Below are 953,201 nucleotides of genomic sequence, written 5' to 3' on the forward strand. Positions count from 1 at the left end.
CAGCAAGAGGCATTCTTAGGAGCGGGAGAACGTCGGCCCTCCTTTCAGCTCCCCGTGAGCAGAGCAGACCGACTCGCATGTTGCTTGTCATTCATTTCCCGGCTCACTGGCCGATACCTTTGTTCTCAGGGTTTTACGAAGATCAATGCCTTCAACTGGGCAAAGGTGCGGAAGCTGAGCTTCAAGAGGAAGCGCTTTCTCATCAAGCTCCGCCCAGATGTGAACGTAAGTGCCTCTCGGGAAAGAGGGGGAGACCAGTGAGCCCCCTCGGGGCGGGGCGGGTCCCGCTAGGGCTCAGGTGGAACCCACGGCCGGCAGCTCTCCAGGTGTCTGCCAGTCTGTACTGTGTATCCAGACGCTCGGTCCCTCCGCAGCTGTCCTCAGCAGTGGACAGAGGGCACAGATGTGTGCCCAGGGAGGGGTCACTTCGCTGTGCACCTATGGGCCGCCCCTTCCTGTGCAGCCGCCGTGTCTCCAGCTTCGGCCACCTCGGCACCCCAGTCAGCATCCTGCCGTGCTCCAGGTCTGTCCCTCCCCACCCAGGGACGGTCCTGCTGTAGTCCCCAGCCCCTGACGGCGCACTCTCACGAGCTGACCCGGCCCCTCCCCTAGCACACTTCCCGAAGACCCTCCCTCTAAAGATGTCGCTCACGTGGCGCCAGGTCAGAGAAGGAAGAAAGCGTCTTCTCCATCCGCCATAAAACTAGGGATGGATGGGCGCCAGGGTGCTGATGTCCCCAACCAGAACTGGACTGCTTAATCCCATGGGGGTAAAAAAAAGATTCTAAATGGAGGTCTAGGTTTATAGTCATTTGGTTACATTATGGATGAAATAGGTTTTTATGGCCTGATTTGGGAAGCAGTCACCCACTGGAAGTTGTTTTCTACGAGAAGACACGTTCTGAGTCCAAAAGACTGGGTACTGCAGCACGACCCGTCTGTAAGTTGAGGCTGCACTACCGAGAACTGTGAGATTCTCCCCAAATGGCTGGAACCGCTGAGAATGTTAAGGGCTGTGGTAACATTTGTTTATATAATACGGTCACTTAAATTGAGAGCATTCAGTCTGGAAGTAGAAAATTACCGTATCCCCTTTCCCAAATCAAAGGACATGAATTTTTCAGCCTTGGGTGATACTTCAGTGCTCCAGAAAAAATGTTCATTTCCTGTATGGTCCCTGGGGCCACCTGGAGGCTGAGCCATATGCTTTCTGATGGAGAAAAGGCTTAAGTACAATATTCAAAGTTGGCATGAACCATGGGGGAGAAAACAGAAAGAAGAAATGCGTTTCAGTTATTTTAAGGAGGCAGAAGAGGCATTTCAGTGCTTGGATATTTTTTCACGAAGGAAATGGAAGCCAAGTAAACAGCATTTGTTTATGATTTCTGTCAGAGGGAATGTTGTAACTTCTGCTGAGTATCCCCATCTTCTGTGTGTTCCTCTAAGGAATTAAGTGGGGAAGAAAATGGTTGAACGATGATGACTGTATTTCGTCATGAGGAACAAATGCATTTTACTAAATATGTGGATTTATGGTCATGCTATAATAAAATACACAATTGAAATTTTATTGGACAAATTTGTTTTCTGCCCCCTTTCCCGTACTGTAACTGAACGTCTCTGGGTAATGGAAAAAACCAAAGTGTTATTTTCTCTTTCTAGAGCTCATACCAGGATACCTTGGAATTCCTAATGGCCAGTCGGGACTTCTGCAAATCCTTCTGGAAAATCTGTGTTGAACATCATGCCTTTTTTAGACTTTTTGAAGAGCCCAAACCGAAGCCAAAGCCTGTTCTGTTTAGCCGAGGGTCATCGTTTCGGTTCAGGTAAGGATTCTGCTTCACGTCTCTCCGTCTGCCATGTGGTCATTTTCCCCAAGACTTTCCTCGGGAAAGTTGGCTTCCAAGAGCTTTGGCTGATGGCATGTTTGCTGGGTCATCGCAGAAGGCTCCTGGCAGCCCCTTGCTGTGTTCGGTTTGAACGTTAGGTAGCCACTAGGCAGTCTCCCCAGCCACAGACAACGCCTAGAGGAACTCTTCTAATTCAGAAAGGATTTCCTTTCTCTGTAGAAGCAAAAGCACCTTGTTAGCACTTGGCTGTAGCTTCACCGAATGCTCTGTGGACCTGCCCATCACTGGTTCAATTTCTCACTCATTCTTTCAACCAGTCTTCGAGTGCCTACTGCATGTCAGATTCTGCTCTAGGTGTTGGGGGTACACTGTGAACAGAGCTATCCCTGCCTTCATGAAGTATACAGGCTCTTGGGATGGTTGCTTAATAATCAAACACAGAATCGTTAAGTTGTTGAGTTCACTGAGCTTTTTCTGTCGTGTGTAAGGGAAATATCAGGAGACAGAATGGATGCAAAAGCACAGTTTCTCTTGGGACTGCCTTCATCCCGGGCTAGCCGAGAAAACTCCCGTGTCTCCCAGCTGTGGGAGGGAGGCAGGATGGTGGAGGGCTGTGCTGAGTGTGAAATGAGAACGCCTTGCTGTCTTCTCCGCCCCCTCTCGTGGTCTTCATTTTAGTGGCCGGACTCAGAAGCAGGTTCTCGACTATGTTAAAGAAGGAGGACATAAGAAGGTGCAGTTTGAAAGGTAAGAGAAACGTCAGTGCCACTTGCGATTTGAGAGGAGTCGTTCTCTGCAGGCAGTGGTGCTCTAAGCGGCTAAGCATCGCTCCCCCCGGGCCCGGTGAGCTAGAGAATCGCTGCCGCCCGGTCAGTCTCGGCCGGTTCAGTGTTAGGAACAGCTGAGGCCCGGGGGACACTGAACTCCAGGGTGAAAGGAAGCCAGCAGAGGGCAGGGATGCAAGAGGAACACGAGCTGACAGAGGGGGTAAAGCGCTGTAAAAACCTACTCACCGGTGAGTCCTTAAATATTTGGGGATTTGAATTGGAAGTATTTCTATAAACTTTTTTTTTTTTAATTGGAAAAATTGCAAAAAGAAAAGGGTACAGGGGTGAAGGGATGGTGCGCCAATGACTGTTCAGTTGCAAGTGTTTGTTTTAATGGTTTTCTTTTTTCAGTTTAACACATTTAAAAATTACAATAAAGCACAGAGGATACAGCAAACACCCGTGTTCCTGGTACTTAGAATTAACTAGTCACATTTTAACATTGGTTTCTAGGATTTTATTTCTTCTTCCCTTATTTGCAGCTATTGTGGTTACAGATGTAGTGAAAACCCCCTTTAACCAACAGCCTTCCTTACTTCCCTCCTTCCCTCCCCAGAGGCAACAACTACCTAATTCCTGTTACTTCTATTAGAAATATTCATGCACCCAAAAAGAACAGGCAGAATTGCTCTGGGGGTGTCCTTTTTCATTTATATAATCAGTATTACATTGTACGTAATCATGCGTCTTGCTTTTTAAAGCTGCCCTGATTTTGAGATCTGTCTTAAGCACTTTATGGTATTGTGAAAGTATTACCTTTCAGGTATCTGATTCCCTGTTGAGAAACATTCAGGTTGTTTGGTGTTTTGTTTTGCTTTTGCTGAAACAAATGTGCTGCCTTGACCATCCTTGTATATTTCTCCTGATGGAGGTCTGGGGTCGTTTTTCCCTCCCTGTACATAGAAATGTAATGTTCAGAAGGTTATCTGTATGCTTATCTAGATGTAGCAAAGCAAACCCCATCATTTTCCCGGACGATCCACGATTAATCTTTTGGGGATCGTATAAGAAGGGGTCTGCCTCTCTCTGACTCAGAATGTGCGTGCTCCGGAGCCTTGGTGTGTTACTTTGGAGTATTTTAAAGAAAAGCTGGATGGACATTGGAATTTAATCTCTATATTTATGCAGTTTCATGTGTTTGAGTACCTGAAAAGTTTCTCATGCTTGTCCCCTGGGAAGTTGGGGACCGACACACTAAGGGAAGGAAAAAATTAAAGGGAAGATGTTGGTGGCATTAAAAACCAGTTTCTTCTACCGTGGAGTCTATAAATTCATTCCTGGGGCAGGGCCTTTTCTCTGAACTGAGCGCTGTGAAGGAGTAGCTCATTAGTGGCAGAGGCCTCTGTTATAGAACTGATCTAGAAAGTCATTACCCAGAACACACACATCGATTTCGTATTGTTAGGCCAGGGCTTGCAATTCAGAGCGTGCTCGGGCCCAGCCAGCTTCTCCCTCCCAATGACGTTTCCCGTAACTAGAGAGTTAGCGTTCGGTGGTAGTACTCCCAACCGGCTGGACCACTGCAGTGGGAGCTGGGAATGCTGAGAACGTTTTCAAGGCTGAAGCAACCCCCGAATCCTACGAGTGATACAGAAAGGGTGACTGGGTCTGTCTCCAGGGAGCATTTATCCAAACTCCTTCGGGTGCCTTCACTACTGGGGAATGCCTCATGCCGTTATTTTTCATGTGAAACCAATGAAAAAAACCCAATTCACCTAACTTTAGTTCTCTCGTGTGATTTCTCCCAGGAAACACAGCAAGATTCACTCCATCAGAAGCCTTGCTACGCAGCCTGCAGAGCCGAATTCAGAAGTGCCAAACCAAGTCAGTGATGGTGATAGTCACTCTTAGAGCTGTTCTCCGCCAGACGTCCTCTGCCGGGGACTGGCTTTCCTAGTCTGCTCTGTTGTTCTTCATCCTTCCACTTCGGGGTGTTTTCTGGGGGAGGGTCTAGCCGTGTGCCCTGGCTCTGACCAGACACGGGCTCTGTGCCTCTCGTCCTGGCCTGTATCCTTTCCCCTCTTCCCTCCCATGCCCTGGCCCCAGGGAAGTTTGCTCTATTGGCCTGAACTCAGCTTAGGGCTGGAACCATCCAGGGCCAGAGCTGAGCCCACCCTCCAGCTAAACGGCTGCGCTTGTGTGAAGAGATTGGGATTTAGCTCGGGGTGGGGTGACGGGTGTAGCTCCCCTTGGCTGCCAAGGTCAAAACCTTGCGCTGGCGCAGGACCGGACGGTGCGTTCCCAGGGCTCGTGTTACAGAGCGGCGACCACAGCTGGCAACGAGACACAGCACCGCTCTTGCTCTGAGGGTGGCCAGGGCTCGTTTTCCCTGGAGTTGGTCTCTGGATGAGCTCTCAGGGTTTTCTCTACAAGAGAATGAGAACTTTGTTGGGAAAGAACATGAAGGCAGTCTCCCTGTGCGAATCCAGAGAGCCTGTAAGCTGCCCGTCCTGCCCTTAGGCATCGAAACAAAGACGTTTTTGTCATTTGTCTGAAATCCGTGTCAGCTCGCCTTTGGAGGTCCACGGTGCCTTCCCTCCTCCGCCTGCCCCCACCCCCTCAGGAAGTCAGTCCCCTGTGGGCCGGGAGGACCGTCTTCTTCCACAGAAACTTGGGACGCCCAAGAGGAGACTGCCGGTCCTGGAAAGCAGAGGCACTGCCTCCCCTGTGCTGCCGGGGACCCCGCGCTGTCGGCTTCCACACCCTGAGAGAACGTTCTGGATGCTGACCAGACAGCCTCGGGAGTGCCCGATTCCTGACAGGGTGCTTTGTTCTAAGACCGGGGAGGGCAGGCCTGCTTTGGCGATCCTCGGCCGCTCGATGCTTCAGGAGATGCCGTTGGGTTGGACTCCGCGTCTCTGTCTCTTCCAGCCGTGGTGTAACCTCTCCCTTTTCTCTTCGTCTCCCTCCCCTTTCTCTCGCGCACCCCCGCCCCACCCAGGCTCAGCAGAGCGCCAGCCTTACCTTCGGAGAAGGTGCCGCATCCCCGGGCGGCCAGAGCTGCCAGCCGGGAAGGGACCCGCCCGCTTCGGCCGATGAGCGCGGGCCACAGCGCAACCCCACTCCGCAGAGGAGCCCGGCGGGGAGCACGAAGGCAGACGGGGCCGGCAGGGCGGAGACGGAGGAAGAGGAGGAGGTCGCTAAGGACAGGACCCAGCAGAGTAGACCTCGGCCCCCGCAGCCAAGCACAGGTCCAGCATCCAGGGCTGCCCAAGGCAGCAACACTTCCATTCCTTTCATTGACTGCAGTGACGTAGACAGTGAATACGACCTCCTCAGGGAACAAGCGTCCCGGTCACGGTCCCAAACAAATGACAACTATGAGGGTGATTTGACCAGTGGTGTTTATCTGCTGTCCAGGGATGAGAGGCAAATAGAGGCTAGGCGCAGGGCTTCCCTTCACTCTGCGAAGTCCTCCCGGCCTCCTTCCAGAGAATTCCATGATGATGATTCAGCAGACATCACCTTTGACATGAGTGGGAGCCCCAGACTCCCGAGACATAGCTCTCTGATAGATGAGATGTTCAGGGCCTCAGGCGGTCACAGTCCCCTGGCCACCCCCTTGTCTCCCAGCAGCGGAAGTTCAAGTCCAAGTATGAGTTGGGACAGGACCGGGTCCCAAGGCTATGTTTCCGAAAACGCACATGACTATAGAGAGAGAAGTGTGGGAGGAGATCCTCTCCCAAGCCAGGGTCCTCGCGATGAAGACGGTTCCCCCGTCTTACAAAGGCCCCACTTAAGGAATCTGAGATATAATAAGTCAGAGACAGATCCACTCATTCTTAGCCAGGTAGCATCAAGCCCGAAGGCAGGGGATAGGTTTGATGGCCATGGAAAGGGAGGCCCGGCCGGCCCGGCCGCTTCGGAAGGTAGGACGCTGGCTAATGGTACACCTCTCGTGGGTCCGACCTCGAGGATCCCCATGGCGCAGTCAGCGTGTGCCCCTGGCAAGGCAGCCCAGCTGGCACCCCTGCAGATAACCGAGGGCTCCACCAGCAGTGGGACTGAATCCAGCGATTCAGACTCTGAACTGGCCAGCCCCCTGAGCCAGCCCCTCGTGTTTGGTAACCCAGCTGTGCTGAGTTCCCCCTCCGGCGTGAGGAGAAAGAAGTCCTTGGGTGGCCTGCCTTTGAATGAGGACGGAGAGGAGTATGAGTGAGGAGACCAGAGGGCGGGTCTTCAAGGGCTGGAAACCTGGAGTTACGCGTCCAGGGTTTCCCTGGAGATGCTCTGTCCTAGTGGCTTGTTAATTTCTAATCGACCTTTGTTAGAGGAGGTTTTAGGGCAGGCACATGCTTGGGTAGGGCACGCCTGGCTTCTCAGATCTTTCAGAAGGACAGAATCTCACACATCACGACAAGTTACCAAGAGCTTGTTTCTCTTTCTGGCTGAAGCCTAGGAAGACATCCTTTGTCATGAATCTGATCATGTGTATAGTGTGCTGTATTTACGTGGAAATTTTCTGTGTATCTTCAGTTGTGTACACAGATCACCCTCCCATCTGGTTGATTATTGGGACGAAAGTATCACTGAGATCCCAGGAAAGGTGTGGGTTTTACTTTGAACCCCTTCTTTAAAAGGAGGGCTGCTTTGCAGCGAGGAATTGACAAAACTCAAGGCCAAATGTCAGTCGGCTGCTAGTTGAAATGAAGTGTTGTTGAAATATTAGTTAATAAGACTAGGGAATATTTTAATTGGAAGCATTTGGGATGATTCTTTGCAGACTTCCTATGAAATGATATAAATCTTCCTGAACTGGAATCGATATGAGATTGCTGGTTTGGTTTGGGTTTGCTTTCATGTGTCCAACGTTAGTTATGGTTGAAGAAGGTGTTGAAGAACTCTGGCCGTCAGAGCCTCTTGGTGAAACACAGAGCTGCTGCTGAATAACGATGCAGGGAAAAGTAAGACCTCGCAGGGTAGGTACTGTTGGCACCAGGAGGTTAGCAAACTCAAGGTTTCGCCTCTGAGTAGTGCGCAGTACCGGGAAGGGCTGTTTCCCAGTCTCATTGCCCTTGGTGGATTTTTACGCACGTTCTTAACGTTCACACGCTCAGGAACAGTGTCTTCTGGCTGCTTCTCTGTGCGGGAAAAAAGAAAGTAGAAGTAGTGAGAGGTTTGGTTTCTTTTTAAATCTTACCATCTACACCAGTGCCTTTCACCCAGCGTTTCTGCATTTCAGATGGAAAAGCCTGGTTTGAACTTGCGTTGCTTCTCAGCCTTAGCTGCACTTTGGAATCACCTGGGACATTTAAAAAATTGGTATTACCTGAGCCCTGACCCTAGAAATTTGGATCACATTGGTCTGGAGTGCCCCTTGGGGTCCCCAGATGGCTCTGCTAGGCTGCCAGGGTCATTTCTGAGCCAGACACTGTTGCCTTCTAGAATCTAGCGGAATGTGATGGAAGCGTCAGCTGAAATGTTGGCTTGCTTGCCCAATAAGAAGAGCATCACCAATGAAATGCTTTTCTTCATGCCTGCTCTTTGGTACTTTTTAGTCTTTGGTACTTTTTTTAAGAAAAGATAAATTGTAGAATAAAAATTTTAGATCCTAAGGAACTACAAAATTATTGAAAAGAGTTGTAGTGATGATCCAGCCCTAACGTGCCACCACGCGAGTGGCCTTATTAACTCATCGTGTGGCTTTGTCACGGGCAAGAGCTAAGCAAGTTTAGGGAAACTGAGTAGAATTTGGCCACAGTGTTGAATAAGCAGAAATATTGACAGACCCTGTGGTTCACACGTGACGCTCTGTCCACATGAATGTCGAGAAGTTGAGTTTAAAGATTCTGAAAACTTAATCCATTTTTACGCACACTTTTGCTTTATCTTCCTAATCATTTGATTCAGTGCATGGTTGATGAATCAAGTTGATTATCAGGTAGCTTGAAAGATGTTCACTGAAGTAGTCGATTCATCTTTTGCTTTATTTAGATTTACGTGTTTAACAGAGTCACAGAATTTTGAAGCCAGAAGGGACCTTGGAGGTCACCTAGGTTAAACCTTTATTTATGGATGAGAAACCTTGTTCTGACGAAGGGAAGAGACTTCCCGTAGTCCTACAGCCGTTGCATGACAAATCTAAAACCAGAACCTTGGTCTCTGGGCTTCAGTGTTTTACTCTATGTGACAGCTAGATGCACTAGGACCTTTTGGGTTCAGTATTTTATATTTTGAGACTCTTGTATGGATTAAAAATTAAAATCATATGGAGATGAGGACTCATGTGGACTTAGGTTATTACAGTCCATATTAGGTAGGAAGAACTGCTTTCTATATTGTGGGGTTTTCGCAGTTATAGCCCATTTTTGCCTATTCTGTTTTGAGCTTAGAGAAAGGTGTCAATTTGCTATATAAAAAAGTAGTCAAACGTGAGTTAAGCAGAGTCCCATGTGGAATCTGTGGTTTATTTGTGAAGGTGGTGTGTTCAAATGAGTTTTCTTTTTACCTCTAATCATACAGCAGTCTCATCATGAAATATGAATGAGCAGAAGGTATTAACTTAGCTGGCTTAGAATGTGAATCATCAGATGTAAACGCCCAAAGCAAAACATAGTCCAGTAATTATTTTGTTTTGCTTTTTCCCCGAAGAGATGATTTTTTATCCAAAGTGTTTCAAAAGCAACTGATCAACGGTGATGTACCCAGTTCTATATTGACGAGATTTTCCGCTTTTAGGGTCACTGGTAGAGTTTTTCTCCGCTTTGGTTTTGTACCAGCCAAGCAACTCAGTTTCTGCTGCTCAGTCGGTCTTTGTGAGGGTGGCAATTCTGATGTGATTAACAGGGCTTAAAAGAAAGGGGGTGTGGGTGTGGGGAAAGGTGTGTAGTTTTTTCAAAAGCCACGTATTCTGACGTGCTGGGAATATTCACTCATTGCCTCTGGGAGAGCTTTCCCTGCACTAGTAAAGAGAGCTGCTGAGTGAGTAAACCTAAACATTCTTTGAGTCTGAAGGTAGAGCCAGTCCACTGAGGTGAGGAGGTCAGAGGAAGCCAGCAGGCTGCATGCCACCCCCAGCGCCCCGCACCTTCCATGCCTTCTGCCTGCTGTGAGACTCTGGTCCCCAAGTCCTTCCCTGGCCTCTGGAATCTCACTGTGTGGTATAAGAAGGGCAGGCACATGCCTGAAGTTGAACTAAGTGCAGGAAGATCAGAGATGGGGTTGGGTGTGACCAATAGGCAGCAGAGATTAGAGACCTGTGAATTCTTTCAGACTTCCAAAGGGTTTCCCAAGACCTGTCAGAGCCAGTTTTTCTAAGGCAACAGCTAGTGTAGGGGTCGCCTGCATCAATAAGGAAGCCAGGTCTTCAAGATAGCGGCTGCTCCCGTGCAATGATGTCTTAAAGCCTTGGGTGGAAGACAAACCAAATATAGAAACAGAAAGCTTCAAGCCACTCAGGGCGACTCTGGGGCCTGCGCGCATGAATATCTTTTGTTAGATAGTATTTCAAAACGTGTGAATTATACAGCCTTTAGTGACTGATTTTTGTTGCTGCTTGTTCGGGCAGCATAAAAATGCAAGAAATTCTCGTAAAGAACTGCATTTAATGAGTTCCAGAACTTACAGTGGGTTGCCCCAGCTCCTTGACCAGTCATCTGTGTGCCATGATGCTATATGATTAGACAGGCATTTAGTTAAAGGAAGTCTGGGAGCCAGATTCTTCTCCACATATGTGATTCATATTTGGAAATTTCTCACAGATTTATCTCACCAAATGGTGCTTCTGTGGCCGGCACTTAAAAATGTGAATAATTTCCATTTGATGCTCCAGAACTTCTTTGAAGATTCAAACCAAGTAATGCTTTAAAAAAAATATATATATATATATACATACACACACTAGGACTGCAAACCCAAAATACAGCATGAGCCTCTTGAAATTTCCATCAAGTATACGAGATCCAGCCTGTCCTCCGTTGAATCAGAAACCCCACTTGCATCTTCGCTGTGGAGTCAGTTTGATTGCGTTGGCAAGCAGTTCCTAAAAGAAGAAGCAATTAAAATATTAAGCTGCCGTTTTAAATTTTGTTAAAACTGTTGTGAATGTGCATCACCTCCCATTTTCATAGCTTTAACCAGTGTTCATAGGGTTTTAATCAACATTTGCCACTTAAAATGCTCTTCCCTATTTCAACACAGTATGGGTTTGGTGCAGTTGAAGTCATCAGTGAGTGATTGGGCTACAGGTAGGCCCAGCCTTAAATTAAGAAACTTGGGGTCCCCTTCATTACTAGGTTTATTTTGAGTTTATTTGCTTCTGTCTCGATCACTCTTCTTTGCCTAGGCCCTCATTTTCATTAACCAGAATTTAAAGCTGTCTGAGCTGCATCCCCAAGAAAGGCTCTTTTTTCCTGGCTCTTCTCCTTTGTAGTCTATAAACATTCCTCCTCTGATGAGCTTAATTACTCTAAGGCTGGCCTTCCTCTAGTTTCACGGGGATGAATCTACAGTTGACTCTTGGACAACATGGGTGTGAATGGCGCAGGTCCACTTACGCACAGATTCCAAGTACCACACAATCCAAGGTTGGTGTAATCCGCAGATGCGGAAGTGTAGATACACACAGAGGGCCGACCATAAGTCATACATGGATCTTCCACTGCTCGGAGGGTCTGCACCCCTGACCCCCGTGTTGTCCAAGGGTCAACTCTATTGCTGCCAATTTTACAAAGCAAACTGCAGAAGAGTCTTTCAGTGCAGTCTTTGCAATAGAGAAAGTTTCTTTGAACCCGAAAGAGGTGAACCTTTCAAAATAACCTGTTGCTGGCAGCTCTCTGAGGTTACACTCAGCCGTGTTAGCCAAGTTCATAAGAACATACGGAAGGAAAGGTACTAGCGGATGAACTTCTGCAAGAAGGAAGTGATTAAAGAACTTGAGTCTGGCGACATTTAAAGAATTTACTGGCGCTGCTTTTTCCTCGTTAGTCTAATTCCATCTGTTTCTATTTAGTTGAATGAAATGTAATACAGGGAAATGGGGTCTCTAGTGTACACTGTGCGTACCTCTAACACCAGTTGCTAGTTGTTAAAATGAAGCCACGACGTTTAGATCAAAATAAGCATGCCACTTAATGTAGCAGCTCTCTTTTTATTAAAAAAAATAATAATGAAAAGCAAAAAATACCCATGATGGTTTGGTCTAAGGTTGTAGGCATCAAAGATCAAAAGTGACCTGGTTGCCACCTGTTTGGAATACATACTTGGAAAAGAGCTATTTATTGTTTCCTGGGTAACCTAGGGATTTTTAAGTATTTCCTCTATAAACAAAAGTTGCAAATGCTGATTTGTGTGTCAGATACATATTTGGGAGGAGGTGAGTAGAGTTGTGAAAAACAGGTCTTGCTTCATAAAGTTCAGAACACGTCACTCCAGAAAACATAGATGAAACTTCCAGCGTGGGGGATTTTTTTTTTTTCCCCCAGTCAAAGCAGTTAAACACCCTGGTGGAAGCTAATGTAGAATTAGTAAATCTTTTTTAAAGCTTTAGAAATTGAAGAGACTCTGATTCGTTGAGGATCGTTTCAGCGCAGATGGATTGAAAGATGCCCGCATCACAGCGTGGCCTTGGAAGCAGCCTCTGGCGATCTCCTTGGCCTCTGGTGTTCGGTTATAACTTCTGGTGGAAGGCAGCTCCTTGGCGTCTTCGTGTGGGTTCTAGATCAGGTTGCTCTGATATGTCTTAGGGTGGTTTGGTATTTGAAAGTAGGGAGGATTGAACATCAACTGTTGACAGAGGGTATCTGATCTAAGTCTGTAGTTGAGAGCTGGTGTGAAAGGTTAGCTTCAAGGCAGGTGTCGTGAATGCAGTCATGGACATGGTACTGAGAATTACGTGAGCTTGTTGCTAGGGGTCAGGTGCAGGAACTTCAGAATAGTGAAGAATAGAAGTTGGAAATCACTGCAAAATGCAACATAAACCAAGAGTACTAAGGCGGGAGCAAGGACCATTGTGTGTGGCGGGGGGGCGGGGGAGTCTATAACAAAGCATCGGACAGTAATTAACTCTACGTGTGAGTAAGAGGTAGAGGTGTTAGTGGTACCAGGAGTTTGGAGGCAGTCCTGCTTTATTATAAATTGGGGTTGTTAACTGACTCTCAAAAAGGAAACAGTAGAAGGGTCATTTTGGAGCCTCTGATGGGCCTGTCAGTATTCCCAGATGACCTTTCTGGCTCATGAAACTGGGCCAACAATTGCTTTGTCCTGGGCCTTGCAGTTCCTTTGTAAGAAGGAAAGCATTTGTCACTCTGCCCGCAGAGATTTATAGAAGGACCAAAGACAGGCTTTCCTTAGTCAAGAACACACACCCCGCTGCTCTCTACACACGCACCTGAATGGCCAGTGGATTCAGTCCCTTACCCTCACCTCCTTTCTGCCTGGAAGGTTGCTGTGAAAACCTGACTAACCCAATCTCACAAGCTTGGCCTACGTTATTAATCCAGTTCCCTTCTGTTCTCTCTGTGTGTACATTTAATATTTTATTAAAAATTTCTAATACGCTGAATTAATTTTACAACAGACAAGGCTGGGGACTTCATTCTCATTTTTGTCATTTGTTTAATAAATTTGAGAAAACATTTTTCTGTTGTGCCGTGGTATGCACTGTGTGGTCAGCATGTACCTATCTAAGAGAAAACTTTTTTTTTTTTCAGCGTTCTGTCTTTTATCCTCAAAGCATGGTGTACCTTCTCTTCCCTGCATTGTTGGAGCACTGTCTGATGTCTTTTTTTTTTTTTTTAACATGACTGAATACCAGTTTGTACTTGGAACACCTGTTTCTTCTAGAGTGCAATGATGCTGCATCAGTAAACAGCAAGCCTTGTCACGGAGGCATCCTGAGCCTCATGCTCGGTGGTACCATATTTCACTAAAGGTGGGGAAATGGAAGATGAACGGAAGACTTCACTTTTCTGATTCCATCTTCTCCAGGCCTGCACTTTGTGCTGTGTGGCGGTGGGGATGGTCCTTGGAAGGGAGCCAGGATCTCTGTAGGGCGGGGCAGGGCTCATGGAAACAGAGAGCATCTGTGGCAGCAGCTTACGTGGGCGGAGCTCAGACAGCTAACCAGAGGACTGGCTCCCTATGTTGAATGGCACCATCTATTCCAGTGGGGATGGCAGACGTTCCACAGCTTATAAGCGAATTTGGCTGTGTATGTGTGTTTTGTTGGGGAGCGGGGATAGGTAGAAATGCAGAGAAGACCTCTCTAGCTCAGCCCAGGTGGCCCCTCATGGCCAGTGAGCTGTTTGTGGTTTGCTGTCTACCCAGAATGTAGGCTCCCACAGATACTGTCTGGTTCTACCTCCTCTCCACGGCTGGGAGTGCAGTAGTTCACGAAAGCATGGATTTATTCCACCGGGAAGGTGGCTGGTTTCTCCAGTAACAATGAGCTTGGTGATTCTTTAAGCATGGAAGGCCAAACTCATGTAACGGTGTATGCACGGGATTAATAGCTTTTGTTCATCTCCACTGAAGAGGCTTTTACTTGTCCTAACAGGTATCTTGCTGTAAAAACTGTCAATTGTAACCGTTCTTTCCGACCGATGGCCGAAGCTTTGTCCCGAGTACAAGATGGTGTTTTCCGTTGGTGTGAAGCACCATGTCCCCCGCAGCCCAGACACTGCCAACGCCACCACCGTGTTCAGACAAAGGAGAATTCTCCTTTATCTTTTCCCCATAAACAAGCTAGTGCATTCGCTGTCATTTTCCCATTAGCAGCATTTCTCTTTATTTTTCTGCAAGTTGCATTTCTGTTGCTTTTCTGAATTGCTTGATGATGAACAGTAATGATGTTTAGCTGCTTGTAAAACTTTTCTTCAAGGAACTTGGTCTAAGAAGCCCGTACCTTACGCACAACAACCTAAGTTATCGAGAAGAAGGCCACCCTGCTATGATTGGTAATCCTATAACCTGGTTTTTCTTGTGGAATCTTGTAACTTCAATGAAACATTGTCAGCCCTTTTTTTTTTTTTTTTTCCCTCACATATTCCATTGGGGTGGGACCCAGCCTAGTTATCAGACTAGAGTGAATCCTGCCTGGTCTCATGAATCAATACAGTACTGACCTTTTTTTTTTGGTAACTGGCTTTCAAATGCAGACCATCTCCAGAGAGGGTTTGTCTTCTCTTTTAGAGGGAGATTGTGGATGTAAAAAGAGGCTTTTTAAAAATAAATGCAAACCTGCCTCTGTAATGTATTTCCTACGTGTGCCTTTGAAGCATATTCTGGGTACATAGAGTTACGATCTCCTATATTTTAGAAGCAAACGGCAGGAGACAAATCACAATAGATGAGTGGCATCTAGACGTTTGCCAAATACAGAACTTTGGGAGAATATTGAGGAAATCCTCATAGATACTTTTTAAATAATTGTAGTTTTTATAATTTTGAAAAGAGGACTTGAGAAAGCAATCAACAGTCTCATTTTCATCTGTATTCTCATTCTCAGATATTTTAATATTTACCAGATCTATGGATTACTATTTTTAAAGTTGTCAGGGTTTCTGGTTCCCTCCTTAACAGGAAAAATAACACTTATCTAATTAAAAATGAGGATTCCCAATTTATTTGACTAGTTTAGAACAGGACAGGTACAACTAAGTATTTGAAATGCCATTTTCATTACTGGAGAAACAGATTAGAGAGTTCTCTTTCCCCAGGCTTGTGTGAGTTTGTTCTTAAGCCTTTTAGTATAGTCAGAGGAAGTAGATGGTCACTAAGCGGCTTGTACCCAGTCCCAAGCGCGGAAGGCAGGCGTGAGTTTGGCTTCTCGATCATAAACCATGTTCCCACTGTTTTATGTGCCTCTGGTGGAGGGCTGGTCAAGAGATGCTCCAGTCTGGGTGGGGCTGCAAATCCAACTTCCCCTGTGCAGCCAGAGAGAAGAATTATGAATGTATATTACATTAAAAACATAGAGCAGCTAACCCAGTTTCTGGGCTGGGTGATAAATTGAAATCCATACATATTGCAGTGCTAATTTGAAGTTCCATACTTGTTTGTGCCATGAGAATGTGTACATTTAAAAGGATTTTTTTTAAAGCAGTTACCAGAAATGCCCCCCTCGAGAGTAGCATTAGTGAAGGCATGTTTAATCCGGGGGAGTGACGTAAACTCAGCCCTCTTGATACAGATTAAAGGTGGACGCGGGGACAGGGAGATCTGGGGGTGGCGAAGGGAGGCGTGTCATGAAATTATTTGGTAGAGGTGAGGGACTTGAAAGTCGTTAACCAGAAGTATAACTGAATGCCGAAAAACCTGCAGGGCAATTTCTAAAACTAGGAAAAGATTCTTTTAAGAATCAAAAGCTTCCAGACTTTTAGGGCGGTAACTGATCTTTTTCTAATCTCTTCAGACTTTTTTCCACCTATTGCCTTAATATCCAGGTGGTTTCTTAGAAGATTCTCTCCCCGCCCCAAGTTATTTATCTAGAGCCCCTTGCTGAAAGAAATTCCTTTGTGTCAATTTGCCATAGAGGAGGAAAATGATAAAAATTGCCAGACGTTAATCAGTTCATGGAGTAGCCGTGAACACCGGTCACCATTTCTCCTCATTGCCCAGGGCTGCGTCTTCAAGGCAGGGGACAGACTGTGCGATGGGAGCAGCTTTTTAAGGTTGCGGAAACCTGGCAGAGTCATTTGATCTAACATCGCCATGTTTGTTTGCTTTTATTGTCAAATGGACGACTTCGGTGAAAATTGGTCACATGTAGCTCTAGTAACTGTGACCTTAGTTACTCTTCACACTTGCCCGAGGGCAGGCCCTGCGTGGACACCAGTTTGTACAGACCCTCGTCACACACTGGCTCCAAGTCGAAAGAGAACTTTAATTACTCACCAAGCTGCCAATTCTACTGATTACTCTCGTCAGCATATTCCATTGATTGTTGAATCGTAAACGAGCTACCGATTTTTGTTTGGGACACATGTCTTCTATGAATTTTCAAAGCCTTGAGGAGTTTCTCTTGCAAGGGGAGGAAGGAGGCTATTCTCCATGGATGTGGCTCAGACTGGTAAATGGAACCTCAGAGTCTGGGACCTTTCCCTTCCTTAGCATTGCTGATAGATTTCTAGAACAGGCTGCTCGGTCTTTATTGATTTATTGGTCTTACTATTTAAATACACTCATCGCCTTGGCCTTCTTGGGCCCCGTTAGTAGACACAAAGCCCGTTGAAGTCGCCTCTCAGGAAATGGAAATGGGCTACCCTAATTTGATCATCCTCCAAGGTTGTGTATTGCACGTGTAACGTCGGTGTCACACACACCTTTAGGCCACGTGAGTGAGAACGTAGCTGAACCCAGAACTGCCCCGGACTCTACATAGGGACGTCGGTTGTCCGTCAGGTTCACTCTCGGTGTCCCGCTTTCTGAATCCTGTCTCCAGTGTGCTCCAGCGGGGTGTCTTCTAGATTGCTATCTTCTTTGCAATGTGTCCTGCCTTCTTGGCAGGGTGACACCTCTCCCGGAGCCCTGGTCTGTTAGCTCACCCTTCTGGCCCGCTAGGTCTACCAAACTGAAGTGTCCCCAGGGAAATTCACAAGGGCAACTGTCGACCTTTGGAGGGTGGACATGGTTGCACTCGAGTGTGTTTCCCCTTATTTTCTCCCTCGCCATGTGGCACTTGGTTTTTTATCTGCTGCTGGATGCCGTCCAGGGACTAATCAGTACTGTTTCCCCACCTGCACGCCTCCTTCAAGCTAGCCTTCTAACTGCTTTTTGTTCATGGCTCCAAGTCTTTCAATGAGGAGGCGAACGCTTTTTCTGTCCCACGTCACTGCAGATTCAAGGCCCGGCATGTTCTCACTTACACTGCCTCACCTGGTCTCATACGTAGTGTGAGAGCTGAAGGTAAGCCCCCATGCTTTGCCAGACGATGGTGGACAAATAAAAGGTGACCCTCCGATAGCAACTCACAAATGCATGCAATGTTTTGATCTCCAGACAGACTGCCAGAAGTTCTCTTCTCTAATTCCTCTTTGTAGTGATAACATTTTTCTTTTTGTGATTCTTTTTTTTTTTAAGAGAATAGTGTAGTACCTTGAATCAATTGCAGTTATGATTGTTGTCACTATTTCTATTTGACAAGTTCCAATTCTCTCGAAATGATTGTATTCGGTTGTGCACTAGTGTCAATAAAATTGACATTTGTGAAGCAATTTCTGGCCTTTTTCTCCGGGTTTTACTGGGTCTGGTGGTGTGTGGGGTGATTGCGTCTTTGTCTCACATCAGGACTTTGTTTTAATGATGTCTACGGAAACGCAAGGAACTTAAACGGAGGGATTATTTTTTAATGCGAACTTCTGGAATCTGACTTTACCTGACATGTTCTAATCTTGTTCTTCAGGGATGATTGTACTGACCAGCAGTCAGTGGGCAGGATGTCTGCTTTCCGTTGCTTTTGTGGGCATGGTGGCTTTTCACCCGTGTGTAGGTGACACAGCTAGCTGGTCAACCTGGGACCGGGTGGGGGCTGGTGGCGGCTTCTGCAAGGTTCATTCATACTGGGATCAAGTTCATTACCCAACTCCATCAGCTTCATTCGAGGCTGACCCGTCTTGTGATTTCCGAGTGAATATGAATGAATCCAGAGAGAAAGGACAGAGGTCCAGAAAATGGGGGGATTCCTGGAAAACCGCACTTCCCCTTTCCTTCCGAGATCCTCGATACTGTTCTGAGTAGCCATGAGCATGAACCTGTATATTGGAAAATGGAGAAAGCGTTTATGTCGTCTTTCCCTGTGATGGTAACTGACAGGACTGCAGGCTACTGGAACTTTGTTTACCCTAATCCTAGTTTTTGCAGATCTGCTTTAGAATTATAAAACTGTTGGGCAAAACACTTAGTTTAGAAGTAGATTTTGAAACATCTCATTTTATTAGTAGTTTCAAAAGGTTGAGGTATCGGTATTGGCAAAATTCTGTTGGCACAGAGTTTCATGTGCACATCACCTCATTTGGCTGACTCGGGTAATTATACATTTTCCTGTTATGTACTGTGGTATCCTTCTCAGAGGAATGATTAATTTCCTATCATTTTTTGACTCATAAAGGGGAATTATGATAATGTAATGACCTCCAGCTTTGCATTTTTAAATGATCACCTTTGCTGTAATTGTGATACTAGTGTTTCTGTCCCAAACAGTGAGAGAGACATGGAGTGACATCACCAGGTATAACAAGCTCGCTTCTGTTCTTCGTAGAATGGGGAGGTGGCTGCTTTCCCTTTCTCTACCTGTGGCCCGTTGTTCCAAGATGTAGTCTGTCCTGGGTGTCCCAAGTCCTTTAGTCTTCTATTAGAATAGCTCTATTTTCTGGTCACTTCCCACGTCTCCTTGTGATATAGACACTGTCTTTCTCGAGTAATTCTTAGAAGCTAAAGCAGTAGTTAGGAGATGAAGATCCTATTTGCAGATACACGATGCTTTTAAACTATTGTAATTATGCTCTAAGCAGAGTTCACCTTATCATTAATGACATAACTGTGTTCCACTGAATAGTATCTTTAGGATTAAGGCAGCTGCAACTTAGGGAAAAAACTAGAAAATCACGAAGGGCATCATAAGTGCGCCATATGGTAGTCAAGCTTCTATAGGTTTGATGAGGTGAAAATTGTAAGTGGACGCCAGGTCCCAGAAGGAATTACTTTTTTTTTCTTCTTTTCTTTAATACTTCTCATCCCCAAACAGGCTCCCTGACTGGCAGCCCTCACCTTTCAGAGCTGTCCATCAACTCGCAGGGAGGAGCTGCGCCCACCGGCACCGTCCTGTCACCCAACCTGAGCCCCGACACCAAGCAGGCCTCCCCCTTGGTCAGCCCGTTGCTGAACGACCAGGCGGGCCCTCGGACTGACGACGAGGACGACGGCCGGAGAAAGGTGTGGGGATGGCAGGCGCTCGCCTGTTGATCTTGTGTTGTCATTTCCAGTAATACACATAACATAAAATTTACCATGTGAACCATTCTGAAGCATACCGTTCAGTGACATTCAGTGCACACATAAAATTTACCATCTGAACCATTCTTAAGCACACCGTTCAGTGACATTCAGTGCACTCACAGTGTTGTGTGACCATCATCACTATTTCCAGAACTCGGTCATCCTTCGAACAAACTCCATGCACGTTGAGCATTACCTCCCCACGCCCAGCCTCTGGAAACCACCGTTCTGCTTTCTGTCTCTGTGAACTGACTACCCTAGGCATTAACCTCGTATAAGTGGAATCATACAGTGTCTGTCCCTTTGTAATTGGTTTATGTCCTTTAGCATAATTGTCCTCCAGGTGTATCCATGTTGGTAGCGCATGTCAGAATGTCCTTCCTTTTTGAGGTTGACTAGTATTCCATTGTATGGAGACACCACATTTTGTGTATTCTTCCATCCATTGATGGACAGCTGGGTTGTTTCCTCCTCTTGTCTATTTCGTCTTAAGGTGCTGGGAACGTGGGTATACAAGTATCTGTTCTCATCTCTGCTTCGTGTGTATCCCCAGAGGTGGAATCGGTTGGACTCTTGTGGGAAGCAAGATGGTTAACAACAAGGGATTTCCTTTTAATTGTTGGTTAAAGAGAAGCAAAACCAGTGGCAGACCTGCTCTAGGGCAGTGCTGCCTGCCCGCCTAACCAATGGGCTGTAGCTGCTGTAACCCTCGTCCCTTTGGATCAGTACGCTTCGTGTTCCCACGAACAATGTAACTTCCATTTCCTAAAAGTCAATAGCACCAGCCCACGACGCCCAGGACAAAGGCTGCTGTGCTTTCTGTTTCATTCATTTCCTTGAAGCCTGCACCACTCCATTATCCTAATTAGCTTTTCAGGTGCCCAGTATTGAATGAATAGTCCTCAGTGGCAGCTAACACACTCATTCGAGGCCTTTCACTGCGGGTGGTATTTACATGGAAGGAAACATTCCTAGGCAGTTTTCTCATCATAGAAATCCATTTTCTATCCTAGTTCCTCTCACACCAAAAAAGGAGAATAGATGAGAGTTTATTTAGCCTTGATACCAGTCAACCAAAGATCGTAAGTTAGCAGCGTATCACTGTAGTTAGGACTTGCTTATAATCAGGACACGCTTAGAGACTGTAGGCTCAAATGATTATGTCTTCTTTCTTTTAATGGATTTTGCAGAGATTTCCGACTGACAAAGCGTACTTCATCGCTAAGGAAGTCTCCACCACTGAGAGAACGTATCTGAAGGATCTCGAAGTCATCACTTCGGTATGTGCAGCATTTCCCCTAAAGCCTTAGATTACATAATTTATCAGCTTTAGGAGACAAGCTGGATCTAATTAAATGTGGGGTTCTCTGACTCCAATTAAAAGAATTTTGGTTCTGGGTTGTAGAAATTAGGCAGTAATAGTATGTTTAATTTGGAATATGCTCTAAAAAGCTTTTATAACTGTGATTTTTAAGTGCAAAGGAAGGAAGTTTCTAAAGTGGAGAAATTTAAAATGAAACGTTGTACTGTCTGCCTGCACCGATGGAGAACATGGCATGTTTTGCCCTTTATTTTTGCTTGGTGGAGACCTCAGAGGCGAAGTAGAAGCCTTGTTTTAGCTTTGCCAATAAATTGAGCCGTGTCAGCAAAATCTACCCGAAAGGCTGCCTTTTATTAATCAGTCCTGTTCAGTCTTGGAAACAAATTCAAAGCATGGCAGATGGCTTCATGATCCTGGATTCTGGGAAGGAGCCTAGCCCACTGGAGGTCAGTTGGAATCGCTGGGTTTCTGTGCCTCTAGGGCAGCCGTGGTGACCTGGGCAGGTGCTCAGCAATCATTGTGGGACCCACCTGGACTTCAGGTCAGCGAGATGAGTCATGTGTGTGAAGGCAGAGGCTTCACCTCTCTGGTTCAGCCATCTTCCTGCTCAGCATTTCAGCGAAGGAGCAGAGATGGAAGTTTCTCAAGGACTAAACCAGAGGGCGTGAAGTGGTATAACTCAGCGATGACCGAGTGAGCTGGCCGTAATGGAAGTTTTGATTTCAGTATCTGCCCACTTCAGAGATTTGTCCCGACTTCCACAGTCAATGGGTAACAAACTTCAGGAAGCGGTAACGAAGCGAAGGGTACTTCTTACCCCACCTAATGAAAGGAGGGAAAGCAGTAAAGCTTGAAAGCCCTTGATGCTCTTGAAATTCTACAGACGCGGCAGGAAAGCCCTTTAGCCTCCACGCGTGGTGGGCTGCAGCGTTACGTCTGAAGAGTTGCAGACCTTCATCCTTCACCTTAACGCCTCTAAGAGTGTCCTCTTTTTATTCCCAGTGGTTTCAGAGCACAGTAAGCAAAGAGGACTCCATGCCCGAAACCTTGAAAAGTCTCATTTTCCCGAATTTTGAACCTTTGCACAAATTTCATACCAATTTTCTCAAGGAAATTGAGCAACGACTCGCCCTGTGGTGAGTACAATCCCATGTTCTGTCTCCCACCACCAACTCTTTCTTTCTGTTTCTCACGTTATTTTTATGTCGTTCCTTATAAGCAGCACCCGTGAGCTAAGATAAAGCGAGAAGCTGGCTTCAGACGAGCCAGGCTTCCAGTGATTTCCTGTTAAAGCTGCACGTGCTAGAGCTCATCCTGGATTTTGTTTTCCTTTGGCTTACAGTTCTTCAAAATGCATGTTTTCTGATGATAATTAAATGAATACCACAGAATACAGTAATTTCTTCTGGAAGGATGATGAGGGTTATAAAGGATAGAGGCAAAAGAGGGACTTGTAGGGGTGTTGGTAACATTTTACTGGTGCTTGCTTTATAGTCATTTAAGTATTATACGTCTCACGTAGCTTTCAGTATTATATTTCATGGTGTTTATAAAGAAAAATAAGAGCCCCACACACCACACACACACACACATACACTTTTACCTTGAATCCCACTGCTAGGAATTTATCTTAAGGGTGCATTCTAATATGTGAAATGACAAATGGCAAAGAGAGCCGTGGCAGAATTAAAAGATTGGAACTGACCTAAGTATCCAGGAAGAGCAGGCTGGCTAAAAATAATGTTAAGTCTGTTTATTAAATACCATATAAAAGATTGATATGTGAGTGCAAAAGTTCAGGAAAAATTGTCTGTACTATAGAATGCAAAGTCTGAGGTACCCTTGGCCTAAAGTGGAGTCTTTTATAGAAAATTCTTCTTCTAAAAATTACTTATTTGGTTGCGCCGGGCCTTAGTTGCAGCTCGTGGGCTCCTTAGTTGCACCACGCGGGCTTCTTAGTTCGGCTCCAGGGCTCCTTAGTTGCGGCTCGCCGGCTCCTTAGTTGCAGCAGGCGGGCTCCTTAGTTGTGGCATGCGAACTCTTAGTTGTGGCACTAAGAGTGTGGGATCTAGTTGCCTGACCAGGGATTGAACCCAGGCCCCCTGCATTGGGAGCACGGCATCTCATCCACTGCGCCACCAGGGAAGGCCCCTATAGAAAATTCTTATGGGTTTTTTTTTTTAAAAGACGTGTGTAGAAACATGAGGAGTTGTCTATCTACTAAACACACATTTGAAAAATGCCAGGAGATGATAGCAGACATTTTCTGCTATGTTTCGGGTGGAAATGGAACCCACTGTTTACTGTATCCATCCTCACTACAGGTGAGTTTGGTTCAGAGTGGTCTCGTGGGTGTTCAGTGACTGTTAGGGCCTGCAGGAGCCCTGGACGAGGTGGTCCTGCCCCGGGTGATTCCAAGCATGAGATTCAGGCACCAGTTAACAGGTTCGCAGAGCTGCTCCCTGTGTTGGGAAGCAGATGTGCTCAGACGTCTGACTTTGTATGTTTTTTATACCTGGAGATAATTCAAGTGCAGCTCTCTTTGCTGTGATAGAAGGAAGTAGGAGACTTCACTCAGATGCCCCCGGGAGGGGAGCACAGCCAGGATGGAGAAAGAGCAGGTAGAAAATCAGCTTCACTGAAGATGGGGAAAGACTGAAAATGCCAGTTTAGAGTCTGTGCTGTGAATGCAAGAGAAATACCACTTTTTGAAATTAAAAAAAAATATTCTACAAAATCTAACTTTACCTTCCCAAAATTTACTGGAAGCCTTTCGATTGTGTTCTGCCATATCGTCTCCTCATTCATACAAAGTTGAATGATGCTTTCATGATGGAGTCAAAGACCTTCCAGTTCTGGAGAAACCAATTAACAGTTCATTTTCTGGCCAGTGAGATGTGTATTAATATCGTCTTCCTATAGGCTCAGAGCATCTTGAGATGGTATCACTAGAGCAGTTTTGGTCCACATGGCAGTTGATTTAAATAAGGTTGGGGAGGGCTTCCCGGGTGGCGTAGTGGTTAAGAATCCGCCTGCCAATGCAGGGGACACGGTTTCGAGCCCTGGTCCGGGAAGATTCCACATGCCGCGGAGCAACTAAGCCCATGTGCCACAACTACTGAGCCTGCGCTCTAGGGCCCATGTGCCACACTGCTGAGCCCACGTGCCATGGCTGCTGAAGCCCGCACGCCTAGAGCCTGTGCTCCGCAACAAGAGAAGCCGTCGCAATGAGAAGCCCACGCACCGCAACAAAGAGTAGCCCCCACAACTAGAGAAAGCCCGCGCGCAGCAACGCAGACCCAGTGCAGCCAAAAATAAATAAACAAGTAAATTTTTTAAAATAAAATAAATGAATAAGACTGGGGCGGTCACACACAGGAGATGTCCTCCGCCGGCAGCACCCTGGCAGCCCAGCATGGGGGCTTGCGTTAGCTGCTGCTGTCACTGGCAGAACAGCCGTTTCCTTGGTTCTTGTCCTCTCAAGGGAAAGAATTCAGATGAGAGGCATAGAGCAGTTTTAAGTGGCAAGAGTTTTGTCAAAGCAAAAGTATGCTCCTGAGAAAGGACAAGAGCGGGCTGTCTGGAAACCAGAAGCAGTCCCACAGTGGGGGTAGGGTTGGGTTTTTTAGAGCAGTGGTCCCTCCCTGTGTCCTGCGTCATCTGACTGACAAGGTGATGGACAGCTTTAGGTTATATTACTTCTCCCTTAGTGCGCAGGTGCTTACCCATAAGCACCGAAGTGAAACACGGTGGGGGGGGGGGCGGGGGGAGGAACAAAAACTGCAATGCTAATTTATTATAATTACAGCATAACGAACCCTGCCCTGTTACTCTGAGTCACCTTTTGGGTCTTGGTGCGCCTGCACCAACCTGTTCTGGCAGTTCTATCTTGCTTGGTCCTGATACGGCTGGAAACTTAGCGGTGGTCCTTGACCACGAGAGGGAGGACCTCTGGGCATGTTCTGATCACCAGTGTCCAGATGGGGGAGGGAAAGGTGATCCCCATCCAGGACGGGGCAGGGACCTGCTCGTGTCTGACTACCTAGCACTGCCACCAGAGAACTTGGGAGAGCTGTATGAAACATTTCATTCTAGGAATGACGCCATGCTCTTGGACTTATCTGTGACCATAAATCTTTAGCCCTTATCTGTGAAAAGATATCCAATGGCTTAAAAAGCACCTGCTGTCATTTATTTCCTATAGAATTTTCCGTAGAGTATCGTTTAGAGATCTACAATTTTATTCATGTTTTCCATGAAGATACCAGAAGCTCAAAGCTAAAGAGAGAGCAGATCGTCAATACACAGCTCAGTTGACTTGACCTTCAGTAGCCTTACAACAGTGGACCCACACCAAACTGATGAGAGTCAGTTATTGGGAGTCGTTGTAAAAGCCTGCCGTTAAGTTCAGCTAATCAGTTCCTCAAGGGCATGATGAGGAAGACCTGGCTCGGCAGGGACTCAGGGCAAAAGGTTGAGTGTGAATGAGTTTAGTGTGAGCCAATAGAATAACAGAGAGAGATCGACGTCTGTCGGATCTGTAGCTCTCGATATTGGCTGCTCATTAAGATCACCTGGAACCTTTAAAAAAAAAAAAATCTTGATAAGCAGGCAGAGCCCCAGACGGTTGTATCAGAATCTCTTGAGAGGTAGGCCCTGCGTCCTCCATCACGCCACCTGAGGTCCACATCCAGCTGTCCGTGGCCTTGCACGGCCTCGTTTCCTCACCTGTAAGGTGTGGGGTGCAGTCTCCACTTCACAGGGCCATCACACCAACTAAATGGGACAGTGTCTGTAAAGGGCTCGATGTCCTGTCCCACACAGAAAAAGGTGGGGAAGACGGACCATTTTTTATGTTTTTAGTATTTTTTTATCCATTTTTTAAAATTGTTTAATACTTACCCATTCACTCATTCATTTATTTTGGCTGCCCCAGATCTTAGTTGCAGCGTGCGGACTCTTAGTTGCGGCATGCAGCATCTAGTTCCCCGACCAGGGATCGAACCCGGGCCCCCTGCATTGGGAGCGTGGAGTCTTACCCACTGGACCACCAGGGAAGTCCCAGACCCTTTTTTAACGTAAACTTCTATAAATCGAAATCTTAGATTTAGAGAAAAGTTGCCATGAGAATAGAATGTCTGCACACTCCTCTCCCCTACCCTCCTACTGACGTCAACTTCTTACATCACTGGGCACATTCGTCAAAACTAAGGAACCAGTGTTGGTTCTATTAAAAAGCGAAATTTGAGTGAGTAAATTTTAAAGGTCTGATTGGCCTTATTAGACGATTCATGAACGGGCAGCATTCCATCTAGCTAGTAGAGAGGAGCTCCGAGGAGCTCCAGGAAGGGAACGGTCATGAAAGGCAAAACAAGGAATAAAAAACATTATTTCGGACGTAGGTAACCTACCTGGGGGACAGAAGGGGTCTGTGTGGCAGGTGACCTCATCTTCGTTTGGGGATTGAGAAGGCCCACGTGCCAGATGACCTCATTGGTGCTGACCGGAAAATTCCTGACTGACTGGCGAGGATTACATTCCTGGGGGAGGTTGTAAGTGCAGTTAGGTTAGGTATTAGGTCTTGGTTTTAGCCCAAGTAACTCCGCTTTGGACCTGTCCTTTCTCTCTTAACACTACATTATTATCCACTAAACTCCAGACTTTATTCAGTAGTAATGTTTTTAATTATTGTTAATAGAAAGAAGTCTAAAGTTTACAATGCACCTCAAGGTCCCCCAGATTTGGGGCTTAAATATCACAGCCACCATGCCTTTCTTTGCAGGCCTAAGTTAGGTTGTCATATACTTCCATCAACAGTGGCAAATCATAGGGCAGAAAAATTACCAGGAAGTTTTCCCAAATGATTCGACCGGACCCCAGCTGAGTAAACACACCTGCCCCTGTCCAAATGGTGCGTGCTCCTAAGTCAACACACCTGAGAAGAGGCTGGACCCTTTCGTTCTAGCCCAAGCCCAGGTTGCCCTGTTTCTTCAAAAACAAGGAAACAGAACAGGTTCGGTGACTTCTGAAAACATGCAGAACGCTTTTCCTTTTGAAAGCAAGGACGTTTTACTCAGCTGTTCAAATGCATTCAGAGAAAGCCACTAAAGGTCTTTGGTCTTTGGGCAGGAACCCCAGATTCCAGCCCTGAAATGACTGACAGGTGCTGAGGACAAACTGGCCAAGTCGTTCCCCAGAGATGGATGCAGACCTGCCCTGGAACAGTGCGACTTGGTGGGTTCTGCTGGGGACGGAACTCGGCTGACAGCTGGCGGGGAGCTGGGACCCAAGGAGGGGCATGCAAGGAGGCACTCGGCGTTGGCTGTGGGCACACAGCTTCGAAGAAGGATCAGCTGGGTTTCTTTTTTTAGAAGAACCTTGAGGTAGCGTCGTCGCTTGGTAGGAGAGCAGAAGTTCAGGCAAGAGGGCTGGAAAGACCCCCACGTGGAAATTCACCAAGTCTCAGGGCTCGTGGGACAGAGGGGAAGCGGAGGGGAGGTCCCTGGAGCTTTGAGCCTGGCTGACTGGGAGGGTGGTCGTGAAATGAAGAGCAACATGGGAGAAGAAAGGGGGGAAAGCAAGTAAAGTGGAGGGAAGAGGGGCTTGCGCACCAGCTTCGGGGGGCCAGCAATGAAGCCGCACAGGCAGTTGGAGACGCCAGCCTCCGACTTGGGAAAGAAATCAGACGCAGTGGTGTAGATGTGGAAATTACCCGCAAGAAGAATCAGATCTTTAAGGAAGAGAATGTTGAGACAAAAGAGAGCCAGGGAGGGCTTCCCTGGTGGCGCCGATGCAGGGGACGCGGGTTCGAGCCCCGGTCCGGGAGGATCCCACGTGCCGCGGAGCGGCTGGGCCCGTGAGCCATGGCCGCTGAGCCTGCGCGTCCGGAGCCTGCGCTCCGCAACGGGAGAGGCCACAGCAGTGAGAGGCCCGCGTACGGGAAAAAAAAAAAAAAAAAAAAGAGCCAGGGACAGAATCTTGTTGAATACACTTTGGGGGGCACCTTTCTATAATCATGGCTTATGGCAGAGCAAGAGCCAGCAAAGGAAGCTGGAGAAGCCACCAGAGATTTGAAGAAAGAATGAGAGGGCGGGGGTGGAGGGTGCCAGAGGGGAGCGTGGTTGGGAGAGTGAGGCCCAGGGGGCAGAGATGGTTTGAGGCTCCCCAGGGTGCAGGTGCTGCCTCAGGATGCTGGGGGCTTCTGTGGGGAGGAGAGACGGGACGGTGTCCACGAGGGATCGGGTGTGCACGCAGAGCGGAAAGGAGGCTCCTCTTCCGGGGCTGTGGCAGTCTTGCAGGCTGCGATGAGCTTCCCTGGCGGAGTGGTTCTGTCTCACCGTGGCCGAGCTTGAAGTGGAGTGGAGATGACTGAATGGGTGAGAAGATCGTTTGTATCCGCCCCCAAAAGTGGAACATCTTTACATAAAGAAGCACCAGTGAACCATCATAGAACAAAAGTGAATAGAATATTTTTCTTATCATCCTACCAGCTCTGGGTATCATTGAGAGAAAAACGTAGGGATTCCTCAAAAAAGTCAGTACGGAATTACCGTGTGATCCAGGAGTTCCACTCTTAGGTATCTACTCAAAAGATTTGAAAGAAAGAACTCAAAACAGATAACTCATGCATCCGTGTTCATAACAGCGTTATTCACAATAGCCAAAAGGTAGAAACAACCTGATGGCCATTGACATGTGAATGGATAAACACAACGTGGTCGATCTATGCGATGGAATATTATTCAGCCTTTAGAAGGAAGGACAGTCTGACACCTGCTACGACGTGGATGAACCTTAAAGGCATTATACTAAGTGAAGTAAAAGCCAGGACAAATACTACATGATTCCAATTCTGTGAAGCACCTAGAGTAGTCAGTTCATGGAGATGGAAAAGAGAATGGTGGCTGCCAGGGGCTGGGTAGAGGGAAGTGGGGAGTTAGTGTTCAGGGGATATGGAATCTCAGTTTGGAAAGATGAAAAAGCTCTAGAAAAGCCTGGTGCTGGTGGTTGCACCGCAATGTGACTGTGCTTGATGCCACTGAACTGTACACCTAAAAAATAGCTTTGAAGGGAAATGCTAGGTTGTATATTTATAGCCACAACTTTTTCAAAATAGCAAAAAGAAAGTCACAGGGAATCCAGGGCAGGATAAGACCAGAGCCTTCAAAACAGTGCCTTGCACACGAGGGCCACCACACCTGTGGGTTCTCTGTGGGCACTGCCAAGTGCTTCCCTGAATTAACTTGCTGGAACCTCACGGAGGGTGGCAGGTGCGTCTGCTGATTGAATTGCCTCCATTCTGACCCAGTCAGCCTTCGCAGCCAGGCCTGGATGGGTTAAATTGAACATAAGACCTCCGTTTAAAGCTAAAATGGTACCTAAGCTGAGAGCTCAGCTCTTGTCATCTTACTGATTCAGAACGCTGTTGAGGGTGGGTGGGGCTTACCTGTCCAGGTGCCTTTCATCTGAAGGCGGACCTCGCAATGCCAAGTCTCGCTTCTCGGCATCTTCCTCGTCCTTGGAGGCTCTTTTCATCTCCCATTATAGTTTCCGTTCATGGCCCCACAGCTCTGTGAGGTCCATGGGCTTTATTTTAAACAGGTAGGGAAGTAAAAACAGGCTTTTTTACCTTTCTTAAGTGACCCTGTGAGGGGTGTGGTGAGCGATCATCCCAGCTGGTCAGATGCTGTGCTTTGATTCTGAGGTGGAGACCTTTGCTGTTAATTAACACACTGCCTTCTCTGACCTGTGTTTGAACTTGGGATCATCATGGGAAATGCAGAAAGGAGCCCTGTGACGGGACAGCCTGTTGTCATGAGCTTGTCCGCCTGAGGGTCCTGTAAGCAGGGTGGGCAGAGACCCTGTTCTTTCTACCAGCCCCTGGGGGCTGCAGTGGCCACCACTCCCAAAGGCAGCTAGCTCGCCCTTCCGTCAGAGCAGTTTCGCACAGCATCCTCTCTCGAGAGGGGTAGCGTCCTCTTGTGGTTGAGGCAGGAGCACAAGCCTGTACCACACACGTGCACATGCCTCCCCCCGCTTTCAACCCAGAGAAACACACGTGCACATGCCTCCCCCGCCCCTCCCTTCAACCCGGAGAGTCTGCCCCCCACGCTTCATCTCTGGATCCCCGAGGATGGACCGGACCCTGGCCACCATGCTTTGGAGAGGTCGCCAGTGGCTGCTGGCTCCTGCCACACCGTGCACCACTGGCTGGCTTTGCCCCTGCAGGTAGTTTATGTGAAATGAACGCTTTGCTTCCCCCCAAAGTTGATGTCGATGGACCGTTTCCCACATCCACATAAGGAAAGGTTCTGATTTCTATGATATTTTGTTGTTGCCCAAGATCAAAATATTTGTAAAGGTTGACTGCGGTGAACGCCTGTAATTATCTCACGGAGTAGTCATCCGCGCCCCACACGCTTTCTTCATGGCTGGATAATTCTTACGGGCGGCGGGCTCCTGTCTTCGCCATGGTGCGCTTAGTGCCGGCAATGACAACTTTACTCTTTGAGAATAAAATCAGCTGCGGTGCCTTGTTCTCTTGGAACGTTCTTGTCTGATGTTGAATCCCACTGCCTCACAGCCTTGACGTGCTCCCAGCGTTCCAGCCGTCGTGAGTTTTTGTCATGAGCAGGAAGTTAGGGTGATGACCCCTCATGTCAGGAATCCTGAGTCACTCTTGAATCCAGCAAAGTCGATTAACCGCATTGATTTTTCCACCTGTAAAATTGACTTAGCCCGGTTCAGACGCCGTGATTCCTCCCTCCCTCCTTCCCCTCTAACCTCCGGCTCTCCTCCTCTGACTTCCCGAGACAGTTACTGGTCGCCCGCCCCTCACGGTTCACCTGGAAGCTCAGCTGCTGACGCGCACGTCTTAGCATCTGCCCAGACGGTCGTCTCCTCGGGGGAGGCGGGGGAGCTATTCCTGTGTCCCTTAGACTAGGGTGGAACTCGGGTGGTATTTGCCTGTCTGAACGCATGTATGACTTCTCGTTGGTAAACTGCGTCACAGCCCTTGCTAAGACTCATTTTTCGTTGTGGTTTTAAATCCTTTTATGCCTCATCTTTCCACACGGATTCTGAGACAGTCCACAAATGGAAAACAATGTAAGACAAGGGTAAACGAGGACATCTAAAGCTGCACTGTCCCGTGCGGTCGCCACTAGCCACTCGGAGCGGTTTGTTTAAAATAATTTAAGTTAAAAATTCAGTGTCTCAGTAACACGAGTCACATCTCAAGGGCTATGAGTCCCATGCGGCTAGTGGCTACGTATTGGACAGCAGACATAAAAGACATTTCCATCCTCACAGAAAGTACTTTTTCACAGCATTGGGAGGTACAAACTATCGGGTGTAAGAGAGGCTACAGGGATGTATTGTATAACACGGGGAATATAGCCAAGTATTTTGTAATAACTGTAAATGGAGTGTAAGCTTTAAAAGTCGTATTTAAACACAAAAGAATGAATAGTACTCATGACACCAAACACAAGGACCACCACACAATAGGTGCTCAAAATACAAATCAAATTCCTGAAAATGGCTTGGTTTCCTCCGGGGTAGATCTTGTAGGTTATTAAATTTGTCTGTCGTTATGTTTCAAAGACCCGAAGCGGAAGGAGGCCTGACGGATGAGGATGGGCAGTGCTTTCGCACTTAGAAAACCAGGATTCACAGTGCAGTGTTTGTGGCATTAATATTAGTAATAAACTTCCATTAGTGAGCACTTATTACATGCAGACTCTTCATGTACCTTATACCATTGCCAGGTTGGCATTATGAGTCAAACTAGAATGACCACTCTGCTTTTCCCACTTGATCTTCAGAATCAGGGGTTGGCAAACTACAGCCTGTGGCCAGATCTGCTCTGCCCCCTGTGTGTGTTAATAAAGTTTTATTTAGAACACAGCTGCGCCCGTCCTTTTCCCTGTCGTCTGCGGCTGCTTTGGTGCGCCATCAGCAGACTTGAGTAGTTGGGACAGAGCTCGGATGGCCGGCAAAGCCTACAGTACTTACTGTCTGGCTCTTTACAGAAGCAGCTTGCCGATCCTTGGTGAAAAAGAATTTCCCCGGGTGTAGGTGTTGTTTTTCCCATTTTATGATGGGGAAAATGAGGCTCAGAGAGGTCAGACACCTTGCTCATGGCCACACAGCTCTTAAGTGGCAGAGGCATGACTGGGACTTAGGTCTGAGCTGACCCGTCGTTGGCGTCTTTGAAGCTGTGTTGTCGAAGCACAGGGTTTTAAACACCTGGAAGGGGGCTGGGACAGCGTCTGCCATGACTCCTCATTCTTCAGAGGAGACCTTGAGAGCACGGCTCGCCCTTGGCCACATGGCAGAAGCCGGCAGAGCCCCATCCAGCACCCTGGTCTCCATAATTGCGTCCTTCCTTCCCGCTCTGGCTCCGGGAGGTCAGCACCGCTGACCCTTCTGCCCCGAGCACTCTCCAGTGGTATTTGTCCTCCTCTCGAAAGTGGCAGGAAGCTTGTGGCATCTGGTCAACGCTCGCCCTATGGTGACTTTGTCTGCAGAAGTATCGCCTTTGGGTCTAGAGTCTGAGAAGATGGACTTGAATTTTTTCTAATTCTAGAGTTTTTACGGCAAGATGGTCACTTTCGTTTGTTCAGCAAATATTTACTGTGCCCTTACTGTGTATTAGGCACCGTTCTCAGCGTTCAGTGAACCAAACAGGCCACAGTTCCTGTGCTTTGAGAGCTTGTGTTCCAGTTACATCTCTCCCTGTGCCCTGCACCGAGCAGGCAGCCAGCAGCAGCCTGAAAAGACTTGGAAGCAGAGCCCGGGCAGAGCTCCAGAGCTCCTGTTCTGTTTTCTACTCATGCCAAGAGACCATTGGGCATCTGACCCTTTTCCAGAACCGAAACCGTCAGTATTCTAGAGGTGTTAAAAAAAAAAAAAAAAAAAGGACCATAGATATGTATACGGTAAAACACCTTGCACGTCTACAGTATCTTTTAAAGCATTTTCCCTTAAATTGTCTCCTTTGACAATCCAAACAGGATGGTGGGCCTATCCCCATCTCTATGCCTATGGAAAATAAGGCTCTGAAAGGGAAGTGCCTTGCCAGAAGTTGTTCAGTGTAAAGTTAGGGAGGACCACACCCCACTTCTTTTTTTTTTTATATAGATTTACTTTATAACTTGTTTTTATTTTTTGGCTGCGTTGGGTCTTCGTTGCTGCGTGCAGGCTTTCTCTAGTTGCAGCGAGCGGGGGTACTCTTTTTTTTTTTTTTTTTTTTTGGCGGTACGCGGGCCTCTTACTGTTGTGGTCTCTCCTGTTGGCGGAGCACAGGCTCCGGACGCGCAGGCTCAGCGGCCATGGCTCACGGGCCCAGCCGCTCCGCGGCACGTGGGATCTTCCCGGACCGGGGCACGAACCCACGTCCCCTGCATCGGCAGGCGGACTCTCAACCACTGCGCCACCAGGGAAGCCCAGCGGGCTACTCTTCGTTGCGGTGCGTGGGCTTCTCATTGCAGTGGCTTCTCTTGTTGTGGAGCATGGGCTCTAGGCACGCCGGATTCAGTAGTTGTGGCACGTGGGCTTCAGTAGTTGTGGCTCACGAGCTCTAGAGCGCAGGCTCAGCAGTTGTGGCGCACAGGCTGAGTTGCTCTGCGGCGTGTGGGATCTTCCCGGGCCAGGGCTCGAACCCGTGTCCCCTGCATTGGCAGGCGGATTCTTAACCACTGCGCCACCAGGGAAGCCCCACACCCCACTTCTAACTTTCCCTGGAGCCCGTGAACCAGGAGGCAGAAGCAGTAGCTGTGAGCTTATTCTCTGGTGTTCTGTCTAGAGCAGTGCTCTCCAGTGGAACTGTGGTGATGGAGATACTGTGTCCGCGTTGTTCAGTGCAACAGCCATTAGCCACCTGCGGCTCTTGAGCCCTTGAAATAGGGCTCGTGTGCCTGAGGAATTGAATTTTTAAATGTCATTTTAAGTAAAGTTAAAATTTAAATAACCATATGTGGATACTGTATTGGACAGCACAGTTTTGGAGAAGTAAAGGGGAGGAACTCTGAGTGGAAGACAGACAGTGGACGCAGTCTGCCTTTCGCATTAGGACCGAATGCCCCACCATCCACTTTCTTAGAAATCAGAGTCATTGATTTAAAACGCAAGACTCCAAGGCGGTTCTCTGACCCCTCCGCTCCCTGCTTCAGGCAGATCAGGGCTACTTCTCTTGTGTAAAAGCTTTTGTTTGAAGAAGATTTTCATTGGTTTTAAAAAGAAGACTGTGCAAAAAGGGTTTAAAATCATTACTCTCAAAATAAGCAATGAAACTCACTGGAGACAAGGCAGCGTGATCTACCTGGAAAACAGCTTGGAAGAAATACACAGTGGAAGGAAGTTAGAACAAGATATGGATCATGGGTGTACCGTGGGGGGGGGGGGACGTGTGTACACTTCTTTTTTATATAAATTTATTTAAAATTCCATCTTTGTTTCAAAGGCAAGAAAGACACTGTGATCTTCCCGCTATATTCTGCCCTGCCTCAGCTTCCCACTGTCTACCTAGCGTTCCAGGGAGAGCGGTGGTTGGTGACTGTTTCCTTTTAACACATGAGTAAAATTGCCTGTTCTCAGGCGTAGGCAGGAGCTATTTTTCTTGGATTATCTGCTGTATTCCTGGCGGTTATTAGTCCACTGGGCTTTAAGAGCAAGCTACTTTTTTTAGAAAAACAAATGACTTTTCCAGTCGCCTGAATCGCAGGTGGGTTTCTGCTGGGAACCACTTGAGAGCACTCGCCAGGCCGCTTATGAGTTTGAAACGGCCTTTCTGTTGTGCTGCGTTTTAATACGTGGCCGTTAACAGTACTGAACCCGGGTCTCATCTGGGTGCTGTCAGGCCTGCCTATGAGTGGGCTGTAACTTGTGCCTCTTATTAAGCAGGACCTGGTGTTAAACCTCAGGAGAAGAAACCCCGCCTCCCCCATAGCTTTAAGCAACCCAGTAGAGTAACTGAAGGCGGAGAGCATGAGGCTGCCGTGTCCCACCTGCACTGAAGGACAGGATGGATCCCTTACCTGTCACTGCTGGAGAGAAACCGTGTACCCTGGCCCAGTGAGGACACCTCTCGTGCAAACGCCTTCCCCACAAGTGGGGATGTGAATTAATGTTCACATTAATGGGATTTTCCTCTCCAGGGATTTCAAAGGATATTGAAAGTCATCAAAGAATATTGAAATCCACAACTATTAATTACATGCGGCTAATATAAATAGATACACACACATATCAAAATCTGTTCCTTTGGCTAATTTGTTGGCTTTTTGAACCCAGTCACCCTCCCTACCCTACATTTTAATGGAAAATTTGTCTTTACTCATTTGCTCATTTACATATTATTCTTTTATTTACATAGATACACAAGCACACACAATCACAGCCTTTTTTTTTTTTCCCATTGAGAATCGTAGGAGCCACAAGGAACAGGAGGAATCAGGGCATGATGTGTGTTTTGCAAATGAGGCCTAAAACGTCACAGAGTTCAATCTGTTTTCCTGGGGTCCGAGAGCACCCCGACACAGAGCCGGGTTGGAAAAGTCAGCCTTCCCACTCCAGGCTGCGCGGTGTGCTTTCATGTTTTAATCTGATGAGATGGTTCTTTGTTCTGGGTGGGAGGACAGGGCCAGGCTTCGGTCTGCCTGTTGCCGAGCTGCTGACCGGCTCACGTAGTGGTCGATGAAATGTTTACGGAGGGTTGGGAAGACTCAGATTCCGTGTGAGGGTGTGTGTGTGTGTGTGTGTGTGTGAGTGTGTATGTGAGAGTGTGTGTGCGTGTTCAGCCTTGTGCTGAGATAACATGTCGTTGCTCCCGGGAGCACATTAATCGTGGTGCCCAGGTCAGAATTTAGCATCTGGAAGGCTTCTTGGTACATGGGTTTCCAAAGCAAAATTGTCAAAAGAATTTTCAGCTGCGTTGCCTCGTGGTAATTACCCAGACAACAAGTGTGTGTCCCCATCTTCCAAACAAGGGCTCTTTTCTTGTGAGGTTAACATCCAGAGGCTGTTCCGGAAGAGATATAATTACTTTTTCATGTTCTCCACAGTAAAGTGACCTTTTGTGTTTTTGGATGCGCCGCACACGGCATGTGGGGTCTTAATTCCCCAACCAGGGATCGAATCTGCGCCCCCTGCCTTGGAAGTGCAGAGGCCTAAACCACTGGACCGCCGGGGAGTCCCTAAAGTGACCTTTTAGCTCTTTACAGTAAAGCCAGTGCTTTGGACTTGTGGATTTGCTGGCATTAACATGTAGAGGAAGTGTAAAACACGACGGTAATTCTGTACAGGGCAGCAAGAGCATCAGGTCTCGTCCCCTTTCCCGTGGGCTGATTCCACGTTCTGGAACCAAGCGGGGCTGGTGCTTGCCGTGTGCTGCAATGGGGAGGGGACAGGAAGGGGGCTGAGCTGCCTATGCTGGTTGCATGAACTTCCCGGGCCCCAGCCTGTTGTCACCACATGGCCTAGAGCTGCCCCCCCCCCCCGGTGGATTGACATAAGGGTGTTCCCTGCGCACAGGGGACCAGTGATGCTATCCCGGAGAAATTTCTAAAATGAAAGTAAAGACGCTGAAGACTTAGAGAAACAGATAAGGTTCTGCTGACCGGCCGATGCAGGAAGGAAGGTCTCCTTGCGTCTGGGGTTTTAACATCAGCACGTTTTCTTTTAATAAATAGCTGGCGAAGAAGAAAGGAAGCGAAGTCAATAAAGTTTGGCCTCCATCACCGCTCCCCGCCCCTCCTCCCAGTCTGCTTTGCTGCTCTTCGTTTCCCTTGGGTCGGGGTGCCCTCCGTGAGAGGGAAAGGATTGGTCAGTGCTAATGGGAGCTGAGACGCCTGTTTCTCCCCTTGCTCCCACCCGCAATCCAGGGCATTCTCGCTAAAACATTTAAATTATGTCCTGTGGATTAACTAAAGACCTTTCTCATGTGCGTTGTCAAATGGCGCGTCCGTTTGGAAGTTTTGGGTTCAGTGATTTAAGTTCCAAGATGATAGCTACAGACCTGGAAATCAAGTTTACATTGTGTCTTCCCTCCTTTTACTGAAATCAGGCCGTTCTGGCTCAGCAGTTAGGTCCTCCTTTGTTGTTCAGATGTGGCGGGGAGGTAAGGAGAACTTTTCCTGTGATGTTGAAGGTGCGGGGTGGGGGTGGGGGGTTCTGAACAGCAGCAACGCCCCCACTTGGGGCAGGAGCTCCTTTCTGCCCCAGGTGTGTAAGGAGAAGAGCAACCAGTAAATTCCCAGCGGCACCCAGACACACGCAGGATCCTCAGGATGGCCAAACGATAAACATCTCCATCGTGACTCGATTAACAGCCATGTGCCAAAAGTCCAGAGATGCTACAACCCTGTGGCTGACGGGCTGGAATAATACTTGATCGCGAGCTGAGGGCTGTCTCGGGGGGAAGGCTGGTCCCCGTCAGACGCCTGAGCATTCTCCGCTGAGCCCATTCTGGGGGAGAATGTGACCCCGATGGCTGAGGATCAGGGAGGCGGACCAGTGTGGATAACAGAAGCTCGTAGCTTGAGGCTGACGCAGGGCAGCCACTCCATTAAGGAAGGAAGTGGAGGAAAAGATGGGGTTTTGGCAGCAACTAACTGTGCAGAATCCCTTGAGTTTGAGATGCCTGTGGGTCACTCATGCAGTTCCCTCTCGAAGGTATGAAATAATTACCCAGGTTATCGAGGCATAGATTTGGCATCGTGAATTGAAACCATGGGGAATAGAAGGGCTTGCTTAGGGAGAAGTAGAAAGCAAAGAGAGAAGATAACCAGGGCTGGATTCCCAACACAGAGACATCTTAGGAGTGGCCTGAAGAGCAGCAGAGCTTGGCAAAGAGGACTGAAGATCTGACCAAGATAGAAACCAGGGGCTGGAGACAGAGGCTTCCAGAAGCCGGAGAACAGAGTGCCAGGACTTTGGGCGCAGCTACGCAAGAGAGAGTGACCAGGAGCAGAAGTGACAATACGTGCTTGCTTCCGGTGGATTAGGTTAAGGCTAAACTTGCACAGAACCAATTCAGGGAGTGGTGAGGGGAGAATCCATATTTTAATTAGAGGAGAAGTGAATAGTAATTAAAGCCATCAGCCAACTTGTTTGTTTTGGCAGCTAAGAGGAAGCAGAAGGATTAAGGGATTCTGCATTGCGGTGGAAGAGAATGCAATAGGTAAAGAAAGCCAGCCCTAGGGGAGACGTAGAAGACCCTGGCAGGGGCTGGGAGCATCATGGGTACCCTCGCTCCTTTTATTTTATTAGTTTTTAAAAAACATTATTTATTTATTTATGGCTGCGTTGGGTCTTCGTTGCTGCACGCGGGCTTTCTCTAAGTTGCGGTGAGCGGGGGGGCTACTCTTCGTTGCCGTGTGCGCGGGCTTCTCATTGCCGTGGCTTCTCTTGTTGCAGAGCATGGGCTGTAGGCACATGGGCTTCAGTAGTTGTGGCACGTGGGCTCAATAGTTGTGGCTCGCGGGGTCTAGAGCGCAGGCTCAGTAGTTGTGGCGCACGGACTTAGTTGCTCCGCGGCACGTGGGATCTTCCTGGACGAGGGATCGAACCCGTGTCCTCTGCATCGGCAGGCGGATTCTTAACCACTGCACCACCAGGGAAGTCTGTTCCTTTTATTTTAGAGAAACTTTAATTCCCTAATGGGTCTGGGTGCCCATCTCCCCTGTGATGTAATTCACAGCGTATGCTCAGTTAGAACCAGTGGAATATATGGTGTTGTCACTGCCTGGTTGGGGGTGGAGCTGGGAGCTGGGGGAGGAGCCAGCCCCCCTGTTCCGATGGGCCCTGACTATTCTACCCCCGGGCTGCTGCTTTAAGTGCCTTCCTCCCTGCCTTCCTCTCCCCATCCTGAGAGCCCTGCTGCATCAGAGGTTGAGCTGGCAGTTACGGGAAGCTCCAGATGCCGAGAGGGGGTCGCTGCTCCCGGTGCTGGAGGCGTAGGGCGGTGGCGTCTCTGGGTGTAAATCATCACCGTCCGCACTCGGGCTGCAGGTGTTTTATTCCGCTCTGAGTACCTTTCACTTCCGTGCCCAGATTTTTACCTTTTTTCAGTCTGATTCTTCCTTTGCCTTTGAGTTGGCTCTGGCTCTCCTGAACAGTTGGTTTGAAGATATCAGCCAGGTTTGTCGTTGAAAATCATGTTGTTTTTTTTGTTTGTTCGTTTGTTTGCGGTACGCGGGCCTCTCACTCTTGTGGCCTCTCCCGTTGCGGAGCACAGGCTCCGGACGCGCAGGCTCAGCGGCCATGGCTCACGGGCCCAGCCGCTCCACGGCATGTGGGATCCTCCCAGACCGGGGCACGAACCCGTGTCCCCTGCATCGGCAGGCGGACTCTCAACCACTGCGCCACCAGGGAAGCCTGAAAATCATGTTTTAATTTTCTCTGGGAAATTCAGCGGGTAAACTGGCAGATGTGCACGGGTATTGCGGTTAGAGGTCGTATAGACTGGGCTCCTGGGCTCAGGTACAAGCTCCCGCCTCGTGACCACTGACGTTAGACACGTTGCTTCCTTTCTTTGTGCCTCAGTATTTAGCTGTTTAATGGGGGTGATGGTGGTACCTGGTCACAGTGCTGCCACGAGGATTCAGTGATGTAATGCACTCAGCACTGTAACCAGTACTCAGTAATCACCAGCTACCATTATTTTTTTTTTTTTTTTCTCACTGCCGTTCAAGCCCCTGGATTATCAACATTAGATACAGCCTGGAGCCAGAGAGATACAAATATATGCCCAAATGCTCTGTTAAAAGTGCCGCTATCCACATACCCTGAGAAAACCATAATTCAAAACGATACATGTACCACAGTGTTCATTGCAGCACTATTTACAATAGCCAGGACATGGAAGCAACCTAAATGCCCATCAACAGATGAATGGATAAAGATGTGGCACATCTATACAATGGAATATTACTCGGCCATAAAAAGGAACGAAATTGAGTTACTTGTAGTGAGGGGGATGGACCTAGAGTCTGTCATACAGAGTGAAGTAAGTCAGAAAGAGAAAAATAACGTATCCTAACGCACATTTTTGGAATCTAAAAAAACGGTACTGATGAACCTAGTGGCAGGAATAAAGACACAGACGTAGAGAATGGACTCGGGGACACAAGGGGGTGAAGGGGAAGCTGGGATGAGTGTGAGAGAGTGGCACGGACATATACACACTACCAAATGTAAAATAGATAGCTAGTGGGAAGCAGCCGCATAGCACAGGGAGATCAGCTCGGTGCTTTGTGACCACCCAGAGGGGTGGGATGGGGAGGGTGGGAGGGAGATGCAGGAGGGAGGGGATATGGGGATACATGTATACATATGGCTGATTCACCTTGTTGTACAGTAACAAATAGAAACTAACACACCACTGTAAAGCAATTATACTCCAGTAAAGGTAAAAAAAAAAAAAAAAAAAAAAAAGTGCCCACACCTTTGTCATCCACCACCCAGGGTATCTAGGGGACCCCTGACCTGCCTCTGAACCTGGGACTCCCATCTTGCCCTCTTCTGGGTCATTCTCCCCATACCTACCCCCGTGCATGGGTCTCCTGCACTTCCTCAATTACGTTTTTCTCTTCCCGAGGGCTTTTCACACAGCCCTTTGTCTGTATCAGACTAAGGGCTCTTGAGAGCCGAAACCTCGATGTTGAGGCTAAGTCTTGCTTCTTACAAGTGTCTGTTAGTCACAATCTGTAAGGAAGAATCAGTTTCATGAGCTTGTTACTGCAAGTCATCTCCACGCTCTTCTAATGCTGAGAAAATCACCCAAGTGGGGATGGGAAAAGGAATGTAAAATGAGACCAAATTAAAATGAACAGAAAATGGCTCTTCCGTATCTCTTTCAAAGCACAGGTGGAATTCTTCGTCTGCAGAATGACTGGGGTAATTTCAGAGTCTCCTTCTGGCACTCACGTTCTGTGACACACACAGAAGGGAGAGGTACAAATAGGTGATTGGAAAGGAAGACATACACGTTGATACTTTGTCATCTGGGGCCGGCACACTTTCCGGTCATGTTTTCACTGCTAACACTGTGGTTTCCAATGCTTTGCGCGCAGGGAAGGCCGCTCGAATGCTCACATCAGAGGAGATTACCAAAGAATTGGAGATGTGTTGCTGAAGAACATTCAGGGCATGAAGGTGAGCTGCTCGGGGATTTGGGAGAGAGAGTTCCCCAGGGAGAGTAACGCTGAGGCTGCCAGAGGCCTTGTTTGTGATCCTGGCCCGTGAGCACGTGGCCTGATTCGAGTCTGCATGGAGCACAGCCCCGGGGGAAACTCTTCCGTCTCCTCTAGATAGTTTTATTTGGAAGCATAAAGAAAGATCCAGCCACTTTGGGGGAAGCACTTTCAGTTCTTTTCCTCTTCCAGAGCTCTGTGTTGTAACCAAAACACCAGGTATTTTCTGTGACTAAGTCATTCGAAACTTGTCAAACATTGGTTTGACTGAGCATTTCACTTTTAGTCAGTTGTTTTGACTTCTTGCGGTGTGACAAAGATACTGGATTCGGAGCTGTGTCGGAATTCCAGTCAGTTCTGTGGCTTTCAGTTGGTTTATAAGGTGAATATATTTTTAACCATCCAGCAGTATCTACAATGATCCAAAAGAGCGAAAGTCTCCCCAGAGAAGTCAGTACACAGTGAACCAATATTCTGCCTCGTGTTTGAAATCTGCCCCACCTCTTACATCTGAAATTTTCATTTTTGCCTTTTCATTTTAATCCATGAATCATTCCTTTAATATGGAATGTTTTAATTCACATAATTTATCTTTTGAATACAAATACATCTATATTTGCATTTTAAAGCAATCTTTCTATATCTCAACCACCCACAGAGCCTTCCTAATAACCTTAACTAATGACTAAGAACAAGCTTGTAACCCCCCAAAGAGGGCGGGTTGCTTGTACTGCCACCGTGCAGCCCATCCAGCCATCCGTCTGTGTGTCCACCCACAGGCCATGCATACTAGCTGAGCACCTATAACGTCTAAGGCACTCACAGAATAAAAGTTATTGTTGAGGTTTGAATTAACTCCTAAGAATCTAAGTTGTTCGTGTTCGATTTGTTCCTCTTAGAATCGTGTCTCCCGAGATAGGACAGTGGAGGCAGAGGAACGGGGCAAGGGGATGCAGAAAAGAGAGGATCTGAAACTACTCGAGGGATTTCCTCTTGCTCTTAACAAGTTCAAGATATTATTTAACAGACCTGGAGCCTATTGCTCGCGTTTTCCTGGTGTTCAAAAAGCAACACTCCCCGCTTTGGGCTGTATCAGGGGGAGGCCACGGAAGCCAGCAGGACTGCAGAATGCTATACGAAAAAAAGCGAAGAGTCATCTGAGGTGTTCCATGACACTAGTATTTTTAATGCCCTAAGTAAGGTGGATATACAAAACTCAGATGGAACAGTAACAGACATCTTTTCACTTTCCATGGTGTTTATTATTTTTTAGAGCAATTTTAGGTTTACAGAAAAATTGAGCAGAAAACTCACACGGAGGTTCCATATTCTCGACACACACACACACACACACACACACACACACACACACACAGTCTCCGTCCCCTAGTATTAACATCTTGCCCTGGTGTGGGGTAGTTGTTACAACCGATGAGCCAGTATTGATATATTATTATTAACTAAATCCATAGTTTCCATTCGGGTTCACTCTTCGTGTCTTACATTCCATGGGTTTCGCTAAGGGCGTAACGTCACTGACCCACCGTGACAGCATCACACAGGACAGTGTCACTGCCCTAAAACCCTCCGTGCCCCACCCGTCATCCCTCCCCTCCCCCAGCCCCGCAGACCACTCATCTTTTACCGTCTCCAGAGTCTTTTCCAGAATGTTATATAGTTGGACTCACCCAGGGTAGCCTTTTCAGACTGGCTTTTCTCACTTGATAAAAATAGCCTTTTTTCTCTCTTCTATAACACGTTTCCGTTACTGTTGTACTTCCTGACTCTCCTCATAGGAAGCCTCTCTCCCCACGTTCTGCACTTTTTTTCTTGGCCCAGATTGGTTTTTACCTTTTCTCATGGTGCTGCCTTCTGCCTGCCTGGGATGGGGGCTCTCAGCTGAGGCTTGGGCTCCTCCATGGACCTCGGGGCAGTGGCAGACACCTGCCAGCTCGGTCCCCGCCCCCTTGGGTCAGCCCCGGAGTTCTCCTGTTTGCCACCTCCCCTCGTGTCCCTCTGGCGGAAGGGTGCCCTACGGTAGACATCCGTCCTCCTCTCTGGTCACCTAGCACCTAAGCCCTCCTAAAAATAGACCTGATTTCCGCCCAGAGCAGTTCTTTCCCCGTCAGTCTAATGAGTTGGCATTTTTGCACGTAGTCGGCTAACCCTCGGCTGTGCTAGCGTTTTAATGATTGTGCCGATGCCACCAGCATTTATAGCATGAACTCTGCAGGCAGAATAGAAATAGATGGAGAGGCTCGGAGAGCCGCTGGCAGCCTTTTGGAGAAATTGGGTTGTTTCTTTATTGTGGTTGTTATTGTCGGTTTTAAAGAATTTTTATGAAGGGTGGAGGGGAACAGCAGAAGGTTCTGGACATGTAGAAGCCCAGGTTGGCACTTTTGTCCAAAATGCTTCGGGTGAGCTCCAACTTGCAGTGTCTTTCCCGCTCATCCCCCCACCTGTGCGTTTACCTGCACGTGTTCAGGGGCTCAACAGGGATGCTGACATCACCCTGCAGCTGTCCCCAGACCCTCTGCACGGGACCGAGGGAGCCGGCCAGGGGCTCCAATCCCTGCCTAAAAGTCAGAGGCTATCCAGATGATGATCTCTAGCCCGGGCTGTGAACTTTCAACTGGAAACATCTGCCCAGATGCCCAAAGGCATTTCACAGTCCACGCAGGCCAAGGAGGCCCTCGCCTTTTACCTGGACCCTTCCCCTGCCGGCCAGGCTGTGACCCTCCCTCCCGGGCCCTGTCTTCCTGAGCTTCTACCGCCTGCCCCCTCTCCTCCTTCACCCTCCCGCCTCCCTCCCATCGCCTCTCAGTTCTCCTTCCCAGCTGACTCACCAGCTGCCTCTCGTCCACCCGTCCTCCCCAACCACCATTGATATCGTAGACCGACTAGGCTTCAAACCCGCCTGGTCTCTCTGTGGTTTAGAGAATACAGTCCAAGCTCTAAACCTGACCGAGTAAGCCTTCCCTAGATGATCTTTCACCTTCCACCTCCCGTCCTTCACATTCTACTCTGTGCTCCAATGACCTTGAATCCACCTCTCCAGGCACTCGGGGCCTTGCAAGACCCCTTTCTGAGCGGGGTGCATGCATTGGTTCGTTTGCTCATTAACGCATGCAGGCAGCAGACATCTGTGGAGCACCTATGGTGTATATCAGGCCCCAAGGATGTAGTGACAGGACAGACGCACTCTCTCAAATAAGGGACTGCACGTGTGAAAACACTGCATAGAGCTACACGCACGCACACCCATGCCACATACTTACATGTGCACATGCACACACACAAGTGAGGGCGGGTATAACTGGCAGAATTCAAATAAACTCTGGTTTGTCCCAGTGTCAACGTCCTGGTTGGGATATTGTGCTGTAGTTAGGCAAGATGTGAGCGTTAGGGGAAGCCGGCTGAAGGGTACGTAGGACCCCGCCCCCCGTACTTGTCTTTGCAACTTCCTATGAATCTATATATGTTTTTTTAAAGTCACAAAATAAAGTCAGCAGGGAGACCACGTGATAAAGGCTAAGATGGACAGTAGGCCCAGGAGGAAAGGGAGAGCAGGGAAGGCCCCAGAGCTGACCCTGAAGGACGGAGGTGGGGGGGACTGAGGGGGGCGCGTCTCAGGAGCAGAGCGCCCTGTGCCAAGGTTCTGGGTGCCAGGGCCCGGCACATTCAAGGGCAGGTTGTTCAATGGGTGTCCAGAGCGAGTAGCAAGAGGCCATGATGGAGAGGCAGAAGGGGTTACATGCTAAGGGCCCCGTGTGCCCTAACGACAACTCTGGAGTTTGTCCTGTGAGGGTGGACGTTCTTGTCGCATTCCAAGCAAGAGACGATGTGCCCATTTGCATTGGTGTAAGTTCCTTTTGGTGGCACTCGAAAGTCAGGTGTCAGGAGTGGAGACAGAGACCCCGATGGAGACACCATTGCAGTGGCCAACACAAGGGCAGTGACCATGGCGTGAAGCCAGGAACAGGCTTGCTGTTTTTAGGAGGTAGAGTTGGCGGGACTTGGTGAAGGCTTCAGAAAATGAGGGGATCTGGAATCTTCTCCAGGTTTTCTGTCCTGAGTAGGCGGTTGGTGACGGCACCCATCCTGGGGTTAGAGGATCACGGGGCAGCCTCAGTTGCCGCAGGGGGTATCGGGTTGGTGTCTGGACTCACTGCGTTTCCCGCTCTTTGCGGAGCGTGGGAATGGAGGTGCCGGGATGGGGAATCCAGATGTGGGAGTTAGCAGCACACGGGTAGCGAGCCCACCTCTGGGAAATACTGATGGGGTAAGACGTGAGGACGACAGCTGCGTGGGGAGTTAATTCCCCCGAACGCTCTGTCAAGCTTCTTGCCCCGCGTCCGTCTCCACCACCACCTGTTCAAGGAGAGCGATATTCAACAGCACTTGTTAACGACGGTAGAGCAGACTTGATTCAGGGCCGTTGCCGTAGGTATGGGGACACTGCAGTGGGATTTTACAGTGGGAGAGAGGGACTGGCCTCAGCTCCAAGTGCACCGGGGGCAAGTGGGGATCTACAGCCAAGGAGCAGGGCGGGGCTCAGAGGATGGGAAATTTCTGTGACGAAACATCACGGTCGTGAGGGGGGCACTCTGGCTGGACCGACTTAACAGGATTCTTTGCCGAAGACAAGTGGGGTGCTCAGACATCACCTGGGGACGGCGGGGGATGCAGACCCCAATGTCAAGGGTGACCAGGTATCCAGGGTGGAGGGTCCTGGTTGAACTGACTTAGCCAGGTTCTCACTGAAACGGGATTGTACAAGGAAGGGCACAGGCTGGCCTGGGAGAAGCTTCAGGAGGCGGACAAAAGTTTGCTCATGCAAAGGATCTTGGTCAGACCCCAGTAGAGAAGGACTGCGTCTCATTCCTATCCGCTCCCCGGAATCCAGCAGAGCAGGATATGCTCAATTATTACATGAGCAAATTGGGGGGGGAGTTAAACAGAAATACGTAGTTTTAACTATATGACGTTATTCAGTGGCCGTGGCCTATTTGTCGTTTTTTGATGTTTAGGAGAAAACCCCAAGCCCCCTGAAGGAGCTCCCATTGTTCTATTTCCCCTCCGTTTTGCCAGTCTTCTTCTAAAAGGACATGTATACCTCTAACGTTATATATACATCTCAAATATTTTATAATCCCTGCGTATTTTAAACTGCGCAGTGCTTTAATAGAGCGTTTTATTCCATCCTGAGAAGTTAAATAGTGAAATATTAAAAACATGAGATTAAGTAAATGGAATGAAGTAATGAAAGCGAAGGTGATCTCTTTTGAGTGTTAAAATGGGTGGACCATGTGGCTGAGCAGGACTCCGCCCCTCCCCCTCCCCCTCCCCCCTCCCCCCTTTTGTCTCCCCGGCTCCCTGCCCCACCCGCTCCCGTGTCTCGCCCACCAGCAACTGGCGGCGCATCTGTGGAAGCACAGCGAGGCTCTGGAGGCGCTGGAGACCGGCATCCGGGGCTCCCGGCGGCTGGAGAGCTTGTGCCGAGACTTCGAGCTGCAGAAGGTGTGCTACCTGTCGCTCAACACCTTCCTCCTGCGCCCGCTGCACCGGCTTATGCACTACAAGCAGGTCCTGGAGCGGCTGTGCAAGCACCACCCGCCCAGCCACACCGACTTCAGGGACTGCCGAGGTGAGTGCTTGGGGGGCGGGGTGTCTCGGGGATGCTGTGTCTCAAGAGGGGCAGACGCGCTTTTTAGGACCTGGTCAAATATTTTCTGTCCCCTTTTGGTCTTTCACATAAAGAAGGCGGTAGGGATCACCATGGCTTCTCTTTTCCATCCCCTCTTGCATGCATTTTCTCCTTCCATCCTGCCTGGTTTAGTGCACAGAACCCTGGAGAAGCTCCACTTAAGAGTCAGCCCCTTACGGGAAGCTTTCCTCTACCTCCATGGTGGAAACTCATCACCTCCCCTTGGATGGGCCACAGAAAACGGCTGGTAATAAATACTGTTCCTCATTGCTGTGGGGCCTTTTTAAGGTCACCCCAATAAGCATTTCACCTGTGTTAACTCTCAGTCTTAACGAGAAGCCTATGAGACAGTGGTGAGCTCATTTTACATATGGGGGCTACTGAGACCAGAGAAGTTAAGGAACCTTCCCAGAGTCACACAGCTGGAAAGTAAAGGACATGTAGCCTAAACCCAGAACCCATGTTCTCGACCATCCTACCCTCCCTACTGGCTCATGATGATATTACTCACTGTTCCTCGCTCAGCACCTGGGCCAGGTACTCTGCCAGGAATCTTTCTTACGCTAACACCTTTAATCCTTTAACAACCCCATGAGAGAACTGTTGTTATCCCATTTTATAGATAAGAATACTGAGGCTCAGAGGGGGTGAAGGACTTGTGAGTGTCACTCAGCTGGCAAGAGAGCAGAGCTGGCATTCCAGACCATGCTTTTCCCACTGGGCCACGCATCGTCTTTCTGAGCCTGTGTCCTCTGCCTCGCGTTGCATGTGATCTGTTACTGTCCACGCTCCCTGGCTTGGACCTGCAGCCCCTTGGGAGCCAGGCCCTGAGGCCTGTTGCTGGGTCCCCTGCACTTTGCAGCCAGTCCATGCACAGAATGCACCCTCCGCAGGTGGCTCTTGACAGATAACATGAATTCGCACACCCGTTAGTATGTCAAGACCAGTGTCTCTTGCCTAAAGTATTATAAACTTAATCTTAGTTTTTAGAAAGACAGCCAAAGAAAAGATGTGTCAGAGTAGTTAAGACCTTGGCAGCTCACGGAAGGGCAACAGAAATGGCTCAAGGCGCGGTTTTGGCTTGCTTTAGTTGGCAGCAGTCTTTGAAACAGACCATGCTGCCCCCTGCCTTGTGCCTTAGTATATTCTGTTCCTTCTGCTGGGACTCCTTGCCACCACCTCCTGGTCCTTTCCCTGGCACAGTCCTCTTTTAAGGCTTAATCTGTGCCTCACCCTCAAGGCTGGGTGACCCTCCCCACCCCCCATCTGCCTTGTCCTGCCGTATTGGCAGTCCCGCTTGGCTGTGCCTGGGTGAGATGACCTAGGGCCCTTCCCAGCTCCCAGGACTCAGACCTGCGTAGATCTCTTACCCGTGAGGGCGAGGGAGAGGGATGTCTCTGGTTTTGCACGTGCTGTTCTCAGGCCAACTTGCCTAGTTTTGCGTTTTACTATTAGGCTAAACAGTCTCCATTGAGAAAAGTCTGTTCTTCACAATTAAATGGCAAAAATGTCTGTTCCCTAGCTGAAAACGTAAGGTGGCATCATTGTAGAAAGACTGGGCAAATCGAGGAATATCTGAACGTAGATTTCCTGAACGTGAGGGATGCAGAGAACCAGGAGCTGTTCTGGAATGCGTCTGGGGCCAGGCTGCCATCCGTTTTCCTCTTAGAGCTTCTGCGCGCCCACCGCACTAAACATTCAGTGCCCGGGAATTGTTTGTTGGACTAAATCGGCTGGTCATGTCTAAAGACAGAGCAAGCTCTGGGTTTGTCACTATGGCTGAGACAAGAAGCATTCTGTGATAAGAAGCCAGGAAGCATTTCGTTTGCATCCCCAGGGAGACAGGCAAAAACAAGGAATGCTTCCTGCCACAGTTGAGGTGCTGGGGGGGGCGGGGGGGAGGCGGTGTTTACTGTCCTGAAGATCGAAGTTCGGTGGACAAATGTTTCTTGCTTTCCCTTGACAAACAGACCAAAATGCTCAGCTACCATGGATGTGCCCGCCACCCAAACCCGTGCTAACAGGGCACCAGCTCCTTTTCCATATTGGATGCCCGTCGGTATAGGGGAGACGTGCCCACATTGGGAAATTTAGTTTGCAGCTGTTCTTTACAACCATTTTATAAACACTATAAATGTCTGCAGAAGGAAGAACCGGGGTGTGTTGGAATGTTCATTACCCAAAAGTGTTGCACTACCAGTTAGACCCTTTGCCAGAAAGATCCCTCCTTTGCCCTAGATTTTTCTATGGCTTTTCTGTGCTCTCTCTGCTCTGTTCTTTCCCGGTAACAGGGAAGGGAGGGAAATCTCTGCCCCTGGGACAGAATTCCAGGCACTCTTATTCCCTTGCTGCTGCCCCTTTATGCCAACAAGTGGTTCTAACTGAAGGACAGCTGTACACCACCAAGCTTGAAGGGGGCATTGATATTTTCAAGATGGCTTTGGGGAAACTAAAGCAAAGCCAATCTATACACAAAGTAAATCCCTCAATTTTTATTATTGAGAATTAGCAGTGTTTTCCCTAGAAGCATGGCTTCGTTATAGTTCAGCTACAGGAGGATATTACCCTGGAGAACTGATCTTAAAGATATTGGGGGAAAAATGACCCACGTCTGCCATGAATGCTGCAGCTTTTGTGTCCGTTTCCTTCCTTAGCTGCTTTGGCAGAGATCACGGAAATGGTGGCCCAGCTTCACGGTACGATGATCAAGATGGAGAATTTCCAGAAGCTGCATGAACTCAAGAAAGATTTGATTGGCGTTGACAATCTTGTGATTCCAGGAAGGGTAAGCAGCTGTGCTCTCCGTATGCTTTGGAGGTAAAGCCAGAAAGACAACATTTAAATGACTTACATTTGAACCTTTTGAATATGGACACTCCCAAGTTAAAATATCCTCCTTCTAAAGTGGCTTCCTTCCCCCTTGGGGGACAATTGGGAAAATGCCTTGAACATTACAGTGTCAATTCAAAAATTCTGTGTTAGAAGGAGATCAGTCAATCCTTCCACCTCATATGCTGCTTTCTCTCCTTACTGGTTGATCCGTTCATTTTTCCCCCACCATATTCTGAGCAGATTTGAGATTGCTCATTTTATTTTTTTAAATTTAGGTAAATAAAAATGGAAAATAAAGAAAAAGAAATTTTTTAAGAATTGGGTAAAATGGCGATAGAAAGCAGAGAAAACGCTAGTGCATGAAAGCAGGCAATAAATTCCCATGTAAGAAAAGTAAAGATGCAATTTACAGGGACTTCCCTGGTGGTCCAGTGGTTAAGGCTGTGCTTTCACTGCAGGGGGCACAGGTTCGATCCCTGGTTGGGGAACTGAGATCCCCCATGCCATGTGTTGTGGCCCCCCCCCCAAAAAAGATGCAATTTGCATAATGTAATTTGAATTTGGAATTAAAATAACATTTTAGCCAGAACATGATTCTGGGAGGGATGCAAGTTCCCTTATGCTATTAACCTTGACTTGCCCATGTGCATGACATGTAGGTCATTCACAATAAAATAGGGCCTCGCTGTCCAAACACACTGTCTCCACGCCAGTGGGCATTTTAAAAATACAGGGTAGCCTGCCTTTTTCCAGTTCTCTTCCTAGGAAGCAGTCATTGACCAGGAATTAATACTAGGTAGTCGCTGTGCCTCGCCACATCTCTCTGTGGGAATTTTTTCCACTAGTCCCCTATCTTGAACCTCATCCAGGTTCAGAAGGGAATTTTAGCCTCTTTGATCTGCCTTAATGTGCAGACACGTATCCCGTGGGTCAGGGGCTTCTAGTTTTATCTGACAGGTAGCCTCCCTGGAAGCTTTAAATCTGTGTAACTCAGAGAAGAAAAGGGAACATCCCTCATCTTTTGGGTATTTGGGTCTTTCTGTTGGGAATCCTAATTACAAAGCTGACCAGATACCAGTTATAAAATGTTGTCAGAAGAGTTCTGTGGTAAATGCTGGGTGGAAATTAAAGCTGGGATTTACTTCAGCTCTGCTGGTGAGAAAATTCTGCCGGGACTACACAACAATCACGTTTATCCATCCATGCAGAAGCCTTTAAAGCCTTGTGGAATCAATGTAATTTTCTCTTAACTTTGGATGTTATGAAATATTTAGCATATCAAGCTACATAGCAAACAGAGCATTTGTAAGGAACTCATTTTGAGGAATAGTTTCCACGGTGCTATGAAAAGAGCAGTGGATTGGAGTAGGTGGCCCGGGTTCAATTTCTGGCTCCACCAGAATTGGGATGGCTCACTTACTGGAACGTTCCTTCCCTTCTGTAACACGGGGGTCATACCTTCTCCGTCGTAGGTGATACGGATCAAATGAGATTGTGCAAAACCAACACAATAAATACGAATTATCTTCCTCTTCCCCCACCTACACTTACCTGAAGAGACTAAGTTTATGCTTATTATAATGTCATTGAGTACCCAGCACGGCACTGTAGAAGGCACCAGAAGCTTTTCGTCAGATACGGGCGCTCTCACCCACCAACTGACCAGGTGATCTGGGCAAGTTCCTTACTCATTTTGCTCCTCAGTTTCCTTATCTGAAAACTGGGGATGAATCTACAGGCTCACACATGCAGCTAATATAAGCACCCAGCACATGTCAGGCTCACACCACGTGCTAAATAAAAGAAGGTCTTTATTACTGAGGACGCTGAGGGGTGCTGGTTCCACACTGCAGACCCGCCTTAGCTGCATATTCTTATGTTCATCTGCCTGCTTCTCGGCCACTCACTGTTTCAAGGTCAGCCCTGACTGACATGGGAAGGAGGGATCTAAGAGCCTCAGAGGGGCGAGTTCTAAGATGGGCTCTTCCACACACAGAGGCTAATTGATTCTCTTTCTTTTTAAGTCTTTATTGAATTTGTTACAGTATTACTTCTGTTTTATGTTTTCGGGTTTTTTGGCCATGAGGCATGGGGGATCTTAGCTCCCCGACCAGGGATCGAACCCACACCCCCTGCATTGGAAGGAAAAGTGTTAACCACTGGACCACCAGGGAAGTACCCTGGTTTTTTGTTTGGTTTTGTTTTTTTTTTAAATTTTAAATTATCGAATAACCTGTTGAGTGGAAAGAAGGCTCTGACAGATTTATCTACTGGTGGAATTTGAAAAATTGAGATTTAAAGGTGAGCGGCTAATGTTCCAGCTCCCTGCGGTCTAATTCCTCATCCAGCTTTCGGGCATAATCCTGCTGCCCTCCCGCTAGGGTCAGGCTGAGATGAGGTCATGTCCTGGAAGGCAGGATTCCCACCCCGCAACCCCCGCCCCCACCCCGGAGGCAAAAGGCCCCAGCACACTCTGGCCTGAGCCAGGCCCCCAGGGTGTGTTTTCTGCCCCTAAGAGTTCTGTGCCTGAGAGTTCTTCCAGGAGGATAGTGGAGGTTCATTTGGATAAAACTCAGAGGCCTGGATATAGTGAATTTCATTCCAGTAGGAAGCAGCTTGAGCTTAAGGATATTAGGAGCCTTTTCTTTTTCTCCTATTCCATGGTTTTCTTTAAAAATTAAAAAACAATTCTGGGCAAGAGGCATTTTCCATCTCCAGCCCTGAGACGGTGATCTGAGTCCCTAGCCCTTCTGCAGAAGCTCCATCTTCCCCTTCCCACATCCCTAAGATTCGTTAAGAAAACGCACATACAACAACATCAGATATGGGAGCCGGGAACAGGAGTGACAGCACAGTAGGGTCACCACTCCTTATTCTCTGATCCCCTTCAGTGATGAGAGCATTCCCCAAACACCGTTTCTTCATACGGTACCGTTGCTGTCTGATAGCATCCATCCCATGGACCAGCAAGTATTTGTTATGTGTCACTTCGTTGATCTCCAAAATATGTCAGTTAAATCACCAGCAGATGTTGTCTTCGATTGACATTTCATAAAGGACCAAAGCAAGAGTCAGGCTGTGCTGAGTCCATAGAACGCAAACGAACTGGTTGAGTCCCTGTTCTTGGCTCGTTGGCTACTGAGGTCACAGGAAAACTAGGTAACAAACAGCCCCAATACTTAGTGACTGAAGACAACCTTTTAGTACATGTCACGGTTTTGTGAGTTGGGAATGGGGCAGGACTCAGCCAGGTGATTCTTCTTTCTCTAGGGCATTGACAGAGGTCCCAGGTGGGCTGACCTGGAGGGGCCAAGGCTTACACTTGGCAGACGGCCGGAGGCTGGGCTCAGCTGGGACCGTGCACCCGAGAGCCCACGAGGGGCCTCCCCAGCGTGGGTTCAGGGTGGTCTCACTGCTTAATGTGCAGTTTAGGGTTCCCAGAGCAAGTGTTCCCAGGGACAGAGCAGAGGCTGTGTGTAGTTTTATGACCCGGTCTCAGAGGTCACACAGCATCACTTCCATACTCTATTTGTCAAATTGGTCACCAGTCTACCCACATCTAAGGGAAGGGGACAGAGACCAGCCTCTGTGGGAAGAATGTCAAAGAACTTGCAGCTGTGTTTTAAAAGCAGCTCTGTGGACACACGGTTTGGCGGTTCCTTAATAAGTCAACCATAGAATTTCCTCATGACCCAGCAATTCCACTCCTGGCTCTATACCCAGAAGAACTGAAAATAGGTGTTCAAACAAAAACTTGAACATGCATGTCCACAGCAGCACTGTTCAGAGTAGCCAGAAGGGGAAGCGACTCAAATACCCATCAACAGCCTAAGTGGGTAAACAAAGTGTGCCCCGTCCATGCAGTGGAATATTCAGCCCCAGAGATGAACGAATTTCTGACACGTGCCACAGCATGGACGAACCTTGAAAACATTGTGCTAAGTGAAATAGGCCAGACACAAAAAGCTACATATTACATGTTGGACTTATATGAAATAGACAAATCCATGGAGACAGAAAACAGATTGGTGGTTGCCAGGTGCTGGGGAGGCGGGAACGGGGAGTGAGAAGTGGGGACTGACTGCTTAATGGTTTGGGTGGTGGAAAGTTCTGGACCTAGATGGTATTGATGGATCGCAGCCGGAAGCCCTGAGGGCCTGGGGGTTCAGTGTAGAGTTGTAGGTCCGGGTGTGAACCAGGGCACCGCACGGGCCAGCGGAGCTCCGACCGCCAGCTGCTTCTCTGGTGGAGGAGCCAAAGCTAGCCCCTGCCTTGCAGGCTGCTCAGAAGGAGAGGAGCTTAGAGGCGGCACAGCACGGCGTTCAGTAAATAGGAGCTCTGACGGGTACGGTTTTTAGCGTGAAAGGGACCACGATGGGCGGAAGCATCTCACATCGCGTTGAGTCTGCGCTGACGCGGCTTTGCAGGCTCCGAGCCAGCTCGTGGGTGTGTTTTCTCCGCAGGAATTCATCCGCCTGGGCAGCCTCAGCAAGCTCTCCGGGAAGGGGCTCCAGCAGCGCATGTTCTTCCTGGTAAGTGGTGAGAGCTGTTCGTTCAAGGTGATCGGTGACTTGTGAACCCTTGGAACCAGCAAGGGTCACGGCGCTGGGCCTCGGCCACCCCAGAGGGGGTACCTGGGAGACAGGAAGAGCAGCCAGAGCTGCTCAGACTGGAGGTGTCGAGATCCACGAATTGTCCTGTCGGACTCTGAAAACGTAGTTTCTGTACTTGTTGGTTTCAAACGGAGCCCATTCGTCTCAGCCGCGCTTGTCCTTGTTCTTCTAGTTCAACGACGTCTTGCTCTACACGAGCAGGGGGCTGACGGCCTCGAATCAGTTTAAAGTTCACGGGCAGCTCCCGCTCTACGGCATGACCGTGAGTATGCGCCGTGGGCACGGGATGGGGACCTCTGCCTCTGGGCTGCCCGCGGGGTGCAGGAGCCAGTGACAGGGGGAGGGGCTTGATAAGGAAGTGAGAGCATCACAGGCGCTGTGAAAAACCTGGGCCTTGTTAGGGCTCCCCTAGAGGGGCCCCGGGACCTCACTCCCTGTCCTGCACCTGGGATGCACGGCTATGTTCCTTCCGGAATCAAGCGCAGAGGCAAGCTGCCGTGCCTACGTGGTGTGAACTTGCCTTTCACTGCCCGGTGCCTGGCCCCGGGGCCCTGAGAGCCCATCCTCACCGTCCACGTGGAGTGAAGACCAGGAAGCAGCCTTTCTCCCGACATGTCCGGTGGACGGGTGTCTATATTCTGTGATCCTTGGTGGACAGAGGCAGACAGGGCGCCAGTGGGCGCCAGTGTGGCATATCCCCACACTCTCCTCGGTGGGCGGGTAGAGGGAGGTTTATGGCTCTGACAAAAAAATATAATGCATTTTGATCTTGCTTTCACCCTCCCGATGGGGACTTTTTTGGACTTGGTTCTGCCGAGCTATAGTCAGTTCGGTGAACGTTTGAAAATGCACTGAGTATCCCAACCCCTCCTCGGCGGTAACTTACGAACACTCGCCCCACAGATGGAGGAAAGTGAGGACGAGTGGGGCGTGCCCCACTGCCTCACCCTGCGGGGCCAGCGCCAGTCCATCGTCGTGGCTGCCAGGTAACGCGGGAAGCCTGACCTTTGACCTCGGTACCCCTTCTCCCCACCGTGGCCTGGAAATACCTGACGTCCATCTGTCCTCCTCCAGTTCTCGGTCCGAGATGGAAAAGTGGGTGGAGGACATACAGATGGCCATTGACTTGGCCGAGAAAAGCAGCGGCCCCGCCCCCGAGTTCCTGGCCAGCAGCCCTCCTGACAGCAGTAAGCGTTGCACTGAAAATTGCCTTACCAATGCGCCCCATAGCCACAGTCTACGTTTGTGTTTTAAGCTAAAAATCAAGGAACTTTTTATAAAAGTTAAAAAAAACAAACAAAACCCCTTAAAAGAGAATGAGCGAACGGAGAAATGGCATCTTTTCTGGGCCAGCACTGCCGCTTGTCAGCCTCTGGGGGGCGAGGGGCGGGGAGAAAACTGTTAGAGGCTCCCTGGCAGAGGGACTGGTGGGACGCCCCTGGCCAAGCCCTCGCTGCCAGTGTGACTTCCTGCTTGGTGGGTGCCCGGGACCCCCAGCCTTCCCATCCCATTCGGCTCCTGGGCGGGGGGCGGGACAGGGGCCCTCCTGGCGAGCAGAGAGGAAAGCGCCGCCTCTTGCTGCCCCCGCAGAGTCCCCGGAGGAGGCAGCGGGCGACCAGGAGTCGGAGGACGACCTCAGTGCCTCGCGCACCTCGTTGGAGCGCCAGGCCCCGCACCGCGGCAACACCATGGTGCACGTGTGCTGGCACCGCAACACCAGCGTCTCCATGGTGGACTTCAGCGTGGCCGTGGAGGTAGGGCAGGCGGCGGGGGGGTCAGGCCACGGGCACCGGCCTTCTGAGCATGCGCGCTCTGTGGGCCGGCAGGTGCACCGGCCTTGGCGTCTGTCCGTTCCCAGGCTGCCTGTGCAGTGATGGTTTCCTTTTGTTTTCTGGACCGTGTCCTCTCGTCTCGCGGAGTTAGCCACAGGGCGGGGACTGTGCGTGCCTTTATTCGTGTGTCCGCGCCGAGAGGTCCGGATGGGCCGCGCAGGCGCCGTTCTTGCTGCGCCCTGGAGCAGCCCCCGGAATCGGGTGCGGGGAGGCTGTATGGTTGGAAAGCTGCTGCCAACCGGGGCCACAGCAGGTAGGTGTATTTCATGGAAGAACCTGCAAGAAGCCGGCTCTCGGAGCGTCCCGAAGATCTGGCTTTGGGGATGGGGGCTCTCCCCGTATTGCGACCGTGAACCTTCTAGAACTCTCCAAACCTCATTCCCTAAGCGTCCTCCAGTCCAGGTCCATAATCCCTAACCTTTCAGAAAATGCGAAGCCCAGAAAGCTCTAAAACCGTGAAGTTCTCTTCCTACCCCACTGACAGCAGAAGCTGACCTGACCGGTCAGGAGGCTGTTGATCGGTTTTGCGAGCGCGTCCTGTTTTATACTACAGCGTCGCTGTGTTTGATTCTGGGCTACAACCCCAGACCCCACTGCCTGGGGTGTCATAGAGGACAGGCACTGGATTATCTTTCTAAAATCTGACAAATTCTGAATTCCTAAGTGTGCCTGGCCCGAAAATGTCACCTAGGAGATTGTGAGCCACGAACAGCGGTTCGTTGGCTTTCGGAACCAACAGTGTGTTGGTTCAAATGAGCTGAACATTTCTTGATGGGTAGCCCATAGGGGTTCTCTGAGATTGTTTTCTGGAACTGACCTTCACAGTTCCACGGAACTGCGTTTGTCGAGTTTCTCTGCTACAGCTAATGTTCTAAAACCCATGCTTCCTCGTCAAGACATCCTCATCCTCGGGGCTGTCCCAGCGCGTGGAGCTCCCCAACTGTGCGTGGCCTTCCGTCTCCCGCATCTGCCCCACGGCGGGGGAGGGGGCTTTCTCTTCCCGAGGGGCTCACTGTATTCATCCTTCCCATCACATTTCCACTGCACCTGTTGGCGAAGCTTGCCAACCGGAGATTTCTTCCAGGGGACAGGGATCTTTCCGGCAAGGAGGGGGCAGTGGCCATCTGGAGGCAAAGAATACCTGATGACATCTCTTCTGTCCAGGCGATGCCAGGGGAAGGGCGGGGCCGTGCGGGAGAAGTCCTCTTTGCTTCGCTTTATACTCACCTTTGCGATGTGTAGTCAGGGCTGTGGAGGTGTGGGAATTTGGTAGGCATGAACCTTCCTCCTTAACCCTGGAGGCAGGCAGGCCATTCAAGAATGCGGCCCAGACACAGCTCCTCGAGCCCAGCTTTTCAGGGTGACAGCCTGCACTGGTGCTGTGTGTGCGCACACGCGCGTTTGTCAGTCAGCCGAGTGGTCAGCACACCAAGTGGTCAGCACGCTGCAGCCTCAGACCAAACCCTGCCCGCCCCCTGCTTGGTTACAGCCCGTCAGCGAAGAACAGGGTTTTCCGTTTTTGAGTGGTTACTGCAACTGTCTTTGATTCTGCCCCTTGGCCCAAAAAGCCTAAAATGGTATTTGGCCCTTTGAGGAAAGGTTTGCTGAACGTTGTAGCCCACGCGAGCGAGCCCCGAGCCAGTGTGGTTTTAAGGTGGCAGCTTGGATGCTCGTGGAACTGGCGCGTCTGTCACTCTGTAAATGTCCCTTCCTTGCCCAATTCCCCTTCCCCAAGGCGCTTGGCTTCAGTCTGGTGTCCGTGGTGGGCTCCTGTGGGTGCCACATGCCCCTGGGTGACCGGAGTTGGGGGAAGGGGGACGAGGGAGTGGCTCCTTCCTTCTTGACGTGCTGCTTCCTTACCGTCCCCAGCACCAGATTCTCTCTTCTGGGCTCGTGCAGGTAGAAGTGAGTGAGGGGGATGTTTGGGGGCAGCGTGAAATTGAGCTGGCCTCCGTAGAAAGCCTGGGGGCACCGTCGACGTCGGGGTGCCGACGCTAGGACGGCCAGTGTGAAGCCTCGCATAGGCCATAGGGCCAGCAGAGGATTCAGAGGTGAAACCATCAAAGTTGTGTTGTAGGACTGGAGTTGGGAGGCGGTGGGGGCTGGGGAGAGAGGAGGGTGTCACTCAGCCGTCTGCACACAGGTGAGGACCAGGGGGATGGGGGGAACGTGACTAGGGGTGGGGACCCTCATTTCCTGTGGCTGCCGCAACACATCTGAAGCCGCTTAACAACAGAAATGTGTCCTCTCACAGTGCTGGAGGCCGTAAGTCCACGATCAAGGTGTCAGCGGGGTCGGCTCCTTCTGGAGGTCCTGGTCCAGGTCTCTCTCCTGGCTTCTGGTGGTTGCCAGCCACCCTCGGTGTTCTCTTGGCTTGTGGACACATCACTCCAGTCTCCGCCTCTGTCTCACTTGGGTGGTCTCCCTGTGTATCTGTTAAAAAGTCCTCTTCCTATGAGGACACCAGGCATTGGGGTTAGGACCCACGGTACTCCAGTAGGACCTTATCTTGATTGTATCTGCAACGACCCTATTACAGTCATCTTCACAGGTACTGGGCCTTTGGGCATGAATATCTTCTGTGGGGGGGGGGGGACACGAATCAATCCACAACAGGGATGGAGCAGTTGGGAGCAAAGAGGCCTTCCTCCAGTCTGGGAAAGGCAGGGAATGGGCCTCAGCCGGTGCCAGATTGGGAATGTCGACCTCTCCCGTGAAGGCAGCACACAGACTGGTCCGGGTTGGAGACAGACCCGAAGGTCATTTGCGTAGACAAAAGGCTCAGGCTCTTGAGAGCAGCTTAGGGGCCACGTGACCTGAGTAGGAGACTTGACGTGTATATGGGAGCGAAGCCAAGGGAGCGAGGGTTTTGGTGGGGTTGGCAACTTCGGAGGGCACGGGGGCAACGGGGAGCAAGGCGAGACCAGCAGAGACTAAGAAGCATCTCATCTGCTAAGCTGGCAAAGCTAGAGGGACGTGCTCAGAACGAATACCCTGGCATGTTCCAGGAGGATTCAAGGCTGCTGGCAGAAGGTAAGAGTGTTCTCATGACCCTGCCTCGGGAAGAACACTGGCCTGGAACCTGGTTCATAGTGAAGTGTGTAAACCACACTGTGGGTTGGACTGGCTATCGTTCCAAAGGTAAACGCATCTAAGAGAAAGGTTTTTTGGGGGCTCTGTCTGGAGGAATTTGATTTCAGTATAAAAATAAGGAAAGGAAAATGTGCTACTCTCCTTCCTCCAGAGTGAGACTTGTATGTAATCATAGTGCTATTGCACAAGCATCAAATCCCCACTCTGGTTGGTTGCCACCATCACCTGCTGGAACCCACAGTTCGCCTTTTCTTGTGCCTTTCGCCAGTGGGTAAGTGGCAGCCAGGAGTGATGGCCACAGGGACAGCTCTGCTTCCTGTGTTCTCTCAGCCTAACACGCCGTCTCCCCCATCAGACTGCAAGCGGCTCGCAGCCAGAGCCATTTAAACTCTTCTCACAGGCGCCTTACTTAAGAACGTCACTTGGATTAAACACAGGTTACTGGAAAAGCCCCAGAGAGATGGAATGAGGTAGACGCAGGTGTGTGTATATGTATACTTTATTGTGGTGCGTTTGCCCGTTTCACCCCTTTGAAGTGAACGATGTAGTGGCAGTGATTATATTCACCATCCATTTCTCTCTTCGTCAAGGCTTCCTGGCAATGAGCTGCTGTCTTGTCAGGGACACAGATGAGGCTTCTTAGGGTCCTCTGAGAGGTGACCCAGGGGCTTTGGAGAGAAGGCAAGGAGGCACAGGCTCTGATCTTGGCGGCCCCCCTTGGCTGCCTGTGATTTCACGGTGATGCTCTGTGCTGGCAGCTCCTGCGGGCCTCAGGAGACCATGGAGCTCCGGAGTTAAGCCAGGACGCCCGGAACGCCTGTTCCCACCAGCACAGGGTGGGGCCTGGAGGCTCCGCGCTGAAATCCAGCGTTGCAGCCAGGGCCACCAGGTGGCAGTCAGGAGCTGCTGGCTGGCGCGGGGCTCCTGCCGGCTTGGAGTTGAGGGTGATGGGTCCTTTCCCACGGATGCCCTAACAAGCACCACCCGCTGGGCAGGTCTGTCTCACCAGCCTGGAGGTCACAGGTCCAGAAATCAACGTGGCAAGAGGGCCGCGCTCCCTCTAAACCTGTGCGGGAGGAGGCCGCCTGGCCTCTCTGCCGGCTGCTGTGGGTTGCTGGCCAGCCCTGGTGTTCTCGGGCTTGTAGACGCCATCACTCGCGCCTGCCTGTGGTCACAGGGGCTGCCCTGTGTCTGTCTGTCAGCCGTAGTGGATACGGGCGTCTACTCCAGGACGATCTCCGCAATTCTACATCCGATGACCCTATTTCCAAATAAGGTCACATTCTGCGATGCGGGGGGGGGGGGGGGGGCGGAGTTAGGATTTCAAGATACATTTGGGGTACAGACTTCAGCCCATACCAGGTGACAGGAAAATTAACCCAGGCTCACGCAGTCCCCCTCCCAGAGCGAAAGGCCGTTTTCTTAAGTCACCCCCAGGAAGCCTGCTCACAGAAGCACGGCCCTGCCGGCGGGCCCCACCGGGCTGTGACACTGAGTTGGCCTTTCCACCGGGCTCCTTACAGGCTGACTTGTCTTGTAGAATCAGCTGTCTGGGAACCTGCTGAGGAAATTCAAAAACAGCAACGGGTGGCAGAAGCTGTGGGTAGTCTTCACCAACTTCTGCCTCTTCTTCTACAAGTCGCACCAGGTATGTGCCCAGGGGGGCGGCTGGGGAGGGGCCTGAAGGACCCTCCCTCCTTGGAGAGCAGGCAGCTTTCCTCTGGAAGGATGAACAGCTTGACCCCTGAGCCACCCAGGTGTCGGAGGGGGGCCCACAGCAGGCTGGGCAAGGCCACGGCCCGCAGAGACCCCACAGCTCTAAGCGAAGGCTGCCGTTATCCACTTGCCCAAGGGCTGCGCGTCTGCTGGTTGGATGAGGGGAGGGGGGCGTGGGTGATGTCACCGGTGGCCGACGCGACGCATCCGGGCCTGGACCTCAGTCCAGACCAGCTGCTGCGGGCAGGTGCCACACCTGTGACTGCTCCCACCTTCTGTGCCCCCTTCCAGGACAGTCACCCCCTCGCCAGCCTGCCTCTGCTTGGGTACTCGCTCACCATTCCCTCGGAGTCTGAAGACCTCCACAAGGACTACGTGTTCAAGCTGCATTTCAAGTCCCACGTGTACTACTTCAGGGCTGAAAGCGAATACACGTTTGAAAGGTAAGTCCCCCTCCACAGGGCACCTGCAGAGAAAGGACACCCTTCTTCCGAGCAGCGGGCTTTCTCCCAAGTGCATAAGGCCTTGTAGCGGCAGCTACCTGGGCATTGACTCCCTTCCAGAAGGGCCTTCTCGTTCTCACCCTGCTACTTGCTTAAAATGAAAGCACTTCATAAGACCTGGGCTCTGTGTGCCCAATGCGAGTACACGCCTGTTTTCACAGGAGCAAGTGGAACCATGACTTTCCCTGGGACACATCAGCCCAAAACCTGTACGCTAGTTCACACCACGCGGGGTACACTTTTCCATCTCTAACTTGTGTTTTTCCAGTCGACGGCTACAGTAGTTGCTTCGTCCCGTGGCCAAAAGGCTCAGTAAGCTTCAAGTCAAAAGACCACGTAAGGAAGGAAAAAAAAATCCTAGTGCCTCTTAGAGTTAGTTACCTTACCAATGAGACTGGCTCACGTGGTGTGAAGACCCAGGGCAGTGGTCTTCCTTTAGCCAAGAAGTGAAGGAGCCAGGCTCTCCCTGTGGCCACATTCAAGTACAAATCCTGGGCCTCGCATCCTGGGGCAGGCTCTGAAAGCAGTGTCACTGCCGAATCACCACCTGGGCGAGGGGTGGTCCTTGGGCACCAGACCAGACAGGGCAGCTGCTGCCACCCCGCTGAGGGAGAAACTCTTCTCCTGAAAACCCACGAGGGTTTACCGATCAGTGGGCCAGTCATCCGTGCACAAACTCATGTAAAGTTAGTTCACGGGAAACAGCACAGTGGTTTAAGACCAGGGTCGAAGCCGCCATTGACACCCACCCCAGAGCAGCGGGGCCCTAAGCTACACTGGTTGAAAAGGGAGCCCACGGGGTAGCACTCCTCAAATTTGATCCTGGACTGGAAAACTGAGATGCCGTCACTGCTGTGGCAGGGAGCACGTAGCCCTGGGATTAGGGATTTCTAAAGCCCTCTAAGCTCCACAAAGGCGGGAAGCTGGGCCACCCCAGGTCTCCTCCCCCGGGCACTCCTGACGTGGTACACCAGAGGACGCTTTGTTGTTGCAGGTGGGGGACGCTCGACCCACTGCTTCTAGACCACAAACAGCCCCGTGTCTAGGATAAGCCGCACCCCACTGTCCTGAGAAGGACTGGCAGTGTGCGCTGCAGCCCCACGTCAGGCGCCTCGCAGAATGAGCACGCCCCGGTCAGTGGTCCTCAGGAGTACCTGGAGGCGGCCTTAACCCCGCTTTCCTTTACCTGGAAGCTAGGAGCTCATGTGAGATCTCTCCTGCTACAAGAGCAGATTCTACGCCAGGCAGTATTAGGTCACGCTGGGGCTTTGTAAGTAACGACCGCCAGGGGTCATGAAGCTGTAACAAACAAGAAAAGCAGATTTCAGAGACACGGGCTGATAAAAAGTGGCCCCTGACGGTTATTTCACTTTCTTGTCCTAGATGGATGGAGGTGATCCGAAGTGCTACCAGTTCGGCCTCCCGTGCCCATGTTCTGAGTCACAAAGAATCTCACGTGTATTGATGGCAGGACGGGACACATGTGTTGATTGTTTCAGCAGTGGCGACTTTCCCGGAAGACATTTTCTTTCTTCTGTATTAATGAAGCCTAGTAAAATTAACACCTGTCTGTCTGGAAAACAAAATAATACATGGTTTCACAGCGACTCTCATCTGTCTCCACAGAACCATTTTAAACCTTGTCTTCGCAGCTGTCAATTTCTCATCGGAACTGGACCGCACCCCTGCCTTCAACGCGGGTGGCGTCTCGGCCGTCGTGCCCTCGGTGGGCTGTCTTCAGCTTGTGCCAGTATTAAAACATTGTCACGGATAGAGCGCCGAATGACATTCCCCTCCGCAACTGCACCTTAAAGTCAGTACTAACACGTCCATGCAACCAAAAGACAGGGCAAGGGCTCTTTTTTTAAAAAAGATGATTGATAAACTTACGATTTTGATTTCTAGGCTGCTGTATTTTACAAAATGGATTTTCCATTGTTTGTCTGCGATACCCTTGGCAGTCTTAAGCAAATGCGATCATTTTCAGATTTTTTTTTCTCACTCTTTCTACTTTTATAATGATAGAAAATTAGTAGGATTTACTTTTTTGATAAATGAGCAGTTTGCAGCACCCTGTGTTCCACTGGGGGCCGCAGGCTCCAGTGAAACGCCGGTTCCCAGACCTACTTCTTGGCACAAGTTGACCAAATTGTTCAAGCGGTGACTATTTACAGAGCATAGCGGGTTGTTTTCTGTTAAGAGAAGCGGAAATCCAGTGCGCTCTCTGGACTGTCGGTGCACTGAGTGCCGTATCCGATGGGAGGGTAGTAAGCTGTGGTGTCTTGCTGTATGTTTCACGAGCATGAGAACCTGTATGGCAGTGACCAGGGCCATCTGTGCTGTGTTACGTTGTGGAGCGTGTCTGAGCAGGAGCTCTGAGTCACAGTGCGTAGTCCCCTGGCTCCTGTGATCATACCTGTATCCTACTGCAACTGTGGTTTGGAACTGCACACTCAATAGTGGTATATATATCGTGCCTGTCTTCACAAACCATTCTTTTCTCCTTTTTATACTCACCGCCCCCAGCCCCCCCCCCCCCCCCGCCAAACCACCCCCCGGCCTGGGGTATGGACATATGACATTGCACATCCTTGATAGTCGGACAACACAGGGAACAGGGTTCCAGTAACTGCTGGGGCCCACGGGTCAAAATCCGTTCGCCTCTTCTCCATGGGGATCGAGTGGCTGCTATTCCCTTGGTATTGTTAAGCCCTTTCCTGATGCCGCCCCCAGAGGGGGCGACCCATCCAACACGGTTCCCTTCCAGTGCCCCATACCACAGCTGGGGGCCCTCACCTGAGACACCCAGGACCACCCCGACCGGGGGGCTGTGACCGGCGTACGTGGAAACATACAAATGGACGATGAGCAGCTCAAGATGTGTGTGAATCACTTGCCTTACGGTCTGTACAGACGGTTTTAAGTACTAACAAAAGGGAATAAAAATACCTCATGCCACAATCCAGCATCCTGAAGTTTTAAGGCAAAACCACCAACCTCGTCTCTTGTCTTTGACTGAATCTCAGGCAGGTGGGTCGGGGAGTCAGCTGGTCACTGTGGGGTGGGGTGAATGAGCTGCTGAGTCTGTTCTCTTAAGACAAACAACATTTTGATACGTATGTGATAATTTTCTCTGCTGCTTCCAACGTGGGACCGGGAAAGCAGAACATTTCCGGAAGACTGACCATCAGAGGCTCTAGAAGACAAGGGGTTGAGGGCAAGGTGGGCAGGGAGGGGACTGGGAAGCCTTTGACCCCAGTCCCTGGGCTGCTGAGATGGCGGAATCATGAGCTTCTCCCTCCAAAAGTCACACCTGTCACTCACCTCTACAAGGCTTGGAGACAAGGTGTGGTCTCCTAAGTCAGTCTTCTGCTCCCAGCTATGATTCACACCCGTGTCCCCCTGTGACTTCAAAGAAAACCTAAGTGCAAATCATGTAGGCGATTCAGACCACTCCCAAGCTGCCGGAAACAGATGGAGTTTCAGGGACACCCGCTATCTCAGTCCTTTCTGGCTGCTGTAACAAACATACCATCAACTGGGTGGCTTATAAACAAATATCTTTCTTACAGTTTGGAGGCTGGACGTCCAAGATCAAGGTCCCGGCAGATGCAGTATCTGGTGAGGGCCCACTTCCTGGCTCACAGATGGCCATCTTCTCGCTGTGTCCTCACATGGTGGAAGGGGTGAGGGATTGCTGTGGAGTCAGGGCACTAATCCCAGTCCTGAGGGCTCCACCCTCCTGACCTAATCATCCCCAAAGGCTCCCACCTCCTAATGCCATCACACTGGGGCTCAGGATCTCAACATATAAATTCAGAGGTGCGGGGGACACAAATGTTGTCTACTCCCCCTCTACACACAAGACACAATTATAAGAAGAATTATTTCTGTGAACTTTATTGACCCTTGCATGATACAGACCCTGTGCTTAAGAACACACCTTGCAGCACTCTTCAGTTATTGCCATATTTTATAGCAGAAATACACAAGCCACGTTTAAGGAGGAAAATGCTCATAAACAGACCTGTTTTGCCAAAAGAAAGGTACAAAATGCTGCATTCAAACTAAACGCTTCAAAAGACCACTTGGAGAACAAAACGTCAGATCGGGAAGGTGTGTGGCCCTCGGTTACAGCGAGACAATCACACGACTGTGACAGTGCCGAGGCCCCCAGACCACGTGGGTGCAGCCAGTGCAGAAAAAGACCACTTCAAAAAGGTGTCGACAACCAGCCAGACACAGCCCCAACCTCCAAGAGGCTGTCTGTGCTTCTGGGTGAAGCCGCCCAGCCGTCAGCAGTGTGGGCAGAGAAGCCGCTACCTGCTGGGGTTCGGCGTCCAGAGGCTTCCGAGGGGCAGTCAGTCTACCTTGAGTGCTGAGCTCACGGGTCTGGCTAAATACCACCAGCGGTTTACAGGCCCGAGGTAGGTCCTCTTGTAGCTCTGGTACCTGGTCTGTCTTTTAATAAAGGACTTGAAGTGGACAAATGCTGGCCTCAAGCAGATGCCCTGATTTTTCTTTGTCTACAGAAAGTAACCAACCAGGAGATATTGTAGGGGGAGGTGACCCACTTTCAAAAGCCTGTCAAAGCACATCTTCCCCGAGAAGCTTCATCAACAGAAGACGTTCCCAATAAACTCAATAGAGTAAGTTGCCACTTTGCCTGGGAGACAGTGCTGTGTTGTTACCGTCCAGTGACTGCAGAGCAGCTACTAACCTCACCTCACTTAGCTGGGATCCCGTCTGCCAATCAGTGCAACCATCACTCATATTTGACATGGCGGTCAGTCAGCCTCAAGTCCTGAAACCACTGTCCATTTGCAAATCTGCAGAACTCTAGACCAGAAAGCTGCTGTCTGCTCTGGCACTCTCAAGATCAGACAAGCGGCACACCTCGGGGAACACGGCTCCATTTCTTTGATTCTTTCTCCAGCGACGGACAAAACTGATCTTCGCCTCATGCCTCACACAGGGAAACAAACAGCTCCGTCACACAGAATACTCTCCGAAACACAAAATGAAATATTCTCCATTTTTGTTGTTCAAGTTAACAAACTTGCACGATGGCCATTTGGTTCTGTTTCCCCTAACCAAAATATATCCCTTATAGAAATTAATCCAAATCTACCTTTAATTAAAAAATCACGACAATTTTAAGAGTTTACAAACTAGCTCCATTCCATTAACCAAAACCATAACCACCCCTCAGACGTCTCTAGCTCAGGCCTCTGTCCTCTCCCTGTAACATCCAGGCCACCGGGCCAGCAGATAACTGACCTTCCGTCCTCAAGTTTACCCAGTAACCTCCCTGCTTCCAAAAGCCTTTGTATTCCACCTCAAGAACTGCTACTCCAGCAAGAGATGACAACGATTCGTAGCAACAAATGATAAAAAATGTCACACGTACTCAAATCAGTCAAGAACGGCGGCAAGAAGTATTTCCCGACCCAGAGACCCAGAGGTTATTAACCCCCTTGGCAAGCCAGACGCTACCATAAGCCAAGAAAAACACAGACACCTGGCGGACAAACTAGCGGACACCAGCTCCTTTAGAAAAACCAACCACCTTCCCTCCGGTTCCCTGGGAAGACAGCAACTTTACAGATCAGCAATATTCACCCATATCTTCTCAGGACCATTTTTAAAAGTTGCACAGGGAGCTGACCTGGACATTCCACAGCTTGAATGTGGGCATTTCTTCCCAGAGCCTCATACATACATACACACACACACCACACACACCCACACACGCGGCAGGTGCACTGCCCTCTCAGGAGTCACGTTCCAAGGAGAGTATGCAAAATCTGTGTTATAAAATTTATTTGTGTAAGCATTCAGACATGTTTAGGTGGGAAAGATGATACGCAGATTTCACTACAAGGTGCAACAGAAAACCCTACTGGCAGGACGGTACAGCTGGCGCAGGACTGGCAGGGCGCGAATGAAAGTGAGACGAGAACACTTCATCGGGGAGAAATTTAAAATAATAATTTAAAGCTTCATGAGGCAAGGTATGTTCCAATTTAAAACACTAAGAAATAGTACCATCGATGAAAAAGGAAATCAACTTCTAAGTGTACCAAAAGGGTTGTAGGGCAAACAAGAGGAAAATTTGCATTTGTTGAGGTACAAATATAGGAGTGTTCCATAAGAGGGGTGTTAATTATTATTAATGGCAAACCCTGCAAATACAAAGTAAAACCCAAATCACTGGTCACATAATTCAAAATTTACATGTAATAAAGGCAAGGCAATAGACTCGAGTTACGGCCTGTCAAATATTTACCCCACTGACGGTATCTACAGAAGCACTTGGCCAGTGTGTACACAGTGATCCCTATGCACGCCAAAAGGGTTTCCTTAAAAATGACACTATATACAAATCTGTACACTGATCCACCAGAGCGGTTCTCCGTCTCCCAGGGAGGGGGAGTTATCAACGTAAAGCAGGATACCTGAGGTTTCATTTCTTCAGTCACCTTATCATAATCCCAAATATACATTTCAGGGTTTATTTTTGTTTCTAAAGACACTTTCCTTGATATGTGCACTATGGTTAGAATTAAAAACAAGAATAATAAAATAAAATAAAATACTCGCTCGCAGGAGCTGACCCTCCCCACCCCACCTGGAGACTTCATCAGGCCCTGGACAGGCAACCTCGCTGTGGGGGGGATGGCCCCCCGCGATGGTGCACCTCTTCAGCGAAGTCAGCAAAGGCTCTCGTTGACTTTTAAAAAGGAGGAGGATGAAGAAGAAAAAAAGGAAAAAAACAAAACCCAAACGCCAAAGGAATTTCAGTGGGATGAAGTTCCTCCACCACTTAGAGAGTATCTAGGAGAAAACAAAAAGAGAAGCAGAAGTAAATCAATGTCATCTCTCTAAATTAAAAACAAATTAATTTGCAAAACTTCAAGCAATAATAAAAATCCTAGTCTTTATAGACAATCCCAAGTTATAACAAATTAAGTGGTGCAAGTCTCAATGGGCTAATGATTCCGTAAAGAATTCATGAAAGTTAAGAAAACCATGATTCCAACGCTAAAAACTTTTCACAGATAAACAGTGAGAATGTGTTCAGCCTCCCAGGAGAGAAAAAAAAAGACACGAATAGAGTAGTAAATGATACACCTTCACTTATAATCATTTTTTAAAAGCTGAAAAATCGATAATGCCCAGTGACACAGTTAAGACCCCAACGACGCAATATCAGTGCAAGAAACCCTTTCTGGCCACACAAATACCGGCGCTTGTTCAAGCAATCCACTTCCTAGGACGGTCTGTTAAATTTTTTGTGATTACAATAACTAGGACACAATTCTGATGTCCAACAGTAGAAAAATGGTTAATTAAGCAAGCTGAATGAACTAAGAGATGAAAAATCATAATATTTAAGCAATATGAAAAATACACCCAGGTTAAGAAGTGTACACAGAATTATACATGTCTAGTTTTACACAATTTAGTCTACATGAACACCCAAGAATATCTAAAACCTTGGGTAAGTTCATGACTTGTATACAGCAATGGAAGGCAGCGCACCCAAAACGATGATGGTGGGATGGGCACTTTCTCCTGTTTCCAGTAATTCTGCGGCACCGTCTCACTTTGGAACACCAAAGAGGGGGACGGGTGCGCTTCGTGGCCAAGATTCCCTCAGCAGCCTCAAAACCGGGGTGGTCACCCAGCCACAGGAGACGGCTGAGGACGAGTTTAATGGGACTCGTAGCCAACATTCCAAATTAGAGCTCCGCTTTTAAGGCGTTTAGAGTACATAGCCCTCGCCCACGGAACAAATGACTAGGAAAGCACGCTGTAGCCACGGGTCCTGAGAGTCACTTTTCGAGAGATGTAAATGCCCAAGTCATGGGAGGAGTTGATGCCACACAAAAGAACCCACACACTGACTCAAACTAAGATACACAAAAGCCTCTGAAAATGCTTTGGACAAAAGCTGGTCCTTGTCGTCTCTGAGGCGACCCACTGGAGCAAGGCATCCAGGAGCAAAACGGGTCTGAAGTGTCAGCGATGGCCGCTGTGCTTTGGTGGCCTCTGGACAGGGGACACACGGGAAGAGCTCAGAGAGCCCAAAAGGGACCAGGCAGGGAGCCCCTGGAGCAGGTCATCTGATGGCTGAGGAGAGAGAGTCCCACGTCACAAAGGACAGAAGGACAAGAGAGAACCAGAGAGAATGGGAAGTAAAATGTTAGCCGTAATGCAGACGGCAGGCAGTTACACCTGTGTTATGTACGGTCACACCCGCCACAGTGGCTCCCAGCACCGACTTCACAATGAGATGTGCCGTTTAAGTGTGAAACACACACTGACTGCAAAGACTCAGCCCTACAACGATGGTGAAAGACCTTTATACCGCAACAAGACTTTGGATGCAGTGGGTTAAGAAATAACGCTATTAAAACCAACTTCACCCAAAAAAGCATACTGGAGTCCTTCAACTGCCTCCAAGTTCTCCAGCCTAAACGTGAGAGCAGGTTAGAAAGTTGGGATGTTTTCATGAGGGAGCCTGAGTTCTACAGAACAAACTGAGGTTTTCTCTGATGTCCCACTTTAGAGGGACACTTCACAGGACAGCGGGCAGCCCCTTCATCACCACTTCCAAGTGGCAAAAGTGACCCTACACGCCCCAAACTTCTCCACGCGCCATCCAGCCGACATCTCAGGAAAGATCTGAGACGCTCCTGATTCCCATCAAGGAGCAGCCGTCCTTTAGAAAAAGCTCGCTTCCTGGACAACACACCTGGAAGGTGAAGTTCAAAGCACTGATCTGCCTGGCGTTTCGGGGAGAGAGAAAGGTTCGGGGTGTGCAGGAGAGCTCGGGTCACAGAGCTGCTGGACGGTTCACCTCCGCTCTCTCCAACACCCCCAGGTGACTGCACGTGTGCGACCGACCGCCTCCACAGGGAGGCTCCCCCAAACAAGCTTGAGGGACCGGGCGGGGGGACAGATCCACAGCCCCACTTCCTCCTCACCCTGGAGCCCATTCCACCAGGGCCGCCGGCGGGGACAGGGCGCCCCCTGCAGGCTGCCGCGGACGGAGCTCCCGGCCACCACAGTGAGGTTTCCGGCGCCGAGGCAGAGGCGAGGACCCACACAGCCCTCACATAGACCGCATCTGTGTCCGGTCTCACGGAACTCACCGAGCCCCCATCTCTGGTGTTTCTGGACACCTGGCTTTGAAGCATAAAACCAAACGGAGAGTCCGGGCTCAGGACTGCACTCCTCTGGCTGGTCACGAGGCTGCATCAGGAGAGCAGACCGGCACCCTGAAGTCATCCTGTGCTTATGCAGCAGAGCCACCACCACGAAGCTCTGTGGTCCCTCCCTGAAGCGTCCAGGTTCACCTGGTTCGTTCGCACAGACTCCTCTAACTCAGGAGAACAGCCTTCTCTCCCTCGATTCTGCTTCAAGCCCCCGGCCCGGAAGGTACCAGGCACGGGTGGCACTCACCTCTGCAGCCGCTGCACGAGCTGGGCCACCATGGTGTCCGAGATGCCGGGGCAGGCCTCCTCCGCCAGGTAGATGGCCCCGCGCAGCTCCTCGATGGACCTCAGGTTGCCTCCACACGCCTGGCTCTTCTCCTTCAACTGAAAACACCAAAGTGAGGAACGGCGTGACTCACCCGAGCACGGGAAGCCACGGGCGTCTGTTTAAGGAGTGACACGACCCGACTGCCCCGGCCACAGGGTCAGCTCGGATCCCTCCCCTTCTGGAGGCTAAGAGCAGCAGGCACAGGCCGGGCCTGAGCCCAACCCCAGACTCTACCCTTCCCCGGGAAGGAAGCACACCCGCTTCTATGCACCTTTTCAGAATGTGATCGTGGCATCTGCTCCCTCTGCTTGCTTTTTCCATTTCCACCCTAGTCTTCCACCAGCAAAGCCATTTCACGCCCACTTGGCTCTGGTGTGCGCCCCGAAGCTGGGGTGCGGGCCACGCACGCACAGCTCCCGCGGTGCTGAGGCCTCCGGACAGACTGCCGTTGTGGGCAGGGTGCTGCCGAAATACTCCATTTCATGTAAACAGGCAACAGCCCTACACCCCGGGAGGCTGATGTCCTCTCGGCACCTCTGCGCCCGCGGGAAACCACACCAGTGTCTGCAGGCACCTCCCACAGTTTAAGGTCAACTCCCGTCTTTCCGGGATGCGCCCCGATACGCCAGGAGGAGGCGGAGCTGCTCGGCGCGCGACCCAGAGCCTCCAGCAGCTTCTCGGGCTGCTGGGACCACACGCCGCCACCCCGGCTTCAGGCTCACTCTACGTCCATGGCTTCTCCCCTCCCAGCTACAGGGACAGACAGAGGGACAGGACGGGCCTGGCGCTGAGGCCGGAGTGTCTGTGCCTGTTCCACTGTGTCAGCGACCGCAACGGTCAGCCTGGAGGTGGTGCTTCTGTCCATCTGGGAGCCCTGGCCCCTTAACGACTAAACACAACCGGACTTACAAGCCCCGAGTGGGCAGCCCGCCACCCGACCTCCCTCCCACTCCCCCACCCCACCCACCACCCCACCCGCTGCTGCCCGCGGCTGCCAGACGTGCCCCGTCACTACCACTGGAGGGAGCCCCTGGCCCATACTGAGGGACGCCCGGGAACGTCCTCATTTGTAACATGGGGAGACGCTCCTTAAGTAGCGAGATTGCGGAGTATTATGCAAATAATGCACACTGGACGCTCTGACCGTGAGGCTACCAAACATTAATAACAAAAACATACAGGAAAAGGCGCCTGGGAGGTTACCTTTAGGGCCGCTGAACAAAATCAAAACATTATACATTTAGGATTAGTTCACTAATTCTGGATAATGCCTTCAGAATGGATTTTTTTCATGTGCCCAATAAGAAACACACAGCTTCAGACAAATGAGAAAATCTATGCCCTTTCCCCCCGTTGCCCAACTATCCTAGTAAAATGCAGTCAGGGTCGCGGGAAAGCAGCGGAGTATCTGGAAAACCTGACGGGCCAATTGCCCGAAGAACCTACCAAAGAGCAAACAGGGTCCAACAGGCATCCCAGGCCAAGGCCGCAGGCAGAAAGCGACACAGAGGGGCCTCCGCCTGCCCTGTTGCTGTTCACTTTTCCACCTGAACCCAGAGTGTTCAGTGGTTTCAACCTGTCCCTTGGGCACACTGGTGAGACAGATCTGGGTCGGGGAAGGCCTGAGAGACTGAGGCCAGCCAGGAGCTCCGCCAAGGGGGAGGCACCGTGTGACTGGCGTTCGGGCCAAGCGGGGGACAGGGATGCGCCCATCGGTGGTACTTCCTTCCCACCCTGGGCCACCCACCTCAAGTCCAAGGTCCCCTGCTACAGCCTCCCTGGAGAGCTCTGGATCACCACCCAAACAGAAGGCACTAGGTGACTCACTGAACTACCTTAAAGGCAGCCTGGGCCAAGAAGGGGCACAAGAAAGTGACGGGAAGGGGTTATTTCCAACTTATCCTCCAATCAGCTACTAGCCAGATGAACCACGTTCACCCTCATAAAACCCACCCTTGAAACACCTCCCAATGTTGTACGTATACACATACCTACAGGGGGCAGGGTCCCCTGAAAGGGCACAGGGAGGGGCCCATGTTTGCAGTGGCCGCTCGCCAGCAATCAGGGGCCCTGCTGGGTGAAGCCACTACTCTGGGGGCTCCACAAGAAACACGAGGACCCCAGGGAATCTGATGTCTCCTTAAAGTAAAAATCTGTTTTTCACATTGCCATACGTAAGTCTGTCGAGGCAAAGATGTTAGGCTGCACCCAACTAGATTTTGTAGAAAACAGCACAACTGAAGTTAAAAATTGTCCCAGTAACATACGGACTGGGGCTGGGTTGCTGACATCCCACGTGTACGCTCCTGGCAGTGACACAGCGACAGTTCCCAGGAGGGGCTGGAAGACGGCCCCCGGGAAAGCAAGAGGCGTTCCTGGAAGGCAGGGGCCCGTCCATCCCAGCTGGCCTCCCAGAGCCAGCCAGTCTAACCCCCCAAATTTCACGGGCAACCCTGCCACAGACGGGGCAACTGCTCCCCCTTCTTCCCCTCGCACCTCCCCAAAAGTCAACTGGGCATCTTACCTCTGCAAACAGTGGAGAAATAATTGTAGATAAACACTGAGAGAAAGGCCTCTTTGGGATGTCTTTCATCTTGGGGGGCGGGGGGGGGAAAGAGTAATGAGAAATATTTAATACTCACATTTGCAATAATTCAGTGAACTTCAGATACACGTCTGTCAGATACACGTAGCATCTGCAAAGGACTGTCCTACTGTGTCTTCACTGGACTACGGAGGACTACAGACACCATGCCCGGTGGAGAGGCAGCAGAGCGTCAGGAAGCGGCACCCTGCGTGGCCACAGGCGATGCTGAATTGCACCGCTGAGCCCCGTATGCAGAGGACCTGACTGACGAGGCCTGGGAATGGCATGCACGTCAGAGCCGGCTGCTGGAAGTGGCTGCCCTATGACGGTGCTGCCTTTTGCTTCTTCTGCAGCCTCTATCTGAGCACACAGCGACTCCCATCTGCTTCTCAAAGCAGGATCTGTGGGGTCACCAGGGGACAGCCACTGGTCTGCACTTGCTGAAGAGAAACTACTCCACTGTGCTTCAAAACGACCCTAAAACTACAGCTTTTCATTAACTTAAACAGGCACAAAACCAATTCATCAAAATTAAGTACACAGGTACAAAAAGCAATAGATTTATAAGATTCCTTAAACAAAACTCAATTCCCAAATTACAGTACCTTGATGAGTAACACCAATACGCAACACAGGCCTAGTCTCATCAAGAGAGCTGGAAAGTCGTTTCAAACACTAAACCCACCTCCCCGCTGCCCCGGGATGTGCAAGTGTCAGGAAATGCTGCTCTGGCGGCAGGGCTGCAGAGGGCAGCAATCAGCACCGCAGAGCGGACCAGAGTCCAGACTCGCGGGTCGGCCTCGCTGGGGAGTCAGACAGAACATCGTCTCCTGATCTGTCGATTCCCTGACAGCCAAATTCCACAACAGGCTGCACTGAGGGCCCACAAAGACCACGAAAACAGCAGGCTTCACACAAAAGCGACTCAAAAATGCTGCTGACTGATGCCAAGGGTTAGTCACTCTGCACGAGCACACGTACCTTATTTCTTTCTAAATCCGACGGCTGCAGAGCTCCATTCTCAAGACTCTTTGGATCCTTCTCCCGGATCGTGAAGATCCAGTCCCCTGAGTCGCTGCCTCCGGATGCTTGGCCGTCTGTGTCCGTTTCCCTTAACACAGAAATGCAGGTGACCCCGTGAGTGAGGGCCAGCTCTGCGGGGAGACCCCCCCATGCTCCATGCCTGCCTCCGGTCCTGTCCACTCCCCTCCAGGCCCTCCTGGGCTGCAGAAGCCGACCCTGCCTCCGACCTCACAAAGAGAGACCCCGTGGGAACGCGGGTGCCATAGAGCTGCCGCACCCACACCGTCTCTCCCGCGTCTCTTCTCCTGGAGAACAGTCTCCACTGGCTCCGTCCCACCACACCTGAGCGCGCAGTCCTTCTGCTTGCTCAGCGCCGCCCCCTGCCTTCAGCCACGGGGCTTGGAGGCGTCACCTACACTCCACACTCCCACCTCCGTCTCTTACCTTCCACTCACTCCAAAATCTACCCGGCCGAGGCCCCCTGTCCCCTGCCCGCCTCTGGACCAGGAGCCGCTGTTCCCTCCTTATCATGCTGCCTGCAGGCTCAGCAGCAAACGCTACCACCGCTCACCCTCCTTCAGAGGCCCTGGACTCGTGGGGCCACACTGCGCCCAGATCTCCTCCGACCCAGCTTGCCCACAGGTTCCTCCTTCACGCTGGTGTCTCCCAGCATTAGGTCCTCGGCCTCTGGCCCTTCTCCACAGGTGGGTTCTCAGGGCTCCAGTGACCGTTCCCAGAGTGGTGGCTCTAAACCCATACTGTCTGCCTAGATATCCCGCCTCAACACCAAACCTCGACGCTGCTCTAAACTGGACACATCCTACTGGACGTCTGAACGTGTCCCACATCAAACCCAGCTTCCTGTGCCCTGGCCTCCCCAGACCAGCCTCTTCTCCAGTGCTGTCTTCTCAGTGGACCCGTGACACTGCTGAAGCCGGACCGTCCCCACCTGCAGTACCCAGACCCACGGTAAACGTCTGGACTCTCCCCGCCCATCTCTTCAGCCCCACGCCCACCACCCTCACGTCTCAACATCAAGACCTCAGCGACATCCTAGTCTGTGGTTCTCACCCCTGACTCTGCAAGGGAATCACATGGGAACCTTGAAAACTATTCTGGGTCTCATCCCACTGGCCTGCCACGTGGACCTGGGCCGTGGGTCAGCTCGAACTTCTGGCTGAGGTATGAAGGGGCGCAGGCGAGGGTCTGACTTGCAGCACCTCCACTCCTGACCCCCCCTTCACGGCTTCCCTCTTCCTTCACGCCAGAGCAGTCGGTCCCGCTCTCCCCACCTCTACAGACCCAAGCGGCTCCCAGACCTAATTCATCTCTTTAGCTAATGGATTTCCTAGATGCTTAGCTTGACACCAGTTTATAGTAACTTCCTGGCACAGAGCTTTTACGACGCCAGGCATACCAGAACACAACACAGGATCACTGATACCCTCATGTGTATCTTTCTAGAAATATATGTAAAGCCATTTCACCTGATCAGTAGCATTTTAAAAGCAGGAGGTATAACGAAGGAAGAAGAAACCAGGTCTAGTTCTTTACGCACAGCTCTGTCACAGATTTTACTCAGAGAAACTCCACTGGCAACGAAAAGAGACTCAAAGACTCCCAAATATAGTCCCATACTAACACAAGAAGCACCATCAGCCTGGATTTTTTTTTTAAAAAAAAAGAAAAGAAAAAGGAAACCCAAAACCCACCCCAACCAAGAGATGAGAATGAACAGGCCCACATCCAGTACGGCATGGGGCTCAGACACGGCCTGGGGCTGGGGACACGTCCCCCAGTCACGGACGTCCCGCAGGACTCGGGCCGCGTGGACTTACGTGTCCGAGTCTTCGGAGCTGGAGTCTTCGTGGCTCTGTTCGGCCTTCCACCTCTTGTACCTGTCGATGAGCTCAGTCAGGTAGGATGTTTTCTTTGCATTGCGGATTATGAACTTGTGCTTCAGTAACTCCTTAGCGGTGGGTCTCTGGAAAACAAACCAAACGAAGCAAAGAGAAAAGGCATGAGGTCAAGTTCTCTACATTCTACTTGACTCCACCCCAAAGGACAGACGTCTGCCTCAAAACGCCCAGCAACCAAGCTGATACGTAGAGACACAGTCCCTGCTTCAAAGCTGTTTCCTTTAAGACCAAGTCAAAGAAGGTCATTGGGCTCCTGTGGGTGGGATCCCGTTCACAGTGTGGACAAGGTATATAGTATCTAATGGGGTCCTTAACATTCTGGAGGTAACCATCTGATGAAAGCAGGAACCTCCTCCCCAGAAAAATGCATTTACAAAGAAAATGTTGCAGAGCATTTCACAGATCATCATTCAATCATCGTTGCTAACGCTGGCAAGAGAGAAAACATGTTCTGTATCACCTGGCTAACTTTCTATCTTAACTGCTTGGCTCTATCCTCCCAAACAATAAGATAAATGTTAATTTAAATCCAACCGGAAGAAAGCCAGGAGATACCCGTTCCTTGGACGCTGAAAGGGTACCCACGTTCTCTTAGTCATCAGCCTTCCCAATTCAGAAATGCTGGTCTCCCAGGTCTGCCTTTTCCCTTGTGATCGGGGTGAGGACTTCATCCAGGCTCTGGGCTCAGCACGGCCAGTGAACTCGGCCACTCGCTTTGCCCTTGAGAGTGGCAAACCCAACTATAGGGAGTACGCTTCCCAAGAAAACCACACAGCCCAAGCAGGAGCGGCCGGCGGGAACACACAAATCACGCGAGTCAGACCGTGTCCCACTTGCTCTGAATTACTACAGCTTCCTAAACAAGAGCCAGGTTCGCTTCTCAAACGCAAGCCTGCGCAAAACCTGGGTCACTTCAGGCATTTCTCAGTCCCCGTCCACGTGTCTAATTCCGAGCATTGCATCCTCTCCTCAGGGCGTCTGGGCTAGAGGTCGGGGTGGAGATGCGTGCACTGGGCCAGCAAGCCGACACCACAAACACGCTTGTCATGGGAAGATGTGCAGGCACGTGGGTGTGTCTTCTTGGGGCTCGGAACAGACTCCTGATAACAACGTCCCGAGCCCCACGGACACAAAGGCACCCGCTGAGTGGTGTACTCTGCATCCCCTGGAGGTTCTTAGAAAACGCTGCATTCCTCATTGAATTCCATTACCAAAACTGGTATCACATTAGAAAAGCATGGTGCTCTCGTAAAACTAACCACATATTTTTAGATAAGGGTCCGTAAGAAGGCGGGGGGCGGGTGGGGGGGGGGGGGGTTGGTTCAGAAGTTTCAGCCTGACCTTCGGCTAACCCTGCTGGAAAACTCACAAACAAAACAAGGACGTGTGGTGCTCCATGCAACCCCAGATACACAACTTTTTTTTTTTTTTTTTTTTTTGCGGTACGCGGGCCTCTCACTGTTGTGGCCTCTCCCGTTGCGGAGCACAGGCTCCGGACGCGCAGACTCAGCAGCCATGGCTCACGGGCCCAGCCACTCCGCGGCATGTGGGATCTTCCCGGACCGGGGCACGAACCCGTGTCCCCTGCATCGGCAGGCGGACTCTCAACCACTGCGCCACCAGGGAAGCCCAGACAACTTTTTTTAAAAAGACCTAATTCTGAGAGAAAACTAGGCTAAAGCCATGCTGCCATCACTGCCACGTGGCTCTCCCAGAGTCAACTCAACAGCAAAGACAGTAAGAAGGAAAAGGGGAAAGCAAGGTGGGCATACATTTCTATCTCATTCCTCTTTTCCTTCCTGACACATGCCCAGAAGAAACTGAAAACATTTAAATACCTAATTAGCCACTGTTTTTCAGGCCAGACTTTGCGGTTACTAAAACGGCTAAATAGCCTGACCCTCCACTATAAATATTAAAAATGTATGATTCCACATATAATATTAAGGAGAACAGTCTTCAAGTTCAATGAGGTATGAGATACTAAAAAATCTGAAAGAAAATAAGTAGATTTTTCATCCTTAAAAGATAAAATAACAATAAAAACCAAATTTGCAATTCAAAGCAATTAATCACACCCATCACACCCACACATCTAGAAAAAGAAAAATAAATGAAATCACGAAGACAGCTGATAATAGTGATTAAAGAAATGCCAAGTAAGATGTATCCTGACCAATCAGGCCCCAGAGGAGGAGACGCCCGTTCTGATCTCAAAATACTCACAAAGCTCGGCTCCTTATTCAAACAGGCCTCCACAAACTCCTTGAGGGGTTTGCTGTAGTTTCCTTCCAGCGTCGGGGGGTTGTTCTTTGGAATGAGGAATAAAACCTTCATGGGATGCAGCTCGGAATGCGGAGGTTCCCCCTTGGCAAGCTCGATCGCCGTTATGCCCAGGGACCAGATGTCTGCCTGCAACAGCAAAGCATTCAAAGAGACGTATTTCAGAGGAAAAGCATCTCAACGTGCTTCTAAGGTTTTGAAAAGGATACTCATTCTTGACTCAAAATAAGAAAAGATATGCCTTTGGTATCATTTCAAAATAGGCAACACCCAGGCGAAAAGCTAACACACAGAACATCTTCTGCCTCGACATGGAAGACGGCTCTTAGCGATTTCTCCTCTTGCCTTTGCTGCTGGAGGTAGGACACATCCCACGCTCGTTTAGGTCCCCGAGTCAAGGGAACAGGGAACCCAAGGTGAGCGGGGAGGGCGTGTCCGGGGGCCAAAGCATGTTTGCGAACCACCCTGTCCAGCGATGCTCAGAAGCCGGGCCTCGGACGGGGTTCAAGGCCAGCTCTCCAGCTGGTCCTGCGACCTGAGACAGAACACCCAACCTGTGGAGCCCAGCTCCCTCCTCTGTAAACTGGGACAAACGCTAAGGGTGGTCGTGCAAGATGCTTCACGTGGCACCCAGGACTTAGCGAGGATGCCCACACACCCACAGAAGCAGAGAACATCAACCTGAGGCATCCCCACATGCCCATCACAGGGTTTAAGAGTGAACAATCCGCCACACAGGCTGTTTTATCGCCATTACAGCTTAAAGTAAATCACAGGTGTCATGACTTTCTTCAGTTTGCCAACGAGTACTTCAGTTTGCCAACGTAGGGGCTTTTAGCAACACCTAAAATTAACAATAATTACCCAATATCATGTCCTAATTAAATTTTCTCAACTGTTCAAAACGAGTCTTCTCATGGTCTGGTCTATCTGAATCAGGATCCAAGCAAGGCCCATATGTTGCTCTGACTGGTAGGTCAGCTAAGGCTCTTCTAATCTAGAACTGTCCACTCCCAGTCTCCCCAGTGCCACTGGCCTAAGGGAGAAAGAGGCCCCAAATTCCAGATTCCTCTGGCTCCTTCCTGCTGCCATGCATGCGTTCTTCCGGTTCCTCACTTCCGGTTGAGTGACAGGTCAGTTACACCTAGAGCCTCGGTCCTGTTCATTGTCGGCAAGAATGAGGCGCCGAGAGGGGCAGCCGCTGTCCAGCTGCCCAACCCTCCTGCCCGGCCCAGGCTGTGGCCACACCTGCTCAGTGCACATGAATGGGTTCCCTGACCGTGTGCTGGGAATGAGAAGCGCTCTGGTTCGCAGGCTTTCTCACAAGCCGAAACCAAGCCACAGCAAAGAAGACAGAAGCCGAAAGTGAAGCGGGACCCCACAGGCAGGCAAAGAACGGGGCGAGGGGCACGGCCTCCTGCACTCGGCCTACACGACCTCCCTGCTCCTGTCACAGCACCGCAAAGCCATCCTACTTCCAGGCAATTACGTCAGAACCTAACACATCCCTCACTCCCAACTCCACGGCAGGGAAATGGAAAGGCTGGAACGCTGAGCAGGTCGCCCCAGGACCCAGACGTTCCCAACCTTTAACAACCTAGAGAGGACTCACCTGCCACGTTCCCACAATCCTAGGACGTACGAGAAGTCCTAGCAACAATCTCCCCTGGGCAGCAGTGGGTGGGGACGATGCCCAGCACACCTTCTACTTCCTTCTGCTCCAGTGAAGGTGGGAATCACAGACGGCAAGGCTTGTTGTAAACTCTTTGCACTCAGCTTGTACTAAAGGGATGAATCTGGAAGATCCAGTATCGGGAGTAATGTTCCTCCCTTCCTTTCCTCTGCTTTATTTTACACGTGCACTACTTTAAAAATCAGCAGAAGTGTGATGTGTTCCAGGGTCCGACTCCCAGGAGGAGGAAGCTGGGTGCAGTGAGCATCTGTAACCATGGCGGCCACAGGAGGACAGGAGGAAGGGCACGGGTACAAGGAGAAAGGGCGAGTTGCAAGAACAGAGGCAAAAATGACGAGTACACGACTCCTGTACGGTCGCGGTTCCTTTCTCAGGTCTGTGCAACTCCGCAGCTGCCTGCCTCTCTTGGATTTCATTCAACAGCTACTGTCTGCTAAGCCTGCCACTCGACAACAATCTGGCTTACGGCCATGTAGATAGAGATGATCCCTGAGGGATGCACCTCCAGACCCCCCAGCGCCCCGTAATCACTTCAGTACACTCTGTTTCTGGAAAGCCCAGCCGATGATGGTGTCCGCTAGCAGCCTATCACGGGAAACGAGCCTGTGCTCATTTCCTTCAGAGACCTGAGGGCTTGCTATCAGGCTCCGGGCCGGACAACTGACAGGCAGCAAGAATTCAAGGACCTGCACCTGCTTCCTGTCTGACAATACAGACCAACTGAAGTCGACCGATGTGACAGCCTTCCCAGCCCCACCCACAACGTGCCTCCGAGGTCTTCAGACAAGAGGCACAGGCACTGCTCTCACCTTCTTCCCCTGGGAGGGTCACCAGTACAGCCACATCAAGACAAGACGTGTGTCACTCCCCCAGGCAGCCGGGCCAGGAGCCCGAGCCTCGGCCCGGCCCGCCCCGCCCCCCTGGACTTCTCTTTGGATCCTCCTAAATCAGCCAGGTGCCAGGCGTGCCACTCTCGACCTCCCGGTGCCCTGGGTCCCCTTCCTGCCCCTGGCTTAGTGCAGGGCTGTCCTCCGTCCCTGGGACTTCTGTGGGGGGCTCCCGAGAGGCCTTCCTGCCTGCAGCCTCCCTCTGCAGACGTCTCACATCCTGCTGATGAATTTGGAAACCTCGACTGGCACTGGAATAAACGGCAAGCGATTCGGCATCATGTAGCAAAACCCATAAAAATATCCACCCTCGCTGAAAGCAATTCATTCCGCTTCTAGGAATCTACCCTAAATAAATTTTATATTTAGAAAACGGTAAAGGCTGCCCAAAATATTCAACAGCAGCGTTACTTATGCTAAAGCTCAGAATGATTGCGTGGCTACGGCACGTTAACTTGCTGAAGTATCAAGTACTCAACAACGATGCTGACACACAGACTCAGTTGTACTTACGATATGCTATCCCTGCATCTACGAGATATGGCATCAGATTCAGAACATGTGTCTGGATTTTAAAGTAAAAGTTATGTGGGAAAGGTCAGTCATTTTCCAAAGCAACTGAGGTGTGAGAAGAGAACTGTTTTACCACCATGTGGGAAAGACAGGAAATCTAGCTACTAAGAGAAAACAAACAGAGGTTTCCAATATGAGCCTCAGTCCAAAGTTACAAAGGCAGGTGCTCTGAACTGCAGATATTTCTCTGTGAACAGATTTTTTTTCTCCGTATGTGGTTAGTTCTGGATAGAATTCCCCTAAAAGGGACAACACAGAATTATCTGCTACCGATGAGCAAGAGGGGTGAGGGGATGCGAGTGGGGTGCTACCAGGATACAACAACTCTCCAAATCCTTGCAGTACCAAGTTAGGTAAAAGTACGCTGCCTACACCTCTGCGGTCAAAATACAATGTAAGTGGCATAAAAAATTTATGTGTACCAGATATTGTACAAAGAACCGCAAGAGGGGGGCTTCCCTGGCGGCCCAGTGGTTGGGACTCTGCGCTTCCACTGCAGGGAGCGTGGGTTCAATCCCTGGTTGGGGAACTAAGATCCTGCATGCTGCGCAGCGTGGCCAAAAAAAAAAAAAAAAAGAAAAGAAAAAAGAACCACAAGAGGAAGAGGGAAAAAAACATGGAGAACCCCAAGTAACAGTTATAACTAGTCAAACACATAGCTCATGGATTTAATAGAAACTATTTGCTTAATTAGAGGCAATATTTAGGAACACATTAGTAAGTGGCATCTAGAGGTATAAAACCATTTATGAGCAACTCCATAGCAATACACGGCCCAACCATCACCTCATGCTAGGATAAAACCTGTCATGAGTCCCCAAGCGGGATGCTTTTCCCACTCACATCCTTCCCCCACCTCCAGGGCGCATTAGCCAGGAGGTGGGTAATTCCTGGTCCTGAAGACGGACCAGGGGAGTCCATGGGCTGGCATCGGGAAAGGAGGGCCAGTCACGTGCCAGTGGACAGGCTAGCCTTTCAGATTCCAACTGACGGCCAATCCCAGTGTTTCCACTCATCTTTTTTTTTTCCATCAACACACCACTGTTTCCATCCTTCACCATGGTTAGACTGCAAACAGTTATTTCAGACATGACTGGACACCAAAATAACTTAGCTTGTGCTCGGGTACTAGGCCTACAGATGCTTTTCTTTTCATCTCATTTTTTCCGGTACTTTCCAGATTAAAGACTATGTGCTGCTTTTGAGACCAAAAAAAGGGAAAGTTATTTACAGGAGAATACTGACACTGGCCCCTCAGCCTCTACGGGAGTCGTTTAGTTAACAGGAAGTCTACCACCTTCTTCTACTCAACCTACAATTCCAGCGCCAACGGCTCCCCTCTGCCCCAGTGGGCTTGGTCTGAACGTCCTTCCCTCGTCTCGGAAGGGCCGAAAAGCCTGCGTCTGTGAAGCCCTCCCCAGATCACTCCGATCTCCTCTCAGCACCCCTGCACCCCGTTCCCTGTCAGAGCGCCCGACATGCAGTGTCGCACTCACTCACTGAAGACGTAAATCTTCAGCACAGCGCTGGGCTCAGCTACGGCAAGGACAGAAGGGATGAGTACAGAGAAGGGGACAAGGCTCTCACCCAAGTCTCCAATCCATCCACTAACACACCATCCTAATATCCTTACAAAGGAAGGGGAAAAAGATGGAGGTTCTTCACCGAAGACCCCGGCTCCATCGTTGATCCCATAGGCTTCCCGGGGGGCAGAGCAGAGCTCACTCCTGTGGCCCCATCTCCACAGTCTGGGGACTCCTTACACTAAGCCACCCCAAGTCCCCTTAAAAATAATATGCCTCTTAAGGCATATGGGCCAACACGACTTAGACATGCTGTGCTCAGACCAAGAGCTGAGGTCGGCATCTTCAGCCCTGGCAAACGACAAGGGGCCAAATGCACTGGTCCCAGAGACGACTGTGTCAAGCAGGGCTCTAGACGCACACACGAGACTTAAGGCCAACACCTCCTTCAGTTCAGGGACGCAAGGATGCTGGTGAGGCAGGTACCGTCCATCCTCACCCCAACCCCACCTGCCTTTGAGAATCGGCACGTGTGCCCCAACATGGAACTGCCGAGAGCACCCTGCTTCCCCAGGGCCCCTGGGGCTGCAAGCTCTCGAGCTGTCACGCGGAGACTAGTGGGGACACTGGCCAGACAGACATGCAAGGACAGACGGGGGGACTGGAAAGAGGCCGAGCGTGTGTACCAGCAGAGCAGACGTGCCCGTCAAAGAGCGTAACCGCCCCGCCAGACGAGCCTCAGACGGGGGCAATCACTGGAAACAGGTCTTTCGTCAGGCACTGCTCCAGAGGAGAGCGGCCAGCCCAGGGGCACATCCCCCCGCCCTCAGGCCCCAGCCTCTGGCAGCCTTTCCTGACAGACCTCAGGACTCGGGTCCTGAACCTTATCTGCACTTCCCACACCTCCTGCATCAACAAACCTGGGAAGGGAATTTCACAGACATCTTCACAATGAGTTCCAGCTAAGAGCTGTTGGGTCTGATCCAAGCAAACGGAAGGACGGGCTTTTGCCATAAGCCAGAGGAAAGGGTAAGGGAGGTAAGGGTTTGCACGAAACGTGACACGCTTTCTTAAGCTCCCCGGCCAAGCGTGCACTCCCTGTAAGTCTGCGACAGTGTCTTTTCATCTGCCTAAAAAACAACGCAGCATCTACTGATCACACAGGAGCATTCTGATCTCGACAGCTCCAGGGAAAAGGTGACAAAGCTTCACGATGCCGTGGGATCGCTACAGTGCAGAGGCCACCTTCAGCAAACACCCAGAGAGGCCCTGCCCAGGAAGAAAGGCGGGGAAGGAAGGTCTCAGGCAGCCCGGACAATTCTTGAAGAAGCGTCAGGTGAGCCGTGGTGAGTAACACTGAAAAGGGAAGATCTAAATCCTGAGTCACGGGGGCCACGGTTGACCAGCTCACTGACCAGAAAGGAAAAGAAGAGAAGAATCAGTGGGGTGTGATCAGATGAGTTAAGAGACTTGGATTCTAGCCCCAGCCCTGCCAAAATCTAGACCTGAGAACTTTGATAAATGGGCCTCAGCTTAAAAAAAAGAGAAGGAACTGAACACGTAAGTTCCTGTTGAGGAAACGACACGACCCCAGGAAAAGGGACAACAGCAAAAGCTGCTGCTGACATCAGAAGTAGCTATGGAGGTAAACCCACCCCAGGGCCAAGGCACCCACAGGCAACAGACACACCAGAGACTAGACAGCTCGGCTACCTTGAGGGTTGAAAACCTAATCGTCACTTATTGGCCATTGGCTACCAAGGCCACGAGGACGCCTATGGGAGTCACGGCCACCATTACAACTCAACAGTGAGAGGGCCGGGTCCACCTCTGCCGCGATGGACACGCACCCCAGCCACTTCCAGCACCAACGCAACAGCTCACCACACCGAGCTTAGGTCCCCAGGAAAAGCTACCCTTACGCTCCGTGTGCGATGCTTCACAAGGTGGGGATCTGCCAGGTACTGAGAAGAGTCCCACTTAAAGAGAAGAAGTGGTGTTTGGCATGTCAGTGTATCTGAGTTAAAATTTGTTTGCCTAGAAATACAGGTTTAGAGAAGCCTATTCTCTGTGGCCCACGTGGAGATCTCACTGCATTCAGGCGACCGAGACAGAGCCGGTGTGGGACGTGAGAGTGAAATGAGGTCTAGGAGGCGGGGGTTCTGGGCTTTTTGAGTCTATATTAAACAGTTTTAGAAAGCTGAAGGGCAACGGGGAAGAAAGAAGACAGGAAAAACTGGGAGAGTGCATCACATGACGGGTAAAAGAGGCTGGAAAAGGGAATCACGATTTTGCCTCTTGTTGCTAAGGAGCGGCTGAGGACACGATCCCAGCAGGGGGGCATCTAAAGGCGAGGACAGGAGGGTGTGCAGCAGCCCGGAGAGCGCTCTTCTGCCCAGGTGCTGGCCTTCCAGTTCTGTGCACTCTCCGTTTCTCCTGTGGGATCCTTTCTGCCCTTGCCCCTTCAATAGGGTTCAGAGTTCTGTCCAAGGCCCTCTGCCCTCCCCCACTCCTCAGGCTCCTCTGGCCCGCCAGCCAAGGCGCCGCCCTCACCTTTGAGTCATAGGCCGACTGCTTGATGACTTCAGGCGCCATCCAGAAAGGGGTGCCCACGAAGGTGTTTCTCTTTATCTGGGTGTCTGTCAGCTGGCCCGCCACTCCAAAGTCCGCCAGCTTCACCTCTCCGTGTTCAGAGAGCAGGACGTTGGCAGCTGTAAAACAGAACCAAAGACGTCTCCTGCCGTCATCTGCTGGAGAGTTCCGCCCGCTACCATCTGGGACCAGGCACACGCGTGCCCCAGCACCATCACGCGCCCGACAAGAACGGGGACCAGGGCTGTGCTTCTGGTGAGACCCCCTCATGGCCCAGCCCACCTACCCAGGCATGTCGAAGGCACACCCACAGGACAACTTCCCTTGAGAAGAGAAGCACGGTTCAAACTCTACAACTAACACTCCTTCCTCGCCTTGGGTATTTCAAAGGAATATAAACAAGAGCTTTTCTCACCTTTAATATCTCTATGAATTTTCTTCTCCGAATGCAAATAATCAAGTCCTTTCAGTATTTCTCTTAATATAGTAGCAATCTGGGTTTCATCTAAAGGGCCAGGTTCTAACTAACAAGAAAAAAAACAATTAAAGTTACTTAAATGATTAGATGAAAAAGTGTGAGATGACAGAACAGCCAATGTTAAATGGACGAGAATAATCAAACCTGAAATCTTCTTCACTCCCAAACAGAATTAAAACCTAGTTACAAGGCCCTTTAAAAAACCCCACAGAGAACCGGGGAACATGACTTTGCTGGATGAAGCAAAGCTGGCTAAGAATTGAAGTTGGGCCAGTGAGAAAGGCCGCGGTCAGCCTGCCACGCCTGCCGGCTGAGCTGGGAGGGATGACAGTCCAGAAAGCAAAAGCCCAGCGCCTCACAGTGCTTGCCCGGGAGGGGGCAGAGCAGCCTGGCTCTGTCCTAGCAGAGGTGACGGTATCGCAACACAAGGGGTCAAGAAGAGAAGGCCCGGGAGCTGGCTGCTTTCTGAGGCCACCCCGGCACCGGAAGTTCTTACATCTGAATTGTAAAACTTGGGGGAAGAGAGCGGAAAAGAGCTCAGTCCCTCATGACTGAATTTTTTTATGTGATATAATATATATACACACGTATGTTATGTAATAAAAACATTAGTTAGTATATTACCCCAAATGACATAATAATTGCCTGAGGATAAATATTTCAAGGAAACTCGAAGGAACCGACACTGACTCCTCACTGCTGTTAGTTATACAAAGATGTAAGGCAGACAAGTCAGGTACACACATCCCCACTAAAAGAAAGAAACTCAGACAAGTTCTAGAGCTCAGTTCAAACTGGACAGTAAGCCTACCATCTCCTGTACAGCAGGGAACTCAACCACCACCAATCGCATAACTACCTCAGCAAAACCACCTAACACTCCACCCAAAGAACAAACAGTGGAAGCGTCAGAGAAAGGGGCACAATTCTAACAATTTAACTTTTCATCTGAATGATGATGTTCGGTATTACGTTTTCAGACTTGACAGTGAATTCTACCATAACCCAAATTCACACACGTAAGTCAACAGGACGACACAATTCCACGATGCTCACCGAGTAGGTTTGAAAGAGATAGATTTGCTTTAAACCAAAGGGAATGGAAACCAAGACACGCCTTCTGAGGTAGCGTTCGGATGGACACGTCCATTTTCTCGGACAGACAAGTCCTGCTGTCTCAGGGCCTTCAGTGGGATGGTGGTGGTGGAACAGCTGATCGTTTCTGGGCCCAGGTCGGGGCACAGAGAACCCCCTTCTCACTTCATAACAGCGCGATTGCAGCTGCCCTGCTTTCTGGTCCATCCAGCGAGCTGGTCACAGGCCCAACCTGACCCATGAAAATCCACGAAGCCCGGGAGGAAGGGGGTGTTTCTCAAAGTCGGGGCCACCTCTCTGGGACTCTGGCCCGTCTGGCAGCGGGGCCCCCGTGCTCAAGCCACTTTCTCACACTCAGAACCCGGGTGGAAGGGAGGCTCCTTGCTTTTCGTTTCACGGTGTGCTACAGACGCAGAGAAGTCACACTGACAGGTAACTAGTCCCCCAGGAAGTCCTCCAAGTCCTAACTAGGATCCCGCCCGCGACGGCCGCAGACCAGGGCGGCCCACTGCGCACTCTGTTCCGTGGAACCTAATTCCTCCCCAAGTTGTCTGACCCAGAGTCTTGTTCTCAAGAAACACATCGAAACGACTGTTCCTAAGCACACGATCCGGAAACTCTGCCTTGTCTGCCGGCTCCACATCTACTTCTGAGTTCACAGAGTGGGGGAATTTTAATACTCAAAATGAGGAAAATGCACTTTTCTCACAGCCTGGGGAAAAAGAGGAATTGGCAGAGACGCTGGCGAATTTGCTCTTATGCCCCGGGTACAGACCGCAGACGGCTAACCCCACCGCTCAAAATGCTCTCCCAGAGCGGGGCTTCCATCCCCTCCTGCAGCAGGTTTTCACCCAGGCAGACAGCCAGGAATGTCTGGCTGGACTTGGACTTACCCACCTCCGCCCTCCTGTGATCAAGTGTCTGGAAAGAAACGGCGGAGCAGCCTGGAGTCATCACCAAGGAGAGAGAAGACCGAGGAACACGAACTGAAACATCTTCTGCTGGACCATATAAGAGCTGGCTCTCCGACTGATATATATATATATGGTTATGCCCTTTTAAATCTGGCCTGAACACCACCCACCAATGATTCACAGGTGGGGGCAGGAAGAGAGAGACTCTATTTACAGAGCAGGGAGATCCTTCAAGGTGTCAAAATCCACTGTAAAGGGTATTCAGTTGTTCCCTAGAGCACAGAGCTCCTGGCTGGTGGGTACTCACATGCTCCACCACTAACATTCCCAAGCAGTCTCTTCATTAAGAAGACTGTGGAATCTTCAAATAATCTCTATAAAAGAAAGACTCAGAGGAAAAAAAAAATGTAGACGGCTCCTCTTCTCTGGGTGACCTCTAATTCCCCCTCCCAAACCTGGTTTCCCCTCTTCCTCTGTAACAGACTCTCGTCCTGCACGCGGCCACCCAACTAGAGACCGCATCTGCCGGCCTCTGCAGCAGCAAGTCTGGCCACGTGACTGAGTTCTTGACAAAGGAATACTTGCAGAAGTGCCCCTTCCTGGTCTTGGCTTTGAAATGCCGGCAGCCAGAGAAGACAAGGACTCAAGACCACGGGAAGCCACCCACCCCTGCAGGGCCCGGAGACCCCTGAGCCCACGTGTGGGAGAGGAAGTTCCATCTCGTGTGAGACACTGTTTGGAGGCCACCACAACAGCAGCTTGGCCTGAACATAAATGAACATGTCATCTCATTTTTTAAAATTCGTGTGGCATATTCATTTTTAAGTTTGTCAAACATCTCTGCCTGACTGAGTGACCAATTTATGTAGCCTAGTTCCTTCTTAATTAAGATTCCACGGTTGCCCCTTAGATTCTCCTATAATACTGATTCATTTTATAGTCAGTGAAAAATCTTTCGGTCTCAGGCCCTCTGTTGCTAACCTCATTCCCCTTCTCCCAATTCACCTCATGCTGCTTTATTTTCCTTGTAGCACTTTCCCACATGCGATATAATCAACTGTCTGCCTCTACTTGGAAGCTCAATTCCAGAATGAAAAGAAAGCCAAAAAAAATTAACTATCACACATGCTCACAAGGCAATCCTAGGTGAAGGAAGGCACCATCTTCCTGCCCAGGCTAAGGTGTTATTAAGACTCAGTGCGGGGAATTAAACTAATGTCTCACAACCTACGTAAAAAGGCATGAAAACTAAAATGTAGAGTGAAAAAAGCCACCAAGTCTACAGTATTTCATTATAGCAGCCCCAGTGCACGAAGAGAAAGGATGAATCTAGAGTGAGGAGAGAGCCGGCGAGATCTTCGTGCTCTGGGAAATGGCAGAGCCCTGCCCTTGAACAGGACACCGTCATCCTTCCCTCCACAGGCTTCATGTACAGGGGCTGCTCCAAAGACATACAAACATATCAGCGCCGTGCCTCTTAACAGAGAGAGATATTAAACAAAAGCAAGGTGGGGGCTTCCCTGGAGGCGCAGTGGCTGAGAGTCCGCCTGCCGATGCAGGGGACACGGGTTCGTGCCCCGGTCCGGGAGGATCCCACATGCCGCGGAGCGGCTGGGCCCGTGAGCCGTGGCCGCTGAGCCTGCGCGTCCGGAGCCTGTGCTCCGCAGTGGGAGAGGCCACGACAGTGAGAGGCCTGTGTACCGCAAAACAAAAACAAAAGCAAGGTGGGATTTTTCTAAGAAATGCCCCAAATCCATATATTCAGCTACCTGGTAACAAATCTTCATATGCAACAATACTCTGGTTTTTAGAATCTTGTGTAAACACTTAATAGACACTCTCAAAATAATCTTAATAGTCTTCAACATTCAAAAAACTCTTGTATCCCATTATTAAAGTGCATCTTCTTTGAGGACTGGGGTCAGGCCAACAGAAAAGGGATAAGAGATGAAGAAAGATACGACAAAGTCAGAGGGAGGGAAAGGAGAGCGCGGGGTCAGGGCTTTGCAGCTGGTTACAACAAGGTCCAATGTCCAGCTCTATCTGCTAGCTGGCACACCTAACTTCTGAGTATTTCTGTTTCTTCGAGTAAAATGAGACGATTTGGGCACATTCAAAAAGGGATGCCTGGTTCTTGTCACCAGAGCCCCTGATGTGGAAGATGGACGGCAGTTTGACGGGACTCGCACCATATGGGATTTTAGTTAATAAGTGGAGAATTCGACACTTCCTTCCAACTGTAATGTCTAAAATTTCACAGACTTCAAAGCTCCAAAGAAAGTTACCACTAAATAAATTATTGTGGCATTAAGAATGAATAAACTAAAGCATTTAGAGACTAGAATTGCTGTTCTGAAGGACTCAATGTGGGAAAAGAGTCCCCACAAATCATTTTATACATGCCACAAATGAAATTCACTTAAGATAACAGTAAATCGAATTATACAAAATGAGGCAATTTTCTACATTTCTGTAGTATTTCCCAAAGGAGTAAAAAACAAAAAAGAAAAGAAAAGCAAAGCAAAGCTCCTTGTGTCATATGTATATTTACAGAAAAGAAGCAAAGGAAGTCATAAAATTTGTCCAGCTGCTTTGCTGCTCTCTCCAGTTTAGTATCAGTTTATACCATGTTAAATTTTTTCCCTGAACGTTCCTTTTGACCAATTGCTTTTATGGTTTATAACATTATGTGATTTTTTTTAATGGGGTACATAAGCCTTTCAGAGATACATACAGTTCTAGAGGTTCTACCTTCCCCCCAAAATACTACTTGTTACTATTACTGTGAGAAAGTAAACTCCTTTTAACCAAAGGGTATTTCTTTTCTTAGTGAATAAAAATCTGTGTCAACTGTAACCACCAAAAAACGCTAGCTTCCTTCAGCTGTGAGACCAGTGAAAACTGCAGACCTACCCCCCTGACAACCGTCTAGCAGGCAGAACCCACGCTCTAACACTAAAATGATAGCTCAGGCCTGACCTGGAAATCGCCACTCACCCAAAAGCCCAGCTTTTACAGGACGGGCAGGGAAAGAGTGCTGATCCGTTGATTTTAACGCATCACCACGTGGGGATGAAATGTCAGGGGCTAAACAACCGTGTGAGATTTTTTTAATTTGTCTTGCACATATTGTGTCTCAAGGACGACTTAAGTAATGCCCACGATTTACTGGTTATTTCTGAGCACCTCATCAGAGGCCAACATGTGACCATGTTTTACCACAAGAGGGGAGTTACAGACTGTGACTTTGAGGTCATCCTACGCCGGAGCTGCCTCTACCATGTGTGTGGGCTGGACACCTAGGTCGAGACCAGGTAGGAGACACCGCCACTGGCAGGGGTCCAGCTCCACCACAGCCACACTGGGAGCGCAGCAAGGCCTGTCTGCGTGAGCATCCAGTAAACAGAAACACGCGTTCCTGCTTGGCCCAGCGGCGGCTCCCATTTGTGACACTGCCCGTCTCTTACCTCTGAAATCAAATTTTAATTTTTAAAAATTCTAGTTCTGATTAATCATAAATGAAGATGTTCCACGCATATTTTAGAAGCGAAGTTACCATTTGAAACATGAAACAATGATGGGGTACCAGCTCCACAGAAGTTAAAACCAGTTTTAGAAAATAAGAAACTGTTATTAAGTCAGACACGGCAGGCGACATCCTTCATGGCTGCTTGGAGTGAATTCACTGGTTTCCCATGAAATAGCAAAACTGTCTTCAAAAGCAGATCTATATGCAGACATAAGCTGGGACGAAGTGAGAGAGTGGCATGGACATATACACACTACCAAATGTAAAACAGGTAGCTAGTGGGAAGCAGCCGCATAGCACAGGGAGATCAGCTCGGTGCTTTGTGACCGCCTGGAGGGGTGGGATAGGGACGGTGGGAGGGAGACGCAAGAGGGAGGAGATATGGGGATATGTGTATATGTATAGCTGATTCGCTTTGTTATACAGCAGAAACTAACACACCACTGTAAAGCAATTAGACTCCAATAAAGATGTTAGAAAAAAAAAGATCTATAATTTACAGTAACGTATCAGAAGCAGAAATCCCTACTATAAAGAATAGTTTGGTCCTTTTTTCATGCAACTTAAAAGGGAAACAGAAATGTAAACAGAATTATCTTTACAAGCAAGACTGACTGAGAAGACCTCTGATGCGTATTAAACATCCAGTGTGATACTTACTAGGTCCAGTGCGGAACCTCCACCAAGATATTCCATTATTATCCATAATTTAGTGTCCTACAGAAAAAAACAAAAAGAGAGGCAAATTATTTCTTTTAATAAAAGCAGAAAAGATTGTTTTAAATAATCTAAGGGTATTTTGCTCTGTCATTTTGGAACTAGAAAATTTTATAAATACACAACAGCGAGAAAAGTGCATCCGAGTGAGAACTGGGTGGGAAGCCTGCACTGTGCCGGAGGGGCCCCGCACCAGACCCCCCCGGCAGTGCGCTCCACAGCTACCGCACCAGGGCTCCGAGGGGCGCGCCTGTTTTCACACCACCTCAGTGGGTGATCCTCTGGCACAGAAGGGTTTGGGAACCAGTCCCCAAGGCCAGTACCATGCACACCCATCCCGCCCTGAGCATCAGACAGGAGGCGACCGGAGCACAGCCCTGGGCCACCTCCCCCCCCACTCCCCCCACGCCTGCAGCTCTGAGATGCGCAGAGGGCAGGCGGCATGGCTGGTGTGGCCTGTCACCCACTGCCTTGCTCCGGAGCTGGGCGGCCACCCTGAAGGCTGCCGTCCCCCCACTCCGGGATATCCAGGAGAGCAGAGAGGCCCGAGCCTTGCCCCAGTCCTCCAGCCCCCTCACCAGCCTTCGTGTCTTGCGCCTCTTCCGTCCGTCTCTCCTGAAGCCCCGCAGCGCCCATGGCTTCCAGGGTTCTTTTCAGACACAAATCCCAAAGTGCTACTCCCTTGAAAGCCAACAAGGTAGCAAACACCCACCCAGCCCTCCCGGGGGATGAGGGCACACCGGTGCGGGGTCAGGCGCACACGTCCTCTGAAGCCTCTGACTGGGCGCCTGGCCGAGTGAGTGCCCGCGCCACAGCAGGCAAGCTTGAAGGCTGGGGGAGGGGGCGCGGTGACCTGCCGCGGCCTGCGGTGCCCGGTCCACAGCCTCGGAGCAGGTGTGCAAGCGCCAGGCTGCTTCCCTGCTAGCGCGACACTCTCCGGTTGCTTTCAAGCGCATCAAAAAGAAGAGAAGCAAACAAAACCCTTCCTAGGCTCTTTGGTACCTTCAGGATGGAGCTGAGCCCGAGCTCTTCAGAGCAAGCAGGGCCCTCGCCAGGCCCCAGCCTCGCCCCAGCCTCGCTGCCCCCGGCCCTAGCAATGCTGAAAGTTTTGCTCTTCTGGACTGAGGCGCAGTTTCCTCAATCAGGAAAACCCTCACCAGCTCCTCTCCCCGCCCTCCACTTTAGCACCTTTGGTCTGATCTTCACTTAGATTTGCTTGTCTGTGTTTCCCACCAACAGCAAGCTAAGTGGCTGGGGGCAGCGCCTGGCACGCTCAAGCCCAGTAAAGGCGGCCTGTGGCACCTGTAGCGGAGGAAGGGCAATGATGCTGACTGCGTGTTCACTTCAGGGAGGCACTCGTGCCTGCACTACACTTGTAAAGCAAGTTTCTTTTAAAATTAAAAAAAAAAAAATTAATTAAATTTTAAAAAAATTAAAAAAAAATTTTTTTTAATTTTAAATAAATCCTGACATCTGGAGTCAAGTCTGTGATATTATAAAGAAACAGCCCAAGTTCTACTGTATGTGGAACACCTTCTCAAGTCTTTAAACGTCCTTGACTCCTGATATGACGAAGACAATTCCAGTCTAGACTGGAAAAGGCATGGAAACCTTACCTGATGTGTTTGGGGTCTACCTGATAGACACAAACATTTACTCACTTAGTATTCATCCAGTCATGGGCACCAGCCTTGAGCAGGCTCCATCACCCCCTGCTTCTGATTTCAAGAGAACTTCCTAGCAGAGAGAGCATTCTCCGGCCCTCCTTTATTTCACAGATACGCCCAAGTCTTCCCCAGGCCAGTACTTCCCGAACACCTGCTCCTGGCAAAGGTCCATGCTACTCCCTCTAGACACCCCAAAAGCACCTTGTTGGAGAGCGAGAAAGCAACTACTGCGGGGAACGGCCAACACCATTTTTGACGGCACAGGAAAGCTAAATGGTTTTTCTATAAGGAACTTGGGAGTTTACGTTTCTACTCTCATTCTCTTTTCTACGGCACCGTCTGGCCCAGCTCCCATCCCTTTTACCTTGTGGGTGTTGAGGGTGAATTCCCTACAACGAGATCAGCTCTGGCAGGCAGGCTCCCCCACCCCGCATCTGCATCTGTGGGGAGCTGGAGCAGAGGAACAGGACACCCTGGGAAACGGTCTGTGCTGACTCGGAGGTTCAGGGTCACCTCACAGCTTCCGGAAGCAGCAAGACAGGCGACCACACCTCATCCTCCGTTCCAAAGCTCCAGCTCCCCACTACCTACTAAGGGAGCAAAACAACCCTTTACACGGCTCGCTCTCCTTTCAGGGAGTCATGACAGGGGACAAAGTGACCTGTTCTCCCGTAACCCTCAGGGGCACTTCAGCAACAGCAGAACACCTGGCAAACCAGGTGCCCCCAGCTGAAAGGCTTTATAAGGCCCGGGCCTTCACTGTACCTTCCTGGAGAGGAAGATGCAGTAAGAAAGACCAGCCCCGCTTCTCTGTTCATCCAGCTCGTTCCTGGTACCAGACAGGCCAGGGCCTGAACGCTACCCAACACGAGGTCCGCCAGATTTGGGGGGCACTCAGGAAGACAGCACTAGGTCCTTCATTCAGGCCACTGCTTTTTAAAGACTTGGCCAGGTCCTAGGACCCAGGTGCTTTTCTCCCCAGTTCCACCAGTCTGGGAATGGAAACTGCGTCAAGAAAGGTTCCACTGGTCCCACCTCTCAGCTGAACCTGCCTTCCCACCCCACGGGGTGTGCCGCTCACCTCGGCCGCCAAGCCAGCAAGAGAGTGGGGGACAGCCCTGGGGACGAGGGGTCAGCGGCCTCACCGGCTCTGCGCTCCCCGCAGCCGGTCCCCGTGGGGAGCCCGTCTCTAAGGCGGAGGCCAGACCTCCAACGACTGGCGAGTCACAGCTCCCAGGAGTGGGCCCCAAGCGAGGGGACAGCAGGACCTGCCAGGTCACAGAGGCGGAACCAGCTGCCTTTTAAGATGAACCGAAGGATGAGTTGGCACCGGGGCGGGGGTGGAGGGAGGGAACGAGGGGGTCAAGTGCGGCCAGCCAGCAGGTAGGGCAGGAGTGCAGCAGCAAGAACCTAACGTGGAGGGCGAGGGGAGGGCCAGAGAACCGTCCATCCTGTAGCCTGTTGATAAACACTTCACACTTCCTCCCAGAAGTCACCGGAGGGCACCAGGGCCGGCTCTCGCTCTTACTCAGCCCTCGAGGTGTGCAGGGAAGAGGCCAGGAGCAGCGAACAAAGGGCGCCTGCGCGGCGGGGAGAGGGGCTGGGCTGGGGGCGGGGCAAGGCTGGAAGGCGGGGCACAGGCGGGGGCCTCGCTCAAATGGACACGGGCAATGCCCTCCACCGACAGGGAGTCCTGGGGGAAGCGGCAGAGGACGGGCTGACAAAGGTATCCACAGGTCCTTCACGCAGCGAGGGTCACTCTCCTTTCTCTTTAATGCAAAACCATCGCTGGTTTTAAAATAGCTGACAGCTTCTACCAAATTCCAGTATGAATTCTCAACTCTGTGGCTTGGCGGACCAACCCATGCCAAGCACGGACCCACCTGCCTGCTCCTCTCACCTCCAGCTTCTCCCTGCGCCCAGCTCCAAGGCCCGCAGGCTTCCGCACAGCTGCTCCCGCTGCCAGGTGTGCCGCCCGCCGGCCTCTGAGGACAGCATTCGGGGTGACCCTCTCCCTCCTCCGTGCTCCAGGCCCATGCTCTGTCCTCCCTGTCCCTGCCTCAGGGAAGACAGCCCGGCTCACCCTCCGCCCAAGACTAGCCCCACCAGCAGTGCCCTCGGTTCACCCGCCACCTCCCATTCCCACGGGTGACCCCCAGCCCAACCGGTGACCCCACTACGCCCCTGGTCACCTCCCCCAGCACTCTCCTCCACAGCTGCATTCCTCTGGACTCAAGCCTTCTCCTTCTCTAGGCTGACTCTCTCCCACGGTCCCAGCGAGTCCAAGGCTATTGGGTCTGCTTGGCTCCACCCTGTCCTGGCTAGAATTCCCCAACTCTAACCCTCAGCGGCCGGTTCCTCCTTCTGACCCAAAGGGAAGGGTACTAAGAACAAGCTCTGCCCGCCTCACACGCCGACTGGGACAGAGATGCTGCGGACGTCATGAAAACCAGGGGCAGAGTGGAGGCCGGGTCTCAGGATGAGTGGAGTCCTGCGGTGCAGACAGGACCTGTGCCGCGTCAGCTGGCCCCCCGTGCAGCACCTCCAGTGCAGGACACTCATTCAACACAGGCAGAAGAGGCCTCTTAAATCTGCCACCAGTCACACCATCCCAAGTAATAATTTCTACCACCCACCCCCAAAGAAGAAACATTCAGAAGGGAGTAAATGGACCGGCTCAGGAAAGTAAAGATGGGCTCTGAGGGCTGCAGGCCAAGCGCTCCCCGCGGTCCCGTCAGGGTTTCTCCTCTTTGGCACCACCGGCACTTGGGGCTGGATAACCTCTGTTGCGGGGCTGCCCTGTGCATTGTAGGGCGCTGGGCAGCATCCCTGGCCTCCACCCACTAGAGGCCAGTAGCACATCCCCAGTCCTCAGGGCCAGACACCACCCATGGCCTCTGGGGGCCAAAGTCGCCCCTGCTGAAAACCACTGAACCGCCCAGTCAATATCCCTAAGCCTGAAGTGCGACTGCTCAGAAGTGCTGACCGGTTAATTCTCTCCTCCCCTTGGCAAAGCCAGTTGTTATACCCTGCAGCCTCCAGCTAGGAGACCATCACTAACTCACTGTGAGACACCTAAGCTTGAAGTGCCTCAGCCAGAAAAAAATGGCAATAATCTGTATCCCTAACCTCACGGTTCACCTGACAAGAAAATGAGATAATGAACGTGAAAGCACTTTGCGAAGCTCAGGGTACTAATCACAGGCAGAGTGCTATGAGCCCCCTCAACAGCCTCACCCGTACGTGCCTCGAAATAACCCAGTAAAACCGAAAAAGTCCAATTAACAAGACTAAACGGTGTTTCTGTGCATGGGAGTTTCTGAGTGGAATAAAATCTTGAACAATGATTCATCCACATTCTACACTAGAATGAAAAAATAATTACTGCCCTACAGGCCTTGAGGCATGAGTGTTAGAGAAGGATGGTCTGGTCAAGGGACACACGTGACCTGCTCGACCAAGTGACCAAGCACTGTCACGGCCCAGATGCAGAATCACGGCCCTCATAAAACCTGCCAAGTGAATGACGTGTGAGGTACTCTAAGGAAAATAAGAATTCTTAAAGTAAGAATGATTTTAATCAGAATAATTTCATGTTTAAAAAATTACCCCAGACAATGGAAGTTACGAATGGCCTTGTAAGAGAATTTTCTCATGAGGGAAAGAAAACAGTTAGTTATTTAATAACTTAAGGATTCACCACTTAAAAGGCACCGAAGTGTGTAAAGCGAGGCGTCTCCCTCTCGCCCCTGGCTCCTGGCTGTCCAGCCTCCGCGCCCACCAGCCTAGCGGCGCATCTTCCGTGACTTCACAGAAATATCTCTGCAAATACCTATCAGCTCCTTCTCCACTTCTATCCAAATGTAACGCTCTATACACTCTTCTATACCTTGCTTCTCCTTGGAGCATTCTATACTTGTCCATAAAGTAATTCCCTTTTTTTTTTTTTAAGCCGTAACTAACCCACACCCTATTGACAACATCAGGTTGCTCCCATTCTTTTGCTATCAGAACCTCAGGATGTATCATTTGGGGAGTTGCTGGAGGCTGAGTCAAAGGAATCCACTTGAATTTAAATAGATAATGACAAATTATTCTTCAAAGCTCCATTTGTACCGCCTCCAGCAACGTGTGAGAGCTCATTTCCCTTTTCTTTGCCAACGCACCATGTCCCTTGACAATATAATCCAACTTTTTTCCAGTCATTCTTAGGAGGTGAATGAATTGTGTCCCCCTCCTAAATTCATATGCTGAAGTCCTGACCCTGAGTACCGCAAAACGGGACTGAATTTGGACACAGGGTCTTCAAAGAGGTGTAACTTAAAATGAAGTCATTAGGGTGGCCCCTAATCCAATGTGACTGGTGTCCTCATAAGAAGAGATGAGAACACAGGCACACACAGAGGGACGACCGTGTGAAGACACAGGGAGAAGACGGCACCTCCAAGCCAAGGAGAGAGGACTCAGAGGAAGCCAGCCTGGCCGACACCTCGACCTCAGACTTCCAGACTCCGGATTTGTGAGGGAATAAACTTCTGCTGTTTAAGCCGCCGGGTCTGTGGCTCCGTGTTACGGCAGCCTGAGCAAATGACGGTCATCAACCCATTGCGGGGGGCCGGGGAGGGGGCGCGTATCTCACAAAGTTTGCCTTTCTCTCATTGTAAGGCTGAACATCCTTATGTATTGAAGAGTCATGCATGTTTTCTTTTTTTGTGAGCCCTTATTATCCTCTGTCTGTTTTTCTATTGACCTAATATTAGGGGAAGTAACCTCCTGTACCATGAGCCACAAACAGCATTTTCCTCATTTGTCTTTTGATTTTGCCTTTGGTAGTTTTTGCTCGTGGAAATTAATTTAATGTACACACACAACATCAACAACAACACCGCTTACAGGCAAACCTGCCCTGCACTGCCTGGAGGTGGTGGCTGAAAGCTGGCGCTCCCCACGTTCACAACCCTCACAGCGCTTGACGGACGTCAGAAGACGGAAAGGTTAACACAAGGTGAATAAGAAAAGGGGTGGATTCTGCACCATTAACAAAGATTTTTACACCATGAGTTCTGAAATGAAGTTAAGCTCTGCTTTTGCATCTGCACTGTAAGCAAAGGCTGAGCCCAGGAGGTCTTACTAAAACAGCGGGGCGTCACAGACTTCCTTAGGAGTGCAGATTTTAAAGCAAAGGTACCTTTTTGCTGAGATGCTGTGCGTGAACCCAGACTCTCGAGCCCGGGTTTGGATCCTGCCTCTGACCCGCACCAGCTCTGGGACCCTGCGACCAGGCCCGAAGCCGCCTTCGGTTTCCCATCTGCTCCTGGGACTAAAGAACACCCACCTCAGGGGCGCGCCTGGCACACAGCAGTGCCCATGAACTTGAGCTATTAATAGCGCACTAACTTTAGAGCGCCCCCTGTCTGAACTCAGGTCCACGGGGAGGCTTGTGAAACGAGGAGGCAGGAAACGGGTATCGAAGCCCAAGCCCCACCTCGTTTTACAGTCAGAGCAACTCCCTGACATTCACGGCACCTTCCAGCTGCACTCAAGGCACAGAACACGATGCCTGGCCTCAAAAATAGCGGATTTAATTGTTCCTCTGTCTCACAGATGCCAGCATTCCTTCAATGATTCGTGCCTCCTATGCACACAGTGTCACTGGGGGGTCTGTAAAATGAGTAGGGCTCAGGCTCTTTTCCTAAATAAATCACTTTTCATAATAGAAAAGTGGGCAAATAACTACCACCAGCCAGCCTGTGGTGGGTACCACAAAGACACAAAATGCTATGGGTGTTCAGAGGAGAGGCCCGTCTCATCAATTACCTACACAACAGAACTAATGGGGAGAGAAGAAAATGAGAAGATCAATCAGAAAATCAATGGCCAATAGGCACAGGAAAAGACGTTTAATGTCGCTAATCATTAGAGAAATGCAAATCAAAAGTACAATGAGGTGTCACCTCACACCAGTCAGGACGGCCACCATCAAAAAGTCTACAAATAACAAATGCTGGAGAGAATGCGGAGAAAGTGAACCTTCCTACACTGCTGGTGGGAATGTAAATTGGTGCAGCCACTACGGAAAACAGTATGGAGGTTCCTCAAAACCTAAAAATAGTTTCCATATGATCCAGCAATCCCCCTCTCCTGGCATATATCCAGACAAAACTCTAATTCGAAAAGATACACGCACCCCTATGTTCACAGCAGCACTACTCACAGTAGCCAACATATGGAAACAACCTTAATGTCCATCAACAGATGATGGATAAAGAAGATACGGTACCTATGTACAATGGAATACTACTCAGCCATAAAAAAGGGAATAATGCCATTTGCAGCAACATGGATGCAACTAGAGATTATCACACTAAGTGAAATAAGTCAGAAAGAGAAAGACAAATGCCATACAATTTCATTTACATGTGAAATCTAAAATATGACACAAATGAACCTATCTATGAAACAGAAACAGACTCACAGAGCTAGAGAACAGACTTGTGGTTGCCAAGGGGGAGGGGGCCGGGGCGAGCAGATGTGAGCTTTTCTGTATAGAACGGATAAACAAGGTCCTACTGTATAGCACAGAGAACTGTATTCAATATCCTGTGATAAACCAGAATGGAAAAGAATATATTAAAAAAAGAATGTATATATGTATAACTAAATCACTTTGCTGCACAGCAATAATGAACAGAACACTGTATATCAACTACACTTCAATTAAAAAAATAAATTGAGAAAACAGAAAATTAAAGCAGGATAAGCATGGGGGTAGGGAATGACGACCGGGGCGGCGGGGTGGGGGGACGACAGCCCAGCCTTCCGCTCTTTCATGAGGCCCTAAAAGGACTACACTGGTCCAAGACAAAGTCTCTTAGCTCTGGAAACAAGCATGGAACAAGAGAAAGGCCACGACCTGCAAATACCAACTAAAATGACACTGCGCTATTAATAAAACCGGAAACGGCACAAAGAGAAACAAGTCAACTGAAGATTTCTGGATCAAATCCTTAGGAAAAAATCAAAAGCATCACTACGAATTATCCAAAAATACTGGAAACACTACATACACCAAAAGCTATACAATACAACCAAAGATTTATTCAGAGGAAAACACAGTATTATACATTTTCATTACCAAGCCAAAAACAACGGTGTGGGGAGGCGGGGGGAGAGAAATTTTAAGTGTTCAATATGGAAGTTAGGAAAGAAGGGAAAAAGAAGGAAACCTAAGGAAAACAAATAAAGATACATGCTAAATGGAAAAATATTAGAATGAGAAATCTATTTTATGTTTTAAATAAACTCCAGGTACTATAATCAAGAAAAAAATAGATAACACTAATTTGTAAATATAGCAATAAAAAATTACGGATGGAAACACTTTTAAATGCAAACAGAACAGGTCACAATGTTTTATTATAATAAGTTTAAAAATCTACAATGAGGGTTTCCCTGGTGGCGCAGTGGTTGGGAGTCCGCCTGCCGATGCAGGGGACACGGGTTCGTGCCCCGGTCTGGGAGGATCCCACGTGCCGCGGAGCGGCTGGGCCCGTGAGCCATGGCCGCTGGGCCTGCACGTCCAGAGCCTGTGCTCCGCAATGGGAGAGGCCACGGCAGTGAGAGGCCTGCGCACCGCAAAAAAAAAAAAAAAAAAATCTACAATGAAATAGATGATTTCTTTGTAATGTATGAATTAAAATTTACTCAAGAAAGAAGAAACGGGTGGGGGAAGAAATGGATCAATTAACGTCCTCTAAAAATATCTATATAAAGAGGAAGGAAGGAGGGAAGAAAGGATGGGAAGGAGGCAAATGATTTTGCCCTTGAATGTTTTAAAAGAACAGAATATTCTAGCAACTCTCCTGAAGCACGGGACTTTTCCTGACATCGCAAGGTAACACCGACACCTGGAAAAGGTTATCATCAGTACAAGAGGAAGAGGGAGGTGCGTTTCTACGTGCCAGGGATACGGTGCCTCCTGGGACAGAGGGCTGTCATCTAAAGAGAGGAGTTTCTAGAGAAGAAAAAGGTGCTTTTGGAAATGAACATTAGGTGTGAGAGTCTCCGCACATGTGAAACGTCTGCATCGTATTTTCTACCACCCACCGCCTGCCCAGCCCCACCAGGCCTCGGGCCTGCCTGCCGGCCAGGTCTGCAGTGCTTTCCAGAGGCCTGAGCCCTCCTCTGTGTCCGCTCGCTCCATCAGAAACCTGACATGACAGGGAGAACACAGCCAGAGCTGCTGTCCTTCCAGGCCATCTCTCACCGGCCCCCACCCCTGACCACCAGTGGCCCAGTCGGCTGGGACCAGGACACTCGCGGAAGGAGGGAAGAGTAGAGTCCTCCAGGGCCTGGGGAGAGCCACACCCTCCTTCGCCACAGGCTCCCTGAGGGCACAGCCCCGGGGCGCCTCGGGTCTTCCTTTTGGTGCAGCAGGCGGGGTCCCAGCCTCAGCCCGCAAGAGTGCGACCCCGCAGCACCGCACGCTTTACCGAAGAGCCTCATGAGGAGTATTTCACTTGATTCTCCCGGTAATCCTGTCCGTTTAGGTAACCAGCTTCTTCCGCTTTACAGACGCGGATACCTCGTCAGCGCGGGCAAGGGGAGCAGCTGGGGCCCGAATCCAGACTTAATGTTGAGTCAGAAACCTCAACAGCAAGAACCACAGTAACAAACATCACAGACTCCATGCGACTTCTAAAGGATTCCAGTGAGGAAAACACGTTCTAGGGTAACTGCTCTTAACTGGTTTCCTTTCAGAGAGCAATGAACTCTCATCTTACTGCCTGAAAAAAGACATCGGTTTACAAAAGGTCTGCCTGTGACTTGCGGGATTCACACGCCCTGCTCCCTCGTGCCAAGAACAAGAACTTCTGTCTTCATGTCCTGCAACAAACTGGAGAGCGCGCTGAGCCGTCCCTAAGATGCTCTTCTCCGGGTTTACGTCACAGGCTCCTCTCTCCTGGAAGAGGCCGCCTCCTAACTGTGTGCACGTGTGCGCAATGAGTTTCAGTGATTAAGTGCCCCCGCCCCAGGTGCTCCTGTCTTTTGCATCAGCACATATTCGCCACAACGGCAACAGATCTGTTAATGGGAAGTTTCCGTGCTGAACGCTGGTTAAAAACGAAGATGGATAAAAACATCTGCTTAAACGTAAAGATCCTTACAAGGTCATCAGGGAACTACACTTACAAATGACCTAAATCTGAGGGAGCAGAAAAGAAATAACAGAGAGAAGCATGGAAAGGGTGCCCTGGGAGATGAAAGAGGAGGACTTGACTTTCCCCCCTTGCTCTGTCCTCATAAAAGAGCAAACACAACAGTCAGTGATCATAAACTGCTACGTCAAACAAGTCTGCCATAATCATAAGCTACAAATGTTCTCTTCCTAAAAGTGAAATACTGCTAGTAATTGCAAGATTCTCTTTCTGCCAGGTGAAGATTTTAACGGCTATTACACAGCATATGTCAGAAATATCCACCACAAAACCATAAAACCAAAAGAAGTGACTACTGAGGGCTCAGTACTAACTCTCCGATAAAGACCCAGCCCAGAGAGATCAGACAGGACTGGCAGAGGGCAAATACGGCTGAAAAAGAAGACTTTATTGTGTTCTGCAAATTTAAGAGGTACCCTCAGTGTTAAGATAACGTATGGAATTAGAACATTCACGCGTAACAGATGCTGTACTTCAAATGCACGGGTGGCAAATTCATATTTATACTTTTATCTCCATCCTTCAGGGTATTTACCATACCCTAACGGTAAACAGCTCCCAAAGTAAGGGACTTCTCCTGCAACATGCCTGAATGTCCGGTGCCGGACTGTACCGAGGAGACGTTTCTGCTATCTGAACTCTCACTCCCCTTCCTTCCAACCTCCTGGCCACCTCACTCATCTTTATTTTCTGCACAGTTTTACCCCAGAATGAACAGTTAGATAACAGGCACATGTTCTCGATGTATAGTAAGTTCGTTAACGATGAGCTGCTGGACACAGTCAAGCTACGCTTGGATCGGACGTGCAAATCCGGGGCACCCTCCCTGAGGCAGCCCTGGGGCGCAGACCTGAGACTGCCTCGGTGACGTGGATACGTGTCTCCTGCCCCTACACCTGACCATGACATGAACCACCACCACCTCCAGCTCCATTTCTGCCTCGGTGAGGCAGACTCCATCACAGCACATAAGTGTCCACAGAGCCCCATGCAGACGCCTAGAGAAGAGCCAGCCTGAGTGCTCCGTCTGGCTCCGTGGTCGGTCAGTAATGGCCGTGACAACGTGCGGCTCCCAGACAGGGTTCAATAAAAGGGCCTGGTTCGAGCAGTCCATGTTTCCATGTTGAAGCAGATGTCCTTACTCACCCAAACGCCTGAAAGTCCTGCTGTGCTGCGTGGACCACTGAAAGAGAAGGAGTTCTTTCCCCTCACCGGGAGTAAGGCTTCTCTTTGATTACATACCAAGCACTCCTCATTACATAATCTAAGTAAGGTTTGTGATCTCATATATGATACTATTTTTTTTTTAGAAATTTACTTAGAAATATAGAAGTTTTAGAAAAGAAAGCATATGGCATAATTAATCGTTTTACCCGAATACATCAGCTGTGTTTAGACACGTCAGACGAAGGTTTGAATAGGCAGAAGATGTATGTTGAGACAAAAAGAACTAGAAATACAATTAATACTTATTTTAAATTATAGGCAACAGCCAGAAAACAGAGTTGAGTTTCTTTTTGGTCAAGTAAAATATTTAGCCTAACTGGAATTTTAATTCATTCAACTTTCTGGATAGAAAAGCATAAAACGGAGCGGCCAAATGTCTTCAGGGACTCCCTTCAATTACACTAGGACAGTGTGTTCGGGGGAGAGAAAGGAAGCCATGGTCCCCGCCCCCCGAAACGTCTGGACGTTCTCTATTATCTTTGGTGCCGAGCCGACCTTTTTTCTTCCCCATGATGGAAATGAAACGTATTCCCCTGTGATTTCAAAGCAAGATTTACTTGGGGATTAGTTTAGTCCACCCAAAAGTAACTTGTTTTGCTTCTACCCGCGGTCACCCTGGAGTCTGATACAAAGGGCTCCCTGTATCTTTTCTGTTTTTCCCAGAAACGCAAGGACATATGCTTGCAAGCTAAAAATCACTCTCAGAGAAAACAGATGTTCTTTTCCCTCTCCCAGAAGTTGCAGCTGTTCCAGGTCCATGGGGAATGCGGCAGATGACTTCCAAATGGCAACGGAAGCTGGGAGGGTGGCTGTCACAGTGTGGGCACGGGGCTCCCCCAACGTGGCTGAATGAGTGAGCAGATCACTGCGGGGAAACGAGGGCCCCGCTAGCCTGGGGGTGGCAGGCGGCTCACGAGAACCAAAGACACCCTTGTCTCTACACTTGGAATCAACGAGTATGATGCCCAAGACGACGCAAGGCAGCAAAAGCGGAGGGAGACTGTTAAAATCCTAGCCGGAGGCACCGGGATAAAGCTTTTGTTTGCTGCTGAGAGAAAGGCAATCCTCATGGAAGAAAGCAGCCTCCTGCGCCACCAGGGCAGACGGAGGCCGGGGCTCCTGCAGAGGGAAAAGCCGTCCTCGCAGAGTTGCAGGAGGCCGGACGGGCTGTAGCTGCCAGTTCTTCGTGCGACCAAAGCCAGTGACTAAAACAACTGAGCGCCCACGGACTCTGCGTCCCCGGCACGGGCTCTGCCCTGGGCCAGCACTGGTGCTCCCTTCTGCGTGTGGACCGACAATCTGGCCGCTCTCCACAAAATAAAAACAACAATCCAGCATCTGGGAAACTGCCGCTCAAAGGACGTTTTGAAAAGCTGCGCGTCTGATCACGTTTATGAAAACGTGCGTGAATTTCCTCCCTTTTCCGAGACTCTACCTTCTCATGTTCACGTCACTTACGTAGAAGCATAAACCCCAAACCCATTTCCTTTCGACAGTATAGAAAATTAATGGGGGCCGACAAATAGTGAACACAGAAAGTAGCAGCATGGACGCAGGGCAGATATTTGGAAGGAACTCTGAGATCAACTGTGTTTAAAAAGAACAAGCCAAAAACCTAGGAAAACAACCCAGCGGAATCACAAACAGACGGTAAAGTGGACAAATCGTATCGCTTCCTGGCACACCTCCCACTCGCCCCGCCAGGTTTTAATGTACTTAGAGTCTAACAACGTGAGGTCGAGCATTTCTACAAGCAGCAGGCGTTTTCCAGATTCCTCTCCACTCGGGAGGCAGGTGGCCCGTTTACCTCAAATGATGAGTCGCGGTCCCTGAAGACCAGACCAGGAGAAAGAGCCGGAGGCAGAGCTCTGCGACCCGCCAGCCCCTCGGCCTCTGCCCGCGCTTCTGCGGCCCCCAGTGCCCGGGCGAGAGCCGTGGCGGGCCGCTCTGTCCTCGGTCCCGCCGGGAGAAGCCCGCAGGGCAGGCCCGGGAAGGCTTCTCCCACAGTAACCTCGGCCCCTCCGTGAGGCCAGCTGCTTGCGGGAGCGGGCTGCGCAGAGATGGGCCGTCACCGGCCCCAGCAGGGACCGCCCGCCTGCTGGACGGCGCGCAGGAGCCTCCAGGCCTGGGCGGCAGGGGGAGCCCCGTGGCAGGAGGCTCTGTGGGCCCCTCCTGGGCTGCCGCCCAACACCCCCCTCGGGGGCACGCTCCCAGCCCACCGCCCCTGCTCTCCTGCCAGCAGGGCCATGGGAGGGGCCGCGGGAGCCACTGGACAGGAAGGGGAGGGGAAGGAGGGACGGGAGGCAAACCACCCCCGAGAGCCGCTGGTGAAGAGCGTGCTGGTGACTCTTGTCTCCAGATTTTCCGTCTCTCAGAGACCGCGGGTGATTTCACCAGGGCCTTCGACATGGTTCCCTCGAAGACAGCTTCAAACAAAGGCCTAACGTTCCTGACGTGCTCACCCCTTTAAAGCCTGAACGTGTTTCTAAGGCATCTTTGATGCGTGGCCTGCTGGGAGGGGACCCTGCACCTCGGGCATTTAAATCGGGTTGTTCACAAACACAGTCTGGCCACAGCCCCGAGATCCCCGTTCAGGGGTGGGCCGGGGCACTGGCAGGTTTTAAAGCCCCCTGCGTGTTCCGGCTCTAAGTTATTACTGCCTCTGGATTAAATAAGCACCTTCCAATCAATCCCTTCCTAATGGGAACACTTGTGACGCACGCAGACCTGGCTCACGAGAGGGAAGAAGTCCCTGCTCTGCAGGTTGAATGTGAAGCTGCCAGGGGACGTTCTAGGGGGACCGTCCCGGCAGGCGTTTCTCTAAGTGGATCTGAGGCCTAGGGAGAGTCCAGGCAAGGCACTGAGATTTGGAAGCTCGGGCAGTAGTGAAGACCCTGGACTGGATGAGTGTGCAAAAGGACAAGCAGGAAAAGGAGGCCAAGCACTAACAGTAACCAAGGAAAAGAAAGGCGAATGAGACACTAGAAATTCCCGTCAGAGGAAGGCTGTCTCGTTCCCCAGACCTGAGGGCCCATGGCTGCAGTCCACCCCAAACAAAGCGGCTTATTAACCTTCGAGTGTTCATTAAAGGAACAAAAAGTGAACCACACCCCCACCTGGGGCAGAGAAAATCTTAGAAACATCTTTGGCAAGCTTTTATGAAAAGTCAAGACAAAAAGATTTTAGGGAAACGTGGTATTAATCACCCCCCAACACCACCAAGCCCCCAACAATTTCTGTTAGGATTTTACACCTACCATAGGCTTCAGCGCTTGTATCTTTGTGTTTCCTATGAACAAGACACGCACAAATACTTTTACAGCTTATTTTCTCTCAAATCCCACAGTTTCACTCAGAAAACTATCTACTGAAAAATAAAACTGTTTAAAACATGAACATGCTATTTCAGTGATTGCCTTTTGTATCATGCTTCATGGTCCTTTGTCAATTTATCCAGTTTTTAAACCACCAACATTGAAAGGCATGCTTTTCTAAAGATGGCATACCAGCAGGAGACCCACAGAAAGCTGTTACTGGGTGCTAACTTGGCATCTCCGGACTTATGTTCTTAACCACAGTGGATGCCTTCTAAGGCTCTTCCCAAGTGCTGACAAGAGAAGCTACTTCCAGAGGGCTCCGTCTGGGGATTTTATAGAATTGAAATTTACCATGAGAGAGAGAGACACAGAGAGAAAGAAGGGTCCCACAAAGAAACAGATTTAGGAAATGCCACATACTGAACTTCCCTTCAAGGCTCAGCAGCTCTGAGAATACTGTAACGGAAACCTACTAGACCCAACGTGTCCAAACATCTCATCAGGGAGCACCTACGAACATCTTCAAGAAGGGGGCTCATCCAGAAACACTCCCTTAGCTCGAACCCACATTCAGAGCCTTCTGGCAGGTAGAAAGCAGCTCTCCAGTCAGTGTGAGACCCTCCCCCATCCACCCCACCCCCACCAATCCGCAGAGCCCAATTATATGCCAACTATGTGATAAAAGTGAGATTCAGCCTACAGACGAAGACTGAACAGGCCCGCATACAGCGTGAAGGATACTGGTGGCAAATTGCATTATTCAGACTCATGAGATCCGTGGGATGCTCACATTTTTTGATGACACGTCTAGACTTTTACAGTCACACACCTCAATGTCCTCCAGTGCCCACACCTTTGCTTACCACACACAATGAGTAAAACATGTATATCCATGTCAGACTAGCCAAGATACTGTCTTTCTAGAAAGTCTGGTGACTCAAGTTATTGCTTCAAGTTTGAAATGAGAATACAAGAAAAAAAAAGGAGAGAGAGAGAGAAAGGGAAACTACAACAGAGGGCTCCAACGATGCTTATATCACATCATTCACACCTCTTACATGTGGTTTGAAACTCTCGAATCTCTGATTAACCAAAGTGACGAAACACAGTTCGATTTTCAGGAACCGGGGCGGGGTTCACGTGCACAGCCTCGCAGGAGTCCCCGAGGTGGCCGGCCAGGAGCAGGACCTCAGGGGGAGCTGCAGAGAACCTGCACGCGCCCTCCTCCCATTCCCCGGAGGCCCCTCCTCCTACTCAGCAGCAAGAGGGTGGCGAGGGGGGGCACTGGGAACAGCCAAGAGACACAGGGAGGGAACTAGGGCAGCAAAGAGGCGAAACCCACCTCTGTCAAATGTTTCCAGTGTACTTCTTTTTTTTTTTCTTTTTTTGGAGCAGATAACCACGCTACCTCTATAACAAACTAGGAGAACTCAGCGCATGTATACAATTGTCTGCTGTGGTCGAATACAGTTCAAACTAAGTTACCTGACCTTGAACAACACTCCTCTCTGGCCCTGCGGTGAGACCAGCACACAGGAGTCGCATGCGCTGGCACCTACCTTGTGTGGCTTTCCCTTCCCCCTCCTTCAGTCGGGCATCTTTATTACGACAACCTCCTTGCTATCTCCCCTCCTCCTGGACTCGGGCCCCGGCCACCAGAGCACTTATTCGGGGTGATAACTGCCTGGTTATGCATCTCCTTCCTTCACCAACCAAAGAAGGTCCAGGTGCAGAGCCCACACCTGCATCCCTGGCCCAAGTGAGGCGGGGCAGCAGGGCTCCGAGTGCCCAGAAGCAGGGAGGCGTGTGACACGGCAGCGGGGGGACAGCTGACGCGAGGGCCAGGGACCCTAGAACCTGGGCCTTAGCATCAAGGGAGAGGATGACCTTCGGACACAAATAACAACACAGTCAGAACGTGCTGCTGCAAGGAGAGGAAGCGCTCAGGATCCCCAGGACTTTCTGCACACGCACAAAATCCCACTAGCAGTTTTTAAAAAGCAAACACCTGTGGGCTTGCCTGTGTGGAAAGACACTTCAAATCCCAAGTCATCAAGGGCTCACACACCTCACTGAATACGTTGGAAACATTTTCGGCTCGGTTTTTTTCAGTATGGCACAAGCGAACACTAGTTAAATGTGCTCTAGGGGGCTTCCCTGGTGGCGCAGTGGTTGAGAGTCCGCCTGCCGATGCAGGGGACGCGGGTTCGTGCCCAGGTCCGGGAAGATCCCACATGCCGCGGAGCGGCTGGGCCCGTGAGCCATGGCCACTGAGCCTGTGCATCCGGAGCCTGTGCTCCGCAACGGGAGAGGCCACGGCAGTGAGAGGCCCACGTACCGCCAAAAAAAAAAAAAAAAAGGGCTCTAGGGTGGCCAGTCTTAAACCCAACTGCCAAAGATCCCCGTTTACCAAGAGTGCTTTTTAGAAACAAAGTAAAGATAGACACAACCCTGCACACTTGTGGTGCACGCAGGAGGGCCAAGAGACCCAATCATCATTTGCTCAAAGAAGACAGCAGAAAGTCAGGCGAAGAACGTGCCACTCCTGTTGACAGCGACTCCGATGAACCCGCTCTAATTTCCCCAATGTCAAACGGAGGCAGAAACTTGATTAAAACCAGAAAAAGTAATATCAAACTTGGTTCGCTATTAAACCAAGAAGCGAAGCTAGAATTAAATTCACTTAATAACCTCCAGTTCATAACCTCCTGCTCTCACATGGAAGTTGGGTTGGTACTGGCTCCCTTATATTAAAGCTGCTGTCGCTTTCGTCAGACAGTCCACGAATGAAAGGGCAAGGGCCTGCGGATGGCTTAACGCACCTCTTAGAAAGTAAACACAATATGCGGGACCTGGAAAGTAAAAGAACATGCAAGGACCAGGAGATGATCCTCCCAATACTTTCCACACTAGCCAGAGCGAGCGCAGCTCCTCAGTGTGCCCGGGAGCGCGGGAAGGAGACCCTGGCAACAGTCAGAAAGATGGTCTTAACGGGCTAGAATACGTTACCTGCCCCACCCCACCCCCAAAAGTTAACAACGAAGATGTTTCCTTTCTTAAAAACGTGCACAAGTTGTCACAGAGGAAATGTCCGCGGGGAGGCGCCTCCCTGTTCCTCATGACGTGAGTCACCCCCCTGCAGTGACTCCCACTGACCAGAGCTCCCAGCAGCCCCTCCACGCGGTCCCTCGTGCTCGAGAACACAGCCCTGCAAAAACCAGGCCCCCGAGACCTTGCAACCCTGCACAGCCAGCAATCCTGCAACGCCCACGGGCTCACTCCACTCGTCACTGCCAGAAGGGGAGAAGTGAGGTCCATTAGCAAAGCCAGAAAGATCACACTCGGGTTAAAACCCATTTCTCTCAGCAGCCATACCTCCCCTTCCAAAGTTTTACATTCAACCAGTATAAGTGAAACAACTTCCAGCACCTTTTCCCAGGGAGACAAGTGAAAATTTCTCCTCTTTTCAACCGGAAACCTAAGCTCTTAAAGACAAAAACCGAAACAACAACAAAACTTTGCTAGGAAATACACTCATATTTTCTGCTGCATCTACTCCTTGAAGAATAAAGCAATACGGCAGGAGGACACAGGCTGTGCCGGCAGCAACCAAGCCGGTCCAGGGCTGCAGTCCGTTCCTAGGGAGACGAGGAGTTCCCATCTGCCGTGCCTTCCCCTGGGTCAAGATCTGGAGCAACACCTTCTAGAATCTGAGAGCTTGGTCTCTAATTTGCACACGCACCAGACTCAGGCGGAGGACCCACCACAACAGTTGACAGCAGCCCCGTCAACAGTGTCCCTCCAGATCAGGCAAGAAGGGAAACAGACTCTGTGCAAATTTGTCCCCAAAGCAACAGCGGCTCACAGTGACCAGAGTTAAGCCCGACGTGCGGTGAACTACAGACACAGAACCACAAAGGGCCGACCGTGAGTTCACGAGCACCACCTCAGGGGAATCCCCGTCCTCAACCGGAGAAAGCGACCACAGCTGCCTTGCACTCCACTCATTCCTAAGCCCCGTGGAAACAGGGTTACTTGTTACCTGATGAGGCGGAACCCTAGCCCTGGCTGGAAACAAGAGAGAAAGCCTCAGGGCCTCTGACACACGTGCACGAGGTGTGGATGGGGGCAAAGCTCGGGCTGACCAGGAGGGCGCACGTCTGCCTGGGTGGCACCGACAGCAGCTTACCTCCGTGGAAGTCTGTCCGTGTTGGGGGCATGTGCCCACTGTCCATCGGGCTGCCATCCCTTTGAGGAGAGGGAGACATGGATGGGAACCAAAGGATCTTCTAAAGGCAAGTTCTTACCGCAAGCTGGCCCAAAGGTCCCTGCAATCAAAGAAATCATTGTGGTTTTGCATTTGGCATATTTATGCCCCTTTTCTTCTAGGGACAAGTCTGTCAGCCTCTGAATGGATCTCCGCTTTCAGAACACAAAGTGTCCAGAAATACAGCTAGCTCCACCTAGGTAAGGAATACAGGAGATGGGAGAAGGGCAAGGGGTCTTCAAGGCACACCCTGGTGCAGAAAGCGAGCGTAAGAGCATTTCCTTCTCAAAAAAGAGCCAGAAATCAATTGTTACTTTTAAAGAACCAACGTTTTCTACCAAATATTTCAACACAAGCAAACTCCACCTCTTCATACCCGTTCAAAAAATGGGACCAATAATGACTCCAAAATCTACACGGCACTCTATACCAGCCCTAGCTAAAAGCAAGGGAAAACGCTTCTATACGAAGAAAAGAATGTGGGTGATTAGCTTCTATAAGCACTGGTCTATAAGCAACCTCGCCATTGGCCTAGCTCCGCTGAGTCCCATTTATAATGACAGGGAAAATTCATTAGATCGAATTGAAGCACGTAATCAGAAAGTCAATCTCACACTAAGTCAACAAAAAATCATCAAAGTCCAGGAAACTAAGTTAAATACCTAATCCAGTGTAACAAATGCTTGGTCTACTTAACAGGTTACATAAATTGCTTTTAGCAATTCAACCTGCAGTAAGCCAACCACCACCCAATGCCAAAACATCAATACTTCCCAACTAACTGCACCGCTAGCAAAGCTGTCTATATATTCTACTGCATACAGTAACAACAATTTCCTTCTTTTCAAAAAATTCCTCTTTCCTTCAAAGAAATACCTGAAGATATTTGATACACGCCACCGCAGTAATGCGAGTAACAGAAATCAGAACACTCTGTTTCGTCACCAGTGCATCAGGCATACAAAGAAAGGAGGCATTTCACAGGCGACCACAGAACCATCCTCAGGTGAGGAAAAAGACAGGCGGCGCCAACAGGACAGCTGCGGGACCACAAAACCAAAGGGGGGGTTCTTGGCAGAGACTGGGCGCAAGCAGAGGTGTGGGAGGGACGGGGCCGGCCCGCAGGGCTGGTGGGATGGCGGCTCTGGCCGCTGAGGCGGCTCCAGGGCCGCGAGGGAAGCCAGATGCCCGGCACCACCGGGGACTCTGCAGCATCGGCTAGGCTTCTGATCTCCGTCAGAGGGGCCACGGCTCCTGGAACAAATGCAAATTCGTGCGTCCGACACACATGAGCTACAGAGTGAACATCAGCTCTGCGTTAGAGATCGAATAAAACAATTTCCACGTGCCAGGCAAGAATTTCTCCTGTTGGACTACCTGGGAAATAAGGTGGCAGTAAGTCAAAATTCCACACTGGGAGAGTACGGTCCTTTGAAGACGACATCTTCCAGCCTCAGAACCACGGCAAGCGTGACACAGTGACCCCGGGTCAGGAGCCCGCAGGTCCCCCATCGGGCTAACCTGCTCAAACTTCTGGTGGGCGCTGCACGGCTGCGTGCGAAGGGAACGCGGACGCGCGAGCCGATGCCCGATTCCACAGAACGGTGGTGGCGGACGGCGGACGCTGCAACGCCGGCCACGGCAGCCACCGAGGGCGGGACCCACGGAAGCCTCCCTGTCCAGCCCTCTCCCTTCTCGGGCCCCTGGCCCTGGGACTCTGGGAAGCCTGCGCTCCTTCCAGCCCCAAAAGAAAATCCTGCTTGGTGGGAGCCGACAAGGTGGCCTCTCCGTGCCACGGTTTTCTGCTCTAGAGGACAAGAGGTGGGGGCCAGGGGCCTCCAACGCCCTTTCCCGCTCTAAAAGCCTGGGACGCCAACTTCTCTGTGCACGAGAAGTGTTTCACGAAACGGCAAGCTAAGCTGAATCAGATGGATATGAACTTAAAAGATCAAGGTGTCCGATCTCTCTCTTTTGCAGGTAAGGACACAGCTCCGACAGCAGGCGACCAGCCACACTTCTGGCTTCACTCAGAGCCGAGACGGCATCTTCAGAGGTAGGCAGACCGTCTCCAGATCTCGAACTTGGGGTCAGAATGGCTAGAAAAGTACGGAGAAGTGACGGATACGGTACAAAGCAAACCATCGCCCAGCGCCCCCCCGCCCTTTTCTAAGTAGGCTTCATCTCCAGCTTGTTTATGATTTTTCCCAAAACCAAATCTGCAGACGTCTCCCCGCAATCCCCAAACTTTTGTTTCCAGTCAAACTGGAGCTGCATTATCCCACCAACCTACCTGGCTCAAAACGCAGAGGGAAGGTACCGAAGTGGAACTTAAAACCAATGTATGAAGAAGATTTAACATTACAGTAAATTCAGAAACATAAAGAACTGTGTGCTGTCCAAGCCACCCGGAGCCCCCCTTCTTCCCACGGCCTCCTGCCGCTTACGGTACTCCTGTTTGTCTCGGACCGACCCCAGCAAAGGGAGAAACAATTCCATGTTGCCACACAGGGCCTCTCCCAGCTGCCACCTGAGAGACTCTGAGGCATCAACCCACAAGCCGTCCCTTCCCGCCGGTTGCAAAACACAAACGTCTCCTCAACTCAACACACAAGCCAGCGCACGGTGTTCTCAGCTGTCACTTTGAGCCGCATTAGCCCTCCACCCCAGAACCCAGAGAAAGTTTAGGAGCCGAGATGCAGAACCGCCAGCCCAGAAGTGAGTCAATACTCGATGATCAACTGAACACAACCAGCTAAAATGCTGTCTCAGCATCCTTCCTAACCCATGACCAGGAAAGAAGTACTGGGGAGAGAATCGGCAATGGGAACCCTGTCCAAGGCCAGGTCAGGTTCTATTTTCCTGTTCTATCTGTGAGCACCACGCAGAACTCAACAGAACAAAACTGACATGTAACGGAGGGGGACTGGACAGCTCTCAGCTAATAAAGCAACTCTCGGAGCCTCTTGGCAACAGCAACTAGAGAAGACTTTCCCTGCTCTATGAAACCAATTTTTTTTCCTTAGAAATTAGAAAGGGCACACTTTAGATCTGGCTAACTGCCATCTACTTACATCAAGACTGAAAGAGAAAAATCACATAACTATCTTCAAAATAACAGGAAAAAAGTATGTGCTCTTGTTTGTTTGTATAAAAACAAGACAAAAAAAGTCTAACCAGGAATAGAAGCAGACTTCCTTAATGGAAAAACAAACAAACAAAAAAGAGGCCACACATGAAAATTCTATAGCAAATACCATACATATTAAAGAAAAATTTAAGATGCATTTCTTTAAGGTCAAAAACAAGGCAGGTGTATCGCTCCCGTCACTGCCAGTCGACAGTCTAGAGGTCACGGCCAAAACATAGGATGCAAGACGGTGATATGAATGGACGGGAGCACAAGAAACCATCATTGTCTGTAGATGTGAACATATGCATAGAAAACTAATGAGTTCAGCAAGATTGCCAGAAACGATGTGGAAAAAAAAAAAGCATACTCATTCCCTTAAACTAAGCAATAACCAATCCGAAAATATATCTCTCAAAATAGCAATAAAAACTACGTGCCTAGGAACCAGCCCGATCTTCAATTTTAAACTGTATTAAAGCTCACATAAGACAACCTAACCAGAAAAAAGGCATTCATAGTCAAGGATGGGATGACTTAAGATGTCAATTCTCCTCAAAAATCAATGCTTAGGGACTTCCCTGGTGGTGCAGTGGTTAAGAATCCGCCTGCTAATGCAGGGGACACGGGTTCAATCCCCGGTCCTGGAAGATCCCACGTGCCGCGGAGCAACTAAGCCCACGTGCCACAACTACTGAGCCTGCGCTCTAGAGCCTCCAAGCCACAATTACTGAGCCCACGTGCCACAAGTACTGAAGCCCACGTGCCTAGAGCCCGTGCTCCGCAACAAGAGAAGCCACCACCGTGAGAAGCCCACGCACCGCGACGAAGAGTAGCCCCCGCTCGCCGCAGCTAGAGAAAGCCTGCGCGCATCAACAAAGACCCAACGCAGCCAGAAATAAATTAAAAAAAAATCTTCCTGGGTTGGGACATATGGTTAAAAAAAAAAAAAATCAATGTTTAAACTTCAGTAAGATTTTAAACAGAAAATGTACAAACTCATTTTTTGCATGTATGTGGGCAGAGGTGGAGACGGTTATCACTCCAGATATTACAACTTAAAACAAGGCCAAGGTAATAACAATTCACACACACACACAGATCATGAATGATACTGGCCCAGGAAAATAAAACAGAAAATCCAGAAATAGGCCTAGACACATATGAGACTTTGGTATATGATATAACATCATACGCGAGTGGGGAAAATACTGTTTTATACAACAGTGTTAGGAAACTTATCTCTACATGGAGAAAAATAAAATCCCTACTTCAAGCTGCATATCAGACAGATAAAAGATCTCAATGTAAAAGGCAAAATTATAAAGCCAACAAAACAAAAAAATTTAATATATTTTTAACCTTAGGAAACAAGTAGGTTCCTTAAACAGGATCCCAAAAGCAGAAATCAGAAGGTAAAAACGGATGGATTTAACTACATTAATATTAAGGAGTTTTTTCAACGAGACACCTTGAAGTTAAAAGCAGGATAACAGTCAGAGAAAATACTCGTGGTATCTCAAACTGATACAGAGTAACTTCAATATACTTATCAAACACTAAAATACAGGAAAGCCAATGGGAAACTAAAAAAATATGAACAAAATTCAATAGAGTAAGAAATCCCAAGGGGTAAGAATATATGAATAGACACTCACACCTACTATTAATAGAAATGCAAATAAGCATAAAAAATACTATATTGTACTTATGGGATTGGGAAAAGTTAAAAAGTTGTATATCGGGCTTCCCTGGTGGCGCACTGGTTGAGAGTCTGCCTGCCGATGCAGGGGACACTTGTTCGTGCCCTGGTCCGGGAAGATCCCACATGCCGTGGAACGGCTGAGCCCGTGAGCCATGGCCGCTGAGCCTGCGCGTCCAGAGCCTGTGCTCCGCAACGGGAGAGGCCACAGCAGTGAGAGGCCCGTGTACCGCAAAAAAAAAAAAAAAAGTTGTGTATCAATGTCGGCAAGGAAGTAGACAATCGAGGCCCAACATCGCTAGCCATGAGGGGAATGCAAACCAAAACCACAATGAGATACCACTTCACACCCCCTAGGGTGGCCATAATCAAAGATGCCACGAGGATGTGGAGGAATTAGAACCCTCACTCACTGCTGGTGGGAATGCAAAATGATGCAGGTGCTTTGGAAAACAGCCTGGCAGTTCCTCAAAGGGTTAAACACAGGGTTACCATGTGACCCAACAATTCCACTCCTAGGCATATACCCAAGAGAAATGAAAACATGTCTACACAACAACTTGTACACTAATGTTCATGGCAACATTATTCCATTAAAATAGCCAAAAAGTGGAAACAGCCAAAATGTTCATCAACTGACGAATGGGTAAATAAAATGTAATATATCCATACAATGGAATATTATTCAGCAATAAAAAGGAATGAAGTACAGACACATGCTACAACGCAGATGAACTTTTTGAAAACATTACGCTAAGTGAAACAGGCCAGTCACAAAGGTCACATACTGTATGATTCTGTTTACATGACATTCCAGAACAGGCAAACCTATACGGAGACAGAAAGCACGAAGCTAGGAGGAAATAGGGAGTGACCAGTAACAGGCACGGGGTTTCCGCATTAGATGATGAAGATGTTCTAAAGTTCACTACGATGATGGCTACAACTCCATGAATATACTAGAAACCACTCAACAGTGCATTTTAAGAGGATGAATTGAATGGCATGTGAATTATATCTCAATAAAGCTTTTCTTTTTTAAAAAAGGGAGAAAGAAGAACCAGCAAAAAAAACTCCCACTGCTAGTGTGAGTGTAAACGGGTGAAGCTATCCTGAACAACATGGTAGTGTAGGGGTGGGAACCGGCATATCTTGGGGGGGCCTGCCCCAAGCCCCATCAGTTGTATTAATAAGTGTCCTACTCCAGAGTGCTGCACAAGTAAGTCATACGAAAAGATACTCAAAATCCTAAGTCATTACAGAAAATGCAAATTCAAACCCTAATGGGATACCATTACACACCTGCTAAAATGGCTAACCTGAAAAAACTGACAATACCAAGTGTTGACGGGAATGTAAACTGACACAGACACTGGAGAATTAACCAGCAGCCCTACGTCTAGGTGTTTACCCTGGGGAAATGAAAACTTACGTCCATACAAAAACTGCACGTGAATGTTAATAACATTATTCATCACTGCCAAAATACGGAGACAAACCAAGTGCCCTTCGATAGTTAATATAGTATATAATATACTATAGTATTATATATATATACACAATACATGTTATATATTGTATATATATACAATAGTATATATAGTAGGTATATATTCCTACAACAATACACCATTTGCCAATAAGAAGGAACAAACATTTGAAACATGCACGGATCCCAAACACATTATGCTAACTGAAAGAAGACAGTAACAAAAGGTGTGTGATTCCATTTATATGACATTCTAGAAAAGGGAAAACCACAGGGACAGAAAACAGATCAGTGGTTGCCAGGGACTGAGGGTGTGGGGGGAGAGATGGTCAGGAGTTCTTTGGGATGTTGGGATTGTTCTGTATCCTGCATGTGCTGGTGGTTTTAAGAATCTACATATGCGTTAAAGTGTGCAGAACTGTAAGAATTATACACCTCAGAAAGTTAATTTTACTGTGCGCAAATTTTAAATAATTATGTGGGAGGAAAAAATAAACTCATACATAGTACATAAACAACGTTTTATCTACTCAAGACACACACATTCAAAGACATATCAAAACGTGTCCTACAAAAGAGAAGGGTGGTAGGGATGAAGGATGAAATAATAAAAAATAATAAAACTGACCAAAACAGAAGCAGCTTACATAGATCGATGATGATGGTGCCACAAACTGAAAAATATGAAAACACAGCTCAACTCTCCCTTATCTGATGTCCATAAATGGCAAAGGGGAAAAGAAATACAATGAGAAGATAACACTTGACTTAACGAACAGGCCACTTGATTGGCTGGGCGGTCGGTTCAAAGCCCAGAGGGGCTGTAGGAAGCAGAGCTGTGCTTTAGCACCAAGAGTAACACACCAGGCTTAAAACAACAACAAAAAACTGAAGATACACACGGGGTAAAAAAAAAAAAAGCCAGGTATCAACATCTCGCTTTGTCTTTTTTTTTTCATTAATGCTACTCTAATGACCAAGGCCAAAAATGAAAAACAGATTGTTACTTCTGACCTTGGTCATCCATCAGTTTTCGAGAAAACAACGCCAACTGCTAGCCATAAGGGCCTCCAGGTATACAGCTCCACTCCCAATGTCAAGCAACGTCCTAGGGAATATTAACTCTGCAGTAAGTGCAGCATTCAGGGAGAATCACACTTCCCATCAAGACACCCTGCAGTGAGGGAATGTTCCCTCTCACCGTGGTGAACTGCACCCCTAGGAAAGGAGACCGGGGTTGTTTTCTACTGCTTTACTCAAGGAAGCCGAGTTTCAGATGAGCCCTAGACAGAAAGCGTCATGGTCAATATCTAGGCGAACAATCCTCGCCGTTATGTTCGCAGGACTCCTCACAGCCTTTGTTCCATCTTACATCCGAACAAAGGTACCCCGGAGAAGCATCTTTTGGATCCACTATCCCCAAATGCTGTCTGGGGTTTCTTGTGAGCCTGGCACACAAGGCTGCGCGGCTTTGAGGAAAACAAAATCACTGTGCAAGTTTGGACACATGCTACTCACAGCACTCGCAAAGCTCACACTTGCTCTGGCCACAAAAACTGCGTGGGAGTAACCAAGGTCTCTGAGACTGTTGTCTTCAATACTCTTGGGGCTATTCCAAGCACCCCCAAGGCCAGCCCTGGAAACATTGTTCCTTCTATATTCTGGGACCAAAGACCACCATCCATTCCACAAGCAGCACTGTGAGCATCTGGGCTGGTGATTCTTTGTAGCAGGACGTGTAGTGGCATCCCTGGTCACTACGGGGTGACCTACAGGGTGCCGGCAGCACCCCAGCCCCGCCCCGTCGTGACAACTGAAAATGTCTCCAGACACGGCCACCTGTACCTTCAGTGCAGGAGGGTACACGTGGGGCAGTCAGAAGAGGCACAGAGAGGTACCAGTACTACGTTTAGGTGGCTTGGCCCCAAAGTCACGTGCTCCTGTCACAACCCCAGATCTGCCTTCTCCATACGGCACAGCCCGCCTTTCTCCTCTGCCCTCTACACTGGGCATCTTGACCCCGGTTCAGTTAAGCTGCGATCACCGTTCCACGTGCAGGACACCATTAGTACCTGATTGTCTTCATCTCAAGGAGAATGTGCCAGGCTCTATCTTCGGGAATAGGAAAGAAGTGAATGAGACAGGACCTGTGAGCTTTTGGAAGAAGCCCTGAGGCAAAGGAGAGTCCACACACACCAGGCACATAGCTCAACTCAACTGCTTCCCAAGACCAATAACCCATCTATACTCCTCACCGTGTCTAAAACCAGAGGTCAATACAAGAGCAGGATTTGCCATGGGGCGGTCAGGAGGGAGGTGAGTGAAGATAAATTCAGACAATGTACCCTAACAGATATGTTCATTATCATGTGGCTTCACTAGTCATTCTTCTCTGAGCGATAACGAGATCATGAAATCATAATACAGTATAGTTTTGTCTGGTTTTTTTTGGCTGTGAAGCATAAGAGGCTGATTATATGCTATTGCCCAAGCTAGGATGCTTCTGAAAGTAAAGAGTCAGCTATTTTAATAGTCATGCTGGGGCAAGAAGTGAACACAGGGGGTGGATGGTAACCTGCTGAGGAGCCCCATTCACAAAGACACCAGCCATTTATATAAATATTTTTTCACTTCTTTCCCTAAGCGTAAAATGGGTGGGACTTCTGTTTCATCAGGAACTACTACTTTCCCTTTGGGGAAGGAAGGAAAGGGGAAAAAGAGCAAATCAGAAGTCCAAAGAACATAACTTGAAAAAATTACCCCAAAATGTGTCTAATGTACATAACACACACCGTAGCAGAATCATCTGTACTTACATACAACGCTAAAACACATAAAGGGACTTTCCTGTATTCGTTTTCTGGTGAATCCGATTGGTAAAACTACCCTAAAAGTTTTTAGGAACTGAAGAAAAACTTACTCTTAAGTCAAGGATCTGAACCCACTATTAGACCTAACTACTCATTCAATGGACATGTTTCCTTAATAGCGAAACTACAACAAAAATGACTAGGACAAGTAAAGGTTTGATAAACACAGTTTTGTTTTGTTTTGCCTTGTACCTGATTTGCTTTGGTGAAACTGGCCTGATGTTTGAGAGTATTAAATAATTTATTATAAAAGAAAATGATAACCCTAATTTTTAGTGTGCTAATAATGTTTTTACAACTCATAAATTTTGAGTTAGTTGGCAAAATAACTTTTCCCTTAATTTAAAAAAAATTCTTAAATTAGCACTTACTAAAAATCCCCTAACATGCCAGGCACTTTACCTATCTGATCTCAATCTTTATAGTAATCCTGTAAGATAAGTATATTTATCTGCATTTTGTCCTTGAGGAAGTCCGCAGCTTGAGAAACATCCAGACAGTTAAGTAACTGTACTAGGATCCAAACTAAAATCCTGGCTTATAACTCTAAGTGAATCTCAAAGTAGAGATTCTAAGAGGCAGGCCATCTCCCCAAGACAAAAAAAAAAACCTTAAGAGCTGTGTTGCTGAATGGAATGAGTAGCTCTTGTGAATGCTGCTTAAAAAGAAATCAGGGGCTTCCCTGGTGGTACAGTGGTTGAGAGTCCGCCTGCCGATGCAGGGGACACGGGTTCGTGCCCCGGTCCAGGAAGATCCCACATGCCATGGAGAGGCTGGGCCCGTGAGCCATGGCCACTGAGCCTGTGCGTCCGGAGCCTGTGCTCCACAGCGGGAGAGGCCACAGCGGTGAGAGGCCCACGTACCGCAAAAAAAAAAAAAAAAAAGAAAGAAATCAGGCTCAGACGCCTCTATAGCACCTCACTGTCCACTGTTACAATCTTATCATGTCTTCACTGCCTAACTTAAAAATAAAACCAAAAAAGTCTCTCTCTCTCTCTCCCCTGCACACCACCCCACCCTCTACGGTTTCACTGTGACCTTGTAGATGGTATTTTTGCAGTAAAAAAGCTCCAGTGGTATAATGGTTGGGATACGAAGGCTTCTGGTTAATATTCTAGCTGGTTTAATTTCCCCAAAATTAAACAAACTACAGCAAATGAAGTTCTTCTATGGCATGTGATAATCTTCAAGACCTTCCCGGCCCTCAGCTTCATCAATACAAACATAAGTTTTCACTGTTGCACTATTCCCCCTCCTCCCTGAATTGTCAGTTGTTTCTGTTTTTACTATTTCGGGAAGAAACATGCTACACAGCAACTCTGTAATTCGATTATAGCTACACAGTCAAAACTCACACCCCCCTCCTGATCTTCAGTAACATTCAGTATATTTAGACCACTTAGCTATTGTTTTCAATTTCTCCTTCTGGAGTACAGGATTGAAATGAAAACGTAATTATGAGATCTTCTAATGCAAATCCAGCAAAGGAGAAACCAGTTTCTGCTCATTTCCTCTTTACCCAGTCTTGTTGCGTAAAAGTCCCTTAACACAAGGTGAAATCCTGAGGCCCTCTCCCCCATCACCACCTAAAGAACTAAAACGACCAGCTCTGAAAGCTATGGGGAGTTTTAGAAGGGCAGTAAAAACCACACAAGGCACAGTAATTTTCAACTTTGTGTCAAAGACCCATTCATCTTACACGTGAATTTAATTTGTATCTTACTTGACAGTTTGGACCGTATTGATTAAACCTCATAATGCGACCAAGATGATGGGAGAACAGCCTCTGGCTCACGACGGAGGGTCTTCCTCTGGGCCAAGGCATCTCATGCAACTTCTCTCACACCAAGAACGGGCAGAACGTCGGGTCTGGATTCTTGTCCGGCTCAACTTACGGTAGTTACTAGTACCGTTTAGCAAGAGCAGTCCACGTGTTTTCATCATGTTTGACAGAAAGGCTTAAGAAATTAAGGGCAGCTTTTCATGACGGTGGTATTATTCCTGGCATTCCTGAGGCAGCTACCTTTTCTGAAGGACGATCTGCCTGATAAAATACATAAAGCACTACAGACAAAATTATCCCAGCTCTTCATCCCACCTGAGGACAGTCAGTGGAGAAAGTCGCCCCAGCGGTCACTCCACCCACCTCGTGCAGAGAAAGGGGCCTTGGGAAGGACCGTCTAGCTCAGCCCCAAGCCCGTCTGCTCTGCTGCGCAGCGCACGATTAGACGGCAGTTCCCAGCCCCTCCTGGTTAGGTGCGGCCGCATGGCCGAGCCTGGCCGGGGGTTGTGAGCAGAAACAAGGGGCCCTGTGTCCTGGCCTGGGTATACGAGAGCTCCCCTCAGGGGCCTCCATTTTCGCCCCCATGCTGACTGAAGGCAGCCGAGCACACCCACGTGGGGAGTAAGGAAGGCAGAGCCGCAAGACAGAAGGAACCTAGGTTCCTGAGTAACTGCTTGGAGGAAAACCACCCATGGATCAGGGCTATGAGTGAGCGAGAAATAAACTTCTATCATATTGAGCCACTAAAAACCTAGGGTGTTTATGCCAGCAACTGACATTAGGTTAACTACATAAATGCACTGGCCCACTACAGAACAAGGTTAGACTGACTTGGAGTGAGCAACTCAGGAAAGACAGGACATACCAGATGGAATCTCCAGATACGTACAGTCAAGGTGACACCACATTTGGCCACAATAAAGCAATCACCTCGCCATGCAGTAAAAAATTCCGCTGAGGAGCCCAGGCTGAAGGAGACACCTGCAAACCACTGATCCTGAACTTCCGCGGCAGTCAGATATTAGCTGGTGTACGTCAGCAAGAATGTGTGAGGATCTTCCACACTTCCTTTGCCGAAACTACCATAATTCATATTAAAATCCAACATACCACATGAAACCTAACTCTGAATTCCCTATGCAACTATTCTGACGTCATTTCACAAAGGGTAACTGATACAGTAGACAGAGTTCAAGTTGAGTCTCTTCAGCTGTTGAGTTTTTCCTCAACAGAAGTTTAACATAAAGAAGACCTCCGCTTTCCCTATGGAAGTCACAGGTGCCCTCCTCTTGGATCATGAATACGACAAAGCTTACCGTGCTCCCCTCTTTGCCTGGTCAAGACCCAAGCTGCATGCTCCCCGCTCACAGTAACACTCATGGCTACCGTGGGCTACCCTCTCTCCTCCTTGCTTCCACCTCAGTGGACACGTCCTCCACTACAAGGTAATGTCAGAGATAAATGTGAATAAATAAACCCAATCAATTAAGGAAGGAAATTAACACTCCCTAAGTACCCACTACATGCCAGGTACTTTCACATACTCAGTTCTATTTAATCTTTGCAACAACAAGGTGTACACCATAATTTTCCATTTTACAAATGAGGAAGAAGTTTTAAAAAAACTCAAAGTCCAGGACAACTGACTCCGAAACTTATTCTTCCCCTTTCAAAATGCTGCATTTGACCTCTGACATACTGCCATTCTTTAGGCAATTGAAAAAACATAGAATTACCGTCCAATTTTTATTTCCTTTAAATATTCATTTTAGTGAATCAACAGTTCTCGAATATTCCACCCTCCCACTTACACCTTATTATTACATTTCCACGAAATCAAAGCCCACACCAGCCCTCTGACACCAGAACACGTGGAGGGCTATGACATGGAGAACTGAGAGGATGGACCCAGGGCAGGAAGAGGCCTAGTCCTACATTATCCAGGCGTATTGCTGCCTCCCTTAGGAAAAAGTTCTTTCTACCTGTGAAGCTTTCATTTCCACAGAGAATTGTTTCAGAAATTTCTTCACCAATTCTTAAGATTTCCAAAACCCCATTTGAAAGATACGACATTTCTAAGTGCAGTGGAACGGGCATATGTCAAGGAACTTGAAACACAAGGGACAATCTTACACTCTTCTAGTGGTAGAGCACGACGAGTACAACACGCTTCCACGCAGGGCTGGGAAACCATCTTTAATACGATTCTTTCCCACTTGAAGAACTGCGTGAAGATCGAGGACAATCTGCGGTGTTGTATTATAGCTATTACTTTAAGTAATTATTTACTAACCGAGAATTCTTCAAAGTCAAATGTAGGTAAGCCAGCTCACTAATCAACATTCTCAATTCTTAGCAGTTTAAAAAAAAAAAACAGCACTAAATTAAAACACATTTGATAACTGAAAATATCAAAAGACTAATATTCTTAGGTTGGCCTGACTTTTTATCACAAACCATGCTAAAATTAGGTGACGAGTAGCTGTCGTTATAATAGCTTAAGAAATGCACTTCTGATGACAAAGTCTCACTCAGAAATACTTTCTTGTTTGAAAGGGAGTTTCAACATCGAACACTTTTCACCAAAAATACATTCTATCCGTGACATTTAAGATGACAGAACCATTAGAGACAGGTTCCTTTGACTGCGAAGGTCAGAACACTTCTCCTTCCTCTGAAAACCTGCTGTGCTATTTATCAAAGTCCTTCCCGTCCGAGGCTCCCGTCTCAGTCAGGTGCTGCATGGTGGAAAACCGCGTCTGCATCTTTAAGCCTTACCTTCAGATAGGATCCATAATATTTGGTTACGTAGGGGCTGTCACACTGACTCAGCACTGTGATCTCCTGCTGAATGTCCTCTATCTCATCTTCAGCCTCTTCCAGATCAATGATTTTTATGGCGACCACTTTCTGAGTCCGATTGTCAATGCCCTTGAACACCTCGCCAAAAGAGCCCTTCCCGATTTTCTCCAGTTTGGTGAAAAGCTCTTCTGGATCTGCTTTCAGGTTCTGGAGGAGAGAAGGAAAAGAAGGGAAACTTCAGTGACTCACAGGGCTGTGACTGCTTCGTCCTTGTATTGATAACATACATACCACGGCCTTTCAAGGACCGATACGTTTTCCTCACTTAAGGATCAGGCTGCGGTGACCACAGGCCTTCACATTCGGGACACAAAGATTTCTAAATCTCACCTGCGTGTGCACATTAGACTATGAAACACGGCAAGTGTGCAAACAAAAACAATGACCCAGCTAGATTATAAAAACTGGGGAAGGCTCCAGCTTTTGTATAATTAAAGTAAATAAATACCAGAACACTTAGACATGCGGACTTATTGAAAAAAATCACTCTTGTCTAAGCAAAAATTCTACTTTTCTCCCCATGCTCCCCCCTCAACTCTCTTAATTCAGGTAGGTATATGCTAAAACATAGGTTAACTAGCATCCTCATATAACGGGGGGGGGGGGGAAATGTACGCCCTCACTTAATTGTTTCAGAAGAGGCCATGTCCAGCAAATACAGTCTCACGCATCTTCGCTTACAGCTACTGCCTTGGCCTAAGTATTTTAACCAGACCCAGGAAACAATAAGGAACCTGTTTTCTTTTGTCAGGTGAACATCATACCCTTGAAAATGGCTTCTAAAAGCTCTTAACCACCAACGTGATTAGCTGAAAAACATACACAGCCTACACTTCCTAGGCTTCAGTTGTAAGGACTCCAACACCCAGCCCAACAGCTCCCTGACCAGAGAGAAGTGTGAGCTGCTGGGTTCTCGATGGGCAGCACCTGTCAGCCCCAGGCGGGCGAGAGGGGTGACGCTGACACTTCGCAAGGAGAGCTAGGCACGCTGCACATCTCACTACGCCGAGCCGCTCAGGCTGCAGCCCCACAGGGCAACAGAAGGCCCGGGAGCCGCCCACCCTTCCCTGTGAAATAGCAGGGAGGAAGAGGAGGGTTGAAGGAGGAAGGACATCAGACACGGAAGAGGGACCCACAGAACATAAGGGGTCACAGACACAGAACTACGGCAATCTGGGCGGCACTGGGTTAACCGAGCGCCCCACTAACCTGCCGTCCCAGGTGAACCCGCAGAGTGGCCAGCGGTGCTTCCGAGGAGAACTGACACCCACCAGCCCCCTTCCCACGTGAACAACGGACCCCAGTGACACAGGCGCGAACGGACACCACAGAGGCCCCGCATGAGACGGCACAGTGAACAACGTGAAAGCTCACAGGTCTCACCCATAAACGTGAGAAAAGTGACCAGGAAAGGGGGACACGAGAGGCCGCGTCCATTTCCAGCAACTACAGCCTCTCCCGTTCTCATGCCCTTTCCCTTCTGTCCTCCCCTCTGGGGTGAGGAAGGCTGGCCCTCCTTCTCAAGGCCAATCCCAGAAGCTTCAAACCCACCTTGCCCGCCCCCAGGACGCAGCTTCATCCCCGACCCCCTTCTCCACGCCCCCTCCCGCCTGTCTCTGCCCTGGGCAACACGCTGGGGTGTCTCCCGTTGAAAAACCACCACCAACTGCTGCAGGTCGCCCTCCCCGCTCACTCCTCCCCAACGTCTCCCCCCACAAGGTCCCCACTGTCACAGTCTGGCCCCCGCTCTGGCGTCGGATCCTCCACGAGGTCGGCCCCCCGTAGCCTGCCAGTCCCCCGGCATCTACGACGCTCCTCCCCACTCGTCCTCTTCCAGTCTCCCTGGTGCCAGAAGAGTCTTCAGGCGCAGACCCGCCCGGGCTGGCCGTCATCAAGGGCAGCCACCCCGAGGCTCCAGAGGTGGCCTCCTGCCTTTCTCTCCTTCTCCCCGGGGTTTGGGACCCTGTTCCCCAAACCTGGCTACTGAAGAATCACCCGGGACACTCAGAGGTCCCCAAACACTCGCCCGGTCATAAAGGGTGGGGGGAGGAGGGGGTCGTGTAATCCATATTTTCAAAAGACCCCGACTGAACAGGCACCTTTGTAAACAAACTCCTAAATTACAGGGTACGTGGTAACTTCCAAACTGCTGGTGCAGTCCTTTGAGCTTTAACTCCCAGGATCCACTGCTTGCTGATACCTCCTCGGCCTGGACGCGGCAAGCTCCGCCTGTACGCACCGAATGTGTCATCTCTGCCTCGGAACTGGCCATCCTCCACGCCCACAGCCTCCCTCACCACGCCGCACGCCACGCTGAGGGCATTCGGGAACCACATTTTACTCTCCTTTCCACCTGCGTGCCTGGGCACACCATTGACGGTCCCCAGGTGTCCCCTGAGCAGTAAGAAAACCACAGCCTCACACTGACCCAAAGAACACGCTGACTCGGAGACAGAGCGCCTGGGTGGGGGGAACTGGTTGGAAGGGTTAAGGAGGAGGCAGTCAGAGCCACCTGAACTCCCATTAGCAGTGATTCTCAACTCTCAGGCACATCAGAATCACCTGGAGGGCTTAACAGACCCGCCCCCCCACCCACCCAGGCCTGCAGCAGTGCATCTGCGGGGGAGCCAAGTATCAGCGCCCAGGTGATGCAGGTGCTGCTGGTGTGGGGACCATGCTTTGAGAAGCACTGCTTAGCAGACCCGGCGGGAGAAGCGAGGCAGCCCTGACTAGATGATGTGCTGCTGAAATGAGGCTTGTTTTAGGTCAGCGGACCTGACCCCCCCGCACTGACTGCCCCACCCCCATACTGAGAAAAACAGTGGTGTTCCTTTTTGGGAGTTAATTAAAACAAAGCCAACAAGAATGTGTCCAAACCCCTACCATGCCAGAGATGAGAGTGTGGGAGATTGTTACAAAAATAATGGCCAATTAATCCCGGCTGTATCCACACCCCTTCAGCACTCCTCCAACAAGAAAGGAATAGTCTTATGTCCCCATCCCTTGAATGTGGGCTGGTCTTGTCACACGTTTTAACCCACAGAAGGTGGTGACTTCTGAGCATGGGCCTCAAAGGGCTGGGGAGGCTGGGAGTGAGCGTGCGGTGGGAGGTCCACCGCAGCCACTGCATGGATCCCCGCTGAGGCCCAGGACGTGCACGCGGCCAGCCTAGGCCACCCAACCTGAACCCTGGCACAGGAGAGCATCCTCAAGGGAGCGCCCGGCCAAAATCCCCGTCAATCCACAGAATCTGTCTTAAACCATCAAGTTCTGGTTGGTGTGTTACTGTACCCCAGTAGAGAACTGGTACAAAAAAGGATGCTAGAAGCAGGGTGCTGCCCCGGCACAGGCCCTGACAGCACAGCCGGACAGCAGAACTGCTGTGGACCATTTACTAACTGCCTCTCTGCCCCCTCTCTGAACACGATCATCTACCTCGTCTCTCCATGGGGTGTGGAGTGTGTCTTTTCAATTCACGGCTCTCTGAATCAACTGAAGCCACCCCCAAGGAGCTGCAATGCGCCCCGTCCACATCCAGCCCTGACCTGGGGCAGGCGGGCGCAGACTTGAAGGCCACTGCTGTACCCGGAGGGAAGGGCGAGACGGTTGGAGTGAAGTGTAGCCCACAGCTTGGAGGGACAGAAATCCTTGGGACCAGCAGGCCAGCCCGGACACTGTTACAACAATGGCTTTAATAAATAACCCATCCCCAAGCCCAGGCCCCTATTCAACTCTGCCTGCTGCTCCCCTTGACTCTGGGCTGGCCCTGGGGTAGACACTATGCTATTTACGAGGTTAAGCCTGAGGCCCTGCAGCTTTCACCTCCATCAACACCTAAGGAGGCCTGAGCTAGCTGCTGGAGAGGAACTGTGGAGAAGACCCCAGGCCCTAGCCACCCAGCGGGCCAACTGCAGACACGGAGAGGGGCGCCCAGCGTCCTAGCTGACCTCAGGCCAGCAGCTCTCCTGCCGACCATGGGCAGTGAGTGAGTCCAAGCGAGACCTGAGGGAAAACTCCAGGTCAACCCAAGGGTTCGTGAGAAATACTAAATCATTATTGTTTTAGGCACAAAGTTCTGGGGGGATTTGTCACCCAACAGATAACAGAATTCAACAGAGATCGCCGATCACTGCCAGACAAAAGTGTCCATTCCTGAGGGCAGGGTACAGACAGATGTTCTATACTCGGGAGAAGAGTGTTTCGTTTCAATAAATTGCCCGATTTTCCTTTTGCCGGGTCTAAAACCGCTTAGAAAACAGCTGTTTTCACTATACTGCTTTGACCATCCTCCCCAAAGCCCTTTCCCTGGCATCCACACCTGTGAAGTTAGCGCAGTTTTTCTGTCTCGCATCTGCTCAAGTGTAGTGTGGCATCCCATGCTCTTGGCCACTGTGTCACCAGCTATAAACCGGAATAAAACCCAGCCCTGGATCTGCCAAGACGGCGACAGCAGGCCCTAAGCAAGCAGGGTCCTCGCCCTTTGGCAATTCTCGCGTAAGTTCATCACCACGCACTGCAACCCCGTGCAGTGTGGTAAGGAAATCAATGCCAGAGATGACCTGGTCCGCAAAGGAACGTCAAGATTCGGCTGCCAGAATCGGTTCTCCGAGGAGAGTAGATCTCCTTGGTAGGAAAGGTACCACCCTGCCAACCATCTCGAGAATTCTCTTTTCAGAAAGGTTTAAGCTGAACCAAGCACTGGTCATCATCCAAGATTAGAAAGGCCTGCCGGCCCCTCACCCCACCCATCCCACGTGCCTGAAAGGTAACCGGCTCCTCCCGGGCAGGAGTCAGGACACACAGAGGCTCGGCCTCCTCTGGGCAGGGGAAGGCCAGGACCCTCCCCCACCATTCCCTTCTCCTAGGGCAATGAGCTGGGGGACCAGAAGGGCGGGGCTGGATGCTACCTGCACATCCCACTACTCAGGTCTGGGACCAGTCACTAAAGAACATCACTTAGATGCCCAGCGCCACCTTCTCATTCCCGCACTGAGCCAGGAGATCACGCTCTAAGGCGGGGTGTGGCGGGGGGGGCGGTGTGAGTCTCATGAATACGCTCACTAACCTGTGTGACCCCACGAGCGACTCAACATCTAGGTCTGTGTTTCCTCCCCTGAGGGAAGGGCTGGCGAGACAAAGAAATAACAGCAACAGTAGCATCTCTCCAGATTAACTGCCACTAAGAGTGGGAATCTGGCACCCACCAGCTGCGGGACGTGTCCCGGGCACTGTCTATAAAAGGCGGCACTCAAATACTGATGTCTCTTCTCTGCTCACGTCTCTCCCATACCCTCAAAACCTTTCCCTCCTGTGTCAAGAAACAGCCCAACTTCCCATTTGGGAGAGCCTTGAGGTTCAGTGAAAGTTTTCAGGAAATGACACGCATGACACCTCGTTTTCCTACTTCCTGTGGCTTTGGCTTTTTCATCACCCTTTTCCTCATGACAACTCCAGGCCATCTGTCTCTTTAAACTTTAGTCAGCTGAATTCTGAGCCTTTCTATACACTCACACCTCCTCTTGTTTATTTTTAATTTCAAGATTTAGAAAAGCCAGGGCATTTGTTACACTTAACCATCCTAAAGTCAGTATCCTTGAAACTGACCAAAATACGGAGAAGATGCATCTCCCTCAGTTCAGGGGGCCCAGGCACAGGTCTGCGCTGTGAAAATGCTCCCAAGCCCCTTCCCCATCAAGCCCAGGAAAGCCTTCACTGGCTCAGGATCGCGGGAAGGGCTGAACAGCCAGGGGAACGTGCCCAGGGGACCTGCAATCCCCAGTTCCGCAGACCTTTCTCACTAACCATGATATGGAAGTTTCGGGGCCACAGGCTACCCCAAAGCCTGGCATCTCCCAGAAACAGGAAATGAACAGGCATGAGCACAGCAGAAGCAGCTGTCACAGTGCCACGCAGCACAGGGAAAGGGGCCCCAAACCTCCAGGATTCCTGTTCCTCTGAGAAGCGGAAATCCAAGGGTGTGATGGCCGCGCCTTCCAACTCCTCCCGCTTCCCGAGAGATGGTCCAGAGCTGCCCAGCTGGAGCTCAGGCTTCTACAATAATTCAGCCCATTTCACAATCCTTTGAGAGAATTCATTAAAATAATTCCATGATGACTTAAGTATTTTATATTTTTAAACCTGAACGGCTATTACTGTGTTCTTTTGATCACTTCTGGCAAGGAAAAATGCACCTGGCATCACTAATCAACTTTCAAAGGTCCTCAGCTTCAGACGTACTGCTCGTACAGTTGCACAGACAACACGGTCTGGGCTGAAGCCAAGTTCCAGGAAAAGAAAAAGGAACTGTCTAGGTCTGCCGTGTTCTAATACTTGTGCCTTATCACATCAGCATCCCCGAAGCAACAGACAAGAGGGCACCGGGGTTCAGCCGGGTCTGGACTAGGTGCGGCCCCTCCCCTCTTCTGAACTTGGCAAGCACCCCCAGTGAAGCACAGAACTCTCCTCCTGGAGCTGAACTCGGCCTCAGAGCCCTGCCCTCCCCACTTGCCCGGGCAGAGGCCGGCACACAGGTGGGCACTACGGGCCGGCAGCTTACCGCAGACTTGTCCTTCTGCATCGGCCCGACTCTCCCACCCAGCCTTTCCCCGTGGTCCCGCCGTTAACAGTGTTACTGTCTTCCATTCCCAAAGCTGGAAACGCCTGCACCGCAGTTGCTTTCTTGCCCCTACCTCCCAACTGTCTCTGCATGCGGCCCCCGGCCTCCCGCCTGACCCCGCCCCGCCGGCCCTCCCTCACCCACCCGCCGCGGCCACGGCTACTCCTCCAGCTGCCCCGACCTCAGACGCCCCCGCACTCTCTGCGGGCAGAAAGTGGCTTCCTCGAAGCGCGTGGTTTCCCTGCACTGCCTAAAGCAGCCGGGACAACACGCCGTCTCGAGACTGAAGTCACACACGCTCGCTGCGAAGCTGAACCGCAAAGCCCCTTCCCACCTCCGCTTCCTGCTGCTCTCCCCGCTTACCCTCCCATCACCCAACTTCCTAACACTGTCTCCGAGCACCCAGGGTTGCGTACCGTAATGACTCCACACGCAGTGAATTCTCCAAGCGACAGAATTGGAGGCGTGGAGAACAGACGCGTGGTTGTAGGGCGGGGCGGGGGCGACGAGTGAGGGGCAACACGGGAAGATTCCACGTGGCCGCAAATAGCTCTGCATCCCGACTGCGGTAATTCTACTCGAACTTCTTCTGCCCCAAAGAGACCGCTATTATTTCACTGTTACAGGTGAAAAGTTCCCATTTGCTGTTTCATACCCTCTCAACCCTAATGACTCCCTTGAGCAAAGGGAGCAGGGCTCCAGGGCTCCTCTTTGCCAGAGCGTGATTTTTATGCCACTGGTTGAAACGGTATTAACATTTTACAGATGATTTTCCCCCCTGAGATTATGATTACCACTTAAGAATGTATCTTATAATCTTGCCAACCTAACCCAACAAAGAAGTGAGCAGCATGGGTGCCTGCAGTCAACACCCAGGCCCCCTTAAAAAGCAAACACTGTAATCCAAACCGAACACCCAGGGGAGGCTTCCCTGGTGGCGCAGCGGTTAGGAATCCGCCTGCCAATGCAGGGGACACGGGCTCGAGCCCTGGTCCGGGAAGAGCCCACACGCTGCGGAGCAACTAGGCCCGTGCGCCGCAACTACTGAGCCCGTGCTCTAGAGCCCGCGAGCCACAACTACTGAAGCCCGTGCGCCTAGAGCCCGTGCTCCTCAACAAGAGAAGCCACCGCAATAAGAAGGCCACGCACCGCAACGAAGAGTAGCCCCCGCTCGCCGCAACTAGAGAAAGCCTTGCGCACAGCAACAAAGACTCAACGCAGCAACAAATATAAATTTTTTTAAAACTTTAAAAAAACAAAAACCCAGCCAAAGTTCAGAGCATTACGTGGAGGAAACGAGGAAAATGCAACCACAGCCTAAACAAATTATGAGACCCAGTGTGCACCAGATGCTCTGCTCTGATTCTGCAGAGTATCATTTGGGGCAGCAGCTATACAAGCCCTGGAGAGAAAAGACACTAGAAACCGCCCCCCACCCCCAACAATAAGCTACCAAACAGAGAGACTCAATGCTGTCCTTCTGAACATTTAACTTATCTGACAAAAATTCGGGTATCTAGGCAACCATAAGCACCTGAAGTCCAAACAACACATGTTCAGATCTCAGTTCTACCAAATTGCCAGCGAGTCACTGAACCACCCAGCCTGCTTCCATACCTGTAAAACGGGGTAACACTACTTACTTCTTAGAACGTTGAAGGGATAAAATCAGAACATAAAGAAAGCTCCTCGTGTGGTATCTGCTAAACAGTAAGTCATTAGTAAATAGAAACCGCTTTTGTTGTTGCAGTTGTTTTTTTGCGTGTGTACTTAATACTGAGCTATTCTTTCTGAAAATACTTGGTCGAGGTTGAATAGAAGCCTCTCATCTGAACTAGAAGGAGAAGTAAAACCCAGATCATGGACTCACAAACCAGCACACCCTCCACGGCACTACCTTAAAATCAGCTAAAATAACGAGGCCTTTTCTCCCTCAGGAAGGGAACAAGGAGAATTCTAGGAGGCCTGAGTGAGCGTCCTCAGAAAGAGAGAAGGAAACATCTGCAAAACTCCTAAGGTACAGAGGCCACCCGTGGTGCAGGTTAAAGAAACCACTGGCCAGGGAGGCCCAAGGGCCCTGCGGCCTGGGTGGGGTTCTAACACAAGGCTCCAGAGAGGGCACTGAGCCACAGGGATGCAATGACCCCCACCCCCCACCCCCAAGTATGAGGCTCTCAGGGCTAAGAAATGATGCTAGGAGCCATAAATAAACAGAAGATTGCACCTGTGAGAACCTTCCAAGCGTTCCATAAACCTCCCTTTTTAACTTTCCTATAACGGTGACTACTAGATCCCTTAAAACAGAGAAGGAAAGAAGGCTCTACTCCATGGGCAGCCTCAGGAGAAGGGACTCAAGCTCGATGAGCACAAGGGATTTTAAATGGAAAAGGAAAAGCAGGCCCAAGCCCAGGGAGGATTACAGCAAAGAAGGCAGGATGTGAAAAGCACAGGCCTGGGGCACACAGCACACCCCACCAGCTAGTCAAGAGGACCACATGCTTCCTGTACAGAAACACATACTTTTAGTTTGTGAAAGAGGAATCCTGTTAACTGTTTCTGAGCAGAAACTTGAGCCTAAGAGATCACCTTTCAAAACAACCTGCAGAAGGCTCCAATGCACAAGGCAGCTTCACGCTGACACCCATAAACGAGCTAGATTCGCAAAATCCTGGCCTCCCCCAGGTCACAACTTAGGTGCAGCTGGGAGCCGTGAAACTCTTTGGTCTTGGACATGGCCTGGGTGGAGTGAAGCCGTGAGAAAGATGAGCACCATTTCTGAATGCCCTCCTGAAGGAGGTGTCGTCTCTACCTTACAGTGGTTATGGGACTCGTCCAAGGACACAGCGTACCTGACAGACCCTGAAATGCAACTCAGGGCCATCTGATTCCAAAGGGCGAGCATGTTGACGACTGCCTCCCAAGTTCTAACAGCAAAACACAATAGAAAGAGCACAAAATTAAGACGCACAAGACCTGGGATTTTCCCCTGCTGCAATGCTTTGCTGCATGACCTTGAGCAAGGTCTTAACTTCTCAGTAAAGGCAACAAGGGTGCCTGAAGTGTTTATCTACCGCACAGGTTTGTCAGAGGATCAAATCAGCCCAAGTAAGTGGGGAAAGCGAGGTGCACTGCAAACCCTTTCCCAGAGCGCAGATGGCGGCTGTGTTACCTTGCAGGGCGTGCGCTCTCAGAAAGCACATCCGAGGCCAAGCGAGGTCACCTTTAAAACAGCGCTCGGCTCTGAAGACATTTTTAGGAATCACTAAAACACTGGCCAAAACAGTTACTGAGAACGAACCACGTGTAACACAACGCAACACGGTCCTGACGAGATTAAAAGCTACTGTCATTTTAGAGTATGGCTTAACTTTACATTCCTATTTTTTTAATACAAATTATTCTTCCCATAAATATCTTTAAGCTAATTAGACGCAAATAAAATGCCCTGAAAACCTGTCTCATCGGTTTAATCTAACCATTACATTTCAAGAGGCACTCTGTACTCAAACTAAAATTGGGCAATCTGTCTAATGAAGCCTATTAACCTGGAAAGGGTTTTCTCTGATTGTAACAAGTTTAAAGCTCACTCTTTCTCAGGGTCTTTCCCACACCTCCCCCACCTGAAAATCAAGCTGCCCTTTTTATAAAATACATACAGGAATACACACACACACAGACACAGACACACACACAGAGACACACACACAGACACACACACACAGAGACACACACACACACAGACACACACACACACGCCAATGCGAAGTTTATAAACAAACAAAAAAAGACCCCCAACAGGCCAAATACCCTTTTATGGGGATCTGCCCAGAAACCCTCTAACCAGCAATCTGCACCGTCTAAAACCCATTCAACTCCGGAAGCAGCGCACAGAGAAACTTGGGGGCCCCCCGGGCGCCTCCCCGGCCTGCGAAGCCCCTCGCACGCTACTGCCATCGGGGAACCGTCATGGTCATCCGTTAGCGGGCCCCCCAGACGGCCGGTGACCCCCCCCCCTCCAGCAGCCAGCCACAGCCGGACACAAACAGATAACGTGATAAGCAGGCCTCGGATCAGGACCTTCTCTCTCACCCCCAGCACCGCCTCGGGGCCCTGAGGGGCAGGAGGCGAGCTGCTACGGGCCCCTCCCCAGTCTGCCCGCACCCCTCAAAGGCACCACGGACGTGGCAGCGTCTCGGCCGGGAGGAAGAAGGAACCACCCTAGGTGTCTGCCTCTCCTCAGCCTCCCGAGAAGGGAGCAAAAGCCACTGGGAGGCAGGCACGGGGGAGAGGCCGCAGCCCGCTGGGGGCCCCGCTGGGCGCAGGGGAGGCCCCAGGGCGGGAGGTCGGCGGTGCCCAGCGGGGCTGCACACCAGCCAGGACCACCTGTGCCCCAGCCCCACTCTGGACCAGCAAACCCCGAACTCGGGGGATAGGACCCCAGCCCGAGCATTATCTAAGCCCACCCCCGAAGATTCCAACCGGCGGCCAAGGTTGACAGCAGGGGTCTGGTCTGGGAGGCCACCTGGCATGTTCACCTGCTTTTCTTCACCTGGGAAAATCATGTCGGAGCAGGGAACGGGGTGTCCCCCCGGCCCCGAAGCTCACATTTCTAGTCTTTTCCTCTCCAACCCCTTCCTCTCCTACCTCGCTGACCAAGGACACCCATTCTCCGCCTCCAGCCCCAAGTGTTTTACATTAACTAGTCGGCTGATTTAAGGTCTCCAAAAGAAAAACCTTTATTCGCCACATAGAGCTCTTTAAATTGCAGATGGCTCCGATCATCTCAGAGTCCACAGGTTTTTCCCGTCCTCAGATCGTCCTTCAGAAGAAGTCTCACTCCTAGCTAGTTGACCAGAGGTCATTTTTAAGTGTGAGACCTAAATCCCAGGTTTACACAGAAACAGGCTTTCCTGCATATCACACCGAACCTCCTCTCACTGCAGTGGGAGCCCCTCCTGGCCTGTCTCCACGTCATCACTGCCTCTTCTAAGCAGCACTTTCAGTCTCTCACCCGCCTGCTCGCAGGTACGTGACAAATGCCCCACAATCCGGTTCAGCAAACTCACTTCCCCCATGATATACACCTGTGTTTCAATCCACCTGAATCAATATTCTACAATGTGTGACAAAAACAGAAACCGTTAAATTTATGAATTTATGTCTACACCTACATACCCAAATAACTAGAAATTCTCCTACAACTCTTGTCCTTAGTATTTAGGGAATCCTAGTAGCAGCATCCTATTCATTTTTATATGCATATTTAAGGTAGAAACTGCTCTACCTAACAAGAAAATACAATGCTTTTAGAAAATACATTAAAAATGAGAAAAAAGTGACTGCAACCACCCCGGTGAATCTCCTGTTTCTGGCCTCAGCATATAATAAACATCTGCTCGTCGCCTTAGCAAACAGGTGGCTGGAGCTCTGTGGGGTCAGAAGTCAGAGAGGAGTCACCCCGGGGAAAGCACGTGCTCCGTCCGGGTGTGCGAGGTGAGAGTGGAAGGCCGCCTGGAGAGGCTCTCCGCCCTCACTCACTCGGGGTCAAGCTCTCTCTCTGCACAGACTGAACAAAAGGCTCTGAGGCTCTGGCTACTATTCTGCCGACCGCCTGCCCAGCACCAGATGCTCCCAGGCCCTGCGCCGGACATTCGGCAGGGTCGCCTTGTTCACACCCGCGGGAACGCGAGGCCTGACTGCAGAGCGAGCCGGGAAACCAAGGGCCCGGGGCTGCAGCTCACCCAGGGTCACAGAGCTCGGGGCAAGCCCAGCACCCTGGAGTCCCCACGTGGGGAACTGTGGCCGCCGCCAGGCTCCCGCAGCGGATGGTGGGTACACTTCTCTTCAGTGAAAGTCTCCCTGGCTGGAAGATGAAGGCCTGGGCTTCCTTTGAGGTGACGAGCAGGCCCAGATGTCAGGGCAAAGGGCAAAATCAGGCTAGTTTTGCTGGGCAAACACTTGATGAAAAATACGCGATGCATTCCAAATAAATTATATATAGCTCATTGAGAAACGGACCCTGGTACCTCCTTTATTAAAGCCAAAACGCAAGTAACAGGCCAGCCATGGAAAATATTCCGACCATAGCCTACGCAAAGACGCACTGACAAACAGCAGCAGCTCCCGTTTCCAAGAGCCCCTCCACGCAAAGGCTCACGCTAAGCAGTTTTCAAAAGTACTCCTTTGTGGACCTCACAGCTGGCCCAGGAGAAAAGGACCATGGTCCTCATGACACAGCTGAGAAAGCTGAGGTGCAGAGGGCAGGTCACTTACACAAGGTCCCCCGCGGCCAGTGGCGGGGGGTTAAGCCCCACTCTGCCTGTGCATCGTGGGTCAGCCTCTAAATGGAAAGTGTGCGTAAGCTGCTGGCTTGGCAGGAGGAACCGAGGTGGCATGGCCTGCCTTGGGTTACAGCACTGGGATGCTACAACCAGCTCGAGGAGAACAATCCGGTGCCACCTCCAATTCCCTGCAGGTCAACCCGCCTTCCTGTATGTATTTTAGAAAAGCCTGCAGTAACGACAGTGAGTGTCAGGGAACAAATACATTTGGGCATCTGTATATTTCAATCAATAATCATCTCCTTTACCTGAAAATCCTTCGGCTTTTAGAGGCATCGGGGAAAATGGCTGGAATAGAAAAGCTAGGGACAAGGCTGATTTGTCACAAACAGGAAGGCAGGCCTCCTGCTGCCCCTTGTGGGGTGCAGGGTCCACTAAGCGTCCGTTTACCCCTAGGAGGGGCGGCAAGAGGGCATGAGCTGTGTTCAGCGTTAGCCGGCCCACGTTCCACAGCAGTCCTGTGGCTCCGTGTCCACCAGGGAGACGACCGCGCCCAGGCAGCTGTGCAGTGCCGTCCCGGGAGGGCTGGGGCTGGGTAGCCAGCCTGCCCCTCTGAAGGCCCAGACAGACACCCTGGGCTCTGTGGGCCCAAGAGTCTCCGCTGCACATTCTTCTTCTCTCTCTTTTTTTTAAAATTTATTTTATTTATTTTATTTTTGGCTGAGTTGGGTCTTTGTTGCTGTGCGCGGGCTTTCTCCAGTTGCGGCGAGTGGGGGCTACTCTTCCTTGCGGTGCGCGGGCTTCTCATTGCGGTGGTTTCACTTGTTGCGGAGCACGGGCTCTAGGCCCACGGGCTTCAGTAGTCGTGGCGTGCGGGCTTCAGTAGTTGTGGCTCACGGGCTCTAGAGCACAGGCTCAGTAGTTGTGGCCCACAGGCTTCAGTAGTTGTGGCTTGTGGGCTCAGTAGTTGTGGCGCACGGGCTTAGTTGCTCCACGGCATGTGGGATCCTCCTGGACCAGGGCTCAAACCCGTGTCCCCTGCATTGGCCGGCAGATTCTTAACCACTGCGCCACCAGGGAAGCCCTCTCTCTTCTTTTTTACCGACCACTTGAAAATGTAAAAACCCATTCTTAGCTCATAAGCCAACCGAAACAGGCGGCTGTAGTTTGCCCATCCCCACGCTAGACTATCGAGCCGGCCAACACGCAAAACCCTGTCCGCTGCCAACCACACCAGTAACCCGGATCCCACCGAGGGAACCCAGCGCCGGCACAGGAGCCGCGGTGACGTGATGGCTCCGAAATAACCTGCCATCACAACAGGTACTTGTTTTCTGTCACCCCGCATCAATGTCACGAATCCACAGGGAATCAGCAAATTCTCACCACTTCCAGAACCTCCGTCCAGAGCATCACAGTGGACTGCAGGTTTTAGCAAAGGGAAAAGTGTTACCACCTGGGCCATCACTCTGCTTTAGGGCCACTGCTAATCCCTTCCTCAGCAGTGGCTTATCTGCACCTTAAATTGACCTTCAGCTCCAGGGGAGAGGTGTCAGCCTATCTTATCTGCCCGGTAGGTCTCATCATCTCCCGCCTCTGTGGACCTTTTTTCTCTTCTTCCCAGTGTCTGTCTGTCTCTCTCTCTCTCTCACACACACTCACACACACACACACTCACACACGCACACACACTACAGGAACACTCCTTTGCTGGAATCATCGCTCTAGAGTGAGTTTCCCACAGTGGCCCACCTGCCACCTAACCTCCCAGCCTCATTATCTCTTTCCTACGCGGCCCCTGGCATCCCTTCTTTCTTGCTTGCTCCTTAATTAGCCCCAAACAGAGGTGAAAGAACTTCATCATTACTGAGAAAACCACAGTAAAGATATCACTTTGTTCTGCCCTCTCAAAATCTGCCAGGATTTCTGGAAGATACCATAAGGAAAACTAAAGGAGGAGACACAGGAGTCCAGGGCTGCGGTTCAGGGGGACAACTGAAAGAAATGGGTTAATAACCAAAACTTACATAGAGAGTTATTCCACCAAAACAAAACAGGGAGGACAAACGGTTTCTATTATCTCAGCCTGCTGTCCACTTGGTACACCATTTTCCATTTCCATCCTGTTCACTCCAGTCGTGTCGCCCTGAAGCACACACCTTTTCCACGGGTGAGTTAAGCTGGCTCTAACACTCAAATGCCTCCCAAAGAGTAAATACTGTACTGCAACCCTTTTGTTATTAGATTGCTTTTCTCCATTTTGCCATATCGATGTAACATATCCATGTTATAGAAGCAGTAAAGAAGCAGCAGCAGTAAAATCTATGAAGACCACAATATGTTGTCCCTTCCTATATTAAACCGCTGGAGGGATGGAAAATGGTGCAGCCACTTCAGAAAGCAGTTTGGCAATGTCTCGGAAAGATAAGCATAAAACCACCATAGGACCCGACAATTCCACTCTCAAGAGAACTGAAAACACACGCCACTCAAAGACATACACACAAATGTGTGTAGCAGCATTACTCCTAACAGCCAAACACTGGAAACAACCTCAATGTCCATCAGCTGGCGAAAGGACAGAGCAACGTGGTGCGTCCTTACAATACAACACACCAACACAAGCTACATCATGAACCCGAAGCCAGTGACGAGTGACCACATGCTGTGTGACTCCACGGATATGAAATGCCCAGAAAAGGCAAATCGATGAAGACAAAGAGCATGAGGGACAAAAATGTTCTACACTACTTTATGGAGATGACTTTTACCAGTCGGTAAAGTTACTAAAAATCACTGAGTTGTACACCTGGAAGGAGGGCATTTTATGACACGTAAAATATACTACAACAAAGCTGTTTCATTAACAGAAAGACCACACGTGGTGTATCTTCGTTCACCTGTCTCCCCAGTGGCTGCGGGATGTGCAGGAAAGGCACTGATGTCATCCGGCTCACCCTTCCTCGACACCCTAAGACTCCTCACATGTCATCGGTGTCCAGGGGACGCATGACTTTTGGGAAAACAAAACAAAGTCTCGTCCTCTTCCATAACTTCATGATTTACCAAAGCTCCACGTCCCGTCTGCTCTTCCACCCGATCTAGCGCCCAAACGGAACGGCCTGTAGAGGCCGCTAGCCAACGTGTCCATGAAGCTTCGAGATCAAACGTGACCCCGACACGTCAAGAGGGATCCTGACCAACTATCTGTGAAGTGCAATATTTGTTCAAAGTTTAAAAAGAACAAGTGTTTTCCTTATGTCTCCGTAATAGCAAAAGAATAAAACACCTCTGGGGCTGTGAGTAGAGAAGAGCACAATCTAAGTATCAGATTTCAAACAAGTGAGGTTCGGGAAAATCATAGTCTAATTTAAAATAAATTCTTAAGTGAAGGATTTGTTATTTCTGACTTAGAAGCAGCCAACTTAATAAACGCACCAGGGGAATTAAATGCTGTAAGGGAAGCTCCGACCCACCTGTGCTCTATACCATTTGTCTGTCTACCAAGTGGCACCCGACAGGAGGGCGTTTCAATAGAAATGCAGGGTTTTATTTTCTAGTACTGTACTGTACTAGTAATGAGTAAGCACGTACTGCCTGCTACATCGCACACTACCTGGAATTCACGTGGCGTGTCCCACTTAATCCCAGGTCTCAGCAATACCAGCATCTGCTGTTTAGACCTAGAAACACAACACACTTCCTCGTGTGTGTGAAGTGTCGTAGTTCAGGGTGTAGCCTTTTGAGGAGAAGGGGTTCAAAGCCTGGTCCTACCACATACTTGCTTTATGATTGTGGGCAATAACCTTTGTGCTGTGGTTTCCCAATCTTTGAAGAGGGGGAGGATTACAGGCCATTTATAACTTCTTATTTCTGATCCCAGCTTGAAGGCAAGGCCTTCACAGGACTGTATCATTTTCTGGACGTGGTAACCGGCTCTCGTGAGTTACTCCCTTCCGGCACCACAGTCCACCAGCCCCAGTGCTGACCACTCTGTAAATGGGGACTGAAATAAGCAACCTTTTGGAAGGTGTGCAAACCTAAGTAAATACAGCTGAGTAAGGGCTGGTCCAGCCAAGTCCCTCCTGTCTATTAAAGGGCAAAGAACTGACAAAAACAATTCACTCATCCTTTGCACAGTCAAAAAAAAAAAAAAAGAAAAAAGAAAAACCTCTCTACCTGAAGGTTGGTTCCAACTTTCTCCCAGTCCTGCATTTTACTGATGGTAACTAAAACTGAGCCAGCCTTGCAGATCTGGGTTCAGCTCAGCTGGTAACATGGTAATCTCTCACACCCATCTATCACTTCCTACTTCTCAGAAAACCATCATTTAGCTGGCCTCTTAGATCCAGGAAACAATATACAAGGCAGTCCACTGACTTCACATTAAGAGGCAGATGTTAAACGTCACAGGCCTGAGATTAATAAATTATCAGGCTTCCTGGCTCCTAATTTCCACCGCACCTCTCTCTATCAAATCCTCCTTTCACGGAGGGGAGACAGTGAAACTGAGGGGAAGCAACGCAGACCCCTGGGAAAGTTGGCAAGAGAGTTTACCTTCTAAGTCTTTGTCTTTTGCTGTATTTCCCCATCCACGTGTCCAAGCATTAACACTCACGCTATGGCTGCAACAACTCAGCTGAGGTTCAGACCCCGTAATTTCCAAACTCAAAACTGTTAAAATACAGCCTGACAAGAACGGGTTTGTTGTGCAGATAACAGGACAGAGAACAAAATCTGAGACCCTCCAGCCAGAGCGTAGGGGAAAGCCACCCAACCGAAGCCACCCTGGGCCTGAAAATGCCACCCCAGGGAAAGGAGCGCGAGACGGCCTCGGCACCGCTCTGCAGCAGAGCCGGTGATGCCCTCCTCCAAAGCTTCCCCCTTCACCGAGATCCCTCCACAGAGGGACCCCGCAGAGCTGAGCATCCGCAAAAGGAGAACTAAACACCTGAAGGGCAGATCAGAGGAACAGGGCAACAAACTCGCTCCCAGGCTGAAGAGCGCCAGCAAGTACGCATGTATTTAACTGAAGCTCACACGGCTATTCAAGTGTAGTAGCTCAGCTTGGATTCAGAGGTCAGAGTTTAGAAACCTCAACCCTCCAGAAGCAGGAAGCACAAAAAGGCCTCTAAGCACAAAAACAGCTGCCACGAATGCGGAGGCCTGAGTTAGCACGCGCTGCCCTTCACACAAGGGGGCCCTTGGCTCTCCCGCGGAACAGTCTGGTCCACAATCAACACACTCTCAGAAAGGCCAAGGACCTGGGTTCCTAACCCACAGCAGGCTGGGCAAGGGCGGGTGGGGACCCCAGAAGGGGCTCTGACTGCTGTGGGAGGGGACGTGCAGAGGAAGGAGGTCGGCGATCGGAGCAGCAGACCCTGCCACACCAGGCGGCACCCCGGGACATCACTGAGTCACGCACGACCCAGGACCCCGCCCCTGCTGAGGGGGAAATGCCAGCCAGCCCCCAGCGGGCTAAGTCTGGAAATACCGAGCTGGAATCATCAAGACGTGTCCCCAGAAAGGATTTGGTCCAGATGCACAAAGACTTCAGACCCTGCCCCACAGTTTGTCCTTAGAGCTAGCTTCTTGTCAACAGTCCTTCAATTCTCCAAACAGGTCCAGAGAGGCAACCTCTGCAGGTCCCTGCCATAAGGAAGCCGCGGCAGGTGGAACCAGGCCAGGTCAGAACAGAACTGGGGCGGGGGGGGGAGCATCAGAGGCTCCATGAGCACAGGGTTCCTGCTTTCTCAGCCCACCAATGGGAATGACTCATGACTCACGCAACCTCCCGCCAACGGGCAACTGTGATCAGCAAACACTGTGGAAGGAAGCTTTAAATAGGCAGGGACTTCCCTGGTGGCGCAGTGGTTAAGAATCCGCCTGCCAATGCAGGGGACATGGGTTCGAGCCCTGGTCCGGGAGAATCCCACATGCCGAAGAGCAACTAAGCTCGTGCGCCACAACTACTGAGCCCACGTGCCACAGCTACTGAAGCCTGTGCGCCTAGAGCCCGTGCTCCACAACAAGAGAAGCCACCGCCATGAGGAGGCCACGCACCGCGACGAAGAGTAGCCCCCGCTCACCGCAACTAGAGAAAGCCCGCGCGCAGCCAAAAATAAAATTTAAAAAAAAACAAACTAATAGAACTTTAAAGGCTCTCCATCAAGATGGTTTACCGCTGGACATCTAGTAAGGTCATCCACGCAGCTCTCCATCCCAGATGAACCTCCTGTTACACAAACGAAGCTGCATTTTACTCCTGGGTCCTCCTCAGTCCTACACTGAATGAGAACAGCATGCAGCAGACTGGCAAGCCTGGACGTCCTGGCTCCCATTCGAAGGAGTCAGCCCTGTCGAGGGAACCCAGGCTTCAAGATAAGTACAAGGACACTTCCAGTAAGAGGCGGCAAACGAAAGGCACATTTACTCTGCTCTCCTGTGATCCAAACAGTTAATAAAATGTTAACAAAATGAAAATCAGAAAAAAAGTCCATCTACAATCAAACAAGTAGATCGCTGAGTCACCCAAAGGAAGAGCGAGCGGGGCAGAGGATGGTGGCAGGCAGGGGTGCAGGACAGAGGCACAGGGGTCTCTGCCCTGGTGCTGGGCAGCCTGCAGGACAGACGGAACTGCCCCTCCAGGACACCTGCTAAGCCAGAGGACGCCCCACACAGGCATGCAGAGATGCCTCTCAAAGGAAAGGGACAGTGAAAATATCCAATACGCAAAAGGCAGAAGGAAAATGGTACGTCAGAGGAATTTCCAAGGGAGGGGGAAACACTTCAGACAAATATTTTTCTTGACTCGATAAAATTAAAACTGGGACTCTCATTTTTAAAAATCTCAAAAGAGGATCAACATGGTTGGAGACAAAGATAATAAAAATCATTACCAAAATAAATATCGCATTAAAAGCAGCAAAAAGTAGACAAGACACTGCTGAAAACAATGATGGAACAAAAAATCATGTAAAAATGGAAAAACTAAAAAGATAAACGGGAACACAGAAGATGCCAGATGTGGAAGCAAAGACGATTCCATATATACATATGTATTACACCTAAAAATGGATATAAGGAAATAGCAAAAAATCTCACTTCTTCTGGTTTATCCTAAGGAAATAATTAGACGAGCGGAAAGATTCATATATTCATTGGAGATTACCATAATTTCTTTTTAAGCTGCAAATTACCTAAGCAGACATCAACTAATTACAGAAATTACCCTGCAGCCATACAATGAAATACCAAGCAGCCACTCAAAATAACGTTGATTTACTGACATGGAAAAGAATCTCAATGTTTAAGAAAGAAGAGCGCATTACAGAGCAGTACCTAGAGAATAATTCCATTTTTGTTGTGTTTGTGTGGGGCGGGGGAGGAGAAGCAAGTCATATACATTCACAGGAAAAATCTTGGGAAGGATGTACACTAAAATATTAACAGTGGTTATCTATTTTTTTCATCTGTTTTTCTGCATTGTGCCAACTGTTTAAAATGAGCTTATTTTGCAAATTTACTAAGAAAGGCAGAACTATAGCATTTCCATTTTTAATGAACAGACACACATATATATACCAAAAGATCAACAAACGCCAGGCCTAGGTTCACGAAGGAGATTTTCAGTTTACAGTCCAGAATTCTTGGGTCAAACCATTCTGGCTACAGAAGAGCAGTTATCAGACCTCTCTGATCCATTACCCTAAACCAATCTATTACAATAAAAAAGCTAAAAGCAGCAAATGTCCTTCTATATTAGATTAAACATCCTGAATTATATTATACCAAACACTGTAATTACTGCATTACTTTTAAACAATTCTCTCCATAAGGAGAACCAATAAACAAAAGACTAAAAAAGATAAATCATCTGACAAATCTCAAGAAGACGTAACTCCTGCCATATCTGCATTTATTTTTAAACCCATGTGATTTTTTTTTCTGAAGCTAAACAGGAAACATGAAAGTTTAAAGAAATTGGGAGTTCATGGGAATTTCTCAAGAGATGGAGATGTAATTCAGCACTCCTCTTAAAATCTTTGCCATTCTAGGTTTCACTGAAGAATAAGAACAGAAATAAATTACGTTATATGAGATCGTTCCGTTTAAAAGACAGCACATTTAACTACATGTGGCTTCCCACTTGCAGGCAAAGAACAAGACAAAGACGTGACAAGACACATGATCACGCAGCCGAGGCTGAGGAGGATGCAGGGGTCCAGCTGATGAGCCGATTCACCTTCCACAACAGACCCTGATTAAGGCCCTTTTAGAGCCTGCACGTGGCACTGATCACCGTCTCCCTGAAGACACTGTTCTCCCGTCAGGTGTGTCCCCTACCAGTCCAGGCAGATCTCAAGTGGCCAGACTCATAAATGAAAAGACCCCCTCCCCTCACTGTCAAAGACCTTCCTTTCTTTCCCATCATGTCACAAAACTCAAATAGCATTTGAGTAATTCATTTTAGAAGACTTTTTATTTGGGATTTTTTTTTAAATGATGAAATTATCAGACCTGTCAAAAAGCTTAGGTGATATGGACACTACAGCCGTAAGGGGACCAATTCTGCCAAGAATACGGTGAACGAGAGGCCTGCTCCCGTCCACCGGCCAATTCACGCGCTTATCAGAGGCAGCAGAGGCCTCAGCCACCTCGGGACTGCCCGCTGTCCTGCCACCAGGCCTCCTTCCAACCAACCCGAAGATAAGCAGGCTGGCTGCTCACCTTCCCAATTATCACCCAAACGGGCCCTCTTATCTCCACTCCTACAAATGCAGGTGGCAAAGCCTCCACCTGGAAAGTTAAGTCCCATTTCTCACTTCAAAAAGGGCATCGAGAACCAAGCAACACGCTCAGAAGAGCCAAGAAGATGGATTTTTCTCCACCAAAAACTGACACAGCACATTAACTCTTTGTGTTTGTCACGTGAACCCTCTCAGAGTTATTCACCCCTTCATCTCTGGGGCCCTCTAACGCCTCAGCGTTCCTTCTTCCCATACCTGTTTTAAGGCACCATTTTTTTACATTAAAAAAATTTAAAAGATGCAGATAAAAAATTTCACCAGGGTGCTGTGAGTCGTTTTCCCAGTATTTGTAACCAAGACACCTCTCATTTGCTGACTCCCAAAAGGGTATGGATGCCGCGAGGGTGGTGCAGGGGAAGGTCAGGAGGTGTCACCTTTAACTGCCAATCACCGTTTTCTCTGCAAGGTCCCCAGTTCTGTTCAGTGATCAACCCAATAACCTTGGCCTTATTACCAACTCTTTCTGACCAACTGAACAAACTGAAAGAAAGCACAACATATACAAGCAGTAACCTTTTCTAGACGTCAGCATCACAGCCTCAATCAGCCATGTGATCAAATACTCCAGTGAACCAACTCGCAGCTGTAGTTCCTATCCATACTGAACTATCTGCTGCTAAACCCTCAGGGAAGTGATGTCACTTATGGGGTTGGGTCACCAGTCCCTCCCTTCCCCCTTGAGAACTCAATTGAAACCCTAATTCTTGACTCCAGTATGTAAAGTCACTGGAGAACCTGGCATAGTGTGAAGAAAAGAATGTGGCACCTGCAGCCAGATGTGTGTGGGTTCAAATCCACCTCCTCCTACTAGTTGTTTCTCTAGGACTTGGTTTATTCATCTGTAAAAGGACAAAAAAAAACGCATACATACTATAGTTTTCCTGAGAATAAAATATGAAAATTAACTTTTTAAAACTGGTACATAGGGCTTCCCTGGTGGCACAGTGGTTGAGAGTCCGCCTGCCAATGTAGGGGACACGGGTTCGTGCCCCGGTCCGGGAAGATCCCACATGTCGCGGAGCGGCTAGGCCCGTGAGCCATGGCCGCTGAGCCTGCGCGTCCGGAGCCTGTGCTCTGCAACGGGAGAGGCCACAACAGTGAGAGGTCCACATACGGCAAAAAAAAAAAAAAAAAAAGAAAAAAACTGGTACATGACAAATGATCCCATGTTCCCATTACAGTCTGATCAGAAGCCTTAGCTGCATTCTTCTTCTGAGTCACAACTGCCGAGTTACATGCAGTAGTAGTTGAAATGCAGACAAGTGGCACACGGTAAATTTCAGCTAACGGCTGCATGTGGATAGATAAATCATGCAAGTGTCAAGGAGCTGACCCATCTCAAGGCTTCATCCTCAAATCCCACACCTGACCACACACACCCATCACTGTTCTCCCTCATACCACATCTTTCTCTAGGAAAAACGAATGAACCACTTAATCTACTATATAACCTTCAAGGTGCATCCTTATCCAAATCGTGACCCCAGGCTAGGACCACAGTGGTCCTGATGCAGAGGCGTCTGCAATCGGGCTGCTGCTAATACAACCTCACCGGTGACTCCATCCTGAGACCATAGATAACACACGCTGCGAAACACAAAGGTCTCGGTGAAAAGAATTTTTTGCGCAACCTTCTGAAATACAGTCAGCGAACCGTCAGCTAAGCTCAGCAACTTCCTCCATTAGCCTAAGGCCACCCACCTCTTCCCTGCCTGCCTCTGCTCGGTGTGACCTCAGAGCAGGTTGTCACATCTTACAACTCTTTCATTTAATGACCTGACTTTTCTACAGGAATCTCACTCAGTTAACACATTCACACATTTATTTACAGTGGCTAGAGCTGTAATGCTGCAGGGTCCCCCATGACAGCCAGATTCCATCTTCCGCAAAGGGGCTTTCATCCTAACTCATGAAACATCACTGTCAGTTGTTACCAACTAAGATAACGCTTCAGAGACGGTAAAAGCTTGTTTCTTCTGCCTCTTCTTGTTTTTCCCCCTTAAAACAGGCGCAGCCCCCCTCCTATAGTTTTGTCTTCCGAAAAGACAAACCACCAGTAACCATCACCCAAGTCCAACTGTACTTCCTAATACCCTGGCCTCCCAGGAAGGTTCACGGCCACAGCCACCCTTTTCCTGGATGAGAGAAGCCCCAGAGCTCTTGGCTCAAAGGTGAAATCACTAATTTGCAAGTCGTTTTTGTAAAAACTATTCTGTTTCGTTCTAGAGGCCCAATTCTAAGTATGCAAAAGAAAACGAAACCATATATACTGTCTACTGTGCTTCAAGTGTATTCAACCCAATTTAAAAAAAAAGAAAACAAACCAACCTGTCTTCGGAATCAGGAGTGAAGATTAAGCTCAACGTTTTAAAAAGAGACATACAGAATACTGTGACCAGCCGGTAAATCTCAAGCCTACCCAGATCTCCAATCTCTCCTTATCATCTGTTCCCCAAGCACATCAGAAAGAAGCTAAGAAGCCACCTAGGCCACTTCAGGGTTGATCCGGATTATCCAATCCGTTAAGGAGACACCACCTGATGGAAACCCCCATCATACTTCCTCTTCCTTTTTCAGCACTTTTATCATACTCCAAACAAAAAGCTTTCCCATACTTTCTCTTCCCCATTATCTCAGGAAGGAGGAGGGGAAGGAAACACCGTAACCTTACTCATGTACACCAGTCACCCCAAACTTCAGCCAATTCTAGGAACAGATCTCTTCTGCCTGGAGTGCCCTTTACCCACTAGAGCCCCTTAAAGAACTTCTCAGATACACACCCACATGCCACCTCCTCCAGGAGGGCTTCCTTTCTTTCACCCACTTTTTGGTTAATATCACCCTGTACCACCAGCACTCGCCAGAGTCTGCCAGTGCCAGGCTATAAGCACATTAAGGACAGCAGGCGCAGCTCGCCCCCTTGCCCAGCCCCGAGCGTGGTGCATTAAGCACAGCAGACATCCACTAAGTCTCTGTTGGCTGAAGAATGAGCATCATGGCTCATCAGGAGTATTAAAAGCACTTAAGTGCTGGTAGAAATTGGACTGCTTAAAGGGTCTTGGTTAGAGGTTAGTGACATTTCTGATGGAACTGCTGTGAAAGGGAAGAAAAAAACATCAAATGGAATTCCCAGCCTTCCCTTCAGTTCTAAATGCAAGACAGTGAACAATCCTTTGCAATTAAGGCAACCACAGACTCCTTGCCTTCAACATTAGTTACCCCTGGGGAATAAAATCATACAGTTCTGCACTGTTTGATTTTTTTTTTTTTACCATTAGTTATATATTACTTCTATAATATTTTAAATAAATTAAAATTTGTAACAGCTCAATTTTTAGAAGGAATCTTTACGGGGGGGGGGGGTGGGCACCATGTGGTATTTTCCCTTCTTAAAATCCCCAACAGCCTCCCACAGGAACTGGAATTATGGCAAGGGACTGAGACCCTGAGGACCAAACCGAGCTCAGGATTGCAGAAGCTAAGGAGGAAAAAATGGCACATATTCACGGAACAATATTTCATCAGAATCCAAACGACATGCTTTAAAAACACCCTCCTTGATTTTTAGGGCAGTGAAACTATTCTGTATGATACTAGAAGGGTGGACACATGTCCTTATACATTTATGAAAACCCACAGAATGCACAACAGCAGTGAACCCTAACATAAACTATGGACTTCGGGTGATAATGATGTGTCAATGGAGGGCCATCCCTCATAAAAAATATAATCTGGGGCAGGACAGTGATGGGCAGCAGAGAGTACCCGGGAAAATCTCTGCATCTTCCACTCAATTCTTTTTGTGACCCGAAACTGCTCTAAAAAATAAAGTCTATTTTTAAAAATGAGTATCTTCATTGTTCCAGTCACCCACTCCCCCAAAGAGCCCATACTTCCCCAAAACACTTAGTGCCCACTACTCTTTACAGAATTTTTAAATGGGCCATTTCACTTTCATTATTAAAATTACCTCTGGCTAAAACTGTAATAAATCAGGAGTTCTGATTTAACCTGCCAAGTTTTATAAATTGACATCTCCAGACCCCCAAGTATTCTAAAACATCGTGCTTCTTAAGAGATTAAACTAAACCCACTAGATAGATCCAACTCCAAAGTCCCCTTCTCGTTTAAAACTGCCATTTTAGGATGCTTCAACTGTACAAATATTAAAGAAAATTATTTTAATAACATAATCCCCAAACAACCCATCCCCAACACGGCTTTCATTTTTCCTGATTACTCTCCAGGGCGCACCAGGCCAGTAAGAAGCACCACAGGGACCCTAGCACCACGCACGTGGGGTAAAACAAAAGCCTGCCTGGTTTAGAGTTAACTAGAGGCTTCTACAGCAATTTTTGCCCTTGTAACCAAACGCTAAGACGTCTGCACAACATCCTTGTTAAATTCTGCTACCCAGTTCATTCAAAAGTTACTTACTTCAGGCATGACATTCACTAAACTACACATTAAAGAGCGTCAGGGTCAAAATTAAGTATATACTAGGTATTTGGAACTCTGGCATATGACTTATCTAATAAAACTCCCATCACCCAAGAAACTACTCCCACTGATAACAGATAGCCACACAGCGCCCCCCCCCACCCCCCGGCCCATCCACCCACCCTGGGGCCAGGGGTGGAAATCCCTGATGCTGTGACAGAAGAGTCCAGAGTAGAAGGCCTCACAGTGAATAACAGCTGAAGCAGGTGGAGCACCCAGGTGCCTGTGAGATCTGGAACTCGGGCTCCTCCCTTTCCAATCACCCTCCCCACGGTGCTCACACCTGTTCTCGTATTGCTAACCACCCCCTGATGACCTGATTCATAAATCACCAGCCTAGGTCCCTAGCCTGGACTCTTCCCCCAAGCTCCAGACCCAGGCACGTAACCACCTATTCCTTTCCTCCACCTACATTCCAGGCATCTGAACAGAACTCCTTATCTGTTGTAGGTTCTTCATCATCTGTGCCAATCAGTGGCCCCATGATTCATTCACCCACACACCCAGGCCAGAGCCCTAGAGGCCATCTTAGGATTCCTCCTTCCCTCCATCACCCTCTTCGCCCAGCCGGCCCATTCTGCCCAGGGCTCCCTCTTGAATCCCATCCAGCCACCGATGCCTCCGTCCAGTCCCGCATCAGTGGTCTCCTACCTGACGGACCAGCCTCTGCCCTCTCCAGTCCAAGTGCCAAACTTTCACAACAAAATTGGTCTCATTCTGCCACTGCAAACATTCCTGGGAATTCTGCATCACCTAACAGGCTGAAGCCCAAACCAGTCAGCATTGTCCTTTATGAGCTGGTCCCCAACTACCTCTTCAACTTCATCTCTCTTGTTCTCTTTTTTCCTTAAAGTCCAGCAAAACTGAATCCCTTGCACTTTTCCAAACACTCTGTGCTATTTAATAAAAAACAAAACAAAAAAACAACTCTCATGCTTTTGAACATTCTATTGTCTGGATGCCTTTTTAAATAAAAAAAGAGCTCAGGCATCATTTCCTTTATTGAGGTTCAAACTGCCACCTCACGATATAATTTCTCCTTCCTCTTGTGTTTCTTCTCAGCCTTATACTTCCTTCTACAACTGCATTTATCCCAGAGAAAAGTATGTTTACACACATGCCTCTGCGCTTAGACTGTAAGCCTCCTGAACACAGGGTTATCATTTATCTTCCTAATCCCAGTGCCAGCACAGTGTCCAACACATGGCAAATCCCTCTACAGCCCTGAACGTCATTCCTGTATCATGCCATCAATTTTTCACTGCCTAATATTCTACCTATTAGATATATATTTAGATCAACACATTCTTTCTTCCTCTAAGACTGCTACTTTTATGAACTAGTATAAATGCTTTTCCAACATCTACCTAAAATCAATTTTAAAATGAAGAATAGGAATTTTCATTGAGAACTTCTCAATGAAATGTAGCAAAGAGGGACTCACACCAGAGCTGCAGTATCAGGAAGGCATTAAAGGATGAAGAACAAAGGTACTGGTGGTAACAGTGAGGCGCAGCTCAGTACAAGAGACCAATCTGAACACAGAAATGTTGCACGGGACCAGTTCTGCACCAAAAGTCAAGTCTTCCTTCTTCTCCAACTCTCTTATACTAACTAGCTTCCTGCCTTCAGAACCAGGAAGTCATAGTTCAGTTAGGCTTTTCTAAGTTAGCCTCAGAACTTAATCACCATTTATAAATTCATTTCTGTAAGAAAATGTGTGGGACTTCTAACCAACACGCTTACAAGTGAAATCTGAAATGTACCTGGGGAACTGCCCATAGTTTAAACTTTATTTCTGACACATGAAAACATCTGCTTCTTTTTGCATCAAACTGTATCAGTGGTGATCATGAAAATAGATTACAAATAAAAACATTAATAAATCCCTTATCAATTTTTTGTTTTATAAAATAAATGGCCACACTGACTACATCACTACCTAGTATTTCAGCTTAAAATAGCAAAGATCTTTTCGAAGTCTGACAACACGTCCTCTTTTTCTTTCATTGTACTCTTATGCGACAAGTTTCCCTTTCCATGATCACTCTTGTAAGACTTAAATAACTAAAGGCAATCAGTCACACAATAAAGAAAAAATTGCTTTAATTTGAATAAAGAACAAAAGCAAAACGGTTCTAGAAAAATTCAGTAATGCGCTACTTTCATACTACTGCCTTGTATTTCTCCTTAAGTTTTTCCATTCATCAAATATATACGGTAGAAGGGCAGCAGCAGAGGTCCATGCCCCTAAACCCAAATCTCCAACGTCTCCAAAAACCAAGAGTTTTTCATGACTCCCTCGGAGGGGAGGTCTAAACTGATCTGAATCCACGTGGCGGGAAAACCTGCAGTGATGCGGGGCTATTCGGAGCCCCAGTCCCCGAAGCCAGGCGCCCGTGGTTAGCACGGGCACCACCACCGCCCGCAGACCCTCGCTAACATGTGCGCCTTGGGCGGGAAGAAAACACGTACAAGTGATATGTGTGATTTCAGTGACTACAGCCCCGTCACTCAGAACGCATCCACTATCAAATGGGTAAAACGCACACCCATCCTCTTGGTGCGGGGAGCCAGAATGTTCATTCACAGCAGAAATTTTAAGTCACCGTATTTGCACCTGTTATTGTCCCGTCAATTTCTACATCTTCCACAACTTTTCATTAAATCAAAGACTAAAAAGAGACATGCAGGATATAAACTATTTTAAAACTGGAATGTTGATCACATATACGAAATATTCATCTGAAGAACACAATCCAGCCAGGCAGGATTCCCTCCATTCCACTTGTTCCATCCACCGCAGAGAGAAGCCCGGAAAGGAGTGGTCCTGTGGTTCTGAATTAATGCTCACATGAACACGTGTGTACACAAGCAGAGTCTCTGTGGGCCCCATCCACACGTAGGGTCCTCTGTTTAGGACACAACTGCTGCAGGGGCAAGGGGCCCAGCGTGAATATGTAATACCCCTTGGTGAGTGTCTGGCTTACTGACGTCAGTGAGGCAATCACCTACAGACACTCATGAAATAACCACCACAGTGCTTTCCAGTAACACTGTTGTGGGAGGAGAAGGATGGCTAATTTTTCCTTTTCCAAAGGAAAAATGAAAGCAGCAAGGTAATTCTATCTAACCAGCAGAACCAAACAGGAATGTGCGCTGACAAGAACTCCGTGTCCTAAGGATGGGGCATGCCTTACCCCAAAGAGGTGAGTCAGAAATGCCATTAAAATCATCACAGGGCTTCCCTGGTGGCGCCGTGGTTGAGAGTCCGCCTGCCAATGCAGGGGACACGGGTTCGTGCCCCGGTCCGGGAAGATCCCACATGCCGCGGAGCAGCTGGGCCTGTGAGCCATGGCCGCTGAGCCTGCGCTCCACGACAGGAGAGGCCACAACAGTGAGAGGCCCGCGTACGGAAAAAAAAAAAAAAAAATCATCACAAGGAAATTTCGTGAAAATGGGGGACGATATTTACCATCCAATTCTGAGTGGAAAACAATGTACGAAACAATGCCTGGAAAACAGCTCTATTCAAGTAGTGGGATTACAGACGCCTGTGCTTTAAAAACAGTTTAGTGGCGGATGGACTGAAGGGTGTTTTTCCATTTCAGCACCCACCTTCAGACCCCCACTTCACACTGTCTTTTACAAGACTATGTGTAGACAACATGGCCAGTCTGGGGAGGGAGCTCCAACTCTGCAGGAGACAAGCACCCAGAAGCCCTCCCTCAAAGGGCCTTCGCGGCACACAGCCCCGGACTGAAACGAGAGGGATCACCGCTGCTCCGATGCATGAGGACGAATCAAGAGAGGGATCATTTTTGTGGAATTTCAAAAACCACCTTGTTTAGTGGCTGTAGCTAACATATTAAGAAATAATCTATGCAACAGACTAGGTATAAAAACATTGAGAATTTTACCATTTTAAAAAGGCTTAAGGACTTCCCTGGTGGCGCAGTAGTTAAGAATCCGCCTGCCAATGCAGGGGACACGGGTTCGAGCCCTGGTGTAGGAGGAACCCACATGCCGCGGAGCAACTAAGCCCGTGCGCCACAACTACTGAGCCTGTGCTCTAGAGCCCGCGAGCCACAAGTACTGAGCCCGCGTGCCACAACTACTGAAGACCGCGCGCCTAGAGCCCGTGCTCTGCAATAAGAGAAGCCACCGTGATGAGAAGCCCACGCACCGCAAAGAAGAGTAGCCCCCGCTCGCAGCAACTAGAGAAAGCCCGCGAGCAGCAACGAAGACCCAACGCAGCCAAAGATAAATAAATAAAAATAAATCTAAAAAAAAGAATAATTTGCAACTTAAAAAATAAATAAATAAAAAGGCTTAAAAGCATTTTACTACCTTCATAACAATTAATTTTCAGAACCTTGAGGGTTTTGTTCCTTTTGGAAATACAAGAGAAATTAAAAAATAAAACATTTTAGATGCACACGCATATATGAATATTTACTTATTTATTTTGGGAGAAAGGCTGTGAAGGCCTCCTCTCAGAAGCATTTTGCTTCACATAAGCAGTAATTCATCCAAGAGAAAGAGAATATGTAGATCCCTGGGAAAACTGCTTTTCCATTAAACACTATTTTAAACCATGTGATCACTTTCAACTATGACTGCTTCACGGTATGGGGAAATGGAGTTCCATCCCGCAATAGCCAGGGCCACAGGTTCACGCTGCTGGCGGTAACAGCCCCAGGCCCGCTGCGGAGGGTGGCCTGAGACCTCCACCACTGTCAGGTGTACAGATCCCATCACATCCTGCCTGCTGCACAGATAAACACAGGCAGCCTGTGTCCCCAGGCCAGGAAGCGCAAGCAGTTTCACTTCATGTAAGCACTTCATTTTTTCTTAAAGAAGACAATTGGGAGGAAGGCATTCTGAATGACACAAACAGGGGTTTTTACAAACACTTCAAATTCTTTATTAACAAAGGAAAGAGAAGAGTCCAAACCTCATAACTACCTTTCCAGACACAGTCCATCTCCTAAGTCTGCTTAATATGCCATCTACCCTTATACTGGAAAAAGCCATACAGCGAACTGCAAAAAAATTACAACACACTTAAAAAAAAAAAAAAAGTCTCCCTGGGCTTCCCTGGTGGTGCAGTGGTTGAGAGTCCGCCTGCCGATGCAGGGGACACGGGTTCGTGCCCCGGTCCGGGAGGATCCCACATGCCGCGGAGCGGCTGGGCCCGTGAGCCATGGCCGCTGAGCCTGCGCGTCCGGAGCCTGTGCTCCGCAACGGGAGAGGCCACAACAGTGAGAGGCCCGCGTACCGCAAAAAAAAAAAACAAACAAACAAACAAATCAACTATTTATACATAAAAGCACAAAATCTCTGACAACCCAAACATTAAAAAGACTATTGGTCCGCAATAGTATTCTCAGTTCAGAGACACATGTACATCTTCAGTTAAGTGCTAAGCGGAACAACTACGAGAAAAGAAAATCGATTTTGCCCCAAGGAGGCCACTCGTTTCCTAGCTGTCGCCTCCCTCCACCAGCAGGTGTTCCTCACGGGCCTAGCATCACGGGGGAGCTGGACCGACTGATGGTGGGGCCCTTCCCTGAAGGTCTGCCCTTACAATCCAATTAAGAAAAAAAAAGGCAACAGAACACAAATACTAACGGCTCACCAGGGGTTACTGGGCAGAGGACTCTGGGGCAACCCTGCGGGGCAGGCAGGCTCTCCCGCGGGGCGAGGGGGTGGGGACGCAGCGCACAAGAGGCCGGGTAGGAACACGAGGCCCTTAATGCTGAGCTGGAGCTTATGTTTGGTCAGGAAGCCACCACAGGTTTTAAGCAGGGAGTGACATGATGGAAACAGCTGAGAGACAGTCCTGGCAACGCTGTGGAGGACCTTCAGGCTCAGGGCTTCTGTCCTGGTTCAGGGTTTTCCAAGAGAACCATGAAGGCTAGTTCTGAGAGCTGCATTTCTTAAAAAATAAGGTTCCAAAGTCAAAAAGACATGGAGCACACATCTTCCTCTGCCCCCTAACAGGTGTGCAATACATGCTACCACAGTAAAAATTCTCACAATTCTTTCAATTAAAAAGCCTATCCAATTTTCAAAGTTAGACCTGTGGTTCCGAAGTCAGGCTCTGAAATACACGCCCTGAGTCGCAAGCACTGACTTTCCATGACTTTCCACTGAGTTGCTCTTCAAATGGGCACCGCTGTATGATGCTCCCAGGGGGAGCAACAGGGATTTAAGGATTTTTAATTTTGCAGTGCAGCGGTTCTCAACGTGTGGTCCCTGAGGCAGCCACACACCTGGCAACTTGTTAGAAATGCAAACTCCACCAAGCCCTCCAGGTGACTGATGAGCATAAACGCTGAAATCTCAATAGCACTGTTAGATTATAGTGTACTTTTTTCAGTTAATATTTCTGCACAGTTCAAAACAACCCGGGCAACACCTGAGAGGTAACAAACAGAAGTCAAAGGCTGCCATCCCTCCCCAAGGGCAGCATGAGGGCTCAGCAGAGACAACGACGAGAAACAGAACAGGGACCAGTCAACTCCCCCTACTCCCACAAGCCTAAATTCCAGGAAGTCAATTAAGAATAACACTGGAGGGCTTCCCTGGTGGCGCAGTGGTTGAGAGTCCGCCTGCCGATGCAGGGGACACGGGTTCGTGCCCTGGTCCGGGAAGATCCCACATGCCGCGGAGTGGCTGGGCCCGTGAGCCATGGCCTCTGAGCCTGCACGTCCGGAGCCTGTGCTCCGCAACGGGAGAGGCCACAACAGTGAGAGGCCTGCGTACCGCAAAAAAATAAAATAAAATAAAAGAATAACACTGGGACATGAACAAAGTCTTCTTCAAACGTGAAAAAACAAAATCATGGCAATAAAAGTGACCAAAATACCATGAGTGACCAGCCCTGAACTGGGCTGGTCTCAGGGAAGCTGGAGGCACAATTTGGTCATGAAGGGCACAGCAGCCACGTCGGGGGCGGGGGCACTCTGGTGGAGGGAGGAAGAAAACACAAATGCCAGCACCAAAAGCCAGGGAGTCGGGGCTCTGCTCTCAGGGCGGCAGCCTTAGGCAGCCTCGGTCGAGTTTCATTAAGCCTCAGTTTTCTCATCTGTAAAACTGGTCTAACAGCCCTTCCCTCAGCAGAGGCCCTGAGGATTAGCCGAGGGCATAAGCTGCTCCTCCCTCCTTGTATTGGAAGGAGGCAGTAAAATTTAGTTCCCTTCCTACAAGGCTCCCACTAAGGGCATCAACATGGGAGCGCCAAAGGACCACTTACTTTTCCCACTTATCTATTCCGGCAACACAGCGCAGCCAAAGGAAAAAGCCACCCGCCTCCTGGTAGGAACTGCTGAGGAGCTGAGCAATTCTTTGTACTTACATATATTTTTCTTTTTAAATTACCTCTCAAGAAATGTTTGGTACAATGAAAGGGCATCAAACACAGGAAAGAAATGCTCAAACAAGACCTTTCTACAGCAGGTTCTCAGTTCACCAGGAGTTCAGGTAGCAATTTAACAACTTCGAGTCAACCGCACTGAAATTGATCTTAAAGTGATGCTGGGAAACTGTACCTAAAATAGCTGCTGACCAACACCCAGTCCCCAAGTTCTGGATTACTTTCATTTCCACTCGTCTATCACTGTACGTTTCCACCTCCAAAGGTACTCTGTTCTAAGTAGGAAGCACACTCTTGGAGCCACGTACCCACCAACGCAAGCGTTTGAGGAGCAACACTGAGCCACGCGCGGGATTCCCCAGTCCAAGGCGCCTGGTCCCCACACACGTGCAGGCTGGGTCCCCCAGGGGCACCTGACCCACCCTGGCGGCGGCGCTGCCAGCTTCCCAGGAAGCCTACACTCAATCCCGGACCAAGGCTGCACCCCCAAAACATCAGTCGACTTAAGCAAATGTTCCTCCAACAAGATACCGTGGGGCGCCCTGAAAACGGTTCTGTGCCCACAGAATCCCGAGACTAGAAAATGAGAGACAGAGGGGAAGAAAGCATTCAAGTCGGGGAGGCGGAGGTCACAGACAGACACATGGGAAAACGAGGGTGTGTGTACACTGCCTTTTTCTTACAGAGAGAAACCAGAAGGCATCACGTGATGAAGAGGACCGCGGCTCAGGAGTCCCTCCCCACCCCACGGACCGGCGGTCCTGACCTTGGAATTCAAATTCTGTTCATTCATCTATAAATTGAAGAGAGTGATTTCCAGGTAGAGAGCACACGCTGAGCATAAGATCTACTTTGGTCAATCCTGAAACCCCATTGAAATCACAGTACAAAGGGGGTTTTCTTAAAAAAGGCTTTAAACCTCCACGTACCAGGAGGGGAGAGAACACCCACAGCAAGAAAATTCCAGAAGCTGGAAAGTGGGTGGAGGAAAGAAAGGTGGGGAAGATGGCAAATGCTAAGCTCGAGGCAGGGAAAGCAGAGAATCAACTGCACCCCCCCTGCCGAATCCCCAGGGGAGCAGTGACTGCAAGTCCTGCAGAAGCAGTGGAACACCCAGATGGCCTACCCGCTGCCCACAGCCAGGAAGCTGACCCGTGCCTCCCCAGGAAAGGAAACTGAAAGCATGTTCTCTGCAAAGGAACATGGAGGGTTTCAGGAGCAGGAGAGAAACTACACGGGGCACTGTGCCCGCTCTCAGAGCCTTTCCTCATCCAGAGCGAGCCTCAGGTGGGAGGAGGGACCACAAGCGGAGGGGACGCGGGTTTGTGCCCCGGTCCGGGAGGATCCCTCATGTCGCGGAGCGGCTGGGCCCGTGAGCCATGGCCGCTGAGCCTGCGCGTCTGGAGCCTGTGCTGCGCAACAGGAGAGGCCACAACAGTGAGAGGCCCGCGTACCGCAAAAAAAAAAAAAAAAAAAAAAGCGATAAGAAACTGACATAAGCCGTTCCTCACCTCTCATGCCCACCAGAAGCGCCTACATCACTGGGGTTGAAAAAGCCCCAGTCAGGATTCAGACTTCCAACCAGCTTGTCCCCTACTCTGAAATATGAGTGGACATTCAAGGGTGGCCTCTACCACAAAAAACAGAAACCAAAACCAACAGGGGGGCAAAGGGGCCGTGGAGGAAGAGAATCTATTCCGAGGGAAAAAACAACATAACTACAATTAACATACTCAGGGAGATGAAAGCAGATATTTCAACTGAAACAAGAAAGCAACAACATTCAGAGAATCAAAAAGAGACCTCACAATTTAAAAAAACAAGAGCAGAAATGAAATACTCTTTGGAAGAGCTGGAAGATAAAGTTGAGACAATCTCCCAGAAAGCCAAGGAGAAAAGACAAGAGATGGAAAATAGGTTTCAAAGGGTAAGAATACTTGAGGACCAGTCCAGAAGGTCCACCATCCAAATAATAAAGGGTTTAAGAAAGAGTGAACACAGGAAATGGGAGAGGGAAGGGAATCAAAGAAACAATTCAACAAAAAGACGTGAGTTGTCTGATTAAGGACCTATGAAGTACCTGTCACAAAAAATAAAAGAAGACCCACATCATGGTGAAACTTAAGATTACAAAGAAAAAATTCAGATCTTATGAAATTCAGGAAAAATAAAACAGCTTGCATGCATAGATTCCGGTATCGGTGTGGCGTTGCATTCCTCAACAGCAACACTGCAAACTAAAACACAGTGGAGCTGCTGTCACAATTCTGAAGGAAATAACTTCCACCCCATGACTAAACGCCATGCCAAAATATCAATCGAGGGGAAAGGCAAAAATAAGAAACTTGCAGATACCCAAGACCTCAAAAAAACCTATCTCCCATGCACCCTATTCACAGGAAGGCCACTACAGGATATGCTCCACCAACACAGTCACGGAAACCAAGAAAGATGGCAGGAGATGCAGAAAACAAGCCATCCCGAGAGAGCAGCCCAAGGAATCCCGAGGATGAAGGCAAAGAGGATGAGGGATGGCAGAGGGGATGCCAGCGATACAGGTTAGGAGGCTCAGAGGAAGGAGTCTCCCTCCAGAGGAGGGAAATGGACAGACAGCCTGTGTGCCTCACCTGAAATTCCCAAGAGGAGGTGGCAACAACTGGCAGTGGGTTTGGGGTTGAATAAGTTATAAGTGCTGCTACAGAGTAAATGTTTATGCTCCCTCCCCAAAATCATATGGTGAGACCCAACCCTCAATGTGATGGAGGTGATCAGGTCATGAGGGTGGAGCCCTCAGGATTGGGATTGCTGCCCTTATAAGGAGACCTCCCAGAGCACCCCCTCCCCCTTTGCCCTGTGAGAACACAGCCAGAAGCAGGCCCTCAAAAGACTCAAAATCTGCCAGAGCCTTGATCTTGGGCTTCCAAGCCTCCAAAATTGTGAGAAATGTTTGTTGTTTAAGCCACTCAGTCTACAGCATTTTGTAACAGCAGCCCAAACAGACTAAGACAATTACATTTCCAAAAAAATAAATAAATAAACTTCCAAACAAGATTTGAAAGGTAATCCTGGTTTACTCATGGCTGGCTGGGCTTAGTGTTTCCACAGTCACGTTAATGTACACACGAATCTAACTGAAGTCACCAACGTAAGTGCACTGGGCACAGGGAGGGGAGGGACACGGGAGCGAAGGAGGCAAGGACACGAGAACTAATTCCTCATCTTCAGGGTCCGAAGTCTACTGACAATGCCTGAAACTAGGGAAAAAAGAAACAGTGATTTTTAAATGCTCTTTGTGAACGAAGAAGTAACAACAACAACTGACAGCAAAGAGGATGGAAGGGGCTGCCTTGGGAGGGGGTGAGGGGAGGAAATGGACGCCAAGGGCAAGGAACTGCTCTCTCCCAACAACCCTCACCACGTGCATAACTTTTCAAATAAAAACTAAACAAAAGTCCTAAGTAATTAATAGGAGACAAAGGATGTGGACCTCCACGGTCCTTTCAAATCTTAGGGCCAGAAAGTCTTTTTAAAAACAGGAAGAGACTTGGCGGGAAGATAAACACGGGCTACGTATTTGGTAAGCATTAATGTAAAACTCCAAAAGTTCCCACAATGTATTCAGATACCAACAGGGCTCCTTCTATTGACCAAGACCCTCCTGAAAATATAACGGAAGGTCTGTGAGTGGACAGTGCCATCCCCAGGGGGGGCTGCACACCAAGTGCCTTTGTAACACACAACCGGGATGCTTTATGCCTTGTCGCAAGCAAAGGTACACCTCATCTTATTTTCCCTCCTCTAAATCTTGGAAACCAGGGAGCCATTTAGGATTAGGAAACGCGGCATCCACCCCAGGAGCCAGGTGCTGTAAGAGCTCTAGTTTTTCTCCTTCTCAAAGCATTGAGCTCTGAGAGTTTGAAAGGTATTGCACTGCAAAAAATGGGATTTACGGCAGGGAAACGACCAGTCGGATGACAGCGCTTGACTCTGAGTGGCAATAGAGGGGTAAGAGTCCACTTCTATTTCCTGCGCGCTCGCTCGTACCGGCCACAAGATTCCATTAATGATAACAGTGCTGAGCCCAAGCACCAGAAAAAGCCACAGCACGACTGGGTTGGGTGTGGTCCACTTCCTGGAGGTATGGAGTTTCCCAGCAGGCAATTCTGAATCACAGGGAGAAATCACCCGAAAAGAGAGCAACGCGGCCCAAAGGTCCTCAGGCTCCTGGACCCTGGCCTCAGTGTGGCTGTAAAACACACTAGGAAGAAGCAACAACTACCAGCAGGCTCACTTCTTCAGAAACGCCTCACACTGCATCTCGCACCAAAGTCCTAGAAAAACTGTTCAACTCAAAAGCTGTGTCAAGTCGCATCAAATAAGTAAACTCCGCTCCACACACCAGAAGAGTTAGCTCAAAGACGACCACAAAAATGACAGAAAGGAACGAGAAAGCAACGGTGCCACTTGCCCGTAACTACCCTCCGCCGGGACACGGTGCTGCGTTAGCAGCCTAGAAAAGTCTAATCTGACCAATTGCTACTTGAAGGTCACTGGTTGTATGCGAAATACTATCAAGAACATTCCCTGATACGGGATTAGAACCAAAATGTCCTGGACTCCTCCAAGGTGTTTTCTATTTTAATCTTCTGACGACCCTCCCCCTCCCAAACTGACTTTAAGCAAAACAAATTCTTAACACTGTTAAATTTTGGTGATAGAGAAGAGGGAATATGAAGTCTTGAAATGCGTATTAAAAAAAACACCTTAAATATAGGCTACTAACAATAACAGAGAATGTGTCTTCATTTTCCTTATAGCATAGAGCATGGGAAAAGGTCAAAAGCAAGGGGCGTGAAGGAGACTAATAAAGCCTATAAAATGTTGGCTAAGAGTTCACATTACAAGGCTTGAGGCAACCTTGCTGAAAGGTCCACCTGCGCTGCAGGTGGACACGAGACCCTCCCACCATTTCAGCCTCCTCCTCTCGCCATCCTGGGGGCCTCTCGCCCAGAGAGCCACCGCCGCCTTCCCAGCAGCAGCCATTGCTCCCAGCATCCTTCCACCTTGGCCCACCACGTGCCCGGAGGAAGCAGCGTCCGGACAGTGCGCCGCCCTAGGCGGCGGGGAACGCAGGCCCCCTCCCCGGCTGCCGCCCCTCCAGCTCCAGGGCCCCGGCTGGGCACTGCGAGTCCGCCCTCGCACCCCGCGCCCTGCTCTCTGCGCACCCCTCCCCGGCTCATCTGAACCTTCTCGGGGAGAGCACCCCAGTCGGCCCTCGCTAGGCTGTTGACCTCCTGAGCACCGCCCAGGAGGAGGGTCTCACCTACACCTGCCGCGGCTGCTGGGGAAATGCGCGGCAAGGACGCGGCTCCTCGCCCAGTCCAACGCTGGACCACCACCTCACAAATACCCTGAACGTCCACACCCGCGGAGGAAAAAGTACCAGAGCTCTTCAGGCAAGATTAAATGCAGCTGTCCTTCTGTTTGTCTTCACCTCCCAGACTTCCAGAGCGCACAGGTTTCCCCAGGGTAAGGAAGAGCACTGGAGAAAAGTTCCCAACTCACCCAAACTGGCCATTAAACGTCTCTCTCTCTCCCCACACAGAGGGGCATTCTCAGCAAAAGGTCTCTCCAAGCAGCCAGAGAAACGCAAAGATGATGTTAATAAAGTAGAGACTTTTCCAGCTGTTCCTGTAAACGGTCTGTACTTTCAAATATGAGAATATCTTACATATATGACATCCTCAAAACATGCTAAACTAACTCAGGTCCTGTCATACACGTTACATATCAAATTAGTGTAATTCAGTCAGCTGTGAAATCAATTTAGTTTTGCAACAGCTCTTTTTTCTTCTTAATAAAATGCATCACACAACAGTTCATCACAAGTAGTGAGGATTAGGGCTGTCTTCTGAAACGTTAACGTTCAGGTCTTGATGTAAAATATATTTCTTACATGGGTCACGGTCCAGAAAAGGTTTCAAGTGACTGATAAAATTCCATTATAGAAACTTATAAACCAAAATCTAATTCTTTTTAAATTACAACTTATGCAACTAAAAGCTGACGGATGCTGCTGCCTCCAGCTGAAGCTGAATTAAATCGAGAGAAGCAACAAATGTTCAGTGAAGGACAGGGAGTAGTTAAATCCACAACTCAACCGAATTTCTTATGTCTATTCGTAGTTATTACATTCAGTTCATGATTTCTATTTTTTTCCCCCATGCTAATATGAAACTGGGTGGGAGGTTTAAAAAAAAAAAGAGGAAAGGCCCCTGGCAGCCTTCATGAAAAGGTTATTAAACAGGATCACTCATAACTCACTCAGATTTACAGTCATCAACCCTCACTGAGCACCCGGCACAACAGTGTTCAATAACGGGTGCTGACTGAACAAATAAAATACCGTATTTTAATTTCGTCAGCAAACCCAAGTTGGAATGAAATAAGCATTACTGTTTGCTAGAGTAATAATAAAGCAATAACAGCACAGTGAGTAAGAGAATGGGTCTTGAGGGCAGGAAAGACCTGGTTTCCAATCACAACTTTGCCACATAAGGCACTATCTCACCTTGGTCAGTTCAGTCTCTGCTGGTTTCCACGTCTAGAAAATGGCATACATTACACCTATGCCTCAAGCAGTACCAATAAGAATCAAGAGGCATAAAAATGATTTGCAAGACAATGAAAATGATGTTTTCACTGAAATTATGCTGTCATTCAGGTTTATTTTTTAAGCATCTTTGCCTAGGCTGCCTGAATTCACTCTGCTGTCTTTCTGAAATTTTTAAGCCAACTCCTTACGAACCCTCATCAGGAGATGAGAGACGAAAAAAGGGAGGTTATGGGATGTATCGGGACACAGCACAGGAGGGTTAGTACTTCTTTCCTCCTGTTTTAGCCTGGAGAGCAGTCGGAGGCAGGTGTGCCTTTAATTTAATCCTCAACAACAACTCTGAGGAAGGCCTCCCTGGGCAGCAACAGCTGCTGATTCAAAGTAGGAAATAAATGTGCTGGTTGTTTTTCTTTGGGAGTGGAAGGGAGAGGGAAGGAATGTTCTTCCCCAAATGGCACACTAAAAACAATCATCATACAGTGTGTAGATGCACTTAAATACAGGGATGACTCTGTCAGAAGCCACCTTCGCGACCCTAAAACTGTAACGGCTGAAAATTTGGTTGTTTCAACCGAACAAAAATTTATCAGCCTTTCCACTGAGAAAGCAAAATAAAAACAGTTCCCTTGTAACACTACCTAGGAAATACATTTGGGAGGCCCAATTATTAAAAGAAATGTACCTTCTTTTCCCACGATTTAAGAATTCCGGCCCACACTCTTGAAGAAAAAAATTAAAAGGGGAGGACAAAAGGAGTGTTGAGACTAGACACCACCTGGTGACCATCTGATACTGACTTCAGGGCACCAGCCAGCGAGACTTTAAGTACCTTTTTAAACTGATTCGCTTTCCACAAAAGCTGAATACCTCCATGGTAAGCTCTAAGTGAGGCAAGTGCGCTAGATTACAACCTGATTAACAGCATAAGAGTCTGTCTAAAGAAAGTACCCAGCAAATGTATTTTTTAATCGTTACAAGAGGCCCTTCTTGCTCTACCGGTCAGAAATAATTTTTTACCCAGTTCACCCTGCCTTCCTGTCTCTAAATTCAAACCAAAGCAGGAATTTTTAGGAAATACCAAGAAACCACATCTGATTTTTACCTAGCGGTCAGCAGAAGCTTAGGTTTTAAATGCGTGTTGAGTTTAACAGCTCTTTACGTGAGATTCAAGGACAGTTTTCTTCAAGCACCGTCAAATTATTAATGTTAACTGTTACAACATTTTTTTTTAAAGAGGTTACAATTCTGGTAACTCTGTGTTCTTATTTTTCTAGATATCAAACCTGAACAATGAAATCGAGTTTTCTTTTTCAGATTTAGAGGGAGAGAAAGAGAGAAATGCTCCCTCTTTAAGGAGGGGGCAGATTCCCGGCTCCTATGGAGTCCAGGTCCGAATACTGCACTTCTCAGCTCTCAAGAGTGAGGTGGGGGGGGGGGCGGGAAATGAGCCCGTAGAACGCTGTAAAATAAATAGTCCACTGGGATACTTGTGTTTGTTTTCTTAAAGCTCCTCTGCTCCCTTACTCGGCTAACCCGGGAGAGCCAAACTTTAAAGACATTCCCTAGCTGTACCGTCAGATTTTAATCCCAAACATTTTGCCCCCATTTACGCGCTTACAAACATTACAAATTAGCCAAGAAGGACAGTGGTTTTATCTTTCAAAGGGCTAAAAACAGTCCCCGATGGCGAAAAACCTTAAAGCATCCGTGTAAATTTGAAATTCAACTTCTCCCCCTTCACCCCACTCCAAAAAAAGTCACTGGGAGGCCAAGAGGCCACAAAGCGGCAACGGAGAGGATTTCTGGGAAGGGACTCAGCTGGATCCAATCAAGACTCCAAGCCAAAGCCCTGAGTCCCGGGATCCACACTCGAGTGCACGCTGTGCCATCGATTCCTTCTTCCAGAAGGGTTGAAGGCTCGCACTTTCCCCTCCATCTGCACCGGGAGGAAACGCGCGGAACAGACGCGCTGGAAGTGGAGCTGGCGGTGGCACCTTCCTCCACCCCGCCCTGCCTCCTCCTCCGCCCTCCGGGCCCGGGACTAGCCGTGGCGCGACAGAGGCCCTCCCCGCCCCTCAACTTTACCGCCCCCTCGCCGAAAGGAACCTGGGCCTTCACCGCCCCCCGCCCGCGCCGGGGCCCTGAGAGCGAGCCGGGCCTCCGAGGGCATTTCTCCACATCACTTCTCCCCGGGAATGGGCCGGCGCGGGGCCTGCGGCTCGGGAGGCCCCGTGGGGAGAGGGAAGCGAGGAGGGCGCAGCGGCCGGCAGCCCCACATCCCCCCGCTCGACCGCCGCGACTCCCGGCCGGCGAGGGCCGCCTCCGGGCCGCGGCCCCCAGGCCCCTGCACACACGCACCCGTGTCCGCTGGGCAGGGCACCCCGGGCGCTGCGAGCACGACGCGGGAGGCCGGCGCGACCCCGGAAGGTGCAGCGTGGGGGGGGGGCCGTGTTTACACCGCCAAGTTCCCCGCTTCCGCCCCGGCCCGCGCATCCCTCCCTCCCCTCGGCGGCCCGGTCCCTGCCTACCTGCATGCCGGGCAGGCCCGACTGCACCGGGGAGTGAGCCATGGCGGTCAGGACGGCCACTTCCTGGGACGGGACGGCCGGGCCGCGGCGATCCGCGCGGGCGACGAGGCCCGCGGGCCGCGCGCAGCCCTCGGGCGGCGGGGCCGGCCGGAGCCCGAGGCCACCCCAGCCCCCGCGGGTCCCGGGCCGGGCGGCGGGCTCAGGGGCGAGCGGAGGGCCTCGTCTCCATGCACCGCACTGGGGAGGGGTTGCCAGGAGCGCGGGGTCTCCCCGCGAGCTGCCGCCGCTGCTGCTGCTACTGCTGCTACTGCTCGGCTGGAACCTGGCGGCCTGGGCCCGAGCGCTGGCCGCCTGGAGCCGGAGTGGACGGGCACAGCCGGCCGAGCCCGCGAGCGCCGAGCCCGGAGCGCGCCCCGCCCCGGCCCGGCCCCCGCGCCCGCCCCCGCGGCCCGGCCGGGGACCCCGCCCCGCGCTTCCGGGAGGGGGAGGAGGCTCGCGGCCGCCCGGCGCCCTAGGCCGCAGCCGCCTGCGCCGCCGCCTGCGCCGCAGCCTGCCGGAGCCGGTGGAGGTCCGCGCGTCTCCGGCGGGCTGCACCGCCTCGCAGCCGCCGGGGCGGGGCGGAGCGGAGCGGGGAGGTGGACGCGCGGACGGGTGCGGGGAGGGGGCCTCAGTTGATGCGACCCCCCGGCCAGTGGAGCGCGGGGACCGGTCCGAGCTGGGGGTGGGCCACGTGCCCATCCCGCCCCCCAAGTACGGGCCGGTCGGGCGCCCAGCGGGTCTGGGCGGTGAGGGCGCTGTGAGTACCAGGTCCTACTCTACCACCTCTCTCCTGCCCTTCACGCCAGCCCACCCCTCTCCGCCTGGCCCCGGGGCAGCGGGCTCCAGGCGACCTTCCAGAGGGCAGAGCCTCGGGCAGGGGGACCTCGGGAGGGAGAGTGCCCAGCGGAGCCTCAGCCAGTGGCCGGTTCAAAACTACCGGGGCGGAGCTTCTTCGGTGTCTGGGTGAAGTTTCCTGCCAACCCAAGGAGGAAAGCCGGAGGGGAGAGGCCGAGAGCTGTTAATTCCCGGTGCTTTGGCTACTGGAAAACACCCCGCTTGGAATGCTAGGAGCTGTAAACTTAGCTAAAAAGCGAGGGGGGTTGAACCCCACCATCTCTGGGCTCCGGACCAAGGCGGGGGCGTCCACCAGCGAGAAGGGAAAATGGGTGAGGGAGGGGCAAGGAGGAAAGGAAGACAATGGAAGGAAACCGTGTCTAGACTTACCCCTGGCCCTCTCCCGCTCTTTCGGCTGCCTCCACCTTTTAGCCACCTCTCCTCCAACTGCAGAGGAAAGAAATAAGAAGGAATGAGTCAGTGCTGCCTCCAGAAAGTAGTATTTTATTTACAACGACAAACAGTGGCAGCCACTGAAGTGATCTGCTTCCCAGGTTGCTAGGACCCCGGCATTTCATTCATGCCCATGAATGCCCTCGTTGCACCACGGCTGGGCGAGGTTGGACGTACAAAAATGAGCCCCTGAGAGTTCACAGACTATTGGAAGAACCTAAAAAGTCCTCCACCGAAGTAAGGAGTGTTTATTCTATGAAGTGTCACTGTATTCAGAGTGCCCTCGTGTGCTCTGGATCAGACAAGGAGCGAGGTGCTAAAACGCAATCCCTGCTTTCCCTTTGGAAATATGCATGTTTTTCCGCGGCATCCTCCAGGACACTTTCAGATACCTTCATGGTTGTCACTGGTGCACTGTCTTCACTGAGTCCTGAAGCCCTGCCACCCCCAAGTACTATGAAGAGAATATGGCAGATACAAAGTTAAAGAAAGCATGAACCCTGATCCTTAAGAGCTCACCAGCTTGTGTAAATTTTGTGTACCAAAAAAATGGGTACATAAAGAGATGGATGGCAAAACAGGCAAGAGCATGAATATTAAAAGTTCATCATCTTCAACCCAGGAATTTTACTTAACAATAACATATCGTAAGGAAGCAACCGAGAAGTACAGGAGAATGGATAAAAAAAGATGTGATGCGGTGATATTTATGGTCATGGGAAAACTGGGAACAGATTAAAAGTCTAACAGAGATTGTTACTTAAATGATAATATATTCATACAGTCATTTAAAATGATGTACTTCAATATTTAGTAACATGGAAAAATATTTTCATTATATATTGTTAAGGAAATGGAGGGTACAAAGCAGTATGTATAGTCTGATCTCAAGCTACTTCATATGTATGAAGTTATATTTAAATATATATCACATACATATATATAATTTTATGTGTAAATAAATAGAGAAAAACCTGGAACTATCTATATATACACCAAGACTTAACAGTGTCTATCTCGAATTAAAGATGATTTTTTAAATCAGTAGTCATCCAATAGAGACCATCATGCTAAGAGGTCTCTCCTTAGCGTCAGCCGTCAGGCCAATAACATGGCAGCAAGATGAGGAAGAAACAGGACAAGTGGACAGAAATGTCTGGGCACTGATCTAAGGCAGTACCATAGGAAACTCAAAGAACCCTTGGGCCCACTTTGCAGTAGGCTAATTTCCAACGAAGGAGCCACGGGGGGCATTGAACCATAATAATCTGGGCATAAAAAGTATTCAGAATCCCATTTTGTATCCAGAGGCTAGTAGGGCTAAGAATACGTAGGTTACCATGGGATGGGATTTATCTGGACACAGTGACTTGCATTCATTAGCTGGTCTGTTTCCCTATACCCTGTTTATCTCCTCACCACAACTAAACTTTATTTCCTCCTTTGACCATATTTATACAATTGAGCAGCATTCTCCTTGAAAGAGAAGAGAGAAAACAGGAGTTACTGGCTCTGCTCAGTCATATGCAGACAGTACCCAGTATGGCCCTGACAGTAGCCCTCTCCCTTTGTTTTAGCAGAGCAGAGATGATTGACAGGTCCTGAGCTAATGATGAGATCCTGCCCAATTGTTCATTACATTCATTCAGATAGTAACACATTTTTTGAATGCCAATTTATGTCAGACATCTACTTCAGCGCTGGGCATATAAACAACCCGAGCCTCACGTGCCTCATCCCACCCTGGGTGACATGGTCTCCCAGAATCCTAATTTCAGAATCTTACAATACCAATTGCTTAAAATTAGAGCCCCGCTAGCCATGATTTCCACTAAGAAAAGAAGAGGATTATCCTCTCATCCTCTTCCTCTTGTCACTTTCCCTCCACTCTCAATGACAATTACAACAGATCATACACTACTATAATTTCAGAAGGAGAGATTTTGAGGGTCTCCATAGAGATTATGCATTTCCTGGTCTCCATGGAGATGCTCTAACCCATGGAATTATTTTCATCCTCTGACCCTCTTTGTCTTTTGTGTTGACTTAAAGACACGAATTGGGCAATGCATTGTGCTCTCACATATACCCGGGACCACAGAGGACGTTTGCATACCCCTCCAAATATAGAGCCCTTGTGTTTGACTTCCCCTAAGCCAGCTCATAGTCTCAGCAGAGCTCGAAAAGCTCAGCCGAAAACAAGAATTCAACAATCAGTCCCTTCACTTCTCCTTCTGAGTTGAAAAGATAAACACCCCCAAATGCCACTTCATAAAGAACAGCTAGACAAGTAGCACATTAGCAATTTAAATGTACAGATTAAAGAAAGGGACTTCCATTGGTGAACTTTAAAGAGAAATATGAGTAGCTTGGATAAGTAACTAACAGAAGGCTTAACAAATTTCTACACATGTTAAGCAGGTGAAGACACAAAAGAGGAAGACAGATAATTAAGACCAGCATAAAGAAGCATGTCTGGTCACAGTTGGATGACGTGACAGCGAGAAAATATATCTAAAGCCCTAGGAAAAGATCCAGCTACCATTGAAGAATGGTGCAAATGACGTATCATTCTGTGGGTGCGGGGCTCAGAGGGCAAGCCCTCACAGCAGTATCACTCTAAGTCAATCTGCGTTTGTTTCCTAGGGATGCCATTACGAAGTACCAAGGACTAGGTGACTTAAACGACAAAAATTTATTTCCTCACAGTCTTTTGGAAGCTAGAAGTCCAAGATCAAGGTGTCAGCAGGATGGGTTTCTTCTGGGGCCTCTCTCCTTGGCTTGTGGCTGGCCATTTTCTCCCTGTGTCCTCACATGGTCTTCCCTATGTGTCTGTGTATGTCTGTGTGTCTGTGTCCTGTTCTCTCCTTATAAGAACGCTCATCATATTTGATTAGGGTTCACCCTAATGACTTCAATGTTAATTACCTCTTTAAAGACTCTCTCCAAATACAGTCACATTCTAAGATACTTCAGATCAAGATTTTAACATATGAATGGGGTCAGGGGACACGATTCAGCCCATAACACACCCTTCTCACTGTAAATGCATTTCTGGTCACCCACTTTAACTGGCTCCTCCAGGCTTAGCTCCATGAAAAAGAATTTCCTTTTTCTTCTCCCAAGGCCTTTCTACACACTTCGCATTTCACATTTCTGCTCAGAAGCATTGCTTCATATTTCCTTGGGCGTAGTCCCTTAACTTGATCCTGCATAGAAACCAGAGCACTCATCTCCAATCACTGGACAGCTGAGAGCAGAGCTAGGTGTTTGCTTGGTAAAATATTTCTAATGAGAAGAAATCATCTGGAATACATGGCAATACCTACCAGAAAAAAAAGTTCAGTAGATTTTGCAGGGAGTTCATTAAAAGTAGTAAGCACTCATTTAAGCACTCATTTAAGCCAAAAGGTTGTGCTTTAATAAGGTCTGTTTTTCTTTTTAGTGCCTCCTTCACCGGTGAGTATCACTGTACCTGGAGGTACAGTTCACCAGGAGGGTTGGAGTCTGAGCCCACAGCAGGCGAGGGGACTTCCTGTTGTGTGTTCCTGGCGTGACAGTTCTAGGGGCTCACAACAGGGGGGCTTAGTCTCTCCAGAAGGACTCACTGGAACAGCCTCACTAGAAAAATTCTCATGTGCAATTTTGCCTGGCAGAGAGCCAGATAACAGAGCTCGTCACCCTCTGAATAGTGGCTGCTTGACCCCGCCAATCAGCTTATAGAGGCTTCCGTATACAAAGGCTCCTCAAGCGCTGTGTGTGTGTGTATTTCCCTCTCTCCCAAGGCTGGGTTTGCTTTCAGAGTATTCAGAAAGGGCATAAATGAAATCATCCCCAGAAGGGTGATGTCATTCATCCTACAGTCACGGAACTGCAGCACCAGTTCTTAAAAGCCCTTGGCCCTGTTTTCTGACACAGAAGATAAATTGTAGAAAATGATTTTAATTTTCACTTCAAGCAGATCTAGGGAATTCTGTGCTTAAGGAACATTGGATAACCACACAAAGACAAAATGTGCCTATGAGTTGCAGGCAGTGGTTGTGGGCCTTAGTTCCGAAATGCACAGAACCAAGTATACTTGGAATCCTCATGAAAATACTGGCCTTGCACTACCCTGTCATCAAGACTTTGCCGGCAAAAGGATAAGCATGTAGTCCCATACCTTGATTTTCCAGCCCAGATATATTTGCTTTCCTAAGAAGCTATGTTAGTGATACTATTAGTCAGAGATCCTTGAATAACAAGTGACAAAAATCTAGCTCAAACCTCCATAGCAAAAAGGGGAAATTTTAGCTCAGTGACGGAAATCCAAGCTTGGCTAAGTCAGGCATGGATAAGTCCAGGAGGGTGGGTTCAACGATAAAATCAGAGCTCTGTCTTTCTATGTGTCACTCCTGCTAACCTCTGCATGGCTTCATCCACATATGAGTCCTCTCTGTGTGATGACAAGAGTCACTCTATATAGTCTTTGCAACCCCAGAAAGAGTGACTTTCTCTTACCCAGTGTCCCTAGGCCACATCTAGTGGAGGAACACAAATTAGTGCATGTGCATGTGCACTCTTGTGACCAGAGGACAAGGAGGGAGTTGAGGCAGATGGCGGAAGAGTAAGACGCGGAGATCTTCCTCCCCACAGAGGACAAGGAGACACAGAGGTGGAAGAGTCCCATCCACAAAGCATGCAACATGGAAGGGGCAGTTTCCCAACGGAAACAAGACTCCTGGCCTGATACATTCCAGCCCTTGACTGACCAGCATAGGCATGTACGCAGACATATACACACATACATACACTTGTGCGCACACACACATTCTCTTTTTCCATACATATAATTTCTTCTGTGCTGCCCCCCAACGTGATACAGCCAACCTATGCGTATCCATCCATGTACTTACCTCTTCCCCAAAGCAGTTCAGCCCAAGTACCGTCTAGTTAGCCCATCCATTTCCTAGTCCAGACACTCTGGAGAATATGTATTCCTCTTTGTCAAGTCTAGATGTGGCTTTTCACAGCCCAGCTACATCTAAATGTTAAATCTATATCTAAATGTTAAGTTTTAAAAATAGAACTACCATATGACCCAGCAATTCCACTCCTGGGTATATATCCAAAAAAACCAAAAACACTCATTTGAAAAGACACTTGCACCCCAATGTTCATAGCAGCATATTTACAGTAGCCAAGACATAGCAACAACCTACGTGTCCATCACAGAAGAATGGATAAAGAAGATGTGGTGTGTGTGTATATATACATACATATGTATATCCATGTACACACACACACACACACACACACACACACACACACACACAATGGAGTACTAGTCAGTCATAGAAAAAGAACGACATTTTACCATTCACAGCAACATGGATGGACTTGGAGGGCATCATGTTCAGTGAAATAAGTCAGCCAGAAAAAGATAAATACTGTATGATATCACATATGTGGAATCTAAAAAATACAAGAAACTAGTGACTATAACATGTAAGAAGCACACTCACAGATACAGAGAACATCCTAGTGGTTACCTTTTCATTCCATTTTCTGGCCTTTTTGTACCAACAGACTCCTAAGTGTTGGGCGGTGGCATATCAGTAAGGCAGCTGTCCATGCCCGAAGGTACTAGCCTCTGGGCAGTGCCAAGGCACCCAGAGCCCCAGACCAGGGGCCTCTGGTGAGAAGCACCCTCTTCTGTCCAGACCAGTGTGCCATGCCTACTGAGTCCAAAGTCTACACGTGATCCAGGTCCTAAATCATGAGAGGTGACAACTCAGCCAGATTCAGATCAGAATCCAGGGACAGAGGACAGTTTCAAGGCACGGGTTGGGGGGAACTGTACCCTAAATAAAATGACACTGAGCAGACAAGAGTCCTATGCCCGCTGGGGCGGGGAGATTGGAGATTTGCTCTGTACAGCCGCTTAATCTAGTAGCGGGGAAATCTGTTACTAAGTTCAGATCCTTCTTACAAAGGTATATGGATCAGTGGTTGGCAGACTTTTCCTGTAAAGGGCCGAATGGTCGATATTGTAGGTTTGTGGACCATACAACCTTGGTCACAGTTACTTAGTTCCACTGTTGTGTCAGCCGAGCAGCACGGATAATATGCATACAACCTAGGATGAATGTGTTCACAGAAATGTTTACAAACGCAGCTGGCAGGCCAGATTTGTCCCCAGGGCCGTGGTCTGTTGAGCCCTGATCTGGATGAGTGACCTCGGTGAGTTGGGTGAGTGGTCAGACCACTGAATGGAGTTCAAGCAATACAAGTTCAGGGAAGTACAGGAAGAAGGAAGAGGAAACTATAGCCACACCGCATGGCTAGGTAGAGTTGAGACCAAGGAGCTATCCTGGACTACGTATTTTAAAGAAGTCCATAATACTCAATTGTAGTTAAAGATAAAGGCAGGGTCCAAAATACATATATAACTGGTGAGAACACGAGGAGGCCAATTTCCATATGGAGGATTCAGGCCTTCTGGGAACATTATCAGTAAACCTTCATAATCAAAAGAGAGTCATAGAGTATCTGTGAAGAATCATGAGGTCAGAAGTAAGGTCAGGGTCCAAGTTTAGTTTCTTTCTCTTGTAATTCCAAGAGTGTTCCTGGTACGGGAAAGTAGATGAATCATATAATAAATACTTATTTATGTCAGACACAGGTGACTTTAGAAATTAAAATTCCATGATTTAGAAAGTGCTTAAGAATATAAGGAAACTGGCATTTACACACTGCTGGTGGGAGTGTACATTGGTTTGATTTTCCTAGAGGGATCTTTAGTAATATAACAAAAACCTTAAAATAGTCATACTTTAAAATTTTTATTTCAAATAAAATATTTTATTTCAAGATGTTATAATTAGGGAATAATTACAACTACTTAGGAAAGTGTACATGAAGATGCTCATCCTATTGCTGTTTATAATAGGGAAAAATAGAAACAGTTGACGTGTCCAATTATAAGAGTTTGTCTAAAAAATCATGATTTCCTCTTAGAATGGTATACATTCTATGTAGTGATTTTAAGCTATTCTGTAAATTAACACTGACATGTTTATTAAAGCTATACATGGTTCACATAAGGATAAGTGAGAAAAGTAAGTTATAGGAATGGAGGTGTGACATACCATTTTTCATTAGAATATAAGTAGAATTCTGCTCCTGGCAATGGCTCACTAGGTTATTTCAGAACAATCAGCTGTTAAGAATGACTAGAAAAGCTAGACAAATTAATTACTAGATGAATTAATAAAGAAGACAAAAATCCCATGTGTTGGAAACTATCAGAGAACTAGCAAGGCAATGTGTAGAGCCAAGATCCAGAGGAAAGAGGAGCCAAGAGAGGTGAACCTGGCATCTGGAGCTGCTTTTCTTCTTGAGGCAATGGCTAATTTGGAAGAGACAATTTAGTGGCAAAAGAGCAAAACAGAGGTTTGGCACTTACGCAGGGCCAGGAGGGCAAAGTTTAGATTTCAGTGCCCTCTTAGGAAGCGAAATTCTGGCAACAATCCAGACTTTTTTTTTTTTTTGCGGTACGCGGGCCTCTCACTGTTGTGGCCTCTCCCATTGCGGAGCACAGGCTCCGGACGCACAGGCTCAGCGGCCATGGCTCACGGGCCCAGCCGCTCCGCGGCATGTGGGACCCTCCCGGACCGGGGCACGAACCCGTGTCCCCTGCATCGGCAGGCGGACTCTCAACCACTGCACCACCAGGGAAGGCCCAATCCAGACTTTTGATTGGGACCACAGAGGCACTACCTCCTAAGAATAAGGGTGAATCAGAAATAGCCTAAATCTCACAAGGATTAAGTCTAGCTTCAAATCAGCTCAATAAATTAGCCTAAGATGTTCTGTCCTAGCCTTGCTCCGTGCCAGAAGTAAACATAAATCCTTTCTGAGGTAGATACCATCATTTAGAGTCTCAAACCATCTCTACATTTTTTTCATAAACAACGTATGGCCCTCAATAAAAAAAATAACCAGGTATAGTGAAATAGAACTTATAGAATATAACTAGGCAGACAAGAAGACAAGACTTGACAGAAAACCAAGAGAAGAAATATACAAAAAAAATACTCATAGGAGCTATCTCAGTGATCAGAATGAACATTAAAATAAATATAACTAATATTGTCAAGAAATTAAATGAAAAGATGGAGAATTTTCTAGAAAACTGGAAGCTATAAAAAATAAATCAAGTAAAAAATTCTAGAAATAAAAAATATAATTGACATTTTTTTTAATTGGTGGGTTTAAAAACTGATTAGAGGGGACTTCCCTGTTGGCACAGTGGATAAGACTCCACACTCCCAATGCAAGGGGCCCGGGTTCAATACCTGGCCAGGGAACTAGATCCCACATGCATGTCGCAACTAAGAGTTTGCATGCCACAACTAAGGAGCCCACCTGCCACATAAAATAAAAGAAAGAAAAAAAAAATTACTGACCAGTTTTTTGGGGGGGGGTTGTTTTTGTTTTTAATTGAGGTATAATTGATGTATAAACAACCAGTTTTATTTATTAAAATTCTTCTGATCCCAAGATAAAAGAAAATGAGATTTAGATTTGGCTTAAGAATATCCTGGAACTAAAAGTAGTTAAATAGAGAAAATGATGGATTCTTCTCTCTGGGTGGCCTTTCAAAATAGAGTAAGTGTTAAGTGTGGTCTTCCCGAGGGCATGGCTGTAGACCAGAACACCTCTTAAGATTCATTTTGCATCTACGATCCTATAGTTTTCCATATAAGGAGGGAGATACATTCAAGGAACTTCTTTCATAGTGAGTTTACTTTCCACATAGTGGGCTGGTGGCTGGGAATAATATATGTAATCATGTCTTCAGGGCCTCACAGTCTATGCAGGTCATATAATTATAGATGAAATGTGATAGAGTAAATGCCATTCACTCCTCCATTAACAACTGTGAACTGTACATGCATAGGTCAGACTCTGAATAAGAGACTGGGCTATTGCAGTAAACAAAACGAAATGTATGCTCTCATGGAGTTCACATTCTAGTAAACAAATATATAACACATCAAGTGGTGATAAGTGCAGTGAAGGAAAAACAAAGCAGAGTAAGGATAAGGAATGATGGTGGAGCTCATGGTACAGAGCATCTAATTTTACATAGGCTAGATGCACAAGGAAGGCCTCTGTGTTTGAGGACACTTGGACAGACACCTGGATGAAGTGAGGGAGTAAGTGATCCATGTGGCTTTTGAGCAGCCCCGGAAGAGGGAGCGTGCTTGGACCATGCCTGAAGTAGCAAAGCCAGTGTGGCAGAAGCAGGATGAGCAGGCAAGAGAGAATGTAAGTGATGAAGTAGCTTGGAGCTGGTCACGTGGGGACTTGTGGTCCATGATGAGGACTTTCGAATTTGTCTTTGTGAAATGGAGAGTTTGGAACAGAGGCATGATAGGATCTGACTTAAGTTTTAAATGAGTTTCTCTGGCTTCTGAGTGGAGAATTGATGGTGAAAAGGCAATTGTGGACAAGACCATGAGAAGACTCTTGCAATTCTCTCAGCAGGACATGATAGTGGTTTGGACCACGAAGGTATTACAAGGAAAAGGGAAAAGGGATATAATTCTGGATATATTTTGAAGGCAAAGACAATAGGATGTTAAGGGAATAGACATGGAGTGCAAAAAAATAGAGGAGTCAAGAATAACTCCAAGAATTTTGGTCTGAGAAACTAGGAGATTTGAGATGCAACTTTTACTGAAACAGTGGTAGTCTTGAGAAATGCAGTTGGGTTAGGGAATGGGTCTCTATGAGCAGAATCAACTCACTGTCCTTTTAATACAAAGGAGGAAGCAACTAAAAAGACTGAGTTGGGCTTTCCTGGTGGCGCAGTGGTTGAGAGTCCGCCTGCCGATGCAGGGGACGCAGGTTCGTGCCCCAGTCCAGGAGGGTCCCACATGCCACGGAGCAGCTGGGCCCATGAGCCATGGCCACTGAGCCTGCGAGTCCGGAGCCTGTGCTCCGCAACGGGAGAGGCCACAACAGTGAGAGGCCCGCGTACCGCAAAAAAAAAAAAAAAAAAAAAGACTGAGTTACGCAGGTAACCCTTCAGAATGGATGGGTTTTATTTTAATAGTGTCTCTGCAAATTATGCGTACCACAGAGAGTTTGTAACACTAATGATATCAAAAACTACTTGCTATTGATTTTCCTCAAATTTCTCTTTTCTTCATTGTTGCATTTTAATAGGGTCATAATTAATGTTCAAACCTGTAAACCATTTTAATTCATAAACATCCTTTACTACTTTCCTTAAGTATCACTCTTTCTGGAAGGTTTTCCCTTGCCTCTTCTGTTAGGGTTATGTATTCCTCCTGTAGAGTTCCACAGAACCTTAAGGATCCTTCTCTCATATTCCTTACCAAATACACTGTATTATCATCATCTGTTTTTCTGTCAGATCAAACAGACAGGTCCAATCATGTTTATGCCTCAGGACTTGTAGCTGACTCAGGACTTAGCACTCAATAAAAAATGTGGGAAAGGAGGACAGGCAGAGTGGGAAGGAAAGTGGGAGGGGTCTAGAATGTATTGTCTCTCCATCACCTGGAGATTATTTCATTGCAATAGGTCCACCTTGTTTTAATTCACTCCTGGTCCTTTGGGGCAGGTGAGATGTGGGTGTATTCTAGAAATGTCCTACTGTGGTTAAGTGGAAAATTATAACATGATAATTTCTGGAAGCATCTTACCATCTTCCCTTTGTTGCAATTGTATTAAAACTAGAATTAGAGATCAGAGCAGTCCAGTAGAACTTTCTCTAATGAGGGAAATGTTCTATATCTGTGCTGCGCAACAGGGTAGTCACTAGCTACCTATGGTATTGATTACTTGAGACATGGCTAGTGTGACTGATGAACTGAATTTTAGATTTTATTTAATTTAATAAATTTAAATTTAAGTAGCCACATGTGACTAGTGGCTACCATTTGGATAGAGCAGTTAATATTGCACTTAATACTGGAAGTTGTATTTTCTAATTTTCTCACTTTACAGGTAAAGAAACTCAGCCTTAAAGAAGCTATATTATTTGCCCAACTTCCTAATTTCTTGTACCAAAATGTGTTCCTGGTATTGTCACTAGTCATTCCTAATGTGACCTTTGTGTTGAAATCTACTTCCTCCGTAGAAACTTTTAATTTTCAGATTAGCAGACCAAACAGCATTCCTTACAGACTAGTAATTAATAAAACACTTTAAAGGAAAAAAAAAGACCTTAAGCGCAACTATATTTAGAAAAATGTGATTTTCTCCATAAGGAATCTTAAGAAATTATTATGATTATAATAAATTACATACCGTGGCTCATCTGATGATTACTTTTCTTAAGTAGAATCATTTGTTGAAACTCAGAATTCGTTGCTCATAACATTACTCCAGCGGTAAACTGAACACCTGAACAAAGAACCCAACTTCTGAGGCTTTATAATCATCCCTGAATAATAATGAAGTGGGGACACATAACAAGTGGAAATTGACCAACTATAAAAAAAAAATCATACCTACCTCCAAAAGCCCCTCTACATTCTGTACAAATATCTTGGGAACAAAGGGGTTGGAGTTGTATGTGTAGGTGATGGTGGTCGGGCAGGAACCGTGGAGGGCTGGGGGGAGGCGAGGAATTGTCTCTCTTCTCCAGTAATAATAAACACAATTCTTGGGGACCTTACTGTGTCCCAGGCCCCATAGCCCACAGAATGTTCTTTTCAGTAGCTTAAACTAAACTCTGTATCTCTTTGGACTTTTCTTGCATATCCACCTGGCAAGTCTCTAATCCTAGATGAACCAAATGTCCATCTTCTCCCTCTGGCACCTGGGAAGCAGAGCACCCGGTGTAAATCTCACTGCGGGGTGGACTGGCTATAGACCTAAGATCACCGGTCTCAGATGGGGCCCTAGCGCTCCCTGTAGACCACCTCTGCGACTCTAGGCGGCCTTTCTTCCCACTTCTGGCCCATCGCTCTTAGCAGATGACCTCCTTGCCTGCTTCACCGAGAACAGATGCCATCAGATGAGAAATCCCTCAGTATCTCACCTCCGTGTCTACAAACCTATTGACATTGGCCCCAGTCCTCTCTTCCTGTTGCAAGAGGGGACATGCCCTTCCCCACATCTAAGTCTATTTCCTCCAGCCCTCCTCTCTTTTCAGTGACCTTATGCTATTTCTTGTTCTCTATCGATTCTACGTCATCAGTTTCTCTTTGTTCAATATTTCCCATCAGCTTTTAAACACACTCATGTCTCTTCTATTTTAAAAGATACAAAATCAACCTCCCTTCGACCCCAGGTGCCGCTCCAGCTACCATGCCAACTGTCTCTCTCCCTCCACAGACAACCTCTTGGAACTGTGTTCTACTTCCTTACCTTATCCTCCCCTCCCAGATCCCCCCAATCTGGCGTCCACCCACACCACTCAGCAGATCCCTCCGATCTGTGTACATTCCCCCTTGCTCTGCAGAAGCTGCACTAAATTCGCCAATGACCGAGGCAGATGTATCTCATGGGCAATTTGAAGTCTCTCATCTTTTCATTTTAGCACCTGACATTGTTGACTATGTTGCCTTCTTGAAGCCTTCTCTTCTGTTGGCATCTGTATCATATATTCTCTTGGTTTCCTCTTACCTTTTAGGTTTCTCTTTCTTATTCTCCCCAGTGGGCTCAATCTATTTCACCAAACCTTTAAATACTGGAAGCTCTCAAGGCTCAGTTCCAGGCCCCCTCATCCTCTTACTCCTCTTTGCTCCCTTGGGTCCATTATTCCATTTAGTCATCCTGGTGGCTCCCAAATGTATATCTCTGGCCCTCTCTTTTGGGCTCAAGACTTGTAATTCCAACTATTCACCTGTGATTTCCATTTGGATGTTTGCCAAGGTCAAGATCTTCCCCCACAAGCTTGCTTCTCCTCCTGCGTTCTCAGCACTGACTAATCTGATCACACAAACTCACTCACTCAAAAATCCCTGGCCCTCGCATCTCCTTCTCCTGGTTAATCAGCTGGTCCCATTATCCTATCCTCTACATTGCTTTGAAGTCCATCCATTTCCTCTGTCTTTGCTGTTACTGCCCTGCTCTAAACCCTGGCCACTCAAGTGTGGTCCATGACCAAGAGCATCCTATTCACCTGGGAGCCTGTCAGAAATGCAGCGGCTCAGGCCCCATGCCAGACCTACTGAATCCAAATGTACATTTAATAAGACCCCATGTGATCTGCATGTATATGAAATTTGAGAAGCACCTCTCTAAACCACTACAATTTCTCCACCTGACCGCTCTGCTTTGACTCTGGTCCCTTCCGACAGATTCATCACATAGCAAAACAAATCACGTCCCTCATATACTAAAAGCCTTTCAATAGCCTCCCATTTTTCTTAGAATAAAGTGTATTCTGTATAGTGTTCCTTTTATATGCTATGGTTTAAGATATTGTTTTCCTTTGTCCAACTTTCATCTTTATTGTATCTCTTTTAAGACAAGAAGTATTTGACAGCCTTATTTTTTTAAGTACTTTAAATCAAGAAAGGTTTCATTTGATTTTGTCCTTTTTTGTATGAATACTATAGTTGCATTGCAAATGGGACTATTTCTCAGTTTATGTAGTTAGTTAATTCATGTAATAAATGCATGTAAAAAGCCTTCAAGTATTAAAGAAGTAGTTTTCTTTGCAAAATGCCATAAATTATGCTCTGAAAGCTTAAGAGAAACCCCTTTGGATAAAGGATCAAAATCCAAATGTTGTAAGTATGGAAAATAAAATTCTTTCTCGTTTTATTTTTTTATGAGGAAGACTGTACCCTGGACACGATGGCCATTTCTTTGAAAGAACATCATCTGATATACCCAAATATGCTGAAAATAGGTTCAGCACTCTGTTTCAATCCTGTGTCAAATGCCAGCGTGGACAAGTTTTTGTTGTCATCGGTAACCCACAGGCCTTTGGAAACAAGCACTACTATCGAGTCTATAAAATTCAATTAAAAAAAAACCCTTTCACTGGTTCAAACATAAAAATGGAGTTTGGGAATAGAAATATTTCATAAAGCTGTAGAATCCAATCCAAAGTATAAAATGCATTGCAGATTTTCCTCAAAAGCTCTCTATACCTTATCATTTGCAGTCAGATAAGAGATACTGCTGATAAACTTTAATTAAGTTGTCTGGAATGCAGGCTGAAATCACCAGGCAGCCCACCTTTCAGGAAGCAGAGTCCAAGGTACTTCGAGGAAGACTGAAGGGGCTCCCCAGAACGTTTCTGCTTTATTCAAAGCGCTGGATAGCAATAATTGGTGGTGTTACAGGGAGGTACTGTCTTGCCTTGGAGGGCCACAAGCAAAGGCAGGATTTTCTAAAGACAACATCAGAAGGGATGACAGTGGCTTCTGCAAAGTAGGGATCAAAGAACCTGAAACTTGGGGATGGGCTTGAAAGGACAGAACTTAGGGAAGAAGGGGAGAAGAATCAAAAAAAAAAACAAACCCCAAAACAGCAAAGTAAGAGAAGCCAGTTACAGAGGATAACATATTGTATGAGTCCATTTATATGAAACATTTAGAGTAGGCAAGTCCATAGAGACATAAGATTATTCGTTGCCTAGGGCTGGGAGAGACGGATAGAGGGATTAGGGGTTGATGGCTAAGTGGTATAGGGTTTCTTTTTGGCTTAATGAAAATTCTAAAATTGGTTGTAATGATAAAATATACGAAAAGATACTGAATTGCACACTTTATTTTTAAAATTTTCGTAACATCTTTATTGGAGTATAATTGCTTTACAATGCTGTGTTAGGTTCTGCTGTATAACAATCAGCTATATGTATACATATATCCCCATATCCCCTCCCCCTTGAGTCTCCCTCCCCCCCTCCTTATCCCACCCCTCTAGTTCATCACAAAGCGTCGAGCTGATCTCCCTGTGCTATGCAGCTGCTTCCCACTAGCCATCCATTTTACAGTTGGTAGTGTATATATGTCCATGCCACTCTCTCACTTCATCCCAGCTTCCCCTTCCCCCTCCCCATGTCCTCAAGTCCATTCTCTATCTCTGCATCTTTATTCCTGTCTTGCCCTTATGTTTGTACACTTTAAATGGATGAATTTTATAGTATGTGAGTCATATCTCAACAAAGCTGTTAAAAAATAAATTAAAATCAATTCTAAAATAATACCCCCCCAAAAAAAGATGAGGAAGAAAAAATTTAAGATATTGAGTAGAAGTAATAGGGATGATTGTTTCTTATGAAGCATATACAGCTATTTCTTGATTTTTTTTCCAGGTTAGCTATCTACCATTGACTTCCTGCTATAAAAGATGAAGATTCCATTTCTTACATTACCAGCCCCCCATGCACATGTACACTTTTTCTTCCTTGCCCTCCCATTAGAGCTGTACTATAATTTTTGGTAAGATCAATATTCAGCACTGATGACTCTCAAATTTATATCTCCAACAGAGTTCTTTTTGGAGTCTGGACCATATCCAAGTGCTTACTAAATGTCTATACGTTAATATCTAGTAGGCATCTCAAACTTAATTTGTTCAAAACTGAGCTCTTGATTCCCCTCCAAAACCTGCTCCTCTTATTGCATTTTCCGTCTCAGTAAACGGCAATACCATTTTCCCAGTTGCTCAAGTCAAGAACCCCGGAGGCATCGCTGACTTCACTTTTACTCCCTCATCCCTTATCTGATCTGTCAGCAAACCCCTGTGGCTCTACCTTCAAAATATACCCAGAATCCAACACCTTCTCACCACTTCCACGGTACACCCATGTCCACCCGCATCCCCACCCAACGCCCCAGATCCAAGACACAATAGCTCTCCCTTGAATCACTGCAATGGCCTCCCAGTTAGTTTTCCCACTTCTGTCCTTGGTCTATTTTCAACAGAGTGTTCCGGTAAAAATAAAGGTCATATCATGCCTCTCCTCGGCTCCAAAGCCTCCAGTGGCTCCCCATTGCACTTCAGGAACATCAGTGGTGCTAAGATTCCTGGACCAGTAAATCCAACTGGCCCCTGGCTCATCTGTTACCCAAGCACACAAGCCTAACTCCTATAATCTCTGGTTTTCTGGAAAGTCTACAAGGTTAAACCTCCACTTAAACTATCAACCACAAAATCAACTCAGCCTTTGCCTGTTAAGTTTATAATGATCTCTATAAAGACATTTTTCACCGTCATAAACAGGAGTCCTTGTCATTGCCCTATGCTCAGGATGAGGACTCTAGACTAGTTTTCTACCCAGTCTAAATAGCAAATCCAGCTTTGATTTCCATAGTGCGGAGAAAGGAAAAATACCCGCTCATTTTCCTAAACCATCCTCCATATATACAATCCTCTGGTTCCTTACACAAAACATTTGCTGCCTTTTCAGGGTCCTAACTTGAGGAGCAAACAAGACTTTACAGAAAGAGACTGCGGCACATTTACCGGGGCCACCCTTTGGATACCTTAATGCCTGTTTCTTTTTGTTTGCAAATGGCTCTGCCCTTAATTAGCATGATATTGCTGATCCAGTAATTGTTCTGTTAACCCACAGTAACCATCTTAATCTGTGAAATGCAAGTATGTTATCTAGGAAGTGGTGTCACCAGAAGGAACTGAGATACAGAATTTCCTTCGTGGGTTACAAAAGCAGCACTGGAAGGATTTATAGAAAAATTGTCATAAGCTAGTTAGGAAGCATGCTTGTGAAAATAATCTTTTCTGAACCTATTTTTCTCTGATATACTGGAAGAGGATCGTGGCAAAGGCATTACCTTCTGCTGAGGCTATTAGACCCTCCTCCCTTGCCTTCCAATGAAGGAGGGTCTGTGGAGGAAACCTGCCTCCCTAGGTCTTTTTTTTTTTTTTTTAATAAATTTATTTATTTATTTTTGACTGCTTTGGGTCTTCATTGCAGTGCACGGTCTTCTCATTATGGTGGCTTCTCTTGTTGCGGACCATGGGCTGTAGGTGCGCAGACTCAGTAGTTGTGGCGCACGGGCTTAGTTGCCCTGCAGCATGTAGGATCTTCCTGGACCAGGGCTCGAACCCATGTCCCCTGCATTGGCAGGCAGATTCTTAACCACTGCACCACCAGGGAAGCCCCTCCCTAGGTCTTTTGCTGTTTAAACTACTTCTCGGTCCTGGCCCTAATCCCTATGCGTCTTTATTTATTCATTCAAGCTCTGGGAGATTCAATCCGCTTTCCTTTCCTCTTCGAGTCTTTTACTAAGTATCTGTCTCTTAGAGTTCTTCCCACACTTACTTCAGCCTCCTCTGCTTCCCTTTCCCTTGCTGTCCCATCATTCTCTTATTCACAAATATTTGCTGAACACCTACTATGCTTTTATGTGTTTACATCAGACTCCATCTCTGCCCTGGTGGAAATCACAAGGGGGAGGCAGGCAGATAATAACCAATCAGACAACCTACATACTCACAAGAAGATGTATGATCTTGTACTTTTCAGTATTTCGGAAGTTCAAATACATCTTAGATGTGACGAGAGAGAGAGAGAGAAAGATGGAGGAAGAGGAGGTAGGGGTGGGAAGAAGAGAGAAACTTTCCAGTCGCCAAGTTAGAGAACACTGCAGTAGAGTCCTATTTTAATACTTTTAGTTTTTGCCTCTGCTACTTGCCTGTAGGCTTCTAAATAGTGTGCTGAAGCTGCTCTCTGATGCTGCGTTCCTCCCAAGAGCAGAGCCTGGGGCAAGAGCTTCCATAGGGACAGCTTACTTGGGGCCTGATGCCCAGGAACAGGTGTGCGGGGCTGGGCAGAGTGCAGCAGGGAAGGAGGGAGAGTGCTTTCAAGGTGCACCGTGGTTGTCACCACCACGGACGACTGGGGTTCAGTCCTGCTGGGGCCTTCTGAGGAGCCATGTAGAACATGCCTCAGAATTGTCCGCCCATGGATAGAAGGGGGAACGTTTTTCCACCAACTTCACATTCCCACATGCATGAGGGCCGTACTGCATGCTGGGGCAGTGCCAGGTGTGCGGTGCGGCTGAGGTGAGGTGCTGTCATGTTACACTGCTCAAAGCAGGTTGCTGAAGCAGTGGTTGGAGAACGAGGTGGGCTGAGAGGAAAAGGGGGACAGAAAAAATGTCCCGTACAACTGCTATTTTTATCTTTTTTAAATAAGAGTGTTCACAGCAGCCTTATTCACAATAGGCAAAAACTGGAAATAACCCAAAAGTCAATCTACAGGAGAATGGATAAACAAAATGTAATATATTTGTCCGATGAAATCCTACTCAGCAACAAGAAAAAATGGAGTGCTGATATACAACAACATGGGTGACACAGACATGGCACTAAGCAAAAGAGGTTGAAAACCAAAGAATACACACTATAAGATTCTTCTTATGAAATTACAGAATAGGCAAAACTAATCTATGGGTGGGGGACCAGAACAGTGACTCTCTCTGGTGGGGTATATGGGGATTAACTGCAGAAAAGCATGAAAGAACTTTCCAGAATGATAGAAATGGTCCATATCTTGACAAAGGTATGGATTGCATGGGCTTATGCATTCATCAAAATTCATTAACTTGTACATTGAAGATGTATACATTTCATTCTGTATACATTTTACCTAAAAAAAAATAAACTATAAAGAAATATTTAGCTAGTAGATTTACCTCTAACAGTGGTACAGGTTAGTAACGCTACCTTCTGTGTACTCAAGTCTTGAGCAAATGGATAGGATATATTTAGGATAATGAGAGTTCTGTTCTCACTGTTGGAAAAGGGGAATTATAAATATGGACAGAGGGGAGACCAGAATGTGGCCTGTGGTTTTGGTTTGGAACTAGATGCATCAATATGACCTCATGGGTTTATATGGATAGAGATAGACCTACATATATATGTACACATACACAAGTACACACACATACACACACTTCCTAACTCTGTCTGCTCAGAGGACCTAGAAGCAATGATGCGCCAGGAATACTGAGCACATATAGAGCCCAGATCTTGGTTTCTAAATATCACTTTCTACTGAAAGGAACCAGCGCTCTTTGGAGAAATGGCTGATTCCAGGGAAAGCACAAAATGACCCCGACACATCTTCTGCCATTAAATGAGAAAGTGGCTCAAATGCTGATGCGGAGATATCAAAAGAACAGCGGGACCAAGCTGGAGTTCCCAGTGGTTAAATCTGGGGCAATTTGAGCATGGAGATAACTTCCATGTGATGGAAGTTAACTGTCACGGGACCCATGACAAACTAAATTGGAAATGCTGCTGCTGAAGTAACAGTAATTAATACGTGAAGCAGGAATGGCAGCAACTGGAGACCATGCCCCGTTCAAGATAGTACTTACTGTTAATGCCTTGATAAATAGCATCTTCTCCCCAAACTGCAGGAATTCCAACTATCCAAGTATGCACAAGTGCTGCCAATGTGCTAAGAGCTTCAAGGCGGCCAGCCAGACTCCTGCCCAGTGCCCCAGCTTAGAATCCTGCGTCAATTCTCACCACTTCTAAACCTAGTACCAGTAACTATCTAAGTAGCAGGTATAAGTTCACAAACTCAAGGTGTGCAAAAAAAAAAATTCTATCTCTTCATTTTCTTTATATCAAAGTAAATCTTTCAACCCTCTGGCCTGCTAGGCTGGAAGAAAATGACATTGCCATTGTTATGAGGTCTCTCTCTTCTCTTCCCTGACCCTCAGCGGAAGGCACAAGTTCTATGTGGTGCGGGGAACAGGCAAGGTCACTCTTCTGGGCTTTTCGTCCTCTTTGTTATCTCCATTTTCTAAATCCACCACAATGAAGGCTCTGCTTCCTTGGAGCCGGGAACCCTATAGTTACGGATCAGCCTCCCATGGCCCTCCTAAATCTCAGCACTTCCACTAGGGACAGCAGAGGACAAAGCCAAGGACTGGAAGAAATCCCTCCTGCTGCCCTGCCTTTGCCTCCAAGATGCTCCTCTGCCCACTGGTGTCTGCAAAGGAAGAGAGCATTATTTCTCTAATCACTCTGGTTTTAGGAGGATAAAGGTCTGAAGAAAAAGTGTCTTTTGAGTAATTTCGTTTTGGACACAGTAGCCCCCAACTTCCTCTGAGGCACAGTGTTAATGAGGGAGCACAAAAGCCCTGCCCACCTTGGTGGAACAGGGGAGGAGACACTGTTGGAAGAGATGCCCCAGTAAATTATCCTGTCACATAGATTATGTGTAAGTGACCCTGGGTTCTTTACAAAATTTTAAAACCTATGACTTGTGTATTAGTCACTCATAAGAATCAAGAGAGGACTTGCATTTTTAGATCACTTTAGGTTCATCGGAGGAACTTTGTGGTCCACTGACCTTTCTTCAGGATCCTGATCTGGTCCAACCTCCCATACCTGGAGGACGCACATTACAGCATCGTCACAGGGAAGTTTCCAGACATTGCTCAGACATGTCCGAGCACAGGACATAGCTGCCTCCCAGGGCAAATCATGCCCTTTCTGATTTAAAGCAACTTCTGCCTCTTTAACTTCTTTTCACTGATCCATGTTTCACCCTTTGAAACTGCCCTGAGTTTGTCTAGCTTACTAGCAGTGGTTCCACAGACGTAATTTTAAAGTTTTTGCAGAACTTTGAGGAATAATCTGCTCGGGCCTGGAGTGTTAAACTCATTTAAGACATCTAGATCTCTTAAGTCTGTTCTCCTCTTTAAGGATTTGAAAATTTTCTCATTAAAAAAAAACAAAAAAAAAAACTAGGGCTTCCCTGGTGGTGCAGTGGTTGAGAGTCCGCCTGCCGACGCCAGGGGACGCGAGTTCATGCCCCTGTCTGGGAGGATCCCACATGCCGCGGAGCGACTATATTGAAATCAAGTAGTTCTCCTTTTTTCTTTCATTGCTTAACTTTATTCTCTTTATCTAAACAACAGAAGTGCGTAGTTTTTAAAAATAAGGAAAAAAGACAGATCAAGAGAAGTAAAATTACCCATAAACTCAACACTGAGATCTCTCTCTTTTTAATGGATACATATAGGCATAATTATATATTGACCAAGTATCCTACTGGCTGTACTGTTTTGAACTTGCTTTCTCCACTTAGCAATATGTCTTAAAAGGGCCTGTGTTCCCCACGCTAGTCATTTGTCATTATACCCCAGTCTCAAGCTGTGAGTTACCTCTTTGTTATCCTTGTTTCAAATACATCTATTTTTTAAAGCTCCTGAATATTTTGTTCTTTGGGTTCCTGTACCATTTTTTTGTTCCATAATTTTCATTGACTTGATTCTGTATACATCCTTCTATATAAACAATATCATAATCTATAAACAATACCTTATAATCTGTCCCTGTGTGTCACCCATGAACACCCTGACTTTCTTTAGATATCTTCCCATTTCTTCTTCCAAAAAGAACATCACTTGTAATTGCTTGTTCAGAATTTTGCCGTTGTTAAGCCCTCACCCCTCCTAAGCCAACTAAGCCTTTAGAGTCTCTGGCCTTGGAGTCAGGTCTATTCCTTCCCTCTGAACACTTCTGACATCTGCCTTCCTAAAATCTAGGGTACGTAGTCGATGGAGCCCAGAGCTGGGGATCCAGCACAAAGTTGGCCAGGTCCATCCTGACATTTTGAGAACTTGTTGCTCTGTCCATCCCTCCTCCTCAACACACACGTGCACGTGCGCGCGCGCGCGCACACACACACACACAGGCTAAGACCCTGCACTCAACGGTTGATCTATGGACTGTGCTTGGCTCCAGGACTATAGTCAGTGGGACTGGGGTGGAGATGTCTGGTTCAAACCAAGCCAGTAGATTCTCTCTCCTGGTCATATGGAATGGGGATACAGGGACTATCAGTCTCTTCCAGGCCCTTGCATGGGAAGTGGTAGGAAGCAGAGCCCGGGGGAGCCACATCTGGCCCAGATGGAGGCAGATGACATAGAATTGGTTTTCCGAGAGAGAAGAACAAAGCAGGCACAGAGAAGGAAGTGGAGATACTATAGCAGACACTCTTGTTGCCCCTCCCAGATCCCCTTGGGTTCCTTTTACCAGCTGTGTGTGCCCACTGCTGGCCTCTGCAAGCCTCGGCCCTCACGGCCCTCACTGGTGACCTTCTGAGCATCACCCTTTGTGTCCTGGAGCCGCCCCATTCATGGGGCTAGAAGCCCCTGGGTGTTTTCTGTTTCCCTCTATGCCTCCCCTCCCTCCTCTACGATCATCAACTGATCAGTGCGCAAGTACACACGTCCATTTCCATTGCTCGAGGCCCGATTTACACCCCTAAGCTTCCCTTACTAAGTTCCCCCTGGAGCATCTCACTGATACCCGAATTCTTGGTATTTGGGAAAGCCTGATGCAGAACCCATGGGAAACCAGGTAGCCAGAGAAATGGAGAGAGTGACCTCGGGCCTGAGAGATGACTAGTCCTGGTTGAGGTCCCCTGTGAGGCCCGAAGCTCTTCCCCTGAGGGTTCAGTGATCTGCTCCTGAATCTTCAACTCACTCTCCTGGTGGGTTAGGCTTGAACCAGCCAATTTCTCTGACCTGTTACGCTGAAGACCTGACTCAGGCACCCAGCACGCCCTCCCTGCTGGCGGTCACTGTGCTCCAGAGTTCCCAAGCTTTAACTTTGATCAATTATTTATTTCCACTGGTCAGCATCTCGAGGTGATATTATCAGTAAGACACGCTTAGAATTCATCAGAGACTCTGCTTTTGCTGGAAAGTGGTTTCCAGAAGAATTTCTAGATCTTTAAGTCACTCAATCACTGTTATTTTGGGCCATGCTTATGCTTGGCCAAAATTATACTTTATACCATTATACTTATTTAGTTATATAAAAGAACTAATATTTAATATATGTAAATATTTTATATACATATTTATTATATATGTGTGCCACTCTTGTCCTAGAGCAAAATTTTTTACTATAATGAACAGCTTTAAAAATATTATTTTCATGGAAAGGTCTTGTCCTTTGCCCTTTTATCCAAAAGTCTATTTATATAAATGCAAAAAAAAAAAAGAAAAGCAGCTCATGCTCCTTATTTGGTGGTTGTGTTTCTTCTACTGGAGCCTGCCTCGCAAAGATATTTTTGTTGCTGACACAGAGATTTTGTTTTTTGTTTTGTTTTCTAAGGTTCTTTACTAAAAGCCAGGGACTTTTTTTGTACATCAGTTATCAAGTTTCTCCCAGGCCGTGATGAAAAGGAATATTGCTTCACAGACTTTTCTGTCGGTAGATTAGGTGTTTCCACTGTGTTGCGAACACATTATACAATAATTGATAAATACAGAAAATCAGGCTTCACATTGTTCCTTAATGAAATAATGACGTGGACGTAAAAACCTCGATGATTCCTTATGATGCTCAAAATTGAGATATGGGAAGGAAACGTTAGCCCCACATTGACTTGGAGAAACACAGGACTGGACATTAGTTCCCATTCCTCGTTCAATGCTTTGCTTTTTTCCACCATCTAAAGATGGAAGGCCTTAAAAGGCCATGTTCTTTTCCAATTTCTCCCCACACTGTTCCTTTGTTTTCAGCTGTCTTTTGTCTCCCTGATCGTTTTCCACCTTTAAACACAGATGAGCAATGCTTAGGGGCTCTAAACATCGCCATCCAGCACTGCCACAGACCCCTGCACTTGATTTGTTGAACGCTGACCGCAAGTCTGGAGGGCCCTTTGCACAGCTCCACACATAGAAAGATTTCAGTAAATGCTGGCTTCGTAGCTGGATCAAAGGAGAGATGGTGTATAGCAATCCCTCAGGAAAGGAAGGACGGACTAGGGTTCCACTCACTTAGTAATCACACATATTACTTCTTTTTTTTTTTCATATTACTTCTTTTGGATCCCATTTTAAAATCTAAACCTCAGGACCCATGCCTTTCTGGAGGGCTGGGATTTTGTCATAGCCACATGTATAATAAAATAACTGCTAACATTGAATGAGCACTTAATATATGACAGGCATTGTTTAATTGCCACAAAACTGAAAGAAGGAAGTAACACTGAATTACCTCATTAATTAGAATTATTAGAATTCATCAGAATTATTTCATTAATTCTTATATACTAATGATATATATAATGATACTAATAATATTGATACTACTAATAAATACAAATAAAAACTATATATGCTAATATACTATATATTAAGTATATATGTATGCAATTTTCACTAACATCTCAGAATCCTGATGCGTCTTATAACTGATGGCATTTCACAGTTAGTCTGGACCTGGCAGCAGCAATACGTACTTGTCCTTGCCTGTGTATACACAGACTTGGGTCTTTGCAATTAACATTAGTATTTCAACTGAGTTGCATGCCTTGCTGGGACTATGTGAGCACAGAAAAACATGGGAATAGAGTTGGAAATGTGCTGCTGGAGAAATGATTGCACGCCTACATTTTCTTGCCAAGGCACAACCGAGGGCTTCACGGCCCTGAGAAAGGAAGATTCTCCATAGGCAGATGAAGCTGTGTCATCTTTAGCTCCTGAAATGTGCACAGAAGGACTGCCCATCACATATTGAGCAATGCAGTAGGAAATGGCAAAGCCAGGGCAGGCTGGTGTGACCCATTCACACTCTATACAGGACTATTTTTTTAAGGCAACATGCCGAAGTTTCAATGGCAGTGTTTGCCTTTCTTAGAAGTAAACAAATAATGTATGCCTTTAATCAAAGATCTCTGAGATTTGATTACAGCTATTATCTCCATTTTACAGATATAAAAACTGAGGATTGAAGAAACTGGGTAATGTGTCCATTTCCCAGTGCTAGGAAATGATAGAGCCAGGATGCAAACCCCAGCCAGTCCCATCCTAGGTCTCACGGTCCTTAATCACAAAACTGCACCACCCCTCACAGCACCTAGCACGGTGTCTGGTAAAATAAATGTTTGTTGGTACAAACCAAACTGTTTAAAGAGGGTTTATTCTTGGTGAGAAAGATAATCAAATATGTAGAGAATGTCTCTAAACATGGGAACATCATCATTCTGGTGGAAGAAAAACTCAGAGCATAGTTGCATCCGAAGCTGTGAGCCCAGGGATGAATGGGGCTCCTCAGAGGATTGCGATCTCCACATGGTCTCCCGTCCAGATCACTGAGTGGGGAGCACCAGGGTCATGAGCCACGTGTCATGGGCCGGGGTCCATGGGCAGCAGCATGCTTGTGAACCTCTGGTCTGGAGTTTGTAGGAGCCGGCCCCCAAGAGGCTAACTTCAACCTATCAAATGAATTATTTCTGATTTTGAAACTCAAAAGTTGTATTTTAAACTTAATTGCTTTCTGATTACTAAAGTAACTCATGCCCAGAGAAAGACAAATATCATATGATATCGCATATACGTGGAACCTAAAAAAATGGTACAAATGAATCTATTTACAAAACAGAAATAGAGTCACAGATGTAGAAAACAAACTTACGGTTACCAAGGGGGAAAGGGGGAAGGGATAAATTGGGAGATTGGGATTGACATATATACACACTACTTTCTATAAAATAGAAAATTAGGGCTTCCCTGGTGGCGCAGTGGTTGACAGTCCGCCTGCCGATGCAGGGGACACGGGTTCGTGACCCCATCCGGGAAGATCCCACATGCCGCGGAGTGGTTGGGCCCGTGAGCCATGGCCGCTGAGGCTGCGCGTCCGGAGCCTGTGCTCCGCAGCGGGAGAGGTCACAACAGTGAGAGGCCCGTGTACCGCAAAAAAAAAAAAAAAGAAAAAAGAATCTGCCTGCCAATGCAGGGGACACGGGTTCAAGCCCTGGTCCGGGAAGATCCCACATGCAGAGGAGCAACAAAGCCTGTGCGCCACAACTACTGAGCCTGAGCTCTAGATTCCGCAAGCCACAACTACTGAGCCCACATGCCACAACTACTGAAGCCTGCGCGCCTAGAGCCTGTGCTCCGCAACAAAAGAAGCCATGACAATGAGAAACCCGCGCGCCACAACTAGAGAAAGCCGGCACATAGCAACGAAGACCCAACACAGGCAATAAATAAATAAATAAATTTATATATTAAAAAAATAGGTAACTAACAAGAACCTACTGTATAGCACAGGGGAATCTACTCAATACTCTGTAATGACCTATATGGGAACAGAATCTAAAAAAGAGTGGATATATGTGTATGTATAACTGATTCACTTTGCTGTATAGCAGAAACTAACACAACATTGTAAATCAACTATACGCCAATAAAAATTAATTTTAAAAATGGAGATATTAATTCCTACTACGTGGAACTGTTGCAAGTATTAAATGAGATCTAATATCTGTAAGAAAAAAAATATAACTCATGCCCCCCAAATTAAAAACTTCATAAGAAAATCGTGGCCACTGTGTACACTCTGGTGTACATACGTTTTCAAGTTTTGAATCAGGTGGCTTTGCAATGTTTTCTGTGGACTTAGTATATTTCATAAATACCTTCCCAGACACTAAACATCTAGAATATAGTTTTCCCTCATGCAAATATGGTCTTCTGGAAACACTTAAAACCTGTATAAAGTGGAAAAGTCCTTGAGATAAGGTTTACTGTATACAGAGTAAGCCCTAAATAGACAATGAGATTTCCTCAGAGAGAATTTAAATGTAGCTGGTTTTTAAAAATGAAATGATGGGAAACTGTTTTCTCAGTGTCCCCTTGAGACTCTCCTTTCCTGGCCCTTCCCAAACTTCCCAAATCAAATGCTTCTTTTTTATATTTAACTATCTGAAATATGATGTATTTGTTTCGTAGGGCTGAGGTAACAAAGTGCCACAAACTGGGTGGCTTCACACCACAGGAGTTTATTCTCTCACAGTCCTGGAGGCTGAAAGTCCAAACTTCAAGGTGTTGGCAGGGCTATGTTCTCTCTGAAGGCTCCAGAGGAGGACTCTTCCTTGCCTCTTCCAGCTTCTGACAGCTGCCAGAAATCCATGGCGACCCTTGCCTTGTAAAGGCATCACTCCAATGCCCACCTCCATCTTCACGTGGCCATCTGCCATGTGTCCTTCTCCTCCTTTTAAGGTCACCAGTCATGTTGGATTAGGGGCCCCACCCTACTTCAGTATGACTTCATCCTTTTTTTTTCTTTTATTATTGCTACTTCTTATTGTGGTTAAACTATACATAACAAAAATTAACCATTTTAACCAGTTTTAGGTGTACAATTAAACAGCATTAAGTACACTTACATTGTTGCACAATCATCTGCATTATCTATTTCCAGAACTATTTCATCATCCCAGAGTGAAACTCTGTTCCCATTAAACAATAACTTCCCAGTCTCCCTCCTCTCAACCCCTGGTAACATCTATTCTACTTTCTGTTTCTATGAATTTGCATGTTTTGGGTGCTTCATATAAGTAGAGCCATATAGTATTTGTCTGGCTTCTTTCACTTGGCGTAATGTTTTCGAGGTTCATTCATGTTGTAGCATGTATCAGAATCTCATTCCTTTCTAAGGTTGTATAATAATCTATTGTACATACATACCATATTTTGTTCATCCATTCATCTGATGATAGACATTTGGGTTGTTTCCATCTTTTGGCTATTGTGAATCATGTTGTTAGGAATACTGGTGCTCAAGTATCTGTTTGAGTCTCTGCTTTCAATTCTTTTGGGTATATTCCTAGAAGTGAAATTGCTGAATCACACGCTAATTCCACATTGAATTTTGGAGGAACCACCAAACTGTTTTCCACAGTGGCCACACCATTTTACATTCCCACCAGCAATGCACAAGGGCTCCAATTTCTCAACAATTTCATCAACACTTGTTATTTTCCATATTCTCCGTAATAGGATACTCACATCCTAATAAACGTATGACAAGTATGACCTCATCTTAACTTTACATTTGCACAGACCCTATTTCCCAGTAAGGTCACATTCCAAGGTTCCAGGAAAGACAGGAATTTGGGGTATGTGTGTACTCTATTCAACCCTGTACATGTGGTAAAGAGGATTTCCCATAGGCAGAGTGGGATTAAAGATTACAATTCCCAGAAATCAAACTTACTACAGATAGGCTGTGATATATAACTTCGAGTTCGAATGAGGAATGATGGAGGTTAAATGAAGGAAATAAAAACTAATGTTTCCCTCGTCTTAGTGGCTGAATTGCTGCCCACTGCAGGAGAAAACAGTGTTAAATTAACTGGACTGATAAATGGATTTTTATTTTGTATGCAATATATCATGGGTTTAAAATAGTAAATGACAAAACCGTTCTGAAAAAAATAATTTAGCAGATGGAAGCCAAGAGAAAGGCATTGATAGGCTAATGATCTCTTTTAATCTATAAAGTGTGTTTCTGGACGTGAGGTAACTTTAAACGCATAGCAAGAAGATGCTAATTGCCCCACCAGAGACTTTGTGTACACAGCCCCTTCGGTGACACTTGATGGGGGTACAGAACTGGGATGCTGCCTTTAGTGGACCTTGAGAAATTTCATCCCTTGGACGTGTGCTCTCACAGTTTACCTTGCAGAGATTACAGATGACTTTGGTTGGATCAACGTCACTGAAGAGAGACAGAATGCACGTTTGAGATGCTGCACGTGACAAGTGGAAGCATTCCTTATTAGTTCAGGGGGACCATGTGGCCTCTTCTACCTCTTTTCCTATCTGTTGTTAACTCCTGGTGGTAAATTTTTTTTAATACTAAAATAGTTCATCAAAATCCATAAAAAGTAAATACAATTGTCTAGTTCTAAGAGTGGAGAAATATATTCGAGTGGATTAATCAATAATGAGTGAATTAATAGGTGAATAATTAGGTAGTTAATTAGGGGCTAGGATTCTGGAATGACTGGTTGACTTTAGTCACACCCTCAGGCTCAAATCCAGTGCCCTGATCTGACACTGACCAATGGAGATAATCATGACTACTTTCCTAACCCCATACGGCATTTGGGGGAATTAAATAAAGTGGCATTCTTGAGGGTTGAATCTCAGGTCCTGCTCATTCTACATCCACAGCCAGGCGCCAGCCACCTGTTCACAGGCCTTCGATGGGTATTTGCAGGTAGCTGTCTCTAGCCCAGACTTCTATGCTGAATTCAGACCCTAATCTCCAGCTGCCCACCAACCACCTTCACTTGGCACCTAACCCCCGGCACTCACTCTGTTCAGAACTGAACTCACCATCTTTCCCTATCAACCTTAGCTTCTGTCTCAGAGAATAGTAACAACAGCCCACCCGCATGGCTGCTCCATGGGGAACCTGGGAGGCGCCCTTGCCTCTGCTCTGTTGCCCACCATACACCATCAGCCACTCACCAAACTCTTTTTTTTTTTTTTTTTTGTGCTGTACGCGGGCCTCTCACTGTTGTGGCCTCTCCCATTGCGGAGCACAGGCTCCGGACACGCAGGCTCAGCGGCCATGGCTCACGGGCCTAGCCGCTCCGCGGCATGTGGGATCTTCCCGGACCGGGGCACGAACCCGTGTCCCCTGCATCGGCAGGCGGACTCTCAACCACTGCGCCACCAGGGAAACCCCCGCTCACCAAACCCTTGACCGAGATTCTCTTCTTGACCAAACTCTACCCAGGCTCCTTTGAGCCCTCTTCTTGGCCAGGCCTCAACTTTGGCCCAGGAAGACTTGGTCAAACACTAGCATGGTTTCTAACATCTCAAGTTCGTAACCCTGGGATGACCCTAACCCCCCCTCCCCCCTTAAAGTGCCTGCCTGAGAAAACTCAAGGCTGCCCAAAGAAGTGACTGTTCCAGCCAGCGCCTGAAGATAGAGCCCCCTTCTCCCAGCCTCTGTGAGAGGGAAGGAGCCTAACTTAGCAAACCCAGATGGATTCCCGTGGACCCACCCCTTTTCCTGTTTCTTGTAGTGTTTCACTTCCCTGACTCTTCTCAAGCCCCTGCCAACCCCACCCTATTCTCCTTTTAAAACACCCAGTCACCTCTGCACGGATCAGAATGAAGCCCAGAACTTTCCCCTACTGCCAGTAGTTTCAGAATAAGATCTATTTTCACAACTTTAAATAATGTCCAGCTGTGTTTCTCTTTAACACTTTCTCAGTTCCTCTCAGCATCTCTTAGTTCCATCCATGTTTTTCCATCCCTTCGATTCAGTTCCGGCCACCATCGCCTCTCCCCGGATTGCTGTGGCGGCCTCCTGGCCCCCAGCCTCGCCTCATCCAACCCCCTTTCTGCACAGAGCACGTTTTATCAGCGCCCCCTCCAACACCCCTACTCAAAGCCCTCAAAGATGGCTTCCCTCAGGACACCATTCAAACTCTCTGAAATTGGCCCCACAGTTAGGTAGCCTACTGACAACGAAATGAGCAAACTCATGGAGTTCAGTTGGGATGCAGAATCCTTTGGGACAGGATATCCTGCCCTTTTCCTTCCTGTCTGTGAGGGGGATTCTGACTTTGCCCCCTGTCTCTTCTCCGAGAAAACAGGCTTGGAGAACTTAAAAGACCAGCCCTAAGTCCCCCAGTCAGTGTAAAGAAGACACAAATCCAAGACTTCTACACCCAAAACAAGTCCTTTTCTTCCACTCTGTCGCACTCACCAGCTCCCCTTTCTAGGATGCACGCTCTGCTTCTTTTGTATAAATTTCACCAACTCTACTTCCTTCTGCATTTTTACCTTTTGTGAGCAAGGGAAGTGCTTCTTCTTCTTCTGTTTTCCTGTCACAGCTTTCCCATCCTCTTCTGCCTGTTCCGTATCCAACAGAGTGAATGGATGATTTATCACTGAAAATTTATCTTATTTGTTTTTGTTTTTGCGGTACGCGGGCCTCTCACTGCTGTGGCCTCTCCCGTTGCGGAGCACAGGCTCCGGACGCACAGGCTCAGCAGCCATGGCTCACGGGCCCAGCCGCTCCGCAGCATGTGGGATCTTCCCGGACCGGGGCACGAAACCCTGTCCCCTGCATCAGCAGGTGGACTCTCAACCACTGCGCCATCAGGGAAGCCCTATCTTCTTATTTGAAAATACAATTGTTAACTTATTTTTTCAAACAAGTAATTTACACAAATGGCTCCCAAACGAACCAGACAGTAAAACATAGAGTGAAAATTTTGTTTCTGCTGTTACTCTCCATCTTTCTGTTCCCTCTGCTCTTTCCCACCAATAAGCACTTCCAGTATTTTCTTGTTTATTTTTCCAGAGTTTCTCTATGCAGTACAAGTACCAATTTCCATGCTTACACCCCTCACCTTTTATACAGAATGCACACACATGACACGCCATTCTGCACCTTGCTTTTTTCACTTAACAATAATATATATTGGAAATCATCCATTATCAGGGCATAGAAAGTTCCCTCATTCTTTTTTATAACTGCAGAGCAGTGCAATAAATGGATACATTCCATGATTTATTCACTTTGTCCCCTAGTGATGGAATTCGGCTAGTTTCCATTTTTGCCTATTATAAAAAATGCTGTAAGGAATAACCTTGAATGTGCTGCATTTCTCCCAGAATAAACTGGCGAGTCAAAGGAAATATTTGATAGATACTGTGAAATTTTCTAATGTACGTTACCTCCAGCAATGAATGAGAGTGCCTGGCCAGCAATTTTTGTTGAACTTTGACATTTTTGTCAATCCTATAGATAAAGAGTGGTATATCGCTGTAGTTTTAATATGCATTTTTAAAAAATAAATTTATATATTCATTTAGTTTTTGGCTGCATTGGGTCTTCACTGCTGTGCGTGGGCTTTCTCTAGTTGTGGTGAGGGAGGGCTACTCTTTGTTGTGGTATGTGGGCTTCTCATTGTGGTGGCTTCTCTTTGTTGTGGAAACAAACACAACATGGGCTGCAGTAGTTGTGGCATGCGGGCTCAGTAGTTGTGGCTCGTGGGCTTAGTTGCTCTGCGGCATGTGGCATCTTCCCGGACCAGGGCTTGAACCCGTGTCCCCTGCATTGGCAGGCAGATTCTTAACCACTGTGCCACCAGGGAAGTCCCTTAATTTTGCTTATGTGTAAGGGGGACCATCTATTCATATTTTTAAAGTTATTTGTATTTATTTTAATGTTAACTGTCTGTTCATATTTTTGCCCTTTCAGGAAGAGTGTTTTGGTCTTGTTATTGATACCTAAGAGCTTTTTATATATTAGGGGGACTAGTGCTTTGTTTGTGATATGAGTCATGTAAATATGTTTTGTAACTTTGTCATCTGTCTTTTGAATTTGCTTATGATGTCTTTGGCCATGCAAAAGGTGATTTTCCTTTTTAAAATTAACATAAAGTACAATTGACCTTTCTTATTTGGTGTACAGTTCTACACACGTATAGATTCATGGAACCACCACCACAATCAAGATAAGAACAGTTCCATTACCCCACGAATGTCCTGGTGCTATCTATGTGTAGCCATGCTCTCCTCAACCCTAGAAACCACTGATATGTTCTCCTTTCGCTACAGTTTTTTCTTTCCAAGAATATCTTATAAATGGAATCATTCAGTATGTAGTGTGTCTCAGCATGATGCCTTTGAGATTCATCCAAGTTATGGTTATATCCTTAGCTCGTTTCTTTTTACTGCTAAGTAGTAGTTCATTGTATGGTTGTACCACAGTTGGTTTATCCATTCACCACGGGCATTTAGATAGTTTCCAGTTTTTGACAGTTATGCATAAAGCTATATAAACATTCATGTAAGGTTTTTGTGTGAACATATCATAAATACCCAGGAGTGGGGTTTCTGGGTTGTATGTTTGACTTTACAGGAAGCTGCAAATTGTTTTCCAGAGTGGCTGCATTGTTTTTCATTCCCACCAGCAAAGCGGCTTCCCCTCTTCGTCAGCAATTGGTGCTGATAGTATTTCTTTGTTTTTTGTTTGGCCATGCCACGTGGCTTGCAGGATCTTAGTTCCCTGACCAGGGATCTAACTCATGCCCCCTGCAGTGGGGACCACCCAGGGAATTCCAGATAGTATTTTTTATTTCGGCCATTATAGTAGGTATGTAGTAGTATCTCATTGCAGTTTTAATTTGCATTTCCCTAACGGTTTGATATTAAACATATTTTCATGTGTTTATTTCCTGCTGTCCTCTTGGGTGAAGTGTCTGTTCCAATCTGTTGCCCATTTTTTAATTAGGTTGTTGTTTTCTGCCTGTTCAGTTTAGAGAGCTCTTCATATCTTCTGCATATAACCCATCGGTGGATGTGTGATTTGAAAGTATTTTGCCTCAGTGTGTAGCTCGTCTTCTCATTCTCTTCACAGCATCTTTGCAGACCAAAATTCTCTGTGCTTTATACAAAATTGTATAATTTTGATGAGGTCTAATTAATCACTTTTTCTTTTGTTTATCATGCTTCTGGCATCCTAAGAATACTGCCTAAGTTCATGTAGTTCATGAAGATTTTCTCCTACGATTTCTCATTTTACATTTAGATCTATGATCCATTCTGAGTTAATTTTTATAAAAGGTGTGAGATTTAGATCCAGGCCCATTTTGTGTGTGTGTTGATGTTCAATTGCTCCAACACTATTCATGGAAATGACTATTCTTCCTCCACTGACTTGCCTTGCATCTTTCTCAAAAATCAATTGGCCATATTTGTTTGGCTCTATTTCTAGCCTCTCTGTTCTGGTCCATTGATCAATATGCCTAACCCTTGCCATACCACACTGTCTTTTTTTTTTTTTTTGGCCATGCCACACATCTTGCGGGATCTTAGTTTCCCAACCAGGGATTGAACTTGGGCACTCAGGAGTGAAAACACGGAGTCCTAACCACTGGACCACCATACCACACTGTCTTGACTACTGTAGCTCTATAGTAAGTTTTAAAAATGAGAGGTATGATTCCTCTGAATTTTTCTTTTTCAAAACCATTTTGACCATTCTTATTCCTTCGCCTCTCCATATGTGTTTTAGAATCAGCTTGCCTATATCTAGAAAAAAATCCTGCTGGGATTTTGATTAGAGTTATGTTAAATCTGTAGGTCAATTTGGGGAGAAATGACATTTTAATTATGTTGAGTCTTCCAGTCTATGAACTCTCCATTAATTTAGATCTCCTTTCATTGCTTTCAGCATTCAAGTTTTGTAGTTTTCTGCATACAGATGCTGTACATATTTTGTAGATTTTTCATTTCATTTTGGGTAAGCTATTGTAAATAGCGTGTGTGTGTATGTGTGTATTTTTAAAATTTCAGTACGTGTTTTATTGCTAGTATGTAGAGATGATTGATTTTTATGTTGACCTTTTATTCCACAACCTATTAAACTCACTTATTATATCCAGGAGGCTTTTTTTGTTTCCTTGGGATTGTCAATGTAGACAATCATCTCATCTGTGCAGAGAAACTATTCGAATCCCTTCCCAATCTGTGTGCCCTTCCTTTCTACATTTTGCCTTATTGCACTGGCCAAGGCTTCCAGCGAGATGTTAAATAAGATGCAGAAGCTTTTGTGGGTTTTGTTTGTTTTATTGTCTGAGGCTGCATTTATCAGCCTTCTATGAAATTTGGATTTTGATTAATGATAAAAAGACTTTCCACTGAAATTATTTTATACCTCTCTTTTTTCATGCTTTTCGGAAGAAAGATGGCAGGGCAGCTGTGAGGACTAGATAATAGAGAAAAAGAGATTTAAAGAGGCATTTTTGTGGTCTATGTATTTCTTTTCATGATGTCTGAGAACTGTAATAAAAGAACTTGAGTTATTTTGAAATTACTTTTTTATTGATGAATTCTTACATTTGATCACACACTACTCTTGAGACTGGACCATGTGGGTGAGGGTTCTTTAAGCGTCATATTACCAAGGATATCAAAAGCATCCACACCCAATTTTAACACGAGTCTGTTTACACTGATGCAAAGTGAGATAAAATTCCAGTGGCCTGATAAATTTAAGAACGTAAGAATGAGCAATAAACATATGAAAAAGATTCTCATTCTGATTAGACATCATGAATGCAAACTAAAGCTGTAACGTGACACTGTTATAAACTCAGTGCAATGGCTAAAATGGAAAAAGACAAAAATATATGAGGATTAGTCAGAATATGGGACAATCATAATGTTCATTCATACACTGCTGTTAGAAGTGTAAATTGGTACAATCACTTTGGAAAATTTGTAATATTTACTAACTGCTGCTGTGCATCTCCCCTGACCCACCAATTATAGTCTTAGGTAGATGTCCAAGATAAATGCACACGTATGTTTGATAAAAGATATGTACAAGAATATTCACAGTAGCACTACTAGAATACTTCCAAATTGGAAGCTATCCAACTCTCCATCAACAGTAGAGGGAACAAAGAAATTATGGCATATTCACACTGTTGTATACAAAACTATATTCATTGTGAATGAATCAACTTTAACTTCATACAGTAATGGGCTTGAATCTCACAAACTTAATGTCAAGTGAAAGAAACCAGATCCCAAAGAATACATACTGTGTGAGTCTATTTATATAAAGTTCAAAAATAAGCAAAACCGACTAATGGTGGTAGGAATCTAGATAGTAGATACCCTTGAGGGGGATACAAAGGGGGCTGAGAGGGCTTCTGGAATTCTGATAATGTTTTGTTTCTTGACATGAGTGCTATTACATGGTTATGTTCAGTTTGTGAAAATTTACCAATTGTACAGTTGTGATCTGTACATGTTCCTGTCTGTATTTATCACAGTTTTTAAAAGTTCAGTGTTTTTGTTGAGTGTGGAAGCTAACAGGTGGAGTAGGATACAACTGGCATCAAAATCTAACCACATGATGCGTTATTTTTAATGTGCTATTGAATTCTGTTGGCTAATGTTTTATTTAAGAATTTTACACTGTTATGCATAAGTGAAATTGGTCTATAGTTTTCTTTCTCAGTGCCATCTTTATCAAGTACTAGGATTAATGCAACACTTGCTTCATAAAATGGACTTGGAAGTTTTCCTTCTTTTTCTACATTCTGGAATATGTTAAGTAGCACCGGGATTATCTGATCGTTAGAAGGTTGGTAGAAGATAGAACTACCCTATGAAATCTGGACCTGGTATGTTTGAGGAGAGCTTACTTTCTCTATTTCTTCACTGGTAGTCTGTCAGACAGGTGGTTTTCACTAACTGTGTTATGCTAGTTACTTAATCACCAGAAGCTTTAGTTTCTCTGTCTGAAAAAAGGGGATAATGTCAGAACCTCCTTCATATGTGAAAACCTCCTATCTGGTAAATACTAAGTGCTTGGTAAATATTAGCAGTAAGCTAGCAAACTTTACACAGAAAAAGTATCTTTCAGAACACAATTCATCTGCCTTGGTAATTGAAGAATCAGTAACTCCTAAATCTACTGCCTTGCTCGTAATATCTTTTCCTTGGATAATAACCAATTACGATACATACTAAAATTTTTGCTGTTTCAGTTTTCTTTACGGTTTTCAAAGCAATTTCACATAAACTATATTCATTGCTTTTACATAAGAATGGACAGAAAAGCAGTGGTTTATACTTAAGTGTTAAATTTTTTTCTGAATATAAAATTCATAGATGCTCATTGAAAACATTTTAGATAGCTTGGAAAATAATTCTTTTTTTTGCGGTACGCAGGCCTCTCACCGCTGTGGCCTCTCCCGCTGCGGAGCACAGGCTCTGGACGCGCAGGCTCAGCGGCCATGACTCACGGGCCCAGCCGCTCCGCGGCACGTGGGATCCTCCCGGACCGGGGCACGAACCCGCGTCCCCTGCATCCGCAGGCGGACTCCCAACCACTGCGCCACCAGGGAAGCCCCGGAAAATAATTCTTTTTAAGTGCAAAAACTTATAATCGTAACACCAAAACCAGGTACTTCCATAATGCTGTTTTTCCTCCCAAACTTTTTTCCTGTGCATTTAAGACTCAAAGTTGTTGTAAAGCAATTATACTCCAATAAAGATGTTAAAAAAATTAAAATTAAAAAATAAAAACTGTAATAAAATATTATAGAGAAAAAAAAAGACTCAAAGTTGTGGTTCAACTTTGTATGCAATGCTGTATCCTGGTTCTTAAACTTAATATAATGACAACAACGACTTGTCTTCTCCAGACCAGTCTCAGCACAGTGTTCCATCCCACAAAAAGACGTATGTGCTGGGCATGGAGACCCTTTCCTTCTACCCTATGGCCACCCCAGCAATAACAGGCAGGAGAATCTATTAAGCATTTGATTACAAGTGGTTAAAAACCTTCAAGAAATGAACTTTTAATAGATGAAAATATTCCATTCTATCATTTTTAAGTCATCCTCAATCACTGGATATTTAGTTTGTTTGCAAATATTTGCCATTATATACAAATAACAAGGCATAGTGGAAAGAAAGCAGCTTTGAGAGAGGCAGATGTGAGTTTGACTTCTGTTCCTGCCACTTACCACCTGTGTGATTTGGGGCAAGGCATTTCTCCTCTCTGGCCTTCAGTTTTCTCCTTTGTAAAATAAACACTGCAATACCCATTTCTCTGATTTGTTATGAAGATTAGGGACAATTCCACAGATAAAGCAGGTAGTGTGGCCAGCAGCCCTCACACATAGCAGGCTCAACAAATAGTAGCTATAAACCAAAGGGTGATAGTATTATGTACAAAAATGTACTATTTCTGTATGCCAGAATTTTTTTTAATTAATTTATTTTATTTTATTTATTTTTGGCTGCATTGGGTCTTCATTGCTACGTGTGGGCTTTCTCTAGTTGCGGCGAGCGGGGGCTACTGTTCGTTGCGGTGTGCGGGCTTCTCATTGCAGTGGCTTCTCTTGTTGCGGAGCACGGGCTCTAGGCATGCGGGCTTCAGTAGTCATGGCATGCGGGCTCAGTAGTTGTGGCTCGCAGGCTCTAGAGTGCAGGCTCAGTAGTTGTGGTGCATGGGCTTAGTTGCTCCGCAGCATGTGGGATCTTTCCGGACCAGGGATCGAACCCTTGTCCCCTGAATTGGCAGGTGGATTCTTAACCACTGCACCACCAGGGAAGCCCCAGAGTTTTTGTTTAAAGATAAAATTTCCCAAGTGAGAGATTATTTGTCCAAAGGATAGAATGTTTTGTAGATCCTTAATATATCCTTGGTAGGTGTTATTACTGACATCTGTCAAATTAAGAAACCAAGGCTCAGAGAAGTTAAGCAATTCAGCTAGGTTTAGGTGCTCATAAATGGTAGGGGCCAGATTAAACTTGTATTGGGAATTCCCTGGCGGTCCAGTAGTTAAGACTCAGCGCTTTTACTGCCATGGACCTGGGTTCGATCCCTGGTCAGGGAACTGAGATCCCAAACTAAGATCCCACAAGCTGAGCAGCGTGGCCAAAACAACAACACCACAACAAGTTGAATAAAGGACTCTCACAGTTCAAAATAAGAAAGCAGATTAAACTCGTATTTTTATGAAACGTCACAAACCCAGAACCCTAGTGCTGGCAGTGTGGGAAACTAACTCAAGCCCTTTGTGAAAATCAGCTGTGCGAGCTTCCTTATAAATACCACGGTTTTGCTCTGACTGGTCCTTCCCCTCAGGAACCTTTTATGGGTGTGCAGTAGGGAAGGGGTTGCTGAAAAGTCATCAGCTTCGGTCATGGCATCAGGACGCCTGGGATTTCTTCCCAGCCCTGCCACTTACTCTTCATGTTATCTTGGTGGAGTGGTCACCATATCTGGGTCACAGTTAGTTTATCTGTAAAGTGAGCACCCTGGATGACTCCTAAGGTCATTTCTGGTTTAAAGTCCCGTCATTAAAGTAGAGTGATTACGCAGCTGGGGAATCAAGACTGAAACGGTCTTCCTAGACGCCCTCTACTAAATATCATGCCACAGCTGAAATAACTGTTGCCAATGTATATACATCGGTTTACGTTTTCTTTAAAAATATCTTCGGAGACCAAAAGAACAACTCATGTATGCCTATCCCATGAATGTTCATTAGAAGGTGGTGCTGGGAACTTGAGGGTGGGTCTACTCAGGAGTTTAGTGTGTGAGGAAGACATGTCTTTGTATAGTTGAGAACTAGAAGGAAAGTGAAAGGTGAACGCCTCGGACTTGGGGGATGGCCTAAGAGTAGAGTTTTTCTTTTCTTTTCAATTACTCTCAGTATTGTTCATGTAATGCCGACATCAACAACAAAAATACTGCTTTTTTTTTTTTCGGTACGCGGGCCTCTCACTGCTGTGGCCTCTCCCGTTGCGGAGCACAGGCTCCGGCCGCGCAGGCTCAGCGGCCATGGCTCCCGGGCCCAGCCGCTCCGCGGCATGCGGGATCCTCCCAGACCGGGGCACGAACCCGTGTTCCCTGCATCGGCAGGCGGACTCCCAACCACTGCGCCACCGGGGAAGCCCCAAAAATACTACTTCTTAAGATGCTGGTGATGAATTCTGGCTTTGAGAACCTTGCTTGGAGGATTTTTTAAAAAATAAAGTCTTATTCTTTAAAAAAAAAAAAAATTTTTTTTTCAAGATCCTGTTTAGTGGAGTAAAGATAATAGATGTGGGTAGCCTTCGGGGGTGGGGACAGCTCTGAAATTGGCCAGTACCCCAAAAGGGCAGATTTCTGTGCTTAGCATAGATAACGATTGGCTGCATAAACAAACTTCTGAGATGTAGAGGCAGAGGAGCGTCAGAGCCCTCTGCTCCAGGAAGTGCGGCTTGCTCCAGCCCTGCTCTGCCTTCCGTCTTTCCCTCCGCACCCACCTGAAATTAGAGGCAGCTGGTGTCAGCTGCTTTCCCTTCCCGGCCTCTTCCCTGAGACTCTGAAAGCACAGGGTTGCTCTTACACCTGTGGCTCCCAACCAGAGGCGGTCGGCCCTCACTCCCCACTGCAGGGAATATACACCAACGTCCGAAGACACAGACATTGGACAACGTCTGAAGACACTTCTTCCTTCGGTTGTCATAAACGAGGAAGATGTTTGCTACCTAGAGGGCAGAGGCCAGGGATGCTGTTAAACACCCTCCGATGCACAAACCAGCCTACCCACCGCGAAGAATGACCCAGCCCCAAATGTCTATGATGCCGAGGTGAGAAGACGTGCTTTAGGGATGAGAGAAGTGAAGATAGGCGGGGGCTTCCGGACTAGTCCCCTGTGGCAGGCTGTCATTTGCAAAGGGCACAGAAAGTAGGTAAAGGGTCATGGCCAGTCCTGCAGTTCTGCCCCAGTGACATCATCAGCCCCTGGAGATCTGGTGCCTGGAAGCTTGGCCTGGATGAAGACTGACCTCACCGGTCTGCCTAAGTGGACACAGGAGTTGGCCCTTGCCCCAATGCTGTGTCCGAGACATACATACGTTCCTACATGCTCAAGACACCTTTGTGCCAACGGCCTTTCTGTAAAGCCTGTTTCTCACCGTAGCAAGTTTCCTGTAAAACCAGTTTCCCAAGCCTGGCAGCCAAGCCCTGACATTTCCAAATCTCCTCTTCCTTGATTATGTGAACTCAAAGGCACAGGAGGGCATGGAAGGCCCAGGACTAGGTGAAGAGGAAACTGGCCAAGAAGAGAAGCTATCAGAAATGATCGGGGACTTCCCTGGTGGCGCAGTGGTTAAGAATCTGCCTGCCAATGCAGGGGACACGGGTTGGAGCCCTGGTCTGGGAAGATCCCACATGCTGCGGAGCAACTAAGTCCGTGCGCCACAACTACTGAGCCTGCGCTGTAGAGACCATGAGCCACAACTACTGAGCCCATGTGCCACAACTACTGAAGCCCACACGCCTAGAGCCCATGCTCCACAACAAAAGAAGCGACCACAATGAGAAGCCCGCGTCCTGCAAGGAAGAGTAGCCCCTGCTCGCCTCAACTAGAGAAAGCTGCGTGCAGCAACAAAGACCCAACGCAGGCAAAAATAAATAAATTAATTTATTAAAAAAAAAAAGAAATGATCATAAAACCACCAAGTTGTATGAGGAAGTGCAACTTAAATTGGCATAAACTCCGCCCAAAGGCTGACGATAAAACAATAGTTCCGGGAGTTTAGTTCAGAGAGTTTGGCTCGAGACCCTGAAAAGGGAAAGATGAAGGAAAAGGAATGGGTCAGAGCACCAAGAATCAGAGGAAAAGGGTTCACGGACAGGATAGAACAGTCTTGATAATGAAGAACGGAAACTTACTACATGACCGTGGTGTGGTGGAAATATTTCTTACAGCATCTGGCTTTAATTTTGTATTCGCTGTGCAACTCTGACCTCGATGAGGTTTTCTGAGGTCATGTTTTTCTGTCGACCAGCTAAAATGAAGACTTGCCTGTTTTTATTGTAAATTAATAAGTGAGCATTTTGGTTTTGTTGAGTCCGGCCTGTTCACCTTTGGGTGAGTCTGAATCACAGGACCCGCAATGCTGAGGATCCTGGAAACAGAGCTGGAAGCCTTGGGCGACCTTCATGGTGACAAGATGAGGGACCATCTTGCTTCCGTGGAAGTCTTTCAGTAACAAGGTATTAAAAATGGTTTTCAGCCCCCGGTTGACAACACTGACAGAGGGAAGACGGGCCACACGGCCACTGAACCACCGGAATATTGGGCTCTCTCTCTGCCGTCAGGATCTTGTCCTCCCATCAGTCCGGCTGAGAACACGAGCTTACTAATTAACCAAGACAATAAGGGGTGGGGAAAAGGGAGGCCCTTTTAAATCCAGAGCCGTGGGACAGACGGAAGAGCAAGCAAGTCAGTAGGCATAGAAGGTTTTCACTGCAGTAAACTCAACAGAAGGTCCTGAGAAGAAGTACGGCCAACGTGGTTAACAGAGTGAGGACCGGGGGGACCAGCCAGGCGCTGTCTCTTGGGGTCGTGCAGGGTGATCCCAGCCCTGGGCCCTCGCTCATCCTAGTCTCTTCCCTGGTGGTTCGGAGTCTTCTTCCAGATGCTCCAGCCACTGGCTTCTGGAATTTCTGCAGTCTTAAATCTCCTGCTCCAGACTCGGTCTTGGCCCAGTGGGTTGATTCGGGGTCTGCTTCTCCACCCTGGACCCTACCTTGGGTTAATCGCACACAGATGTGCCTGGATAGTTTACACAGATTCAACTGAAAGGTTCCATGAGAGGTGAATGACCGTGCCCCCCTGTGATGGAATGTTGTATTCCTGCACCCTTTATCTGAGATCGGTGCAACCACAGAAAGAATCTGAGCTGGGTCGCTAGGAAAATACACCCAGACTGTGACAAGTGAATATCAGGACCCATGGAAGCCCTGTGGAGGCCAAGTTACGGTCGTGAAGCCTTGTGTAGCAACCAGGAAAGATGCTTGTGGTGAAACACTTCCATGAATAGGTGACATAGGATAGGAACGTGCACGATGCCACGAGGATATTTCTCAAAGACAACGCCATCAGAAGTACTTAGGTCTCCAGCCCTACGTCTGCTGAATCAGAACATCTGAGGCTAGAGCTCAGTAGTCTGAATTTTACCCAAGTCGTCCCGGTGGTTCTTATGGACTCTAAAGAGTGAGAACCACGATGGAAAGAACTCTGTGCTTAGGACGTAGCACTGCCGCCAGGAGTTACATCAGATTTAGTGGGATTGTTGGTGGATTTTTCTCACCCCACACTTTTTGCTACTGCTACTTTATCTTTACAATGAAAAGCAAAGTATTTTACTTTTACAATGAAAAATAAAATAAAAACAAACTAAATAAAAATTTTTTAAATATATAAATAAAAAGGAGGAAAGAGGAACTGGAAGAGCCCTAGAGACAGGGACACAGGTAGGGCAGCCACCGAATAGCCCAGGTGAAAGATGACAAAGACAGGGCCAATGCAGTGCAGGTATAGAAGGAGGGGACTTTTAGACCTAGACTTAGAAAACTCGGGTTCAATTTTGTGAAATCTGAATTTAATAACTGCCCATTTTCTACATGCCTGTCACTATTCCTAGGGCTTTCCATATATTATCTCATCCAATCATCACAGAAACACTTTGAGATACATACTATTGATATTATCATCCCAACTTTTCAAATGAGGAAAGTGAGAAACAGAGAGGTTAAGTAACTTGCCCAAAGACACTCAGCTAGGAAGTGACAGAGCTGGTAAGTAAGTATGAATGTGCTTCATTCATTATTCAGCTCTGTATAATGTCAGGAAGCAGATTTTCTCTTTTTTTCCTTTTCCTTCTTTTTGAAGTGGCCGAGTAATCCCTTTAATTAGAAGGAAATCTTCAGCTCCTTCTCTGTGACTTCAAACATTGTCTATGTCCCCGAAGGGTCACCCTTGCTGAGATCAGCACCACCTGAGACAGACTCTGAACTGGACCCGCTGGGAAAATACCATCCCCACGGTGACAAGTAAGTCTTGTCATGGGGAAGCCATGCAGAGGCTGGCATCCTCACACCACCTCTGCCATGTGACTTGGAGGGGTTACCTGCGCTTCCCTGAACTGGCTCGTTACCGTTCGGTGTCAGGACACCTGGGCTCAAGTCCCAGCCCTGCCGCCTGCCGGCGGTGGGATCTCAGGCAACTCACTCACCCGCTAGCTTCAGCCGCAGGGGCCGCGCTGGCCGATTCCTGGGCTTTGCAAAGCCCCGCAGGTGATTCCAATGTGCCACCAGCGCTGAGCACCTTTGGTTTGCCTCTCCAAGCTTTTTGTTGCTTATGTCCCTTAAAAAAGGAGTAACCACTCATAACTGAAACTTACTTCTTGAGCATTGATCAGGCATTTTCTCACTGAGCCACCAAGAAAGCCCACGAACCCAGTACTGTTTATCCCTTAGTTTGTACTTAGTTGGTGGCTAGTGGCAGAGCTGAGACCCCAACCCAAGTGGTCAGACTCCAGGCACAATTCTTTCCACTGCCTGACATCTCTCCACCAGCAAACGGTTTCACACACAGTTTTCTGCAGATCAACCAAGAAACTCCTAGCACAATGCCTGGCACATTAGTCAATAAGTGGAAAAACTGAATAATTAACTTGAGACAGAATTTATTCTAACCTACAACTTTCCAGGTGTCTTGGAATCCACCCCCACCCCAAAGCAAGGCAACATGTTCCTTTTCAGTGATTACTGGATGCATAAAATTCAAAATCAGGGCCCTTACTTACCCCCGGTCCTGGATTTCCAGATCAACTTTGCTCAGCCACGGTCTACACTGGGTGGTCCTTTGGGGCCACTACAATGCGGTCTGTTTTCTGGAGTCGAAGACAACAACGGCCTTCCAGCCAGGGTAGCGGGCTCCGAAGGGGTGGTGATACAATGCAGCTTGTGCTGTATCTCCTCCATCTTCGTGAGGATCTCGTTTCAGGAAATCTTTGACTGCTGTCTTTGGGTATCCAGATGACTTACTGATGCCTTCCAGAAATCCCAGGGTTATGGTCAGGTCCTGTCAGCCCAGTGGGCCAGCTGAGGGCTGTGCATTCTCCAGGCGACAGTCTAGATCACAAGGAGGTACATGAAGGGCCCAGCATTTCAGCAAAGCCTTCCTTAAAATCCGCATCCCACGCTCCCTGTCTATGTCAGGATCACCTGAGGGCTTGCTAAAGCATCCAATGGCTGGGCCCCAGGCTCGGAGTTTCTGATTAAGTACAGCTGTGCATTTCGAACTAGTTCTCAGATGGTGCTAATGCTGCTTGTCTGGGGCCCACACTGGAGTAGAGAGACAGCCATCATGATCGCCAGTGATTGTGAGGCGGATTCCTGGAGATTCCAACAATGACTCTGAGGCCACCTCATGCCTGCTCTGGCCCAGGAACTCCTCCTCTTTGGTCGCACTGAGGCTAGAGGCCCATGGGGAGGTACATGAGGCAGCGATGCTGGGCAGAGCCAGGACCAGGAGTCTAGGGACTCCAGCTTGTTGGATCAGGTGATACCCAGGGCTGAACAGGGATGGTCTGGAGTTAAGGAAGTCTTACACGCCAGTGGTGAAGATCAAAGTCCAGAAGAAACACAAGGCTCCAACATCAAGAAAGTCTTAAAGATGACAGCAGGGCTTCCCTGGTGGCGCAGTGGTTGAGAGTCCGCCTGCCGGGACGTGGGTTCATGCCCCGGTCTGGGAAGATCCCACATGCCGCGGAGCGGCTGGGCCCGTGAGCCATGGCCGCTGAGCCTGCGCGTCCGGAGCCTGTGCCCCCGGAGCCTGTGCCCCGCAGTGGGAGAGGCCGCAACAGCGAGAGGCCCGCGTACCGCAAAAAAAAAAAAGACAGCAGACCCAGGGGTAGCATAACGTGGGGTTGTGACGTTATGGTATCCAGGGGATACCACCCTCAGGCCTGATCCTCTGGCAGCAGGACTTGATACGCAGTGGAAAGGGAGGTGTTGGCCTATATGCTCCAACACGAAAAGCTGAGAATAAGAGTCAGAAAACTACGATGCTCCCGACTGGGGCTGAGGCAGAGGGGCTCAGAGTCCCGGGAAACAACCGTGGCAAAGCCCGTGAAAATATCCATCCCGGGATGCATGCATGCTTGTTGCCATGGGAAACGTAAAAGTAATTTTTTGTTTGATGCTCAGTAAGGCAAGAAATCGATCTTGAGAAACCATTTTGGTAGGAAACGTCTGACGTCGATGGCTTTTACACGTTGTAGACTATGAGCAGAGCCTCTCTGGCTGATCTGGAGTTGGCCACTGTCTCGTATCTGCTGGTTCTGTCCCGACCCCAGGAGCCTCACCTTCGTTCACTTTGGAATCGCACTGTATTCTGCAATATGATTAAGAGCAAGCAGGACGGCAAAGCTGAGGTCAGGAACGGTTAACTGTTTTCCCCAAGAACACAGCAAAGTGCTGGCAGGGCCCTGAGCCTCTCCTAAGCTCCTTCATTCATCTTTCAGGCTCTCTTTGACATTTCCAGACCAAATGAGGACACACTGCTTAAAATGAGAAAAGAATATGGCCTAGCCTAGGAGTTATAATTTTTTTATTAAGAAAAAACTGTACCCTGCCTCATCATAATTAAAAAAAAATTCAACTAACTGCTCTTCAATTGGTAAGGTGTTTTATTGGAGCATCTTCATATCATTAGGCCAATGCACGTGCTCCAAAATGCACTGGCGTCGAGGTCAGAGGAGGCTCGTTTCCTTTACTGTGCGCCTCTAATGAAAAGAACAGTAGCACTGGGACGCTTAGTGGTCTCTGTTGGTTAGCACGTTTTAGTTTTGTCTTTCACGTGCTTTCTTCTAAATGGAGTTTTAATTCCATGGAACACTGTATTGGCTAAAATAAGGTGCAGTAACAGATAGGAAGTATTAAAATGCGTAAGCACAAAAATGGAACAGGAAGTGAAAAAAATTCCAGCATGATGACTGACAGTTAAAAATGAGAAAGGCCGAGGTGACCCCCAGTGCTGATAATGGCCTTCGATGTAGTAATTATGCCAAAAAGGCTTGGAACATAACGGTAGAGACAGGGGAGTTTGATAATGCTCGACATTTCTCCTCTGAGAGATTTTTGAAAGCATTTTTCTGGACGCAAAAAAGGTCCATAAAGTGAAATTCAGTGCATTCACCAGGTTGAGTAGTCACACGGGCGTCGTTTTTAACATACTTCTTTTTTTTTTGCTGCATTGGGTCTTTGTTGCTGTGAGCAGGGGCTACTCTTCATTGCGGTGTGTGGGCTTCTCAGTGCAGTGTCTTCTCTTGTTGTGGAGCACGGGCTCTAGGCGCGTGGGCTTCAGTAGTTGTGGCATGCAGGCTCGGTAGCTGTGGCACACGGGCTTAGTTGCTCCGCGGCATGTGGGGTCTTCCTGGGCTTGAACCCATGTCCCCTGCACTGGCAGGCAGATGCTTAAATACTGAGCCACCAGGGAGCTCAGTCCCATGAGCATCATTTTGAGAACATTCTCAGACCAAGCGAACATGACTACTGTCACCATCCAAGGGACAGCTCTGCTTCCATTTTTGGCTACATTTTGAGGACAAGATCAAATCTAAACACCCCCCTAACCCAGTGGCATCAGCACACAGATGCTTGTTGGCATTTGCTTTGTTGATTCCTTTCTTTTCATCCCAGTGCCTTAAATCTGTAAGGTCCACAGGATTTCTGCGGACAGTAACAAAAACAAAACCAAACACAAGAACAATACGGGACTTGGCAAGGACATTTAGTGTCCAATCTCGTCTCTGATGGGAACAGACATTTGGGGGCCTGCTCATGGATGTTTCTTTATAACCCCCAGAACACCCCACATGGCTGAATTAACACTCTCGCAAAATACAGGAGAATCAGTTTCCCTGAGGCTTTAGTGTAAAGGATGAAGGTTAGGGACACCTCTGAACATTTTCATGGAAAGCTAGGCCACCTCCTGAAGGAAGAGCTGGAGGAAGTACATGAACCTCTATTCCATGAGGTCTAACTCGCTGTGTCTACCGGGAACCTGATTCATTCTTTGTCTGAAGGCAGAGGTCAGGCTGCCCATCCTCTGTATCTGATCGTTGCTATCACCAGCCGTCAGGGTACCCCAAGCGGTTGCCAAGCAGCACAGCGCTGCCCATTCTGTCAGGGTCTGTCAGAGCGTTCTCCTTCCTGCCTGCAGCTGTACTGCCACTTGCCACAGTGCCTACCGCTCTGCCAGGGTGACCGCCAGTGGGGCTTTTGTTTGCTTTCTAAAGGAGACGGGCCAGAGAGTCACTTCCCATGACACTCCAAAATGATGCCCACAGACCTGATGGCTTAGTAACTGGAACACCCACGTGGGGAAGGCGCTTCCAGAACACCAGCTCAGACCCCTGTCTGATCATCTCCGCCCTGGGGAGGGCAGGCTGGGATGCGATGGCAGGACCGTCCGGGAGGACGGTGTGAGGATTCTGGAAGGAAGAGCTGGCACGTGGCAAGACCTCTTTCATAAGCCTCTGCCTGTGGTGACCATGAACGTTGCTCCCAGTCCTAAAAAGCAGCTCTGGCCCCCTGGATGCAGCACACAGACTTACCCTGGCAGGAGGAGAGGACACTGACCCATCACTCACTCCACTCACCCCCCGCCCTGGAAGGAGCCTTCTCTCTTCTGACAGGAGAAGGTGGTCTTACCTTTGTGGAAATAAACAAAGAGCCAAATGAGAGAAGCAGAGACTATTGATTCAGCGCCTGCTGTAGCAGGGAGTCAGCCACCATCATTTGTGTTTGGCAGAGACTCAAGGGCAGGCAGGGCAAGGGGAGAGCTTCATAGAGGAGAAAAGGGAAGGCTCCACCTGGGCCCTGATTGGAGGCTATTGGCCTGCGGAAGCTGGGGGGGGGGGGGGCGGGACAACTAGGAAGAGGGCCTCTATGTGATTGGTTGGGGAGCATGTTTGGCTTTCTCTGATTGGCCCCAAGTTGGAAGCGAGGATGAAAATTAGGGAAGCCGGCAGTTATTAAGCAAGTCCTGGCCATTCTGGGACAGTTGCTAGAAGGGTTATTGTTTAGCTTCCTGGACTGGTTACTGGAGATGATGGTCTGACCTCCTACAAGTCTGACTTTACCTAGCCGGCTGGCTTCCTGGGCTGTACATAAATGTCCTAACAGACCTCTCCCCCATGGTGCCCTCCATTTACATGCCCAGCTCTAAAATAACTTCTTTTCTTAATCCATATTTCTTCAGTCCTCATCTTCTCCTTCCAAAGCTCCATCCCAAGTGTGAGGTCTTGGTGGACATTTGCAAAAAGCAAACAGATTAAGGTGTGAGTGTGCCCGCAGAGCCTTCCCAGGTGATTCTGGGTATCTAAAGAGAAGATGCTGATTAAAGCTGATTCAGCTCCAACCGCTGAGAGTCCCGGGGTGGGACTCAGGGAAAGATTGCTGGCAATAAAGGAGGGGAGTGTCTTGCGGCAGGTAATCATGTCCCGTACAGTGGGAGGGCCTCTGATTTCGCTGGTTTGCTGACTGAGAGGACAGCCACAGCCAAGGGCAGGCTGCGCCAGGATAAGCGAGCCAGGGATTTGGTGCCACCTGGGGTGATGCAATTCACAGGAATCTCACCATCCACCGGGCCTCTCAGGCTGGAGATGGAATCAAAGCACGTGGGCCAACAGCAGCCGTCTCAGGACACTTCCAAAATCCCGTTCCTGTAGATTTAGGCTCCATATTTTGATGCTCACAGAGCATGTTCTGCCCACAATTCAAAGCCCACAAGTACAAACATCAGCGGCTAAAAATCTGGGAGAGAAGCCACAGAGCGCTGGGCCTGGACCGCCTTCGTCAGGTCAATAAGAGGATTTGTGTCTCTCTGCTTGTCCCTGACGTGAAATTCATTCCTGGTGCTGTACAAAGTGTGGGGAATAGAATTAAAAACACAATCCGCTCCTAACCCTGAAAACCTCTCCACAATGGTAGCAGAGAAAGAAAGCAGTTTTACTATCGATCAAGCAGGCAACCTGCTAATGAGACTGCAGACAGGAAGCGCCTCACTCTTAGGTGGCTAAGTGGGTACATCGATTACATTTGTGGATTTCACAGTGCAGAGTCAGGTGACAATTCCGGCCCATCTCCTCCCGGGAAACTGGGAGCCAGGGCCTTATCTTCCCAGATATTACATTGCAAAGGGACTGGCTCCAGGTCCTCGAGGAAATGACCCTGAGTCTTAAGGGTGGCAAGTGGCTTCTCTGTCCAATAAAAAGATTTACATACATTTGAAAGGACAGAGAAAAATTCTGAAAGAAAAGGGAGAGGTTGGGGAAGGCTTTTCCCCGCCTCCTTTCAACCGGAGGAATTATTCTTAATTTATATTTGCCCTTACCAAAGCCACAAATGTCAGACAGATACTCTTTGCTATCACTTATATATGGAATCTAAAAAATAAAACAGACGAATGTATACAACAAAACAGAAACAGACACGTATAGAGAACAAACCAGTGGTTACCAGTGGGGGTGAGGTGGGCAAGACAGGCAAGGCGGATTAAGAGACACAAACCATCGTGTATAAAATAGACCATCAACAAGGATATATTGTACAGCACAGGGACATACAGCCATTATTTCGTAGTAACTTGAAATGGAGTATAATCTATAAAAATATTGAATCACTTATGTTGTACACCTGACACTAATATAATACAAATCAAATATGCCTCGATTTTAAAAACCCCACACCTGGCTCAGGAGTCAGGGGCTCCTGGTTTAGAGGGACCAGGCTGGGGAGGATGGCAGGCAGAAAAACCAGTCGGGGGGGGCGCAGTTTCCCCTTTCGGATGAGCTCCTCTCTCCCGCCCGCCCCCTGCAGCCCAAAGCGAGGGCAGCGGGCTCCACGTTCCCGGCGAAAGAAACCCTCTGGGCAAAGGAGGGATTTATGAGGGCTTCTGTCCCCCTTCCTTCTCCCCAGACAGCCTTTACCCACTCCCCGCCCCCGCCCTTCGCCATTCTCACGTTTTTATCTCCGATCCCGACTCACAAGATAAGGTTTCCATAATGGAAAAAGAGAGCAAAAAACGAGCGTCAGGTGATGAGTCAGAGCCATTCAACTGCAACTTAAGAAGCCCTACTCTGAAGGCTGCCTCTTGAGCTGCAGCGGGAAGCAAAAGAGAACGGGAGCTGCCAGAACACCACAGGCGTTGCGCGCCCACGTTCTCTTTCCTTCTCTTTGCAACCTACCCGCTCTGGAAAGGCGGCCCCGCCTCCCTCCTGCTTCCAGGGCTCTGGTGGAGTGAGCCTCCTGCTTCTCAAAAACTTCCCCCAGGGGCTCCAGGTGGGTTTCTAGCAAAGCTATCAGAGGTCAAAAAAGACCTCCAGTAAATCATAAGGTCAGACCCTCTGCCTTTAGCTAGGTCATGGCCAGATGTCCTCAGGCAGGGAATTTGCTGGTCTTATCTTAAATAAAATGTTGCCATTGCTGCCAGTGACTGGACATCCATTCATTGCTTCACTCATTCATTCCTTCCACAAAAATGAGTTGATGGCCAGCTTTGTGCAGGGCACTGCTCTGATGGTGTGGACGCAGGACAGATTCTGCCTGTGCGTGTTATGTTCCTACCGAGAGAACAGGTATGTCGAGCTGTGGGGTCAGAGCCATCCATCCCCCAAAGAGGCTTAAGTGAGCCCCCGGCAGTCACCAGGCATGTGGTCTAATCCTGTTGTACCGCACCTTCCCGAAAAATATTTGGTAGAGAGACCAGGAAACCTTTCTCGAAAAATACCCAATAAGAGATAAGGCTGCAAGCGTGCTTAGCTCTGGCTTTTGGCCCAAATCTGATTCAGCTGTGCAATCAGGCGCACCTGTGGAAGGTCAAAGAGCCAACGTCTTTGTCTTTTCAGGCATCCTGACCTCAGGCACCTAGGTTACCATTAACTCTAATCAGCGCGCTGATGCCAGGAATACAAGGAATAAGGTTCACATTTATTGTTATCCCTGAATACTTATTCTCCAATACGAGTAAATATCTGTAACTAAGCAGGACCCCACGGGCCCTTCCTGGGACAGACCCCTCCCCCATATCCCCTGCTTCAGGCCCTCTCTGAAGCACCCAGATAATAATAGTATCTGATGCCTATTTTCTGAGTTGTTTTACAGGTGCTAAAACCACCACACATGGAAGAAGTTAACTGCTTGATGACCATGAGCACGTAGCCCCCAGACCTAGGGCTGCTAAGGATTGATAATGTTAACCCCTGTGGCTCCGCCCTGTTACCTCACCATCAACCAATCACAGAATAGTGCACAAACTGAAATTCCCCTCCCTCACCTTCCCTTTAAAAAGGCTTCCTTGAACCCCACCGGGGAGTTTGGGTGTTTGAGCATGTGCTGGCCTGGACTCCTCGCTTGGCGCTCTGCAATAAACGCTGCACTTTCCTTCACTGCCACCTGCCGTCAGTAGATCGTTTTTACTGCGTGAGGGCAAGCGGATCCGAGTTTGGTTTGGTAACGATGTGTAATAAAGCATCATTCTTAAAGCACAGCCCAGGTCTTAGTTTGCAGGATTGTTTCAGTGAACTTGCATCATTCCCATTGATCAATCTTTAAGTTCAGGCATTAAAGAATAGATAAATCTTTACCTTTGTCTCTTGCCACTGGAGAGGAAGGGAAGCTTAATAACTTGGTGACAACATTATCAGCGTCGGTACCTTGCCCTGCAAGGCCAAGCCAAAGAAATCTTGCTCCCCCAACGAGTTCCGCTGAAAGCGAGTGGCTAATATCGGGAAAATGTAGTTTCGTGGCCGCAAGAGAAATCGTTCCAACACTGAAATGTCAAATTTAAAAATTAACTTCTAAAATTTTTATAACATTGTAAGAATAATTAAATGCTTTTTGATGATATTTCAGATTTTTTTTTTGTAACCCATGAGTTTAGTCTTTGATATTTGGCTTCAACGTCAACCAGGTATTGATTTTAACACTCAGTCACTCGCATTCAGCCAAAGTAAACATTCAGTGCACCCGTGGTCACTGAGGACACCGTCAAACTGAGTCTGCACAGTTCTAAATGGCTGGTCCTTGGGGAAGTCGGGGTGGGGCAGGGGGAGGGGTGAGTAAAGGACAATGAAGGCAAAGGTCAAAGGGTAACCAAAATGGCTGAAGGAGTTGTGACCTCAAGAGCTTGTGACAACGCTGGTCTAGCAGCTCACCCTACACTGATGCCCCTTACACTTCTGCTTTGAGACCAGTGCCCTGTTTGGTATGAGCATTTTAGCACCTGGACGCTCATCTTGTCCCCACTTCCGCTCTGAGTTCTTTTGTCCAGAGGTCCTCCAGGACTGGGACCCTGCCCTGTCTCCTAAGTCTCGAAGGTCCCCAAAGCCGGCCCTTGAAACCCTGAGCTTGGGGCTGCGCCCCTACTGCCCATTGTCAGGTTTTCCGACAAGAATGTCCCTCCACTGCACACCCCTTCCTGGGCTGAGTCCCAACTCTCTAGGATGGGCCGGTTCTGCTCCTGACTTCGCATGAGCTGAAATCCCGTAACGATGGCAGAGCTGCCATATTGTAAAGTATGAAAATGGGGCTTGATCAGAGCTTTAAGACAAAATAAACCGCAATTCAAGAAATCTTTAAAATAAACAGGTAAAGGAAGAAAAACATATCATAGGTACAGGCATTTAAAAAAATAGTTCTTGTACCAAGCCACATAATACCTGGCTTTGAATTTATACCAATTGTATCAGTTGTGGGGAGGGAGGACCCCATGAGGACTCGTACCAGATAACTGGGGGAGGGCAAGTGGAAAGCTTACTGCTGCAACACCTTACTTCATCTTGATTATATGGCTAGAATAGTGGCATGAAGCTCAAAAATTTTTGCCATGTAATTAAATGAATTGGAAATCCTTCTATCTTTTCAAAGCAGGCTTATTAATATTTGATTTAAACATTTACAATGCTTATGTTTTCTTTCTTAAATTTAAACTCTTTATCCTGAAAAAAATCTCAGACATCAGAAAAGTTATAAGAATAGTATAATGAACTCCATATACCCTTTACCTGAATTCACCAATTTTAGCCATTTTTACACATTTTCTTTTTTGCTTTCCTGCTCTCTCTCCCTCTTCCCCCTCCTTCTCTCTTAAGAAGAGAGACATTCTCTTAACTAATTACAGTACAATTAGTCAGTCAGGAGATTTTAACAATGCCATCCTATTATCTAACCAATTTTCCATTAATATCCTTTATAGAAAATTTTTTTTGATCCAGGATCTAGTCCAGGATTACACTTTTTTTTTTTAGTTTTACTGGGTCTTAGTTGTGGCTCGCAGGCTCTTTAGTTGTGGCATGCGAACTCTTAGTTGTGGCATACATGTGGGATCTAGTTCCCTGACCAGGGATCAAACCCAGGCCCCCTGCATTGGGAACACGGAGTCTTAACCACTGTGCCACCAGGGAAGCCCCCTCCGTTTTAGCTGTGATTGTTTCCTTGTGATTGCAATCAGCTTTCCTCCCGATTAGAATCGGGTTGTTCGTTTTTGGCAGGATTGCCACATTGATGCTATTAGATCCTTCTCAGGGCCTTGCCTCAGGGGCATGTGATGCTGGTTCTTCCCATTATTGGTGGCCCCTCGGTTAAAGAACTGCCTTCCAGCTCCCTCCACTGCAAAGTTCCCTTTTTTTCCTTTGCAATGAATAATTTAATTGTGGGAATATACCATTGTATTAGGGTTCTCCAGAGAAACAAAACCAATAGGATGTGTGCATGGAGGCAGAATTCCCGCTTCCTCTGGGAGCCCCAGGCTTTCTCTCTACTGGTTGCATGAGGCCCGCCCACATTGTGGAGGATAATCTGTTTTACTCAGAGACTACAGATTTCAATGTTGACTTAGACTGGTGTTTCACCAAATGTCTGGCACAGCCGAGCTGACACACAGAATTAACCATTACATTCCCCAAACCTTCATCTAGTGGTTTTAGCACCATTGATATTTCTAGCTTTAATCAATCATTACTATGATGGTTCAAAATGGCAATGTTCTAACTCTATCATTCCTTCTATATTTATTGGCCTTTAAAAAATTAGAAAATTGCAAATAAAGCTAAGTTTCCCAGTAGGATGGTATATATATAAGTATTACTTTGATGTGCACAATTCCACATAGTTTTAGGTATTTAATTTTTTAGGTATTTAAATATCTTCTTCATTTGGAACTGTTCTGAGTACATTGTGACATATGGAGCCAACTTAATTTTCCCCCAGATAACTACTCTATTTCCCTAACACCATTTTTTGAAAAGTTCGTGTTTTTTTCCCAGTGATTTGATATGACACCTTTATCAAATTCTAAATTCCCATATATTTGGGTCTATTTTGATCTGTGTGTCCCATTCTGTTTGTCTTTTCATGACCCATATCCCTGTTTTAATTATAGAAATTGTATAATACAATATCTGTTGGGAGACAGTTGTCTTTGGTCTCTTGCATTTTTGCACATCTTTTGAGCTGAAGATGCCTTTGTTCTGGGCTATCTATCAAGGATATGTGTGTAGCAAACAGCCTTGGAAGATAGAGGCAGTGTCTCCTGGAAGCAAAGGGCAGGCATGGTCCTGCCCATGATGATGTAGGCTTCCTGAACTCAGGGTCTCTTCCCCTTAATGCAACCCACCTGGCCCTCTTCATGTCACCTCTGGGAAAGGAAAACGTTGATGATGCCGACACTTTGGATGTACTGGGGGATCTCATGTCTTCTACAAGCCTCACGCAACTGTGGTGGGGCAGCTTCCTGGCTTGCAAGAAGGGTAAAATCTCCCACTCTCACCCAGTTCTTGACATTATCCTGCAGGGCAGTCCTTTCTCAATGGTCTCCTTGTTTAGGGTTTTCCTGGTATTCTTACACGTCTATCTGTTCATGTCAACTTTAGAATTAGTTAATCTAGTTCCCAAAGTTAATCAATCAAACAAAAACTTGTATTTTTACATGGAATGTTAATTTCACAAAGCCATTTAGGGAGAATCTATGACTTCATTGTTAAGGCTTCTTTTTTCTATTCTCATGATCAATCTTGTAATTCATGCCTTATCAATTTATTCTTGAACTACAGCTCTTCTTAAAATCAAATCTTGGATTTTGTCTTACACAAGAGGGGAGAAAACCCCTGTTAAGTCACAGGATGAAAAGCATCGTAGTCAAAACATGGCCTGTGGGGCTTCCCTGGTGGCACAGTGGTTAAGAATCCGCCTGCCACTGCAGGGGACACGGGTTGGAGCCCTGGTCCGGGAAGATCCCACATGCTGTGGAGCAACTAAGCCCGTGTGCCACAACTACTGAGCCCGTGCTCTAGAGCCCGCGAGCCACAAGTACTGAAGTCTGTGCGCCGCAACTACTGAAGCCCGCGCACCTGGAGCCCGTGCTCCGCAACAAGAGAAGTCACCGCAATGAGAAGCCCGCGCACCGCAACGAAGAGAAGCCCCTGCTCGCCGCAACTAGGGAAAGCCCATACGCAGCAACAAAGACCCAACGCAGTCAAAAATAAATAAAATTAAAAAAAAAAACAAACAAAAAAACATGGCCTGTCATTGAACAGGGCCTGGGCCCCATCTGTAAAATGGGTAATAGCAGAGCCCACTCCACAGGGCTGTCGGGAAAAGTAAATAAATTCATGCCTGTGGATCAGGCACCCTAAGGGCTCAATAAATGGCAGCTAGTGCTATTATAATTATTTCTTTTTTTGTAACAGTGATCTTTCATCTCATTTGGCCAAAAAAATCCCAGCTCTAGCCATTTTAATATGTGCAAATCTGTTGGTGAGGAAGCTCACGACAACTTTTACGAAATGGGAATGATTTATTGGACACCTCTCCAACATGGCTACATTAATGTGACTACATTGGTTATGATCATCTATAAATAAAATCCTCTCCCTCAAATGTATTTTTTCATTGACAAGCATGTTACATATCTCATGGAGGCCACTACTTCATCATTTTTACAATTTAATGAGAATGAAAGACTTGTGCATATGCAGAAAGGGATAGTAATGGATGGTTTTGTTCTGTATCAGAACTATTATAATTCTGAGTCCTCTGCCCTTGGAAATGTTTGGTTCATAGATTAATGTTGAGTTCAGCTGTTGTATAAAATACCTCTGTAAAAACCGGCCGTTGAGGCAGTTCAGAATTAAATAGAAAAAAATTTCATTTGTTTTTCATTTTCCGGAGATGTATAATCCAAATAACTTTATTCTCCCTTAACGACAAATGGATGCAAAATATGACAAACTTAATGCAAAACTTTGTAAAAAGTTCAATTTTGAAATAAAACAAAAACACAAACAAAAAAATTCCACAACTGAGAGAGGGCACAGCAGGCTTCAGAGTTTTTAACTGGAATTTGGTTATTTGCTTTATTCCAAGGTATAGTTTTCAATTCTCATTAGGCTATTAAAAATCCTAATTTTTATGCCATAATAAAGGTTCTGAGTGATTTCCATGATAATGTGCTACGCTTTTTTTTTTTTTTTAAGCCTAAATCTGAAATGTGACAGGGGTCCTGAGTTGTTAGGAACAGGTCCCTGGGCACAGTAACCTTTTTCAGAGGCAGGAACAAAACTGAGGCAAGGCCCGTGTGGGCCATCTGGAGCAGCCAGCTGGGATTTGAGGTGTGGCCTCCCAGCCCCAAACCAAGCCCCTTGCCCCAAGACCCATTCCAGCTGGGGAACCACGAAGCTAGTTCACATCAGCTGGTTAGGCAACCAGCCTATTGACAGTTTCTCTCAGAAGGTTCTAGCTAAAACCACATTCCCCAATTTTTTCCCAGGAATATTTTCCAGGGGCCCCTTCAGGTCCATTCTCAGCCCACCTCCACTCTGCTCTCTGCCCCGGGAGGCTGTCTATGTGAACTGCCCACTGGGCTTCCTTGCACGGGCTTCTGGTTGGGTTCAGCCAGTGGGAGGCGGGAGGAGAGGGAAGTCAGGGTATCTCTCCTCTCAGGCTGCCTTGGGTTGGCTGCATCCCTCCATCAAGGACCATCACCCTCTCCCACGGCTGAGCTGCCCTCTCTGGGTTCCAGTACCTGCTCCCTCCCTTTGCCTCTGTCTCGTACTAGTAAGGTTTTTACCAAATCCAGGTGCTTCATCATCGTGTTGGTCCCACCAGCCTCACTCACTGTCTTTCTTGCTTAAGGTTTCTACAGACTCTTCTCACTTCCCCACTTCGAGGGCACCATCTGCTTTCTGGTGGGGGCCCGTATGCGTTTCCTAGGGCTGCCATAACAAACTACCACAACTGGGTGCCTTAAAAGAGCGGAACTTCGTTCCCTTACAGTTCTAGAGCCCAGGAGTCCAAACTCAAAGCGCCAGCTGTCAGCAGGGCCATGTTCCCCCCGAAGGCTCCAGGGGAGACTCCGTTCTAGGTATTTCTCATAGCTTCCGGCGTTGCCAGCAAGCTCGGGCATCCTTGGCTTGTGGCTGCATCACTCCAGTCTCTGCCTTCCTGATGACACGGCACTCTCCCCTCTGTGTCTCTATAGCTCTTCTCCTCCTGTAAAGACACTGGTCATATTGGATTAAGGGCCCACCCTACTCTAACTTGTTGACATCTACAAAGACCCTATTTCCAAATAAGGCCATATTCACAGGAAACAGGGGTTAGGACTTCAACATATCTTTTTGGGGGGGACACAGTTCAGCCCACAACAGGGCCTGACTGATGTAGTGCCCCAAGGGGGCTTTTCTCTCCCTCCAAATTCTCATGCCCCCAAATCTCCTCCACTGGTCCTTCTTCCTCCCCAGCCTTCTTCAAGTTGCTCTCCTACTTGACTTCCCAATCACCTCAAATGATGTCCCCCTGAATACTCTTCTTTCTTTCCTGGTCCCATTGCCACCACCCTAGTTTTAAGGCATTCACCTCTTTTGCCCTGTCCTGGTCTCCTGACAACCTCCCCACTGCCCGGACCTGAGCTGGCTGTGCCCGTGCTCTGCTAACAGTGATGAGCCAGACGTGGGTCGCATGCTATGCACATACACCCAGTTGTGAGTTGAAAGTCTCTTCTCTCTCACGTGTGTACTGAAATTGACCATGACTAAGGAAGCACTGCTACCGGCATAGCCCTCCTATAACCACGAGGGGGAAATGAAATGAGAATGATGTGGATGGAGAAAAACTGAAAGAAAATGGAGGCTGAAAGAATGGAGTCACTGATGACATCGTAGAGCAGCTGGATCCACCAACCCTGCAGCCTGTCCTATCTTTGGACTTCAATCATGTAGCCAAAACATGTCCACGTTACCTACATCTGTGTGGCTTGTGGTTTCTGTTACTCACAGCCAAAGGCAAGTACACCACTAGAGTTTTTCCCTGTTTTTAAGTCTAAGCAGATGGAAAAGAAATTCAAAACAAATCAGAAACCAACTTCCCTGGATGCCAGGTGGCCAGATCAGAATTTGAGGCTGCCTGGTTCTTAATGTCAGGATGTCAGTGGGGATAAATAACTTCTACTCTCCCTGGGTCCTTGGATTTTCAGCCCCACCAAGTCTGCCCTGAGTGGATGCTGCAAATGGGCTTATGGCTTGAAGTCCAACGGAAGGAGAGTGGGAGCGAGCTAACCTCTGCAGGACCCGGAAGACTGCTTTGGGTTTGGGAAGAACAGGTCGGCAAACTAGACCTGGGGAGAAGGTGGCTTCTCCAGGCATCTTGAACAAGTTGCTGGAAAGAGTAGAGACAGAAAGTCTGTTCAATCAGAAGAAGGCTGCAATTATACACCCGGGTCACGGCGGTGGCGGACTTCTGGATAGAGATGTGGACTGGATAGAAATATTGACACCTACTCCCTCCTCAAACTCAGTAAATGACAGTAAGGATAGTGAAATATATTTTTTAAAATGTATCAACTCACAAGAACTGGAGAGAAGACAACAATGTTGACAGTTTTGGAAGCTGAAAAGCAGATAGAAGAGTGGTGAGTGATTTAGCCAATTCAGAGAGCTGGATTCAAAGTTTTATAGTAAGGAAGCGATAAAATAACTCAAGTTGCACACACACCCATGCACACACTCACACCCATCTCAGGAATCGGCAGCATGAGCACCTTAGGAAGCAGGTGTGAAGGTGGAGCAACACATGGAATCTGATTGTTAAGCTCCCCTACCCCGTTCCTGCACAGTGGGGTACATCTCCCACCCCACCACCTCCCTGGTGGTTTAGTCTCTGGAGAGGGTAACACCAAACATCAAGGGCTTGGGGACAGCCAGCACACATAGGACGTAAATGAAGTTTTACACACTGAATGCTAAGTTCCTCCTCCCCTGCCCCCCATTCAGAGCTCAGGACAGTCATGCTTTCACCCTCTGGTCTGGATCAGCTAAAAAAAAATCTAAAAATGCCACCTTCTGGGTTTCTGCAATAAAATGGCTTATCCATATTTCCTTAGAGTGAAGACCATGGGTCTGTGCACAGAACTTCCCAGCAGCTTTTCAGACCCCTCCTCTTAAACATGAGCAGACAGCCAAGAATCATAAGACATTTGGGGAAAAACAACTTGGAGGGAACAGAGACTAAATAGGGGAAGAATGCTTAAAATACCCATGGGCATAGTCTAAAAGGAGAGAAGACACCGTCCTCATGAAATATCAGCTGGATACCATCAAAAATAACAATTCAGATAATTAAAAAGACTCTTTGGATTAAAGCTGGTAGGAATTAAGAAAAATAAATTAGGGAATTTGGAAAATAAGTTGAGGATTTCTCAAAAGTAAAACAAAAAGAAAAAAATGTAGGAGAGAAAGGATAAGAAAATTAGAGGCTCAAGAAGGAATAACATCTGAATAATAGGAGTTCTAGAAGAGAGCAGGGGAAATGGAGGGGAGAGGATTAAAATAAAATTCATGACAATGGCCCCAAATCCAAGGACATGAGTTTCCAGATAAAAAGGGCCCACTGAGCAGCCAGCATAATGGATAAAAATGGATCCACACCGGGCTTCCCTGGTGGCGCAGTGGCTGGGAGTCCGCCTGCCGATACAGGGGACACAGGTTCGTGCCCCGGTCCGGGAAGATCCCACATGCCGCGGAACGGCTGGGCCCGTGAGCCATGGCCGCTGGGCCTGCGCATCCGGAGCCTGTGCTCCGCGGCGGGAGAGGCCGCAGCAGTGGGAGGCCCGCGTACCACAAAAAAAAAAAAAAAAAAAAAAGGATCCACACCAACATACTTCACCATGAAATTTCAAATTACTAGAAGCCAAGAGATGATTCTACAAGCTTCTAGGGAGAAAAACGTTTTCATACAAAAGATCAATAACCAGAATGCCTTGGGCTTTTCAATAGCAACATTGAAAGCTCAAAGTCAGTGGAGGGATGCTTTCAAAGTTCCCAAGGAAAATGGGTTCCAGCTGGAATTCTACACCCAGCTAAGTGTCGATCAAATGGGAAAGTAGAATAAAAACGTTTTCAGACATTCAAGACCCTAGAAAACATTTACCTCCCGTTTCATTTCTCAGCAAGCTACTACAGAAAAGTGCCCCATCAGAAAAAAAAAAAAAGAAGAAGAAAAAAGGAAAGAATCAAGAAAAAAGATGACATGGGATACAGAAGGTGACAGGAGGTGACAAAGCAGAGAGATGAAGGGGACCCCAGGATACTTTTAAAAGGCTCTTTCTGGCTTCCAGATTGGAGTCCTTCAGAAGGCTCCAGAAGAAACCTCTTTTAGATGATGAAATCAATAGAACATTTAGTGTATTTGATCATACTGAGAGGATATTTACTAAACCAAGGAAGATTTGGAGGCTGAATTAGTAAATATATATAAAGAGTAAGCAAATTTTTAAAAGAGTATGTAACCCCAGGGAAACCAAAGTACAGTATCTGCAGAGAAGGAAAAGCTAATCTTAGTACACTACGTAGCTTACGTGAAAACAGCACTTACATGAGCATAACAATGTGACAGTGAATATTAATCTAACTAAAGTCACTATTAAAGCTGTACTGAGTGGATGGGAACACCCTCCCCGCAATACAAGTGCACATTTGCAGCCGATGTGAATGGCAGGGGGGGTGTGAGGAAGAGCTAAATTCTCATTGTCTACAGTAGGAAGTTAATATATAAAGTTGAGAACTGAGAAGCGAACAAGTAGTTATATAAGCATGCCACTTGGAGATAAACCATCAGATTGTTTGCAACAGTTCAAAGTGGTACCTCTAAGGAGTGGGGATCGGCCAGGGGAGGGAAAACGGCGGACTATTTCTCCAAACAAGTCTTGTAGAGATCTTTGCCTTTCTAGACTTTGCATGTACTGATTTGATTTTTAAAAGACTAATTAAAAATATACTACATTAATACAGAGTATTCAAGATGGATTGGGTTCGAACAATTATTTTGACTCAGGTGGGTGTGGGTAGATTTCATGCAATCAAATCTCTAGCGAGAAGCTTACTGGGCGCCTTACCTCTACCTTGTAAAAATAAACTTGAGGTAGCAGGTGACCAGCCACTCTGCACACAATTTTGCCAAGCTATTGATTAAGGGAAGCATAATGTGAAAGCTTCACACCACCACTCACTGGAGAAGAACAAAGGAAGGGTTAGTGCAGTGCTGTTTCCTATCTCTGCTGCCCAAACTACATTGTTTAGGGTCTACCATTCTTTGATTTATTTTTAAATTGCAGTCAGAAATTTCAAAGACCAGTCAAAAGGCTTCACAGGCACTTCATCACTGCTAAATGCCACACCTAACTGATTTTTATGCTGAAGGTGGGAAACGTCAGTTTCAACATCTACGTCTATGGCTTCTTGGCCCCAGGGTGGATTTTGCTGCCCAGTGATTGGAGGAGTGGGGTTAGGAAGGAGGATCGTCCAGAAGAGAGGCTGGCAGGGTTCCGTAGAACTCCTGGAAAGAGTTCCAGCAAATGGAGGTAATGTTCCAAACTGCTGGTAATCTTCTCAGGGCAGAGATGGGGACCCCAACTCAGGCCAGGAAGGAATCCCATCATACTTAAGTTTGCAACAAAATGGGGTCCAAGCAGGGCAGTTGTTTGTAATATTCAAAGTTCCTCTGTGTGGAGGTGCTGATATGTCGAAGGTAAGGCACAGAGGCCTTGGCTGGCACACGTTGCTTGAAAAAATGATCTAAAAATTATACATGCTTCTGCCGGGCGTTCCAGGCACCACTGGGGATGTTCTTAAGAAACTCCCAACACATTTTTTTCTCGAATCAAAGTCAACACATGTTTGCTCAATAAAATGAGTATTCTCATTTCCACAGAGGCCTTCAGCAGGGCACATGCAGATGTGAACAGAACAAGAAAACAAAGGACCCAGAGGAAGGGAGAGGATGTGAGAGGAGTTTTGCTGTTTCTGGAGACGTGACCACCAGCTTCTCATTATGCTTGTTCTGAACAACAGCACCGAGGAAATCCAAACCTTGCCTTGGTTAGTTTACATCTAAACATACCTGACAAGTTTATAGAAACAGAGACATGCCTGTATTTTACCTGTATCATCCTATTTCTTATGCTGGTCATCATAGCTTCTAATGACTCACGATGCTTTAGGAATTTCATTTTCCCCAGGAAAGATTCACTGCTGTTGATGGGAGACGGGTTCCAACTTAAAAAGTTCATAGTATTAAAGAGTTGTGCTCAGTGACCCACGTCATGCTTCCGCGCACTTACTAGACCCAGAGTCGTTCCCAAAAGGCACACGTTATCGCGAATCACAGTGTTTGCGCCGTGCTTTTGCAGTTTCTATTGTGCTCTCACACGATATCGAATGCTGTGGCTTCAACCTTGGTTTCTAATAATCCCTGGCGCGTTTAGAAAAAAACAGATGCCCAGGCTGCAACCCCAGAGTTCTGATTCTGGGTCTAGGGAGGCCCAGGCGTTGGGATTAGAGCCCCTCGGATGATTCTGAGGGGAGCCCGCATTGAGAACCACTGTCTGCCAGCTTCTCAACATGCACCGGAGAGAACCCAAAGTCTTATCTTGGCCCCCAAGGCCCTACACGATCAATCCGGGTCACCTCTCCCTCACCCCTTGCTCACCACACTCCAGACACGGGAGCCTCTTTGCTGTTATTAGACACACGAACCATATTCCCATCTCAGGCATCCGCCCTTGTTAGGACCCCTTCCAGAATGTTCTTCCCCATCTCACTCCCTTACTCCATGCATGTCTCTGCTCAAATGTCACCTCTTCAGAGAGGCCCTCCTGGGCCACTCCTTCTAAAATACCAGCCTTCACCCCTTACTCTGTTTATTTTTTGTTTCATAGCATTTATCAACACCTGACACTATTATATATTTATTAGTTTACGTGGTCTGTATCAGTGCCTGGAAACCACGAGAAGCTTAATAAATATTTACTGCACAATTAAATGAGTGGATGAGGATGTGCATTAGATAATGCAAACTCTGGCTTGTAGGAAGTGCTTGATAAATGTGTTTCTTTCCCAATTCACACAAAGGCTGTTGCTTCTACCTGCTGCCTGGTGTCATCCCAAGGAACAGCGACCCCTGCTGGAATTTATACCTGAGTCCCAGATAGAATAGAGTCCACTAATGCCAGTCCCAAGAATGGAACTTCCAGAAAAAAATACGCAGTGTATGATGAGGCCTTCTGATGTGCATTCATGAAAAATTCCGAATAAGGTAATTATGACATGTACAAAAGCCTTTTGTTGGCATGTTGTGGCAAGTTTTCCCAAGGATGTTCTCTTCTGCCATCTTGTGGCCACACTGGGGAACTTCCAGGGGAGCAGTTTGCAATGTCTTTGCTTAGTCAAAAGGAAAGTTGGGGGCTGGGCTTGCCCAGGGCCATTGGGCAAAACACCTGTGGTCATTTAACCAGGTCCTGGTGCTACCCAGGTTCTCGGGCTTCTGCTTTTTAGAAACAGGAAGCAACCGAGGTGACTGCCTCGATTGGTGGCTTCTGCTGGGGAACAGCAGAGAGAAGCAATGGAGGGCCATTCCCTGCCCAAACTTTGTCCTCCCATTCTGACACATCCCTACATAAACTCTTCACAGCTAGACCCTGGCGAGCTGGTCTGGGTACTCAATAATGCTTGCCAACTCCACAAGGGCAGGCTTTATCCATTTTGTACCCTTAGTGTACTAAACTGCATTGAGGGCTTCCCTGGTGGCGCAGTGGTTAAGAATCCGCCTGCCGATGCAGGGGACACGGGTTCGAGCCCTGGTCCGGGGAGACCCCACATGCCGTGGAGCAACTAAGCCCACATGCTACAACTACTGAAGCCCACGTGCCTAGAGCCCATGCTCCTCAACAAGAGAAGCCACCACAATGAGAAGCCCGTGCACCGCAACAAGGAGTAGCCCCTGCTCGCCGCAACTAGAGAAAGCCCGCGCATAGCAACGAAGACCCAATGCAGCCAAAAATAAAATAAATTTATAAAAAATAAAATAAAATAAACTGCACTGAGCACAGAGCAAGTGCTTACTAAATAATTGTTGTTGAAGGAATGAAATAATAATTGTGAGTGTTTATAGAGCACTTACTACTTGCCATGCACTATAGGAAGCCCAAGCACTGCACATACATTCTCTTCTAAATTAGGCTGACCAACTCATCCCAGTTTGCCCAGGACTGTCCTGGGAACTCCCTCAGTCCCTGACAAACAGGGACGGTTGGATCCTGTATTAGCCAGTTTGGGCTGCCTTAACAAAATGCCACAGACTCAGTGGCTTAAACAACAGGAATTAATTTTCTTACAGTTCTGGAGGCTGGAGGTCCAAGATCAAGATGCTATCAAGGTTGGTTTCTGGTGAGGCCTCTCTTCCTGGCTTGCAGATGGCTGCCTGGGGGTGGAGGGGTGAGGGAGGGAAAGAGGGGGTAGCAGTGGGGAGAGGGAGAGAGCTCTCACTTCTTCTAAGGGCACTAATTCCATCATGAGGGCTCCCTCCCTCCTGCCTGAGCTGCCTGCTGTAGGGCCTTAATACTTATTGGACACACATGGGTTGTGACTGTTAGTAGCTGAGTGGGATATATTAAGAATTCTTTGCAGGTTTGTAAGCCAAACCAAGGATCCAAGTAAGACTGATGACTCACTGAAGGTTAGTCTTACCAAGACTGAAATCCGTTGAACAGCATGGGGCAGCTGAGAATGTCATCTCTGCCCGAAGGTACAGTTTCAGGAGGGGCTCTCGGCACCTTTTGCTGGTAATTGCAGAGCTGGGAAGCCTTACACAGCGAGTTCTGTGAGAGACGGCCTGCACCTCCCTCCTCTTCCCTGTGGTGATGGGGGCAGAGACTGCTTTAGGAGCTACATATGAAACGGAAACTGTTAAGGGAAGCACTTTCTTCATTCAGCACTTAAGGCAGGACTTGCACACAGCAAAAGCTCTTAGGGCCCCTCACTGGCCTCTGGGACCTGCCACCTGAAGAAATGCAAGGCTCTCAGGAATTCCCTGGTGATCCGGTGGTTAGGGCTCTGCGCTCTCACTGCCGAGGGCTAGGGTTCGATTCCTAGTCAGGGAACTAAAATCCCACAGGCTACGCGGTGTGGCCAAAAATTATTTTTTTAATTAAAAGAAAAAAAACAACTGGAAAATATTAGAACAAACAACAACAAAAAAAACGTGCAAGGGTCTCTGTTTCAAGGGCACCAGAACAGCAACCTTACAGATCTGGCTCCTGCTCCTTATGAGTCTTTAAACACATCTGTTGTGCCTCCAAGTCTCCTTAGAACAAGCCAAACATTCCAGAAAATAAAAACCCTGGAGGCTCTGAGTGGTCAGAGGTCAGGAGGATTTGGGAAGGGGGGACAGACGCTCCGTGGTCAGGCTGCAGGGGCTGGAGGTGGGCTGTGTCCCCATGGACACACCTCAGAGCCCCGGGCAGCCCAGGCTCTCTCCTGTTTATTGCTTTTGATCAGGTGTGAGCTGGAGGCCCCAGACACTCAGGGCTTCTCCGGGAAGCCTGAAAGGCCTCCGACGTCACAGGATGGAGATGAGTGGAAGGGGGACTGCTGGAGGCCTCTGGGAGGAGCAGGGAGTGGGGAGGTAGTGTTTAATCAGGATGAAGTTTCAGTTTTGCAAGATGATAAAAGCTCTGGAGCGGCCGGTGGTGAGGGCTGCGTAGCCGAGTGGATGCTCTTAATGCCTCTGGACTCTGGAGACTTCAAAATGGTTCGCAGTGAACTTTGTCCCATGTGTTTTACCACAGTGAGAAAGGAAACCAGACAGCTTGCCCGCTGTCTGTGGCCCCTGCTGTGACTTGCTGGCCACTCCTCCTTTGTAGCCCACACCTACCCCTGCCTCCCAAGCCGGCTGCCCCTCACGTGAGACCCTGGCCCCTGCATGGCGAGCTTCAGAGCTGATCACCATGACCTCGGAGGCGCCAACGCCAGGACTCCCACTGGCCATGGGGGCGTGCAAAACCCAGATCCACGGGGGAGGGGGTTCCAGTGTTTCCAGAACGTCACAAGGTCTTTACAGGAGGTCCTGGATCCCTCTAAGATGGTAACTGTGTTTAATCTGTTCTGTTTCATCCTTTGAGAGCAGGGTTTACCAGCCTCTCCTCCCTACACATGGCCCCTCTTGGCCATCTAGGCCAGCCCTGGGGTGTCCACCTGGATTTCGGGTGGATCGTGCTTCTCGGAGGCCCCCCAGTGCCCCCTTTGTCCTTGTCCCTGGTACATCACTCCTGCCATCACATGTCTGCATTTGACTTCGTGAAAAAAGACAGTACAGCCTGCTGATTAGGAGAGAGGTACTTCTCCCCGCTCAGACATGCTTGGGTTCACATCCTGGCTTGGCCAACTGTTGGGTATATGGCTGTGGGCAAGTTACTTAAGCTGGTTATTCCTCAGTTTTCTCATCTCTAAAATGGGGGTAATGACACCTTCTTTATTATTGTTATAAGGATTAAATTCAGTTAATCCATACTGTCCAGTAACCATTGGCAGTGAGAGGCAGGCTGGTGTAGTGGCTGGTAGCCTGGGCTCTTAAGCCAGATGGTAGATGTGACCTTAGGCAGATTACTTGGTTTCTCTGTGCCTGTTTTCTGCTCTGTGGAATGGGAATAATAACAGGAATCTAAATTATAGGGCTATTGCAAGGACCACATGCTTGTAAACATGACACAGTAAAGTGCTTCACATGCTGTCTGCCCATATTCAGTGTCCAATAAGTGTTAACTACTTCTATTTGTCATTAAAAAAAATGAAGCTGCAGGACTTCCCTGGTGGCGCAGTGATTAAGAATCCACCTGCTAATGCAGGAGCACGGGTTTGAGCCCTGGCCCAGGAAGATCCCACATGCCGTGGAGCAACGAAGCCCTTGCACCACAACTACTGAGCCCATGTGCTGCAACTACTGAAGCCCACGCACCTAGAGCCCACGCTCTGCAACAAGAGAAGCCACCGCAATGAGAAGCCCGTGCACCGCAACAAAAAGAAGAGTACCCCCGCTCACTGCAACTAGAGAAAGCCTGTGTGCAGCAACGAAGACCCAGCACAGCCCAAAATAAATAAATTTATATAAAAAAAAATGAAGCTGCAGAAGTAGTCCAGAATGCATGACAAAAATCTATGGCTAAAATGGTCAACAAAAATTAAACTGAAAGATGCATTTAATAAAGTAACTTTATAAAGTCTAAAATAGATGCAAAATAAATGTTAGTACCCTGAAAGAAATAAAGAACATCCACAAATGAAAAAAAAGATTATGGAGACACGTGGAAACAAAACAAGAATAGGCCAATAAGATTCATGTGGACGTTATAACCACTGTCCAAAATATTCTGCATCAAAACGTCTACAAACAATAAATGCTGGAGAGGGTGTGGAGAGAAGGGAACCCTCCTACACTGTTGGTGCAAATGTAAACTGGTGCAGCCACTATGGAGAACAGTATGGAGGTTCCTCAAAACCTGAAAATACAGCTAGCATGTGATCCAGCAATCCCACTACTGGGCATACACCCTGAGAAAATCATAATTCAAAAAGAGTCATGTAGGGCTTCCCTGGTGGCGCAGTGGTTGAGAGTCCGCCTGCCGATGCAGGGGACACGGGTTCGTGCCCCGGTCCGGGAAGATCCCACATGCCGCGGAGCGGCTGGGCCCGTGAGCCATGGCTGCTGAGCCTGCGCGTCCGGAGCCTGTGCTCCGCAGTGGGAGAGGCCACAGCAGTGAGAGGCCCGCATACTTAAAAAAAAAAAAAAAAAAAAAGAGTCATGTACCAAAATGTTCATTGCAGCTCTATTTACAATAGCCAGGACATGGAAGCAACCTAAATGCCCGTTGACAGAAGAATGGATAAAGAAGATGGTACAATGGAATATTACTCAGCCATAAAAAGAATGAAATAATGCCAGGTGCAGCAACATGGATAGACCTGGAGATTATCATACTAAGTGAAGTAAGTCAGACAAAGAAAGACAAATATCATATGATATCACTTATATGTGGAATCTAAAATAATGATACAAATGAACTTATTTACAAAACAGAAACAGACTCACAGACATAGAAAACAAACTTATGGTTACCAAAGGGGAAAGGGGAGGAGGGATAAATTAGGTGTTTGGGATTAACATATACACTAGTATATATAAAATAGATAATCAACAGGGACTTATCGTACAGCACAGGGAACTCTATTCATATTCCGTAATGACCTAAATGGGAAAAGAATCTGAAAAAGAATAGATATATGTATATGTATAACTGAATTAATTTGCTGTACACCTGAAACTAGCACAATATTGTAAATCACCTATACTCCAACATAAAATAAAAATTTAAAAAAACAACAAAACAAAAACCCCACAAACTATTCTGGCTTTTAGGTATAAGCAATGAAATCCTGCTATGTACAACGAAAGCATTTCCATTCCAGATACTCTCCCCAACCCATGTAGGACCGTACTTCAACACTCAGCCAATGTTCAAGTCAGTGAATTATTTTGATTAAACACTGATCAGCAACTTAGAGAAAGGTGTAAAGCACAAAAAAATGGGGGCCAAGGAAAAGGCAGAAGACCAGAGGTTGTGGATCTGGCCCCATGCGTCCCCCTCGGCCACTCCTGCCCCATGACACTTACCACTGTCCAAAGTCTTTTGTCTAGAACCCCCATGGTCGCACCCGTCAGTCTTGATTACGTTTGGAAGAAATGGGAAGATTAGAGGGAAGATCACTCTGAAAACTCACCCCTGATGATCAAAGTGCCCTGATGCCCCCCGTCCCCCCTCTTATCCTTTAAAGGCCAGTGGAGGTCACATTAACACTGAGTTAATGTTTTCGTCCAACTGCAAAGCATACTCAATATTAATGTCGTAGTCGATCGAGGGGCAGGTCTTCATTCAACATTTGGAAGCCTGGTGTGTGCCAGGTACCCTCAAACAGAGGATTTTAGAGACTTCACATTGTCTTGTGTTCTCTTTGTTTTGTAGGAGAGGAAAATGAGATTTGAAAGGTGAAGAGTTGCCCCACGTTACCCAGCGGCTGTAAGAAGTGTTAGGACCAGAATATATTTTGAGGATTTAGGATGAGTTCTCTTTGGATTATTGACGAGAGTGGGGTAATGGAGCTGAGAGCTCATCACCGTGACTGTTGTTTTCCTCCATCAAAGGCATACTGTGTAAGTTAGAGGGTAGAAATGACCAGAGAGGCTAAATCCGTAGTCCCTTATAGCGAGTCTTTCGCACTAGACCTTGTCAACGAGGCGCATTCAAACCGCTGCTCAAGGTTCAGTCCTCAGCCTCTTCCATCTCACCCCTCGTGGTCCAAGAGATTTTAAATTGTTATTTAACACAAAGAGGTCAACCACCTTCCGGAAATTAAGTGGATCACAGGATACATGCAGAGAGCTTCCGGCCCACGGCGAGCTGGAGAGTCACAACACACTGGGGGTGTGTGACAGGAGTGCAGAGGAGAGACAGCCACACTGTTGCCAGAGCTGCTCCAGGTCTCTGCTCAAAACCTGCCAACCCCTACCTTTAGCAGGAGTGAACATAAATCTTTAAGTTAAAGGGTCCAGAGATAAGAAAGGAAGCTACAAACAAAAAAACCCAGATGGGAACTTCCCTGGTGGCGCGGTGGTTAAGAATCTGCCTGCCAATGCAGGGGACACGGGTTCGAGCCCTGGTCCGGGAAGATCCCACATACCGCGGAGCAACTAAGCCCGTGCGCCACAACTGCTGAGCCTGCACTCTAGAGCTCGCGAGCCACAACTACTGAGCCGGCGTGCCACAACTACTGAAGCCCGCATACCTAGAGCCTGTGCTCCGCAACAAGAGGAGCCACCGTAATGAGAAGTCTGCGCACCGCAATGAAGACCCAACGCAGCCATAAATAAATCAATTAATTAAAAAAAACAAACCCAGATGGAACCAGCTGGGACCAAGATGGTGGCCCGAATCGAATCTGACCTCCAACAGACCCTGAGTCTCATTATACACTGATTTTACTACATTAGCATATCAAGTGACACACACCTATCAAAGGCCATGACCGGACATCAAGGACCAAAAAAGGATAAACGCGGTGGCGCTCCACTCCCTCGGAAAAAGCGCTGAAAGACTAATGCATATGCCTCCCGTCATTAGCCTCACTCCTCCTCCCTTCGTCTTGACTCTAAAATGAAATCCCTCTCACCAGGTGGGTGAGAAGTTGATCTGTGAACCTACCTCCTGTCTCTCCATTCTTTGGCCCATGAATAAAGCTTGTGCTGTGTCCATCTCAGCTTCAGTTTTGTTATTTGCCTTCTTGAACCCAGCTGGGCTAGGGCTCAAACAGGGACCATGCAACTTAATTTGGTAACGAAACTGGGGAACAGGAAAACCGTTGGAGGAAGTGGCCTGGATCCTGAATATGAAGAGGATTTTGCCAGGAGGAGTGCGTGGGCGAGGGGTGGGTAGAAAATAAGTGTCTCAAGACCTGATTTTTCTTTTGCCTTTGACTAGCAGTGAGAACCCATTGCATTCCAGGAACTAGAAGAAGTTGGTAGATCAGAGAGAAAGGTGACATATCCACAGAAGAAACAGTTAAGGAATGAGGACTTGATCCAAAGGGTAGAAAAGGTCCTCAGCAAGCTTTGATCATTACATTTGCGTTTCTCACTCTAGACTTTGTCTCTCTGTTTCATTCCGTCTCCCCGCTGCCATGACAAGCTTGTGCATGAAGCATCTTCGAGATCCAAGCTCCTAACCCAGGAACCAGTTTCCACATGCAGAACTGTGCACACGTCTGTCTGAGAGCTGTTGCTCGTTTTTCCAAGAGTGCCAAAGCAGACTCGTTCTGAGTCTGATACCTGGGAATGGTTATGTGATAAATATCTATAGGATGAATTTGGCAGGAAGTGTTCATAATATTTTGGAACGATTTTTATTCAAGTAGAAAAATGCTCACGAGTATTGAGAAAAACACTTTGAGATGGTACAAATACGCACACGGGAAGCTCCTAGTAGAAAAGAGCAGTGTAGCCACAGATAACCCCGAGAAAAGCAGGAAACGAACTTTGATAGTTCATGTTCCTGGAATTTACTGTATGTGGGTCTTGCTTTGTTCATGCTTGTATCACCTTCTGAGGAAAGTTTAATGAGCGGGCACAGCTTTTATAATCAGGAAAGGAAATGTTAAGGATTTCTTACTCTGCCCCCACCCAAATACACAGACACTTACTCTTAAGAATGAGAATTTATTTCATACCATTGAAACTCTAAAGATCATGACTTGCCTTTACCTGAGTAGTTTTTTGAGTTATACATAATTTAAAAAGAGGTAGGGACTGGAAAGACAAAACTAAAAACAGAAGGTAAAGTTACCAGTTCCTACTAGCCGGTCCTTATGGTGTACCATTCTAAAGCCTAAACAGTCACTTTTTGCCTCATTTAACATTGTTTCCATAGAGTGTTTGAATGCAAACAATATGGAACTTTGCCACCATTTCAAAAATTCAAGTTAGGCCAAAATAACTTTGTGTGTTAGGAAAGGAGTTAAAGGCAGGGTATGGACTCAGTGTTGTAAAAATATGTGTATGTGTGTGTGTATGCTTTAAATAAGACTTCTCTGAAAAACAAACAAACAAAAGGGCTTCTTTTAGAGTGTTAGGTTCATTGCTGGCTGCTTAGGGAACAGCTTTCTTGGTTTGTTTCACAGTTCTGAAGTCTTCCCCATCAGCGGCCATACAACAGAGTGTCCTGCCCCCAGGGGACAGACACCTGGGCACATCCTGGGCCCAATCCGTCCTCCACTTGCTTCTTGATATTCACAGCTGTGTCTGTAAGTCAGAGTCCAACTTGGGATATGGGTCACTCTCTTCCGGGTACTTTTTCTTTTCATCCGTATCAAACTGAGCTTCAATCTCTGCCGGACTGACGTACGTATAGAATCGGGCCATGACGGCAAATATTACGCTGACGACCAGAAGCAACCCCGCAAACAGAATATACTCGGCCCACTTTGAAGGAATTGAAGTTGGCGCAAGGAAAGAAACAAAAACAATACAGGTTATGGGAATGTATATATCGCGGGTATGTTTTCTGGAGACATCCAGATCGAAGGTGTTGGAAATGAAGTTGTTAGGGGAAACTGGTAGCTACTGCCACAGATACAGAATGGCCAGCTTTTCTTGAATGCCCAATGTAACAGTCACATTCTTGGAACGGCTCTGGAGTGCAGACACCCAGGACTTTAAGAAGATGAGACAGAATTTCCGAAAAACCCGAGTCTTAAGACAAATAGCTGGCCCCTGGAAGGATGGGGACCCAGAGCACACCAGGCAGAGTACTCTTGAGAGAAAAAGAATGTGCTGAAATGTTCTCAGGTAAGACCCCCATGTTATCTTTCGGCAAAACGTTGAGGTCATGAGCATGCAGGATTAGCACAGGCTCTGATGGGGCCTGGTGGGGGAAGTAATGAGTCTGATGGGGTAAAGGGACAGCTCCCTCATGAGGCAGAGATTCTGAGTGCTGATGGAGAGTTCCAGAACCAGAAAAGCCCTCATTATTTTAATGGGAAAAATTACGACAACCTTTAGGATGGCTTTAACTTTAGGTACTGTGAAACTTTCTGGATAACACGCCTGCTTTGGGGCCACTGAGCCGCATTCACTGAGGCCAGGAAAGATGTTTCCTTTGGTAGTAAAACCATATGAGCGTGTAGGTATGTTAACCCCATCTGGTTACATCTGGTTATTTTCCAAGTAGAAATAAGAAGCATCAGCACGCACTTGGCCATAAGACCTTTTTGTATCTGCACTGTCTGGCTGGTCTGGCAGTTCTACTCAGCCATTAGCCAAGAGGACCACGTGTGTATACAGACAGCTAGGGAGGGTCGTCGCGATGACGATTAACAGGTGAGAAGACAGAGGTACGCGCGATCTCTGTCTGCACCAGTACCTGTTCGCTGAATGAGCCCGCTCCTGCTACGATAAGGACAATGAAGTTGCCAGCTGCCACTGTCAACAGCCACCCTGCTTGAAGCACTGACTTCATGTTGGAAGGAGCCTGAGGAAACGAAACAGAGTGAGTCCCGATGTAGACGTCAACCGCAGAGCGGGAGAACACAGCTGACTCACCGACTCCCTTCATTAGGCCGTCTACCCCCAAAATGCACATTAAGAGTCAGGCTGGTCTAAATGCAAAAAGGATTATCACTTGGATAACAAGACATCCCAAATGCTCCTGTGGTATGAACACACAAGAATCCTTTGTTTTTCACTCTCCACATGCTTGCAAAGCTGTCATCTTAATGAAATGGACGAATCTATAGGTGAACCAATTCTGCTTCTACAGAAGAATTTTCAGACAAAGCCATCCAGTCCAACCTCTCCTTCCCCCCAGATGGAGGCTGCTCTCTGTGCTGTCACCTTGCTCTTTGGGGAGCTTCCCCGCTATGTCACCAAAACTTCTCTTAGAACTCTTGTCACCTGTGTTACAGTCATCTCTTTAACTAGACTGTGAGGTCATCGCAGAAAGGGATTACCCAGCTCATATTTACAATCTTTACTGCAAAACTTGAAGGTATTAGGCACGCTGGGCTTAGGACGACTGTCACTGTATTTTGATAAAATAGTTCAGAACCTAAGGTCTAATTTAGGTATCAGCAAAATGTGCCTCATTAGTCTAATAGTCACAAAAGCAATACTACTTTTTAACTTTTAAAAGCTAGGCCTTGGGCTTCCCTGGTGGCGCAGTGGTTGAGAGTCCGCCTGCCGATGCAGGGGACGCGGGTTCGTGCCCCGGTCCGGGAGGATCCCACATGCCGTGGACAGGCTGGGCCCGTGAGCCATGGCCGCTGGGCCTGCGCGTCCGGAGCCTGTGCTCCGCAACGGGAGAGGCCACAACAGTGAAAGGCCCGCGTACCGCAAAAATAAATAAATAAATAATAATAATAAATAAAATAAAAGCTAGGCCTTAATCAGTGTGTTTACTGGGAGCTACAAAGAGACCTCGAGTGAACCTTAAAAATAATGAGGACACAGACCTATGCATGAGCCTGCTATGAACAGGTTGTTTCAGAACGTGGGATCCACTGACCATCACGACCCTGGTAATGGTTGTTAATGTAGTTTTTCCTACTTAGGACCCCAATCTCTAGCATGTGACTGGGAATTCAGATACCTATATATGGACACTCATGATGCTAAATTGTAATATTCCTTTTTTTTTTTTTTTTTTTGGCCACGCCATGTGGCTTGTAGGATCTTAGTTCCCCGACCAGGGATTGAACCTGTGCTCTCGGCAGTGAAAGCATGGAGTCCCAACCACTGGACCGCCAGGGAATTCCCTAAACGGTAATATTCTTATTCAGTAAATAAGACTTGGTAATTTCTAAAACCTTGTTTGGTAGAACCTACCATAATGCTTTCTAGAATTTTCTTTTACACTGTAAATACATGGCTACCCCAGCTTTTAACTAAGTCCCAGCAGCATTATTTGAAGGCAGGGTTGTAGGAGAGGGGTGTACAGAACGACAGATAGGAAACCTGAGAATATGAGAACTCCAATCCCGTGACGGAGAAAACCACCTCGCCGCAGGTGAGGAGGAAGTACTGGGGGATTTGCAGGGCCATGCTGACTGTGTTCGGGGAAATATCTTCAACTACTATCGGTTCGAGGCAGCCGTTATCCTAAACCAGTAAGGCAAAAGCAAGAAGAAGAAATGAAAATCGAGACTGCTTCCAGAATAAAAATTGCTCAGACAGGCAGACTGAATTTGGACCTTCAGGGTTACACCAAAGGATCTATCCAGAAAGTACACATTTTAAATGTAAATATGCAACACTGCATTTTATCCTTGGGATGGGATGGACTTGGTAGGATTTGAAAATATGTTCACTAGCTTTTTCTTCTTAAATAAGAGAGCAGATTGGAAGTCAGGTTTGTTGAAAACATTGCCAGCTCTTTGAACGAAAAGCTTCCAAGGTCCATGTTGACAGTCTATGAGGACAGTGGTCAATGTGAACGTTTAGAGCAGGTCAGTCTGTTTAATTTTATTCTAAAGGTGAACTTAAGGCAATGATAAACCACAGAATTAGTGGTGAACTGAATTAATTCTAAATTCGTTTAAAATACAGATCCTAATATCACTCTGTTAAATCATTACTATGTCCTGTTTTCAAGGACTCATATCAATAAACTTTGAGTGGAACTTCTGATTCAGTGCAATGAGTTACTAACCTTCCTTGTGATTACATAGGTATACGCACTACCAAATCCAAGGTAGGATGTTTCAAACTCATTTCCACAGTGTTGTGCAATCTCTGATGAGTTTATTGTGAAGCTCTTTCTATGAAAAGGAAGATTAATATAAATTAACGTTCTTGGTATTGAAAGTTTCAATGTATTATTTAAAGGAAAAGACTTGAAACCCTTGAACTTGGGAGCAAAGTGTCCACTGCAGGTACTTACCTGCCAGAAGAGAAAAAATGATATTCGCTGGCATTGTGACTGGGGACGTTTTCATAAATTTCCTCACCCATTGTGACACTGAAGCTCTCAGCAAGAGTATTTACAAATCTGAAACAGAAAACCATCTGTCTTGTGAGTGGACTATGGAATGACTTGCTCCAGGTCACAGTATGTGCATCTGAAGTTGGGATCTGTTCCCTTTTGGAAGGAATTTAAGATGTCTGCAGAAGATTTCTACAGTATAAAGGCAGAAAGTAACTTACTCTAGGTTTGTCCTTGCTCACCTCATGAGAACACACCTAAAAGAATCTATTTAACACAGGTAAATGCCGGGAACTGTTCTAAGTACTCTCTGACTAGGAACTATTTCAGTGGTATTTTGGGATATTAAGTACAGATTGAAATAGCTGCTGATCTCCTCCCCCTCTGAAAGGCAGCCATGTCTTTGCGCTTCTTATTTCAGAAGCTTGACAGCCGAAGTGATGAAGGACCAAAAGCAGTAGTTGCCGAGTACCTAAAAGACAGCCTCCAACTGGGGCTTCTGTTACAGCGTCAGGGAAGCCCATTTATTTCCTTTACTTAAGAGCAGCTTCAGGCAGGGAGGGGCTCCAAGGAGTGGACAGGAAGACATGGGCCAGCCCAGCAATCAGAGACAGTTTGGAGGAATTCCCTTCAGATGGCAGAGACCTGTGTCTGCAGGTCGTGGAGTAACAGTGATCAGCACCCCACGGGAATACGGCTGGGAATGGAACACCCAGTAGGACTGGGTGCTGGGTCCCAAGGTTTCCAGTCTCTGAAACATTCCCTGTGCCCAAGCTTCAATGGGGCCGTTTGAGAGTTGTCTGCCTCCAAAGGACCATATAGGTGGTGACCGGGTGGACAGATGATTAGAGATCCCTTCCTCAAGTGTTCCAGGCTAGAGAAGACTCTGGTACTCTTGTACTGCCCCAGGGAGAAGGGGGCTACCCCAAATAAGACCAGCGGATCTCTCCTACCAGATAGGTGATTGAAGGCATACAGAAGATTATCCAATTCAGAGAACGAGAAGTAATAACAGTATATACCTAAGTACCATAAAGAACAATTTAACTTCCACATCCCTAAAATACATGGTGATGGAATAAAATTTACGTTTTAAGGCAGGACAAGAATATGGAAACATAACATTCCCTGCTCTGTATTGAGCGCTCCCTGATATGCAGTGTGCATTATTATTATTATACATTAACTCGACCTCCCCAAAGGTGGGAACGCTGGCTCCGCCATAAAGATCTTCTGACGTCAGCAGTGTAACTCCTTGGAAGATAACATTCTTTCCTAATTCTGTAAGGGGTCGTGGTGACCTACTGCTTGCTTTGTATGTGCAGACTTAGACTATGTGTTTTTGGTGAACCTTATGTAAAAATGTGTGTCATTTTGATGTACAATCTTTTGCCTCAAAAATGTATATTTTGAAGTACCTTTGTGGTGGTGTTTTTTTTTTTTGGCCATGCCAGGCAGCTTGTGGGATCTTAGTTCCCTAACCAGGGATTGAACCCAAGCTCTCAGCAGTGAAAGCGTGGAGTCCTAACCACTGGACCACCAGAGAATTCCCTTGAGGTACCTTTGTATAAATGAAGTACCTTTGACTTCTAACAAGTGGAACAGTCCTCAGAGTTTTTTGAAAGACTGTCTCCTGGGTTATAATCTTTTAGATCTGCTCAAATAAAATTCTCTACTTCTCCTTTAGATAGACTATTGATTAATTTTTTTGTCAACAGTGGCCAAGTTTCATCTACTTTGTGGCAATAAGTAATATTGGTCAAATTCCAGGGACTGAGAGAACATTTTTATGAATGAAACATTTGACTTGGTGTCATTTAACAGGTGATTAAAATAGAAAACTGAACCTGATGTAGGTCAACAGGAGCCTAATAGAGTGAATATTGCTCCAAACTGTAAATGCCACTTTTATAAAAGGTTAAGATGAACCATTCAAAAGACAGACGGTGGAAACAGTATGCAATTAGGAAGTAGACCCTTGGGCCTGGGGCCTGGCTTTATATATTATAAGCCAGAAGACTGAATAAATCCTATCCTAAGGCTTGAGTACTACTGCCTGCCTGACATATGTCTCAGGGCTGGTACCAGATACCAATAAGAATGGAAATAATCTGAAAAAAAAAAAAAAGCAACATCACACGTATCAGATGTGTTTTCATATACACACAGAAAATAGAAGAGGATAAACAGCAAACACATTCTGAGTGCTTCAAAAGGCATGGAAAGCGGAGGTTCCAGATCAATTGTGCTCTAAGAGCTCTGATCAGGCAAATCCTCGGGTCCACTAGGCTTCAAGATGGCCTGACATCTTAGGAGCACCAGGATCTAAGCTACAAAGTGATCATGGGAGGAGGGATGGAGAGTGGGAACCAGCTGAGAAAACAAGATGGGACCAGTTCCTTAAAGAATAACGAGGGGGGCTTCCCTGGTGGCGCAGTGGTTGAGAGTCCGCCTGCCGATGCAGGGGACGTGGGTTCGTGCCCCGGTCCGGGAAGATCCCACGTGCCGCGGAGCGGCTGGGCCTGTGAGCCATGGCCGCTGAGCCTGCGCGTCCGGAGCCTGTGCTCCGCAACGGGAGAGGCCACAACAGTGAGAGGCCCGCGTACAGCAAAAAAAAAAAAAAAAAAAAAAAAAATTATAACGAGGGGACAGAGATATTTGTTCCTCTTCAATAAAAAATTTTTTAAAAAAAGACTTTATGAGCTATAGTTCACATACCGCAAAATTCACCCTTTTAAAGTGTGCAATTCAGTGATTTCACTACAGCCACATGGTTGTGCAACCATCACAAGAGTCCAGTTCTCATCACTCCAAAAAGAAACTCAATGCCCGTGAGTAGTCTCTCTCCATGCCCCCTCCCCACAGTCCTTGGCAACCACTAATCTCCTTTCTGTCTCTGTGGCTTTGCCTGCCGTTTCATGTAAATGGGATCATACACCAGGAGGTCTTTGTGCCTGGCTTCCTTCACTTAGCATAATGTTTTTAAGGTGTATTCATGTGACAGCATATAGCAGTACTCCATCTCTCTTCATCACTGAATAATATTCCATTGTATGGATAGACCACATTCTGTTTATCAGTTAATGGGCATTTGAATTGTTTCTACATTTTGTCTATGGTGAATAATGCTGCTATGAACATTCATCTACAAGTTTTCGAGTGGACATATATTTCCATTTCTTGTGGGTGTATACCTAGGTGAAAAATTGCTGGGTCATCTGGTAACTCTATGTTTAACATTTTGAGAAACAGTTTTTCAAAGTGGTTGCATCAGTTTACATTCGCACCAGATGTGTATAAGGATTCCAATTTATCTGCCTCCTCACCAACACTTTTTATTACCTGGTTTTTTTTAAATTTATTTATTAGAGCCTGATGAATGTGAAGGGGTATCTTGTTGTTTGGATTCACATTTCCCTAATGAATAATGCTGCTGGGCATCTTTTCATGTACTTTTTGGCCAACAGTCCCTTTACTATTGAGTAGTAATAATTTTCATACATTTGGAATATAAGTAACAATTTTCATACATTTGGAATATAAGTCTCTTATATATGATTTGCAAATATTTTCTCTCGTCCTGTCGGTTGTCTTTCACTTTGTTGATGGCATCATTTGTAGCACAAATGTTTTCAATTTTGATGAAGCCTATTAGTATTTTTGTTGTTGTTGTTGTTTGTGCTTTTAGTTTCATATATAAGAAACCACTGCCTAATCCAAGGTCACAAAGATTCATTCCTATTTTTCTTCTAGAAATTGTATTGCTTTAGTTATATTTAGGTCTATGACCCATCGAGTTAACTTTTATATATGGGATCAGTGAGGTGGGTGTTCAACGTCAGTCCTTTGGATGTGGATTTCCACCATTTTTGGAAAACTCCACAATTTTTAAAATGAAGATATCTTTCTGAATCTACTTATGGCCAATCATGTCCCAGCTACACTCCCTCCTTAAAGGGAGTGTTTTTTCAGTATGGCAGTCGTCAAGACCAGGACTGAAATAAACTGAACTGACAGTAAATCTTAAATTGAGATTTTTAGCAACCAAGGAAGCATACAATCACATTATCTACATGAATGACTTCTGTACCTCTACTGAATAAAAATATTTGTAAAATATTGTTTTTTAAAACTTTCTTCATCCTTTTTATATTTCTTTTTTGTATTACTTACGATGAACATATTAGTTTGGTACAGTAGTTTATATACATTTATAATTTATAAAGGATACCATATTCATACATTGTGGGTACATGCTCAAAATATTTTTATTGAATGTGATAAAAGGTTTAAAGATCACTGCCCTCGAGAAACTTCCCACATGTGGACAAAGAAACATATGTGAATGTGGACTGTGACATTGTTTGGAAAAATGAAAATAACCTAAATTTCCTGTACAGAGGAATGGACCAAAAAAATTGTGGTATATCTACGCAATGGAATATTATACAATGGTTTAAGTGAATGGATAAGGGACACATATATGAATGTGACTAAATATTAAAATAATATTTTTAATGTAATATATTTTATAATATGATTGCAGAATGACATATACACAAGACAATAACTTTTTTTTTCTTTTTTTTTTGCGGTACGCGGGCCTCTCACTGTTGTGGCCTCTCCCATTGTGGAGCACAGGCTCCGGACGTGCAGGCTCAGCGGCCATGGCTCACGGGCCCAGCCGCTCCGCGGCATGTGGGATCTTCCCGGACTGGGGCACGAACCCGCGTCCCCTGCATCAGCAGGAGGACTCTCAACCACCGCGCCACCAGGGAAGCCCAACAATAACATTTTAAGTTTAAAAACATGCCAAAAACATATTGTTTATAGATACATATATATGTAGCAATATGTAATGTTAAAAAAATTCATGAGAAAGATTAGTATCAAACTCTCGACCACTTTTTGAATGAAGTATCTTGCCATTTATTTAAAAGACTGTAGTCTGTTAAGTCCTGCAGCTTCCTGATACCACATAATTAAGAGGATTCCATTTTGCTTAAGATTCTATATACTATTCCTTTAGTTCATATATTACTCAGAAGTCTGACTTCCTGAAATTTTTGAAGTTGTTCTAATTATCAGTTTGTTTCTGACGCTAGCTTTTCAGAACTTCCCTTTTTTTTAAATGTGTCTCCTGGGCATTACTGAAATAATAAATAATAAAACCTTTGATCAATTAAGAATTTGTTGTTGCCAATAAAAAGAAAAAAGTTTCTGGTTTATCTTTTACCACATGGATGGATTGGTGGAGTTAAGTGTTGGTGACCTCATGTATCCTTCTTTTGTAAGATCTCATCAAAGACAATGAAGGAGGAGAGGGAGAGGGAGAGGAGTGAGGAAGGGGGAAAAGGGGAGGGGAAGGGAGAGGGGGAGGAGAGGAAGAGGAGGAGAAGAACGAAGCTTTAACAGCACCAGAACAAGAGAGGATACCACAATCTAAATTGTCCAAAGTTTCTAAAGTTAGGAGACTTTTTTTTTTTTTTTTTTGCGGTACGCGGGCCTCTCACTGTTGTGGCCTCTCCCGCTGCGGAGCACAGGCTCCGGACGCGCAGGCTCAGCGGCCATGGCTCACGGGCCCAGCCCCTCCGCGGCACGTGGGATCTTCCCGGACCGGGGCACGAACCCGTGTCCCCTGCATCGGCAGGCGGACCCTCAACCACTGCGCCACCAGGGAAGCCCGGGAGACATTTTTGACAAAATCAAAGCAATGGATTCTGAGGCACAAAGGAAATCCCAGAGGTGCTGCCAGCTCAGAATCAAATACAAAGGTCAGGAAAGGGCCAGGTGACCGTTATCAGTGTACTTCCTTCCAGGTCTGCTGAGGCAGTTGTGTGTATGTGCGTGTGTGAGGGACAGAACAACAATCCAGAAGCTGGAAAAGGTATTAGGGGCTGAATTGTGCTCCCCACTTCCCAATTCATATGCGCAAGTCCTAACCCCCCAATACCTTGGAATGGGACTGTATTCGGAGACAAGGTCTTTCAAGAGGTAAAATGAAGTCATGAGGGTGGGCCTTAATCCAAGATGACTGGTGTCCTTATAAGAAGAGGAGATTAAGACACAAGCACACACAGAGGGATGACCATGTGAAGACAGAGGGAGAAGATGGCACCTACAAGCCAAGGAGAGAGACCTCAGAGGACACCAGCCCTGCCGACACCTTGACCTCAGACGTCCAGCCTCCAGAACGGTGAGGAAGTCATATTCTTTTTGTTTAAGCCCCCCAGTCTGTGGCACTTTGTTATGGCAGCCCTAGCAAACGAATACAGAAGGGAACAAAGAAAACGAGGGAAGGAACCAAACATTCAAAGGGCCTAGTGCAGGCAAGATGAATAAAATCACATCCAGACTTACTTTCACTGCAGAGAACTGTGAGAACACCAAGGAGAAAGGCGATAATAAAAGCGTGGGGAGAAGAAAATGAAATCAACTACAAAGACTGGCAGACGCTTTTTGTTGGTTTTTTTTTTTTGTCTGCACAACTAGGTACTAGATGCCAGTAGGAAAAAACCCTCCAAGGTTCTGGGAGAAAATAGCATCCAACCTTATGATGAAGTGTACGAATAGAAAAAGGCATTTTCAGGCACGCAAGGGCTTGCAATTTACCTCACAGCTTCTCTTGACAAGATAACTGAGCATATCCCACAGCAAAACAAGAAAGGTGTCCCAGAAAGATGACACGAGATCCAAGAAAGAAAGGCAGAAACCTGGGCATACGATGAAAATTCTATGAGGATAGTGGCCTCACAAGGTTACAGAGCAAAGGTTCCAGTGAGATCAAAGAGCATGCTGAAGGTTTCCAGAGACATGGAGCCCTGGATCCGCTCACCTTGGGGATAAAGGCTTATGCTTTTGTCAATGAGAGGTCAAGTAAGTTACAGGAAAAAACAAAAGCTAGGCGAGAAAGCCTTGGTTAAATTAAGGCAATCAAGATGCAGTACCACCGAACAATTCATGGAATGTCAATGAATCTTGACATTCAGAACATTTCCCTTTGAGGATACATTTTCAAGTTTATAAAGTTACGTTCTCTTCTCTTTCAGACTGATCACTCTTATTACACTACAACTAATATTTATACAGTCAAATTGTAAATCCTGTGTATTGATCTATTTTTTAGACTCCACCTAGCACATGAAATACACGGAAAAATAAATGTTAAGTATTAACAATGTGAAACATGGGCAGTAAAGAGAGATGAAGAGTACATTAATTTCTTTATATCATTAAATTAGTAGATACCACCGTAATAATATACTTATTTCTCTATTAATGTGTTCTAGTGGTAGCTAGTAAAAGCTAAAATCAGAAATTTGGTTGTAGCCACAAAGAAATGGGAATTGCAGTAAGGGTTAAGGCAAATAGGAGACCTACTCTCATTTTTCCCCAATTTACTCTTATTAAAAAAGTGTATTTATAGTAAACTGGCTTTTTTGCTATATAGTTCTATGAGTTTTAACACATGTCTAGATTTATATAAACATCATCACAATCAGGATACAGACCAGTTCCATTGCCCCCAAATCTCCCTCATGCTACCGCGTAGTTAAACCTTTCCTCCACTCCTACCCATGTCAACCACTAATCTGTTCTTCATTCTTAGGGGTTTTTTTGCCACTTCCAGAATGTCATATAAATGGAATTATATAGTATGTATAACTTTTTGAGATTGGCTTCTTTGATGGCAAAATGCACTTGAATTTCTTTTATATTGTTGCATGAATCAGTAGTTCGTTCCTTTTTTTTCTTGAGTAATATTCCATTGTATGGATGCAATAAAATCTGATGTCTGTTTATCCATCACCCACTGAAGGATATTTGGGTGACTTCCAATCTTTGGTGATTATAAACAGAGCTTCTATAAACATTTAAGTATAGGTTTTATGTGAGCATAAACTTGCATTTCTCTAGGATAAATATCTAGGAGTGAGATGGCTGGCTCACATGGTAAGTATCTATTTAATTTGACAAGAAATTGCCAAACCGTTTTTCAGAATGGCTATACCATTTTGCACTTCCATTATCAATGCATTGGGAGGTCTAGTTGCTCTGTATCCTCACCAGCACTTGATATTGTCAGTTTAAAAAATTATAGCCAGCCAATAGGTGTGTCATGAAAACTCACTGTGCTTTTAATTTATATTTCCTCAATAACCAATGATGTTGAACATTTTTTCATGTGCTTACTTGTGTATCTTCTTTGGTGAAATGTCTGTTAAAATCTTCTGCTCTATTTTTTAACTGGATTATTTTATTATTGAGTTTTGAGAGTACTTTATATATTCTGGGTACAAATTCTTTGTCAGATATGTATGTGATTTGTAAATATTTTCTCCCTGCTTGTAGCTTACCTTTTCATTCTCTTAACAGTGAGATTTATAGAACAGATGTTTTTAGTTTTGAGAAAATTTATTTTTTTTCTTTTATGGATTATGCTTTTGGTGTCATATCTAAGAACTCAAGTCACAAAGATTTTGTTTCCCTAAAAAAATTTAATAGTACATTTTACATGTAGGTCTGTAATCAATTTTGAGTTAATTTTCCTACATGATGTATAAGATTTGTTATATAATTTTGTATAAAATGTGAAGTTTAGGACAAATTCACTTTTTACATATGAGTGTCCAAATGTTTCAACACCATTTTTTTAAAAGACTAAACTTATTAGCCCATTGAATTGTCTTTGTACTTTTGTCAAAAGTCAGTTGACTGTACTTGGGTGGGTCTATTTCTGGATCATTACACTGACCAATTATGCTAAGTGAAATCTGCTAAATAGAGAAAGACAAATACTGTATGGTGTCACTTATATGGGGAACCGAAAAAGAAAAAGTTGAATCCATAGAAACAGAGAATAGAGTGGTAGTTGCCAAGGAAGGAGGGAATGGTGAGGGGAGACTTTCAGTTTTAAGATGAATAAGTTCTAAGGATCTAAATAAAGTACAGCATGGTGACTAATTAATACTATATTGTATACTTGAAATTTGCTAAGAGATTGGATCTTAAAATTCTCATAATATAAAAAGGGTAACTTTGAGGTGATGAATATGTTAATTAACTTGATTGTGGTAAATATTTTACAGTGTATACATGTATCAAATCATCACGTTGTATACTTTAAATATATATGATTTTATCAATTATACCTCAATAAAACTGGAAAAATCATAAACCAAAAACCAATGCTACGATTGAGATAGGAAATGCACTAAACCTATAGATCAATTTGGGGAGGATTGACATCTTTTCTATATTAAGTTTTCTAATCAATGAAACCAACATATCTCTCCATTTATTTAGGTCTTCATTGATTTCTCATCAGCCTTTTGTAGTTTCAGCTCTCAAATCCTGTATATGTCTTATAAGATTTATAATTAGTATTTCATCACTTTTTTTTGAGCTATGGTAAAAGGTATAGTTTAAAAATTTCAGTTTCCAATCATTTATTGCTAGTATATAGAAATATGTTCGTTTTGTTGTTGGCCTTGTATCCTGTAACCTTTCTAGACTCACTTACTGATTCTATGGGCTTTTTCTGTAGTCCTTGGGACTTGTTGATGCAATCTTGTCTTCTGTGAGTTGGGATAGTTTTATTTCTTCCTTTCCAATCTAGATGCTTTTACTTATTTTTCTTGCCTCATGGCACTAGCATCCAGAAGGATTGTGAATAGGAGTGGAGTGGACAATCTAACCTGGTTCCTGATCTTAGGGGGAGAGCATTTAGACTTTTGCCTTTAAGTACAATGTTAGCTTGGATTTTTTTAGATGTACATTTTCAGAGTAAGGAAGTTCCCTTCAGTTCCTAGTTTGCTGAGAGTTGTTAAATGAATGGATGCTGAATTTCATCAAATGCTTTTTCTGCATCAATTGATATGATGATGTGGCTTTTCCTCTTTAGTTTATTAAGATGATGGATTTTATTTATGATTTAAAAAACATTGAACCAGGGCTTCCTTGGTGGCGCAATGGTTAAGAATCCGCGTGCCAATGCAGGGGACACGGGTTTGAGCCCTGGTCCGGGAAGATCCCACGTGCCGCGGAGCAACTAAGCCCGTAAGCCACAACTACTGAGCCTGCGCTCTAGAGCCCGTGAGCCACAACTACTGAGCCCACGTGCCACAACTACTGAAGCCCACGTGCCTAGAGCTGGTGCTCCGCAACAAGAGAAGCCACCGCAATGAGAAGCCCACGCACCGCAACGTAGAGTAGCCTCCGCTCGCCGCAACTAGAGAAAGCCCACGCACAGCAACAAAGACCCAGTGCAGTCAAAAATAAATAAATTTAATAAATTTAATAAATAAATAAATTAATTTTTTAAAAAAACATTGAACCAGCCTTACATTCTTGGGGTAAACCACATACTCTCATTTTATATCCTTGTTATAGTTGAATTTTACTGTGGGTATACATTAGTTATGTAAGAAGCTGATATAACTTAAGTTTTAAAGAAATACACATACCTGATTCCATTTTTTCCATTTTCTGGCTTCTGGTTAAGGCCATCCTTTACCTGAGAAAGAAAACATTTTCAAATCTAACTCATCAGAATAAGTTCAGAAGGAGAGTGATATTGGCATTTATCTTAGGAGCTAAGGGCACCATGACTACATTTGCTGGGCTCCATTCTTCAGCCCTGGTTCACCTGAAGTTAAGATGAGCCTCTACAACTTTTCATGCTTGCTTTCTAGTGGTTCCACAGAACACTGCTCTCCAAGAATTTAGGGCAAGCCACTCAACAGTTCCCTAATTAAACACATTACCAAGAAGTCTTAACTCCATATCGCAGTTCTGTACAAGCTCACTTAAATTCACCTTACAGAATACGCACAACTCCTTCATTAGGTCAACTACACCTTCATAGCTTCTTTATATGCTGAATGGAATATCCAGATGCCTATATTTTGTTATGAAATCATTTTTATGCATTTCTATTGCTTTTACCTGATGTATTCACTCTATTTTTTTAGAGACGGCTCTAATTTCCCAATTACTCAGTGCAAATTTTTTAAATGAATGCCATTAAAGATATATTTGAAACTTTATCTCAAAAAGTCTCTGAGAATCCACACAGGTACTCTGTGTGACCTGTGTGCACATACACTATACCATGCCCAGAAGGTCTTTTTAAAATTTGTAAAATTACTATTAACCCTTCCCATCCACCAGTCAAACCTTTACTGGAAGTCAAATGACTGTGTCCTTGAAAAAGGAAGAATTGAGGATTATCTAATATAATACTACATGGGGAGGAAAAAAAGTCACCCCACTAAAAGGCCGTGTCTCCAATAGCACAGTCAAGAGTCAGCTGCAGGTGTCCAGCTACTTACCACTTGGTAATGGTTTGGGGCCCAGACTAGAAGGATATGGCGATGGCCCTGCTCAAAGCCTTTTACTGGAGTGGGTGGTGATCCAGTAGAAGAAATGTTTATACTTGTCAGTTTGTCTGCACTGAAAGTCATAAAATCACTTGTCTATAATGGGGGGAAAAGAATCACAGTTAATACCAGAGCCTTATTCTGCACTAACGCTGTCATGCATATTATTGGCATTCCCAGGTCATGTTCATACACATCCAAAAATGCCTTGATGGGGGCTGGCATTGGTTTGTCTCAGCCCCCGCCCTAGCCCACCCCTGTGGACTCTATCCTGAAGTTGTTTAGCATTACCACAAGAATTATGATTTTCATCCAGCATTTTACTTTCATTTTAGGAAGATAAATGCTATGGAAATTATTTCTACCATTGGGCAAAGAACAGCATTGAGGAAAAGCAACAACCTGGGTGAAAATCAATACTGGGCTTTCCCAAGCATCGGGAGTCAAACATTCTTTCCTCCTTCACGATTATTAGTTCGGCAAGATCTAAGGGAGTGGTTCTCAGTGGTGGCTGACCGGGAATGTGACCATTTAAATCAAAATTTCTGGAGTTGGGCTGCAGGCGTCAGAATTGCCAAAGCTCTCCAGACTTAAGGTTGAGAAGCTCTCATCGAGACCAATGACCATCCATCCACAGTAGGGTTTTCCAGTCTCAGCACTGTTGGCATTTGGGGCAGATAATTCTTTGCTGAGGGGGCTGCATGTCAGCATCTCTGGCTTCTACATAGGAGACGCCAAAAGCACACTCCCAGTTGTGACCATTAGAAATGTGTCCAGAGATTTCCAAGTGTTCCCTGTGGGGGCTGTTTTGATAGCTCCGGTGGAGAACTGCTGACCCAGAACCTTGCTATTTAAAGTGTGGTTCCACGTACCGGCAGCAGCAGTGTCACCCGACAGCTTGTAAAAATGCAGCATTTCAGACCCACTGGTCACAAATCTGCATTTTAACAAGCTCCCCAGGTGCTTCACAGACACATTAAAGAGCACACTGGTCCAGAGTGAAGCCAAAATGAGATCAGAGATGAAGACATTTCACTTCTGGGCTCATCTTTGGATTTACACAAGAACCAAGAAGATCGGCTTCTCCAAATCCTATTGTGATAACTCAGGTCAGAAGAGGAAAAAGAAAGTTGCATTTCCTTCTACTTACTTGACGCATCGGGTTAAGTGTCTCTGTCTTTCCAGGAAAAGATATATTCATGCTATCATTTCCTATATTCAATACTTTAATTTGGACTTCATTTCCTTTGGGGAAGACGGGAAGAGTTTTCTGAGCAAAATAAAAGAGAATTGGCAGTGAGGTCTTCAGTGCATACCGAAGATGACCTTAACCGTGGCACCGGAGTCACTTTCCCCCTGGCCGAGGAAGGTGGACTGGCTGAGGCACACAACGTACCCACCACGAAGCCCAGGAGGCCTCCAATCCTGCACTTCATGGCGCTCATAGAAAGTGATGCTCGGACAGAACATGGAAGCAGTCAGCGAGAGGCTGCTCTCGGTCCTACCTAGCCACCTCCAGGTCAGACCTGGTCAAAGGATGCCTGATGTATGAAGCCTGATACCTGAGGGGTCAGAGTAACCGTCGCCTAAATGAAGGTTGATCTTGTTGTAGCGCCTGAGGTCTGCTCTCCCTCGTAACTCTAGAAGCTCAGACCTCAGCCCTGGACATAGTGCTCTGAATATCCCCTCACAATGCTTGGGAGCCCCCTGCCTCTCACCCTGCTCAGGGTTTCTGCCTTTTCTCTCAAATCCCAGTGTCACTGAAGTAATCCACGTCTATTTTAGCCCCACAATTCATTTCCCACTAGCATAAAGCTAGTGATGTCCAAGAGAAAGTGAGCACACCCAAGCTCAAGGCAGCATTACGGACCACAGCCAACAGGTGGAATGACCCAAATGTCCATCCACAGATAAATGGATCAACAAAATGTGCTATATCCGTATGAAAGACTATTATTCTGCCTGAAAAAGGAAGGAAATTCTGACATGTGCTACAACATGGAGGAAACTTGATGACACCGTGCTCAGTGAAATAAGTCAGACACCAAAGGACAAATACTGTATGACTCCCCTTATATGAGGTACAGAGAACAGTCAAATTCAATGAGACGAAATAGAATGGTCATGGCTGGGGGACTGGGGGGACGTAGAATGAGGAGTTGTTTAATGGGTACAAGGTTTCAGTTTTGCAAGATGAGAAGTGTTCTAGGGATTGAGGTCACAACAATACGGATGTACCTAGTGCTACCAAGCTGTACACGTAGAAATGGTTAAGACGGCAAATTTTATGTTATACATATGTTACCACGCTTAAAAATTTAAAGAGAGAGAAGGGAGGGAGGGAGGGAGAGGGACAGAGACAGAAACAGAGAAAGAGACAGAGAAAAAGAGAGACGTGGGGGTGCAGGGGTGGGAAAAGGAGGGGAGGGGAGGGGGGAGAGAGAGAGAGAGAGAATGAGAGAGAGAGCTATTTTACCTCTAATCTTACATACTACCTAACACCCTGCGTCTGAGAGCTGCTCTCAGACGAACAGCATTAGGAATCTAGTTCAGTCCCATTTTGAGTCCAACAGACGTGTGAATTAGCTTGGGAACTAACCATCATCAGGAATGTTAGGATACAAAAGGCATCTTCCCATGAACAATTTCCCATTACAATTTACATATTTTTGAAGGACTTTGTGAGTGACAAACCTCTTTTAACCAGATCTCCTAGGAGTTTAAATAGCAAAAGAACAAGTTCCACAAACTTCCCTCCCCTTATAAAAACTGTATTATAAACGGAAGCCCCTGTGTAACTGCCATCTAAGTTTTCTCCTAATTGAGTGCACCTTTTTGGCCCTATTCCTGGCTGCGTCCTTTGCAATGACAAGAACCCACAGGGCGCGCTGACTGAAAGGGACTGTTTTGCCCTGCAGCGCATCGTCCACAGCCCCAGGACTTAGTTTATCAGCAAATCCCTGGCCTCCCTCATCCTCTCAGTCCTGGAGAAGGACGCTCCACCAGACCCACCAAGAAAGGCCACTGGAGAATCAGAAAGCAGCTCACCTCGATTTCCACCTGCACAATTGCAGCTGCCACAAAAGCCATGGAAGCCAGGAACATCCCAACCGTCATCTTCTTCAAGGAGCTGGCGGGACAAGCAGAAGGGTGGCTCTCAGCCAGCCGCAGGTGAGCAGGCTGACGGTAAACCCACAAGGGAAGCGCTCCTCTCCCGCCCGCCTCCCCCAGACAAAACCAACTCCCCTCCAAAACACGTGGATTCCAAGCGTCTCTCTGTCTCTTATTCATGACCAGGACTAAGGAGGATAAATGTTACAGCTTCTCATCTGCATCTGGACATTTAAATTCTAGAAACTACTTTGGACCACAGTTACTATTTCTATCATCTACACATACAAGGGAGCCTTAATGAGAGGCTTTTTCAGGGTGCCATTAATAGCACTTTTATTTTAAGGGCAAATTTTCAGAAACGTCAGCACATAGACATCTGATTCGAAAATATTTCTTTGAAAACTCCCTCACGTAGGTGGCGTCATGGGAGAGGAGCCAGACATTCTTTCTGCTGAGGCTCTGGGAGCTAAGGGAGCGTGGCCCATTTGCAAAGCCCTGGGACACGTGGAGTCCGAACCCCAACCCGAGGGTCACCTACGTGAAATTGAAGCCACATTTTGCGATCAGAGGATACACCACAGCATCCATGATGGGAACCAGGATAACGATCAGGATGGCGTTCACGGTCTGCAGAGGAAGTGGAGAGGAGCTGTTACTGCCTCAGCGGTGGCTCTGAGCTCTGGAAGCGACTTAAATATTTTCTCTCACCTGCATCTGATCTGGCTGAATTTCAATAATTCCCTAAAAAGAGGGGGAAAATCTCATTGATAAGTTCGCACAGAGGATCAGTTGGGGGGTTGGAATGTTATGAGAGAGAAGCAAAAAGGGGGCAAAGGGGCTAAAGCAAAGGAATAGGGACCAGGGGCCGTAAAATAGCTCCAGGTCCCAGACTTACAATTTTCCCATTCATAGTTGTTGCCTGCAGCGTCCACCTGGAGCCCTTAAAAACAAGTTAAGTTTACTGCGTCATCTGGGAATGTGGGTTTTAAGCATTTTATAAGCCAGTGTGGAGTCTTTTCCAAATCAGGAATGAGGTCTGAATTGCTATGGGGTTTAAAGATGTTCTTCAGTATCAGGCTCCTCTCCCAGTTCCACTGTGATTGTAGGTAAGAAGAAACAACTTGCATTTCTGCTGTTCAGTTAACGACAAATAGTACTCCAACCACTCACAGAGAGCCTACAAAGTACTACTTTGAGATAAGCTCTCCTTCATAGAGACAGAAATGCATTTCTGAGGTTTGCTGGGAAGTTGACATCACCTGCAAGGTGAAAGCATCTTCACACCCTGAGGCTATTTTATGTTCACTGGGATCACAGTTTCAGGAACATTATTACTGTTAAGAGCCTACTGTTAAGTTAAAACACAAAAACAAACAAACAAAAAACAAGAAGGGAGTATCATCGTCATTAAAGTAAATTTTAAGAAGTAAAATGGTGATATAACGCAAATGTGGGGAAAAAAAAAAAAAAGCCTATCGTTGACAGCCTAGGTTGTCCTAAAATGTAATTCCATCAAGAGAGTGATGGATTTAAACCTGGGCAGCCTACTTATATTCAACCTATTTTGTAGTAAAAGATGATGCAGGACTGTACAAGTATATGTTATATATTCCATGGAGAACTGGATATGTGAATTTTTCAACATAATCTATCATCTCTACTAGGAGAACATCATCGAAAGTCAGGAAATATGCCACCGGCTGAGTTCTTAATACAAGCCAGTCACTGATTACTTACTATACATTCTCTCTTTTGATCCTCACAGCCTTGCCCTGGGTTATTACCCTTTCAGAACGGTTAAGGGATTACGCCAAGTCACACAGATAAAAGGTGTTCAGTGCATTTCTAGTGCAAGCCTGATTCTAATAACCAGTTCCCGCCCAACATGCAAAACTTGTTCTTAAGATGTTGGTCTAAATTTCATACTTACAAATAAGGAGATTAATGTCTATTCTCAGTTTTTTCCAAGAGATGGTTTACCCTTTTAATAATCCCTCCTGTACAATAAAACCATACACGTGTGTAAATTTCTTCTTAAACCCCAGTTTCTAAAAGAAAGGACAGCTTATCACTTTGGCTACTGAGCGTCATGCATTGGGTTTTCTAACCCTATTTAGAAAAATTCCTAGGCACGCATCTTCCAGCTGTGGGAGAAAGAGCAGGGTGACAGGTCAATGATGTGTTCTAGCTCCTGCTCTGATTAGAATGACTTTGGCAGGCATTTCACATTTCTGGATGGTGCTTCTAGCCCAAGAATCCCGTTTCAGCGTGGAAGATATCAAGTCCCTCTCAGTCTAAATATTCTGTGTATCCCATAAAAGACAGTACAGTACAGCTTTTACATGCTGCATCAGGAGAAAAGCTCTGAATTCTCAATTTGGCTGGCAGGAGTCCTGGATACTTGTCTTTCCCAAGGCTCCTCTACTCGACCCCGCCTACTTTTCTTCATTGTTTTGTCACAGAAATGTGGATAGAACCCTCTAGATAATTAAAAAAAAAGGGGGGGGGAAAGAAAGAAAGAAACCCTAGGTGATCGAACAGTTACCAAATAAATGAAATGTAAAAAAGGAACTGGAAGAGAACATTTTCAGGAGCTAAATACTAAGTAGGTACAGCTTGCCATGCGGTAATGCCCAAAGAATGCTTTGTTAATGAAGATGTACAGAAACACAGTTTCATGTTACCTGCTGATCAAACAAGGCCCAGAACATGGGGAGAGGAATATACAGGAACATCACTCTTGTAACCATCTTAATTTGAGAGATGAGCTGCTCCTGCAGTTGGAGTGAGTACGGGGACAAATCAGACATGACCTGTGCCAGAGCTCTCAGCCAATGCTATTTTCAGCGTAGACATATTTGCATCTAGAGACAAGCTGGGAGGTGAGTAATTGTTCCAAGAACCCTATCACAGGTTTCTTTAGAAAACCCCAAATTCCTAAGGTGTTGAAAATAAGAGTGAAAACATCTTTAGGAGGTAAATTATTCAAATTTAAGTGTAAATTCACTAAATGTAAATCCCACCACCATCACTTAACCCTTCGATATTCAAACTAAAGTTATGTGGTCATAATGACATATAACTAACGGCAGATTATTCCACATGAATAACTATGAAGAGGTAATATTGTTTCCAGATAAATTATATCCATTGTTTCTCAAGGTCTTTTCAATATAAATAAGCACTCTCACACAGAGTCTTATTTAAAAGGCTAATAAAGTTTATGAAGATACGACTGATAATTCTGTCCATGTAGCCTATTTAATAATACGCATTACGATCACTGGGGCCGTTGAGGCTGTAATCATCACTTACGTCGTATTTCTCGTTAGCCCAGTCCAGCCAATGCTCCCTCTTGGGAAATTTCTTACTCCGATGCTTAACCCTATTTTTGATGGCAAACTGAAGGAAGGAAGAACAATCAGATTTCAAAACAGAACTGATTCCTTTATCAGTGCAACACATTTCAATGAAACTCCCTTTAATGGAAGACTTACAAGAGAAGCAAAATATAAAATTGTAGTTAGTATAATGATGATGCTAAAGGCATGACATGCATTTATTTCAAACCTCTCACTAACTGAGAGCGTTTGAGCTGGGGTAAACGAAATCACGCTGTTACTTACTACTTTACTCTCCGGATTCTCTAGAGAGGAGCGTTCAGTAGAAATACAACACATGACACATTTGCCATTTGAGTTTTCTGGTAGCCATGTTAACAAGTAAAAGGGAAACAGGTGAAATTCATTTTAAATATATTTTATTTAACCCAACAAACCCCAAGTATGGTCTTAACATGTACTCAATGTTAAAAAATTAGTGAAAAAATTTACATTCTCTTTTCATACCAAGTCTTCAAAATCTAGGGTATACTTCACGCTTACGCCACATTTCAATTTGGATGCTAAATTTTTACCAGAAATGTTTGATCTGTATTTACACTGTCTAAAATTTATGCTTGAAAAACTAGACTTACACACCTAAGTTGTTTCAAACATATTTAAAAGCTGTCCAATAACTGAATTGAGTACTGGTTTTGAAATTTAAGAGAACCCACTACATAGAAATACGTGTATAAGAAATTACATAATTTAAATTAATTTAAGTGAAATCAAATTTAAAATTCTGTTCCCCAGTTGCACTTGCCACATTTCAAGTGTTCGATAGCCACACGTGGCTAGTGGCTATCATACTGGATGGTGAAGGCCTATAATAATGTATTACAGTCACACGAAGGAGAGGGAGAACTCACTACATAGAAACAGAAGTAGAAGAAAATAAAGATTATAGTTGAACATACTTTAAAACATGGTAACACTGATCCAAAAAACATACCTACCTACCACCACCCATTACAAAATTAGAGGCTTCCAAGATTCCTTGTTTGTAAGATGCCTTTAGGAAAGCAAAGTGCATTCACAGTGATGTAACAGCAGGAGAAGGCGATGGTGATGCCAGCTGGGGACATGCATGTGACTTTGTGACTTAAAAGCAATAACTCAAAGCTACAAGGTGACTTAGGATGCTGGGAAATAACAATATCATTTTCATGACTAAATAGCTTGAAATTGTTCTTTTGGTGTTGGGGCTAAGTCATCAGTTACTTGGGAAGAAAGAACTTAGAGATCACTGGAATTGGATCATTCCTATTAGACTGGAAAAATCTTTGTGGTGGGAATAGTTCCAATGTTAGAGGAAAGTGTAGGAGGAAAAGGGAATAGCAGCGAGGCGGGAGAATTTTTGACTTTGATAAAGTATACATGTATAGTTTAACACAATAACACCAGGAAAAGGGGAAAGTAAGTGACTAAAATTATCTTAAGGCTGCCTTTACATCCAAAAGATTACCCACACTTAAAAAAAAATGAGTGACACATTACTCCCTGTTATTGTTACACAATAACACCAGGAAAAGGGGAAAGTAAGTGACTAAAATTATCTTAAGGCTGCCTTTACATCCAAAAGATTACCCACACTTAAAAAAAATGAGTGACACATTACTCCCACACTCACATTAAACAATGTAGATATTCCTTTAAAAAAAAATGGGTAGCACGTTTGAGAATAAAGTTATTTGACTCCATTATTTAAAAATTCCTACACTCAATATTGATTTCCTGCCTTAAAATGTGCCTGTGTGGACACATACCGTGTAGATGCACATGGAAGAAACCATATTCCGCATGTTCCTATTTGGTGAAATAGTCTTGGAAACAAGACTCCTGATGTCTGCATAGTATGACATAGATGCACTATAAGTTAAACACTGTTCTATTTTCAGCAACTTGCTGGACTTCAATTTTTGTCATAAATTTTTTTCTAAGTATTACATACATTGATAATCTTTTCATGTGACGCTGTGTTCATTTTTAAAAGTTATTTTCTTGGCCTTAGTTCCTGCACGTAGGATTACTGACACTTTCCACACTTCAGACTCTGGATATACACTATGAAACCAGACCTCTCCATTTTTGTTTCACTGCTCCCTGACAAACATCAGATGTTGTCTATCATTTTAAGAGGTAAAGAGTCCCTTTGATTTGCTTTTCTATCACCACTGATCTTATTTTATAAGTTCAATAGCCATTTCCATCCCTCCCTTTTTGAGTTCTGTTTGTGTCCTTTTCCATTTGGTGAGTTTTATAAGAAACTTCAATTTATCAAAAAAGGAAAGAACAAGAATAAAATGTCTAAAGGAAAGTCAAAGGTTCATTGAATTTTAATTTAAAGGAGGTAGAAGGCTCTGGGGTGACTAAATGTGATTGAGAGAGAAGACTACTGAAATACTTACCCCAATACACCTGGCGACTTTAGCCATGACATTACCCTGGGGCTGGACCTTCTTGTACATTCCACTGCCAATGACAAATACAACTGGGGAGGGCAAAAGAAGATAAGTCAACAGGGAGTTTGACAGAACTATCTGTGAACTAGAATATGTGTTTTTATTTGAGTTACAACCTTGTTTTGGAGATACCGGGATTACTCATTAGTGTTGGTTTACCTCCCTCTCTCCTGGTTTCCAGAGTGCTTTTGATTCTAATGATCACAGCAGCTTCTGAGTAATATTATATTGTGTTCTCATATACGAACATTGAAGCCTAATACTGTCTCCTTCCCAGAACTTGGGGCAGCTTGCAGACACTCGGTAGAGCTATTTGAGCACAAGTTCTATCCCTCTTTACAGGGATAAATGCTTTCACAAAGCAGATTAATGCATTATTCTACAAATACATAGAACACAGCTTTAATTTTCTGGCTGCAATAGCAAGAGAAAGTTTCTTCTTTTTTTTAAATCTTCAGACAAAAATAGGAACTAATCTGTTGAAACTTCTACTTAATCACATATGGCAGAATTTATTCTGTGGTCATGGTACAGAAACAGTTACCATTAATTGTATGTGCAGTTACAGTTTTACGAAAAGTTAAAAAGTTCTTTTTCAATGAGGCCATTCTTCCATGGACCTTCTTATAAAATGTATAATACTGTGAAAATAATTTAGGGGGAAAAAAAAGCCTTTCTGCAAGAGACTCTGAAAACCACAATCTCTATGCTGGGATTTCTGATTATCCAATATCACAATTCAATAATTTTAAAACATCGACGAATTGCTTGACTTCTACTTGTTTTCCCCAATTTAAGAAGACATGAAGTTTTGCCAACTCTCAAGCATATCTCCAAGTGTGTGCCTGGATTGTAGATGTTCTTTACAGTTGAAGGAAGAGGAGTTTACTTGTATTCTCACCCAATGCTAATTTCCCTCAATCCAGACATGGAATACCCAGTTGAGTATTCCATTTGAGTTTACCTCTTTTTGTCAACCAATATTTTAATCTTTAAGCTTCTGATTAACTAATGAACTTGTTCAAGCATAGGATTGTTGCCGATAGGAACTTCTAGAGAGGATGGTAAGGCATAGGATTTGGCCTCTTCTCAAATCCATTATAAGAAAGAGCATAATCTTTGATGTAAGGATGACCCATAGGGACGAAAAGAGAATTTACCTGATGCCAATTTAACACAGCATCTGGCATACAGCAATAGTTTTTGAAAACCTATCTCTTTACCCAGAATTGAAGGAGAGATGGCATATATAAGCCTTCTAGGGGAGAGTGGCAATATTTAAACAATTACAGAAGAAAATGGATGTTAAAAAGGGGGCGAATCCTGAGCTTTCGCCTAAGTGTAAGGATAAAGCTAAATTACTACAACATAAGCAAAAGAGATGAAAAAGGGCATACTCAATACTATTAAAAACTGGTAAAAAAAATCAGAGAACGTGATAGTGCTGACTGCTACCTCATCTGAGAGGGAGGAGATGCTATGAAGGCTTGAGATGGTTATTGGGTTCTGTTTCCTTCTTTTGCTTCTGTTGTAGATTGAACTGTGTTCTCCCCAAAAGATGTTGAAGTCCCTGTCCCCAGGACCTCAGAATGTTACCTCATTTGGAAATCCAATCTTTGCAGATGACGAAGTTAAGGAGAAGTCATTAGGGTGGGTCCTACTCCAAAATGACTGGTGTCCTTATCAAAAGGGGACATTTGGACACAGATGCACGCACAGGGGGAAGGCTGTGGACCGACTGAAGTTATACTGCAACAAGCCAGGGAACTATTAGAGGTAGCAGGGAAGCCTGGAAGAGATTCTTCCCTAGGGCCTTCAGAGGGAGCATGGCCCTGCTGACATATTGATCTTGGACTTCCAGCCTCCAGAACTGTAAGACAATTAATAAATTTCTGTTGTTTAAGCTACTCAGTCTGTGACATTTTGTCATGGCAGCCCAAGGAAATGAAGACACCTACCATCTTTTAAACTGGACTATCCCTTGTAGAAAACTCTTCAGACCTCCTAGAAAGCCAATGCCAAGAACTTTTGTGCAAATGACTATACACATATATTCCTCCCAGAGGGAAGACAGTCTTGTAGAAACATTTAGAGATGATACATTATGGAAAACTAGATGTTCACTGGAAATATTTAAGTGACAATTGGACCAGGTTGCCATGTCTTCAGGCAAGTTGTAGATGCGCACATGTTGATAAGAACAAAAGCTTTCAGCCATGGTTTCACCTAGGCTAGCAGATTCTATCACCTTCTTCTTAATCTGCCTAAATAGTTTCAAACCTTTAAATGTCCAACTCAGTTGATCCCCTTTCCTCTGGACTCTTTTGATCCTACTTTCTCTGAAACAATACGCCAACTCTACTTTCTTTGAATTCTCAGAGTATGTTTAACATGGGATAGCAATTCTTTGTATTACTTACTATTACAATTTGTTACATGAACTTTTAAAAACTGGTCACAACAATTAATATGAAGGCCTGACCTGATCACAGGACTGTATTAATTCAACTGATTTCTACTTACTCAGAGATACAGCCATAAGGGCAGCAGGAACCCCAAACGCCAATGGGTAACAAGCTTTTTTACTGTGAATTCCACATTCTTGAACTGGGGAGAAATGACAAGATTAAAATTCATTATGGCAATGGTAATACTCATCTATTTCCCGGTTTTGTAAATCCCTAACTTGTTCTTACATATTGTTTTCACTTAATGTTCTAGACTTATCCATTTGCCTTACTGATGTCATTGCAAGTAGACGGTCATTGCAGTAGACCGATGTCTACTACAAAGCTGAGCAAACGGCTTTGCAGCAGAAAGAGCAGGAGATGGAGGCGGGTTCTAACCTTAGCCACTAAATAGATGTCCGATACCAGCTGAGCCAAAATCAGTGGGAATCCTTATGTTCTGTGGACTGACTTACTGGGAGAGACGAAAATGACCTAGACACAATAATATGAAGAAAGTGGGACTCAGAAAGTAAAATCAAAGGGCCCTGGAAAATCAGGATTATTTGTCCCTGAATTCATGCCAATTAGAAAACAATTAGATGGCCCAGGGTAGCGGTCAATAAACTTTTTTGTGAACAGCCAGATAGTAAATCTTTTAGGCTGTGGACCTGTCCTAACTACTCAGCCCTGCCTTTATAGGTGAAAGCAGCCATAGACAATACACACATGGATGGTCTTGTCCAGATCTCTGGATTTGGCCTGTGGGCCATAGTCTCCTAACTCCTGTCTGAAGATCTACTTTAGCTCTGAAATCCTAGGGTTGGTAGGGAAAAAATTAAGACTCTGGAAGGGGCAACAGAAATTACTGGAAGTCCTTTCAATGGAGTTCTGGAGCCTCCAGGAATCATCTGATCCTAAAGGGGTTTGTCTTTGTTTTTGACCAACTGTTTCACAGTTCTGCAGAGAAAGAACTTAACTAGGCAGAAAACTATAGTCATACAAATGTTTCCTGTTCGTTACTGTACAAATGATTCCTATTCACAGCAATGCAAAATAATCCCCCCATCCAGTAAAGAACCTAAATCTCTGTTAGTCAAATCCTTATTTGAACTGATTGTAGCAGCTTTCCAGTTCCCTCATCAACTAATAAGTTACATAAAATCTCTGTCATGCTGACGTTATATCTGTATGAGAGCCATGATGTTCCCTTAAAAATTATCCTATTACACATTTTCTAATTCAAACATGCACAACACATATTCTAGTAGAACCTGGAGGCGGGGGAGGTTAGGGGGTGAGAAAACATAATGTAAGAATAAAAGCTAGTACATTTTCATACAAAGCAAGTTGGAATGGGGTTTAAGTGTCATCTTCAAAGTGCTACTACAGGCAGAAATACATAAACTCCATAAATTATCTTCTTTCATAGATTATTCTGACTCGAGGTGTGGACACCATAGTCCTGTTTTGGTCTAATTTGTCCCCAAATATTCCCTTCCATATGGGAAATTCATAAACCCTCAGTGGAGTGCTGACAAGCACAAAACTGTGAGCTGATGACAGACGCTGCCCCATTCTCTTCCTTGGGGGCAGTTCTTTTAGAAATATCTGAGATGATGGGAAAGCAAAGAATAAAACCTTGCCTGCTAAATTCTTCCTGGCTCGCTGAACGTCATTGGGGAGCAAAGCTTGAAGGCAAAAATGTCAACTATGGCCCACCCGCTGTGGTTTCCAAACAGCCTCTCTTGTCTTATCTCTTACCATGAGTAAGGACTTTGCATTAATAATAAGTTAGAAAAATCGATTGCTATGCTAAGGACGGTTTAACTTCTTCAGGGGTCACTGGGATAAGGGATTCAAATAAGATTAGCAGTTAAATCTTGAAAGAAAAGTAGCTGGCATTCCAGATTTCACTGTATCCTCTAGGATGTATGTGACAGCTGAGGCATCGTGGGAGAATTGTGGGACAGGACAAACCAACAAGGACTCAACCTTTTCACCTGACTTCTCTTCACAATTAAAAAAAGAAAAACCAAGGTCCACTTCAGATATTTTTTACCTCTGAGCATGGGAGTGATGATAGTAGACAGCAAACTTCCAGCATTAATGGCCAAATAAAAGATGGAAAAAAATCTGTTTCTTTGTTTTTCCTGTAATAAAAAAGGATAAGGTAGGGTGATTTTGGCAATACAGTAACGGATCAACTGTAGCCGATGATCTGACTTGACTTTGAACTTAGCTTTGGTCAGTGTCTTACTTTCATGTGTACTCGAACAGCCTCCAATGGAGAATACACTTTGACCATGGAATTTGATTCCTTGGTGTTTATAATCACTTACATGGTTTCTGTGGTGACGCATGCTCTCACCTGGCCCTTTTCAAACTGATCTCCACCAAATGCAGACACACAAGGCTTTATCCCTCCGGTACCCAGAGCTATCAGGGCCAGGCCAACCATGGACAGTGCCCTAGGGAAAGAGATGGGTATTGCTGAAATGTGAGATCCTTAAAATCATCGGCCTCTCTTTCCCCTAATTTCCCTAAGAGGACCAGGCACACAGAGAAGGGATTCAACCTGTATCAGAAGATAATTCAAGAAATGCAGTCTTGACAGTTGAATGAAACTTGAACTCAAGGGTCTTCAAATTCATACCTTTATCTAATAATTTACCATCTAGAAAATTTAAAGAATGGCTTGAATTCGGAACAAAGATTTAGGTATGGAGTTCTTTTGTAGCCTTATGATTTTTAGCAAAAGAATGGGTAAGTGAAATTTTAAGCATTGTCTCTGGTACAGTCATAACAGACTAATAATAGTCATTAAAAGGCATTAGAAAACATTATTTAATTGCAAAGCAGAATAGCAGGTTATGTAGTAGGATCTTAACTTGTTCACAAAGTACAGAAGACTGAAAAAAGCAGAGCAAAATGTTTATTACTATAACTTTTTATAATAAAAAAGAGATTATTTATAATAATAAAAGGGATTAAAGAGTTGGGTGTTTTTTGTTTATTTGGTTTTTTTTTGCGGTACACGGGCCTCTCACTGTTGTGGCCTCTCCTGTGTGGACGTGCAGGCTCAGTGGCCATGGCTCATCGACCCAGCCGCTCCGCGGCATGTGTGATCTTCCCGGACTGGGGCACGAACCCGCGTCCCCTGCATTGGCAGGCGGACTTTCAGCCACTGCGCCACCAGGGAAGCCCTAAACTTAAATTTTTTAAATTTACTTTTGTGTTTTCCAAGTTATCTGTGTTTTATCTCCTGAATTGAAGAAAAGCACTCACAGAATTTACCAACCCTCATTTTGTTAGATTTACAATAGGTTACTACAAATTTCAGGTTTTATAAGTGTTTATTCCATATCTTCTTGATTGCTAATATTGCTTTAAAATGCTAAAAAATATTTTATGAAACAGATAAAGTCAAGGAAGATACTGCACATAGAAAGAATTCTTTAAAAAATCATGCCCATCTTCCTAGACTAACTGGCAGAAGCACCTCTTTCATCTTGCTTGCCTCTTAAAACAACTTGTGTTTGGCGGTGTCACTCTGAGCATTTTAAAGGACAACAAAAACACAGCCGGTTGAATATTATATACCGTGCACTCTCGTGAGGACTGTAGGCAGGTTTCAATACTAACCCCGTGAAATAAAATAAGTCACTAAGCTTTCTTGAGCACCTACTGCTTGCCAGGCAGTGCTCTAGGTGTTCTACCTGGATTAACGCACAGGCAGGTACTATTACAAATAAGGACAACTGGGCACAGAGGTTAAGAACCTTGCTGAAGATCAATACTAGGCAGAGGCACAGGCAGAACCTGAACCCATACGGCCTGGCTCCGAACTCCATGTTCTTAATTGATATTGTTGATTAGAAAACTGAGGTGTGGAGGAGATAAGTTGGCCTGGGTCCTACAGCTCCTCTGTGGGACTCAGATCCTGGTAATCTGAGCTGTGGATTATACCCTGCTTACACCCACTCCCCTCCACCTACACAGCTCCCTGGGGACACCACGGGTTCACATCCAGGGACCTAGCCTGGGTGGCAATCTGATTGACTAACAAACCAGAAACACAGATACTGCAGATACTAATTTGAATTTCAATAATACTTTCCCAACCCATTAGATGGTTTACTCATAGATCGAGGAATCGAAACAAAAGAACAGAAAACGAAATAAATCTTTTCAACTTGTCTGCTAGGCCAGACTGCCATGAAGGGAAATTCATCTCACAGAGGAGCAGTTGTCAATAGCACTGTTCATCAAGAAAGCAGAACATAGGGCTAGAAAAAATATTTATGAAACTGAATTACCGAACAATGAGCAGAAATGTGGTACAAGACAGAAAATCAAAGGTACAGAGTCTTGAGGAAACCTGGGGCAATTGAGGATCAAGGTCTGTGGGAGTTCATGCCCCTCTAGGGAAGATGGAGATTAATACAAACATCCCGTGCACTGACCACGCCTCATGGGAGATGCACCCAAGACACCAAGCCTTCAAGTGAGCAATGACTCCAGACAACTGTTAGGATGGTGACATACTGAGGACCCAACTCTGAGTCAATTCAACACCTTTCTCTACACTGATGAGGGAGGAAAGCTTTCCTTACACTTATGGTGAAGGTTCAAGGAAAATGATTAAAAATTAGAGCACCAAAGTGGGGGAGGGATAAATTAGGAGTTTGGGATCAGCAGATACCAACTACTATACATAAAATAGATAAACAGGGCTTCCCTGGTGGCGCAGTGGTTGAGAGTCCGCCTGCCGATGCAGGGGACGCGGGTTTGTGCCCCGGTCCGGGAAGACCCCATATGCCGCGGAGCAGCTGGGCCCGTGAGCCATGGCCGTTGGGGCTGCGTGTCCGGAGCCTGTGCTCCGCAACTGGAGAGGCCACAGCAGTGAGAGGCCCGTGTACCGCAAAAAAAGAAAAAAAAAAAGATAAACAACAAGGTCCTACTGTACAGCACAGAGAACTATATTCAATATCTTGTAATAAACCATAATGGAAAAGAATATGAAAAAGAATATATAAATGTATAACTGAGTCACTTTGCTGCACATCAGAAACTAACACATTGTAAATCAACTATGCTTCAATAAAAAAATTTTTTTTTTTTAAAATTACAGCACCAAACAAGCAACTAGTGAGAGGATGGGGTAGGGCCGCAGTTAACATCAACTCACACGTGCACAGAAATATTGTCAGGGTTTCCATCGTGGTTGAAGTCCACGAGGTCATTAATTGAGCTCACTGCAATGACTACTTGTCCAATGGTGTAGACAATGGACAGCGACACAATTGTCCTGTGTTAAAAGAGGTCAAGAGAATCCAAGTTAATTGTACAAGAGCCATACACTTCCTACGCCAGTGCGAAAAGGCCTCTGCTTCCAACTTTCAAAAGCCCAGTCACGATTCTCCTTGTTTCTCAAACTGGGACAATTACCTGATAAACCTTTGCAAGGCAGAGCCTGCTGAAGAATTTGTTCCTCAGCATGTAAGCACTGAGCGAAGTTTTGGCTGCGAGAACCTGGGGAGGCAGAAGATCTGTTCTTTCTTTCAACTATTTGAAAGACTCAGTGTCTATTGTTACCTAGCTACTGAAATGATGACCTGTATCTTTAAATAGTCAGAGATATTTATCTTGCACCTGGTAACAATATTCGGGCAGGAGTGGTCCATTGGTTATTTTTGAATTATATTGAGTAATTTTGAGATAGTGAATATTCCTGCCTCTGCCCGTGTCATGCATTTGACCTGGAAGAGCCTTTACTTCCTTCTGTGTTAAGTCCAAGGAAATGTCCCAATGACCCGCCCCCTGCCCCCGCATCGAGCGCACTCTTGGAGCTCTTCCTGCAGGGCTGGCTGAGCACCCCGTGCTTGTGGCCCAGCAGTTTGAGCCTTTCAGCAGCTGGGTTGTTTTGAGGGAGCTTTTTGGTTCTCCCAGCCCTTAATTTCTCACGCGTCATTAACAACAGACGCTATCCCTCCTACTATTTCAAGATGCGACAAAGACGTTATAAGTGTTTAGAGGAGGAAAAAAAATCCTACCGATGCTACTTGCATTCACCCTGCCGAATGCCAGGCACTGTGCTGAATTCTGACAATATGAGGATGAGTAGAAACAGGGCCTGGGACTCTCTCCTAAGAGTTTTACGTTCCCTGATTCTTCGTTCCCCTAGCCCACCCTCCGAAACCCCAAAGCTTATCATTACTTGTTGGCTTGCTCGTTAACAAGAAACCTGCCACGACTCACTTGAACTTCCCCAGCCAGGAGTCGGCAATGAGAGCTCCGAGAATGGGCGTCAGGTAGCACAGAGCCACAAACGTGTGATAGATGGCGGTGCTCAGATTGTCATTCCAGTGGAGGAAACTTTGAAAGTACAGAATCAGGATCGCTTTTTGCCGAGGGTGGTGGAGGACGAGAGGGCAACAAAGTTAGCAGTGGCTACAGTAACTCAAGGTCTTCACTGACGGGGGGTGGGGAGAGTGTTGAAGAGTTACCTCTCATTCCATAGTAGGAAAATCTTTCACAGAACTCATTGATCACGATGAAGAAGATGCTCACGGGATAACCAAAGCAGCTCTGACAAAGAGAAACAGTCTGCGTTTGAAACAAGCTCCTCACTGGTCCATATTCGCCAGTGAGGGCTAACGGCATGGAAAGTAGCGGATGTGTGTTAGTAACTTATCAGAGGCACTCCAGAGGTGGAATCAAGAATTAAAAAGTTTCATTCCCTTACACCTACATAGAGACAACAATGAAATGAAGATTTTCTTGTTTTATAGTTTTACTGTTAGTCTGAGAAAAGCTAGACAGGCAGACCTCAGAGATATTGTGGGTTTGGTTGCAGACCATCGCAATAAAGCAATAATTGCAATAAAACAAGTCATAGAAAGTTTTGGGTTTCCCAGTGCATATGAAAGTTACGTTTACACTATACTGTGGTCTGTTAAGTGTGCAATAGCCTTATGCCTAAAAAAGTAAGGTACATACCTTAAGCTACGAATGCTTTGCTGCTGAAAAATGCTAACCATCATCTGACAACACAGGGTTGCCACAAACCTTCAATCTGTACAGAAACACAGTCTCTGGGAAGCACAATAAAACGAGGTATGCCTGTACAGAGCATTTCCTAAAGAGAAGAAATGTCACACGGGAACTCAGGAGGGTCCCCTCATCGGTGTGAGATGCATGAGGTGCATTTGTTAAGCAAATGAAGCACAGCTGTGAACACTTACGGGCAAAACAGGTTGTAAAGTTTACATCATGAAGCTACGTGGAGAAGTAGAAAGGATACTCACCGGCCGTGAGAACGTTCCTGAAAGAAAACAAAATGCCGCCGTTAGAGTCAAGTACTTAAAATGCTTTCGGCTGAGTTAAGCTCAGACCCTCCGTGTTGGTCAGGCCGTCGGGTGTGTTGTCCAGACCCTCCGGCCCTGTCCACCATCCCAGTCCCAGGCCTGGGCCGCTCCTCCGAGTCGGGCTGGGCTGGTGGCTGCATTTTCTTTCAATCACCTGCTCGGGCAACTCGCGTGTGTGGTCAGGATGGAGAGCCAGAGGCTCCGAAAATCTGCCGAAACCACTTCCTCCTTAAAAGACTTAAAAAGGCTGCCTAATGCCCACGGGATAGAATCCAAACTTCACCATCTCACAAGGTCAGAGGGTTTGGATGGGGGTTAAACAGAAAACGCTTAAGAGTGCCTGCTACACAGTGAGGTCCCACGCCCGTCCTGTTCCCCGGGCCGCCCTTCCTCCCGCCCGGCCCCGGCACACAAGGCTCCCGGGACACGCCACGCGCACCCACCTAAAGTCCTCAACGAGACAGCGACCCCTCTGCCGGGAAGCCTCCTTTTAACGTGCCCCTTCCCTTCGCGAAGCCTCCTCTGACCTCCCCACGTCCCCGGTGTCTTTGCGTCAGAAAAGTGAATTAGAACAGGAAGAAAATGGGTGAGAATCCAAGTGAGTTGGTAAAAACTGGGTGCCGCTGACCGCCTTCGAAGTCCTAGCTGTCCCCTTGATCCCCTCTGTTCCAGCCCTGCTTTTCTGTCTCCGCTGAGTTCCGGCCGGAGCGGCCTGTAGTCTCACCTGCGCCACTGCCGATACCGACAGCCTGGCCCGCGCCAATCAGGGTCTGTCACAGGCTGTCCCAGCGCCCACCGCTCCCCGCGGCCCCTCCTCCGGCCGCAATGACGACCTTCGAGTCCCCCGCGGGGCTCTGGATCCGTGACACCACAGCAATGGTTCTCAGACCGGAGGCTGCCTCAGAGGCACCCCCAGGGCTGGGGGGGAGCAGGCTTCTGGCCCCCACGCCCAGAGCTGCTGTGCCTGTAGGCCTGGCGTGGTCCCTCGAGCTTGCATTTCTAACAAGTTCCAAGGGGATGTCGGTGCTGCTGGTCCAGGGACCACACTCGGAGAATCACACGCAGACTGGGAGGTCGAGTCGCCTGACCGATCTACGTAAGTAAGTTTTATCCCTGCCCTGTCCCCGAGCACCAGAGAGACCCGCCTGTGCCCTGTGCCCCAGGGGCGGGGGCGGGGCGGGGGAGGGAAGCGGACACAGAAGCCGGACGGCACGCTGGCGTCTCCACCACGGCCCCCAGCGCCAGCTCTTGCACCTTCCCCGTTCTGGGCCTTTCCTCTCGGACCTGCCACCTTGTGTCTTCAGCATGTGCAAGTCCAGGGCCCCATCCCACAAGAAACAAACTGCAGCTCTGCCTGAGGAACTCCCTTCTGGGCCTGGACCGCGTGGTCCTCCAGGGCCCCCTTCATCTCGTGGGCCGGGGTCTTCCTTCCTGAAGCTGCTCATGCTGGGCTGTGGGTATCTGCACTTCCCCAGCTCAGCACGGCCTCACACCCCACACCAGACAGTCTCCAATTCTTGCCTCATCATTTAAGAGCAGTGATGCTATTTTAGTCCTTGTCCTAAGGTGGGAAATATTAAAATTCTGGAAGGAGATTCTTCACCACTAACAGACTGGTTTTCTCCCCAGTTAGACTTCCTTGTGGGAAGGGGCTGCTCTCAGGGGCAACATGTGAAGAATGCGGGCATGGGGTCAGATGGGTAATGGGATCTCAGTCCTGACCCCCCATGACCCTGGGCAAGCCCACCTCCCCTGTGGACAGCCTGCCTGTCAGATGAAGATAACGCCACGCACCTTCTAGGATGACTGAAAGAGTTCCACATGGGAAGCCCCAGACCAGGGCTCAATGGGTCCTTCAGTGGGAGATGCTACCACATCAGAATCCTCAGCCCCTCACACGGTGCTTTTCAGAGTGGAAATTAAATGTTTGTTGAATTAATACATATTCCAAAGATCCAGCCACATCAGTCATCAAGTACCGTGTTCAGATCCTGGCCCTGCCACTTAGCAGTTCCATTTGCCCCACTAGCCTCCTTCTGTTGGTGAGGCTGACCTGGAGGGCTTCATCGGTGTCCCCATGTCTTCCCAATCCCCATAGAGTTTGGCCAATGGGGAGTCGTCGCAGGAGGTCAGAGGGTCAGAGTGTTCCTCTCCCTGAGGCTTTGCCCAGGCCACCTCAGATGGCTGAACCCTCAAGTGTCAGCCACTGTGCCTCTGAGGTTGGCCCTCTCTCTCTCCACACGACTCTCCTTCCAGGTTTCCATCCCGGTTTTTTCCACTTCCTACAGGTGGTAACAGTAAGGCCGATACTCCGGGTACCTGCACCATCACTTATGGTGCCCTGCCCCCTACCCATCTAAATGTCTTTCTGTGAGTAAACACCCCTATTTTGAGAATGCCATCGGTTTCCTGCTGGGACCATCAGGGACAAACAAGCCACGTTTCATCACCAGGCTACATGTTGCCGTGTTTCATCACCAGAGTGGGGAGACGGCCACTCTGCTGTGAAATAAAAGGACCTGCCAGGAAGGCGCTTTTGCAAAGTTCTACAGGACCAGCCTGTTGGCAGTATTCGAAGCCTGTTTCTTTGCTCTGTCTTCTTGAGGATCTAGCAGGACCATACGACGCTCCGCCTACTTCGACTTCAGATAATGTAGCCTTAACACTGTCTCCCAAAGACCAGACAAAGCAATGAGTGTCGTCCACACAACAGCTCAGGTTGGTTCTAGAGAAAAGCAGGAGGAGGGTATGAAAATCCAGACTCAACAGAGACAGCCTGGAGCTTTGCTGCAATCATCTCTTTCACATGTTTCTCAGAATTTTGGTTTGCAGGGAAAGACTTCACCTGGCCAGGGTAGCACCTGTAATTTTTTGGCTAAATACTACCTAGCACCAATTATTTGCTAAATAATAATGGCAAAGGTTTTGTTTAGTTCAGACATGAATAGGGTTACAGCAAAGAGACCTTAAACCTTATTACAGCAACCGTTGCACCCAGAACTACATGATGGAAAATGAAATTCCTGAACTCCAAGTGAAAATCTGAGATTTAGTACCCACTCATCACTCAGGAAGTTTTTTCTTTTCTGAAAGCTGTGTGTTCCAAAGAACCACTTTTATTGCCGTGGGGCAGAGGTTGCTAAGCTCTTCTTTTATAGAATTCAGAGCTACTTACTGGATGTAATACTGCAGTCAGCATTTCTTAATACACCCGTGTCCTCTCAGGATTGCTGTCTGAGGAAGCTAAGTGTGGAAGGGGGGTTACGTCGAGCCTTAAGTCTGAACTCAAATTTCAACTGTCACAAGATTCTGTTTACTCTGGTAGAGTTGGGTCTATTGTTGATATCCTGATAGTAAATCTGATCGGCATATTTGAGTGGTCTGATGTTTCTAGCATCTTTCATGGGTCACTTGGTTTTAACTACTGGGTCAGAGTAAAACAGCTTAGCCAGTCCCGGCATATAGCAACCATGGAACCAATGCTGGCTCTTACTGTTATTCTAAGCCTAGCAGTGCTTTTGTCTCTCTTTTGGCTAAAGAATTTAGTAAAATAAGTGTACATTATAAACCTCTATGATTACTGACTTCTGAGGACAGCAGGAAAAACCAAGAAAGACACACTATTGCTTTCCAGTAGTTGATGGAATCTTTCCATTAAGGTGACTATTTCCTACTACTTAACGAAGCACATTCCATATTTTGAACCATTTAGGGATAGAAACCCTAACTTTAATGTTTTATTACCTAGAAACTGATAACTCCCTCAGCAACATGATGGGCGTAAAGAGTGCTTTTCTAGGATTTAGACTTGGGAAGGGAAGGAAGAGGCATCTTTGCCGGATCTAACAGAGAAGCTCGTGCCTGCATGCAGAGAGAAAAGTATTCCCTATCATCGCCGGGAGGGAAATTGAGGGAAAGATTTAAGTACTGCATCGTGCGTTGGGAATGACATTTCCTCAGTCGCATGGTGTGGGTGGCAGAACAGTGGTCCCCCGAAGATGTCCGTGTTCCAATCCCCAGGGCTTGTGGATATGTTACCCTCCACGGCAAAAGGACTTTGTAGGTGTGATTCATTCAGAGACCCTGAGATGGGGCATTTATCCTGGATTATCTGGGTGGCCTCAGCACCATCAAAAGTGTCTTTGAAAGAGTCAAAGGAGGAGCTATGGAGACAGAAGCAGAAGTTGGGGTGACAGCAATCGCTAGAAGGCCACCCCGATCCAAGGTATGTGGTGACCTCCAGAAGCGGAAAGGACAAGGAAATGGATTGTGTCCCTTGAGCCTCCAGAAGGAACCAGCCCTGCCAACACTTTGCTTTTGCCCCAGTGAAGCCCACGTCAGGCTTCTGACCTCCGGAGCTTTAAGACGATAATTCTGTGTTGTGTTAAGCCACTGTGTTTGTGGTGATGTGTTACAGCAGCCATTGGAGACTAATTCACGTGGGTTTGCCTCAAGCTCTGTAGGTGGAGGTTTCATCTCTATTTACATAGATCATGAGACTCACATCTCCTAGCGAGTTTTATTTGTCAGCAACATGTCCTCTTGTCACTTGTTTTCCTGAGCTACACTTTCTATCTGAGGGCTTGGGAGTCCATACTCGGCACCTGCCTTTTTGATGGCATTTGGCAGGATCTGTATTTGCTCAGCTGCCTTCTGCAGGTTTCTGACTCTTCATAACCCATCTCTAAAGTGGGGATGCTGCCTTACAGCGTGGCTACCCCAGGACTAAGGGGGTCTGAAAACGGTTTCATAAACTGGGAGTAAAACGAGTTTCCTCGATGATGGCTCTTTTAGGCTGTGCATATGCCTCACAAAGTCGGTCACAGGAGACCCCAGGGGACACAATGCTCCTGCTAGAATATACTTAGCCTCACTCTCAGCAGAAGTAGCTTCTGAGTTAAGGTGAGAACTCCTCTCACAATATTACCCCTGCAGTTAGTAGCTGGAAGGACATGGGACTTTGGAATCAGCTTGGAGACAATCTTCCCAGCCATGAGGCTCTGGTCAAAACACTCAACCACTGGCCTTCCATCTCTTCATCTAGAAATGCTAACACCTTCTTTGCAGGTTGGTTAGTAAGATCGAAGCTACATTAATAAGATGAAGTGTGTTATTTACTGCAGCCCATGAAGACATCTGGGTAGTGTGGATGGATGTTTGGAATGGACTGACTTTAAAATAGGGACAAGAATTTGCCATGGGGAGCCCTGGCAGGGGTGAGAGGTGGCCCTTGAAGAAAGAGGCTGTCCCCTCCAGGGTTGCTCTCATTGACCAAAATCAGAAGGTCCTTATGATGTCACCTGGGGAAATTAGGTCATGGGATGAGGAAGTTGTGGACAGAGAAAAGTCAGACTTCTCAAATACAAGCCACAGTGGCAAGCACTGACTTTCAGTCACGCTGTTTTCAAATCGGCAGCAGTATAGTGCGTGACTGTGTGAGTGGCTGCAGGGATGAAAGGAACGTTCAAAAATTCTCCAGCGCAGCGGTTCTTCACGTGTGGTCCCTGCACCAGCAGAAGCAGCTCCTAGGAACTCCATGGAAATGCAAACTCTCAGGTCCAGCCCAGACCCATGGAATCAAAACCTCAGAGGGTGGGGCCAGCTGTCTGTGCCGGGGATACAGTTTGGGAGCCACTCGCTGCCCCAGAGCAGAGCTAGGGAGCCACACGGGAGGGGCTGGGGCGCAGGCAGGCGCTGAGCATCACTCACGTCTGGGTGATCAGCTCCTATGATGTGATTCCGGCCTCGGCTCTTCATTCCCTCTTTCTGAGCTCTGTCCTCCGTTCACCAGGACGACGGTGACAAACAAGACGCTTTGCCTCACCTTCCCGTCCCCTGCCCACCCCACTGACCTGAGCGTCCCGGGTGAAGGCTCTCAGGACTGCCCTCAAACCTCGCTGGCTCTGCTACCTGCAAGGCCAGGCCTCCCCTGGGGACCTGACTTCCGTCATCCTCCACCGCAGCAGTCCAGCCAGGCCTCCTACTTCTCCCTCCCTCCAGGCTCCTTCGTGGCTCCCGGCAGCATTAGGGCAGTTAGCGCCTCCCCCCACCACGCACCCATCAGTCTCCCCATCCTCTCTCCCCGCTTAGATCCCTTTAGCCTCTTTACAATCACCCCAGACACAGCGAGCTGTTCTGACTTCTGGAAAGTGTTTCAGAGCCTCACATATCATATGATCCCCCCCCCCACCTTTTTTTCTTTTTTGAGAAAATAAAGCGTGTGCCATTTCAAAAAGAGCCCAGCAGGACATGCACCAGGCATAACTGCAGCTGAGCTGAGACTTGGTGGCGGGAGAGGCAGGGGGGCCTGGTGTTGCACCCCTGCTTTGATTTTTTTTTCCAAAATTGATCAGCTTTGATCAAGAAGTGAAAGGGCTTTTCTTTCCTTCAATGGGTTTTTCCCACAGGAGTCAGGCTAGTTACAGAACAGGCTCTGCGCCTGTCACCCAAGGCCCTAGTTTCCAGAGTGGCTCTTCCTGAGGCTGTTTCTTGCCTGATAGATGATTTTTTTTCTTCCTGGAATGTCTGGCCACATGTCCCACCTCAGGGTCCCTGCTCCTCCGCATGGCAGTTTTGTGTGCTTTAGAAAATTGTGATCTTTCCGGCCGGATCCTGCCTGGGAGGCAAGGCTTGCAAGTGGAGAGCGGCTTGGTGGTGCCTTCCAGCCCGGGCCCTCCTTCTGGGGCCCCCAGGATGGGCGCAGCCTGCACACCGATGGGCACAGGCCCTGCCCACCCTTCACTTGTTTTTATAGAAATAGCCTCTTTTCCACAACTACCTCCTTCCCCACTAAGAGAGAACCTATTTTTCCTTTGATACATTGACAGACAGCTACATAAACACAGAACATACTGATGTATGGTTTTCCTAAAGCCATTTAATCAAGCTCCTGGCTGTCCTGCCGGCACCGCTGCTAAAAGCAAATGAGTTCTCAGGCCTTTGAGAACGAAGAATTTCAGCTAAACCCGAGGAACATGGAGCTGCTTTAGAAATCTGGGGAAGCCAGTTCTCATGGGACAGTGTAGGTTTTATGACGTGACCCTGGCACGATGCCGTGGCAGGGGCTCAGCCTGGGGCGCTGGCGACCTTGTATCCACACAGACCGAGGCGTGAGCCCAGATGCCGGGGCGTGGGGCTCTCTGTCCAGCCCCAGAGGAGACAGACGTGGGGTATGAAACCGTCCGACTGCAGCCTGGCACTGGCTCCTCAGCCACGGGGTCCCTCACCACCGTGCTGACGGCATCGGCCCCTGTTGTTTCGGCGTCGCCCTTCCTGCCTAGTCTTCCCTGTGGGTGCAGTGAGCTGCCTCGTGGCATCCCGAGCGGCCCAGCAGCCAGGCCTGGTCCTGTGTGTGTCCGACGGCCAGGCCTTCATCTTTCTTGAAACCTTCTCTCGGCCAGGGTCCCCCTGGTCAGGGCCTTCGTTTCCTGGGGCTGCCACAACACTGTACCATGAACAGAGAGGCTTAACACGATGGAGGTGCATCGTCTCGCAGTTCTGGAGGCTGGAAGGCTGAGATCAGGCGTGGGCGGAGCTGCTCCTCCTAAGGCTGTGAGGGAGGATCTGCTCGCTGCCTATCCCCCAGCCCCCGGTGGGTTGCTGACCACCTCTGATGTTCTTTGGCTTGTACGAGCATCACCCGGTCTCTGCCTTCACCTTCACCTGGTCTTCTCCCCTTCGGTGCGTCTGGGTCCAAATCTCCCCTCTTACAAGGACACCAGTCACACTGGATTAGGGCCGCCTCCTCCAGCATGACCTCATCTGAACTGATTCCATCTGTGATGACCCTATTTCTACATAAAGTCACATTCTCAGGTGCCGGGGGTTAGGACTTCAGTATATGAATTCGGGGGTGACATAATTAAACCCATAACAGTCGAGGGCATTTGTAGTACTCGACCTATTGTTGTAGGTTACAGATATCCTCCTACCTTTTAAAAACGTTTCTACACATGACTGTCTAAAATCACAGGCTTAAGAGGCCCGTCATGACTGCTTCTGATGGTTTTATAAATCACCTACAACTTCTAGCATCTTGTTTCCATAACCACAGATGTGATCGCCAGTCATTGATGAATGATCAGTGAATCATTGATCGCCATTCCCGTCCTCCTTCAGAAAGAAATCACCTCCAGGGGCCCCAGGACCCAACCCCCTCGGTACACGCTCAAAAGTTGTTTGTGCCTCTATTGCAGGGAAAGGGCAGCCAGGCCAGAGGGTGCAACAGAGTTAGTACGTAGTAAGGTGCTATGCAAAACAGAAAGATCCAGGGACAGGCCTGAGTTCTGCCTCAGGTGTAGGCAGATCAGTTACTCAGGGTTAAGGAAGGCAATCCTTGCTCTCCAGGGACTTCCGGTATCTACACCTGGACAGTCTTGTTTTCTAGAAGAACACCCTGTATTCTGAACTTAGAATGAGGCTGACTCTAAACGCTATGACTGCTGAGAGTGAATAAACAAACATATTCTCAGCGTAAAGACAGACCTTTCCTCAGAGCTGCTCTAAAAGGAAACAGGAGAGGACGTGAGGGGAAGCGTCTCTCAGCCTCCTGGACATCACTTTCCCACCACCGCAAGTGACGCGCTCCAAGCAGGCAAGAGAAACAAGCATATTAGCATCGGCCCTGATAATGTCGTGTGTTTCATAGGAGAAAACAATGCCAAAGGCACACAAGTGTCACTAAATTGAAAAAAAAAAACAGCAACTAAAAACCAATCTTCTGGTCTTTGGGGGAGTTTGTTTGGAGGCAATTAAGTTAGAGATCCAAAATTTTAGACACAAAGTTTTTTACTCTTAGATGTTAAATCGCGACTAGAAAAACAGCTTTCTGATCACGGTTAAGTGTGAAGTTAGGCTCCAAAACTAGGTACAGAATGCAAATTTTTTCCTCCGTTGATATTTAGGTTGTACATGCCTCATTCTTATCCTGAGAATACATGAGAATATCCGTAAGAAATTTCTAGAAGTAGAACGCTGGTAAAATATTATGTGTATTTTAAATTCTGTCAGATATTACCTAACAACTCTCCACGGAAGTGTTAGGTGACTTATTTTTTCCAGTCTTATAATTTTAGAATGAACACGCACAGAAGAGACAGCTATTAAAAAAAATAAACACTATTCATAGTTAAAGACTGCCTGGAAACTTTATCCACAGATTAGTAATACAGTATCAACAGAGTCTGACCATTATTTTTAGAACTAATTTGAGGTAAGTTACCCATGTCTTATGACATCACTGTGAACATTTCTGATTCACCTACTATTATACATGGGGGGGGTGTTTACAGACCAATTCTGTTATTAATACATTGCTGTTCAGAACTGATTAGAGCTATGACTTGAAAGTCCATCTGTCTTGCTGCAGGGAAGACACTAGTTACTAAATGTAGCACCTAAGCTGAGGATGCAGGCCATAATGGAACCATCTTTGCACGGTAAGAATATTTCCTAACTAAAGTTATGGACAAATAACACATATATCAGAGAGAATATTTTCTATTACCATGTGTACTGGGTTAAATAGTGTTCTCCCAAAACTACTGTGCTTTCCATAATCCTAGAAGGTGACCTTATGCAGATGAGAAGGTGCAGATGAGAAGAGGGAAGATGAGGTCACCCTGGAGTAGGGTGGGTTCTGAATCCCATATGACCAGTGTCCTGATAAGGAGACAGCCATACACAGAGGGAAGATGATGGCCACGTGATGATGAACGCAGAGACCGGAGTGATGTGTCCACGAGCCGAGGCATGGTGGCAACACCCGAAGCTAAGAGAAAGGCATGGGACAGATTCTCCCCTAGAGCCTTTGGAGACAGCGTGGCCCTGCTGACACCTGGATTTTGGACTTCCAGCCCCCAGCAATGTGAGAGAATACATTTCTGTGGCTTTAAACAAACTGGTTTGTGATACTTTTGTTAGAGCGGCCACAGGGAACGAACACATTACGGGAGCTTCTGTGTTTTGACTAAATAAGAAAAACTTTTGCTCCTCCGAGAACATTTCAGGTGTACCTCCTGCCGTGTCCTGATAGAGCTTACGATGAAACTCCGCAGATAGCAGAGGTTTTCAACGCTGACTTTGAGAACCCTGAACGGGTCTTCTTACGCGGTATACTTCGTGAGCTTTCTGGTCTTATGTCTGATCCTTGAAGCAAATTTTCCTGATGGGCACATGTTCCGTTTCACACATTTCTACGTCATACCTGGGGACTCTGACCCCTCTGTGCGATGAGAGGCTCCTGGCGGCAGCCCAGTGGGAGGCCCTGGCTGGTTTCCAGTCTCGGAAGGACTAGACCCTCCTCCTCCTTCAGGAGAGTCTGCGGAAGATCCTATCCCTTCCCCTTGCCTGTGGCACCTTTCAGCTGCTGAGATGGTCCTGTAACCCTGTACTACCTGCTCACGGTAGCCGCACCTGGACCGAATCTGGGTGGCAAGCAAAGGCCTGACAGCCCGTTCACATTGACCCCATGAGTTGACCCCACTGTGCTGTTTCCTCAGTGATATATTTCTGACCTTTGAAACCAGGGGACAAAGTTACAAAACAGCGAGTCCCTGGTTCTTTATGTTGCTATCTCGTGGACTTTATGAGTTCACGGTTCTCATCCATCTCCTGACAATACTGCCCTTATTCTTTCACCATCATCATGGAGGAACATGGAATGTCCTCAGAGTCCACCCTTGTTTAGATTTCCTTATCAGCTCACCTGGGACACCCACATACTTTCTCTCCTGCCAAGGATGGAATCAGGATGTAATTGTGTCCAAGAGCTGCCACCACCCAGAGAAGTGGGAAAACAGAGCTGGCTGGTAGTCCCTGCCCCATGGCTCCATTCATCTGGCTCGACCCTGGAGGACAGAGGCCTCCCTGTGAAGCAGCCTGGTAGCTCACGATCCCTCAATCTGCCTCTGTCCTTCAGTAACTCAAAGGGCAGCGGGAAAATTATTAATCAAAATCCAAGTGAACCAAAGATGGAATAATTCCACTCAGGACATTTTGTAGGGGTGTGAAGGACTATGCAAACATTTACCATTAAGACGGCAAATCCTCCCACTCTGATGTGGTAAGCTGCTGCTTTCGTAACACTTTATACGGGTCTCATAATACTTGGTTCACCTCACCTATAACTCAGTGCGAGAAAATGTTGTTTACGGGCTTGCGCTCCTGCCCTTGAGGATATGAGTCTCCTCAAGGCAGGAAAGTTTTATTCCCTTATGTGGTAAAACAAACAAACAAGCAAACAAAAACTGCATAAATAGGAGATTCAGGTCAACCCCCTGCCAGCCTTAGCTGGACCACGTTGAGTCAAGGCTCCCTTTCCTAAGACTGCCTTTGTGAGCTAATTTTTAAACTCTAGCTACTAATTTGACCCAAATTTGGACAAGCCAGGGTCCAGACTACACTAGATCTTCTTGCCATGACCTCATTTTGGGGGGCACAGTAGCAACATCTGGACATGGGCAAGGGTAGAGAAAAAGAAAGTTGTCAGGTAGAGTCACTTACGGCAGTGGTTCTCAAAGTGCAGTCCTGGGACTGGCAGCAGCAGCAGCATCTGGGAACTTGCAGATGCAAATGCTTGAGCCCTGCCCTGACCCACCAAGGCAGAGACGCTAGGGCTGCGGTCCAGGCGCGCATTAGAATGAGCCTTTGCTCAAGTGATCCCGACACATGCTAAAGCCTAAAAACCCCTGACTTAGAGTAATGTCAGCCTAAAAGGACCCAATGTCAGAAGTTCTCTCTTTTTACTGCACGGGAGGAAGACGTTCTCCCAAGGTTGGGATGCCCAAGGCTCCCTTTGGTGTGGGGTACCCTCAGCTTCCAGCACCATGCTTACAGCCTACAGCAGGAATGCCAGCCTCCCTGGTCCTTCGGCTGTGTTCACAGGTCTACCCAAGAGCTTCTAGAAGGAGGAGAGAATGTGGAAGGACTTTTAAAGGACCAGGTTTGAGGGACCTTCAAGGCTAGTCCCTCCTTTTATACTCAGGAAACTGACTTGAAAAACTCTTCAGAATTGCATACAAGGCCAGAAGGAAGCTGAGGGCTGGAGGGGAGGAATGTGATAAAGCGTCATCACTAAGTAAATGAACTTCTCAGGTCGGCCTGGAGGCCCTGGCATGGGGGGCAGGAAAACCGGAAGCCTCTTCCTAGAACCCGAAGCCTCGTCAACCTCCATTTTCAGAGTCATATATGTGGCATGCGACAGGGCAGGATCTATGGTTTTCCAGGACCAAAGTGAGGGAAGGAATTGGTGAGAACAACAACTTTGGCATATACCTTTGCTAAGCTCTGGGCTAGGGAGTCGGGTGGGGGTAACAGGACGGAGACAGAATATTCCAAATCTTCTGCAAAAGCATCCCCAGCCCTCCAAAGGTCTCAGAGGCGGCGCTCCAGTCACTGAGGTTTGCTGCCCTTCGGAGACCTAACTCCACAAGGCAGGCTGGTCCCTGCCTCCTCTGGCCCCGACTCTGATAATCACACACACCCTTTAAAGCAAAGGTCAGCAGCTACGGCACGGCACCAAATCCAGCCCCCGACCCATTTTCGTATGGCTCGTAAGCTGAGAATGGTGTCTACGTTTTAAAACAATCGAAAAACGCTTTTAAAGACTATTTTATGACACCTGCAAAGCATATAAAATTCACACTTCCGTGCCCATTGATAAAGTTTTACTGACACACAGATTTGCCCATTTGTTTCATATTTCAAATTACAAGGGTGCACTTGAGTCATTGCCACAGACACTGTGTGGCCCCCGGAGCCAAAAATATCTACTATCTGGCCCTTTTCAAGGCAAACGCTTCTCTAAGAACTTTCCTTGCTTCTTTCCCTCCTGCTGGATTCACCAAGCTTTCCAAGTGTTCCCCGTTCAGTCACGAGGGGATCTGAAACAATCTTGGCATCATCTAAGTCACAAAGATCTGCTCTTAAGAGGGGAAGTTACTGCTACTTTTTTAAATTAAAAGACATTTCCTAATTATTTGTTTCATTTACTAACTAGACCGAGATATTGAAAATTTAGGACTTGAGTAAACATAAGACTGGTATCTGAATATAAACTTTTTGTTGCTACTCACATGCTATGCCAATCTCAGTTGCAAAACAAACAACCCCCCACCCCCAAACCCTTAAGCGCCAATCTGTAAACTAGAAAGTCAGTTCACTGGGGACTATACTTCAAAAGCTAACCTTGTGTTCATCCACTGACAATCAGGCTGCCGACAGCTACCCCGATTGGAACTGTGTTAGGAAAAGTTCTAATTCGGCATGGATACCATTCAGGTATTTGGGATCTGAAAACCAAAATGAATATTTCAGAGCACCTCCCAGAAAAGTTACATAGAGTGACAAGCAAATGGTGTTTGAGGCAGGACCCAGAGCTCCAGCCCAGGAGTGGGGCTGCCTGCAAAGCTGAGCTCTGATGGGTACCGGCCCCTGACAGCCTGCACTGGAGAGGAGGCTGCAGCATCTTTCTGGAACGAGCATACTTAGCACCACTAGAAGTCCCAAGGGTGACCCACTAAATACTGCTGCTCCAGGACCACGACTCGGCATGGCACAGAGAGTCTGAGAGCCAGGTGCCCATGCACACCCGGCATCGGGCTCCTACACAGCTCAGTGCTGCCACTGAGGGTGGTATGGACATTTCTGCCTAATGGCTGAGAGAGTCAAGAGCCACAGAGCTTAGCTTACTGATGCAAGATCACAGAGGAAGCAAGTGGCAGAGCAGGAATACAAGTGCAGGCCAAAGTCAGACCGGGTTCTCTCAACCACGTGGCCACACTGTGACAGCCTGCACCCATCCATGCACAGGCTTGCAGGGAGAAGAGGGCTGCTGGTCTCTTGCAGCTCCGTTCTGCTTCTGCGTTCATTCCAGAGCTGTTTATTCGGAAGCAGGCAGGATTAAGTTGTTTTCTATTTGTTCCGCCGGCACTCCATGCCTACCTATGGAGGACCGGCTACTCTCCTCTATGCCTTCTCTTGAAGCTCGAAGACAGCGGCAGAACGTTAAATAGGACCCCAACGGGCCAGCCCCAGTTCCTCTTGGACCAGGGCTCCCTCAGCAGCTCTGGAGTCACCTGGCCAGCCAGAGGCAAGAGAAGCGCCAGAACAGCCCCTAAGCGCCCCGCTCCCCACTCCTGGACGGAGGCTCTGCTGGCCCTGCCATCACCAGCACGATGCAGTCTAGCTTCCAGCCCACTCTCAGCCCACAGGGTGGGAACACAGAGACCGAGGATTCACAACAGGTAGGCAGGTCAAGGTTACTGCGTTCGTTCTTCCAACCTGTGACCGGGCGCCTGGGGTCCTCTGCCTCCGCGCCCGGGGACGAGATGGGGCGGGGAGGCTGCCCGCCCTGCAAACACGCCCCAGCCTCCGCATCCCACCGCCATCCCGGGCTCCGCTGACCCCCGGTCGCTTCCCGCCGCGGCGAGGTGTCCCTGATGCGCGCCTGCCCTCCCGCGGTGCCAGCGTTGCCGGCTCCGCCCGCAGGTCCGCCAGCCGCCGGCGACCGCGGGGACCTGCGTGGCAGCCCGGCCCCGCCCCTCGGCGACCCCTCCGCGGCGCCCCGACTGCGCAGCCCCTGCGCCGGGCTCCCCGCGACCCCGGCCCCGCGCGCCTACCCATGGTGGCGGCTCCGAGGGCTCCCTGCGACTGGCGAGCGAGGAGTCCAGGACGCAGGACTTTTTGCTAAGGCGTTGCTTCCTGTGACTTGGTGTGCAGGCCCTGCCCAGCACCTGTGTAGCTGGAGGCGCTCGGGCGGGGCAGCAGGGCTCCACCCTTGGAGGCGGTGGAACGGCAGAGGCAGAGGTCAGAGACCCTGGAGCCCCAGCAGAGGGACACCTGTCCGTAGCCGGCACCTGGACTCCGCTGTTCAGACACCCCTGGTCCTCGGGGGCCGGCCAGAGGCATAGCGCGGGTGACAGGGGGGACCTGGGCCGGGGACGCCCCAGCTTGAGCGCGCATCTGAGCCACGGGTAAGGAGCATGAAATGCAGGGCCCTCAGCCTCAGCTGGATTTGCTGACTCAGTAGGTCGGGATGGGGCTCGAGAATTTGCGTTTCTAACAAGTGCTAAGGTGAGGTTGACGCTGTTGCTCAGGGGACCGCACTCTGGAAAGCACTGCCTGGGAAAGCACTACGTCTGCGCAGGGAAGCAAAAGTGGGTGGAAGCCTGCTCAGTTTAATGTGTGCGCGGTGCCCGGACTTGTGTCTTTAGGGGGAGTGTGAGTGTGGAAAGCATTTATGGAGGATTCTGCACTTCCTTTCTTTAAGAATAAAAGGGGACTTCCCCAGTGGTTAAGAATCCGCCTGCCAATGCAGGGGACACGAGTTCCATCCCTGGTCAGGGAAGATCCCACATGATGCGGAGCAACTAAGCCCGTGCAACTACTACTGAGCTTGTGCCCTAGAGCCCGGGAGCCACAACTACCGAGCCCACGCGCCCAGAGCCTGTTCTCCGCAACAAGAGAAACCACCGCAATGAGAAGCCCGCGCACCGCAACGAAGAGTAGCCCCCGCTCGACGCAACTAGAGAAAGCCCACGCGCTGCAACAAAGACCCAACGCAGCCAAAAATAAATAAAATTGATTTAAAAAATAAATAAATCAAAATCTAATAAACACCATTATGCTATTGAAATTGTAAATGTTCACTGCAGAGTCAGGCAATAGAATATGATTACATTTTCATGGTACCTTTTCTGATTACATTTACTCCGTGGTTCCAGTGTTTCACTCCTGTGCCAAGCAGAATGTTCCAGATGTCACTGTCAAATGGATTTCTTTTCTAAGCCCCACCACTGGTTCCATTTGAGGCACGTTTTAGTTTGCCTTACACAACTGTTGTATAGCTTTTCTTCTTCTTTTTCATAATTGCGTTTAGCTTTTTTCTTACTGCTAGAATAAGCACACGGTTTCACTTTATTCTGAAGATTATCCAACTCTCTAATCATGCTATTACATGGAAACCACTTTCTTCTAGAGGGTTCACCCTTACATCTGGCTCCCATCAGGGCTGAGTGCCCTGTGGGCTTGGGGCACAGTCCTGCTGGGACTCCCCTCCAGGGCTCTTCCCGTTAGGATTTCTGCTGTTGGATCCCATGACTCACTGACTTCCTCTCTCCTTCCTTCTCCCCTTCCTTTCCTTCCTTGGAGAACATAATCAGAAAGGGTGCTTGGCAAACACATTTTCTACCTGCCTGAAAACATCTTCATTTTGCTCTTACACCTGAATGAAATTCTTCGTTGGAATTCAATTTCCCTCAGAATTACGAAGACATGGCCTCTTGTCTTCCAGCATCAGTGTAGCTGGAGAGTTCATTTATTTTTTTCACTGTAGGTTTCCTTCTAAGTTTTTCACTCTTCTCATGAGAACGTGCCTAGAGGTGAGTTTATGGGGGGTTTTATACATCTTTATTGGAGTATAATTGCTTTACACTGTTGTGTTAGTTTCTGCTGTATAACAAAGTGAATCAGCTATATGTATACACATATCCCCATAACCCCACCTTCTTGTGTCTCCCTCCCACCCTCCCTATCCCACCCCTCTAAGTGGTCACAAAGCACCGAGTTGACCTGCCTGTGCTATGCAGCTGCTTCCCACTAGCTATCGATTTTGCATTTGGTACTGTATATATGTCCATGCCACTCTCTCAGTTCGTCCCAGCTTCCCCTTCCCCCCAACCCGTGTCCTCAAGTTCATTCTCTACGTCTGTGTCTTTATTCCCGTCTTGCCCCTAGGTTCTTCAGAACCTTATTTTTTTTTTTTAGATTCCATATATATGTGTTAGCATACGGTATTTGTTTTTCTCTTTCTGACTTACTTCACTCTGCATGACAGACTCTAGGTCCATCCACCTCATTACAAATAACTCAATTTCGTTCCTTTTTATGGCTGAGTAACATTCCATTGTATATATGTGCCACATCTTCTTTATCCATTCATCTGTCAATGGACATTTAGGTTGCTTCCATGTCCTGGCTATTGTAAATAGAGCTGTAGTGAACATTGTGGTACATGACTTTTTGAATTATGGTTTTCTCAGGGTATATGCCCAGTAGTGGGATTGCTGGGTCATATGGTAGTTCTATTTTTAGTTTTTTAAGGAGCCTCCAAACTGTTCTCCATAGTGGCTGCATCAATTTACATTCCCACCAGCAGTGCAAGAGGGTTCCCTTTTCTCCACACCCTCTCCAGCATTTATTGTTTGTAGACATTTTGATGATGGCCATTCTGACCGGCGTTATGTGATACCTCATTGTGATTTTGATTTGCATTTCTCTAATGATTAGTGATGTTGAGCATCCTTTCATATGCTTGTTGGCAATCTGTATACCTTCTTTGGAGAAATGTCTATTTAGGTCTTCTGCCCAATTTTGGATTGGGTTGGTTTTTTTCATATTGAGCTGCAAGAGCTGCTTGTATATTTTGGAGATTAATCTTTTGTCGGTTGCTTCATTTGCAAATATTTTCTCCCATTCTGAGGGTTGTCTTTTTGTCTTGTTTATGGTTTCCCTTGCTATGCAAAAGCTTTTAAGTTTCATTAGGTCCCATTTGTTTATTTTTGTTTTTATTTCCATTTCTCTAGGAGGTGGGTCAGAAAGGATCTTGCTTTGATTTATTTCATAGAGTGTTCTGCCTATGTTTTCCTCTAAGAGTTTTATAAAGTCTGGCCTTACATTTAGATCTTTAATCCATTCTGAGTTTATTTTTGTGTATGGTGTTAGGAAGTGTTCTAATTTCATTCTTTTACATGTAGCTGTCCAGTTTTCCCAGCACCACTTATTGAAGAGGCTGTCTTTTATCCATTGTATATTCTTGCCTCCTTTGTCAAAAATAAGGTGACCATATGTGCATGGGTTTATCTCTGGGCTTTCTACGCTCTTCCATTGATCTATATTTCTGTTTTTGTGCCAGTACCATACTGTCTTGATTACTGTAGCTTTGTAGTATAGTCTGCAGTCAGGGAGCCTGATTCCTCCAGCTCTGTTTCTCTTTCTCAAGATTGCTTTGACTATTTGGGGTCTTTTGTGTTTCCATACAAATTGTAAAATTTTTTGTTCTAGTTCTGTGAAAAATGCCACTGATAACTTGATAGGCATTGCACTGAATCTGTAGATTGCTTTGGGTAGTAGAGTCATTTTCAACAATGTTGATTCTTCCAGTCCAAAAACATGGTGTATCTCTCCATCTTTTTGTATCATCTTTAATTTCTTTTATCAGTGTCTTACAGTTTTCTGCATACAGGTCTTCCTTTGGTAGGTTTATTCCTAGGTATTTTATTCTTTTTGTTGCAATGGTAAATGGGAGTGTTTCCTTAATTTCTCTTTCAGATTTTTCATCATTAGTGTATAGGAATGCAAGAGATTTCTGTGCATTAATTTTGTATCCTGCTACTTTACCAAATTCATTGATTAGCACTAGTAGTTTTCTGGTAGCCTCTTTAGGATTCTCTATGTATAGTATCATGTCATCTGCAAACAGTGACAGCTGTACTTCTTTTCCGATTTGGATTCCTCTTATTTCTTTTTCTTCTCTGATTGCTGTGGCTAAAACTTCCCAAACTATGTTGAATAATAGTGGTGAGAGTGGGCAACCTTGCCTTGTTCCTGATCTTAGAGGAAGTGGTTTCAGTTTTTCACCATTGAGAACGATGTTGGCTGTGGGTCTGTCATATACGGCCTTTATTATGTTGAGGTAAGTTCCCTCTATGCCTACTTTCTTGAGGGTTTTTAATCATAAATCGGTGTTGAATTTTGTCGAAAGCTTTCTCTGCATCTATTGAGATGATCACATGGTTTTTCTCCTTCAATTTGTTAATATGGTGTATCATGTTGATTGATTTGCATATATTGAAGAATCCTTGCATTCCTGGAATAAACCCCACTTGATCATGGTGTATGACCCTTTTAATGTGCTGCTGGATTCTGTTTTTTAGTATTCTTTTTTTTTTTTTTGCGGTACGCAGGCCTCTCACTGTTGTGGCCTCTCCCATTGCGGAGCACAGGCTCCGGACGCGCAGGCTCAGCGGCCATGGCTCACGGGCGCAGCCACTCTGTGGCATGTGGGATCTTCCCAGACCAGGGCATGAACCCGTGTTCCCTGCATCGGCAGGCAGACTCTCAACCACTGCGCCACCAGGGAAGCCCTGTTTGCTAGTATTTTGTTGAGGATTTTTGCATCTATGTTCATCAGTGATATTGGCCTGTAGTTTTCTTTTTTCGTGACATCTTTGTTTGGATTTGGTATCAGGGTGATGGTGGCCTCATAGGATGAGTTTGGGAGTGTTCCTCCCTCTGCTATATTTTGGAAGCTTTTGAGAAGGATAGCTGTTAGCTCTTCTCTAAATGTTTGATAGAATTCACCCATGAAGCCATTGGTCCTGGGCTTTTGTTTGTTGGAAGATTTTTAATCACAGTTTCAATTTCAGTGCTTGTGATTGGTCTGTTTATATTTTTTATTTCTTCCTGGTTCAGTCTCAGAAGGTTATGCTTTTCTAAGAATTTGTCCATTTCTTCCAGGTTGTCCATTTTATTGGCATATAGTAGCTTGTAGTAATCTCTCATGATCCTTTGTATTTCTGCAGTGTCAGTTGTTACTTCTCCTTTTTCATTTCTAATTCTGTTGATCTGAGTCTTTTCCCTTTTTTTCCTGATGAGTCTGGCTAATGGTTTATCAATTTTGTTTATCTTCTCAGAGAACCAGCTTTTAGTTTTATTGATCTTTGCTATTGTTTTCTTCATTTCTTTTTCATTTATTTCTGATCTGATCTTTATGATTTCTTTCCTTCTGCTAACTTTGGGGTTTTTTTTGTTCTTCTTTATCTAATTGCTTTAGGTGTAGGGTTAGGTTGTTTATTCGAGATGTTTCTTGTTTCTTGAGGTAGGATTGTATTGCTATAAACTTCCCTCTTAGAACTGCTTTGGCTGCATCCCATAGGTTTTGGGTCATCATGTTTTCACTGTCATTTGTTTCTACGTATTTTTTGATTTCCTCTTTGATTTCTTCAGTGATCTCTTGGTTATTTAGTAGTGTATTGTTTAGCCTCCACGTGTTTGTATTTTTTACAGTTTTTTTCCTGTAATTGATATCTAGTCTCATAGTGTTGTGGTCGGAAAAGATATTTGATACGATTTCAATTTTCTTAAATTTAACAAGGCTTGATTTGTGACCCAAGATATGATCTATCCTGGAGAATGTTCCATGAGCACTTGAGAAGAAAGTGTATTCTGTTGTTTTTGGATGGAATGTCCTATAAATATCAATTAAGTCCATCTGGTATAATGTGTCATTTAAAGCTTGTGTTTCCGTATTTATTTTCATTTTGGATGATCTGTCCATTGGTGAAAATGGGGTGCTAAAGTCCCCCACGATTACTGTGTTACTGTCAGTTTCCCCTTTTATGGCTGTTAGCATTTGCCTTATGTATTGAGGTGCTCCTATGTTGGGGTGCATAAATATTTACAATTGTTATAGCTTCTTGGATTGACCCCTTGATCATTATGTAGTGTCCTTCTTTGTCTCTTGTAATAGTCTTTATTTTAAAGTCTATTTTGTCTGATATAAGAATTGCTACTCCAGCTTTCTTGTGATTTCCATTTGCATGGAATATCTTTTTCCATCCCCTCACTTTCAGTCTGTATGTGTCCCTAGATCTGAAGTGGGTCTCTTGTAGACAGCATATATACGGGTCTTGTTTTTGTATCCATTCAGCCAGTGTATGTCTTTTGGTTGGAGCATTTAATCCATTTACATTTAAGGTAATTATCAATATGTATGTTCCTATTACCATTTTCTTAATTGTTTTGGGTTTCTTATTGTAGGTCTTTTCCTTCTCTTGTGTTTCCTGCCTAGAGAAGTTCCTTTAGCATTTGTTGTAAAGCTGGTTTGGTGGTGAATTCTCTTAGCTTTTGCTTGTCTGTAAAGGTTTTAATTTCTCTGTCGAATATGAATGAGATCCTTGCTGGGTAGAGTAATCTTGGTTGTAGGCTTTTCTCTTTCATCACTTTAAATAGGTCCTGTTACTCCCTTCTGGCTTGCAGAGTTTCTGCTGAAAGATCAGCTGTTAACCTTATGGGGATTCCCTTGTATGTTATTTGTTGCTTTTCCCTTGCTGCTTTTAATATTTTTTCTTTGTATTTAATTTTTGATAGTTTGATTAATATGTGTCTTGGCATGTTTCTCCTTGGATTTATCCTGTATGGGATTCTCTAGGCTTCCTGGACCTATTTCCTTTTCCATGTTACTGAAGTTTTCAACTATAATCTCTTCAAATATTTTCTCAGTCCCTTTTTTTTTTTTCCTCTTCTTCTTCTGGGACCCCTATAATTCAAATGTTGGTGCATTTAATGTTGTTCCAGAAGTCTCTGAGACTGTCCTCAATTCTTTTCATTCTGTTCTGCAGTAGTTATTTCCACTATTTTATCTTCCAGGTCACTTATCCGTTCTTCTTCGTCAGTTATTCTATTGATTCCTTCTAGAGAATTTTTGATATCATTTATTCTGTTATTCATCAGTTTGTTTGCTCTTTAGTTCTTCTAGGTCCTTGTTAAACGTTTCTTGTATTTTCTCCATTCTATTTCCAAGATTTTGGATCATCTTTACTATGATTACTCTGAATTCTTTTTCAGGTAGACTGCCTATTTCCTCTTCATTTGTTTGGTCTGGTGGGTTTTTACCTTGCTCCTTCATCTGCTGCGTATTTCTCTGTCTTCTCATTTTTCTTAACTTACTGTCTTTGGGGTCTCTTTTTTTGCAGCCTGCAGGTTCGTAGTTCCCATTGTTTTTGGTGTCTGCCCCCAGTGGCTAAGCTTGGTTCAGTGGGTTGTGTAGGCTTCCTGGTGGAGGAGACTGGTGACTGTATTCTGGTGGATGAGGCTGGATCCTGTCTTTCTGGGGGGCAGGACCATGTTCAGTGGTGTGTTGTGGGGTGTCTGTGAACTTAGTACTTTAGGCAGCCTCTCTGCTAATGGGTGGGATTGTGTTCCTGTCTTGCTAGTTGTTTGGCATGGGGTGTCCAGCACTGGAGCTTGCTGGTCATTGAGTGGAGCTGGGTCTTAGTGTTGAGATGGAGATCTCTGGGAGAGCTCTCGCAATTGATATTACGTGGGGCTGGGAGGTCTCTGGTGGTCCAATGTTCCGAACTGAGCTCTCCTACCTCAGAGGCTCAGGCCTGACACCCAGCCAGAGCACCTAGACCCTGTCAGACACACGGCTCAGAAGAAAAGGGAGGAAAAAAAAAGGAAAAAATAAAGTTATTAAGACAATTTTTTTAATTATTAAAATAAAAAAAGAAGAAGAGAGAAACCAAACCAATAAACAAATCCACCAATGATAACAAGCACTAAAAACTAAACTAAGATAAACATATAAATCAAAAACAAGTCAGTCGCAGACAGCAAACCCCAAGTCTACAGTTGCTCCCAAAGTCCACCGCCTCAATTTTGGGGTGATTCATTGTCTATTCAGGTATTCCACAGATGCAGTGTACATTAAGTTGATTGTGGAGAAACAATCTGCTGCTCCTGAGGCTGCTGGGGGAGACTTCCCTTTTTCTTCTTAGTTCGAACAACTCTTGGGGTTCAGCTTTGGATTTGGCCCTGCCTCTGCATGTAGGTCGCCCTCTGGCGTCTGTTCTTTGCCCAGACAGGAGGGGGTTAATGGAGTGGCTGATTAGGGGGTCTGGCTCACTGAGGCCGGGGGGAGGGAGGGGTATGGATGCGGGGCAAGCGTGTGGTGGCAGAGGCCAGCGAGACGTGAAAGCCTGAGGCGCACCCTCTTTTCTCCCAGGGAAGTTGTCCCTGGATCACGGGATCCTGGCAGCGGCGGGCTGCATAGGCTAGCGGGAGGGGAGGTGTGGATAGTGACCTGAGCTTGCACACAGGCTCCTTGGTGGCTGTAGCAGCAGCCTTAGTGTCTCATGCCCATCTCTGGTGTCTGCGCTGATAGCCGTGGCTCGTGCCCATCTCTGGAGCTCATTTAGGTGTTCTGAATCCCCTCTCCTCTTGTGCCCCAAAACAATGGTCTCTTGCCTCTTAGGCAGGTCCAGACTTTTTCCCAGACTCCCTCCCGGCTAGCTGTGGTGCACTAGCCCCTTCAGGCTGTGTTCACGCAGCCAACCCCAGTCCTCTCCCTGGGGTCTGACCTCCAAAGCCTGAGCCTCAGCTCCCAGCCCCCACCCACCCTGGCGGGTGAGCAGACAAGCCTCTCAGGCTGGTGAGTGCTGGTCGGCACTGATCCTCTGTGCGGGAATCTCTCCGCTTTGCCCTCTGCACCCCTGTTGCTGCGCTCTCCTCCACGGCTCCGCAGCTCCCCCGCCGCCACCCCCCGTCTCCGCCCGTGAAGGGGCTTCCTAGTGTGTGGAAACCTTTCCTCCTTCACAGCTCCCTCCGAGTGGTGCAGGTTCCATCCCTATTTTTTTGTCTCTGTTTTCTCTTTTTTCTTTTGCCCTACCCAGGTACGTAGGGAGTTTTTTGCCTTTGGGGAAGTCTGAGGTCTTCTGCCAGCGTTCAGTAGGTGTTCTGTAGGAGTTGTTCCACAGGTAGATGTATTTTTGATGTATTTGTGGGGAGGAAAGTGATCCCCACGTCTTACTCCTCCGCCATCTTGAAGGTCCTTCAGGAAGATGTTTTTAAATGACAGGGAGAAGGGCCGACAGACCACACATATGGCTGGTTGGGGAGCACAGAAGCAAGGCCTGGGTACTCGATCTCTCTAACTTTCAGTTTCCTCTCTCTCTAAACGGAGCTACTGATCTGTTTGGGCTGTGGCAAAGGGGAGAGGTAGTCTACATTCAGTGTGTGGCATATAACAAGGGCTGTATAGGTACTGTATTTACATTATTATTCATCATGTGACTCTGGAATATCCCAAATCCAAGCGTAGAGTCAAAACTGAGTTGAGCATCAGTTCTTAGAGGAACTGAACTTCTGCCTGTCCTTTTGCCCCCTACCCCCGCCCCAATTTCACCAAAGCTAAGCTCCCAACTACTGCAAGAAGCTGTATGGATCACTAAGAAAGAAAACGACAACGATTAAATGATGACACAAGGCTTTCTTATCACTAGGTACAGGAGGCAACTGATTTCAGAGATGTTTAAATGGGAAAACATGTGTCAGAGCCAGTGAGTGATAGTTCACTGGGTTCTACTAGATAATCTCTGTGACTTTGGACCTCACTGGGGCAGGGAGCAGGGGAAGGAGACAGGGAAGGAGATGGGCAGAGGCAGGCGGGAAGCCTCTGAGCTACAGCCAGGACCAGAGGAAGGACTGGGTGGTTTGTAATACTGCACACATGTCTCACATGCACGAACGGCCTGAGCTGCCTGTACACAAGCAACGTTTCCCAGGGACACACCCCGAGAAGGCTGTGGGCTCAGAGACGGACGTGAGAGGCTTCAGAACATTTTGTCTTAAACTTCCTGACTCTTAGGTCGCCCCTTAGCATCTCTAACCTTTGGAAATGTGTTTTATGTCTTTTTCAGGGCAACCTGAGAAAATAAAGATTTTATACCCAGTGTATAAAAAGTACCCTGAGGAGGATTTGTTCCTTTGTTCAGAAATATTTACTGAGCATCTATTATGTGAGTCATATTAAAAATGAGAAGCCCTCCCTGGCGTAGGATTTGCAGCCTTGTGGGATGGGCTGTGCACACTAATGGGTGACTTTTCTGTGTTCAGGTGGCCCGTGAAGAAGAGGAAGCTGTGTAAGGAGCCAAATGTCATACGGGATCTTAAGAGCCTGGGCCCGAAATCCATTTCCACCACTCACTGGCTTTGGCAGCTTGGATGTCCAGCTTTGTGGGGGTCTGTGTGTCTCAGTTACCTCATCTGTAAAATGGGGCTTCACATAGTACTTATCTCTTAGCATTATTGTAAGGACCCAATGAGTTAACACATGCCTGCCTGTTATGAGTACTTATTAAGTGTTCATTATCTTAACAGTCAGAAGCCACTATCCAAAATTAATTTTTAAATATTAAAAAATTCGAAATAGTATAAAAGACAGTATAAACTCCTCTTCCCATCCTATTCCCCAACTACCTGCTTCTCTTCCCAACAGCCAAATTGTCTTCCAGAGATAATTTAGGTTCATACAAGCAAATGGTAGCACATATATAAATGGCACAGATTATATACACCATTCTGCACCTCGGTTTTTTTAAGCTTAAAACTTTATCTTAGATGGCTTTCCAAATCAGAAGTAAGAAACAGAGGTTTCTCATTCATTTTTTGTTGGTGTTGAATTTTTCTCTGTTATACAGATATATTGAAAATTGCCTTATAATCTCTTTTAAAAAGGCGCCTTTTTATTTTTTCTATTTTATTTATTTTTGGTTGCGTTGGGTCTTTGTTGCTGCACACGGGCTTTCTGTAGTTGTGGCGAGCAGGGGCTACTCTTCATGCGGTGTGAGGGCTTCTCATTGCGGTGGCTTCTCTTGTTGCAGAGCACAGGCTCCAGGCGTGCGGGCTTCAGTAGTTGTGGCACACAGGCTCAGCAGTTGTGGCTCGCAGGCTCAGTAGTTGTGGCGCACGGGCTTAGTTACTCCGCGGCAGGTGGGATCTTCCCAGACCAGGGATCAAACCTGTGTCCCCTGCATTGGCAGGTGGATTCTTAACCACTGAGCCACCAGGGGAGTCCCAAAAAAGACGCCTTTTTAAAAATAATGAAACTATTTTAAACTTGAAGAATTTTTATGCTTGTACTCTTAAATTTTAATATTAAAAAATAAATTTTTGGGCTTCCCTGGTGGTGCAGTGGTTGAGAGTCCACCTGCCGATGCAGGGGACACGGGTTTGTGCCCCGGTCCGGGAAGATCCCACATGCCGCGGAGCAGCTGGGCCCGTGAGCCCTGGCCGCTGAGTCTGCGCGTCTGGAGCCTGTGCTCCACAACGGGAGAGGCCACAACAGTGAGAGGCCCGCGTACCGCAAAAAACAAACAAACAAACCAAACAACAACAACAACAAAATAAATTTTGGATATTCTGATTAATATGTGGCAATAAATTTAAAAATACATATGAAATGGACAATTCCAGAAAAATAGAAATGACATATGGGGCTCAGGATAAAAACCAGAATTCAGAGTTGTAACAATATAGTATCTAAAATGTCCAATTTCAACAAAAAAGTATGAGACAGGTGAAGCAGCAGGAAAGTGTTACCCGCCCCCAGCCCCCATTCCTCAAGAGAACACAATCAACAGGAACTGACTGAATGGGCCCAGAGGCTGCATTTCACAGAAAAAATGTTTTGCAGCTTTTATAATTGTGTCCAAAGAATTAAAGGAAGCCATGTTCAGAGAATTAAAGGAAAATATGTTGATAGTGACTTAAATAAGAAAATAACAACAAAAAAATTGGAAACTATCACAAGGAACCAGTGGAAATTCTATAGTTGAAAAGAACAGTAGCCAAAACGAAAAATTCACTAGATGGGCTTAACAGTAGATTTGCGATGGCTGTATCTAGCAGAATTATTCTTCAAGGATAAAAGCATAAAAACACTCCAGTTAAATAAAGATTGAGGTAATGTGTTGCTAGCAAACCTGCCTTACAAGAAATACTAAAGGAAGTACTTCAGGCTGAAAGGAAATGACAACAGATAGTAACCTGAAAAAATTAAGGGTGCTGGAAATAGTAAATTTGAGAGTAAATATAAAACACCGTATAAGTAGACTTTTTAAATTATCTACTCTTAATTTTTTTAAGAAAAAATTATGCAAATCAATAACATCATGTTGTTGCGTTTATAACATATACAGATGTAACATACAGTTATATGTCAACTATTCAATAATCTAAATTGATAATTGATAATCTAAATGAAAAGGAAAAATTCCTAGAAAGATACAAACTACTGAATTGATTCAACAAGAAATAGGAAGTCTGAATACACCTATAACAAATAAAGAGATTGAATTAGTAAACAGAAACTTCTCCCAAAGAAAAACGTCAGCCCAGATGACCTCATGGGTGAATTCTACCAAACATTAAAAGGAGAATTAATGTCAAATCTTTAGAAGCTCTTTGAGAAAAACAGAAGGGGAGGAAACACTTCCCAGCTCATTCTAAGAGGTCAGTATTTCCCTAATACCAAAACTAGATAAAGACATCGCAAGAAAAGGTCAATATCTTTTACGAATATAGAAGAAACTTCCCAACAAATACTAACAAACTGAATCTGGCAACAAACAAAAAGGATTATGCATGACTAAGTAGGATTTATCCCAGGAATGCAAGATTTAACATACAAAAATCAATGTAACACACCATATTAATAGAATAAATGGTAAAACCACATTATTTCAATAAATACAGGAAAAAACATTTGACGACCTCCAACAACTTTTCATGTTAAAAACACTCAGCAAACTAGGACTAGAAGGAACTTCATCAACTTGACGAAGGCCCCCTTTCCCCTCAGATCAGAAACAAAGCCAAGGATGCCTGCTCCCAGCTACTTCTATTCAATCTTGTATCCAGAAATTCCACTACTAGGTGTGGCACAAGAGAGTTGAAAAGACAAAAACATGCACACAAATACTCATAGCAGCATTATTCACAATAGCCAAAAAGTGAAACAACCAAAATGTCCATCACCGGATAAAGGATAAACAAAATGTGGCCCTATCCATACAATGGGATATTATTCAGTCATAAAAAGGAATGACACAGGCTACAACAAGGATGAGCCTTGAAAACATTACGCTAAGTGAATGAAGCCAGAAACAAAAGCCCACCATAGGAATTTACTTATATAAATGTTCAGACTAGTCAAATCCACAGAGATAGAAAGCAGAGTAACAGCTGCCAGAAGCAGGGAGGAAAGGGGGTGGGGACTGACTGTTAGTAGGTGCAGGGTCTCCTTTTGGAGTGATGGAGATGGTCTGGAACTACACACTGGTGAGAGTGTACGATGAACATTCTAAAAACTACTGAATTATATGCTTAAAGGGTGAATTTTACGGTATGGGAATGATATCTCCATTTTTAAAATCCATGAGTTAAAAGAAATTGTACTGGAAGTCCTAGCCAGATCACAAACATTCAGCTGGAGAGATTTTCACCCAAGTGCATTCACATATCACCTGAATAAAAAATAGAACATTCTTGTAGTTTCAGAAGCACCCCTTGTGCCAGTCACTAAGCCACCTAAAAGTAACCACTCTGCCACCTGCTAACACTGAAGGTGACTTTGAACTTCATATAAATGGAATCATGCGGTATGTACTCTTCACGTCTGACTTCTTTCATCCAACATTACGTTCATCAGATTCACACACGTGCTTGTGTACTTGAAGCACGTTCATTTCTCTTTGTGGATTGCATTCCATTGTGTAAATACACCACAGTTTATTTGCTCATTCTCCTGTTGATGGGCATTTTGGGTTGTTTTTACCTTTTGGCTCTTAGTGTTGTGAACACTTTTGCGTACGTCTTTTATTATATATTTATAAAGCATTTCTCTTGGATATCTTCTGCCGAAGGCTGGTTCATAAGGTATATGTGTGGTCATTTTTAATATGCAATCCCGGATAGTTTTTCCAAGTGTTTGTACCAATTATACTCCCAACAGTGAAACAGGGGGTTTTTTAGAGGCAAAAATATTAAAAATATGTGTTCATCAACATGGCAGGAAAGGCAAGACTGCTGCCATATACTTTATTCGCATGAGCCTAAGGCCATATTGACATCATTTTTCCTTGTCTTTTCTCATGCTGCTCTAGGAAGCTTTTCAGGGCAGGAAGACCCCAGGTCCTGTTACAGCACCCCTGTTACCTAGCCTCTTTCTTAGATGCCTTCAGTATAAACTCTTATGCTGCACTGAGTGAAGGAAAGCACAGGACAAGGGGTCTTTGGGGGCCTGGTATATCCCAAAGGCCTAGAACACTGCCTGGCACATAATAGGAGCTCAAGAAGTATTTGCTGAATGACTGTAGCATCCCTTTTACTCTGGTAGGTAGGTGGATGCTATTATTATCCTCCATTTATTAAGGCAGAGATGAGCTACTGGCTCCAAGTCCACTTTCAGGAAGTGGCAGAGCCAGAATCTAAGCCCAGTCCCCTTGACTCCGGAGCCCAAGAGCTCAGCCATCTGCTCTCCAGCCTCCCATGGACGTTGGCCATGCTTTTGTTTCTGGTGGGGACAAGGTGGGGAAGGAGGGATGCTGGAGCCCTTGGGAAGATGCAAAGTCTAAGAAAGGGCTGTTCTCAGAAGCTGGGAGATTCAGAGTCTTGGGCAACAGGCCGGAGAGCAGGGTGCTGGGAGGGGGATGGTGGTCATGAGCGGAGGTGGACCTTTGGTGACTCAGGTCCACTCCTGGAAGGAAGCAGACCTGCAGGGCTGTGTGCTGGGACTGCATGGTGCGCCCCTTGTAGAACCTCTTTGGTTGAGCTGCCCTTCCACGTGGTGCCCTCGGCTTTCTGATACACAAGGTCTATTGGAAGCTTGTTGCTGAGACGGCCGTTCTTTAGGGACCCTAAGAAGTTCATGTCCTATCTCAGTTTCAGGACCGCTTATGTTTTCCTTCAGCAATTGTTTTAGTCACCTACTGGAAGTTGAGTTTCTTTCTCCACTGGCAACTAAAACGCCAAATGTGTACGCTTTCCTGTGGGCAAAAGTCTAGGTCTTTAATTATACGCAATTTTGTCTCAGCTCCACTCTTGCCTCTCTTTTATGTTCCTGGCTTGGTTTTCTTCTTTCTACCCACCTTCCACCTGAAATTATTTCTGGAACAATGTGAAACATACATAAATTAGTTCAACATATTAAAGCCTTAATATTAATGAGGAAAGGCCTGTCTTTTCTTGCCTTATCATCTCTTAAGCAGCCCGTGAGCTACTGCTGTTTGCACTGGCTCAGGAAGCACTGGCCTGGGACACTTGGGGTTTTGGTCCTGACTGCCAGCAAATCACTGTACCCTTTGAGCCTCCTTCTCCTGTTGTGTGGCTCACTCTGAAGTGGTGAAGAAAAACAAGATAAGCGCAAAGCACTCAGGCAGATGCTTTATCAGCACAGTAACAGGCATCTTCACAGTGACAGCTCTCTTACTGAGACAGAATGCCAGCCCTTGAGCTTCTGCTTACGAATGAATGAGGGCAACCAAGAGTGGGCAGACCGCTCAGGGTCAGGTTCAGGTTCCCGCCTAGAGCTCTTGGCCAGTCATGGAGATGACCATTCCGGAAGTGGTGCGTTGCTGTGGGCACAGAGGGAGAAAGTGACGACTTCAAGCTGATGACCTTCAGATAGAAGAACATTCGGAAGTAATTCTCAGCCGGAGAGGGGACTGGACCGAACTGACCAGCTCTGCTAGCTCACTGCTCTCCCAGCCCCTCCGAGTGCTGGAGGTGACCGCTGTGAGGCTGCACTTGGGGGAGCCTGGCTCTCCTGGATGTCCATGTCTGTGTCCTCAATGTCTTGTGGAGGGAGCCTCCCTCCCTTCTTCTCTCACTCTCCTTCCCCCCACTCTCTCCCCCAGCGTCTCTCAACTCCTTTCATCCAACATGTGGAGCGTTTACTCACCGCCAGGCACTGCGCTTGGCACCAGGAGAGACCAAATGAGAAGGAGACCCCATCTCTGCTCTTCTGAGGCTCACGTTCCAGGCAGGTTATTCTGATACTCAGGAAATAACTGGGGCTGGGTGGGTGGAGGGTTTCAAAGCTGCATCCTCTGTAACCGACCAGCAGATGCTCCAACCAACAGCCTTCACGGAGCTTCAAAACACTGGAACACGCTACTGAAAGGTTTGTGGAATCTTCTTATCTTAAGATTAAAAATCGAAATGATGGTCGTACCTGTTTTCACACATCATATGGTGCACACGTAGAATTCCATTAGGCTAAATCGTTCCTTAAAATAAATATATTGAAGATATTAAAAGAGCTGGCTATTTAGACAAAGCTTTAGCTGAGCGCTGCGTTTTGGCGGGAGAGTTGACTTTTGCTGCCAGGCCCCTTGGCTTTGGGTGGGAGACGGGGGGTTGCTTAGAGCAGCGGTTCCCAGACCTTACTGGACAGATGAACCTTGTTGAAACGTAGATTCTGAATCAGAGGTTGGGGTGGAGACCGAGACCCTCCATCTCACAAGCTCCACGTGCTCGTGTGTTTGAGGCTGCTGGTCTGCAGACCACACCTTGACCAGCAAGGGATGTGATCAAGGCCTCTCAACGCCGGCACTACTGACAGCGGGACCGGGAAATTCCTTGCCGTGGGGGGCTGCCGTGCGCAGCGCAGGACCCTCAGCCGCATCCCTGGGCTCTTCCCGCGAGATTTCAGCAGCAGCCCCACCCCCGACTGTGACAACATAAAAAAGGCTCCAAACATCCCCACATGTCCCCTGGGGACCGAACCAAAATTGTTCCCAGTTGAGAACCACTGGGCACATGACTTTCAAAGACCCTCCCCAGTCCAAGTTTCTATGATCACAAGCCGACATCAAAACACACATGCCACTAAGCCTTTAAAGACGACCCTAGAGCTAGTCTCTAAATGTCCTTTTAAAGGTATGAAGTCTGGGATCGACCTGCCTTTACTACAGCCAAGCGCAGCAGCCCACCCGCCCCCAGCAAAGCCTGGGCTAGCGGCATCTGCACCATTAAAGAGGCCCTGGTGTGTGAGAGCCCCACGTGGCGGGGCTGGGGGACAGGGTAGGGCACACTTGCTGTCTGCACACAGGTGCCTCACTGCGGGGACAGGCGTGAGCCTGCCTTGGGGGACAAGCGCTGTTCATCCCAGCTCAGCAATGGAGACCTTCCTTGAGAAGCAGGAGGGCAATTCATCGAAATCAGCAGAACACTGATTTTTCTTTACAAGGGGACTTTGCTCCCATTACCTGAGGGGTTAGGAGGCATGCGAAGGCTTTAGATGGGGCTGGACGAGTGGCCAGTGTCTTAGGGCTCATTAGTGCCGGGAAGGATGGGATGGGGCAGAGGCCCAGCGTTCATCTGAGAGCCAGTGTCTCAGCCCCAGGACGAGAGACGGGAGGCTGAAAGCCACAGAGAGAGAGAGCAAAATGTGCTACGCGGATGCCCATGTATTTGCAAATGCACTATTAGCTCTTATTGCTCTGAAAGAAAAATGAGATGGTATTTCATTAGTAGTTGGATAAACTACTATGTTTCACAAGTAACGAAAACAAGTCTTTGAATGGAAAGTTACCTGTACAAGAACTACAGAGAAATCACCCGAGGGAATGCGAGGTGGGGAGGGCAGGCTGCCATGCATCTAAGGAAGGGGGCGCGGGGCTGTGTCTTGTATTGAAGAAATGGACGGATCTTCCAAAACATTTAAAATTGGTTTTCTTTAAGGAGTAGGAGAGAACGGAGGGACAAGCATAGAAGTTATACTTCTTTACATGTACCTCTTTTTTCTTATATATTTGACCTGGGAACTATGGGAATTAAAACAATAAATAAAGGACTTTATTATTTAGTAGTGGTGGGTTCACAGCATAACTGAGTGGAAAGCACAGCGAGTTCTCACATCCTTCCTCTCCACCCTCCCACAAGCACAGCCCCCCATGGACAGCCCGCACCAGAGCGGGACAGTGTCACACTTCTATGAACCCACACTGACATGCCATTATCACGCCAAATCCATCGCTCACATTAGGGTTCACTCTTGGATTCTGACAAGTGTATGATGACGTGCACCCACCATTATGGTAGCGTTCAGAGTATTCTCACTGTCCCCAGAATCCTCCGTGCTCCACCTCGTCATCCTTCCTCTGCCTTAACCCCTGGCAACCACTGATCTTTTTATTGTCTCCCCAGTTTTGCCTTTTCCAGAACACTGGCAAATCCCACAGTAAGTGGTGACGTATATTGTGTGTTCTGTGGGCTATGCGGTTAGTTGGAATCACACAGTGTGTAGCCTCTGCAGGTTGGTTTCTTTCACTAATCAGTATGCATTTAAGTTTCTTCCATGTCTTTTTGTGCTACGTAAGTCTTTCACCAAGTCATAAGCAAGATTAAATTTCAAAAGAACAACCTCTACAAATCGAAAACAAAATAATATAGATGAACTTAACTAGTCCAAGTGACTTTGAAGTGCAGTAATTTAACTGGACATCCCTAGTGGGATAAAACCTAAGGACCAAAATAACTGCAAAAAATTGTTTTAAACTGTTTCTAACACTTGGTATTATTGAGTTATATTTTTGGAGAGAGTGTCAGTATTGTTATTCTGAGGTTGTCAAGTATGTAACATGGAATAAAGCAAGTAGGTAATTAGTGGTATGCAAATTCCATCCCGAATGTCCTGAAAGCCAGTCTTGTCGGTGTGGAGGAAAGGGGATAGAGTTGGAGGACAGGAGAGGTTAGTGGGCACCTGCAGTCCTGGACTGAGTTGGAAGTAGCATTACGAGCTCATGTGGGGTGGTTAGCATTTTATAGACGTGCGTTTCCTAGTTCTTCCACTGTAAAGATCTAAAACCAGTGACCAACCCAGAACAGTGAGCATCCCTAGTGTCCAGACCAGTGGCTTGCAAATTTCTAACCAACAAACTCCAGGTATTCTGGGAGAATGGGCTGATGCCATGGCTGGGCCAGAAAATAGACAAGACGAGTCTGGACCACCTCATGATACCCAGGAGCAAGGAAGTTATCCAGGACTTTGAGGGTCGTGGCTTCAGGGACCACAAACAGCCCGAGGAGGCTCCCACTGGCCAGGATGGGACAATCTGAACATCAGTGAGAATGCCGACTGCAGTGCGCCATAAAATGTTTAAATCTGTGCATTCATGAGGGCACTAGAAAGAAGAAAGCAAATTGGTCACGTAGGAGGATGCTAGTGAGCTAAGTCATTGTTTTGAGAACTGGTAATTATAGGGAAAGAGTTAAGTATTCAGTCTGCTTTTCCTACATGAACTGTGCTGAGGGCTAACCAAACGGTAGATGACGGGAGGGTTTTCTTATGAGAAATAGTCCAGTTACTAAGTGAAGATAGAACATCACTATTTTGCAACTTCTAATCAATGAATGGAATTGAGTATCATATCAGCCCCACAAGACATTCTCTGTCTCAGGAATGGAAGCACTACCACCTCCAAGACAGTTGTGCTAAAAAAAAAAAAAAATCCAAATCTACATCTGATCAAGCCTCTGGATCCAAATACCCATAGAGAGGCAATACAAAGGATGGAATGGACATTCTAGGGCTGTAATCTGCAAAATCCGGTGGGAAGACCTGTGGGACAAATGGCCCACTTTCTTCAACATGTAAATTTCAAAGAACTAAAAGGTGGAGGGGAAACATATAGATTAAAAAGAGTCCAGACTTCCCTGGTGGCGCAGTGGTTAAGAATCTGCCTCCCAATGCAGGGGACAGGGGTTCGAGCCCTGGTCCGGAAAGATCCACATGTCACGGAGCAACTAAGCCCGTGTGTCACAACCACTGAGCCTGCACACTAGAGCCCGTGAGCCACAACTACTGAGCCCATGTGCTGCAACTGCTGAAGCCCGCGTGCCTAGAGCCCGTGCTCCACAACAAGAGAAGCCACCGCAATGAGAAGCCCGCGCACCGCAATGAAGAGTAGCCCCTGCTTGCTGCAACCAGAGAAAGCCCGAGTGCAGCAACGAAGACCCAACACAGCCAAAAATAAATAAATAAATATATTTTTTTAAAAAAAAAGAGTCCAAAGAAACATCTGCTTCTCAACATGTGACTAATGATGAAAAAAACAATTTTAAAAAAGTATGATATTTGCATAGCATCATTAATCCTAATCCACCATTATGTCATATAGAATAGTTTTCCTGCCCTGAAAATCCTCTGTGCTTCATCTATCCCAACCCTATCCACAGCAACTTTGGTCGACCACGATCTGTTTATTGCCTGGATCATTTTGTCTTTCCTAGAATGTCATATACATTGAATCATATAGTATGCAGCCTTTCAAACTGGCTGCTTTCATTTAGCAATATACACCATTTGTGCCTTGAAAACCATTTCCCTTTATTACTTAGTGATATTCCACTGTATGGATGTACGACAGTTTCCAATTGTTTATCAGTTCTCTTTGAGGGACACCTTGATTGCTTCTAGTTTTGGCCAATAATGAATGAAGCTGCTACAAACATTCATCGAGAAAAAAAAAGTATGACATTAAAGAGACAATTGGAAGTAACACTGACTGGGTATTTGATGATATTAAGGGACAACTGTTAATTGTAAGGCATAATAATGGTATCTTCATCTTTTAAAGCTACATCCTGAACTATCTGAGGGTGAACCGAGACAATGTCTGGAATGTGCTTCTAAATGACACAGGATTTGTGACCACCTGGAGGGGTGGGATAGGGAGGGTGGGAGGGAGGGAGATACAAGAGGGAAGAGATATGGGGATATATGTATATGTATAGCTGATTCACTTTGTTATAAAGCAGAAACTAACACACCATTGTAAAGCAATTATACTCCAATAAAGATGTTAAAAAAAAACTTAAAAAAATTAATTAATGACAGAGGAGGGGGCAGAGGCTGGGGGTGAGAACAGGTGAGACAGGACTGGCCATGACTCATCACTCCTGAAGTTGTGGGGTGGGTTTGTCTCTCTTGTATATGTTTGAAATTCTCCATCATATAAAAGCAAAAGAAAGAAAGATCAGAATCAAGTATATAGGAAGACCATAGGCTAACACAACATTGGAAAGCAATTACACTCCAATAAAAATGTTGGGGAAAAAAAAAAAAAAGACCAACAGGCTCCAGAGGAAGCGACGTCTTTGCCTTTATGTTGAATTTACTTTCAAGCTCTCTCACTGTGGCCCAGCTGCCTGGCCTCTGTCACCTGGGCCTGGAGCCTAAAGGACCATTAGTGATAGCTCTAATCTGGCAGCGAGATGGTTACGAGCATGGGCTCTGGAGCCAAATGCATGCTTCAGACAGAAGCTCTGCCACCTCCCAGCTGTGTGGGTGACCTTGCCCCAATCCGTCACCTTGCCTTCCTCTCCATTCCCCGGTCTGTGAGTGGGGCTGACAGTAGTGCCACTTTAGGGGCAGATTAAATAAGTTCACCTTGTAAAGTCCTAGAGCAGTGCCTACTGCGTAGTGAGCACTAAACATGCGTTAGCTTCCCCTTTATTCTTTTTTTTTTTTAACGTCTTTATTGGAGTATAATTGCTTTACAATGGTGTGTTAGTTTCTGCTTTATAACAAAGTGAGTCAGCTATACATATACATATGTTCCCATATCTCTTCCCTCTTGCGTCTCCCTCCCTCCCACCCTCCCTATCGCACCCCTCTAAGTGGTCACAAATCTTTCACTTTCTCCTCAGCTCCAGCTCTGCGATAGGAGCTCTGAGTGAACAAGTGCTAAATAAGAAGCACAGACCACCATGTGGGTACTGCCTCTGCTTGGGGGGTGTGGGCTGTGCCCCAGAGGAGGCCACAGCCAACCAGCACCCACATTACAGAACCCTGGCCCATCAGAAGGCTGCGGTCGGGCCAGGGCACCCCAGGCCAATGTTATTTCACGTGCAAATATGCCAAACCCTCAAGGTCAGGGCGAACTGAAGCAACAGGGAAGTGCTCACTGGGCCACAGTGGGGACAAAGAGGCAGTCCATGGGTCCCTGGGATGTTTCTGAAGTTCTGTCCTCAGGGCAGTACAAGGACAGGACAGAAAGGGACATTTCCTAAGAGCTCACCAGGTGCCAGGCTCTGTGTGCACATCCATGGACCCTGGCAACAACCCTGTGAGCCTGGCCGGGCCAGACAGCGTGAGGCACCTGCCCCAAGCCACATCGCTGTACGTAGCCGAGCTGGTATTTGAACACACAGACCTGTGTGATTCCAGAGCCCCCTGGAAAGTTGACAAATTTTACCAGATCCTCCCCAGCCCTGGGAAAGTAAAAACAGAGCAACGTTTATGAAGCCCCATTTCATTACACATACCTCATTTTTACATGGCGGGGCCATCAAATGGGCTGAGAAAGGCTTCTGGTGATGAGTGCTTGGACTCAGCACATGTTGAGTTCAGATTCTAATCCATTTCCAAGGAGGGTCGTCAAGGAGACAGGTAGACAGAGTCTGGAGTTTGCAGAAGTCTGCGCTGGAGACATAAATGTGGAAGTCGTCATGTAGCAGCACGTAGAGGCGGTCGGTCAAGATCACCAAGGGAGTGGGTGAAGGCAGACAAAGGAAGTGATGCCTGGAGCCCCGGGACCCAGCAGCTGCATCTGAGAAGTAGGGACCATGAGGTAGAAGGAAGGCAAGAGAGGGCTGTGTCCCAGGAGCCAAGGCAAAGTGAGGACTGAGGACTGACCACGGGGTTTGGCCACAGGAGAGGCAAGGGAGGACATGACAGGAGCGGTGTTGGTGGAGCCCTGGTACCCATGCCTCGGGCCTGAAGCAGCCCCACGACCTGGGCGGCAGAGCAAGGAGGTCAGGGGTGTCTCCATGGAGCTTTGCAAAACGACTTGCTTGCTGCCAGAGGAAGTAGACCTGAGGTCACAGGAGCACAGGCAGAACTGGTACCTTCCCAAGAGGCCCCCAGGGCAAGACAGGCTCACGTTCCTGCTGCTTTTGCCCCTTGTACCCAGTGCTCTGTCCTAGGGCAAAGCCTTCTGGACGGGCACAGCCTTGGTGACACCATGGAGATGAAGGGACTTGAGACCTGCACCAGGGCCACCCCCTCCTCTCACCCCAGGCTGAGGGAGACGCTCCCTCTCAGGGCACCCCAGGTGGGTGCATGGGGCCCAGGAGGGCACTGCCATGTGGACGACTCAGGAGGAACGGGAGCCCTCGCCCCCTCCTTCCAGTAGAAACTAAAGGAGGGTGACCCTCCAAATCGAGTAGAGGAGAGGGGTTGACTCCTGGTTCCATGGAAAGGGGGGTCTACACCAGCGACAGGGTGAAGTAGGCTGTGCCAGGGCATCTGGCATTTCCCACCACACTGAGTCCTGGGACCAAGCAACCCTGGGGGGCCGCACGGCTTCCCTGCAGAGCCACAGGGGGTCTTCTTTCCTCCCCTCAGACCTAAAAGGACTTCTGCTGCACCCTCCAATAAGCCTTCCTCCCCACCCACCTCTGCCCCCTGCCCGCTGGTGCAGTTAGCATCACATGTAAGAGGGGAAATCACAGGTAGAAAGAATTCTCACAAAGATCGATGGATCAGATTGATCTTGGAAGGAGAGTTTTAAATGATGTGTGTTAATTTGTGTGACTCTCCTGTTGATGGAACTTCAAACAGTGAAATAAGAAAGGGCAGGAAAACCCACGTGCCAACAGGCTTTTTAAAAACTTCTTTTCCATTATAGTTTATTACAAGATATTGAATATAGTTCCCTGTGCTATAAGGTAGTTCCTTGTTGTTTATCTATTTTATATACAGTAGTGTGTATATGTTAATCCCATACTCCTAATTTACCCCTCCCCCCTGCTTTCCCCTTCAGTAACCATAAGTTTGTTTTCTATGTCTGTAAGTCTATTTCTGTTTTGTAAATAAGTTCATTTGTATCATTTTTAATTAGATTCCACATATAAGTGATATCCTATGGTATTTGTCTTTGTCTGACTTACTTCATTTAGTAGATAATCTCTTGGTCCATCCATGTAGCTGCAAATGGCATTATTTTGTTCTTTTTTATGGCTGAGTAATATTCCATTATATATATGTACCACATTTTCTTTATCCATTCCTCTGTTGATGGACACTTAGGTTGCTTCCATGTCTTGGCTATTGTAAATAATGCTGCTATGAACATTAGGGATGCATGTATCTTTTCGAATTAGAGCTTTTGTCTTTTCTGGATATATGCCCAGGAGTAGGACTGCTGGATCATATGGTAACTCTACTTTTAGTTTTTTAAGGAACCTCCATACTGTTTTCCATAGTGGCTACAGTGGGCTTCTTAAAAAATAAAGTGGGATGGTGATGAGGATCCCCTTCAAAACGCCCACTAGGCTTCCAGGTAAATGCTCCCTGAGAAGATAGGAACGTTGGGTGAAGAGGTGATAGTGCCTTGGAACCACGTTTCTCACTAGGCTGGGTTCTCTTACAGTTTGCAGAGCAGAGCCTGTTTTGGAGCGGGAATTGGTAGAATTGGATACCCACAATGAGATGTCTATGCCTCATCACGTGCGCTGCCTCATGGTTCTCCAGGTGGGACAAGGGGAAGGTGGCCCCGGAACAGGCTGCTTAGCTTGCTTTTGAAGGAAGTGAGCTCCAATCCAGGAGAGGCTGACAGACTGTTAAGTCTAGATGCTCCTACACAGCCTTTACTCAGAGCAAAAACTTCCAAGGCTGAGGCAAGCCAAAATTTAGGGTCAAGAAGCACCAGGAGATTCAAAAGACACAGAGAAAACACTGGAGTGAAGTCAGCTGAAATGTTGATGGTAGTTATCAGGAAGGAACGGGGCAGGGGGGACTATGGATATTTTTATTCTCGTTTAATATTTTTCAGTACTTTAGACATTTTCTACTAGGAGCAGGTATTGCTTTCCCAATTAGAAAAAAACTATTTTTGTAAAGAGTCAAGGAAATAAAAAAGCTTATTAGATTTGCCCAGAATGTGAGATTTTTGACTGGGAAGAGATTTTACAGGGATAAATTAATCTATTCTCAACCAAACAAGTCTAGGGACTTCCCTGGTGGTCCAGTGGTTAGGACTCCGTGCTCCCAGTGCAGGGGGCACAGGTTCAATCCCTGGTCAGGGAATTAAGATCCCACATGCCGTGAGGTGTGGCCTAGATAAATAAACTAAACAAGTCTAGAAAGCCTAAAATGTCTAAAAATGTAGGAAATTTGAGTTTAGAATCTGGATAGATTCTGTTCTTCATGTTTGGAATCTGCACAGTGAAATAAAATGATCATTTTTAGTACTATATAATGTTTTACTTTAAAAGAGTACAATAAGTGAAACAGCAATATCTTATGTTTTTTTTTTTCTACTTTTGAAAGTGCTCCACTTTTTTCGTGACCGCCAGGATGCTCAGCTAAATTTCGCGCTTAGCCCGTCTTGTACAGTTGTACAGCCACGTCCTCCCTCTGTTCCTTAACTTCCATGACTTTATGCTTGCTTAGATGATTCTACTTTTTTTTTTTTTTTTTTTTTTGCGGTACGCGGGCCTCTCACTGCTGCGGCCCCTCCCGCTGCGGAGCACAGCCTCCGGACGCGCAGGCTCAGCGGCCATGGCTTACGGGCCCAGCCGTTCCGCGGCACGTGGGATCCTCCCGGACCGGGGCACGAACCCACGTCCCCTGCATCGGCAGGCGGACTCTCAACCACTGCGCCACCAGGGAAGCCCGATTCTACTTTTAATGTCTTTATTACAAGCTCCCCACAATCCTTTCGGGGAGTGAGTGGGACATAATAATAAGAATAAATGATCTTATTTAAGAGAAAACCTCTGTGAAGTCAAGAGGAACAGGGATTTATCTCGTTTAGATGATGAAGCTGATGGGATCCACTTGATCTAGATCTAGATCTGGGTTCCACTAGAACCCAACTTTTCAGACTTCTCATCCAGTGCTTTTCACTGTGCCAAGCTAAGTAGTGGGGCATCAGGATGGCTGTCTGTGACCATGTTAGGGAGGGTGACAGGAGACGCCATACTGCCACCCACTCCTGGTCACTCCCCATCTGGAAAGGCTGAAAGCAGTTGACCAGGTGACATACCCACATTGCTATATGTGAAAAAACAGCCAAACAAGACTGACAAAGCCAATGGTAACAATTACTATTTCCCAATCTTGGTTTCAGAGCAAGGGTTATTTCCTCCAAACACTTGCTGTCCTCGTTTCTGTCCTGGTTTGGTGACATTTTTCTTCAAACTGCTTTCCCCCCCGAGGGTCCTGAGCCTCTCTACACAGCCAGGGAAGCTTTTGCTCTGTCTTCTCTCATGACTGGGAATCTCGCTGGGTTATTCTGTTTTGGGCTGCCATAACAAGGTACCACAGACAGGGGGGCTTAAATGACAGAAATTAATTTTCTCACAGTTCTGGAGGCTGGAGGTCCAAGATTAAGGTATTGGCAGGGTAGGTTCTTTTTGAGGGCCGTGAAGGATGGATCTGTTCCAGGCCTCTCTCCTTGTCTTGTAGGTGGCCGTCTACCCTCTGCGTTTTCACACCATTTCCCCTCTGTGCATGTATGTCTGAATTTCTTTTCTTCTTCTTACAAGGACTCTCATGATATTGGATTAGGGCCCATCCTAATGACCTCCTTTTAACTTGGTTATCTCTATAAAGACACTATCTCCAAATAAGGTCAAATTCTAAGGTACAAGGGTTAGGACTTCAACATGAACTTTTTGGGGCAAAGAGTTCAGCCCACAATGCTTGCCCCCCATCTCCTGGTTTGGACAACAGCCCCTGCAGAGGCCCATGATGCTAGGAGGCCCCGGGCATCCAGGCTGGCAAAGGCATATCCACCCTTCTTCAGCCAGCAGCTGACCCAGATCCTGGGTCAGACAAATCTCAACTAGAACCCCAGCTCCACCATTTACTGTGTGACCTTGGCCATTTCCTCCATTTCTCTGAGGTTTGGTTTCTTCACATGAAACCATCTCCTACCTAACAGGATCATTATGAGAAATAAGAGTAACAGTGTCTGTGAAGTGCTGGCACCCGGGAGGAATCCGCGAGGTGAGGCCAAGGCTGATACCTAAGCAAATTACCAGCTTTAGCTGGGAGACGCCAGGCCTGTCCTATCTCTGAGCTGCCGGGTCAGTCACACCCAGAGCAAAGGCTTCCCCGGGAGAGTCTCTGGGCCTCCTCTCTGAGGGACACATCTTCCCCCTCTGAGCATCTTTCAGAGCTCAGCTCAATACCTTGTGTCCAAAGAAAGAAGTTCTTTCTCAACTTCCCTCATGCCTGGTGACCTCAACAACCTAAGGATGGGTTGGGCCTTGATCCAGGGGTTATGCTGCTCCAGTTTCTAAGGTTTAGCAACTCAGCCTCATTTCTTCACCCATAGTTCCCTTTACAAAGCACAGATCATACATGTGAGGGTTAATTTTGTGTGTCAAGTTGACTGGGCCATGGGGTGCCCAGATATTTGGCCAAACATTATTCTGGGTGTTTCTCTAAGGGTGTTTTTGGATGAGGTTAACACTTAAGTCAGTAGACTGAGTCAAGCAGGTTGCTTTCCCTAATGTGATGGGCTTCGCCCAATCAGCTGAAGACCGGAACAGTACAAAAGGCTGATCCTCCCCAGAGTAAGAGAGCGCTCTTCCTGCCTGACAGCCTTTGAACGGAACATCAGCGTTTTTTTCCTGCCTTTGGACTCAAAATGAAACATCGGCTCTTCCTGTGTCTCTAGCCTGCTGGGCTTCAGACTAGAACTACCCCATTGGCTCTTCCTGCGTCTCCTGCTTCTGACTCACTTCACCCTACAGATCTTGGGAATTGCTGCCTTCCATAACTGTGTGAGCCAGTTCCTTAAAATAAATGTTTACACACACAAACACACACACACACACACACACACGTGCATGCGCACACACATGCATGCACATACTCGCACACGTCTTAGTGGTTCTGTTTCTCTGGAGAACCCTAATAAAACAGGTAATCCCAGGTGACTAATGCCAGCGTACCTGTAGATGTCACCACCCAAATCCCAACCAGTGGGTCTACATTCCAGCAAACTCTAATTGACACTGACTTCAAGGAACCATTGTAACCATTGTTCTCGCTTTTCCAAACAAGAGGAGGGCATTCCTTTTCTGCCTCGAAGGTCCCCCTTTAATACACATATCACCCCCACCTGAAGTAGGAGGTGATATGGCTTTATCCCTGCCTTGTGGAGGGAGGGACAGAGTGAAAACTAGGTTTGCTCAGGTCACGTGTGGACACGGAAGGAGCAGGCTCCAGACTGGTGCCAAGCCTGTTGCTCAATGTCTGCACAGCGTGGCACGCCCCGGACACTTGCCGGACGACATGCAGCCTCATCCGTACACAGGCTCAGCCGATCTGAGTAGCGGTGACCCTCCTCTCCCAGGGTTAGCTGCCCAGGTGGAGGAGGGGACCGCTGCATCTGTGCTCCCAGCTGGAGTCTCGACAAGCATACCGGAGCCACTGCTCCACACAGAACAGGGAGAAAAGGCAGGACAGAGGATGGGTCTTGTATGGTCTAACGGAGGAGTCCCCAGAGTGCCTTCTGTGGGACACTGGTCCTGGGACAGGCTTTAGAGAAGCAAAATGGATTGCCTCAATGAATTAATCTGGGGAAATGCCCCTTAGGAGACCTATCTTGGAAGCAAAGTCCATGAAGACGACTCTGAGGAGTACCGTAGGAAGAGCTTGCTTAACTTTGCCTCACTATACCCATACATTTTTAATTTTGTTTCCCCATAATACCAATTAACATCCCACATCCTTTGGAATCAGTAATATTCCACAGGACATGTGCAGGGAAACACGGGTCCAAACAATTATTGAGCAAGAATTAATACCGAATTTTCTCCTGTTTCCTCATTTGGGCTGAGTCTTGATTTAAAAAAAAAAAAAAGTGGTATTTACTCTGAGCTTACTCAGAGCCAATTAAGTAGTTAAGTTCTTTTTTTTTTTGCGGTACGCGGGCCTCTCACTGTTGTGGTCTCTCCCGTTGCGGAGCACAGGCTCCGGACGCGCAGGTTCAACGGCCATGGCTCACGGGCCCAGCCGCTCCGTGGCAAGTAGGGATCCCCCTGGACCGGGGCACGAACCCATGTCCCCTGCATCGGCAGGCAGACTCTCAACCACTGCGCCACCAGGGAAGCCCTAGTAGTTAAGTTCTTAACTCCTTAACTCCTGTAATCCTCAGGGCCACGGGAGGTGCTGGGAACCATTAGCATCCCCATTTAACAGATGGGAAGACAGAGGCAAAAAAGTTAAGAAACTTTCCCACTGTCAAACAGCTAGTAAGTGTAGACTGAATTAAGATACAGTTCACCTCTGGTGGCTTAATTTCCTTGTCTTTTTCTAGTTGCTCAAGTCCAAATAATACCATTCAGCTGTCCCAGGCAGATTCTATAGTCCAAAGTGAACTGTAATTGGAACATTTGTCAGAAAACTTTCAAATACAACCACGAATCCAAGAAAGATGCTAAGCTTTAAAGGAGACAAAATAATGAGCTGTGCCCTTGACCTCGTGTTATGTTTTGGAGAGCAATTTGGGTGAACTGCCACAGTTTTACTTTTCTTTATTCGTTTCTGTACTGCATGGATTTTCTGCAAGGTGCAGCTGTTATCCTTGCAAATCAGAAAAAATAAAATTACAAAGTGCTCTGGGGTCCAGGCAGTGGTCAGAGGGGAGGTGGGCATGGGGGAGGACAAAGGGCACGGTCTGCCAAAAGGAGGTGGTTCTGTCCAAACTCTGGGGGCTGCACTGCTGTTCCGGCCTGTGCTAGAGTTTTCTAGAACAGAAGACACCTCTGTCTCCTGGGGTGACATCCCTGGACAGAGGAGATGGAACTTCCTGACAAATGGCAGAGTCCATCCAATGCCAGCAAGACCCTACAGAGCACACAGGGACCTCAGGAAGAGAACGTGACTTTAGGGACTTCATGGTCTCTGGAAGTAGAGGCCATGCAATATGCTGGTTAGTTCCTAGGGAGCGCTAGTTAAAGCAATACCAGGTGTCTTAGTTTCCCTTTGCCGCTGTAACCAATCACCGTAAACTTAGTGACTTAACACAGACTTATTATCTCCCACTTCTGGGAGTCAGAAGTCCGAAATCAGTTTCGCTGGGCTAAAGTCAAGGTGTTGGCAGGGCGGGTTCCTTCCAGAGTCTCCAGGACAGAACTTGTTTCCTTGTCTTTTCTGGCTTCACAAGGCTGCCAACATCCCTTGGCTCATGGCCCCTTCCTGCATTTTGCAAGCTCATCAGCCCAATTTCTGCTTCTGTCATCACGTCACCTTCTCTGACTCTCACTCCCCCTGCATCCCTCTTACAAGGACCTCTGATTATACCAGCCCACCTGGATAATCCAGGATGGTCTCCTGCTCAGGGGCCATGATTCAGCCCATCACTACAGGGAACAGAGGCTATTGTTCTCTGTGAATACTAAGAAACACAAGTGTTAAAGTACTAAAGATATAACCTTGATCCCATCAGTTGGTGAAGCAGGGAATGGGAAATGACGGGCACGACAGCCAAGGGGATGGTGCGGTTCACAACAGGACTCAAGGCCAAGTTCTCAGGCTCTGTCCCAAGGCTGGCATGACCCAGAGACTTGCTTGGTCATGACCGCACTGAGTTGGTTGCAAACTATACGAGTGCCAAGAGAATGACAAACATGCATCCAAATTCTGCCCGTGCTCATGGGGACCCCCCCCCCACCGGACTTGTCACCATGAGGAAATGGTGACAAGGAGAATAGGGACACGGATATAATTATGAAGAAGCAGCCCAGAGTCAGGAAAAGGCAACTTCATCATTTTTCTACCATTGTGAGACCTGCTTTGCTTACTGAAACATTTGACAGCATTTGTGTCCCCAACTCGAAGCACAGCCCGGTCACTCTGAGTGTGGAGCTCAAGTGCCACATGCACTCTGCTTGATGCCAGCCACGGTCTTGGCTCAAACAACCCCCTTAAGGTGACACAGGCCATCCTGGCAGTAGGAGCACCTGGCTGGGCAGGAGACAGGATAGGGCGGGCAGCACGCAGCCTCGGGTATCCCTCAGGCTGCCCTCTCACGGCCTCCCACTTCCTTCCCATCCCACCCCCTCTTTAACCCCCTGCAACCACTTAACTGCCCTCCATTTCTGTAATTTTGTCATTTCAAGAATGTTATGTGAATGGAATCATACTGTATGTAACTTGGGGATGAGCTCTTTTCGCCCGTCCTATTCCCTGGAGAGTCATAGGTGTTGTATGCACCTGTAGTTCACTCCGTTCTACTGTTGAGTGGCATCCACGACCTGGGTGCACCGCAGTCTGTTGAGGAGCTTCTAGGTTGACCTATTATACAAAAAGCAGCTATAAACATTGGTGTAATGGTTTCTGTGTGAATGAATATTTTCATTTCTCTGGGACAAATATCCAAGAGTGCAATCCCTGGGTCATACAGTGATCACATACATGTCTCCTTAAGGAACTGCCAAACTGGCCAATTTACTTTCCCATCAGCAATTTACAAGTGATTCAGTTTCTCTACACTCTCACCAGCATTTGGTGGTGTCACTACCCTCCCCAGTGAAATGTTTATCCGAGTCTTTGGCCCATGTTCTAATTGGATTGATTTTTCTCTGGTGAGTTTTGATTGTTCTTTATATATTCTAGATATTAGTCCTTTGTTGGATATATTGGTTTGCAAATATTTTCTCCCAGTCTGTAGCTTATAGTTTCATCCTCTTAACAGAGTCCTCTCAGAATGAAAGTTTTTACTTCTACTTTTAAAATTCAATTTATCAATTTGTCCTTTCATGGGTCATGCTTTTGCTGTCAAGTCCAGGCTCCCCAGGGGTCTCCACGGGCACCGCAGGGGCAGGACTCTTGCTAGGCCAGCGCGGCTGAGAGTCCTGGCTCCCTTCAGGCCTTCTGATCCCACCCTGGCAGGTGTGCTGGACCCGTGCTCCAGCCTAGAGAGGGTGGGAGTCTAGCTCCCCACCTGGCCATTGCTGATGTGGGTGTGGGTTAGGATGTTTTTCCTGTGGTGTTGGCTGTAGTAGTGCCACCGTGGCCTAAAAGTTTTCTGTCTTACTACGCTGCCCTTTTCATTTTCCTCTGGTAGAGAGAGCAGCTTCTGTTTCATTTATTTTTTTAATGGTGGTTAAATACATATAAAAGTTACCGTGGCACAAAGTTCTGTGGCACAAAGTATATTCATACTATTTTGCCACCAGCACCACCACCCAGCCCACAACATTTTCATCGTACCCAGCTGAACCTCTGTACCGAACCTCTGTACCGATTAAACACTAACTCCCCATTTCCCATACCCCCAGGCCCTGGCAATCATCCTTCTACTTTCTGTCCGTGTAAATCTGACTGCTCTAGGACCTCATATAAGTGGAACCATGCAAGATTTGTCCTTTTGTGACTAGCTTGTTTCACTGAGCATGTCTTCAAGGTTCATCCATGTCGTAGCACGTTAGAATCTTCTTCCTTTTAAAGCAGCATAATATACTGTTGTATTGTTTACCACATTTTGTTTACCCATCCATTCATCAGTGGACACCTGGGTTGCTTCCATCATTCGGTTATTGTGAACACAGGTGTACAAATGCTATGCTATACATAGGTGTACAAATATCTGTTCAAGTACCTACTTTCAATTCTTTTGGGCATATCCTCCAAAGTAGAATTGCTGGATCATATGGTAATTTTATATTTAATTTTTGAGGGACCATCGTATCACCTTCCACAAGAGCTGTACAATTTTACATTCCTACCAGCAATGCACAGGTGTCTCAATTTCTTCACATCCTTATCAAAACTTTTTTTTTTTTTTTGGATAATAACTATAATAATGAGCGTGAAGTGGTGTTGATCTTCTTTTGTCTGTGCCTGTAGGTATTTCCGTGTTGCTGAATTCTTCAGCTCCAAGCATGGGATATAAGAGGCATAAAGAAAACTGGGGGACTTCCCTGGTGGTGCAGTGGTTAAGAATCCACCTGTCAATGCAGGGGACATGGGTTTGAGCCCTGGTCTGGGAGGATCCCACATGCCGCGGAGCAACTAAGCCCATGCACCACAACTACTGAGCCTGTGCTCTAGAGCCCACGAGCCACAACTACTGAGCCCGTGTGCCACAACTACTGAAACCTGCGTGCCTAGAGCCCGTGCTCCGCAACGAGAAGCCACAGCAATGAGAAGCCTGCGCACCGCAACAAAGAGTAGCCCCTGCTTGCCACAACTAGAGAAAGCCCGCATGCAGCAACAAAGATCCAACGCAGCCTAAATAAATAAACTTATAAAAAAAAGAAAAAAAAAAGCCTTGAACAAAATTAAAAAAAAAAACAAAAAAACTGGGGGGCTTACCACTGTTATCGTTCTTTCGGTCCCAATGTTGCTGGCTGGTCTGCTTCCTTCACTTTACCTTTCAGAGTTTTCTTATGTTTGTTTGTTTTTTAAGGTATAATGTCCAGGGTTTTTAGTTGTATTTAGTGGAAGGGATAGGGAAAAGTTTATCTACTTTACATAGTAGATATACCGTATCAAGAGAACCTTGAATTTCTTTTAACATATAAGTGCCCTCTCCATCTCTTTTTTCTTGAAATTTACTGAAGAAATCAGATCGTTTGTTCTACAGAGCTTCCCACAGAACTGGATTTTGCTGATTGCATTCCCCGTGGTGTCATTTAACATGTTCCTCTGTGTCCTGTATTTCCTAGGGAATTGGTGATAGATTTAGACTTGATCAGATTCAGGTTACAGTTTTTGGCAAGACTCCATCATAGATGGTGGTGTGTACTTCCATCATGAGGCATGTATCACCTCTTCGTCTTTCTTGGAAACATTAGCTCCTTCAATCGTTGCTAGTCTTTATTTTTCTAGTATCATCATGAACTTAATTATATAATTATAACCCACTGCTATTATTATTCTTGTTTATGTTCACCCCATATCTACCTAGAAGGAGCTTCTTGAAATTCTCTTGACAGGGTCTGTGGTGTCTTTGCCAGTCCCGTGGAAGTCAGGTATGAGAAGACGCTCCAGACTCACCTTGGACATTTTCTGCCCTAAATCTAGAATCAGCCATTCTCCATGGAGCCTGGATAGTTTTGGTCAGAAAGGTATTTAGAGACCACAATTTGGGCACTTAGAGGTGCTCATTAGCTACTGGCTTGGTCATTGTTTTTAAGTCTTTTCAGTTAACCAAGTGAGGAAATAAGTGTGTATTTAAGATAAACATATGATGAGTTCAAATTCATATCTCCATATCAAATTCAGAACTAAAGGGTTTTAATTTAACCTATTTTTGTCTTATAGATGTAACTTTTTTTTCTCCCATGCCAAAAACTTGGTTCCTAATGATATCCACGTAATCACTCAGTTACTTTCTCCAACAGTAAACACACAACAGTCTCAGAATGACAATATAATCTCACAAAAACAAAACACCACTTCCACAAAACAATTATTGAAAATGTTTTTTGTGTATTAACCAATCATTTATTTATTTCTTGCTACTATTTTTGTCCTTAGGGTACATGTCACTAGAGATGCACAGTGAAATTCCTGTATTTTAAAGTCATTTGAAATAATTCCTATGTATTTGTGTCATCAATTGTATATGTGGTTATGTTGATTTATTTCATTTTGCTTTCAATTCTTAGGAATCAAAAATTTATTTTAATAATTTTGTAAATATTCACATGGTTCTAGAGCCAAATCTATGAAGCAAATTATATTTGAACAGGGTAATCTTCTACCTCTGTCCCCTATGTATTATTCCCTCTCTCCCCATATAGGTAATAACTTAAAACTTTTCTTTTTTGATTTTTCCCTTCCATCTAAAAAAACCCAATTATCTCTGCTTCCTTATCCCTCCTTTCTTAAATAATGAGGAGCACACCATTTGCACTTTTCTCTGTCTTGTGTTTTGTACATATGGTATCTTGAAGATCACTCCAAAGCAGTAAACAGAGATATTAATCCCTTTTTATAGCTACACAGTGGAGTCACTGTGTAGATGTACAATAGTTTATGCAAACAATCCCCTGTTGATGGAAATCAAAATGTTTTTGAACAGAGTTTCTACACTGAGTAACTGTGACATACGGTTATGTAAATCCCAATGATTATTACATAAGTCACCTTTTAATTTCACATCCCTACTCTCAACAGCTTTCTCCATGCAAGGGGCTGACTTTATTTATGTATACTACCTAGAGTTAGTTAGTTCCCAGGTGGCAAATATCCCTGATAAAGTACTGAATAGTGTTTTAATTCCCAAGTTACGTCAAAGAATTTTCCCAAAGGGGGAATAGGGAGTTCTTGTTTAATGAGTACAGAGTTTTTGTTTGGGAATATGAAAAAGTTCTGTAGATGAATGGTGGTGATGGTTGCACAACAATAAGAATGTACTGAATGCCACTGAACTGTACATTTAAAAATGGTTAAAATGGTAAATTTCATGTTATGTATATTTTACCTCAATAAAAAAAAAGAATAAATAAGATCTATGGAAAACATTTAAAAATTTATTGAAAATTAGCAATAAAGATTTCTTAATGTTAAAAAACACAATTTTCCCCAATAAACTGCTACTTTAATGTGTAACTTTATACCAAAATTAAAATTTTATGCATAAACTAAATGAGGTTTTTAATTGATGTGAATGTGTTTCAGTGCAGGGTCAATAGATGTCTTCATCTTAGCGATGGTTCCTTTCTCCACTGTTGTAATTAGTGAGGGTTGGCCACCTTCCAAGCTGAATCTTATCTGACATGAAATCTGTACAAATTACTTCCCAAGTTTAACCACAAGGTAGCAAGTTAGCTCTTTCTAGATACATTTATCTTACTGCACGATGACCTGCATTTTCTGGCTTCTAAATGAGTCATTTGTGACCAGGAAATCCAGCTCGGCGACAAGGGAGACAAACTCTTATACCTATCCCTGCTGGTGTTAGGGAGAGTCAAGGTTTATTACACGGGGCCGACATGTCAGAGACTCAGGGCAAACGCAGAGAATCTTCTCAAGCCCTGAGTCTGGATCCACTAATGAATGGGCTGCAGCCTGATGAGCTGTCGTAACTCCTCACATCTCTTCTTCATGACCTTGTCGCCATCTGTAAAATACAGCCTTGCCCACTGATAGAGAAGTTCCAAAGACACCATAAGATCCTTGGCATCTGGGTGCTCAGGATGTACACAGCAACATGATTTCCTTCCTCAACTGGTTATGAAAAAAGACAGCCTCCAAAACCCTTCAAGTAGGAAAACCAGCTATTTTATTTCTTGTGAAAGACTCCTCTTTCTTCCATCGCTGGAATTCTGGGGCTGAGTGGCTCCTCCGCTGGGTCCCTGGGCACACCACAGGCAGGACCAGCACCTGCAGTCTGAGGCATCACTTGACTCGGCTTCAGCGTTTATGATGATGTAGGGCACAGGCAGTGTGGGCACCCCTGGCCGCTGATGCATTGCTGGGATACATGACCATCTTATCCCAGAGTACTCACCTTCAAAGCAAGCAGGGAGATGATAAAGATGGAGACCTTGGTAGAGTTGAAGAGGAAAAGACAGAAGTATTAACTTGTCTATGTATACTTGGGAACAACCAGTAGAATTCAGAGCCAGACTGCAGTGTAACAAGGCATTTATCCACATCCCCTGGAAGATCTGGCCCCTAGCCCTGCCTCTTGAAATCTGTACCATGGAAACGTTGCACAAAGGCAGAGAAACGGGTATAATGATTCCCACGTACCCAGCCTCAGCTTCCACAATTACCAACATTTGTCACCTACCTACCCTCTTTTTTCCCCCTTAGGTACTCTAAAGCAAATTTCTTTTACCACATTATTTCACCCCCAAATATTTCAATTATCCTGCCCTTCTTAGGACTGTCAGACAATAAATACCCAATACTCACTACCGGAAAATCAGCAATGTTATTTTTAATACAGCTGTGGTACAGAATGTTTAATTACAGCAGGGCAGAGATTCTAGTTAAATAAAATTAAAAACCTTTATTTTTCCCAAATATAAAATTACTAAATTAATGTCTGAAAAGAAAATATAACATGGTGAAAGCTTTACATTACACCACTGTTCACCACAGGATTTATGATTTACCAATGACATACTCCACCATTTTGGCAAAAGGATGAAATTTTTAAAACAGTTTATAAACCTAACATAGCAAAGACTGTATACATCTCCATATTGCACTTTTTTTATGTACAAGAATAAAACAGTAAAGTCAAGTGTGTTGCATATACTAAGAACAACACAAATCTGTCACAATTAAACTTTATGCGGAAGCTGATGTGAGTATTAAAAATGTAGAAATGTCATACGTGTATGTACACAATGCCAAGACTGTATTAACAAACTCTATGTACATAACAGTATACTGTACTACTTTAAATGTTTAGCATAGTTGTGTTTATTAATACAGGCCTTTGGTTCTAAACTGCTTGACTAGTCTTAAGCTCACATAGTTTCTTAAGCTTTCATATTTTTTAAATGCAAGTAAATGAGTATAAAAGCACTAAACCTCCGGGTTCACTGGTACAAAAACTACAATGGTCAGTTCCCTTAGGTCATCAAAAACTAGTCACAAAAATAGTTCTTGTATTCAACCTGAATGTGCCACAGGAAAAAAAAAATATTTTCAAGATTTTCCAGATTAGCCTAGAGGCAAAAGGTTACCCCAGCCTCGATTTCAGTGCTATGTACATTCCAGAATACTTGTTTTCTCCAGGCCGTTTATTTTTAATACTACTCTGTAAGGAAGAATAAAATTTAACTCCAGCTTAAGAGTGTCCGCCACATACCTCTGTTAAGACATAATGAAAATGTTGACTATTGCCAGCAAGGTTTAAAAAAATATGTGTGCTCTCCTACGACCCTGCAGAACATCTGCTATGAAATAACGTGGCTCTTTCTTTCCCTTCTCGCGCGTTCCCCTCGACTGCTCCTTGGGCTCCGCCTCCCCGGGCCTTGGCATGTGCCCAGTGAGTAGCTTTGGAGATCATCCTGAGTTTGCAAATGACAAAGCAAGTCCCCACACGCGGTCCACGAGATGACGTCACACCACGGAGGACGAGCTGGTCATGCCGTGAACCAGCGTGCTTGTTGGGGTCCCACTGATGGCGTTGAAGATGTGAAGGGAATTCGGCAAAACGCTGGTCTTCTCCTCCAGGGGGCAAATCTCGAGGCACAGAAACACAAGGTTACCCAAGCGTAAACTGCTCCAAATGACACTTCTCACATTTATCATCCAGTGGCCACTGTTACTGTGAGTGGCGGTGCCCTCAGAGAGCTTGGCTTTGGTGGTTTGCAGAGGGAGCGTGTTAGCTCACCTCATATATGACGTTTTTCAGATCAGGATTTTAAGCAGAAAGTCAAGAACAACATGTTTTGTTTCCTTTCCAGGTTAGTGAGTGGACAGTCTTCTAACCTCACCAGGTTATAAGGCACCTTGAGGCCTATCCTACACACACTTGATGGGGACACGACCTGGCCTTGTCCCCTGGAAAAGTCTTTTTTAATTGAGTCTGGAGCATCGGTGTTCTCTACCAGCTCCTTCTCTTAGGGTCTTACAGATTTCTACCCTGGGAGCAAGAGAGTGGCTGCCTCGCTGACCCTGATCAAGTCTCTTTCGCGCTCAGTAATGCAGGGAAGAATTCTAAGTGCAAGACTCGGGCTATTGCCAGGTGGAAACTGAGAAGAACATACACACTCAGAGGCTCCCCTGGAAAATCCAAAAGCAAGTCTACTCCAGGTCATGACTCTTTTTGCTCAAGGGTTCAAAGTTTAATCTTCATAGTTGTTGAGATAATGGAAAGTTCAAGGTGTAGTTTAGAGCACGGCATGGCATTGTGTCCATACAATCTGGAAGTTTATTTTAATATTCTCAGCCCACAATTTTCTTCCTACTTTCATCTTTTCTAGTGCCAAGTGCTGGCACCCACTGACCAAGCTCTCCATCCTGTCTGGAGGCCCCATGGAAAAGACCTTGAGCTTTCTGCAAAAACTTGTTCCCATGAGACCTTCTCTTTCTGCTTAATGATTCACATGTTTATTCAGTTTTGTTTTCCTACTTTTCTAAATGCCCAGAAGAGGGCTTCTTTTTGCACGTTAATGGTCATTACGTCAATGTCTGCAGTTGCCCAAACTCAGTAATAACTTTATGTGAGCCAGTTATCAAGATCCAGAGAAATAAAATTAAAAAATGACATTACCATCCCATCTGAACGTGTGAGCATGGAGGAGAGAAAAAAGCAAGTTAAAGCTTAGACATTTAAGTGAGTTTCCTACAACAGAATCCTTCTCACTAAATCATCACATGGTACGTTAACTGACACAAATGGTCTTGGCTACCATTTTGCGAGAATGAAAGACAGTACCGTAGGGAACAGACAGAAGCAGTCGTGTGCTATCAAGGTGCCAACACTAATCATAAAGACTGAGTCCGTGACTCAGAAGAAGTCGCTGTGGTTGATGGAGAACAGACCCCTCAAGAAGCAATAGGAGATGATCGCCTTTGAGATTCACTCAGTTCCCTGGGCAGCTGTCCCCCCTGATGACCACTGAGCCCACATATGTAATCCTACCAAAAGGAATTCATACAGGAAGACGACAGTAGCAGTGTAATCAGGAAAGCTGCCCACAATGACAAGGAATAAAGAAGTAGCCTTGAGGAACCCACAAGGGCACCCAGGTCAGCTGTAAACAGTAAAAAACTGAACGACCCTATCTCTTTAAATGGTGAAAGACACATACTACAACAGAGAATTCCTTAAACCAGGCTGGTAAACCCTATTCTTCCAAAGGATTGGGTGAATAAAGAAGCTTCCAGGAATGGTATTGGTATTTTTTTTAATGTGAGGTGTTTTTGAGCTAGATTAAGTGATAAAGAGGAGGAGGGTGCTGGTCTCCTCTGGTCATATTAGACAATGACGGGTGAGCACAATGTTAGCTGCTCCCCAGGTACCCATGGTTAGGTAGTAGCGGCAGTGCAGCATGCTACACTATCCTTCAGATAGCAAAATTCTGGAAGGATGTCGGAGGGTTTAGGCCATCATTGGGGGCACTTGAGACCCCAACTGATGTGTGCTCCCTAAAAATGAGAAGCACTCCAGAGTGGCACCTACCTGCTCATGCATGATTTCAGAAAGCTCTCTCGTCATTTCCCTGTAGTTGGCCTTCATTTCCTCCTGATACTCTAACTGGTCCTCTTTGATCAGCCGTTCATTTACCGCTAAGGCTTGACCGCAAGCTTCCACAAATTGCCTGGAACGGTGTGGGAGAGGGAAATCAAGGCATGTACAGAACACAGGATGAGTCCAACTGGTAGGATCTCGTTCTTGAGTGAGCACAGAAATGATCAATACTTGAAGAAAAAGAGACATTTCCCGTGTGCTTTACCTGAAAACTTCTTTAAGCAACTTCACTTTATTGTCAGGATATCTCTTTGTGTTTGTGTCGTCTAAGAAAGCTCGGGCATATGCTAGTGGACCGGCATTGACCTAGATAAAGAACAAAGATCTTAAATTACGTTATGAAGAAAATACCAATTATCATTAATTTAGTTTCAGTTGGCATTTGCTAAAAATGCTGCTTGAGTGAGTTAGTCATGACCTCTGCCCTCCAGGAATTTAGGACACCAAAGAGGAAACCATGAATAAAGCTCATGATGTTATAAACGATTTGATTTTATCATCTCAGCCATCCTTAGGGCACTTGTGATGATGGTTCATTTTATGTAGGAAGAACCAATGCTTGGAAAACTTAAGGACCCGTTCAAGGTTGAATAGCCAATAAGCAAAACACCTGAGATCAGAGCCCAAGTCCTCCAACTGGTATTTGTGCTACATGACACTGAACTAAGAGGTCAATCTGGCGAGTGCAATGAAAATTGAAAAATTAAGCATATGAGCCAGTTTTAAAAAACCAACTGTTCACCTCATGGAATTGTGTAGATAGCCATGGGCAAGCTGATCTGCTATCCTCAAATGAACTAACCATTCAGGTGGGCTGGAAAGACAAAGATTTGGGGCATTTAGCAACAGGATGAGTGAACCAGAGCCCTGAATGTCTCCTTTAATTCACCAAGAAGAGTTCGCCGAGGTTGGGTAAGTCAGGAAACGTGGGAGTGTTGAGAGAAAGAAGGTTAGATACACTGGATGGGAAGGAGAAAGTTCCAGGCACCTGAGACATCTTGGGAAAGGTCCTGACCATGTGATTAGTGCACGATTTTTCCTGGGAGGCCTGGTGGACTTGGAAGGTAAGTAGGGAGGGCTGTCTGTCTCGTCTGTGGCTGTCGGTGAAGGGGACGGGCCGTGGTCCTGGTCCACAGTGTACAGGACTTGCACAGTAACTGAGCCGAGAGAATTCACACCAGAGGTGGGGAGACGGGGGGCACAGACATTAGAGGTGGGGCCCTCTGAGACAGGGACAACTAGCTAACCCTTGGTGATAACTGGATATGATTACTGGATATGTGTGGAGAGCTATGTTAACAACCTAAAGGTAACCCAAATGAAGGATTATCCAAAACGATACATATGTTCAGTTTTAAGAAGATGCAGAAGGGAAGCTGATGAGACTTCATGAAGTCCAGCATAACAAGATCCTGGAGTGGAGTGCAGAATCACGGAGCCACCTGATGGCTCTGTCCTGTACAACAGCAAGCCCAGAGGCTCTTGGTGGAAGAGTTAAAGAAACACACAAATAAAACAATAAAGTTCATTTCCCCTGACTCCAGCTTTGTTGTTACCCTGGAGGGTGCGCATGTATAAACTTAATCTCCTCATTTCATCATGGAATTCTTTGCTTTTAAAGATGATGGGGCATTTATAAAACTCTAAGGTCACTCCTAGAGACTGTCATACGGAGTGAAGTAAGTCAGAAAGAGAAAAACAAATATCGTATATTAACACATATATGTGGAATCTAGTAAAACGGTACAGACGAACCGGTTTGCAGGGCAGAAATAGAGACACAGATGTAGAGAACAAACGTACGGACACCAAGTGGGGAAAGTGGGGTGGGTGGTGGTGGTGGTGGGATGAACTGGGAGATTGGGATTGACATGTATACACTAATATGCATTAAATAGATAACTAATAAGAACCTGCTGTATAAAAAATAAACAAACAAACAAACAAACAAAACCCCTCAAGGTCACTATCAAATGGCAGGGCACATTTTGCCCTTTAGAAGGCTAGACCTGTCCAGCCCCATCCCTTACTGGCACACACACTCTTCCACTGGCCTTAGATAGAGGCTGGATGTTCCCAGGCCAGGTTTTGTTTTAAGCTGCAGAAAGTTTTGGCCTCTGGCCCATTATCTAATCAATCATGTGGCTGGAATATTTATCATATTCGCTTGATAACTTATTTTGGCACATTAGTCTTTTGGGCCATAAGGGAAGAGGCTGAAAACATCTGTGAAAACTTTTGCAGTGAATGACAGACATTTAGAAAAATGTTAGGTAACAGCTCAGCGTGGATCTGATAAAAAGTTGACAAAAACTGACTTCAGGAAATGAAACCATTGTATTACAATCTATATGTAACTTTCATAAACACACCCTTCCAGAAAGAGAAAATAATTGGATATGGGAATATATACATAAAGCAGGTGATAGAATTATTTATATACATTTAAAAACATCAATAAAGCAAGAAGCATGCTGGTCCCTGGAGGGAGTGATTTAACATCTACTAATTTCTTAGGAAATCATATACATAAAATACCTGAAAAAAACCCCCATGATAGAAGTGCACTATACAAACATAAAGGTGCATATATCATAAGTGTTTAGCTTGATAAATTTTCACAAACTGAACATATTTGTATAATCAGCACCTAGATCCAGGATAACTTTGTCCATAAACGGTACACATCACTTGAACAGCTATAGGAAAAAAAAATGTCTTGACCCCTATATGCTACCACATACAAAAACCAATTCAGATAGATTGCACACCTACACAGGAATCTAAACAAAGAAAACACAGAATATCTCTGACACAGATTTCTTAAAGAGGACACACAAATAAAGGAAAAATTGATTAGCTGGGCTATATTAAAATGAATAATTTTGTTAATAAAAGATACCATTAAGAGAGTGAAACTTAATGTACTTTTTCAGGTGCAATTTTCATAGAAACCAGAAAACAACAGTTTTATAAGAAAACCTATAGCTATCCACACTTGCTTTATATTTAAAAGAGTCTTTATGCTTCCAATTAGGCACCCAGAATTCCTCAAATTATTGAAAAACCAGGTTGCATGGAGAGCCACCTCCTACCCCTGGCAGACAACTTGGTGAGAATGACACTCTCGTAGCCCCAAGGCTACCGCCCCTCTGGCATCAGGAGAAACTGCACAAATATTGAAGGGAGGTAACGGGGATCACCTGATAAAGCCAGGGATCTACACTGGACCTTGCTGGTGTGAACGACCTAAAATTTCCCAAGGTCTAAGGATCTGTTCTCTGTTGCCCGGTGGTTTGCTTGGTCCGGCGCCCGGCTCACCTGGACGCTCACACTGCCCTGGAGTTTGAGCTGCAGTTTGATCATGTCCACTTCGGCCGAGGAGCACAGCTGCCGGAGCTCGGCCACCTTCTTACTCATCTCGTCAATGGCCACCTCGATGGGGTTCAGGTCCGTGTGGTGCTGGTACATGACGGGGATCCGCTTCTTCACGTAAGGGAAGCAGTGTATGGCTGTGGAGGAACACGGCCTAGAATGAGTCCACAGCTTGCACGTGCTTCAGTAGTACTGATGTAGAAGTGATCATTCCTCCCATTCTACAGATAAGGAACCCAGAGCTTGCCTAGGTCACATGCCAGTATTTCGTGGAACCAGAATACTGTCCTCGTTTATCATTGTGCATGACAGGCATCACATAAAGTCAAGAGAGTTGGGTTCTTGTCAACTTTAATATGAGAAGTTTGTCTTTGAAGAAATCACTTTCTCATTCCCTGCTCAATTTTCTCACCCATAAATGCACTACTTCCTTGGAAATTATGAGAGCTGAATGAGCTAGTAGGTATAAGATGGCTTTGCAAATATAAAAAAGACTAAGTAAACAATTTTGAGATATCATATAATAAATTAATTCCAGAAAAGAGTTCCATAGAAATATGCTTGAGCCATAGAACAACTTTGAATCACATGCTTAAGTTTGTACGGCCAGAGAAATCAATGAAAAATAACATGAGAATATATTTCCAAGCAAAGTATTTTATGAAGCAGAAATTCACAAACTCTTTGAGTTGCATAATAATAAAGATATTTAAAAACTTTTAAATGATTCAAAAACATTAAATAAAAATATTTAATTTTTCTCAATTTTTTTTTTAACCAAAAAAGGCACCACTCGATATTGTTTTCCTTTCTTATAATAAGACACCTGAACATATCAACACCAAAGAGTTCATTTAAAGAAGAACAGAAAGGTTTTCCCAGAGGCACAGTGGTTAAGAATCTGCCTACCAACGCAGGGTACACGGGTTCGAGCCGTGGTCTGGGAAGATCCCACATGCTGCGGAGCAATTAAGCCCGTGCGCCACAACTACTGAGCCTGAGCTCTAGAGCCTGTGAGCCACAACTACTGAGCCCGTGCACCTGGAGCCCGTGCTCCGCAACAAGAGAAGCCACCGCAATGAGAAGGCTACGTGCGTACCGCAAGAAAGACCCAACGCAGCCAAAAATAAATACATAAAATAAAATAAATTTATAAAAAAAAAAAACAGACGCAAGAGGGAAGAGATATGGGAACATATGTATATGTATAACTGATTCACTTTGTTATAAAGCAGAAACTGACACACCATTGTGAAGCAATTGTACCCCAATAAAGATGTTAAAAAAAAAAAAAAACAGAAAAATAACTGGTTCCAATTTGGTACTGTTTTACATTTCTACCTTATTGCTTGTATGGTATATGTAAAAATCTATAATATTCTTATTTAATATATATTTATGAATAAACAGGTAGACATATGCTTAAAAGCTTATTTTATTTTTTAACAAGCTAAAGTAAGATGGAGTGTTATGTTTGGATTCTTTACTATTTACTAAGTGGCTGGGGAGGGTTTACTCAAAAAGGACTGATCACAAAATGAGAAAGCCCGGCTCCCTGCAAAACACAGAGTTCCCTTGGGTTACCCAGAGTCTGAACAAGGCTGGAAAAGACATTCAACGTGATGCAACCTTGTTTGTCACACACTCACAGGCCTGTTCTAGTCGCTACATGTTTTATCAATCTAAGGCCAAGGGTCTGTGTCTACTATTTCTTCTGTGTTCCTTGTGGACACAGAGTTTTTAAGTGGCAACCCTGGGATCGGTAAGTCCTCTTCGGACTGAAGGCTCCTTTGATACATGACAAGAACTAGATGCTGCTGTTTATCAGCCAGGGAGACAGAACACGGCCCTCCAGCCAGAGGTGAACTCGCACGTGATAGACTGACACGCTTTACACAGGGGAGGGCCACTGCATTCTCACTTGTCAGGACACACGTTTCATGAGGCTAACAGCCATGTCCAAACACACGTGATTAGTGTTATCACAGTGTTTTTGAGTGCCACAGTGCGGTAGCGCCATTATTTCAGAGAGAAAAACCAACTCCAACAGTGTCTGTGAGATGTGCACATTGCGCTGATTTCACTCAGCCAAATAAGTCCTGAGTCACTGCTCCTTACGATGGTTAACTGGAGAGTCAACGAGGCAAAGTAGGGGTGTGATGATACAGGAAACTCCAGTCTGTGCGTGAGCCTCCCCGGTCCACGCAATCTGGGACTGCCCCGGCCCCTGCCTTCCTTGCGGGCCTCATCTCTCCTCTCACTGGGGCTCACTCAGCTCCAGCCATGCCTGCCTGCTGGTCGTGCCCTGAATGTGCCGGGCACAGGGACCCCTGCCGCTGGCCTCTGCCCCGACGGCGCCTTCTCCCTCCAGACATGTGCAGGGCCCGCTCCCTCAACTCCTTCAAGTCTGGACTGTCAGTGAAACCTACCCTGGCCACGCCATTAAACTGCAGCCCCCCTGCCCCCAACCCCACAATTCCAACCCCCTTTGCTTTTGTCCAGAACGTGTATGACCTTCCAACACAGATACATTTACCCATTATATTTACTGTTTATCATCTGCCTCCTCCTGCTAGAGTCTAAGCTGCACAAGCCAGAGAGCTCTGTTTTGCTGATATGCCAAGTTGGAACATTGCCTGTGCTCAATGAATTTAGCTGAACTGAAGAATGTGTTACTGCCCAAATGGCTAAATGAAAGAGCAAACTGGCCTGGAAGGTGGAAAATTAGGTGGTGGACTGAGTGAGCCACCGTGTTATTAATCAACGCCCCACACCAGTGATCTGCTGCCCTTCAGGCAGGAGGACGAGGGAGAGATGGCTGAGAAGAGCGGGTGGGTGTACGGTCTGGCTGGACCGAACAGAGGGTGAGGGGCGGGAGGATACTTCCAACCTGAGTAGGAGCCTGGACATGATTTGGAAGACTTTGGAACAGTGACCGGGAAGAAACTCCATGGAATGAGTTCCACGAAAGAAGGAACAGAGGGAATCACGTAGGGAGGCAGGCTCAGAAATTTACACCGAGGGGGCCTGGAGGGCAATCATTAGGTTTTTCAAAGGATTCCACAACTGCAGCTAACTGACTAAACTATCCAGGAAAGTGAGCCAGTCTGGGTTCAGAGGGTAGGGAGGGCAGGGGCTCCCCGACAACTTAGAAGGCCAAAGGTCAGCTCTGAAGCATGCAGTGGAAGAAGAACCTAAGGGATTAATAACACAAGGGAAAACTCTCAAATTCAAAGGCTTCAGAATATCCGGGTCTGTGTGTCTTTAACTGAAGGTGGATGTAGTTTATAGGCTCTTAATAGCATTTTTACAACCCCTTCTCTAAATCTTTACACTACCCAGTAATTATCCTTCTGAAATTCTGAGAATCTTTCAGGGCATAAACTGCACCCCTCTTTGGTGCTGTGTTGTGTTATAATCTTCTTTCACTCCTCACCAACCTCAAAAGGTAAGGAGCTCAATGGTGGGTGAGATGTGGCAAAATGAAGTACATTCTTTCCACACCTGGGCACAATTTACAAAATTCTTTGACACCAGATGGATAGTACAAATCTCTTTTTACAGATGAAAAACTAAGGTGCAGCGAGGTTAAGTGACCTGCCCAAGGTCACACAGTGAGGATGTGACTGGGTCTACAGGACCCAGGCCCAGGCTCTGCACTGCCCACACCTTCTCAAGGTGGTTGTTTCCCAAGCCAACAGCCCCTGTGTCTACTTTGCTTCTCTCTGCAGTGGGGTTACTCTTTGTCCCCTCTGCTCTGGCAGGTACAGAGCTTTGCTCTAGCCCGTTATCTAATCAAAAATATTTCTGTGACATAACTGGCCAGGGAAAGCACCTCATGGTAACTGTTTATGAATCAGTATGCTACCTGGGCAGAATAATCATAATAAAAAATCCTGATCTTGACTCATCAGTGAGCTAAGTTTATTTAAATCAGCAGTTCTCAAACTTGAGTGGCATCAGAATCACCTGGAAGGCTTGGTTAAACACAACCATCCGGGCCCCACCCCAAGAGTCCTCGATCCAGAAGGTCTGGGTGGAGCCCAAGAATCTGCATTTCTAACAAGTTCCCAGGTGATGCTGATGCTGCTGATATTCCCACGAACAACCTTTGATAAGCACTGATTTGAGGTCATCACAGCTGTAGAGATAAACGTGGTAAGCTGATAATTCTCATCAAATGACTCCACCTAGAAATGCAGTTATTTTGCTTAGTAAGAATTTGCTACTGTGTCCATTAGATAAACAATTCATTTACCTATGGGGAGGGGTTAATGTTTTAGAGGCTAATATTGTTTGTGCCTTACATGTTATCTTATTATTCTAAAAGCAGGAGCAGAGACTCCTTCTTTAAGAATGTAGGGTTTGGGGTTTTTTTTTTTTGTATTTTAATTTTTATCTCAGTTCCCTCATAAGAACGGTGAAAAATCCTGTGCAATATGCTGTTCTGAACTATTTCATAATGAACCATATTCTTTCCTTGGCAACAGCTCTACTGAGACATAAATCACACACCACACAGTTCACCCATTTAAAGTGTACTGTCCACTGGCGAGGGTGGAGCCTCACCTGAAACATGCCACCCTCACAGTGCTCCTTTCACTAACTATTACAATGATCCCTGTTCCCGCCCAGGCGGAACACTTGACAGCATCGACTGCTGGACAAGCAGCGGGTGCTTTCCAGGTTCGACTGAAGTGTGGCCACTCTGAAAAATGGGCTTCAATAGCAGAGATAGACACAACTGACATTCTCAATAGCCTCCTCACCAATTTTTTTTAAGTCAAGAAAGCGTTTTATTTCAGGTTACCCGTCATTTGCTGACCCCAACCCTAAGAGCGATGGTGTCAAGCTCCCCTAAAGAAGGTAGAAATCACTCTCAAGATGACTCTACACTTGTCAGGAACAGGGAGATGATGCATAGCATAGTTCTGGGGGTGGCTGATCAATGGCTAAGCAGTACCAAAGGATCCATTAAAACTCTGGCACAGCTGAATGGGCAGTCTGTGAATGCAGTGAGCTTCCTGGTTCTGGAGGTGCCCAAGCTGAAGGTGGCCAGCCACTCAGAGACTAGGTGGGTGGGGTCCAGCCTCATGTCCCATTTATTCACCCCACCTAGATCTCTGAGCAGGCTCATGCTGGTGTGTAAGGGGTCTCTTCCCATGACACAGATGCAGCACTGTGTGCGGGGGTTCTTGACCTGGGGGGGCCCACGGGTCTACAGAGTCTGCAAATCACTTGAAACTGTGTGCAAAAGCATTCTGAGCTGTCTTCACCAGATTCTAAAAAGGGTAAGCTACCTGACATTGGGTATGAACTTCTGGTCTGGTGGAAGAATAAAATACAAACAGGTAAATAGAAAAATGTCATGAGTATTCGAAAGCAAGCATTAGATACACGTTAAGCTGAAATGGATATGTAAGGAAAGTTAACTAAGCTCGAAGTGCCCTTCCAATTCTAGATGCTTCTGGGTCCCTTCTGGAGGGCTCTTTATCTTGACATCTGGGCTGATGTCTGGGTGTGATTCTTAAAGAAAGGGGCCAGGAAGACTGTACCTGTCAGTATGGTGCGCCGTTTGCACTGCTCTTCGACGCCTCCCTGCCTTTTCCCAGTCTGGGTGAAGGGCATCTCAAACATGAAGCGGCGAATGTTGTGAGATCTTTCAAACTCCGTTTTTCTTTCTTGCAATTCCTTCTCATCAAAGAATGGGATCACATGAGTCACCTGGATATACGCATACTTGGAATCCAGATCCTTCGGGTTGACCTTTAAATGCATAAAGGAAATGCAATATCGCTATGGCTATTGAAAGGACTCCTCCCAACCATGCCGAAGCTGTGTTTTTCCACTTCGTGTTAGTAAAAGTTTTGGGAAATTTCAGAAAAGTTTGAAAAAAAAATAGTACAATGAACACCCACATACCCACCACTGAGAACAATTGCTAATACTTTGCTGTATTTGTTTATATGTGTCTACTCACACACACACGTATATGTAGACTTTTTTTTTAGTTGAAACATTTCAAAGTAAGTGGTTCACATCATGACACTTGAGCCAGCATCTCCTAAACATGAGGATATTCTCCTCCATAACCACAATACATCATCATATGTAACAAAATTAACACTAATTTCCTAATAGTGCCAAATATACCAAGTTGAGATGAATTTCTCAAATGTCCCAGAATATTATTTATAGCTATTTGTGTTTGAACCAGAATCTAATCAATGATTGCATTTTACATTTAGTTTTGTCTCCTTAGTCTTGTTTAATCTAGACTATTTTTTTCCCATGACATTGACTTTTTTGAAGACATCATGCTAGTTTGTGTGTGGAATGACTCCCCATCTGGATTCCTCTGATTATTTTCTAAGCCGTATTTTTACATATTTGGCTTAGAGACAAAAATGTTTATTTTACTAATAATGTTTAAAGCCTAGGCCCCCAAATCATAGTTAATCTGTAGATAGATTAGATATAAACAGATGTAGATAAATTAATTTAATACAGGTACAGACTAATCTAAGACTGCTCAGATTATAAATTTAGTTCCTGACAGACTCAGCACATGAATGCTTTTAAAACTACACGGCTAGACCTCGTGGTGCTCTAACTTCTGTGACATGCTAGAAAATTAAACATAGGCACTTTCCATACCAAAAAAAAAGTTAATTTATTAGGGAGACAAATCTACTTTGCACATATTGTTTTTAAGCTTCTACAGCAATAAAAGGGGACATGAAAGAAATGACCATACAGAGAATTTGGAGACGATCCTGGAATGAGGGCAAACAACTGAGATCACGATGGGTTTACCGGTCCCAAATTATCATGCACCACTGTTCTCTTAACAGAGACGTGTGTGAAGAAACATGAAAAACAGATGTGCAAGTGCCTTAAACTACAAGTTCAGAAAATACCTAGTCATGAGTTACTTTTCTTTTAGAAAAGGCCATCTGGCCAATCACTATAATTGTATTCAAACCTCTTAGACTTAACTTTCTTTAGCAGAAACAATTTAAAAGCAGAGGAAATGACCATTCTTGCCTATGTTTCAGTGGTGTTTCCCTAGTTTTCACTTTCAAACTTGTATGTGTGCATCAGCAGAAGGAATAAAGGACTGGTGTTTGAGGAAGAGAAGAAGGTCTAGGACGTCTTTCAGCTGCTGCATCAAGGACCACATATCAAAAGGGCAAGAAGAACCAATGCGTGAGAACCTTGACAGAAGGCTGTTAAGGTTAAAGCCACAACCTGACCCAGACAAAGGTTTTGGTTTCAGAGAAAAAGGCAAGTTGGACCTGAGTGATTTGGTCTAGAAAGGAGGTAGGTTTTAATAAGGTTGTGGTCTAGAAAGGAAGTAGGTCTTAATAAGGTTTCTAGCTAAAAATGGACCAACAATGTACATTTGTCCCTTTTCCTTTGCACAACTCTATTAAAATGACAGTATAGAATTAACCAGCAAGGACCAAGAAGAGAGGACAGAACAGCAGTGGATGAATTTAATGAATATCTGGAAGGCAGGTGCATGGAGATGTACTGCCTGACTTGGGAGAGAAAGTTCTAACCCAAGTTCCCATGGAGAGGGGCAACAACAGGGGAGTCAGATCACCCCACAAAAGCCTGTTGTGATAGACTTAATGTCTGCGTTCCCCCAAAATTCTCATGCAGAAATATTAACCTTCAATGTGATGGTATTAGGAGGCAGGAGGTGATTAGGTCAGGAGGGTACAGCCTTCATGAATGGGATTAGTGCCCTTATAAAAGGGACCCCACAGAGCTCCTTCACCCCTTCCTCCATGTGAGGACCCGACAGTAAGACAGCAGTCTGTGAAGCAGTTAGAAGAACCTCACCTGACACGGAATCTGCCGGTGCCTTGACCTTGGACTTCCCAGCCTCCAAAACTGTGAGAAATAAACTTCTGTTGTTTATAAGCCACCCAGTCTATGGTATCTGTTATGGAGCCTGCACAGACTGGCATCTGTAGAGGACCAGGACCAGGGTTTCGGTGACCAGGAGACGTGTGGGGTGGCAAGTGGCCCAAAGTCTATGTGAGGTGGCAGAACCCTGGGTTCCCTTCCCTAGTTCCAGCCCCACAAGACAGAAGAGACCGTTCCTCGGAGAAACCGGTCTGGAAAGAGTCTAAGTGGGTTCACCAGTCTCAGCAGAAAGCAGGGGCAAGGAACAGAGCAGGATGCAGGGAGGGCAGGTGAAAGGCTGCAAGCCGGACGTGGGACCTTCGCCCTTGCTCATCCCCTGCCTCCAGAATTCAGAATTATTCCCCCCTCCCTTGTCCCCTCCCTACCACCTGGGCAGGAGACTGGAAGAGTCTTCTCTGGAGAAGATGAAGGGCCCCAAGGAAACAGATTCCAGACACTGGGGACTCCAAGGCAGGGCTCAGGCCCCCAAAAAATGAACGAAGGATCTTCCAAAAGGATGAACTGAGAAAAAGGTAGAACTTATTGCTGCTGGAAACTGAGCAGGAGAAGCATTTTTTTTTTTTTTTTTTTTTTTTTTTTGCAGTACGCAGGCCTCTCACTGTCGTGGCCTCTCCCGTTACGGAGCACAGGCTCCGGACTCGCAGGCTCAGCAGCCATGGCTCACGGGCCCAGCCGCTCCGCGGCATGTGGGATCTTCCCGGACCGGGGCACAAACCCGTGTCCCCTGCATCGGCAGGCGGACTCTCAACCACTGCGCCACCAGGGAAGCCCAGGAGAAGCATTTTTAATGCAAAGAACAGAAGTTCTATCTTGGCCTGAGTTTCCGGAAACAAAGGGATCCCATCTCTCGGGAGATGCCCTGAAGACAGTGGAACACATAAACATATAGGAAAAACGTGTACGTTCAGAAAGGGTTTTCATGAGAGCGATACAGCAGAGGACAGCCTCTCTAAGTAGAAAGTAGATCTCATTCCTACAAATGTGCTGGCTAATTAGTTCATTCCTTGGTCTCTCTGTCTGCCCATCCATCTGTCCATATATCAGACAATCAGTCAGAGTGTCAAGTAACATGCCAGGCACTGTGCTAAGTGCAAGGAAAAACTACAAAGACAAACAGAACCTAGGACCCTACTCCTACAGAGTTTCTAAATAGCGGGACTAAAAACAGTACATCCTTTCAGATGTTAATTATTTTGTAAAATAATATCTTTAAAATTATGAAATAAAGGTTTGCTTAATGAAAGACACCTGGGACGCACAGAAAGGTATTAAGAAAAAAAAATACACCTGCCACTCAAGGCCAACCATTCCTGACTTTTTCCTGGGTCTTCTTTTTTCTACCACATTTATAAATATATAATATATGATCAATCATACATAAAAAAACAATATTATATTGCTATAATATGTTTCCAAGCATAGTCATACCTTGCCAGAATCTTGTATCATTTTGACGTTTTCAGAACCAAATTTATCTGAGTAAAGTTTAAGGAGTCTCTGAGAAATTTCTGACAGAGGCGTGAGTTTGGGTTCCTTGTATATATACTCCTTTCCATCTTCATCTTCAAAGAATCCCTGTGACATAAAGCACAATTAGAGCTATCCCCAAATATAAGCCCAAGGCTTACCACCCAGGAAGGATTCTTTTGTTACAGGAGTTAACAACAACAAAAAAGGGAATGATTCTAAAAACAAAATCAGGCTTTCCGAATAGGAAGGAAAATGATAATAATGTGAGGTCTGGGTGCAAGGTAAAGGCGAAACACAAAATTGCAAACTCATCCAAGAATGCTGTCGTTAAGTGTTGAGGGAAATGAAAGATTGGGGATTCAAGACTGTGTTCCCTCGGTGAAGTCTAATCATGGGATTCAAGCCTGTTTCACATTCCCAAGGAGCAGAACTCACTAAGACTCACTAAGACATGACTCAGCAGCCTGCTATCTGCAAGCCTCAGAAACGCTTCTCCTGATCTCTGCCGTTTACTTGGGATTTTACGGCATAAAAGGAAGCATTCTGGTCTGGCAAAAGTTATGTGAAGTTGGTGTAAATTATGTTTTGTCTTCCTGATGAGACAAATATTAAAGGGCTGTAGCATAAGATCAGGAAATATTTTCATTATCACCAGGCATCATCTGTTTTAGCACCAATCATGTCTCGATACAAGCAGGCTAAGTATTGCATGGGAAGTGAAAAAGGTTGAAAACTAAAAAGCCCAGATTGGGTTAATATTTGAAATAAATTAAAAAAAAATTTTCTCATCTAAAATGAAAGAGAGAAAATGGTGCAAAAAACACAGTATATAAAAGAAAAAAATGCAGGCTAACATGAAACAAAAAACACCCACATCAAACTAGGAGTTTAGATGCAGTGATTTCACTACATTACTTGCTTTTTATGTATTTACTGTAATTACCTCCACATCTGTTTCACTGTCTGTAAACTGGTATTGCTATAAAGTTATAAAAGACAATAAATAACAGGATAAATTGAAGGTTATAGAATGCTCATAGAAAACCACACACCCTGAATAAATGGATTGTAATTTATACTATTTAATCATGTTAGAGACTTGGAGGTTAAACTTTCAGTTAAATTTAAATGACCCCTTTTCTAAAGGGTTTCTGAAATATTACAATGGTAAATCTACTTGCAGAGATATTGTATTATAAAAGATAGAGAAGCACAGGGACAAAGGAAACCACAAAGTCTTAATTTTGGTTTAAAACATGCAGTATAGACGTGTAAGGGAACAGGTGATTTATTTCTGTAAATGGAATAAAATGTTAATTTTGTTTTGGAGTTTGTAATGACTGGACAGATATACATACAGACTTGAAAAGGAAACTTGCAAACCACACTGAGGTACCAAAGATGCCGCTAAGAATATCTTATGGAAGGAGAACTTACCGCTGCCTTAAGAAAGTAATAAAAAGACAGGAAGAAAGAAAAAAAGGCAGAAAGTTTACTACTGAGGAAGATAAGAACCATACTAAACATGACAAATTCATCAAATTAGCATTTCTAGAAAACAGAAAATTTACAAAATACCACTTTGTATATAGAGTTTAAACAAGAAAAAAAGGACTTGGGACGGCCTAGAGAACAGAGAGGAGGCTCACCTGTCCGAAGAAGGCTACTCGGAAGTACGTCCCCAGAAGCCTTCGGCCTGAGTGCATGACCTCAGTCACCTTGCTGTAGGCTCGATGCAGTGTGTCATACAGATGGGCCAGCCTCTGGAAAGCAGAACAAACCCCATTTCTTCCCACTTGCAACTAGTAGAATTATTTTAAAATAACAATGAAATGATACTATATAGGTGAAAATTCGTTGGACTTGAGTTTCAAAAAAAAATCAAGAATGAATTTTGACAGCACAACTGGTAGTGATCATTATCCAACTGTTTTGTTTTCTACCCAAAGGGCCATCCTGCATATTGAAGACCCACTGGATTTCCAGTGCAGTAAGCCCATTCAGTCCTCTGATGACGTTTGCAGTCTTCGCTTTTCCTACTCCATTCCTTAGCTAAGAGGTGGAGTGCCAGAATTCCCACCCCTTGTCGTTTGAGATTTGAGGTCTGGGTAGAGGTGTGACACCTGATGGCTCTGAGGGTGGCGACTGCCAGTGTCACGTGGCAGGTCAGAGGTCATTGCTCAAATGGCCTGCTTGCGCTTTCTGCATATAAGAATGTCTGGGGATGTGTGTCACTCCACTGTCCTCTCAAATGGGAGAAAACAAACCACTCAGATACCTCAAAATCCCTCCGCTTCTCGTAGATGGGGATGATGAGCTTATAAATGTCGGCGATCAGCTCATAGCGCTCGGCCTTCCAGAGTCCGTCTGCACACTGTTCCAGGAGCTCCATGAGCACATCCTGATCAAAGAAGAAGGCCCCCGGCCAGGAAAGAGTGTTACAGGGAAATTGGCATTGTGTTCCTTGCAGAATACATAATCGGTTAAGATGGCCAGGAAGAAAATTTCAAAATATGTAATATTTTTAAACACTAACTTCCATGTTTCTTTTTTTTAATGAGCTATTTTCCAAACATGTTTACAAACAGAAACGAAGGGTCACATTGTGTAACTGTGTAATAGTTAAATGCATGGAAAAAAATTGAAATTGATGGTTTCACACAGGCTCTCAATTTTTGTTCTTAGTTTTCTTTTTCTAAATATAATGTAGATTTTCTTCCTTTCTGAGGAACAATAACAATGCTGAGACATGGAAAGTCACTAAGCATGACTTCAAACCAATTTAAACATCTTAGAGCAATTCAGTAATGGAGTGTGGTAGGCACTATGGCTGCCTCACCAACATTCTTTCCCTTTTCCTTTCAAAATTTCTATCTACTTAAGTTTGCGCAGTCACCCTGCCTCCATTAAAGCCCTTGAACTTTGGAAGAAGCTAACACTATGACTCAAGGGCTGGGACAGGTGCCTCAGGTTTAAACTAACCAGCATAAATCTATTTTCTGGCCAATCAGGGTGAATTTTAGGACCCTTGCTGGGAATGCTGGGACAGATGCTCTCAGCAGACTGGACATCCCATGGCCAGCCAGGGGCCTGTCTGCCCTATTACCAGAGTGGAGAGCTCCTTCTCCCTTCCAAAGTAACTGTATCTTTTACCACTTTGTTAAACAATCAGATTGATTTGTCAATCCTCTGTGGAATTTACTAATGGAAGTCAATTTATTCGACCTTTATTTAAGCCCATTGGAGTAGGGTTTCATTAATGAGGTTGAGTAAACTTCATGTGCTTATTTGTCATCTATATAGCTTGGGTGAAGTACCTATTCAAATCTTTTCCTCACTCTTCTTCTATTGGGTTATTTTCTTATTATTGGGTTTTGAGAGTTCTTTATATATTTTGCATAAAAGTGATTTATAATTTTCTCCCAATCTGTAGCCTGTCTCTGGATTTTCTTAACAGTGTCTTGTGAAGAGCAGATGTTTTAAATTTTGGTGAAGCTCCATTTATCAAGTTTTTATTTTCTGGATCGTGCTTTATACATTACATCTAAGAGACCTTTATCAAGTTCACAAAGATTATCTCCTATGTTTTCTTCCAGAAGTTTTATAGTTTTATATTTCATATTTAAGTCTAGGATCCTTTGATCCTAGAATACAGTGTAAAGTACAGGTCAACTTATTTTTCCCATATGAATGTTCAGTTGTTCCAACACCACTTGATGAAAGACGGTCCTTTCACCATTGAAGTGCCTTTGAATTTTTGTCAAAAATCAACTGACCATACCTGTGTGGGTCTATTTCTGGCTTCTCTACTTTGTTCCATTGATAGATGTGTCTGTCTTTGTGCCAATATCACACCGTCTTGATCACTACTGTAGCTTTATCGAAGGGTTTCTCCACAGTGACATGAACAATATTTTGGGCCAGACAACTCTTTTTTCTGGGGGGCTGTCCTATGCATTATAGGATGTTTAGCAGCATTCTTAGCCTTTACCCACTAGATGCCAGTAGCAGTAGCACCACCCTTCCCCCTTTTCCCAAATTGTGACATTAAAAAACCTTTCCAGACACAGCCAAATGTTCCCTGGGAGAGAGGGTGCAAAATCATCCCTAGCTGAGAACCACTGCTTTATCTTGAAATCAGCACGGCTCTTCCAACTTTTTCAAAATTGTTTTGGCTAGTCTAGTTCCTTTGCTTTTCCATATAAATTTTAGAATCTGTTTATCAATTTCTACCAGAACTCCAGATGGGAGTTCGATTAGGATTGCTTTGAATCTATAAATCAATTTAGGGAGAAGTGACATCTTAAAAATACTGAGTCTTTCGCACCACTTATTTGGGACTTCTCTGATTTCTTTCATCAGTGTTTGGTAGTTTTTAGCATACAAATCTCTACAGATTTACACCTAATTTTTCAACGTTTTTGATGCTTTTATAAACAGTACTGTTTTTTAATTTTGATGATTTTTTTTTTTTTTTGGAGTAAAGGCCTTTATTTGAGTAAGATTTAAAGTCATCCAGCATACCTGTTTGTAGGAATTATACAAAATAATTGTTAACAATATGGTGAAACTACGGTATAAGAATCTCTAAACGTGAAGGTTGATTGATTTCTGTACACTGATCTTATGTCCTATGATCTTGCTAAACTCAGTTTTAGTAACTTCTCTTGTAAATTCTTTCAGGTTACTTCTGTCACAAAAGACAACTGCATCTTATGTCAATATACGCAGTTTTATTTCTTTTTCTTACCTTACTGCACTGGCTAGAACCTGCAGCACAATGTCGAATAGGAGTGGTAAAGCAGGTATTCTTGTCTTGTTCCCAATTTTAGGGGGAAAGCATTTTAGTCTTTCACCATAAAGTATGATGTTAGCTGTAGGTTTTTTGTAGATAATCTTTTTTCTTGAAGAAGTTCCTTTCTACTCCTAGGATTTTTTTTTTTAACTCATGAATGGATATTGAATTTTTTCAAATGATTTTTCTGCATCTATTAAGATGGTCATAAGACTTCCCTTATTTATTCTGTTAATATGGTGAATTATATTAATTGGTTTTTACAGGGTTGGACTAACGGTGCATTGTCAGGGTAAACACCATTTAGTCACAATATATTCCTCTTATTTATATACTGCTAGATTAAATTTGCTGATATAGTTTTTAAGGCTTTTATAGTTGCCTTTTAATATGTTTGTATCCTCCATAGTTCTGTAAATGAAGGGCACGACCTGTGTTTTTCATTACCAGCCTAATGTTTCATTATAGTCCTAATGTCTACGGTTTATAGGTCCAAAGAAAATAAACATTTTAAAAGCAGTTGTGAATCAATTTACCAGAAAATACTACCTAACTGACTTAAACAAACCATCTTTAAAGCAAGACATTTAATTCCTATGTCATATTTACAACATACAAATCATAAAACTGTCATCTGTGTGACTAAACTCTGTACCAATGCTTATAAAGAGGTATATCAGTTATCTCATACTTTTATTGTAGGTCTCATTAAGTGCAAACACTGAAGCCAGAATATGTAGTAATTATCCTAACAGCTATAGACAAAGAAAAAAGTCAGTAAAGGTCCTAACACCATATCTTTTCTTTGTGCATTTGTATTATGAAGTTGCAAAACCTCTCTCTGTTTTCTCTTAGTTTTGTCTCAAATCTTTTCCAATGGAGAATCTATCCAGGTTAAATATGACAAGATTTTATGATTTTTCTCATGCTTCTCTGATTATAAAAAGCTACATAAAAGAAAAGCATAAAAATAAAACTTGTATAGTGTCAGTGTCAATGTACTTACTTTAGCATATTTGTAAAACTGGGAAAGTAATAAAGGTCTAATCTAATTTGGTGGTTGTGATGATCAAATAAAATTTTATCCATTAAAACGCTCTGAAAACTAAATGCTATATGTAATTAATAGGCCAGTTAAACAAATTTCTCTTTTTCAATCATCACTTTCTACTTTGTATTAATTTTTGAAAAATGATATCTTACTTCTACTGGATAATGTAATATCCCACAGTGCCACATACATATTTGGTAGGCAAGAATTTCTTGGATGAATGAATCGATCTGCATTTTTGTTAGTAATATAACAATATTACTATTAGCTGTCCTTCGCTGTAAGGAAACAAGTCCTTTATCAAAGCCTTGCAATTCTTACATATCTTAGATCACAGACACTGCACTGGGTATTTATTGAGCATCTTCATTCTCAGTGATGCTGTGGGACTACAGCAGAGGTGAATGAATTCTGAGAAGACCCAATTTCCCATCAGGGATGAGAATGCTGTACAACCAAGGAATTCTTCTGATAACAAAATAGTCAAGGCATGGAAATTTACCCATCTTAAAGCTATTCTTAGGTTTAACTTACAGACTACTTATTTGGCCCCTTCTTTTCTCACTACTGGGTTTTGTTCAAACTATAGTATGGTTCACACTGTAGAAGTAAATACACAAAGATGACACCCTATTTATTGTGGATGGGATCAGAGAGACCTAAAGGTTCTTAACTCCATGCTTAGCAGTTACAGCACAATAAGACTCTAGAGTAACTTCAATATAATCTCATATAAAATTGAACATTCTTCTCAAAGAGTTATAAATGTTATAACCAGGTACAGTCACTACACCACATCATTAACTTGATTCTTTCATTCATTCACACATTTTACCAAGAAGCTACTACATACAAGGCACTGTATTCGACACTGGGTTTATAAAACAAACCTATATAAGTAAAATTTAAGTTTCTGTAATTTATAAAAATGGCTCTGTAGATTTTTACTAAACGTGGGCTGGGGGTGGGTTTGGGATAGTTTATCAGGTTATGTGGTATACACGAAACTGGCTTTGAGGAGGAGGCCCTCAAAGACACAGAGAGGTTGTCCTTTGAAGCAGCTAGAACTGATGGACTAGAGACTCACGACCACCGACTGGAAGAGATTTGACGTGCATGCTAAGATACTGAGGACAGAGAAAACCACAGTGATTTCAAATACGTGCCAAACTGCAAGTCAGAAGGTAGACACTCTGAACTGAGAGCAGTAGGCATTTACTGACTTAACAACAGTCTGTGTGTCTCTGAGTGAGTCCAGGGGAGGCCAAGAATCATGTGAAGAGAGCACTTCCTGCTCATAAAGCTCAGATCTCTATGCAGATCCATAAAGAGATTACAAAAGATGGTGGTGAGTGTGCTGATAAACGCGCAGGGAATCAGGGACGCAGAGAGGAGCAGCACCTATCCAGTGATGGGGGATGGGGGGCCATGGAAGGTTGCAGAAAGCGATGACTGGCTGAGTCTTACACATCATCAGGAGTTAGTGAGGTGAAGGTGAAAGGTGGGAATAGCAAGGAAGAGGGGGGAGACATTCTAGGGAGAGGGAACAGCCTGGGTAGAGACATGGGAGAGATGGCAGCATGGTGTGTGAGAAATTTATAAGTAGTTTGAGGGCCAGAGTATAAAATCTGAGTCAAACAGGGCAGAGAGATGAGGTCGGGGAGGTGGAAAGATTAAATACACAGATTAAATAGCCACATTCAAAAGTTTTCTAAAAATAAATTAATAATTGAAACAGATAATTTTATGAGAAATGAAAATGCACACAGACATACATCCACTATCACAACAAGGAAGTATTATATAAGGAAGATGTTACTTGATTTTAAAATGATGTTCTGTCTATACCTCATAAGGCGTCTGCGTATAGCAGCCTTCCAGGTATATTTTGAATGGTTCTAGATTTAGTCACTTAAATATATATCAAATAGAGTTTATGAGTAATCGCCTGGGCCAAATGCTCCTAATTGTGAGACTAAGATTTGAATACTACTTTTACTCATTTGTCAAACCAGAAACACTGGAAAGTTTAATAACGATGAAATCTGAATTCTTGTGGCATATCAATACTATGGACAATTCAGTTCACTATGGAAGAATCTGCCATATTTGGTATAAAAAAGTAGACTTCAACCAGGGACACTTCCCAGAATGGTTGGAAAACAGTAATGTTTCATAGAGTGAATAGAGCTTAGTAAATAACTATGAAATAAGAATCACAATTTGATGGTAATTAAGAATTAGGAAATAATACATCATCAACCTATATATGCTACTGGACATTATTTTATCTTTTCTTTTGATTCAGGAGGCATTCAGGATCTATAGTGTATCAGTCTGAATATCACTTTTTATTGTAGAAAATGGTAATGTATACTATAAAAAGCAGAGTAGTTAGAGATTTTACCCAATAACAAACTAAAAATGGCTTTTATTTTTAAAAAAAGGTTAAGTCCTTCTCTCATAAAGGTAGAGTATGGATTACTGAGCATCAAAGCTTAATTTAGTAAGGTAAATTATTCAAGCTAATGTCAACTCTATACCTAGATGTTTACAGCTGGTGCATCAAGTAACAATTCTTTGAATACAAATAACCAGCAATCACAGACAGCTAAGTTTGAGAGACCATATGTCAACACAAAATTATAAAGAGTCATAAGAACTAAGACATCAGGGCTTCCCTGGTGGCGCAGTGGTTGAGAATCTGCCTGCCAATGCAGGGGACACGGGTTCGAGCCCTGGTCTGGGAGGATCCCACATGCCGCGGAGCAACTAGGCCCGTGAGCCACAACTACTGAGCCTGCGCGTCTGGAGCCTGTGCTCTGCAACAAGAGAGGCTGCGATAGTGAGAGGCCTGCACACCGCGATGAAGGGTGGCCCCTGCTTGCTGCAACTAGAGAAAGCCCTCACACAGAAACGAAGACCCAACACAGCCAAAAAATAAATAAATAAATTTATAAAAAAAAAAAAAAAACAACTAAGACATCATAGTAACTAAACATCGGGGCATATATGAATAATATTCTCAACAGAAATTCCACGTATGAATTTACTTTGAATTCTCAGCAATCACTTGAAAACCAGAACTTACACTGACAGCGGTCAGAGTGGTGACCTTGAAAGGCGATCATACAGAAAGTCTGATAGTTTTCCCCCTTGTTTAAAATCTAAATGCCAAGTTATTTTTTTTCTAAATTGTCAATACATGCAAAGAACTATAAGTAATCACTGGTCGGGGGAAAAAAAACAAACCTCAATGAGCTTTATGCACCTGGAAAGTACACATTTTATGATATTAGACTAGACTTAAAAAGATCTCGGTACACTAAGCTCGTAAGCCATTCAGGAAGCTGTTTAAAATGTAATTAGCCAGTCATTTTTAGGTGTGCCACAGCCATGCAGTTGACGGCACCAAGCACCTGTCTGTGGAAATAGCTCACTAATGCTGTGCATGGGCGCATGTGTGTGCTTGAAAATGCATTATGAGCCTGTGTATTTGCAGGGTTTTTTCACTTAAATAATATTTGCCCCATCTTAGGACTGACTGATTTAATTTAACCTTTCTTATGAAGCTAGCTATCTCTTTTATCTACCATTTGGGAATAACCGTAAGCATGTGACCTGGCTCGGGCAATGGCGTACATCATGGCATCATTCTCAAGATACAGTCGAAGATCCTTTGTATCGGAATAATCACCTGGCATGCTTGTTAAAATACAGATTCCCAGGCACTACAGTCACCCAACTAAATCTGGGGATGGGTGGGGGTGGGTTAGAATGGGAATCTATATTTGTAATAGGAATCTACGTAATTTTTAAGCACACTAAAGCTTGAGGACTAGCACACTAGGTCGAACTTTCTAAGATAGGCACTCCCTCATACATCACTGAGCTGGCACATGGCACACAGCTAGTTTATGGAGTGAATCAACACATGTAAATGTAGAAATTTCTAAGCCACAAAGAACTGAGACAACTTTCAATTCAGATTCTAAGGGACCGTGGTTTAGGTGTTTCTCCTCAATGGCAAGAAAGCATCAGAAGCAGTGTTGTGTGTTGGGGCAGATCACATCATGATCACATCACATCATGCTCACCCCTGTTTCTCCAGCATAAGGAAGCTTAGGAAATATTTGCAACATGAAGCAGGGCAATATGTCCTGGTATGAGACAAGGTCGAGCAGTCAGACAAGTTCCATGGGCCACGTTCCCTACTGCTATTGTTTTCGAGAAGCATTATAAAAATGAAGATATGCTATATAACTTTGGCGGTTCTAAGAGCACTCTCGGTCAAGGAAAAGTAGATGCTTAGACCACTCTACAGGGTTACAGAAAATTGCCAGGCTTGGATGAGATGTAAACAGAGGAACCACAGAATGTGTTTTGTTGCTAACTCTCTCTTGGGATGTTCTGTAGGTATAAACATTTTATGTTTGTTATTTCTGAGTAGATGCAGTTTGGCTAAGATAAGTCAGTGACCTGCCAGGTGAACCTCACCGTTGCTGGTCTGCGAAACAACACTTGAGGGTGCCAAATACAGTCGATCCTCATTATTTGCTGTGGTTATGTTCTATGGTCACCACCGACACTAAATTTGTGAACACGGAACACGCCCTTCTTGGGGAAATACAGGATTAGGCTCTAGAGAGCCTCTGGTTACAAAATTTTTGGCAATTGATTAGTACATAACCTTGTTTTATGTGTGTTTCTGTTTAAAGACACCTCATTTAGTACATATTGTTGATTCATTAATATTGAACCCACGACCCAAAGCACTGTAACTCCTGCTGGAACAGAGCTTATCTGACAAGTATTTTCTCTGTAAGGCACATCACCTTCCTGAGCTCAGGAACACTGGACAGCACTTCAGCACCATGCTACGGGGCCAGAGAAGGACCCCTGTTTACAGCACGAGCTGAAATAAGGAGCCAGAGTGTTGCCTGTTCAGCCTCAGATGGGAACGTGTGGCCTCAAATTTTTTGCTGCTTTGTGCCATGTCCCCAAATGACTGTAAAAGCGCCTCATGCTGATTCTGGGGTAACAAAGAAATTTTAGCAACTGGGCAAATAATGAGGACGGACTGTATTTTCCAGTTCCCCACCACAGTCCCTTTTGGCCCCGTTCCTCCCTCGCTCTGTGCCATGCGGGCCGACGCACCAGGACTGCTGGCCTGCCTGCTGGGCTCAGCCAGTGGAAGGCCAGCAGGAGACTGGTGGACAGAAGGAGAGTGTGGGGAGGGGGTGCCTCCCTCCCTGCCCCCATGCCAGGACTGAGCCGGGGCAGATGGCCCCTCTGTGTAGTTTCTCTCTCCCCGCTCCCTTAGCCCACAGGTTGACAGTGGCAACCCAGCTGTTGCTAACCTCCAGGGTTCTGCAATGTTCCTCGTTGGTTTCCCTAAACCCTGACCAAACTTTTCAAAATAGTCCCTTTGTTAGACTTGCTTCAATTTCTGAGAGTGCTACCTATTTCCTTCTAGGACCCTGCCTGTATGGGATAATGAGGGAGGGATCTCAAAACAACATGGGCTGCATGGAATTTTGACACCATAGGAAACTCAGAATTCTTCAATCTGCATAGGCTCCAATTTGTGAAACAAAATGTAAACAGGAATGAGACGTTTCTCTTTAATCAAAAGCAGCTGCGGGGGAGTTCGCTCTTTAGATCAGAGTCAAGGAAGATGGACTGCTACCAATAAAAACTCATCTGAGGTCTCCTCCTAGGAGAATTGTGCATTTTTAGGTAGCGCCTCTAAAATCATGTTAGGAGAGCATCTTAGACATTTAAATATATCTAATAATGCACATTAAAAGGGCAATGATTTTTATTAAACTATTGTTCTACACCTATTCCCATCAGCTTTCCCCAAAACTCCTCCTCTGGCAGAGATATTCGACTTTCCCTTTTTCTTGAAACTACGTGGCAGTTTCTGCTTTCGTGACTTTTGGAACACGTTCTTTTTTTCACTGCTGGCTAGTTTCACTCTTAATGTGCAGGGCTTGCTTGGGGCTTTACAACCCCGTGCCACATCCTAATCAGGATAGATCGTCGTGCACTATGGACCTTGTTAAAGATTTACCAACTTTACGCTTCAAGGACAGGGTGGAAAGTCCATATTCTGAAACTAACTGATAAAGTTATCCCTGTCACACGTGCAGTTATTACTCAGAGCGGGTGCCATCCACAAATTTCCCCAATCAAGCCTGCCCTTGACTTCACAGGGCTCATTCCCTAGGCTGCAGAGACTATTCCAGCCTATTACTTAATCCGATGAGCAAACCTGAACTTCACGTTATCATTCCAGATGACAGGTTACCCACAACTGTTTACTTTCGAATCTTTAGTTGTTCTTGGCATTGCTGTTTTCCTTATCGAATCTAAACAAAGTGCTGCGCTCCGGAGGACTGACTGGTCAGCGGGGGACAAGGGTGGTTTCTCCAAGGAAACAATGCGTTCAAGCCTCTTTTCAGGGAAGAACCCAGTGCAAGCCCTCCTTGAAGCGAGGAGTTCAAAGCCAAGAGCGTGCGGGCCTTGTTGCCTAAGGGACAGGCACACACGTCAGAGTAAAAAATAAAAAATTACCATTGGGCCAGGCATTTCAAGGTGGAGAAACAGCTGAACTGTTAAGACCATGTAATAACCAACTGGTTTTTTTTTTCCCCTTCAGAATACTTAGAGAACTTCATGTATTTTGGTTAAAATTATTTTAATTTTTAAATGTGAAGTCACTCTATATATTATCCTTATTTCTCACAGTTAATTTTTAATTTAGAGGGTCATTTGAGACTAGACAATTTTTGGCAGTGGTTCTTAAACTTTTGAGGCTTAAGGTCCCTTTATATAGCATAAACATTATTGAGAATTCTTTAAAAATAGCTGAGAACTTCTGTATACATGGGTGTTACCTCTCAATATTTACAATATTAGGAATTAAAACTGAAAAAAGTAAAAAGATTTATTACTTTATACTAAGATAATAAACCTATGACATGTTAATGAAAATAACACTGTTAATGAAAAAACAACATTTTCAAAGAAAAAATTAAGGAGAAGAGTGGCATTGTTTTACATTTTTTGCAACTCTGATGTCTGACTTCGTAGGAGAAGCCTGGATTCCTGTCTCTGCTTCTGCATTCAATCTCTTCAATATGTTGTTCTGGGTGATGTAGACAAAGAAAATCCAGCCTCACAGAGATATTCATTGGAAAAGTAAGGACCTCATAGACTTCCCGAAAGGGTCTCGGGGACCCCAGGACCACACTTTGAGAATTGCTGATTCATGGTTGGTCAGTGTCACGGAGGATGTTTGCTCATGGGCCCTGCTTACCAGCATGAACATGATCAAAAGTCCTGATATTAATTGCAGGACTTCCACATCATAAACACAAGTATAACAGAGGCAGAAGACGTTTACTCCTTTCTCTGTTCTTTCTCTCCACGTGAAGAAACACGCACACAGAAAATTGGCATTTGTTCAAATTCCTAGCTGTATTTCAGAACTCTCTAGTTTCAGATTTTAAGTGGCTGCAGGGTGATCCTGTTTTGGCAAGAAACTTGCAAAAACTGCTACAATGATCTAAAGTCAAACTTTCTGGTCTTTATGGGGGGTGGGCAAGGGTGGTCTTATCTACTCATGGTGCACAGGCCCTAGCTGACAGCACTCAAGTGGGGGCAGAGAACTGGGGGCCTGGACAGGGGTTGCTCTGCCCCTGAGCCCAGTCTGGCCTCTCATGGCCTTGCATGTGTGGGGACATCGGGGAGATATCTTGTGTTGGAGATACTGATCTAAAAGTCAGAAATAAAACCCAGGAACCAGAGAAATTAACTGTTGCGAAGAATGAGAAACTTTATGATTCACAATACTGGGCCTTTTACCCCAAGTGTTCAAGCTCTCAGCCTCACTTCACTATTAACTAGTTCCTCACACTCTCTCCAGAGGAAAGGGGGAGTTCCTGGGAATGGGAATGGCAGAAGCTTTCACTGTTCAGTTTCAGTGTTCTGGAGAATTATCTTAGAGTGAAGTGTGTACACAGCAGCTGCAGACAGAAAATCCCAGTTTGGTGCAGGGGCGGGTGAACGGCAGCACCCGAGACACTGGGGTTACCGGAGCCCTAGCGGGCTGCGGCGCTCACCTCGTTGAAGTGGACGTCCTGCATGCCAACGTCTTCCATCATGGAGGCCTCCTCATCTATGTTCGGGGTAATCACCCTGAAAGCTGTGCATCCTTGTCTAAACATGCCTAGAATTAGAGAGCAGGGGAGACAGTTGGAGCTATCAACCTGAAAGTGGATGAACCGCGAGGGTTCTTCCTGCCCTGTTTGTTTCTGGGTTGAACGAGGACCGATCTTGAAATCTCTTGCGTCTCAGGCCAGCGTTCCCATGGGGAGCCTGGGCGCCACTGTGTGCTTTCCTTCATTCGCTTCCTCAATATTTAACCCTCACTGCCCTCAATTTTTTTTATTTTTCTCATCCCTTTTTATTTTTCACCCACCTTTATTAAAATGTATGTAATCCTTAAATAAACTGAAATAGGTATTGAATCAAATTAATAGCAAGGTAATAACAACAATAGTTTGATTTGGTAAAATGACCCATGCTCAGATACCAAGAAAAATAAAGAAGCCAAAGCCAATCAGAGAAATACAGACTCAAAAACAACTCTGTTTACTTCCAGCTGTCATCTCACCTACTCTGGCTGGGGTAACCCAGAACTCAGATTAGAACTCGCCCTTCTCCTGCAGGAAGCAGTCTACCAAGATGTGACTCGATGGCCGCAGCCGTGAGCTGAGGGGCTGCCTTGGCTGGTTCCACGTCAGCAGCCTGAGGGGTAAGAAGAGGCCTTTCCTCCCATGGAGTCACTGGGGAAAGTTTCATGTCACTTGGACAATGTCAGCTGGGCAAAAATGATCAAGTGAAGAAGGACTTGAAATGTCTTCCTGCTCTACTCCCATGTTTCAGGACAAAAAGGAACACAGAGTAGTTTGAAATCAAGTCTCGGAAGAGTGGACCCTAAAGTCAGAGATGTTTCTGCTGCACGTGGTCTAGGTTTCCAGCCCCTTCATGGGTTGTCTAGCATCTCTGCCAATGTCCAGCTTTCGCCTTGCTTTTGTTTCATGGAGACAAAGATTCCCCTATGCAAAGCACTAACCTGGGAGCTTGAGGATACATGAGTGTACAAAAAGCAAAATTATAAAATCCAACCATCCATGTTTTTGGCTACAGAGTAGATTTAAAAATACAGCTCAGCTCTGGTGGAACGACAATGGTGGCCAAAGTGCTTTCTTCTCCTTGCCTGCCATCAAACCAGAGTGGCCAGGAAAAGAAGGGAGGGAAGGAGAGCCAAGTCCATCCCAGCAGAGTTGAAAGAGAAACCCCATATGTCTGAGTGTCACAGGGACGGGGCGGCCGGCCCACCCTCAGCTCACCTCCCCGGCGCCTCCTCTGGCAGGTGCTGTGGCTGGAGGGGAGGAAGGACGGCTCCAGCTGGAGGGCTAGGTCTGCTTCTAAACGTGAGGAGATGTATTACCCGACAGAAGGTCTCAACAGGAAATCGTGCTGGCAGTAAGAGAATACGGAGCCCCTCCCTGGTTTCTTTCTCCTTCCAGCTCTGACGTATGACAAGCCTAGATGCCCTTAAATTCCATTCCAAAGAGCCAGCTGTACCAGAAAGATAGAAATTCCCTGACCTGGCCATCTGTGGTTTCCTCACATTGTGAAGGAATTAGCCAGATCTGGTGCAGCCGTGCTCCAGTACACACATGAACACAACTGGCCTTTCTAAAAGCCCCGTGTTCTCAAATTTGAAGTGGAAACGAGCAACTGGTGTTTAACCAGAGGAGCTGTGACAGAACTCGCGGCCTGCTAACGTGGGAACAAGCACTTAGCACACAGGTGGGTGGCACTCACTCCTGCCAGCTCCTTCCATGGGGCGGCAAGGTTTCCAGCCTGCAAGCTGCCTTCGCACACAGCAAAGCCGACCGGGCTGTGCTCCAGAAAATACTGCCTGATCACCTCCTGTTACAGCTGCCTTTTGATTGGTAAACAGTTCCGCTGGGAACTATCTTAAGGGAAAATAAAATCTTTTCAGCTGGAGATTGGCTGGTCAGGGACTCCCAGATGCCAAGCTCATTAACTAGTTTTTGCAATATGGAGTTATTAGTAAGAGGTTATATGACAAAATGCCACCTACTTTTGTTTTGCATTTCTGCGGTGCCTACCACATCAAGCAAATGTCACACCAGTGAATAGAACAATGAATATACTGTACACATACACATACACACACACACACAGAAATCCCCCACATCCACATCTTTCTTAATGGCTCTCACTTGTCTTTGCTGCTTTGTGCAATTTTATATTTATTTCACAAAACCCAGGAATCGTTTCTTACCTTTCCGTGTGAGATATTCTGCCACCAGGGCTGTGACATGGACATAGCACATTGCTGCCTAAAACAAAAGACACGTTTCAGAATCACCAATTATGAAGAATGGCACAATGCTCACAAACAGAAATCTAATGACTATATGTACTTATATTAGATCTCAAGGCATCAACTAGTGTTTCTAATGGCCAACATCTTACCTTTTGAAAAAAGTAGAACAATTCAAATAAATTGAAATTTTTAAACTTTGAATTGAGACAAACGACGGTAAATTTGCTAAGACCTATTTCTATTTAAAATTACTAAATTTAAATGTAAAAGATTTTTAAAAAGCATTTGTTCTTACTATAAAATTTCAGCATTATTTCTCTTAAAGGGAAAAGAGGATCATTTGAAGAAAAGGCATGTGCATTCTTAGATTCAGAGATGAAGTTATAACTTTCTCCAAAAATTCTAAATGAAAATATTATTTTATGTTAAATGGATAACATTATAAACACCTTAAAACAAAAGAAAAAATAAAAATAAATTCTTTTCACCAAGGTGCCATGGTTTACAAAACATTAAAGATAGCTGTTGGAAATGAACAGTTCCAGTTGGAACTGTTGGAAATGAAGGTTCCAATGTCTGAGCCCTGGTTCTTGTCAGAATGATAAAAAAAATTACTACTACTAACAGCATGTAATTCATTTTCATTATGGCTAATGTATATCTTAGATTAAACTTATGGTCAAACAGAATGGACTCAATCAATAGGTAAAAATAGTTACATAAAATTTTCAGATACAGAACACAATTTTACTAATTTAAGCAGTTAGAGAGGTTTACAAGTAAAAGCAGACTTCTTTGGTGGTACCGTTAATCACACCTAAATGCCTCGGGCATGAACCCTGAGCAGAGTTTTCATGGGAACAGGAATACTTCCCGCCTTACAGCCTACTGTTTTCCTTAATTTCCCCCATTTTACAGATGATGTCATAGAGACACAGAGGGGTTAAGAACTGGCTCAATGTCACCGAGTTAGTCAATGTCGGATCCGGGATCCAGTCTGCCTTGGAGCCCACACTCCCCCTCTGCCCCCGCCATGCTGTCGCCTATTGAACTGTGCAGCTCTGTCCAGGAGGGAGCTCTGACATCTGCCACGACTACAGACAGAAACTGACTACCTCAAACAGGAAAAAGCAATGCCCTGTCATTCATGACTTCGATACAGGGAAATCTAATTTTATCATAAAATAGCTGAATTTTAGATCTAGAGAGGAGTTTTGATGCAGAAGCTGAGTGCACCTAACTAGCAGGCACCTGTGTGCGCATGGATGTTTCTAAGAGCCTGCAAACAATGCTCTGTTGTGATGGAGGCATCCCCTTACGATGTTGTAAACTGTTAAAATGCTTAGATGACCATGAAGGAACCCCAAGCCCAGCACTGTTCAAAGTATCACATATTTTTAACTGGCTTCTTTGAATTACTGGGAAATTTTTCTCATAATTGGCTTCCTTCAGTGAATGGGACACAATTTGTTTTCTCAAAAGCCCGGATTGACATGCTTGCGGGGCTACCTCGGACAGGTCCCCGTTTTTGACATGGATCCGGGCCATGCTGTCCAGCCACGTCTTCCGGAGCTCGGGGGTGCTGGCGTAGGACTTGGCCAGGCTGTACTGGAGGTCCACCAGCATCTCGGGGTCGTTCTCATGCTCCTTCATCTGGGCCGTGGCCATCAGAACTGTGCGGATCCTTTTGGTCAGGTCCTTCACGTCCGAGGAGAAGGTGGTGTGCTGCAACAAGGGTGGAGGGGGACACGGGGCTTTCAGCTGCATTCTGTCCGTGTGCATACGTATCAGATGATGAGGCGGAGTTTTGGGGGTAAAACATAAAACGAGACCGGGCCACCCACCTTGATGAGCCTGTCACTGTTGGCACAGTTGTTGATGATAGACAAGGACTGCTGGAATCTGGTTCCCCCAATGCCAACAACGTCTGCTATCAGTTGGCTGACGGAAATAATGACCTTAGGGACACACAAACGTGAGCAAATCATTTCACCTTCAAGTGACGCCCCAGGCTCAGCTCCTGGCTTTGGTTAGGATGTGCACGGGGATGGGGCAACGGGGAAGCTGCGAACAAGGATCGCTCCAGTGTGGGAAACAATGTCTGAGTCATCTTCCCCCTTCCAAGAATTATTCTAGAAGGTGATTTTGCTACCCTTCCATCTCGGTTGCACATCAAAATGCTAATCAGGAGAGTGTAGAGGAATGAGAATCAGATAAGCCCATATCACTTGGATGGTTACTTACCTATCACTTTCTCTAATAAAAAGGAAGACCTTATTATTTACCTCTTTGGTTTTTGGCTTGAATTTATATGTACTAAATATTCAGTAAGTGGACTGTCTTTTGCATTTATTATTAAAACATGTACATATGAACTATGCAGTGGGGGAATCTGTCTTTTTGGGGGTCTATAAATAGCACCGCCTTGGGCTTCCCTGGTGGCGCAGTGGTTGAGAGTCCGCCTGCCGATGCAGGGGACACGGGTTCGTGCCCCGGTCCGGGAAGATCCCACATGCCGCGGAGCGGCTGCGCCCGTGAGCCATGGCCGCTAAGCCTGCGCGTCCGGAGCCTGTGCTCCGCAGCGGGTGGGGCCACAGCAGTGAGAGGCCCGCGTACCGCAAAAAAAAACCCCAAAAAACAAATAGCACTGCCTTTACCCAGTTACTCAGCTAAACCGTGGACCATGCCCCTCCCCCCATTCCCCTTCCCATCCTTTACCTTCACCACACCCAGGTATAATCAATCACTAAGTATTGTCAACTCAATCTCCTCTCCCTTCTAACCTCACCATGCCTGACCCAGGACAGCATCCTCTCTAGCCTAAACTTAGCCATGGTTTCCCCACGGTCTCCCGATCTAAGGCCTTGACTCTCTGATCCATTCTCAGCCTGGAGTCCAGGCGATCCCTCCAAATGTGCAATGTTGCCATCTCAACTCGTTCTCACCCATACTCTCACCTCCACTGTAAGGACCTTCTCTGGTCCCCTGGATGGTGCCTTTCCCATGGTGCATGCGTGGCCTGGAACATGCTCACCCCCAAACCCCTCTTCATGCGTCACATCCCATGGGAAGCCCCCTGGTCCCCTCCCTGGGGCACCTGAGTTCCTCTGTTAGGGGACTGGGCACACGGCACAAGGGCCTCAGTGTCTGTCTGTCCTCCAGGAGATGACACTCTGTGAGGGCCAGGAGAGGTCCTGTTTTGTTCATGTTCATCCATGAATCCCAGCACACAGTTTGCAAGCAATAAACATTTGTTTTTTAAAAAAAGAGTAAGTACAGAGACGGAGAAGGCGCTCCTATGTGTGTTTGCAGAAAAAGAAAGTCTACAAAAATATATAAGAATCTTCAGTATCTGGCCTGGTTCACAGAGCAGAGAATTTGGGACACTAACTCTGGAGGGATGGCAGGTGTGTCAACAGAAGGAAGACAGAAAAGAGTCACTTTGGGCTTTCTGTGTCTTACCTAAGATGTTTACTATGAGGTATCCTCTCATAGGTTCTATAAATCTTTACTCAGTAGAATTTCGGTCAGTCGAACATTGATTCGACATTTAAATGTCAATTTACCAATAGAAACACATCCTGGGCCCAAATCTTACGATGTGGAGGATGAAATAAATAAAACCAGTAAATATGACTTTTGAATTTTCCATCTAGAGGCCAGATCGTTCAATACTTACACCGAGGTAACCTGGCAGATGTGACACTCAAAATTTTCCTGCTAAAACATAATTCCACACAGCACACTTGACCTGGAAAGCTAAAGCACACGCACCTGCAGATGCGTCCGGACAAAGGACTTCTTGCCAGTGTAGTCGAAGTTGTTCCTCATCAGGAAGTACAGCAGCTGGGAGGCCTCAGTCCTGATGGAGCTCAGCTTGGAGTTGCAGCATTTCAGGACCTCATAGCACAGGGCTGCGCACATGTCCGCTCTCCGCTCATAGAACGTTGAGGGAAACTACATGGACATGAGGAAGCAAATGAACCCAGAGAGGTAAGTGCCCCGTTCAGCTCCAGGTGGACACAGGAGAATGGGTGAGAATCAAGAATGACCTTCCCTGGTGAAACAACGTACCTTATAGATTAATGACCTTAAGGCAGTGAAGACATTTTTTAAAGCCGTTTCAGACTGATGTTTTTGAAGAAAACACAGGTAGACGTCAAAAACCTTTTTCATGAGGGGATTATGTCCGTGGTCAGCCAGGAGCTGGTTCTTAAAACACACAAGGACAGCTTGGTCAGTGAGACACGCCAGACACTGCTGATTGGTTTCATACAACTTTCAGTCTCAAAGGTTACATTTTTCAGGTGCTAAGACAACTTATAATTTAAACAAACTTCCCATGAATCCTCTAGGAAAGCACAGAAGTCTCTTGTAGTACAAACTTATCAATAAATTCATGCTTTGGAGAATTTACTTTTTCTACTAAGGGAGAGACCAATTTAAAACTTCCCAGCAAACTGTACTACGGTTTAAAGGACCACTGTGCCTCAGTACTGATTGGGCTTCTATTCATTTACTTATTTTTACTATCACCAGCAACTAATACGGAGGTCATGTTTGCGACACCTTAATTCCAACAGAGAAGTGCCATTACAGGTGTCAGCTAATCAATGGGCTGGAAAAAAGCACTGAAGTGAGGTGTATGGAGCAGGTCCTCTAGCAGTGAGGGCTGGGTTTTCTCCCCTGCCACAGGCTCTCAGGCACTCTGTGAAGCCATGAATCACCAGGCAGTCTGGTAAGGGGGAAAACGCACAGGCTTTGGGTCAGGCACCATTTCTCACGTGCACAGATCTGCACAGGTAAACTGAGCCTGGCCATTCTCATCTGTGAAACAGCGACCCTAAAACTAAGCTTGCATAGTTACTGGGAAGACTTGAGGTCAAGTATAGGGATCGTCTGACGCCCCCTCTGATCTAGCTCAGTTAAGTGGCAAGAGGGTCACCATTAATTACTTCTCCTCATTTTTCAAGGTTTTCTCCCACCAGCAGCAAATTCACACTGGTTTAACACCGTGAAAAGTCTGGTTGGCTACAACTCCCAATGATTGCTGCACATGCACAGTGGACAGAGGTGTCTCCCAACTAAAGGCCAGCATGCAGCCACATGTGCTTGACACCGGAGAGCTGCATCTTCAAATACAGACAGGCCTGTCAGGACAAAGGTGTGTTTGGGAGAATGTGTGCATTTTGCACAAGGAGGCAAAAATGACTATCACTGAAAAAAAATGTCCAGAGGTCAGTACCTCAAACCAACCTTCCAGTTTAGCCAAAGGAACAGAGACAACTTATGTCCAAATAGTTCAGCTGCACAGCAAATTACGGCTGGAGTAACAGTTTCAAGATTTATCTCGTCTTATTGTTGGAGAAAAAGTTTTACTTAAGGAATAAGTTTTGTTTTTTTAGGTCCAGTAATTCACGGGTGTATTTACAGCTGGTAGGACACCTGGAATCCACAGTGATCTTTGTATCATGAAACACTGAAGTACAGTATTGAATTCCATCATGTGAAAGAGAAGCAATTTAATGGAGCAGAAAATGTGACTTAATTAACTGAATATGATGTAATTCTCAACCATGAGCAGCTGTTCACCAACCGAAAAAAAAAAAGAGGTTGTTTGCAGTGTTTGGGGAACTGCTTAGGGTTTACTGTTTCTGAGCAGTTCTTTTCCCAGGAGTCACAGTCCTTCCTAATTATGGCTGGATTAAGGCTTGCATGAATCTGGATATGAGCTTTTATTTTCTCAGCCATCTTTGCTGGAGATATCCAGGAGAGATGGTTCATACAAAAATCGCTAAGACCTCTGGCCTTGCTGTCTGAATTGGCCTGTCTCCAAGTTGTTACCACTGGAGTTAAATTTTCCTTCCTTTCACTCTCTCTGGTGAAGGTTTTTGCTTCCCATTTTCAGGATTTAGTCTTCTTTGGGTTCTGATCACAAAACTTGCTTGAAGAACGGAATAAAAATGCATACAAAGATATAAACAACCCCTCATTTAAAGGGGTAAGGGACCTTTCGTCCTGAACACACCCCAGTTTACCAGCTGCCTTCCTTATTTTCCAATCAATTTTCTTCTCTCTCTCTCTCTCTCTTTCTCATTAAAAACGTTGAACATTCAGAAAGGCTCAGAGCAGGGAAAAAAGCAAAACAAAAATCACCTTCACTTTTCCACTCATAAATAACGATGGATAACAATGGAGTATCTCATTTCTACCTCTGTCTCCCTATAGACTTTTACTGAGGATGGGAGAATTTCATTGTTGAAAATGAAATTAAATGAGACGTTAGAATAATGGGAAAGGCATGACTTATTTCTAGCAATAAGGTGGAGAATAGGTTATAAATAATTCTCAGGAATTGCCTGATGTGGATTCAAGTTTGACTGTCGTTACCAGCCTCCTAAGGGAAATGGGGCTTTCAGAGAATGAACACACATTATCAGTAATTTCTAAAGAGCCAGGAACAGGAGAAAAACGAACTTAAACCTCAGGCGCCAAAATGAGATATCTGGAACCACGTTATTTAAGACAGCTACATCCTTCCTAGGGATATGGCTTGATTTTTATTTAGACACTGATTTATAGAATAACTTTAAAAATCTAGCTTTGAGTAGCACTCTCTCTGTCGCAGAGACTCACCAATCACTAGGATGACCTAAACCCCAGGCTCATGGTTGTGCAAACTGGACCCCAGGCTCCCTAGCTGACCCCCATCATCCACGTGCTCCCCACCCTGGTCGTTCACAGCGACCCTTCTCATCGTGTACTTGCTGGTTCTCACCATGCACCTCAAATCAAGAGAAGGCACTACAGAGAATTACTTAAAATACATTTTCAGATTAAATTTGTAAGTACATTAAAAATATCATCAACTATTTAAAGGCCAGATTTGGTTTAGGACTGTATTAACAGACATTTTAAAATAGCCAGAGAAGAATCAAGTTTTTCTGCATGTAATCACCTTGGTTTACAAAACACACCTTTCATGTGTTAAACAGTATCTGTGAAAGTGCCCACACAGTACCAGCGTCTGGTAAGTGCTTGGTAATTTTCTTTTTTCACACACACACACACACACACACACACACACACACACACACACACACACACACACACACCCCTTGGGCTAATTTCCTGACCTATCTCAGACTCAATCTCCTTATCTGTAAAATGGGGGATAAGAAGATCTACTGGGCCAGGCTGTTGTGAGGACTGACGCTGAAGACACAGAAGGCACTCAATAAATGGCAGGAAGCTAATATAACAATAAATTGGGGTTCAGGGCTTAAATCTTTTCAAACATTTCCTCTCATTAAGAACATGATTTCTTGATTGCCTTTGGCAACTTATTAGATGTGGTCAATTAAGAGGCTCACTAATGATGAGGCAACATTTGTGGAAGAAGATTTTTCTGCAAACAATTATGCCAGCTAACTCAATGTAATAATTTAATTTTCCCGATATGCTCCAATTGATGCCTCAGCTGAGTAAATACTTGCAAAGGAAGATCCAAGTGCTGCTGTGCCAGTGGCTCTTGGACCTGTGAACCTAGGCCAGGTAAGCCTACAGCTTGGCATGACATCCTTGAATGCCATAATATTTGCCCATCTTCCCATTTTTTAATGGGTCTGTGTGTGTGTGTGTGTGTGTGTGTGTATGCGCTGAGCTTTAAACATCAAAGATTTCTGCACACAGGCATATAGACTCTGATAGAGATCACCTCAGCTCTAAAACACAATCTTCCCTGTGCGTCTCAGGAATCAGACCCTTTACCATAGGATCAGGAAGGCATGAGCCTAGGGAAAGCGCTTATTGCTAAACTAGAGTCAACATTTGAGCTCCTACTGTGTGTCAGACACAGGATAGATGTTTTTGGATACTTCATATCAATTCATTATACAGTAGGAATAATTGCCACGTTCTAAGTAAGGAAATCAGGGCTTAGAGATGTCAAGCAGACCCACCCAAAGCTTAACATCTGGCTAATGGTGGAGCTGGGGTCTGCAGCCCATGGTGTTTCTGTACACATGGCTGCTCCCAAGTGTCCTGGAGCCTGGTCTGTAGCAGCAGAGTGCTCGTCCATTCTAAGGGTCATCTCACTTTAAGCTACAACAGCCCTGGGAGGCAGATCCTATTTTTTCAATCTTACAAATGAGAAATCTTAGGTCTGGAGACATGAAGTGATTTTCCCAAAGACATTCACCCAACAAATTTACAATCAGCCTTCAATCAGAGACCATCAGATGTTGTCTCTCTCTTGAGTCAGAACCTATTTGGTGGCCAGACACTGGAGATCCGGGAACCTTGACAAATACTCTTCTTTAATATGAAGCAAGCAATTTAAAGGAGGTTGAGTATGAACTGCAGGCTGTGCAGTAAGGAAACTGCCACTATTCTCACAGTGCTGCCAGACCACACCTGTGCCACGTGGTGCCCTCACCTGCCCGTGGCGCCAGACCACACCTGCTGTGCAGCCCCGGGGTTTCCTGCTCACTTATATCCTGAGGCCCAGGGAGAGAGTGGAAGCAAGTGTCCCAACTACTGGTTTGAACTTACGGGTGCACAGTTAGCACTGATATAGTCCAGGGCAAATGCTCACATTATAAATTTCACTGACTATTTACTTAAAAATCTCCAAAAGAAAACAGAAAGAGGTTCAAAACATGGTTCTAGTAGAGCAGTGGTTCTCAGGCCATACTGTCTGTGCACATATCACTCCCAGAGTTTGATTCAGTCAGCCAGGGCCCGAGAACCTGCATTTCTAACAAGCTTCAGGGCCTGCATCTGCTGCCAGCCTGGGGACCATGACTGAAGGTCACTAGAGTAAGGCTCCACGTAAGATGACACTGCTGTCCCCATACTCATCCTAAGGGTCTGTATGCCCTCAGCTCTCGACTGGGTTCCTAGTTATGACATTTCCTGGGGACGTGAGTAGCATGGCTGCTACGAACAAAGGTAAATTATAATAAAGCAACATGATATCAGGTAACTATTTTTACTCTAATAAAGAAATGTGCTTCATGAGAAGAGGAGATGAGTAAAGCACAGATTGACTTTGGGTATGTTTCCCAAATACCCTTGCAAGTAAACATACTGATTCCATATTCAGAGCATATTAACACTAATTCAGCTTCTCTGGAAATGGAAGTAGTTATTGAGTGAGAATGGGAAGGGTTAGGTTCCTAAAAACAAGAAGGTGGCTGAAGAGACCATCTTTACCTACGTAAATGTTACTTGCTAAAACCTAAAAATAAGACCAAGATCACTTTTTATTCTCTATACTTGAAATGTTTCTATCATTTAATTTAGTAACAGATCCAAAAAAAATTGAAAAGGTGAATGTTTTTATGTATTGCTCCTCTATATATAAACATCTAATTTTAATTGCTACCACATGTGGATATGTTTAAAGATAGTAGAGGCAGAAATGCCCAATTAGGTTCCTGTATTTATCATTCTCGAGGGCTCAGCAAAGCCACCTTCCCCGTAAACGCTTCATCTGGCCAAGCGTTAACCGCCTCCTGGGACTGTGTCCACCTTTTGCAAGCAGGTGGCACACCCTGACCAGTTAAGCTGTATTATATTTCAGGGAATTCAAGTCATTAACAGTGGAACGGTTTCATTAAGGGAATTTAAGGATTAATGGTTTCCTTACAGGGGCAAAAACAGTTGCTGCAGTAAAAATACAACATAAGAAGTTCTTGCTGATTCAGTTAAATAAATAGAATGAATTTAAAAGGTGAGGCTCTGACCATGAACAGCTGTTCAATACAAACCTTAAATGCCAGTGTAAATAGAGAGAGGGTGTCCAGAGCTGTCAGGCACACCTCAGTAGCAATATTGGCTTCAAGTAACGACTGGTGGAGAACATCTGCGTCCGAGTGGCCATAGCCTGCATGAATCATAATACAAGGTTACTGCCGGCGGCTGAAGAAGAAAGGCTGGCTGACGGTATAGTCACAGTCAACTTTTGATTATTTCCAGAAGGCTTCCTTCAGGGCCTTATCTCCCTGTTTGCCTTTTTTTTTTGGTGGCGGGGTGGGTAAAAGGAGGTATTAAAAATGTTTCCATTCAATTATGACTTTTTCAGCTCTGGGAGGGGAATAATAGCAGCGAACATTTATTGTGCACTTGCTATGTGCCAGCCATAATTCTATGAACTTTACATGTATCACCTTATTTAATCCCTCAATAGCCCTATGAAGTGTGTACATTATTAAACCCTTTTTGCAGATAAGGAAATGGAGGCCCAGAAAGGCTAAACAACTTATCTTAAGTCACACAGTTGGTAAACAGGGGAGCTAGGACTGGTACATGGACCAGAGTCACTCAATTGCGCCACTTGACTGAGCTGTTAAGATGGTGTGGTAGTGAAGGAGGCTGAGATCTCTGAAGCTCCCCACACAGACAGAGGCTGCAGCACAGCACAGGGAAAGAAAATGAGCTGAGGGGCAGACTGCTGGTCAGTGAATCAAGCTCGTCCCCTTACTAGCTGTGTGACCCTGGGCAAGTTACTTGACCTCTTTATACCTCAGTTTCCTCATCTGTAGAATGGGGATAATAACAGTATCTACCTCAAAGGGTTGCGGTGAGCATTAAATTCATTAATTGCTGTGAAGCTCTTGGAATAGTGCCTGGCACACAATGAACGCTATGTAAGTCTCAAGTCAATAAAGTAAGGATCTGTTTTATCAGTTGGAATCATGAATGATAACCAAGAGTTGACTGCACTGCTAACAGTATTCTACTTGCTTTAATAAAAAAGCACAAAAGCCACTATGACTGAAAGAAATGTTTAAGAAAAGGAGAGGACTTGAGAATCATAATTTAAATACAAACTGATATCTTCTGTATGTGGCTGTAAAATCAATTTAGTATTGATATAAATGTAGTTTGACATACAATTTGAGATTAAATTATGAAATGGTATGCATTAGCAGAAATATATACAAGGGATGCAAAGGTGTTTCAGTATTGATCTAGATTACAAGGAAAGATGGCAATATAATAAAACGTCAGGTAATGTCTTTCTCCAAGGAGCAAAACAAATCAACACTTACTATGTAGGTAATTTTCTTAATACTCCAGAGAGGAGGACATTTTGTACATAGATCAGGAAAATGAAGTACAGAAAGCCTAGAGAATTTTCTTGAGGCCAGTAATGGGATAAAACCAGAAACTACACTCCCAATTCCTTATCCAGGTTACTGTACCATAATCTCTATTATTAAGATAAAATAAAGTAACTAGCATGATGTTATTCTGACTTTAATAAATGTCAGAGATAGAGAATGATTTCTGAAAGACTACAAATAAGCTTTTCTAAAGCTACCGAGTTGCTTTTTAAAGTATGATTAAAAAAAAAAAACTATTATGTGCTTTCATCCAACTTTGCTTTGCTTTTGTAATGGTGGTTTTGAGTGGCCTGCATTATTTTCACAGTGTGACAGAGTCATCGTGTGCCTAGTAAGGCTATGGAACACATTTGGCACCGTGCTAGTTCTGTTTCTTTATATTCCTGGTTTGCTTTTAGGTTTTTTTTTTTGGTAAGAAATCTAGCAGAAAGGAAGACAGACATTTTTTGGTACTAATATTCACTGAACTGCCTTTGTAAGCCAAGGTATTTCCTCATTTGGTAAGGTTTGTTTTGTGAGATAGCCAACAAAAGAGGAAAACAAACTAATGATTATCATTACAGTGATCACAAACCAGGGCAAGAGAGGACCAAAAAAAAACCGAAACAAAAACAAAACAAACAAAAAAACCACAACCTTTTATCAGACCAACCAAAATTATCACACAGGTCAAAAGGACCCTATACTGAGGGCTGCCATTTATCCCAAATGAAGTTTTATAATCTGGGTTAAACTGTAACAAGGCACTTGCTTTGGTGATTAACTGTATTCTCTGCACAGAACTATCCTTTTCTCTTTCTAGATAACCTATTGGATAAGTGTATCCAAGTGTGATTCTTATAGATGAGATGGTCTACACACTGAAGAACTCCAACAGAGTTTACTTATACCTGGCTGAATGTCTAGAACAATTCAAGAATTGCAATTTGTCAATGTGCTATTTTTTAAACATATATAATCAATGGGCCATGCTAATTAATGACAAAATTTCTCTAAGCTACATTACACTATCTAATCTCCTTTAGAATAAGTCAATTCATACAGAAATCTGTCTGCCTGTGTCCGAATCATATAAGAATAAAAGAAACAGTCCTTTTAGCCACAATTGGTTATAATTTGCTTTTCCTTAAACGTTTCGTCTCAAAAATCAGCAGGTTCCTGAACCAGTGTTACGTAAACATCCCTAAAAATAAGTGGCAGCATGGGACGTTGTGTGAGTGACAGAGACTGACTGATACCCCCGTGGGGACAGTCTGTCTCAAGACCTGGAACAAAGCTGTGCATGAGGGAAGGCTCTAATCAATGGTCACCTTGTTACTGGCTAACACAGGAAAATGAAACTGAGCTGGCAAACCCAAGAAGCGGTCTTAAGAGACACAGTAATTTCTCAGAGCATCAGTCAGCAACTTTTTAAAGCTGACTAAGCAGATTCTGACCAAGGCCAGTAAGAAGTACTGTTAACCCTACTGACTTCCACTAGGGGGTAGTGGTGCCTTGGGGCACAGGCACTGACGTGGTCACTGAGGCAGGTCAGGGAGGGAAGGACTTCCCTGATGCACCATCTCCAGCAGGCACCTCAGGGGGTGCTTTAGAGACCTTAGGATCCGCTGCTCACATGTACACAATTTTCATTCTGCTGTTACTCAGATAAGTGATCTATTCTCAAATCCCCAAATCTTTCAAATACTCAAAGGACGAGGATGAGATTTTTTTCCCTCTAATGTCATCTGCTATGGTTAGACTTACCTAACTTTACTCCGTTTTATGAAGTCCTGTTTCCTGAAAAGCTCGGTTTAGTAATGCTGAGGACATCTGTAAACTACCCCTCCCTCCCCAGTGCCACATCAGAGGTGATGTGGTCAGAAAGGCAGAAGCCTGATCCACTGCCACTCGCCTTTTCCAAAAGTCAGAGGACATTTGGGCTAGAAGAGTAAGTCAGATACATATTCTCACAGGAGGTACTTCCTTCTTGAAAGCTGCCTTCACTCTTTATGAAACCAGAATTCTTGTTTTTATTTTTAATTTTTTTCTCTGGCCCATAATATGAATCCAGAAAAACAATACATTTTATGAAAAAAATATAAATATTGAACAGCTAGGGATCTTCTTGCTAAAAGAAATCCCCAAATGTAGAAGACCGAGCCTCCTAGATATATTAACTCATGGTCTACGGCTTTTACTAACTGCACATATTTATGCAAAGTATCAGATGGATCCACTACTACACAATCTATTATTGATCTCCATCTCATTTTTATTGCTAAAAAGTTTTTCCCCACAGATGGGCAAGAAGTGGAGAACAGAATAAGGAATGACATTCCAAGGCAAAACATCATGTGATTCGCTGTCTGCTCTCTGATTAACCACCAAAGAAACAAATAGGTTCAAAATGATTTGTGAACTAGTCTATAATCTCAGAGTTTATACTTGAGGAAATGGTTATACTACCTGCTTTCTAGTCTCAGATTACCTTGCATAAGTGATTGTCACTTAGACAATCAGATACTTAGCGGTATCTGAAAATGGTATGGGATACAGACCCCAAACTGTGACAACACTTGGTTTAAGCATATCATACCTTTTAATTTAAAGTCCTCTTTAAGGATACTAAAAATATAAAAAATGACCGACTTCACATGGGCATTGTGTCAGGTTTTCTCAACTCTGAAACCCTAGCAATTGTAAGAAGCACCAATCAATGACAGGCTACCATGTTAGATGTAATATTCAGGATGTATCTGTAAGGTAAGATCTGCTAAATCTGTAAAATATATCCTGACTTCAGAAATGCTAGCAAAGGGGCAAAAATCTATCTCCAAATCAAGAAAATGTGGCTTTACAGACATTTTATTTACTATCTTGAGTACAGACATTTAAAGCATCCAAGCCCACTTCACCTATTTTAAAAGATATATCACCCATGCTTAAGAACTTCTGAGAAATATTGATTTTACTTCAGAGACTATATGCCTCCCCTGCATTTTTTATATTGATTCAATATTATCTAAAATAAAGGAATTTAATTATCATCTATATTCAGTTTCTTACTTGAGATTCATAGATATCAAAGAATATCAGAATTAGATGGGGTCTGAACAAGCCATCTCGTCTAACTCCTCATATGATGCTTAAATGACCTGGACAATATCCCCAATGGGTCCTCATCAAGTCTCTGTTTTCACATCTCCAGCTGCCAGTACCTATACTAGCTAATAGGTAGTCCAGTTAGAAAATGCTTCCCCATATTTACGTGAGATCTAATTCTCTGCAACTTAATCCAGTGATCTTAAATTGTCTCTTATACTGAATTATATGAAATACAGGTTTTCTTCAAGGGTTTCTACCTCTAGGCTGGCTTCTCTCCCATCACACCAATGGGAAATATGGATTATCATGCAAGTGAATTTAACATATTCCTAGAACAATACATAACATTAAAGTAAATACAAACTGTTATTTTATATTTTTTTGCAAATGAATCACTTATTTGCAAACACGTTTCACTTAGTTTTCCCCTCATCACTCAGTTTATAGAAAATATACAAAGTATACTCCGAGCACCTATCACTCTCAATTTGTCCTTTGGCACAAGTCTTTTCTACTGATACACAATGAGTACATGTTGCAGTAAACAGGTCAATGCCTTAATGTTGTAAACATTTACTTTTTATAAGCCTGGGCAATGACCCAAACAACAAACTCCTACCCTTTGAGTGTTTTTAAAATAGTTAAGACCACTGGCCACAGTGAAATTTTCATTATTTCCTATACAAATCCAAGAGTAAGGGTAAGTGCCCGCTAGCGTTACACGTGTGCTGCGTGTGGTGTCTTTTCCCGTGTCCTACTGTTAATAGGCGACGGAGACAGTGCGGCTTGGCCTGCATCGGCTTAAGTTTCTCGCAGTCCTCTGCTGCCCCCTGCTGGTCACGCTAAGATCTGACAAAGCCTTTCCTACTCAGAGAAAGGAAATGAAAAATGCAGGTGTATAGGGGACTCTTCCTATTTTCATTCTTTTCCAAAATAAATTCATTTTAGACTCTGGCATCCCAGCAAGTCTCTCACATACTGGATCTCTGTCATACTGGTTGGCCCAATAGAAGGTACTGTATTCGTTAAATAGGAATTTTCTTAAAGAGACATACGTGGCTACAAATTCCCCATACAGTATCTAGGTGAAGATGTAAAAACTCATGTATGTATGAGTTCACACACATACACACGTATACATACAGTATACACTCCCTTCTCTATGGCTTTTGGCCGAGATGATGATTTGGAACTCAAAAAGCTAATGGTGGTAGAGGCTGAAGCCTCCCAAATACAGAATCACAATTAGAGATGTAAGTGAAGACTGAGTTCAGGGTGGAGATGCAAGGACTATGGGACATCAGAAGCTATTCGGGGAAAGCAGGAATTGTGGGCACACATTAAAAGGCTAAAATAATCAGCTACACAGTCTTGACTGGGAAGGCAAAAGGAGAAACTTTGATCGAGAATGGTGTCACTGAAAACGGACTAAAGAAAAACTTCGGGTTGAAATAGGAGAGGGGCAGGAAGGACAAGGTTCTCTGTGGGTAGCAGGAAGAGAGAATGGAAATCAACCATGTTAACAATAGGGTTTTTGGCAGTAGAACACAGCCAGCTGTCTCTCTCCTCCAATTCAAACCACCACCGTGAAATCCATTTGCAGAGGGAGGGGTTGCTGCATATCTTGGTGGATTAAGGTTATTTATTCATGTGTTGATCATTCAGTTTATTTTTGTTTGTTTTCTATGTTTCCTACATGATTATCTTTGGAGGCAGGGCCTTGGTCTGCTTATGATTTTTTTTTTTACAGTGCTTTAAAGTTTCAGCATTTATTTCAACTGATAGTGAGGTACTGATAGTCCCTGTATTATAAATTATCTGGGCAAAGGCAATGTAGCAAGTCTTGCAAAAAGTGGGAATTTGATTTCTCTTTGCTAAATAGGAAATGAAAACTAAAAATAATGAAACTCCTTGTTTTGTCTGTTTAAACCCTTTGTCTGCAGAGCTAAAATAGCCCTAACAGACAAGATGTTGAAAAGTCAAGTTCTGTAGCCTTAGACGTGTCACTAACGCACATTCCACAGCTAAGTATAGAACCCAGAACTAGCATTTGAAGCCTACCAATTCAGTGTGTGGCAGACTGACATAATATTGATTTAAATTAAGCCTTGAATTTTATAAAGAGAGACTGTACCCACTACATTTAACTTTCTTGGGGGTGGAAGAGTGGGAAGGTGCCATATTTTGATTCCTCAGCATTTTTACTTTGAACTATTCTCAATTTAAGGTGTCAGGAATATATTGTCTATACTCTTAGCCTGTACTAAGAAAGAGGTATGGAAACCACAGTGAATGGAATGAATTCTTATGATTAGAAATGATGAGAAGATATTACTAACTATGAATTAAAGACATTGCTTGCAATGAGTACAAATAATTGTCTAGATAGAACAATAACTAGCTATGTCATGCTTGGAGCAAAGATGGGACAATTTAGAGAACACACCACTGACAGAAATGATGACATTAGTTTATAAAGTGCTACATGGTTGATATCTTTTAGGTTTTCTGCTTCAAGAAACCCTTAAGAAGACTAAACACTTAGATTTCTAGAAACAGCACATGATGCTACGCCCCCTCTGGCAATTGATAAAATTAAATTAAAGATATGCTCCCATGTTTTGGCAAAGTCTCTACTGTGAAGTTAGGAAGCCCCAAAGTTAGGAAGGCGAGATGAACAAGAAGTCTCGGTTTGCAAGTGAAGCGGCCTCATAAGCAGACTTCAACCTGATTAAATCTTACCATTGTCTACAGAAATTCCAAGCACACTTGATATCTTTCTCACACTGAAAACACAGAAAAAGTCACTTTGTTATTGGCTTTTCCACACCCTCGCACATTGATTCACGGGCTTTACGGTTTCACAGCAGTTTAACGATTAACATACATTCAGGGCTAGAATGTCAGAATGTGGACGCTTGATCAATTACACGCATGGGGTCAGGAGGGTGAAAGGAACTTGCCCCAGATGTTCTTGGGAGTCACATGGGGAAAACTGATGATAAGTTGGCCACTGGCAACAAATCAAAATACTAAATTAAAAATATCAGAGAATGTCTGGCTATCAGGCCAGATTTTGTTTTAAAAACACCAAGCAGATGGCGTGGGGCAAAGGGTCTAGGCTTTCAGGTCTAGTGCTGTAGTTGACCGCGTCCCACATTATGTCATTCTCCTCCGAGGAAGGGAACTGCGCCACGAGCTCTTCATCCTACTGCTCTGAGCTGGAAGAAAAGTCGATTTGGTGATGTGGTGTGGTGTGGCCAGGGGCTCTCCCCTCTGAACTGTCACATGGGATGTCTGGCTGTTACGATGGTGTGTCATGGGACTTACTGTGGTTAAAAGTGAGAGAGTTATCCAGGCTGCCCAGCTGCTGCAATCTGGCATGCATCATTCCTGTTCTGTTACGGGAAACAGGCAATGTCTGAGATTTTCGATCATGAACTATGGGTCCCAACCCCTCCTGGTTCCTGCAACATGAGTGAAATGGGATAGAAGCAAAAGTTAGATTTGTTACACTGCAGCGAGATGGGGAGCATTAGTTAGTGAGGCCAGGACACAGCACGAAGGAGACTGGCCACGCACAGACTAAGCACAGAGGAGCCTGTTTGGGGCCACAGGAGCCAAAGACACACACAGGCAGCAGCACTTGGCAGAGTTCACAGCAAAGCATCTGAAGACGAAGGAGCAAAAACCAGGCCAAAGCAGAGACTTTTCGGCTTTGGAAAGTCATTTAGAGATGCTACTTTTTAAAAAGGTGAGCATCAGTCCAATGTGGTGCTAATGACCAGCATTTGGACAACAGCCAAAACACCACGAATCTTTTTGGATTATATATGTTATTAAACAGCAAAAAAAAATTTTTTTAGTTAATACATTGGAAGAAACAGAGAACAAACATGCAATGGGAAGGATTATATGAGGCGGTGTAACACCTTTATTCTTACCCAGGAAAGGAGGAGAAGAGCCACAACCTTTGTTAGACTTGTCAGCAGTCAAGTGAAGAAAATAGAAAAGTGATCTGGATTAGCAATCAAACAGCTAACTTCCTACTGTGTACCATCACCAGAGCAGATGAAAAATGAGACCAGCGCTGGAATGACACCTGTCCCCCGTCCCGTAGCCAACCGTCTCCCTCACTGTGTTATTGTGTGGAGTAGAACAGGACATGCATGGAATATCATCGGGCAACATGCTGCTGGGTGATTTCAAAGTGACACAATGAGAAGGCGCAGTGTTCACAGAACTGGACCACCACGGAGGGCAAACACTGACAACGTTTAAATCATCACTCAGGATCTCTTCCATGTGCAGCAGAGACCATGGCAATTTTCTATAAAACAGGGCACGTCTTTCCACTGTGCACATTATGAAGTAACACCATCCTCCACCCCGCCTATCTATGCCCATTTATTTTTAAGACAGTCCAAGGAAGCATACTTTTACATGCAAATATATACAGGGTGCTTAAGAAGTCAGAAGTTTTTTCTTTAAAAAAATTAAATTTAGAGACATAGAAAAAATAAGTTAACTGCTTCACAAAATCCAATTCCAAAATAGTCTGTTGGGGCAGAAATCTTCAGCTTTTCACATTCACCGTGTTCAGCTCTGAGGCTTTTTATTCTATTTGCACAACATTTTCCAAATGCCATCTTGTGAGGTGGGTGACACCACGAGAGGGTGTGAAGCTCCCCCAGCACAGTGTCTTTCTGTTCCAAATATACTGTTTGCCCATCTTCATGGGACAAAGTCAAAAAGAATGAAGTTATTGTATAAGGACACATTGTATATATTTGCATTTAGTACCCAAAAAACTCAAATGCAAAAATTACTGTTACGATAAAAAATAAGAGTTAAGATTAGAGAACGTTAAGTGCCACCACATTTCAATTAAAAATAGAAAGTATTAATAGGAAGAAGGCATAATATACTCTCTCTAAATTTGCTTTTTAAAATAAAACATACTTTTATTTGACATAAACAGAATTCTGAAACTTTCTCAAATATCTCAAGAAAAAAACAATGTTACCATAAAGAGCGAAATCTTGACACTCAAATAGAAAGTCTTAAAAATCTATTTCTTATTTCATTGTCGTAAAGCAGAATTATAGATAAGAGAAAAACCTCAATGACAACTAAATTTTAAAGTTTTTCTTAAAACATAAATATGTTTACTTATAATTAAATTTTAGCAACAATAACAATAGAAAAATAGGATGCTTAGACCAAGACCCCATGAATACATTATCACAGGATACACAGCAATGGAAGAAAACAAATACAGGCACACTGAATGGCAACAGCGAAGGAGTAAGAACTCGCTAACGACAAGAGGCAGTCCGAGGAAAGCCTCCAGAGAAGGAGCTGCGTGGCTGCCCATCAGCAGTGAGTGTCCAGCTCTCCTCAAACTCAGCGCGGAAGCGAGAGGATGGCTGGGACAGGGCAGTGAGGGTCTATGATACTCAACAGAGAGTTCTGGTCAGATAGCAACAGAGGGCACAGACAGCTTATTCAGAAAAAGAGGAGAAAAGGCTCAATTTTAGAGATGGTTTTTGTGGCAGTCCAAACAAATTTGAGATGGACTGAAAACATTCTTTCATTAAGGAGGAAAGTGGTCAGATGAGAAATTACTCTCTTTGTAAGTTGGGAGGTGGAATGGTAAAAAAAAGGGCCTTTGAAAGCGAAAAAGGGAAAGAGAGATCATTGAGGAAGGAAAAAAAGAAAGAGAGGGAAGACACAGCCAGAGGAACTGGGAGAAGAGAAAGAGGAGACAGAAGGAACAGAGCACGAGGGAGGATTTGGAAGGAAGTGGAGAAGTGCAGCAACAGGCCACGGAGGAAAATCTTTCCAGGAGGTATGCCTGAGACAGAACAAGACAGAAGGAACGTAGGAACATAGGCGAAAGATGCCACCAGATTTCATGGCAGCAATCCAAAGACCTGCCACTGTCTTCATGGCGGTTTATGAGAATTACAACCGCCAATCCCCACAGACGACAGTTCCCACACTTCTGGATCCAAGCAACACAGAGAATGACACAACACTTCAAACTAAAACTCCCACAGTACCTGGCGATGTATCGCTTCCCCATGTACTGGAACTGGTGCAAGCAGACTCTGCGGAGAGAATGAAAGATTATTAGGGAGCGATAAAGTCATTGGAGATAAAATTATTTTTGACACATGGCTTTGTTTAAACCCATTTACAGTAACATGTTCAATAAGCTCTTACATCTACCACTAGCCCCTTACTTCTGGTTTTCAGAAATTCTCTGGAAGGTCCCTCTAAACCCAGAGAAAATGATCAAACGCAAGGGAGGCCGCATATTGTGCTGCTATCAGTGCCATGGTGGCTGGTTTGAGCAACACGGAAGAAAGGCCCAGGACCGACAGGATTGACTGTTGACTCTGGGTGTGGATATTTACTCCACATCTGCCTTAGAAGGCATGGTGGAAACCACATGCACTGTTCCAAGTTGCTTATACCGTTCTCATTCAGCCTATGTAAGGAGCTTTCTTTTTTCATTCAAGTAAATGGACTGGTTCCTTACAGACATCAAATATGTATTTTTTTGTTTTATTTTACTGTATTTTATTTACAACATTGATTTTTTAAAAAAAAATCATATATTTAATAAGAGTCAGTTAAAACAACGTCTAGTAAGTTCTTCTGAACTTACTAGAATCTTGTCTCACATGTGACAACTCCCACCTTTAACTCAGCAGAGGAAGTGACCATGAATTTGGGGACCAAGACCGTGATTCCAAAATGCACAAAGCTCTGAACACCATGGGTTTGCCCCGAATTCGTGCAAACACATTTGGCAGCAAATCATGACCCCAACTAACAGAGGTAAAGCTACCTGGTCATGATTTAACCTACTACTGTGAACAATCATAGTACACAGAAATAACTTCTTACTGCAGAAACAATCATGTGCTTGACTGTGGGGTGCTGCGGAATATACTCTCTATGTAAATTTTTCAAAAATCCAAAAAATTCTGGATTTGAAAACTCATCTGGCCCCACTAGTTTTGGATAAGGGATTGTAGATTCGTGTTTCTGGAAGTAAAAAGCTTAAAGGAAAACAGAAACTTAAACTAAAGTAATAAAATAATATAGACTGTATTTAAGATTTCACTTTTACATATTTTTTAATTGTAGCGATTTTTATGTCTCAGTTTCTGAGTATCACCCACCGAATTCAGCTAATAAATGTTGTGTTATTTTATTAAAATGGCTTATACGCACAAGTAGTAACCTCTCATCTACAATAATCACATATCTAATCATTTAAGGCTGTCGCTGTCCACTGGGTCATGAGCCACTGAGAGTGGGTGTTGGGGTTAGGTCCAGGAGAAAGAGCTTAAGGATAAGTGTGGATGTGAATATATATTGCATTCCTGGTTCAACTGTCGGTGCACTGTATTCTTCACACCTCTTAACTAGCCAGGAAAAATCAAGAGTCAATGAGCAAAGACGAAACTACTCACTCCAATATTGTAAAAAAATCCATAAGTTCAGATGTTGAGGCCTTGTTCCAATATGTAAACAAAGCATCTGGAAAGTAAACATTTATTTGATTAGAATTATAATGCCTATTTCGTACATTATAAGATGGGAAGAGACCTCAGAGTGTAGGCCTCCAAACTTTCCTCGGCCCCCTTTTATAGTTGATCAAAGGATAAACCACAGTGACTAATCTATTATAATCGGTAACATGCACAACAGGCTTAGTCAGTATGAAGAAGCTATATTTGAACTTTAATTTCAGCATGCATCATCTAGCCCTGCATGGTACCTATTTAACTTATACATAATGTGTTCTTAAATGGACTAGAAAATTACCCACTACAGAATCCCTCCCTAGTAGAGAATCTGTTGAAAATTCTTACATGTACGTAAGTAACCCCTTCCCAACACACACACACACACACACACACACACACTGCAGTGGAAGCATGTATCCTACAGGCACTGTTTTGCCCTTTGAGTTTTAATTCAGCAATTAAGCCTGGATCTATCTCAGTCTTTTCCAAGCTGCATAACAGTCCTCTCCATGGATATACTACAACTGAGTTAACCAGTTCCCCTACTGACAGACATTTACTTGTTCTTCCCCCCAATTCTTTGCTATTATAAATCATGCTTCGGTAAAAATCCTTTTTACATGCGTCCTTGCACACTCGTCCAACTACATCTAAAGGAGAAATTCTTAGAAGTGAACTAGCCATGTTAATAGTGTGCACATTTAAAATTTGACATATATTGTCAAATAGCCCTCCAAATAACAGTGTATGAGAGTTCCTATTTCCTAGCACGATGGTACAATGTACCAGTGGTTAAGAACCACACCTGCTCTTTATCAAGAGCAACTGGGCACATCTTTAGTTAAGGCAAATCCTACAAATTCACTTACAGGAAGCATTCTCTGTGTATAACTCTTAACCATTCGACATTGCACAAAGAGTGTTAGCGAGTGATACTTAAACATTTTTGCCTTCTCATATTTTACATTGAAGTTGAGAAATGCATTAAAAGATTTCTCTCAGGGAAAAAGCCACTGAGTCTTTGGGGCCTGAGATGAGCAAGAGGCTGGCTGCAGAGCTGCTGGAGGCGCAGGAAGATGCATGGCAACGGACTTGTATTCTACACTTGTCAAGAACAGTGACAGGCGGGAGAAGCCGTGGGATACATACCAAGTACCTGCTATGCACCAGGCACTGCGTTAGGTCTCATGATTTCACATATATCCTGTCATCGAATCCTCACCATGATCTGGGGCAGAGTTTCCATTTACAAATGAACTACTGAAGGCTCAGAGAAGCTAAGTAACTCTCCCAACTACCAGCTGACAGAAGGCCGGTGGAATGGCGATTTAAATCAAGTGCACCTGATTTTGAAAGCCACGGCTGGCCTCTTAGACCAGAGGGTGGGTCGGGGAGCTTCCATCTCTTGGGGGTTTCAAGTTTAGAATCCAGAGGGACGGACTCTGGTTACTTGAGGCTGGTGTGTTGGGAACCCAGGGAGTTCCCTGGATGCTGGGCCCCTCGGGGTCAACTTGCAGACACCTGAGGCCAGCAGACAGAACCAGCTGGCCAGCCGGGTGGTACCATCGTGGCCTGTCCTTGCTCTGTGCTCTGGCTATTGGCTGAGGAGTGGGGAAGACAGGGCTAAGCTCTATTACGGAGAAAGGAGGCACAAGAAGGCACAGAGGGCGAGGGGCCCTGTGTGTAGAAGGTGCGCATTAAATGTGGGATAAAGGAAAGAGTAGCGACAGAGCTAGTTACACAACTGATTTTGGTTATCTGTCTGGTAAACTATTCTAAAGGCAATTTCTCCCCCACCCCATACTATACACAAAAACCAATGCTTGATAGATACTAAGATTTAAATGTGAAAATTTAAATAATACAGCTTTTAAAGAAAATACAGGAGAATATCTTCAGAGCCTGGGGGGTAGGTAAAGATTTCTTAAATGAGACACACAAAAAAATTCTAATTATAAAGGGGAAAAAAAGTGTAACAAAAGTAGTTGTAAAAAAAAAAGGATATTCTAAAACTGTTTTGAAGAAGTTGTTGCATTTTTTAAATATGTGCCTGGCCTTCCAAAAGGCTGACTTTAAAGGGTGACTTTCACTTGGATGCAAAATTTCTTGTATATTTGTTTTTTAAAAAGTTATTTTCTAGTTACACATCACATTTAATATTTGAAATGTAAAATATTTTAAAGAAAACTTTCAATAAAGGAAAAACAGGACTATAATGCTGGCTGAAACTCACTACCATGATGAAAATTGAGAACGTTTGACTTAATGGGAAGAATTTCAACTTTCTAACTGAAAAATCAGAATAAGAGCCTGGGGCTTTTGTATTTGGTCATCATTCACAAAACAAAATCTTGTCTGTTTGTGTTTTTCAAAATAGCTATTTTAAAGTAACAAGTTGACAGAAGAGTAAAATCCTCCAGTTCCAAAGCATTTTAAGGATCGTATGCTGCTCCTAATTTCTGAGCTACAGGTCAGGCTCTTAGTGCTGCTGAAATGGAAGCTCGATACAAAAGAAACACTATTTGCAGCAGAAGTACCTTCCCCTGGTTGCTCAATGCCCACACCCCCTGCCACCAGACAAGTGGGCTTCAGGTCTCCAAAAATGGCATTTTACTTTCAAAAGAGTTTGTCTTCTCTCAATGACCTTAATGAAGCTCACAGTACCCTTCCTAATTTGTAACAGGAAAATTAAGAAGATTTTTGACCAAGGTAAGAACTGTGACATTATACTATGGCACAGTTTCATGTGATTGCTTATATCACACAATCAGAGTTGGAACTGTCCTGCCATGGATGTTTACAAGCTTTAAATGGTACTGATAAAGCATGAATGGTTGTGGTCATTTCTATTTAAAAATGTGGCCGTCAAACCCTTAATCAGAAGCTTAATGTACCAGAATACCACTATTTCCATTAGAAAACTAAACACACCCCACCTCTAGTTAAAGCCAGGAATGTCACACACACTGTAAATGGAAGAGCTGCTTAGGTCACCAACACTACATTCTCTAATTCAAGAGACTGACTAATAAAATTATACAAGTTTCCAGTGAGTTTGCTTGGACAAATGAAATTAAAAAGAAAAAAATCAAAAGCTACTTCATTTATCTGCTTCTGTCTCCCTTAGTGAAGATGTACGTCTGAGCTTAATATAAATTTTTAAAATACGCCATTCACATTTTAGCACTCTTTCTGAAATACAATAATTAATGAAAATAAATTTCCAAATTAAGACTTTTATTTCTAGTACATTCAGTAAATTAATATGTATTTCAAACAAGAGAGAAAATCCCTTTAAATCCTTAAACACTTTGAACCAACTACAATTTCTAAAAAATAAACCAAATACTGAAACAAGGAAAGTAAAACAGGTATCTTCATTTTTTTACCTACCATCAGACATGCTTTTTAAGATGTAGAGGAAACACATCAGCAGGCTCTTAATCTCAGACTGGTCAAGTTTGTCACAGCGAACGACAGAATTTCCCAAAGTGCCACTTTGCTGGTGCTAAAGAAGGAAACAGAGGTGATTTTTCTCCTTCGTTACAGGTAAAACAAAATTAGGTTCACTTTTCTCCCTTGGAAGAGAAAGAGTCTTAGAATTGAGTCAAATCATACAAATTGGAAGCTATAAATGATTTGTCAACGAACTACAAGCACACCGTCACCAAATACACACAAGTGTTAATCCATGGAACTCTGTCTTATCTCCTTGGCACACTCTGCTGGGACAAGCCAGAAGGCACGGACCTTTCAAACTGAAAAACCAGTCGTAGTTGCCGGCTTAGTGCCGAAATGCCAAGCAAAACTTCATGCAAAAAACTGTGCGTGCTAAGATCAAAGAGAAATGATGATTCAGAAGACAGTACCAAACCAAACACATCCTCAGGAAAACGTCAAGTGGCTGAAAACAGCAAATTAAGTCCAAGGGGCTGCTATGGACCAGCCACTAAAGCCTGGAGCTGAGTCACTGTTATTCCATTACATCCTGGGGGAAAACCACAGGCAGGTGCCCGACAGGGACAAACAGGGACACCTCAGTGCAGCAGGACCAAAGCCCCTAAACTGATGAGATCACGCCATCATCAGCTTAGCTCAACACTGCAAACTTCAGAAAGCTCAGGGCGCAGGGTGAGGGCAGCTTTGCCACTAGACAGCAGGTTCACACCATGTTCAAAGCATTCACTTAAAGAAAAAAGAACAAGAATCTCATCTCATTTAAAAAACACAAGAAATTTAAAAATCTTGAAAGTTATATTTCCAATTGAAATCTGGAAAATTTTTTGCCAAATACCAAAGCAGAAAGATCAGTGAAAAAATATCTTTCATTCAAGGTACTGGTGGGCAATGGAAAAGATATATACTAATCAGGTTTAACTAATAACATGACACGAGTATTTTTATTATAAGAAGAGACACACTGCAATTAGCGGCAAAGCCGTGGTGCCGGCGTACCTCCCGCCCACCCACTTCATCAGCGCCGCTGGGAGAGCCCAGGCCTCCCTGCAGCGGGAGCAGGGGTGCCGCCTGTGGGGCCTCTTCCGGCAGAGGCAGCAGCGTTAGCAGCGAGAAGTCCATGGTGACCCGGTGTCTCCTGGCTGACTGGCCGCTCTCCTCCTCTCCAGCTCCGCGTATGACACAAGCCGAGTGCCTTCTGAGCAGCTTCTCCCTCTAGGCACGAAGGCATGTCAGGGTCAAGGGAAAAGTTCGACAGGTCATGACACCTGCGCGGAGATGCTCGGACGGCTACAGAACCGCAGCTGAGGGTCATCACGGCGAGGTCGGCCACACAACCGCGGTAAGGTTACGAACCTGACCCCGAGGAAGGGCGGCTTCCACGTTTCTGAGAACTAGGAATACATCCCTAAGAGAATCACTTGTTTATTGGTACATAAACCTGTAACTTAACCTATACATAACTTGTCTATAACTTGAAATAACTTAGGAAAACAGTGGCCGAGGTGAGACTAATCTACTATCATGGTTCCAGGTTTAAATCCAAGCTTTATCCATTTGCACAAAATTCCAAACTTAGGTATTTCAAGAAAAAAATAGTTAAATATGAGGAGGATGTGTTGTGTTGGGGGCACAGTATGAATAGAGTGATTTCAAATAAAGCCTTATCCCTGCCTCATCTGTACCACTGATTAATCTTTTCTGGAGCCAGCTTCGGATCCAACGCCCATTCGCATGGGTAACTGTGTTATAATTGGTGTTCCCTGGCACACAGACCATGGGGATTCTAAGCAAGTGGCATTTTGATTTCCCTACCTGTTCAAACTGCCAGAACCACTGGCTCAAAGTGCTCCACTGTAAACACTGCCCTGATGAAATCCTACAACAGGAACCAGGGGGTTTCAGGGAATGGGCTCCATCCTTAGACCATACTCTGAGATCATCTACCCCAGGTTAACTGAGTTGTTTAAGGAAAAAAAAAACAAAGGTCATCCTTACTGAACACTAGAACATGAAGCATGTTTACTTTGGGCTAAATCCATTAGTTATAAGAAACACTTAAGTTACATGAAAAGAAATTACCTTATCCAGGGAATTGCTCTTCTCACTATTCCTTTCTGGAAGGCTGTTCCCGGAATCTGTGCTTATGAGGGATCCTCTGGAATCAGCATTTCTCACACTACTGATGTTTGGAGTTGAGTTTGTATACGGAGAAGCTAAACAGAAATCAAGCCAAGACCAAAGATTTGGTGAGACAGAACAAAATAAAAAGAAGTACTGAACTGTAATAAGGGAAACTGCTTCTTTGGCACTTATTTTTCCTGTGAGAGCTGGCTCAAGAGTTTCGTTCAATTACCTCTCCTGTAAAGAACCAGGCCATTTAGATTGAGATACAAATAACCGTTAATCTGAAACGTTCAGACATAACCATCAATTCACTTATGAGAAACCACCTTGGATTGCTCAGACTAAAGGAGAACATGCTGGTTCAGACTGGGGTAGAATAAAGACTTCAAAAAATTAAAAAGATAAATCCACCTACAACTATCAAATAAAAAAAAAACTAAACCATGCAATAAACGTGCAGTACTCAGACGGCGGGCTGAGATACCCCAGAAAACTCTGAGGGGTGTCATGGGACATTTTAAAGTTTCAAGGAAAACACAGTGATACTTGACGTCTGCCAGAAACTGTAGTTTCAACCTCCGACTGTGCTACATTCCTTTCCGTGATGTCATATCTCTGTGAAGCGGGGTATTTGGTGGTCGCGATGATAAAATGCAAGTACTGGGTGAAAATCAGTGTGGAACAGGAAATGAGAATGTTGGTGAGCGATCTGATTCCAAATTTGAGAAGCCGTGTAGCGCCCAACAGGCACACACAACCCATTAGTAAGAATCGTGGTTAGTAAAAATAAAAATTTTTTTCTTTATGTATGTATATAGTTTTCAAATGCCTACTAAGTTGTTAGGTTATAAGTACTTATTATTTGGCCCTAAGTACCTAATAAACAGAACCATTAGGTGTTTCTTTTGGCCTTGGGGACTCCATGAAAAATTACTTTGATTAATAAGGGTGCTGTGAATTGAGAATGTTTGGGAATCTCTGCAATAAACAGTTACAAGCAGAAAGGAAATCTAACTTGGAAATAAAATTTGTGACATCTGTTGAAAAAAAATAGCATTTTAAGGGAGAAGTCAGCCCCTACCTCAATACTGTGGAATTTTTAAAAGTAATAGATCGACTTCCTGCTTAGATAAGATTTAAATAAATCACATAAGTAAAAATGACTCTTAGACTTGCACATTCTGGCTTGAACCAAAAGGCATGCCTCCGGCTGCAAGGCTGGGCTGGCAGTGCACACTGCGCAAGACTTTCGGCGCCACGCTGCAGCAAGCTGTAAGCACAGCCTCCCACCCCCAAGCTGCTGAGATGCCTTTCCTTGGCACCTCAGAACAGGCAGGCCCTTTTTGGGTTTCAGCCTGCAAATTAGCTGCCATGGGCTGATACATCTCAAAGTTAATCCTCTCCCCGCCCCTAACACTCAGGTTTATCCACCACCATCTCTGAAACCAGTTCAGTGTATTAAGTATATCAAGCAAAGAAGGGCAAGGGAATCTGAAAATGTGAGTGCAGGCAGGAACACGTAAACCACTGGCCAGGGGCTGCGCCTACCCAGAATAGGAACGGTGTGATTGACTGCCACAGGGTACAGGTAAAAACCCTATGAAAAAGCCAGGGGCCTTTTTCTATACTCAGAGAGAAAAGAAACATGCACTGTGACCAAATTATAACTATCGTCTTCCTAATATAACCAGACTTCATACTTAGTGTAGAACACAGAACTCAGGAGAAAAAGGCTCTCAGTAAAGTAAAATTAGACATTAAATTCTCAAAGTTTTAGGCTCAGTTCCAGAACAAGAGTTCTAATCTAAGGCAAACAGATGTAAACGCAATAAATCAAAATCAACATGCTGGGGCTTCCCTGGTGGCGCAGTGGTTGAGAGTCCGTCCACCTGCCGATGCAGGGGACACGGGTTCGTGCCCCGGTCCAGGAAGATCCCACATGCCGTGGAGCAGCTAGGCCCATGAGCCATGGCCGCTGAGCCTGCGCGTCTGGAGCCTGTGCTCCGCAAGCGGAGAGGCCACAACAGTGAGAGGCTCGCGTACCGCAAAAAAAAAAAAATCAACATGCTTAGTAGAACTATGTTCCTGGTGTGTGTGTGTGTGTGTGTGTGTGTGTGTGTGTGTGTGTGTGTGTGTGTGTGTTTAATATCCTGGCCCAGTGCATAACTTTTAAAAGAAATTTAGTTCAACTCTCTCCCCTTTGTACAGACAGCAAAATGCAATACACTGAGTAGGTAGGTAAAGGAACCCTGAGCCTAAGAATGCATGCCTTGAGAATGTAATTTTTTTTTAAATTTATTTATTTATTTTTGGCTGTGTTGGGTCTTCGCTGCTGTGCCTGGGCCCCCTCCAGCTGAGGCGAGCGGGGGCCACTCCTTGCCGCGGTGCGCTGGCCTCTCACTGCGGTGGCCTCTCCTGCTGTGGAGCATGGGCTCCAGGTGCGCGGGCCTTAGTAGCTGCAGCACACGGGCTCAGCAGTTGTGGCTCACGGGCTCTAGAGTGCAGGCTCACTAGTTGTGGTGCACGGGCTTAGTTGCTCCGCGGCATGTGAGATCTTCCTGGACCAGGGCTCAAACCCATGTCCCCTGCATTGGCAGGTGGACTCTCAACCACTGTGCCACCAGGGAAGCCCCTAAAATGAACGTAATCTTTGAGTAGTTTTTATCCAAGCAATGAATCGGTTTCAGAAATTTTCATGCACCATGTTCCAAAGACATTAAAAAAACCGCTGAGGGTACATTCTCAGTAAGTGTGGAAACAGAATTTCCTTAAGAGACATAAGGAGAAAGTCAGCTCTTGATAAGCACTGGGACTAAAACTAACTGGAAATTCCTTGATGAATAAAAGAAGAATTGCTAAAGCTACCAGAAAACAACTAGTAAACCCAGTTCAAAGGTGGGGGCTGCTTTCCTGGAAGGCATTTCTAAAAGGAAACAAGGATTAAAGTGTTTAAAGATGGGGGCAACATAGATAAAAGCCTGAGTATAAATTAAGTCTATTGTGGTGAATTCCCATGAAAAGTGGATCCAGATCTTGAAATTCAAGAAAGAATGAAATGGGACAAAATTAGCCTTGAGAACTTTTTGTAACTTCACCATGAACACAGAGCAATCGAAGGCCATTTACGTCATTGGAGTTGTGCTAGACCCCCCTCGGCTCATCTCTATGTTCTCAAGGCACCCCAAACCCTAACAAGGTGAATGTGGAATTGGAGAATCAAGTCAGAGTCAAAACATCACCTCATTCTAGTTTCATCATTTCCATAAAGTCTTGAATCCTACAGAATACTGGTCAGAGAGGACAGAGAGTTAAGATTTAGGCTACTAAGAGTCTACCACAAAGCATGAATAACACTGAAGAACTGTGCTTGTTATAATGGCAGTCAAATAATAACACTGTTTACCTTGCCAAGCACTGCACACATTCAACTAGCTCTTCATCCCTCACCACGACTCTATTTTTGAGATGTGGACACAGGGTAAAGAGGAGAGACACCCTGCCCATGGCAATTGTAAATGGTGGAGTCTGGATCCAAAGCCACATCTGTCTGGCTTTAAAAACATTGCTGGGAACCTCTGCAGACAAAGCCCCTGAAAGGACCCCTTCCCCACTCCCAGAGAGCGGCTGGGCTTGTGGACAGAGTGAGGCAAAGGAGACAGAGCGAGGGCCCCATGAGAAAGGCAACGGAAATACCACGTGCCAGGCTCTGCGTTTTGTATGAATTAACTCATTTCATCTTTACAACGCCAAATGAGGTAAGTATGACTATGAAAAATACACAGAAACAGAAGTAAGATTAAAGACGGGTATGGGCATTATGGGATAAATCTGAGCATTGGTATGAGGTTTCCAATTTTACAGTCTGGCCAGTTTCATCACCTACATGAAATACCACGTTAGCAACTAGAACAACACAAAAGCTAAGGACATAAACTCAGAATGAACCACAGTCCTGCAGATTGATTAGGTAAAAGGACTGCCCTTTATTCTGCCCTATGAGTTAGTTCCATTATTGGGTGGTCTAAGCATTAGCCACAGCAGGAGGCTGCATTTATTCAAACTGTGGTGTAAAAGAGAAGAAGAAATGAAGACAGCATAAGCCTGTGAGCGTCTGTGAAGATATATATATATTTTTTGTACCATTATCTTTATGAAGGAGCTGGCACGTGTGCTCAATCAGAGTATTAATAAATACATTTCTCAGGCATTTTCTTATGGAAAAACTACTCAATTTGAATCTTGATTCATGCCATCTGTTTTCCTCCCCATGGGGGCTGCTCTAACATTATTTCAGAGAGAAAAAATATTGTAGCAAAGAAGATTTTAGAAAACTGATTTCAGGACTGCATTCTAGCCATAAACCAGTATCTCCATCAGCAATTAGTCTGTCACATCTCATCTAAACCGTTAACACTACAAATACATCCTACCCACCACACACACACTTGCAAAGATATTCTTTTCCTAAAAGTATAAACAATCTAGTTTGAAGATTTAAAATGAAAAATTAACACGCATTAAACAAAAAGCAAACAGGACAAATATGTGGTTAAGTGTACTACATGTGTTATTCCTGAAATCTGAGATCTTTATTTCAGTGTAGAGTTAAGGGGTTTCATAGCTGAGGAGCAAAATCAGGAAAAGAATATTTGAAGTAGAAACTCAAGACTTCAAAGTTCTGATTTGAAAGCTAACAAATGATTGGATTAAAGACACCTTCCGAATTAGACTGCAGAGAAGCAGGTCAGAGTCCGAGCATTACCAATGCCGGAGATGGCACCAAAGAGGTCCTTGTGCAGACTGGCATCCAGCGAGCTCCCAGACTTCTGCGGTGTCACTATCGGGTTCACGGCTGGCAAAGTAAGGGATTCCTCCTTCACAGTCTGTCGAGAAGGAGAGAGACAAGAAACAATTGAAGATGACTTTAAAGGATTCACCAACAGTTCTTGCAAGTGTGAGGGCGAGCATAAGAACAGGACAGAACAGGCTGGCATGTTAAACGTGCCTGAGTGGGAGGAGCACAGCGCGGGGTGGAGGTGGGGTGTGTGGGTCAGAGGAGCGGCAGGAGGAGGGAGCACGGGGCACGTCAGGTCTGGGGTGGGCAGAGAAACCTTGGCCCATGAAGTCCTGTATTTCCCCAGGAGGTCTAGCACCCTTCCCTTTCCAGAGCTCTGATGCCCAACATTTCTGTAGATTATTTCAATATGTTTCTTCCTTCAGAAGAAGCCCCATGTGCTCTTTCTAACTGGAACGTTGTTTTTTTTCTCTCACATCAGAAATCTTCCTAAATGAGCAACAGTGACCTCACAGTAGCAGCAGTGAAAACCTCTGCAAGGTGGGTGCTTCGTCTGAATTCTCAATCAGTGGAGAAATTATGTTCATTATGAAGTTATGTCATAAAAGGGATTTTACTTTCATGAAAGCCAAAGCAAAAGCTGGTGTTCATTTTTCTCAGGATTGAAGCAGTACAGATAGGTAGCATTACACCCTGAATTACTTATTCCGATTAGAAAAGCAGACAAATTTAGAGAATACACATGTGAAATACAATGTTGTAGAGGGTGAGATTAGTGTGGTGCATTCCATGTAAGGACAGTGAACATTCACGCTCTTTGGAACTACAAAAACTATTCTATAAACACGGTTCATCTCAATGCACCATCACGTAGGAGATGTATAGAAAACAGGACAAAGCACCACTGTTGGGGGAAAAGGGACAGAAATACACACAAGGGAGCTCCCCCGGTGTATGCTGTAATGACAAAGTGGCAAGATGAACAATGGAGCCGGTTCACGGGTCCAGAATAAACAGGAAAAGGGCACTGCTGAACTGCTAACACCTATCCAAATTAATGCCAGATTGTCTCCAACCAAAACACTTTGAGATCATTTCTGGCATCATCCTTCAGTCAACTTAATTTCCAGTATATCTTTAAATGACTGCATAAAGCTAAAGTAAATTAAGGTGGTCAGTTTGGGGAGGTGGGGTCATTCACCCTGGCCCCCCAACATCTAGTCTGATTATCTTTCTAATTTTACAGAGGAACTTCAGCCCAAAGAGGTGGCTTTTCCAAGACTGTGTAGTATGTTACATCAGAACCGGGGCTAGCACTGAGCTCTTATAGCACGGAGGTTAGAACTATGCTTTTTTTTAAAAAACAAAATAAACTCCTTCCTCTATAACTTTTTGTTGGATACACAAAGAAGATCCTGAAATCTTACAAGAAAGCAAGGCATCAGGAAAGCATGGCTTTTTATAATGATGTTTTTTTTTTTTCTTTTCGGTTCGCGGGCCTCTCATTGTTGTGGCCTCCCCCGCTGCGGAGCACAGGCTCCGGAGGCACAGGCTCAGAGGCCACGGCTCACAGGCCCAGCCGCTCCGCAGCGTGTGGGATCTTCCTGGACCGGGGTACGAACCCGTGTCCCCTGCATCAGCAGGCGGACTCTCAACCACTGCGCCACCAGGGAAGCCCTATAATGATTTTTAACAAGAGTTGAAGGTTTACTGACTGACTCCGTCTTAGCCAGAAATGCAACTTACCAAGACTACTGTAGATTATTATGGTTTTAGGGGCAAAAAAAGAGGAGACGTGTATAGTTGAATAGTGTCCCTCCAATTGCATATCCACCCTGAACCTCAGAATGTGACCTTATTTGGAAAGAGGGTCTTTGCAGATGTAATTAAGATGTAAGATAAGATGATGTCATCCTGGATTAGGGTGGGCCCTAAACCCAAGCACTGGTGTCCTTATAACGACAGAACAGGACACCAGAGACACAGACACACACCAGGGAGAACACCATGTGAAGACAAAGGCAGAGATTGGAGTGATACAGCTATAAGCTAAAAAAAGCAAGGATTTCGGGCAACCACCAGAAGCTAGGAGAAAGGCGTAGAACCAGCTCTTCACCCAGACCCTCAAGAAGGAACCAACCCAGCTGACATCTTGATTTTGGACTTCGGGCTTTCTGACTGTGAGAGAATAAATTTCTGTTGTTTTGGGCCAGGCAGTTTGCGGTATTTTGTTAGGGCAGCTACAGGAAGCAAATACAGGCTGTGCCTATGTGAATGTGCTTACGTACACTGCCAGGGTTCACGGGGAAGGGAGACACATCTCTCACGTTGATCCGCTGGACATTCTCAATCAGCAGACCGAACAGAGGCAGGTAGAGAGTGGCTATCCTTGCTTGATGGCTCTGAAACAAAGGCGCAAAGCATAAGTTTATCCCGGACTCAGAATTTAACGATGGACTGAGCTAGCACTTGGCCATCTCCTGTATTTGGATCCTTCCTATAAAGATTGCTGTTGGATTTTATTGTATAAACAGAGAAAGTCTTAGTGCTGTTACCACTAATTTTCTAATTGCTTATTTCTTTATATTACTCAAAATGAAGGACACTTATCAATCATATTTCCTTCCATTAGAGAACACTCACCCTGGAAGCATATCTGTCATCAAAAGAATGCTTTATCAGCAGGTTCTTAAGCACACCAATGGCAATCAGCCGGACCTCCCTGAACTCCTGGAGGGCGGTCCCCACCTCCCTCAATAACAGTCCCACCAAGAAGTGGTTTCTGCAGAACTCATCCGTTAATGAGTAGTCAAGCTGGAGATCTGAAATGAGGATAGAAACCGCTTTAGTTAGAAAGGATGTAACACTCTTTGAATAAAATAAAAACCAAGCCCATCCTTTGCTTTCAGCCTCCCCTGTGTGTGTCATCAGGTGGTCACATCTGGCTTCCAAGGGGAAAGGGCTGATAACCTAAAATACTGCTCTGCACTCCAAAGTGAAAACAAAATTTAAATACAAATAAATGCACTGGATTTTGATTTTAAAAGGTATTACATCCTACATAATTATTAAGTTAGTGAATAGTTTTAGTACCAATTTTTAGAATACAGGACAGCATGTTGCATTACAAATGTAATTTTGTTATTGATATGAAATTTAAAAATAAAATTGTAGTAACTGAAAACATTGCGGGGGAGTAAACTGTGCATAAGAGACACGTAATTAAAGAATAAATATAGGTGGTCTATTAAAATGTTCTTCACTACATGAGTTCATTTATCGATTTCCTGGTCATTAATGCCCATATATGCCCATTAAAACCCAATGTGTTTAAAATGAACGAGTTACCATATTACCTATTATTTTGCTATCACTGAAGATCTTATTTGACTTAGAATTTTCTAAAATATACTCTAAAAACTTCTTTACCTCAAAAAGCCAATAGAAAACTGATATAAATTAGAACTAAAATGGACAAAGCACCAAATCAAACTAGTAAGTCATCAGCAAGCTAAGTGACAAGACTGAAAGCTCTTCTGGAAAAGAGATAATAAGCAGACGTGAAACCTACTGAGGGAGGGTAAATAAAAGCAGCTAAGCATCACACGCTAAAGCTGAAATACACCTGTCCAGAAAGCTGTGGCTAGGATTTAAATTCTTATACTGAATCCATTGTTAGAGGAAAGTCTATAGGCCTCTCCTTTAACTTTAACGCCACGTTAGTTGCTTCTAAACCTACTCAAAGTCTGACCCAAGCCCTATGAACTCTTTAGCAGAAGGAAGGGAAAGAGCGTTCATCTTTCCAGAATACTCATGTCCACTGTTTATGATTTTTAAGTCCAGTTTACTGAAAAGACAGTTCACAGCTTGAATTCACATGATCCCCTTAGAAGGAAAACTATTTATGGGTTTAATTGCACACGTGTGTGTGTGTGTACGTGTGCATGTGCAGAGAGGAGAGTGGAGGAGCAGGTGAGAAGGGTAAGAGGAAGGAGGATGCTGAAAAGAAAACGAAACTTTATTCCTATCAGTGCAGTTATGGAAATTATCTGTAGCTGACCCACCACCTGCCTAGGGCAGCCCTTCTAGCCGCCAACTACCCCGACAGTCTACTAAGAGCTTGTGCGAGTCTGTGGGGTACCTGAAGGGTCTCCTCCTCACTCCTCACTTGGTTCTACAGGATAGACACCTGGGCCAGTGGGGAAGACGGACATTAGCACATGTTCACTGCCCAACCGCTGGGCAGCAAGAGCTATCCTCAGCACCCTGAGAGGTGAGAGGAAAACGGTCACAGTCTCCAAGGACAGGTGGGCTAGGAACTGAAGGTGGGGTGAAGGAGGGTCTGGGGTGCAGGGTAGGGAGCAGTTCACTCCAGGTGGGGCGCTGGGAGAGGTGAGGGGGAGACCTGGCTGGGCCCACAGGGGAGGTGCTGAGTGACTGGCCAGGAGGAAGACAGGATGCCCAAGGAGGTGCTATGTGAGGCTGAGAAGTGCGGGGAGGGCCTGCCATGTGTGAGGAGCTGGGACCAGCAGGTGTGCCCGGCATGTGGGGAACAGTGCAGGGTGGGACAGGCGGGCAGGCTGGGGTTGGATGGGGGATGCTGAACAGCCCAGGAGCTCAACCCCTCACCTTCTTCAATTATCACCCCAAAGTTGCCTTCTCAGTGAGGCTTTGCCTGGCCACCCGATCTCAATGCCAGCCCATTTCCTATCCCCTTCCCTTGCTTTATTTCTCTCTCCTTAGCACTTATCACTCTCTCATGTTCTACATATTTCACACAGGTAAGACAGCAGGGGATTTCATCCTTGTTGTCCACAACTCTATCCCAAGGCTAGGTAGAGTTGTTGCTGAGCAAATATTTGCTGAATGCATGACCGCCGACTTCAGGCCGCAGTCCCCCTTCTTGCTCTTTAAAAGGCAAGGTATTTATGTCTCTGAATGAATTCCTTTGTGAGTTTCTCTCTGAATTTCAGAGTCAGTTGATTTAGGTGTCATTAATAGTTTGGTGGCATCCTTCCACTTTTTCTCTCCTTTAGCATAAATAATCCTGAGCACATACAAGGTGCTAGATATTACTTGACAGATCCAAGAGACGAATTTGATTCATTTGACTTACTCAGTGAAGACAAAGAAATCTCTATGAGCTTAATTCTCTTCAAACTCAGAAAGGATACAGAACAGTTAATAAAGACTCAGCATGCAAACATAAAAAGCATGTGAAAAGCCATGTTGCTTGTGACATAGGTTACTGCTACTGCTATAAACAAGGACTATGAAAATGGTGGAATAATACATTTTTGAAATGAAGCAGAGCTTTTTGTTTATTTGCTTTACTTCTTAAAGAAACGTCCTAGAGGACCTAGTGACCCCAGGAGCACAAAACCAGATGACTCCTGGGGATGCTGTGGCAATGTCTTAGCTACAGTGAGAACAAATTCACTGGTTTATCATCAATTTTAAAACTGATCCAAGTATATGGCAAATGCCTACATGAATAGCATACGTAAGCATTTCAGCAATCACTTGCATTCTTTTTCTTTTGAAGGAGGAAGATGCAAGAAAGCAAGCGTCACACCCCACACCTACCTACAGGAGTGTCATTTGACTCCACAGCTGGTGAAAGAAAAGCTAATTCATAAGAGAAAAGAAAAGTGAAACAAATAAAAATAAACTACAGTAAATAAAATGGATTACTATTTTTTAAGCAATGGAACTTTTCAATGAAAAAGAGTCACACTGGCATGATCTGTAGTCTGGTAAATTTGCTAAAAAAAAGTAAGTTCCTACATAGCATTTTATCAATTTTTTTTTAATGGAAATTTAACAAGAAAAAAATCAATTCATCAATGAAAAATATCAGATAATTTGAATGTCATGTGTGAACTAATTCTCTTTTCTTATTAAAAATGAATGGCTCTCTTTCTGAAAGACTAGGATTAATATATTTAAAGATAAATTACCTTGATATCTTTGAATCCTGCCTTTTCCAAATGGCATTGGTAAATTCAATGGAATATAATGTTCATGATTGCACACCACACGGAGAAATTCAAATTTGTATTCAAAGAGGGTCTGCAGGAAAAATATGGTTAGTCGTAAGTTAAATGCCTCAGTGGATACTTTATACAGCCTCCTGAAAAACCTATTAGGAATCACACACTCGTCTTTAGCCTCTTCCCTGTCTTAGAGCTGCAGGCTCCGGGCTGTTTTACAGATTTCAGAATGTCTGCAGGAATTTGTTTGAAAATTGGGAACACATTTCATTAAACAATGTCCTCCACTGACTTTTAGGGCATTTATGATTTATGCTCCTCTTACTTCAATAAAGGATTTCAGGCAGCTTATAATTATAGGCACAGGTTCAGTGCAATAAAAAAATGCGTAAGGCAGAGCTTTAAAATAGACACGCAAGGGAAGAGACAGATAATTCTAGCAGAGAAAGGCTACATGGTTATTTCTGTTACCTTGTTAAATAAACTATGATTTGCAACACATATACTTTTAGTTTTGCAGCTGAGAAGTCATTTAAGGTATTTATGAGAAAAATCAACAGGTATTTATGTTGCATGTGGAATTACTGTGTCCCTAATATCTCACACATTAATGCAAGTACTAGTTAGTATCTCCAAGAGAGGAGAATGAATAGTGCCTCTGGGACTGAAAGAAAATTCTGATGTGAACCAAGAGAAACAGGTGGGTATCCAGATGTCACTCAGAGAGACAAAAAGAACAGTGTGTAACACACACACACACACACACACACACACACGTGCACACGTGCGCACAGGCTACCTTAGGATCTCCAGGAGCAAAGCAGCTGATGTAGTTGTTGATCTGCTTAAAGACAAAGCCCCTATCCATGAAGGTGAAACATCTCTGTGGAGGAAACAACCCACAAAGGTTAAGTATTTAGGCTTTTTTTGAAAGTTGGCTTCTAATCGGCATTTATTGTAAGTTTATCCTTTGGCATAAAAACCTGCCATCAACGTTCACTAAGCATCTATATGTACGAGTCACTCTGCTAGAAAAAGCACATTAGGCACTCGGCAGACACCCTCGTCCCCGGAGGCCCCCACCTTGATGAACACAGCCAGGCTATGATTCGCATTCTTAGACGCCTCCGGGTTATCTCGAAACTTCTGAGTGATGTGTGGCATCAGCATATTCACAACAGTTTCCACTGCATGATGATAGGATGCAGGAAATCTCTGGTTTCGCAATAACTAAAAAGGATTTAGAGCAAACATTTATTATTTTTTAAGTTGCAACCTTCGAGGGGAAAAAAAAACCCACCTCATCCCTGAGTTCATTTCAAAAACCCAGGGCTCTCATCTTATTTATCTGAAATTAGATAAGATAAATTATTCTTTCTTCTCTCGAAGTACTGTATGAGTATTCTAATACTTCAAATAAATGCTATGGATCAGGTCTTAGATGTTAGACTTCAGTATGATAAAGACCACTGTGGAGGTATTTATAAAAATGTGGAGATGCACCTTTACTTCCAGAGATTCTGATCAGACCAGCATTTTCACTGCCTTTTACTTTGATTCTCATGCCTGTATCTTTCAGAGATTTCTTTAGAAAACACTGTCTTAGGTTTAATCCTCAAGTACTCAAACTGAACACACACAGAATGGTGACTGTATGTCACTAGTTGAAACTGCTTAGAAGTCCTCTTTAAATTGACTTTACATAATAATTTTTCCCCATCAGGAACGCTTACCTAAGAAATTACACAAAGATCACTTAGCAATTAGCTACCACTTACCATATATCTTCTACACACCAGGCACTGCAGTAGATATTTTTATGTACTTTTTCATTAAATTCTTAAACACCCTCATATTATAGAGGGTCAGAGAGGTTAGGTAAATGTGTCTTCAGTCACACATCTAACAATAACATCTAACAATAACATCTAACAATAACAAAGATTCAAAGCCAGATCTACGATGAGTTTAAAGCCTATGCTCTTTCTGCTCTGTGATGCTGCGCTGCCCCCTCTGGCCCCAGTGCATGGAACCATTTACTGAAGGCCTGGAATGTGAAGGGGGCTGAACTGGATGCTCCGCGACACTTACCCGTGCATGCACGTGATTCTAAGAGCACGTAATTCTAACAGCCACAACAGGGGGGTGTTTTCATCCCCACATTACAGATGAGATGAAACTGAAGCTTGGAAGGATTCAATAAAAAATACTAACTGACCTTTAATATCTTTCCTTTCCTTCTCCCTTTTAGTGGCCGAACTCCTGGGTTTTACAGGGCACATGGCTGCCCAGCTAGAGACTGCATTTCCCAGCATAAGTTGTGGCAAGATAATGGCCATGTGACTAGTTCTGGCCAATGGGCTGTAAGAGGCTTGCCTTTCCCACAAAAGGAGCTGCTTGCCTACCAAGTCCTCCTCTTTGCCACTGCCTGGAATGTGGAGTGGTGGTGAGCCAGCTTCTCAGCTATGCAGACAAGGGTGACACCTGGGCTGGAGAGTTGGATAGGAGCTTGAGTCCCTGAATGACCTTGGGGGACAAGATCCCCACTGTCTGAGCTGCCTACTGGCTCATAATTTTCCAAAAGAGAGAAATGAACCTTCTGTCTTAGTTTAGCCACTATTATTTTGGCCTCTTTTGGAGCAGCCAAACCAGTATCCTAATATCAAACAAATAGTATTTTGTAAAACTAGAACTGGAGCCTAGGTATTTATGCTATGAAAGCATGCATTATTCTATGCATTGAATACCAGAACCTACTATGAAATTTTGAAATGCCAGCTTTATAATAATCTCAGTTCTCAAACCAATAACAAGACAATCTTTTTAAATGTACATAAACTCAAGAATCCAGTGAGGGAAGGATCAAGTCATAAGAAATGGAAGTTTACCTACTTTCAATAACAGAAGAGTAAAATTTTAAATTCCAAAAGGATTTTGTTCCATATGTGCAAACCAGTAACTCTATATCCTGAGGTGTCAGCCTCAACAGATGATCAGCTTCCAGGAACCCAGGTAAGGCCAACTCTAACCACCAGGCATGACCACCAGCTACCTAAGCTGGCCATTCCTAAAAAAGAGGTCTCCCAAGAAAAGCCTACAGAATGGGGCTGAGTCAACAGCTGCTTAAACCATGAAAAGTGGACAGGGAACTCTATAATGGAAGCATGGGGTGGACCGAATGGAACCCATTAGTCAATATTATTATAACTAAAAGTGGGACAACCAGACTCCTATGCCTCTGACGTGATACAGTAGCACCAGCTAAGGTGTATCCTTGCCACAAAGAAAATCAAACCTGGATGGAATTAAGCCTCTAGATATCACTACACAAGGGTACAGGATACAGAGAGTACAGAGAATCATGTCACGTATCACTGCAAAGTTACAACTGGCCAAATCTAGAATATGGAAAATTCTGCAGGACAAATGGTCTACTTTCTTCAACAAATACACTGCATTAAAGAAACAAACAAATGGAGAGGAAACAGTGTGAGGATCCAAGAAACTTCAGAGACACATCAACCCAATGCAGTGTGTGGACTATGTTTAGATCCTGATTCAGACCAACTGTAAAATGACATTTTTAAGACACCTGGGGGAAATGGAATACAGATGGGGTGTTGGATGATAATAGAGAAATATTTCTAACTTTATTGAGTGTCATATGGTGCAATGGTTATTCTTTTTTAAGGCTTTATCCATTGGATATTATACACTAGTTTTATAGATGAAATGATAAAATATTGGGGAACTGCTTTAAAAATACTCTAGGAAAAAAGAAGTATGAGGGTGGATACCTAAAGCAAGAATGGCAGAGTGTTGATAACTGTTGAAGCTGGGTGGTGAGAGGCACATGAGATTCATTAAACTATTCCCTTTCTTTTTCTTTTTAAAAATTTCTATAATAAAATTTTTTTAATGGTGAGATAAAGCTCTCCCTGCAGTGACAAACAGCTATTGTCTAGAGTCCTCATTTGGCAATAAAGCAATGAGGTAAGACACACATCGAAGGGTAATAAAGACTGAGGTAATGAGATGACTTTATGGAGATTATTATAAACTGAGATGGAAGAACATGATCTAGGCTAATGAGCTGATATCTAGGGGAGTGAGTGTTATAAGCGCTGGCTCAGGAGAGGACAGACACTAAGACAGCAGGAGACTTCTCAGCCAAACGAAATCTACCTCCTGACCATGTCCTGCAGCCGGATCTCCCCTTGGTAATGCTGCAGCGTCCGCAGTGGCCCGGCCACAACCATCTATGCCTCCAACAAGGGCTGCCGGTGCTCGGTCTGCCCAGCACCTGCCCACACCTGATCCGCCTCCTCCAGCCCGTCTGCTGCGCCCCATGCCCCCCGCCCTGCTGTCAGCCCGACACCTTCATGCCCTCCTGCTGGCTGCTCAGCTCCTGCCACCAGACCCCTGGCCTGAGTGGGATCTCCCTGATGACCCACACTCAGCCTTGAAGCGAAGGGCCCTGTGGGCCCTGCTGCTGACAGCCACGTCTCCACAGACGCCAGCGAGGGGCTATACCATGTCCTACATCATCTGGGTGCCGCATCCACTGCCGCCCAAGTCGCTGCCCACTGCGCAAGGACATCCAAAAGCCTTCACGCGTTCAGTGCTGTGCTCCTTGCTGTGTTCTACTCTCCTGGGTGTAGAGACCTCTCTTCTACAGGCCATTTCACTGCTCAGTGTTACAATAAATAAGACTACTAGTTAATAAACTTCATTATCCTGGCTTAGCAAATGACAATAACAACAGAAAAGTAATGGGATAGACAAGAAATTTGCCAATGACATTTCCAGCAGTCTCAAGTTACTCCCTCTCACTGGAATCCCTACATCACTTCTCTCTTTTGTCCTGCAAGTTCTTTCCTTCTCCTGTGTCCTCGTTTTCATCTGCAGAACTCGGTCTTCTCTCTAACCTTTCTGTGTTTACTTCTCTCTGCACCCTGCTGGTGCCATATCCTTACAGGGAAAAGGCTGCCCTCCCCTTCGTGCTGGCTCACGTGGGCGTGGGGGTGACCCATTCAGATCAGGAGGACGAGCAGCCCTCCAGGTACACAAAGGAGGGAAATAGAAGGAGTCTGGGCCTCTGTAACTCTGTGGAATGGAACCCCCATACTACCCTGGACGTTGAGGTGAGAAGAAATAAACTTTATTTCTTGTGTGTCAATATTACTTTAGATCTCTGTCACAGCAGCTGAACCCATAGCCCTAAAGCATAAGATCTCCCAAGAAAACTGATCACCTCCACCTTCCCTGGTAAACCATGCCCCGATTCTCTCTTTGGAAAGCTCCATTCCACTGTACGCTCACACTTAATATCCAGGTGGCCTTTTATCCCCCATTCAATCTGACTTTACTACGTTCTAAGTCAGATTTATTGAGGTTTAATTTACATACACTAAAATTCACCCTTTTAAGGTACACAGTTGGGTTCATCTGGACAAATGAATACAGCTGTGTAACCACTACCACAGCCAAGATACAGTCCATTTCTATCACCCAAAAAACTTCCTCTTGGGCTTCCCTGGTGGCGCAGTGGTTGGGAGTCCACCTGCTGATGCAGGGGACACAGGTTCGTGCCCTGGTCAGGGAAGATCCCATGTGCCGCAGAGCAGCTGGGCCTGTGAGCCATGGCCGCTGAGCCTGCGTGTCCAGAGCCTGTGCTCCGCAACAGGAGAGGCCACAACAGTGAGAGGCCCGCGTACCGCAAAAAAAAAAAACAAAAAAATTCCTCTTGTCCCTTTGAATCCCCTCCCCCACGCTGGCCCCTGGAAACCACTGCTCTGTTTTCTGTCCCTGTAGTTTACCTTTTTCTAGAATGTCATATAAATGAACACATACAGTGTATAGTGTATCGTGTATATGTGACCACAGTGACCTCCTTCACATAACATAATGCTTTCGAGATCCATCCGTGTTACTGGATGGAAATCAAATCAATACTTTGTTCCTTTTTATTACTAAGTAGTATTTCATTGTATGGAGTTACCACAACCTGTCTATCATTCACCAGTTAATGGACATTTCCAGTTTTTGGCTCCTATGAATAAAACTGCTATGCACATTTGCATACAGGTCTTTGTGTGGATATCTGTTTTCATTTCTCTTTGGTAAATACTTTAGAAGTACAATTGCTGGGTCAAATTATTGGTTCTGTCTTAATATCCTCTCTTATTCATTCATAATGGTTTGTGTCCTCATCCTCAAGCCTACCTCTTCCCTCCCAATGCTAGATCTTCATCAGCATCACCAGAAAATGTCATTTTATATTAGTGCAGTTAGACAGCTAAAATAAATAAATAAATAAAAGACATATAAACAATGACAGGTGCATTAATCTGTTCCACAGACTATTTAATCTCCAGGAGGAAGGGAGACTCATTGGTACAAAAGTTTCCCAATCACTCTGCTAACATTTACACTCTCTTTCATCTTGTCACTACCCTGCCTTTCTATGGTCTCTACCAAATCGTCTGCTGCTTGGCCACAAAGCTCCCCAAAATAATCCTTCTAGGCCCAGGTAAAGTTCCAGCTCCAGCTCCACGTGAATCTACCACGTTGGAGCTTGTACACCTTCCTGCACTCTCCTCTGACTGCATGTTCTCCTTCTCCAAGGACTCTGTGAGCTTCAAGGTTGAGGACGCACCCTCCACTCTACCTGCATTTCTCCTCAAGGCTCTGCACAGAACAAACACTATTTGAAACAATGACTCATGGATGGAAGTATGGCTATTACTGTTCTGCCATCATGTATGTATAGAGTTCACACATATGGTTTAGAGGAAGTCCAGGCAGTACACTTAGAACATGAACCATATACCACCCTTTTGTTCACTCTTCAAATGAAAGCTCTTTCCTTGCTCAATTAAGACAGAAAATGGTTGAAAGCTAAACAACTGACACTTAAAGGTAGATATTCATCCTGTCCACTGCCAGGTTTCCAGCTTCCCCGAGGAACACCTGTGGAATGCTAACAATTTGCGTGATTCAGTATGGGAGGGAAGGAAACTCAAAATGAGTCTGCTGAAATTACAGTTGCTAAAAATAAATGACAGAAAAAACACACCTAAAATATGCTGACCTTAGAGGCAGAGTAGGAACTCCTCAGTAAGCCCCAATGAGGCCTGTTTTGTATCCTTCTCAAAAACTGCTTATTACAAATTCTAAGAACCTCACCTATAAAACACTCAAGTTTGGCACAGTCATATGTTATCAATCCAAACTTTGCAGGTTCATCTGCGGTAGTAAAGAAATTGATTACTTTAGATGCTAGTTCAGAGAGAGGCTCCGATGCACAGCTCTCCTCCGCAAGTGTAGCAAAGTGTAGTTTGCTTGGCCGCGGACGGGAAGGTGGACATATATACATGGTTGCCTTCATCTTTGGTACAAGAGTGTGCAGATTTATCCCTCCTCATATATGGGCATCAGATGGAACAACCCTGCTAGCACCGGGACTGGAAAATGAAGGCCTCAGTTCAAGACACACTATGCCCCCAAATGCTGATTCACGGCAGATATCCTTGGGCAGGGCTTTCAGCAACACTGAAAGCAACATCTGGCTCTTACATGAATCCATGGCCCAGGTGCCCCTACAAGACAGTTGGGTGCCTGTTCATGGCACTTTAAGACAGACTCACCAATGAGGAAGAAAGTCAAGGTCGGGATTATAAACACATTGGATTATATTGACAACCTTCAGCCTAAAAACGGAAAAACTCTGAGGGGATTTGATCATAATTCTGGAAATCACAAGTGGTACAGAAATGGTGACTATGAACTCGTTCCCTAAATCCAGAACACAGGGATCAGGGACTAGGACATGCAATTCTTAAGATGTAAATATAAGACAAACATTAAAATAAATAATTCAAACATAAAAACTCATTACTCCTAAGATATGAGGCAAAGTTAATGCACGCTTCAAAAACTGTGAGAGAAGTCCTAGATCAAGGTGTGGTTTAGGGGAAGGGCGGCATGGTTTAGGGGAAGGATGCTGTCTTGGGTGACATGGAAGCAGAAGCCACAGGAGAGACCCTCTAAAAGTGAATAATGTCAAACTCCCCGAAGTGGGGAGCTGGTGTTTTGAATCTCTTTTTATAGTAAATTATGCTGCGATTAAGCTTTCTCCTTTTGGATGCCTGTGTTTCTTTGCAAACTGGATAATTTTAAAATAAACTACTTCTAAAAACTGTCTGAATGCTGTTTTGAGACCAAGATATAATTAACTTACAGAAAAGGTTCTGCAAGGCAGCATCTGAGTGCTTTGTGTAAAGTTCCAAGTACAAACTATTTCCTCGTGGCGTTGGAGAATGGGGTTATAGGCTGGGAATGGCAGAACACTTGAGATAGGCTGATCCTACCTCTAGCATGACTCTTGGCTCTGCTCAATTGTGTGACCCTGGGCAGGTCACTTCATGGGTACAGACTTCCGTCTCTACCTCTGTGAAATAAGGGAGGAGTTGAACAAGAAGTTAGCTTTCTGGTCCCTACTGACCCTAAAGTTCTACGGTTTAATTTGCCATCTTGAGAAAAGATCACACACAATTAAATTCCTTTATTAATTTTTTATCACAGTTCTCAGATAGATGACACTGATAGTTGATTTTAAATATACTTCTCAACCAGTCCCTCCCATGAGGAAGCTTGCACAAACCTCTTAGATAGCCTCATCCACAAGAGGGCAGACAGAAGCAAGATGAACTACAATCCTGTAGCCTGTGGAAAGAAAACCACATTCACAGAAAGATAAACAAAATGAAAAGGCAGAGGACTATGTCCCAGATGAAGGAACAAGATAAAAACCCAGAAAAACAACTAAATGAGGTGGAGATAAGCAACCTTCCAGAAAAAGAACTCAGAATAATGATACTGAAGATGATCCAGGACCTCAGAAAAAGAAAGGAGGCAAAGGTCGAGAAGATGCAAGAAATGTTTAACAAAGACTTGGAGAACTAAAGGACAAACACCTAGAAGAATTAAAAAAACAAACAAACAGAGATGATTAATACAATAACCGAAATGAAAAACACACTGGAAGGAATCAATAGCAGAATAACTGAGGCAGAAGAACACATAAGTGACCTGGAAGACAGAAGGGTGGAATTCACTGCAATGGAACAGAATAAAGAAAAAAGAATGAAAAGAAACAAAGCCAGCCTAACAGACCTCTGGGACAACATTAAACTCAACAACATTTGCATTATAGGGGTCCCAGAAGGAGAAGAGAAAGAGAAAGGACCCGAGAAAATATTTGAAGAGATTATAGTCAAAAACTTCCCTAACATGGGAAAGGAAATAGCCACCCAAGTCCAGGAAGTGCAGAGAGTCCCAGGCAGGATAAACCCAAGGAGAAACACGCTGAGACGCACAGTAATCAAACTGACAAGAATTAAAGACAAAGAAAAATTATTAAAAGCAGCAGGGAAGGGCATCCCTGGTGGTGCAGTGGTTGAAAGTCCGCCTGCTGATGCAGAGGACACGGGTTCGTGCCCTGGTCTGGGAGGATCCCACATGCTGTGGAGTGGCTGGGCCCGTGAGCTATGGCCACTAGGCCTGCGTGTCCGGAGCCTGTGCTCCGCAGTGGGAGAGGCCGCAACTGTGAGAGGCCCGCGTACCGCAAAAAAAAAAAAAAAAAAAAAAAAAAAGCAGCAGGGAAAAACAACAAATAACATACAAGTGAACTCCCATAAGGTTAACAGCTGATTTCTCAGCAGAAATTCTATAAGCCAGAAGGGAATGGCACGATATATTTAAAGCAATGAAAGGGAAGGACCTACAACCAAGATTACTTTACCCAGCAAGGATCTCATTCAGATTTGACAGAGAAATCAAAAGCTTTATAGACAAGCGAAAGCTAAGAGAATTCAGCACCACTAAACCAGCTTTACAACAAATGCTAAAGGAACTTCTCTAGGCAGGAAACACAAGAGAAGGAAAAGACCTACGAAAACAAACCCAAAACAATTAAGAAAATAGTAACAGGAACATGCATATTGATAATTACCTTAAATGTAAATGGATTAAATGCTCCAACCAAAAGACATAGACTGACTGAACTGATACAAAAACAAGGCCCATATATATGCTGTCTACCAAGAGACCCACTTCAGACCTAGGGACACATACAGACTGAAAGTGAGGGGATGGAAAAAGATATTCTATGCAAATGGAAATCAAAAGAAAGCTGGAGTAGCAATTCTTCTATCAGACAAAATAGACTTTAAAATAAAGAATGTTATAAGAGACAAGGAAGGACACGACCTAATGATCAAAGGATCAATCCAAGAAGAAGATATAATAATTATAAATATATATGCACCCAACATAGGAGCACTCAATACATAAGGCAAATGCTAACAGTTATAAAAGAGGAAATCGACAGTAACACAGTAAGAGTGGGGGACTTTAACACCTCACTTACATCAATGGACAGATCATCCAGACAAAAAATTAATAAAAAATACACAAGCTTTAAATGACACAATAGAGCAGATAGATTTAATTGATATTTATAGGACATTCCATCCAAAAACAGCAGATTGCACTTTCTTCTCAAGTGCACACGGAACATTCTCCAGGATAGATCATATCTTGGGTCACAAATCAAGCCTCAGTTAATTTAAGAAAATTAAAATCGTATCAAGCACCCTTTCCAACCACAACACTATGAGATCAGAAATTACAGAGGAAAAAACGTAAAAAACACAAACACTTGGAGGCTAGACAATAGGTTACTAAATAATCAAGAGATCACTGAAGAAATCAAAGAGGAAATCAAAAAATACCTAGAGACAAATGACAATGAAAAGATGATGATCCAAAACCTATGGGATGCAGCAAAAGCAGTTGTAAGTTCATAGAAATACAATCCTGCCTCAAGAAACAAGAAACATCTCAAATAAACAATCTAACCTTATACCTAAGGGAACTAGAGAAAGAAGAACAAACAAAACCCAAAGTAGAAGCAAAGAAACCATAAAGACCAAAGCAGAAATAAATGAGAAAGAAATGAAGGAAACGATATCAGAGATCAATAAAACTAAAAGCTGGTTCTTTGAAAAGATAAATATAATTGACAAACTATTAGCCAGACTCATCAAGAAAAAAAGGGAAAAGATTCAAATCAACAGAATTAGAAATGAAATAGGAGAAGTAACAACTGACACTGCAGAAATACAAAGGATCATGAGAGATTACTACAAGCAACCATATGCCAATAAAATGGACAACCTAGAAGAAATGGACAAATTCTTAAAAAGGTATAACCTTCCAAGACTGAACCAGGAAGAAATAGAAAATATGAAAGACCAATCACAAGTAATGAAATTGAGAGTGGGATTAAAAATCTTCCAACAAACAAGAGTCTAGGACCAGATGGCTTCACAGGTGAATTCTATCAAACATTTAGAGAGGAGCTAACACCTATCCTTCTCAAAATCTTCCAAAAAATTGTAGAGGAAGGAACACTCCCAAACTCATTCTACAAGGCCACCATCACCCTAATACCAAAACCAGACAGAGATACTACAAATAAAGAAAATTACAAACCAATATCACTGATGAATATAGATGCAAAAATCCTCAACAAAATACTAGCAAACAGAATCCAACAACACATTAAAAGGATCATACGCCATGATCAAGTGGGATTTATCCCAGCGATGCAAGGATTCTTCAATATATGCAAATCAATCAATGTGATACACCATATTAACAAAGTGAAGAATAAAAACCATATGATCATCTCAACAGATGCAGAAAAAGCTTTTGACAAAATTCAACAGCCATTTATGATAAAAACTCTCCAGAAAGTGGGCATGGAGAGAACCTACCTAAAAGGCCATATACAACAAACCCACAGCCAACATCACTCTCAATGGGGAAAAACCGAATGCATTTCCTCTAAGATCAGCAATAAGACAAGGATGTTCACTCTTGCCACTATTATTCAACATAGTTTTGGAAGTCCTAGCCACAGCAATCAGAGAAGAAAAAGAAATAAAAGGAATTCAAATTGGAAAAGAAGAAGTAAAACTGTCACTGTTTGCAGATGACATGATACTATACATAGAGAATCCTAAAGATGCCACCAGAAAACTACTAGAGCTAATCAATGAATTTGGTAAAGTTGCAGGATACCAAATTAATGTACAGAAATCTCTTGCATTCCTATACACTAATAAAGAAAGTTCAGAAAGAGAAATTAAGAAAACAATCCCATTCACCATCGCAACAAAAAGAATAAAATACCTAGGAATAAACCTTCCTAAGGAGGTAAAAGACCTGTGCTCAGAAAACTAAAAGACACTGATGAAAGAAATCAAAGATGTCACAAACAGATGGAGAGATATACCATGCTCTTGGATTGGAAGAATCAATATTGCCCAAAGCAATATACAGATTCAATGCAATCCCTATCAAATTGCCAATGGCATTTTTTACAGAACTAGAACAAAAAATCTTAAAAGTTGTATGGAGACACAAAAGACCCCAAATAGCCAAAGCAATCTTGAGGGAAAAAAACAGAGTTGGAGGAATCAGACTCTCTGACTTCAGACTACACTACAAAGCTACAGTAATCAAGACAATATGGTACTGGTGCAAAAACAGAAATATAGATCAAAGGAACAGGATAGAAAGCCCAGAGATAAACCCATGCCCCTATGGTCAACTAATCTATGACAAAGGAGGCAAGGATATACAATGGAGAAAAGACAGTCTCTTCAATAAGTGGTGCTGGGAAAACTGGACAGCTACATGTAAAAGAATGAAATTAGAACACCCCCTAACACCATACACAAAAATAAACTGAAAATGGATTAAAGACCGAAATGTAAGACCTGACACTATAAAACTCTTAGAGGAAGAACACTCTGACATAAATCACAGCAAGATCTTTTCTGACCCACCTCCTAGAGTAATGAAAACAAAAAGAAAAATAAACAAATGGGACCTAATGAAATTTAAAAGCTTTTGCAAAGCAAAGGAAACTATAAATAAGATGAAAAGACAACTCTCAGAATGGGAGAAAATATTTGCAACTGAATCAATAGACAAAGGATTAATTTCCAAAATATATAAACAGCTCATGCAGCTCAATATTAAAAAAACAAACAACCTGATGCAAAAATGGGCAGAAGACCTAAGTAGACATTTCTCCAAAGAAGACATACAGATGGCCAAGAAGCACATGAAAAGCTGCTCAACTGGCTAATTATTAGAGAAATGCAAATCAAAACTACAATGAGGTATCACCTCACACCAGTTAGAATGGGTATCATCAGAAAATCTGCAAAGAACAAATGGTGGAGAGGGTGTGGAGAAAAGGGAACTCTCTTGCACTGTTGGTGGAAATGTAAATTGATACAGCCACTATGGAGAACAGTAGGGAAGTTCCTTAAAAAACTAAAAATAGAATTACCATATGACCCAGCAATCCCACTACTGGGCATATACCCTGAGAAAACCATAATTCAAAAAGACACATGCACCCCAATGTTCACTGAAGCACTATTTACAATAGCCAGGTCATGGAAGCAACCTAAGTGCCTATTGACAAAGGAATGGATAAAGAAGATGTGGTATACATATACAATGGAATATTAGTCAGGTATAAAAAGGAACGAAACTGGGTCATTTATAGAGATGTGGATGGACCTAGATACTGTCATACAGAGTGAATTAAGTTAGAAAGAGAAAAACAAATATCGTATATTAACACATATATGTGGAATCTAGAAAAGTGGTACAGATGAACCAGTTTTCAAGGCAGAAATAGAGACACAGATGTAGAGAACAAACATGGACACCAAGGGGGCAACGCTGGGGGGGCAGGTGGTGGTGGTGGGATGAACTGGGAGATTGGGATTGACATGTATACACTAATATGTATAAAATAGATAACTAAAGAACCTGCTGTATAAAAAAAAAAATAAACAAATAAATAAATATACTTCTCAGGAATGTTTCAAAAGTGTTCCTTACCTCCTTGAACATGGCTCCCGTGGTCTAACTGCACGCTTTCCCACATGAACTCCATGAGGGCACAAATCATATTACATTTAACCATGTAACCTCTGAGCCTGTCATATAATAAGGGCTCAATGAATACTTCCTGAACACATCGGTTCTTTTTAAAAATATAATCAGGTTTACTAATCTCTCTGAAGTGATCCCATTTATTTAAAGACAAAAATGATGAAAAATCCAGTAGTTCAGTTATGAACTGAATTGTGTCCCTGTTCCCAACCTCCCCCCAAAATTCGTATATTGAAGTCCTAACCCTACCTCAGAACGTTAAGTGCATTCGGAGATAGGGTCTTCAAAGAGGAAATTAAGTTAAAGTGAGGTCATCAAGATGAGCCTTAATCCAGCAGGATTAAGAAGAGATTAGGACACAGACACACACAGAGGGAAGACCATGTGAGGACACAGGGAGAAGAAGGCCACCCGCAAGCCAAGGAGAGAGGCCTCCTGAGAAACCAACCCTACAGACACCTTGATCTCAAGACATCTAGCCTCCAGAATCACAAGGAAATAAACTTCTGTTGTTTAAGTCCCCCAGTGTATAGTACTTGTGATGGCAGCCCCAGCAGACGACGACAGGCCTAGAGCCTGTCCTGTATAGGGCATTTTTAACAGAAAGGCAAAATAACATGATGTGTGTGTGTGTGCATGCCTGTTTAGCTGCATACTGCCAAGTAGACAATCTGCTAGATTTTTCCCTTGGCAGGCTGTACTGGCAAGATTTAGATAGTGCGCTACTCTGTGGAGGGCAGGGCCCACCTCCATCTGGCATCTCCCTGTGCACTAAAATTGGATTTAAAAGAAAAAAGAAAAGAAAGGAAACCTCCTGAGCAGGCTCCAGCTCTACTAGAAGAAAAGCACGGCTTTAGGTCCTGAACCACCAGCCTTCCACCTGACAAAATCCACCAGCCTTTCCCCAGGCTTCCTCTCCATCCAGATCCCTTGTCCAGGGGACCTAGATCTTAAGCCTCCCTCCCTGGGGCTCCGCCCTCCTTCCCACGTGCATTGAGGAGGCTGCTGGGCCCCAGGACTCCTGCTCCCCGCATGAGCGCCTGCTGCTCCCGGCCATAGTCACCAACACCCCGCTTCTGTACAGCTATGACACAGTAAGAATCCAGTCATACAGCAACTCCGGGACTCTGAGAGTCTCAGAAGCAATTCTGCGCACAGCCACCTGGGTTTACTGCGTTGGAATTCCATAAACATTTATCTACACTGAGTCTCAGCCAGCCAGCGGGGGCGTCAGGCCAGAGTCTGTTCATCTCATGGCAGAGACCAGTGGGAACCCGAGGACAGCACGGGGACCCAGAGGGTCACACACACCCAGGCACCATGGGGAGGATGCGTCAGGGGAGACGGAGTTGTCTCAGAGTCCACTAATTGGCCATAGAGGATGTGTGATCATACCAGACTTTCCCATCTAAGTTGCTGAGAAATCTCTGCAATGTTCAAGACACTTAACAAACACTGGGTAGTTACATTTGAAATGAACGCTTAAACTGCTACTCCCTTTTCAACAGATGTGAAGATTTCTAAGCTAGTCAAAGGAAAAGACTTATTTTTCTCTGGATTTAATAACACAGAGCTCCACGAGTGTGGGCTCTGGAACCAGACTGGCCCAAAGCCTGGCTCCCTCAATTCATTGCAGGGTGATCCTGGGTAGTTAACTCAAGCACTCTGGTCTCACCTTCTTCATCTATAAAACTATAAGACTAGTACTTCCCCCATAGGGTTGTTATACAGCCAAAATGACTTACTACTTGGAAAGCCCCTAGAACAGTACTGTGACTGGAACATAGAAAGCAATAATAAGTGTTAGCTACAAACACAATGAAAGAGAATTTCCCGTAAGAACTGCCAGGTAAGCCCTGAGAGGAAGTGACATACCTTAACTTTGGAGTTCTCTATCAAATGCTGAGCCATGGATTTGATCAAAACTTCAAAGAAAAACCATGAATACTGAAAGAAACAAAAGAATCCAGTAAGGAAAACAACAAATCAGAAGGTGAGACATTTACTCCCTTAGGCTGACAATGTCACTGATGTGAAACAAGTGTGACCTGAAAACATAGCTGAGCCTCTTGGCGAATGGCTGTCAGAGCAGAGGTGCAAGGCAGATGCACCCGCTTCCACGCGTCCAACAGTAAACAATGCCGTACACTCAGCAGATACTCAGCACAGCACAGCCAACCAGAGGTGCCAGCTCATTCGCACTGGCCTTTCCTCTCGGTTGGGTCCCACCCGTGGACACTTGCCTTTATAGTCTCTAACTCAGTGTTCTCCAACAGTTTGAATATAATGACTGTGAAACTTTGAACACAGTAATACCTTGCGGCTCTGTTAGGAGCACAAGTACAAGCAGCGAAGTTGGTACTGAAGAACTAACTCTGTTACCCCCTTTTAGGAGGTGGTGATTGTCTCCAAAAGCACACAAAGAGGGTGAAATCGATCAGGCCATGAAGTCTGAATTTTCTTGTTTCAATACCACAGAGCCACACTGGCCCTCCTGACATACCTTAAGTAGTTTGTTGCTGGTGAGGAAATCGGCGGAAGGCTTGAGAATTGTGGTCATGGATTTGGTCAGCTCTTCATGCACCGTCTTGTATTCGGAAGCAATATATGGCTCAGCCTTATAAGCATACTTTGAAGAAAAGGGAAAGATATTTTAATGCACCGGTTCTCCAAGTTGGGCTGAAAGCTGGAGAGGCTCCAAAGGATGGAGATCTGGGACTGAGATACAACTGCATGGGTGGGAGAGGAGGTGTGGAAACGGAAGGTGGGAAGGGTGGTTGTCATGTGACAGGAAGAGGGAGCCCAGGGTGTCTTCAGGGAGCCCATCAAAACACGTGGATCACCTGACTCAGCTGGTGGTTCCTCCAGCCCAGAACTCCACCTCCCAAGGGCTTTAAGCAATGTGTCGCATGACACTCAGGAACTGATTCCCTAAAGCACTCCAATTTTACTTTTTAAACTAATACATAACTATAACTCACAGAGGTGTCGAAGGTTAAATAGAACACGTGTAACTTTTGAGAACAGTAAAGGCCACCATGTTCACGAAATATTGTATGTAAATGACAAACTTGTTGATGTTTATCCTAACGGCACCTCTTACTTTCCTTCATAGTCTTCTAATTTGATGGTGGCCACAGCTAACCTTCCCATCTTTCAATTTCTATGTCATTTGGGTCACATTATTTGCAAAACCCATAAAAGGACGAAATGTAGCTGAAAGAATGAAATTAAGTAAATAAAGGAATGGCTGCCCCTCTCTGGACTTCCCCGCGTTCAGGTGCAAGCACCAGCTATAGGCATAGAAGATAAAGCAGAGGTGTTAAGTTTCATCCCAAATACATCCCCAAATGACTAGATTAAAAAAAGTCCTCAGAAGGAAAATTGGAGAGCCACAGATTTAAATGACCGGGGCAGTTTCATTTACATACCTTAACATATGACCTCAAGTGGCTCTCCAATCCTTCCTCATGGCACTGGGCAACCACATGAATAATGACCCTACACATCACAGGAATGAATAAAGCAATGAACAGTAATGTGAAAATGGAAACATTTCATTATTATCACAGTAGTAGAACAATGACGGTGCTATTGGCACCACAGGAAACGAGGAAACAAGGAATCAGATGGGGTCCCCGCATATGGGATCAAAAGAAATTTCTTAACTATAATGTTCAACACATACTCGCATCCCAGATACGTATGACTGTGCTCCAGATGCGGACAGACTGAAAGGGAAGAAGAGTATCCACCTCTCTCTGCCTCTCTCACCGTGTCACGTTGACGGCGACTTCCTCCTGGGTTGCTCGGGTGAGGACACGGAATAGCTGGTTTAGGATGGTGGGCAAGAAGGCGATCATCACGTGACCTTCCATCGCATGCAGGCTCTACAGACGTGGAATGGCAAAGTTCGTGTTACCTTTTTAAAAGTAAACCAACCCCAAGAAGTTTCCACTTAGTTCCAAATAAGGATGGAAGAAATTAAACAAATGGAGACAGTGGCAGGCAGACTAATGGGCAAAGATGTCCACGTCCTAAACCCCAGAACCTGTGAATGTGTTACATGGCAAAGGGGAATTAAGGCTGCTAATCACATTAGCTGGCCTTGAGACAGGGGACTCTGCTGGATTATCCAGGTGGGCCTGAAGTAATCACAAGCATCCTTAAAAGCAGAAGAGGGAGTCAGGAGAGTGGGGGGAAGAATGCTCAGAGATGCAACATTGTTGGCTTTGAGATGGAGGAAGGGGCCACAAGCCAAGGAATGAGTGCAGCCTTTAGGAGCTGGAAAAGGACAGGAAATAGATTCACCCCTAGAGTTCCAGAAAGGAACTCAGCCCTGTTAAAACACCCTGGTTTTAGCCCAGTGAGACCCGTGTCAGATCTCTGACCTACAGGAAGTGTAAGAAAACAAATTTGTGTTGTTTTAAGCCACCATTTTTTTGTGATTTGTTACAGCAGCAATAGAGAATGAATAAAAGGCTCTTATTCAAGTCACATGGCTCTTATGATATAGCTGAAAGGGGACCTGGAGCAGTGATTTCAGAATCCCCATTCCATTTTCCTTGCTTAAATCAAACGAATTCCACTTCTCACATTTCTTCTATTTTGTCCCCATGCTTAGATTGCCCTTTTTCGAAATGCTCCCCTAGAATCACGTTCTGGGTGAAACTCCCCTAGACCAACCTTCCTGCTCTCCCTGTGCCATGACTCCAGGAGCCCCCCCAGCCTGCCCAAAGTTGGAGTTGGTTATGTGCATCATTTCTGGGTTTTTTGCCCACCTAGCATGCATTCACCAAGTGTATGTTGTCCCCTACAATGAATAAGAGGTTACTTAACAGTGGGACTAAAGTCACTGCTTTTTATGTGCCTGTGACTGTGCTCTGCACCCAGTGAGCACTCACAGGGAGGGCCTCTAAGTGGGTGGTTTTCTATGCGGAATAATGTGTTTTAGGTCCAGCCTGAGAAAAGGATATGTGGGGCTGGAATGAACATCACAGTGGTATTATTTCCGAGTCCACTTCTTCCCACTATCTAAAACCATATAGATGCCATCAGTGTGAGGGCATCTAGCTAAGAGCAGCCTCACTCACCACCAAATTAAAAAACCCAACCTACTGTACACTCATTAAAAAGGGGTTACTAAGAAAGCTATGTGATACCTTCAGGTATTTTACAAGTTCGCTCCCTAAGGCTTGGGCTCCGGATTCGGTTTTCTGACAGTACTGGAAAAAATTATGGAAGTGCTGATCCTGGGGAGATAACGGAAGACAAGAAAATGAAAGCTTATTAGCATATCTGCTGTGGAAACAGAAGTATTTGCTTCTTGCAGCATGTATGTTTTATTTAGACTATAAAATATCATATAAAAATGAAAGCATCAAAGAGATAAAAATAAATTTAAAAAAAGATTTCAAAGATCCTCCAACAAAAGAGGAAAACTGTTGAGAAATGTTACTTGTACTATTCATTTATATCATTACATGAGAGCACCTTATATGCACTTTCTTTCTTCAAAAAAGGACTTATAGAGTGAAAATATATCTATGTAATATATCAATTAGGATTTTACTTTGCCAAAAAATCACACAAACTCATTCACAAAGCAATCACTGCTAATTCTAATGAAACAGCGCTTACCTGAGTATACACTGTGGAAACCAGGTGAGTTGAAACTTTCAGCAGTGGCTTGCTTCCATCTACCCATTTAATTTCTGGACCATAATGCTGAAAACATATGGAGGGAAGAAACATCCCAACAGATTAGCGACATTAGCTTCAAACATCATCTTCAGTGAAGGTACTGATGAGGTGCTGAAGGCCAGACAGCCTCAGTAACTTGATATTTAGGCCTGGCTCACAGCAGGAATGTAACCAGTACTAGTTTCTGCCTACTTCCTGATATTCTAAGCTACCTTTTCTGTGTACTTGCAGCTGTATGAATTACTGTCCATTTGAGAGGGAAAGACTCCCAATACTACCAATGACTTAACCAAACTTGAGTTCAGGGTTCCGAAAGTCATGGCATAAGGTACCAGATAAAGTAAATAGGATAGTAAGTATTCCTGGCACAGGCAAAGGGTCCATCATCTGTTTGTGTTTAGTTTTATTTCTGAAACCTCTATTTTTCTCATGTTCAGACTAGGAATAATAACTGAATGTTATATGATTTACCCTTATTTTGGAATATTTTAACTATTTGTTCATAACATGGGCCCAAATCTGGCACTATTTAAATGCAGAGAGATATTAAAAGCCATTCACAATGAAACAGAACAGATCTTAACTAAGCATGTTATAAAACTGAAGTCTATAACATTTAAGATGGCTAAAAAGAATATAAAACCAACAAACCAATTGGAGAAATCTGAGAAAATTCAAGCTCTAATGAATCAGAAATGTATCAGAGTGGACTACCATGTGGGTGAGAGATATACTTACTAGACTTACAATAAGTTGGAAGACAATTCCTAACCATTTGCATGACTCTAAGGACCTATCTTTATTTGAGCACGGCTAGTTTTCAGAGACAAACTTCCATCTCATACAGTACCTCCAAGTTTCCATTTCCCTGCTGAAGTACTGCTAGTTCAGGGCTTATAAAATGCCCAAACTGTAATTCCAGATTGTGATTACTGTTAACAGCACTGCCTTCCAGTGGCCTAAGTTTACTTGAAAATGAATAACTAAAACCAAAATGTGGGACTGGCAAAAATGCTGCATGCTTTTGTGTGTTACTGTTGTTTTAGCTGATCTTTAATGCTTTCTGAAGGAACTGCGATCAACCAATCTTAAAGTACTGTACCCTGCCCATCCCAAGCTCCTGGTAGCCAAGGTAGCCGGATGGGAGATTGGCTGAGACAGGGATGTGCTGCTCGCTAGTCACCACCCTTCCATCTTTCAGGAGAGGAAGCCAGGAATATCCAACTGTTGAAATAAAGAACAAAAAAAATCACCGTAAGTGTAGGAATATGTATGAAGACAGCCATGTTACTAAATTGCCTGATCTTTAAGAACTGTTAATACCAATCAGTAAGAAACTGAAAAGACCCTGAATATAGTCTCTGCAGAACAGCGTCTATAACGTACGCTGGCCTCTTTGGGATTAGAATTCTAAAATTATCTCCTATAAAATGGACGTATGTGAGCCGGGCATGCTACCCTTACAAATGTCATCTAAAATCACCTTCACAAAAGGATGCAAATTCAGAATCAAGACAAAATTTAAGAACCTGATGTGTAAGTTGTGAACAATCAAAGGAATGATGAAATTCAAACCTTGTGTTTCAACAACATCCTTCTTCTTTGTGCTTCCTTTGCTTGAATTATCACAGCTGACGTGGAAGAATGTGAACAGCAAGTGGTGCTTTTCATGTAGCTGGGTGGGCAATTCTATTTTAATCTGCAAGGAAGACAAAATAACAATCTTTTTTATATTCCAAAACAACAACGTGTCACCCAGGTACAAACGTGTATTTGCTCTCCAAACTGATTTAACGTTTGCAGTTAAAGAGAGCTGAGGCTGTAAAGTTGTGCTAAGGAAGAAATGGATCCTTAATACACTGTACTGATCTAAATGTTTGTGTCCCCCACAAATGCATATGTTGAAATCCTAGCTCCAAAGGTGATGGTATTAGTGGGTGGGCCCTTTGGGGTGATTAGGGCATGAGGATGGAGCCCTCATAAATGGCATTAGTGCTCCTGTAAGAGATCCTATACAGCTCCCAGTCCCTTCCTGCCATGGGAGGACACCACTGAGAAGTCTGTGACCTGGGAGGTGGCCCTCACCCAACCATACTGGCACCCTGATCCTAGACTTCCAGCCTCCAGAACAGCGAGCAATTAATATCTGCTGTTTACAAGCCACCCAGTGGGTGGTATTTTGTTACAGCAGCCTGAATGGACTAAAAACATTCCCTGACCAAAAAACAGGAGAGTTGGTATTTCAACTCTAGAAAGAACTGGAAAACTCATGACAGAAACCACTTCCTTAACTTAACACAACCAAGGCATAATGAAAAACCAGGTTTAAACATTTAAAAGTAGGATTCACATAGTAGTTTTAATGAACTGCATTGTAATTCTACATAAGGAAACCCCAAAATAAGAAAGGAAGATTCTCAGGTCCAACAAGTATTTAACTATACTTAAGTATGCATTTGAACGGAAATATTAATTGTGGTAGGGATACGGGAGGAATTTTGAGTTTTTCATTTCTATATTATCTACATTTTCCAAGTTCTTATTTTTTATAATAAATGTTACTTTTATAATTAGAAAAATTATGTCAAATAAATATTTCAACATTTAGTTCTATTACTGTAATTTCTATTACTGTAATTGTAATTTATGCAGCTTCTCTTGAATTCTGGTTTACTAGGAAAAGAAAGTGGAGTTTTCCTTAAAACTGGTTAAACTGGGTTTTCTCTTGAAAACCTCACTTACCTCATCATAAAATTCTGGGTTTTGGTGATGGTGTAGAACGGCAGCAAAGGCGCTTCTTGTGAATACTGGCCCACCAGGTCTGCCATAAATGCACTAAAATAAGAATTAGCAAAGGGAGACACCAGTCTTCAATTAATAGAGTAAGAAATTAAACACAGATGTGTTGTAAAGAAAGCAGCATTCCTACAGCATAAACTAAGCCACCTTTGATGGATTTCTCCTGCTTGCAAGACTCCAGACCCACAAGCCCTCTTACTCCTAGATCCTACCCGCCCCTGGCTTATCTCCCAGCCCTCCCCTCCACTCCCTCCCCCACCCCTCCCCCACCCCTCCATGCCCTGGACAACGCCTGCTCACTGCTCACTTTCACCTCCATGCCTTTGCTGACACAAACCCTCAGTCTGAACGACCTTGCCTCCCATGTACAGCAAGCAAACTCTCATGCATCCTTCAAGAAATGATTCATTCCTTCCTGTGTCCCCTCGGCAATTTTTTATACTAATTATTCAGTTTTATCCAAAAAACCATTTCTGTACCTTCTGTGTGCCAGGAGCTTTTCCTCCATGACTGCCTTTCCCACTAAACTGTGAATTTCTTGAGGGCAAAAACTATATTATATTCTTTGCATCTTTATCTCCTTCCCTTTTTGGAAAGTCATTTCCACACTGTTACAGTAAAGAATTTGGGCTCTGGAGCCAGAATGCCTGGGTTTGAACACCGGTTCCACTAATGTATGGCCCTGAGCAATTCACTTAAATTCTGTGCATTAGTTCCCTCATCTAAAAAAAATTCAGATAATAATAGTTCCTAACTCAAAAGACTGTTAAGAGCATTAAAGGAGTCTAATTACCTATAGGGCTCTACGAGCAGAGCCTGGAATATAACAAGCACTCAATAAACATCACCAATAATCTATTATTATTATTACATACTAGAATAAACATTTTCAAGTTAGGTGCATGATATGTTTACTGAATTGAACACGTATAAGAAAACCCCCTCCCTAAAGAGTATAAAACAGACATTATCAATTAAGAGCAAGAACTCAATTATTCCAAATTCTGTAAGGTTCAGCATATGTGGTTATATTCTGTGATGTCACATATTTTGTGTTTGTGTCAATTAAAATGTGCTAAATCCCTTTAGTTGTACAATATCATGCAACTGCATTTTTAAAATGGAAAATTACGAGCACATAAAATACAAACCTTCAGAGGCTGAGAGTCTTCCTCATCTGAATCTTTGAATTCAATGCAAATAGCAATATTTCTGGCCTGCAGCGATAGTTAAATAATAATAAAAAAAAGAAAATAAAAAGCCAAAGTATGTAAATATCTATAAAAGAACACGAGAAGCCAAAACCTAAGAGAGCTGGGTATCAAAAATAAAACCTCAATCTTCGCACTCACCTTGGCAAAAGACTTTTGACTGTCATATTTCAAGGACTTAGGATAAACATAAAGGTGGTGGTTGTAGATGGTGTATGGCTGAGTGTGTTTTGGTATGCAGGGCACAAATTCCTCTACCTCAAACGTGATTGGCATTTTAGTACACGTTTCAAATTGCTTCGTAGGAATGTATGATGAATTGACATAATCTAAAAAAATTAAAAACAAACAAATTGAAGTAAAAACCAAACAAAAACTTGTCTGTTTATTACACAGAACTTACACTTACTAGGAAAGTCTGAGGAAACACTATCAATTGTAATGTCTAGATTGCCCAAAATCACGGGGAGTTTAGCCATCTTCTCAGGTCTACAAACGAAAGAAGAGAAAAATCAAACAGGTTAGGTTAGCTCTGAATTCTAGAGCAGCACTTCCTAGAGAAATATAATGCAAGCCATAAAAGTAATTTTAAACTTTCTAATAGCTACATTTTAAAAAAGTAAAAGGAAACAGGTAAAAATTAGTTTTAAAAATATTTTATTTAACCCAACATTTAAAAAATATTATCTCAGTATGTAATGGGTATAAAAAGTGCGTTCTAATTCTTCGAAACCAGGTGTGTATTTTACACTTGCAGCTCATCTCAGTAGGACCTGCTGCATTTCAAGTGCTCAATAGTCACACGTGGCTAGTGGCTACTGTGCTGGACACCACAAGTCCAGATAAGAATATTAGCAAAATGTTATAGCAGAAGTTTTCCTGAACCATTCCATCCTCAGCATACATTCTTGGCTCATGTAGATTCATGAAAATTCAGAAGCCATCTTAGGCTCCAATGTCTAGTGAAATGCCAGATACAAAGAAGGTACTCAGTGAAATGCCTGGTTTTTGTATTTGGTCTGACTCCATCCAATACAGGAATGTCCTCTGTGACGTTCCTGACCTGCCTCAGCCCTTCCTAGTGAAATGGAAATCTTCAACATAGCCATTTCGATACCCAGACTGCTCTTCGTCACAGCATGGTAAAATTCACTTCTCTGAAGCTTCCACTCATCAAGGAGCCTAGTTATGTTTCTCTGTGTAACACTTTTAACCATCTATAACAGCTATCACACCTTCCTGAAGTCCTGGATTCTCAGTCCTTTTGCATCTCCCTCCAATGCCATTTCTCTCACATAAGAACATCCCCTTTACATCATGGTTCCCAGAACTGCATAGATAAGGCCCAGTGTGGTCTGCCCAGGTTGGGTAGAGCAGCTGTCTGGTTTTGAACAATATACCCTTCTACTGATGCAGCCAAAATTCTATTACTTTTAAACAGTCACGCCACCCTAGTGACGCACATTAAATTTACAAGCACCTAAACTCCCTAATTTTTTTTTCATATGCTTCACTATCGTGCTATATGTTTCCATCCTGTATTTATACAATTATGTTTTTAGAAGTCAGAACAGGATTTGATTTTTGTCTCGGTGAAATTTTATCTTTTTATGATCGAGTCATTCCATTTGATCAAAACCCTCCTAAATCCAGATTCTAACATCTAATGTATTAGATATGCCTAACAGCTTTATGTCATGAAGACATTCATCAGCACTTTACATTCTCATAAAAGTCACTGATGAAGATAATGCACAGAATATTGCAAGAAGCAGCTCCTTCTCAAACCTCTAGAGGCCCATCGCCAGACTGATACTAGCCACTCATCACGCCTCCTGGCTTCTGGTCACTCCAGCATTGAACAACTGTCCACTCTCTCACATGCGCTACACTCCTCTGACCCGTCGGTCACCTTAGAATATACACTTTGCATTCCTCTGCTGGACCAGCGTGGCAACCCAATTAAAAACAGAGAAGCAGAAACTTGGCTAGGATATCTTGTTTTACGTGACGTGACTTGTTCCTAGAACACAGAACACTGCCTCCTGGTTCTTCATCGGCCACCTGCTTAATAATGTCTTTGAGAACACTGGCAAGAAACAGCACAGCTCAGTGGCCAAGATTCAGCATTTGGTTTTGTTCCCAGTTTTGAAAAGTTCCTACCTCCTGTTTTTAAGATTCCTCAGACATTATTGTTGTCTTAAGCAATCTCACATGTAACTTAAAATATATCTTGTGGTATTGTGGATCTGAACCAGGAGGTCCCTAACAGTTTCAAATTCTTGCTTTCATATGACTGACTACAGCCTACATTGATCATAGTCATCTTTGCCCATCACCAGCTCCAACTTACACAATCACTTTCTCTCAGGGTTCCTCTCATTTCCACTTGTCTTTTGTTTACATCTGAGTTTAAATGAACAATTCCTTGAACTCCTGAGAGAGATAACTGTCAGGAAGGCAAGTCAACAGATATTCATCATTCTGCCTTCAGTTAAAAAGATTGCTGGCCAAAAGATGTCCAGGTACCGTCCAGCACTACCCCGATACTTTGTCCCTGTTCCACTGTGTGATCTGTTCACAAACACAATACCCTTTTCTTCTAGCAGGAAGACTGTGCCTTCGACAATCATTCCCTGGGAGCTGTCAATGGCTTCCCAAGCACTGTTAACTACCGCAATGATACTCCACCAGAGCCTCCCTCACCTTTACCCAAAGCTCTTGGGGCACCATTCCTCAGACCAGGGGGCTTCTATGCAGGTATAAATTTTCTTGACGTATACTGCCTTGCTCCACCTTGTCATTTGAGCAACTTAACTCTGCAACATACCATAAAACTCTGTGTTGACAAAATCTTAGAGACACCTACAGAGTTGTATCTGCTTCCTTGAGTCAGAAATATTATGTTTAATGTAAATGATACTTTTAAATGTACAATAAGTACTCGAGAGTACTATATTTCACCCCTTCCTAGTTATTTCTACCTGTGGATAAATATATACCTTCTTCAAGATTTTTTTTTTTGATTATCACTATGACATCATGCCCATGTAAGTTTGAGAGATTTGGATTTCTAAGCAACAAATTTTAATTAAATTATCTTCCTTCACTGGAACTCTTTCTACGATGTGTTACTTACTTCTATGTCTAACTACACTTACTTCTTATTCTGTTTCCTCCCTCTACTGAGAGATTTTACTTCTAGTTGCTACTCTGTAGTGGCATTATTTCCATTCATTTCCAAGCAAGCACCGATCTGAGCTTAGTTCCATATCAGGTAGCACAGGGACTCTGTGGAAGCTGTTTCTACCAACTCAGTTTTTTAAAACATAATCTTAATCCTATTTCAAAACTTTATGATTTTTATTGAACTTGGCTTATTAGAGATCAAAACGTCACACACATCAAAAATTCTACAGCCTTTTATATGTGCATTTCCAAAGTGACGGGGTGGGGGGGGTTGTGTGCGCAAGCATGTATTGCACAAAGAGAATTCTCTCATATCTGAAATTAGTTTGGAGGTTTTTTTAATGCTAAAAATTAGTACCTACATTCTGTGTAAAACTTGTATAAGAATGCTTGAGCATGAAAACCCATCTTAAAACTTCACTGATTAAATAAATGTGTAATGGAGATGCATGTATGGAGCCTGGCATTTGGAAACGGCTTCTGTCTACATGTGAACTTAGGAGTGAGGCTCAAACTCCCTCTCTTGGGAAAAGGAAAGGTTTTCTTTTCCCACTGCCCATACATTCCTGCTGGTTCAACCACTCCCCCAGAGGAAAGGGCAATGATATCACAAACTAGCAGTCATCCCATGCCAAGAGGGTTGGTGTCCTTACCTTTGTGTTTCTGGAGCTTGGCCCTCCTTTCCCTACTTCCTATATTGATCCATTAAAGTGATCAATTGGTAATACAGACATGCTTGGGTGTGTTGTTGGTGTGAGTCTACTCTTCTAACTGCATTTTGTAAAAGGAAATATTCCCTAAAAGCTCTTCTGTCACGTAAATATATATATATATGATTGAAAGAAATTTGAGATATTTTTGTTTAAACAAAACCACTGAATTTATGTCTATGATAAATTTCAATAAGCATCTATCAAGTGTTTATGCTGTGCTACAATGTGCACTATATTAGGCACCGTGGACAGAAGACAAACAGGATCTGATTCCCGTCCTCAAGAAGCCAAAAATCCAGTAGATACTGTCAACTATTTAAGATATATGATGGCAACTACTTCCGTAGCGTGTATACAAACGTCTACTGAAAAGCGGAGGGTCTAGACGTATTGAGAAGGAACAGGGAATGAGACCAGTGCTCACGGTGAGACGAATCACCCTGACAGGCATTCTCACTTATTCCCCCCACAGTTCTAGGAGGCAGGGCTATTATTATCCCCCCTTAAAAAGAAGAGGACGCGGGCTTCCCTGGTGGCGCAGTGGTTGAGAGTCCGCCTGCCGATGCAGGGGACACGGGTTCATGCCCTGATCCGGGAAGATCCCACATGTCACGGAGCGGCTGGGCCCGTGAGCCATGGCCGCTGAGCCTGCGCATCCGGAGCCTGTGCTCCGCAATGGGAGAGGCCACAACAGTGAGAGGCCCGCGTACCGCAAAAAAAAGAAGAGGACACTCAAGCACAGAGGCCAAGTGACCTGCCTGAGATCTCCCATCACGGAAGTGACTTACGGATTAGGCTGCGAACAATAATAATGTCAAACTTGGGTACACAGAATAGAGAGGTACAAATAAACACAAATATGTAAGCCTCATGCAGAAACCCTTATAGTATTATTACCTAAACTACTTAATATGGTAGCATTAAAAAAAGTCTGCATTTTAAAGAAAATGGTCTATTTTTATACTTTGCCTTCAGATCCACTGCAGAAATAAGACAAGACACAGCCATCAGCAAATCAAACAAACATAAAAAACCATATCCCTCTTCTTGGATAGATACTTCCTGGAGCACATATGTTAGCAATACTATCTATCTGACAGAATTGTTTTCTTACTAAATCGTGGAATGTCCCCTCTCATAATTACTACAAGGGAGAGGGGCAAAGTGGCTGATGAGCTTTGCCAGCTGTTTTCTAGACACTAGGGCAGCTTCAGAATATTTTTCTCATCCATTGTCAAATGACATTTTGAGACAACCATGGGAGCAGAAACCATAGCTTTGGATCCAAGCTGGTGCCCAAGCCACTGATATGAGATTATTCTTTGTTAAAAAAAAAAGAAAACAAAGAGGAAAGAAAAAGAGCAACACTAAGGTTTTTTAAAAAATGAAAAAAGGGATCCTCCACTCCCCTAATTCAACTGTGAAAAAGAAACACGGGCACTTCTTTGGACACTTACTGAAAAAGGACAGCAGCTTTCCTCATGCCACTGCATTTTCTGCTGCTGACAGCATTGGCTCTCTATTTTCGGGTTTCTGAGTCTCTCGCTGGCCATCTGGACCACACTCTTCCCAGCAAACCCTTCCTACTGAAGGCCTGTTGTGCAGGGAGAACCCACCCTGTGCTCGGGACCAGTGGAGGCTTTGCTCTTTGCTGCCTGGTCACAGGCTCTCTGCTCAGATCACGTTTTGACTGATGAATCTGTGAAGTTCCACCCTCCAGGTTCCACCCAGGAAGCCAGACCTTCAGCTGGGGCCACCCCCAAAGAGCAGCCACTGTGGCGGGAGCTTCAAGCTAACCAGCCTAGGGAGTGACTTCTGAGACAGGGCTCCCAACCCCCAACACACATAAAAAACTTCACTATCTGTTTTGTTGGAACATATGGGTAACTGTTAGTTGAAAACAAAAAGTTCATGTAAAATCATGGAAAGCTACAAAGGGGAAAGTGAAAAATCACCCATAAACCCATCCCTCAGAGATAACCATGACTACCATTTGGTGTATAACCCAAATGACTATTTTTATGTCCTTCTATCTTTCCATCTAGCTAGCTGTTCGCCTATCCATTTCTTCATTTATATACAAAAAAGAAATATATGAAATATTTTCTTTACAAAAATGATGTCACATAGATATACTTTCTCCTCCTTACCAATACAGTGAGCTCACCTTCCTAAGTGAGTACACAGAGACCTACATCATGAGTGTTGAGAATAGCATGGTAGGCTAGTGAGAGAAAACTGTAATCTATTTAACTAAAGGTGACTAGAGTTTTTTTTTAAAAATCAACTTTTTTTATTCTATAAGCAAGGCTGAAAACTTCCTGAAAATCAAATAAAAACTTAACAATACTCTATGACAACATAGTATGTATAACAATACACTACCCATTACCAATAAGTAAAGGTTTTTGAAAGATGTTAATTATGACTCTATTTAGAATTCTGAAAAAACACAAGAGAGAGATGAAAAAGGTGAAAATGAAGTTAAAGAAAGCTAAACAGCCATTCTGAATTCTAGGTAAACTTATATAGTTACTTTGAAATGCATTTTTTTCAAGTAAAAAAATCATAGAATAGTTACTGGCTGGCTCTTGGCTCTTCTTCTGATTTCACTAATACCCTCAGCTCTGTCTCCTTCCCAGAATTTTCCCAGAGAAATTGTAAAACCCACGTCCCTAGCAACGGAAATCCACGTCATGGGTTCAGCAGTGAACTTCTTACAGTGGAGCACCAGAACAGCCCAGTGGTTAAGGGCCCAGATCCTCAGTCCCCTGACTGCCACCAGCTGTACAGTGCTGGACACCTCACTCAGCCTCTCTCTGCCCTATTGCCATGGGTTGAATTGTGTTCCCTGAAAAGATGGTGAAGTCCTAGCCCCCAGAACCTATGAATGTGACCTTATTTAGAAACAGGATCTTCACAGATGTAATCAAGTTAAGATGAAGTCATTAGGCCCTAATCCAATATGATGTGTTCCTATAAGAAGAAGGAAATTTATAGACAGAGACACACAGGAAGACAGCCGTGTGAAGACGGGAGGCAGAGATTGAAGTTATGCTGCCAAAGCCCAAGAATGCCTGGGGCTCCCAGATGATGAAAGACACAAGGACAGATCCTCCCCTAGAGATCTCAGAGGGTGCGTGGCCCTGCCAACACCAGGACTTCAGGCTTCTAGCCTCTGGAATTCTGTTCTTTTAAGCCACCCAATATGTGGTGCATTGTGAGAGCAGCTCTAGGAAACAAATATCCTCACTAACATAGGTAAAGCACTTAGAACAATGCCTGTGAACTGTTAAGTACTAGACGAGTTACTGTCCTTGCCCCCATCACCCATTCAGTTAACGGTACCACGAATCACTCCATCGTGCAAGTCAGAAAACTGGGAGTTATTTACCTGAGACTACCACCCATTTCTCTCTCCTTCCACCCTAATACCCAATCAGGAAGCCAAGACCCAGTAACTGCACCTGTCTAACGTGACGTGAACTAGTCCTATTTCCTACTCTTCCTATGTCCACTTGCGATGGCTTTGCTGAGTCCTTGCCCACCTCTTGCCAAAGGTTCCTCAATTGTCTCTTTCCTCCCTGGGCTCATCTCTACCCAACAAACCCTTCACAGCACCACCAATAACATTCTTTATACAATTCAAATTAACCAGGTAACTCTTACGACTTTAAACCCCTTCTTCCTGCTCAAGGACTTGAGGAAAAGTTCCATGCTCATCCAACACGCCCTGGTGTATGAGCTGAGCAACTGAAAAGACTGCTCCTGCTTTCTCCCTTTCCACTGAACAACTTCTGTTTTTCAGGTGTGGAAATAAGTAAGGCCTTGAGACTCACTTCCGAAAGTCTGCAAGTAACTTGAGCATGTCTTCATTGGATAGCTTATTGCTGTCTTGCTTGTAGAGAGCAGAAAATCTGGCATTTTTGTCAAGGTTTCCAGATGCATCCTTAAACAACGTCCTGAAATAGCAAAACAACATGTCTAAGCTGTTTCCAAATGACCAAAATAAATCTATAACTTGACTCCGGTTTCTATGTGAAGACTAATTATTATTCCACTGGCTATAGCCCGCAGAAATCTCATTATCTAAAGACATGGCATATATTTATGAGGATGAACACAACTAACTCAATTTACATAGAAAACATTTCCAGCAAATGGCTTGTGCTTAGGAAATAACATACACAGCCAAATGCTTAAGAAATAGAGACCACAAATAAAGAGGATCTGCAGGCCTCACTGGGCTGCCACCCACTCCCAGCTGGAGGCACGTGGCTGGAACCTGGAATCCCTGCTCTGCAACAAACACTCCTGTCCATCCTGCCAGTGCCAACACTGCTACCCTCCAGCTAGTGTCTCTCCTCTCTGTGTCTCTAGTAAAGGACTTTTCAGATATGGAGCTTACTTATTTTTCAGTTTTACATATTTAAATCCTCTTTGTCTCTGGACAAAAAAACAGAATAGGTCAGTCTGTCTGTCTGTCTGTCTGTCTACTATCTATCTCCATATATCTGCATCCATATAAAAGGAATAAAAGATGTTCTCCTTACCTTGCTGCCCAAGCAAATGGCATTCTGTACTGCCCTAGTCTTTGGCATGCCTGCTTGGCATTCTTCAGCACCTTCTGAGCAACCTTGAAGACATCAGAATAAAACCATGAGTTACTGTATCCCACAGACTAAACAACCTCTTATGGTAGTATCAGATGCATGGACAAGCACACCTTACTGCAGTGAATGTGGCTGGATTTATACTCAGTGCAGAGTATTCTGCTTCTCACATTCCCTAGCAGTGATTTTCAAAGACTATCAAATGAAAATTGTTTCCAAAATGTATGTCTTTTCTTTGGTCTTCACAGGCAACAAGCATGCCATTTCATAGGCCTTTCTATTTCTTCATGACTAAGGGCTATATATTATGAGTCCACTGAGTTATTAATAATTACTAATACTTGGTATTCATGCCAAAATATATCACATTACTAGAGTTTAAATGAGAATACTAATGAAAATACTAAGATTTCCTGACTCCTAATGTGTACTGACTTATGCAGACTCCCCATATTTGGGGGATATATATTCATTATTAAGACATTACAGGTATTGACTTAAGTTAGGCCAGTGTTTTCAATCACTATGTTCTTGTTTTCTAGGTATAAGTTACCATTACTTTCACTTCTAATGACTAATTTTGGTTTGTTGCGGGTGGCTGGATTAACTCTATAGTGCACAGGGAAGCAGATTTGCTTTGGGCCTATGTATGCATGGCAGGTCTATTCATCAACTACATCCCTATTGCTAAAGCAGATGACACCCAATTTCCCCAAATTTGCTTCTTCTGGAATACTGCATTGCTAGCACTACAAGGTGTGACTGATTCAGAGTCAGAGTGGGGGGCTGAAGGGTCTTTTACATTACTTAAGTATATCGGAGTCAAACCAATTTTGGGAAATGTGACCTAGTGCCTGTGAACTAAAGTGTGCTCTGCAGAGCTGCAGCAGCAGCCCCACTGGGAGCCTGTCACGAATGCAGAGTCTTGGGCCCCACCCCAGACCTCCTGGGTCAGAACCTGCATTCTGACCAGACCGCCGGTGATCTGTGTGCGCCAGGTTTGAGAAGCGCTCATCTAGAAGACTCAGAAGGACAACAATAGAGCTCTCTGTCTCTGAGTAAAACTGAAACCAGCTGTGTGAGTCTAGAGCACTAAACCTCTCTGGGCTCTACTTTCCCACCCGAAAAATGAAGAGCTTGGGCTAGACTTGCTATTATCCGTTCCAGTTACTAAACATGATGATTCTACCCTAACCGTGGGGGGGAACTGCTGCCTTCATGAATGACTTGGAAAACACTTCTCGATTCAAACAGGTGTCGGGAGCTCATCCAGCCCCTCCCTTTCTTCTTCAAGTGGGGCATGTCCATGCAGGGACTCGGGGATCATAGAGTAAATGGTCTGCCTTCCTGGGGTGGCCATTTTTACTTACACATTTTCAGGTAGAAATGATTATTTTTAGGTTCTAACAGTAATGACTATGTTGTGGAGTAAAATGCAATATTTGCGTAAAATTTAAAGCCAAAACAGGCCTCAAATAAGTTTCACTCTCACCTGTAGTGAACGAGGACTTAACTCTCAGACTTACTGAGGGTATAAATGGAACACAATATATATAAAAGTCAGAGTGAAAAACTCAATTTTGCCCTTTGGGTTTCCCCCCGCTTTTCTTTCTTTTTTAGAAAATCTATTCGTGGTGGACACCTACAGAGACTACTCCTAAAAATTTCCTCCAAAACAATAATTTCCTCCAAATGATGTTCTAGACCATCTTGGAAAACATGAAGAGACATTTTGATATACAGAAAAAATCATCCCTCAGCAAAATCTCTACCGAAGCTCCTATTTTTAGATGAGATGGTTGAGTCTTAATCTCTGCTTTAATTTACTGCATTGGAGGTGTGAACGCATGGCTGAGCCTTACGTTCCATAAGTAATGAAGCAGGAGCAAATTCAACAGATGCTCAACGGACCCTGGAAAGTGTGGCATCTAGCCTGGGGGGTATGTGATTTTCACACCAGCGTCAGCTGCCAAATTTCAAACCATGCACGTGGCAGGCAGAAGTAGCAAAGCTGGTGCATACCAAACTTGGAAATGTGTTGCATACATGGCGGGGGAGTAGATCTTATCTTGGGCATTCATTGATTATTAATCAAACCATCAAACAACTAAAAGAGCTTCTCATCCAAGGTTTTACAGACTTGATTTTAAAAATAAAACTGTTTCTCTCCAGAGACCAAATTTTACTCTGCTTTTTATCAGCCAGAAAGGCATATGTTTGAAGCCATGTGCCTGGGTAAATGGGCTTCTCCTTGACTGGAGCTGTAATAATTGATAATGACATCCTCCTATATGCGTCAGTGATTTAGTACCCATAGCACTGTCTCGTATGTAGGTGGTGGGGGGGGTAGCAACATCATCTTTCAACTACAGATGGAACACCTGGGGCCCAGAGAGGTGACATGATGTATCCAGGCTAGTTAGGAGCTCAGCACCCAGGTCTCTGACTCCTGGAACCTGTTCTTTAAAAACTGTCCTGCATCTTGGTGGACACACCTGTGATGTACAGTGGCCAAAGAGAGGAAGACAGGAAGCTCTGAATCACTCAGAAAACCCCAGTTAGAGCCTCTGGGGTGTCCCCTCCTACTACTGACCAGTCCATGTCAATGTATCAGGGTCTCAGACGACCACTAATACAAAATTCTTTTTAAATAACTAAAAGTACTGTAAAACTGGCACAGGACAGCACTCAACAGCTGACTGGAACCAGGTAGCTCAATGTGCTAGAAAATGACAGTCAAGTGCCAGTTGGCAACTCCAGCTGTGGGACACTGAGCAGGTAACTAAACCTTCATAAACCTCAGCTCTGGGGAGTGTGAAAGGTATTCTTGGCCTAGATGACTTCTAATATTCAATAACTCTACTGTATGTCCACACCTAGGCACTCCCCAGGTAATGAACAAACACCAAAGTAATGAAAACACACCAAACATACATCTTGTACGTTTCCTTTCCCTCTTCCACCTAATGTCACAACACCTCTGCCACCGTAGCCCCACCCCACCTGACAAAACACAAAATCTGCTGACACTATCGGCTAGATCATCCGAGCCAGGTCACCTCCTAGTCTCCAGTCTCACATTTAAGTGTAAATGGACCCAAATTTATAATTCCAGGACCTTGGAGACATGCCAACAAGTGGAATGAACTCTATTTAAATACAATATACGTACTTTTTAATGATAGAAAGTTTACTACTAAGCTGGAAATTCCTTTGCCAATTATTTCAGGATGTCAGGATAGTCTAGGCAAATGAAGTATTTTATTTACACATGGAACTACTTTTCACTGAAAATTGGACACACAGGTTAACTATAAGACAATCTATGAGACTAGTCTACATCTCTTAGAACATAAATATGGCTTAACTGTGATTTCTTTAAGCATTTCTATATGCATTTTTTTCTGATTGCTGTTAATCATCACAAAGCATGCAGGTCATCCGTACCTTAGAAGAGTCTGAACTTTTCATGTAGGGCTCAGCACCATGGGTGATGCTCCCCTGAAGCACTTTTTCAATTCTAGCCACAAGAAATATATCAGGATGAGGGCATGTGACTGAAAATATTCCCTAGGGAACAAAAGATTTTCTTCCATGAGCAGAATTTACAGCCACATTAAACTAATCCCATCAACATGAAAGATTCTCAAGCAGCCAAGAGCACTGACACAGTACAGCTATTCAGAAGCACCCAGGGCCAAACTGGTTAACTCATCAACAGTTCATCATCTGATCAAAAAGCCTATCTGGTGGAGGAGGCAACTAGCAGAAAGTTTAGAAAAAAGAAATCAAAAACTACTTCTTCTCTTTCAGCTTGCTTTTACTGTCTCATTATATATGCTGTCAATATAATTAACCGTCTCATTTACCCCAGTTGTGCATTACAAAGTTTCATTACGTATTTACAGAGCACGTGCAAAAGAAGCCTTATTGGCATGACCGCTGGGCTCACGCTGCCCCCACCTGCTTCGGATACTGCATGGCGGCTTCGTGAAGGATGTCCTGCAGGGCAGGCGAGCTCTGCCTACCGCCGTTCATCAGAGACGGGGATGTGGTGGCCAGCATCTGCCTCACTGAGAAATGGTTCAGGTCCACGTGGAAATCGGCAGAAATCTTTCGGTTGTATTTTATGTCAAACAGGGATAGAGTAACAAAGAAAGGCTCGACCTGAACAAAACAAAACAATCCAGACCATCACTATGGCTCAAACTGTCAGGAAAAAAGAACACTGCTATCAGAGAATAAATGACTAGACCTACGTGTGATTGTTGCTATAAATTACTGCTAAAGAGCAATAGCCTCCACACCTGTCCTGTATCACAAACATCCTGTACAGGCAGCCGAAACAAGCCTCGGCACCTGTACCACAAACATCCTATCCAGGCAGCCGAAACAAGCCTCGGCACCTGTACCACAAACATCCTGTCCAGGCAGCCGAAACAACCCTCGGCACCCTGATCTAACACCGCACCGCCCTGATACCAGGAACTAGGTCTGAATGTCCCAGCTGCATTGCAACAGGCACATCTGAAACCTCTGAATAGGTTTTTTAATCTTTATTTTTTAAAAGGAAAATTACATTTGTAGTGGGTCCTTCTTCATTTTCAGCAACACAGCATTGCAAATTGAAAGATAAATCATTGCACTTGACAAGAATTCTTTTTCCAAACTTTTCTTCAAATGGCTTCACTTCTGGCTCAGCTGATGAGAAGTCAAGCTTCTTTAAAAGAAAATGCAAATATATCAATGTATTATGCTCTCACTAAAAAAAAAAAAGAAAAATCCCATAATAAATGTATCCTAAGGAAATTGCTTAAAATATGGAAATGCTATATACCTTAATTTACTCACAACAGTGTTACTATTTTATACATTTATATAGTATATAATAATGGTCAAATAAATGATGCTGTATCTACTCAATGGATCATTATGCAGAGCTTAAAAATTATTGTTATGAACAACTCAAGTGTCCATCAACAGAAAAATCTATAAGCAAAATGTGGTGTATATATACAATGGAATATTACGCAGTCATAAAAAGTGGAGTTCTGACACAAGTTATAACAGGGACGGACCCTGAAAACATTATGCTAAGTGGAACAAGCCAGACATAAAAAGGCAAATATTGTATGCTTCCACATATATGAACTTCTTAAATAGGCAAATTCATAGAGACAGAAAGTAGAATAGAGGTTACTGGGGGTGAGGGGAAGGAGGCATGGTGGGCTGTTGTTTAATGGGTACAGAGTTTCTGTTTGAGAGGATGAAAACGTTCTGGATATGGATAGTGGTGATAGTTTTACAGTAATGCGAATCTACCTAATGCCAGTGAATAGTACACTTAAAAATGGTTAAAATGGTAAATTTTATATTATGTATATTTCACCACAATAAACAAAAAATCATCAAAAAGCAAATATATATATATATATATATATATAAATAAATATGTGTATATATATGGTTATGAAGTCTGTGAAGAGACAGAGAAAAATACTTATGTTTAAAGATAAATGGTTAAAAGAAGTTCTATAAAAAGACCACAAATGAAGAAGAGGAAAATATGGGAGGAAACACAGCAGAACAGTTGGCCCCTCAAAGCAGCCCTATCTGTAGGCAACCCTGGAGGCCCTCCCAAGCCGTGTTTTGGATTTTTGGGGGACACAGATATGGACCGCATGTACTGCAAGGCTTGTATTTGGAACTGAGCCTGGGCTAGTCAGAAAATATCACAGTCTACTGGTGATCTGTAGCGATGCTTGCTATTTTCTGATGGTGATTTTGGGGGGTAAATTATATATGTTCTTTGTGGACTTGAGAGTGTCTTTGGATAAATCAGTTTTCAACAATCTATTAAATATCAAATATTCACAATGGTTGTGCTATGGTAATGAGATTACAGGTTGTTTTTATTTTTTCCTCTTTCTCCTGAATTTTCTATATTGTTATACTGCTTGTTATCCAAAGTATATAAATAAGCAAACAAACAAACAAATAATCTAACAAAGGTTTTCTTTCCTTCAACTAGTTTAAATGTTAAAATAGTTCTTACCTGAGCATCTGGGTCCAAGTAAAAAAGTTTAACTCTGCTTTCACTTTTCAGCTTGATTTCTGCTTCTCTGGTACTCTGATAAGATAAACAGAAAACAAAAATTACATTGAAAAAACCCTTTTCTTACAGAGATGTCTAAATATGTTTGAAAGCTACCCCATCCTGAAGAGCCAGACTGCCAGACAGCTCTGCCCTCATCTCGGAGGGTCACCTGCATGTCAATGAACAAGGATAGGCTATCCAGTATGTAGCATACAATGTAAGTGCTATGGGGTAAAAAGAGAAGACTTGATCCCTGCCCGTATGAAGCTGATAATCAACTGCAGCCAAAACCAATGCAAAGAAAGCAAAAGAGAATAATTAAGCATTAATAGCAAGAAAAGCTTCATAAAGTCATGGACAAGCCTTGAATGAAGGGGTAGAATTTAGATAGCAAAAAGGAGGAAAGCATGAGCATTTCAGACCAAATGAAAAGGATGCACAGAAAGGATAGATACTGAGAGAGGAGATGAGCCCAAAGGGTAGAAAGGACTTAGGGTCCAGCCTGAGACTGAGGGTACAAGCAAAGGAAGAGGAAGGCATCTGTTTTGGATGGTGGAATAAAGAAAACTGTGGCGTATCTTGAAGGACAGCCATAGGTGTCGGGAGCAAGCAAGGGGAGAATTGCTGATTCACTCAATAAATATTTATGAGCACATATTTTATGTCAAGCTAGGGACACAAACATGAATGAAATGCAGTTCCTATCCCCAAGGAACACCATCTGGGAAGACAGAAAACAAACAGCAATATGAATGGCAAAAGAAATCGTACGTACAGTGAGCTAACCTGCACTAGGGGTGGCCGCCAGGAAAGAGCTCCCAGAGGAAGGCCCATCTTGAAGGACAAGGACATTTGGCCAGAAAAGGAGAGAAGGGCATTCTAAGAGGAGGTACTACAGGTATAAAGGTACGAGTCACACCTGAGCAATGATCAAGTCATTCATTACAACTGAATGGTAGTACATGATGAAAAAAGTAGAGAAATGAGTCAGATTTGTATGGTAAGGTCTGGGGATTTCACTCAGAATCCAAAAAATCCTGCAATATTTTAATCAAGGGAATAAAATTACCAGCTCTGCATTTCAGATCCACCCCTCGGGTAGGGGTGAAGGTCCCTAGGAGGTCCACATGGTCTCTCCTGAGTTATCACAACAGGCTCCCAGTCTCACAGCAAGGCCCATAACAAATCCCACCTTCCTAGCTTGGCTGGTCTGCTGACTGGACAATCCACTAATTTGGGAGGAAGAGCAGGTTTGTGGAGAAGACGGTAGAGTCTGGAGGTGCCTGTAGGATTTCTAACCAGAAACATCCAGTAGGCAACCAGAGAGATGGGACGTGAGCACAGGGTGGGGAGGAAGGCTGGAGTTACAGACCAGGAGAACATCAACATAGAGGTGAGGATGCAAGTCTTGGGGGTGGGTGAGAGTCCCTGGGGGAAAGTGTGAAAGTGAGTCTTTGGACAGAAATCCAGGGGCCCCAACACTGAAGGGATGGACAGAAGAAGAGAAGTCATTCAGGGAAAGAGACATGGTGGCAGAGATGGGGGCTGGAGAAGTGGGACATGGGAACAGGGAGAAGAGGGAGCTTCTTAGACATTCACAAGATAGAAGTCATCTCCAGCCACGTTATGCCACACCTGATGCCTCTAAATCTATATCCTGTTCTTCCTGGCAGTCATAGTTCTTAATAGAATGTCCTCTCTCATCTGCTCCTTTGCCCAAAGACCATGAGTCACATCTCAGCACATAATGGGTGGTGACAGCCACAGGGGAGAGGGCGTCTTGTCCTCCCTGCTGGTGGCTTAAAGAGGTCTACTATTACATTTCTAATCACGGCCAATGAGAAATTAAGCATCTTAATTTTCTCAGCCATGTAGTTGTTGTAACAGGTTCTTAGCAATGACCCAAACTCTACCCTGACCATATCTGACAAACTATCTACATCTAGCAGAATGAAATGGCCACCAGAATGCCAGCTAAGCAACTGGGTTCTAGTTCTAGTTCAGTTGTTAACTGGCTGCATGAACTTGAGCAAGCCACTTAGCCTCCTTGGACTCTATTTTCATTTCTGAGTGAAAGTGCTCAACAAGATGATGGCTCGAGTCTTCTTCTACAACAAAGTTTATCTTGATGCTCTCCCTGCAGCTTTAAGGCTTCTGGAAGCTCAGGGGCATTCCTACAAACCATCTGCTCATGCTTACAGTGGAAAGGGTATGCCTGTGGCTGGGGACGGGGGTGTGTAGGACAATGTTTTAAATCCATCTTGCCCATCCCCTTATCCTCATTTTTCAAACCAATAGAGCCAGAACACGTGCATGTAGAATACACTTAACTGAACCCAAAGAATTTGCTTTACTTTGTATACAACCCATGGCGTTTCCTAACAAAAACATCAGTACTCGGTGCTGCGAGCCACCACCAACAGTAATACATTCTCCTGAATTTTTGCTTGAGTCCTTCAACAAGAGCAAACGCTATGATCTCAGACACTGGAGCACAGCAATGGGTTCTTAATGTAGATGCATTTCCTCATGTCTTTCTGAAAGATGCTTGTTGACTCAAGTGGAGTAGGAGATGAGAAATGAATAAAGCAAGAAAGACTGCTAAGAGCTCTATATAATTAGAAGACAAACAGAGATGCAGACACATTAACAGAAAAAAAAAAAAAATCAACAACTAGCCAAAATAGACTCAAAGTATCCTGATGTTGCCACTAATATCCAAGGGATATATTCTTCACTAGAAAAACCATTTAATGGGGAAGAAGGGACAACGATAGATGTAAAAATAACGTGAAAGCTTATAATCCACCTTGCACACACTGACAGCTCTTCTATGAGATAGATGAAAAGCAAGCTCAGCTTCTTAAAGCTCCTCCCATCCTTCCCAAGGCCCAGAGTGCTTTAAACAGATGGGACGCCTGATAAACAGTGTTTGAAAGAATTACCAAGTAAAACCTAGGCAGTAAGAAAATGTGGCTCGGGAAGGGCAGGGCTTTCCCCCAGAGCCAGGGAATAATAAATACTTGAAAGCATCATAATGATAAAAGCAAATATTTGTTGATAATAGCCAACATCTCTATGCTAGATATTATCCTAAGTGCACATTTAAATTTGGTACAAACTTAGGAGGCAAGTCTTATTATTATCCTTGTTTAAGAGAAAAACACTGGGGCTCGAGGGGTAAATACTTTGCCCCAAATTCACAACCCTATGCAGAAACCTGGCTTCTAACTGAGGCTGTCTGGCTTCAGAGCCCAGATTCTTTAACTATTAGACCAGAAAAAAATAGGTAAAGAATATGAACAGGCAAGTCAGAGAGCAGGAAAACCAAATGGCAAATAAATATACAAAAATATGAAAAATACCACTACTAAAACAGTGGGATACAAATTAAAGCAGTGAAACATCATTTTTCACTCCTCTGGTGAGTATGCAGAGAAATGGGAATATGAATTGTTACAACCTTTTGGGAAAGTAACCTGGCAATATTTAAAGCACTAAAAGCACAATAAACTGTGACCCAGAAATCCCACCTTGGGGAATTCCTCATACAGAAATAAGAGCATGAGTATTTCAGCTTATAAATACGTCATGATGTTTATTGTGCACTGTTTGTATAGGCTAAAAACTGAAAATTATCTAGATGCTCATGAATAGGGAGATGGCTGAATAAAGTGTTCAGTATCCATATTTGGAATATTATGCAGCTATGAAAATGAGTGAACTAGATCCTCTATGGCCCCAGGGGGACATCTATGAAAAATTTTTAAGTAATAGAACAAGTTTCAGAGTAATATATATATCATGAGCATATTTTTTAAAATAACTAAAAACACTGCATATGTGTAAATGTTTCCATGAGCATTTGGTTCGGTAAAGAAACAATTATAACAGGTTAATAACATCAGTGCTCTCAGGAATCTGGGGATGGAGGTTGAAGGGAAAAGATGAACTTTTCTTTATACAACTTTGAATATTTTTACTTATTATAGCAAGTACATTTATTTTCACTTAAATTTTAGTAAAGACAATAAAATAAATTCCTGTAATAAGTACTTTCACAGTCTAAGAGCCCACAAAACATAGCTGTAAAAAAATATCCCACAGGGCTTCCCTGGTGGCACAGTGGTTGAGAGTCCACCTGCCGATGCAGGGGATGCGGGTTCGTGCCCCGGTCTGGGAAGATCCCACATGCCGTGGAGTGGCTGGGCCCACGAGCCATGGCTGCTGAGCCTGCGCGTCCGGAGCCTGTGTTCTGCGACGGCAGAGGCCACAACAGTGAGAGGCCCACGTACCGCAAAAAAAAAAAAAAAAAAAAAAATCCCACAGACTATGCCATCCAGCACTTCTCAAAGTGACAGAGACCAGCTCTGCTCTTAAAATAACCTGTGGTCAGTCCATACCGTAGATGCAGGAAGAACCCAACTGGTTCTTCCCCAAACCCTGTTGCTGGTCCTACCCACTGCCCGTCTAATAATTCAGTATAGAGGAAAATAGAGAGAGAAAAGTGACAATGACAGAGCCATTCTCTATAAAAACAGACACTTCTCAGATACTACAGAAGAGAATGATTTGTCTAAAACAAAGGCTATTCCCCCCACTCCTGTATTCTCTAAGTTTAATCACTAATGATACACCCTGACAATGTTTTCTTCCTTGTCTTAAGAGGCAGTTATGAACCAAACATTCAAGAGTTTCCAGAAGAACTACCATAAAGTTTAGGCATACCCTGTGTCTTAAGTTTATCTCTGAGCAGGGAAAACAATCGAAGGCCAGAGCATCATATTTTGAGGACGGCTTGTCAGGAAAATACTGTGTTGACTGTTGGCTCATTTAAACAGAATGGGTTGCAAACAGGAAGACTTAGCAAAATCCTTTGAAGCCAGAATACATACTTTTAACTTAAAGAGCTGTCATGATTTGTTTCCACTACTTCCATGATATCTAACTCCCAGGGACCATCATCTCATCCTCTGTGTCACAAAGCTATAATAAAGCATTCTAGATAAGAAAGCCCAAGAAACGGAGTGCCAGCTGACCTCACAAACACAACCCTAGCCGGTTCCTTTGTATCATAACACAATGACATAATTTTCTGGATTAGGATACAGAGAAGGAAGCATTTGTCACAGATGTGGTTTAAAATCTCAGAGAAGGTGTCTGAAACTGTTTGGGTTCTGACAAGTACTGCTGAACTTGGCCTCCTGATGCTCACTCAACCTCAATGAGACCATAAAGTCTGAGATACCAGACTCTAGCCTGTGTTCAACTGTGGAAGATTTACCAAGAAAGGTAAATTCATTCACTATAAAGAAGTTACAAGGTAACAGAACAGGAGCAATTTTGGTTCAACAGGAACCACATGGGGAGGCCAAATTAAGAGTGAGCAGCTGTTTTCTGAGTACACAAAGAGCTCAAAAATAGAAAAGCTATGGAGGAAAATATAAGGTGGGAGCATGAGGGTTTTCTTCATACTACCTTTACACAGGAGGTGATAAAAATACATACATACATATATATATATATTCATTTCAATGTTACCTAAGGTAAATGTAACCAGAAAAACTATTTATCAAATAAATAGTAGTTGGGTTTACCACATGATCATATTACCCCTTGACACTGTAGGGAAGAAATCAATTAACTAACTTTAACTACAGTTTGTGTTTATTTCATAAAAATGTTTATAAGACTGTGTACTCTGATACTATAAATGCTGTTACATTTAGAACAAACATATGTTTGGCTCCATTTTAGACAATAGGAGGAAAAGAACAGGTTTTAGGGTACACACAGTGTGTCCCCATAAGAAAACAATAGAGATGTTCAGTACTAAATGTACAAGCAACAAAAGGGCCAAGAACATACAAAATATTCTGAAAACCTAATTCTGTATCACTCCTACTGTATGTCAAGGGCCCCTCCATCACATTCCACAATGAGACACCAGCTATTTCTGTACTAAAACAACTTCCTGTCGCTCATATCCTGTTTGGTTATGTTTCCGTCACAGTGGAAAACAAAAGCCGGGGCAACAGGATGAATGAAGCAGAAAGAGGAGTTGACCTGAGTGGAGGCTGCCATTAAATTACACCTTTGCCTGCCCCCACTGTTCTAGTCCTTTCTCTGCAATCTGATGTAACTGTGGCCTGATCTCCCCATGGACCTTTCCCTGGTACTGCCCTCTTAACCTCCTCACCTCGACTAAACTCTCCCTCCTTGCCTAGCTGTGCAACTCGAGCCTCCCTCCCCCTCCCACACGCCCTCCCACCCCTATTCAATCTCACACTCTGGAATCCATTCCTTCTAAAATCAGGATGACCAGGTATCAATCAACCTCCTTCCTTTTTTAACAGGTACAAATGATCCCACCCCAGATACACTGGAGGGGGTTATAAATAGTCAAAACCACTCACACTCGGGGCCCTGGATGATGAAGGGGCTGAGAGCCAGGCACACTGGTGCCTGAGCCCCTCACACTGCACTTCTGCCACCAAGCAGGCGGACAAGAGGCATCACCAACAGACACCTGCCCCACAAGTGGGATGGCAGCATGCTGGTGAATAACAGCACACCTTAATTTTCTTTTTTTTTCTCTTCGAAAAATTACCTTCTGCACTTTTTCTACCTTCTTAAATTAAAATGGTTTAAAAACACTTGAGAGCTGGGGCGGGGTGGGGGGGGAAACAACAGTTAAGTCCCTTATAATGCTGCACTTTTTAGGTTCTGACCATGATCCACAGTTAAGAAATACATTTATATCATAACCCAACACACACATACACAAACACACTCACTCTCTTTCTACATATATATTATCAACATATGATATATGCATGATATACACATATATCTTAAATAATATCTATCATTATTAAAGGCAGTGCACTTTACTATCCTCTATTCAATTCTATCCATTTTTTTATTCTGGGTCACATAATGTTGAGCTAAAGAAGCCTGACACAAAGAGTCATATGTATGATTCCACTTTTCGGAAGGTCTAGAATAGTCAAAACTAATCTACAGTCATAGAGGTCAAAACAACGAGAATGTCAGCTGGGACGGAGGATACAAGACAGTCTGCTGAGGTGCTGGAAATGTTCTATATGTTGGGGGTTATGTGGGTGCACAAACGTGAAATCCATCAAGCTATACAATTAGGGCCTGAGCATTTTACTCTATGTAAGTTCTACTTCAATAAAAAAAGAAGACAAAATTTAAAAGTAAATGAGAAATGGAGATTGAAACCAATTAATTTAATTTAATTTAATTAGACCAATTTAATTACTTTTTACCAACTAAAATAGCTTCAGCTAACTTGGTCATTACCCACCAGTTTGAAAAACATCTTCAAATATGTTTTATAAATATGTATATATATATATTTTTTAAAGAATAAATATATGTGATATATATCTCCTTAGGTCTTAGGATCAAGGAATTCTGAAGGCCAGGTAGTAGTAGGCAGTGAGAGAAGAAAGGAAGGCACAACTCCTGTTTGTCTTCACAAGGAAAAAAACATTTCTAATTAATCAACATTAAGCTCAAATAATATGAGTCTTCTCCTAGGTATCCACTGTGTTCACCCAGTAAGTGTAGAAAGTTAACTTTTAAAATTCTAGATTGCACTACATATATTATCTGTTTCAACAGAGATTTTGCTTTGAGAAATCATGAACCCCAAAACATAACAAAAAAGCGAATCTCAATGCAAAATATGACACACAGAAGTTCATAACATGAAAGCACAAACACACAAGCTAAACTCTTCCCAGCCTAGAAGGAGGTTACAATGGTAGCACTAAAATTAGCTTTAATAGGCAGGTGCTAAAAAGATACTGTGGTAACAGTCAAGTGCTAAAGAAAAACAATGCTCTAAAGTCCTAGCCAGGGAGGGAGATTTTATATTTTAGAACAGCCATGTTGTCTTAAAGTAAAGGTCAATGTTGAATGCTAGTCTATTTATAATGGTATATAGATAAACCATGTTTTCTATTACAGTGTTTAAGATACGTGTGTAGCGTCTCTATTTCACTGTATTCACACACACACACACACACAAAAGAATAGAAAGGCAATAACAGAGTAAGAATATAAAGGGCCAAAGAAGACAAGGATATTTCTCTCATTTAAAAAGAATTATTCAGAGATGCACACAAGGAGGCAAGTACAAGGATATTCATTGTAGCACTGTTTGTAATAGAAAAAATTGGAAATAATAGAACTGCTAAAATAAAATGCTTACACAATGCAATAAAGGGTATGAATTAGATCTATATACCAACTTGGATGGATCTCAAAAACAAGGCTAATGTAAAAATAAAAACAAGTACAGAATAATATGTTAGCATTTATATAATATGTTAAACGTACAAAACACAGCCACATATTATTATGATAGATATATTGGTAAAGATATGAAAATCAAATGGAAGTATTTCCAGAAAACTCATAATAGTGGTTGTCTCTAGTTGAGGTTGTGGGGGAAGAAGGGAATGGAATACAGATGATGTTTAAAAAAGAATTTCAAGTATAACTGATATTTTTATTTCTTTAAAAAATGTTGAAGCTGAAAAGACAACACAGTAACAGGTGTTGAATCTGGGTGGTGGGAATATGGTTGTTTTGATCTTCGTGCTTTTCAGTAACGTTTTGAGTTTCTCAAGATTATAAAAAACAGGTATAACTTTTTTTTTTTTTTTTCATTCAGACTGACCCAGGAAAAATTCATATAACTCAGGCAACCCTCTTTGGTTCAGTAACAAGATTATTACTTATCCATCCTTTTTGGAATTGTCTCTATTAACTTGAATAGGGGAAGCATATGTGTGAACTTAATATGTTCATTAAGTAACATGTTACTATGGAAACATTTACCTGTGCACCTTGGTTATTTCTTCAATACTTCTAATGTGGCATTAAACATTATGTGGGGAAAACAAAGGATAACAAAAAGAGAATACTTTGTAAGGCACTTTCTGGAAAACAGACTCAAATCCGACTTAAGAAGTCAGCCATGTGTTTCACCTCACCAAATGCTGAAGTCAAAAAATAGCAGTAACTACACCATGATTTTAATAATTTACTCTAATGTATTTGTTAATCCTTTCAATATCATTCTATGAAGAGCAGAAGATTTAAGATGATGTTACCTTGGCAAGTTCAGGCAGGTAGCTATCTAAACCGGAAACGGAACCTTCTATTTTGCTTTGTTCATCATCTAAAACAGCAAAACAGATTACCTAAGTCACTCACAGTTGAAAGCATTTTATTTAAAACAAGAGGAGGAAGGCCGTTTCTCTTATGTGCCCTGTCACACAGTGGTTTGCAACTCTGGATACCCAACAGAAACACCTCAGAGCTTTTAAAAAATGCTGATGCCAGGCCCAGTGGTGAGAGCTGAACATTTGATGGCTGGAGCAGCACGGACAGTGTCTAACCAGAACTGTCAAGAGCTATGGACAGCAGCACACATGGCCACACCCACCAGGCACCAGCCCAGGCCAACTAAACCAGAATCTCTGGTGGGACAAAGGAAAGAGTACTTGTTAAAAGTCTCCAGGGACTTCTAAGGCACAGCCAGAGTTGGGAATCACCTGTCCAAGGGCCTGAAATAAAACATGAATTGTCAAGAACATAGCCAGATTTTCCCAACCAATTTAATCTGTGGCTTCTGCCCATCCTAACTTTGACTTGAAAGTTCCAAAGGATATGATTAATGATAACAATAAAAACTATAATTAGTATTTGAAGTGCCGACTCTATGCCAGGTACTTGAGATACATTATCTTGTTTAATCTACCCATCGACCAGCAAGTTTTGTTTTGATTCCCATTTTACAAGAGAGTAATCCAAGGCTCTGAAAACATAAGTGGCTCGCCCAAGGTCTCACGGCTGAAAAATGGTATTGCTGGGACTTGAACTCAGGTATTCCTTTCTGCCTCCAAAGCTGTGATTCTTCTCATTATACAAATGATGTCAGGGTAGGACATTCTACTGGGACAAAATCTTTGCTGACAGGTTATCTCTAAGGAGCTCACTTCTGTCCCACCTCCATGTACCTCTGCAGTAATCTGGCTACTTCCTGTGCCCTCTGGCAAAACAGAAGACACCCGCAGAGTGTGCACACACCTGGGGAAAGCTATACCTGCCTACCTTCATGAGAGTCTCCGTTTCGCTTTTCTTGCATTGCAGCTTCAAAGTTGAGCTGGAGAATCTTGTTCAGAGTTGTGATCCACTCTTCCATTTCCACTTCACTGTCTGCTGCCAAAAGGTAACTACTTTTGTCCTGCATCTTGAGCTCAAAAGCAAAACGCCTGACTTTGTTGTTCTGAAACAGAAAAAGGGTAAAGAGACACATTTCAGAAGAACTGGAACAGCCTTAAAAATTCTTCTCTTTATTACCTGCTGATGGGTACTATCTCATCGGCATTTCGGACCAAGTTATTTAAAAAGGCGAGCCCCTTCCCAATAAACCCCCATCTGTATCCACCTTCCTTGAATTATTTTCTTCATGGCTTTATTTCCCCATCTGACACATTACACGTTTTACATATTTATTTGTTGTCTGTCCCATCCAATGAAATGGAAGCTCTTCAGAGCAGAGATTTCTTTTGTTCAGTGCTACATCCCTATTTCTAGAACACTGCTTGGCAAATAATAGGCTCTTGAAAAATATCTGAATGAATGAAATATCATTGAAAATTTTCAGTTCCTCTAGCTCCTATCTTTTTTAATGAAGTAGTATGTGGTATCACATTTTAAAAGCAAACCATTATCTATCAATATGTCTGATTTCCTTACCTGGAACTTTCTCATCATTTATGAGGCCCAAAAGGTATTTAGACACCATGTCTACCTTCCTCCAGCTTCCCTCATGCCTCCAGCTTTTATGCCTGTGAAAGGGTATCTTACTCAAAGTATAAAAACCGCAGTCCATGTGCATTAAATGACGAAGGATGAATGTGCACGAGGCCAGGGTTTCTCCACTTTGGCACTACTGACGCTTGGGGCCAATAACTGTTATGGGGACCGTCCTGTGCACTGTAGCCTGTTTAGAAGCAGCCTGGCCTTACTCCTTAGATGCCAGTAGCATAGCCCCCCAGTTGTGAAGATCAAAACATGTCTTCAGATATTATCAAACATCCCCTGGTGGGTAAAATCGCCCTGGTGATTGCACTAGATAGAGGTTCAGCTCCGAGGAACATGACACAAGACTCCTGGTACTTACAGGCTGAGGGACGTGACATCACAAACTCCCACCAATGTGCGGCATCTGAGCACAGCCTTCGCCCACTAAAATTCTAGCTGGTTAGCCGCAGTCCCTGAGGGGGCTCTCAGCGAATGTCTCGGGGACAGGGTGGCCCTCCCGAAGTCGCCTCTGTGACCTCTGCAGCACGGTTCTCAGGAGAGAACTGCTCCCAGCAGAGCATGCAGACCACTGTGCACAACGCCTCACACCTCACTTCACAGAAAGAGTCAGAGAAGGGCTCAAAGGCCAGATATGAAAGGAGTTCTCTCCCCTGCACTCCTCAGGGGAGTTCTCTCCCCTGCACTCCTGAAAATAAGTTAAAAGTAGGGTGAGCATTAGGCCTTGATTCTGAATTTTTCCTCTTTCTGAGCCTCAGTTTCCTTATCTGCAAAATAAGTGTAATCAACTTCAAGGTTCTAAAATACTTTTAGGGCTCAAGATTCGTAACTGGATTCTTTTCAGGTCTAGTTTTAAATTTTAGCATAGGCATTTCTTTGAACTCATAGCATTTAATCAGCTCATATTTTTACAATGTCCAAAAGCAATATTAAAAAAAAAAAACCTGAAATACTTAAGCCTCAACTTTTGGAGATGAGCTTACAAACAGATGTGGAGATAAAAACAAATTATTTAAACATATTGAAGCCTTAGACACAATTCGTTAAATGTAAAACACCATCAGCCACACCTGCAAAAAGAATATGAAGGAAGGGATGGCCACTGAAGTCAGAACTTTAGATTCCGAAATGTATTCCAGAGACTGAGTGATTGGGGACTCCGTACTGTAAATCACCTATACTGTGCTGAAGACAGGCAACAAAACTCTTATAAAACAAAAGTAATTACTGCTACTTTCCAAATGAGTTGCCAAATATATTTAGTTTTGCTTTAAACATTTTTTAAAGTCAGTGCCAGAAAACTCAACTAAAATGTAACTGAAAAGGTCTCTCAGCTTAAGAATACAAATGAAACTCCCACTTGGGAATCCCACCCAAGAAGTTACTTCACTGTCATTGACAATTCGCTCTGGTACTCCTTCCTTTATGCTGTGAATAAACATACTTTGATATAATTTGGTTTCTACAGAGGCAGCTTTCAGCTGAGTTTGGGTTACAAGCTGAGAGTGCCATGTGCCAATTAGCTGTTGATGCAAAAATAATTCTCAATGAATATTAAGTGGTGCTATCACCTTGATCTAGGGTTTGGTCCTGCACTAGAGGACCAAAAACAATGTTTTGGGGGGGGGGGTTGTTTGTTTTTAAATTAGTCACCAGTAATTAAAAATACCAAGATTTAACTAAAATTTTGTATTTCTGGTTTTCTTGAACCAGATGAGCTGGCAACCTTGAGCTGGCAGTGCCACCCAGCACATCAGCTGCCCCTTTAAACGGGACCACTTGTGCTCCAGTTTGTCACAGTCCCCAGCATTTCCTATCACTTTACACCCAGGCCTCTTCTTTCACTTAATTTACCTGCTTGGTCCCTGTAGCCAGCTGAGTTTGGACCCCCAACTTCCATGCTGACCACGATGAAGCAACAAGGTCTGGACTTATTCTCCCAACATAACTACTAGAAATAACAGGGCAAAATAGATGAAACAACTGTTTTTAGGTATTTTGCAACCATCAGGGCAGCCCTGTGATCCCTGATAGAAAGGAAATAGATGAGGTGAGCCCTACCATCACCTCATCACTTTCTGCCTGGAGGCCATATCTGGACCCAGGAAGGTGAGCCTGAACAGAGTCCAACAGTCTTGCTAACTGAGGAGGCTGCCCAGAGTTCAGAAGACCCAGGTGGCTAGAACATGCAGGACAGAGTCTCCAGAACAAGAACAGACTTCTCTGCACAAATAGATAATAGAGATCTAAACTCAGTAAAAACTCATTCATTACATGTTTATTTTCTCCTTATGTCATGCCTTAACAAAAAAGCTTACCAAAAAAATCAAAATCAAGACACAATAACCTAAATTTCAGGTCACCATAGATAAGAGATAAGGAGAAGACTGTGAAGAATAGGGAATAACATAAGACTCCAAAACAACACAAGCATCTAGAAGACAATGGAACGCCTTCAAATTCTAAGGTAAATTTCATCTCTCAAAAAATTAAGATTTTACACATGATTTCCAGGAAGCTCCTGGAGGATGTGTTCCTCCAAAACAAGAAAGGAAAATGAGAAAGAAGACGACATAGGATCCTGGAAACAAGGAATCTGACACAGGCAGGACAGCAAAGGGAATTTCCAGGATGGTGACTGTGCAGAGGCTGAGGAAGCAGTCGGTCCAGCTTAGAGCATGAAGGAGGGCTGCAGGAGCTAAAATCCTCTCTAGCATCACATAATGTCCACAACTGATGAATGAAGAGCAGCGAACACTCCTTACCTAGCAATATGGAGGCAAATCCCAAGAAAAAAAAACAGTGGAAAAAGTTGAAAATGACCATTTCAGGGAGTGGGGAGTAGGTGAAGTGAGGTGATGCTGGCAGGACTGTGCCTTTAGTGCTACCTCTCTGTACTGTTTGACATTTAAACCAGATGAATGTATTATTTGGATGAAAATGCAATTTAATTTTAAGTAAACATGTGAATGCATAAGCAAGTATACCTGAGGGTCAAACCAGAGCTGTGTCTCTAACCTTAGTCACACTGGCCCCACAAAACAACCTTTCTTAGAGAACCGAGCTTTGGGCTAATGTCATCAGCGAACACTGAGTCATCTTAAGGAAGAATTCTCTGATAACGGTGACTGCGTCTATTGTGAGGAGCCGTCAAGAAGACTGTTCGTTCATCACACAGCGCCCTCTGTATGAGGGCCCCCAAGAGAAATGCCTGAATGGGCTTCATTCTGAGATTACTCGGGCAGCTTCTGACTAATTGGACTGTTTGTATCTACAGACACTGTGCAACTGAACGGGTCTCCAAGCTAGAAAGCGTAGAGCCTGGTTTGTCACCCACCATAGCGGGTGTTAGTGAGGTCTTTAAAATACATGCTTTTTCCTTAACTTAATCCCACTTCATCTCTTCCCTACCCTGACTCCTTTCACACCACTTTAAATTTATATTAGCCTGTGTTTTATGTATCCTTGTAAACTGCTGCCTTAGATATTCCTGGAAAACTGGAGGGGAGTGGATGAGTGGATGGACGGACGAACAGACAGTTTGGGGAAACTGCCAACCTGCTTTCAAAGGCAATTCTACAAAGGCATGGAAGGAGGCACACCAAACTGCTAATGGTAGCTCTTTGAGAAAGGGAGATATGGGGGTCAACAGGGACTTCTGCACTACCTGTACTGTCTAACATTTCATAATACAAATACATTCATGTACCATGTATAATTAAAATAACTTTTAAGACTAACTCTACAACTGTAACAGCACTAAGATAACAAACCCTAACCCCAACCCTAATATTGGCTGAATGCTTACCATGTGCCAGCACCGTTCTAAGCTCTTTACATGTATCGATTAATCCCTTCCATAACCATATTCAGTACTATCATTATCCCTATTTAACAAATGAGGAACCTGAGGCATAGAGAAGTTGAAAAATATCTCCAAGGTTATAGAGCTGTAAGGGGTAGAGCAGGGATCTGAACTCAGTCTGAATCTGAAACCCAGTCTCTTGGCCAATATACTACTGTGCCATTGATACTATCATGATAAAAGTCATCCCAGAGATGCTAAGAACTGTTCTGAATATTTCCAAGTTAACTCATCCAATCCTCTTACCCTATTAAGGAAATATTATCATTATCTGAATTTTGCATGTGAAGAAACTTCAGTTAATAGCCAGTCCAAGGTCACACAGTTAAAAAGTAGCTGAGGATTTCGCTGGTAGAGCAGTGGTTAAGAATCCGCCTGCCAATGCAGGGGACACAGGTTCGAGTCTTGGTCTGGGAAGATCCCACATGCCGCGGAGCAACGAAGCCCGTGCACCACAACTACTGAGCCTGTGCTCTAGAGCCCGCGAGCCACAACTACTGAGCCTGTGTGCCACAACTAGTGAAGCCCGCGTGCCTAGAGCCTGTGCTCCACAACAAGAGAAGCCACTGCAATGAGAAGCCCGCATACCACAACAAAGAGTAGCCCCCGCTCACCGCAACTAGAGAAAGCCCGCGTGCAGCAATGAAGACCCCATGCAGCCGAAAATAAACAAATAAATAAATTTAAATTTAAAAAGTAGCTGAGCCAGGTTTTAAACATAAAAACTCATATGCAGAGCATTCGGGCCTCCTACGACATAATTCTGCATGTGCGTTGTACCCACTATCTTCTAAAATGATGAAAAACAAGCCTTTAACTCATTTTTAAGTCTGCTATTACACTTCTACCACGAATATTGCCATTTTTTGAAGTGTTTGCTTAAATCTGCTAATTCATAGATGGTACTTTTACAAATGAGAAAACCCAACGATAAAACTCGCTTCATATTTACCTGAACCACACCCATACAGGAATCCAGAAATATTGATCCTTTTGGTTCCTTGGAGATCTTTTCATCTTTATAAAAATTCAAATTGTAGGACCCATCACCAAGTTGAATCAAGTGGAAAAATCGTCTTTTAAACGACTGAGAGAAAAATACACACATAATTATGGTTTCAAGATGAAAACAGCCACAATCTCTCTCAATAACTCACAAGTACACCCTATGAAAAAACCATTTCAGTTCTCTCCAAAACAAATCTAATTCTGGCCAGCGCCCCAGGTAACTGGGTGAGTTAAGACTCTCCATCACATCTAATAATTTTACTGAATTTAAATTCTGTGGAGTTGGTTCACTAAGCATTCCTGGGTCATTTTTCTCACCCACAGAATCAGAGATTTTTACATAACCACCCAGAAGCGGTGCAGGGAATTCTAATTTGGGATGGAGCTCAGTCTAATTTGGGATGGAGCTCAGAAGGATGGAAACGTTCTCAAATCCCCAGGGTGTCTTGCTCACACGGAGTAGGAACTGTTCTCTGCCTCACGGAACTGGACGATTTTCCAGCCTCAGGATTACAACAATCAGCATTTCCCCTGATTTAACTTTTATCCCCTGCTCATCCTACCTCACTTCCATTGTTTCTCTTTATTATTAATTCTGGCCTTTCATTGGTCCTACTTCTCTCCTGAATAGTTTTTACACTAGTTTTACTTTTCTCTTGACAACCCCCTTCCAATTTAACCATTTTCCCTTTAGTCCTTGATTTTTGCTTTTCTTGACTTTACTGCAGGAAGACCTCCATGAAAGTGCTTAGGTGTAGCCCCTCGGTGATGTTCTACGAGGTACCAAGTATCCCTTTTGTAGTCAATACGGAGAAGAAAGGCTGTAAGGCGACTGCACCTTCACACCAGCCTTACGATGATCTCATCACGCTGGTGGTTGGAGGGTGACAAGGGGAGCGGGTGGAAATGGGGCTGTACCAGTGGGGGTCGATCACCGATCACCAGGGAGGCATCTCACTCACCAGACAATGTCACTTTTGTCAGAAAAAAACAGCATGCCCATTCATCTTGAGCATCATTTCCAAGACCCACAGGAAAAAAAGGGCTTAGTAAGGGGAAAGCAGGGTGATGGGCCTCCTTACCCTCATGGTCACGCTTATTGCACTGTTCATGTTGCCTTTGTACAGCCAACCGTGCTTGGTGATCCCACCCTTCTGAGAGCCGAGGGAAGCAGCATCCTAGGAGACAAGGGCAACGTCGCAATCAATCTCCCGTTATTACTGATGGGAAATCCATTCAATTCATACCAGGTAGCCCCTCGCCCCTTTACTGGAGTAACTGTCTGGCACTAACACCTACTGTGTCCACTTACCAATAAAAGAGGTGGAACAAGCCTAGTCCATTAAAAAGCAAAGCTTGTTCTAGTCCAAGTTTTTTTTTCTCCCCCCAAGTATTTTAAGTGTTTAATGAGCCACAAAAAGTACATACCATACTTAACCACTCAAGTTGTAAGGTCTCGCCCGGTTTGATGAAAAATGTTTTCACATTACACTCGCATATAGTTGGAGGACAAAAGCAAATTCCTGGAAAACTTCCCAGATGCTTAGTTCAGGGAAAGGTGAATAAGAAAGGAAGGAAATATGAGGCAGGCAATAAAGAAAGCAGAGATAAAATGCTGGGGCAACAGAAATGAGGGAAAGAGAAAGGCAAGACCACAACAGGGAGAGAGGAAAGGAGGAGAGAGAAAAGTGAAGGGCGACAGCTAGAAAAGTAAAGAAACATGTTTCCTCGAGTTCTGACCCGAACACTGAGATCTGGGTTTAAGGGCATGGGGCTGCCAGCTGCTGCTATAAATAAGTCAGGCTTATATTTACACATATAATAAGCAGACAGACAGATGAAATATACACACACACAAATACACAATGTGGCAAACCTTCCACCACATCCTGACCCCCGCCCCTTCCTTACTCTCTAAGACCTCTGCCTTGTGACTCTGCCCCCTAAGACTGTGTCCAATAGACACTTGAGTAGGAGCCTTAGGAAGAGAGGACTACACTGTCAGGTCACCCAGCTCACACCTCCTGAGGACTAGTCTAATTATGATGTTTATTTTTGTAATCAAGTAGACAACTGCAGAAAGACCTGTCTTATGCTTTGGCTGAGACCACCTCAATTTTTTTTTTTTTTTTTTGCGGTACGCGGGCCTCTCACTGCTGTGGCCTCTCCCATTGCGGAGCACAGGCTCTGGACACACAGCCTCAGCGGCCATGGCTAACGGGCCCAGCCGCTCCGTGGCATGTGGGATCTTCCTGGACCGGGGCACGAACCCGTGTCCCCTGCATCGGCAGGCGGACTCTCAACCACTGCGCCACCAGGGAAGCCCACCTCAATTTTAATATTGGTGGTTTTACTGTTGTTATTATTAGTGATAATAGAAGTAACTTACCTGTCTAGGATTTTACAGTTTGGTGTGCGCTCTTATGTGCATTATTTCAATCGGTCCTCCTCTTACTATTAATCAGCACCAAGTTTTTAATATCTTATTTTTCATTTTGAATGACCACTCACTCTTCCCAGAATATTTTTAAAGTTGTTTCTTAAATAATTTGCTACCATGGACATTGTTAACACTCACAATTAGGCATCTAATACTGAGTAGGGAAGAGTAAGTAATGCAGAGATGGGCAGCACTAACTTTTTATTAGGTTTTCCTTGCTCAGTGGACACGGTCACCTTAATGCCCGGCTCTCTTTATACACTTCTCTGGCCATAACCGTTCCCCCAATAGTAGGGGGAGTGGGCTTGTTAAATTCAGAGGTTCTGGGTACTATCTACTTTACTCAGAGCCCTCATTAAAGAAACGGCCATTTAAAATCTACTGGCTGCCAGTTTGTTTCAAATAGCCTGCTGAAAAACAACCTCAACTTAGGATCTAAGTAATCTTGATCTTTTAACAATGTAGCCAAATCTTGTCCAGGACTTTGAAAATGATCTCAGAACAAATAAACAAGGACCAGAGGAACAGGCAATGCTAAGCAGTCAAGTTGAAACAGAGACCTTATTTCAATCAATCAAACAATACATTTTTTAAAAATTCCTCCCCGGTTTCAAGGAACATTCCAATTCCTGTTTTGGCTAAACGTTGGTAATTTTCCAATGAATCTTCTAAATCTGTGAACTAAATGAATCCTTCGATCCGCCAGCAAGCATCCTACCTCATCTTTGTCCACCTCCTCATCAACTTCATAGACATGAACTGGAAGTTTATCCAACTTGGCCACTTTGCTTTAAAAAGAAGAAAGAATCTTGTTTTATAATTACCTAATCTATGAAGAGATGCTGCATTTCTTCCCCCATCAAAGGAACCAGCATTTAACAAATCCAAAGCTGGCCCACTTGGCTAAAGAATAAAAACAACAGATGAAGTTGCTTTTCAAAGTGGGTGATGCAAGAGTTAGAGAGCTCCCAAAAGCCAGGCAGACAAGACGGCATGGCTTGTTGGGAGTTACGTAGATTAAAAATGGGAAAGTGTATTAATAAATAAACACATGGTAGAATAACTTTTAATACGAAGTTTAAATGAGGTCACTCCATCTGAAGTGATTGGAAACCACAGTCTTAATGATGATGGTATTAACAACAAAAACAGGACAATAACGATATCAGTCATTAAACGGTTATTATGTGCTAGGCACTGTGCTGTACTTCACATGTGTTACCTCCTTTAGTCCTTTAGATGGTGGGGACTGGTGCTAAGACCACTTAACAGATGAGGACACTAAGGCTTGCAGAGGGCAGAGTAAGTAGATGATGCAGGCCGACTACAGAGTCTATGTTCTTAATCACTGTTACAACCTTCGTCTACTTCTCATCACACAACTGAAATTCTTATTAACGCCAAGAGGTAAAATCCACCAGCAGTAAAAGTATATCGTATAAAATACACCGAATCCCCGGTCGGTTCTCTTTCAGCCATGAGAAGAGCATGAACAAACGTATCGGTGAAGATAGCTTTACCGACCAAACAGGAAGAATTAAGTCCCCAGATAAGTACTGGGTACATACAGAAGTAAGGAGCGTACCCATCTGGACAATGCTGGAAGGGAGTGTTCTCAGCAGAGGTTTAAAAAGAGGCAATTGGGAAGTTGGCTGGACGCTCTTAAGGAGTGGCTGAACCACACAAACAGAAAAAACGAACAGTTAGGTCCACTGAGAATAGTATAAACAGTTCAAACTCATAGATGGAACAGACCCTAAGAAAAATTTATTAACAGGGTCTTAATTAAAATTTTCATTGGCAACGGTTACTTTTGAAACACAATCCATCATTATGTGCTTTCAATTTTCATAATAAACTAAAATCTGCCAACTGTGTTATTTCAGGATGTACCATTTTATAACAGATGCCCTCTCAAGGCAAGACCTATCTATACCTGGTTTACTTTAACTACTGCTCATCAATCTAAACACACTTGCTTTTGGTATATTTTAGAATGAGTTAATACTTTAAAGGAGGTGAAGAAATTTGAGAAAATGCTTGTTCTTTGATGTACATTTTTTAAATATAAAATCTGTTCAATATAAAATGCTTTTCATGTCTTTTCAAAATATTATTTTTAAGATAAAACACACCTCAGCATATTTCAATACACTTACATTTTGTTTTCTGTTTCTCACTGAAAAAAATCTCACCTGTTTTTGTTTCATCAGTGGTACCCTGAGCAGAATCACTGAACATAATTAAACCATCCATGTGTTTCTTACCACCTACCAATTCCCAGAGTACCAGGTTTGAGTACTATTAACAAATACCGTGTAAACAATAGCTAACCCATATACACACAAACCATCTAGAAATATTTTCTCTAATCACTCTGATTGCATGTGAAGTTACACATCTCCCTAGGCATTTCAAGTACAAAGAACTTTCCCTGTGTGTATAACCCCATCTTGTGTGGTCTGATCATTTACTCACTTTGGAAGCTGTCGAAACTCTCCTGAGTAATCTTCATATTTGTAGTTCACAAGATGCCAGTCAGAGTTATAGGTTTTGATGCACTGTTTGGGGAGGGGGAGAGAGCATAAAAAAAAAGCATAAGAGAAAAAGACATGTGATGACTTTTGGAAAACATTTGGGAAAGTTTATGAATGCACACCCACACCAATATCAAAAAAATTCTTTCCCCTCAACCCTCTCATGCCTGAAATGCCACCATTAGAGATTCCTATGAAGCTTAAGAACCACTGAAACGTTACACTTGGGAGAGGGGTCACTTAGGTCATCGTCATTCATGATCAGATGATAAGCAGATGTTACAAGGAGACAAACCTCACCTCCTCTTGCTGCATTTACATAACAATGTGCTGTTTCTGACTTAAAACCACTTGGCTCCTAAGAAGTCATGTGGGCTTCTAGAAGAACATGAAAGTAAATGGAAAGTGTGAACCTAAAGATACTTCCATAGTATTTACTAATATTAAAACTTGCTCATTAGTCAATATTACATACATTTGCCCTCAGATTTTCATTTTATTTATAAGAGACAGTGTGAGGTAATTAGGAAGAAAGATTCAGATTCCAATTCACAGTGGCACCATGATCTCTTCACGTGTACATGTGTGCATGCATGTGTACAAATGTACAAAGTATGGAGCAGTCCATTGCCCAGATTCCACAGTGACACCAACCTACACGGACTGCATTAAACTACCTCACTATCTGACAAGCTCGACCAACCAGCACGGTGTCTTTCATTCATCTGTCCAGGAGGACCCACTGAGTAGTGTGTAGAGTCTTAAGATTATAAGGTCTCCTCCACCAGATCTTCAAATATGAATGAGTCAAAATCAACAGGTGAAGCATTCGATTTATTTTCCATCAGCAAACTTGCTTTTCCGCATGGACAGCTCTAGACTACACATATATAGATGTCAGTGTGGCAAAAAATGAATGAATAAAGTGAAAACATAGGTAGTTAAATGTATTAGTCGCACCTAGTTGACTTGACTCTGGCTGAAACATCATGAACAAAGTCTCTATTCTGTTTACTTCACTTTGTTGTTTATACTGTGAACCTTTTTATCCATTTCATACTTCATGCCCGAAGGCTTTCTGAAGCAAAACCCCAAGGTCATGAAAGTAACTACAGCTAATGCCTCTTGTGCCAGGCTCTACATTAAGCACTCTATTGGCAAGGTTGTGAACGGAAGGTAGAATAAGTTTTTTATATTATCATTCTGAGGTGGAATAAAGAGCAGAGAAGGGTTAAAAACAAAGTCAGATGTGGGAGCTGAACAACTTTTCAATTTCTTTGCTAAGTAGTTACAAATGTTTTTAAATACCATTTTATTCTTATAATTGCTTTTTTTTTTTTAAATTTCAAAGCATTTTCACATTTAGAACATCAGACATCCACACTCAAAATCACATTCCAAAACCAGTATGACTTCAGAATTATCTGTAGGTTTGGGTTTTCCCATCCTACCCCTGGGTCCATTAGCATAGCTAAGTCAGGTCAGACTATGTATGACACAGTCTTGTGGACATGCTCTATTATCTTTGTTCTGGTTTTTCACCAAGCCCTTCAACTTCAACTTTCATACCACCAAAGTCTCTTGTAGGATATTAAACCTATTCTGAAGTATAAAATGTACCTGCCCAATTAAAAATAAATAAATAAGTATACACTTGTACATAATCAGTGCATTTATGAACAGAACACCTGAGTGCCCAGATTTTTAATATCTTAGGGAAAATGGGTAAGAAAGATAATTACAATGTTTAAATATTTTAAATTATAAGGAACTGCAAAAAACACAGTTAACCAGGTTAAGTAACTAGCTTCACTCATTTAATAAGCCATTGTTGAGCACCCACAAGGCAGGCACAGGCAAAATTCCAAGGCAGGTGCACAGAACAAGGCAAGCAACCCGCACCCCTCTGGCGGTGTAGAAAGTCTAGGAGACAAGGGGTTCAATCAGAAATCAGTACGCAGAGAACTGCATCTCTAAAGAGACAGGGATCTGACTGGGCTGATTTCATGACTGACCTTTCAAACTTGTGAAATTCAATAATATTTTGAAGTTATACTGGAAGGTTTTTGAAGTTTTGTTTTGTTTTGTTTAAAGCCATTAGGTCATCCTCCTGTGGACAAGAGTACGGGGCGGAAGTGCTGTTGCACTCCACCCTGGTGGAAGAGGCCCAAGAGGGTGTAGCTATGCTGGCTCCCGCCCCACAGGGTGAAGTCGCTATTGCCCAGCCTGCAGCGATGGGAGAACTTAATGGAGAGCTGTCCCTCAAACACAGTATTTTTTTTAAGAAACTAGGAGAACTGAATTAGTAATTAACAATTTTACTATATGCTTTAAAACAAGGATCAACAAATTTTTTTCTGCAAAAGGCCAGATAGCAAGTATTTTCAGCTTTGAGGGACACACTGTGTCCATTGCAGCCATTGGTGTCTGAGCTGTAATGTGAAGTAGTCACAGGCATATGTGAGCGAGCAAATGGGTGCAGCTGTGCCGCAGTGTACCCTTCTTTACAAAAACAGGCTGCAGGACAGTTCGCCTAATGTCCTGCTTTAAAATAAACATTTGAGACTCTGTAAACATATTTGGCTGTGTTTGTCTTGCATTAATATTATGAATAGAGTGGCAAAGGAGGTAAGACAAGAAGTTACCTTTTCAGAATGATAAGAGAACAACACACTTCAAAAATTTTAACTATACATTCAAGTTTTCAAAAATCTCAGTGAAACTAAATGTTGTTATTGTAATGGGCCTTCGCTTAGAACAGCATAGCTTCCTTGTAGTGGGCAAATTTATTGATGGGCATATTTAGCTCCTAAATATCAACTAGAAAAATGGGGATAAAAATACACTATTTTTTAAATGAAGGAGCACTTCAAGAAACAAAATTAAAACATCTAACTCGTTCATCCTATCTAAAGGCACCTGTAGGAAGAAACAAACACCTCAAGACAGAACAAGCAAGCAATCTCAAAGCAATAATTTTTCTTTCCTCCTTAACGAAAGAGTCGTTTTCTGTATGTTCAAACAAAAGTAATAATAATCATATATTGATCAGGGATAGTTAGGCTCTGCTCATTGTTACCTGATACTTCATGAATACTGAACTAATCTTGATAATAAATTACAAGTATAAACACATAAATGAAGTCAACGAATACATAAATGCATGTGCTGAGTCTCCATTAAAAACAATATAACACCATTGTAAAGCAATTATACTCCGATAAAGATGTAAAAAAAAAAAGAAAACCCAGCAAAAAAAACCACACAAAAAAACAATATCAAAGTCTGCTAGGTGTCCAGTGAGTCCATTCACAAGTTACTCCTATTCTAAGGCTATGAGATAAGTTTTGTAGAATTCATGTTTTGTCATCAAATTGACCCCTGTTGACATTTCTGTCCAAGTTTCAGACTCTGAAAACTTCTTATTATTTTTCTATTCTAACTTCCATCATAAAAATGTAATTACCTCTTTGACACTTTCTTGAAAATATCACTGAAATTTTTAAAAGGGGAGGAGGCATAGAAGAAATACATTACCTCTGTAACAAATAAGCTCTGAGCTTCCTGCTGTGCGTTGGCAGGGATGGTGGAGCATACGTACCGCCCCTGTCGTCTCAGGATGGCCGTCTGTGAAGGAAGCACCAGGACACGACTCGGTTAAGTGAAGACGTTAAGGCGCCAGCCTCCCAGGGCAGTGGGGCCCTTCCCCTTCCTCTGCAGTCGCACCCTGTGGACCCCAGACTCCAGCTGGCTCCTTAAACTTCAAAAGGTGGGGGCAGTGGCTCCCAAGTCCTTCTGGATCACGGGTTCAAGGACCCCCCCAGGCAGGAAAGAGGCCCCTTTCAGAGACCCTAACACTCCCCCACCCCACGTGCTTGATCTAGTCCCACGAAGTTGCCTTTTACTTGCCTGGACTGCGGCAGTTTTAAAACTGTGGTAAAAGAGACATAACATTCACCATTTGAACCATTTTTAAGTGTACAGTTCAGGGGCATTAAGTACATTCACATTGTTATACATCCATCTCTTAACTGCCTTTTACAACTGTTCTTATTCACTGCCACATCCCCAGTGGGACCCGTAGCAGGTCCTTAATATTTGTTGACTGAATCTGTGACTGTGAACACTACCTTCCCTCCTGTAACTGAGAACTGCTCCTGTTTCATGAGGCTTAAATGCTTATTCTAAATAATAAAATCTCTCATGACTTTAGGCAGCAACACATCTACCCTAATTAACATTAGTGTAGGGACTGTAATGTCAATTCGAGTTAACTAGGCCTTGGGCTTCAGGAAGGAATGTTCTAGATTTTTTCTCCCATGGACTGTAATCCTTGGATACTATTAACAGATCATAGTTATAAAAACAGCACACAAGAAACCAGCTTGTTGACAGAATCTATCCCATTGGTTCCTGAGGCTAATTACTAAGCTGGGATCTCCCAGCATCTGTCCCATCTGTTTTTCTTCTTCCTAAGACTGGAGGAAACTTTGGGTCAGATCTGTGGTCCCTCCTCTGCCAGCACAGGGGAAGAACTCCAGGGCATACATTTTTAAAAAATCTTATTTCCTGCCCGTATTGTCTCCCTGTTGTGTCTGCTTCACCTGTCTTTACTCTTTGCTTGCACTGTGACCATCTTTGAAAGCAATCTTAAAACCTACTTTTACAATAAGGCTTCCTTATTCTACAGGAAGAGAAGGAAGGAACTCTGTTCTCTACCAAAGTCCTTCACAGGTGAATTATTAATTCATTCAGCCTCCTCCACGAGGGCTTTCAACACCCTGGCTCTTGGCTTCTTTGTGAAAGTCACAAATGGTGACCCTTCTTACACACCTGGTTCCATGAAATGCCATAGAGATGAATGACAGTAGGCACTGGAGGCATAATCTATTCAAAAAACTTCAGAGTAAAACATCGATTGTCAAAACTGTTAAGAATCAGGTATACCAGTAAAGGGGAATTAAGAAATTATGTGCACTTCAAAGAAGGACACATTCTATACCCCCACTTACTGCGTCCTTATCTTGATTTATTTGGGTCTATCACGATTCTTTGAAACTAATTATCATACTTTAAAAATGTTCATGAAATGGCTCAGGTCAAGAAATAGGACTATTAGGGTCATTTCCAGCTCATTCCCCATCAGAACATTAGGAAGAAATAAAAGTTATTACAGAATTTTCCTAGTGGAATTACCAACTCAAGAAACTTTAATTATGTGACACTTTTCCAAACACCCCTTTAAGGTAAGAAAAATAATAGGAAATGAAACCTTTTTATTATTGTGGATCAAAGTGCATTACGTTTTCAATTTAAAAAGAAAGCAACTTTACTCATTAAAGATAGACGACTTTTAACAGATAAGAGAGCACTGGGCATAATTAAACCAATCATCCATGTGTTTATTACCACCCACCAATACCAGAAGGGTGTAAGAAAGAAGAACACAGAAGCACAGGCTGGTACAAGAGGAAAGAGTCTAAGAGGGGAGTCTAAATCCGACAGGGAGGAGAAGTGGACATCAAGAAGATGAAGACGTGCACTGAGGCAAAGATGCTTACGCTACACTGTACAGGATGAGTACAAGTTGTGTTTAGTACAAAAAGGAAGATAAATGTGAAGATAAGCCTACCCTTAGAAAGTTAAAATAACAAAATCAGGTCATAATAGATGAGATTAGTTTTTGCATACACATAAAAAGCAAACCCATTAAGTCCTAGAATTAAAAAAATATACGCCAAAGAAAAAACTGCCTAAAACTCTAATTAGCTTGAATTAAACATCTCTAAAACCGCACCAACCTACAGCCTAGTCAATGGTTTTAACTAGGGAAAGAATGAGCCAACAGAAAGAACAAGGCTTGTATGACCAAAGCAATTTTGTCAATGTCTTTGTCATCATTTAATAGGAAAGGCTGGGATCCATCAGGCTGTGACCCACTGGGGGACTCCTGGACTTGGCTCCAACGAGGAGTCACAGTTTGATGTCACCAGTTGCCAAGGTCTTTCCTCTTGTTCCCTCTGCTTTGAGTTTAGCCTCACTAACCCACTTGTTTATCATAATTCCCATTTCGACTCTCCTAATCAGAGAACACACAGCCAATGAATGTATTCTGATCGCTTATTAATTCTAGTTTTCAACGCACATTATTAAATGGTATTCTGGTTTGTTTAACTTCTCCATATATTTTATGTATTAAAAGTCACATTCAGGTAATAGTCTACTGTATGTCAAATCGATTCACATTAAATTTCTGTAGTTTTATTTATCTGGCTTATAACAGAGTCCAAATCAGTACCTGCAGATTTATACTCAATGAACACTAAAACTCTTCTCAAATATGAGCTTAATTTTCTTTTTCATGGTTGTGGTATTCTTTCCTACTTTACTATTAACTAAAATCATATTCCTGCTAAAAGATGGGTCTGTGTCCACCTTATATAAATCATCATCAAGGTGGACATTCAAAGAACATCAGTCCCATCTCTTTGTTTGCAAATAAATTATTTCCATTCTACTAAAAAAGCTGTACATCTGCAAGGGGTAGGGGGAAGAAAACAGTGCACACTATGAAGTGTGATAAGATCTGAAAATTAAATCTAAACATAGCTAGCATCTCAAACATCCTTTGGGATATAAATCTCACAATACAAAATACAATTTAAAGCCCAGCTTCCCTGGTGGCGCAGTGGTTGAGAGTCCGCCTGCCGACGCAGGGGACACGGGTTTGTGCCCCGGTCCAGGAAGATCCCACATGCCGCAGAGCGGCTGGGCCCGTGAGCCATGGCCACTGAGCCTGCGTGTCTGGAGCCTGTGCTCCGCAACAGGAGAGGCCACAACAGTGAGAGGCCTGCGTACCACAAAAAAACAAAAATAAAAATAAAAGCCTTCTTCTAGCAACTATAACAGATTCAATTATTTTCAGTCAATATTGTTTCTTAGGTTAAACACTGGCAGTGCTTGACGCACAGAAATCCTTAATTACCTTGGCCAAGTATGGGCGTGAGTCTTATGAGGCCTTCCACAAAATTTTAGGACTAATTGAAAAGGTAACTTAGGACTGCAAAAGGAGGAGAAAAAGGTGAAGTCCTCTTCTAAAGGACTTATATAATGATGCATGGGCACCTGAGAGCCTAGGCCAATCTTTATGGGACTTTTTTTTTTAATGGAATGAACTGATGAAATGCAGAGGTGCCCCCAGATCCGAAGATAAAGGGTACAATTTACGACTATCTCCAAGTCTAGTTAGGAGGACAAATTTCAAATAGAGCCTTTTTTATTTTAAAAACTTTTTTTTCCTCTTGTTTGAAATGATTCCCTCCAAAAACTGGGGTCACTTTAATGGCTATGAGCCGTAACCAGGAATGCGGGATGCTCAGCCCAGGGAAGCAGGGTCCCTAAAGGGAACATACAGAGGTACCACGTTTCCTCACCTGGGCACAACCCCGGGGCCTTCCGGGCATGTCCTGCCCCTCTTCTTCACCACTCACTGCTCTTCCCTGATGGCCTGCTGTGGCCCTGTTTCTTTAGCTTTAACTTGGAATCCCTCTTACTAATGAACTTCCTGCCCCCAACCTGGCCAGGGCTCTGTCTTTCCTCCGTAGGGTGCTGGCTAACACACTACCTTGACCCCACTGAGGCTGGGATACCAAGAAGCTCATGTTTCAAACCACAAGCAATGTGAAGCACATAATTTAATTAAACTTCCTATGGAAGAATTTGAGAAGTGATCTTGGAAAGAGGTTGGACTTGAGAGCCAGGAAACCTGAGTTCTCATCTGAGCTCTGCCTCTAATTAGCTGTGTAATCTTGGAGGAAAGTTTTAACTTTCCAAATCCAGAATTTTCTAGGATCTCTCGGTTTTCTTTGTGGTTTAAAAACTCCATAGTTCCATGGAATTCTAAGTCTCTCTCTCACAAGTGGTTTATTATGAGTGCTACGAATTGCTTTGTGAGAAACTAAAAACTTAAAAGACATCCAGAAAAAAGATGAATACGCTGTATCTTTTTTGATTTATAGTCATATTACCCCACTTACTTTTTTAATGAAAGGAATTGTTTTAATGTGTTTTTATGAAAGGAATTGGATTAAAAGGAGGGAAGATTCACTCTGTAGACTTAAATACAGGCGTTAGTATTAACGAAGATGTTCTTTTGTGTCATCATTTCTTTATTTTTCTAATCCTCTCAACTCATAAGGCACCAGATTTTTTTATTAATCACTTTACAATGGGCATTAAACTATAACAAAACAACCCTCTTAATTCCTGGTGGGAAGTATGCATATCTACTGGGTGTCTAATATATCATATTTTATAGGACTTACGATTCAGACATTGAAACAAAAGGCCCACCCTTCCCCGGGACACAGGAACAATGAGCTGGAGACAAAATCCCAGAGAAGTGGGTGGGCTGTAACCTGAGCCAGCTGTGCGTATCTACAAGGACTCTCCCCATCTCTCCTGTCCTAAGGAGCGCAGGGCAGGGAGTGTCCGCCCTCAGACAGAAAACAAACATCACGGGCAGCCCAGGAGGGAGTGCGAGCTCAGAGGTGGCTATCCTCCGGCGTCCTAAGCAGAACAACTCCAAAGGAAGGCGAGGCCAAAGTGCACCACCTGAGACACAGAAGAGATGAAGAGGGTTCTCCTCAGTAATCGGTCAGTAGGTATGGCTGCAGAACAGAGAGAGAGAAGGGATTCCTATGCTCCTGCCATCTTACCTCTAAGATGGGCCTTGAGGCCTGGGGAGTGAGGGTAGGAGGGGCCAAGGCGCAGTGAAGGGAGGCAAGTGGATGTGGCAGAAATCAAAGCCCCGGTGGTCTGGGTAAGACTGAGCTCTCAGGCGGGCATGGCCCATCTCCCTAGCTAAAGAGTAAGCCCTGGGTTGAATTTTTATTGTGCTCAACTGCGCCAAGTGGATTTTCAACTGCTCCCTGCTAGAGAGACAGCTCTCAACACCTCCTCCCTCTGTCTCTAGGTCCCTCTGAATCTGCTGGAAATACCCCCTTGGATGCATGTCCGTACATTAAACGTTTTGTATCCTGCGCAGTATTAAACCTCACTTTAGACAAGGCTGGGAACTTAGCTGCAACTTACTGAGCACAGCAGTAATGGAATCTTTCCAAATATCTGGCAGATGCATTTGTTTCAGAGCAGATGACTAGCTTTTGAGAGGATTCAGTTCCAAGCTAGGCTGGAAACTGAAATCCACACAGGGCGTTCCCCGCATCTCACTGCAGAGATCAGACCCACAGTGTTCCATGAAGGTCAGACAAGTCCATTTCCAGGGAAGCGGTTTCCTGAGGATTCTCAATGTTTAATGCACTAATAATCAAGAAAACAAACAGGGCATGGGACAAGACAAGGGTCCGGAGAAAGATGTTCACTTAGGTTTCTGGAGGGACTTAATAAAAAACAACTCCCGAGAAAGTAAAACATTACAAGGACGGAGCCTAATATGGGCAGAGAAACGGACATCTCTCTGCCTCTCTCTGACAGCTCCTCTTCACTAGTCCCTGCCCGGTGCCCAGGTTTCCATCTTTAACTGTCTCTCTCTCTTCCCTCAACAGCATCACCCTGTGCCGTCAAGGACTTTCCTTGCTGTACATCCCCATGACAACGCACCGATTTAGGGGGCTCTTGTGTGAACCTCAGTGTGGCACCCTCCCTGACAGGGTTGTCTGCCTTCCCTCAACCAGCCCTCTGCACAGCTGCCAGTCATCTTTCTGAAACTCTTATCAATAGCGTCATGCCTCAGCTTGAATCCTTTCAAGGACCCCCACCACCACTGCCATGAGAATAAAGTCCAGACTCCTCAGCATGACCTGACCTTTGGTGACCCACGGTACTGACTTCTCTGGACTCCTCTCCTGCCCGTCTCTGACCCTCCAGCACGCGGGCTACTTCTGACTCCCTAACATAGCAGCCCCTGCGCCTGGCTGCGGGGCTGCTCACTCCCACCTCCTGCAGCACATGGCACACACGCAGTTCTGTGGAAATTACTCAGAAACCTTGCTGCATCGCCCACCAGACTCAAGAACCTCAGACTGTGCTAGTCATCTTTGCTTCTCCAACACCCTTACATAACGTCTGGCCTAACCTGAATGTCTGAATGAATGGGCAGTCGGGACTTTTAAATGGAATCACTTGGGGCTCCGAATGAGACAGTGTCTTAGCAACTGGTGAGACATCAGGTAGCTCTGTCACTGCATAGTGTCCTGTTTGCTAAAGTGTCATATACGTACATTTATAAATGTCAGTAGACCTTTCATAGTCATAAAAATTTCACTCTGCTACCTTGAAAACCCCCCAAATTATGTATTACATAACAGCTTGGTCAAATGCAGTAAACTATAACTAAATAAGTTAAATGTTCAAAACCCTTAATGACCAGACTCATCAATTGGGGGGCGGGGGGTGTTTGGTATTACAGAGAAGCTGGTTTCTTTTTTTTATTTTAATAAATTTATTTATTTTTGGCTGCATTGGGTCTTCGTTGCTGCACGCGGGCTTTCTCTAGTTGCAGCGAGCGGGGGCTACTCTCCGTCACAGTGCGCGGGCTTCTTGTTGCGGTGGCTTCTCTTGTTGTGGAGCACGGGCTCTAGGCGCACAGGCTTCAGTAGTTGTGGCACACGGGCTCAGTAGTTGTGGCTCGTGGGCTCTAAAGCACAGGCTCAGTAGTTGTGGCGCACGGGCTTCGTTGCTCCGCGGCACGTGGGATCTTCCTGGACCAGAGCTCAAACCCGTGTCCCCTGCATTGGCAGGCGGATTCTTAACTGCTGCGCCAGAAGGGAAATCCCTCTAATCACTTAAGTATCACTGCAGAAGTGAGGACGGGGCTGGCTATCCAGAAAACCAGGAGAGGCCTTGCAGCCACCTGAGTGGACACGTGGCAGGTCCAGCTTCCCCATGAGTAAGGGGCTCAGCCTGCTCCACATCATATGACTTTACAACTAAAAACTGCCAACCTCAAAAATAAAACGATGTTACCTAGAGGAGAGGAAGGAGACTCCACTAAGCATCCTGGGCACTCAGCTCCCTCCCTGCTGCCTGGCGGGCATCAGCCAGTGTGTACAAAGAGCTTCCTTGAATGGTGGTATCTCTTTGGATTCTCACACATCTAATGAGAACCCCAATTTTAGGGCAAATGTTATCCCTGAATTACAGGTTAAGAAAGGTGAATTTACATGGGAGCATCATTTAAAAAAAAAAAAAAAAGGAAAGGTGAATTTTAGGAAGGTTTATGGCTTACTGAAATACCCAGATTAGTGACAGACAGACCTGGGGCTAAAATCTAGACCCAGATGACTACATCTCAGGTCTTGCCACTACCCTATTGTCTAGAACAACTACCATTCTATTCGGTAACAGAGCCTTGAGGAAGGGGTAGGCAAGTGTAGCTTCTTTCATTTTCTAGTTGTCTGTGTATGGTTCTCTATGTCTCCTTTAGAATGCAATTTTAGTTGTTAAAAACACCATACCTTTGTGCGAATACCTAGCATAGTGAATATGCTTCACGTTAAAACATGTCCATTATTTATATACTTCCAATATCCCAATGAAGTTTCCTTTCAGGACTTGCCTTAGGGAGGCACACGCCTTCATTCACATGTAAGGACTCGCTCGTGCATCAAGGATAATTTCACACAAGCCCCTCTGCGCATTTACCAGCACCGCCAGGACGGTCTGCTCAGAGCAGCCCTTCAAAGCCTGGGACGCCAGGCAAAGTCCTATCTTACACACAGTGGAGCAGAGGTTATGCTTTGCGGATAAAATGCTAAGCAGATGGGGAAGTCCTGATTGGAGGACTTCTGACATCAGGGGACTTCACGGAACTCCCTTAATTTGTCCTCACTGGATCTCAGGCACACACTCAAGGGTGCTGCTGATGCAAGGTCCATCAAACCCACACAGGACACTTGGCAGGGCCCAGGTTCTGCCAGGCAACCCTGGTAGGAAAAGGCAGAGGTGTGGACACAGCAGGACCCATTCAGGTTGTAGGAACCACGAGTGTGTGCCTAGTAATATGTTAAATGGCATCTGATGATTCTGAGGCCAAAACCCAGTTTTTCTTTTTCTTGAAGGACTTCTGAGTTTTGTTTTTGCATGCAAACATGTCTGCCTCTCTTCTACTCCCTTGACCCACCACCTTGAGCTGTGCCCTTACGACCACAAAGGCAGCTGGTGCCGAGATCTCAAATCCATCCATTTACTCAAAACATATTAAATGCTTACCACGAATTAAGCACTGTTGTAGGAACATCACAAATGCAAAGGTGAATTTTCAAAAAGCTATGGTTTATAATAAAAAAACAACAACTATGGTTTGCCACTCTCACAGAGGTTTTATTTTCTATTTGGGGAGAAAATAATAAAGTCTTATAGTTACAAATAACCATAATAAAGAATGATATTCAGTGAATGCTAGAGATACGGTATAAATAAATCTCCACTGCTTGCACTGTCTTAAGATTTCATCTTGGCTCAAATCTTCCTCTGTCAATGCCTGTGAGTAGTGTTTAATAACCTAAGACATATACATGAATCACATAGATAAAAGTGTCCTTCTACCCGTCACTGGTTACACATGAGGTCTGTGCTTACCCAATTCCACTCACTGTAGAACCTTCACTGGTCTCTCTGACCTATTTAAAATGTGAGCAAACGTTATTTTTAAAAAGAAAAGAAAATTTGAAAAAGAAAGAAAGAGAGTGAGTGAGACAGAAGGGAGGGAGGGAGGAAGGAAAGAAAATGTGACCTGATATGAGGAAAACATGCATACAGTAATGGACTACTAGACTCATCCAGTATCTTTTATTCTACCTGAGAAGAGAATAAAATCTTAGATTTACTTATGAAGGTAATATTTTGTGTGTGTGTGTTTTATTTCATCTAGTTATTTATGTAGGTAATCTTAACTCCCCACTCAATCATAAGTTTTCCTAAGCACTGCATGGTGTTTCTAACAAAAATCATGTCATACATTGCCGGTATGGTGGGGGAGTGGGGGGAAAGAGCTACTTCCCTCACCCGGCTGTCTTGAGGAAAAATGAAGAAAATGTCTAAAGTGCTAGTAAACATAGAAATCAACCTGACAAGTTTTTCCTCTAATGGTGTTCACAAAAGGCACCACAGCTCCCTGAGGTGCCCAGCTGCTGGCGCACCATCACACCGCATTCTGTATGAACGCCCCAGCTCCCTGGGAGAACAAAGAACGCACATCGATCATGTCCCCTAGAGTTGCATCCCATGGAGCATGGCATGGGCCACCCTCCACTGAAGAACGGGCCTCCTCTGCTTGCACAGAGCACAGGGACCCAGAGTTACCCGTGGGCAGTGAGGAAGACCAGAGTACCCACCTGGGTGCCACATCAGCTGAACCTCGCTGGTTACGGCCAGACTGTCCTCCTACCCTACAAGGCTGCTACCTTCATTTAGAAAGGATGGCACAAATCAAAGTTAATTATGGTTCTTCAATATATTTCTGTATTTTCTGATTGAGAATCTGATATAGAAGCTGATTTTCAAAAGCAATTTTCCCCTTCACCAAAGGAACACTGAATTGGCATACTTCCAAGGCTGATATTCCTTTAAAGTGGGTGAGCTGAACACAAAGGTTTTAACAAATTAAGGAACAAATGTAACAGTCAAGGTAATAATAATGACCAAGGTTCCTAAATCACTTCTTTTCCTGCTGCATTTCTAACAAGAAAGGTTACAATATATACCTTCCAAGGGCCTAAGGATCCATGTCAAGCTTACATTAAATGTTCAAAATAGTCATTTGAGGAGCTATACCCATAACTTACTTCTTATTTCAGTTTGATTTTATATATCATTTAAATTCATTAGACCTGGTAGTTGGGCTGAACATTTTCACGTCTATTAATCTTCTGAATTTCTATCCAACTATTATTCAGTGCTCACACATGTCAGTTCACCTTTCCTGTGGGCCCTCCATAGTCACCCACACTCCACGCTGCCTACCCAGCACTCCACCTGTGGGATGACAAACACAGCAATGCCCCTTCTCCCAGCGCCACCTTCCATCCCTCCAGCTCCCCTGCACCAGGCACTTCAGCTTGTTCATCCTCAGGGTCCTCCCGTGTCTTCTCCTCCCCATCCAACATCCACCTCTGAACACTCCCAGCAGCCGAGAGTCCTGAGGACTCAGCTTCCGCGTTCTTGGGTCCGGCAGCTACACGCCCACCCCTTTGCCGTGAACACTTCCCAGCAGCTGAGAGTCCTGAGGACTCAGCTTCCGCGTTTTTGGGTCCCGCAGCTACACACCCACCCCTTTGCCATCTTAACCCCCATCCTTTGTTTTCTTTTCTCTGTTCTTAAGCTGTTAACATTCCCAACAAGGCTGATTTCATCAAAATCTTAGGTGGAAGGAGCCCGCTCTTGGTTGGTGATTCATACATTCTCACTCTCTCTTTCTCTCACTCACTCCTTCCATTCAATGAGCACTTCTTGAATTCCTACTCTGTGCCATGTGTCCTGTGTGCTCGGGAAACATCAGTGAATACGACTGAGATCCCCACCCTCACGGGGTTCACATGAATAAACAATAAACATGTGAGTATCTTAGAAACAGGTAAGTAATATGCTGAGGAAGAAAGAAAACAGAGCAAGGTAAAGAGGACCTGGAACGCCAAGAGGGTGAAGGGCATGGCAGCAGGCAAGGGCCTCACGGAGAAGTAAGAACTGGAGAAAGGCCTGCAGTGAGTGAGTGAGAGCTGGATAAAGAACTCTCTGGGAAGAGGAACAGCCTGAGAAGAGGCCCTGGGGCAGGAGGCTGCCTGGAGTGACAGAGGAGCCCCACAGAGGCCAGTATGGCTGCAGCAGAGAGTGGGAAGGCGACTGGTCAGAGAGGTGCGGTGGACAAGAGCACGGCCACAGTAAGACTTCCCTGGGTGAGGTCATCGGACCTACCTTGAAACTTAGTTTTTAAAAGATCACTCTGGCTACTCTGTTAGCATAGACAGGAGGAAGGGCAAGGATAGGATCTGGAAGACCTGATAGGATTAACCAAGGTAAGAAGGGATGAGGGCGGTGGCCACGGTTATAGCAGTAGGGGTACTGACTGATGACTCTTACTGTTACGCCCTCCCCATCCCAAGCCCCGTAGCCTGCTTTCCAAACCCTCCTGACTCGCCCCCAGGCTGCTCTTCACCTGGGCCAACCTGACATTAGCTCCCTCAGCCCAATCCGCCTCTAAATTTCTCAAATACCCAATCCTCTCCTTCCCATTCAGAGACAGAACTCTCTCTCCTTCCTGAACTCTTCCTGCAGAGACCCTTCATTCCATCCCCACAGGGCCCCCTAAAGAGCCTTGCTTCAAAACGTACCCCCAGAGCTTGCATCTTCAATCTCTTCCTCATTCCTGGACTTCCCTTCCTAGCTCATTCTCTCAGTCCTGATAAAACCTCCTGTTATTGCTCTGACTTACGATGATCCCTTCTCTCTGCTACCATTTATCGCTAACCTCTGTGCCCCACGCACTCACTTCTTCAGCCCTGGCAAGAAACGACCATCACAGGCAATGATGCCCTAGCTATCAACTCCGAGGACCATTCTCCCACGCCAGTGGCAGGAGCGCATGACGGTCTGCTCTTTTTGCCTGCCTTCTTCAAAACGCCTCTCACTCCCTTCCAGGGCCCCACAGTTTCCTGGTCTTTTCCCACTTTCTGTATCTGATTCCCACCCCCGCTTCCTCCTAGGTGAAGGTGTTCCCCAAGATTCAGTCCCCTGGAGGGCACTCTCATGCTCTCGGTCCCTGTGGCCGCTGTCTCACATTTCTGCGGGTGAGCCCAGATTGATAACCCTGGCTTCTCTCTTAGGCTGGACTTCTGCATTTCCAACCACTTTAAGGGCTCAGCACCTGGACGTCCCACTATCTCAATGTTCCAAGAATAAATTCCCATGGGATTCAATTTGTCATGACAGTGGTCACATTCTCCTTCTTATTATTAATATTAATTCAATATCTTCTCTCCTAAGTTTTGAGCAATTCGAAAGCAGGAACCCTGTCTGAGCTCTTTGCACAAAGAGTATAACTCTAAACTATATGCTAAATAAATACACTCTTCAACTCAGCTGATCAGTGCTATCCAAAAAATAAGCTTTTCTTTTTAAGACATACTTGATGATAAAAAAAAAAAAAATGACCTGTCACTGTTTTCTGTAAAAGGCAGAATTCTTGACCTGGAATTAAAATCCTCATCTCCTGAAGGTCTGGACAACGTCAATTTGGAAACATTATTTATCCAGATTTTTCAGGTAGGTTCAATCCTAGACATGAACTAATAACCCAAAACCCACAATGTTCACAGAAACTGACATTGTTGGCCACTGAATGCAGACTGATAAAAATTTTGAGGAACTTTATCAAAAGAACATTTTCCAATAAAAAGCCCAAAACAAAGTATTGAGATTATTTTTTGGCAGCATATAATAAAAAGCAAGGACAAAACACTGTGGAAAAAAAAAAATTCTTTCTTTTCAAAAGGAGAGATGGGAAATGAGATGAGGGACTTCCAGCCCCTTTGTAAGTAGTGGGGCCTGGTTTCCTTTTCAGGTCAGTGGTTTGTAGATCATTATCAGTCTCATGTAAGCAGAAGAGGAAAAGAAACAGAAGAAAAATAAAAATCAGGATGTTATTTAAAGGGAAATGGATTGACCACATTTTTCGATACAATGCTGAGAACACTCTAGGATTCTCCTGTATCTAAACTTTTCCAAAAGTGAAAATTTCTAGAGTTGCCAATTATTAATAATTTTCCCATCTTTTAAATTCTCTTGCTAAAGAGATTTGACATTGATGATACACCATGAAATGTCAATAGCAAGAACACCTGAGAGACACTCCTTGCCCTGACTTCTCACACAACTTCCAGGAAGACAACAATTTCACGTCTGTACAGCACAGAAAACCCGTAACATCCTGCTCGTTTTTCTTCATTGTGGTATAATGTCCATAACATAAAATGTACATGTCAACCATTGTTAAGAGTACAATTCAGTAGCATTAAGAATATCCTCATTACTGTACAGCTGTCACCACCATCCATGCATAGAACTCTTTTCATCTTGCAAAACTGAAATCTGTAGCCATTAAATAATTAACTCTCCATCCCCCCTCCTCCATCTCCTGGCAACCACCATTCCACTTTCTATCTGGATAAATTTGACTATTCTAGGTATCTCATGCAAGTGGGATACAATATTTGTCCTTTTTTGACTCATTTCAATTAGCGCAGTGTCCTTTTTTGACTCATTTCAATTAGCGTAATGTCCTCCAAGTTCATCCATGTACAATATTTGTCCTTTTTTGACTCATTTCAATTAGCGTAATAACCTCCAAGTTCATCCATGTACAATATTTGTCCTTTTCTGACTCATTTCAATTAGCGTAATGTCCTCCAAGTTCATCCATGTTGCAGCATGTATCAGAACTTCCTTCCTTTTTAAGGCTGAATAATATTCCATTGTGCACATACACAATTTGTTTATCCATTTGCCCATTGATGGACACTTGAGTTTTTTCTTCCTTTGGGCTATTGTGAATAATCCCATGAGGAACATGGATGTACAAGTATCTCTTTGAGTCTCTGCTTTCAATTCTTTTGGGTATATCCCCAGAAGTGGAATATGACATTCTCTCTTTATTTCTTTCATACAAACTCTATGCCTTGTTAGTTTATATCAGACACCAAAGTCTAATGTTTGTGAAATATAAATGGTATCCATAAATTGCCTCCCAACGTCCTTGTTTACTGTTTACTACCTTTTCCATATTCTATCACTTTATAAAATTGCACAAACATTAGTAAGCTGTGTAACAAGCCAGTATACAAGGAGCTCAAAAGCCAGCTATAGATTCAGTGGATTGATGCCAGCAGTTAAGAATGTCACCACCAACAGTATCATCCAGTAAAAGGCTTCCACCTGAAGGAGGAGAACCTTGATTGGAAATCAACGGCCAGACTCACATGGAATTCTGTGTCTCTGACAGGAAAGGGAGGAGCCCTGGGCATTATTTACAGTTATGTTTAGAGCTGTCATTTCTTAAGCAATAAGTCAACTTACCTTTCTTTTTTCTTTTTTTTTGGCCTCACCACACAGCATGTGGGATCTCAGTTCCCCAACCAGGGATCGAACCCATGCCCCCTGCATTGCAACTGCAGAGTCTTAACCACTGGACCACCAGGGAAGTCCCTCAACTTACCTTCCTTGATCTAAAACATTTTAATCTTAAAGGTTATCATCTCTGTCTAATTGCCTGTTAAAGTTTACCTATTATTTACCCACGGAAAAGTAAGTTCTCAGAGTTTTGCCAAGTAAACTTGAAGAGGCCACAAAACTTTAAGAACAATAAAGGTCCATTAGTCACCAGAAAGTGTGCTTCTTTTATGACTCTGTTTCGCTTCCATTTTATTTTTTTACTTTTATTTTTTTGCAGTACGCGGGCCTCTCACTGTTGTGGCCTCTCCCGCTGCGGAGCACAGGCTCCGGATGCGCAGGCTCAGCGGCCACGGCTCACGGGCCCAGCCGCTCCGCGGCATGTGGGATCTTCCCGGACTGGGGCACCAACCCGTGTCCCCTGCATCGGCAGGCGGACTCTCAACCACTGTGCCATCACGGAAGCCCCCATTTTATTTTTATTTCAAAAATTACCTCATTTTCCACCAGACCAAATCATTGGCGCAGCAAAAAGTTTTACAATTCTAGTCACTGGCATTTCCACATGTGCTCACTGGTATTCATAGTCACTTCATGAATCAAAGAAAACTAACTAATTAATGTTCATAGTAACTTTACAGATTTTATACGAAGCCAGAAGCACCCAAGCCTGGCATCCAGCGTGCAGAGGTCATGTGGATGTGGAGGTGGATGGGTGGGGAGGGAGGTGACAGAGGCACCAGCACAGCCTCGTCCTCAGGGCCACAGCACAGGTGGGGACACTTGAAGCACAAAAAGCCTGAGAAGCCATTACTGAAAAGCTCTAGACAACGCACTTAGGTATTCATGTAACAATGTAGACAGTAAGTATTAGAGGAACTAAGAGAATGGGGAAAAAATTACTGTGGATTTGAACAACTTCAGAAGACAGGGGATTTGAAGTGGCCTCAAAGGGTGAGAAGGTTCTAGAAGGATGGGAAAGAAGAGATGATATTGCCGGGAAGGAGAACCATAAAGCCAGGGTAGAGACAGAACAGAACGACCCCAAAGTGCCAGGGTCTGATTCTGAAAAAAAAAGCAAGCGTAGTCTATATGAGCCACGGTATTCCTACCCCAATCTTGGCAGATAAAACTTCACTTCATAAATATTCTGACAGCTGAGAACTGTCCTTTTGCCTTTTTAAAATTCACATTGACTCTGTCTCTCGGGTTTTTTTGTTTTAAACACTCTTCTCCCACCTTAGACAAGTACACCCAACAACAAACCTTATCTCCATAAGGCTCATTTTCAGAGAACTCAGACGTTCTTAGGGGCTGACCAATACCAACATGGGTCTACTTGCGACCTGTACAAATGTTATCATCACTATGCACACCTATAGTTTAGTAAATTGTCATTTTGAATATAGTTGACAGGACTTCACACCAAATTCTATTATCCTAACAGGTAACTAATATTGTTTAACTAGTAAATATAGGATTGCAAATCAACCCCACTATGCATTTTGCTCACTATCTGACCCACTTCCTAACCAACTTGCTACCATTTTTCCATACGAAGTAAAATACTTTCCCCTGATCTAATCTGTTCCCTCTGCCTCTAATAATACAATAATAATTCTGCTCCCATTCTGCCTAAAAATGCAGGGACAGACAGAAGGAATCTGTGACATCACTAAGACATTTGGCTCATTCCACTAACTAGACAGTTATTAAAATCATCAAGACAATTTAGCAAGAAAGCATATAACCTTACTGGATTAGAATACAGGAGTCTCCTAGAAAAAAATAACTATCCAAACTTCACTGTGCCCCATCACAATTACTGTGATGGGGATGAAAGCTGAAATTCAAGCTCCTTAATCTTTGAAAAAACTTCCCCCAAGCAGAACTTAACACTGTTCAATCTTGGCCAGCAGAATGTCAGTGAGTTCTCTGCTATTCCTAGAATATTTGTGTCTGGTATCCCCAGAGAAGTTGTTATAGGCAAAAGGGACAAAGGAGTTTTTCTCAAAGTTTCAATCATCTGTTTCTACAAATGCTTAAACATCCAGGTTCCTTGTCTGTGAGATAAAAGATGAAATTAAATTAAGTGTATATTATTTATGTGGTTTGTTTGCTTCTTAAGCAGTTTTACCTCAGGTTTGCAAATACAATTTTGCATTCCAGGCTGCAAAACTCGAAATAACTTTGTTACTCTAACTGATACCAAGAAGAATACATACTTCACGCTCAGAGAAACTTGAGGTTCAACCTTTAGCTTCCTCAGAGCACACGACAGGAAAAATACGTCAACATGGAGTATAATTTGTAATCATCTGTTTTAACTTCTCATGCTAACAAATGATGCTAACAAAAGGCATCATTCTGAGGTTTCCATTTATTCATCCCTTAGCTAGGTAATCTACTCTTGTAATGAAGTTTTCAAGGCATCATATTTGGGGGCGTGATCTGAAACCATTTATGAGCAGAACGTACTTTGGCAGCAGCATCCCACTAATAGTCAATTTCATTTCCGTGGCATTCCTTATTTTTCAGGAAAGAACTAAAGAACAATCATTTTACCCACAGTTAGAAAAAGTGAACATTTGTGAAAATTCTCACCTTTGTTGTAAACTGGAAGCTTTTAAATTTGGTGGGAAAAAAAAAACTTCAAGGAACATAATTTAACAATTGTTATTAACATCGAAATTTCTAAAGACAATTCGGTTCATAAAGAACTGTATATATAGCAGGTTATGTTCTGGGGAGTGGGATTAAAAAGAAGGTGGTAGGGGAGGCTTTTAATGTCAAGTGTTTCAATAGTGCCTGTTTGTTTGTTACAAGTATGTACTAGTTTTTAAAATTAAACAACAAAGAATCAAGGAAGTTTTAAAAAAAAAAAATTAAGGCAGTTTAATTCACAAAAGACAGGTCTTGGATGGTAACAGCATCAGGTAGAGAAGAAGGAAGTGCCAAGATTAAGTCCCAGGAGATCAAGGGCAATAACTGGAATCTCCAGTAGACAAAGATGACTCCAGGTTGCCAGGCATCTAACGGTACTGGGGTTCTATCACTCCTCAGTGGCTCAAAGCTCTTGTGGGTCACTCAGCCACAGGCCATAGTCTGAAAGGCTTCAAGCAACAATCTAGAGCAGCTCACAGCAGAAGCTGTGCTGAGTCCCCTGCTGGCAGCTACTGAGCTCCCAGAAACAGCACCTGTCACTGCATCAGTGAGGTAAATGTTAGGACATTCCTCGATGTCAGAACTCCCAAACTCTTCTCTATGAGCCCACACACAGTTCAGGGCCTCTCTCAAGGCAGTCTCCCAAAGTGACATTCTAAAAGGATGCATGGCAAAATCCTCCACTGCGTCCGAGCAAATCCCATCCTTAAGACTCTAAGGCACTTGGCAAAACCCCTAAACACCTCTTCAAACAAATTTCCTAAGACATAGGAGACACTTGTGTCTACAGAATTAGCCCAGAGTATAGCACTTCTATTCAAGATAAAAGATACCCACTTGAAAAAATATTTGTGTCATATACGTATGCGTGTTTATGCATATGTGTACGCATGTATTTGCATGTACATACATACATATATGTATACATATGTAACATATATTCAGATCTGCGTGTGTACACACATACACCCACATATATACACGTATATATGCAAATATAATTCCACACGGCTCTATTTACACACACTTAGAAGTTACCTACCTGAAAGTCATCATAAGGGAAGAGCAGCATCTCCCTTAAACAGTCGTTCAGGATCTGTGTCTTCTTCTGGACGATGACATTTTCATAGTCGAGTGGCTCAATCAGCTTTGGTTTGGCCTAGAAGGTGAAAAGATAAGCAATTGGAACACTCTTATAAGATAAAAGTAACTTCTTAAGACTAAAGAACTTCATACATCCTACTCTACATGTTTTTGTACTTTCCAACTTTTCTACAATGAGAGTGTATCAGTTTTGCTATCAGGAAGAATCTGAAACAAGAGAAACAAGTTGTCTTCAAAGGAAAGAAAACACTTCATGGTCCTCATGCTTGTTTGGTTATTTAAACACAAAGGAGGCTATGGAGTCTGATGGAACTTCCAGTCACGTCTTGGGTCACCCCTGGCTAGGTCAGTCCCCTTCTAAGCCTTAAGCTTTGCCAGAACTGCCCTGCTTGGAGGTCCAGCCATGGTCTGGCAATGAAGGCCACCAGCTCCAGCCGTGACCATCTCTTCTTGGCCCTAGGCTTAAAGCAATACCCAGAGCTCACTATTTTATATAAAACTCTATGGAACTCATCTCTGAGTCTCAAAATATCCCTGTCTAACCTGAACTATCTATACACTTACATATACAACACCTAAACATAGAGAAATGTGAGCTGGACCAAAATCAGGCAAGCAAGGGAAAAAAGTACTTAAACCAGGGCTTGTGGGTGACCCCCAGGGGGTAGGGATGATCATCCCTGGAATGCACTAATCCAAAGAAAGAGGCAACGAGCAACTGGGAAAGAAAAGAGAGAATATGCCTTTTCTAGCTATTTCCAAACTTATTCTCAGTAAAAATCTCAGCTAGTTTTAGTCATTGCCACAGTGTTCAGTGATCACTTCCCACATGCAAGGCACTAACTGGGCTAAGTCAAGGATAAAGATATATATTCAACTAACTATAGCACAGTATGCCAAGTGCTTAAAAAGGCACACGTGCGCGTGTGTGCGCGCGCACACACACACTTATCAGAAGTAAATTCATTATATCAATAAATTCATTACTGCAAGATTATTTTTGAAACTATTAATAAAAAACATCTGATAACACAATTTCAACAAATGCTCTATATATTAAAATGACAATTCATATACAGATAATAAATTTAATAAAGACATCGGGTATGTGCCATCTAAATTAGGAATTGTAACTGAGACTTCTTTGTGTTCCCCAAATCTGTCTCTTTTCCTTCCAAATAGAACTGGACTACATTTCCCAGCCTCCCCATGGTTAGTGTGGTCATGTGACTGTCTTCTGGCCAACAGCATGTCAGTGGAAGGGACGTGGTCGCTGCCAAGCCTGGCTCATAAAAGCCTCTGCTATAGACTGAATGCTTGTGCCCTGAAAACTCATATGTTGAAACCCAATCCTGAAAAATAATGGGATTAGGAAATGAGGATTTGGGGAGGTGATCAGGTAATGAGGGTGAAACCCTCATGAATGGGATTAGTGTCCTTATAAGAGAGACCTCCAAGAGCTCTCTGTCCCTTCCACCATGCAAGCACACAGCAAGAAGACAGCATCCATGAACCAGGAAGTGGACCCTCACCAAACACTGAATCTGCCAGTGCCTTGATCTTAGACTTTTCAGTCTCCAGAACTATGAGAAATAAACATCTGTTGTTTAAGCCCCACTCTATTGATATTACAGCTGCCCAAGCTAGCTGAGATGGCCTCTCTCCCCTGGTCTCTCCCTATTCCCCTCTGCCAGCAGCATGCACAGGATCCAGCAGTGGACTCAGGAGGCCTGAGGAAAGGGTGAAGCCCCAAAACGAAAGGAGTTTGGATCCTGAATCACCTTGCTGAAGGCTGTCTCTTGAAACAGGCACTGAGATAGCCTGAGAACAAGAACTAAAGCATCTACTGTGTTATGCCAATGAGGTTCTCAAGTTTCTTAATGAAGCAGTCAGCTTGCTCTGCCTAATGTAAGAATAAAATGTTCATATTTAACTTCAATTACTTGATTTAAGTAGACTCTACATGACGTCACGATATGCTGAAGAAAAAACACAGTGCTCAGACATGTGCACAATTATTATAATTGGGTAATAGTACATGTTTATGGACGGAGATTGAAAATATATATACGCAATCAAAAAAATTAAAGCTATCTTGTGAAAGTGTAGGTAATTTCTTCCTCTAAAATATTCGTAATGTTAAAATGTTTTTACATTCAAAAGAGGCCAAATAAAAGATTTACACAAGTAATTATTTTTAAGTAAGAACTGACACAAAATAAAAGTATTCTCCAAAATATTTTAATTCAACTTAAATCATTTCTTCCTTTATTTTATTTTGTTATGTTGTATATAGTAATCAATCTACAGGTGCTTGTTGGCAAAATGGATCAATGTCACAATCAGTAACATTTTCTTTAGGAACCATGACTATATTCCTGATAAAATCCAAAACGGCACAGAGCTTTCTACAGTGACAGAGCTCAGGATTCTGACAGCTAAACTTCCATTACAAGGAGGTCAGAAGGAGAAAGACTGCAGGATGGAACAGACACTGTGCTCCCCCCCTGCCCTGTATGTGTCCAGCACATGACTGCAGCCAGCGAAGCCCAGAGCGGGTGACCTAGTTTTGCAGCCCTGGGCACCTCCACAGGCACTAGCTGGCCCAAGGGAATCCTCAGCTGGGTACCTCCCCTTCCAGCCCCTCAGAACAGATCATCAGCTCCACTCCCTCCAGGCCACAGGGTAAGGTCAGACTGCTTTCTCAGAAAACTGCCACAGTGTTAGCCCTGGTTAGCAGAGGGTGCTGCGGGGACACTGCTTAGAAAGGGGCTTTTCTCAGGCTCCAGTGTTCTGGAATTGTTCCTTGGTTTTTGGGTTTTTTGCTTTGTTCCTATAGCCCAGCAGCCACTGGGGGCTTTCTGGGAGAGGCCCAGTGGCGCACACCCTCCTGAAGTTGCACAGGCACCCCAGCAGGTGGTTCCCAGCCTCCAGCCCGCAGATCCTCAGCAGACTGACTTCTCCACTGTCCAGAGACCAGGGCCACACTCCCTCCACCTAGGCCTGAATCTTAGCCTTGGGTGCAGGTTTGGGGGGTGGGGTGGGGCAGGCGGGGGTTGGGGGGCTCTTCCCAGTTTGTGCTTTCCTTGGGTCTCTGCTCCCTGGATAGACTAGGCTTGCATTCTTAGAGCAGGGGTTGGCAAATGTTTTCTGTGAAGAGCCGGAGAGCAAATGTTTTGGCTAACTTACAGTTTCTGTCATAACTAGTAAACTCTGCTGTTGCAGAGCAAAAGAAGCCACAGTCAACAAATGGGCACAGCAGTGTTACAATCAAACTCCATTTACAAAAACAGGCAACCCAGCGGTGTACGCCAACATCTCAACAAAACTGGCATGGCGGGGGAGGGGCCGTACAACAGCCAGATTTGGCCCACGGGCCATAGTTTGCTGATCCATGCTTTAGAGTTACCCTTACTCCCTAGTAGTTGATCCCCTTTTACCAATTTAATAATTCTCTATATTAATTTTCCATGTTCAATCAACTGATGTGTTTTCTCCGTCTGGACTGATACAATGTTTACAGCTTCTTAAGTGCATTTAATGACACTTCTCACCATTTGACTGAACTTGGATTTCTTAAATGTTTAGTAAATGAAAACAACTAACATATTCATAAATCAGTTTTGCTATTTAGCATACCAAATAACGCTTTTGTTAATTAGATGAATTACTGTTTTCCCCTGAAGGTATCTTGGCAGTATTTTATGTAACATTGTAGGTATTAGGATTACCTTGCTTTTGTGGGCCACTGTTAATTTTTGAGGTGTTTTCACACAGATGATCACATTTAATCCACTGTTAAATTAACTAGACAAGGAGGCCATCAGTCTGAGGTGGCAGTCTATGTAAGCAAACTGAAATGTAAGCCTGTAAATGCCTCAAGGTTAATGAAATCAAAACACTAAGGACAACCCAGCACAGCCAACTAGGCTTCACGCTAGTGCCAATCAATTATTCCTTTCTTTGCTTCTGCACTTTTCTTTATGTAAATCTCTCGCCAGCTCCTATCATCAGAGTGTTCCCAACCACTGGGAATTGGGTGTTGCCCAATTTGAATCGATTTTTGCTCAAATAAACTCTTGAAATGTTTAATATGCCTCAGTTTATCTTTTAACGCCACTAAAAGGTAGGCATGGAAACATCACTCCATTTGACTGAGGCTGGAAACTGAGGATCACAAATTGAGCTGATTGCCTGAGTGTCCCAAGTAGCCGGCAGACGGGACTAGAACCCAGTCTTCTATCAGTCAGAACCCTTCCTTCTCCAGGCTTCCTTGTTAAGGGTCTGTGCTCACCAGTGCTCAACTATGGCATGTCTGTGGAGAGTTTATAAGCCAGCGTTTCTGTTAAAGACTGATGATGCATGTTAACCAGGAAAGCCCACAGAAGAACGGCATAAGGGAAATCTCAGGGAAGAATGAGAAGTACAGGAAATCTCAGAGAAGAATAACACGTCTTCTCTGGTCTTCGGGACTCCAGAACTGGGAAGATTTGAAACTTGTGCAAATCGTTAAGTTGCTCAACGAAGTAACTCCTGGAGACCTGACTGGGCAGAGGTCTTCGGCAGCTGCAGGGAGCACGGTCCCCGACAGGACCGCTGACTCCAAGGAAAAGGGGCCAATGGAGAGCAACTCACCTGCTACCTAAGTTAAGAACAAGGCAAAAAGCTCTTGCTTCAAACACGAATAACTGGCACAATGTGGATTCTACATGTGGATTTTAGGAGGAAGAAAGAAAGAAACTATCCGAGGAGAAAGGCTGAGAAGGGAGACTGACTGGTAAAGACAGAAAAGAAAAGAGACAAGAAGGAGATGGGGGAGAGAAAGAGACAAAAGTAACAGACACCTAGGCGTGGCGAAGGTAGAAGATGCAGGGATGGAGGAAACATAAGGGCAAGATAAAGAAGACAGAAAGAAATGACAGAAGAGAGGGGCTTGAGAGGCTTGAGGCGGACCTATCTACCAAACTGTGGGTCAAGAGCACAATCGCCTATTTTCCACTCTTTCTTTAAACTGATGATTCACTGGTTACAGCTGTTCAGTGTTCTTGAGCTCCACGAAGCTTTTCCAGCTGGTCACAAGTGTGGGGGACAGCCCACTAGTGTAGGAAACTGGCCTGCAGCATCACTGCTAACAGGAATGTACACTAACAGCAAAGTGAAATTAGGTTAATTATCAGACTGCCAGTCCCCTAGTCCTGGTTCAGAAGAAAGAGGTTTTATTAGCACAGAGCTGGCACATGGCCTTGGCTTTAAAGCCATCTCAACACACCTAAGTTCAATGCTTCTCCTGGTGACATAACTCCAAGAGTGTTGGGCTGCACCCCAGAGTCCTGCAATCCTTGCAACTGCCCGGCCATGAGGCCAGAGGAAGAACCTGGAATCGGCGACATAGACATCAACGATTTACTGAACAGGGACTCCTACAAGCCAGAGGCCGAAGTCCCAGAGCAACAGCTGACCATGTACAGCTCACGGCAGGTAGGACACGACAGCAATCTTCGCTACACAGAGGAGGAGGATGCTATCAGTTATGGGGACATGACATCAGAAGGCTCCTCAGTTGCCAGGGGCACTGCTGGAACACATCCCCCTGCAGCTCTTTGGGCTAGCAACCGTAGTGAGGGCCGCGGTTTCCTGTTGATGACCAAACATACTGGAGCTGGTCTAGTCCCAGGGCTAGAACAGTCACTCTCGGACCAATCACATAGGTAGTTACTGACTAAACTGTCAGCTTAGGAGAGGGAGGCAATCATGTGCATAAAGTAAGGGTGACGCAGGGCAGGGTCAGGCAGGGGATGTACAAGATAGCAAGAGAGCAGCCATCTTATGAGTCCTGATTATACAAAGAGCTACTTTTTTTCTTTTCTATTGAGATAATTTACATACAAGTTCTTGATTTTTTATCTTCAAACGAAAAAAAATCTGACCAGAATTACCCAAATTGATGAAGGGTCAATACTCCTAGAACTGCTCCTAGGCCATCAGAACTACCAGATTCCAGAACCCTGCACATTTATCAGTTTGAATTTTCAATATTCCAGGACACTGTGTCTCCCTAGGCATGATGGGGCTCGGCCAGCTCCCGAGTCTAGGACATTGAGAACATGTACAGTGCATGTACTGTGCATTTATAGTGTGTAAAAAATGTAACTCAATCTATACACGAGTCCTTCAGCTTTCTCCCCCGTTTGGAGGTTAAAAGTCCTTATCTATGAACATTCAGTTCTCAGTTACTGTGAAGTCAGACAGGGCGAGGACTGTGGTACTTTCAGTCCACAACAGTCTACAACAGCGGTTCTCAAAGTGGGGGCCCGGGAACAGCACCTCCAGCATCACTTGGGAAGCTCACACAGATGTACATTCTGAGGCCCCATCCCAAGCCTGAATCAGAAACTCCAGGAATGGGGACCATGCTTGAACAAGCTCTCCAAGGGATTCTGAAGAACCCCTGGTCTATCATGATGACCCAGGAACTGTGCTGGAATTTGTAAATTTAGGGATGAACAAGGAACAAGCCCAGTGTTGAGCTCCCTAACCTCCTTGGGTTACAGACCCCTTTGAGACCATGGGCCCCCTCCCCCCAGAAATGTATATACACATTACTTTCTACATTTTATACCCAGTTTTGGGGGGAGGGTTGTCCCTCCCTGGAGAATAGCCATGGAACTGAGTCACAGAAACCCTGGACTAGTGGGACAGGCAGGCTCGTAAACACCTAATTCAGTATAGTGAGAGCTGCGGGCAGACGTTAATGCAGAGCTAGGGCGGGAGGTGGTGTCAATTACTGTCCACGGCTGCAAAGTTTCCTCACTTCACCAAGGAAGTGCTGCTTCACGAGTGCTGAGGGAAGAATGAGAATTCTTCAGGTGGGCAAGGTTTTGAACTCCTTAACGTGATGGCGCAGCCCTCCTTGGGCAAGCAGGTGCACAGGTTCCAGTCACATCTCCAGCCTCGCGCGCCCATGACACAAGCAGTGTGGTTCACTGTCTCTGACAAGCCTGCTCCTGTCATTCCCCACGCCTATACACCTGTCAGAGTCCTACAGCCCTTCAGGCAGAGGTCCAAAGATGTTTTATTTTAGCAGCAGAATCCTTCCTCTAAAGAAACAAATCTGACAGAGGCAGAGATGCCGAAAAAGTTAAAGCGTAGTTGCTCTGGCCCCAGGGCATGCAGTGCATGGCCATATAACTGGGGCACCACCTCAACCCATTAAAAGGCAGCCTGTCCCGTCTCTGACCACTGCATCTGGGTTAGTAGCAGTCCTAGGGTGCAGTTCCTTCTGCCCTGCATTGAAATGACCCATGGACAGCTCATCTCCTCCACTATTAGTGCCTTGGGACAGGGCCGGGCCTCCTTATCTCTGTGCTCCCGCAGCATCTAGCCCAGGATCCAGAGACACGTTGACTGTCATTAAGACAGCTGAATGCCCCTCACTTGCACAGACCCCTCTCCAGGCCCCATACACGTACGTCCCTGTTGAGTTCAATTGCTGCTTGGCATCCTGGTGTAGGAAGATTTACAGGAACATGGCCCACTATGTCGGTCCACCCAGTGTCATATAGGCAAATCGATATGAGATGCAACACAGGGGCCATACTGCAATATAGGCACATCCCAAGGTGTTTGGGCCAGAAATGCTAGGAGGTGCTTGAGATTAGTCATTGCGTAAACTGAGAATGCCCCCAAATCACACAGCTCCTGTACAGAAGAAACCTAACAGAGGTTTATCCAATCCTAAAAGCTTATGTGATGTTACCAAATGTTGCAGAGCTAGAAGAAACTTTTCTAAGCTATGATTAATAAAATACAAAGTTCAACTAACCTTGCTACAGGAAAGACTGAACAACCTATTCTTGCCACACAGAATGATGATACAAAATCATGATCATATGAGAGGTAACAGGAGAATGAAGCCAAAAAATGCCAGGAAGAAAGTTATTACTGAGGTGTGCCAAGAGACTCATTGATAAAAACGTGTTTTCCTGTATTTCCAATGTTGATAATTTGGCTTTTTAAATTTTGTAATTTGTTGTGACTTCTTTTCAAATTCTAAATTATTCTAAACTCAAATTCTAAAACATTCACTTCCAGGCCAAATTTTGTATTTATAAATTTTATATTTAAAACTTTTAATTATTTTTCTTAAAAGTCCCCAAAATTCTAAGCTTCATTGCTCAGAAAACCTGGATCTGCCCTGATAGGGCCATATATGCCACACAGATATTGATCGAGTTGAAGGCAGTCTACAGTACAGTGCTTAAGAAAGCTGAGCTGTGCAGTTACGTGAGGTTGTTATTGGGCCTCACTGAGTTAATGTTCGACACAGCCTGGCAAACAGTAGGCACACAATAAATGTAACCATTATTATTATTATTAAATATGTTGCTTGTATGACAGTAATCTTAGTTTTTTGTTTGTTTTTGAGTGGGTGCTACACATACATTCAATTTCACCAATCTGTTTACAAAAACTTTCCTCTATCCTCCAAGGAACATATTAAACAGACAACAGTGGCAGGGACTCTCACAAAAAAAGGAAAAACAGAAGGCCGAATGCAGAGGAAACTATTTATATATAATAATAAATAGAGGTGACAGTGGAATTCAGGGACTGAGCCCAAAGAAAACCCAAATAGACGCTTACATTATAAACTGAACTGAGTATTGATGAGGTTCGTGTCAGAAAGGGCTGAGAACAGTCGGGGGTCGGGGTGTACACTTTAGACCCACCCGCCACGAGGGCAGCTCCATGAGATCAGCAGGATCTACACTGAGGAGGAGAGAAGGGGGGGTAAATCCCAAGGGACGCTGCTCATCGAGGGTTGTGTGGTGCTTCCGCAGGGCAGAAGATGGAGCAGAGTCACTGGGGCCCACACACGGTTTTCTATCAAAGAATCAAAGCCTTGGCTTCCTTAGAAGAGACTCACAGGAACAGCCTGAGGCCAGGGCCATGTGACCAGACGGTGGGGAGAAGCACCTCCACCTCAAGGGACATCATGGGCACAGGTGAGCCACTGACACCAAGGCCACCAGTCCCCATCTGCTGGTCAAAGCAGCGGGCAGCAGGCGAGCCTCCAGTGATCACGTGGCTCTCACGGGCGCCAAAGGGCGTGATCCACGTGCCCTCCCGTCCATCTCCCTCTGAGCCTCTGTGAACTCAGCCCTTCCTACAGCATTTGCTGCTCTGCGTCTGGCTGCTCAACAACCACGCAGATTGAAATTCCAGATCCACAGGCCATCAGAAGCCAGGGGATCTTCTGAGCGCCAAGAAAATGAGATTCCCCTGGAATCCAGCAGAACCGGAGAGCATCAACCCACAAATGAGTTCAGTGTTGGCCAAACATGTATGAAGCCTCAAAAACCATGGGAAGAGCTACACAAAAAGGCTTTCTGATTCTACTGCTCTTCCCTCTGACATGATAGCTTCCCGTGCACTTTCTAGCCATTTCTTGCCTTTGTGCGCCTGGTAATTAAATGTTAACGTGAGCTGAAACCCTGAATGCCACTTCTTGAAATAGCAAACTGAGGAAATGGCAGCTCCTGGAGCACCCTATTTTAAGCAATGAGAAATGCATCGCTTCTGCTTATAAAGAATTTAGGACTTCCTTGATTTATCTGCAGAGCTATAAAAGCCACTCGACCAGCTGAGATAAAAATCCCTCATGGAACTGAGTCCATTTTCAAAATGGCGCACTTCTCAACATTGCCAACAGGACCCCAGCACTGTCCCCGGGGAGAGGGGGACGACACGGCCTGCAGTAAGGAGGAGAGGGCTTCTGCAACCAGATGTTAATCAGCGTGGCCCCCGAGCCTTTCTGCACTACCGTCTTGCACACAACTCTCACTCACTCTGTACTCGCACCGGGAACTTCTTGAAGTTGTCAGCTTTGAAGGAAAAGTCCTCAGCTTCCTATAATTAGGGTGGGTGCAGGAAATTAGCAGCTGCCCCCCTTCCTCATGTGCAAATGCTATTAGCAGTTACATGTTCCTTCTCTCCACAGATTTTCACTGAGCCTATCCATGCGCCTTGTGCCAGGTCTTTGGGACACTGAGATAAAAAGGACACAGCCCCCACCCGAGAAAGCTCACAATTCCAGAGGGAAGGCGGATGTGTGAACAGTCCCGAGAAGAATGACAGCAGTGGGAACCCAGGAGTGGCACCTGACCCACTAGAATGAACCTGACTCCCCTCCCCCTCCCACTCCAGTTAGATTACAAGCTCCATGAGGGCAAAGAGTTCTATTTTATTTACTGTGTCTATATTATTTCTGCTTTGTCCAGCCCCTGAACAGCACCTGGCATAGCACAGGCACTCAGTGTGCAAAGGGGCCCAACAACGCGGGTGCTTCCTAAAGGAGGCGGTTAGAGCTGAATGTAAGAGCTGAACGAGTCAGCCAGGATTCAGGGTGGACTGGGGGCTCCTGGCAGAGAAAATGGAGAAGCCAGGGAGTGCACTCACGGATGGAACCAGATTTTGTGGGGCCTGAAATCTGTACAATCGAAGAGGGAAGGGGGTAAAGAAAACACAAAGTCATGAATAGGAAGTTGCTGGAGTCTCTTCCAGGGCCTGGTTGATCCCCTCTGAGCAGGGTGAGTTCAGGAAGCAGCGGGCAGTTCAGAATAGCTGGGCAGAGTTGCATGAAGGGAGCAGCTGGCAGCTGGCCAAGGGCTTGGGGCACCAGTGTCTGCATCACTGGAAATCCAATGTGATGCAGAAAACCATGTTTACGAATGTTTACGAACCTTTCTGAAAGGGTACTCGATGCGGCTGCAAAGAATACATGGACAAGCCGCCTGAGGTCAGCAGCGGAACTCCTGGAATGGATATGCTTAAGAAACGATGGATAGTTACCCGCAGGGCCTTGGTTTCTCTGAATAGGTGGGAACACTGGAGTCAGAGACGAACAGCTCTGCACAAGGGGTCCCGTTTCACCTCTGCCCCAGGCAGCCCTCAGTTCCCCCTCTAAAATAAACAACTATCTAAATAGCATGTCGTTTTGGGTTTTTTTTTAGATTATTTATTTATTTTTGGCTGCGTTGGGTCTTCACTGCTGAGCGCAGGCTTTCTCTCGTTGCAGCGCGCTGGCTTCTCATTGTGGTGGCTTCTCTTGCTGTGGAGCACGGGCTCTACGTGCGCAGGCTTCAGTAGTTGTGGCACGCAGGCTCAGCAATTGTGGCACGCAGGCTCAGTAATTGTGGCTCGTGGGCTCCAGAGCGCAGGCTCAGTAGTTGTGGTGCACGGACTTGGTTGCTCCACGGCACGTGGGATCTTCCTGGACCGGGGCTCGAACCCGTGTCCCCAGCATTGGCAGGCAGATTCTCAACCACTGCACCACCAGGGAAGTCCCATGAATAGCCTGTGTTTGAGGTCGTCCCAATGATTAGCTCACCTGGGGTACCCACATGTCTCAAAGCCACCCCTAGACTACAGCCTGTGGTGAAAGATGAGGCCACAGTGGCAGGTGGGCCATGTCGAGAAGGGCCCTAAGGAAGCCAGCAAACCGGTGAAGACTGAGAGACATAAAACTACGTCCATACATCTTCCAGCCGTGGAAAATGCCTCCCATCTCCTTGTAATACACATGGTCTTCTTCCCTTAACCCAGGACATTAGAACTTAGGAGACCATGGTAACCAACATATGATGACAGTCTCCTTCAGCAATACATGCTCTTCTCCAGACTGTGGAGAAGTGTGTGTAGGAACAGTGGTCTCAGCAGCTGTTCAGAATCGTGCATGTTTAAAATGAGCAGGAGGTTCAGTAATACTAGAACTACAATTGTGCAAACATCAGAACCTGAGATTATCTGCTCTAGCCCTCTCGTCTTACAGACAGAGACACCTGGGAGCATGGATGGGAGTTAAGTGACTGTCCTAAGGCCCCAGAAAGAGTTGCTGGCAAAGCTGGGCCTGAATCCCAGGTCTCCTGACCCCCCGGACCATGCTCTTCCTTGGTCCCTGTTCTTCTTCTAAGCCTCTACATTTTAAATTTTGCAGGTTCACTGATGCACAAGCACATGCTATAGAAAAGAGGAGGAAAAAGGGAGGCCTATCTAAGCTTGGACTGAGAAGAAAGTTCAAACCTGAGCATTAAACCATAACAGCTGATGAACCGGAGAATGTCTAGAAGAACGCATAATGAACACCAGACTTGTACACATCTAAATATGTTTCTCATGCTGAAATGTGGTGTTACACTCAGAACAGACTAACACCAAGAATAACACACTTGTGAATATAGTTTTTTATATTATAAACACTGATAAGATGCTGAATTCCCTTTTTACACAGTACTAAAAAGAGCACTCAAATGAGAAGACTTGTCACTGAGAGATTTTATTTAATCAGGCATGTCAGTATGAGCAATACCTGGACACTCAAAATCAATCAATTTAATGGAAGGATAAGTGCCTGGGTTTTGTATTTGTCATTTTTATAAATAACTGTGGTTTTCCAAGATTATTATCCTATTACTAAAATGAGCAGAATTAAATACTCTATGAAAAACTGTCAAGTCAATAGCATCTAGAAAATGGAAAGGGAATTGAGATAATAATGAAGGTAATAACACCAGTTAACAAAAACCTGCACAAATGCTTGTATGTAGTCAGCTGTGCTCAATGGGGGTGCCAGAGAGAGCAAGGGATCTAGGGGGCTTCCTCTATGCCCTGTGCCTCTGGAGCACAAGGAGAGAACTGAGTGGAGGAGGGACCACCCTTGCAGACAGCACCTCAAGTGTCTTCTTTCTATCCTGACACAGGGCATGAGCCAAAGAGGGGTAAAGAAGGGTGTGAGGAGGAGAGAGAGAACAGGCGGAGAGCCTGAGGGACAGCTCTGCAAGCATCTCTCACACACACATCCATCCCAGCGACTAATTCTGGCTGCCATTTTTTCACATGTGCAAAGTGATGATGAAACCAAAAGAGAAAGAGATGCACCATGGTAGGTGCCTAAATAATTCTATCTTAAATCTATACTACAGACTCTGTTCCAACTAATAATTTCCCTCCCCTTTTTTTTAGCATTATGGCCTGAAATTTTTAATTCTTCCTATGTCGATAAAAGTTATTTTCAAAACTGAAATAAAGAGGTTAAGTAATTAGGCTAAAGGGCTCGAAAAGCCAGATTGAGTCAGATTTCCAAACAACCTACTTTAAGCTACTTATCTGAAAATACTGGTGGCGAGGGATGGAATTCATAACACATTTCTGGTTCACAGGAGCTTCTGAGCATGTCATCACCAGAAAGGCAGTTCAGAGACCACCAAGGGCAGGTGTGGGGAGTTAGGATTGAAGTCCTGGTCCCCAAAATATTTACTACTGTTGCAGGTGGCGACAGGGGGATGGGGATTCCTTATATCAGTCCAGTGTTTCTCAAAGCATGGTCCCAGACCAGCAGCATCAGCATCGCCTGGAACTTTTTAGACATGCACGTTCACCCCAGACCCACTGAATCAGAAATTCTGGGGGTGGGTTCCTGCAATCTGATTGTGATCTGTGTGTGATTGTGATGCCACCCAAGTTAGAGAACTACTCTACTAGTCTACCTACCTTTGTGTGTGTTTGAGAATTTCATATTAAAAAGTATTTTTTTAAAATCCTAGCTTGAGGGACTTCCCTGGTGGCACAGTGCTTAAGCATCCGCCTGCCAATGCAGGCGACACGGGTTCAAGCCTTGGTCCGGGAAGATCCCACGTGCTGTGGAGCAACTAAGCTCGTGCGCCACAACTACTGAGCCCACGGGCCCAGAGCCTGCGAGCCACAACTACTGAAGCCCATACGCCTAGAACTCATGCTCCGCAACAAGAGAAGCCACCACAATGAAAGGCTGCACACCGCAACGAAGAGTAGTCCCTGCTCACCGCAACTAGAGAAAGCCCATGCACAGCAATGAAGACCCAATGCAGCGAAAAATACATACATACATAAGGGAGCTTTCTAAAAAAAAAAAGAAAGAAAATAAATAATCTTAGCTTGACTCCTTGTTTGCTATGTGGCCTTGAGACAAGTTACTAAATCTCCATATCCACATCTGAAAATGGGAAAAGTACCAATTTCTCTTATCTTTATCACAAGGTTATTGAAGGGTTTCAATACACAGTGCCCGGTACAGAGCAGGACCTCACCAAACGGTGGTCACGGGGATCATACATAGTTAAGTGTCATTCAGATACAGGAGAATTTTAGTCCCTACAACATAAACATGCCTTTGCTGAATCACACATATATCTTCTCTTTAAACCTCCCCAAATTTCTTATGGTTGTATCATCACCATTTCACAGATGCGGAAACTGAAGCTCAGAGGGGTTACATGAATTAACAAAGGTCTCACAGATGGTGACCCATGGGTCTCCAGGTCCCAAGCCCAGGACCTTTCCCATCACCCACTAGCAAGACACGTGATGGAATTTCAGAGTTCCAGAACAGGAAGCGCTCCCCTAAATGCTTCCACTTCTCTTTGTATGAGAAATGCACAACACTGCTCTACACTGTGATGCTTCAGCCTGCACACCTCCAGCAAGGACAGAAATCTGAGCCTTTCTGCCCTGCTCTGAGATCTGGAAACGTAAGCTACACTGAACTGCCCAGGCTCCATGATCTCACGGGGGAGAGAGAAAAGGCAGAGTCCTTTCCTGAAGGATATTCATTTTCCATATCAAGTACATTACAAATCATACTCCAAAATATTAAATCTTCCTGAAGAATCAGGTTTGAATGTGAGGTTTTAATGCCATCAGGTAGAACCTCATTTACATTACCTCCAAATACTTCAAGGACATGATCTTCACAAGGAAAACCCAACCTTAAACTTAAATCATGCATTTCCTCCCCACCCCATCCAATGACTCACCCACCAAAATGACAACTTTCTGGTTTGAAGTGTTTCTGCTATGGAATATGTAAGGTTATAGACCTGCACCGTTCACTACAGTAGCTACTAGCCACATGTGACTATCCTGAATTCAGATGTGTTATAGGTGTAAAATAGACACAAATTTACAAACACTTAGTATGAATAAAAGAATGTGTAATGCCTTGATATTTTATAAGGATTAAATGCCAAAATGATGATATTTTTGGAAATATTGGGTTAAAACTATATTACTAAAATCAATTACACCTATCGATTTTACTTTAATTTGGCTATAAGAAAACTTAAAATTACATATGTGGCTCATGCTATATAGTTCTATTAGACAGCACTATTATAGACTGTATGAAACATATGTTTTTTTAATACACAGGTAATTTTTAATACTTCATGGCAAAACAAAGGACAGACCATTTCCTGAAATTTTCACTTGGGGACACAAGACAAATTTGGGAAAAACTACCCTATTAGGGACAAAACAGTCAGGTCGAGTCTTGGTCAAGTAAAGCAGGTGACCTACATTGTTCAGTGTTGCTAACAGGCCCCGCTTTCCTTTCTTTCCCCCCAGGAAGAGTGGTCTTCTTTGCCCTACATCTTGTAGGTCTCTACTACCCTTTCCACATATAATCAATTTACTGGGATCCTGGTAATAAGGTCACACAATGATTTTTTCCAAATGTCCTACAACCATTAAAGGTGATGTTACAGTTTCAGGTGTGGCTGATGAGAAGAAGGAGTACTCACATGGAAAGGGTGCTGGCTAAGAGGAAGAAATAGAAGAGTTTTGACCCTGGTCACCTAAGTTTGCACTTGTGTCCTCAAGTCACAAAGTGTTAGCTAACATTTTAATTTAGATCAAAAATAACAGAAGCAAAGGAGAGTTTGGGGGCACAATACCCACATCACATTTAGTCAAGCAGGCTCCTCCAGGTGCATCCTTTTTTACTTTTTGGCATTTCAACGTACTTGAATATTAGTGGCTAAAGTGATGAAGGTGGAAGAGGGAAGAATGAAGAGGGAGAATGATCCTCAGATCCCGTCTCCCCCAGAAGCCCTTTCTGCAACCTGTTCTTCGCATTCTGCAAAAGTGATGCCGAGAAGAAAAGAAAAAAAAGGCGGGGGGAGCTTTGACATTATGGCAGAGACAATACAAAGAAAACCATGGTTCCTGTGGGGCAGAAGCCCCCCATTAGTGAGGGAGACTAGAGTACAAGCCTTAGCTACAACACAGCAGAGATGCATAATAACCTAACACGCTAGAATAACGATGCCATGATGGGCCACGGAGAACACAGTCTATGGGAAGATGTGGGGAGAGAGTTTTAAAAGCTTCTTGGAGGAGCTGGCATGTGACTGGGACTTGAAGGATGAGGGAGAATGGTCGGGCAGTGAAGCCACACCAGGCAAAAGAAGCACTGTGCCCGGGTGTGAAAGCACCCCCGGTTGAAGAATACAGGGCCTGGGTCAGGACGCATTTTGTAAAGTGCAGTAGATGAGGGAGACCTGCAAGCAAGTTCAGGGCCAACTTCTGAGGGTCAAGTGGGCCGTGCTTTGCCTTCTCTGTAAAGGCAAGTCAGGGGAGGGGTTTAGGGAGGAAATTAATAACCGTATCTGCGTTTTGGAAAGATTGGTCCGGTGGCACTTTGGAGCATGGCTCGAAGTAAGAAAAGACTGAATGCAGTAAGTTGACCAGGGCAGCCAGACAACCCTCGGAGATGAGGAGTCTGGAGGACAGACACCACGACTACCTCCATCTGACAGAAACGCAATCTCAGCTTAGAAATGTCGAATGTTTAGAAGACACAGGACCCAGGACTCCTGACTGTGAGCGCAGGGCCCTTGGCACCACTAACTTCTGCTTCTCCCTTAGTAGTGACGGCTCTCCACGAAGGAGATCCCAAAACAGAATTTCAGACTGGCTCTTCCCCAAGCACCCGGCAGAGCACTCAGAGACCCACTAGTGAGCGGCACGTACACTTGTCTGGAAAGCGAGCACTAAAAACTTCTGAAGCCTCCAAAGGGTACTCTAAGAGCAACTTCGGAAGAGCTGTATGTATCACATTACAGGGATATTTCAAACTTCTGGAAAGTTGAGGATAAACTATAATTTCCAAGTCTTCTTGTTTCTAAAAATTATACTCAGTCGTGTCATCTGTAGGCTCAAGCCAGGTCTTCTTGCCTCTCTTGTACAGTAATCCCTGGTAACTGCAAATTTGCTACCACTTCTATTTATTTCTAGGTTTGCCAACCCACTGCACTCATCTTATTCATTACATTGGGTGGAAATCCAGTATCCCCTGTTTTACAGCTCCTACAACTCAAAACCCAAACGATTTTGGATAAACTAAGCTTAGAACCTGAAACTGAAACTCTAGGATCTGGATCTGACTCCATCACAGGTTATTATGGGACCAAAGCTAATGACCCTGAAATACAGAGCTTTAGCCCCAGAAGAGAACTTCGAGATTATTTACTACACACTTCTCATTTTACAGACGAGAAAAGTACTAAAGCCAGGGCCGGGCTGGCACGGAGTTGGGGAGGGAAGGGTGGTCATCCTCAGAGATTGAAAGGCAGATTCCAGACCAAACCTGAATCTGGTCTCCAAAGTGCTTTCTCTGAGACCACCCAACACCACCCACTGCCTGTGACATAGTTCTGCTATCTTGTATTTAGCCACTACCTGTCAAAGGGTAGAGCACACTGGGCAAATGGCAGCCTCCTCTAAACACTACGGGGACCACGGTGCCTATTCTACCGATTAGGGAATAAACATTTCAGGGTTATCCTGGATCATGCTGTAAATCAGTTTAAAAAAAAAAAAATCTAGGGGGGAAAATAAGATGTCTCCAGACTGTCAGACATTCCACCAATCTGTGCTCCTGTATAACTTTCCGGGAAGATGATAAAACGGGACACTCAAAAGGAAAGTGACGTAACTCCCAACTCCATCTTGTTCACGTTTCCAACTTCCTCAGGCATGACCATCCTCCTCTTTATTTTTCTGAGCTATTCAACTGCTGTTGTTCTGTCACTTTGAAATTGGCCTTCCTCTAACAATTTAAAAACTTTTTTAAGGACAGAGAATTTTGAACCCCTCTTTTCCATCTTTATAATCCCAATGTCAAGCATAAGGAATACACTCATTTTTGTTAATGAATCATACATATGTGTTCACTTATGGGTTCTGGAAAACCTGACTGGCAGCTTAAAACCCAGGCTCTGTCACTTCCTAAATGTATGACTTTGTGCAGGTTACCTAACATCTCTGTGCTCAGTCTTCTCATCTGTAAAAAGACTAATAATAACAGTACCTGCCTCCTGGAATTGGGAGGACTAGCTGAAATAATGTTTAAACAGGTTTAAAACAATGTCTGACACAAAACGACGCACTATATAAATATTTTCTATTTTCATCCTTACAGCGAAAAAAAAAAAAAGAAAGAAAGCAATTGCCATTACCTTGTTATAAAAAAACAGTGACCAGCCACTCTGCCTCCACGATGATGACAGACATGAGAAAAGAAACTCACCGGGGCTGGGTGGATTTTTATGCCCTGTACGAGCATAAGACAGAAGACATGAGTGGCTCAGCGCTGTAATGAGGCAGTGACACGAGATGTGGAAGCTCCTTCTCTGGGGTAAGAGAAGCATGCACTTCCCAAAGATTCCTTCCACCAACCGCTCCACAAAATACGGTGCAATAGCCGGGCCTCAATCACACAGACTATTCATGTGAACAGAGGTCCCTATGCCTTCAGTAAAGCAAGGCTAGGTCTGCTTTAGGTGCTAAAAAATAGAATGTGTCCTTGCTGGAGCTGATGATGATTTAGGTGTTTTCTGCCTAAGTGGAAAAGGATGGGTGAGATTAACACTCACTGTGCCTAAAAACTACCACGTGAAAAGCATTTCTGAGGAAGGAAGCCCCTCATTCATTCCCCAGACCTTGCTGCCTGAGGAGAGGGAGCGTGTATCTCACTCACCCCTGTATCCCCAATGCACTACCCAGTATGTTTGGCAAACCTCAGTACTTATAAATGTGGCTGAATGAACAAACAAACAAATGAAGGGGAAAACCAAAGAGCATAGTGAAGGCTTATGGCTCTGAATCAGTAAAATGTCCTGTTGTTTGTCACCTGGGAATATGTCATCACACAGAGCTTGAAGGAACTTCCTTCCTTTACCACTCAATATTAAAAAAAAAAAAAAGAAACTACATATTAAGTATCGTCAACATAATTAATTATTTCTAAAGACTTCTACAGAGATGCAGAAAAACTTTAGAAGAGCTTTATAAGTATAATTTAATTAACTCAATCACAGTCCTCTGAAGTCTTATAGGATATTGACAACAACATGATCATTACCCATAAGCTTAGCCTTCAGGGTTTGTACCTTAATTCGTTTCTGCTATTTCTAGAGTAAATAGAACTTAAGGGAGAAAAGGTTTCTCCAGGTAATGCACTGACTTGTCCAACCAGCAGCCCAGTCTCCTACTCCTTTCTACACTGGTACACATGCTCCTTTCTCATGTGGTCATTTAGCTAATCATTTGTTCTTTAAAATGTTAAAATAAGAACTCAGATTCAGCGTTTAACACTTGAAGATTCCAGAAAATTATAAAAAATTGGGAATCCCCTGGCAGTCCAGTGGTTAGGACTCTGCACTTCCACCGCAGGGGGGCACTGGTTCAATACCGGGCCACGTGGCGAGGCCAATAAATAAAGTTCTGATTGCTGCTTTTTAAAAAAAGAAAAAAATCAAAAATAGAAAAGGTGTTTCTGAAAAGATACTTCTTTAAAAATACCTAAGGAGCATACCTAACACGTGAAAACGCAGCTCTCTCCATCTTCACATCTTACAACCTTCAAAATTCGCAAAATAAGACCTGTGCTGCAGTCCTCACCTGCCTCTTGAAAGTAACCCAATGCAAAGGCAACACACAGGACATATACCCCAGCCACTTCTGACTCTCTGAGGCCACACCCTTTTCCTCTAAATTGTTGAGCTGTAACAATTAGAATAAATTATTTCCAGGAATTACGTTAGAGTTTGGGGGGCAAAAATAGGTATTCAAATTCAGTGGGGTAACTAACTTGTAGACATCAAGAATATCCTGATTGTTCCCCTATTAGTCATTCACAACCCACAAAGTCATTTTTCTATAGGGTTGGCAGTGAGCCTGGAGAGGAATGGGGAAAATTCACCATGTACTTCCTCCTGTTTATTGTCACAGTGAAGGGACATGACCTACCTGCATAGGTGCCTGTAAGTTGAACCTTGCAGCCTCTGAAAATCTGTAATGTCCAAACATATACTTCTCTTAGAAACATTGACTTTACCTAGCATGGAACAAGTAGCCACTGCTAAGGGAAACTTAACTGTTGCCCTGGCAGAGGGGAAAGAAACACTGACTTCTGATAGAGGTTTTACAGAAAAAGTACTTCTGTCCAGCATAAGTGCTTTCAGATACGTTTACTAGTACATTCACTGTTAGTCACTCACAGCCCACAAAGCCATTTCTCAATGATTATACATTGCACTAATGGCAAAGAATTGGAAACAAATGGAATCAAATTATGGTACAGCCATTAAAAAGGATGGCATAAATCTATACGTGGTGACAAAGAAAGATGTTCTTGGTATGTTCTGGGAGAAAATTAATGCATAAATTTATAGTACTATGCATTTTCCAAACATACACAATAAGTTATATTTTTATGTGCACAGGAGAAAGTTTTACACCAAATAATAAATGGCGGGCACTTTTGGAAATTAAAGGTAAGGGCACTTTACATTTCCCTATTTTACACTATTCATATTTCTAATTATATGCATTAATTACTTTTTTGCTTTCTAAACTATGTAATATTTTCCCCAAGGAGTGATTGTGTACATAACTAAAACCAGCCAAAACTTGATTTCAAAGTAAGTTACTCACATGTAAACATTACAGACTTGGGGATTCTCAACAGGCACACGGGCTACTAACATAATAGTAACGAACAGCACTGCAACACACAGATCTCATGGCTGTGCTGGCATACTTTTAAAAAATCATCTTGGAGAAAAGCTGTATTCCGAGCAGTGTGCTGAATTCTCATTTGTTGTGGGCAGTGAGAATCACAGGTAAGGAGATCTGCCCTGGGCAGAGGCTCTGCTTAAATATCCTTGCTTCTCTTATCTGGTAGTAGCTCTTTTTATCTTGCTTAGTTACCCCAATGGAATAAGAGAAACACCATCAGATAAGAAAAAGCTTCTTGTTGTATCACTGTTGCCTTCCCCTCTCCCTCACACCTCTCTCTGCAGGTGCAGGGGCCAGAGCTCTCCATGCTGCCAGAAGCTTCTGGGTCCCCACAAGCACTCCCACCAGGTGCAGCTGCAGCCAGCACAGCCTTATCCATTACAGTGGAAAACGTACTCCCCGTGGAACTGCCTGGAGTGAGATTTGACCTAAACAAATAACTGGGACATAAGCGGCTGATTTTTTGAGCACAAGAAAGAGAAGCAAGTTTTTTAAAAGTCACTTGGGTGGTTAAAAAAAAAAAAAAATCACAGAGCATCTTTCTACAGTGTATTTAATCCTCTGGACAAATATTTCTACACATCTGGAGAATCACTGACAAAAGATTTTTAAGAATATTCACAAGGGAACCCAAACCACACAACTTCCTCCAAGAAATCATAAGCGACATCAGCTGGGAGCTTTAACCGGTTGAATCTATTACTGCATGGAAGCTGCTCAAGCTTCGCAATGGATAAATGAACTATTGTGCTAGCAGAAAGGAATCCAAGATAACGAATAACATCTCTAAACAATGCTGGGAGCGGGGAGGGGGGCCTAAATCTCTCAGATGAAAACCTACAGTGACAAAGCCCATCACACTTTACTGACTTTCTCAGTTCGTGGTTAGCAACATAATTTTGAAGGCAATACAATATAAGGCAGTCTCACAGGTCAAAGGCAATTTAGTTCAAATCAAATCCATTACAGAGAAGTTTAAGTTCAGATTCTTAAAGACATTAATTGAAAATTAAGTTCACTAACCAAACACTTTATAACAGCAAATGAACCTCTGTGTTAAAAAAAAAAAATCACTATATAAAATTGCTAAGTACAAGTTTAACAATCCCTTTAACAGATCATTTGAAAGGCTCAATTGTCCCCACCACAGGGCATGTTGGTGGTTTTTTGCAGTTTGCTTAAAAAATTATGTGCCTTTATTGTACTAAAGAAATTCCGAGAGAGAAGCACAACCTACTCACTGATGATAACAACAAAACCATTTTTCACATTCCTCCCTTACAAAGTCTACCGAAGCACTTGAATTTAACCAAACTGCTCTGAGTTTAGCTAATGTTAAAAATAGAAACTTTTCTATTAACTGGTTCAAAGCTTAGGTTATTTCTTACTTTGCTCAATTCAAGGCAAACCTGTTAAAATGAGTGAGAATACATGCAACTAACTTCAGCAGTTATGTTCCTTAACACTCCCCCCATGTCATCATCATAATTTTCACAATCACATAAACACATAATGTAAATATGTTTTAATTTTGCAAAAGACGTTTTTCAATCCTATAAAAGGCAATTACAATGTGCCTCTTGGGTTTACGTTTGACAACAGTGCAGCTAGGTGAGACATGAACAATACATAGTTGTTCTAGACAAAGAAGCCTCCTGGAAACCACATTCACCCACGAAACGTCAACATATCTTTCCTCCCAAAGAAGAATCAAAGTGGAACTGAAGTCAATCTACAGGAGGAAACAGAGAAGAGAGTTCGCCAGAAACAGGCAAGGCAAGTTTAAAATCAAACCAGAGAGCCAGAGGCCCCAAGCATGCACACGCAATAAAAGCACTGCGTGGAGAAGACAGCAGAAGCCCCGTGGATGGGGCCCTCTTACCAGCACTGGCCCTGGGCTCTCTGCTTCCACTTCTCCCTGGGCTGCATCCTTGCACTGCAGGGGGGACTCGATCACCAGCTCCTTTTTGACATTTCTACTACTTGTCCTGAATTTATCAGCCTGCATCCTCGGCTGAAAACACAAGTCAGAAAGTCTGGCAACTGGGACAGCTGTGAGTCCTTGGCTGTGCAAGGCACCAGCATGCCAGGGGCCTGAGGACGGAAAGGAAGCTGACTTCCCAGGCACAAGTGGTCAGCCCTGCCGGCTGGGTCTGCAGAGCCCGCTAGGGTGGGAGGGCCAGCCTCCAGGGGTGTTACTACTGCTCGGAAAATGGGAGGTTCCCACTCATCGGCCAAAGGAAAACAAACCCCAAACTGCACAATGCACAGTGCACTGCCTCTTCGATAAAGACCGGCCTCATCGTGCCTGCTCCACGCGGCGTGGGCCACATCGACCCGAATCAAAATAGTGCTGTGTTGAAAAGAAAACCAGTCACGGTTAGACTCCTTCGTAATTACTTCAAATCCGGAGCTGAAGAGAAGCTAGGTCATCTGGCTGTTCTAAAATGCTTAGTTTTCGGATGCTTTCCTTCGTGTTATGGCTCAACACCAAATGCCTGGCTGATGATCAAAGCAGGGAGGTGCAAACACCAAGGGCTTCCTGTAGCCGGCACCTCATGCGTGCAGATGTAAGTGAAGAGTTTCTCCCTGCACGACAGCCCGCGGCACACAAACTTAATTTACCCACTATTTTATAGTAGATAAAAGAGGAGGTCATCACACATTTTCACAAGATACCACATGTCACAGTAAATTAAACAAAATATTACTTTAAATCCATCAATATGTATGTGAGTACCAATTTTAATAAGTCTGGTACTAGGTACTGAGAGGATCACAGTAAAAATATAAGGCAGAGTAGAGTGTCTCTCCCTTCCGGGAGTGTCAGAGCAAGTTGAGAAGGCAAGATTAATAGACATCATAAATAACAGATTCATATAATTAATAGAGATTTACACAAAAGCACAGGAAAGTAGATGGGTCACCATCCCATGGTTCAATGGTGATAGCACTTAAAATGTGTTTTCCCAAAAGCCTGCTATTTTAATCATTTCTTCAAATTACTAGTGAAGTAACTTTTAAATCATCTCAGGAAAAACCAAAACAAAAGTGTTAAGGGATTTATTAATAAACTACATGGAAAATGCACATTAAGATGGGATTAAATATTAATCTGTACTTCCTAGGATGCTGCAGATTTTCTCCCAATTAGTTATTCTTCTTGTTTCACTGAGACTGGGGAGAATTTAGCAAGAGTAATAATAGAAGTAGAAGTAAACAATGGAACGAGGTATCACTTAACAACAAGAGGTGCCACAAGGTATACAGGTGTATCTACCCAGGAAAATACAGAAACTATCACTAAGGTATAGGTACAAGTCTCTTCCTCTCCCGGTCAAGTGACTGAGGCTGAGAGGGCTCCGAGGGGGCACTGGGGGAGCCAAGATAGCGCCCTATGTCCACACGTTCTTCTTCCCACCAGGGCCCGCCGAGGTCACCCCAGTCTCTGTCACTCAAACATCAGGAATCTTTCTGAGTGTGGATACTATTGGGTAATGAGTCACAAGGGTTCTACGAGTCCATTAAAAAAAATTAGTAGTTTGTATAATATTTTTTTAAACTACCCAATTTCTCAACCTTGGGTAATCTTTCAGGGTAATATAAACTCACCAAATCTGTGTTCCAAAATAATACAATCTATGGATTTTTAAAATCTATCTTTGGGGAGGGGACTTCCCTGGCAGTCCAGTGATTCAGACTCCGTGCTTCCACTGCAGGGAGCACAGGTTCGATCCCTGGGCTGGGAACTAAGATCCCACATGCAGCACAGTATATCCAAAACAACCAAACAAAAAACCCCACAACAACAAAATTATAAAGAAAAAACAAAAAAATTGTTTTTAAATCTATCTTTCAAAAGTTACAAGAGGATAGAAAAAAAAACCCAAAGAGCCTGTAACATAAATATAGATTTGAAATAAGTTAAATCAAAACCTAGAAATGTTCTATAAATCAGAGGAGGCAAGCCATAAGTACTAAACAGACAAACTGAGCCCTAGTAAAGCACAACATAACCAACAGCTGGAAAACCTTTTCAAAATGGCTCGAGAAGTTCTAAAAAGCCCAATTCTTCCTCAAATCCCCATCATCATTAAGCCAGCAGAAGTTCTAGACTTTAAGGAGAGAACTGCTCTCCTATTTATTGGGTCAAAATACTCTGACATTCTGTAAGTAATGAGAAGGAATTTAAAAGGTTATTTATTTTGTGGACACTGTAAGTGCTCACTGTGTCCCAAACCCTGCAGAGGTAATGTATTTAATCTTTATAACAACCCTATGAAGTAGGTAACATGATTATTCCCATTTTACAGATGAGGAAACTGATGGGCAGAGAGGTTACGTATGTGCAGAAGGTCACACACTGCATTGGCAGTATGGATGCAGTGTACACACTCTTCACCATGATGCTATGGTGAACCAGTTTTCTATTCCAACGATGCCAACAGCTAAAAAGCACAAATAGGTAAAAGCTACTGATCAACGATTAAAGATAAAGGCAGCATCTGGGTTAAATTCAATCAAGGTAATTTCCGTGAAGAGGTAAAACTGTAAAAATGGCATAGCACAGCGCCTAATACGTATGTAGGTATTTATTTAATGGTAATTACTATTGCTGCTGTTGCTATTCCAACAGCAGAAGAAATTAACCTTAGTCTTAAATTCAGGACTTTGGCTGTGTGATCTAAAATGACAACTCCGCCTACTGTGTTGCTACAACACATCACGAAGCGCTTAGGCAATTTAAAATCCACTGCTCTTCCCTCTTTGCGGCTTGATTGTGACAACAGCCTTCAAACAGTTGTCTTGATCCCCCTGTGTGCATGCCATGAGCATCTTCTTCTTTAAGTTTTTCTATACTTTTCAAAACTTTAGCCATGAATTTACGTTTCTTTTGTAATCAAGGAAAAAACTCTGAATTGGCTCTGAGCTTCCAGGTAGCCAAGACAGAAAGGCAAACATAATCAGTTCCATAATTCATATCATCAAAACGAAAAAACATACCAAGCTGTAAGGCAAGTAAATTTTTTGAAGTTTCTCACACAGAGGGTTACATAAAAGAGAACTGATGAATGTCTAGACAAGGTTCTCAACATGTTTATAGGAAATGCAGCAGCAAAATTCACACAGCTTTCTCACCACCACCTCAGAGCATTATACCGAAATCCCAGATAAAGGAAAGCAGTTGTGAGAGCAAGGCATTGGTCTAGCCTGTCACCTTCGAGTGGGTCCACTTTTTAAGAAAGAAGGAAATTCTCAGGACTTAGAGGAATGGAGATACTACTGTCACCAATCCTGCCACCTAACTTCTCAGGCAATGTAAGGGGCCCTTGTTCGATTCTGCTCATTGAAGACAGACCAACACTTTAGAAGTCTGCCTGTCAAGGGGAGTCACACAGTACAGAATTTAGCATCCGAACCTAAACCAACAAGTAGGATGTGGTTTCTCTAAGGGATTCATGAGATCGATGTCTGAGGACATGAGAATGACACCTGGTCACAGCAGCCACAAGAGGAAATGCCATCTTAGAAGGACAGGAAGTATGTGGTCAAGTTCTACTTCACAACATTTCAAAGAACAAGGCATAGGCTGGACCTCTGGATTCAAATCCACAAACATTCACCAAGCTCCTAACTCTAGCGACCTCAAGTTCTTTCACACACTAACCACTTTAACTCTTAAAATAACAAATACGTCTATCAACATGCATTAAGAGTATAGAGTTTTACTGTTAAAACAGAATGGAGTAAAAACCATGGGAAAGTAGGAACATTTCAGAGACAAGATGAAATGGATGTTTCTGTATATGGGTTTCAGCTCTCAGATTTTGATATACATACAAATTATTATACAGGTTGGGTACAAAAAAAACATGAAGACTTTACAGGAAATTTAAGGAATTTTCCAAGGGTAATTTTTTACTATAAGGAAGGCTAACTTTAGACTCCAAAGCCCCCATCTTCCTCCTCCCACCGTAAGATGAAGTTCCATCACATTCTGAAAAGCAAGAAGTTGAATAAAGGACCCTTTCGCCCAGAGGACATCTCAAGATCCTGTTTACATGCCACCTTCCCTCTGAAACTCCCTGGATCCTCCTGGCCAGACTGAATTAGCTCCTCTTCTGATGCCATCTGGGCATTAGTTTCATTTACCTCCAATCTTGGAGCTTTTCACAGTCTACCTTTTACTAAGTTTGTATGTGCCGCACTCTTCAGTGAGACTGTAAATTCATGGGGGCGGGGACTGTATCTTAACCACCTCTGAGTCCCCAGTGTCTGAGGTACTGCAAGCATTCAAAACATACTGGCTGAATTGAACTCTTATGGCAGTTTTATGTCACCGTTATCTTTAGCCCTAAAGTGCAATTTGGTGGTTGTAAAGTTATGCAAATATTTTCATTTGTTAATGACCCAAATTAAGGCAGAAGCATTCAACTGTTCATAAACTGAAACCCAACGGATCACTTACTAATAATTAAAATGTTCCTTTCTCCCAGCTAAGAAAATGTTATTCTGCAAAACTTGCTAGACATTTTTAAAGACAAAGGTATCCTTGGAAACAGTGTAAGTGAACCTTTAAGAAGTACAAATAAACTTGTTTTTAGCAATGAATTATATAAAAGTTCAAAATGCATTTTGCTGTACTAGTAACTATATAAAGAATGACTGTGCAAGGAATAAATGTCAATTAACAACAGAATTTTTTTACTCTCCTATTAGAGGTTCTTGGCATATCAGGAGGATATTTAAAGTATAACAATTAACTTTAAAGGCACATATATATATATATATATATATATATATATATATATATATATGTGCCTTTAAAGTATATGTAAAGTATATTTGAATAAATAAAGTGCACTCTACTTTGGAGTAGATAAATACATATTAGATATATACTCCAAAGTAATCATTCCTTTTCTCTTTTGTGGGAAAATGTGAAATAGTAAGAAAAAATTATTAAGAAAAATTGCAAAAAGGAGCAAATGACTAAAGATTTTCCACAGTGTATGGGTCAGCTTGCTAGCCAGAGAAAAGAAAAGGTGTTGGGAATATGATCTGTCCCTCTGAGAAAACAAAAATATGGTACACAGAAGTAGCAGAACAGAGTACAGGACAAGATTGGAGGCAATGGGTGCAGGGAGCAAAGTGCTAAATAGTCAGTTACAGTACAGGAAGGATATGGTGACAAAAATGCAGGACAGATGTGGGGACAGGTAGAGGTGGGAGGGGAGAGGAGAGAGGGTTCCTATACCAGACCCCTGGGGCCTCTTAGAAGAGTTAATATCAAAAGTACATTCTGATATAAAGTCTGATGCTCACCTCAGTGACTTCTGTCATTAGAGATTTAATCAGATAATTACAGAAACGAGATACACATCATCATCTAGCCTAGTGTTTCTTAGCCTGGAATCCAATGCTGAACTTGGGAGGAAAGTAGTCCACGAACCCTCTAAAATTACATCCAAAATTTTGTGTTCCTGTAATTTCTGAGGAGAGAAGCCCCTAGAGTTTACCTAGTTCTTAGAGAAGGGACCAAGGGAAGACCCTCCACTCACAGAATAAGGTAACGAGTCCAGAGGGACCAGCCAGAGTCAACCAAAGGTTTAAGATACAAAGCTCTTCACTTTAGCAGGTTCAAATTCAATTTAAGTAGAGATAAAGCAATTTAAATGGTTTAAGTGGTTAAATAAACAGACCATTAGATGGCAATCAGCAGTGTCAACACCTACAGTCTTACTCATTTGCTGATTGACGGCCAAGTCAGCAAATGAGTCATCAGATGAAGCCTAATGCCCAGGGGACACCCAAAGGCCAACACAGTAAACCTCCAAACAGGGCAAATAATAGAACCAATAAAAGTTATGTTCTTTGAGAACTTTTAATGACATTGAGGAAATGCCCACAATTATTCACATATACAAGACTGAAAACAACAGCAACGACAAAATGTGACTGCTGGTTACTTCTGGTATGTAACATTATTAGTGATTTTATTTTTCTCACTCTTGTTTTCCAGATTTTCTTCAAAAGCATTTATCACTTCTAGAGTTAGAAATAAACAAATATGCTGTATTACAAGGTAATGGCATAGAGAAAGCTCACACTGAGGTTTCAGCCCCATTATCCTGCTCAACAGCTGTGTGCTCTTAGAGAAGTCACTTCACCTCTCTGGGTCCCACACACTTTACCTGAAAACAACAGAGAACTTAACACCAAAAGATCTTTCCAGCTCTACATGTCTATAATATTAACTGTTAAAACTTCCCCTATTGATGGCATTTGGGGAGAAATAAACCATCCAAATGGAATGTTAAACATTTCAAAATCATACTGCCCTACTACACACAGAAGAAAAACACAAAGACTAAAAGGTAGATATATGTCTAAACATGTCAGATCCTCATTTCCAACAGAGCTGGAACAGAGCTGACAGGCTGGCAGAGGACAAGAACTATAGGATGTTCTATTGGTGAAGAAGCAGGAAGGGGAGGCCTGCTGCCCTCTCTCCCCAGGCGGGGTGAGCCCACAGGGCTGGGACAGTGGGGGACAGGCCCTAAAGAAGGCTCTGTTTTCAGATGAGGAAAGTAAGATGGGCAGAGTCCTCCCATTTCTACTGGCTGCTCTCTGGTACCGGCTGTGGGAATCTACAACAGCGACTTCACCATTCTGGGGGCCCAGTTCCCTCACCTGGAAAACAGGGATCAGAAAGTCCACCATTATTATCCTAGCTAGATATTGTTCACTCCCAAGACCCAGGTGGATAATGGACGTGTCCCACCACGTGGAGGAACGCTGCCTCCAACAGCTGTGAATGATCTAGAAGCTTCCCAGTAAAGACAGCCTTTCCCACCCGCAGCACCCCCTTTTCCTGCCTCCATTCTTGCACAGCCCCCATCACCACCTGGCACTCTATATTCTGTTTTGCTTATTTGTTTAGTGTCTGTCTAACTCCAACTTAAAAACAGAAGAAGCTCTGTGAAGACAGAGGTTTTTGTCTATCTTGTTTACTGTTCTATTCCCAGGTCCTAAAAGAGGGTAGGTGCTCAAAACATTTATTGGATGACTCTACTAAAGGGTCGGGAACCCCTCAGTCTGGATACAGAGCTCTTACACTCTGGATACCCGCAGTTTTTCTGTGAACTATTTATTTTAGTCACTATAATGATAATTCGCAGCCAGCAGTGTCAATGATTTGTTTCAGAGATGGAAATTTACAAAGCCAAGAAAAACATAATGTGCCTGGGATTCCTCTCAGGAAATGAAACTCCCGTCCTGAGCTACCAAAGCCGGGCCTGTTGCAGCCTCAACCTTGACTGGAGCATGTGTTATCTCCCCTCGGCAGCTTTGAGCCCTGGGACGGGGGACGGCTATGTACTGTGTACACAGTAAGTAATCCATAAATGTTTGCTTATAGAAACAAAGGATGAAACTGCCTCACCTTGGTTTGATTTATCACAAACTCAAGCATCAAGGGAGTTCACACGAAGTTGAATTTTCTAACTTTCCTCACCACGTGACAAATACTGAGGTGAAGGGCCAGAGAATGTGTGCTTGGTAAGAAAAAAATAATCAAAACCTTTTCTGAAAGCACTAAAGTTTTTCTTTCAAATGCCTTATTTGGTTATAAATGGAAGACAAATGTCCACTCTTTCACTTCTCCCCATATCCACCTCTCAAAACAACATAATGAAAAACACGAATAACCACGCCCCAGGTTTACAGGTTTCATTAAAATATTTGTGTATGTTAATTTACTTAAAGCATGTTCCATCAGTGTTTATACGGCACAAAGCCGGGGGACCATCTTGATGCCTGCATCTCTAGACGACAGAGATGGGACAAGCAGGAAGAGGTCACAGGGCTCTGATTACTCCCAGGTGTCACAGTTCATGGCCATCAGCTCCCTAACAAGGGGGAAGGAGAGAGAACGGGTCCAGCCAACACTGCATACCTACTTCTGCAAAAAGGAAAACACTCCCAGGCTGCAAGGGGCAAACCCACCATGAGGAAACTTCGCAAAGGGGGTGTGGAGTCTCCTCCAGAAGATCTGGCCAAATGTAGCCTGCATTTAAAAGACAATGATCATTTACAATCATACCGGTTCCCTAACAATAACTGGGAAGTCCCCTCTTTTAAAAAGCAGTAGATTATGTCCCTTCCATAAGATAAACTCATCAGCAGCCAGGATGATGTGTCCTTCTCATCCTGCTGCCTAAATGAGGGCCCTCCCTCCAAGCTCCTTGTGACTGATTTCCTTTGTGAAATTAAGAGACTGACAAGGAATAGAAAATAAAGCCGACAGTTTTAGGGGGCTCAAATGTTATTCCTGGACAATACATCCTGACAAGTCAAAGCTTCCCCCCCGAGTGCTTGTAAAAATACATAACTAAACTAAATGAATTTTTCATAGGTAAGCTACAAATAAAGGTGACCAGAGGTGGAGATACAAACAAGGCAGGTGGGGAGGGCAAATGTCAAAGGAAGGCAGGCCATCAGAGCTTCTCTTCACTGCCAAATCAACACACACACATCACACAACTCAGAAACCAACAGTGGTGGTGGTGGTGATGGAGCTGCAGCATCTCTGGTCCTGTACTAAAGGTTGAACAGTCCAGTGCTACTTCTGTCACATTTCTAAAGTATTACACATGCAACACAATGGACTTCAGCTTTCCCCTCCCACACAAGGGAAAAAACTCTTCTTCCAGGAAAAACATAGTTAAAAGAGAGAGGTGGAAAAAAAAAAAAAAGACAGAGCAAGAGAGAGACATGTTTAATCAAGCTCTGAAAAGTGTAACACCAGGGGCTATGAATATTCCACTGGCCTTTCCACAAAAGGGGACCAGGTCTCGAAGTCCCTCTGTCGATTCGAAAATAGCAGGTTAAATAAATATGAAATAAATGAGTCTTCCAAAGTTGTATGAAGCATTCAGGAAACTTCCAGGCACACACTTCAATTTATGCTTTGCCAAGACCTAAATCTAGAAGTCAATAATTATTTATTTATTTAGGTAACTGTCACACAGGAATTTCAACACAGAAGGGCAGAGAAAAGGGAAGAGAATGAGTGGCTTGGGGTCTGGCAGAGATGGGCAAGGAAACCATTCCCAAGTCCCTACTATGTGCTAGGCTTTCAACATACATACTCATTTAATTCATTTCAATTTAACCGTTACAATAATTATACTATATGGAGGTATTTTTGTTTATAGAAACTGGTGTTCTTATAAATTAACTAACTTACCCTAAGTTCACATAGTTGCTGTGCTTTGGAGCTATGCTTCAAAATTAATTTTAAACCTAGTAATTAAGTAGGTCGGAATATTTTACGGTTTTTTTTAAATAAATTTATTTATTTATTTTTGGCTGCGTTGGGTCTTCATTGCTGCGCACAGGGTTTCTCTAGTTGCGGTGAGCAGGGGCTTCTTTTCGTTGTGGTGCACAGGCTTCTCATTGTGGTGGCTTCTCTTGTTTCACAGCTCGGGCTCTAAGCATGTGGCTTCAGTAGTTGTGGCACGTGGGCTCAGTAGTTGTGGCTCATGGGCTCTAGAGCACAGGCTCAGTAGATGTGGCGCCTGGGCTTAGTTGCTCTGTGGCATGTGAGATCTTCCCGGACCAGGGCTCGAACCCGTGTCCCCTGCACTGGCAGGCGGATTCTCAACCACTGCGCCACCAGGGAAGCCCCTAAGTTTTATTTCAAACATAATTTTACCTCCCTTTCGAACATGTATCTCCTTAAGGGAGCCACGGAAAATACTGGAGAGTTTTCTGAGGCCTGAAAATATTAGAATGGAAGATAACAGGAAGTGAAAACTGAAATGCTATGTTAACAGCGGTTGTGTCTGAAATATGGAACAAAGGCTTTCATCTTCCCTACTTTCTACTTATCTATACTTTTTAGACTTTCTTTAATAAGCATGAATTACTTTAAACTAAGCACATTATTTAAACCTTCTAAAGCCATTTATTACCATTTGGGAAACTTTTTAAATTATGTCTAAAAAGTAGCTAATGCATATATAATACTTCCTCCATGGCTGGGACTGGGATAGGTTAAGTGAGGCACTCAACTGAGGAACAAAATTTAAGACAGCACTAAAAACTCAGTAATCAAGGTACATAAAATTTAATGAAATACTAAATCAAAGTTAATACCCAAAAAAAGCCATGATAGACAAATCAAAACTTGAAATAAAGATAAGATCAGTACTACTGATTGTTTTTTCTTTTTGCTTCAGGCTCCAATACAGCTCTGCTCAGCATGGGCTTACTCTGTGCCTGGCACTATGATAAGCAGTATATTTAGTCCTCCACCAACCCTTATTTTACAGATGAGGAAACCAAGGCACGGAAGTTAGGGAATTAGTCCAAGGTCACAGAGGTGCTCTGTGGTAAAACAATTTTAAAAAGATTAATAAGGGGTCATTTTTACTTGCCTTGACCATAAAGATAAAATCAGCATCTATTTTTAAAACTGGTCTACAAGTGACCAGATCTTCAGATTATCATCCACAACTTGAAAGATTTAAAACTGAAGCTCAACATAAGTGCTTCTTCCTTAGAAGACTAGGTGAATACAGGGGCAATTTGGGCAAAGGACCAAAACCTCACTCTCTTGAAACCTTTTTTATTTTGTTGTTCACACATAGGTGAAACCTCCTAATAGTTCAAAGTAGGGAACAGAGTGAAGGTAGATGGAAATGTGAGGGCAAAGACTTTCCTTCCATTTTAATCCCCCAAAGGAAGGCAGGAAGGAAGAAACAAACAGTATAACCTGGAGATCCAGCTCCCAGGGCAGGACAGTCTCTCCATGTGCTAAGCCGTGCAACCCTTCAACCCACAGCCTGCCAGGCTGATGCAGCACACAGACCCACTGTGGTCCCCCCTGCCCTCCTCACCAACCCCATCCCAAGTCTTATGCACAAGGACCACTGACTGTTTTGCCTCCTCATGCCTCACCTTCATGCCTCCAGAAATGCTGTCAATCTGGAATGTTCCCCTACCACCTCCTGATCTTAACCTGTCAAATGCCTGCTCGCCTCTGTATTATACAGATCCAGGACCCCACCCAGAACTTCTGAATTGAAACCTTGAGCTGAGACCCAGGGATCTATAGTTTTCACAGCTCCGCAGGTGATAACTATGCTGCAGGCTTTCACCTAAGTCTGAGAATCACTGATCTTAATTCAATAACGTAAAAGATATAGGAGGAACACCCACAATGCTTAAGCCCAGATCCAATACAAGGAAACAGGTAGAGTATGGGGATGAGGCCAAAACGTTTACTATCCTCCAGGGGATGAACACACGCCTTAGCCTAACTGAAACACCATGGCAGGTTTCGACTCATTAGTGACTGATCAATTCTATTTAGCTGCACTTTTTGGAAAAACACAACTTTGTGGGTGGGCTCTTCCACCAGAATCACCCTTCACCCACTTTCCTTGCTCCTTCTTCCCCAACCCCTACCAAAATAAAATGCCTTTCAATTTCAAGCCAATAAGAAAAGATCTACAGAGCAGGACAAGCTTCACACATCTCTCAAATTATTTTTTGGATGATCACATACTGAAACAGGCGCTTAGCAGTATACTTTCCTGAGAAGAATATAGAACAAAACCAACCCTAGGGTTTTGTTGCCTAGAATCCCTTCACAAACACTTGTTTGCCAGCTGATTTACAAGCTCTTATTCAAGTTCGAATTTGTGACCATTATGGTGGCTAACTAAAAGCAATGAAGCAATCTGTTTAGAGAAAGGCCACATGCATTTCTAAGGATTTCCTCTCTTCCTGCCATAAGAGGAATAAGATGCCAAAGTGACATCCTCCATATGTATCCTCCACACTGCAATTAGCCCAGTAATGAAAAAAAATACCCCTAATCCAATATTACAGTCTAATGTACTATTTTCCTTTTAAATAGAATCTCAGGTGTGTACATTGGACTGATAAAACTTACATGAGCTTTCCTAGTTCCTGATTTAAAACTTAAAAAAATGGTAAAACAAAAAATCTTAAACAAGTTTTGTTTAGCAGCATTTTTAAACTGAGACTATGTTAACACTTTCCCTAGCATGTCATTTTGAAATAATGGCAGCATATACTAAAATATGTGTTCATTCATTTGGGGGAAAACACAGGACTTCAGATTTATTGCAATAGAGTTAAATCAACTGTAAGTGTCAGCAGACCCATCTCCCTGGAGCTGCGGTGCCACCTCAAAGTCTCCACTTGTCTCAGGGACATATGCTCACCAAATGAGGACAACAAACCATCTGATGGTCAAGTTCTTTCAGCTCAAACTTTCTGCAATTAAGTACTACGTATTAGCACCACAGCTAATTAGGCTTATTTTATTCTTCTACTGTGACACTAATTTTGTCATACCCTGTGCAAACCAGCACTTATCACAAAAGAGAACTTCTTAGGAACTTTCATTAGAGTAGTTAGAAGAGCCAAGAGGAATGCTCTCCCATATTTACTCATTAATCCATTCATGATTTAGTGGATTCACACATTAAGTCTCCTGCCCACCTCAATCACTCACAAGCATTTCTTAACCACAGGGCACTGTGCAAGGACGGAGAGGTAAGGAACACACAGTCCAGCGGGGGAGTGAAGATGGGGGGATGCAAATGAGTAATGTACATACCACGTGTGGCAGCGACTGGCCAGAACTGTGCTGTCCACTGAAGTAGCCACTAGTCACACGGGGCTATTGAGCATTTGACATTTGGTTAGTCAAACGGAAATAAGTTCTAAGTGTAAATTTCAAAGGATTTGGATGAAAAAAGAAGAATGTAAAATATCTTATTCATAATTTTTTATTGCTTACATGCTGAATAATACTTTGCATATACTGGATTAAGTTAAATATATTATTATAAAATTAATTTCATCTGTTTCCTTTTAATTTTTTTAATACAGCTACTAGAAAATGTAAAATGACAGATATGGCTGGCATCGTATTGTTATTGGACAGAGCTGGGCTAGATGCTCCCCAGTACTGTTTCTTCTTCCTGGGTAGAAAGAAAGACCACCTTTTCCAATCTGCTTGGCAGTTAGGCTGAAACTATGTGATTGGATTCTGGCCAAGGAACATAAGAAAAATGAGGTAGCAAACTCTAGGTGCAGTTGTAAAACAAGGTGCACAACTGTCCCAGCTCTCTCTCTCTCTGTCTCTTTGATGGGCCCACTGAAAGCAGAGACTCCACAGGCAGCTCTGAGGAAGTCCTAGGTAAGGGAGAAGCCACAGATGTACAGAAACTAGATTCCTGAATCATCACGTGGAAGACCACTCAAGGTATACCCAATGAGATCTTGTCACAAGCGAGAAATAAACCTGGTGTTAACCTACTGTCATTTGGTTACAGCAGTTAGCCTACCCTGACTAATTAACACGCTAAGAAAAAGCACCTCACGAGACAGATGACTACCTGCTCAAGAACTCTCAGGATAAGCTTCAGAGATGAGGCGCCACGCGACAAGGTGACTAAACATGGTGGTTCTCAAACTCCATCATGTCAGAATTACTCAGAGAACTTGTTAAGACGAAGACTGCTGGGTCCTCTTCCAATCCTCTCTAGGATGATCCAGCTAGGGAGGGAGGTCTATGTGAGAGCGCTAGCCCTCTAAGGACACAGGGTCTCCCCCAAGACCCTCCTCTGAGCTGCTGTCAGTCTCCCTTCCCCCAATCCTCCAATGCAGGAGGCCTGGAGGGCCGGTGAGAATCTGTAGCTCTAACACGCTCCCAGGTGTGCTGACGTTGCTCGTCTAGGCAGCACACAGCACACTTTGAAAACCAACGTCTTTAAAGAATAAGATTTGTCAAGCAGTGAACCGAACAAAAGGCATTCAGGGCAAAAGGAACTACTATCCAGAAAGGTTTGGAGGGTTGGAAGAGCACGGTGTGTTTGGGGAGCAGCAAGATTTTCAGTGAAGAAGCGTCACAGGTCCTGGGAAAGGAGTGAGGGGGAGAAAAAGCCAGAGAAATGCAGACTTGCATTCAGCAGTCAAGAGTTTGAATTCTGCCTGAGTCCTCAGTGAGAACCTTAAAGCAGAGCTTTCCTTTCCACAGCATAGGTAGCAATAAAAATAATTACTCTAAAGCCAATATGAATGTCTGCTAATACTTCAACTACCTGCAAAATTCCTGGGAAATGACAGGGGTAGAGTATGGTGATTTATTCATTATGGACAACTGTGAGACTCCAAAATTGTAATTCTTGGATGAACCACCCCTTTATTATAATCTTGTTATGTGACCTGAGAAACAATTTAACTGCCATGTAACTGCTGTGTTTGTGCTATAAGCAGAGTAACATCTGCCTTCAGTGTACTTTTACGGAAACTTCTGGGAAATTAGATATGGAAATTTAAAAAATTTGCTCCTAGGAAAAGATATATAATTCACATGCAAAGAGTGTCTATTATTTTAACCAGGTGCTACTCAACCTGGTGAGATACAAATGGCTAGCTGTCTTGGAGAGAAGCAACCAGAACTGACAAACACCACGGCAGAGGACAGATGGGCCTGTGCTGGGTTACGGAAGGCAGGGAGTATGAGGACCAGGACTTCACTAGGAGCCCCTTCCAGGGGCACAGATCTAAGCGCCCTACTTGCCACTACTCAGGACACACACACACAACAGTTCCCAACTCACTCAATATTAGTGCCCTCTGAATAGGGCAGTGAGACAGATAACCTCTAAAATCACTGTTAACAATATTCTACGAAATCATAATCTAATTTATGACTATACCAAATTTCCAACCCTACCACAATTGTTTATTCACACAGGCAACATAGTTTTTAAAAATTAAATGGTGAAAATAGATTTCTAGGTGCAAGATGCTGAAACAGACATGCTGTCTGCTGTATCCAAATGAACGCTGGGGAAAATAGTGTTTTTCTTTCTCTCAGTAGAAGGAGAAAGACTTCTATTTGAGCTAAACATATTCTTTGCTCAAATACAAATGGTCCCTTTGTGATCTAATGGTCCCTTAGTTATCAGTTGAGGGAGGGGGGAAGTGATTTAAAATAGTTTGTTAAAAAACAGTTTATTAAATGTTTTCTCTCACAGTAGTTAGAATTAGATGAATAATACATGGAATTTGCTTATGTCAAAAATTCAAGGAGGGGCTTCCCTGGTGGCGCTGTGGTTAGGAGTCTGCCTGCCGATGCAGAGGACGCAGGTTCGTGCCCCGGTCCGGGAAGATCCCGCATGCCGCGGAGCGGCTGGGCCCATGAGCCGTGGCCGCTGAGCCTGTGCGTCCGGAGCCTGTGCTCCGCAACGGGAGAGGCCACAACAGTGAGGGGCCCGCGTACGGCAAAAAAAAAAAAAAAACAACAAATTCAAGGAGCAAACTGGTTTTACACTAAAGAGAAAATATTATATCCCTTTCAGCAATATAACCTTAATATAGTCAAGCTGCAATATGAGAAGATACCCTTTCGATATCCTTCACTCACACACAACTTTGTCAAAGAAATTTCACATATATTATCAATTTCTTTTATCAGGGCACTGTCATAGGTTTCCAACATTTATTTTGCCAAGCAATAATACTAAAACACAAAACCCAAACAAACAAACTAAAAACAGATAACATTAATCACTACCATTGTTTCATGTAGAAAGGTTATTAAAACATATACACACAAACATACTTGCCACCAGGAATGCCAATCTTACATTTTTTTCTTAAAAGCTTTTAAATCTTTAAGAGCTCACTACATTCCCTTATTTTTCTCACTTGCACACAGATCAGAAAGAGTTTTGTCATGGTTTGAGGACCAGCATTTGAGAACCTAGGAGGGAGACAATCAAATGCTCACAGGAGTTGATGAGTGATCACCTAGCTCCCTGCAAAGGTGGGTTTGAGTTGACTCTTAAGGTATAATTAAGGGAGCTTCCAGGTTGGTAAATATGTGGAGATTCAGGGAGAGTGGTGTGACTGGAGAGAGCATTGAAGCTCTTTCCCCATACCTCACCCTATGCATCCCTTCCATCTGGCTGGGCCTGAGATCAGATGCCAGAAAGGACCAAGCCAAATATTGCTGACACTACTCCTGCTTTTGGAATCTGACAAAAATATACAAGCCTGCAACCCTGAGTGGCCTCGCCCTGGGAGACTTTTTCATACAACATGATGATGGACTGGATAGTTATTAATGACTGAATGAGATCCTAGTAATGTGCCAGTATCTTTTGACCTTTATGATTGTTTTGCTGTAAGAGTTCTTTGTTTGAAGACCAGGGGGCGGACTGTGATACTGTGATTTATAATAAGAAATACATATTTGGTCTTTGTCCCATTTCTGGCACAGAGCTCCTAACAAAATAAGAAGAATAATTCAGAATTGGATTGGTGCTTCAAAGTTTAAAAAAAAAAAAAACAACAATGAACTCGACTTCATTTACTTCAGAAAAGTCCAGAATGAAATGCCCACTGCAGAGGAAGGGCTGTCAGCATGAGTCTCAACAGAAGCTGGGATGTGCACACCACCTCCCCGGACAGAAATGCTGATGGAGACAGGCACCCTGTTCTGCCTGCATTATTCTGAGCACTTAGGCTAGTTTTGAGCACTCACCCTCCAGACTACAGACTTAACCTGAAACATGAGATACTCCAATCTAGCGGTTCTCAACTGGGGGTGATTTTGCTCTCCTCCAGGGGACACTTGGCAATATCTGGAGACATTTTTGGTTGTGATGTCTTGTGGAAGAGGCATCTAGTGGGTAGAGGCCAAGGATTCTGCTCAACTTCCTACAATGTACAAGTCACCCCCCCTACAAAGAATTATCCAGCCCAAAATGCTAACAGTGTAAAGGCTGAGAAGCCCTGCACCAACCCTATCAGAGGACTGACTGACTTCTCAAATGTACAGATCTTCTTCTGCAACAAGAGAATGCAGGCACAAAGAGTTCAGTGTATCCATCCTACAATTATATCTTATATAATCATGTTATTTATAATCATATATGTGAGTGTACATAATATTATATAAATATTTACAATTATGTCCCTAATCAAGGTCAATTAATTCACTATCTTTGTTCCTTCATCCCAGTTGTGCTCTTAATATAAAGTGGTATATAAAGTGGTAGTTTATCTTCCCTTTTCTTTCCATTCTTTTGTATGACTTCTGGAAGAAAATTAGAAACATGCTTATCAAAAATCCAGGCCTTATATATGGTAATTTTTTGTGTTAAAAATATTTAATTATTATGTTTTAGAATAGTACATTCTAGAAGCCCAACAATATTAAACATTAAGTTTTACATTTCTGTTCACTTTAAATTGTAAACAAGTAAAAAACTTGAAGAAGTTAGTGAGGGATGGTTACTACCAGTCCACAAACAGGAAATTGTATAAATGACCAAGGTGTTCTAAAGAAACGTACACATAGAAAAACATCCCTAGTGTCTGAATCATGCTGTTCGAAGTCCCTCTGCTGGGTGGCGGTACTCAGCCGTCCGGGTTTATGTGCGTGCAGGTCATGCGGCCACCAAGGACCCCAAGTCCCACCATGACAGAGACACCCTTTCCCAGGAAGACCTTTGCTTGTGGACATTCTATTAATATGGTTCCCTCACGTAAAGCTAATGGCAGGGCACTGATGGGGGTGGTAACTTTACAGTGGCTCATCACATAACGCCAGCAAGTGGGCTGGGAGGAAGGAGCACCGGAGACATGTTGACTCGCCAAGGTTTCTACAAACATGTGCAGAGCTCCCAAGGGAATCATCCTGTAAGTAATGAGCTACACAACTGCTGGTTTACGTATGGTCGTGATAAGTGTGCTGAAAGAAATGCAGAAGATGCTTAACCAGTTTGGGGTCAAATAAGCCTCTCTGAGGAAGATACTTTGTGTCCAGAAGGAAGAGTGAAGTTGAATAAAGAACGGCTGAGTTAGAGCAAGTTGGGGGTGGGGTTAGCACAGCACATGCAAAGGTTCTGAGGCACAAAAGAGCCTGCCCATTTGGGGAATGAAAAGATAGCCCACTCAGTTTCAGTGCAGTGGTCCAGGGGAGAACAGCACATGCTGAGCCTGGTGGGGTAAGCAGAGTACAGATTCACCCTGGTCGCTGTATTAAAGATTGTGTGTTTTAGCCTGGGCTACATGGGAAGCCATCAAGGGGTTTTAGGCAGAAAATGATATGTGGTCACACGTGCACAGAGATGAGAACAGAGCTTCAGATGCAGATCTGGTGGGAGTCCACATATAGGCAGGTGGTGGCTAAAAAATGAAAGTGGATGACATCACCCAAGATGTTGGCCCTGAGTAATACAGGTGCTACTACTAGTAATTACCACAAACCCAGCTCACCCACACTGCTTCCAAGGTGCAAACCAGCCCAACGATGACAGTGGTCACACACCCTTTTCCAGACCCTGAGTACTAACAGCAATTCACCATTAGGTGACTTACACCTTCTAAAGTCATTCTGAGCTAAGATCAAGACTAATATTACACAGTTATTTAACTTTTCATATATTTATATCCCATACTCCAACTGGACTGTACGTTATAGTTCCTTGATGATGTATATATATTCCAATAATCAATTTTAAAATAAAAGATCTTCTGACCCTGGAGAGATAATCTAATCCAAACCTGCCCTTACACAAGAAGAAGGACAGCTCAAGGAAATTAAGCAAACTGGCCAAGGTCTATCCACTCTGGTCATGGGCTGTTGTGTTACAGAAGGATGCCCATGACCACACCTGATTTCCTATGTAAAGCTTTATTTTTTAAAATCCATTTATTTATTTATTTATTTTTGGCTGCATTGGGTCTTCATTGCTGCACGTGGGCTTTATAGTTGCAGCAAGTGGGGGCTACTCTTCCTTGTGGTGCACGGGCTTCTCATTGCTGTGGCTTCTCTTGTGTTGTGTGGCTCTCTAGAGCACGGGCTCTAGGCGTGCGGGCTTTGGTAGTTGCAGCACGTGGGCTCAGCAGTTGTGGCTCAAGGGCTCAGTTGCTCCACGGCAATGTGGGATTTTCCCAGACCAGGGATCGAACCCGTGTCCCCTGCACTGGCAGGCGGATTCTTAACCACTGCACCACCAGGGAAGTCCCTGTTTATGTTTTATTATAATATTAATGTGGAATTAAATTGCTCTGCCAGTGGTAAAGCAAACAGCACAAGCATTCCACAAAAAAAGTCTGAGTGTTCTGAAATCCAAAGAAACTGCATCTGTGCTAAGCCCAATCTGTACTCATTTCTCAGCTGGCTTAACAGAAAGAAAACAAGAAAAGATGCATGCTCACCCTTCCGCAACCTCTGAGCAGAAAAAGAGCCCTGCACGGGGTGTTCACTCTGGAACACACCTGCTTAACAAGGGCGCCTACTGCTGCCACCCGAGTGGCCGCGCATCTCCGTAACTTCAGGGAACAGACAGTGAAGTGGGGTCCCTCCATAGATGATTATATACTTTCCTCCTACTGAAAAGGTATGGTTCCCCCCAACCCCCAATCAGGAATGATATGAAAACTCTGGATAAAAAAGAACTCACCAATTTGGCTTGAACTTCTAAATAAAGCCTTTTGTTTAACCTCAGTCATGCTGAGCCCTCAGAGTGGCTTTGCCTAAAACACTGTAAAGAAGACCTCTCTCAAGGGCTTTGATAACGTGTCTCCTGCTTGACCACTAGATTCCTATTTGCCACACCTGAAATAAAACCAGGTCGGCAGCAATGTGAAATAAGGTTTGTCTTCAAAACCACCTGACATCCTTTGGCATTCTCTCACCACCTACCACCCACACTCCATCCCCAGGGCCCACCTCTCTGGACTATCTTCCAGGGTTTGCCACGCTCAGCCTCCACTGTTTCTTCCCGGGAATTCACTCTCCATCTCTGTGCGTTGCTGATTCACAGCTCATCAGGGTGAGACGTTAAGTCCTGAGTGGTCAAGAATACTCCAGATGCCTCCCTGATTTTGTGCATCTTTGTGATAGAACAGAAGGCACTTCCATGCGGGATCGTGGGAAGACACTTTAGAAGCATGCCATTCTGCAACCTTATAGTTAGGGAGGGGCTGGCTCTGCCGGGTGTGGTACTGCCCAGCCCACCTATGCCGACAAATCCCTGCTAAATCCCCAGAGTCCTCTTTGCTAAAGCCCTGAGGAGTTTCTCAGACTGTGAGGCAGAGGCCCGTCTGCTTTTCCAAGCTGTGCTCCAAACCACAGAAACATCCCAGGATGGTGGTGAAAGTTACACCACAGTGCCCAACCTGACATCCTCCTCCATGGCTCCTGGGCACTTGGCTGGCCTTCTGTGAGGGAGTCACAGCTGAGAACAGCTAACGTGGGATGTGGATGGATGATGGAGCCATAGGGCAGGGATGAGGGGACACGTCACAGAGAAAAGCCACACGGGGTGTGAGGAGGGCACCCACGCGTCTCCGTGTACACGTCTCATCTCACTAAATGGAACGGAAGCCCCTGAAGGTAGGAACCACCCCACCTTCGAGGTTCCAATTGTACTCACCCTCTGGTGTCAACTAAGGGCTGATCATCTGTCCAGGCAGACAGAAAAGCGGAAAAAGCCTGTCACCAATGTGATGAGCCCTTTTTAACCTCAAGTGCACTTTACAGCACTCCTGGTCTTGGTTTTTCCATCTGAATCACACAGGCAGAGAGAGCCCAAAGCCAAGCTGCCAAAATATTTTACAAGTTTTCAACCCAAGAGACTTGGTAAGATTCATGAAGTCTGAAAGAGGCTTGCGGTTCAGGGAGCACAGTCTTGGTCAGCATCTCCTCCTTCTAGAGCAAACTTGCGAACTCCCCACCCAGCTGAGATCTTCCCAATCTACCTTCTACCCAGGACAGTAAGAGCAACACCAAGGGAGGCTGCACAGCTGCTAACACTCCAACTGCTTAAACTCTAGGCACACAAATTCTTCTAGATCATTCAGATTACTCTCCATTACTTCCAAAATAGTAACAGAGAGAGGCGATGGGGGCAGACTGTCCTTCGTGGTGGGCAATCCAAGGCCATCTATATTTGCTTATGGATCTGAGCAGCCAGATTCATCTTTAGCGCTATTTTCTAAATTAGTTTGCAATCCCAAATGTACAGAGAGTGGATAGTGGAGAAAGACAGCCACAATGTCACTGGGTCATGGTGAGGCACAGAAAGAAACAGAGAAAAGGGATGGGGGGAAGCTTAGAATCACAGTTTTGTTATATAAATAATCTAACCACAGACAACAGGGTGGACAGGAAGTCAAAGGTATGCGTCAACTCCCCCTTTTACTTTTGTGATAAACCCAAACTCAAGAGTTTGGCACTAGAAGCTCATACATTGTATACTTGGAAATAAACAGCCTAAGTCTTCTCTTAAAACCTAGTGTGGCAATTCCCTGAGTTCCTTCAACAGCCTTTCCAACTCATTAGTCTTGTTGTTCACAGGCTCAGAGGGTGCGTGTGTGGCCTCAAACAAGGTTCATAGGAGCAGTTTATAAACACACAGACACACACACACACATACACAGGAAGATGGCCAAGGAAAGGATAACAAAACAACTCTTTTTTAATAAGAAAAGCAAAAATAGTTTTAAGGTTTTTTGGTTTTTTTTTTTAAATTCATTTCCCAATAGAAGGAATTCTTAAACGATGAACCGTCTTGCTTGTTTCAAGATCATCTGGCCTTCTCCTGAATTCTCTAATTGCTGCTTCCAGCCAAGCCCTACATGTCTGGGGTTGCAGGACAGAAAACATAAGCAATCCTAAAACTTATCTTCAATGGTCTTTTTAAAAAACATTTCTTTTTTTAACAGAGGGTGATTAGAAATTATAAAAATGAAAAAGGTTTTCAAGTTTTGGTACAGCTAGAGGTTGTTTTTAAAATTGAGGCCATTACTGCCTGCTTTCCCTTTGGACAGTGCCCAGCATTTTTCAGATAAACACGCATCTCCAGAAACTATCAGAACTTCCTCTTGTTTTACAACACTGGTCACGAGAGAGTATGATTTGGACAGCCGCCTGCATCCCTCTGTAACACAACAGCCCATTCTAAAAGGTGGTTGAATTCTAAGCGTGAAAAGTGAAAACAAATTTCAGCATCAACTCTCTTGCATCCAAGTTCCCAGAAACTATCCATGTGCCCTCATTTATTAATTTGGCGAAGAAGGACTGTGAATCCCACTCCAGTTAGTGGAAAAGGGAAACCAAAAATAAGACAATGATGTCTACTTTGCAGGAGTGGCTAAAACATTCAGGGCTCTGCCTGTCTTCAGTACCCCACCCCACTCACCCCCCAAATCAGATTTATAAACACAGGAGGATCTGGTGTAACTTAAGGCTCTGGGAAAGAACATACATAGAAGGGGCTCCCACCTACCAACTTTAAGTTATAAGTACACACCAGTCCTTTTAATAGCCCTTCTCTGGATTTTCTCCTGCCCTGTCAGGTCCTTCTTAAGATGTAGCACTCAGTTCTCAGCCCTGACTCAGGTACACCAGCAGGTCATGGATCTGAATGAGAAAGCAACATTTCAGTACCCTTTCTTTATAAGGTCCCAGGATTTCAGACCCGGTGATGCAATTTGCAGATATTTTCAGTTCACAAGAGCAGGAGCCAACTTTTCCAAGTCAAGGTGCTAGATTCCCAAGCTCATCTTTCTGGGAGCTTGGTAGTTTGCAGTTGGCAAGACACAGCAGAGAAGGCCACTGCTAGAGGTTAATTAAACATTTGAAGTTTGCCCTAGATAACCATACACAGAAAACCAATGCCTACTTGGGAAAAAAAAAAAAAAAAAGAAGAAGAAAAATGAGGTAAAAATATTCTCCTCCTATAATCTAAACAAAAACCCAACACACACAGAAACTAGCATACAAACTCCATTTTGCAGTTTGGAAATGAATGACAAATTGCTCCAAAATCTTCCATAACCTGCAGCGCTACCCTTAGTTAGCAAACTCCCCTCTAAAGTGCAAATACCCTTTGACAGATAGAATTCTGTAAGCTATTAATACCATGTTGTGAAGGTTTTAATCAGATAAGAGCCTAACATGTAGCTGAGATCATCCACACGCAGACTGACAGTGACAGGAAGGGTGGGGGTAGATTTCTCGAGCACTGAGGGGGCAGGTGGGTGCCCAGAGCACGAGGCACTGTAGTGGGTGGTTCCAAAGGCCAAGGTGCAGCAGCAGGAGAGAGGACGTTTGACCCAAGTACAACCTTGTCCTTGGTAGTGTCAGTAATTATCTCCCTGCAAGGATAGGCTCTTCTGCGAAGTTATCGACACAGACTAAACAATGATTCTAGCATTCCCCTCTCCGCTCCCTTCTTACTGCTACGGAACTTTCTGTACATATTATTGGGATAATTACCTAAATGTGCTGCCTTATATTTTTACTGGCTATGATGAAACCATTTTTCATCTCTGTTAGGAAACCATACAAATTTGGTTTAAAAGACTTTATTCTAAGAGGCTTTAGGTAAAATAAGTCCCCCAAACTCTTTTTTAAAAGGAAAAGCTGGAAGTGCTACAGTTCAATGTACACATGGCCACCAATTCCTGCTGATAATCTAAATAGAACATACTGGGTTGGCCAAAAAGTTCGTGCGGGGCGTTACGGAAAAACCCGAATGAACTGTTTGGCCAACCCATACTTTCACTCTTCTGGTCATAGACAGCGGTAATAAACTGAATTCCTCGTCCCATACAAGCCCTTTGTGGCTTTTTCTTTCCGTTTCACTTGTGTGTTACGGAGACTGGGGTTGGGGGGCGGGGGAGAGGGCGGGAGTAGGGTACCTTTTCTGTAGAAAAGTCAGAAGGCACGGCACAGGCCTTCCTAGACATCACATTAAGGTAACCCTGGGTTAACTTTAATTAGCTCTTACAGTCTAAACAAGATGATGACCAGCCTATGGCTCAGAGAGGAATCTGGGGGTTTTCTGAGATGCAGAAAGACACAGCAGGGGACACCAGAGAGGGAAAAGGATCTCCAGGAGCCTAGGCATCTGCCACGACACAGGAGCAGGTTCACTAAGAAATTACCGAAGCTCACGCTTCAGGACCCTCCCTGGCATAGGCCCCTCCTAAAGTCCTGTACCTAACTTGGTCTTTTCATTTTCTAATTAGTTCTCTTAAAGAGGGCTCTCAACTGTAGGAGCTTCAGGCCCTACAAAAGCTGGATCTGTCCCTGACCTGAAGGTTCCTCGGGCATTCAAACACAGCAAGACCAAAAGTGAACTCATGATCTGCTCTCCCCCTTCCTCTGCTCCATGCCAGCTACGCTTAAACCCGTCCCTCCCCTTCCATGCCTGCATTTGATTAATGGCATCACCACCTCCCAAGTCAGAAGACTGGGCGTTGCTATTCCCTGCTCTCTCATCCATTTCCAGTGTGCAGCAGTCCTTTCCCTCTATGCCTTCCATCACAGGGTTTGTCTGGAGGGTCAGAGCTTTCACCCTGGTCCTCCTGCTTCCAGTCTCTTCCTTTCTGATTCCAAACCCCACTCTGGCATGAGGAGGATGGTCTAACCCCACAGGGCCCCGCAGGCCTCCAAATTGAACACTGGTTGCTCAGCACATGAGGCAGCTCTTCACAGACAGGCCAACTCACTTCACACCCAGCTCAGCCCTCCCTGCACACCTCCCAGCACGCTGTTCCCCTTGGCTACAGGTCCTCCCCACGCATGACCACACCCTAATGCCTTCAGGGTTTGCGTTTATCCTTCGAGACCCCCTGAAATGCCACCTTCTCTTCGGTCCTTCCCAGTCGCCCCCGATCAGCTGTTCCACATACCCTTCGACCTCCTGTGGAATTCAGCTATTGCCTTCTACTGACGTTTCCTCTTATCTCCCAAGCTGGACTGGGCTCCTTGTCCTGCCTCATCTTTTTCTCACTCATCCAGTGTTACGAGGTTCATTCATTTCTGAGTACTTTCCCACACCCCATGTGTGCTGTACCAGAAGGCTGGACTCTACGGTATGATGGTTAAGAGCACAGGGCTCTGCAACTAAATGACTGGTTTGAATCCCAGCTGTGCTACTAACTTACTTATATGACTTTACACTTTATTCACCTTTCTCTTGGTTTCCTCATCTATAAGATTAAGGTAACAAGAGTACTTCACCAGGTTGTCATAAGAATTAAACGAGTAAATAAACATATGGAGCTTAGAACAGTACATGAGAACTAGTGAACACTCAATAAACGTCAGCTATTCTGATAAGGGTAGAAGGAGGGGCCATGACTTTATTCAATGATCAATTATTCCTCTGCTCCACTATTTAAGCCCCTTCTAAAGGGCAGAGGGGATACGTACCTTGTGCAAGAAGGATACTGTGCACACAGCTCGCTAAACGTTTCTGTGAGTGGTTCAGATGACTCTGCCGGTGCTCTAGAGGCAGGAGGCTTAAACAAGCATATGCAGGCAAAGTTCTTCAAGCTCTGGGCATTTAGGGGGCTGTAATCCTGCTTCCAGATGCAAACCTCACCATGCTCTACCTCCCTGACCACTCAACTCTAGACAACTATTCCAACTCCCTTCCTTTGCCCTTCCTGGGGCCTTGGCTCTCAGTACTCTCAGCTCTCTCACCAGGAGACTCTGTCCACTCCCATGCCTTGCTCACCAGGCTGGGATCCACAGTTCTACCTACAGCCCAACAGTCGTGGCCCCCCTCAAACTCAGGATGACCCAAAATAAAATCCTCCTCTCCATCCCAACTTCCCCAGACTCATTCCTTCAAAGCTGTTCCCCAGCTCTGTAGACGGCAGCCTGGAGGTGCCCAAGGCAGACATTTGAATACCCTTGACTCCTTTCTCTCTCATTTAACTATCTCTTAGATCCAGATACCACCCTCCATCTCCACTACCAGCCACCTTAGTCCGGCCACGACTGCCTGTCATCATGCTGCCCAGGCCTCCTCACTAGTGTCCCCATCTTCAGACACCCTCTTTCTCCAGCCCATCATCCACTCTACAGTCTGAGAGATCTTTCTAAAACATCAGTCTGACCATGTATTTCCTAATCTAAAACCTTCAGCAAATGGTTCTCCTCCAATATTAGAATAAAGTTCCAAAACACCCACCATGATCTGGTCCATGCTACCTCTCTAGCCCCACTGGTCACCACTGTACTTTCAGCCCAGTAAGCCCTCTCCAGCCTCATGAAACTAGAGCAGCTACAAGGAGGTCTCAGCTCTCCCTCCCTAGGACTTTGCTCCTTATGCAGAAACGTCCTCCTACCCTTTTAGTTGGTTAACTTCTTCACCTTCTTCAAGACTCAAGTCAGACATCACCTCCTCCAGGAGTCTTCCTTGACTCTGTCCCAAAGGTGAGCTAGGAGTCCCTTGCAGATTTTCTCATGGTAGCTAGGCTTATCTCCATCACAGCCTGTATCCCACATAGGAGATCTCCAGGCCTTCTGAGAGCACAGACTGTGGCTTATTCACCATTGTATTAAAAGGTATCCAATGGATATTGGGTGTGACATAATACGAATTATTTGGTCTCTGCCCTGATTCCTGGCACAGAGCTTCTAAAACTCCTGTAATTCCGTGACTAACAGGGGTGACAGAAGTATCTTGTTATACATAATAAACCCCTTTCAACCACACCTGAGTTTATGTTAATGAGGTGACTCTTAGAGCAGGAGGGGTTGGTTGCCTGAGGAACCAATCCTGTGAATAGTAGGCTGTATCTTTCAGCTCTGCTTCCTGACTTCCCACGAGAGGAGAGAGGCTGGAGATAGAGTTCAATAACCAATAGTCAATGATTTAATCAATCATGCCTACATGATGGAGCCTCCTAAACACAGATGTTTGGAGAGCTTCTGGGTTGGTGAACACGTAGAGGAGTTAGGAGAATGGCATGCCTGGAGAGGGCATGGAAACTCCACAGCCTTTCCCCATACCTTGGCCCATGCATCTCCTCCATTTGGCTGTTCCTGAGTTGTATCTTTTATAACAAACCAGTAATAGTAAGTACAGTGTTTTCCTGAGTTCTGTGAGCCATTGTAGCAAATTATCGAATCCAAAGAGCGGGGACGTGGGAAACCCTGACTTACAGCTGATTGGTCAGAAGCACAGGTGAAAACCTGTGAGCCCTTGAGCCCTTGACCTGTGGGATCTGCACTAACTCTGAGTAGTTGGCGTCCAAATTGTTTAACATGAGGGATAAACCCCACATATTTGGTGTCAGAAGTGTTGGGAGTACAGGAAATAGCTTTTCCAGTAGAGGGGAAAAAACAAGAAAACAATTTCAGGGTTCTCTTCTGATCGCTCTTTGACAGTACAGAAAGCTTAGAGAAATAAGAGTCACTTGTAAGGCAAATTCTTTGATGATGCTGTTATCTATTTCATAAGCCTAGAAAACACAAGGAATACCAAACGTGCAGAAGGATAAAACTATTAGCAAGGACTGCCACCAAGCCCACATCTTAGAACTGTATAAGCAAACAGACCCTGTAAAGGCAGAACATACTCTAGAAAAGCAGAGAAAACCTATCTGTCAGCAACTACCATGTCCCTCTGCTTAGGTTCACAAGTCACATCTACTTCAGTTTTCTAGGATATGGGTTTTTCCTTGGCAGAGAAACAAATGTTTATTGAAATGCATCCGAGGATAAAGCCTTGGATTGTTCACTGACAAGCGAACAAAGTAAAGTACCCCTTTATCCAATATTTCAGTACTGAGGTGACAACAAAAAATACACACACATACACAAATAGACAGTCACACACAGACATATGCATATCTAAAACTTAACACACAGGGCTTCCCTGGTGGCACAGTGGTTGAGAGTCCGCCTGCCGATGCAGGGGACACGGGTTCGTGCCCCGGTCCGGGAAGATCCCACGTGCCGTGGAGCGGCTGGGCCCGTGAGCCATGGCCACTGAGCCTGCGCGTCCAGAGCCTGTGCTCCGCAACGGGAGAGGCCACAACAGTGAGAGGCCCGCGTATCGGAAAAAAAACAAAAAACTTAACACACACATAAAACGTAGGCAAGGAGGGAAATCAATTATCTTTAGAATTCATATAATGTATAAAGGAAAAACTACAATTCACTCTCCATCTATTAGGATACAGATAAGTTTCCTGCAGACACCAACACAATTGGTTTGGAAACTCTGGTAGTACCTCTGCTTATAGTTTGCTGGGATTCCTTTTGTTAGGAGAGACCGGATACACAAAACATGTAAATTCAAACCAAGGTCACTTGAGGATGCAGCTGCCACATTGGAATTTCTCTTTCATCAAAATGCACCAGAGATTCCTTATTAAGACAAGCTTGATCTACCTTATGAGCAGGGGATTTCACAAGGAAACACATTTACAAATATACTTAACTCTACACTCAATCCTTAACCCTCAGCCCCTGAATCTTTACCAATACCTGCTTTATAAAGCTACCTAAATCAGCAACTTACGCAGTATAGCCTATTTATAGATAAATCTTTAAAATGTAGAATTTGTTTCTTCAAATTTCTTGTTTCCATTTTTACTAAACTGTAATTGAACTCATAGCTGGATAAGAAGTTTGCTTCTATAATGGACAAAGGATAGTTCCCAAACAAAGCCTAGTACATAAAGGAACATAAAACATAATGAAGGCAGGATCACAAATCAATGACTAAGGAATGGATTATTCAAAATACAGGATTGGGAAAAATGAGTGTTGGGAGTAAGGAGGAAATCAAGTTAGGGCCTCAACTAAACTATATACCAAATAAATTCTAGATTGACTAAAGCGAGGATTGGCAAACTTTCTATAAAGGGTCAGCTAATAAATCTTTTAATCCAGAAAGTAAATAATATAGACCTCTACCGCAACTACTCAATTCTGCCACTAAGAAAGAAGTCATAGACAACATGAAAACAAATGCCAATAAAACTTTATTAACAAAACCAGTTGGCAAGCAGGCCCCTTGGATAAAAAAGCCAAATGGTAAGTAAATAAATAAGCAAGCAAACAAGTTCCAAAAGAAAATACTGGTGAATATCTGATCTGAGATAGGCAAGAATTTCTAAGTATAAAAGTAATGGAAGAGGGACCTCCCTGGTAGTCCAGTGGTAAAGAATCCATCTTAGAATGCAGGGGACACAGGTTCGATCCCTGGTCAGGGAACTAAGACCCCACATGCTACAGGGCAACTAAGCGAGCCACAACTATTGAGCTCGTGCGGCTCAAGGGGAGGGCCTGTGTGCCACAAACTACAGAGCCCACACGCTCTGGAGCCCGCGCACCACAACTAGAGAGGAAAAACCTGCATGCCACAACTAGAGAGAAGACCGAGCACTGAAACAAAGAGACCACAGGCCTTAATGAAAGACCCTGCATGCCTCAACAAAGATCTCATGTGCCACAACTAAGACCCGACACAGCCAAAAAAATAAGGGGGAAAAAAAAAAGTAATGGAAGAAATCACAGAGGAAAAGACTCTTATGCTTATCACATACATTTAAACTTCTATTAGTAAAATAAGTACTATAAAGAAGGTAAACAAAATTAAAGGCAAATGACAAAATGGAGAAATACTTGAAAAGAATATGACAAAGGATTTGAGTTTCAAAATTGTATCTTTTATCTCTCAAATTGGCAAAACGATCCTGGCAATCATCATATATAAAACAAGACTAATATTCACTGGTGCTAGGAACGTAACTTGGATCAATCATCAAGCAATAAAACAATATGCCTTAAAGGGCCTTTAAAAAATTCATTCCTGCCTTAACAAGTTCATGTTTATGAATCTAGCCTATGAAAATAATTACAGATCCATAAAAATACGCTTGGGTAAAGATGTCTTCAGTAAGCTTAGTTTATAACAACCTAAATGCCTAACAAAAGAAAAGCATTTAAATAAATTCTAGTATATGCATTACAATGGAATATTATGCACTTATTAAACACTGTGTTAGCAGAACATTACAGGCATAAGTAAATGGCCATAAAAAATGACAAGAGAAAAAAGGCATCGGAATTATTTATGAAATATTATACCATTTTTTATATTTGCATAAGCATGGAAAGATATTAGAAAACATACACTACATGTTAAGCAGTAATTAATTCAGGGCTGTGGGATTATGGCTGATTTTGTTTTCCTCTTTATTCTTCTCTGTAGTCTCTATATTTTCTAAAATAATTACATATTCTAAATATGAAAGATGACCAACGTTACTTTTAAAAAAGCAAAAAACTTGTTGCTTCTCACCAGATCAATGGGAGAAACATAAACCAGCTATTGGAATACCTAAAAAGACTTGAGCAAAAGCAGTAACAGCCCTACTCATCTGTTTCTACTCAGTATTTCTCTGCTCTTCCCTCTTCAGTATCTATGAAATAGCTACCAACTCTAAAAGGTTGATGACCCCCCAGAACAAACACATTCCAGCCCCCCACAATGGAACATTTCAGAATTCTACAGGGATATTTAAGAATGCTAGTGGTCATGCTTCCAGAAGTTGAGGCAAAAGTAGTACTAATTTGAACCCTGGTATGACTATGTTACTGCCTAAGTATACAGCAATCTAAGTTGATATTATTCTGTTGAGCAGATAACTCCATCAACAGCTTAATAAAAAGCAATAATGATTTACAATAGCCAGGACATGGAAGCAACCTAAGTGCTCATCGACAGAGGAATGGATAAAGAAGATGTGGCACATATATACAATGGAATATTACTCAGCCATAAAAAGAAACGAAATTGAGTTATTTGTAGTGAGGTGGATGGACCTAGAGACTGTCATACAGAGTGAAGTAAGTCAGAAAGAGAAAAACAAATACCGTATGCTAACATATATCTATGGAATCTTAAAAAAAGAAGAGTTGTTCTGAAGAACCTAGGGGCAGAACAGGAATAAAGACGCAGATGTAGAGAATGGACTTGAGGACACGGAGGGGGAAGGATAAGCTGGGACAAAGTGAGAGAGTGGCATGGACACATATACACTAACAAATGTAAAACAGATACCTAGTGGGAAGCAGCCGCATAGCACAGGGAGATCAGCTCAGTGCTTTATGACCACCTAGAGGGGTGGGATAGGGAAGGTGGGAGGAGATATAGGGATATATGTATACATACAGCTGATTCACTTTGTTATACAGCAGAAACTAACACAACATTGTAAGGCAATTATACTCCAATAAAGATGTTTTTAAAAAAAAGCAATTATGAAGGCAAACTGCTTGAAGTTACAAGCAGAGAAAACAAATTTTCTTGTCTTCAATTTTTAAAAATCTCAAAACAATATTTCTGGAGGACAATCTGGCTATACATACAAAAATCCTTTAAAAAGCAAATATATTGAGCTCCATGAGCTGTTTGTATATTTTGGAGATTAATCCTTTGTCTGTTGTTTCATTTGCAAATATTTTCTCCCATTCTGAGGGTTGTCTTTTTGTCTTGTTTATAGTTTCCTTTGCTATGCAAAAGCTAACGGAAAACAGTATGGAGCTTCCTTAAAAAACTAAAAATAGAACTACCATATGACCCAGCAATCCCACTACTGGGCATATACCCTAAGAAAACCATAATTCAGAAAGAGACACGTACAACAATGTTCACTGCAATGCTATTTACAATAGCCAGGACATGGAACCAACCTAAATGTCCATCGACAGATGAATGGATAAAGAAGATGTGGCACATCTTCAATACAATATTTTATGGCTGAATATTACTCAGCCATAAAAAGAAACGAAATTGAGTTATTCATAGTGAAGTGGATGGACCTAGAGTCTGTCATACAGAGTGAAGTAAGTCAGAAAGAGAAAAACAAACACTGTATGATAACGCATATATATGGAATCTAAAAAAAAAAAAAAAGGTACTGATGAACCTAGTTGCAGGGCAGGAATAAAGAGGTAGACATAGAGAATGGACTTGAGAACATGCGGTGGGAGGGCAAAGCTGGGTCGAAGTGAGAGTAGCATCAACATATATACACTACGGAATGTAAAATAGTTGGCTGGTGGGAAGCAGCAGCGTAGAACAGGGAGATCAGCTCGGTGCTTTGCAATGACCTAGAGGGGTGGGATAGGGAGGAGGGAGGGGATATGGGGACATGTGCATGCATATGGCTGATTCACTTTGTTGTGCAACAGAAACTACACAGTATTGTGAAGCAATTATACTCCAATAAAGATCTACTTAAAAAAAAAAAAAGCAAATATACTTTGACCCAGCTACTCCAAGTCTAGAAGTTTATGCTAAGAAAATAATTTGACAACTGTTTAAAGTACACATGCAAAGATGTTTATCACAGCATTTACAATTGGAAAAAAATGGGATAATGGGTATAAGTTAAATAAAATGTCACTTCCTCCAATGTGAATGTTTGTGTCCCCTCAAAATTCATATATTGAAACCTAATTCCCAATGTGATGGTGTTTGGAGGGGAGGCCTTTGGGGGTGGAACCCTCATGAGGGGGATTAGCGTTCTCTATAGAAGAGGCCCCAAAGAGATCCCTCACTCCCTCCTGCACATGAAGTTACAGTAAGAAGACAACCAAAAAGTGGGTCCTCGCCAGACACCAAATCTATGGCTGCTTTGATCTTGGATTTCCCAACCTCCAGAACTATAAGAAATAAACGTTTGTTACAAGCCACTCAATCTATGTTATTCTGTTATAGCAGCCCGAAATAAACTAAGACACATCCATACAATGAAATGACACCATTAAGAATTAGATATACATGTATACTCATTGACATAGAAAGATGTTTGTGATATCTATTTAAAGCAAACAACAAGACTATGGAACAAAATAACATGTATATTGTTATGTATTAGTCAGCTTTGGTTGCCATAACAAAATACCAAAGACTGAGTGGCTTCAACAACAGAAATTTATTTGCTCGCAGTTCTGGAGGCTGAAGTTCAAAATTAGGGTGGCCTAACTTTGAACTTCATCCTGGATTGGGACCCTCATCCTAGATTGCAGAGAGCTGCCTCCTTGCTGTGTGCTCCTATGGCAGAGAAAGAGAGATTTCTTACTCTTCTTAGAAGGCCACAGTCCTATTGGATTAGGGCCCCACCCTTATGACCTCATTTAACTTAATTACTTTCTAAAGACCCTACCTCCAGATGCAGTCATACTGTGGATTTGGGCTTCAACATATGAACTGGGGGTGGAGGGAAACAACAAAATTTAGTCCACAGACACCCATTATATATGTAACTTTTACGAACAACACTATACATGGATGAAGTTCTTGAAGGTTTCTGCCTCAAAATATTTGTATCAGTGGTTACCTCTGTGTAGCAAACACAGCACGCTTAGTTTCTACAATGAATGTTAAATTTCCTGCTTATGATTTAATAAATATTAAAAAGACGGTAAATTTTTAAAAAGCACCAGGGAAAGATACAATACTCGCTCCTGCTAGCTCATGCTGGCTGCACTCACAAAAAGCAGCATCAATAGAGCAACGCAATCTCAGGACACAGGAAATGGATCTAGGAATCAGAGCAGACTGTTCCTTGAAAACATCAGCCCAATTTACTGCTGTGATCAAAATAGGCAACGAAATCCACTGGGCATCATTAGGAAGGATAATTAGAAATAAAATGGAAAACACAGCCTACCGAAAGCCACGGCCCCGTGACCGGACCTAGAACCAAAGGAGTGTTCCAGAAGGTGGCCAAGCAGGTTTCCGCTTTCTTACAATTCAAGACACTTGTAACAGTGCAAGACACAGTTATGAGAGAACATCTGAAAAAATAAAGATCTAGCCTTTACTTTCCCCGCTGCCTCAAGCTGACAGGTATTATACCACTTTTCACTTAGCCCGTCATTGATTATACCATTATCTCCCCTTACCCTCCCGCAACCCATCTATCCCTGTAGCTGCACAGACACGTACAAGCAGGACCGCAGGCTCTTATGGCCATATCGCCTTCAACTCTGTTCTCTTTGCACAGTGCACATACGATAAACCAAAGGATTTTCAAAGCCAATAGGTGCTTTACGTTAGGAAGGACTGTTTAGCCTGGGGAGACTAAAGTGGTCTGATAAAATCCTACACAGCAGTAAAGGCTGAGAACATGCTGACGACGTGTAGCACATCTTGAAATAGGAAAACCACGAAAAACTTCAAAGCTTTAAGGAGGTAAGAAAAAAAGATTAACTATCAATTTACCATGGGTAAAATTATCAATATATTATCCCAACATGTCACAAAAGAAATTGAGGACAAGAAAGTTTGTCTTCTCTCCTTGTGACTTGCAGCAACGTGCTCTCTATGAAGCTACTGACAAAATCCCAGCAGCCATCAAGGTTATAACTAAGTGACTTCTTTCACGTCAGTTACAACTGGCAAAAAGAGAACATGGTACAGCATAATCCCACGGGTCCTCAATTCCTCCACAGAAACATTAAGAGAAGATTCTATTACTGGCTATGAGTAAAACAGGGCAAGTCCTAGTCAATAGGGCTGGGTGCATCACAAACCTTCACAGACAAGGAAAAATGGGATTTACAAGTGTTTTGTCTCAGCTCAAGCTGCCCCTCCTCATGGAAGGTGCCTGGGCCAAGCCGAGCCCTCACGTCCTTGACCGTGCCCTGTGCATCCTGTGTCAACTTCCCCCGGTGGGGACCTGAGCTTCTTCATCATTCCTGTACATCCAGCACCCGGCACAAAGAAGCACTCAAGGGTGTTTCTTGAATAACCTGGACATTCCATTAATTAGAAAAGAAAGACTTTAGAAAACTCTATACTCAAGAATACAATCTACCCCAACTGAATCCTGTCCCTCCGTTGTGGCAAAATTACTAATCAAAATCTAAGTGTGGCACACTGGACATTCAGTAAGTCCATGACTTCCAGATAAGCCCTCTTCCCAGTGTACCACCCGCCACGGGGCTAATTCATGCCTTTTAGACATAAAAAGAACCTTCCTGTGCAAGACTGCACAGCTGCAGCCTTACTATAAAGCTAGCGTCTGCACTCAGGCCATCTGATTTTTAATGAGCTATAGTGTAACTTTTAAAGAAGTCACCCAGGTGATTTTTAGTAACGGATGAAGATGTAACGTGTAGCGTAAGCGCTACACGTGTTGTAAGTGAATATTATATAAAAGTGTCTTAACTCTGATGTAGCCATTGGCACAGCAAAGCACACAACTTGTGTGAAAACAAAACGTAAAAAAAAAAAAGCAAGCTTAATAAAATTAGATTTTTACGGAATTAAATTAACATTAAAAAAAGACATCTGATTTTGCTTCAGAGCCACCTTGAAGGTTTGTTCTTCACTACAGTTCTCTATTCACTTATTAATTCATACTCTGCTTTGTTTCAAAAGGATTTAAAGTGATTTACATAAAAACATACAGAAGAGGATTAAAAGTATTTTAATAAGCAGATGAGAGGAAGCAGACAGCGATAAAATAGTCATACAGGAAAGTAAGAAGCAAAGTTTAAGGGAAATATAAAACAAATCATTTTGAAAGAGCCTATGTATGTTAGAATCGGGTCATATTGTGAAACTGTTAAAAGATAAACTTTCTTTTATTTATTTATTTATTTATTTTTTGCGGTACACGGGCCTCTCATTGCTGTGGCCTCTCCTGTTGCGGAGCACAGGCTCCGGACGCTAAGCCTCAGCAGCCATGGCTCACGGGCGCGGCCGCTCCACGGCATGTGGGATCTTCCCGGACTGGGGCACGAACCCGTATCCCCTGCATCGGCAGGCAGACTCTCAACCACTGCACCACCAGGGAAGCCCAGATAAGCTTTCTTTTAACAGTCAACTGAAGAGGTGGCTGAGGTCAGTTACATGAATCATAATGTATATAAAATAAAAATGAAGTAGTTCCTCAGGAAAAGCAAAACCATTCAGAGCATGAAGACAAGAAATTTCTTCCAGGGCTCCTCATAAAAGGAACGCTAAAAGATAGAAGTAATTATAATTGCTAACAATTAGCACTAACTTACGTGCAAAACACTGTTCTAAGAACTTTAGACATATTCACTCATCTAATAACCCTATGAGGTAATAAGCACTGTTATTATCTGCATTTAATGGATAAGGAAACAGGAACAGAGAGGTTAAGTAAACTGCCCAAAGTCACACAGCTAGCAAGTTGTGGATTTGGGACTCAAACCCTGAAGGCTAGCTCCAGAGTCGCCACTCTTAACCACTACACTATAGTGCCCTCAACACCCTCATAGTAGACATCACTTTTCTAAGGATGTTTCTTATGATGTCCTTCAGTGTGGTCAAGAGAAAAATGCAAAGCTTAGTTCAGGAGCAGCAATTCCTCTGAGGCCAAAATGAGCCAGTCCACCCCTGTGGGTTTCTGACAGATAGGCAGATATCTCCGGTATTTTAGAGTCTCCAGAAGAATGGTAGCTACATGAACATTACTTTTCCTCCACAACGTTTGTTATGCAATGAGTGACGGGGGTGGGGGTTATACCCTGAGGAGCAGTGAAGTACAGTGCTGACCTGCTGACAGTTAAGGTCGAGCCACAAGCTGGCGTCACCACCTGAGCTGAAGGAAGGACAGACATCCTCCCCACCAAGGCTGAGGCGCCTGACAAGGACCCACATCTGCCTGATGAGAAGGTCAACCTACTTTGCATGGAGCAGGCCCAAGGGAGGGCCGATGGGCAGGGCTCCCTTAATAAAGGGTTTGGCTGGATCAAACCAAAGGATGAGAAGGTCCTCAAATGCCCATGCCACGGAACAGGTCTCAACAGAGCTAGTGTGGACAATATCCAAAGATAGTATTATCAAATCAATTGTCACTCAAGGATCATAGCAAACCCATGGAATGGCCAGCCTTGGACCACATAACTTCTTAGGGTAGCTCCAAGAAAGACTGGTTCTAGAAGATAACCTATCTTCTCAACAGCTTCTCCAAGTTCAAGTTCAGGACCATAAAACCATTTCATCAGAGTTCACTTATTAGCCAAGGACTTACTAGGAATCAGGCATTGTTCAGGCTGTTGAGGGCAGAGCGGTAAGTAAAACAGACAAAAATCCCTGCCATCATAAATCTTATTCCTGTTTAAGTACCATAAGTAACAGCACTAATTACTATTACTACACTTACGCTATTATTCTTGCCTAACTGTATGTCAGCTGAGATCAATATTATGAAGAAATTATAGCGAGGACCCAGAGAAGGGTGCACTGGGGGCGCAGCAGGATTACACCAGTGGTCAAGGAAGCCTTGCTGCCATGGGGAGATCTAAGAAAAGCCCTGCAGGAGGCTGGAGGTGGACCAGGTAAACGTCTGGGTAGAGATCCCAGGGAAGAGGCCAGTGAGAGAGGAATGAGGAGAATGAGGAGGAAACAGGGTGACAAGGAGGAAACAGGGTCTGGTGGGCAGGCTGGGGATGGACCTGGAAGCCCCCGTAAGGATTCTGGATCTGACTGAGCAGAAGAAGGATGGTCTGACTTTCCTTTCCAAAGGACCACTGTCTGCCACATAGAGAAGAAGGCACAGGGCCAAGGAGAGGGGCAGGGAGACGAGTTTGGAGTGAGAGGGTGCATCTTTCCACCCACAGCACCTCGGCCACATGCACACACGGTCCTGTTGTGCTCCGGGGTCTGCTGGTGTGGGTGAGGGTGGTGGCAGAGAGCATCTGACCAAAGGCAAAGGACCTGTGCTTCAGAATCCAGTCCCAGAGTACCAACAAAGGCCCTGGCAGGTTAGAATTCCTTCACACAATAAAAGAAAACGAAAAACATGCAGAGTCTCCCAAAGGCAGGTTAACCAAACAAAAGTCAGTGTGGCCTGAGGGAGCAGAAGCTGGTGGCATGGGAGAGGCGCTGGCATCACGGGCCAAGCAGTCCTATGGCTGTCAGGGTTATGGACTACACTCCTGGGACAGACACTGTAATGAGCCAGTCCTTCTAATCTCTGAAACCAGCTATTCTCAAAAGCTTATCCCAAAATACTTTAGGTTTTAAAATATTTAGTAGTTAAAACAGCACCACTTAAATTCCATACCCACGCATAACACTCACTGCCTTCCAAAACGCATCTGATGCTCATGTGATACTCTCCTTTTCTTTCCTCCCAAGGATTTTGAGAGCTAACATCACATAAGCCTCTCCACAAAACACATCCCCTCTAGGGGCTTCTGCAAGGCTGGGGGGACCCGGTACGATCCGGAGGTGCATATGGCACGCCAGCCTCTCAGTCTCAGATGGCAGCCTAACGACCAGCAATGGTTTTGGGGTTTCCGCACACCCTGCCCTCGCCTACCGAGATCCTGCTGGCCAGCCCCACACACAGAAACTCCCATGTGTATTATTCCCCACTCATTTTGATACACACTGTGAGAAGAACAAGGAAAAATGGCAAGGCATCCTGAGGGAGGAGGAGACCAATATGCAGCTTTCTCATGAGGCTGGTATTTGTGAGAAGGCCATGGAGAGGCACACCCATCTGTGACTTGACACCTCCTTGTGCATTGGGAAAGGAGGAAAGAACACAGAGGCGTCAGCTAAGCTTCCTTTTACTCTCAAGAGCCTTCACCCACAAAATTATAAATCGCTGGATTTAAAATAATAAAACTGCAAATATTTTTCTCACACCCATTACATTACAATTTTCTTTCATGTTCCCTTTACATTTCTCCCCCTGACTCAAAGGACTAACCACAAGCCATTAGTAAGGAAAATCTAGCCAGGTAAAAGGCTAAGATGTAAAGGGACTGAGTAATTCACCATCATAGGGAGAGGGTTCACTCTATTAGACCTTAAATACAGGCTTTGCCCAGTATTATTTCTAGAACTATACTAAGAACATGTAAGCTCACAGAGCTAACTTAGAAAACTGGTCTGTAACCAAATATCTTACTCCAGCTGCTCTCTCTGTATGTATTTCAGGTTTGATTAACACATGACATTCTCACACATACAAACAGGCACTTCATAATTTAATTTTAAGGCCACTAATTACCCATTCATACACACAAGCTACATATATATAAGCACACTGAGATAAATATATTTGCTTTACAGGTAAAGACTAGTTTATCCTAACACCAGCAAACTACTTGTTAATTAAGAGACAGCATTTACCAGACAGGAGGAGATCAATAGTTCTGAATCTTCTTTTGTCCAATTGTATGCTGTGTATTCAAGGGCATTATTCTCTCCTTGCTGTTTGCACATATAAGCACAGTTTCTTTCAAAAACGGTGCGGATGCCTTTAAACAGAATCACACTAGTAGTGCAACCCATCCCCAAGGTGTGGATGTTCAGGTCTCTAGCAATCTCTACTCCATTTCCACATCATCTTCCTTGGCTCTTCAGAGCAGGCTCCCACTGCACCATCTTCGTGACAGGCAGTTGCCGACACCAGAACAGAAGGGAAGCTCCGAGCTGTTGTACTAGATTCCGCTTCTGCCCAGCAGTCTGACAAAAAAATCCAAGCTCCAAGTGTAAAACAGGAGGGGTGGTGCAAAAACAGGATGACACACCTTCAGATGCACCAAAACCTTTAAAAACCTTTTCCAATAAATTGCTTTAAAACCTTTTCCAATAGATTGCTTCACTGTTAGTACCAAAAACAAATAAGCAGAAGATTTACATGTGGTTACTGGAAAACTGCCGGCTCCTGGGATTTGCTTGGGATTGTTCTGAATCTCAGAACCTGCCCAAAATGAAAAAGACGGTGCCAGACAGCCACCCTGCTGCAGATGCTGCTGGAAGGCACAAAGAATGTTCATCTGCTGCAAGAAACCTCCCTCCCAGAATGCTTAGCCTAGCATCTATATTAGCAAACATCTCTTTCCTTGACCTAAATATGCTGTTTGTTTAATCCTGCATCCGCGAGGAATAGGGAAGCAAAAGAAAAAAAAGTCCGAAAACGAGAGGAATCACTAAGATGACTGCTGCTATGGAAACATGTGTAAGCCCACTTCAAACAACCTTTTGCGTGTGTGGGTAACAGCTTGCTGACAGCAAACCACAAGGGAACATGAAATTGCTGTGTCAATCTTGACTTCTGCCCATTTCCACTCTTTGCTAGAGAGGGGGCTAGCAAGTTTGCACTGCTTGGAAGAATTCTCCTATGCCTGGTACCGAAAGATGCAAATGAGAAGATGGATACAGGATTACCTGGCACCTTCTGAAGGAGCTCCCTGGTATGCAGTGGTAAATGCGCACTGAAGTCCCACAGGCAACAAGGTTATTATTTTTGGTGCATAAGTAATCCAGGTCCTTCCACTGCACACTGAACTCAGTAACACTACACTACCTTGTATATATCTTTGGGGATGGCTGATAGGAAAGCTCGTCATTGATATAATACCAAGTTGACTCTTGCCACTTTCCTTCTAGAAAATGAAAAGCGAATTATGTAAAAGGACCACGATGAACACACAGGGGAAACCCCTCCCACCTACAACATGCATCTAGAAAAGAGTTACTGCTCTTTTAAAATCTGTTCTGATATTCTTCCTTACTTCACAAGGCAACAGATGGTTTTCATTTTCTATCTACAGATTTCAAAGTTAGAGTGAATTATAATAATTGAGTACCTGCAGGTTGGCAACAGAAACCTGTGTGATGTAGTGAAAGCAAATCTTTAGAGAATACCATGCAGTCACCTAATTCTAAAATTTCTGCTTTCTATGGTTTTACCTATTAGGCCCAACAGATAAGCAAAAGTCTAGGCTTCGTCTATCTCCTGAATTTTTATGCAGTGTATCAAACAGCTATAGAGATCAAAGGAGTAGAGATACCGGCCACATGCAAAAAGCAAGCAAACAAAACCAGAATAACTATATGTGGTCAAAAGCAATCAGCTTCAGAATGGTAATTCTGTTAAAAAAAAGAGCTACAGTATTCAAGATTACACCCAAGCCCTGATATCATAAGATCTAAGTCTTCATGTGACATCCCAGTGCTGGCAGATAAATAACATGGAAACTTATCTACACAGAAACTGAATCCTATAGACTATAAAAGACTAAACACCTGGGTTAAAAATTGTCTGTCTTGAGATTTCAGAAGACTCACCAACTAACCTAACTTCTGTACTATAAGGGGAACAATTTAAAAAGTAATAGTTGGGCTTCCCTGGTGGCGCAGTGGTTGAGAGTCTGCCTGCCAATGCAGGGGACACGGGTTCGTGCCCAGGTCCGGGAAGATCCCACATGCCGCGGAGTGGCTGGGCCCGTGAGCCAAGGCCGCTGAGCCTGCGCGTCCGGAGCCTGTGCTCCGCAAAGGGAGAGGCCACAACAGTGAGAGGCCCGCGTACCACCAAAAAAAAAAAAAAGTAATAGTTAATTCAATATAAAGATGATACCTAGAAATTTAAACTTAATTTACTATTATTACTTATTTTAGACAACCTGGGTATAGAAGCCAGCAAATACTGCTCAATATATAAAAGATTATGTTTGAACTTTACAAAGGATCATAAATGATAACCAAGCAAATTTGAAGCTGCTGGTATATTCTATTTGATTTACTAAAAAAAAAAAAAAAAAAAACCCTAAGTTAATACTTAAAATAATGGAAGAAAATGAAACAATTTCCTAACAGTCATTCAGAGGAAAAAGAAATGTTTCCTTAAGCATTTAAGCAACTTGTATCAATTTTAAATATTAATCATTTTCCAACCAACAAAATGAGTGGGCAAGAAAAACAGAAAACATTTAGAGCAAAGGATTCAACAAGGCCAAAAAGTGAGTTTCATGCTAATAGAAGCATGACAAAAATGAATCATTCAAAATGTGTGTCTGGTTTCACTGATTCTTCTGCATCATAATGATCTTGGATTAGTCTAAAATGATAATTACCATGAATTCCATCAGAGGACATGAATAGATGGATGGTATCTACTGGCAACCATTTCAGCTACCTACAGAGTACATATTTCAATTTGGAGATCATGTTTACTCTCACATCTTGAAATGCCACCTCTAATTTATACAACATCCAAGACTGGATGTCTGCCCTTGACTCCCTTTGAGATCCAAGCCCATGTCTTCCTCTCCTGCTAATAATGATACCTGGCTCTCCCATCATCACCTCACCCTCAGATGTTCCAAGTCAGTCATCTTTTACTATAACTACCATAGTACGACCACACAGTGGAATATTACTCGGCCAAAAAAAGGAATGAAGTCCAAGTGCGCGGTACGATGTGTATGAAGCTGGGAAATGTCACGCAGAGTGAAAGAAGACAGTTACAAAAGACCTCATATTATACGATTCTAGTTAAGTAAAACGTCCAGAATCAGGCGAATCCATGGAGATAGAGAGAAGCTTTGTGGCTACCAGGGAACGCAGGACAACTGCTAGCGGGTACGGAATTTCTTTTAGGGGTAATGAAAATGTTCAGAAATTAGTGTTTCTAGCATACATGCTATCTATACACAATATATAGTCTGTGAATATACTAAAAACCACTGGATTGAACACTTTTTCTTTTTTTTATTGAAGTACAGTTTATGTACAATATTATAAGTTACACGTGTACCACATAGTGATTCACAATTTTTAAAGGTTATATTCCACTAATAGCTGCTAAAAAATACTGGCTATATTCCCTGTGCTGGATAAAGAACACTTTGAAAAGGTGAATTTTGTTGTATGTGGATACAACAAAGAGCCCGAATCCACTTCTGATGTTTTACTGCTAACAGCTCTTAAGTCTCACCTCTCCTTCTTCCCCTGTGGGCAAAGGACAAGGAGTGCCAGGCTGGCTCCCTGCCTTAGTGCCAGCGGGAAATTCAAACCACTCTCAGGAACCCTCACCCCTGCCCCGCCCCCCAACCACCACAAAACCCCCCAAGCCAGTCTCCTTTCCCTGCTCAGTCAAGCCACGCCACTTTAGGATGTGCTTGGGTACAGCCCTGCTCCCCTCAGAGCGCTTCATTATGTGAGTAATAAGCCTTTCACACCCTCCTGGGTGGTGTGTGTGTGTGTGTGTGTGTGTGTGTGAGAGAGCGTGTGTGTGTGTGGTGTCATTAGTCTCAACATCCAAAGCAAATTTGGGGGGAGGGGAGCAGGTGTCAATCCTGTTTCTGTGGAGTGGCTCCAACGGTAAATTATATCTCAATAAAACCATTATTTAAAATAGGAGAGGCGAAGAGGATAGTATCTATTCTACCTACCACATAAGGTTCTCAAGTTCAAATAAAACCACAGGAGAGAACTCAACTGAGACATTGCTATAGACACGGAAATAGCTGTTGTTTTATACTTCACAAGGGATTTACTGTGCACCTAGAAACAGCCACCTTGCTTAACAAATTCAGCAACGTCTAAATGTTGCTCTGGCCCCACTTGTCAGGAATACACTAACCAAGTAACATGGGATGTACCTGGGGCTGCCCTCGGGTGCGCATTTTAGGTCTGGGAAAGGGGCGCCACGCTGCACAAAACACCAGAAAGCCTGTATGAACAGTAAGTCCAGGGAGATTAGCTGGCCACATCGGGGGTCACAACACACCTCAGCCATCCGGCCACAGAGACCACAGCAAACAGGTCTCAAGCTTTGAGCACACACCCCCGGCCCCACCCCAAGCATATCCATCTGGAGCTGCTGCTCCCATTTGCAGTTCTCGCCTTGCCAAGTATCTTTCTGTTTTAAGTATCTTCTAATAGTCAGATTTGTTTGACTGATAGATTTACTTAATACTTTCTCAGAAAAATGTGGATAAAGAAGAATCTGAAGTGACCCCTAAAAATATCTTGAACTACAAACTGGAATGACTATTGTATCTCAAACAGATATAATAAGTCTTCCACCCGGGTCAGACCTTGGGTTCTACCTTAGGAGGCCAGGAAGGGAGTGGAATTCTGTCCATTCTGAAGTGCTGAAATGAAGACCTCATGTAATGATACACAACACATGATATAGCCACACTTCATAAAACCTAAATAAATAAATGGAGTATGGGTAGAATTCAATCTAACAGGTCATTTATTCTATTTAAGTGCCCTTATGATGGCCAGTCCAGACAAAGAGCTTATTTCCATCCCTAACAGTCCATATTTCATATGTTAATGCAGTGAATTCTGCCGAACAAAGAAACCTTATATAACTTGATCTATCAACACCCTATTTTTTATTCAATCAGTAATAATCAATCATAAGTCGAGTGTCTAGCACAGGGCCTAGTATATACCACATGCCCAATAAATGTAGTTCTCCCTTCTCCCTTTTACCCCAAATTAAATTTTTTTCTTCCCTGATATTAAGAGTAAAGAGTGAGATAGTTCTTCCAAAAATACAAGCATCCCTTACATAAAATTCATGCATATGAGAATGTGAGATCTAATAAATTCAAACTACAAATTACTTGTAGTGATAAAAATTAATTAAAAGAGAGAAATGTGGGTGCTGGAACAGGAAAAGGGAGTTAAGATAGTTGGTGAAGGAGTGGAGGCTTCAGTCAAGATCATTAAAAAGTTTTTTTTTTAATAAGGGAAATTATGGAAGTGTTATTAAATAAAAGTCTTTTTAAAAAATAAGGAAAAGGAAAACTTTCCCACCACCGTGTATTTCAGGAACATAAACCTTAAAATTTGATTGGAGGAGAGTGGGTAGACTTACCATGTATCCAAAAACTTTTATCCATCGTTTATCTTTCCCACCTCAAAACACTCAAATGCCAGGACTGTTACCTCTAGGTGAGCAGAGATGAAGGTGGGTGTAGGGACAGTGGTGCAGAGGAGGGTGTCAGACCCCTGAGAGAGCCCCGGTCTGCACTCCTGTCTGTACCACTGTGGTGAAACAATTAATTTTGCTAAAAAAAAAAAATGTATCTCTAAAGTCATGACCACATAAAATACTGGAGTCAGGTCTGCTGCTAACAGTGGTACTTAATCATTCTCAGAAGCAGAGAACGCAAAGTTACACAGGTGTCTCTGTGTTGGTGCTGGAGCATTAACGAGGCAGCCAGTCCCTGTGGGATGCTCTGAATACCTGCATGCTCATTGGGTGACCAGGTAAAATGGAGTGGAAGCAACCAACTCAGGCTCCATGGAACTGAGGGCGGTGGTCTTCCAGAGATGACCAGTCTCCCAAAAAAGGGGGAAAGAATCCTCCTTTTTTTGACAGGAGACCAAGTTAAACAACTTTTCAAATAAAACAGATCTCCAAAAGGAAGAAAAGTTTGCACTAAGAAAACCAACTTACTTGCTGGTAGGAATGCGAAATGGTGAACCACTTTGAAATACGGTATGGCAATTCCTCACAAAATTAAATAGAAAATTACCTTATGATCCAGCAATTCCACTTCTGGGTCAATCCCCAAAAGAACTGATAGCCTAATTTTAAAGAGATATTTATATACATCCATGATCATAACAGCACAATAGCCAAGAGGTGGAAGCAACCTAAGTGCCCATAAAAAGATGAATGGATAAACAAAATGTGGTATGTACATGCAATGGAATATTATTCAGTCTTAAAAATGAAGGAATTCTGACACATGCTACAACATGGATGAACTTTGAGGACATTATGCTAAGTGAAATATATAAGCCAGTCACAAAAAGACAAATACTATATGAGTCCACTCATACGAGGTACCTAGAATAGACAAATTCATAGAAACACAAAGCAGAATGGTGGTTTCTAGTAGCTGAGGGGAAGAGGAAATGTGGAGTTGTTATTTAATGGATACAGGGTTTGTCTGTAATGATGAGTTCTGAAGATGGGTGGTTATGCAACAATGTGAATGTACTTAATGCCACCAAACGATACTTAAAAAGTTAAAATGGTAAATTTTATGTTATGTATATGGCATGTTATATATACATTTAAAAAAAAGAAAAGCAACTTACTTACTAGGCACTGCTCTCCTATGACTTCCAGGAACAACTGATGTGAAATAACAGAAAACCAGGAGGATAACTAGTCTTTTCTCCCCTTCTCTCCTGCTGCCCCTCACGGAGGGCAGACAAGGCCCAAGGAATAGGTTTCATATGCTTATTTTTCTCCTATTTCAAATAGTTTATATTAGATTAGTTTATATACTATAGTTTATATAACTAATAACTACGATATTTCCTCATTAACACTTGGTAATGAACTTCTTAGAAAAAACCCTTTGAACTACGTACCATCACACAAAAAAAAGACAGCTTGAGATTTAAATTTCTGATTCATAGATGACTTCTACTTCTTCATTTCGAGCTACAAAATGAACGAACCAACAGTATTTATACAGGTGCTGATTTATCCCTCAGCTCAGGAAGCTGCAGGCAAAGTCAGAACTTCAGTCACTGTTATGGGAGGTCATGGAGCAAAACCATGGTTTCTGAGGGAACTCAGTTTTTTGAAGAGAAATCAATAAACCCATAAATGCCAATCATATGTCAAATATGAGAAGCTGCGAAAAGAGCTATCTGCAAAGCTTTATTCCTCACTGAACACACTGGTAGGGGAGGGGCTCAGTGGAGGGGGGCTGATGGCCCAGAAAAGCACAATGAATACAGCAAGCGCTGAGGTCCAACTGTAAATGAGACACTAAGCAAAAAACAAGGAAGGAGAGCAAACTCACAACGGCAAAGTGAGACTAGAACTCACAGTGACCTCCTCTTGGCCTCCCCCAGCCTCTTCTGAGGAAATTCTATTTTAGGCAGACATCTGAAGAAATCACTTAGTGGCAAGATATACTGAGTTTAAACAACATAAAACATATGCAGCATAATTTGTGTACAAATGCACTCATGAAAACAGTTCATGTGCTTCAAATACGGAGTTACAGCTATTGGAAAGTTGTTCTTACATGTGAAGAGAGAAAATTCAGATTCCACACACTTCAAGTACTTGTATCTTATGTTTTAGCAGCTGAATATTTAAAAAATTTTTACTGTCATTGTGTCAGTATAGAAATATTTGTCTCAACACGAATGAGGAAAGGAAATAAAATGGAAAACATAAACATAAAATTTGAGTTTGCCATTTTAAAAACTATTGCAATTATACTTCAAAAAACAAATTAAAAAAGAGATCAGATTTGTGGTTACTAGAGGCAGGGGGAGGGGGAAGAGGAATTGGATGAAGATGGTCAAAAGGTACAAACGTTTTTAAAGAAAAAAATTAAAATAAAAAAATTAAAAGTATGCAATATCATCAGACTTTCAATCAGATGAATCAAAAAGCAAATAATAAGAAATAAAGATACCACAGTGGTTACTTCTCCAAAATATAGGTGGGAAATGGAATTTTTCAAAATATTCCTATGGTTTTGCAAAAACAGAATGAAAAGATACAAAATAAAATATGTACTCCTTTATCTAGGCCAGTAGGTCAGAAAGAACTAGATATATCATATATCCCCACTTATGAAAGCTTATAAAACTCCATTTTCTACCTGACTCCTTAAAAAGTTTTAATTTCTTTTTACAAAGACACAAAATTCAGAGGCTTCGTAAGACTCTCTTCTATACACAGCCTATGGGTGGGATATGGCTTAACTATAACTGGTTTTAAAAGAACGTTACTTTGAGTAAGCATTCTCTGATGTGTAAGTGGACTTAACTATGTCAGGGAAGTGTGAAACTTTTCTGGGAAACCAGTCTCCACGTAACAATTGGACAGATTACAGATATTGCCATCCCTCCATGCCAACTAAAAACAGACAAAATCCATAGAAGATACACATTTGCCCAACAAGCAAATGATAAGTCACTGGTGAAATGCAAATCAAAACCACGAGACAGCACTTCATACCTACTAGGATGGCTAAAATAAAAGAGACAAATAATAACTGTTGGAGAAACTCGATCACTCATACACTTTTGGTGGGAATGTAAAATAGGGCAGCTGCTTTGGAAAACAGTTGGGCAGTTCCTCAAACGGTTAAACATAGAGCTACCATACGATCCAGCAATTCCACTCCTAGCTATATACCCAAGAGTAAATGAAAACACATGTCCACACAGAAGTCTGTGTATGAATGTTCTTAATAGTATTACTCATAATAGTCAAAAAGTGAAAACCCAAATGTCTATCAATTGATGAATGGATAAACAAAATGCAGTATACCCATACAATGGAATATTATTCATGCTAAAACATGGATGAACCTTGAAAACATGATGCTAAATGAAAGAAGCTAGTCACAAAGGACAACATGTTGTATGATTTTGTTGGTATACAATGTCCAGAATATGTAGAGACAGTAGATTAGCGGTTGCCTATGGCTGGGGGGCTGGGTAGGGTGGGATTAGGGGGCAACAGCTAAGGGGTACAGGGTTTCATTGGGGGGTAATAAAATTTTTCTAAAATTGATTATAGTGATAAATACACAACTCTGAATATACTGAAAACGACTGGATTGTACACTTTAAAAGGGTAAATTGTATAATACATGAATAATGTCTTAAATTGTTAAAAAAAAATAGTACATATTAGGTACAGGAAAACACAGGCAGAACACTCTTTGACATAAATCATAGCAATATTTTTTTGGATCCGTCTCCTAAAGTAAAGGAAATAAAAGCAAAATAAACAAATGGGACCTAATTAAACTTAAAAGCTTTTGCACAACAAAGGAAACCATGGACAAAATGAAAAGACAACCTACTTCATGGGAGAAAATATTTGCAAATGATATGATCAATCAGGGGTTAATATCCAACATATATAAACAGCTTATACAACTCAACCTCAAAAAACAAACAACCCGGGCTTCCCTGGTGGTGCAGTGGTTGGGAGTCCACCTGCCGATGCAGGGGACACGGGTTCGTGCCCAGGTCCGGGAAGATCCCACATGCCGCGGAGCGGCTGGGCCCGTGAGCCATGGCCGCTGAGCCTGCGCGTCCGGAGCCTGTGCTCCACAACGGGAGAGGCCACAACAGTGATAGGCCCGCGTACCACAAAAAAAAAAACAAAATAACAAAATAACCCAATTAAAAATGGGCAGAAGACCTGAATAGATATTTCCCCAAAAAGGACATGTAGATGGCCAACACGCACATGAAAAGACGCTCAACACTGCTAATCATCAGGGAAATGCAAATCAAAACCACAATGAAGTATCACCTCACAACTGTCAGAATGGCTATCAATAATAAAAAAAAAAACCTCACAAATAACAAATGTTGGTGAGGATGTGCAGAAAAGGGAACCCTCGTACACTGTTTGCGGGAATGTATATTGGTGCAGCCACTGTGGAAAACAATATGGAGGTTTCTCAAAAAACTAAAAACAGAACTACCGTATGACCCAGCAATTCCACTCCTGGGTATATAACCAAAAAAAAAACAAAAACACTAATTCAGAAAGATACATGCACCCTAATGTTCATAGCAGCACTATTTACAATCACCAAGACATAGAAGCAACCTAAGTGTCCATCAGCAGATGAATGGATAAAGAAGATGTGGCACATATATACAATGGAATACTACTTAGGCATAAAAAAAGAATGAAATTTTGCCATTTGCAGCAATATGGATGAACTTGGAGGGCATTATGCTTAGTTGCAACTTATACTTAGAAATAAGTCAGAGAAAGACAGATACTATATGATATCACTTGTATATGGAATCTAAAAAATACAATTAGTGAGCATTACAAAAAAGAAGCAGACTCACAGATACAGAGAACAAACTAGTGGTTACCAGTGGGGAGAGGGAAAGGGACAACACAGGGGTGGAGGATTAAGAGGTACAAACTAAGGACTTCCCTGGCGGTCCAGTGGTTAAGACTCCACGCTTCCACTGAAGGGGGAGTGGGTTCGATCCCTGGTCGGGAACTAAGATCCCACATGCCACACAGGGAGGCCAAAAAGAAAGAAAGAAAAAAGAGGTACAAACTATTAGGTATAAAATAAGCTACAAGGATATACTGTACAAGGGGAATATGGCAATTTTTTTTTTTTTTTTTTTTTTTGGCCACACACACGGCATGTAAGATCTTAGTTCCCCAACCAGGGATCAGAACCCACGTCCCCTGCATTGGAAGCATGGAGTCTTAACCACTGGACCACCAGGGAAGTCCCGCAAATATTTTATAGTAACTATAAATGGAGTTATTTGTTTAAACTTTAAAAACTGTGAATCACTATATTGTACACCTGCAACTTTTTTTTAAAGTTGAATTTCTCCTTAAGTCACTCTATCCTCAACAGTTATCTCTACAAAGCATATCACTATGTCCAACACAGCAAGTTCCCAAAAGCATCCCTAGCGTTGTATATGCGAAAGAGAGTACAGAAGAGAATGGTAAGATGACTTCTTAAACAACAGTTAAAGCCATCCTGCTTTAGCTTTTATGATGGATTTTGTAAATAGATTTGTTACAGGGTAACCTGTTCTCTAGCTGTGATCTTACCACTTCAAAATGGGTGTAATTTGAATAAATTTTGTATGGTAAAGGATCAATAAAATGATTTTTTTTTAAGAGTTAAAAAAAAAGCTATCCTGCTTTATTAAATTCACAGAGCACTTCAGGGAAAACTTTTGTCGAGTCAATAACTTGGCTCATTCATTCTGTTAGGCAAGGTCTGGGCCTGAGGGCTGAGCCATCTATCCCAAATCATTCTAAGAAATTTATTTTGCAGATCTTTTCCCACAAAATTCTCATCTCTGCTTTAACCACAAGGCTCTCAAGATCCAAGAAAAAAATACCACTTGGAGAAAAAGTCAGAGGAGGGGTGGAAAGAGATAGATTGTGAACAGGGCGTCTGAAGTTTTATTTAAATCACAGAATTGGCTTTATTTAGGTCACTCTAATCACCTAAACAATGTAGGAGATTTACATTTTAAATGTAAATTTTATGGTAAAACAAAGAAAAACGTTCTACAAATAGTGCTGGGCACATCTTTAATAGAGTGGGTTATGTGGACCTAATTCCTGCTACATGCCAGATGCTGAGCACAGAATTCAGTCGCATGGTCTCACAATCTTCTAAACAATTCTAAAAGTTAAGTTCATAGGTGAGCTCCCTCGTGACTGCCACGCTTTGACCTTGTTACAAGTAAACAAGATCTCCACAGAAACCCATCCTGGTGTGTAGGACCACTGAAGGACTACAACCAACACTGACATCGTGTGGACCGGGACTGATAAACCACGTGGGGTTGGATGTGAGAAACCCACAAGTTCAAATGTCTCCTTAGACTGGTAGCTTTCAAAGTACTGTCACCATGAATTATATTAATAAATGAATTTTAAATCACGATACAGTGGGTATAAGAATATCTCCCCGGGCTTCGCTGGTGGCGCGGTGGTTGGGAGTCCGCCTGCCGATGCAGGGGACGCGGGTTCGTGTCCCGGTCCAGGAAGATCCCACATGCCACGGAGCGGCTAGGCCCGTGAGCCATGGCCGCTGAGCCTGCGCATCCGGAGCCTGTGCTCCGCAACGGGAGAGGCCACAACAGTGAGAGGCCTGTGTACCGCAAAAAAAAAAAAAAAAAAAGAATATCTCCCCAAGAATACGTACCCTTACAACATGTGTTACACTATATTATTTTCTATCCTAGCCTTTCTAGTCCATGCTAGCTCATTGGAGGGAAGGAGGGAGGGAACTGGTCACAGCCCACTAAACTGCCTTCAGGACCACTATGGCTCATGGCCTGCAGTTTGAAACCACCACATGTACCACTTATGAAGTAGTGTCTGTCAGCACTTGGAATTCACCAGTGTCACCACATATCCCATTCCCTACAAGCAGCTGGCCCAAGAACAGAATGGAAGGGCCTACTGAAGACAACAGTTGTAAAAACATTCCGAAAGGACGGCCTTCTGTCTCACACGATATACTATATGTTTTGAAGCAGCTGTCTCTCCCCAAGTCAGAAGACACTAGCCCAGGAATCAAAGGGTAGAGGTGGGAGTGGCCACTCTCACTGTAACCTTAATAACACACTCCATCCCTGCTGGTACAGAGGGCCTGGTTTTAAAGGGAAGAATGCTTCCATTTAAGGGACAAACAGTGCACAATGAATTGAAAGGTGAGACCTGGCCATTTGGAGGCTCCTCAAGCTGCTGAACCAGAAGGCAAATGAGGAGGATACTCTACCAGTTAGGGTAAGATGAAACTGGGCTGCCACCTTCCAAAGGGTCAGCAAAGACCATGGCTGTAACCCAGGATGGATTCTTCAAGGCATCTCTTAGTATTTCTATCTCCAATAGTACAAGTTGATGAAAAACCACAGCAATCCAAAGAAAGTCAAGACTACTGAGAATTCAGATGTTCAGATAAAGAAGTCTAATCAATTGAGGTTCTGGCTGCGGGCAAAGGACATATGGAATTAGTAAGAGGACAATAAAGATATAATTATGAACTACTCCCAAACAGCCAGTTAGAGAAATGAACACTGCAACACCTATGCATATTTCCTTCCTGCTTGGGTGTATGTGTGTACCAATTTCATCTCTTCTCCTCCTTCTCCATTATATTTTTTTTTTTTGCGGTACATGGGCCTCTCACCGCTGTGGCCTCTCCCGTTGCGGAGCACAGGCTCCGGACGCGCAGGCTCAGCGGCCATGGCTCACGGGCCCAGCCGCTCCACGGCATGTGGGATCTTCCCGGACCAGGGCACAAACCTGCATCGGCAGGCGGACTCTCAACCACTGCGCCACCAGGGAAGCCCTCTCCCTTCCTCTTGTATTACTTTATACAAGCATTGTTGTTGAAACTTTACAATTTAGACTTCGGGTAGCACATATTCACGAGACTGCTACTGAATTTAAGGATTAATTAACAAAGCCCAGAAATGGATGATGTTACTCCTCCCTAAGATGGATACAGTGAGACTTTGTGACTCCTTGCTTGAGGAGCCAATGAGAACATCTTCATGACCTTGAAGGATATCTACGTTCTGTTAGGCTGAAACACGTATGGAAGTTCAAGTATGTGTAGAAGGTGGGTCTGCATGCTGAGTAGTCAAGGGGGTGGTCTGTGCCAGTTATTAAGCTACTGTCTCCCAGCTCCAGCCCTACCCTTCCATACTCAGCTCTGGGATGCTAGAGCTGGTCCTCTGAAAACCACATTGTTTTACTAGTTGGGTCCCAGTTAGGCTCGCCAGCAGGGGGCACCAGAGGGAGACTGCAAAGCCTGGGGAGGAGAAGGAGCTTGCTCTTTGGTGCCAGCTTCCTGCTGGCTTTGGTTCCCAGTGTCACCCAGCAACACTGCTTCACCCTGGCGGCAGCAGTTCCTTCCTGTGCAGCAGCTGAATCAGGTTTGCCATTTCTCCAGCACTTACAGAACCATCCTCACTATGCTCCCCCTCAGAAACACCATCACCAGCTGCCCAGCACCCACTCCTCAGAGGTCTGGGTTTCAGCTCTGGGAATCCCCCCACTCTTAGCATCTAAGATTTAATAACACAATCTCAACCCTTGGTCCCCCAAGCTCCAGGGCTGATGGCTGCTTCCTGCTGCCACTAACTCCATGATAGGTTAATGTTCTCTTTTTAACTTTTCAATTACCTACTTAACTATTTTATACCTAATAGCAACTCTTTCTATTTAATTCTATTAAAATAACTGGTGTGATTTCTGTTTCCTGGCTGTACCCTGACTGTTATGCTATACAGTCATTCCTTGTAATGTGCAGAGGATTGGTTCCAGGACCCCCTGCAGATACCAAAATCCAAAGATGCTCAAGTCCCTTATATAAAATGGCATAGTACAGTCAGCCCTCAGTATCTGCAAGTTCTGCATCCATGGATACAGAGGGCCAACTGTACTAGGCTCTAAGGAGTTTTTAAAAACTAGGATCGGGCTTCCCTGGGGGCGCAGTAGTTAAGAATCCGCCTGCCAATGCAGGGGACACAGGTTCGAGCCCTGGTCCAGGAAGATCCCACACACCGTGGAGCAACTGAGCCCGCATGCCACAACTACTGAGCCTGCTCTCTAGAGCCCGCAAGCCACAGCTACTGAGCCCGCGAGCCACAACTACTGAAGCCCACACGCCTAGAGCCCGCACTCCGCAACCAGAGAAGCCACTGCAATGAGGAGCCTGTGCACCGCAACGAAGAGTAGCCCCCTGCTCACTGCAACTAGAAAAAGCCCGCGCGCAGCAACCAAGACCCAACACAGCCAAAAATAAATAAATAAAATAAATAAATTTATTAAAAAAAAAAAAACTAGGATCACCAAAGAATGAGAATGGCTAATAAGCACTAAACAGATGCTCAAGGTCATTAAGGAAATGCAAATTAAAACTGCAATGACATCCCATTACATACCTATTAGGATGGCTAAAATTTAAAAAGACTGGCTACACTGACTGTTGGCAAAGATATGGAGTAGCTGGAACCCTCATATATTGCTAGTAGAGCCGCTCTGGGAAACACATTGCCTAAAAATGTTAAAGAGTTACCACATAACCTAGCAATTCCACCCCTAAGTATCTGCCCAAGAAAAATGAAAGCACATGTTCACACAGAGACTTGTACACTAACGTTTACAGCAACATTATTCATAATAACCAAAAAAGTGGAAACAACCCAAATGCCCATCAACTGGTGAATGGATAAACAAAATGTGTTTTATCCAGAAAACAGAATGGAATACTATTTGACCATAAAAAGGAATGAACTACTGACACATACTAGAGCATGGATGAACCTGAAAAACATTAAGCTAAGTAAAAGGAGCCAGACACAGAGGCCATATATTGAGTGATTCCGTTTACATAAAAGGTTCAGAAAAAGCAAATCTTTAGAGACAGTGGATTAGTAGTTGCCTAGAGCTGGGGGTGGGAACTGAGAATGACTGCAAATGGGCATGAGATTTCTTTTGGCAGTGTCAGAAGTGTTCTAAAATTAGATAACAGTGATGCCTGCACAGGTCTGCAAATTTACTAAAACTTGTTGAATTGTACCTTTAAAATTTAGAATGAATGTTCTGGTATGTAAATTATACATCAATGAAGCTGTGATACAAAAGGCTAGGAAAGGGCTTCCCTGGTGGCGCAGCGGTTGAGCGTCCGCCTGCCGATGCAGGGGACACGGGTTCATGCCCTGGTCCGGGAAGATCCCACATGCCGCGGAGCGGCTGGGCCCGTGAGCCATGGCCGCTGAGCCTGCGTGTCCGGAGCCTGTGCTCCGCAACAGGAGAGGCCACAACAAGTGAGAGGCCCGCGTACCACAAAAAAAAAAGGCTAGGAAAAAGATTTGAAGAAAATCTAGTGACGTAGGCAAAGGAAATAAATCATGATAAGAAACCACGATGCACTAATAAGTAAAACAAAATGTTTGTGTCTGGACGTAGATATAATTATATAATTATGTGATACATACAGGATGCCTAAGAACAAACCATTCCAGTAAACAGAATATATTTCTTTCAAATGCTTCAGAATAGGTCTGGTGTGTAGCACTAAAGAAATGCCCAGCTTGAGTGAAAGATGGTTTGACTGCTTCAAAACTGAACAAATAGGATAGTACCAGCATTCAGATCTAGCCAACGTCATTAAATAGGGAGATACTGTTTTAAAGCTGAGAAAATTATTTCCTGTGAAAGGACAGGCTTTTTTTTTTTTTTAAGAAATGCCTCTTAACAGTGATAGTGTCATTGCCAAGAAAGACAGACTGATGATGCCTTATTACGAAACAGCAAAGCCTGACTGACCATAGGCATATAGTATAACTAAATACATTACATACATCACTGAAATTGTTCTTGACCTTGAAAACAAGGTTGAACTTGAACTCGGATATCATTACAATGTAAAAGTAAAGGATCTCTAAAGATGGGAACACTCCCTCCACTAGACTAATCATTCAGACAGGCAAATACTTTTTCTTAAAATGAATGACTCAGATTTTGAACTCTTCTGTTGATTCCTGGATGATATCTATGCTTACTACAGAGAAAAGAACTACTCTTTAGCCCAAGTTCGGGGCATTCATATTTTAAGAAGACTTTTCCCCAGAAGTCCATGTAAAATATGTCAAAAAGGAATATAATGATAACATAAATTTTATAATAAATATTGTTTTACATAATTAATGTTTTTAAAAGCTAATGTTTACTATTATAACTTTAAAAAATAATCTTTGGTGCTTTTATAGTATAAAATTCTGTTCTGCAAAAGAATCCCAATTTGTAACATTGTACTTAAGACAAATATAAGGTAAATTTAATGTTATCCAGGAACTAATTAGGCCATGAGACATGGGTTGCCGGTATTACTCTCTCATTACAGATGACAAGACCAAGGCTCAGAGAAGTAAACTGATTTGACCAAAGTCATAGAGTTGGTATGTGGGATATGAACCAAGATTCCCTGGCTCCTAAGTCCCTGCTCTTTCCAGCATGTCACAAATCCCATTAATAATAATGATGATTACACAAGAGGTATTTAAAATTATAAAGTATCCATACATGTAAGATGCTGAAAGAAAATATGAACTTCCAGTGCTTTATTTAGTTATATTAGTTCCTTAAAATAGATCTAGTCCTCTATTTGGGAAACGTAAGGCTGGGCTAGGTGCTTTTCATCAACTGAAAGACTTTTAAACACTCTAGAGCTGAAGAGCATTGAAGAAGATGCTCAGTAAGCAGGGAGGTGTATATATATATATATATATATATTTTTTTTTTTTTTTTTTTTTTTTGCGGTGCGCGGGTCTCTCACTGTTGTGGCCTCTCCCGTTGCGGAGCACAGGCTCCGGACGCACAGGCCCAGCGGCCATGGCTCACGGGCCCAGCCCCTCCGCGGCATGTGGGATCTTCCCGGACCGGGGCACGAACCCGTGTCCCCTGCATCAGCAGGCAGACTCTCAACCACTGCGCCACCAGGGAAGCCCAAGGTAGGTATATTTTTTTATTATTCCAGCCGCCCTACCAAAACTTCTAAAATACAAAGTGGTTCATGCACAGCCAGTGCAAAGTCTCCATTCAAAAGGCCAGCCTCATGTTCTACTCAGTACATAAATTGCTCATATCCACGGAAGGTGAGGAATTATTCCTCCTGTTCCTGATGAGAACCACAGGGAATTCAAGGGCTGATGTCACAGCTACCTGCTTAGGACACACCACTGATGGGAGAGACAGATTAGAGTCCTCCAATCTCCACAAATGAACAAACTCAAGGCCACTTCTGGGAACACATGATTCTTAATTTCATAATGACCAATAGCTTGATTATATCTATTATGTGACCAAAGAAACAGCTTGATGATTCAAAATTTCCTGGGAAAAACTAATGATGCACTTCCTTCTTTTAACCCATCAGAGTCACCAATGTAGGTCACTAGCTGGAGGTCACCAGGAAATCAAGGTACATCCTTACTTACACTTAGTGGCCTTGGTCCAAGGAAGTTTCTCAGTTTTTAGTTTTCACCCAATGCATAGGAATATGGCCATATACATTTAATCCATTACCTCAGTGCCAATGAAGACACAGTGGAGATTACATACTAATGTTAAAACTGATTCCAAGATCCTTTCAAATATATGAACTCCTAAAACTCCCCTATTTGGGAAATAAAAGACTGAGGCCAGGTCCTTTTCAACAACCAAAAGAAGAGGTACTATAAATTTATTAATTTATATGTTATAAATTGATGTTTTATTGCTTTCCCACTGAGGATATCAAGCATGTATAATTTTAAAGGAATTCTGAAGAGTCTGTTTCAACATATCACAAAATTTTTGGTACTTGGCAACCAATAAGAACACCAACCTAAATGAAAGTCTTTATTCAGCAGATGTCTACCTAATTTAAAATTTATAGAAATTACGAATGGTAAAATTTCACATTCCCATAGAAAGTTCAAAGATGCCTAAAAATGAAAGTTTTCATTTCACTTCATTACACATGAATAGCAGATTCAAGTAGTCTAAGATACCACTGGCTTTTAGGAACAAATGTGTCAACCAGGGCTTCCCTGGTGGCGCAGTGGTTGAGAGTCCGCCTGCCGATGCAGGGGACACGGGTTCGTGCCCCGGTCCGGGAAGATCCCACATGCTGCAGAGTGGCTGGGCCCGTGAGCTATGGTCGCTGAACGTGCGCGTCCAGAGCCTGTGCTCCGCAACGGGAGAGGCCAAAACAGTGAGAGGCCCGCGTACCACAAAAAAAAAAAAAAAAATGTGTCAACCAACAACTGTTAAAGATTAGTTCCCTGCTATAAAAGCTTAAAAACTTAGGACATATGATGTTTTAGCATATCTAGAAACAGATAACAGATTTATATATATATGGCCACTTTCCTAACAATCAGCTAAGAACTAAAGACTGAGAAACATTTTGATGATACTCTCTACTTCTTATACATCACTTAATTCAGCCAGGCCCAGTAGTAAAGAAGACAAAGATAAATGTTCCATCTTGGCTTTAAAAGAGAAAATCAGGATAGGGAAGACAGATTAGATTACGAGACCTGGGCTGCTCTAGAAGGAAAAACCAGGACCAATATGCAAAACTTCTCTAACAAGCAGGAGCAGGAATGCCAGTGAGGGATGAAGCACTGCCATGGCAACTGAACTAAATGACATCAAAGGTCCCTTCAGGTCCTACAATTTGATGGGTTCTCCACTTTACAGGCATTGGCTGTGAGTGTGATTTCAGCCAGGCAAAATGGGAGTGAGCGCATCTTTGGTCGCACAGGTAACCTAAAGGGATGGCACGGAAGGCCCAATATGCCTTATGTATAAGGTATATCTTACATATTACCTAGTACAATAATGTTACCAGTGAGGACACTGAGGTTCAAAGATGTTTAAAGAAGACATGACCAAAGACAACCCTCAGAATGGGAGAAAATATTTGCAAACGAAGAAACTGACAAAGGATTAATCTCCAAAATATACAAGCAGCTCATGCAGCTCAACATCACAAAAACAAACAACCTAATCCAAAAATGGGCAGAAGACCTAAATAGACATTTCTCCAAAGACATACAGATAGCCAAAAAATGCATGTAAAGATGCTCGACATCACTAATCATTAGAGAAATGCAAATCAAAACCTCAATGAGGTATCATCTCACACCAGTCAGAATGGCCATCATCAAAAAATCTACAAACAATAAATGCTGGAGAGGGTGTGGAGAAAAGGGAACCCTCTTGCACTGTTGGTGGGAATGTAAATTGATACAGCCACTATGGAGAACAGTATGGAGGTTCCTTAAAAAACTAAAAATAGGGCTTCCCTGGTGGCACAGTGGTTGAGAGTCCGCCTGCCGATGCAGGGGACGCGTGTTCGTGCCCCAGTCCGGGAAGATCCCACATGCCGCGGAGCGGCTGGGCCCGTGAGCCATGGCCGCTGAGCCTGTGCGTCCAGAGCCTGTGCTGCACAACGGGAGAGGCCACAACAGTGAGAGGCCCGCGTACCGCAAAAATAAATAAATAAATAAATTTAAAAAATAGAACTACCGTACAACCCAGCAATCCCACTACTGGGCATATACCCTGAGAAAACCAGAATTCAAAAAGAGTCATGTACCACAATGTTCATTGCAGCACTATTTACAATAGCCAGGACATGGAAGCACCCTAAGTGTCCATCAACAGATGAATGGATAAAGAAGATCTGGCACATATATACAATGGAATATTACTCAGCCATAGAAAGGAATGAAATTTAGTTATTTGTAGTGAGGTGGATGGACCCAGAATCTGTCACACAGAGTGAAGTAAGTCAGAAAGAGAAAAACAAATACCGTATGCTAACACATATATATGTAATTTTAAAAAGCGGCACTGATGAACCTAGTGGCAGGGCAGGAATATAGAGACGCAGACGTAGAGAACAGACTTGAGGGCATGGGGCGGGGGGGGGAGCTGGGATGAAGTGAAAGAGTAGCATTGGAATATATACACTACCAAATGTAAAATGGATGGCTAGAGGAAGCTGCTGCATAGCACAGGGAGATCAGCTCGGTGCTTTGTGACCACCTAGAGGGATGGGATAGGGAGGGTGGGAGGGAGATGCAAGAGGAAGGGGATAGGGGGATATATGTATACATGTAGCTGATTCACTTTGTTGTACAGCAGAAACTAACACAACATTGTAAAGCATTTATACTCCAATAAAGATGTGGAGGAAAAAAAAAAAAGAAAACATGACCAAAGTCACAGAGTACTGAGTGTCTGAACTAGGACATCTAGTCCCTCATCCCCAGACCTCCAGATTCGGACTCCTACTCTACCACAATGCTTCCCTGTCAGGACCCCAAAGAACCTCATACACTCCTTACACACGGAAGTACTAAGCAAGTAAAAGAAAATTTTGTATTTACAGAGGAAAAAATAAAACCCACAGATCAAAATGCCTGGCCAACTTCAGGGGGTCTGCAATATGGCTCCAGTGAAGACCACATCTTTCTTCCAACTTCTAATCATGAAATATATTCAAACCATGTGCTCCATCTAGTGGATTAATGGAAGATCCTCAGGATGACGGAAATGCACATTTTTAGTACTGTTCAGTTCACACACCCTGAAGCATTCATTTGCTATCGCAAACCTGCTACCTAAAATGGCAGTGCTAAAGAAAAGTTTATAAAAACCACAAGCTTCCAAGAGTCAAGGATGAATTCTTTCCAACTAGTTAAAACTGTACTCCAAATTTGCTTCCTCCCCCTTCCCAGTTTTCCCCAACATAAGTAACGAGGTAGGTCACCTCACAGGTAATCAAAGTAAAAGTTCTCACGTGGCACACATCCAGTAGGTGTAACTCAGACCTGACTTTGAAGCTCACAGAGATACTATAGCCTCTTGATGTTACTGCAGTTACTAATCGTCACCTTAAACTCAAGAGCAGACCTTCCTCTCAAAGAAAAGAACAAGATGTGACAGGAAAAACCCAGCTCAGAAGTCAGCCAAGATTCCTGGTCCTGCCAAGTTTCTGAATGTTGCAACCTTAAGTCATTTAACTTCTGCCTTGGTTCCTCCTTTGTAAAACATGGTCAGTGATCTATCCCTCAGGGGGTACTGTGAGGATGAAGAGGGATGACCAGTGAGAAGCACCTCCAGGAAGACCCTAGCACGCAATGAACGGCAAAGACAGACAGGTGGATTTAAGTACACTCACTTCTCCAATTTATGGGCCCTTTCTTTTCTTCACCCCCAAATTTCTATTTTAAAAAGGTAATATATCCAAATGGCAAGCAGAGATGCTAGAAGATATGGAGATACAAAATAATAAGGAACTGTCCCTTATTCAGTGTGACCAAAACATCTGTGAAACAAGAAGGTGGGTCCTTGTAAACCATATTAATGTGTTTGAATTTCATCCAAAATTCAATGAGAAACCACGACACTGTCCTTCCTTGACCCCAATCTGTCACATTCCCACAATGTTCCAAAACTTTGTCAACCCATTTCCTAAAGAATAAAATAGAATACTCTTAAGAAGATGTGTTTCTGTCTTCTGCCTCAGCTTTACAATTTGAATGTCAACTTTCACGTACCATGTTCACTCAAGACTTGTGTTTTAAGTCTGAAGAAACATCAAATTCAATAATGTCCATTATGAACCTTTTGTTGTGTCATAACTCTCAACCTATCAGTTTTGAGTGAGCATATTTCATAACAGCAGTAAACATCCTCAACTCCAATTAAACTATTAACTGTAACGTAATACAAAATATGAAGGAACTGTCAGAGACAGCTGATTGCCTCACTCACCCCAATATCTATCCTGCCCTTTTGATACAGTAAGAGAAGTATGAGTGAGCTTATGGCCACCCAGCCAGACTATATTTCTCAGCCTCTCTTGCAGTGAGGTATGGCTACACGACTAGGTTCTGGCTAATGGGATATAGGCAGAAGTGATGTGTGCAACTTTAAAGTCATGCACTTAAATGGGAAGGAGTATGTCATCCTCATACCACCTCCCCTTCCTGCTAGCCCTAATACAGACCAGTTGGCAGAAGCTGGAGTACGCATCTAAAACTACAAGAAGAAAGATCATGTGGAAGATGGAAGAACAACAAGCTAACAGGAACCTGGACCCCAAAATGGTAGAGTCATCAAGCAAGCCTGGGCTGTTTACACTTGGACTACTGTTTGTAAGAAAGATTTTCCATCCTTTATAAGCCACTGTTTTTTGGTCTTTGTTAAAGTTAAATCCTAACGAATACTGAAATAACTACAAACCTGAAAACAAACATTTCGTCCATTCAACAAATATTTATTGGGGACCCACTACGTGCCAAGCATGGTATAGACTCTAGAAATACAACTAAGAATAAGACTCAGTTCCTGCCCTCTAAGAGCTCACACAATGATGGGCTGAAAGACTCCGGACTGTGGTATTAAAAAATAAGATAATGTGAATGTACTTAATGCCATTGAACTCATCACTTAAACAATGTTTAAACAGTAAATTTTGTTATATGTACATTGCCACGATTAAAAAATATTGCCAAAAAAAGAAGAATTCAGAAGAAGCAAACTTTAACTCAGTGATTTAAGGTTTTCAAATCATGTAGCTGATAAAGGACTTTTATCCAGATAAAAAGAACTCTCAAAACTCAATAATAAGAAAATAAACAATAAAAATAGACAAAAGGTTTAAACAAAATCGTCACCAAAAAAGATATCTAGAAGCAGTACATTAGAAGATGCACAACATCAACAGTAATCAGCAAAATTTTAAAACCCAGTGAGCTACCTCTACACACTTACTAGAATGGCTAAAATTAAACACTGACTATAACAAGTGATGCCAAGGATGTGGAGCAAAGGAACTCTAAAACACTCCGATGAGCTGTTTGTGGGAATGTAAAATGGTACAACCACCCTGGAAAACGGTCTGACAGTTTCTTAAAAAGTAAACATTCACCAACCATATGACCAACCATTCTACAGTTATTTACCCAAGAGAAATTAAAACATGCATCCATACAAAAATTTATACACAAATATTCATGGCAACTTTATCTGTCATAAACAAAAACTGAAAACAATCCAAATGTCCAAGTGTCTAGATTGACTGACTGATATATAGTATACCCTTATAATCAAATGTTACTCATCAATAAAAAGGAATGAACTATATGAATGAATCTCAAGATAATTATGCTAAAAGAAGATAAACCAAAAAAGTTTGTAATGCATGATGGCATTTTTATAAAAATATAATTTATAGTAACAGAAAGCAGATCTATGATTCCCTAGGATGAGGAAGGATTATAAAAGGACACAAGGAGACTTTTGGGGGTGATGGATATGTTCATTTTCTTGAATGTGGTGATTGTTTTACAGATGTATACGTGTCAAAGCTTATCAAATTCCACATTTTAAGTATGTTCATTTTAATGTTTGTCAATTATCCTCAATAAAACTACTTATGGGGGAAATGTCTCTATAGTAGCATTTTCACACAAAGACTCTCAAATGTACCCGTGTTTTAGCTTGAACTAATCTAATTCAGACTCTGCTCTAAGGTTATCAAAATACCCCAGTATTACTAACTACTAAGCTGAAAAGCTGACATTATGCCACTTTTAACTCAAAACAAAACTGATTTCTGAAAAAAAGAGGAGAAGAATATGCATTTCATATTCTTCATCCTTTGAAAAGAGTTCAGTTTTCCTATGTGCCATTTTTGGCTTCTCCCATGGGAAAGTACATTTACACTCAGTCTGTGCACATGTATATTCTTCAAAGGGGGATTAAGAAAGGAAAGGATAAATAGTACCTAGAAATTATCAAGCACTAGCAGATGAATTAAAGTTCTCCTAATTCCACTATGAGAATTTCTCAAAACACAATGAAAAACTCATAAATATAGTATCTATTGGTTGTCTTGGAAATTATGCACATTTGGTGCACGACAATTATCATTCCACATTATCCTCAGAACAACGGTAAAACATAAAAAGAGCAGTTTAACCTTTATTTCACTTAATTTATATCTACTTCCTTTACTAGAGAATTTCTAAATAAAAATCTGCACATGACGTTTCAGGAAACATCTTTCATAGATTAATTTTTTAATGCATTATTTAAACAACATCTGTTTGGGCAACAGACCCAGTAAATAAAATACTTTACTTTTTGAAGTTAGAAAATGTATTGTTTTGTACACATAATAATTATGTTAGTAAATCCTCCAATACATAAGGCGGGATCTTAAAAGTCTTAACACTCAGCTCACAAAATAAGCTCTGTAATTTATGGGTGTTAAAATGGCTCTATGATCTAAATGACATTACTGTCAACCATGACTCATAGGAAGAAAAAAATGGTTTTCATTTCTTAACACTTGTTGTTTCATCTTTAACTACTAAAATTAAAAAACAAAAACAAAAACACTCTCAAATAAAACTGTTACAAAGAAACCTTGGTAACAAAGAAACCTTGGTAGAAAGTCATACACGTACTCCTTTAATTGAATATTGATAATAAAAGTAATCAAGTATAGTGGCTACTCTCTGCAAAATGGTGCCTGCCATCAGGTTGTCGGTCCTTGAACACGCACCGTGCTTGGTGGAGGAAATGTAGTGCAGAAGTAATTCGACCCCATTAGGGCCTCTGTCTGCTAGAGAAGTTCTCTACACCAGAGGGGAAGACCAGCGCATTCTTGGTAGCAGACTCCAAGCGTTCCCTCCTCCATATTTGCTCAGTCATCAGCACAGCCGCAGCTTAAAAGAGGCTGAGTACCATTGTACTTTGATTACAAATTCCTGTCTGTACTGCCTAACGGGAGTTATACTTTCCTGATAGTACTGTGAGGACGCTTGAAATCCGGAGGGGCTCTGGAGTCAGACAGCCCTGGTTTGAGGAGTTCCAGCTCCATTTCTTACTGGCACATAACCCTGAACAAGTTACTTAACCTCTCTAAGGCTCAGTTTTCCCATCTGTTAAAGGGTGACAATAACAGTACCTACTTCTAGCATAGTGAGTACTCCATAAACAATATCACTTCATAATTCTTTTCCTATCACAATCAGCAAGAGGGACATCTACAAGTATTGGTGAGAACTGAGTAGAAATTGAAAAAAACTGACACTGACTTTATGAGAAACCAAAGATATAGTCAGAAATATAAAAATTTCAGGAAAATGTGTACACAGTGATTGTTTAAGTAAAGTGTTCTACTTCAAAATTCAATCCAAGTGCTGTACCAGATATCTAGTGGCTGCATAAATCATTCATGGATCCCCAGAATTAAAGTATTCATTCACCAAACATTTAGAGAGAGCTCCTACTTTGCTTCAGACCCCAGGGAGGACACACAGAGGGAAGACCTGCTTGTGTCCTAAAGGAGCCAATGACAGCACGGGGGTGGGGAGACTGGGGCGGGCGGGGGATGGGAGGGTGGAAGATGGACACACTCTTAATACAATAGACTGACCCATCTCTTCCAGCCTCACTGCTCTACCCGGGAACCCCCCAAGCATCACTGCATTAAGTCAGCAGTGTAACAAAAGATGGCTTTATTCCTCTGAAGCAAACTAAAATGGAACCTGGTTTGACGACCCACACAAACGTTCAGAGTTGGTTTTCCTCTTCCTAGGCATTCCACTCACACCTAAGGTGGGCCCTGCAGAACCCTTTGTCCAGAAGTGTCCAAGAGCCATCAGACAACTGTGTGGGGCTATTGGGTACGGGCCGTGTATCAGTCAGCTCAGGCTGCCACAACAAAGTCCCGCAGACTGGGTGGCTTACAGAAGTGTATTTTCTCACAGTTCTAGAGGCTACAAGTCTAAGATCAAGGTGTCAGCAGAGCTGGTTTCTTCTGAAGCCTCTCTCCTCAGCATGTAGATGGCCATCTTCTCCCTATGTCTTCACATAGTTTTCCCTCTGTGTGTGTCTGTGTCCCGATCTCTTCTTATAAAGACACCAGTCATATTAGATTAGGGCCCATTCCTACCTCATTTTAACTTAATTACTTCTTTAAAAACCTTATCTCCAAATACAGTCACATTCTGAGGTACTAAGGGTTAGGATTTCAAAATATGAATGGGGTGGGGGCAGAGGGACACACCTCAGCTCGTAACTGAGAGGACTCAGCATCTGTGGTCAGAGCATCTTGAAACAGAGTACAGGGAGGCAGGAAGATGTTCAAGCAGGACAACATGCAAAAATAATTCACTTTCTCCTACTCTCCTAGAGAGAATTATGTACTGGTAAGCAGACACATTTTCCCCCTGGTTTCTTTATACTCCTCTGTATATCTTAAGTGTTCTACAATAAGCTAAGAATGAACTACCTTGATGTGTAAAAGCATCATTCCCTAGAGTTGGACACCTAGTGCAGGCCATGGGGTGCCTCTGGTACACTTTCTAGTCATCAGGATACAGATGGAGAGTACAGTGGGGTGAATGGTATCCCCTCAAAAGATATGTCCATGTCCTAACCCCCAAAATCTGTAAAAACGGGTCTCTGTAGATGTAATGATCTTGAGATGAGATCATCCTGGATTACCCATGTGGATCCTAAATCCAATGACAAGTGTCCTAATAAGAGACAGAAGAGGAGAAGACACAGACCCAGAGGAGAGGCTGTGTGAAGACAGAGGCAGGGATTGGAGTGATGCAGCCACAAGCCAAGGAATGGCAGAGACCACCAGAAGCTGGAGAAGGCAAGGAAGGAGTCTCCCTTAGAGCCTTCAGAAGAAGCACAGCCCTGCCAGATTTCCAACTCCAGCCTCCAGAACTGAGAGAGCAAACCTCTGTTGTTTTAAGCCACCAGGTCTATGATAATCTGTTAAGGGAGCTATAGGAAACAAATACAGAGACCAATATGATTAACACAGGAAACTCTGTGGTTGTAAGAATTTTCTAGTGGGCTTTTATTGGCAGCCTATGGTCAGGCACCTTTATTTCTGCTGTAGCCAATAATTCTAACAAACTGCCAAGGGAGGTATTATCTCTGTTCTACAGAGTCAGCTAGTCACTGATGCACCGAAACTGAACTTGAGGATCAAGCAGCAAGAGATGGTGCAGCGGCATTTTACACCCCAGACTCCACTAAATGTGGCCTTTTACCTACACCTCCACGCTTTCCAGCCAAAAGGTGTGTAAGTTTACTGCACCGTCCAGCCTCCTCCTCCTGCACAGTATCCACTTAGTCCTGCCGGGCGACAGAGTGATGCTTCCCAGACTTGAAGATCCCCTGTCAAACGAGGAAGGAACCTGGAAATATTTTTAAACCTGAGTGAAATGTGTTAACACCGAGTTCCTACTCCCCATGAGTTTACGTTTTTAGACATTTTGCTTTCAACTGTGGAACGGAAAGATGTGTCACTTTTGTATAAATGCGGCAAAGATGTGCTCTGTGCCTTGAGCCCCAGGTCATTTATTTCTTCACTGCAGGCTGAGACAGGTTGGCTCAAGAGCCCACTGGCACCAAACTCAAATTTTTACACATCTGACTATTTTGAAAACAGCACAAACAAGCAGATTTTTAGCCATTTAGCCTGCTTTACATACCCTGTGGAACGTCACCAGACACTGATGAGATAGGGTCTTACAGTTACAACGTCCAGGCTGCAAGAGCCCTCGGAGCGCTCTGCTGCTGAGCAAGGTCACTTAGACATGTGAGCCCTCTCCAGTCCCCCCTCAGCCCACTCCTGCCCTCCTCCCCTTCTGGATGGTGGTCCCTTGGCTGTAAGCCTCTGGCTGGTCTCATGTATACTGCCTCTCGTGGTTGTACCTTTTTCCTTGATCAGCCCCAAACCCTTCAAACCCCCTACAGTCACCGCAACAGGGCTCAGAGGCAAAAGAAAGAAACTGGGAAGAAATCATCCCGTCTTTTCCTTGTCTTGGAAATTGAAATTCCCTTAGAACTAACTGGCCCTGAGGCAGCTGCAGGCGCCTGGGTTTTCATCCTTCTGCCCCAGAAATCCTGGACAGGCTCTCCCCTCCCCGAGTACTGAACAGTCATCTGTCCCATTTCTCTACCGTCTCCTGTCCTGGGATGTCAGCCCCTCTGGCTTTCCATCACTTAGGACGTCGACCTCAGGAGGAAGAGGGGGAGGCTGCCAGACAGGTACACAAACAGGACCCAAGAACAAAGATGAGGCAGACAAAAGTGCAGCTGCCAAGGACCATCTCTAATCCTTATCCACCAAGGGTGAGGAAAGGCAGGAGAAGACACCCCACGGGGAACTGCGGAAGGGGGTTCAAGCAGGCAGTGGTAATAGTGGAGGAGAACTGACTCCTTTACCCAAATCATCCATATCCCCCGCCCCCTACTCAGCTCAGCCCCTCTTTGAAGCCCTCCGAGACCTCTACATGTGCCGTATAGTAGTCGGAACAGCAGTGACGTGACCACCCCTCCGCATGGCAGGGGTGAGCACTCTGGACACTGCTTGGCACCAGAGGCCTCTAGTGAATGTTTGCTGAATGAATGACAGTGAGCACTTACTTATCATTTACATTTAATTGCTGTATAACCCAACTGTGATTCTTATTTATATAACACATTAACTCTGCTATGAAGTTATCTGTGAACAATGGCTCGGGAAGGCTCAGTCATGGTTTGCTGGTTATAAAGCATGTTCAACTGCAACACTGCTGAACTTCACGAGTGGAAAGCCGGGGCCAAGCCTGATTGTTCACTGCCCCACGCTGATTATGCAAAATGATCTTAAACTCCAACGCTGAGGGAAAGGACTGGCCAGCCCTCCTGCAATTGTCTCTGTAGGAATCACTGGCTCAAGTAACAAGAACCCTGCAGGCAAGTGAGCAGCAGGCCTTGGGTATAATTTGTGTGTCCCCTCAGCAGCTAGAGTTATACAGCAGAACGTCAATAAATGCTTAGTGTGAGGCTTCCTGCAACAGCAGATGCTTCCTACAGCTGAGATGTTTCAACCTCTGGAGACATCAAATGTTCTCTCACCTGGCTGAGGGCCCCGGCCAGACCCATACCACCCAGGACCACTGTATGGTGGCAACTGGAAAGGAACAAGAGACCATTCTTTGTGAAAACCAGGATGATTGCCTACTTCTTTATTTTAGAGTAATTACTCACTGATGCTTTATAAAAGTGCAAATTTTGACACATACACCAAAATAAAAGAATTTGGAAATGCAAAAACTTAGAACAAAGAGCAACTGAGATAACTTACAAGACACTTAACTTTGGGTTCCCTTAGAAATTGTTTCCATATTGACAACAGGTTGAAGACAAGGGCAATCATTTCCCTCAAACTACAGTGAAGTTTTTAAAACCATAAGTAGAAGTTACACTAAAAGAACTCGCCTGATTATAAGCTCAACTGCTGACATCACACACACACACACACACACACACACACACACACACACACACACTCTTCTCCCTCAGTTTTTCAGCAGCAGGATGGGATTTTACCACATGGAGGGAAAAAAGGGAGGAAACTCCCACCTCATCCAACCAATAAAAACATCACCCACAAGCCATTTAGTAGCACCCAGATGGACAGATCTTCTGCAAGACTTGCCTCACTATGTTAATCAGAGTTTTTTTAAGTGGTATCAAAGTGACTGCCACTAACAAAACAACCAGGAAATCTTAAAGCAGACAGAAAAGGAGGGAACTCCTTTTCAACACAGCCACCCCAGACTCGCAGAACCAAGCTGAGTGACCTCTCCGAACTCGCCCTTCCTCCCAGGGAAGGTGGGAGGTGGGACGCTCAGCAGCAGATTTTGCTGGAAGGATGCCCATCTGCTCTGAGTAGGAGGAACCTGACCTCGGTGCCACACACATCACATAACTAAAGGCTAGGCCTCACCACTCACCCTCTCAGAGATTAAGAAAGGAAGTAATTTGTTGGTTTTGAGGTTTTCAAAAGGAAGAAGGATTTTACAACCAGTGGGCTAACCCCCTTAGCTCTACTCTGCAAAACAACAACTAACCGGTTGCCCAACTTTTAGGCCCAACTTTTAGGCCCTGTCTTGGCGGTAAACACCCAGTAGAACCTGCCTGGTCAACAGGAAAGATGCGGGCCATGGGGGTGGGAGGGCGGGCGGGGTTCTAAAGAGCCACTCTGACTCACTGCAGTGTCAAATACCTTGAAGGCATTTCATCCACACCCTTGAAACCTGTTTTGTTCTGAGTATAAACTGAGATACGGATATCTCTCTCTGCCTGAATCCACCATTTACTTTTTCATTTTCATTACATCCAACTCTTGACCCGTAGTTCTCCTAAAGACATCCCCAGAAATAACTTATGCTTAACTTCACGTGTGCATTGATGCTACAAAGTGTAGCTCTGGATGTTTCTTAGAGGCTCCTCTTCAGGTTATGCTTCAAGTGAAAATCCACCATGAAATTTCCTCTCCCGTAAGGGTGAGTATGAAGAGAGAGCAAAAGTTGGGTGAAACAAGTTTAATCTCTTATATCCCTAGCAATTAATTAATAGACAAAATGTTTATTTAAAACAATATGTCAAAGAGCCACTGAAATCTATGCCATTTTTTGATGGCTGTGTTGGAGACGCACATATAGGAGCCAAATAAATAAAGTAAGCCAAGCCTTTTCGTATACTTTTCTCAATGATAAAATTTCCCAAGATGATAAGCTAATTAAAACACATTCCAGTTGACCCTGGAAGTAAAGTATGGCCTGTTTGCCAAAAAAAAAAAGAAGTTATACAGTCTTGATTTCCTCAGAATACACGGCCTTTCCTATGGGACCACCTTAAGGAAAACAACTGAACAGATTCTAGCAGAGAGCCACCAGACTGAGAAATGCCCCTACCATGTAAGCACACAGGCTTGTTACTGTCAGGGCCCTAGAATTAGACAACAAAAATTAGGGGATTATTTTCAACTTTTAAACATTTTCAGGTCTAAGAATATCTTCTTTACTACATTGTTTTTCACTCCTGGGGTGTTGTCTGAAAGTAATCAAACAAAAAATTAAATTCCACAGTTACACTTGTTCTCAAATCAGTGGTTCTAAGAAGCACCAGTCTTAAGCAGCAGCCTTTCTTGCAAAGTGTCCCTGGACACAAACTCAGCATTTCGCTCTCCCCTCACTGTCTTGCTTTCCTGTCCAGGACTCCTCAACAGCAGAGCTCCTACTGGTCGAGTAATCGGCTCTGCCACCAATTTTCAACCTGGCAAGGCCCTCAGGTCATGGGTGGCACCAGGGACTACAATGGCAGCACAAGCGATGACCCAACACTGGTGCCCAGAGACAGAGCTCACTGACACTGTATCCCATTGCGCTCGAGGTTCTGGAAGATGTTCACGTGGATCTAAAAGCGATTCACTGCTATCTGCTTCTTGGTTTACTGTTTTGTTTGTTTTTTCATGGTCCAAAGCTCTGGCAAGATTTTTTTACCAAACTGTGAGTTTTGGAGAAAGAGGCAAACCTGGATACAACCTATGGGTGACCAGGACTCTGGGCTTCCCCAAATTCACTTCTCGCTCTCACTGCTTAACTTCACCACTCTGCTACTGTCTGTTCCCTACTCTGGAAAGGAAGACAAGCTGGAATTTTTAACAACGTGTGTTTTGTGTTTGTCAAAGTAACATATGCACATAACCAAAAGAGCTGACAATGAAAAGCAAGTGTAGCCTGGCTCACCCCACTCCACTCCCAGCCTTGCTCCTCAGAGGCAAATCCTTTCAGTGATTTTGGTGCTTTTCCTGGTAGCTTCCTCTGTAGCTCTAATGTATAGATTTTTTAAATTCATCCTTTCTAAGCATTTTCAATCAACTTTCTGCTATGAGAGACGAGGACAGCACACAACACTCTTATGCTCACACTGTCACTATTTCTAGGTCTCTTTAGTTACCTGTGTAACTGTAAGTAATACACTTTATATTATTCCATCACTGACAGTTTCTCATGACTTCCCACTTTGTAAGGTAAAGATGTCGAGTACCAAAAAGTGAAATTCCAATCACTTAAATTTCGCTTTGCTACTAATACCAGCTGATAAATGATGTGCCTGACAATAGAATGAAAAGGAATAATAAAAAATACGTTTTGGCATTGTATGGACTTCAATAAATTACTGTTTCCTGGTTCCAACTGGCAGAGTAATCAATGGCTATTCTTACGCAATTCTCCATTACTTAAGAATTTTGGAGGCAAGGCCCAACTGTGAAGCAAAAATTCATAAACAGTAACACTGAGTTCATGTGAATATGTTTACAACACCTCCAAACTCACACACCCTCCCCACCCCCTCACCTTCCAACCTCAGAGTATCTGGCTAAGCAGAGGTAGCAGGTGATGGGACAGTTTCTCATCAGATCTTGGCCAGCCCAGAGCTTCAGGAAGCTTGCCATAGCCATGGGGAAGGGACACACCACAAAAAGACAAATCTGATTTGAGGGTGCCAGTTAAAGGCTACTGATGTAACAAGTAATTTTTGAAGGTATGACATATACTATAGCCAGTTAATGATCTCTAACACAAAAAAACTGAATTTCATTAGGAAATTATCGATCTTTCAAGATAATGCCGTAGACACTCTTTTAGGCCAACATCTTCATCATACCTAAAAATATAAGCAACAAATATAGCAAACATATTTAAAATAACCTATGAAGTTTTCAAAGTTTACCAAGGATATTTAGGTTTCAGAATGTAAAATGACACCTGATTACATTTGTTTGGATCCTGCCTAAAATTTCAAACAGTAGACAGCAAGTAAAAACAAATGAAAAATTGAAACACACATGGAATGTATAGTTTGTGTGTTTTTGTTTTTATTGAAGTATAGCTGACTTACAATGTTGTGCTAGTTTCTGGTGTACAGCAAAGTGATTCAGTTATACATATATTCTTTTCCATTGTGGTTTATTACAGGATATTGAACATAGTTCCCTGAGCTATACAATAGGATCTTGTTGCTTATCTATTTTGTATATAGTCGTCTGCATATACTAATCCTAAAGTCCTAATTTATCCCTCCTTCACCCTGGAATGTGTAGTTTATATTATGTCACAAAGCAGAAGATAAAACTTCAGTGATGTTTTAATTATAGTCCAGTACCTATAATTCTTCCCATATTTCAGGCCTGTAGGAGAACTATAAACAAGATGGCTTTGGGGTGATACGCCAGTAGAAACAGCTAAGAGAGCAGAAATGTGAATCAGCCACAGCGTGATCTTGAATGACTCACTTATTCTCCCGTCCATTCAATAAACATTTCACAAGCACCCACTATGTTCCAGACACCATCGGCATGTCCCGTAAGCTCTCTTCATCTATACCCTGCAGCAGCTGCAGCCTGACCCACTCCTAGGTGCCTCTGCCTCTAAAACTGGATTCTACTTCAGATACATGACCTCCCCAAATGTTGGTTCCCGTTTGACCCAAAGGTGCCTGACTCTCCAGGTCAAAGATCAAACCTTTTCAGAGACAGCTGCCCAATGTATGAAGCCCAGCACGATAAACTCATTTCACGAAGCGGACGTAAGAAGGGTGGGGAGCAGGTGGGAGACCTCTTTCTGCAGCACCACCCTCCCACCCTCCCAGCCGGCCCCCTCCCCAGCTCTGCCGGCACCCCTCCTTCCAGCAAGAGAGGCTGTGCCAGCCACTGCCCGCCGTGTCCTTAGAGTCAGTCCCTCCACTGTCCCCTGGCGCCAACAGGGAAAGGAGGCACTTGGAAGGCAGGGAAGGCTCACCGGGTTTTCTGCTCTTTAGCCAGCTTGGCGTACCCTTCACTGGCCAGGAGCTGGCAGTTAAAACCATGACCCTCCAGACCACCTATCGCCCCTGACTCCTCAGGTCCAAAGCTCAGTTACTGCTTCCTAGTTCACTGATTTCCACACGTGCTCACTATCCCTGCACACACACCTGCAACTTCCTGAGAGCCCATGAAGACTGAGCCTGGGACACAAACTCACCCTGGGTCTGGGGCCAAGGGCCTGAGGACTCTTCCTCCTCCCCCTTCTCTGCCACCCCTAACAGGAACCTAAGTTTGCAGGTTTCATACCAAAGAAAATATCACGCAAACAAGTTCTGGGTGGTTTTATTTTTAATTGAAGTATAGTTGATTTACAATATTGTGTTAGTACCAGGTGTACAACAAAGTGATTCAACTATACATATATATTTTTTCAGATTCTTTTCCATCACAGCTTATTACAAGATACTGAATATAGTTCCTTATGCTATACAGTGAATTCTTGTTGTTTATCTATTTTATATATAATGGTACGTATCTATTAATCCCATACTCCTAATTTATCCCTCTTCCCCTACCCTCCCGTGGTTTTTTAACCCCCAGAACTTAAAGCTATGAGAATGCTTTACAAGTCATTCACTGACATATGCCAATCGAAGGAGCAAATCAAAGACAGCCGAGACAGAAATGATGAGGACAGTCACTTGGAGGACTCAACCCAGCTACAGAAGGGAGTCCTGCACCATCACCACAGTGGTCCTTTTTACCCTCTACTACCTCAATTCTCAGACAAAAACCCTCTCAAAAATCAACAGATAAAAACTATGTTTCCAGTGTGGAGATAAAGAATAAGTTTCACTCCTCTAGTGGCTAAGAAAAAGTCGAAATTCACAATCTGCTGAACTTCCCTCATAATAAATTTGCCCAAAAAACACAAGAACCACAGGAAATACCTTGTAGGAAACAGAAATGAGCTGGCTTTTTGAAAATAGAGAAGAAATCCAAGGGGCAACAGATGCCAAACTGATATTCAGCCAAGGGACCATTCCTGTTTAAAGATTCAAAACATCCTTAATAACCGTAAGTCATTAGCTCTTGGCATCTCAGCGTGACCATTTTCTCATGGAAATATGTGGATGCCAGCAGAACTGGGGCTTACAGTGGAGGGTAGGGGCATACATGCACCACTCCACAGTCCACGTGGAAACACGGAGAGACCTGCCAGGTGCATTGCGTACCCAGCAAAGAAAGGGGTATACACGGTGGAACCCCAGTATCCTCTCCTCCACAGGGACCCCTGTGCCTGGCCTACCACCCACTACCTGGGCCTGAAGCAGAATGGAAGAATCTCATGTTAAACAGATGCTAGCACCCAGCTGACTCCCTGAAGGTGGCTCCCCATCTCCCTAGATTCCTTGAAGGAGTGATGATCAACATACAAAATATTCTACTATCCCAAAATATTTCCAAGTATCAATTTCTTCATTTATCCTCTTGCCACAATCTCCAAGGAAGAAAGATAATACAGGGGTTTTTTTTGTTTGTTTTTTAATGTTAGGGGTAGGAGTTTATTAATTAATTAATTTTTGCTGTGTTGCGTCTTTCGTTTCTGTGCGAGGGCTTTCTCTAGTTGTGGCAAGCAGGGGCCACTCTTCATCACGGTGCGCGGGCCTCTCACTATCGCGGCCTCTCTTGTTGCGGAGCACAGGCTCCAGACGCGCAGGCTCAGTAGTTGTGGCTCATGGGCCTAGGTGCTCCGCGGCATGTGGGATCTTCCCAGAAGGGGGCACAAACCCGTGTCCCCTGCATCAGCAGGCGGATTCTCAACCACTGCGCCACCAGGGAAGCCCTCCCAATACAGGTTTTATCGTAACATTTTTACTCAAGAGGTCTTTGCCTTTCATTCTGAAGACTGTTAAAGGGAGTAAAACTATAGTATTAGTTATTGATAACCACCAATAACATATTATTTTTAAGAGACTTCAAAAATTCAGGGCCTGTCATGTGCCAAAGGTTAAGCCAGATATTTTACACACACCATCCTTCAACTTCCCAGGTTAGAATATAAAATCAGTGATAGGTAAAAGTTGCTTTGGATCACTGCACATCCATTCTTGCCAGAAACAACTCTGATAGTGAAATTTCCAATCTTACTGCTAACTCAGCCATCAACCAAGGCCACCGGGAAGCTTTATGAAGTTGCTCTCCCATTCTGTGCCCTTTTCCCCTTTCCTTTCTATGGCCCATTTTATCTCAGAGGACAGTTATCTCATAGAAAATTTAATTAGAAAATCTCATAGAGAAACTAATTTGCATTTAGATACTTGTGAGTTAAGGCATTACTGTTCCCAGAGGTATATACTTGATAAAGGAGACCAACAAGAAGACAGCTATGCTTAACACAAATAAACGAATTACTAATGGTAGATTTTTCAGGTCTCAGGATTATATGGTAGGGTGAAGTTTTTCCCATTACCCCTTCAATCAAACCACTTCCAGTACCCTGTTGGTCAGTTGTCTCCACGACCACAGTCCCTAAAGAGCCCTGAAAATGAACCTCCGGGCAGCAGCCTCTACACTCTCCCCTCAAACAGATTACTGTTGACATCACCACTATCTCCCCTCCCCATTTCCATTGTGTTTACTTTCCTACTGTCCTTTTCTACTGAAATCAGGCAAGAATGATGTCAATAACTTAAACCACAAGATTACAAGGACTTTGTTAAATGAGAAAAGTAAAAATTCACAAGTCTACAATATTTCACAAAAAGAACTAAGAAGATAAATTTTGTCACTTGTACATTATTCAAAACTGCAGCAATGGGTACTATAATTTCCCGCACTAATCACATATGTCAAAAAGAGAGGAGGGAAAAAAACACCAGCAACTCTGATACATATTTCCAAAATATCACATTAGGCTTTTAAGAAACAATTTAGAATATAAACTTAATTATTCAAATTCAATTTAATTGAATTTAACATAATTGCATTAAAATATTTAACTTATTTTCAAAGATATTCTTTCTGTAAGCCACTTGAACCAGAAAGTCACCTGGTTTTATTTAAGGCCAACAGTAAGAACTTTCTGAGAAAGGCAGAAACCTCTGTAACTCAGATACTTGTACAAAGGAATAAAAAAATAAAAACAGGGTCCGAGGTTTCATTAACTGCTAGAGTATTCTGCTTCCTGCCATGGCCTGGAGTCAGGATCAGTTACTGTAACTAAGAAACCTCAGACTGTTACCTGGTCTCCAGTGATATATAGTACGTGTGGCCTGGGTCCATCAGATAGCACAAGCTCAGAGGGTTATCACCAAGGGAAGCTAAGCACCCCATAACCTCCATCTCCACTTATCTACCTTCCTACTCCCAAGAAAACATCAGGTGGTTTTGGGAAAAAGATTCATTCTGCATTGAAAAAACACACAACAGATGGGGCTAACACAGTTTAAACACCACATCTCAAAGGTTATCTGCCCTAACATGTTAAGCAAGAAAGGGGGAACCATGGTGAAGCCCAAGTCAAAGTCTTAAGTGAATTTCTATATAGATCATTTTCACCTTTCTCCATCTCCCCCATAAAAGATGTTGCAATGCTTTGCCACATGTCAAAGAATGCGACTCTTCTGCTGGACTGCTCTGAAATCCAGTTCATGGGGATTATCCAGGTCTATTTATAAACCCCAAAGGCTGCAAAATTACAAATATAAGAGCTCTCACCTAGAAAAATGAAGACTTGGTTCTATCTATTATAACATAGAAATGTTACTCTCCATTCTCTGAGACCCTTAAGGTAGGTTACCTTCTTACCTATCTAAAAATTTGAAAGAAGGTGGGCCCATGTTGCCCACTATGACCTAGAACTGAGGCTAAGATAGCTGAACCCAGAATCCTAGTACATCCTAAGCAGCAGAGAGACAGTGAGCTCACAATAGCAGACATAACACCCATCATGATGAAGCAGATTTTACAGAATAACTGGGGAAACAACACAAACCCACACAAAATAGTTAAGTTCTTAACTGTGACAAACCTAAAAACTAGGCTTTTCTTGTTTATTGTTTTGTTGAACGGGGTTTGAGGACAAGAGAGAAGGCACGGAATAACATCAAATTTCTTTTACTGTTATTGTTTTGCCACAGGTGGTTTGATAAAACCTGCTCCTCTTTTTACCTTTGGTATTCATGTTCCCTCTCCTCCGCTCAGAGAGTCTTAACTCCGCTGGTTATCACTCACGGACCAGTGCACTCACAGACCAGTGCAATCAAAAACAGCACCATCTTGAAGTTAAGGGATAAGGCTAAAGGAGAGAGATGGAAAAGATCAAGCCACCTTACTCATAGTAAAGGCACCTGAGCTGCCTTTACTATGAGCCATTTTTAAACCAATATCCACAAAGAAGACCAAAAAAAGATGGTGTCTCAGAATCATAGGGTGCCTTCTCCACTTACCTTCCCAACTCAGGAGAGAGGTATTCATCTGTCCATTTTACAGACCAAGAAACTAAATCACAGTCATGACTGCTATTAGTAGATATAAAATAGGGAGAGAAAGGTTCTCATCATTTTTAATACAGAAAGTTTCTGCTATGAAAATTTCCTGAATGAACATGTGAATGAATGAATGGTCCATTACTCCACTACTTAGGAGTTCAGTGGCTTAACTGATTCTGTTTAACTAACACAAAGAATGTGTCAAGAGTTAAAGGAGGAACAATTCCATTCCTAGGTATATACACAAAAGAACGGAAAGCCGAGACTCAAATTGATACCTGTACACCAATATTCATTGCAGCATTATTCACAAGAGCCAAAAGGTGGAATAACCCAAGTGTCCATCAACAGACAAGTGGGTTTTTTTAAAAATGTGATATATGCATATGATGGAATATAATTCAGCCATAAAAAAGAACAAAACTCTGATACAACATGAATAAAACTTGAAAACATTATGCTAAGTGATAGAAGTCAGAAACAAACAAATATCTGTATATTATTTCACTTATAAGGAGCTACCTAGAATAGGCAAATTCATAAAGAATAGAATAGAATAAAGTAGAACAGAAATTACCAGGGGTTGGGGAAGAGAAATAGGTTGTTATTGTTTAAGGGATACAAGTTTTCTGTTTGGGGTGATAAAATGTTTGGAAATGTATAGCAATGATAGTTGCACAACATTGTGGTTGTAATTAATGCACTGAATTGTACACTTTAAAATTGTTTAAATATCCTCAAAAAATTAAAAATATAATTGCCCCATGATCCAGCAATTCCACTTCTGTGAATTTGCAAAAGAACTGAAAGCAGGGACTTGAAGATATATTTGTACACCCCATCCACAGGAGCATTATTCATAACACCCAAGAGGTGGAAGCAAGCCATGTGTCCAACAGATGAATATGTAAACAAAACATGGTATATACATATAATGGAATATTATTCAGCCCTAAAAAAGAAGGAAGGAAATTCTGACACATGCTACAACATGGATGAACCTTGAGGACATTAGTCTGAATTAAATAAGCCAATCACAAAAGGGCAAACACTGTATGACTTCACCTACAGGAGGCAACTACAAAAGTCAAATTCAGAGACAAAGTAAAGTAGTAGTCGCCAGGAGCTGGGGGAATGGGCAGTTACTGTTTAATAGGTACAAAGTCTGTTTTGCAAGATGAAAAGAGTTCTGTGGATGGAAGGTGGTGATAATAGCACGACAATATTGAAATGTACTGTAACTATATTTTTAAATGGCTAACAAGGTAAATTTCATGTCTTGTGTACTTTACCACAATTTTAAATTTTTTTTAAAAAGGCTAAAATAGTAAACCTTGTTATATATATTTTACCACAATTAAAAAAAAACTAGTAATATATCAAAAACCACTGAATTGTACACTTTAAAAGGGGGTTGTGTGGTATGTGAATATCTCAATAATTTGTTTAAAAAAAAACAAAAAAAAAAAGTTGGAGAAGGAAGCAACAGCACTCTCTGCCTACCTGCCAGCTATTACCCAGCTGCGAAGCGTCCCGCTCACCCACTTCCTGCCCTACTCATCCACTTCCGGTTCTGCTCATCCATGTCCAGCGCTTCCCTTTCCTCCCTCTTCCTGACCCCAGACCACCCAGTGCAAGGGGCGAAAGAAGCACCATGCCTCTCCCATCTCCCCGCAATCTCTTCACTTACTTTTGCAGCCTGGCACACAGAGGAAACATGAGAAATAGCTTATTGAATGGAGTGAGTGGGTGAAACTGAATTTGATAAGCAAAATCAGCACTGCATTCAACAGACTTACTAGGTTCTCACTAGCTCTGCACAGGGAGTTTCCGAGGCTGAAACATTAAATACTGCTTGATGAGATAAGTACACAAATAAATACAAGACAGAGTTTAAAAAAAAAAAAGAGCCTAAAAGTACAGAGAAATCGTTCATGCTAGGGAAGAAATCATATCTGGCTTATCCTTTCTCCGTGTTCATTTAGGAAGATGATCAGTAATACTCAGCCCTAATGTAAATAGCTGGGTATCTGGCTAAAGGGTAAACAGAACTTCCTAGTTTTATTCTTGACGTTCTGTTTAAGTTTGGAATTCAATAAAAGTTCCAAAAACAGAATATGGAAAAAAAAATAGTAGTTCGCCCTCTGTGTGGGGTACGGTTCCTTCTGTTGAAGACCAACACTGAAGGAGCTTTCTAGAAACTTTCAAAAGCAAAATCCGTGTCCCCATGTGGAAGCAGGAAAGGAGGATTCCCTGCGAGGAATCCGAAAGGAAAGAAGTAAATGCTGCGGGAGTAGGAGATGGGATGTTTGTTTGGGCTGGGTATGCTCTTGTGAGTGGAGGAAGGTGACTTGAGGACACCTGGTATGGGAAAGCTAGCTGGGGCTTCTCCATTTGGAGAGATGAAAGGGGAGGGAGAGATTGGAAGAAAAGGGCAGTTTGGCAAGCACTCAGTCATCTGTGGTCAGTCCAAAAACACAGGGCAGAGCAGGAAAAGAGGCACAAGGAATTTGGATTTGGGTTTTAATGGAAACTATATGCACTTATATGGCACATAAGCTATGTAATTAATTATATTAATTACTACTATGCACACAGTTCTTAACTTTTCTCCAGGCTTTCCACAGGACAGCCTCATAAGCCTGTACAGCCTCTCCCCAGCTTTAAACGAAGACAGACAACAGATACAGGGAAGACTAGAAGTATGCAGCACTAGACCCAGAATCTGAGGCCTATTGTAAATTCCTAGCCCAAGGCATCTGGGCTCTTTCGGAAATAAACCAAGCTTTCCAAAAGTACCATCCGAACCAAAAATCAGCTGCACTAGCATCACAGGGACTTGGAATTTTAACAAAAGTGCCTTTGTAGTTGAATGAAACAGAACCTAGTCTGGTTATTGTATTCCACACCAAATGCTTTGAAGATGACAAATTTAAATTCCAGAAGGTCTTCTTCCAGTTTAGTGAACACAGTGCCCCCCGGAAACATTTTTTTTCCTGATAGAGTACTAAATATATTTCGGAGTCATTTTTAGAATATATGTGTAAAAAATACTTCTGAAAATGCAATTGTGAGATCTGTTTCGCCATACAGACTAATAATAGGCAATTTAGCTTCCCCCCTGGGCATCCAATGACTTTCTTGTTTGACATTGTTTCGGCACATTAAATGGTGCTGAGGAAGTTGTTTTTGAGCTTGTCTTTTAAAACAACAAATCTTAATGGAAAACATCAAAGGGCTATTTAAATACTAAATATTCAGAAGCATTATAAAGATATGTTAATATCCTTATAAAGGATAACTAATATTATTTTGTACATTATTAACTCTGAGGGGGTAAAAAGATGTTATGTCTGTAATGATTCAACTAGGTGTGGCCCAGTCTTCACTGTGAGTAAAACCAGCTCCTAACTGTCCAGAACAAAGAAATGAGCAATCCAAAAGTCATTTCTGAATGGATTTATATTCTGGGGCAACAAACTTTCCTCCCCAATACTATTCTCTAAGTTAAAATAAACATCGTGGAGTGAATACTTGTTGGGTGGCTGCCCAGCACATCCCTCTTCCCCGTAACACACCTTTTTTCTGCGATGCCCCTTTTTCCATAACCCCCTCCATGGCACTGGGGGTCATTCATGCCAGGACAGGTTGGAAGGCTGCCCAGGCCAGTCCACCTCTAGGGCCCAGAAGTAGTCCCTTGCTCTGATGCAAGGCAGTAGTCCTACAAAGCCGTAGGGACAGCACTGGGGCTCCCAGAAGCCACATTCCTACAATGACCCATGGCCCCAGCCACAAAGGCAGGTTCTAAGGGTGGATATCAGATCCAAGCCAGGTCCCCTCCTTGTGGGTGTCAGAGCTGGGCCTGAGAGATGGGCCAGTCTCAAAGTGCCATTCCCCACCATGAAGACTGGGAGCAAAGAAAGGGAATCTCCAGGTAGAAAAGGACTCAAAACCTTAAGGAGACCAGCAGGGGTAAGGGAGAGATTACTGAAGGATGGGAAACCCATTGATACACCCAGCTGCCTCCGTGCCCTTGGGCTCTGGGAGACACCCTACATCTTTATAACACACCCCCCCTTTTTTCTGTCACTTGCAACCAATATTCCAAATTAATACAAAGAATTTCCAGCAGTCACACTAAAGAAGTGATCCAAAATATCAACTGATACCTTGGGTGTGAAATCTTGCAAAAGCACAAAATAGATAACCATAGAACAGCGGGGGACAGGGCGGAGGGGGTGATATTTTTAAGTCCTGATTTAAGAGTAATTACCCTGCCACTCAGGTAGGGGAAGTCCTGGCTGAGCTGGTTGACTGGACTTTCGTGTTTCATCTCCGATTTCTTTACTAAACCACTGACTGAGGGTCAATTTTGCATTTAGGGGACTTCCACATCTATTACACAATATTCCCCCAAATAAAAGAATAATAGTTATTTGAACATCTAAATGTTTCCGTAACACTAACGTGCTGCCTTTAATAAAGTAAAAAGTAACTGCAGCTTATAAAATAAAGGTTAAAAGTGCAAATTATAAATTTAGAAGTCGAACAGCTTCAAAGCTCTTTGAAACAATAACTTAAACCCTCCTTAAGGAACAGTGGTTTCAAAAATACAGATAAGTAGACCCGGAGTTCCGTGCTGGCTTACAACAGACTAAAAGACCAGTAGGCGCTCTGCTTAGACAGTATACTAATTGACCTGCGTTTAACTGATTTTGAAGATACTATCCTTCATGTTGATTTTTCTTATACTGATAATACAATGTAGTTTTGTTATGCTGAAAACTGATGAGATCTAGATTTACAACTCTAAGAGAATCCCATAACTTGTATTAAACAATATTTCAAAGAATGTGCCAAAATTGGGGGTTAGGAAGTTTATTTCAAGTATTTGTATAGTATCTCTCTCAAAACTGTACATGACCAAAATACCAAGAAAAATATGAAATGCCCCAACTTAAAAACCCCGGCCTTAGTGATTCAGACCGTCAGCCCAGCAGTACTTGACATCTTGACACATGCTGCCCGCTGGGTGCTACTAGGCCAAGTGAAAAACCAGACAGGACATCTACCTGTGACAGTGACCCTAGGACCCTCTGCTCTAAAGCTGCATCTTCCCTCCCCTGCCCAGCTCTATGTGCCCCATAGGCCAGGGCCACTCACCAAGGGTTCCCCTACAAGCATCCTGGTCAAACACTCACCCAGCAGAGGCCCTGTAAGTGTTTACTGTGCTCCAACGAGGCCATACTATGGAATGGAGAAGAGCCAAGGAAAGCGTGCTGGGTGGTGCTGCCCATCATCATAAGGACCCTATCCCTTGGAGGACCCATGGGCCACACGTGGAGCCCCACGCCAGCCCGGCTCTAGGTACATGTCTGCACCACCCATGGACCTCACCAGGTCACCACCTTGTCAGTAAATCCAATGCACACTTTGCATCTACTACCTTACCTGACCTCTCAGCAGCTTATGGCAAGCTTATGTTTCCTTGCTTTGCAACACCCTTCCCTTGGTTTCCCTGACACCCCACCCTCCTGGATGCCTCGTATCTCTCAGGGTCCAGACCCCTGTGAAGTCTCCTCTTCCACTACTGGGCTCATAAGTGGAGACGGAGTCCCTTCTTTTCTCTTCCACACCCTCTCCACAGGAAATCTCACATCCACTTCTATAGTTTGGAGGCGCGTCCACAGGGTGGCCTCAAATTAGGTAGACCCACCCTGATTAGACATTCTGACTTAATACACATAAAGTGAAGCTCCAGAATTTGCATTTTTAACAAGCCCCCTGAGGTTCTGGATTCCTGAGCTCTGTATCAACTACCTACTTGACGCCTCTGTGTGCCCGGTCCAGGACCTCTCAGTGGGTCCAGCCGTGGCATGCTGATGTCACCTTCCTCCCTACTCGCTCCTCCACCTATGGCTTAAGCTGGACATATAGGCACACACCTCAAATCGCTGCCCCCAGCTCCTGCCCGCCTCTGTCCCTCCCACATCTAATCAATCACCAAACCCTGTTAAGTTTACTGTCTGCTTCCTGTCATTCCCACTGCCATTTCCCTAGTTTAAACTCGCAAAGTTTCGCATCTGTATCACTCTAACAGCCTCTTAGTGGGATCCCTGCCTCCCGTCCCAACGCTTCCAAGCCACTCTCCTCACTGCAGCCAGAATGATCTTCCAAAAACAAATCCAACCGTGTCACTACCCTGCTGAAAATCCTTCAGGGGATCCCAACCAACCTCTGGATAAAATTCATACTTTTTTTTTAATGTTTTATTAAGATACAATTCACACACCACAAAAAATTCACTCAGTTAAAGTATATAATTCAGCAATTTCAGTATATCTACAGGGTTGTCAACCATCACAACAGTCTAACTTTTATCACTCCAAAAAGAAACCTCAAACGCATTAGCAGTCTCTCTCCACGCCCCCTCTCCCCAGTCCCTGGAAACCACTCATCTACCTTCTGTCCCTGTGGATTCACCTACTCTGGACATTCTAAATATGTGGGCTTTATGTCTGGCTTTTTCCACTTAGCATGTTTCAAAGTTTATCCATGTTGTGGTATGTATCAGCACTTCACTCGTTTTTATGGCTAAATAATATGCCATTGTATGGATATTTTGTTAACTGTAATATTTGTTATTCATCAGTTATAGACATTTGGGCTCTCTACTTTTTGGCTATTACCCACCATGTGACTATGAACATCTGTTGTGATGGTTAGTTTTACGTGTCAACTTGACTGGCTCACAGGGTGCTCAGATACCTGGCTAAATATTCTTTCTGGGTGTGTCTGTGAGGGCGGTTCTGGATAAACTTTGCATTTGAATCAGTGAACTCAGTAGAGCAGTCTGCCCTCCCCAGTGTGGCTGGGCATCATCCAGTCATCAGAGGCCCCGAATAGGACCAAAAAGCAGAGGAAAAATATGGCCCTTCCTGCCTGATTACTTAAGCTGGGACATCGGTCTTCCTCTGCTCTTGGTACTTCTGGTTCTCAGACCTTCAGACTCCGACTGAATTATACCACTGGCTCTCCTGGGTCTCCACCTTGGAGATGGCAGATTGTGGGACTTCTCAGCCTCCATAATTTCGTGAGCCAATTCCTTATAGTAAACCTCTTCCTATACATATAGGATATACATACATATATTTCCTATTGGTTCTGTTTCTCTGGAGAATCATGACTAATACTTCCATGTACAAGTTTTTCTGTGGACATTATGTTCTCAATTGTCTTAGATATACCTACTAGTGAAACGGCTGGGTCACAGAGTAACTCTATATTTAGCTTTTTTTTTTTTATCTTAAGTATAGTTGATATACAATGTTCTGTTAGTTTCAGGTGTACAGCAAAATGATTCAGTTATATATATTCATTTATATATATTCAGAATATATATATATATTAAGAGCGTATATATATATTCTTTTTCAGATTCTTTTCCCTTATAGATTATTACAAGATATTGAGTGTAGTTCCTTGTGCTATACAGTAGGTCCTTCTTTGGTTATCTATTTTATATATAGTAGTGTGTATATGTTCATCCCAAACTCCTAATTTATCCCTCCCCACTACATTCAGCTTTTTGAAGAACTGCCAAACTGTTTTCCGAAGTGGCTGCACCACTTCACATTCCCACCAGCAATGTTTGAGGGCTCAGATCTCTCCACACCCTCACCAACATGACAATAACAGACAAGGGCTATTGTCTGTCTTTATGTTCTAGCCTTCCCAGTGGGAGCCAAGTGGTAGCTCTTTGTGGTTTTAAATTACATTTCCCAGATGACTAATGTTAAGCAGATTCATTTGTATATTTCTTTAAAGAAACATTTGTTTAGACACTTGGCTCATTTTTTAACTGAGTGGTCTTTTTATTAATGAGTTGTAAGAGTTCTTTATACATTCTAGATGCAAGTCCCTTTCCTCTCATTCGGTGGGTTATTTTTTCGCTTTCTACATAGTGTTCTTTGAAACCCAAGTTTTCATTTTGATAATATCCAGTTAATTTTTTCTTTGATTACTTGTGTTTTTGGTGTCATATCTAAGAAAACACTGCCTAATCCAAGGTCATGAAGATTTACACCTATGTTCTTTTTCAAAGAGTTTTATAGTTTTAGGTCTTGCATTTAGGTCTATGATCAATTTTGAGTGGGTTTTTACACATGGTGTGACATAAGGATCCAACTTCAATCTTTTGCATATGGATATCCAGTTGTCCCGGCACTGTTTGCTAAAAAGACTATTCTATCTCCATTGAATAGTCTTGGCACTCTTGTAAAAAAATCAATTGATTATAAATGCATGGATTTATTACTGGACTCTGAATTCTAGTCCATTGATATATATGTCTATCCTTATGCCAATACCACATTATTCTGACTACTACAGCTCTGTAGAAAGTTTTGAAATCAGGAAGTGTAAGTCCTCCAACTTTGTTCTCTTTTTTCAAGATTTTTTTCGTTATTCTGGGTTTCCAGAATTTCCTTATGAATTTTAGGATCAGCATGTCGATACCTGCAAAAAAAGCAGGTAGGATTTTGATAGAAATTGTATTAAATTGTAGATAGATTTGGGGAGTAGTGCCATCTTAAGGATATTAATTCTTCCAATCCACAAACAGTGGGTGTCTTTCCATTTATTTAGCATTCTTACACTTCTTAGTTAAATTTAGTCCTAAGTATTTATTTTTTTTGATGCTATTTATTGTAATGCTATTGTAATTGGAACTGTTTTCTTAATTTCACTTTTGGTTTGTTCATTGCTAGTAGAGAAACACTACTGATTTTTTTATATTGATCCTCTGCCCCTCATCTTTGCTGAACCCCTAAGTTTCTACTTCTAAACGTGCCTAAGAAGGCCTTATGTTGGGTCCCAGCTCACCTCTTCAGAGCCCTCTCTCATCATTCCCATCAGAGACGAAAGACTTTGGCCATATTGACCAGCTTTTAGTTACTGGATGCTAAACTAAAAGGAAAAAAAAGCCATGCTTTTTCTTGCCTCCAGGCCTTTTTGTACATGCTGGCTCCTATAACTAAAATAAAATACCCCCTTTATCTGGCTTATTTCTTTTTATCCTTCAGATCTCCACCTAGATGTCACTCCCTTTGGTCCAGAACAGATGCCTCTACCATGTAATGACAGGACACCTCACATGTCTCTTTTTGGAGCTCTTATCCCACCACATTGAACTGTCTGGTTACCTATTTATGTCCTGACCAGACTGGCAGGTCTGTGAGGTTGCAAAGTTTATTGCAAAGACTTGCAATAAACTGTCTAATTTACAGTTCTAGTCCAGCTTCTGGCCCAACAGCTGGTATGTAACAGGACTCAATGAATATCTGTTAAGTAAACAAGTTACCAAAATCAACAGATTATCCAGTCCAAGCCTCTACACTTTCCACTTTACATATTAATCCTACATTACCTATAATAAAATGGCTAGCAGATTTTATGGTAAATAAGTTTTCATAGATTTAAAAAAAAAAAAGATAATTTAATCCCATACCTTATAAGGCTGTCTCTCGGTATTCTTATAAGGTAAATCTGACTAAAAGTATGACCTGCTGACAGCGGCTCTATAAGTGTTTACTGAGATACAACAGTGAAACGAAACTTATTCATTCCATAGAACACCTAAATACTGTCAATATGGCAAGACATGGAGGAACTGGGAAGGTCAAGAAGACATTGAAGGATGACAGAGGCCACAGTACATTTCTCTCTTACCCTCCTCAAAAAAACTGTTTTACTCTTCTGCATCAACTCTTTTATATTTTCTTTATCTCCCTTACAGCCAAGGTTCTCAAAGATTCTCTCTCTCTCTCTCTCTCTCTCTCACTCACACACACACACACACCACTCACTAGCTAATATATCTGTCTATTTTCAGAGATTCTCCTTGCCTAGCACTCCTCCTCCTAGACAGACAAGATGTGAAATGCAGTGAGTTAATTGGCCTTTCAACTTGTCATCACACAGTTTTCCAGCCCCAAACAAACTTGGAATGTTCAATCAGGTCTAGACTCGTGGTAGAGTGGGGACACCAGCCTCAAAGGGTATAAAGTCACCGCTGAAGGTGTGGCATGCAAGCAAGACAGCCTCCCCGGGGTGGTGCCTGGGGAGATCGTCCCTGACCCTTTCCCACCCCCACTGCTCCCAGAAGACCCTGGTTTTCTCTCCTTTACCACATTGCTCTAATTTTCCATTTCTATGTCTTTCCAGCCCACTCCTGTACTGTTCAGTTGGCTGTACATGTTATCTAATTTTCCTATAATAAACATGTATTGCTCTTGTAGTAAGAGAGGAAAAAGTTAGTTCTCTTTAAAAAGTACCAAGGAATGGTCCCCTAAGAGCATATACCAAACCATCCTCTTATAAATCTAATTCAACAAGAATTTGCCATTTTAAGTGATCTTTAAACTTAATAATAAATAAAACTTGGATAGAGTTTACATTTACTTGTACAGTTCACTGCCCCCTCCCAGACAAACTTAGAACAACCTCATGGGAAACAAAAAACTATTTCATTTTCCTAATTTGTCATGTGCTATAGATCTCTGTGTCTGACAAGTTTTTAAATCACAAAGCACACACTTATAATCTTATTAAGCACCATAAATAAACGGAAAACCATTTCGACTTGGCCTGCAGAGTGACTGATTTCCTTCCCATCTCCTCGTATTCCTTAAAGACACGGGAAGAACGAGGTGCATTTGTCGACATTCACGCCCCAAGCCTCCTCCAACAGGATATCTCCATCCGCTGCTTGCTTTTTGTTCACTGCTCGTAACAGGAAAACTCGCTTTCCTGCTTTCTCAATACCAAACGGGTTAGAGCTGCAAGGGAAAACATCCCCTCAGAATCCACCCCAAGGCTACACAGAGGCAAGAGAAACAAAAGCTGGTCCATTCTTTCCGCGAATATTCCATTGGCAGGCAGCCGAGGACCGCGTACCAGTTCAGTGGTTTAATATCCTGTCACTTCGGTGGAAAAGACAGAATTAGGAAATTGCCAGCCCAGGATGCCAGAATCTGCTCTGCTGGTGTTAATACCTGCTGGACATCTATCGTGACACCACCTTTCACAGAAAGAAAAAGCAGCCACTGTCAGACAAGTGATACAATTGGGAAAAGGCCTATGGAAAGGGGCACGGCTTAGAATATAAGGGGTCCAGGAAAACTACCAACAGAAGGAATCTTCTTCATGTTAGAAGAATTTTAAAGACGCATTTGGGAAACAAAAGAGAAGAATCACCATTAAGGTCTGTGCAGTATATCTCGGCAGAGTCAAGGTACGAAAGGACAGAGACAAATAAAAGAGGAAAAGCAAGTTTAGGGCACAAGGAAAGACGTGATATACCCTATTCATGTCTGGTGAGCCCAAAATGACACTACGGATGATGGTCCAACAGCCCGAGCCTAGAAGCCCCTGCCGGTAGGGCAATATACACACTCCTACCAAACGCTGGGGCTGGGCCTCACCTGGGTGTGGGCGCGATGTGCCTAAACACTCTTCTTCACCCCAAAACCTCCTTCAAGTCACAAGACTCAGTCTCACTAGGGAACCCTTTTCCTCAGCTGCTAAGAGGAGCACCCACCCGCTCTCGGCCTGGGGAACCCTCATTCCTGCTGCCCAAACCAACCACTTCAAATAGAACATCCCCGACTACCATCCTCACAAACCTACACCAGCCTTCTCAAACTACTTGTGAAGGTGCTCTTACTCCCCCACTCCACTGGGGACCAACACTTCTATAATACAGAATATATAATATATATATAATATATATATATAATATATATATATACCAAATAATAACAACAAATGAAATAAAAGACAAAGGCATGCAAGATATGTCACAATTTTTATTAGATTCAACAGACTCAAAGTTGCCCCGTCAAACTGTTAAAGATTTCTAAACACTTATTCTCAATTTCTGCACATATCTCATCATAGGCCAGTTACAAACAATTCACAAACAAACTCCAGTCAGTGGATTTCACATTGCGTAGCTCTGCCTCACAACAAGAAAGGTAGGTTCAACACCTTCACGTCTCCATTACCTCCTGTGCTTCTCTATTCTGGAGCCACCAACTAAGACCTGTACATCTTCTATTTGGGGCAAATTCTCATTGATTCTCCTCATTTTTCTCTCACCATAACCCTTCACCAACTGGCTTTTCCTGACTCTCAAAAATGTCTTGGTTAAGGCTGGAAATTAAGATATGAGATGAGTTTTTGAAATAGAGGTAGCAGCTAAACTCTCTGGAGGGTAGAAGGAGGAAAACTTCAGGTGCTCATCCTTCTCGGGTATGGCTACAATGGAAGCAGAATGGGGAACAGTGAGAGACAAACAAAGACACGAGAAAATAGTTATCATTATTACCATCGTCACCATATTGATTAACAGCCAGGTAGTAACAACAGTATCAAAGGAAGATGGGATTTCAAGGAGGAGAGATCTACAGTCATAGGAAGCAAAGAAATCCAAGAGGAGGAAAACTGAGAACACTTTTCCATCTATAATTTATCAATCCACGCAGTGACTTAGCTTGTATCTGGAAATATTAAAGAAACTCACATCCAGAAATGAACTGGGGCCCCCTTGTACAAAGCAGTCATTTATCTTCTCTTGCCTAAAACAAGTAAATTACAGAAATGTGCACGAAAAGGGTAACAAAATGAATTACCTAATTATCTATCTTCTCTCTAAATAACTGTTTATGAACCTACCATTTTGAAAGACTTCTTTAATTTTTCCTTAAAAGAAGAGGGAAGAAAGGTGATTCCAGAAAACTGATATGAAGTCAGACTATCGGCCTTGAAGACACAGTGGCAGAGAAAGCAGCTGGTCGGGACCTCCTGGTTTAGCACACGCTGATATGACTGAGTATTTTAAAAAGGACTAGATGGGTGTTTTTTAAAGCTACCAGCTCTACCCTAAACACTCTCTAAAAAATGAAGGCCCCTAACAGCTCACTGCTAACCCCTTTCTCTGGTGGGGTTTATAGTGGGAGATGAGAGTCTCATCTGTCTGCACCAGTTTATCTGAAAGCAGGAGGCCAGGTAAATTTACACTTCCTTCAAGGCCTGAGGAAGAGGGGTGGGTGTTCTCAGATTTCTGTATCACCACCTTCCTGGTCTTGGCCTGAAACCTAAGGCTGTATTTAATGCCTCCAGCTTCCCACTCTCCCGTAGCCAGGGAGTGCGCCAAGCTCACCCAGGGGTGGGAGGAGGAGGGATTATTGGTAAATATTTACAGAATAAATAACCTAACCTAATCAGGTTCAAATACTTAGCGACTTTATCCCAAAATTCTTCTTACACATGACCTCTACCTCTTGCCTAAATTATGGTAAAGTCTCCCAAGTAACATCTAAAACCCCAGGTCTCTGCCTCTATCCCCACCCCAGCCACTGGGCTCCAATGTCATGGTCACCATAGTCCCTCGGCAAAGCTCTGATCCAGACACCTTCCAGCTCAAAAACCCAAAAGGAAGAAAAAAGTCAACACTCCAGACATGGCCTCTGTCAGCCCCCTCCTTCCTTGGGTGACCGGGATCTGTGCGCCCCTAACTCTCCCAACACCTCACCAGGCTCAACGACCATGTTCCCCAGATTTCCTTCCTCGGGGCCTTCATCACAGGGTCCCTCTAGTCAGAACAGTTGTCATCTCTCAAATCTACTTTCAGCTCAAAATGCCACCATCTTCAGTAAGTTTTTTCTAATTCCCTCCGCTAGAGGTACTCTCTTTTCCTTAGTAGCCTTTAACACGTTACTTTTAACGTTCCAATCTTTGATTTAAATGTGCATAAAGCTTATTTTGCAATCTTCCCTCCCTATTAGTCTGTCAGCAAGGTAGGAAAGGATCTTACTCATCCTGCTTCCCCCAAGCACCTAGCACAGTACTTGGCACATGTAGGGACTCAACAAATGTGTTCAATTAGTTTGGTGTATGTGTGAAATTAAAAATCTATTCCTGGGGACATCCCTGGTGGCGCAGTGGTTAAGAATCCGCCTGCCAACGCAGGGGACACGGATTCAACCCCTGGTCTGGGAAGATCCCACATGCCGCGGAGCAACTAAGCCCGTGCGCCATAACTACTGAGCCTGCGCCCTCTAGAGCCCGTAAGCCACCACTACTGAGCCCGTGAGCCACAACTATTGCAGCCCGCGCCTACAGCCTGTGCTCCGCAACAATAAGCCACTGCAAGGAGAAGCCTGCGCACCGCAACGAAGAGCAGCCCCTACTCGCTGCAACTAGAGAAAGCCCGCGTGCAGCAACGAAGACCCAACGCAGCCATAAATAAATAAAATTAATTTTTTAAAAAAAATCTATTCCTGGGACTTCCCTGGTGGTCCAGTGGTTAAGACTCCACGCTCCCAAAGCAGGCAGCCCAGGTCAATCCCTGGTCAGGGAACTAGATCCCGCATGCCGCAACTAAGACCCAGCGCAGCCAAATAAATATTTTTTTAAAAATCAATTCCTGTACAACACGGGGAATATAGCGAATATTTTATAACAACTGTAAGTGGAATATAACCTTCAAAAATTGTGAATAACTATATTGTACACCTGTTATTTATATAATACTGTACATCAACTATACTTCAATAAAAAACTAATTTTTAAAAATCTATCTATTCAGGGGCTTCCCTGGTGGCGCAGTGGTTGAGAATCTGCCTGCCAATGCAGGGCACACGGGTTCAAGCCCTGGTCTGGGAAGATCCCACATGCCGCGAAGCAACTGGGCCCGTGAGCCCCAATTACTGAGCCTGCGCATCTGGAGCCTGTGCTCCGCAACAAGAGAGGCCGCGATAGTGAGAGGCCCGCACACCGCGATGAAGAGTGGCCCCCGCTTGCCACAACTAGAGAAAGCCCTCGCAGGGAAACGAAGACCCAACACAGCCATAAATAAATAAATAAATAAAGCAAACTGTCAACAAGTAAAAATAAATAAACACTATTATTAAAAAAATCTATCTATTCAGAAATGTGGAGACATAGATGTGGAAGCATCTATAATATGTGTATTTATTTGTCAATCAAATACATGCTCATTTCTTTTCCCAGGAGCTTACTAACATAATCCACACGTCCTTAAAAGTAGGAAGCAAAAATCAATCTATGAAACTAAATAAAAATCAAGCCTAAACCAAGTAATGCACCCTTACATAAGAACGAATTTTAGTATTTTATTAATAAAGACATTCCTCAGCACTTGAAAAGGGGTACTTTTCTAGTGTCAGTTATGCTATCATTAGCCTAACTGCAATCAGCAGGATGTCACCTTGCTTCCAAAAGCGCCCATGCTTAGTATCTTTTACAATCACTAAAAGCCCAGGCAACAGCACCATGCAAATCTCTGTCCCATGGAGCTTAAAGTCACTGACAATTTTGCATAAAAAAACTGAATTTTCTTTTCATGCACAGTTCTCACAATCAATTCAGATTATTTTTAATCTGGAGCCCCACAAAAATTGGTTTCATTTTCAGTTCTGAAGAAAGCAGAGGTTTTACAGTTCTTAAACCCTCAACCATAGTATATAAATAACTACAATAATATACTACCATATTATTTAACGTAAGTTTAATATGTTACTATCACACTGAATTATTTAACGTAAGTTTCATATGGTTTCTAGGACTATATAAGGACATGATCAAGATCTAAATCCCTGCATATCTGGGGATCTTTGCACCTCAGTACATATTCTAGATGTCACGAGAAATAAATCTCTTAAACGCCCAATCTGTTCTCCCTAGTTGGCAAAGTAAATTACTCGTGCATAGATAAAAATCTTAATTTTAGGACTCTTTAGGATGTTAATAGCTCCCTCTCTAGCTCTATAGTCTGTGCCTTTGAGCCTGACCCACAATTCCCATTGCACTCTTATCAATGATGTGAGTTTCCTCTATCTCTACTCAATATTTTCATGAGACAAACATTCTGTCACTACTCCTACAATGAACAGGCAGGTCAAGCTTCATGTTTCCTGGGTCTCAGGAAAGCAGTGTAAGAGTTGAGGTCCCAGTACCTTTCTACTTCCCAGAAAGCTGACTTCACTCTCAGCACCTTCCTAGGAACTCAACCTGCAACAGGTCACAACCGTCCTTCTTCCTTCCAGGGTGCGAAAACAGCCAAGAGGCAGAGGACTCCCAAAGGGGAACACCAACCCAAGGGCTCCCTGGGGCCTGTCTGTGCTCCTTTTCCCTCTAGACTGCACAGTCTTTGAGGACAAGGTCTGTGTCTTAATCAAATGTTTATCCTGTAGTGTCTGTTGAGTAAATGAACAACCAGTGACAACTGGGGATCTACTGAACACAAATTTTTAAGCACAAGAGCTTAAAAAATTGTAACAACACAACATTTCTGTCTGCTAATGTCACTGTTAAGAACTCAAAAAACAGGGATTCCCTGGTGGCGCAGTGGTTGAGAATCTGCCTGCCAATGCAGGGGACATGGGTTTGAGCCCTGGTCTGGGAAGATCCCACACGCTGCAGAGCAATTAGGCCCGTGAGCCACAACTACTGAGCCTTCCCCTCTGGGGCTTGTGCTCGGCAACTAGAGAGGCTGCGATAGAGAGGCCCACGCACCGCGATATAGAGTGGCCCCCGCTTGCCGCAACTAGAGAAGGCCCTCGCACAGAAATGAAGACCCAACACAGCCAAAAATTAATTAATTAATTAATTAATTTTTTAAAAAAGAACTCAAAAAATGCCTCAAGCTCTGCTAAGATCCTGACTAAAAGATAAACAAGAGGACACTGAATCCTCTGGGAGGCTCAGGGGCAAGACACCCTGGACTGATAAGAAGAAGAAGATCACAAGGAAGCCTGGAGCACAGAAGCTTGGGCTCCATGTGGCCTCTGCCCCTCCCCTCCCAAAGGTCACCTTTGATGGAAATGAGCTCCAGGGCCACAGTAGGCCAGGCTCCAAAGAAAAAAATCTGGTCCAAAAGGAGGATCTTACATCCACTGTAGGCTGGTCAGTGTCCCCCCACATTGTGCGGGTGACACCAGGCCAAGACCACAAAGGGATAGGCATCACAGGTAGAACCCAGGTCTCATAACAGCAAGTGTACAGCTCACTGGAATATGCTGGGAGACCTTGGGGTAGAGTGGTTTGGGGCTTGCTTCACAGAGTAGGGGATATCCAAGACACCAAGACTCCAAGTTGTGAAGAAAGAAGCCAGCACTCTTTCTGATCATTTCCAACAACTGAAGCTATGGAAGAAGACATCTGTGATTCTCTCAAATTCTGGAAGCTATTCTGAAACCCCTTCCCTAAAATGGACCACACCCTCCCCAAAATCCACCAAAGGAGCCCATCCCCACCATCCCACCACCTATGGAGTCCCCAGCAACTATGCCTGATATATTAATTCTTCCAGGAGAAATTAACATTGTGACAGGAATCTTTGCCCATCTCAGTTTCAAGTGGCTTTGAATTCTAAGTCCCTTTAAAAGTTTGATACTTTAATTGGTTTTTCACAAAATCAACTCCAAAGAAATCAGTAGGGTACACATTCTTCCATTTAAAAAAAAACAATGATAAAACAGCAGTTATTTCTCATCTTCTGGAAAAAAATAATTAACATTCTCTCAGAAGGTTTTTTTTTAAAGAATAAAGAAAATTAAAATGGCTAAATGAACATATTCAAATCCTGGGAAGAAAAAAAGCTAACCTCAGAGATTAAATATCCTGTAAATACTAGCTAGTGTAATGGTTTATGAACGAATTTAGTATACTATAAATATTATGGGACCTCTGCTATCACCATAGGAACTGTGCTTTCTACTTAAGAAAATAGCAATAAGTTAGAATGACAGATTAGATAAGTTCTCTAAACAATCTTAGGAATACAACTCTTTTAGTAATGATACAATTTGAACAAGCTGCCATTTACAGCTGAGTATTTATTTTAGCCAAGGCAAAGCAGGCTGAAAGGTAAAATGACCCAGGTTAATAGAGTTTAGTCTACATTAAAGAACTGTAGGTTAATAGGCCCATGAAGGTCTTTTCCTCAAGCCACAGAATTATTTTAACCAAAGTACCCATAAAACCATGATTTCATATCCCTTTAAAAAATATTATCTGACTACTAAGTTAATTCTTCCTTATTCAGTAAGTTTCTATTGAGATCTTTTGTAGATTAATCTTGTAATTCTTGCTTTTTATTTCTTTCTCTCTGTCCTCCTAATATCCCTTAAACAGAAATGAAGAACTCATTTCTTGGCTTATGGAAAAATGAATGTCAATTTCACCTACAAACTGGCCTAGGACTAATGAAATATACAAGCGGGAAAGAGATCCATGGTACAAATAGATGTTTCATATTCTGATATTATCTGATTACCACAGTATGTAAAGATACTTGATAAAATGCAAAAGTAAACAAAGTACATTCAATTATTTCCTGGGGTCAGTGGAAAATACATTGGATCAGAGCCAGTAAACTCTGTAGATTTTGTTCTTTGTTCTTGTCTGTAACACGAACTGTATGACCATAAACAGATTAATCATGGTAGATCTTATCTTCCTCATCTGTAAAATTAGGAAACTGAATCAGATGACCTCTAGAGATATCTTTCACCTCCAAAGCAGTATGATTTCATTTCCATGTCACAAATTTCTACCAACCCAGAGAATTCATGGTACTTTCCACAAAGGCGTGTAATGATTCAAATTAACCATTTAAAAGTTTCTGACAGGGTAAGACAGGAATAAAGACACAGACCTACTGGAGAACGGACTTGAGGATATGGCAAGGGGGAAGGGTGAGCTGTGACAGGGCGAGAGAGAGTCATGGACATATACACAGTAACAAACGTAAGGTAGATAGCTACTGGGAAGCAGCAGCATGGCACAGGGATATCAGCTCGGTGCTTTGTGGCTGCCTGGAGGGGTGGGATGGGGAGGATGGGAGGGAGGGAGGGAGATGCAACAGGGAAGAGATATGGGAACATATGTATATGTATAACTGATTCACTTTGTTATAAAGCAGAAACTAACACACCATTGTAAAGCAATTATACCCCAATAAAGATGTTAAAAAAAAAGTTTCTGACAAACTCAAATTTTTAAATTATATCTTTTTTGACACACCCTGCCACCCTATCAAGAAAAAAGTGTTAACTATGAGCCAGGTGACCTTAAGCAAGTCACTTGATTTCTCTGGTCTTCAGTTTCCTCATCAAAACAGAAATTTAAACAAACAAACCAAAAACCCCACTATCCCTGTCTATCTGACTACATTTTTCCAGAGGCTCACGCAAGATGTTTTTTGGAAAGAATTTTATAACACCGTCAAGTGCAACGTTTCATTATTTCACCTGGGCCTCCTTCCTTCCTCTGAGCATTCAAAGCAGGACTCTTAACTTGTTGACAATATTTTTGCTACCAAGATGCACGTGTTTATCTTATTCCAGGAACACACATTTTACATTAAGATGCACACCTGTATAAGCACTAAGATGTACAATTTTCAAAGAGGACCAACTGAAGTGTCTTACATGAAGCACCAAAATTTCCCTCCTATATTCGTTTTCTTTTTTCTTGATAGGTTATTATCCATTCACTTATGAAAGTTAAACAATTAGGAAATCTTAGAGTATATAAAGAACAAATCATATTCCCTTTTCATGTATTTCCTTCCAACGTTTTTCTTACACACAGGTTATTTCTTACACAATTGTGATGTACATACTTCCACATACTATTTCTTTTTCACCCAACATTAAAATTTTCCCGTTATAAGTCCTCCATAAGGAGCACTTTTAAGAGTTATATGATATTCCTTTAGGCTGCCCTCATAAATCACAAAAGCTTGTACTGACTGGGTATTTACTGTGCGCCAGGCCCTATTCTAAGTGCTTTATATGCATCTTCTCACTTAATCATCACAAACGTGATGATGATGGGATGAGTGCTACTATGATGTCCATTCTTGGGGTGAAGAGACTGAGAAAGCAGAGCTTTCTCTGAAGAGCTGGGTTTAGAATCTCCTGAGCTCAAGTTCTTATCCACTACATCCTACTGCTACTCCTCACAGAACTATCCCCCTATTAACAGAAACTTGGTTATACCATGGTTATTTTCTAAGTTCTAGAATTCAGAGACTAAACATCTGATATCTAACTTATTCCTGAAACAAGAGCATACTGTACTGTAGCATCTGTAATACCATAAAACTTTTTCATCAACAAAAGAGTGCTTATGCTTTTTTAAAAAGGGAACAATCTGTATATACTGTTTATAGTTTTTTAATTTATCATGGTAAACAACTTTCCTTAGAACATTTCTACATCCACATGACAGAACGTGTATTTTCTGTATGAAAATACAGTATGTGAATCTCTAAGTACACAGAGTTTGAGAATAAACTTCTTGTGGTCAATGGAGATGGTGGGCAGTTCAATGACATCTGCTTTCAGATTCACTTTCAGACTAACATTCAACAAATGTTAATCTATAATAAATAAATGGGCACATCTCCAACACATGCACTGACCCAGCCAGCCTCCCTAAGTAGACATACCCAAGCACTATCTTGATTGTATTTATTCCTGCCAACTTCAAAGAAAGCGGCTGGGGGGGGGGGGGAGGGCAGGGAGATGCCAACAAACCATTTGGCATTACAGAGCTCTGATCAGGTAGTAAGTCTCCTTGCCAACAATTTGCTGATAAGAATTTAAGGAGTCCATCAGAGAAAAAGAAAAAGTGACAGAGATGTAAAAGAAACAGAAAAAACTTCACCATCTAAGTACTTCTTAATGATTTGCAAAACTCATGCTTCAAGTGATAGAAAAGCACTTCCAGGTTTTTATTATTTGTATTTTTGTTTTATTTTGTTTTGTTCTCAGATGAGTTACTAGATACCTAACATAAGAATTAGATCATTGTGTTCTTTTACACGTTGGAGTTCAACAGATTTGGTGAAAAGAAAACTGTCCTAAAAAAGGAAATGAATATTACTTGTATTAAAATGCGCAGCTGCTCTCAAAACCTATGCAAAGATCACAGAGATTTACTGACAACTTGCTTTTTCTAAACTAAAGCAAAGGGCCAGCCTCAAAGTGATGCATTCTTATGTACATGAACATCATCAAATCTATCAGGTTGCAATGAGAAACTAATGATATAATGGATCCTGTGCGTTAGGAAAGTTAATCTGGCAGAGAGAGATAGGCTAGAATGAAGTAAATAGAAATGGGTGCAGGGGAGAGAAATTAGGGGCAGTGGGGAATCAAAAAAGATTTAAAAATAAAACGTGTCAGATGTAGAGACTTCAGGAGTCTTTCATTCATCAAAAAAAAAATCTAGTATCTTGTAATAACCTATAATGGAGAAGGATCTGAAAAAGAATATATATATGTATATAACTGAATTACTTTGCTGTGCACCTGAAACTAACACAACATTGTAAATCAACTATATTTCAATAAAAATTTTTAAATATATATATATATATATATATATATATATATATATATATATATCAAGCCCCTGCTAAGTGCCAGGTACTGGGGAAACCATGGTGAACCAACAGTCCAGTGAGGGAAACAGATGCGAAACAAATGTACATACACATCAATAGGTAAATTGTGGGGCTTCTCTGGTGGTGCAGTGGTTAAGAATCTGCCTGCCAATGCAGGGGACACGGGTTCGAGCCCTGGTCCGGGAAGAGCCCATGTGCCACAACTACTGAGCCTGCGCTCTAGAGCCTGCGAGCCACAACTACTGAGCCTGCGTGCTGCAACTGTTGAGCCTGCGTGCTGCAACTACTGAAGCCCACACACCTAGAGCCCATGCTCCGCAGCAAGACAAGCCACCGCAATAAGAAGCCCGCGCACCGCAACGAAGAGTAGCCCCTGCTCACCGCAACTAGAGAAAGCCCGCGTGCAGCAACGAAGACCCAACGCAGCCAAAAAAAAAGAACCCACCACATTCAAGACGCTGGCTGTCCCATCAACCCAGGTGCCAGAATATGGACAACGTGGTCCCCCGCCAACCTCAATGGAGAGGCAGCGTGAGGGAGAAATAAGGAGGAATTAGAGATTTCAGAGTTGGTGACCGTGCAACGATGACTCTCACTACAGAAAACAAGTATGCGAAAAGGACGTCTGCTTTGAGATGAAAAGTGACTGTTTATGTTTCATAGATGCTAAACTTAAGGGACTGGTAGGACAGCCAAGTACACGTCAGGCAAGTTAGCAGAAAAGCAGGTCTGAGCTGGGGGGAAAAAATCAAAACTGAGATAATGATTTAGAAATTGCAATGAAGGTATGCAGCTCCCTGCAGAGTGCAGGGAAGAGATTAAATGTTATGAGCCAAAGGTGGAGAAGGGACTCTTTCGGAAGGGTGGTGAGTGAAGCAAGGGAACAGAGGAGCGGGAGAACCAGAGAAGGGGAGAGAGGTGCTGTGTGGTAACAAATGCTGCAGAAGACAAGTTGAAGGGGTGAGGATGGAGAGGCTACCCCACACTAAAGGCAGAAGCCAGGCTGCAGGGGCACAACCCAAGGTCACATAGTGGTTAGTATTAAAGTGGTAACAGAATCCAGGCCCCCAAACTTAACCGCAGGCCTCACTGCCTCCCAACACTATAATGGAACAATTTTCTCAAGTCATTATTCTTCTAAAACTAAACTTAATGGCATCATAAACAATCCAACCCCACAATCCATTTACACTACTGTTAAGACCTTTAGATCGTTTGCAGTTGGTCAGTATTTTACATTTTCTGCCTTGAACCATCAGCACTGTGACTTCAGACACTGTCTTTTATGTACATTTCAGTTTAGTCCTTAGGGGGAATTCCTATAATCATAAGTACTGAGCCAAAGAACGGAAGCACATTAAAGTTCTTCATACATACAGCCCAGCTCAAAAAGTTATACCATGCATGTTACAAAACCCAGGTGACACAATGCTCATAAAATGCCATGCGAATGGGGCCCCTGGAATTGTGGGATGAGGAAGCCCTGCAAACAAAAGTGCCTGGTTCACCCCATCCGTGCGAAACCTTTTCTATCTCTGCAAATTTGCAAATTTATCAAGCAAAATGGCACCTTGCTGTAATTAATGTTTCTTTAATTGTTAGCAAGGCTGAAGATTTTTTTCTTCTGTTCTTTATTGGCTAACTGTATTCCTTTCTTTGAGGAATTACCTATTAATGTCCTTGCCCATTTTTCTTCTGGAGTATTTTTCTTTCTTTAATTGATTCGTAAGAACTCTCAATATATTTTTTAAAATTTAACACTATGACAGAGATATAGATATACAGAGAAGACAAATACTATTCCTAAGCTTATTATTTGACTTTTAAATTTATGGTACTTGTAACATACAGAACAGAGGTTTGAGTTTGCATGGGGAGGCAGAAGGCAGAGTGGTGAGTAGGAACACATGGTCTGAAGCCACAGTGCCCAGGTTCAAGACACAGATCCCCCACTTATAGGCTTGTGACCCTGAAGTGACTTGACCTCCCATGTAAAGCCCTAACACATATCCTAGGACACAGTAAGTACTTAATAAATGCTGGCTCCAGATATATTTAGTCAAGACAAGCAATCTTTTATTATCATAATACAAGCTTACCTTTGTTAAGCACTTAGTATTAAGGATCTTTACATATATTAAATTGTTTAATCTTTACTTTAAGAATGCCCTAAGATAAGAATACCTAACAATCCCAATTCTCAGATGAGCAAACTGAGGCTTAGGTGAAGAAACTTGATCAAAGTCCTCAGCTCATCAATGGCAAGGCCCCGGTTCACCTCCCAAGCCCAGGCCAAACTATTTTCCTTTACTTTCATGCTTTAAAAAGAATTCCTCTCCACCCTTACATGATTATTCACCCATGTTTTATGCTGTTTCTTTGATTTATTTTACATGTGACTCTTACATTTATTTATCACTTATTTCAGTGACACAAGTCCCCTATATACAAACGAGCTCCATTCCAAGAGTGTGTTCTTAAGTTCAATTTGTTCGTAAGTCCAACAAAGTTAGCTTAGGTACCAAACTAACACAATCGGCTATATAGTACTGTACTGTAACAGGTTTATAATAGTTTTCACACAAAAAATACGTTAAAAAAACACAAAAAATAAAGAAAACATTTTTAATCTTACAGTACAGTACCTTGAAAAGTACAGTAGTACAGTACAACAGCTGGGATACAGGGGCATGTTCACATCTTTGAAACTTCACAACTTGAAGGTTTGTATGTAGGGGACTTACTGTATAAGGTGGGACCCCAATACTTTTTATGCAATATCATTTAGTCAATGGTGTACCCACCATGTTTGACTACTGCTCACATGCACCCTAAAGGTTGACACACACAGAGGCCTGTTTTCTGTTCTGGGTCATAGACTTCTCTTTGGGTCCTTAGGCTTGTGTGACACAAAACTGTCATATTATTTACCCCCAAGATTACACTGAGGGGAAGATCTCTCTAAGAAGCGTTTATGATGTGTTCTCAGCCAGTCATTGAAATTGTTCCCCAAATTAGCAACTGTATTTCTCAAAGCTTCTCTCCCTTCCTTCTAAAACTTACTCTGTCCAAGCTGCTCTGCTCCTTCTGTGCCTAGCCGGGCATTTTAAGCATGTGCTCAATCTCTCTCATTCTTTTCTGGAGAAACGTCTTCCTTATCATTACATCTTCCAGGTCCAGTTCAATTCTTCACAAACCCTTTCCCAAGTATATCAGTTCTCTGTTATTTCATCTTCATGTGTTGTCTGAACCAGGCATCTGAACCTTTATATGTGCTCCTGCGTACTGCTATCTTTTTGTTGAACAGTGACCTGTCCACCTGTTTAGACCATAAGCGCTTCAGGGCAAGGGCTCCAACACAGCAGCAGGTCCTCAGCACCCAGCAAAAAGTCCTAGCACAGAGCAGGCCCTCATCAAATGTGGATGAAGATTTCACAATTCCCTTCTTCCCTTTTCAAATTCAAGGCATTACTAATGTCCTCCTGTCTCCCAATATTCAAATGGATCAGAAACCAAAGAAATAGAACCTATTGTTGATTATCTAGTTGGAGATGGGCCTCCACCCTGCTTCCTGTATTCTGGGACATTTCTGTTGTTAAGACTCTACCAGAGGGTGGAGAAAGACAGTGAGGTGAAGCTCAGGCCAGTTCAGTTACCGATTTCCTATCCTATCTGATTTAAAATTACAGCCAAAATGAGGTTTTACGTTACCTGAGGATTTCAAAGAACACCACCCCTCGGGTCTCAGGTTACCTCAGATCATACTGGAATCTCGTGTTGACTGAACTGGGAGGGCGAGAAGGGCCTCAAGCGTGCACTCCGGGAGATTATCATCCCACACCTCTGTCCATCATCCTCCAGTTACACAAAGGAAAATTTAGTGACGGCCTGACTTGGTTTCATTTCGTTTCACACTGCAGGCTCTCCGATGGCTGTGCAATGGTGTCACCAGCAGGGGCTTGATGTCAAAGGAGAGCCTGAAGCTGAGCACGCTGAGATAAGATCGGCAAGGAAGCCGGCAGCCAGATGACTTGGGCATCAATACCCAAGCGCAGTCGAGCCAGCAAACCCATGCAAAGCGCCCTGTCCCAATATTTATACAAACCTTTCAGAAAAAGAAGATTTTTAGGCCTTGGGTGGTATACTCCGTTAGATCTAGGTCATTAGGATGCTATCTTTAATGCATCTGAAAGGCCCAATCGCAACTCAACCCTGATCAGGGAACTATTTCTAGTTTTTCTCCTGAGTTTGCATATATTTTGAATGTGCTGCCCTCCTGACTATTCTCAATCACGGGCAGCTAATTCTGGAGTTGTGAGGATTCTTCTTTCATTACCCAAAATCATAAATTACATTTCCTACAGTTAAGAATACTACTAGTAGTACCTCTGCTGCTCTTGTAAAAGCATCTTAGAATCGAATCCTGTTGGTAAGGAAACGGACTCTAGAACAATCTAGTACAGCTCCTCATTTAACAGGAGTCCTGAGGCTCAGAGAAGTTAAGCGACAGCCCAGGGTGACTTAAGTAGCTGGCAGAATATCAGCTGGGCACCATCTAAGAGCTTTACCTCTATTGCTCATTTAATCCTCCCAACAACCATATAAAGTAAGTATGATTACTATCTCTACTCTACAGATGAGGAAACCGAGGCACACCAAGGCTAAGTTATATGCCTAAGACTGCACAGCTGGTAAGGGGCAGAGCTGGAATTACAACCCAGGTGCTTCAGAGCCCACGCTCTGCACTACTAAAGCTCTAGGATTAAAACCCAGGACTCCTGACCCCAGGGAGGGTTCACTCCGTCATTAATAATTCTAAGACTCATGAAAGAGTAAACCACATTTGAAAAAGCCAGCAAAACTTGTTAGGATCCTGATTAGAACAAACTACCATTAAAAGATGTTTCTTAGGCAATCTGGGAAATCTGAATAGTATGTCAACAGATTATTGCAAACTTTAACATAATGGCACTGTAGTAAGAAAACATCCCTATTTTTAATAATACACACTGGGTACTATATAGGGGTGAAATGATGGGTGGTGTGGCACTCACAATCACACAAAAAAACGAGGGGGAAAAGGGGACAGTTAAAGCAAGTTTAGCAAAATCTTGATAATTACTGAATCTGGGTGATGGATTATGAAGGTTCGTGATGCTATTCTCTCTGCTTTTTTGTATTTTTTTCCAAGGTTTTCAAACAAATACACTATCATTTTTTATAAATTTATTTATTCATCTTTGGCTGCGCTGGGTCTTCATTGCTGCGCGCAGGCTTTCTCTGGTTGCTGCAAGCAGGGGCTACTCTTCATTGCAGTGCGCAGGCTGCTCATTGTGGTGGCTTCTCTTGTTGCGGAGCACAGGCTCTAGGCGTATGGGCTTCATTAGTTGTGGCATGCAGGCTTAGTAGTTGTGGCTCGCGGGCTCTAGAGCGCAGGCTCAGTAGTTGTGGCACACGGGCTTAGTTGCTCCGTGGCATGTGGGATCTTCCCAGACCAGGGCTCGAACCCACGTCCACTGTATTGGCATGCAGATTCTTAACCACTGCGCCACCAGGGAAGCCCTCCCTACACTATCATTTTTAAAGGCCCACACACCTGAGCTTATGAAAAATGAACCTAACAAAAAATTTATGAGTACACCTTACTTTTACACTTTAAAGCTTGTTTTTTAAATGGCAGCTTTTATTACCCACTGAACTATTTAATTCTGTTGTTTCTGATCTCACTGAAAGCCACTCATCAATACTAGAAACATGAGAAGAGCTAGTTAAAGCCATACCCTGTTCGTTTTTCTTTTAGTCCATCTACAGAATTGCTACGTTAGTCAGCTAGTTAAGAGATATTCACTGTGTGTTTACTATGCTGTAGGCATTGTATTAGCGCTGACCCAAGCTGTCAAAAACAGAGCAGAGTACTACTTCCATCCAAGCACGGATCGGTGGACCATGGGATTCCAAACCCTGGCCTGGCTGCTGCTCTGCCTTCTGCAAGGATCAGGGGTAGCTTCTTAGATGCTCCTAGAACAAAGCCGAGACAGGTGCACCTGCTGTGGCTTCCTGGCAGACACTGGGGAGCAGCAAGAAACAGCAGGCGGTGGCAGAGTACCTGGCAGGAGGTGAGGGGGGTGAGGTTGATGGGTAGTTTTTATATCTGTAAGCTACTGCAAATTCCTCCATCTGCAATGCAGAATCACTGCAGTGTATTTCCCATTCAGCGGGGGAGCCTTTCAAAGGCCCAAGGAGGCCCACCTACTTTCCAGCATTTTGTGTTTGCTTCATCACAAGTTTCATCAGACAAGTGATCACAGACAGACAACACTAAGGGTTGAGACACCAGCCAAACGTCTGGCTGTTCATGCTTAAGGGTGAATAGGGAAAACAGATGGACTATTAAAGTGTCATGAGGTAGAGCACAGCAGCAGTATGTCACGCATGGGAATGGACACTACTAGGTCACTACCAGTAGGCCAGCCTCCAACGGGAAGGGCTGTTGAATTCAAGGACTGCTGCGTGTGAGTAATGGGCAGTGTTGTGCTCAATCTAATGGCTTATCAAACTAGTACCTCCTCTTCAGTCCGGGTCTGTCCGCACTTTGGAAATCATGATTTTATTTACTCTTCTTTTGCCTCAAATCTCCAATGAGGACAGTGCCCCCAGTTAAAAGAACTAAGTTTCCTTCCAGAACAAAAAAAAAAGCCACAGATGTCTGCGGGCTTTCTCCTTAACATACACACATTGGCAAAGTCAGGAAGATACAGGATATACTACTGAGGCCAAAGCAACTGAAGTTATGGAAGAGATCCCAGGCTTTGGTCTACTCTCAACTCCTGCTCTACTCCTTACCGTCAAATGATCAACTTCAGCAAAAAGAGAAAAATAAAATCCCTTATTACTGAACCAACTGGAGTCTGAAGAATCTAGAGGGAGCTGTCAGAGCAATTGTGAGAAAAATCAAACTGAACAGGCTAGCTGTGGAAATCAGTGAGGCTTCGTCTCCAATCTCCACAACCATCATTCATGTCCTTCCACGTCTGACCAGAGAGGGAATCTATCTGCCACCGAAAAGATGAGCCGGGCCCTGTGTTAAGGGACCCAGCACTCCACCCCAACAATAACCCACACACAGCCCCACAAAGCCCAGAGAATCACTTCCAAGGCCCTTCTTCTTGGATCGTTCCAACAAACACAAGTCACCCACCCACAAACAAGCCCCTTTCAAGAAAACAAATGGCAGCGCCAACGCAAGGAGCTGCTAAAAGTTTCCAGCTACCCAGGAGAGCACGCTGCTGCTCTTCCGCACCTTCCAAGTGATGGGGTATACTGTGTTTCCAAGTACAGCAGGACCAGCCCTGGCAGTGGAAAAGTTGATTTAAAACTTCATCTTCCTCACACCCAGAGGCCTATTCTCAAAAGATTTTCTGCTACGACCAGATTAATCACCGGTCTGCTTGCTCCAAATCCCCAAACTTCGTAGTAATTTGCACCCAAGCTGAAGTCACGGGGGATTCCTATCAAGACCCTTAACCCTTGATAAGAGGCGGCCAGGGGGAGGGAGTGGAGGAGAGAATACAGAACCCCTTCCCTTCTGGAGCTCAGCCCACCCAAAGGGTCCGCAGGGCCATATCCCACTCTGGGCTGCGGACTGGAAAAGGAAGCCCCCACCTCCACTCCCCTGCGCCCCTCCAGGCCACAGGTGCCAAGCCCCTCCAGAATAAGGGAGGAGAAGGGGGATGTGAGAGGGAGGGAGGGGGAAAGGAGACAGTAATTTCTCAGTCGGCAGAGGAACGTAAAGTTGAGGGGGAGGGGGTAGGAGGGAGATGGCGACCTCACTCCCAGGGAATTTCCCCGGAGGGAAGGAGCAGCAGTGGGGAGAGGACCCCCTAGACGCAGGGTGGGGGTCTGGGAGCTGCTGCCCCTCCAGGACCTTCCCTTCTCCCCTGTCCAACACCCCCCTCCTTCACCACCTCTTAATCCTGCAGACCCAGTAGGGTCGGCGGCTCCGCCTCCGCCCCGCCGACTTAGAGGAGCGTGAAGGAGGTGGCCGCCCGCCCTCCTGCCCGCCTTCCTCCCTCCCTCCCTCCCTCCGTGGTCCCGCACTCACCAGGAGCACCGAGCCGCGCACCACCTCCGACACGCTCTGCCGCAGCTCGGCCGCCGTGCCCGGCTTACTCAACGCCCGGGTGAACTTCCGAGTCTCCGCCGAGGAGGGGAGCAGCGGCGGCTGCGACATCCTCGCCACCAGCGCCGCCGCCGAGCCTGCTCCGGCAGTCCGGCCGGGCCGCGCCGCCGCCAGGTGCGCCCTCGGCGCTCGGCCCGGCCCGCCCTCGGCCCCCGGCGCCGCCGCCTGCTCCCCCCGCCGCTCGCCGCGCGTCCGGGCGGCGCAGCCCGAGCCACGCCCTCCGCTCGGTGTCACGCCCCGAGCCACCCCCCTAGGCTCCCGCGGTCCCCCGCGCTCCGAGCGGCGCCGGGGCTCGCTAGGGGCAACCGTGCTTGTGGCCGCGACGGCTGCTCCCCCATGCCACCAGCCTCCCTCGGCGCCCGCTCGCCGGGCCGCCTCCTCGGGGCGGGGTGTCCGGCGCGGCGCGGGGCGGGGCGGGCGGAGGAGGGGCCAGCGCGGCAGGACAGCGGGCCCTGCAGGTCGGGCGGCTGGTGCCTTACGGCGCGGGAGGCGGGCAGCGGGAGGCTGGCAGCGCGCTGCCCCGGACCCCTGGCGGGGCAGGTAGGGGTCGCCTCCTCCCTGGTCCGACTGCTCCCCAGGCCGCACGTCCGAAGACCCGAGGCGAGGGCCGCGCAAGCCGCCGGGAGGGCGCGCGACCCGGCGCCCTCCCGGGTCTCCAAGTCCTCGGAGCCGGTGCCTATACACTGGGACCGTGGGTTCCTTGCCTGAGGAGCCCCAGCATCTTGGGGACTCCGCGGTCACTGGCAGGGTCGGGGTTCGGTGGCACCACGCCCACCCCCCCTGGGGCTGCTGAAGGGACGGAGGTTTCAGGAAGGTGGCACTCGAAGAGCACAGAGCCGTTCGGAAGCCCGGGCCATGGAGAGCGGGACGGAGCGCCCCTGCCCGGGACCCGGCGTGGAGCACCGCGCGCACTCGTGGCGGCGCTTCTCCGCCTCAAAGCACTATTCCGCCCCCAGAGGCGTCGCGCGAACGGTGGAAGCCTCTGGAGCCGAAGGGAGGGTCCGGGATGAGTCACGCAGACCCTGGCCCGCAAGGACGAGCTGCTGAGTCACCATCAAAACTTCTGAGCCTGGCCCAGCTCCTCTGTAAACTGAGGACAATAACCTGCAAGGGGCTAAGGGGACACGACGTGCCCATCTGCCGCGCCTCCGCGGCCGGGCGGGACCGCTGGGCGCGGAGCCCGGGAAACCCAGAAGCGCCGGCCTGCGGGCCCAACATGACCCGGGAGTTGGCGGCTGCTAGCGACAGCCACGACTCTGAGGAACTTCTTCCTCATACCGCCTTTCCGCCTTCCCCATCCCTAACGGGCCCCACCTCTCCTTTTCTCCTCTTTTCTGAGGAAACTCGGGGCAGCCTAACTCTGACCTCGCCGCGGAGAGGGCGCGCGGAGAGAGAGGAATTTGCGTAGCGCCCGTAGCGCATGCTCCGTGGTTTGGGCGGGGAAACTGCCTTAAGGGTGGGTCTGCCGATTGGTCGGTGTGCACAGGCCACGCCCACCGCCTGCTGATAGACAGCTCCTTACCTGCGCGCGCGGGGGCACTGTGGACCCCGCCTTCAGGGGAATCTCCCGTGCCTGTGCTACCTAAGTGCACTGAGGCCTCCTAGCAGACGTCAGCTCCGAAGGAGGCCGCCCGTGGCGTCCCACTCTGCCAGAAAGTCAAATACCGGAATCTTAAAGTGGGAAAACTACCAATCTAGTGTAGAAAGCAAAACACCACCGTTCAGGACTTAATGGGCAGGTCTGGCCCATAATAAGCCTGGAGTTTAGGCATGCAGTCAGTACTCAATAAATGCTTGCTGGATTGGATTGTTTTCCCAGTGCTCTGGGATGCAGGATGTAGCACTAAGTGAGCCTGACAGGCTGGAAGGTAAACAAAACAATCATGTGTGATTATAAAAATAATTACTAACCCATTTCCTTTACTGCGAAATGAGGGAGTGGCCTAGATGTGAACCAGGCTGCTTCTGTTCCAGGAGTAGGGCTGGGTGACCCCAACAGGCAGAAGGCGCTGCTTTCATGGGGAGCTTGTGCTGCTTGATATGACCATGCCCATCTCATATATACACCTCTGGGCTCCATGGGATATGTCAGTTCGGTTCTTACCTGAACTGTTAGGTGCTAGTCTGAGAATCCTAAATTTTTAACCTTTGAGCTTCTGACTCCTGAAGTTCCAGATAGCATAAATCTTTACCCCACTGTGTTACCTTGACTCTCTAAACCACATCTACTTCCATATACTGCAAGTAGATTTTTTTTTATTATTAAAAACAACAGAAGCACACAGTGTGGGTTTTTTTTTTCCCTTCATTTCCTTTTTTTGCTTTGTTTTGTTTAAGAAATATATGAACACAGAAAACAGCACGTATATCTGGAAAGTGAAGAGTTTACCCATTTCTACTACTCCTAAATTCTGTGCTTGCTTACTGACTCATTATATTCTAGAATTGGCAGATTTTCATTTAGGAAGCAGGGGATGATGCGTGGTGCTGACAGTAGTCACTGACAATGCCTAAACAAGGACAAGTTCTGACAGAGAAGGAGGTATGGAAATGAGAACTAAGCCCAGGAAGACTGATTTTCCCAGCAACTCAGAGCAGAGCCTCTTCTTCACGGTGGAGTTAACAAATGGGACATTTCTTAGGTTTAACTTTGAGCAGAAATTTGGTCCTTACACTTTTGGGTTGAATTGTGTCCCCCCAAAAGACATACTGAAGTTCTAACTTCAGTACCCATGAATGTGACCTTATTTGAAAATAGGGTCTTTGCAGATGTTACCAAGTTACAATGAGGTCATATTGGACCAGTATAACTGGTGTCCTTATAAGAAGAGAAGAGACAGACACAGAGAGAAGGCTCTGTGATGACAAAGGCAGAGACTGGAATGATGCATCTACAAGCTAAGGAACACCAAGGATTTCTGGCACCCACCAGAAGCTGGATGAAACAGGATTCTTCCTTTGAGCCTTTGGAGAGAGCATTGCCCTGCTGATGTCTTAATTTTGGATTTCTAGCCTCCAGAACTGTTAGAGAATAAATTTCTTGTTCTAAGAGACCCAGTTTGTGGTACAGCAGTCCTCAGAAAGTAATACACTTACCAAAGTCTGGTTTTTTGTTTGTTTGTTTTGTTTTGTTTTGTTTTTTTATCCCCGCCAGTGTGAACCTATAATTGTGAGTTCTTACTGCATCAACTCCTGGAGAGAGGCTGTCACACCTTTATAGAAGGAGGAGCATCAGCTCCAGGTGAGGATGCTGCATGGAATGGGGAGGATGGTGTTTAAAGTGTGGTGGAAGATAAACCCATCTACTGTAGCTTGAGGGAGTAACCCCGTTTTTGTTTTACCAAAACTGTAGGAAGAAAGCTTTCCTTTTTGCCAAGGATGATACTAGTAGGTAGTGGAGATGAAATATAACTGCAGCCAGTTTTGAAAATTTGCATATAAATGACTGTACAACACCCAAATATTTATAATTCAAGCATTATCTATGTTTTAATGATAACCTCTTAACTGCATCATTTCCTTGTTAGGTTTGCTTTAGGATTTGTATGTGTCTTAATAATACCTAATTAGTTTAAAATCTCTTACAGGTGTATCCTGAAAGAGCACATCTGTTTTTAGCCTAAATAAAAAGTAACCTGTAAAGAGCAGTCAGTCCTGTGTTAGCATCCAGGGAAGGGCAAAGGGAGCTTTCATTCTTTATTTTTGCATTGATTGAATTTTTTTAAAATAAGCATCTTTTAGTTTTGTACTTCATTTTTTTTCCTATGAAAGCTGAACCCTTTATTTTATTTTAAAAAATATGTTGAATCCTTTTGTATACAAGGCCTTACTAGGCGTCAAATTTTATAACAATAAAATTCTGAAGTTTCTTACAATCTAATGGTGAAAAGATTTGGGGTTTTTTATTTTCGTAAACTATACATAATGTAAAGTTTACTATTTTAACTATTTTTAAGTGTACAGCTCAGTGGCATTAAGTATATTCACATTGTTGTGTAACCATCACCACCATCCATCTCCAGGACCTTCTCATCATCCTAAACTGAAACTCTGTACCTATTCCTTCCCCCTACCCTCAGTACCTGGCAACCACCATTCTATTTTCTGTCTCTTTGAATTTGACTACTCTAAGTACCTCATATAAGTGGAATCATACAATATCTGTCCTTTTGTGTCTAGCTTATTTCACCTAGCATGTGTCAGAATTTTCTCCTTTTTTAAGGCTGAACAGTATTCCATTGTGTGTGTGTGTGTGTGTGTGTGTGTGTGTCTGTATCACTTGTTTTTTTTTATCAGTTCATCCATCAATGGACACTTGGGTTGTTCCCACCTCTTGGCTATTGTAAATAATGCTGCTGTGTACATGGGTGTACAAATATCTGTTCAGTCTCTGCTTTCAGTTGTTTTGGGTATATACGTAGAAGTGGAGTTGCTGGATCACATAATAATTTTATGTTTAATTTTTTTTAAGAACTATCATACTGTGCTTCATTGTCTAAATATTTCTCATAATGCTTGTTTTCTAAAAACACTGGTTGATTAATTTTAGAAAAAACAGCATTTTAAAATTCCACTAGGTAATATAAATAGAAGACATAGCCCTTCAAGGAAGAGCATCTGGGGGAAAGGTACGCAATTAATCTAACAAATCTAGTAAGTTTACAGATACCACTTAGGGTTAATGGTACTGGAGGAATATAATCCCCTTTCACTTTTATCTTTTCGGGAGAGATTCCTAGTGGAGATGAAATATGAGGTCTTTAAGAGATCATTGAGACCAGGGCTTCTCAAACTTTAGTATGCATAAAAATCACCTGGGGATCTTGTTAAAGTGCAGATTCTGGTTCAGAAGATCAAGTGTGTTACCCAAAGTCAACAGTTCTAACAAGCTCCCCACTGATGTCAAATTCCTTACCCAAGCAGATGCTGCGGATGCACAGATTTTGAGTAGCAAGCACTTAAACTTTCATTCCCAGCAGTTGGGCAAACTGCAGGCCCTTAAAAATTCTCCACTTTTAAATTTTAAGGGGAAAGAAGACCAAACACCCAATAGGAAAATGGACAAAATTCGTGACCAAACAATTCACAGAAAAGACATAAAATGATCAGTAAACATATGAAAAGATGTTTGGCCTCATTTATAATAAAGTAAGTGCAAATTAAAACTACACTGATATACAATTTCTCATCAATCAGACTGGGAAAAATTACAAAGCATAACACTATTGGAAAGGCTGTGGAGAAATAGGCACTCACACACATGGCTGATAGAAGTACAAAGTGATATAACCATTATGGAAAGGAATTTGGCAATATCTAACGAAACTATATATGCATTTACCTTTTGAACCAGCAGTCCCACTACTAGGAATTTACTCTGAAAATACACCGCAAATGATAATAAAATACTACACCCAAGGGTATTCATTGCAGCATTACTTGTAATAGTAAAATTTTGGAAAATGTCAATATTGGAGACTGGTAAAATATGGTGCATACACACAATGGGATATTATTCAACTGTAAAAATGAATGAGAAAGATGTCGATCAACATCTGTGATCTGTGTGTAATGTGAAATAATTTTCAGGATATATTGTTTAAATAAAACAAAAAGAGTATCTAAAGTATGCTGCCTTTGTGTAAGAAATAAGGGAAAATAAGAGAATATACTAGTATCTGTGTGCTTGTTCAAAAACAAACATAAGAAGGATAAAACAGAGATTTGTAAGTTTGGTTACCTTCAAGGGGTCAGTGGGAATAAGGTAAGAAGGAGAGAAGAAATGGGGAAACATGGAGTCAGGGACACTTCTCTGAATATACTTTTTTGTACAATTCTGACTTTTTATGTTAATGTTTCACATATTTTTTAAAATCTCGACAAAGAGAAAAGAAATAAAATCAACAAGAATGGAGACAAACCCTAAAAGGGAATACAAACAGAAACCAATGGACAGAACTCTATTTCAAATGAATAATATAACCACACTGAAGGGGGGAAATAAAATGAACTAAACCCAGTACCCTTTGAACACAGTGTTTGGAATATATACCATTAGGTTAAAGACAAAAAGAACTCTTAAAAAAAAAAAAGAGAGATGTGAACAAGTAGGCTTTTTTTTTTTAAGATGTATCAGTCAGCAATTCTGAGATGACTTTCTGTGTATTCCAGCATTGAACAAATAAGTAATATATTCTTGATAATGAAAACCAGGTTTTTCACTGTCAGAGAAGGGAATTACAAATATATAAAGGGGGGTTTTAGAATAAACCCTGTGGTATTGGGTTGGATTTGGAGGTATAGTGTGAACTCATGGGTTTTAATACAGATAGATTAGATAGATGATTGATAAGTAGATGAGAGTAGATAGATACACACATGAGAGTGGGGTGCTACTGGTTCATATTGGCTCCAGATAATCTGCTCGATTGTATTGCCTTTGCTCCTTTGTCAAAGATCAGCTGACTATAATTATGGGAGTCAATTTCTGGGCTCTGTTCTGTTCCACTGATCTCTTTGTTCTTTTGCCAATACCACACCGTCCTGATACTACAGTCTAGTATTCAGAATATATACGTTTTAAAGAAAAACACTTATAGGGCTTCCCTGGTGGCACAGTGGTTAAGAATCCGCCTGCCAATGCAAGGGACACGGGTTTGAGCCCTGGTCCGGGAAGATTCCACATGCCGTGGAGCAACTAAGCCCGTGCACCACAACTACTGAGCCTGCACTCTAGAGCCCGCGAGCCACAACTACTGAAGCCCACGCACCTAGAGCCGCAACTAGAGAAAGCCCACGCACAGCAACGACGACCTAACACAGCCAAAAATAAATAAATAAATAAAATTTTTTAAAGAAACACTTATAGGTAATTTCCTGGCAGTCAGTGGTTAGAACTTGGCGCTTTCACTGCGGTTCCCTGGGGTTCAATCCCTGGTCAGGGAACTAAGATCCCGCAAGCCAAGCTGTGTGGCATGGCCAAAAATAAATAAATAAATTTTAAAATAAATAAAAGTTTTTAAAAATTTAAAAAACACATCTCAACAATGAAAAGACAACCTAATTTAAAAATGGACAAATGATCTGAATAGACACTTCTTCAAAGATATACAAATGGTCAATAAGCACATGAAAAGATGTTCAGCATCATTAGTCACTAGGAAATTGCAAATCAAAACCACAGGGAGCGGGCTTCCCTGGTGGCGCAGTGGTTGAGAGTCTGCCTGACGATGCAGGGGACACGGGTTTGTGCCCCGGTCTGGGAAGATCCCATATGCCGCGGAGCAGCTGGGCCCGTGAGCCATGGCCGCTGAGCCTGCGCGTCCGGAGCCTGTGCTCCGCAATGGGAGAGGCCACAACAGTGAGAGGCCCACGAACCGCAAAAAAAAAAAAAAAAAAAAAAAAAAAAAAAACCACAGGGAGGTACCACTTCACATCCACTAGGATGACTACAGTCAAAAATACAATAGGGCTTCCCTGGTGGCGCAGTGGTTGAGTCCGCCTGCTGATGCAGGGGACATGGGTTCGTGCCCCGGTCTGGGAGGATCCCACATGCCTCGGAGCAGCTGGGCCCGTGGGTCATGGCCGCTGGGCCTGCGCGTCCGGAGCCTGTGCTCCGCAACGGGAGGGGCCGCGGCAGTGAGACGCCCGCGTACCGCAAAAAAAAAAAAAAAAAAAAAAAAATACAGACAATAACAAATGTCGGCAGGATGTGGAGAAATTAGGATCCTCATATATTACTGATAGAATTACAAAACTTTTAAAAAGTTTGGCACTTCCTCTAGAAGTTAAACACAGAATTACCATATGACCCAGGAATTCCACTCCTGGGTATATACCAAAAAGAGTTAAAAACATATATCCACATAAAAACTCATACATAAACGTTTATAGCAGCATTATTCATGATAGCCAAAAAGTGGAAACAACCCAAATGTCCCTCAATTGATGAATGGATAAACAAAATGTGGTATATCCACATGATGGAATATTATTCAGTTATAAAAAGGGAGGTAGAGCTGATTTATGCCACAACAGCTATGAACCTTAAAAACATTATGCTAAGTGAAAGCAGCCAACACAAAAGGTCAAATATTGCATGATCCTATTTATATGAAATGTCCAGAATAAGGACTTGTGGTTGCCAGAAGCTGGGGGAAGGGAACATGAGGAAGTAACTGCAAGTAACTGCTGTTGGGCATGGGGCTTCTTATTGGTACAAAAAAAATGTTCTGGAATTAGATAGTGGTGATGGTTGCACAACTTTGTGAATATACTAAAACCACTGAATGGTACACTTTAAAGGGTGAATATTATGGTATGTGAATTACATTTCAATACAAGAAAAAGAGGATTTATTTTGGGCAAGAAGAAATTTACTCCAAATGAGAGATCTGAGATAGAAGAAAGGATGGTGAACAAATAAACTAATAAACATGTGAGCATATCTAAATAAATACTATATCAGAAAAAAATAGTGATGCCTAATTTGTGGAGCTTAAATCAACCTCAAATATCAAACAACTATATATAAAGCAGGATGGTATTTGACAGGATGGTATGTGCAGGTTCTTATATTGTTCACGAGGAAAATACTGATTAGTTTTAGAATTTGTTAAATGTAACTGTCTAGAATGTTCATAGTATATAAATAGAGTGTTTCTCTTCCAAACTAGTAAAGTGAAAAAGTAAAAATGCAAAAAAAGATTCAGTAGAAAAGGAAGTAAGAAAAGAGAGGGAATAAAAATATAGGAAAAGTGCAACAAATGGAAAAAATAAAATAAGCTGGTAAAAAGAAATCCCAATATATTAGTAACAACAATAATTATAAATGGACTTATACTCCCAGTAAAAGACCAAGATTGACAACATGAATTAAGAAGCAAAAACCATATATATGCTGTTTATAAGAGATACACCTAAATCAGAAAGAAAAAGAAAGGTGGCATATAGAAGGCTAAAAAAAAATTATACTAGGCAAATACTAACCAAAATAAAGTTTAGCATAGCTATATTATGATCAAAGTAAAGAGATTTAGGGCAAAAATCATTACAGAGTCAAAGAGATTTACTAAAGAATAACAAAGAGAAAAGTTCAAAACTTCAATTCCCCAGGAGGATATAATAATTCTAAACTTGTATGCACCTAACAGTATCTGCCTCAAAATATATAAAGACATGGGCCATTCAGGACTTTTCATAAAAATAATATTTCCCCAAAATTATTGAATACCTTTTTTTCTGAGGCTTCACATTCAGATTATACTTTAAAACTCTCTAGATAAGAGTCAAGTGTTAACAAAGAGTTGAAAATATTCTAAACTCTATTTCTTAAAAAGATTATAAAATGTCTCAATATACTCTGAAATAGGATGTCAACAAAATGGAATTTTTTAAGCCATAAAAGAACACTTAAAAGGATATCATTCAATACCCTTTCAAATATGAAATAATTATGTAATATCCAGTTGTCTCCTACATTTCTTATAATCATTAGTACTTATAATTGAACTGTAATAGACTATAGCATAGAGCATCATTTCAGGTTTGAACTATCCTTTTTATAGTAAATAGTTACTTTGCTACAAGACTAATAATAAAGTAGGAAGAGAATATTAAATTAAATTAGCTGGAAAATCAGTTTTTAAATTAGCATTTGTTATCAGCCATATTCATTCTATCCACCTTTTTTTAAAGGGTAGCACCAACAGTTTGCCACCATTTTTCTAGGAAAAGGAATACAAATTGCATTTTTTTAATGTTGCAGAGATCCTTTCAAGAGGTGAATATAGGGACTTCCCTGGTGGTGCAATGGTTAAGAATCCGCCTGCCAATGCAGGGGACACGGGTTTGAGCCCGGGAAGATCCCACATGCCGCGGAGCAACGAAGCCCGTGCGCCACAACTACTGAGCCTGCGCTCTAGAGCCCGTGTGCCACACCTACTGAGCCGGCGTGCCGTAACTACTGAAGCCTGCGCACCTAGAGCCCGTGCTCTGCAACGAGAAGCCACTGCAATAAGAAGCCTGCACACCACAACGAAGAGTAGCCCCCCCTCGATGCAACTAAAGAAAGCCAGCGTGCAGCAACGAAGACCCAACGCAGCCAAAAATAAATAAATAAATAAATTTTTAAAAAATAAATAATGATAAAAATTTTCAAGAAATTGTTGTCAGAGCTGTTTACTATGCACCCAGAGAGGGTTCAGATTGCGAGATGAAACTCCCGACCCCAAGGCTAAGGAGATATTTTCATCACCAAGTTCTCTCTCTTTTTGAATTAGCCTCAGATTTTCCCTCCCTTTTAACTGCTCATCACCAGAATTTTGTTGTTGTTGTTTTTTGTTGTTGTTGTTGTTGTTTTGTGGTACGCGGGCCTCTCACTGCTGTGGCCTCTCCCGCTGCGGAGCAGAGGCTCCGGACACGCAGGCCCAGCGGCCATGGCCCACGGGCCCAGCCGCTCCGCGCCATGCGGGATCCTCCCGGACCGGGGCACGAACCCGCGTCCCCTGCATCGGCAGGCGGACTCCCAACCACTGCGCCACCAGGGAAGCCCCATCACCAGCAGTTTTGCTCTAATTTGTGAACACCGTTCATAAACTACAAAGGTTGACTAACACCAAAAAGGCAAATGATGCTTATTCATCTCATTTTTCATTTTGTAATGTGCAGTTCAGAATTTTGTTAATATTCTTTGTAGCAGTTTGTATTACAAAGTCTAAGCTTGTCATGTCATCATTTAATAAAAGAGAGCTGGCAACTGATGTAGAGTGAAAATTGTCTAATATCACTGAATCTCAACAACCTGTTATTATTTCTATACTAGATGTAATCAAATAATGATCATATATAATCACAGTGAACACATAATCATAATTGTTTGGTTTAAAAGTGCTGTTGTTGAAACGATTCTGACCTTATCAAATGAATTCCCACAATATTCCTGCAAGATAAGTTAGTTAAAGTTCATGTCACAGATGAGCTATAGAAACACAAATAGAGATGTACTCCTAGATAACTTATCTCTCCAAACATGCTCAAATGGGTCTTGTGTATCAAGAATATATCTGAGGAAGTAACAAGATCTTTCTCCTCAATTATTTCCATTGTAGGTAAGGCTTTTCAATGAGCCAATAAAGCAGAAATTAGGCAGGAATTCTGCATGATTTTAAAATGTCTACCTGCTTAAAACTGACTAGCTGAAATATGACCTAAAAGCCAGTTTCCTTTGGAAAAGATTTATTTAGCAAAATTTACACAATTTTTCTAGAAAATATAGTAATAAGAATACAAACACAGAGTTTAAACAGATGGGGGATACAGTTGACAATGAAAGAAATGAGAATCGGGGGTAAAAATTGAGCTTAGAAAAGGGTTATGCTTCTTAAAAGGATAAAATTTCTCGTAGCAGAAAAATGTTGATCTCTAAATGCCTTTTTCCAGGCTTAGGCTCCAGAAGAATGTGGGCCAGGATGAATGGGAGAGGAACAGGGCAGAAGAGAAGCTGTGGTTAGCACAAAGAGGACTGGCGTGGCCTCCCCTACATTGTTCCTGGTAGAAACCTTAAGGCAGAATCCCTTTCCACTTGGGAAAAAGGTCCAGTGTCTAAAAGGGCAATGATTCTGTTGAGGACTGGCTATGTAATTTGCCATAATCTACATGATCTGTTCAGGACAGCCTACATAATTTTCAGAGCCCCGTGGAAAATGAAAATGTGGGGCTTCTTATTCGAGAAGAATTTTAAGAGCTCAAAGGCCCTTCTAAGTAAGCTCAGGCCTGGAGGCCCCCTTCACCATCAGCCATTAACGCTTTATATGATCCCAAGGTGGTAGGGAGGTGCTCAGGTTTACAAGGTAATGGCTATTTATCAAACAGTTTTCAGTGTTTTAGCAACAGGTCCTGTAGTACCAGCTGTATCAGCTTTAACATCAACCAGACATAGAAAGAGCATCACCATTGAGTATAATGAGAATGTTACAGACCTACCTTAAAGTTTTCAACAGATTGTAGAATAAACAAGTAAGCAGAACACATCCTCTTGACTAACGGGGTAGAAATGTATGTATATACAGTAAACTCTAAAACAAGTAAATAATAAACCCCAAAAGGTGGGATCTATGATCACTCAAAAGCAAATCTGAATAAACTGATACCAAGGACTTCAAGAGAAAGAACAGGCGAAACCAATACTATACAGAAGTACTGGGCAGCAGCACTCAAAGGCTAAGCTGTGTTCTAACCATGACCATGGACATGGCCATGAAGAGGAGAACAGTGTAAAAGCTTACCCAGCAAAACCAAATCCCAGCCATGACTTAAAAATACATTAAGGGGCTTCCCTGGTGGCGCAATGGTTGAGAGTCCGCCTGCCGATGCAGGGGACACGGGTTCGTGCCCCGGTCCGGGAAGATCCCACATGCCGCGGAGTGGCTCGGCCTGTGAGCCATGGCCGCTGAGCCTGCGCGTCCGGAGCCTGTGCTCCGCAACGGGAGAGGCCACAACGGTGAGAGGCCCACGTACCGCAAAAAAAAAAAAATATATATATATATATATATATATTAAGGGCTTCACACCCATTCAAATAGCTATTATCCAAAAAACAGAAAATAAAAAGTATTGGCAAGGATGTGGAGAAACTGCACTGTTGGTGGAGTGTAGCAGCTGCTTCCACACTATGGAAAACATTATGGTGTTTACTTGAAAATTAAAAAGAGAACTACCATATCCAGCAATTCCACACCTGGGCATATATCCAAAAGAATTGAAAACAGGGTTTGGAAGAGATATTTGTACACCCGTGTTCACAGCAGTATTATTTACAATAGCCGAGAGGTGGAAACAACTCAAGTGTCCAATTATGGTTGAACTGATGAACAGAATGTAGTATATACACGCAAAGGAATATTATTAAGCCTTAAAAAGGAAGGAAATTCTGACACATGCAACAACATGAATGAACCTTGAGGACATTATGGTAAGTGAAGTAAGATAATCACAAAAAGACAAATACTATAGAATTCCACTTAATGAGATATGTAGAATAGTCAAAATTCATAGAGACAGAAAGTAGAATGGTGGTTGCCTGGGGCTGGGTAGAGGGAGGAATGGGGAGTTAGTGTTTAATGGGTACAGAGTTTCAGTTTGGAAAGATGAAAAGAGTTCTGGAGGTGAATGGTGGTGATGGTTATATAACAATGTAAATGTTCTTAATACCAGCGATCTGTATATTTTTAAATGGTTAAGATGGTAAATTTTATGTCATGTATATTTCACCACAATTAAAAAATGTATAATAGATATAAAGCTTACAGAACTTCTAGAGGCCCTCTTTTAGAAAAAGAATAAAAATTATAAATACCAAATTGGGTACAAAAGTGGATATTTAGTATAAGAAAAATCACACAAATTACAATTTTTAAAGCTACTAAATACCACAAACATTACAAAATCCAGAAGCATAACAGTGTTTCTAACTAATTAACTTCCTCATGCATCTATGAAATGCTTGTTTTCCTACAATATTTGTCTGTATACATTCTGATAGTCTCTTCAAAAGACAATGATTTTTGTACTGTTTTTTATAGTGAGTATAGAAAGAAAATTCAGTCTTCCCTCAAGCATACTTAATTGAAATTTTCTGTTATTGATAACTTAGAACAGATTTATTTCAACTTTGCAACTAGTTGTTAGTAATGTCTTGTAACTCTCTTGGATTTCATCAAATTTGAAGGAAGCAAAGAACTTTCATAGATGAGCTGTAAGATTTCAGAGTATTTTAAGTATTTTTGGGTCAATGTCTTCAAATTGACAATATTAAATAGCCAGTTTGTCATCAAAGTCCAAAGGATTAAGAGTTTTATATTCTCCTTATCAATGTCAACATTTCATGTTTAATCTGTAAGAATTTAAAATTCCTTTCCAATGAGTTCATATGATTCACAACTCTTCACTAATTGGATTTTCAAACAATCCAAATACCATTTATTTCTCCTGATAGACTGTCCCTTCCTCATAGTGAATGACTGATTGGTTTTAGTATGATCTGAAAGTCTGTGTTATGCTTTCCTTCTCCATGTCAGAATAACATCTATTGACGTAATCACTCAAGTGTTTTGTTTCATATTCCAGTAATTTTACCTGAATTTTCTCTCAATTTTTTAGTAAATGAATTTAAAGAATGTAAAATAAGCTACCCTTATGTCTAAATAGGAGTTTATAGTTTCTTGTGTGTTTTTGTTAAAATGTTGCCAAACATCTTTCTCGATTGCAGTTAATATAGCGTATTCCTAACTCAACCCTCCCTTAGCAAATCTGAAAACTGTCCACGAAGGAAGCTGAGATGGAAAGACACAGTGGGGTTAACTGACTGCGGTTAAAATATCCTACTTCAACAAATTTTTAAATACTTAACGCAACTAAGACCCAATGCACAGCAGAAACTAACACAGCATTGTAAAGCAATTATACTCCAATAAAGATGTTTAAAAAAAAAGACCAATGCAGCCAAAAATAAATAAAACAAATAAACAAATAAATCTTTCAAAAAAACCTTAAGACCATAATTTTATATCTATATGAGATGATGGATGTTCACTAAGTTTGTTGAGATAACCATTTCATGATGTAAGTCAAATCATTATACTGTGCACCTTAAACTTATCCAGTGCTGTATGTCAATTATATTTCAATAAAACTGGAAGAAAAAAAAGCAAAGGTGATTTTTATTTGCTTAGCAAGATGTCCCAATAAGTGAGACAGGTAGGTTACAGAGTAGTATATACAGTATGTAAAATTGAATACATCAATGTACGTGTGTATTTGAAGAGACAGATGTCTTTATGTGTGTATGAAGGGTGTTTACCAAAATGTTAACAGTGATTGTCTCTGAGTTGTTAGATTTGTGGTGACTTTTTTCAACTTTTCAAAAATGTTTCCATATTTTTTAATTAAAAAAACAAAACACCTAAGACCATATAAACACATTGCTAGGCTCCTGCCAAGTCCTTGGAGAGCGGACAGAGGACGCCAAAGCTTAGGCAAACCTGCTTCTGCCACCAGCCCCAAAGAAGCTGCACCCTAGCAGCAGATCAAGTCCAGAGAACCAAGTCAGCGGTTTGCCAGTTGTTGTACCATATTTTAATTTTATTTCCTTTCATGACTGCCTCCTGCCAAACTCCTCCCTCTCCTGCTGTTTCCTCCTGGCCCCTCCTCCTCCTCTGTTAGCACCCCTCCCCCTCTTGGGTCCTGGGAGATCGAGCTCTGGGGCCCTGCTGGTGCTGACAGGTTTCATTAGCCTGATGGAAATGTTTCTCCTCCTTAGGCCCTCCTGTGGAATCTGCCTAATTTCTCTCCTCCTCCCAGGGTGCTGAGTCTCAGGTTAGGTCTACACTGACCCGGAGCTGCCCATGTGACATGGGGCAGAGGGTGGCAGTCATTGGAAACCCAACCATGGACACTTCCTTTAGTTCATACAAAGAAAGAATATATTTTGTCCAATGAAAATAAAAATACAACCTTGGGTGCCTTGAATTTGATCTCTATTCTTCAACCACTCTTTGCCCTTCCATGTGTCTTGGATCTCACAAGTGAACTGAAGATTCAGGAGCCTGTGGGCTTTAAACTGAGGCAACATCCAAATTGTCAGGTGCATTATCAACACTTCATGATTACAGTTTTTAGCAAACGCAAAATAAAATTACACTCTCAATGCCAGGAGGTAATAGTTTCAAAAGGCCGAAGGCTCATGGAGGAATCCTAATTGTCTTGTTAAGTTTCAATGTAAGTCTTCTGAGTCAAGGCCCTGAACAAGTTTCTAGAGAGGGATGAACAAACTGCTTTTGCTAATGTGACCTAGCAGACATCAGACACTATGCAATTTGGGGGAAGACTTCCTGAGTCACACTGTCCTCAACTGTAAAAATAAAAGGATTGTTAAGGTTCCCCCAGCTCTACTGTTCTATTAATGCCCACAGTGTTCATCTTTCATCTCTTCATCTTTTTTTTTTCCCTGCATGTGGTCTTGGCCTCTCTCTTCCAGTGTTTACATACCACAGTAGGAAAAAAATTTTTAAGAACCAAGTTCCAACAGGTCTGATGTAGCTCAATAAAAACCCTTGGAATAGGAATGGGAAATACTGGCCCATGGTCATAGTCCTGGGCTCAATTTTTTGGGAACCTTCAGGGGATAATTGACTAGTCTTTGCTGTAGTCTAAAGCAGGGGTACCTAAACTTTTTTGTAAAGGGCCAGGAGGTGAGTATTTTAGGCTTTGTGGGCCTTTCAGTCTCTGTTGTAACTCTGCCATTGTGATTGCTAAAGCAGCCATAGACAGTATTTAAATTAACGAGCATGGCTATGTTCCAATAAAACTTTATTTATATTCATGGACATTTTGAAGTTTATATAATTTTCACTTGCATGAATCAATTCTTTGTTCCTGCTGTTTATGAGTAGTGTTCCATTGTATGAATGTACCCCAGTTTATCCATTCATCCACTGAAGGACATTTGGATCGTTCCTAGGTTTTGGCAACCACGAATAGAACTGCTATGAAATGTTCATGTATAGGTTTATGTGTGAACAAAAGTTTTCATTTATCTAGGTGAACACCTAGGAGTAGGATTCCTGGGTCATACGGCAAATGTATGTACAAGAAACTGCCAGACTGCTTTCCAGAGTGACTGTAGCATTTTGCATTCTTGCCAACAATGTATGAGAGTTCTAACTGCTGCACATCTTTGCCAGCACTAGGTATTACAGTGTTTTTTAATTTTAGCCATCCTAATGTTTGTAGTGCTATCTCATCATGGTTTTAATTTACATGTCCCTAATGGCTAATGATGTAGAACATCTTTTTATATACTTATTTGCCATCTGCCTCTGTTCTCTTTAATGAGTATTCAAGTCTTTTGTGCATTTTAAGGTGGGTTGTTTTCTTACTGTTGAGTTTGAGACTTCTTATGTATTCTGGATAAAAGTCCTCTGTTGGATATGTAACTTGAAAATATTTGCTCCAAGTCTACTGTTTGTCTTTCCATTCTCTTAATGCCATCTTTCAGAGAATTTTGATGGAGTCTAATTTACTAATTTTTTCTTCAATGGATTGTTTTTCATGTCTTGTAAAATAACACGTTGCCTAACTCCAGATCACAAAGATTATGCTCCCTTCTAAGATTTTGGTAGTTTTGTGTTTTACATTTAGATCTATAATCTGTTTTAAGTAAATTTTTGTATAAGTCGTGACATTTAGGCTAGGTTTTGTTTGTTTTGACTTTTGTTTTTTCGCATATTAGTGACCAATTGTCCCAATCTCACTTGCTAAAAAGACTATCTTTTTTCCATTGACTTGCCTTTGCAACTTTGCTGAAAATCAAATGATCATATTTGTGTGAGTCTATTTATAAACCCTCTTTTTTGTTCTATTCTTCTTTCTGTTTGTGGTTTTTCCAATATCAGTTCCATTTTCAAAGTCTTTGCTGTGCTTTTTTGGATCTGTCCTGTGTGTGCACCCCCCAGTGGCCAGTCTGGGACCAGGGTCTACCCCCTAGTTCGGTTCTCAGAGTTTATGGTGTGCTGTTTAGGGTCAGGTCCATGCGTGTGCAGTTCGGAGGTTAGCCCAGGAGATCATGAAATTTGCTGAGGTGTTCCCTTTCTGCCGTGATGCTGGTACATTCTAGTTCCCTGCAGTTCCTTCTTTTGGTCCTCCATCTTGAAAGTTATCCCACTCTGCTGCACACTTCTCAGAAGAGTCCTCAGGTCCAGGACCAAGAGATGGGAGGAAAAAGCACTAGGAGTTTGCTTCCCCTCTTGGGATCACAGCTCCTCTGATTAAAGAGGAAGGCTTTTCGAAACTGCAGGCTTCCACTGCTGCTGCTGTGGCTGGAATTGTGTCGGGGGTTAAGGCTCAAAAGAATAGACAAAAGAAGGGAAAAAAAGAGCTTGGATTTCCCCCCAAACTCTACTAGGAGTCCCCTTTCCAGTTGCTTCAACCAGAACTAGAGAACTTTTCCTGAAGCTCTTCTGTCCATGACTGGGGTCCACTTCTAGGTTTTAGATGACCTTGAGTCCAGGTATGGGGGGTACTGGAGGGGGCAAAAATAGGAAACACTTGCAGTTTGGTGGTAGTTCACACTCTGGTTTTCTTTCCCAATCCATCTGCTCCCATTTACCCAGGACCAGAATTCCTAAACACAAGGCAGTTTTGGTTTTTTTTCCCCCCAAATATTTATTTATTTATTTGGTTGCATGGGGTCTTAGTTGCAGCTCACAGGCTCCTTAGTTGTGGCATGCGAACTCTTAGTTGTGGCATGCATGTGGGTCAGTTCCCTGACCAGGGATTGAATCTGGGCCCCCTGCATTGGGAGCGTGGAATCTTAGCCACTGTGCCACCAGGGAAGTCCCCCACAAGGCAGATTTTACCCTCTTTTGATTTATACTGAATTTTTCAGGAATGTACATAACATGTAAAATCAGGAGATGCTGAATTTGACTTTGTTTAGACCTATATGAAAATGTGTTTATTATCTTCAAAAATCACCAAAGGCAGTACTGCCTGTGGCATTTGGGTTGCCAGCTTAACACACCCATTTGAACCTGCATTTGTAATTTTATATTCTCCAGTGATTCTTCATACACATGCATTCTTCTTTCTGCATACTATTTTGTGCTTTGCTTGAGATATTAAAATATTGAAATACTTATTATTTTATTATAAATTACTTAAATTTTATTTTACTTATACTATAGATGGGGCATCACAGTGATATTTTTGTATGATGTGCTTTTTTTATATACATAAATATATTTATTTATTTTTGGCTCTGTTAGGTCTTCGTTGCTGTGTGCAGGCTTTCTCTGGTCAAGGCGAGCGGTGGCTACTCTTTGTTGCGGTGCACGGGCTTCTCATTTCAGTGGCTTCTCTTTGTTGCAGAGCACAGGCTCTAGGCATGCAGACTTCAGTAGTTGTGGCACGTGGGCTCAATAGTTGTGGCTCGTGGGCTCTAGAGTGCAGACTCAGTAGTTGGGGTGCATGGGCTTAGTTGCTCCACGGCATGTGGGATCTTCCTGGACCAGGGCTCGAACCTGCATTGGCACGTGGATTCTTAACCACTGAGCCACCAGGGAAGTCCATATGATGTGCTTTGGCAGATTAAAGAGGGCTTTAAGTCTTTTGACATTATTCTTCTCTAGAGGTTCTTCTGGGGTTGGCCAGACATCTCTCTCTTCACGTAATTTCAGGGACTCACCACGTATTCTCTTGAGTGTGGTGGTCTCAGTGTAGGTGGACTTCTTACATGGCAGTTCAGGGCTCCAGGAGTGTTCCCAGAGCTCCAGAACACAGCTGCAAGAATTCTTATGACCTAGCATTGGCTGTCCCCAAAGGCCCTCTTCTATTGATCAAGCAAGTAACTAAGGGCCAGCCTGAATTCAGGAGAGATAAGGCAGGAACTGCTCAGAAAGGGCTGGTGCCAGGAAAGGCTTGTGCATGAGATAAGGACCTGGAGGGCCAAGGCTCCCTAGACTCCAGTCAATGAATAAACTACTTAACACCAAGTGAATCTCGACAATTCATAAAACAAATAGAGAGGAAGTCCCTTCATTGGGTGAATTTGCATGTAATATACATGCTATATTTCTCGTCCTTGTATAGAGCTGCCAAAGATATCCTTTGAATGCCTATATGCACAGAGCAAATATATATTTATTCAATATCACAGTGCTATGTGGGTGATAAAGTTAGTGTCTCTGCCCTTCAAGGCTACAGTGTTATTATATATAGATATAGATATAGATATAGATATATACAGGCATGCAAATATATATAAATCAAGCAGTATGCAAAAATTGTCATAGAAGAGGTTCACTAAAGAGCTTCATGAATCCAAAACAGAAATGCCCTCTTTTCATCTCTAACCATCTATCTGTAATTTCAACCCTGGCTTCCCATTGGAATCATGTGGGGAACTTTTAAACAGAATAACTGCCCCCCCCCTCAGATTATGGTTTAATTGAGGGATGGGCCCCAGGCATCAGTACTGATAAAGAGCTCTCCATACGATTCTAGTGGGAAGCCAGAGTTGCGACCAGTGCCCATTTCTCTACTTTCCTGATGATCAGACCACCCTTGGCTTCTTTGTAAATGGTATCACTCTTCCTGGGAAGGGGATCCGGCACGGCTGAGAGGGACCAGGAATCTGTAGCTCCAACAATTCCCCAGGTGATTCTTGTCATCAGGGAAGTTTAGTTAACACCGCTGGTTTCCAATCCCTTTGCAGTACTTAATGCAAATGCCACTCTGAATCTAAACTCTATCTCAATCTCAAATACAGAGGCCATCCCCACCTCTCAGTAAAATCCTAACTCCAATGCCAGCCCTAAATTGAATCCTAACCTAACGATTTACTTCAGTTCCTACCTTATCACCTACTTCAAATTTTGACTCAAAAACCCATTCATTAATACCTCAGAGGAAAAGACCCCATCTTTGAACCTATTTCCCCCATCCTGTTTGCCACCTTTATCAGCTTGTTTAACCCTACATGGGAGTCACTTGGTACTTTGGCCTGGAAACAGGCAGACCTCAGCTTGAACCTCAGTTCCACTTTCTGCAAGTTGTTTATCTCTAAGACTCACCTTTCCTTATCTGTAAAGTAGGGATAATAATACCTGCTTTATAGGATTGTTCAGAAGAATTAAGAAAGTAATGCCTAGGAGGCATTTAGAGTTAATAGATGCAGTTAACATTCTTACATCTATTATATCAACCTCTATGATGATTCCATTCCAGGTTTCAAGCCCAGAAACGTCCATCTAAACTCCTGCTTTAGAAAATCTAAACAAAATTTATTTGACAGTGTTGGTGCAGGTCAGAAAAAATCTTACCTTACTCAAAAACAATGAGAAAAATTATAAGGCAAGAATGGTTTGCTGAGCTTTCTGATCTCTTCCCCTTCTATCTGTCAATGAAAGTTCAGAAAGCAAGTTTTAAAAATTTAGACCTACTTAATTTGGAAATTTTTACTATAAGCACTAAAGGAATATTAGCAACAGGTGTTTCGTATTCTTTCTCTTTTGACTTCATTTATAGATCTACCACTGTTCACTCTGTTTATTTTTTGAAAAACTTGTTTTTCTTTTAAAGTTGTCATTACCTTTTCTCTAGGATTTAGGTTGTGTCATAAATCCACGTTTCTCTACTCTAAAAGAAGCAAAATCACGCATAGGGATGGTTTCAGCTTCAATATTTCCAATATTTTCGAAAATAGAGAATGACAAATGACTTTTTTAAACTGCAACTTCCCTTCATGCATTCCTCAGCGTGCACAGGCTCTCTCCTAAAAGTAGGACATAACCTACTTTTATGTCAGTTATTAAGATCAAAAGAAAAGAAAAAATACTTTTAACCTGACCTTAAAAATGGTTCCTTTTTTGGTAGAATGGGAATTAATGGAAATGGAGTTCCCAATAAAAATGGGAAAAGAAGAAAGATCATTTATAAAAGAAATATATTCTCATTAAATACATATGCCTTCAGATTCAGGGTCAATAATATTAAGGAAAAGAAAGTGTTTATTTAAAAAATATATATATGTATATATATATATACACACTTAAACTTGGAGAATGTGTATGTGTGTCAGTTCTCCAGGTTTAAGTTTTTAAACTACATTGTCAATGGAAATTATGATTGAAAATTCATTGCTGAGATATTTAACATTATTAAAAATTTTAGCAAAATGAACAAGAGTTGAGGGCTTCCCTGGTGGCACAGTGGTTGAGAGTCCGCCTGCCGATGCAGGGGACACGGGTTCGTGCCCCGGTCCGGGAAGATCCCACACGCCGCGGAGCGGCTCGGCCCGTGAGCCATGGCCGCTGAGCCTGCGCGTCCGGAGCCTGTGCTCCGCAACGGGAAAGGCCACAACAGTGAGAGGCCCGCGTACCGGAAAAAAAAAAAAAAAAAAAAAGAACGAGAGTTGGGGACAACCACATGGGAATTGAAGAAGAAAAGGTTATGCTCTATACTGAGAGAGCCAACTTCCTCTGACTCTTTTTCAGCTGGGCAAAAAGAACAATCCTATCCTTCCCTTTGAATTCTTTGTTGTGAAATTTTCATTCTCCCTCTTTGTGGCTTGTTCTTTCTCTTTGGTGTGGGTGCCTGCTGTAATGAGGACATTTTTTTTATATATATACAGCAGGTTCTTATAGTCATCAATTATATACACATCAGTGTAAACATGTCAATCCCAGTCTCCCAATTCATCACACCACCACCCCACCCCACTACCGCTTTCCCCCTTGGTGTCCATACATTTGTTCTCTACATCTGTGTCTCAATTTCTGCCCTGCCAACCAGTTCATCTGTATCATTTTTCTAGGTTCCACATATATGCGTTAATATACGATATTTGTTTTTCTCTTTCTGACTTACTTCACTCTGTATGACAGTCACTAGATCCATCCATGTCTCAACAAATGACCCAATTTCATTCCTTTTTATGGCTGAGTAATATTCCATTGTATATATGGACCACAACTTCTTTATCCATTTGTCTGTCAATGGGCATTTAGGTTGCTTCCATGACCTGGCTATTGTAAATAGTGCTGCAATGAACATTGGGGTGCATGTGTCTTTTTTTTTTTTAATATTTATTTATTTATTTTTGGCTGCACTGGGTCTTTGTTGCTGCGCACAGGCTTTCGCTAGTTGCGGGAATACGGAGCTACTCTTCACTGTGGTGCGCGGGCTTCTCATTGCGGTGGCTTCTCTTGCTGCGGAGCACGGGCTCTAGGCACGTGGGCTTGAGTAGTTGTGGCACTCAGGCTCGGTACTTGTGGCTCACAGGCTCTAGAGCGCAGGCTCAGTAGCAGTGGCGTACGGGCTTAGTTGCTCCGTGGCATGTGGGATCTTCCTGGACCAGGGCCCGAACCCGTGTCCCATGCATTGGCAGGCGGACTCTTAACCACTGTACCACCAGGGAAGCCCGCGTGTGTCTTTTTAAATTATGGTTTTCTCTGGGTATATGCCCAGTAGTGAGATTGCTGGATCATATGGTAATTCTACTTTTAGTTTTTTAAGGAACCTCCATACTGTTCTCCATAGTGGCTGTATCAATTTACATTCCCACCAAGAGTGCAAGAGGGTTCCCTTTTCTCCACACCCTCTCCAGCATTTGTTGTTTGTAGATTTTCTGATGATGCCCATTCTAACTGGTATGAGGTGATACCTCATTGTAGTTTTGATTTACATTTCTCTAATAATTAATGATGTTGAGCATCCTTTCATGTGTTTGTTGGCAATCTGTGTATCTTCTTTGGAGAAATGTCTACTTAGGTCTTCTGCCCATTTTTGGATTGGGTTGTTTGCTTTTTTTGATATTGAGCTGCATGAGCTGTTTATATATTTTGGAGATCAATCCTTTGTCCATTGATTCTTTAGCAAATATTTTCTCCCATACTGAGGGCTGTCTTTTCATCTTGTTTATGGTTTCCTTTGCTGTGCAAAAGCTTTTAAGTTCCATTAGGTCCCATTTTTTTTGTTTGTTTTTATTTCCATTACTCTAGGAGGTGGATCAAAAAAGATCGTGCTGTGATTTATGTCAAAGAGTGTTCTTCCTATGTTTTCCTCTGAGAGTTTTATGGTGTCTGGTCTTACATTTAGGTCTCTAATCCATTTTGAGTTTATTTTTGTGTATGGTGTTAGGGAGTGTTCTAATTTCATTCTTTTCCATGTAGCTGTCCAGTTTTCCCATCAGCACTTATTGAAGAGACTGTCTTTTCTCCATTGTATATCCTTGCCTCCTTTGGCATAGATTAGTTGACCACAGGTGCATGGGTTTATCTCTGGGCTTTCTATCTTGTTAATGAGGACATATTTTTAATTTCTCAGAAATCCATAAACATGCAATTAAAATGAAATAGAAAATGTTTAGCTCAAAAGACACAAGCTCTTTTAGCCAAACTTTTCAATTCCCTTCTACTATTTGTAGATTAACTTAGTTGTCTCCTGTCTGCAGTTGAGTGGTACTATATAAAGCAGAGTAAACAGTAAAAAGCTTGTTTCAGTTACAGAAGGAGCAATGTTTCAAATCCTAATTAGGATGTAAGAGTATCACTTATACAGATTTGCAAAGTGACCACAAACAGACTTGCCAATATGTGTGCACCATTGTTATTCGTTCTTAAAGGTGCTGCTTTGGCTAAAACAATGACAGTTGCTTCGTTGTGTTTCTTCCCCTTTTGGTTTGGATTGAATGAGATGGCAGCTTTATATGCTGTTACTGTGCTTTGTCACCTAACATGTAGAGCATTTCAGTCTAAAAGTTCTTTTTCCTTTAAGTTTCAGATAACATAAAATGAATTAAAGCCCTTTTTGGTCGATATGGCAGGTTCACAGGGTAGCAAAACATGTTTCTTTCAATGAGAGGCAACCTGGACAAATGCTGGGTGCATTTAAAATTCTGTTACAGGATGGGCATCACAATGGGGGAAATCTCAGTGGCGGGTTTGTAAAGGCTGACCAGAGGAAAAGGAGAAAGATACTGCTGTCTGAGATGGTGCCTTGGATTGGGAGCCTGAGATAGGAAGTAGAAGGTCAGGAACCAGGAGCTTGGCAGTAAAGCACTACAAACCCAACATGTGTCAATGGCAGAGGCTCTTTCCCTGGAAATATCAGGAATAAAACAATCTAGCAGAGGGGACTTCCTTGGTGGTCCAGTGGGTAAGACTCTGCGCTCCCAATGCAGGGGGCCCTGGTTGATCCCTGGTCGGGAAACATGCCCACAGACACAACTAAAAGATCCCACATGCCGCCACGAAGATCCCGTGTGCTGCAACTAAAACCCAGCACAGCCTAAATAAATAAATAAATATTAAAAAAAAAAAAAAGCAGTCTAGCTGAAACCAGGGGAGGGGACATTAGTCATAACATTTTTATCATAACATTCCTAATATCTCACAAAGCACAAATACCTACCTAAAGGGGAGCTTTTATTGTTTGCCGTGGACCAGGCCCTATGTTGACAAAAGCTTTCTTGGGACTGATCAAGGAATTCCAAAGGGACCAAGAAAAAGTTCAAGGGAGGTAGATTTCAGTCCGACCCAGAGAAAAACATCCTAACCAGCGAAGTGCTTCTCTTCAAGCTGCCTTACCCTGGAGAGTCACCCTCACCTGCCCCAGCACCCAGCAGCTCCCCTGGACGATTTCTGACTTCGTACACGCTCAGCCCTGCCACAGCCCATAACCCAAACAACCTACAGCCCAGCTGGATATTAGTTGCTCCTTCCCACAAGGGAGTGGACTTAGGCCTGGCCTGGCATCCCTTGCACTGGTCTGAGTAACTGGTGTTAACCAGAACCAGGCCTGGTGAAAGCACTGCGGTCCAGCCTTGCACCTTCCCTGCCCCTGGTTACTCACCCTGCTGGCCCTTCTGCCTGGCTCCCTGACACACGTGTTTTCTACTAGCTCTCCCCCAGGATGGAAGAGAGAAGCTGGCAGCCCTGCCCAGCTTACCTGCTTCCTTCTAACCGCTTTGCCCAAGGTTTGCCCTGTGTCGGGTTTTTCTCCCCTGGGGAACAGCGTCTCCATCAGCTGCGAGAAGGCTGGTGTTTCCGCGTCATTCCTGACCGGCTCATCACGTGGGTCCCTGACAACTGCCCACGGCCCGAGGCCGTCTGGCGCCGTTGCTCTTCTCACTGCCCATCTTCACCCTGATTTGACTCAGGTTTTCACAATGCTCCCTCAGACCTTCCACCTCCATTGCTCCAGCGTTTCTCCTGTTCACCTGTGCCCCGCCCACCCTGGACACCACTGGGTTCAACCAGCGGACGTCCTGCTCCCTCCTTTGAGTCACAAGGGGGAAGGGGGGGGTCTTAACTCTGTCCATCTTCCCCACATCATGTAGCAGGTGTTATCGGTGCCCCTCACCCCAAACCCCTTGGCATTTGCTTCCAGAGTCAAAGGCTACTTACAGCTGACCTTGAAAATCTCCACTTCAAGGTTTTTTCTTGCCTTGGAAACACACTGTGCCTGAGCACAGGGAAGTCAGAAACGCTGACAGTTAATTCCCCTGAAAGTGCCCTAAACCAATGGAGAATTGGTGGATGAATACCCATCCCCCTGCTCCTCAGCTGGGTTAATTCTGAGTTTTAATTCATAGTTTTCAGAGTTAGCTAGTGGGATTGAGTTCTCTGCCCACAGCGGTAATTTGCTTGATAATGACCCTTCATTGCCTTCCTTCCCTTCCCTTCCCTATCTCACATCCACCATGTCCAGTGTTTCCTGGGACCCTCTCTCACATAAACTACTTGCACTTGAGTCTTTATCTGGGGCTCTGCCAATGTGCGAGGCCTGACACAACATCTAGCCCACAGTAGGTGTTCAATAAATACATACATAATTAACGCTGGGCAGGCCATCTCTCGATTTTGCAGATGGGACTTTTGCATTGGGAGAGAGGCTACGCCATAGAACCACAAAGGATTCTTCCAGGAACAGCAACCTTCCTATGTAGAAATAGCTTTCCAACTAGGAGACCTGCAAGAGGAGCTGTGAGATGAAAACATGTGAAAGAAAGAGACTTTTCTCCACTTTGTGCCAGTTCACCCTCAGATGTGAAGGGGAGGGAACTAGGATCACAGGTTAGTTATGAAATTGTTCAGTTTCTGGAGCCAGCACGGTGCCTTTTATGGACACTGCAGTCCAGGGTGCTGTGCAGGGAGTGATTTTCCATCACGGTCTATATAATTCACAGCTTCTAGTCACTACAAGAGGAGCCAAAAATAATATAAGATATTCATACCCTAGAGTATTGTATTATAAACACATAAGTTCAAAATCATATATGAAATAAAGTTTTAATTATCATGTGGCCAGAATTTTCATAACACTCCTTTATGGCTGGTTGGCACTGCATTAGTACTTCTCTGTTACAAGTGAGGAAATGAGTCACAAAAACTGTAAAAAGACGTGCTGAAGATTCTACGGCTGCCATACGAGGACAGCTGGAAGAAAATGTTCCCAACCACTCTCCTCATACACTCAGGCCAACACGGGGTTTTCATCACAGTTTCAGACTCTCAAATCTTCCTGATATATTTTTATAAGAGAACAAAATCTTGTGGTTAATGAGTTATAGAAGACCCATTTGTGAAGGGCAGTTTGATGAAATTATATATTTTGGAGGTAAAATGAGAATGTGAAAATCAGATTTGTTTTTCCATAATAACTAAGAGTTTAACATGGTTGAACAAAATCAGATTTTTTTTTTTTTTTTCAGAACAGCTAGGAGTTTAATGCAGTTGAGCGTATGCAAAATGAGGTCCCCACCTCCAAGGAGCTGCCCTGCTGGGAAGTCTCTGAATTCCACATCCTTTCTATCAGAACAGGAGCTTGGGGATGGAGTAGACAGGATGGGACAGCCCAGGAGCGGTCTGCACCTGGAGTCTACACATGCTCATGGAGCAAAGAAAGATGCATGGAGGGAGGGGACCCAGGTGCAGGCAGCACATCACCTGCTGAGATGACTAAGACTGACAGTGAACCAGGCAGCGCTTAGCACTTAGGAAATCCAGAAAAACAGCCCTCTGTATTTCCTGGTTCCACATCTACAGATTCAACCAACCGGGGATTTGCCAAACTTGGATAGGGGGCAGGGGGAATTCCAGAAAGTTCCAAAAAGCAAAATTCGAATTTGCCACTTGGTGCCAACTACCTACATAGTATTTACATTGTAATTACAACTATTTACATAGCACTTACATTGTATTAGGTATTAGGAGTAATCTAGAGATGATTTAAAGCATGGGAAAGATGTGTGTAGGTTATATGCAAATACTATGCCATTTTATACAAGGGACTTGAGCATCTGTGGATTTTGTTATCTGTGGGGCTCCCTGGAACCAATCCCCCAAGGGGACTAAGTGCAATACACGGGTGTTGGGCAGACACTGAGGCGTGGCAGCCTTGCATTTGGGAACATAATGATCCAAACAGACAAGGAGTAACGTCTGGAAGCCACAGGACTGGCTAAAGGGACAGTCATTGGTCAGGCTACAAAAGTAGGCTTACAAGTCAAGAGACACTGGAACTGAGTGCTAAGTGGGGACAGAGTGTTCAGCCACTAGAGTGAGAAACAAGGTTGAAGAAAACCCAGCCACATGGAAGACTTGATCAGGACTCACTTGAGGAATGCAAACATGGAAGTGAATACTTCCCCAAAGCCTCCAAAAGGAACGAAGGTATGCTGACATCTTAATTTTAGGACTTCTGACATCCAGAACTGTGAGATAATAAATTTATGTCATTTTAAGCCACTAAGTTGCAGTAATTTGTTACAGCAGTAATAGGAAACCAATATAAATACCTTATGAAGACACAGTAGCCACTGAGAAACTATCAGAATAGTCATGATAGTTAAGTTTTAGGGAAATAAAATTGCTGGAGGAGACAGACAAAAAGTTGAATTAAAATAGAAAAAGAGCACATAAGAAGATTCAATCACACATAAACTTTCTGGAACTAAAAACACTTTAAACTAAAATATTAAGAGAAAATTGTCACTGTTAAGATCCAACTTGGCGGTATGGAAGACAAGTAGAACAAAAGCTTAAAAGACAGAATGAATATACAAAGAAATGGAAACTACAAGAGGGAAAAAAAACTCGAGAGATATAACTAAGGGAAATAACATAACTAAGAGGATTCCAGAAAGATAAAGAGATATAGGTTTGCTTTAAAATAGAATCAAATCTGCTGTGGTAGCATGTTCATGGGGAATGCACGCTCCAGGAAGCAGTGGGGAGGGAAATGGGAAGGGGGAGGATAATTATAAAGGGGGGCACACTGAGCTGCCTAGAGCTTCATAAGCAGCACAGCTGAAAGCTTGGCCCTGTGTGATGTGTTCAGGCAGGTGGGATAAACCACTGCATCTCAGAAAAGTCTTCCGGAAAGAGTAAAATTGACTGTCTAGCTCTCACTGGTGTCCTGTCTGCCACCAGCCAAAGGTCGGTGACTCCAATGACACAGATGTTAGATGTTTAGTTACTGTCCCACAGGTACCTGAGGCTCTGCTTTTTTTTTTTTTTTTTCCGGTCTCTTTTCTCCCTTTGTTGCTATCTGATCCTTGAATGCATATTTCATGGCTGATGCCCAGGGTGTCTGTTATCAAACCATCATTTGATTATATAACTGTCCTTACTTGTGCTTCGGCATTTTAAAAGAATGGAGCCTTAGAGAAATGAGTCACAGATAGTCAAAAGAGCCAATGTCTTAATAAATAAACCACTAGATTGAAAGTTAAAGCTGAGATTAGGAGATGGGCAATAAAATATCCATCATTAAACAAAATTTTTTTAAAATTAATTAGTTTGTTTGTTCGTTTGGCTGTGTTGGGTCTTTGTTGCTGTGCGCAGGCTTTCTCTAGTTGTGGTGAGCGGGGGCTACTCTTCATTGCAGTGCGCAGGCTTCTCATTGTCATCGCTTCTCTTGTTGCAGAACACGGGCTCTAGGCGTGTGGGCTTCAGTAGTTGTGGCATGTGGGCTCAGTAGTTGTGGCTCGCGGGCTCTAGAGTGCAGGCTCAGGAGCTGTGGTGCACAGGCTTAGTTGCTCCGCGGCATGTGGGATCTTCCGGGACCAGGGCTTGAACCCGTGTGCCCTGCCTTGGCAGGAGGATTCTTAACCAGTGCACCACCGGGGAAGCCCCATCATTAAAAATTAAATTGTTGGGCTTCCCCGGTGGCGCAGAGGTTGAGAGTCCGCCTGCCAATGCACGGGACACAGGTTCATGCCCCGGTCTGGGAAGATCCCACATGCCACGGAGCGGCTGGGCCCGTGAGCCATGGCCGCTAAGCCTGCGCTTCCGGAGCCTGTGCTCCACAACGGGAGAGGCCACAACAGTGAGAGGCCTGCGTACTGCAAAAAAAAAAATTAAATTAAATTAAATTGTTACTGCTTTAACAGAAACTCATCAAAATATCTACAAGAGGAGTAGGAAGCAAACTTGAAAGTAACAGATTGATGTATCAAATAACAGTGCGGAAAAATCAATTTTTACTGCTGTTTTATTTTCTAGAACATTTTCAAAGAAAGAGAAACAAGTTCGATTAAACTGTCAAATAATAAAAAAAAATCCCCAAGAAACTGTGCCTGTACTTTTTGCCAGTGCTCAGTGCTTGATTACATAAAGTTCAATAATAACATTAGGATCTCCTGGCTCTTGAGCCAGAGGACTCAGAGTCTATATATGTGTATATACATTGGTTCGAGGAGAACAGATCTGCTGCCATGAACCCCTTACTTCTTCTAATGCCCTCTCAGAAGACAGGTTTAGTGCTGGAAAACTCAGAATGAAAGTACCTGAATGAAACTCCAGAACAAGTCAAACTTTGGCAGCGAAGATGCAGGGCAGTTTTTCCAGCCAGAATGAGAGGATGGGTGGGAGAGGGCAGAAATGAAGAGATGCTGTGGAGTTTAATAAGAGGAAAGAGCTATTAAACGTATTTACTTCATTTTTTAAAATTGCTCTTTGGCCCTTTGGTCTCACAGCCAAAGCAAGGAAGGAATGAGGAAAGAGAAAAATCAGCACTGAAGAATATAGAATTTAGTCCAGTAGATTGTAACCAACATAGAAATTCACTGCAAAAGTTCTATGGGAGGAAGACATAAAGGGCCAGGTGAGAAGGGACAAATTGTGTTTGTTTTCCAGAAAACTGTCAACTCCAATTCTCATCAAGGATTCAGGGCCAGCATATAATTTCTAAACCTTAGAGTGTGCTGGGCACTGAGGGCTCCTGAGCAGAGAGCCTGAAGGGGCTGTGATGAGCTGGTCAGTTCTGCGGAAGGAGCAGTAAGTGGCAGCAACTGGACCAACCCAGGGAGTAGGAGGTGATTCCAGGTCATTTCAACCAGACCTCTAGGTGGAAAATCAAGAGAAATAAGATGATGTGTTGAGGATAGGGAATGTGTGCAAAATAGTGTGTGTATGTGTAAGTGAGAGCTTGTGCGAATGTAGAAAACAGGATGGGGCATGGTTCACTGGAGATCATGGAAGTATCAGTTATTCAATTTTTTAAAATCTTAAATCAGTTTAAGATTTTAAAAAAGAGAGTGAAAGGACTTCCCTGGTGGCGCAGTGGTTAAGAGTCCGTCTGCCAATGCAGGGGACACAGGTTCGAGCCCTGGTCTGGGAAGATCCCACATGCCGCGGAGCAACTAAGCCTGTTTACCACAACTACTGAGCCCGCGCGCCACAACTACTGAAGCCCGTGTGCCTAGAACCCGTGTTCCGCAACAAGAGAAGCCACTGCAATGAGAAGCCCGCACACCGCAACGAAGAGTGGCCCCTGCTCGCCACAACTAGAGAAAGACCACATGCAGCAACGAAGACCTAACGCAGCCAAAAATAAATAAATAAATTTTAAAAATTAAAAAAAAAAAGAGAGAGTGAAGAAGGGGACAGCCAATGAGAAATAAGCTCCGAAACAAGGTAGAAAGCTGAGTCTATCCCCCTGGCTAAGATATGGGGATAATTCCCTTCAGGATGCCTCAACATTGGGGACCACATTTTCTTTCTTTTTTTTGAAGTATTAGGTCATTTAGCTTATCTTTATATTTTTATTTTTATACATCTTTATTGGAGTATAATTGCTTTACAATGGTGTGTTAGTTTCCCCTTTATAACAAAGTGAATCAGCTATACATATACATATATCCCCATATCCCCTCCCTCTTGTGTCTCCCTCCCACCCCCCCATCCCACACCTCTAGGTGGTCGCAAAGCACTGAGCTGACGTCCCTGTGCTATGCGGCTGCTTCCCACTAGCTATCTATTTTACATTTGGTAGTATATATAAGTCCATGCCACTCTCTCACTTCGGGGGACCACATTTTCTAAGCTCCTATTGGAGACACATGCGCTGATAAGAATACTTGAAAATGAGTTCATCCCAGCAAATTCTACAGTTGCTGTATTAGCAGGGATTTTAACCTCTGCACTATTGATCCTTGGGGCAGAAAAATTCTTTGTTGTGAGAAGAGCTGTCCTGTACAGTGTAGGATGTTTAGCAGCATCCCTGGCCCTTACCCACTAGATGCCAGTAGCACCACTCTCCTAGGAATGGGGGTCAAAATTGCTCTGGTGGAGAATAACTGCTGTTCTGCAATAGACAGTAGCCCCATTTCAGTCCTAATCCTCCTTAAACTCTGCAGCATTTAACAGGATTGTCTGACCACACCCTCCTTTGGTAACCTCTCCTTTCTCTTGGCTTCAGTGAGGGTTTATTCCCTTGATTCTCCTCCTCTTCACAGCCAACTCTTTCTCAATCATCCGGAGGGTAGGTAGAGTCCTAGAATCTCCCCCGTTTTTTCTTGATGATTTAATCTGATATCCCCCCTGTTCCTTCAAAGTACCAAACTCCCAAGACCATGGGCGAAATTCAAAGGATATGGCTCCTGATAGAGCATGAGCTTTGGCTGGGTAACCGGAGCAGTGAAATCAGCTAAGTACTGGTGCTGCAAATCAACTTTTGTCCCTGAACTCGCCTCTGAAGTTCATACCCACACTTCTGAATTCTTTCTCAGAATTCCCCTCTGGATGTAGCTCTGGTGACTTAAGATGAACATGTCCAGAGATGACTTCTCTCTCTGCTCTAGAATGTGTTCCCTATGTTTGCTGATGGGATCTTCAGCTTTAGTGTCCCTGAAACATCTTTGTCTTCTCCCCCTAAAGGCACTGGGTCCTGGATCTTGATCTCTGCGTTGAGTCCATTTGTTTGTACTCCTGCAGTGTCTCTGTATCCGTGCCTTCCTCTCCACACCATGCTGCGTGGATCCTCTTCATCCCTCAACGAGATGCCTTTCTCTCCACTGTTTTCTCTCTCTCCATTTTCTACCATCTATCTACATGTTTTCTCAGAGCTTACATTTTTAAAAGAGGAAAACATGCATGAAGTTGATGCTGAAACTAGCATTAATTCTAACAAGAATTAATATTCTTGGATATATGAACTGATTGAAGATATTCACACCCATCTTAGTAAGATAGCATTTTCAATACATTTTTCAAATGTTTTAATGAAAAATTTCAAGCATACAGAAAAGTTGAAGGAATTTTGCAGTAAATGTCATATACCCACTGCCTAGATTCTAGAATTATTTTTACTAAGCTTGCCATATCACATATCTATTTGTCCTCCATTCTATCCATCTATCAATCCAGATAAGTTCCAAAGTAACTTGCAGGCACCAGTATATTTTACCCCCAATACTTCAGCATGTTAGAATTCAATATTTGTTGACAATTATTTTTTTTTGTAAGATCAACATGCAATGAAATGCTCAAACCTTAAGTGGACCATTCTGTGGGTTTCAACAATACATACACCTGTGTAACAAAACCCTCCTCAAGACAGAGTCTTGACATCACCCAGAAAGTTCCCTGATGCCATTTCCTAGTCAATCCCTGGAGGCAACCACTCCACCCCAGAGGCAACCACTCCGGAGGCAACCACTATTCTGATGTTCTTCCACCATAGGTTAGTTTTGCCTGTTTTAGAACTTCATATGAATGGAAATCATACAATATGTGCTCTTTTGTGTCTGGATTCTTTTAGATAAAAATAATATTTTCAAGATTCATTCGTGTTGTTTCATGTATAAGTAGTTTGTTCCTTTCTATCGCTAAGTAGGATTCCACTGTGTGAATATACCACAGTTCATTTATCCATTCTCCTATTGATGGAGACCTAAGTGTTTCCAGTTTTTGGCAACATTTTCAATAAAACTGTACTTTTCTTTATCATTTATTAAAGTTTGTAATATATTTTTGTTGTTTTACTCAAATGTGGACTAAGAATAATCATAATACCAATTCAATACAAAATAAATTTTTATCACCTTCAATTTCATAGTCACAGAAAGTTATATTAAATATACATATTTTTTTTGCAAAGTATTATGAAAGGGTGAGCAATAAAAACTTTAAAGCATAAAAATGTAGAGAATTCCCTGGTGGTCCAGTGGTTAGGACTCCAAGCTTCCACTGCCAGGGGCCTGGGTTCGATCCCTGGTCGGGGAACTAAGATCCTGCAAGCCGGGTGGTGCGGCCAGAGGAAGAAAGTTATATTAGGATAAACTTCTAAGGAGGAAGTGGAAAACAAATACGAGTTTGAAGGAAAATGAGAAACAATGTGAACTATCCAACCGTTAAAGATGATCTGTGTTTCTTAAATGGATGATGTAAATAATAAATTGCCTGGCATTTAGATTCCACTGGATACATTTGAAAGAGCAATATTTATAATATTCCCGAAATGTCAAATTTATGATGAAAACTATTAGATGTCAAAGTAAAATTATGCTAAGGAGTTCATAGTTTTCCCAAAGTATTTTCCAGAGCTCATTCAAAATACCAACAAGACAAACAGAAGTCCTCCTTGATGCTTATTACCCTAAATTGGAGCCTGGGTTCTAACTGATTACTCTGTAGCTGTAATTGTCATCTGTGAATCCCAACAGGCCTTGAGAATACTACCAATTAGGCAATTTTCATGGATCCGTTTTGGCCTTATTTTATATCTCAGAAAACTGAAACTGAGGTAAGCCTTTGGGCCAAATGCAACCCAGATGGTCAACCAATGTGGTTTCATTCACATGCCCCTCTTTTTTGGTCTGTGGCCAAGCTCTGACCCCAAAGCAGAAGTGAATTCACAGCTTTTCACTGGGAAGATTTAGGGTCTTCCACCATCTTCTTTATTTTTTTCCACTCATGTGGCTGGAATACTCCAAAGGAAATCATAGGTGTCTTTGCATTGGTTATTTCATTTTTCCTCTGAGGCGGCCTCTTTTGGCTGAGTTTGAATAGCCACAGATCCTGTTACAGAAAACAGTGATTACAGAATTTAATGGGTTCCTCGTGTATTATATTTAGCTGTGTCTATAGATATAATATGAAAAGAGCTCACTAATTTGTGGAAAATATAGTAAAAGTGGTGGGAATGGCATAAATAAAACCACTGACTGATAACATTTTAATATGAGTAACCTGGAGACTTTACAGAAATCTAAGGGTCATGGGTAGACTCAACCATTCTCTTTTTCCCAGAAAATGTTCACTTTTTTTTTGGCTGTGCCATGTGGCATGCAGGATCTTAGTTCCCTGACCAGTGATCAAACCTGTGCCCCCTACAGTGGTTAAGAATCCGCCTGCCAATGCAGGGGACACGGGTTCGATCCCCAGTCTGGGAAGATCCCACATGCCGCAGAGCAACTAAGCCCGTGAGCCACAACTACTAAGCCTGCGTGCCTAAAGCCTGTGCTCCACGACAAGAGAAGCCATCGCAATGAGAAGCCTGCACACCGCAAGGAAGAGTAGCCCCCGCTTGACACAACCAGAGAAAAGCCTGCGTGCAGCGACAAAGACCAAACGCAGCCAAAAATAAAATTAATTAATTGAAACAAAAAAAAACGGGCTTCCCTGGTGGCGCAGTGGTTGAGAGTCCACCTGCCGATGCAGGGGACGCGGGTTTGTGCCCCGGTCCGGGAAGATCCCACATGCCGCGGAGCGGCTGGGCCCGTGAGCCATGGCCGCTGAGCCTGTGTGTCCGGAGCCTATGCTCCGCAACGGGAGAGGCCACAACAGTGAGAGGCCACTGTACTGCAAAACAAAAAAACAAAACAAAACCTGTGCTCCCTGCATTGCTAGTGTAGAGTCTTAGCCACTGGACCGCGAAGGAAATGTTCACTTTTAATGTGTCAGGACTGCAGAGTGCTAAGGACAGAATGTACCCCCTCCCCCAATTTATATGTTGAAATTGAAATCTCCATTGTGATAGTATTAGGAGGTAGGACCTTTGGGAGGTGTTTAGGTCACGAGGGTGAAGCCCTCATGAATGGGATTAGTGCCTTTATAAAAGAGGCCCCAGAGAGCAACCTCAGCCTTTCTGCCATGTGAGGACACAGTGAGAAGATAGCCATCTATAAGCCATGAAGTGAGTTCTTACGAGACTCTGGATCTACTGATGTTTTGATCATGGACTCCCCAGCCTCCACAACTGTGAAAAATAATTTGTTGTGGAGTCTTTCAAGATGGCAGAGTAGAAGGACCTTGAGCTTACCTCCTCTCATGAGCACACCAAAATCACAACTAACTGCTGAACAACCACCTGTTAAAAAAGACTGGAACCTACCAAAAAAGATTTTCTACATCTAGAGGAATAAAGAAGAAACCACGGGCTTCCCTGGTGGCGCAGTGAGTAAGAGTCTGCCTGCCAATGCAGGGGACACTGGTTCGTGCCCCGGTCTGGGAAGATCCCACATGCCGCAGAGCGGCTAGGCCCATGAGCCATGACCACTAAGCCTGCATGTCCGGAGTCTGTGCTCCGCAACGGGAGAGGCCACAACAGTGAGAGGTCCGCATACCGCAAAAAAAAGAAGAAACCACAACAAGATGGTAGGAGGGGCACACTCAAGATATAATCATATCGCCTACCACCACCCAACACTTGGCATTACAGGGCACAGAGCATCCATGGCTGGAGGGAACTCCTGAAGGGACTGAAGCAGCAACCATGGCTGGAACTCTGTTTAACTTTCCCCTCTCATTGTGCCTGCTGTCATAATCATTTCTACAGACCCCAACGGAGATGTCATAAACAAAAACAATCAGGACTTTAGAAAAGTATCAATGCCTGCAGCAGCCATGCAGCTGACAGGGTCTTCATGCTCCAGCTGGGTATCAGGCCTGAGCCTCTGAGGTGGAAGAGGCTAGTTCAGGACATTGGACCATCACAGACCTCCAGGCCCCACGTAATATCAATTGGCGAGAGCTCTCCCAGAGATCTCCAACTCAACACTAAGAACCAGCTCCACTCAATGACCAGCAAGCTCCAGTGCTGGACACCCCATGCCAAACAACTAGCAAGACAGGAACACAACCCCACCCATTAGCAGAGAGGCTGCCTAAAATCATACTAAGTTCACAGAAACCCCAAAACGCACCACCAGACACAGTCCTGCCCATCAGAAAGACAAGATCCAGCCTCATCCACCAGAACATAGGCACCAGTCCCCTCCACCAGGAAGCCTACACAACCCGCTAAACCAACCTCACCCGCTGGGAGCAGACACCGAAACAATGGGAACTATGAACCAGAAGCCTGCGAAAAGAGGACCCAAAAAACAGTAAGTTAAGCAAAATGAGAAGACAGAGAAATATGCAGCAGATGAAGGAGCAAAGTAAAAACCCACCAGACCAAACAAATGAAGAGGAAATAGGCAGTCTAACTGAAAAAGAATTCAGAGTAATCATAGTAAAGATGATCCAAAATCTTGGAAATAGAATGGAGAAAATACAAGAAACATTTAACAAGGACCTAGAAGAACTAAAGAGCAAACAAACAATGATTAACAGCACAATAAATGGAATTTAAAATTCTCTAGAAGGAATCAATAGCAGAATAACTGAGGCAGAAAAACGGATAAGTGACCTGGAAGATAAAATAGTGGAAATAACTACCACGGAGCAGAATAAGGAAAAAAGAAGGAAAAGAATTGAGGACACTCTCAGAGACTTCTGGGACAACATTAAACACACCAACATTCGAATTACAGGGGTCCCAGAAGAAGAAGGGAAAAAGAAAGGGACTGAGAAAATATTTGAACAGATTATAGTTGAAAACTTCCCTAATATGGGAAAGGAAATAGTCAGTCAAGTCCAGGAAGCACAGAGATTCCCATACAGGATGAATCCAAGGAGAAACACACCAAGACACATATTCATCAAACTTTCAAAAATTAAATACAAAGAAAAAATATTAAAAGCAGCAAGGGAAAAGCAACAAGTAACATACAAGGGAATCCCCATAAGGTTAACAGCTGATCTTTCAGCAGAAACTCTGCAAGCCATAAGGGAGTGGAAGGACATATTTAAAGTGATGAAAGGGAAAAACCTACAACCAGGATTACCCTACCCAGCAAGGATCTCATTCAGATTTGATGGAGAAATTAAAACCTTTACAGACAAGCAAAAGTTAAGAGAATTCAGCACCACCAAACCAGCTTTACAACAAATGCTAAAGGAACTTCTCTAGGCAGGAAACACAAAAGAAGGAAAAGACCTACAAAAAGAAACCCAAAACAATTAACAAAATGGTAATAGGAAGATACATATCGATAATTACCTTAAATGTAAATGAATTAAATGCTCCAACCAAAAGACACAGGCTCACTGAATGGATACAAAAACAAGACCTGTATATATGCTGTCTACAAGAGACCCACTTCAGACCTAGGGACACATACAGACTGAAAGGAGGGGATGGAAAAAGATGTTCCATACAAATGGAAATCAAAAGAAAGCTGGAGTAGCAATTCTCATATCAGACAAAATAGACTTTAAAATAACGACTATTACAAGAGACAAAGAAGGACACTACATAATGATCAAGTGATCAATCCAAGAAGAAGATATAACAATTGTAAATATTTATGTATCCAACATAGGAGCACCTCAATACATAAGGCAAATGCTAACAGCCATAAAAGGGGAAACTGACAGTACACAGTAATAGTAGGGGACTTTAATACCCCATTTTCACTAATGGACAGATCATCCAAACAGAAAATAAATAAGGAAACACAAGCTTTAAATGATACATTATATCAGATGGACTTAATAGATATTTATAGTACATTCCATCCAAAAACAACAGAATACACTTTCTTCTCAAGTGCTCATGGAACATTCTCCAGGATAGATCATATCTTGGGTCACAAATCAAGCTTGGTAAATTTAAGAAAACTGAAATCGCATCAAGTATCTTTTCCGACCACAGCACTGTGAGACTAGATATAAATTATAAGGAAATAACTGTAAAAAATAAAAACACATGGAGGCTAAACTATACACTACTAAATAACCAAGAGATCACTGAAGAAATCAAGGAGGAAATAAAAAAAAACCTAGAAAAAAATGACAATGAAAACACAACGACCCAAAACCTATGGGATGCAGCAAAAGCATTTCTAAGAGAGAAGTTTATAGCAATACAATCCTACCACAAGAAACAAGAAACATCTCAAATAAACAACCTAAACTTACACCTAAAGCAATTAGAGAAAGGACAAAAAAAAAACCCCAAAGTTAGCAGAAGGAAAGAAGTCATAAAGATCAGAGCAGAAATAAATGAAATAGAAACAAAGAAAACAATAGCAAAGATCAATAAAACTAAAAGCTGGTTCTTTGAGAAGATAAACAAAATTGATAAACCATTAGCCAGATTCATCAAGAAAAAAAGGGAAAAGACTCATATCAACAGAATTAGAAATGAAAAAGGAGAAGTAACAACTGACACCGCAGAAATACAAAGGATCATGAGCGATTACTACAAGCAACTATATGCCAGTAAAATGGACAACCGGGAAAAAGTGGACAAATTCTTAGAAAAGCACAACCTTCCGAGACTGAACCAGGAAGAAATAGAAAATATAAACAGACCAATCATAAGCATTGAAATTGAAACTGTGATTAAAAATCTTCCAACAAACAAAAGCCCAGGACCAAATGGTTTCACAGGCAAATTCTTTCAAACATTTAGAGAAGAGCTAACACCTATCCTTCTCAAACTCTTCCAAAATATAGCAGAGGGAGGAACACTCCCAAACTCATTCTATGAGGCCACCATCACCCTGATACCAAAAGCAGACAAAGATGTCACAAAAAAAGAAAACTACAGGCCAATATCACAGATGAACCTCGATGTAAAAATCCTCAACAAAATACTAGCAAACAGAATCCAACAGCACATTAAAAGGATCATACACCATGATCAAGTGGGGTTATCCCAGGAATGCAAGGATTCTTCAATATATGCAAATCAATCAATGTGATAAACCATATTAACAAATTGAAGGATAAAAACCATATGATCATCTCAATAGATGCAGGAAAATCTTCGACAAAATTCAACACCCATTTATGATAAAAACTCTCCAGAAAGTAGGCATAGAGGGAAGCTACCTCAACATAATAAAGGCCATATATGACAAACCCACAGCCAACATCGTTCTCAATGGTGAAAAACTGAAACCATTTCCACTAAGATCAGGAGCAAGACAAGGTTGTCCACTCTCACCACTATTATTCAACATAGTTTTGGAAGTTTTAGCCACAGCAATCAGAGAAGAAAAAGAAATAAAAAGGAATCCAGGGCTTCCCTGGTGGCGCAGTGGTTGAGAGTCCGCCTGCCAATGCAGGGGACACGGATTCGTGCCCCGGTCCGGGAGGATCCCACATGCTGCGGAGCGGCTGGGCCTGTGAGCCATGGCCGCTGAGCCTGCGCGTCCGGAGCCTGTGCTCCGCAACGGGAGAGGCCACAACAGTGAGAGGCCCGCGTACTGCAAAAAAAAAAAAAAAGAAAAGCAACACGGGAAAAGCAACAAATAACATACAAGGGAACTCCCATAAGTTTATCAGCTGATTTTTCAGCAGAAACTCTGCAGACCAGAAGGAAGTAGCATGATACATTTAAAATAATAATTGGACAGATTTATGTCAGGCAAGAGCTGCTGTGATGGTTTATGTTGATGCTAATAAAAAGTGGGTGCCAGCTGGTGGTTCAACTGGGTTCAGGAGAGTTCATATATATCATCATACAGGCAGCAACACGTTCAGAGTGGTGGGCAGGAAGATTCAGGACCATCAGGTCGTGATAAACGGTGCGGTTCCTAAAGGGTTGAAGTACAATCAAGCTACACAGACCTTCCACCAATGGTGGGACGCTAGAGAGGTGTATGGTCTCAACTTTGGCAGCAAAGAAAACGCCAATGTTCGCAAGTGCCATGATGCATGCCTTAGAAGTGTTGAGTTCACAGGAAACAGGGCCAACATCACCTAGACAAAATTCACAGCTACCTGCCCATGTTCAGAATGGCCCATCACAGGAAGAATTGGAAATTCAAAGAAGGCAACTACGAGAACAGCAACAACAAAAGGAGCTGGAGTGGGAAAGGCTGGAGAGAGAAAGGATGGAAAGGGAGAGATTGGCGAGGGAGAGGTTAGAAAGGGAAAGGCTGGAGAGGGGGCGACTAGAACAGGAGCAGCTGGAGAGAGAGAGAGGAGAGGGAGGGGCTGGAGAGATGGGCCCGGGAAAGGCCAGAACGAGAGCCACAAGAGCAGCTAGAAAGGGAGCAGCTGGAAAGAATATCAAATGCTGCTGCCCCTGCCTCTGAGGAGACTTCTCCAAACTCTTTGCGGGGAGACTCCTCTGCTTCTGAGCCAGGCTTGCAGGCCGCCTCTCAGCCGGCAGAGACTCCAGCCCGACAGGGCATTGTCTTGAGACCACCTGCACCCCCACCCCCTCCTCCACTCCCACCAGGTCCTGCCCAGGCATCAGCCGCGCTCCCTCCTCCCCCAGGACCCCTCCCCCTCTCCACTTCCGTCCTGGTCCTTGGGCCTCCACCTCCTCCACCACCACTTCCTAATCAAGTATCCCCTCCTCCTCCACCACCTGCCCCTCCCCTCCCTGCATCTGGATTTTTCTCGGGATCCACATCTGAAGACAACTGCCCTTTGACTGGACTTGCAGCTGCAATTGCTGGAGCAAAACTTTGTAAAGTGTCATGAATGGAAGATGCCTCTTTCCCAGTTCATTGGTGTGAATTCGGCCTTATCTAAAACAGATAAGGAAAGGGACCCCTTCCTTTAAGGGGTAGTGGTTTAATGCAAGAAATGAGTGCCCTGCTGGCCAGGAGGAGAAGAACTGCTGAAAAAGGATCAACAATAGAAACAGAACAAAAAGACGACAAAAATGAAGATTCAGAGCCTGTAACTTCTAAGGCCTCTTCAACAAGTACCTGAACAATCTGAACAACCTGAACAAGTACCTGAACACCTGAACTAACAAGAAAACCTTGGGAAAGAACAAATACAATGAATGGCAGCAAGTCACCTGTTATTTCCAGACCAAAATCTGCACCTTCTTCGCAGCCCAGGGGAACGGAGTCCAGGCGGAAGCAGGACATTCTAGATGAAATGAGAAAAGAATTAACTAAGCTAAAAGATGAGCTCGTTGATGCAATCAGGCAGGAACTGAGCAAATCAAATACTGCATAGAGAAACAAACTAAGGAGAGATAGGACTTTAATCCGGAGAAGGAAAAAAAAACCCTACAAAGAACAACTGTTAACAACAACCTACATTTTGTGAGCTGTAAGAAGAAAATGGAGACAAACAGTCGGAAACGTACTTTGAAAGCCTTCAGACATGACTACTCTGGCAATAAGCTATTTCCCTCCCAGTTTGCTGCTTTTTTCTGACCTTTACAACAGGATGGGAGTCATACAGGAGTTCCTGTATCAGTTATGCAGAAAATACTAAACCTGTCAGGCAAGATCGCCATGCTTTGAAATATTTTCATGTCAAGAGGAAAAATCCCACATTTTCCACAATCCACACTACGATAAAGAGGAGAAAGGCTTGAGAAGTTTTTTTCAGAGAAGGCTGATGAAGAATTTCGCAAGTTAACGCTATTGTATTGTAAACGTTTCTCTCAGGTTTGTCTTCCTATCATATTCGATATTCCATGAATAACTGAGGTCAGCCCTACGCAGGTTAAGATCATAAGATGTGGAACAAATGGAATTGTATGTGCTTTCACAGGGTGATATTTATAAGAAAGTGTCCTAAAAATGATTTATCCAGAGTGAGGAATTTTAGAACGATAGGAAATCTCTCGAGTTAGACTTCATGCAATTTTGTAGATTCAAACATAAAATTCATCCAGAATCTAAAGATGTAGATGCCTTCCTAAATTGTTACAAATGCTTTACCAAGTCTGTGACTCCTACATAACACAAACCAGTGGTCAAATGTAAAACAATATATTGTAGATTTACTGTAGGTTTTCAACCTTTTTTAGATTTATGTGTGTGGACATTTTTATAATGTAATTACAACTACCACAAAATTAGCTTTTTTATTTGTTTTATTTTATTTTATTTTTGGCTGTGCCACACAGCTGGCGGGTTCTTAGTTCCCCAACCAGGGATTGAACCTGCGCCCTTGGCAGTGAAAGTGCAGAGTCCTAACCACTGGACCACCAGGGAAGTCCCAAAATTAGCTTTTTTAATTGCAGACAGTAATGCATGTCAAACTAATATGTAGTGGCCTTTTCAAGGCCTAGTCCCAGGGAAAAGATTTTGCAGAGTATAGGGGAGTGGGAGGAAGGGAAGGAATAATGTTTTACTTAAAGTTAATTTCCGCACTATCTTTTTTTCTCAATTATTTGCATGAATAATAATGAGGAATATTTTGTGGTTTTAATTGGTAAGTACGTTAACAGAACCAAGTACTTCATCTTTTACATCATGTCTTCAGCTATTTATATTTTAACTTTGGTAAGTTCAATGGTCTGAAACATGATTCTGAGCTTCACGTGAATTATATCTTACTGCGGAACTCAAAACAGCCACATAGCACAGGGACGTCAGCTCCCTGTGCTTTGTGACCACCTAGCGGGGTGGGATAGGGAGGGTGGGAGGGAGACGCAAGAGGGAAGAGATATGGGGATATATGTATATGCACTTTGTTCTATGGCAGAAACTAACACACCATTGTGAAGCAATTATACTCCAATAAATATCTATTAAAAAACGCTAGATCTTAAAAAAGAAACTGGTTTATGCACTAAAGTTTTGTGCCTTGATCTAATATTAACATGATGTCTGTGTAAAATGACAAAAAGAACCAATACTGAATCACATTACATTTCCTGTCATCCTGCATTATCCCAGATTGCTAAATGTGTTCTTTCTAAGAAGTTTGATTGAACTACTGTATACATTTACTGTTCTATGTGACCGTTTTGTCATTGTTAAGAGATTTCAGTAATTAAAATGGGAAACAGAAGCTTAGGTTATTTTCCTTATCAAAACTATGTTCCTTGAAGCCACATTATTATGACAGCTTTCATGCTCTTGTACATTGGATGTCTTAAGCTGAGTGCAGTTTAGGGGATCCTGTCTAATTACAGGAAGGTACCTCTTTCCTTCAACACTGTGATCTGACCTGGGACAAATCTGTACTGTATATTATGTAACTGGCTAACAAATCAATTGCAAACCAACTGAATGTTCAAATCTTAGTGCTGGTGCTGAAATCTCTTCAAATAGTCATCATGATCTCAAAGTCTGTTTCAAAATTTGCAAACATCAAGTGTCAATCAAATAAGAAGATGAAACACTAATAAATGTTGAATTCTCATGCTTTAGGTGTACTTCCGTTTTAGATTTTTTGGTTCTCTGCTATTTTTACAGTACTGTTTCATTTAAACTTCCTACATGCTAACTTCGTTTGTGCGATTGAAATAAAATTGCAGTATACACATGTTTAAAAAGAATAATTTGTTGTTTAAGTCACCCAGTCTATGGTATTTTTGTTATAGCAGCCCAAATAGCAGCCCAAAACTCTGAGACACAGAGTTTAGCACATAATTATTCCTGATTATTTAATCTGTATCTGTTCTCACCTCAAATTTAAACTTCTTGAAGGCAGGTATTATCTAAAATTTCTGTCCCTCACAGTTCCGATCACTGGATTAGGTACCTAGCAGGTGCTTAATCTGGGGAATGATAGTCAAAATCTCAATAGCTGACTAATTAGAAAGAACACTGGGGACTTCACAGTGGTAAAGAATCCGCTTGCCAGGCTTCCCTGGTGGCGCAGCGGTTAAGAATCCACCTGCTAGTGCGGGGACAAGGGTTCGAGCCCTGGTCCGGGAGGATCCCACGTGCCACGGAGCAACTGAGCCCATGTGCCGCAACTTCTGAGCCTGCGCTCTGGAGCCCGTGAGCCTCAACTACTGAAGCCTGCATGCCTAGAGCCCGTGCTCCACAAGAGAAGCCACCGTGATGAGAGGCCTGCGCACTGCAGTGAAGAGTGGCCCCCACTCGCCGCAACTAGAGAAAGCCCAGTGCAGCAACAAAGACCCAACTCAGCCACACACACACAAAAAAAAATCCACTAAAAAAAAAAAAAAAAGAATCTTCTTGCCAGTGTAGGGGACACGGGTTCGAGCCCTGGTCCAGGAAGATCCCACATGCCGCGGAGCAACTAAGCCCGCGAGCCACAACTACTGAGCCCGCGTGCCTAGAGCCCATGTTCTGAAACAAGAGAAGCCACCGCAGTGAGAAGCCTGCACACCACAACGAAGAGTAGCCCCCGCTCACCACCACAAGAGAAAGCCTGTGCGCGCAATGAAGACCTAATGCAGCCAAAAATAAACAAACAAATAAATAAATAAAAAGATTTTTTTAAAAAAAGAAAGAACACTGGCCATAGTGTTTGGTGAGCACCCTCTGTGCCCAGCATTTTAGTTGCTGGGTTGTAGGGAAGTCCAGGGGTTCCAGGGATGGGACCAAAGTAGCAGCGGGGAAGCGGGGGCCCAAGGCTGTGGCTGTTTACCACCCAAACCAGAAGTATTTATATGTTTATAGCAGGACTGGAGTTAGCAGCCAGCTTCTGGACTCCAGATATCACAGACCAGATAGTTTGATGTGTTGGATGATGCTGGTGGCCCGCCTTGATCCCCTCTCATCCATTTTTACCATTTTTGTCTTTCCCTTTTGGGGGTGCTTTTGATTTCAACAGGCAAAGGGTGCTGCACCCTTACAGAGAACTACCTTCTAGTTACTGGACCCCACTTGCCTGCAGGTGGAGGCCCTTGGCGTGGTCTACAGCCTGTAACGGATGGGGCGCTGGGGCAGGAACCCTAGCTCCCTTGCCTCGGGTGAGCCCACCCCAAGGCATCGCTTACACTTGAGCCCCCCTCAGAGTTGGGACATCACCACCTGTGGAACCTGGCTGAGCAGCCTTACTCTCCTTTTCGCGCTCTGCTCCCCACACCGCTCTCTCTCTCATCGTTTCACCTGTGAGCCCTTGCTTAAGAAGCCACTCCCACACCAACCTGACTGTCGGGATTCTGACGGTATTCATTTCCTAGGCCTACTGTAGCAAGTACCCCTGCAGCAAGTACCAAGTGGCTTAAACCAACAAAAATATCTTCTCTCATGGTTCTGGAGGCCACACGTCTGAAATCAAGGTGTCAGGCAGGGTATGCTCCCTCTGAAGGCTCTAGAGAAGAATCTGTTCCATGCCTTTCTCTTGGCTTCGGCTGTTGCTGGCAATCCTTGGCATCTCCTGATTTGTAAACACATCTCTCGTCTCTATCTCTGTCTTCACACAGGGTTCTCCCTGTGTCTGTGTATCTTTTCTTCTCCTTCTAAGGACACCAGTCATATTGGATGAGGGACCATAACCTCATGAGTATGGCCTCATTTTAACTTGATTGTATCTGCAAAGGACCTGTTTCCCAATTCGGTCATGTTCACTGGTGGGGAGGGAGGTGTTTGCTGTGGCTGTGACGGAAGGATCTGTTCTAGGCTTCTCTCCTTGGCTTGTAGATGGCGGTCTTCTCCCTGTGTCTTTTCATAGTGTCATCCTTTTGTGCATGTGTGTTTCTGTATCTTAATTTCCCCTTTTTATAAGGACACCAGTCATATTGGATTAGGGCTCATCCTATGACCTCACTTTAATCTGATTACCTCCGTAAAAAGCCTTTCTCCAAATACCATCATATTCTGAGATTAATAGGGGTTACGAGTTCAACATACGAATTTTGAGGGGATATAGTTTAACTCATAAGGGGGGCTTACAACTTCATATCTTTTAGGGGCACAATTCAACCCTTGACACTGACCTAAAACATCTTATTTATTACTTTAAGGTTTTGTGAAGGTCAAGTATCTAAACACACAAAAAATGGTATGTACAGTATATAGAACCCAGTGGCTTTGTTTTCCAGTCATCGTTTTTTATTTATTTATTTATTTAGGCTGCGTTCGGTCTTCATTGCTGCTTGTGAGCTTTCTCTAGTTGCGTTGAGCGGGCGCTACTCTTTGTTGCGGTGCACGGGCTTCTCACTGCGGTGGCTTCTCTTGTTGTGGAGCACGGGCTCTAGGCGCACAGTTTTCAGTCGTTGTGGTACGTAGGCTCAGTAGTTGTGGCTCACAGGCTCTTGAGCACAGGCTCAGTAGTTGCAGTGCACAGGCTTAGTTGCTCTGTGGCATGTGGGATCTTCCCAGACCAGGGCTCAAACCTGTGTCCCCTGCATTGGCAGGCGGATTTTTAACCACTGTGCCACCAGGAAAGCCCCAGTCATTGTTCAAATGTATTAAAACACTATATTTTTATCTTTCTGAGTTGTCATAAAATCAGAAACAATATTATAACTTCATTTATAGGACTTAAGTATCTACAACATTTGTGTTTTTACTTCCTGTAGTTAAGGTTAGATTCTTTTTCTGATAAGTATCAGTTTTGAATTGGAAATTATGTACCCTTAAGTGTTATTTGTATGAAACAAATGAGTCATTAATAACACAATAAATAAACTGTACAGTGGTTAAGAATGTGGACTCTCCTGTCAGACGGCTTAGGTTTGCATCAGCTCTATAACTTACTCGCTGTGTGACCTTAGGCCAGATAATTAATCTCTCTGAGCTTTCATCCCCTCAGCTGTAACTGGCGATGAGAACAGTATTGTTATTTTGAAGCACACTGCTCGCAGTTAACACTCTCTAAATATTAGCTATTATTTTGCCTGAGGTATTCATTTATACATAATAAGTCTGAAAATGTAAAGACATAATAGAAGTGAAATTTATAATTATCTCTTTAGGTAAAACCTCACACTTTTCCAGGAAAGTATCACTAATATATTCCTTTAAAATAATAGAATATAACTAGTCTTTTCTCTTTGTCTTTCTGAATTTAACTATTTATTACCAAGATAAAATTATTGTTCTGTTTTCATGAGAAAAAAAATTTTAATTGTATATAATTTTTTTTAAAAAAAGGCAATTCTCTAATATGGTACAAACTTAAACATCACAAAAAGAAATATAGTGAAAAGTAAGTCTCCTCCCCTTTCCCCCAAATTATCAGGTGACCTTTCCAGGGGCAACCATTGTTACAAGTTTCCTTCCAGAAATAGTCTATGAATATGCAAGGAGTACATTTTCTTACCCATATTTTTAAATGTTATAGCATATTATGTATGCTCTTCTGCATCTTGCTTTTTACAACTTAATAAGATACCTGGGAAATTTTCTCTTGTCGATACCAAGTAGTTTTGTTTCATTCTTTTTCAGTGTTGCATAGTATTCCACTCTACGGATATACCAAACTTACTTAACCAGCTCCCAGTATATTTGGCTGGCTTCTTTTGTTACTGCATGCGTATGTGCATCTTTAAGCTCATGTGCAAACATATCTGTAAAATAAACTCCTAGAGTAGAATTGCCAAGTCAAAAATATCGGCATATGAAAATGTGGTGGCACTTTGTAAATTGCTCTCCAAAGAGGATGGACCAATTTGCCTTCCCACCAGTATTAGTCCTCCCATCACCATCAGGACATTACTAAATTTTCTGAATTTTTCCAACCTTACAAGTGTCAACAGCATCTCATGCCACTTTGAATTTCTATTTCTCTCATTAGAGTGCAATTAAGCATCATATCATTTGCTTATGAATGATTTATATTTCCTTTTTTTTACAAACTATTTGGATAATTTGCCAATTTTTCTATTTAAATATTTATTTTTTCATAATAATCTCTATTAGCTTTTTATATATGAAGGAATCTAAATTTGGTTGTATGTGTAGTATTTTTCCTGTTTAGTCATTCGCCACTGATTTTGTTACGGTATTTTTTTTTCCAGGAATTAAAAAAATTGTTTTTGTTAAATCTATCAATAAGGTAGGAGACTATTGCAATTCTGCAGGTAGGAGCGTCAGGTGGCTTGGGATAGAATAATGCTAGTGGATGTGGTGATAATTGATAATTGTATTTGAGGATACAGGTATTGGGTATTGGGAAGCTAGAGCTTGGCTGACGCATTACATATGGTGGCAGGGGGTGGGGTGGGGAAGGTGAGGGAAAGAGAGGTTGACTCAGAGGCTTTCGGCCTGAGTAACCAGGTGGACAGTGATATCTCTGACTGAGATGGACAAGATTTTAGGGGAAGCAAGTCTCTAACCTGTTTTGGAAACATGCTTCCACATGCCTGGTTTCATAATGTGATACACATTCAGGTCCTATTCATTCATTGTCTACTGAGGCTCTTCCCATCAATGCTGAGTCAAACTATATATTCAGCATGTCTGAAACAGTCATTACTACATTTCATACACTCATAGGTGGTGACTTAGAGTTCAAGAGAGCTAACATCATACCCCCAATGTCATCGCCTCACCCTGCATCTGTGGTCTCTTCTGGGGACTTCAGCACATGCTCTGCAGTCACCGAGGAAACACTGACCTGGCTCTGTGTCTGGGATTGATTTAAAAGAGTTTGACTAGTTTTCCCTGAATTCTCAGGTATTTAACTGGCAGGTTGAGTCAGTTTAACAACTTGGCCCGGTAACCCAAAACCAAAAAAAATCAGACTGGCTTGTACATGTCCGGAGAGAGGGCCATGGTCTGTGAGCTCAGCTGGTGGGGGCAGGGGAAAAGGTTGATTTTTTTCAGAGACTTTATAAACATAAAATTCCACATGGATGATTAATAATTCTGTGCCACATAATGGGTGTTGGCACACAATGGGGAGAAAATCTTACTGAAAGAAAATAAACAGTGTTGTGGAATGATTCCAGTAGGAATTTAAGACAACCTCAAGGAAATCTCTGAGAGTCTGTTTGAATCTGTCTTTTCATGTACCCCTTTGACAGTAAAATCAGTGCCCAGCATTATGGAACACGGTGAAGAACAGCTGCCAGCTAGCACCCCGACTACTTGTACAGCACATCCAGTCACCACGTCCTCAATACCTTCCTAAACAGCTTTCAAATCTATCTTCTTCCTTCTGCAACTTAATGAGTAAAGCTGAGCCAATCACCACCCAAAACAAGATATCAAACATTCCTAGCCCCTCTGCAGTGTTCTTTAAATTAGGGAAAATAATACCTTCATTGTACAGAGAGTAGACAGTTTAGTTACGACGCTTACCTTGCTATTTTGTTGATTCTGAGCACTGAATGTTTTCAGCTCTGATCACCCAGTTGGCTTTCCTAATAATGTCTTAGAGGTTCATCCAGAGGCCAGGAGAACAGAACATATACATGTACTACAAGGGGGCCTCAATACCTTAGCAGGTGTGTTACAAACTAGTGTAACTCTAGATGGAAATGTACATGTTACCTTCCTTGGCCAATTGTATTTTCCTGAGATGGTGGCAACACTAGATTCCCATCCCCTGTGCTCCTCTGCAATGTGATCTTGTCACTCTCCCATAGAGTCGGGGGTCTCACTGTCCTCTCCTTGAATCTGGACGAGTCTTAGTGACTTTCTTTTCTAACAGAGTGTGGTGGAAAGGGATGTTCTGGACTTCAATGGACAAGCCATAATAAGTCTTGCAGGTTCTGCCTGGGAACCTTGGAGCTGTTGCTCTTCGGATACTCCCTCTATGAACCCAGCTGTCGGGCTGTGAAAAGCACATGGTGAGGCCAGGCTTGGGTGCTGTGGTTGACAGCCCCAGCTGAGCTCTCAAGCCAATAGCCAACTTTATCCACATGTCACAAGAGTGAGCCACCTTGGACGTTCAGCCCAATTGAGGCTTCAGATGACCGAGACTCCAGCTGACATCTGATTGCCACTTCAAGTGAGACCCCAAGTGAGAACTTCCCAGTTGAGCTCAGTCAGCTCACAGAACTGTGAATGGCTTGTTAGGTAGGAAGAGTTACTGAAACGTCTGCCACTCTAGGAGAAATAAGGGTCAGGGAAAGTAAAATCAAGGAACCCACACTGAGCATGAGACTCCACGGAAGATACAAGAATATGTATGCAGTTGAGATGGGGAGAATGGACACTTACATAAAAGAGTAAGAGATGGTTCAAGGTAGCACATGACTCCTAAATATAGGCGTGTAGGGAACAAAAAGATCAGTGAGGGCTGGGAGTCTTCATGGAGGAGGAGGGACTTGAAGTGAGAATTAACAGATAGGGGAGTGCATGCAAGCAGAGAATAAGAGGGAGGCCCGGGTACAGCACGGATAGAGGTATGGTTCTAGAAATGTACCTAATGCTTAAAGGCTGAATAGATCAACATGACCGGAACACAGCATTTATATACTTATGTAACAGCTGATAAAGCTGGAGATGGACCCAGAATAACAGGTTAAACTGCTTATCAAGAGAAAGGTTAAGGCAAGAGTTTTGAGTTGAAGAGCCATCTATGCTTGGGTGAGAGGTGAGACCATGGAAGTGAAGGTCTCCGAGGAAAAGAGTCTCAAAATAACTTTGTTGGAGTATGGAATCTTTTAAACTGATCATTTATGTTTGGAAAAATCCGATTTCTATAAAGCAACTCATGTTGGATAGGGGAAGGAAAAAGAACCACCAAGGAAAGAGAACCACTTAAGATTATCACTGTTGAGGAGCATGACAATAATCTCCAGTGGTTCCATCCTAACCGAGGAGAAATCGGGGAGCCAAAAGTCATCTAATTGGCGCTGAGACCACTGATACCAGCTGCTGAGGACAGGGCCATTCTAGCTATTTCAGTTACTCTTGAAGCCAGTTTCAGGAAGCAGCCAGACCCTCCTTAGCCCAACCTCAACCACCAGGGAGGGGAGAAGAGCTGGAGAGTTCAGTCCCCAGTGACCAGTGATTTAATCAATCATGCCTACGTAACGACACCTTGATTTAACACACAGCATCCTGGACGGCGAACAACTGATGTACCAGTTGGGTGGCAAACCCTGACCCTACAGGGACAGAAAGTCCTGTGCTCTGGGCCCTTCCAGACCTTGCCCTATGTATCTCTTCATCTAGCTGTTTAATTGTATCCTTTATAATAAAACGCTAATTATAAGTATAGAGCTTTTCTGAGTTCTGTGAGTTGTTCTAGTGGGTTATCAAATGTGAGAGGGGCATTGTGAGAACTCCTGAATTTTCAGCCAAGCTGGACAGGAGAGCAAGTGGCCCCAGGCTGGCATCTGAAGTGGAAGCCGTCTTGTAGAACTGAGCCCTAATTTGTGAGGTCTGCATTAACACTAGGTAGTTAGTCTCAGAATTGAATTGAACTGGAGGACACTCAGTTGGTGATGTGAGACACGAGGGGTCATGGGGAGAGGTGATGCAGACCACAAGGGAGGGTAACCAAGTGGGGCATTTTCATTATGAAGCCCTATGTTTATAAGGCCCTTCCCTTTTGTGGTAAAGGGGAAGGAGTCATGTTGATGAGGTCAGAACTTCTGTCTCCTGCACTTTACCACTTTGGTAAGAGATCTGCCCACACATCCAGTGTGGTCTGGCACTTGGCGCTAAGCCAGGAGGTAATCAAGAAAGGGACAGGAACTGCTTCCTGGATGTCTTCAGAGGAAGAGGGAATGAATGAATGTAGGCAGAGATGAGGTTGAAAAGGAATTAAATCTCCATAATGCATGGATTTGGTGCCACATATGGCCCCCGATTCACCTTTGGATAAGCATACCTTTCCTATTCTCAGTGTATATGGAGTGGTGGGGCTGACCCCACCACCTGGCTCCTGACCCAAGCCAATGATTGGTTCAGAGGGGGCCCACTACCGAGGCCAGGCCAATCAGAGACAGGAAGCATCATGCCAGGAATTTTGCCAGCGCTACTGGGGAAAAAAATAAGCTTTTCTCCACTCTAGGCTTGCTAAGTTATTAAGATGTAAGCCTAAAAATGTGGGTGGGTGTCTTGACTCCAGTTGAGGTGAGCGTAACCTGCCAAAGAGTGAAACCAACACAAAGGAAAGCAGAGTGGGGAGGTGTGTATGTGTGCCTGTGAGAGAGACAGAGACAGAGAGAGTGAGACAAAGAGGCACAGAGAGACACAGATGACATTATCTCTGGAAGGGCTTGTGTGAGGGTAGTTTGTCTTGGGAAGCAATCCCAAAAGAAGAGTGAGCAACTGGGAAGAGTGAAATCAGAGAGAAGGCAAAAACAATTGGAAGATATTTTATTCAGTTGCTCATTGCTGTGACCAACTGGGACTGGATCCCACTGAGACCTTCCAAGAAGCCATATTGACAACCTCACAATAGTTTAGAAGTGGGACACACGGATCAAGGCTCCAGGTTCCCAGTGGATCAAAGGATGCTCCGTGAGACACTAGCTTCTCCTCTCCACTTTTAGTGGCCAAGATTCTCCAGAAACCAACCCATGCGGATAAAGAGTTTTGATACACATACAGATTGAATAACCCCTTATCTGCAATCCTGTTTAGACGGGAAAATAAAAAAGTTTTATTTAGGCTTTTGAATAAACTCAGCCAATTCACTTAATCAAAGATGCATAAGACACAGCATATAACAAGAGATTTGTCTGTTTAAGAAAAGATGATTTTGAAACATTTAGTGCTTAATTCTACTTATATGAGGTACTTGAATAGTCAAATTCATTGAGACAGAAAGTTGAATGGTGGTTGCCAGGGGCTAGTGAGACGGAGAAATGGGGAGTTATTGTTTAATGGGTAGCATTTGGGATGATGGAAATGTTCTGGAGATGGATGATGGTGATGTTTGTACAACAATATGAACTTACTTAATGTCACTGAATTGTATACTTCAAAATAGTTAAAATGGTAAGTTTTATGTTATATATATTTAACCACAAAAAAATATTTACTACAGGGACTTCCCTGGTGGTGCAGTGGTTAAGAATCCGCCTGCCAATGCAGGGGATATGGGTTCAAACCCTCATCGGGGAAGATCCCACTCGTCGCGGAGCAACTAAACCTGTGCGCCACAAGTACTGAGCCTGCGTCTTGAGCGACAACTACTGAAGCCTGCACGCCTAGAGCCCGTGTTCCGCAACGAAGAGTAGCCCCCACTCGCGGCAACTAGAGAAAGCTCGCGCACAGCAACAAAGACCCAACGCAGCCAAAAATAAAAATATATATATATAAAAAAAATTTACTACAGAAACTTAGCTCTAATGAGTGATTCAGGGGGTTATACCACCTCCTTGGCAATGACCAGATAATGAGCGTGATGATTAGGCCAGATTGACTATAAAAAGCAAATGCTTCAAGGAGTATTGCTGTAGTTTTCACTATAAAATATAAATTCATTTTCTGACTTGGAGATAGAACAACTAAGAATGTGATTAAGAGAATGCTCTTAAGGATAAAAGGCCAAAAATTTGGCCTGTGCTCTATGTTAGCAACAGGAAAATGTAGGGCAGGAAAAGAATTCTTCTCACAGAGCAGGAATGCTCTACAATTTCTTCTTTACCACTTAAAAAATGGTGGGTAATCACGGTCTAATGAGAAAAAATACTGGGTTTTTTGTTGTTGTCATGGGCACAATCTGTGAGCAATCCATTCTTTGATTTTATTAATTGTCACCCCTCCCCATGTGTTATCATTCTGATTAATATACACAGATAATTTTTTAAAAATAAATTTATTTATTTATTTTTGGCTACGTTGGGTCTTCGTTGCTGCGTGTGGGCTTTCTCCAGTTGTGGCGAGCGGGGGCTACTCTTCATTGTGGTGCGCGGGCTTCTCATTGCGGTGGCTTCTCTTTGTTGTGGAGCACGGGCTCTAGGCTCACGGGCTTCAATAGTTGTGGCACGCGGGCTCAGTAGTTAGTTGTGGCTCACGGGCTCTAGAGCGCAGGCTCAGTAGTCGTGATGCACAGGCTTAGTTGCTCCGTGGCATGTGGGATCTTCCCGGACCAGGGCTCGAACCCAAATCCCTTGCATTGGGAGGTAGATTCTTTTTTTTTTTTTTTTTTTTTTTTTTTTTTTGCGGTACACGGGCCTCTCACTGTTGTGGCCTCTCCCGTTGCGGAGCACAGGCTCCGGACGCGCAGGCTCAGCGGCCATGGCTCACGGGCTCAGCCGCTCCGCGGCACGTGGGATCTTCCCGGACTGGGGCATGAACCCGTGTCCCCTGCATCGGCAGGCGGACTCTCAACCACTGCACCACCAGGGAAGCCCGGGAGGTAGATTCTTAACCACTGCTCCACCAGGGAAGTCCCCTATATGGATTCTTTTAATTACCAGTGTACTTTAAAGCCTTTTTAAATTGAAGAATATGAAATTCCTAAACATGAATCTACCTAAATGGGAAAGTTTGTATTTTATTTCCTGTGATACTTTACTTAATTTTGGAGGCTATACACTACAAATTAGTGAATTGTTAAAAGTTATACATAAAATAGCCAAATATAAAATAATTATAAAATAGCCAAGCAAACTGAAAGTAAGTGTAACTATTATTTATATAGAAACGTCTACATGACAAATTATATAATGCATGAGAAGTTCTTAAGAGAGGGTCTAGCACATAGGAAGTGCTTAATAAAAGTTCGTTTTTACTGACAATATTGATGCCTTTAATTTGCTTCATTTTAAGTCCATGAAATACGTAATAAAGACTTAGTGCACTTTTACTAGATAAAAGTCCTCTTGCTAGGCTGTATGGGGGAACAGAAAATTGAAGGAAATATATATACCACAGAGAGGAACATCAGTTCTCCTAGGGATGCGGAGAAAGCAATTATATAAAAAAATAAATTACACGACAGAGAGTTACCCAAATGTTATGGAGATTCAGATAAATCGGGGGAAATTTCACAGAGGAAGAGGCATTTATCGTGGACCTTGAAGGATGGATGGGATTTCAAGTGGTAAATATGAGAGAGGGAGATGGAGGGGGTGGGGAGAGCACAGATGCAGAGAGAGGAGTGAGGGCAGGACCGGATTATCAGGTTTATCTGGAACACAGGACGGCAGCAGGAGAGTTGTTGGAGATCAGCCTGGAAAGGCTGGCTGGGGCCAGAGCATGGAGATCTCAGATTCTGAGAGGAGGGGAACCCTTAAAGTTGTTTGTACCTGAAAGAACATGACTAGAGGGGGACTTCCCTGGTAGCTAGTGGTTAGGATTCTGGGCTTTCACTGCTGTGGCCCAGGTTCAGTCCCTGGTCTGGGAACTGAGTTCCTACAGGCTTCGCGGGTGCACAGCCAAAAACATGACTAGAGAAAGTTTTAGGAATCGTGATCTAGAGGCATTCTGCTTCTGCTCTATTGAAATAAAGAGGAAAATTCCTTTCATATAGGAAAATGGTTAGTTTCCATTTCACAGATGTGGTCGCTGGCTCACCTTAGGCCAGAACCAACCCTTGGTTTCCAGACTTGAGGTCCGGTGTTTGTTCCGTTTCGGTTGTACTTTATAAGAGCTCGTCACTGCCACTGTATCTGTATGGACCTGCAGACAAGTTGTCACTAGTGGCTGTTGGGTGGGCTTCCTGATGGAGTCTGAGAAATGGTTAGTAGAATCTGCATCACTCTGATGCTCTCCGAAGGCCCTGGCTGCCATCTTCCCAGGCCCTCCCCTCCCCAAGTCGTGCAACACACCTCAGTGTTCTGGATGGACCGAGAAAAAAGCTGGAGAAATCGCCAGCCAAGATGGTCCATCTTGGTATGAGCTGTGCCAGTTTAGGGGAGGAGGGATGCAGGTAAATCAAAACTGTTCCTCTTAACATCTTCAGTGTGTCCAATCCCCATTTTTTTTTTTGCTTCACTGACATACTGGAGCTCCTCTGCTAGACTCCTGGACTTCCAAAAAGACATTCTTGTCCACGGGCAACTGTCAGAATTGGTGTTCTTTAGGGGGAAGATGGTAGAAAACACCTATTCTTCTAGTTTGCTGACATCACCCCACAGGATCCCTTTTAAAGAATGAGAATTCCCCTGGGAAGATCTATTTACCTTTGTTTATTCACACCTTGCAGAAAATTATCTTATTTATACTTTGACTGTGTAAAATCTAAGCAACTGAGGGCATCTTCTTTAGAATCAAATTGATGGATGTCAATGATTGATATCATTCACATGTTGAATGAATTCAATCCTTTGAGGATTGGCTTAAACCAGGGCGACTATGAAGAAATGACCTTCTTACTGTCTCTGAAGGGAATTCTAAGAGTGGCGGTCCAAAGAACATTTTTGAAAACAGACAGCACTACTTGAGTAAGATTTATGACCTCTTACAGAGCCTGCTTTGAAGGTCAGTCTGTTGGCTTTTCTCAAATTGAACAAATTTGTTTTCAAAACTGAGTTTTATTCTTTCTTGTAACAGAGGCTGTTAGAGCTCACCAATATCAAGTTGGCCATACAGCCAGACGGTACTTCCCGGGTCCCGTCGTCTAGGGGTGGTCATGTAACTAGTCTTGGCCAATGGAATGTGGCATTCCAAGTGATGTGTGGCATTTCCAGATGTGGTCCCTAATCCCTCCTTGGATTCTCTGTGTGTCCCTCTTGCCTTGTCTGTTGGCTGGATACAGAGAATCTCCTGAGACTCCTGAGCTCTAGAGGATAGAAGGGCCACCAGATGAATGAGGCCTGAGTCCCTGAATGATTACATGGAGCAGAGCCTGCTCCCCACCAGCACATTAGACTGTGACGTTTTTGGTGAAGCCAGTTGGATTGGGCTATTTTATGTTATGGCTGTGAGCCCCTCCTGACCAAGATACATGATTCTTCTTAGATTCTGATGAAGTTGCTAAGACTTTAGAGGTGACACCTATCCCATGTCTGAACCCCAAATCGCTAGAGCATTGGACACAGCTGTTGCTTTTGGATTTACTTAACATTAATGTTGTGCTCTCTGGGGCCCCAGGCCAACCACTCCTCTTGATTTAGTTTCTGATTCACTGTCAATCAGCGTCAATCAGTCCGACCACCTTTGCAGGAGATTTCTCAAGGACAGCTAGCTGTGTTGCTGATGAGAAGCTTAGACTGTCCAGGGTTCCCTGCCATACAGTTTGTCTTCAACAGTTCTGTCAACAGGCTTTAGAGCTTCACCACCCCCTGCAAAGTCCCAGAATCTTTCCCACATTTTCTTGAATGTGTGCTTTGAGGTTGCGAACGGTTAGCACCCAGTAAAGCCTGACCCACAGCGCCAGAACTTTTGATAACATAACCAGCCCACTGAGTTCCCAGAAAATGAGAAATCTATTTTAACATCAGCCTCAAGTTCGCTTTTCGTGTCTTCAGGGAGAGAGACGCACGCATTCATTCTATTTGGCTTGTAGAATGAGTCAGAGTGCAAACCAGTAATTTGACACAAGTGACCAAATTCTCATGTACTGGGCTCCAAACTCCTCAATAGACATAGTAAATGAATGAATTTCTCTGGCTGCTCAGACTTGCCAAATGTATATTTTTATGGAGTTAGCTACGTAGATTTATGGGCTTAGGAATAACTAAGGTGGACAGAGGTCTGGATATTGCCTGCACATCTCCTGGAGGGGCTCTGAAGCAAGGACTGGGTCTGCTAGAGCAGCGGCCCCCAACTTTTTTGGCACCAGGGACCGGTTTCGTAGAAGACAAGTTTTCCATGGACTGTGGGTCTGGGGGTGATGGTTCAGGCGGTGATGCAAGTGGACGGGGGGCGATGGGGAGCGGCAGATGAAGCTCTGCTGGCTCGCCTGCCGCCCACCTCCTGCTGTGCAGCCCGCTTCCTAACAGGCCACAGACCGGTGCTTGTTCGCTGCCTGGGGGCTGGGGACCCCTGCGCTAGATAACCCCGAGTGTAAATGTGGGCTGGGATTCTGGGAGCTAGCGGCTGACAGCTGTGGTGAACAAAAATGTTTCATAATATTTTACTTCCAACAAAAGTGTTAAAGTGTTAAAGTGTTAAAAGTATAAAAGTAAGAGTAGCCCATGGGCATGTATTTTGGGTGAAAAGAAATGACTCAGAACCACTAGTCTAAATAGCCCTATTTTGAGATTCTGCATTCAAACATTTTTGTACATGCATTAATTTGAAGCACTTGTCCCTTTTTTAGAGCCACATTCCTTTTATGTGAGACATCAAATAACAGTTGACATGGTCAGCCAAGAGATGTTATTGTTCAATTTCCTCAAGTGACAGCCCCACACCTAATAATGCATGCAACTGGGAATAAAATTAACTGTTCTGAGTAAAAAAATGTTAAGAGACCTCCAAAGGAAGAGACGTTATTGCTCGGATATTCACAAATGTAGGCAAAACCATGTCCCTGAGGATTAAATCAATGCTAGGAGGAACATAATTGCATAGAAAAAAGCCCCATAAGCTATGAAGCATGATATTAAGTAAAGCTGATCATTGCTGCTTCTTTTTTTTTTAGAGATTTTTTTGATGTGGACCATTTAAAAGTCTTTACTGAATTTGTTACAATATTGTTTCTGTTTTATGTTTTGGTTTTATGGCCATGAGGCATGTAGGATCTTAGCTCCCTGACCAGGGATCGAACCTGCACCCCCTGCATTGGAAGGCAAAGTCTCAACCACTGGACTGCCAGGGAAGTCCCTGATCAGCTTCTTTTACTACAAATGTTTATCGTGCATCTACAATATGTCGGGCACTGTTCTTAGTCATTTGGATGCATCAGCAAACAGTTCCAAGTCCGTGATACATATTCAAATAGTGGACAGACAAAATATAATCTATTTCTAGAAGAAAATCAGGAGGTGACTGATTATGCTTGATATAAAATAAAGCAAGTTAAGTATAGGAGGAGATGCAGGTGCTGCTATCTTACATAGTATGGTCAGGGAAGCCCTCTCTGAGGAGGTGATATTTGATGGGAAGGATTGAGCCAAGAGGAGATATGAAGGAAGAGGGTAAAGATGTTACGGTGGAATGATCAGCATACAGATGTTATTTATAGTCATGGACTCGGGTGAGAAGGGTGAGAGTATCCAGACAGACAGGTGAGGAGGGCACTCCCAGTCACTCTTCATGTAGAGTCTGCAAAGAGGAAGAGCTGGCAATGGACACCGAGAAGAAGCAACAAGCCAGGGACCTCCCTGGTGGTCCAGCAGTTAAGACTCCATGCTTCCCATGCAGGGGGCCTGGGTTCGATCCCTGGTCAGGGAACTAGATCCCACAAGCCACAACTAAAGATCCCGCGTGCCACAACTAAGACCCGGTGCAGCCAAAAAAATTAATAAGTATTAAAAAAAAAAAGAAGAAGAAGAAGAAGCAATGAGCCAGATGGGAGGAAAACCGGGAGGGGGATGTCCCTGAAGCCAAGTGAAGAAAGTGTATTAGAAAGGAGGCTTGAGCAAGTGGTAGTCCACACAGAAATAAGAATCAGACTTAAAACCCCACCTCCCCTAATGTGCCAAAACAGGTTCCACTTGACCTACACGTGGAGAGCAACACTTAAGAATTTTTTGAAGGAAACAGAGACAAATATTTTTATGACCTCAGTCAGTGGAAGTACGTCTCTAAAAAGACATAAATAGCACATACCACAGGAGGAAAGAAGAAGACGTTTTATATTTCTGGTCATTAAAAAACAGTATTAAAAAGTAAAAAGACAGAGTGCAAACTGGGAGGAAATATTTGCAGCACATATAATAACCAGAAGCTTCTTAATAATTCAGAATAGAAAAAGAACTCCTACAAATTAGTAAGACAAAGACATATAATGCAATAAAAAAATATGCAGATGACATAAATAGGCATTTATCATTAAAGGAAGCTTGAATGGGCAATATACATACGAAAAGATGTTCAACCTCATTAGTAATTTGGAAAAATGCAAATTTTAATCTGCAAAAGATATCATTTTACACCCACCAGATTGGCATAAATTTTAAAATATGACAATACCAAGTATTGGCAAGGATATAGAGATTGGGAAATATTATTCACCACTGGTAGGAGTGTAAATTGGTAAACAACTTTGGGGCAATTTTGGTTTTATCTTATGAATCTGAAAATGCACATACCCTATGGCCCAGTAGTCTCCCTCTAGAGAAACTCTTGCCCATGTGCATCAGGAAGCCTGAACAAGAATAAGAATGAGCATAGAAGCACTGTTTATAATTTTAAAAATTGAAATAATTAATGTCATTAACAAGAGAATAGATCAATAAATTGTGATATAGTCATTGCAGTAGCCAGCCTCCAAGATGGCCACAAATGTCAACTCCCGACATTCACATGCTTTGAGCTGTCCCTTCCCACACTGAATAGAGCTGAACTGTGGAACCAATAGAATATTTTAGAAATAATAGTGTGTGACTTCCAAGGATAGGTAATAAAAGTCATTGTGACTTCCGCCTTGCTCTCCTGGATCTCCCTCTTTGGAAGAAGCCAGCTACCATGTTGCATGGATACTCAAGCAGCCCTGTGGTGATAACATCATGGCAAGGAACTGAGGCTGCTTCCAACAACCAGCACCAACTCTCAGTCTCCTGAGAGTGAGCCTCACTCAGTGAGGCTCCTGAGTGAGCCATCTTGCAAGCGAAGTCTCCAGCCACAGTCAAGCTTTAAGACGACTGCATACTTAGCCAATATCTTGACTGCAGTCTCATGGGAGATCCGGAGCTAGAACAACTAGGCTAAGTCTCTCCTAAATTCCTGCCCTACAGAAACTGTTTATTGTTGTTTCATACTCCTGAATTTGGGAGTAATTTGTCACGCAGCAGTAGATAATACAGGCATGTAATAGATACTGCATAGCAGTATAAGTAAGCTGGGGTTACAAGCAGCATCATGAATAAATCCCATAAAAATAATGTGGAGAGAGAAAAAAGTTCCAAAGACATATGCGGTAAGTTTCTGTTGATGTAAAGTTCATAAAACCAAAAATACATACATTGTTAGAGAAATAATACATTGCTAGAGAAATACACATATATAATGAAGCCATGCAGGATGGCAAGGGAATCATAAGCACAAAATTCAGGAGGATGGTTACGTCCAGGAGACAAGCAATCAGAGAAAGACACACAAGAGTTTCTAGTGGAAGTGCTCTACTTTTTAAGGGACCAACAGGTACATTCATGTTTTATATTAATCTTTATATCTTTTTTAATGTATAAAAAAAGTCACAATTTTTTTAAAAAAAGGGTGGGAATAATTGACTCTCATCAAAACTACTGAGAGTCAATTATGCTGAGGACAAAGGACCGACCGTTGGGTCTTTTTTTCTCTTTTTTAAAAATATTTATTTATTTATTTGCTTGCACTGGGTCTTAGTTGAGGCAGGCAGGCTCCTTAGCTGCAGCTTATGGGCTCCTTAGTTGTGGCAGGCGGGCTCCTTAGTTGATGCACGTGGGCTCCTCAGTCGTGGCATGCGAACTCTTAGTTGTGGCATGCATGTGGGATCTAGTTCCCTAACCAGGGGTCGAACCCGGGCCCCCTGCATTGGGAGCACAGAGTCTTATCCACTGCACCACCAGGGAAGTCCCTGACTGTTGGGTCTTGCCAGGCAGAGGCCATCAATGACCCTAATGAGCATGATTTCAGTGAATCATGCGTCAAAAGTCTACCTGGAATGGGTTACAAAGAGAATGGAAGATGAGGAAATGGACACAGCAGGTACCAGCTCTGAGATTTTTTTGTAAAGGGGAACAGAAACATTGTGTGGAAGCAGGAGAATAAAAGGATATCTATTTGGGGGCAGGATATTTTTAAAGGATCTGATGAGAAGTGGAAAATTTTTGTTTCAAGAGAAAGTAAGAACTGTGTCTATTCTTGGATATTTGGGAGATAATGAGATACAGTTCAAAAGTGAAGGAGTTGGCCTTAGATGAGAGTACAAGAACGGTATATTGATATTATTCACAGGATACTGGTGGTACCAAGGCTGGGTGGGCAGCAGCCTTCATACTGCTGCTGAGAATAGAATACACAGACTTACATGGTCTGAATTAAGGTCAGATTATTGGTGACGGGGAAGACATCAAACCATCCCTGGTATCTTAGGACAGGGATAAAGACAAAACGATGAAGCAGATACATTGTTTCCAGGATCCATCTTTTGATTATTCCTTTGTCCCTATGGTCCTCTCTCCTTTCCTTTCTTTTCAGATTCTCTTCCCAGTCACAAACTTTCAGAATCTCATCTCAGTTAATGAAATCACATATAAGAAGTAGCAAGTTCACATGGCTCCCTTTGGGGGAGCTTTGGCACTTTAATTCAATTCCATAGTTAAATCTGAACATAGTTGAAGTGGAATTCCATAGTTCCAGTTTTTTTTTGTTTTTTTTTGTTTTTGTTTTTGTTTTTTTGCAGTACGCGAGCCTCTCACTGCTGTGGCCTCTCCCGTTGTGGAGCACAGGCTCCGGACACGCAGGCTCAGCGGCCATGGCTCACGGGCCCAGCCGCTCCGCGGCATGTGGGATTTTCCCAGACCAAGGCACGAACCCGTGTCCCCTGCATCGGCAGGCAGACTCTCAACCACTGCGCCACCAGGGAAGCCCCATAGTTCCAGTTTTGAATCTCTAGGTCCCTCCTCCTCCTAACATTGTGTGACTCCATGAATTTGAAGTTCTTAGAACAAGTTAGTGGACATTGTCTCCACCCAATTCAAATCAATCTGGAAGGTATTAATATTATACTTTAAATGATGAAGTGTGAGACCCAGTTATGAGGGAGCCACCCTTCTTTTATTGTATAGGTGTAGTTATATGTGTCCACTGTGTGTGTCCTGTGGTCATGATATTATACAGTTGGACCAATGTTAGGGCTGGAGCCAACCATCTCTATACTCAGGAACCACACCTGAGAATGGAAGGTAGGGATGGAAGGGGAATCCTTTCATGATGTCAAATACCCGGGAGAAAGGTAAATCTTCCAGGCCAGAAACTAGAATGGGGAGGGAGGCTGTAAGTGATGAAAAGAGACCTTTTCTTTTGGGTTAAATTACAAAGAGGTCAAGGTGTCCAGGAGGAACCTGGTGGTGGGAAATCAGCTGGGACCACCTGGAGAGACAAGCCAGGAGCGCTCTCCTTTTGGGACCCCATGTGCAAAGGGAATGGAACCTAAGCCTTGAGGACAAAAGGAAAGCTGTGGTGGCCTTAGAGATTATTTCTAACGCAGACGGTATTTATATTCCTCGTATTCCCTGTTCATCTTCACTAGCATCCAGTGGAATCTTTCTGGGTCTAGCCTGTCTCAGCAATAATGGTATCTAACTTTACTGAGTACGTACTGTGTGCCAGAGACTGTATAAAGTCACCTGACAATGTGACTCCATGGGTTAGGGAACACTCAAGGGACAGAATTAAAGCCCCTATAGACTAGCCACGCCAATGCACCAGATTCTAATTCTAGGACTAAACTTCAGAGGCACTGGTGCTTCCTTACACAGGGGATGTGAGATCCAAATAGCAGAGGATATTGCACCTGAGAGTTGAGAGACACTGATGAAGTCAGAACTCGGAAAAGCTGTGATGGGAAAAGGCGGTGCAAGAAGATGTATTTAAAGGGAGACAATGAGAAACGGTGCTGAAAACAACGGTTCCAGGGAACGAAGTGTAGAGAGAGGATGTTCAGGGCAGGAGTGCGTCACATACATAAGTGGAACAAGCATTATCCTCCTAACAGCACTAGGTGTTTGAAATTATACATTGGTTGCCTGCATCTTTTATTTGTAATATCTAATCTGCGGTACTAAAATCTAGTTTGGCAGTAAGTAGCTTCTGTTTTGTCAAGAACCGCTACCTTAAACAAACCATTCTACATTCACCCAACCAGTTTTGGGGGCACTAGAAACATTTTGCTGGTTTTAAGGTATTTTAAAAGGATTGTTTTATTATAGTTCTTGTAATTGGATCTTTTATCTCTGCTGCTTCAAATTCATCTAGACTAGATGAACGGACTAGAATCCGTTCCAGTGTCCTAAAATGAAACGAGGTCAGTCCAGGTGAAATTTTTGTTCTAAACATTTCAAAGTTTCTATTCTTGTTCCATCGGTTGGGGTTTGAAGTGTGGGGACCTGTGGGCTTTTTTTTTTCTTTCTTTTTTTTCATGTCATAGGTCAGAAACTGCAGCATTTTTCTACCTCTGAGGCAGACAGAAGAAAGAAAAATGTGACACAAGTTTGGACCCAGCTGCCTCCACTGAGGGGCAGGGTCGTTTCTTGGCCCCAAAGTGTATCTGGTCATGTCCCTTCAAAGTGTCCTCTGGTCATGACTTTCTGAAATGGACATGAGATAACCATGGACCAGGGTGAGGGTAGTGATGAAGATCACAGAGCAGAGAGAAGCATGGGAGCAGAATTCCTAGCAGGAAACTGAACTGGCCACACTGGCTATAGCTGGCTCGCAGCAGGGCGAAAGCACTCCTATGTGAATTCAGGTTAATTGCTGCTAAAATTATACCAGATTTCTTTTTACTCTTTATTGTCATAAGAAAAAAATCTGGGAAATTCTGCAGTTAATTGCTTGATGAACAAAAATACAGCCTGTCAAAAAGTAAGTCTTTAGCACTCGTCCTCAGTAAGTCCTGTGACAGTGAGTTTTCTCCACCAGCAGACTCAGGCCTGCCCAGTTTCCTGAGCCAACATCTATGAGTGTAGGAGTACATCAGTCTATCTTTCCTCACTTCCAACACCATCACTACCAGGCCAGGTCAAGACTCTGGTACACTGTTAAAGGCCTGATATTTCCCGTGTGGAGTAGAGGCCCTGTTATAGGCTAAATTGTGTCCCCTTCAAAATTCATGTGTTGAAGGTCTAAATTCCAGTAGCTCAGAATATGACTGGATTTAGAGATAGGGCTTTTAAAAAGGTAATTAAGATTAAATAAGGTCGGGGAAGGCAGGGAGGGACAAATTAGGAGTTTGGGATTAACATATACACACTACTATATGTAAAATAGATAACCAACAAGGACCTACTGTATAGCACAAAGAACTGTACTCAATATTTTGTGATAACCTATAAAGGAAAAGAATCTGAAAAAGAATATATATATATACACACACATATATATATCTCTGAATCACTTTGCTGTATACCTGAAACTAACACAACATTGTAAATCAACTATACTTCAATTAAAAATTAAGATTAGGATTTCCCTGGTGGTGCAGTGGTTAAGAATCCACCTGCCAGTGCAGGGGACATGGGTTTGATCCCCAGTCCGGGAAGATCCCACATGCCACGGGGCAACTAAGCCAGTGAGCCACAACTACTGAAGCCCACGCACCGCAACAAGAGAAGCCACTGCAATGAGAAGCCTGCACACTGCAACGAAGAGTAGCCCCCGCTTGCCACAACTAGAGAAAGCTTACACGCAGCAAAGAAGACCCAATGCAGCAAAAAATAAATAAATAAATAAAGATTAAACAAGGTCATTAAGGTGGGCCCTGACCCTAACAAGATTAGTGTCCTTATAAGAAGAGGAGGTTAGGACACAGACATACACAGGAAAAAGACCACGTGAAGACACAAGGAGAAGGCAATCTTTACAAGCCAGGAGAGAGGTCAGAAGGAACCAACCCTGCTGACACCTTGACCTTAGATTTCCAGTCTCCAGAACTGCGAGGACACAAGTTTCTGTTGTGTTATGCCACCCAGTCTGTGGCGCTTTGTTACAGCAGTCCTAACAAAGTAATACAAGCCCCAAACGTTCGTTCCACCAAGTAACATCTGTTTTCTTGTCCTCATTCAACAAGCCAACATCAGTGGCCTTCTGCAAGGATCACTCTGTCCTGAACCCACCACTTAAACTAGGGGTTGGCAAACATTTTCTGTAGAGGGTCAGATAATAAAAAGTTTAGGCTTTGAATGTGAAGAAGCAAAAGAGAGAATGTTATGTAGCTGCTTATATAACCATTTAAAATGTAACCACTTATACCTGTACACCTACATTCATAGCAGCGTTATTCGTGAAAAGGTGAAAACAACCCAAGTGGCCATGGGTGGATGAACAGATAAGCAAAATGTGGTCTATACACACAATGGAATAGCCTTCAGCTTTAAAAAGGAAGGAAATTCTGACACACGCTACAATATGCATGAACCTGGAGGACGTTACGCTGAGTGAAATAAGCCAGACACAAAGGGATGAATATTGTGTGATTCCACTTATATGAGGTACTTAGATTAGGCAAATTCGTAGAGACAGAAAGTAGAATAGTGGTTGCCGGGGGCTGGAGCGGGGAGGGGGGATGGGGAGTGATTGTTTAATGGGTACAAAGTTTCTACTGGGGATGATGAAAAAGTTCTAGAAATGCTTAGTGGTGATTGTTGCACAACATTGAGAATGTACTTAATGCCACTGAATTGTACACTTAAAATAGTTAAAATGGCAAATTTTATGCTATGTATAGTTTATCACCAACACAAAACGGCTATCCCACCCCTCAAAATGCAACTATGGGGAAGTGGGAGTGGGGGCAGGTGGGTAGGAGGAGAAGCAGATTGGCCCATAGGCTGTAATGCGCCTACTCCTACCCTACACTGTTTGGTTAGGGCTCCGCCTCTATCTCTGTTCCCTGAGCGACAAGCATGAGACCTGCTCTAAAGAGACAGATCACCTGGAACCATCAACATCTGTCATTAAGTATTATGACCACTGTCTGGAATGACCTCTTACTTTGCCCCTTCTAGATTGTGCCCTTTGGATAAGAAATCAAGCCCAAATTTATCATGTTCCTTTAGACATTCCTGGCTACTCACTTCTGGGGGTAACCCTGCACCTGGAAGGCCCCCCAGTACCAGGAGCTCGGGGTCCGCTGTCTCCATCAGCCTGTGCTGCTGACATCTCTGCGTGCCTTGGCGCCTAATCCACCGAGGCTATGGATGGAGATGGCTGAAGGATACAAACAAGTTAAAGAACACGATTCTGCTTAATCTTAACAGGACCTGAAATAAGAAATAGCTGAGTTTGCTGCCTGCTATAGTAGAGCTATGCTGGTTAGGCTCGGTATCTCTGAGCAGAGTACAGGGTTGGCTTATGTAGGGTCTGGGGAGCATGGAGCTCGGGGATTGGGAGACTTTCGGAGGCATAAGCGGGTTGACATCATCTGTAGGAGCGTGATTGCTCGCTGAGCTATTGTTGATTGGTTGGCACTGGTGTATTTATTAAAGTGAGTTGATCTCTGATTGGCTGATTTTCATAAGCTAGGGGTTGAACTGATTGATTAGCTTGTACAAGTGTGTCACTGAGGCAAGTTGTCATTAATCGATTAAAAGGGTGTAAAACTAGTTTGTTGGCTACTTGTTACCATGGTTGCAATCATTTTTTTCCTATGTTGGTGGGAAATTTTTAATTTTCATGTATTATCTGTGTAGCTGTCTCTCCAGCCATTAAAAATTTGCCTTATAGGGAAGCGCAGTGGCGCAGTGGTTGAGAGTCCGCCTGCCGATGCAGGGGACACGGGTTCGTGCCGTGGTCCGGGAAGATCCCACATGCCGCGGAGCGGCTGGGCCCGTGAGCCATGGCCACTGAGCCTGTGCGTCCGGAGCCTGTGCTCTGCAATGGGAGAGGGCACAACAGTGAGAGGCCCGCATAAAGCAAAAAAAAAAAAAAAAAATTGCCTTATCTTCCATGGCAAAGAATGTTAATTGCCAGAATTCCCTGGTGGTCCAATGGTTAGGACTCGGCACTTTGCCGCGGCCTGGGTTCAATCCCTGTTTGGGGAACTAAGATCTCGCAAGCCGCGTGGTGCAGCTGAAATAAAAAAGAATGCTAATTGCCTAGGTAATATCCATTCTCCCCTTCTTCCTTACTAACTGAACCCTGTTTTTGTCAAGTGTAACAATGTTCCCAACAAGTACCTTCCCCAGACAACCGTGCCGATTGGGTTGAGCACGTGACACAATCCTAACCAATGAGCTATGAGCAGAGGCGCTGGGTGCCCTTTGGGAAAATCTCCTTCAAAGCCGAGCAGAGTCGGTGGGCATGCCCCGTCTCTCCTTCCTGACTGAAAGGGGGTCATGCTGGCCTGGGGGGCAGGTGCCATCTTGGATCCTTGGAACTACAGCCATAATGATGGCAGATAGGAAGAGAGACGGAAAGAGACCCTGAATACGGTGGAGCTATCATATCAGCTCTGGACCGCCTGCCTCCCGTCTTGCAGGTGTGTGAGAAAAATCAAACCTCTATTTGGTTCAGCTACTATGAGTTTTCTATTAAGTGTAGCTAAACCTATTCTTATTTGATAAACCTGCCCTTCTGCTTTCCTTATGCTTCCCCTCACAATCATTATCAATGGCTCCCACGTGGCTTCACTGGATAGCAGAGTGCTCAGCACATCACACGATACACTCTCAGTATATATTTGTCGAGTGTGCAATTCCCAGATGAGGTTTTTGTGCCTCCAGATACGAGGCAAAAAGAAGTACAAAACATCATCTACAAAGCAATCTTGCCAAAAATATTTAACGTGAATCCAATCATGAAGAAACTATTAGACAAACTGCATGGGAGACGATCTAAAACAACTCACCTGGACCTTCCGAAAAGTTCCACGTGATAAAAACAATAACCAAGAAGGCGGGAGGGAGGATTATTCTAGATTAAAAGAGACTAAACAAACATAACAACCCAGCGCAATGCATGAACATCATTAAATCCTGGATCAAACAACAAAAGATATCTGCATCACCCAGTATACCTGGACTTACCTGCCAGAAATCCCGGAGGCAGCCACAGTGGCCTATGTGGTATGGAAAGGGCACTTTTCAAGGGATAGATTCCCCACTCAGAACCCCAAGCAGATGACTCAGATCAAGAGAGAAATTTGGAGAGTTATTTAGTCCCAAAACCACTCATGTAGTTGAGATAGAAATCCAGGAGTTTCTTTACCATTCTAAGCATCAATACAGCCAGAGAGGCTGAGGAAAACTCTGAAATCTATCAGGGATGCTCCTGCAGGGATTGAAAGGCCATTGTAACCAACATATGATAATCTTGCCACAAGCCTTGGAAGCCACCAGGGCTGCTCTGGGGATGCTCATTAAGGGTGTAGCAAAACTCAGCCACTTGCAGTGGTTAAGAATCTGCCTGCCAACCCAAGGGACACAGGTTCAAGCCCTGGTCCAGGAAGATCCCACATGCCACGGAGCAACTAAGCCCGTGCACCACAACTACTGACGCCCGTGCGCCTAGAGCCCGTGCTCCGCAACAAGACACTGCAATGAGAAGCCCGCGCACTGCAACTAGAGAAAGCCCGCACTCAGAAATGAAGACCCAACGCAGCCAAAAATAAATAAAATTTTTTCAAAAAAGAAAATGGTTAAAAAAACAAACCTCAGCCACTGCTGCCACTCGCTGTAGCAAACCTGGTGTGGTGCTAGGGCTGAAAGAGGGGTGTGCTACATAAAACAATAGAAGCATTATTAATGCATAAAGTAACGACTGTGAAATGCCTTCTTACCGAGAGGGAGAAAAGCTGCGTCTCCTACCTGAGGACCAGGTATCAGTGAGACAACGCAAGACCAGGGGATCCACTAGGGGGCGGTAGAGTCCACTGGTTAAAGGCACAGTCTGGAATCAGAGAACCCCATCAGTCCTGGCTTCTCCACTTCACAGGTAGGTGACCTAAGGCTGGTCACAAGCCCTCTGAGCTTTAGTTTCCTCATCTGTGAAATGGAGATGAGAACAGTGTCTACAACAGAGGTTTGCTGTTGATAATAAATGTGCCCGGCATACTGTAAATACCCAATTCATATTAGTTATTATTCATTATTTACAATAGCCAAGATAGGGAAGCAACCTAAGTGTCCATCAATCCATCAACAGATGAATGGATGAAGAAGATATGAGATACACACACACAAAATGGAATACTAGTTAGCCATAAAAAAGAATGAAATTAGGTATAAAATAAGCTACAAGGATATATTGTACAACATGCGGAATACAGCCAATATTTTATAATAACTATAAATGGAGTATAACCTTTAAAAATTGTGACTTGCTATATAGTACACTTATAACTTATATAATATTGTACAGCAACTATATTATACTTCCATAAAAATAAAAAATAAAAATAGCCAGTGGTTTAAAATAAATAAAATTTAAGTGTTGTAAAAATAAAGTATTAATCCAAACTTTAACTGCAAAAAATGTATATATTAGTCATTATTTTCGTTCACTGAAATAACACATCGTTCACAGGAAAACTAGAAGGGAAGGCTGCACCTGCACATACGCATCTGGGTAGGAGGTGGGTGTGCAGCAGAGCAAACGAGGACAAAACCCGTTGGAACTTACGACGTAAAGTCTGGAAAATGCTGCTCATGAAGGTGAGGTGAGGAATGAATCACTGTGGGAAGATGCAGACCTGTGACACATCAGGTGAGGGGTGCCCACCCAGAGCCCCCAGCTGGAACCTTTTAGCTCCTTTTTAAAAATATATAATTGTGGTAAAATACACATAACAAAATTCACCACCTTAACCATTTTTAAGTTGCATTTAGTGCATTCACACTGTTGTACAACCATCACCAGCATCCACCTCCGGAATACTTTTCATCTTGTAAAACTGAAACTCTGCACCCATTAAACAACAACTCCCCATTCCTCCTGCCCCTGGCAACCACTGTTCTACTTTCTGTCTCTATGAATTTGACTACTCTATACTCTAGGTGCCTCATATAAGTGGAATCACAATGTTTGTTTGTAACTGGCTTATATAATGGCCTCAAGGTTTGTCAGTGTTGTGGTATGTCAGAATATTTTTCCCTTTTGAGGCTGAATTCCATTGTATGTATATATGACACCTGGTGTCTCCATTCATCTGTCGATGGATACTTGTAACCCTTTTTTAGTTCTTTTTGAACTAGATAGTCCATCAGGAATTTTCTGGGAGGGGACAAACAACCAAGGGAACCAGCGGCTGAGCCCTGGGATGAGAAGAAAGCTCCAATCCAGCAAGAGGGCGTAGAAATGATTCTCAGACAAGGGAGGAAAGAAATTCAGCCAGTATACATGTGTGTATAGTGTATAGTTTCTAAATGTCACCACAGAGTTGAGGACTGGCTTCCCCATGATGGTCATTGCCTCTCAGCTCCAAACTCATGCTTCTCTACTTGGCTTCATGATGCTGGGCTGAGATTCTGCAAACCACACTTTGGGCTCTAACAATTAGGGATGCAGCAGGAAGGCTGCAAGCCTGGAGGAAGAAGGAAGGACTTGCAATGTCCTTTCTGCTTGTGGTTCTTCAGAGCAACACCCCGGCAATGCCTCTTCACCTGGCAGGGGCTGTGCCTTCCTGTAGCAACAAGTGAATCCAGTTTCCATTTGTTCCAACACCTGCAGGGACAGTGTCATTGCTCCCCGACCATCACCAGCCAGCCAGCACCCACTTCTCAGAGGACTGGGTCCCGGTTCCGTGGGACCACTTCTGCACGGTTTAAGGTTTTAGTAATTCCACCCACCTGCCTTGGTTTGCCCAGCCCGAAAGGTGGTAGCCACCTCCTCTGTGATATCTTGGCATAAAGTTATAAAAGTTCTCTTTTAACTTTAATGTAGTTAACAGTTCTTCACATTTAGTTCTCTCTTTTCACATTGCTATGGGTTTTGTCTCTCGACTAGATTAAAATTGATGCACCCCCAACCACTATCTCAAAACTTTAATGGCCTCCCAGGCCCCGTGTTTAAGCCTAAACCCTTCACTCTAAATAAGAATGACCCGTCCTCCCTTTTCATCCAGAAAATTAAAGCCATTATAAGTGACCTCAAACATGCCCCCGTGATCTATAAAAATGTCTATGGCCAATTTTCTCTTCTTCAGTCTCAAAAGATAAAGCATTTTCTTCCTATTTAATCCCAAATCTTCCAAGGGTGCTTTTGAGCCCAACTCCATCCCACATTCTCGGGGCTCCTACTCTGTCCCTATATCCTCTCTCCAATTCTTAGCAGGCTCTTTTCTGTAGCCTCCAGGGAGCTGAGTAAGGACAGGTCAAAGGACTGGTAGGTACTTCTCTTCCTCTCTCCTGTTAACCACATCCATGTTTTCCCCCATTGCATGTCCACCCCCCAAGTCTGAATTTCTGGACAAGTTCTGCATGCCCAGCACCCAGCACAGCGTCTGGCAAAGAGTAAAACTCTGGGTTATGAGTTAAGTCCATCTCACCTGCCTTCGCTAATCAAGGTCGTTTTAAGACTTGCATGGCCTCCAAGCTGTGTGTAGCCTAAACAATAAGATGTTTGCCAGAGTTCTGTTCCAGAAACTTGGAGTCAGCTGTGTCTACTTCGAGCTGAGCTGGTTAAGACCGGATAGGACCATGGAACCTCCAACTGGGCATGCGTGAGTGTCCTCGGGGTGACCTTTTGAACACACAGAGCCCTGCAGCCTAATTACGCCTGCGCAGAAGGATGGTTACCGCACCTTTTCCCAATCACCTTTCCCCAGGCTCCCCACGCCTCAGCCCGCCCTGCTTCTTTATTCATTATCCCATGCATACCCTGAGCCCCTTCCCTTTAGGGAGGCAGATTTGAGATTTGTTTCCTAGCTTGGCTGCCTTGCGACTAAACCCTCTCTTTGCTGCAGACCTTGGCGCCTCAGCATTTTAGCTTGCTGTGAGTTGGGCAAACCAGCTTGCTTCGGTAACAGGAGGAGGCTGCAAGATGACACTCAGTGTTTGCTGAATGGGTAAGATCAACAGAGGAGTCACCCCTTACCTGCTTGCTGAAGGGATCACTGAATAGCTGGGATTCTGTAGCTAGAGCTCATGGCACACCTTAGGGCCATGTTTCTCCCAGTGTGGCCCTTGGACCACCTGCGCCAGAATCACTTGGGGATTTTGCTAAAAATGCTGATTCAAAAGTCACGTGGCAGGGGGAGGGGTCAAAGTGACAGGAGCCAAAACAAAGCAGTATTGGGTTATAACCCAAAGTATAAAATAAATATCCGTGAGTCCATACTGATGTAAATAAATGGTTGAGTAAATAAACAGGGAGAAGAGACAAATCTTCTGTGCAGAAGAATTCCAAATAATTTCTGTGGATCCTCTGTCCCCAACAAGATGGAGCTTAACTCCCGCCTCAAGTGTGGGCTGCACATAGGGGCTTCCTTTCAAAGAGGACAGTATGAAAAGGCGTGTGTGTGTGTGTGTGTGTGTGTGTGTGTGTGTGTGTGTGTGTGTGTGTGTGTGAGAAAGAGAGAGAGATTAATTTGACAGTAGAGAAACCAGACTAACACAACCTCACCCAGGTGATCAAGGTCAACACAAACAGTGAGGAGTCAGATTGACAGTATGTATACTTGGTATGAAGTGATGAAAATGGCATTTTACCCCTGGGTCTTCCAACAATCAATCCATAACCTCAATCTTAACATGAGAAAAGTATCAGGCAAGTTCCAATAAAGGAACTTGACCCTACTCCTGACCCCTACCTGACCCTACTCCTCAAAATTTTCATGGTCATCAATACAAGGAAAATCTGAAAAACTGTCACAGCCAAGAAGAACCTGAAGAAATGCAACAACTAAATATGATGTGCTATCCTGGATGGGATCCTGGACAGAAGAGGACAATAGGTAAAAAGGAAATATTATGAACTAAAGTATGGACTTTAGTTCATAATAATGTATCAATATTGGTTTGCTAATTGGGACAAATACACCACAGTAATGTAAGATGTTAATAACAGAAGAAACTGGGGGTGTAGGGCTTATGGGAATTCTTTGTACTATCTTCTCAATTTTTCTGTAAATCTAAAGCCTTTCTAAAAAATAAGGTCTATTGAAAAATGTTTGGTTCTTTAACAAATGCAAATTCCTGGGCCTCCCTTCAGAATCTCAGGTAATGGGCCTCAGGACTCTGCGCTTTTTTTTTTTTTTTTTTGCGTTACGCGGGCCTCTCCCGTCGCGGAGCACAGGCTCCGGACGCGCAGGCTCAGTGACCATGGCTCACGGGCCCAGGTGCTCCGCGGCATGTGGGATCTTCCCGGACCGGGGCACGAACCCGTGTCCCCTGCATCGGCAGGTGGACTCTCAACTACTGCGCCACCAGGGAAGCCCAGGAATCTGCGCTTTAAACAAGCATCTTGTTGGTTTTGTACACACAAGTCTGAAAACCAGCGTCTTAGAGACTCTCTGCTCAGAGGTATCGAGGCTCCTTGCTTGTTGTGGTTTGGACCCATGCCACTGTGTTGCACAACCCCCAGGTCATCATTGGTACTGTGACCAAACTTACAATGTTAATGGCAGCTGTGGAGTGGACACCATGCATTTTCATCTGCTGCAGGCCTTCCTTTGGCCCACAGATATCAATATGAGCCAACAGTTAACAGCTGGGAAATGCTTCATCAAAGCCCAAAGCCCTGGGCTGCATTTCTGAATCCCCCCAGTCCCTTCTGGCATTTTCTCATAGGGCTCAGAGTGGCTCAGCTCTTCAGATGGGATGTGTGCTGATCAGTTCCACACATTCTCTACCACACCCTATTGTTCCTCACACTTTAAGAGCTGTTATTATCATGACTGTGTTGTTGACTTTTTAAAAAATTTTTATTTATTTATTTATTTATTTTTGGCTATGTTGGGTCTTCGTTTCTGTGTGAGGGCTTTCTCTAGTTGTGGCAAGTGGGGGCCACTCTTCATCACGGTGCGCGGGCCTTTCACTGTCGTGGCCTCTCGTTGCAGGGCACAGGCTCCAGACGCGCAGGCTCAGTAGTTGTGGCTCACGGGACTAGTTGCTCCACGGCATGTGGGATCTTCCCAGACCAGGGCTCGAACCCGTGTCCCCTGCATTGGCAGGCAGATTCTCAACCATTGCGCCACCAGGGAAGCCCCTGTATTGTTGACTTTTTACAGAAAAAAAAAGCTCTCTGTATCTGGGTCACGCTCAAAAGTGGGAAAATGAAAGATAAATGAAGTGAGCCTGTGTCCTTAAAAACTGGAGGAGAGCATCTTTATCTGTGTAGGTAGGAGAATCTTACTGCCTGATTAACATACAAGCTAAGTATGTCTGTTGATTGCTTATGTCCAGCCTTTTCCTTCAGTGATGGCCCATTTGGACCTCAGGCCAGCAAGAGATGCTGCAGCGATAAACAGACTGAAGGTGGATCACAGAGGAAGAAGGAGGGGGAGAATGACTCTTCTCTCCCCTCTGTTTTTGCATGCCTTGGGAACACCGCGGGGAGAGCAACTCGACTCCCCAGAGAATCAGGATCTGGCGGAGCTAAGCCAGAACCTGCATTCCCAGGTCCTTTGTCAGATGGCGTGATCATACCGTTCTGGTCCTTTATTTCTAATTACTATTTTAGGAACAAACTGTCTCATGAGTGCCCGGGCACAAATAGGCAGACTCGATTTTGAGAACTGTTTCAGCCTCCTTGCCAATGTTCAGAGTGTAATTACGAAAATGACAATGATAATAATTGCAAGAAATTACTACAGGCAGGATCTGTTCAAAGTGGTTTTTCTTTCTTTTTTTTTAATTTTTATTTATTTTAATTTTGGCTGTGTTGGGTCTTTGTTGCTGCACGTGGGCTTTCCTCTGGTTGCGGCGAGCGGGGGGCTACTCTTCGTTGCGATGCGCGGGCTTCTCATCGTGGTGTCTACTCTTGTTGCGGAGCACGGGCTCTAGGTGCGTGGGCTTCAGTAGTTGTGGCTCGCGGGCTCTAGAGCACAGGCTCAGTAGTTGTGGTGCACAGGCTTCGTTGCTCCGCGGCATGTGGGATCTTCCCGGCTCAGGGCTCGAACCCGTGTCCCCTGCATTGGCAGGCAGATTCTTAACCACTGCACCACTAGGGAAGCCCTCTTTTTTTTTTATGTATTAACTTATTTAATGCCCAGAAGACCCCTAGAGGCAGATACTATTATACCACCATTCCCTGTTTACAGATGAGAAAATGAGGTGTGGAGAGTCAAGCAGACCTACCTGGGGGTCTACACTAGTTGAGAGTCCAGCTGGGATTTGAAGCCAGGCTCCCGGCTCTGAGCATTAGACCACCGCACTGTACTACCCTGTTCAACTCCCAAAAGTTGAACAGATACCTAGAGTTGTTCAGCTCTTACAGTATATCAAGATGCTAGAGGACATAACTACCTATTTATATTTTAAGTACATAACACATTTGTGTTCACGTTTTAAGATGATGAAGAACATGCAGTGTATGGTAACAGTATACAGATCATTTCTTTAAATAGAATCGTTGATTAAAAGCCCTGGACTTTGTAAATTTGGCATGACGGATTGTCAGCTGGAGTTCCTATAAACTACTGGTTGGTGGCAGGGGGAGCAGTTGTTCTGCTGTGAATTTGCTTGGAATAATTTTTTAAATGATACCTTTTGTGTTAAAACTTGAGGTAAACTATTTTCTTTATCCACCCAGCTCTTGAGTTGACTGGCAGATTGTATTAGAACTTCTTTTCCTTTCCTTTAGGAAGTCTGGAGTAAGGGATTAGACCTTGTCAGTTATCATCAGAAATATATCATGATCAATGATATTTTATGCCTCTCTTTTATATGTAGAGTCTCATATACCATCTAAACTCCACGGTGTAAGAATAATATGGAATATTGGAGAGGAATTTAAAAAAGAATAAAAATGATCAAAGGGTTAAAAAGTTATAGAAATATTTAGTCTGGAGAAGAGGAGGCTGAAGGTGTTGGAAAAACTCACTTCAAAAATGACTAAGGAAAACAACCCAATCCAAAAATGGGCAGAAGACCTAAATAGACATTTCTCCAAAGAAGATATACAGACTGCCAACAAACACATGAAAGGATGCTCAACATCATTAATCATTAGAGAAATGCAAATCAAAACTACAATGAGATATCATCTCACACCAGTCAGAATGGCCATCAACAAAAAAATCTAGAAACAATAAATGCTGGAGAGGATGTGGAGAAAAGGGAACACTCTTGCACTGCTGGTGGGAATGTGAATTGGTACAGCCACTATGGAGAACAGTATGGAGGTTCCTTAAAAAACTACAAATAGAACTACCATATGACCCAGCAATCCCACTACTGGGCATATACCCTGAGAAAACCATAATTCAAAAAGAGTCATGTACCAAAATGTTCATTGCAGCTCTATTTACAATAGCCCGGAGATGGAAACAAAGGCAGTGGTTTATTAAAGGGCACTCAGCCAGATGGACATATGCTCGTAGGCAAGACCAAGGTCAGTGTCAGGATCCCACCACTCCTGTGGGCATCCCTTCCTCCCTGGAGTCAGGCTCCCTCATGCAGGGTCCACCTGAGTCCCAGTCTGTCCAACTGGCATGTTTGCACAGGTAAAACCTCCTTGGCCTGCACACAAGGACAGACTGCTATCAGCTAGTTCAGAAAACGCAGGTCTTTATTCTTTCATATCTTTTTGGCCATTGGTAGGGCACTTGTTGCTGAATAATTTCCTTATAAATAAATCCAGCAGGTATAAGGACATAAATACTTGCCAAATCAGAACAATCACCTCACTTTAACATTTTAACCAACACCAGTTTCTAAACATATATATTATCATTGAAACAATATAAAGGAGAATGTTAAATGCCCTTGTTTATGCAGTTCTACCAGTAGACTCTATGAGACTCTCCTAGAACATAATTTATCTTACAATGACTTTGGAAATCCTTTGTCCATACCCGGTGGAGGAAGGGGAATGGAGGTATGGAAGGGAGGGAGGGAAGGTGGGGTTATCTTGAAACCTACCTGGGATTTATTTTAATCAGGTATGGTCTGGTGACAGCCACGGAGACAGCTGCCTTTGAAGAAAAGTTTATTACTACAATTCCCACAAGGAGGGGGACCCGCCACTCAGGCCCACAGCGGGAAGTACTGGGGTCAGTCAGGAGGTAGAAGGAGCGGGGAGAGAGCATGGTCTAGAGCCTTTACTGCGGTTTCTGTTGGGAGGAACAGGCGAAGAAGGGTGGGCAAATTTGAGCAAGTCTAGAATTGGATGGTTTGAATACTTTGGGCAGGCTCTGAGCAATAGGGGTGATCTCTAGTTGTATATTACCTGGCCCTGGGGTAATCAGGGCAGGGGAAGATTGCTTTTGGGTATGAGAGTTAGATACAGGAGGGGCCCGAGAGTGAGGGCTTCTGCCTGGTTGGTTTGCATATGAAAGGCATGCTCCCAGGCAAGTTATTCACCATCTCTGGGAATCAGTAGCCCTTAGAGGAGCAGTCTTTCCAAGCCCCAGGATGTTAAAGCCTCATAAAGTAGGAAAAGCCCCACGATGAATACAGGAGTCTGGTATCCCAGAACCGGGTCTGAGTGACTCTGTGAAAGGTTGAGGGCAAGTCTAGGCAGACAGGCTGCACACACAGTCTGGGGAGAGGTGCAGCTGGCAACGGGGGTGCCTGTCAGAGCACAAGGGGTCGGGACTGTCCACTGACCACAGAGCATGCGGATAGCACAAGCATACTCTACTTAGAGAGCCAAGCAGACAGGGACCATCTCTCAGCAAGGGAGCTGATGAGCCCAGCATTCCCAGGAAGGTCACTGGTCCTTGAAAGTGGGTGGGATGGTGTACTTATCAGGGTTCTCCAGACAAAGGGAATCAGTAGGATGTATAACTATATCTCTGCATCTATACATTTCTCTTTCTCTCCATCAGTAACTACCTATCTGTCTATCTATCTGTCTATCTATCTATCTACCTGTCTAACCAAAGAGAGAGATTCATCATAAGGAATTGGCTTACGTGATTATGTCTGGAGACTTGAGAAGAGTTGCTGCTGCAGTTTGAGTCTGAAGGCTATCTGCTGGCAGAATTCCCTCTTCTTTAGAGGAAGTCAGTCTTTTTTCTTAGGGCCTTTTACTGATTGGATGAGCCCCCCTTGCCCCCATTATGGAGGGTTGTCTTAGTCTATGTGGGCTGCTATAACAAAAATGCCACAGATTGGGTGGCTTAAACAACAGAAATGTATTTCTCACAGTTCTGGAGGCTAAGAGGTCCAAGATCAAGGTGCGGGCCAATCTGGCTTCTGGTGAGGTCCCTCTTCTTGGGAAACTGACACCTTCTTGCTGTGTCCTCACATAACAGAGACAGAGAGATCATCTCTCTCATATCTCTTCTTACAGGGCACTAACTCTACCCTCATGACCTAATTACCTCTCAGAATCTCCATCTCCAAACCCCATCACGTTGGGGATTAATGCTTCAACACATCTGGCAGAGGGATGGAAACATTCAGTCCATGGCAAGGGTCATCTGCTTTACTCAATGTCTACTGATTTAAATGCTGATCTCACCTAAAAAGTACCTTCATAGCAACTGCAGATGTGTTTGACCAAATGTCTGGGTATTGTGGCCTAAGCAAGTTGACACATAAAATTCACCGACACAGACGGGGTCAGCAAAGTATAACTGTAAGTGTGAGAAGTCTGGGAGCACGGGGCATGCACTACTCATTCACTGGGGCATGAGATAGACACTGGATCTCGGGAAAAGCTGGAGCCCACCCAAATATAGAACTGGGGAAGCAGCAAGTGTGGCTCATTCACCCCATTCAATAAATATGTATATTGAAGCCCTACTGTGTGCCAATCACTGGGCCAAGACTTGGGGAAACAAAGATGAAAGACAGGCCCTGCTTGCAGTTGAGTGGAGGAGATAGGCAATTACCCGATGAGTGCACTTAGTGTCTACTGGCTTTGATAGAGGAATGTGATGCCCAAGGTGCCAAAGGAGGCTGAGGGCATGGAATCCAGCCACCTTCACAGAGCAGGGGACTGGAACCTTTTAAATTACTCTTACCCTACATCAGAATTAGACCTAGTGACAGGACCACAGGTTCATCTGCAGAGGGAGGTCAAGGTGGGAGCCGTGACTGTGGCAATGGTGGGTGTCAGATGAAGAGGCGCTAAAGCCAGGAGAGTGAGTAACTGGTAGTTTCTCCTTGATGCTGGAGTGACCAGAAAACAACAGCCTTAACTTAAAGCAGTTTTAGATTTTGTGAGCATCGTGATCATGAGCAGAAAGATTTTATCAGTGCCTTTCTGGGTTCATGGTCTTATCATCAGACACATGGCATATGAGATCAAACATATTGTCACCTTTGGGACAAGGGGGTTGTTAGAAAGAGCATGGTGAGCTGTGGCCCTGTGGTTGGCGGGCAGAAGTAAAATCTCATCTTTTACCTAGGTGGAAATGAAGAAAGAGGAAAGGGGTAACAGATGAATACCAGACGGAATAAGATATTTTAAAATATGAATTAGGGGACTTCCCTGGCGGTCCAGTGGTTAAGACTCCACGCTTCCAAAGCAGGGGGTACAGGTTTGATCCCTGATCGGGGAACTAAGATCCCATATGCTATGCAGCACAGGCAAAAAAAAAAATCTATATCTATATCTGTATATGTATGAATTAAAGAGAAGAGTGTTGCCTAGTACTGCCACAAAAAGCACACAACCTAGGTGGCCTAAAACAACAGAAATTTAGAGCTTCCCTGGTGGCGCAGTGGTTGAGAGTCCGCCTGCCGATGCAGGGGACATGGGTTCATGCCCCCGGTCTGGGAAGATCCCACATGCCGCGGAGCGGCTGGGCCCGTGAGCCATGGCCGCTGGGTCTGCACGTCCGGAACCTGTGCTCTGCAACAGGGAGAGGCCACAGCAGTGAGAGGCCCGCGTGTCACAAAAAAAAAAAACAAAAAAAAAAACACAGAAATTTATTGTCTCACAGTTCTGCAGGCTGTGCTTCCCCTGAAACCTATACGGGAGAATCCTTCCCTGCTTTTTTCATTTTCTGGTGTTTTTCCAGAAATCCCTGGTGTTCCTTGGCTTGGAGATACAGCACTTCAATCTCTGCCTTGGTGGTCACGTGGCATTGTTTCTGTGTCTGCCTGGGACATTTTCTTATAAGGACATCAGTCATGTTGGACTTTGGTCCCACCTACTGCATTATGACATCATCTTAACTAATCTGCAATTACCCTTTGTGCAAATAGGATCACATTCTCAGGTACTGGGAGTTAGGACTTCAACATACCTGTTTTGGGGGGCTACACAATTCAACTCACAACAGGGAGAGAACTGAAGATGCAGGTAAAAGAGAGTCCTGAGTTTAGTTTTACATAATAAAAATAGAAAAGCTAAAGTCAATAAGCAAAATTAAATGTCATATGATGGTCGTCAGTCTTTAGTACTTTATTTTGTATCTCCAGCTCATTTCCTGAAATTTAGGAAATATTGCCACATGTTCTCTCTTTTTTTTTTTTAACCAGCTGCTATGGTAATGATACTCTTCCATGTATGCATATTTCTGTTGTATTTCTATGGATTTACTATAGTAAATATTACTAATAATGGAAATAAGAGTGATAAGGAGTTTCCTACACAAAATTGTTATGATTATCTCAGCTTGGGAAAAGAAGAAATAAAAGATTAAATGAATATGACTTGTTTTAGAACATTATATTGAACACATCAAATCAATGTGCTATTACTGCTCGGCATGACCTGGCCATGAGATGCACAGCAAAATTAAACATTTGAGCCAATAATGACCCTCACATTTCTGAGTAAACCAGAGACAGATAAGCTCCCACTTCTTGCTACAACCCTGGGGGAAGTAGATCCTGGGCGTTGGCCTTGCTGTGATGGACAGGAGGTGGCTGGGCAGTTTCATAAGAGGACATATCCTAGGCAGGGGATGAGGTTATGAAGTTTGGCCTGTCTGTCCTGTTTTGATGATGCCCTGAAATCCAGCTTGCACCCTGTCAAGGATCCAGGGCAGCTACATCATGGTCCAAGAGAAGTCACTTACGTGGCATCAATCCCCAGCCATATCCATCTAGCCCCATAAAAATGTCCTGCCCTGGGGCCTGGGGTAAGAGGATAAGGGGAATTGGTCATTTGGCCTCAATTCCTTCTTTCCACTTTTAGCAGATGCTGGTGATGTCCCAACCATATCCTCTTTGTCCACGCTGAAGGTCACCTAGAGCTTCAGTGGACAATTGTCATAAAAATACCTGTGTGTCTCTGCCTGAGCACTTTCTCTGGATGCAGGAGCATGGCTGAAAGTGCAGGAGGGTTTATAACCCCCAGGAGCAAACCTCATCCAATGAGAAAGGGAGTTGGTGTGAAATAGCCCAGCTTCCTTGGTGGTTGGTGAGACAGTTTTGAGGTATGTTTTGTGGTCTCTTAGGTCTCTAGTAGGACTTAGTTCCAAGTGCTCACAGTTGTAACCAACTCATTACTGACTACCCTCTTCCTTATCTCACTTCCCTAGTTCCTCATCATGCTTCCTAGGGTCACCTCTCAAGTAGAGAGGTGGGATTTGCACCCAAATCCTTGTCTCAAGGTTGGTTTTTTGGGGAACACAAACTAATAGCATTATATCCAATATCCCCTTTGAATGAGGAGTATTCAATTTGTTCAAACAACATGGATGGGCTAGGAAGTGAAGGTGTGGTATTGACAACCTTGCAATGGAAAGCTAGGAATCCGTTCCACTTTTATTACTGCACTGTACTATGAGCAAGAGCCCATCCACTTGATCAAAATTACCCTCAGAGAAGAAAAATGGATAAGGAATAGGATAATCCTGTCTGTGAACAATATGATTATAACTTATAAATATTCTAACCAATGGTTAGTGTTATGGAATATGTATGGTTGTATTAAGATAATTAAAAGCTTCTATGTCTCCTATTTATAAGTCATATACCTAAAAACAAGACGTAAGAAAATGTCTTATATATCTGATATGTAATTTTGAAGATGACCTAAGACTGCATTGTCTTTATTCACATTAGGCCATACAGAATCCAATTCCAGTTTGTCAACTGTATGCATGGCATAAATTGTATACATCTAGTCTAATGGTTCTCAATCCTAGGAGACCCAACTCTCCCTTTTATAACAAATATTCTACAATTCTGTCTTTAATATTCTAAATGAAAGTCAAGAAAAATATGCTATACATAATTTTAATAATCAATACAACACCCTTACTTTGATGTGATGAAACAAAGGAAAGAAATGTATAAGAAAATAATACATATTATGATCTGTGGGTGTTGGGACATGACTACACTAGGAGACAAATGCTTGCATTCACCTGTAAATATATTAGTTTGTATATAAGAGAAGTAAGAAGATCAGCAGTGATGACACACAGGATGTATAGAAAAATGAATGCACAGCAGAAAAATAACTAATGGAGGATGAGAAGGTACATGTGTGGTACCAAGAGACCAGACATGTTTGTATGTGACATGAGAAAGAGAAGTAACCTTCACTTAGCCTCCAAGAAAGAGCAGATGGTCAGGGTGGAGAAGACGAGGAAGTTTGACTGTCTCACAATCAGGCTCCTTATTAGTTGCTCTAACATACTTCTCTATGTTTTGAGGGGTAGTGATGAAGTTTGATAGAAAACTGATTTCCTGTTTTGAAATCCCACCACATGTTACAGCATAAGTTCTGTCTCTAAAACTCAGACCCTGGAGACCACATCCTTTACTATGTGATAGAACACAGAGATGAAAAAGGAAGAAAGAAAAAAAGGAAAGAAGGAAGGAAGGAAAGAACTCTAGAGAAATGATGCGGTGGACTTCTAAGGTGGGTACTGAAGACTGGAGGGAAAAAGGCACATCAACCCATCACTTCGGTAAAAAAAACCCACACCCTGATTTCCATATGTAATTTTCTCAGCACAGCTTTCTTACCATTGTGTTACACAAACGAGAAAGCCAGAGGCAGGACGGTGCAGTAGTGTCAGTGCCCTGTCATGAGTCCCAACTGCGTGAGAGCATACTTCCCAACCGCAGCGCTGGCTCTGCCACCAGAGCCTCTGCCCACTCACGTCAGGGGCTGGAAGAGCTGGGGAATTGCACCGCTTGGGGGTAGCCCTTAGTAACTGATGGGAGTCAGTGGATAAATACCCCAGCTGCCTCCCCCTCTGGCACCATGACTGTGGAGCGCTGGCTCAGTTGCCCACAGTGCTAATTTTTTTGATAATTCATCTCTATTAGCATCCATCCTTCCCTTCCCATTCTCCCAGTGGTCTTTTCTAGGACCACTGCCAGAGAAACTTGAAACTGAATTTGAAACTTTGCCTCAGAGTCTGCTTTTGGGGAGACCCAAACTAAAACAGAGGGTAATAATCTCAAATATTTTAAAAAATCTGATTGATGAAATTTAATGATGTCCTAATTCCGTTAAAAGAAATCTCAGATGTTCTCTTACATTTTGTTGCTTTTGCCAGAATTGTTTAGTGAAACTCTTCACCTAAATATGCCTTTGGAAATACTATAATAAATAATGTAGCTCTCATGTTAAAGGAGGATGAACGGAAGTCCTAGCTGAATCCAAATCTTTCCATAATTAAATAATTCTTTTGTCCCCAAATCATGTTCTAGCCCAATTCACATTTTCTGCAAACATTGGCTAATACCTTTCACCATTTTCAAGTGGATTAATCACCAAATCTGATATTGTAGATCCATACTGACTTTTAGATCTACTCATTATTTTAAAATAGCATCAAAATTAGCAATAGAATCCCAAACCAGTATCTTAGACCTAGTCTTATCTGCTATAGATAAAGGAACTGGGAAAATTCTGGGCAAGAGAGCTTCTCTTAAGTCAAGTAAGTTTGTTGAAAAATCTCATGTTAATTCCTTCCTCTTTAATAATATCAATCTCGCTTGCAGATTAAGGACTTGATTTAACATTTCTGATACACATGCAATATATGTCAAATCTCTTCATAATATTTTGATGCCACTATTTAATTTTTATTGATTGAAAACAAAAATGCATGTTAGTATTAAAGAATAAATAAAATATTTTAAAACAATTTTCTTTGGAATCACCATCTTATTTCTATATGTAGGATAAGATAGTCAAACTCCTTTTCAATGTTATTGCAAAGTTTACAAAAGAATCTTTTACTCAAGGCATTAATTTAAATTTTATTAGTAGCAGTGATAACATTCACTGACTTGTGGGCCTTTCACTAAGCTTTTGGCGAGTGAGGTCAGGTCGTCAACGAGTAATGCAGTGACTTACCAATGGGGCTGTTGCTACTTGTGAGATGTTTACAACCCTACTTTGCTGGCGGACTGTAGCTGCAGCTCCGTCTGCTGCCCAATGACACTGGAAAAGGAAAAAGGTCTTCCTGTGAAACATTTTTAAAGAATTTCAAATTTTCACAACTCTTAGGATCCAATGTCCATACATATGGAAATAAATTTTCTGCCCAATGTTTTTATTCCCATGAACCTTAACATTTGTGGTCAGTAAAGCTTCATTATCATAGAGGTTTCTTGCAATTCACTTGCAATATTCTTTTGACTGTAGATCATTTCAGAGCCTATTTTCTACTTCTGGATTTCTCATAGATTCTCCTACATACAACATTATTGCTCAATTAACAGAAGAAAACATTTAAGTTTCTTTCTCTCATAAAAATAACTTCTTATACAGCAGTTACAATTAATTTTCCCTTACATTGTTTGGATTTCCACAGTATCATTTGTGCTATTCTATAAGAAACGGTACCTCATATCCTTCAGATTGGATCAAAAAAACATCTCAAGGACAATACTATGATTTCCAAACTTTCCTTAAATCTCTGAAGTTTGTATCTTTGCCAACTCTGTGTCTCTCTTTACAAAATATTCACTTGGTCTTGATGGGTTCATCTAGATGAATTAGAAAAAAACTATGTTGCCAATGATATTTTCAAATATTCAGCTGAGTACTCTCAACCTCTTTTCTTAATATCTAAATTATATATAGTATTTTTAAAATAAGGGCTAAATTTGTACATCTTTGTGAAAAATATAGAAGCACTAAGAATGCCATAAACGTAAACTGATACTGGTGACTCAAGTGCAACGAGTGGAGTTGTTGTAGGTGGTGTGGTTTTCTGAATTGGTAAACAGCTCCTGATTTTCAAATATCAACCAAAACAATATTAGGGACATTCCTGGAAAATTCGCCGTGAATTAAAACTCTGCAAGGCATACATGTTTACATGTGAATTAGAATTGGTTCTCGACTCAAATAAATACAAACGAGCTTTTACCTACATAAGAAGCGTGAGCTGGGAGAGTCAAAAGTTGGTTAGGAAAGAAAACAATTGGTTTTTTTGTAAAAAGGTTTGGTCTGGCATCAGTGGACCCCATGCAGTATTTCCCAGTTCACTGTGACAGCCAAAAATACGCTTACGTATTTTCCAAATGCTCCCTACTCATTAAACATGTATTATGAATATTACTGTATTATTGAAAAGACGCAACTGCTCTTTAAAAAGCTTCCACACCTACTTTCTCATAAATATTGATTTTATAGATATTATATGCTGGAAGTGCATTTGAAGCAGTACGAAGCCTACTTTATCCAAGTACTGACCATCAACCCTAGTCATTATCTACTGATTCCTCCAAAAAGTAGCTGACTAGAATCCCTGGGAATTTGGAAAGGGGATCCTAAGCCAGAAAGTTGGGTAGGTTATGGCCTAATAACCTTATGGCATGGTAGCTGTCATCTGTTCAGAACTTGTTACTTCGGAAGTTCGTGATTCTTATTTTTGTTGTTGTTTTTGGCCCCCTCTGCTACTTAGTAATCTTTAGGAAAAGTCCAGTTTATCTCTGCTATTTGAAAGGAATACTATGCCAAAGGCAGGGTGAAACATATAGGAAAAGGGGCTTATCAGGGATTTTGGTCAGCAGCCTTCCCCCAGCGCTCACCTGGAGATTTTCTTTCTGATGCTAAAACCTTAGAGAAGCTGTGTTTTATTTTATTAAAGGAAGACAACACCTTCACACCAAGAGACTCAAAATGGGTAGGATACAACATTTGTACAACACATTCCCTGCCCGGGAAGGGGCTTACCCTCTCAAGTGTATCGCTATTACCCCAATGTAGAAAGTAGATCAATAAGACATAGCGAGGCAAGTGATGATTCCTAGTAATTGACAGAATTAGGTCTCCATAAATATGATCCAGAGAAGACACAAAGTAGAAATACAGGCATGGACAACAGAAGTGATATACAGGAAGAGATCTGGGACTGTGTGATAAAGGTTAGATGAATTACACTAGTTACTGTAGGGTTTCTCCACCTGCACTACTGACATTTTGGGCAGGAGAATTCTTTACTGTGGGAGGCTGTCCTGTGTGTTGTAGGATGTTGAGCAGCATCCCTGACCTCTGCCCACTAGATGCCAGTAGCAGTCTCCTCCCCCAATTCTCACACCAAAATTGTTTCCCAATATTGGCAAGAGTTCCCTGGAGTCTAAAATCGGCCCCTGTTGAGAATCACTGCTTCTCAGACTTCAGTGTGTATAGGATCAGCTGGGAGTCTTCTAAACACTGCTTTACTAGGTCTGTGGTAGGGCCTGGCACTCTCTAGTCCAAACAAGATCCCAGATGAGACCGATGCTTCCTGTCCAAGGGCAACACTTGCTTCTTTTCAGGCAAACTTACAGCCTTCTACCAGTCAACACACACGGGTCATCAGAATGCAAAGGAGATGTATATTCAGGGTATGGAGTGTTGAAAATACTTTCAAGCAAGATCTGCATACCAAATTGAGTTATCATGTATTTAATTAAGCATGTTTAAGAAGTGAACATAAATAAGTGAGGGGTTTGTATTTGTTTTCTTAAACTTCAGAGTGCTTTATCTCCTAATTCAGCAGTTCTCAAAACTTTGGTCTTGGGATCCCTTTAACACTCTTAAAAATAATTGAGAACTGCAAGAGCTTTTGTTAACATGGGTTTGTATCTACTGGTATTTACTGGATTAGAAATTAACTAAGAAACTGAGTAAACTCTTTAAATATTTGAAATTAATTTAAAAATAGTATACCCAAGGATGCAGCCTTTGAGAAAGTGTTGACACCATCAGCACTGAATATATGACTGAAACCTAGTTAGAGCCTCTATATAAACTTTTAAGATTCTGGTGGGCAGGTGCAGAGAACTACTTGTCTTAACAGCTTCAGGAGACAAGTCTCTTACGTTCACAGGCCAGGGACATGCAAAAATCAAGAGCAAATGTATTTCCAGCTGTGTGGCTGACAGGGTCTTGGTGCTCCAGCTGGGCGTCAGGCCTGCACCTCTGAGGTGAGCTGAGTTCAGGACACTGGTCCACCAGAGGCCTCCCGGCCCCACGTAATATCAATTGGCGAGAGAGATTTTCACCTCAGTGCTAAGACCCAGCTCCACCCAATGGCCAGCAGACTCCAGTGCTGAAAGCCCCATGCCAAACAACTAGCAAGACAGGAACACAACCCCACCCATTAGCAGAGAGGTTGCCTAAAATCATACTAAGGTCACAGACACCCCAAAACACACCACTGGACGGGGTCCTGCCCACCAGGGACACAAGATCCAGCCTCATCCACCAGAACACGGGCACCAGTCCCCTCTACCAGGAAGCTTACACAACCCACTGAACCAACATCACCCACTGGGGGCAGACACCAAAAACAACGGGAACTATGAACCTGCAGCCTGCGAAAAGGAGACCCCAAACACAGTAAGTTAAACAAAATGAGAAGACAGAGAAATATGCAGCAGATGAAGGAGCAAAGTAAAAACCCACCAGACCAAACAAATGAGAAGGAAATAGGCAGTCTAACTGAAAAAGAATTCAGAGTGATGATAGTAAAGATGATCCAAAATCTTGGAAATAGAATGGAGAAAATACAAGAAACGTTTAACAAGGACCTAGAAGAACTAAAGAGCAAACAAACAATGATGAACAACACAATAAATGAAATTTAAAATTCTCTAGAAGGAATCAATAGCAGAATAACTGAGGCAGAAGAACAGATAAGTGACCTGGAAGATAAAATAGTGGAAATAACTACCACGGAGCAGAATAAGGAAAAAAGAAGGAAAAGAATTGAGGACACTCTCAGAGACTTCTGGGACAACATTAAACACACCAACATTCGAATTACAGGGGTCCCAGAAGAAGAAGGGAAAAAGAAAGGGACTGAGAAAATATTTGAACAGATTACAGTTGAAAACTTCCCTAATATGGGAAAGGAAATAATCAGTCAAGTCCAGGAAGCACAGAGATTCCCATACAGGATGAATCCAAGGAGAAACATACCAAGACACATATTCATCAAACTTTCAAAAATTAAATACAAAGAAAAAATATTAAAAGCAGCAAGGGAAAAGCAACAAGTAACATACAAGGGAATCCCCATAAGGTTAACAGCTGATCTTTCAGCAGAAACTCTGCAAGCCATAAGGGAGTGGAAGGACATATTTAAAGTGATGAAAGGGAAAAACCTACAACCAGGATTACTCTACCCAGCAAGGATCTCATTCAGATTTGATGGAGAAATTAAAACCTTTACAGACAAGCAAAAGTTAAGAGAATTCAGCACCACCAAACCAGCTTTACAACAAATGCTAAAGGAACTTCTCTAGGCAGGAAACACAAAAGAAGGAAAAGACCTACAAAAAGAAACCCAAAACAATTAACAAAATGGTAATAGGAAGATACATATCGATAATTACCTTCAATGTAAATGGATTAAATGCTCTAACCAAAAGACATAGATTGGCTGAATGGATACAAAAACAAGGCCCATATACATGCTGTCTACAAGAGACCCACTTCAGACCTAGGGACACATACAGACTGAAAGGAGGGGATGGAAAAAGATATTCCATGCAAATGGAAATCAAAAGAAAGCTGGAGTAGCAGTTCTCATATCAGACATAATAGACTTTAAAATAAAGACTATTACAAGAGACAAAGAAGGACACTACATAATCATCAAGGGATCAATCCAAGAAGAAGATATAACAATTGTAAATATTTATGCACCCAACACAGGAGCAACTCAATACATAAGGCAAATGCTAACAGCCATAAAAGGGGAAATCGATGGTAACAGAATCATAGTAGGGGACTTTAACACCTCATTTTCACCAATGGACAGATCATCCAAACAGAAAATAAACAAGGAAACACAAGCTTTAAATGACACATTATACCAAATGGACTTAATTGATATTTATAGGACATCCATCCAAAAATAACAGAATACACTCTCTTCTCAAGTGCTCATGGAACATTCTCTAGGATAGATCATATCTTGGGTCACAAATCAAGCCTTGGTAAATTGAAGAAAATTGAAATCGTATCAAGTATCTTTTCCGACCACAAGGCCATAAGACTAGATATCAATTACAGGAAAAAAACTGTAAAAAATACAAACACACGGAGGCTAAACAATACACTACTAAATAACCAAGAGATCACTGTAGAAATCAAAGAGGAAATAAAAAAATACCTAGAAACAAATAACAATGAAAACAAAACAACCCAAAACCTATGTAGTGCAGCAAAAGCAGTTCTAAGAGGGAAGTTTACAGCAATACAATCCAACCTCAGGAAACAAATCTCAAATAAACAACCTAAACTTACACCTAAAGCAATTCGAGAAAGAAGAACAAAAAAATGCCCAAAGTTAGCAGAAGGAAAGAAATCATAAAAATCAGATCAGAAATAAATGAAAAAGAAATGAAGGAAACGATAGCAAAGATGAATAAAACTAAAAGCTGGTTCTTTGAGAAGATAAACAAAATTGATAAACCATTAGCCAGACCCATCAAAAAAAAAAAAAGGAGAAGACTCAAATCAACAGAATTAGAAATGAAAAAGGAGAAGTAACACTGACACTTCAGAAATACAAAGGATCATGAGAGATTACTACAAGCAACTATATGCCAATAAAATGGACAACCTGGAAGAAATGGACAAATTCTTAGAAAAGCACAACCTTCCGAGACTGAACCAGGAAGAAATAGAAAATATGAACAGACCAATCACAAGTGCTAAAATTGAAACTGTGATTAAAAATTTTCCAACAAACAAAAGCCCAGGACCAGATGGCTTCACAGGTGAATTCTATCAAACATTTAGAGAAGAGCTAACACCTATCCTTCTCAAACTCTTCCAAAATAAGCAGAGGGAGGAACACTCCCAAACTCATTCTATGAGACCACCATCACTGTGATACCAAACCAGACAAAGATATCACAAAAAAAGAAAACTACAGGCCAATATCTCTGATGAACATAGATGTAAAAATCCTCAACAAAATACTAGCAAACAGAATCCAACAGCACATTAAAAGGATCATACACCATGATCAAGTGGGGTTTATCCCAGGAATGCAAGGATTCTTCAATATACGCAAATCAATCAATGTGATACACCATATTAACAAACTGAAGGATAAAAACTATATGATCATCTCAATAGATGCAGAAAAAGCTTTCAACAAAATTCAACACCCATGTATTATTAAAACTGTCCAGAAAGTAGGCATAGAGGGAAGTTACCTCAACATAATAAAGGCCATATATGACAAACCCACAGCCAACATCATTCTCAAAGGTGAAAAACTGAAACCATTTCCACTAAGATCAGGAACAAGACAAGGTTGCCCACTCTCACCGCTATTATTCAACAGTTTTAGAAGTTTTAGCCACAGCAAATAGAGAAGAAAAAGAAATAAGGAATCCAAATTGGAAAAGAAGAAGTAAAACTGCAACTGTTTGCAGATGACATGATACTATACATAGAGAATTCTAAAGATGCCGCCAGAAAACTACTAGAGCTAATCAATGAATTTGGTAAAGTAGCAGGATACAAAATTCATGCACAGAAGTCTCTTGCATCCCTATACACTAATGATGAAAAATCTGAAAGAGAAATTAAGGAAACACTCCCATTTACCATTGCAACAAAGAGAATAAAATACCTAGAAATAAACGTACCTAAGGAGACAAAAGACCTGTATGCAGAAAACTATAAGACACTGATGAAAGAAATTAAAGACAATACAAAGAGATTAAGAGATAAACCATGTTCTTGGATTGGAAGAATCAACATTGTGAAAATGCCTATACTACACAAAGCAATCTACAGAGTCAATGTAATCCCTATCAAACTACTAATGGCATTTTTCACAGAACTAGAACAAAAAATTTTACAATTTGTATGGAAACACAAAAGACCCCAAATAGCAAAAGCAATCTTGAGAAAGAAAAACAGAGCTGGAGGAATCAGGCTCCCTGACTTCAGACTATACTACAAAGACAAAGTAATCAAGACACTATGGTACTGGCACAAAAACAGAAATATACATCAGTGGAACAGGATAGAAAGCCCAGAGATAAACCCATGCACATAGGTCACCTTATCTTTGATCAAGGATGCAAGAATATACAATGGAGAAAAGACAGCCTCTTCAATAAGTGGTGCTTGGAAAACTGGACAGCTACATGTAAAAGAATGAAATTAGAACACTCCCTAACACCATACACAAAAATAAACTCAAAATGGATTAAAGACCTAAGTGTAAAGCCAGACACTATAAAATTCTTAGAGGAAAACATAGGCAGACACACTCTATAACATAAATCACAGCAAGATCCTTTTGACCCACCTCCTAGAGAACTGGAAATAAAAACAAACAAATGGGACCCAATGAAACTTAAAAGCTTTTGCACAGCAAAGGAAACCATAAACAAGACGAAGAGACAACCCTCAGAATGGGAGAAAATATTTGCAAATGAAGCAACTGACAAAGGATTAATCTCCAAAATATACAAGCAGCTCTTGCAGCTCAATATCAAAAAAAGCAAACAACCCAATCCAAAAATGGGCAGAAGACCTAAACAGACATTTCTCCAAAGAAGATATACAGATTGCCAACAAACACACGAAAGGATGTTCAACATCACTAGTCATTAGAGAAATGCAAATCAAAACCACAATGAGGTATCACCTCACACCGCTCAGAATGGCCATCATCAAAAAATCTACAAACAGTAAATGCTGGAGAGGGTGTGGAGAAAAGGGAACCCTCTTGCACTGTTGGTGGGAACGTAAATTGATTCAGCCATTATGGGGAACACTATGGAGGTTCCTTAAAAAACTAAAAATAGAACTACCATATGACCCAGCAATCCCACTACTGGGCATATGCCCTGAGAAAACCACAATTCAAAAAGAGTCATGTAGGGGCTTCCCTGGTGGCGCAGTGGTTGAGAGTCCGCCTGCCGATGCAGGGGAACGTGGGTCCACGCCCCGTAGGATCCCACGTGCCGCGGAGCGGCTCGGCCCGTGGGCCATGGCCGCTGGGCCTGCGCGTCCGGAGCCTGTGCTCTGCAATGGGGGAGGCCACAGCGGTGAGAGGCCCGCATACCGCAAAAAAAAAAGAGTCATGTACCACAATGTTCATTGCAGCACTATTTACAATAGCCAGGACATGGAAGCAACCTATGTGTCCATCAACAGATGAATCGATAAAGAAGATGTACATATATACAATGGAATATTACTCAGCCATAAAAAGAAACGAAATTTAGTTATTTGTAGTGAGGTAGATGGACCTAGAGGCTGTCATACAGAGTGAAGTAAGTCAGAGATAAAAACAAATACCGTATGCTAACACATATATATGGAATCTAAGCAAAAAAAAGGTTCTAAAGAACCTAGGGGCAGGACAGGAATAAAGATGCAGACACAGAGAATGAACTTGAGGACACAGGGAGGGGGAAGGGTAAGCTGGGACAAAGTGAGAGAGTGGCATGGACATACATACACTACCAAATGTAAAATAGATAGCTAGTGGGAAGCAGCTGCATAGCACAGGGAGATCAGCTCCATGCTTTGTGACCACCTAGAGGGGTGGTATAGGGAGGGTGGGAGGGAGACACAAGAAGGAGGAGATATGGGGATATATGTATATGTATAGCTGATTCAGTTTGTTCTACAGCAGAAACTAGCACAACATTGTAAAGCAATTATACTCCAATAAAAATGTTTAAAAAAATAGTATACCCATTACATGTTAACATAACTAATAAATTGTTGTGAAAAATTACCGTACTTTCCCAAGCAAAAAATTATGGGGAAGAACAGCATTATTTAAACATTTTTGCAAATGTCTAACATCTGGTTTAATAGAAGATAGCTGGATTCTCATATCTGCTTCTGCTTTGTTTTTTTGTGATTCACTGTTTTTTTTAATAAATTTATTTAGTTTATTTATTAATTTTTGTCGGGTGTTTGTTGCTGCATGTGGGCTTTCTCTAGTTGCAGCGAGCAGGGGCTACTCTTTGTTGTGGTGCACGGGCTTCTTATTGCAGTGGCTTCTCTTGTGGCAGAGCGCAAGCTCTCGGCGTGTGGGCTTCAGTAGTTGTGGCACGAGGGCTCAGTAGTTGTGGCATCTTCCCGGTCCAAGGCTTGAACCCGTGTCCCCTGAACTGGCAGGAGGATTCTTAACCACTGCGCCACCAGGGAAGCCTGATTCATTGTTTTAGTTTAAGTATATAAAGAAAATCTGGCCTCACACAGATATGAGGCTGGAAAAGGAAGCATTTTAATAGTCACTTCTGATAATATGGATATTCTTTTTTTTTTTTTTTGCGGTACACGGGCCTCTCACTGTTGTGGCCTCTCCCGTTGTGGAGCACAGGCTCCGGACACGCAGGCTCAGCGGCCATGGCTCACGGGCCTAGCCGCTCCGCGGCATGTGGGATCTTCCCGGACCGGGGCACGAAGCCATGTCCCATGCATCGGCAGGGGGACTCTCAACCACTGCGCCACCAGGGAAGGCCCCAGATATTCTTTTTTGATATGACACCGCAGCTTAACAAATGGTAGTTTCTTAAAGACTAGTTGCAATGAGAAGTCTGAAACCCTATCTTTTGTACTGTTGACACCAAAATTTATTGGTTTATCTTGCAGTTTGAATTGATCTTTTACCCATGCATGATTTTGTAACACCACGTATTGGTCAACTGGAAAACACTAGCTCATTAAGTTATACAACTGTTCCGAATGTGCAGTGGAAAATTCCACTGGATACTCCAGAGCAATTAAGAGTAAAAATGACAAATAATATCTTTATATCACTGTAAAGATAGCTTTGGCCTTTGGTACTCCCTAAAGTGTGGGTGGCAGTCCCCACACCTACCGTGAGAACCACTGTCCTACGTTGGCTGCAGCTGACAGCTTCTGCAAACATAAAGGACCTTGAGAGTACCATTTTACGGCAAAATAACTCAATTGGATGAATCTTAAGTTAAACATAAAACGTATTTCAAGATTGTGAACACGCTTCACGAATAAAGAAAAGCCTGAAAAAAATAAAAGTCACTTTATACTTTTGTCTTCTAGAAATAAATGTGTTAATATTTTGGCCCACTGTCACCTCTCCTTAAGGGCAAAGACTGTGTTTTATTGATCTACAAATTTCGGAGTTAGCATAATGCCTGGCCCTTATGAGCACTCAAAAAGATTTTTTCTTTTTTAAAAATATACCGTACATAGTTTTGTAGCCTATCCTTTTCATTTAGCCTCAGAGTTGGTCAGTTTTCCCACATGCGTTCTATAACTACTGCATAATATTAAAGTTTTCAAGCTCAAACTCACTTTAAAAACCGTGACTTTGCTTTGGCAAGGAGTAAAAATTTTGCAAGGGAAAAAAATTTAAACGACATGGGTCCAGCAGGACTCCTGGGAAGAAGTTTGGGGAGCAGGATCGCTCCGCCACAGACTCACCGCGCCTGGGACACCTGGACACAGGCCACCGCGGCGGGGAGGGGTGAGGGTCCAGGGACCATGGCACTTGGCGCTTTTTCGGGGGCTTTCGCGCGGGACCGACATGCGAAAAGAGGTGGGGGCAGCTGGACGGTCCCACTCCCCACGACAGGGAGGGTCTTCCAGCTCCGGCTCCCCTTTCCTCGGAGGAGCTGCCTCTCCTGCACTTGTCTGGGCACCGGAACTCGAGACAGTTCTGTCAACAGTCAGCGGGAGAGCCAGCCCCCGGGACGGCCCAGAAAGACTGAGCATGCGCGGAACGCACCCGGCGTGCAATCCTGGGAGAGGTTAGAGGCCGCGAGGTACATCACAGCGCCGGCATTCCAGATGAATTAGCTGCTTTGGTGGCTCCACAGGGCGAGTGGCGGCGCTAAAGCACTAGTGTGCGGCTCCCAGGAGTTACACCCGCTCCTCCCACGCCATCCCACTCCTTTTCTAAGGCTCCCGCGGCCGTCAGAAAAACCCGGAGAGGCGGACCACTTTCGCTTCGCACGCACTTCCTTTCCCCGGCCGGAAGGGAAAGGGGGCAGAGAAGCATCGCATGCGCCGTTCGCAGGCGGCCCCTGGAGTGGAGTCGAGTTGCTGGTTTCGTTGGCCCGGCCGGAGTGCGCCTGCGCGGTCTCCGGCTTCCCTCCACCTCCGCTTCCCCTCCCCCTGTCCCCCGCGGGGCCTCTGGGTCCGGCGGGACCATGTTCACCAGCACCGGTTCCAGTGGGCTTTGTGAGTACCGGACGCCGCCATCCTGGCTGTCCCCTAAACACCACACTGGGTACCTCCTTGAGGAGGCTGGGGGCAGCGGGAACTCTCGGGGTTGCAGGCGGTTTGGGGGTCGATCTGCCGTCCCTGTGCCGGAACCTTGGTAGTTCTTGCCCGGTGGGGGGCAGCGGACACCGCCCCCATTTCAGCCTGGAGGGGTCAGTGGGGACTGAGTCAGCCCCCAGCCCCCCACCTGTGAGCCCCAGGTGCGATGCTCAGATGCTCCTGGGGCTGCTGTAGGTGGGCTGGGCAGTTAGGGTCGGGCTGGGCTGCCCTGGTCTTATGGCCCGGCCCCCAGCCCTCAGCGGTAGGTTTGCCAGCTAGAAAGAAGAGGCTGTCCGGGAGCGATGCTGGAAGCCTGCTCCCTTCCCAGTCACCTTGCTCCATTCATTTAGGCTACAGAGGGACCGAACTGGCTCTCCCCCGGATGCAAATTCCAACCTCTGCTTCAGGAGCTGACCCCTTAGTTTTACTTAGATTCTTTTTTTTCTCCTCAGTCTCTCTTAGGAGTTTTTAGACAAACAAAAACTGATTAAAGTACTTCAAAGTGGAAGGAAGTTTGGAAGTAGTTTGGCAGGAAAGCAGAGACATTGCTGCTGGATGTTGCTAAATTTTACTGGAGTGTCAGCTGTGGAGTGTCAGCAGATAGAGAGCAGAGAAATATATATAGCCTTTTAAACGACTTTCTTTTTCTCATTGAAATGGTTTAATTGACTTTTGATAAGGTGGACTGTATGTTAACTAAACAGCGCTGAGATTAGGCACTGATACAGCAACAGTGAATTGTTTGAATAGCTATAATTTTTGCAATTGCTTGTCACTATTAACGCTTCATATCTCTAGACATGTGAAGTTAATCTTACTGAGTACAGAGGCAGTTGACATTTCCAAATATTAATGATCTGTTGTGAATGTTAGGAATCTTTTTCTGAGAATACATATCTTAGCCTGGGAGTAAGTTAGTGTCAGGGCAACAGGCATCATTATAAATCTTCCTCACTTCTCAACTTCTCAGGTTCTGAAGTGGGTTTAATATTTGTGATTTCCCTTGTTTCATACTTAATTTGATTTATGGCATCTTCCAGGTATTGGCCTCAGAGTATTTTACAACTACTAGGTAATTAATCTTCCCCAAACTACCCTTTAGAAAAAGAACATGACTGTTGAAACTGATACTCAAAAGGTGGTGTGAGCCATATGTGTATGTGAGCCATACACTGGTGGATATGAAATTAATGGTAGAATTCTTCAATTTTATTTGTTTTTTTCATCATTTTGACTTATCCTTCCTTGCTGACCAAAACACATTAAAGAATTAAAAAGGCAAGCAAAATCTGTTATTGGTTACTATGCTGTATTAGCTATTATGTTGGCAAAGTATATTCAGATTTGATACAGGGTGACTCTGGGGAAGGTAGTAATATGTGATTACCTGTGGCACATGGTTGATGAGTATTGAATTCTAGGAGCCAAACTGCTACCCAGGGAGAGGCCTAGGCCAAAGGCTTCTCCTTAGCTGTCTTGCCCTTTTTCTAAAATAAATGTATCCACAGCATAAGAATTGATGGAATGGCCATTCCTCAGAAGTCCATGTCTTATATGCTCATTTAACAAACATTTTGAGCATCTCGGAAACTGCGAGGCGCTGGGAATGCGACATTAGACAAGTCTTGGTCCCAGTGTTTGCAGAGCTTACAGTGGTGTTTAGGCACTGGTTTTCCAAGACTGGTCTTTTGGCAAGTCTGGGTGGGAAAATTTACTTTGCTTTGAAATTTTTCTTTGCAATGCGCCCCACTGAGAGGGAAGTGATTTCCTAGATAAGTTGTGTAGCCCTTTGGTAATTCAGAGTTCTGATCCTGAGTAAGTGTCCCGAGGATGAATAATCTGCCTAGCAGTGCCCCCAGGGATGCTGAATAACATTCTCTTTTTAAGGGAAAAATCCTGGCCATTTCCTACCACTGGCGTATTTCCCACATCTGTGACTAGTAGATAGTGTATTTGTGTTATACTTGCTTTCCTCCCTCTCTCACTCATTCATTTATTTATTCAACAAGTGTCTGTTTACTACCCACATAAGCCACACACTGTTTGTGTATAGAGGATAAAGTGGTACACAGGATGAAGGAGACCAACATCCAATAAGTAAGTTATGTGTTTTCACATAGTGATAAGCGTCGTGAAGAAAATCTGAGGGTAGTGGCATAGACTGTGGTTATGGAGGACTTCAGCAGGACGCTAAAATAATGCTAAGGATGCTGCTTTAGCAGGTGTGGTCAGCGAAGATGTTTGGGAAGGTGACCCAAATGGCGTGAAGGAGCCCACCTGTCAGTTTTTGTTGAAAAGTGTGCATCAGATGGGTGCCTCTCAGTCCTTATCTTAGTGGAATGTTCTCTCACACTGGCCTTGATGAACACTTCTTTCTAAAATTCTTTTTTTTTAATTGAAGTATAGTTGCTTTACAATATTATATTAGTTTCAGGTGTATAGCATAGTGATTCAATATTTTTATAGATTACACTCCATTTAAAGTTATTATAAAATATTGGCTACATTCCCTGTGCTGTATATTACATCCTTGTATCCTATTTATTTTACACCTAGTAGTTTGTATCTTTCTAAAATTCCTTGTTCTTTGACTTTTTCTTCATATCTCCTGACCACAGCTACGTAGTTTTTCACATCCTCAGGGTCTACTGGATTTGGCATTAAGTTATTGTTACCTTAAGAAGAGTAGTTTCAGTGGATTATTAAGGCCAAAACCTATTTTTGTTGAGGTACGGAGTGAACCAGAGGTAGAGAGTGGAAATAGAGACGACCGTTGGGATGGACAGCTGGCAGTCTCAGGGAGACACAGCTGGAGTCATCCCTTTGAAGACTCAGTACCCAGGATATCTTGCTAACTCAAGCCACACAGTCCTGAGGTGGGAACCAGTACAGACTTATCAGAGTGAGAAAGTTCTCAAATGAGCTGGAACTTTCCCTTGAGTGAAACTCGTTTTGATCCAAAACATTAGTTAGGGAGCCTAGAGTCAGGTGCAGTTAGGGGAGGTTGATGAATGCGAGGTCCAGCAGTGGCAGCCTATGGTGAGGACATTCATTTCGCTCTAGAGATGGGTGAGCCACAAGGACTGGTGGGTCATTGAGGGTCTGTAACCCCCTCTTCATTTCAGCTTTAGAGTACTGCCTTGGAGCCCGAAGGCTCTGTCCCCAGCATCATCCTGAAATGGACACTTTGCAGTTTCCCAGTGCAGCTGTGGTTGTGCTCCCAGGAAGGACCAAACTGTGTTCTGATTGATATATTCTTTCTTTAGGTATGTACTCAATGTGTTGAGTACAAAACTTGTGCGAGATGATTAAAATAAATCTTTATTTTTGTCTCTCACCATCTCTTTAAAATGCACTCAGCTTGGAAAGCCTTTTCCTTTTATGAGAAGGCATCAGGCCTTATGACTTTTTATTCACTCTTCAAGTTATTGATTCAACAGCTGTTTAATGAGCATGGCTCATTAGGTGAAAGACAAAAGGTGCATTCAAGTGGCAGTGATCTTAGGGAACAGAAGTCACAAAGCATAGGCTCAATTTAAAAATATCCAGTTCAGTGTATTAATCAACACTCAGCCTTCATTCAAAGGTAAGAGTTTTTCTCCCTCTTTCTCCCAGTTAAGATTTGTAGTTGGCAACCACTTGCTGTCAGAGAAAGTGGTATAGTTGGCTTCTGTCCTTTTGTGTCCCCTCTGACCCCCCAGTTTCCTGTTTCTGACCTTATTGGGTTCTAGATAAGGTGGGGTGGGAGGAAGAAGGAATAGTGAGGAACTAGGATTGTTCTTACGTGGCTCTCTGAGCCTGGTACGTGGTTAAAGCTGGCTCTGTGCTGTGGGCTTTTTAGAGTCTCTTGGGAGGCGCCCATTCTGGCTGCTCCCCTGACCTGGGGGGATGCATTCTTATGCTGGTGGGCTTTATTTGGTATCTTTCATAGCTCCTAGGAACTTAGGTCCACCTACAGTTTCCTCCTTCTAGGGCCTGTTTGGCCTGCTTGAGGACACTGCTGGACTGATTGAAAGATGACCCCACTGTTGCCTCTGGCCTGTGGTCCACCTCTGCTTGCTGGAATTGCTGATTCTTTGCCCTGGTCATGCATTCTTATCTCAGTGATCAACATGGCTTCTCCTCCTCCTGCTCTCTAGAAACCCCGGTACCCCGCTCTCAGGGGTCACGTGTTCATCTCACTCACTAGGCCTGTTTCTCTCTCTTGACCACGGGGGTATTCGTAGGCTCATGATGAGTATAGCAGCTCTGCTTAGCAGTGGAGCTTATTTCCCAGCCCTTGAACACTTATTCTGGGTCCTGGCAAGTTGCTTTTTATTGCCCCCCTTGTGACTGCTGCAGCTGGTTCCTCGTGTGTCCGCCATGTTCCTTCTTTCAGTCCGTGAGTCTCCCTCTTTCTTCCTAAAGCAGAACCAAGATCCAGTTTTGCTTTTACTAGAGATGTTTTATGTCCTAATTAGGATCTTTTTGTAGGAGCTAATGCACTATTGTTGTTTTTATTTGCACGTTTTTCTTTTTCCTTTATTATTATTATATTTCTCTTCCCTTTAGTCAAGTTATTATCTAACTTCTCCAACTTTTTCCATTCTCAACTTGTGGCAGTATCAGTTTTAGTCATGAAGGCAGAACCTACCTTAAATCAAGCTACTTTAAAACTTGCATTTCTATGGAATTTTAATAAATACAACCTGATAAAGAGTATCTCATAAGTAATTTACTCCAGCATTTTTGAGGTGTGCTTTCTAGAACACACTGGTACTGTGCAGGGCTGCTTAAAATTTTTTTTTAATTAAAAAATATTTTTATTTTTAAACCCCAAATTTTATTGTTCAGTTGATTTTTTCCAGCTTTATTGAGATATAATTGACAAAAATTTTATATATTCATGTTGTATGTGATGTTTTGTCATTTGCATACATTGTGAAATGATTACTGCAGTCAAGGTAATTAAAATATCCATCACCTCACAGTTATCTTTTTGTGTGTCTGTGTGTGTGTGTGGTGAAAACATTCAAGATCTACTCTCTAGCCAATTTCAAGTATACAATTCATTATTCCTACCTATGGTCATCATGCTGTACATTGCTTAAGTTTTAGCCCTCATTTAAATTATAATTATAAATGAAAATTATCATTTAATCCTCATTTAAATCATGATTCTCTTTCCCAGACATTTTTCTCAAGATTTTTATGTTATATTGCCACTGTTCTCAGACATTTTCCAATGCTTATGTTACCTTAGTCCCTTGAATGCAGCATGATACAGTGGAAAGAGCACAGTATTAATATTTGGAAAGCGTTCAGAAGCCAGGATGTCCCTAATGTTGTTTTTAAAGATTGATGATGGAAATTAGCACTTCCAAGGCTTATGGGCCCTGCAACAAGGAAATTTAACTTTTTATTAACTCTTTGTTTCTAAGACTTAGTGGGAATGGTTTTCATTGTAGAAAATTTGGGAAGTAAAAGGAGGAAACATAAAATTCCATTTCACTGTGCTACCCAGATTTCATCCCTGTTAGCATATTGGTGTTCTGTAAATTTTTTCGTATGTATGTATGTAAACAGATTTAAAAGCAAAATTGGAGCTACGTACAGTTTCATATTCTGATTTTTTCATTTAACCTTAAATGAATTTGCCCCATGTTATTAATAATGTTCAAAGATGACTTTTAACATTTTTTTGTTTTGCCTTATTACAAAACTGAAACATGCTTGCTGCCAAAAAAATTAAAATATTACACAAATACATAATATAGAAAGGAATAGTCACACGTTACTCTCCCACCCAAATAATCATCACTGCTATTTTAGTGCTCATTCTTTTAGATTTTTTTCTGTACAGGCTCTTACCTGTGCATTCTTTCTCTCTCAGGCACCCACACACACGTGTTTTATACAGACATGGCATTCAAATAAACATTTTGTTGTGCTCCCCTAACATTTTTTAGATACAGAATCATGACTTTGAAGTATTACAACGTGTTATATTTCAGTGTTTTTCTCCAGTTTTTTCCCATTTAAACAATGTTATGGTGAACGTCTTTCAAGTTATTGGTCACATCTTTGACTTCATCCTAAAGAAATGATCACAAACGTGGAAGTATAGTGTCAAAGAATAGGAACATTTTTAAGCTCTTGATCTGTATTGCCAAATCCTTCCAGAAAGGATGTGTCACTTTACACTTTTCAGCAGTTTAGCAGAATATCTTTCTCACCAAACTCTTGTAACACTTGAGTATGATAATTTAAAATGATTTTTGCCAATTGAGAGATTGAAAAATGACATTTTATTGTTTTAATCTGCATTTCTTTGAATGCCTGGGAAAGTGAACTTATTTTCATCTTTCATATTTATTGGCCATTTTAATATATTTTTGAACTGATTTAACTATTTATGTTCTTTGCCCTTTTTTTTTATTAGAGTATTTGTTTTGTTTTTGTTAAATTGATTAGTAAAAGTCCTTTAAGGGTACTAGCTTTTGTCATGGTATATGTTACGAATATTTTAATCACTTGTCAGTTGCTTTTTAATTTTTTTTTTTTTTTTTCTTCCGGTTCGCGGGCCTCTCACTGTTGTGGCCTCTCCCATTGCGGAGCACAGGCTCTGGACACGCAGGCTCAGCGGCCATGGCTCACGGACCCAGCTGTTCCGCGGCGTGTGGGATCTTCCCGGACTGGGGCACGAACCCGTGTCCCCTGCATCGGCAGGCATACTCTCAACCACTGCGCCACCAGGGAAGCCCCCGCTTTTTAATTTTATTCACGAAATTTTTCTCATATAAAGTTTTTCATTTAAATAAGTCATTAAAATAAAGGGATTTAGCTCATAAATTTTATTTAGCCAAATTCATCCTTTTCTTTATTAAGTCCTGGGCCTCCTGAGATCTGTTAAATATTCATTTAATATTTTTGTATCTTATATTTTTCTGATTATATAGGTAATATATACTGCTGGTACAAATTCAGCCTACCCAGAAAAGGAGAAAGTGAAACATGAAATTCTTTCTTCTCAGTCCCAGAACAGTTTGGAGAATATTCTTGTAGATTGTTTTTTGTTTATGAATCCTGTGTGTGCATGTGTGTGTGTGTGTGTGTGTGTGTGTGTGTGTGTGTGTGTGTGATTAATATAAGAGTAATATAAGCATACGGTAAAAATTTATAAAAGGATATAATATGAATTCTCTTCACTAGCAGTAGCCACTTTTAAGTTCCTCTTTCTTTGTTTCTTCTCTTATTACAGCTTTAAATGATGTATTTATGCCTTTATTGATTTGTCAACTACTGGTTCTGCTTATAGATTCCACATAATGAAAGATGAGGAACTTGCATACCTCCAACCTCTCCATGTTTTAGTTTTGGTTTGGTTACCCCTTGTAATGGTTACATTTATAATTTTAAACAATGGACAAAACCCTTTATTTTTATTTTTTTATTTTTTATTTTTATATTTTTTTGCGGTACGCGGGCCTCTCACCGTTGTGGCCTCTCCCATTGCGGAGCACAGACTCCGGACGTGCAGGCCCAGCGGCCATGGCTCATGGGCCCAGCCACTCCGTGGCACGTGGGATCTTCCCAGACCGGGGCACGAACCCGTGTCCCCTGCATCGGCAGGCAGACTCTCAACCACTGCGCCACCAGGGAAGCCCAATCCTTTATTTTTTGATTCATCAGTTTTTGGCACAGTCAGTAGACTACACTATGAAAATGAGAAAAATTAGCCCAAGAACATGTACTTTTTTGTCTCTCAGTTCTTGATTTGTGTTCTATGTGTGCTGTGTGTTTTTATAGCCTGTTCTGTAATGACAGTTAAGCCTTCCATGCTTTGTCTGTAGGTTGATTTTATATAGAAAATCATAACAATAGCTATATTTACATTATTATGATTGTGTATTCATTGTTGAACCAAGGTGTGTGATTGGTGTCATAGAAGAAGATAGAGCCCTAGGTCAGAAAACCTGTGCTACTTCAAGGAGTCTCTTAATTTCTTTTAACATTTCTTCACTACTTAAGTTCACACTCAATTTTTGCTGTTTCTTGACCCTTGCATCATTTTCTTCTCTGAGTCTTCTGTTTTCTCCCCTGGCATCCCTCCTGCAGTAAACGTTTTGGTGCAGAGGACATGGGGGTGAGCTTTCCGGATGCTCACTTGACCATTCTCGTACGTAGTGAAAGACTGGATTTGTAAGTAGCTGGTGTGGGTTTCCTCTTTATTTGTGGGTAGGTCTTTGTCCCCAACAGGCCCGAACCTCGGCTGGCAGGGCCGCCTGTAGGCTCTGTTCAAGTTTGCAGAGCTTGTGAACAGGCTGCTCTCCATATAGGGTGCAGAAGCGGGGAGCAGGAGACGGGCAAAGATGGTGAAAATCCCCCGCTGTGGGCCAGGGTAGGGGGCTTGGCTCTTTGTGTAAATCTTATTCTGAGTGAAGCTGCCCTTCCTCTTACCACCCGCCTCCCACTGTGCCATGTTACCCAGGCTAGCATCTGTTGCGGGAGTCTGAAGATGCCCGAGCTCTCTTCTAGTCTCTCTCAACCCTCAGACCCTTACAATGTCCTCCCTAAGTAGATCGCCACTTTCTTTGGAGAGCATTTCTCGGATTTTATTTTGGGGGCAAAGCCTTTTCTTCAGCTGGGGTGGTCAGATGAATGGTTGTGTATGAGGAAATGCAAAGGAGTGTGTCTGGGGGCGGGGTTTTGTGGAAGGGCCTGGCCCAGCTGCCACAGCAGGCACGTGCGCCATTTATACCGGGGATGGTTTAAACAGGATGTGGGCTCAACACTAAGGGCCATTGAAAGAAACTTAAGATAATAATTCCCTTTTCAGTTCTTTTTCCTCTTGATTGTAACAAAGAGAAAGTCTCAGTTAGCTGCTAGTCTGAAATACCTCTCTAATAGCAGCTAGTTTCCTCTGGTAACGTAGAGAACAGGAGGCAAGCCCAGATCTTTCTGCAGCAACAATATTAATTAGAATTTAGTAAACTGTGTTTATTTTTATAGTTACCACCTACTGATGACAAAGTGACACTCGTTTTGCACTTATTATAGTGATATAAAGTTTCCTTTAAAATATATTTATTTAACTAAAACATAGTAAGATGATTTAAAGAAAACTATTAAACAATAGGATAGGTAACACTGGGATATAACAAAAATTGTGGCTCCGTAATGGGACTGACTGAAGTTTGAGAAATACTGTAAATTATTCTGTTGGGTAATTCTGTTTGCCCATCCTCCTCTCCAGGTCTTGGTATTTATTCATTAGTTCCCTGGACTATTTGGAAGGAGGCATTTCTCTGGTGTTTTGAAGGTCCTTTTATTTCAGTATGACTTTGGGAGGGGGGAAAAGTGGACAGGTATAGGAGCCTGTCATCTTGAACTGAAATTTTGTTGAGCTGTCTTTTTGGTTTCATTGCTTTTATTTGATTCTTGAATCTGTTTAGCATTAATTTTAGTGTTTATAATGTTTAAGTGGGGGTTTTTTGTCCCCACCAACCAGCCAGTCTCAGCATCAGTGGTGAAAGATGTTAGTAGCATCTCTACTCACAAATGGATTAGGTGCTAAAGGCTGTGTACAGGTCCAAACTTAAAAGGATTTAAGCTTGGTTCTCTATTTTAGTAGGCTTTTCCACCAGACAGGAGTGGAAGAGGTTCCTTGTATCATCAAACTCTAAAATCAGACTTGGGTTTCTCCATCTTGCAGATGTATGTTTTGTTTACGTCTTTCCCCCCAATAGACCCGTTTAGTCTACATTAAACATCTGCTGACAGGTAACTCCCTCTCCTGCTTACCTTCTCAGATGTTCAAGTGTATGTCTTTATAGGTACGGTATCCTTACTTGTCAATCTACTTTGGTTGATTCAAAGATTCATAGGGTCTTTGAACATATAGAACCATCCTTGGTTTGTTCTGGAGCTGTTACCATTAGGGCAGCACCTTCACCAGCCTTGGTCTTTACGACTCAGCCTTCTCTTAAATTAGCATTGCTCTGATAGGCATTCACCTCAGTGATGATTCTCTAGGCCAGACTTGGAACACTGGCAGGCCACACAGATGTGTTTTGTTTGAGCTGTGTGTTGGTGGCGAGGGTAGAGGGGTGGGAGGAGAGTCACCTTCCAACATTTTAAAATTGGTGTCTCTGAGACAGAAATCCAGATTCCTCTTAGTTCTTGAGACGATGATCTGCCACACCAGGGCTGAACTGTTGTGTGACAAAAATCCACTGATACGTGCTTTTTGCCACCTATTTCCCTTGTTTCACTGCTACCTGCCTGGCCTCCTTAGGTACTTGAACTTACAACAGATCTTTTTTTTTTTTTTTTTGCCAATAACCACACATTTTCTCTTAAAAATTTTTTTTTCTTTTCTCTTACAGTTTATCACATGGGTCTAGAACAAGCTTGTCTAGACAAGCTTTCTGATTCACTTTTTCAGAGCTGTTCCTACCGTTGAATAATTTATCATTATTTATGTGTAACATTTATAATTTTCTTACTTCTTTTGGCTTTTAAAATTATTATTTCATTTTATTGTATTCCTTGTCTAATTAGCAGTTTTAACAATGACTGCCTTTTTTTTTTTTTTACACTTAAGGAAAGGCTTTATGTTTGTATAAAATCTCCCTAAGAAGGCTAAACCCGAGTAGTGTCCTGCGTAGTGGCAGGACTAAAATTAAAGTGCGGGAGCCTGTTGCCACTGTTGCTGACGTGCAGATCTGACACACTTTTCTCTGGCGTCACGAGCCTTTGTGTGCGGCTCTGTTTTAGAACTTCCTTTTTCAATTTTATTGCTCGTTTTTTTTTCCCCCTAATTCATACTATTGAATATTTTAGATATAGAATACATTCTTGTCTCTAGAGGGCAAATCTTCCTCTTTCTTGCCTTTTTTTCGGAGTTCTTTTGTGGAAACTTCCTAGCCTTTTCTCCTGTTCATTTTCCTGATGAGTTTTACAAGCGTTGGTCCAGTGACAAGTGTTCACGGGCTGCCCTCCCAAGCCAGGCCCCCGGGCCACCTGTTGGGTGAGGAGTGGTCAGTGTAGCAGATGCCCAGGGCCTTCACATTCTCCCCAGTGTGTTAGGAACAGCAGCGGGTTCATGGATGGTTTACAGTGTTTTACTTCTGAGCATCGTAGGTAATTGACTGTCACAAAAATAAACTTGGGACCTTCTGATTCTCGGGCAATTTTATGAATGTCTTTGTGGAGACGGTCACCAGAACGCACTTGGTCACTGAGGGTGTGTTTCATCAGGTTTCCTTCCAGGAAGCTCATAGGCCCGAAGAGTAAAGCAAGGTGGATGCAGAAGGTGTCCCTCGTAGTGCACAGGTTTCTGCATTTTCGTGGACTTACACACGTTGGTTTAGCCCCTTTTTGATGAAAAAGTTTAAGGAAGTGACTTCATAAAACACCAGATCACCCCATTCTTGTGGGACCCCTGAGAAGTTTACCAAATAGTTGAGTAGTCAGAAATAGGAAAACGATCTGGTAGGGTATGGCAGCCCCTCCTCCAGGGGTGTGAACCACACCGGGGTTTTTGATGAGTATACTTTGACACGGTGACTTGTGGGGATGGGCAGAATTGCTGGGTTACTGCCTTTTCCTTCCCCCCATCCCCACCCCCTGCATCTCTCCTCAGCTACGATGCTTCTGTAACAGCCCACATGGCTAAGCTTTGCCAAGACCTGTGGTTAGTATCTTTAGTACCTAAAAGATGCATATTTTTATTCAGGTAGAATTCACATAACATAAAATTCACTGTTGTAACCATTTAAAAGTGTACAATTATTGACTTAACAGCACATTCACATTGTTGTGCAGTCATCACCAACCACTCTCTAATTGCAGACCATTCTTATCAACCCCAAAAAGAAGCGCAGTTCCCATTAAGCAGTCCCTCACCATTCCCTCCCCTTCCCTGCCCCTGACAACCACCAATCTGCTTTGTGTCTCTGGATTTTTAAATTCTGGACATTTCATGTATATGGAGTCATAATATGTGGCTTTTGAGTCTGGCTTCTTTTGCTTAGTATAATGTTTGCAAGCTTCTTCCATATTGTAGCGTGTGTTACTAGCATGTGTCCTTTTGTGACTAATAGTTTGTTGTCTGGATATACCACATTTTGTTTATTCATCTGTTGATAGACATTTGGGTTGTTTCCACTTTTTGGCTCTTAGGATAATGCTGCGATGAATATTCAGGTTTTTGTTTGAATATCTGTTTTCAGTCCTCTTGGGTGTATAACTAGGAGTTGAATTGTTGGGTCATGTGGTAATTCTATGTTTAACTTTTTGAGCAACCAAAAAGATACAAGTGAAGTACTAAAAATAGTAAGAGTGAAAATCCCTTTGGACCATGGACCATGATATAAAGATATCAGATTTCCTTGTTATATATTACAAAAACTTTTTCTTTGGAGTCAGGCAGAACTGGTCCAGATCTCAGCCTAACTAGTTGTGGCTTTGAACCAGTTATTTAACCTTTCTTAGCCTATTTTTCACCTAGAACATTCAGATAACTAAGTATTGCCTCAGGTTTACTATAAGCATTCACTGAGATGGTATTACACAGAAAGTGCTTTTTTTAGCACAGTGCTTGGCATGAAGTAATCCACATATACTGTAATAATTATTTTAGGATAATACGCAGTCACCATAGCCTGATTGCTATTCTTTGCCACAGAGAGATGGCTTCGTACTGCGGTCATACCAAAGAGGTGAATGACCCAAAAGGAAACACCTTAAACTTTGGTGTTTTATGTTGTCTTTACCGTAGATGCTTTGCATTTTTATTTTTATATTAATGCATTGTCTGTCATTCTCAAAATTTGTTACATCCCTATTTTCAAAAGTGGAAGGACCCATTGTAAAGAAGTGACATTTTTTAACCTTCCATTTGATCACTGCTTGGGTTCCTCATGTATGAACCACTTCCTGGCTCCACTCACATGGGGGGCCAGCAGATTGCTAGCGATTTGCCTTATCTCACTGCGTAAGGATTTAATGAAACTTAAGTGAGTTAGTAACTAGTTAAACCAAAATTATTTTTTCTAAGTCTTAAAATATTTTCATAAAAATTTAAAACCTCCCGTGAAGAGATCATTCAGAGATTGCCACTGTTAATATTTTGATAGGTGCTTTTAAAAAACCCATGTATTTATGAACTATTTTTTTAAGAGCATTATTCAATATATAATAATGCTACTGGAAATATTGCACTTACTATTTAGGAACATCTTTCCAAAGCATGAAATATTTTTCTACAACCTAGTTCTTAAAATTGAGTATTATTCCATTTTATGGATAGAACATAATTTATCTATTTTCCTTTTGGACATTGATGTTTCTAGTTTTTTCACTATTATAAACAATGCTGTGATGAGCGTCTTCGTAGCAAAAATCTTTGTTTATATCTGTGATAATTACTTTGGGCTAAATTCCTAGATGTAGATTTTTTTTTTTTGGATCAGAGGGTTTATATATTTTTTTTAAACTTTTGATCAGTTTAACATTTGATAAGTACCCACCACTCTGTGTTGTACCCTCCCAGACTGCCGTCTTTTTATATCTCCATTCACAAGTGCATTTACTTTTGTTACAGAGGGTACCACTTGGATTTCTGTTATTGCTGTTTGTGACTATGTATGTCTTTCAATTAAAATCCACCATGCAGGTGACAGTCTCTTTGGACCATGGATGTCTGTGGCCGCGCAGCATAGGGAGCAGTTTTATTTGTAGTCAGATTGTCAGGGTTTGTTCTTCCACTCCCTGGCCATTAGATCAGACACCTCTTCTTGAACAGCATTCCTGTGTCCTCAGCCTCACCTCTTATTCCATGTATTTCTATACTCTTGTTTGGTGTAACCTGGTCTGATTTGGTAAAGCTTATTTCTCTGTTTTCCCCTTGGGGCTTCTTTTCTGTGGCCACTCTAGACGTTTGAGGGATGATGGATAAAAATGCTTTCCTGTTTCTTCCCTGGGTGATGGTTCTGAGATATATTCACAAGGCTTCTTAGAAAATCCTGTGGGACTCAGCACTTGACAGAAACATCTGTAACTCATAGAGGTGGCCAGCTTCGTAATGAATCCTTGTATTGACTCTCTCTGTGTTTCATTCCCTGTGTCCCTCACTCCTGCTCCCTGGAACCACATTCCAAAATAAACTACCTGCCGGCTAGTCTTTGTCTTGCCTTTTATTTTAAGTGGAACCCAGGCTGAGTCATTTGTGATCACGGACTCACTCTTTGAGTCGCAGTTTTCTCACTCTTTGAGTCGCAGTTTTCTCATATTGTAAATTTGGAGAGGGTCATGTCTACCTCATATAATCCTTTCCTTCACCAGATACTTACTAAAACACTACTATATGCCCGATACTGTCCTGGGTATAGAAATATATAGTAGTGAGCAAGACAAGGAAGACCCTGCCTTCATTGAGTTTACATTCTGATGAGGGAGACAGACACGGAAGGAAACAAAGACAAATTTCAAATAGTGAAAAGTGCTCTGCAATAAATAAAAAGTCATGAGGGAATGCTACTGTGAGGTGCTGTCTGAAATGAGGACCGAGTGGTGAGGACAGGCTGGATGTGGGGAGAACATCTTGAGCAGAGGTGCTGTGAATGGGACTTTGCACTTGCCAAGTGCTCAATAAACGTTGGATAGTATTAGGAGTAAGGTTAGATCAAAGGGATAACCTATCATTAACTACACAGCAGTAGGTGACCAGTTTTGTCTCATGAATGGACAAAAATTGGCTTCATAGAATAAGCACATAATTGTACAGGATGTGAATAGAGTTGTGCAGTACATTTTTCTCTACCAATGTAGTGAGTTACATTGATTGATTTGCTTTGCATTCCTGGTATAAACTTCACTTGGTTGTGATGTATTATCCTGTTTATGTATAGCTGGATTCAATTTGCTAATATTGTGTTGAGAATATTGCAACAAAATATTAGCAAATTGGTCTGAGATATTGGTCTCTTGTTTTCTTTTAACATCTTTGTTTTTGGAATCAGTGTAATGTTGGCTTCATAAAATGAATTGCAAAGTGTTCTCTCCTTTCTACGTGGTGGAAGAGTTTATGTAGGATTGGTATTCTTTTTCCTTTAAGTGTTTGGTACAATTCTTCAGTGAAGCCATCAGGCCTAGAGTTTTCTTTGTTGGAAGACTTTTAACTATGAATTCAGTTTCTTCATTTCTATAGGACTGTTCAAATTTCTTTTTGACTTTGATAAGTAGATTGCATCTTTCAAGGAATTTGCCTGTTTCATCCAGGTTGTCAAATTTGTGGCTAAAATGTTGTTTCTAATATTCCCTTATTATCCTTTAAAAATTATTTTATTTATGATAAAAGTACATACATAAAATTTACCATTCTAACCATTTTTAAGTGTACAGTCCAGTGGTATTAAGTGCATTTCACAATGTTGCACAACCCCTTACTAGCCTATTAATGTCTATGGCATCTGTAGTGATGTCCTCTCCTTTATTCTTTTTTTTTTTTTTTGTGGTACGCGGGCCTCTCACTGCTGTGGCCTCTCCCGTTGCGGAGCACAGGCTCCGGACACGCAGGCTCAGCAGCCATGGCTCACGGGCCCAGCTGCCCCGCGGCATGTGGGATCTTCCCGGACCGGGGCACGAACCCGTGTCCCCTGCATCAGCAGGTGGACTCTCAACCACTGCGCCACCAGGGAAGCCCCCCTCCTTTATTCTTGAATCTGGTAATTGTGTCTTCTCTTTCTTTCCTGATCAGTCCTGCTAGAGGTATATCAATTTTATTGATCTTCTCAAAGAGTTCGTTTTTAGTTTCATTGATTTTTCCCTATTATATTTTGGTTTTCAATTTCATTGATTTCTGCTCATAATTCTGTCTTTCCGTATGCTTGCTTAGGGTTTAGTTTGCTCATCTTTTTCTAGTGTTTTAAAGCTTGTACTCTTTATTGTTATTTGAGACCTTTTCTCTTCCTGTATAAGCATTTAATGCTATAAATTTCCTTCTAAGCATTGCCTTATTTGCAGCCCACAAATTTTGCTTGGTTGTACTACTTTTTATTCTATTTAACATATATTCTAATTTCCCTTGTGACTCCGTCTTTGACCCAGGTATTATTTAGAAGTATGTTGTTTAATTTTCAAGTACAGTTGACCCTTGAACAATGTGGGTGTTTGGAGTGCTGACCCCCATGCAGTCGAAAATCCGAGTATAACTCTGTAGTTGGCCCTTCATATCCATGGTTCCACATCCATGGATTCAACCAGCCATGGATTGTGTAGTGCCGTGGTATGTGCTTATTGAAAAAAAATCATATAAGTGGACCCTTGACATTCAGACCTGTGTTGTTCAAGGGTCAGCTGTATTTGGAGGATTTTCCATCCATCTTTCTGTTGTTGATTTCTAGTTTAATTTTGTTGGAATCAGGGAACGTACTTTGTATGATTTTAATTTCTTTAAATTTATAGAGGTGTGTTTTATGGCCCAGAATATGGTCTGTCTTGGGGAATGTTCCTTATCCATTTGAAAAAAAATGTGTAATTTTTTGTTGTTGGGTGGAGTATACTATAAATGTCAATCAGGTCAAATTGATATTGTTTTTCAAGTCTTCTATATTCTTACTGATTGATATGACAACGTATTACAGCGTGGGTGGCTGGCTTAAACAACAGAAGTTTATCTACTTACAAGTCAGGAGACTGGAAGTACAAGATCCAAGCATTGGCAAGTTTGGTTTTTCCTGAGGCCTTTCTTCTTGGCTTGTAGATGTCTTCTCCCTGTGTGTTCACACAGTCTTTCCGCTGTATGTGTGCATCCCTGGTGCCACTTCCTTCTCCAATAAGAACAGATTGGATTAGGGCCCCACCTTTGTGACCTCATTTAACCTTAAACTACCTCTTTAAAGACCCTATCTCCAAATATAGTCGAATTGGGGGTTAGGGCTTCAACATATGAATCTGGAGGAGGGCGGGGGACATTTCAGTCCATGACACTGATTTTCTGTCTACTTGTGTTATTGATTACTGAGAGAGGAGTGCTGAAGATTCCTACTATACTTGTGGATTTACCTGTTTCTATAAGTTTTTGCTTCATGTATTTTGAAGTCTTATCTCAGCTCTCATATTCTGTGATTCACTATTTGCCCACCTCCACAGTTGAAGAATGGTAAAATGAACACCATATACCTACCACCTAGATTCTGCAATTAACATTTTACATATTTGCTTTATTAAATATCCATTCTCTGTTTCATCAATTTGCCTTATTTTTTGGTGGATTTCAAAGTAAGTTGTAGTCACTTTATCTCTAAACACTTAAGCATACATGTTGTTAACTAGAATTTAATAATAATTTAAAGTTCTTTTTTTGTTTGTTTTGCGGTAAACTTCATATGGCGAAATGTACAGATCTTGAGTTAATCAGTAAATTCTGCTGTCCATAGTAATACTGTATACTTGTCCTGTGATGTGGGACTTCTTGGACCATTGTATATTATCTGTTACTTTCCTCATAGGTTTTTGGGATCTGATTTTTGCTCATCTTAAGAGGAGGACTTAATGGTAGTGTTATCTGAGTTAAGTAATCAGGTCTGTATTTTTAGGGGTTTAGTCCTAAACAGAATTAAAATGATTGTATAAATAGGATCCATTATTAATTCAGTAAATATTTTATTTATTTTTAGTCTTTAATTGTGGTAAAATACACATAACATAAATTTGCCATCTTAACCATTTTTAAGTGTATGGTTCCATGGCATTAAGCACATTCACATTGTTGTGCATTTGTCGCTAGAACTCTTCATCTTGCAAAACTGAAACTCTATACCCACTAAACAGCTCCCTATTCTTCTCTCCCCCCAGCCCCTCAAAACCACCTTTCTATTTCCTGTCTCTGAATTTGACTCCTTAGGTACCTCATAGAAATGGAATCATACAGTATTTATCGTTTTGTGTCTGGCTTATTCCCTTCAGCATAATGTCCAAAAAGTTTATCCATGATGTGGCATGTGAGAACTTCCTTCCTTTTAAAGACTGAATATAATTCATTATATTCTGCTGTATGGATATACCACATTTTGTTTATCCACTTATCCATCAATGGATGTTTGGGTATTTATTGAGCAACTCTTATATATCAGTCACCTTTCATTAGATAAACACTTGTTGACTGCCTTTATGGACCTGATCCTGTTATAGGCATGAGGGATACTGCAGCAGTGAACATATGCAGACAAAATTGTTGCCTTCAAGAGGCTTATATTCTAGTGGGGACTGAGGATGGGGAGATGGACAATACACAGAGAAATGTATTTCTTGATTCCAAATTGCATTTTTTCACATTTTAGTGTTTCTAATATTGGGTTGTACTTTACAGTTGATGCCATCTTAGAATTACTTGACAGTGTTTCTTTTTTAGTAACACCTAAAATAATGGTATATCTTACAGTCAGTTTGAATCATAGATTTGGTGAATCGCTATTAATAAGTCAGTTGTTGATAAGTGCTGTGAAAAAATAAACCAGAACAAAGGGGATAGAGAATTACATGGGGGTATCCACAAATAAGGTGACATTTGAGCAGAGCACGTGTTCAGTACAGGTGATATTTTTTTCATAGCAGGACTTCCTCCCTGCAGGACATAGTGTGTTGGTTCACGTTCTGTTCTCACTCTGGACTGGTAACAGCTTGTGGACTAGTTACTTTGAGCAGCATTGGTATAAAGGGTAGAGCCCTAGGAGGTGGGGGGTGGAGATGGGGGTTAGGGAACAGTTTGCAAGGTGGGCCCAGATCTTGTAGGCATGGTAAGGGCGAGGGTGACAGAATTTTCCATCTTAGGAACTGGCAACAGTTCTACTGGCTCGCCACAAAAACTTTGGGTCATCTTTGATTTCTCCATTTGCCCATACATTATACCCAGTTAGTCAGCAAATCCTGCCTGCTGTACCTTCCAAACATACCCCAGTTCTGACCACTCTCACTACCCCCACCCAAACCACCCTGGTCCAGGCCATCATCATCTTTTGTCTGGATTATTATGATAGCCTCCTAACTGGTCTCCTTTCTTCTATGCTTGCCTTCCTGTAATCTCTTCTCAATTTAGCAACCAAAGCAATCCTTTGAAAACATGTCTGATCATGTTACTCCTTTCCTAAACGTCCCCAAGAGCATCCTGTCACTCTCCAAGGAAAGGTTAAGTCCTTATGGCCTATAGGGTTCTACACTGTTTGCTCCTCGACTTCTTTGGCCTTATATCCTGCCTCTCTGCTTTTCCCTTATTCTACTGTTAGCTGCCTTGGCAGCCTTACTGTTTCTTGATCGTATTGAGTGTGTTTCTGTCTCACAGCACTTGGACTTGCTCTTTTCCCTGCCAAGAATACTGCTCCCCAGATATCTGCAAGGCCCACATCCTCAGGTGTCTGCTCAAATTTCACCTTGTCAGAGGGCCTTCTAATCATGCTATGAAAAAGAGCACCCTTCTTTCCCCACTAGCACTATGTTTTCCCCTAAACCAGGATAGGCTAGTTATGCTGCAGTAGCAAACGGCTCTAAAATGTCAGGGACCTGAAACGACAAGGTTTGTTTCTTACTGCAGGCGTCCCTCCATTGTGAGTCGCCTGGCAGGGCCTGTCCCGTGTTGTCTTGAACTCTGGCGTCCGGCTCGTAGCATAGCCACCATCTTGATCACTGGCCAAGGGAAAGGCCATTCACTGGCTCTCCAATATTTGCCTGGAAGTGACATCTACTATGTTGACTTGGCCAAAGCAAGTCACATTGCCATATGCCACTTCAGTTAGGGGCAGGTGTGGGTGGGTAGCAGTCCTATCTTTTATCTGAAAAGAGAGCAGGAAATCCATGGTGGGTAACACAGCCTCGCTCTTTACCCCGCTTAATTTTTCTATAGCATTTATTTGTATCTGACATATTTTCCTTGCTTTGTGTATTTTCTTTTCTCTGCTGTCTAGACTGTAGGTACCACAAGGGGAGGGACTTTGTCCATCATTTGCTGCTATACCCCAGGACCTAGGATAATGCATGGTCTGCAGTAGTAGGTGCTTATTAATTGTAGAGATATGAGTGAGAATACCAAAGCAAACCATTCATTTGTTCATATGGCGGCATGTAAGCCATTGGGAGTGTGGAGCAGGAAAGTTTGAGGAAAGAGCACACTTACTAGAGAAGAGCAGTAGCATTCCTGGTCAGTGGAGAGTGTCAGTTTGAGATTTGAGACCATGAACCTACAGTGGAATCATGCAGGCAGCAAGGAAGAGGCAGGAATGAATAAATAATGGGACCCATTTCACAAGGATCGGTGAAGTCCAAGTTGAAGGAGGAAACCTTCAAGGTGCACCTCTGTCACCTCTGCTCCATCTTCGGTCCTGTCGGAATAATAAGGGAGGAGCTTGCCTTTCACCAAGGAGGCCCAGTCTCCTGGGATTGTGATTGCGGTGGTTGGAGCAGTTTTCCCTATATTCATTCATTCCTTTTTTTTTTTTGTGGTACGTGGGCCTCTCACTGTTGTGGCCTCTCCCGCGGCAGAGCACAGGCTCTGGACGCGCAGGCTCAGCAGCCACGGCCCACAGGCCTAGCCGCTTCGCGGCACGCGGTATCCTCCCGGACCGGGGCACAAACCCGCGTCCCCTGCATAGGCAGGCGGACTCCCAACCACTGTGCCACCAGGGAAGCCCCTTATATTCATTCTTTATTTACTTCTCACTACTCTTGAGGTAGTGTCTCTTATCTTCATTTTACAGGTGAGGAAAACAGGCTGAAATTGCTCGCGTTAGGACTTAGGTTGGTCAGGCTCACAACCACGGTGCTTTCCGGTACATTTGGGGTACTAGGTGGTGGGGACTCCGTTTTCTGGGGGGCAGGGAGCTCCGTTAGCTCTTAGATTCCCTGGAGCCTCGATTGCATCTTGGTCATGAAAATAGTATGCAGCCACTTTACGGATGGTTCCAGTTTAGCTGTTTGTAAGACCGTACCAGAGAGGAAGTAGTTGGGCTATTTTTATATATGCAAACAAGTGCAATTACCACACTACCAACCATAACTAGTAGATTCACTCCCCATTGAAGTGCACCTCACACAATCTGAGAATGTCTCTGTCTGAAAGTGTCCGTGACGCTTTCCTGTGGTCTTGCCTGTTGATGATCTGGACATTTCATTCCCTCAAGGAGCTGTGCTAGGCTTTATGGCCAACATAGAGGAGAGAAGGCAGGTGGCCTCCCTCGGGAATCTTTAATGTAGTCGGGAAGGCAAAACAGGTTCCAGACCCTGACTCCTCAACTAGTACCTGGAAACGGGGATGCAGGTTGGGAGAAGAGCCCCTCAGGCTAAAATGGGAGAGACTGATGTAAGGAAGTGGGAATTGAGCTGTTGTTTGAAGTCTGCGTGAGCCGATGCAGGGGACACGGGTTCGTGCCCCGGTCCAGGAAGATCCCACGTGCCGCGGAGCGGCTGGGCCCGTGAGCCATGGCCGCTGAGCCTGCGCGTCCGGAGCCTGTGCTCCGCAACGGGAGAGGCCACGGCAGTGAGAGGCCCGCGTACCGCAAAAAAAAAAAAAAAGATTTTTTTTTTAAGTGAAAATCCCATAGTACCTTTTTTTAATTCATATGTATGGAAAATGTAACAAGTATTAACATTTTAAATAATCTGATTTACTTAATGAACATTCTGATATGGAGAGGAAACGTCACTCTTGAAACACTTTTTCCTCATATAATTTCAAATTATTAAGAATTAAAAACATAATACTTTATAGTTTGATTTAGCCTATCACTTCTCTACTCAAAGGTTATTAAATCTTACAGTCTGAGCCAGTATTACCACCACACAACTGTAAAATAAATTTACTGATGATAACTCTATAGAATTTACTCCCTGTATTTGATGTTACAAACTTTAGGGTCTTTGAGATATGCAGGATCCTTGTATGTAACCGGCATAAACCCCATTATTTGAGCTCTCTTAATTGCTTTTGTGATTTCTTTTTGTTTCTTCCCACAAAGACCTGCTATGTGCCTTCCATAAATGCATCTAGTAAATGGAGAAATAAACCGGGATAAAAGCTGGACATTCTTATTATCTACACGTTTTCCACACAAGATAGATTTTTTCAGAGGCTCCTTATAAGGGTTTTCCATTGGAACAGGCAGGTCCTCATTGCTGGTTGCCTGTTTATATTGTGAACAACTTCTTCTCCACAGCACTGCACGAGCCCCAGAATCTGTGGGGCAGGCAGCAGCCGTTGCGCAGTGCGGTAACGTTCTCCTTCCTAGCCCACTGCAGAGGGCTACCATAGCTGCATGGTTCGTTGCTCTTCCTCTGCGTGAGATTTAGACAAGGCTCCAGGGTGCCTGTGGTGGAAAATCTCAGCAGACCACTGCAGGCAGCAATGTTAGCACTTTTAACCGCTTCTTAAATTTCTTAAAGTAAATGTTTATGTACGTGAATCCCAGTCATGCTCAGGAGCTAACTGGTCAGTTTGATAGAAAACGTACTCCGCTGTCTATTTCTCTATACTTTGGTGACCGTTTTCTGAAAAGGTATTCCATGGAAGTAAACTTGGTTTGGTCTCGGCCTGCATCAGCCGATTTCGCTTGTTTTCCAGTGCCCTTTGATCACTTACCTCTGCAGGAAGATGTTTTGAAAATATATGTTAATAAGAATTAAATTCCAGAGTGTGTGAACTTTGTCTTCATTCTAATTCAAGAGAAGTGAATTCTCTTGCTTTTCAGTCGTGTGGTTTTTAAAATCTTAGGGACAGTCATTCTGAAAGCAGTTTTGTTTTTCCCTCCAGACAAAGCACCTGTGTCCAAGGGTCTTTTACTGGTCCCCAGTGCCCTGTCCCTCCTGCTGGCCCTCCTCCTTCCACACTGCCAGAGGTTCTTTGTGTACGACCTTCAGGCAGTCAAGGACGACTTCCAGGTGAGCTCCGCTCCACTGGCCTCTGGGAGGGGAGAAGGCAGGCCTTCTTCTTTGATTTACCTTTCTTCCTGCCATTCTTAGTCTCTCAAAGCCTCTAAATTTGTAAGAAATATTATTTATTATTAATATTCCACTAACAAGTAACTTCTTTAGTTGTATTTATTGATAATTTCAGCAAAGCAGGTTATAATGAAGCAGTGCAGTATTTCCTTTTACACATCTCTTTTCAGCTTCAGTTTTTACTCATGGAAATGCAATTTTTAATTTCAAGAGAATTAAACAATGTTAAATGTGGTTTTTGTATGATTAGCATGCATACTTAACATTTTCAAAAACTTGCCTCAGTTTGAATATCTGTTAGAGGAGCTAAGCTCTCTCAGCTCTAATAGATTGAGAGTCTGTGAATTACTTTTATAGTGGTAGTTAAACCAAGTAGGAAATTTCTCTTGGGTTTTTGCTGGTGGGAAGAGCAGAAGTCTGTGGCTTTCAAGATTTATGGGTTGATCACATGAAAAATGCTGGTGCTGGGTCTTGTCTGTGAGTTGGAGTGCAAAAGGGGTGTTCCGGTACCATTTCCAGCTCGGCAGGGATTTCCCCACACCAACAATAAGCAATTCTCAGACACCAACTTGGGTGTCCTACAGTTGAACTCAGTTCTGATGCCATCTTCCCAGAGAGCATCAGATTCCACAGGGTTAGGGCTCAGTCCCACAGGACTGCCCACTGCGCTCGCACTTCAGATGCCAGTCACCAGCCCAGGTAGTTACTTGGACTTCTGACCGAACGGCTATAAATCAGAGTTGCCACGACCCCCTCCCTGGGCTCAATTAATTTGCTAGAACAGTCCACAGAACTCAGAGAAACATTTTATGTACTGGATTACCAGTTTATTATTAAAGGATATAGATGAACATCCAGATGGAAGAGATGCATAGGGCAAGGTAAGGGGAAGGGGTGCGGAGCTACCGTGCTCTCTCTGAGCCCCACTCTCCTCAGATCTTCACATGTTCATCACCCAGGAAGTTCTCAGACCCTGTCCTTTTGGGTTTTTATGGAGATTCATTACGTAGGCAGGATTGATTAACACTGGCCATTGGCAGTTGATCCACCCTCCAGCCCCTCTTCCTCCCCGGAGGTCAGGGTGTGGGACTGAAAATTCCGACCTTCTAATCACAAGGTTGGTTCCCCTGGAAGCCAGCCCCCATTCTTAGGTGCCTCCAAAAGTCACCTCATTAACATGATAAAAGACACCGTTATAGCTTTCTTCACTTTGTAAATTCCAATGGCAAAGACCAAAATATATTTCTTATTATAAATCACAATATCAGAGAGTGTTAGTGCAAATTATGGTTATAACCTGCCACTTTTCTTTGCTAAATACTCGATTAGCCATTTTAAGCATGATAATCCATTCTTGAGCACTGACATCTTTTCTTCATAGGGATGTCATTAATGCCATTGCTTAGGTGGGCTTTGCCAAGTTCCTGTGATTCAGTTGTTTATCCATACTGCTGCTTTCTGTTGGAATATAATAGAGCTTCAGTATGATTTCAGTTGCTGTAATACAATGATTCTTAATCCTGTCTGCACAGTAGAATCACCTACATAAAGTGTTTTTTTTTTGTGGTTGTTGTTGCCAAGACCTCACCCTAGACCAGCTGAGTCAGGGAGCCTAGTGGTGGGGCCTGGGCATTGGTGTACTTTTTTAGAAAGATCCCCAGGGGATTCTAGCATATGGCCAGACCTGAGAACCACTGCTGTAAGGCAATGTCAGGGCCCTGTGGCCCTGAGTTCGTACCTTTCTGTTTGGAGGGTTAATTTGGTTCACTTGGCTAAGTTGGCAACAGTCCCCTTCTCCTGCACCACTTTGTGGGCATTTGTGCTCTAGAGGTGGGACCTGCCTGGATGGAGGACAGTCACCCTCTGTCTAGGACTGCAAATAGCCACACTCTCCTGGCAGAACCTCTTAAGGAGCCCTCAGTGTGCATTTCTAAGAGCTGCTACAGAGATATGGAGAGTTTCAGTTCTACCTTGGGGAATCTGAGCTTAGAGTATTAAAAATAAGCAGTATAATGTAAACGTAGTAAATGTGCCAAGGAAGAGACCTGAACAAACCTTACTCCTATTTGTTATTCTTTTTTAAATCCCCATCTAGATTTGGCGGTTGATTTGTGGAAGAATAATTTGCCTTGATTTGAAAGATACTTTCTGCAGTAGTCTGCTTATTTATAATTTTAGGATATTTGAAAGAAGATATGGAAGCAGAAAATTTGCAGTAAGTTTTTATGTATTTTCCCTTTACTACTTAGGTTATAGAAAAAAATGTTTCTGTTTTCTTGTTTTTAAATAGTTTTATTTTGTTAAGCTTGGTGTTTCATTAACAATTATCTTTTTATTACATGATCCTCTGTCTGATTTGGAACATGGACATTAACCAAAGAAAAAATTTAAATTTAAGCGATTAGCATAATAAAATAATAATGATGATAATAGATAATAATATCAGTGTGAGTGGGCAATAACTTTTTTTTTTTTTGGCTGCACTGAGTCTTTGTTGCCACACGCGGGCTTTCTCTAGTTGCGGCGAGTGGGAGCCACTCTTCGTTGCGGTGCACGGGCCTCTCATTGCGGTGGCCTCTCTTGCTGCGGAGCACGGGCTCCAATCATGCGAGCTTCAGTACTTGTGGCTCACGGGCTCCAGAGCACAGGCTCAGCATTTGTGGCGCACAGGCCCAGCTGCTCTGCGCATGTGGGATCCTCCTGGACCAGGGCTCGAACCTGTGTCCCCTGCATTGGCAGGCGGATTCCCAACTACTGCGCCACCAGGGAAGCCCAGCAATAACCATTTTAATAAGGATTTTTATTTTAATAAAATTCTAATCACTTATTTTGCTTAATGGTTTGTGTATTAGTTGTAAAAATAAGTCATGCTATAAATATCTTTTCTTCAACATACTTAGAAATTATGGAAGTTAATACATTTGACCAATATGGTTTTACTCCCTCACTTTGAAAAGTCTGTTCAAACAAAAAACAAACTTTAAAAAATAAATATATACCTGAGCTGGTTCTAATTAAATAAATGTTAGTTTATTTTTAGAAGACTCCTCTCTATAATGTTCTTCCTGTTTTATTTTTAGTCCTTTCTGCTGGGTTCCTGGGTTTTGTCGGTGGTGGGTGACTTTATCCTCGTTGAAGCTGTGCGGTATTCCTTTGGTATCACTGCAGCCAGGAATTTGCCTTCTGGATTGTAAGTAGCTCTCAAATATTAGCTTAATTCATAACTACTTAAATCTGACTTAAAGCATTATTATACATGAAAGTCAGTAAGAGAATATTTTAAACTTTTAGATATAGTAAAATTGATTTTATATGTAAAAATTCCAGTGTATACTTAACATTTTCATTATGTTCTTGACACAGAATCTGTTTTACACTCTTTTTTTTAGCTTTCAAATCTCATATTTTAGAGAATTTTTTTTTTTTTTTGCGTTACACGGGCCTCTCGCTGCTGTGACCTCTCCCGTTATGGAGCACAGGCTCCAGACGCGCAGGCTCAGCGGCCATGGCTCACGGGCCCAGCCGCTCCGCGGCATGTGGGATCCTCCCAGACCGGGGCACGAACCCATGTCCCCTGCATCGGCAGGCGGACTCTCAACCACTGCGCCACCAGGGAAGCCCTTTAGAGAATTTTTAATGAATTTTCTCTTCTGGTCCTGAAGATAGAATTGTGTTTTCATAGTGAAATTTTGTCTTTGTAACTTTGTTAACTAATTAAACATAAAAATACAAAATTTAATTAATTAGATGAGGAAACAAAATTTATTTGTCGGAAGTTAAGCTTCTGAAGAATGATGCTTTTCTTAAATTATATTGTTTATATATTTCCACCAAAGGTAAAAGAAAATCAGTATATAGGTTATAACTTTGTAGCCAATCTGCAGTGAGCAACCTAACTCATAGAGTGTCTGTGCTTTCATATTGTGTTGGTTTTCTTTAAAAACAAAATGAGAAAACATGTATTAATTTAAGAAATAATTGGCATTTAGGAGCAGAGTTGTTAGCACATATAAATGCCTTTAAAGCATCTCTGAATTAAGTTTCTGAGATGGTTTTTAAGATATGAGATACTATAAAATAAAGGTAACATATTTAAAATTTGTGTGTACTAACTTCAGCCTTATTTTAATTTTCAGTATATATTTTTGAGAACTGTTAGGCTATTGCAAGTACCTTGATTTAGATTCACTTTGGATCTCTATTTTTAAAATACGGTCAGTGATCTTATAGCTCTCACACTTACATTGTTAATATTTATGGTAATAGCTGCCCTTCGTGGGATTTACTGAATTATTGGCATGAGTATTGATGTTTAGTTGTCTTAATAATGTATGATTCTGAATAATATTTTAATGGAGACACATAAAGTTCTGTGTCATAATTATGCAGTTTTTTAGTTTTACGGGTTGTAATTGCAGTTAGACTGAGAAGTTTAAGTTGACTATTCTGCTATTGTGGTAAATAGTGTAGTCATTAGGAATGATTCCATGTTGATTCAGAAAAGAAGTAGCATTACTAAATCATTAGTTTTCCCCTAACGTTTCTCATTGAGGCCAATTCTTTTTGGTTCTTTATAAGGCCTACTGAGTTGTAGAAGGGTTATGTGTATCGTGTATGTTTGTGTTAGAATAAATTTAGTGGATGGGTAGTAACATAGCTTTTAATTCTTATTTACATCGTCCCCTTGTGTGATGACTTTTTATTTTCTATTGCACATAGAGTTGAATGATAGTTATTTCTTTGAATGAATGACACTTTTTTCTTTATGGAATCGTGACTGGTACATATAAGGAAGATTGATTCAATTTTGAAGTTGGTGGCAATGTTTTTACTAATTCTTAAGGCCAGAAGGCTTTTACCTATTTAAATCTTAGCTAGTAGCAAGAATTGAAAATTTGAGTAAATCCAAAAGTTATAGGATCCCCTTTGAAAGACAGTGTGAATGTTAATTCAGACATCACCTGAATGAGAAAATATTTCTCTTTCCTTTTAAATCATGAAACATTATAATATGGCTTTTTTGAATCTTGACGCGTTCTCAAACATAGACTTCTTGGAACCTAAATCTTTACTTCAATAAACTTTGCATTTTGTAAATATATCTTTTATTTGATGGTAAGCAAAGCTTCAAAAACTCAGGAGAGGAAACATTTTTAGTCAATGTGTTTTATAATTTGCAGTGTTTTCCACATAATGTCTTGTTACCTTTTTCTTTCTCATCAATGCCAAGTTTACCTGCACTTCCTGCAATTCTTCACTTCCTATTTAATTCTCTCTCTCTCTTTTTTAACCTCACCACTATTAAAACTTCTCTTATAAAGGTCACCAGTATCCAACTAATTTCTAAAGCCAGTGGCTTGTTTTCACTTGTCTTATCTGACCTTTCAGTGGCACATTAAATGCTTTTGACATCCCATTATTTCATGAAATAACCTGCTCGCCTGAATCCTAGCACCCTACTCTCTCCTGGACCTCTTTGACCTCCTTTACTCTTTGCAGCTCCTTTCTCAAGCTTACTCCAGGTGCTCTCTCTGTGCCGTCGCGTCCACCCCCATGACTTCAACTACAGTTAGCATCTGTTGTTTGTTTCCCAGCTCTCTGTTTCCAGTCCATATTGCTTTCTTGATCTTTCTTCAGTTATATTTCCTAGTGACTTCTAAGACTCAAGGAAAATTCATCATGTTCAGAAGCTCTTACCTCCTCTGATCACCTCTCTTTTTGCACTCTCATCTCCTCCTCCTTCTGTACTCCTTATTTTAATTAATGGCATTTTCATCTACTCAGTCATCCAAGCTGGAAATCTTTCCCTCTTCTCATCAGTGGCGTAGGGCACCGACTTTTATTCATTCGAAGTCCTATATAAGTCAGCTTTTCATCGCACCTCCTTGACTCCTTCTGTCATTATCCCAGTCTTAACTAGTCTTTTCTTGCCTAGATTTTTGCAGTAATTCTCCAACTAGTCTTCCTATCAATTCCAAAGTATTTCATGCAATGTTTTCAGAAGTTATCTTTCTAAAATACAAGTTTGACCATGCTAATCTTCCTTTTAAAAACCTCTAAGTCCTTATTTTCTTCAGAATAAAAATCAAGCTTCTTCAAGGTGGCATCAGGGCCGTCTAGAATAGTACAGATGGCTTAGGCTTTGCCATCACATAGCCCAATTTACCTGAGATTCCAGCTCTGCCGTGTATTATTTGTGTGTCATCTTGAGCAAGTTACTTCTCTCAACTTCCCTCATCGTAAATTGGGGCTCATACTCTGTAATTCACAGGGCAGTGGAGGGAACTAAGTAAGGTCACCTATGCAGACATCCTAGCAGTAGCAGCCTCCCCACCCCATATATTGTTGTTTGTTTCTTTCCCTTCAAAGCCCTCATAATCTGACCCCAGTCCAATGTTTCAAGCCACTCCCCCATCAGTCATTCAGCTTTCTTAACATGCTATGTATTTGTATTCTCGTACCTGCTGGTTTTCTTTCTGCACCCTGTTGCCCTTTGGCAGGACTAATTGTCCTTTTTTTAAATAAACTTATTTATTTATTTTATTTATTTTTGGCTGCATCAGGTCTTCATTGTGGTGCGCGGGCTTCTCATTGCGGTGGCTTCTCTTGTTGCGGAGCAAGGTCTCTAGGCCCACGGGCTTCAGTAGTTGTGGCACGTGGGCTTCAGTAGTTGTGGCACATGGGCTCAGTAGTTGTGGCTCGTGGGTTCTAGAGCACAGGCTCAGTAGTTGTGGCGCATGGGCTTAGTTGCTCTGCAGCATGTGGGATCTTCCCGGACCAGGGCTCGAGCTTGTATCCCTTGCATTGGCAGGCAGATTCTTAACCACTGCGCCACCAGGGAGGTCCCCCCCGACTAGCCTCAAGTAGAGTCTGGTGCATACTCGGCTCTCAGTAAGTGTTTATTGAATGACTATAGTCTGTTTCCAAAGGAAAATGAATTTAGAGTAAGTGGGGGCTGATGGCAATGGCCTTTACAGCATCCTCAGGTGCTTGCTTCTGCAAATTTTGCTCTGCATCAGTAACAGTGATGAGTTGAACATAGTTGTTTGTGTAGGAATCATGGAAGTTTGGTGTTTAGAATACAAAGTACTGGATTTAGACCACCAATTCGGAGTATAAATTAGACCAAAGGGAGCTGCATCTAGTTGGAAAATAATTCAATCAAATTATTTCAAACAATAGCTCCAATATTTTGCCTGCTGACCTGATTGACATCATGACTCACCTGCACATAGAATTAAATCCAAAAAGTCAACTATGTATTTAGATAAGGCTTGAATATGAAACACGAATTGGATGCTTTTCTCCCAGTAATTCATGAAAATGTTTTATACAGGTTTTAAAAGTAAAGATAATGAATTTATTAAAATACTTTAGTGTATTTAATTATGCTGCCGCAATAATAAGATCTCACAAAGGAGGAAGAGTTCTTAAAGTTTATTATTTGTTTTTGGGAGAGAAGGGACTTGATGATATCATACAGAATATCCACTGACCCTAAGTTAGTAAAGTGAATTTAAAGAGATCGAAGACAAACAATGACCGTTCATAACATTTCACTGTTTATGTTGCTTAGGGACCGTAAACTACCCGAGCGGAAGCTCTTTCTGCGCACGCTCCGAAGATAATTGCGGTATAGCATGACACTAATGACTCGAGCCTGAAATTGTTTTGAAACAATGTAGTAGAGAATCACATCCAGACAGGTGCTGAGGTTCATGAGGAAGGTGGCAAAGGCTCCCCACGGGTTGTAGCTGTTCTCCTCCCCTCCCAGCATCAGGAAAGCAAAGCAGATGTGGAAAGGCATGAAGCAGACGAGCACCTGCACCATGAGCGTGATAATGATCCGTATAGACTTCTTCTTGACTTTTGGCTTCAGCTTAGATGTCTTACCGTGAAGGAGACTATGAATAATGACCAAGTAGCACCCAATCATAATGAACAGAGGAATCAAGAAAAAGAAAATCAGTCGAGTGAAGTTCAGCGCATTAATAGCTTTTAAGTGGATGATGTCAGAAATCTTGAGGCAGGTGGCAGGGTTGGAGGCTTTATCTGGGTCTTCATAGAGCAGTAGGAGTGGGATGGTGGTTGTCAGGGTCATTATCCAGACTCCCACACACGCTAGCATGGCCTTGCATGTGTTTTTAAGTTCCTTGGTGTATTTCGGCTGTACAATGGCCATGTATCTGTCGGCACTAATGAAAGCAAGAAGCCATAGAGCAATACTTGGATAAAACACTGTGAGAGCCCCAAGAATCTGGCAGAAGTACTCTCCAAACGGCCATTCACCTTTTGCATAATAAAACATTCGAAAGGGTAAGCTCATTATAAATATCAAGTCCAGTAGTGCCACATTCATCATATAGATGGTTACAGTGGTTCTCTTCTTGGTGGTACAACTGAAAACCCATAAGGCAGTGACATTAACGAATAAGCCAGTTATGAAGATACAGCTGTAGAAGACAAGGGCTGCTGTTTTGTATTCGTCTGGATATGGGTCGATAGAAGGGCCAGGTTGAGCTTGACTGTGAGAGGTGGTCATCTTATAGCTTGTTGTGGGCATGACACTTAGAAACTGTAAAATAGTTAAGAATAGGAGGAATAAAACTCTTGTTGAAAAAATAAATGCTTAACATTCTCACACTCGACTTGGCATATCAGTGGATTTTAATTTTGACAGTATTTTATGTCATAGAGTCAATATATGTGTCTTAGTATTTATTAAGAAACACACTCCCTAGGTATTATTACTAATATGTACTAACATATCAGTTTATTAAGATGGTCTGGTGTGTCATGATGCACTGGCAAATGTATTCATTTTCTCTCTGTAGTGTGAAATTGGGTAGCAGTTGTGCCTATGGTAGGTATCCTTTGTTTGGGACTGATTGGGGAAAGGCCATTCTGAAGTTTGAATCTTAGAAAATGTTGATAGTTTGCCACCTTTTATCATCTTCATTCTGTTTCAATATTTGGTAACCCAGATTAGTAATGTCCAAATAATGAATTTTTACTCATTAAATATAATTTTAATATATAAATTATGTATTAGAAAACTAATAAAAAAAACCATATAACTGGTTGCTTACTGAATATTCACAGTAATTCTCATTTGAGAGCAGGAACTTTTCCTTTTTACTGCTAAATCCCCACTGCCTGATGAGTACATAGTAGATACTCAGTAAGTAATATTTGCTGAATTGATGGATAAGTGAAGGAAGGAAACTTTGGCAGGGTGACCCAGAGCAAGCACTCACTAGTTTGTCAATGAAGGCTTGCTTAATTGGCCATTAAACTGTTTTGTTTTTTTTAAGTGGCAAACACTTTTTCATAGTATTATGTTCTCTCTAGATTATCATAGGTCTAGAAACAGCAGTGTCTTGTGCCATGGTATACAGATCAAGAACTTTTACTCTCTCTGGGTTTTTTTTGGCCACACCTTGCGGCATGAGGGGTCTTAGTTCCCCGACCAGGGATCGAACCCGTACCCGCTGCACTGGGAGCGCAGAGTCTTAACCCCTGGACTGCCAGGGAAGTCCCACAAGAACTTGACTCTTAAAACAATAGATGGGCTAGTTTTTAATGCACAGTTGGGAGTGCCTAATGCTGAGTCTTCCAGATGGTGTTTACCAGTGCCCCAGAAGCAGATTACACTGCTGCAGTGGTGCACGGAGAGCAACACCTTGAGAATAAGATATTGCTAGTATAGTAACTTTCACGCCCTCACTCTACCGAGATCCAGAAGCGTAAGTATTATTTGTCAAATTTAATTTTAAAAAAGGAATATCAAAGACAAATAGTTATTAGTAAGAAGTCACTCAGTAACTTTATGTGTTTGCAGAAACTAATTTCCACCCCCGCCAAATGCCCATTTCTACTGGAAGGGAGTTTAACTGTGACCCCCTCAGTGTGAAATTTCTATCACCCACGATATAACATCAACAACAGTGATTTTAAAAATAGACTCGCTACAAAGAGATGGAACCTTGTGGCATCCCCCTTGAAATATGGAGGTGTAAGAAAAGTTTCCCTCAAAAATGTCACTTTGCAGAATGGTCTCTCTCTCATTCAGCCCTGAGTCTCTCTTTAGTGAAAACTGGGGGAGGTTAGCCATCTGGTAGTGGCATCATGGGCTGTAATTTAAAATTAATTTGAGCAGTTGCTGAGGACAAACACAAGGTATGAATTTGTTTTCTTCTCCCTCTTTTCTTCCCTTCCTACCTTCCTGACTAGCGAGTTTGCCAGATATTTAGGTTAAATATGATTTTGGAGTAGAATTCTATATATTTAAAAGCCTGTATTTATTAAAATTTCCAAATATTGTGTTGACTAGAATATTAATTTCTCTAAAATGAGAAAAATACTACATAGAAAAATTAACTCTCTAGTATTATCATACAAAGGAAAATAATTTTAGAGACTTAACTCATTATTAACTTTCCATGAATTTTTAAATAGTAAAAATTGTAATGTAAATGACATTTTGTATCCTTTTTTCTTTTGTATCAGAACTCCCTCCACCCATCCTTATTCCTGAATTTTGTCACATAAATTCCTTACTTACAAACCATTTTTGAGTAAATCTTTTTCCCCTCATTGGGTTCAGGCTGACTTTATGTCACCAACAGTTGTGTTCATTTGCTTAAGGTTAACTAAAATACGTGTGATGCATGTGTTTTAAAGGCATTACCATACAGGTTGTACTCTGTACACACGGATAAATTTTTGGATAAATATTGAAAAGTGATTGGCTTTTAAGTCAGCATTTTAAAAGCTTTAGATTCCATGATTAGCTATAGTCTTTTCTTAAAAGACTTTAAGTACATTCTGTGAAACAATGTAATTGAAACCAGGTGACAAAGACTCCTAAAGATATTTATGATTTATTGTATCAACATTTTCTTTAAGTTTAAAAAACTTACATTTACTATTAAGGTAAAACAGTATTGAAAATAAATGAAACAACATGTTAATAATGTAGGAAGATGACAGTATATCCCATTTGAGGGTCCTTCACCAACATAGTTTCAGTAATATATTATTAAAATAAAACAAGGATTTTGAGATTTAGTAAATAAGTACAGCATTATTTCTGATAATCTGTGATGAAGTTAATTAAATGCTACTTACCTCCTGTCCATCAAAAGGCTGTGTTTGAGAGGAACATTTCTCGGTATACCCAGTTCTGTAAAAGGGATTTCTTTGAGTTGCTTGTGTTAAAATAGCTCTTTCTAGAAATGGTATATTTAAGAAATGCTGTATTTCTTTTGTTTTAGGTTCTTCCGTTGCTTTAAGAAGTTGTTTCAAATATAATACTCGGTATACGAGTTGGTACTTGTTCAGCTGTAATTGCTGCTTTGTCTCTCTCAGGAAGTACTCTCTGAAATAAGGCTTTTTCAACTTATGACTTTGCCCTGGATGTGGTTTTTCTCTTTCACAAATGATTTGTTTATGAAGTCATGCTTCGCATAAGCTCCCCATGAAATGATGGCATATATTTAAGAGAATCATACAGAAAGGAGAAAATGTCTTGAGTTTGTTTACTTGGTACTTAAAGTCTGCATCATCTGTTGAAAGAGAATGAGATTTGATGTTGACTGAATAGAACTCATAGTATAACTTAGTTTCTAAGCTGTGTGACTTTGTCTAGTTACTTAAGCACTCTGAGCCTTTGTTCCTGCTTAGTTTCTATAGTGCTAAAATAGAGATAATACCCATCTGGTAGGATTTTGAGGACTCTAAACCAGAGAAGTCCAAGGGCTAACCTGGCACCTAGTAGGTAACTTCCAAACAGCGTTAACCCTTTACTACAAAGTTCCTAAAATCATTGAATATCCACTTTTTACTGCTAAACCATTTCTTTTCTTTTTTTTTTTGCGGTGTGTGGGCCTCTCACTGTTGTGGCCTCTCCTGTTGCGGAGCACAGGCTCCGGATGCGCAGGCTCAGCGGCCATGGCTCACGGGCCCAGCCGCTCCACGGCACGTGGGATCTTCCTGGACCGGGGCACGAACCCATGTCCCCAGCATCGGCAGGCGGACTCTCAACCACTGCGCCACCAGGGAAGCCCTAAACCATTTCTAAATGGTAGAAATTTTGGGACCCTCAATTATTTGCTTCTGCTTTGCATATACCTTTACCTACTTTGGTTTGCTTTATTTATTAAGTCCCCAATGCTTCATATCCCTTTTCTGTCACATGGACGTCTAGAAGTAATTCCTTTTGCAAAAACATCTCTACAAATTGTTAAGAACTTTGGAAGTCTTTAGTGGAATAATTTACATATTAGGAGTATTTTAACCTAAGAAGGGAAGTGAAACCAACGAAAAGGGAAGTGGGCAACCCCAATCATTGCCTGCCTGCCTAGTTACATTAAAGTTTTTACTTTCTCTTTTCTTTAAAAAAAAATCATAATTTCATTTGCTTGTACTAAAATTTTAATTATCTTTATACTTGGTTATGCGTGATTTATCAGCCTTTAAAAGGTACATGAACTTAACTGGTGTTTTAATTTAAGACAGTTTGAGGGCACATGCTCTTTTTTTTTTTCCTCAGACAAAACCGTAGTAAATCTGTGACTTATAAATTGTTTAAATCCTTTCCTTTGGTGATTAAAGTACTTTTGATTATGTTAATGACAGAGTAATGGGTTTTAGAAGCACAAGCAACAGCCACAGCAACTATTTCTTGTGTAAATGAGGATTTGAGGCCCAGAGAGGGCCAGTGACTTGCTGCAGAACTCAGACAACCAGGCCGAGCCTCTTCTGTGCCAAGTTCAGGGCCCTCCCCTTTCTGCCCTAGCTGCTGTAAAGACTTCCCGTTGTGAGGTGATTACATTGACTTATTCACTAGACATGATTTGCTCATTGCTGAATTACAGTAATCAGTTTTTTATACATGGAGTTATGTTTCATATGCAGGCTAGGAGTTTGATATTTCACTTGGAGATAGGAACCTCTTATCTGCAGATCCAATCTTTTCATTGCCTTAATTTCATATAGCCTGTGACAGGTCTGCTAAAATTCAGTATTGATTAGTGTTCTCTGTGCTGCTGAAATCAACAGGCACAGGGAAGGCAGATATCTCATTAAGACAAATCCCCTTGTACACAGGGAGATTCTTTTTTCTGACTTGCCAGTCTCTCAGAGAGAGGCACCCAGGGGCACAGCTGGAAGGTGGGTCCCGCCTTTCTCTCCATCTTAGCCTTACGGGATTTCCTACTCCTGGCCTTTCACAGGCTGTCCCACCAGCAGCTGTGACATTCCTTCCCACCGCACTCCCGTCTCTTGGCTTGGGTGGTGGCTATTTATCTGAAAAGTGTTAGCTTGGATGCTGCCTTTCCCAGGAAGTTTTCTCTGACCCCTGAAGCTGGTTGGTTATTAGCCCCTGTAAGGTTCCTTAGCACTGGATTCTTACCCCTGTAGTGGCTTGTGTTTGTATTATTATTGGGAGTTTATTTGCCTTTTATCCTTCACTACATTGAGGTCCTTAAGGGTTTGCATGTGTTGTATATGTATGTATTTAACAGTCAGTTAGTAAATACTGGTTGAATGTGTGACTGAAAAAGTAGGTGAAGAAATGGAGGGTCGAATTACTGAGCCCAGTGTCAGCATCAGGGACACTTTGACTTGCTAATGTGAGGGGAACCCGCCAGTCGCAAGGCAGACTGGAGGCAAGACCCACTGTCCTTCTCTCCATGACCCTGCAGCACTTAGCATTGTTGTCTGTGCTCCTGGCTCGTCACACAATAATTTTATGTTGGAAAGAATTACAGTTAAAAAAAAAATTTCCCCCAAACCATTTGGCAGCAAGTAAGTAAACAACGGATCAAGAATTAAACTTTTGGGGCTTCCCTGGTGGCGCAGTGGTTGAGAGTCCACCTGCCGATGCAGGGGACGCGGGTTTGTGCCCCGGTCCGGGAAGATCCCACATGCCGCAGAGCAGCTGGGCCCCTGAGCCATGGCCACTGAGCCTGCGCGTCCGGAGCTTGTACTCCGCAACGGGAGAGGCCACAACAGTGAGAGGCCCGCGTAGCAAAAAATAAATAAATAAATAAATAAGAATTAAACTTTTATAGTGTCTGGTTTGCCTCTTTAATACTTGAACCTAATGAAATTTTTATTCAAATAGAGGAGCTTATCTCATTCGGGGACCAATATTCATGCAGCTTTAATTTCCTTACTTATTTTGGGATATGAATGAAAGAAATTTTTCACCTTGCAAAAGAGGGATTTCACAGAGTTTCCTTCACTTTATAAAGTCATCTGTTTTAGCTCCATTTTTTTTTTTTTTTAGCGGTACACGGGCCTCTCACTGTTGTGGCCTCTCCCGTTGTTAATAGACACAGTAAATCTCCATTATAAAAACATGCTCTTTGGGACTTCCCAGTGGTTAAGAATCCACCTTCCAGTGCGGGGGACACAGGTTCAGTCCCTGGTCGCGGAACTAAGTAAGATCCCACATACTGCGGGGCAACTAAGCCCATGCGTTCTAGAGCCCGCTCACCACAACTAGAGAGCCTGTGTGCCACAACTAAGACCCGACAGAGCCAAATAAATAAATATTAGAAAAAAAAAAGAAAACATGATGTTTTATCAGAGATTTGTCTATGCCACAGATAAAATTGTATTTCTCGTTCTTAACACGTGTCTCTGTACCTCAGCAAGTGTGAGTGAGGCTTATCCTAGTTCCTCAGACCAGTATTGTGATGAGGGGCCCACTGTAGTTACTGTTTATCTTTCCCAGCTCAGGTGGCCATCAGCACACACAGCCAGAGCAGTTGGTAGACAGCCAGTCCCCAGAAAGGAGAGGTGGTGAGGGACATGGAGGGAGCCCCGAACTAGGGTGAAAATCTTATCATTTGGCCCTGACGGTCTCCCACTTTGATCTTATGGAATCTTTGTGCCATACCCCTTTCTTTTTCAAGCTTGCATCTAAACTCACTGCTCTTTTTTTTTTTTTTTTTTTGAGGGGCAGATATATTGAATAGTGGTTTCTGGATAAAGAAGACTGAGATACTATTTGTTTAAATCTATTTTATTTTAAATCCAGCAACTTACAACTGTAGTCTTATAGCCAAATTAGTATGGACCTCGTTTCCACTTGATTTCCTAAATTGTATTATAAATTTAACATTTCCCAAATTCCTTTTCCTTGGCAATTTTTGTTCAGTTTCACAGACATACGGACAATCAGATGATTACTTACCTCACAGCAAGCAAGTTGAACCCAGATAACCAAAATGATAGATAATTCTAAAAATAAAATTGATCTAAATTGGCAATCAAAGTAGAGTTCCCTAAAGATATTAAAGATTCTTTCACTTAGAGGATCTTAGGAGAAGGCATCAACATGACAGTGAAATCATTCCTGGACCCACTGAAATCCCAGGCCAAGAGTTTGCAGGGTGACGTCTCACTAACTGCGTGGAGAGCCATTCAGTGGTCCCCGGGCACAGCCAATTAATTGGAACTCTCTGGTTATTGTGATGTACATGGCCACCTCCTACAGATTCTGGTCTCACAGTTAAAGGAGACATGTAGAGGGAGATGAGTTTCTAGGGGAAAATATCTAGTAATATGGTGAAGTAGCAGCGTAGAAGAGAAAGGTATTGTGGAGAGTCAGGATTGGTAAAGAAATGAGAGGTGTGTTATTGAGTTACTTAAATCCAAACTTTTATACTGGTGTGTGTGATGGAGGATTTTAGTATCAGGCATCTGTATACTAAAAAGTAACTACATGACTATAGGTTGAAGTTTGTTGGTTTAAAAAGTTACATAGGATTTTTTATTATCTCTGCTATTACTCTTATCTGTATTATCAGAGGTGAACAAGCATTAAGCAGAGGTCTAAGTGCTTTACATGCTTCACTGAATTTAATCATTATGCCAACAGCAAAGTATGTTGAGGACACAATAGTTGTATGGATGGTGTAACCCAGGGATATTTACTCAGGAGTCTCAGATTGTGAGATTGTGTTGTACTCTTTCTGTATTATGGTATTGTACTTTGTTTTAGTAAATTTTGTTGAAGTTGGTCCTACTTAATAGAGAATAATCAGAATAGTAATTTGATCTGTAGCAAAAGAATCTTCTGAGGGAATAGACCATCCTTTCCTTTCCCTGTTTCTCACTAATGAGTTGATATTCCCAAGGAAAGATTTTGTAACTGGAATCTGTCAGCCTGTAAGTTTAATTTTGGGAGGGAGATCTCTGCCATTCAGTGAGCCAAAGACTTTTAAGCACTCAAAAATGAGTATATCCAAAAGGTTGATAAACATGTATAAGTATACTGGACCTCATAAGTAATTGGGAAGCGAAAATTAAAACCATAATAAGGATGTTACTACCCACTCACCAAAATGGCTACAGTGAAAAAGACTAACAACAAGAAGTGCTGGCTGAGTAGTATTCCATTATATATACTCAGCCAGCACTGGAATATTACTTGTCCAGAAAAAGAAACGAAACTGAGTCATTTGTAGTGAGGTGGATGGACCTAGAGTCTGTCATACAGAGTGAAGTAAGTCAGAAAGAGAAAAACAAATACCATATGCTAACACATATATATGGAATCTAAAAAACAAAATGGTACCAATGAACATAGTGGCAGGGCAGGAATAAAGACATAGATGTAGAGAATGGACTTGAGGACACGGAGGGGAATGGGGAAGCTGGGGCAAAGTGAGAGTAACATCGACACATGTACGCTACCGAATGTAAAATTGCTAATGGGAAGCAGCAGTATACCACAGGGAGATCAGCTCGGTGCTTTGCAACGACCTAGAGGGGTGGGATAGGGAGGGTGGGAGGGAGACGCAAGAGGGAGGGGATATGGGGATATATGTATGCATGTGGCCGATTCACTTTGTTGTGCAGCAGAAACTAACACAGTATTGTGAAGCAATTATACTCCAATAAAGATCTATTTAAAAAAAAAGAAAAGTGTTGGTGAGGGTACAGAGCAACCAGGAACTCTTGCACCTGGCTGGTGGGAGCTTAAATTTGGAAAACAGTTGGATATTAAGTACTAAAATGAAGATGCATACACCCTATGACTCACATTCCACTCCTAGGTAGAAATGCGTGTTCCTGTGCACCAGGAGTTAGAGATAAGAATGTTCACAGTAGCATTATTTCTAATCGCTCCAAATTAGGGACAACCCACATGTTCTGCAACTGTAGAGTGGATAGATCAGTTGTGTCGACAAGCAGTTGACTGCTTTTCACAATCAAAATGAATCACATAGAAGGCGCATGGAACAACACAGGCGAATCTTGTGCGTATGGTGTTAAGTGAAAAGAGCCAGACGTGAAGGAATTCATATTGTACGATTCCATTTATATGAATTTCAGAAAGCAGACCAAACTGAAATAAAGAGTTTAGGGATTCGCGCATAGGGTTGTGGGAGCATGTAATATGTAGGGCACACGGGAGAGCTCCCAGGATGCTGGGAAGTTCTGTTTGTTGACCTGAATGCTAATTATTTTAGTGTTTGTTCTGTGATAATTCACTAATCTGTCTATTTTTGTTTTGCCCTTGTATCTATAAGGGTCTCAATAGAAAACAGATAGCACACTTAAACTAGAATAATTCAAGGGCTTATGTATAAAGATCTAATGACAAAAGAATGGAACCTAGTGACAAAAGGGGGACCTTTGGCAGGACCGTTTCCTTGTTGTGCCCACCACCTTTAGGCCCAAAGAGGTTAAGGAAGGGAGAGGTTACTAGAACCTGGAGGGGTCACCCCTGGAGAGTCAGCTGCCTTGGAAACAGTAAGTGTGAAGTAACAAGGAACAAGGGGAGTAAGTACCCTGGCCTCAGGCTCCTCCTTGCCTAGATGTCCTCTGAGGCGCTAGCAGAACTCAGCAGAAGCCAGGGGGCCCTTGAGCCTTTGGGTGGAATCTGTACCCTCAGCCTCAGGAACAGAGCAGGGTGGAGAAGAGAAAAGAAGCAAGTGGATTTTTCCAGCATGCTGGGTTTTTCTGTATGAGTGTTACATTTTGTATCAAAGAGGTTTCTTTAAAAAAGCTTTAGGCTTTGAGTTGGCAAAACTGGGTTTGAGGCTATCTGCTTCTTCTAAGCTGTTTCCGTGAGTAATTTTTTTTAAACACCTTGAGTCTCATCTCATCTGTGAATCATCTCTTCTTATCTATGAATCATCTCTTCTTATCTGTGAATCATCTCATTCTTATAGCTTGTGCAAAGTACATGTTTTAGACACCAAATACTAGTTCTCATTGTATTGTTCTCTCCTGCCTCAAATACCCTTTTTTTCTATGCAGCATATTTTTCCTGGGAATTTTCAGACTGGGAGTGAGTAACAGTGCAAGAGGTCTGTCTATGCTACTCATTAATTAGCTGAGTTATTGTTTTTAAAAGTTAGTTAATTTTCTCTGATCATGACTCTTCCCAGCTGGAAGAGAGGGGAATTTGGATGAGGCTTTCTCGAAGGGCTTCCCACCTCTGGCATTATACAGTTCTAAGGAACTCTTCCCACTGCAGTGAGTACTTTATCATTGTCTCCTTTTGAATTTTTGTAGGACTGGAGATGAGAGACGTAGGATAGTACTTGGGCCTCTGTGCCCTCACAGCTTCTGGGTGGAACCCCAAATGTGTCCAGGAGTCATTTAGTCAGACCTCATTGCAGGGAGCCTTGAATGTGTTTGTTGATATTTGGGTCCTACTTGAAACTCAGAGCACCCGGAACCCTGTGGGGTTCCCATTAATTCCTGGCCGTTGCCTTCCTTTCATATCCTTTATTGTGTTGATTTCTTTAGTGTGTATTTTAAAAAAATTTTTAAATTGAAGTATAGTTGATTTACAATGTCAGTTTCTGGTGTACAGCAAAGTGATTCAATTATGTATATATATATATTCTTTTTCATATTCTTTTCCATTGTGGTTTATTACAGGATATTGAATATAGTTCCCTGTGCTCTACAGTACGACCTTGTTGTTTACCTTAGTGTATATGTTTTAAATCTTATTTAAAATTTATCTTTAAGTCAACTTAATCTTCTTAACATATTTGATATTCTTTATTCTTTAGACATTTAAACATTTCTAGTAGACTGTTAGATTGTTCCAACTAATTTTCCTATCTGCTTTTTCCTTTTTCCTTTAACCATTACTTTTGTAAGTGGCAAGCAGGAAGTGCAGCTGTGAGGATGGGCCGGGTCCAGGGCTGCCCAGCTCCTAAGCCTGCAAGGCTGCCCACTCTGTCACTTGCCCTCCGCCACTCTCTCAGGAGAGCTGTTGTTCTTCGTGGTGGAGAACCTCCTTGAGACATTATAATCAGCCTGCAGAGGAAGACATAAAAATTGTGCGGGCTCTTTGTTTCCTTGGTAATAAATCTGTACTCATCTGCGTTACTCAGAATTGTTGTTTACCAGAACTCTCCCTCTTATGCTTAAAAATTAGTCTAGCCCCAGTGACAAATCAGTTGCATTTTTGCAACCATGGTATCTCCTTATTGCTAATGCTTTTCATATGGATATTCTTTTTTTTTTTTTTTTTTGCGGTACGCGGACCGGACCTCTCACCGTTGCGGCCTCTCCCGCTGTGGAGCACAGGCTCAGCGGCCATGGCTCACGGGCTCACAGCGGCCTCTCCCGCTGTGGGCGCAGGCTCAGCGGCCATGGCTCACGGGCCCAGCCGCTCCGCGGCACGTGGGATCTTCCCGGACCGGGGCATGAACCCGCGTCCCCTGCATCGGCAGGCGGACTCTCAACCACTGCGCCACCAGGGAGGCCCCATATGGATATTCTTTACGAGAAGTTTATGGCTTTTAACTCATATGGCCTCTTGCCATCAACAAGCCGTGCTATCTGTATAGTATCTTAACAGAAAAGGGAAGGAAGTGGGTGGGTAGTACCACCCTCAGAGACCTGCAGGGCAGCCTGCTGGTGTGCATTTGGACGGAGGGACATAGATCCTTGGCTTCAGCCTTGCCTCTAGTGGAGGATTTATTCTTCTAATGTTAATGTAGTTCTTTATTTGGGGATCAGTAATCCTAGGTTTTTAGAGTTGGGAGTTGGAGGTTTCCATGGCTCTCTCTTTTACAGTTGTGTTTTTATTCATCCCTTGATCGTACTCTCATGTATTATTCTTCATATTTTGTGTCTGTCTTGTTGACAAGGACCTGGTGCATTTGTCTTCACATGTATCAGAGCACCTAGCATAGTGCTTCGCACACAGTAGACCCTCAGTAAATAGGCTTTTTGATTTGACAAGTGTTTGTGTGTTTCTTTTTCTAAAGGAAAGAAAACTATACGGTGTCCCCCCAAAATGAACGCCTAATGTTTCTAAATAGATATGATCACAAAGACAATATCAAGCAAAAGAGTGAGACAAGAGATAGATTAGAGTTGGTTGAGGAGAGGCCCTAGGGTGAAGGTATTTCGGCAAGATAAATATTTGATGTATCAGGAAAGTTAATACAATTTATTTCATGTAGGAGGACTTACACTCATGTGTAAGCTCATGTATGTTTTCCACTGTTCCATACTGATTGACATCCAAGGTTGTTTTGACATAAACACTGTGCTTTTACTGCCACCTACAGGTGACAGCGGGTCGTGGAGCTCTTCACCTTGACCCGATTTGAAGTCTTGTTGAGATTGAAATCAATGTTTTAAAAGCTGTTAATTGGTAGAAGATAATACATATATTTTAATGTTAATTTCTCAATATTTCTGTATTATGCAGAATTATATAGTAGACATATTCTTATTCCTCTAAAACGTTTTGGCTTAGAGACCATTTCTGCCTTCATGGGAAGCATTCTGTCGTTTTTAGGAAAGTGTTTTCCTCTGTAAGACCGTGTATTCCTGGGCTAGGGCCTTGAGAAGATTCCACTTTAAATGTTATTTGTGCCTGATGTTCTACTAAGAGTTAAACATAAAGGTGGCCTTGGAACAAATTTGATATGGTTTAAATGTTTTTTAATTGTAGTAAAATGTACACACATGAAATTTACTGTCTTAACCATTTTTAAGGTACAGTTCAGTAGTGTTTGAAGTACATTCACATTGTTGTGCAGCCAATCTCCAGAACTTCTTTCCTCTTCCCAAACTGAAACTCCATACTCGTTGAACAACTCCCATCCCTCCCTCCAGCACCTGGCAACCACCATTCTATTTTCTGTCAGTGAATTTACCTACCCTATATACCTCATGTAAGTGGAATCGTACAATATTTGTCTTTTGTGATTGGCTTATTTCACTTAGCATAATGTCCTCAAGGTCTGTCCATGTTGTAGCATGTGTCAGAACGTCCTTCCTTTTTAAGGATGAATAATATTCAGTTGTATGTATATATTACATTTTATTTATCCATTCATCTGCTGATGGATACTTGGCTTGCTTCCACCTTTTGGCTATTGTGGCTAATAGATGTACAGATATCTCTTTGAGACCCTCCTTCAGTTCTTTTGGGTATATATCCAGAAGTGGAATTGCTGAGTCATGTGGTAATTCTATTTTTAATTTTTTAAGGAACCACTGTACTATTTTCCGTAGAGCTGTACCATTTTACATTCTCAGCAGCAGTGCACAAAGGTTCCAGTTTCTCCACATCCTTGCCAACACTTTTTTCTGTTTTTTGTTTTGATAGTAGCCATCCTAATGAGTTTGAGATGGTATCTCATTGTGGTTTTGATTTCCATTTCCCTGATGATTATTGACATTGAGCGAGTTTTCATGTGCTTCTTGGCCATTTATACATCTTCTTTACAGAAGTGTCTATTCGGGTCCTTTGCGCATTTTTAAATCAGTTTTTGTTGTTGTTGTTAACACGTAGGAGTTCTTTATATTTTCTGGGTAATGACCCTTTATCAGATACTGTGATTTGCCAGTATTTTCTCTTACTCCATAGGTTGCCTTCTTGCTCTGCTTGTTTCCTTTGATGTGAGGAAGTTTTGGGGCATGGTTTTAGGTCCACCCATTTATCATATTCTCATGATAAGGATGAATTGAAATGCTTTAAAATTTTAAATGTTAAGATAGGGTAGAATAGATTTTCCTCAGTAAAATCCATTTGTCCTTTAGAGACTTTCCCCAGTGACTTAATCTGAAGAGTATTTATCTCCAGTCCTCAACACCTTTCCTTCATCCGGGAGGGTGTAAAGCAGGGTGAACAGAAACAAGCTGTATCCCAGAATTGGCTCACTTCAGAGCCTTCCACTTACAAGTGCTTCCTTCCTATGCTCTGGAAATTGTTTGTCTCTATTATTGCAATAATATGAAAATGAAAGAACATTTACCTTTCTGTAGTGTTCTTATTCCCTGCTGGGCCTGATTAATATGTATCAATGATTGCCTTGAAAATGTAGCATGTTTGCAAATGAAATTTGCAAATTACAAATGCTTTGGGAGATATTTTAATAATAGTAGAGCAAAGAAACCCCGGAACACAGTGGCTCAGAGAACACAGGTGTCTGTTTCTCTTTTGTAACATCCCTGGTGGGCAGGTGGGCTCTGTTCTAGGAAGTCATTGGGACCCAGCTGGTAGGGCAGCTCTGTTATCCTCACCATGTGCCCTCCAAGGTTTCCATTTCTAGCAATAGGGAGGAATCAGAAGGGAAGTCCAGGATAAGGGATTGCTCTTTCACCAGGTACTTTGGAAGTTGTAAATGTCACTGCTGCCCATACACCATTGGCAGGAGCTTGGTCACGTGGCCACACCTAATCATAGGGAAGGCTGGGAAACTAGCTTTAGCGAGGGAGCCAAGTCCCTGGAGACAAGGGAGAATGGGTCTGAGGGGAACTGCTAGCAGTCGCCTTCAAAGACCAAGAGCTGTAATACATTAACTGGTTTAGCAAGTTATGGGCTCTGTGATCAACCTATAAAACACTGAAGAGAGAGAACATCAGGTCTTTCTCTTTAGCCTAAACAATCAACTGCAGAGTCACTGAACGGCAGGATTGTTGTTTCGGTAGTCGTGTGTCTGGGAAAGCTAAGGGAAGCCTGTGAGATGGCATTGTGATGTGACTGCCAGTTGACACTGATGTGCTCATGGATGCTGCAGGTAGTATGACAGGGCAACAAGCACGGCTCTGGTGGTCCTCGTCCGCATCAGAACAGGGAGGGGATGCAGACCTGCCATGTGAGGAACAGTTGAGAGAGCAGGCAGTGTTGATCCTGGAGAGGAGACGATGGGGCAGGAGAACAGTCTTCAACTGTTGAAAGGGGCTGCAGTATGAAAGAGGAGTTAAAAATTGGGGGGGTGGGGCATGGCCAAGGGTGAATTAAGACTTCAGAGATGCTGCAGGAGGTTATTGGGCTTGGTAAGCGGTAACTCAGAGGCACTCACTGTCTTGAGGCAAAGTGATTCCCTTGGGAGGTGCTGACTTGCGGACACTGAAGATACTCAAGCAGTGGCTGGAAAAGCACCAGGCAGGGATGTCCAGGAAATACACATTGGGCAGATGGCAGGAGTGAAATCTCCGTGAAAGCCCTTGAAACTGTGAGCATCTCTGCTCGTATGCTCTTCCTTACTGTGGGATTCGCTGGTAGGCTTAGAGAACTAGAGACATTAATAGGAGTCTAGCAGAGGGACAGTGTTTCCCAGGAAGTTCTGTGCAGCCCAGCAGTGGTATAGCAACCTTGTTCTCCTATTCTCTAAATAACAAAGACATAAGTGTTCATTAGTGGATGAATAGATTTAAAAAATATGGTGCGTGTACACACACACACACACCCCCCCCGGAATATTTATTCGGCTATATAAAAAGGAAATCCTGTCATTTGCAGCAACGTGGACAGACCTTGAGGGCATTATGCTAAGTGAAATAAGACAGAGAAAGACAAATGCTGTATGATCTCACTTATATGTGAAATCTTAAAAAAGCTCATAGATATAGAGGATAGATTGACAGAGGTGGGAGGTGGGTGGCAAAATGGGTGAAGGGGGGTCAAAAGGTATAAAATAAAAATAAATAACTCCTGAGGATCTAACATACAGCATAGTGGCTGTAGTTCATAATACCGTATTGCATATTTGAAAGTTACTGAGAGAATAGATCTTAAAAGTTCTCATCAGGAGTTTTAGGGTTGGTGAACACACGGAGATTCAGGGAGGGTCGAGAGTGACTCACTTGGAGAGAGCATGGAAGCTCCATGTCCTTTCCCTATATCTTGCCCTATGCACCTCTTCCATCTGGCTGGTCCTGAGTTATATCCTTTTATAATAAACTGGTAATCTAGTTAAAGAAAAAGTTTTATCACAAGAAAAAACAGTTTTGTAACTTTGTATGGTGATAGATGTTAATTAGACTTATTGTGGTGATCATTTTGCAATATATACAAGTATTGAATCATTCTGGTGTACACCTGAAACTAATATAATCTTTCATGTCAATTATACTCAATAAATATAAAATAACAAGAACATAATTCACTGTAGTAGATTATTATACTAGTGAAATAAACTATTTGTAAAACGAGGAGGTGTTTTTCCTATATAATCTAAATGATTGCTTTTGCTTATGAACAAAGAATATTTTTAAATTTTTGAAGTATATGTACTTCCAGAAAATACTTTATAAATACTTAAAATTAAAGAGAAACAGAATGAAAAAATCTTGACAAAATTAAAATTTAGGGTTAAAATGACTAGACCTAAATAATGAGTTCGTAGAGAGGGTGACATCTTTGAAACATTTGTAAAATAAAGTATCCAAAATAATTTCTATTTTTCATATATTACTAACAATTCTTATAGAACTTTAATATGAACTGTTTAAGCTTCCATGTTAAGGATATTTTTCCCTTTCTGAGTGAGCCCATCAGCAGTTTAATTGGCTTTGCCTGCAGTCACGTGGTGAACCATTAGATGGCAGTGTTAGGCAGAATTTGATAAAAACTAAATTTACTCTGAAAGTTATTAAATGGGGCTCAAATGGTGAAATAGTTTTGTAATCAAAAAATACTAGAGAGATATTGTGGTTTATACAAACAGCTTGAACAGTTTGGATACCCTGTGAGTGTCTTTAGAGCATATATACAATAGTTAGAATTTAAAATGGGTATTGTATATGTGTGTTTATTTATTCCTAAATTACATGGCAAATTATTTCAGACACCATTGGTATAACAATTGTGAAAATCCTATGATAAAAACGTAAGAATAGGGTTTCCCTGGTGGCACAGTGGTTGAGAGTCCGCCTGCCGATGCAGGGGACACGGGTTCGTGCCCTGGTCCGGGAAGATCCCACATGCCGCGGAGCGGCTGGGCCCGTGAGCCATGGCCGCTGAGCCTGCGCGTCCGGAGCCTGTGCTCCGCAACGGGAGAAAAAACCTAAGAATAATTTTAGGTTCTGATTATGAGTGCGCTCAATATAGCACAATTTCAAATTTATAATTATGCAAGATGAAGTAATACCCTACTTGGTCCCAATGCTAATCGTAAGAAAAAAAAATACTGTTGTCTGGACTAACCAAAGAGAATTATGAGCAGAGATTTTTGTCAAAGGGATACAGTAATATTGTTTTATGTTTTGTTTCTCTGAAGTCTTATATGAGGCACAAGCTATATTTTTACCAGAATGCACATGTATGTAAAAGTTAATAAGAAAACGCTTGGAATTTAACAGAGGTGATAATATAATACCATGTTATAGTCATCAACTTTTATTTTCCCAAATAATGTACCTTAGCTGATTCTTGGGCACAGAATGGAGTGGTAGATTTTAATCCCTACTTCTAGCATTTTTATACAATATCTAAGGGTATAGGTATCGGCAACAAATAGAATATTTTCAAAGCCCATAAACTGAGGAAGTAGGAGATAAGAGTTTGCCCTAAGACAAACTATATAGTTTCTATATATATTTAGAAATTGATGGTTGATGGTGTGGACATAATAGCCTTCCAAGGAAGGATAAAAATAAGGAACAGGAAGCTGAACTGTGATTTTTACTATATTGTCTGTGTACTTTTAATAACTTAGAAAATGTTCTAATGTTTTATCTAAGTTATTTTTTGAAAAGTCAGTTTTAGTCGTTTTTTTAGGAAATGAAGGAGTAATTTCCACAGTAAGGAAAGGAATACCTTGACACTCCCTTGTATTATAAGGTAACACTTAGTAGTGTTTGAGCGTGCATGTATATATGCATGAATGAATGAGAGAATTCTACCTCATCTCTTGGAAGAATGATCAGCTTCCTCTGATTTCCCCATTTCTTCATTCAACACATTTATTGAGAACCTGCTTTGTGGTAGACAGTATGTGTTCCGGGCTCTGAGGTTCCTACACTGATCAAAACAGACAGTCTTTCTCATTGACTCTGCATTATAATCGGGGATAGAATGCAGTAAACAATATAGTATAATATATAGTATGACGGGTGATGATATATGCTGTGTAAAAACAATTCCACCTGTCAGCCAGCAGCGGGAAAGGGAATACCAGGGTGCAAGCAGGGTCGCAGTTTCAAACAGTGTGGTCAGGAAAGGCCTCGGTGAGTGGGTGACATGTGAACGAGGACTCAAGGGGAGGGCCATGTGATCTGGGGCGGGGGGCGGTCGGGGCGTGGGGGGCGTTGTATTCCAGGTGTAGGGAACTACCAGCGCAAAGGCCCTCAGCTGGAGGCCTGACTCAGGCAACTGTGTAGCTGGAGCAGAATAGGTGGGGGGAGGGGATAGTAGGAGGTGAAGTCGGGGTAGGTAGGAGAGGTCACCAGGCTTTACAGGCCTTTGTACCAGCTTTAGCTTTTACTCGGCGAGCAATAGGGAGCCATTCATGATTCTTTGGGAGATGGAGGCATATTGGGCTATACTGGGTTTTTTTTTTATTATGGTTCCTATTCGTGTAAAAAAGCATGTAATCGTTTTGCCCATTTACACATTGTTCTGGTACTTGTAGTTCTCATATTACCAAATTCTCCCTTAGGGCATTCTGTTATTGCATCTTGTAGTTTGTGATTTTTCATTGTGAACTTATTTTTTTTTTAAATTTATTTTATTTATTTTTGGCTGCGTTGGGTCTTCGTTGCTACGCGTGGGCTTTCTCTAGTTGCGGCGAGCGGGGGCCACTCTTCGTTGCAGTGTGTGGGCTTCTCATTGTGGTGGCTTCTCTTGTTGCGGAGCACGGGCTCTAGGCGTGCGGGCTTCAGTAGTTGCAGCACACAGGCTCAGTAGTTGTGGCTCATGGGCTCTAGAACACAGGCTCAGTAGTTGTGGCACACGGGCTTAGTTGCTCCGCGGCACATGGGATCTTCCCGTACCAGGGCTCTAACCTGTGCCCCCTGCATTGACAGGTGGATTCTTAACCACTGTGCCACCAGGGAAGTCCCGGCAAATGTTATTTAAATTTTAAAAATTTTTCAATGGTTCCTTGCTAGTATATAGAAATACAATTGATTCTTTTTTTCAAGTAAGATTTATTCCAGGAATACTGATATATAGTTCAATGTAAAGATATCGATACCTATTAGCATATATCATGTATTTCACTACATCAGTGGGTCAAAGGCAGCAAAAATGATCATTTTACAATTCAAATATGACCAAGTCATGGCCATGCTTAAAACAGAAACCTGGCTTTCTATTGCTTTTTTTTTAATTGTGGTAAAACCCACATAATATAAAATTTATCATCTTAACCATTTAAGTGTGCAGTTAAGTCTTGTTAAATATATTCACATTGTTGTTCAACAGATCTTCATAACTTTTTCATCTTGCAAAACTGAAACTACACCCATTAAACAGTAACTCCCCATTTCCTACTCTCTTTTCAAGCCTTTGTACCCAGCATTCTACTTTCTCACAGAGCTGTTCTAGTAGCTGTTTTTTTTGGAGATCCTTTAGGATTTTCTCTGTAGATATTCACGTTGTCTGAGAATAGACATTTTTGTTTCTTCCTTTCCAATCTGTAAGCCTTTTATTCATTTTCTTGCCTTATTCCACTGACAAAGACAATCCAGTATGATGTTGATTAGGTAGAGAGGGTTGACATCCTTGTCTTATTCCAGATCTTAGGGGGAAAACATTCGTTCATCATTAACCATGTGAGCAGAGATATTTCCTAGATACTCTTTATCAGTTTGAGGAAGTCTCTTTTAGTTTATAGTTTGCCTAGAGTTCTTTACCTTGAATAGACTGAATTTTGTCAAAATTGTTTTGCATCTGTTGATATGGTCTATGGTTTTTCTTATTTAGACTGCTTTATGGAGAATTACATTTATTTTTGAACGTTGAACCAACCTTACATTCCTGTGATAAACTCCACTTGATGTATTATACCTTTTATATATTTTTAGATTTGATTTGCTAATATTTTGTTGAGAATTTTTGTGTGTATATTCATGTGTAACATCGGTCTGTAATTTTCTTGTAATATCTTTGTCTGGTTTTGGTATGAAGTTAGTGCTGGTCTGGGACATGTTGCCTTCTGTGCATTTTCTTGAAGTGTTTGTGTAGGATAAGTATAATTTTTTTCCTAAATATTTCGTAGATTTTGCCAGTGAAGCCATCTGGGCCTGGAGCTTTCTTTTTTGGTACGTGTTTTTGTTTTTGTTTTATTCCTCTATGAATTCAGTTTCTTTTACATATTAACAAGTCAGAAGAACTATGCGGATGTTTATATACACACAGATGTTTATACACACACGGATTTTTTTGTAGGTTTACTTATAATTACAAAAACTTGGAAGCAACCAAGATGTCCTAGAATAGGTGAATGGACAAACTGTAGTACATCCAGACAATGGAATTATTCAATGCTAACAAGAAATAAACAAGCCATGAAAAGACATGGAGGACCCTTAATGTATATCACTAAGTGAAAGAAAGCAGTCGGAAAAGGCTACATGCTGTATGATTCCAAATATATAACATTCTGGGGAAAGTCAAAACTATGAGAACAGTAAAAAGATCAGTGGTTGTCAGGGGTTAAGGGGAAGGGAGGAATGATTAGGGAGAACACAGAGGATTTTTAGGTCAGTGGAAGTACTCTATACAATACCAAAGTGGTGGACATATGTTATTACACATTTGTCTAAGCTTATAGAATGTCTGCCAAGAGTGACCCATAATGTAAATTACGAACTGAATGATAATTTTATGTCAGTATAGGTCCATCAGTTTTTAACAAATGATAATGCAGAGGCTATGCATGTGTGTGGCATATCGCTGTGCCTTCCTTTCAATTTTGCTGTGAACCTAAAACTGCGCTAGAAAGAATAGTCTTTACAAGAAAACAAAAAACAGTTTCAGTGATTCTTCTCAACTTTCACTTTTCAGTGTCATAGATTTTTGCTTCTATCATTATTTCCTTCCTTCTGCTTGCTTTGAGTTAATTTGATCCTCTTTATCTACTTTCTTAAAACAGAAGTCTAGACCATTGATTTAGACCTTGCTTTTCTAATATTCAATATTAGATGTATTCAATACTTTACAGTTCTCTTTATGCACTGCTTTAGCTGCATCCCACAAGTTTTATGTTGTTTTTATTTTCATTCAATTAAAAAAATTTTCCAACATCCCGTATGACTTCTTCTTTAATTCATGGAGTATTCAAAAAAGTTTTTAATTTCCAGGATTTTCCAAATACATTTCTGGTATTGAATGCTAATTTAATTCTGTGTAGTCAGAAAACCTACTTTGTACGATTCCAATTCTTTTAAGTTTGTTGAAGTTTGTTTCTTGGTCTACCTTGCTGAATATTCCAAATGCACTTAAAAAGTGTGTGTATTCTGGGCTTCCCTGGTGGCGCAGTGGTTGAGAGTCCGCCTGCTGATGCAGGGGACACGGGGTTCGTGCCCCGGTCCGGGAAGATCCCACATGCCGCGGAACGGCTGGGCCCGTGAGCCATGGCTGCTGAGTCTGCGCGTCCGGAGCCTGTGCTCCGCAATGGGAGAGGCCACAACAGTGAGAGGCCCGCGTACCGCAAAAAAAAAAAAAATGTGTGTGTATTCTGATGTTGTTGGGTAGTGTGTTCTATGAAAGTCAATTAGGTCATGTTGGTTGATGTGTCTTTTTATGTTTTCTGTATCCTGAGTGGTTTTCTGTCCACTTGTTTTGTTAGTTACAGAACAAGGAACGTTGACTACTTGAACTCCACTTGTGGATTTGTCTATTTCTCCTTTTTGATCACCCTTAACTTCAGCTTTCTGTAGTTCCCTCTTAATTCTTAGTGGGGTACTCTTTCTTTTCTTTTTTTTTTTAAATTTATTTACTTTTAGATAGCAGGTTCTTACTAGTTATCTATTTTGTACATGTTAGTGTATATATGTCAATCCCAATCTCCCAATTCATCCCACCCTCCCCCTGCCCCCCGCTTTCCCCCCTTGGTGTCCATACGTTTGTTCTCTACATCTGTGTCTCTACTTCTGCCTTGCAAACAGGTTCATCCGTACCATTTTTCTAGATTCCACATATATGCGTTAATATATGATATTTGTTTTTCTCTTTCTGACTTACTTTACTCTGTATGACAGACTCTAGGTCCATGCACCTCACTACAAATGACCCAATTTCGTTCCTTTTTATGGCTGAGTAATATTCCATTGTATATATGTACCACATCTTCCTTATCCATTCATCTGTCAGTGGGCATTTAGGTTGCTTCCATGACCTGGCTATTGTAAATAGTGCTGCAATGAACATGGGGGTGCATGTGTCTTTTTGAATTATGGTTTTCTCTGGGTATATGCCCAGTGGTGGGATTGCTGGGTCATATGGTAATTCTATGTTTAGTATTTTTAGGAACCTCGATACTGTTCTCCATAGTGGCTGTATCAGTTTACATGTGGAGTACTCTTTCCACGAGTATTTTCACAGTGTGTGGCAAAGCTTTGAGTCCTTGTATACATAAAGATATTTTTTCGTTTGCTATCACTTTTAAATAAGTTGGATATACAAAATTTCTAGGTTGAAGTTCTCTTTCTTCAATATTTTTAATAGTATCACTGTACTACCTTATTGAATCCCGTGTCTTTTGAGAAATTTGAGGTTGATCTTATCGCTTTGTCAATTGTTTATTCTTTGCCTTTGGAAGTTTTTAGAATTTCCCCTTGTCTTTCTTAAATATCACCATAATGTGTCTACGTGTACGTTATTTTTATCTCAACTGTATAGCTAAGAGACCTTTAGTTGAAATATGTGTGCCTTCTTTTTTTTAACATCTTTATTGGGGTATAATTGCTTTACAATGGTGTGTTAGTTTCTGCTTTATAACAAAGTGAATCAGTTATACATATACATATGTTCCCATATCTCTTCCCTCTTGCGTCTCCCTCCCTCCCACCTGTGTGCCTTCTTAAAATGACTTATGGTTTTTTTAAACGTGTTACCTCCATGTCTTCTCCCTGTTCAGCCTCTTGTGCTGACTTCTGGTAGGATCCCTTAGTTTATTTTTCTAGCTTGGTAATTTGTTCTTCACCTGTATTTGTCCCATCTGTTAAGTTTTTCATATTTAATGTTTCCACGTAGTCTGATTTCATATTTTTAATATTTTCTCTTATATTAGTATAGATATTAGTACATATTATAACTTGGGGTTCATCTATTATAAAAATTCTGCTTTCATTAGTAATATTGTTCAGTTTGTTCTTTCTCTTTCGTTGTGATTGTATTCTAAGGATGCCTAGTTAGTTTGGCCTCTGAACTTGTGCTCCCCTGAGGCGTATTAAACATTTTGGCAATGTCAGAGCAGATCCCTGGGGCAGTGAGCCCCCGCAGGATAGAAAACCCAGTCACCACAGAGCCCGTTTGTTACCCATTCCTGTTTGCTGACATCCCATCAGGCATGCAAGCTAGTTGGGGATTCACCTTCAAACTCTTAGAAAGAAACAATATTGAGAGGAAGCAGGTTTTTTAATATGGTCATTTGTCTGAGTGGGGAAGGGAGGATGTAAAGGAAGAAATAGGTGAGGGAATGCTACCTCTTGTCACCAGTACCAACCTTGCAGTGTTGCTGTTGACAGATTGAGTGGAGATCTGCTTATTAATACTTTGTGACAGTTTGTGATGAGGTGCTTTCATCTCTTTTGGTTCTACACCTGGTGGACCCTGTCAATCAGGGAAGTCAGACATTCTCGTTTTGAATTTTTCCTGAATTATTTTGATTATTTCCCTTCTATTTTCTTGGTTCTCTCTTTCTGAAAAATCGTACTATCCGGGTGTTCAGCCTCTTGGACGAGTCTAGTTTTAATCTTTTTTTTTCTCTTCTCTCCTTTTTCTTTCTGTCTTTTTGTTCTCCTTGCTAGGAGATGTCTTGGGCTCTGTCTTCTAATTCTAATTATCATTTTAATATAAACTTTTATTGAAGTACAATATGTACATGGAAAAGTGTACATATCCTAAGTTTGGAGCCTACTGAATTTTTACAAAGTGACACCCTTCTAAACACTATCCAGATGGAAAAATAGAACATCACCTGCCTCCTAAAAGATGCACGTGTGCTGCCTCCCAGTCACTACTTCCTCCCCGAGGTCTGTCCTGACTTTTAGCCCTGTTCTAATTTTGTCTGGCTTTGACCTCTATATAAGTAGAAATGTGGACTGCTATACCTAGTGCCTTTCTCTCAATATCATCTTGATGTTGCTGTACTTTGCAGTAGTTCGTGCTTTATTTATCCTTGTAGAGTGTGTTTTGTTGTATGAATTACTGCTGTTTATTCATCCTATTGTTGATGGACATTGGTATTGTTTCTGATTTGGGATGATTATAGACACTGTTGCTGTGAACACCCTTGAACATGTCTGTCTTTTGTTGTGTGTATGTATACATTTCTCTTGGGTGTACACCTAGGAGTTGAAAGCTAAATTGTAAGGGATACATATGTTTAGCTTTGGCAGATGCTGCCAGTTTCCCTGTGGGTCAGGAGTTTGGGAGCAGCTTAGCCGGGTGACCCTGGCCCTGAGTCTGTCATGTGGTTGGAGTCAGAATGCCAGCAGGGACCATGGTGGTTTGGAGGCCTGACTCGACTGGAAGACCCTCTTCCAGTGTAGCGCACTCACATGGCTGTTGGCAGGAAGCCTCAGTTCCTCACCACGAAGCTGCCTGAGTGTCTACGTGACCTGACAGCTGATTCTCCCAGCGCAGGTGTACCAAGAGAGTTAGCAGTCCTTTTCATTTCAGTCATTCTAGTGGATGTGTAGTGATATATTATTGTGGTTTTAGTTTGTATTTCCTTTATGACTAATGACATTAAGTACCTTTTCATCTATTGAGTACCTTTTAAATATTTTTGCTATTCTAGTTTTAATTTCCATTAGTTCTTTTTTACTTTTTTAATATTCATTTTTGCTGGCATCCTGTTTTTGTTTCATAGATGTAGTCTTTTTTCTTGTATCTTTTATGATATTAAGGATAATCCTCCCTCTGCCTCAGGGTTTTCATTTCCCTGCACAGTTTGTTTCTTCTGAGTTCCTTTTTTCCTCCTTGTTTTCTGCTTTTGCTGTTAGGGGCTTCCCTTAAATATCGCTGAGCCTTTGGTTACCTGTTTATATTTAAGAGCCAGTTTCTAAAAAAGCTGATTGAAAAAATGGATTGTGTGCGAGGGGCTGAATGACCCTTATGGACTTCATGGTAGGGTCCCCTCGTTGGGATGTTCCACTGTGAACTCGCAATATCAGGGTCTATAAATATATGCCTTTTTTTCCCTCATGAACTGTCAGATTCCTCAGGGCATGCTCTTCAGCCTACTACCTGTAGGGTGTAGGTCTGGGAGTCTCAACATTTCATACATAAACTTTGATTTCCAGTATTGTATTTGTATTCTCAACCGTGCATAGGAGTCCCCTAGTCGCAAGGCCCTCCTTGTTACCATTTCTAGATAATAACCCCACCCCGAGTTGTCTGCCGGGACGGAGAGGGGCAGTCAGCAGGTGGACAGAGTGCTGGGAGGGGATCAGTGCCCTGACTGCCTCTTCGCAGTTCTGGAAAAACTCGGTGCCACTGATCCTGCAGCCCTTGGGAAGCTTGGGTGTTAATCAGTTTGCATCTCAGATTTCACCATGGCTGCTTTAGTATTTAGTTTTCTCAGGTTTGCCAAGTTAGTTACTACTCTACTGTTCTCACCCAATCCCAACAGCTGTGAGCATCTTTTCAAGGCTCGTTCTCTATTTCTTTGCAAATTGTGTTTTAGGCATCTCCACACCGGTCACTTGGAATCTGCTGGAGTGCTGGTGGGAAAGGAGCAGGGAGGGGCCTGCTCAGTCTCAGGATCTGTCTACAGGAATTTATTGTTCTTCTCACTTTTGCAAATACCCAGTTTCCAGCAGGATAAATCTCCTGTTAGTCTTATCATAGAGGGACCTTTCCTGATGTCCTTGATGATCACATTATATGTTTGACATAGGTCTAATTCTGCCTCATGACATTGCAAAGGATAAAACTTTTTAGGACTGGACACAGCCAATTCAGGAGGCTAAGAAACAGATATTACGGTGCTACCATATTTATTTGGTGGACAGACTTGGTTATTTAGACCTATTTTAAAAAATCAGTCATAGATATTTAATGTAATTCTTTCTTAATTTTGTTGCTCTAAATGAGACTTTCATTTGGACCCCACTGTTACTGTAGTAACAGTTGGTACCAAGAGGTAGTGTTAACTTTTAATCTCAAAAGTGCTAAGGGATTGAGTTCTCTCCAGCTGAGGGCCAATTGGAGAGTAGCAGCACACCTATAATCATCTGTGGGCATCTTGAACATCAACCGTTGGGATATTTTAAGGGAAGTGGGTATTGTGGGCAGAGTTAACAATAAGTGACAGTTAGCTTTGTAAGTTACTTGTCCCTCTGGTTTGAACTTGGGCTAAATATTCAACACGTAAATAATCATCACAGCTTGAATAATGTCCAGTGCCTTTACTTTAGAAGTAAAGTGATATTTCTCAAAGATAGAGCTGCCAGGGCCTCCGGATTTGAAGTGATCACATTAATGTGTTTAGATTAGTTAGATGAGTTGAACTAATAGATATTTTAAATATCTTATCTCCTTTGATTCCCATTTTAGAAAGTACTTTGTGAAATTGGTATGATTATCTCATTTTATTGGTAAGAAAACTGATTCTCAGAGAGACTAAGAAATCTGCCAATCTTGACATATAAGTCAGTTGGAACTTTGACCTAAATTACTCCACTCTAAAAATAGAATGCCTCGTAATCAAGATAAAGCAATGGAAGTTGACAGGCTGCTAGTTCATCATGTTTATCAGTCTGCAGAGGATTATGTTTCTGAGTGTTGGTCACAGCAAAGATGTAGACATTCTTTCCTTAATGAGTCCCTCTTTATAAAGTCTGCTGTTGTGCAGCTAAAGCCTTTGGAGCTTGAGCCCTGTTATCTCCCCACTCCTTTTCCCACAATCCCCACTTTCTCCTCTTTCCCCTTCTCTTCTCTTTTAGCTTCTGCCCACCCTGCTCCGTTTAGCCTCAGTCCTCCTCTCCCCTCCCAGCAATACCTACTGGTTTGGTTAAACCTACCAGGGATTTTAGGAAGTAAGTACTTTAATGTGACTGCACAAAAGCGAAGTTGACTAATGAAAGAGAAGTTTCTCAAATCTTTATTTAGAATGAGAGGTGTGAGATAGTAAATAGCCTGGACTCCAGGGCTTCAGGACGGGCTTAAACGACACTTCTCAAAGAAGCTTTCTTTGACCATCCCCACCTTGCAATTAGGTCACAGTCTCTTGTGATGCGCTTTCTTAGAATATTTCTCGTAACACTTGTCACCGCAGAGATTAAATAATTGTGTAATAGACCATTTAATATCTGTCTCCTACACTAGCATGTAAGCTCTGTGCAAGCGGGAGACCGTACCAGTCTTACCCACTGATCGTGCCTCAGCATAGTGGCTCCCACATAGGCGGCACTGTGTTGGATGGGTGGGTGGTTGGATGGGTGAACGGATGGCGGGTGGGCAGATAGAGTAAATAAATGAATGAAAAGCCATTGGTCTTTGGATTCCAGTTCATCTCCTTTTGTTTGGACTATTGCAGTAGCCTCCCAGCTGTTCTTCCTGTCACCAACTCAAAGCTATCATCTGCACTGTCCCCCCACCTCTGTAATTTTATCTCCAAAAAGATCTTATCTTATTCCTTTACACCTTCATAAAGCTGTGACTTCCTACTGCTGTTTTGTAAAGTTTAACTTGTTAGTGAGACACCTCAGAGTTGAGTTCCCACCAACCTTTCCAGCCTCGTTTACTCTCATTCCCCACTTGTGCTCCTCACACCAGCCTAATCACATTATTTACCACCATCTGTCACCCCTTGTCATTTCACGTCTCTGAATCAATTTATTAATAAATCAGATGGTTCTGAGCACAACATCATTTCTCCCCTTTGGCTGGCAAAATTCTGCTTGACCTTCAAGGCTCACCTTGGACATCTCTGCTCTATGAAACCCTACCCCAGCCAGAAGTGATCACGCCTTCCTCTGTGCTCACAGATGACTTTATGCTTACAAGTTACGTATAATATTTATTACTTGGTTTTGTAATTGTTTACCTAATTGACCCCTCTCTCAACTTAGTGCTTTTAGGAACAAAATCTTACTTTCTTTTATTAAAGCTCCCTCAGTGTGGAGCATCTGGGAGACGGCATGGTGCAGTGAAAAGAGGGTTCTTAAACACCAGAGAGACCTGGCTGCGACGGAAATTTTGATCTGCCACATGCTAGTTACTTCAATTTTTCTTTTGTACTAATGCCCTTTCCTTTCTTCTTCTTTTTTTTTTTTTAAATTATATTTTATTTATTTATTTTTGCTGCGCTGGGACTTAGTTGCGGCACACGGGATCTTCCTTGCAGCATGCGGGCTTCTTAGTTGCAGCATGCGGGATCTAGTTCCCCACCAGGGATAAAACCTGGGCCCCCTGCATTGGGAACATGGAGTCTTACCCACTGGACCACCAGGGAAGTCCCGAATGCCCTTTCCTTTCTTTTCTTTTCTCTTCCTTCTTCTTTTATTTTTTTGTAAGTCACCTCAAAGCTGTTACAAGAAAAATGTAAAAAATGAATTTCAAATTTGTGTTCAATGATATGTTTAAAGGATTGAAATGTTGTAGATTTATCAAATCATTCCCAGGATCTTACCTAAAGGAAAACATATAATCCATTCATTCTTATATTCTCAGAATAGCTCTTTTCTTAACCAGAAAGTTCTCAAACTTCCCATCAGTTTAGTTTCCGGGTGTCTAGTGCTGTGTGTCTGATGTCATGCATCAGGAATCAGCACACGCCATGCCTGTCCAGGCACTATGCCCACACACTGATGTCACTGTAACCCTCTGTACGGTGAGAACTGTCGTCTTCTTTGAGGAAGCAGGCTCAGAAACCTTGAGCACCATTTTCTGTAAAGTGGTGAAAGAAAAATCATGATGATATTAGAAGATGCATAAGGAAAGGAAGTGGCTTCTGTTACTTCACTTGTGCATTTGACATTGTCTAAGGAATGATTAGAAATGATCAGCCCAGTGTCTTCCGAATCAAATTAAGTGGCATAAATGGCGAGTTTCTTACGCTTGGAGATTGCTGGTTGATTGTGAAAGGAGACTCAGGTTTTTTGCACTGCAGGGATTTCATTGACAGTTTCAGTGGCCAGAGCATCTTTCCAGGGAACGGATTTAATGTACTGTATCTTGTTTGAAAGACTTTGTAAGCTGTCATCAGAAGGTATGTAAAGCCACACGATCAGTGATTTTATATTTGAATGTGAAGGGCAGCGATACAGTTACCCTAAACCAGAGTTTTCTCAGCCTCAGCTGGCGCTTTTGGCCACACAGTTCTTTGCCGTGGGGGACTGTCCTTTGCATCGTGGGATGTTGAGTAACACACCTGGCCTCTGCCCCAGATGCCTGTAGCACCCCAGCCCAGTCATGACAGCTAAAACGTCTCCAGATAGTGCCAGATGACATTTGGGGCTCAAGATTACCCCTGATGGAGGGCCACTGACCTAAACCAAGCTTTTACAGAGCTTATCACCTGTTTCGAAATCCCACACCATGCATGGTGCTGGGTGGTAAACAGAACCTTGAAAAGAGTTGGTGCACACCCTTGAGGAGCCGATGACCTATGAAGCTTGAGATCTTTTGACTAGGTAGAATATTTCTAGTTACTTGACTGAAATAGCTTTGGTTGAGGCTGTTAGTAAAAATTTGTTTCAAAGAAGTTTAACATCTGTTTTCATTTCTGCTTTTGTAAGTTGCTTTGCTACTCAATTCCTGTATTTTAGCTGTCTTCCTCTTAGGACTTAAAATATTTGAGTATATGTCAAAATTTCTAGTTTGGTAGGAAATATGTTTTATTCAAACAGAAGTGAAAATGTTAGTAACTTTAAATTAGGATAGGATGGTGAAAAGTTTAATGTTGTTAATCAGGCTAGATGACAGCAGAGTAGATAATACTGAAGGGAACTCAAAGTCTGGTTCTATTCAATATTCACTTCCTGTTTTTTTTTATCATTGGTTGGAAAGTTGCACCTTATGAAAGATTTTAGATTCAGATCATTGTATTATTCTAAGAAGAAAAATTCAAAATGCTAACCACGCCTTGGTAACCATAGCAAAATATACAACACACAAAAATAATCTCATACTTATCTTAGGGTTGAATTTTTTTGTATATGGTATATGTTGGGTTCTGATGTATCTAATTTGCTTCTTTTATCTGAGGTCAAAGGAAAAGAGGCTTTCTCAGTTACAAGACACAGGCATACCTGTTAGTTGAAGTAATAGAACCGACTCTGGCTTCTTTAGCAGAAAGGAGGTTTATTATTAAAGTAGTTCAGAGACTATTTGGGAGGGCAAAGATCCGGTCTTTGATGCAATAAAACCATAATTAATACTTAAATTTATCCCCTCCCATAAGCTGATGTTGTTTGGGTATTTACTGTTTAATGTTGGCTTATAGAACATAAGATTCATGAGGGCACCTTGGTCTTTGTTGTTTTCAGCTCTCACATCCTGGTACCTAGAACAGTACCTAGCTCATAGTAGGCCCTTAATAAATATTTTTTGTATAAGTAAGTTACTAGACAGAGGATATGTTCGTTAGTATCAGCAACAACATGGAGAAAAAATACAGTGGTGTTGAAATGTTAATATTATACATTCTATTGGGAGGGGTTTTCTTGGCAGCAAAACTTATTCTTTTTCTTTAGTTATCTTGACAAATAAATATTGAATGACTCTTTTGTACCATAGAGCCCTATTTTACATATGTTCCTGATTTAAATGAACATCCACAGCAGTCTTGCAAGAGGAGATATTGATATGGTTGTATCCTTTGTGAGAAAGTGGAGGTTCTGAGGATTGATCGAGTCATCAGGGTCACGGCTATTTAAGTGGCAAAGCCTAGATTGATATTCATGCCTGTCTGACTTTTAGCACAGACATACCCCTCTGTGCAACACAGCCTCAGTGCCGCTTTCTTTTTTTTTTTTAGGTTAAAAAAAAAATCTAGTTAATGGTCACCTGTTCATTCTATTAGAAAGTAATTTGAGTGTATAGACTCATCAAACTGAGGCTTCCTATTTGGATTTTCAACTACAGTGTCGCAAATGTTTATAAAAGTAAATGTTAGTCTCTAAAGACAATGTTTATGATTACACTCAAATTTTGCTGCTAAAATGAGAAGTACAAAAATAATCCCCCATGGAATGGGATCTGAAAAAGCACTATGAAGTACTCCAGTTATTTAGCTCTTAATATTCATTTTAATTTAATAGACAGAAAAAAAATCCGTGCTGTTTCTCTTCAGAGCTTCCGAGTGCTGCCACTGTGTTTTATACTTTTAAAAAAAATTCTGAAATAATTCAGGCCTTATAGGACAGTTACAGGAATAGGACCCTAAACCCAGATGCCCTAGTTATTAATGTTTTTTACGTTTGCTTTATCATTTTCTCTCTATGTACACATGGTATTTTTTCTGAATCATTTGAGAGCAAGTTGGAGATGTAATGCCCCTTTACCTCTGAATACATCAGTATGTATTACCATAAAATTGGCAATTATCCAGTTTTGTCACAAAAAAGAAAAAAAAATCTGGTCCATGGGACATCTCAGAATTACATCTTATGTTTAGTTGTTATGTCCCTTTACTCTTTAATCTGGAACAGTCTTCATTCTGTCTTTGTCTTTTGTGTTCTTCACATTTTGAAGAGTATGTTAGTTACTTTAATAGAAGGTGGTACTTATTTTAATAATGTGGTAAAATTAAAGATTTTGAAGGAAGCATTAGATGAAAATAATTTGTACTTCCCTTGTTTTTTTTTTGGTATAACCTGTTAAAGATTTTTATTATGAGAAATTTCAATCACAAAAGCAGAGAGAATAATAAAATGAGCCCTATTACCCAGAATTAATCATTAACATTTTTGCTCCCCTTCCTTATTCTTATTCTCTTCCCCTAAAAACTAAATACTTTTAAGCATTTTGCGGCAATTTCTAGACATCGTAATATTCCATATTTAAGTAAGGTCTGAAAAGTAACAACGTTTGCTTATATAAACATATTACTTTAACCTAACAAAATTATTTATAATTCCTTAATATTATATACTACCAAAACTATATTCAAATTTCTCCTATAGTCATTTTTTCTCTTTGCAAAAGCCCTTTACATTTGGTATTGCATTTGGTTGTGATAGCTGTTAAGTTTCTCTCTCTTTTTAATTAGACACTTCTTCCTCCCTTTTGGTAGAATAGTATTTTTTATGGTATAGTGCATATGCCTGGATTAGCTTGCTCATTATCTTTTCCAGGGTCCTCTTAGTGTATATCCACATAAAGCAGAGGTTGGAAAGCTGGATGCTGTCTCTCCTAAAGTCCCTTGCATCCAGAGTGCTGCCTGTGATTCAGGTTCTTGTATGGTGCTTGAGTTCAGTGTGAGCTGAGGCAGTAGCATATGAGATGCCCATTTTGCTGGTCCATTTCTACAGACCCAACGGGGCCCTGGAGGTTACAGTGTTCAGACAACTTCCTGATCCCTAGACTCTGCTGAAATGACGTAATGACTTCCTGATTCCCAGCATCCTGAATGTGGCAGAGGAAGCAGTCTTCATGGTAGACCAGTCCTTATGTGTTGTTCCAGGAGCCTGTTCCTGGACGTGAAGCCTGGATCTGCCCTTCTGGCCCTTTCAGAAATTTCACAAACACCTAGGTCTGTATATTAAATCTTTTTCTGCCCCAAACAGCTGGAGAGGTTTCTATTATCTGTAAGTGAAACTTGACTGACAGAACTGGTAATCAAAAGAACGTAACTTTTATCTTTGACTTCAAATGTATATGTACAAAGCAATGTACCTGAATCTGAAACATTCAGATTTGAACTGGGTTGTGGTTTAAGGGAAAGGAAGCAGCTCTTTGCCCGTGTGTGTGTGTGTTTATGAAGCCCTGACAATCTTTTCATGCAGATTCCTGGTGTAACCTGTTCTTTGTGGGTGACTTTGTCAACAAAAGCCATCTCTTACTAGGACTTCTTGTAGGTCTGTTGACACCACCCTCCCCTGTGCTCCTAGGATATGAACGTGGCCCCGTGTATCCCATTCCTGTCTTCCCAGATGACTTGGGTTGTGCGGCTGACTGGTGAGAGATGGAGGCCAGCAGCCGTGTGACCTCCACCTGCCTCTGCCTCTCAGTCCCCTGTGAATCCATTCCTGAATTTCTGCTTCCACCCCTGATGTAACAGCAGTATGGGAAATGTGTTGGCGACTGCACTTACCATTTTTTAAAATTTATTACAGAAAATTTCAAACATACATGAATGCAGAGAGAATAATATAATGACTACCACATACCCATCACCTTATCAGCATTTTATCAAACACACAAACTTCAAATAATTTGACAATTGGATCCCTAATGGTACACTTTTTTTTCTTTCTCTTTTCCATTTTACTATTTGCTTTCTAAATTCTTCATGGCCAAGACCTACAGTATCTCTCAGCCCTGCCCCTGCCTTCAGTTGACCGGCCTCTCCGTGGCTCTCTCCCCCTGGGGTCTCTCCCTCCTCCCAGGGTTTCCCCTCCCTGGGTCTCTGGGGACCTGAGTGCGTGGGTTCAGGCACCATCATAGGCCTCGTCTCAGGTAGAGCCCTTACCCTGTGTTGGGACTCACAACAGGGACTGCATTGAATTATAATATATGATAGACCAATAATATTGTTTGCATTGATTTTTTTTAAACTCTAACATAGGCAGTAACCCCATATATTTTCACTACATATTAAAAAAAAAAAAAGCAGATGTTTCACTGTAGGACCTAAGGGGGAAATTGTGGAACTGAAGTCGTAAGAACACATCAAAATGTTACTTTTTTTAGAGTAGGATTAAAACCTTTTGCAGACTTTGTGTAGTTTCATTCTGACACACTTTTTTTCTTCTCAACCTGCATGGGAAAAATCATTCTTACAAGATATGGAAAGAGAAATAAATGTTCTCACACTCTGAGAAAACTGTTAAAAGCCTGTCAAAAATTACTTGAGTTCTTGGTTCAGATCCATTGCGGTAGGTACCACATGAGACAGAAGGTGGTGCGGTTCCTGCCCAGGAGTAACTTGCAGTTCACTCAAGTAGGCAAGACAGCTGAAGATCACTGTTAACAACAAGAAGCAACATAGTAAGTGTGCAAATAGAGAAAGCAGGTCTTTACAATTTGGGGGGAAGATAAACTATTGAAACATCATAGCATGTATTTTCCCATGTACAGACCCTCTTATACAGTTTCTTCCTTCTGACAATTACAGTGCTGCAGAGATTTCTCTAAGTTTGAAGAGTCTGGATATGCATTATCTGGGATAAATTAAATAAATGAGAGTAGTCCTCTGTAGCTTCCTTGTATGTGGAAGAAGAAGGAAAGCTAGTGGCACTGCTCTTATACTTTCAACAGAAAACTTTCTTTTTGGAAAAGAAATCTTGGCTAATTTAAATGTCATTCCAGTTTCTGATTTCATGTATTTTCCAGGATTAGTATTTCAGTACTGAGCATCTATTAGTGATCTGTTACTGCCTAACAAACTACAACACACAAAAATAAAACCTCTCATCCACATACTTGAATAGTACTAATCATAGAGTGTCCTCAGCTAACATTTGATGACCTGTAGTCAACATATATATTTTTGAGCATTATCTCTATGCAAGGTGCAGTGCTCGGAGCTACCCAGGATAGGAAGAAGTAAAAGTCAGGGTCTCTGCCCTGATGGAGTTTATGTTTCAGCTGAGGGATATAAGAGTGATGCGCGTGAAATAACAGACCCTGGGCTGTTTGATGGTTAGCAAAGAGCATACATATTCTGGAGTGCCGTTATTTCGTTGATAAGATAACGGAAATCTACAAAGGCTGAAAGATTGGTGATGAAAGAGGTGATGTAGCTGACATGCAGTCAAACCAGAACCAGGTTTCCAGGCCAGTGTATTTTTTCTCTCCCTTTGTTTTCAAGATAATATTTGTTTAAAGTTAAAACTATGTGGCATAGGCTGTATAAAAGCCAAATAAGTTGAGGAAAGGGAAGATGCGTGGCTTTGAGTAGTCAAAGGAGAATTAAAGGAGCAGGTATGATTAGACTATGAGTGTAAAGAATAAATGGCAGAAGCAGAATAATCCAACCAGGAGAACCAAATATTTGTTATATTCACAGCACAGACCAAGTATACTATCTTGAAAGGTACATGTTGGGCAGTGGAGGGAAATGAGGTTGCAGAGGCTTGAAAGTGTGGGAGAAGAATTTGGACTTCATGTGGTAGTCCATGGGGAAATACGCTCAGTCCTAGAGCGTGAAATGACACGATGAAACTGGGATTAAGGAAGATTATGTTTGTTTGCCGGGAGAACTGCATCGTGTGTGCATTTTTCTTTTCTTACACTCATTGTATTGGTCAGTTGCATTCTAAGTAGGTTAAACACTGTGTTGATCAGAGGCTAGCCTGTGTTGTGGCCACAGTTAACCCTGAAATCTCAGTGGCTGAATACATAAATGCATTTCTTATTTGCGCTACTTGGCCAACATAGGTGGATAGCGTACAGGGGTGGGGAGTTCTCCATTTACTCGTTCAGGGACCCAGGCTGACCAAAGGTCCCACCACTTAGAACCTTGCTGGTCGCTGTGGGAGGAGAGAAGAGCAGTATGGAAGCTCCATCGCTGCTCTCCAGAGCTCCAGCCTGGAAGTGAGTGACCTATATCATTTTTGCCCCCAACCCATTGGCCAGAGGTAGTCATGTGCAGCCCCAAAGGGAAACTGAGGATATTCGAGCAGTAAGTGTCTCTTCCAAGGCTCTCTGAGGACCTGGGCATATAATTCTACTTGCTTAAGAGAGACAATGTAGTGATTAAGAGTGACAGACCCTGGAGCCGGACTGCCAGAGGCTAGAGCCTGCCTCTCCACTTACTAGCTGTGTGGATCTGGGCAATTTACTGAACTTCTCTGGAGCATAATTTCGTCATCTGTAAAACAAGGATAATAATGGGACAAGCCTCACAGAATTATTGTGAGGCTTGATTATATATAAATTGCTTAGAGCATTATGCCATGTAATTGTTAGGAATTATTTAGTATTGCTGTTATTATTATTATTATTTTTTTTTTTTTTTTGCGGTACGCGGGCCTCTCACCATTGCGGCCTCTCCCGTTGTGGAGCACAGGCTCCGGACGCGCAGGCTCAGCAGCCATGGCTCACGGGCTCAGCCGCTCCGCGGCATGTGGGATCTTCCCGGACCGGGGCACGAACCCGTGTCCCCTGCATCGGCAGGCGGACTCTCAACCACTGCGCCACCAGGGAAGCCCATTTCTGTTATTATTAATCTGCTGGCTTCCACTATAGCACCTGAAAGGAAGGCTAAAGTTTCTGATTCCAGTTGATGGGACCAGTGGGAAAGAAGTTGTAGTAATTTAGGTGTGTGATGCCAGCGTCCGGACTAGGATGATGATTTGGGACAAAGAAAAGACGGGCAAGAGTGAGTGCAAGAGGAGAAAACCCAAGCAGGGTTCACTGGCCAAATACCGTGGATGAGAGAGGATGATCAGGTGTGGGTGACCCAGAGAATGGAGCTTGAGTTTGCAGAGAAATTAGGGGGCCCCTGTGGAGAACGACGATAAGCTGAAAGTCCGATGTGGTGATGGGAAGTGTCTGAGGCCTGGGAAGCCACAGGAAGCGGAGGAATGGAGCCATCTCTTAATGAACATGTTTCTGTAGGAGGTGACATCCTTGTGCTCCAAGTCAGGCTACAGGCACTGGGGCCAGTGCCTGTAGTGCACTGGATTGAGTCCCCAGCTCCATGTCTCCGTGGCCTGGCACTCCAGTTTCCTCATCAGCAAAATGGAGAAAAAGTTATACCCACCTCTTAAGGTAATGAGGATTAAATGAGATAATGCCTGTCAGGTGCTCGAAAAAGTGGCACATAGTAAACAGTCAGTAGTCATTCCTTCTCAGCTAATTGAGCCTTTAGTTGAGTAGAAATTTGAGGATTATTTTTTAAGTGACCAGTTCTTCAGAGTTTAACATAAAACAAACTTCCGGTGACGTCGGTTCTCATGAGTGCATTTAGTCTTCCCTGGATCCAAAAGAGTGGGCTGTGTTGTCACCAGATCAGCTGTTCATTTTTTCACTCTTACCTGAATAGTCAATGAGCAAATGTTTTTAGCTTTGCAAAGAATAACAAATTACAGTGGGCTAAGAGTGACCAAAATAGACCATTTTAAAGGCTAATTTAAGGTCAATGCTTCCTCTTTTAAAATTGCCTGGTACTTTTTACTGATCGGTAAGAGTCACTGCCCTGGCCTCTTGAAATATAAAATTGTTTTCAAGCAGAACATATTTGTGTATCTAGATTTAAATTGGCTTCTTGGGAAATTAGTTCTGTTCTTTAATATGTCTAGTTTATATTGCAGGGTCTTAGAGGGTCTTTGTCTTCAATTACACAATTACATATTCTCTAGCATATGTAATTAAGCATTTAGAGTGTTTCTTTTCATTTCATTGAAAAATTAAGAACTTCACAGATATTTCAGTAGGGCTTTAGTACTTTGTTAGTAATAGTACAAAACAGGTGCTATTCAATTAGATGGATATCTGAGAGCCTTCTGTGGGAGAGGCTCTGTACCACGTGCTGTGTATATAACCTAGACATTCTCATCCTCAGGGAACTCATAGCCTGAGTTTGTAATCTACCTACTCTTGGTTATTTGTCCTATTTAAGGGTTAGCTAACCTGCTGGCCTATAATGAAACAAGCCTTGTAATACTTTTTTCAGGGTCTGTGTGTGATTCAGTTCTGTCTTTTTTATGTCTGGGATATGAAGTTAGGGTTACATTCCTGATGCTGCCTCTAGTTTACCAGGTGCCTTTTCTGAATTTAGGTTTCTTTATAAAGTGTGGGTGATACAATCTGCTCATCCTGTTTCACAGGATTGTGAAACAGAAGACATTACATACTACATGGACTATTTTTGTGAACTATTGCACTCTTCATATATACATGATGTCATTTCTAAAATCTAACCTTTACTATTCTATACTATCTATTCTGTACTATCACTGAAGTGTCTACATGTTTATACTGACTCAAATTAAGTAGCTTTGAGAGGTTTTTTTAAATTAATCAAATGATCCTTTTAGAAATAAAAATAAAATTATGGAAGAGGTAAATATGGTTAGCTGACATGTAACTATCAGCTTTCCTAGATGATTTTTCCTAGCTACATGTTATTATTTAAAATTGTTAATAATATATCACCTGACTGCTGTAGAAAATATTTATAGGTTGTGATTTTCAAATCATGTATTATATATAAGGCCACCTCCTTATTTCTGTAACAGAACACAAAATTATACAGCATTGTCCCTGTTCTCCAAGTTTACCTACTCCTGAGGGAAATGCATGGGAGATAAACCTAAAGCCAACTAATACTACAAGACACTGGGAGGGTGCCCCAAGGCCGTGTGTGAACAGTGGCTTCATGAATGAAATAGGAAGTAAGGTCCTTTTGAAGGAGAGCGAATAGCTGAATTGACTAGAATACAGACCTTTTTTTTAAAAAAAAGATTGATTGGAAGTAGGTTTAAAGTTTACCTTCTTGGCAGTATGGCTACTGATGATTGGATAAAATCATTTGCGCAGACTTGTGATATAGTGGAAGAAGGAGGGAGAAAACTACTCAGAAAGAAGCGTGTATCATTCCTTTGTCAAGTGACATAGGTATTTACTACCTTGTTTGGAGGATCTTAGGAACTAACCATTAGCACCGAGAGGCCTCTCTTATCTGCTATGAAACAGCATATGTTGGCTTATACATACAATAGTCTATGCTGGAACATAGTCATAGAGCTAGTGTGCCATGAAGATGATCTGAAATTCAGGAAGCTTTGTTTCTGGTTTTCCTTCAGCAACTTTCACAATGGTTTCTCTTTTGGGATCCAACTCAAATGGGTACATAAGTGCCACCCTGCATAAAATTTAGTGTTTTGCCCTTTTTTCTCCTTCACTTGGAAATGTTTATTAGATGGAGTGAAGGAGAGGCCCTAAGTTCCTGACTTGCATCCTTGTGGTCTCACCTGTCTCCGTAAGGTGAAACGAGGACCAGTGCCTATTTTTGACAGTGGCTTTTTAAGGTCAGCTAGCTATCTATGAAATTAACAAAATACAAATCAGAAAGCACTCAGTAAATGGTGCTGAATCAACCATTAAGATTAGTTTTCTTACAGGATAAAAGTTGAAAATGAGTAAGAGAAGACTTTGAAAGAAAATATTTCTAGGATATAAAGCCTAATAAAAATTTTAAGTATGACTCATGACACAGCATTTCATTTCTTTAGTTCCGTTATCAAACTTGGTATCATTGCTAACGTGGATACTGTATTGGGGTAATTTGGGGATTCAATAAAGCAAATTTGAGCTGGCAGATGGGTGATTGTACTTGCAGAGGTCATGCTACTCATAAAAAGGTATTTATTTATATAAAATTTATATATTTATTTATATAATGTTGTAAAGAATCCTGGCTACTCTGAAGTTTATGATTTTGCATTTTACTCCCCATCTTCTTTAGGCAAGTGACAACTACACCCCACTGCTCATCCTCCCTACCCTTTCTGGTAACCGAAACCCCTGAAATACAGATACAGGGTACTGTCAACTTCTGTATAAATAAGAAACCATCCCCTAGGGACCCAAGAAAAACCAAGGCTATTTGTATACTTTTTTATTCTCAAGGAGAATTTAGCACATGGTGCCTCCTTGCACAGGAAGTCCTCGTCATATTCCTGAGCAGTGGCCCTTGAATGCCATGCTGGCTGTTTGGGAAGAGCTTTCATTGCATTCATCACCATAATGTTGCTGTCCAAACTCTGTCGACTGCTAATTTTATCCTCCCTGTAACTTTTGCTGAGAGTTGACAGTGAGCACTGAAGGACATACTCATAATTTTGTAGCATCCAGCTCTTTATTCCAAAAGAGTTTTTTGAAACAAAAATTTATGACTCAGAACAAAACAAAACAAAAAAACTTACTATCGAGGAGATAAAGTCTAAGATTGAAAGAAACATGAACTGAAGAAATATGTTATCAAAAAAAAGGAAAGAAATATGTTACAATATTAACATTTCTACACTGGCAATATACAATTTTAACAGTCTTTTTTTCTCTTGCCAAATTATTGGCAGGAAATATTAATGATTAAATTTTTCATTAACACAAAACTTTTCTTTCTACACTGTGAGTTATTGAAATATGCTCCCTTTTGGTGTAGTATTTCATTTACAAATTAGAACTTTGCTTAATGTTGTTCTCGAGTGTAAAAAAAATGCATATATATCAATTTACTTCCAAGTTGGAGGTGAGAAATATAGTGCCCAATGAAAGGAATTTAAAAGAATCCTAATTAGAAGTTAAACAATCATTTTGATTTATAAGAAAAGTCCTGCAAAGTTTGTCATACAGTTTACTTTGCTATAAATCCAAGATTTAATTCCTTTTTACTTTCCATTTAAAGACTTGGAATGTATCATCATTTGAGTTTCCGTCATTTCACGTGAGTTTTCTTCAGGGGCTGACCTCACGGCACTGGAAATTGATACACTGACTTGACGTTTCAGCATCTTCATGACCTTTCTCTTGTACCCTTTACATGCAAAGAAATATATAAAAGGGTCCATGCAGCAATTGAAGTTCATCAGGCATACTGTGAAGTGCAGAGATATCTGGAATGAATATCTTTGGCTACATTCCAGGAGATCAGGAAAACGAAGCTTCTTAATCATGTGTTGAATAATTGCAATATGATAAGGTGTGAAACAGACAACAAACACAACAATTATAAAAATAATTGTGTTGAGAGCCTTTTTGTTTACACCAGATTTCTCACTTAATGGGTTCTGTTTGGCAGTTTTAAAGAGCTTGCAACAGATTTGAGAATAGCAGATAAGAATGATTACCAGCGGAAGTACATATCCTATGAAACATGCACCAAGCAGAATCCAGGGAAGAGATTTGGTTTCTTCAAAGTTTGGATATTCCATGCACGTAGTCCTTTCAGCCTCCTTCTTTGACATAGGTTTTATGAGCAGTGGGAGTGTTTGAGCAAATACGAGAATCCAGACAAATATGCAAATGCATTTTGCATGTTCAATTCTTTTCATCTTGTTGTACCGCAGCGGGTGCACCACGGCAAAGAACCGGTCAATGCTCAGGCAGGTCATGAAGTTCACGCCTGCGTACGTGTTGATGTAAAACACGAGAGCAGTTATCCTACACAAGGCCTCGCCGATTCTCCAGTCAAAACCCAGTGCGTAGTAGGCTATCCGTGTAGGCAGAGCGGTGGTGAACAGTATGTCTGAAATCACCAAATTGGTTGAATATAGAGTGGTAGAGTTGATTTTTTTCCTGTTTTGAATAATGACCGTCAAGGCCAACAGGTTTCCCACGAGCCCAATTATGAAGACGATGCTGTAATGCAGAGGCATGAGGATCCTGGCTGTGCGGTGGTGGGCGTAGAGGTCACAGTCGCTCTCCAGGGGAGCTGCAGAGGGTGTAGTAAAGTTGTCCATTTTTATATCCATCAGCAGTGTTCAAGGTCTCTAAAAAAACCAAGAAGGGTATGTTTAATTAAAAAAGCATATTTAACTAAAAGCGATAAAAACTGCCTCCTATAGATCTAACTTTTAAAATTTCAAGATTGATATAATTTTTTATAATCTGTGATACGTAATGTGGTTACATACTATATAGTAACAGAAAGAGCAGAGAATAAAATTTATGTTTTTACTCTCACAGTTTGGTGGTTTTGGCAAAGCTCTGGCAAAGGAAATAGAACCGTTTAAATAGGGCAAATGTATTTTTGCGAGAAGAGGGAATGCACTAACTTTTTCGGCAGAAATTTCCCCTTCCTTTTTCTGAATCATTGTCTGGTTAAGAGTAAAATCATGTAAAGCACCCCACATTTCAGGAAGCGTAACACTTTGCTTTTAAATTGAATATCAGTTGGACTTTTTTTTTTCCGCCAAATGCATATCACTGCCAGGAAATGAAGTCAGTCACACATTTATGTAGTGAAATATGGACTCACCACAGTGATCTGATTTGTGTTAACCCAAAAATTGTGAGAAACAAGCTAATGCCTTTGTTAGGTTCTCTTAAAAAGGAACAGAAAGAAAGAAAGAAAAGAAGACGATGACCACAGCAGCCCCAACAAAAAAGAAGAAAAAGAAACAAAGGGAAAAAATGTGAGAGCTTCAAGGGGAAACTTTAAAATTAATGCAGATACCCCGCTGATGCATGCAGTATGTGTTCCTACATGGACACACTGTAGGACGCATTCCACATGTGGTGTTCTGTGTTCTGCTTTATTCATTTACCATGTTCATGGATCAGTGTAATCTATATTTTTGTCCTATGTGTAGATCTTATATAGACATTTGATAGATATTCTGCAGTATTACAGTGTGTTAATGCATAATTTGCTTACCTACTCCCTTTATGAATATCTGGATTATTTCCAACTCTTTTCTTGTTATAAATAATGTCTAAGATGAAATTTCAAGTCCTCAGTTGAAAAGTGGAAAACTCCTACAATAAAACTCCATTTATGAGGCTGAACTTGGATAAAACTAAGGAAGAGAAGAGCAACAAATTCTGTGAAGTTATTTTTAGAAGAAAGATAATTTTCTGATAGGTCTATCTCTATGCACAAATCTGAAAGTCACCAAAGCTGAGGGAAAAGTTGAATATATCTAGTGATGATGGTACTGTATGTTAAAGGAAAGAACTCTATCCCTAGCCTTATCAAGCAGTGACTACAAATCTACTTCTCCGACTGCGGTATTAAATGAACTGGAGCTCTGCTAACTTAGTTCTAACCGTCTTAAAACAGTGATGCTGACGGACAAGGAGGGTTCTGAGAGGATTGCACTAATGTCATAGGTGTGCATTATCCACAGTGTTGATAGGTTAATCATGAAAATATGGGAATACAACCTAAAGCAAAAGGAAGCAACAAAGGAAGTAGAACTTCTTATTAATCAAGGGAATACAAGAAAGGAGACTGTGAAAAAGCAAAGGATGAGGATGATAGGTAGAAAACACAAAATAAGAGGGTAGGAAATGCGTCAACAAATTTAAATGGCTTGAACTCACCGATTAGAAGACAGAGACTGTCAGTTTGGATTTTTAAAAATCCAGCTGTATGCTGCTTAGAAAAGAGGGAACTCAAAGCGATTTGGAAAGTTTGAAAACAGAGGCACGGGAAAACGCATACCAGGCAAACCCCAACCAGTGGAAAGCCAGAGTAGCAATATTAACATCAGAAAAAAATAGAATCCAAGGCACAATCAATATTAATAGGGGTAAAGAAGGTCGCTACACAAGTTAAAAAGAACAGTTCACCAAAGGGCATGAAAAGAATCATGAACTGTACGTGTAACAGCAAAATTTGACAGAATCTAAAGGCGAAATGGTCAAATCCACAGCCATAATGGGAGATTTTAACATATTTTTATTAGAATATGACAGGTAAAAAAAAGATTGACCCAACATGACTTAAAAGCTAACAGAATTTGTGCTGAAAGCACATTAGAATTATTTGCAAATTTAACCATGTACTAGATCATGAGAGGTGTCTCAGATTTCTCAGAAAATCATTAGCTAGCAGCTCACATTCCTTGTGAGTAGTACAGTGCAACTAAGTTAGAAATCAAAAATAAAAAGATAAAGGATGCACTTGGAATCTAAAGATATATTTTTCTGAGGAACTCATGGGTTAAGAAATCACAGTGCAAAATTTGAAGTGCTTAGAACCGAAGGAGAAAAATACTACAGAACTGTGGAATGCAGCTAAAGAGTTAATCCGAGACTGATGCAAAACCTTGAATGCATTCATTTCTTTAAAAATTGAAAATAGCTGAGTTAAATATACAGCTCCAAGAAGCTAGGAAAGAACTGAGTTTGCCCCAAAAAAGTAGAACAATAAAATTAATTGGAGATATTAATGAAATAGAAAACAAACAAAAACCAATAAATATGGACTTTATATTTTGTGCGGGGGTGGGGGGATGGAGTGATTCTTGAAAGGGAAATTGTGTAAATTGCAGTTGTGGGATAAAAGTAGGAAAACTTTTTGCAGTTAGTAGGGAAAGGCTTCGCTCGTGTGAGAAGTGGCTTTCAGGAGCCGAGACCGGACATGAGGGAGAGGTGGAAATTCCAGGCACGGGTTGCAGTTTAGGAACAGGCATCAAGAGCTGCCTTTATTTTTCTAATTTTTGTGAAAAAAATGTTTTTCTGAAAATCTCAACATGTAAATTTTATTTCGAGGAGTCTTCCAAAGCAGGTTCCTGGGAACTGCCTTTAAAATACATGGTGGGGGAAAAAATACACTGTGGAGTCTGCTAATCCTCCATCTGAATAATAATTATTGTAGAGATTAGGAAAGTTACACTAATGTATGAATCAGAGAATGTGCCATTGCCTACCAGTTGCAAATGCACGCCCAGCTGCTTCACTGAATGAAATAAAGCACCCAGTAGAGTCACAAAAGGCAGTGTTTTCAGAACATTTTAAGTTAAGAAAAAGACGTTTAACACAGTGTTAATTTTAAGTGCGAAAATTTGCAACCAAATCAAATGTCCGTCATTAGGGAACTGGTTAAGTATTTTATGGCCGTATAGTAGAACACGATGCAGCCACTGAAAATGGTAATGTAGATGCCTGTTTCCTGACAGAGGATGTTAAGTAAGGAAAGCAGATTCCACAACAGGCCACTTTGCGGGTAGGAAAAGCAGCTGTTCACACACACATCCCTGCATGGATATATAGGCCAAAACATAGTTCACAAGTACAAGTAATTTTTGAGTTTCATCATATATTCTAAATTTTTAACACCAAACATGAATTGACTATGAAATGAGTAAATAGGTAAATAATTTTTTTTAATCTGAAGAAATCTTTTTTGAAATTCAGCTCTTCTTGCAAAAGCCTTGTCCTCTGACATACTTTTCAAAGCTAGTGCTCTTTATTCAGATTTATGCCTTAGTTTTCGCTAGATGCCTACCTTAAGTCATGTCTGGAAGAACCGTCCCAGCAGCCCTGCAAGCCAGGTGTTGCCATCATGCACCCACTCTCCACTCGAGGAAACCTCTGTCAGAGAAGGTAAGGGTCATGCTGGATCCTTCTCTCTGCCAGCCTGGCTTCAAGCCTCCTACTCTGTCCAGTCCTCGGCAGGGGCAGCTGCTTCACGCTGCCTTTCAAGAACTGAGCGTTTGTAGTTTCAAACTGGTCTAGGCTTCAGGGCCATCCTCACCTGTACACAAACAGCCGGGGCACGTGTGGCCTAGCCGTTCCAGAGCAGGGAGACGATTCTTCCAGAGGACAACGGGACTCCCACTCCAGGAGAGGTGCCTTCCCAAGTGGGAGGCCAGACTGGTGGACGCTGCGTCATGGAGCCCTGAGGGGGAGACTGGGGAAGGGCTGTTTGCTGCCCGCCCCTGCCCCGAGTCGGTCCAAGAAAGGCACTTGCACAACGTGGATGTGTAAATGGGCTGACCCAGAGGATCTCAAGTCAAGGAGACTCTGGGCTGTTTTGAAATGTGTTCTTTTGGATATTTAGTAACCTCTGGAAGGTTGATTCCATCCGTCAACAGCTCTAGTATATTACCTTTGGTGTTACTTATCCTGTGTTACTAATGCTATAGTTTTAGTCCATTTTATCTTTTCCAAATTGAGAGAAAGCCACTTTCACATACTTGACTGTTGTTATCCCGTTCTTATATCAACCAATCCCAATTTATTATCATCTTCCCTCGGAAATATTATTTTATCCCTTCCTTTAATCATTTTAGGATTCAGGATTACTTTCCTGAACCTTGACTTACTCCATTCTTTTATTCAGCAAAAATTGGGTTTAGTGCCTCCTCTATATGCTAGATCCTGGAAATTCAGAAATGATAGCTTTTAATGTCTGAGGACCTCACACTGAAGGATGGATGTTGGGAATGTGCTGTTGTCTGAATGAGGTGTTATCTCAGTATTTGCTATGTTTCTTCTCACACACACACCCGGGTTCTGCTTGCTCTTTGCATTACAGTGCTCCTTTACTAACTTTTCGATTGCAAATTCCCCTTTTAACTGTATCTAGTCCTTCCTCTTTTAGTCATAACTAAATCCTTTCTTTCTTTCTTTCACTATATTTTAAGTATTTGTCATAATCATTAGACAACAGCGTCTGACATGGTATTTAGGATAGATATACTGAGTTGTACTTGAAAGTATTGAAACTATGGCTCGTCATTTTGTTGCCTGAAGAAAAGCATAAAGAAATGTTTGTTCTAAATTTTTTTTCCTTAGAATACTTGTACCTGTAATAATTATAATTTCCTCATAATGCTTTCTGATGAAAGGATGTACAATGTCCCTAAGTTGTCCTTAGTGCCTCACAGCTGAGAGACAAGAATGAGGATTGCAAGCTTTGCCCTGAGGGCACAGATAGTACCTGGGCTGCAGGAAGTGTGGGTCCTTATTCAGGTTCCACCCAAGGAACTACGGGGCAGCCATCTGTGCCAGTTCTCTTAACATTTTTGTTAATAAGCAAACGAGGCTATCTCAGGTTTGTCTCTGTAATGCAATATTGATCCTTTTAACTTTACTATTATCCTAACGTGTAAAACAGCAAGTTCTTCCACAGCAAAATATCCTACGAAGTATTTTCACTTACATTTTTGAAAGTGGGCCTGTGTGTGCTTTTCTCTAGAATTGATTTCCTCACTAATAGAGTAGCTAGTGTTTCTTAAGACACTATCGTGTCATTTTTGCATAACCAGACATGTTGACATGAACTGTCAAGTTCTTTCTAGCCACAGAAAGGAAAAAATAAAAGGCCCCCTCAAAACTCATTTATTCGTATTAAAGAAAACTAAGAGCTAATGTGATTTGTACTCTAGAACTATTTAGCCTGGATACCAACTTGGAGGCATTTGTGACTTTTCACAGGGTACTTCTGCAATCCCAATTTACTTGCTTGGATAAATGATTTATTTGTGGCAGAAACAGAATAAAATCCTCATTATATTCAAAGATTTAGTAAATGCTAGAATACCAGCTTTTAGTGTTTAGCTTTAAGATTCCTGAAATGTCCTGGATACCCCTAATATTTATTCGCTTAATAATCATCAACACTTAAAAGTAAGAAGGGGTTAAACTTCTAGTAATTTTGTTTAAATTCAGTCCTTAGCAATGAATCCAATGGGTCAGATCATGCTGACATGATCATTAATAAGAGGTGACTTCTCTGTGAGATGAAGTCTGCTCAGGACCATGTTTACACATTGAGATGCTGTGACTCAAAGTACCCACAGTGGCCTGCACCAAAGAGGAAGTTACAGGAGTACGCTCTCAAAAACAACCCGAAGAATGGACGTGCAGATACAAGTGATACTTGTCTGTTGTTAAATGATGAGTGTTGTTGTTTGATCCCATTGTTTGTCTGATTTCTGTTGCTACACTGTCCTTTGGTTATTTTGTTGAAGAGGGGTAAGATTGAGGGAAAATTTCTGGAGTGGGAAAATAAAGTCACTGGGAAAGGAGGGGGCAGAGGAAGGCTCCAGGCTCAAAGGAGCAACAAGGATTTGGTCTCCTGGGAAGCAGACGAGCACAGATGGATCAGGACAGCAGGCTGGGGCTGTCTACTGCCTTTGAGGACAAACATACCCCGTGGACAAACATACCCCTAGTTTTATACGTATTTGTCAGTTGCTTGAAAAAGCCTCCTTGTTCTTGAAGCTGAGCAAACAGGGACATCTGAGTTTGGTCCAGTGTCACACATACCGGGGCCTAGCACTCAACCAGTCATGTTTCTCACCTGCTTTACGGTGACTCAACAACCATCACCTGAGCAGTTGTGTGTCCCACCGGCCTACAAAACAGGCAGGTGCGAAACAGGCATCCCTGAGGCACAGACGGGCAGTGACCAGCACAGGCCCAGCCTCGCGTCCCTTCACTGGTGCAGTCTGATGGCCGTTCCAGACTACTACCCTGCTCTCAACCGCTCTGACGGCCAGCACACACCCCGATAACCTAGTCAAAGAGATCTTCCTACACTATCAGGTGATACCTTTTTTTTTTTTTCACTAGCTTTGAGTCCTAGGTTGATAGCTGTGTCCAAGATTGATTTTTGGGGAGACTATATAGGGAAGATTGTCCAGAAAGGTGACCACTGACATGTGCCCCCACTTTCTCAGACGGAACCTCCCACGTGCCAGAGTGTCTGTGTCAGGAGTTGAGTCGTCTGAGGGCACCTCTCTTCCCTGTCTCCTAGGGAGCTCGCTCGCTTGCATCCTCCGGCTTGTGGAAGGGTGACCCTGCGGCTCACCCCAGGACACAGCCTGGTCCTGCCCACCTCTCAGTAGGTCTGCACAGGGTCATGTGCAGGACAGTGCACAGGGAGCTTCTTCAGAACAGGAAAAAAAAACAAAAAAACAGCATTGGCCCATCTGCACTTTCCTCTTTGTGCCTCGGCGGTGTCCTGAACCCAGTGGGCACCCGCTAAAGACACTTCACCTTCTGTAAACACGTACGTTGGAATTGATGGGAAAGTGAAAGGTGCCTGACATTTGTGTTATCTGGTTAAACTCCCACTTGCATATTTGGGGTTTTACACAGTCTGGCTAGTTTTCTTTCACCTTTCACTGATTATTTATTCCTTGTGTGGCTGTTGGCAGCTTGAATACTGACTAGGACGGTATGAAAGTCTTCAGAGATGAAGACAGAGGAGGTGGTAGCACTGCAGACTTGAAATATATGGCATAATGTTTAGGAACTGGAAGAAAATATAATCCCACCGTAATACTCATTTCAGTGTAAGGAAGACAAATACTGTGTTTCCCTGTGGCATGATTTGACCTGTATGTAGGATAACCAACTGCATAATATACAAAGATTCCTTATAATGAAGGACTGAGTCAGTATAATCTTTATCCTCTGAATCCAAAATATTTCTAGAAACAACCCTTTCTCCTTAAAGTTCAAGCGAGTTTCAGATCTTGATTTTCGTCTCTATTACCTCATAGAACTTAATCAGAAACATTAAATATCCTCATTTTATGGATAAGCAAACTTCGGGAGAGATTGGATCATTTGCTCAGGGTCCCCCCTCAGGACAGTTGCCAAGCCAGGGACCACGCAGGCCTCCGTGTCCTCGTCCCCTGCTGCCTCCTGCCTTCAGCCCGCCGGCCCCTGGCCTCTCCTCTGCACGTCCCCTTCTGTCTGTCCGTCTGCCTGTGTGCGTGCTGCTCCCACTGCCTGCCTCAGGCCGCCCTCACTTCTCCGTGGAGTTGCAGTTGCAGCACGCAGCACGCACAGTGCCGTTCAGATGGTGCCCAGGCAAACTGAAAGCCGTCTGTCACGCCACACGGTCTCCTTCGTGCTCGGGGTCTGCTTCCCTCTTCAGCTGGATCTCTAGCCGTCTTCCATCCTGTGACCCCCTGGCTCTGGCCCTACTAGATTGCTTGCTGTCTTTTGATGTTCTGTGTTCTCCCACAGCTCTGTTCCTTTCTGACCCTCTTCTCTCTGGAGCCTCCTCTCCCCGGTCCTGGATCCTCAGCTCCTGCTTTCCTTCAGGGCTTCGCTCAGAATCAGCTGCTCCCGGAAGCTTCCCTGGTTTTATCCTCTCCTGCTCCCCCGACAACACCCCCCCCCTGCCCCGCAGAAAGGCAGAGTGGGGTGTCCTCACCAGGGCACTGCCCTCTGTACTGGCATCTGTACTGTTTGTTTTGTTTCTGTTTCCTACTGGCCTGTGAAATCCTGAGAGTGGGGGCTGTGTTGTTAATTTTGTGCGTCTCCAGCTGACCCATGATTGATGCTCAATAAATATCCATTAAGGAATAGCAGAATCCCAGCTTTCTTGATCCTCAAAGTTTCTTATAAGACTGCAGGATACATTTGATTGATAATAGTAACCAGTATTATTCAGCATAGACTGTGTCCCAGGCACTGCCCTGGGCACCTTATGTATGTTCACTCACTGAATCTCACAAAACTTTCCCAAATCCATTGCCACGGGTGAAACTGAGGCACAGAGCACTTATGAGTCTTGCCTAAAGACACAGCTGTTAAGTGTCAGGATTTAATCCAGGCAGTTTGGCTCCAGAAATCACATTCAGTGTAGTATGTTTTAGCCCTAGCTCCTATTTCCAGCATGATCTGAGGTTATTGGTAGGAAACAAGTAAAATAGGAAGACATCTCAAAACTTTAACGCAAACCAACTCATACACCTGTCTCAACCAGAGAGCAGAGAAGGGCTAGGGAGGTGGGGAGAGGGAGGAGGGAGGGAAGGAGGGAAATATGCTGATATAAATCAGGAATTCATTAATTTATTTGTAGCATATTTCAAAGTAAGTAAAAGTTTTATAAATAAACTTAGATTTTTACTATTTTTAACAAGATGTCTATAAAACAGTTTGGACTAAAATTTCCACTGAGAGAAGATGGTGAAGACCTAGGATAGCTCTTATGCTGTTAATTTATTTTTGTACTGGTATTTAAATATTTGCAGATATTTAGCAAAATATTTTTATTCTTCTCTTTGGGCTTCCAGATACCACAAGGATCTTTGTTACCTCTGTCGTTTTCAGAGGATTTTAACGTGTGTTATTTCATCTTACATTGAAGCCCACTATTTTACAAACTTCCTGGCAAGCTAAGAAGGATACAGACTGGAGGGTACTGCACATCCTCAGCACATACACAACCAGGGCATTTTAACAACTCCAGGAGGCCCTTAACCATAGCAGAGAGAAAGCTGTCACTAGTAAACTCCTTTACTGGATGGTGAGCTCTTTTTTTAGATGTAAACTTCTTAAGGATGATGGCTTTATCTCATTTTATCCCATAGAGTGTTTCAGAACTGGCCAGCAACAGTAAATGCCTCTGGAAAGCATAAATGAATGAAAGTCATATAGTGACCTGAGTTAATATTTATTCCATTAAATGACTGGTCATGTTACTGAAAAGCTCTCAGAAGCTAGTTGAAAGTGATTTATAAAAGGAATTCCCACCACCACATGATAGGTGAACCTTGTGAGTGAGAATGCTTTCTGGAGCGGTGTGCTCTTTGCAGTATTATGTCCAAAACTATGATTAACCCCCAAGAGAAAACATGCACTGAAATACTCGCAAATGCAAAGTCCAGACAGAAAACACAGTTAGATGTATAATCATCCACAGACTCAGTCTTTATGTAAAATATTTTCTAAAGATCTAGAAATAAGTTCAAGAAAAATAATTCCCATAGAAATGATAGGGCAAGGAAACTTTGCATGTTGGATTCATCCTTCCGTGGTTTAATGGGCAGAGGGAAGAGAGAGTGGTAACAGGTAGTTTTCCAGCACTTACTGTGAGAGCCAGTGCTGTAAGACCTGGGCAGTATGATTACTCCCCATTTTACAAATGAAGCAGTTGAAGCCTGGGAAGTAACTTGTCCAGAGTCACGCAGCTGGTAAATAATGGAGCCCCAGTTCAAGCCTGACTCCAGAGCCCATGCTCTAAACCACTACACTATATTGTACTTAAAATGAGACCACCTCCCCCGCCAAAATAAAAAAAAAAAACACACCCTCCTTTAGAGGAAGTCTCTGCACAGCTTATATTTTACCAAGTTTCTGTTACCTCCATTCCCAACCTGGACGTAAATACTGGCAACTCACTGCATATAATTCATTGTTTTGTGATATTTTTTGGGCACACAGAAGTTCTAGAAAAAAATACGGAGATGTGTTTAGTCTTTCTGATCGTCAAATAAATATAAAGCAAAGAGATGTTCTTTTTTCACTTGTTAGATTAATAGTTTATATTTAGAATTAAAATACTCATGTTGGCTGAGAAGCAGTGAGGCCCAGACTGTCACTGGTGGGAGAGTAAATTGGTAAAATGTTTTTATAAACTGAAAAATATCAATTTATATCTGAAGTTGTTTTTTTTTTTTAAATGTGTACCCTTTGCCCCAGGAATTCTACTACTGGGATTCTATCCTGAGAAATAATATAAAGTATAAAAGTAGAGAAATAATAGAAGTATAGGAAAGACTTTTATGTACTTACATATATGGTCAAATAGTAACATGTACTAACTCTTTTATTTTAAATTGTGCTGTATAACTTGTTATAAGTACAGTACATTTAAGTGTAGGAATACTCCATTTTAAAATAACTTTGTTCCTTTCCTTCATAAAGTATCCTGAAATACTGGCAGTATTTGATGATTAATATTTGATACTGTTTTTTGTAATTGTGAGTTCACACAGAAGTACAAAGTTAGCCCTGTTTTTTCGCAAAGATATTTCTGGCATGATCCATTGCTTTCACCCAGCTTAGTATCAGCTTATTAGAACTGCCTGTCACCAGAGAGTCTCAACTATATTAATGATAAAATCTTTGTTAGAAATGTTTATAGCTTTTTGTTGGATAGATTCTTTACCTTTACCTTCAACCTTAATTAGGGTTTCAAAGTTTTTCTTAACTCACAAGACCTTGTTGAAAAAGCAAAATATCTGGTACTTACCTCTTAGTGCCTTGTTGGGACCTCTGTGTGGTGGCAGTCAGTATTCGCCCAAACTGAAGTAGGTTAACCTTGGCACGTTGTTTTAAGGGAGATTATGCAGACATCCTTTTATGGTGGTGGCTTTTTTTCTGTCACCCTGTGACTGAGCACAGTAATGATCAGTTAGCCTCATGTGTGCGTGTGCACTTTTTTTTGTTAATAGGAAGTGAAATTTTTCTGTTAGTGATTTTTTAAAAAAGGGTTATCCAAAAACCCCTTGGAATTTATGAATTTTTGATATCTATGGAACTTTATAAATTTTTCTATAAAGATTTAAGTTTAAAAAAAATCCTTTGGAAGAGACTGAAGCAATAAACCTTAACCAGGAAAAAAAAAGAATCATAGTTATTGATGATTTTGTATCCATATTATGTGTAAAGTGTGAGTTTTTAAAGGTTTTAAGGGAAAAAATGTCAATTTTGACAATTCTGTCTGCCTGGAAACTTGGTGCAGGGAGTAGTTCACTCATTCTGTATCTTATCAACAGCTTAATGAGAAAGAAACAGAAATTTCTGTGGTGAGTGGAGAAAAATGCTCTTTTGCATGTGTACAGTGATTAGTCAGTATTTTCAGGCGGGAGACCAACTGACTGGATCGCTGATTGCATGGACACATGCATGACGAGGGAAGAGTTGAAGGGGGCATCCTACAGCTAGAATTGCCTCTCATGCACAGGATGACGGAGACCTGTGCTGTTCACCTTCAAGCCTTAATGGACTCACTTTAAACCAACAGTGTCACATGGCTATCAAAATGCAAATTGATTTGCAGGCTAAAATAATGGAAATATAGCGCTCAGAACAAGAGAGATGATCTGGCCATTCCCAGTGAGCTCAGGAGGCTGCGTTTTATAGGGCACGGATGACCTTAGAGCATGGGTGGTGAGGGGTCTAGATGCCAGGTCTTAGGAGAAATGATGGAATAAACTGAGCATGTCTGGGCTTGGCAGGGACGTGATCATTACCCTCACGTGTTAGGAAGCTCTCATGGTAAAGGGTTTAGATTGTATGTGTTAGTCTTCCTAACTCCAGAGAGTAGAAGGAAGGCCTTGTAAGAGGAGGTTACCAGACAGCTTTCAAATCAAAATGTGAAAGTAGATCTCAAAAGTTGAGATCATAAAAAAATGGCATGGTGTCTCTTATTCAGGTGCTTGCATAAACAGGATGACTATTTTGAGGGATGTCGTAGAGAGGATTGAATCATTTGGTAGGAATTTGTAACCCTGTGACCTCAGAGGCCCTTCCACTCCAGGATTCTGTCCAAGTGGCTGAGGACCTTTAGCCTCTCAGCGATGTGATTCCATTGAGAGGCTTGTTAGGTTCTTATAAGCTCTAAAGTGCTGAAGATCTGTAGAGAAACCTTGTCAAACAGAAGAGCCACAGCTCACCTAAATTCTTTGGGTCTCCACCCCATTATATAAAATAAAAGTATTGAACTAAATGATCACCAAGATAATTCCTAGTCCAATAATTCTGTGAGGGGGAAATACAGAGATTTTATGATTTGGTGGACCAATATGATAAAATCTTCTAGAACTAGTTCCTTTAAAACTTGGATTGAAGAATCCTTGAAGAAGACACTGTTGAGAAGAAGTTTTTCAATTTGTTGAAAAGCCATCCTGGTGGGGTTTTGGTTTTTAGTTTTTGAAATAGTTTTTATTAAGTAAAACGTTGTTATATCATGAAATCTAGGTAAAGTAAATGTTCTAGCAAACTGGATCTCCCCCTTTTTTTGGTATTAGAGTAGTCAAGTGTATAAAGAAGAGGTGATAGGGTAATTGTCCTCTGAGATGCCATTGAGGTTTAGTGTGAGATAATTTCATGAGCTCACAAACCTTATTTTTATTGTTGAAAGTTACCAGGATTTCTTTAGTTGTACTGTAAAAGTGGAGTCCATGTCCTTTTCTGTAGAAGAGATGGACGTTTGTGACCTGAACTGAGAGTTTCTACTATTTTATTTGTTCTGTCAAGCACAGTTGTGAGTATAGAGTAGATACTCAATAAATATTAGTGACGTTAGTGAATGAATTCTTTATGAACCGTGTTCCTCTTTTCTGAACTTCAGCTCTATATGCTTAAGCCAGATAGGACTTCCAGAAGTTAGCTGTTCACAACACAAAAAGGTCAAACTGAGTTGTTGTCGCCAATATAAGGAAAAAATGTTGTCATAAAATAAGGAAAAGAGAAAAACTGGTCAGTGACTAAAAACACGCAGTGTGTATAGAAATAGCAATGGAAATTTTCTACAAAACAACCTGTATAACCGTGGTCTGAACTATGTGCTTTTTGTATTATGGGTAGATGTGGTTTAGTGTTTAGTCATCATTTAAAACTACACAGTGATGAATAACTTCTAAGGAATTTTGAAACTTCTTCTATTTTGGTATATAAGATATGAGCTGGGGTCATTAAAATTCCTATCAGTATTTCTTAGTTTACATTGGAATGTAACGTCAACAAGAACTCTGCTTCAGATTTTATTATAGCTTCACTCTTTACACTTTATTGCTAAATGTAGACAGAAGACCTTCTATAAGTTAGGTACCTAAAGTCATGTTCTGTAGTGAGAAACTCAAGTGCAACCAAAATAGAGTTTTCTTATTATTACCAAGAGAACAACAGGCCATATTTTGAGTATATCTATGAAACTGTATGTTTCAATCCCATTAAAAACAGCAAAACAAGAAAAGGGGTTCTTTAAAACAAAAGACAAATTCTGCTGTATGGTTTTACCATTTTAAAGAGAAATTCATTGATTCAGCAAGTACTCACTGAGCAACTACCCTGTGCCAGGCCTGGTTCTAGAGAGTGGAGGTAAGCAGCAAACAGACTGACAGAGATCCCTGCCTTCGTGGAGCTTCCATCCTAGTCGTGGAGACAGATGGTAAATAAGCCGCATAGTAAATCCGGAGGTTATTGGTGCTGTGGGGAGAGGAAGGAGAGAAGGCAGAGTAGGGGTGGGGCTGTGAGGTGAGTGCGGGCTACAGTTTGGAGTGGGGTGGTCAAGGAGGGCTTCTTGGAGAAGTTGCTATTTGAGTGAAGACCTGAAGGGTGTAAGGCAGTGAGTGATGTACTTGTCTGTGGGAAGATGGCCAGGAGAGGGGGAAGCAGCGGCACGCGCCCTGGGGCACAGTGTGCCTGGTCCTGTGTCCGGGGAGCAGTGAGAGCGAGTAGGGGGAGTCTACGGAGTAGAAGGCGGGTCGGGGTGGGGGACGCAGGGTCTTGTGTGTGTTTGTCACGACTTTGGCTTTTACTCTTGGCTGGCGGTGGGTCATTGCAGAATTTTAAGCCCAGGAGCGATTAACTTGTTCTTTTTAACGAAAAGAATGCACAGCTGCTTCATCAGCTGTGTTTGTGTGTAGTATGGATATTTAGAATGACAATTTAAATAACCCTCTGTTAAAATTGCTTTCGTTAATTTTTTTTTTTAATCCAACAAATGTTCCCGGTCGATTACGGGTAAGTGTCCGCATTAGGCACTAGGGGGATGCAGCGCTAAATAGAACGTGGTGCTTTCTCATAAAATGAATAATCTAATGGGAGGTTTTTTTAAAAACCCTATGTAGTCAGTTAAGATGTAGATCATACAGCTGTTCAAGAATAAGAATTGTTTCATTGCCCCACATTTAATGAGCTTTTCTCCTGTGCCAAGCACTGGGTCCAATGCTGGGATAACCACAGGCATGTATCTCCTTCCCTGCCTTGGGATGTATTCAGCCCAGGAGGAGGGCCAGAGGAGTGAAGCATTCCAGACCTGTCCGCCGAGCTGTCTGCAGACCTCTGCTGCCCTGTCCCTGCCGTCTCCTTACGAGACCGCGGGAGGCTGCATCTTACCGTCTTCGGGTCTCCAGTTCTGACCAGGGCCTGGCGCTCAGCTGTTCACTGGTTGGGGTTTTCCCTCTTCTAGCATTTACTACATTCTTATAGCTGCCTGTAGATGCTGCTGCCATTTATCACATCTTCAACCTGTGTTTGGTTTGGTTTTGTTTTTAATAGAATCGAGAGGACAGTGAATAATATTTTACATAATTAAATACATTCTCTATCGAAGATGGGAAAATGCACGAGAGGGACCTGTTGTTTCCACAGAGATGATAATGAGAACATTTCTTTGTGGAAGTGAAAAATATTTCTTGCATTTTTCTTATGGTAAAAGCAGTCGTTCTTTGTACGATGCCACTTATCCAAAACATGAGAAAATAAAAGACTAATTAAATTAAGCCGTGAGTTTAATGAAGAATGGGTGTAAGTGTGTGTCCAGACCACATGCCTCATTCATGTCTCCCGCCTCGCCCTCGTAGGAATGTGAGTTCTCCGTCCTGGAGCTCTAGTTCCTTGAGGTTCAGGGCTGCTTCTTACTTAGAGATGTGGATGGAGCTGCTGTGGCTGGCCCATTGCCTCTCACACAGATTCACTCAAACAGTGAAACTGAGGGCTTCCCTGGTGGCGCAGTGGTTGAGAGTCCGCCTGCTGATGCAGGGGACACGGGTTCGTGCCCCAGTCTGGGAGGATCCCACATGCCGCGGAGCGGCTGGGCCCTTGAGCCGTGGCCGCTGAGCCTGCACGTCCGGAGCCTGTGCTCCGCAAAGGGAGAGGCCACAACAGTGAGAGGCCCGCGTACCGCAAAAAAAAAAAAAACAGTGAAACTGGGGTAGCTGTGAGGGTGAAGGAGAGCAGCTAACCAGCAGGAGGGTGGAGGAATCTCTGGGAAGAGGAGCTGAGCCCTGTCATACACCGTAAGTGTAAGTTTTCTAAGCAGAAAAGTGCAACGGAGGGCTTCCCTGGTGGCGCAGTGGTTGAGAATCCGCCTGCCAATGCAGGAGACACAGGTTCGAGCCCTGGTCCGGGAAGATCCCACATGCCGCGGAGCAACGAAGCCCGTGCGCCACAACTACTGAGCCTGTGCTCTAGAGCCCGCGAGCCACAACTACTGAAGCCTGCGTGCCACAACTACTGAGGCCCACGTGCCTAGGGCCCGTGCTCCGCAACATGAGAGGCCACTGCAATGAGAAGGCTGCGCACCGCATCGAAGAGTGGCCACCGCTCACCGCAACTAGTGAAAAGCCCGCACGCAGCAACGGACACCCAACGCAGCCAAAAATAAATAAATTTATAAAAATATATATATATATAAAAAAAAAAAGTGCAACGGACACTCTTGTGTTGAAACAATAACCTGTGTCAGTGAATAGTCATCAGAGCCTAAGGTTCCCAGGGAGCATCTGGGCGGGGAGGGGGTGAGAGGGGATGGGCCAGATCAGGGGAAGGGAGAGGAGGACGGTTGCAAGGAACCACACTGGTAAGAAAGAATCGCAGGACTTTGCTCTTTCGTGCTGATGTTTGAATTTCCTCTTTGGATACTGGCAACCTGTGGAAGGAAGGGTTTTAAACAAGGGTGTGACATGATCAGAGTTGTATTTGGGGAAGACAGTAGTGTTGGCAGTGTTAGCAGATGGATTAGAGAGAAACAAGACTTTAAGTAGAAAGACGTTTGTGACTTTGGAATATGTCAAGTCGAAGGTATCAAATCGAGTTTCGTAGCCAAGGTGAGGGGACAGCCGGACAGTTTGAGGACTCACTTCATTTTTTTAGTTGAAGCCATAGAAGGGCTTAGGATTATACCAGGAGAGACTGGAGCAAGAAGAAAAGCCTCTAATGGAACCCTGGAGAGGGTAGGCGAGGAGTGGTGGGAGCAATGGGCAGACCAGCAAGAAACAGGGTTTAAGACAAAAGCAGGAAGGAATTTGAGGAAGGGAGGACAGGAGCAGCGTGCCTTGTCAGGTGCTGGAGTGAAATGTAATTGGACAAAGTCTGAGATGAAGATTTTGGATTTGACTGTGTGATGAATTGTAATGTTTCTTGCTTTTGGTTCATCTAGTCTCTTTCATCAGATTTCAAGTCATTCGTGAGAAGAAAACATAGCATCAACTTTAAATTTTCTCACAGTGCTGACAGTTCATTAGTAGATGCTGAACCACCTTTCTGCAATAGTTTTGAGAGGGTCGACAAGGGTTAGATAATTAGAGGTCTCATAAAATGTTGTATATATGTACAAATTATTTTGGATGTGATGTACGTATAGAAACCCACTTGTGTATCTAAGACCATGCTTTCAGACTGAAATAAAATGATAAGCAGTGTTCCTTCAAATATGCATTTACCATGGTATTTTAAATCGGGTGCTACACCATAGTGATTTTGTTTGTGTGTTTGTTTGCATAGCCTGGCACCTGTGTTTGCTCTGTTTGTACCGTTTTACTGCTCCATCCCGAGAGTCCAGGTGGCACATATTCTGGGCCCGTTGTCCATCACAAACAAGACGCTGATTTATATATTGGGACTACAGGTACAGTATGCATTTTTATGTTCATGTTTCTTTAACCAGATCTCTCTCTCTCTTTTTTTTTTTTTTTTTTGGTCTTTTTCTCATTTGATCTCCTTGAAAACAGTGTGTTTTTTTCCCATAAGTTTGGCTTCGTGATCTATATCAAACGTTCAAAGGAAGTGTTACAGAACAAGAACGTCAAGGTATATAGGTATGAAAGTATTCTAGTATCTTATACAAGATACTAGAATACTTTCATAGCCTTTAGAAATCTGATAAGAGCTTTCACTGTAATTTGTATCGGTGGAAAATATTTTAATTTCATTGTACAATTGCGTTTAAGTGTCTTTTAAAAATCATAGTATGAAGTGGAAACAAATGAGAACAGTCAAAAGGTGGAAAGTGGAGAACCACTGTCAAAATTAATGTATTGAATAGAGTGTCACAAAGCTCTGAAGCGGAACCAGATATGCTTTGCCAGCTTCATAACTCCTGTGCTGCACGGGCCTGATTGCACTGTCACCATCCACTAGATGGTTTGAGACGAAGGCCATTAGAGGACTGACTGTTCGACTTAAATTGAAAAAGAGTATCTTCACCAATATTCCATGAATATTGATTGCTCTCTGCTGGGTTCCAGGCGCAATGATAGAAGATACATGTGATTTTCAGTTTTCAACCTGTAGTACCTGTCACTTTTCTTTCACTCTCACACCTTTTGATGTAAATTTTTATTCTGCTGTTTCCTGTGGTACCATGTGTAGCTTGGCCTTTCGATCCACCATTATGCTCGTAACATTCCTTACCCCACGCATGTGGAACCGATACCAGTGTCACTGTAGAATGCCCTGCTCCCTCCCCTTTTAACCTTCAGCATTTCCTCTAACTTCTCTAGTCTGCTGTCCTGTGTTAGCAGTGGCTCCTCTGGGGTGGGTGTTTCCTAACCAGTTTACAGCCGTTTCTCATGAAATGTGTTTATTCTTCATCTCTCAACCTATATAGCGTCACACTCTCCCTTATCCTCCCTGATACTCGTATAACCTAATAGCCCATTTCCGCATTTTACTCTTACTACTAGGATTTGCTGTGGCATGTTTAATTTTTTTTTAAGATGTTACAACAGAAGGCAGAATGCAACGGTAGAAGAGCACCCTGGATGGGGGGCAGGAGACCCAAGTTCCAGTTCTGACATTGCACACATTACCTTGAGACTTGGGTCAAGTTATGGAAGCCTCTAAGCCTCATTGTTGACTCTAGTTATAGAGCATCTTTGAGGGTGAAAAACATTGTTTTATTAATTATGGAGTAGGAATTCAGTGGAGCATTGTGGAAAGTCTTTGGAGTCACGTAGACTTTGGTTTAATTGGTTGCTCTGGTAATTATTTTCTTTCTCTGTCACTTTTTCTGAGCCCCCATTTGCCCATCTGTAAAGTGGGGACAACGATATCTATCTTACAGGGTCATTTGAAGGATTAGAGATTATAGCATTGAGTTTTTAGGGTAATCTGAACAGATAATAAGAACTAAGTCAGTTGGTTCCTATTATTAATTAATCATTTATGTCTCTGTGGCTGCCACCTTTGGTTTTTCTGAGATTGTGAGTGGGTTGTTTTTTTTGTTTTGTTTTGTTTTGTTGGTGAGGTAGAAGCTGGTGTCAGAATGTAGAGGTGGAAATGCCCCTGGCTTCTTGATAAAATCTGAAGTCCTTAGCATGAATGGCATCCAGGGTTTCTTCTTGCCTGTCCCATCTCAGCCCCCACCCCTCCCCACCTTGACATGAGCGTGAACCTTTTGTTCCCAAAACTTCTGTTCTCTCCTTCCATCCCTCCCCTCTGGATCTTCGCACATGTTTCTGTGCCTCTGTCTCTTACTCAACAACTTCTTAAAACCAGGGACGTTTGACGCATGAATGGATGAGTGAATGAATGACTTTAATCATGATCAGGAGAGCAAAAATATTTGTGAAGGGTCATTTAAGTACACATGGCCCAAGAGCCAGTCATGTAATGCCCGGTGCTGGGGGCTGTGGAGGAGAAAATGAAGCATGAGATGTGGCACCTGCCCTCAAAAAGCCCAGCTAGGAGAGAAGGCATACAGTAAGTGCTGTGAAAGTATTAGCTGTTTTATTGTTCTCTATACTTTTAGAAAAAGACTACAGAAAAATATTTTTCCACATAATTCTCATCCTTGTTATTATCAGTCATTCACACTGAACAAGCATCCATGCTAGATCAAAGGATTAAATTTTAGATCAAGGGATTAAATTTGAAGTTGTAGCCAGTGTTCATTTCCACATTAGCTAACACAAGAGCACAGCTTGTCAGATTCTTTTTTTACCTGTGCTTTGTCATCTCTTACCTTTGTCGTCTTTCTGTGTATCTTTTTTTTCTATGTATCCTTGATAAATGGGCACCACTTTGAGGTTTTCATGTAGCACAGTGTCAGCAATGAACCTGCTTCTTTCTCTACAAGCAGAAGTGCTTAAACTCCCCATCTAAAGATCTAAATGTGAACAAACGCGAAGCTACAAGTCTTTTTTTTTAATCTGTATATGTGACTTTATTTTATTCCCTAAATATTTCAGTGTATATTTCCTATAAACAAGGGCATTCTCTTACGTAACCATTGTTCAGTTAACAAAATTGGGAAATTAACATTGATACAATCTTATTCAAATTTTTATCTTATTCAAGTTTCACCAATCATCCCAATAATATCCTGTTATTAGGCTACAAATCTTTTCTTTCTTGCAGGAACACTTTGAGATGTCTTGTGACTTTTTTTTTTTAAACCCTGAGCACACCCTTGGAGGTAAATGATTTGGAAAACGAAGGGAGAGGTTTCATAAGACCCAATTCTAACTGCTTTTGCCATTAATGAACTTTGATACCATTACTTAGTTTGCTCTTTCTTGGGTAAACTGGAATGAGAGTGTCAGCAGTTAAGCAGAGCAGCATTGGACATGGACCTGTATGCTGGCAGATGTCTTCCATCTAAAACTAGAGTAGCAATAACAAGAAATTGAAATGAGAGAATTATATAAACTAATATTACATGTCATTACTTAACACCAAGCATTGGATGGTGACTACATATTTTGTATGTTGTTAATGCTAATAATTTCTTTCTATATAGTATTTTACTTTGTTTAAGCCAATTAATGTCCATTTGTAATTAAGAATATGCTTGAATTTCACTTATTTTTCTTTGCACGGGAGTGGGCTGGGTTCAACCAATCTGTTTTAGGCTATTGAAAAGCTGAGTTAGGTCTTGGTATAAAAAAAAAGAAAGAAAAGAAAAGAAAAATTAGTATGTTGTTTTCTTTTATATAACAGAATTGATATTTATTAATTTTCTATTTGTTTATATTAAGATATATATAATTAAGACTTAACATAAATGGTTATGGCTGGAGTTATGTAAAAATAAATATGCTGTGACTGGCAGTCGAATTTCATTTTTAGTTGCCTTTTTTTTTCTTTTATAGCTTTTCACCTCTGGTTCCTACATCTGGATTGTAGCCATAAGTGGACTTGTAAGTGTGATTCCCCCCTCCCCCAATTCCCCCTCTTTTCTGAACAAACTTTAGGAAAAATGTCATATTTAGATCATGGGTCATATTCAGGTGTCAGATTGCATCTCAGAGCTACCTTAGTGATGAAAAAGCCAGTTGCATGGATAATTGAGATAAAAGAAGCCAGTTTGTCTCAGTTTTCAAGGTAATTTTAATGAAAGTTTTAGCTGAGTTTGTCAGTGTTATTTTTAAATTACTTAGTAGTTGAACTCATAGTAGGACAAAATGGCAGAAAAAGAAAATGAAGAAGTTGGATTTACCAAAATTAGTGAGAGATATTCTGCTTGTTTTGGAAAGAGACATGGTCATGCAAGGGGAAAAATAAGGTTAAGTGGAAAGTCAGGTGGATTGGAACTGATGGAAGATTCATCAGGGTGTGTGGCCAGAGAAGGAAGAGGGCGGCGTCTCCTCTGTGTGCCAGACCGCCTTCATCTTCCCCATCCCCACCCTGCTGTATTGTATTTTATTTTATTTTAATAAGCATATAAGTTTATTTTAATAAACTCTATGAGGTATTGAAAGTGAATCTAAAGCATGAAATTGAGCTTTATTTTTCATCCATGGCTTAAATTTGAACTCCCAAATTTATCTAAAAATAAGTTTCTAACTAGTATATGTGAAATACAGTTTTCAATTTCTTTCTTGGAAAAGTCTAAGAAAATTACAGACTGGATTTATAGTAACATGTATAACATCAAAGGGAAAGGATTTGGAAATAACTGCATTCCACTGCAGACATTTTAAGTAAGTTATCACTACTTATTCTTGTTTCCTGGGTGAATGGTATTTTGAGACACTGGGTCATTACTTTAAGCCTGCTCACTTCTTTCCTTCCTTTATGCTGTCTGTTTTATTCCTTTTCTATGTTTATTCTTTTCATATACAACTTAATCCTTCACTCCTCACAACATCCAGCCAGAATTCTGGGGATTGAAGTCACTTTGTTTCCCCCTCCCTAAACATTTTTCTCAGATGCCCAGATTTGCTTCAGGAACACAGAGCTGAACTCCATTGTGGGGTCTTCAAGCCATCTGAGCCACCTGGTATTCTTAAGACTTGTAGTGATTTAAAGGACAGCCTGGGGTCATACTAATCCTGTGGGGCACAGTGGCCAGGCTCTGCCCAGTCTAATCTCATCCCCACTTGAACTGCCAGCTTGATTGGCAGGTACTTAACCAGCCTGCAGACAATAGGTAGTTCATTGCTTTCATAATGAAAGCAGCATGAGAATTCACTCTTTTGTTCATGATAAAGTTCTGTTTCTCTTAGCAGTGATAATCTTGAGCCCTTTTTTGGATATTTTCCTAAAGCATTCAAAAATTTGAGAAGTACCTTATTGTGTTATGTTTCCTTGTGTTAGTTTACTGTTAATTGATTTGCCCACATTGTCTGACCCTCTTTAATAACTCATTGTGTGACTCGTTTGTTTTAAGGCATCCCATTTTCTTTCTTTATTCTGTTTTCAGATTCCTGGTTTTAAAATAGGTTCTTGCTGTCACCTCAGAAAGTTTCACTTTGTGACATGCGGTGCTCTAGAACTGGAGGTTGCATTTTTCATCTCTTTCTAGTCTTTTTAAAATCTAAAGTATGTGTGTTGTGATCAGTCTTTTCTCGTACAGATGCTTAACAGGTGGTAAGGTGCTTGATTTAATATTTTAAAGGATCAGAAGTTTAACAAATGTTTAACATTAAAATTCCTAGTTTCAGAAGAGTGAACAGAATTGCTCAGTACTTGAAATATAATCCCCAGATGAATGTAGCTAGCATTTGAATAATCCCACTATTAGTAAACCCCTTTGAGCCAATTGAATCTTCACTTTATAGCAACTAATTCAACTAATATTACTGACCTCCTACCATTACACAGATCTGATAAATCTTCATATCAGCCTTGTTCTTTACTATTATTCCACCATAGTTAGATGATACTATGTTTACTTAAGATGATTAATATCAGGGATAATTACACCAGTTTTCCTTCATGCTATACCATAGATGTTAGTGCTTGTTTTGAATTTAATGAATATTTTGTTTCTGACTTTTTCCAGAAAAATCATACATTTGTTATGAAATATTTAATATAATATGGTATACTTTAGATAAGGATAATTATAAAGGAGGATATTCAAACTATTTGTGAATGTTTGGTTTACACACCACTGATTGAGGGATGGAGATCTGAGATTCACAAAGCCACAGCTTGTCCCAGATGTCTCTTGCTCAACCTGACTTCTCCTCTCCCTGTATTTATCAGGCAACTTCCCTTTTTTTTGTGGCAGCGGTGGGGGGGGGGGGGGTTGTTTTTATCCTAAATAAAATACTAAAAAGAAAATAAAACTTTTACTACCAGAAAGAAATGCACAGATGGTTTTCAGTGTTTTGGAGGAATGTTAGAAAACCTGTTGATAAAATAATCACCTTTTAGCTCTGAAACCAGTAGTTCTCCTAACATACTATATGTAGTAAGGAAGTAATTTTATTTCAATCTGTGTTTTTAAGAGAAAGAGCTTTTTTTTATAAAAAGACATTTGTATAAACCTAAGTCATGTGTTATCTGCTGTCATAGAAACCAAAACCTTTACTCATGCTCTCCTGAAAAGCTGCCAGCTTTGCGTTTATTTTATTTAGTTATTGGTGGATTTATTTTGCTTAGGCTGCTTTTTCTCTCTCCTTGTGTCACCCATTCTTTCATGATTAGAAATGTTTCTGAATACATAGCTTAAAAATATCCCGCTGACTAAAAGAGGAGGAGGAGATAAATTATATCAGGACAGTATTTTGCTAGGTGGGAGTGCACTTTCTGTCTTCAGTGATGTCACAGAAAAGAATAAGGACTAAATATTTTTCCTGGGTGGAGGGGGGTTGGGGAAGTGTGTTTAGCTTATGAGGAGCAATAATGAGTTAATTTGACTAGGACAGCTGTCTCTCCACAGTTCTGTTTTGTGATCCCTCAGGGATTCCAGCTGCTGCCAGAAAGGATAAGGGTCGTTCGGTTTACGTAAAGATTAAGATTACAGTAAGTCTCCTACATACGAACCTTCAAGTTGCGAACCTTCAAAGATGGCAGTGCGCGTTCACATGTCCAGTCAAGTTAGTTCACGTGTCTGGCGTACATTGTCACGTGCGTGCATCCTCTACAAGTGGTTGTGCTTTTGTGTTCTTTACGGTACTGTATAGAGTACAGCACCGTACTCTACACAGTATCTGTACAGTAGTACAGAATCTTTATTTCAAGCCCAGGATGTCAGGAAGCAAGCGTAAAAGCAGCGGTGATGGAGCTGGTACTTGCCTGTTCACTCGATGCCAGCGCCTGGATGCCAGCTGTTGTACTGTACTACTGTACTTTTCAAGGTACTGTACTGTAAGACTAAAAATGTTTTCTTTATTTTTTGTGGTTTTTTTTCATGTATTATTTGTGTGAAGAGTATTATAAACCTATTACAGTACAGTACTGTATAGCCGATTGTGTTAGTTGGGTACCTAGGCTAATTTTGTTGGACTTACAAACAAATTGGATTTATGAATGTGCTCTCGGAACAGAACTCGTTTGTATGTAGGGGACTTAACTGTATTCACACGTACCATTGATACATGTTTTAATGTTGCGTTGTTCTTCCTTTGACAATTCTGGCTTCTAACACCAACATTTTTTTTTTTTTTTGGCTGCATTGGGTCTTCGTTGCTGCGCACAGGCTTTCTCTAGCGTGGCAAGCGGGGGCTGCTCTTCGTTGCGGTGGCTTCTCTTGTTGCAGAGCACAGGCTCTAGGCGCGTGGGCTTCAGTAGTTGTGGCTCGCGGGCTCTAGAGCTCAGCTCAGTAGTTGTGGTGCACGGGCTTAGTTGCTCTGCAGCATGTGGGATCTTCCCAGACCAGGGCTCAAACCCATGTCCCCTGCATTGGCAGGCGGATTCTTCCCAACACCAACATTTTTTTTTTTTTTTTTTTTTGCGGTACGTGGGCCTCTCACTGCTGTGGCCTCTCCCGTTGCGGAGCACAGGCTCCGGACGTGCAGGCTCAGCAGCCATGGCCCACGGGCCCAGCCGCTCCGCAGCATGTGGGGTCCTCCCAGACCGGGGCACGAACCCACGTCCCCTGCATCGGCAGGTGGACTCTCAACCACTGCGCCACCAGGGAAGCCCCCAACACCAACATTTAATATCTAAACTACGACTGTTTTCATGAAAGTCTGCAAAATTGTAATTGGAAAGCTTGGCTGTTGTAGCCAAGTGAAATATTTCAGTGTAAGTGAGTGCTTGAAAATGTTAGTATACACCTACTTTCATCATATTCGCACCTCATGTCTAACTACTCTTCTTCACGTCTTTGGTGAGAGACCTTCAAAAATTGAGGCCACTCTATATGTTCACAGTTCCTCCAGTCTTGTTACACATTAATACTTTTTTTTTCCTTAAAGAAAATATTGCTTTCTTATCGAAAGCAATATTCTTTTGTGGTTCTGCAGAAAGTCTTTAGGCCCTCCGTATCCTTGCACTTCTTCATTTTCTGCCATCTTATGAATCATAGTTATGAGTCATTACCCCTGGGATGTACCCTAATTCTCAAAAGCTGATGTCTCGGGCCTGAGCTGATTCTAGCATGATTAAAATAGGAGCCTGCTTTTGCCAGTTTTTCTCTTTTTACAGTTCCCATATTTATCACCATTTGGTCCTCTTTCAAGCTGTTCCGCAGCAGATGAACAGACAGGCCTGTACTTCTCAGACTCCAGGCTTCTCCCCTTCAACCTGTCCATTTACCATCTAGTCATTTCCTGCATTTGTTACCTGTTCTGTACAGTATGTCAGACTTTGATTATCTTGTGATCAAGCAACCTTAGTGTGAAAGAAAATCTGTCCTACCCAGTAACAAGATTAGAAACATAGATTCACACCAGATTCGTTAGGACTTTGGATGTGGTCTGAGTTTGTATTTTTATCTGTAGGCAGTGGTCTGAGTTTGTATTTTTATCTGTATTTTATCTGTAGGCATTTATTTTAAAGCTTTTCAAACAAAAAACTTCACGATGGTGCAAGATTATAGAAGTCTTATTAGGGTTTGTAAGTCAAAGAAGGGGGGAAGGAGAGAGTTGAGCCACCTTGAAGGAGTCAGGATGGCTCATTTGTGGGCTGTGATTTGTCTGTCTGTCTTCCCCCAACAAGAGTTTTAAAGACAAAAAAAAAATAAAACATTGTCTTATGGTAACTGTAAAAGAAAAAGCATCAAACAGAACCTTATGTTGATGGGCTTTCCAAGTCATGGTATATCATCAAGGAGAAAGCTTATGGAATTAACATAATCTGCTATGGAAATCAGAACTTCTTTGGAGTAAGTTTTCGAATCCTGACCTGCATCTTGGGTGAACGAGGATGGGGAGTTGGGTCCTCTGAGCCTTGCCCTGCTTTTCATGTCTTTCTCTGCTCTTCATGCTTCCTTTTCTTCTTCCTTATTCTTGCTTCCCTTAGATTTCTTTTCCCAATTCACCAAAAGAAGGGTACAGTGTAGCAGGTCAGGTAACTCATCTGATGCCCAAGGTTTTCAGTTGAACTTTAGGGACTAAGATGATTTTCTAGCAGTTCATTGAAAATGAGGGCAGGGCTTCCCTGGTGGCGCAGTGGTTAAGAGTCCGCCTGCCAATGCAGGGGACATAGGTTCGAGCCCTGCTCCAGGAAGATCCCACGTGCCTGAGAGCAACTAAGCCCGTGCGCCACAACTACTGAGCCTGTGCTCTAGAGCCCGTGGGCCACAACTACCGAGCCCACGCACCACAACTACTGAAACCTGTGCACCTAGAGCCCGTGCTCCGCAACAAGAGAAGCCACTGCAATGAAGAGTAGCCCCCGCTCGCCACGACTAGAGAAAGCCTGCACGCAGCAACGAAGACCTAACGCAGCCAAAAATAAATAAATTAATTTATAGAAAGAAAAAGAAAATGAGGACAGAAACTGCAGAGGGAGGTCAAGGCTGGTTAGAGCTGTGAGGTGGGTTGGGCTTGTGAAAGAACCTAGTGTAGAAGTGGAAGATGACAGTGGATCCTTAAGAAACAGCCATATTTAGAGGGTGCTTTCACCTTCTTATATAACACGGTATTTACAATCCCAACACCAAATGGAGTGCTTATCAATCCATTGTACAACTCTCTCTCTCTCGTTCATTGATTCATTCATACCTTCTCTCTCCCCCCATTTTCCCTCCCTTCCTCTCTGTGCCCCCTTCCCCTGTCCCAAAACCTTCTGTCCTCTGCCTTGTCATGACAATTACAACTCAGTCCGGGGCTGACAGAATGTCTTATTAGACAAGTGTTACACAGGGAGTGACTAGTAGACTTTTAAATGTTCACTGCAGAACAGATGAAATCATGCCAATGTCTTGATAAAACTGTCAGACAAGTGCCTCATAAAGTATAGCTATAAAATTTTCATTACTGTAACTTACCTTCTACTAACTTACCCTTTCTTTAGGCAAAAACCTTTCGGAGACTTTCAGAATTAGGCCTCCTCAGGCCCCTCTCTCAGCCCTTTGGACCCTGTGCTCCAGGGACACTGAGCGTCTTACTCTTCCCGGCACCTCGTGCTGTCTCAGGATTCTGTGCCATCACTTATTTGTCTTTAACAAACACATGGCTCTTACTATGTACCAGGCACTTGTGGTAGATGATGTTGTTTCTTCAACTGTTTTGTTTGTTGAGAATATTTGCTGCCCGTCTCTGCGGGCACCTCCCTGAAGGGCCTGCCTCTACGTGCCCTGCTAACATCAGACTCTACTCTGTGACTTACATGAGCCACTGGACCATGAGCAGAAGTGATGAATGCTTCACAAGCAGAAGTTTTAAGAACCATTGTGTGGTTCTGCCATTGCTCTGTTCCTTTTGTCATGAGAAAAGCATGTGACGTATAGAAGCTGCTCCTTCAGCCCAGACCCCAGAATGAAGAAGACACACGGATCAGGGCTGTGGCCAACATGTAAGATGAGTGAGGAATAAACCTTTGTTATAAGCTACTGAAATTTGGGATAATTTGTTACCACAGTATAACCTAGAGAGAGCAGACTAATACAGCTCTTTTCTAAGCAGTTTACTAATATTATTTAGTTGGTCCTCCTGAAAACCTGATGATGTAGGAACTGTTGTCCCCGTTTTATAGATGAAGAAACTGAGGCACAGAGAACTTAAGTTATTTGCCAAGAATAACTGATAAGTAGTGGAGACAACATTCAAATGCAGGAACTGGAGCTTTGGTGTCTGTGCTCTTAAGAGGTGGCTTTGCATAACCACATGCAGGTTCTTCCAGCTATATCCATTCCTTCACCATTAGATGCCTTCTTCTCCTAGAAAAAAACTTACTCATTTAAGTTCTCACTCTGAAGCCTTTCCTGAGTCTGCCCTTTCAGTTTAGAAACTATACATTATTCTTTATTTTATAATCCCCAGTGCCTAGCAAAATGTCTGGCATTTTATCTTTAGTCTATAACTAATTGTTGAGTTTCAGAATTCAGTATTATCAAAATAATTATTTCTGTGCAATAAAACGCTGTAGCTCTTTGTGATCGTTGGGATGCTGTCAGCGTGTACTGCCTCACTAGGTTCTTGACACTCTCTCTACGGTGGTGGAGAACCTGGGCTTACCATCTGAAAGATGAGGAGGCTGAAGTTGAGGTTGCACAGCTGATGGACGATAGAGCCAGGACCAAAGGCCAGGTGTTCTGGCGGTTCAGTGGGTTCAGTGCCTTCCACTGCACATTTCAAGGCTCTCATCCATGTCTGTTTCAACCACAAGACACTTAGGTACAAAACTGTTCTTAGATCTTCCCTTGACTATACCACTAAGATGAGGCCCTGATCATCGTCAACGGAGACACGATTCTGGAGGGAGATCTTGGTCATGAAGAAGTTTTAAAAGTACCCAGAGGTGCTGAAAGACACATGTCCACAGCAACTTCCTGCAGCCTTCATTAAAAATTTTGTGGACCGACCAATATCCAAGAAAACTTTATCCCGTTGGCAGCCTCTGCCTTCTCCCTATTATGAAGAATTCTGTCTATAGCTATACTATACTTTCTTTTCTAATATCATCAAAGATATTTAACTGGTCCTCCATATGATGGATTAAAAATGCAGCTCAAACCTCACCTTCAACAAACTCTTTGTCTTGTGTTTCTGGCATTGTCATGTACAAGAAAACGAAGTAAAGGATGGCTTTGAGAAAGCGTAAAGGATAGTATAAAACATATTGAGCTGGGTCACTACTGCTGCTGGTCAAAGGAAAAAGAAATGGAGATAAGGAAGAGGTTAGCAAGAAAAACACGCATGCATTTTCATTTTAGATGATTACTGGTAGATTACATGGCAGTTGCCCCACAGAGCATTTTCTCACAGGGTCTTTACATTGTTTTCCTATCAGGAGATGGAAAGTCTTGAGTCGGTTTTGATTATCTCTTTAAACTGATTTTTTTTAACAGAAATGTCCAGTGTTCTTTCTTCTTCGCAGCTGATTGTGTTGATATTTTTCCTATATCTTGACTTTAACCTCTGGTAAAGAACTATGGTAAAAATCAGTGCATGAGATTTTGAATATATTCATTATAAACAACAGCATATTATCAGAAAGTCTTATGTTAGTTTATGTTAGCTTGGAATATTTTTAAGGTATCAGAAATTTTTTATTGCTAAAGATTGGTTTTAGTCTCCGAAAATCCCACCTCTTTTATAAAGTTTAAAAGGAGAATTATATATCCAGAAATGTCTTAATCTTTCTAGATCTTCACATTTACTTTTTTATGAAAAATTTTTTTTCTTTTTTGTTCATTAAAGTGTTACATGCAATAAAATTTACCAATTTGAAGTGTACAGTTTGGTGAATTTGGGTCCTTGTATACAGTTTTGTAACCACCACAATCAGGATAGAAAACAGTCCCGTCACCCTAAACATTTTTTTCATGCTGCTGTGAAGATCTGTATACACATTTATGTGTGGACATATGTTTTTACTTCTCTTGGGTAAATGCCTAGGAGTAGAATTGCTAGAAATTATCATATGAAAAATATATGGTACCATATTATTTTACAGAGTGACTGTGCCATTTTGCAGTTCCACCGTCAGTGCGTGAGCATTCCAGTTCCTCCGCCTCCTTGCCAGAACTCCGCATTGTCAGTCATTTTAAGTTCAGTCATTCTAGGTGGTGTGTAATTATATCTTGTGGTTTTAATTTGCGTTTCTCTAATGACTAGGGATTTGGGCATCTTTTCCTGTGACTATTAGCCATTTGTATATCTTACTTTGTGTTGTGTCTGTTCAAATCTTTCACCCACTTTTTCGTTGGGTTACATTTGTATTATAATTACATCAAAAGAGTTCTTTTTATATTCTGGATATAAGCCCTTTGTTGGATATATTTTGTAAAAATTTTATACCCGTCTGTGGTTTGCCTCTTCGTTTCCTTAACTATGACTTTCAATAAGCAAAAGTTTTAACTTGACTAATTCAGTGTTTCAGTTTTTAAAATAGTTTGTGCTTTGGTATCTTAAGAAATATTTGTTAATCTGATGTCACAAACATTTTGTCCTATGTTTTCATCTAGAATTTAATGGTTTTTGCTGTTACATTTAGGCCTAAGATCCACTTTGAGTATAATATTTGTGAAGTTAAGGGTTGAGATGTATTTTTTTCCATACAGATATCTAGCATTGTTCCATCAACGTTGAAAAGACTCTTTTCTCTTTTGCATATTACCCTAGCACCTTTGTTGAAAGTCCGTTGACCAGTGTGGGTCTGTTTCTTGACTTTCTTTTCTATCTTAGTGATTTATATGTTTGTTCTCATGCCGGTACCATACTGTTTGAGTACTTTTGAGTATGGTTAAGTCTTGAAACCAGGTAACATAAGTATTCCAACTTTGTTCATCTTTTTCAAAACTGGTCAAGCTATTTTAGGAACATTGACTTTCCATATGCCTTCTTAAATCAACTTATAATTTCCTTCAAAAAAGAAAAAATACAGTTAATATTTTGCTTGAGATTGCACTGAAACTATAGATCAGTTAGGAAGGATTGCCATTTTGATATTTTAAAATATGGCCACAGATTATTTTATACTTCAAGAGATGGAGCTTAATTCCCCTCTTCTAGAGTGTGGGCTATACTTAGCGATTCACTTATAATGAATAGAATATGGTGGGATGGAGTGTGACTCCAAAAGGCTGATGATAAGAGGCACGTTACTTCTATCCTGCTCCCTCTCAGGTCATTCATTCTGGGGGAAGCCAGCTGCCATGTCACAAGGGTACTGAAGCAGCCCTGTGGAGAGGTCTGCATGGCAAAGAATGATGGCATCCTGCCAGCAGTCAGCACTGACTTGCCAGTTGTGTTTCTGAGCCACATTAGAAGCTGGTCCTTCAGCCCCAGTCAGGAGTCCCAGATGAAGGCAGGTAGGCTGACATCTCGACTGCAGCCTCATGAGAGACCTTGAGCTACAGCCACCCAACTAAGCAGTCCCTAGATTTCTGACCCACATAAACTGTACATATAATAAATGCTTATTGTTTTAAGCCACTGAGTTTTGGGTAATTTGTTATTCAGTAATAGATAACTAGTACAACTATTTTAACAATATTGGGTCTTCCAATTCATAAACATAATATGTCTACATTTTTCTAGTAATTCTTTAATTCCCCTTTTTAATTTTTAAATTTTCGATGTACAGGCCCTACACATCTTTCATTAAATGTATTCCTTTTTGTGGGGTTTTGATGCTATTTTAAATGGAGTTTAAATTTTGTTTGCTGCTTGTATATAGAAACGCAGTTGATTTCTGTATATTGCTATTGTATACTGTAGTTTTGCTGAATTTGTTGTTTCTGTGGATTCCTTATGGTTTCCTACATGTATGATCAAGTCATCAGGAAATAGGTTTGATTTATATGTTTTACTTCTTCGTTTCTAATCTGTGCCTTTTATTTTTCTTGCCTATTGCACTAGCTAAGACCTCTAGTATAATGTTAAATAAGAGTGGTGAATAGACATCCTTGCCTTGTTCCTGGTCTTAAAAAAGGATTTCGTTTTTCCCTGTTGAGTCTCTATCTGTAAATGTGTAAGTTGTTCTTGATCTTTACATTCATTTTTAATTTGTTATTTTTAGTCCAATGTAAGAAGCAAATTTTTAACATAAGCCTGTTTTCCCCTCGATTTTAGTTTGTTGAATCAGTTTATGAAAGTGAATATAAGTTTAAAGGGAGGTGGTCTCCTTGTTGAAAGGGAAATTCAAAGGTATTTACATTTTAGCATTTGATTAAGGCTTTTTTTCCATGTGCTAGAGACTCTAGCTGTCTCCCAATGTATTTTTTTCCTTCGTAACAGAACCTTCATCTTATTTGAGGCAGCAGGACCGCCAACTAAAAGATCACATTTTCCAGTCTCCTTTGCATCTAGGTGTGGCTATCAGACTAAATCCTGGCATCCTGGCTAATGAGCTGTAAATATACGTATTGGTGGGACTTCTAGGAAGGCTCCTTAAAGTAGCCTTTTGTCCTTTTGTTCTTCCTCATTTTCTTCTCCCCGCTGCCTGGAATGCAGTTAAGATGGTTGGAGCTTTTCTAACCTGAGGGAGAAATAAATTTCTGTTGTATTTAAGCCACTGTTATTTGCAGTTTTCTGCTTTATGCAGTTAACCTAATCCTCTTGACGCATGATTTTCTGAAAGAAAAAGCTTAGAGCAGCTTTCTAAGACAATTTGTTAGAAACAAATAATCTATTATTAGTTTAATTAATTCTGTTAATTAATTCTGTTATTCAACTTTTCAAGAATCAGAAGGATACCCAGTGTTTAAATAGATACTTTAAAATAATATTGAAAAAGAAAAGAGGGCTATGGGAAATTCATCTGAATCACTCTTGTACTTGACAAAGAACAAGATAGCAAGACTCTTTCAATAAGTGCTTAAAGCCACATGACTCTGTCACGAAAACAAGTCATTTCATAATTAATCACAAGTGGCACAAATAACTTCGGGCGTTTCTAACTTGTTTACATACTCTTTGCATAATAAAATGAGTAATTTCCAAAGTTCCTTCCTTCTTTCTTTAGCGTTTTTCAGTGAAGGAGAAGGAACAGGAAAATGTAAGGTTCGTTGGAGCAGGGATTTTCTTTGTTTTGCCTCCTGCTGTATCCCAGTGTTTAGAACACAGCCTGGCACCTTATAGAAGTTCAGTGAAATATGTGTTGAATGAATACGTGAGGCCTCAGCGGGCCTGGTTTCCTCAGGACTTGAGTGAATATGAAGTCTGCATGAAGGGGTCCAGATACAAGGGAACGTTTGTTCCCTCAGCTCCTCTTTATCTTGTGACGGCAATGCTCTCCCCCAGGAAAGCAGCCCCTTGTGTTTGTCCTACTGTCCCATTAGATGACAAGTTTCTTGAATGTTGGGACTGTGGTTCACTAGGACCCTGGCAGTGTAGTTTGCCAGGTAGGCTTTTGTTCAGCCACAGTTGACTGGAGAAGGAGATCAACAGAAACCTGAGTGCTGGTGCCAGGTCATGGTTTCTCACCTCCGCTGGCTGTGGTTTCATGCTAACACTAAACAAGACCAGAGGACAGTTGAGGTTTACTCTCTGTAATCAAGGGAGTTTCACATGTTTCCACACAGCAAATTAAATTCTTTATTCCCTTTGGCCTGGACTTTCAACTGCAAGAGGTCCGGAATGCTCTCTGGTTGCTTCACCTCTGGGACCCTTTACCTGGCCGGGGTTCCCAACTCCTGCTGCTTGAATGCTCTGGTTCCAGCTCTCCCTGCCCTTCACAGACACAGCCCGCTTGTTCATTTCCACTGTATCTGAGCATCCTGGCCCTGAGTCCTGGCCTGCCCGAGATCACTGCCACTGCTTCATCCCTTGCCATTGGGCCTCTCAGCTTGATCTTGGGCTTCCGGGCTCTGAGGGCCTGCCAGACCTCTCCCTTAGAATTTCCCCTGGCCTCTTGACACTGCAAATCCCAGCAGGTGGTCTATTTTTAAAGCCTCTTTTTTCACAAACTCTGGGTGTTTCAAGAAAACTATCATTCAGAAGTCCCAGGATAAGAAGGGTTGGTAATGTGATTATCAAATATTTATAGGAAACTAAATTCTTAAAGCTCTTTATATTTTAATCCTTTGTGTGAATACCTGTGTTGACCAAAAAATTAATCAATAGTCAATCTAAGAAAGCATGGAAATTTTTATCTGAGCCAACCCAAGGATTATAACCCAGGAGACAGCCTTTCAGAGAGCTCTGAGAACTTCCGCAGAGAGAAGGGGGAGGCCGATACACGTGTGACTGACGAAGGAGCACATGCAGTCACGCACGCATCTTACTAGAAGGTTACTGCTATTTGCAAGGAACAGATACCTTAGCTAATGGTCTTAGTGTTTTTCTAAGTATGCAGAGGTGCAGGAAACTAAGTTTACAACAGTTTCTCCTGAAATATCTAACTGTCTTAAGATCCAGTTCTGTCAGTTTTCCCAGAGCACAAAGTGCTTCATCCTGAACTTCGCCTTGAAATCCTTTCAGAGTGTGCTACTTGCTGTAGGTCAGCGACTGCAGTGGCTAATGACTTGATTCTTGGAGAACTGGATGGTGGGCAACTTTGTTTATTCTACAGTCCCTTCCCTTTCAGTCTCAGTATTGACTAAGGTTTGGGAGGCATTTCGTGACCAGTTTTTCCCACTGTGCTTAGGAATGCTCATTCCCAGGTCAGAGGAGGATTTCATTGATAGGCTACTCAGTGCTATTACTGGACTAGGCCCTGTTAACAGTAGCCAAAAGCCTCTGGACCTCCTGTCTCACTAGTCTGTTATGGTCTAGGAAATGGTTCCCTCTTGTTGCTTCTTCCCGTATCCAGAGTCACACTGTTACAATCATTGATCTTATAGGACTGTATGTTCGGTCAGTGGTTTCAAGTCACCTAATCATCATTTATTTTAGCACACATTTGGTAATGCAAAAAAAACAATAATCTTGTAAAATAGGCAGAATACAAGTAATGTAGCCAGTAAAATTAATAAGGTCATAAGTCAGTATCTAAACTAAGAGCTAAGGTGCAGCCCAGTATCTCCCCAGGTTGTCTGACCAGTCTATTCTGCACCAATCTCTAAGGAAAATGATATGTTGGCATTGTACATAAAGTTCATCTAAGGTGTCTGCGTGTACAAGGCAAGTGGTGGGTCATTGTGACCATTTACAGGATTGAGTAAGGAGTGTTATCATCTGAGGAGTTACATAGTAGCGCCAGAAGGAGAAAGATTGAGCATTGTGGTTGAGCAGGTATTTCTGCCGTAGGGGAGGTCTGGCTAACACATAATGCAGATTCACAGAGCACACTAGAGGAGGTGGAGGAGGACAAAACGGGCAGAGAAAATTTTGTGTTTAAATTTTTCTTTTCTTGCCTTAAAATATGAATTTTAATTTCACCACCTGAAACATTTTACAGTAGCACTTTATTTGTCTGACAGCTTGGGGTCATGCTGGTGTATCAGAGGTGTGGACGGGTGAATTCTACCTTTTTGTCACATGGGAAATATGAACTTAGGACCAAAAAAGTGTGTCTACTGGCACCTTTCCAATTTTCTTTAAAAGAATCTAAGATGACATTTTGGGGGTTTTTTGGACTATTCATTCATTCACGATTCTCCCAGCAGGTGCTCTTCTAGGTGCAGAGGCAAAACAGTGATCAAAACCAACCAAAATTCTTCCCCTTCCAGAGCATACATTCAAATAAGTAACCCTTAGAATAGAACTTTAAGCCAATGAGCACAAAAGCCCTACTTTATCCCCGCCGGAATTTGCAGCCGTGCATTTGTTTATTACTGGGTAGGATGTCCTGATTCTTCATAGGACGTTCCTACTAATATTGAACACATAATTTCATAACTGTATATGTGATGGTGAGGGGATAGATATGGGCAAGAGAATGAAAATCTTCGGCCTTCATCAATTCCCTGAAGGAATCTATGACCAAACCCCCCCTATTAAGAACCCGCCCCCTTACTAAATTGTGAGCTCCTTAAGTACAGGCAACAATTATACATTGTCGTTATTTTTTTCTGTATTTCTTTAAAAGGTATATGATTTCATAAAGCATAAATAACACTGTATTAATGGGTTTATAACGTATATAGGTATAACATAATTAAGACAGAAAAGTAGCACAGTGAATGGGGGTGATGTTAAATGGAATTATACTCTCGAAATTTCCTATATTTTAATTGAAGTAATTCAGTATTAACTCTAAACACATTATGTGTGTATTGTAATCCCTAGAGCAAACACAAGAAAAAAATATGAGATATTGCTAACAAAATTCCATTAAACAAATTAAAATGAAATACTAAGAAATATTTGCTCAACACAAAAGGATGTAAGAAAAGAGGAACAAAAAGCAAATGAGATAGAACCAAACAGCAAAATTCAACTATGTCCAGGTAAGTATATTAAGTGTGAATAGGTAAACACATTAATCAAAAGGCAGAGATTGTCAGACTGGATTTAAAAGTAAGAAAGTGCTATATGGCGTCTACAAGACACACTTTAAACACAGACACAAAAAGGGTTGAAAAAGAATGAAGAAAGATTAATCATGGAAATAGAAATCTGAAATGGCCATATTAATATAAGACAAAATAGATTTCTGTGTGAGTATTACTCAGAGCAAAGAGGGATTCTTTATTATGATAAAAGGGTCAGTGTATGTGTGCCTAATGACAGCTTCCAAATACACCAACATTTTCCAAATACATGAAGTTAACACAACTATGGACAAGTGGACAAATTCACAATCGCTTTGAGACTAAAAAATACAAGTGTTTAATTTTTCACCTAATTCAAATCTCACAGTTCTGATTTGATCAATTTTTTTCATATTTCGTTATATTTATAACAACATTTTGCTATCTTCAGCTAAATCAGTGTGATTTTGCTGTTATACAGCTCCATTTTCTATCTTCCTTTTTATCCAGATCTTCAGAAAAGGAATCCTTACTTCCTCGCCTCCAATTCATTATATATTTTTGCCATATTTACTTCCTGTCTCTTTCTTTATTACATATATATATATTTGTTACAGAGAGTGCTGCCCCCGACGCCTCCCCTTCCTTCTTCCCTTATCATCCTGCTGCAGAAGAAACCACATTCCGTGGTTCTGTACTTACTACATGAGTATGTGTCCATAAGCAGTAAATACTAGCATGTTGTGTTTTGAAGTTTTGCAAAAAGATGAATACAATATGTAATACCTTTTTAGAAACATATTAATACATGTACACTGAGTGTATTTAACTGCTGTTTAGTATTTTGTGGGATGAATAAACCACTCTTTAACCATTCCTCTCCTGGAACACTGTTCCCTAGCTGTTACACAGAGCTTTGCAATTGAGAATTTCCTGAAATATACCTTTGGCAGCTCTGCTGGGTATTGTCAAATTGCTCTCCCCAGTGGTCGGGCCACTTTGCCTTCCCTCAGGACTGTGGGAGAATTCTCAGTTCCCCCTCATCCTCACAAAAACTTGAAACCAGGTTTTTCCATTTTTGCTAATTTTTATTATGTTTAACATTGTTCAGTGAAGATTTGCAGTTCTCTGAAGGCAAGTGAGGATAAACGTCCATTCATGTGCTTGTTGGACATTGGAATTTCCTTTTCTGAAATTGCCTTTTCATCTGCTTTATGAGTTGGGTTGACTGTCTTCTTACAAATGGATAGTTTCTTTATGTTCTGACGCTACCTTTCTTGAGGACAAGAATCCTAAGGACCTTCTCCCAGGCTCTTGTCGTGTTTCCCTTCATTTATGGTAACTTTTGGCCCGCTGTAGCTTTTATTTTATTTGTTTGTTTGTTTTTGGCTGCATTGGGTCTTTGTTGCTGTGCACGGGCTTTCTCTAGTTGCGTCGAGCGGGGCTACTCTTCATTGTGGTGTGCGGGCATGCAGTAGCTTCTCTGGTTGAGGAGCACGGGCTCTAGAGCGCAGGCTCAGTAGTTGTGGCGCACGGGCTGAGTTGCTCCACGGCATGTGGGATCTTCCCTGACCAGGGCTCAAACCCGTGTCCCCTGCATTGGCAGGTGGATTCTTATCTACTGCGCCACCAGGGAAGTCCCCCACTGTAGCTTTTAAATTGTAAAGTAGATGAATGTGTGTTTTCTTTTATAGTTTGGGCTTTATGTTTCTTATTTAAAAATCCGTCCTCATCCCAGTGCCAAAAAGATGTTCCTTCTGTATTTTGTGCAGAAAGATTTACAGTTTTATAAATTATATTTTTGTCCTTAATCCATTGGGAATTTATGTGTGGTGTCAGGAAGGGAGAGCTGTATCCTTTATCCTTATGTGTGGCCCGTGTATGTTTTTTCCCGTTTAATGCACCCATTTCTGCTGTGAACCAGGTGCCTTGTACTCGAGTCTTTTTCTCTGCTCTTGCTCTTTACATCGATTTGAGTAGCTCTCCGTAAAGACCACACCGTTTTAATCACCCAGACTTTATAGCATACTTTGAAATCTGATAGGCCTTATTATGTTTCCCAAAAATTATCTTGACTCTTCTGGATCACTTATTCTTTATTTTTAAATCTTTTTATTGTGATACATAACACACACCCAACTGTGCGTCAACTATAAATGTTATGAAGCCAAACAAATCACGATGAAGCGGACGCACCCGCAAAACCCTGTGCAGGTCAGAGCACTGCCGGCCCCCGGAGCCCCGGTGCCCCTCCCTTCTGCTCTCCTGGCGCACCGCAGATGGTCATCACCGCCATGCTTCGCTTTATGGTTTTTCCACTTGACTGATCCATTTACAAAGTGGGGTCATAATGTATGCAATCTTTTGGGTCCAGCCTCTTTTTCCCAACATTATGTTTCTAAAAATTTAAACCTTAATATTCCATACAAATTTTAGGATTGTTATTTAAGTTCCAACCAAAAAACCCCAAGAGTCTCTTTTGTATGATATTGAATATATATATTAATATGGTGAAAATTGATGTCTTAACAATTTTGCATCTTCCCATTCGCAGATGTGATGTTATGATATCTTTATTTATTACTAGAGGTTTTTTTTAATGTCCCTTATTATAGTTTTTTAGTTTTCTATAAAGGCCTTATATATTTTTTATTAAATTTATTCCTAAGTATCTCATTGTTTTTGTTGCTGTTGTCTGCTCACAGCTCATTGTTTTTCCTTCCTCTAGGCAGTCAGTATTTGATCTCTGGTTACTTTTGTTGACTTAAAGAAAAGCGCACAACATAAGAGTTGTGAGTTTAAGGTTTATTCAGGGTCTTACTGAGGACTGTAGCCTGGGCCATAGCTCTGAGGAACCGCTCCAAAGAAGTAGGGGAGGCGCCAGTATAATAAATTATGAATTTTTTGGCTGTGAAGTACATCTAGTCAAGCATACATCTCAGTCAAAGATTACTGCCAATCAGAAAGAGCAGAATCTCAAGTTAATTTTAGTGCTTTTCTTTGTATGTGAAGGTGCAAGAATCTGGGGTCATTGAAATTCTTCCTGAGATATGCATCTAGCCCTCTAGGGGCGTGTTTATCTAAAGCACAGAGTGCCTCATCCGGATTTTTCACCCTGAATTCTCCTCAGGGTGCGCTGTCAGCGTGTGACTGCTGTGGGTCGTGACTTACCCTTATATAATGAGCTACGCTCTTTTGTCCTTTTTTCTTCACACTTTTAAGGATTTCTTTCTCTGTTTCACTATAATGGATCTAGATATAAATTTCATTATGTTATCCACCTTGGGACTATTGCATTTTCAATCTGAGTATCTATATTCTTTATTAATTCTGGAAAACTCAGCTATTATCTGTTGAAAGATAGTCCCTTTCTTCCTATATGTCTTCTGTTGTCTTCTTCTGGAAGTTCTGCGAGACATACACGGAAGGCCTCTCTGTCTGTGTGAAGTCCACATGTGTAGAGCCCCGGCCTCCGCTGTGGCCTGCTCTACCCGCTCCAGAGCCTCTTTGATGCAGGCCCTGCACAGCCTTTGCCTTCTCCCCGTAGAGAAGGGAGAGGGTAGAGAGGGGCTCTGCTGGGTGAGGGGAGGCATTGGAGCTGCTTCTTGCACAGAGTTCTGTGACCCTCCACTTCACTCCCGCCTTCACAGTACCTGGTGCCTCTAATCCCTGAGTCCGTGGCGGGTGGGGGGGACCCTCTCCCTCGTTTGGATTTACCCTTCTCGTATGCTAAGTATTTCTAACTACTCAATGTGTTTTCCATTTTGTTAGTGTGGTTGAGGATTACAGACGCTTTCTAGCTTCAGTGAATGTGAAGTTTGTTTCTGTTTTTGTTTTCTTAGTTGTTTTGTACCATTTTTGAGAGAAGTAGCATAGAAATTATTTGAAACCAAAAGTCCTTTTCCATTCACTCTTCAACCTCCTCCAGTGTGTCTTTTGCTCCTACCACTGCACCAAAACTGTTCTTAATGTTGCCAAATCCAACAGTCATCTTCTTCCTCTCTCTGTCTTACTTGAACTCTGGGCTACATTAGACATAGCTGACTATTCCCATCTTAAAACACTGCTCTCTTAGCTTCAGTGGTACTAAACTCTCCTAGTTTTCCTTCTTCTCACTGGCAGCCCCTTCTCAGATTTCTTTACTGGCTTCTTCTACTCTGTCCATCCACAAAATGCTGGTGTACCCTGGGTTCAGTCCTAAGTCCTCTTCTTTCCTCTGTAATAACGTCCCCTGCCCTCATTATCTCCTGTAGTCCTGTTGCTTTAAACACAGTCTTATACCACTGACTCCCAAATCTTTATCTCTGCAAACTTTTCTCTTGAGTTCCAGATTTTTATATCCAACAACCCTCTTGATAGCTCCACTAAGATTTCTAGTGGATACTCCCAAGCTCATTCCTGCATTGCACTCGCTGTTTTCTCTGCCTGAAACGTTCTTCCTCCAGTTCGTCAAATCACTGGCACCTCACTATCCTTAAGAACTCTGCTCAAGTGTCACTTCCACCCGACCTAAAGAAGGTCCTTGCTCCAAGTCACCTTATTTTATTTCCTTCATAGATCTTGTCTGGAATTGTTTTGTGTGTTTGCTTGTTTACTGTCCAATCTCCGTATTGATCACGATTACCTCTGTAAGAGTAGGGCTTTATTTATCTTGTCTTCTGCTATACTTTAAGTGCCTAGAACAGCACCTGGTATATAGCAGATGCTCAATAAATTTTTGCCTAATTAGTTAATTTAAGTTTTATTAGTAAAACATTAAAGTGTACTTTTCTCTTGTTAGACAGAAATTTGTCAAATATGTTCTAATTTGGTGTGAATAACTTATCCTAAGAATCAAATTCACAAAATTAAAGATTTGTCTTTAACAAAGGAATAGCCATTCTCATTTTTACCTAGGAAACCATAGAGACTCCTTAGACTTCTCTTACCATATAAATTGCCTTAAAGATGAAAAATAGCCTTATTCGTAAACAGAATTGTTAATTGCTAACTATTGGCAAGGATTTTAAAATCTAGGAAAAATACTTGCAAATTTTATTAAAACAACTGTATACATTTTAGGTAGTCTTTATTTTCTGATACATGTATTGTATTTACATATTTGATATTGATGCTGGGTCACATCATCCAATATCAAAGTTGTTTTCTCTCAGTATCTCTCTCTGATGGCCATCTGCCAATAAGAATAACCACAGAGTTAGTACAGTGTGAAAAGGTTTTGATAATCAAATATTTCATGGCTTTTTTTCAAAAGACAACATTGTTTTTTTAAATATTGTACCAGTACTTTGAGTGTTAAATAGCTAGGATTTTGCTGTCTCTTCTAACTTAATAAAAACACATTTGTTTACGGAGTAAATTCAGTTTTTTGTTGGTTTGTGCTGCTTAGTATCCTGCAACCTGGTAGGAGTTCTGGTTATCACCTAACACTACAACAGTGAAGGAAAACACCATCTGAAGTGTTTTGCGGTTATTGATTTCTATGTTAAATATGTTCTTTAACATTTTATGACATTTCAACAATCCAGTTGGACGCTTTTTCTTTTAGATTTCCGGGCTCTGCTACAACAGCAAAATGTTGCAAGTTCATGAGGTGCTCTGCGTCCCCAGCTGGATGGCAAAGTTCTGTTCTTGGACACTTGAGCCCATCTTCTCATCTTCAGAACCCACCAGCGAGGCCAGAATCGGGATGGGGGCCACGGTAGACATTCAGAGACAGCAGAGGATGGAGCTGCTGGACCGGCAGCTGATGCTGTCACAGTTTGCACAAGTGAGGCGGCAAAGACAGCAGCAGGTAAACAATAACCACAATGGAAAATTCAGAAATACTCAGGGGCCTGCGTAAACTTCTCCTTTGAGACTGTATGTGTGGTAGAGTCTGCATTTCATTCCTGTGCATTGTATCGTAGATACCTTGACATGTTTCCAAGTGGAATGTAGGTCTCTGATAGTGGCTATTGTTAGTGTTTTCTTTTTAAGGTAAAAAAAAGTAACTTGCAGCTGAAAGACTGGTCAGACTGGACATTCTTGCTCCACTTCTATTAGATAAGCATGATTTCTTAGAGAAACACCAAGCCTAGTTAACAAGACGGGATATTTATCTGTTTTTATCATCTTGTAAAAGCCACAGTGCCTTCCTGTTAAAATGCTTATTATTGTGTGCTCTGGACTGAAGAGCAAATGTCAAACTTCTTGATTTTCCTTGGTTGCAATGGAGAATATGAAGGTAAGAAAATTTTCAAGGAAACAACCAACAAGTAGATCAGATAAATGCTCTGTTTTCTTAGCCTTGTCGTTAATCGTCAGGAAATACTGAGCATTTATCCACAAAAACTGCTCTATCCGAGCAATCCAACACCGCACTAGTCTTTCCAGGGTTACTCTGCGTCAGGCTGAAACCTCATACCTGGTCCTTCTTTGGCACTTCTGTGATCCAGTGCATTGGGTTCCTCGTTTCTTGTCTCCATCCCCTTTACCCTCTGGGGTATGAGAGAGAGTTCTGTTCTCTCCTGCCATCTCCCGATCTCCTGCCTGCATTGCGTGTGAGAAGTAGGTCTTCATCGTGTGTGGTCTGGAAAGTGAAATCAGGTGTGATGTCCCTGGACGTCAGTGGAGAGGTGGGTCCCAGAGTTTCTATCTGGGGTGGGAAGAAGGGGGCCCCTTATCAATGGGCCAAGTCTGCAGGTAAAAGAGAGAAGTGAAGGCTGTTCCCTACAGGTGTATTTGAATTTGAGGTGACTCTGGAACATACAATAAAGGTGCCCCTGATGTAGTTGAACATAGAGGACAGACATCACTCTTGGAGAGGTCAGAGCCGTAGGTGCAGATCATGGATTAAGTGTGTAGGGTTGGGAGGTGAGTCCTGTAGGAGAATCACATCCAGGATGAATGTAGGCTATAGGCTAAGCCTGCATTTAGCAGGAGGAAGAGGTAGATCCTTTGAGGAAACAGAGGAAATAATGAAAAGTATGAGAACTCAGAACAACCGGTGTCCAAAAAACTGAGTAATAATGAGTATTATAAATATTTTCTGATAGAATGGACAGAGCTATGAGGGAGAGAAAGAAGTAGTGTATGATCCTGAGGTTTCTGGCTTAGCCAAGGAGAGAGATCAATGACAGCACCATCCCACCAACATCAGAAGAGCAGGCGATGGGAAATACATTGACTGAGGTACCTTCAGGCTACCTGGGGGGAGATTCCCTGGTAGATAGCTGTGGTCTTGTGCTCATGAGCAAAATGAGAGGTTGTGTTTCTGAGGTTGGTGTCCCCAGGCAGACTCTTGTGTGTGAAGTGAATCGGAGAATGCCGTCAGGATGAGCATCTTTGGGGGGTGGTGGTGAAGGGCAGAGGGAGACTTCGAGCCCCAGTCACAAAGAAGGCCCGAGCTAAGCTTACGGTGCCCAAGCCCCGGAGTTGCGAGAGACCTTTGGAGTCGTCCCAGATTCAGAAAGGTGTTGGCGCAGATTGCAGGCGCCTCTCCCCAGGTGCACGCCATCCACAGAGCAGATGTTACTTGAGAACCATCAGGTGCCCGCCCCCCGGCAGCAGGACGATGGAGCGCTGGTCCTGAAGGAGGGGGAGGATCTGGGTCGCAGACCCGTCCAGAGCATCCGCCCCTCGTGCTGCTTGGATCTTCTTGTTTTACTTAAGTTCTCGGAGCAACACCTCCAAGATTGCAGTGGTGCTTTTTTCCCAGGAGAAACCTTCAAGAGGAAGGTCAGCAGGACAGACTGCATCCCCTTCTGCTGAAGCCGGTCTCGAGGATACACTGATGACCATCTCCGTCGTCTGTTGTCCACTTGAGAGTCCCCGCCCTTGGCTGGAAGGCTTGCATGATGAAGCGACACATGCCGTCATCCCTGTGGGGTCTGGGTCCCCGGTCCCCAAGCACTTCCCAGCTGTGGCTGCTGTACTTGTCTGTTTACTGTAGAAACTGGGTGAGGAAGTACAAGAGATGCCCTCGCAGATCACCCGAGTGCCGCCCGTGATCTTCCCCCCTTTTTGTGCCTGTGGCCGTAGCTTTTCCTGGTGGTCAGGATTAATTACTCCTGCCGGGATAATGACTCCTTTCCTTGCCTGCCGGTCTTTTTGGCACAAGAGCCCAAACTGGGCAACAGCTGTAACTTAAGAGGTAACGGTATTCTTGCTTCGTCCCCGATGGAAGCGTTCCCTTCCTGTGAGCCGAGCTCTGTAAACCACGGAATCCAGAGTTGTGGAACGGGAAGCCCAGATTCCCCAAGTGGGTCACCTTGAGGGAGGATAGTCAGGGCCACTTCTCTTTCCATCCCTTGTTTACAAGAGCCGTGTGTTCCGCCTACTGGGGACACAGCACCCGTGTGAAGGTGGTTGATTTAGGGTCTGTACTGCACACTAGAGCCTCAAGCGCTGTCCTTGGCGGGTACCATCTCCAGGTTGGCGTCTCACTCCCACCTTCACCTGGCTACCCATTGGTCTGGCGAGCTGGTAGCGCCTGGGTCGTGCTGTGTGAGGGTCAGTGTATCCCGTGGTCTTGGCACTGCCACGCCCTCTTTGCTAGAAGCGGGCCTTGTGGTCTGATGTGATGTCATCTGGAACCCTGGTCGGTACCTCATGCCCTCTGTCAACCCCCAGAGGTGGTGCTTAGCGACAGAAAAGGCAGGCAGCCCCATAACCAGAAAAGGTGTCAGTTCCAGGTAAAATGAATTGCTGCCTGTGATAGTCAACGCAGGTCACCCGAACAGAGTACCACGGACTGGGCAGCTTCAGTAACAGACTTTTCCTCATTGTTCTAGAGGCTAGAAGTCCAAGATCAAGATACCATCAGGGTTGGTTTCTAGTGAGGACTGTCCTTGGCTCGCAGGCAGCCGCCTTCCTGCTGTGTCCTCACATGGCCTTTTCTTGGCGCCTGCACGTTCCTGGTGTCCCTTCTTATAAGGACACCAGTCCCATTGGATTAGGGAGGGCCCCATCTTTATGACCTCATCTAACCTTAATTACCTGTTTAAAGTCCCTGTCTCCAAATATGGTCACATTGGGGGTTAGGGACTTCAGCCTATGAGTTTTTGGGGGGCATGTTTCAGTCCATAACGGTGCCCCTTCCAGACTGAAAAGGGCCCGGTATAGTCTACCTGGCTCTATGACTGTTGGTTCTCCTTGATGGGTGGTGGCGTACGTATCAGGGCTCAGCACTGCTCTCTGTTACCCTGGAAGCTAAGTCCACGTTAGTGAGTGGGGCCCATGCACAGTGGGGCTCCTTCCCGGCCATCTTGGCTGCTCTGTTCACCTGCCAGCCCTGGGATGGCCGGTGACAGAGGCTGGCTGACGTCAGTCTGCCAAGTCATCCTGTCTCTCTCTTCTGTGCTGGATGTTCACGGTAAACACTGGAACCCAGATGTCACGCTTCATGCCTGTTCCTTGGCTGGACCCACATGACTCTTCCCAGGCCTCCTTGTCCCCTACCTTCCCATCCCCTGACCACCTAACCAAGTCATTCACCACGTCCAGCGAGTCCCTAGGTGTTATTTACCTCAGGCCACGTCTCTTTCCATGCAAAGCGGGTGCCCAAATGCACTGCCCAAGCTCTACCCATTGGGAGCATTTGTCCCCGTCACTGTTCTTCAAGGTGACCCCTGAGTGGAGCTGTAGTGCAGCCATGGTCTCTTTTCAGCTTTCAGTTGTGTACCAAGCCAACCCATCTATGAACCGAATTTGGCCATTTTCCTCCTTGTCACTTGGTGGTTAGGGACCCACCCCCATGTAGCAGGAGGTGTGAACTGGAGAAGAGGTTTTTATGCAACAGAGGTTATCGACATGGTGGTCTTGGTGGGCCTGCTTGTGCAGCTCGCCTGCGCCCCCAGCCCTGCTCGTGCTGACCCTGGATACACCACTTACGTCGGACGATGGCTTTCTTTGGTCGCACCTGATGACAGAACTTGGTAGGTCTCACACTTCTGACCACGCGCTCACTCTGTACCCGTGGTCAGGCACTTCCCGTCCCCCGGGGTCCAGCAGCAGTGTTTCCAAAGTGTGTAATTCTCTGCTGTGTATGTGTGCCCTTGCTCCAGTGCCCTGGGCGTCCGCATCATGGTGGTCCTCTGTGGCTCACTGCAGACTCCACCCGGTGTCTTCCCCACCACAGATACTTTGAATATCATAGTATCTGCCGGGTTGCACAGCCCAAGCATCCATGACCGAACCAGACCAAAATCCCCGCCCTCTTGGAGAGGGCCTTCCAGCCGGGCAGCTGTGAAGTGACGTCCTTTGGTCTGTGACTCTCCCCGCCGCGTGGCAGGCTCTTCCACTTTCCGAGGTCAGTCTTGCCCACAGTTCAGAATCCCAGCCCCTGGGCTCTTGCCACAGACTTCTCATCGTGCTGGAGAGAAGAGCGTGTGGTTCTTTAGTCCGGGGCTTACTCAGCGCCCTCCTCATTTCTTCCCAGCGTCGGCCTCGAGAAACACAGCTGTCTCCTCCGTGTCCCCTGAGGCTCGGGGATGCCGGTCTGCCCAGAGACACACAGCTGCCGGCAGGGCTGCAGACTAGGGGCCCAGATGTGTCCGATTCCAGGGCCTCTGTGTGTGTGTGGGTTGTTGTTGGTTTTTTTCCTTTCCTTTTTTACTTCGGCTGTCAGGAAACTCAATGCCAAGTTTAGTGTTCAATCAAAGTTAGAACTTGTGCTTCCATCTTCTATGTTTTTAAAATACCTTTTTTGATTGTTTTAGTGTCCTTGTATCTTACTGTAGGCCTTCTCAAATTCTGTATTGCATTTAAGATAAGTCTCTCACTTGTTTACAAACTGTGGGTTTTCAAATGTTTTTCATAGAACCCAGAATTTATTTGGTCAAAAAACCAATCACTTCCTAGTTACTGTACATTAGATTGATCTGTTTGCAGTTTTTAATTTCAGGCACTCCAGAATAACGCCGAAGTCTTGTTTGACTGTAATTGCCTTGCGCGTCTTTTGCCTGCTTCTGTCGCGCCGCCCGGCAGCTGCTGCTTTGTGCTCGCTGTCGCCTACCCGCCTGTGCTCCGCACTTGGCTCTGCGGTCGCAGTCAGCCCGTGGTCATTATTGAGACAGTGACCAAGACTGGTGGGGACTCGGTGGGCACCTAAGAAGTGAAAAACCTGCCTTTTCCCTTAATGAGTTTGTGATCAACGTCAGGGAGCTCAGCAGATACACTTGAATTAGAGAAATATCCAAGAACGATGAAATATAGACCAGAGTGCGCGGGGCAGTAAGACACCCAGGAAGGCGCCACTGGGGTCCTGTTACTGTGAGATGAGGTTTCAGGGGCTAGGAGGATGGGCAGGATGTGGGCGGGTGGAGAGGATGAGGCAGATCATCCCAGAGGAGAGGACCAGCCAGAGGGAGGGAGGCGTGGAGGTGATAAGGAGGCCTGAAAGGGGAAGGCCTCGAGGAGACATGGGGGGCTGAGGTGGTAGGGTACCTAGTGACAGAGAAGTAACACAGCGACTGTAATAGAGGGAGGTGTTTTTCAACCCGACGGCAGAGTTGGATTTTGACATTGGAGGCTGTCAAAAGTGGTTTAGTCAGTTGTAAAGGTAGGACAGGTATCTCAGAGAAATTCCTTTCATTGCAGCATGTGAGATGGGTGGAGAAAGGAGAGACCATGGAGGAAAAGACCAAGAGGAGATTTTAGAAATCCAGCGCTCTGCTCTGTGAATGCCTGGCCGGGATAATGGCCAGCTCCTCACTGGGCTCCTAACCGGCATTGTCCCCTGAGGTCCAGCCCGCTGATCTGTCCCCCTGCACACTCGCAGTCCATGGCTCTCCCCTCTGTGCTAAGCTCATGGCTCCCAGACTTAGACCTATTGTCTAGACCTCCTCTCTCCTGGGCTCCAGACCTAAATATCCTACTGCCTGCCGGGCATCTCCACTTGAATGCCCCGCAGGCACCGGCAATTTACCCTTGCTTTGCTAAGTTGGCTTCTCTGTCTCACTCCCTCCCGGATGGAAAGCACCATCGTTCACCCAGGGGCCCAAACCAGAACACTGTGACTTCCCCTTGGACTCTTCCCTCCTGCATCCGTGTCCCTCGTGTCGCCTCCCTCACCTGCACCCCAGAGAGTCTACCTTCTCGCCGTAAACCCACCACTCCCTCTGTCTTCATCCCCCTTAGTTCAGGCCACCGATGTCACTCACCTAATGAAAGCTTGTCACAACTGCCTCCCTCTTCCGGCCCTGCCCCACACTCCAGCCCCCAGGGCAAGCTCTGTGAAGACGCGAACCTGATTGTCTCACTCCCACCAAAGTCCTTCAGAGGCCCTCCTGAGCCTACAAGGCAGTTCTCGCTGGCCACACAAGGCCCCTGCCTTCCCCCGGCCCCCAGCAGCCTCGGGCTGATCACTCCGAACTGTTCACAGTTCATCTCAGCCCCGTGTGTTTCTCACTTCTTGCCTCTTCATCTACCCTTCCCTCCGCCAACGACAAACTTCCCCTGTACCGACTCGCCCACTGCGCCCCATCTCACCCCCACACGGCCTCTGCTTGCCCAACTCTTGCTCGCTCTTGAGTAAACTGTCTGAAATCCCCTCCTCCAGCCTCCCGGGCAGCACTGACCCTCTGTCTGTCCTTAGAGCCTCTGGCATCTTTCCTGACCTTGCCACTCCCGCCCCTCACCATTGACTCACGTCCCATCTGTGCCCGTGGTGTGTCTTGGGGTGGGGGTGGGGCTTTTCCATTGTGTCTCTAATGTGTGAATAATGCCTGGCATGTGGTAGGCACCCATACATTTGGAGAATTAGTGACTCGATATGTATATAATAAATATTTGCAGAATTTCTTAATGTACTGAGGCCAGCTGAATACAGGTGAGTAGTCCTGGCTGGAAACTATACAGCTATCCTCTGAGAGGACAAACCACTAAAGACAGCCCGAGACCCATGTTCAGGGAGAGCAGAGAGGAGGAAGACAGGAATTCCAGGGGGCGAGGAGGAATCCGGGAGAGTTCAGTAGCACAGCAGCCGGGAGAGGAGTGTTTCAGGAAGAATGGGAGAGGGGGTGCTCAATAGATTCAGAGGCTACCCTCCCACCCCCCAAAAAAGGCCAGGCAGAGACAATGACGAGGAGAAGATCACAAGAGTCAGCAAGAGTTGGCTCCCTCTTGAAAGGAGTTTCAGCGGGAACGCACGCACCACGTTAAGAAGTAGTGCAGGGTTTGGAAGCAGAGGAAGGGCAAGCATCACTTGTGCCCTGACCAGCCAGCCTCATCCTAGGACATTGCCACAGGAGTCACATCTTGGTTCTTGAAAGTGAACTCTGACGTTGCACTTCTGAAGCAGTTGTAACGTGCTCTGCAGCAAATACACCTCCATGGCTCTAAAGGGCAGTGAGCAGTGTGATGGCTCTGCAGACCTTGCTTCATCTGCAGCTTACAGGGTCAGTGCACAGTGTCCTGAAGTTCATCATCAGGCCCAGTGACATGACCTTTCTGGACACTTCCACGGTGGTCACTACGCAGAAGCTTTCGGCTCATTGGCTTATGGACTCATTGTGATGAGGGCTGAGTGGACGACATAATAACGCCCGGTCCCTTTCTTCCAGCTCTCATCTCCCCCCACGGCAGAGCTTTCCCACTCTTCTGTACATTGATGTAGCGGCAGCGTGCCAGTCACACGTTGAGTCTACTCCCACCAGCTTCTTGCTCTCAGGTTCACTCCCCGCCCCCAGTAGGGGTGCTGGCTCCATGGTCGGTGACGTTGCCGAGTCATTTTGGTACCAGCAGCTGCGGATCATTTTCCACTGCTGGGACCGTTACGTAACTTTTCATGGGTTCGTGCTTTATTCATTCACTGAGTAGCATTTGAATTCTTGAAGGACAGGAGCTGTGTGCTCCACTTATTTATGCCTCTCTTGGTTCCACTGCAGTGTGCAGCCGTGAGGGAGAAAATGGCGCTGCCCTGGCCTTCAGGAAGCCTGCAGCCCCTGGGGGAAGAGAGATGAGTCAATGCGAAGTGCTAGGTTTCTATTGGAGTTTGCGCCAGCAAAAGAGTCCTGGTTCTCTCTGAGGGACTCAGCAAAGCCCTGTGTGGTTGAGGGGAATCTGGAAGAGACCAGCACTCAGGCAGGCATTTCAGGCCTAGAGAACCGTGTGAGAAAAAGCACAAGGGCTTGAGACAGCTGTGGGAACACAAGTGACTGCATTTGCCTAAGTTCAGGGCTCCCCTAAGGAGGAAGCAGTGAAAGAGAGGCTGGGGAGAAAGCCGAGGCCAGGACATCGGGGGTCTTGGGGGTGCTACACTGAGGGGTGTTTTTTCTTTCGTCCTGCTAGAAGTAGTGAGTCAGTGAAGGCTTTAGGCAGAAGCCTTGAGGGGTGCTACACTGAGCACTTGGGGGTGCTACGCTGAGGAGTGTTTTTTCTTTCGTCCTGCTAGAAGTAGTCAGTGAAGGCTTTAGGCAGGAGAGTAAGTTAGATTTGTCTTTAATAAAGATTACTTTGGGGACTCCCCTGGTGGCGCCCAGGTTCCATCCCTGGTCAGGGAACTAGATCCCACATGCATGCCACAACTAAGAGTTTGCATGCCACAACTAAGGAGCCCGCCTGCCGCAACTAAGAGCCAACGTGACCAAATAAATAAATAAGACTACTTTGGCCATGACATGAATACCCTTGAGAAAGCTGATACTGGAGGAGGAAGACCAGTCGGGAGATGGTGAGGATTCTCTGAGTTCTGGTGGTGAGGCAGCGTGTCCTCACTGCATGAGACTACATGGCCACAGTCAAGCTCTGCGAGCCTCTGTGCGTTCACACCTCTAGAACAGTCACTGAAATGCCCTGTAATGATGAACATTTGAACAGCAGGGTTGCTGCAGGAGTCTCTGCAGCTTCTTAGCATGGATTCCCCTTTTTGCTGGTCATGATGCCATCACGATAGAAAAGCAGAATATAAATGAAAAGGGGAAGAAATTTGCAGTTAAGGAATCAACACTGGGTTGACGGGGAGATCTGTGCACAGTCTATCTAATAGGGTTGTCATGAGGATAAAATAATTTATGCAAAATTACTTGATATACCAGAAAGATCTGTCAAATATTAGTTATTCTGATTGCATTGGGATCTGTTTCTGGGCTCTCAGGAAGTTTGAGAGAGAGTCCTGATTTAGGAGCTAATTGGATAGTTACTACTCTTTAAAACTTGTAACCTTTAGAACAAGGGTCAGTAGGCTATGGCCCATGGGCCAAACCCGATGCTAAGAACGGTTTTTACATTTTTAGTGGCTCTGTAAGCACCTACATAATATCTTTGATTTTGCCTATTGGTCTTCAAAACCTAAAACATTTACTACCTGCCCTTTTACAGAAGAACTTTGCCCACCCCCTGCTCTAGAAGATTATGCAGCCAGCAGCTTTCCAAGCAGCTCTGTTTCCCGGGAAGTCTGTATTCTCTGAGATGTGATCGTCTGTTACTTGTATGACCCCTATTCTCTCTGTTGGCTGGTGGTGATAATGCCATCACATACCACAACATAGACTTGGTGATAAGACTTTCTAAGGTATTTCTGTAAAATGTCCATTTACTCTAGAAGTAGAATTACGGTGAAGCCCACTAAGAACGCATCATGCTTGGTATGAGCCAAGTGGGAATTTCGTCAACAAAGCAGTGAAGTCGTTTGGTGCTCGTTTTTTTCATTACGTCTTCACTCTCTCCGGCTGCCCGTGTTTCCTGATTGATTATCACCTCTGTTAACAGTAACGAGCAGCTTATTTGACCTGCAGGGAGAGAAGATGTTGATGCCTACAGCAGCTCACCATTATTCACACATGCATTTCAGTTATTTTCTCAGTATTTGGTTGAATGGTTAGCTAAGTTTCTAAGCGAGGGTGAGGTGTATTCTCTCACCCTCACTTAGAAACATTTTGCGGCTGTGAAAATTTTCTCTTTATCCACCCCAGCAATCGTTGTTAGGTAACATCTAACATATGCATTATTATGAGTCACATCCCCCTTGCAAATCATGTGAGTTCCTTTTATTAATCAAGGATTTTTAATTTAGTAAAATATTTTTAGTGTATTGAAAGTGCTCTCAGGTTCTCATTTTTTTTTTAAGTTTTTTAATAACTTTATTGAGATCGAATTCACATACCATATAGTTCACCTCCTTAAAGAGTACAGCTCAGGGAATTCCCTGGTGGTCCAGTGGTTAGGACTCCGCACTGTCACTGCCAGGGCCTAGGTTCGATCCCTGGTGGGGGAACTAAGATCCTGCAAGCTGCATGGCGTGGCCAAAAAAGAGAGTACAATTCAGTGGATTTTAGTGTACTCACAGAGTTATCCCACCATCACCACACTGAATTTGAGAACACTGGTATTACCTCAAAAAGAGACTCTTCCCATTAGCAGTCACTCCCCAGTCCTACCACCCACCTTGCCCTGAGCAACCACGCATCTATCTTCTGACTTTCTAGATTGGCCTATTCTGGACATTGAATCTAATCATATACTTTTGGGTCCTTTGTGACGGGTGTCTTTCACATGGCCTCATGTTTTTGAGGTTTGTCCACGTGGCAGCATGTCTGGTTGTCCTTCCTCCTGGCGGGTGCCACCCCACGGAGCCAGTGTCCATCAGCGCCCCTGCATCTGGTCTCTGAGGAAGCTGCTTACTCACCTCTTAGTTTCCATGAGCATCCTTTCCACAAGATTTATTTAGTGTTCAGCCAGGCTCTGGGGAGCAGACAAGACAGCACAATCTTTCCTCTCCCTGAGCTGAGAGTAGGAAGAGGCAGTTACAGCAAAATGTCACAAGTCCTCTTCTAGGAGAAGCCCCTTGCCCAGCCATGGAGGGTCAAGAAAGTGTGTCTGGAGTGGAGCCCTGAAAACTGTATACCTAAACCTGTGTGTGTGTGTGTGTGTGTGTGTGTGTGTGTGTGTGTGTGTGTGTGTGTAGCAAAGGAGTCCACCTTGAATCCAAAGGGAGCACGTGTGTGTGTGTGTGTGTGTGTGTGTGTGTAGCAAAGGAGTCCACCTTGAATCCAAAGGGAGCACGTGTGTGTGTGTGTGTGTGTGTGTGTGTGTGTGTGTGTAGCAAAGGAGTCCACCTTGAATCCAAAGGGAGCACGTTCTCAGCCAAGATGAACCCAGGCAGCCTTGAAGACAGCACACGGGCATGTGGCATGCTTCTCAACACTTTTCCTTTTTAGCTTTGCTCTTTCACGTTTTGGTGCAATTTGATTTAAAAACCATCCTTTTCAAGTTGCTGTGCTACCTTGTCAACAAAGCAATCTAATCAGTTAGAGTTAGTTCTTTTATGACTTTTTTCTTTTGTGAGTATGAAGTGTATAATATCAGGTGCGGAGTAAGTTACTAGTGCTTGGTTGATAAAAATCTGCAAATTAAATGAAAATTAGGTGCAAGAACTCTATTTTCAAGTGAAATTAAAGCTAAGCTGTTTATCTCAATCTGTACCTCCTTGCAGAAACTACTGTTATGTATTTGGTGCTCTTGTAGTTGGTCATACTGACCTTTTTGACAAAATTCAGAACAGAAAGATAGGATCAATATAAATTCTAATCCCTTTCCAAGGCTGACTCATTAAGTAACCTCGAGAAAATCATTTCTATTTTCCATTCTGCCTTGGTGTTCATGAGAAGGGAGAGTGTGGTACAATCTCATGGTACTTAAGGAAACAAGTAAACGATGATGACATACCTGGCATTTTGGAGAGATAGAAGTTATCAGCAATCCTAATTCTTTTCATAATTTTTTATTTTCTCACTTATTAATCACTTTTTAAAACCATGAATGAATTTAGAGATGTACCTTTAAGCAGACATAATGTCAAACAGGGGAATATTAGAAAAATTGTCCCTATAATCATTCTGTAAATTTTTCCTCCTCAAAAAAAGTCATCCCTGTGGGTTTTAAAACCAGAATACGGGGCTTCCCTGGCGGCGCAGTGGTTGAGAGTCCGCCTGCCGATGCAGGGGACACGGGTTCGTGCCCCGGTCCGGGAAGATCCCACATGCCGCGGAGCAGCTGGGCCTGGGAGCCATGGCCGCTGGGCCTGCGCGTCCGGAGCCTGTGCTCCGCAACGGGAGAGGCCGCAACAGTGAGGGGCCCGCGTACCGCAAAAACCAGAATACGATTCCAGCGCAGGACAGACCCCTGGACCACCTGTGAGTGTCTCAGCAAGAACCCTTCTGATCATCTCAAGAAGCCTTGAATTTCATGGAACCCACCCCAGCTTCAGACCCTGCAGTCTTTCGCTGTGGGTGACAGATGTGGCTTTGTGAAGAAAGCAGGAGTACAGGAATTTCCGGACTCATGAGTCATGATCTCCTGTCCGAGATTAGAGCACAGATTAGCGATACCAAGATTTTTTTTTAAATCATACTTTTTTAAGTGATGGTGGTGTATGCACCCTGGTTGCGCCTGGATTCCCAGGGTGGAGTGAGGGGTGCAGGTGCAGGTTTCATTGATAGTTCAGAACGTGGGCTTTGGGCTGTGAGAGACCACTGTGAGAGTTAGCACTTCATTTCCACAAATCCACATTCCTCATTAGTAAACTGTCCATCGCTGCCGTCTAGTAGGGGTGGTTGCTCAAGGATCCTTGATCATTAGAGATGCTCGTTAGAGCTCCTTGATCAGTGCAGGTAACACTCATAAGCAGTACTGGAGGTTATAAAATGGAGGGTGTCTAGACCAGTGTCTGTCTGGGCATCCCTCCTGCAACAGCTCTGGCAGGAGGCGCTTCTGCTGCAACAGTGAAGGTCTCTTTTTGAGAGAGAACTGCTTGACTTTCAAGACATTCTTTAATATACTGATTAGGAAGAAGCAACTAATAATTATTAGTTTAAGGACCATCTAGTCCAGTTTTCTGTTTTACAGATGAGGAAACCTAGACTCAGTGTTACATTCTCTTAGATTGGCAACTTGACCTAGTTCTGTAGAAATTCAGCGGACAGGGAGACCAGTAAGGATTTGGATTGTCAAGAAAGAAGCCAGTTAGAGGCACAAAACAAGAACTGGGCTCTGTACAAACCTGTAGGGCGGCAGATGGTCGTAGGGGACAGGGGAGGGCATTTTAGGTAACAGACACGATTGGAGCAAATGTGGTCTGAATAAGTGAGGGACACAGTCAGTGGAAGGAATATGCAGGGAAGAGGTAAGAAGTAGTTAGGGTGAGGCTGGTTTTGGAGGACGTTCAAAACAGGACAGAATAATCTAGATGTGATGCAGTAAGATTTTCAGTTGAGACAGTGGTGTTGTGAAAGGCCTTGGTGGGGTAACTCATGCACAACTCACCCGCCATGGTGTGCAGGTTGGATGGAGACAATACAGGCACACCTTGGAGACAGTGCAGGTTTGGTTCCAGACCACTGCATTAAAGCAAGTATTGTGATGAAGTGAGTCCCACGAATTTTTTGGTTTCCCAGTGCATTGTAAAAGTTATGTTTACACTACACTGTAGTCTATTAAGTGTGCAATAGCATTATATCTTTAAAAATGTGTATACTTTAATCAAAAAATACATTATTGCTAAAAAATGCTAACCATCCTCTGAGCCTTCAAGGAGTCATAATCTTTATGCTGGTGGAGGGTCTCGCCTCGATGCTGACGGCCGCCGACTGATCAGGGCAGTGGGTGCTGAAGGTTGAGGTGGCTGTGCAATTTCTTAAAATAAGCCCCCAGTGTTGCTATCACCCCCAAACAATTACAGCAGTAACGTCAGAGATCACTGATCGCAGATCACCCTAACAAATGCAATAGAAATAAAGAAGCTTGAAGTATTGTGAGAATTACCAGAATGTGACACAGAGACACAAAGTGAGCAAATGCTGTTAGAAAAATGTCACCAATAGACCTGCTCAGTGCAGCGTTGCCAGAAACCTTCCATTTGTAACAAATGCAGTTAGCTGGGAAGCACCGTAAACCAAGGCCTGTGTTAGTGGCAGTGAGGTCATCTAAGAGGCTGTTGGCTTAATCTCAGAGGGGGACGACAAAGACTTCAACAGACCCCCTTGAAGGGAAAAATCAGTGGTACTTGAGAACTGGCCGGATTTGATTTATCAGGGAGAGAGTTGAGTCCAAAAGGGTCCCCGGGCTTTCAGGCAGTGCTGTCCACCCTGGCCCAATGTTGGTTGAAGGATGAGTAAGGGAGTGAGAGGTGATCGCTGAAGGGCGAAAATGAGTGACAACTCTGAGGGCGGAGATGTAAAAAGAGAGGGGAAATCCTGAGTAATTCCCAGTCTCATTTTTAATAACAAGTTTCACCTCTTCTTCTCTCCAAACATTTACTGGTAACAAGTACCAGGACTAATTTTAATTTTGACTTTTATTTGGTAATTGCTGCATAGAGCTAAGGTTAAGGAGCAGAAGAAATGACCAGAAAATTGGCCGACAAAGAAGGGAGGAAACAAAAGATGTAACGCAGACATCGGTCATCCCTGTGCCAGAAGGTGCTCTTTCCTTCTTATTTTCAAGGAAGCTGTATCTTATCCTGTGCAGTTCTTACTAACTTGTGTTCAGTGTTCACAAGCACGTAAATGAAATTAAGAGAGTAAAAAAGCCTTAAAGCAAGAGAGAGGTGTCATCTTCCTACAGCAGATGTCCCCAGCCTGGGGAGCTCACTGCCCCTCCCCACCACTTCCTCCTCACAAGAGACTGAGCGTTCCCATTCTCTCCCCAAATCAAAACCAAACCTCCCCCCAGAAGGTGGGGACACCTTTGATCCTGACTGTCCATGGAGGAGAAGGTCCCCTTCAGAGGAGAGCCAGGCAGCCTTCGGGAAACACGGCAGGCATGAGCACTGTCTGGCTCGGCGTGTCCCCAACACCACCCTCCTTCCTCGCCCCCCAGAGGCGGGGAGCCCGTTGCCAGGGAGAATCTGAAGCCTGCTGCTCTTTCTCCAGAGTCTCCTTTCCTCTGCCTGTTGTAAAAACCATACCCATGTCTTGGGAGAAGTAGGATCAGCTGTGGTGGGAGGCCCCGGCCCCTCAAGAGACAAGTCATCACTCAACACAGAGGACGCAGGATGCACGTCTGGTGGCGCGCACAGCTGGAGTGTTCCTTGCAGGGAGCAGCAGTGGCCGAGCCTTCGAGTTGCGTGTTGGGCTGTGGCACAGATTCCTGATAGTAGACTCTCTGGATGCCTCCTCACCGCCTCCTCGGTTCAGCCCTTAGACCAGCACCTGTGGCCACAGCCCTCCGAACCCAGCAATGGGGCGGACAGACAGTGCCGTGGTCCCCAGAGCCCTGGCGACCAGAGCGAGGAGGAGCCATGGCAGAGAGCTGCAGCATCTTCTGCTTCCTCACCTCGCTGCGCAGAAACTGCTTTGTGTTTTTTGCTGCGAAGGATGATACAATACAAAGTGTCTGAGCCCCCCAAGCTGGCCAATAAACCACAAAGAAAAGGTGGAACTGAGAGCTGTAAAACTAGCCTGGGACTGTGTTCAAGTCACCATCTAGTTTCCCTCTAGCTGATGATTTTCTCCCAACACCTACTGAGACGGCTCACTGCCCGGCAGCCCAGAAGGATACTCTAATGACTGTTTCCGTGGCGTCTGTGCAAACGTGAGGACGTGGCACCTCACACGCCATGGCCAGCTTCCGTCTCCTGCGTGCTTCTACTGTCCGTATTCCTACGGCATGACCCTTGAATTGCTTTCCACATACGTGATAGGATTTACTCTCGGCCTTGTGATTGTCTCTCCATCTTTCATCCGTGTGATGAATGTATGGCTAGTTTGCGGGAGTGGTGGTGGTAATGGGGTTTGTTTTGTTTTTCTTTCTTTTCCTTTGTTTTCGGGTTTTGCCATGAAGCTATCAGCTGATGACAGCAGCCTCTGGCAGTGTTCCTCTCCTCTGTGTTGGTAGTGCTTATTGTTAGTTCTAAGTCTAATAAGATACCTCTCACGTAGCCCTTGGTCACACGCTGCATCTTCAGTGCCTCTTGTTTACTTTCTAATTGTGCCTTTGTTTTGTCAACTCAGCTAAGCTCTTCCAGGGCCGTAGGAAATTAGTCATTTCTCTGTGTGTCACAGCGCTCTTTACCTGGCCCCAGTACAGTGCACTGCAAGTAAAAGATAAAGGAATGAAGCCAAGCATATCCCTAGTTACACTGTGAGCTGTAGCCGCCAAGGGGCACTCAGAGCAGTCCAGTGCGTTCCAGGTGCCCTCTTCTGCGAGGAGTCCCCATCTGCAGTCTCCCCGCAGTGGTCCTTTGAAACTGCTGGTTCCTGTGTTAGAGGGAGAAGGTGCCTCGTGCCCTTAAAGACCATATCAGCCATGCGGTGTGCTCTGCTCTCTGAGCCTCCTTGCGTCATCCCCTCCCACCCTGTCCATCCTGACACTAGGGCCTGTGTTACAACGAGCTGAGAGGTCTTTGCTGAAGAAAATCCCATAGAACTTATCTCAGCAATATGCTTTGCTGTGTATTTGTCCACGATTTAGTCATTCAGCAGCTATTTCTTATGTACTTGAATATGCCAGGTGGCAGGCAAGGCTGGGCCTACAGAGAGAAGATGAATAATCTCAGCCTTCATGGGGCTCATCACCTGCTGTGAGATCCCTACGAGGGAGCATGTCACTGAGGTGTAATGTACCAAGTGCTGTCCTTGCAAAGGTACAGTGAGATGTGAGGGTACATGAGAGGAGCAGCTCACCCCGGACTCAGGGGAGTAGAGAAGCCTTCTGGGCAGGAGTCGAGAATGTGAGTCCGGAATGGTGAGGAAAACCATTGGAACGGTGAACAGGAGGCTGGCGAGCCCTGGTGAGAAACCTGAATTGCATCCTAAAGCCAGTAGGGACTTGAGTAGTATCAAAGAAGAATACCTACGCTTATCTGAAAAGGCTCTTAATATACTCCGATTTTTTTTCTACCTAGATATCTAGACGTGGCTAGATTTTTTTATATACTTCAGAAGCCAGAGTAGCGTGTAACAGAATTGACTGCAGAAGCAGATACGAGAATCCAACTATATTTCGTTACGTCACACAAAAGAAGTTTACAAAAATAGAAAATAATGACATTCTTCTCATTAATTATTTTTCTGTTTTGGAAAACGTTTTTTTATAAAAGTATGTCACCAAGTAGTGTTTTTTGCGATTGCTATTAATGAAGAAAAAAAGTATTTTAAGATTAATGAAAAGACAACGGGGAACCATTGAAGAGTTTTTAAGTAGATTCTTTATGACATTTTTTTTTTCTTAAATTCCATATATATGTGTTAGCATACGGTATTTGTCTTTCTCTTTCTGACTTACTTCACTCTGTATGACAGACTCTAGGTCCATCCACCTCTTTACAGATAGCTCAATTTCGTTTCGTTTTATGGCTGAGTAATATTCCATTGTGTATATGTGCCACATCTTCTTTATCCATTCATCCGATGATGGGCACTTAGGTTGTCATGATGAGCTTTGTATCTCAGGATAATCACTCTGAAGCCATGCCCGCCCTTGATGGCCATCTAAAATAGGACAGTGAGAGTCAGGATGGAGAGAAATGGATGGACTCCAAAGGTATTTAGGAGTTATAATTACCAGAGCCTGGTGAGCTGGCTTGTGCTGTGGAAGGACATTGGTGTCATTCCCCAAGACTGGGGACAGAGGAAGAGGTACGGGGTTGACGATGAGTGTTGTTTGGGATGCGCTCCATTTGACATGTCTCTGGAACACCTAAGGGGAAGCATCAGGAGAGTTGGTCGTGTGGCTCTGAGGGGCAGCACCTGGAGGGGGAAAGCGGGTAGGAGTCTCCACCACACGCAGGGAGACTAAAACCCTGGGGACAGACGTGGAGAGAGAAGAGGAATAATCCTAACAGAACCTTAAGGGACACCAGCGTATAAAGGACATGAACCGGAGAAGGCGTCTCTGAGGGACGCTCAGACCAGACGGCTTGAAAGACCAAGAAAGTGCGATTCCACAGAAGCCAGAGAGAGGTGTCGGGAGGGGCACGGTAGGGCCCAGTGCAGCCAGGGGTCATGGCGGGCGGACAGCGGAGGAGGTACCACTGATCAAGCAGAGGGTGTTACGAGTAACCTGGAAGAAAAAGAAAAAGCAATTTAATGGTTAGGATACCAGACTGGGAGCTTCGAGAAGGCACAGACATTGTCTTAGTTCTCTTTTTAGCTTTATGGCTTGGGGTGCCACCAGGTACTTGAGTAGACACACAACAATTCCATTGACTTTCACCTTAACTGATGCACCTGGAACAATCTGGTCTCTGCGTCTCAACTCCATGATAGCCCGTCCCCAGTGTAAATTGCTCACGTTAAATGTACAAGTATTTCCTTAGGGTCTGTGGCAGAACTTCCCGAACACTGTGTCACGGTCACAGATGGCCTGATGAGGTGTTGATCCCCTCAGCCTTTGGGGCAGCTGGGAAGGGCCTGAAGCTGCCAGGCTGATTGCATGCAGCTTTCTCTGTCCTGTGTGTCACACAAATACATCTTTGTGTGTATTTGTGTGTGATGTATACACAAATACATCATGTGCCATGATGTGGAAAATACTGGACAGCCATGGTCTATAGCAGGGTTAGTAGTTGCTGTATAGGTGCCACCTCGCCTCCTCCGTGCCCAAGGCAGGTATCACTAAGCAGTCATGTCACTGTTTCCTGATGAACCCATACCCTCCCGCAGAATCTTCCCGACATGGTCCGCAGGCAGCCACAGACAGTGCCGTGGAGGTGGCCCCGCCTGCTTTACCGTTCAAAACGTAGCACTCTGATAAAGGGCTCCAGATCACCAGAGATGGAGAATAAAGGATGCATTTTTTTTTCCCAGTGACTGACCTTTTAAAAATAAGATGAGGATGCTTTTGGAAAGAATTTTAATTGTCCTAAACCATCGCATTCATTGTGCCTGCTCTGTAATCATTCTTTGCTGGGGATTCAACTCAGGCTGCACTGAGCTGAGAGCTGTGCCGGCCACCTGGGGAGTTTCATGCAAATCTTACCCCCAGTGCAGCTCTCCAGGGTGCTATAGGCTAGCTGGGAAGACAAGAAATACCACTGTAAGATACAATGCAAATATTGGGTAGTAATAATAGCTAATGTGTATGTATAAGGTTTTAGAAGTTTTCAAGCTCTGTTTTAAATGCTTTACATATATTAACTCATTTATTTCTCATATCCTTATGAGGTGAACATAGTTATTATTCCCATAATACAGATGAGAAAACTGAGGTTCAGAGAAGTTTAAAAAAAAAAAACTGAAGCCTAAGTTCACATAATAAGTGGCAGAGCTGGGATTTGAATCCAGGTATTTTGGCGCTGGAGACTGCTCTCGGTCACTCAGCATCCTCTATTTTTCGTTCCTCTGTTATTTCTCCTTAGCGTTGCTTTGGCCCTTGAAGTAGGAATAAACCCATTCTCAGTCCCCTGTCTTTGAACAGGCTGAAAAAAATGCCTGGTTCTCCTCTCCATTGTTGAAATCATCCTCATCCTCTAAAACTCCGCTAAGCCCCCATCCTCTTGTAGTTCTACCCCCGAGCTTTGGCCGTGCCCTTTAACTGATGCCTCATGGCTTCCTTCCTGGTTACAGACCATCTTGCCTGCTTCTGGCTTTTCCCTTTCTGGATGTCATGCCTTCCCCGAGGAGATCAGGAGCTCCATGGGAGCAAGGACCAGAACGTGCACCTTGCTCCTCTCTCCCGTGGGAGCTGCAAGTGCCCCCAGAGGACCCTGGGGGGCTCTTCTGACCAGGCTTCTCGGTATAGACACTGCCTGACCTGATCGTCCCTTCAGAAACCCGCCAAGGCCTTTAGAGGTGGAGTTCTACTCCATGTGACTTCCACTTGATGAACCGTTAACAAACGTTTACTGCTCTCAGTTGGAAAATTAGTTGTTTATTAATTTTCACAAGAAATTTTACTTCATTTGAAGATCTCCTTACAACTAATAACATAAAATGGCTGTTCAAAATGCAAGCTGTTTCCTTCTTCCTCTTTTGAATATGTGGTTATTGCTTTTGAAGAAGACAAAGTGAAGGAAGCGTTTCCTGTTTGCAGAGGCTCAGGCTGAACCTACAGAAAGAGCAGCTTAGTGTCAAAACATCCCAGAACCTAGAGCTCCTGTAACTTTCTGCTTTTTAAGCACTTTTTTTTACTATCACAGCTTGAGGTTTAGTTTTGTTTTGTCTTGCCTACTCTTTCACTCTCCCTTTGAAGAATAAAATGTTACAGAATCAGGCAAAGTTTCATTCCTCTTCCCAGCGTTCCATAGCAGTTGTGTCGTGTCTGATGCTTTTGTATGGTAGCCACTGCCGTTTTGTATCTTTCTTTGTATCTTCACCACCTGTGAGTATATATCAAGGCTTCTCAGCCTGGACACTGTGGGCATTTTGGTCCAGGCCATCCTTTGTCGCGGGGTCTGTCCTGTGCCTTATAGCAGCATCCCTGGCCTCTACTCGCTGAATACCAACAGCACCACCATCATGTCCCCAACCTCCCACCCCCAACCCAAGACAACCAAAAATGCCTGCAGACATTGCCAAATATCCCCTGGGAAGCAGAATCACCACTAATTGCTGTATGTATATGTAAACTGTGTATATGTAAACTATCTGTAAAATAGTTTAAATAGTATACTATTCTAAATATATTTTAATTTATGTAAATGGTATTGTATATCCATATTCTTATACAACTTTCTTTGTTCATTGTATTTTTGAGATTTATCCATTAGATCTAGTTCATTTATTCTAGCTGCACATATATAATAGAACCACTTAATAATTTATTTCCCTCTTTAGGGACAGTTGAATTTTTTACATTTGCTTACTTAATATTATAATCAGTGCTTCACAGAATATCCTCATAAATGCCCCATTAGGCACTCATAGCTCCCTGGAGATGAAATTCCTAGATCAGAACATCCTCAGTTTTACTAGATCTTGACACATTGTCCTCTAAGATGTTTGTGCCCATTTAAACTCTCATCAACAATATATGGAGTTCCTATTTCCTTCACATCATCCGTATCCTTGGTATTGTTAGACGTTTTATTTTTGCCAGTCTTACAGGTATGAAATGACTTATTGCTGTTTTAATTTGCATTTCCTAATGCTAGTGGGGTTGAACATCTTTTCTTATGTTTATTGACTCAGGGTTTCCTCTTCTGTAAATCGTTTATTCATATACATTTATTCATATACGTACGCTTTTCTCTTGTATTATTTATTTTTTCTCATTGATTCTTTACATATTCTGGATACTGTTTTGTCAGTTATATGTTACAAACATTTTCTCTTAATCTGTACTTTGCCTTCTAGCTTTACTTTTTTTAATCATACAAAAGTTCTTGTTTGTAGTAATTGTTAGCAATCCTTTTTTATGATTGATCCTTTATATTTTTGTTTTAGAAATCCTTTCCTATCCCAGCAACATAAAGAATGCCTCTTATTTCTTCTACAATTTTTAACAGTTTAGCTTTCCAGATTTAAATCTTTAATCTATGGGGTTTATTTTATTTTATTTTATTTTTATATTTAGTCATCTTGGCTGGTTTAATCACATTGTTGTTGTTGTTTATTTTTTGGCTGCACGACGCAGCGTGTGGGATCTTAGTTCCCCGACCAGGGATCGAACCCGCACCCCCTGCATTGGAAGAACGGGGTCGTAGCCACTGGACCGCTGGGGAAGTCCCTGTGGGGTTTATTATAAAATAAATTTGTTTTTGTATACGATATGAAGTAAAGGTCAAATTTTATCTCTTTTTTTAAATTAATTTATTTATTTGGCCATGCCGCACAGCATGTGGGATCCTAGTTCCCCAGGGATCCTAGTTCCCCAATCAGGGATCGAACCCATGCCCCCTGCATTGGAAGTACAGAGTCCCAACCACTGGACCACCAGGGAGGTCCTCTCTCTTTCCATCTCTGTAACCATTTGTCCTAGTACTGTGCATTACGTGGTGTGTCTTTTTCCTGCTGACTTACAATGTTTCCTCCATCATATACCAAGTGCCCATGTTTACTTTTGATTTGTTGACGGTCTCTCCTGTTTCTTTGACCTGTTTACCTGTCATGTGCTAATACCGTCCTACTTTCATTCTTGTAGTCTAACAGTAAGTCCTAATAACTAGTAGGAAAAACAACCCTCCCTTATACTTCTTGAAAATATTCAGGTCTAGTCTTGACCCTTGAGGTTGTCTCGTTCAACCAAAGCGCACACGCGCGTGTGTGTGAATTTTGAATATATACCCATTAGGAACAGGTTTAGCTCCATATGACAGAAAACAAAATCACAGAAACCTAAACAAGGCAGAAGTTTGTCTCGTTTAAAAGAAGTCAGAGGTTGATCGCCCCGAGCTGGTGGGGCCCCTGCATGAAGTTGCACCCCGAGGCTCCTTTTCTCTGGCTCTTGCCCTGTCCTCAGCCCGCCTGGGCTCCAGGAAGGAGGAGGAAACAATGAGGAAGGGTGCATCCCTCCCTTTAAGATCTCTTCTGGAACGGGGTGGGGGAAGGATGGATTGGGAGTTTGAGATTAGCGGATGCAAACTAATTTTATAAGATGGATAAACAACAGGGTCCTACTGTAGAGCACAGGGAACTATATTCAATATCCTGTAATAAACCATAATGGAAAAGAATATGAAAAAGAATATATATATGTGTAACTGAATCACTTTACTGTACAGCAGAAATTAACACAACATTGTAGATAATTTTTTTTTAATTTAACTCATTTAAAAGAAATAAAAAGAGATCTCTTCTGGAGGTCCCAGGTGCCCTTTTTGCTTGCATACCAATAGCAGAACTGAGTCCTCGTGGGGGAAGCTGAGAAATGTACTAACTGTGCGTCACTCCCCCCCAAAAAAGTCCTATTTTTAAAGGAAAGGGAATGTGGATATTGAAAGTCAACCAGCAGTCTCTGCTACAGCCTGGAATTGGCAGAGTGTGAAAAGATGACAGTATTGAGTCTTCCAGGCAGGAATGTGCTGTCTTTCCACTTATTTAGGTCTTCTGATAGCCTTCAATCAAGTTTACCATTTTTCATAGAGATCTTGCAAATTTTTTGTTAGATTTAATTCCTAAGTACCTAATGGTTTTTATTTCTCTTTGTAAATAGGAATTTTTTGCACTTGTATTTTCTCAGTGATCACAGGCAAGGAATGTTACTTTTTTTTTTTTATTTTGTACTCATTGGTTCTCATTTTCTAGGTAGACAATCATCATGTGTGATGACAGTTTCTCCCTTTCCATCCTTCTGCATTTTCTTTCACAAGTGGTTGGTTTCATCCTCATTATGCCATGACTCATGTTGAATGCAAGTGGTGATAATAGGCATTCTCGTCTCTTCAAGTTTTATTAAATTATTTTTATATCTGTTGAATGTGAGCATTTGGTTTTCCTCCTTTAATCTGTTAATGTGTGAATTACATTACTATATTTTCTAAGATTCCTGAGATAAATCCTAATATAGTACATCATAATGGATAAGATGATGATCTTTTTTGAACACTGTTGGATTGAGTTTGCTAATCTTTTATTTAGGATTATTGCATCTGTCCATAAATGAAAAGTAGATTGTTTTATAATTCTTCTTTCTCATAATAGCCTTCTCTGACTTTTGGAAACAGCGTTATATGGCCTCAAAAAATTAGGTGGGGAGCTCTTCTTCTTTTCTGTTCTCTAGAACAACCTGTGTAAGATGGCAGGCCCTCAAAATGTTCATAGACTTCACCTGTAGATTTTTGGTAGGTAGATTTTTAAGTATTATTTCAATTACATTAATGGCTAAACGTCTAATCAGGTTTTCTATTTCTTTTTGTAACTTTCTATTGAAGTATAACATACAGAAAAGTTAGCATTGTATAAAAGTAATCATACAAATGTACTTTTTGGTGTTTATTTTATTTAACATTTTATTTGAGAGATTTAGCCATATTGTTGCATATAATTGTAGTTTGTTCATTTGAACTGCTATATAATACTACATCATGTGACTATACTATAATGTATCCATTCTACTTAATGGGCATTCGGGTAGTTTCCAGTCTTTGAGGTTTACAAGCAACACTGCTGAGAACGTTCTGGTCCCTGCCCTTGGTGAGCATGTGTTTGCATTTAGTTGTCCAGGAATGGAATTTGCTGAGGCATCCACGTATGTGCAGCTTTAGTCGACGTTCCTGAACAATTTTTAAAACTGATTACCAGGGCTTCCCTGGTGGCGCAGTGGTTGGGAGTCCACCTGCCGATGCAGGGGACAGGGGTTCATGCCCCGGTCCAGAAGGATCCCACGTGCCACGGAGCGGTTGGGTCCGTGAGCCATGGCCGCTGAGCCTGTGTGTCTGGAGCCTGTGCTCCGCAACGGGAGAGGCCACAACGGTGAGAGGCCCGCGTACAGGAAAAAAAAAACAAAAAACAAAAAACTGATTACCAATTTCTATTCCTTCTTGAGTTTTGGCAAGTTATATTTTTCTAGAAAATTGTCTATTTCATCAAAGTTGTTAGCACAAATAAAGTATTCTTATTTAATATCTGTCATTATGTTCCTTGTGTTATTCCTAATAAAATTTGTGCTTCTTTCTCTGTCATTTCACTAAGCATCAGGTTTATTCATTTTATTTGACTTTTTCAACAGTCAGCATTGGGTTTTCATTGATTCCTTCTGTTGTGTCTCTGTTTCCCACTTTATTAACATTTGCTCTGTACTTCATTCTTACCAATTTCTTTAGACTATTGTTACCTTCTCTAACTTCTTAAATTGTATTTAACTGTTTAATTTTCAGTCTTCATTTTCTTTAAGCTCAATATTTTAAAATTACATCAACGACTTAATTATATCCCACAAGCTTTGATTGGTAGTAGTCTCAATTTTATTCACTTTTAGATGTCTTCTAACTTCCATTATGATTTTTCATTTTTGATCTCAAATGTGTGCATTTTTGTTTGTTTTATATTAATTATAATTTTGATATTTATTTTTAGTTGCATTGTAGTCAGAGAATATAGTCTGTATAATATTTATGTTTTCGTATTTGCAGATATTTTATATAGGACTTAGTGCACTGTCACTTTTTTAATAAATAATTTACTTATAACAGAAAAGAATGTATATTCTCTAAAAATTGAGTGCAGGTTATAGATGTCCATCTAGACAAACTTGTTATTTATGTTCTATATTGTTATTAATTGTCTGTCTGCTTGATCTATCAGTATATGCTAAAAATTAAATATATGTCTAGATGTTTCCACTTCACTTGTAATTTTGTTAAATTTTACTTTCTGTATTTTGATGCTGTAATGTTATATATAAATAATATCAATGTATTTTAGTGGTTTTATCCCTGATAATGCCTCTTTTGCCCTTGAGGTCTGTTTATTTGACATGAGTATAGCAACATCAGTTTGCTTTAATATTTCTTTTTCCATCTCTTTACATCAACTTGTCTATGTCTTTATATTTTCAGTTTGTCTATTGTTGGGTTGGGGGGAATGGGAGAGATTTCAAAACTGACAGTCTCAGCCTTTCAGCTTGTGAGTTTGTCAATGTATATTTAGTGTGATCATTAATATATTTGAATTTATTTCTACCAGTATCTCTCCAGAACAGTTTTGCATAATATCTCTATTTTTAGTTTCCCTGTTTTTTAAAAAAACTATCTTTTTTTTATAGTGTCCTATTCTTTTTTTTTAACTCCTTCTGTATCTCAGTCATCTTAAAACTTCTAATTTTATAATTTTTCTCAGAATGTTGTAAATTTGAGTCCTTGGGGATCTAATCCTCCTATTTATTGTACACACTGACTCCTGCTCATGATGGGTGTTTTCCTCATGGGTTTTGTAGTTTGGGGTCCGAGTCTTCCCCCACTGGAGCTGTATCTGTGAATCCCATCTAATTCATCTAATTCCAGGATGAGAGAGTGTCTCTCCAGAATAACTTTAGATTTGCCTCTGCTTGGCTCCTTAGGTGTATCCATCTCCAATCCCAGAACGAATTTTATGTACTTTTCGATGGGTTCTTAGAGCAGATACATGGTGTAACTTGAACCCCAAATTTGCCTGCAGTTCTCACCTCTCAGGCAGACCGAGATTTCTGCTCCCTCCCTCAGGAAAATCTGCTCTTTGGTTGGTTTTTTTCTCATCCTCTCTCACTGGGGGTGCTGCCATTTGAGGTTGTGCCTTTAAGGAGGTAATAAGCTTAAAGTCACTGCCTCTTTCAGACCCAAGGCCTCCTCTCCTGAACCCAAATAGGTGATAAAACCCAAGTAGCGGGCTTCCCTGGTGGCGCAGGGGTTGAGAGTCCGCCTGCCGATGCAGGGCACGCGGGTTCGTGCCCCGGTTCGGGAGGATCCCGCGTGCCGCGGAGCGGCTGGGCTCGTGAGCCATGGCTGCTGGGCCTCCGTGTCCGGAGCCTGTGCTCCGCAACGGGAGAGGCCACAGCAGTGAGAGGCCCGCGTACTGGGGGGAAAAAAAAAAAAAAAAAAAAACCCAAGTAGCTCTGGACTAGCAGGATGTGCTCCCCCTCGCACCATATCCTCTCTTCTTTACTGCCCTGGTTTTCCAGAGCTTGTTTCTGGCAACTTGGGGCCTCCATCTTCCCTTTATGTTCAGCTATGCATATGAAATATTTTTAAATTTTATCTAGCATGTTCAGGCATTATAATTTTCCTGTATTATAATAGGAAAAATTTTAGGTTTTCTTAGTCTCTGAATCTTCCAGAACTAGAAGACATCCAGGAACAGATTTAAGTTGATAAATTTAAAAGGTGGCATATAGGTAAAAAAGTCAAGTTTTTAAAAGCATCGTGCAGTGCTTTTAAAAAGCGGTGCATGCGGTGGAGGAGGCTGCCTGTCTAGCCACATAGTGGCTTTTTTTCATTGATGACATAGAAAAGGCAAGAAATGACATCGCCACCAATGTGAAGTTATCCATAAAGCCACGCAGAGGACAGGTGTGAACCTCTTGTCCCTGTGTGTAAGGTTTACCTTCACATTCCCGAGCCTGTCCCCCAACCTGGGTTTTATCTCCACCTGCAGTCTCTCTCCGTGGACCTTGCTCAGAATTTACTCAAATTTTAAAAAAGAACAAGAACAGGGAGAAGAGGAGCTGGAGGAGAAAGGGGGAGAAGCACCATCTTAAAGAGCTGCTGAAGGAAGCTCCAGGTTTCTGGTTGCCAGCCCTGAATTAGCCTCCGCTCGCGTCTTCCGGAGTCCAGCGGAGTTGGGACAGTGTCGGTGGGGACACCACGGGGCTGAGGTTAGGAGTGACTGCATGTGTCTTCCACTGCCTTCTGGAGTCAAATTGCACAGATCCCTTTGGCAGTACCTGCTACCTTCTTTGCTCTCTGTGCACCTACTGCAGGCTGCCGATTTTAGCCTGTTGATTCAGCTTGCACTCAGCAGGTCCATCGGACGTTTTATTTCCAGTCTGCAGCTGTGACTGCATTGCAAGAGAAAGCTCTTTAGTGCATTACCATGTTTCTGCTCCTCCCCTGTCTGATCGCTGTGCATTGATCTCTTTTTAGGGAGGAATGATCAACTGGAACCGTCTTTTCCCTCCTCTACGTCAGCGACGAAACGTAAACTATCAGGACGGTCGGCAGTCTGAGCAACAAGCGTCCCCTCCTCTAGAGGTTTCGGAGGAGCAGGTAATCAGTAACACCTGGTACTTACCCTAAACCCATGCTTCACACGCCAAGCAGTTTTGGTGAACGAGACTTGAAAGAAATCAAGCATATAAGTACCAAGATTTTGGTATCAGGTGAACCACCTGGTATCAGGTAAACCAGTGATAGATACTTGGGCCCTTTATTGGCTACTGTGGTTCTTAAGAGTTTGAGGAAGGCATGATTTGAAAAAAAATGCATTGTGATCGCTTATTTTTAAATCTGTGATATTTCATGTTTACTGAAGTTGGTTCACTACGCAGGCTGGGAGAGAAGGAGGCAGAAGGACAGGGAGCTTCTCTGTTTGTATGGTTTTCACTTAGGAACCAAGTTAATGTTTTACATACTGAAAAAGCAAATCAGCAATGGGAACAATCATAAAGCTAAAAAGAAACTGAAATAAATGTTCCAGCTGTATCTTAAGTGAATAATATAATCAAAAGGGAGAGGGAAAATTAATTTCGGTAACTTTTGAACATAATATGCCCTCTTAGAAAAAAGAAAAGAACTGCAAACCTCAAACTCTTCATGGGTTTATCTTTCATGGTGGTATGAGTACAGCAATTCTGAAATTATATTGTATGTATTGTAGATTAGAGGAAACGAGGAAATAGGATGATCTAAAGGGACAGGATGTATGCAGCTTAATCTCAGGTGGCTCAGGAAAAATAAATGGGAGTGTGTGTGTGTGTGTTTGTGTGTGTGTGTGTAGACAGAAAGCAACTGTGGCAAAGTAATAATTGGTGAATGTGGATGAAGAGTAATTAGGTTCTTTGTGCTCTTCTTGAAATTTTTCTAGAAGTTTGTAATTATTTCACACTGGAAAGTTTCTGAAAACCTAAGCTAGTAGGTTGAGAGCACTTCAGTAACAACCCTTTTAAATTTCATACTGCAAATGTTGCTTTCTTCTCATAAAAGCAGATCAAGGTCAGTGTTTCATAGCGAGTCACCCCACACACTTTCCCCATCCCCTGTTCCCAGAGCCAGCAAAAGCCAGTCCGACCCAAGGCACTCGGTCTCTGTGGCAAAGCTGTATGTATCCTGACTTTTTCTGGAACTCAAGAGGGGCTTCTGGGCAGGGCCCCCACTGGCACCTCTGGGTTAGGCCACCACAAGTGAGAGAAACCAATGGAATATGCCTGACGAGCTGACCCAACCCCTCACCCTTAACTTCTCAGCTCAGACTCATCCTCTGAGCAGCTCGTTAGGGTTGAGAGATGGATTAAGGAGCCTATAGTTCTCTTCCACCTCCATTAGTGAATTTCCAAAAAACTGTTAGCCCCACGATTAGAAAATAAAGCCGAGTAACTCAGCATTTGTAAGGCATTTATAATAACAGATTAACAAATAAACTAATATTCTCAAATTCAGGTGAAAAGAAAGTTCTGTTATATTACTGTTTCCTTGTTAGAACCCAGGTCACATCCCTCACAACAGAGCAGCCGTTGATGATAGAAAGTATTTAAAGGTGAAATAGTTCTTAGTTTTGACACTTGAGGGAAAAAAACTGTCAAAAAATGATAACAAGGTGAATGTGTGTAACTGAAGTCTTTAGGGTTGTTTTTTTTTTTAATGAATCATTCTCCTTGATCCTCCCAGAATGACGAGAGCGAGGTTAACACGATGTCGGTATCAGTTCTAAATATCATTTACTTCTTCTTGGCTCTGTTATGAAAAGATGTAAATACGTGAGAGGTTGTTTTTAACATGCTTCCTTATTCATTGACTTTTCTAGATCTTGTCTTTTCTATTTCTTGATTATCCCGAAATGGCCTTACAGACTGCCCCGCATTAAGACACGGAGGTCCCCCTCAACATTATCTCTGTAGACCCTCAGTAGTTTTTGTGGTAGGTGCTCAAGAGACTGTAAAAGAGAAGAAGGATGTTGTTCTTAGCTCAAGACATTTACAGTAACGTTTACAAGTGTATAGTTACATATAATCTCTTGGTTAGTTGGAGGCTAGACACTGTCTAAAATATTATTTGGGGCTTCCCTGGTGGCACAGTGGTTGGGAATCCGCCTGCCAATGCAGGGGACGCGGGTTCGGGCCCTGGTCTGGGAGGATCCCACGTACCATAGAGCAGCTGGGCCCGTCCGCCACAACTGCTGAGGCTGCGCTCTGGAGCCCATACTCCACGGTGGGAGGGGCCCCCCCAGGGAGAGGCCCCACGCACCACGACAAGGGGTGACCCCCGCTCATGGCAACTGGAGAAAGCCCACGCGCGGCGACGAGGACCCAGTGCGGGCAAAAATACTTAAATAAATAAATTTATTTTTTAAAAAAATTATTTGTTAGTAACATTAAGATAGTTTGAATTGGGCTTCCCTGGTGGCGCAGTGGTTGAGAATTCGCCTGCCGATTTAGGGGACACGGGTTCGTGCCCCAGTCCGGGAAGATCCCACATGCCGTGGAGCGGCTAGGCCCGTGAGCCATGGCCGCTGAGCCTGCGCGTCCGGAGCCTGTGCTCCGCAACGGGAGAGGCCACAACAGTGAGAGGCCCGCGCACCGCAAAAAAAAAAAAAAAAAAAGATAGTTTGAATTAACAAAACCTTTTTATGCTTAATTTTTCAATTAGATGTGCTGTACTTTATTTAAACATCAGTCATGTGATTTAAATGCATTTAAGAAACTTAGTAATTTTCTAAACCAAGGAAAAGAGAAATGATTATTTGATTTTTTTCTGATGTGAGCAAATACTTCAGGAATTTTAGTGAGAGTTATTAAAGATAGGAAATGTAGTCCATCTATTTTGAAAACAAAGAATATTATAAGAAAGAATGTGCATCCCCCATTACGTCTAGTAATACTCTAACATACGACCATAGAAATGTTTGCCACCTTTTCTACTATTGCTATTAAGTTTCTGGATTTTTAGTTCTTCACGATCCACTCCTACTATTTTTCAACAAGCACCTTTGCCAGTTCATCACCCCTTGCAGATGCCACCCCAAACCCTACTAGTATCTTAAAAATAAGTGTATGCATTACTGCGTTTCTGTCTCTTTTTCTCTTTTTCTTCTTAACCAAGGATTTTCATATTACACCCATACGCAAAATTAACAAATAATGAAATTTTGTCATATTGGCCTCATTTTTTTTTTTGTTTTAAATCAAAAGGGAAAAAAGCTTCCCAAGTTTGTCTCTCTTAAGCCCTCCCCAAGCTTAGAAGGTGTCCCTTCGGTTTATGCTTAATGGGACTCACAGGTGAAATCAGACAAGGAAGTTAAACAGAACTAACTGAGCCAATGCTGGCATTTAACGAAAGGAGGACAAACATGGACTTCACAAATGTTGGCTTCCTCACTTCCAGCCACGTCTTTCCTTCCTTGTAGTCAGCCAGCAGTTATCAGCTGTCCGCTCTGCCCAGTCTAACTACTGGGCTAGGTTCTTGAACTACGGAGATAGGTAAGGCAAGCAATTCCTGCCTGCACGTGATGCAGAGCCCAGCGTGGAGCCTGGCTCGGGGGCAGCTCTTGCCAACTGTAAGCAAATCTTCCGATGCTGCTGAAGGATTGCCAGTGTGGGAGGGCGGGGGGCAGTGCTCTTTGTAAAGACGTGGCCTGGTGAAAAGCACATCAGATCTGGGGAAGCACAGATGGATGAGGTTGGAGCAGAGAGTGACTCCTGGGGCAGGGGCCTCACGTGGGGAAGAAGTAGGGAGGCTTCCCAGTGGTCCTCAGCGGGGCATGGACCTCTGCTTCCGTGCTGTAGGCATTAAGGAACAATACAGGATTTTAAACAGGGAATCCCAGTGTTGGATTTCCCTGGAGGATGGACTCGATGTGAAAGCAGGGGCATGCTATGCTCATAACCACATATGCAATGTCTTCCATCCCTGCCCAGGGAACATGTTACAGTGCAGGTGCTTATGAGACTCTTGCCTACTCGAGATATGGTACCACTTCGTACGTTTAGAATACGTGAGACCCGTCGTGTGGATTCCATTCATGTCCTCTGAAATATCCGTCGGCCCAAGAGAGATGGCACACAGACCCTCGCAGTCATAGCGGATAAGTAGTGAAATGTATTCAGTATGAGAGAATCTGAATCTCGGTGAGTCTCTCTCCTCATCTCTGGAGTCCTCACCACTGCCTCTGAGAAACCTGTCTAAACTCCAAAATGCTCACCTTATGAAAACTTAGTGCTTCTGCTCTGAGTATCTGGACCACAGTGAGTTGGGTGTTGGTATAGAGACGCCCATGTCATCTGGTTCCCTGGCAGACGGTGAGCTCCACGAGGGCCAGTAGCATCTCTTCCGCGTTTCCCTCCTGACACAGAGCCTGACACACAGCAGGTGCCCCAGTGGCGGTTAGAGCAGGGCTGAACGTGAAGGTGTGGTTGGAGGGCTTCTTTTTCAAAAGAACAATTTTTTTCACTTAAAAATGTGTTAGAGGGTGGTCCTTCGTCAGACCTTTCCACCTCTAATCTCTAGTGCTAGTGTTAGAACATGTTATCCATTAGAATGAAATATTGAGTGGCAGTCAAATAAACCAACTTTCGGGGGTGCCTGATTCTGCTGAGTCCTGAAAGATGCAAGCAAACGAGCCCCCCCAGCCTGTAGCCAGGGCCTTCTCAGGACTAAACCCTGAAGCTAGCAGGAGAGTACAAAGATGAGGGGCCGCTGAGCCACCTGCGGCCGGGCGGGAGCGTAAGATAAGCAGGTCCAGTCCACTCAGCCAACCGTGGGATCACAGGGGTTCAGCGGTTCCAAGGAGGAGAGAGGGGGTCAGATGATAGGGAATGAGGGTGGCACTGACCCCCAGGGCTCTGGCATTGAGCTTGCCCTGACTGGTGACAAATGACAGCTATAATGAGGGCAGGGAAGGGCAAGCCTACCTCGCAGGGCCTCTCTGGGGTCACTCCTCCCGGCAGGGTGCGCACATGGCCTGGGAAGCGGCCAGCCACCATGGGCAGCCCACAGGGGCCTGGTCGGGACTACCTTTCAGTTGGGCGTTGTTTTCTGCAAGAGTCAGAATTGGGGAATTAAGAACCCCAAAAACGATTGTTTCTGACACCCTTAGCTAAAGGGAAGTTAAAGAAAACCACAGTCTTTGAACAAAACAAGCAAAGGAGTGTTTCAAACTGAGAGGAATTGCTATAAATCTCATTGGAATGAATGTCCTACTTCACTTGTGTCAAAGAGTAGCAGAGTGTTAAAGTGGGGTTTTATTCATTTTCTTGAGTAAGAATTACCTTGAGGTAGTAGGGGCACAAGTTCCAACCACGGAGGACCACGACGGTGATTCTCGGTGTCCACCACGGGGGCTGCAGCTGTCTGCTGCGGCCCTTACCGTCCTGGCCGTGTGCTGCTGAGCCCCTGAGGAAGGGCAGCAGTGGGAGGGAGGCACAGCCCCCTGCCTGGCTGCGGCCGCCCCAGCCAGCGCTGTCCTCTGCAGGATGACGGGGCAGCAAGGAAACACCGTCGGAACCCCTCTCTCTGTCCTTCTGGTTTTCTGACTGTTATCCTCATACCCACGCCCAAGCGTGCCATTTCAGTTTTGTAGATGTTTACAGTTTTGGACACTAAAGGAAACTTACAGATGCCCTTTCTTCCTGTGCCTGTTCAGTTTTTAAATAGCGTTAACACTGTTTCTACTTTGTGAGCTTTCTCATCTGGTCAAAGTACCGGGTCATCCAGCAGTGAAAATCCTCTGATCACACTCGTCTTCTCACCCCTGAAGAAATGCAAAAGGTTCCAAAGCCAGCTTTAGGCAAAGGGCTGTGATGGCCACTCAGCCACTGCCTGCACAGGACAGCAAACATCCTTTTCAGCGGAGACCTGAGAAAAACCCAGCTTAGCTGTCAAAGCCAGTGACGGCACGTGTGGTTGTGTTTCTGAAGAGAGAATGAACCCGGAGGAAGCCTTGTGTGCAGAGAACGCGTTTCTCCTCACACCAGACATCAGCCCCTCGGGGGCGGCCCGGCCAGAGCTTTTCCCTCGGGGCCGCAGTGCCACGGCTGCTCTGCTCTGTGTGTGCAGCAGCCTGTGCTCAGCATCTCCTGGATTTCGGACCAGACTCAGGAGTCGGTGGAGAGAGAACTCCAGTACAGTTGGAAGCTGTGGCCGGCAGCCCCGCCCGGTACCAGCGCCGGGGCGAGGCTCACACAGCATCAGCTCCAGGCTGTGAATCGTGAATTGCAATACAGGTGGATTTGCTCCTCTCGGCTGGGTGCAAAGGAGCAGCCAGGCGTTAGCTATGCTTGAAGTACTAGAGGTGACAGAGGTGACAGCGAGTGTAGCATTTGCCACGCTGTTCACCGTCACTGAGAGCGGCCACATCGTTGGCCCGTGGCATCATGTCCGTGGGTGACAGAGACAAGGCAGGCAGAGCTGCCCACCCCCTCACTGGCCACGTTCACTCCACTAAAGATAGTGGTCCTTAACCGGAAGTGACTGGAATAAACATCGTAAAAGGTCATTTCCGTCCAGGAGTGTATGCAATAGCCTGGCCACAGTACCCAGACCAGTGAGGTGGTCTCTCCCTGTTGACGCACATCCAGCGGGTCCCCGAGTGCCACTCAGTGTGAAATGACCCCAGGGAAAGGCAAGAGTGTGGATTCTGATCATTGAACGGCAAAACTCATGTGTCACGTGTGGCAGAAGCCTGAAATAGATTATTGAGGAGATACTTGTGAGAGGTAAAGAGCCTTGTGGTCTGAAGGCACCAAACTGATCCTGTTGACACAGGATGCCACCAAGACATGTGCACTTCTTGCCGCGTTGGGAGAGAGGGTAGTGACATTGCGACAGATAATAATACGAAGTTTGAAACTGGTTAAAATTCAAGAAACCTGTTGATGAGCCGTTGGATGGAAAGGGGAGGGCTGGTGAGTGCTGGGCCCTGCCCTTGCCCTCAAATGCTTGGCATTTTAACTTGAGTGACGTGAGTTGTCGAGCTTAGCAAGTGTGCTAATCAGATGTGGGGATGATAGAGTTTGAGGGAGCTAGCACAGGAAACAACAAAATTTAAGCTGACAGTAGTTTTGGTTGGCTAGAAAACGATCAGAGGAAGTTCGACAGAGATGCTCCCAGTCCCTGGAAGAACAGATACAAACGTACTCGGAGGCCCAGCTTGAGCGCATTTCACTCAGGGTTTATAGCAGGCCTGCTAACTCACCACCCCAGGATGCTGTAGCTACACACTCGGGACATGTGTACACGCACACACGTGCACGCACACCCACTGTGCCAAGGGCTGGGGTGGCACCGTCTAGCCGCCCTCTGCCCTGGGCAGACCACGCCAGCAGTACCATATTCTGTAGCAGCACAAATGGACGAGCGCTGGAAGGGGAGGGGCAGGCTGGAAAGTGCTGGATTCTGAAACACAGGGATGAACGAAGGCAGCCAGGGCCCTTACAGTATGGTGGTAAGGAGAAGCTGTCGGCCCTAAGTCACAGCTGGGAGGAGCACAGGACAGCGGTCAGTGGGACCACGAGACCCCTACTCTGGGTTTCTCCTCGTCTGGGAAACGTGGGAAAGGGCCACAGGCCGCGAGATCAGTGGATAAAGACGAGTTAACCAGGCCAAGGGCAAAGGGGAGAGCCTCCCAGCAGAGGACACACCGGCAGCAAAGGTGGGAGACACGGAGCCACACAGCCTGGGACGGACCAGGAGCTGCGTGCCTGCAGAGGTGGGGAGGCCACTCGAGCGCCTCGTGCAGAGAAGGGAATGGGGCTGTTTCCTGTGGCTTCAAAAGATAAATTAGGGCCTTTGAAGTCCCACGGGCGCTAACTAGTTAGACTCAGATTCGGCTCCCTTGAGGAAGAGCTTTGCATCCCGGCCAGTGCGTGAAGAAGTGTTCCTGAGACTCCCGAAAGGGCCACTTTTTCCCAGAGCGGGAGATGGAAGCAGGGATCCCTGCCGTTCTGCCCACGCCAGCAGTCAGTCGGTCCACTACCCCCGGAAGTTGAGCTGGAAGTCGGCGGTCTCCTCCCCCAGGCCGGCCCTTAGGAGGCGTGTGTGGAGGTGGAGAACTGGAATGAGGTTCCTTAGAGGGAGGACCCTCGCTGTGTGCTTTTTTTTAATCCTAGTCTCAACGATCCACTGATGAGGGATCAGAGCGTCAGTTTCAAAAAACACCAGCTAGAACCCCAGCTTCTGAAAAGTGAGCCGAGTCTCCTCCCAACCCGTTAGCCTCTCCCTAAGGCCCCCTGAGGGACGAGGAGTCTGGGGTCTCAGTCACCCCTGCGGCCACCCGCTTGACCCACCTGCCCTCGCCCTCCTGCGCACACCCCCCTCAGCTGGGGGGAAGGAGAGGCAGCGGGGCTCTGACCACTGGGGAGCCCCAGGGCATCGCGTTCTACCGGAAGGAAGGTTAGAAGTGGTGACTAAGTCCCCAGCCCCTGTCAACTCACACCTCCTGGAAATCTCAACATTTGTAAGAGTATCACTTTTCACTATATATTATTGCAAATGTAGTATATTTCAAAATAAGTAAAAACAAAAAACACCACCACCTGCGGCTAGTCCAGGGTCATAAATGTTTTTATAATACATTTTAAAGTGGGAAAACAGGTTACGAATAAACTGTAGTAACACTGCCTGTTTTGACCTTGGAGACTGCCTGTATGTAAAAGTACAGGAAACCTCTACGTTCACAGACTCGGGATTTGTGGTCTTAAAGATGGAGGCCTCGACCTCCCTGCCTCCGTGGCTTTAGCTGCCTCCTCCACGCTGTTCTGCCCGGGCTTCGCTCCCTCTGCGCAGCTGCTGCCCGCAGGCCAGCGGGGACTCCAGGGACGCTGCACCTGCCGTGAGACGCCGGGGGTGGGGTTGGGGGCGGGCTGCCCAAGGCCGTGCTCTGCCTGAGCCAAGCCAGGAACGCAAAGGCGCGTGCACCCTCGGAGCCCGCCAGCCTCAGGACGCCTGCAGCTTGGATACGCTCTTCCTCGGGAGTCAACTTTGACCCGAAGGAGTGTGGCTGCTGCAGACCTGCTTCCCAGGCCCCGCGCCACAGCTCGGCTGCCCCCTGGCAGGTCACTGACCCTCAGAAGCCCCCTTCCTCGTCTCTAAAGTGAGGACTCAGTGAGGAAATGCGTATTTATCGGCTGTATACAGTGAGCACCGTGAAAGGTGAGCCGGTTGTAATTTTATAAGCATCAGATTCCACACTAAAATGGAAACCGGTTGTGTTGTCGTTGCTCTGTAATCTGTCCTGCAGAACGCACACGAGGAACATTTGGGGCTGGTGGGTCAGTGGCAGTGTCGTCAGCCTCATCAGGCTTTTCTGGTTTTGTTTCTGTTTTCAGGTTGCCCGGCTCATGGAGATGGGATTTTCCAGAGGTGACGCTTTGGAAGCCCTGAGAGCTTCAAATAATGACCTTAACGTGGCCACCAACTTCCTGCTGCAGCACTGACGGTCCCAGCGGACAGCACAGGGGCCGGCGGGCTGCTGACCACAGCAGTGACGTCCCGCTACCGGCTCAGCCCCAGGACCTGGCACTCTCTGGCGAGATGTCCTCCCTGTCCTCCTGAGCAAAGGGTGGTCCCCGCTGCTCCCTCCCTTAATTCCAAGATCATTACCATTAAGTATCCAAGATAAGTTTGCCACGAAGGAAGCATGGATTTTCTATCTTTATTTTTTTATGGAGTATTTTCCTTGGTTTGGAGAATTCATCTCCCATTCCTAATGTGTTTAAAATGCATTAAAATTACAGATTTCTGCAAGCAGTTGAACAGCACTCCAGATGGGAAATTACTGCTCTTGTCATATTCTTTTTACTATAATGCATCTTCCTACATTATATCTGATCATACGCGCCGGAAAGGGGACTGGTACTCAGAAAGGACCTGTCAAATTTTCTTTATGGACTTTTTTCATTGCTTTTTTTTTTTCCCCCTCAAATTTGCTTTCAAACCCGGGTGGCAGTTCAGGGTCCCCACTCCCTAGGGATGAGCAGTTCATATCTGCCACACGCAGAGTTGGCCAGACCCGGCCAATGAAGGAGAGACGGGGAACTGAACCCTCTTCCACCTGTTCCAGCCCGCTCCAGTCTAGGGGATTTTTCCCAACTACTCCCTGCTTCCATTAAAAAATAATAGATACCGATTCGAGGTTCTGGAATACTCCATGAAACTTAACTGGAGTTAATTTTGCTTAGAATATGCACAGTTAGCCACTCAGGCTAGGAGTAAAAATGGGACAAAGAGAAGAGTGGGCTCACTGGAGCAGTACGGGGCGTCCTAGCTGCAGGGCCAGCCCCTCTGGAGGCAGGTTCCGCCTGGCCCTGGGGTGATCAGATATCAGCCTGAGGCAGGGTAGACTGACCCCACCGTGGGGAGGAGGGGGTGGCCGGAGCAGATGAGCCTGAAAAGATCTAAAGCAAGATTTAAGGAAACTTGCAACTATTGTGTTCCGCAAAGCCAGCAGAAGTGTTGCAAACTGATGCAAATTTAGACATGCGTGGTACTTACAATAAAGTTTTTAATGTGTTTTACTTTTTGGTGTTTCTTTATTAGACTTACCTAAATAAAACTTTGTTCTAGTCTGTACTATTCTTTACGATCCAAACAAAAAAAAAATGTTTTTTTTATCAGACTGCTCATCTTTCTTCAGAAGATTTGGGTGCTTTCTTTGAAGCGAGAGGAGTCCTTTGATTCCTTTAAGTAGGACTGGCCCTGTGAGGCCCCATTCTGAGGCTTGTTGGGGCTGTCAGGCTGCTCAGAATGGGGCTGAGGTGAGTTTCTGGGAGCCTAGCGGGTCCCAAGCACAGGCCCTGACTTGATCCGAGTGTCCCCATCTCAGGTGTAAGGACAGTTGACAGTGATGGGACGTCCTTGACCACGATCACTGGCAGGGCATGACTAGAGGGCCAAAGAGTGCGGATTTGTGTATGACCTCTGCAGCAAATCTAAACCCACCCTCTGGGCTTCCAGTGCAAAAAAGAGCGACCGTATCCAAAAATACACCATCTCCTGAGTTCCTTCTCACCTCCAGAGAGTGCCTAGTGAAGCGAAATCAAACCAGAGGCAAAATTCTCACTCGAGACTTTTCACTGCTTCTCTCTCAGAGGATGGGGAGCAGAGAGAGCCCGCTGTTGGGATCACAGGGTGAGGTGCAAAGAGGATTCACCACCCCAAGTTCTTGTTTGTTTTCTTGTCAGGATTCCCTCCTAAATGAGAGAGCCTTGTCCAGCTGAAAAGAGCCTCGGTGACCCTCGACTTCAGTCCTTTACTAGAAATCAAGGTCCGTACAGGTGGCGTGACCATTGGACATGCACCGACGGTGGCAGAGCCAGGACCCCTCAGGTTTGTCCTGGCTTCTTTCAATCTCTTCCAGTTCCCTGCGGCTGCCAAGGTCTCACCTTCCCAGTGGTGACCCGTTATTTTAAATCCTTTTCCTGCAGCTTCCAGGCCGTTGTCCCCCTTCGTCTGTCACCACCCTCTAGGGCGTCCCTGACCCCACCCACACCCCTGCACACCCTCCACGTCTGACTTCACTCTCGGACCAGTTGCTGCAGTTCCCACCCCTGACCTGCTCTTGCTTCCTGCACATTTGACACAAACGGCACCCACCGCCAGAGTGTGAGTTCCTGAGGACACCCACACCTCTTGTCAAGACACCCGGAAGTCTTTCAGGCTGATGGGACCCCTAAAGGACCCCATTTGCGTTCATGCATGGGGACGCGTGCCGTAGGGGTGCATCAGCGAGCCACTCGGTTTGGTTTCCTAAGAAAAGATCATTTAGGCTTTTGATTTTGTGCAAAAGTTATCAGATTGGGCCTGATGTGCAAGTGAGCAGATTCCAGATTGTAAAATAAGAAAGAAGAAATTGTCCACAGTGAGCCACCCCTCCCCTTCCCAGATAAAGGAAACCCTGCCTTCGAAGTCCTGATTCATAAACCTAGACTGAGTTCGGATTCAAAAGGTAAACATTTTAGGGAACTTGAGCACCTGTGCTCCAGTCCCTCAGGCCCTGCCCAGGGCTGCTCCTGGAATCGGGTCACCCCTCCCACAGTTAGCGTCTGTCCCTCTGGCTGCTCTAGAGCTGGGCTCTGATAGCCTGCTGGGAAATTCCAGCCCCACATGCAACCTGCAGGGGCAGTGGGAGGAAAGAAGGAAAGTTTCATGTGTTCCACCTCCAGACTTTCCCCTGGGGACTGTCCTGGCTGCCTGCCTCCTGCCCCACTCCCCCCAGCTCCGACCATGTCGGGGCCACTGTGCGAGGCCAGGATTCCTCCTATGGGGCCAGAATTGTCTTTCCAAACCACTAAATGTCCCCAAAGCCAGGTCCACCCAGCTCTCCCCAACTACCCGGGGTTCCTGGGAAACCGCAGCTGCTCTCCTAACACTGTCAACATTCAAGGTAAGGATGTTGACCCCCCAGACTTCTCAGGAGCCTTGGTGGTGATGCAGTGTCTCCCCGTGAGATTAAATTGGCATTAAGGTCAAGTCTCCTTTTCAAAAGTGGCCCGGTAGACTGGGCTTGATGGCTAAACAGCGGACTGGACTTGATGTCTTTCGGGGTCTTTAACCGGAGGCCCTGGGTTCCTGTGGTGCCGCCTCACAGCCTTTGTAAACCCCTTATTCTGAATTTAGCACTTGAGTTCAGTAGGAAGATTGTGGCTGTCAGGTAATCCCTGTGACGCTTCCCCCTCACTTCCAGGCCAAAGGTAAAGGGGAGGAGTTATCAGAAGGCCGCAGGGAACCCAGGGGCGAAGGCCTGTGTTGTGGTGGGAAACGGGGTCCCAACTCCATGCTCCTCGGCCTCTCTGGTCCCCCTGCCCCTGCGGAGATGCACTGGGCCCCCTGGGTGGGCAGTGGGGGACCCGAGCCCAAGTGTCTGACTTTTCCGTCCTACAAGATTTCCATTTCATTTCTTCACAGGGGACCGTGGTCAGTTTTGCTCTTTTGCTATTCTAAGAGCTGTGTGTGCGGAGTTTTTATTGTAAGATTATGCAGTGACGTTCCACAGAAGTACTGTGCTGTGTCTGAACATTGCTCAGCCTAGTACTCTCTGTGCAAATTTTGTAAAACCCTTATTTCGGTAGCCTGTACCTGACCCCAGCCTTTCCTGTGCATCAAGCCGCCAGGGTCAGAGGTCCTTTCAAAACCCCCCAGTGGGCATGGAGGGTCAGGGCTCCCTCCTCAGCAGGCTGGGTCCTGTCCAGTTTAAATCTACACAGACATAAGTGTGACACCTAAATCAAGTGTCCATAAATCAACACCTGCTGGTGCCTTAAGGACCTGTTTAAAGGGGCAAAGCTCACTTGTTTTGTTCAAGCAAAACAGTCAAGCAGATAATTGGAAAAGCCACAGCCCCTCAGCAGAGTGGACAGAGACAGCCCCGCTGTCAGCAGAACAACAAGTAAAGCCCAACACCCACTCCCAGCCTGTCTTATTTCTGAGTGTTTCTATGAGGGACCATTTTAAACATCTATGAAATTTCTAAATTTGGAGCTCAAAACCACTCCAAATTTGAGGATACTGTTGCTTTGGGCAGAGGAGGGAAGGAAGTGGATATATGGGAAGAGGGCATGGGGCATACAGGGTGCCTGTTTCACTCTTGTTTTTAATATTTTACATAGATGCTGTATGTAGTATAGGGGTTCAGAATGAGCTATAATGAGGATTATTTTGAGCTAAAGGCAGTTGAGATCCTGTGGGTTCAAGGGAAACTACTGCCCTTCCCCTTACTACCTACAAGAGTTGAAACTGGGGATTTTTCCCAGGAAAGAATTATTACCAGAGACAAATTTCACCAAAGTGGCCCCATCTGTGTGTCAGGACAAACATCTAATTACCCAACATCTGCTCTTCTTCTCGTCCTGTGAGTGACCCTCCCATCCTCAGAAGCCCCGACCCCGTTCCTCAGCTCAGGATGGCGTCTAGACCTCATTTTACCTTTCTGTCTCTGACCCTCTTGTGTATGTGGGCTTCCTGTACATACAAAAAACTAAATTGTATTTTCTCTGTCTAATGTCAATTTAATTCTTAGACCAGCCTGAAGAACCTAGAAGGTTAGAGGAAACCTAACCAACAGTACTCTTCTGTATTACAAAATATTCAACAAAAAGTTGAAACTCTCCAAAGAAATCTCGCATCCCCCCTTAAGAGCTTGCAGACTTCTTCCAGAGGTTCAGACCAAGAGGGCCTAGTGCATCCCCTACATTGGGAGGGCCCCAGGGCCCAGGCTGGCAGAATGTGGCTGCAGCCCCAGGGCATTAGAATGGGGGTGGTGGGGGGAAGACAGCATCCTTGGGGAACTTCTCCTACTATGCCACTCATTTCACAGTGAGGACACTTCCAGCCGAGCTCCTGGTAGAGATTTGGGGAGGGCACAGCATGTCCTCAGGACTTTCCATGGATTCAGACACTTTCCGGGAGATTCCTTACATGGTCCAAACCTTATCCCACCTGTCCAAAGCTGGTGGATATCCTCAGAGTGCCAGACCCAGGCCTCCCCTGGACTGTGACATCTGGTGGGGCTTGTGGCTTGGGTGGGAATTAATCCATTTCGGTCCCATCTATGCTCCCAGCCTAACCATGTTGGGGTCCAGTTGAAACAGGAGGGAAGGGGGCAAGGCACAACCTTTAAAAGAATGACATAGCCATAGGACATGACAAAAACTGGTCAGAACCAACTAGGTCCAAGATGGCGGAATACGACTTCCAGTAACCTTGAGCCTGACTATACGCTCATTGTAATACATTAGCTGCTAAATGGCACACCCACCAGCGCCCCGACAGTTCTGAGGCCAACCATAAAAGGCCAAAAGGTGGGCAGTGGCCCAATACCTGGAAATCTCCACCCCTTCCCCGACATAAGTGGAAGAATCCTCCCACTCATTAGCCGGTGAAATTACCCAGCCCATAAAAACTAACCACGCCATGTTTCGGGTCTCTCTCGCCTTCTGAGATGGGCCACACTCTGTCTGTGGAGTGTGTTTCTCTCTGAATAAATCCACTTCTTACCTATCACTTTGTCTCCCACTGAATTCTTTGTACGAAGCAAGACATCAAGAACCTCAAATTCACTGGGAACACAAAAGCGCCTCAGGTGCAGGACAAAGACCTGCTGGGACTGAGGACTGAGGAAGAGGCTGTCCCGGGGCCTGGGGCCAGCACCCCACAGAGCAGGATGCCGCGTTCCAGAACCAGCTGCAGCGCTCCAGGGGACCCTCCCAGAACCTGAGCTGAGTGATGCTCCTGGTGAACCTGGCAGGTAACCAGCGATTCTATGAATGCCAGTCACTCACCACTGCCTGCCTCACGCACCAAGGGATGGAATAACCCGCACTAAACCCCTGTGGGCAAGGGCTTCGCCACCAGCTCTGCCCCAGCTTCGCCCACTTCCCCGGGGGTCCGACGAGTGAGTGAGTGAGGATGCGAAAAATTAACAAAATACAGTCTCCGCCATCTGGGGGAGTGGCCACTCTAAAGCATTCCTGGACCTACTTCTGTGTGTGTGTGTGTGTGTGTGTGTGTGTGTAGGCTTCCCCACATCGACAGGACATTCTCAGATGCCAGCAGGTGTCCAAGAATTCAACTCAGTTCTAGCACAATCTCCTGGAGATAGAATCAGATTCCACAGGTGAAGGGCTCGGTCCCACGAGATGCTTCCACTTCAGGTACCAGTCACGAGCCCAGGTTGTTACCTGTACTTCTGACCACCTGGCTATAAATCAGAGTCCCCACAACCCCCTCCTCGGGTTCGGCTAATTTGCAAGCACAGCTCACAGAACTAGGAAAACTCATCTGCTCACTAGATTACCGATTTGTTTTAAAAGGATATTAAAAGATAGGAATCCACAGGCAGATGAAGAGATGCATAGGGTGAGGTAAGGGGAAAGAAAGGGTGCGGAGCTTCTGCGGTCTGTCTGAGCCCCACTCTCCCCAGATCTCCACGTGTTCACCAACCCAGAAGCCTCTGAACCCTGTCCTTGGGGTTTTTATGGAGCCTTCATTACATAAGCACGATTGATTAAATCACTGGCAATTGGCCGTTGATTCAACCTCCAGCCCCTCTTCCCTCCCTGCAAGTCAGGGGGTGAGACAGAAAGTTCCAACCCTCTAATCAGATGGTTAGTTCTCCTGGCAATCAGCCCCCATCCTTAGATGCTTCCAAAAATCACCTCATTCTCATAACAAAAGACACCTACATCATTCTCTACACTTAGGATATTACAAGGGTTTAGGAGCTGTGAGCCAGGAAATGTGGATGCAGACCAAATATATATGAGAAATAATTTTGGTCATCTGAATGACCAAATATATATATTTCTTATGACTGACAATATTGCTCCACTATTTTTAATACAAATGGCACCTGCCAAAAGCCCTCTCGTCCTAGGCTGGGAACTGGTAGTTAGTCAGTTAATCTTAAGAAGTTGGGTAAAATGCAGAACATATATACACACACAAACGGGCCCTGATTTACAGTAGTTTGACTTATAATTTTCCGACTTTAAGATCATATGAAATTGATACGTATTCAGTAGAGACCGTACTTTGAATTCTGAATTTTGATCTTTTCCTAGGTTGGCAATATTCTTTTCAGTCCGATCCTCTTCCATGATGCTGGGAGTGGCAGCCGCAGCTCCCTGTCAGCCTTGTGATCACAAGGGTCAACAACCATTCTGCACCCAGATAGCCATTCTGCTTTGCACCGTCAGTACAGTATTCAGTACATTATATGAGGTACTCAACACTTTTTTTAAAAAGTAGGCTTTGTGTTAGATGATCCTGCCCAGCTGTAGGCTAGTGTAAGTGTTCTGAGAACGTTTAAGGTAGGCTGAGCTAAGCTGGGATGTTTGGTAGGTTAGGTGTATTGATGCATTTCGACTTAGGATATTTTCAACTTACAGTGGGTTTATCATAAATCAAGGAAGACCTGTATATATACATACATACATGCATACATACATATATGCTTATGTATTGTGTATATATACACAGAAGCCCATATATTAAATATTTTAAGTTAAAACTTGTCAATGTAATTAATTCACCAGTCTTCTGGTGTTGATGTCGCCAAGGCCTTTTTTTATTTTTTTTAATCATAGTTGTACTAATTAGAAACTTGTGTCTTTCATAATCCACACCCATATTGCATCATTTATGAGTTCCAGTTTGGATTTTTTAATTAAAGTTAGCCCCAGAACTCAGCAAAGCAATCAGATTGTGCGTCATCTTGGATTTTTACATTTCTTCCAACGTCCTATAAATGTTACACTCATATCTATTTTGACAGCACATTTGGTTTTGTAAGCAATTCACCTTTATCAAACTTTCGAAAGCGTTCAACTGAGTTCTTGTAACAACAACTCTTTCTTTTTGCCTTTATACTTTATTGGTTTATGTAATACTTATTTAATTTTGATAGCAACTGATGTGAAAAGGTTTGGGAACAAACACAGCTGTCTCTTGGGGTGCACAGGGCCCCAGTTGTGGGCACAGAAGAACAGGGGCTGGGGAGAGGCCACCAGTCACAAGCAGGCTGTGAGTGGTGGGCGACCCTCAGACCCACACGACTCCTGAGATGGCTAAGTGCGGTCCGCTAAGAGAATTTCTATCGTAGCATCAGTCAAGGATAACGAGAAAGGCATTCATATTAGGAGAACCGCCAAAGAGGTCTCCCAAAGGGCGGCAGTAAGAAAGTTTAGTGGCCTCTGCCCCTGATTCCTTATTCCGCTGCCTAGATGGCCCCCAAAACCTCACAGAGCTGGAACAAGTGAGTAACAGGGTGTCACCAGTCCCAGTGCCACGATTAGGGGACAGGGTTTCTTGCTCAGCATCCCAGGCGCAGCAAGCCTGTCTCCCAGCTCCCAGCTTCCCTGCCTCCACCGCGAGGTCCTAGGAAGAGCACTGTTAGGGAGGGGGGTTTCCCCCGCTGACCCTTCTTGAGCTCTTGTGGCTGGACTAATAATAAAATTGACCCAAGACAGACTAACAGGAGAGAAAGAGAAACAAATATGAATTCTTACGCAGGGAGGTATCATAGAAACAAGACCTAAGAAGTGGCCAAAGGAGGCAGCTTCTATACTTTTTAGACAAAGAAACAAATTTGTGAGGAAATGACAGGACAAAGACACTTTGGCTTTGGTGCTTAATTAGTGAAGAATCTAAACAATGTGGGCCTGGGGTAGTCAATGAAATAAGTAACAAGGTTTGCTTATCCAGGCTTTCTGCCCGAACTCTCCCTCTCTGGAGTTTAGGGTGTCCTTCTACTTCCAGGTGCACGGAGTGGACCTTTCATAGGAGAGGTTTATTTCCTGCCTTCAGGGAGACAGAGACAGGATCAGAGTGTCCCTCTTACATCAGCTCTTTCTTAAGTAACTTTAATTCAAAATAACCAATATGCCATTGGTGCACATTTGGGGACACATTTGGGGGCCCCCTGCCCTGGGCCCCGACAGCATCGACCAGACGTTCCGCGCAGTTGATGCTGAGCGGGGCATCCCCGGCCTCCCTCTCCCTGGCTCTGCCCTCCTCTCTCCTCCTCCCCTCTCTTTTCAGGTTTCTCTCCAACACTGTTTGATACCAGCCCCCCGCCAGCCATTGTTTTCCCAGATGAGGGCGGACACCAGCCTGAGGCTAAACCTCTGAACTGAATCAAGTCTCCCCACCGAAGTCAAAACGAAAGCTGCCAAAGATACACCAAGACAGGCACCGGGCAAACCCCGCGGACTCACAGGAAACCAGGCGGCGCCTGCCGGGCTTGCCCGTCTCGCCCGCAGAAATCCCGGTGCTCAGAGCTGGAAGGACATCAGCCGGCATCTTGATGAACATCCTCCTTTCGCCCTTGAGGCCAGGTTCTGGAGCTGCCAGCGACTCACCGAGGCTGCCCGGGGCCCAGTAGGCCTTTTAGAGAAAGAAAGAAAACCGGTGAGAATAATAACATTCACTGTGTCTTGGCTTCCATCATTCTTTCAACAGGTGGTAGGAGGTGTGAAGTTTGAAAGAGACCAGGATCCACTTAATTTCCTTAAATCAGGTGGAGAGATGAAGACTACTGTACCGTCTGGCGGGGGCTGCCACGAAGTCCCACAGGCTGGGGGGCTTCAAGAACAGGAGTTAATTTCCTCACCGTTCTGGAGGCTGGACGTCTGAGGTCAAGGTGTCGGCAGGGCTGGTTTCCTCTGAGGTCTCTCTCCTTGGCTTGTAGGTGCCGTCTTCTCCCTCTGTCTTCACATGGTCATCCCTCTGTGTGTGCTTGTGTCTTAATCTCCTCTTCTTATAAGGACACCAGTCATCTTGGATTAAGGCCCACCCTCATGACTTCATTTTACCTCTTGAAAGACCTTGTCTCCGAATACAGTCCCATTCCAAGGTATTGGGGGGTTAGGACTTGCGCATATGAATTGGGAAGTGGGGAGCACAATTCAGCCCCTAATACCTTTTCCAGCTTCTGGATTGTTGTTCTGTCCCTCACACACGCACATACACACAACTGCCTCAGCAGACCTGGAAGGAAGTACACTGATAACGGTCACCTGGCCCTTTCCTGACCTTTGTATTTGATTCTGAGCTGGCAGCACCTCTGGGATTTCCTTTGTGCCTCAGAATCCATTGCTTTGATTTTGTCAAAAATGTCTCCCGGGCTTCCCTGGTGGCGCAGTGGTTAAGAGTCCGCCTGCCGATGCAGGGGACGCGGGTTCGTGCCCCGGTCCGGGAGGATCCCACATGCCGCGGAGCGGCTGGGCCCGTGAGCCATAGCCGCTGAGCCTGCGCGTCCGGAGCCTGTGCTCCGCAACGGGAGAGGCCACAACGGTGAGAGGCCCACGTACCGCAAAAAAAAAAAGGACACGACACTGACAAAATGCCCCTCCTCACCCGACTCCACAGTGATGCAGAAAGGAGGCAGGTAACCTGCCTCATCGCACCTGAATAATAATAAAACCTACATTTTAAAGCAGACCGTCCACTCCCCCTGGAAATAACATCCACTTCATGCTCCCCAGTCTGACTGAAGTCTGACCCTAGACTTCTCTTCTAGGCTTCAGGCCTTAGATGTCCTGCTTTGTACTGTACACCTCCATACGCCCGTCCCAGGGGCCCCCAAGCCCACCTTCTCCCTATAGCTTCTCCTGTGTTCCCAACCTTGGGAGTGATACCACCATCAATCCAACTGTCTATCCCCAAACCTGGGAGTCCTCCTGGTCTCCCCAGCCTCTCCTGTAGTTCATCAATCTCCACTGGACACTTAGCACATTGTGTGTCCTTGTCTGGTTACAATTGTATGTGTCACCTTCTGGTCTGTGATCCATGAGTTTTAGGGGCCGTGGCTCCATTATCCCCACTGTATCCTCAGAGCCTAGGCTAATACTTGATAAATGTATGAATTAATGAAGAAGTGAATGTTGGGGAGGAATCCGGCCCCGAGACAGAATTGTAAGTTACAAGAGAAGCGGCGTGTCGCCAGCCTGTCCTTTCTGCAGGGCTCTCTCCCGTCCCCCTGAGCTGCCACCTACTGTCAGGGGCAGCAGCAGATAGAGCTGATGAGTGTTCCTGGGACTGAATGTCTGGCAATGTCCTACCTCTGTCAGTTTCTAGGACTTTACCCTTTATGTGCAGCCGGCCAAAGGGAATACTGTGAGGCATTAGCGTAAAGCACACAGACAGACACGCAGGAGGGCGCCTCGCTGGCTTGGGACGGGCCACCTCCCCTGCCTGCCCCACTGCAGAGCTACTAAGGCAACAGGGCACATGTCCGGGCTTCCTGGAATCAAAGAATGTGAGCACTGGAAGGTGGTGTAGACCTCAAGATTTCAACAATTACAGAGGAAACGGCATCCCTGTCACGAGGGATTCATGTGGCCTGAGGTGTGACCTGACCTTCAGGGTTGGAGTCCCCACGGGGGGGCACAGCCCATCCCTGAGCCTGGGCCCACAACCCACACACACGCCAGAGGGACTTTGTCTCTGTGTCTGCCCTGTATGCAGTCACTTGGCAAAGAGAGAAAACTGTAGTGAAAGCTGGACCGTGGTTAACTTGTGGTGTGTGGCGATGCCAGGGGAGCAGGGATTCTCAGTGAAAATGAGATTTCTGGAGAATGCTGAGAGCCCGTAGAGACATTTGGGTATCTACCAGCTCAATTTATGAAACTCCGTTCTTCCTCCTTAAAATGTCAAGCAATTAAAATGCTTAGACATCATCACGAGACCCTCCACCCAAGAGGAGAATCTCCCCGACACCTCCTCTGGTTGTCTGTGCCCCGGAATGGGACTCGGTGGTCCTCATTACAGAGCCCATACCTACCGGGCTGCCCTGGGCCCTACACATTCCTCTGAACTCAGGTCCCACATGCAGAGTGAGGGGACCCTCCGAGGGGGTCACTCTGATGCTTCCATTTTGACATGAGGTTGTCTTGATTGGATCTGAAAAACAAACCATGGCAGTTCAACTTTTTTTGGACCAACTAGTGTTTAAAACAGACCCCTTTTACTCCTTCCTCCAAGTCTCATCTTGGACATGGGGCTCTGATGTGGTATAATAGGGGCTTAGAGCTGGAGAGGGGTCAGGGATGGGATGAGGGTCAGAGAAGAGTGTCTGGAAACAGGGGTGTTCAGAAATGGGTGGGTGTTATAAGTAGGATTTTGTCCCCCAAAATAAGATTAAGTCCTAACCCCCAGCACCTGTGAATGTGACCTTATGTGGAAATAGGTGTAATCAAGTTAAGGTGAAGTCTTGGCAGGTGTAATCAAGTTAAGATGAGGTCATAAGGGTTGGCCTAATCCAAAACGACTAGCCATAAAAAGAAACGAAATTGAGTTATTTGTAGTGAGGTGGATGGACCTAGAGTCTGTCATACAGAGTGAAGGAAGTCAGAAAGAGAAAAACAAATACCGTATGCTAACACATATATATGGAAGCTAAACAGAAAATGGTTCTGAAGAACCTAGGGGCAGGACAGGAATAAAGACGCAGACGTAGAGAATGGACTTGGGGACACGGGGAGGGGGAAGGGTAAGCTGAGATGAAGTGAGAGAGTGGCATGGACATATATACACTACGAAATGTAAAACAGATAGCTAGTGGGAAGCAACCGCATAGCACAGGGAGATCAGCTCGGTGCTTTGTGACCACCCAGAGGGGTGGGATAAGGAGGGTGGGAGGGAGACGCAAGAGGGAGGGGATATGGGGATATATGTATACATACAGCTGATTCACTTTGTTATACAGCAGAAACTAACAACATTGTAAAGCAATTATACTTTCAATAAAGATGTTGGGAAAAAAATGACTGGTGTCCTTAGGAAAAGAAGAAAATGCCGCATGAAGATGGAGGCACGTGGGGAGAGGACCATGTGGAGATGGAGGCGGAGATGGGGCGATGCTTTATAAGCCAAGGAACGCCAACAGCTGCCAGCAAATTGCCGGAAGCTGGCGGTGACCTGGAACAGCCTCCCTCACAGCCTCAGGAGGAACCAGCCCTCCTGACACCTTGATTTTGAACTTCTGGCCTCCAGAACTGCAAGAGAAGGTTTTTGTTGTTTTAAGTCACCCGGTTGATGGTACTTTATTACAGCAGCCCCAGCAAACTCATACCGTGGGCGAGAGAGATGCTGGCGTCTCCAAGGACCCCTCAGGCCAGGTTTTTCAAGCCTGAGCTGCAGCAGGAGGGCTTGTTAGGACACTGAGCGCTGGGCGCCCCCCCCCCCCGCCCCGAGACCAGCCGGTTCAGCAGGTCTGCCGTGTGGCCCAAGAATGTGCATTTCTAACAAGTCTCCAGGTGGTGGTGACACTGCTCTTCCAGGGACCACACTTCAAGAACCCCTGCTCTAGGGGCCTGGGTGTGGCCTGGGCATTGGGACCTTCTGGTCCCGGTAATGATGAGATGTCTATCCCTGCTGATATGAGTTGTGCCAGCCCACTTGGCAAACTTCCGTAGCCACGGCCAGTTTTCATTTAAATGCTTTCTGTAGTTTTGAGTGGTTTACACAGGTGCTGGTTCATGAAACACCACCTCCACCACACACACACTGACCCCATGTGGTAGATGTTTTAGTCCCTATTGTTACAGACAAGGAAAATGAGGCTCAGGCGTGGGTGTGAGTCCTCAGCAGGACGCTTCTCCCTCCTGAGTCCCTGAGCTCGGGCGTCTGCACTCTGAGCCCGGCTCTGGAACATCCCTGGCTGGTTCAGTCCTCAGAATTCAGATTTCCCTCTTTGTAAGTCACACCCGTCATCGCCTTGTCTGAATACAGAGCCATCACCCTCCTCCTGCGGCAGTGCTGGAAGCCGGCAGTGCACCGGGCCTCGGCTTTCCCCGACCCATTGTTGCTGCTTCCGGCCGGAGCTCACGATCTCGTCCTCTTTCCTGATCCTGTTTTGTTCCCAGTTGCCCTCCGGATGTGACTTCCTCCTTTCTGTTTCCAGGTGCTCAGCACAAACCAGCCCCAAGCAGCTTTGGATGTGAGGAGCCTAGCGAGCAGCGAGGACAGGTGATGAGAAATGCTTGGGAGGATGGCCAAGAAGGATTTGTAACGTCCGGAGTCAGACAGGTCTGCAGCCCTGCTGGCCTGGCCGCTCTCCACGGAGGAAGCCCCTGGCTGTGAGGGCAGCAAACTGCAGGCTGGCCAGGCCCTCTCTTGCCACCTCCATGCCCTTTGATGAGGGCTGGGTTAGTGCAAACAGGGTGTGTGAGCTTTTCACCCCAGCCAGGTGTGGACATGAGCTGTGGGCTCCTGTGAGAGGTACTCAGGGTGCAGAGATGGGCCTTTCAGCTGAGGTTCTGCACCTTCAATCCACAGGCCCCAAGAGCAGACTTGCAAATTCTTCCAGCCTTTAAACACCGTTCCTGCCCCAGCCGCAGGCAGAAAGCACCCTCTACCACGGGCACCACGTCCCCAGGATCGATGTTCAGTGCTGGGACCTGTCTGGCCACAGGGGCCACAGCTCCGTGTCTGTGGGTCACTCTGGAGCTGAGTGTCCTCCCGTCCCCGAGCCCAGCGGAGCCAGAGTCGGGGGCAGGATGGAAGAGAAGCGCGCCCAGAGCCTCGACATGAGCCCCTGAGAGCCTCTCCTGGGACACAGCAGCGTGAGAAGAAGGAAGCTCATCAGCTCAAACCAGCGAGGGCGGACTGAGCACCAGCTCCCGTCCCAGGAGTAACATGGACTGTGATGCGGGGGGCTGAGAGGAGGAGGCCGTGCCCCGGACGTCTCAGGAGCTGACAGTCTGGTGCCCCGTGAGACAGCCCCCTCTCAGGAGAGCCACCGTGAAGCTCTGTGCACGAGAGTCAAGTGCCCCAAACCTGGAACTTGGGAGGTGGAAGCAGCTGATCGTCTGGAGCAGAAGGAGGCCACTGTCAGTCAGGGACCAGGGACGACCTCAGGGGGGACCCATCTGGAGCCGGAGCTTTGGGGTAGGGTCAAGGGGGTGCCGCGGAGGCCGTGAGCATGTTGCTTTGGGCCCGTGCCGCAGAGACAGACGTCACACTGGCCCTGGTGCTCCCCGCACGTTGGCAGGGAAATGCGTGTTTTATTTTACAGAACTCAAAATCGCCCAAGTGGAAACGCTCTGTGCCTTGTTTTAAACTCAAGAAAGCGCCGGAAAGGTTTGTTTTGACCGAATGGAAACAACACTCCCATGGATAAGCACTTTCTGACACACACAAAACAAATGAAAAGCTCGTGCCCACTTTCCTGACTTTCTCCCCCAGTGATGTCCCCAGTCACACATGTCATAAGGGGCTTGGGACCAGATTCAGACTCTTCCTCCAAAAGTGCACAACACCCAGTCCCTCGCCCCACTCCCCCGACGCCAGAGGCGGCTGGGCCAGTAACTTGGAGTCAGTGCATCCTCCCCATGTTTTCTGACTTTCTCAGGAGAACCTTGGCATTTTTGTAAACGTTAGCGCCAAGCTTTTAGAAATTTTGGGGTTTTTTTTGGGGGGGGTAGTATTTTTACTCTTTACAACAACTTGCCACCCCAATTTGGAAACCTTGTCTCAATTGTGGATCTGGTACTCAGCCAATGATTCTTTTGGTCGTGACTGCATTTGCTGTGAAAATATTCTTTTCCTGGAAGAAACCGCACACGCTTCAGAGGCCAAGGACGCAGTGGCGTTTGTTAGGATACATCAGAGGTAGGTTCACCGTAAAGCTAATGAGTGCAAGCTCCAGGGCTCCTCACTTACCATTCCAAGACCTTGTACCTGATTTTACATCTATTGTTTTGTATTCTTTTTCTTAAAGAACCCACACCCGTCCAAATTGTATAAGCTTTGAGCCCCCAACCCTGGACCCCCTACCCCCAGATGCAGTCTTAAAGCCCATGACCTATTAGACCTCATTCTCCTCTAAGGGCAAGGAGCCTCCAGTCTGGTTGATATTTTGTGCTTCTGAGGAACTTTTTCCCGGGGTGGGGGAGGCAGAGGATGCTGACGCTTTGAGCTTCCAAATGCTGAGGAGCCATTTCCTGTGACGCGTAGATGCGAAGAAGTAAATGACGGGGTCGATGCTGCAGTTCAAGTTCATGAGGCACACCGTGAGCTGAAGGCACAGTTTGAAAGCCCTCTGCTCGGGGCAGGTTGGCTGGTGGAGCACCTTTCTCACCATGAACCGGATGACATTGAAGTGGTAGGGGATGAAGCACACAAGCACGGCCACCGGCACCACCAGGGTGAGCAGGCAGGCCCTGCGGTGGTGCCCCTTCCTGCTTGTCAGAGGGTTGTCCCGGGCCGTCCTCACAGCTTCATGGTGATCCTCACGTAGCAGAAGAGAATGATGCCCACCGGCCCGCAGAAGCTCAGAGCGGAGATCACTAGGACCACAGCGGGCAGCGTGAGCACCGGCTGGACGCTGTCATACTCCATGCAGGTCAGCCTGCCGGCCACAAGCTTGGTCATGGAGAGCAGGAGCAGGGGCGCCGTCTACAGAGACGCCAGGACCCACACAGCCACACAGATGAGCCTGGCCCGCCGGGGTCCGCGGAGCCGGAGACACTGGTGGGTGCGGACCACAGCCACATAACGGTCCACGCTCACACATGCCATCAGGTAGATCCCTGAATAAGTGTTCACGTAGGATATGAAGGCCGTCAGCCTGCAGAGCCCTTCACCAAAAGGCCAGCTGAAGTCCAGCACATAGTAGGCGATCTTTCCAGGCAGGGCCAGGGTGAACAGGAGGTCAGACACTGCCAGGTGGACCAGGTAGACATTTGTTGAGTTGATCTTCTTGCCCTTTTGATAAGCAAAGCGAAGGGCAAGGATGTTTCCCAGGGTGCCGAAGACCAAGAGGGCTGTGTAGAACAAAGAGAGCATCACGCTGGCCACCCGGCGAGGAAGGCAGGAGTCGGCGTGGTGGGCGAGGCTGTCTGGGTCAGCCGTGCAGAAAGCCATGTCATAGAGGTCCTTGGGGAGACAAAAAATTAAAATGTACCATTGTATCTGTGGGGTTAACGCCTCTGTCGAGTAATACTTAATAATTTGCTGAAGCCACGTGCCCGTGAAAAGCATATATCTTTATTTTTAAATTTTTTTGGATTATAGTTGATTTACAATGTTGTGTTAGTTTCAGGTGTGCAGCAAAGTGATTCGGTTACATATACATATACATATATTCATTCTTTTTTAGATTCTTTTCTCATATAGGTTATCACAGATGGAGTTCCTGTGCTTCACAGTAGGCCCTGTTGGTTATATCTTATATATAGGAGTGTGTGTATGTTCATCCCAAGCTCCTGATTTATCCCTTCCCCCAGTGTTTCCCCTTTGGTAACCATCAGTTTGTTTTCAATATCTGTAAGTCTGTTTCTGTTTTGTAAATGGGTAAAGAAGATGTGGTACATACAAGCCTACCTCTTTTGAAGTAAATTTATGTGGACGTGTGACATACCGTTGCACTCACTGTTGCTATGTAACAAATTACCCCCAGAATTTAGCAACTTAAAACACTTTATTATTTTCACGGTCAGGTTTTGAACAGGACACAGTGGGATTGGCTTTTCTCTGCTGCCCACTGTTGGGAGCCTCAGCTGGGAAGAATCGACAGCTGAGGGTTACTCAGTGGCAGGGGCTGGGACCACCCGGAGGTGATTTTACTCAAATGACGCTGACTTTTGGCCGAAGCCTCAACTGGACTGTCAGCTACAGCACCTGCACGAGGCTTCCTCGTGAGGCGGGGGCTTCCTCGCAACATGGTGGCCTGCAGGTACCTCAGTTTCTTACACAGTAGGTGGAGGCTCCAAAAGAAAGTGTCCCGGAAACTAGGTAGAATCTCCGTCTATTAACCACGTCTTTTATTTTCTATATTCTAGTGCTCTGACATCTTGGGGCCTGGCTGACCCTGGAGGGGCTGCCCTTCCCTGGGTTAACCAGTCCCTTGAGTGTACTTTTCAAACGCAAACCAACCACTCCCACCACCTGCCCTAATCAACCCAGGGCCAGGTACCAGGGGCAGCCCCTGTGTCCCAGAGCCCCCTCAGATGGTTCAAACAATCCTAAGCCTGCTGACCCTGCCTTGCCTGTTCCCTTCCACTGAAACCACAGTAGAGGCTCTTGCCCACATTTCTGCTCCTCTGGCTCTGTCTCCTGACCAACCCCAGCTCTCCCCCTGTGGCCCCCCGTGATGTGGCATGGCCCCTCTTCTTGGGGTCTGTAAGTAACAAGCTCTCTTTTTCAACAGCAATCATCCCCTGATCTGTGGGCCTTCCTGACCCTCAGATTTTCTATGAACACACTGTACTCAGAAACACTGCATCAGCTTTTCTAAACTGGCCTGGGAAGTGTGGTATCATCATGTCCGCCTTCTGCTGTTACAAGTGAGTCACAAGCCCACCCAGAATCAAGAAGAGGAGACATAGCTCCCATCTCTCAATAGGAGGAAGGTCAAAGAATTTGCAGCCATTTACAAATTACAACACACATGCAAAAGTGTGCACAAATCGTAAAAGTAGAGCTTGACGGTTTTCATAAAGTGAACACGTCTGTGTGATTAGCTCCCAGATTAGGAGACACCTCACCAGCACCCCCAGAAGCTCTCCTTTGCCCCCCCCCCAGCCTCTACCTCCACTCAAGGGTAATCAATATCCTAACTTCTAAAATCACAACTCAGTATGCCTGCTTCTGAACTTTAAGTAAATGAAATCATACGCCATGGGTATGTGTATTCTCACCCACAGAGCTTCTCTGGGTCAGCATTAGTTTGTGAGATTCACCCACGCTGTAGTGGAGTTGTGGTGTGGTGTAGTTGTGGTTTGTTCCTTCTCATTGCTGTATGATAGTCCATTGTATGTATGCATCACCACCTATTTACATCCATCCTACTGTTGGTGAACATTTCTGTTATATCAAGTTCAGCTATACATGTTCTTTCACATGTCTTTGATGACACATAAGTATCTGTTTTGCTGAGTACTGTACATAGCTAGGAGTGGGGCTGGTGAATCACAGGTTCTGCACGTTTCATTTTAGTAGGTAGGTCCTGGCCATCACTTTCCCAAAGCAGCCGCTCTGCGTACTCCCGACAGCGTATGGGATTCCCGTGGCGCCTCATCCTCACCAGCCCTGGGCATGGTCAGTCGTTTTCAGGTGAACCAGTCTGGTGGGCGTGCAGGGGTATCTTCTTGTGGTTTCAATTGGCATTTGCCTAATGACTACTGACAGTGAGCACCTTTTCACAGGTTTACTGGCCATTTATATATCTTCTTTTTTTTTTTAACATGTTAGACGTTATTACTATTATGATTATTGTTCTATTACTACTACCACTACTACTATCATTATCTTTTTCTTATTATTTTAAAAAATTTCTTATTGGAGTATAGTTGCTTTACAATGTTGTGTTAGTTTCTGCTGTACAGCAAAGTGAATCAGTTATACGTATACATATATCCCCTCTTTTTTGGATTTCCTTCCCATTTAGGTCACCACAGAGTGTTGAGTAGAGTTCCCTGTGCTCTACAGTAGGTTCTCATTAGTTATCTATTTTATACATGGTAGTGTATATACGTCAATCCCAATCTCCCAACGCACCCTACCCCCACTTCCCCCCTTGGTATCCATAAGTTTGTTCTCTACATCTGTGTTTCTATTTCTGTTTTGCAGATAAGTTCATCCATACCATTTTTCTAGATTCCAGATGTGGAGAAAAGGGAGCCCTCCTACACTGTTGATGGGAATGTAAATTGGTGCAGCCGCTATGGAGAACGTTATGGAGGTTCCTCAAAACACTAAAAATAGAGCTACCATATGACCCAGCAACCCCACTACTGGGCATATACCTGGAGAAAACCCATGCTCTCCGTGCAGCAGGTGGAGCCTGAGTGACTGTCCCTGTGAGGCACACGTGAGCACTGTGATTGCAGAGGGTGTGCTGTTTACCCAAGGGCCACAATAGCTCACGGGACCAGAGATCCAGGTGGAGGTGCTGAACTTCTGCAGTCACATGCTGGCTTGAAGGGCACCAGCTCCGTGAGCCCCAAAACCTCACTTGAGTCAGAACATAGCTGTTCCCTCCTTTACCAATTTGGGGCTAGCTAGTAGGGACCCTGCTGTAGATTATGCCTCATTGCAACCTATGCATATAGAGAGCTCTGTCTCTATATGCATAAGGGCCTCCATTCAAATGGAAAGTAAGAAAAGTCCATCTGAACAGTAGAGAGAGGAACACTGAAAAGTCCTTTGAACCTCAGGATGATGGATGGATGGATGGATAGATGGAGATGATATAGTGAGGATGATTAGATAGATGGTTAGATAGGTGGGTAGGTAAATAGATGGTAGATAGATAATAGATTAGATAGATATAGAGATGGTGACTAGATAGACAGAGATAGATGAATAGATAGTTAGATAGAGATAGGTGGGTAGTTACGCTCTCCCAGAGGTCCTGCCAGCTCTGAATCCAGAGGGAAGGCTCTTCTTATTCATCCCTTCACTGAACAATCCGGTCCTCAGGTCGCACTGAGGCGGGAGCTGAGGGGATGGGCTCTGTGCCCCCAGCAGGGCGAGGAGGGTGTCTCAAGGGGCCAGTTTAGCTCAGGAGGGTCTCAGCCACAGGTCGACTCAGCCGCTGGAATCACTGGCAATCAGTCACAGAGCAGCGGTTTGACGCCTGTTGGAACTTTCTGTGTCCCTTTTCCTGTCTGTTCAGGACTCACTGGGCACAGGGGTGGGACTGGCTCCTAATGAAACACCACCCTGAGCAAGTGTCCCCCGCTTCCTGACTTTCCTGGGCCTCTTCCCCAGGGCAAACCACACGCCGGCCCGCAGCCCAGGGCGCCGGGTACACCGCACAGCCCCAAGGCCCCACCAAGCGCCACTTCCTCCCCGAAACCTCCGGTCTCTGCAGGAGCCCCCACACCTGGTGCTCGAGCATCTGAGGGCAACTCACAGGTACCTGCTCCCCGTGACTCACCCCTCAACGCCTTAGCAACCTCCGTAACCCCGTGCCCCTCGGGCCTCTCCGAACCTTCTTCCTGTTTTGGTATTTGGCACAAAACAAGCTGTCTGGATGGTGGGTGATGCTGGGAGCCCCGTGGTCCCCCTTCCCAGGGCACCCACGGAGAAGTCACATCCACATCCCGAAGAGGGGCAGGCGGGTGCTGTCACATATGTGAGTCCGGGGAGATCAGACCCAAATGAGGAGCCGTCGAGAGAGGGGCCCTAACGCCTCGGACCTGCCGCTCTGGCCTTCCTGCTTGTCGATGCGGGTGCAGACCTCCGCGTGAGCGTCCCTTCCCCAGCAGGAGCACTGACTGCCCAGTGGCTGACCGCTCGGTTGCTCTGTGCACCGTGGGCTCTGGCCCACACCTGCTGAAGGTGTGCTCCTTGGCCCCTTTCTGCCCCGCCCCCCCCCGCCCCCCGGGTTCTCCCCCCACAAGCGCAAAGTATCCCATTTCTCCAACTCCATCCCATCTGCTCTTAGGAAATGACCCACTGTTGGTTTGTAGGGGAGCAGAATCTGCCACCCCAAAATACACGTGTTTGGCCTAAGGATTCTTTTAAGCTGGTTATTTTTAAGAAGGCACAGGCACAGAAGAAGCTCTGAAAGCCAAGTCGAAGTTGCCCTTTGTAAAAGACGCTTATATTTGTGAGTGTCTCCCTTGTCGTACCAAGAAGAGGTGTAATGACTCAATCTGTAGAAACTAGTCAATGCAGAAGGCAAGGACTTAACTCTGCAGAGCTCCCTTACCCTTGTTTACTGTGCTTTTCCCGCTCGCCTCTCATCTCTAGCTCCCCCACTCCTAACATCTTCTGTTGTCTTCAGCGGAGGAAAGCATTTAAGGTGATGGTTTTGCCCATTTTGGCAAGGTACTCAGTTTTCCTGGGTCTCTCCCACGTATACACGTTATTCAGCTTTTGATTTTTTTCTCCTGTTAATCTGTCTCTCGTCCATTTCATGATGAGGCCAGCCAAAGAAGCCAGAAGGGAAGAAGGGACATGTCCCCTCCCCTACAGTCTTTTACGTCTTAATATGAAGCTACTGACGCATTTCCCACTCACAAGAGTATGTGCCTTTGGAGACTCACCCAGCTGTGACTGTGGAGGGCCAGGTGTGCCCCTGTTAGGGGTTATCAATTAGTGCAGCCATGGAGGGAAGAATGATCCAGAGAGCTTCCAGAAGGTTCTAAGGGTCTGCATCCCAGGGTGTGATCCAGTGAAAGCAGCCCAGTTCTGTCAGCCAGTTTTGCTCCGTGACATGAGACTGACACTGACCTTTGGTCCTCCTGGCCTGACGTGTCCTTCCTCCCGGTCAGGCACGGCAGGGGTCCTGGCTGGTGGCTGGGGTCGATAGGGATGCTCTACCTGTTCCCAACAGAAGCAGAAAGAGAGGGTGTGTGAAGAGCAGAACAATCTCTCTGAGCCCCAGCAAGGCATGTCCTTCCCGCGGTGCCTGAAAAGACTCACCTCTGGTCGACTTACCTCACTCACCGAGGGTGACGCCAGGGAGCCCGGCGGAGTCTCGTGCAGCGGCCAGCTGCCTTCCCAGGGGGCCCTGGAGCATCGAAGGCGCCCCGAGCACTCTCCCCTCTGCAGGAGTTGAATCAGTGCACCGCACTAGCCTCCACACTCTTCTTCCCTTCACCCACCCCTGCTGAAAAAAAGAAAAGAAAAGAAAGAAAGAAAGGGGAAAAAAAACCACCCAGGGTATCCGCCAAGGTGATCTTCCTGCCACAGGACAAGCTCGCTCAGACACATGGCCTCCCACGCAGGCCTGTCTCCCACACCTCCCGAGCAGGAGGGAGTGGGGGGATGTTGCTCTAGGAAGCGGTTTCCCTTCTGTTCCATTTCTTTGCCCCCCACAGGCAGGGGTTTAGGCCGTAGATGTTACTCCCAAGCCACCAGAGTCAGGAACTTCAGAAGCAGCCAGCATTCTCTCCCCCCCCCCTCCCCCGATGAGGGGGTGATGAGCGAAGTAAAGCAAGAAGTGCGTCTGGGGACCCTGCCAAGCTCAGGCTGGGGGTCGGGAAGCGAGGGGAGACTCGGCCTGGCCCCGGATTCCCTGGGTTTGTGATCCAGGCGAGGTGCTCTACCGGAGCCCGAAAGCCCACGTGCAGCTCTGATGGGCCGCACTCCCAAGGGCTGCACTTGGCGGGCTGGACGGCAGGTGAAACCAGGGTGTTCCCCAGCCACCCCTTCTCCCCGCGCCCCCCTCGTTTCCCTACCGCACAGCTGGCGAATCAATGAGGCATCAGACCCACCCCCGATCAGGGCTGTAACGCTGCCAAGTTGCCGCCCCAGGGATGTGAGCGTGAGCTTCTTTCTGAGCGTCCTCTGCACGTGGAAGGAAGGCGCCTCAGTCAGCAGCCGGCTCTCCAGCCCGGCCTTGGACCCCAGCCCCACCCCCGAGCTCTGTGTCTCTGGCGTGACATCCCTCACGCCTCGGTTCCCCGCCACCCCTCCCCTGTCTAGAATTTGGGTCAACACGCCCCCCTAACTGACCTCCCACTGATGAAGGCCATGGGACCCCATTTTTCCCTTGTGTAGACTGGTCCCTAAAAGATGTCCCCCAAAGCTCCAGATCAGTTGGAGAGAAGTTTGGTAAAGAAGCCCTGTCTAACCTGCACCTTTTACCATCAACTTCCCTCCCACGGCCCAGAAGGAAGAACTAATGCCGTTTCCAGAGGTGCCTGACTTACACACAGATGGCAAACCCCAGGAGAACCTTCCTTCGTGTCCTCAAGACATTTAGGGCTCTCCCACTAAAAGGGCAGACTAGCAGGCCTACGAAGGGCAACAAACTGTGGAATACCCTCACCCCACACTGTTCACTCATGGGTCGTTCAACAAGCGTTTACTGAGCGCCAGCTTCGAGCCGGGAACACGTACGTACTTGTGTGTGCTGGGAGGGGAAATTTTTCCTCTGCCCTGCTGGGTTTAGTGGCTGCAGTTGTGTCAGTTAATTGGACAAGAGACTAACGAACAGGATGAACAAACAGGAGAAAGGCGCACACATTTTATCTGACGTTAACAATTTTACTCTGACTTGGCCCGGGAGGCTTCACAGAAAAGAAGTGAGGAACCAAAGTGGATAGGAATAAGTTTATACAGCATTTTAACAAAGAGCAGTAGGGCTTTCCTGGTGGCACAGTGGTTAAGAATCTACCTGCCAGTGCCGGGGACACGGGTTCGATACCTGGTCCAGGAAGACCCCACATGCCACAGAGCAACTAAGCCCGTGTGCCACAATTACTGAGCCCACGAGCCACAACTACTGAGCCCGCATGCCACAACTAGTGAAGCCCGTGCACCTAGAGCCCATGCTCTGCAGCAAGAGCAGCCACCGCAATGAGAAGCCCTCACACTGCAACGAAGAGTAGCCCCCACTCGCCACAACGAGAGAAAGCCGGCGTGCAGCAAGGAAGACCCAACGCAGCCAAAAATAAATAAATAATTTGTTTAAAAAAAAACAAAACAAAGAGCAGTAAGTGGTGGAAACTAACAAGACAGAGGAAAGCAGGGAGGGAGTGTGGGAATGCCGTAATAGATGGGGAAAGGAGTAGAAGATTGAGGGCTGTCTAGTAAGGTTTATCATGCACCTTCCTCTCTTGGCTCTGGGCTAAGAGTCTAGAGTCCTCTCAGATGACTAAGAGTTGCTGTCTTCCTGGTAAGGAGGGTGAAATGCCTTTACAAATGGAAATTTCTATCCTGCTTTTAGCCAAATAGGAAGAAGGCAGAGATATTTTTTCCTTCTCTTTCTGCTATTTTTCTTAGTTGCCTTCAGCTCAAAATAATCCTTATGCCAAAGAGGCACAAGTGGGTGGCATATTCTGGTCCCCTTCGTGTGTACACATGACTAAAAAGTACATGGTGGGCTCTCCTTGTGTTCATAGAAACACATCGCTCAGTCCCCTAGCACATGCTTGGCCTGGAACCTAGCAGATCCCTTACAAAGTTACCATCTCTCCTGCCCTTTTATGATCTTGTCCAGTCTAAGTAGCAGCCCTCACTGGCCGCCATCCTGTGCTTACCACTTGTACTATGCATGGGATTTCACGCTCTCAGGGGCTGTTCTCCAGTCATTTCTTGGGCAGGGGTGTTTCATTTCAACCAGCTGTTGAGTTCCTCAGCGGTAGGAAGTGCAGCGGCTCTTTTATCTACAGGGGCTGCTACAGTGGAAGGTGTGGGAGACATCGCCTAGTCCCTGGGAGGCCAGGATTCAGGAGGCCTGTGAACCTGGGTGGGAGAACAATTACCTCTTTATTTTCACTAGGCTCTAACTGCAACCTGTCAGCCTAGGCCCTGGCAGCCGGGCACAGTGGAATGAAGTATACCTGTGACTCTGTCACTGACAGAAATCATGACTCTCTTCATAGCCCATTACAGGTGATTCAAATACCTTGAAATATGTTTGCACATCACTGCTTTGAGATTACAGTTGTTATTACTTAATAATCATATGGAAGGAACATCATATTAGAAATCTGGTTTTTAACATTTGGATAACTGTATTTTAACATGAGCAGTTTTTTGTCATCTTATGTACTTTACTTCATACATTTTAAACCATCACCCTGAGGAAGGTCCTTAGTTTCACCTGAAGGGTCCATGGCACAAGAAAAGGTAGAGAACCCTTGATCTAGTCTGACATTTTTGTCTTCCAAGTGGAGAAACTGACACATGGGATTTTTTTTTTTCCCCAAAGCCTCCTGGCTTTCTCCAGCGAGACGGGACCAGAACCCTCAGCTCCTGGTTCCTTTTCAGGGCTCCCCTCACAATGCAGAGCCCTTTAATCCCTACACCCACCTCCTCTCAGCCCCAAACACATGATGACTCAGCAAATACTGTCCCCCAAAGGCTAGGATTTGGACCTGTGGTACGACTCCCTGACCCACTGATTGTCCTGATTTTTTCTCAAGGTGGCTTGACAACTTCCTTCCTTGTAATCTATAATATTTGTCATCTTCCACCTGGCCCAGAAAATCAATAGCAATGACAGTAATAGTAGTGGCACCCTTAATTGAGGACTTACTCTGTCGCCCTTAACTATTATATATTTATTTATACCTCAGTTCATCGACAAAGAAGCACTATTAGTCCCATTTTACAGATGAGGAAAATGAGGCTCAGAGAAGTTAAGTGATTTGTCTAAGGCCACACAGCCAATTTCATCAAAGATCCAGGTGCTTCTTCTGATAGGTTCAATTTCAGGGAGGTTGCAGCTGGGGCTGGAGGTTAAGGAGGTGGCCAAGGGATAGTATCACCCAGACATGAAGGACACGAAGGACTCGGTGCTGCTGTTTCTGGGGCGGGTGGAGCCACTGCAGCTGTGGCTGGTGATGTCTGAGCTTGGCGACCGCCCTGGGTGTTACCCTTAAAGCAGCTTCACAGGGCATTGATTTCTGACGTGATCTGTGCCTGCCCAAGGGAAGCAGGGGTGCACCCCTATCTCATCTCTGTGGTTTGCTCGTCTCTGTTCCATGAGCATCTTCAGCCCCAAGCATAAGCAGAGGGGCACCACGTGGCTTAGTTCTGGGTACAGCCACTGCTGGGGGAGGGGAGCGGGGGTCTGTAAAACTAATGCCTTTTATCCTTTTTTTTTTTTTTTTTGTGGTACGTGGGCCTCTTACTGTTGTGGCCTCTCCCGTTGCGGAGCACAGGCTCAGACGCACAGGCTCAGCGGCCATGGCTCACGGGCCCAGCCGCTCCACGGCTTGTGGGATCCTCCCGGACCGGGTCACGAACCCACGTCCCCTGCATCGGCAGGCGGACTCCCAACCACTGCGCCACCAGGGAAGCCCCTTTTTTTTTTTTTTAATGATGGAGGAGGAGAAGGATTGGGGGTGGTTACAGATGTATTTGTTTCTTCCTCCTTTTTAAAATCCATTTAATCCTTGATAGACTTCTAGACACTTGAGTAACCTATTTATTCCCTCAGGTGGAGTGAATGTCTACATTATGCTGAACTTCCAGAACCAGCTAGAGATACAACAGCGACAGAGTCCTTCCTTCTGGTGAAGTGGACAGATGAGCAGGCAGGCGACCTCTATGGAGAGACAGACGGAGCTGAGAGAGTGAGTTCAGGGCACTAAGGGACCACCCGAGGGGATGCTTGTCCTGGTCCCGAGTAGTCAGGGAGGTTTCCCAGAGATGAATGGTGAGGATGTGGAAGAAAACTTTCCTCTGCCTTTCTAGGTTCTTCTGGCTGGTCTAAGAATTAAATTGACATGAGACAGATTAACAGGAGAAAATCACATTTAGTTTCATATATATAGGAACCCCACATACAGGAGAAGGTCAGAGACCCACACATACATGAGAGGGTCAGAGACAGAAAGGTAAGATGAGGTCTGAACGCCATCCTGAGCTGAGGAATGCCATCAGGACCTGGGGTTTCCAAGGATGGGAGGGTCATTCATGTGGGGATAAGAAGAAGAGCAGATGTTGGGTAATTAGATGCGCTTTCCCTGACATACAGATAGGGCCACTTTGGTAAAAGGTAACTCTGGTAACAACTCTTTTTCTGGGAAAAATCCACAATTGAAATTCTTTTAGGTAGTTAGGGGAGGGGCAGTAATTTCTCTAGAACCCGCAGGGTATCGATTGCATTTAGCTCAAAATAATCCTCATGCAAAAGTGACACATTTTGGGGCGGGGGGTTCATTATGAACCCCTACGAAATGCACCCATGTACTAGCAACTAGATAAAAAGCCCAGAAGAGTCTATGCACCCCAGCAGCCCCATCCAGTCACTGCCTCCCAAGGTTACTATGTTAGTGATGATACTAGATTATTTTTGCCTGGTTTTGAACTTGATATAAATGGAATCACACGGAATGTGTTCTTCCAGCTCTGGCTTCTTTTGCTCAACAGTATTTTGGTGCAACTCATCCATACTGTTAATAGCTGTAGTTCATTCACTCCCATTGCTGTCTTTATTCCTTTGCTGGGATAGATCAGTACTTATTTATTAATTTTCCTGCTGATGAACATCTGAGTTGTATCCAGCTGAGGCTGTTACAAATAGTGCTGCTACAGACATTCCTGAGCACATCTTTGGGGGAACATATGCACTCATTTCCTTTGGGATATGCCCAGGGCAGAATTGCTGGGCCACAGTTTTTAGTTGGGTGCAGTTTTAGTTGATGCCATACTTAGTTGATATTTAAAAGAGAAAAAGAGAGCAAGGGAGAAAACATTTTTAATTATCTGAAAAAAAAGTTAAGCTTAATGAACGTTTTATCAAAGAGGCACTTTTCCTCTGTGATTGCACAAGTAGATTTTAAAAATAATTGGAGGAGAACTCAGGGATTGTGTAGTCCAATGTTTTTCAGCCATTGTAAAATTCACAATGGGTTTTTCAATTTTTTTATTATGGTAAATATACATAACATAAAATTTACTATTTAACCATTTGTAGTAAGTTTTGAAATTATTTTAGTTGGTCATGATCAAATTTTTTTTTTTAATGGAACAGAATTTAAAAAAAGTGTCACAATAAACATAAATACTTTTGAATATTTCATGGGACTTTTGTTATGGGTGTGTGAGCTCTGGGTCAAAAAAGCTTGTAAAACACGGGTCTAGTCCAACTTTCTAAATTTACAGAGTGGAAGGTACACTCAGAGATGTAAGTGATGTTTCTAAACACAGCTTGAACTAGACCATGACATCCTGGCTTCCAGTTCAGTGTACTTTCCAACTTCCATCTCACCACCTGAGATCACTGCCGCTGATCTTGTCAAAGTTACAGGCTAGATGGTGCTGTGTGTTTGTGGCCCCGTACTTTACCCACGAGAAAGGATCTCAAGTCCCCTGACCCTTGAGTTGGTCCCCAGGAGGCTGCCAGAGCCAGGACCCAACAACCAGCACCTTCTGAACCATTAAAACTCGGGGCACCCATTTGACCCTTTCTACTTTAGGGTCAACCAGGAATAGTACAAACCTAGAAACTTGAAGAGTGGGGAAAGAACCTGTGGTTTGACATTTTTCAGAATTTTTTTTCTCTTTTGTGTGTGTTTCAAGGACACCTTTCAAGTGCAGAGATCTGGAGAGGAAGCGCTATAAATAGAAGGGGCCTCGAGGTGGGGGGGAGGGGAAGGGAGGGCTGGAGGAGGAGGAAGTGCGTCCCCAAATCCCGGGCCCTGGCAGGGCTTTTCAGGGGGCCCTTCCTCACCATCAAAACCAGGGCTGGCGCCAAGTGCGCTGGCCTGGGTCCCCACGTTCCAGCTCCAGCCAATCCCCACCACCACGTCCACCAAAACAGCCCCTGGGAGGAAAGGGATCCATCTCACCTCGGACCTAAGTTCCCGGGGCCACTCGGCTCAAAAGGGCTCCCACGTCATTCGCCCCTCACGCATCAGCGGTGTTATAACATCACTTGGGTGTGTCTCACCCTAGTCAAACCTCAGCAGTGCCTTCCCAAGGTCTTAGAATAAACCCCGCCCCCAGCCCACCGACCGCAGATTCATCATTTTTGACCAGGTAGACGCAGCAGGAGGGGAGAGGGTGGAGAGCAGGTGACGTGAGGCTGTATTTGCACGGCATCCCCTGTTTTTCTGGGGAGTGTATCTCTCCTCGGGGGTCTGGCTTTGGTGGGAAGAGGCAGAAAGGCCGTGGAGGTTGTTGGGGGAGGGGCTAGATTCCCCCCCCCCATCACTGACCGCCTTTCACTCCTCCCAGGTGCGCCTCCTCACCCAGGGCCTTCTCTCTGCTCCTCACCTAGAGCTCCTCTCAGCCTTCCAACCTCCACCTCAGTATCACCTTGTTGGGCCAAGTGCTCTTCAAGGACCCTCTAAATTAGAACCTCTTGTTGCCCGATGGGCCCTTCCTTCCAACACCTTATGTGTGTGTCAGCGTTTGATTTGTGTGATTATTAGGTTAATATCTCCCCCAACAAACTGTGAACTCTGAAGACAGGTCCAGGTTGGCTTTGCTCACTGCTGTATGCCCACCTCCTAGCTCAGTGTCTGCACAGGAGATGGTGCCCAATACCATACAGGTGGGAAGAGGGAGGGTGGAGGGAGGGGAGGAGGTAGGAGAGATGGGAAGGGAAGGGGAAGGAGAGGAGAGCAGAGGGGATGCCGGGAGAAGATGGATGGGAGGGGGAGGGGAGGGGGAGGGGAGGGGAAGGAGAGGAGAGAAGAGGGGATGCTGGGAGAAGATGGAGGGGAGGGGAGGGAGAGGGGAGGGGGAGGGGGAGGGGGCCAGTTATCATTAAGAACTGAGCAGCTCTCTCCCTCTGTCACTCCCTGAAAACGGGTTTACAGTTTCCCCTGTTCTAACCAGTCAGCTCGGGAGCCAGTGAGTGGTGTGCCCTCAGGTTCCCGCTGCCCTCGGAGAACAAGCCTCACGGGCTTCACAGGGGCACCTGACACTCTGCCAGAGGCCAGTCGGGCAGCTGTGCGGACCTGGTGGAGATGCAGAGCCCGCCGCCCTCGGCGGGAGCCCTGTCAAAGGTGAAAGGTTAGGAGAGGACCTCCGCCAAGGTGACTGGGCACAGAGAGAGACCCCAGGGCACAGTGTAAAAAGGTGGGTGGGTCCAGCTGGCCTAGGGCTTTGGTTTGGCTGAGAGGGGTGTGTGATGTGGGAGCCAAGGCTGAGCTGTTTGAGATGCTAAACTGCACCCTTCCCCCAAGCAGCCATGGAACCCCAGCTGTCTAACATTCTCCAAGAGCATCCATTTGAAAGAGGGCTTAATTCTACTCAGTCTGGTGCACTCTATGGAAGTATGATCCGTATACCATAAAAGTGCGATTCAGTGGTATTTAGGTATTTAGTAAATTTAGAGTTGGGCAACCATCACCACGATCCAGTTCCGGAACATCCCACCTGTAAAAAATTAATGAGCAGAAACCTCGATTAAATAGTCAGAAGGGGCAGCTGTCATGTCCTGTGGCCACAGCAGAGCCCAATAGGAAGGAAACAGACTCCTCTTCTTTCCTGGCAAGGACTCAGCCAATGAAAAGCCATGGACTCTGTTTACAACAGCAGCCCTCCAAACCTCCTCTTCCCCTCTATAAAAGAGTTCTCCTTCCCTTGCTGTGTGGAGACTGGCACGTGGCTCGCCATGGCTGCAGATGCCGAAGTGTAATTCTCTGCTGATCCCAGATAAAGCCATCTTCGCTAGAGAAATATCTGGCAGTTGGTTTGTTTCAAGTCAGCGCCTCCAGGAGATCCCTTGTGTCTGTTTATGGTCACCCCCTCCCATTACAGCCCAGACCGGCCAACCTCTAATCTGCTCTCTCTGCATATGTTTTTGCCTTTTCTGGATGCTTCATGTAAATGGAATCATCCAATACATGGACTTTGGCATCCAGCGCCTTTCACTGAGCATAATGATTTTGAGGTTCATGTGTGGCATGCATGTTTCAGCAGTTTGTTTCCTTTTGTTGCTGAATGGTCTTCCTGGGTCTTGGTTTCTTATTAATGGAAGGGAAAGATATTTTTAGTCATACGGAAACCATGCCTTCCTCCAAGAACCCAAATGAATGAGAGGTTGGTCCGGGTGAGGCTTCTGTGCCTAGGAGACAGAGAGAATGTCCCATCATGGTGATGGAGACGCAGGAAGATTGGCTGGATGGCAAAAGTTAAAACACATCTCAATGGGATAGAGTGATGAGCAGAAACCAGTTAGGTCAAATGTCAAAAAAGCCTCTCCTTTGGTTTCAGATATCACTTGCATAAGTGAGAAGTGCCGGACTAGGTAACACCTTGAGGCCTGTAACAGGAGAACAGAGGAGCCCTGAATTCAGAGAGATGGCCCAAGGTCAGGGCCACCCCCGCACCAAAGAAATGGGAATCCTCTGGTGCAGATTAGGGTCAGGAGCTTGTCAGTCCTCACACGGGATTCCAATGTACAGCCAAGGTCAAAGTCAAGGATGACTGTGCTAAAGGTTACGGGACGGACGCCCAAAGTAACCGACTGCTGTACCAGAAGGGAGGGTCTCAGGTGGAATCCTGGTGTTCCCTTAACAGCCCCACGCAGACCTCCTCTTCTGGAAGGCCAGCAGGAGGCCTTGTAACTATCGTCCTCACCTCCTCCACCAATGCCCTAATGCTGGCTCCACAGAGAGGACCTGGTAGGTGCATAGACAAGACCAGCTTGTCACAGGACTGAGAAAACTGGTTCTTCCTACTTTATTAAAGAAAAAAAAAAATCCTAAGTATTACCTGAATACATTCTCATAGAAAATTCATAAAGGACAGTTCCCCTAGGACAAATCACAACGGTCTGATATGCATACTTGTAGACACTTTTCCATGCATTTACCTCTCTAGGTAATATACAACTACATAGCTTTTATTTTGCCTATAAACAAATGAGATTATGCTCGAGGAATTATGTGAAAACTTGCTTCTCAATATATCACCAGGATCGTTGCACGTCAGAACGCACAGCTCTGATTTGTCTCTGAAACAGCTGCAAAATGGGAGGTGACTTTCCTCACTGAACCATGGGTTTTATCCTACAACGCTCTCAACGTTGCTCACTTCTGCAAATGTCATTTCTGTGAGCCTCCTTGTACATATGTACCCAGGCACATGTCTACACTTTTTGTTACTAGGACAGATTCTTAGAAGTGGAATGAGGGGGAGTTCTGGACTCTGCATTCAGCTTTGTTCATTTATTTGCCTGTAGAGCTACAGTGACTGTAACAGGAGAGTCAGTGGTTTCAGTCTTGGTTATATTATGGATTCTGTTGCTCTTGTGAGTAGGATCCCTTTCCCCTTACCTTTTCTAATTAGTTAGAGTTAGTGATTAAGAAAACCATAGATTTTTAATTGTGGTAAAACACATAAAAGGTGAAAATTGACCTTTTTCACCCTTTTTAAGTGAATGGTTCTGTGGCATTAAGTACATTCACATTGCTGGGCAACCATCATCACCATCCAGCTCCAGAATTTTCTCATCTTCCCAAACAGAAACTCTATACCCATTAGACACTTACACCCCAGTTCCCCCTACTTCCAGCCCTCAGCAACCACTGTTCTACTTTTTATCTTTATGAATTTGATCTAGGAACCTCACACAATATTTGTCCTTTTGTGTTTGGCTTCTTTCACTTAACATAATGTCTCCAAGTTTCGTCCACAACGTAGCACTCCACTGCTTTTTATGGCTGAATAATAGTCCACTGTACATGCATGTCACATTTGTTTTATCCAGTCATCTGTCAGTGGACACTTGGGTTGCTTCACCCTTTTGGCTACTGTGAATACTGCTGCTGTGAAGAGTAGGAACCCTCAGTGTACAAACATCTGTTTGAGTCACTTCTTTGGTTATATATCCAGAATTTGAATTTGAACTCCTTGTTTAATTTTTTGAGGAATCATCACACCATTTTCCACAGTGTCTGTACCATTTTGCAGTCCCACCAGCAATGCACAGGGAGCCGATTTCTCCACATCCTCCCCAGTACTTGTTATATTCTATCGTTTTTTTAAAAGCATCCACACAAATGGATGTGAAAGCCATTGATTTGTGTATGTTGGTCTTGTGTCCAACCATCTCCCCAAACTCTCCCATTAGTTTTTCATTCGGGGTCTTGGATTCTCTAGGTAGTTCATCACATCACCTGCAATAGTGACAATATTTTTCTTCTCATTTTAGATTCAGGCCCTTTTGTCTTATTTTCCTACATTGTCAAGGATCCACATTACAAGGTTGAAGAGAAGCGGTGATGGCAGGTACCCCTTCTTTCTAGTGTTTTACTATTACGTGTCATGATTTGTGCAAACTTCTGGTAGACCCTGGTTAGGGTTAGGAATGTGGCCTCTGTGCCTGCGTTGCTAAGAGTTTATCAACAATATCCAGCTTGTCAAATGTTTTTGGAGTGTCTACTGAAATAACTATGCCTCAATTCTGTGAATTACACTGATAGGTTCCCTAATAATAACCCGTTCCTGTATTTGTTGGATAAACCTACTTGTCATGAAGTATTTGTGTTTAATGTAGAGACTGAGATATAGTAGATCACCCCAAAGGAACAGGAGGCCAATGGCTAATAAAACAGAAGAGATAGTGACGGATACGGATCGTATCCTTGTTCCAAGAAGGGCACATCAGTGGGGGAAAATCCCAAAGGAGCAAGATTCTTCAAAGAACCTTTGACCCTGTTGTAATAAGATGGAGAAAATTGTATTCAACCAAGTTAATATCGAGGAGAGTTCTAGGTGCATTTGGAAGAAACATTTTGATAAACAGTTTGCAATTGTTGAAATGTCTACCCAAGAAGAACCTCATGTTGGGCTGAGAACCTGAGCTGCTGGGATGGGCAGGGCTGGGACAGAGCTGACTTGTCTCTGGCATGAAAAGGAGAGGAAGAAAAGGTAGAAGGGGAAAGCCAAAGAGACTGGGCAGTGCTGGGGAGAAAGGCGAAAAAGAAAAGGAAGCAAACCCTGGCATTGGGGCGGCCAAGGAGGGCCACTGGGGAGAAGGGATTGTCTACTGGGCTATAGGTTGTTTGGTGTAGTTACCTGCGACTGATGCTTTTGCACATCTGGGGCCCAGTGGGGGAGCAGGGAAAGGGCCAACTTCTGTCTGCAGCGGGAGGATGCCATGCAGGTGGAGCATAGGAGCTGAGGGCATCTGACTTCTAGATCAACCCAAGGTTTGGGAGGTGACAGAACCTTGCACCCGAGCTGGCTTGGGGGCTACAAGGGGAAAGGGCTAAGTACGACTTGGGGGATGAAACTTCTGGTCTGGAGGACCTTAATCACATGTATGTGGATCCTTCAAAGAATCTATGACTAAAACTCAGAGGGTTCATGAACTTAAACAGGAAAAATTTACATCTTTATTTTCCCTAACCTCTCACTGAAATTGAGCATTGCCTTCTATTATGAACACAGGCAATAATCCCTAAGGTTTAGCCGTGCCGAGAGAAATAACAGATTTTCACACCACACTTTAGTTGTTGCCAATATCTCAAAATATTTTTTATACTCGTTGCTGCTTTGAAATCACGTGGTCATAGACCCACCATCTGGGCATCAGAAAGAGTATGATGGGGCTTCCCTGGTGGCGCAGTGGTTGAGAGTCTGCCTGCCGATGCAGGGGATGCGGGTTCGTGCCCCGGTCCGGGAAGATCCCACATGCCGCGGAGCGGCTGGGCCCGTGAGCCATGGCCGCTGAGCCTGCGCATCTGGAGCCTGTGCTCCACAACGGGAGAGGCCACAGCAGTGAGAGGCCTGCGTACCGCAAAAAAAAAAAAAAAGAGTATGATGGTGCTGGACCCTAAGGACCAGACCGAAGGCAGGGTGGAGGTACTCCACCTGGTTTTCTGTTTTGTCATTTAATCCAGCACATTCTCTGTGCCAGACACTAGTAGCCCTAGGGCAGGTACATAGACAGTAAGGCAGAGAGCCTGCCCGGTGGAACCCAGGGGCTGGGGGAGGCGTACAGCTCATCCAGACAAACAACAGCACCACACGGTGACACGCTGCAGGAGCACAGAAGCAGGGCTGGTGGGCTCAGACAAGGTTTCGTACAGGAAGTGACACTTGAACTGAGTTTTTCAGAGTATATTAAGAAATGCACACAGGACATAAAACTTTCCTCTGACCAGAAAAATCCCTCATCAAGCATGTGCCTGTCTCAGCTTAGAGTTCAGAAGAGCAAAAAGCAGAAATTTCCCCTGGCTGTGGGGCTGAAACAGGAAACCACCCAGAAACCCTCAGCAGAGGAGGCTGGGAGTCCCCAGTTCCCTGGGACGGAGTGGACATTTCACAGGAAACACTTCTGGGTGCAGCCCGAGTCTGTTCCCATCCCTCTGTGTTGGAATAAAGGCTCCATGAGCTCATGGGTTGTCTGTTTCGCTGGTGAATGAATCACAAGCACCTGTGCCCGGCGCAGATCTGGCCCCTGCAGAGTTCAGTTGAATGAGTGAATAAATCCAGCTGCAGCCTTCTAGAGCTGATGGGGGGCAGCCGGATAGGGCGGCCCTGACTGCCTCTCTGCGTGGCATTTGTGTCTCCAAATCACCATGGTGCCCTGCACTCTGGATGACCTGTAAGACCCCCTCCTCCCCACCCCCAAACTCCTGTGGATACAGAATTGCTTCAAGGCAGTGGGCAGGTAGAGTGCCCATCACCTGGGCTGCTCTGGTGTGAATGTCTCTGCCCTCTTCCAGGACGGCAAGGTGTTGTCGCAGAGATCTGCAGGGTCCTAGCGGGCATCTGAGCTGCCTGGATTAGGGATCCCTTTCCTCAGAGCATGGTCCGAGCTGGAAGCATGAGTCCCAGTTAGTAGAAGCAGAGGGCTGGGAGCATCCGCACCAGAGCCTCCATCCTGAGCTCACAGTGGGTGGAGAAAGTTGCCTCCTAACGGGGCCTCCCATAGGCTGATCCCTGATCCATAAAGGATAAAGCAGAGCATTTCTATGGCATCTCTGTTCCTCCCAGCAATGTTATCGGCTGAACTGTGTCCCCCCCCCACTCAAATTCATCTGTTGAAGCCCTAACCCCCAGCACCCCAGAATGTGACTGTATTTGGAGATAGGGTTTTTAAAGAGGTGATTAAGTTAAAATGAGGTCATATGGGTGGACCCTAATCTAATATGACTAGTGGCCTTATAGGAGATTAGAACACAGGCATACACAGAGGGAAGACCACATGAGGACACAGGGGGAAGACGTCCGTCTACAAGCCAAGGAGAGAGACCTCAGAGGAAACCAACCCTGCTGACACCTTGATCTCAGACTTCTAGCCTCCAGATTTGTGAAGAAATAAATTTCTGTTGTTTAAACCCCCCAGTCTGTGGTACTTTGTTACGACAACCCTGGCTAACTCATACAAATGACCTCACTCAGTGAAGTTTCTCAGTGGGCTCCCTGAGGTGACACCCACACTCTTGTCACCACAAAGGAGAAGTAAACAGAAGTGCTTTCAAAGACTCATAGGTCAGAAAGGCCTCAGGACTCAGGGATGGGTTATTGGGTTATTCGGTGACCTTACTGTTTCTCTGTAAGAAAAACAGGCTTCAGAGCTTGAATTTCCGAGAAGAACAAGCTGCTCCTTGCTGATGTCAGAAGACTCACGCTCAGCAGTAAGCTGATGTTTGCTCACGTAGATTTTACACACAGAGAAGGAGAACCACAGACCCTGAATCAGGTTAAAAGTCTGACATCTGCGGGGAGGTTAGTGGGTTTTAATGTTTAAAAAAAAGTCTTATGGGGCTTCCCTGGTGGCGCAGTGGTTGGGAGTCCGCCTGCCGATGCAGGGGACGTGGGTTCATGCCCGGTCCGGGAAGATCCCACATGCCGCGGAGCGGCTGGGCCCGTGAGCCATGGCCGCTGAGCCTGCGCGTCCGGAGCTTGTGCTCCGCAACGGGAGAGGCCACAACAGTGAGAGGTCCGCGTACCACAAAAAAAAAAAAAAAAAAAAAGTCTTATGCGTGCCTTAGTCTTTTACTGGGTTTATTAGTACAGTGCCTGAATTTACAGCACAAAGAGAACAATAAGAGTAAGTCCAACTTGGAATTCCGTTTCATAAGGTACTCGGCAGCCAGTCTTTAAGCTTTAAGTGTATTTCACTGATTACTTGGCAATGCCTCCAAGGGCTTTGGGGACACGTGGCCATCCCACCTCTCACTGCCCCTCCCCCACCTCCAGCTCAGTTTGCCTTCAATTGCCAGGCAGGTAACAGCCTCCAGCTGGGCTCTGCCTCCTGAGAAAGTCCAGGCGGTTTTGGTTGGTTTTGGTCGGTAAGTGACTGAAGGGCACGCTGGGTTATGCCGCCTCCTGCTGCACCCTCTGCCCAAGGTGAGTGAACTCTCATGGGCCTGGAGTTGCCAGGGTGGGAGGTGCAGGGTTTGCTGCTACCTGGCCCAGTTGCTTCACTTTCTGGGCTTCCATTTCCTCCTTGTAAAGTGAGAAAAATAACAGCCCACCCAGCGGGTTTTTGCAGGAGTTAAGGGAGTAACATATGAACGGACTGTGTCTGGGATCTCGTAAATACTAAGTGTCCATTCCCTTATTTTCCCCTGTCCTGTCTCACCCAGCACCGTGCTGGGCACACGCTGAGGTTGGGATAAAGAGTGTTGATGAATTGATGTCCTGATCTCATCCACATCCCACCTGTCACTCACCTGTGTCCATCTCAGATGGGATTGTCTTTGAAGAACGTGAACTTTAAAACTATTTTTCTGATAAAAGTAACTGATGCTCCTTGCATTCAGTTTGGAATATGTACTCAAGCATAAAGAAGAAAAGAAATATTATAGCCAACCCTAACATACAGAGATAATCATTGGTTAATATTTTGCGGTCTTTCCTTCCAGTCTCTTTTCTATGCATATGTGTACCCAAGTCCCTTTTACTCAACTGCCTGAACGTTTGCCCCGAGCATCTTAGAGAAACCCTTCAGCACCTAAGGCCTCAAAGACAAGACCTTACTTATATAGCAGAGCTACGTTTGACAGTTCTTTCTCTCTCCATAGTTGATGTGCCTGCACACACCAGGGCCTGTCGCACACTTCTTACAGAAGTAAAATCACTCTCCTATCAAAAACGCAACAGAGAAAGCTGCCGGGATACTTCCAGCCTCGCAGCTTGTGATGAGTGCCTTTTAAGTTAGGCAAATGATTTAGAGAAAAGAATTTCTCTGGGTTTCTTGACCTCTTGTTCTGTGCTCTGTTATTTAGATGAAGAAATACAGTCATCTAGGTTTTAGTCTTGTTGAGAAGAAACTAGCTGCTGGGACCTCTGGCCGGGTCATTTCCCCAGATCAAAGTTTCACGGAGGAAATCGGAGGGCAGGCTGTTGGTTCCCAGCACCCCTGCACCACTCACCTGTGCAGGTCAACCAGGGCGTCCAGCCGGGAGGTGAAGTGGGCCTGCAAGGCTGGGCAAATTAATCTGATCCAAAGCATTTTTAGGAAATAACAATGCAAAAAGCATTTTGCTCAGGTGTAACACATTATGGAGAGCAACAGGGCTGGCACGCATCCTCCTGATTTGATACAGGGTCCACAGTTTCACACTGGAAGTGTAAACAGAACCATAGCTGTGATTCTCACATAACTGAAGCTTGACTTGGTGGGTGACTTTTTTTTTAATTGGAGTATAGTTGGTTTACAATATTGTGTTAGGTTCAGGTGAACAGCAAAGTGATTCATTATAGGTATATATATTTTTTCAGATTATTTTCCATTATGGGTTATTACAAGGTATTGCATAGAATTCCCTGTACTATACAGTAAATCCTTGTTGCTTATCTATTTTATGCATGGTAGTTTGTATCTGTTAATCCCATACTCCTAATTTGTCCCTCCCCCATTCCTTTCCCCTTTGGTATCCATAAGTTTGTTTTTTATGTCTGTGAGTCTGTTTCTGTTTTGTATACAGATTAATTTGTATTATTTTTTAAAGATTCCACATGTGAGTGATATGGTATAATATTTGTCTTTCCCTGTCTGACTTCATGAAGTATGATATTCTCTAGGTCCATCCATGTTGCTGCAAATGGCACTATTCCATTCTTTTTATAGCTCATATTCCATGGTGTGTGCATATATATGGCATCTTCTTAAGTCAATTTCTGTTGATGGGTACCTGGGTTTCTTCCATGTCTTGGCTACTGTAAATAGCACTGCTATGAACATTGGGTTGCATGTGTCTTTTCAAATTAGAGTTTTTATTTTTTCTGGGTATATACCCAGGAGTGGGACTGCTGGATCATATGGTAGCTCTATTTTTAGTTTTTTAAGGACCCTCCATACTGTTTGCCATAGTGGCTGCACCAATTTACATTCTGCTGGTAACTTTTGATTCCTGAAATCTGTCCTTGGTAACTGTGACCCTCCAGCTGTGTGCTGATGAGCCCAACTACCCTTCAGATATATTTGTGTGTGTGATTTTGTGAGAGTGTGTGTGTGTGTATAAAGGGAAACATTCCAAGGTCACAAACCTGAGTTACACGCGGACCCCTTTAAATGAAAAGACTTCCTTGTGAACCAAAGAAAACTGAGACTTCTCTGAGAAACCGCGTTACAAGTAAAACCCTGTAAGCACAGGTGATCTCGGGCGTCATCACAGCCATCCACATATCACAAAGACCCCCCTGCATGGGGCTTCCCCAGATGGAGTCATTCAGTTGGTCCTATCCTTTTCTTTTTAGATTATCACTGAAATGAAAACAGAGCTAAATTTAATTCTTAAGGGGCATGTGCCCTCCTTCATCACCTCTGCCAACTATTTTTAATAAACTCCTAGTCCGAGAAATGCCGGTTTAGAATGTGTGTAAAGAAGGGGATGGTTGGTGTCGCGCTGCCCATTTGATGGTGCTCATGAGACTGTTCCTGATTGGCTGATCCTTTAATCTCATATTTTTTAGAATTCCATAAGGCTTTGCTTGGATTTCACTTGAATCCAAGTCTTGGAGGTACAGACTTGCCTTTGCCTTGGGGGGACTCTGCCTGAGCTGAGACAAAGGTTGTGTGCTGCAGGTAATTTGGTTGATGGGACGTGATCCCAGACGGCAGCAGTGAAGGACGGGTGAAGGGAAATAGGAGGGAAAACCATAGAAGGCGGGCTTGCGAGTTGCCCACCAGAAGCCTCTGCAGAGGGTATAGGATGATCTCAGAGTTGTCCACCTGCCCGGGGAGGACTGAGAGAGTGGCACCCCTTGCTTAGTTCACTATCTGGCCCCCCACTGGTTGAGGGGGCCCCTGGGGGCCGTAACCCATGCCTGCCTAGGCTGTCTGCTGAGTGCCAGCCTCTGGAGATGCCCTGGGAGTTCCATTCATTTCCTGCTGCTGCTGTAACAAAAGCACCACAGACTGGGTGCCTAACAGACATTTTTTCTCTCATACCTCTGGAGGCCAGAAGTCCACCATCAGTTTCGCTGGGCCCAAATCAAGGTGTCTTGGAGATTTGCTCCTTCTGGAGGCTCTAGGGAGAAATCTACTCCTTGCCTCCAGCTTCCGGTGGCCACGGCGTTCCTGGGCTCGTGGTCGCATCTCTCCAACCTTTGCTTCCACCTTCACGTTGCCTTCTCCTCTGTGTGTCAAACCTCCCTCTGCCTCTTTCTTACAAGGACATGTGATGGCAGTTAGGACCCGCCTAGGTCATCCTCCTCATCTCAAGATCCTTAGTCACAACTGCAACAACCCTTTTCCCAAAGATGGGGACATTTACAGGCTCCAGGGACTGCAACATGGAGAGATCTTTGGGGGCCATTTTTCAGCCGACCACAGGTGAGAAGCAAGAGGCAAGCCTCGCTTGCTGCAGGTGAGACCCATCAGGGCCGAGCAGAGCGAAGCTTATTGGAGCCGCTCACCCTCCCTGGGGCTGGAGGCAGAGGTGAGGCTGACATCACCAGGGCAAAGGGCATCTGATAGAACTAAGTGGACACCTCTGACCGACAGACCAGGCCTGGCAGGATGACGGTGCAGGCAAGTCACTGCAGGCCTGGGGAATTCTGCAATTATGTTTCAGTGCTGCTGAATGTTTTCCAGGTGTTGTGGCATCTGCTTGATTTATTTCTGCGGGAGAGCGGTTTCACATATCCCTGTCCAGGGATGCGTAATGAAGAGAACCTGGGATAACACCTCGGTCATCTTTTTCTACATGTGCTTGTTTTTCACTCATGTGGAACGTTACTGGAAAAGTTGCAGTAGGTACCTACCTCGTATCCCTGCCCTCACGTGCTCCACCCTAGAGAACTTTATCTCCAAAAAATCTGCTCACGCCCCACCCCAGTCAGGCCCTTCAGTGGTTCATGGTGCTGCACTGGGACAGCACTGGGATGGCACTTTGCACCACTTTGCCCTGCTTATTTTAGTCCCCTGATTATGGGGAGGGGACATTTGAAGACACGAGAGACTGACAGAGATAGAGAGATACAGAGACAGAGAGAGACACAGTGGAGACTGACAGCATCGTAACTCACTGAGGTTGCACTGTTGAGAATTGGTCACCATGAGTCAGGGAAGGGTTTCCAGTGGGACATTGTCCATCCTGAGACACCTGAAGCTCTAAAGACCTGTGAATTGGAAGCAGCTCTCCGAGGAGAGCACGGGGCCTTCCCACTGTGCTCATGTTTCTGCATAACTACTGGCTGAATGAATAGAATGAATGGATAAGCAAAAGTAAGTTAATATCAACACTTGTAATTTGAAAATCTTACCAAAATGCAGTCTGCTTATTGCATAGGTCATGCACCCACAGAGTTGGAAATTCACAAGGTGCAGAAAGATGCGCACCCCCCACCATCCAGTTGCTGTAGAGGCAACCAGAGCTGTCTGCCCCATGTGTATCCTTGCAGAATGTTTTATGCATAGATGAGCCAAAATGTGCATGCATCATTGCTTTTTCCATTTCATCGTATCTTGGAAATCATTCCATAGTAGTTTTTAAGGAACTCTCATTCTTTTGTCTTATGAAGTTGCCTAGCATCTCATTGTATAGATCTGTGCCAGAGGTTATTTAACGTGCTCTGTTAATGGACATTCCTATCATGTCCAATCTTTTGCAAACAATGGAGCAGTTAATAACCTTTCACAAAAGTAATTTCACAAAAGTAATTTCTTGCAAATATATCTGTAAGATAAAGAAGTGGAACTTCTGGGTCAAAAGGTAAGTGTGCTTACAGTTTTTATAAAATATTGCCAAATTGACATCCACAAAGATTACACCAACTTACACTGGTATAAGATATTATACCAATATATTCTTATATTATAAGAATGTCTATCCCCGCACACTGTTACGAACAGAGCATATTATCCAATGTTTTGATCTGGGTCAGTCTGAGAGATGAAAATGGCATTTCAATATAACTTAATTTGAATGTTTCTTATAAGAGTGATGTTGAACGTCTTAGTATATGTTTAAGAGGCTTTTCTATTTCCTTTCTGTGTACAGTTGAGTCTTCTTTGACCATTTTTCTTGTTCTTTTTTCTTATTGGCTTGTAGAGCTCTTTATAGATTAGGAAAATTAAGACGTTGCACGGGATATGTCAATGATGAAATAGATATTGCAAATCATTTCAGCAGCAACTTTTTACTTAATTTTGTAAATAGTTCATTGTTAATCCACATGTAACTTATGGTCAGCCCTCTGTATCCGAGGTTCCTCTACATCCTTGGATTCAGCCAACCACAGATCATGTAGTACTGTAATATTTACTATTGAAAAATATCTACATACAAGTGGACACATGCAGTTCAAACCTTAGCTGTTCAAGGGTCAACTCTAATTGATCACACCAGGCAGTTTTATTTCTGGGAATTCAATTAATACTTTTGATTATAATGATATGTTTTTATAATTGGTAAGCTTTTCCAAACTTAATTTTTAGGCTAGTTGACTATTAAATCTTTTTGGGGTGTCTGACTTTCTTTCTTGAGGTTTTATTTTAGCTCATACCATTTCCATGGTCTGACACGTGTCCTGATGATTCACATCTTGCGGCCATCCTAAACCCACATCAAGTCCCAAGTCCTCAATAAAACTTGCCCAGCTGTCCCACCCATGTGACCTCTCCCAGTTCTCAGTCCCTGAGCCCATAAAGTATGAAATTCATCCCACAATGTTTCCCAGTGCCCTATATTGCTTTCTGGTTGCTCTACAGGTATAAGTCTTATCCCTTCTAGGAAGCTGGGACATCTTTCACGTTCTTCTCAAGACTTAAGATTCTCCTGGGAACAAAGTATGAACGTGATAAATACGTATTAACTGGAAATAACTTTTAGAGGTTCTTAACCTATGTTCCATGGATAGAATTCAGGGTGTCCTGAATTAGACTAATCTATTATATTATATCATATTATATTAATTATATTACTGATGTCCTTATACGAAGAGAGAGATTCACACGGCCACAGAGGGAAATGGTCACATGAAGACAGAGGCAGATGTTGGAGTGACATTGCCATCAGTCAAGGAAAGACTGGGACCACCACAAGCTGGGAGAGGCGAAGAAGGATCTTCTCCTAGAGGCTTCAGAAGGAACATGGCCCTGCTGACATCTTGATTTTGGATGTTTAGCCATCAGAACTGTGAGACAAAAAATTTCTGTTGCTTAAGCCACCCAGTGTGTGGTACTTCATTATGGCAGCCCTAGGAAGTGAATACACACACTACCTAAAACTTTGTCACCAATAGAAATCATAGATATTTTCATGCAAGTTTATGTTTGCTAAAAATATCTCAGAATATTGCTTAAGCTCATCACTATTTTGAAATTACAGTAATTAAACCCAAAGCTGGATATTTTTATTTAATTGAGTAATAAGTAACTTATAAATTAATCTTAAGCTATTTTTATATCCTCACCACTATATTTCAATATAATTATTTTTAATTTAATTTCTTAATTGAATTATAGTTGATTCACTCAATATAATTACTTCCCTTGTTATTCTCTTTCGTTTATTTTATGCATTTGAAAACATTATCCAGAGAAAGAGTTTGTAGGCGTGAGCAGAATGCCAAAGGAGTCCGTGGCCCAATAGTTCAGCCTCACCTGCAGTACTCAACTGTGTCCAGCAGAAGACACTAGAGCACTTACGCAAAGCTGCACATACAATGCTGCCTGTTTTACTGTGATTTTCCCCCATTGGAGAAACAAAAATGTCCTTTAAATTCATATTATTTTTAGAATAGTAGTAATGTATGCACAGTGATCAGAATATGGAAATACTTACCGGCCTGCTATCCTATTTCTTTGTTGACTCTTAAAATTTCCATACCGTTTTTTAAATGCTTAAATGAACAGTTGGTACTAAAGCTATTTTTAAACTGTATCTTATAGCTGGAGCTACTTTGAAATTTCTATGTCCTATATGAAGAATGCAATGAGCATAAAATGGAAATTAATATAAAGAATAACCTGACCACATTACAACTACAAATATATACAAAATACCAAATACTGTGATCCATAGTGATCACGGTATGGAAGGGCTTTCTAGGTCTTTGGCCAACCCAGCTAGAACATTATCTAAACGCTTCCTAGTGTACATAATGAAGTCATTTTTTTTCTTGGCAAAAGAAACCCTTTCCAACTGTCTTTTCTCGGAGAGTCTGATCACCCTGATATTTGTTAAATTATCCCAACAAACTGCATGCTGGGCTATTCAATTGCCTATTTTACAGAACAGTTTTGACAGGAGGTCAGTTTGAAGGCAAGACCTGTTTGCCCTTCTCTTTCTCCCATCAATAGTCTAACCCCCAACTCACGGCCCTTCACAGACAGCAAACTTCACAGACAGCTTTCTGCCTGGTTTTCCTGGTGAAGCAGGATCAGAGAATGAGGGAAATGCAGTAACCGGTGAACCCCACCTATCTCTCCTTTTGACGTTGGTAAGGCCTCTCCTCTGTTGAACAAATTAACAACGGTCTCCTCAGTATGCCAGACCCGTATCCTGAGTATCCCTGTGACCCAGGACATGGCAGAGAAATATTCCTCAAACCTAAAAACTCTACACATGGCAGGGCCACCTTCTCACACTGGATGGCAACCGTGTGACATAATTTGGGGCTTAGAAGGGTATGACTTCAAATCTTAACTGCAAATCTTAAGTGATACTGGTCAAATTACTTATCTTTGAACATACTCTCTGAATAATAGTTATCTCCGATGATACTTATCTCTGAATAGTATTTATCTCTGAAATTATCTCTGAACATGAGTTGTCTTCTCCATAAAATGGAGTAGCAATTGCTGTTTCCTGGGATTGTGCATATTCGATTCAATTTTGTTTGTAAAGTGGCAGGCGCACAGAACATATTCAGGCAATGTGAGCCCCCATCCCTTCCTGCTTCCCCAAAACGCATGCTTTCCCCTTGGAGGGGCTACACAAACCAACTTGAGTGTTTACTTTATCATCCTAGAGAGACTTAGAAAGTGGAGGCTGTTAAAGACAAATTTCAGGAGAAGATAAACTCATGACTCATTCAAATAAAAAAAAAAACGGACACATGTCAGAGATACTATTTAGCTCCTCATTCAGTGAGGGAGTCAGGCAGATTTTATGACTGTTTCAATTAAAAAGTCAAGAAGGGGCTTCCCTGGTGGCGCAGTGGTTGAGAGTTCGCCTGCCGATGCAGGGAACACGGGTTCGTGCCCCGGTCCAGGAAGATCCCACATGCCGCAGAGCGACTGGGCCCGTGAGCCATGGCCGCTGGGCCTGTGCGTCCGGAGCCTGTGCTCTGCAACGGTAGAGGCCACAACAGTGAGAGGCCCGCGTACTGCAAAAAAAAAAAAGAAGTCAAGAAGCACAAATATACATGGAGTAAAAGCAAAGTTGAAATGAATAGTAAAGGAAGCAAAGCTGGGTTTTTTTTTCCACCAGCTGAGGAGGGGTAGTCAGCTGGACCTCTTCCAGTTAGGATGGAATTTACATAGCTACCAGTTATCTGCTGCTCTTAGAGTCGTCAGATAGCTCAGAATCAGAAGTAAAAAATCAGAATCTGCTAAGACAGAGGGTATGTTAATAGACAATGCATCGTTTTCTGTTAGAATACACTCTTTTTCCCCCTACCGCTGAAGGTCTGTGCAGCAGTAATGGGCTCCGTTTTTATTTCCTACTTCCTAGAACTAGATCATACAGAAACTACCCTGCTATGGCCCAGGTTGTGAAATCACTAAAAATCAAGGTCCCGGGTCCTGGAACAAAGCTACGGGCTCCAGAGGCAAACAAAGCCGTTTGCTAAGAATCAGTGCGTTGCAACAAAGTCCCAGAAGCGCACAGCCCCTCAGGCCCCCAGAGCCCGTCTCCCGCGTCCGGGCTGCAGCCGGGGCAGGTGGGCTGCGCGCGGTATCGCCCTACGGGAAGCCGCAGCCCTCCGTCCACTGGCAGGAAGGTTGACCTGTGTGGCCGGCTCCGAGTCAATTTCACGCCCAGCGGGCTGCTCAGGTAAGGCACTCCGCCCAGCAGAGCGCCACCACTAGCTCCCAGTTTCTAGTTCCAGTGGTCTGCTTACTAATACAAAACCAATTCTTTCCACAACGTCTTCTCCGATTCTTGAGACTCACCAGAAGGCCACGCCACCTAATTTGGGACCCTCCCACTTCCATTCCTGAGCTCGGGAAAATGTGAGTCCTAATGTGGCTCCTCAACGTTGCCAGTGGATGGGCATTTGCTCTGTGACTGTCATCGCCAGATAGTGCCTTGCTTATCAATCGGGGTTAGTAATTAAGTACGCAAGGGAAGTGATCCGGAACTATGATTTTTATTGATTGAACCACCTGGCTTCTGTGTTGAATAGCAAGTGGATTCAGCTCCTGTTCCAGACTTTTTCTGCTCCAAATAGGTCCTCCCTTCGGACTTCCTACTTAGCAGGGTAGGTGAGTGAGGCATTCACTCCTACTGCAAAATTTAAGGGGCATCAGCGTGCAAAAAATTCCATAATTCAGATAAATAATATTTTAATACGATTTTAGGAAACCAGAATCAATGCAAAAAATCCACGATGAACAAAATGTAAAAATTTTAAGTAAAAAGAGGATCCAACTTTACATGCAGGACCCTGAGGGTGAGTCCTGGCCTTGCCACCTAGCCTAAATAAAAGCAAATCAGGCAAGTAACACCTTAAACTTTGCCCCGCTGGTGCTTAAGAGTCTAGGCTCTCACAGGTAAATGTGCATTTTCTTTTTTTTAACATCCTTATTGGAGTATAATTGCTTTACAATGGTGTGTTAGTTTCTGCTTTATAACAAAGTGAATCAGGTGAATCAGCTGTACATATACATATATCCCCATATCTCCTCCCTCTTGCGTCTCCCTCCCACCCTCCCTATCCCACCCCTAAATGTGCATCTTCAAAACAGTGTATGTACACTTAAGAGTTGCATTTCATTGAAAGTAAATTTTACACTAAAATAAAAAAACTAAGCAGATATTGAACTCTGCTTAATTAAATACTTAAGGGAAAGTGTACTGATGTTTGAAATTTACTTTGTCCCCCCAAAAAAATAGAATAGGTTGTAGATGGGTGGAGGAAACAATAAAGGGATAGATATTGATAAAATATAATAAAATCTTAGTAGTAGAAGCTAAGTGATAGGTATATAGGTGTTCACTGTAAAATTCTTTCAACTTTGCTATATTTTTGAAATTTTTCAAGATAGTTTTAGAAATTTAAAAATAATTAGAAAAAGTATATGAAGTAATTTATATATTTAGTGTCTACCATGGTAAATGTGGGTCACCAGCTCCCAAGTTAGGGATCTTATACTTACTATTTTCCCTTGTCCTTTAATGAGTAGAAAATGTTAAGGATTTGACTCTAAGTAAACAAAGTTTACTGTCCTCAATGACATGTATTAGACCACACCCCAGTCCTGTCTGGCAAAAGTCTCCAATGTTTATGTAAGGACAGCTATGTGCTTTTATTTTTTCTGAAGCCCTGACATCACCTAGGGTGTGATAATATGACACAGAAGAGTTTCTAAAGCAACTAAAGATCCCGCAGACCGCAACGAAGATCCTGCATGCCGCAACTAAGACCCGGCACAGCCAAATAAATAGGTAAATATTAAAAAAAAAAAAAAAAAAAGATGGACAGAGACAAACGGTGGAGTTTGAAGGAGCAATATTCTTATTGGAGGGTGGAGGAGCAAGGTCTGGAAGTGGCAGCAAAGAACTATGAAGATATATACATCTCTCCCCGCGTGCTGGACGAGGAGCCTGAGGCTGAACGTCCTTACAACTGGGCAGTGCAGAAGACAGATTCTAGGGCATCCCCCAAGTTCAAGCCATGTGTAATCCCTTTCACTTGATGAATGGTGGGCAGGGTCTTTGACTTGCTTCTAACCAATACCCCACTTGATTAGGTTATGTTATATGGTAAAAGGGGTAGGGCGTCACTCCCATGATTACTTTATGATATACATTGTACAATTATATCACTGTATATACAGATATATATGTATATATACAAACACACATAAGGTGTTACCTTGCTGGCATGAACTACAGAGGTTGTCCTTGATGATTTGATGAAGGGAGAAGCCCTGCTGAGAAAGTCCATGGGACAGGGAACTGCAAGTAACCTCTAGGACCTGATCTGTCAGCCAGCAAAGGCCAGTCCTATACCTGTAAGGAAATGAATTCTGCCAACAACCTGAATGAGTTGGAAGTGGATTCTCCTGCAGTGGAGGCTGCAGTGGAGGCTTTATGTGGAAACACAGCCCGGCAGACACCTTCAGCGTAGCCCTGTGAGACCCTAAGCAAAGGACCCAGCTAAGCCAGCCTGGACTCAGAAACTGTGAGCTAGTAAGTGTGTGTGTTGTTTGAAGCCATGATGTATATGGTAATTTGTTACCCAGCAACAGAACACTAATACAAGCAGTGATGAAGGATACAGAGATGTAAGACCAGGTAGGTTCAGCTGGAATTATTTATACCATCCTAGCATTTGCCTACATCAAAGTTGCCTTCTAAGCTGAAACTCTGATCATAGCTCTCCCCTAAATAAAGATCTTCAGTGGGTCCCCGGTACCCCTCAGATCCAGGGCATTCAGCTCTCCAGCCTCCTCTCTTCCTGCCACAGCTTCCTTCTCCCCATCGTCACCCCCCATCCCATCTCTTTCTTTTCTGCCAACCATTCTCAACAACTGCCTGAGCTCCCCCAAACCCACTGGGATTCCTCTCTCCTCTGGCTATGTTGCACCCCATGTAGCTCTCCAGCCTCCTCCCTCACCAGTTCCTACTCTTCAGTTCTGACAACACTTCCTCTTCAGAGCCTTCCTCCAGGCCTGTAGGGCGAGTCAGGGCCTAGGCTAGCTCTTTTGCCCAGAGCTCTATCATTGCATTTGTTACTTGTGTTGTAACCACCAGTCTGCTCCCTTTCTAGCCTGGAAGCTCTTTGCAGGAGACTGAGCAGTAGCCCAGCTGGTGGAGCTCTTCTGGGGCTCAGATTAGGAAAGGGAATCTCCTACCTGTGGCTGCAACAGATGCCAAAGTCAGAGGGGCTAGCAGACCCAAGAGCCAGGTGGGAAGTTGAAGATTAAAAAATGTAGGTATCGAAGGTTGGTTTTCTGGCACGGGTTCCATCCCTGGTTGGGGAAGTAAGATCCTGCATGGTATGCCGGTGCAGCCAAAAAAAAAAAAAAAAAAAAAGAGAGACAGATTTCAGCTCAATATGTAGGTAACATTTTAATATAAAACTGTCCAAATGGAATAGACTGTCTTAGGAAAAGGTGAGTTCCTCATCTTTTAAAATTTAAGCACAGTTGAAACGACCATTTGGTGGAATGTTAAAATAAACTTTCATGAACTGAATAGTTCCTCAGATTAGATGACCTTTGTATTTCCTTGCATGGTTTTTAGCTCACTCGTATTCTCTTCTATACCCTGTTTTGTTATTTAAGTATAGCAGACCATAGGAAATCTGTGCATATAGTAATCTAAAAATCAAAAAGAGAAAAAACATAGAGAAATTTTTTAAAAAAGGTTGGTTTTCTTTTTTTTTTAACAATATAGTTAAATTCATCCTGAAAAATGGAATATGGAAATCTAGGATTATGATTAGCACATTTTATAGTAAACTACCCAGAGCTTGGAGATGTCTTTTTTAAATTGAGATATAATTGGCATACAGTAAACTGCACATATTTGAAGTGTACAGTTTAAGTTTGTGTGTGTGTGTGTGTGTGTGTGTGTCCCTGAAACCATCACTGCAGTCAAGATGGTGACCATCTCCATCACACCCCAGGTCTTCTCATGATGCCCCTTTGTAATCTCTGCCTCTCGTCCTAACTGCCCTCCCTAGACAACCACTGATCCATTATCACTATAGATTAGTTTGCATTTTCTAGTTTTATATAAGTGGAATCATATCGTTGTACTTTTTCTTTGTCTAGCTTCTTCCATTCAGCATAATTTTTCTGAGATTCATCCATGTTGTTGTGGGTATCAGTAGTTCATTCCTTTTTATTCTTGGGTAGCATTCCACTGTATGGATGTACCAAGACTTGTTAACCCATTTGTTATCCATTGGGCTGTGTCTTAGTCAGTTCCAGCTGCTGTAACAAAATACCATAGACTGGATGGCTTAAACAACAAGCCCTTTATTTCTCATGGTTTTGGAGTCTGGGAGTCTGAGGTCAGGGTGCCAACATGGCCTGATTCTGGTGAGAGCTCTCTTCTTCTGGAGAGAGCTCCCTCTCTCCTCACAGGGCAGAGAGCAGAAGCTCTATTCTCTTTCTCTTCTTATAGGGGCACTAATCCCATGATGGGGGCTCCATACTCGTGACCTCATCTAAACCTAATAACTTCCCAAAGGCCTCACCTCTTAACATTATCCCATTGGGATTGGGGTTTCAACATATGAATTTTGTGGGTAAACAGACATGCAGTACATAAAATGCTATTTCCTGTTTGGGGCTCTTACAAAGGTGCTATGAACATTCATGTACAAATCTTTGTATAGACATATATTTCCTTTTCTCTTGGGTAAATAGCTGTGCGTGGAATGGCTAGATAATATGACTGGTGTCCGTTTAACTTTTTGAGAAATTCCCAAAGTGCTTCCAAACTTGCTATACCGTATTACGTTCCCACTAGCAGTGCCTGAGTGCTGTAGTTCCTCCACATCCTTGTCAGCACTTGGTATGGTCAGTCTTTTAAATTTAGACCTTTGAATAGGTGTGTAGTAATATCACATTATGGTTTAATCTGCATTTCAATAACAACTAATGGTGTGAAACATCTTTACATGTACTTATTTGCCATCTTATCTTGATGCCAGAAATCTGAGGGCCAAGATACAAAGGCATGTTTGTGAACATAAGTGGAGGGTGACCTGGGAGATTTCCTAAATAACCACACTTCTTAGCATTTCTTAAAAAAAGTAAAAGCTTTATTGAGATATAATTCACATACTGTAAGATTTATCCATTTAAAGTATACAATTCAATGTGAATTTGCTATAGTCACACAGTTGTGCAACCATCACCACAATCAATTTTAGAACATTCTCATCACCCTGCAAAGAAACACAATACCCTTTAGTTGGCATTTCCCAAACCCTCTATCTGCACTCCCTCTACCCTAGGCCACCATTAAGCTACTCTCTGTCTCTGTAGATTTTCCCATTCTGGATATTTCATATAAATGGAACCATAAATATATGGCTTTTTCTGACTAGCTTCTTTCACTTAGTATACTGTTTCAAGGTTCATCCATTTGTACTTCCATGAATCAGTACTTCATTTTTTTTAAAAGCTAATATTCCATTGTATGGATATAATACGTTTCACTTGTCCATTTATCAGTTGATGGATATTTGGATTGTTTTCACTTTCTTACTATTATGAATAATGCTGCTATGAACATGCATGTACAAGTTTTTGTGTGGATATATGTATTCATTTTCCGGGGTTTGTACCTAGGATTGGAATTGTTGGGTCATATGGTAATTCTATGTTGAATCTTTTCAGGAACTGTCAGACTGTTTTCCACAGTGGCTGCATCATTTTATATTCCCACAGTTATATACGGGCTCCAATTTCTCCACATCCTTGCCAACACTTGTTATTATCTGTTTTTTATTATAGCCACCCTATACCAGTTGGCTATTATGTAACAGGGATGAATTGATGAAAGTAGCGAAATAGGAAGCTTGGGGTGGAACAGACATCTACCCTGGGCTCAATATGTATTGAGCACATGGCGGGAAGTGTCTGAATTTGGGTTCCCTCAGAATCAGACACTGAGACAAAGATCCCAGTGCAAGTAGTTTATTTTGAGGGAAAAGAAAACACTAGAAGGGGAGTAGGGGAGGGAGACTCAGAAGGCAAGGCAGCCAGTATGGGGTCAGCAATCAAGCCAGGAGCTACTGTGGACAAGGAGAACTTGGTCTCTCTAGGGAAACTCTTTGAGAGTCTTGGGGTATCTATACACTGTGTCCAGTCAGCCATTGGTTAGGACTGCTCCCAGGGGAAGTTAATTCCTTGCCCCTGCCATAAAGATAGCCCAACAGCCCTCCACTTAAAAAGGAAACAGGAAGTTTCCAGCAGTTTGAACTTGGGCTGGCATGCGCTGAAATGGTTTGAACAAGGAGAAAGAGACAGGACACTGAGAGAGTGTACTACAGGGGCTATGAAATTGTGCCTACCTACCCCCAGGGAGCTTAAGTCTCAACAAGGCAAGATGTGACTACGTGGCAGAAAGAGACAGCAGTCAGCGGAATACATTGCCACGTCAAAATGATGATCTGAACGTTGTGAGGTCAGAAAGACAAAAACGATGACCACGTATTGTGAGAATCTATTTACATGAGATGTCCAGGAAAGGCAAATCTATAGAGACCGAGGGCAGATTCGTGGTTGCCTGGGGCTGGTAATGGGGGCGGGGAACCAGAGAGTGACTATAAATGGGCTGGGGGGCTTTTTTTGATGGATGTGTTCTCAGATTGGATTGTGGTGATGTCTGCACAACTCTGTAAAAGTTTTAAAGATCATTGAATCATACACTAAAAATTAGTTAATTTTTATGGTGTGTAAATTACACCTTAATAAAGCTGTTTTTAGTCAATGGTGTAGAGAGACTGAAAACTGCCTCGGGTGCCTGGATTCAGAGCCAGGCTCCATCCTTTGTCACTGTGTACCAGGCATCGTGCTGCCCTGAACCAGAATCCAGGTGGTGCTGGGGCAAAATTACTTTGAAGTTGGAGATCCATCAGACATTGACTGCCATGAGCTGGATAAGTTACCCAGTCTCGCTGGGTTTCCTTTCCTTCATGCGGACAGTGCTGGGTGTTTTCTAAAGATCACAGAAGTACCTAGCAGATAGTACTGGATTTGTTACCTGTGCCATTAATGATGACTTCTTGGCATTATGAGGCCTAAATGCGGTAATGGGATAGCCGTCCAAACAAAAATGGATTGGAGAAGCATCCTAGCCCCAGGACACTTATAAAATGAATGGGACTTTTAAAATGAATAATGTAACAGTGCTAACAAAGAAGAGTACAGTGTAGGTCTAAGGAAAAGTGCATCAAGGAAGAAAATGGCAGTGAATAGCTTTCTGGTTGCGAGGCTTTTAACAATTTATACAGTTGGTAGAAAATCTGGCTTCAGGAAGCCTCTAACTCAGCTTGATGAAGAATGAAAGGAATTTCCATTAGTTACTCCAGCTCCTATTCAGTCCTTCTGATGACAAAAGAAAATTGAAACCACTGAACCGTGCTTTATATAACCAAGATTATTGATTTGATTTAAGCAGGTAATAAACTTGGCAGGAATGCCGCACGTGATTGGTTGAATCAGGCTGTACAGTCATCAGTTTTAGTCAGTCTCTTTTAAATACCAGTCGAGAAATTTCTCGTGCGTTAGACATCTCTCAGCTCAGCTTTCTATCACAATGTTCCCTCAGTACTTTTGCAATCAGCTGTGGTTACTAGAAGTGTTTTGAGATGGGACTTTATTAGCTGCCAGCAAAATTAAGTCAACTGATTAAAGCTATCTGGAGGTGGGTTTCATGACATATCTTATGGGTAGCTGATTTTCAGAATGAAGCTTAGCAGAGCAAGAGAATCCTGTATATGACCAATCTTTCAAATGAGTTTGCCTTTAGAGTCATTTTCAAACGACCCTAGTGGTGATTTTTATGATCTTTTTTACTTCTCTGAATTTTATGAATATTGTAAAATAAATTGGTATTATTTTAATTGTAGGCATTTTAATTTGTTTAATTATGCTAAACAATACAGGAATATATTCTATTCATAAAAGATTCAAACAACCCAAAAGTGTTTAGAGTAAAAAGTAATATTTGAAATATACTGAAATATTTGGGAACAAGTGCTAATTGAGGCTCGAGTGCACCCATCCATCTTTGCTGAAAATGTGGATCTTCCTGCCTCCTTCCCTTCTATAGATTTTCTTGCCAATCATCTAGTTTTTCTAACAGTTCTTCAAAAGATACTAGGTAGCCACAAAAGCTCTATGGTGTCACGTCATGCTATCTTTGAAAATAAATACACGTGGGCTTCCCTGGTGGCGCAGTGGTTGAGAGTCCGCCTGCCGATGCAGGGGACACGGGTTCGTGCCCCGGTCCAGGAAGATCACACATGCCGCGGAGCGGCTGGGCCCGTGAGCCGTGGCCGCTGAGCCTGCGCGTCCGGAGCCTGTGCTCTGCAACGGGAGAGGCCACAACAGTGAGAGGCCCGCGTACCGCAAAAAAAAAAAAAAAGTAAAGTCCTACACTGCTACTGTCACCACTGATCCCAACAAATTTTGCTGCGGCTGTAAGAACTGTGACAATTTAATGAACACCCTGCCAAGACTTTTTTTACAACTATACGTAGTTTCCATGGTATTATGTTAGGCGTTTTGATTATATGTTGTGACTTGCCTTTTGTGCTTAAAAAGGTTTGGATGATCTTTAAATGTGTATATGTATATATATGTGTGTGTATATATACATACATACATATATCTATGCACACATATATGTATACATACAAATCTATACACACATACCTATGTAATATACACATATATATACATATATACCTTTTAATGTATATATATATCTTTATGTGTATATATATCTTTGAACTGTTGCATAGTATTCCAGTGCTATAGCTTATTTTACAGTTCTCACCGTGTTGGACATACATTTGGCTCTCCAGTTCATTGAGCATCCTTTGTACTTATACGTTTGTGCACATGAACAATTTTTTTTTTTTTTTAATCATCCAACTTGGCTGTAGGGCTTGCTTTGGCCAATGGACTGTGAGCAATAGTCACAAACGCCTATTTCAAATGGAAGCTCTCGGGGATTCCCTGTGGCGCAGTGGTTAAGAACCCTCCTGCCAATGCAAGGGACACAGTTTCGAGCCCTGGTCCCGGAAGATCCCACATGCCATGGAGCAACTAAGCCCACGTGCCACAACTACTGAGCCTGCGCTCTAGAGCCCGTGAGCTACAACTACTGAGCCTGCATGCCACAACTACTGAAGCCTGCGCACCTAGAGCCTGTGCTCCACAACAAGAGAAGACACCGCAATGAGAAGCCCGCGCACCACAACGAAGACTAGCCCCTGCTCGCTGCAACTAGAGAAAGCCCATGTACATTAATGAAGACCCAACACATCCAAAACTAAAATAAATAAAAATAAATAAATTTATCAAAAACAAACAAACAAACAAAAAACCTTCCCCAAATCCCTTTCCCAGGGGAATTTTATGGCCCTGCAGGAGATGGAAAGACCACTCATACTTGTATAGACAAACATTATCACCAATATTTTATCTCCTGTTTGTTCTCCTGAAAACTCTTCATCTTTCCAAAAAGTCATTTGCTTTTCCATATGTGCATTTCATCCCCTCTATTTCTGCTATTAATATGGTATATAAGCCCCAAATTCTAAGCAATCCTTTGTGTTACACATATAGGTAAACTATTTTTTTCCTCCTATTAATCTATTTTTTGTCAGTTTAATTCATATGCCACAGAGACAGAAATAAGAGGGTAGAAGAAAAGTTTTTCCTCCTTTACAGGGGCCATTTGTTACTATGCAAAGCTGAATGATACACAGATGAAACAGATGGGCCTTGGCTTCCAATTGTGTCTGTGTCATTTGCTTGCTGAGTGAAGCTCATGGTCTGGAAGACCTTTGGACAAATGCTCCTTTATAGGCTTATAAATTAAATACAGCTAATGATTTTTTCCTTCTTGTGAAGAACAAATAGGATGAACAAATTGTGACTGCTGTATGTTGGTATTAAATCACAGTAATACATCTTTTTCAGAAGATAAATTATACGCATTGTAGTAAGAAAAGAGATTAGATAATATTCACCAAATTCCTATACCAAATTATGTCTAAAAATTACTTTCTTACTGTTTAACGTTTGTGTTAAAGAATAAATAAGGAAGTGTCCCCCAAAAGTGCTTGAAATACTCATTTAGAATTATGACTGGCTGTCACATGGCCCATCTTTACTGCCCCAAGAGAGGTCATCAAAGGGAATTGAGTCCTTCCCCTTTTTGAACCTGGCACCTTGCCCTCCCCACAGAGCTTGGCTGTGGGTCACAAGCAGCATTTCTGTATCTGTCCCTAAGAACAAGTAAGAAGAATCCCTGAAGTGCTTAGACTTTTTTTTTTTTAGCCACACCGCAAGGCATGTTGGACCTTAGTTCCCCAACCAGAGATTGAACCCATGCACCCTGCAATGGAAGCACAGAGTCCTAACCACTGGATGGCAGGGAATTCCCAGTGCTTAGACATTTGAAAAATTCATCTCGCAGCAAGGGGCTGGAGGGTTATAGAGATATTGCCTAGATGTTGTTGAACAAATTTTTTGAGATAGAAAATAAAAGGCAAAATACACTACCCATTTGTCTGGTTGCTACTTATCACTGTGCAGAAACTTCCATCTCGTTGAGTGTTAAAAACAATCATAGTTGAAACAAGAGATAGCATGAGTTGGTGGCTGTTGTAGCTGGGTGATGGGTACATGGAGCCTTCTTCTACTTTCTCCCAGTTTATGTGTAATTTGAATTTTTCCATAATAAAAAGTTTAGGGGCTTCCCTGGTGGCGCGGTGGTTGGAAGTCCGCCTGCCGATGCAGGGGACACGGGTTCGTGCCCCGGTCCGGGAAGATCCCACATGCGGCGGAGCGGCTGTGCCCATGAGCCATGGCCGCTGAGCCTGGGCGTCCGGAGCCTGTGCTCCGCAACGGGAGAGGCCACAACAGTGAGAGGCCCGCGTACCGCAAAAAAAAAAAAAAAAAAAAAGTTTAGGAGAGAGAGAGGGAATCAAAGTATGCCTATTCCATAGAAGGGGGTCCCCCGAACTTGGCAAGCGTTTAAAACAATTGAGTAAATTACTTAACTTTCTGATTCTCGGTTTCTTTATCTGTAATATGGGATCAATGATACCTCTCTCATGGAATTGTGTCTTAGTAAGGGGTTCCAAGGAAAATACTCTTTTGTCTGCAAAACAAATATCTGTTTATAATGGGAATTTTTTCCCCCTCTTGTTACTGAGGTAACTCTCAGAGTATTTGGGTTTAGATTAGTGCATAAGGGCAGAACCCTTGTGATGGGATTAGTGCCCTTATAAGAAGAGACTCTGGAGCTGTCTCTCTCCTCCTGCAGGTACAGAGGAAAGGCCTTGTGAGCACACAGGGAGAAGCCAGCCATCTGCCAGCCAGGAAAGAGCCCTCACAAAGAACCGCATCTGTCAGTACCTTGATCTGGGACTCCCAGCCTCCAGAACCGTGAGAAATATATGTCTGTTGTTTAAGCCCTCCAGTCTGTGGTATTTTGCTGTAGCAGCCCAAGCTGATGAAGACAGTATGCTTCTGCCTATATTTCTTCATCCAAGTCTAAATGCACGTGTGTTTGCTTATGTCTTGTGCTTGTATCTGTGTGTGTTTCTCCTTCTTCTGGATGTGGTTTTATCAAAAGAGCCTGAAGTACTTTAGGCATTTCTATAAACCAGAGGGAATGATAGCACCTATTTCATAAGCTTCTTATAAGTGTTAGATATCATTATTTTACGTTGATCATTTATTGATCCCTAGATTTGAAGAAGTTTGAATTTACCTTATTTTAGACCATCATTCATAAAGGCAATTTTATGGTTAAGAATGGGTTTGAATCTCGGCTTTACCCACCACTTATCCATCCATCCAGAGCCTCAGTTTCCCCATCTGCAAATGCACATAATAAGAATATCTTCCTAACAGGATAGGATGGAGTAATCCATATAAACTGCTTAGTACAACGCCTGGCACATAATAAACACACACTAAATGTCAGCCACTAGAAACAGCACAGCGTTCTGTTGGAAATGATGGTGCTTGTAGGGAGAAAACCCACAGACGTGAGTGTTGATGAGGCTGCAGTGTCCATGACTCTGTGGGCATCTTCACAAGGCTCCTTTTCCTGGGAAGAAGAAGGGGATGAGCCACATTGGGCTTGTAATGGAAACCCCCCACTCCCCATGATGGGTGAGACGGAGGAACTTGAGTAACAGGCATTGGCTTCCTCTACCAGGAGGGACTGGGCCTGTCATAGCTAGAGGGGATCCCTAGGCTGCCTGTTCCCCTCCAGAACTCATTTGAACACTAATCATTCTGTGACTATGTGTAATGACAGACCCTTGCTGATCCTTTTTTGTGCTTTTCAGCCGTGTTTCTTAACACATTCTTGATACCTGGAAGTAGGTATCTGTGTTTATAAAGTAAAATGAACGACACACAAGAAAATGCATTTACCAAAAAAAAGTAACTTACCAAGTTGAGGAAGGTACTTACTCTCTTGGAGCTTAAGTTTTCTCATGGATAAAATGAGAAGGTTAGAAGATCAGCTGTAGCACTGTGTCTACTTTTCTGATGTGTACGTGGCACCCTTATTGGAGTTTCCTAACTCCTGGCCCCTGTCCTCATTGTGTAGGGAAATGTATTTCCATGAATGTTGTTTGGAAGGACAGTGCTGACATGAAGCAGCATTTCCCAGGTTCAAGTCCTTGCTATTTCTTCTTCTCTGTCCCCATCTCCACACCAAAGACCAGAGGGCTGCTGAGCTAGGCAATACCTGATGGGCAGATTTGGGGGAAAGGGACAGCGAAATTAAGGGATAATAAACCTCTTTCTGTAAAAAAGAAAAAAAAAGTGTGATGAGCACAACCCTACTTCCATACTCTCCTGGTGGAACCCCTAGGCTGTGTGCTTTTTTGCTTATTAATAAGAACAAAAGTGAAATCAGGAATGCAGCACTATTACAACAGCCAGTGTGTATGCAGTATTTACCAGGTGCTGGGCATTATAGTCAGTAAGGGCTTTAAAAGCATCATCTCATTCTCTCTTTCAGGATGGTTCTTAATCAGGAGTGCTATCTGCTTGCAGGCACTGGTACAGCTGTACCGGTTGCCAAAGTGTGGAAATAGTACAGTGCTGGTTGGTTACTAGGTGATGGCGGAGTCCACCCAGTGCTTCACACCCACCCCACCCACTGCTCCGGTTCCAGATAAGGCATCGCTGGGGGCATCTACCCACTAGCATCCTGCTGGGACTGCAGCAACTCCCAACCCCCAGACCCATGGGAAATGCTCAGTGCAACCCGGCTTTGCAAGGCTGTGTTTACCTGCCACCATCTGGCTTGCTCTGTAATTATGGGAGCTGCTTGTTGGAGCGGCCTCTGTGGTGTATGATACCAGTTATTCAATATTTTTAATGTCACTCTGCCTTTCTTTTTCTTTTTGTACCAACTACAGCAAGATTAAAGCAAACCCGACTCAAAGATCTTTTAAAAATCTCCCCAGAAACCAGATGTTTTTCATTTTGTCCTGCTGTTTTGGAGACCACGTTCATATGTATCCGTAAGTATTACACCGTCGTAATCACAGCAAAGTTTTTTTTTTAAACATCTTTTTTGGAGTATAATTGCTTTACAGTGGTGTGTAGCAAAGTTCATTTTTGTGTCTTGCTTCTTTTGTGTAATATGATGTCATAAGCATTTTCCCAAATTTATACATAGTTTTCAAAATTATGATTTTAATGACTTATGAGCTCTTACTTTGATTTAAGTCAGATGCCTATGCTATAAGTGGTGGGTGCAGGAGGGAGAGAGAAAAGAACGATACAATGTCCTGTCTCCCGACTTATTGGGACCTTCTGCAGCCTGTAGATTTCCCCAAGAGGCATGAGATAGCTAGACAAAGTATGTATCAGTAGCTCAAAGTTCTCCTACTGGGCTGAATTCATAGCCCTGGAGAAGGAACTCCTGTAGAAATCACAAACAGCTGTAATTGCAACTTTGCCAAGATACCCAGTTCTCCCGTCCCTTACTTGTGTTATGGCCCTTTTCTTGAGGAAGTTCAATCCCCATGATGCCTCAAAGCCTTTCGTAATGCCCTAATGAAAGTAGGGCAACTAGAACAAATGGTTAGTTTTGAAAACAGTCTGTCCATTAAGTTCTAGAAAAAGATCACTAATTTCTCAGCAATATCACTTGATCTCAAAGTGACTAACTTGCTTACTTTCAAACATTTTTTAAAACAGGGTCATCCACCCCCATGCCCTGAATCGGTTGTCTATATATAATTCCCCATGTCTTCTTTCAAGTTGGAAAAGTAAGAAAGAAAAATAAGAAAGAACTTGATAACACTAGATATTTGACACATTTTCCTGTTGCTAAGGCTTAAAAAAGTTTTTTTTTTTTTCATCCAATACAGTATTATCCCATGCTTCGCTTGCTGCAAGCAATTTAGCAACAGGATTTACCTGATAGGGCAGCTTTGGCTTGATCTAATTTTAGGTAATTCCCTCTCTTTTCAAAGCTTGTTTCCATAGTACTCCTACTGGTCCTGGTTTGTCACACAGCAATGTTTACCCCAGGATCTCCTGCTCATAAGGGAATAGAAAGAGCAGCTCAATTTCCTTCATCAGATGTCTAGCATGAAATGTAAGTAAGTGTGTAAAATAAGGAATTCCACACCACTCAGAAAAATCTATCCACAAACAGGTGGAGAATGAAAAAACAAAACCTGAACCAGAATGCCTCAGTCAATACAAGATTTCATAAAACCAAGCAAACGCTAAAATTACTGACAGCTGGTTATCTAATCTGAGGCATTACCCAACTAGGGCGCCCTTCTCAATGTTCACCAAATACTGGGTATTTTCAATCAAAAGGCTATGCCTTCCTGGGACTGGGTGTGCTAACGCCTTAATAAAGCTAGTAGCCCCTGGAAATAAAGAAGGAAGTCTCCCAGCTCCTTAGCATCCTGTCTCAGTTTTGGGAAAAACTTTTTCCTTTTAGAGTCTCAGTCTTTTTGTTTGAGCATGTTTTAAAATGCTTTACCTCAAAGAGGTACCTTTTCCAAATAAAGAGGAAAAAAAAGAGGTACCTTTTCCAATAAAAAGAGGTACCTTTTCCAAATAAAGAGGTACCTTTTCCAATAGAGAGGGAAAATATTATTTCTTTAGGACCTCTGTGCCAGGCACTGAATAGGTGCCTTTTGGGTGTTTTCTCATGGAAACCAAACTCTGAAAACTGCCTCAGTGACTCCAGGTGGGAACTATAATAGCTTCCCTGCCGTCACACACAAGACTTTGTGAGGACCAAAATAGGGTAGTTGTGGGGAGATTTCAAACTCCTAAGAGAAGTCACCTGGGTGGGGTAGGAAGCTACCTTTTATTTTAAACATTTTTAACATTATGCAATACTTTTGAAGCAATCAACTTTTCAATCGTAACTTTTCCTTTACACATAGCATGCTAAAGTTATCTTCAAGTCTGTAACATATTATATTAAAATAACAACTAGCGTTATTCACTTCAAATTTAATGATTCCACTCAAACCTAATGAAAAAACCTGAAAATTCCATTTTAAAATAAATAGACTATTTTAGGGCAGTTTTAGTTTTACAGAAAAAAATTAGCAGAAAATACAGAGTCCACATATACCCCCCTCTTCACCATACATATTTTTCCTATTATTAAAATGCTGCATTAATGTGCCATACCTGTTACAATGGATGAGCAGATGTTGATACATTATTATTAACAAAAGTCCATAGTTTACATTAGGGTTCACTCTTTTTTTTTTTTAATTAATTATTTTATTTTTGGCTGCGTTGGGTCTTCGTTGCTACGCTCAGGCTTTCTCTAGTTGCAGCGAGCAGGGGCTACTCTTCGTTGCGGTGCGTGGGCTTCTCATTACGGTGGCTTCTCTTGTTGCGGAGCATCGGCTCTAAGTGCGTGGGCTTCAGTAGTTGTGGCACACGGGCTCAGTAGTTGTGGCTCACAGGCTCTAGAGTGCAGGCTCAGTAGTTGTGGCGCACGGGCTTAGTTGCTCCACAGCATGTGGGAAATTCCCGGACCAGGGTTCAAACCCGTGTCCCTGCATTGGCAGGAGGATTCTTTTTTTTTTTTTTTTTTGGCTGCCTTGGGTCTTCGTTGCTGCCCACAGGCTTTCTCTAGTTATGGCGAGCGGGGGCTACTCTTTGTTGCGGTGTGCGGGCTTCTCATTACAGTGGCTTCTCTTGTTGCGGAGCACGGGCTCTAGGTGCATGGGCTTCAGTAGTTGTGACACAAAGGCTCAGTAGTTGTGGCTCGCAGGCTCTAGAGCACAGGCTCAGTAGTTGTGGCGCACGGGCTTAGTTGCTCTGCGGCATGTGGGATCTTCCTGGACCAGGGATCAAATCTGTGTCCCCTGCATTGGCAGGCGGATTCTTAACCACTGTTCCACCAGGGAAGCCCCAAGTTTCACTCTTGGTGTTGTACATTCTGTGGGTTTTGACAAAGTATAATGACATCTATCCACCATGACAGTATTATACAGAATAACTTCACTACCCCTGAAATCCCCTGTGCTCCACCAAACTTCTGGCAACCACTGACAGTAATTCTCTCCAAATTCTACCCAGGCTCCTCTGAGCCCTCTTCTCCACCAGGCCTCAACCTTGGCCCAGAAAGACATGATCAAACACTATCATGGTTTCTAACATCTCAAGTTCGTATCACTAGGATGATCCTACCCCCTCTTAAAGTGCCTGCCTGAGAAAACTCAAGGTTGCCCAAAGAGATGACTGTTCCAGCCAACGTCTGAAGATAGGGCCCCCTTCTCCCAGCCTCTGTGGGAGGGAAGGAGCCTAACTTAGCAAACCCAGATGGTTTCACATGGACCCACCCCATCTCCCTCCTCCCATCTTCATTCTCCCTTTAAACACCCAGTCACCTCAGCATGGATCAAGGTCGAATTCAATCCACGCTGGGTTCTTTTCCCTTTTGCAACTGACCAAAATCCTTATCACTTGAACTAGCATCAGGCTTTGTTTATCTTTCACGTCACTCATCTTTTTACTATCTCCATAGTTTTGCCTTTTCCACTGTGTCATATAGCTGGAACACATGGTATGCAGCCTTTTCAGGCTGGCATCCTTCACTTAGCAATACACATTTGAGGTCCCTCCGTGTCCTTTCATGGCCTGACAGCTCATTTCGTTTTAGTACAAAATGATATTCCATTGTCTGGATGGACCACAGTTTGTTTATCCTTTCACCCATTGTAGGATAATTTGGCTGCTTCCAAGTTTTGGCAACTGTGACCACAGCTGCTGTAGACATTTGTGTGCAGGTTTTTGTGTGGACAGTTTTCTGGAAATGTAGTGTTCGGTTTTTTCTTTTACCTGACACATGATCTCTAGTCACCAGAACACTTCAGAATAAGTAAAACATGGTAAAACCTGAATGAACTGGAGAATGTTACATGTGCAGTGCTCAATTAACTAGGATATTTTCCTCTGCATTTGACTTTAAGTAGAGAGCACAAATATATAAGAAAACAACTTATAAACTGGCTTTATAAAATTCATCTATATGATGGGCTTTCTTGCTGCGTTGTGCAATTTTGAGATATCTTAGAATGCTTGCCTTGGGACTTCCCTGGTGGTCCAGTGGCTAAGACGCCATGCTCCCAATGCAGGGAGCCCAGGTTCGATCCCTGGTCAGGGAACCAGATCCCACATGCTGCAACTAAGAGTTCGCATGCTGCAACTAAAGATCCTGCACGTGGCAGCAAAGATCCTGTGTACTGCAACTAGAACCCGGCTCAGCCAAAAAAAAAAAAAAAGCTTACATTGTCCATATATCCCTACTAAAGAGATCCCTGTATGTAGGATGCCATGCTTGGTACCAGGTGGTTTCACAGTGCACCATGACCATAGCCACACTGATTAGATGATTATTAGGGACCTGGTCCAATGGCAGGAAGCAGTTTTGGAGGTGGTCTTTTGTGAGAACTCTACCCACCAGGGACAAGGTAATAGGTATCTTTTGTTTATTCCACCAAGAAAAATATCCTCCTTCTTTTGAGAAACATTCCTTCTGACCATGTGGCACATATTTGGAAAGAACTGTGACCACAGCAGTTAGTCTAGGGGTGGGCTCTGAAACCACATCAGAACAACACAGCCCTTATCCTGAAATGTTTTAATTTGCAGCCAGAGAATCTATTATTCATCTCTTCTCTGATGATGGAAATGTGGATCTCTGGAGCTGTCAATCATCACATCCCCTGCCCTGTGGATGTAAACTGTATGAAAGAGAAGTAAACGAAGCTGTTACAGAGAAGTAAAGACCAGAGTCAAGGTGGTCCTCCAGGCTCTGGTTTCCACTGTTCCTGAGCCCCTGTCCTTCCTGAAGATCTGCAGTAATATCCCCTTTTAACTTAAACTGTTTTGATTTGGGTTTTGTTATCAGTTGAATTGTGTCCACCCAAAATTCATATTTTGAAGCCCTAGGCTCCAGTACCTCAGAATGTAACTTTATTTGGAAATAAGATCACTGCAGGTGTAATTAGTTAAGATGAGGTCATTAGGGTGGGCTCTAATCCATTAGGACTGGTGTCCTAAAAGGGAGAAAAGGGAGAAATTCAGTCACAGACACATATAAGAAGAGTGCCATGTGAACATGAATATGGCCATCTGCAAGACAAGGAGAGAGGCTTGGAATAGATCCTTCCCTGGCAGCCCTCAGAAGGAACCACCCCTGACGATACCTTGATCTCAGGCTTCTAGTCTCCAGAACTGTGAGATAATGCATTTCTGTTATTTAAGCCACCTAGATTGTAGTACTTCGCTAGGGCAGCCCTAGAAAATGACGCAGTTTATTACATGCAGCCAAGAACTCTGACTACCAGAAGAGCCCTCTACTGGACAGCGATGGCTAAATCAGTTCAGTCCTCTCAAGGGAGTTAGAATGGCAAGGCTCAATGAGTTGACTGATCAATAATGACGGGAGATTAATCCTTTGTCAGTTGCTTCATCAGCAAATATTTTCTCCCATTCTGAGGGTTGTCTTTTGGTCTTGTTTATGGTTTCCTTTGCTGTGCAAAAGCTTTGAAGTTTCATTAGGTCCCATTTGTTTATTTCTATTTCCATTTCTCTAGGAGGTGGGTCAAAAAGGATCTTGCTGTGATTTGTGTCAGAGTGTTCTGCCTATGTTTTCCTCTAAGAGTTTGATAGTGTCTGACCTTACATTTAGGTCTTTAATCCATTTTGAGTTTATTTTTGTGTATGGTGTTAGGGAGTGTTCTAATTTCATTTGTTTACATGTACCTGTCCAGCTCAATAACAAAACAACAAACAACCCAATCCAAAAATGGGCAGAAGACCTAAATAGACATTTCTCCAAAGAAGATATACAGACTGCCAACAAACCCATGAAAACATGCTCAACATCACTAATCATTAGAGAAATACAAATCAAAACTACAATGAGGTATCACCTCACACCAGTCAGAACGGCCATCATCAAAAAATCTAGAAACAATAAATGCCGGAGAGGGTGTGGAGAAAAGGGAACCCTCTTTCACTGTTGGTAGGTTCCTTAAAAAACTAAAAATAGAACTACCATATGACCCAGCAATTCCACTACTGGGCATATACCCTGAGAAAACCATAATTCAAAAACAGTCATGTACCAAAATGTTCATTGCAGCTCTATTTACAATAGCCAGGAGATGGAAACAACCTAAGTGTCCATCATCGGATGAATGGATAAAGAAGATGTGGCACATATATACAATGGAATATTACTTAGCCATAAAAGGAAACGAAATTGAGTTATTTGTAGTGAGGTGGATGGACCTAGATTCTGTCATACAGAGTGAAGTAAGTCAGAAAGAGAAAGACAAATACTGTATGCTAACACATATATATGGAATCTAAGAAAAAAAAATGTTATGAAGAACCTAGGGGTAAGACAGGAATAAAGACACGGACCTACTAGAGAATGGACTTGAGGATATGGGAAGGGGGAAGTGTAAGCTGCGACAAAGCGAGAGAGAGGCATGGACGTATATACACTACCAAACGTAAGGTAGATAGCTAGTGGGAAGCAGCCGCATAGCACAGAGAGATCAGCTCGGTGCTTTGTGACCACCTAGAGGGGTGGGATAGGGAGGGTGGGAGGGAGGGAGACGCAAGAGGGAAGAGATATGGGAACATATGTATATGTATAATTGATTCACTTTGTTGTAAAGCAGAAACTAACACACCATTGTAAAGCAATTATACTCCAATAAAGATGTTAAAAAAAAAAATAGTTACGGGAGAAATGGATGAGGAGACGCTGATGAGTATCCATGGGAACAGGGCCCTAACCTAGGGGACAACAGACTCTCAACTTCCGTGTCTTCTGAGCTCCTATCACATGATTTTCGTACTGCTTTGATTTCCTTTGAAACCTACTGGCTTTGATACTGAGACATTTCCCTCATCCTAATTGTGCATTCCCTAGCACTCGAGCTACTCTTGAGTGTGCCCTTGTTCCTTGCAACCTGAAAGATCTTGAATCTGCAAAATGAACAATATTCATGCCACTGCACCTAGCAAGAAAATATTAATCTTTGGGTAAATTGCCTTCACTTTATTACTAAAAAGAATCATGCAAAGAACTGGAAAGAACAAATGAACTAAATGAATAAATGCATTAGAGAAGAAAGTTTTCTCTAAAAACAGATGTTTTTCTTCAAATATAGAATGACACACCATTATTCTTGGAACTCTATTTTCTGAGAGACACTGAGTATATACATGTAATTTTAGTAATGTCTTTAACAATAATATCTTAAGATTTAATAAAGCGAAAAATACAATTATATGTATAAAAAATAGGATCATATTAATTATTCCATTACTTTTTTCTTGTCAGACATGTCAGATTGTACCCAGAATAAAAATAATAGAATTTAAGGGCATCATCAAGGAGTTTAATTTTCTTACTTGGAAATTCTGAATACTTACAAGTGGGATGTATTTAATAGCTATGTTTTTTTATTTTAGTGACTTGCTTTCTCCCTAGTGGAACATTTGCCCCTGTTTCTTCTGTGAACTTCTATTGCCTTTAGCTTAACATAGTGCCTCATTCTGCACTGAATCACTGACTGCAATTTCCTAATAACAGGTCATGAAATATTCTCATTCTTGATTCTCCTGAAAAAGAATTCCTTAATGACGAAAAGAAGGAAGCAAGGAGGGAGAGAAAGGAGGAAGGAAAGAAGGGAAGAATGGAGGAAGGGAGGGAGGGAGGGAAGGAAGGAGAAAAGAAAGAAGCCCCCTGCTGCCTTTCTGCTGTTAGCATCTTTGAACCAGTTCAGAAGCGAGCTTCTCAAAATGCTAAACAGTGACTCAACTCTTCAGCTTTCTCGTGAGATTGATTCTTTAATTCAGTCTCTTCTGTGGGAGTTATTTTTAAAGTTTTTTTTTGGCTGTGTTAAGTCTTCATTGCTGCACGCAGGCTTTTCTCTAGTTGTGGCGAGCAGGGGTTACTCTTCGTTGCGGTGCGCGGGCTTCTCATTGCAGTGGCTTCTCTTGTTATGGAGCACGGGCTCTAGGAGCACAGGCTTCAGTATTTGTGGCACATGGGCTCAGTAGTTGTGGTTCGCAGGCTCTAGAGCGTGGGCTCAGTAGTTGTGGCGCACAGGCTTAGTTGCTCTGCGGCATGTGGGATCTTCCTGGACCAGGGCTCGAACCCGTGTCCCCTGCATTGGCAGGCGGATTCTCAACCACTGCGCCACCAGGGAAGCCTGTCCTGTGGGAGTTATTAACTTCATACACAGTACTCTTACGATGTTCCCCTAAGCAGACCTCAGGGTATTCTTTGTTATGCTGAAGCTCTACAACCCTCTCTGTTACCAGGTCTGAATCTTTGATCCTGGTGGTCCTGGTTCTTGTCCTACTGGGGCTGAATCCTCAGCGCCCCTCAGTCACACTTATCCTGCACGCACCAACCCAGTTAGCAAATCCTCAGAAAACTTGCCCAGATAATTTTGTCACAATCTCCCCTCCGTTCCCTCCTCACTTTGCACTTCTTTACGGAATCTGTCACACTGAATTACCGTCATTGGCTCCCTCACTAAACAGTGAGCTCTTCAAGGACACGAACCTTTGAAATCCCCCCCCCACCACAGTGGGGAGTCAGTGAAAGCCTGACAGTGCCCTTTCTTTTCACTTTCTGCCAGTAAAATGCTGCCACCTTCCTCTCGGGCTGACACACAGATGCCGTGAAGTTCTTTCTTAAAGGTCTCACCTGGCTCTCAGTGTGTTTGCATAAAATCTACATGGTGTATTCCCTATTACCTGAGTTACCATTGAATGTGCCCCTCTTCCTTGCAACCTGAAAGATCTTGAATCTTCAAAATGAACAGTATTTATGCCAATGCAATTAGCAAGAAAATATGGTGGTGGACGGTTAGGCGCCTATCCCCTGCCCCTCGTCCCCAGCTCGCCTTCCTGCCTCCATGGACTGTCCAGTGTATGTCCACCCTTCCAGATGTCATCTCTTTCCTTCAGTCATGTGGTCACTCTTTGTTCTGGATCTTTTTCCACTTCTCATTCACTCAGCAGTTAGAACAGAAATAATCCAATGTGAGAACTGCTGGATCAGTAGACCATCAAACCCCATTTCTCGAAGCTTCTTTCCCCAACTACGAAGCTACCTTCCCTATTCAGAGTTACTCAGAGCCTAATTCCTTCTTCAGGTGCTGTGTTCGCTTCCAGATTTCCATAGTTAAGGAGAGAATGAAAGACCCTCATTTCTCTCAAATTCTCCTGTCCTTAACTCCTTCAGAACAACTGCTCTTATAAAATGACAAAGTGGTGAATTTATCAATCTTTCCCCACCCCACCCACCCCAGAAGAATTCTAAGACTTAAATTACATAGATAATATAAGTTATAAAAACTTCAATAGTTACAGACAAAGTTAAAGTCCCCCCACCCCCCTCAAGCTTACTATTGTTACTTCTAGATCATTTTCTATGCATGTACCTATATATTTGAGTAGCAGTGGAAATATACAGAATTTTTGGTCCTGGTTTGAGTTCTAGAACTGTTAATGGGAATCAAGACCAAACCCCTAAAAAGTTATAACCTGCCTGTCCTAGCCTTTTGGAATGTCCTTGCCCTGCGTGGTATAGCTCTCAGGACAGCCAATTGCTCACAGTCAAGCTGTCAGACAGAGGCTCAGTGTCCGATAACAGCTGTGGATTTTTGAGAAACAAGTTGCCTGTGGGATGCCTGTGGCCTCACTTCCTGCTGGTGGCCATGGTAGGAATAGATGAGGGAGGCTGGGATCCCTCAAGGAGTGGTTAGAGTGTTGATCTCCACAGCCCTGTAGGGGTCTGCTGCTCAGTCTGCGGTCAGAATCTTGGGCTTCTGTCCTGGATGAGGTAAATAATGACTAAGGAGGCCTCATGCACTTGGTTTAAGTTCTTCTCTAGATTTTTGGATAAAACCATTTAAAAACTTCACCTAGCATAACTTGGTTACTTTTGTAGAGCAAAGTCACATAAGCCAAGTGCTATTGGAATGCCTGGCAGCTTCCTAATGCTTAATTCTTGATGAGAATTCTGATCCATTTGTAAGACACACTAGAATGATGTGAAAGGGAAACAAATACAGTACTTAGTCTATGATCACATCATCACACCAACATTTTTCCATTTCAGAAGGAATTCTGGCCTCATACCACAAAGTGGAAGTTGTTGGTTAATGGATGCTAATGAGAAACCTAATGGTGCAGCAGAGGCCAGTATACTGTGCTATGGCCCTGGGCAGAGCACAAGATTTATGGGAAGATGAGAGCACTGCCAGTTCTTTCATGAGTAAAAGAAACATCTTATCTAAAAGATATTTTTCCAATAGCACGGTGACGTTTCTTTGCCCCCAAAAGGCTGAACCAAAAAGAAATAATGGCAGGTATCACTCAAGTTTTCCTATAAAAAAAATCTTTCTACATATCTATGTAAATATATATAATATATATATTTATGTGTCTAAATACATATAACCTGTCTATATAAAATATTTTTACAGATGAAACATATGTTCATTATTTTTAAAAATGGAAATACTGCAGAACTGAGAGGGAGGAAATCACCTGTATCTGACTGCATAGAAATAACCCACTCTAAGAATTTTCACATGTGTCCTTCCATTCTTTTTTTCTGTTTATATATTTTTCTCCATTTTTATTTAGTTATTTAATTTTGATTGGAGTATAGTTGATTTACAATGCTGTACTAGTTTCTGCTGTACAGCAAAGTGAATCGGTTATATATATACATATAGCCACTCTTTTTTAGATTCTTTTCCCATATAGGTGATTACAGAGTATTAAGTAGAGTTCCCTGTGCTATACAGTAGGTTTTTATTAGTTATCTCTCTTATATATAGTACTGTGTATATGTCAGTCCCAATCTCCCAATTTATCCCTTCCCACCCCTTACCCCCTTGGGAAACATAAGTTTGTTTTCTACATCTGTGACTATTTCTGTTTTGTAAAAAAGTTCACTTGTACCACTTTTTTAGATTCCACATATAAACAATTTTTTTCCCATTTTTGAACACCTATTTCTATGAGTTTTAACACATGCATATATTGTGTTACCCCCACCAAAATCAGGGTACACAATATTATCACTCCCCCAATTCCCTCATTATCCCTTTGTAGTCATACCTTCCCTCACCCCTCATCCCTGGAACTAGCAAGCACTTGTCTGTCACTATAGCTTTGGGTTTTGGGAAATGTCATATAAATGGAATCATAGAGTCTGTAGCCTTTTGAGATTGGCTTCTTTCACTCAGTGTGTATAAGATCTATGCAAGATGTTGTATGTATCAACAGCTCATTACTTTTTATTCCTAAGTAGTATTCCATTGTACGAATGTACAATGGTTTGTTTATGTATTTACAGATTGAAAGACATTTGGTTGTTTCTAATTCTGGTGATTGTGAATAGAGCTGTTATAAATATTTGTGTACAAATTTGTGTGTGTGTGTGTGTACAAATTTTTATGTGAACAAAAGTTTTCATTTCTCTAGACTTTAAATACCTAGGAGTGGGATTCCTGAGTCATATGGTAAGTGTATGTTTACTTTGTAAGAAACTGCCACTGTTTTCCATACTGGCTGTATCGTTTTGCATTCCCCACAGCAATATATGAGGTTTCCAGATGTTCTACATCCCTGTCACCAGTTGGTATTACCAGTGAATTTAATTTTAGCCATTCTGATAGGTGCGTAGTGGTACCTCATCATGGTTTTAATTTGCATTTTCCTATTGGACACTGATGTTGATCGCATGTGCTTATTTGCAAGCCACATGCCCTCTTTGATAAAGTGTCTGTTCAAGCCTTTCATCATTTTTTAATTGGGTTGTTTGTTTTCTTCCTGTTGAGTTTGGAGAGTTCTTTATATTGAAATCAAGTCCTTTATTGGCCAGGTGATTTACAAATATTTTCGCCCAGTCGATAGCCTGTCTTTTCATTCTGTTAACAGTGTGTATATATTTTCTAAAAACAAAACTGAAATCAGAAGGTGCATGCTGTTTTATAATATACTTTTTTCATTTAGCAATGTATCTTAAACATCTTTCCATGTTATTACTTCTTCTCAATGTAACTTTTATGGCTGTACAGTATTGCCTTGCATGGGTGTACTACTGTAATTTATTTAACAAACTCTTCTGTTGAACATTTAGGTTGTTTTTAAATTTCTTACTTTTAAAAACATTACACTGGTGAACATACTTAGAGCTAAATCTTTTCACATTCTAAGTATTTCTCTAGGACAGATCCTGAGAAGCAGAATTGTTCTTTCATATTATATACATTTTAAAGGCTTTAAAAAAATACACAATGCAAACTGTCCTCCAAAAAGGATATTTAAGTCTCATGATCAGATATGAAATCACATGGGGCACTATCATTGCTTTTTAACTTTGCTTCCTTGGTAGCTTAAAAAAAAAGTATGTCTTTTTTCTAATATGTTATTCTTTCATTACAAATAATGCTGAATATTTATTTAAATGCTTTTTGCTGTTTGTATATCTTTGTGTGTGAAGTGTCTCTTCATGTATACTTTTGTTTTGTTTTGTTTTGTTTTGTTTTTTTACGCGGGCCTCTCACTGTTGTGGCCTCTCCCGTTGCGGAGCACAGGCTCCGGACGCGCAGACTCAGCGGTCATGGCTTATGGGCCCGGCCGCTCCGCGGCATGTGGGATCTTCCCGGACCGGGGCACGAACCCGTGTCCCCTGCATCGGCAGGCGGACTCTCAACCACTGCGCCACCAGGGAAGCCCCATGTATACTTTTATATAGGGGTAGTTCATCTTTTTCTTATTATTCTATAATAACTATATTTTATTGCAAATGTTTTCCCCTGGTTTTATTTCAATGTACCTTAATTATGCAGGCCCCTTTTGAGTCCTTGTTCAAATCCTTGTAAATCAAAGATCCGTCAGTGTTAAGGTCACTGGATTTGGCAAATAAAAACAAACAACAAATAGTTTTTAAATAAATATGCTCCAGATAGACATGGGACATATGTACTTATACTAAAAACTATCTGAAGTGTAAAGATAACTGGGCACCCTGTATCTTACCTGCAACCCTAGCTAAGAGTCAAAACTGCATGGAACATGGCTGAATTGCATGTTGGATTCTAAAGTCAGCACAATTGGCAAAAATTGTATAAGGCTGAAACTGCCTTTAAAAGTCCTTTAAGTAGCTTTCAAAGTTCAGAATGCATGGAGAATTGCCTTCTACCTTATATGGTAATTCTTATGCTCCATGACATTAAGAACCTCTCAGGAATAGGAGAAAAGTCCCTGGGCAGATGGCTGGTCATTAAAACCATTTCCCTCTTGTGTCAGTAGGTATGGGGAAGATGTTAAAGTGTTCCTGTCTGCCTACAGGCTTTTTCTGTTTTGTATCAGTCTTCTAAAATGTTTAAACAAGTGGTTATTGGTAGTTGTGGTGGTTCAACAAGATTCAATAGTGAGGTTCATCCCACATGGGTATTATGTTCTAAAGTTAGTGCTCAAGGAAACATGACCACACTGTGACTCCATTGAATTGTTTTTATACAGTTACCCTTCAATCCACACTCCCCAACTCCCTCAGTCCACATTTTATTTTCAATAAACATTCTAACCCCAAGTTACTCAAATATTTTTCTTGTGGGGGAACTTGTATATTTTGGATCATTCAGCAGCTACTTAAGAGTAATCATGGTGACAGGCCTCATATGGTTTGTTGGGCAATCATGTCCTGTTTCCTGCACGCTTTCTCTTTATTTCCCTTTCTGGACATTTTTTTCTGAAAACTTTGTCCAACATTTTATTTTAGGGAACTATATACCTAGTGATACTCAGAAGTTTCAAATCAATCATTAGTCAGGAGTCCAAAGCAAAATGAACAGAATGATGTATTTATTTCTCTCAAACACAATTCACAAATGACATTCAAATCTCATTTATTTCTAGCATATTTAAAACATTCCGATGATATAAAAAAATTGTAATCCTTGCCAAAGTTCATTTTAATAGGATTTGACCTGTAGTAAAAGACATTGTCATATTGTCTCCTGTTCTCTTCATTTATATGTATATCTATAATATATATTCAACATATTTCCATTAATACGTGTATAAAAATGTTCACTCAGGTCGTTTCACATATTAGATATATTGCTTTCATTGGTTAATACTGTCTAAATACGCTGAACTTCTTTAATGCCAATTTCCAAATCCAACACGGTATAAAAGAATTACATGGCCCTTCTCATATTGCTATGGTTTCTGGAAAATCTTATTCACTTTTTTTTTTTTTTTTTTTTTGCGGTACGCGGGCCTCTCACTGTTGTGGCCTCTCCCGTTGCGGAGCGCAGGCTCCGGACTCGCAGGCTCAGCGGCCATGGCTCCCAGCCGCTCCGCGGCATGTGGGATCTTCTCGGACCGGGGCACGAACCCGTTACTGGGAGAAAGGGAGCGTCACAGTCAAGGGGAGGATGGAAGCAAAACTTCATTTCTTCCTAGTTTGGAACTAGAATCCCCACTCAGCCTTTCTGCGTGGCAGCGCCCAGGGTAAAAGCGCCCACAAGGAAGGTATTCCATTTTGCCGCCTGGCTGAGGAGCGCAGCGATTTTCCCACGCCAGTCCCGGGATACCTGGCAGACAGCGACGCCAGGTAACCGAGAGAACGCGGGGCCAGGCCGGATCCGGAAGTAAAGAGTTCGCTCCGCCCCGAGGCCGAGCCCCGCCCTGAGGCCCCTCCCACTAGGCCCGGCCTTGCGGGATGACGTGTCTGAACTCTGGAGGCGGGAGCGGGGAAGAGGTCGCCGGGGTAGGAGCTAGCGAGGTGCGGCTGGTTGGCCGTGCGCACGCGTGATTCGCGCAATGGGCGGACCGGATTGCGGCTGGAGTCCAGTGACCATTTTTATTGAGGGAGACTCCACTTCTCCGGGTTTTTGCTGATGCTGAGCTCGGCCGATAGGGGCGGCGGCTTGGTTTGGAAGGAAGAAGCTTAGGGACCACCCGCCCTTAGACATCCTCACTGCAGCGGGCTTGGTCTCAATGAGTGGCCGTTTGACTGCAGGCAGTCAGTCCCCCTTCTTTCCTCTGTGAATAGAGGCGGTTAAACGTGTGTGGAAAACCTCAGGTTTACTTCGGCGGTGAAGTCCGCGATTCTAAATTCAGATCTAGAATTTATGGGGTCCGGCCAGTACCAGTCCTGTAGTGCTTTGCGGTTACTTGCCCTTCCTTTATGTGCTAGACGCTGCTCTAGGCTTGGGGTTGTAGAGACAAGGTCCTTACTCCCATGGGGGTTTACGTGTAAACGGGGAGTGAGACAGTAAACAAATAACCACGTTAATTCCAGGTAGTGATAAGTACTGTGGGGTGCCAGGGTTAAGCAGAAGAGTGGAATTGAGGGATTTAAAGATTTTATGAGATCGCTGTTGTCAAGAGTGGAACCTGAGAGGCTATAGCAGAAAGTACTAGTGCAAGAGAACTAAGATTTTGGCTTGGACTAGGGGGTAGTTGTGGACATGGAAAGTATTGAAAGGATTTAGTCTAGTTTAGCGGCCCAGCGAGCACAACTTGTTGAAGGACTGTATGTGGGGAGTGAGGGAAAGAGAAATTTAGGTTACCTCCCAGGTTTTTGGCCTGAGAAGCAGGTGGGCAGCGGTGCCCATTTTCTGCTTTGTGGAACACTGGAGGAGGAAAAGGTTGGGATGGGAGCGGTGAGATAGTGAAGGCAAGTATTTAGTGGCACCAGGTAACTAGGATCGACCCCCGTGTCCCCTGCACTGGCAAGCGGATTCTTAACTACTGCACCACCAAGGAAGTCCTGACTTGCCAATTCTTGAATTCTGAGCGGGAGGTAGTTCTGGGTTATGATTCCTTGCTTATGTACTCTAAGTTGGTGTCCTCTCTGCAGATTCGATTGAACTCTAAAGCTCAGAGGAATTGACTTTATAAAGACTGTTGCCCACCAGTCCAGTTCGACAAGGATCAAGCTATTCGCTACTGCAGTCGTGCATCAACAGTGCACCCTGAGGGGAATTCAGGATGGAGGAAAAAACAGGAATGTTCTGTGCTTTATATACTGGCCCTGGATAAAGATGCATATCTAAGGAATAATTTCAGTGAACTCAGATTCTTGCATCTTCTCATACATACAAAAGCACTAAAACCTTTAACTTGAGATGTCTGTTCTCTGTGTTTAGCAGTAACCTTTTGATGTTGGCCTACCTGTTTTTTTCCAGCCAAAAAACTCCTATATATCCTGGCTCCTCCCTTACCTCTTCAGAACAGTTCCTCAGAGCTATCTGAGAGGTGGTCTCCTGTGCTATGGTCCTAAGTAAAGTCCCTGAATAAAATTTAACTCACATCTTTTATGTTGTGTTTTCCTTTGTCACGAAAAGCAAGTTTCTCCTTGAAAAATACTCAAAACGCACCACACAAACACACACAAGTACGTCTGTGCATATACAAACGGACATCGCATCACTTCAATAGGAAAAGTGACAGAAACTTGCCCAGGGATGATCATACCAGATTTCTATTTTGCTGGAACTACATTTCTCACTGGGCTCTCAGGTGTGCTCCTGTCTTCCTTTGCAAAGAAATGTCAATACTCCCTTCTCCTATTTGTCTACTCCCATTTTTCCCCTCACCTCATTTCCACTCACCTCTTTAAAGAGATCTTGTTTAGTCTATGCAAACAATCACTGTCCCACACAAGAATGAGCCACCGCATCCAATGCTGGGAACCTGTCCGTGCACACACCTCTGAGTAGCTGTCTATTTGAAGATTTGTGGCTAGTTCCTCCCCATTGGTTTCCTTATCCTGCACTCAACCGTCTCCCAAACTTCTTCCCTCCACCAACTCAGCCTTCATCAGCAAGTACTTTTTGGAGCACCACCTCTGTAATAGGGGCTGGTGTGCCTTGGGCACTGTAGTGAGGAAACCGTGGAAAACCGGGGCAAGGCAGCAAGCACGGGGCGCTGGGCAAGTGAGACGCTCCACGACGCCCCAAGGAGGCTCTAGATCGGAATTTGGAACAGGAACGGGAAAGCTGGACCCTCTCCCGCGGCAAACACCCCAGCCGACCCGCTGAAAACCTGGCAAGTGGATTTCCTCCACTCTCCCTCCCGGAAACTCCTCAGGGCGCTTGCAGCCGCTCTCACTGAGCATGTGCAGGCGGCGCTGCGCATGCTTCTTCGAGTTCCGCTTCGGAGTCTGTTGCGGAACCCGCGGTGTCTCCTAGCGCGACCGGAACTATCCGTGGCAGGGCCGGCCTGCCTCAGCTCCGGCGGACTGGTAGTCGTCGCCGAGCCTCCCCGTCCCTCCTTCCCTCTTCACCCCCCGCGGCTCTGCTGCCGTTCCCCCGAAACAGCCGTTATGAGCGCGAGGCTGCCGGCGTCGTCTCCACCTCGGTGGCAGTTGCTGCTGTCGCTGCTCCTGCTGGGGGCGGCCCCGGGCCCGCGTCGGAGCGCAGCCTTCTACTTGCCCGGTCTGGCGCCAGTCAACTTCTGCGAGGAAGAAAAAAAGAGCGACGAGTGCAAGGTGGGTGCGGCCTGGCGGACCCCCCGGTGCACAGTCGGAAGAGGAAGCCTCCCTCTGCCGGGGGGGGGCAGCCGGCGTCTCAGGGGAAGGGGGCGTAGCAGTGGGTGCGGTCGGGTGTCCCCAGAAGCGCGTGGGGTTGGCCGCGCTGTGGGGCGCAGGCTCTGGAACGGCCTCCGTACCGGCGTAGATTCTGGCGGATTCGGCGGGCCAGGTAGCACGAGCAGGTGGGTTCAGTTTTCCCGGAACAGGGACTGTGTGTGTATGGCGCTCGCTTGGCGTTGGAGGCGTGCAGGTCAGCGAGCGTTCCACGGGCGAGTGTCCGCTCACAGCCCCGTGTCCCGCCTCCAAGGAAGGGGACGGCCAGGTCTTCCAGTAACTTGTAATTTCATTGCTTCCCGTTTTCTACTTTTCTGGAACCCTGATTGGTTATGAGGACTTGTTCTTTCTAGGACTTAGGTGTTTTTACCTCACGGTTAGCAGTCGCTTCCTTGTTTGTGGGATTTAACACCCAGAACCGCGTAAACTGCATTAATAAGGAGTTGCTGTGATGGTTGAGACAGTTAATGTCTACCTTAAGTGTAAAAAAAGAAATTTAATATGCAAAAAATATGTAAGATCCCACTAGTTTCTCCGAGATTGTTTTAAACACTTAAAAGGTGCAGACAACAGGAGAAACCGGCGTTTTCTTCCTAGGGCAGATCTTGAAAACTTTGATCTCTTACCACCTTAAACTCAAGGTTTTCAGTTTAACCACTAGTAAAAGAGACGTAGGTAGAGTAACCTGCTTTTAGGTTATTAGGTAGAGGGCAGGAAAGTATACATACACAGTTATTTTAGGTTGCTAAAACTTACCCTTTGGGGTGCAAGAAACTCTTTGAAACCGTTAATACTTTTAACAGTTCAGATAATCGTTCAGCAAACTTTTACAATCTATAAGTAGGTTTATTTACTAAGCTTGGTTTTTTTAAGCTGGTGTTTATTTTATTACTGCTAGCTTTACAATAGTTGTGAATTTTGAGCTTATTTTAGGGCACTAAAGAAGCTATTAAACTTTTCATGGCATTTTACAGTTTCTGTTTAAAAACTTGGATTTCTAAAAATGTCTAAGGATCTTTCAGGTGTACTCACATCAACAGTTAGTGCTTGAATACTGTAACTCATACCTTGCAGTGCAAGAAATTTTCGCTCTTTGAGAGTTCTGACTGAAAGAAAATAGTGCTTCCAAGTGGAAGAGAGAGCTAGTCTCACTAGCACACAGGTTTTTCCATTAAATATTTTAGTAATCAGCCTTTAAAGCTTAGTATTTGGTCTTTAAATTTAAATTTAACAGCAATCGTATATTGTCTAACTAGTGCCTTAGACACAAAAAAGATATTCCTGTCTCCTAGGAACCTCAAAGATCATAAGCTTATGACAGATTATCAAAATCTGATATGTTATAATAGATGGCTGTCCAAAGTGCACTAAAACACAAATGAGGAAACATCTGCGGATTGGAGTCTTCAGGGAAAGCTACAGAGAGGAAGTGACATTTGAGATGGACTTCAGACATGAGTATGAGTGAAATTTACAGGTGGTCTGCTAGTTAGATAATTTTGTTTCCTCAACAGGTCCTTCTTTAGGTAGTTCCTTTTAGTTAACTTTTGATTAATTTCAGGGAGTCCTTTTGGATTTTTAGTTTTTACAAGTATAGGGATGAAACAGGCAAGACAGATCATTTTTCTGAAGTGTTTGGATTTCATCTTTGTTGCCAGCTGCTTTCACATCTTGGTCAGTGGAAACAGATCTTAGACCAGTAGAAAGAGGCACTTTTAACAGTTTTCCCCTAGAATTTGACTAACTGGTGTAGGGAATTTGAAGTACACTTTAATATTTCTTCTCTTTGCTTCTCAAAGGAGAAAAACAGTAAACAGTTTAAATTTTCATTACTTCAATCAAGGTATTAATATTTTTTTTCTCATCCATTCCATATTTGTTAAGGAAGACAGTCTTGTCTACACTGTCAGAAAAGTTGAAAGGACTTATTTTAAAAATTGGAAGTGGGAGTTGTGAAATGGGAATAATTATTTCCAGAGATGCTTTTAGGTTAGGGAATCAGGAGTTGGATGAATTGGGTAGGTCATTGATACTATTTCTATCAGTTTTTCCATCTGTAAGATAGAGATAATCATATTTGCTTACTATATATTCCCCTTGAAAGATATTTTGCCCTTCCCGGAGGGAAAGTACAATATTTATTGTTGCAATATTATACAATATTCATAAGTGTAAAGATGAACCAAGTTTATTTTCAGCATAAGTGTAATTTATGGAGTATAGTCTTTACATATCCTGTGAAGTCCATGTCCTGTATTTAGCTCACCATGTATATTGAGAGACAATCAAAAGAACCCTGAGGATTTGGTCATTTTCTCCTCTCAAAATTATTTTATGTTCAATTTACTGGCGTAGAAACAGTCCAGTGAACATACAGTCATATTCATATTCCTTTAACTTCTGATTTATGATCTTCATTAGCCTTAATAAACAGTGTGACTGTGTTCTGTGCCTTTTTTTCTTTAGCTTGCTGTCATTACAGGTACATTTGAATATCAACATAGTGCACATTTTCATTGGCTATACAGTATTTCATTGTAGTATTACAATACTATGGTTTGCTGAGCTGTTTCTTGCTTGTAGGGCATTTAGATTGGTCCCGATTTTTCTATATTGTAAATAACTTTGCTAGAATGTATTTAGCAGGAATTCATTGCATATTCACAAATTAGTAGGTCAAAGGCAAGAAGCAATTTTATAGCTCTATTTAATACCACCAGGTTTCTTTGAAGAAAGGTAGGTTTGATTTACAATGCCATTAGCTGAATGATTCCATGTGTCTTCACAGTATTCTATAGTTTTTATTTATCAAGTTAATAGCTATGTGATGGTACCTAAACATTTTTTAATGCTGCATTGCTTTTGAGGTTTCTCTGTCTTTCAATTCTCTTATTTGTCTTATTTTGTTAGTTTTTCAAACCACAGTATTAAAGAATTGAACCATGGTATTCCTTTCTGCTAGCATTTTAGTTTCTTAAGCTCAGGGGATAATATGTTGACTGCAATAAGTAGAGTAAGCCTTGGTCAGAAGTGAATAGCTAAATGTGAAGTTACCTTTAGATTGAGTCTTAAGTGTGCTAAGTGGCATTCTAATGGCTGATAACTGAAGATTAGTGAGCAGTTCACCCTTGCTGCTTTTAACTTTCAAGCAATTATTTAATGGCTTGTCAACATGAACAACTAACTATAGAAAACATTTGCCACTTTTTTACTGTTTGATGATGTGTGTGCATGGACAGATCATGTTCTTAGATGAAAGAGTAAGATTTTCTTTCCTGTCCAGTAAGGAAAATGACCAAATATACCCCCCTGGTGTTTAAAAAAAAAAGTTTAAATGATTAGTTTAACAACTTTTTTATAAAAAAGAAAATCAGAATCACACTTTTAAATTTCCTTCATCAGTAGTTACTTTTAGAAGCTTTTAACAAATTCTGTGTCTATTATTTTGGGAGCAGTTGCCTATAAATATGGAATTAGTCAAATTTAAGAAAACAGTTCTAAATGTTGCTCTGAACAAACACAAGAATGAATGTATTGTTTACCTGTTTTAACTTGACCATAGAGATTTTGAAGATTTTGAAATATTTAAAGAAAAAATATAATTTACATGTGTACCTAACAATATAATTGGTATATATTTATTGATATTTAGTTTCATGTTTTCATAGTTTTTTGTTTGTTTGTTTGTTTTTTGCGGTAAGCGGGCCTCTCACTGTTGTGGCCAGGCGGACTCTCAACCACTGCGCCACCAGGGAAGCCCCATAGTTTTTTTCTGGAAGAAGAGCATTGATTCTTAGCTACTGGAAAGTAATCAGTGTGTGAGGGTTACTGATATTGTTTCAGGTATGAAATCTGGCATTGGAAAGAATGACTTTGGATAAATTCACATTCCAACGATTGTTCTTTGTTCCTGTGAAAAAGTACATGGAACTGAGTTAGAAGGTTTGCGTTCAGAAATTAAATTTTCGAATAAAACTATTTTAAAACTGTGATTGTTCATTATAGTGGATGTGAGAGCTAGGATTAGGAAAGCAAGCGTTGTTGATACAGATAAAATACTGTCCTACTGCTCTCTACAAAGGGAAGCCCTTTTCAAGAGGTGTGTTCTTGAACATCTGAAACAAAACCACAGACAGGTGCTCCACATGCAGACACACCTAAGTTCTAGAAACTGGTCTGAGCTCAGTCAGCCTTAGAGCCCAGTTCCCCAAACCCCTACTTCTATTCTTCCTTGCAGTTTTCTATTGCAGTGTCCTCATAGTAGATGTTGTACTGTAGTTAATTGTAGCTACCTAAATATATGCACTCTACAAAGCCATTGGCTATTGCCATGAAAATTAACTAAGTGTTGATGAAAGGCTTTGTAAGAAATTTGTGAAATATATTTTTCTTTGTTCTTCTTACTCTCACCTTTCATACCTATTTAGTGCCCTTTGCTAATAACAGTGATAGAAACTACAATTTGTGTACTTTATGTGTGCCAGTTATATATTAATCTTAGTTAATCCTCCAGACAATCCTGTGGTTTTCAGATGGGGAAACTGAAGCTGGGTAGGATGCAGTACCCTCTCAAGCAAACATACCTCATAAGTAGCGAAGCTAAGATGCAACTCCAGGAGTGTCTTGAGTCCGAAGTCTAGGCTCTTCGCCACATTGGGGTACTCCTGGATCTTCTAGGCTGAGCGCCGTACCTCTTCTCCTGCCCTGTCCTGCAGATCCTGGGCTGCTTGTAATCCTGGACTTGCACAGTTATTGCAGTTACAACAAAAAGCTCTTTACCTATGTCATCAGTTTTTAACCAGTCACATTTTATGTTTATTCCTTTCTTTGATACAGTTTAAAGTTGAAATTTTATTTTTTGATGGGAGGTGGAGGGAGAACTTTAATATCTAGGAGATCAGCTTCTGGGCATTGTTGGTCAGGTAACTCGAAGCTCATGAACATCCATTTGTGAGTTCCAGCATTTGTATTGGGATTTTAAAATTATATCTGAGCTAAGGTTTTCCTTCTTTGGACTTTTTCCCACTGTGGGCTTCTCCAATATTAAAGTAATGGAAGCTTCCATAGTTTTCCTTTTCTATGGCTGTACCTTGGTATCTCAGACACTTTTGTGACTAGTCACTTGCTTTGATCCTTGTACAAAGTCACATTTCTTCACTGAAGATTTCTTTCTACCTTGAAAAACAGTTGTACGTGTTGGTTGGGACATACATGATGGCAGTTGTAAAAGCAGAATCAAAACAAAGGAACAAGGAAATGGGGGGAAATGCAGTACTATAGCATGGCATGCTTTGAAGTAATAAAATAGCGTGTAGTTGTGACCAAAGTTGGGATCAGAAGTAGAGTGGGCAGTTGGGGACTAGAAATAAAATTGTACATTTGGGAGGAGAAGGATTTAGAAGGGAGATGATAGAACTCTAAATTAATTAAAAGCATTTCCATAAAAGGTTTCTTAGGGTGGTATTGTAATCATTCTTGTTTTGTCTATGTCTTGCTTTAGAATTTACAGTCTTGCTTTAGGATTAATCTGTACCTTTCTTAAAATGGTTAATGTCACAACTTTTCATGCTTGTAATAACTCATTTTGGGACAGTTGAAAGTGGAATGTGAAGAAAGTAACCTTTAAGGCTCTTCTGAGTCATGTAAGTGATATCTTGGAGTTGGCTATCTCCAGAAGGAGTTGCATGTAATTAACTCTTGGATGGGGAATAAAGAAGATGTTTAGAATGGAAAATGACCTTAAAGTTAATCAAATATTGCTCTCTTACAGCGATTGCTATTTTAATAAGAAAACTAAATCCCACTAGCTACCCTAGGAACACATAAATAGCTTTGCCGCTTTTCTCTTTTACTTCCTTGAATGTGTGCCCTATCTCCGCATCTGGATTATAAATTCTTTGAAAGGCAGCCATTCATGGGTTTTATATTATGGCATTCACGGTTTCTAGTACAGGACATTATGGGCTTTGAATAAATGTGTTGATTGAATGAATTTCCCATGGTTTTTCAGGGTTTTTTGTTGTGAATCTTCCCGGGTTTTCACATATATTGCAAATTCTATTTCCCCCTATTTATTACTTCTTTTGAAGTCATCTTTCCTGCTTCTAACATCTTCCCACACTAAACTTTACTCTTTAGTCTTTATTTCTTATTGCTTTGATTTGGCTTCTGTCACTTCATAATATGACTAAAGTCTCTTCTCATCTTTAAAGCCTTTTCTTTTTCCAACTTTTAATTGTGACAATTTTCAAAATTCAAAAAAGTTGAAAGAATAGTATAATGATCACCTGTATATCCACCTAGACCCTTAGAGCCAACAGTTGTTTATGTTTTCTTCTATTTGTTTTATCTGTGTGTATATTCATATTTTTTAGGGACGAATGTCATGTTTGTAACATACTTTCGCCCTTCATGAAACCACATAAACTCACTAGCAGTCTCATTTCCTTTCTTCTTTCTTGTTTTTAACATTTGTCCTACTGTCATATTACGAGGATCTCGTAATATTATTCTTATAATACTTACAATATTTTTGAAATTTTCCTCTTTCACTATAAGGGTCAATATTTAAAAGAGTGTTGTAAATGTAGCATATTTAGAAATACATTGTAAATTGTTCTATTCTGTGTTAAATTTATCAGTTTAAATTTACAATTCTTAGCATGTTTTAAATGAGATAAATATTAAATTTTCAAATTCGCACAGTTTAAAAAAGGAAGAATGAATGAAAGTGCTACAGAAATAGCCAAAATGAACTGAATATCCAAGATGTGTTTTGATTAGTTCACCAAGCGACGGAAAAAGGTCCACAATTTAGTGGTGATATCTATGATGGACCAACTTTCCTGTAAAAGTAAGTGTGGAAAAGTGTCAGAAGAGACTGGAAGGAAGAAAAGTGGAGGACTGAGAGCAGCAAAAATTAAAAGTGGTAGCAGCAGTTGAGTTTACTCACTTTTTTGAGCCAGCAGTCCAGTTTTTGAACTTATTTGTCTTAAAGTAGAGCAAGTAATCCCTAGCTTATAAGGTTACTATGAGAATTGTGCTTGATAATTATTATCTTCCCCTTCCCTAGACTGATAGCCAAGAAGGGAGTAATGAAGAGGCATAAACAGTAGATCAGAAGCCACTGTCCTTAGTGTCCTTTAATGGGAGGGAGGAAGAAGGGCCTCTCACAGAAACCCTCAAGGTTATCCTTATACTAATACATATTTGGATTGAGGAAGGTCCAGCTTCTCTAAAATAATAGGTAATAATAGCTATCTTTATCTAGCTTATAGTTAAACATTTAACTTATAGTTATTGTGTGCCAACTATAAACCAGCTTCTATATCGTTTCTGTTTTATTATTACGTCATTTATTCCTCACATTCAAAATTACTTGCCCATAAGCACATATTTATTAGCAGCAGACCTAGGATTTGAAAAGAACCCAGCAGTCTGACTCTGTTCTCCCTCCAAACTGAAGTTGTGTTCTCTGTTTATATGCTGTGTGTGTTAAAATTAGTTTTGTTTTTAGGTCAAAGATAATGTGAGAAGAATTGTTTCTGAATTTTGCTGTCAATATTTTGGAAAATTTTGTGGGCAGACCTTGATAATTGTAGACATCCTTATAAATCACACAGGAAGGCTGAAACATGCTTCTTCAGTGACGTTAACATTTTTGTTACTAGGAGTAGAATTTGAAGCTACTTCACCAGATCAGGAAAAGTTGATAGATACGGTAAATTTAATGGGGAGTTGATAGTAGACAAAATGCCAAGTGTGAGAAGGATAAAAACTAATAATGTACAAATAAGAAAATAGGGAGGGAGGGTGTGTGGGTCTTTGGGCTATAGACTGAAATGGAATAAGTGTAATAATCAGTTTAAATGATACTAAATTATATAATCAGAAGACTAGCATGGTGTCTAAAAGAGAAATTTTCCTGGCTTCTAGAGTTTGCTTCAGAGACTTAAAGTAGACTTAGAGGGAGCCAGTGAATTTGATGTCTAAAGTTTTGACAAGATTGTTTTTTAAAAAGGTTAAATTGGAATTTCAAGTGGTATGGGTTAGCTTAAGGGTGAGCGGAGTTAGGGAATAAACCATGGGGAATAGTAAAAATGGAGACAGACTTCCAGAAGTCCCTGAGGCTAATTTGGATCTTAAATTTAGCAAAAAGAATGAATGTGAAATGTTTTAATTAGCTAGTAGTATTAAACTCTTGTATCAACATAATATAAAGCCACTGGGAATGTACTTCCAGAAGCTCTCTTAAAGTTATATGAGAGAACAAAAGGTAGTAAATTAATTTGGTCATGGACAAGTTAAAGTATATTTGAAGAAAAAGTTAACAATTATATATTTGAGGTGATGAACTTTAAACTATCAGTTACAGAACATTGGAAAGAGATGAAGAGTGTCATTGAAGAATTTATGCTTTTGGCCAAAAAGGCTAATGAAAAGTAACAATGTCATTCTATACATATATGAAGCTTTGATGTCTATACCTTGAATTCTGCCTGTAATTCTCAGTGCTATACCTTTTAAGAAAGATGTGAGAGTAGGGCAAGGTCCCGAGAAAAGCAGCTGGCATGATCAAGGAGATAGATGATTCAAAAGATTAAGACCTTTCCGTTTTGAAAGATTAAGACTCAAAGGAGAGATGAGAGAAGTCAGAAAATGAGAATACGGTTTTCCTTCAATCTTACAATCCTATAGCTAAGAGATGTACCATGAAACTTCAGAGAGAACATCATAGGCTAAGCAAAAATTCTTGCCTCATCCATTGGGTAGAAATGGAAGAAACTTTTACCCTAAATTTATATGCTCCTCAACAGTGTCCTAAAATTTTTTTTTAAATGGCATCAAATCTCTGAACCTTTTGCCCTGTTTTGGGTTTCCAAAGATATGAATTTAAAGAACATTGAAAAATACCTAGTAAACAGAGCTCAAGGATGAACTAGGAGTCCAGTCAAGCTTGCTGTCTGTTTTGTAGGGTCCTCAATCTAAGAACTGTGTTTACATTTTTAAGTGATTAGAAAAAAATTAGAAGAAGAAGAATATTTAGGGATGAGTGAAAATTACATGAAAATCAAATTTCAATCCCCATAAATAGTTTTATTGGGCTACAGCTGGGCTCATTCACTTATGTAATGTTTGTGGCTGCTTTTGTTCTACAACGGCAGAGACTGCTTGTCCAGCAAAGCCTAAAATATTTACTCTCTGGCCCTTTAAGAAAAAAATTTGCCAACCTCTGGGATAGACTAACATTCGAGTTATTTTTCCAAGTAAAGGGAAGATTGCAATGACTAGAGTAAAATATTAAGTATATGAAGAGGGTTTATAAAGGGTACTAAGCAGCATTTTATTCTTTTCCATTACTGTGCTGTCCCATATAGAAGCCATTAGACGCCTGTGACTATTTTTTTAAAATAACTTTATTTATTTTATTTATTTATTTTTGGCTGCATTGGGTCTTCGTTGCTGCGTGTGGGCTTTCTCTGGTTGTGGTGAGCAGGGACTACTCTTCCTTGTGGTGTGTGGGCTTCTCACTGTGGTGGCTTCCCTTGTTGCGGACCACAGGCTCTAGGCTTGCAGGCTTCAGTAGTTGTGGCTCGTGGGCTGCTCAGTAGTTTTGGCACACGGGCTTAGTTGCTCTGTGGCAAGTGGGATCTTCCCAGAGCAGGGCTCGAACCCGTGTCCCCTGCATTGGCAGGCGGATTCTTAACCACTGTGCCACCAGGGAAGTCCTCCTGTGACTTTTTTTTTTTTTTTTTTTTTTTTGTGGTACGCGGGCCTCTCACTGCTGTGGCCTCTCCCGTTGCGGAGCACAGGTTCCGGACGCGCAGGTTCAGCGGCCACGGCTCATGGGCCCAGCCGCTCCGCGGCATGTGGGATCTTCCCGGATCGGGGCACGAACCCGTATCCCCTGCATCGGCAGGCGGATTTGCAACCACTGTGCCACCAGGGAAGCCCCTGTGACTTTTTAAATGTAAAATTAAATAAAAATTTAAATTCAGATCTTCAGCCACACTGACCACGTTTCAAGTGACTAATGGCCCCATGTGGCTAGTGGCTACTGTATTTGACAGAGCAGATAGAGTATTTTCATTGCTTGAAGTTCTACTGGACATTGCTGCATAATAGTAAATACTTACATAGTACTTTGTGACAGGCACTGTTCTCGACTCTTCTCAAAAACCAGTTGCAACAGGAATTATTATTACCTCCATTCTACAAATGAGAAAACCAAGGCACAGGGAAGTGAAGAAACTTCCCCAAGATCACACAGCTAGTAAATGTCAGAGCCAGGATTTAAACCCAGGCAGCCTAGCTTCAGAGTCTGTGTTCTTAATCTCTTTGTACTGAGAGTAAGGAATATGCTTAATTGTGGCACAAGGGAGTTGGCTTATGTGATGAAAACGTGGATTTTGAGACTCAAAACATAGAAAGTTGTGTAGAGTATAATAGGTGCATTCCTCCCTAGAAAGAAATCTAAAGATGTGAACTGGATTAGCTTTTTAGGAACTTTCAGTCTTCATTAAGATACATTAAATAGGGCTTCCATGGTGGCGCAGTGGTTGAGAGTCTGCCTGCCGATGCAGGGGACACGGGTTCGTGCCCTGGTCCGGGAGGATCCCACATGCCGCGGAGCGGCTGGGCCCGTGAGCCATGGCCGCTGAGCCTGCGCGTCCGGAGCCTGTGCTCCACAACGGGAGAGGCCACAACGGTGAGAGGCCCGCGTACCGCAAAAAAAAAAAAAAAAAAAAAAAAAAAGAGATACATTAAACAGAGCGCTTGGATTCTGGTATATCTTCATAGCAGTGTTGATCCCTTATAATTAGTGAAAATTGTTTTGGCAGAGTAAGCTATCAATGGGGAATTTTGCCTTCACAACAGTTATATAAGTTTGTGATAATTACTCAAGCATTCTGTAAGCTTAAGTATCATGTCCCATGATCTTCTTAGTCAGAAAGACCAGTGATACAGTCTTCAATATTTTGTACAAGGAGACACAGTTAAACTTTTTTTTGTGTTTGAGACAGTGTTACCATTGAGTTGTCATTTTATTTCAGTACGGTTTTAGGGGTTTTATGTGTGTTTTCAGTACCGTGTACAAAGGCTAATGCCTTCCATTGTATATCATGAATATTGGATGGGCATTTTAGTGGATGAGCAGTGTAGTTTAGGCATTCCCTATTCTGAATATCATTAAATTGATTTGGTTTCCTTTATTTAACAAATACATAGCACTTCATGTATTCGGCACTGTTTGACATACTTTATAAATGTTAACTCATTTAATCCTTATACCTCTGTGAGGTAGTTACTGTTATCCCCATTTTGCAGATAAAGAAACTGAAGCACCCGTGAGGAAACTGAGATGCTAAATAATTTGACCAAGTATAAGTGGTAGAGCTGGGATTTGAACCCAGGCAAACTGGCTCCAGAGGTCTTCTTTTGCCCACTGTGTTTTGCTGTTTTTCAAAGGACAGTGTATTATTAGTTTTTGTACATTGAACATTTTGTCTCACTTTTGGGGTATTAACAGGTATAGAGGACTGCTGACAGCACTAGTAAATGAGATCAAAATGGCAAATGTGGCTTTATGCTCTTCTAGGTAGCCTCAGATCAGAGTCCAGAGGCAGCCATAGTGATCTAACCCTGTAAAATACAGGTAAACAGCTCCTATTTAATTGTTTTTGGTTAGTACCAAAAGTACTTCAGGGCACAGATTACTTACTGACATTTTCATCTGAAGAATTCTGTATTGAGTAGCAATGAGCCCCTATTGGCAGAGTGGGTACCTGGGTACAAGTTCCTTTGGAACTTCAAATATACGTTGAAGAAATCCTGGGAGCTTCAGTAGGAAGGTGTGGCTTTGAGTTAACCCATGTTTCCTAGGAAGTTGATACAGCTTTTCTCCCTCTCCTCTGTTGTTGAATTTGATTTGGTCTTTATGAATTTCTTCTCTGTTACTACCTTTGTAGTTAAGCATTCTCAAATTGATCAAAGCAGTCCTCCAGAATTAAACCGTGTTGTCATTGTCTGTCTCCTGTCTGCTTAAGAGCATGAGATTGTGTTTCTAGTACAATTGATCTAGAAATTTCTTACCTACCTGGCAACATTTCTTTTTTTTTTTTAATGGTCCCATGGTGTTTAATAGCTAATTTACTATCAACAGGCATACTACAATATGTTTCTAGTCTTTTAATGAACAAGTCTGCAGTATACATTCTTATACATGATCTCTTGTGCACACATGATTTTATTCCTAGGAGATAAGTTCTCATAAGTAGGATTGCTGGGTGGAAGAAGGCATGTATTTTGCTTTCCAAAAGGCTGTAACCACTTCACATTTCAAAGAGCCACAGGTGATATAGCTTTTGAAAACTTTTAGCCAGAGTTTAGTGGTCTCATATTGAATTTAATCGCAGATGTGTCTCAAATTCATATCTCCAGATTTTTTTTCTGAATGCCATGACTGTTTATCCTTCTACACTTAGGTATCTCAAAGGCACTTTAAACAAAACATGTCTAAAGACAAACTCACGATCTCTCCCCTCAAACCTAATCCTCTTCCAATGTCCCTTTTGTTACTTGTCAAAATCAGAAAATTAAAGCATCTCTCATCTTTAAACTTAGGGCGTGTGTTATCTTTACTCTCACATAAAACCAATCAGTCCTATCAAATTTATTTTCAGAATATTTCTTGGATGCATCCATTTCTCTTTTTCTTCTTCTTGACAGCATTCCTTGAATGCTGTGAGAATATTTTGTGGTTTTTTTAAATTTATTTATTTATTTTTGGCTGCATTGGGTCTTCGTTGCTGCGCACGGGCTTTCTCTACTTGCGGCGAGCAGGGGCTACTCGTTGTTGCCGTGTGCAGGCTTCTCATTGTGGTGACTTCTCTTGTTGCAGAGCACGGGCTCTAGGCACTCGCGCTTCAGTAGTTGTGGCTTGCGGGCTCTAGAGCGCAGGCTCAGTAGTTGTGGCGCACAGTCTTAGTTGCTCCACGGCGTGTGGGATCTTCTTGGACCAGGGCTCAAACCCGTGTCCCCTGCATTGGCAGGCGGATTCTTAACCACTGCGCCACCAGGGAAGCCCCGAGAATGTTTTTCTAAAACTGTTTAAAAATAAAAATTATCTTTGTGCTGCAGAATGAAATACTGAATTTGAAAACCAGATTTTTAAAAGCAATCTATATTGATGTAGTGAGTGATACCTTATTTAATTTAAATACTTATTTAATTTTTTAGAAATTTTTAGAACTTAAAGCATTTAGAAACTATTGGAGACATTTGCAACTGAAAATTATTTTATTGTAATTTAAATGCATATAAATCTCAGTGAATGGATTTATAAGTAATTCTTTAAAGTGAGTTGGATATCATAAAATTTCTCATTTCAAAAGTCAAATTCCTTTTTAATGCTAGGCATGACCTAAGTTTTGGTCTCTAGTTGTTTATATTCTAATTCTGTGTTTCTTCATTTTCAGGCTGAAATAGAACTATTTGTGAACAGGCTTGACTCAGTGGAATCTGTTCTTCCTTATGAATATACAGCGTAAGTTTTTCAGATTGGTTTTTATATGAAATTTTATGACTCGTCAGAATTTTGTACATTTAGAACTTTTACTTTCTCCACAGTTACGGATAAATTCATACACATTTAAAAAATGTACAGGGCCTGAAAACATTTTTAAAAGGGATATTGTTTATTTCTAAGGTAGGGTTAAAATGTGAAATGTGATCTGTTGATGTCACTTTGCAATGCAACAGAAGCACCAACGAAAACAATGAATTCCTTTTTTTACCTGACTGGACAAATAGCCATTTTGTTTTAATTTTTTTGATTATTAAAAAACCCACATAGTTTTCAACAAAATCCATATGTCCCACATAATCAGTCCCCAGAAATAACTGCTTTGTTGTCTGCCGCCTGCATTTTTTCTCTGCTTATTCTAACATACACAACCACATTTATACTTTTTTTTTTTAATTTATTTATTTTTGGCTGTATTGGGTCTTCGTTGCTGTGTGTGGGCTTTCTCTAGTTGTAGCAAGCGGGGGCTACTCTTCGTTGCAGTGTGCGGGCTTCTCATTTCAGTGGCTTCTCTCATTGTGGAGCATGGGCTCTAGGCGCACGGGCTTCAGTAGTTGCAGCATGCGGGCTCAGTAGTTGTGGCTCATGAGCTTAGTTGCTCCGCGACATGTGGGATCTTCCCGGACCAGGGATCAAACCCGTATCCCCTGCGTTGGCAGGCAGATTCTCAACCACTGTGCCACCGGGGAAGCCCCATTTTTGTTTTAAATGAAAGCAGGTTTATATATTTTATTTGCACCTTGTTTTTCTCACTGAATCTATTTGGACATCTTTTCTATATTAATACACAGCTACCTCGGTCGTTTTAGTAGCTGTTTATTATCCCTTTGTAGAGATCATATAGAGTCTGTGTATGATTTGTTTCACTAATTCTCTATTTATGAGCATTTCATTATTTCCATTTTTTGATATTATAAAAATGCTGCATAAATATCCTTTGTTCATTTGAGCACTATATTCCATATTGGGTATAAAATATGTTCCTAAATTTTAGTTGGCTTCTAAATTTCTCTGGTATTTAAGAGTTTTGAAAGAAAATATGTTTACTGTAGAAAACACACACAAAAAGTTTGACTATCCTACAAGAATCCATGTGCCTAAACGTGTAAGAAGAGAATACAAATTTCATGAATGAATGGACCATAATTTATGTAACTTTGGAGACTTTTTCTAGTTTTTGTTTTGTTAAATAAACAAATCTCTCTCCTTAAATCTTTGTGGCTATTCTTGGGAAAACTCAGTGAATCTCTTATATCCAGTAGATGGAGAATCTTCATTTGGGGACTTCCCAGCCCCAGTTTTTTATCACCCAAGATTCATCTTCCTCTTAGGGATCTAACTGGTCTGTAGCCATCACTGTGCCGGTCTCAACCATAGTGACCATGGTGAGCACAGAACTGCCCTTTAATATTCTATAGCAAGGCTGAAATTAGGCTGTAACGTTCAAACAAAACTTTATGAAAACTTGGTTAGTAATACAAGGAAATTATAGCACAGAGAGAAGCTTACAGCTGCCTGGTTATGGCTTCTCCACAGCTCCATGTTCTCGGAGGGTCTGTCTAGCCTGCTTTTCATGTTGGCCAGTATATTGGGATGAGACAGAAACCCATGTAGTTGACACATCTTCTTGAAATGGCATTAAGTAAATATTTGAATTAGAAAGATAACAAAAGGTGAGTTACGCAAAATTCCCTTGAAGACTAGGGTGTAAATAATTTTATCATTGAAATGAACAACAATAAATTATAATGTGTCAATTTTTTTAATTCTATAATTTACATCTTAATAAAAGTATTATTTAAAAATCAAAGCATTCTAAGGCATAATTTTCAGGTGTTTTTTTTGTGTGTTTTGGGGAGATGTGGTACATGGAACTTGGAGTAGGAATATATTTCTTATTCATCTACTTAGAGTGATCAGTACCTAATCTGTCCTCTAGGTTGGCTAGGGGTTTGATATCTCATTGCTTCCTTTTATGCTTAAAAACTTAAATATTCTTGCCCGCAGGTTTGATTTTTGCCAAGCATCAGAAGGAAAACGCCCATCTGAAAATCTAGGTCAGGTATTATTTGGAGAAAGAATTGAACCGTCACCATATAAGGTTTGTATTCAGTGTTATATAAAAGTTATTTAGTTGCATCTTTTTTCTTTTTTCTCCCCACCTTGTAGAAAAGCCTGTGATAACTTAGCTAAGAAGGAATTCATTTCTCTTTTGCATCCAGAAAAATTTCTTAAAGTCACAGTTTAGAAGTATCCCTCCCCTTCTCACGATATGTCATAAATAAGTTTGTTC

General features: G+C 44.0%; 9 protein-coding genes and 2 pseudogenes across 31 annotated transcripts in view; 4 read left to right on the forward strand and 7 right to left on the reverse strand.

Moving 5' to 3' along the window:
- FARP1 (FERM, ARH/RhoGEF and pleckstrin domain protein 1) overlaps positions 1 to 64,381 on the forward strand; it is a 285,374-nt gene extending 220,993 nt beyond the window's left edge. For 4 of the 5 annotated variants that reach the window (XM_082859491.1, XM_082859490.1, XM_082859493.1 and 1 more), the window contains exons 9-27: positions 130 to 225; positions 1,663 to 1,826; positions 2,529 to 2,597; positions 4,426 to 4,501; positions 5,619 to 5,868; positions 19,359 to 19,546; positions 20,800 to 20,889; positions 21,933 to 22,066; positions 41,006 to 41,087; positions 46,535 to 46,772; positions 49,487 to 49,617; positions 54,128 to 54,196; positions 54,450 to 54,539; positions 55,181 to 55,263; positions 55,352 to 55,464; positions 55,868 to 56,031; positions 60,743 to 60,850; positions 61,210 to 61,361; positions 62,805 to 64,381. In XM_082859491.1, the coding sequence (XP_082715617.1) occupies positions 130 to 225; positions 1,663 to 1,826; positions 2,529 to 2,597; positions 4,426 to 4,501; positions 5,619 to 5,868; positions 19,359 to 19,546; positions 20,800 to 20,889; positions 21,933 to 22,066; positions 41,006 to 41,087; positions 46,535 to 46,772; positions 49,487 to 49,617; positions 54,128 to 54,196; positions 54,450 to 54,539; positions 55,181 to 55,263; positions 55,352 to 55,464; positions 55,868 to 56,031; positions 60,743 to 60,850; positions 61,210 to 61,361; positions 62,805 to 62,886 (2,379 nt within the window). In that variant the 3' untranslated portion in view covers positions 62,887 to 64,381. Of the gene's footprint in view, positions 1 to 129; positions 226 to 1,662; positions 1,827 to 2,528; positions 2,598 to 4,425; positions 4,502 to 5,618; positions 6,742 to 19,358; positions 19,547 to 20,799; positions 20,890 to 21,932; positions 22,067 to 41,005; positions 41,088 to 46,534; positions 46,773 to 49,486; positions 49,618 to 54,127; positions 54,197 to 54,449; positions 54,540 to 55,180; positions 55,264 to 55,351; positions 55,465 to 55,867; positions 56,032 to 60,742; positions 60,851 to 61,209; positions 61,362 to 62,804 lie in introns of all 5 variants that reach the window. The other variant, XM_082859494.1, reaches the window with a different exon arrangement.
- A 2,606-nt stretch (positions 64,382 to 66,987) lies between these two features.
- Positions 66,988 to 169,456, reverse strand: STK24 (serine/threonine kinase 24). Its single transcript, XM_082859329.1, has 11 exons — positions 169,048 to 169,456; positions 126,232 to 126,462; positions 92,730 to 92,786; positions 86,469 to 86,577; positions 86,015 to 86,172; positions 78,729 to 78,914; positions 76,422 to 76,567; positions 74,542 to 74,671; positions 73,498 to 73,566; positions 70,893 to 71,029; positions 66,988 to 68,258 (listed from the first exon to the last, which is right to left on the reverse strand). The coding sequence occupies exons 1-11, from the start codon at positions 169,087 to 169,089 to the stop codon at positions 68,222 to 68,224; spliced, it is 1,302 nt and encodes a 433-aa protein (XP_082715455.1). The 5' UTR covers positions 169,090 to 169,456; the 3' UTR covers positions 66,988 to 68,221.
- Positions 169,457 to 242,724: 73,268 nt separating this feature from the next.
- Positions 242,725 to 291,191, reverse strand: SLC15A1 (solute carrier family 15 member 1; the record flags this gene model as incomplete). The annotated part of the gene is made up of 24 exons (XM_082859268.1): positions 242,725 to 242,916; positions 243,857 to 243,964; positions 245,446 to 245,589; positions 246,140 to 246,248; positions 246,371 to 246,478; positions 256,879 to 256,928; positions 257,746 to 257,889; positions 258,944 to 259,063; positions 260,842 to 260,923; positions 261,446 to 261,534; positions 261,616 to 261,648; positions 261,803 to 261,847; positions 263,592 to 263,681; positions 264,223 to 264,309; positions 266,699 to 266,781; positions 269,276 to 269,359; positions 271,262 to 271,352; positions 271,571 to 271,670; positions 274,391 to 274,510; positions 275,461 to 275,602; positions 275,709 to 275,790; positions 276,510 to 276,526; positions 277,366 to 277,615; positions 290,850 to 291,191. The coding sequence occupies 24 exons, from the start codon at positions 291,189 to 291,191 to the stop codon at positions 242,725 to 242,727; spliced, it is 2,712 nt and encodes a 903-aa protein (XP_082715394.1).
- A 36,846-nt stretch (positions 291,192 to 328,037) lies between these two features.
- DOCK9 (dedicator of cytokinesis 9) lies at positions 328,038 to 706,636 on the reverse strand. Of its 17 annotated transcripts, none has more exons than XM_082859679.1 (56): positions 706,334 to 706,636; positions 695,786 to 695,872; positions 680,266 to 680,442; positions 479,505 to 479,621; positions 461,156 to 461,245; positions 457,560 to 457,642; positions 455,800 to 455,869; positions 453,724 to 453,819; positions 452,586 to 452,720; positions 447,055 to 447,229; positions 446,052 to 446,119; positions 436,858 to 436,932; positions 435,382 to 435,522; positions 434,766 to 434,969; positions 434,250 to 434,372; positions 430,743 to 430,825; positions 430,029 to 430,151; positions 422,697 to 422,776; positions 422,429 to 422,616; positions 422,228 to 422,293; positions 421,020 to 421,112; positions 419,853 to 419,976; positions 419,380 to 419,501; positions 418,215 to 418,301; positions 417,737 to 417,826; positions 416,349 to 416,464; positions 416,006 to 416,075; positions 415,078 to 415,203; positions 414,450 to 414,521; positions 399,609 to 399,755; positions 399,325 to 399,408; positions 398,493 to 398,604; positions 395,176 to 395,354; positions 394,821 to 394,934; positions 392,500 to 392,620; positions 387,693 to 387,826; positions 385,548 to 385,662; positions 382,098 to 382,164; positions 380,673 to 380,720; positions 377,938 to 378,074; positions 370,162 to 370,277; positions 364,463 to 364,600; positions 364,163 to 364,345; positions 362,233 to 362,346; positions 361,898 to 362,113; positions 360,344 to 360,401; positions 359,376 to 359,453; positions 358,083 to 358,189; positions 346,386 to 346,508; positions 345,757 to 345,870; positions 344,066 to 344,212; positions 340,255 to 340,465; positions 334,646 to 334,836; positions 331,530 to 331,630; positions 331,256 to 331,394; positions 328,038 to 329,310 (listed from the first exon to the last, which is right to left on the reverse strand). In XM_082859679.1, the coding sequence occupies exons 4-56, from the start codon at positions 479,532 to 479,534 to the stop codon at positions 329,188 to 329,190; spliced, it is 6,147 nt and encodes a 2,048-aa protein (XP_082715805.1). In that variant the 5' UTR covers positions 479,535 to 479,621; positions 680,266 to 680,442; positions 695,786 to 695,872; positions 706,334 to 706,636; the 3' UTR covers positions 328,038 to 329,187. The 17 variants fall into 17 exon arrangements, with proteins under 17 accessions (XP_082715805.1, XP_082715804.1, XP_082715800.1 ...); XM_082859678.1 differs by having other exon boundaries at positions 680,238 to 680,442; XM_082859674.1 differs by lacking the exons at positions 680,266 to 680,442; positions 695,786 to 695,872; positions 706,334 to 706,636 and adding an exon at positions 609,970 to 610,161 and having other exon boundaries at positions 377,938 to 378,005.
- Positions 612,554 to 652,145, forward strand: LOC309974611 (protein enabled homolog; annotated as a pseudogene). Its single transcript has 3 exons — positions 612,554 to 612,589; positions 650,590 to 651,882; positions 651,919 to 652,145. The product of its transcript is annotated as a protein enabled homolog (transcript).
- Positions 706,637 to 706,993: 357 nt separating the features above from the next.
- Positions 706,994 to 860,472, forward strand: UBAC2 (UBA domain containing 2). The gene is made up of 9 exons (XM_082859690.1): positions 706,994 to 707,092; positions 729,954 to 730,081; positions 732,237 to 732,356; positions 733,222 to 733,331; positions 797,376 to 797,499; positions 800,966 to 801,013; positions 822,062 to 822,307; positions 849,926 to 850,048; positions 859,318 to 860,472. The coding sequence occupies exons 1-9, from the start codon at positions 707,062 to 707,064 to the stop codon at positions 859,423 to 859,425; spliced, it is 1,038 nt and encodes a 345-aa protein (XP_082715816.1). The 5' UTR covers positions 706,994 to 707,061; the 3' UTR covers positions 859,426 to 860,472.
- On the reverse strand, positions 728,834 to 729,453 carry LOC309974932 (small ribosomal subunit protein bS18m-like; the record flags this gene model as incomplete). The annotated part of the gene is made up of 1 exon (XM_082859779.1): positions 728,834 to 729,453. One exon carries the CDS (start codon positions 729,451 to 729,453, stop codon positions 729,028 to 729,030), a length of 426 nt encoding a protein of 141 aa, XP_082715905.1. The 3' UTR covers positions 728,834 to 729,027.
- On the reverse strand, positions 737,494 to 739,043 carry GPR18 (G protein-coupled receptor 18). Its single transcript, XM_082859201.1, has one exon. It carries the CDS (start codon positions 738,702 to 738,704, stop codon positions 737,688 to 737,690), a length of 1,017 nt encoding a protein of 338 aa, XP_082715327.1. The 5' UTR covers positions 738,705 to 739,043; the 3' UTR covers positions 737,494 to 737,687.
- Positions 779,054 to 780,187, reverse strand: LOC309974520 (G-protein coupled receptor 183; the record flags this gene model as incomplete). Its single annotated transcript, XM_082859173.1, has 1 exon — positions 779,054 to 780,187. Exon 1 carries the CDS (start codon positions 780,134 to 780,136, stop codon positions 779,054 to 779,056), a length of 1,083 nt encoding a protein of 360 aa, XP_082715299.1. The 5' UTR covers positions 780,137 to 780,187.
- Positions 860,473 to 875,294: 14,822 nt separating the features above from the next.
- Positions 875,295 to 876,352, reverse strand: LOC309974545 (G-protein coupled receptor 183-like; annotated as a pseudogene). The gene has a single exon. The product of its transcript is annotated as a G-protein coupled receptor 183-like (transcript).
- Positions 876,353 to 936,902: 60,550 nt separating this feature from the next.
- Positions 936,903 to 953,201, forward strand: part of TM9SF2 (transmembrane 9 superfamily member 2) — a 57,738-nt gene continuing 41,439 nt past the window's right edge. The window contains exons 1-3 of the mRNA XM_082859689.1: positions 936,903 to 937,227; positions 950,802 to 950,869; positions 952,916 to 953,009. Coding sequence (XP_082715815.1) covers positions 937,063 to 937,227; positions 950,802 to 950,869; positions 952,916 to 953,009 — 327 coding nt within the window. The 5' untranslated portion in view covers positions 936,903 to 937,062. The remainder of the gene's footprint in view (positions 937,228 to 950,801; positions 950,870 to 952,915; positions 953,010 to 953,201) is intronic.

Source organism: Leucopleurus acutus (assembly GCF_964270905.1).
Source record: "Leucopleurus acutus genome assembly, chromosome: 18".
Classification (NCBI taxonomy): Eukaryota; Metazoa; Chordata; class Mammalia; order Artiodactyla; family Delphinidae; genus Leucopleurus; species Leucopleurus acutus.

Excerpts from the sequence above, each read along its gene's own strand:
- GPR18 (XM_082859201.1), bottom strand. The coding sequence starts at position 738,704 with ATGCCCACAACAAGCTATAAGATGACCACCTCTCACAGTCAAGCTCAA.
- DOCK9 (XM_082859686.1), bottom strand. The coding sequence starts at position 541,644 with ATGGGTTGCACTACTAGTGTGATTCTGTTTAAAGGCATCCGCACCGTT. Across the intron at positions 360,402-361,897 it reads AAAACGGGGACCTGTCCGAG|GCAGCAATGTGCTATGTCCA; the intron begins GTAGCCCCGCAA and ends CTTTTGTTTTAG. Across the intron at positions 358,190-359,375 it reads CCAGAGGAGGCGCCGGGGAG|GCATGTTTAGACAAGGATGC; the intron begins GTGAGCTGAGGG and ends CTCTAATTCTAG.
- STK24 (XM_082859329.1), bottom strand. The coding sequence starts at position 169,089 with ATGGCTCACTCCCCGGTGCAGTCGGGCCTGCCCGGCATGCAG. Across the intron at positions 76,568-78,728 it reads TGAATAAGGAGCCGAGCTTT|AGACCCACCGCTAAGGAGTT; the intron begins GTGAGTATTTTG and ends TTTGTTTTCCAG. Across the intron at positions 68,259-70,892 it reads CTCGTGCAGCGGCTGCAGAG|ATACTCTCTAAGTGGTGGAG; the intron begins GTGAGTGCCACC and ends GTTTTCTCCTAG.
- UBAC2 (XM_082859690.1), top strand. The coding sequence starts at position 707,062 with ATGTTCACCAGCACCGGTTCCAGTGGGCTTT. Across the intron at positions 730,082-732,236 it reads CAGTCAAGGACGACTTCCAG|ATTTGGCGGTTGATTTGTGG; the intron begins GTGAGCTCCGCT and ends ATCCCCATCTAG. Across the intron at positions 797,500-800,965 it reads TTTATATATTGGGACTACAG|CTTTTCACCTCTGGTTCCTA; the intron begins GTACAGTATGCA and ends TTTCTTTTATAG.